General features: G+C 43.4%; 120 protein-coding genes and 3 long non-coding RNA genes across 233 annotated transcripts; 66 read left to right on the plus strand and 57 right to left on the minus strand.

Annotated features, from left to right (window-relative positions):
• Positions 1-724: 724 nt before the first annotated feature.
• LOC108059564 (uncharacterized) lies at positions 725-3,306 on the minus strand. Of its 3 annotated transcripts, none has more exons than XM_017144906.2 (5): positions 3,031-3,306; positions 2,103-2,290; positions 1,688-1,949; positions 1,421-1,627; positions 725-1,332 (listed from the first exon to the last, which is right to left on the minus strand). In XM_017144906.2, exons 2-5 carry the CDS (start codon positions 2,288-2,290, stop codon positions 1,033-1,035), a joined length of 957 nt encoding a protein of 318 aa, XP_017000395.1. In that variant the 5' UTR covers positions 3,031-3,306; the 3' UTR covers positions 725-1,032. The 3 variants fall into 3 exon arrangements, with proteins under 3 accessions (XP_017000395.1, XP_017000403.1, XP_017000412.1); XM_017144914.2 differs by having other exon boundaries at positions 2,103-2,304; XM_017144923.2 differs by lacking the exon at positions 2,103-2,290.
• Positions 3,307-3,871: 565 nt separating this feature from the next.
• LOC108059554 (trimeric intracellular cation channel type 1B.1) lies at positions 3,872-7,322 on the plus strand. 4 transcript variants are annotated; one of them, XM_070218191.1, is made up of 4 exons: positions 3,872-3,890; positions 5,600-5,918; positions 5,989-6,261; positions 6,326-7,322. In XM_070218191.1, exons 2-4 carry the CDS (start codon positions 5,641-5,643, stop codon positions 6,603-6,605), a joined length of 831 nt encoding a protein of 276 aa, XP_070074292.1. In that variant the 5' UTR covers positions 3,872-3,890; positions 5,600-5,640; the 3' UTR covers positions 6,606-7,322. The 4 variants fall into 4 exon arrangements, with proteins under 4 accessions (XP_070074292.1, XP_044249327.1, XP_044249321.1 ...); XM_044393392.2 differs by having other exon boundaries at positions 3,887-3,905; XM_044393386.2 differs by lacking the exon at positions 3,872-3,890 and adding an exon at positions 4,056-4,209.
• Positions 7,323-7,569: 247 nt separating this feature from the next.
• TH1 (negative elongation factor complex member TH1) lies at positions 7,570-10,199 on the minus strand. 5 transcript variants are annotated; one of them, XM_070218190.1, is made up of 6 exons: positions 10,041-10,199; positions 9,218-9,930; positions 8,713-9,159; positions 8,164-8,645; positions 8,067-8,098; positions 7,570-7,995 (listed from the first exon to the last, which is right to left on the minus strand). In XM_070218190.1, the coding sequence occupies exons 1-5, from the start codon at positions 10,101-10,103 to the stop codon at positions 8,067-8,069; spliced, it is 1,737 nt and encodes a 578-aa protein (XP_070074291.1). In that variant the 5' UTR covers positions 10,104-10,199; the 3' UTR covers positions 7,570-7,995. The 5 variants fall into 5 exon arrangements, with proteins under 5 accessions (XP_070074291.1, XP_044249320.1, XP_044249319.1 ...); XM_044393385.2 differs by having other exon boundaries at positions 8,053-8,098; XM_044393384.2 differs by having other exon boundaries at positions 7,570-8,098.
• A 234-nt stretch (positions 10,200-10,433) lies between these two features.
• mei-41 (meiotic 41) lies at positions 10,434-18,637 on the plus strand. Its single transcript, XM_017150917.3, has 5 exons — positions 10,434-10,765; positions 10,826-13,025; positions 13,093-13,386; positions 13,459-18,174; positions 18,294-18,637. The coding sequence occupies exons 1-5, from the start codon at positions 10,539-10,541 to the stop codon at positions 18,417-18,419; spliced, it is 7,563 nt and encodes a 2,520-aa protein (XP_017006406.3). The 5' UTR covers positions 10,434-10,538; the 3' UTR covers positions 18,420-18,637.
• On the minus strand, positions 18,629-22,998 carry LOC108063741 (phospholipid-transporting ATPase IF). The gene is made up of 7 exons (XM_017150918.3): positions 22,251-22,998; positions 22,043-22,168; positions 21,304-21,865; positions 20,825-21,239; positions 20,119-20,698; positions 19,215-20,007; positions 18,629-19,157 (listed from the first exon to the last, which is right to left on the minus strand). Exons 1-7 carry the CDS (start codon positions 22,450-22,452, stop codon positions 18,671-18,673), a joined length of 3,165 nt encoding a protein of 1,054 aa, XP_017006407.2. The 5' UTR covers positions 22,453-22,998; the 3' UTR covers positions 18,629-18,670.
• Positions 22,999-25,770: 2,772 nt separating this feature from the next.
• LOC108063756 (phospholipid-transporting ATPase IF) lies at positions 25,771-33,343 on the plus strand. Of its 2 annotated transcripts, none has more exons than XM_017150957.3 (10): positions 25,771-26,013; positions 28,374-28,581; positions 28,709-28,834; positions 28,915-29,461; positions 29,666-30,080; positions 30,154-30,935; positions 31,109-31,605; positions 31,757-32,570; positions 32,636-32,962; positions 33,025-33,343. In XM_017150957.3, the coding sequence occupies exons 1-10, from the start codon at positions 25,978-25,980 to the stop codon at positions 33,236-33,238; spliced, it is 3,966 nt and encodes a 1,321-aa protein (XP_017006446.2). In that variant the 5' UTR covers positions 25,771-25,977; the 3' UTR covers positions 33,239-33,343. The 2 variants fall into 2 exon arrangements, with proteins under 2 accessions (XP_017006446.2, XP_017006443.2); XM_017150954.3 differs by lacking the exon at positions 25,771-26,013 and adding an exon at positions 27,267-27,890.
• A 515-nt stretch (positions 33,344-33,858) lies between these two features.
• On the plus strand, positions 33,859-36,531 carry Traf-like (TNF-receptor-associated factor-like). 2 transcript variants are annotated; one of them, XM_070219169.1, is made up of 7 exons: positions 33,859-33,930; positions 34,219-34,371; positions 34,446-34,886; positions 35,223-35,371; positions 35,419-35,678; positions 35,876-35,991; positions 36,054-36,531. In XM_070219169.1, exons 1-7 carry the CDS (start codon positions 33,904-33,906, stop codon positions 36,360-36,362), a joined length of 1,455 nt encoding a protein of 484 aa, XP_070075270.1. In that variant the 5' UTR covers positions 33,859-33,903; the 3' UTR covers positions 36,363-36,531. The 2 variants fall into 2 exon arrangements, with proteins under 2 accessions (XP_070075270.1, XP_017006451.1); XM_017150962.3 differs by lacking the exon at positions 33,859-33,930 and having other exon boundaries at positions 34,231-34,313; positions 34,395-34,886.
• Positions 36,515-41,750, minus strand: AnxB11 (Annexin B11). Of its 2 annotated transcripts, XM_017150959.3 has the most exons (8): positions 41,642-41,750; positions 39,386-39,448; positions 38,596-39,105; positions 37,901-38,282; positions 37,605-37,834; positions 37,246-37,455; positions 37,116-37,184; positions 36,515-37,056 (listed from the first exon to the last, which is right to left on the minus strand). In XM_017150959.3, the coding sequence occupies exons 2-8, from the start codon at positions 39,395-39,397 to the stop codon at positions 36,991-36,993; spliced, it is 1,479 nt and encodes a 492-aa protein (XP_017006448.1). In that variant the 5' UTR covers positions 39,398-39,448; positions 41,642-41,750; the 3' UTR covers positions 36,515-36,990. The 2 variants fall into 2 exon arrangements, with proteins under 2 accessions (XP_017006448.1, XP_017006449.1); XM_017150960.3 differs by lacking the exon at positions 38,596-39,105.
• Positions 41,751-42,220: 470 nt separating this feature from the next.
• On the plus strand, positions 42,221-44,750 carry LOC108063738 (glutathione hydrolase 1 proenzyme). Its single transcript, XM_017150915.3, has 4 exons — positions 42,221-42,502; positions 42,558-43,543; positions 43,729-43,925; positions 43,982-44,750. Exons 1-4 carry the CDS (start codon positions 42,412-42,414, stop codon positions 44,487-44,489), a joined length of 1,782 nt encoding a protein of 593 aa, XP_017006404.2. The 5' UTR covers positions 42,221-42,411; the 3' UTR covers positions 44,490-44,750.
• Positions 44,751-44,816: 66 nt separating this feature from the next.
• Positions 44,817-47,464, minus strand: LOC108069743 (uncharacterized). Its single transcript, XM_017159981.3, has 6 exons — positions 47,285-47,464; positions 46,072-46,636; positions 45,881-46,007; positions 45,560-45,711; positions 45,130-45,452; positions 44,817-45,073 (listed from the first exon to the last, which is right to left on the minus strand). Exons 2-6 carry the CDS (start codon positions 46,519-46,521, stop codon positions 44,920-44,922), a joined length of 1,206 nt encoding a protein of 401 aa, XP_017015470.2. The 5' UTR covers positions 46,522-46,636; positions 47,285-47,464; the 3' UTR covers positions 44,817-44,919.
• Positions 47,465-50,496: 3,032 nt separating this feature from the next.
• Positions 50,497-62,292, plus strand: fw (CUB and Sushi multiple domains furrowed). Of its 4 annotated transcripts, none has more exons than XM_070218460.1 (15): positions 50,497-50,673; positions 51,754-52,278; positions 55,123-55,385; positions 56,040-56,514; positions 56,608-56,760; positions 57,433-57,582; positions 57,665-57,841; positions 58,999-59,294; positions 59,354-59,762; positions 59,950-60,129; positions 60,193-60,319; positions 60,389-60,501; positions 60,562-60,915; positions 61,027-61,554; positions 61,636-62,292. In XM_070218460.1, exons 2-15 carry the CDS (start codon positions 52,122-52,124, stop codon positions 61,767-61,769), a joined length of 3,516 nt encoding a protein of 1,171 aa, XP_070074561.1. In that variant the 5' UTR covers positions 50,497-50,673; positions 51,754-52,121; the 3' UTR covers positions 61,770-62,292. The 4 variants fall into 4 exon arrangements, with proteins under 4 accessions (XP_070074561.1, XP_070074563.1, XP_070074562.1 ...); XM_070218462.1 differs by lacking the exon at positions 50,497-50,673 and adding an exon at positions 50,726-50,833; XM_070218461.1 differs by lacking the exon at positions 50,497-50,673 and having other exon boundaries at positions 51,523-52,278.
• Positions 62,293-62,425: 133 nt separating this feature from the next.
• On the plus strand, positions 62,426-65,328 carry LOC108069742 (serine/threonine-protein phosphatase 4 regulatory subunit 2). Its single transcript, XM_017159980.3, has 6 exons — positions 62,426-62,620; positions 62,680-62,783; positions 62,857-62,928; positions 63,130-64,394; positions 64,475-64,661; positions 64,822-65,328. The coding sequence occupies exons 1-6, from the start codon at positions 62,530-62,532 to the stop codon at positions 65,185-65,187; spliced, it is 2,085 nt and encodes a 694-aa protein (XP_017015469.3). The 5' UTR covers positions 62,426-62,529; the 3' UTR covers positions 65,188-65,328.
• Positions 65,329-65,653: 325 nt separating this feature from the next.
• tsg (twisted gastrulation) lies at positions 65,654-66,545 on the plus strand. Its single transcript, XM_017159984.3, has one exon. The coding sequence runs from the start codon at positions 65,654-65,656 to the stop codon at positions 66,425-66,427; it is 774 nt and encodes a 257-aa protein (XP_017015473.2). The 3' UTR covers positions 66,428-66,545.
• Positions 66,546-66,713: 168 nt separating this feature from the next.
• Positions 66,714-69,504, plus strand: gd (gastrulation-defective). Of its 2 annotated transcripts, XM_044396182.1 has the most exons (6): positions 66,714-66,730; positions 66,811-67,122; positions 67,188-67,338; positions 67,403-67,571; positions 67,644-68,213; positions 68,991-69,504. In XM_044396182.1, the coding sequence occupies exons 2-6, from the start codon at positions 66,898-66,900 to the stop codon at positions 69,502-69,504; spliced, it is 1,629 nt and encodes a 542-aa protein (XP_044252117.1). In that variant the 5' UTR covers positions 66,714-66,730; positions 66,811-66,897. The 2 variants fall into 2 exon arrangements, with proteins under 2 accessions (XP_044252117.1, XP_017015463.1); XM_017159974.3 differs by lacking the exon at positions 66,714-66,730 and having other exon boundaries at positions 66,742-67,122.
• Positions 69,505-70,373: 869 nt separating this feature from the next.
• On the plus strand, positions 70,374-125,213 carry cac (calcium voltage-gated channel subunit cacophony). 11 transcript variants are annotated; one of them, XM_070218454.1, is made up of 34 exons: positions 70,374-70,591; positions 76,176-76,494; positions 76,579-76,718; positions 79,012-79,112; positions 79,577-79,732; positions 79,803-80,023; positions 80,332-80,435; positions 82,350-82,465; positions 83,234-83,293; positions 83,358-83,462; positions 84,635-84,832; positions 84,902-85,415; positions 86,168-86,503; positions 87,559-88,122; positions 92,007-92,150; positions 92,412-92,613; positions 94,016-94,180; positions 94,275-94,385; positions 94,493-94,576; positions 96,462-96,467; positions 102,053-102,235; positions 104,028-104,122; positions 106,006-106,287; positions 106,811-107,013; positions 107,324-107,532; positions 112,669-112,886; positions 113,751-113,787; positions 116,859-116,980; positions 117,049-117,212; positions 117,761-117,961; positions 119,943-120,094; positions 120,163-120,407; positions 120,471-120,666; positions 120,741-125,213. In XM_070218454.1, the coding sequence occupies exons 1-33, from the start codon at positions 70,374-70,376 to the stop codon at positions 120,619-120,621; spliced, it is 6,126 nt and encodes a 2,041-aa protein (XP_070074555.1). In that variant the 3' UTR covers positions 120,622-120,666; positions 120,741-125,213. The 11 variants fall into 11 exon arrangements, 10 of the variants coding, with proteins under 10 accessions (XP_070074555.1, XP_070074560.1, XP_017015446.1 ...); XM_070218459.1 differs by lacking the exon at positions 104,028-104,122 and adding an exon at positions 102,596-102,687 and having other exon boundaries at positions 120,471-125,213; XM_017159957.3 differs by having other exon boundaries at positions 120,471-125,213.
• Positions 125,214-147,826: 22,613 nt separating this feature from the next.
• Positions 147,827-169,353, minus strand: fend (forked end). Of its 4 annotated transcripts, XM_070219188.1 has the most exons (5): positions 169,120-169,353; positions 168,823-169,057; positions 151,284-151,331; positions 150,271-150,513; positions 147,827-149,810 (listed from the first exon to the last, which is right to left on the minus strand). In XM_070219188.1, the coding sequence occupies exons 4-5, from the start codon at positions 150,418-150,420 to the stop codon at positions 149,400-149,402; spliced, it is 561 nt and encodes a 186-aa protein (XP_070075289.1). In that variant the 5' UTR covers positions 150,421-150,513; positions 151,284-151,331; positions 168,823-169,057; positions 169,120-169,353; the 3' UTR covers positions 147,827-149,399. The 4 variants fall into 4 exon arrangements, with proteins under 4 accessions (XP_070075289.1, XP_070075288.1, XP_070075287.1 ...); XM_070219187.1 differs by lacking the exons at positions 168,823-169,057; positions 169,120-169,353 and adding an exon at positions 166,225-166,406; XM_070219186.1 differs by lacking the exons at positions 168,823-169,057; positions 169,120-169,353 and adding an exon at positions 165,798-165,929.
• Positions 169,354-169,399: 46 nt separating this feature from the next.
• Positions 169,400-174,921, plus strand: LOC108063885 (uncharacterized protein CG7065). The gene is made up of 3 exons (XM_017151158.3): positions 169,400-169,821; positions 169,887-172,059; positions 173,124-174,921. The coding sequence occupies exons 2-3, from the start codon at positions 169,947-169,949 to the stop codon at positions 174,683-174,685; spliced, it is 3,675 nt and encodes a 1,224-aa protein (XP_017006647.3). The 5' UTR covers positions 169,400-169,821; positions 169,887-169,946; the 3' UTR covers positions 174,686-174,921.
• A 694-nt stretch (positions 174,922-175,615) lies between these two features.
• On the minus strand, positions 175,616-176,367 carry fh (frataxin). Its single transcript, XM_017151159.3, has 2 exons — positions 175,994-176,367; positions 175,616-175,917 (listed from the first exon to the last, which is right to left on the minus strand). Exons 1-2 carry the CDS (start codon positions 176,309-176,311, stop codon positions 175,663-175,665), a joined length of 573 nt encoding a protein of 190 aa, XP_017006648.2. The 5' UTR covers positions 176,312-176,367; the 3' UTR covers positions 175,616-175,662.
• A 921-nt stretch (positions 176,368-177,288) lies between these two features.
• On the minus strand, positions 177,289-183,178 carry Ocrl (Oculocerebrorenal syndrome of Lowe). The gene is made up of 9 exons (XM_017151179.3): positions 182,371-183,178; positions 181,594-181,780; positions 180,978-181,239; positions 180,726-180,911; positions 180,329-180,661; positions 178,553-179,429; positions 178,298-178,484; positions 178,016-178,240; positions 177,289-177,954 (listed from the first exon to the last, which is right to left on the minus strand). The coding sequence occupies exons 1-9, from the start codon at positions 182,482-182,484 to the stop codon at positions 177,761-177,763; spliced, it is 2,565 nt and encodes an 854-aa protein (XP_017006668.1). The 5' UTR covers positions 182,485-183,178; the 3' UTR covers positions 177,289-177,760.
• A 90-nt stretch (positions 183,179-183,268) lies between these two features.
• eIF2Bepsilon (eukaryotic translation initiation factor 2B subunit epsilon) lies at positions 183,269-185,719 on the plus strand. The gene is made up of 5 exons (XM_017150999.3): positions 183,269-183,442; positions 183,513-183,637; positions 183,700-184,991; positions 185,056-185,342; positions 185,397-185,719. The coding sequence occupies exons 1-5, from the start codon at positions 183,350-183,352 to the stop codon at positions 185,613-185,615; spliced, it is 2,016 nt and encodes a 671-aa protein (XP_017006488.2). The 5' UTR covers positions 183,269-183,349; the 3' UTR covers positions 185,616-185,719.
• Positions 185,720-186,398: 679 nt separating this feature from the next.
• Positions 186,399-198,021, minus strand: mip130 (Myb-interacting protein 130). Its single transcript, XM_070219204.1, has 2 exons — positions 197,871-198,021; positions 186,399-189,449 (listed from the first exon to the last, which is right to left on the minus strand). Exon 2 carries the CDS (start codon positions 189,426-189,428, stop codon positions 186,660-186,662), a length of 2,769 nt encoding a protein of 922 aa, XP_070075305.1. The 5' UTR covers positions 189,429-189,449; positions 197,871-198,021; the 3' UTR covers positions 186,399-186,659.
• Positions 189,647-197,318, minus strand: Rbcn-3B (WD repeat-containing protein Rbcn-3B). The gene is made up of 2 exons (XM_017151106.3): positions 196,780-197,318; positions 189,647-195,772 (listed from the first exon to the last, which is right to left on the minus strand). Exon 2 carries the CDS (start codon positions 195,648-195,650, stop codon positions 191,064-191,066), a length of 4,587 nt encoding a protein of 1,528 aa, XP_017006595.3. The 5' UTR covers positions 195,651-195,772; positions 196,780-197,318; the 3' UTR covers positions 189,647-191,063.
• Positions 198,022-198,446: 425 nt separating the features above from the next.
• Edem1 (ER degradation-enhancing alpha-mannosidase-like protein 2) lies at positions 198,447-202,311 on the plus strand. The gene is made up of 3 exons (XM_017151194.3): positions 198,447-198,737; positions 198,790-199,918; positions 199,977-202,311. The coding sequence occupies exons 1-3, from the start codon at positions 198,619-198,621 to the stop codon at positions 201,627-201,629; spliced, it is 2,901 nt and encodes a 966-aa protein (XP_017006683.3). The 5' UTR covers positions 198,447-198,618; the 3' UTR covers positions 201,630-202,311.
• Positions 202,312-203,451: 1,140 nt separating this feature from the next.
• On the plus strand, positions 203,452-204,018 carry LOC108063805 (uncharacterized). Its single transcript, XM_017151016.3, has 2 exons — positions 203,452-203,643; positions 203,708-204,018. The coding sequence occupies exons 1-2, from the start codon at positions 203,478-203,480 to the stop codon at positions 204,016-204,018; spliced, it is 477 nt and encodes a 158-aa protein (XP_017006505.1). The 5' UTR covers positions 203,452-203,477.
• A 417-nt stretch (positions 204,019-204,435) lies between these two features.
• On the plus strand, positions 204,436-205,671 carry Ldaf1 (Lipid droplet assembly factor 1). The gene is made up of 4 exons (XM_017151006.3): positions 204,436-204,579; positions 204,732-204,921; positions 205,089-205,301; positions 205,363-205,671. Exons 1-4 carry the CDS (start codon positions 204,577-204,579, stop codon positions 205,596-205,598), a joined length of 642 nt encoding a protein of 213 aa, XP_017006495.3. The 5' UTR covers positions 204,436-204,576; the 3' UTR covers positions 205,599-205,671.
• A 489-nt stretch (positions 205,672-206,160) lies between these two features.
• Positions 206,161-216,522, plus strand: arm (armadillo). 4 transcript variants are annotated; one of them, XM_017151126.3, is made up of 7 exons: positions 206,161-206,302; positions 207,698-207,757; positions 210,102-211,741; positions 211,808-212,008; positions 212,073-212,345; positions 213,353-213,449; positions 215,722-216,522. In XM_017151126.3, the coding sequence occupies exons 2-7, from the start codon at positions 207,727-207,729 to the stop codon at positions 216,009-216,011; spliced, it is 2,532 nt and encodes an 843-aa protein (XP_017006615.1). In that variant the 5' UTR covers positions 206,161-206,302; positions 207,698-207,726; the 3' UTR covers positions 216,012-216,522. The 4 variants fall into 4 exon arrangements, with proteins under 4 accessions (XP_017006615.1, XP_017006618.1, XP_017006616.1 ...); XM_017151127.3 differs by lacking the exon at positions 206,161-206,302 and adding an exon at positions 206,582-206,733; XM_017151128.3 differs by lacking the exon at positions 206,161-206,302 and adding an exon at positions 207,208-207,356.
• Positions 216,523-216,561: 39 nt separating this feature from the next.
• mRpL16 (mitochondrial ribosomal protein L16) lies at positions 216,562-217,583 on the minus strand. The gene is made up of 3 exons (XM_017151130.3): positions 217,425-217,583; positions 217,291-217,356; positions 216,562-217,219 (listed from the first exon to the last, which is right to left on the minus strand). Exons 1-3 carry the CDS (start codon positions 217,471-217,473, stop codon positions 216,603-216,605), a joined length of 732 nt encoding a protein of 243 aa, XP_017006619.1. The 5' UTR covers positions 217,474-217,583; the 3' UTR covers positions 216,562-216,602.
• Positions 217,584-217,836: 253 nt separating this feature from the next.
• On the plus strand, positions 217,837-227,028 carry trr (trithorax-related). Its single transcript, XM_017151142.3, has 7 exons — positions 217,837-218,485; positions 218,558-223,530; positions 224,113-224,631; positions 224,693-225,288; positions 225,351-225,480; positions 225,868-226,050; positions 226,113-227,028. The coding sequence occupies exons 1-7, from the start codon at positions 218,026-218,028 to the stop codon at positions 226,203-226,205; spliced, it is 6,954 nt and encodes a 2,317-aa protein (XP_017006631.3). The 5' UTR covers positions 217,837-218,025; the 3' UTR covers positions 226,206-227,028.
• Positions 227,024-227,834, minus strand: Coa8 (Cytochrome c oxidase assembly factor 8). Its single transcript, XM_017151143.3, has 3 exons — positions 227,701-227,834; positions 227,381-227,644; positions 227,024-227,312 (listed from the first exon to the last, which is right to left on the minus strand). Exons 1-3 carry the CDS (start codon positions 227,749-227,751, stop codon positions 227,091-227,093), a joined length of 537 nt encoding a protein of 178 aa, XP_017006632.2. The 5' UTR covers positions 227,752-227,834; the 3' UTR covers positions 227,024-227,090.
• Positions 227,835-228,382: 548 nt separating this feature from the next.
• LOC108063932 (UPF0184 protein CG14818) lies at positions 228,383-228,951 on the plus strand. Its single transcript, XM_017151218.3, has 2 exons — positions 228,383-228,551; positions 228,623-228,951. Exons 1-2 carry the CDS (start codon positions 228,473-228,475, stop codon positions 228,832-228,834), a joined length of 291 nt encoding a protein of 96 aa, XP_017006707.2. The 5' UTR covers positions 228,383-228,472; the 3' UTR covers positions 228,835-228,951.
• On the minus strand, positions 228,875-230,588 carry LOC108063931 (WD repeat-containing protein 18). Its single transcript, XM_017151217.3, has one exon. It carries the CDS (start codon positions 230,486-230,488, stop codon positions 228,962-228,964), a length of 1,527 nt encoding a protein of 508 aa, XP_017006706.2. The 5' UTR covers positions 230,489-230,588; the 3' UTR covers positions 228,875-228,961.
• Positions 230,589-230,622: 34 nt separating this feature from the next.
• LOC108063870 (large ribosomal subunit protein mL63) lies at positions 230,623-231,146 on the plus strand. Its single transcript, XM_017151141.3, has 2 exons — positions 230,623-230,876; positions 230,937-231,146. Exons 1-2 carry the CDS (start codon positions 230,706-230,708, stop codon positions 231,084-231,086), a joined length of 321 nt encoding a protein of 106 aa, XP_017006630.3. The 5' UTR covers positions 230,623-230,705; the 3' UTR covers positions 231,087-231,146.
• A 188-nt stretch (positions 231,147-231,334) lies between these two features.
• Vps26 (vacuolar protein sorting 26) lies at positions 231,335-233,917 on the minus strand. The gene is made up of 2 exons (XM_017151138.3): positions 233,503-233,917; positions 231,335-233,402 (listed from the first exon to the last, which is right to left on the minus strand). Exons 1-2 carry the CDS (start codon positions 233,644-233,646, stop codon positions 232,098-232,100), a joined length of 1,449 nt encoding a protein of 482 aa, XP_017006627.3. The 5' UTR covers positions 233,647-233,917; the 3' UTR covers positions 231,335-232,097.
• A 104-nt stretch (positions 233,918-234,021) lies between these two features.
• On the plus strand, positions 234,022-235,248 carry Pgam5 (Phosphoglycerate mutase 5). 2 transcript variants are annotated; one of them, XM_017151139.3, is made up of 2 exons: positions 234,022-234,641; positions 234,701-235,248. In XM_017151139.3, exons 1-2 carry the CDS (start codon positions 234,084-234,086, stop codon positions 235,010-235,012), a joined length of 870 nt encoding a protein of 289 aa, XP_017006628.2. In that variant the 5' UTR covers positions 234,022-234,083; the 3' UTR covers positions 235,013-235,248. The 2 variants fall into 2 exon arrangements, with proteins under 2 accessions (XP_017006628.2, XP_017006629.2); XM_017151140.3 differs by having other exon boundaries at positions 234,704-235,248.
• On the minus strand, positions 235,145-238,881 carry LOC108063867 (protein MMS22-like). Its single transcript, XM_017151136.3, has 3 exons — positions 238,417-238,881; positions 237,765-238,354; positions 235,145-237,706 (listed from the first exon to the last, which is right to left on the minus strand). The coding sequence occupies exons 1-3, from the start codon at positions 238,740-238,742 to the stop codon at positions 235,317-235,319; spliced, it is 3,306 nt and encodes a 1,101-aa protein (XP_017006625.3). The 5' UTR covers positions 238,743-238,881; the 3' UTR covers positions 235,145-235,316.
• Positions 238,882-238,997: 116 nt separating this feature from the next.
• Pex5 (peroxin 5) lies at positions 238,998-240,870 on the plus strand. The gene has a single exon (XM_017151202.3). The coding sequence runs from the start codon at positions 238,998-239,000 to the stop codon at positions 240,684-240,686; it is 1,689 nt and encodes a 562-aa protein (XP_017006691.2). The 3' UTR covers positions 240,687-240,870.
• MED18 (mediator complex subunit 18) lies at positions 240,804-245,264 on the minus strand. The gene is made up of 3 exons (XM_017151203.3): positions 245,047-245,264; positions 244,693-244,979; positions 240,804-241,143 (listed from the first exon to the last, which is right to left on the minus strand). The coding sequence occupies exons 1-3, from the start codon at positions 245,175-245,177 to the stop codon at positions 240,902-240,904; spliced, it is 660 nt and encodes a 219-aa protein (XP_017006692.1). The 5' UTR covers positions 245,178-245,264; the 3' UTR covers positions 240,804-240,901.
• A 102-nt stretch (positions 245,265-245,366) lies between these two features.
• Positions 245,367-246,467, minus strand: LOC108063787 (uncharacterized). Its single transcript, XM_070219335.1, has 3 exons — positions 246,217-246,467; positions 245,887-246,159; positions 245,367-245,677 (listed from the first exon to the last, which is right to left on the minus strand). The coding sequence occupies exons 1-3, from the start codon at positions 246,394-246,396 to the stop codon at positions 245,489-245,491; spliced, it is 642 nt and encodes a 213-aa protein (XP_070075436.1). The 5' UTR covers positions 246,397-246,467; the 3' UTR covers positions 245,367-245,488.
• A 1,176-nt stretch (positions 246,468-247,643) lies between these two features.
• Gcna (Germ cell nuclear acidic peptidase) lies at positions 247,644-251,830 on the plus strand. Of its 2 annotated transcripts, XM_017151165.3 has the most exons (5): positions 247,644-247,812; positions 247,876-249,301; positions 249,359-249,700; positions 250,356-251,268; positions 251,328-251,830. In XM_017151165.3, exons 1-5 carry the CDS (start codon positions 247,765-247,767, stop codon positions 251,632-251,634), a joined length of 3,036 nt encoding a protein of 1,011 aa, XP_017006654.3. In that variant the 5' UTR covers positions 247,644-247,764; the 3' UTR covers positions 251,635-251,830. The 2 variants fall into 2 exon arrangements, with proteins under 2 accessions (XP_017006654.3, XP_017006652.3); XM_017151163.3 differs by having other exon boundaries at positions 247,644-249,301.
• Positions 251,831-252,146: 316 nt separating this feature from the next.
• On the plus strand, positions 252,147-254,733 carry deltaCOP (coatomer subunit delta). Its single transcript, XM_017151166.3, has 8 exons — positions 252,147-252,312; positions 252,465-252,504; positions 252,572-252,795; positions 252,861-253,282; positions 253,338-253,532; positions 253,594-253,907; positions 253,971-254,082; positions 254,143-254,733. Exons 1-8 carry the CDS (start codon positions 252,310-252,312, stop codon positions 254,435-254,437), a joined length of 1,605 nt encoding a protein of 534 aa, XP_017006655.1. The 5' UTR covers positions 252,147-252,309; the 3' UTR covers positions 254,438-254,733.
• Positions 254,734-255,016: 283 nt separating this feature from the next.
• Lamtor5 (Late endosomal/lysosomal adaptor, MAPK and MTOR activator 5) lies at positions 255,017-256,700 on the plus strand. Its single transcript, XM_017151003.3, has 4 exons — positions 255,017-255,171; positions 255,235-255,296; positions 255,361-255,478; positions 256,208-256,700. Exons 1-4 carry the CDS (start codon positions 255,137-255,139, stop codon positions 256,293-256,295), a joined length of 303 nt encoding a protein of 100 aa, XP_017006492.3. The 5' UTR covers positions 255,017-255,136; the 3' UTR covers positions 256,296-256,700.
• Positions 256,701-262,021: 5,321 nt separating this feature from the next.
• Positions 262,022-288,064, minus strand: prage. 7 transcript variants are annotated; one of them, XM_070218244.1, is made up of 4 exons: positions 274,393-274,648; positions 273,531-273,586; positions 273,053-273,436; positions 262,022-265,065 (listed from the first exon to the last, which is right to left on the minus strand). In XM_070218244.1, exons 1-4 carry the CDS (start codon positions 274,398-274,400, stop codon positions 263,234-263,236), a joined length of 2,280 nt encoding a protein of 759 aa, XP_070074345.1. In that variant the 5' UTR covers positions 274,401-274,648; the 3' UTR covers positions 262,022-263,233. The 7 variants fall into 7 exon arrangements, with proteins under 7 accessions (XP_070074345.1, XP_070074348.1, XP_070074347.1 ...); XM_070218247.1 differs by having other exon boundaries at positions 273,531-273,659; XM_070218246.1 differs by having other exon boundaries at positions 273,531-273,739.
• A 9,992-nt stretch (positions 288,065-298,056) lies between these two features.
• LOC108063786 (uncharacterized) lies at positions 298,057-299,294 on the plus strand. The gene is made up of 2 exons (XM_017150995.3): positions 298,057-298,247; positions 298,300-299,294. Exons 1-2 carry the CDS (start codon positions 298,206-298,208, stop codon positions 299,248-299,250), a joined length of 993 nt encoding a protein of 330 aa, XP_017006484.3. The 5' UTR covers positions 298,057-298,205; the 3' UTR covers positions 299,251-299,294.
• Positions 299,295-300,465: 1,171 nt separating this feature from the next.
• On the minus strand, positions 300,466-388,790 carry Adar (Adenosine deaminase acting on RNA). Of its 13 annotated transcripts, XR_011419839.1 has the most exons (14): positions 350,671-350,710; positions 347,978-348,065; positions 347,760-347,908; positions 347,012-347,309; positions 346,204-346,386; positions 345,855-346,135; positions 345,638-345,788; positions 344,450-344,615; positions 343,257-343,356; positions 342,709-343,188; positions 342,497-342,641; positions 336,318-336,563; positions 314,853-315,017; positions 300,466-300,663 (listed from the first exon to the last, which is right to left on the minus strand). XR_011419839.1 is itself a non-coding variant. In XM_017151079.3 (12 exons), the coding sequence occupies exons 2-12, from the start codon at positions 350,704-350,706 to the stop codon at positions 342,543-342,545; spliced, it is 2,031 nt and encodes a 676-aa protein (XP_017006568.1). In that variant the 5' UTR covers positions 350,707-350,710; positions 352,213-352,537; the 3' UTR covers positions 337,620-342,542. The 13 variants fall into 13 exon arrangements, 12 of the variants coding, with proteins under 12 accessions (XP_017006568.1, XP_017006564.1, XP_017006563.1 ...); XM_017151079.3 differs by lacking the exons at positions 300,466-300,663; positions 314,853-315,017; positions 336,318-336,563 and adding an exon at positions 352,213-352,537 and having other exon boundaries at positions 337,620-342,641; XM_017151075.3 differs by lacking the exons at positions 300,466-300,663; positions 314,853-315,017; positions 336,318-336,563 and adding an exon at positions 352,213-352,537 and having other exon boundaries at positions 337,620-342,641; positions 350,671-350,757.
• Scgdelta (sarcoglycan delta) lies at positions 372,003-384,219 on the plus strand. 2 transcript variants are annotated; one of them, XM_070219115.1, is made up of 6 exons: positions 372,003-372,070; positions 378,709-379,252; positions 379,304-379,424; positions 380,471-380,732; positions 382,241-382,364; positions 382,469-384,219. In XM_070219115.1, the coding sequence occupies exons 2-6, from the start codon at positions 378,776-378,778 to the stop codon at positions 382,655-382,657; spliced, it is 1,173 nt and encodes a 390-aa protein (XP_070075216.1). In that variant the 5' UTR covers positions 372,003-372,070; positions 378,709-378,775; the 3' UTR covers positions 382,658-384,219. The 2 variants fall into 2 exon arrangements, with proteins under 2 accessions (XP_070075216.1, XP_017006573.2); XM_017151084.3 differs by lacking the exon at positions 372,003-372,070 and adding an exon at positions 373,890-374,223.
• A 2,549-nt stretch (positions 388,791-391,339) lies between the features above and the next one.
• On the plus strand, positions 391,340-453,103 carry LOC108063841 (coiled-coil domain-containing protein CG32809). Of its 3 annotated transcripts, XR_006412620.2 has the most exons (18): positions 432,991-433,288; positions 434,300-434,435; positions 434,510-434,563; positions 434,625-434,773; positions 435,142-435,750; positions 441,290-441,380; positions 442,087-442,201; positions 442,256-442,354; positions 443,478-443,641; positions 443,763-443,828; positions 443,892-443,975; positions 444,516-444,578; positions 444,682-445,144; positions 445,206-445,388; positions 445,451-445,544; positions 449,186-449,374; positions 449,447-451,124; positions 451,196-453,103. XR_006412620.2 is itself a non-coding variant. In XM_070219072.1 (17 exons), exons 2-17 carry the CDS (start codon positions 434,330-434,332, stop codon positions 450,545-450,547), a joined length of 3,630 nt encoding a protein of 1,209 aa, XP_070075173.1. In that variant the 5' UTR covers positions 391,340-391,381; positions 434,300-434,329; the 3' UTR covers positions 450,548-453,103. The 3 variants fall into 3 exon arrangements, 2 of the variants coding, with proteins under 2 accessions (XP_070075173.1, XP_070075172.1); XM_070219072.1 differs by lacking the exon at positions 432,991-433,288 and adding an exon at positions 391,340-391,381 and having other exon boundaries at positions 449,447-453,103; XM_070219071.1 differs by having other exon boundaries at positions 449,447-453,103.
• LOC108063800 (anionic trypsin-2) lies at positions 415,930-424,989 on the plus strand. 3 transcript variants are annotated; one of them, XR_011419742.1, is made up of 4 exons: positions 415,930-416,309; positions 416,425-416,695; positions 416,753-418,141; positions 424,846-424,989. XR_011419742.1 is itself a non-coding variant. In XM_044396099.2 (3 exons), the coding sequence occupies exons 1-3, from the start codon at positions 415,981-415,983 to the stop codon at positions 417,128-417,130; spliced, it is 978 nt and encodes a 325-aa protein (XP_044252034.1). In that variant the 5' UTR covers positions 415,930-415,980; the 3' UTR covers positions 417,131-418,225. The 3 variants fall into 3 exon arrangements, 1 of the variants encoding a protein (XP_044252034.1); XR_011419741.1 differs by lacking the exon at positions 424,846-424,989 and adding an exon at positions 419,109-419,127; XM_044396099.2 differs by lacking the exon at positions 424,846-424,989 and having other exon boundaries at positions 416,753-418,225.
• a6 lies at positions 429,881-431,940 on the plus strand. The gene is made up of 2 exons (XM_017151230.3): positions 429,881-430,204; positions 430,268-431,940. Exon 2 carries the CDS (start codon positions 430,281-430,283, stop codon positions 431,421-431,423), a length of 1,143 nt encoding a protein of 380 aa, XP_017006719.2. The 5' UTR covers positions 429,881-430,204; positions 430,268-430,280; the 3' UTR covers positions 431,424-431,940.
• On the minus strand, positions 432,012-432,828 carry LOC108063941 (alpha-ketoglutarate-dependent dioxygenase alkB homolog 7, mitochondrial). Its single transcript, XM_017151231.3, has 3 exons — positions 432,547-432,828; positions 432,323-432,490; positions 432,012-432,269 (listed from the first exon to the last, which is right to left on the minus strand). Exons 1-3 carry the CDS (start codon positions 432,760-432,762, stop codon positions 432,015-432,017), a joined length of 639 nt encoding a protein of 212 aa, XP_017006720.2. The 5' UTR covers positions 432,763-432,828; the 3' UTR covers positions 432,012-432,014.
• Positions 436,102-440,000, minus strand: b6 (pentraxin-related protein b6). The gene is made up of 5 exons (XM_017151092.3): positions 439,278-440,000; positions 438,111-438,204; positions 437,918-438,038; positions 437,068-437,289; positions 436,102-437,005 (listed from the first exon to the last, which is right to left on the minus strand). Exons 1-5 carry the CDS (start codon positions 439,804-439,806, stop codon positions 436,310-436,312), a joined length of 1,662 nt encoding a protein of 553 aa, XP_017006581.2. The 5' UTR covers positions 439,807-440,000; the 3' UTR covers positions 436,102-436,309.
• LOC108063844 (uncharacterized) lies at positions 442,213-443,127 on the minus strand. Of its 2 annotated transcripts, XM_017151093.3 has the most exons (3): positions 443,057-443,087; positions 442,786-442,987; positions 442,213-442,735 (listed from the first exon to the last, which is right to left on the minus strand). In XM_017151093.3, the coding sequence occupies exons 1-3, from the start codon at positions 443,070-443,072 to the stop codon at positions 442,351-442,353; spliced, it is 603 nt and encodes a 200-aa protein (XP_017006582.2). In that variant the 5' UTR covers positions 443,073-443,087; the 3' UTR covers positions 442,213-442,350. The 2 variants fall into 2 exon arrangements, with proteins under 2 accessions (XP_017006582.2, XP_070075174.1); XM_070219073.1 differs by having other exon boundaries at positions 442,786-443,127.
• Positions 453,104-453,237: 134 nt separating the features above from the next.
• Positions 453,238-457,203, minus strand: hfw (leucine-rich repeat domain-containing protein hfw). Its single transcript, XM_017151091.3, has 4 exons — positions 456,831-457,203; positions 454,773-455,566; positions 454,091-454,601; positions 453,238-454,035 (listed from the first exon to the last, which is right to left on the minus strand). The coding sequence occupies exons 1-4, from the start codon at positions 456,846-456,848 to the stop codon at positions 453,643-453,645; spliced, it is 1,716 nt and encodes a 571-aa protein (XP_017006580.2). The 5' UTR covers positions 456,849-457,203; the 3' UTR covers positions 453,238-453,642.
• Positions 457,204-457,821: 618 nt separating this feature from the next.
• Positions 457,822-458,656, plus strand: LOC108063898 (protein Nazo). Its single transcript, XM_017151178.3, has 2 exons — positions 457,822-458,289; positions 458,357-458,656. The coding sequence occupies exons 1-2, from the start codon at positions 457,848-457,850 to the stop codon at positions 458,575-458,577; spliced, it is 663 nt and encodes a 220-aa protein (XP_017006667.2). The 5' UTR covers positions 457,822-457,847; the 3' UTR covers positions 458,578-458,656.
• On the minus strand, positions 458,601-462,309 carry dor (vacuolar protein sorting-associated protein 18 dor). Its single transcript, XM_017151177.3, has 5 exons — positions 461,972-462,309; positions 461,251-461,909; positions 459,437-460,868; positions 459,232-459,383; positions 458,601-459,167 (listed from the first exon to the last, which is right to left on the minus strand). Exons 1-5 carry the CDS (start codon positions 462,237-462,239, stop codon positions 458,685-458,687), a joined length of 2,994 nt encoding a protein of 997 aa, XP_017006666.2. The 5' UTR covers positions 462,240-462,309; the 3' UTR covers positions 458,601-458,684.
• A 2,029-nt stretch (positions 462,310-464,338) lies between these two features.
• On the minus strand, positions 464,339-510,251 carry br (broad-complex core protein). Of its 4 annotated transcripts, XR_011419789.1 has the most exons (9): positions 510,162-510,251; positions 494,901-495,494; positions 490,955-491,143; positions 490,427-490,895; positions 489,905-490,172; positions 489,534-489,679; positions 489,351-489,401; positions 471,515-473,031; positions 468,583-468,672 (listed from the first exon to the last, which is right to left on the minus strand). XR_011419789.1 is itself a non-coding variant. In XM_070219129.1 (8 exons), exons 2-8 carry the CDS (start codon positions 495,084-495,086, stop codon positions 467,897-467,899), a joined length of 2,085 nt encoding a protein of 694 aa, XP_070075230.1. In that variant the 5' UTR covers positions 495,087-495,494; positions 510,162-510,251; the 3' UTR covers positions 464,339-467,896. The 4 variants fall into 4 exon arrangements, 3 of the variants coding, with proteins under 3 accessions (XP_070075230.1, XP_017006558.2, XP_070075229.1); XM_070219129.1 differs by lacking the exon at positions 471,515-473,031 and having other exon boundaries at positions 464,339-468,672; XM_017151069.3 differs by lacking the exons at positions 468,583-468,672; positions 471,515-473,031 and adding an exon at positions 473,511-479,755.
• On the plus strand, positions 500,936-603,785 carry Mur2B (Mucin related 2B). 4 transcript variants are annotated; one of them, XM_070219125.1, is made up of 9 exons: positions 500,937-501,569; positions 514,901-514,943; positions 537,066-537,146; positions 564,707-565,592; positions 567,010-567,123; positions 567,201-570,198; positions 570,287-572,059; positions 596,923-596,994; positions 602,741-603,785. In XM_070219125.1, exons 4-8 carry the CDS (start codon positions 565,320-565,322, stop codon positions 596,946-596,948), a joined length of 5,184 nt encoding a protein of 1,727 aa, XP_070075226.1. In that variant the 5' UTR covers positions 500,937-501,569; positions 514,901-514,943; positions 537,066-537,146; positions 564,707-565,319; the 3' UTR covers positions 596,949-596,994; positions 602,741-603,785. The 4 variants fall into 4 exon arrangements, with proteins under 4 accessions (XP_070075225.1, XP_070075226.1, XP_070075227.1 ...); XM_070219127.1 differs by having other exon boundaries at positions 500,947-501,569; positions 571,934-572,059; XM_070219124.1 differs by lacking the exons at positions 596,923-596,994; positions 602,741-603,785 and adding an exon at positions 572,164-572,379 and having other exon boundaries at positions 500,936-501,569.
• LOC138913928 (uncharacterized) lies at positions 556,631-557,981 on the minus strand. Of its 2 annotated transcripts, none has more exons than XR_011419813.1 (4): positions 557,548-557,981; positions 557,364-557,473; positions 556,927-557,129; positions 556,631-556,866 (listed from the first exon to the last, which is right to left on the minus strand). It is a non-coding gene; the product is annotated as an uncharacterized lncRNA (long non-coding RNA). The 2 variants fall into 2 exon arrangements; XR_011419812.1 differs by having other exon boundaries at positions 556,927-557,033; positions 557,548-557,907.
• Positions 603,786-604,768: 983 nt separating the features above from the next.
• Positions 604,769-609,122, minus strand: inc (BTB/POZ domain-containing protein inc). Of its 2 annotated transcripts, XR_011419796.1 has the most exons (6): positions 608,545-609,122; positions 607,688-607,873; positions 607,564-607,629; positions 607,313-607,497; positions 606,719-607,036; positions 604,769-605,402 (listed from the first exon to the last, which is right to left on the minus strand). XR_011419796.1 is itself a non-coding variant. In XM_017151104.2 (5 exons), the coding sequence occupies exons 1-5, from the start codon at positions 608,728-608,730 to the stop codon at positions 607,024-607,026; spliced, it is 636 nt and encodes a 211-aa protein (XP_017006593.1). In that variant the 5' UTR covers positions 608,731-609,122; the 3' UTR covers positions 604,769-607,023. The 2 variants fall into 2 exon arrangements, 1 of the variants encoding a protein (XP_017006593.1); XM_017151104.2 differs by having other exon boundaries at positions 604,769-607,036.
• Positions 609,123-609,347: 225 nt separating this feature from the next.
• On the plus strand, positions 609,348-609,985 carry LOC108063850 (uncharacterized). Its single transcript, XM_017151105.3, has 3 exons — positions 609,348-609,481; positions 609,537-609,767; positions 609,833-609,985. The coding sequence occupies exons 1-3, from the start codon at positions 609,379-609,381 to the stop codon at positions 609,880-609,882; spliced, it is 384 nt and encodes a 127-aa protein (XP_017006594.2). The 5' UTR covers positions 609,348-609,378; the 3' UTR covers positions 609,883-609,985.
• A 4,474-nt stretch (positions 609,986-614,459) lies between these two features.
• Nmdar2 (NMDA receptor 2) lies at positions 614,460-638,928 on the plus strand. Of its 3 annotated transcripts, XR_011419795.1 has the most exons (12): positions 614,460-614,801; positions 620,166-620,807; positions 629,243-630,014; positions 630,147-630,297; positions 630,447-631,040; positions 631,138-631,427; positions 631,486-631,638; positions 631,695-631,846; positions 632,289-632,796; positions 633,022-633,126; positions 635,744-635,892; positions 635,949-638,928. XR_011419795.1 is itself a non-coding variant. In XM_017151102.3 (11 exons), exons 2-11 carry the CDS (start codon positions 620,366-620,368, stop codon positions 635,784-635,786), a joined length of 3,210 nt encoding a protein of 1,069 aa, XP_017006591.2. In that variant the 5' UTR covers positions 614,460-614,801; positions 620,166-620,365; the 3' UTR covers positions 635,787-638,928. The 3 variants fall into 3 exon arrangements, 2 of the variants coding, with proteins under 2 accessions (XP_017006591.2, XP_017006592.2); XM_017151102.3 differs by having other exon boundaries at positions 635,744-638,928; XM_017151103.3 differs by having other exon boundaries at positions 633,022-633,123; positions 635,744-638,928.
• An 883-nt stretch (positions 638,929-639,811) lies between these two features.
• Positions 639,812-641,227, plus strand: sta (stubarista 40S ribosomal protein SA). Its single transcript, XM_017151216.2, has 3 exons — positions 639,812-639,884; positions 640,110-640,352; positions 640,575-641,227. The coding sequence occupies exons 2-3, from the start codon at positions 640,134-640,136 to the stop codon at positions 641,166-641,168; spliced, it is 813 nt and encodes a 270-aa protein (XP_017006705.1). The 5' UTR covers positions 639,812-639,884; positions 640,110-640,133; the 3' UTR covers positions 641,169-641,227.
• Positions 641,228-642,013: 786 nt separating this feature from the next.
• rush (rush hour) lies at positions 642,014-644,624 on the minus strand. Its single transcript, XM_017151181.3, has 3 exons — positions 643,879-644,624; positions 642,847-643,808; positions 642,014-642,451 (listed from the first exon to the last, which is right to left on the minus strand). Exon 2 carries the CDS (start codon positions 643,802-643,804, stop codon positions 642,872-642,874), a length of 933 nt encoding a protein of 310 aa, XP_017006670.2. The 5' UTR covers positions 643,805-643,808; positions 643,879-644,624; the 3' UTR covers positions 642,014-642,451; positions 642,847-642,871.
• mei-38 (meiotic 38) lies at positions 642,014-646,037 on the minus strand. Its single transcript, XM_017151180.3, has 3 exons — positions 645,851-646,037; positions 644,885-645,765; positions 642,014-642,451 (listed from the first exon to the last, which is right to left on the minus strand). The coding sequence occupies exons 1-3, from the start codon at positions 645,945-645,947 to the stop codon at positions 642,359-642,361; spliced, it is 1,071 nt and encodes a 356-aa protein (XP_017006669.2). The 5' UTR covers positions 645,948-646,037; the 3' UTR covers positions 642,014-642,358.
• Positions 646,038-646,111: 74 nt separating this feature from the next.
• Rab27 (RAS oncogene family member Rab27) lies at positions 646,112-649,812 on the plus strand. 2 transcript variants are annotated; one of them, XM_070219145.1, is made up of 4 exons: positions 646,112-646,247; positions 646,342-646,850; positions 648,229-648,453; positions 649,203-649,812. In XM_070219145.1, exons 3-4 carry the CDS (start codon positions 648,295-648,297, stop codon positions 649,737-649,739), a joined length of 696 nt encoding a protein of 231 aa, XP_070075246.1. In that variant the 5' UTR covers positions 646,112-646,247; positions 646,342-646,850; positions 648,229-648,294; the 3' UTR covers positions 649,740-649,812. The 2 variants fall into 2 exon arrangements, with proteins under 2 accessions (XP_070075246.1, XP_017006500.2); XM_017151011.3 differs by having other exon boundaries at positions 646,176-646,850.
• Positions 649,813-650,170: 358 nt separating this feature from the next.
• LOC108063785 (trypsin eta) lies at positions 650,171-651,302 on the minus strand. Its single transcript, XM_017150994.3, has 2 exons — positions 651,010-651,302; positions 650,171-650,946 (listed from the first exon to the last, which is right to left on the minus strand). Exons 1-2 carry the CDS (start codon positions 651,243-651,245, stop codon positions 650,304-650,306), a joined length of 879 nt encoding a protein of 292 aa, XP_017006483.2. The 5' UTR covers positions 651,246-651,302; the 3' UTR covers positions 650,171-650,303.
• Positions 651,303-651,582: 280 nt separating this feature from the next.
• pck (Claudin superfamily protein pickel) lies at positions 651,583-652,870 on the minus strand. The gene is made up of 4 exons (XM_017151145.3): positions 652,683-652,870; positions 652,400-652,608; positions 652,135-652,330; positions 651,583-652,068 (listed from the first exon to the last, which is right to left on the minus strand). The coding sequence occupies exons 1-4, from the start codon at positions 652,759-652,761 to the stop codon at positions 651,782-651,784; spliced, it is 771 nt and encodes a 256-aa protein (XP_017006634.1). The 5' UTR covers positions 652,762-652,870; the 3' UTR covers positions 651,583-651,781.
• An 85-nt stretch (positions 652,871-652,955) lies between these two features.
• LOC108063876 (uncharacterized) lies at positions 652,956-653,666 on the minus strand. Of its 2 annotated transcripts, XM_017151147.3 has the most exons (3): positions 653,540-653,666; positions 653,222-653,487; positions 652,956-653,167 (listed from the first exon to the last, which is right to left on the minus strand). In XM_017151147.3, the coding sequence occupies exons 1-3, from the start codon at positions 653,658-653,660 to the stop codon at positions 653,009-653,011; spliced, it is 546 nt and encodes a 181-aa protein (XP_017006636.2). In that variant the 5' UTR covers positions 653,661-653,666; the 3' UTR covers positions 652,956-653,008. The 2 variants fall into 2 exon arrangements, with proteins under 2 accessions (XP_017006636.2, XP_017006635.2); XM_017151146.3 differs by having other exon boundaries at positions 652,956-653,487.
• A 168-nt stretch (positions 653,667-653,834) lies between these two features.
• On the plus strand, positions 653,835-654,752 carry LOC108063877 (trypsin-1). Its single transcript, XM_017151148.2, has 2 exons — positions 653,835-654,320; positions 654,384-654,752. Exons 1-2 carry the CDS (start codon positions 653,835-653,837, stop codon positions 654,750-654,752), a joined length of 855 nt encoding a protein of 284 aa, XP_017006637.2.
• A 24-nt stretch (positions 654,753-654,776) lies between these two features.
• LOC108063879 (mpv17-like protein) lies at positions 654,777-656,740 on the minus strand. Its single transcript, XM_017151149.3, has 5 exons — positions 656,581-656,740; positions 655,437-655,607; positions 655,230-655,363; positions 655,049-655,180; positions 654,777-654,979 (listed from the first exon to the last, which is right to left on the minus strand). The coding sequence occupies exons 2-5, from the start codon at positions 655,597-655,599 to the stop codon at positions 654,821-654,823; spliced, it is 588 nt and encodes a 195-aa protein (XP_017006638.2). The 5' UTR covers positions 655,600-655,607; positions 656,581-656,740; the 3' UTR covers positions 654,777-654,820.
• Positions 656,741-657,019: 279 nt separating this feature from the next.
• Tre1 (Trapped in endoderm 1) lies at positions 657,020-663,065 on the minus strand. The gene is made up of 7 exons (XM_017151144.3): positions 662,796-663,065; positions 658,722-658,879; positions 658,501-658,646; positions 658,338-658,438; positions 658,175-658,277; positions 657,418-657,923; positions 657,020-657,357 (listed from the first exon to the last, which is right to left on the minus strand). The coding sequence occupies exons 2-7, from the start codon at positions 658,876-658,878 to the stop codon at positions 657,171-657,173; spliced, it is 1,200 nt and encodes a 399-aa protein (XP_017006633.2). The 5' UTR covers position 658,879; positions 662,796-663,065; the 3' UTR covers positions 657,020-657,170.
• A 670-nt stretch (positions 663,066-663,735) lies between these two features.
• Gr5a (Gustatory receptor 5a) lies at positions 663,736-665,939 on the plus strand. The gene is made up of 7 exons (XM_070218504.1): positions 663,736-663,859; positions 663,918-664,178; positions 664,352-664,546; positions 664,612-664,880; positions 664,930-665,084; positions 665,149-665,401; positions 665,853-665,939. The coding sequence occupies exons 1-7, from the start codon at positions 663,736-663,738 to the stop codon at positions 665,862-665,864; spliced, it is 1,269 nt and encodes a 422-aa protein (XP_070074605.1). The 3' UTR covers positions 665,865-665,939.
• A 454-nt stretch (positions 665,940-666,393) lies between these two features.
• On the plus strand, positions 666,394-667,371 carry LOC108063808 (translation initiation factor IF-2). The gene is made up of 2 exons (XM_017151019.2): positions 666,394-667,232; positions 667,290-667,371. Exons 1-2 carry the CDS (start codon positions 666,394-666,396, stop codon positions 667,369-667,371), a joined length of 921 nt encoding a protein of 306 aa, XP_017006508.2.
• A 1,269-nt stretch (positions 667,372-668,640) lies between these two features.
• On the minus strand, positions 668,641-672,885 carry PGAP1 (GPI inositol-deacylase). 2 transcript variants are annotated; one of them, XM_070218150.1, is made up of 10 exons: positions 672,654-672,885; positions 671,866-672,597; positions 671,627-671,809; positions 671,321-671,565; positions 670,837-671,259; positions 670,650-670,775; positions 670,399-670,592; positions 669,733-670,342; positions 669,568-669,667; positions 668,641-669,513 (listed from the first exon to the last, which is right to left on the minus strand). In XM_070218150.1, exons 1-10 carry the CDS (start codon positions 672,792-672,794, stop codon positions 669,343-669,345), a joined length of 2,925 nt encoding a protein of 974 aa, XP_070074251.1. In that variant the 5' UTR covers positions 672,795-672,885; the 3' UTR covers positions 668,641-669,342. The 2 variants fall into 2 exon arrangements, with proteins under 2 accessions (XP_070074251.1, XP_017006682.2); XM_017151193.3 differs by having other exon boundaries at positions 668,641-669,517; positions 669,572-669,667; positions 672,654-672,884.
• A 479-nt stretch (positions 672,886-673,364) lies between these two features.
• On the plus strand, positions 673,365-675,971 carry cv (twisted gastrulation BMP signaling modulator crossveinless). Of its 2 annotated transcripts, XM_017151213.3 has the most exons (5): positions 673,365-673,549; positions 674,080-674,301; positions 675,107-675,319; positions 675,371-675,515; positions 675,579-675,971. In XM_017151213.3, the coding sequence occupies exons 2-5, from the start codon at positions 674,085-674,087 to the stop codon at positions 675,772-675,774; spliced, it is 771 nt and encodes a 256-aa protein (XP_017006702.1). In that variant the 5' UTR covers positions 673,365-673,549; positions 674,080-674,084; the 3' UTR covers positions 675,775-675,971. The 2 variants fall into 2 exon arrangements, with proteins under 2 accessions (XP_017006702.1, XP_017006701.1); XM_017151212.3 differs by lacking the exon at positions 673,365-673,549 and having other exon boundaries at positions 673,581-674,301.
• Positions 675,972-676,107: 136 nt separating this feature from the next.
• On the plus strand, positions 676,108-680,012 carry Spg7 (SPG7 matrix AAA peptidase subunit, paraplegin). The gene is made up of 7 exons (XM_017151192.3): positions 676,108-676,493; positions 676,556-676,966; positions 677,023-677,391; positions 677,449-677,985; positions 678,036-678,306; positions 678,364-678,899; positions 679,457-680,012. The coding sequence occupies exons 1-7, from the start codon at positions 676,353-676,355 to the stop codon at positions 679,616-679,618; spliced, it is 2,427 nt and encodes an 808-aa protein (XP_017006681.2). The 5' UTR covers positions 676,108-676,352; the 3' UTR covers positions 679,619-680,012.
• A 1,279-nt stretch (positions 680,013-681,291) lies between these two features.
• On the plus strand, positions 681,292-682,570 carry dyw (daywake). Its single transcript, XM_017151044.3, has 3 exons — positions 681,292-681,450; positions 681,739-682,231; positions 682,295-682,570. The coding sequence occupies exons 1-3, from the start codon at positions 681,360-681,362 to the stop codon at positions 682,494-682,496; spliced, it is 786 nt and encodes a 261-aa protein (XP_017006533.2). The 5' UTR covers positions 681,292-681,359; the 3' UTR covers positions 682,497-682,570.
• A 27-nt stretch (positions 682,571-682,597) lies between these two features.
• On the minus strand, positions 682,598-691,149 carry per (period circadian regulator). 2 transcript variants are annotated; one of them, XM_017151043.3, is made up of 9 exons: positions 690,878-691,147; positions 688,199-688,354; positions 686,597-687,663; positions 686,187-686,543; positions 684,190-685,904; positions 683,411-683,653; positions 683,165-683,305; positions 682,902-683,099; positions 682,598-682,836 (listed from the first exon to the last, which is right to left on the minus strand). In XM_017151043.3, the coding sequence occupies exons 2-8, from the start codon at positions 688,309-688,311 to the stop codon at positions 683,028-683,030; spliced, it is 3,708 nt and encodes a 1,235-aa protein (XP_017006532.2). In that variant the 5' UTR covers positions 688,312-688,354; positions 690,878-691,147; the 3' UTR covers positions 682,598-682,836; positions 682,902-683,027. The 2 variants fall into 2 exon arrangements, with proteins under 2 accessions (XP_017006532.2, XP_070074578.1); XM_070218477.1 differs by lacking the exons at positions 682,598-682,836; positions 682,902-683,099; positions 683,165-683,305; positions 683,411-683,653 and having other exon boundaries at positions 685,266-685,510; positions 685,587-685,904; positions 690,878-691,149.
• Positions 691,150-696,570: 5,421 nt separating this feature from the next.
• On the plus strand, positions 696,571-697,752 carry LOC108063913 (uncharacterized). The gene is made up of 2 exons (XM_017151198.3): positions 696,571-697,434; positions 697,616-697,752. Exon 1 carries the CDS (start codon positions 696,725-696,727, stop codon positions 697,418-697,420), a length of 696 nt encoding a protein of 231 aa, XP_017006687.2. The 5' UTR covers positions 696,571-696,724; the 3' UTR covers positions 697,421-697,434; positions 697,616-697,752.
• Positions 697,753-697,866: 114 nt separating this feature from the next.
• On the plus strand, positions 697,867-700,212 carry HLH3B (Helix loop helix protein 3B). Its single transcript, XM_017151196.3, has 2 exons — positions 697,867-698,191; positions 699,295-700,212. The coding sequence occupies exons 1-2, from the start codon at positions 697,867-697,869 to the stop codon at positions 700,083-700,085; spliced, it is 1,116 nt and encodes a 371-aa protein (XP_017006685.2). The 3' UTR covers positions 700,086-700,212.
• Positions 700,213-700,987: 775 nt separating this feature from the next.
• sgg (shaggy) lies at positions 700,988-750,984 on the minus strand. Of its 9 annotated transcripts, XM_017151040.3 has the most exons (11): positions 749,927-750,030; positions 742,869-743,051; positions 741,944-742,506; positions 711,900-712,090; positions 711,756-711,839; positions 710,263-710,373; positions 709,741-709,978; positions 709,173-709,366; positions 707,887-708,076; positions 707,366-707,821; positions 700,988-703,541 (listed from the first exon to the last, which is right to left on the minus strand). In XM_017151040.3, exons 3-11 carry the CDS (start codon positions 742,026-742,028, stop codon positions 703,315-703,317), a joined length of 1,776 nt encoding a protein of 591 aa, XP_017006529.1. In that variant the 5' UTR covers positions 742,029-742,506; positions 742,869-743,051; positions 749,927-750,030; the 3' UTR covers positions 700,988-703,314. The 9 variants fall into 9 exon arrangements, with proteins under 9 accessions (XP_017006529.1, XP_017006527.1, XP_017006528.1 ...); XM_017151038.3 differs by lacking the exons at positions 742,869-743,051; positions 749,927-750,030 and adding an exon at positions 750,896-750,984; XM_017151039.3 differs by lacking the exons at positions 742,869-743,051; positions 749,927-750,030 and adding an exon at positions 750,740-750,936.
• Positions 750,985-751,367: 383 nt separating this feature from the next.
• Pi4KIIIalpha (phosphatidylinositol 4-kinase III alpha) lies at positions 751,368-762,213 on the minus strand. 2 transcript variants are annotated; one of them, XM_070219289.1, is made up of 11 exons: positions 762,169-762,213; positions 761,748-762,088; positions 760,509-760,722; positions 759,363-760,445; positions 758,717-758,776; positions 757,887-758,388; positions 756,257-757,243; positions 753,043-755,725; positions 752,795-752,983; positions 752,486-752,732; positions 751,368-752,087 (listed from the first exon to the last, which is right to left on the minus strand). In XM_070219289.1, the coding sequence occupies exons 2-11, from the start codon at positions 761,841-761,843 to the stop codon at positions 751,702-751,704; spliced, it is 6,447 nt and encodes a 2,148-aa protein (XP_070075390.1). In that variant the 5' UTR covers positions 761,844-762,088; positions 762,169-762,213; the 3' UTR covers positions 751,368-751,701. The 2 variants fall into 2 exon arrangements, with proteins under 2 accessions (XP_070075390.1, XP_017006612.2); XM_017151123.3 differs by lacking the exon at positions 758,717-758,776 and having other exon boundaries at positions 761,748-762,207.
• Positions 762,214-763,085: 872 nt separating this feature from the next.
• Positions 763,086-765,939, plus strand: brv3 (brivido-3). The gene is made up of 2 exons (XM_017151155.3): positions 763,086-764,088; positions 764,611-765,939. Exons 1-2 carry the CDS (start codon positions 763,165-763,167, stop codon positions 765,937-765,939), a joined length of 2,253 nt encoding a protein of 750 aa, XP_017006644.2. The 5' UTR covers positions 763,086-763,164.
• Positions 765,940-766,165: 226 nt separating this feature from the next.
• On the minus strand, positions 766,166-768,613 carry Seipin (lipid droplet biogenesis associated protein seipin). 2 transcript variants are annotated; one of them, XM_017151156.3, is made up of 3 exons: positions 767,968-768,613; positions 766,996-767,483; positions 766,166-766,933 (listed from the first exon to the last, which is right to left on the minus strand). In XM_017151156.3, the coding sequence occupies exons 1-3, from the start codon at positions 768,249-768,251 to the stop codon at positions 766,581-766,583; spliced, it is 1,125 nt and encodes a 374-aa protein (XP_017006645.1). In that variant the 5' UTR covers positions 768,252-768,613; the 3' UTR covers positions 766,166-766,580. The 2 variants fall into 2 exon arrangements, with proteins under 2 accessions (XP_017006645.1, XP_070074579.1); XM_070218478.1 differs by lacking the exon at positions 767,968-768,613 and adding an exon at positions 767,878-767,907.
• A 72-nt stretch (positions 768,614-768,685) lies between these two features.
• On the plus strand, positions 768,686-770,862 carry Tsp3A (Tetraspanin 3A). Its single transcript, XM_017151157.3, has 3 exons — positions 768,686-769,319; positions 769,389-769,559; positions 769,887-770,862. Exons 1-3 carry the CDS (start codon positions 768,902-768,904, stop codon positions 770,210-770,212), a joined length of 915 nt encoding a protein of 304 aa, XP_017006646.1. The 5' UTR covers positions 768,686-768,901; the 3' UTR covers positions 770,213-770,862.
• A 246-nt stretch (positions 770,863-771,108) lies between these two features.
• Positions 771,109-775,339, plus strand: Mybbp1A (MYB binding protein 1a). The gene is made up of 4 exons (XM_017151160.3): positions 771,109-771,546; positions 771,602-771,973; positions 772,046-773,326; positions 773,790-775,339. Exons 1-4 carry the CDS (start codon positions 771,214-771,216, stop codon positions 775,239-775,241), a joined length of 3,438 nt encoding a protein of 1,145 aa, XP_017006649.2. The 5' UTR covers positions 771,109-771,213; the 3' UTR covers positions 775,242-775,339.
• On the minus strand, positions 775,337-777,638 carry Dredd (Caspase-8 Dredd). Of its 2 annotated transcripts, none has more exons than XM_017151161.3 (5): positions 777,442-777,638; positions 776,588-777,352; positions 776,170-776,532; positions 775,565-775,719; positions 775,337-775,508 (listed from the first exon to the last, which is right to left on the minus strand). In XM_017151161.3, exons 1-5 carry the CDS (start codon positions 777,529-777,531, stop codon positions 775,376-775,378), a joined length of 1,506 nt encoding a protein of 501 aa, XP_017006650.2. In that variant the 5' UTR covers positions 777,532-777,638; the 3' UTR covers positions 775,337-775,375. The 2 variants fall into 2 exon arrangements, with proteins under 2 accessions (XP_017006650.2, XP_017006651.2); XM_017151162.3 differs by having other exon boundaries at positions 776,588-777,369; positions 777,442-777,588.
• A 1,139-nt stretch (positions 777,639-778,777) lies between these two features.
• On the plus strand, positions 778,778-788,717 carry su(sable) (suppressor of sable). Of its 4 annotated transcripts, none has more exons than XM_017151117.3 (6): positions 778,778-779,153; positions 781,608-781,970; positions 782,053-782,279; positions 783,382-784,730; positions 784,798-784,922; positions 786,250-788,717. In XM_017151117.3, the coding sequence occupies exons 2-6, from the start codon at positions 781,691-781,693 to the stop codon at positions 788,229-788,231; spliced, it is 3,963 nt and encodes a 1,320-aa protein (XP_017006606.2). In that variant the 5' UTR covers positions 778,778-779,153; positions 781,608-781,690; the 3' UTR covers positions 788,232-788,717. The 4 variants fall into 4 exon arrangements, with proteins under 4 accessions (XP_017006606.2, XP_044250184.1, XP_070075381.1 ...); XM_044394249.2 differs by having other exon boundaries at positions 781,611-781,970; XM_070219280.1 differs by lacking the exons at positions 778,778-779,153; positions 781,608-781,970; positions 782,053-782,279 and adding an exon at positions 782,988-783,100.
• Positions 788,718-789,006: 289 nt separating this feature from the next.
• LOC108063858 (HEAT repeat-containing protein 6) lies at positions 789,007-792,389 on the plus strand. Its single transcript, XM_017151118.3, has one exon. The coding sequence runs from the start codon at positions 789,235-789,237 to the stop codon at positions 792,343-792,345; it is 3,111 nt and encodes a 1,036-aa protein (XP_017006607.2). The 5' UTR covers positions 789,007-789,234; the 3' UTR covers positions 792,346-792,389.
• Positions 792,390-793,034: 645 nt separating this feature from the next.
• On the minus strand, positions 793,035-797,679 carry Rbf (Retinoblastoma-family protein). Its single transcript, XM_017151182.3, has 9 exons — positions 797,432-797,679; positions 796,752-797,114; positions 796,554-796,693; positions 796,304-796,492; positions 795,893-796,247; positions 795,509-795,840; positions 794,713-795,448; positions 793,803-794,183; positions 793,035-793,744 (listed from the first exon to the last, which is right to left on the minus strand). Exons 2-9 carry the CDS (start codon positions 796,938-796,940, stop codon positions 793,502-793,504), a joined length of 2,565 nt encoding a protein of 854 aa, XP_017006671.1. The 5' UTR covers positions 796,941-797,114; positions 797,432-797,679; the 3' UTR covers positions 793,035-793,501.
• Positions 797,680-797,795: 116 nt separating this feature from the next.
• On the minus strand, positions 797,796-798,966 carry LOC138913798 (probable inactive protein kinase DDB_G0270444). Its single transcript, XM_070218583.1, has one exon. It carries the CDS (start codon positions 798,885-798,887, stop codon positions 797,856-797,858), a length of 1,032 nt encoding a protein of 343 aa, XP_070074684.1. The 5' UTR covers positions 798,888-798,966; the 3' UTR covers positions 797,796-797,855.
• Positions 798,967-799,989: 1,023 nt separating this feature from the next.
• LOC108063807 (uncharacterized) lies at positions 799,990-802,583 on the minus strand. 2 transcript variants are annotated; one of them, XM_017151018.3, is made up of 3 exons: positions 801,689-802,583; positions 800,285-801,199; positions 799,990-800,230 (listed from the first exon to the last, which is right to left on the minus strand). In XM_017151018.3, the coding sequence occupies exons 2-3, from the start codon at positions 801,133-801,135 to the stop codon at positions 800,149-800,151; spliced, it is 933 nt and encodes a 310-aa protein (XP_017006507.2). In that variant the 5' UTR covers positions 801,136-801,199; positions 801,689-802,583; the 3' UTR covers positions 799,990-800,148. The 2 variants fall into 2 exon arrangements, with proteins under 2 accessions (XP_017006507.2, XP_070074763.1); XM_070218662.1 differs by having other exon boundaries at positions 799,991-800,230; positions 800,285-801,303.
• Positions 802,584-802,636: 53 nt separating this feature from the next.
• Sec22 (vesicle-trafficking protein SEC22) lies at positions 802,637-804,800 on the plus strand. Its single transcript, XM_017151060.3, has 4 exons — positions 802,637-803,101; positions 803,170-803,279; positions 803,618-803,919; positions 803,984-804,800. The coding sequence occupies exons 1-4, from the start codon at positions 803,027-803,029 to the stop codon at positions 804,130-804,132; spliced, it is 636 nt and encodes a 211-aa protein (XP_017006549.1). The 5' UTR covers positions 802,637-803,026; the 3' UTR covers positions 804,133-804,800.
• Positions 804,801-804,836: 36 nt separating this feature from the next.
• Positions 804,837-908,546, minus strand: LOC108063827 (uncharacterized protein CG43867). 13 transcript variants are annotated; one of them, XM_070218661.1, is made up of 14 exons: positions 908,371-908,546; positions 907,475-907,718; positions 890,639-891,513; positions 890,114-890,206; positions 830,829-830,891; positions 812,442-813,897; positions 811,595-812,019; positions 811,115-811,537; positions 810,681-810,963; positions 810,501-810,613; positions 810,230-810,439; positions 808,901-808,996; positions 808,310-808,651; positions 804,837-807,745 (listed from the first exon to the last, which is right to left on the minus strand). In XM_070218661.1, exons 3-14 carry the CDS (start codon positions 891,500-891,502, stop codon positions 806,447-806,449), a joined length of 5,667 nt encoding a protein of 1,888 aa, XP_070074762.1. In that variant the 5' UTR covers positions 891,503-891,513; positions 907,475-907,718; positions 908,371-908,546; the 3' UTR covers positions 804,837-806,446. The 13 variants fall into 13 exon arrangements, with proteins under 13 accessions (XP_070074762.1, XP_017006534.2, XP_017006542.2 ...); XM_017151045.3 differs by lacking the exon at positions 908,371-908,546 and having other exon boundaries at positions 907,475-908,127; XM_017151053.3 differs by lacking the exon at positions 908,371-908,546 and having other exon boundaries at positions 810,260-810,439; positions 811,595-811,728; positions 907,475-908,001.
• On the plus strand, positions 833,321-833,843 carry LOC108063834 (uncharacterized). The gene has a single exon (XM_017151065.3). It carries the CDS (start codon positions 833,334-833,336, stop codon positions 833,676-833,678), a length of 345 nt encoding a protein of 114 aa, XP_017006554.2. The 5' UTR covers positions 833,321-833,333; the 3' UTR covers positions 833,679-833,843.
• Positions 835,022-835,879, minus strand: LOC108063835 (uncharacterized). The gene has a single exon (XM_017151066.3). It carries the CDS (start codon positions 835,860-835,862, stop codon positions 835,611-835,613), a length of 252 nt encoding a protein of 83 aa, XP_017006555.2. The 5' UTR covers positions 835,863-835,879; the 3' UTR covers positions 835,022-835,610.
• LOC108063832 (uncharacterized) lies at positions 854,314-855,840 on the plus strand. 3 transcript variants are annotated; one of them, XM_070219202.1, is made up of 3 exons: positions 854,314-854,332; positions 855,314-855,508; positions 855,574-855,840. In XM_070219202.1, the coding sequence occupies exons 2-3, from the start codon at positions 855,323-855,325 to the stop codon at positions 855,694-855,696; spliced, it is 309 nt and encodes a 102-aa protein (XP_070075303.1). In that variant the 5' UTR covers positions 854,314-854,332; positions 855,314-855,322; the 3' UTR covers positions 855,697-855,840. The 3 variants fall into 3 exon arrangements, with proteins under 3 accessions (XP_070075303.1, XP_017006552.2, XP_070075304.1); XM_017151063.3 differs by lacking the exon at positions 854,314-854,332 and adding an exon at positions 854,878-854,966 and having other exon boundaries at positions 855,314-855,840; XM_070219203.1 differs by lacking the exon at positions 854,314-854,332 and adding an exon at positions 854,889-854,966 and having other exon boundaries at positions 855,252-855,840.
• On the plus strand, positions 870,213-871,153 carry LOC108063779 (trypsin II-P29). The gene has a single exon (XM_017150987.3). It carries the CDS (start codon positions 870,230-870,232, stop codon positions 871,019-871,021), a length of 792 nt encoding a protein of 263 aa, XP_017006476.2. The 5' UTR covers positions 870,213-870,229; the 3' UTR covers positions 871,022-871,153.
• Positions 891,868-892,659, plus strand: LOC108063831 (AF4/FMR2 family member lilli). Its single transcript, XM_017151061.3, has 2 exons — positions 891,868-892,015; positions 892,113-892,659. The coding sequence occupies exon 2, from the start codon at positions 892,116-892,118 to the stop codon at positions 892,563-892,565; it is 450 nt and encodes a 149-aa protein (XP_017006550.2). The 5' UTR covers positions 891,868-892,015; positions 892,113-892,115; the 3' UTR covers positions 892,566-892,659.
• A 16,296-nt stretch (positions 908,547-924,842) lies between the features above and the next one.
• Positions 924,843-926,457, minus strand: LOC138913813 (uncharacterized). Its single transcript, XR_011419657.1, has 3 exons — positions 926,421-926,457; positions 925,992-926,359; positions 924,843-925,294 (listed from the first exon to the last, which is right to left on the minus strand). It is a non-coding gene; the product is annotated as an uncharacterized lncRNA (long non-coding RNA).
• Positions 926,458-928,667: 2,210 nt separating this feature from the next.
• Positions 928,668-934,699, minus strand: Lztr1 (Leucine zipper like transcription regulator 1). The gene is made up of 6 exons (XM_017151059.3): positions 933,800-934,699; positions 931,534-932,958; positions 930,823-930,998; positions 930,587-930,765; positions 929,597-930,524; positions 928,668-929,538 (listed from the first exon to the last, which is right to left on the minus strand). The coding sequence occupies exons 1-5, from the start codon at positions 934,564-934,566 to the stop codon at positions 930,120-930,122; spliced, it is 2,952 nt and encodes a 983-aa protein (XP_017006548.2). The 5' UTR covers positions 934,567-934,699; the 3' UTR covers positions 928,668-929,538; positions 929,597-930,119.
• A 440-nt stretch (positions 934,700-935,139) lies between these two features.
• On the plus strand, positions 935,140-935,855 carry MED22 (Mediator complex subunit 22). Its single transcript, XM_017151223.3, has 3 exons — positions 935,140-935,350; positions 935,413-935,514; positions 935,574-935,855. The coding sequence occupies exons 1-3, from the start codon at positions 935,239-935,241 to the stop codon at positions 935,789-935,791; spliced, it is 432 nt and encodes a 143-aa protein (XP_017006712.1). The 5' UTR covers positions 935,140-935,238; the 3' UTR covers positions 935,792-935,855.
• On the minus strand, positions 935,783-937,075 carry LOC108063935 (nucleosome assembly protein 1-like 4). Its single transcript, XM_017151222.3, has one exon. The coding sequence runs from the start codon at positions 936,941-936,943 to the stop codon at positions 935,864-935,866; it is 1,080 nt and encodes a 359-aa protein (XP_017006711.2). The 5' UTR covers positions 936,944-937,075; the 3' UTR covers positions 935,783-935,863.
• Positions 937,076-938,262: 1,187 nt separating this feature from the next.
• LOC108063792 (uncharacterized) lies at positions 938,263-939,995 on the minus strand. Its single transcript, XM_044395246.2, has 2 exons — positions 939,143-939,995; positions 938,263-938,913 (listed from the first exon to the last, which is right to left on the minus strand). Exons 1-2 carry the CDS (start codon positions 939,923-939,925, stop codon positions 938,359-938,361), a joined length of 1,338 nt encoding a protein of 445 aa, XP_044251181.1. The 5' UTR covers positions 939,926-939,995; the 3' UTR covers positions 938,263-938,358.
• An 812-nt stretch (positions 939,996-940,807) lies between these two features.
• LOC108063865 (phosphatidylinositol 3-kinase 1) lies at positions 940,808-948,241 on the plus strand. The gene is made up of 3 exons (XM_017151132.3): positions 940,808-942,132; positions 942,759-942,899; positions 946,970-948,241. The coding sequence occupies exons 1-3, from the start codon at positions 941,224-941,226 to the stop codon at positions 947,039-947,041; spliced, it is 1,122 nt and encodes a 373-aa protein (XP_017006621.2). The 5' UTR covers positions 940,808-941,223; the 3' UTR covers positions 947,042-948,241.
• On the plus strand, positions 943,409-946,573 carry TRAM (translocating chain-associated membrane protein 1). Of its 2 annotated transcripts, none has more exons than XM_017151135.3 (2): positions 943,409-943,607; positions 944,868-946,573. In XM_017151135.3, exon 2 carries the CDS (start codon positions 944,897-944,899, stop codon positions 946,007-946,009), a length of 1,113 nt encoding a protein of 370 aa, XP_017006624.2. In that variant the 5' UTR covers positions 943,409-943,607; positions 944,868-944,896; the 3' UTR covers positions 946,010-946,573. The 2 variants fall into 2 exon arrangements, with proteins under 2 accessions (XP_017006624.2, XP_017006623.2); XM_017151134.3 differs by having other exon boundaries at positions 943,411-943,607; positions 944,880-946,573.
• A 265-nt stretch (positions 948,242-948,506) lies between the features above and the next one.
• LOC108063864 (GPN-loop GTPase 1) lies at positions 948,507-950,433 on the minus strand. The gene is made up of 2 exons (XM_017151131.3): positions 949,731-950,433; positions 948,507-949,199 (listed from the first exon to the last, which is right to left on the minus strand). The coding sequence occupies exons 1-2, from the start codon at positions 950,310-950,312 to the stop codon at positions 948,642-948,644; spliced, it is 1,140 nt and encodes a 379-aa protein (XP_017006620.2). The 5' UTR covers positions 950,313-950,433; the 3' UTR covers positions 948,507-948,641.
• Positions 950,434-950,665: 232 nt separating this feature from the next.
• On the plus strand, positions 950,666-952,094 carry mus81 (mus81 structure-specific endonuclease subunit). Its single transcript, XM_017151176.3, has one exon. It carries the CDS (start codon positions 950,772-950,774, stop codon positions 952,062-952,064), a length of 1,293 nt encoding a protein of 430 aa, XP_017006665.2. The 5' UTR covers positions 950,666-950,771; the 3' UTR covers positions 952,065-952,094.
• Positions 952,095-952,234: 140 nt separating this feature from the next.
• Positions 952,235-956,262, minus strand: LOC108063895 (RUN domain-containing protein 1). Its single transcript, XM_017151175.3, has 3 exons — positions 954,829-956,262; positions 953,238-954,050; positions 952,235-952,424 (listed from the first exon to the last, which is right to left on the minus strand). Exons 1-3 carry the CDS (start codon positions 956,022-956,024, stop codon positions 952,235-952,237), a joined length of 2,199 nt encoding a protein of 732 aa, XP_017006664.2. The 5' UTR covers positions 956,025-956,262.
• Positions 956,263-958,147: 1,885 nt separating this feature from the next.
• On the minus strand, positions 958,148-959,036 carry LOC108063905 (3-oxoacyl-[acyl-carrier-protein] reductase FabG). The gene has a single exon (XM_017151184.3). The coding sequence runs from the start codon at positions 959,008-959,010 to the stop codon at positions 958,252-958,254; it is 759 nt and encodes a 252-aa protein (XP_017006673.1). The 5' UTR covers positions 959,011-959,036; the 3' UTR covers positions 958,148-958,251.
• A 1,862-nt stretch (positions 959,037-960,898) lies between these two features.
• LOC108063903 (synaptic vesicle glycoprotein 2B) lies at positions 960,899-964,948 on the minus strand. The gene is made up of 7 exons (XM_017151183.3): positions 964,479-964,948; positions 964,058-964,236; positions 963,054-963,235; positions 962,752-962,993; positions 962,150-962,442; positions 961,684-961,971; positions 960,899-961,612 (listed from the first exon to the last, which is right to left on the minus strand). The coding sequence occupies exons 1-7, from the start codon at positions 964,922-964,924 to the stop codon at positions 961,557-961,559; spliced, it is 1,686 nt and encodes a 561-aa protein (XP_017006672.2). The 5' UTR covers positions 964,925-964,948; the 3' UTR covers positions 960,899-961,556.
• Positions 964,949-977,062: 12,114 nt separating this feature from the next.
• On the plus strand, positions 977,063-977,704 carry LOC138913786 (uncharacterized). Its single transcript, XM_070218506.1, has one exon. The coding sequence runs from the start codon at positions 977,063-977,065 to the stop codon at positions 977,702-977,704; it is 642 nt and encodes a 213-aa protein (XP_070074607.1).
• Positions 977,705-1,017,238: 39,534 nt separating this feature from the next.
• LOC138913762 (uncharacterized) lies at positions 1,017,239-1,034,820 on the minus strand. 4 transcript variants are annotated; one of them, XR_011419599.1, is made up of 4 exons: positions 1,034,685-1,034,820; positions 1,034,384-1,034,619; positions 1,017,930-1,018,034; positions 1,017,239-1,017,772 (listed from the first exon to the last, which is right to left on the minus strand). It is a non-coding gene; the product is annotated as an uncharacterized lncRNA (long non-coding RNA). The 4 variants fall into 4 exon arrangements; XR_011419597.1 differs by having other exon boundaries at positions 1,017,241-1,017,772; positions 1,017,845-1,018,034; positions 1,034,384-1,034,622; positions 1,034,685-1,034,801; XR_011419598.1 differs by having other exon boundaries at positions 1,017,242-1,017,772; positions 1,017,845-1,018,034; positions 1,034,384-1,034,593; positions 1,034,685-1,034,816.
• LOC108063782 (RNA-binding motif, single-stranded-interacting protein 1) lies at positions 1,018,627-1,019,219 on the plus strand. Its single transcript, XM_017150990.3, has one exon. The coding sequence runs from the start codon at positions 1,018,724-1,018,726 to the stop codon at positions 1,019,066-1,019,068; it is 345 nt and encodes a 114-aa protein (XP_017006479.2). The 5' UTR covers positions 1,018,627-1,018,723; the 3' UTR covers positions 1,019,069-1,019,219.
• A 9,003-nt stretch (positions 1,034,821-1,043,823) lies between the features above and the next one.
• Positions 1,043,824-1,044,468, plus strand: LOC108063806 (uncharacterized). The gene has a single exon (XM_017151017.3). The coding sequence runs from the start codon at positions 1,043,936-1,043,938 to the stop codon at positions 1,044,332-1,044,334; it is 399 nt and encodes a 132-aa protein (XP_017006506.3). The 5' UTR covers positions 1,043,824-1,043,935; the 3' UTR covers positions 1,044,335-1,044,468.
• A 1,655-nt stretch (positions 1,044,469-1,046,123) lies between these two features.
• LOC108063925 (titin) lies at positions 1,046,124-1,066,504 on the minus strand. Of its 2 annotated transcripts, XM_017151209.3 has the most exons (5): positions 1,066,353-1,066,498; positions 1,050,728-1,050,931; positions 1,047,824-1,048,646; positions 1,047,322-1,047,531; positions 1,046,124-1,047,264 (listed from the first exon to the last, which is right to left on the minus strand). In XM_017151209.3, exons 2-5 carry the CDS (start codon positions 1,050,728-1,050,730, stop codon positions 1,047,092-1,047,094), a joined length of 1,209 nt encoding a protein of 402 aa, XP_017006698.1. In that variant the 5' UTR covers positions 1,050,731-1,050,931; positions 1,066,353-1,066,498; the 3' UTR covers positions 1,046,124-1,047,091. The 2 variants fall into 2 exon arrangements, with proteins under 2 accessions (XP_017006698.1, XP_070075050.1); XM_070218949.1 differs by lacking the exons at positions 1,046,124-1,047,264; positions 1,047,322-1,047,531; positions 1,047,824-1,048,646; positions 1,050,728-1,050,931 and adding exons at positions 1,056,096-1,056,436; positions 1,056,706-1,058,097 and having other exon boundaries at positions 1,066,353-1,066,504.
• Positions 1,066,505-1,067,350: 846 nt separating this feature from the next.
• LOC108063915 (mitochondrial tRNA-specific 2-thiouridylase 1) lies at positions 1,067,351-1,068,678 on the plus strand. The gene has a single exon (XM_017151201.3). The coding sequence runs from the start codon at positions 1,067,411-1,067,413 to the stop codon at positions 1,068,566-1,068,568; it is 1,158 nt and encodes a 385-aa protein (XP_017006690.2). The 5' UTR covers positions 1,067,351-1,067,410; the 3' UTR covers positions 1,068,569-1,068,678.
• A 39-nt stretch (positions 1,068,679-1,068,717) lies between these two features.
• On the minus strand, positions 1,068,718-1,071,374 carry Cdc45 (cell division cycle protein 45). Its single transcript, XM_017151200.3, has 2 exons — positions 1,070,248-1,071,374; positions 1,068,718-1,069,786 (listed from the first exon to the last, which is right to left on the minus strand). Exons 1-2 carry the CDS (start codon positions 1,071,168-1,071,170, stop codon positions 1,068,970-1,068,972), a joined length of 1,740 nt encoding a protein of 579 aa, XP_017006689.2. The 5' UTR covers positions 1,071,171-1,071,374; the 3' UTR covers positions 1,068,718-1,068,969.
• A 732-nt stretch (positions 1,071,375-1,072,106) lies between these two features.
• On the plus strand, positions 1,072,107-1,072,814 carry Rpp21 (ribonuclease P protein subunit Rpp21). The gene is made up of 2 exons (XM_017151221.3): positions 1,072,107-1,072,373; positions 1,072,436-1,072,814. The coding sequence occupies exons 1-2, from the start codon at positions 1,072,198-1,072,200 to the stop codon at positions 1,072,812-1,072,814; spliced, it is 555 nt and encodes a 184-aa protein (XP_017006710.2). The 5' UTR covers positions 1,072,107-1,072,197.
• Positions 1,072,815-1,072,890: 76 nt separating this feature from the next.
• On the plus strand, positions 1,072,891-1,074,584 carry LOC108063933 (gamma-butyrobetaine dioxygenase). The gene is made up of 2 exons (XM_017151219.3): positions 1,072,891-1,073,465; positions 1,073,895-1,074,584. The coding sequence occupies exons 1-2, from the start codon at positions 1,072,891-1,072,893 to the stop codon at positions 1,074,526-1,074,528; spliced, it is 1,209 nt and encodes a 402-aa protein (XP_017006708.2). The 3' UTR covers positions 1,074,529-1,074,584.
• Positions 1,074,585-1,075,106: 522 nt separating this feature from the next.
• On the plus strand, positions 1,075,107-1,081,018 carry su(w[a]) (suppressor of white-apricot). Of its 4 annotated transcripts, XM_017151109.3 has the most exons (8): positions 1,075,112-1,075,716; positions 1,076,572-1,076,744; positions 1,077,752-1,077,945; positions 1,078,354-1,079,079; positions 1,079,135-1,079,462; positions 1,079,533-1,079,784; positions 1,079,851-1,079,979; positions 1,080,047-1,081,018. In XM_017151109.3, exons 1-8 carry the CDS (start codon positions 1,075,394-1,075,396, stop codon positions 1,080,925-1,080,927), a joined length of 3,006 nt encoding a protein of 1,001 aa, XP_017006598.2. In that variant the 5' UTR covers positions 1,075,112-1,075,393; the 3' UTR covers positions 1,080,928-1,081,018. The 4 variants fall into 4 exon arrangements, 3 of the variants coding, with proteins under 3 accessions (XP_017006601.2, XP_017006598.2, XP_070074362.1); XM_070218261.1 differs by lacking the exon at positions 1,076,572-1,076,744 and having other exon boundaries at positions 1,075,117-1,075,249; XR_011419595.1 differs by lacking the exons at positions 1,078,354-1,079,079; positions 1,079,135-1,079,462; positions 1,079,533-1,079,784; positions 1,079,851-1,079,979; positions 1,080,047-1,081,018 and adding an exon at positions 1,077,277-1,077,443 and having other exon boundaries at positions 1,075,107-1,075,716; positions 1,077,752-1,077,889.
• Positions 1,081,019-1,081,397: 379 nt separating this feature from the next.
• LOC108063855 (chymotrypsin-elastase inhibitor ixodidin) lies at positions 1,081,398-1,081,898 on the plus strand. The gene is made up of 2 exons (XM_017151116.3): positions 1,081,398-1,081,563; positions 1,081,620-1,081,898. Exons 1-2 carry the CDS (start codon positions 1,081,482-1,081,484, stop codon positions 1,081,820-1,081,822), a joined length of 285 nt encoding a protein of 94 aa, XP_017006605.1. The 5' UTR covers positions 1,081,398-1,081,481; the 3' UTR covers positions 1,081,823-1,081,898.
• A 6,929-nt stretch (positions 1,081,899-1,088,827) lies between these two features.
• Positions 1,088,828-1,089,937, plus strand: LOC108063853 (27 kDa glycoprotein). The gene has a single exon (XM_017151114.3). It carries the CDS (start codon positions 1,088,862-1,088,864, stop codon positions 1,089,822-1,089,824), a length of 963 nt encoding a protein of 320 aa, XP_017006603.1. The 5' UTR covers positions 1,088,828-1,088,861; the 3' UTR covers positions 1,089,825-1,089,937.
• A 5,317-nt stretch (positions 1,089,938-1,095,254) lies between these two features.
• Positions 1,095,255-1,098,572, minus strand: LOC138913918 (uncharacterized). Its single transcript, XM_070219157.1, has 2 exons — positions 1,098,416-1,098,572; positions 1,095,255-1,096,303 (listed from the first exon to the last, which is right to left on the minus strand). Exon 2 carries the CDS (start codon positions 1,096,279-1,096,281, stop codon positions 1,095,421-1,095,423), a length of 861 nt encoding a protein of 286 aa, XP_070075258.1. The 5' UTR covers positions 1,096,282-1,096,303; positions 1,098,416-1,098,572; the 3' UTR covers positions 1,095,255-1,095,420.
• Positions 1,098,573-1,101,163: the final 2,591 nt, after the last annotated feature.

The following is a 1,101,163-nucleotide window of genomic DNA, read 5'->3' on the forward strand; positions in this document are numbered from 1 at the left end:
CCACGTCATCAATAATGTCAATCTAAAAATATTCTCTCGGTGGGAACTTATAATTCCCAACTAGTTCTAGCTTAAAATTCATGACCTAGGTGCTATGGTAGCCGATAAATCAGTTGACCGGAAGTTGGTGTGGGTGTTGGTGGTTGTGAAGTGATTTTAGGAGATTCATAAATTGGATGGACTGGACTCCAAGATGCAGAGTATCGACCTCCTTACCAGGTATGCTCCTTAATTAGGTAAAAAGTTCCAAAAACGTTTAGTTTTGCCTAAAATTCCATATATTTCACCCTTAAATATCAGTATTTTGGCCGAAACATTGGAAATAATGATCCAAAAACGGAGTGTCATACCTTGCTGAGCTCGTAATTGAATTGCCAAACGATTGGCATTCAAACCTAAAACTTTTCAATTATGTCAATTTTTTGCAAAAAATTATGATGTAACCCTTATCAAAAATTCGAAAATTGGTGAAAAATTTATTTTTCCCAAAAATGATGGGGATCGATAGCTTTGGTTTGTAACCTGTTCAAAACAGTCGGCCGTTTAACTGTCGCCCTTGATTTGTCAAAATTACGACTGAAAAACCGCAAAAAAACTTTTGGTTTTGACTTAAATACGAATCCATGTTTTCTACCCTAAAATATCATTTTTTGAAACAAAGGAAATAATAGCCCAAATATGAAATGTCATACCTTGATTAAGGTCTGAAATGCATTTTAAAGAATTTTCGTTGGTAGAAAATATTTTATTTACAAAAATAGAAAATTTATATATATAGTTAATATACATATGTTTCGATCACTTATTTAAATTCAAACCAAATCAAATAATTGTAGTTGGATTTGGATTTCGATATTTATTCGAATGTTCATAATGTTAGTTCCGTGTAAATCATTATAAATTCGATAATACTTCGGTTTTTTTCTGTCTTATTTCGCTGCGTATGCTAAAGTATACAAAATCGAATATATATTTTTACATAGGTGGTTGAGAGGTATTTTACATGGACGCGGACTCGTTCGTACGATCCATTTACGATATAGTACAATCGCAACACATGAGTGAGTAGTACAAACATTTGACAACCTTTTCGTCATTGTCGCCATCATCCTTGCCATTTAATTTAGCCTTGTCATTATCGTAGCCAAAGATTTTTCCGTCCAGTTGATCGGCTTCCAGGCCCTCGACCTTCTTTGACTTCTTTCTCTTATTCTTATGCATTAGTTCATTGCAGTTTCGTTGTTGCACCATCTCGTCAATCCAATCAAAATCAGCGGCGTTTCCCTGAAACCTTGGGAAGCTGGAAATGCTTTCGATAGAGTTGATATCCTCCTATTTCGCGTAGATAAACAAAGTTTCATAGTTTTTAAAGTTCAAATTATTAAATTAAATTATTCAGCCTTTAACCACTAATTTTTACCTGGTTATTGTTGTGATTCTTATATCTACTCTTTTGAGGCGTGGTCTGCTGAGAATGGGAAGCGCGTGGCGATCCGGGCTTGTGTGTGGAAGAAGATGTGGTAGCTATCGAAGCTGTGGTTCCCGCCGAGCTATTTAGCACCACCTCGGTATCCTGTGCCGTCGAGGCGGGCACCTTCGGTAGGTCATCAGGACTCATAAAGTTGTGCTGAAACATGGTGGTAATGATTAGATGTGGGATAGAAGCACAGGGTGGTCAGCAACCTACCAAGTCCTGTATTACAACGGTGGTGATGACGTTAGGAGATGTCATGACTCGGGTGGATGCTGATGCTGTCTCGGAGATGGGACTATTCAGGATCGGTGAGTTGGTGCTCACAGGTGTGGCTGGCAATGTGGCTGTCTCCGAAACGATGGCCAAGTCATCAGAGGACGCTCTTTCGCTGTTCGAGGCTCCTTGAACCATCGAACAGGTGGCCACAATGCTCAGGGACGATGATGGAGAATTTCCGGGTAAATCGGGAGAGGGACTGAAATATAATTTATGATTATTTTGGTTAATCTTATACAACATATTGAATGTTTCTTAAGAATCCAAGTAATTGCGGTTAAGTAAGCGGTTATGTTAATACACCTTATAGAACTATTTTGAGTGTCTTAATAACAATCGCCACCTTACTTACAAGTCAATCAGCTCGGACTGTGCTTTGCTGCCTCCCAAGGACCATACTTCGCTCTTTTTCTGTGGACCCGAGTACGAGATCTGCTTGTTGGTAGTACTAAAACGGCCCTTGGAATGCGACTTCCGACCTGGTATCCACAAAATGCGCATACCAGAAGATTTGCTTTTCTTCGTCGAATTGGAAGCCATCTGAAAATCGTATACTAAATTCAGAAATTAAATGGCCAAAATACACCTGTTTATTGTTTATATGTAAGTGTTGTCTTGACACAAATATTTTCAAATGACACTGACAAGTATAGTATGGGAAAGTGTTGGCCAACTAAGTTTCAAAATTAGGAGAACTATCTAACTGTCTATCCACCATTCAAAGTCTTAATGTATAAGCAAGAACTTAATAATAGTAAACCTTTCTTAAATACCTGAAAGTATACTTTATCGGATCTAATACAAATCTATCATAGTAACCGTACAATGCAATATGATAATACTAATTCGCAGCTACTGGGAAGAAATAACTGTTGACAGGGGGATTATTGACAAATTGGCACTCATGAACGAAGAAGACGTTGAACGGCACAACCAGGTCTCCACATTCGCTTGAAAAGGTATTTTCACAATTGGAATTTGTTGGTAGAATTACGTTATCAATATGCGCATCGCGTTGACTTGAATAAAATATAAAAAAGTGGTTTAAATACATACATATGTACGTAAGGAGTACATATATAAATCGAGTCTCAAAACACCACGCATATTTACCCTGCTACACATGTATGTACATATTATGGTCACATCTTACATACATATATACACATATTTTTTGGATGACAAGCAAGTAGTAGTGGTAGGTGTTAGTGGTTTAAGACAAATGTTAGACTAGATATTTTTAAAAATCACAACAAAACCGGACCTGGAATAGCACTCACCTTTTCTCCTCAGATCTTGACCTCAATATCACAAGGTTTTGTGCAAATACAGCATTTGTGTAAGCCAAGTACATACATACAAGGTATGTGGAGTGGGTTTCAGTACAATTGAGCTGTTTTTGTTTTCCTTTTTTTCCGCGGGAACTTTGCACAGTGAGTGAAGGGGGTGTATCGTAGCGAGTGGTAACGGTTACATTACTTCGGGTTACATTATTTTATTTATTACGAACGAGCGCACGCTGTATATATCGAATAAACAAAAACCAATCAAAGCCAGTGTTGGGAAATCGAGTGGGGATAGCTTTCTCTTTTCTATCGGTCCCAGCACAGTTGCTCCGTGGCTTAATGCATTGTTTACACTAAGCACGTCAGATATGGTCATCCTAATGGACGCGTTTGCTATCGATATCGAAATGAACGCAATAAATCGGAAATATTTTATAATCTGTGTTTGTTTTTCTGTTTTTTTTTCATGAGTTTTATATTCTCCATTTGTTTTTATTCATTTGGAGTCGTTTATTATATATTGTAGGCATTTGTAGGCTAATCGTGTTCAAAAAATTTATTTTATTTGTTTAACTTTGCCAAAGTTATTTTACATGTTAGTAACAAATATATACCACCCATAAATATTTGTTAATACTATTACATCTCTAAAGATTAAGTTTGTAATTGATAAACAGCTGACCGAAACTCAACAATTCAGCAATTCAACAGTTTAGGGAATCCCCTAACTAATTTTAAGCAGTGTGAATGCTACATTTTCGTAAATAACTTTGTGGAGCTTTGATACATATGTTTTTTTCTTTTGTTTACGTCTTGCCGCATTTAAATTATTTATGTAAGACGCGTAAACAGTAGTATGTATCCTAATAGTAAGTCAAAATTATCGACATAAACCACTGGAGTTTCAGTTACTAAGTGTTTACTTAAAGTCTGTTTTTAAATCGAAAAACAGTGTGCAACATACGGCGGGTAATCTGTGTCCGTTGAGTTTTGAAAGACTAGGGATTCGATAATCGCGAGAGTTTGGTGCTCTGAAAAGTCGGACATTCTAAATATATATCAGGTTCTCGTTCACGAGAGCAGAGCTATAATACATATATAATATCTGGCCCAGTCTCCCAGTGTTCGTGCTGCACTCTGCTATCCGCTATCCGTTTTGCTCGCGTGTTAGACGTAGGTAATTTGCTGCTTATTTCGCTATTTATTTTATTTATAATTATTTCACCGCGTGTGTGCCTGGATGCGAGAATTACCAGATAACTCCCCTATTTAACGTATCGACATCTGCACATACAGGATATTTCATCCTGAACATATATCTACATACCGACAAGTCTCTTCCAATTTGCGCCGCTCAAAAATAGCTAGGAGGCACTCAGTGAATATAGTATATGTACATAATAAACACAGCTGTGGCTAAAATATTAGCACTAAAAATTCGACCCATCCAGGAAAAGATTGATGGAAACATTTATATTTGTAGACTTTAAAACTCCGGTCATTACCCTCCTCCAAACAGATTGTGAAATATTTACATATGTATGTACATTAGGCTAGTGACTAGACTATTTTAAGGTTTATTTTGATTAGATTAGATTTGTCATTACTTTGGGCTATAACTGTTCTATTTCATAAAAATGCTGATTAATAATTAAAATCTTTTCATGGTCTATAAAGGTTTATTTTAGATAATTGAAACCTCATTAGCAGTATCTAAATGCATTTAAATACATACTTTATGTATAGATTTACATACCACATGGAAAGTTATAAAAATCTTGAGGTTTAAATTTTAAATATATTAGGATAGGGCTGAAACATTGTTAAAAGATATTTCGTAGCACCTTGCAATATTAAAGGGGCCAATATGGAGAATGTTTCTTTTAAAGATTTAAATTTCAAAAAGGGCCATAAAATTTGAGGAACCCACAACTTCAGAGCCCAAGTGCTAGAATTTTGACCACCATTGTCGATATAAACAATCGTACACACATATGTATTTACATATATGTCAGGCCCGACCCGGCGCGCTTCTTTTAACAGCCCTCATGGTGAAATTTATTTTTGGAAGTGCGGCAAAAACAGCGCAATTTTTATTCGAATTTTTTCTATGTTTCGTCTACATAAACACACAATCTGACAACTTCTACATCTATGTATGTACATCACATCCTCTGCAAGCGTGCACTGTCTGCAGTTCAAAAACCGCTTCAATTGCTTTCGAAAATCCATCCGCCACTACGTCAATATTATTGGGAATGTAAGAGAACACGAGTTGAGTGCTTTGGGAACCTGTTACATCCGCCAATCCATATGTACATATCTTGTTGGTATTATTCCAAGAATTACAAAACACGAGTTTTTACCTTTTTAGTTATGTAACATTTCAAGATTTTAGAATATTTTAAAAGATCAAATTTCGAATTGAATTTAAGTAGTTAATGAACTTAAAAACAGTAAAGTTCTCAACTATTTCCAGAATTTATGTCGAAATAAAATAATGGAATTTAAAGAAAATAATAGAAATTTGAAAAACTTATATTTTTATCGATACATCTCGCAGATTATCATCCGTGAAGGCAGGACACAAGATCGGCTGTGATCATGGACCCGGAAGCATTTTTGGATGTGGCCAACCAGGTCATCAAGCTGAAAATGTTTCCGTTCTTCGACATCGCTCACAGTCTACTTGCCGCGCTGGCCGTGCGTGAGGACTTGGGTGCCAACGCCCAGGCGTTTTCTCGGAAGCATCCGCTCGCCTGCTGGCTCTCCACCATGCTGGTGATCTTCGCAGGCGGTATGGTGGCCAACGGACTGCTGGGCGAGCCGATACTGGCTCCGCTGAAGAACACAGGCCAGCTCCTCGTGGGCACAGCGGTGTGGTAAGTGTGCATACATAATAGATCATCCAAAATCCTAATCCACCTAACAAATCTCAATCCGTTCGCACAGGTACGTGGTCTTCTACACGCCGTTTGACATCGGCTACAAGGTGGCCAAGTTCCTGCCCGTCAAGATCGTGGCCAGTGCCATGAAGGAGATCTATCGGGCAAAAAAGGTCTACGACGGTGTGGGACATGCGGCAAAACTGTATCCGAACGCCTGGATAATCATGATCATCATTGGCACCCTGAAGGGCAACGGAGCGGGATTCACCAAGTTGATCGAACGCCTCATCCGGGGGGCATGGACTCCAACAGCCATGGAATTCATGCAGCCAAGCTTGTGAGTATATATATCTGTTCCTTCGCCATGATTATGCTTACTGATCCATTCTGTACCGTTTTAGCTACACCAAGGCTTCTCTGCTGGCCTCGATCATCTTTGTGCTGGACAAGAAGACCGACTGGATCTCAGCACCACATGCACTGGTTTACTTTGGCATCGTCATATTCCTGGTCTACTTTAAGCTGTCCTCCATCCTGCTGGGCATCCACGATCCCTTCCTGCCGCTGGAGAACCTTTGCTGCGCCATCTTTTTCGGCGGAATTTGGGACAGCCTGGCCAAGATCCTGGGCCGCGGGCAGGCCAAGGACGGCGACAGCAAAGATGTTAAAAAGAGCAACTAAACTATTTGTAGTCAGCCACCCCATCCCCCTTTAAGAAGTACTTAACGCTGCCAACCAAAGCTAACGCCTAAACGCACACATTATACATACATACATATATAGCATAACGAACGATCGTCCCATGTTATTCGGATACAGATACAGATTCGGATTCGGATACGATTCAGAAGCGCAAGCCAAAGACATTTTAAACGGCGTGAAAATTACTCTTGAGGAGCAGCACTCGGTTGGGTGTGCCAGCTGTTCCTTGACTCCGAATTTCACGTTGAGTGTTAGCCCTTGAAAATTTGTGTATTGTTTTACAATTGGTAGGATTTATATAAAGCGAAATCAGCAGCAGCAGAAACCACAGACTTATTTGGATGCCATATTTAATTGAATTTGAACTTGGCCAATACAGCTTATCTTTAACTAATACGACAGCCAAATGGAAAACGATTTTAGACCAACAACTTGAAAGAGCACATCGAGTCTTGTGTCTTTTGCTGCAAAAGCGACGTGCTCAACGAACTAAATGTGTAAATATTGAAGTCGTTTCAGTGCTTCCTCTTTTTTTTTAAATACATTATAAGAATTTTTGCCGAAGACCCATTTGAAAACTGAATGATAGACCATTGCTTGAAGATTGTGAACACGTATTCAAGCTGAATTTAAGGCTATTGTAAGAGGTGTGAATGTTTATTGTTTGCAATAAAATTAAACTACGATTTTGGTTGACGTGCTTTTGCCTACAAATGGGGATCAATGGATATAATCAAGAGTCTTAGCAAATGTATTGTTAGATTCTAGTTTTTAAAGAAAAACCTAAATGCGTCAATTAAAATTATTTGCCTTTGTTAAGCAAGAACTGCTAATTACATTAGATTCACAAAAAAATAAGGGACACAAATTTGGGTTGTAAATATTGAAACCCGAATGCCTACGTGGCATAATCAATTTATTTTGTATATTGTCAACGTTCAAATTCAGTTATTTTGTAGTAATAACGTATCAGTAGCTTTATTTGGGTTTTATGAACTACGGATTTATACAGTAAAATTTTCCTAAGAGCTATACAATTTTTTTTAAGATTCGACGATATATAATTGATTTTTTAAAGCAAAATTCGGTAATTGCTTCAAAATTTAAACTTATATACGATAATAAAAAAGTTTGCAAATATTAAAGTTTTTCGGGGCCGTCGGCTTTTCAGCTTAATGTTATAAAAAAATATGACAAGCAAATTAAAAAAATTAACAGTTAAAGTTGAGTTCATGATAAAATTTTGAATAGTTATACCTAGATATACGAAATATTAAATTTACTTTTTTCTTAACGGGAGGCTTCCGTATGTTTTTGTTGTTAAAAATGTGTTAGAAAAAAAAATTGTTGCACAAAAGACGTTTGTAAACTAGAAAAAATACTTGAAAATTTGACATTTTGAATGGGAATCGCCTCTAAAACATACCTTATTGCCACCTTCTATACAGTCGTGTAGTGCGCCTTACAGTGAACTAAAAGAGATGACAAACAAAGGTCAGATGCAAGTGAAGAGAGCCGGGGACCATCAGTTGCTCACCAATAAACTCGTTCACGGGATCGTTGTCGCCCTCACCGCGCATTGTGCCGGTGATCTCCTCGTTCTCGACCATCGGCAGGAATAGTTGCACAAACTCCGGGGAGTACGGATGTGTGATGGTCTCCAGCACCTCGGTGACGAAGTACCGGATTAGGGAAATGTCTGTGTCCTCGATGGCGCAGCACTGCTTAATGTACCGTAGAACGGGTACAACGCAGCCGCGTGTTAGCAGGTTAACCATCCGGTCCAGGATCATCTTCTTCATCTCCAATTGCACGAGAATCTCTAGCTCATCCTGCTTGGACTCGAACAGGCGGATGAGCAGAAACAGGATCTGCTGCTGCAGCGTGGGATGCACGGCGGCCACTTCGTCGAGAACCGCCAGGTGCGTGGGACAGCTGTCTGTGGAGAGCTTAAAGTAGGACGGTTCCATTACCACGTTCTCGATCCACCGTATCACACCGACCCCCACCACGGGATATCTAGACAAAAAGCAGGTTCAGTCCAGTGTCAGTAGGGAAAACAGATTGTTTTGAGGCATCCACTTACTTGATGCAATTGTACAGCGTCTGCAATTCAGCGATCAACTCAGTGGAGCCCTGGTCCACATTGCAGATGGTATGCGCCTTCTCTATAGCCTGAATGGTGCTCTTCAGCTCCTCCTTGTTCAGCATGCGCTCGGTCATCGGCCGCTTCTTGGCCGGCTGGTCAATGACCGCCGACGCGTAGGCCAGCAGGAACATGTACTTCGGCTTGTGCTCGGGGTTGATCTTAACGCCGGAACGGAAGAGGGCGTCCACGAGGAGCTCCAGGAACTGGGGGTTCCGGATCAAGTCGATGGGCGGCGGATCGGAGCCCGAATAGTTGCGGAACAGGACGGTGATGTCGGCGGGATTGAGTGTGTTGCGGGTGAGCATGGAGGTTAGCGCTTGGCATGCCTGCGGATAGACCGCCGAGCCATTTAGGGCCATCGTAATAGGCGTCACATTTTGATTGCTGTGGGAAACAACAAGATAGTTAAGTTTTTTGCAGAAGTACTTTTAAAAATAATTACTTCTGCAGGGCGTATTTGATGATTTCCTGGGAGAGGCGCTTCATATTGAACCCGCCCTTCTGCTCCTGGCTAAGCACCTGGATGAGCACTTGGGAGTAGACGTAGGTGTGCTGGCCGTGGCAGACCATGCGGGCGCACTCCTGGATGGCGCCGTGCACGTCGTCTGGATTGTTCAGAAACTTGACTATCGAGGTCTTGAGCACCCGCGAGAAGACCTCTATCTGCTGCGCGGCCGTCGAAATGGAGGTGATCTCGCTCTGGAAGCCTGCGTCCGAGATCAGCTTGATCGTGAAGTTGAGCATCAGGCAGTCGGGATACTCCTCGGCCAGTCGGTAGATCAGCGAACGCCACGTGTAGTGATCGATCATCTCGGTTAGCCAATCGGGCGTCTCGCCCTCCTCCGTGAAGATGGTGTCGGCCTTTTTGGGATCGAAGGACTTGAGGATCATCTCCTTGAGGTGGTTCTCCACCATCGCCTGCACCTCGGTCACCTTGACGCCGGCGAGGATTAGCCACTCGGCCAGCAGGTTGGCCATTTGGGCCACCGCCTTGTAGTTCTCCGACAACATCGAAATGACCTCCTCGGGGGAGCCGCCCGACTGGAAGTAGCGCTTCAGCTGCGTGAATATTCCCGGCTCCATGATGTAGTCGGGTGTGAGGAACTTTTCCAGGCACTCCTGGATCGTCTTCTGCGGATTGTCCTCGAGCATTTCCTTTGGGTTGAATATAATAATAGTTTAGTTTGCGGTTTATCTACCATGGACTCATCGTATCTACGAGTGGCGTCACCAGGGATTGCCCGCCACGCCGGAATCCCAATTACCTCCGGATTTGACTGTCCCTTGGCGCGGCCCTGCCAGCCGGACTCGTCGTATTCCACTTCCATTTTCGCTCTCCAACTTATTTACAGTAACATATAACTAATATTATTTTCTTATTTTGATTTGATTTTATAAATTTTTTAGTATGGCAGTTAACAGCTATCAGCAAAATACCTCTTAGAAAACGATAAGTTTATAAGTCGTTCACACTCAGTTTGGTTTGATGCATGCAAAACGCAATTATTATTTCTCCCTTTATTGTACCTATACAATTTTTTGTTTAATTTATTTTGATTTAATAATAACTACAATTTTAAATTACTTAGGAGCTCAAAACCAGCTTTTGATGTAATGCAAACTGACCATCAAACAGGAGTAGGTGGAAACAACCTATTAATTTAAAGATGCAAATACTAAATATCGCCCGCCATGGATGCCGGTAGTGGTAAACAAATGTGCGGTAAATTGTAAATAACTAAATTACAAACAAAACCGGCAACATGTCGAACCAACGGAAGGACATGTGGAGGCTGCTGTACAACCATGTGAACCGAAACGCGTCCTGCCTGTCCCGCGTGTACACTGTGATCGAGGACATCCTGTGCCAGGAGCCGAGCCTGATAAGCTGCTCGCTGGTGCGGGAGCTGCACAACAAATTCCAGGACACCTTCCTCCTGTGGCTGCTCAACAAGCTGGCCAAGTGCCTGAGCGAGGCTCCAGACGGCAGGTGAGAGATTGGCCTGGGACTAACCTTCTATGTATGCACACCATTGTTGTTCTGCCGCAGTCACTGCATCAATCTGCAGAGGAAGATCCTCAGCTCCTGCTGTTCCAATCATCCCAAGCTGTACGAGCGCCTGGTCCTGGCCTATGTGGAGGCCCTCGAGGAGACGCACCTGCAGCTGAGCTCCCTGGACTTCAGTCAAGAATGTCCCGCCATAACCATAACTTTGAGCATATTCCAATGCGATGTGGCCTGCCTGCAGGAGTTCGACCCGCAGTGCGCCTTCGAGGACATCAGGCTTCCCGTGGAGCAGGCTGACATGTATGCCAAGAGTCTGCTGGAGGTCCTGCAGCACGCCCACCACATTGGCTATGCCACGCACGGCGACATTTTCCCGGCCAGTCTGCACCAGGCCCTGCTGATCCTCAAGGAGTGCGAAATGGACACGAAGCTGGCCAGCCTGAACTACTGCCACTGCGTCCTGGGCCTGCAGTCGTCCACTAGCTGGTCGACCAACCCGGATGTGGGCCACTACGCCCTACTGACGCTGGAGGCGACGACAATCATGTGGTCCAACGTTCCGAAGTGGCTGGAACTGGGCTGTATGACACGTCAGGAGCTCAGACAGCTGAACACGACCACCAAGCAGCTGCTGCTCGTCCTGCAGAAGCGCGCTCGCCCAGTTCTCCAGCTGGGCTACCTGCTGCTCAACGAGATCCTCAGCTTGCCCGCCGACATCGAACTGGACGATGGGCTGCTGGAGACCCTAACCGCCTTTATTCGAGGCCAGCTGGAGCATTCGGGGACATCGCTGGAGCAGCTGGTGCACTTCCAGCAGCTTTTGTTGGCCCATTGGCACTCCCACCCCGCGCATTTACTGCCCATGCTGGCTGCGATGGCCGTGAAACAGGCTGAGATGCGCACATCGGTGGTGCAAGTCCTGACCGAAAGCCTCGTATGCATCTTGAAGAGAAAGCAAGTCCAGGCCATGGAATGGCTCGAGCTGGTAGCCATTTTGCGCACCTTTAGGCAGCTGGAACACCTAGTCCTGGCACAGAGCCAGCTTAAGACGGCCGAAAACGAAGGCCACATCGACTCCGCGGTGTTGGCCAAGTTGCCGTTGCAGTGCGAAATAGTCAAGGTAATGGACGCCAACTGGAATAACATTTCAATGCAGATGGTCGAGCTGGAATCGAAGTGTCCCTCGGACAACGAGGACATATATTTGGAAATATGCTCGCTTCTCATGCAGGTCTCCTTCATTCGGCATTTCTTGAAGACGCAGACGCAACACCAGCTGTTGGCAATTCTCCAGCGGCACATGGAGCTGTCCCACCTGTGCGCTATTCGCTTGGAAACGCCTTCGAGTGCGCACACCCAGATGCAGGGATTCTATGCCCAGCACTACCTGGGTCTCATTCAATCGGAGGAGGAGGTGTTCCTCAACAATCTTCCGCAATTGTACATTGCGGGCTACATCAAGCCGGAGCAACTGCTCAAATCCCTGCCCTCCATTGCCAATCGTAGGGGACGCGCCCATGTCCTCCGCCTGCTGCTGTGCTCCCAGCCAGGCACTTTGAGTGTCTTCAAGGACCAGGAGCGCATTGAGTTGTACTGCCCGAAGTGCAGGCGATTGCCGGAAAAACTTCCAGGCATTTACCTCGGGAAGTGCAAACAGCAAATGGCGAGTCTGGACTTTTCAAGCGCCTCCCTCGCGTTGATAGCCAAAGACTTGCTGTACGATCCCGACTTCTCTTACATATCCCACCACCTGGACCTGCTGAGCCTGGATCCCAACGTGATCCATCGTCTGCTTGGGAAATCGGAGGGACTGCAAAGGGTTAGTGTGAAGGTTCTCGGCCAGCTGGTGTCCGCAATGCGGGCCGTGTCGCCGGACTTCATGGAGAAGTTCGGCCACCTTGTTCTGGGTGCCATTAAGGACATGCTGGGCAAGCCGCTGGCCGAGCAGAACGTCTTGCAGCAGCGGCATGTGCTCGACATACTGATTGCCATCGCGCACACGGAGGACGATGAGATCTGGCTCTTCCACTGGTTCAAGATGACATTCTTCTTCTTGGTGCACACTCGGTCGCTGGTGGCCCAAGAGGCTGTGCTGGCGGCCACTGAGATGTGTGCCGGCCACGGCCTGCAGACGATTAACTTGTGGAACTGGTACAAGCGGGATGCTCTCGATCTGGCCGTTCGGCTGGCCCTAACCGGCTATCTTTCACACGGCGTTCGCTTCACCCGATCACTCCGAGCGGTGAGTTGTCCATTGGCCCCAATAGATATTGATCTTACCAGCAATTTAAAGTCTTTCCCGTTCTCAGCTCACCAAAATGCTGGGATTCACGTGCGTCCAGGAGTTCACCTGCAAGTACCAACGCCTTGTGACCGCCATGGTCCTGCCGCACTGCATCCGGGAACCGCGTTGTAAGGGAGTTTTGGTACTGATAGCCAAGCAGATGCGGAAACCCATTGCCACCTGGTTCTCCACCTCGTTCCTGCGCATCTACACGCACGTCTATCTGACCCAGGAGCCGGAGCTGGCCAACAAGTGCATCGAGCTGGTGGTCAGCTGCACCCAGTCGAGCCTGCAACAGCTGATGAATGCAGATGTGAAGGTTGGCCCAAGCATATTATTATTTCCTTTGTTGCTGTATCATTTTGTTCATTTTGTTTTGTACCCCTGCTAGCAAACGGTGGCCGAATTGCTAATTTACTTTAACCGAAACCCCACTTTCGTGATGCGGTCCTTCCAAAGCCTCTTACAGTTGACCATCGGTTCCGAGGAGGAGCTGTCCAGCCAAACGGCCAATGCGGAGTTTGCCAATTTCATCGCCGAACGTTTTCTCGGCGTGATCACGTACTTCGAGAGCTGCCTGAGCGAATTGGCCTTCGAGAAGCCGCTGAAGGAGGAGACACTGTATAGCTTGGGCCAGATAATGCGCTTCGTGGGCTCCCAGCACGTCACCCAGTTCAGGTTCAAGATTATCGCCATGCTGAGCTTCGTTCATACCCTGCAGGAGCCTCGTCTCCAGCGCATTTGCCTGAAGATCTGGCATATATTCCTGCACGTCGTAAATGTGCAGGAGTTGGGACCATCGCTGGGAAGGATTGTGGCCACGTTGCAGCCGCTGCTGGCGGACAGCGAGAGCCGGAAGCAGGTGAACGATCTGTACGAGTTCATAATCCTGCGCAATGCATCCATGCTAGGCAACTTTGTTACGGACCTGTACTTCCTGGATCGCATGGAGCACGTCGCACCCTCGATACAGAAGTGCATCAGGCGGCACACGGCCCATCTGGACTTGAAGGGCTCGGCAGAGGAGGAGGGTCAGTCAAGTGCTGCGCCTCAACTGGCGGAACAGTTGCGTTTCCTGCAAAAGCACATCACCGACGAGTGCCTGCAGGTGCGCGTCTATGCCCTCCAGCAACTTGGCGAGCTTTTCGGACGGCGACGTGACCAGCTAACCAGTACGATCCTCAGTGAAGTGCCCCTGGAACCGCTGCTGGAGCAGATTGTGAACGTCCTGATGGCTGGCTGCCAGCACGACGATGGCCAGCTGCAAATGGCCTCGGCCAAGTGCCTCGGGGAACTGGGAGCCATCGACGCCAGCTATCTGCCTTCGAACTACAACTTCGCCAGTCCGCAGCCGGTGCCGCTCAACATATTGTCCGACGACTTTGCCGTCCTGGCCCTGACCGCGCTGTGCCGCGGCTATCAGTTCCAGCAGAACACCAAGCACGTGGACAGCTTCTCGCTGGCCATCCAGGAGACGCTGGCGACCTGCGGCATCTCGCCCAAGGAACAGAAGAAGGTGCAGCTCTGGCAATCGCTGCCAGCACGCATGCGGCAGGTGATGGAGCCGATGCTCCACTCCTGCTACACCTGTTGCCATCGCACGAACACCTGCCTGCAGCAGCCGCTCTTTGGCAGCCACTACTCGCACAACTTCTACGAGGAATGGGCCTTTCTCTGGGCCAGTCGACTGATCGACTACATCCCGCCCTCGGACACGCGCCACCTGCTCAGCTCCTACAAGCCGTGCATCAAGCGAGATGGCAACATGCTGAGCACCTTCTATCCGTACATCCTGCTGCACGCCCTGCTCGAGTGCACGGCGGAGCAGGCGGGGCACATCCAGGAGGAGTTCATGGCCGTCCTGCGAGCCAACGAGGAGAGCTCGAGCTCTGTGCGCGGACGTCAGGAGCTGGGGGCCATCAAGGAGAGTGCATTCAAGCAATTTGAGTCCCGCAAGTATGCCGCGGGCATCAAGCCATCGCAAAACAGTTCGATTTTGGAGCGGAAGGAGGACTCTAGTCGGGTTCCCCGCTTGGCCGGCAAGTTGTGCGCCGAACTGTTGGACTTTCTGCAGCGCTGGCTCAGGGAGTGGCAGCGAATTCATGGCCGCAGCACCGGGGGAAAGCCCCCGGAGACGGTGGATCCCAACTACCGGAAGATCCACGAGTTCCTCAAGCGGATACCCAAGCTGTTGGTGTCGCGTGCCAGCTACAATTGTGGCGAATTCGCTCGGGCCCTTAGCTATCTGGAGAGCTATCTGGACGAGAAGGGTGGCGAGGACAAATCGAGGAGATTGTTGGAACAATTCACCTTCCTCGTGGAGGTGTACGGTTCGCTCAGGGACTCGGATTCGGTGGAGGGAGCGGTGCAGGTCCGCAGCTACGACATGAGCGTCACGCAGGACATCCTCGTCAACCGACTGGTGGAGCGGCAGCAGGACATGATCACCTCTTACGAGCAGCTGCTCTCCAGCACGGACCAAATGCAGCCGGATCACGTGCGCGCCATGATCGATGCCTATCTGAGGGACACCCCGAAGACGGCTCAGTTGATTGCCGACGGCCTCTGGCAGCGATTGAGTGACCAGTACTCGGAGCAGTGCTTCGCCGAGTGCAAGTCTGAGCTGCTCTGGCGCCTGGGCAGCTACGATGCGCTGGAGGAGCTGCAGTCCAGCTGGCCAGCGCAGTGTTCCCAGGGCTGTCTGAAGCTGCGCAGGCCCCTGACGACACGGACCGAATTCGACACATTGCTGGACGGGATGCGGGGATCGGTGCTGGAGGAGCTGCGCAGCTGCTCGGCCGTGCAGCAGCACTCGTACGCCAATGCCTACGATGCGGTGTTGAAGCTGCACTTGGTGCACGAACTGCAGTGCAGCCAGCTGCTTGTGGAGAATCTCGAACAGGATCGCGACCGGGACAGTCAGGAAAGGCTCATGGAGAAGTACTTCAAGGACTGGCAATATCGCCTGCAGGTGATACAGCCGCAAGTTCGCGTCCAAGAGTCCATATACAGCTTCCGTCGTAATATACTGGCGGAGCTTCAACGCCGCCTGGCCGATCGTCCCCACCTGCTGCCCCACTTGCAGACAGAGCTGGCGAGGATCTGGCTAAACAGTGCCCAAATCAATCGCAATGCCGGTCAGCTGCAGCGCGCTCAACTGTATATTCTGAAGGCGTCGGAATACAAGCCCACCGGCCTCTTCATCGAGCGCGCCAAGCTGCTGTGGCAAAAGGGCGACCAGGTGATGGCCATGAACTACCTGGAGGAGCAGCTGTCCATCATGCGTTCCGAGTGCCAGGGCAACTTTAAGCAGCTGCCGCCGGAGCAGCGGCATCTCTTCTTCCGCGGCAAGTACTTGCAGGCCGTGTACAGTGCCGAGTCGATGCACCTGTGCGCCGATGCTGTTTTGAAATACTTCGAGGAGGCAATTGCCGTGCATCGCCAATCGGAGAGCTGCTTCGTGCAAATGGCCCAGTTTCTGGAGAAGATGCGCGAGGCCCGGCTGGGTGGTAAATCAGATCCCACAAGTGAACTGGACGACATGCTGATCAACGTGATGGTCAACTATGCGAAGTCATTGCGTTATGGCAGCGAGCATGTCTACCAGTCGATGCCCCGGCTGATTAGCCTGTGGCTGGACACCACCGAGAACTGCACCAACAGCGAGCAGGTGAAGAAGATGAACGACCTGCTGACGAACTGCTGCACTGCCCTGCCGACGGCCATCTTCTACACGGTGTACTCCCAGATGCTGAGTCGCCTCTGCCACCCGCTGCCGGAGGTCTTCTCCGTTCTGCGCAATGTGATAATTCGCCTGGTCGAGGAGTATCCGCAGCAGTCGCTCTGGATGCTGTTGCCGCACTTCAAGTCGGCCAAGGCCAACAGGATCAAGCGCTGCAAACTGGTGCTCACCGACAGTCGTTTGCAGAAGGCCGCCTTCCAGAAGCTGCTCAACGACTTCAACTCGCTGACGGAGCGTCTCATTGAGCTGACCAACAAGGAGGTAACGCTGGATCGGTCGTACAAGCTGAGCGACCTGGACACGCGCCTCACCAAGCTGTGCAATCAGCCGGACTTTTCGAGTATACTCCTGCCCTTCGAGAAGTACATGCGGCCAACGCTGCCGATGAATTCGGACACCAGCATCTCATCTACGCTGTCGCAGCTGCCGACAGGAAGTCCGGCGAAGGCCAACTGGTTTCCCTACAAGCAGATCTACATCAGCGGCTTCCAGGAGTCGGTGCTGATCCTGCGCTCGGCGGCGAAGCCCAAGAAGCTGACCATTCGGTGCAGCGATGGCAAAGACTACGACATTTTGGTGAAGCCCAAGGATGATCTGCGTCGCGATGCCCGCCTGATGGAGTTCAATGGCCTGGTCAAGCGGTATCTGCACCAGGACGCTCCGGCCAGGCAGCGGCGTCTCCACATCCGCACGTATGCCGTGCTGCCGTTCAACGAGGAGTGCGGCCTGGTCGAGTGGCTGCCCAATCTGGCGTCGTACCGGAGCATCTGCATGAGCCTGTACACCCAGCGGGGACAGGTGGTGTCCACCCGACAACTGCATCAGATGGCCGTGCCACTGCATGAGTCCATAGAGCGCAAGCGGGAGGTCTTCACCAAGCAGCTAATACCTGCCCACCCGCCGGTCTTCCAGGAGTGGCTGCGCCAGCGATTCGTCACCCTGCACAGTTGGCTGGAGGCGAGGAACACCTACATTCGCACAGTGGCCGTCATGTCGATGGTGGGCTACATCGTGGGGCTGGGCGATCGCCACGGCGAGAATATCCTGTTCGTCGAGGGCAACGGCGACGCCGTCCACGTCGACTTCAATTGCCTGTTCAATCAGGGCGAGCTGCTGGCCTATCCCGAGGTGGTGCCTTTCCGGCTCACCCACAACATGATCGTGGCAATGGGACCGCTGGGCGTGGAGGGCAGCTACCGCAAGTGCTGCGAGATCACGCTGCGCCTGCTTAAGCAGGAGACCAAGACCCTCATGTCCATGCTGAGGCCCTTCGTCTACGACGTGGGAGCGCAGACTCGCAATGCAGCCGCCACGGCGAAAATAACAAAGGATGTCCAGCGTATTGCCGATCGCCTGCAGGGACATGTAAGTATTTTGATAATCAATTTTTATATTTTTCTATTAATAGGAAAATAATTTCTGTTCCACTTCTAAATTAGTTGTATTGCATTAAATTAAAACAACGCTTTAAATTTAATTTACAGGTTAAACGCCAGCAGGCCAACAGCATTCCTCTTTCGACCGAAGGACAGGTAAACTTTCTCATAAACGAGGCAACCAAGGTGGACAATTTGGCATGTATGTACATTGGCTGGGGAGCATTTCTTTAAACGATTGCCAACAAATACTGGTACTCTACAGATTGTCTCCTCTAATATGTGTAAATAAATGTGGTTCCTTGTTAAGTCGAGATAGTTTAGATGTAACTATATACATTTTTAATTCGAATTCTTGTCCTCTGTTGTAAAGCTCCTATTCAATGTAAAACAATAACCTACCTAATTTGAGTAATAACAACATTCAGAATTGAAGAGTGTCAAACATTTAATGACCATAGCAAATTGTAAATACTTCTAACAGCTTATACGACTGCCTTGCTTTCCGGTGGTACTTTTCTGAACATGTCATTAACGACCTTGAAGATAAAGTCGGGCAGCAGACAGGCCGCCGAGCAGACTATCGTGAACAGCCAAAGTGGCAGCGAGGCCAGGAACTGGTTGTACACATCGTAGAGCTCCCCAGAGGCGACCAGGTTGTACAAGTACGTGGTCAGCATAAAGGCGGCAATTTGCCCGAAGATCATGGCAAGGTTCAGATAGGTCATATATCGGGCCACCAAAAGCAGCTTCAGGTTGCCCACAATCACGATAATTGTTATCAGCATGGTTCCGAAGGTCTGGAAGCTGGCCGTTTGCCCGCCGTTGAAGACGACGTTCTCGTCGTTCAGCACGGCATAGGTGAAATAGAAGATTATGAAGCACTGGACGAAGCCGTTGAGGATCCACAAGCTGAACACTCCCATGGACGCCTGTCGATTGTGGGCGAGTGGCTTGTATAGTTCCGGATGTCTGAGAAGAAATGAATGTGAAGAGAATATATTTGGATATATGGATGTTATCCTGTACCTGAGCAGCGTCTCCTCGCTGTAGTCCTTGTCGGAAATGGCCAGGTACGTGAAGCTAAACGAGATGTAGACGAAGTCAAAGAGCCAAAGGTACAGGGAGTTGTAGACATTGGTGGCGGAGTACAGGTCGTACACCTGGAAGATGGCCATGCACCCGGTGATGATGATGTTCTTGTAGCAGTAGAAGAGCACCAGAAAGGCCAGGCGCTGTGAGTTGTAGTGTCCGTGGACGAGGAGCAGGCGGCGCAGCATCTCGAAGCGGGCAATCGCAAAGTCCGCACACCGCGCGGCCTGTTTTCCCTCGCGACCCGTGATCCCAATGCCGATGTGCGCCTCCTGGATCATAGACACGTCGTTGGCTCCGTCGCCAATGGCGGCCGTTATGTGCTTCTTACGCCGCTTGATCAGTGTGACGATCTCGGACTTTTGCAGTGGACTCAACCGGCAGCAGAGTACCGCTCGGCACCGCAGGGCGAGATCGGCAAACTGGCGGGGCGTGTGCTTCAGCAGTGCAGTGATGGTCGTCCCATCGACGACCAGGACCTCCGGATTATCGGACCCTATCTCCTCTAGTCGCGCCAGCAGCTCCGCCGGCTCAGTGAGGTTGACGATAAAGTGCTGCTTCGATCCGGGTGGAATATGCCGGCAGGCCAGTCCGATGTTGTAGGCCGTTTCCACTTTGTCGCCGGTGAGCACCCAGATCTTTAGACCAGCCGCTTGCAGAGCCTCCAGGGTCTCGCCCACGTTCTCTTGCAGTGCGTCCTCCAAGGCAGTGGCGCCGAGCAGGTCAAGGTCTGCGAGGAAAGGCGGGATTGTAAATGGTTTCACGATATCCGGCTCGAAGGATCATATGTTCCAGCTGCCTATAAGTTTATTCGAGTCCCTTTTCAGGCAAAAGTGCTTACCAATCTCGACCGTTTCGTAGCATTCCGCTATCAGCTGGTTGCGATTGCTCAGTTGGGTGTTTGCCTTCCGGTAGAGCACCTCGAAATTGGCCAACTCTTCCTCGGTCAGCGGGCGTCGGGCCACGGCCATGGTGCGCAGACCCTTCTGGGCGTACTTTGTGATCAGCCCGTCAGTCTGCTCCACCCGAGGACTGGCCTTGCACCGGGGCAGGATGGCGCTCTCCGCTCCCTTGGAGTACAGCCAGATGGAGCCGCCGCTCTGATCTCGCAATATGACGCTCATCCGCTGTCGCTCCGAACTGAACTCCAGGACATGGAGGCGCTGGAACTGCAGCCTCTCGGCGCTTGGATAACGACAGATACGCAGGACATCGTTGTCCTGACCCTCGTACACCAGACCCAAGCTGGCACAGCCCTCGAGCAGGGCCTTCTCGTCGGGACTGGTCGCCTGATAGCGATCAACGATCTTTCGGCTCATTAAGTGACTTCTCTCCGACTCCTGTGGCTTGTCGCACACTTCCTGGAGCACTTCTACGGTGTGGCATACTGATAGTGCCTCAAAAAACACATTGGCCTCGGCCTGCAATTAAGTGAAAGGGAGTATTTTTAGTTGCAGTCCAGAAAAACATATCTTTAAAACCAGTGGTGTAGCCAGGATTTTGTTTAAGAACTTATATTGTTTATAAGTAGTAGTAAGAGTACCCACATCAAGCTTATCCAGTTCAAACTGTTCACCGGTGTCCTCGCAAAGAAGATGGGTATTTTGCAGCTGGAAATTTGTACCCGACACATAGCAATTGACGAACTTCATAAGGTTCTTGGTGAGCGTGCCGGTTTTGTCCGAGAAGAGGATGTTCACCTGACCCAGTTCCTCGTTGAGATTGGAGGCGTTGACGCGGCACGGCTGATCGGTTTCCTCGTCATATAAACCGAGATCGTTGTGCATAAAATGCATTGAGAAAATTCGAAACAACTCGATGTTCATATAAGCGGAAAGGGGCACCATGTAATTGAAGAGCAGCAGGAACGAGAGGAAGTCCTCGAAGATTTGCCACGCCGAATTGAAGTTGGTAGGTGGGCCCAGGAAGGGCATCGTTGGGACAATCTTCTTTTCCTTGTGTCTGCAGGAAAGAAGTGGATGTTCCCTTACAACAAGCTTATAAACGTATCAATAGATCGACTCACCGTTCGATGAGGTACAGGACCACCACCACCACGATCATGCCCACGATGAGGGCCACCATGAACCTGTTGATATATTTCTCGCTGGAAGCTGACTTATTTCCCGTATAGCGACTATTCAGCTGCAATTTGGTGTGCATTCCGGTGTAGATGGCGCATCCGACTACCCGATCGGTGCCTTTGATACGAACCCCGCGAAGCAGAAGATTCTCAATTGTCAGGGGCAGGGCACCATCTCCTCCTTCTCCTCCTTGTCCTCCCGTTTCCAGACGTCCGTTAAAGCTGTAGAGATCAAAGGTAGAGGTCTCGCAAACAATGCAATCCTTGACCTTAACCACGCTATCCTCGGGCGACAGCACGTAATTTGACGGCACTAGGATGGTCTTCAGGTTGGTCTCCCCATCAAGATTGGCCGTGTTCACGAAACATCTTCGATCCGCACTGGACGATTGCAGCAGGACGAGATCACAGGGCACATCCCCCTCGTTTCTTACCACCACCAGGTCGCCTGGCACAATGAACTCTGAGTTGATGACCTCCTCCTTTCCGTTCCGAATGACAGTGACTGTAAATGGGAGTTTGAATTTATTACTTAAACGATACTAAAAGCAGTGGCGTAGGCCAAGTGAAATCCTATGGAAAATAAAGTTTTCAAAAATGTGTTCGGAAAGCCCTCTCAAAGTTTCTGATAGTTCAAGTAAGGTTTTCCAGTCTCTCGTTCTTTTTTAAATATATAACTTACCTCTGGCTGTGTTTACGAGTTTATCACTTTTCGACCTCGATAAGTCTTCCAAGCCCTCTTTAAGCGCCGTGATGATCATGACAAAGAGCAGCGGAAGCAGGGAAACCAGTGGCGATATAGTTTCATCTAATTGTTTTTTATGATGACGGAAAAGTTAGTGTATTCATTCTGGAAATGTGATAAGTGGGAGAGGGACAATCATACTTACTCACGAAGAAGGATATAATTGTGATGATCAAAAAGTAAAAGTACACAGCTCGTCGGAATTGTTCATAGAAGTTGAGGGGCAGAAAGGTCAGCCAAGTGTACTTGGTGGTGGTCACCCGGTTGAGAGGTTTCTTTGGGCGACTCGCAATGCCACCGATCTGAATCCGCTGGGGATCCCCAGACTTTGCCTTGCTCGCACCCATTAGCACTGCTATTCGCTATCGTTTCGAATTTGGATCATTCAGATATTCATTATAGGCGAGAAGCGAAAAACTATCGGAGGTGCGCACGCGTGTTGCCTTGCGGAGCAAAAGTTAGACTGAATTTTCAGCTAAATCAGCCACATAAATTGGCGTATGATAAAGATAATGTTCCATTGCCATTGACCACTTATATAAAGCCTAATTCAGGTTTCCAAGTGGCCCTGTCAAAGAGCTATCCCATCGAATGGACACAGAGAATTTCTATTTCCGGCGTTTTGTCGATGACATGATTAGTCCAACACTCGTTTCTCAGATTAGATGCACTCCTTATGTCAGATTAATAATACATTTAAATGGTAATCGCCCTCACTATGTTCAACTGCCAACAAATAATTTAAAGATTAGTTCGGACCAATGGAACAAACCTTTTTTTATATTAGCGCACCCCCTATTTAAAATTCCAATATCTAATCCATCTGATATCGGTTTACATACTAGCCTAATCACCAGTCTAATCAGCACAACACTTCGATTATAGCCACGGCACTTAAAGCTGTTTTTAAAAATAATTGAAGGGGTTTGAGCTCTGGACTCCCTGCTTCTGTGCGCAGAGAAAAAGGCGAGATCCGACTACGAAATACCTACTATTGACATATTTCCTAAAAAAACGTTGCCTAAAAGGCGGGAGCGACTTTGAATTAAAAGTATCAAAAATCTGTAATTTTGCAAAGGGTATTTCAGTTAATATGTAGGTATACATATTATACATTCCATATATTTTTAATCAGCCTTACCATGCGATACGGTTCTAAGCGATTAACGTGCTAACTTTAAAAGCTAACAGAATAAAGCTTTTGCAAATTCAAAGTCAAAACAAGTGAATTTTTGGAGTATAATTATAACCGTTATAACTTATTTGTATATGTTTGGTATATCCTGAAAATTAATGTATAAATGTAATGTAATAAATGTAATGCATAAATTCATTTATTTATTTGTTTATCCATTTTAAGCTACTTTTTATTTACATGCAAGAAAAAGAATTAGGTACTGAAAAATATTACTCATCCGCCATGTTGGCTATTGTTAAGTTATTATTTGTTGCTAATGCTTAACTCTTCTTCATGTAAGCTCCTTGGTAAATGCCTCAATGATAAAATTGTCACAATTTCATGATATTTAAATATTTGTTTTTTTTGCGAAAATCTATCTTACGGGATCCCAGCATTGACCCCCAGCGGTCATGTGTATAAGGGCGAAAGTCGTATTTCCAGCCATCGATCAATAACGTTCCTATTTGCGTATAGTTACCTTTGACTCATTTCAGGCCAGTGATAAGGTTTGGTCTCCATCGACTCATCGGCCATGGGACACACAGGAACACCGGATGGGTTTTCACAGACGATGCAGACATGTTTTAAGGGATAAGTGAGTCAAGGTGGCAGTTGCACGATTTTCAGATACGTTTGTCCGTAAGCCCGACGGATGTGCGCGGTTTGTGCGGAGTCCGTTCAATGCTGAACGATAAGATATTGTTATCGACATTATCTCTTCGACTAATGGCAAAACCGCGGGCTTATTCGCTCACGAGAGACCTGAACAACGTCCCCCTCCCCCACCCACCAGAAAACGGAAAAAAGAGAGTATTTGTGAGGATCGTATATGGTTTTTATTATATCAACTATTAGAGAGTGCAATGCACTTGGTATGCACGTATTTAGGGATATCTAAACGTTGGTAAGACCCTGGTCTGGGTGTGTTATGGGTATGGCTATGGCTACGTATTTGTATATATATATATATATGTTTTATACATGAACATGCATGGAAAGGTCCGACAGGCTAGCCTATATGTACGGCGGCTTTGTTAGTGGTATCGGTATCAACAATTCTTCGACAGTTTGCCGATAGATCAGTTTGCGCGTGGAAGGTCTCTCTTTCCTTTCCTTATTCGGTGTGCAATAATATATAGACATATACCTGTATAAATATATTTGTCTTATATATATTTGATTTCGCCAATAAAGCTTGCTGTTTGTTTACCTGTTTGTTTGGCCAGAGGACATCGGGTGATTGTCCAATCAAAGCGCGGAAAAACAACTCAGTACTTCAACAATTCAAACATAATTTAGTCGCTAGAAACATGGTATGTCACAATAAAAATAATACATTCTTGCGGCTAAGTTATAAATGCATTCATTTGAACGATATGAATTTGTGAAAAAATAAAGCTAATGTTATAAGTTAAAGTGATTTAAGGATGGTGTGTGTTTAAGATAATAGCAAAATTAAAAAAAGTATTATAACAAATATTTGAAAAAGTTAAAATTATAAGTTAAAGTGATTTTGGGGATTTTGAGTGTTAGAAATCTAATACTTTTTAAATATTGATATCAATTGCTGAATTCTTTCTTATCTTACCTTATAAGCTCTTTTGCTGGTGAAATACAAAGTTGTAAAACGGACTTTACATAGTGCTTTTGGCCTCAGGTATTTTCAGTGCTTTGTGATAAATAAGTACTCCCCAATGTAGCTCGTCAAAATCCGGATTTCTTATCGGAATTTATGGACTGTAAAATGACGAGGAGATGTTGAAGTCATGGTGACGAAAAGATAGACACTCGTATATCGATTCGATGATATATGTCTGCAGAATGGGCTACAGGCTACAGTGAACCCAACCCTTTAAGAAACATGCCCATGGACGTACGTTTTTTTTCCAATTGTCGCTCAAATGTTCGCTGTCACCGTCGATTAGTCAGCTGAGTTGGCCGGCACTTAGATATTCCCATAATCTTATCAGTTTTTTTTGGCAGTTTACATACTATATAAGCAGATAGATATGGGTAGGTCTCGCGCCCCAAGAGCCCAAGAGAGCCGCGTAGTTAAGCTCCCAAAAGTGAAGAGAGGACCGATCTCTCAGTTGACTGGGGAGGATATCGGATTATGGACCCGGTTCTCTTGCACGGATATCAGTTTGGAAAGTACGCTTTGGATGACAGTAGGTCTATCTAAGATCGGGCGCGTTGTTCGTTGTAAACTGAATACTAAAACAAAACAATATTCATGTAATGCCCTGAGCCCCTCGACTGATAATGTAAAATGATCAAATTCGAGTGACGATTCTTCGAGTGCAATATTAATTGAAATGTCCACTCAGTGGAGTTATTTCCTTGCCAACCATCCAATGGATAGACCAAGTGTTGGTCTATCCATATAAAACAAGAGTGTGCGAGCTTCGACTATTGAAAACTGATCGGCGGTACCTTACTCATCGGAATCTAACGAAGAGATTACCTGGCTAGTCGGCTATTGGTTTCAAAAAACGTTATTCCCGATAAGCAATACGACGAATTCGTGGTAACGAAGTATTTTAGAGAGATACAGAAATCGGTCAGTTTTAGTCAGTTATGCTATTGTTTCGCGTCGGTACCACATTGTCCTCAAACTCGAACGAAGGTATATGAACTTGGAAAGGCTCTAAAAAGCCCCCATCGCAGTGGATAAAATCAAGGGATCATCATCATGGGCAAGTTCTTCGAAAGACTTCTTCAGAAGAGGGTGAGTTCCGATATTGGCATTCGGTTGTGTAACATCAATAAGAAACCATTGTTCAAGTATACAATATGTGTGTTATAAGGCCATTTCAAAAAGCATGCCAGTATAAATGTAATTATGAGAGTGTGTGCCTGTTTATATCCGTCAACTAATTTCATATATATATAAGATAAGTAACGCCGTTTGTCGATATGTGAGAGAAAAAGAGATAGCTTCGGTTAGATAAAGTTGGAGTCCAACTTTATAATCTTAGAATTCCATCACGCCATTCTCTGCTCGGAATCCTAAATTACAAATTGGACCACGCCAAGTTTTGTTTTTATTTATTTTTTGTCCAGTTTTAATCCTATTAAACTAATGTTTAATATTTCGGTTATACCAGGGTCATTTTATGACTCATTTTCGAACTCGCAAAATGGTAGGTTTTCAAAAGAATTTGTACGTATTTATATATTTCTTAAATTTGTATTGTTTTATGATCCTTCTCATGGTAAACACACCTTTTTTTGGGGTATTAGTTATCAATTTGCAACTTTTTGATATAATTAAATTAATGCTTCTCATAAGTTTGTACTGCCGAGGCTCTCTTATCTCCTATTACAATAAGTTGAATAATTGCGAAGTCGTATTGTAATAACTCAATTACCTGCTGGCCAAAAACACACAATTAAATTTGCCTTGTGCATGAAAAAGTCAGTGCTACATAGATCTTAAACAATTGGTTTTTATGAGATTTGATTTGAGTGGGACGTCATCGAATTGACAATACGGCAAATTAACTATGCACTTTGAACCTATTAGTTCCCGAATGTCTTCGTGTGTGGATATATATGTACATGGTACATTCAAACATATTGCAAACTTAAACTGGCAACGTCAATAAGTTTCGAGCTTTTATTGGATGCCCGAAGCTGAAGCTAAAGCTGTGGCGCTACGATCCGACCGATTTTGAAGCTGTGAATGGGTATGGGAATGGGAATGGGTATGGGATCGTAATAGGTGTGGGTATGGAAATGCAGATCGAATTCTCAGTGTGAGAACGGCTTTTCACAAGCGCACATCACGCGGCTATCTCGCGAACTATTAGTTGTTAGTCTAATAAATCATCTTGAAAGGATATACTGAATGATCGGACTTCGCTTATAGAATAGTGACAAGTGTGTGTGCGGCTCGAAAGATAAGATCTATGTAAATCCGAAAGCAAATATGTACAAACCCATAAAAAAATCAATGTGTATAGATACGTGCCTCAATGGTCGTGGACGTGCATCATAGAACTGTTCAATTGAAGTGTTAAAATTGCCCACTTAACATCGTTTTAAGGTTATATATTAAGTGTGCTGAGAAAAAGTCGATAAATATACAAATGTCTGTATGTGCATTGGGGCGGACCTTAGTTTTGGTGATTTAAGGCTATGATATAGGCCGTAAAACCAAATATGCTTCGTGCAAATGTATCCGCACTATGCAATAAAATATTATAGAGATCCGGATCTTTTGTGCGTAAAAAGCTTATGTGCGACCGAGTGTCGATGGATAAACAATAATTAACAATAGTCAAATAGTAGGTGTATTAAAATATGATTGCAATCCAAAACGCGAAATCGAGAGAATCGTCGTAAAGTTTCCATTGGCTTGTTATTGTCCGGAAAAATCAGTTCCGTGAAAGGGCTTTAAAGAGATGATCGGACGCGACAGTGGTCACACCGCTACCAAATGCGTCAATCTTAGAATGATGAACAATGAATTTCTTTCGCCATGACCATCTGAGCGGCTTTCGACCCATCGATCAGATCCGATCCTATCCCGCAGCCACAACAGCGTGGGCAGATCAGGAATCGTTCCATCTCAAGGACGCATTCCTATGGAACTGGCATAAGGTTTGTGATATAATTATTGGGAATATTTGACAACTAAACAGGCATTGTTGTTTAGCATTGTTATTAATATATATTTATGTACAATTTATTAGCATTATAAGGAAAGCATTAGGTACTTACCTGTTGAATGGTTTAATAATGGTTTCGAAATTAAAAGCATAAATATATAAGACTAGTTATATTTCTCTGGTCTATGTGTCGTATGAGTGATATATACTGAAGCTGATTTTAAATCCTTAAACGAATAAGAAAGGGATTCCCCCTTTCTGTGGTGCTTTTAATTAGTCTATTGTTATTTTAAAAGTAAAAGCTCTATTGAAAGGTAAAAAATATTTTTAGCAATTTATGTTTACTGTATTTCTTTCACTCACCTCTGGCCAATTTTGGCCGCTGATTCATTGCGAATACATTGAAGAAATATTCTGATAATACAAATTCTTATCTGCATGTCTACCATTTTTTGTTCGATTCCATGTTTTCCAGGGCTCCCGAGTTAGTACAATAAATGATTGGCTTCAAATACAAATTGGTGGGCCCGAGGATGTGAAGAAAAAAAGGCCAAAGGGCCAAAACCGCATAAAATCGACGAAATACACATTGATCACATTCCTGCCACAAAATCTATTGGAACAATTTCGCCGCATTGCGAATTTTTACTTCCTGGTGATGACAATAATATCCCTTTTAATTGGTAAATATGTATGGAAAAACCACAAAATAGATTTATAAATACAATTTTTAGTGGTTTCGTATGGTTTCATGTCTCATACGAAAGTTAAATATCCTAAGATTAAACGTCTCAATTTTTTTATGTTTAGATAGTCCGGTATCTCCGATGACCTCGCTTTTACCCCTGGTTTTTGTAATTGCCGTGACCGCAGCTAAACAGGGCTATGAAGATATCCTTCGATATAGGACAGACAACGTGGTAAATTCTTCGCCAGGTGAGTAAACATATCAATGCTTAGAATTTAAGGTTTTTTTAAATTTTAATTTTTAAAACCCCCTTATGCTCGATCTACAGTCACGGTTATCAGGGATGGAAAGGAGGCTATTATTAAGTCGGAGGACGTCATTTCCGGGGATCTAATCGTAGTCGAGCGAGACTGCGATGTGCCGTGCGATCTGGTCCTGCTGAGATCCACAGATCCGCATGGTAAGTGCTTCATTACCACGGCCAATCTGGACGGTGAGTCCAACCTGAAGACCCTGATGGTGCCGCGGGACCTGCCCACCGTGGACCTGCAGGAGATGCACAAGCTGGGCGTGATCGAGTGCGAGAGTCCCACCACGGATCTGTACAGTTTCAACGGCAAGATCGAGCTGAAGGGCGGCGAGGGACGAGTCCTGCCCCTGTCCGCCGAGAATGTCCTGCTGCGCGGATCGCGGGTGAAAAACACCGAGTGCGTCATCGGGTGCGCCGTCTATACGGGCATGATCTCCAAGCTGCAGCTGAACAGCCGGCTCACCCGGAACAAGAACGCCTCCAGCGAGACGTACATCAATCGCTTCCTGATCGTCATACTCATCGCCCTCATCGCGATAGTCACCTTGCTGTACTTCTTGAAGAGGTGAGTTTTTCTGGGGTGTATTTGGGATCTTGTTAATAGGTGGGGAGAAATACAATTATATAAGAATCAGTTGCGATGCTTAAAAAAACTTCTATCTAAAAAATATTTATACAAAACATTACCATCTTTTTAAGGATATTGGATTATTGACGAATAGATTTTGTAAAGCTTCAATTAAACCACCTTTGTTCCTTCTTTTACCAGGTACAACGAGCTGTTTGTGATACCCAAGCTTACCTATCTGGGGGATGCGACGGACAGTTACAGCGTGAAGCAGTTCCTGCAGGACTACCTGTCGTTCCTGATCCTGTTCAACTACCTGATCCCCATCTCCTTGTACGTGACCATCGAGCTGCAGCGCGGGATCAGCAGCTGGTTCATGGAGTGGGACATCGAGCTGTACGAGAAGGAGACCGACCAGCCGTGCGTGGTGAACACATCGAACCTGAACGAGGAACTGGGCCAGATCAATATACTCTTCTCCGATAAGACGGGCACGCTGACCAAGAACGAGATGAACTTCCAGCAGTGCTCGATAGACGGCAGTAAGTTCCTGTTCAAGAAGACGCGGCTGGAGGATGAGGAGACCAAGGCGCTCTTGGATATCAACAAGTTCAATGTAGGTTATATCTATTCTATTGTGTTTTATATTTTCTATGCAACGGCTGTTAATTATATTCCATATTCTACAGGCTAGCCAGCGCGTCTTCTTCCAGGCCCTGTCCATTTGCCACACGGTTCAGGTGGCCTCCGGCTCTCTGGAGGAGGCGGATGCGGGGGCCACCAAGAGGGAGCCCCCGGTGGCTGTGGCCATTAAGTCGGGTCCGCCGGAGATGTACTCCATTTCGGACATCACCGAGGAGAGTCACAATGCTAGTCAGCAGAGCGAGCTTAACGTTAGCCACACCATCGACAACTCGCTGTCGGGTCATCCGAATGGCTCCAATTCGACGGCCACTTCATCGGATGTCAATCCCCTGCTCGTCTCCGACGACAGTTACGGTGCCGTGGAGCGTCGCAAGCGTCCGGTGGTGGTGAAGAGGAGTCCCAACTTTGCCCGCTCCAATCGGATGCAAAATGCTCCAGCCCAGCCCGCTTCTGCCATCGACCTGAGTGTCAACCAGACTGACGTCCTTAATGGGAATGCGACCCTGAACGGAGTGGAGACCGCTCCCAATTATCGGCCCATTTCCCTGCAATTCAGACGGTCTACCTCAGAGAAGGATCTGCAGCAGTCCTGGGAGCCGCAGAACGGCCAGGCTCCCGGCCACCGGAGGGCCCACTCCTATGGAGCGCCCAATGCCTACCTCACGAACCCCATTGCAGCCAGCTCTCCGCCCGCCAATGTCCTCTTTCGATCCACCAGCACCACTTCCCGGGAATCCTATGCCGCACCCACCTTCACCCGACAGCCCACAATTCTCATGCGTGCCGAGTCGCAGCGCAGGAAGAACGAAATTCGCGATTTCATATTGTAAGTCAAGTAGATTAATAACTTAAATTTAGTGGTATCCGAAAAATCTCAGTTTTTGTAAAGTCTAGTTCGATTAGCATTAGCTAAATAAGATCTAGGGAAATTCGCATTGTAGATGTAGATTTTTTTATATCTTTAATACTTTATATATATTATTTCACATTACTTCACAGCACCTTGGACTACCAGGCCTCCAGTCCGGACGAGAAGGCTTTGGTGGAGGCCTGTGCCAATTTGGGAATGGTCTACACCGGAGACGATGACGAAACACTGCGGGTGAGGATTGTGCCGCCCCACATGGACTACAAGCGACCATTTGCCAAGCCCAAGGAGGAGACCTTCCAGCGACTCCACGTCCTCGAGTTCACATCGGACCGCAAGCGAATGAGTGTCATTGTCCGGGATACGGAAGGCAGGAAGTGGATCTATACCAAGGGCGCCGAGAGCTACGTTTTTCCGCTCTGCGCCAACAGTTCGGCGGATCTCGTCTCAAAGACGGACGCCCACATCAGCGACTTTGCCCGTCTCGGCCTGCGTACCTTGGCCATTGCCCGGCGTTTGATTGCGGAGGAGGAGTATCAGGACTTCCTCGTGGAACTGGCCCAGGCCAATAGCTCGTTGGAGAGTCGAAAACAGCTCAGCGAGGAGTGCTACGCGAAGATCGAAAGCAGTGAGTACTATAGAAATATAAATTTAATTTAATCCAAATATGATAACTTTATGCCAAAGCTCTCATTGAAATTGTCCCACATTGTTGACTAGTCCTTGTTCTCCCCCTTCATGTTTTGTAATAAATATCACATAATATGTTCTCTCCAAAGATCTTGACCTGCTGGGAGCGACAGCTGTAGAGGATGCCCTGCAAGACGATGTGGCGGATACGCTGGTGTCCCTGCAGGCGGCAGGGATTAAGATCTGGGTGCTGACGGGCGATAAAGTGGAGACCGCACTGAACATTGCCCTGTCCTGCGGACACATTCCGCCCGATGCCAAGAAGTACTTCATCATCGACTGCAAGAACCGCGAGGAGATGCTCCTCCACCTGAACGCCTTGGATCGAGAGATCATATTCGGAATCGGCCAGGAGTGCGCCCTGCTGATCGACGGCAAGAGCTTGGGCGTGGCCTTGGCGGAGGCCAGCTCGGAGTTCCGTGACGTGGCTGTCAAGTGCACAGCCGTCCTGTGCTGTCGCCTCAGTCCGCTGCAGAAGAGCGAGGTGGTGTCGCTGATCAAGTCCTCCAACGAGAACTACAACACGGCGTCCATTGGCGATGGGGCCAATGATGTTTCGATGATCCAGGAGGCCCATGTGGGCATCGGAATCATGGGACGCGAGGGCAGGCAGGCGGCACGTTGTGCGGACTTTGCCTTTGCCAAGTTCTGCATGCTGAAGCGACTGCTCCTCGTCCATGGCCACTACCACAGTGTCCGACTGTCATTGCTGGTTTTGTACTTCTTCTACAAGAACATCGTCTTCATGGGCCTCATGTTCCTGTTCCAGTTCCACACCCTGTTCTCCTCGTCCTCCGTCTACGACTCCCTGTTCCTCACGTTGTATAATGTGATATACACCTCGCTGCCCATTCTCTTCATAGCCATCTCCGAAAAGCCATACACCGAGGAAAAGCTAATGAGGTATGGCGTTTGGAGTGCAATGAAACTTACTTCAGACAGTACTAATAATCCTTCTCAATCAACAGAACGCCGCAGCTTTACAAGAAGAATACGGACAATAAGCAGCTACACTGGCCGTACTTCCTTATGTGGGTGCTCTTTGCCGTATACCACTCCGTCATCATTTTCTACTTCGCCTTCTGCCTCTTCTCCTATAACAACGTGATCCTAAACTACGGCCAGACGGTGGCCTTTTCCTGCTTCGGAACCCTGCTCATGTGGACGGTGGTCGTGGTGGTGAACCTCAAGCTTTGGCTCGAGTCGATGTACCTGTCTTTCTGGTACATATTCACCATCATCATTTCCATTTTGGGTTTTGTAATCACAACGGTTATCTACAACGTTATCAATCTGTGAGTTTGCCTAAATTAGTTCGTGGGTTGAATTCTGAATAGTAACCATATGTCTTGTGCAGGGACTACGACACCGACATCTATTGGGCCTACAACAATCTGTTGGCCTCCCTGCCAGTCTGGCTGTGGATCCTATTGACCTGTGTGGCCTGCCTGGTCCCCGACTATACCATCCGAATGCTCCGACGGGCCCTAAACATCAAGAGCTTCAGTATTTTCCCCGGAAAACAACGGAAACTCAAAATGCGTGAAAAGTTCGAGTCGACATACTTGTAAAACGACTCTAGCCCATAGTTTTTATACCCCTAATTTATTTATTTCCTTTATGTATACTTTTTTTTTTTGTTAGATAAAAGAAAAAAATGTTTGTTGAAAAATTAAGATTGATTTATTTTGTATTTTCCTGAAAGAAACCTTGAAAACCTATGGTACAACTTGGAATCAACTTGGTGTAGAAATTGTCTTTAACTTAGAGCTGGAGTTTTAAATATCGTAGCTTTTGAAGATTGCTTTTTTCAGGTAGTTCCATCGCATTAAGGTTTACTGCGATAAATAAATATAATTCCTAACATTTTATAAACCTATAAAGTCATCCGATTGGAAAAGTACCAGAAAAGTACAAAATATATATGCGATTTCCTGGGCTGTGTAGGGCACTTGTTAGGTCGACCAGACCCACTGCCACGCCCCTTTAGCCCAATTATATTGTTATCGTGTTGATGGCGTCGTTGTTGCTCCCATTTGCATTGCTGAGGCAATACCAAAAAGTTTTGATTGTGGGGCCGTTCTCATTGATAATGATATCTCGCATTCCGCAAATACATATATATGTTTGAACACTGGGAGATATGAGTATTTCGCAGGCACCTACATATAGGCATGAAGTCGCAATCGCTGGGAGATCGTGAACGATTTTAGTGGACATTTGGTGGCTGTGTTTTATGGTCGACGACGAAAGAGTTAGCCAAGTTAGTGGTCAATACGATTCGTTTGTGCTCGTTCTTTTTGTCGAAATATACCCGTACCAAATGGCTTCGCTATCAGTTCGAGGTTGTCATATAGATTTCATGGACGCCCTAATGCCAACACATGTGCAAAGCTATATCTAAACCACGTCTGTGTGCCGCGTATGACTATGCCGAAGGAAATTCTTAATCATTTTCGGCTGAGTTTAGTGTGCATAGGGCGGTACTCGCAGCGCAATTTGTTTTTTATATACTTCTAAAATCCAAACAAAAATCATGTCATTGACCAAGGCGACGTCGAGGAAGGATCTGTCGAGGGACTCGAACCAGAGCCATATCCCCCCAATACCAGCCAACCAGACGGCCAAGTCGACGACCATAGTCAAGTATGAGAAGTCCTCGTGCCTCTTCTGCAACGAATGGTTCGATGCCCAGACATTCACGGTTATAATCGCCCAATATTTCAGTCCCCCTTTGATTACTATTACATTACTACTCCCCTTTGGATGCGACTGCAGGAACACCTGATCCACTGCGGCCAGGTGCTGGAGGAGTGTCCCAACGGCTGTCAGGCCTTCATCCCGCGCATCCGGATGAGATCGCACCAGAAGGAGTGCCCCCGAACGAGTCAGCAGAACCAGAGCCAGAACCACGTGAACAATCGGATGAGCGTCAGCATGGACCGTTTGGATCGACAGTCCGACCAGCGCCTCCTAGTCATCGAGCAGGATGTGGGCACCATTCGATCCGTTCTCAACGAGGAGATCCGCCAGCGCCTGCACCTGATCACCGATGTGGGAAATATCCGGAAGCAGAACCAAGTCGTCGAGGACTGGACGCGCGACACCGAGAAGGCGATGGACGAGCTGCGCCACCAGATGGACGAGGAAACCAGGCGCAGGGTCTTTGCCATCGAACAGAACCAGCTGGATGTCCAGTACTGCTGTGATATCACCCAGGTGAGTAAAGGGGGCTTACAATACATTAGACAGTAGTCATTATTGATTAGTAACTTTTCTAATGATCGTTTATTTCGGAAAATAAGAAAATAAAATAAAATAAAAACAATTCTTTCTATTTGTTATAATAATAATATAATACATAAAACAAATAAAGGTTTAACCTTCTTCTGCGGAACTACAAACTTAGGGAAATCTCAATACTTAAGCCTTGTAAGAAAGAACCAGAGTGAAAACACAATAAAAAAAATAACGAAGTATGAGCAAAGGGTGTCTTATATTTTACAGCTATGTCTGTTATTGTAATAATGATATACCAATTTTAATCTACCGTAGTCGTTGAAGGAGCAAGTCGAGTTGAGGTTGGACGAGGCACAAAAGTTGGTTAATCAACTCTCAGCGGACGTGACCGTTCACCAGAATCAGCTGAATGATAATATCCTCAAGCTGGAAGAGCTGATCTTCGAAAACGAGAGGCTGAACAGGTGAGTGGTGTTTAAAATCGTGACAGCATTCTTAAACAAAAACCCAGGGAAAAGTTCTTTCAGATCGAGGAATTTCTGCAGCAGATTAATGAGGACATCAAAAACAAATTGGGCAACAGTGATTATGTCACCTCGAAGCAGGCAACACTGGACTACGAGGTTAAGAATGTTAAGAACATTGTGTGCGAAACCGAAGAGCGTTGCGACAAATTGGATCGAGCCCTTCACCAGACCATGCAGAATTTATCGGATTTGGAGACCCAAATGGCCATGCAGCAGCGCATCGCTAGTGTGCAGAATATAAGAGGTGAGATTCAAAGGTTCAATGCAGAGCTCAAGTCAGTAAAGCTACAACGTCCGGATTTATACATAATACTCGTACTATAGTGAAGTGTTTGTTAGCAACTGATTTCTACTCAATTGACCCAAATCAGATTTAAACTAATATTTGAATTTTAAATTTATATATTTAGCCATATTTAATTCTAATTTATAAACTTTCAGGCCACTTGATTTGGCGCATCAAGGACTACTCCAAGAAGTTGGACGAGTCGAAGCAGTACGACACCATTCTCCACAGCTCCATGTTCTCCAATAAAGCATTTAGCTATGCTCTTCGGGTGAGTTGAGATGTTATCCCGTTTAGATATTAAATGTATATCTACATTTGAACCATCTCCAGCTGGATATATACTTGAACGGCAAGGGCACGTGGAAGGGACGGAACATGATCGCCTGCTTGAACGTCCTTTCCGGGGAGTACGATCCCCTTTTGGCCTGGCCCTGCCGCCTCCAGGCCGAGATCATCATCCGGGATCAGTGCTCCAATCCGGCGGAGGCCGAGGACTATGTGAAAACCATATTTGTGCGCAAGAAGAGCGACGACTTCATCCAGAGCAACCAGTACTTTCATATACCCCACAAGGTCATCACCAGTCGCAACTATCTTCGCAACGATTCCATGTTCATTGAGGTGCGAGTCCTCAAGTGATATGCCCACTATATTGACAAGGAAAAATTCCATTGATTTAATGCATACATATATATAATAATTTATTCCATTGAGAGCGAGCTAGAAGCCTAAAAAACCCGCTTACAAACACGAGTAGTGTATAGTAGTGTGTAAGTGAATACAAATCGATGCTTGGTTTTAATATGCATATATTTTAGTGTATGTTTTTTGCAATTTTAAATGCTTTTGAAGTAGGCAATAAAGGTACATTGAGGCACTGTCGAGACGAAGTCGGTAGGTAGAAAGATTCATTGCAACATTTATGTGGTCACTTGAAATATTAGCAAAGTAACAAGTGATTCACTCGAGGAACTTCAACATATATGTCTTTTTGTCTTTCCGAGCGCATTTAAATACAAAGGTATTTTAATATTAAAAAACAAATACAACTCTTGCTAACCCATAGGTTAGGTGTTTATAGAGGTATCAAATTGTTCAGGTAATAATTGTGAGCACTTAAAGTCCACAAAGTGGGTCATAATTGTTTGGCTCCCTTGGCGTGTATGTTGTATGTATGTAAATGATCGAATACATGAAAAAGGTAAGACATATCCGAATAATTGATTTCAAGTTCGATTTGGTTTGAATAATAAATATATGGAGATTCTTAAGATGACCGCTGTTCACCCACCAGGGCGTAGAGAGCATGCTTGTAGTGGCCCGAAGTGTCGCCCTGAAATATATATTTCATGTGGTTATTTTCAATGGGATAATTTTAATGTGTATATTTACCTTGATCCAGCTCTTTAGCGGCTTGCCGTACAGCCGTTCAAAAGCCACCTTTATGTCCGTCATATCAATCTGAAAATCAGTATACCATCTTAGCCGAGTCCAAGCAGCACAGTGCTATAGATCTAATTACCTCGCTGCGTGTGATGATGACACGGATCAACTGGGTGTCATTGGTTCCGATTCCGGCCATCGACTTGTGCAAACGCGAGGCAAAGTATTCGGCCTTGTTGGTGACACACCTGTAGATGGCAATCAGGCCCTCCATCACGTCGCCGGAGAACTCCTTCTTGATGGCCTTCTCCAGCGAGTGGCCAGTCATGCCCTCGTACTCCTGGAATATCTGCAGGAAAAGAGGAATGTCGGTAAGTCAAATGGATTATGTTTATGGGCTATTATATATTATAGATATTATAGTACATTTATATGAAGTTCAATAGCAATCATTCTCTCGGATGATATTAATTTATTAAAATCCCTTCGATCACATACCATTTTCAACTGCTGGTAGTTCCTCTGGCAGAGGATCATGTTGAACATGCTTTCGTCTGTGCCGACACGCAGTTCTCCGGCCTTGAGCAGCTCCCTGGCATCGTTCTTGGCCGCATTGGGATCAACCCGGCCGCTCTCATCCCGCGCCGCAGTGCACAAGGAGGTGAGCAGCCGCTTGAAGTTGCCCGAGGTCTCCGACTTAAGTTCGGACTCCAAGTGAGCACCGTACACTAGATAGATTTTGATGAATCATATTAAATTCGTAATATAAATGTGTATTGGCACAGTGAGCATACGTCGTAAGTACTGGTTTTTGATTGTATAGATCTCCATGTTGGACAGCGTGCAGAGGATTTCGATGAGGACCTCCTCGTCGGTGCCAAGGCCAGCCATGGCGTCGTTCAGCTCCGCGCAATAGTAGTCCACGATGGGACGCAGCAGGCCGACGAGGAGCTTCTCAAAGTTGCCGCTCGTCTCCGACTTGATGTCCTCGATAAGGTCCTTGCCGAAATGGGTCTTGTACTGGCGCTGGATCTCCTGGCGCTGCTCGTTCGTCCGCCGGCAGATGATGTTGATCAGGGCGTTCTCATCCGTTCCGAAGCCCTTCATCGCCTTGCGCAGGTCGTGGGCATCCTTCACGGGATCGAATCCCTGGGCGGCCACCACAGTGGGAGTTCCCTGAAAGAGTCGCGATTGATAGACCCAGATTATTTGGTGTTTTACGTGATTTTAATGTGATCATGATTATGATGATGAATGGCTAGGGCTGAGAGTGAATTTAGTTATAAAACGGCCCGGGGTAGAAAACTACTTGGGATGTGTGGCGTACGCAGGGGGTACTACAAATTCTCTATAAATTTAATTTATTAAATAGACTATTTGTCAGCCCTGAGAAAATAAAAGAGAAAGCATTTAGGGTAATGTAAAAATATAAAAATCCCTCTGGAAGCATATCTGCGTACGCCAGTGTCTCTAGCAATTGATGACCAACCTCTTTGTGAGCTGGGAGTGACCGATGCACCTGCCCCTGACCATTCCCATACCCCTGTCCATGCCCGTGCCCCTGTCCGTGCCCCTGTCCATGTCCTTGTCCGTAACCATAGCCTGCATCGTATCCGGCTGTCATGGCTGGTGTGTATCCACGATCCGGGGGATAGGGGCTATTCGAAATCGGAGGCTGCTGATGCTGCTGATGCAACGGTGGAGCGAATTGGCCCGGGTACGGATTTGAACTGGGATAAGGTGGGTAGGATGGGGCGGCGGCGCCCGGGTATGGTGCCGACATTGGTGGATAGGGAGCTGGGGCACCCTGTTGGCCAGGATATTGCTGCTGCTGGTGGTAGTGCATTTGGGGCGATGGTTGTGAGGGGGGGTGTGGCTGGGGCGGGTATGGCGAGTTCTGCTGCATCGGTGGCACCCAACCAGCTCCAAAAGGCGCCCGTGGTGGCTCGTGGTGATTAGTGGAGGTAGGGGGGTACGATGGCATTCCAGAACCAGAACCCTATAAAGGCCAAAAAATTGAGCTTAATATTCACAGAGCCCAAAAGCCATTCATTTCATATTTAGATATCTTCAATAAAATTAATTCAGATACAAATGTAAATGAAACTCACCGAGAAACAATATTCTAAAAAATTAACATTTTCTGATGATTTATATAATTTATCTTTTAAAAAAAATCATAAAAAAAAGATTTGATCGAACAAATTTTAAAAAATAAAACGTTTTTTAGGATCTAATGATTAATGCTTTTAGAACAAAAGTCTAAGGAAAAAACTTACGAAGGGATACATTATGGGGAAGATTCTATTCTGTGGGGGGTTTCCGGTGATTGAGATTCAGTACTGGAAAAAGCAAAACAGGAACAAGTGGGTTTCATTAAAATCAAAATATTTACACACATATGTACAAGGCTATAAAACTAATATTTAACCAGTTGTTATCAGCATACTTATTTGGCCACCATACATATTAACATATATTTGGATTTACCTACCAATTCTTCGCAACAATAAAGCAAAGATTGCTGCTAATAGAAATAAAGAATATAAAATGTGCTGGCGGGTTTTGAGCCAGAAATTTTATATCACACTACGCAATGAAATGTGCTAATAAATAAATAGGGATTGGCATTCGAGTGTAAGTTACAGAATTGAATCTACCTGAATTTATATTTCCTATTTATTTGTTACAGTTTGCCGGTACTGTTGGAGCTTTAAGAGAGATAAGTATACATATGACTTAGCAAATGACTCCGAGGGGAAAACCATTAAGTTATAATATCGACAATTTTATAAAGAAAACATATCAAGGTTTTTATTGCTCATATAAAAGATATATAAATATGACGCAGTGGAAAAGTTTAATTTTTAATTCATACCCATTTTCAAAATGGGTACTGTTTGGTAAAAAAAAAAACCCTGCCTTAAAAACACTAATTGGTTCTATAAAAATGTACGTATAAAAGTGTATAAGCTTTGATGAAATATACATATGTATGCTACACCTTATTTTACCTTATATTTTGTATATTTAAGGGACATTAGTCACGAAAACAAGAAACAGAATTAAAGCACGTGTACTTTGCTAAATGAAAATCAAGTAGACGTAGTAAATATATGTACTGAAATTATGTATCCCTTAGGCTAATATTTACGGGTCATGTCATGCGTGATACATGAATACGTTTGTTGCCTTTTTTTGCTTCAGACACATAGACGCCACCGACTTGATGGGAATGTTAACAACTGCCTGGTTTCTAAAGTGAAAGTTGGAAAATATGTTTGCACAATTGTTTATATGTTGTTCAAAAACGGCACGTGCATTTAATTCGTATACGTTTTTTTATAAACTCAGTAATATGATAGAAATTCAAGAAAGAAATGTTGTTGCATATATTTTCTTTATATAATTACTTATTTTCGATATTCCAAAATTTATATTTGCAAACAAAGTTTGTACTGTTTGCACAGCAAACATAATTTTGTTTACTTCAAGATGATTCATCTTGCACTCAAACCCACGTCAACAAAGTCTCTCAGACGCATATGCCTATGTATTTGAACTGAGTCATGCTCTTACAGAGGCTTACGTGAAATACTATTTTTGAATTGTAAAATCATTGTTACAAAATTTACACAAATAAATGTATTTAAATTTAAAAATAAACCAGTTTGATTAGGAATGGGTTCTTATCAGGTCCTTTTACAAAACACAACCACTTCTTGAGAAGTTTCTGTTTGCCTATATAAACTATAACTAAACATACAGTTTTTTGATAGATGCTGTATAGTTTTGTAAACAATGGATTTTACCGGTCAAACAATTTTTTTTTAATTTTACGTCAATGTATCGTTATTAAACAATCCAATGTCATTGAGCGAGATGAACGAACTATTGAAGTGACGTGGGATTGCGCAGAAAATGTTTACTGGAAAATATTTTCCTCTATCTCTATATATCCATGCCATATTTACAATTCATAAGAATACAAAAATATTGAATTCCGACGATGGGAAAAGGTGTTTGGTTTTCGCTAATACATATATCCGTATCCATGTTTATACATATAGATTCCTAAGTATGTTATGGGGTCTTATCGACGTCGGCAATATCATAATGTTTTTGAGGGTAATTATTCCTAGCAAGGTCGCAAATCAACAGATGGGTATCACTTATACTACAGATGCAGCACATGAACACGTGTCGTGCCGGTGTGTGCGAAGTGTGGATATGTGCATCCAATATCTTTGTATCTTTCCATCTTTCTATCTGAAGATACAAAACGAGTGTTTCTATTGCTGTTACCCCGCCGCCAGTCGAACGATATATGTATTATCGCTCAGTAGATACACACATATCTAGACACTCGCATATGTATGTCTCGGAGATTATTTGGGAACAGAGTCGTCTTAAAGTTATGGTTTTTATAAATTTATAATGCACTATTGGTACACTAGAACACTAATAACAACAAATATCTCAGTGGGGCAGCCAAAAAAAGATGCAAAAATCTTTAAACTAATTTTTTTAATTACTTTAAGTATCTGAAAACGCGACGACGGCAATTAGCGAATATATTTTGTAGTGCCGAGGGGATTTTATCAACTGACCTACGCGCCAGGGCGGGACAACTACCTGTTGTTGCTGTGATAAGTCGATACCCTCAGTTGTAGTCGATACCATGTCTTTCAAGCTGTCTATCGATAGGTATCTAGTAGTACTCATTCTTTCGTTTCTTTTATTTATCATTTTTTTATATTTAATTTATTTTATATTAATTTTTTAATTTAATAATATTTTATAGCTTTAAATAATAACTCATACTAAACACTTACATTTTCAGAAAAATAATTTTGAAAATTGAAACTTGTTGAAAATCTCTAGTTATTAATATATTTAACAAATATTAATTTTCTTCAATTTAAGATTTGGAAATCCCAGGAAATTGAAATTATAACTTTATTTTTATAGCTACTAATACTAGACAATAATTCAAACTAACACGATATATTTGGGAATTAAGTCTGATTTCATGTTGAAAATCCCTGATTGAAGATATGGGTATCTCATGGATTCCTTATCCAAGTGAAATTTAAATATAAAGTTCTTCCCGCGCTGAATTCCGCTTCTTTAAGAGCATAATAGGACGGTCTCAATATTTTCAAAATTTTTAAAAGCATCGATGTTTCCATCGATGTTTCTCCACCTCTACTGTGTTTTTCAAAATGAAAAGGATATTTCCATTCAGGCCTTCAATGGGTGGTTGACGATGGGGTTGAAATCGATAGAAACATAGCTGCCAGAGATGTTCGTTAGGATTAGTCTGAATAGTTGCATACCCGTGGTGATTATCCTCTTGGTGGCTGTCTATTGGTACCGACTTCCCGAAAGAAATGGTGAGTTTGGATTGGAGCTCCCCCTACCTATATAATATCTAAAATTCCTTTTCAGCAGTTCCAAAGAGGTCGGCTAGGAGGCCGCCAAATCCGGTGGATCCACTACCGCCCTCCAATTCGCCGCTCCATCAATTCTCCAGGGCGGCCATTTGCTCCGACAGCGATGTGTGCAGTGATTTGGCCCGGAAGGTCCTGGAAAAAGGAGGCAGTGTGGTGGACGCGGCCCTGGCGGCCCTTATTTGCAACGGACTCATCGGGATGCAGAGCATGGGAATCGGTGGCGGTATGGTGATGAACATCTATTCGGGAAAGGAGCGCAAGTCCTATAGTATTTTGGCCCGGGAAATTGCTCCACTGGCCCTGCGGGCGGAGAACTTCTCGTCCTTTCGCGATGAGCAGGATTTCAAGAGATCCGGCTGGTCCATCGCCGTGCCAGCGGAACTAGCCGGATATGCGGTGGCCCACCAGCGATTCGGGCGGCTGAGGTGGGAGGAGCTGGTGCTGCCCACCTTGGAGCTGTGCCGTCGTGGCTATCGGCTGTATAAGCACCAGTTCGACGCCCTCGTCCTCAACCAGGACATGATTCGGGCCGATCCCGGCCTGCGGCGGATGTTTATCGATCCGGTTTCCGGTCACTTCTGGCCCTTGGGCCATCTCATCCGACCCTCGGCTCAATTGTGCACCACCTACGATCGGTTGGCCAACGAGGGACCACTCAGCTTCTACAGAGGATCGATCGCCGATGATCTGCTAGCCGATTTGCGGGACATGGGCAGTGTCATAGCCAGGGAGGATCTGAACCGAGCCCATGCCAAGTTGAGCAGGGCGCTGGTGATGCCTCTGGATGAGCATGATCTCCATTTGACCCCGCCACCTGGTAGTGGTCACGTCCTGGGCTTCATCATGAACATTTTGAGGCAGTTCCGAGTGGATTTCTCAAGAGTCCGAACCATGGGCGCCCGGGAGATCCATCTGATGGTCGAAGCCATGAAGTTTGGCTTTGTCAAGCGTTGGCTACTGGACGAATCCGCCAACGAGGAGGTGAGTACTTCGACCCTTCTCTCTTTCTAATTCATGTCGCTTTCCGTATCTCTATCTCGCTTCTACACCCTTTACTAGAGTAGCGGGTATACACAAGAGTGTGGCGAATCTCAAACTTCAGGATTTATTGACATATGGCACTCCGAATAATTTAATTATAACGCTTACTTGGATTTCTCCAACAGCTTTTGGCGAATTTAACGAGCTACGAACTGGCGAAATCCATGGCAAAGAAAATGAATGACTCACGGACCTTCAACAGTTCTGAGTTTTATGGAGCTGGTTCATCTGGAATACAAATACGGGATGAGCACGGCACTGCCCACACTTCAGTTCTGCATGGAAACGATGCCGTTTCGGTGACCAGTTCTATTAATTTCTAGTAAGAATAAATCCTTTTAATGGTATATTTATAAACTTATTTACTGCTCCCCAAAGTTTCGGTAGTGGACGAACAGGAAGGCGCACAGGAGTCATCTTTAATAACGCCATGTCCGACTTCTCGATGGAGCAGATGAAAAACTACTTTGATTTGCCATTTCTTCCTGGCACGAATGGCATAGCTCCCGCCGCCCGTCCCATGTCTTCGATGAGTCCGGTGATTGTCACGGAACGCTCCACCGGAAAAGTACGCTTGGTTGTGGGTGCCGCTGGCGGCACCAAAATAATCTCCTCCCTTGCCCCGCTTCTCGTCCGGATCCTTTGGCAGAGGGCAAGAATCAAGAGCGCCATCGATGCCAGTCGCATCCATCACCAAATGTCGCCCAATGTCCTGCACTACGAGTACGGACTACTCGAAAGTCACCTGAAGAGCTTGGAGGACAGGGGCCATCGGTGCGAGCGATATGAAAACCGCGGATCAGTCATCTGCGGCATCGAACAACAGAATGAGACCATTTGGGTAAACTCGGATTTCCGGAAGCCAGGTGGAGTTAGCGGATTCTAAACACAAACATCTATACATACAAGGTGGTAGATAATGGTAGATAATTCTTCGTACTGATATGTACATCTAACGCAAATTACTCAAATCTGACCAAGAATGGTACCAAATATAGTATTATGTAAAGTATTACTCATTCTGTAAGAGATTCAAACGTTCACAGCTCAAGGATGTATGTAATATCTTTTTTTTTAGGAAATGTAGGTAATTTATAAAAATGTAATTCTCAAAGTGATAAGAAATTCTTTACAAATATAGTCTTTAACTACATAGAACTCTGTTTAAATTCTTTATATTTCATATTTTAGCAAGTATGCACATTGAGATGGTATTATTATTAATAAATAATTTATTTGTAATTTGTATCAGTTACTAAAATAATTTAAGTAAAATATTTGTATTATTTAAGTAATAGCCTAAGTGTGAACAACCCCTACACAGACGTGTAAAAATGATCTCTGTTGCGGTGGCAACAAATGAATAGCGTTATGTATAAGAATGTTGCAACAATGCCCAGAGTGTTGAGCGCCATCGAGAAGGCCAGGAGATATTTCCATTCGATCCGAAGTTCTCCACATCCATCGCTTCTGAAAGTGATATTATTGATAGTGGATATTTTGGGGAACTCAAGGGAGCAACTAACTGCGATGATTCCTGAACAGCAATAAGTGCGGACGGGTCCTCGAAGGAGGAGGTCACTGCTTCGCCGGCCGACAAGCAGGTGCAATTGTGGTAACTCAAAAGGGAGCTGGATGTGGGCCCGCAATCCCCAGCCGCGGATGAGGTGAGCTCCGCAAACTCGATCGCCGCACAGACGAGGGCCAAACAGCAGAAGATCAACGCCAGGCCGTTGGACACGTAGCACTCGGCCAGCAGGACCTTGTAGCAACTGTTTGGGGGTCTGTGATCCGAGATCTTGTGGTTCCTTCGCATCAGTATCAGACCCGCAACACTCGCCAACAGCAACTAAATGGATAAATATCGTTTATAAGATATACAATCTTGTAAATCATGCAGTTTACTAATTACAGTAAATTGATTTGCTGTATTTTTATGCATGTATATTAACTTACCGACAGACCACCCAGATATGGATTGATCAATATTGATGCATTCGGCGCTAGAATAAGAATCCAAGCCGCTAGTCCAACAATCAGCAGACCAACAGCTAATTGCATAATTAGGAGTTGCCGCGAAATATTCAGGTTCCTTGTCGCTTGGAGACCTGTCCAAAAAATGTTTATAATTAATAATATCAATTGCAGGATTATAGAGTTGGAAAAATATGTTGGGGTATAAATGTAAGTTTAGGAAATTCCCTCTGTGTTTTCTTGGCCAACCAAAGATGGCAGTGCGAACACCCACATACATTTTTTGGAGATTGCTGAACTTACTGTCATGATTTTTGTGATTAACAACGATCATCCGGCTGTGCCGCAGACTGTTTCGGGTTGGCGTATGTCGACCGGCGATCTTCATGCCTTTCATGTTCTGCGGAACTGTGGTGCTCATGTAGACGGCCTTTTTGGGTAGAGTAGACATTTTGGATACATATACACGTGCATAGATTATATTGATCACTCACCTGCGACGACTGCGGAGCTTCCAAATCGCTGAGGGGAATCTGTTCGTAGGTGGTGGCATAGCGGAGTGCCCTGTTCTGCAGATCGCCGGAAGGAGAAGTGGGATGGGATGCCGATGGAAGGGATGGAGATTCTGGAGCAGCCACTGCAGGGATCTCATCCCGTTGCGGAACATTCTGGTACTTTGGTTCCGGCTTGACATTCACCACCTGAGCGGCACTCTTGCCGGCCTCGGGTGACTCATAGTTGTTTATCCCGAAGAATTTCGACTTGGCATCGTTCAAGGCCGCCTTGACAGCAGCTATACTGTGGCTAGTGCCGCTGGCATTGAGTTCCATATCCACTTCCACTTCCGGTTCCGGTTCAAGCATTCCGGACTCCAGCTCCCTCGACTGGGAGGAGGCGCCCAAGTTGTCGTAGGTGCTCACGGGACGGACTGGTTGCACTGGCATGACTAGCCGATCGCCTGGCTGGATCTAAATGGACATTCCGGGACTAGGATGATACGAGTACCAGGCGAAAGCACCGCGCCAGGAGCTACGGGCATATTCCCATTGGCTGCATTCGCTGCAATAAAACAAAGTTCAGTAATTTAAAAAATAAATAAAATGCATATAGCGGGAAGATCATTTGCAGAGTATTATCAGACTGAAATGTTAGACCTGGGTATATAACTTATTTTTCTATACTTAATCACTATTGTACTGTCTCGAATTTATTACTTTAAATATCTTTATATCTTTATCTATAGTCCAAGGCAAACGGCTTTTAAGGACAGTGGCGGAAATCGATATTGCACATTAGTATTTTTTCCGGTTTGTTTGGACTTTTTTCCGGTTTTTTAAATAGGTCGTTGGCATCCATTGATGCTCCAAGTTGGCAAGAGAGAGAGAAAATAGTTAATCGGAAATTCCAGAGAACGGCCAACTAACTCCGCCTTTAACTTTGGGTGCGATGTTGTTGATGTGATGTTGCGTTGTTGTGTTGTTGCTGGGTGTCAGTCAGGTCGGTGGAATTTTTCAATTTGTGGGTTCTGTTACGGGCCGCTGAACAGGCTTCCGTTGCTGTAAATAGTGATATTTCGCTTTGTCGTTGTACAATATAAAAATCTCTGATTGCCAAACTCTTCTTTTGATCTATTTAGAGAGACGGCCTCGTGGGCAAAACAAAAAACACATTTTTTATTTTACAACTTTATAAAGAGCAAAGTCGTACCAAATACAACAACAATTTAAAACGAAAGTCGAAATCGCTTCGGAGGCGGGGATAGCAGAGTTGAAAAGAACCGAGAGCAGCAATACCGAAATCAAAACAAAATCGAACCGAAACGAAACTAAAAAAAAATAATAAAAACAAACGATTTGGATTGGGCGGCACTGCAACTGTACGCACCAAGAGGCGAAAACAAACTAAAAATAATTCTCACCACCTCGATCGAACGCTTTAAAGCGAGCCATTTCCATTATTTCCATACTCTCAGTACGAAAAAACAGACAGCAGAAAACTCAGGAACCGCTCTCGTATACTATACCTTGTACCTGAATACAGGTAGCGCTCTCTCGCTTCTCTCCAGCAATAAAACCCAAGCTGAGATCGTGAGAGCACTGGAAAAAAGTATAGTCTTTGTGGGCAGTGAGCTGGGGTTTCAGCGTATAAAAAATTACAGATGCTATTTAAAAAAAATATGGTAAGAGTAAAGTTGTTGCAACCTTTTGTAACATATTATAAGCATTCTTAAAAAATGTGATTTAATTTTTTGATTGTAGAAGCAAACAAACAAACATATAATAAAGTGAATTTAAGTACATTTTTTTCAGTTTACAAATATGTTTATAGGAAAAGCTCCCAAAACTATGATCTTTTCAAAAGTATAGTTTATTACAATTAGATATTATGTTGAAAAAAAACCCTAACTTCTGAGTAACTTGTTTCCAGCTATTAAAAAATCTGCAAATAATTTAAATTGCTTTTAAATATTTTGTAATTTTATATTAAAAATACTAATTTAAAGGGATTTGCATTAATTCAACTGATATTCGCAAGCTTTGTGTGCCCCTGATCTAAGATTGTTCAGTAATAAAAAGCTCTTGCTCAAGTTAGCAAGACGACTAGACGCTTGTTTTAAAATGTGCCTTTGTGTTTACTGGCCACTCTTTCCTAGCCCTCGATTTCAAGACCCCGTCGAATTGCTTTTCAGTTGTCTTTGCATTTAGCAGTTAATTCAGTTATATCATAAGTAAAAATGTTAAATAATTTTTGCCAACTGAAGCATTACGATGTTGGCTCAAAAGACCATAAACTGACGTCAGCTGGGAAAAAGGCGACCGTTTTCAACGATGAAGATGACGACAAAAGCCCGGTCAACGGACGAATGAATTTTGCAAAATATTGCGGAATAATAAATTGTCAATCATGCGCAATGATGAGTGTACTGAGAAGGAACTGTAAATATTTCGATAAAAGCATTAATTTTGAAGCAAAAAGAAGACATAAAAATCCCGTTTCTCAAGTTAAGCAGTAAATAACTTTAACTTGGCTTCCCTTTGCTATACTTCTGAGTTAATACTATAAGTTGCCAAAAATCTTACTGGTCATTGCGATACCTGAACCTGGGAATTAGGACAAGTATAGAAACATAATCAGAAAGTCCGCCCATCACACTTTGTTTGTACTATTTGCCACAGTTGACGGTTTAGAACGCATGGCCATGCCAATTATCGGAATTAAACAGAACACGGCTTTGTGATCCATTGTGATCCAGTTTTAAGACTTACTTCTTTATTAAGTGTGTACTCGGGTTCGGTTACACTGTGGGGCATGGATTTAAATCGAGAGCGCCAAAGTCTGTATACTCTTGCAATAACATATAAACATTATACATTAATCCCATCTAATGAAATATATAGTATGCCTTTTATATATATTTATATTCCTAATCACAACATTTTAACGAAAAGAAGAGCTTTGAGTTCTATGATTGATACACTTGGGGGATGCTAAGATCAAGTTTTTCCTGACTTTCTGATCACGCGTTTTTTGCCCCCGCTAATTGCTAAATTTACACACATATTTTATTGTTCAGGTATTTTGGCGGTATGAATTTATACGAATGTTATACAGAGTAAACGAAAAAACTAAATAGGATTGTTTTTGACTTCAACAAATATATTTTAAAGTTTAAATATAAAGTTGTTATAAATTAGTAATTGAAGTGTTCTCAAAGAAAGGTGTAATAAGACCTCGAGTTTTCCTTCATAGACGAGGTAACCTATCGCAGAGGGCAGTATATGTTGTATTGTACATGGAACGCTTGAATCGACTCTCGAGCGAATTGTGTAAAGCTCTGCGATTGCGCATATTGTATTTCGCGTCGGCAACAACGCCACCATGACAGACATCCAACCGACCAGCGAAAACAAACCGAACTACCGTCCGCCATTCGTCGAGCGGTAAATAAGGCTACTACACTGAAAAAAACTCCCCGTAAGATATGACCATTAACATTGGACCCCAATCAATCATATTTTTTGTTACTCATGTATTAAACTACAATTTGTTCTTACCAGGCATATTTTGTATTAATTTTGTATTTATTTTAGGTTCAGAAAAAAATGTTATCGATTTAAGAATGCCTTTTAATTATAACGAAAAAATGTGTCAAAAATTATTTATAATATTTTTTTTTTTGCTTGAAACAATTAAATAACTTTCGGTTCAGAACCGGTTTAAGAGCTAATAAGTGTAAAGGTCGCTTTCGGATCTGAGTGATAAGAAAAGTGTGGGAGAACTAACTGCATATTTTTTCCTGAAAGAACTGAGTAGAAGCTCTTACAGTGTGAGCTGTTTTGATTCCTTTCTAACAATATTGGGAAAATCTAAAAAAAAAGTGGAAATGGCTGTTTGTCAAGTGTAAAAGGCGATCGGTCAGCTAAGCAGGCAACCGACCAATCAACCTTATGTTGGTTACGGTAAACAATGGGCCCAACGACCAAACTTTTTGAGCCACTCTTAATAATTAGCTTTATTATTAGGATATTAAGTAGATCAGACTAACACTAATTTAGAGTTTTAAAAATATCACTAACAAATGTTAATATTCAACGAGAGTTCATTATAAGATAAATATAGTTCTATCAAAATAATATTATCTTTAGGTAGGAAAATAAATTCTGTACAAATCTAGAAAAATATAAAAAAATTATATAGCTTTACTGCGAATATTCTAAAAAGTTTTTTGGATGTTTGACAAAACAAAGAGTGAAAAACAGTATGATTTCGCTCCATAGTGCTAGGGTTCCGATAGTCAGTCGGCTCATGCGCTCGCCGCTGCACATGCGCAGTACCAGCTCGGCGCAGTTCGGATCGAGTCGGCTCGGGATCGGCTCGGCATGGTAGTACGGCATACAGTATACATTATACTGTTCGTTGCGAACTTCTGTGGGACATTAAAACCAGTTATAAGTCAACTTTCATTCCAAGCAGACGTGCTGGGAGTTTCGGATCGGAAAGCGGCGGGTTTTTGTTTCGCCGTTGCAGTAGCAGCAGCGTTTACTCGTGCAAATGCAGCCAGGTCGCCTAAACGAGAAATAAGTTCACGTTCATAGGTAGCCATTAATATTTCCCATTTTCCCTGCGGACCCAGCCTAACCGAACTGAACTGAATCCGAGCCGCGCTCTTTTATTTTTTTCCTGTGTGGCTTGCTGTTTCATACATTTTTGTTTTAGTGGTTTTTATTTTATATGTGCGAACTGGTCAGAGATTGAGTGAGTTTGCTTGTCTTACAGCTCCCACCCAGAGCAGACAAAAAATAGCTAAATCCGGTCATATTGAATCATGCTCATATATGAATGTTTAGCCGTTCACGATTCGTACGTACGTACATAATATATATGCAAACAGAATCGGGAACGTTCGGATCGTACAAGTCTTTTGATTGAGTGTTAGTGTGAGCCCCAATATTTCTAGTTCGTGTACTTTCACACAAGGTTCAAATTAGCACCACTGATATCGAATTAGAGTGCCCAAGCCAGGCGGCCGATTCACTGGCTCCGAAACCGAAACCGAAACTTTCCTAACTCTCCACCAGAGGCTATCAGCACAGCAGCAGTAGCCGATAATTAGTGAAAGATATATATGCTCTCACGAAAGTTGCCTTTGATGCGTTTTTCAAGATTCAAGTTCCCAACAACCCCGGGGCGGAGTGAAACCGTTCTGCTAGCAGCACTCTTTCCCCAAGAGTAGTATCTAAACGCGGGTCTTGTATAAATTATCAACTCTGAATGATAAAAAGCTTTGGTGGCAGTGTTTAGCAACCTTGAAAGCAACACCAAATCGATACTCGCCCTCAGGCGATTTCATTTCATTTTCAATCTATACACCACCATATTTTCTGTCTGCACTCCGCTCATTCTTTCGAATATTCATGCCTTCGTAGCTTTCAGCCCCCAAAAAGGGAAGCCATTTAAAGTTTACTTTTACTTTTTCAATCGAAGCAATCGAATGGAACTGAATCGAATCGAGTGGTCGGTAGATAGATATATATGTATAAAGACTATATATATGGTTTGGGAACTTAGGAAAGCGGTTGGAATCGGTTGGGTTGGACAGGTGAGGGCGGAGTCAAAGTCAACGGCCGCCAAGCTGTGATTTTCACGATTATTCATGATTACAATGTATTATCCAGTATGCAGTGTGTGCAGTAATATATACGAACATATAAAACATCATAATTAGCCTGTGGAAATTCAGTGCGAATGCAAAGTGAAACCTTAGTGATCGCAGCACGATCGCTCACGCTATTCATATATTATGTGTGTATGTTTTTTGAAATAAAAATATAAATAATTGACAAGTGTATGCATAAATTAATCGATGGTGATGCCACAACAAAAACAACATCGTATATAAGGCCCCAGCTAATCGGCAGCCAACGGCATTATAATCGCACACAAACACAACAGCACCAACAACTTCAACTTCAGCATCTCGGCAACTTTTGCAGCATCGGAAATACACGGCAGCAGGAAAATTAACAGCTGCCAACAGCAAACAATGTTTTGCTGCAACTTATTGTTCACAATATCCACATCCACATCTGAATCTCAGTCCCGATCCCATCGTAACCGCACTGTGGTCATGACTTCTCCAAATGCAATGCCCCTCATTATGCTGCTGCTGCTGGCACTGTGCACAGCTGGAAATTGCCAAAGTAAGTTCATCCACATCTACAAGCACAAACACATCCAGTCGAAAGAAACATCCATCCAGTAGTATTGACCCCAATATTTATATCTTTACGACGCGTTCAAGCATTCTATTTTCCAATTATCACCTCTAAACGGGGTCACCACGGTGGGAATTTCTCGAGTCGTTTGTCCAAGTCATTCTCTGGGCCTGGGAATGTTCTAGCTGCGTCGAAAGCAAGTGCAGATCCATATTATTTTTAAATCGTAAATCGTTTTGTATCCTAGTTCTTTAATATTGGGAACTAGAAATATGTGGCCTGTTTTTGTTTTCGAAGGGAATAAATGAGGCTAACTCTTTTGGGTCACATTGGAGGAGGGGCGAAAAGAAATGGACGGCCAGCTGTAGTGAAGCAGTGAAAGTTTCAGAGTCTCTGAGTCTCAGAGTTTCCGAGTTCAGTGGCTGAACGACTTGGAGTCTTGGCTTTGGACATGCCGTCGTCTTGAGGAAGCCACTTTGCTTGTGACATTCTTATTTCAAAAGTTTCACAAGTTCATTTCGTTGTTGGGCCGTGTCTTGCAATACGTGATTGCGTTTGTACATTTCACCGTTTGTAGATTTATCATGTGGCTTTAAGTTACAGTTACAGGTTAGGTATTGCGCCCTCCTACGTGTGGTAAATTACAATTCCTTAGCGATTTGTGATTTGTGTTTTGTGTTTGATGATCATCGCCACCCGATGTTGTCACATCAAACAGGCAATCGAAGAGGCCACCTTTCTAGTGTCGGCACAAAAACCCAATAACGACAAAAAGTGTTAGACGTTTAAAAGCCATTTTTAGCTATTTATGTGTGTTTTTTTTCGCAAACTACTTGTCCGGTCAGAAAGCAATATATAAAATTATTTTTTTTCTGTTATATTCACTGGGGTACAGTTTTAAACCATTTGTTTTGAAACAATATTTCTTTGAGGTCTTTGAACGGGAATCCCCTTAAGAAGATATATAAAACTCAGGTGTTGGACCATCGCACAGTGGGAACTCGTTTGTTAATTACTTACTTCTAAAATTAGAAAGAAATTAAGAATGGAAAAAGTACAAAGTACACTTTATGTTTAATGTTGTTTCAAAAATATACCACTTAAAAAAAAACTAAATAAACTTTAAAGCTTACATTTTACGTAATATTTTAAGAAACGTTTGACCAATTTAACGGTACATTAAAGCCATAACTTCTCTGTTAGGGAATTAAATGAATAATATATGTTAATTGTTTTCCAGAACTTTGCCCATTGTTATCCCACTGTAAATGTCTTGCATTCTCCTAGGGTTCACCCATAAAATTGTAGTTCGATTCTGTTGCCTTAACCACGCCCTGCCAGTAGTTTAGCTCCTCGCAGGGAGGAGGATGGCTGGCAGTGTGTAGGAAGATCATTGACACCAGTTAAACCGGATGAATGCGATCCGAAACTCATAACAATAACGGCTTTTTGGCTGTTGGGAAAAAATAATATCATCGAGGCAGCTAGCGCAGCTGTTTCTTTTTTGCAAAAATCCAAGACTGACTTCCATCAACAAACAGCTGCAGCCCCAAAAAATATTGACAGCTTAGTTTTATATGCAAAATTATCTCGAAAAGCGTTAGCTTCTCCAAAGATCGAACGATGTTGAATTTTTTTTGTCAGGCTACGAGACTACTTCGGTTGAAATATTTACGTATCTTGCTAAATTACACTGTATTTTTTGGCAAATATATTGCATTTCTGTCTGAGAGTAAAAGATATATAATTCCCACATACAAGCATAACTAGGCCACACACTCCACATTTCGTAACCACTTTTCGCCTCGAAAAACGGGGTTCTCCTTGGAGACATGACAGCATTTTTGTTTCTTGCCCTTTAACTTGGCCAAAAACATGTTTGCAAAGCCGTTTTGCGCTCTTTTCCAGCTGTCCACTAATTGCCTCTTTATTCTTAATGCAATTTTTGAGGCTATGTAGACTTTTTTTGTTTGCAAATAAGCCCTATGCTTACCATTTTAGGGGACAAAAGAATTGTGTGAACTACGAATTTGAAAGCTCTTGCATATTCATTATGGGAATAAGGAAAATACTTTTCACAAGTTCTTAGCTCAAAGTGTTCGTTTAAAAATTAACAATTTTCTTGAATGGGTCAGGGGATCCGTTGAAGAACAAAGGTGAGAAAGAGAGATAAAAAAATACCCACGCTGAAAAAACAACAACAAAGAAACGAGATATTTTGCGTCCTACTATATAAGGAATCGGTTAGCAAGCTCTGAATTTGAAAACTTTAACTGGTTTTATTTTTGACTCTCTGCGCCGCAAATATATATTTTCGTTTATAAGAGAGTGTAAGAAATATCGATAAATATATAACACAATCTTATAACTAATTTTAAGTCAACTTTTAGAAATATTTACTTTATTCTTTATGTTTTGGTTATTTCATCCTAGTGCAAAAAGATACAAAATAACTTATAATAAGATCACCACGCACACATGATATTTTATAAATAAATATTAGTTAAGGATCTGTCTTAATTTTATGATAACAATTTTAGAAAATAACAAACCAATATGGTTTAACGTGTTTTGTAAGAAACTTTTCTTATTACTTATCCAAAGGGATAATATAATATTTTATATATTCATAAAAACGATTTAAAGATTTGCTGGGTATATTTTAGTATTCCAGTTTCTTTGTATAAAACTTGATTTCGTCAAACGCCAGACGCTAAGTGTATTGCGAAGCGTAAATCTTCGAGCTTAAGACTTAAACCTTTCGCGTTATAAATGTTTCATACATACATGTATCACTATATTATATATTTTTACGTTTGTTGTTTTCAGTTTGCGGTCCCCCAGCGGTGCCGCTGAATGCCAAGGTGCGAACCGTCACCGTCGACTCCCAAATCGCGGAGGCGCACTACGAGTGCGATGCTGGCTACGAGCTGTTTGGCTCCGCGTCGGTCAAGTGTGACGTCCGGACGGGCTGGGAGCGGGATCTGCCCTTCTGCGGGGTGAACGTTGCCTACCGGAAGCCGGTTAACCAGAGCTCCTACACCCGGAGCGGTCCTGCGAGCTATGCGAACGACGGCAAGCCGGGTAACAAGGTGGGTCTCAAACCCTTGTTATTTTTATACCACCTAATACAAATATCAAATCGACAACGTTTTTTCCCCTAGTGTACACAGGTTTTAAACATTGTTTAAATATTTTTTTAATATTATTATATTGTTATTTTTGGGTTTTTTTGTTTATTTCATTTGTGTTCAAATATGTTAAAGGTCAAGGTGCGAAATTTTTTTTCATCAACTTAAATTATATATTCAGCTTGACAGATGTGCCTTGTACGTTTTTTATGTCCCATTTAAGAAAGATAACTAGTGTTCAGATAGACCAGGGCTAAGATTAGTCTTGTTGTTAATTTAGAAAACTCTTTTAATAAATTTCTTTCAAACAAAAAAAAACTAAAATAAATGGCTAGCAATAAAAATAATGAACAAAATATTACTCATCCGCCCTGTTGCCTGAATTTAAGAGAGATAATTAATTAAAAGTCTGAGATTAGTTTTCACATTTTACATAAGAGATAAATTTCTTTCTAATAAAAAATATTCAAAATAAATAGCTAACAATTTCGAAAAGTATAGAGATAATAAACAAAATATTACTCATCCGCCCTGTTGATTGAATGGGTGAAAAAAGCTAGCTTTCAAGTAAAATTGGATAATTTACCTATAATTCGTTATTAATTTATGCCGTAGAATCCCGATGGTCAGGAGTGCTCCGAGACGCAAAAGGAGCCGTCCCCTTGGTGGCGCGTTGACCTCCTGACCCCGCAGGCGGTGCGCGTGGTGCGGATCACCACAAGGGGCTGTTGCGGCCACCAGCCGCTGCAGGATCTGGAAATCCGGGTGGGCAATAGCAGTGCGGATCTGCAGCGGAATCCGCTGTGCGCCTGGTATCCCGGCACCCTCGACGAGGGCGTCGTGAAGACCTTCACCTGTGCCCGCCCCCTGGTCGGCCAATATGTGGCCATCCAACTGGTGGGCGTCGAGGGCAGCTTGAGTCTCTGCGAGGTGGAGACCTTCACCAACGACGAGTTCTCCATGGATCGCTGCCTGAGTCCCAAAATCGGAGTGGACACCGTGGTGACGACATTCTCGAAAACCTGCTATGACTTTCATATCACAAAAGGAGAAAGCTTCGAAAAGGCGCAGGCCATTTGCAAGCAGACAGGTGAGTTAGTTGCTCGGCTAGTCCGGGTATCGGGGATCGGGGATGGGCGATCGTAGATCCGTCTCTATAATATAAATACCATCTTAATTACAGGTGGCGACTTGGTACACGACTTTCGGGGCGCCACCAGCCAATACATCTTGTCCGAGCTGGAGCGCCGGAAGACCGAACTGAAGCCGCAGCTCGTCTGGATTGGCGCCCAAAAGGAGCCGGGCATCACCTCTCGCACCTGGAAGTGGGTTAACGGTAAGACGGAAATTCCAATCAAGAAATTTATTTATTATTTAATTATATTCATTACACAGTGCAACATGAAAAATGTAACCGCAATTCTGATTTCATAGGCGGAAAGAATTCATCGAAATAAGCTAAAACCCATTTGGGTTTCTCTGGCTTAGCTCGCGTTTACCTTTTATAGCGAGTTAAAGTTTTACATACAAAATTTATTTGTAACGGCCATATCTTGTGAACCGATTAAAATTTCACTATCACGTCTTCAGTGATTATGTAGCTATGAACCCAAGGAACTAAATTGACAAATGACTCTTGCGCACTTAGCACCTAGTGCACCTAGCGCGTTAAAAAACAAATTTGCATAATTTTTCGATTTTTAACGCGCTAGGTGTACGTCTTCGCAAGAGTCATTTGTCAATTTAGTTCCTTGGGTTCAGAGCTACATAATCACTGAAGACTTGATAGTGAAATTTTAATCGGTTCAAAAGATATGGCCGTTACAAATAAATTTTGTATGTAAAACTTTAACTCGCTATAAAAGGTAAACGCGAGCTAAGCCAGAGAAACCCAAATGGGTTTTAGCTTATTTCGATGAGTTCTTTCCGCCCATGAAATCAGAATTGCGGTTACATTTTATAACCCTAAAAATGTTGCACAGTGTTATTGATCGATGATCAATTTCAGGGGATGTGGTTCAAAAGCCGACCTGGGGTAAGGATCAACCAAATAACTACAATGGCGAGCAGAACTGTGTCGTCTTGGATGGAGGTCGAAATTGGCTGTGGAATGACGTTGGCTGCAACCTGGACTACTTGCACTTCATCTGTCAGCACTGTAGGTCTTCCGATCGACGGATAGTCAGTCAGTGTCATCTCATCACCTTACCATCTCCATCTCCCTTGTTTTCTTCCGGCAGCTCCATTGTCTTGCGGCTCGCCGGATGCCCAGCAAAATACCACTGTCATGGGCAAAAAGTTCACTCTGGGCGAGAAGATCCAATACACGTGTCCCAAGGGCCATTCGCTGATCGGTCAGACGGAACGGGAGTGCCGACTCGATGGCACTTGGAGCGGCTCTTCGCCGACCTGCAAATGTAAGCGATTTAATGCAATACCATCTCCCAATCGTTTTTGTTTAAAACATAAAGCCTAAATTATAGGCACAAGCTATAAGCTAGGTTATAAGCTAGGTTAAATGATGTAACTCTAATCCAAATTTTTCACCCTAAAATGTCAGTATTTTGACCGAAACATTGGAAATAATGATCCAAAAACAGAGTGTTATACCTTCCTGTGCTCGTAATTGAATTGCCAAACGATTGGCATTCAAACCTGAAACTTTTAAATTTTGTCAATTTTTTGCAAAAAATTATGATGTAACCCCTTATCAAAAATGCGAAAATTGGTGAAAAATGTATTTTTCCCAAAAGTGATGGGAATTGATAGCTTACATTGTAAGCTGTTTAAAACAGTCGGCCGTTTAACTGTAGGCCTTGATTTATCCAAATTACGACTAAAAAACCGCAAAAAAATCGGTTATTTTGTCTCAAATCGTAGTCCACATTTTTCACCCTCAAATATCAGTATTTTGGCTGAAACATTGGAAATAATGATCCAAAAACAGAGTGTTATACCTTCCTGTGCTCGTATTTGAATTGTTAAACGATTGGCATTCAAACCTGAAACTTTTAAATTTTGTCATTTTTTTGCAAAAAATTATGATGTAACCCCTTATCAAAAATGCGAAAATTGGTGAAAAATTTATTTTTCCCAAAAGTGATGGGAATTGATAGCTTACATTGTAAGCTGTTTAAAACAGTCGGCCGTTTAACACCCGGCCTTTATTTGCCCAAATTACGACAGTTATTTGCAAAATTAATTAAATTTACAATGGGCCACGTCATCGATATCGTCAATATAAAAATATTCTCTCGGTGGGAACTTATAATTCCCAACTAGTTCTAGCTTAAAATTCATGACCTAGCAGCTATGGTCGCCGATAAATCAGTTGACCGGAAGTTGGTGTGGGTGTTGGTGGTTGTGAAGTGATTTTAGGAGATTCATAAATTGGCAAGTGCTTCGAGATACTTTCCAGATAAGTCCCTTAATAAGGTATTTATTTATTGAATAAAATATGTTCTTGTAAAAAATGATCTCAGTATTTTGTATTGCTTAGGATATTTTAAACGCCTCATTTAATGGCAATATTCTTACTGCTGATTTTCATCAACTTCATTTATCTTTTCCGCAGATGTGGACTGCGGCAGTCTACCAGAGCTAAAGTTTGGGTCCATCCACATGTCCGAGGAGCGGTCGAGCTTCGGCGTGGTGGCCACATACAGTTGCCACGAGAACTACACGCTCATCGGGAACGAGAACCGGACATGTGCCGTCGAGGGATGGAGTGGGAAGCAGCCGGAGTGCCTAGTGGACTGGTGTCCGGATCCCCAGCCGATTACCGGAGGGAATGTGCGGTTCAGTGACAAAAGGGCCGGATCCACGGCCACATATGTTTGCGAAACGGGATATGTGCTGGTTGGCGAGGCGGTAAGTGGCTTCTAGGATTCTGGAATGCAATCTCTAATGATAAAACCGAACCTTTTCAGATCATCTCGTGCGGACTGGGCGGTGAGTGGTCGAGCAAGACGCCGTCGTGCAGATTCGTCGATTGTGGAGCTCCGGCTCGACCAAATCGAGGCATCGCTATCCTGCTGAACGGAACGACCACCGTGAATTCGGTGGTCAAGTACGAGTGCGACGAGGATCACTGGCTGGACGGGCAGACGGAGCTCTATTGCACCCGGGATGGCAAGTGGTCGGGCGAGGCGCCGGTCTGCGAACTGGTCACCTGCGAAACGCCACCAGTCCCATCCGGTTCCTTCGTGATCGGCTACGACTACAATGTCCACTCGAAGATCCAGTACAACTGCGATCCCGGACACATAATGCACGGAACTCCGGTCCTCGAGTGCCTGGACAGTGGGGAATGGAGTGCCGATGCACCCTATTGCGAATGTGAGTTCTTAAGTTTAACCATTATATTCTGTTTAAAAGAGGGAATATAAGTAGCATACCATAACTTACTTTAAAATCACTTGAGAGTCTCATGAATGTGAAGAGTACGGCGATAGTGTATGGTTTTCCACCAACAATCCCCGCTTGAGACGTGTAAATTGATAACTTTCTTATTTTTCACCAACAGACATCGATTGTGGCCAGATCCTGCCCATTCCCTATGGCAGCCACAAGTACGTCACGAATAGCACCTATGTGGGATCGGAGGTGGTTTTCAGCTGTTCCCAGTCCCACAAACTGAGTGGTGTCCTTAAGCGTCAGTGCCTGGAATCGGCGGTTTGGAGCGATACGTCGCCCAAGTGCGAAGGTATCACCTCGTATATTTCCACTGTTAACAGTATGTCATCTAACCCAATGTAATCTTCCACAGAGATTCGCTGTCCCGAACCGAAGCTGGCTGCCCACAGTCTGCTCTCCGTCACTGGGAACGATCGCATGTACGGACGCACCCTTATCCGCACCTCCGAATCCTCACAGAACGCTGCTCAGACCTACAAGTAAATGGAGTCCCCTTCTCGCTTTATATGTATGTGATATTTATTTTTTCGTGGTGCTACCCTTTTTAGAATTGGCGCTCTGGCAAAGTACCGATGCGAACGGGGTTACAAGATGGTGGGAGAGGCTCTGGCCACCTGCACTGATAGTGGGCAGTGGAGCGGTTCCATACCGGAATGCGTCTGTGAGTAAATGAGTATCATTTCTTAAACAAATTTATTATCGCTTTGTTTATCCTCTTCAGATGTGGAGTGCGGGGCCCCGGAGAGCATCGGCAACGGCAAGGCGGTCCTGGCCACGAACGCCACCTACTATGGAGCCGCCGTTCTCTACGAGTGCAATGTGAACTTCAAGCTGAATGGGGTATCCCGCCGCCTGTGCACGGAGCACGGCAACTGGAGCCACGAGGCCCCCGAGTGCGTGGAGGTGGTCTGCGATGCGCCCAACATCAGTGAGAACCTAATCGTCGAGGCCGGTCCCCGGGCCGTGGGCTCTGTGGCCACCTTCAAGTGCTCCAAGGGCAGGATCATGATGGGCAATGACACACGCGTCTGCCAGAAGAACGGCAAATGGGCCGGTAAAAGCCCCACCTGCAGGCGTAAGTCCTAAAGTCCTAAGATATCAGAGCTTAGACTCATTTTCTAGTACTTGAAGATCATTTTTAATTTATTTTACATCCCTAACTAATTCCACTGCTTGTTTCCCTCAGCTGTCGACTGCGGACGCCCCCTGGCCATTGAGAACGGACGAGTGATCGTGGTCAACGACTCGACCTTGTACGGCGGGTCCGCCGAGTACCACTGCATCCCCAACTACAACCGGATCGGGCAGTATCTGCGCAAGTGCACCGAGGACGGGGCCTGGAGCGGAAAGCAGCCCCGCTGCGAACTGTCCACCGCCGAGGGCCACGAGACCTCCGAGCTGGGGACGGGCGTGGGCATCGGAGCCACTGTGATCGTCGCCCTGCTGGTCATCTTCGGCCTGATCTTCCTGTATCGCAACAAGGCGAGGCCCGTGAAGAACACGGAGAACGTCCAGGCGGCGGAGACGAAGGACGAGCGAAACGCCGCCGTGATGTCGTATTCCACGCTGGAGGCGAACAACCGTATGCACATGGACAACAATCCATCGGCGACGTTCAACACGTTTCAGGGCGGAGCCGGCGGACGAAACGCTTCCGGCGGCAATCCTCCAGATGCAACCAGCAACGGGGAAAGACTGAACAACAATCGGTCGGGTAAGTGAAAGATCTATTTTCTTTACAACTGTCTCCTAATTTAATATCTTTAACTTACTTTACTTTAACTATACTGTGCAGAAAACATTTACGATCAAATACCAAACGAGCAGTTCTACGATGCTCCCTACGAGATGCGAACCAATGACGAGGTCTACGAACCGGAACCGGTGGCCAGTAATGTCATCACCATCAACGGCATTTCCGTCAGATAGATAGATACGGATATTGGGATATTTTTCTTACCAAAATCCAAAGGAGGCACCGGATAGCAGCATTAATTACCGAACGTTTAACGTTCAGTTTTGTGTTAATAACTGTACATATTAATTGTTTAAGGGAGGTTTTGAGTTACTCGTAGTTCGCCTAAATCTAAACTTTGGTCACCCCAAGCACTTGTACTGTAGTTGCCCCGTCGTATAAATTAGGTCTATCCATATATACCGCATAATCTAACTTTATACTTACATATACCATATCTAAATGGATGTGCCTACTCTGCAGCCCATGTACTGAAATCGATTTGTCGAGTAGGAATTTGAATTGGAATTTTTGGACCAAGAGCTCTATATTCTGTATTCTCTATATTCATACTCGTATTTGTTTGTGTTGTTTAAATTATTTTAACTATGTAGTGAGGAATGAACAATTTTTGTTATGCAATGTGTAAGAACTCGCCAATGTGTGTTTGTAAAAAGCGTTAATTTTACGAACAATTAAACGATTGTGGTTAACTAATTTATTACGATTGATGGAAATCTATACCTGTATTCAATGCAAAAAAAAGGAGGAAAAACTAGTAACTGGGTAAGTGGATGTAGTGAAAAGGGGAGAGGGTGGGGTATTGTTTAATCAATAGTTCATAGAACACTTAGTTTCTGTTTGGCATCCAAAAAAAACTAATATCAGACTTACAAAATTTAGAAGAAAAAATCCCAAAAATTGTTTAGAAATTGGCTTCAAAATTTTGGTTAGATGGCGAAGAAGGCGGCTCAACAACAGCTGCAGGCGGACATCCAGACGGATGAGGACTTGGAGCGCTTCATGGAACGGCCGGGACTTTTGGGTTCGTCGCGATATTGCTGGAGTCATTATAATCAGTTATATACGCCCTGTACTTACCAGTTCTGGATGTTTACTCCGAGTGGTGCGGTCCTTGTCTAGGAATGGTGGGCAGCCTGCGCAAAGTCAAACTCGAGATCGGTGGCGACAACTTGCATCTGGCAATTGTGGGTTAATTCGTCTCTATCCATTTGATATAATCCTTCCTAAGCTACTGACTTCCCAACTGCCTTCACATAGTGCAAATCGGACACCATCACATCCCTCAAACGATTCAACAAAAGGAGCGAGCCCATCTGGCTCTTTGTGACCGTAAGTCAAAGTACATAAGCCTCATTAATAAACAATGCCTAGAACTAACATTGTTACTAATATTTTCTACCTTGATTTAACAATTTCCATTCATTAAAATAAGCTTTAAGCTAACAGTATATAAGTATATAATTTAACTACTTACCATTCTATTGTTTAATATTATATCTAAATATAATAATAAATATTTTGTACCTTCAGGGCGGCAAGGCTGTGAACCTTATGTTTGGCTCGGATGTGCCCAAGTTGGTGGGCCTGCTGACCAGGGAGCTGGAGAAGGTTCTCCAGCGGCAGGCGCGCCAAGTCACCTACCGAATGGACGAGCTGCAGCCGATCGAGGTGGAGCAGCAGCGCATCAAAATGGAGGCCATTGAGCGGGCCGAGCGGATTGAGCGCGAGATTAAGCACAAGAAGCAGGTGGACTACCTCACCCAGGTGACCGACTCCATAATGGAGAACATGCCGGATATCGGAGTGACTGTCTTTGGGCCCCAAGTCAATCGCGACATGTTCAAGAAGCTCACGGAGCCCGCGGAACCGCTGAAGATGCAGTGCAAGGATCGCCGGGTCATCCAGGTGAGCAGCGACCAGTTCGAGGTGGTGAACTTCAGCTGCAAGAACCCCATGCCGCCGGATGTGATCGAGCAGCTGGACGGGAAGGAGCTGCTGATGTGCTTCTGGAAGATCGACGAGAGCATCGGAACTGTGCCCAATGTGCTGATGGCCTATGCCAACGAGCTGACCAAGGAACGGGTGGCGCCCCCCAACGAGGACATACCCGAGGAGCATGTCATTCCGCCGATAATCGCCACCATGAAGATGAAGATCGAGGTCGAGCTGAAGGAGGGCGAGGTGTGGGTGGAGGAGGTCAGCTCCGAGGAGGAGGCGAGACTGCTCAATCAGGCGAAGGGCAAGGGCAAGTCCAAGTCGGTTGTCCACGAGGATGCTGGCCACGTGGCCGAGGAGGAGGCACCCGACCTGGATGCCGAGGAGGAGGTCAGCGAGGAGGAGTCCCCCGGCGGCGGCGCTGAGCCCGGTGGCGATGTGATGGGCGGGTTCCCGTCCATGCCGGGCTTCGATATGGAACTCGATGCCGGCGATGAGGTGGCCGAGGACGAGGAGGAGGTCCAGGAGGTCAAGGAGGAGGAACCGCCCAAGCCGCTGACCCGCACCAAGACGGTGAAAATGCCACCCATTTGGGTGGCGAACAACCGGCGCACCCACGCCGCCCTCATTTACGTCTTCTTCCGCGGCCAAACCTCCGGCTTCCTGCCGCCGGATCCCAAGCCGGAGCCACCCCACGTCATCATGGCCTTCGACGCCTCCAAGCGCAAGGAGATCATGCACGTGGTTGATCGCCACAAGGACGATGTGCCGCTCTATGGCTACTTCTCCAGCGCCGAACCGGATGAGGCCGAGTTGATTGCAAATTCGACGGACAAATACGAGGGCAGCCCCAAATCGGCGTGCGTATTCTAGCCGGAATTAGCCCCCGACTGTACTAACCCGTTGCGCACTAATCGATCTATATTATTTTTTCCTTTAGGAGCGACAAAATCGTGCTCAAGGTCAACAAAGTACAGTCCAACATGATGCTATCGCTGGTTTCCTACGGACCCAGCTATGTGAGTCCCAATGTGACAGTCGGCAAGGACGAGGCCCTCAAGTTCTTCCCGGAGGACTATAAGCCCCAAGAGGAGGTCGTCGTGGAGCCCGAAAAGAAGAAGAAACGCGTAAGTGTAAAGCTGCCGAATACGAGGTGCCTCTTCTTCGCCTTAGACAATTGCTAAAGAACTCGCGTTTTGATTTTTTTTATAATTTCGAATTCGTTTTTTGGTTATGATGTTCCTTATGTTCTTCGAAAGCTACTCAATAATTTAATTTCTTTTGCAGAGCAAGAAGAGCCAAGATATCAGGGAGTCCGTGGAAACGGAGCCTGCGACGGCAGCAGCTCCTCCTGCCGAGGCTCCCCCTGCAGCCGAAGGAGGCGAAGCTGCCACCGCAGAGGGAGAAGCTCCATTGGCGGCGGTGGAGGGAGAAGCTGGTCCACCAGCCGGCGATGGCGAGGCGGTGGCCGCCGTGGAACCCACCTTTGAAGGCGGAGCCGCTGAGGCCCCAGCTCCGGAGGCTCCTGCGCCGGAAGCCGCACCCGAGGCGCCCAAGGAGGAGGCTCCGCCCGCCGAGGTAACAGAACCAGAGGCTCCCGAAGTTCCTGCGCCTGCCGCCGCTGATCCGGCGCCCGAACCACCTGCCGAGTAGAGCTAACCATACGTTTAATGCGTTTTTCAGTTACTAAATTTTCAGCCTTAATACTTAATTGTCAAAATTGTGAAATGCAATTTGTTGGATATCATTTAATATGGAAATATTTGTGGTTCAAAATTACATTACCCAATAATACCTGTTTGCGGTTAGAATTTAGGTTTGGAATCTTTCTTTCTCTATTTAATGGCGGTTAATATAAATCCATAACACAGGTCAAAGATTAAGATTTTCGAACCCGAATGTGCCCCAAAAGTTATACCATATATGTTTTGCCTTCCTTATTTGCTTTATATTTTCCGTTTTATAGAGGTTGCGTTGGTCCTAACTGATTTTAAATTACCTCTGGCTACCTGATTTATTCTAAAGGACTTCGGGGATTAGCGGATTGTGGTATCTACCTGACCATCTGTGGGTTAGTCTTGGATGATATATATGTGCGATATAAAGGAGTGCCGCAATAATGCGTAATGTGTCATTAGGCCGCGAGTTCTTGACCAGAATGCAGCTGCTCCTGTCCAACTCCCTTTGCCTGCTGCTGCTGATCCTGAGCCTGAACCTGGCTCCTCGGCCATCGCTGGCCAACGATGATGGGTGCAACGAGGTGGTCTGCGGATCGGTGGTCTCCAAGTGCCTGATCACCCAAAGCTGCCAGTGCAAGTTGAACGACAGCCATTGCTTCAAGGACTGCCTGAATTGCTTGGGCGAGCTGTTTGTCGAGTGTTGTGGCTGCTTGGACATGTGTCCCAAGCACAAGGATGTCCTGCCCTCGCTGACGCCGCGCTCGGAGATTGGGGATATTGAGGGACTGCCGGAGTTATTTGACACCTTGACAGCCGAGGATGACGAGGGATGGTCGACTATACGGTTTCCCATGCGAGCTGGCTTCAAGCAGCGGGTTCAGGGAGGAGGCTCCAGCTCCTCTGACACCGGAAACGGAAGCGGAAATGGTGGCTCCGTCCAGTGCACCGTGATATATGTGAACTCGTGCATCCGGTCGAACAAGTGCCGGCAGCAGTGCGAGAGCATGGGCGCGAGCAGCTATCGGTGGTTCCACGACGGATGCTGCGAGTGCGTGGGCGGCGACTGCCTGAACTATGGGATCAATGAGAGTCGCTGCCGCGGCTGTCCGGATGATCAGGACCAGGAGGCCGAGCAGGATCTGGAGCGCTTCTTTGGCAGCGAGGAGCTCGACGAGGACGGTTGGAGCTACGGCGAGGATGATGAGTTCTCCTAACCCCTCTTAACAAATTAAATGTTCACCCATTTGCTAAATACACTTGTAAAATAACCAATGGCTTGGTAGTTTTTAGTTTATTTGATAATAAAATAAATAAAGTTGAGAAGTATTTTTAATGTTTAAATTTATCTTACGCTTTTTATGTTCTTGGTTAGTTAATTTAATAATTAATTAGTTAATTTTAAAATTTCAAATCTCACCAGTGTTGCCAGATCGAAAAGCATTGATCGCGATTGTTGGTATGTTAATCGATGTTAATCGATACCAGGTGGACAAACTTCCATCGCAATCGATATTGCGGTAGTGTTTATTATTGTTTCAAATTCGACAAAATTACCATAATTATTACTTATTCGATTTGTTTGTTTCGTTTTGCATAGCTGAATTGCAGTAGTGACACCTTCAGATCGAGATCCAGCTCCTGATCAGACCAGAAACACCCCGTCGCATCCCGTCCCGACATTGAGATGCGGCTGCCCCTGACGGCGCTCTGCATCTGCATTCTGATCCTCTGCATCGAGCTCGTGTCCAAGGCGGTCGCCCAGGGGATGCCCGTCAGTCCGTGTCCCAAGATATTCCAGTACCGCTTCGACGGCAGCGAGTGGTTCGGCCTGATGGCCGTGCGCAGTCCGGATGGCCACCAGCCGCTCCACATCCGGGTGACGCTCTCCATGCGGGGCAAGCCCACAACGGTGGGTGAGCTGGGACTCGGATGATCCAACCCTTAACCCACTATCCTTCTTGATCCCTTCTGCAGAACTACCTTGGTGAAATCGAGCTACTGACCCGCGGAAAGTTCGCCCACAACGCGCCGGTGCTCTACAAGATCCGTTTCCCCAAGCACCACTTCCCACCCAAACTGCTCCTCCTGTCGGCCAACAACCATGTGATCTGCTTTGGATCCGGCGGTAAGATACATACACATATGCACCTGGAGCTAACCTACTTAACCCACTACTTAATCCCGCTCAGAGCACAGCATCTTCATGACCCAAATCCAGTTGGAGCACATCAGGAAATTGGCCTTTATTCCGGATAAGATCAGCTCCCTACTGTTGGATCCTCACGAGCAGGGGGAGGGGGAGGAGGCAGACACGAAGGCGGAAGAGGAGGCGAAGAAGACGCACATCCAGTTCAAGAAGTATGCATCCGGATCTTGGTCGGTTCAGTGAATGCTACCGATCCATTCGTTACTCAATGCCCGATCTTGTAGAAAACCCTTTGTTCAGGCGCTTAAGGATATTTGCGGACGCATCGACAGGGATCTCGACTTTCGGCTGTCCCAAAAAAGGGATCAGGAAGGGGAACAGGAACAGGAATCGGAACCTATCCTTGGCTCAGAAGCCATAACATCGCCGGTGTTTGTTGAAGACAACGACGGAGAGGATGCTCATGGCTTGGAGCACTTTGTAGACGAAACGGAAGAGGAAGAAAACGAATCGCTGGATGATAGTGCGAGCCTGCCGTCGATCACCAGGGGATCCTGGCCCTGGCTGGCGGCCATCTATGTGAACAACCTGACCTCCTTGGACTTCCAGTGCGGCGGAACCCTCGTCTCGGGGCGCGTGGTCATCAGCTCGGCGCACTGCTTCAAGTTGTTCAACAAGCGCTTCACATCCAACGAGGTCCTCGTCTTCTTGGGCCGGCATAATCTCAAGAACTGGAACGAGGAGGGCTCATTGGCGGCCCCCGTGGACGGCATTTACATCCATCCCGACTTCAACAGTCAGCTGAGCAGCTACGATGCGGATATCGCCGTGATCATGCTCAAGGACGAAGTTCGGTGAGTCTGGATTCGAGTAAATCATTTATGAACAAGAGAGAACGCTATAGTCGGGTTGGTGTCCCGACTATCTAATACCCGTCACTCCGCTAAAGGGAGTGCGAACGCTGTGTCGGGTTGGTGTCCCGACTAATAATCGTAACTCAGCTAAAGGGAGTGCGAGGGAGATAGATATATGTTGACAATTTATAAATCGTATAACTTTTTAATGAATGGTCCGATTTGAAAAATGTCTTCTACATTTCGATAGGTATAAATATGCACAACAAAATTGCATTTATACTTCTCGGAAATCTTTAAAGATGTGGGCGCAGGACCCATTTTAAAATGGTTAGTGGGCGATTGTGGGCGTTAGAGGGGGCGTGGCGCTCGGCTAAAATAAACTTGCGCTGCGTAGGAAGCCAAAGAATATGTGTGGGAAATCTCAACCTTCTAGCTTTTGTAGTTTCTGAGATCTCAGCGTTCATACAGACGGACAGACGGACAGACAGACAGACAGACAGACAGACAGACAGACAGACAGACAGACAGACAGACAGACGGACAGACGGACATGGCTAGATCGACTCGGCTAGTGACCCTGATCAAGAATATATATACTTTATGGGGTCGGAAACGCTTCCTTCTAGCTGTTACATACTTTTGCACGAATCTAGTATACCCTTTTACTCTACGAGTAACGGGTATAAAAATAAGTAAAGCTGTGGTAGCAATGCTAGTATATTACGGGTCTCATCATTAAATTCGATAACTGACTGTGGATTTCTTTCTGCGCAGATTCAACACCTTCATTCGCCCCGCTTGCCTGTGGTCCGGTTCCAGCAAGGCGGAGTACATTGTAGGCGAGCAGGGCATCGTCATTGGCTGGAGCTTTGACAGAGCGAACAGGACGCAGGATCAGAAGCTGTCGCCGGTGGCTCTGGGGGGTAAGAAATCCAGCGATTCGCACAGTGCCCCCAAGGTGGTGAAGGCTCCGGTTGTCGGGAATGCCGAGTGCTTTCGGGCTAATGCCCACTTTCGCAGCCTCTCCTCCAACCGAACTTTTTGCGCCGGCATCCACACGGAGGAGCGGGATCGCCATCAGCAGATCAGTGCCAGCATTTACACAGGCATTTCGGGAGCCGGGCTTTTTATCCGGCGTAACAATCGCTGGATGCTGCGCGGCACAGTGTCAGCTGCCCTGCCCGCCGTTGAATCGCCAGAACCGGGTTACGTTTGCTGTAGAAGCCAGTACATTATATATGCTGACGTGGCCAAGTTCCTCGATTGGATCACGGCCTTCGTAATTTAAGTCACACCCGAAATGTGTATGGGATAACTATGGGGTTTCTAAATAAGCGCTGTGATAGCCACATGGGCATCTTTCAAGTACTCGAAATTCTGAGCCAATTTAATTTATTAGTTCCGCTAGTGGATATTTTGATACCGGCATATTAATTTCATTTCTATTTAATACAGTAAGGCAATTCGTAAAATAAATGATGGCTCGGTAAAGCCAAAAAGGAATTTCCATAAGGTATCTGTCTAGAGAAAGGGTTACACTTCTAAAAACTGTTTAGAGAAATCGAAGAATCGCCCCTAGCGCCAATTTAAAAGTACGAAAATTCAATTCAATTCAATAACCGATTTAAATCCCCCGTATATGCACATTTACAAAATCCACACAGGTATGTCTTATGTAAATGAATTATGAAATATGTTTACTTACTATAAATTTGCTATCAGTGCGAGGGCTCTCGTGAACAAAGGAAGCTGCCACTACATGGAGTGAGTGGGTGGTCACCTGGACACCTGGCCCACTAATTACCATCGGTAGCCTGCACTGCGCATATGCTGACTGCTATCAAGCACGTCATCAGCCGCAATCGTCGTCATCGCCATCTGGGCGGTTATCTATCTTGCTGGGTTTGCTGGGGCATCGACGACAGCCGCTTCCATCCACTATCAGTTTCGTTCGGACCGTGGCAGCTGGTGCATCTCACCCAGGGGCTCTGGGCCCGCGGCTTTCGTTTCCCGATATTCGACATTCGCAATCGCTGAAGATCTGCCCATTGAATTGTGCCCATGTCCGGTCGGAAGTGAATACAGACACAGAAATGGCCATATCTGGAGAACATTTCGCGCATTGCAAAGTCCGTTTCACCGAATCCCAGAACCAGAATGCTGGGCGGAGTGGGAGCTCGTCGCAGAAGGGGCTCATCACCTATGGCGCGATTGACCATTAGCAACATCAACAGCCTGGATGACAACATTGCCATCATCGGCGATGGCGTCATCCGGCGGAGCACGCACTACGGCTCGCAAGGGTCCAACAAAAGGCGCCGGGCGCCGGAAAGTTTTGCTCTTGTCCAGACCCGACCCAACCTGGGCGACATAATGTGAGTACGCAAACCAAAACATTTCAAGTTATTATTTTCTTCAAAACAACTGATTGATCTTCTTAAAGATAATTTAATACGGGTAGAAACAAAAATATCTGAGAAATTTGCCTTGTTCGGCATTTGAATTATATTTAAAACAAGAGAGAACGCTATAGTCGGGTGCCCCGACTATCAGATACCCGTTACTCAGCTAAAGGGACTTTGATCCGCCGTAACTTTTTAACGAATGGTCCGATTTAAAAAATTTCTTCTACATTTCGATAGGTATTCATAAACACAATAAAACTGCATTTTTACTTTTCCGAAATATTGAGATTTTTAAAATCCTATATAAGCGTTTGTGGGCGTTAGAGGGGGCGTGGCACCCTTTTAAAACAAACTTGCGCTGCGTAGGAACTCCTAGAATCTGCATGCAAAATGTCAATCCTCTAGCTTTTATAGTTTCCGAGATCTCAGCGTTCATACAGACAGACAGACGGACAGACGGACAGACGGACAGACAGACGGACAGACGGACAGACGGACATAGCTAGATCGACTCGGCTAGTGATCCTGATCAAGAATATATATAGTTTATAGGGTCGGAAATGCTTCCTTCTACCTGTTACATACTTTTGCACGAATCTAATATACCCTTTTACTCTACGAGTAACGGGTATAAAAATTATCCGATCCGGCTCTTTTAGCCTCATATATCATCTGCAGTAGAGAGAAGACGATGAGAAAACTTTGCGTAGAAACGACATGGCTAAACTCTCATTTTCGGAAACGGTTGACAAAAGCTAAATGTTACAAAAAGGATAATTATTTATGTTAATTTTTTGAGTGGATTTGTAAGGGGTAACTACAGTCTTACGCCCGTTTTCTCGTCCGTTTGTTAAATTTAAAGTAAGGTTAAAACAATGATTTCCCATACGATTTCAAGGTTTCAACCCTACTTCAAATTTAAGAAAAGGACGAGAAAAAACGGCCCTTAGAGTTCTTGTAGAAAATAGTGAAAGGTAGTTATGGAAAGATATATAAAGTGGGAAGTTAGAATCTTACTTAATATTGGAACAATATTGTGTGTATATGCCTAGCTATGTTATGCATGGTTTGTAGAATTAGCTAGTTAATAAATTTAGAATTATCCATCTTTGACCTCCAGAAAACCGGTTAAACAGCGACTCTCAAAATACCGATATCAAGGATATGCGTTGGTTAACTTCAAAGTAGAAACGAGGCTTAAAGCTTAATTATTGGATGTAGGGGTAGCAGAGCGGGTTTACTTATTAAAATAAACTAGAATTGTTTTAGAAAGGAAGAGTAGGTTGAAAAGTACCGAAATCGAAGGAGTGCGATAGCTTAAAGCTCAATCACTGGAAGTAACGGTAGCTCAGCGGGCTTCCTTAGGAGACGCGCATGCGCCTTTGCACTGGCTTTTGCTGGCCAGTGTGTCCACCCCGCAAAGTAGAGCTTAAACTGCAGCTTTCGGGCGGACGCAGAGCGCAGGGCTGGTGATTTTTTGTTTCTTCTTTTTTTATCCCTTATTGTGCGTGTGTGTGGGCCCTGGCGATGTGGTAGTATGTGATACAAAGTCGCCGAGTTGAAGTCTTGCGTTTTGTTGAGTTTTTCGTCCAACTGGTGAGACAAAGTCGGTGGTGACAGCTCCCGTGTCCAAGCGGTTTTTGTTTTTTATTTTTTCCCGACTTGCTTAATATTTAGCAATTATATGGCTCCCAGGAATCGGTTGAAAATACATGCCCCCATCGGCTGGTGTTAACAAATCAAGTGCAATCGCTCGCATTACGGCGTTATAAGTGCTGTGAAAATTCGAAAGTTGTGTGCGCTGGCATTCGAATTCGGGTCGAGTGGTGAAAATAAAACTACAAACATCCAAACCAAAAAAACACGGAAAAAAGACAAATAGTCTGAAAACGTGAAAACGTCGAAATGGCGACAGTGGCGACGAGGACAGCAAAAGAACACAAAAGAAAAGAAAAGAAACCAAGTAAAAAGCATTATTCGGGCGTACTGAAGCCAATAAACGACCTCTGGCACCCAGATCTAATTTTATTTTTGGGATATATATATCCAAAGTTCCAACTTTGGGCCCAATTCTGAATGCTACATACCTATCCTTAAAATCCAGTTGTACAAGTTTAAGTTAACAAGCTCCACAAACGCACCACACTCAAACACATATGCGCTGGTATATAAATATATACATATATATATATATAGTCGTTGGGATTGGGTCAGCGGGTCGGTAGCACAACGGGCGGAATGTTGCGTCGGTGGTGCTATATATTGCGGTGGATGGAAGTGGATGTGGCAAGTGGGAACGGAGCAAGAAAAAAAAAAGTAAGAGGAAACGGATATATGTAGGAGTTTAGGGATTTCTTTAACAGAGCAGATATTGGTATATCGTAGATTTATATTTAGTGACGTGCTCACGCACTTTTGCGTTGAATGAAACACCAAATATTACTGCAGCCCCCATATTATCATTTATAAATATTTCTATTACCAGCCCTTCAAATATTTACGAACACACGCATTTTCCATACAGAGACCAAAGCCCCGGATACGAATTAGAATGATATATTCTTTCTCCACGGAAGAGAAAAATTTGTTTGCCCCTGTTCTTTGAACAATGGTCATTTGTAGAATAGAATGTGGGCATATGAGCAAACATTGTGTGTGTCCGTCTGTAACTTAAGAATTAGAGACCTCACAGTTCGGTTAGTAACTCCTATGGCCTATCCAAAAATGCGACATTTGCCGAAAAAAGGAAAGAAAGTTGGGGCAGCTTTAATAATAAATAGTTGTGTTAATGTGAGGGGAGCGGCGATGACTGTTTATTTTTGGCAATTACAGGTTCGTTGGTCCCACTGTCGCCCGATATATATATATATATATAGTTTCTGCCCGTTTCTCATTCTCGTTCAAAAACATCGTCAACATAAAAAGAAGGCAGACAATTGTGCCTGATGACGTCACTAAAAAAATTGAGATATGGTCATTCGTTACAAGGAAATATGTAGATTTGTAAAACTAGGAACAGGAAATGCGTTTGACCTTCAAAAACGCCATGTTTTGATTAATGTGAAAGTTAATGTAATGTAAATGTAACCAAAACTATTAAAATGTATACCTAATGACAAAAAATGTGTTAATTTGCCCTATAGTATAGTAGACACAGTTGACAACTTGAATTTTTAACACTTGTAAACTTGCACTTCCGTTTGTGTCTCTAAGGAGACCAGATCTCACAATTTTCTTCTTCTTCCTCCTTTTAAACTTAAATTTGAATTTTAGAGTGACCAGATTTGTTTCTAATTCAATTTGTGGAGAATGTATAATTTTTATATTAAATTAAATTTAAAAATGTTATCGTTATCGATGTGACCCAGTGATTGCTGAATTCAGAAAGAGAGAGAGAGAATGCTCCTGCTCCTGCCGGTACATGTGTGTGCGTGTGAGTGAGTGGAATGGAGAGTTGAAATTGCAAATGCCAATTCGTGTTATCAGATAAAGTCAGACAACTAATCAGAACACAACTGTAAACATAAAAATCCTTCAATTTTCCCTTCACGCCCTATATACACCCTGCTTTTATTCAAGAATATGAGGAAAGGTAAACAAGTTTTCGAATGGGGAAACTTGATTCCTTCCAGTTATGTCGGAATTGAGAATCTCACCGTTTCACAACTCACCACGGCCTGCATGCCTGTGTGTGTGTGTGTATTGAGCTTTTTCGGTGACTTATACATATACTCAGCCTCTGTCTTTTTCATCCCCTAATTTTTTCATTCATGGCGTGTTCCAGTAATGGAATTTTATACCAATAACCGAAATAACTACATCTATCTGTAACTGTAACTGTCGCCGTAACCATAACCATCGTCATACATCGAGTACAAATGTTGTGGACCTTTGTCACATTTCTATGGACCATACCTTATAGGGAATAAAAATAACACCAGCCTTGCATTTCGTATGCACCATATCCTCCCCATCCTCATCCCCATCACATGTATGTATAAGTTTGTGCGCGAGTGTATGAGCATGTTTTCAATAGGTCATGAACTGAATTGACCCGAGCGCATCATAATTATCGGTTGGCAAAATATGTAGCACAACACAGGCAATTGAAACTACGGCCGGAAACATATTACGGAATCTGACCAATTTAATATGCCCAAGTGTTATAGTACAAGTGTGTGCCAAAAAACCAACAAAATCTGTAGCCGGAAACCGTTTAAAATACATATGTCGTGAATTAAAAATGAACATTTATAATCAATATCAATGCAAGTGACGGATAACCAAATCAAGTGTATGGTGTCGGAGAGTAAATAAATTAGCGCCCAATTTATAAAGCCATCTAATCAAATTTGTTTTTCTATTCAGTTTAAGTGCTATAATAACACGGTAATGCTAAAGAGCTAACAAAGAAAATATAAAACGAATAAAATTCAGTTCAAAGAGCGATAAATAAGTCAAAAGGATACATACATACATAAACCAAAACATCAGTAAAAACAAAAAAAGCAAGAAAGTAACGATCGAGGGATACGAGGTTGAGGAAGCGAGATAAGGAATAATCGGATCCGGAATTCTCCATCATCCAGCGTCCGGCCTTCAACATCCAATCCTCCATCCTCCAGTAATCACTAGCAACAGATTATCGGACCCGCGAGCTAAATGTCCAGTTGCCGCTATCGTTCCATACGGACGGCGTGTCACTCCCGACAAATGCGTATTGTGGTTGACCTTGTTTAATATAATTATGGCCGAGCGGTCGTTACAAAAGTATCAGAAATTGGATACAGTGACGGTACGTGCCCCCATCCTATTATAAATATTATCAATTTTGATGGTAGCAGTCGGTAGATACCCCTATTTGCAGGTTTTTACTCCCATCTTGGCGCCTATTTTTAAAAGGCAATCGAAGTATAATGTTTTAATGTTATATTCAACAATAATCTTGGGGAAATACATTTTTAAGATTTATGAATCGGTAATTTTATTTAATAAAAACAGTTCCTCATTGCAAAAAGTGTTGCCTGCACGCAGGCGAAATATAAGCCTAATTTCAAAAGCCAATCTGCAGAAAATAAAATTTTTTTTAGTTCAATGTACTCAAATGAATTTCATTGATGGTATAGTCCTCTCAAACAACTTAATTTTTTTTGCCGCTTTAAAAGTGTTCGCTCACAAATCGCTATGAATGAATTAAAAATTCTCAAAAATAAATAACAAACAATTTAATGATCATAATGCAACTTTGAAATCGGAATCCGATTAGAAAAGCCAAATAGCATAAAGTACAGTCAAAAATGCAGTCATCTTCAAATTTTTATTCTGATAATTTTCCACAATTTTTTGATAAGCCTTTTAAGTATAATCGGAACTATTTCATATCTTAAAATAATAATAATATATTCTAGGTCAATTTAGATAGCTCTTTACTGACCCATTACCCATAAATGGATCTAATATTTTCTTATTTAAGTGTAAAAGTCGATTTACTTTACAATGCGGCTTAGGGAAAACGTACGTCAATATTTTTACCCTTTTCCCTTCTTTAATACAGGTTGGAAGCGGCTCAGGAAGTAGTGCAAGCAGAGCATCAACAGGACTCCTTAGGCGGGGGGCACTTGGGTCGAAAGGGAGCCCATCGCTTAGCTGATAGAATGGGTGGCCCGAAAAAAGAGGAAAACCCACCAGGTGGTGGTCCGACGTCATTGTTTATTCTAACCGAGGATAACCCAATTAGAAAGTACACACGATTCATCATAGAATGGCCGCCCTTTGAATACGCTGTGTTATTGACAATCATAGCCAACTGTGTTGTGTTGGCACTAGAGGAGCACTTACCAGGGGGCGACAAGACAGTATTGGCTCAAAAATTGGTAAGAAAAGTTCCCAATCCGATCTGATTAGAAGATAAAGTTGTATAACTAATCCCCGGACTGATTTCCATTTGGCAAAACTAGGAAAAAACGGAGGCCTATTTTTTATGCATTTTCTGTGTAGAAGCGTCGCTCAAGATCCTCGCCTTAGGGCTTGTTCTGCATAAACACTCCTATCTCAGGAATATTTGGAACATCATGGATTTTTTCGTTGTAGTTACGGGGTAAATAATGAACTTAACTTTTTCCCCATACATGCACATTTTATTTAAAAAAATATATCACTTAAGTTAACCACGCCGTGCAAGCTTTATTTTTTGTTTAATCCAACCAAATTTCAAGAGTACCTATGTCTTTTGGTCATAATGAATTTCCCAAAAAAAAGTTATTGAAACACCAACTAACAATTTATTCTACGTTGAATCATTATGATTAAGGATATAAAAACCAAATTAGATTAACAACTTTTTAAATAGTTATAAGATACAGAACAGAAGTCCATAATCATTTTATAAAGATATGTATGTAGTAATAAAATTTCTTATTTGAGGTAAAGACTGTTTGTCGGATAAAACCATTCCCATATTAAAATCTATTAATGTATAATTAAGTAAGCGTTTTTAATAACAACTTCTCCCGTATGTTCATATGCAAATTCGAAATGACCAAAAACAGAGCCATGACGATATTTGCTGAGGCCAATATAGACGTTGACCTGCGTATGTTGCGATCTTTTCGTGTTTTACGCCCACTGAAGCTCGTATCCCGAATTCCAAGTAAGACATCCGCCATCAAGCAAATCATTAGTTGCTATGAAAAGATCCTAGGCCAGTTAATATAACGATTTCTTCAGTAAAAATATTTTTACATATATATTAATTTTAAAAATTACACTCCAAAGCACATACTTATATGTATGTATAGGCTAGTTGATTTATGTTATCTTAGGAGTAGCAACAAACGGAATTTTCAGAAATAATGTTCACGAAATAGATATTCCAAAATCGTCAAAAACTGCGCCTAGAATTATTAGTTATATATGAAGTAGTAATTATAAGATATTTCTGTGTCACCTAGATTAATTTGTCAAATTAGAAAAATAATTAATTTCTTCCTTTCAAAAAAGATAAAACAGGAGCTCGGTTGTACGGTACATTAGGAATTTCTAATCATAAACTAAGTATGATTAGCAATACTTAACTATAGAAAGCATCAGTAGGATGCAACATGTTACTAATTGGAAACTAGAAAAGTTTTATTGTAGTTTTATTTAAAATAAATATATAAAAATTGTAATCACATAAATTGAATTCTTCGATGTACAGTGGTAGCCACGACTTTAGCATCAAACCCATTGACATAATGAAATCTTTTTTTATAAGAAGCTATTAATAAAATAGTAAAAAATCGCTACCACTCGGTAGATGTTTTTATTTATGTCAAACAAATATTTTAGTGTGTCAAAATGTACTTATTTTTTAACTAAAATAAATCTATAGCTTAAGGTATATCGTGGAACGCTTTGTGGAAATATACCTTTAAATTACTGTATACTTTTTATCTTTTATAGTATTGTTAACTAGTAAAATAACCGTTATTTTTAATTTTATAAAACATAATACAATACAAATAAAATAGTTAAATAAATATAAGTAAGAACAGGCTAGACATAAATCAGCGTAATTCGTATGCAGTGATGGCAATATAACTAAAGAACTAAGTCTTAAGAGTAATTGACCGATTAATTCAAATCCATTCGAACTAGATTGCATCTTGCAAGTCACCAAATAACCCCTTTAAAAGGTGGTAGGAAAATATTATTGATTTTCGATAATAGCTGGCACAAAGATTATAGTTTTACCAGTTCATTTTAGCCTTTAACCTTATCTTTGTTTAGCCACATACAATGTCACATAGTACATTTAATAAAATTCTTTTTTATTTTGTTCAAACGAATTTTTGAGGTTTATATATCTTTTCAAAAAATATCACCAAAAGATATCGGTTGAAAGGATACATTTCTTACTTATTTTACAATAAGCAGTGTATATGTTATAAGCATAGCTTGATTTTATGTATTTATAGACTAAAATAGTTATCTCTTAATCATATTCTATTTCATAGCTGACAATTACCATAGTTTGTATTTGCTCTCAAAAAAAATTGAATATATCCCAGATGATCTTGATGAAAGTGCTAGGGAATAGAGAGCAAATATAAACTATTCTGCGTTTTCGCTTGGGTTACCCATTGTGTGTGCGAAAAATATGAACTAACCGCCCGCGTTAAACGTTACTCTCGATTAATTTAATTGAATATTTACATTATTGAAGTTCTTAGTTGCCTTTTGCTTTCGATTTAAGTTTTAATTTAAGGTGCACAATACAAGACAAATGTACAATTTTGGTTTTCACTCTTAATTTATGATTATCTGACTATGATAATTTGATCCTGTATCCATTGAGTATCGCTAATCAATATATAACTTCATTTTGATCGCTTAACGTTTGCAAACAGATTCATGACACAGTACCCACAAATAGGGCCCGAGGTAGACCTAAGAACACTTAGAGCCATTCGTGTGCTACGGCCCTTAAAATTAGTGTCTGGAATTCCTAGTGAGTAGTTCCTCTGTTTTATTCTACTTTTCCAACTTCTTCTTGTCGTTACCGTTCTCGTCGTTGTCTTTTCTTATTTTGTGTTCAAAATTCTACCTAAGTTATGATCGCTCCAAACTTTTAAGTGTGTGTAAATGTTATCATAATGAGTGAGTGTGTTTTGGAATTCTTAATTTTTCATTTATTCTCTGTATGTGTGTTTTATTTTTAGTATGTGTGTGTGATATAAGAGCCTCCATTTTTGCCACCACTTAGTTTCGATTTTATTTTGAACGTACTCTTTTCTATTAGAATTGTTGTTTGTACCTGGAACATGGTTGTCGTAGAGTTTGTGAAACTTTCTTTCTGTGACAACCATGTCCTAAATGTGAACACACCCGATGCATTCTGATCTTTCTAATCCAACGTCCCGTTTCTTTAACCAACCAATTAACTCTGGATCGGATGAACGCCAACGTCAACAGGTTTACAAGTAGTTTTAAAATCTATAATCAAGGCGATGGCACCTTTACTGCAAATCGGTCTCTTGGTGTTGTTTGCAATCGTAATTTTTGCAATCATTGGACTCGAGTTTTATTCGGGCGCACTGCATAAGACTTGTTATAGCTTAGAAGATCCAAGTAATGTTCCCAAATACCATACCCCTTGCCCATGACATGATAATGGCTAATGATTTTCGTTTTGGAGCAGACAAACTAGTAAAGGAGGGCGAATCAGAGACGCCTTGCAACACGGACAACAGCACGGAAAAGGCAACCGGCTCCTTTGTATGCAACAATACCACGAGCATGTGTCTAGAAAAATGGGATGGACCAAATTCAGGCATCACGAGTTTCGATAATATCGGATTTGCCATGTTGACCGTATTCCAATGTATCACGATGGAGGGCTGGACGTCAATACTGTATTGGGTAAGTCCAACTACAATTATAGTTCTTGCTCTTGATCAATAAATATTAGACTTTGAATTATATACCAAAACGTATTCTAAGGATTTTATTCATAGCGATCTTTGATTTAAGACAAATGTTTCTTAAAGAATGAAAATTGGATTAAACTTAAAAAATATTGACTTTTTTAGTTAATAATTTGAATAATTTGATCTTAACTAAGCTAACTTGAATTCAACTGTGAAAAATACTTATTTGGATATAATCTGATGTCTAGTGATGACATTTTCATATTGTATTATCCCCCACTTACTAATTCTTCTCCACAGACCAACGACGCATTAGGTTCAGCATTTAATTGGATATATTTCGTGCCTCTTATAGTTATAGGCTCATTTTTTATGCTCAACTTAGTTCTTGGTGTCCTTAGTGGGTAAGTTGATCACGAATCGCTTAATTTATCGATAAAGACATTTATACACCAGTTCACATTTCTTTTACTTATCATTTTTGTTTCTTCCGTTCAGAAAAAAAAGGTTTTGAAAATACTGCATACATATGTTTAAATAATTTTGATATGAAGATGGTTTACCACATAATTGTAAAGATAAAAAAAAGTGCCCAGTTGCCAGATTATACATATGTATATATCGGTTTTACGTAGAGCTTCTTGCATGCGCGTACAGGGAGCCAATTAAGGTAAATTTGACTGTAAATTAATCGAAATTTATTGATTTGAGGCCAGAGGAGTAAAAATATATGTATGTACGTGTTTGAAATACTTTAATTTTGAGTTGCATTCCTTTTCCGTTCGGTTTCTCTATTTTGGAATTTCGTTCAATGCATTTAACTATCGTATTCCCGAATTCAGAGAGTTTTCGAACGAACGAAATCGTGTCGAACGTCGCATGGAGTTTCAGAAATGCCGCTTTCGGGCCATGTTTCAGACAGCAATGGTCTCGTACCTTGACTGGATCACACAAGCAGGTTTATACAACTAGATCTATATCTAAGTGCAACCAAGTAAACTGCCATAATCAACCCGAACGTCATACAAAACACAACCTGCAATAATTATAACAACTTACTATCGGCCAAAAAACAAAGACAATAAGTCAACTCGTACTTATGTATGTTTATGTTATCGAATCCGAGCGAGTTCATTGAATTAAACACCCATCAAATTAAACAACCAAAAGCAAACTCTGCATAAGACCTATACTTCCCAATTTATAAAGAACTTGTTTGATTTACTGCTAGTTATGTATTCTTAAATAGATCGCAAGCAATCCCCCGGCTACAAAAAGAGTTCTGGTACCCAAAACATACTTACTATCAAATAATACAACAACTTCCAATGAACCGAATAATTAATACTAACTGCGAAATGCTGTACACCCCACTATAGTTCAACCAATACCAATCGAAAAAATAATCGAATCCATATACTCTCCAGTGCGTATTGCGTGTTAAATATATTCTCTGCATTTTGCCACACTTACTACTTACCATAGAGACAAAGTTGAATTCCCTCCAGCCTAAATAAACCAAACTAACCAAAAATAGCTATTTCTACTAAAGTTAGCCATTTTAACCTCCAACTATATATACATATATGTGCCATTCCCCGCCAGAAGTGTCGTGAAATGTTGTTGAGTCTCGATCTAGATCTCGATCTAGGCCATATACACTCCCCATACACTTTGAACACTGTCGCCAGTGCACCCACCTATCAATATCAGTGTTCTGTCCCCAGGTTTATAATCGCCATCAATATATCAACGATCCAGACTCAGTGACTCCCGGCGAAACACAGGGCCAAATCAGAGTTATTGGGATCCCGATGACGCTATATGGCATCATCAACCCATGCGTACCAAATAAATCATATTAAATATGCTTGTATGCACACATATAATCTTACACAATCCCTTCTTATACTATATTATATATATATTTCCTTGACTTTTGACCCCATTCAAAGAGGGTCTCGTCGGGGGGCGCTCTCCGACGCCAAAAAACAAATATATAAATATATATATACCTACATATATTAAATTGCATTTCTGTTACTTAATTTCCAGCAAATAATTTTGATTTTCTGTTTATGCCCGTTTGTTGTGTGAGTTTTAAGAAAGCACTAATATATCTTCTTCTTTTTAAAATCTTTGATTTTTGTTTTATGGTTAATTCGATTCTTCTCAGTTGATTTTACACTCGTACAAAATAAAGACGAAAGTATGGTGTGAACTTTGAACAACAAAATACCAAAGCATACTTGATCGTTTTAGCAATCAATCAATCCTGTTTTTTGGTTTATCACGTTCTATTTAATTATTTTTTGTAGTGAATTCGCAAAAGAACGAGAAAAAGTAGAAAATAGACAAGAGTTTCTTAAACTTAGAAGGCAGCAGCAACTAGAAAGAGAGTTAAACGGCTATGTTGAATGGATTTGTAAAGCTGGTATAGTATTTCCCCTATTTCTTGTTTGTAAATCTATATAATATGATTAAAATCATAAATAATTCTCATACACAAATATTTAAACATAAAAATTTTTACATTATTCACCCCATATTCATCCACACATATACATATGTACAAATATATATTTAAACTAGGTCTTTTGATGGCTCCCCTAACTTTTAAAACTAAAATTGAATTTAAGTGTCAAGGATTTATCAGCAATTTCCTTTAAAATAATTGATCGACAGTCATTATCAAAATTTTCTTTATAACAGCTCCTGTTATGGTCAAATGCCAGATTTTATGTATTTCATAAACCTTCCTGTTGGATTGTTTTATTTTACTTACTAATGCAGGTCTTGAAAGTTTTACTTTAATATCATTGACTGGATATTGCTTATCCCAATTGAAAACTTTTACATAAAATAGCAAAATAAAAGAAATGAAAGTATACCTACATGTTGTAATAAGATGTTTCTAAATAGCCAGCACTTTTGGCACATTTTAGCTTCCCTTTCCTCATAGAACCAACATAAACCTATACATTGCCAAATTTAAAATAAATAAATTCCTAAATATACTCTGAAATAAAGTAGTTATCGTGGAAATATGGACACAGATCCTTCATACCTCCCTACTATAAAAACACAAGCCTACATAAACTTAACTGTACATAATACATATATCCTTTCTGCTTATGTGTTGATCAAATCGATTTACTTGTTGTGACCAACTACCAATCACCGGATTTTAATGTTATTCCAGAGGAGGTAATACTAGCCGAGGAGAGAACAACGGAGGAAGAAAAAATGCACATAATGGAGGGTAAATTAGAACAAATTTGAATTACGAATTTAATGCATTCAAATTATCCTTATCATCCTTATAGCTCGTAGACGAAACGCTGCCAAGCGGAAAAAGCTGAAAAGCTTGGGAAAGTCCAAGTCGACAGACACAGAGGAGGAGGAAGCCGAGGAAGATTATGGCGACGATGGTAAGAAAGATATTTAAAATATAGTACTGTCCTAAGAACTGGGGTTTGTAACTAACAAGACAAAACGCGAAAGACGTTTGATCCCAAGTTTCCAAGGAATAATTATAAATTAAAAGGATGCCAAAAGGGGGGTTAACCCATGTTTGACAGAATATTGTTAAATTTGGGTTTTAGTGCTACGAAATGCCACAATTTCAATTATCCTTTTTAGTTTTAACGGGAAAGTTTTATTGCATTTAAAGCAATTACGATATACAATTAATTTAATTTTTCATTTCTATGTTTGAACTTACTACAACAAAAACGAAATTGTAAATCTTACATTGACTATGTTCCAAATGTGTAAGTAAATTATTATTTATTTTTCACGAAGTGAAAAATCTGCACCGACGTCAGATAGTAAACAGCCCCATTTGATTCGTTACCCAAATAACTAGAAAATATCATCGTACAGCAACTATTTAAATCTTTGTTAAACTTTCACTTGTGTAAATATGAGAAAGTAGTTGGTATTAGATGTCCTTTTTTTTTGACTGTAGACTTGGATGTATCTGGCATATAAGTTCTCTATAAATTTTAGTAATCTGAAAACTAAAAATGGATTCATAGATTTGTTGTCTTTATTTGTATAATCAATGCTCTCTTATAAAGTTCAAAGATTTAAACCAAGTAATAAAAATGCTGATACACATATATTTAGTCAGGATAAGGAGACGAATAATGGTCTTTCGAACTTTGAAAAAAAACCGTTAGATAGAACATTTTAGGAAATTCGTATTGGCTTGAGTCAGCTGAGCATAAAGTAACGTCTTTGTAGAGATAGTGCCCACCCAAGAAATATGTAAAACTCGCACTTGTGTAACGTCGTCTACATAACAAATAGTTTACCATACTCTTTATCGCTAAAATCATATATATGAGTACATTAATGTTTACCAACAGTGCAATTCAAAGCCAAAGAAGTCAAGAGGTATATATTTCATTATGAAAGCGACATGTATTGATTGTTACCAAGAATCGTTTCGAATTGTTTTGAAATGCACTGCACTCGTATTCGAGCAGTGTACACAACATTTGCCTGGTTGTATCCATAGGTGGAGATATTTGTAACCGCACAGCTGCTCAATCAGAGGACCCTAATCTTATGGATTGTTGCTCTGTGTTCTCTTTAGGTTATCTGAAAACTCGGTCAAAACCTCAAGGAAGTTGCACTGGTTTTTGGCGGGCGGAGAAAAGATTTCGTTTCTGGATCCGGCACACGGTAAAGACGCAGTGGTTCTACTGGTTCGTGATAGTCCTCGTCTTTCTGAATACGGTCTGCGTGGCCGTCGAGCATTATGGCCAGCCCTCGTTTCTCACCGAGTTTCTCTGTAAGTATAAGTAAATGAGGTTATCCTACTAGAGTCCGATATAATCCCTATGAATATAATCCCTTACAGACTATGCCGAATTCATCTTCCTGGGACTCTTCATGTCGGAAATGTTCATCAAGATGTATGCGTTGGGACCGCGCATCTACTTTGAGTCGTCGTTCAACCGTTTTGATTGTGTTGTCATTAGTGGTTCGATATTCGAAGTGATCTGGTCCGAGGTCAAAGGCGGTTCGTTCGGTCTGTCTGTGCTGCGTGCCCTGCGATTGCTGCGCATCTTCAAAGTAACCAAGTACTGGTCGTCGCTGCGCAATCTAGTCATCTCTCTGTTGAACTCGATGAGATCGATCATCTCATTGTTGTTCCTGCTCTTCTTGTTCATCCTCATATTCGCCTTACTTGGCATGCAGTTGTTTGGCGGACAGTTCAATCTGCCAGGAGGCACGCCCGAAACCAATTTTAACACTTTCCCGATAGCACTGTTGACCGTATTCCAAATCCTCACAGGCGAGGATTGGAACGAAGTCATGTACCAGGGCATCATATCTCAGGGTGGTGCTCAGAAAGGAATGATTTACTCTATGTAAGTGTATGTCTGTATTACGTATCATTCTATCATGCGCATTGTAAAGTATGCCAGTCCTCCTAAGTCAAAACGTACAAGTAAACGTAGTAAGCGCACAATGGAAAAAACCTATTGATCTTGGCCCACTACTCGTTAGGATTTGTTATTACATTTGCCGTCCTCTTATACCCGCCCCTTAATAAGTAAACAGAAAGTAAAAGGAAAAACTCTCACCAAGCGAATTCGCAATTCATTGAACGTCGAACCATTAATGTGTGCAATCGACCCTTGACTTCGGAGCTTGAAGAATTTTATCCACCAAAATTCTGCAAGCCCAAGTCACAAGAAACAGCAAAACAAGCAACCCACTAACTATCATTCATCGTGAATACCCACTAATCCGTAAGTGTAGAAAGCTCTTGGTCTTTGAAAATTAATCTGTACACTCAATTAAACGCTATACCTTTGTCTATTCTCAATCTCATCTCTCTATTTACAGCGATTCAACAGAAATAGCGTTTCTCAAGCGCAAACTCAAACTCAAACTCTAACTCAAACTAAGCGTAGTAGCTTCAGTTCTCGAAACAAACAGTCCAATAATTCCCGATTACGTTTTTTACAAATCCCCAGCACACGTTGACGTATATTTTGAGTTTCATACCCTAACATCGAGGAGGTTCCTCTCCTGAGCTAATGCCCCAAAAATAAATAATGCAATGAGTGTTTAAACTCTGATTGTTCTTTGTGTGTTCTTGATGCTCTTTCGACAGATACTTTATCGTTTTGGTACTCTTCGGAAATTACACGCTATTGAATGTGTTCTTGGCTATCGCCGTTGATAATTTGGCGAATGCCCAAGAACTTACAGCAGCCGAAGAGGAACAAGTCGAAGAGGATAAAGAGAAACAACTGCAGGAGCTCGAGAAGGAGATGGAGGCCCTCCAGGCGGACGGGGTTCATGTGGAGAATGGCGACGGTACTGTGGCCCCCAGCAAGTCCAAGGGCAAGAAGAAGGAGGAGGAGAAGAAGGAGGAGGAGGAAGTGACGGAGGGTCCCAAACCGATGTTGCCCTACTCATCGATGTTTATACTTTCACCAACCAATCCGTAAATATTCCTTCACTAAATCAGCCATCCATTTCTCATGGTCATGGGTCATTTTCGTAGTGCAATCAGTTAGGGCCTCATCCTAGTATTAAGTTAACCGAGTTTCTTACAGCAGCAGCAGTGCCCCAAAACGCTGGCAAGGGAGCAAATGGATTACTTGTATTCCATTTAAGTATGGTGCCTCCCCCATTTTGTAGTTATGATTCAGTCCAAGGGTTTAATCAGTTATTACGGGTCTTGTAGAAATATTCGTTACCCTATTTGTACAGTATTCTGTCCTAGTTATACTTACTATCATTCATAGACAATGACATTTTAAAATATTTGATGAACTACAATAACTGTAGTACAACTTAATCAATTACTGATGCAATACTCTTTTCTTTTTACCTTTTTTCCTGTTTTGGATTACAATCTTATGTTGCACACAACCAAACAAATTAACGAACCACTTGATCTATTGAACGAAATAACTTGTGCTTGTAAATATATTCAACCACAAAATCCGACTACAATTATTACAATCATCAACCATCAACCACCACCACAAAATCATCATTAAAAACTGCAATAATTATGTTAAAATATCATTGACACTTTTAACAAAAAATAAAAACAACTGATTAACAACAATAATTTCTTAAAAACAACGAACTATATCTCAAAATTCAAACAAACCAAAACAATATATCAAAACTTGAAATATTTAATCTGAATTGGAACGACGACAAAAATGAAAACTATCAACCAATTCAATAAAATGAACGGGTGCCCAAAAAAATCGAATCAAAATATTGAAACTCAACAAAATCTTTAAAATTGTACCTACACAAAACTGAATTTCAAATCAAATACGATAAAAACCATAAAATAAAAACTAAAATGCCACCGAATTTGACGCAACCCCGAATGCAAAAATATTATCATGATCCTAATTGATTACATGTCTAAACCAAAATATATGAATCGAAACTTATCAATTTAAAACCTATATTCGCTGTCCGATAAATTCGAAAACCGAAAAACGAAAAAACGAAAACGCACGACTTATACAGCATACGACGCGGAGCCCATTGGGTTGTTAATTTACCATATTTTGATTTCTTCATTATGGTTGTCATCTCAATGTCATCAATAGCATTAGCAGCCGAAGATCCCGTTCGTGAGAACTCAAGGCGAAACAAGATATTGAATTATTTCGATTATGCATTTACCGGCGTATTCACGATAGAAATGTTGCTGAAAATTGTAGACTTGGGTGTAATCCTGCACCCTGGCAGCTATTTAAGAGAATTCTGGAATATTATGGATGCTGTGGTCGTTATATGCGCTGCTGTTAGTTTCGGTTTCGATATGAGCGGTAGCAGCGCTGGACAAAATTTATCGACTATTAAATCGCTTCGGGTATTGCGTGTCCTACGCCCATTGAAGACCATTAAGCGTGTACCAAAATTGAAAGCCGTGTTCGATTGCGTCGTAAACTCATTGAAAAATGTTGTTAACATTCTAATCGTGTACATATTGTTTCAATTTATATTTTCTGTTATTGGAGTACAATTGTTCAATGGAAAATTTTTTTATTGTACGGACGAAAGTAAACATACTTCCGCAGAGTGCCAGTAAGTAACATTTATATATTTAATTCAAGTTTACAAATTGTTCATTCGCTTTCTTAAGTTCTTCGTAATTTTAATCTTGATCTTAGTTAGACCTGATTTTCTAATGTTGTGTCTTGTTTTTTTTTTGTTGATTGGATCATTTTGCAAATAAGACTCTGGCTAAGAAGCCATATAATTATTGTCCCTTCGTAGAGTGACCTCTTTTAGGTTTTTTTTATTTATGTACCATCTCGATCATTTAATCCTCTTTAATCGTATAGTCGCGTTACTTCGTAGCGCTCTAGCATTCCCACTCTCTCCCACCAACACGCTCTCTATGACTATCTTTCTATCTGTCTCTCTTGCTAACTTTGTGTGTTTCCTTGCCTAAGGTCAAATAATATAAATAGTTGACTGACAAATCCTCAAAACAACGTATGTACATTGCGTAGCTTTTAGATTTGGAAAGAAACAAAAACATTTCACCCACTCGTACGTACAATTCCCGAAATGTTTCTGGACTCTTTACACGTACATGTATAGCTATGTTCAAGATAATAGCACCACCTCCTTCCATCACCTTTAAAACGCCGTTGTCTCTCTTATTTCTAACTGATCAGAGGGTGCGTTAGTTTGCACGCCTGTATAAGATACTGTAGAAAATAAAAGAGCTTAAATCTATTAAATAAAATTGGTAGTGCTAAAGTGAGTGATTAAACAATGTTTATAAGGGAAAAGTTTTAAAAATACATTTACAAATTCACTTGATCCTTCCAATGTGAAAGCTAATATGTGTTTCCGACCCATATCGTTTGATATTTCTTTAATTTCCTATTTAATATAGTCTTCTCCTACAAATTATGGCACAACTTTTCCAAATGTAAATTAAAAAGTGAGACAACTGACTGTTTAAGAAGATGTGAGGATGCAATAGTGCTATTTTAATAGGGGTTTTTCGCCTACACAACACTTCTATACCTTCCAATACATCGATGTCTAGCTGTTATGTTTTGATTTTGTGTGTCTATCTGCATACAAATTTGCATTCCTTTTAAGGTACAAACACTCTGAGAAAGTGTGGCAAGCCAATTGCCTGTGGCCTCTGATTGGGTTTTGTTACTGGAATCAGTAATACTGAATGTTTAATAGAGAAAGCAGGACATGGCTTTTGTTAGACTATCCCCCTGCTAGTGTACATATCTATTAACATTTATATATGTGCCTACGTGTTTGTAACAATGTTGAAGTGGTCCTAATAGAGAGCAATTAGGATATAAGTTTTCAGACCCATTCCCTGTTTTGTATGTGTGTTGTACGATTGTTTCGTTAACCTAAACATTATTATTATCCTTCTGTTTGTTATATTACCATATTTGTTTTCATGAAACCAAAAAAGGTGCACTGATTTAACAGAATGTAAGAGTAGCATTTTATAGTTTCTCGCCATGTTTTTCTTGCCTGACTTGTCTAATTAACAGTCACGCGACTAAACGGGCCAAAAACAACACAACTAAAAAGGAAAAAAACGAAATCTAACCATAAACAAAAATTGAAAAAGAAAAAAAAAAAACAACCGAATCAAAAAGTGACTGATAAAAAGCATATGAAATATAGAGAAAATGCGTTCGAATTAACATCTGTGATATAGAAATGCAAACCTACAGTTTCTAGTTACCACCTAAAAAACCTTACCAGTTACGCCTAATTTTCTATAATTGTTTTATCTATATATATCTATTTAATCAGTTAAGCCGTATCAGTGTATGTTTGTATATGTTGTCTTCACAAGCAAAAGCTCGGGAAACACCAATGGAAATAGAAAGATTCTTCGCGTTTAGCCTGTGTACTTAAGCCACAATAATATCTGTATTTAAATGTTTCATTTATTTGTAATTGGGTATTCTCTAAATACCAAAGAGTCCATATTACTACCAGAAGATTTCTTAATAAGCACGCGCATAGCAGTCCACGGACCGTTTTAGAATAGAAAACTAGATATAAAGATTTGAAGAGGTTTCATTCAACAACTCAGCTCTGATATTACATAGTTCAAGGCCCGATTCCTTAGGGAAGAGCGACAGTATGGTTCAAATTTCATTTCTGGTCCAAGGTCCTGGCTTTCCTTTTTCTAAGTTTTTCTCCATACCAAGTAGTAAGTGTATCCTTAAATCTAGCCATCATCCATGCATACACGTCATTATTTGTATGTCCCAGTATAAATCTAACTAACAAAAAACAGAAACAGTCTTCGGTTTGTACGATTAGTGCTATCGTAGGAATCGTAACCATTTTTTAGTAGACTATATCCACCTAGATGACGAGCGCTCTTTCCCAAGTTATGTGTGTATAAAGAGTATCATTGTGTATTATATTATTAACACCGCGTATCTTACACTCGACGCTGTTGAGAAGTGAAAACAAAGCCCGATACTTGCGTTGTAACCGAGGGACGTTCAACGACATATTAAAAGCCATAGAGTATCGGTTTGTTTTAGCTGTTTGGCCTTCGTATGCAATAACTGTGGTCAACCTAATTGACAACCAAATCAAATCCAATTTAAATTTATTAAAAAAACCAAATACATATGTACACGTACATCCCAACGCCCACTAGCATTTACACTCACGCCTTTTCGCCGCCAGTGATGGAACATTTTTTGTATGTAACTAGGTCTTATTAAAGGTACACAAAGTACGCTTTAAAATAAAATTTGTTGTATTCCCTAAACATCCTCCCACAATTTCCAATCGGTTCGAGTTTAACACGAGGAGCTAGAGCGTCATTAAAAAAGCAGCAACAGATAGTTTTGCAAGCAGCTTGAATTCGGAATATATTTTCTTTGGTATTTGTGTATTTGCCTAATTTCCTCCAATCCAAGATAAGAACCCATTAATTTGAGCGCAGCTGCTTTGTTACACATCACCGAACCGACAACGGGCCGAACCACAAAACCCCAAAAAGAGGGAGCTCAACTTTTGATCCACAGCTCCAAACCGAACCATAGTCTTTTCCATTCATCCATCTTGCTGGTAATGGGCTTAGAATTTCTTTTTTTGTATGTAGTGATTTTCGAACATTTCTTTATTTGTACGCCTTCTTATTCAGACCGTAACGAGTATTGATTTGGTTTGAGATGATCTCGACCATAGAGTGTATCTTATTCCAAGTCAAATTGCCTACTCGTACAAGGTCAATGCAGTATTTAGATATGACAGCAGCTTCTTCCACAACTGACTTACCATCCACCAACTGAACAACAAGAATGTGACTACAATTCATTATTGCAAAATCAATTCTACCAGGGGTGTCTGAAAAATTTCTTCAAGCGCTAGTCCAATTGGTTTTCTCACGACCATAAAGAATAGTTATTCAAGTAACGGTAGCATAAGAATGCGGGCCCTATCCATCAGCAGAGAAGCATTCTCAAAGTAATTGAACTCTTAAGAAACTGAAAAATTCCGAAGTTCAGACAGAATTTATCGAATCAACAGCGATTTTTACGGCACCCCAGTATGTGTTCCTATAGAAATCTAAATTTCCTTTTTATTTAATAGACTTCGATCTCTACACATATTTCTCATCAAAACCATTTCACTATTCCATTAAACTTTCAAAAGTTAAAAAAAAAATAGAAAACAAAAAATAACGGTCAAATGTATTTCGATCCCCAATTGATGTTCGGTTCAGTTTTAGATGCTTGCCAAACTTTAGTTTCGATTCATTGCTTTTTTCGTTTGACTTAGTGTTTTTTGCGCAAACTTTATTTTGGTATTTTCTCTAATGAGTCTCAATCAAATTAATAATAAATCCACAAATGACTAACATCAACACCATCCAATAAACATGAAAACCCTAAATAAACCAAATCCGAAAACGAAAAAACAAATAAAAAACGCAACCAAAGGGGCTCGTACTTTAAGTACGAGGAGGACGAGCTGCTGCCAAAACAGGAACTGAGGGTCTGGAAGCCTCGAGCCTTCCACTACGATAATGTTGCCGCCGCGATGCTCACACTATTCGCCGTTCAGACCGGCGAGGGATGGCCACAGTAAGCCACTTTGTTGTTATAACTAATAAATATATCTGTATACCTTCCTCTATGTTTCCAAATCTGTAAACGTAAATGTATCTGTATCTATGATCTATGATCTGTCTCTGTTGGTTGAACATCGACCTGGAAGACATACCTAACTGATATCTTTTGCCTCTCTTTCTCCACAAAAACTGCACCTTGAATGTCCATCAAAATCCACACACCCGTGTTAAAACGAAACCACATTCATCGATTCAACTGCGAATATACGAATAGGGTCTTGCAACACTCAATGGCTGCCACTTATGAAGATAGGGGTCCAATCCAAAATTTCCGGATCGAAATGTCCATATTTTATATTGTGTATTTTATTGTGTTTCCGTTCTTCTTCGTCAACATATTCGTGGCCTTGATTATTATTACGTTTCAAGAGCAAGGCGAAGCTGAGTTACAAGATGGCGAAATTGACAAAAATCAGGTGAGCCAGACCCATCCGACCTGTAAACGTATGTGAGTCCAAATCTCTACCTTTCTCTGTCTCTCTCTCTCTGCTTATAAATATGTGTGTGTGTGTATGTTGTGTAATGTACCATTAGTCGTATACGTAAAACCAAAAAAAAACCAAAAAGTTAAAGTTAAATATTAATAAATTGATTAATTATTAATATGCACGTACATTTCACTAACTCGTAAAAACCCGCTACCGACATAACTAGTAGTACTGCTAATACTAATACTACAACTACAACTATTTACTACAGAAAAACGTTCCAAATATAAATCAAAAGTAAATCAACGAACGCCAACACAACAAGTACACACTGTACACTAAGCCAAATACTCGTACATAAAATGTGTCTAAACCCAAGAACGTAAATCCTAGTATAGTTCCATATGTACTTGTATGTGCGAATTGTTTGCCTTGCTTTCTCGCCTTTCGTTGTGGATGACCCCCAAACACCCCCACAAAAACACTCTCCAGTTAAATATATATATATATATATAGATTCTATATATATTTGCGTATAGATCCGCTCTTAGATCTCGTGTATTTTGGTGGGCCTCGAAACGATTTCAGACCCTAATCCCCACATTTGGTTAGAAGCCCCCTCGATTAGAGTAGCCATTTTGATATAAATAGTGAACATTTACCGGAAAATAGAGATGTATCATTTCACTAACGATAGTCCTTAAATATTCCCTACTAGTTTTGGAATATTTAATGACCTGTATCGTAAAGTCAGTTGCCAAAAGCTGTTTAAACGCGTTGTCCATCATATCCAAAGACGATTGTAAGTATGCATTCTTCAACATCCGCCAGTAGAGGAATTTCGTAAGAAGTGTGTATTATTAATTAAGAATCAAGATTAAACCTGTTTTTTTTCTTCCAAGTACAAACCAAACACAGACATATCCCTTAGTAAAGCATAAATTTAAAATTGGGCATGTGTTTAATGAATGTATTCGCCATTAATTAAGGGGGTAGATTTGTTTAATTTGCTTTAAAAAAATGTTGCAACACCTACCCTAATCCTGACTTTTGTTTGGTTTTTTAAGATTGGAATCGAAAAGTAGCTAAAATCTATGTTAATGTGTGTACTTAGAATTATGATCTCATTTGGTATTATCAGGGGTAACACAGAAATCGCGCAGAGCTTAATTGGAATGAGTTTCTCATAAGCATCCATTTAAATCTGGACCATTTCATCGCTGCGCGGTTTCAGTGCACCCCCGTATAAATTGATTCATTTATAAAATAGGCGTTAACACATTTTAGTTAATCTTTGGAAAACATGTATTGCGAAATGAAATTAGCCACGAGCGCCAATTTAAAAGGACACCCGAATTCATCACCATAATTACGTTTCTCTTCACTCTAGAAATCCTGCATCGATTTTACTATAGGAGCACGCCCCCTCGAACGCTACATGCCCAAAAATCGGAACACCTTCAAGTACAAAGTGTGGCGAATTGTGGTGTCAACGCCTTTCGAGTACTTCATCATGATGTTGATCGTATTCAATACCCTTTTGCTGATGATGAAGGTAAGTTCCTGGGCGGAAAATATGTGACATAAACTACTGCTACTACTACTATAAACTATATAAACTCATAAAAACTTTTTTTTAATCTCAACAGTATCATAATCAAGGAGACATGTACGAAAAGTCACTGAAGTACATCAACATGGGATTCACCGGAATGTTTAGTGTCGAAACTGTGCTGAAAATCATTGGATTTGGTGTCAAGGTAAGCCCTTCAGTTCATGGTTACTGATAGAGTTAGGATTTTAGTTCATCCAATCATATTATCATTTGTTATTTCGAATAACGTGATTCTATTCGATCGCGTTGTAGAATTTCTTCAAGGACCCGTGGAACATTTTCGATTTAATCACCGTTCTGGGCAGCATTGTGGATGCACTTTGGATGGAATTCGGGGTAATTATCAGTTACTTGTCACAACACGACTCAGAGCATACATATTATTGTTGTGTTCGATTTCTGTGCCGTTATGCAAGACAAGAAACAATGTAATTCTTAACTTAATACCAAGTGTATCTAGCTTCATTATTTTGCCGAGATACAAATAAACACCTAAACTTCGACACACCCACACATTTACAAGAACACAAATAAGAAAGACGAAATACTACCTATTAAGTATCTATAAAACTGTCTATACAGAATGATGCGTATGTTCATATGTATCTCGGGTATACCTTTAAGTCTACATATATTATTTCATAACCATCGTTAGGTACATAAACTCGGAAGTTGTTTCGTTAAAATTTTTTTTCAATTCAACAATCAGTGAATCGGGGGTAAAACCATGAATAATTTTGCATCTAGTTAATATTTTTGTATAAGTCTAGATGCAAGAGTTAATAGCTGTTGGACTTAGGCTTAAAAACACTTTTCCAACGATATAAAATATTTCTGAGGGATATAGCTGAGATGCCGAAAGGCGTCCGATTTAGACTACATATTTATATAATACACTTTCTTGCGGTTCTCAACCGTTTAGCCCTAAGTTATTTATTTTTATCCAGCGCAACAGTCAGGATTTGGCACTATGCACAGATGGCAAGGACAGTACAGTTACACCCACTGTTTTAAAATGTTTTTCTTATCCTTTACATTCAAACACCTATACCAACATTTTGTGTTCATTCTTTAAAACACACAAACAAAATATAACCATATCAAACCACAAAAGAAAGAAAACATCACAAATTACAGAAATTAATAATCATATTTCTTTTTTGATTTCCTTTTCCATATTTATTTATGTACGAAAACCAAAAACCAAATGTGGTTTCAAAATCGGGAAAACCCAATCCGAATCAATCCAAAAAAATGTTTCGATGAATGCAAATAAAAAAATAAATTACATAAAATATATAATAATCACTCACGCAATGATATATATATCTACACAAAAATGACAAAAAAACCACGCACACGTCCAAACAAATGTGTAATTTCATATAAATAACTCACGCAAATCTCCACATCTATACACTGGTGTAAAATTACCCTACATATAATGTTATTTATATATGCGAACGCAACGTTTTTTATGTCCCTTGCAATTGGCCACATCGGGAATGAATTGAAAACGAATTCAACCAACGTTTAAACAATGTTAACTTCAACACAAACAACAACAAAAAATACAACCAACAACAACTATACCATCTATGTAATTACAAATATCAAATGCAATGAATGTGCAACAAACTCTATATGTCTCTCTCGATCACCAAAAAAAACCACCACCACTGTTCCACTTGATCCACCGGTCCACTGATCCACTACCACAATCACCAATGCCACCAAATCACCACCGAATTTGTATATGAAAAAAAAAAATATATATATATAAACTCACTGAATCAATGAAATTCAAATGATTATATGCAAAATGTCAACTTGATACGAATACCAACCAAAAAAAAAAAATCAAATGATCAAATACAATCCAAATCTAAAATGGAATCCCAACCGAATCGAATCAATCAACAAATCGAATCAATCGACCAAATTAATCAAACAATCGATCAACAATTTCGATTAAAAATTATCAATCATTTCGACAAATTCCATGCATGTGTATGTGTATGTCCTGCTACTATGTATGTAAATCAACCATGCGTGCACGCACATATACACATGCATACTCGCATCCATGCACGTGCACACACACATATGTGGCTGGTGTACCTGTATGCCCGTGTATGTGTGGACGTGGCCCTCTTTCATCAACAAAAACTACATCCGAACATCGACTACAACATGTACAACTAAACGACACAACCTGCAGCACGATGTAAGTACGAAACACAATCTACACTGATTTTGCATTTATCCAAAAAGTTTTCAATGTGTAATACCAATAATACCAATCAATGAACCTAGATTCCTAAAACTTAATGCTTAAAAATGCTAAGTAATGACCTACTACTTAAAAAAGCTTATTAATTACGATATTTTTTCAACCTTTGACTTTAACTCTATTGTTTTCTTTTCGCCTACAGACCTAGTTTCATTTTATTATTATCAACTACTCACTACGAATTAGCTCTAAATTGAAAATACTTATTTATCTTAGTTAACCCATCTGACTTAAATTTCCTTATTTCGTTTCCGTTTCCGATTTGGCAATCAGCTTTCTGTTGCATAGCACACAACATTGCGATTTGTACTTGCTACTGTGTCTCTCTGTCTGTCTCTATATCTATCTGTATTTATGGTTACCTTTTACTGCCTATCTCTGTCTCTTGTAAAAAGTTGTATAGCTTGTATAAGCCTAAAGTGGAGCTAATGGTGTAATGTTCAGCAAGGGGTGGTCGCAGAATGCCAGTGTAGATCAGTAATCTATAGAATATTATAAGCTAAAATTTACCTTTTACAATATAGGTTTCCAAAAAGTACCCACTAAATTAGCTTTAGGCTTTGAATAAATGTCCCACCTAATATAGTCAATAGTTGCACTGAAAGTGGCTACACTTGTTATATTTGGAAGATGATGTAGAAATATACATAATGTTTTTGATCGAAATAAGGAAAATTCTGCATAGTTGTTTCTTATTTAAGTAAATGGTCAATATAATTCATTATCCGTGATCTTGAAGAGTTAAAATGGACAACAAATTTAACTTGAACTTTATGATGATCAAATTTTAGACCATTTTATCACTGCTAAAAGCTGACTAAAGTATACATTTTTTAAGGAGCAGACCCATTAATGTTTAATCCACATTTCTTATAAAAAGATTGAAAAAAGATAGTGTTACGTTAAACGTGACTTTAGGATTGAATTTGAAACCAAACATCTTGGTAAAGTTAACTAAAGGGACGTGATAATATCATAATTTAAAGTGCCTATATAAAAGAGAAGCACAGAATAATGAGCGTTTATAAGTTAGAAACTCCCAACTTCTATTCTAGTTAAGATATTTGGCTAAACTGATGCCTGTAAAGTGCATTGCATAAAGTGCAACTACTGTTCGAGTTTTGCACCACTTGTTTCCGTTTGGTTTACATTGCACATGGACTCCTTTGGTTTAAAAGATATTGCAAATTCACGACAAATGTCACAGAACACTCACAAAAACTCGTTGCGAATTCTTATTCTCAATCATACTGTCATGCACACACAAAACCACAAAAGCGCAAAACCCCACTTGAGAATATCCAATATTGAATAATGCTTCGTAATTCGTAAAAACTACATATATTCGATGTATAAAGCGATATAACCAAAGCAAGATCAAAGTCAGCATCATTGTCATCATTATCACATTGAACTTGTGCATCGGATGAGGTATTTTATGAGCTGCCCAACAGTCGATCAGTAACTGTAAGTAGTCGTATGCGAAGTCTTCAAACAAATTTAAATTAACACCAACCAAAGAGGTATTTGAAAAAGGCTCAGACTGGATAAACTTGTAATATCTTAAGCCAATCGTATAAACTTGACTCTTCAAAAGCATGAATTCAATACTGTTTGGTATTTTTTTATTGTCTTTTTTTATTAATAATTGAGAACCCCCTGCCAAGTTTTCCGCCTGCTCCTGCTAGTTTTCTCTCTGGGTAATGTTTTTTCGCAGATGCAGCGCCATAGTTTCTCTATATCATGAGTCACAGGATGGCTTTCAAGACTTGCTTCTTCCCGCCAAAACAAAAAAAGAACAAAAACAATCCCCTTTAAATTGCCACCTTCAGTTTTGCTATGCTCACATCTTTCAATCCCATGACTGCAACTTTAGTAGGGGCTTGGATTAGATTTCGTTTCATCTCCTGCATGTTTCACTCACACTTGCACCTTCAGATGCATTCTGAAATCCATACATACTCAATCACAAATCACACTTACGATTCTGATCGTTAAATTCATACGGAGTTCTTTTTCAAGAAGTTTGGCTTCCGCTTTTTAAACACGCAACCCCCGAATTCTTTAAAACGCTTAAGAAGTTTCAAATGCCGAAGTGTGGTTCTATAGTTGCTTGCCTTGGTTGTTCCACAGCTACAAGTCCCGAGAGTCCATAGCTCCATAAGTCTATATGGTCTAGCATAATCCAGGGTAAGAGAGGTAAAACGAAAAAATTCATTTGCGAGGTAACTTTCGGTTTTCATATTTCATTTCGCCTTTCAGTCCCGTTTTCTATTTTCTGTTTACTGTTTACAATACATTTTTTATAAAATGTGCGTGCTCGAATATAACAGCCCTCGTAGAAGTCAATAAAAATAAAACAATAATGCATAGCATAGCCAAACCGATCTGCTCGAATAGAAATATCGAATTAGATCCTTGCTGAGCTGTAATCTTCCCAACCAATTCAATTAGAAAACAATACCGACACACTAGAACAATGACATATTTACACACAATAACATTGAAAACTCTGCTTACTGATATTGATCTTGATCTATCTTTGTATACCTGCTAGAAACTGCAGAAAACTTGTCCTACTAATTTTCAACTCTACTTTATTTGTTTCTATATTTTTCAAAAAAAAACACATACTGTGTAAAAACCATTACGAAAATCAACAATAATCTCTCGAACGCCGCCCAACGAATTGCGTTTGACCTGTGATCGATCGTCAAACGTCTGAGTATATCTTGAAACTGCACTGAAAAAAACAAAAACTAATCCAATTGAATACAAAAACCAATCATAAACATTTCCTTGTTGTGTTATTCGTCCTGTAAATTGCAACAATCTGAACTAAATATTTGATTGCAATCGAATACAAACTGCTGAATAATAAATTCAACAACACCAACCACAACTACTACAACTAACAACAACAACAACAATTGATTGAGTCGTCAAAAAAAAAAAACAATATATAAATCAAAAAAATGAACCGTTTCTAATGCGGTTTATGAGTTCTGTGCCTATTGATTTGTCTCAAAACAAATCCAAAAATTTCAATTGAAAATGGTTTCTGACTAACAGGATGTAAGTAAACAAATCTATCCTATCAAGCTTTCTACTTTCAAAACGAACAAAACTCCAACATCAACGATGACAACAACAGCTACCACAACAACAACAACAATAATAAACATTACAACAACACAACATTCTACAAAATTCTTTTGACTTATTAGCCAGTTTAGCTAAACCTTAACTACAACCAGAATGTTTTTCCATTTCAAATAAAAATCCTTATATACGAGTAGATCACATCGAAGAATCCATTATCTGTAGATTCCAGTTCGAATTTCTTTTATTTGTTCGCCCACTCTCTACGTAATTACTCATAGCTAGTCAACCAGCGAATATAGACAGGGTTATTATGATCATAAAATATATATACTTGTGTGTACTATCCCGCATCCCTAATTTTCGATTTTTTGGGTTAGAATAGTCCAATTAAGTTACTTTTAAGTGCGTCGTCCCAAGTTTCCCAAAATTCACAATTACTTCTTTCGCAAGGAACAACAGCGAGGAGTTATTCTACAAAGTACTTTCCCCTCTCTATTTTCCCGCATCAGCATACCCCGCAGAGCCATTAAAATACTAAATAGCTAAGTGCAGAATCCCAGGTAGATATAGACTTTCTGCTTAGCTCACGCCACATATCCCGTGTACATAGATGCATATATATCTTGATATAAAAAAAACTGGTGAAATCTCTTATTTCTTGTTTACATACTCCAAGGCAACGACAGTTTTGTGTCACATCTTGCTACTCAAACATCAAATCCCTCATCCGCTCTAGACTCCGTAGTCGAATACTGTTTTGTCACTATATACACATGCTCTCTAACTTTAAGTATATGCAAACTCATTAACTAAGTACCTACAATAAATTCACATCCGAACGGGATAAACAAGACGAAAATCCCGAAATTGGGATTAGATAAAAATGATATACAATTTTTCTCCGAGAACATGGAAGCGCGTTTCCGGACTACCCTCTTATCAATACCGTTCGGTGCTGAATTACCTCTTGTTTGTTTCAGTGTACATACGCAATCTTAATAACCACCAATATATAGTATATATAATTCCATGTTCTACAGTGTCGAATCGTGATTTATGAAAGCAGATCCACGATGAGGCGGTATGCGTCCATAAATCAGCGGTTGATGTGTTCAGTTAATCCTTAATTAACCGACACTTAATGCCCAATATATCACGGATGATCGGATGCATACGGGGCGAAATGGTCCCCGCAGACTGGTGGATTCCCGTGGAACCCTGGAATGCATCCGACCATGCGCTGATTTCAACAGCTGATGCGTAAAATATTTTGGCCAAAGCCCCGTCGAATCCGACTGTATATTTATTTAGAAAAAAACAAGATCTACCCAACGTGTACAAGCAACTAGTACTGCAACGTTTACCTTCTCCAAAGTGGAGAATTCCATTGTACATACCTACTTAACTGTTGTACTGTCTAATTGGTTTTGCGCCACCTAGGCCCAGTTCAAATTAAATATACATACGTATGTAGAACACGCCTCGCATGTTCCACTTTTACTTGGGACGATTAGATTAGACGAAAAAAAAAGTTTTTAAAAACCCGCGCACAAACATCGCTTTACAAAATTTCTTCCTTAGACGAACAAACAAATATGTGTATTTTTTCTACTCCGTACAGTTTGTTAATTAGTATTTGGCAAATGCCCACGCACAAATCACTATATTTTTGGGTGATAACCTAACCACGACACACTAAAAACAGATACACAAAAACACTAATACGCACAAAACCATTTAAATAGTTTTATCTTTTTTCGTTGGTTACCAAAAAATGATCAGAAAAATTATGTTCATTACAATTACTGTAAAAATGGTTGAAACGATACGTTTTTGTTTAGCATTTGGCTTCTCTTATGTACTATACTATAAACCGTACTATGGGCAAATTTAAATTGGATCTTTGTTGCTTTTGTTTTTTTCCTATTTTTTCTTGTGATAGAGCAAATCGACTAACATAGCTTAAAAGATTTATATCGATTGTTATTTACAACTAAACTAACCAATGAAACTACCGCCACTTGTATGTATGTAATTCTCTAACTACTACCTACTTACTACCTTCAACTGCGCCTAGCCACATACTACTGCACTACTACTACTTCACCTAATACTACCTACTCTTACTAACTACTTACTGCCTACACCACTAACTACTAACGGAACGAGCTACTAATCGATACTAATTCAAATAGTTTAGATTGAAATGCATCGAATCACGTAGATCGATGGCGACGATCATAGTTCCCTGAGATCCCCGAGCTCCCAGAGTTCCTTGAATCCGTATGTTAAGACGGAAACGTTAACCAGTCTAATGCCAATTTCCTTATACATTCTGTTTTCTCTCTCTCCTCTTTTTTGTTTCTTCGACTCCATTCTCTCTTCCTTTGGTTTTGGCCAATAATATTTTACAGTCGAACTCAATCAACGTCGGCTTCCTGCGTTTATTTCGTGCGGCGCGTCTTATCAAATTACTTCGTCAAGGATACACAATACGAATTCTTCTATGGACATTTGTACAATCATTTAAAGCACTTCCCTATGTCTGTTTGCTTATAGCAATGCTATTTTTTATATACGCCATAATCGGCATGCAGGTAAGTCAAATTCGGAATCCTGAAAAATGGAAAAAAAAACACTTGTAGAATCAAGAGTGGTTTAAATACGCTAGGGTAAACAGTTTGTAAAAGACATTGGTAAGGAGGGGGTTGCGCATTGTCCATAGACTCCAAGCTGCAAAGGGGCAAATTCTGGTGGTTTAAAAAAATCAAAATATCATTTAGAATAAGTAAATAGCGTTCTTGTTTGGTTTCGCATTATATATCGTAACTTTGGAAATAGCCTTAGCCTAGCTTAGTTTATCACAGAAAAGGATATTGGTTTTCCTAACAATCATGAATGCTGGACCAATTTAATGCCTATTCAATTCAATTATAATGTTTACATCAAACAAAAAGGTTTTCGGCAACATAAAGTATGATCCGGACACGCAACTCAACCGCCACAATAACTTCCAGTCGTTCTCCGGTGGAATTATGCTGCTCTTTCGGTAAACGAGAAAAGTAACCTAGTTAGCAATAGTAATTCCATAGCGATTACCCAAAAAGCTGGCACAACAGTCACCTATACTCAACATTAAACGTAGTCATTTGTCGAGTCATACTTATAATTCGAACTTATCCCACGATCGTGGATTCGTACGGTGTAATTAAATACTAGAGGGAATCCGCTGTGGTCAACTTCCTTAACTCTATAAAAACGCATTTATTGTAATCATCAATCCATAGTCTGTTTAAATTGAAAAATGTAAAGCTAATGCAAATTCGCTATCAATCAAGGAAACAGTGTTATGCCATTCAAAGTTGTTTGATCTGTATTGTTTGAAGTTGAGACTTGTGACTTTAGCATACTCGTATGCTAATGGTAGCTTTGATTTTTCAATCGTTTCTATCACCAGTCGAATGTGAATGTAGCTTACCCATAGCACATTTTGATTTAATGTTGTACATAATTGCGTTAGTTAAACAAGTTATTTTCCCTTAAATGTTTGTGTTTTTGATATGAAACCAAAAGTTGAAAAATTTTACTGACTTCAGGCTTTGCTGCTTCCCGAATCTAGGCAATAGAACATCAAAAAAATAATCTCGTAGGAAATTTTGTATGAAATTCTTATTTCTAGGTACGATTTTTTTATTTGTATCAAAATTGTATTTACAAGTGTGCAGATAAAAAGAAAGAGTATTTTTATTTAGGCAAGCCAAATTTCGTAAATACAAAAGAAATTGGACAGAAATTTCTAACAACTTAATACAAGAAATTGTTTTTTATTTGAATGCAGTCATTATTGTTTGCTTTTTCATTATCTATCTTTATTTTCCTATATAGTATAATGAGAAGAGTATATAGCACAAAATAAAACTTAATTTATATAACCAATAAATTCGTCTAGTTAGCCTGCTAATTACCAAAGTCCTATTATTGTGATTAGTTGATTCATGAGCTATTGAGAAAATGAAATAAGTGTTTATTGTTTCAATGTTGACTGTCATAGAATTTTAGATGTGCAATTCCCAAACTATCAATTCACACACCTACACAACAACATGGACTTTGCGGATAGGGGGAAGTCGGCACACATTCTATATATTCCCGATTTGATATCGTCCCTACCAACTCACACATGGATTTGCCATTTAATCGCCAGGAATCGCGGGTTTTTCGTTAATATTCAGTAGTGACAGCATTGTGAAGAATAATTAAATATTAAAAATGAGGTGGAGGTGATTCTGTGTAATGTGAAATAACGAATATACCTTGACCATTTCAGTTTCCAAATAAAAATGATAAAATAATCAATGCATTCTTTACCGATATTTGAATCGTGAATAGGTGTTCGGGAATATCAAACTAGGTACGGTGGAAAATTCCATTACTAGACACAACAACTTCCAATCATTTATTCAAGGCGTCATGTTGCTCTTCAGGTACGTAACTCCTAGATCTCTCCAGTACCATGTACTGTTATTATCCAATAAAAAGTTTCGACTCTCAGTAATTAAGTTCATAGTTATACATATAATACAAGTTAGCATAATTTAACTATACCACTATCCATATGTTCTCAATGATAGAATTTGTTCCAGTCGCGATTTTATATTTTATAAATAACAAAATAGTACATTAATAGCCTAGCGATAGGGTCTTCTAAAAGGTGGGTAGCACCTTGAAAGTGAAAAGCCCTAGCCACACAACTTTATATGTCAGATAGATGATTAGACTTTAGTAGCATTAATGGGACTTTCAAACTGTAGCTCATTCTTGGTTTCTTTTCCAAATAACTACCCATTAATATCGAAGCCATATAGAAGATCTAGAAATTAGACTGACTCCCCTAGCATATATATATATATAATCTATATTGGTTTTTAGTAAGATGTAATACAACTTTTTTTCGAGGTTCTCCAAGCTGATCACGGATCAATCGGATTTGTGACAACCATTTAAGCGGTGGTAAATCCATAACTACAACTTAAAACAATCAATATAAAACAACCCAGATCTCAGACCAATTTCATTACATACATTCGTTTTGCGTAACAACAATTACAGTTTTTGATACCTGTGTAAGTAGATTGAGTTCTAGAATTGCGACACTGATTCAACAAAGCTGGAATATACGTATATATATGTAATATCTATGTATTTTAAAACCTGTAGAGCTAAATATATTTAAAAAAAACTAAATTTGAGCGCAGCTTGATTTTTCGAAGTTTGCACTTTTCGTTGTTGCAGTTAATCAGTTGAGATTTAAATGAAAGTTTAATAGTTTTTCAGTATTGCTGGTAATTTACGTTATAGCTATATATACATACATACAAATATAGTTGTTATATACTCGTACGTCGCAAAACGAATTGCCCTCCCCTACTTATATATTTATCTATTTTTACATATATATACTGATAGTAAAGTTAATAGAACTCTCGATTGACGTATGTCTGTATGAAAATCATATCATAATTTATCATTTAACTAGCTACACACGAACTTGAGTATAGAACTCCTGTACACTATAAATTTAAGTATAAAAAGTCTGTAAAAAACCGATGCTGCCAATTGGTCTAAATATCCGTTTGTCCTTCCGCCAACTTACGCCAACTGGCAACCCTAAGTATTTTAAAATCGTAGCTTAGTCAGTATGTAAATCTATCTATATAGTGTATACAGAAAAGAATAACTTCAGTCAGAATTTTCGAAATCATTTCATTCCCAAATTGTTTTTGTTTCTAGAATGTTAATATTATTCAGTGGCTTTAATTTATAGCTTATAACTAAAGTATTATTAATACAATTTAGTTTAAAAATAATTTAATGGTAATCTTATGCGATCAATATATTTCGGGGACTGAAAATAGTAATTATGCTAATTAATTTTCTTAAATATACTTATGGAGATTCCCGATATATTTTGATATGTCCAAGTTTAGAATTTATAAACCATTTAGATATTGTGGACTTTTAATTTGGAAATAAAACGTAGACTTGATAGACGCTGGCCTTGCTTTAGAAACTGAACAATACTGACGACTGATAATCATACTTTGACCGTCATAGATAGAGTAAGCCTTACAACATACCTATAACATCATTCAGTCCTCGATTTACATATAACCCTGTACCCTGTATGTATATACAATTGACTGTAAATACATAGAACTTGGTTAGTAGTTGGGAAACGCCACACTCATAACGTGCATTTTCGTACCAAATAATCATCGTATAGAGTTACCTTATATACCATTTATGAACTAATCATAATTTGTGATTAATTATCTGTGTTATATACCACATAAATGCGAAACTGCAGGTGTGCAACGGGCGAGGCCTGGCCAAACATAATGCTGGCCTGCCTGAAGGGCAAGGCCTGCGACGAGGACGCCGAGAAGGCACCTGGAGAGTACTGCGGATCCACACTGGCCTACGCCTACTTCGTATCGTTTATATTCTTCTGCTCCTTCCTCATGCTGAATCTGTTCGTCGCCGTCATCATGGATAATTTTGATTATCTCACGAGGGACTCCAGCATATTGGGTGCTCATCACTTAGACGAATTTGTGCGCATATGGGCGGAATATGATCCAAATGCGACGTAATTATCTGTTTAATATATGTACATTGTACACCCCACATTACACACATTTCCTACTTCAATTTTAGTTTATATTTTTTATTTCTATAATTTCACTTTCATTTTCCGTCATTTAATCGAGGAAGTGCCAATGAGCTGGCTTTATATTAAACGATTATTATTTGGTCGTATTTGATTCATACTCGTTAGTAGGCTTTGTGCACAAGTTGAGCTTAAGTCCTTTCACTGAAAAAAGGATTGGGATTGGGGGAAATTCAATGACGAGCAGTTAATTTTTCTTTGGTTTTGCCATGCATGAGAAGCCTGACCAGTGATTAAACCACCAGGGGTTTTCCGATGTGTGCAATCTAATCTAATAGAATTTCGACTCATGCATGTTCTCGGCTCTGCCGATTAGACCAACACTGATTATAGCTGGCACTCACATTTTCTGAGGAGTAATGTGAGTGCCGGGCAACACTCGACTTTATTGATTTGATCCTTGTTTCGGACCTAACTTTTATTGTGTTCCCCGGATACATAGTGGAAAAATACACTACACGGAAATGTACGACATGCTGAAGAATATGGATCCACCGTTGGGATTTGGAAACAAGTGTCCCAATCGACTTGCCTACAAGAAACTCATACGAATGAATATGCCCCTGGACGACGAACTGAGAGTGCAGTTCACAACAACATTATTCGCTTTGATTCGGGAGAATCTCAGCATTAAAATGCGAGCGCGTACGTATTTGTGTTTAACAATAATGTATATCCTCTTGTGTTTATGTGTTGTGTGCAGATCATTAAGATATTGCTGTTTCAAAAGTTTGGATCTTTAGTGAACTCGGTAAAACCGATTTATTTGTATTTATATTTATCTCATTTGTATAAAAAATAACTCTCTTTTAAATATTGCATTTTTTGTGTTTTTTTACTAACTGTGCTGATGTTCAATTAAGAACTAGTCCGACTCGTTGTCGTCTTACTTGTGAGAAATTATACAAAATGCTAACCGGTCTGAGTAATATGCATATTTCGATCTAACCACCAGCTGAGGAGATGGACCAGGCGGACATGGAGCTACGGGAGACGATTACAAACATCTGGCCATTGCAGGCGAAGAAGATGCTCAATCTGTTGGTGCCGCCGAGCGATCAGCTCAACAAGGGCAAGCTCTCAGTGGGTAAAATCTATGCAGGTTTCCTCATCCTGGAGTCCTGGCGCAGCACGCGGTTCGGCCAACTCGATTCGGGAATGCCGGTAAGTCACTTAAAACCTCCGCCCAGCCCCTAACACAAACTACCGCACTACTCCAGTTGCATAGAGTCGAGGATATATATGAGTACGGGTCCTCCTGGACCGACTTTCCCAGTCAAGTTTCCCAGTTAGTTTCGATGATTCTATGTTTCTGTGAAAGATTGGACCCCTTCCAAGGTTCGACCCCTCGGAAATCTTTTGGCCTCAATCAATTCTCAGACATAGGCAGATATAATTTTGTTAATTTAACAATAAGTCTAAGCTTAAATTTAGACAACTGATTATACAAGTCCCTGTCCATCAACTACCTACCAGTCTCTTAAAAATGCAATGCACTTGAAAGAAACTGCTCTAAATTTTAGAAAATACCCAATTTATAGGCAAATATATTTCAGTAACAGGCTTTTTGGTTAAAAAAATGTATTCGGCTTAAAAAGTTTTTAATCGATCAAAGCTACACAATTTTACATAATTGATTTGATAAAATTATCCAAAAGTTTTGGGTGAAATAAGGGTGGGTGAAATAAGGTGAAATAAATAACAGGTTTTAAATTTGAATTATAATAAAGAATCGAATATAAAACTGCTATTTATACCGTCAATAAACATTGTTAAATGCAGAAAAATATTTTCATTATTATTAGGCTCCGCAATATTGCGGAGGGCGGTTTTGATTTTTCGGCTTCTCTACCACTAGCAATATACATACAACTAAGCAACACCAAATACAACAAATTCTATAAAATCTGTATAACATGGAATAAATATGTGATATTATGATTTTTCTTCTCATACGATTGAAAATGAACTCTCTCATTGAATAACAACCAATAAAAAAACAAAAAATGTAATCAAATTAAACGAGAAAAAATATGCAGAACTGGAAGGAGGTATATAATTAATTTTATATGCAACCTCATGTTTATCACATTTGTACATACAATATACCCTATATATTGCGCACATACATGCCCGTTTGTATGCGGTAAAAAGAAAACCCAAACCTTAGTAATAAACACTCGCATTTATATAACCACATATATTACGCATACGTAACGTATGTATACAATAATATTACGCATACGTAACGTATGTATTTAATAAGCTGCCCATAATTGGCAAAAAAATAACAGGGGTCCCATATCAGATCAGATCGAAAAAATAGAAAAAAAAACCTCTAACACTTCAAAATGAAATTACTTATGGGCAGTGTGCGGGAGATCAGGGGCGGATCCATGTGAGGAATGTTGGTTGATATTATTACTGCGAAAATCCTTGTATCTGCCCTTGTGTTGTGGGATGCATTATTTTCTCGAGCAGCCAAGTCGATAGAAATATATCTAAATCGGGAGCAGAAAATCTTGCAACCCAGTAGGGATTACTGTATGACTCGTGTAATGAGCAATGGATTTACCGTTCAGTAGAAGTCGAGTTACCTTAAGTAATTACTTACATATACCTATATATCGGTAGAGTTGACCAGTTCGTATTTTGATTCTCCAGTTTGCGATTGTATTTTCGTTCTAAGTAGATACGACCAAATCAGATAAACACAAGTTATATAAATTGATTTTTAGATACTTATAGAGGTTTGCCATTTGATTTTACACAACGATAACACCAAACCAAAAAAATGTCGACTCATTCGAACTTAAGAGTCAGATTGCGGGAAAATTGGGACAAATCCAGGGATATCCACACACATCCACATGCTCTTCACATCTGCTCACTTTTAGGTTCGCACTTCTGATGTGCAGTTAAACTTGAGATTTTTTAACTGGACCTTTTAAGAGCGGACCTACGTGGGTTAAATACACACACGTACTGAAGTAATTAATTAAAATGTTTTATCTGTTATCCTGTTTTTGTGCACAACACACAAACGATCAATTGACAACTCAAAATTGAAAATTAAAAATCTATGATTAACATGTTGTTTAATGAACATGATAAATGATCAATGATAGCGGAAGAAGCCGGAAGACGATGATGCGCATAAATATAGCCCGACGGCAGTCGAGGAGCCGGTATATAATATACTTCCATATGTATACCTATCTATCTTTCGCTTGGTTTTTCTTTCGCCTTTTTGAAAAAAGCTCCTCCTCTTCCACATGTTTTGCGTCTACTACTTTTGTACAACTTTTCACCATTCTCGGCTAGAGGCATGTTTATATACTCGTACTCGCCTAAGAGTATTAATATATCTAGGAAACCAACATAAAAGCCTGCCCACCCATAAAAAAATAAATTAGAAAAAAAGTGCAACCAAAATCCAGTACGAAAACACACCCAAAAACCTATTATTATCCAGCTGTAGATGAACACCCAACTGCAATGCTACGGTCATGTTTCGCTTAACACACCCACTAGCCAACCACACTTTTGTTTCCATAGAAGAGTGTGCACGCCCCGCAAATTTCGGGTAATTCCCTCTGGTTTGGGTTGCTCTACAGGATCCAATTTTTTTCAAATGTGTGTATTGAAGTGTACCAGGTGCCATAAAATTAGGTTATTTGAATATCAAAAAATACAGAAGCATTCGGCAGTTAAATGTCTTGACTATAAGTATATCTGCAATAAGTACTTAAATGTAAATTTTGATGCCTAAGCATTCAGGTATCCTTCCATCATGAGCATTTCTACATGTAAACTAGCACGCAAAACTACTTCTTTAGTGTAAGTCAAATGTATTCAACGTCAAGATCGTCAGAAAACAATTTATAAAGTTTTCTGATTTTGAAAAATAAAAGAATGTATTTCTGGTTCTTCTGTGGATACAAACTTATTAAGGCATATTGGAAATTTACTCTTAGAAAAAAATGTTTCTTGATTTTAGTCCATTGACTTAAAATTACAGAACAATGGACTAAAAACTGTCAAGCATGGCTATACGAGGAATTAAAAATGTGCCTCCAATATATGTATATTTAAGGACCTAAATCGACTAAAAGTAGGTACAAGGTTATATAGCAGTCCATACGGATTATAAATGGGTTTAATTGTATAAATATATATCAGAGAAAAACTTTTAAGTCCATGTATAGCTTTGTTTAACCAATGTTAGTCCATTGATCAATTTTCAATTTTTTTCTGTTTGTACTCTTTGATACCTTTTTGAGCTGGCGCTTAACAGTAAAACTCAAACGGCAACGTGCTACACATTTATCTCAAATTAGTTATTAAATAATTCCTTGAAACAAATTTATCGTTATATTTCACATGAAGTTTATAAAAAGGTGACTTGCCATGAATATAACAAGTCAAACAGATTTTAAATTTTAACGGAAATATTATTGTTTAGGGCCCGAGGAGTTTAATAATAATTTTTAAATTGTGGGACTACCAAGTCCTTGTGTGTTGATGCATTGAAAGTGATTGTCATTTAGTTTACTACACATTTTAGTGGCTCCTTTTTTAAATATCGCACTGTTTATTAAGTATGGATCGGTCTGTTGCACTAAACCACAGGACTGCATTTTTATATACCGAGTTAAATATACATATAATTAACGATTAGTAAAATAACTATAGAATGATCTTAAAATGTAAATATTGAAATTTGGATAGACTGAACAAATCATAAATGTTTTAAATTTACGAAATCATATGATCAGGAAAACTTTAATAATATCAGGCAAATGTCCTATATTTAACATTTTCGTTTACAAGTCGACTTGGTAGTGAATTTCCCATAATCTTTACTGCTGAATAGGCATGCTTAAGATAACCAAGCGATCGGATCAACGTGAAGACAGTTTTTAAACAATTCAAAAAGATAGCATGAAAGATAATAATGAAATCGGTAAAAATTTGTTATGCTTATATGCCAATATGACACTGCGCTAAGGCTTAAACAAGAGATAGGGATAAAGTTTCTTAGAAACAGGATTTGTTTATTGTTTTTCATCTCTGAATTTAGGAATAAAATGTTTTCAATCCTTTCTTTAAATAAATAAAATTTAATTTTAGTTAACATAAAATGGAATACTGGAAAAAGCAACATATTTTTTAAATGAATAAATGATAATTTATAAGCCATAGCTGGACACTATTTTATATTACAAACTTACAGTTTTAGGAAAGGGGACCTATGTAAGAATTTTTGATAAATTACACTACAATGTCCCCTTTTTTTAATCCAATGTCATATGGGTATTTAAGATTATAACTAATTTAGTAGTGACATTTAAATGCCATACATGTATAAGTTTCCTTTTTATTTTTGACACCATGTTTTAAGTTCCTATTAATCTCAATAGAAAAACTTAAATAAATTTCGTACTCACTTGTTTTGTTGACCATTTCTCCAAATTGGCACATAATAAAAATAAAAATATTAAAAACAATTGTAACAATTTTGTCTTATAGCGGTAACTCTTAGATTTTCTTTAAATCATAGTGAGTTGTAAAAATGTTTGCGCATGCTTTTACCGTATTAAGCAAGCCTCTCTTTTAAGCTATTTTTGAAATCTTAAGCGAAAGCATCTCTTATACATTGCCTCCTTTATACCCACATAATACCGACACAATCCGAATAGAGCTTGACACATCTCGAAATGCTATATACTACTACCATACCTAAATGTAAAGATATTAAGCAGGGGCTTTTGCCCCATTATTAATAATCGTACATATGTATAAACCAATATATACTATGCATATGTACATATATGCGATAATAACAATACTTTTGATTATTATTTTTGTTCTGTAATCTACTCATACTTTTTAATTATTCTATAATAATTCTTACATTCCATTTTCAATGCTTAATACAAAAAACAAAAAAAATATCAAAACAAAAACCAATCCCAATGCGTTGCAATGTTACTACATCAATATTCACCACTCACCCAACTTTAACCACAACTGTGTCTACAATAAACAACAACTTAATTGAATTGCAACACTATCTGAAATCTGTATTTCTACAATTAAAAAACTACAACCTAACTAAAAACCAAAACACGAAAAAAATATTCATGCAAACGAACTACAACGAACAAAACGAAACCAAAACTAAAACTAAAACGAAACGGAATGGCAATTGAAAAACTAAAAATAAAATCAAAACCACTGCACTTTCCTGTCTACTGTTTACTACTATCGACTACCAACCAAAAACAAAATCCGTAGAAACAATCATTCTTTAACTGCCTACTCGATATGGCCGCCCTTGACAAAGGAGGATCGCGACAGGGCTCCATAAGTTTCGAGCCGAATGGGGAAGGAGCCGCCAACTCACAAACACATTTGTTAGCCAGCACGCACCACCACCACGCAAACGGTGATGCCGAACACAACAGTTTGGCCACTCTAGCACGGCGGAGTACGATCAGAAAGCGATCAGTTAGGTAATTTAAAACAGCTTCAATCTTAACTTTAGTCCGTAAAGTGCAAGAATCATCTCCATTGCCACATTACCATCATAAGCACATTAAGGTCATCGATCCACCTCCATTTCGTTCATTCGTTCATCATAAGTGGGCATCAGATTAAATGCATAGCAGTATTCTTAACATTAAAATTAAATGTAATTTTGAACTTTATTAAGCATAATTTATACTGAATCAAAGATCGCGAGAAATCGAATGTTTAGAATACGCTTTTGCATATAAGACTATGTCAGTGCATAAGACCAGAGGAGAAGATACACATGAAAATAATTCTTTAAAATAGTATTTAGCTTAATGACCTTATGATGACTCGTTCCAGCAATATATATTTCGCTTTGCACAAAAAAGTATGCTATAATATCTTCAGCAGTATCTACCTATTTCCAAAAGCAATGTGAACAAGTCAGCCAGCGAGGCTTTGTTTTAATTTAAATTTCCAAGCTTTATGCATTTCATATCGTCTCAAGATCAATGACAAAAAATTTAAGTTATCGAAACCGCGTTAGCTGTTTGTCTATAGATCCAAAAAAAATAATAATAATAATAATATTTTTTTTTACGATTTTTAAGCCAAGACTTGAAGAAAATCGATTAATTGTATTATATTTAGTCTGTATTCACTCTGATCGTGAAGAACCACAACATACATTTACATACATGCATAAAGAAAGTATTCGTTTCACAACATTATCAAAATACAATTACTACTAACAAAACCTACAAAACACAATTAGCAACTAACTACAAGATCTTTTGTGCATTTGTGCAATTTCAACATTGACATAAGTAAATTGTTTTTCTTCTAATTTTTAAATATTTCAGAAACAAAAAGGTGAATAAGTTTGATAAACTCCAAGCGGTAAACCAAAATGAAATTATCAACAAATTTTACTAATCAAAAATAATAATTAATTGTGTATTATATAAATATATATGTGAATACTCTTTGTGCCCATACTCCGTTTCCGATATAAATGTTGTTCACAAACCGATTAAGTCAAGTAATCTACTAGTACCTTTAAATACATACTCACTCATAAGTATATGTATAGCTGTACGCGCCAATGTGCGACGTATCTATGACTATGTAAAGAATGAATACAATATAATATGCCAGATTACCGGGTGCTGAGCTCCAAGCATAAATATATAAATACATACATCATATATACATGCGCACATGTGTGTACTGCGTATTCAACCTACTATAAATCTTTAATTTGCGTTTACTCAATAGTGCAATAAATACTCGTACCTAAATGTTGCATAGCAATTTTAAAAAAACATTAGAAACGCAAAACTTGGCTTAGTACTCGTACTCGTACTCAATGTTGTAATTTGATCGTTTCTATAACCACTAAATGTACTCCTATGTACGTAGGCGTTCGATTCCTGGACAAGTTGAGAGTGGCAACGAACAGTGGACGGAAATGCTCTGGCAAAGCTTCAGCTCCACTCAACCCGAACAACTCTCAGTCCGATCCGATCCCCCCATCCGATCCCATTTTTCAATCCTGCCAGTGCATGGAGGACCAGAATCTAATAAATTCGATTGTGAAGACTGCATTTTAATTTCGATTCGCTTTATTGATAAGTAAAATAACGTCATACTTTCCAAATTGTAAACTTGTCCTCTGTGCAATTAACTTTTTTAAGTCGTTAAGTTGACAGAACAGGCCTCTTTGATTCAAGCAGGTTGACTTGTAGTTTTTAAAAGCGGACTTGCAATTATTTCTCCCTCAATGATTGTGCGCTTCCATACACCAATTAGTTTGCCAGGCCCTTTTGAGATAAAAAGCGTAAGCATTGGCATAAGCAAGAACGTCGTTTGATTTCACGTACATCATGCCAGCATTGTTAGATTTTTCACCAATCCCAGTACAATTGCGACCTAGCATACCGAGACACCTTCATGTTACACAAAAAACCAGGGAATTCTTACTTACAGATCAAGTCGTCTCTTACGACGCCTCTGTCACATTAATCGCTTATTCAATTCGCATCAGACATGCCAGCTATGTGAAACCAGTTGGCGGTTCTAACTCTGTTCCCACTCACAGCCTCTTGGGCAAGGTCCGATAACCCCGAGTTCAATCAGACAGAAAAAACAAGACTGTTCTGGTTTTCACTTCTTTTTTTTGCCATCTTCCATGCTACGGAAACTTAAGTTAAAGCCCGAAAGTGAAAGCCGGAAAAGATTTGATAGACTTTTCTACGTACACATAAAGCCATTCGCAGAGAGGTAGGAGGTAGTAAGCAAACACGAGCTCTAGGCTTATGACAAATTTATGTTTTCGGATTTATCGCCCCGAATATTGTAAATTTATACTTGAAATTTCTTCCATGCAATAGTTACGTGGAGATAGTTAATTTGTTTCTCTCAAGGCCATTTCCAATGACTTGTAACATTACTAGAAAGGTGCTTTTTCTCTTAGAGATAAAGCTACCCACTTAACACACGATTTGTAATTTGGACACCTTTTGTACTCCCGACACTGCTAATCACTAATATAATGGTATAGAGTTAAAGTGGACCGAAAAGCTATCTGTTGCCCAAGTCTGATTCTTGATTTTTAGCGAGTTATCCCTCTAGTTTCACATATAAAGGCGGCTTTATGTGTAGGTAGTAATTGTTTTCGAATTCGATTTGAATGTAATAAGTATTAAGTTTTGGTATTTGAATGTTATTCGTTAGTCCAATCACGAATGCGAAACGGTTTGTGTACGGTAAGTAAGTTCGTTGGTCTCGTTAAGCAAGAGCAATTGGAAAAGGACTCAGGACCTGACCACAAACCATTACAACCCACCATTACACTATACATTTATCCAATTAAATTGCTCAAGTAGTGCATGCTTAGCTTTTATTGTTCCGCCTTGTTGTTTTTGAAAACGTATCACTGCTTTGCCAAATAAGTAGACGCTATTAGATCACACGCATGTTAAAATCCTTCTTAAATTGTAGATATCGTGTAGAGAGAAATCTAGCTAAATCTTCTCTTTCTAGATGCAAAGATCGATTAATACTTAATTGTTATTCTTTCGTATTTTGTGTTCAACTTTTTTTTACTACATCATCATAAATATAGGACAATAACCCAAAAAAAATAACGTAGATTAAAACAAATAAGAATCAATTGGCGTAATAAGTAACGCAATATGGCAATCATATCATTCCCAAAATGACCTCAAGTATGAGAAGACATCCAGTTAATTATAAAAGTACCCGAAACAAATTATTGACAGAAAGTGAACAAGTATATATATGTATATGTATACTCCCGAGTAGTGTATGGAATCCTTAAATGTTACATGCCCTAAAATAGGTTAATCAAAACTACAATCCAATATAATCCCGCATTAAAGAACCCCTCTATACATCTAGTACAATTAAAACGCATTTGAATATGTATTTTGTTGCAGTGGAGTAATGATTGCTTTTGTTTACTTTTATATACCGTATACGTATACCCCTTAAATATATCCCGCAAAGTAAGCATACATGTCTCTATGTATATTTATTTTGTAGCATTTTACCAAGTACAAACATATATACATACCTATTGCCTACGCTCCATTATGGGGCATTGGACATCTATAGTTCTTAATTTATAAATACACAGATATATTTAAATAAACGAATACGTGCAATGAATGAATCCACAAGAAATCGGTCTAGAGGAATCAGAAATCCCAAATCCAAAATCGAAATTCTGTACACTGACAAAACATACGTATGTAGTAATTTATTCAATTAGAGTCGATTCGGACATCTGGAAGTGCTTCGCGAATTCCAATCCACCTTAACCTGAATCTCAACCCAACCCGGAACTAAATCTTAGTTCTCACTCTTTTTGGACTGATTTCGAGTGGTGGCATTCATGGTGATCTGTCAAGCTTATTAAATCGTCTCATTACCATCTTCCGAACTAGATGCTGGAGCTACAGGACGCTTCGAGACATCCCTCGCAGGAATCACTTACCGGTGCCGATGCTGGCCATTTACATCCTGGACATTCGTATATGAATGGTCACCGGCGATCGCCTAGCTTGAGGTAAGAAATGTTTAAAAAGTAAATAAACAAAATTGGAAACAATAAACATTCGCATTACTTTCCCGCAGGCACAACGGCTCTCCACTGGCCAGATCTCCAAGTCCTCGACGGCGTGGCCATCAATACATACATCATGATATCGGGTTCTCCGATACCGTATCTAATGTTGTAGAGATGGTCAAAGAGACTCGTCATCCTAGGCATGGCAACAGTCATCCGCGGTATCCAAGAGGTATTTATTGGCTCGACACACTACTAAACTACATAAACTGACTGACTTTTGTGTGTGTGTGTGCTAGTTGTAAGCCCCATTGATTTGGTTAGGGAACCTTCAACATAATAATCCCATATTTGCTTTGTCTGTACCCATCCGATGTTACCCTCAATCACCCATGTACTGTGTATTCGTATTGAATGGGCTTGCAATCTAAGCGCACATAACCAGGAACTTGGGAATACCAAGGATTTTTGATCTATTTTGTAGAATCGTAGTTACATACATATATATATGTCTACAATTCCATAGCTATTAACGAAATCTTTTAATACAATATAATATATTCCAATAATAATATTTTTATTTCGGTTAAGTCGTCGGTCTTTTTTTGTTTATTATCTCTTCAAATTCAAAAACAAACTAAACAAGATCCAAAACAAAACAAAAATAAAAAAAATGATAATGATAATCAAATATGTTGCTAAAATCAAATACGTAAAATGTTGTGCCCCGACATCCTTAATTATTACTTTTTTATTATTGTTGTTATATGTACAATATAGGTTCATGGTCAGCATCGACAAGTCCGGCCCGTTCGCCTTCGCCTTCTCGATATGGTGGTCATTTGTCTCGCAGTAAACGCACTCAACTGCCTTATCCCACATATGGGACAACCAGTCTATGTCAAAGATCACGATCGCCGAGTCCCGCTAGACTTCAGGAGATGCGTGAACGAGACAGACTTGGTTATGGGATTGATATGGGTACATCCTTAGCACTTGTTATCTAAAGTCCAACAAGATCAATCAACTTAAACAAACTCAAACAACTACTCAACTTGTTTTCTATATATGCTAGTATTTTCTTCTACACAAATTTCAACTTCAACCATTTCAACTTTAACAAACATCAAAGATCAGACATGCTTACTCGTAACTCGTAACTCGTAACTAACTTGTATTCGTACATAGTCGCCAACCATGCTTAACATGTACAAGTATTGTCATGCCAAGGCGTTCAATCAGAAAAACAGTCAATCATAAGCTTGAACTAATTGAATAGTTCTATACTTATCATTCATCCCATACAATCACAGCTCACGGCTCTCAAATCATTCAGATCTCCGATCTACCACACCGAAGAATTCAATTCATAAATATGTGCTCAACTATTCGTACTTGTACTTGTACTCTTGTTACACTAGCAGCGTTTATTGTTTTCATTTCTCTAGATGCCATCCTCGTACCATCCAATCCACCTATATTATAATCACATCTCGTATGTATGGTACTGACATGTACAGACATTCACCCTCATCCTTAAACTACCTTAACTACACTGAGTCTCTGGCAAATGAACTGTATTTTCTAAAAATTTATGATGGTAAGAAGACATGCATATGAGAGAAGGTTTGAAGACTACTTTCGACGGACTCGAATTTAGGTTAGGAGAAAAGCTAGTGTTTGTACTGGTCATTTTCAAGCAATTCAAACAATTAAAGTTAGAAGAAACGCAATGCAGGGGTGAGATAAGTGAACATCATTTCCTAGTCCATCCACCCCTCCCCAAGAAGGTGAAGTTCGTAAGCCACAGTCGTAGAAGTTTTTTTATTTCAAATCGACCTCTGTCAGCCTGACCACTGACCAAGAATCTCTATTTTAAGCTTGCTTCTTGTTCCAAGTAACACCCATTAAGTCCAGCCACTATGCCAAAGATAAACAGGCAATATCATGATTCAAGTACTATATTGTTTTGTATACGAGTTTTTTTGGTGGACGGGGAATTCGACTGAGCTAATTGTTTACCAGAGGAATACGTTGGGATGCAGCTTTTGGGTGTTTCAGTATCTAGACGTGTGTGCATATTTATCTATCTTATCTATCTGTGAATGTGCGTCAATAGTATTCTGCACCGATTCCTAATCAATAACCATCCCTTTCGTTTCTGCATAACTACGGTATCTGTAGTTCAAATCGAACAGTCATGCATGTTGCCATGAACAATTTAACTGCCGACCGGCCATTCCCCAAATCATCCAACTACTTGTGTACTATATATTTCTCTCAATACATTATATAGCACTCTTGTTACTGTTCTGTACTTTAACTATTTACCCTTGCAGAGGGTGTTATCATTTTGTTACTTTTCCAAGTTGTTTGTTCTGTACGGTGCTCAAGTAATTGCACACGCTTATCAACGTAGATACAGTGAATGCATTTTTTGCATAGCAACAATTGTTTTTAACATCATAGAAGTTTAGTACAATGGGTTCTGACTGGGACATGTTCACTTTTTCTACGATACAATTATTATTTGATTTAATATAACAAAATGTTTCACGAAGAATGTGCAGTTATTTTTAATTTGGTTTTTGAAGAGAATATATAAACACTACATGCTTTCTATATACATTTTTAATTCTCTGTTTCTAGAAGTTAAGCACTTTCAAATTGCGAAACTCGCACAATGTAATTTTACAGAAAATATGAATACAAAATAATTAAATCTCTGTCCGATTGTCTTAAAACACTAGTGGGTTAAACTAAACGAACATGTCCCATTCTGTTCTACATATGTTTCATATATTTGTATGTATGTTTTAAGCATTGTCTATGTTAATGTCAGTGAAGAACTATATGCAGGTACACTTTGTTTAGTATCATAACAGCAGAGTATTTTTGCAACGATTTATGCCCTCAAACACCCGTTTAGCGCGCAGGGAAATAATTCTCTCGATTCCCGCAGGTGTAACGCATGTACAACACAGTTACCCAACATTGGCATCCCGAAGAGCCGGAATCGGTAGACGCCTGCCTCCGACCCCAAGCAAGCCGTCAACACTGCAGCTCAAGCCAACAAATATCAATTTTCCCAAGCTGAATGCGAGTCCCACACATGTGAGATACAACAGGAAAATTTAAATATATAAGTAATTATTGAAATAACACATTACTTTCCCCGCTAGACACACCACTCAACGCCCCACAGTGTTCACTCGCTACCACACCACCGCGACCTGCTGCGAGATCCAAGGGACATGTACTACAGCAGTAGGGAACGCGAGCGGGATCGCGAACGCCTTAGGGATCGGGATCGTGAAAGGGATCGCGATCGGCTGCACGAGTACGACCTGCGCTACGAGTACAGGGATCGGGAGCGAGAGTTGTACGAGCGCGAAAGGGATCGCGAGCGGGAGGTCGAAAGAGAAAGGTATTTAAGGAATGTTTAATATTTTAAAGTATTTATAATCAAATCCATAATCCCTATCCACAGACTTGAATATATAGCACCGCTGTCATTCGAACAAGCGCTGGCTATGGGCCGAACAGGTCGTGTACTGCCATCACCAGTTCTAAATGGTTTTAAGCCAAAGAGCGGTCTGAACCCTCGACACTCCGATTCGGATGAGGAGGATTGGTGCTAGCAAAGGCTTTGATTGCGATCGCGTAATCGAAAGGATCAGATCTGGGTATAGCATCAGGCCATATGCTCCTCTTTGTCAGCACCAAACTTAGATCACAATTTTGATACGATACGACACAGATACCAGCCCGAACATCAGCAAACCCTTCCACAGACACACCTTTGCCCACAACCACACATACACCCACACCCACATCGAAGGTATGAAGCGAATGTATCGACACCGAAGCTAGGAACAAGTATATCTGATATCAAATTGGCTGGAGTAAGCTTACAGGAATTAAATCCGAATCGACAAGCGCAATCGCAACGGAAGCAGGAGCAACAATTGGAGGAGCATCAGCATCAGGATGGACGACTCGAGTGGCTCAGATGGTGCCGGTTGGGGCCATATCCCGAAACCCAATCCCCAGTGATGGCATCATTGCCCGAAACCAGAGCAACATCGCCCCAATCCGATATTGAATACATGAGAAATAAAAATATAAAGAAAAAAGAAACCGGAACAATTGCAATAACACCAAGGACAACTAAAACTGAAGCAATGATATTAAGCGTACCAATTACAATAACGTCCCCATTAGCTATTAAAAAGATATATTCAGATAACGACATTAATTATAATACCGAAAGGGGTAACGATAATGATATTGGCAGAGTGAAGGAAGCGGAAGCATCAGGTCATTATTATCACCAGCCAGAACTAGCCACACCAGATTTACAACAGGAGCCACCACTGCAGCCAGATAACCAGCACTATCCGCAGTATTCGTATCATACGCTTTAAGGAGAATAAAATCAAGAACCAGAATCCAGTATTCAGTATCCAGTCTCCAGTGTCCAGATTCCAGAGTCCTTAATCGAGCATTCAGAATCCACAATCAAGAATCCGTTATCCAGATCCACTAAAAGTGCAACTTTAATTGAAACTGAAACTGACTAGAGGTGTAAAGAAAGTGAACGAGATTCTATTGCAGTATCAAGTATTGGGAGTAGGGAACCAGAGATATGTAAACAGATTAGAGCTACCATTTGCCTAGAAATAGGGGTAGAACACCTAATGTTAGATATGAATATGATCAAGTGTATTGTACTTTTTTTTTAATGTAAGATCGAGTCTAGCCGAAGAGCACATCAAAATGAAATCAATGATAACAGAACTCTTTCAAGCAGAACACATAGATCTAGGTCTAAGTACATAGGAAATATAAATTGTAGGAACTCGCATACATTGTAAGTTATATAGGACATAGCTCGAGAATCAGTAATCTGCAAGCGTTTTGGTCTTGTTTGTACTTAAAGTTAGTAATTGAATTATGTGTATTGCAAATGCGACTTTTATTTATTCTATGTACATACCAGATAATTGTAGATATCAAATTTTTGTATGTAAAATATTTACCCACGACTAATATTATAAAAACCTTCGACAAAAGAAACTCGGTAGCGAATATTAGCCGTAATAGCAACAAATGAGCGCATTTTAGTCCCCTACGATTTTGTATTCTGTTATGTGAAGTGTACTCAAGCAGATATTTTTTTTCGATTAAAAGAACTTCAGAGAACAGTGAAATTTTAATACGAAACCCAACTGCAACCAAATAACTCAATTATGACCAACAGTTTGTATCTGTAACATTAGCATTATCCAGTGCCGTGTGTGTACAGACTTTACAGACATTTTTTTCGAAAGAAACGTTGTATTCATAGTCTGTTTCTTCTGTTAATGTATTTCCGAAAGTCTTTCGTACGCTGAACTAAGCTCCTCTCAAACTTTCCGATCAAATGGATTTATAATTAGAAAACGAGAGCATTGGTTTTACAATCGAGCATCCTCAACATAAAACATGTGTAGATATAATACATACACCTCCGGCTCCTCATACTCGAACAGAATGTGTATAGTGTTGAAAAATGCTGAGCTCATGGCACATCAAACATAATATATTCAAATATACAAGTATTTGCATGCACACAGCCCCTTCAACTCACTGATAAAAATGCAGACATCTGTGTATAGATAGACGATCGTACATGTTGGACGACGGGATATCGAAGAGCGCACAATAATTGTAATTTAAAGAAATGAATCCATAACTTAAGTAAATAATTATAGCAGCTGAGCAGTAATGCGAATTTACACAGCAAATGAACTTAACATTACGATGACTAGAGTCGTATTATGCATACGAAGGTAAGAAAAACCATTTAGCAAGCGAAAAAATCAAGAACAACAAACTATAAACTAACCTAACTGGGTTGACTTATGCTATACATAACTGAGCAATACTGAATAGGGAAAACGACTAACCTAAAAGCGATAAACTAATACATACACTCAAAAAAAGGACGAAATCGCCATTGAATTTAGAACTTCGCCATACAAATATGTAAATTGGTACTACTTTGCCATAATTTAACAGAATTTTATATTTTTCAAACATACTGTTAATTGAATGCAAAAATGTTTTTCTAAAATATATAAATTTACTTAAAAAACCTAAAATACATTTTTTAACCTCAGGTACTTTGTTTTTTATTTAAACAGAAAAGTTGTTCCATTTTACGAGTGATGTTAGGTTTTTTTTTCGATTTCATCACGTTTTTAAAAATCTTCTAGCTTTTAATAAGAAGACTTGTAAATATATTTATTTCATTTTTCCTAATACAGGCATTTATAGTATAGGAAATAAACAATTATTTTTATAATTTAAGAAAACTTTTTTCGAAATACTCGTTTTTTATGAAAAACTTATTGTAAATTTAAAAATTCTTTTTAAATTTAAAACTTGTAATTTGATGGCGATTTTCAAAATGCTTGATAAAACATTTCGAGTGTGGGAAAGGAAACCGAGAAGCGTATTCTTAATTACGAATGCAGAGATTCATACATTCAAGATATATATACACACCTACATAGTTTATAACTAGTCTCAAATAAATACCGAATTCCATCGATAAGGGAAAACAAAGATCGCTGATATAAAAATTCACTCTCCAATTAATTGTAAACACAGCGCATTACCGAGTGCAGAGTGCTGTAGCACATTGTAATTCCGAAGTTCACTTTTGACTACTTCCAGTAAAAATTTGTCCACGTGGCGAATGTTTCAAGTCCTCAGTCTTAGGCTAAGATCCGATTTTGACTTTCGTTTGCACTGCTTGCTTAAACATTAGCATTCCAATTCAAATTCGAATTATTACTAGCGATATCCTCACACAAGTAGAGTTGTTGGAAGGGCAGCTTAGGGCTCATTAGCTCAATTACTACTACTGAATCATTGCCCCGATGCCAAAACTAAAAGTTATAAATAAATAAAAATAAAAACAAAACAAAACAAAAGAAACAAAACCAAAAACAAAACCAAAAAATAGAAATGAGTACAAAATATGAAGATAGTTTACTAATATCGTTTCGATATTAGATGTTTATCCAATCCATTATGCCTCTAGAGGAACTATTTAGTTATCTAATTATTGGCTACTTGACCATTTCAATTTGATTCGCTTTTACTGCACACAAACTTCGCTTTGTCCTTCGAATAGGCTCTCAAAACTCTCCCTCTGCCCACTTTAATCCTACTTGTACATTTTTACATACCTATATGGTTAGTTGTGGGAATGGTTAGTTAAGGTGGCAATTGCAGGGATAACCATCAACATCACTTTTCGGGGAAGAACAATTCGGGAACCACGTCCCGCCATTTACCAAACTAAATGTCAACGAGAAAAAAAAAAAACATGATTATATGTCAGTGCTGCGATCGATTGTTCTTCCAGATCCTTGCATTCTCTCTCACATATAGTTGTCATAGAAAGCATTATTTAATACTCCAGATCCAGGTCCAGATTCAGATCTGCATATATGCTTGAAGGCTCGGTACAAGTTCATCATATTCTAAAACTGGTATAAATGCAACCATGATTAAGTGCGTAGTAGGCCGCTGCCGAGCCAATCCTCAATTCCAACTGAGGTGACCCCGAAAGGTCCGCTCCTTGTGTTCCTCGTTTCATGTCGTAGGTGGCTTACTCTTTTTAAACACTACATTTAATACCTAACTTTACGATTCGATTGTATATTTTGTTATTTGTTTACTGTCTGGTGTGAACGGTTACATGAAAAAAAAACAAAACAAAAATGCGTATTTGTAAGTAGATCTGACTTTTTTTTACAAAGCAACCAAAATGTAGGATTTGAGAGGAGATAATATGCGAATAGAAAAGGAAATTAATAATAAAAATTAGTTTAAAATTAGAAAAATGTAACTGTTACGGCTAAAATGTAATGATAATACGTATACATAAATATATAAAAGAAAAAATAATATATAAATATCTTAATTTAATGAGTAAAACAGTTAAAATAATAACTAAGATACGCTAGAGATAATTAAACTATATTTAATAATTATGTAATTATAAAGATGACTCGTAATTTATATACAAGATATACATACATAAACATATAATATAATAACATAAATACCTGCCTTCAACAAATTTGTTAATAAAACTATTAATACTTTCTTATTTTACATAAAGTAAAGGAATACCATAATAAAAAACAAGAAGAAAATAAATGTCAGAAAAATAACACAAAAAAATATGTCGTGCTTTATTTCAGAACTGCCACTGGGGATTGCTTGTTAGCTGTTCAAAACAGTCGGTTTAGCTGTCGGCCTTGATTTGTCGAAAATACGACTGAAAATAAGTTCATTTTTTGTCTAAAATTGGAATTCTTATTTTCCGTCCTAAAACATCCGTTGTTTTGCCGACACAAAGGAAATGTTTGCCCAAATATGGAATGTTATACATTTTTAAACTCATAGTTAAATTACGAATCGATTTGCGTTCAAATCTGGAAATTTTTAATTTTTGCCATTTTTCGCAAAAAATGATGATGGAAAATTGGGTCCAAAATTAATTTTCTCAAATCAGTCGGAAAGTGCGCTGATATTAATATTTAGGTTGTAAGCTGCACAAAACAGTGCGCCTTTTTGATTTGTGACCATTTTTGTCCAAGTTACAGCAAAAAATCCATTTAAGAAAAAAACTAATTTTTACCAAAAATCGAGATCCTAATTTTTCACCCCGAAAACAATCAGAATTTTGTCTACAACAAAGAAAATAATGGTCCAAATATGGAATGTCATACATCGTTGAACTCGTAATAAAATTCCCAATTGGTTGGCATTTCAACCTGGAAATTTTTAATTTTTGCCATTTTTCGCAAAAAATGATGATGGTACCCCTTATCAAAAATGCGAGAATTGGGTCCAAAATTAATTTTCTCAAATCAGTCGGAAAGTGCGCTGATATTAATATTTAGGTTGTAAGCTGCACAAAACAGTGCGCCTTTTTGATTTGGGACCATTTTTGTCCAAGTTAAAGCAAAAAATCCATTTAAAAAAAAAACAAATTTTTACCAAAAATCGAGATCCTAATTTTTTACCCCGAAAACAAACAGAATTTTAGCCAGAACAAAAAAAATAATGGTCCAAATATGGAATGTCATACATCGTTGAACTCGTGATAAAATTCCCAATTGGTTGGCATTTCAACCTGGAAATTTTTAATTTTTGCCATTTTTCGCAAAAAATGATGATGGTACCCCTTATCAAAAATGCGAAAATTGGGTCCAAAATTAATTTTCTCAAATCAGTCGGAAAGTGCACTGATATTAATATTTAGGTTGTAAGCTGCACAAAACAGTGCGCCTTTTTGATTTGGGACCATTTTTGTCCAAGTTAAAGCAAAAAATCCATTTAAAAATAAACAAATTTTTACCAAAAATCGAGATCCTAATTTTTTACCCCGAAAACAAACAGAATTTTGGCCAGAACAAAAAAAATAATGGTCCAAATATGGAATGTCATACATCGTTGAACTCGTAATAAAATTCCCAATCGATTGCCATTTCAACCTAGAAATTTTTAATTTTTGCCATGTTTCTGCTAGAAATTATGATGGTATTTGCGGCATTTGCATCATGCGTGGGTTTGCACGCTTGCGGTGTTTGCATCAAGCGGCATTTGCATCATGCGTGGGTTTGCGTGGATGCGGCATTTGCATCAGGCGGCATTTGCATCATGCATGGGTTTGCACGCTTGCGGTATTTGCATCATGCAGCATTTGCATCATGCGCATTTTCATCATGCGTGGGTTTGCGTGGATGCGGTATTTGCATCATGCGGCATTTGCATCATGCGTGGGTTTCCACGCTTGCGGTATTTGCATCATGCAGCATTTGCATCATGCGCATTTGCGCATTTGCATCATGCGTGGGTTTGCGTGGATGCGGTATTTGCATCATGCGGCATTTGCATTATTGTAAATTGTAAATGGAGTTGTAGAATTGAAAGTGGAGTTGTAAATGTTGATGGAGAATTGGAAACGGAGTTGTAGATTTACAATTCAACAACTCAATTTACAATTCTACAACTCCATTTAAGTTGTAGAATTCCATTTCCATTTACAACTCCACTTCCAATTCTACAACTCCACTTCCAATTCTATAAGTGGAGTTGTAAATTTTGTTGTAGAATTGGAAAAGGAGTTATAGATTTACAATTCTATAACTCAATTTACAATTCTACAACTCCATTTACAACTCCATATCCAATTCTACAGGTGGAGTTGTAAATGTAGCTGTAGAATTGGAAGTGTAGTTGTAAATTCTACAGCTACATTTACAACTCCACTTGTAGAATTGAAAGTTTAGTTGTAAATGGGGTTGTAGAATTGGAAGTGGAGTTGTGAAATTGGAAGTGGAGTTGTAGAATTGGATATGGAGTTGTAGAATTGGAAAAGGAGTTGTAGATTTACAATTCTACAACTCAATTTACAATTCTACAAGTCCATTTACAACTCTATTTTCAATTCTACAACTCCATTTACAATACTACACTTCCATTCACAACTCCATTTCCAATTCTACAACTCAATTTACAATTCTACAAGTTCATTTAAAACTCCATTTCCAATTCTACAACTCTATTTTCAATTCTACAACTCCATTTACATTCCCACTTTCAATTCTACAACTCCATTAACAACTCCACTTGTAGAATTGGAAGAGGAGTTGTAAATGGAACTGTAGAATTGAAAGTGGAGTTGTAGAATTGGAAGTGGGGTTGTAAACTGAGTTGTAGAATTGGAAGTGTAGTATTGGAAATGGAGTTATAAATGGATGTGAATTGAAAGTGGAGTTGTAGAATTGGAAATAGAGTTCTAAAAGGAGTTCCAATTCTACAACTCCACTTTCAATTCTATAAGTGGAGTTGTAAATGCTGTTGTAGAACTGGAAAAGGAGTTGTAGATTTACAATTCTACAAATCAATTTACAATTCTACAACTCAATTTACAATTCTACAACTCCATATCCAATTCTCCAAGTGAAGTTGTAAATGTAGCTGTAGAATTGGAAATGGAGTTGTAGATTTCCAATTCTACAACTCCATTTCCAATTATACAACTTCACTCTCAAATCTACACTTCCATTTACAACTCCATTTCCAATTCTACAACTCCATTTCCAATTCTACAACTCTATTTCCAATTCTACAACTCCATTTACATTCCCACTTTCAATTCTACAACTCCATTAAGAACTCCACTTGTAGAATTGAAAGTTGAGTTGTAGAATTGGAAGTGGAGTTGTAGAATTGGAAATCTACAACTCCATTTCCAATTCTACAGCTACATTTACAACTTCACTTGGAGAATTGGATATGGAGTTGTAGAATTGTAAATTGAGTTGTAGAATTGTAAATGGAAGTATAGAATTGAGAGTGGAATTGTAGAATTGGAAATGGAGTTCTAGAATTGGAAATCTACAACTCCTTTTAGAACTCTATTTCCAATTCTACAACTCCACTTTCAATTCACATCCATTTATAACTCCATTTCCAATACTACACTTCCAATTCTACAACTCCTTTTCCAATTCTACAACTTCATTTACAGCTCCACTTGTAGAATTCCAATTCTACAACTCCATTACCAATTCTACAAGTGGAGCTGTAAATGTAGCTGTAGAATTGGAAGTGTAGTTGTAAATGGAAATGTAGAATTGAAAGTGGAGTTGTAGAACTGGAAATGGAGTTGTAAATGGACTTGTAGAATTGTAAATTGAGTTGTAGAATTGTAAATCTACAACTCCTTTTCCAATTCTACAACTCCACTTTCAATTCTACCGTTCTATTTACAACTCCACTTCCAATTCTACAAGTGGAGTTGTTAATGGAGTTGTAGAATTGAAAAGTGGGAATGTAAATGGAGTTGTAGAATTGAAAATAGAGTTGTAGAATTGGAAATGGAGTTTTAAATGAACTTGTAGAATTGTAAATTGAATTTTTTACCCCGAAAACAAACAGAATTTTGGCCAGAACAAAAAAATAATGGTCCAAATATGGAATGTCATACATCGTTGAACTCGTGATAAAATTCCCAATTGGTTGGCATTTCAACCTGGAAATTTTTAATTTTTGCCATTTTTCGCAAAAAATGATGATGGTACCCCTTATCAAAAATGCGAAAATTGGGTCCAAAATTAATTTTCTCAAATCAGTCGGAAAGTGCGCTGATATTAATATTTAGGTTGTAAGCTGCACAAAACAGTGCGCCTTTTTGATTTGGGACCATTTTTGTCCAAGTTAAAGCAAAAAATCCATTTAAAAAAAAAAACAAATTTTTACCAAAAATCGAGATCCTAATTTTTTACCCCGAAAACAAACAGAATTTTGGCCAGAACAAAAAAAATAATGGTCCAAATATGGAATGTCATACATCGTTGAACTCGTGATAAAATTCCCAATTGGTTGGCATTTCAACCTGGAAATTTTTAATTTTTGCCATTTTTCGCAAAAAATGATGATGGTATTTGCGGCATTTGCATCATGCGTGGGTTTGCACGCTTGCGGTGTTTGCATCAAGCGGCATTTGCATCATGCGTGGGTTTGCGTGGATGCGGCATTTGCATCATGCATGGGTTTGCACGCTTGCGGTATTTGCATCATGCAGCATTTGCATCATGCGCATTTTCATCATGCGTGGGTTTGCGTGGATGCGGTATTTGCATCATGCGGCATTTGCATCATGCGTGGGTTTGCACGCTTGCGGTATTTGCATCATGCAGCATTTGCATCATGCGCATTTTCATCATGCGTGGGTTTGCGTGGATGCGGTATTTGCATCATGCGGCATTTGCATCATGCGTGGGTTTGCACGCTTGCGGTATTTGCATCATGCAGCATTTGCATCATGCGCATTTTCATAATGCGTGGGTTTGCGTGGATGCGGTATTTGCATCATGCGGCATTTGCATCATGCGTGGGTTTCCACGCTTGCGGTATTTGCATCATGCAGCATTTGCATCATGCGCATTTGCGCATTTGCATCATGCGTGGGTTTGCGTGGATGCGGTATTTGCATCATGCGGCATTTGCATTATTGTAAATTGTAAATGGAGTTGTAGAATTGAAAGTGGAGTTGTAAATGTTGATGGAGAATTGGAAACGGAGTTGTAGATTTACAATTCAACAACTCAATTTACAATTCTACAACTCCATTTAAGTTGTAGAATTCCATTTCCATTTACAACTCCACTTCCAATTCTACAACTCCACTTCCAATTCTATAAGTGGAGTTGTAAATTTTGTTGTAGAATTGGAAAAGGAGTTATAGATTTACAATTCTACAACTCAATTTACAATTCTACAACTCCATTTACAACTCCATATCCAATTCTACAGGTGGAGTTGTAAATGTAGCTGTAGAATTGGAAGTGTAGTTGTAAATTCTACAGCTACATTTACAACTCCACTTGTAGAATTGAAAGTTTAGTTGTAAATGGGGTTGTAGAATTGGAAGTGGAGTTGTGAAATTGGAAGTGGAGTTGTAGAATTGGATATGGAGTTGTAGAATTGGAAAAGGAGTTGTAGATTTACAATTCTACAACTCAATTTACAATTCTACAAGTCCATTTACAACTCCATTTCAATTCTACAACTCCATTTACAATGCTACACTTCCATTCACAACTCCATTTCCAATTCTACAACTCCATTTACAATTCTACAAAAACTCCATTTCTAATTCTACAACTCTATTTCCAATTCTACAACTCAATTTACAATTCTACAAGTTCATTTAAAACTCCATTTCCAATTCTACAACTCTATTTTCAATTCTACAACTCCATTTACATTCCCACTTTCAATTCTACAACTCTATTAACAACTCCACTTGTAGAATTGGAAGTGGAGTTGTAAATAGAACGGTAGAATTGAAAGTGGAGTTGTAGAATTGGAAAAGGAGTTGTAGATTTACAATTCTACAACTCAATTTACAATTCTACAAGTCCATTTACAACTCCATTTCCAGTTCTACAACTCCACTTTCAATGCTACATTTCCATTTACAACTACACTTCCAATTCTACAGCTACATTTACAGCTCCACTTGTAGAATTGGTAATGGAGTTGTAGAATTGGAATTCTACAAGTGGAGCTGTAAATGGAGTTGTAGAATTGGAAAAGGAGTTGTAGAATTGGAAGTGTAGTATTGGAAATGGAGTTATAAATGGATGTGAATTGAAAGTGGAGTTGTAGAATTGGAAATAGAGTTCTAAAAGGAGTTGTAGATTTCCAATTCTACAACTCCATTTCCAATTCTACAATTCCACTCTCAATTCTATACTTCCATTTACAATTCTACAACTCAATTTACAATTCTACAACTCCATATCCAATTCTCCAAGTGAAGTTGTAAATGTAGCTGTAGAATTGGAAATGGAGTTGTAGATTTCCAATTCTACAACTCCACTTTTAATTCTACAACTCAACTTTCAATTCTACAAGTGGAGTTCTTAATGGAGTTGTAGAATTGAAAGTGGGAATGTAAATGGAGTTGTAGAATTGGAAATAGAGTTGTAGAATTGGAAATGGAGTTGTAGAATTGGAAATGGAGTTGTAAATGGAAGTGTAGATTTGAGAGTGAAGTTGTATAATTGGAAATGGAGTTGTAGAATTGGAAATCTACAACTCCATTTCCAATTCTACAGCTACATTTACAACTTCACTTGGAGAATTGGATATGGAGTTGTAGAATTGTAAATTGAGTTGTAGAATTGTAAATGGAAGTATAGAATTGAGAGTGGAATTGTAGAATTGGAAATGGAGTTGTAGAATTGGAAATCTACAACTCCTTTTAGAACTCTATTTCCAATTCTACAACTCCACTTTCAATTCACATCCATTTATAACTCCATTTCCAATACTACACTTCCAATTCTACAACTCCTTTTCCAATTCTACAACTCCATTTACAGCTCCACTTGTAGAATTCCAATTCTACAACTCCATTACCAATTCTACAAGTGGAGCTGTAAATGTAGCTGTAGAATTGGAAGTGTAGTTGTAAATGGAAATGTAGAATTGAAAGTGGAGTTGTAGAACTGGAAATGGAGTTGTAAATGGACTTGTAGAATTGTAAATTGAGTTGTAGAATTGTAAATCTACAACTCCTTTTCCAATTCTACAACTCCACTTTCAATTCTACCGTTCTATTTACAACTCCACTTCCAATTCTACAAGTGGAGTTGTTAATGGAGTTGTAGAATTGAAAGTGGGAATGTAAATGGAGTTGTAGAATTGAAAATAGAGTTGTAGAATTGGAAATGGAGTTTTAAATGAACTTGTAGAATTGTAAATTGAATTTTTTACCCCGAAAACAAACAGAATTTTGGCCAGAACAAAAAAAATAATGGTCCAAATATGGAATGTCATACATCGTTGAACTCGTGATAAAATTCCCAATTGGTTGGCATTTCAACCTGGAAATTTTTAATTTTTGCCATTTTTCGCAAAAAATGATGATGGTACCCCTTATCAAAAATGCGAAAATTGGGTCCAAAATTAATTTTCTCAAATCAGTCGGAAAGTGCGCTGATATTAATATTTAGGTTGTAAGCTGCACAAAACAGTGCGCCTTTTTGATTTGGGACCATTTTTGTCCAAGTTAAAGCAAAAAATCCATTTAAAAAAAAAACAAATTTTTACCAAAAATCGAGATCCTAATTTTTTACCCCGAAAACAAACAGAATTTTGGCCAGAACAAAAAAAATAATGGTCCAAATATGGAATGTCATACATCGTTGAACTCGTGATAAAATTCCCAATTGGTTGGCATTTCAACCTGGAAATTTTTAATTTTTGCCATTTTTCGCAAAAAATGATGATGGTATTTGCGGCATTTGCATCATGCGTGGGTTTGCACGCTTGCGGTGTTTGCATCAAGCGGCATTTGCATCATGCGTGGGTTTGCGTGGATGCGGCATTTGCATCATGCATGGGTTTGCACGCTTGCGGTATTTGCATCATGCAGCATTTGCATCATGCGCATTTTCATCATGCGTGGGTTTGCGTGGATGCGGTATTTGCATCATGCGGCATTTGCATCATGCGTGGGTTTGCACGCTTGCGGTATTTGCATCATGCAGCATTTGCATCATGCGCATTTTCATCATGCGTGGGTTTGCGTGGATGCGGTATTTGCATCATGCGGCATTTGCATCATGCGTGGGTTTCCACGCTTGCGGTATTTGCATCATGCAGCATTTGCATCATGCGCATTTGCGCATTTGCATCATGCGTGGGTTTGCGTGGATGCGGTATTTGCATCATGCGGCATTTGCATTATTGTAAATTGTAAATGGAGTTGTAGAATTGAAAGTGGAGTTGTAAATGTTGATGGAGAATTGGAAACGGAGTTGTAGATTTACAATTCAACAACTCAATTTACAATTCTACAACTCCATTTACATTCCCACTTTCAATTCTACAACTCCACTTGTAGAATTGGAAGTGGAGTTGTAAATGGAACTTTAGAATTGAAAGTGGAGTTGTAGAATTGGAAGTGGGGTTGTAAACTGAGTTGTAGAATTGGAAGTGTAGTATTGGAAATGGAGTTATAAATGGATGTGAATTGAAAGTGGAGTTGTAGAATTGGAAATAGAGTTCTAAAAGGAGTTCCAATTCTACAACTCCACTTTCAATTCTATAAGTGGAGTTGTAAATGCTGTTGTAGAACTGGAAAAGGAGTTGTAGATTTACAATTCTACAAATCAATTTACAATTCTACAACTCATTTTACAATTCTACAACTCCATATCCAATTCTCCAAGTGAAGTTGTAAATGTAGCTGTAGAATTGGAAATGGAGTTGTAGATTTCCAATTCTACAACTCCATTTCCAATTATACAACTTCACTCTCAAATCTACACTTCCATTTACAACTCCATTTCCAATTCTACAACTCCATTTCCAATTCTACAACTCTATTTCCAATTCTACAACTCCATTTACATTCCCACTTTCAATTCTACAACTCCATTAAGAACTCCACTTGTAGAATTGAAAGTTGAGTTGTAGAATTAAAAGTGGAGTTGTAGAATTGGAAATCTACAACTCCATTTCCAATTCTACAGCTACATTTACAACTTCACTTGGAGAATTGGATATGGAGTTGTAGAATTGTAAATTGAGTTGTAGAATTGTAAATGGAAGTATAGAATTGAGAGTGGAATTGTAGAATTGGAAATGGAGTTGTAGAATTGGAAATCTACAACTCCTTTTAGAACTCTATTTCCAATTCTACAACTCCACTTTCAATTCACATCCATTTATAACTCCATTTCCAATACTACACTTCCAATTCTACAACTCCTTTTCCAATTCTACAACTCCATTTACAGCTCCACTTGTAGAATTCCAATTCTACAACTCCATTACCAATTCTACAAGTGGAGCTGTAAATGTAGCTGTAGAATTGGAAGTGTAGTTGTAAATGGAAATGTAGAATTGAAAGTGGAGTTGTAGAACTGGAAATGGAGTTGTAAATGGACTTGTAGAATTGTAAATTGAGTTGTAGAATTGTAAATCTACAACTCCTTTTCCAATTCTACAACTCCACTTTCAATTCTACCGTTCTATTTACAACTCCACTTCCAATTCTACAAGTGGAGTTGTTAATGGAGTTGTAGAATTGAAAGTGGGAATGTAAATGGAGTTGTAGAATTGAAAATAGAGTTGTAGAATTGGAAATGGAGTTTTAAATGAACTTGTAGAATTGTAAATTGAATTTTTTACCCCGAAAACAAACAGAATTTTGGCCAGAACAAAAAAAATAATGGTCCAAATATGGAATGTCATACATCGTTGAACTCGTGATAAAATTCCCAATTGGTTGGCATTTCAACCTGGAAATTTTTAATTTTTGCCATTTTTCGCAAAAAATGATGATGGTACCCCTTATCAAAAATGCGAAAATTGGGTCCAAAATTAATTTTCTCAAATCAGTCGGAAAGTGCGCTGATATTAATATTTAGGTTGTAAGCTGCACAAAACAGTGCGCCTTTTTGATTTGGGACCATTTTTGTCCAAGTTAAAGCAAAAAATCCATTTAAAAAAAAAACAAATTTTTACCAAAAATCGAGATCCTAATTTTTTACCCCGAAAACAAACAGAATTTTGGCCAGAACAAAAAAAATAATGGTCCAAATATGGAATGTCATACATCGTTGAACTCGTGATAAAATTCCCAATTGGTTGGCATTTCAACCTGGAAATTTTTAATTTTTGCCATTTTTCGCAAAAAATGATGATGGTATTTGCGGCATTTGCATCATGCGTGGGTTTGCACGCTTGCGGTGTTTGCATCAAGCGGCATTTGCATCATGCGTGGGTTTGCGTGGATGCGGCATTTGCATCATGCATGGGTTTGCACGCTTGCGGTATTTGCATCATGCAGCATTTGCATCATGCGCATTTTCATCATGCGTGGGTTTGCGTGGATGCGGTATTTGCATCATGCGGCATTTGCATCATGCGTGGGTTTGCACGCTTGCGGTATTTGCATCATGCAGCATTTGCATCATGCGCATTTTCATCATGCGTGGGTTTGCGTGGATGCGGTATTTGCATCATGCGGCATTTGCATCATGCGTGGGTTTCCACGCTTGCGGTATTTGCATCATGCAGCATTTGCATCATGCGCATTTGCGCATTTGCATCATGCGTGGGTTTGCGTGGATGCGGTATTTGCATCATGCGGCATTTGCATTATTGTAAATTGTAAATGGAGTTGTAGAATTGAAAGTGGAGTTGTAAATGTTGATGGAGAATTGGAAACGGAGTTGTAGATTTACAATTCAACAACTCAATTTACAATTCTACAACTCCATTTACATTCCCACTTTCAATTCTACAACTCCACTTGTAGAATTGGAAGTGGAGTTGTAAATGGAACTTTAGAATTGAAAGTGGAGTTGTAGAATTGGAAGTGGGGTTGTAAACTGAGTTGTAGAATTGGAAGTGTAGTATTGGAAATGGAGTTATAAATGGATGTGAATTGAAAGTGGAGTTGTAGAATTGGAAATAGAGTTCTAAAAGGAGTTCCAATTCTACAACTCCACTTTCAATTCTATAAGTGGAGTTGTAAATGCTGTTGTAGAACTGGAAAAGGAGTTGTAGATTTACAATTCTACAAATCAATTTACAATTCTACAACTCATTTTACAATTCTACAACTCCATATCCAATTCTCCAAGTGAAGTTGTAAATGTAGCTGTAGAATTGGAAATGGAGTTGTAGATTTCCAATTCTACAACTCCATTTCCAATTATACAACTTCACTCTCAAATCTACACTTCCATTTACAACTCCATTTCCAATTCTACAACTCCATTTCCAATTCTACAACTCTATTTCCAATTCTACAACTCCATTTACATTCCCACTTTCAATTCTACAACTCCATTAAGAACTCCACTTGTAGAATTGAAAGTTGAGTTGTAGAATTGGAAGTGGAGTTGTAGAATTGGAAATCTACAACTCCATTTCCAATTCTACAGCTACATTTACAACTTCACTTGGAGAATTGGATATGGAGTTGTAGAATTGTAAATTGAGTTGTAGAATTGTAAATGGAAGTATAGAATTGAGAGTGGAATTGTAGAATTGGAAATGGAGTTGTAGAATTGGAAATCTACAACTCCTTTTAGAACTCTATTTCCAATTCTACAACTCCATTTACAGCTCCACTTGTAGAACTCCAATTCTACAACTCCATTACCAATTCTACAAGTGGAGCTGTAAATGTAGCTGTAGAATTGGAAGTGTAGTTGTAAATGGAAATGTAGAATTGAAAGTGGAGTTGTAGAACTGGAAATGGAGTTGTAAATGGACTTGTAGAATTGTAAATTGAGTTGTAGAATTGTAAATCTACAACTCCTTTTCCAATTCTACAACTCCACTTTCAATTCTACCGTTCTATTTACAACTCCACTTCCAATTCTACAAGTGGAGTTGTTAATGGAGTTGTAGAATTGAAAATGGGAATGTAAATGGAGTTGTAGAATTGAAAATAGAGTTGTAGAATTGGAAATGGAGTTTTAAATGAACTTGTAGAATTGTAAATTGAGTTGTAGAATTGGAAATAGAGTTGTAGAATTAGAAATGGAGTTTTTGTAGAATTGTAAATGGAGTTGTAGAATTGGAAATGGAGTTGTGAATGGAAGTGTAGCATTGTAAATGGAGTTGTAGAATTGAAATGGAGTTGTAAATGGACTTGTAGAATTGTAAATTGAGTTGTAGAATTGTAAATCTACAACTCCTTTTCCAATTCTACAACTCCATATCCAATTCTACAACTCCACTTCCAATTTCACAACTCCACTTCCAATTTCACAACTCCACTTCCAATTCTACAACCCCATTTACAACTCCACTTTCAATTCTACAAGTGGAGTTGTAAATGTAGCTGTAGAATTTACAACTACACTTCCAATTCTACAGCTACATTTACAACTCCACCTGTAGAATTGGATATGGAGTTGTAAATGGAGTTGTAGAATTGTAAATTGAGTTGTAGAATTGTAAATCTATAACTCCTTTTCCAATTCTACAACAACATTTACAACTCCACTTATAGAATTGGAAGTGGAGTTGTAGAATTGGAAGTGGAGTTGTAGAATTGGAAGTGGAGTTGTAAATGGAAATGGAATTCTACAACTCCATTTACAACCCCACTTTTAATTGTACAATTCCATTTACAGCTCCACTTGTAGAATTGGAAGTGAAGTTGCAGAATTGTAAATCTACAAATCCTTTTATAACTCTATTTCCAATTCTACAACTCCACAACCAATTCTACAAATCCACTACCAATTCTACAAGTGGAGTTGTAAATGGAGTTGTAGAATTAAAAGTGGGGTTGTAAATGGAGTTGTAGAATTGTAAATTGAGTTGTTGAATTGTAAATCTACAACTCCGTTTCCAATTCTACATCTACATTTACAACTCCACTTTCAATTCTACAACTTCATTTATAATTTACAATAATGCAAATGCCGCATGATGCAAATACCGCATCCACGCAAACCCACGCATGATGCAAATGCGCAAATGCGCATGATGCAAATGCTGCATGATGCAAATACCGCAAGCGTGGAAACCCACGCATGATGCAAATGCCGCATGATGCAAATACCGCATCCACGCAAACCCACGCATGATGCAAATACCGCATCCACGCAAACCCACGCATGATGCAAATGCGCATGATGCAAATGCTGCATGATGCAAATACCGCAAGCGTGCAAACCCACGCATGATGCAAATGCCGCATGATGCAAATACCGCATCCACGCAAACCCACGCATGATGCAAATGCGCATGATGCAAATGCTGCATGATGCAAATACCGCAAGCGTGAAAACCCACGCATGATGCAAATGCCGCATGATGCAAATACCGCATCCACGCAAACCCACGCATGATGCTAATGCGCATGATGCAAATGCTGCATGATGCAAATACCGCATCCACGCAAACCCACGCATGATGAAAATGCGCATGATGCAAATGCTGCATGATGCAAATACCGCAAGCGTGCAAACCCACGCATGATGCAAATGCCGCATGATGCAAATACCGCATCCACGCAAACCCACGCATGATGAAAATGCGCATGATGCAAATGCTGCATGATGCAAATACCGCAAGCGTGCAAACCCACGCATGATGCAAATGCCGCATGATGCAAATACCGCATCCACGCAAACCCACGCATGATGAAAATGCGCATGATGCAAATGCTGCATGATGCAAATACCGCAAGCGTGCAAACCCACGCATGATGCAAATGCCGCATGATGCAAATACCGCATCCACGCAAACCCACGCATGATGAAAATGCGCATGATGCAAATGCTGCATGATGCAAATGCCGCAAGCGTGCAAACCCACGCATGATGCAAATGCCGCCTGATGCAAATGCCGCATCCACGCAAACCCACGCATGATGCAAATGCCGCTTGATGCAAACACCGCAAGCGTGCAAACCCACGCATGATGCAAATGCCGCAAATACCATCATAATTTCTAGCAGAAATATGGCAAAAATTAAAAATTTCTAGGTTGAAATGGCAATCGATTGGGAATTTTATTACGAGTTCAACGATGTATGACATTCCATATTTGGACCATTATTTTCTTTGTTGTAGACAAAATTCTGATTGTTTTCGGGGTGAAAAATCAGGATCTCGATTTTTGGTAAAAATTTGATTTTTTTAAATGGATTTTTTGCTCTAACTTGGACAAAAATGGTTCCAAATCAAAAAGGCGCACTGTTTTGTGCAGCTTACAACCTAAATATTAATATCAGCACACTTTCCGACTGATTTGAGAAAATTAATTTTGGACCCAATTTTCGCATTTTTGATAAGGGGTACCATCATCATTTTTTGCGAAAAATGGCAAAAATTAAAAATTTCCAGGTTGAAATGCCAACCAATTGGGAATTTTATTACGAGTTCAACGATGTATGACATTCCATATTTGGACCATTATTTTCTTTGTTGTAGACAAAATTCTGATTGTTTTCGGGGTGAAAAATCAGGATCTCGATTTTTGGTAAAAATTTGATTTTTTTAAATTGGATTTTTTGCTCTAACTTGGACAAAAATGGTTCCAAATCAAAAAGGCGCACTGTTTTGTGCAGCTTACAACCTAAATATTAATATCAGCACACTTTCCGACTGATTTGAGAAAATTAATTTTGGACCCAATTTTCGCATTTTTGATAAGGGGTACCATCATCATTTTTTGCGAAAAATGGCAAAAATTAAAAATTTCCAGGTTGAAATGCCAACCAATTGGGAATTTTATTACGAGTTCAACGATGTATGACATTCCATATTTGGACCATTATTTTCTTTGTTGTAGACAAAATTCTGATTGTTTTCGGGGTGAAAAATTCAGGATCTCGATTTTTGGTAAAAATTTGATTTTTTTAAATTGGATTTTTTGCTCTAACTTGGACAAAAATGGTTCCAAATCAAAAAGGCGCACTGTTTTGTGCAGCTTACAACCTAAATATTAATATCAGCACACTTTCCGACTGATTTGAGAAAATTAATTTTGGACCCAATTTTGGCATTTTTGATAAGGGGTACCATCATCATTTTTTGCGAAAAATGGCAAAAATTAAAAATTTCCAGGTTGAAATGCCAACCAATTGGGAATTTTATTACGAGTTCAACGATGTATGACATTCCATATTTGGACCATTATTTTCTTTGTTGTAGACAAAATTCTGATTGTTTTCGGGGTGAAAAATTAGGATCTCGATTTTTGGTAAAAATTTGTTTTTTCTTAAATGGATTTTTTGCTGTAACTTGGACAAAAATGGTCACAAATCAAAAAGGCGCACTGTTTTGTGCAGCTTACAACCTAAATATTAATATCAGCACACTTTCCGACTGATTTGAGAAAATTAATTTTGGACCCAATTTTCGCATTTTTGATAAGGGGTACCATCATCATTTTTTGCGAAAAATGGCAAAAATTAAAAATTTCCAGGTTGAAATGCCAACCAATTGGGAATTTTATTACGAGTTCAACGATGTATGACATTCCATATTTGGACCATTATTTTCTTTGTTGTAGACAAAATTCTGATTGTTTTCGGGGTGAAAAATTAGGATCTCGATTTTTGGTAAAAATTTGTTTTTTCTTAAATGGATTTTTTGCTGTAACTTGGACAAAAATGGTCACAAATCAAAAAGGCGCACTGTTTTGTGCAGCTTACAACCTAAATATTAATATCAGCACACTTTCCGACTGATTTGAGAAAATTAATTTTGGACCCAATTTTCGCATTTTTGATAAGGGGTACCATCATCATTTTTTGCGAAAAATGGCAAAAATTAAAAATTTCCAGGTTGAAATGCCAACCAATTGGGAATTTTATTACGAGTTCAACGATGTATGACATTCCATATTTGGACCATTATTTTTTTTGTTGTAGACAAAATTCTGATTGTTTTCGGGGTGAAAAATCAGGATCTCGATTTTTGGTAAAAATTTGATTTTTTTAAATTGGATTTTTTGCTCTAACTTGGACAAAAATGGTTCCAAATCAAAAAGGCGCACTGTTTTGTGCAGCTTACAACCTAAATATTAATATCAGCGCACTTTTCGACTGATTTGAAAAAATTAATTTTGGACCCAATTTTGGCATTTTTGATAAGGGGTACCATCATCATTTTTTGCGAAAAATGGCAAAAATTAAAAATTTCCAGGTTGAAATGCCAACCAATTGGGAATTTTATTACGAGTTTAACGATGTATGACATTCCATATTTGGACCATTATTTTTTTTGTTGTAGACAAAATTCTGATTGTTTTCGGGGTGAAAAATCAGGATCTCGATTTTTGGTAAAAATTTGATTTTTTTAAATTGGATTTTTTGCTCTAACTTGGACAAAAATGGTTCCAAATCAAAAAGGCGCACTGTTTTGTGCAGCTTACAACCTAAATATTAATATCAGCGCACTTTTCGACTGATTTGAAAAAATTAATTTTGGACCCAATTTTGGCATTTTTGATAAGGGGTACCATCATCATTTTTTGCGAAAAATGGCAAAAATTAAAAATTTTCAGGTTGAAATGCCAACCAATTAGGAATTTTATTACGAGTTCAACGATGTATGACATTCCATATTTGGACCATTATTTTTTTTGTTGTAGACAAAATTCTGATTGTTTTCGGGGTGAAAAATCAGGATCTCGATTTTTGGTAAAAATTTGATTTTTTTAAATTGGATTTTTTGCTCTAACTTGGACAAAAATGGTTCCAAATCAAAAAGGCGCACTGTTTTGTGCAGCTTACAACCTAAATATTAATATCAGCGCACTTTTCGACTGATTTGAAAAATTAATTTTGGACCCAATTTTGGCATTTTTGATAAGGGGTACCATCATCATTTTTTGCGAAAAATGGCAAAAATTAAAAATTTTCAGGTTGAAATGCCAACCAATTAGGAATTTTATTACGAGTTCAACGATGTATGACATTCCATATTTGGACCATTATTTTTTTTGTTCTGGCCAAAATTCTGTTTGTTTTCGGGGTGAAAAATTAGGATCTCGATTTTTGGTAAAAATTTGATTTTTTTAAATTGGATTTTTTGCTTTAACTTGGACAAAAATGGTCCCAAATTAAAGAGGCGAACAATCCAAAATAGTTTTAATGTTTTTAATGTTTTGCTCTCATTTTTTTGTACCAATTATTCCAACGAAATTCATAATTTGACAAACCTAGAAATATGGAACGAATTTTTTTAACAAATTCGAACTGTTACACGTTTCGTTTTAGTAATTTTTAAGCAAGTACCATGGCAAGGGGTGAGAACAGGATTTAATTTTTTGCACCACCCTAATGTACAATTTATTTATAATTTTATATATTTATATTTAATATGTAGGGACACATGTATGCATTTTATTTAAATGTGCGTTTATGTGTTTGTACATATATGTTAGTAGCCACAAACATACATGTTTATGTACATAAACATACATGCACACGCAACTTACGTACACACAGATGTATGTACAATTGTACATAAAAAACAATACTTTCGCGATGTTAGTTTTTCATTTAGTCTTCTTTCTAAGTGTATGCGTAGTTTAGCTTTTTTAGTTATATGCCGCCTCTGATTATTTTTTTTTTTGGCATCACCAAGGCAGCTGACGCCCGCTGTTGTTATTGTGCTCTTTTAGGTGCTTCTCTGGTCCTGTTCTCTTCGCTCCAACTGGCGCACTCTCGTCTCTGTGACGTATTGTAACCTTTGGTAAGGTTAAATGTGAACCCGCGAATTGTGCCACGCCAAAAGAGGCGTGTTGAGTGGAAAGGCGGAAGAGAGGGGAGCAGCAAGGGGGCTAGGCGCCGACGCACTGGCTTTGGCTGGCAGCAGGAAAATGGGATATAAGGATACCAGGAACCGTTATCCCTCGAAGCCAACTCGAACGTGTTGCGTGCAACCTGCTCGTTTCGCTGTCCCTTCCCCTTCCCCGCCATCCACAACCCCCATATCCCCAACCCCCATCCTGCTCTTCCACGTGGGTGTGCGTGGCTATAAACAGCACGAGCATCTGTATGTGCGTGTTTGTGGGCATATCGCCGTATCAAAATCAAACTGATTCAGCATCTCCATCAGTATTAGTATCAGCAGCAACCGTTCAGCCTTAGCCTCTGCCGCAGTCGACGTCGCTGCCGCTGCCAAATACAGTGGAGCCTTACTAACTCCAACTTAATTATAAATGGTCATTTTGCTAAAAAAAAATTTGAGTAATAATAAGTAATATTTCGAATATTTAGAGTTTTTTAAAGAACTTGACTTTTAACTTTTTTATTACTAAAATCCAATTTCTAAAGTTCCATTGTTAGTTCGGATTAGGAAAGTTGAACTGTAGCCCCACTGGCCTCTTAAAAAAAAAGGGGGGAGATTGTGGGGCTAGTGAAGCTCTAGAGCCGTCTGTCGCTGCAATGATTGAGATTAGTTTCCATTTCTTAATTGAAAAGTTGCTCTAATCTTTTGATATTTGTGGAAATTTGCCACAGAAATTTATCAATTCCGTCACAGCCTTGGCCGCCTTGGCGCCCACTTCTCCGCCCGTCGACCCGTTCACCCATCCACCCATTTTCTCGTACTCCCCCCGGGAACTACAAACTGAACTGAACAGAAGAACGCTTCGGGCTGCTGCTGCACTGGAAAAACAATTGGGGCCAAAGGGCGATGAATCTGATGCCAATTAAGGAAAAGGTAAATTACCAGCGGGATGGCGAAGTTTTAAATATCCTCTCATGACAAGTTCGCCATATTATATAATGGAGGACATTTCTCGCACACTTAAATTCACTGTCAAAGTTTGTTGGAAACTGAAATATTGACTAATTACGTTTTTAATTGTTGTAATTACCTAGAAATTTGTAGATTTCATTACATTGAAAGGCTGGGATGAATATCACAAACATTTAAATTTCTTTTATTAGGCTTCACCTGAGTAGCATTATAATTTATTTATTGAATCTAAAGTTATTTTCAACTCAATGGATTAAGGGATATTTTATCCTCCGTGTGTTTAAAGTGTTCAAAGAACACACGGTTTCGGAACACACACTTTTCAAAGTCTGTCTCTTTCAGTAAAAATCACATTATTTTTAAAATGGGAGGTCGTCTTTCCTCGCAGTGTTTGGAAGCTTGCTCCCGTTGTTGTAGTTGTTTTATTCCCTTGGCCAATTTCCTCGCCACCAAACCTCCCCTTTCCCCCGTCCTATTGCCCGCTGGCATTTTTAGGAGGAAAGGAAAAAAGTAATTTTGTGCAACGATGCGACGACCCTTGGCCAAAAAAAAGACACAAAACAGGAAAAGAAAAACAACAGCGGGAACAACAACAAAATTGTAATGAGAAACCTTTTATGGCACAAACACATGCTCGCTTTTCCACCCAACCCCACCCAAAAGCCAAGTTATCTCTTGTGTTCTCTTTTCGTTTGCCTTTTAGTCGTAGTCTAATTTTATTTGGTTTGCTTTGCGCTTCATCTGCTTCTCCATCTCCTTTATCTTCGTCCACTTCTTTCTTTTGTCTACTTAGAATTAATAATTTTTGTTGTTTTTACTTCTTTTTTTCATCTCCCTCGTGTTGTAATACAATATGTTTGTAGGTACTTTATATGTACAGATGGGGTCGAAATCATAGTTGTGGGTCCATAAAAAACATTTTTTTGATATATGGGTCAAATATTTTTTAAAAATATAACAATAAATAAATTATTATTGTAAACTGTTAAAAAGTTAAGATTTTTAAGTTACGAGAACAAATTTGGGATTAAAAATTAAAAAGTGAAGACTTCAACTAACCTCGAGAATATGTTATAATGAGTCCTAAAAAGATAAAATTTTCATAATCTATTATTACTATTATTTTGACAACAACTCTAGTTGCTTTTGTTTTCTTTGCGAGTTTAGGTTGTCGTTCTTTTTGTTTGTTTGATAACACAGTGCAACACGGAAAATGTAAGCGCTGTTTGTATTTAAACCACATACGGCGTTCTTCTGGTTTAACTCGCGTTTGGATACTATAGCGATGCAAAATTTCAAAACCATAAAAATGTTGCAGTGTAATTTATATTACAAAATAAAAATCAAAAAGCCAAACGGAGTGGGGCCAGGTTACGGGTTAGGGATAGGGATGAGTGTGGGCGTTGGGGCACGGCTAAGGGTTAATGGGAGGGAGAGAGAGAGGTGGAATTTGGCAAATGATTTGGATTTGGCAGGTGGGCCCCAATTTTCTCTTTTTTCCTCCCTCCCTCGTGAAATTCATTTCTTTTGTGTTTGCTTGGGTGTGGGGTATGTGTGGGGCGGGGGCGTGTGGGCGTGGGCGTGTCCATTGGGAGCATCGGAGCATCTTTATCGAAATAACATTGTAATTGCTTTTTGATAAATGAAGCACGCGCTGCACAACTGACAGCCGAACAACAAAAGCAAAAACTAAAACAAACAGAACAGCAAGCAGAACAAGACATATGTAAGATCTAGCACCTAAAGTACCCTCTCTTTTTTTCAGGGACCGTAAATAATCATTATTTGAGATTTTTATTTTAAAAGGTCTACTGAGGTTTTTACAAGTTTTAATCAACAATTTAACTGGTTTTTATGCACTTTATAGACATAAACAAATAACAGTTAATTGGCTTTCCAGATTTGTTGAAATGCATATGCTTTGTGGACAAGAGTAAAAAGAACGTTATTTTTGACGTTTAAAACAAAATATCACAGTAGTCTTTTTAAAATAAAAATCTCAAATAATGATTATTTACGGTCCCTGCTTTTTTTCTACCAAGCAATTTGAAATCCAACTAGATTCCAGAGTCAGGTGGACTTCTAATTGGAAACAAGTGGCTTTCAAGTGGAGTTGCAGCTGGAATTGCATTACACTTAAATCAAATTCGACGTACAATTACAATAATACAAAAAACCAAAAACTGGGTATCATAAATATTATGACGAAAACTCTTAATTACTAATTGTTAACATTACAAGTTTTCTTTTATCAAGAAACAAAAATAGATTCAAAACTTAAGGCAAACGTTAAAAGCTTTCAATAAGAATAATTTTGAAAATAAAACAATGCATTAAACATTTTTTGTTGTATAGCAAATATGAGAAAAAATGTATCCCAATCTTTATTTCATAATTTTCTGTATTTTCCTGTTACTTAATTTTAAATTAAGCCTCTTTAAAAGAAAAAGAAAAGAATAACAAAGGTATTACACTTTTATATTTGTTAATATATTTGGTAATTTTATAAATATGCTTAGCTTATCAGGAAAAAGTTTATTTGGTTAAATTTGTTTTTTCTAAGTTCAAAATGTTTTTCTTTTATCAATTAACATTTGTATTGGATATAAATACATACACCTAATTTGATATTTTTTTTACATTTATTGAAAACATATACAAAATAGGAAAAGATTGAAATGTACATTTAAAGGAATCAAAGTTCAACACGTTTTTCAGTCCACACTTAGTTGTATTCTTGTTTTCTTTTTTGTCTAAGAATATTCTATATATATGTATTTATTTGGAAGATTTTAGTTGAGTAGTTGGAAATAAAGGTATGGAGTTTAAAGTACAGTAAGCCCCGAACAACCACTTTTTTTGCCACCTAACATTTTTTTAAAACTCATAATTATTAAGTAAATAAAAATCATGGACTTCGACTGGATTTGAACACCTACGTTGTAGGATGAAGGCCATATGAGAGTGTTCACACTGTAGAACATGCACAAACACTGGCCTTCCAAAGGGTATTGTCAGTGGACATGCCCTGGTCCCTAATGGGTATTGGGGTTATAAAAGCAAAATCGCTTGGACGTCTCACTCAAGTGTCGCCCAGACCTAATACCCCCTCCCCCTCCCCGCCCTCTTCCATGAAAAAGGGGAGGGGCACCACGCACCCTGGGAAGACAATTTAAAATGTTGAAAAATGCTCAGCTAATTGGCAGTTGACAGCGTCGAGAGACTGGGATTGGCTTGGCCCACAAAAAAACAACACAGACATCGGCGAGCAGGGGTTAAGGGGGGCGGAGGGGGGTTGAGGAGCTGTAGGGGCATATAAATTTAATTTGGTTTATAAAAAGTGCTTGAGAATGTAGAGAGGGGGGAATGCTGAAGTGGCCGAGCGAACAACAGCTGAACAAAAACGGGGTTGATGGCGCAGCAGAGGGTTAAGGGGATTGGGATCTAATGACAGCCAAGTGGCCACCAAAGCCAACCCCCTTTGCTAATCCAAAAAAAAAATAAGCCAACGAAAAACAAAAAAAAAATTTAAAAAACATCAACAAATTAAAAAAATGCCGAGAAAAGAACAAAAAAGTTTTGAAGCCGAAAAAGTGTGTTTTTGCCGTCAAAGAAATGAAGAAAGAAAAGTTTAATCGGAAATTCTTCAGAGAATACTTTTTCGGCAGCGGCAAAGGAATTTTTCCATTCCATCTAGCCAAAAGAAGTTTCTCATAATCGACACGACCCCTTTTTACACAATCAACCTATCATCCCCCTTGTCTTGAATGCATTTGCATATCCCAACTCTAATTTATATGATAAGTGGGAGAGCTGCGACAAGGGAAAAATCGGGAAAAACTGAAAAACAGACAAGAAGAAGACAGAGGAGAGGAGATGGGAGCACAAAATCGATGCCTTAGTTTTTTGATTATACCGATGGGGTAGCGTACCGTATGTACATATATATATGTATATTCCCATGCCAACCCGTAACAAATAAAAGTAGCCAAAAATGAGCTGCAATAACAAATCAAATTATATTTACATAATAAACGAATAAAGGATAAATGTTGAAAGGGTACCGCACTTCCGCTTCCATCCTTCTCTCCGAATTTATTCATACACAGTATATATATCTAAAATGTGATTGGCATATTTAGTCTTAACGAGTCTTTGCCACAGAAAAAAAGAGGTAACACAATTGGATCTAAAAACTAAAATTAAACTAGGACTGTATTATATATGGCAATCGGTTCAGACTCTACAAAGTTCTCACTCCAGAGATTCCATTTTGGGAAAGATTGGTTGGGTTTCATTAAAATGGATTGGGAAGTACATCGAAAGACACTAATTCATACTACAACCATTGGAGCAGACATTGAAAGCATACTTTTTTACATATTAGAAACACTAAAATTAGGAACACTCCATTAATCATATAAAGTAGTTCTTTATTTTCTAAAAAAAAATTACATTCTTTGAATTTAAGAAACCATATTTTTTCCCCTGGAAATCCCTTCATTTTTCTGGGGCCTCCTTAAAATCATAGGTTAACAAAACAATCGATCTTTAAATATAAATAAATTAGGGCTAAAATATTTACAGGCATTTTGCGTAGCGAAGTTTTCTCAGCTTAGATCTTTAATTAACCGTATTTACCATGGTTTAGTTTAATTAGTTACTTTGTTTTTACATTCTCAAGTACAGTAAGTCAGTTATAATAGTTTACTTTGTTGTTAATTCAATTGAGTTTGTCTAGGTATAAACATTTAAAAATTTTGAAAAATATTTACTTTTGATTTAAGTGGTTTTTATTCCTTTTTTTCGTTTTATTTGGTTTTCCATTTATGAACTATATTTCATTTAAGTTTAAAGACGACAAAAAATGGAAAAGAGATGCATGATATTTTGTATTTGTATTAATTGGTTTTCATTTGGTTTTATCTCAAGTTATTTCGATTTTTTGTTTGTTTGTATGTTTGCAAGCGAGCGACGACGATTGACAAAAAATTTGTAGCAATTTGTTGCATTTAGTTTGGTGTATGTAGTTGGTTGGCCGCTGGCCCCTAGTCTATTATATAATATAATATAATATAATATAATATAATGTAATAATATAATATATAATATATATATATATATATTTATATCCGTAACCGTAAACGTATCTGCATCTTGATCTGCACTTGTATCTTTAGCTGCGTCTGTATAACTATGATATATATTATGTATATAGTAAATGCGTTAAGTGTATAATATAGTTGGTATATGTATATAGAGCTATGTACGTTAATCATGCGTGTATATATGACTGCGCTGGTTTGGCATTGGGATCTACGAATGGCAGACGATAAAACTTAAACTTAGTTGAGCGAACGTTGCTTGACTTTCTTTCCAATTCGATTAATCTATCATTATATCGAACCGCAGAATCTGGGGTTACTATCTCGGGAATGGGCGGGGGGTCTAACTAACGCGTTAATGAGGTTATGTACACAGTTGTCTTCGCGTCCCTTTGGGGGCCCTTTTTTGGGGTGCAGAATATCACATAGTCAGACATCTATATATATACGACTACAAGTTTCGCCTCCTTAGACATGCAACGTGGAGGCGTCCAGTGAGTTCCTGGAGCATGAGTTCCGACCTATCAACGTGGCCGTGTCCGCACTGTCCGCATCCAGGGGGAAGCGCTTCCGCTGCGGGCGCAGGAAGAGAAACATGACCAGCAGGGCCAGGAAGAAGGCCAGCGCCCCGAAGGCTGGATACACCACTCCGCCCAGTTCGCTGGGAGTGGGCAGGGCACTGATTATATACACTCGATCTGTGGGTCGGATGTGAACGCGTTGCGAGTGCATCAAGGGATCTGGATGGTCCTCGGATGGCGATGTCTGCTCCTGGCTCCTCAGAGTGCTCGGAGCTCTAGTCGTGGTCGTGGTGGTTGTGCCCACCAACTGAGTGGTGTCCACGTTCAGTTTAATCGAACGTCTCATCAGGCCCGTGAGCTGTAGGATGAAAATGGGAGCAATAATATAGAGTGTCAATAGGTGATGAACATCATTTTCATTGGAAAAGATAGGTGAAATATACTGTGGGTTTAATTTTGGAGATCCTCAAATGAATCTTTTATTTTCCATGGGCGTTTTTTGCTATCAGCTATAAAAAAGTGTTGGCTTGTGTGTCCCAGTCATTTTTTTCCAATACGATAATTTAGCTATTAAGTCTGAGATATCTTTCCCGACAATACTAGCCCTTCTTTCGGAACTCCTAGATATTCTCCTCTTATACTTTTATTCTGGTAACCCTAAGAAGACTTACAAATAAAGACTCACCTGTGATGTGCATTTATTTCAACAATAAAACTCGTAATATCGTATTATCTAGACCATCTCACTTTGTATCTCCCTAATAATAATGAATACCTCCTTTACTAAACCCCTATATACCAAGAAAATGCAGACTCACCTTGTGCTTGCACTTGACCTGGATGTTGTAGACGGTGTCTGGCCACAGGGATAGTTCCGCCCGGGCGGTGTCCGTTAGCAGATTGCCGATCAGGCCGCCGCCGGAGACCTCCCAGGTGATGAGGCATTGGCGCGAGGCGTTGGCTATCATCTCGTCCCAGCCGATGTCTGTTAGGACGAGCGATTCCTGGCGCTGGGCCTTCAGGATCCTCAGTTCAAAAGGTGCCACCAGCTTTTGGCAGCACTGTAATGGTGTGACGGGGGAATTCCAGTATTCAGATATTCAGAACGATGCGAAGAAGCAGCAAGGACAGCGCCCCAGGCGAAGCACGAAGCGTTAAGGTAGGGAAAGGAAAGGCAAGACAGGAAAAGTTAGCTATTTGTCAATTATTTCTTGTAATTATGTGGCGCGCCCGCAGGTAGGCAATGAAATTTGTTCATCCTTCGGTTGCCACTTTTCGCCCCCAGCGACATCGTTTAACCCATTAGGGTTCTGGTTGTTTCATTTGGAATAATTCATGTCCTTTCACGGGCAAGTGCCTAAAAATGTTTACGGTTCGCAATTTGGTGCCGACGGAAAGGAAACTCTTTTCCGGCCGGTATGCGATAATAAATGAAGATTTAATTTCGAGCGTTTAAAAAGGCACTTCTCGAGAGGCAATTTAAAATTGTCAGTTTTATTATTAGAAATAAAATTAATGCCAAAAAAGGTTTTGAGTTCGCAATTAAAATAACTTAGATTTAAAAGAAAACAAATGAAACTTGAAGTAAAGAAATGTCTTGTAATTTTGTATTCTCATAAACTGCCGAAGGCATCTTTTTCTCAAGTCTTTTAGGTATTTCCTCCAAATTACTAAACATTCTGATGATAATTGCTCATATAATACAGTAGTTATAGTATACGGCCAGCGCAGCGAGAGTTTATACCTTTTCGAGCAGTTTTAAGTCAACATTAATGGGTTAATGACATCGTTAGGCTTTCGCACAAAGACAAACATGAATGGAAATACTTACGTTTGTGCAATCAACGGAATCCTTACAATAATGCCAGTCCTTGGAAAGCTGCAAAGAGCGAGAGGATAAAGTTAGTTAGTGGGCGTGGCCTAATCGAATTTTAAGTAAGCTAGGAAAAAGTAATCAGGACCAAGACCCCGGGCTGCCAGGACAAACAACAAGGAGTCATCAGCAGTCTCCTTTTCTCCCATCCTCCAACTCATGGTCTCAACAATAGACGCAAATTTGTAACTTGTAATAAAAGGCAAAGCAGAGAGAAAAAAGAAAAGTCTATGTAGATGTACAGCAGCGGTCAGAAGAATATAATATTAGGTAAATCAAATCTAGGTAACCATTAGCATTACAAATATCGTATTTAACATAATTATAAAATCTCGAAATTTAATGTATTTTTTATTATTACCATTGATTTATAGTTCTTCTATATAATAATTTATAACTATGGAAATTATGGTATTTTGTTAATATCCTAACCAAATAACATATAATATTAAGAATATACTAATCCCAATATTTAAATCTACGGACTATTGGTTAATTGCTTGTTGTTTAGAGCGAGTCTCCTAATCCTAATGCTAATTCTTTGACCATTTCTGTACACAAGTAAATGACCACAACCGTTTGTGTTCATCTATGGCGAATTGAAAATTTCACGCTCCTGGCAATGAGGATAATGAGGAGGATTGCCGTGACAGGATAAGAAGGATGAGGACGAGGATGATAGAAGGGGGATGAGCATGGGCATGGCAGAAGGATCGGGATCAAACCGGACTGCCTGCTTAGCCTTTGTCAACTGTCGCCTTAGTCTCAAAACAGCTGAACTGAACGGTGCAAAATAGAACAGCGGGCAGTACGAAGGAGTACCAGGCCCAGTAACCCCGCACCCATCTTTATTTCGGTTCCTGGCCGCAGTCCTTTTATGAATGAGCAGGCAGAGAAACAGACAGAAAGACAGACAGATGAATGAGGGAATGGGATTCGGAATGGGAATGAGTCGACAGCGATTAGAGATGGGTGCGTGACAAATTGTTATGACTCGGAATTTACAATATTAAAAAAATCAAACGAGGCGGGGCCCAAACTCAAATCTCAATTCTTTAACCATTCATTTTCGTTTTTCGGGGAGGGTTGAGTTAACCCTAATGCTGGTGCAAGCCAGATTTATGGTTATTGCTTTAGTCGGAATTTTATTTATGAAATCTTTATCTACAGTCTCACTTGATTGGTCATACTAAGTTAACTTCGGATTGAATTGATTGAATTGTATACTTGATTTTTAAACGAAATTATGCATGGATGGGAGCTTCAATTTGATAGTATACATAAGTATTTAAGACATCCCAACTACAACTAAAACTAAAATCAATAATAATAATAGCTGCCAACACTTACACCCTAATGTTTGTTTAACATGAACATGTGTAAATATCATGAAATTAAACCATATAAAAATAACTAGCAGTGAGCTATAATCATATAATTGGAGAACTTTTGGTCAACAAGTTTCAAGAGTTATATAACCAGTCACTTTAGCCTTAAGCTACTCGGGTTTCAATATACTGTTAAGATATTCTTTTCTCTTAAGATCATATTAAATAGAAATCTTACGTTTACTCAACTATTGTTTAAGCTAAGATATGAATATGAAATATGAAGTTTCAACTATTTTCAGTTTTAAGACCGTCTATCTGTCTACAGGGATCTTAACTTCTTTCTGAGCAGCTAAATTGTTTTTTTTTTTGTTGAGAACCTAAACTATTTCGATATTATCTTCTGGCTCAATCGTTAATGGGTAGCCTTAAGCCACTCGGATGCTATCCAGACGTACTTAGCTCTTAAATGCATCCGTACTTTCTGCAAATGTAGCTGCTACTTGCATCTGGATCGATCATCCATCACGCTGGCGAGGGAAAAGGAGAAGGAAAATCCCGCTGGACAATGGCTGCCATCACCTTTTGGGCCAACTTTGACGGCGGCACTTTGTCATCATTACACAATAAGGCAGGAAAATCAGTAAAATCAGTAAAATCGGGGAAACGGAAGGGGAAAGGGAAAGGGAAAATGAGCAGGAGCAGACGCAGAAGGAGAAAACCAAGCAGTTGTGGCAGATAAAAACGACGAATGCCAAAAGGAAAATCGCAAAGACAACATATTTTCCGCTCAATTGAATTTTTGGCCTCTAAAGATGTAGACGACCATGTAGTTGATGAGGGGAGGATTGGGTCGAAAAATCAGTATGAGTATGGGTATATGGATGAGGCCTGAACCTGAAACAACATGGGCGATAAGTAACAACAATAAGGCGTTCAGAGTGAATGAATAAAGGAATGAATGAATGAATGACCGACTGACTGAATGAAAACGCTGAACTGGCAAATCTTTCCCCTGATTTTTCCCTTCCATTTCTCTCGCTTCCGAGCAAGACTACACAATATTATACTACCTGGCCGAAAATGTGTCTGGGCCATATAAATTAAACGCAGGCAGCGACAACTTTTACATGCAATTGCCCTGGTATTTCACACCCCTGAACAAATGCACTTGAAGAAAAGTGTCAAAACTCCCACCTAAAATGGGAAAATCGCCTTTGATGTACGATTAAAACGCTCACACAACGCAGGTAGATTCGAATAACAAAATTCGGCAAATCCACGGGAGGTTGTTTTCCATGTTTCCAAAACTGTCTTTTATTGTTTTGCAACAATGCAAAATATGTACTAATATAGTAAAAGTAAGCGGTTTGAAAATACTAATTTTGTCTGTAAGTAAAACCTAATTCAACTGGGTACTCAAATTTTATCAGAGATGGGTAACTTTAAAGAGTTATTCACATAGGTTTTGTCTCTTATTTTTTGCAAGTGTGGGAACCCAGGCACATGACTCCGTAGGCCACATAAATTACCAAAGTTGGGTCAGTCAGTCAGTTTTTTGAGCGGCTTTTATGAGACACGTACGCATACGTAGATATATTCGATGATTCCACCACCAGCAGCGGCCGTACTACGTGCCTCGCATATACATCAAGATCGAATCTTCCGACGCCCGGAACCACCCGGAAAAATCTTCCCAACCCACTGGAGCACCCAAATATCGAACCACCCACACCCATCTACCCACCCAATGTCCAACATTCAACATCCAACATCCGAAGGAGGAAAAGTCTTTCATGGTGTTAATTTGGCGCTGATTGAGCAACGCATTCGCATTCCCCGTTCTTGGTTCTCAGTTCCAAATTCTCCGTTTTTTGGGGGTTGTACGAAAGGATGGATGGATGGGTGGATTAGTTCCAGTTAGTCCTACGAACCGAGCATGAAATTAGCTCTGCCTGCAACCCCTAAGAACTTTTGACTTTCGGTGAGGCGTCCTGCATTACCACCACTCAAAATCGACCCATCCAGCATCCACATCCTCACCCACCCGTGCAGAACTCTTGGGCGAACTTCAAAGGGCATAGAATATCCGATGGAGATGATGACGGTGATCAGGAATGCAGACAGCACACTGGCGAAAGCTTAAGTATTTCGTGCCTAAAATCTGCCATTTCGGACTAAATAATCAACAAAGATTGGCAGAACTAAAGCCGAAAAGCCTATCCCATTTAAAGCAACAGAATTAACCAGAACAGAACAGTTGAGTGGAAGAAATTTATGGCGAACATCTGCCATTTCAATCCGAATAATCAGTAAAGTGCACAAGACATTTTTAGGAGCGGATTAAATATCATTAATTGAAGAAAAGTTGCCATATATAAAAACATTTAAATATATTTGTGCAAATCATATGTGTATACCTATTGGTAACTACGCATGCTAAGTAGTTGTGCAATCTTATAAGATTATAAGTGCCACCGAACTATATTTGAACAAATTGCCGCCTTACTGTCGAGCTAAATCAATAAACTTTGGGTCTATATTTGGATGAGACTTGGCGTTTCCCTAGAACGATTTCGAGTGGCGTAGACTATCCGAGTGTCTTGGCCTCGGCCTCTCGAGTTTCATCCCATGTTTCTTTGTAAGTGTCGCCACAGCACTCATGAGCACTCCTCAAGTCAATTGGGTTGTCTGTTCTGTTCAGTTAAGTTCTGTGTTCCTGAGTCTCTCAGTTCCTAAGTTCCCCAGTTCCTCAGTTCCCCACCACCACTCGAAACAAAAACCCAGTCCAATCCAATCCCGTACACCTTGTCGCCACAGAGAGCTCGGCTTACTTGGAAATCGGAGATGATATTTATACTCTCGTATTTTTCCCACTTGATTTATTGTGTACTTTTGGATTACCAGTTTAAGGAGAGGTTCGTTTGAATCGAATTGATATGAAAATTTGATTTGATTTCATTTGATTGAAATTTATGAACAACCCATAGTTGTCAACCAAGCAACTCCACCCTCTGTTTCTGATATCGCTGACAGATCATCGCAGTTCCAGGAAGTCACGCATTTAAAAATCAACTGGTAAACCGTGGTGAAGTCTTTGAAAAACTACTCGCCGTCTTGATTTCAACTCATTGGGGACGTATTCAAAATTATTTCGTTGAGTAACGGATCGGATCGGTTACATGGAATGGAGGGGAAACCAAATCCCCGGGGGTTTCAAAGTTTGTTTTTAGGGGAAAAACACAAGAAAGTGTCAATTCAGCGTTTCCAAAGGGGGGTGAGTTTAGATTCTGTTTTCAGTTCAGTTCGATTGTAGTGGCATTTTCAACTAGGATTTGTTTGGTTGCAAAGTTTGTTATTCATATTGATTAGTTGGGTATTAGTTTTATGCATTTATTTGCTGCTTGGCTGTCGGTTCTTATACTTAGGAAAGTACGAGTATCAACTCGGAATTTGCGGTGAGTTTAATTAAATGGGAATTTCTCTTTCGTATTAGGGGTTAGTTCCGTAGTTTATTGCTAGATTATTCGATTTTATCCAATTTTTAGATTTGGAAAATAGATAGTATCTATTCCTAAGTGAATATATGAAATGAATATGAATACTTTCAAAATTCGTGATATGTTACTTGGATAAACCTTACTCTTCTAATATTGTTTTCAATTGCCTCTGATTTTTCGCGGTCATTTTTCAAAGATATTTTTTAGCTCCTTCCCCAGATCCCATTGTTCTCCCCACCTGCTCTATTTTAAAATATGTATCTTGGGCCTTTCAACTGAAGTTTTTCGACAACGTCGTCCATCCATCTCTGACAGCTTTGTACAAATTCCATCCAAGAGCTTTATTCCTGCATTTTTTTGTCTATATCCGACTCAAATTGAATCCCCGATCTCTATTCGCGACGCTCGACCACCCAGTTGACATCTTTCTAGCGACCGACGGACTACCTGAGCGGTAACAACAATAATAATAACCGGCAACAGAAGCAGCAGCGGCAATAGCTGCGATGTCAACCCGTAGATAAAAGATAAAAGACCCAGCGAGCGGGCATAAAAAATGACGTCGCCTTTAGGAACTCGAGCTGGGGAACCGGGAACCATTGTCATTGTCATCGATGTCGTCGAAGTCTCCTGTCTCTGTCGCTGTCTCTGTCCCTGTCTCCTAACCTTGAAGGTCGGTGTCTCTGTCTCACAGGGCACAACTGTCCCTACACACAGAAAAAGAATGGGGTGGGTCCGAGACCAATTCGGCATGACCTCAATTATGGTAATCTTAATCGCATTAAGTAATACCATGCGGAAGAGACCGATGCACTCAATAGAGAAAAGCGATGTTTTCTGCACCTCTATCACTCAACGTGACTGTGTAGAATCGCCGTTATGTGAAATTGTTTTTTAATCAAATACTTGAATCGTTAGAAATTCTTTATTTTTAAAATAATATCGATAATCCTTCTTTTTACACAAATAATTTCACTTACTCCAAACCCTTAGCACTTTCATATTCTTTTCAACTCTAGGCACACTTTTTTAAGAAATGCGGTTTCGAAAGTATGAATAAATTAAAAAAACAAATGATGCAGAACCCTTGTAACTTGAATACAATTGTAAAGAAATCAGGAATACCAAAAATATGCAAATGATATATGGTTAATTATTATGAGAATTTTAAAATGCATGTATACATGGAAAAGTTAACCAAGTCTTCAAAAATATTATCGAACAGCTGTCCGTACTCCGAATTACCATTTTAAAATTGTGAATCCCTAATCTTGAATGCTTTCTAAACCGTATACACATGATTTTCAACATTTTAAAGGGTTTCCTAACTGCATGCGGTTGTCCTGCATTTTTTTTCCCTGTGTACCCACCGGGTTCCCTATCGGTGATATTGCCGCTCAACTGGGCATACAACTGTCCATCAAACGACTGGGATCGAAACGGATCCGATCCGGGGCCTTATCTTGGGTTGAGTCTGGTTCTTAGGTTTATGAGTCTGGGGTCTCTTACTTTTACTCTTATTCCCTTACGAATTCTTACCTGCTGATAGCAGCTTTGACGGCATCTGTTCAGCTGTTTGCTGCTGGCAAGGGGAGCGGCCGTGAGGGCGGGGGCGGGGGAGGTTGGATCCGCTCCAGGACTCGATACCGATGCCGATAGCGATTTGGATCGCGGGGGCCCCGCCTCCTGGGCGAAGGAGAAGGCGGCAAGGGCGCAGGCCATCAAAACAAGTGAGTGGAACATGTTGTCTTCTTTAACGTCCTCTTTTTGCCTTTTGCCTGGCTGTTCTTGTGCTCTCTGCCTCTGCTCCTTTCTCCTCCTTTCTTGTTGTTGTCCTGCCACTCCCTCCTTTTCTCCTTTTTCAATGGGCGTGGGCGTTGACTCGTGTGTGTTTTGTTGTGTGTTTTTGCGCGTGTGTTTGTTAGTGTGGGAGTGTGGGCGTGGAGAGCGGTGTGCTCAGCAGATTGATTAATTGATTGATTTTGTTTGTTTATTTTCGTATCAAGTGTGGTTGTTGTTGTTGGGGCTGGCACATAATAATCGCAGCGTCGACTGCATTTAGTCAAGCGGAGCAGTAAATCCTGTCTTTTGCTTCTCCCCCTCCTCCTTCTCTTTCGCCCACTCCTCCTCCTTGTGCTCCCCTTTAACTGTTACAGTTAACTGTAGCTCCACATGCTGCGCGACAACAACAAAGCGACTCTTTTATTTATTTTTGTTTTTGTTTCTCTTTTTCGGTGTCCTCTTTACTTGCTTTTATTTGTTTGACTTTGTTATTTGAGTACCAAGCACCAAGTACCGTAAGTACATACACTGGCAGTATAACAGTAGGACACGTGAAAAAAAATATGTAATTGTAACGTTTGTTAAATATACACCCGAAAAAGACGACGGCAATAACAAAAACGCACACCACACACACGGAAGACGAAGAACAAAAATATAATGTATACGCGATGTGTGCGAAATTTTTATTTCGAATTCAATTCCGGGGAACAACCAAATCCGTCGAGGGTTAAAAACGGAATGGAATGGACGCAACGAAAACAGACAGCACAAAAACCGAAATCGGCTGCAGCAGCAGCGACTCCAGCTATAGCTAGATTTGGCTTCAAACGAGTGATGAGCAAGAGTCCTGAAAGCTGAAAACATTTACAAAATACTATATGCTCGGTTTTACTTTTCTTCATACCCTTTAATTCTACTATTTTGCACATGAAAAATTTAAAAAAATTATTATTTTCGGCCGGGTAAAATTTTTTTTTTTTGGTTTATAGTTTTTGTAGATTTTTAATAGTTTAATGCAGAAACTTCCACAAATTACCAAAAAGGATTCAACAGAAATGTGGTTCTAAATATCTCCGCTCGAACAGAGCTACGACTCTGGAAGCTTAGCATTCTGATACATTGTATACAATAACCTATGGGTTATACTTTTGAAATATTATTTCAAGTAATTTATATACATAGCTAGTTTTTTTGTTAGTCCTTGAGCATCTCTAAGAGCATAAACTCGAGCAGCGAACACGTTGGCATCGAACGCAGTTGTGAGGAGTTGGCAAGTTGCAAGCAGCGCACTATGGGAAATTCAACCCCGTTTTCTGGCCAAACCCCATTTTTTAAAAGTCGTTCAAATAAAAATATGCTTTCTGGAATACTTTAACACCCTAATAAAACGGTACATATTCATACAGATTATGCGTTGGGATAAATAAGAACGATTGCTAAAATTTTAATTTGATATCTTTAAAATTAGGGAGTTATTTATTTGGCCAGAAAAAGTCGTCAGATTGCCCATAGTCCAGCGGAGTCTGTGAGTCTGGGCCCAGTGCTTTGTACTACTGGGTGGCAGAGGGGGACGGTGACTTTGGGGTTGGGGGCTAAGGTTGCACTGGGTTGCCTTGGGCTCGGCCTCTTGGGTTGGGTTGGATTGGATTGGGTTGCGCTGGGTTAGCTCCCGGGGTTAGCTCTTTGATGATTCTGGGGTGGCAAAGCAGAAAGCCAAAACCAAAAGGTTCTGCCTCTCACTCTCTCTTTCTGGCCAACCCCCTCCAATCCAATGCCCCCGCCACTGCGGACATGCAGATGAATCAAAGCGGCCGCTGATTATAGCAACAATATGGAACTGCCGCTACCCCTAACTCCCTATTACCCACCTCATAGGGGCATTGTTTATTTATACCCAGTATATGTATGCTGTATGCCCAGTAAATGTGAGGAGGTTTTTATAACCTCCATTGGCCAAAGTATAGTAAATTCTTTCAAAGCGTGTACTACATTTATTATTTAAGCCACGCTGCCTCTGCCTCTGCCTCTGCCTCTTCTGTTCTTTTCTGCCCTGCCCCATTGTTTTAGTCTGTTTTCCTATGTCTGTTTTACCGTATTAGCCGCCCCATGCATAAAGTAAAGCACCCGTTTCCATTTTACCCCTACCCCCACATCATCCTCTATCCACATCCTCGCCCCTACTTCAAGTTTATTTGCATATTTTGACTTTTATGCGGCAAAAATATTACAGACTGCGCTGCCAGCAAACAATATCAGAGCCCCCTTTCCCCCTTTTGGGCCCACCCCTCCATCATCCCCAATAACACCAAAAACGTTAATAAAGCTAGAGAAGAGCCCGCGCTGAAAAAAAGTTAAATACAGTCATACTTCTGGTATTGAACATTTAAAACAAAAGAACAACACAAACTTTCCAAAAAATTTATTTCAATTTTATAGGCTAGAACTATTAACTACTAGTACAGTTTCATTTGTAACAAAATACTGCCTGAAGAAAGATATGGTATTCCTACCATTTTTGTATTTTTACATGATGTACTAAATACTTATTTAACATTTTAAGGTCTTGACTATGTTTTGTTGCAGGTTCTAAGGTAATCATAAAAAAATTGTTATTTCATTCGGGTTATAGAAGTTGGACTGTTTGAAGAGAAGGTGGAAGTGGAAGCCAGGCGAAAAAACATTTTTTCCCCGACTTATTTTTTTAGGGGGGTTTCGGGAAAAGTTTTGGGACTCGGCTTATGACTCCATTGCAACATGTTGCATGTTGGAAATTGCCAAAAAAACAAAATATGAAAAGAAATGCCCGCAAAGAAAATAGCAACAAACCATAGCGACAGGAGGAACAAAAAGTAAAAAATAGACAAGGTGGCTTCGAAATTTATGCGCCCATGGCGAGCCATTTGCAGTGCTCAACTTTTTGGTACAAACTCCCGTTTACTTTGGTCCCGAACCCACCCAACCCCACACCACCCCTTTTCGACATTCCCACACCCCCTTTTCCATTTCATTCCGCCGCTCTTTGAATTTCCATTTTCATTTTGCGGTTTTTGTTGTTGCGTGTGGCGGCCATCCAATAAATAAAAGGGCCGCAAAGCGAACGTGGAAAAAGAGTTAGCCTTGTCGCAACATTACGGCTAACTGTCGAAACGATCGTCACAGAATGAGGCAGAAACCCCCTCCTTGAGAGAGCTACTAAACATAAACAAGTACGCTGACTGGACGAAATTAATATTAAATGAAGATCAATTTAATTAAATTCGTAGCGAGTTTTCCTGTAACTCTACCCATGCTTTTGTCTCTCAAACAGTTCAAACTAGATGGTCTTTTAATGGGTAAATGAATGAATAAAACATGTAATATATTAGTGAGTTAGAACCAGTGAAAATTACTATTAACCTAAAGATCAGATATAATATTTATATATAGGTATATATTTATTTATTTACAAGGCTACCAAGGTTTATTTTTATATTTCAATATTGAATAATTGCAATTTCAATTCAAAAACTTTTTTAAATACTCAATTACGATGTTTCTCCCAGTGTAAAAGCAATGTTTCAAACAATCCCGCATTGCACTTGCTTTAGTTTTACTTCCAGTCCGAGTTTTGATTTACGCACTGCGTAACGCATTTTTGAAATCACGACCAATGTCTGGGGAATGGGTAAAACTTTTCCAAAGCATCTTTGACCAGTTCCCCTTGCCGCCCCGTCCATGGAAATCCCCCTTTTCTCAGCCCGATAAATCCAAAGTCCGGCAGCAGCTGGGCGCTTCCGGCGCAGCATTAATGAGGGGGTGGAGGCGGGAAGAGGGGCGACGGGAGTCATGTAAGTAGACATGAAAACGAAGCACAATGAGCACATCCGGCCTTGTTATGGGGAGGGGGTAGAAAATAGCGATAGGGGTAAGCGTACACTTCGGAAAACTAGTTATTTGTTTTTCCAATGACCAGCACAGTGCTACATTGGCTGCAAAGCTTCTTGCTTCCAAGGGAAAGTCTGCAAAAATATCATTATAGTTTTCCAAAAAGCCCAAAATTCGACGGATTTTATCCTATTGGTTTGGATTTTCCTTGAGGAATAAGCTATGAATTCAGAATGAAAATAATTTAGCTTTATTATTTATTGAAACATTTTATATTTAAATGTACTGCAATATCTTCCCGAATTCAAGAAATAGTTTCCTAAAATAAATGCACTTCATTCATTTTTGAATTTTGAAAAGCACATATTGCCTGCAATTTGTTACAGCCAGCTGAGGATTTTATACCAGTGCAGCTGTAGCTGTGGGTTAGGTGGGCCAGACAAACGGGCTGCAAAAAACCCCCACCCATCTAAAGCCATTAAGAAATTTGAAATTCTTGAAAAATTAGCAGTGCAACAAGAACAAGAAATAAAGAAGAAACCGAACCGATGCGAAGCGGAGCGGAGAAGAAAGCGAAACCAGGCGAACTCTTCCCCGAGATTAATTAATGGAATTTTTGAACTTTTAGTGCAAAATGCCTGCGAGACAACTGCTTGAACAGCATTTTCATTGATGCTGTATGCTCCTGGCTGGATGCGCCACAAATAAATTTGTCGTCGACTCTCGACTCTCTGGCAGATTGTTGCAACTGCCCCTTAGAACTCGAAGCCCCAGCCCCCCAAAAAATACCAGGCGTTGTGAATGAAAATAGAGCAATTTGCATTATTCGCATTCGAGCAGATTTCGCTTTAATGAATTGCACACAACTTGCCAAGAAATAAAGATGAGCACAAAGTACGGTATGGTAAATGAGATACGTCTGCATCTGTCTGACTTGGCACTTTGTCCACAGGGGATGGTGGATGGGGATGGGGATGGGTATGGATTGGGATTGGGATGCATACGTAGTAGCCTCGTTCTCTATCCCCTCCCCCTGAGATCCCAGTTCCCCGATGTCTGATATTGGAATTGGGACTGGGGTGTCTGTATCTCTATCTCAGTGTCCCCGCAATCGGAATTCGCTCATCTCCATCAAAGTTAATGCAAAATATCATTTGCATTCGGTCCATGCAGATTGTCAAATGAAAAACCAGCCAACAGCTGTGTGTCTGATTCGCCATATTTCGTTGTCAAAAAGAACAAGGAAAAAATGAAGCACAATGGTCGATATTTTCAATGCCCTAGGAAATGGGTTTTAATCTTAGGTTATTAAAAATAAAATAAAAAAATTACCTAAAGTTCTTGTTGTTGTTCATGAAATATTTATGTTGACTCTCCAAAATATATATTTTCAATGCCCTAGGAAATGGGTTTTAATCTTAGGTTATTAAAAATAAAATAAAAAAATTACCTAAAGTTCTTGTTGTTGTTCATGAAATATTTATGTTGACTCTCCAAAAGTAAGCACATACTTCATATAGGAAAATCAAACTTCATACACTAGAAAATTTATTCTTCAACGGCACCCCTCTGTATGTGGTTATTCGATCTGGTGAATAAAATCAAAATCGCTTCCCCGGTTGTCTGAATTATTCTGTATGACCACTTCAAGGGTAACTCCAGGAATAAAAGCGAACAAACGAGCCATAACTCATGTCGGCATGTTCATTAAATGTGCTACGTTTGTCCAGTTAATGGCAGTGCCTACTGCCTACTTGCCACACCCACTGTAACTGCCACTGCCTTTTCGCCCACTGTCAAATGCACCGGAGCGGCCTTCAAAAGGGGGTGTTGTATTCGTATTCGTATTCGTACTCGTACTCGTATTTTGTTGTCTATGTGCGCATATGGTCAGCTCATTGTGCAGTCAGTTGTATTGCCATTATCATCTGCGACAGCCATCAGTGCTCATCGTGCGGCGATTAATGCGCCCTTCATCCAGTCGCAGATACGTGTTACATCTATCACATATCATCTACAGTCCGCCTTGCCTAACTCGAACCACACTCTCCTAAGCACTCTGTTAGAGAAATTACTAGGCTTTTTGAATTTCACTGTACTTAACACCTTAATGAAAATAACGAGCTATGGAAGTTTGACTTATTGAGGAAATAATCGCGCTAGCGAGGTACAACTGTACAGCCCCGGGGTGGGTGTGGGATGTGGACTCGGTTCGTGGAAATCGCTGAAAACGTGGAAAACCGCGTCCCGTTCGCTGACATTTGTCCTCGGCGGCCGACAAACTGCACATGTGGCCGGGCCCTCGGGACCCAATGATATTAATGCTGCTGCTGGAAAATACCTACAGCGAACAAAAAAAATGAAAAAGCTGGGATTGATTTAAGCCAGCTGCGGAGACTGCATCAAAAACATATTCAAACATCCATTCCATACAATCCATAATACAACACTCCATTCTTGTGCAGAGGCGAGAACAATTTGCACTCGGTCGGATTATGTTTCGGGTGAAAGATAATGACTCTACTATACATACATATGTAAATATTTATGGGTTCACTGGGAGAAACAACTGCATGCGCCTGTCCACGGGGGACATGAGGGGTTAGACCCCCTTCCACTCGGGTAACAAATTTAAGAAAATTGGGTATTCAAAAAGTATGCAACGAAAAATTTGTTTGATGTACCCCACAATGAAATCCTGAATCCATCACTGATTTGCAGATTCATATATTTTCGGGTTACGAGATATATTTAAATTTAAAAATCCCAGTCGGTTAACATTTATTTTCCACCATAAAATATCATTTTTATGCAACGAAAAATTTGTTTGGTGTACCCCACAATGAAATCCTGAATCCATCACTGATTTGCAGATTCATATATTTTCGGGTTACGAGATATATTTAAATTTAAAAATCCCAGTCGGTTAACATTTATTTTCCACCATAAAATATCATTTTTTTTGACGAAACAACAGAAATAATTGCCCAAATATGGAATGCCATACCTTCTTGAACTCGTAGCTTAAATCTGAATCGATTTGCGTTCAAATCTGGACATTTTAATTTTTAAACTTTTTTTGCAAAAAATCATGATGGTAGCCCTTAACAAAAATGCGAAAATTGGTGAAAAAATAAATTTTCCCAAAAGTTATGGGGATCGTTATTTCAGGTTTTTAGCTGTCCAAAACAATTGGTCGCTTAGCTGTCGGCCTTGATTTGTCTAAATTAAGACTGAAAAACTGATTAAAAAACCTTTATTTTGGTCTAAAATTTCAATCCATATTTTCCTACCTAAAATGTCAGTTTTTTTGCCGAAACAAGGAAAATAATAGCCCAAATATGGAATGTTATACCTTTTTGAACGTTAAATACCTTTTTGCGTTAAAGTCGGCACATTTTATTTTTTGCCAAAAATTATGATCTAACCCCTTATCAAAACTGCGAAAATCGGTGAAAAATTTAATTTTCCCAAAAGTTATGGGGATCGTTAGTTTAGGTTTTTAGCTGTCCAAGACAGTCGGTCGCTAAGCTGTCGGCCTTAAACTTAACAAAACTTAAACTTAACTTAAAAAAAAACCGTTATTTTGGTCTAAAATTTCAATCCATATATTCCACCCTAAAATATCAGTATTTAGGCCGAAACATTGAAAATAATGATCCAAAAACATTGCTGAGCTCGTAATTGAATTCCCAATCGATTGGCATTCAAACCTAGAAATTTTAAATTTTGTCAACTTTTTTGCAAAAAATCAAAATGCGAAAATTGGTGAAAAATTAAATTTTCCCAAAAGTGATGGGAATCGTTAGTTTAGGTTGTATGCTGTTCAAAACAGTCGCTTAGCTGTCGGACTTGATTTGTCAAAATGACTGAAAAACCGAAAAAAAAAGTTTATAATTGCCCAAAAAAATAAGTCATTATTAATGACGTGGCCCATTGTAAATTTCATTAATATTACATTAAAAACATTTAATTAAGTAAATAAAGGGACATACCTGGTGATGATCTCGATGCACTGCATCTTGGAGTCCAGTTCCAGCCAGATGACATCCCAATATATGAATCTCCTGAAGTCACTTCACAACCATCAACATCCACTTCCGGTCAACTGATTTATCGGCTACCATAGCCCCTAGGTCATGCATTTTAAGCTAGAACAAGTTGGGAATTATATGTTCCCACCGAAAGAATCTTTTAAGCTTAACATTATCAATGACGTGGCCCATTGTAATTTTTATCATTTTATAACTGACAGTCATAATTTGGATAAATCAAGGCCTACAGTTAAACGGCCGACTGTTTTGAACAGCTAACCACCTAAGCTAACAATCCCCATCACTTTTGGGAAAAATTAATTTTTTGACCAATTTTTGCCTTTCTTATAAGTCATTTTGTAAATAAATACCTAATTAAGGGACATACCTGGACAGGATTACGATGCACTGCATCTTGGAGTCCAGTTCCATCCAGATGACATCCCAATATGCGAGTCTCCTGAAGTCACTTCACAACCACTAACACCCACACCCACTTCCGGTCAACTGATTTATCGGCTACCATAGCCCCTAGGTCATGCATTTTAAGCTAGAACAAGTTGGGAATTATATGTTCCCACCGAAAGAATCTTTTTAGATTAACATTATCGATGACGTGGCCCATTGTAATTTTTATCATTTTACAACTGACAGTCATAATTTGGACAAATCAAGCCTGACAGTTAAACGAATGACTGTTTTGAACAGCTAACAACCTAAGCTAACAATCCCCATCACTTTTGGGAAAAATTAATTTTTTGACCAATTTTTGCCTTTCTTATAAGTCATTTTGTAAATAAATACCTAATTAAGGGACATACCTGGACAGGATTACGATGCACTGCATCTTGAAGTCCAGTTCCATCCAGATGACATCCCAATATGCGAGTCTCCTGAAGTCACTTCACAACCACTAACACCCACACCCACTTCCGGTCAACTGATTTATCGGCTACCATAGCCCCTAGGTCATGCATTTTAAGCTAGAACAAGTTGGGAATTATATGTTCCCACCGAAAGAATCTTTTAAGCTTAACATTATCAATGACGTGGCCCATTGTAATTTTTATCATTTTATAACTGACAGTCATAATTTGGACAAATCAAGCCTGACAGTTAAACGAATGACTGTTTTGAACAGCTAACAACCTAAGCTAACAATCCCCATCACTTTTGGGAAAAATTAATTTTTTGACCAATTTTTGCATTTTTTATAAGTCATTTTGTAAATAAATACCTAATTAAGGGACATACCTGGACAGGATTACGATGCACTGCATCTTGGAGTCCAGTTCCATCCAGATGACATCCCAATATGCGAGTCTCCTGAAGTCACTTCACAACCACTAACACCCACACCCACTTCCGGTCAACTGATTTATCGGCTACCATAGCCCCTAGGTCATGCATTTTAAGCTAGAACAAGTTGGGAATTATATGTTCCCACCGAAAGAATCTTTTTAGATTAACATTATCGATGACGTGGCCCATTGTAATTTTTATCATTTTACAACTGCCAGTCATAATTTGGATAAATCAAGGCCTACAGTTAAACGGCCGACTGTTTTGAACAGCTAACCACCTAAGCTAACAATCCCCATCACTTTTGGGAAAAATTAATTTTTTGACCAATTTTTGCCTTTCTTATAAGTCATTTTGTAAATAAATACCTAATTAAGGGACATACCTGGACAGGATTACGATGCACTGCATCTTGGAGTCCAGTTCCATCCAGATGACATCCCAATATGCGAGTCTCCTGAAGTCACTTCACAACCACTAACACCCACACCCACTTCCGGTCAACTGATTTATCGGCTACCATAGCCCCTAGGTCATGCATTTTAAGCTAGAACAAGTTGGGAATTATATGTTCCCACCGAAAGAATCTTTTTAGATTAACATTATCGATGACGTGGCCCATTGTAATTTTTATCATTTTACAACTGACAGTCATAATTTGGACAAATCAAGCCTGACAGTTAAACGAATGACTGTTTTGAACAGCTAACAACCTAAGCTAACAATCCCCATCACTTTTGGGAAAAATTAATTTTTTGACCAATTTTTGCCTTTCTTATAAGTCATTTTGTAAATAAATACCTAATTAAGGGACATACCTGGACAGGATTACGATGCACTGCATCTTGAAGTCCAGTTCCATCCAGATGACATCCCAATATGCGAGTCTCCTGAAGTCACTTCACAACCACTAACACCCACACCCACTTCCGGTCAACTGATTTATCGGCTACCATAGCCCCTAGGTCATGCATTTTAAGCTAGAACAAGTTGGGAATTATATGTTCCCACCGAAAGAATCTTTTAAGCTTAACATTATCAATGACGTGGCCCATTGTAATTTTTATCATTTTATAACTGACAGTCATAATTTGGACAAATCAAGCCTGACAGTTAAACGAATGACTGTTTTGAACAGCTAACAACCTAAGCTAACAATCCCCATCACTTTTGGGAAAAATTAATTTTTTGACCAATTTTTGCATTTTTTATAAGTCATTTTGTAAATAAATACCTAATTAAGGGACATACCTGGACAGGATTACGATGCACTGCATCTTGGAGTCCAGTTCCATCCAGATGACATCCCAATATGCGAGTCTCCTGAAGTCACTTCACAACCACTAACACCCACACCCACTTCCGGTCAACTGATTTATCGGCTACCATAGCCCCTAGGTCATGCATTTTAAGCTAGAACAAGTTGGGAATTATATGTTCCCACCGAAAGAATCTTTTTAGATTAACATTATCGATGACGTGGCCCATTGTAATTTTTATCATTTTACAACTGCCAGTCATAATTTGGACAAATCAAGCCTGACAGTTAAACGAATGACTGTTTTGAACAGCTAACAACCTAAGCTAACGATTCCCATCACTTTTGGGAAAAATTAATTTTTTGACCAATTTTTGCATTTTTTATAAGTCATGTTGTAAATAAATACCTAATTAAGGGACATACCTGGACAGGATCACGATGCACTGCATCTTGGAGTCCAGTTCCATCCAGATGACATCCCAATATGTGAGTCTCCTGAAGTCAATTCACAACTACCAACACCCACACCAACTTCCGGTCAACTGATTTATCGGCGACCATAACACCTGGGTCGTAAATTTTTAGCTAGAACTAGTTGAGAATTATAAGTACCCACTGAGGCGATCATCTATTTAATTAACATTATCGATGACGTGGCCTATTGTAAATTTAATTCATTTTACTTGTACATCAAAAAAATTTAATTCAATAAATAAATACCTAATTAAGGGTCATATCTGGAGAGCATCTCGACTAAAAAACTGAAGAAAAAGTTTATTTTTTCGCCGAAAATTTCAGTTTTTTAACCGAAACAAGGAAAATAATTGCCCGAATACGGAATGTCATACCTCGTTGAACTCGTAGCTTAAATCTGAGTCGATTTACGTTAAAAAAAATTAAATTTTCCTAAAAGTGATGGGAATCGTTAGTTTAGGTTGTAAGCTGTTCAAAACAGTCGGTCGCTTAGCTTGATTTGTCAAAATTACGACTGAAAAACCGAAAAAAAAAGTTCCCAAATATATTGCCGCCCTAAAATATCAGTATTTTTTTGTGTATCCGCTACGTCAGGAGGGTGTCTCTACTAGTGCGTGGTTTTACTGCCCCAGCCGCAAATGGTCACACTGGAAAGCAAACAAAAAAAAAGGAGAGGAATTTTCGCAGCAATTAAAGCAAAAAGCGATAAAGGGCGCTTTAAAACGGATAGTTACATGCCTTAGGTTGCGACTATCGACTACACAAAGTAAGTAATGGTAACTCCGCTGGCGAAAGCCACCCTCGTTTGAAAAACTTGCGACAAGCGTGAAGTTGAACACGGTAGTGCAAAAGTGTGAAGAAGAAGAAAGTCCGGGGCTTCGTTGGGAAAAGCGAACCAAAGCCAAACAAAAAAATATAGAATCTCGGGATCCGGAAGCGGACACGAAGGTAAGTGCTGACCCTGGGCAATTTCCGTTCACTGGCGTTCTTTTTCGTGTGGTTCCCATTCGCAGGCGGGGACTTGGACACAGGGTCCGATTCCGTTTCCAGTTTAAGTCGCCGATTAAGTCGCCATGAGTTTTCTGCCGGGGGAGCCGGTTCCTCCCGGCTTCGAGGAGGACGACGTGGCCCCAACGGCGGTCATAGTGAAGCAGATCGAGAGCTACAGCGGCGGCCCGCTCCTCGGCACCGAGTACGCCATCGAGCTGCACGAGCCGGCCCAGCTGCGTCCGGACTACTTCTGCGTGCTGTGCCAGACCTGCACCGACGGCCGCAGCGTCTTCGTCCACTGGACGTCGCAGGCGCACCGCACCAAATACCTGAAGACCCACTTCCAGAAGGCCCACGAGGTGCTGCAGAGGCTGAAGCGCACGCCCAACAGCTCCGGGGACCTGGTGATAGCCACCGGCAACCTGGTCCAGGCCATCGAGAACCACTTCGGCCGGTCCCGCCAGCTGGTCACCTCGTCCGCCGAGGACTTCCGCCGCTTCCGGGCCAAGATCTTCAGCCAGGTGCGGGACTCCCCCCACTTCGACGAGTGCACCGGCCACGACTTCGTCGAGGAGGCCCAACGCCTCCTGCGCGAGCTGAAGCCGGATGAGTCCATCAAGATCAGCCTGAAGATGAACGAGGGCGGAGCCGCCGGCGGCGACAGCAACAACAGCAAGCGCGACGAGGGCAACAACATAATCTCCCTGGACGCCATCTCCAGTGATGACGACAACTTTGGCGGTCCCTCGGGGCCCACGGTGCCGAAGGTGACGCTGCGCAAGAAGAACCTGGCCGAAGATGCCAGTGGCCGCGGAGTGAACCGCTCGCCACCGCCTCCCGGCGGAGTGGCCAAGCCCCAGCAGCTGCCCACGCCCAAGGAGCTGTCCATCCAGGCCTCCCTGATCGCCCAGGAGCGCTACAAGTGGGAGAAGTTCCGCTGCATGCTGGAGCTCCAGCTGAAGCAGCTGCGCGACGAGACGGAGACGTACGAGTCGAACCCCGAGAAGCACCCGGATTATCCGGACGAGTGGAAGCAGTTCTGGAACCGCCGCTACAAGCAGCTGCAAGAGGAGAAGAAGTGCGATCCCAACCAGTACGACTACAAGCCCGAGTGGATCAGCTACTGGAAGGACCGGCGCATCGAGCTGTTCAACATAGCGGTGAACAAGATCAAGAAGGATCTCAAGGAGAAGTTCAAGCTGGGCGACGAGGACGAGGAGAAGACCAAGGAGCTGATGGAGCGCTACAAGATCCGCGTGGCCAGTCCGCGGGAGGCGCCGGCCAGCGCCAACGTGGTCAATCGTCGCAAGCAGAACTTCCGCAGCAATCGGCCGGCGGGCGGAGGATCGGGGGCAGGGTCAGGGGCACCCGAGGCTGTCATTGACATCAGCGACGACGAGGGCTCCAGTCCGCCTTCCCGAGGTCGTGGCCCCTACAACCGGCGCTCCCCCTCCCACTCCCTCTCCCCCAAGAGGCCAGGAGCAGGAGGCCGTCGTCCCATGCGGCGTTCCCGCAGCCGCTCGCCGCGCCGCAATTACCGGAGAGGTTCCTCCCGCTCCCGCTCGCGTTCCCGCAGCCTGCGGCGCAGATCCCGCTCGCCGCCCTACTACCGGCAGCGCGATCGTCGCGGTCCGGCCTCCCGGGAGCGGGCCCTGTCGCCCGGGCCCAGGGACTACGTGGATCGCGGCCGCAGCCTGGAGCGGGAGCGCTCCGCCGACTACTATCCGCCCCGCAGCGAGGCCTATGGCCGCGGGCCCCCGCGCAACTACGACCACGTCGAGACATTCCGCGTCCTGGACTCGCGCGTCTACCCCGAGTACAACATGCCCAAGGTGCGCTCCATCTCGCCGGCCGTCTCGTCCGTCAAGGACAAGGAGTCCTCGGAGATCGTCGAGGAGGGCCCGCTGACCGTGGTCAGTGTGCTGCGCATGCTCTCCGCCGTCGAGGAGCACCTGGGCAGCCTGGGGCCCAAGGCCCTTAACCTGCTCAGCAAGGCGCTGGCCATGGAGATGGCCAAGCCGAACGCGGCCGACGACCTGCTGCTGAACGACGACAACTGCGTGTTCCTGGAGACCACCAAGGAGAAGCTGAAGGGCATCCTCATCGCCGAGGTCCTCGACGACCCGCAGAAGGTGCGCGTGGTGAAGAAGCTGATCACCAACATAGCGGCCATCATCTTCCAGGTGACCGCCAGAGGTAAGTGCGCCCTTCCACTCGAATCCCTACTTCTATCTCTCTCTTTTTCGCGGTTAGAGGTCAGAGTTAAGAGTTCAGTTGGGTAAGTATGAGTGTAGAAAGTTCGCAGGCTGCCCGATATCTTACTCGTTACTCGCGCAATTATCTGTTTCCGTTGTCCAAACCCTCTTACTAGTGAAGTTCCAAAGTTTAACTCCGATTTGGAGGCAATGTGAGTTCTGTGCCATCGGTCGAATAGCCTGTTGTTCAGTGTTTGTGATAAAGATATATATTATTTTAGAATTTCCCCTCTTTCGTCTACTAACCTCTGCGGTTTAACACTAGATACAATTAAGTTTTCTCAATAGCGTTAATAGCCTTTACGAAATAAATGATCTTGGCTGCTCACTACACTAAATCCTAAACGATACAGCTGCTCAGCGAGAATTCTTGATAAATAAAGCATTACTTTGGGCTATGGGACAGGTATTTCAATCGTTAATTGATTAAAAAAAGTGAAAATATCATGTCTTCCAACGTTGCTTGTTTCTGGATTGATTTCCGTGCTCGTCTCCTTTTTTTTGTTCACTCACTAATCGGGTTCTGTTCCCCCAACTCTTACTTTAATTCGGTCTTTAGAAGGTTACCTCCAACAGACCTGTTAAAAATAAAAGAAATAAATACGCGTTTTGATTGGGTCTTATTTATATGCAACTCTATGCCTGGGGCTTCTGTATATTGAATTGTTTTAGAGTCAAGTTTCGAATTGTACTATGAAAAACTTTGGCAAATCGCTGTGGTTTCCACCAAGAAAACACTTGTAAATAGTCGGTATACTCGTCTCCCGGTCAGCTTTCCCTTACTTTTGGTGGGTGTGCAAACAAAGTGTGCCGACGATCCGTGAGCAGTCCAGTCGCCAGTCCAGACCAGTCGATCCACACCATCCATAAGTATAAATGTAATTTGTGTAGTTCCGTGCGGTACGAACGCCGAAGCTCCATTGCAGCTCCATCTGAACGCAAGCACGCCTGCCAGTCCTAACTGATTGTTTTCTCTTGTGTTGATCATCCCACTGGGTGATCTAGGTGTCCCCGATGTCGCCGAGGCCAAGGTGAAGGCCAACGCCAATCCGGCGCCCATCCAGCTGCCCTTCGAGCGCAACGTGGTGGCCCCCAAGCTGGCCAACGCCCTGGTGCTCAAGGGCTACTACGACGTGACCACCGGCGACATGAACAGCCTGCTGCACCTGCTGACGCTGCTGGTGACGGTGGACAAGCAGCGCCGCCAGGCGGACAAGGACAACGGCCTGACCTTCGAGGAGGTGCAGGCGAAGCTCGGCCTGCAGAAGGAGGCGCCGCCCGACAACATGGGCATCGACCTGGACGAGCTGATGAAGGAGGTGGAGAACCAGCTGAACAAGGAGTCCCTGGACGTGGCCACCGCTGCCGGCGGCCCGGAGGCGGCCAGTGGAAAGGTCCAGCAGGACGCCGCTGCTGTCGGCGGCAGCAATGGCATGGAGTCGCTCACCGACTCGGACCTGCAGACCCTGCTGCAGAACTTCAAGTTCCTGTCCAACGAGGAGCAGGTGCACCTCATCGGCCACCTGCGCAACCTGGAGGTGCAGGAGCCGTCGCGCGTGGAGCACCTGCGCAAGTACGTGAACCTGGCGGAGCTGAGTGGCGACGGCGAGTCCTGCAGTGACTTCCTGTCGCGCGTGGTGAACATCGGCGGTGTGTCAGCCAAGACGATGGAGAAATCCAAGTCGGTGGCAGGCGCCTCCTCCGGGGGGGCAGCCAGCGGTTCCGCCTCCGCGATGGTAGCTCTCGCCTCGCTGACCACGCGCCGTCCCAGCACGGATCGCGAGCGGGATCGGGACCGCGATCGCGAGATGACCAGCCTGCCCGTCAGCAAGCAGCGACGCGGCCGCAACACTCCCAGTTTCATGATCGACGACGATGATGACGACGAGGACGACTACAACTTTGACGATCTGGTGATGAAGGCCTGCGACTGGCGTGGTGGTGGTGGAGGTGGCGGCTCCAAGAAGGCGGGAGCGCCCATTGTACCCGTGGAATCCTCTCCGAATGCCCTCACTTTCAAGCCAGCGGCTGCCTCGAAAATCTCACTGAAGGACACCGAAAGCATTATAGCCAACCTGATGGGCACGCTCAGCAAGGGCGGGAATTCGGGGGGATCGAGTGGCTCCTCGGAAGGCAACCGCATGCAGCAGCAGCACGGAGCACCCAATGCGCCCAGCATGAGCCAGAAGCCGGGACAGAATCCGAATCCTGGCCAGAATCACGGCTATCCGCCGCAGCAGCAGGGCCGCAACTTTGGCCAGGAGCCGCAGCCCCTGATGAGCAGCATGAGCGGCGGACCCGATCCCAGCCAGTACCCGAATCAGCAGCCCTACGGCGGCTATCATCCGTACGCGGGCGGCAATGGAGTGCAGCAGAACTATGCGGGCATGGGACACGGACCAGGACCTGCTCCTGGCCACGCCGGCGGCTACGGGGGTCCCATTAATCCCTGGGCCAACAACGGGCCGCCGCAGCCGCCCTACAATCAGATGCCCCAGAACTTCTTGGGCGCCCAGCAGCAGCAGCCGCCGCCGCATTACAACAACATGTTCGGGGGGCGTCACTAGAGCCACTAAGTCCTAGATACTAGACCTAATATTAAATCATGAGGATTTAAACATAGACTAAAGACCATGAACATCCATTGAAGTGCCCGTGAATGCGCGTAGTGATTTATTAACATAAAACCTTTTTTTTTTGTCACCTTTTTTCCCCCGTCTACAGCTGAATTATACAAATCGGAAGGTATTCAACGCATTAATTATATCTGAACAGCAAAAGAATAAAGAAACGCAAATGTTAACTTTTTAACGACTTTTGTTTAGGCCCCCTATTCTATAGCTGAATTTAAAATTCGTTTTATTCATTGGGAGCTTTTAGTTGTACATTTAACATAAGGGAAACCTCGAATTTTATATTAAAGTTTTTATAAATGATCGCGTAAATTTCTTAAAGGATGCTTTCTCAGTACATGGTTTAAAAAAAGTGACCGAAAAGACACAAAGTTTTGTAGTTCAAAAAAATAATAACTGCGGAATATCAGCCCGATGTTTTGAAGTCCCTAGGAGCACACGTTTAAAAACAAAGGTAATTCTTGATTTAATGGATTATACACTTAAAAAATAAAAAACTCACTTGAAACTAACTCTGCTAAAGGAACTTGTATTAACCAAGTCATTTTTAAAACGATGTAAAGACCGAAAATAAATGGAAATAATCTACTCACTTTAGTTTGAATTTGCACAACACTTTAACTTCAAACTGCAAATTATTCTTATAGACAACGTACATCGCAGACTTAAAACCCCATAAGATCTGATAACCACACCTCATAATAAATTTGATAAAATCGAATGCAAAGCCTTCAGACTTTTTGTAGTGGGAATTAAGCTTATTTTGGGATTGAATAAAAAAAAATAAAACGTCTGGGAATGCAGTACATAAAGATCTTGAACCAGGCTGTTTAGCCAGACCTCAGAATAAATATACACATCACATCAGATCAAGGGTTTCAACAGACTTTATGGTGGGAGCAACTCCCGGTTCAACTACAGTAGGGCAAGTGCAAAAAGTCCACGGACTGGGCCTTCAGTATGCCGGGTATCTCCTCCTGCAGCAGTTCGTGCAGCGACTGACCACTGTGCTTGTAGATCCACCTGCCCGCCGCCACGGTGCCCACGAAGTCGAATCGCTTGGGACCGCTGGTGGGCGAACTGAGCCAGATCTGCTTGTTGGGCGTCTGCCGGTTGATCACATAGGTGCCGTGTTTGCCGCCCAGGTTCACGGTGAGCACGCCATCCTGCGGAAAAGAACACTCCGGGCGATTAGAGAGGGAAATGATGTAACACAGCGGGCTCTGCGAATCTTGCACCTACCCCGTAGGCCACGTCGGTGCCCTGGAGCTCCGAGGCGTTCTCCGTCAGCTCCTCGAAGTAGTCGCACAGAGCATCCAGGGTGTCGGAGCACACTCGTTCGTAGGTGGCAGCGTCCAGCGTGGATTCCGTCTCAATTTGGCTGCTGAAAAACCGCCGGCTTGCGCTGCATTCCGCGATTTGGATCGATCTACTGCCTGACGCCGGTGTCCTGGTCGAGATCACATGGCCGGCGAGCTCCTGGGGCATTGGCCAGCTTCCAATTGTGGCCAAACGTGCCTTCTGGCGGCTCACACGGGCGAGCAAACGACCGGCAAACATTATTCGATTTGTTTACTTTTTACAAATCACAGCTGCGGGGCTGCCAACCGATTGCGAAATGAACTAGCGAGCACATCAACCAATCATCGACTTTTGTTCCATCCCTAGTAACAATGTGTAATCGATAGTTGATTTAGAGAATACACCTACCACGTATCGACACGTGACATGTAGGTGGCGCTAGTAACGCAAAGACAAATAAAAAAACTTAAAAAAGAAAAAAAAAATAAATTGTCCACAAATCAAAGGATACAAATCAATGACGTCACAAGGATTCTCCATATCCTGCAGCCTAGCCTTTAAAACTATAAGTACCAGAAAATTGGCCGATCTGGCGGACTCTTTATAAAAATTTAATTTGTTGATTTTGTTTGTCAGGAAAAAAAAGGATAAAAACAGAATTTTTTAAATTTTTTGTCGGGAATTTTCATTTTTCCTGGATTTTTTCAATAAAATTTGCACTTTTTGAAAATTTTTGGCACTTCTCGGACCAAATTGGTCACAACTCGACCCCAAATTTACCGTAATCTTCGACTTGTGCGTTTCAAGAAAAATTTTCTGATTTTTGACACCAGGCGCACAGAATGAGCAGGAGGACGCTGCTGGTTTTTGTGACTTTGCTCACATAACGGTTCTTTTTCAAGATGGCGGCCTGGAAGCCATCCATTGACCAATCAGAGCCAAGCTTACTAGAAGACAACCGTTAGTTTAAAGGAAAGCCCAAATTAGGGATGGGCGACCACGCTGTACTTGTGTTCGTGTCACGAAATCGGCACGATATTCACGAGTTTGTATGGAGCGTGCCGCAAAAAGGCCATCCCTAAGGGGGAGTGGAATAAACTGATCAGCTGATCGTTGGACACCTGCTAATCGCTTCTGTTCGCCTGGTATTTGAAATCCAGGAATCCAACCATTTCACCGGGAACTAATCAGCTGATTTTCTTACACCTGCTAAGATCAAGAAGTCCGAGTCACCATTTTGATACTGTATGTAACGGTGTTATTTATTTTCAGTTGCAACTGAAACCGGGATGTACGGGGTCACGAGATTCCCTGCGGAATTCCTCATTAATCTAAACTAACAAGCATTGTGCTCAACTAAACATTGATTTAACGGGTGTGCAGCACATTTCGTTTAACCTATTTACATGATACATTTAAATTTTACGTTGGCCTCCTGCTCCACGGGCCTCTGCACACGCACCCGTTCCTCCATGGATCCCAAGTTTCATGCTTCGAGACTTGATGTGATGTTTGCATTGCAACCAGGTGATATACATAACCGGGATGTGGGGCGGGGCAACCAAGTTGGAATGAACGGAAGGCGGGCACAAACAATTAACAGGTAAAACAGAGAAACTATAAATGCTAATTGCCAACAAAGTACCAACAAGTAAAATAAATAGCCTAACACTAACTATCAACAGACTCGTACAACTATCGCCCGGACTAAGCCTGCAGTCCGGCCCTCGCCCCGGATCCGGATCCTGTTCCCGTTCCCGTTCCGGCGCCCTCGTTGCCGTTGCCCACTGTCTCGGCGTCCGAGTCGATGAAGAGCCGCATGAACTGGATGCAGCGGCTGTGGTAGTCCATCCAGGCGGCGCGCTCGGTGCTGCGCAGCAGGATGCGTCCGAAGGTGGAGGCTGTCGGGGATAGGAAGGGGTTATATGGATGATACACAGCTTGGATGGGATCTCTACCCACCGACTTGGTGCAGGTCGTAGTACTGACTCTCGATGCCCGCGCGCAGGAACATGCACAGGTGCATGAAGACATTGCGCTTGGGCGGACTCAGCAGCGAGATGTAGTCCATGGCCTGCGACTTGTTGCTGCACTCCAGCAGGTTCTCGACCACCGGCTCCAGGAGCGCCTGCTCCGGCAGATCCAGCAGGAGCAGCAGCGCCTGCGCAGCGGTCTCCGCATTGGCAGCTGCCAGTAATAAATAATGATTAGAAATATTTAGAGCTTGCAAGGTGGCCAACTTACGGAACGGCTCGTCCGACCAGGTGTCCAGCCAGTCGCGCACCGCGTTGAACTGGGCGCCGAGGGAGAGGCGCGCGTCGTAGGACGGAAAGGCGCCCACCTGCTTGGAGCCCTGCCTGTACAGGTAGTCGATCAGCAGGAAGAACTCGCGCGGCATGGTCACGCGGTACTCCGGCGACTCGTCGTTCATCTGCAGGCAAGGTGAGTTTAAATGTATTCCACTAATCTTTTTAAAAGATAATCTAAAACCCTACTCACCAGCTGCTTGATCTGCTCCTGGGAGAACTCGCTCAGGGGGCGGTCGGTGCGGCACATCGTCTCCATGGAGAGGCCGAAGCAGCTGGGCTGGTAGTCGCCGGTGACCGTGATGAAGATGTCCCGCCCGTTCTCCACGTGCAGGATGAGTATATCAAAGTTGTCGCTGGCGCGGATCTTGCGCAGCAGGCCCGCGATGGTGCGCACATTGGCGTGCATCTTCAGACGGATGCTGCGGGCGGAGTCGATGAGCAGCGAGTCCTGGCGCGGGTCGACATGCAACCAGGGCTCGCAGATGGCGTGGATGTCCTTCTCCTTGAAGCTGAAGTCCACGGGCAGCGGGCAGTTGTTGTAGACGTTGAAGTCCCGCGTGGTCGCCTCGTTGAAGCGCACCGTTCCGAAGTCAATCACCGTCTTCTCCACATTGATCTGCGGCTGGTTGTCGTTCTCCCGCTTGTCCACCGCCTTCAGCACCTCCTCCTGCACCCGCTTGTACTTGACCTCGTCGCGCGTCTTGATCTTCACGCGGAACACCGCGTACACCGGCTTGTGGTCGCTCTGGCGAATCTCCATGATGCTGTTGTAGGCCAGCTGCTCGATGCGCGTCCCCTTCCAGAGCACCCGGTCGCAGTAGGCCGGCGCCCGCTGCTTCTCGCTGCTGTCGTAGTTGTCCGTGCCCGGGTCGTACTTGTACGTCGGCCGGAACTTGATGTCGCCCTCGGTGTAGCCCTCGAAGCACTTGCCGCGCCGCATCTCCTGGCGCAGCTGGTCGTATTGCAGGAGCAGCTCGTAGGTCTGGGCGTCGCTCAGCGGTCCTGGTCGCTGCTGGCCGGGCGGCTCCTGGATGCGATAGTTTAGGTCGCCCACCCAGAAGATGTGACTGCAAAAAGAAGACCATGGCGAAGTTAGTTCAGTTGTGTAAACGCTTTAAAGTCCCCCTAAATGTTAGTACTTTTCTATACTGATGACTTTGAACTATTGTTAAATACTTCAGAAATGAAAACATTTCTTAAAACTTCTCTAATATTTACAAGGATTAAGTGCCACTTTGTCCAATAAATATATTTTATTTAGGGTAAAATAGAAATTTTAGACCAAAATTAATTTTTTCTTCGGTTTTTTAGTCGTAATTTGGACAAATCAAGGCCGACAGTTAAGCGACCGACTGTTTTGGACAGCTAACAACCTAAACTAACGATCCCCATCACTTCCGAGAAAATTTAATTTTTCACCAATTTTCGCATTTTTGATAAGGGGTCCCATTATGATTTTTTGCGAAAAATGGCCAAAATTAAACATTTCCAGGTTGAAATGCCAATCGATTCGGAATTTTATTACGAGTTCAACGATGTATGACATTCCATATTTGGCGCATTATTTTCTTTGTTCTGGCCAAAATTCTGTTTGTTTTCGGGGTGAAAAATCAGGATCTCGATTTTTGGTAAAAATTTGATTTTTTTAAATGGATTTTTTGCTGTAACTTGGACAAAAATGGTCCCAAATCAAAAAGGCGCACTGTTTTGTGCAGCTGACAACCTAAATATTAATATCAGCGCACTTTCCGACTGATTTGAGAAAATTAATTTTTGACCCAATTTTCGCAATTTTGTCATTTTTTGAAAAAAACGGCCAAAAATTAAAATGTCCAGATTTGAACGCAAATCGATTCAGTATTAAGCTACGAGTTCAACAAGGTATGGCATTCCATATTTGGACTAATATTTCCTTTGTTTCGGCAAAAAAACTGATATTTATCAACCTGTTTTCCCCCTCACTCACTCGTGATCGCTGATGGTGCGTCCGTCGTCAAAGCGTATGCCCTCCACGATGGCATTGTAGTCCTGATTCCGCTCCTCCACGTAGCCCATGTGGGCGGCCAGGTGGGAGTTGACGAAGCAGATGTTCCCCTCGTTCAGCTGCAGGCTGATGGCCACGCCGCCCTTGTTGCCCAGCGTGTTGAAGATGCCGCGGGCCACCGACTTGGGGCGGCAGCGGATGATGTGCTGCCGCAGCTCCTTGCGCACGATGACCGTCAGCATGGTGGCCACCAGGCGGTGCGACATCAGGATCTCGTACTCCACGTCCGGGTGGACGCTGTCCATCATCATATCGCTGCCAGGGCGAGCACAATTGTGAAATGGCATTAAAATATAAAATAACCCATAGGAACACTCACATCCAGTGCTTCTCGAGGGCCTGCACCTGGGTGGAGTTGAGCATGGCCTTGGTGGGAGTGTCCAGCTCCTGCAGCCCGATGGCATAGATGTCCGGCGGCTGCTCACTGCACGCCAGCCAGGCTCTCAGTGGGTTCTGGCTGTCGCTGCAGGTCTTGTTGTTCACATTCCACGTGGCGCAGTAGATGCTGCAGGGCAAGATCACAAACCAGTGAGTATAAAAATATCAGGGGGGTTAACAGGGTTCCACTCACATGATATCCTTGTAGACAATGTACTCGCTCTCCCGCTTCTTCAGCTCCTGCTTCACCTCTCCGATTTGCCGGTAGTCGTTGAGCCACCTGAAGTTGAGCACCGTCTCGGGGTCGTGCTGGGTCATGGTGCTCTTGAAGGAGATCACCTTGGCCACGAACTCCTCGTAGTGGTCGCCCTCTGTGGCGTAGTAGTAGTACTTGATGGGCCCATCCTCGGCTGTGGACAGGTCAAACTGCTGCGTGGTGATGGAGCTCTTGCTATCTGGAAAGGGAACCAATGGAGCAGATAAACAATTAACTATCAGTTTGCAATTTCTAAACACGAACTACTGACACTTTCTTTACGTATTTGTAAATGTAAGTACACATCTATTCTGTTATTTGCCTATAATTAAGAACGAACTTTATTGATTAGGTGTCTACTTTACAAACAGCTTCTGTTCAGTGCAATGTTGTGAGTTAAATATTTGTCATCCATTTAAAATGGCAAATAACAGGCGTTTAAGGCAATTAGTTTAGCCAGCAAAGATACAACTAATCAATGATTACTGAAATTGGATTTTTTCTGTTTTGGAGTTTTATAATCTTAGATTCTAGATCCACGACAACTCCTTACCCTGCCTCAACTGGAAGTTGTGGTCGATGGCGAACACCTTGTTGATGATCAGCTCGTTCACGGAGGTCAGCGGAGTGCGCAGGTAGGAGAAGGCGACGATGGCGAAGGTTCCGCCCGACTGTGAGGAAACCAGCGCCAAAAGCCGGTTGGTGTACTCCGGCCCCTTGATCTGATAAGCCTCGAATAGCTGTGAAAAGAAAGGATTGTTCCAATTAGTTGATAATATACATGCTTATAGAGAAAGCAGTAGGCTTGGCTTCTTATCAGAGTGTACAAGAAATGCTTTGGCATTGTGTTTGGGGAGTTAGTCATAGTAATGATGACGAAAAAACGTGGACAATTCAAAATAAAAATTAATATTGTTTTAAAACACTTAAGTTTATTTTCAGATCTCAACTACGAAGTTTCAATTTGAAAACTATTTGGATCTCTATGGAAAAAACTCCAAATACGGGTATATGAGTAGTCAAAATACCATATAAAAAACAACGTGGCGTGTTTTCAATTATTTGATTCATATTAAAGAAATATTAGGTCATACAACTCCCATTGTAAAATAAAAAATTAATTTATATCGATTAAGACGGACGACGATGAAATTAATCATATTTTTAGTGGTAAGATTCGTTAGCACATATTTATGGTGTAGGTTCTTAGGGTCCCATATTAGGAGTCCTTTAATATTCATATTTTAAGCTTTGTTTTTGGATGACAATTGTTATATAGTGCCCATAAGCCATTTCTTCTACTACTCCTGACTAACTACTGATTGCTTACGTATTCTATGGTCTCGTCCTCCTTGAACCGCTCCTTGACGATGTCCTTGAGCGTCCTGGTGGCCGCAGGAGCGGTTCCATTGGGCACACTGTCCCCTGAGCTCGCCGTGTCCATTTTCCTGATGTGGTTATGGTTATGCTTCCTCCTCCGCCTGCTGGCTCCCTTAATCTCGGAATGAAGATTGCAGTAATACTTGGGTGGTTCTTCTTCTGCGTCGAGTCGATAAATGTATGTAGATAGGGATATGGACAGTTGTTTGCTGTGCTGTGCTGTTGCTGCTGCGTTGTTGCTTTTTCTATTTATAGTTGGCGCGAACGCCCAGCAAAGTGGTATTCGTATTCGTATGGGCTATATGGTGTGTGATGTATTACGGGGTCGGATTGGAAGTGTTCTTTGCTGGGCTTCTGGTTTCTGGTGGCCAGGTGACGGGGTGACCCTGCTCTTGGGCTGCGTAACCGTGGAATAACCGGAATGTATGCAGTCGCAGCCCCGTGTTTGTTTTCAGTTTTCCGTCTTCTCGCTTGATTTACTGTTGTTGTCGTGCTCCCTCAAGGTGGGTGTATCGCACGCACACACACACGCGCGCACAGGGGCACTTATTCATCAGTGGAAATGCGAATGCGATGACAATGGTAATAATTGCTGGGCGAATCTCCACCGGCTGACCGGGTGCGGGGTGGCCAGGAAACACACTCAACACGGGGCACAAACACCCGCAAGACCCTAATTACTGGCGTAATTTTATTATTTGTTTCGATTTATTTTCCGGGCAATGGGCTCGGTGACCAGTTTGCAAATGCCCGGAAATACCACGAATCAGTGTGCGGTGCGGAACTTGGCTAGGGGTGACCATCCCAGACCCACTCGTAAATGATTGCGAACTTGGCTAACCGATAGCACTGTTGTTATCGCAATCGCAATCGCGTGGGGAAACGCTCCAAGTCCCCAAAAACCGAAATCCAAGAGGAAAGCCGAGGAAATGGCCCAGTTCGAGAAGGAAATCGTGCAGGCGGTGCTGATAGCCGACAACAATGTGTGGAACTTCAAGCCGCTCTCCGACGAGGGCTCCACGGTGGGTGATCCTCCCAGGAACCGCAATCCCTCCACCCCACTAAACCACTAAACCACCCGTTTCTCGACAGGCTCTGCTGCCGCTGGTGAACGTGAGGATGCTGGACTACGCACTCATCGCCCTCAACCGCAGCGGCGTGGAGGAGGTGTTCGTGTACGCCAGCCTCTACCTGCAGGACATCCGGGATCACATCAAGTGGGTGGCTTGGCCAGGATGATGCAATTGCAGGTCTAACCCACGATTTTCGTTTCCCGCAGGGCTGGCATTGCCACGTACGCCTCCTGGTCCTTCAAGATGACCGTCCACGTGATCGGCGGCGAGGGCTGCCGCTGCTTCGGCGACGCCATGCGCGACCTGGACGCCAAGGCGCTGATCCGCGGCCACTTCATCCTGCTGGGCGCCGACACGGTGACCAACGCCGACCTGCGCCCGGTGCTGGAGCAGCACAAGCGGCAGGCCAAGTTCGACAAGGGCACGGCCGCCACGCTGGTGTTCAAGGAGTGCGCCAGCCACGGGCGCACCGGCAACGAGCTGCTGATCGCCGTGGACCGCCGCAACGACCGGCTGCACTACCACCAGCGGCTGCGGACGCACCAGAAGGAGCCGCGCTACCAGATCCCGCTCGACGTCTTCCTGGGCAACGCGTGCGTGGCGCTGCACCACAAGCTGCTCGATCCGCAGATCGCCATCGGCTCGCCGTCCATGCTCTCCCTGTTCAGCGACAACTTCGACTTCCAGACGCGCGACGACTTCGTGCGCGGCCTGCTGATCAACGAGGAGCTGCTGGACAGCCGCATCTACGTGGCCCTGCTGCCGGCGGCCCAGTACGCGCACAAGGTGAACAGCTGGCCGGCCTACCAGCTGGTCAGCCGGGACATCATTAACCGCTGGGCCTACCCGCTCGTGCCGGACATGGGCGTCTACAAGCTGCAGCAGCAGTACGTCTTCCACCGGGACAACATCTACAAGAGCCCCGGGGCGCAGGTCTCGAAGGTGGCGCTGCACCAGAACGTGGTCATCCAGGCCGGGAGTCGCGTGGACACGGGCTCGCTGATCGGCGACAGCGTGATCGGCGCCAACTGCCGGATTGGCCGGAACTGCCGGCTGACCAACGTCTTCCTCATGGCCGACGTCGTCGTGGGGGACAACTGCCGGCTGGAGCACTGCGTGGTGGGTGCGGGCGCCACCGTCAACGAGAACTGCGACGTGAGCGCCGGCTGCGTGCTGGGGGCCGGGAGCGAGCTGCCGGCCGGCACCACGCTGGCCAGGACCCTCGTCACCAGCACGCCCAGCACGCAGCGCGGCGAGGAGGAGGCGGTGGCCGTCGAGTTGGAGTCCCTCGGTCCGCGCGCCTTCATCGTGAGCGATCTCACCACCGGCGACCCCGAGGACTCCGAGGGCGAGGACTTGCTGCCGCAGCAGCCGCTGAGCATACCCAAGATGGGCGACCTCCCGGCGCCGCTGGACGAGATCAGCGACTGCAGCGATCTCAGCGAGGACGACGAGGATGCCTCGCGGGCGGTGACCCCGCTGCCCGACGACACAAACAGTGAGTGTTGAGGAGAGGCAGGAAAATGCTCTTTACTTACCTTTTCCTCTTGCTTTTCCATTAGTTTTCCTGGGCGAGGTGATCGACTCCCTGACGCGAGGCTTCCGCGAAAAGTCCAATCCCGACTTCCTCATCCTGGAGATCAACTCGTCGCGCTACGCCTACAACATGTCCCTCAAGGAGGTCAACTTCAATGTGGTGAAGGCCGTGTTCGGCATGCAGAGCATCGTGGAGCCGGCGAACAACAACGTGCTGGTGGCCATAAATGCCGCCTTCAAGCAGCTGGGACCCGTGGTCTCCAACTACATTAAGAGCGAGGAGGCCATGCTGGATTGCCTCAAGGCGCTGGAGGTCAGTAGTGGCTTTACTTGCTTCCTGACTTGATTACTTGACTATTAATTGCAGGATGTGTACGAGGAGAATCCGCTGGTGCGGGAGAAGATCTCGCAGATCGTCCACTACCTGTACGACAAGGACTTTGTGTCCGAGGACGCCATCCAGGGCTGGTTCGAGCAGCTGGACGAGGAGGAGCACGGACATCTGCGCCAGAGCCTGGCGAAGCTCGTGGCCTGGCTGGATCAGTCCAGCGAGGAGGACGACGACGATGAGGAGGAAGAGGACTAAGTCTTGGCCGCTATTTTGTACTGTTTTTCTAAGCCTTTCCTCTGTAATCTTTATTGAACCATGCTATGGTTTATCCAAATAAAAGTAAGGAAAATCAAAGAAAAGTATTTTTGGCACTTCTTTTAGAATAGAAATAGATTACCAATAGAAAACCCTTCCCATAAATAACTTGCACCATTTTTCACACTTCCTTTTATTGAAGGAATTTTCCTTGCACTATTTTTCACACTTCCTTTTATTACCACGCCATGGTTCATCCAAATAAAAGAAGGGAAAATCAAAGAAAAGTATTTGTAATAGAGCCTGCATGTATGGATTCAATGAATTATTTAGAATTTTTTGTTTTATACGAATGAATTAATTAGAATTTTGAGTTTAATAGAATTGAATGAATTTGAATTTTTCAGTTTAATAGAATTGAATGAATGACAAACGACAATTTCTTTTGAAGAAGAAAATACCACAATTTTGCGATTAAATCTGCATGAATTTTATTTTCCAAGCAGTTGATTAGTTAACAATTTTCCTCTTTTTGTTCTCAAAAGAAAGCACAAAATAAATCTGGCAAATTCAAAAAATTCATTCATTCAATTCGAAATGAATTAGAAAAACATTCAATTTATTTCACATAGAATTAAATTAATCAGAAACTTCATGGCATACTATGATAAAACAAAAATTGAATGATTCGAGCAGGGCTCTAATTTGCAAATACAATTTGACACTGCTTTAAGAATAGAAATAGATTACCAATAGAAAACCCTTCCCACAAATAACTCGCACTCTTTTTCACACTTCCTTTTATTGAAGGCTCTCTTACAAAGTCGGTGCTATACATAAAAAAAAACGTTAAGGGATCCCAGCGATTTCCGTGGGCCATGTTGATACATTTCTTATTGCGACGCGTTCTCCGGAACTCTCCACTCACACTCGTGTTCAAACGCCCGGGAAAATAAACTAAATAAAAAAAGTCGGTATTCGGCAAGCGAATATGCGGAGGAGCTGGGGTCTGGTGCTCGGTGCTCGATCCTGGGTCCTCGGCGGCTACTTCACGTACAGGAACTCCTCCTCCTCGTCCCCCTCCATCTTCAGCTGCTCCAGGCCAACCATGTCGTCCTCCTCCTCCGTCTCGGCTGTGGATTGGAACTCCTCATCCGACTCCTTCATCGACTCGATGGTGATTTGCGTGTCCTCGGTGGCGGCCGGCTTGGGCGACTGCTCCTCCTCGGGGTCCAGGTGCTGCTCCTCGGTGTCGTGCTCGTGCTCGTCGGAGTCCAGCTTCTCCTCCTCCTCCACCTCCTCCTCCTCGGTGTCCATGAGCTGCTCCTTCTGGTCCTTGTCCGCCTGCTCCTTCTTCTCGGCCTGCTTGGGGCGGCCCTTCGCTTTCGTCTTGGCGGTGTCGCCAGAGGGCTCCGCCTGCTTGTGCTCCTGCCCCTGATCGGCATCCCCCTCGTTGTCCTCCGACTTGAGCGACTTCAGGTCATCGCCCTCCGCCATGCGACTCGCGCTGCGCTCCTCCAAGCTCCTGCTAATGTCCATGGCTATGTACTCCAGCCGCACCTGGACGCTCTTCTGGAAGACCTCGCTGTTGTCGCCGCAGAAGAGGTTGCTGCGCACCTCCTCCAGGCAGCCCTCGAGCACCTTGTTCACCTCGCCGACGTCGCAGTCGCCGCCGAGATTCTGGGTGACGATCAGCAGCGTGGTGAGGTTCTTGAGCAGCCGGATCATGCGGGGATTCTTCACCATGCCCTTGTTGATGTCGTCCACCGTCTGCGAGGCCTTGGCGCGGCACTCCTCGCGCAGGTAGGTGGGCGAGATCATGGCCTGGACGTTGGGGTTGCGCGTCAGGCTGCTGGACATCTCCTGCACCTTGGTCAGCTCGAACATGAGCTCGCCGTTGAGCCGCTCGATGGACACGATGTTGAAGGCGTACTGCCGCTGGAAGTTGTCGGCGATCTGGCGGCGGTGGCGGTCCCCGTTCTCGTCCTGGCTGACCATCTCGCCCATGGCCAGCTCGGCGGTGGCGTTCATCTTGTTCAGCCGCTGGATGCGGTCCGCCTTGACGGCGATGTGCTTCTCCAGGTGCACCAGGTGCTCCAGCAGGGAGCTGGAGTAGGCGTGGTGCCGCGCCAGCTGCTGGCGGATGGGGCTCTCGCCGACGCAGTCCTGGCCCAGCAGGGGGTCGCTCTTGTTCAGCTTCATGCTGAGCGCGTTCCGGGCGGCCGCGTTGTTGCTGGCCAGGTGCTTCTGCGGCTGCTTGGCTCCGGCTGCTCCTCCTCCGCCGCCTCCTCCCGCCTTGTCCTTCTTCTGCAGATAGTTGTTGCTCAGGTTGGCGGTGAAGCCCAGGTTGGTGGTGAAGCCCAGGTTGTTCGTCTGGTAGATGCTCATCAGGTTCGGCCGGAAGTCCTTGGTGAAGCTGTGCAGCGGCAGCATCTCGTGGAAGTTCTCGGAGACGATCTCGTAGTCGGGGATGGCGTGGGTGCCCAGGCCGGGTCGCTCGAAGGTCACGCGGTACATGGCGTTCAGGGAGTCGTAGGCGGCCACCGTGCCGGCGAAGATGCCGTCCTGGGGCGTCCTCAGCCTGGCGGTCACCTTGGTGCCCAGCGGCAGGGGCATCGGTATCTTCTCCGGCATGTCCGCCAGCAGCACCGAGTCCTTGAACTCGCCGGGCTTGCGCGACTGCAGCGTGCGCATCAGCTGGCGCTTCCTGTCCAGCTCCTTGCGCTCCTCGCTGAAGAAGTTCGCCGAGCAGCGGCGCGGCCTGCCCATCCGCCGCCGGATGTTCACCCACTCGTGGCGGTTGAGGCTCCGGGTGCCCAGCCGCGGCGCCAGCTCGTTCACGTGGTTCATGAACTCGTCGCGGCAGTCGAAGAGCGGCCGGTCGATGTACGAGTAGAACCACTCGGCGATGGCCCACTTGTGGGCCTTCGGCAGCTTGAGCAGGTTGCGCAGCCGCAGGCCGATGGACTGGCCCAGCCGCTTGTTGGCCAGCGCCGTGGCCTCCGCCTGGCTGGCCTCCTCCTCGGCAGCCGCCGCCGCCGCCGCCGCTGCAGCCGCTCCCTTGCCGCCGATCAAGTGGGCTCCTCTGCCGGATCTGGGGCCCATCTTGCTGGCCGACTGAGCCTTCGACGGCGTCTTCTTGTGCTTGCCACCAGCGGGAGCAGCAGGAGCAGCAGCCGACTGACTGCTGGCCGAGCTGGAGCCCTGCTCACTGGATCGCATGTAGCGGGAGACGACGCCCTTGCGCTTCTTCAGCACCTTGGAGGGCGTGAGCGGGGTCTTCTGGGCGGAGCCTCCGCCGGCGGAGAGCGGCGGGCGGCCGGGCAGCTTCTTGGGGGCCAGGCTCATGCGCAGCGGCTTGTCGTCGTTGATGATGTTCTCGTCGTAGAAGAGGCGGTTCCGCTTGCGGATGCGGGCGGGCATTCCGCGGGCGTTCAGGGTCAGGATGGGGGCCTTCTGGACCTTGGGCTTCGGGGGCGGGGCACTGCCCACGCGCTGCAGGCCCAGCGTGGCCAGGCTGAAGGCCGGCGGCTCCACCTGCTCCTCCGGCTCGCTGGTCTCGTTGCTGTCCGGCTCCTCGTCCTCGTCCTCCTCGTCGACGTGCTCCTCCTCCTCCTCCTCCTCCCCGCCGTCGTCGTCGTCGAGATCAAGATCATCGCGGTTGTTCTCGTCGTCCTGGTCCATCGGCTGAACGTTGTTGCTGCTGGAACCATCCTCCTCCTCGCTGAGAGCGGCGGACTGCCTCCGGGCTGCGGCGGATGCGGAAGCTGCTGCCTTCCTGCCCCGGCCTTTGTGGGCTTCTGCGACGGGCATTCTCACTGGGCGAGCAAAAAGCTGAAATTCGAGGAGCATAGAGTTTGTCAGTTGAGAGGGCAGTAGATTAGATTATAAATAGTGTCTAAGGTAGTTACAGCAGGCAGACTGTACTTAACTGTACTAACGAAAACAGCACGGCCACACTGCCTTCAGTGTGCTTCAATCCCGGCGTTGGCCACACTTTTTTTTACCGCCACCAGTGGAAAATGCCAGGATTTGCTCATGTTTGGTTGACTTTATTTGTTGTATACTCCGTACATAATTGTTGTAGTTGCTTCGTTTCGTTTGTGTAATACTTTGATTGAAGGATTTCGTATATAAGTATGCATGTATCTTCACATATATATCCATGTAAATATATATATAATTCGTAATTGAAATTAAGCACAAATTCAATTAACTCTCTCACATAGTACACGTGTGTTTGCCTGTGTTGTATTGAATACGTAAACGAACACATATTGCAAATTCAGTTGGGTATATATATGTATATATATATAGAGTTAGGATAAATAGTTTTAACCGCATTTCTGGGTTTGACAGTTGACTTCTCAGGCCCCCGAGTACCGTTATTCGCTCGATGCATCGATGCACACTAACGCCGCAAATAAATTATGTGTGTGTATTGTGTGGCTCGCACTTTATAAACAGATTTCGATTTTCCTATAACATTTTCACAGAACAACAAAGACTTTTTACACACGCTTTAGCGGAAATATTACATCGAAAGAAGAAACTATATGGGAATTACAGTAATTATAGTATTCAAAAAAAAAAAACTCTTCGCTCTCTAGTTAATGTTCGTTTTCCTTCTTGGTGATTTGTTTTTTGTTTCGTTTCGTTTCGTAACTTTGCTCAATACATTTGTTTAGGTTTATTTTAGATATATATATATAACAATACATTAGGCATAACAAATATCAATAATAATAATAGTAGCATACAATAGTAATAATAATAGTTGTGTAATAATAATAACAGCTTTTCATTCTTTGTTTTTTATCGTTTTTTCATTTCCTTTGTTGTTTCTCGTGTGGTTGTGGTTGTTGTTTGCCTGCATCTGGTTAATTGTTGTTTACTTTGTTAATATTTGGATTTAGTTTTTGTTTTTTCCGCATGGGAAGCGAACAACAAGAACAGAAACACGTGTTTAAAGAGTAGATGGGTAGTAAAAGTTTAGCACTAAAAAGTAAAATGGACGTAGCAGGGGGAATATAGGGGGCATATTAAAATCGTGTAATACATTAAAATACATACAGATACAGATACGGATACGGATACAGATAAGTTACAGATATATAGGGTAAGTATATAAATAAATAACAAAATGTGTGTTGTGAATTGTTGTTTGCATTCATTTTGCTTAGTTTTCGTTTGCCTAAGTTTTTGACTTAATGTTGCTTAGCTTTTCTTTGTTTCCTCTGCCTTAATTATTTTTAACGAAACGCCAGACGTTTCTGTTTTTCTTGTATTTTTGTTTATTTTTGAATAATTATTGTTATGTCGTTTCTGCTCCTCCTGCGAATCATCCTGCTCCTCCTGCTGCTTTTGAAGCCCGCGCTGATTGCCTAATAACATGCTATACACCCCGAAGGACTCTCCTTATTATCCTGCTCCTCCTCTGCTTCCTCCCTAGACATTGAATCGCGTCTCCGACCCGTCGGCCAGCATTAAAGTCACCGTGCGGTTGTTGATCCACACCAGCTTGGCCAGCCGCATCGGGTTGAGCCGCGACACGTCCGGAATGGGCGCCGTGGAGTAGCCCTTCGTGCAGCGCGTCTGCGACTGGCCCAGGCCGAACATGCCCGTGGAGGTCTGCCAGAAGGAGAGGCGGTTCTCGGCGCAGGAGTACGAGACCAGGTACTTGCCGTCGGGCGAGAAGGCCAGCGAGGTGATGGGGTGCGTGTGGGCCGGGATCATCTGGCACTTGTTCTGGCGCAGCTCGTAGATGGCCAGGTTGCCGCTGTTGGCGCCCACGGCGATGCGGCGCGTCTGGGCGCAGTGCGAGATCTGGTTGAAGCGGCAGATGGCCGGGCAGAGGTCGGCCAGGCCGCGGCTCTTCAGCTCGTTGCTGTCCACGCAGTGCAGGGCGATGTCCATCACCTCGACCAGCAGGCCGGCGATCTCGGACTGCATCTTGTCGATCAGCATCTCCACGCACTGCAGGATCTCGCCCTTGGCCTTGTGCAGCACGGACTGGGTGAGCGGCGCGTTGATGGACTGCGCGTTCTGCTGCATCGTGTTGTACCTGGCCACCTCGCGGGCCATGGTGGTGATGAAGGCCGCCGGCCGGGCGGTGGCTATCAGCCGCAGCGCGTGCCTGGCCGTCCGGCAGGCGTCGGCCTGCGGGGTCAGCGGCAGCTTGTAGTTCAGGTTCGGCACCGCCTTGCCCTCGCACGAGATCTCCAGCAGGCCGAGCAGCACCTTGGACACGTCCAGGTAGGGCTCCCACACGGTGAAGCCCCTGCCCAGCAGGTCGATGGCCGCCCGGCGCAGCGGCGTGTACTGCGGCAGCTTCGGGGACGGCGGCGCGTACAGCAGGTGGGCCAGGGCCATGGAGGTGAGCCGGGCCAGGTTGTTGGCTATGCCGAAGCCCTCCACCACACTCGACTTCCTCCGCTCGCCGCCGGCGGCAGCGCCACTGGTGAGACTCGCTCCCGTGGCCATGCTGATGCTGCCCCGGTGGTTCGGCGACTCCTGCGAGATGTCCTGACCGAACTCGGCTCCTATGACCCCTAGAAGTATGACTGCCGTGGTCTGCTTGCGCTTCAGCTCCGACAGGCTGGATGGCTTGCGTATGATCTCCTCCTCCTCCTCCTCGTAGTCCTCGTCCTGGTGCGGATCGCCGCCCGCCACGTTGCCGGCACCTCCAGTTCCGCCGCCTCCTCCTCCGGAACCTCCTCCCACGCCTCCTCCTCCTCCGCCGCCATTGCCGCCCGCTCCTCCGCCCGCTCCGCCACCCGCCGGCTGGCTGATCAGCGCCAGCTGCTGCTGGGCCCCCCCTATGGGCTCCGTGTGCGTGTAGAGCGGCAGGTACTGCGCCCAGCTCTCGACCAGCTGCTTGCGGCCCTTCTTGCCCATGCGGGTGAGCTCGCCGAGCAGGATCTGCTGGGCCGCCTCCCGGATCTCGATGCAGTGGTGCTGCCAGCGCTTGACCATCATCTCCACCTGCGGCCGCTTGAACTTCCTGGGCTCGAGGGCCTCGATCTTATCCGGCAGCAGGAAGCAGTGGTGGGTGGCCAGCAGGCTCCAGGCGTGCTTGATCTGCGAGACGTGGTGGGCCAGCAGCTCCTCGCGCTCCTCCTCGTTGCTCAGCGTGGAGTCCGTGCGCTGGGCCAGGCGCTGCAGCTTCTTGTGCTTCTCGCTGTCCGGCAGGAAGGAGGCCGCGCTCATCGAGAGCAGCGTGTTGGACATGGCCACCAGGGCCAGGATGTGGTTGGTGGTCAGCGTGGTGCTCAGCTCCCAGTGCAGGCGCGAGGTGAAGACGGCGGTCAGGTGCTCCAGGCGCTGCAGCTCCTCCGGCAGCGGGCGCTTCTTGGAGCTGGAGGGCAGCTGGAGGCCCGGCGGAATGGCGTAGTTGTTCTGCCACGTGGGCAGCAGCAGGGACATGTAGCCGGCCTTGGAGAGCACGCCGTAGGAGATGGGCACTATGGGGCGCAGCAGGCCCAGCCGCGTCTCGCACATCTTGTCCAGGTGCGGGTCCAGGCCCCAGGAGTGCAGCAGCGAGAGCAGCAGCTGGGCCACCTCCATCACGTGCGTGACCTCCATCTTGGAGGCGATCTTGCTCCGGAGGTCCTGCTGCTCCTCGTGCGGCTCCACCGCCTTCTGCAGGCTCTCCACCTTGGCCTGCACCTTCTTCTCCACGATCTCGGTCTTCTCCTTGAACTTTTGCACCAGGCCGTGCTTGTCCTTGTCCTTCAGGATCTTCTCCACGTCCACCGCCTTGTTCTTGACCTTGCTGAAGAAGTCGCCGATCTTCTTGCTCGCGTCCAGGTGCATCGACTTGCCGTCCTTGGGGTTCTGCAGGTGCACCCCGAGCGACTCCAGCGTGGCCGGCGTCATCTGGGCGTACTCCTCGCTGTGCAGCTCGAAGATCAGGCCCTCGATGTCGAAGAAGAGGATGTGGCTCTCGGCGTCCTTGGGGTTGGTGCGCAGTCCCTGGATGACCAGCGGGTTGCTGCGGTGCTTCATCAGGAAGTCGAAGTTTCCCTGGTTGTGTCCCTGCAGCTGCTGCAGCTGGTTGATCCCGCGCTGCGTCGCGTGACGGATGGCGTTCATGTTGCGCGACTTGAGGCCGCGGAAGAAGTGCACTGCCGGATTGGCCATGCCCATCTCGCTGGCCGAAGTCCCATTGGATACAGTACCACTTCCCGACCCTCCGTCCTCCGCCTGCTCGTCGCAGGCCGACAGCACCTCCTCGGCCAGCATTCCGTGGAGCACGCGGTCCAGGTGGCCCGTCTCCATCTGCCACACGTACACACTGCCGTCCGAGCAGCCCACGATGAGGAAGTCGTCCAACGGGCGCCACTTGATGGTGACCACGGGGAAGAGGTGCCTGCTGGCCAGGGTGACGCACTTGCGCTCCTGCAGCGAGACCAGCGTCACCGAGTGGTCCGAGGCCACCGAACAGATGCACTTGAGAATGCGCGGGCTGCAGCTCTCCGGCGGCACCAGCAGCTGCGTGATCTCGCCGGCGTGGACGCAGAAGCGGTGCAGCAGGCTGCCGCTGTACAGGTCCCACAGGCAGACGGCGAAGTCGATGCCGCCCGAGAGCAGGTGCGACTTCTCGTAGCGCGAGTGTATCATCGAGGGACAGAGCAGGCAATTAACCCTTCCACGATGGCCGTACAGGATCTGGTGCGAGGGCCAGTCGCTGAAGTTCTGCTTGATGCCCACCAGCAGCTGCATCATCACCGTCTGGGTGGCCGGCACGATCACGATGCTGCCGTCCTCGCGCCCGATCACCAGGCGGCTCTGCTGCGGCAGGTAGATGCTCGAGGTGAGCTTCACCGGCGACTCCGTGATGCGCGACAGCTGGTCCAGGATGCCTACGGGCGGCGGGTCCATGATGGACCAGGCCTCCACCAGCGAGGTGCACACGTGCGGCTTGAGCACGCGCGGCGGCATCTGCTTGGCCTGCAGGATGCTGATGTTGTCCAGCGGCACCTCCGGCACGTTCCACACCGAGATGTAGCCCTCGGAGTCGCCGCGCAGCAGGTTGTGCTGCCCGCCGGCGCCCTGGAGCAGCTTCATGGCCGGCGGGCAGGAGAGCACCTTGTCGCCCGCGTGCTGCAGCACGTAGTACAGGTAGGGCGCGTCCCGGACCACGCTCTTCGAGTGGAACTCCTTGTTGTCCGGAATGCAGTTGGCGGGCAGCTTGTACAGGTAGCCCTTGCCCTCGTCCGTCCAGAGCATCACGCGGTCCGAGGTGAGGAAGTCCCCGCCCTGCCAGCGCTCCCGCGCCGGGGCGATCACGGAGCAGAGGACGGTGAAGTCGCCGGCGTCGTAGATCTGCCAGTACTTGGTGCAGACCAGCAGCACGGTGCGCTGGTTCTGGGCGCAGCAGTTCATCGTGATGGCGTTCAGGCAGCGGATCTCCTTGGACTCGTTTTCGTAGATGGGCTCCGCGTGCTTGTTCTCGTTGCCCGTGAGCGTCCAGACCTTCACCGTGCCCGTGGTGGTGATGGCCAGCACCACGTCGTCCTTGCGGCGCATGGGCCGCAGCACGTGGAGGGCGGATATCCAGTCCGGCTTGACCTTGGAGCTGAGCACGTAGATCACCTCCAGGCTGAAGGGGTCCATGACCATGATCTCGGCGTAGTAGCCGATGCAGAAGAGGCGCACGTCCTCGCTGTTGGCCGTGTGGTAGCTCTGGATCTGGGTGTGCACCTGGGGCAGCTTGACCGCCTCCATGCACTTGCCGTCCGTGAGGTCCCAGGTGCACATCTCGCCGTTCTCCGACGAGCTGACCAGGAAGTTGTTCTCCGGCAGCAGCGAGGCGCGCACCAGGCACAGCACCGGCGCCGAGTGGCCCACCAGCAGGCAGCGCGGCGACATCTTCAGGGTGCTGGGCTCCACCTGCCACAGGCAGATCTGGCCGTCGTAGCAGCCGGTCACCAGGGTGAACTGGTCGTCCGAGAGGAACACGCTCGAGATGCAGTGCGTGGGCGCCGTGGGTCCCCACAGCACCACCGGCACCACCAGATTGGTACTCACCATGCTGCTGCTGGTGGTGTGTGCTTTACCCAATCTCTGCGGTGGATCTGCAACTGGATCTGGATCTGGATCCTTCTCCTCCTCCGCCGCCTTCCTTCTCGCTGCTGATTCGCCTACTGCGGTCTCTGCAAGAACGGTTATTGAGTAAACATTTGCTCACGTCCACCGTCGGTGGGCCCCTGTGTGCGTGAGAACTCGAGATTGGGATCGGGATCAAGTGCGTGTGCGGTGTGAGGTACAGTGAAAGCTGCTAATCGGTGACTCACCCAAGGTTTTTCGATTGTTTTTATTTCGGTTAATTGGGATTCTAAGCAGGTAGTGCTGCTTTAAACTATTTAAAACTCATTGTGTAAGGTATTCTTATTGGAATGGGCTCTTTTTTTTAGCTCTAAATAGTAGTATTACCTAACTTGCAATGAAAAAGACTCGTTTTTAAAGTTTTCCGCAAACTCAAGAGATCAAATTCTATGAAAAGGTAAACAAAATAAATTAATAAACAAAGGTTTACAATAAATAGATATTTATAGGAACAAATTCTTTGGTTTTTGTATTAACTAGGGAATTATAAAAGGAACTTTTTGTTATACAGTTTTCCCAGCTACAATATCTAGATATCTATCTCTACACCTATTAAGGTATCAATCTTTCAAGAATCCAACTTTATCGTGTTGGTGATTTCTAGTCGGGTTTTCCCGTCCTAACTAACGAACATGTCAGTCGGAGTGGCCTGTAAAGCTCTCCAGATAAGGCCGTCAAACAGGTGACAACCGTCCCGCTTATCTGCGCGTCCACCTTGGGCAGCCCTCACTGTACCCAGTACACCGTACACCGTACACTGCGCACACCGTACTCCACTTGGAAATCGGAATGTCCAAAGATAAACAAGCGTTATACAATATGTGTGCGGTTTGTGCGGCACTGGCAAAATCGGAGATGCGTTCCAGGCACGGATATGTATATATAGGGAGTGGGAAATGGGGGGAGGTAGGGGGTGTCTCGCCAATTGAAAGATCAATTAATTGGGCGACAATTTGGCATGGCAATTTGAGCTGATTTTGCCTTTGCTATCACACACACACACGCACACAGGGGCAAACCATAATAATTGTAGATAACTTGGCGTTTAGCTAACATTTTTCAGCAGTTTTCCGTATTGGGGTGGCCGATTCGCGCGTGATTCCTATTCCAATTCCGATTCCGATTCCTATTCCTCCAAGGTACAGATTCCGATTGCCTCCGGATATGGAGAACTTAATGGTCCAACGGCGATGGTGATAGTGGTTATTGATCCTGGTCGACGGACATCGTCGTCGCGGTGACTTCAGCTCGATTTCGATTCTAATTTATGGACACGGGACGGGCGAAACGCACACCACCCCCCGAGCACACCAACACACGAGCACTTTTCTTTGCTATTTTGTTATTGCTTTTGCTGGCCACCTTTGGGTTTTGGTGCTGGGCATTTTTCACTGCACACTTTCCACTGGACAATTGCACACTGGTCGGCACTCCACGGGAAACAAAATTAAACACTTTACTGGCTGCACTCTGCAGGTATTTCCCTTGTATTTGCTTTTTTCCTGCTCTTTTTTTCTTTTTTTTGTACACGACGTTGGAAAAAAGCAACGAAAGTATTTATCGACCGTGGGGTTCTCGATAGGTTTTGCGTGTGCGCACCAAGGGTTGCCACCGTCGCCGCAGCAGCGGGCGCTCTGCTATCGATGCCATCCGTGCGAGCGGCGACAGCCCTGTCTTAAAAATTTAATATTTTCCCCTAATATTTTTTAATTTTGCAAATATATCGAGGGGGGAGCGAAATGAAGACGCGAAACGATACATCCCTAGCCTACGGGTTATGGGGAAGGTTTCGACGGGGTTTCTGGCTGGCCAGGGCCAATCCCACATGGCTTTGACCCACAATGTTGTTACTTTTCGCCCAACGGACAATTAAGCATACGCAATTGCATTCGGAGGAATGCGTTTTAAGGGGGGAACACAGGGTATCCGGGCCATGATGCACTGCCTCCGGAGGGGGCGCGGCAGTGTATCCCCCACTGGGGCCTATTTTCCCAGCGATCGCGATGCAGAATCGAAACCCATCGCTGCCCGTGGACAGGAAGGTGATTCGTTGTACCGCAGGCCCAACAAAGGCTGGCCATCTCTGGATGAGCTCAGCCGGAGGGTCTCCGGGCGTAAAAACTAATACGAAAGGCAGTTACTCACCACTTATTGCAGTTGCTTCTGTTGTGGGCAGCCGTTTCGCTGGTTATTTTGAATTTTAAACACTTTTTACCCGTACGAACACACACTTTTGAATGGGCAAAAAAAAACACAGGTCGGTGCTGCCAACTCGCCGCGAATAGAAGAAGAAAAGGCGCGCGTGCCGCGCAAAGCAACCACGAACAATCGGTACAGTTTTAGGCACGAATTTGAGTGTTTAGCAATGGAAAGCCGCGCTTTTCATTTATAAAATAAATTTTAATTATAAACACAATTTTTTGGGACTGTTTCTAGCTGCTGTGGTCTCTTGCAGTCGCTAAATAAAATCAGTGTGCGATTTGGCCACCCTGCCGATAGTTATCGGCCAGCAACAGCTGATTGCACCCTACAGCGGGGCATAGCCGATTGTTAAGGTTTTTGTTTTGGTACAGCCTAGGAAGCAGTATTTATTTATTAACAAAATTATAACTTATTTCTGTCAAATAAGTAAGGTGTTTTTAAATTCAGATTGTATATAAAATTAAAAACAATATGTAGATGGGTAATAATTTTAAAATACTTTCATATATTTCTAAATAATTAGTAAAAATCCGAGGATAGGGTATTGAGCGGTCGAGGCAACTTCGCGTTGTTGTGATTTTGCGACAACGTAGCCGCATTCGACATCCACATATCCACATCCACGCTGGCGATGGGGCACTGACCATGCCCATAATTGAATTAGCGGCCCTGATTGATTGACTCTCCCACGATGCAGCAGCAGATGACCGGAACGGTGATCCTGAGCTGCGCGGTGCTCCTCCTGCTGGCCACCGCCGGCGGAGCCAACGGCCAGAAGCAGTACTCCAAGGCGCGGAAGCTGGAGCTGCGGTAGGTCGATCCATCCATGGGCAAACTAAAGCTAATCTCGAACCCTTTCCAGGGAGGACGTGCGCCGCATGTTCCAGCACGCCTACGAGGGCTACCTGCGCCACGCCTCCAACTACGACGAGCTGCGCCCGCTGACCTGCGACGGCCACGACACCTGGGGCAGCTACTCCCTGACGCTGATCGACGCCCTCGACACGCTGGCCGCCATGGGCAACTTCACGGAGTTCCGCCGCGTGGCCCGGCTGCTCGAGGAGAAGATGAACTTCGACCGGGACATCAACGTGTCCGTGTTCGAGACGAACATCCGCATCGTGGGCGGTCTGCTGTCCGCCCACCTGCTCTCCAAGCGGGCCGGCCTGGCGGTGGAGCAGGGCTGGCCCTGCCGGGGTCCGCTGCTGCGGCTGGCGGAGGACGTGGCCCGCCGCCTGCTGCCCGCCTTCGACACGAGCACGGGCATGCCCTACGGCACGGTGAACCTCCGCTACGGCGTGCCCAAGGGCGAGACCTCGGTGACCTGCACGGCCGGCGTGGGCACCTTCCTCGTCGAGTTCGGCACGCTGAGCCGCCTGACCGGGAACAGCATCTACGAGGAGGTGGCCCTGCAGGCGGTCCACGCCCTGTGGGCCCACCGCTCGCCCATCGGGCTCTTCGGCAACCACATCGACGTGCAGAGCGGCCGCTGGACGGCGCTGGACTCGGGCATCGGGGCGGGCGTGGACTCCCTGTTCGAGTACCTGGTCAAGGCGGCCGTGCTCCTCAACCGGCCGGAGCTGCTGGACTTGTTCCACGAGGCCCGCGCGGCCATCGACAAGTACATGCGCAAAGAGGACTGGTACGTGTGGGTGGGCATGAACAAGGGCCACGTCACCCTGCCCGTCTTCCAGTCCCTGGAGGCCTTCTGGCCCGGCATCCTCAGCATAATCGGGGACACGGAGCCGGCGGTGCGCACCATCTCGCGATACATCGGGGTGTGGAAGAAGTACGGCTTCCTGCCGGAGTTCTACAACATTGCTGCGGGCGAGGCGTCGCCCAATCGCGAGGTGTATCCCCTGCGCCCGGAGCTCATCGAGTCGGCCATGTACCTCTACCGGGCCACGGGCAACGAGTACTTGCTGGAGCTGGGCGAGCACATGCTGGAGACGCTGGAGTTCAGCGCCAAGACCAAGTGCGGCTATGCAACGGTGCGGGGTTTTCTTCCAAGGCTTTTCAAAGTTACTTAGAGTTGACTTGCTCTTTCAGATCCGCAACGTTGTCACCCACGAGAAGGAGAACCGCATGGAGTCGTTCTTCCTGGCGGAGACCAGCAAGTACCTGTACCTCCTGTTCGACGAGGACAACTTCCTGCACAACGACGGCTCCGGCGGGGAGCTGCAGTCCACCGAGGACGACGTGTGCGTCGTGCAGGCGGGCGCCTATGTCTTCAACACGGAGGCCCATCCCATGGACATGTCGGCCCTCCACTGCTGCCACGCCCACCACGAGGACATATACGCCTCGCTGGACCTGCAGCGCTTCACTCCGCGGGCGATCTTCGAGCGGAGCAGGGAGCGGCAGGTGGCGGCGCAGGAGCAGTGGGTGCCGCAGTGCCAGCCGGAGAGCCACGAGCACTTCTACAAGGAGCAGGAGAGTGTCCAGGGGCAGGAGGCTGGCCGGGAGCAGGGCGCCAGCACCACCATGGCCGTGGACATCGAGGTGTTCGATGAGTTCCAGCAGCCCGCCGGCGACCTGCTGGTGAGCAACTTCGAGCGGATTCGCGAGGAGCGGGAGCTCAACGAGAGCCTGCAGAGGAGCGAGGTGCCGCGCAACCAGTTGACCGTCAGCGACCTGGACGAGTTCTTCGCCCAGCGACGGGAGAACTTCGGCAGCGCCGCCGAGGCCCTCAACTACGTGCTCGCCTTCATGGGCAACTACACCATGGACGTGGCCTTCATCCGGGGCCTGCAGCTGTACAATGCCAACATCAGCGGAGTGCTGGGCACAGGCGCCCAGAAGGAGTACGAGTCGCGCATGCGATCCCTCTGGCAGCTGTACGAACTGGAGCAGCAGTACGCGGCCAACATCCGGCTGATCCAGGGCCTGGGCCTGCTGGCCATCCAGGCGGACAGCGAGCGGATGCGCGGCTACTTGGCCGAGGTGCTGGACAGCCTGGACAGGCCGGATCTGCAATCTCCGGCCAATGCCTCCTCCTCGTCCCAGTTGGGTGGCATAAGGGAAGTTATCCTGAGGGCGCGCCATGCCTATGCCATGGCCATGGTGAACACCACGGCCATGCAGGAGTTCGCCATCCGCATCTACCTCAGCGGCACCTCGGAGGCCGGGGTGCGCATTCACCCGCTGCTGGAGCCCGAGGAACTGATTCGCGAGGAGCGGCTGAGGCCACTGAAGGCGGCCGAGGAGCGGAGCCTCTTCAGCTACGCCCGCCGCATAGTGGACTTTCGCAAGCGCATGGCGGAGACGGTGGACCGCCTGCAGACGCTCATGCAGGACGTACCCGCAGCGAAGAGTAAAGAGGCCGCTGAGTCGGATTCTCAGGTTGCAGGGGCGGATGCGGATGCGTCCACGGTCTACGCTCAAACCGAGGCCAAAGAGGCGGCGAAGGCACAGCAGCAGCAGCAGCAGGATCAGAAGTTGCAGAAGGAGAAGCTGGCGGAGGAGGGCTCCGGCTCCGGGCAAGAGGAGTCCGGCTCCGTGTGGTCGCAGTTCGTGCAGACCATTCTGCGCAAGACGACCGTGCAGCGGGTCAAGTTCGACGAGGCCGTTCTGCTGGAGAAGACGCGCAAGGCGCTGGAGAAGCACGCCCACAAGGAGCTGCCCCACCACCTGTTCGCCTGCCACCGGCCGGAGTACATCGAGGGCTTCGCCTACCGGGACTTCTATCCGGAGGCGCTCTAGTTCCCCAACTAAACTCGACTGATCTGTAGATATATATGTATAGTTAGTGAAGGGGTATTCGCTCTGTGAGGGTTAATATAGTTAATTCTCAAGGAGCACTCATTGGTTTTGGAGCATGCAAATATACCTCAACCTCGCTAGAGAACTGTCATCTCATAGGGTTCCCTAGAATGTTACCGATCATTATAGTTTTAGTACTGGACATAGTATTTAGTTTTTCGACATGCTTTTATTGTTGTTACGCAAATATACTCAGTTCAATGTGAAATCCAACTGAGAACTGGTGCCACGATTCTTTATATTTAAAAAACAAGTTAAAAAAGATAAGCAAAGAAAATGTAGCGGGAAATAATGGTTTTAAAGGTGTAATTGATTAGATTTTAAATCGTAAAGTCAAGTTGGATTTACAACCTTAATCCTTAAACCCTATTTTAAAGACCAAGTGCGAATACCCCTTCAGCGTGCCGAACGTCAAGTGGCTCCACTTGCTCCGGCAATTAATTTATTAATATATACTTAGATCCCCAATTTTTTTTCGTGGTTCACCCAAGACATTACCAAGGCTTATACATATTTATATCTATAATAATCCCATTTGGGATCCGTGTGTCTGCGTGTGCGTGTAAACTATTTGCAATGACTGTTGTTGGCTGTATTGTAATTAAATTGATTTATTTCCGTATTTATGCATTCAATTATATTCGATTAGGCTGAAATTGACGACATCGAGTTGCACAACCCGAAAGGTATATAAGTATAAACTTGAGGCAGCAAAGTGCCGGATGTGGTTGCCACCTCATCCTCCGCCTCCTGGGAATCCAGCGGATTGCGGCTGCGATTGGTTGGACACGCAATGCCAATCGCCCGAATGGGTTTATTTTCGGAAATTGCTGTTTACTTCGAGGATTGGGTTTTTGGGCTTGTACCAAATTACGCCAACGACATGAAATGGAGCCAATATTTGGGTGGTTGGGTGCAGTGATGCGAAAGGTGAGCCTTTTGGAATTTGCAATACAAATAAATAGTCATATATTTTTAAAGGTATGCGATTTAATGTTTGTATTTGCTCAATCGATATGAAACTTGGTATAAAAGTATTGTCTCCAGAAGAAAACAATTTATATCATTTAAATTTCCAGCAGCAAGCCTATATGTAAAAATAAACAGTCATATATTTTTAAAGGTATGCGATTTAATGTTTATATTTGCCCAATCGATATGAAACTTGGTATGTGGGTAGTCTAAAGGAAATAAAAGTATTGTCTCCAGAAGAAAACAATTTATATCATTTAAATTTCTAGCAGCAAGCCTATATACCTACATATCTTATAAGCAAGGTACCCAAGTCACTACTCATCACTGGCTGGAATCCTTTTACTTTCTCCTGACCCAATCGCACACATTGTGGATACCCCACAGCAACTGCTGGGGAAATTCGCCCGACAGGCGCCTCTGACGTTGGCGAAACTGTGATTGTGGGTCACACCACCACCGACACCCCATGGATACCCCCGCGGAGATCTCCTGCTCCTTGGGCCTTGGCTTCGTGGGCCTCGTGGGGTGCGTCGTGGGGATGCGTGTGCAGTATTGGTAACATTGCCTGCCATCCGGCAACAATGGGAAAACTTTAATGAGTACAAGTTGCTGCCAGAACGGAAAGACAGGAAGGACAGGCGGACGGACAGGTGTCCTTGCTGCAGCCAAGTGCGCAGCCAAGTCAAACGAACCGAGCACGCCACGGGTAGCGGACGGGCTCCTTGGATTTCCCTGCAGAGAGACAGCTCCTTCGGGGAGCTGGAACCAAGGAAAAGCAAAGGGAACTGAAATTGATAGTTCGAGTTGAAAACCATGAAGCCGCCACTTGAAACCGCCGACGAGGGCGAGGAGGATGGCGAGGGACACGATCACCACGAGGGGGATCCCCGACCGCTGCCCTACGACTTCGAAAAGGAGCTGATCGAGAAGTCCAATCGACACATCCGACTCTACGAGACCTTCGTTCCAGTAAGCAGGGGTAAAATAAAATATAAAAAAGGAAGAATTTTAGAAGATATCAATCATACCATCTTGTTTTGCAGTCTATCCACTCACCCGCAAGTTCTACGCGCAGTTCGAGCAACATCAGCCGCCGGATCCGCTGGGGTACCTGCGGCACACTTGGCCGGAGAAACAGGTGGAGCGCCAGAGGCAGCTGGCGAAGGCGGTTCCGCTCCTGGAGTCGCAGGTTTACGGCTGGCTGCCGCTCCAAAGTGGCGAGCGGGCCGCCCATCTGAACTTCCTGCACGCCCCGAAACTGCGGTGCGGCATGACTGTTCACGGGGAGCGGTTGATCGCGGACAGGATTACGACGCGACCTCCTTTCAACGGACTAAGATTCCTGCTCCACTAGTTATTAGAATTTTTAAATAAGCGTTAAAACCCAGAAAAGATTATTGGATTAAAAATGTGCATAGTACAAGCAATTTAAGTTATATCTTTTAACTTACGAATAAATAATTATGTTATTTCATAGAGTACTTAAACTCTTCGGTTATATCCACAGTTTAAATTACGATTCAAGGGTTAAATAAGCGTTAAAACCAAAAAGAGATTATTGGATTAAAAATGTGCATAGTACAACCAATTTAAGTAGTATACTAAATTTATTATATTTTTTTACTTAAGGATACATAATTATTATCTTATTTCATAGAGTACTTGTACTCTTCGGTTATATCCACAGTTTAAATTTCGTTTCGAGGGTTAATTTGAATTACCCCACCGAGGTGGCAACGCTGTAACGATAACTTTTGTCCCAGGGCTGAGTTGCCGATATTTATTTGTTTATTTATTTTGTTTTTCCTTACTGTTGCTTTTTAATCAAGCAAATTAACCCGGATAACAAACTGGACTTTTCACCTGTGATGAGCACGGAAACCGCCTGAGACTCCCGCAGCAGCCGCACAACATGGTGGGTGTGGGTGATCCGGGAGAGTCCATAGATTGAATGGCGAGTCAAAGGTCGCATTATAATAAGCAGCCGGCTACTAATCACTTTCGATTTCCACCATGAATATAATCCCTCTAATAAATACTATTGATCTGATTCGATTGCTGTTGCAGGCTCACTCAAACAAGGCGCGCAAAGCGGCCAGAGAAGCGAATGCCCAGAATGCCCAGAAGTCGGCGGAAACGAGAACGCAGAACCCGAAACAGGAGCCCCAAAAGGTGGAAACCCCTGGCGAAAGCAGTGCAGGATCCCCCACAGCCGACCAATTCCTGGAGAGTCTGCTCCAAACCCTCTACAAGTCATGTACGTCGGCTAAGTAAAGCGTAATTAGAGTTACTGAGTTGTTTAATTGCTAATTGTCATTCCAAAACCCGATCTGCAAGTCATTAACCTGAGTTGTCATGAAAGTAATTTGTCATAAGTTCTAAAAGCTAATCACTTACCTCTTACAATCTCCACCGATCTTGCAGGGCTTCATGTGCGTCGCCTGGCCGAGTTTGTGATGTCCGAACTGGGCGGGAATGACTTCCTGGAGGCCATCGCCGCCTGGTGCGCCCGGAACCCGCACATCGCCATCTGCCTGCTGGCCGGCGGCCTGGTCTTCCTGCTCCCCTTCCTCATAATCTTCGGCTTCGGCATCGCCACCATGGTGATGACCTTCACTGGTCTGCTGGTGCTAGAAGGTGGGTTCCCCGTCGTTTTTGCCTGGAATTGCACTTCACTTGAATGGACCTCTCTTTGTAGGCACTCTCCTGACCATCGTGTCCATGGTGTTCTTCGCCTGCCTGGGCGGGTTCGCCATCATTGTTCCACTCTTCGGTGTGGCCGCCGTGGCCGCCTATTTCGGCTTCGCCCAAGTCTACGGGCTCTGCGACGGAATGGAGCGCCACAAGAGCGCTTTGGTTAAGTTCGTCAGGGATCAGCGCAGCCCGCCGCCTGCTCCTGCGTCCATTTCCGAGGAACCCACTTCGACTACATAAGCCCATTCCCCTTGCCCAACAAACATAGTTATTAAACAAATAAAGACCAGTGCTTGGATGTTTCCTAAATGTATCTGTAAATCTTTTTTAATTTGAAAATCGCGCCAACATATGTATTTTTTAAGCAGGTTGGCAGCCAGCTAAACGAAACTGCTTAGCCAGGAATTCAACCACTCGATAATGTTTCGATTTCTACTCCTGTTATTGCGCACTGTTAACTTCCTATGCAATTTGCACTCAAGTCTGTTAACTCGTCACTCAATGTTAAGCCTGGAACGCAACCATCTGCTTAGCCAGGAACGCAACCAATTCTTGAGTGCTGGAAAACCCCATGATGCCCACTCGATAAGTGCGATAATCGATAATGTTTCGATTTCCACTCCAGTTCTTGCGCACTGTTAACTTTTCACTCCAGTTCCTGCGCACTGTTAACTTCGCATGCAATTTCCACTCAAGTCTGTTAACACGTCACTCAATGTTAAGTCTAGAACGGAACCATCTTTGTTGTATCTGCTTAGCCAAGGACACAACCAATTCTTGAGTGTTGAAAAGCCCCTCGCTAAGGGCGATATATGTATACGATATTCCCTATCGCTATAGCCCTATACACAGTTTTCGCAGTCGGTTGTTGTCGAATTTTAAGATTCAAGTGCGTTTAAACAACAGAAACCTGCCTTTGAGCAGACAAAATTACTTCTGACGCGGTAAGTAACACGAAGTAATAGAAGTTTCCACAGTTTGGGCTCGGAATTCGCTAGTTTTAACAAAAACCTGAGTTGACAAACTCCCACACGCACACACACAGGGACGGGCAGGTGCTTGTGTGGGTAAATGTTTGTACAAGATAAACGATTACAAAGCTGGGACTGAAAAAGCGCTATTCCCCACTATACTTAAGAAAATATAAAAAGATATATTAAATGTGAATGAAGTGGAACTGTTTTCCTAGTAGCAAGAATTCCCCGAATTAAGGGGCTCAAAAAATTCCACGACCTATCGACTATCGCCCATCGCTAGTTGGTCTCTGCTTTGTCGTATACAGTTTTTTTCGAGCGAGTTCACCGTTAATTTGTGTCCCAGTGCGTTTTAAACAAATAAATCCTGCTCTAAGGCAGACCTAGATTACTTGGACGCGGTGAGTAATGGCCGCTTGGAAAGCCGAGTTTTTGTGTGAAAAGTCCGAGGAAAGCGAGGACAAACAAGTAGGCGCGGGGGCGGCGGCAAGGGGAGCGGCAGTGGCTGTGTGTGTGTGAGCGTTGGAGCTGGATACACACAAACGGCATTTTTATGTATTCTCCCCCGAAAACCGTGCGCTCGCTGGAATGTAAACAATGCCGCAGACAGGAAATCGTGTTTGCCCGAATTAAAGGCTCATTATCGCTGGGCATTATATCTAATCTATGTGCAACTCCGTAATTGGAACTGGAATCGGAATCCTGGCCGTGTGTATGCACAATCTGGCGGATGTGTGGCAACTCTGCGCAGCACTGCATTTGTGTGCTGCACTGCGGCCCTTTACTTTCTCTCCCTCTCCCTCTCCCTCTTGCTCGCACTCTCTCTCACTCCCTCGCACGCGCCGTGTTGCAAGTGCTTCGCTCTCCGCTTTCCGATTCTGTTCCGTTTTAACGAGCGTGCTGGTCGGTCGCATTTTCCGCTGCGCCTTTTCCAGAAGCTGCGAGTGAAGCACAATTATTTTGGTTTTTCTTTGAGTGCATCAGATTTGAAAAAGTGCCAAACATAGTAATTAAATAACTCAAGGTTCGTGGTTTAAGTCTTCGGCAGGTAGACACACACGCACACACTTCTACCTGCGTACCTGCGAGTGTGTTTGTGGGCTTGTTTGGTATACGCAGCATAGTTGGTACTGTGCTGCGGCATCTCGGAGCGGAAATGAATTAAAGAAAAAGAAAACAAATAAAATAAGTAACTAGCGGGTGATTACTGTGTCTGTGAGGTGTCTGCAGAAAAAACACGGAGTTTTGCGGACTACTTAAGTGTCTTGTTCTCACACGAAACACATACAACACACACACACACAGCCCAACTCCATGTTAACTGTTAAGCAAATTACTCATTTATTCCCCGTCTCTTTCTTCCAGGTGTGGTGTAAAGCGCCTTAATCACCAAGATGAGTTACATGCCAGCCCAGAATCGTACCAGTAAGTATTCCCCCTGGCCCCCTGATACTGAACTCCACTTCCAAGAAAGTGTGCAGAAATGGGATCCATTTTGAAGAAGATACGTCAGGAACTTTCTATTCGTGGTTCAATCCACTGTACTCAGTCAAAAACAGTGTCAGATTTCAAGAAATACGTGTAAAATTAGAGATAATGTTACGTTTTTAATAGTACTATTAAGTCCCAGAGAAGGGATTATCTCCTGTAACGTAATACAATAACCACCCCTTTCCATGGTAATTGCAAGATGCAAACCTTGTTTCTGACAAATTTGCCAAATGTGACATAAAGTATTTGCTTTTGTCATTTGTTCTTGATGCTCCCTTTGTTTGTACTGTGAAATATATAGGGTAACTAGTCGATCCATCCACCCCAGATGGAATAATTTATGTCCGCTCTATGAGCTGCCCACATTTACATACTTGTTAATGCTTGAGCATACACCATTTGGATGTGGATGATCTTTTTTCTGTGTGTGACAGGCAGCAACCACCAGACGTATCCAGTGTCCTTACCCTAACCACCAGAAATCACTCTATTCCTGCTCCTTTGGATTTTGCAATTTACAATTTTTATGACGACGCAGCTAAATGGAGAAGGAAGGAAGATGCTTCCCTCCCTCTCGCTGCCGCGCTCCTTTTTGCCACTTCATTTGCAGTGTGCAGGGGCGTACGAATCGAGGGCGGAACATTTTAAAAAGCATATATAATATACGTTGTATATGTGTGTAATTGCATATTCACTACATAAAAGTCGGATTTAAACATGCTAGTATCACAACATCTATTCTATACTATAACCCCCTTCATACGCCACTGCTTTATTTTTTGTTATCCCTTGAAACTTTATTCCCACCCACTTCCACTCACTCACGCACACACACACTCAAGTCCTCGTGTACTTGCACGTGTCCCGCCCTCTCCTTCCCTCCCCCTTTTCCGCAACGGGACCTTGTCCTCCCTCTCTGTCTTCCAATCTCATTTTCGACTTGGCTGCACATTTTCTTTAGCATTTTCCTCCTTTTTTGCGGTGCTGCTGTGCAGAATTTAATTAGTAAGCGGCAACTTCCACTTAAAGGCTCCCTCCTTCTCCCCCTTTCCATTCCAGTCGTACTCCTTTCGAGTGCGTGGCCCACTCGAGGGATAAAGCGAAAGAAAAAGAAAGAGCGCTTAATCGATTTGGGAAATGAAACGAAATGGGATTACAGTCCTGCTTGCCTAAAGCGAAATAAATGTTTGCTATTAAATAATACAAATAATAATATTCTGAGTGAAATGCTTTAAATGCTTTTTTAAATAGAGTTCTTCATTTATAAACTAGTATAATCAATCAGTAATGTTATTCAGTGTATCCTACCAAAGTCATAGAAATATGTTAATAATTTCCATTTACCATTCTATTTACACAAATCGACCTGATGTTCCATATTAGGCGAATTCACTGTACTTGCAAAACGGGGGAGTTTAAAATTGCGAATGCAAATGCACACAAAAGGGGCGTGGCCACTGTGTCCGCGCATAAGTAAAACAACAAAGGCAAAAAGCTGGGCCTGAAACGGCATAATTAAGACAGAAGTGGCAAACAAAACGCCCCACGCCAATCCTTTGGCAGGATCCTCTCATGTGTGAGTCCCATGACCCCATCCTCCCTTCATCCGCTCTAAACTTTGTGGGAATATCCTGCAGCGTTCAATTTGTCACGCTTCAAAGTTTTCCCTTTGCAATTTTTTTCCTTTTTTGCTGTGGTGCTGTGATGCTGTTCACTTTGCTGTCAGTCGCTGTCGTTTTCCATTTGGCCATCCTTCAAGGAAAAGTATGCAAATGGTTGGGAGAGGGTTAAAGCTAAACCCAAACCCGAATCCAAATCCGGTGCCAGAGATATAGATGTTGTGCTGCACTCAGTCTGATGGCCATGATTTCCGTTGTCCTGCGCCATTCTTCTGCTTCAAAAGGTTTTCTACAAGAAAACATACACGTCTGTACAGTAAGAAAACCTTATTCGAAGCTGGGAATACCCTGCACTTTAGTTATCGGTATATTCCGATATAATCGGAAATGAAACTGCAATATTATTAAACTTACATTAAAATATAGGTAAAATATTAAAATAAAATGAAAGCATATGTAAAATACTTAACCTTCAACTGGAGTTTTAGGTTTCATTTCAACTAGGGTTCAGATAATTTGAGGAGGGAAAATTCACTTCGTTTCCCAGTGATTTCCCAGTGCATTAAGGCGTCTCGACTGATTGAAGTGCCTGTATAAGCGCTTTCCACCGCACTTAGACACTTTTAACAACACTCTTTACCCTTCCTTTTCTTTTGCAGTGTCGCATAATAATCAATACAATCCGCCGGATCTCCCGCCGATGGTGTCCGCCAAGGAGCAGACCCTCATGTGGCAGCAGAACTCGTATCTGGGCGACTCCGGCATCCACTCGGGGGCCGTGACCCAGGTGCCGTCGCTGTCCGGCAAGGAGGACGAGGAGATGGAGGGGGATCCCCTGATGTTCGACCTGGACACCGGGTTCCCGCAGAACTTTACGCAGGACCAGGTGGACGACATGAACCAGCAGCTGAGCCAGACGCGCTCCCAACGCGTCCGGGCTGCCATGTTCCCGGAGACGCTGGAGGAGGGCATCGAGATTCCCTCCACCCAGTTCGATCCCCAGCAGCCGACGGCGGTGCAGCGTCTCTCGGAGCCGTCGCAGATGCTGAAGCACGCGGTGGTGAATCTGATCAACTACCAGGACGACGCCGAGCTGGCCACCAGGGCCATTCCGGAGCTGATCAAGCTGCTGAACGACGAGGACCAGGTGGTCGTCTCCCAGGCGGCCATGATGGTCCACCAGCTGTCCAAGAAGGAGGCCTCGCGCCACGCCATCATGAACAGCCCCCAGATGGTGGCCGCCCTGGTGCGCGCCATCTCCAACAGCAACGATCTGGAGAGCACCAAGGCCGCGGTGGGCACGCTGCACAACTTGTCGCACCATCGCCAGGGCCTCCTGGCCATCTTCAAGAGCGGCGGAATCCCGGCACTCGTCAAGCTGCTCTCCTCGCCGGTGGAGAGTGTGCTCTTCTACGCAATAACCACGCTGCACAACCTGCTGCTCCACCAGGACGGCTCCAAGATGGCCGTACGCCTGGCCGGCGGCCTCCAGAAGATGGTCACGCTGCTGCAGAGGAACAACGTCAAGTTCCTGGCCATCGTCACCGATTGCCTGCAGATTCTGGCCTACGGCAACCAGGAGAGCAAGCTCATAATCCTCGCCTCCGGCGGGCCGAACGAGCTGGTGCGCATCATGCGCTCCTACGACTACGAGAAGCTGCTGTGGACCACCTCGCGGGTGCTCAAGGTGCTGTCCGTCTGCTCCAGCAACAAGCCGGCCATCGTGGACGCCGGCGGCATGCAGGCGCTGGCCATGCACCTGGGCAACATGTCGCCGCGCCTCGTGCAGAACTGTCTGTGGACACTGCGCAACCTGTCCGACGCGGCCACCAAGGTGGAGGGTCTCGAGGCCCTGCTCCAGTCGCTCGTCCAGGTCCTGGGCTCCACCGATGTCAACGTGGTCACCTGTGCCGCCGGCATCCTCTCGAATCTGACGTGCAACAATCAGCGCAACAAGGCCACCGTCTGCCAGGTGGGCGGCGTGGACGCCCTCGTCCGCACCATCATCAATGCCGGGGATCGCGAGGAGATCACCGAGCCGGCCGTTTGCGCCCTGCGCCACCTGACCTCGCGTCACGTGGACTCGGAGCTGGCCCAGAATGCCGTGCGTCTCAACTACGGGCTGTCGGTGATTGTGAAGCTGCTGCATCCACCGTCCCGCTGGCCGTTGATCAAGGCCGTCATTGGGCTCATACGCAACTTGGCCCTCTGTCCGGCCAACCACGCCCCGTTGCGGGAGCACGGGGCCATCCATCACCTGGTGCGGCTGCTAATGCGCGCCTTCCAGGACACAGAGAGGGTGAGTAGCTGGAGGATCTAACTGTCTTGATGATTTGTGCTGATTTCCACTGTGTTCTACTTGCAGCAACGCTCCTCGATTGCCACCACGGGCTCCCAGCAGCCGTCTGCCTACGCCGACGGCGTGCGCATGGAGGAGATTGTCGAGGGCACGGTGGGGGCCCTGCATATCCTGGCCCGTGAGTCCCACAACCGGGCGCTCATTCGCCAGCAGTCGGTGATACCGATCTTTGTGCGTTTGCTGTTCAACGAAATCGAGAATATTCAGGTGGGTTCGAAGATCATTTCAGGGGATTTCTAGTGTGCTAAATGCTTTCTGCTTCCGATTTCAGCGCGTGGCTGCTGGGGTTCTTTGTGAGCTGGCCGCCGACAAGGAGGGCGCCGAGATTATCGAGCAGGAGGGCGCCACCGGGCCGCTGACCGACCTGCTGCACTCGCGCAACGAGGGCGTGGCCACGTACGCTGCCGCCGTGCTCTTCCGCATGAGCGAGGACAAGCCGCAGGACTACAAGAAGCGCCTGTCCATCGAGCTGACCAACTCGCTGCTGCGCGAGGACAACAACATTTGGGCCAACGCCGACCTGGGCATGGGTCCCGATCTGCAGGTGCGTGCCAGTAGAGGGCTAATTTAAGTGCGAGGTCTCCGGTTTTCCGGTCTTCCGGCTTTTTGAACCCCTCCTCTTCTGTTCTAGTTATTCTGATTTGAAAAGCAGCGCGAAAAGCGAACTCTGTACATAAAATTGTAAATTTGTAGACAACTTACTCTAGTCGAGCATTATATAATGGTATCCATATTAACTATCGACCTATATACCGCTTGCTTACGATTTCGATAACCTTTTTGTTGACTTTCAATATGATTTTGATTTTTACGTTACTTGCTTTTCTTGTAAACCACGAATCGATAGAGCGTAAATGTTAGTCGATAAGTACATAGGTAGTACATAGTAGATGAACGTCGATTACGAGTTAAGAATACGGATTCCGATTAGTTATCATCGTATTTTATCCCCTCTTCCCTAACCACACCCCCTACCTCCACCCCTATCCACGTATCCCCCCGGAAACAACCCCCACCAGAAAACATACTTACATGAATTTAAATTTGTATATTCGCTGCGACATCTCAATCTTTGTTTATGTTTAATTATGATTTTGTAATTAATTCACGTTTTTATTTACTTTTTGTTCTTTTCTTTTTTTCCTTTATGTTTACTTTGTGTGTGTAAAACCAAAACAAAACCAAAAAATCACTATTAACACAACTGCAACGGTAAATGAACCGAAACAACCAACGACGGATAATCACTGCACCAAAATCTCACCAACAACAACAATCAAACAACGCGACTCTCCTTCTGTCTCACTCTCGCCGCCCCAACCAACCCCACAATCTTTCTCCCTCCCTTTCGCTCACGTTCGCGCGTGTCTTCTTCTTTCCTAACAACTTTTCACTTCTGATCCATCCCAACAACAAATAAATGAAAACGAAACTGTAAAAAAACAAAAACCAAACATCCAATACGCAATCTCACACGAACGATCACGCACATATTACACACGCACACCGACCGATAAACCGATAAACAAACACGAAATCGATCGATCACAGGATATGCTTGGACCAGAAGAAGCATATGAAGGCCTGTACGGACAAGGTCCGCCCAGCGTGCACAGTTCGCACGGAGGTCGCGCATTCCATCAGCAAGGTATGTATGTCATATGCATAAGAAGAAGAGAACCCCGCCCTCGAACCCCCGCCCCAAGAAGAAGAATCCCCGCATAACCACCCTGCTAAAAAGAAAAAGAAACTAACGGGAACGCTTACAGGTTCTGACAATTCGATAACTCCCTTTGGGCCCCGACCCTTTGCCTTTGCCCCCCATACATTTAATCGTTATCATGTCTGTTCATCATTCAAATAAGCACTAATTAACCGAAGCTACAACTTTTTAAGCTCACCTAAGTTTCTTCAGTGTGGGCCAAACCAAACCCAAACAAAACCCCCTGTTCACCGTGCTCCCACGCTCGATCTCTTTAATCTCTGTCCCCCTGCTCGTTCACCCCCTAATTTCGTTACCCCTTAATTTCCATGGCTGCATGCAGGGAAATAAATAAATGTCTTTAATTTTGCGTGCGTGTTGTTCGGTTATTTAACCATAGCCTCGCCCTTTCCACTTGCAACACCTTGATTTGTGGTATTCGTTTTTTGAAGCAATCAACATCCTATCGGGTGAAGCTTGATACATACTACTGATGTCATGTTAATGCTGCTCATGGGTCTCCGAAGTCCAAAGTTTCCACCTTTTTGTAATAATTAGTATTTCGTGACTACGCCAGACCTTAAGGACTACATTCATTATAGATAAAAATGATTTCAACGAGGATGGAAGCTGCATGTCCCTCGTTGGGCGCCAATCTTTTTGCATTTATTGGATCCCCTGACCTCTTATGTAGAAGATCTTACCACACCATATACACACCAAAACACAACCACAAATAACAACAAAGTGCAACCCTCTGAAGAAGATTACCAGAAGATTTTACTTAAATCTCTTACTATATCGTCGATTGGATTTAGATTCTACAGATGACAGATAAAGCAATATTTACGTTACAATGATGATTTAACATATTTATCCTTTTTATACCCTTGCAGAGGGTATTATGATTTCAGTCAGAAGTTTGCAACGCAGTGAAGGAGACGTCTCCGACCCCATAAAGTATATATATTCTTGATCAGCATCACAAGACGAGTCGATCTAGCCATGTCCGTCTGTCCGTCTGTCCGTCTGTCTGTCTGTCCGTCTGTCCGTCTGTCCGTCTGTCCGTCTGTCTGTTTCTACGCAAACTAGTCTCTCAGTTTTTGAGCTATCGGGACGAAACTTTCGCAAAAGTCTTCTTTCTATTGCAGGTAGTATATATGTCGGAGCCGACCGGATCGGACAACTATATCTTATAGCTCCCATAGGAAGGATCGGAAGAAAAAAACTTTAAAAAATTCTAGCTTCGGTGTTTTTTGAAATATTACCTTCTACTTTTGGGGATGTTATTTTTTAAATATTTCTGAATTTCGAATTAATTATTTAAAAAATCGGACTACTATATCATATAGCTACCATAGGAACGATCGGAAAATTAATGGAAAAGTAATAGGAAATAAATTCTAGCTTCTTTGGTTTTTATTGTATTATCTTCTACTCTAGGATATAACTCTTTTTAAATATTTCCGAATTTCAATTTTAATTTGATCAAAATCGGACGACTATATCATATAGCTGCCATAGGAACGATCGGAAAATTAATGAGAAATAATGAAATAATGAGAAATATTAGAAATTGAACATTTTTGCGATTTGTTAATTAATAGGAATGATCTGCAAGGGTATATAAGCTTCGGCTGGCCGAAGCTAGCTTCCTTTCTTGTTTATACATCTCTTGCGTTTGATTTCACTAGAAAGCATTTACAGTTCAAGTTTTCCGTCAACGGAGAAAGAGGAGTAATAAACTTTAGTTCATTTTGCATGTCACGTAGCCTGCGAGATAATCGCATAGAACTAGTCACCTATATCCATATCGTGTAAATATAAATATATCTTTAGTTCCTAAGCCGCGTGCATGCAGATTGGGAGGACGAACTCCAATCGAACTCAAGTGACCTCTGTCGTGCCGTACTTTAGTTTTAGACTTCTTAAGCGGCATTCGACGACTGATTTGTGTTGTTTGATATACTTACTTTAAGGTTAATGTGCAAAGGGCGGACATGTACGAGTGGAGTCTTCATTTCGCTTGAACAGGGTCTAAAGAATTCAAGTAAAACAATAGACTACAGTGATATAGTTGCCCGATTTCAGCGAAAGACGATGCATCCACTTGTACAGGACTCCGTGGGGGCTCAACAACTGCTGGCTGACCTGAAGAACACCGTTCACTGATCACAACTTTCCCCTTGTTTCGTTTACCCCTCTCGTTTGTCCGCAGGATATGATACTCTACCAATAGATTCGATGCAGGGTCTGGAGATCAGCAGCCCGGTGGGCGGCGGCGGCGCTGGCGGTGCTGCCGGCAATGGTGGAGCGGTGGGCGGAGCTGGCGGCGGCGGCGGCAACATCGGCCCCATCCCGCCCAGCGGCGCACCCACATCACCCTACTCCATGGACATGGATGTCGGCGAGATTGATGCCGGTGCATTGAACTTTGATTTGGACGCCATGCCGACGCCACCCAATGACAACAACAATCTGGCTGCCTGGTACGACACCGACTGCTAGACGACGATGACGAGGAGCGAGCGAAAGAGCCGAGCTAAGGGTAAGGGTCGAGGAGCATCAATCCATTCGACCCCAAAAACGAGATAACACAAAACACACGAGTCCCCCGTCCCAGCAATATAGCCCTTTTCCACTAGGACGTGGAGATGCAGATGGAGATGGAGCAATCACTGATGACCGATCACCGATATACCGATATTGACTAGATCAACGGAGAGTGTTGATTTTACTTGACAAAGACGAGGAAGGAAGATAGGATGCTGCGGCAGGAAGAGCGAGACGAAGGCAATCCGAAGGTCCGTGTCCGTGGAAGAAGGCTATTGTTCACACACCCCTCGACAAACATACACACCCACACGGGCATACTGGCATACATGAATAATATTATATATTAATTATAATGCGAACGCAGCGGCATAAAACATATTATATGATGCATTACATATTATCCACGTAAACGAAATGGAAAATTAAACAAATGTTTGCAATAGAACTCGTACATTTCCCTTCACATGGCGTCTTTTGTTATTTGGAAGGGAAACTCACTTCGTAACAGGTTAACAAGGATTCTTTATTGGCGAGATAAAGCACCTACAGGTGCTTGCCGAACCACTTGTGGTCCACGGGCGAGAGCCACCGGTGGCAGCCGCTCAGGTTGTTCTGGATGACGTACTTCATGGTGAAGGGGTTCTCGTTCTGGCGGGCGTGCTCCTCCTCGGCCGCCCGCTGCTCGTCGAGCATCTCCTGCGAGACGACGGCCGCCTGGAAGGGCAGCTGGTTGGCCACCTGCTGCAGGAACTGCCTCACCTCGACGAACTCGCACCGGCCGGCGATCTCGACGATGACGCGGCCGGCCTTGATGGGGGTCACGTAGTGGTCGATGGCCCCCTTGCCGCCGCCCATGCGCTGGCCCTGGCCCTTCTTGGTGATCGGCTGCCAGGGCGCGGGGACGCGCCACGTCGCGAACATGGTGGCCACGTTCATCTTGCGGCCGATGGTCAGGCGCATCATCTCGTAGTGGCCCCAGCGCAGGCGGCCGCCGCCGGTGGCCACGATGGCGTACTGCTTGTGCAGCAGCGTGTTGTGCACCGTCTCGGGGCCGCGCATGTAGCGCAGGCGCTTCTGCATCTTGGGCGGCCGGATGTTCGGCGGCAGCTGCGGCTGGCGCTCCATGATCCGCAGCTTGGGCCGCTCCGGCTGCTCCACATCTGCGGGAGAGCCCGCGGACGGGCAGGTGAGTATCTGCTGGCTGCGCTTGTGCTCGAGTGAAGCTACTTACTCTGGTATTTGATGGGCGGGGCGAAGTACTTGAGGCCGGCTGTGTTGACAGTTGCTATGTTGCCCCCTGAAAGTGGAGGAGAAGTTATCCTTGTTATCCTCGGTGCCACTGGGGCGAACACCCATGAAGCTCACCTGCCAGGGTTTGCTTGAAGAGCTGCGCGACTGTTTTCAGGCTCAGCATGGCGGGTTTGTGTCTTAAATTACTATTAATTCCCTATTTTAATAATTCTTTTTCCTAAAAATGTGTTATGAAAACATCGATAGCGATTTTTTATCGATGCGGCGCTGCCAGACTGCTACTGTTGCGTGAAAAAATACCATTTCTCCACTGGCTAAACTGGCAACAGCTGTCTGGAGTAAAATGTCGGACAAAGTGTAGACCATTTTTCAAGATATATTTTAGCCGTATAAATGGTAAAAAGCACTGATTTGGAGTTTTTTCGTTTTAATCGCTATCGATATTCCTATCGCGCTAGTGTGCACAGTGTATAACAGGGCCAGTGCTGCCGGACTTCCCAAAACACCGATAGTATCGGCGAAACATCGGCTCTTTTGCCAGCTCTACTGCATACACGAAAATAAAAATTTTTTTGACAAAATCGTGCATGTTTTCGCTGGCTAAAAAAAAGAAGCAGGCCGCGCGAGCCCTAGCTAGCTAGACCGCCGCCCCTCCCGTCCTACGAAGCGCAGCGCATCGCATCCCGCGTCCAGCGTTTCCACTTGTGTGTTTGTTATGAATATACCGAAGGTGACAACATCGCTTGGTGCCGCCGAAAAGGCGAAACCCGAACGTGTAGCATCCGTGGCGGCCGTCGGTGCCGTCGGAGGCGCCGCCTTCACAGCGGTCGGCCTGCAGAAGCGCAGCAGCGGCGCCGACGACCCCTCCGCTGCGGCGGAGGATGCCACGCGCAAGAAGGCCAAGACGGAGCTGCTCCTCGGGGCGCCAGTGGCCGTGCCAGCGCCCGCGCCCAGTTTGCCCGCCAAGGCGTCTGCTCCGCAGCAGCTGCTCTACCAGCGGGCTCCCGGCCAGCAGGTCAAGGTGCAGGCCAAGGAGGAGGCCCAGTCGGAGCCCGACGGCGCCTCCTGGGAAGCCCGCGAGCAGCAGCAACAGCAGCAGCAGCAGATCATAGTGTGCAACTTTGGCCCCGGCAGCGAGATGGGCGCCATCAAGGCGGAGGATGCCGACAAGCAGAGTGAGTACCCGTGCAGCCTCCCTTCCCCGAAGAGCAGTCCAGCTAACCCGCTTCCTCCCTGGAAAAACGCAGCCTTCGCCAGCTTTACCAAAAAGGAGGGCGCCTCCTCGTCGGCCTCGTCCTCCTCCTCCACCGCCTCCGTCATCTCCATCGAGCCCGGCGGCCCTGGGCAGGAGCACGCCGACAATCCCGGCAAGGCGGAGGACCTCGACTACGTGCTGGTGCCCTCCTCCGAGGGAGCGGGCAGCCAAACGGGCACCACCTCCACCATCATCCTGAACGCCAACAACGGAGGAGGAGCAGGAGCAGTCAGTGCCGGCGGCGGCACCACCACCACCATCCTCACCCAGAAGCCCGGCCACACCAACTACTTGAACTTCAACACCACGGCCACCGGCAGCCAGACCGGCCAGCCGACCACCACGCTGCTGAACCGGGTGAACCTGCACGCCAAGATGAAGACCACCCAGCTGGTGGTGAACGCCAAGAAGCTGTCGGAGGTCACGCAGACCACGGCCAAGGTGTCGATCGGCAACAAGACGATCTCGGTGCCGCTGCTCAAGCCCCTGATGAGCGCCGGCGGAGCGGCCACGGCCGGCGGGGCGACGATCGTGGAGAGCAAGCAGCTGCTGCAGCCGGGCGGCCAGGTGACGGCCATCACCGGCGGCGGCCAGCAGGTGCAGGTCCACCCGCACGTCCACCCGCACGGCCATCCGCACGGCCACCACAACATCACCAAGCTGATCAAGCGCGTGCCCAAGAACCCCGGCACCATCGTCTCCTTCTCGGGGCTGCAGATCAAGCCGGCGACCACGAAGATCGTGGCCACCAAGGTGGTCAGCAAGAAGATGTCCCTGCAGCTGCAGCAGCACCACCAGCAGCAGCTGCAGGCGACCAGCGGCGGCGGCTTGGCCCCGCCCACGGGCAGCATAGTGACCATCACGACCACCAATCCCAGCCAGACCTACGCGATGGTCCAGGAGGCGGTCCCGCACTCGGAGGAGGATGCGACGGCGCCGCGCAAGATCACCGCCTACTCGGAGAACCTGCAGAAGATGCTCAGCAAGGGCAAGGAGACCGAGGAGTTCGCCGGCCTCAACAGCGTGGTGATCAAGCCGCTGGACAAGAGCGCGCTCAACTGCCCGCCCAGCTTCAACATCTTCAAGCAGCAGCAGTCTGTCCAGTCTGTCCAGTCTGCCCAAACGACTACGCCCGATCTGGCCACCACCTCCTCCTCCTCCGCCGCCTCCTCCACCGTCTCCGTGTCCGCGGGCACCATCTGCATCAACAGTCCCATGATGGGCTCGCGGCCCATCATCTCCATCCAGAACAAGAACATCTCCCTGGTGCTCTCCAAGACGACGATGGCCCAGCAGAAGCCCAAGATGATCACCAGCCAGTCGGCGCTGCAGATGCACCATGCCCTGGTCCAGGAATCCAGTGCGGACAAGACGGTGTCGGTGGCCTCCGCGGGAGCCTCTTCGGTGCAGCTCAAGCTGACGAGCGCCAGCGTGACGCCCGCGAAGCTCGAGGTGGTCAAGCTGGAGGAGATTGCCGGCGAAACGAAGGCGGTGGCCAAGGAGGCACCCGGTGGTAATCCGGCGGGCGAACAGGAGCGCGGCGAGGAGATCGGCACACCGGAGAAGCGTTTGAACGCCAGCACCACCATGACGCTGGCCACCACTCCCACCTCCACCGCCTCGAATCCCAGCACACCGAATCCCCCGGCCAGTGCCACGCCCACTGCCACTGCCACGCCCACTGCCACTCCCACAGCGATCAACAATCAGCGCTCGGGGGCGGAGGATTCGAACAACGCGCTGCTCAAGCAGCTGCTCCAGAACACCGGCAGCAGCCACAACCTCAGCATCCCCTCCGCCGCCACGACGGCGCCCCTCTCCGCCCGCAAGGTGATCAACGTGCGGGCGCCCAGCATGGGCATGGTCAGCAGCCTGGAGGCGCAGCTGGCGCGTCCGGTGATTCCGCCGGTGCCGGCGGGCAGCAGCAGCAGCAGCGGCAAGTCCGTGGCCACCTCCACCACGACCACAACGGTGGCCAGCGGAGGAAGTGGCCAGTCGGTGGCCACCGCCTCGGTTACTCCGGTTACTCCGCTCACGGCTGTGGCAATCGCCACGCCTGGAGAACCAAAGCTGGAGCAGAAGAGCGAAGCGCCAGTGGTGGTTCAGAACCAGAATCAGAATCAGAATCCACCACCACCACCTCCTCCTCCGCAGCAACAGATGCAGCCCCTCCAAGTCAAGCAGACCGTGCAGATTGTGTCCAAGGAAACGTCGTTCATCTCGGGCCCCGTGGCATCGAGTAAACCGCCGACGGAGGCCACCGCCAAGCCGCCAGTTGCGGAGCTGCTGCCTCCGCCGCTGCCTCCGCCGCCCTACGAACTGGCCACCGCCCCCGTCTCGAACGTGACCATCTCCATAGCCACCAAGCAGGCGGCGCCCAAGGAGCTGCAGACGAAGCCCAAGGCGGTGGCCATGTCGCTGCCCATGGAGCAGGGCGAGGAGTCGCTGCCGGAGCAGGCGGAGATGCCTCCCCATCCGGAGCAGGGAGTAACAGCAACCTGGAGCAACAGCAACCACATCGAGGGAGGAGCAGCCACAGCCACGAAGATTCCCTTCAAGCCTTCGGGCGAGGCCCAGAAGCGCAAGCTGCCCATGCATCCGCAGCTGGACGAGAAGCAGCTGGAGATGGCCTCGCTGCCGGTCACCCCAACGGGACAAGCTGCTCCGGAGAAGGTGCAGCTCATCTCGGCGATGGGCAGCTATGTGAAGAAGTCCGAGGCACAGACCCCACAACCCATTCAAGCCCAAAGCCAGGGGCAGGTGCAGATGCAGGCGCAGATGCAGGCGGCCATGCAGGGGCAGATCCCGGGACAGATTCCTGGACAGATCCCTGGACAGATCGCGAACCAGATGCCGGCACAAATGCATCTGCAGGTGCAGCATCTTCACCAGCAGCAGGCTCCCTCGGTTCCCTCGGTGGCAATGCCTGGACATCATCCCCTTCCCCACCAGCAAACCCATCAACAGACCCATCAGCAAACCCATCAGCTAACCCATCCCCAAACCCATCCTCCCACCATGGAGCCCAAGGCGGGTGACCAAAGAAAGCGCCGCAAACGCGAGGTTCAGAAGCCGCGGCGCACGAATCTGAATGCCGGAGCGGGAGGAGCTGGAGGAGCGGGAGCAGCGGGAGCTCTCAAGGATCTGACGGGCGCACTGCCGGCAGGAGCAATGGTCCAGTTGGCGGGAATGCCGCCGGGAGCGCAGTACATCCAGGGCGCAGCTCCAGTGATCAGCGGCGGACACGGAGGACAAGGAGGCGTTGCGCTGGGAGGCAGCTCCTCGCCCATGCTCAAGAAGCGCGTGCGCAAGTTCTCCAAGGTGGAGGAGGATCACGATGCATTTACCGAAAAGCTGCTTACGCACATCCGCCAGATGCAGCCGCTCCAGGTGCTGGAACCGCATCTCAACCGCAACTTTCACTTTCTCATCGGGAGCAACGAGGCCTCCGCCTCCGCTTCCGCCGGTGGTTCGCCCTCATCTTCTGGAGGAGGAGGAGCAGCATCAGCTGGTGGCAAACTGAAGGGAGGAGCGAGGCTGCCGCTGAGCAGGCACCTGGAGGGTCTGGAGGACTGCGACGGCGCCATCCTCGGGCGCTTTGGACGCGTGCGTCTGCCGGGGATTCCCTCGCTGTACGACAGCGAGCGCTTCGGCGGCAGCGGAGGTCTGGTGGGCGGATCATCGCGCCCACCCTCGCCCTCCGTCGATGCCGAGAAGCTGCTGCCGCTGTCCAGCATCCAGAACGACTTCTACGACCAGGAGTTCTCCACGCACATGGAGCGCAATTCGCGGGAGCGCCTGCAGCGGCACATCGGCGCCGTCAAGGATTGCAACCTGGAGACCGTCGATCTGGTCGAGAGCGAGGGCGTGGCCGCGTGGGCGGCCTTCCCGCGGCTCACCCGCTACCCGGGATTGATCCTGCTCAACGGGAACAGCCGCTGCCACGGACGCATGTCGCCGGTGGCGCTGCCGGAGGACCCGCTGACCATGCGGGTGCCCGTGTCGCCGCTGCTGCGATCCTGCGGCGAGGAGCTGCGCAAGGCCCAGCAGCTGGAGTCCCTGGGCTCCTTGGCCAGCAACAACAACAACAACAACTACCAGCAGAAGAACCAGAACGTGATACTCGCACTGCCCGCCTCCTCCTCGGAGAACATAGCCGGCGTGCTGCGGGATCTGGCCAACCTGCTGCACCTGGCGCCCGCGCTCACGTGCAAGATCCTCGAGGAGAAGGCGGGCGACAAGCCGGAGGAGCAGTTCCCGGACCGTGACCAGGAGAAGCGCCGCCCGCCGATCGCCGTGAGCCACGGCCACCTGCGCAAGATCCTCGACGGGCGCCGGAAGCTGTGCCGCAGCTGCGGGAAGGTGGTCCCCGCCACCGGGCTGCGTGTTCCGCGGCACAGTGTGCCCGCGCTGGAGGAGCAGCTGCCCCGGCTGGCCCAGCTGATGGACCTGCTGCCCCGCAAGGCGGCTGCCCCGCCGTTCGTCTACTTCTGCGACCGCGCCTGCTTTGCGGGATTCAAGTGGAGCGGCGGCAAGGAGGAGGCGGCCAGTCTGCTGCTCCAGCCGGCGGGAGGTTCCACTGCAGCGCCTTCTGTGTCCACCGGTGACTCCCCCACCGCCAGCGGCTCCATCTCCTCAGCACTCGCGGAAACGGTGGTCAAACAGGAGCCGGAGGACGAGGCGGACCAGGCGCAGCCCACCGCCAATCTCCCCGTGCAGCGCAAGTGCATCGTCAAGTGCTTCAGTGCCGACTGCTTTGCCACGGACTCGCCCGTCAAGCTGGAGTTTGCAGACGGAGCAGGAGGAGGAGGAGCGGGAACAGCGGGAACCAACAACACTGTCTGGGAAACGGAGGCCAGTGGACTGCAGCTGGAGGACACCAGGCAGTGCGTGTTCTGCAATCAGCGGGGCGACGGCCAGGCGGACGGACCCTCGCGACTGCTCAACTTTGATGTGGATAAATGGGTGAGTTATCCAGGCTTTAAAGGGTTATATACAGTTGTACCGCGGAAAAAAAAGGAAATTTTATCGGTTTTTTTTTGACACCATAAAAAGTATTTATTAAAAATGTTTTGCCGGCGTTGTTTAGTAAATGTTTCTGGGCACTTATTACAATTTTTTCATACAAAAAATATTAAATATTGATTTAAAAAAAATTTCGACGGTTTTAACAAAAAATTTACTTTTTCAAGGTACGATTTTCGATTTTTATGCTCTAAAAAGGGAAGTTTTCAAAAAAAATAAAAATCCTTCGTCCAAGGACTAGCTATTATTATAATAAATAATAGTTTTTTTAGTAATCGTGTCCACCGCAAAGGTAATTTCGAAAAAACAAGATTCTGAGACCGGCCGATGTGCACGATAGCGCGCTATAATTACCTACAACTTCGGTTCTAATGCTCCGATCGTTATGAATTTTTGTAGGAGCATTCTCAACAGTATATACTTAAAGACTATGCAATAAAAAATTCGATTTTTTCGTCTACTACAACTGTATATAACCCCTTACTGGTATATATCCCGGCTAATTAACCATTTCCCCTCCAGGTGCACCTCAACTGCGCCCTGTGGTCCAACGGCGTCTACGAGACCGTCTCCGGGGCCCTGATGAACTTCCAGACTGCCCTGCAGGCGGGTCTCAACCAGGCGTGCAGCGCCTGCCACCAACTGGGCGCCACCATCAAGTGCTTCAAGTCGCGCTGCAACAGCCTGTACCACCTGCCGTGCGCCATTCGCGAGGAGTGCGTCTTCTACAAGAACAAGTCGGTGCACTGCAGCGCCCACGGGCATGCTCCACCAGGCGGAGGAGCAGCAGGAGCAGGAGGAGCAGGTGCGCCAGGCTCTGCTGCTCTGGCGGAGAACGAACTGAGCTCGCTGGTCGTCCACCGCCGCGTGTTCGTGGATCGCGACGAGAACCGCCAGGTGGCCACTGTGATGCACTACTCGGAGCTGAGCAACCTGCTGCGCGTGGGCAACATGACGTTCCTGAACGTGGGCCAGCTGCTGCCGCACCAGCTGGAGGCCTTCCACACGCCGCACTACATCTACCCCATCGGCTACAAGGTGGTGAGTATTCCGAAGAGCCTGCTGAGCTTCCAGACACTAAGATCTTCGTTTCCCCCCGCAGAGTCGCTACTACTGGTGCGTGCTGCGTCCGAATCGCAGGTGCCGCTACATCTGCAGCATCGCCGAGGCCGGCTGCAGGCCCGAGTTCCGCATCCTGGTGCAGGACGCCGGCGACAGGGAGCCGGAGCGCGAGTTCCGCGACAGCTCGCCCTCGGCGGTGTGGCAGCAGATCCTGCAGCCGATCACGCGGCTGCGCAGGGCGCACAAGTGGCTGCAGCTCTTCCCGCAGCACATCAGCGGCGAGGACCTCTTCGGGCTCACGGAGCCGGCCATCGTGCGCATCCTGGAGAGCCTGCCGGGCATCGAGACGCTCACCGACTACCGCTTCAAGTACGGCCGCAACCCGCTGCTCGAGTTCCCGCTGGCCATCAACCCGTCGGGGGCCGCGCGCACCGAGCCCAAGCAGCGCCAGCTGCTCGTCTGGCGCAAGCCGCACACCCAGCGCACCGCCGGCAGCTGCAGCACCCAGCGGATGGCCAACTCGGCGGCCATCGCCGGCGAGGTGGCCTGTCCCTACAGCAAGCAGTTCGTCCACTCGAAGAGCTCCCAGTACAAGAAGATGAAGCAGGAGTGGCGCAACAACGTGTACCTGGCGAGGTCAGTGGGATCTAATTGTGTGCCTAAACCTTGTTTCTAAAGCCTATCTATCTATCCACCAGGTCCAAGATCCAGGGACTGGGCCTGTATGCCGCCCGGGACATTGAGAAGCACACCATGATCATCGAGTACATTGGCGAGGTCATCCGCACCGAGGTCTCCGAGATACGGGAGAAGCAGTACGAGTCCAAGGTGGGTTTCTAGTAGAGTTGGCTAAAAACTGCTCATTTGGGTGAACATGTTCACTTGGTCTTGTTCTTGTTCCAATGAACTCATTTGCTCACTTGTTCGCTGGCTCACTTGTTCTGTCCTTAACTTTTTCACTGGCCCTCAGAAAACAGTTCATTGTCTGTAAAATCGTATGAAAAATGCATCCTAAAAGTAAAAAAAATATACTTTTTGAGCCAAAAACAGCAGGAGAGCAAGCAAAAATGAACAAGTGAACAATAAAGAACAAATTCACTCAGTTTAGTGAGCAACTCTTTTTTGTTCGCTCACTTATGAGCAACCCAACACTAGTTTGTAGATCTCTTTTCCAACTTTTACTTGTACCTGACTAACACCTGTCACCTTCCACAGAACCGCGGCATCTACATGTTCCGGCTGGACGAGGACCGCGTGGTGGACGCCACTCTGAGCGGTGGCCTGGCGCGCTACATCAACCACTCGTGCAATCCCAATTGTGTGACCGAGATCGTGGAGGTCGATCGCGACGTGCGGATCATCATATTCGCCAAGCGGAAGATCTACCGCGGCGAGGAGGTGGGTGTTTGGTTGGCGAAGTACAAGAATGCCATGCTAATCTCTTTTGTTTTGCCCCTCAGCTGTCCTACGACTACAAGTTCGACATCGAGGACGAGTCGCACAAGATACCGTGCGCCTGCGGGGCGCCCAACTGCCGCAAGTGGATGAACTAGAGTCGGGATCCGCCTCCTCCGCCTACGAAGGACCAAAGGAAGCGCAAGAGGCGGCGACGCGCGCGCCGCTCCCAGTGAACAGGAATAGGAATTGTTGTATCTGATCAAATAGATAGATTCGCTAGGCAGATAAGCAGATAGCAGATAGCAGATAACAGATAAGCAGATAGGCAGTATAGACCGTGTACATATATACAATTATATTATGCTATATGCGAGCATAGAACCTTGTAAGTTATGTATATGTGCCCACTGTAGCTAATTCGTATCCCATATACATATATCGCCGTAAGTGGAAAGTGGAGCAAGTGGAGAGTGTTTCATAGTTTCAATTGAATGATTGCTATCGTTTCTATATAGAGAGAATATAAATATAAATGTTAATGCTAGGACATGACCACGCCCCCTGTAATGTATGTACATCTGACCCCTGACCTTTGACCCCTGAGCTTCTTATTTTTATATTTTTTTTTAGCACCATCTCCACATCCACAGCCGATGGAAAACCCAAAAACTTGACTTTATGCGTGTGTGCCTTCCCCTCTGTTTACCATTTACCATTTACCATTTACCATTACACTACTATTATCATAGTTATAGTGGCTATCTTTCAATATTCGCATACTTTGCATGCAAACATGCCCCACGTGCAACATGTGCAACCTTCTTTGAATATATACACTTGATAAGGATACAAACACCTACTCTTATTTTATTTTTTTTAAATAGTTTTGCAATACCTTTAAGTACATTAACCAACTCCGAGCAACGTGTATTTTTCATCCCCTTACTAGTTAAGTAAATTTTATGCCACCACATTTTACACACACGATCTTTTATTTCGAGTCATGGCAAAGTAAAGGGATTTGACTAGGAATTTTGCATCTACGTGGACCTCCGCCGCTTGGCCAGCGCGAGGAGCCGCTGCAGCTGGACTCCGGCGGCCAGGGTGAGGATGTCGAGGTTCTTGAGGTACCACGAGATATTGTACATCATGTGGATGCGCCAGTTCTTGTCGAGGAACGCCTTGTAGAAGTGGCTCATCTGGTCCGCGGAGACCTCGCTGCTCCCGCTCTCCCTGTGCAGCCGCATGAAGTCCTCCTTCTCCTGCCGAGCGCGCGAAACCGAAAGAGATGGCATTAGGGGTGGGAGAGAGAGACGGCGCATGCACTCACCTCGTAGAAGCGCCTGTTGTGCCGCGTCCAGAAGTCCGTGTTCCAGGCCTCCACCTCGATCCGCTTGAGCCGCAGGCTCCTCGCCAGCCGCGTCTCCTCGTCGTCGTAGTGCCGCACATATGGCCGCAGGTTGGACTCCGCGTCCGGCGGCCCAATGTAGTCGCACTTCACCGACTTGGGATCGGGCCTGTGGGCCAGTCCCACCCTGGGAGCGGGCTTCTTCTGTGGTGGCTCCGCCTGGACGGCGGCATAGAACCGCGGGAGCTGTGCGAATTCAGAATTGAGAGATCAAGTATCCGCCGGGTTGGCCATTGACTCACGCCGAGCTGGGAGAGCAGTATCCGGGGCTGGTGCCTAAGGCATTTGTTCATCTTTCGGTTTATTATTATTATCGATAATACTATGTTATGTCAGTTCGCTAGTGTGACCGGCTGGAACACTGTAACACAGACTAAATATAAATATTATGGGCATTCGTGGATTTTCATTAAAAAATAATTTCCAGGTTTTTGTTTTTTCTGAAATTTAAGAATCACTTTTGTATTTTTCAATTTTTTTCTCGGTCATTTGCCATTTTTTCTGAATTTTTTCTATTAATTTATCATTTTTTTGCGATTTTTTTTGGATTTTTTCTATCAATCTAGCAATTATTTGGCAAATCTCGGACCAAATTTGGTTGGAAATTTACCGTAATCCCCAACTTAAGCATTTCATGGCTAATTTTCTGATTTTTGATACCAGGCGCACAGGAATAGTAGAAGGTCGCTGCTGATAATTCCCACATAACGGTGCTTTTTCAAGATGGCGACCCTTCCAGCAGCATACACGGGAAAGAACCGTTACTAAGCCGAGCTTATTAGGGATGGGCAATCCTCGATAGGCAAAAGCCCTACCAGCAGCATACATGGGAAAGAACCGTTACTAAGCCGAGCTTATTAGAGATGGGCAATCTTCGATAGGCAAAAGCCCTTGTATTTCAGGAATACCCCTATTGCGCAACTATCGACCATCCCTAGCGCTTTTACAGCCATCCCGTGACAATAAATCCAATTGAAAAAACAAACGGGAAAATCGGGGAAAAGTGCTGGGAAAATGTCACCCAAAAACAACCACGACCCCTCTTCGTCCGGGGACTCAGGCAGCGCCAATGTCCAGGAGGCGGACCTCCGAGGTGAGTCTCGCCCTCCCACCGATTCTGGTGGGGATTGCCAGCGGATAACTAATTGACAATGACCCCCGCAGAGATGGAGGACGTGAACAACAGCCTGGACGCCCTCAGCTGCGCCCTGGACGCCGTGGAGCAGCGCACGGACGACATCATGTCGCAGCTGCGGGAGCTGCTCAACTCGAACCGGGAGATCCGCCGCCTGCTCGCCGAGGAGAAGGACCAGGCTCCGGAGTCGGCCGACGACAACATGGACGGCCAGTCGGCCGACGGGAATGCCTCCAAGTAGAGGCACCTACGACCAGTTGTTGTTTCAATCACCCCTATCGTTTTTAATCTGTGTTTTGTTTTTTCTATTATCATGTATTATTGATTCTAAACCTAAGTAAACGTAATTGAAGGCAAATCCACACGGTTCACTGGTTCTGGCGCGGCTTCTTGCGCTTCGGCTTCTCCTTCTCCGCCAGGATCTCGCCCAGGGCGCTGGGATCGCTGGAGATGTACTTGAACATGATCTCGAACATGCGCTTGGACTCCTCCTTCAGGCGGGCGTTCTCCGCCAGCAGCTTCTCCACCTCCACGCCGTTTGTACTGGAGGCGCTTGGCTCATCCTCATCTGCATCCTCTTCCCCTGATGCGGATTCCACTTCCTCCATTTCCTCGGCTTCGGATTGCGCTTCCTCCGCTGCGGATTCCACTTCCTCGGCTTCCTCAGCCTCATCCTCCTCGTCCTCCTCCTTCTCCCGCGTGCTCAGGGACACCAGCAGCTGGCGCAATATCTCCGCATCCGTTCCCGGATAACTGATGGTGCAGTCTATCTCTGGTGTCTTCAGTCCCGTCTCCCCATCCCCATCCATCAGCAGCTCGATGCCGTCGTTCTCGTCCGGCGGACTGATCATCCGCTTCAGGCTGTCGGCGAAGAGCTGCGGCTGCTTGTGCTCGGGCAGGAAGACGGCGGGACTGAGCAGGCGGACGCGCAGGTTGCTCACCGAGCCGTTCTGCGGCAGGCTCTTGACCAGCTGCCGGCTGCCGACGTCCCAGACGCACACCTGGTTGTCCTCGCCGCCGGAGACGAGCGCCGTGGCGCTCATGTTCAGGGCCAGGCAGGTGATGGCCCGCCCGGCGGTGTGGCCCACGAAGGCCTGGACGTCCTCCTCCTCCAGGTGGTACTCCTTCATGCGCGGCGCCTTCTCCATGTGGAAGACGAACACCTGGCCGTCGCCGGAGCCCACGAACACCTGCGTCTCCATCTTGTCCACGATCACGCTGTGCAGGGCCACCGGGAAGACGACGCTGAGCAGCAGGACGCCGCCGCACAGGTCGTAGACCTTGCAGCAGCGGTCCAGCGAGACGGTGTACAGGTAGGAGCGGATGCCGCCGATGCCCGAGTAGAGGTCGGTCACGGCCAGGCCGTGGTCGTTGAAGCTGTAGAGCGGGTCGGTGCTGTCCTTGCCGCCGCCGGTGTCCAGCGGGGCGGCCGCGAAGGTCAGGTCCCAGACGAGCACGGAGCCGTCCTTGCCGCCGCTGACGAAGTGCTCGCCGTTGTCCGTGAAGCGCAGGCAGGTCACCGGCTGGTAGTGCTTGGCCAGGGTGTTCAGCATGCGGCCGGAGTTGAGGTGCCACAGGTAGATGTTCTCCTGGATGCCGGCCGCCAGGAAGTTGCCGTCGGGCGTCAGGGCCAGCGCGTTCACCCTGCCGGGCACCACGAAGCGCAGGCCCGCCAGCTGCTCCTGCTTGTTGATGGGCCACACGTGCAGCAGGGGCTTCGACGCGTTGGCCGCGAACACGTAGTTCAGCCGGATCATCTCCAGGCCGTGGTGCTGGGCGCATCCGCCGCCCTTGTAGCGCCACAGGTCGGTGCCCGTGCGCAGGTCCTGCACGCTGCACGTCGTGTTGTCCTCGCTGGTCGTGCTGATGAACAGCGCTTCCACGGCGTCTGCCATTATCCGCTGTATCCGCTTATTGTTATTAACTTTATTATTTACAAATTCAACCGCACCGAAAACATGCGGTCAACTCGTTATCGATAGCACAAGGCGTGATTTTGGTCGGTCTATCGAGTGCCACACTGTCGATAGGTTCCCGATATCGAATAGCGATAGGCCCCGATAGGCGTTACATATTTTATTTACACTATTTGTAAATTAAATTTACCGAAAAATGCACCTGACGCTGATCAACCTGTTCAAGAAGACCGTGCCGGGCCACATATTCCGCGGCAAGCGGCGCCTGGTGAAGCCGGTCAGCCAGCGGGCGATGGACACCCTGACCCGGGAGTACGAGCGCCAGGAGCAGGTGATGCTGCTCCTCCGGCACCCCTACTTGACCCTGGTGAGTTGTTGGGCTTATATCCGCGGATTAACTGAACTAACCACTGCCTCCGCCCCTTAGGAACAGTCATCCGGACACGCCAAGGAGCTGCAGAAGCGCGAGAAGCTGGTGGCCAAGTGGACGGACGAGCAGACGCTGCGCAAGATGAAGCCGCACGTGACCATCGAGGAACGGCTGAGCCAGCTGAAGATCAAGGAGGCCTGGGACTAGCCGGCTTCGTCTGTTGAAGCCTTGTTACTTGTACAATAAATATAGATTTTATGGAAATTATGTAACGCCCGCTGCTCAGTCACTTGTTGAATATCTAATCCTTGATATGTTCATCTCCATATGTTTATCAGTTTATAGCTCTTGTTGTTTAGATTTGTTTTTAAATAATAGTGTAGGATATCCTACTACTATTTCCTGTATTCAATTGAGCTGAATTATCCCAGTTTGTTTCGTGTTTGGCGCTCGCATCGCTTTTATTCGTTTAATTGCGTTTCTAAGTGTATGTATATATATTAATATTTCGTGTATATTATGTATATGAACTGTTATGTACATATGCAAGGCATGTAACATGTTTCGTCGCTTCCACTTCCACTTCCACTTCCGATCCTCTAGAGACCAGGTCAGAGATCCTTCCCAGCTTCACCGACTCGCTAGTTCGCTATAGACTAAAACTTTATTACTTAATGGGTGTTTTGTCTTGTTGCTTCATCTGTTATCTGTATTGGAGTTGGTTTAGTTTAATGCACACTTTGATTTCGATTTCAGGGACTCTATTCTCACTTTTAGAAAGCAATTTCAACATTTTTCAAATTGAAAAATCATATTTTCCAAACGCCCCAGGGATACAGGGAATGGTCATCGGAATACTAGGGGGTTTAACTAGTTTTTTGGGGGATGAGGGTTAGGATTGGGATTGGGATTTGCGTCACCATCTCCTTGCCCAGAGATTGGCTATAGCTACGAGGTCGCCTCTCCTCATTTGTCCTAAGTTTCGTTTTGTTTTCTCGTTACTATCATATGCGTTTTGCTTGCTTTTGGTAAATGACGCGCATAACCTCAATAAAACATTTGTAACAATTTTAAATTAACGTTAAAAAAATAGATATATGCATATTTGTTGCTGCTGCTGCTGCTCCGCTCCTCCGCCCTCCTGCTGCTGTATACGATTATATGCGTAATAGTTCCGCTTGCTGCTGCTGCTGATCCTGATCCTGCCCAGCCGCCCACTCAATCGGCGGCCAGCGGCGACACGCTGCTCTTTTTCGCCTCCCCAGCCTCCTCCTCCGGCTGGAGCACCTGCTGCTCCGACGAGTCGCCGTCGGAACGGGACAGCGGCGACGCGGGCAGCAGCGGCGGCGGCGAGCTGGAGAGCATGGCGACGGGCGAGGCACTTGTGGTGGCCGCCGCGGCTCCATCGCCCATGCCCCGCTCGGGAGCCCGCTCGGGAGCCGGCTCTGGAGCGGATGAGGCCGATGTGGGTGCAGGAACTGCCGCTGAAGCGGGAACCGTCGCGGGCGTGGGCGTCAGCGGTGGCGAGTCCAGCTGCTGCTGGCTGAACTCCTGGTTGGGGCTCTCCCGGGTGAACAGGCCCATCTTGGACTCGGAGCCGGCGGTGCCCGGAGCTCCGCCCACGTCGCCGCTGTCCGTGCTGGAGCTGATCAGCGAGTGGGCCACCGTGGGCGCCGCCGGGCCGCTGACCAGGTGCGGCGGCGCGTGCAGCGGGACGTGCTGGTGCTGTTGGTGCTGGTGTTGCTGCTGCTGCTGCTGGGCGCCGTGGTAGCGCGGAATGTCCGCCTTGCGCCACAGCGTGATCTCCTGCTGCTTGAAGTAGCGCCGGTCCTCGGTGTCCATCAGCACCAGGTTGAGGAAGTACTTGACCGAGAACTTCTTGTTGATGTCCCGCATGGTGGGCGTGAGGTTGTAGCCGGCCAGGAAGACCCGGATGGGTATGCTCTCGCCCTTGACGGGCGCCCCGTCCATGATCTCGTACTTGGCGATCGTCTCGTTCTCGTTGAACATCGTGGGCCCCGTGCCCGTGCTCTCGCGCTTGATGATCGCGATCTCCATGTGCTTGATCTTGATGCGCACCAGCAGGAAGTAGATCTTGCCGATGATCGTGTCCCGCAGGTGGTACTTGCTCTTGTTGTACTCGAACTCGATGTGCAGGCAGTCCTCGATGCCCACCTCCATCTTGATGGGGTTGTTCATCTCCGGGTAGCTGCACAGCGTGTGCACGGCGATGTCCACCTCCTTGGTGATGTCGCTGATGCGCCGCACGATGGTGGCGCGCAGGAAGTAGCGCAGCCGCACGTTCGAGCCGGCGTACACCTCGAACTGCTTCTCCACGTTGGGGAAGTCGAAGGGGTAGCTGTTGTTCTGGATGAGGTCGCCGGGCCGGGCCAGCGCCTTGGCCAGGCACTTGAACTCGTGGTGGTTGCCCCGGTCGTAGAAGAGCTCGATCTGGCCGATGAACTCGATCTTGATGCCCTGGTGCTCCAGCTTGCTGCCCGGCTTCTTGAGGGTCACGTTCACCTGGGTGGGAAATCGAATTAAATCGAAATTGATCAAAATAAATCAAAATAAGGGGGTGGATATATATATCGGTCTATCTGTTTATCGGGGCTACTCCCACCTTGCCGGACACCGTCTCGCCGTCGTAGAAGAGCAGCATCTTCTCCACCTTGCCGTCCTCCCCCTTGACCTCCGCCGTCTTGTGCTCAGCCCCATCGAAGACTATCTCAATGTCCGCTGACTGGCCGAAACCCAGGAAATTCATAATTGATAAACGTCGTCGAATCGAAACGAATCGGCTTCTTCCTCTCCTCTGCTGCTTCTGCTTCTTCTTCCTGCACCGCTGGAACTGGAATGTTTGGCTTTTCCCGCAGTGGTGGCTCCTGGTGGGCGGTCCTGGTGGTCACCTTAGATCCTTTTCCGTAACCCTCGGCTTTGCTGGGCGTTTTTCTGCGGCCTTTTTGGGTCCTTCGTTGCGCTGCTGGCGTGTGTGTCGCGAGTGTGTGTGTGTGAAATGAAAAAATTGCAATTTTCGGGCGTTGCTTATCGATTGCCCCAGCACCAGCGATAAATAAAAATACCAAAGGCCGCCGCAAGGTAATCGATAGTAGCATTTAAATACTAGGGTTAGAGGCAGTATTTAAATACCGCACTTCCCACTCAGCGGGACAACAAATAATTTTAGAGGAATTAAGATACAAGATGCGCAAGTTGACCAGCTTCGTGTGCGGCACAGGCGCCGGCCTGGCGGCCTACTACCTGCAGCGGCTGCGCGACCCCCAGGCGGCGGTGCAGAACTCGTGGACGCACAGCGACAAGCCGGTGGACCCGTGGGCCCTCTGGGACTCCAACTGGGACTGCCGGGAGCCGCGGGCGCTGGTCCGCCCGCTGCGCAACGGCCAGCCGGAGGAGGAGAACCGCTTCAACGCGGAGCTGGAGAAGGCCAAGGCCAAGAAGCCGCGCCACATCATCCTGGTGCGGCACGGCGAGTACCTGGACGCGGGCGACTCGGACGACACGCACCACCTCACCGAGCGCGGCCGCAAGCAGGCGGAGTTCACCGGCAAGCGGCTCAGCGAGCTGGGCATCAAGTGGGACAAGGTGGTGGCCTCCACCATGGTGCGGGCCCAGGAGACCTCGGACATCATCCTGCAGCAGATCGACTTCGACAAGGAGAAGGTGGTCAACTGCGCCTTCCTGCGCGAGGGGGCGCCCATTCCGCCCCAGCCGCCGGTGGGCCACTGGAAGCCGGAGGCATCTGTAAGTCGGCAACCGTCGTTGCAAATCCCATCCGATTACCAGCTCCCCTTTCTCTGCAGCAGTTCCTCCGCGACGGATCGCGCATCGAGGCCGCCTTCCGGCGCTACTTCCACCGCGCCTACCCCGACCAGGAGAAGGAGAGCCACACGCTGATCGTGGGCCACGGCAACGTGATCCGCTACTTCGTCTGCCGCGCCCTCCAGTTCCCCGCCGAGGGCTGGCTGCGCATCAGCATCAACCACGCCTCCATCACCTGGCTGACCATCAGTCCGTCGGGCAACGTGTCCATCAAGTACCTGGGCGACTCGGGCTTCATGCCCGCCGCCCTGCTCACGAACCGCATCCCGCGGGAGGCCAAGAATGTGGTGTAGAGTCTCCTGAAACTGCCCTCCAAACTGCCAGGATGAGAGGCATCCTAGTGTATTTATTGCCAGGCCTTAAAGTAAATCCGTAAGCTCAGATGGTGTATTTGTATAGATGATCATGTAAAGTATTGCCGCATGTTAGAGTCAATCTCCAGGGGAGGAGGATCGCCTTCCGACTGAAGTAATAACATTTTTTATAGAATGCCAAACATTAAAGAAGGGTTTCTTGATTTACACAAGGATTTACAACTCAATTACTCAATATGAATAGAAAGATATCTCGATCAAAACAATGTAAGCATATTTTTTATTAACTATCTAGACCTAAGACCTTCTGGAGTCGCTGCAGGCACTTGCGTATGCCCACATCCTCGCCTGCGCCGCGCTTCAGCTCCACCTGCTGCGCCTGCTGCCTCACGAAGGGCAGGAGTGGAGAAACAAGATCCGGCGCCAGCTCCGCCAGTTTGATGAGCATCTGGAAGTAGAAGTAGGTGCAGTGGGCCAGGTGCTTCTCGGCCAGCGCTCGCAGGTGCTGGGAGCACAGGTCCCGCACGGCCTGCGAGTGCCTGTACGCCTCGTGGGCGACGAGCACTCCATAGAGCCCAAACACCTGGCCGCGACTCAAGTCCAGTTCGTCCACGAACATCACATGTTCCAGCAGCGGAATGTGCACGCCGCGCAGGAGGGTCAGCAGCTGCTGCTGCTGCTCCCTGGCCGTGCCCTCGATGAGCTGCTGCACGATGGTGATGACCAGGCCCGCCTGCTGGCCCGCCTTGCGTCGCTGCACGACCAGATGCTGAGTGACCAGCAGCCGGAGCACGCACTGCGCCAGCTCGCCGTCCCCGTCCGCCTGGAGGAGCGTGGCAAACGGACGGGCCACCAGCTTGGCGCTGGGCGAGAAGCCAAAGTGCGGCGTCCAGTGCTGGACCAGCTGCTCCAGGGTCCTGGCCACGTAGGTGTCCGTGCGGTAGGGCAGCCGGCCGATGCCCTGCAGCAGCACGGGGAATATCTTGTGCACCATCTGCGGCAGGCGGCCCTCGGGCGGAACGCCCGCCTGCAGCTGGGTGGTGAGCAGGAACCGCACCATGGCCAGGTGGAAGAAGCAGGTGGGCTTGGAGCGCACGTACGCCAGCGTGGGGCAGTTGTAGATGACGATGGCCAGGAAGCTGTAGAAGCGGGCGCCCAGCTCCGAGCGCAGCCGCTCCGGCGGCAGCCACAGCTCGAAGTGACTCACGTAGGCGTGCAGCTTGTGGCTCAGCTGCATCCGCACGTGGGCCGCAGCCTCCTCCTGCTGGGCCCGCCTTCCCAGGGCGCCGAAGAAGCCGCAGAGCGGCTCGCGACCGCCTTCCAAGGAGGCGGGATCGATGGCCAGCTGCCGGAACTCCTCCAGCCGGGTGACATGGCGGGTTAGGGCCACCACAGACTCGTGCTGCGCGTTGAGGAGAACCAGGGACTTGACCCACACCTGCAGGATCGTGGAGTTCGCAGGCCGGCCGTCGTCTTCCAGCACCTGGAGCATCAGCTGGGCCGAAGCGGCCATGTTGAGGGGCTCTGGTCCCTGCAGGAAGCCCAGCAGCAGCTTGTCGCCCTCCTTGTCCAGCGCCACAAAGCTGGCGGCCAGCTTGGGGAGCCATGCGCTGTGGCCACTGACGTACTGCGTCCTCAGCAGGGGCAGAATGTGCTGCTGGAGCGCCTCCCTGATGCCACTGGCATTGCCTGCGGCTGCTCTCGGCTCGCCGAGGCGCAGGATTAGATGGTGAATGGCCTGCCACACGCGGTCCTGCGAGGCCTGGCCACTCTTCTCCACGAAGTGCGCCAGCCAGGGGCCCAGGAGCTGCTGCTCGCCGCGCTTGAAGTCATCCGCCAGCTCGAAGACGGCCTGCAGGCTGCTCACGTAGATGGCGCCCACCTCCGCATCGTTCCGAATGGCGGCCAACTGGCCGAGCAGCTTGCCCACATAGTCCTCCATGGACAGGCGATGCTGGGCGTGCAGGAGGAGCAGGGCCATGTGGCCCTTGGCCACCAGAATCCTCCGCGCAGGAGGCAGCTTATCCAGGGCCAGGCAGAGCAGCATCTCACGCAGCTTGGGCGCCAGCTCGCCGAGATCCTCGTGGGAGAGCAGGAGGCACAGGAAGAGCTCGATCACATGGTGGATGCCCGGCTCGTTGAGCGCCAAGAGCTTGGCGGCACTGAACTTGCTGAAGATGCGGCCGAGCAGCTTCTGGCGCTGGTTGCTGCGGCCCTGCGAGGGCAGGAGCTTCAGGGTCCTGCCCAGCAGCCAGGCGTACATGGTGAAGCTGCTGAGATTCAGGTCCTCCAGCTGGCACTTGGCCAGCAGCCTGCCGTAGCGCTCGACGTAGGCAGCCCCCGTGGGGCAGGTGAGCGGCAGCTGGTCCAGCTCGGCGCCCGCGCTGAAGTTGCAGTTGAGGGAGCGGTGCAGGTACTCCCACAGCTGGCACAGCACGTCCGTGTCCGGCTGACCCAGCTGCAGCTGCAGCGGAGCGAGCAGCGTGAGGTACACGCGTCGCTGCTGCTCGTCCGGCTGGCTGGCCAGGAACTGCTTGAGCAGAGCGGCGGACTGGAAGCTGCCCGGTGGTGGGGAGAGCGCCTCATCCGGCTGGTTCTCCTCCAGGCGGGCCACTCCGAGCCTCAGCCAGGCGTAGAACTCGTGGTGCGCCAAGGAAACCGCACTGCTTTCACCTGCAGAAGAGAGATCACAACTTAAGAACTAGAACCCCACTAGAAGATCCAAGCTCACCCTGAAAGTAGCTGGTCCTGTGCCTCTGCATGGCCTTGTGGAAGAGCGTCCAGAAGTCCAGGTCCCTGTCGCCCATCCATTTGGGGACTAAGAGCTTCAGCAGCAGCCACAGCTCCTTGGTGCAGCGACACATGAACGGCGAGGCGTGGATGAGCTCCGGCCGATGTCTGCCCCGGTAGTGGAGGCCGGCACACACGACCAGGTCGTCCAGCGTGCGCTCCAGCTGCCCCAGGAAGCCCTGATCCTCGCCAGAGCCGTACAGCAGGTGCAGGTCCAGGAAGCGCCACTCCAGGACGCCGTGGTACAGGTGGTAGGCCGGCGCCTGGCACTCGTTTCCCTTGCTGTGCTCCGCGAAGTACAGCACCTTCCAGGCCTCCGCGTCCAGCTGGTTGTTGAGCAGCTGGCGCAGATCCTCCAGGAACTGCGGGGCCCCCGCCAGCAGGTCGTTCTCCCGCAGGCGGAGGAGCAGGTGGTAGAAGTGGCTGACCTGCTGGCGCACCCGAAACCATCCGGAGTTCAGGGCGGCGGATGGGGCGGCCTGCAACTGCTGCTGACCGGCCACGGCCGCAAAGAGCTTCTGCACGTTCTTGCTGGGAATGGAGCGTGGGTTAGGCCTGGGCTAGGTTAGATGGGCAGGGAGCTCGGTACCCACCAGGCCTCCGCATGGAGGTAGCTTCGCACCGCGGCCACCAGCAACTGTCCCTGGGCAAAGTCGAAGCAGAGGTTCTCCAGCCGACAGCGGGGCGGATCCAGCTGGGCGAAGCCACTCCGCAGGAAGCCCTCGCCCGGAAACTGACTCTTCAGTGGGTTCCGGCCGGTGCAGCTGAATTCCGGCAGGAAGTCCACTTCCTCCTCCTCATCCGCGTCGTCCGTCTGCATTTGCCCATCGTGGCCCGCCTGCTGCAGCTGCTCGGTGGCCTGGGTGAAGGCGGTCAGGATCTCCTCGTCGTCGTCCGACTGGAACAGGTCGTAGTCCATGGGATTGCGATTTCTCGGGAGGATCGGATTTTGCGCGGCTATTGAAATGCCAATCGATATCGGAAGCGAGGCGCCTGCCAACACTGGCACTATCGGCAAACTATCGCACCGTCAAGACTATCCGATTGTCCACCACTAACCCCGGACGGTGGACATTTGGACCTTTGTTGTGGACCTCTGAGCTCCTCCTCTTATCGCCGGTTGCACCTGTACGCCCGTTACGCCAGTTACGTAGCCTCCCCCACTCCGAGCACCATGTCGTTCCGCCCGCTGGTCGAGGGCGACTGCGGCGGCGTGAATCCGCTGATGCAGCTGGGCGGCCAGTTCACCCGCGATGTGGCCCACAAGGACGAGGGCTACGTGCAGCGGCAGTTCGAGCGGGGCGCCCGTCCCGAGGACCAGCTGATCAACGAGTTCCTGGGCCAGGTGGCCGCCCCGCCGCAGTCCTTCCAGATGGACACCCTGCTGCAGGAGATGCGGGACATCAACATCCACGGCAATCCGCAGCAGCAGCAGATGCAGCAGCTGCAGGCGGAGCAGTGGGGCCAGGACTTTGCCCGCGGCCTGGCCCCCGCCCTGCCCAACAAGATGATCCACATGCAGGCGCAGCAGCAGGACCTGCAGCACGCCCAGGAGTTCTTCGACGAGCCGCTCATCAGCAGCCAGAACTTCCGGCCGCTGCACCGGCAGCCGCTGATGGCCATTACGGCCGGACAGCAGCTGCAGCAGCAGCAGGACCCCTTCTTCGACTCGGCCATGGAGACCATCGTGACGGACAACCTGCCCCAGGCGCCGCAGGGCGAGTCGCTGGACGACTGGATCAGCGACTACCAGCGCAGCGCCGCGCAGAAGGAGCAGACCGCCTCCAACTTCAATGAGAAGTTCTGGCAGCGCCTGCAGGACGAGTGGCAGAAGCTGGCCGACGAGAACGAGCACCCCTGGCTGTCCGAGTACAACGACAACATGGACGCCTACAAGGAGTACGAGTTCGCCGAGGAGAACCCCATGGCCGAGCTGGAGAACGCGTTCGAGAAGGGCAAGGAGTACCTGGCGAAGGGCGACATTCCCAGCGCGGTGCTCTGCTTCGAGGTGGCGGCCAAGAAGCAGCCGGAGCGCGCCGAGGTCTGGCAGCTGCTGGGCACCTCGCAGGCGGAGAACGAGATGGACCCGCAGGCCATTGCGGCGCTGAGGCGCGCCTACGACCTGCAGCCGGACAACCAGCAGGTCCTGATGGCCCTGGCCGTCTGCTACACCAACGAGGGCCTGCAGAACAACGCCGTGCGCATGCTGTGCAGCTGGCTGGCCGTGCACCCCAAGTACCAGCACCTGGCGGCCGCCCATCCGGAGCTGCAGGACGAGGGCACTGCGCTGGCCTCCTCGCTGATTGGTCCCAGCAGGCTGCGCGACCTGCAGCAGATCTACCTGGAGGCGGTGCGTCAGAACCCGGCGCAGGTGGACGCCGACGTCCAGGAGGCCCTCGGCGTGCTCTACAATCTGTCCGGGGAGTTCGACAAGGCGGTGGACTGCTACCAGTCCGCCCTGCAGGTGGATCCGCAGAATGCCAAGACGTGGAACCGCCTGGGCGCCAGCCTGGCCAACGGCTCGCGGTCCGTGGAGGCGGTGGAGGCCTACCAGCAGGCGCTGCAGCTCCAGCCGGGCTTCATCCGGGTGCGCTACAACGTGGGCGTCTGCTGCATGAACCTAAAGGCCTACAAGGAGGCGGTGGAACACCTGCTGACGGCGCTCACCATGCAGGCCCACACCAACGCCGCCCGGGAGCTGCCCAATGCGGCGATGGCGGCCACCAGCAGCGGGCAGAACCAGATGTCCGAGTCCATTTGGAGCACAGTCAAGATGGTCATCTCGCTGATGGGTCGCAGCGATCTCCAGGGCCACGTGAGTGACCGCAATCTGGCGGCCCTGAACGAGGCCTTCAAGGATTAACCACCAATCAGCAGCCCTATTGTCATGTATATTTTTCTATCGTTATATCTGTAAGCAATTAAATACTTCTGTGGTATCTAAGGATGAATTTGTATTGTAAAGAAACCATTCCGGCTAGATTCGTTGTTGTCCGTATATTTTTCTATGTCCTTATCCTTAAGCGATTAAATAACTGTTGAGGAAATACGAAGAGTACCTTTATTACATATCCGTAGCTATGGCATGCCGCCCAGCCGCTTGTAGTCGATCTTCTCGAGCTGAACGAGGGGCTTCAGCTGCTCGGCGAACACCCGCATCTCCTCGCCGACGTTCTCCTGTCCCGTGGGCGCCACCACGGAGAGTTCCACTATGTAGCTCTGCGAGATTGGCTCGTTGGCCATGTCCTGCTGCTTGCCGGGCACGATTTTGATGAGCTTGGACACGGTGATCTTCATGCGACCCTTGCGAAACATGTAGCCTAAAATCGATTGGGAATTCAATTACGAGCTCAACAAAGTATGACACTCTGTTTTTAGACCATTATTTCCCATGCTTCGTCCAAAAACACTGATATTTTAGGCTGGAAAATATGGATTAAACGCCCGACTGTTTTGAACAGCTAACAACCTAAGCTAACAATCCCCATCATTTTTAAAAAATTAATTTTTTGACCAATTTTTACATTTTTTATAAGTCATTTTGTAAATAAATACCTAATTAAGGGACATACCTGGACAGGATTACGATGCACTGCATCTTGGAGTCCAGTTCCATCCAGATGACATCCCAATATGCGAGTCTCCTGAAGTCACTTCACAACCACTAACACCCACACCCACTTCCGGTCAACTGATTTATCGGCTACCATAGCCCCTAGGTCATGCATTTTAAGCTAGAACAAGTTGGGAATTATATTGTCCCACCAAAAGAATCTTTTTAGATTAACATTATCGATGACGTGGCCCATTGTAATTTTCATCATTTTACAACTGACAGTCATAATTTGGACAAATCAAGCCTGACAGTTAAACGAATGACTGTTTTGAACAGCTAACAACCTAAGCTAACGATCCCCATCACTTTTGGGAAAAATTAATTTTTTGACCAATTTTTGCATTTCTTATAAGTCATTTTGTAAATAAATACCTAATTAAGGGACATACCTGGACAGGATTACGATGCACTGCATCTTTGAGTCCAGTTCCATCCAGATGACATCCCAATATGCGAGTCTCCTGAAGTCACTTCACAACCACTAACACCCACACCCACTTCCGGTCAACTGATTTATCGGCTACCATAGCCCCTAGGTCATGCATTTTAAGCTAGAACAAGTTGGGAATTATATTGTCCCCCCGAAAGAATCTTTTTAGATTAACATTATCGATGACGTGGCCCATTGTAATTTTCATCATTTTACAACTGACAGTCATAATTTGGACAAATCAAGCCTGACAGTTAAACGAATGACTGTTTTGAACAGCTAACAACCTAAGCTAACGATCCCCATCACTTTTGGGAAAAATTAATTTTTTGACCAATTTTTGCATTTCTTATAAGTCATTTTGTAAATAAATACCTAATTAAGGGACATACCTGGACAGGATTACGATGCACTGCATCTTGGAGTCCAGTTCCATCCAGATGACATCCCAATATGCGAGTCTCCTGAAGTCACTTCACAACCACTAACACCCACACCCACTTCCGGTCAACTGATTTATCGGCTACCATAGCCCCTAGGTCATGCATTTTAAGCTAGAACAAGTTGGGAATTATATTGTCCCCCCGAAAGAATCTTTTTAGATTAACATTATCGATGACGTGGCCCATTGTAATTTTCATAATTTTACAACTGACAGTCATAATTTGGACAAATCAAGCCTGACAGTTAAACGAATGACTGTTTTGAACAGCTAACAACCTAAGCTAACGATCCCCATCACTTTTGGGAAAAATTAATTTTTTGACCAATTTTTGCATTTCTTATAAGTCATTTTGTAAATAAATACCTAATTAAGGGACATACCTGGACAGGATTACGATGCACTGCATCTTGGAGTCCAGTTCCATCCAGATGACATCCCAATATGCGAGTCTCCTGAAGTCACTTCACAACCACTAACACCCACACCCACTTCCGGTCAACTGATTTATCGGCTACCATAGCCCCTAGGTCATGCATTTTAAGCTAGAACAAGTTGGGAATTATATTGTCCCCCCGAAAGAATCTTTTTAGATTAACATTATCGATGACGTGGCCCATTGTAATTTTCATCATTTTACAACTGACAGTCATAATTTGGACAAATCAAGCCTGACAGTTAAACGAATGACTGTTTTGAACAGCTAACAACCTAAGCTAACGATCCCCATCACTTTTGGGAAAAATTAATTTTTTGACCAATTTTTGCATTTTTGATAAACATGATTTTTTGCAAAAAAATGGACAAAATTTTAAATTTCTAGGTTTGAATGTCAGTCGATTGGGAATTAAATCTCGAGCTCAACAAGGTATCACACTATGGTTTTAGACCATTATTTCCCACGTTTCGACCAAAATACTGATATATAAGGCTGAAAAAAAAAGAATTACATTCGATGACGTGGCCCATTGCAATTTTCATTAATTTTACAACAGAGAGTCATAATTTGGACAAATCAAGCCCGACAGTTAAACGAATGACTGTTTTGAACAGCTAACAACCTAAGCTAACAATCCCCATCACTTTTGGGAAAAATTAATTTTTTGATAAATTTTTTCACTTTTGATAGGGGGTAGCTTATGATTTTTTGCAAAAAAATTTAAAAAATTTAAGAGTTTGAGGTTATAATGCCAATCGATAGGGAATTAAATTTCGAGCTCAACAAGGTATTACACTCTGGTTTTAGACCATTATTTCCCACGTTTCGGCCAAAATACTGATATATAAGGCTGCAAAACATGGATTACATTCGATGACGTGGCCCATTGTAATTTTCATTAATTTTACAACAGAGAGTCATAATTTGGACAAATCAAGCCCGACAGTTAAACGAATGACTGTTTTGAACAGCTAACAACCTAAGCTAACAATCCCCATCACTTTTTGAAAAATTTATTTTTTGATAAATTTTTTCACTTTTGATAGGGGGTAGCTTATGATTTTTTGCAAAAAAATTGAAAAAATTTAAGAGTTTGAGGTTATAATGCCAATCGATAGGGAATTAAATTTCGAGCTCAACAAGGTATTACACTCTGGTTTTAGACCATTATTTCCCACGTTTCGGCCAAAATACTGATATATAAGGCTGCAAAACATGGATTACATTCGATGACGTGGCCCATTGTAATTTTCATTAATTTTACAACAGAGAGTCATAATTTGGACAAATCAAGCCCGACAGTTAAACGAATGACTGTTTTGAACAGCTAACAACCTAAGCTAACAGTCCCCATCACTTTTTAAAAAATTTATTTTTTGATAAATTTTTTTCACTTTTGATAGGGGGTTGCTTATGATTTTTTTGCAAAAAAATTGAAAAATTTAAGAGTTTGAGGTTATAATGCCAATCGATAGGGAATTAAATTTCGAGCTCAACAAGGTATCACACTCTGGTTTTAGACCATTATTTCCCACGTTTCGGCCAAAATACTGATATTTTAGGCTGGAAAATATGGATTACATTCGATGACGTGGCCCATTGGAATTTTATTTAATTTTACAACTGAGAGTCATAATTTGGAGAAATCAAGCCCGACAGTTAAACGAATGACTGTTTTGAACAGCTAACAACCTAAGCTAACAATCCCCATCACTTTTTGAAAAATTTATTTTTTGATAAATTTTTTCACTTTTGATAGGGGGTGGCTTATGATTTTTTGCAAAAAAATTAAAAAAATTTAAGAGTTTAAGGTTATAATGCCAATCGATAGGGAATTAAATTACGAGCTCAACAAGGTATCACATTCTGTTTTTAAACCATTATTTCCCATGTTTCGCCCAAAATACTGATATTTTAGGGTGCGAAATAAGACGATGCTCACCCTTGGCTATGTACTCGAACTCCAGGCGGAAGCCCATCTCCGTGAGGAACTCCAGGATGCCGTTGGTGCAGGCGCAGTCCATGCAGCTGCGCACCAGCGTGGGCCGGCGCTGGTCCACCTCGGGATTGCCGAGGTAGCGCATCTGGAAGGGCGCATCGCGACCGAGGGCCCGGCGCACGCGGAGCAGCAGCGGCTGATTGGCATTCGGCTGCCGCAGGCTCATGCACACCTCCAGGTCGTGGAAGGGCTCCGGCGAGGTGTCCACGTTGTCGCAGAGTCCCTTGAGTCTGTGAGGGCATTTGAAGGGAATAATTAAAGGGGTTAATAGGCTTCTGTAATCTGTAGTCTCCGCACCTGTGCATCAAGTGCTCCACGGCGGAGTCAAGGATGGATCCCTGCAGCAGGTACTCCAGGTTGGGCAGGAAGCGGTTGTTCATCGCATGGGAGAGCGACTCGCGGGCCGAGGACACACTTGCCATGGACATTGTATTAACAATTCTATGGTTTTTAACTAGTTTTAGAGGCCCGGCTTTGTTTTGTTTATTTTTTTTCTAACACTGACCAACACTGTCACAAGTGCTGTCCTTTTAGACATTTTCCCTTAGCTATAGCTATTTTTGATAGTTAAATAAGAAATCAAAGTAACGGCAAACATATTTCGCTGGCGACAATTTTTTAATAATGATCGTGATGAAATAATAGCAATTGAGTATCGATCATGATGATCAAATAGTATAACGCTTGATAGTAGTTGAGTGTTTTTTAAGATGATCAAAGTATAGTTGCTTAACGTCTATTAGATGCGATCGCCAGTGCGCATGTAGGGACGGATGTGCCAGTGGTTGGGATCCTTGTACTTAGCCAATCGGGACAAATCAAAGCCAGCCGGCACTATAATAGGCTTTTTAACTCCCTCCAGCTGAGGCGGTACCTTCGGAGCTGGAAGCTCTGGCACACTCGGAAAAGGAGAAACATACTCATCGGTCTGAAAAATAAAATAAAATAAAACAATTGAAGGTAGGGATTAATATTAGAAAATAAGTTAATAAACACAAATGCAGGTTAATTAAATAATAATCGTGTTTCTAATATAACTCTAATTTGGAAGAGGTGAGTTTCTTGAGGGCAGCCCATAAAGGAGGAGGAGTTAACTACAGGCTTTAAAAAAAAGATAGGATTTTCTTTCAAATTTACCTTAGCAGGCTTTAAGTCCCAGGATTGGGTAAAGACGTCCTTTAGCATCGATGCTGGCTGACTTTTGGGAGGGAACTGGTCCAGAAGGGACTTCTTAGAGGGCTTGAAACGAACCGTCTTCTGGGTGGTCTTGCCGGTGGAGACGCCTTCGCAGGCGGATGAATCGCTGGAATGGATCTCCGAACCAGGCGACTTCTTCTTTAAGATGACGCCCAAAAAGGCGGGCTTAGAAGTCTCCCCTGCGGCCTGGTCCAGCTGGCCGGATTCATCGATCTGTGGGGATGGGTCATCTTAAGACTATGTGCTATACAGAAACCCTAATCCACTTGCCGTGTTCTCCACACTTTCTATCGAAGTCTCATGCTCCGGTTCCGACTCAAAGATCGTGGCGATGTCGCAGTCGCTCTCCGAGAGCGAGAGATTGTCCAAAGAACTCTCACTCTGGGAAAAGGAGTAGAAGGAGTCATTGTCCTCCGAGTCCGAGTCACTTTCAATAGTAGGGAAGTTCATTTCGCTTTTGTAATTTGCTTGCGATTGCCTTTACTCGAATGGCGCAATTAAAGCACAGAAATAGCGTTGCCACGCTATTCAATTGTCCCTAAAAATAAAGCATCTACACCACCTGATTTTTATTCTTCGTTCACATTGTCCAACAAAAAACTTCTAATAACCTCTTCCCATTGAGTCCAACCGTTTGAAACGGTTGGGATTTTTGACAAATGTGAAATTCGTGTTCCCATCCACATCCAATAACAGCTGACTTACAGAGCAGTTTCTCAACTCAACATTAACGAAGGGGGATTTCAACTCGGCAAAACTGTCGTAAAATTGCGTTCTCCTAATCTTATTGTAGGATAATTCAATAAATAGCATAATATAATAGTTTAAAAGATATCTGAGCTTTTATAACATATTCTATAACGAGTATGCATACATATTGCTGACTGGGGGTATCTACGAATTGCAGAACATATTCTGAGACTTCGCTGCAAACATTGATGTTTTCGTATACAGAACAGCTTAAATTTTGGCCCACTTATAGCAACCTGTTTGCGAATGCTTTTCCGCCCATGTAACAAACTACAAATAACTAAAAAAAAACCCAAAAAACAATGAGCATAAGCATTATTTAATTTTTTCCCGCCATCGATTTCATTTGTTCTCGCAGTCATCGTTCCAATTTTCACAGTCAAGAGGAAGAATTCAGAGTTGCACCGAGAAAACATTGCTTAACTGTTGCATAAAAGAGCCCGTCAAAGTCCGTCAAAATTGGAAGGCGGACTAACTGGGAAATATTCGGAACGGCAAAACCATCCGTTCAACGGATGGTGGATGGATCTCTGTGGGAAGACCCTATAAAAAGTGAAGGGCCATTTTGACCGCAGCTGTATATTTTTACATTTCATGGCTATGTTTTATTTTATTTATTTTTCTCCCTTAAAAAAATCCTATACCTTTTCTGAGTATGGGGTTTGAAAGATAAAGAGTGTCACTTTTAAAATACTTAAACAGCAAAACAAACCATGAATCTTTTCGCCTATGATACCCCAATTTCAGCATTTCTCGAACTTTGAGGTTCTTCTGCTAAGAATCCTTGCGTCGGGAAACTTTTTGGAAAACGCAGTGTTACTTCCATCTAGGTACATTTATGATGTAAAATAGTGTTATTAATGAATCAATTTAATGTTAAAAGTTCAAAGCCAAGTAGCTTGTTTCTAGCTATAGCTAGATCATGCCTAGCATCCAAAATGTCTATCGATAACGATGACAGCAAAACGACGCGCACAAAATATAAATTTTACGAATTTGTTGAAAGCATATTCTCAAAGCCGAGTTTAAGGCCAACTTTACCGTTATTCCCCCAACGACGCCCCCAAAATGGCGGATCACAAGTACAGGCTCTTCAATGCAGTCGATCCGAGCAAAGTAAAGGTTCCGTTCAATCAGAAATTCGCCAATTTGACGCTATCCTCCCACAAAAAACGACAGCAGGTGGACCAGCCAGGAGTGAAGGTCAATCCTCGGGAGAAAGTCGAAGCTGAAGCAGCTGCCATGCGCGTAAATGTGGGTGCTCCGGCCGCCGGCGGAGGCAATCTGGATGACACGGCCCAGAATCTCGATGGTTCCGATTACATGGACGCCCTGCAGCTGAGCTGCAGCCAGGATGCGGGCGAAATGGCCGATGTGGGCGATGTGGAGCACCTGTCCGCCGGCATCAGCAGTTTGACAGTGCGGGAGCCACCGCAGCCAAGCAAGCAGGAGATCTCCATCTGCATCTCCTCCACCACGGAGGAGAACGCTTCCGACAACGACGACGACGCCTCCTGCATCACCATATCCGACTCCAGTGAGGACGAGGATGAGCCCCTGCCCCCCGACAGCATGGCAGTGAGTGATAGAACCGCCGACCAGGAGGCCATCCCACCGCCCATGCTCTCCACCGACAAGGTGCAGCGCATCGAGGCCTTCCTGCGGGATGTGTCCATGGAGCGGCGCGAGATGGAGCGGACTGGCCCCCTGACACCATCGCCCCTCTCGTCCACCAAGCGGCAATCCCGATCCCGGCTAGCCGAGGCCGACACGGAGTCCATGTCGCCCACCGACGAGGACTGGCAGCCACCGGTGGACAGCAGCAGGCGACTGGCGGACAACGAGACGCAGGTGGACACCATCTGCTCGGCGGACGCGACTCGGCTGGACAGCAGCAAGCGCCTGGCGGACGACGAAACGGAGGCCAATACCCTGGGATCAGAGGATCTGGATCTGGAGCATCTGGAGCCCAGGGACAGCAGCAAGCGACTGGCGGACAATGACACCGAACTCAACACCCTGTGCTCCGACAACTCGACGCTCCACGAGGAGCAGCCCGTGCCGGAGGAGTCCATAGAAATACCAGAGACCAGCAGTGAGGGCGAGCCCTCGCCGCAGAAACCCAGTTCCGGCTCCTCGGCGTCGGACGAGGACGACCGTGAAACCGTTCATGTGAGCAGCATTAATATTTCGGCCAAGATCAACATCAAGATCAGCATTCCCACCATGGAGTCGAGTTCGGCGGAGGACGAGTATCCTTCTCCCAGGGCCACCAAGTCGCTGCCCAGCTCGGAGGAGGTGCAGTGTGAGAAGCAGCAGCCGCAGCAGCAGGAAAAATCCATGCTGTCCACGGGTGACGCCTCCGAGGATGAGCAGTTCCTCACCCAGGCCGAAAAGCTGCTGAACCAGCTGTATGGCAAGTCCTGGCAGACACCCGACGTGATCCGCACCCTCAAGCGCTCCAGTGGCAGCGGCGGGAAAACAGCTCCCTTGCGGCCCAGGAATATCCCAGCAACTGCGGCCACCACCGCCAAAAAGAAGAAGCCACGAGCTCCGCCGCCCGTCGTCAGGACAGACGAAAGTGTCCTGGGCGATTTCAGCCTGTGTAAGCCATTAGTTTTAGTTCTCCAAAAGCCTTTATCATCATCACTCTCATCTGCAGTCACCCGCGCCCTGCGCACCAATCAGACGCCTCTGAACTCCACGCGCCTGCCTCCCCTGCGAGCTGTCCAAACGGAGAGGCGTCCGCGGAGCCAGCGGCCCGTGACACGACCGCGCACCAACCACGTGGACGAGGACCGGTGGCGGAAGCTCATTGACTCGGACAGCGGCACAGACGCCTCCGACGACGAGGATGCGGACGCCACGTTCAGCGACAGCGGCTCCGAGAGCGACAGCGACTCGGGGAGAAAGCAGGGCCAGCAGAAGGGCGGCGACATTACCTACCTGGACTTGACCAAGGACGAGGTAGAGGTCATCAGCAATCCCGACGAGGATTCACAGTGTAAGAGCATATAAATTCTCACGCCTGCAGGTATTGCCCTTTCCTAAGGGGAAATTTTCTAAAAGGGAATTGAGAAACAACCGTTAATTACACTGCTTATGCACTGATCATTATCAATTCTTCTGTGGCCATTCTATTATGAGCTCTCTTTCTTTGCGGGAACTATAGGGAATTTCGTATTATTATTACCTAAAAAACACTTCAAAAGTTCCACGTTAATTATTTTTCCTCCTTTCTTTTCAATCCTAATTGCATTAGAAAATCCTAACCACATTGTATGTATTATGAGCTCTCTTTCATTGCGGGAATTATAATGAATTTCCAATTAATTTTAACTAAAAAACACACACTTTAAAAGTTCCACGCTTATTATTTTTCCTCCTTCCCAAGTTTTAATCCCAATTGCATTAGAAAATCCTAACCACATTGTATGTATTATTTTATTTATATTATTTTAAGGAATTAGCAATTATTATTACTTATTTATTTAACAAATTAAGCTAAGCATACAATGTTAAACTTAAGGCTATACTTAAAAAACACACTTAAATAGACTCTCGTTAATTATTTTCCCTCCTTCCTTCTCAATCCTAGTCAGATTTTAAAATCCTAACCAATTCAGAGCCACACTCAAGACTCCTTTTACTTTTGCCAGCTCCCAAGACGCATCGTCGCCTGGATGACATTCTGCGCTCGTGCCGCGCCAGCGTTAAAGCCAAACTCCCCGCCACGCCTGCGCCCCAGGCCACCACGCGCCGGCAGCTCTTCACACCGAACGTCGGCTTCGAGGACGAGACCGAGGCCAGGGCGATTGTGGACAAGGCACTGGACCTGGACATGCTGGACGAGCTGGAGAGCGACTACCTGCCGGGCACGCCCGTCCACAAGCGAGTGCAGGAGGTCAGGCGGAAGCTGGGCATCGGGCTGCCAGGGCAGACGACGCCCCAGCAAAGCCCCATCCTCAAGCTGCTCACCCCAAAGACGGCGCCGCCCAAGGCGCTTGGTCCGCCCAAAACTACCGCCCCACCGAAATCCACTGCCCGGAAGGCCAAGAAGCCGAAGGAACTTCCTCCCATCGCCAGCGGCGGCAAGTGCGGCTTCCTCAAGTCCCTGGAGGGGCAGGTGAGCCGCGATCGGGCGGACAACGAGGCCTTCTTCTACCGGGAGAACTTCGCCAAGAACAAGGATCAGCTGGCCCAGCATCTGTACAGGATGTTCAACGCCCAGGTGTTCAACAACGAGCTGGATGTGCCCATTACCTGGTCCAAACTGCTGCGCAACACAGCCGGGCGCTGCATGAACAAGCGCAGACTCAACCAGCGCAGCAGCGTGGTGGAGCTGAGCGTCAAGGTCCTGACCACGGCGGACCGCCTGCGCTGCACCCTGATCCACGAACTGTGCCACGCCGCCGCCTGGGTCTTCAACGGCGAGGGCGGCCACGGACGCGTGTGGAAGATGTGGGCCCAGCGGGCCAACGACAAGTTCCCCGACCTGCCGCAGATAAAGGTCTGCCACAACTACAGCATCGAGTTCAAGTACACCTACAAGTGCCTGAGCTGCGACAAATCGTGAGTTTCCGTAGGATGATGAGGGAAATTATATATTACTTTTGCTTTTGCTCACACAGTTCGCACGCTCACTCCCGATCGCGCAAGGCGGAGGACCTGCGCTGCAGGATCTGCCGCGGACCCATCACCCTGTTCCTCAACAAGAAGGACAAGCAGGGAAACACCGTGTCCACGCCGGCGGGCGAGGCCAAGGGATTCGCCAAGTTCGTCAAGGACAACTTCCAGAAGCACAAGCGGGAGAACATGACCGCCGCCCAGGTGATGCGTGTCCTCAGCGTGGAGTACGCCAAGCAGAAGGGTCAGCCGGCGGGGGAGGCGGCGGCGTCGATCGCCAGCCGAGTGGAGACGCTGACACTGGACGACTAGCCTCAATCACTGGGAAATCTGATTATATATTTGATCATTTAATCAGTTGTCAAAGTTTCCGTCTATAGACGATATGTGGACATTCATGTATATTTTGTTTTATATTATTTTGTTAGTTTTTATTTTTTACTTGACCAAAAAACAAAGTTTCCACAAAAGTTTAAAATATGTAAATAAAATGTAACGGACATTTGAATTCCAGTGTTGTGTAGCGAGTTTTTGCATTGCCGAAAAGGAGGAGTGTACACGTACCCTGTAAGTTATTGCTATTAAATTATAAAAAAAAGGCTTAAAATTTTTAATCGATTTATACATACATATTGGAGCAAATTTTAAACGTATGCAAATATGTATTATTATATATCCGAAACGTGAAACAGGGTATCCGGCAGTCGTCACTCACATTTCCTTCGTAAGAGTAGTCTAAAAAATATCGATGGCGGTGGCCGGGGCCCAACCATCGATATCACCGATAGCAACATCGATTATTTCAACACACACGCACAGCGTAAACATTTTGTCGCAGAACCGAACACGTCAGCTACGCGGATTGATTGAAAACCAGCTTTCCGAGCGCCCCGCAACTCCGATCCGTAGCAGCAGACCATCCTGCGCCGTCCGCATCCGATCCGCCAAGTATTTACCCAGGGCCCAAACGTCGAGAGCAGCTGCAAAATGGTAAGAGTTGGGCCCCCGACCTGCACACGCACACAGATACACGTCGGCGATTTGTGGGGCTTGTCGGATGAGGGTATTCCTATTCCGATTCCGGGATATTATTAAGAGGGTATTCGAGAATTAACCCCTGTTTGTGTATGCTCGACTTGCAGGTACTCATTGCTGCGGCTGTTTGCACGAAGAATGGCAAAGGTGAGTGTGTTCCCTTGAGATCCTTCTAAATAACGAGTAACATGTAACATATAACGCATACGCACAGTGATTCTGTCACGTCAGTTCGTCGAGATGACGAAGGCACGCATCGAGGGACTGCTGGCCGCCTTCCCCAAGCTCATGACCGCTGGGAAGCAGCACACCTACGTGGAGACGGACTCGGTGCGCTACGTCTACCAGCCGATGGAGAAGCTCTACATGCTGCTCATCACCACAAAGGCCAGCAACATCCTGGAGGATCTGGAGACGCTGCGTCTCTTCTCGAAAGTGGTGGGTTCCCTGCGTCCTCTTGGCCACAGAACCCCTTGCTAATCCGTTCCCCCCACGCTAAACAGATCCCCGAGTACAGCCACTCGCTGGACGAGAAGGAGATCGTGGAGAACGCCTTCAACCTGATCTTCGCCTTCGACGAGATCGTGGCCCTCGGCTACAGGGAGAGCGTCAACCTGGCCCAGATCAAGACCTTCGTGGAGATGGACTCGCACGAGGAGAAGGTCTACCAGGCGGTGCGGCAGACGCAGGAGCGCGAGGCGCGCCAGAAGATGCGCGAGAAGGCCAAGGAGCTGCAGCGGCAGCGCATGGAGGCCAGCAAGCGGGGCGGCCCCTCGCTGGGCGGCATGGGCGGCCGCAGCGGCGGCTTCAGCGCCGACAGCTTCGGCAGCAGTGGCGTGAGCAGCGGCGGCTCCGGCGGCGGCGGCTCCAGCGCCTCCATCGGCATAACCTCCATCGACGTGGACACCAAATCCAAGGCGGCTGCGTAAGTCTGCAAGTCTTCCGGTTAATTGTGGCCATTTTATCATTTTCATCGGCAGCAAACCAACTTCGCGCAATGCCCTCAAGCTGGGCGGCAAGTCCAAGGACGTGGACAGCTTTGTGGACCAGCTGAAGAGCGAGGGGGAGAAGATTGCCAACCTGGCACCGGCGGCGCCCGCCGGAAGCTCCAGTGCTGCGGCCAGCGCCAGTGCAGCAGCCAAGGCGGCCATCTCGGCGGACATTCACAAGGAGAGGTGGGTTTCCCCATGATTTGTCAGTCTTGTACAGAAAGCACTAATGAACTTCCACTTGCAGCGTGCATCTGAAGATCGAGGACAAGCTGGTGGTGCGCCTGGGACGCGATGGCGGCGTGCAGCAGTTCGAGAACTCGGGCCTGCTGACGCTGCGCATCGCGGACGAGGCCTACGGCCGCATCTTGCTCAAGCTGTCCCCCAACCACACACAGGGCCTGCAGCTGCAGACGCACCCCAACGTGGACAAGGAGCTCTTCAAGTCGCGCACCACCATCGGGCTGAAGAACCTGGGCAAGCCGTTCCCCCTCAACACCGACGTGGGTGTGCTCAAGTGGCGCTTCGTCTCGCAGGACGAGTCGGCCATTCCGCTAACCAGTAAGTCGTCCCCCTCAACTTCACTCTCACCTTCACTTATGTGTGCTTCTCGCTCTTTTCCAGTCAACTGCTGGCCATCGGATAATGGAGAGGGCGGCTGCGACGTGAACATCGAGTACGAACTGGAGGCGCAGCAGCTGGAGCTGCAGGACGTGGCCATTGTCATTCCCTTGCCGTGAGTAGGCCGTGGGTGTAGATCCTGGAAAGGATAACTTATCTATTCTATCTATCACAGAATGAATGTCCAGCCATCGGTGGCCGAGTACGACGGAACCTACAACTACGATGCACGCAAGCATGTGCTCCAGTGGCACATCCCCATCATCGATGCCGCCAACAAGTCCGGGTCCATGGAGTTCAGCTGCAGTGCCTCCATTCCGGGCGACTTCTTCCCCCTGCAGGTGTCCTTCGTCTCGAAGACGCCGTACGCGGGCGTCGTGGCCCAGGATGTGGTGCAGGTGGACAGCGAGGCGGCGGTCAAGTATTCGAGCGAATCCATTCTGTTCGTCGAGAAGTACGAGATCGTGTAGGCCGCGGCCGCGCCCCCTGGCCACGCCCACCTAAGTAGTACATAAACATATACCTAGAAATCCATTATTTTCCGGGGCTTCGATTCGATACGATTGATTCAACTGCTGCAGCATGTTAAAGATTATTTTTATATATGTTTCGAACTTTGGATATTTATGGCGCGCCAACAGCTTCTCAGAGCAAGTAATTTCAAGCAAATTGCAGAAAATCATCAAAACCAATTAATTAAACTAATTTTGTGCACTCCAAGCGCTGCGTATAACGGTATATAATAAATGAAAGGCAATTAGTTGTAGTTGGCGATTGTAAAGTGTTTTGTTTCTGCGCTCCGTGCGCTTCCCTTAATTTGGAGTATTTTTATGGAAAATGCTATAAGTAAACTATATACAATACAATACACAATGTTATTGCTGATAAAAGGACTTAATCTAGGTGGTACTAGCAATAAATAAAAAATAATTGTTTAATTTGTGTGATGTCTTTCCCTGTGATGCCCACTGTATTTGGTATTTTTAGTGCCGGAAAAATACCGCTTCCTGCTATCGAACATCGATGACTCCAATGCTATCGATGTTTTGAAATCATCGCAGTTTGTCCACCTCTATTGTCATTGTTTTGGTTCTTTTCTTCCTCTTGCTTTGTTTTTTTCACTGCACTTGCTGTTCTACGTTGTGAAATAAAAGATAAAAGCCTCGCCCATGGAGCAGCAACTGGAGAAGGTCTTGGCGGAGATGTAGGTATCCGATCCGGCGGAGCCCGAGGCCCTCTGCTAACCGCGAATACCTTCTCTTTGCAGCGCCGCGCGACAGGACACGGTGGGCGCTCTGCTGGCGAATCGTCAGGGATTGTGCCTGGGCAGTGAGTATATCGGGGCTTTGGCTCGATTAATCAGTTATTATAGTACCTTGTTGTAATCTTGCAGCCAAGGGCGACATTGACCCCAACGTCTCCGGCATCGGAATGGCCATTTCCGAGCAGGTGGCCAAACTGGAGCGGAACACCACGGTTCCTCCCACCATCTGCCTGTACAGCGGCAACAAGTAAGTGGGCATGCTTATCGATATCGGGAGTACCTAGTTAAAGGGGTCGGGAACTATTAGATCTATTTATTTTTTAACTTTTTTTTATTTATAATCTGCCATCCTTATCGATGGGGAGTATCTAGGTAAAGGGGTCAAGAACTTTAAAATCTATTAATTTTATAATTTTTTTTCTACTTTTTTTTTAACTACATATGTAAGGTCTTTGTCCGTGCTATTTGTTGGGACTTCTTTCCTTGGGGAGATATTTTAATCGATTGGGATTATTTCAGTGGACCTCGAACTATTTTTGGGAAGTACTTCTGTAGGCAGACTTGAATCAGTTTGGAAATTGTATTTGGCAAAATAGGTTCCCAGCAGTGTTAGCTTTATCCATATTGTCCACATTTTTTTATTTTTTTTTATTGGGAAGTATTGATTATGGGCAGACTACCTGGAGTTACCTACTTCGTCGGTTGTGTCTGTCTATTCAAAATTCAATATTGCTTATTTCATATAACAATTATGAAATCTAATAAAAGGGTGTCACAATCACTCTTGTATTTTTTATATTATTTTATAAAGTACTTTTTTTTAGTTTATTTTTAAGTATGATTTTATTGTACAGTTCCGATTCCATTCCTCAAGTCTATACTCTCGTAAAAGTAATTTTTGTTGGCTTAGCCAAGTGAACCGAACACACACACTTTGCAACAGTGCAATAGTCAACCCCCGTTTCTCCCACTGCAGACGCTGTGTGATCCAGAAGGATGGCGAGATCACGGGCGTGATCTTCAAGCAGCAGACGGCTGCATCGGCGACCGCCGCCGGCAACTAACAGGAGCTGGGGCCTCAGGCGCAACTCTCAGGCCAAACACGGAAGTCAGGATACGGATGCAAAGTCAGATGCAGACACTACAGATACAAATATATAGATCATACATATATCTTCCAAGACGCGCTTTGCTCGAGTCAGCGCCTGTTACATTTGTCTCTCGTTCTAACCGATGAAACCACAACCATTGTTTTGTACGACTCGCATAGCATTAAGCATTAAGCATTACCGATTACGCATAACGCACTACGCATTACGCATTAAGCACTGCTGTTAATCGCCTTGTCTAAACCTAAAACCAGCCTAGCGCTATCACCATGTACATAAAGACTTTGTACGATTAAGCTCCCAAAAGTGATCGAAGCATATACCTATGTACACCAATTACAATTACAGCGATGAAGCAAACCGGCGAACAAGCTTTTGAACTTGGCAATTTTCTCAATTTTCACAATTTTCTCGATTTTCAGCCGTAATTACTCAATCATAACGGCGTGGTGTTGTGTGGTTCGTGCTGCAGTTTCTGCACATTTTCCGGGTTGCATTTTGGGTTGGTTCGTTGGGTTGGGTGCACCGCATCGAGGAAGTGCCGCCGCCCACGTCATGTAAGAAGAAGTACACGATACACATAGGAGGATTGTGCACAGATGTGGACATGGCATGCTGCATGCAACGAGGCAGCAACATCGCAGCGGTATCAGTAGTGCCAGCAGACAAATTGCCGCGCATTCCGCGGCCCACGAGCCATGGTTTTTGCAATACAGTCGAACCTCTGTAGCTGAAATCATGATAAGTTGGATGGGATGTGTGTTAAATTTGTTATTTGGTATATGCCTGTTGGGTTAGCTTAATTATATCTCATATATTGGGTGGTATAAAATTCTGTTTTCTAGAAACTGTCATATTTTTTATACGATCTTGAATTTTTTGTGGTTTCTTGTTCTCTAAATAAGAGAAAACGATTTAAGCATATTTATTTATATATTATATTTGATGATTTATATTTATCAATATTTAAATACTAACGAGAATTTTGTGGTTATTTCCGAAGGAAAAAGCTAGTAAAAACCATCTTTAGTCAGGGCTGACTGTATTTCGAAAGTAGTATGACAAGACACAAATTTTTAATACACGAACGGCGCCTAAATGTATTTGAAATTTTTGCCGGCACCTGATGCTAGTCCCGGTCGCAGGTTCCTGGTTCCTAGTGGTACCGCCAGGAGCTCGCTTGGCTGGTTTCGTGCCTTAGATGGGAAGGTGATGCAATCCCATCCCATTATTGGCAGTGTGTAAAACTCGACAAAGTTATTAAAAAACATGCACATCTGCCAGGTAATCTCACTCACCCACTCTGTTTGTGCCTCGTGCTCACCTGTTGCAGAGCCCCCGAACCGAAGCCGAAACAGCCTTGAACTTTCACCACCGGCCATTGGCGACCCACGTGTGGCGTCTAGGCCTCCGTCGCAGTCTTCTTTTTTCCCTCGCTTCTGTAGGTGTCGAAAAGCTGCGGCTGTGCAAGGTAAATAAGGTAAATACCGCCAGAGACAACAAAGTTGATAAAACATGACAAAAACAAAAATGAACACCGAAATTGGCAGCCAAGGTGCGTTTGCTTAGCCACCGCAGTAAAGCCTTCAACTTGAATTAAGCGTTCAGTTCGGGGGATATTTATCCACCATGTGGCGATCGAGGGTCTATCTGGGGATACACACAATGTACTCTTCACTTTTCAGAACCTTTTCTGTAAAATATATAATATTACTCATACGCAGCGTTGATATGCATTACAAAATGTTCCGATGACTGCAAAAATATTTAAAGCTTTTCGAAACCAGGGACCTGTTGTAACTTTATTTTTCAAATCACTTTTTAATGCGTGTTCTTCCATAACTAACCCACATTATTCATCACATTGTGGGCTTCACTCTCGCTTTTAAAGAACCGAAATGGGGACGGGAAAAACTGGTTACTTTCCGTCGGGGAAAGTGCAGATGGTCGCAGGCCAGATGATTCACGATGCAGTTGAGAAGAAATTCCAAATTCCGCAGCAACCCGCTGCATTTTTCACATAGCAGTCCAATCCGATCGGACCTGATCGAAAACCACTAAGCGAACAGCTGGCAGGCGTAAAGAATTACGATATGTGCCCGACATGAAAATTCCCCCCTTCGAGGCCCATGAAAAACCTGAGTTACGACCGGCCATTCAACATAAATTGGGTGTAGGAAAAATGCGATAAATAAACAAAGTACCCCAGAGAAACCAAAAAATTCGATATTAATAGAGCTATGTTACAGGAATATTTAGCTATCATAAATGATTTTACGGAATTCTTTAGTTAAGTATTTCTTTTATCTTTGCTGTTACTTAAAAAAGTAGAATGGCTGGCTCTTAAACGATTTATTATGTGCATCCAAGCTTGATACATTAAATTGTATTCCACAAAACAGACAATCGAAACGTTTAATTGTGAATAGATCAATTCCATGCTTGATTGCAAATCGATTAACCCAGCAATTGGTTGCACTTCGGGGGGCGGAAAACGCCTGCACAGGGAAAAGCTTAAGGGTTCTTTGGCATCACTTCAAAACTCAAGCTTTCAGTTTCTCCAATTGCACTAAAGGAAGTATACAACTAGAATACCTACACACAAAAAAAAAACTTGGTAAAATCAACTGTAATAATTGTCGAACAGGCCCCAACCAGCAAAATTGTCAATTCTACTAAGTAAATTGTCATTTCACAACAACAAAATACACACAATTAGCAAAGACACAAACCCAAACCAAAAACAAAATACACGTAACTATTTTAATAGTTAAGTAACTATCTTTGTTGGTCAATTTTACCAAGCAAATTTTTTTGTGTGTAGTAATACAATTTTAATAATTCTAATTTGACTATAAATCTTTGATATGACAATGGGCAGCTTCCCATTTTCTCCCTGTGTAGCCAGAAGCCAACGGAAACGGCAACCCGTTAGCAGTTTCCATACGATACATGTCCATATGGAGGCGCCTATCATCTCACCACTCATATTGCTCCGTTTTGGGTAATTATGTCATGGGGAGTGCGGCTAATCGCCGGCGCGAAATTCCCTCAGCCGATCCGATGCCAACTATCACGTCATCGGTCTTCGCTATATTCATTCCACATAGATATGAGCCGTATGCCACGAAATGACGACATTTGGACTTCGAATATGCTGATTTTGTTTACATTTCCACCACGCAGATAAATAATTCGAATTTCGAACACTTGAAACTGATATCCGAATGTTGGGCTTAGTGTACTTTGATTGTTAACACTGAGGTGTTTCAAAACAAATCATATATATTACAAAATATTAATAATACATTCATCGCTAGAATCGACAGTGAAAATAGTGGGAATGGGCATAAATTAATCGCTGTTTATATATGGATCGTAAATCGTAAGGAAGTGGTAGGCGGGTCAGCAGGTGACGCCGAATCGCATAAAAATAAATAAATATATCTTGGTGACGCCGACTTCTTTCAAGAAATGCTGACGCCTGTGAATCACCATCACCATTATCGGTTTGGGGGAACTCGATTTCGGGGTTTCGCCTTATTTGGTTAATTTCGAAACTGATTTGGATTATTACATGAGCTGCATGAATCATGGGTGCTTTACGCGGCCATCTGCTGTTTTCACTTTCGACAGATGTCAACAAAACCAAAATACTATCATTGGGTTTTATGAAACCTTCTTATAAAGGGTGTAAGTTAATAAGTTAAATTGCATGGGTTCTGTAGAATTTAAGTGCATTTTTACTGCAATTCGCTATCGGTAATTGTTTTATCTCCCGTAACGACTGTAAAATGGTCATTTAATTGTTTCACTTTGAGGGAAAATTTGCATGCGACTCTATGGGAGTCGACTGTTTGTCTGGCCAAAAGCCTCAAATGAGAAAAAATGTAGGAAAAAACACACACAATAGCACGATGTTATCTTTGCCTTTCCCATATTGACTCTACTCTCCCGATTCGGATTCAGATTCAGATTCTCGGGCGGGGATTGCATAATCTCGCGTCTGGCGGGTGTTTTGCCATAGATTTGGGTTCCGTGCACGCGGCATTACCTATAGATCGCACATAGTATCGCCGACACATCCCAACTTTGCCTATATACCCCAGACAATTAAAACAATTGATGCGATTTCTCGCACAAATGTGCCAAACACGAACGTTCAATTTATATTTAGTCGATCGCCTTCATCCGTCAAATGATCATCAATAGCCCCCCTTTTTGGCCCCCCTTTTTCAGTCACGAACCAAATGGCAAGAAATTAAATCGATTAAAAATCGATCAGTAGTTTTTTTCTGGGCTTCGCCGAGTATTTTTTGTTCGCTGTGTGACAAGACGAATGCTGGGGCGTGGTACTGATCTACTTTTTAGGAACTTGGATCCTAAAGGTAGTAAAAACATTTTCTTTTTAAGACTCATATAATAATATAATATATGTGCGCCCTGCACCTTTTTATTCCAAGAGTTACACACATCAAAACAGGTATAATTTTCGTTCAGTGCCTGACTATTTCGTCATCAGCCGAGCCATCAGATCAGCATCATCATTAACATGCCGCCACCTCTTGAATCACTTTCTACTTTCACTGCTGCACACGCACACCGTCGCACGAAAAACCCAGACCAAGGCAGGATTTTCATTTCGCACTTGGTCGCTAACATGGCAAAAATTGACGTCAGCGGTGGTAGCCCTTTGGTCCAGACCAGACCACCAGATACCCTCTGATCTGTAGCTTTTCCGATGTAAGGTATGCGGGGGGCACCTTAAGTGGATTCTGCGACGCAGATGCCTGAAATACTCAGGTATTAGGCACTCGCTGATTGCTAATTACTTAGTTGGGCAAACACAATTTGTATTTTCGAAAGAACCCTCAGCTGATCACACAGAGATCGGTGCTTCCGCAAGTTGGCATTACAGCTGTTGACCGCAGGTGCAGATATGGTACAGTGCAGATCAGCTAAGAGTTCCTAGGGTTCTTGAAAATAATGTATATAGATCATAGGTATATTATTGCAATTTTTGGGGAAATATTTTACTTTCGAGTTTATCTTGCTAATATATAAGATATACCTGATATAACCTGATCCCATCATCGTTTTTTGGCAACACCTTCAAAGTTCTATGGGGGAACGAAATACGATATACATCTCTCTTATCTACTGACCTCGCAGCGCAGGGCCAGCATCGCCAGTCGGCTGAGAAACACATGCGGTTTGATCTTGATCGCCGCACTAAGGTAACGCGGTCTGTAAGTATTACTATTCAGTATTCAGTATTCAGTGTTCAGTAGTGAGGCAGTAAAAACCCACATGTTTGGCCAAGGCAAATAAATTCATCTAAATTAAGAGACATGCGCAGGTATTCTTGTTAACATTGTTAACAGCATATAAAGGTTGTGTTTACCGAAAAAAACTTCCACTTGCCAAGATCGGTGAGATTTCGCTGGGGGATGACGTCTATATCTTTCGCGCGGGTCAATGTGCCTTCGACACGCCATATATTTCGGTCTTTTTCGCTTGATAGCGACCGAAATATCATCCTTGGTAAAGTTTGGTAAGAACTGGGATCCCATCTCAATTTCTCATTAAATTTTAGTTCCCATTCGGTATTCCTCTTTTGAATATGGAATTGATTAGATCCTAAACCCTTGTACCAATTCCCATGCCAATAATAAGAATCATTTGCTTGAGGTGATATTTAGTTTTAAACAAATCTTTGTTTCTTTTATTCTCTTTAAATTTTGTCGTTGTGCATTTGCATTACTCTTCTCTTCTTTCTCTTTCCGTTCAATATAAAAACAGCCGCTTTTTGCAGTGTACTTGTGCTGAAACTTATGCTGCTAGGAACATCGATTTTCGAATAAAGTATTCCTCGTCTCGTCTTATGAAATCGGAGTCAAGGAATAGTGGTTTTAATAGTCGATAGTTTCTCGAGAGAAAACAAATATATAGCTTAGCCTAAGAATGGAGTTCAATGTGAAAAATTAAACACTTGAAGAAGTTTTCAATGAACTTGTCGCGCGAATTCGTTAAATAAATAATCAAAAAGTTTTGGAAAAAAACACAGGATTAACCTAACTTACGTTTATGCATAGTGTATAAAGTAGTTAAAGTTAAACTTTACTTTTTTCTTCTTCCGTTTGCGTATGAGATGATTTGTATATTCGTAAAATAATAAAAGAAATGGTTTGGTTTGGGGAAAAAATAAAACGAAACGAAACCTAATGGTAGATTATGATAAATGGAGTGATTTAGTTGAAAGTTTTGGTCGAAATTAAAAAGTATTTGGATTGCCTTTCTTCTGTGCTCTTAAAAAAATAATGTATGCGTATGTATATATTTTTGTATTTTTCTTCTCTTTTTTTGTTTGCTTTTACTTTTCATTTTCCTTTTGTCGTGTAAATATGTGAGAAAGTGAAAAAAACATCACAGCTAAAACTTCAGTACATTTTCTCGTGGTTCGAAATTAATCAAGAAAAAAAAAACAATATGTGTATATACATATGTAGATTAAAGTTCTATTTTATCTCTATAAATATACGCTTACAAAATGTACCTTATGTATCGCATATAAATATTATTATCCTCTCTATTTTTTTTTTGCCATTTTTGTAATTTTTCCAATTTGCGATTTACTCGATTTGCTCGATTTACTCGATTTTCTCGATATAGGTGTATATGATATACGCTGAGCCGACACCTGGCAATGGGTCTTTATAGATCTACACAGTATAGTATAGATCGGTGGCATAGAAACCGACTGCCAGGTGGGCGCCCCAGCTGAGATTTTGGGATTGTGTTTTGTTTCTTGAATACGGTACAAACTAGGCGATCTCCTAACGACTAAAAGTACTTGCTGGCCCCTCGATAGATCCCCCGATAGATCCCCCTCCTCAATCGTCCCAGCTCCATGTGGGATCCTGTTCCCGGCCGATCCGCCAGAGCATCAGCTCCATGCAGGCCCTCGCGTCCTCGAAGCTGCTGTGTCCCGTGGTCCCGTCGCCGCTCTGGATCTCCCGCTTCAGGTGGACCTTGGTCAGGTGGCGCAGGGCCCGGCGGTAGGGGAAGCCGCTGCAGTGCGGGAAGCTGATAGAGGTGTCGATCAGGGTGTTGTGCACCAGCCGCAGGGCCCGCAGGTCGTTGTCCAGCCCGTGGCCGACGAGGATCGTGTCGGCGGCGATCAGCTGGAGCAGATCCCGCTGCACCTCGGCCAGGCTCTTGGCGCCGGAGCGCAGGTCCCGCTCCGAGATGCCCGAGTACCGGGTGTTGTAGTCCACGATGTCGCACTCGGGCCGCACGAAGTGCTCGTACACCAGCTGCCCGTTGAGGGCCACCAGCGAGACCTTGGTCACGTCCAGACCGCGGCCCGTGTAGCTCATCTCGCAGTCGAGGGCGTAGACGGCGGGGGATTGCTCTTCCGACTGATCCCTGTGCTGGGTGCGCACAAAATCATAGTACGGCCCATTGACGCCCACCACCGAGCCGGTCCACACGTGCCGGTCGCCCTGGCAGCATCCCGGCGAGCTCTCCTCGCCCTCGTTGCAGCACGTCCAGCGGCCGTGGCAGACGCCGTCGTAGTAGCGCTGGTACTTGCCCGAGTGGTAGTGGCACTCCTCGCGGCTCAGGTACTCGCCGGTCAGCTCGTCCACCAGGAAGTGCCGCTTGCAGCGGGCGCACGGCTTGGCCAGGCTCCGCTCCACCTGGACGTACTGGCAGTACTTGAGCTCGAGACCCAGTTCGCCATCGCCATCGGCGGAGGACGAGGACGAGGAGGAGTTGGAGGACTCGCACTCGCTGCCGCTCCACTCGCCGGAGGACTCCGAGTCCAGGGAGCGGGGCGAGCTGTTGCCCGAGTCACTGGAGGTGGCCACCTCCTCCGCCTGCTGGCTGCTCAGCCCGTCGTGGCAGTTGATCACCGTTTCCGCCAGGGCGGCGGCGAAGCTCATGTGCGGCAGGCACTTGAAGATCTCGATGGCGCCCTCGTGGACGACGGACTCCACGGGGAAGCCGTAGACGCGCAGCAGGTGGTGGTCGATGACGTGGCGCCGCAGCTGCTGCACCAGGCTCCGGTCGTCCAGGTCCAGCTGCTCGTACTGCCGGAGCGGGGGCACCAGGAAGTTGGCGTTCTGGCGGCCGCGTTCCCGCTCCCGCCGCCACTCCAAAGCGGCTCCCGGCATCAGGGAGCGCTCGATCCGCTTCCGGCTGCCGTTGGCCTGCGGGGAGCTGCCGGGCGAACTGGTGGGCGAGCTGAGGGCCGAAGAGGAGCTGCTGTCGCAGGTGGCCATCTTGCGGGGATGGCTGCCGGCGTGCTTGGCGCCGTTGCTGCCGGCATTTCCGGCGATGCTGCTGCACTTTCCCTGCACTTTCTTGTTGCTGCGCTTCTGCTGTTGCTGTTGCTGCTGCTGCTGGTTGGGATTGGCATTGCCATTGGGATTGGGCTGCTGCTGGCGCCACTTGCCGTTGGCCTGCTTGGCCTTGGAGGCAGTGGCTCCCGCTGGCTTCTGGTCGGGATTCTGGCGGATCTGCTGGCCACACGACTTCGCCTGGCGCTTCGAGCGGCTCTTGTTGCCGCCGGCCACATGGTTGTTGCAACTGCTTCCGCCTCCTCCGCTCGAACTGCCCTTGGGCTTGTTCAGGTGCTCCCTGCTGGAGTCGATGTCCTCGCTGGTCGCCTCGCTGCTGGTGCTATTCCGATGCCCCGGATTGTGCTGGCCCAGGAATTTGTCTGTGAACGAAAGTGGGGAAAGGAATAGATATTAATTAGATGCTTTATATTTTATTTTGATATAATATTTGAATGTTAAAAAAAATACAAAAAAAACTCTAAATTGTTTTGGGAGACAATTTTTTATTGTATCCCAAAACCATTTACAGTTTTTTTTTGTATTTCCTATAGAATTTTTTTTTAATACTTCATATTTTAGCCTAACTCAATTCAATAACCAATTAGATATTCATTAAATGCATAATATTTGTTGTTATAATATTTGATTATATTGAATTAAAAAGAGCCATATCTATTTTAATATATATTTCCCAAAACAATTAAATTTTTTTTATCTGTTAATAATATTTTTTTAATATTTTATATTTCCCGTAACTCAATTCATTAACCACATCCCGTGAATTTCTGGCAATCAAATACAATATTCTTTCAGAAATTCAAATTTCTGATAACAGCGCACACACGCTCGTAGGTTCGCACACAAGCGTAAATCCCAAATACTCACACAAACACTTAATACACGCTTATCAACAAACGCCACGTGCTTTTGAGTATTTCCTCTCTTTTTCGCTGTTTCTATCTCTGCCTCTCTCTGTTTTATAAGCTAGTACACTCGGAGAAATTTGCACCCTTTTGAAACTCTATTAATGGTTTTTTTATACTTTATTGAAAACCGAAAAGTAAAATTAATAAAGGTTTTTATGTATTTTTTGCATGGGATATTTTAGAAAAAGCTACTAGGGACAATCTTTTTCTTTCGTTAAAATAATAGTAAATTTTTTTTTCTCTCTGTAACCGTATGTATTTAATTTTTGATAGTGTGATTTGATTTAGGGAAGGTTACGCATGACTGGAAATTGACGCATGTGTGCGGGGTTCCTACCTCGAGTTTTTGCTAATTCAGCTTATTTGGTTGCCACCCAACAACGGGCGTGCCCAAAAGGGGGTGGCAGTGGAGGGGGAGTGGGGAGTGGGAGGGGGCCAGGGGCTCTCGTGTTGACGCATTACAATTATACACATTTTATTATGACTTTTATATGCCGACTGTTATTATTACTTCTACCTATTAAGCGCTTTATGTTCTGAGTTCTCTGCTTCCGCATTTAGCTCATCATTTTCCCCATTCTCATTCTCATTCCCATTTCAATTCTTGTTCTCAACTTATCATTAAAGTTCCCAAGGGGGCTTCGTTGTGGGGGGTGTTTCATAATGGGGAAGGGGGGTTCGGGACTTGAGCTGGCTTGACCTGTTGTCGAAGATCAGTTGGAACTTTTTGGGGTTTACATTTTGCTGAGGATTTATCACGCTGTATAAACAAAGAGTCCAGTTGATTGAATGGAACTACTTAAGCTGAATTTATGAATATTAATACGACACCTAAAGTTGCGCTATTAGACGCAATATATCAACCAATCATAGTTTAAATAATTTATTTTTAGCCTTGCCCCCCGAAACACTTGTACAATATATTGTGGATACAATCTATCTATCGAGGACATTCGAATTGACGCACTTTGAGCCAACTAAACTCGACCATGTTATGTCTTCCTAGTCCGTCACTCGGATCTCGAGATCGCGGGTCTTATGACGCCTCTATTTTCTTATCTGCTTCCTACCTGCTGATTTGTGAAATGCCAACCGCTTCCTTGTAGTGAAAAGCACTTCCTTAACACTCATGTGCGTAGTACGTACTCCCCATGTAGTATCGCTACATAGCCCGTTTCGGGGCCCCAGAAAGTGTCGGCTGGTCGGGCTGAAATTGAATTTCAAAGCGCGCATAGATAAATCATATGGCGAGGTGGGTTTGTTGACTTCGCAGAGCCGAAGGACGCCGTACCACTAAGCACCCAGACGTGAGCTGGAAGCCCAAAGACCCAATGGGATCATCATAAGTCGGGGGAGGAAGAAATGATATCGGCCGGATCGAATTATTGTTTACATATGTACCCATACCACATACCCCCAGCACATGTGCGAAAAACATATATGTGGGTATAACTATCACGTATGGCTCAGTATTTACGTACATGGGGTATGTCGAGTGCGTGGTCAACGATTAGATAAGGCGTGGCCAGTTTTGGGCGTGTTGCGGGTCGCCTTTTGGCCATCTGTCCAACTCTCGGCAGCCCACCGAAATGTTGTTTTTAAACGTTTTTACGACGGGCCCTATAATATGGCTTTATCGCCGACCGACGCACGCGCCAAACTCTCCGAACAGCCTTGAAAAATCATGTATGGGAATATATATACACTTATGTACATCCGACTAAAAGGTAAACATAGCGAAAGGTGGGGCATGATCGAAGGTTCAGGTACTCTTCATCACCTTGCGAGAACTTTACGGGGAAGCTGCTTTACATGCGCTTTTGGTCACACTATAATGACAAATTGGTCACTCAAATGTTAAACCTTAAACTTATGTGAATAAATTTCCAAGATTAATATTTTCATTGCCATCATAAGTTAATGTCATACTGTCACTTCCAAGGGCATTTCATCTCGCTCCTCATTTGCAGACCTTAACCTTAGAAGGAGTACGACTGAACGCAGTAAATAAAAGCACTCGAGAGCCCGCGATTAGATAGTTTAGTTAAATAAGTGAGACTAACGTGTCAGCGGCTGACAAATGATAATCCATCGGTACACTGTGCGCAGTATATAAGGCATAATACATGGTATCAGCTCTCGTGATATAAAATACGACTGGCACAGAAATTGATTTAAATACAAAATTTAACTACCATATTACGGGCATGGAAACACGCAAAGGGAAAATGTATATTGAATAATTGGGAACACTTAAACGATTACCCAACTATTGTTTCTGGACCAATTATATCAGTTTTACAGTGGAAATTGAGCTAAAACGTTTGGCGTACTGAAAATCTGAAAACTGAAATCTGAAATACTGCCTTTTGCGCCATGCGCCATAGATTTAAGTTGCTCTGTCTAGACTGAAGGCTACCCACATTGCTGGTTACTGGGCAGTGATAAGAAGTGCGTGTCCAGGGGCCCACCATTATATTCCCGTTCCTATGTACATATTCCCCACTGCCCAATTTCCAGTTACCTACGGCAACAGCGTCCAAAAGTTCCCTCGAGTGCCGCGATTGTCTCCGCACCTGTGATTGTGATTGTGACTCCGATTTTGATTGTGATTGTGATTGTTTGAGTGGCGAATGCCGAAAGTCGCCACTCCAATCAGCCCTCTGGTGCGGCAATCCCGAAAAATAGAATCAAATCGACTCAATTCGACTCGGTTCGGAATTATAAATTCAACAGCTGTTCGAGATAGGTGGGAGATAGTCTTTCCTATGACGATGAGTCCCCATCCCCAATCCCTGAAGGTCATAAATATTACTCCGTCACTAATATATTTATTCATCTCGGGAAAGCACTAAAAGGTAGAACTTTGATATGACAGTCAACTGTCGAGATAAGTCCATAAATATGCATTAGTTTTATCAAACCATCCGCACTAGTGACGCAATAGATGTTATAATTCTCAACCATCACGTCATTGGGCGACCCATTTTTTTTTTTTTTTTTTTTTTAAGATCTATAAAGCATCCCAACCCAGGTACTCGAGAGTATAATTTTCCACGACTTAAAAACGACCTTCGGTTTTATGCGGCGCTTCCTGTGCCAAGAGACAACGAACAAAATTACTCGTCTCGCAATTGGTTTGTGCATTTTTAATGAGCCCAAAAACTTGGCTTTGAGCGAAGCGAAAAAGTGTATAACTATAATACTCGTAAACATCATCGCGATAGTTAATTGTGACCGAAACCGAAACAGAAACAGAAACCGAACACAACACGCTCACGTATGTCACAACATCCCGTCGTCGTCCGTCCAAAGTTTTGGCACAGTCCAATAGTCGCCTTTAATGTAAACTAATATGAGTTGTATTAATCAAATACGAGTATGAGTATGAGTATAGATATAATATATACGGCTATAGCATTAGCGTATGCAAAATGTGGCCATTGAGGTCAGCAGAAGGGGCACAAAGATTTAATAATTTCCAAGCCAAAAACAAAAAAAGATAGCCGTAAAAATCCAAATGACCGACTGTATTTAGGGGCAAACTATTTAGATATATAACCAAGGCATGCAATCGTCACATTGTTGTAATCAAATCATTAGATAATACCTGGCAACTGATCTGTTGGTCTGACTTTATAGTCTCTAAAGGGGGCCCGTAAATTCGCTTTATCAGGCATTTCTTTATTCTGGAACCCATTTCAAAATAGCCCGATTAATAATCTTTATATCTTTATGTGCCTATTAGGTGTATTCTAAAAAACAATGTACAACAATATTTACCCTGCGATAAATGTTCTAAGAATAACGTTATGGGATCTCCTTTGTGTTCGGTTAAAGTTTAAGGTCTTGGTGAGTGGGATCCATTAGGATACGTTCTCATGTTTTATGAGAGCTAAATACCTCTATTAAATATTCTAGAAAATGTTCCTAGAACATTTTGCTTTTCTTGGTAAACACCTATGCTCTTTTATGAGCACTATACAGAGGTAATCCTTCCACTAAAAAAGGCCTAGAAAATATTTACCCATGGATGAAAGATAACCACATATGACGATTAAGGGATAATATTTATCTTTTTTACTTTTTATCTTTGTTACGTGAAACTGACTTTCCCAATTGATTTGTCTGACATAAGAGGTGAAAATCCCTTTGCTTCCTAAACTTTCTCCCCACAATTAACCCCCAATCACCCACGCACACTGAGCGGCGATCTCGGTGATCTCTGGTCCCCAAGTTTGGATCGTATCGCATCGCATCGCGTTGTATTGGAGACGGGGACTCAGTCTCAGTCGCAGTCTCAGAAATTCAGACATTGGGTAAACGCCCGGTGCTTAAACGGCGAACACGTTAACCTTGACTATTGCCGGCGGCGGCGAATCACAGACATCGCAGACAGTGCGGTGGGGCATCGGGGGGTTAAGTGGAGAAGCTATTCCAAAGATTCCAAAGATCGGCAAAGAAATGCGAGTGATGGTGAGGTTGCTTGAGCTCGGCGATCACGATGATGTGATGATTGAGCTGAACGGAATTGCGAGCACTTTTTACGATTGTTATACAAGTAGTGCGGTCTTTAATGGGTTAATAATGCAAAGTACAGTGCGGAACATGATATGATATGATATGGAGTTTTAGTTAAAAGAGGGGATAGCTCAAATTACACTCGTAGATCGCACTGTACTCGTCCATTTCAGCCGGTTACATCGAGGTGACTGTGTTTTATTGTGGCACGTTGCACCGTTAGTTGGCACCACTTAAAATGGCAAGCGAAAATGAGTTCAAGTTGTCTTTGGACTCGCATTGCAACTGGCCTACAGAGAGAAACAATCGACAGAGAAAGGCTGCGAGTCGGGGGAAGATATATGTGCACCCATATATAGCCTCAAATCCGATCCGTGTGCGATTCAGTGGGGCGTGAAAAACGCATTCGCCAAATGCCGGGCCGCAAAAACCACACTGCCGGTTGTCTTTGGGCCAAGACAATTATCTAATGAGTGTGTGCCGTATAAAATGGCCTAATGGCAGACTTTGGGCATACTATTTCGATTGAGACAATGCTGGGAAGTTGGTCAATTCAAGATCATATTTTAGAAATATTTAAATATGTTAGTGATTTATTCATGGAACTTCCTAGGTATTCTCTTATTAAATATGCAATAACTATTCCTTTCGGTGGTATGAGTTTTTCCCTAATTTCCCAAACGGAAGAGATCGAAATATCAAGTTCTGCTCTCGTTTCGTATTATTTTTGGCACTTAACGTCGCGGTGCAAATTTCGCTTGTGCAATCACGGAGATCTCAGAGATCTCGGTTCTCGACCACCTTTTTCCAGCCAAGTGCTAATGAATGACAAAACGAAAACGATCGGTTATGTAACGATTGCCATTGCCAGCAAAAGCACACGTATCCATATAGTATAGTATGTATAGTACACACGTTCAGTTCGGGTCCTCATCGATTATCAGTTCATCGTTTGACCAAAATCGATCGACGACTGATACTACGACCAATATAATACACCTGATACGGCAGAAAAGAAACCAACAACAAATAACAAATTCTTTAAGAGGCGCCAGCTGATTGAGAACTCAAAAATCTGAACCCTAATCAGCTGCTTCTCTATTGCGTCTTAGCTTAATAGCCTCTATGGCAAATACACGTTTGTATTCCAGTCCCGAAGATAACAACAAAAATTCAAACCCGATTCTGGAAAGTTTTCTTGATTAATGCCGAAAATGAGTTATGGAAAATTCGAACACACAAAAATTACACTAGAAGTCTCGATAACGAATCAAAGATCTTGAGACTACGTTTTCTAGTAAGTTTTGGAAATCCGAACCAATCAAAAGTAATCATTTTTTCTACTTACTTAACGAACAAATGAAGGTCAATAGATTTATGTGCAATTACAATCGGTAATCTTCGATCCCAATCATAATTGCCGATCGATGATCAGTTGGCAAGCCGAAGCTCTTTTGTAAGTCCACACATAATTCCCCCGTGCGCATATATTATAAGATTGGCCGTAAGAATTTGAATTTTTATTATAGTTTGTTGATATTTTTACGACCCAAACGCCCTGCCTTTTCTCGGGGAGATGGAGGTGCCTTTGTTTGTTTATTTAATTTCCTTTTGTTTTCGTCGATCCGCCCAATTTTTAATTGATTTTTAATGCGAATCGAAAGCGAAAGCCATGAAAGGCGGGGAATCTCGGAATCTCTCTCTCTGTCTATGCTATATATATCCATACGTACATTCCTCTTGAATAGTTCCGATACAAGGTTCCTATATTAAGCTTAAGCGAAGATTTCCTGCAATTTTCTTATTTGTGAGCAGAGCTGGTTTCCAGTGGACAGTGACAGCCATAAAAATATGTATTACACCTCAAGTGCTGGGATATCTCAAAGTTAATTGAAATGCTAGTAACCGAGGCTTTACCCCCCATCGAATGCCTACTTATAGATAGACCCACTTTGATAAGAACTTTCCACTGACACCATAAATAGATATCGCTTCAGTTCGAGTGGACTTTTCACTTGGGTGTGGTAAGGGGGAAGGTCTTTATATAAGTTTCCCTCGAAACGCAATACGGAAAATTTAGGGTGGTAAGGCACTTAAGTTTGATATATGCCCCCACCGCCCCCTGCCAATATTTATTTCGATGAGCTGTCGGTAAGATAATTGCGCACTCATTACTCAAGATTTGTAAACAGAAATGGAATATATGTTTTGAAAACATTTTTGATATAATAAGCATTCTTGGAAACACAATGAATAACAAATAAAAACGGCTACCCTGCAGAGATTCTCAATAATTTGTTGTTTTGCCACTCCACATTCAATGATGTTTCCGTAATAAATGTCAGATACCACCGCCCGTCCACCCACTGACCCAGAAATATAGATCGAATCCGTATCTCAGCACTGTTTCCGTTTGGCCATGACGCTTTCAAAATACCCGTTTCGTTCCCGTTCCACATACCCGATCCGATCCGATACGATCCGAATTCCCGTTCCCGTTTTCATTGCCGTTAGCGGCGATGACGTTAAATTCGTGGCCGGGTGTGATTCACTATAGATGCCGCCCGATTTGCTTGGAATTTTATTAAAAACAAAGCGAAATCGTGAATCAGCGTCTCCGGAGTCCGCCGCCTTTATTCCGATACCCATGAGCCAAGATATGTATATATATATATTTATGTGGGCGCAAGACTGACTAAAACCCCGTAGAACCGTCGAAATTCGTAACAAAAGCTCAGTGCCAAGAAATGGTGGTGGTTAAAGTGACTCAGGCGATTTGTTTAATCGCTGAACTTGCTGATTACTAAGTATGTTGCACATGTGAAAATTGCAAATTACTAAGCTCTTTGTTTGTAAATAAACGACTAGTAAATGCTATTGAAATTCTTCTTAAATCCTACTTTGACTACTAAGAACTCACCTTCGATGCATGAAGAATTGGCCAGCCGATGTCCGTAGCCTCTCTCCAACCAGGTGGTCTTCGAGGGGGAGGACGAGGACTCACTTCCGGCGAGGCCAGCGATTCCGATGCCATTCCGCTTCTGAATATTCCCAAACTGCTGTTGCTGCTTGTTGCCGTTGCTGTTGTAGCGACTCTTGCGAGTCTTGTTGCTGCCGTGCTGCAATGTTGCTGCCGTGGCTGTTGCATGTTGCTGGTAGGCCATCATGCCGTTAGTTGCTGCTAGGTTGTTGCCGGCGTACTTCGGAGGGCAGCGTTTGTTGCTGTTGCTGCTGCCGCTGGTGTTGCTGGTCGTGTTGATGTTGCTGCTGCTGCTGTTCTGGTTGCAACGCTGCATTTTGTCATCTGGAAAGGGGAGGCAACACATTAGTATTCACTTTCTTAAAGAGTAATCAAACGAATTTCTTATCACATAGTACTATTCCCATCCGAAACTTACAAATCTTAAGTAGATGTACTTGCAAGAAATCTTCGAGAAAGAAATGCATCGCACCGCTGCAGACATAAACGCGTTCGAATTAATTGCAGGTTTCGGAAAACAAAAACTTTGCTTTGTTTTGGTAATTTTCTGTTGTTGATGGTTTGTTGTTTATTGTATTTTATACGGGAACCCTTAGCAAACCGCCTGCACTTGCAGTTGAAAGCCAACTAAATGGCGCGATTAGCGAACGCTCGCGATATAAACACAAAAAGCTGGGCGCCAAGAAAAATACAGCGAAAAAACCCCAGAGACAGAGTCGTACAATTCGCTTTTCGATGACGACACAGTGAATCACCCGCTGATAAAGCGGGAATACAGCGAATTCATCGCTTCTGTGCTCTGTGCCCCTCGCTCTGTCCCTTTCTATATCTCTGTTGCCGACTCTTTCGCTGGGCGACTCTTTCGCTGGGGGAAAATAAAACCTAGGCCAAGTCACACTGTGTTTGTGGGGCTTTTCGCTTTTCGACCAGGTTCTGACCACGTGCCCCTGGTCGCTCAAGCTTCCTACTTAGATAAGGTGTGTGGGTATGGGAGTGGGTATGCTAAATGCATGGGTATCTGGATCGGAGAGGGTATTACCGCATTACCATATGGAAAGTGGAAAATGCGAGGAATACCTTTCAGAAACACGATCGTTTTGAATTAAGATCAGCGTAACTCGTTCGTTTAGATAGATAATATTGTTAAACTTGGTACCCAGTCGTTTTTTGTCGTTCTTAGTTATACCATTATGGAATCAATCGGAATTATCTATTTGCAAGGGTAAATACTTAGTCTTCGACTGGCCGAAGTTTATCCCCAATTCGGCTGATATTGACACCTTTTCATTAATGTTTGCAATTTTTGCGCTTCTCCCCGCTTTTCCAAGGATTAGAAAAGATTAAGCTCGATTCGATTCGATTTAGTGGAGATAGTGTAATGGTGGTAGTGTTCACTAAAGACGAAAAGAAGCGAAACCAACGGCGAAAATTTTGATACTTTTGTGCAAATGTTTTGTTTGTTTTGAAAGTGTCTTGAACTGTTCCGATAACATGTTGATAATAATATTCCACAGCAACTACGTCAACTGCCAAGGTGTCCAAATGGCCGAAAAACAGAAATCTACAGGGCCATGTGATCCCATGTTTTGCTGTTCTTTTTTTCCCCCAAACTCCTAGAAACCTCTTTTCCTGATAATTCGACGGTGCTCGGAATCAGTGGACTTATAGGGCATGCGAACACACACATGTACGCCTAGCTAATATAAAGAAGTCGGTGTGCAAATTTTGGACCGCCCAAATCCAGTTTGAATATTTTCTTATATAGAACTATAGGCAGCCGGCAAGAATCGCTTCTGTGTGAGTGAAACAACTCGTTTGAATCAAAGTTGGTTGTATGCATTTCAGTTTGAGTGGCACTTTAAAATGTATACGTTTTCGAGTAGATAGTTTCAATATAAATTGCTTTTATCCTTGCAATCTCAACTTATAACAAAAGTTTACTGCCTGCAATTTATTGCTTCCTGAAAAGGTTGCTCAAAATGATCGCTTTTCGGAGTATTTCCCTTCTTTGCTTTGCATTGCCCAAAAAAAACAAATTATTTGTGTTATTTTCGTAAAGATTTTCATGTTTGCGTGTGAGTTTTAACACTCAATAAGAACTTTTGCCGGTATTTTTAGCCAACGAGCACATAAACGAAAAGTTCATCATCTGGTTCGCTTTCACTGCGCGATCATAAATGAATCTTGGAATTTCTACAATTTCTGGCTGATGGCGAGCTGATGAGCCCCAGAAACTACAGTAAGTTTATAGAGGAATAGAGGGGAGTAAAACAAAAAGTCTGTCAGAAAGCACAAGACGAGTCAAAGACAGTCGAAATGACGACTGCGAAACAGGTACCAGTTCGTGCCTAGCGCCGCTCCATATGCGTACTGCCTGCCCCGCCCCCTTTTGAGCCCCGCCTGCCCCCCAAAACACCACCCACCACACCGAAAAAAAGGCTTAGTGAAAACCTGAATTTGTGGTATTTAAATTACTCATACATATCAATTTATATTCGGAGATCACAAGATATTTACATATCCATTACTTTTACTAAGGTGTATTAATTTTCAGGACAAGATGAAATGTTTTTGTCTCGATCCTCAAGACTTTTTCCCCAGTGCGTCTTCAGGCAGAGAGTGGGAGAACTCTTTAAAATTATGGGGTAATTTGTTGCTATTTCTTGGTAATATTAATTTGGCGAATGCAAAATCGTGAAATTCGCTGGCGGTCACGCCCCCTCGCTCGCCGTCAATTAGGGCGTGTGATTTATGGAGGCGCCGCACTGAATCGCGATGAATCGGCATACGAATCGGATTCGGAATCAAAATCGGAATCGGAATGATAATATTGCGTGGAACCAGTTTGGAAAAAGGCTTATAAAAATGCGACAGCGACAAGTTCGTTAAGATCGTTGTGGGCACGTGTGTGCAATCACCCCAGGCTCCACTGTACCCCCTCCTCCTCCCGCATTTCCCCCCTCTTTTCTCAGCCTTTGCCAAAACGGAAATGCATTCTATTTCTGTGGCCACCGAACTCATCAACTACATCATCACTATCAATATGATAATCATCAAATAGCTAAATACGATTCATTCATATTCATTCAAGTTAGCAACCACACACACAGCCCAGATAATTTAGCGCGCCAAAGTTGAATGAATTCCAACGAAGAAATGTATATAGATAAGTGTGTGGATGTGAGTACATAAAAGAGTGGAGATCCCAGCGAAAGGGAAAAGGCAAGGAAACGAGGTAATGCCTCGTAGTGAGTATATATAGTGTGGAATGGTATAGGGGAGCCAACTGAAGCGGATCATTAAGGGAAGACCGTGACAGAAGAAGAGCGAACAATGGGGGAAACTTCAGACGAAACTTTGCGCAGATCAGAGCAAACTTGGAATACTCTTTGGTTCACCTAAGGGGAGATCTTTGAATCTTTACAATAATATTAAACGAATTATTATTATTTTAAATTTAATAGATGATCATAAATAACAGAATCTTTTTTTTTTTTACCAAAAGAGAAGTTTCTTGTAAAGTGTCACATGTCCTGTCGCCCATTAAAGGGTATTTAGGAAAAAAGGGGACCCAGGCGAGGAATGCCAATATGTTTGTGCGCATGGCAACAGCTGAAATACCTAAACTTAAACCGATGATGACGACGCATTCGGCGCATGCGTGTGGATTTTCAGACAGAGACAACCACAGATACACGATACACACATGTCTGACACGCGGGGCGAGTTTTGCATGAAAGTTTTCCAAAATCCAGAGAAAAAACTCCGAAAAATCGAGTGGAAATTTTCCCAAGACCCCAAAAGTGCGGCGCACAAATCCACGAAACGAGTTTCCCTAATGGGTTTAATGGCTCCGCCGGGGTTACGAGCGGGGTGGTGGTGCTAACGAACTTTTCTCCGCAGCCCCCTGGTTTTCGGTTTTGGGTTTTCGGTTTTTAGTTTTAAGTTGAGTTTAGAGTTTCGGCTTTTGACTTTCGGAAAGAAACACGCGCTGTGCCCCCTGTAATAACCAATGTTTCGTTTCGGCGGACCGGAAATGTTAATGCCGCCTTAATGTATTGTATAATTGCGGTCAGGCCATAAAAATGAGTAGAAATCCATAGAAAATTAAGTGATTCGCATTCAATTACGTGCCCGAGCACGAACATCTAGAACTTTTTGCCATTTCGTATTGTGGCCACATAAACGTAAATTAGATTGATGTAAGGCAGTGCCAAAAAGAGCAGAAAACAGGAAGACTTATCAACCTGGGACGTGCCGTTGGGTTCGCTTTTTGCCTTTTTGCTTTTCGGGGATTGGTCTAATCAAAGTGCTTTAAATTTATGGAAGAAGGAAGAAGATCGCGGCGATGGAGCGTGATGTGCTGTCGTTTTAATGGGATTCGTTATGCCTGATTGCCGATAACCCAGCCCCTTTTTTGTTCTACACATTGTTATTGGGTATATTATCAACGTGATGAAAACAAAGATCTATGTTTTGCATTTCACTTGATTTGTTGAAATATTGGTATTACGCTTCGATGAAATATTTCACATAATTTGTATAGCCCCTCTGGGTATTTTAGGTGTTTTATGCGGCATACAATAAAATCTGATTGGAAATGGGGTGTGGGGATCACTTGAATATCGATAAACAAATCACTTCCGATGACGACATCGAGCACATGGCGTATGCGCAATGTGTGGTATCAAGTTTGACAAATTTAAGGGGTTTTTTCGCTTTTTTTATACTATATGTGCTTACTGATATCAGGGGACTAAGCAATTTCCTATATGTTCTCTGAAACGGAAGAAAGTTTGGGGGAAAAAAAAGATTTCCGCTTAATTGGGAGTTATATCTAAATTCAAATTGGACCTTATCGGAATGGCACAGGATGTTTATACGTTCAAGAATAATGAAATATTTTTAGAAATATATTTAGGACAACTAGATAAGTTGTTCTTTCGGTTACATTTTAAAACCTTGATTCACCTTGTTTATGAAAACTCAATTTCCCTGTTCCCCGAAAACATTCGTGAAAAACACGATGACTTTTCTGTTGAACTACAATCTGAAGTGGAATCGATAAGCTTATCAGCAAATAAGTCACCTTATAAAAATCAAGAATAATTCCTAAACAATCTATAAATACATTTAATATAAATGTGCTCCTTTTTCATAAACAATTTTCCCCGCATCATTCGGCAATTGTTATTAATTGAAAACATCATGGAACTTTCTGTTTACTCAAATACCCGAACGAAACCAAACAAATCAACTAATTTCGCTGAACCAAATTTTCATCTTTCTTGATTTATTTTCCCTAGACTTATATATTTATTTATTTGCTGGCTTTCGGTTTTTGGGGGTCTCGAAATTAAAATTGGAGGGATGAGTTCATTTAAGATGAGAGTCCGCGTGCTCGCTGTCACAATTTTGAGATTCTGACACTTTTCTGACAACTCGAAATGAACAAGAGCAGCAACAACTACAATCCAAGTATCGTAATAATATTGTGAACCAAAAAATCCTGACACTTGTCAAAACAAATCATCTTCATTAAGCGCTGTCTTTATTTAAATTTTATTTGTAGCTCTGCGAGGAAGAAGAAGAACATGAATACGGATTTCCATCCACACTTAAATTGAGTGTGATGAATGCAATTTAATCAAAGCATTTTCCATGTATCTGTGGGGTGAAATTATTTTTAGATTTTGCATTTCAGCATGTGGTATTTGCAGAGACTTTGAGTTTACTGCATTATTAAATTCATTTTAGAGGCGTCTTTAAGGAGTTTGAAATTCTTTTTCCTTCCATAACTCTTGTTTAAGAGTTAGCCCTTTCAAATTTAGCCAACAATATTTTGTTACCCTATTTTCTTTTATCTGTATTCTTGTGTGCGCTATGCTTGGCTTAATTTTGTAATTGTTTTTTTTTTTCAAAGAACACTTGGAATTTCCAACAGATTTTGCCGTTAATTTCCCCAGTTTCCGCCCCCAAAGCTTCTTTTTCGCTATAGTAACGAGCCAGAGAACAAGTGGCTCAACAGATTTCTATCTATTGAGGATGACCCATATTTTTCTATTTCTCTAGTTTATCACAATTTGCAATTGCTTTCGACGTCCACGGTTTTCTCTTCCTCTTATTCGCAGTTTCACGGCCCACACAAACTTGGCAGAAAGAGATGGTTGTATTTACACGGAGAGAAAGCACTCGTATCTTTTTATAATAAGGAAATTAAGATTATATATTTAATTATATCTTTTAACAATGATTCCTTTGAAAGGGAAGATAGGGAAGCATAAACCAGCGTCAATGGTAACAATGATTTCTAGTATCCCATATAAGAATTACACCAACTATACCCACAATTATTAATTGATTCCAAATCAAATTATTCATTATTTTCAGTGCAGAGCATTTTGTTTTGATCGCTCGTTGAGAAATTACTTTTGACAAAATGTTTTCGCATTTTGTTTTGGTATGTTTTGCATTTTTCTTTTTGGGGGCGAAAACGCGACAGATTCTCGCCTTCATCTTCATTCATACAAAGAAAGCGCTGCGAGAAAAATATAAAATAAAAATATACGAAATATTTATGGTAATTATTATTATTAGGTATACTATACAGAATCGGCTGACGTATGATATATATTATTGTTATCGCTGTCATTGCTCTTCGGGGGATAGGGATATCATTATTTAAAGCACGCACACAAAATGCAGAGCGACCACAACGCAAACCTCGATGATTTATTTCACCCGAAAGCAAAAAGCCAGCCAAGTAATCAAAGTAATACAAATGGGCGCACAGCGCACAATTTATAAAAATAAACAAACCGAAGCAAACCAAACGAGACAAAATAAAGCGAAAACACAAACAGTAAACACCATCCACCATCCTCCTCCCAAAAAAGAGGCAAAATAAAATAAATAAAAAAAAAAAACCAAAACCAAAACCTATACCGAAATACTAACAGAATCTTGAGTGAACAAGGGCACGACAGCTAGAGAAATGATGGCAAATTTTGATTTTGATGCACGTCGCCAGCTGTGCTGCCTGCACAACAAAACTGGTGGAAAATAGACCAAAACATTGACAAACTGTTAAGTAAGCAGTGTTGCAAACATTATTAGAATTAGAAACTCGAGTTGTTCAACTCAAAAGGGGCCAAAATAGTGCATTTCACTACAATTACGATATGAAAATGGAAAATACACCCTTTTTTCTGACTGCAGAACTTAAAATATGCAAGCTGACCAGCTGCCATGGTTACTGTATTAAAATTCCCCTCGACAGGTGCTCAATGCCAAGTATCCAGGTGCCCAAGACTTCGGTTCCAGAAGAAGCGTGCTAGCACCTGCTTATTGGCCAAATACTCAGTAAGGGTGAATATTTCTTGGGTACACATACAATATTGCTTATTAATACCAAATGTAGAAGAAAATTTTAAAATCGAACCATCCATTAAAAAGTTATGAACAAAAAATTAAATGGCAGCTAGATGGAGTCAGTAACTTAACTCTTAAAGTTCTTTGTTAATTTTTAAGACCAATTGGAAATAAAGTTGATCTCAGAAATGTAACGAGAATTCTTTCAGTGACCCGAATGGCCGAAATTGGCCAAAAGACATTTTGGCCAAGAAATAAACGAAACGAAATGGAGAAACGAAGAAAACCACCGAAATGATCGCCTGGCTGGCCCCAAACCTCCACTTCCATTTGCATGCACGTACTTATTTATTTAATTTTAAATAGAAAGTAACCTCAATTGCACTTGTAAAAAACATAAGTAAATAGCGCCGTCGAATACATAACAAAAGAGAAGTCGGGTAGATACACACACACACATAAGTATAAGGCCGAACCACCGATTTTTGTAGACACTGCGGCAGTGAAAGGCCCTTCGGCCTACAAATCGAATGATCAAAGAGATGGAGGAAAATGTGAAAAAGGTGGAAAAGCGGTGGGATAGTAGGTAATAATGGAAGTAACGGGTGTATAACTTACAAAGCAGAAAATTGCTGATAATTTTGAGAAGATTGTTAATGACACAAATGCTTGTTTATAAATAACATTTATTCTGATATGACACACAAACCTCTAATGAAACATGAGTTTATCAATTCCGAGAGGGAATATCATGAGTAATTAACCCAAAACAAGAGTTATCAGAATTAATCACCAGACTTACACAAATCGGGATTAAGAAATGAAGTCGTATGACTAATAGTTTGTTTATAAGGCAATTGAAAGACCCCAAAATGAAACTGAAACCCTCTGTATGGTAACGTTTCTCCAAGTACTTTATTAATTTAGAATTTTTCGCCGTTTTTGCATTTTTTAAAATTTGTTTATTTCGGTTTTGTCACGCTTGTCATACGAGGCGTTGAATGTGCAAATGCAAATCAACAGAAATGATAGGAACATAGAATGCAGCAGAGTTGGCAAACCAAAAATGCGAAAGTGGAAAATTTGTGTACAAATTCGCTGTGAAAACTTGTTTGGAATGCGATCAGAAATCAGAATCAGAAATCGGAGGGAGATGATACGAGTATTCCGAGCATATAGATGGGGCGGTGATGGGTCTAACAATAAGTTTATAGAGAGGAAATCACAGCATCACACTACCCACTCGTTGTTCTAAATAAAGATCAACAATTGAATAGATTTTATCTATAAATTGTTCTAGATACACCAACGGGCATGTGTATGGGTGGGGCTGTATTGTATATCCACATTTAAATCTGCTTTAACAACTCAATCGGATAGTCAAGGAACCTGTGTGTAAGAGATTCTATTTTTTTTCAGGTGACTACTTGATATATCTCCAGCCCTAATCACTCGTTATCACCCGCCATTTAAATGTGTATGTGCTTTCTATTTAAGACATTTTAAAAGGCTAAACATTTCCTGCATAAATCACCCCCTTAAAAGTAAAACTATAAAGACCCATTTCTTTCGGCGATTTCTTTAAAATACGATTTCTTAATAAAATGCTGAAATCGCTGTTCGCCTCTCACCGCTCAACGAATAAATTCATTCATATACATAAATAAAAATATGTGTTTATATGTAAATCAGGTGCGTAGTCGCAGGGGGGTTAGATATCAGCATGGTGTTCTTTATCGCAAACTGTTTCATTTTGTTTATGTTTAAATATAAAATATATGGAATTTGGGCAATAAAACTGACACAATGTTGATTAACTCGTGATTTAATTTGGTATGATTTTTGTTCTACTTTGTATACCCAAAAATTACCCATGTTTATGGGGTTTCTACACTTTTTGGACTAGTAATATGTTGCAGGTGAGAGTAAAAGTGCTGTTGCCTCTGTCAATTAGCTTCGTTTCTCGACTTCGTCTCGTTTCGTTTCGTTCACTCTTTTCTACTGTGAAAACTATGAAAAATCACACACCATAAATGGCTGCACTGGCAGAAAAGCGGGAAGATATATTGACAAATTGTTGATTATTTAAGGGACTACGATTTAGTAAAACTATTTAATTTGTGGATTTTAAACCCGAAATCATTGGAATTTTTTTTTTTAATTTTAAATAATATTAAATCACTGTATGAGATATTTTTTGTTTAGTGTTCCCAACTATATGCCTTTCCATTTTGCTGCCTCTGTTGCGTTGTTCAAAGTGTTAACAACTCCGAATACATCGGGCAATTTAGCTTATTACTTCGTGGGGATTGGAGATTGGGGATGGGGATGGGAATGGCGATGGTGAGGATGGTGCAGGGGCAGGGGCAGGTTTTATACAGTGATAGTGCCCATACCATACTGCCGGGCCCCTTGACAAATGTCTGTGTCTAAATCCCATTTGGCTTGCATCACCTGACAGCGACGGCAAATAGAAGAGGCTCGAGCCGAGTGGCTGGTGTTTTCTTTGGCGAATCGGTCACAGTTAATTAGGAAATCTGGCTTGCATAACGACCAAAACAAACCATCGAGCCAACGATTTTTCAATCTGAATAAACGAAATTTTTTTTTAACCAAAACACTTTTCCCAAGGTCGTCGAAAAGACACTAGTACTTTTTTAAAACTATTACTTTTCACAAAAAAGCAACAATTCTTAAAATAAGAACAATTAAAGAAAAACCTTTAAAACTCATAATAAGAGTTATCGGAAAATCACTTATCTCTCACCATCTATTAATATAAAAATGTTGTGGTAAAAAAATCTGCGCTCTTAATTAAAGCACCTGAAAATAAATATATCTGGAAAATCGACGACAGTTTGTACGATCATTAATCAAATTAATTATGATGAATGGGAATTTCATAATTTTAGCTGATATCTGCTGGGTCAGCGATTTCAAAATTCGGTTCCAAAACATTTTGACTCATATTTTCGATTGTCGCACGTATCAAAAAGAAAAGAAACCGGCAAGAAAAAAAAAACAGCTAAGCACAACAAGGCAAAGTGAAAACGAAGCTGTTAAATAAGAAGTTCGAACCGATAAAAAAAAAAAAAACAAAAAACAAAAAACCAGCGAGGCGAAAACTTTCGCTTTGGCTTTAACATTTGGCTTTGGACTTGGCCATCATCAGAAAGCAAAAACATAAACTGGAAATGGAAATGGAAGACGACCTTTCTTATGTCACGTCTCCGCTGGTCTTCAAAATGAAGCAAAAACAAATGCGAATTTCTTTGACTTTTCACTTTTGACCAGAGACCATATGCAAATTTATATGGAATATGGACCACCGTATTATGTCACGACCCTTGAACTCAAAGATCTCAATCATTCCACACGTAGACGGCATGCCGTGTTCGTGATCTCGAATCGAAACGCAAATTAGCACAAGAGTTGAAATAAATAAGGTAAATAAAACCATAATCATAATCAAAATCATATGATGATCCTATGCCCAAGGAACCGAAATTCTGACCGGCAAATTGTGTAATAAAAGTTTGTGTTAAAAATAACAGCAAGACACCAGCTCACCAGCTGACACCATTTAATAGATTAATAAACATAAATTGTTGTATAACAAATTCGAGCAGATTAAAATCTGTCACGCGTAGGGGGAACATTTGTACACATGCTAAATTAGCTTGCAATAAATCGTGTTAAGTTTATTTCATACATCTATAAATCTCAAAAGAGTTGTGAGTTCCCAACTAGAATAATATAATAAATTCTATATTTCCGAAAAGTATTCAATTTATTATGGTGATTTTCTAACTAAAACTTAGGTGTTCAGTTCCACCTAAATGATAATTCTATGCGAAAAATCCCAACAGACTCTAAATTGCTCTTAACTGATTTAGGAAACATTTAACAACTATAACTAGCCTTATCGGGGGCTTAAATCGTCAAATGATTGATTTGAACTTGCGGCTGGCTCTCTCAGTCACCGCATCTGGCAATAAAAATAATATAAACAATAATAAATGACGCCTCGGCGGGATTTCATAATCTCCGAGAGTCGAGCGTCTCGTCGACCAGAAAAATCTGCAACAAATTCACAAGCGCCGCAAAATATATAAAACACACAAAGTTGCCATAGCCATATTAACTGCAAATTGTTATTAGGCATGGTGCTGCATAATGCATGCCGAATGGAAATTGGAATGGAATGCCATGGACGGGGCAACAACAACAGCAGGGCAAAAAAGAAAACAAAAAGAAAATGTAAGGAAAAAAACATTAAACAACAAATTAACAACTAATACGAGGCCCGCTGATAAGAACAAATTGCGCGTGAAATTTGCTCCAGATGTTCTAGAAATCCAAGCCGCCTATTAAGTAAAAAATCACAGCAATTATCTTCAGGCATTCTAAGACAGCGCAACTTCTTCGTGCAAAAAGATAAAAAACATGAACTTGAACTCGGTTACCCGCAAAAGTGCTTCCTAGTAAAATGACCCAGCAAAAATTGAAACTAAAGATAGGGGTGTTTTTATAAAGCTCCTTAAAACAATAAACATGATTTGTTTACTTTGTTAAATACGGAAAAATACCATTTGAAAAAATATATTTATATTAATTAGATCAAGAATTTATCCCAATTTAATATTTCCGAAAGTAATTGTTTCCCCAGTCAACTTGAGGAATAGAAAATGCCCACCCATTCGAAAGTCTTGCGACATTTTCCCGCCACTGATTAATTTGGCCAATTGCAGTTCGTATCTCTGCTAATTTATTGAAATTCATTTACTGCCTACACGTAAAAATAAATGAACTCAATTTGCACAAAGAGGCGGCAAAATAACAAGAGCAAGGCGAAATAAACACACATGAGAAAACCCGAAAACCCGAAAATAGCTGGGAAAAAGTAAGAAAAATAAAGGCAGAGTAAGAGGAAAATGTTAACTACACTCTATATATACTAGACTATACTATATACTATATTGCGGATTGCAGATGGCCGAGGGCGGACCTTTCTCAACCGAAAAGAAAGTAAGCAACTTAAAGACGCTTTTTATGCCCGGCTCCATGCAAATTAGTTTTGTGGAATGAAAGTTGCTCGCGGGCTTTGGGATCGGTTCGGATCGGATCGTATCGGGAGATTATTATGTAAACATCGGGTTTTTATTTACTCTTTTCTGTTTTTTTTGCACAAAATAAACCAAAAGCCAACAAAATCAAATCAAGAGTGACACGAAAAACTTGATTGTGATTGCTTCCTACTTGAGGAACGGCGATATCTTTCGAGCTCCCAAGTTCCCATCGAACCTTGTACGCCGTAATTTCTATCCAGAAACTCTCTGATTAATTGCAATTGAAGTTCGTATTCGTACTCGTTCGTTATCGCCCTGAAAGCACTCGTTGAATTTCGAATTTCGAGGGGTAGGTCAGGAAGTACTACTTGTAGTAGTAGCGACGTTTCCCGTGGGTTCCCGGCTCGGTTCCCATACGATCCCATAGTTGGGCTATAAATAAACCCACTCCGAGAACTGTAAGCGTTGGAAAGGCTGGTTGGTTGGATTGTTGAATTGTCGGATTGTATTGCTATGTACATACGTCAGTTGTGGAGTGTAGAGTGTGGGAAAGACCGGCAGCTGTTCCTTCTTCAAACACTTTAATGCAAATATGATTAAACATTTTTGTGGAAATGCCAAAATGCTGCTCCATTTCTCAGCCCAAAAGTGGATTAGGTTGAGGTCTAAAAATCCAAATTCGCGTGACGAGCAGTGTACTTTACTTGTACCCAACGTCTACTTTAATTGATCCATCAAGTGGGAAAATCTTTGCGGTTACTTGGCCACAATTGATGGGACTCTCGGAACGCTTCCTTGATTTTATCGCCTTTTCTAAACTGTCAGGGACTCTTTCCACACTGCCTATAGTCCATACACATCTTGATAAATCGCTTAAATTCCATTTATTGCCGGCATGCAATTTGATTAATGACAAGGGGTCGTAAACCGTAAAGATAGCGTAATTGATTTGGTCTCACTTATGGCTAACAATGCCTTTAGCCGATCAATCAGTCGCCTAATTAAAAAGCCGCAAGTGTATTTTTCCGTATGCGTCTGGTACTAAGTTGGAAATGTCTTTATTAAACTATGCTAAAAAAATCATAAAAAACCTAAGCTTTTTGAAGCTGCAACATTTTGTGCATTTATAAAAGTGTCAAAAAATATTCGTATCCAAATTGGAAAAATATGGTGCATAATTCCACTGAAGTTATTTTCCAGAAACATAAAGTCTTCACGGCTCAAGTTTTAAAACATGGACCATGAGCTATTTTTATAGCAAAAATTATCTTAAAAACCAGTTTGCCAATTTCATAATAAATTTGAATAAAGAAAACAAAGAAAGAAAAAATCAAAATTTTAAAATGTGTGCTACTTGTGATGTGATAAATATTACCATACACTATACACACTTTATTAATTACATGTTAGAGAGATAGTTTTCAGTGTGGATCAATTCAATTCAACTTCAAATTTAAAGTAGAAGCTTGATTGGAAAAGTAGTTAGCAGAATGTTAAATAAAATTCAGTAAATAAAATGTTTTGAATGTACAAGGTATCGCACACATTCCGTAATTTGAGCTCTTTGCGAGGAGTAATTTTCGTGTAACATCTTGACGGTTGTCGGTTTTTTGTGGCTTAGTCAGAGCACCGCTTTTAATAATGACTCAGGTGAAAACTCACACCTGTTCGGTATTCGGACTTACTTTTGCACTTCGCCAGTCCACTGGCCACCTGGAGGAATCCGTAGACGGCGATTACGACGCATGGCAGTGCCACCACGCCGAAGGACACGTAATCCATGTGCTCGAAGTAGTTCGTAATTTGCTCCATTTTGTGGTTTCAACTTTTGAAATTTTAATTTTTCAATTATTTATAAAACACTCTCGAAATGCACTCGAACAAAAAGCAAACAAAATAACGCAGTTCGGCTGGATAAATTTCAAAAACTTTCTTTTTGCGCAGGCGCAACTTTGGATCTAGATTTTTTTTCAATTTCGTTTCGAGTTTAGTTGTTCATATAGATTTTTATCTTTTTTTCAGTTCCAGTTTTTGTTTATGATTTTTAGGTATTTATATTCTTTGCACAAGTCGTTGCGGCGGCTCCTTTTGGGGCACTAACTGAATGTCCTGGGCTGTCTGCTCCTTTGCCTTTGTTGTTGTTGTTTTTGGGTTTTTTCGCTCTTGTTGTTCTTGTTGTTGCTGCTGCCTTTGTGTTAGTAATTGTTGTTGCACAAATAACGCCATTGTTTTGCACTGCAAATCTGGCGTAATTGATTTGCATCGGTGGCCAGAAACGCAAGAATGCCTCCGGGACTCTCGAACGGAAAATGGGAAATGGAAAATGCCCAGTAAGACGGAAAGGTGAAAATCCAAAAATCCAAAAAGTCAAATCGGCAAGTTGCCGAAAAAAAAACACTCGCGGAAAACGCGCGTCGTGGGAAAAATATATTTTGTTGATTTATTTTTCAGCTTTCTTTTTATTTCTCGTCGGCGGAGCGCGCAGTAAATTCGCTGCGTGTGCGGCGACGGCGAATCGTCGAATGAAAATGAATGAAACGAAAATCAAGCGAACGACGTCGAAGTCGCAGCGAAAAAAGAGCAGAGCAGAAAGAGAGAGACAGAGAGCGAGAGCGAAGCTCGTGCACTGGGAGAAAGTGTTTACAAAAACGCAGAAAGATTAATATAAAAAAAATTTCATTAAAAAAACCCAACGTTTTTGCTCTTCAAGTTAACGAAAGGATTATTTATTTTATTTAATTCAAATAAAAATACCTAAATTGAAACTTAAAGATTTGTTAGCCATTTTGTATTAATTAATATATTCTATTTTATTTGTAAACCTGTTATGCCATCCATAAAGTTATTGACTTAAAAAAATTTGCTTTCAAATATTACTCATCCGCCATGTTGTTAATTTTCTTTTATTGTTCTTGCTCCCCTTAAATTTAGGACAAAAGTATAACTCATTTTGCCCAGTGTAGAGAGTGGAGCATTCTCTCTTTTCTGCTCTCAAAATTAAAGCACGCGGTCGCGATCGCACAGTGGGGTGAAAACTTGCGCCAACAAACATAATGTCTCATGAAAAGTATTTCTAAAAATGTATATATTTATAAAAAATTCCCAATACCTCTGACATAAGTAGCTGTTCAATAATATCAGTCAAAACCCAATTTCGACAAATTTAATAAACGTGACATTTTATATTTTAAGAATTTTAGCCACTGTACTTTTGGAAAAGCACGTGAGGCATTTCTATTCGGCTGCGGAGAGTAATAAATCTCCTGCAGCATACATACAATAGTTAGTCAAATATTTGAGTTCCCAATTCAAAGCATTATTGTAATCGAAATTTAGTAAGTCTGATGGAATTCCTTTAAAACATGCAGTTCCTTGCGAAAAAGATGATGAAACCAGTGCAACTCGAGGCTAAGCCATACTTTGGTGTTTCGGCGATCAAATACTTAGGGTATACAATTACTTTCGATGGGTGCTAAATAAAATGCCAGGGGGTTGTGGGCAGCTCGAATGCCCTGAAAAGAACACGTACGTATAAATATTGCTCTGACTGCACGTACTTGTGTTTATTGTCTGCACCTTACCCACGCAACGATGTCCCATTGCCCACTAGTTCACCCCAAAACTTTTACCCCTAACCAAATTCGAACTTTGGACAAACTACGTCAGCGAATTGATATTGACGTTATTAGAAAAATAGAGAAATGTTCGAGCCCCCCTCGAATATTGTCTGATCCTATCGAATAGGCCTAGCCCACCCAACCCACCTCTCGGACTAATAACTCTTAACTCTTGGGCCACGTCAGCTGGAAAAGTTTGACATTGTCATCGCTGGGAATCGCTTGAATTATTGATGGACAGTGTACGTGGTGATTGACAGGGGTTATACAAGATTGTAACTCATTAAATCTAATGGGAATTAAGTTGGTATCGTCCGCAGCACAAGGAAAGTTCAAGGCAATATTTGGGAAAATCCGTATATATAAAAACTTACTGCACTATTTGCATAATATTTCACCAGTTAAATGGGGGAACTTCCCAGGGATTTGCATAAAACTAAATCAACCGCAAAAACAACTTATTTTTCATATATGCAGGAGTATGTATATACAAAATGCACTTCAGTAATTGCCTCGCCTTCTGAGATAAAGCCTATCAAATATTGTGAAAACCATACTCTTTGTTTGAAATGCACAACACATGTCCTTGGGCAATTGTAATGTGTAACCCCGATGGGCGTGTTTCATCATATCAGGAAGAGCCGAGAAGAAAGGAACCCAATTGTCTTGGGCAAGACTGTCTGGCCTTTGCCTCCCCCAACTTTCTATCTGTGGTCCGTATCCGTAGGTTCAACGAATTACTTGTTGTCCGAACTCCGGAGTTCCAATGTTAATGACTCGGGGTGACGCCTTAGCCCGGGCACAACCCCCTATATAGTGTACTATATGCACAAGCTATATAGACGCCATATAGCATACAACATTGAACTTGGGGCTGTTGTCTGCCTCGATTCCATTTGCCAACCCATCTGGCCGGGTGAGTTTTGGCCTTTCTGCTTTCTGTTTCGTGTGTTTCGGGTGTTGTGTTTTGGCCATTGAACCTGATTCCCCGCTCACTAGAGACTGAGACACCTCCCCGATGATGTTTTTTTATTCGGGGTCCCCCACACACCCAACCACCCACCTATCGACGGTTTAATGTGCTGTCGACCTTTCGCAGTGCACAGTGAAAAATAATGCATTTTTAACCCGACATAAACCTGTGAATTCCAGGGGTAGAAACTTTTATTCGTTTCGTAAATCCACTTTCATCATTTCGCTCATGCGTCATTTTCTACAAGTGAAGCCTTGGAAAGTGTGATCAGCAAAGTTCTTGAAAAAACACATAAACATTTTGAAAAGATTTCCAAAGAAACTAACCATTTCTAATTGATAATATTTAATCTCGAAGTAAAACCAAAGACTTCTTTGTAATATTAAATTTCTGATTAAGCGACAAATACATTTTTTCAACTGTAAAGACCAATTTAATTTATGCGCCAGTCCCAAATTTATACGAAATTGCATTTCGGGCTAATTGTTTTCGAAACGCAACAAGTTCTATATAAATATTGTTATGAATATAAATAAATACGCTTCTAAATTCCTGACTCTTGACAAATGCGCAATTTCGAAATGAATCTCAAAGCGGTTTTGGCCTTTTTTCCACTCTTCTTGAGTTATGTTATTGCATGTTCGTTTCGAGTCGCTAACCTTGTGTTGGCCATATTTTTCGGGATGTCGGCACTTACTCGGAGCTATACAGACATTCGTAGTAACATCTTGTTGTGCAGACTGTCGTTATAAGAAGGTTTTACTCACCTGCAAATAAAAAAATGCATTGCAAATAAGCAAACGTTTCAAAAGTGTGGAAATAACTTAAAGATTTAAAACGCCGTTAAACTTTTTGTCAAAAATATTTAAGTTGCAGGGCACATTTCAAATTTTTTTCAATTTTTAGGGGCACTGTTATTATATTTAAAAAATGTTTGACCAATAAAGTATTCAAAAGGTTTTCAAAAATAAAAAAAAAGCTAAATGAAATGCCTGTGAATAGTTTAAAATCAATTGTGAGACAATTATTTAACTAAGTCATGCGATATCAGGCGAAAGTTCAATTACGTTTTCCATTTTCCCCGCCGGCAAAAGGAAACTTTGAACTTTCAAAAAAGCGAAAAAATGAGAATAAAGCTCTTATCGGTGTAACGAACCGATATTGTTGCTTTAGCTATTGTTGTTTATATATATGTGTATATGTTGTTGTTTATATTGTTGTGTACTTTTGCAAAGCGTGTGCGCTTTAATCGGTCACCGAAAAAAGAGAGAGTGTGTATAGTATATGGCGAAAGTGAGAGCAACTTCTGTTGCAAAAAAATTCAAGGACGTCGGGAGGGGCGGGGAAATGGGAAAAGGGGAAAGGGGCGGGGCGGGACGGGTGCTTGAACTTTTCGCTAGCTGCAGATAAAAACAAAAACAACCATTGTCGCGCGTGTCTCTGTAGAATCAGGTGTTGGTGGGTGATTGAACCGCAGCTTTCTTCACACGGAACACACGCCCACCACCCACCACCCTCCACCCCTGCGACCTTGAGCGGAAATTGTTGGGGTAGGCGGTGAGTCACTGGACAAATGCCATCAAGCGTAGTCATCAAGTCGATAATTATTCTCGATTAAAAGCGAATTTATTTTTAAAGATACGTAGATGTACAAATCTTCTCGATTATTAATAACTATTATTATTAATTTCATTTTAAGTTACAAGTATTAGCGTTTTCTTCTGTATTTCTCAAATTAATTTATTAGGCGCCATCTTAATTTCCCCGTTGCAAGTGAATCGTCCCCCAATAATTAATAAATTGCGAGTTATCATCAATATGCCATATAAGCCTGGCGATCGCGGCTCATGGTCTTGGGGCCATAAAAATAATTATTAAGAACAACGGGGAATTGTTTTCATTTCGCGCGACCACTTCCTGTCTGTCCGTCCCTCTCTCTCCTTCGCGTGCTCTCTGTCTTTCTGCGCCAGCGTCTTTGTTCATCTGCCACAGGAAGTAATCCCCATACACACTATATGTAAACACATATACCCCTTACTTTCGCGGAGAGTTCGTTTGTAAACACGTTTGTGCGATTCGGCTGGGAAAAAGGGAGGCGGGGTATTGGATCCCCCGCCCCATCCTAAAAGCCACCTGTCTGTCGGATCCCAAAAACCCAAAAAGAGATCCGAAAATAACAGCCGCAAACCACATTGAGATAAAGTGCAACCTGCAGCGGCTTATTAATGCGGAAATCGAACAACACTGACAGTTTTCGTACGGAAGTTGGCTTTATTGAATTTATATTTAATTGACTTTTCGATTGTTAATCTTCTGGCGGTTGGATAAACGATATTGGATGTTTATGCGGGCTAAATAAAGCCTGCAGGGGATTTTAGTTTGTTTATCTAGTGCCATACCAGGCGTATACGTATTATGGAATTGTTGTAGGATCTAAGGCTCAGGAATATATATATATTTTTAAAACAAATAAAAAATATATATTAAACGGTTTTTGGTATAATTTATGTACTAACTATATACTATACTACTACTATAGTTATGTAAGTAAGTTCAAGAATAGTCGTCATACTAGGCGTATACGTATTTTGTACTGACAAGGGTCAAAGGCTTAAGAGTACAGGTTTTTAAAAATATATATATATATATATATATTTAAAGGATTTTGAAATAGCTAATCCTCTTATAAGTAACGTGATGTCCTGGCAAATTAGTTTTCTTGGAAATCGTCATACCGGGCGTATACTTATTGACGTTTTCAGTCTATGATCATTGGTTGTTTGCTTACTCTCCAACTTTGTTGTCAAGAGAACTGCATTTTCTAGGTAGCTTAGTTTAAATCGAATTAATCACTGCACTTTTTCGATCACTTAATTAGCATTTAAGTGCATCGAAGTACTCCCCATGTGGACACATGCAAATGTTTGATTATTCGCACGAGTGTTTGTGCATTAAATGCGATTTGCGACTTGCGATTTACATTTCCGAGTTCTGAAGGCCAAGCGAGCGAAGAGAAGAGAAAAGCTTTCGCAGATATCAAACGAGCTTTCGCAAATTGAATTCTACTGCGTCTTTAGGTGCATTGAACCTATTGTTTATTTAATTTCGGGAGCTTTCGATATGGGGCGCTAAGTAGAAACTGCTGATGTTTTTGGCAAATGCCAATGCCATTGCCAAAAAAAATCGGTAAAAAAAACCCTAAAAAGCAGAACAAAACTCGCCATTTCTCCTGCCTCTTTAGCCACCATTTCGGGGCATTAAATTCAACCTCGAAAACAAACTTTTCTTTCGGCGGCGCAAGTTCATTGCCGTTCTTTGACCTCGAGCGAGTGCGAGTGCGAGTGCGAATGCGAGTGCGTTGCCTCTCCCTCGCTCTCGCTCCTTTGTGATTGTTTGTTGTCGATTCCATTGTTGTTGTTGTGTTGCCGGCGCATTTACTGCATGCGATCAAGAAACAACAATGACGATAATGATGCTTTATTTTCCTACGCCGGCAGATTGATTCGGATTCGAGTGGGCGCATCCTTGACCGGTCAGCCGGAGCACTTTGCATTTTGCCCTTCGGAAAGCACAGTGGCACCAGTTTTCGAGGATACAATAAGTAAATAGTTGAGGAAAACAATTTTACCTTTGAGCCCTACGAACTGGCATACCTCAACTCTTGGCGATAAACCCCAACTAATTTGCATGCCCTCGATAAGAACGCATTCCATTCAAATGGGTTTCGTGAATGGGTAAACAAAGCGTTGCAAGTCATCCTAAATGTCATCAGTTCATGAGTAGGCGCAATACATTTTTGAATACATTTTGGAATGCCTTTTTAATGACCCGCGAACTTAGTTAACACAATTTGTTGTCCTAGGAAACTAAATTATTCGCTTTAGAAAAGGGTGTGAAATATTTAACATTTCTATTTTTTCCGTTCTCCGTTTCGCCCCACTGTGCGTATGGCTGGCAATCAGCTGATTGCCGCCAGTGTGCACAGCTGTTTTCGAGTTTCGAGCGTACACCCGAAACGTGTGGCGTGCGATTAAACCGCATCATAACAAAAAGCGAACGCTAAATAAACAGGCAAAAGAGCGCAAAGCAAAGAAGGAAAGAATCACAAACTCACATGTTGCTGCTGCTGCTGTTGCTGCTGCTGCACTGCACATATCGTTGTTAGTGGTGAACATGGTCGTTGGATTTGCAGGGGCTGCCGATCTATACTTCATCCAAAAGGGTCGCGAATTGGAATTGTAATACATTTTGCCCTGCTGCTTGTAAAATTGTCGATTGTTGCTGTTGCTGTTGCTCCTGTGCTGCTTACGTTGCTGCTGCTGTTGCTCTTCTTCGGTCTTTCGCTTGATTGCCCCGCCAGAGGGCGCCAGCATGCTTTCCTTGGCAGCGATTTCCGCCAGCAGCATGTTGCTGCTGCCTCAGTGTTGCACTTGCGATTGCTGCCGATATTGCTCCAATAAACGATGATGTTGCTCCTGTCTTTCTGAGTTTCCTTTTCACTGCAACTGTTGCACTTGAAATTGCTGCATTTACTACTTCGACTGCTGCAAAATCACTTGATGTTGCTCCTCTAACTGCAATATCTGATGTTTTTCAGGCCTCTATCGCTTGCAACTTCTAGTTCTATTTGCATCACTATTTCTTTCGGTTGCATCAGCAATACTCGCGCAGTGCGAAGTTATTTTAACCCACAAAAAATCGTCTGTTACACTCACAGAAAAAACAAGCACCGTGAAGCACGCGGAAAACTCAAAGAGTCGTTTGTATATTTCCCGTTTGACGTCACTGCAACAATAACAAGAAAGCAACCGATCTACGCAGCACTCGAAAGTAAATCCCAGGGCCAAGAGAATTGCACCAGAAAATGCGTTGCCAAATTGGGAGCTCGCTCGATTACCCAGTCATTTGCACACCGAATCTACTTCTTTGTACTATATTTGTTCATTAAATCACTGTTATTATTAACAAGAACCTAACGGTGGAACTAGCGCACCGCCCAACTGGTTGGACCACCAACAACAACAAAGTGCCCGCGTATGATTGAAGCTCAAAAGCGGACTGCCAGCAATTGTTGCTGCCGCTTTTCTGCTCTGCCAGCGTCGCAGCCGCCAGAAGGCAGCAAGCAGCCAGCAGCAAACAGTGCTCTCTCTCGATTTCGAGCGGAATGAACCCGCAGCCGTCGCTTTATGCAAGTGCCTATAGCCAACGCCATAGCCATACAGTCTATATAGTCTTTGTGCATAATTCCAAGAATATATCGGGCGCCCGAAGAGTTCAGATGCGCAGGAGAGAACGGTGAGCATAAAAGTGGGCCGGATTCGAGCAGCCCGACTATCGCATACCTGTCAATCTTGCCAGTATTGCATGGTGAAAACGATATGCATATAACAACATATGCCAATAAAAATGTAGGTATGTATATTACTACCTTTTTTCTTTAGGACTCACAAAACTATATTCCTTATATATTTACACTTTTAATTGTAATTCTACATTCATTTAAGAAAGAATTCATTTTGAACATAGGATCAAGGGATCTGTAGGGAAAACCTATATTCGAATTTCGGAAATAATTCGAAACTGGGTACTAATTTTTAATTGGCACAATTTGCTCAAAAATTTATAAATAAATAAGAGGATTCATAGAACAGATACGCCCTGGCGCTCTGCAAGATACCAGGTATTATCATATCAGTGCCTGCGCTGCCGCTGCCGCCGACGACGTCGCATTTGCAGAACAAAGAAAAGCTGACGCATGCCTTGTATCTGGTATCTGGTATCTGGCATAAGGTTCGCATATTGCGCCTAACCCAATTCGAGTGTCATCATTTGGTCATGGAGCCCAGTGTTAATGATGATTTCTCTTTCGGCGACTATCAGCGCGACATTGAGCGCCAAAGCACTCACTCAGCCGTCCCCATCGAACAGCTGTTTGCTGCACAGTGGGTAGCACTTAATTCAACTTATTTTATAATTTACTAGTATAAATATTTCCTTGCTAAAACTGTTTCACTAACTTACCCAATTTGGATCCCGGAAATTATCACAATTAACCTTTATATTGTTTTTAGATCCACTTCACTCTTGTTCGAGATGTACAATTTTGTAAATATATTTTCAAAGGTTAGAATCACTAGAACTTATAATTGTTGAATAACTCTCACTTCACAATGCCCGAAGAACCTCTCTTCCTCAGTTCAAAAAGTCAACTAATCTTCGTCGCCCGCATATTCACGCATTTATAAGTACCCAGGTCGCGAAGGACCTTCTCCGCCAGGAACAGATTAAAAACACATTGTGACCGATAAGGGACAGTAGTTATCAGGTAGTTAGGAACGACCCGTCGTCGACCTGCCTTAGGGACCAGCCATCGAAGCAGGCGGCTTTCCACGACAAGCTGACGCGTGTCTGGAGGATTTCTCCGCGGGTTTTACCTGCCCTCATATTTGGTTTTATTGGCTTGCTATTTACTCCTGGCCCACTGTGCAGGTCAGCTGGAAAGGGGAAAACAAGGCAACAGTTGGCGAATCTGGCTCTATTATCGTTTGAGGAAAATGGTGGAGGCATAAACCTTTAGTTAGGTTTAGGTAGAAGGGGAATGTTATTTTATATCTTGTATATAGATATTTTTAATTTTATAAAATAGCGCCATTCTATAGACTTGTTGGCGTAAAACTTGGCTAGAAAGCTTTGGGATTCTATAAGAAGTTCATATGAATTAACTTACTATTTTGATAGGCGCCTAGCCTAAACTCATTTCTCATGCCAGACACTTGAGTCACACTCGAATCGAAATTAGAACACACGCAAAAAATGTAAATACAATAATAATAAGAAAGCCCAAATGGAGTCAGAGTGATGCAAACACATTATCTGAGCCCGAAACGGTGTCACTGTGTCATGTTTGAGTTTTTTAAGATGGCAACAAAGAGTTCGGGAAACACAAACGTATAAAGTAAGGTAAATGTTTTTGTATCGCTTTTTTTTTGCACCATTCAGGGCCATAAATCCTTCACACACCCTCACTCACCAACATTTGGGCTGGAGTTTTGCTGTCTGGGATTGGTAATCGGTAATCCCGCGGCGCGTAACCCAGATTTAGATTCAGATCCAGAACTGGGAATTTAAAATATGTTACTTTTCGCGATCCGCTCGGAAAGCCGTTCGGTTATCAACTAAGTGGCTACGTGAGCTTTAGCCCGAGGAGAGGAACAAAATTGAACAGTGGAAATCGGTAGCCCCAAACAATAAACAATGGCGAAACACAATGCCGAACGGAGAACGGATCAACAGCAGCTGCGGTCAAAATTACAGAGGTAGATATTATTTTTTAATTAAATATTAATTTTATTCCTCTTTTCTAAAAAACTAATTAGTATAATACTAAATAGATATTAAACAGGGGTTACTTAAAATTCTGTTGGAAATTGGTTCAAAAGTATACAAAATCTGCACTTTTTCGAAGAATGCTTTCAATACGTTTATGATCATATTTTGTTTGAAATTATTAATTTGCAATACATTATATATTAATAAGGCCCAATACCTAGCACTCGTTTGGGGATTGTTTAAAACCCAACGTCAACTTTTGAATTTCCGTTAAAACAGTATTGAAAAGTATTCATACCGATCTGGCATCCCTACAATTTGCATGGGGCTAGGATTGCAACCATGGGTGTAGAATCTCGCAGACTTATTCAGCGGGCAAACAAAGCGGAATGCTGGTGGAAGAAAGTAATTCATCCTCCGGATAATATTGAAATGAGCTGCGTTGGGATAGGTCAATGGCCTCGCTTATCAGTAGGATTGCAACCGTTTCGATAGTACTTTTTCGAGTAGTGTTGGTCATTAGGGGGGCAATCCTGTGGAGAAGGCAATCCTGTTCAAAAAGGTTTGACAGAAGTGTCAAAGTGAAAATTTCACATTTTTTCCCTTACCAAAAGGACAAGTCATTCTAATTGTGAACGTCTGCCGGTGAAAGCCTTTAGCTGCTGAAAATCACAGAATTTTCCTTTTTAAAACTAAACTAAAACTAATTAAGACCGTTTAAGAGTTAAGTAACGATGAATTCTTTCAAGGAAACCAAGATACACACCAGCGTTTGGGTGAGTCCAGGGTGCAATAAAGGTTGCCCTTTGCTAAACTATTCCTTTGAAGGTGAACAAGAGTTACTCGTCGGTGCTGAAGAACCACTCGCTTCCGGTCCCGGGGCAACGTGGTCCGGCTCGCCGTTTTCCAAAGTCCCGTGCTGCGCCGGCTCCGTCGGCTCCGGCGGCTGTGTCGGCCCCGTCGGCTCCGTCAAAGCCCATGCCCTCCAAGTACGGCAATGGGCAGCATGGTAACTACAGGCGTAACTACAGCACTCCGCGCTTCGCCATGGCGGAGCCGCACCGTCGGTTCGCCAGCACTCCGTCCTCCCCGGACAACGAGCCGTTCTTCGCCAGCAATCTGAGGTACTACCCCCACCTGCCCCAGCCCCTGTGGGTGGGCCACTACCAGACCTATTCCGAGATCAAGGAGTTCATGTCGAAGGGTAAACACTCGAAGTTTGGTCAGCATGGTCAGCAGGCTCAGCAGGGTCCGCAGGGTCAGCAGGGTGGTCGTTTCATCAGCCGTGGCAGTTTCTATGGGCCACAGAAAGCGGGTCCAAGTCGCCGCCAGTTGACGGCCCGTGAAGAGCCCACTGAGCCTCCCATTCGCCGCTTCCAGAAGAAGAAGACCCCCGAGGTCAACTATGAGCCGGCGAGCCAGGCCCCCAATCGCCGCTACTCGGTGACCCGCAAGAACGGCGGCCACAACGGGATGGCCCTGGCCAATCTCATCCTCAGCGCGAGCAGCCACCTGCTGCGCCAGCCTTATCCGGAGATCCAGCGCCAGATCCACAAGCCGCTGAAGAAGCCGGTGCAGGATCCCCTGCTGGCCCAGTTCAAGGCCCGCCAGGAGGAGCTGCAGCGCGGGGCCGGCGGCGACCTCTCGAACAAGCCACGTCGTCTGCAGCCCGGTTGGTGTTCCAGCTACGTGGACAGCAAGGCCAGCAAGGATGCTCCGCTCTCCTGGAGGTCCAATACCCAGCAGCCGGTCAAGAAGTCCGCTCCCAAGTACGCTTAAAGGAGAAGCCCAGCTGCCCAATAATAATACTTTCAACTGGCCGAGGGCCAACGAAAAATAGTGGCGGGGTCTTTGGTTATTTATTGGGGCTAATATAACAATTTCTTAGGTTCCGATAATAGCTTTACAGATCTCGAAGGTAAGGATTAATTTGGTATATATTTTCATATAGAAATTGGTGTCAAGTTGGATCCGGAATCGGGCAGCCAGATCCGATTCTTGACTCACCTGGGCGACTTATGCAAGCGGTTTTGTGTTAATCTCACATTTGGCACATGACCACGTAGAGGCGCTTCTTTTTGGGTCCAACCAATATCGGGCAATATGGCCATAAAGCACGAACCTGGGATTGTGACGCAACTTGAATCGCTTTGTGCGCTTCAAATCAAAAGCATGTCTTTGCTATAATGATAATTCGCATTTGTACTTATTGGAAATAACAAGGAGCTTAAAATATTAATAGATTGTATAAGATTTCGTGAATAAAACAGTTTAATTTCCAATTAGTTTCAGCTGAATGCTCCCTTTTGTAGCATTCTTTTGGGTGTTCGAAAATGTGTGGCATACTTTTGGGCGGCGGATGGTTGGCAACGCGGGCTAAAAGAGTAAAGCTTTCGGTGGTTTGTGTATCGGCTTAGGAGGAGGAAGCTTTTATCTGGTTTGTGTATTGGGTAATGAGCGGGAGCTCTTACAGTTTGAGAGCAACTGGTAAACGCTAAGTTGCTGCTAAAAACTTTGGTCAAGATAGCGCCACAAACTACCTCAATTTTAAACTTTGACGAAAAACCAGGGTCAAGATAGCGTCACTTCAAGGTTCACATTTACCTTTCAAAATGCCTCAAAAATTGCGGTGGTTTGTGGCGCTATCTTGACCATGATTTTTCGGCAAAGTTTAAAATTGAGGTAGTTTGTGACGCTATCTTGACCAAAGTTTTTAGCAGCAACTTGGCGCTTTCCAATTGCTCTCAAACTGTAACTGATCCATCTGTGCGCCCAATTGCTCTCAAACTGTAACTGCTCCCCTGCACGTCCAATTGCTCTCAAACTGCGAACGATCCTCTGCGTCCCCAATTGCTCTCAAACTGCGAGCGCTTGATGCACTAAACCAATTGCTCTCAAACTGCATATGGCTCCACTTCTTAGCCAATACACAAACCATAAAAAGCCCAAAAGTATGCTGCAAATGTGTACGCTTTTAGTCGGGCTTAAAACCAACTGGGGGCATTTATATTAGGTTCGATTGAATACATATTATAAAATGTAATATAAATATACCAATAACACTACTTTAAAGTATTAATGATGCAGTACAATGTTGTATTATTTCATTGAAATAAGTTGGACTTCTTTGGAGTGTTTTCTTCTTAGTTAAAATCAAGCAAGTCATCTGCGGAAGGTCTTCCATCATTGAATCTGTAAAAAATAGATTGTTTATATGAATACCTTTTGTAAATGAAATTGGAAATAAATAAAACAAATATATATAAAAGTCTTAAGTTAACAAAGCAAAAGTACCTAGTAAAGTTCCACACCCGGACAAAGTCATTGTTTAAGCTTTGGATTAGATTTAGTTGGTACTGTAGATTAAACATATATATACTGTTGGTAACGGTGTATCAAGGTCTGGTTGCCAATATACATATTGCGTAATCACCCTTAAAATTAAATAATGAAATTAAATAAAATTCCCAATCGATTGACATTAAAACATAAAAATTTTAATTTGTGGCCATTTTTCATAAAAACTCGTAATGTACCCCCTTATAAAAAAATTCAAAATTGGCGAAAATTTTATTTTTTCAAGATCACCCGGAAAGTATTATTTATTTATTTTTTATTTTGTTATCTGTTCAAAACATTATGTATTTTTGGTGTATGACCATTTTTGGCCAAGTTACAGCAAAAAAACAGACAGAAAAAATTAAAATTTTTACCAAAAACCCAGATCTCAATTTTTCACAAAAAAAATTCGTTTTTTGACCGTAACAATGGAAATATTGATCCAGATATAGATTGTCATACCTTTCTGAACTCGTTATTAAATTTCAAATCGGTTGGCATTTAAACCTGAACATTTTATTTTTTTCCCATTTTTCGTAAAAAATTATGATGTACCCCCTTATCAAAAAATGAAAAATTGGTCGACAATTTCATTTTTTGCTAAAACAGTCAAAAGTCAAAGAGATTTATTTATTGGGTTGTTAGTTGGTTAAAGCAGTACGTATCTTCAATTTGGGAACAATTTTAGACAAATTACAGCAAAGAATAATCCTTTTTTTGCAAAAAACCCAAAGCCTGATTTTCCTCTAAAACAAATCAGTATTTTGGCTTTTCTCCTCGGGCGTATTCTTTTTTAGCCCAGTAATTGAGTTTAAGAAAGCATCGCCCATTCGGCCATCATCTGGGCAGTTACTTGGACGTGATTGCATTGTCCGCGGTGATTGACAGCCGTTTGACGGCAGGCAGCCGGACTTGTTTGGCGAGTGACATTTGTTTAACGGAATTAAGGGGTGTGTGCGGACAGCTTATCTGCATGTTGGATTGGCTCTGGAGGGGCTCCGAATCTCTTTCTGAATCGCTGCCACCCCACATCTGTTGGATGCATATGGATATTCATAGATTCATTGAAATGGATTTAATGGAACGGAAATTTGAGGCACTGTCCTATGTCCAGTGTCCACTGTCCGAAATGCGAAATGCGAAGGCGCTTTGTGGTTAACCTTCGTCCAGGGGTTCTCTTGATTGGCACAGGAAGCGTATAGGTCTCGCCCAGCATATGTAGTGCTCTTGTGCTCCCGTTTTCCGATTCAAAAGCGATTTCAGTGGCTCAAACTTTGGCACTAGCCAGTAGCTACTGACTACACTGACGTCTACGAGTTTGTCTAGCATCACTCTGGTTACATCCAATCAAGCTTGATATGTGGCCCAGGCCACAGATGCGAGATGCGAGATGTGAGCTGTGCTCTTCATCCGTGTGCATGTTTGGACAGCAGTGAGTCGGAAACCGAAGAGTTTTCCCGGCAATTGAACACAGTTTTATCCTCATCACAGACGTCATCGGTTCAACAGCATCGGCTTTGGGCTATTGACTTTGGGAGGCCACCATTTTTTACATCCTTGGATCTTTGGATACAGCAGGGGATACAGGAGATGCTGTGCCTACATGACAGCCATCCGCGGCGTTAATTAATTTTGATTTCATCCTTTTTTAGTTGTGATATAGGGCAAGATGTTTCCTGAGATCCATCCAGCATCCGAAACTGTTTGATTCAAAGAGAAGTCTCATCTATGATTGACTGACGAGGGTTGATTAGCGCCATCCGGAAGTGTCCTTCGCCTGCGTCCCTTTCCTGGCTCACATATTTGTTTAGTGGCTGCTCTCGAGGGTCGCCCAGTTGTTTGGCAACTGTCGCTCTTGCTGTCATCAAACAGTTTGCGTTTTGGCTTAGTTAAGTTGCTAATAAAAGAATGATTTGGCTGGGACTCACTTATTTGCCTTTCCTTTTCAGGGCTCTTTTCAGGGCTCATCCCCCGTTCTTCTCAGGCCCCAAATCCAGCCACACCGCAGGATCTAAGGACTGGCCTCCTTACTCCTCACTCCTCGCCGATCAAATGAACAAATGAGTTGTGCTTAATCAGGTATCGAAAATTAATTTGTTCATGCTTCTGTGGCTGTTGTTACCGTGTTTTATGCATGAGGACTTGCTCACCCAGCGGACAGGACATCCGGCCAGGCCATCCAGGCCATCCATATTGAGCCATTCGAGTGTCAAATGAGCCACACAGCTATGAATCCACATACCTGAGGAGCAATCTCGCACGAACCCAGTGGCTTGAGTTGCTCCTGCTCCACTCCTGTTTGTCAAAATCCTTTGAGACGTGTCAATTATGAAAAACGGCTGCAGCCACGCCCCTTCCCTTTGCCAATTGCCCTTTGCATTAGCACACGTCACCGAGCTACGAACTGCGAACTACGAATGAAGCCATGGCTGCCAATGTGCAACCGAATACCTTCCTGCGGACATGCAGGATGCACTGCACTCGCCAGAAACCAGGAGAAACCGACCAGAATTTAAGCAAATTCTTGCGTGCCCTTTGGCCAAAGGTGGGCACCCATCCGATGATTTAGGGTCCATAACAAACAATGCCTGGATATTTGGCGAACTCTCTCCTCTCCTCTGATCCTTTTCGCGCTGCCCTGACCTTTGTGGGCCAAAAAAACCAGCGACAAGCCAGCCAAAAAATGGGCAAACAGCCAATGTGACTGCGAAATGCTAGAATATGACAATATGGCCCTTGATTTACAATGCCATAAATCCGCTCTTTCGCCTTCGCTCACTTTTCACTAGGGAAATGCCCTGATTATAGACCTAGTCTTCAGCTAGCCTTTTGTTGAGGCAAAATACTCAGGCGAAAAGTCTATTTGAGAAATAGTTTTTTTGAATTTTAGATGTATTTCCTGAATTGGCTACAAATAATACTGTTTTTTGAATATTTCTCATTTTTGGGGTCTTCAAAGGGGACAAATGAAAGTAGTTTATCCGTTAAAATCTGTAAAAAACTTTTGTAAAAAAAGTTGAATATGTTTTGTTCCAAATAACATATTACTTTGTTTTTAAAACACTAATTTTGGTTTAAAAAAATATACTAACTTGAGTATGCAAAACTAATTTCAATTTAAAAATTTATGTTTAATCAAAAAATTGTAAAAACATACAATGGTTTCTTTTCGGATGAGTTGACGATTATTATTGCCAGAGACAATAGAATACTCTCGATTTTTCACCCTCGATTCGGGCTCAAGCCTTTACCCCACTAAACGGTGCAAAAGTTACTCGGCGAGTTCGGTTCGATCGAGGTTCTAGGTTCCTGGAGCATCCGAACAATGCAAAGAAAACAGAATTGAAATGAAATGAATCAAATTGAAAAGCCAGCGACAGTTCTTGTGCAAACAGACACGGAGCCACCGAACAGATATGGGCAAAAACGTATGGAGAGAACAGGTAAGGTATAAGGTATATGGTATGGAGTCTGGGAGCCTGTGCATATATCCCGGCACATATATCCCGTGGAAGCTCGCATACGAGTATATGAATAAATGCGGCTCAAACGCTGGATGACTGACTTGTAGCCTGCCCAATTGAAAAACGCTCTTGGCAAGAACGGAATGGGGCTTTAGGTTGAATGTTGAATGTGTCCCATCAGCAGCGATTTGAGCGCTGAACAATGGTGTCAATGGTGGCCACCTGTCCATCCCCACCTTCGTCCCTTTCCACCGTCCACTATCCAACTGGCATTCGACAGGAAATACTCTTCCAACGATTCACTGCACTCGAGGATATCTGGCTATTCCGCCGCCTGAAGTGGTATTATGTGCCATATACATGAGTAAACATCCGAGGGACAGCGAACAGGGTTGCCATCTTCATCCAGGATGAGGGATATTGGATAATAGGGTATGCAGGCATCGATGTGACGATGCGCACGAGTCCTGCTCTTCTCTGGTGTTCTTTTTTGTTCCTTTCTGGCCGTTCTTGAAGCGAATTGTACATGTGTGTCGGTGTCTGCATTTTTCAATTTATATAAACAAAACATTTTAATTTCAGAAATTTAATTAAACAACACACCAGATGCGATGATAGCATACGTGTCGTTCGCTGTTCGTTATTCGTTGCCCATTGTCATTGTCCGCAGTAGCTGGTGCTTTTGCCTTTGCCTTTGCTTTTGCCGGGCCGTTCCTGGTGTCAATGCCATTCAATCACGAGCGGTGCCCAATCGGAATCGGGCCCAGCCGCAAACGATAATGGTGCCAATAATAAATTAGCTGGGTCGGCTAACGGAACCCTCGAGCTATATTTGATGACCACTATAGTGTGGCTCTATCTGCAACATACTTTTGGTACGAGTTTGTTACTCATTAAACCTATTTAATACTTGCTGACATTTTTACCAACTATTTGGATTTATTTAGGAAAGTCGTGTCAACGTAACAGAAGAAAGAATTGAAGAAAAATTCAATAGAATTTCGGGACCTATGGTTCCCATTAGTAGATAACGCAGACTATCTAGCCGAGTTATTTTTAGATTTCTATGTCAAACCGTTTGGTCTGCAGGAGCTACTTCCTGCTTTTTAATCTCTTATTGTATTGAGTTAGATTAAATCAGAATTGGATAATCGGATGCCATCACTTTTTTTAAATATTATAATATTTTTAAAAGGCCTATTATTATACGTAACCACCTTAATTAGGAGCAAATTAACATACTAAGCGAACGAACGAACTAAGCAAACGAACAAAATGAGCGAGCAAGTGAACAACTAAGCAACTAAACAACTGAAGGAAAGCCAACAATATTTGTAAACACGTTCGGTTCACCCAGTGGGGTGAACAACTCCTTTCGGTTCACTCACTCATGAGCAATCGCAAACGCAATCCAACACTAATAAGCACATGTGAGGCACATGAGAAGGCCACGTGGGCTGGCATGTGTCGCCAGTATGTGTGGCCACAAGCGGTATTCAATGTATTCAATGTACTCATTAGACAACAAAATCGGTTAATGAAAACCGCTTTGGCGAGGTGACACGGGATCAGCGGGGTGTGTTTATGGGCCCTTCTTCCAAGCGGGTTGCAGCCCGATCTCTGTATGCCTTACATCCGGTTGTCACTATTTTGCATAACGATTGCTTTTGGGGAAGGTCGAAACCCCTTTTCCCATCGCACGGAACTAATTAATCGGAAAATAGCTGACCGTCGCGGATAACTGGAAACCCTTTTGGGATAAGCACACAAAAATTTAAGTGCATATGAGTGCATGAATACGGAGAACAGAGAACAGAGAACCTTTCGTTTAATTAATTACCAAATGGAAATATAAAGATCAAAGCGATTAAGACCTCCACACGCTTATGAATGGTTACTATTTATGTCGTCTTCCACTTAAGTGGGCACACGGACACAGCAGGATGGTCCCGATGTCCTGCAGTCCTCCTATCCTCCAATCCTGTTGTCCTCCTGTCCCGTTGTCCTGTTTGGTTTGCCGATGGGTTTGTTTGTCGGTCCGAAAGGTGTCGGTGTCGCTCAGATTCACAGGAGTGAAACAAATCCCTTTACTCATAATTCATTAATTTCTGTATTTAGATTTGAGCGCCACGTTTTTTGCCAGAGCTTACTGAACGAACCTAACCCTTTGCCTTCGCCACCACCATTCTGGTGTTCTAGCATTCTACCTTTCTGCCACTCCATCCCCACCTTGGTCCACCGTGGACTCAGCAGGATACGGCTTCGAGCAAGGATGCGAGTAAGCAGCGAGGTGGGCACGTGAGCTCCTGAGATATGTACTGTATGTGGGAATGGGAACGAGCCAAGCCATACATGTATTCTAATATACTTTTGGACTGTCTTGGCTATTGAAATATTCGAAAGCATAGTTGGTTAAATATTATGCAACAAAAGTAAACCAAAAAGGTAGAACTATTTTTATGTTATCTTTTCAATCCAAATTGCATTTCCGGCTAAAAGTTGTTAATTAGATTTGTCTGTAATCTGCAATAAAATATTATATTCCCAGGTAGTACACTTTGTATACTGCACATAGATAAATTTATCTTTTTTTCACGCATCAACCCAAGAAATTCGCTGTCAAAGTGACACTTTGGCCATGATTTGTTCGCGGTTGTGTGACGCTGAGTGACGATGTAACATGGCACATGCAGCATAGGCTGTACTCCGCTGGCATGTCCATTCCAAATCAAATTATGCCTGTAAATTCATTTTTCCGCATCATCACAATGGGAAAAAACGTGTAATTTCAGAGGAAAAAAGAGAGAAGCGTATGCTAACGCAATGATGTGCCAAAGGCAAAGGAGTGGGAGTGACTGACTGGCTACATCGGTGGCAGCACGGCAGCATTTGATGACTTTATTGCATGTAGCTGGAAAGGAGGGGCGTTACAGGCGGTGCAGGACCCACTGGACAAAGCGAAAGAGGCTGGAACTTCAACAGGGACAACAAGGTTTGCTTTTAACGTTAATTTATGCAACTTTTGTCAAACGCATCCAGTTTGTCTGCCGGTGTGTCTGCCTCTGTGCTGTGTCTGCTCACTTGTTGGAGCGTTACGGTTACAACAGCCGCCAGGCGATAGCTTTGGCGCTCCGACAGGCTCCAAAGTGCGGCCAGGATGGGGCTGTGGTTTCAGCCCAGTTCGGAAAACAAGGAGATGCACTGACAGAAACGATTGATAAGAATGTCTCAGAATATTTACTTCCAAAGTTATAGTTATGTATATAAATGTGTCTCGCGCTCACATCTTTAAAGTATTAGGAAAGGTATAAATGTAATTTTGTTGTGTTTAAAAATACCTATCAAAATACAGAAGAAATTTTTTAAATCGGACCATTAGTTAAAAAGTTATGAGGAAAATTTTAAACAGCCGCTAGGTGGAGTCATCAAAAAGTCAACAGCCGCTAGATGGCGCCAGTAGCTTTGATGACTGAATATCTCCTGAGTAACGGGTATCTGATAGTCGAAGTTCTAGACTATACCTTTCCCTCTTGTTTTAGTTGCCAATTTCAACATCTAGTTGGCCATATTTAGGTATATAAGGTAAGAACTATACGAATACACTTTCCCGACTTTCTGTGCAGGAACTGGAAACTGGGAGCTGGAAACCCAAACCCAAACCCAAGCCCAAGCCGTTGAAGCAACTGATTGGCTCAGGCGGGATGGGATGCCCCATTGTTGCCGGGGATTGTGCGTAGGTGTTGGTTTCATTTTGTTTGCATGTAACCGGATGCACTTCCGCTCGGTGACAACAACAGTAACAGTAACATCAGCATCAGCATCAACATCAACAAGAACAATAAGAACCGTAATGCCAGCAATTCAATAAAGTTTCACTTTGCGCCGAGTCCATCCCTATATACAGACATACAGACATGGGAAACCACACTATTATCCTTTCCTCTAGACAGAACCGATTTTATTTATTGGATCCGTGCGATCTTATACTATTTGTTAGTGCTCTTGTACACAGCCAAAATTGTCCCATGATAACCAAAGCTAGTATCAAATCTAATATGCATACCCAAGAAGTGCTGAAAGTATGCGGAATAGTTATTCCGCTTTGATACTAGATGGAACAGCTCTTTACGGAAAGGTATCAAACTATGATTACTATACCATGTATAAACCCTTTTTATAACGTTTTTTTAACCAAGAGCAAATCAAAGCCGACAGTTAAGCAGCCGAATGCTTTGAACAGATAATCACCTAAACTAAAAGTCCCCACAACTTTTTGACAACTTTTTTTTTGATAAATTTTTCTTGTTTTTGATATTGGCTTTTCGGTTGTAAATAAATTCCTAATTAAGGGACATACCTGGACAGGATCACGATGCACTTTGCATCTTTGAGTCCAGTTCCATCCAAATGACATCCCAATATATGGGTCTCCTAAAATCACTTCACAACCCAACACCCACACCAACTTCCGGTCAACTGATTTATCGGCTACCGTAGCACCTAGGTCATGAATTATATGTACCCACCGAGAGAATCTTTTTGGATTAACATTATCGATGACGTGGCCCATTGTAATTTGGACAAATTAAATCCAACATTTTAACGACCGACTGTTTTGAACAGATAACAACAGAAAACTGATATTTTAGGGTGGAAAATAAAGATTCGAATTTTAGCCAAAATATACACTTTTTCATCAGTTTTTCAGTCGTAATTTGGACAAATGAAGGCCGAAAGCTAAGCGACTGACTGTTTTGAACAACTAACAACCTAAACTAACGATCCCCATCACTTTTGTGAAAATTACATTTTTTACCAATTTTTGCATTTTTGATATCATCAATACCATCATGAATTTTTGGTAAAAATGGCCAAAAATTAAAATGTCCAGATTTGAACGCAAATCGATTCAGAATTAAGCTACGAGTTCAACAAGGTATGACTTTCCATATTTGGGCAATTATTTCTCGTGTTTTGGCAATAAAAATGGATTATCTTTGTCGGAAAATCAGGACTAAAACCTTTCAATAAGAATAAGTTAAAACTTTCCCAATTTAATGCATTTTAGAATGCTTTTAGGCTTCGGGAAAGTAGAAGAGCTAGAAGTCGGGACCGACAAAACACAAAAAGGAGGTTATTAAAGAAGGTTTAGCCTAATGAGGACTTTGGTCAACGACCAACTTGGCATTAATATCTGCAAATATGTGCAAACAGGGGATGGCGTTCATTTGCACGGCCGCACATCATAAAGCTGCGGTAATAGTATTCTCATCGACCGCGCCAAGTGCCGTCATGAGTGAAATAGACGAAGTGCTGGTCCTGCTGCAGCATCGTGCAGCACGTCCTGGTCTCCCCAGCTCCTCACATCGGCGGAGGATCCTGATAGGTTTCGACGAGGTAGGGGGCCCTCGGCACTCGGCAGTCGGCAATCGGCACTCCTCGTGGAAACGCCTGCTCCAAGCTTCCGGAGGGGAAACGGGACAGATGCAGGAAGCGTGGGGGAGCCTAGTCGGAGGTGGCCTCGGAGGACGCTCTCCGCGCATGACCGTAACCGTTTCCCGTGCAGATGCCCCGTAGGCTCCTGGCTCCTGGTTCCTTGCGACTGCCGACTCCGAGTACCTGTTGCTAGAGAGCGAGGAGCAACAGTTGAGAGCTTAGGCAGGCCAGTGTGCCTGTGTGCGTAAGCGGGTTCTGCTAGTGTGCGTGGCTCTGCCGGTGTGTGGGTGAGCTGGCGCAATGGTGGTGGTGAGCCAGCCGGATAGCAACAGGGGCTGCAGCAACAGGCTGCAACGGGCAACAGGCAGCAGGCAGCAGGGAACTCCACCCGACTGCCAACGGGCCTGGACGCAATAATCAGTTTGTCACAGTGCTATGCTCCGCTGGTTAAAGCTGTGTAAACTCAGCCAGACTCCGACTCTCCGGCAGATGGGGAACCGACCGACCGACCGACCGACCGACCGCCCGGAGGCGACAGTCTTACGAGGAGGAGCTGAACCACAAATCTAGGCCCTCGACCCTGTAAGGTAAATACGGCACGGGAACGGTAGGCGGATTATCCTCTTGCACGGCGGAGTCACAGGTGCAGCTTAGCCATCCTGGAAAGGCATCCACCATATCCTCCACGAAATTGCATGTGTGCACTGGAAGATGCATCCGTTCGTTCATTTGCATTAGGAAGCGCATTTCCCTGCTACTGGCGAGGACTCCTATTGCCTGTTGCGGAAGCGGGCGAGTATAGCCATGGGTGTACATCTGTATGCAGCAACGGGCAACAGGACGACGAAGTCAGGGTCGCTGTGTGGGTGCGGCCTGCAGTGGCAGAGAATGGGAATGGAATCCTGCGCATGTATGGGTATCCATCCTGCCTGTTGCATACGGCTCCTGCATTTGATAACGCGCAGCAACAGGCTGACGACACTGACCACACCACCTGCATTGTGTGTGGTGCAAATGCGCCACCGCAGACTGCAAACTGCAGAATGACGACGGCAGAATGGCCCGTGGTGGTGTGCGATGGGTGATGGGCGATGGGCCATGGGTGTTGGTGTTCCAGTGTTCCAGAGCCTCACTTCGAGCTCACTTCTTTTTCCACCTGAACGAAGGGAACGCTTAAAGCCCTGCCAGCACTGATTTATGCCTAGCAGCCATATACCCATTGCTGTTCCTATACCTTTGTTAATTGCTCAACTGCTGGGATAATATACATTTCTCAGCCCTACGCGTCTACGGATTTTCCGTTTATATCCTTCTCTCTGGCTCTTCTTCTCCTTGGGTGTGTCGTTTCGTGTTTACTGTTGCTGTCTTCGTTTTTTTCCGCAACTTTTCATTCAAGCTTTTGTTTTTATTCACACACTTGGCTGCAAAAACACAAACACCACCCCCATCGCACACACTAATGCATCTCGGCATCACGGCATCTCGGAGCTCCCTCGGTGGCGCAGGGGGCGGATTCTGCTGCCTGTTGCGCGATTTGCAGGCCCATCGAATGGCCAGGACCAGACCAGACCAGACCAGGACAGGCGCTCGTCCACGCCAATATATATAGCATCCGAAATTGGCAACGAGAATCGCAATCGCGCGAATCGGGCGACGAGGACGAGTCTGCGTGTCTACGTGTCTACGTTGCAACGTGCAAAGTTTCTGATTCAGATTCAGTCGTGCAACTGCCGCGTCCCAAGGCAGTTTAGTGTGCTTCCTTGGAGCTCCATGCACATACCGTACCACACATAGCGAACAACAAGTTATAGGCCCTCCATGTGGGGTTACACAACTGCCCTAGCCTAACCTTGGCTGGGTTTCACGCAACTCATATCCTGATTTTGCAATATTGGAAATTGTTTTGAAATTTTGTTGTTGTGTTTTTTTGTGTGCAGTGATCGATTTTCATCGGCAGTACGAAGAAGGCAGCAAGTAACCATCCTTCAAGCAGGTAAATAAACAATCACAAGTGTCAAAAATTGCACATTGTAAGTACATAAGCTCAAATACACGTCTATACATATCCACGGCAGTATGTACATAGTGTGCACATACGTGCTGCATTTAATTTGCATGTAATCTAATTAGGCCCTGCTGGGCCAACACGCACTAACGGTAGTAGGAGCTGGAAAAGCTTCAAGTGTCGTCCCATAAGAAAGCCCATATGGCATGTAGAACGTACAGGCATATGGTACTTATATGGCTAACGTACATACGTGCCGGATTCCTTGGGACTAGCCTACAGGGGTTAGAAGTCTATCATCCCGAAAGGGAACGCTCTTAGTGTGACAAAAACATATTGGACAACTAGGTTGTAAAGTTACTTAAAGATCGATCGCTTCTAGATCATACAAAAGATTATAAAATTATTTAAATATAATATATATCTTTAAATTTAAGAAAGAAATCCATTTGCATAGTCCAAAATTGGAGGAACGAAATTGTTGTACACAACATATCAAGCAAGGATTTCTGAAATATGCGTAGTGAATTTAGTTATGTAAATCAGGCGTAAGAAAATAAAACTTAGTACGCAGGTGTGCTGGCTACATCTTGTCTCAAAAGTATCTAAATAAATCTAAATAACTGTTCAAACAAAACCAATACTTTTCTTGAGTTCCGGAATAGAGACAAAGCTGAGTTCGTAAGCAAAAAGCTGAACCGCTAGTTCGTGGACTAATATGGACCAAAATGTTGTAAAATGATAGTTAAGTAAATAAACGCACCCGACAATCATTTACAACGTGAATGCAGACAACGCCAGTAAAAAACGGAGAAGGAAAATGGAAGAGCGGCTAAGTGAATCAGTGAGCGCAGGAAACGTCTGCGATTAAAGCGACGAAATAGGGGAAAAAACCGCTTCCAGCTACCCACATTCGAATACCCTTTTGATGAGGACTATACTATATTTGAACTAGAGGGCGGTGGAATGAGTAGAACGAGTGCGCGCACACTCGCGTAATCATGATTAATTGCAGTGTAAATGACTTGGCTTTAAGCAGCCACAGCACATTCTATTCACTACACTCCTCGCGGGATGCCCCCATCGAAGGCGTCGCCCGGCGGAGATACTAAAGAACCCAGCAGCAGCAACAGGCAACAGGCAACTGGCCAACGGACCACGGAGTCACATCTATTAACCGTGGGCAGAGACAGAGGACAGAGGTAGTATGCTGAAGCACAAATTAAAAGCCAATTCCAGGGAACGGACAAACGGGCAAAACGGACAAAACTCCGGCAAAACTACATAAAGTCGGAACAAAGACAAGTGTCGGATTCCGAACAGCCACGAAGCCGGAATGGACCAAAACCAGGATAAGGACTGGGGAGAGAGGACCTGTTGTGCCGACTGTCCATCGTGATAAATAATTTACTCGGGACCCGCTTGCCACGCAGATATGTACGTTGAGTTGGCGTTAACAATTTACGGCTGCAAATTGTTTTGCCCCGACTTTGGGACTTTGCGACTTCGCGACTTCCCTGCAAAGAGCAGTCCAATCACAGTTGAACCAGCCAACCAAGCTGAAATAGTTGGTAGCCGTTAATTGTGATAGCCTTGGCCTAATGAAGACGTACGAGCTCATGAGCTTTTATCAGATATTAGTTATTAATGGAGGTAATTAAAATCGGAGAAAAATCAAGCTAATTAGGAGTATATTTTTATGCCATGGAAAAAGTATTACATCTTAACCGCTTGGCAATATTTTGAAACGAGGAATTCGAGGGTTGGCTTTGTCCAACTTAGCAAATGCTGACAACAGGAAATGTTATCTTCATTACTACAGCCCGTTTCGTTCTGGCATTCCCTGCCTGCTTCTTCTCCTGCACCTTGACTTCACTTTTGAGATCCTACGCCAAAAGTCCGCCAGAAAACTTTAGCACTTCACCTGATGACGCACCCGCGTGCCGGCGAGCCGAACGTAAATACCGGATTGGGAGAGGGGCAGGGCAGGTTGGATTGCTCCTCCGTCCAGGCAGATTGCCCATCCGGACGATGGACGACGGACAAACGGACAATGGACGGACAAGCCTTCACTTTTGCTGCCCTTTTTAGCGCCACGCTTATCCATCCGCCCTGTGTGCGCACGTCGCAAATCTAGACATCCATCTTTATCCTTACTTCCTTCGTTGCCGACTAAGTAAAGTAAAATTTTTAGCTAATTTACTTCGCTGTCCGCCCCACCGCCCGCCGCTCATTACCCTGTTTCAACTTGAACGCCTTTTCGCTTCGGCACTTTCGCTAAAGTTTTTCACGAAACCTCCGCGAAAAAAGCCAACGAGACCAACCACTCCAGCCATCATCGGCTGGAAAAAGAAAAGAAGATTAATTAAGAAAAATATGAGAACTGTTTTGAGGGAAGCGGTGAAGAGCTGGAATAAACTCAACTATGCCGTTCTGTAGGCGAATCCAATCTGCGACAGCCCTTTCAATGGCGGAAGTCTAACAAATTCAATATGTGTGATTCGCAGATGAAAGAGCAGCTGGACTGTAGAGGGCTGTAATCAGACCCCAACTACTGCACTCCTTCTCCTCGGAAAAGTCATGAAGGTTCATGAAAGAAAAAAGCCGAGCCGAGTCGAGTCGAGAAAAAAGCAAGAAAAAGTCAAACACAATTTGGCCACAAATTGTCTTCAATCCGTAAGGCCGGCCTCCTAAAAGTATGCAAATAAAATAAAGGCAAGGTCCTCACTCGTCATTCGCAATTCGCACTTCCTACTTCGTTTGGCTTTGGCTTTTCCTAGGGCGCGCATTAAATCCCATCCTGCTCGTCCTTGCTCATTTATTTCAATTGTTATTTTTATCTGCAGCCCCGCTAGTTATGCCACGCCATTTGTATATACTACGCTGTATACCGCACACAGTATACTGTATACTGTACACTGTACACTGTACACTGTACACTGTACACTGTATATACAGACACACAGGGACACTGAGAAATAAAAGCTTTCAATAAGTTTATGGACCGTGGTCTGGTCGGAGCTAAGCCAAAACACAATCTTTGTTGCTCGACAGTCGGGAGTCGAGAAACGGCTGTCGACATTCGACCGACTCCTCCTCTGACTGCCTTGTTATTGAGTCGGAATAATCGTACTTACTCGGATCCTTTTTCTTTTCGTCACCAATTTAAGTTATCTCCTCATGTTTCGTGCCATATTTGGTAGTCCGTCTTGTTTTGCATCATTCGGTTTATGAACCATTTCTGGATGATTTCTCTGGGTTATAAAGGGGAATTCCCTTCATAAGTTCGGTATTACCGAGTTCTGGAAATAGAGAAATATTTAGACAACTGTTTAGCATATGGATAATATATGGACACTTTCTATTGTTTCATTACTGTAAGCATTTTCAGGGTTATAATCATTGAAAATTGGGAATTATAAGTCCCCGACGAGAGAATCTTTTTAAATTATCATAATCGATGACGTGGCCCATTACATCTTACATTTACTTTAGAAATATTTATTTCAATAAATATATACCTAATTAATGGTTATACCTGGACAGGATCACTGTGCACTGCATCTTGGAGTCCAGTTCCATCCAGATGACATCCCAATAGATGGGTCTCCTTAAGGCTCTTCACAACCACCAAACCCACACAAACTTCACCAACACCCACGTCAACTGATTTATCGGCTACTATAGCACCTAGGTCATGAATATTAAACTAGAACTAGTTGGGAATTATAAGCTCACACCGATAGAATCTTTTTAGATTAAGATTATCGATGACGTGGCCCATTCTTAATTTAATTAGTATTAAATTTGCATTCATTGTACACCATTTTAACATTATCAAACATTCAGCAGTCAACATGCAGCATGCAACATGCCAACTTCAACAATTTGCAACTAAAATGCAACATACATCTTACAATATTGAATGGAAAACCCATCAATTGCCACTTGCCTTTGCTCAAGCAAATGATACAATTAAATTCCAGCGACACATCACACTGTGATATATAGATACATAACATATATGTGCATATGTGGACAAAGTCTGGTCGCAGTTGGGGTATCCATCCCATCCACAGTGTCCACAGATTGGCTGCACAAGTGAGACAGCGACAGCACTTAATCGGTGTTGGTCTGTCCTGTAAAAAATGAAAACGTTTCGTTTTGCACGTTCGGACTTAAATGTCAGCACGTGACTTAATTCAGTGGTCCGACTGGCCGTTTAAGGCCTTTATTTCTTCATTTTACTGGAATATCCAGTGTGCACAGTATCCAGTACAAAAGCAACTACTTGGCTGTCCTTTTGTTTTCCACTTCCAGTGAAGAGAGCAGAGTTAAGCTCATAACTTGTAATAATAATTTAAAAACCTCTGGGGTAGGATAACATTATCTCAGCTCAATCCCAGCATTAAATGGAAAGATATTAAATCCGTGCACTTGTACCCATTCGTGTCCTTACTTCAACTGCAATCCAGGCGAGTAAATTAGACAATAGACTTGACACTCAAGGGCAAACGATCAATGAGCAGCTCGTTTGGTGGGAAGGGAAGAGGAGTTTTCCAATGAAAAGCCATCACTTTTCCGCTGGCCACACGACCGCCAAGTGGCACAAGCTCTAATGTTACACATAATTTGTTGGGCCAATTCATGCCAACGACAACATGTTGTTGCTTTGTGACTCTGTCATCTGACGATGGGCTGCCCCATCCACCTCTCCATCCTCTATCCTCTAGCCTCCATCAGCCATCCTCCTTCCTGCTCCATCCGCATCCTGCCCAGCTTTTCTGGTGATAGTATTTTGTATTTTGTGTGTCGGGAAAGCCACACAATTTGGGTTTAATTTTTGTTGCCCTTTGGTGTTGGTGTTGGCGTTGGTGTTGCTTTTGCCTCTGCCGTTGCTGTTCTGTTGGCTTTATGCCCTGCTACTGCTGCTGGGTTCTTGTTTTGTTTCTGTTTTTCGCATTGGCATTGGCATTGGCTGCCTGCCGTCGAAGTCAAACAAAGAGCAGAGCGGCAAAAACACAATTCTGTGCAAATGTTTCACAATCAATTTTAAATCGCACATTCCATGAATGCGACGTCAGCCGCTTATCGTACGTACGCCTGACCCCATGGAACTGGTAACTGGGAGCTGGGCACTGGATGATGGGCCACCCTGTGGCAGGCCTTCTGTTCCAGCTCCTGCTACTGCTACTGCTCCTGTTGCTCCATCCGTAGCCATTGCCAATCCGTGCCAAAATCGATTGGCAACCATTCTAAAAGCATTTTGTGCAGCAATCACAATTTCCTTTTAGCGCCGCGACACACAGATACATACAAAAGCAAACTGCAGCCACCCATGGTCTACTGCTGCTCCTACTGCCACACCCATTACGCCCACCAGGGGGTACGAGATGGAGGACGGAGGATGGGCGATGGGCGGACGGACAAGCGACGACGGTCCAGCCATTTGCACAATATGGCTACGATCATTCGCACCATGTGACGCTGTGCTTATGGCTCGCTTCTAGCCTGCAAAAGCAGTACCTGACCTGGACTTGGTTGTGGTCTTGGTCCTGGTCGTGGTCCTCCTCCTGGTCGTGACCCCATGCTGCTAGCAGGACTGCTCCTTCCACTCCTTCCACTCCTCCTCCTCGCCTGCCTTCGATGCAATTATACAGCGGGCGCGGGCGGCAAGGCGAGCTGCACGGCAAGCTGTGCCCGGAATCCACTTCATCCATGATTTAGCATTCTTTTTGGTTATAGCTGATTTTTTCCGACTAGCCGACTACTGGTCCTCTGGCTTCAAGGATAAATACGTATTATATGTACCTATATTTATATGTAAGCGCGTGCATATCTATATATGTATGTACCTACACAGAGAAAAAAAGGTGTCACGATTATTATTATTTGTGCCTTTGAATAGATTGAATACCATGAGAAAAGGTAGATGCGAATTTTTGAAACCTAACAATGAGACCAAGACGTATTAACACAGAAAGGAAAATGTGAGCACATTGTTCTTGATATGAGAGCATTTGTTCTTGAAATCAAGCACGTTGAAAACATTTTCAACTTCAAAAATGTCTTTATATTTTTAAGAACATTTATAATAACTTCCTGAGAAGTTACAAATTATGTGGTGTTTCTATCAGTGCACTGTTCATACACACAAACATGTACTGCTTTAGACTGTCCTTTTAACTTTGCGCTTGTTAGCTGTTGCTGTTGCGTCGCCCCAAGATGAGATGAGATGGGATGGGATAGGAGGATTTTGCTGTGGCTACAGACCGGCATCCCAGCATCCCAGCATCCCGGCATCCTGGCATCCTAACATCCAGGGGAAAAAACTCAAGAAAATGTATACGAAATTCGTTTTCATTGCGTTTTCCACTGGGCCTGCCCCTTGGCCCTTCCTGGCAGCCTGGAAGTTCGCCGTCTTCGTCTTCGCTTGGTCTTCATCTCCATCTCCATCACAGACGACAACCAACACCGTAGCCGTAACCTTCGCAGTCGCAGTGGCAGTCGCATCGCACTCCGGATGAATAGCCCCGCAGAAGCCCGCAAGTCATGGATGTTGCAATTTAAATGGATTTATTCATTTGGCATTTGGGTTCGGTACCCAAACGCAACCCAACTCGGGGTTGTCTCGGGACGAGACAGAGATTGGTGCTTGTTCTTGTTCTCATTCGTATTCGTATTCCTTTCGTGTTCTTATTCCCGCGCTAGGCGTTTCTAAGCTTCGAAATCATTGAAATATACAAAATAAATTATCGATATTTTCGATATTTTGACAATATTGATTCGATAATATCTATGTTTTTTAAGGAAACCCCAATTTAATATCGAGAAATAGCAAACTGTCGATATGTTTTCAAGCTCTATTCTAAATCATATTTTCATTTATTCATATTATTCATATTTCGATTATAGAATTTGAAACAGTGCTAGTTTCCACATTTCCATTTGCAAGAGCCAAGTGAATGCAATTAGCACCAATCAAAGTCTATTTACAACTTGTTTGTGAGCTGGATTTGATGACAGGTGTCCCACTCGTTGGCTTTTGCCAACGAAACTGCAGGTTACGTCCGCTTAATAGTGGTGGATTCAAAATGTACTGTAACGGTACGAGGTCAAATGCGATACATCAAGGTCGCCACAGGTTTATATACGTTTGTACTTATGCCCCATTGTGGGCCAAATTGAATCGGTGATAAGTTTACACAGTCAATAATTATCCTTGGATTGGATTGGATAAACTAAGCAGTGAAATTAGTTGATTGTGGATAAAAAGAGTTAAAGAGAAACAGACTCCATTGTTGGCAAAGCAATAAATAATAATAGGGTGAACTATGAAAATGGGTAAGTAAAGTCTACATAAACAGGTAAATATTCATACGTCTACAAATCTGCGATTTGTTTGCTGTTGAAACGCAACAAAGGGGATTTGTTTGCCCTTGGATATGGGCAAACATGAATGTTGTTCTCGCATCTCTCCCGATTTCCCATTCGCCATTCGCAAAGGTGCCATGGCGAATTAGGCTTACAGTTGTCAAAGAGGAAATAATTTAAATTTAAATGTTGTAGGTCGCTGCTCACAGAGGAAGTGAGAGGAAGCCAGCCCATATAACATATTGGTGCTTTGCAAATTCCGGCGAACCTGCGCTTGTTGAATGTTTGCCGTCGCGATACACGAATACCCTTGGCTTCGGGTTTGTTTCTGCCAGCGGCTCGTCAGTGTCTGGATGGGATATAGGACCAGGATATAGGGCCACCAGAAAGAGATATCGGGGAGCCGGCGAGGTGAGGGTGCAAGACAAACATGCCCAACAGGCACCATTAGGCAGTCAGTCGGGGTCGCAGATGGGTGGCTTGTGGCACAGATAAAGAAAAAACTAGGCTCGTTTTGATACTCTCCGTATCACTTTGATATGTTCGAAAAGGTAAAACACTTCGAAATTGTGGTGTTGGAAATAAAGCAGTTTGAAGATGACTTTCTCGTTTAAAGATTGGCTCTATATACGATCTTTTTTGTTGAAGAGAAGTTTTTAAACCGAAAGGTTCCATTTCCAATATCTAGTTCATCTTCACATCCTGACACCTTTTTTTTCCGTGTGGATGGGTGACTTGCTGGGGGTTGACGGATACCACGGATACGCCGGATTCGGAATACGGTGGTTGATGGTTAGCTCACTGGCACTTTGGCATAATAGCGCTTATCTGCATAAATCAATATCTTGGCTTTTAACAATCTTAATAATGCGAAGGCCTTTCGACATTCGGCGGTCTCAGCCTCCGTTTTAGTCTCCATCTCCATCTCAGTCCCGCGGTCCTAACAGGCCGACAACCTGATTGTCTTCAGTTTCACACCCCTGATATTTATTTGATTCCTGCCGTACTCACGCGTTCGCAGTGTTCACCTGTCATAAACTTTGGGCCAGTGACAGCAGTTCATTTACATTACACTGGTTCGAGTTGGAGAGTCTCCTGCACTGCATATAGCTTATACATATATCCGCCGCCCCGGGCTACTTGTTCTACTCCTGAAAAGTCTGGCAAGTGTAATGCGGAGCTCTTTAAGTTTGGCAAACCAAACAATGGCCCCCAGCACTCGCACTTCGCTTTCCTTCGCCTCCTCCCTCTATCGGAATCCGCTTTTCTTTTTAGAACAATATTATATTCAAATGCTGGGACATTATGCGATTCGAGGGTATTGAATTCGACTTAGTTTGCTCATAACATAGAGGGAAGGAGGGGGGTTTTGACCACAGTTTTTACAAGACTTTAAAAGTTTTCCATTTTATATTTCCATGCCAAGAGAATTGCATTTGGCGTGCTTAAACTACATTAAATAATTAACGAAAAGTAAAAGGATTTGTTTGTTTTACATTTCAAGTTCAATAGGGTTAGAAACTGCTGATACGCACATACATTTAATCGATTGAATTACAAATTTCAGAGAGTTTTCTGAAGGCCATTCTAGAACTTGATTCCTTGGCACAAATTAGCGGTTAGACTTGGCTTTTGACCATTTCAAACGCCTTTTTCCGGGCGTAGCAATGCAGATGTGCTTGTCCAAGGGATCCTGAATTCATTTCATCTGCACTTTGGCCAGTTAATGCGATGGAAAACCGCTTAACATTAGGGGAGCCTAAGACGGCTAAGAAGTGACAAAGTACCCTTTGCCAAAACAAAGCAACCTTTTGATTTTGCCAAAGCCACAGCTGCATAGCGAAACGGGCAGATAAGGTGGACCAAGTTTCTTCGGCACTTTGGTGTGGTTTGCTCATTTCAATTTGCGTACTCAATATGGTAAACTTTATTTTCAAATGTTTTGGGCACAAACAACGTAACAAGTGTCCTTTAAGTTCGGGTATTTTCTGAAAATGGCATCTTTATTTGAGGGAAATTACAACGCCGAGCACTAAAAGTAGCCAGCCATTAATATAACTTTCACTAGAGGGGCCATGGTGATGGCGATGGAAAAACAGCAGAGCAGCAAAGATGGCAGATTTCACAATTTGAATTAACTCAACTTCAACCCCGCCCAAGCCCGCAGATGATATCAAAATTGGCAACGACAGGTAGTTGACACCTCAACTATACACTGGTAAACAAAAACGTAGTTTATTCAGATATTTCATATTAATATTAATATTTTTTGTATTAATTTTTAATGTTTTATATTGAACGTATTCCGGGATTTTAAACTTGGATTTTACATGATATTATATTTTTAATGGGCTGCAGAACTATCGATAGTGACTAGTGACTGTTTTCGACTTGTGAATCAATTTATTATAATATTTTGTGTGTTTTATTCAAATATAAAATACAATACACAATATACAAATATTTAAATTTATAAGTGCATACTATTTACTGGCAAAAACTTTACTGCGTGCACAGTGGTTCGAAGCTTCCGTTGAGCGGAATACTGGAGATACAGAGTTCTGTATCTTGCGCCAAACATTTTCGGTATCTTTGCTTTCTTCGGTTTGCAATGTGCACATTTTCAATGGAGGTCAGGAGAGAACGAACCCCTGTTGACATTCCGTCATAGCATTAAAAGTAATTAACATTTTCCCCACTTCAACATCCGCTGTCCTTAGGTTCGGAATTCAGTTAAAGTTAGCGCGGGAGAAAGTCAAAGACTTTTGTGTTGGGCTCCGCCCAAAGGTGTCCGACATGAAATGCAATTAATTTCGTCCTTCCCCATCAGTTGAGCCACCTCAACTGAACTCTCCGAACACGAATGCCCAAATTTAAGGTCATTATCCGATTTCGAATATCGTAGTTTGCACATTTTAAAGTTCACATGCAGCAACCGCTTAACGCCTGTGGATCCGATTTCGCAATGCCGCCAAAGCCTATGAGCCTGTTATCCAATCCAGTCTAGGATTTGCTGCTCCTCCAGACTCCGGCCTCCCGCCTGCCGAATCCTTTTTTCCTCTCCTGACCCTTTTACCATATAAACGCGGGCGTGCTTCGTGCCTCACTTTTGAGCAAAAACTAATTAAAAGTTGTGAGACATTTTTTACTTGGTTTTGTTGCGTTTTGTTTTCGATAGCGGCACCTGGCTGGAGATTCTGGAGGGGGCACCCCCATAAAAAACAGACCAAAAGCGCACCCAGAATCCGAGCAGAAGGTGGATATCCCGAGCCCAGGCAGCCGAGCACCATTGCATTTTGTTTATTATTTACTGTTTACACCGCCGACACCCAGTGGTGGTGCACAGAACTGAAACAGAGGCTCCTTGGGGGTGTATTTAAAGCGATTCGATTCGAAAACCAGATACCCCGCAACCCAGAAAACTCAAAATATTTGTGTAATATTTGTAAGCATATTTGCTTGTTCCCATGATTCCATTTATCCCGCCTTTCAATTAAAACTTTACTAGCATTTACGTTGTGTAACTGGATGTAAAAGTAATACAATCGATTGAACTGCAAAAAGGAGCGGGGTATACTTGTATTATCAAGCCCGCCAATTTTCATCGGCTTATTGTGGAAAAGTTGGCCATTGTTGTTGCCATTTGAGTATCTTAAACTTGCACTTGAAATAAACGTTGCAGAATACAGAAAGACAACAATTGCAGTTGTGATTGGGCGTGCGATTTATTTTGAGAAGAAGAGAGAATACTCTTTCAAAATATAATATAAAAAAGTTTAATTAAAAAAAACAAAGAAATCTTAAATAGAATTTTTTTTTCGGTCCGGTTTGGATTTTTTAATATTAAGAGGATTTCTGAAGCGTCAGTAAAGCAAAAAAAAAAATATATATATCAAACCAAAAACATTTTTATAAGATGTCAAAAGAATTTATCATGCAGTTTACTGTATGAAAGAGTATTACAACCATCACTCGTGAAAAAAAACTTTAGCCATAAAAACGGGTAGTTGCATCCGAAACACAGGTGGCAAATGAAATTGAACATTCTTCCTTTATTTTCTTCGTCATTTCCAGCTATCCGGTTAAATAAATAAGCTGTCGCACATTTAATCGTCCTGCAGAATGTAAAAATCTAATCTCTGCATTGCAGATTGCTATCATTATTGTGCTACGGACAATCATTCATAGAAGTGAATAAGAATCGAACGAATGCCTGCATTTAGGGATTGTTTTCCGGGATCTAACCAAAAACTGTAGGAGCAAAAACCTTGTTGTATCCTTCAACAGGCCAAATGCGGGCAGTCCCCCAAACTTCGACATTAAAAAAAGAAAAAATGGTTGGAGCTCAGGCGTGCAGCATTATTGGAGACCCGAAAAGGATTTACGCATAGCTTTGGGGTAGATTTGCGTAATGAGTTTCCTGTGCAAATAAACACGCTAAACAGATAAAAGCATGCCGAACGGAGATCTTCCCAAAAATATACACAAAAAAGCGTATGGAGGCTAGACCCAAAGGAGATGGACCAACATTTTCAACTTTTGCTTTCAATCTGTGATGTATCGGAAAATCGAAAGTTGCAGACAAACACACATACGTATGTGTAAAGGTAAATACATAAAAAACCTAAAGGCAAGTCGTCGCTGAAAATACCCTTATCGCATATTAAATTGTTCCTAATCAACAAAATATATTACAGAAGTAACGAACAACATCGTTTAACCATGGCACAAAAATAGAATTTTAAATGGTTAACACATTACCAACAAAAAAAGAAGATCGGCGGTGGAATAATTTGTATATAATTTCCCCAACACATTACCATTACCACACAGATATGATTATGTGTGCTCTAAACTTGATATACTCCCGTGAACTCATTCATGGTCAAATAAATATAAATGCGATTTACTCCTTGCCAAGGAAGTAGATTCAATTTATATTCATCTCTATGCTTATTTTCCTGCATTATTTGTACATTCTCGTCTCAGACATACACATCCCGAAACCTCCTTTTGCTTTTTTTTTCGCCTCGCCTAGACAGTGATGATTTTTAACTTGTGATGGCTTTTCAGTTTCAATTTGTCGCAAGCAGTGTTGAAGGTACGCTGATAGAAAAACCAAGTAAATAATACGAAGTACTTTAAAAAATGTTCCCTATAATTTAAATTTAAATCTTAAATGTGGGAATATAAAATGTACCAATAATGGTTAATTTTAGGATTTCAAAATGTACATTCTATACGAAATTATTTTAGTTATGGACATAAAAATATGTCTTACATTTCTATATAGTTTTTAAATTTAAATATGGGAATATTAAATGCACCAATGAAAGGCTTTTGATTCAAATATTTTTATGTTATATGATTCATATACCACTTCTTTACGAGTGTATGCATTGAACACACAGACAATTCGGGTGTCGAATATGAAGGAGGTAGGAATATTGAGCAAGTATTCTGAAAACAAATAGGTAATTCTGAAAGCTGACACATGTTAACGGGCCAACAAAATAATTGCCAAATTGTACACTTATTTCGCTTTACCGATTGATGATGATGGGTTGTACTGCCCCGAATTGCCCTTTTCCCTTTTCTACCACTCTACCAAAAAAACATTTAAAATAACATTTTCGCGCGGCCAGACGGCGAGACATTGCCACGGAAGTCACTTAATTTCTGTTCATTTTCCGCGCTCACAATTCATATCCGCTTGGGTTTTAGGATTTCACAGTTGTCGTAGGACATCGTGTCTGGGTGCAGAGATTGTTTCAGGGGAAATGAGGCAAGCTATTCGAAATATCCGCAGAGCAACAATTTATTGGGACGGAAAATGGGTTGGATGGGATGGATGTGTTGTGGATGGGATGGACAAACACTTAAGGTCAGATGACCTGGACCGATTCCAATTATTTTGAGGGCAAGGCACGAGTGTGAAATTGGTTGTCTTGGTTGCAGCAAACTGCTAACTGCGGCCCCAACGATTTCATTTCATTTGCCTGATATTTACATTAATGTGCAGCCACATCTCACATCCCATGCTCGAGCATGCCAGACACTTAACTTAAGCTGTTGCCATTCTCAGGGACGTATGAATATATGAATGCACATACAATACGGCGGATGCAGAGACACTTCCCCATAGAGGCGAGATACGTTTCCCATTTCCCAGCAGATATTGTTGCTAAACAGCAGATGAAAAACAACCAGGATATATGGAATGTTGCCCACCTAATGAAAATACGAATTACGTCCACACATTGGCACGTTCCCACTCAAAGTGCTAACACTATTAGGCGAAACGGAAGACAAATACAGCACCTAACAATGCTTTTACAAGGATATATCCTTATATCTATACATATTTGGATATATTTATATACATTTGGGCAGTGGCAAGAGTGTAAAGGGCATTCCTTAGCTCTGGGAACATGAAAATACAATTTCTACCGAATTTTATTATTGTTTTCAAATTGGAATCCTGCGCATGAAAACAATTTGCTATGAAATATACCTTATTTCATATCAATAAAAAGCCGATATGATTAATGTCAAATTTATGATTCAAACATATCAACTTAATATTTTATCAAAGGTTTAAAAATGCTGTTTTAAAATACCGAACCAAGTATTTTTTTTACAAATACTGTAAAATAGGCTAAACATAATCTTTAATCATATCAAAATGATATGAATAACTCCACATATCAATTTTATCTTTTGTCGATTTATTTTCTGTGAAGTTCTGTAATTAGTTCTGGTTCTACCAAAAATATATGATGCAATACTTGGTTAAAGTCGAGTACTCATCCGTTTTATGATAATGTATTCTTTTCAAACTGAGATTCGATGTCTTATTCTCAATGCCTTCGGTTGTGAAAAGCCTGTCTATCTTAAAGACAGGCTTAAAGGGCTTCAATATGGAGCTAAGCCAAAGATATGAGTACCTATGTATATGCACCCCGGCCGTGCTAAGGCGGGCTCAAGTTAAAATGAAATCTGGCAGGCAATTAAGAGGGCGGAATTGTTAAATTATTGCAACTTTATGCCGTGGGACGTGGGAAGGCCACATAGTTCCCAGTTCCCCTCTGCACCTCACTGCATGTATATTACGTATACCCACCGTGCACCCAAACAGCACGTCTGCCGCTCAAGTTAATGAGATGTTAAAATGGAATCTCCTCAACGTTTTCATTGTGTACTTTTTAGCTTGGTGCTTGGCGCCTGGCGCTTGGCTCTCTTCTCTTGGTACTGGGTGCTTTTCCATCTGGCTGCTGTTTGCCAACAACGCAACGCCATAGCCAAAGCCAAAACCAAGCCAACTCCTTTAGCATGTTTGCCTTTACTTTTTGCCAAGTTGTAACGTCAACTGCTACTGCTACTGGATGTCCTTTGCAGTTGTTGTTTCTGTTGCCGTTGCCGTTTTAAATATTGTGGCTATGGCATGGCTGTTATTGCCGCTGCTGTCGGCACCTGCACCTGTATCGCTGTCTAGTAGTCGCCTAATGACGAGGCATTATTAATATGCGTGAAAGATAAGGCCACGTTGAAACCGGAGCGCAACCCTAATAAAATTTTGGTAAACAGCACTCGGCACAGCGTGCTCATAGGATTTATCTATCACACACAGTAAACAATGCTCAATTGCATTGGTAAGACTTCTTATGGCAACCAATTAATACCAGTTGTATGGAACCATATTTTTCACATCCTTAAAGATTTCGAAAAAGTGTAAACGCAATTTTCTTGTCCTAATTAATACCTATCGAAATGTAGAAGAAATTTTTCAAATAGGACCATTCATTAACAAGTTATGAGGAAGTAATAACAAACAGTCGCTTTACTGCATGCATGTCTCCATCTCTCTCGCACTTCGACTATAGCGTTTCCTCTTGTTTATGTTAATATTTGGTGTCATTTCGTGGTCATAGGATTTTTTACTGCCGCTGCTCTGACGACACACACACAGTATATATCAGTGGGACATTTTTATGTTAATGCTAGGTGCGAAATTGGTGACGATTCGAAGAAAGCTTTGTTGTTCGGTTGTTATTGCCATGCGATGTTTTTTATATGTGTGCACACGCAATCATGCATCCGTTCGACAAACGACAACTTTAATCCTTTGGAAAATTGTTGTGACACCGCATCGCAGTTTCGTTGTCCTGGTTGTCCTGGGTGTCCGGGTCCTCCTGGCCTGGCCGGTATGGCCAGCCTGCCCTGCTTGTGTCAACAATATCAAAGGCTCCTCATGCACTCCCTGCAGCTTTGACACAGACTGATTGCCTTCTGTGCCTCGGCTGGCGTTGCCTTCTGCTGCTCCTGCTGCTTCTCCACCCGGTTATCTTCTTTCTGCCCACCTGCGCACCTGTATAAATATGCGAAAAATCTCCGACACGGCAGGGCAATACTACCCATGGCCAATTGTTCTATTGTCATCATGGTGAGGCAACTTGTTGGCGTTAACACCTTTGTCGCAGCAACACGCAAAAGGCGTCAAGCACTGCCGACTGCCGCTGAACCAACATCCGTGGTTCTACGCTACATATCTGCATACTTATGGGATGGACATACACAAACATTTCCGCCTCTACAACAAGTAAGTACGTTAAATATACACACAAATTTCGATTATATTGAAATTAAAAATGTTATTCCATCGTAAGTATATCCAAAGTCATGTTTGGAACTCAAGATCCCATATCCCATTTACTTTTAATGGCAAAAACTGCACATAATCACGACGAGCGCAGAGCGCTTTGTTACTAAGCTTATATCTCTTGGCAAAATTCCAATTAACCTGACGAAAATAATTTCCCTGACTTAATGCTGCGCTGGTCTACCTGCGTAAGGTATAAATTAAGTGCGCCCACAGCAAAAGCAAAAGCCAAGGAGCACAGATAAAGAAAATTAAAAACCACGTCCAGTGTGCCAACAATATGTCTGGATAGGATAGTGGGATGGGATGGGATAGGACAGGGTCGCAACCTGCAGTGCGACCTGGCGCAGCCATTTGTTAGTCTGCTGCGACCACAAAATGTTTCTTTAACTCACCAAAGTCAAATCATAATTAATTCTGCGCTCCATATCCATAGTGCGCCATCGTTGCCATAAAAATGCACTCAATTCATTAGATTCCAACATTTAATTGGCACTTCTGCACTGACCTCTAGGGGATGTGTTTCTAAGTTCGCCAAAAAAGAAGACTTTTTATTCGGAAAATAATAAAGTCACTAGAGATCATTTTTAGAACAGGCAACATTAAAATGTAAGTGCACAGAAAAAAAATTGACAAAAGATGAGATTGATATGAGCAGGTCAATTTTACATTATCTAAAGATCCCGTTATTCATATTATTTTGATATGAATACAGATTATATTTATCGTGTTTAATGTATTTGTTCAAACAATACTATATTGGGTATTTTATATGATATGATAAAATATCACGTTGACATGTTAGTATCATAAAGACATAAATCGTATCTGCTTTTTATTGATATGAAATAAGGTAGAATTGAACCTATTTCATGTCGAATTTGTTTTCTTACTGCGTATGCTTAGTATTTTTCCCTTAAGAAATTTGGGCTCTTATTCGCATAATCTAATGACCCAAATCATATCAAACTTTTCATAATTGCTAACTAAAATCTTGTATTATAATATGTAGTATGAAATATATCCACTACCACTATTTGTAATTCGACGTATTTGAAAAAACTTGTAGGATCGCAGTCCGATTTTTCAACACTACTTTAAATGGTAAATGAAGCGTTTTTCAGGGAATGTATGCAAAGCTGTTTCCGTTTTATAGTTATAGCCGTGGCTTAATGTGCTTCTGCTTCTGTTTCTCTTGCTGTTGCTGTTGCTATTACTGTTTCGATTTCACTGACCGTGCCATCCGCGCTTTTAAATTTTGTTACCCGGATGGCCACAAACGCATATCGACGGCACAGACAGACATGCAGTGTCTACTACCACCGAACCAAATACAAAATACAAAATACAACAGAACCGAACAGAACAGAAAGCACTTATACTATGGACAATTTTTATTGTCATGTGCTGGGTCCATTGATTCCATTTCCATGGGTCGGTCGCATGCCCGTGTCGCCTCTCCGCCGGCTGCCATGATTATGTACTAATAAAAAGGTAAAAATGCCTCAATTTCGTTTTTTGTAGGCGAGTCAGCCAACCGATTGTGGATGATTGTGGATGCCGGGGGACCACTAGTACTGCTACTGAATACGTGGGCTTGGCCACCGATTTTTGGCTTCGTACTCCGCTGTACTTCGTACAGCTTAATGCACAAAAATAACGCGAATTCTTCAGATTTCTTTTTGGAAGTTTTGTCATAAACACTATCTAGGGTAAACCTAGTTTTTTTTAAAGCTAATTTAATGTTATTTTATTTCCTAGATTCGACCAGACAAAATATGTAACATGGAATGGACCGCTTCCTGACCATCTGACCAAAAACAAAGATCCACATCGATTGAGTCGCCAGGAGCAAGAGCTAGAAAAGATTTATGTCGTCTACGCCGTTCGTTCCCGTTCCCTTACCTCCAACGAGTTGTGTCTGGTGCATTGAAAATACGCAAAAAAGGAAGAAAATGATGAATTTCCATACTATACCCTGTACCCTATGCCTTATACCTGTACCTATACTGTACGCTATACGTGCCCGTTTCAAATGGCCACCCTCGCCGATCCCGATCCGTTCCGTTCTGACCATCCAGCCATCCGATGGCTCTGACAGCACTAGCAACACCAACAGCAACAGTTCAAAGGTGCGCTCTCCCGACGGCGAGCATCGAGCATCGTCATGCCCCAGCGCAGCCAAATCCCCGCCAGCACGACGAGCGGCTCGTGTCACTGATTTCGCCGACAACGACGACGACGAAGCCTTCCATCGAGGTGGCCTGGGTGTGGGTGGTAATGGGTGGCAGTGGGTGGTAATGGGAGGGCAATGGGGTGGACGAAGAGTGATGCTGCTGGGTCGCGGAGCAGCAGTGCAATGCCATTGTGTTGTGGATACGTTGCGTCGCTTTTCTGCCAGCACACCACTCACTCCCACTACCACTACCACCCCATCCACTCCAGCACCCAAACCCCCACCCCTACCTGCACACACACACACACACACACACCCCATACTCTATGCATGAGCCCTCACACACACGGTATACGTATACGTATACGTATAGCAGTGCTTCTGTGTATACAACAAGCCCTTGTTTCGCCCACTGGAAATTGGGGGTTGAAAAAGCATAGCATCGCATCGCATCGCATCGTATCGCACTGGCCTTTCTCTTGCCCTGCAAAAAGTTTTCATTTTGAACGAGAATCAGTTGTGGGTTCATTCGATTCGGGACGTTCGAGGCGGAAGTACTTATATGCCAACGCGCTTGGCCTACAAAAATATTTATTACGCTTGAAGTTCGCGTGAAACGTTGCGAGTTTTTTTTGTTCCTGTTACTTTACAAGAGATAAAATAACAAAATGTTGTGTTTATTTATTACTACATTTTTTTTGTTTTGTGAAAACGCCTTAAAGACTTAAGGTATACATTTTTTCCCATATACATTAATAGAGGAAAACTTCCGTGTGCATATGTAAGTTATTTGAACAAACACTATTAGGAACATTCAAACGGCCAGCTGTTCGGAAAGGAAAGGAGTCATTATTTTCCCGAGTGATTTCGAAATATTCACCGGTAAGGAAAACGTTCGTTAAAATATATTAACCGAAACCTGGGCTTGAAAAATAATCAATTGACATTGTGTAGAGTAAAAACTTAAGTACAAGCATAGCCAATAAATGGTAACAGGTGTCTGCAACAAAAGGTTTGCATTCAGTTGATTTTATACCCGTCCTAATCGCAAATGAGACTGGCCAAGGACTATGTAACAGGTGGGAGCAGCATATTTGATCCTATAAACTAGGAGTATATTTTCTAAACTGATATTTCGGTAGTTTTTTAGGAATTTGAATTGACAGGCCCTTTTACAAATCGTAAAACTCTAGGGTTCTAAAGGTTTTTAGCTCAATAATATAAAATAAAATAGCAAATTCCAAAAATATAATTTTTTATTTTATTTTTACTTAGACAATAAATTGAACAATCTAGAGGAAAATTCTGAAAAATTATTGTAGGCAAAGCAAGTAAACTATGATATTTCATTTTATTACTGCCAAATAAAGTTTTTAACAACACCAAATCTATAATCATTATAATATAATTATTTCAAGTAGCTGTTAGCCCTTTCTGTTTCAAGTCTAGCCCTTAATGCCAAACTTGTTGTCATATATATATAGAATAGTATATATATAGTATTCATGTGTATATTCAAGCAGTCAGGCGGTGCTTTTTGGAACGAACACAATAAGCAGGCACTCAAATGTTACCACTCTTGGACTTTATGGGCTCGTTCTTGCGATTGGAGCACAATTACAGCGGCAGTCAGTAAACCAACCAACCAAGCAGGCAGTCAGACAAACAGACAATCGGCCATCCGGCCATCGAACTATATCTTTGTCCACGGTCATGGTCTATTGCCTGCGCAGTGCTCTTGGACCACATTTAAATGGCAACCATGGGCAATCGCTTGGGCGACTACAAATAGTTATTGTGTGCGCGGGGCAGGCATGTAAGCGATTCCGGGGTTGGGTTCAACTTAAATGCGACTTCTTTTCCATCCACTCTCGATTCTATCTCTATCTCTTGCAACTTAGGAGCTGAAGCTCTGACCTAGTAGATGGAGAATAACTGTTTTATATAGTTCAGCTAATAATAGCACGGCAATAGGAACTCCATTCTCATTGTTCTTTTAGTCGCAGCACAACAAATATTATTCCACAGTGGCTAGTTAAAAAAATATATTCACAGCAGTAGTTACAAAAGAAATATCACACAGAAATAAAATTGACAAAAGATCAGATTGATATGTGCTGGTCAATTTTATATTTTTTCAAGATGAAGTTATTCATATCATTTTCATAGGAATAAAGATTATGTTTATCGTATTTTACATTATTTGTTCAAAATATGATATGATATGATAACATATCAAGTTGGTATTTTTCAATCATAAATTTGACATTAATCATACCGGCTTTTTATTGAAATGATCTTATTTCATATCGAATCTTTTTTCTGTGCATATACTAATTCCACTACCTATAATAACATTTCATCAAATTTGTGTAATGTATATGTCCTTTTTTAAAAAATGGTCAGATTTAGAAACATTTTGAGACTTAGGATACATAGGTTTATTTTCAATACACTACTGAGGTCGAGACCCAGCAAAGATTTATAGCAAAACAAAAATGTAAAATGCCTTTACTAGAAAGTAGTGAAATTCGCCCAGGGTTTTTATAAAGCCGAATGCTTGGTAAGCAAAAGTGGCGAGAGCGGGGAGACTCTACAAACAAACAAAGCTCATTTTAGGACATTTTCGACTGTCAACGCGCCAGTTAACTTGGATGTCGAAACAAAAGCCAGTGATAAATTCTCAAACAGATGACGTCGGCGGTAGACGGTAGATGTCGGTCGGTAGCACCGGAAATGTGCGTGTTACAATACCACACTCGACGCAAACACACATATAAAGTGACTGTTCCTGTGACTGTGACAGTACACGACGTTACGTTTGTCGACTTCCGCTTCATTGGCTGGTGTGCGTAAGTGTTTGCCACAACAAAGAGGTTTCACAACATCCGCCTTCACATCCGTTACCACTACCTCTGCCATTGCTACACGGTGAATATAGCAAAAAAAAAAAACAAAAAATATAAAATAAAATTAAGTAGAATAAACTTTTTGTAGTTATGTTCTTGTTGCCGCATGTTGGATGCAAAAGTTTGAGTACCTGTGTGTCGAATGATGCATTGTACTTATTTCTTTCTTCCTGCCACCCAAACTATAACTTTTATGCTCCAGAATTACGTGTGTCATATAAAGTGTGACAGCACTCGGGGTCTATATAAACATCTATATAATCTTTATGCAATAATATAATATTACTAATGAGAAAACAATAGAGAATGTTTAAATTTCAGTCGGAATAGAATAGATAAATATCTATATAATCTTTATGCAATAGTATTATTTATTCCCTTGCTGAGAATGTTCAAAATTAAGTCAGAATACAGTAGACCCCATAAAGTATTCATTTCTGATATAAAAACGGTATCGTTTATTAACCAAGTCTAAAAAAAACGCTGGTAGACTCTGCAAAGGTGCGTTTGTCTCGATTTTAATATAATTAGGGCACTGAAAACTCTATTATGCTATTATTGTATCGGAAACAACAAAATACTTGTGTGGCTTGTAGCTGACTTTGTGTCCAATAATTCGATTTGCTCACTTTTTACCGAGAGGAGAGAGACCACCGATCAATGGGGACCAGGAACCAGGGCCACCCTTTAATGGCACTTTGCGTGCATTAGATCCAAAGTGGCTGGCTGCAAACTTTATTATTGCAGCTGAGTACCAATATACCAATATACCCGTGCAGGCATTCACTCACTCAAATTGAATATGCATTCGTACACATACACTCGTGGTGCATTCATTTGCTCAAACAATTTGCACAACTAATCTATACTACTCACATTCTAAATAAGAATGACTATTAAAATGGCACAAGGCGAAGAGAGAAACTATAAGTATTTAATGAATCTGTTGAGTTTTACAACAAGTGGTATTGAGTTACATGCAGTAACTCATACATTTATGTAAAATAAGGACATCAAGTCTATTTTCTCAACATGTAAAGTACTCAAGTTGAGTCCCCTAGAAAGTGTATGCTTGTATTCCCCCTGCAGGAATGCTCACAACTGGAATAAAGATGTCATCACTTTGCAAAATTGGTTATTACCACGCTCTGACACGGATATAACGCCAGACATAGATATAGATACATATATACCAGCAGATCCCAGCACACACATGCATTTTTCATATCGCCGATAGGCAAAATCCAAGAAAACAAGCCACTTTTCAACAAGCTGCCGGGTAAATGTGTTTATGTGCCTTTTGCTCTACAGAACTGTCATCATCAAGAAAACGACAAGGCAAATACCCCGAAACCAAGTGTCCTCTCCTCCCAAGTTCGCTTTTTTTTGGGGTTGCAAGTTCTCGAGTTAGAGCTTAATGCTAAGCAGTAAAGTTTTAGTGAGGTCTGATTAATTGTTCAGCTTATTTGTGAAAATTAAAAATTTAAGAAAATACTACAGATCTAACTTGTCTATACCCTGTAAAATCACTATATACTATATATGTAAAATCATTTTGGTATGTAATCCATTTAAATTACATTTTTATAAGAGTCCGCGGAGGCATGCGATCACCAGTAGCAAATGAGCCAAATTAATCCAATAACATATGCTTGCGTTTTGAGGTACTGGCGATTTAGGGTTCTCGATCCGAAGATCTTGGGGCTTCGTGGGTTCTTGAACCAGATGATCTTCGCAATCCATTACAATGCGGTTCCCAAAGTCGGCTGTGCATCCAATGCAAACCAAAGAACTGATAGACTCCGAATTCGCATTGGATATAGCATCATAGTATATAGCGTAATCGGATTGATTTAGATGCGGTGCGAAAACCGGCTGCCATTCCTCCGTCAAGTTGCCCTCCGAACGGACTCTCCACAACAGAGGTTCCGAGGTGGCCAACCGCTTCAGGTGGTCCAAGTCATCGAAGGACAAGGTTCGGTTCGGTAGATCTTGTCTATATTGATGGCAACCTATTGATGAACTTCTGGGTGCTTGCACATGGAAAATTTCACAGTTATCCCGAGTATTTGGCCCCGAGACTATTATGCGCTTAAATTTATCCATTGACGTAGCGGTAAGAATAGTTCGCATTAGCTCGTTCATCGAAGGGTTGGTTAAATAAACGCTATCGAATTTATTACAGTTCTCATCTCTTCCCGATGGTAATTGAATTTTATCACTGGCAAAATATTTATGGCTACTTTCATCATCAATTTCATCATCGGAAATACGGAGCGTTGGCTCCCCATCATCATCTTTCCGCTTTAGTAATCTTTTTTTGGCTCCCTTTATGAATGCCCGACAGCCTCTAACAATATTGATATGTTATTTTGAGACGTGTTAATACGAAGTTTATTTTGGACTTACAGCTGCATCCACATTATACAAGATTACTTTACTTCGAGCTTGCAGAAAACGCTCCAAAGAGTTTAATTTGGGGATTGTGTATTAGTGAGTGAGGAAGTGTTGAAGTTTTGTGGAAATTTTTAGATTTGTAGACTTGTTATTCTGGGTAACTATGTAGGAGAATCAATAAAATCCACTGCTGATTAAAAAAAACTTTCAAACAACCTAATGGAATTCATTTTTAAATATAACTTAACGACCATAACTTAAGTTACATTCAATTATATTTAAAAATAACTTTACAGGGGCAAAATATCTCCTACTCCTACGAAATTATTCCTATAACGTGAAAGTACCTTTAGTTATTTTTAAAATTTGTATAAGGTTTTTAGTGTCATTGCCATGGTTTCAGTGTAATTTGCGTAGCTTTCTGTTTCTTTTTGGCCCAGAGGATGGCGGGATGAACTGTCTGCATTCTATAAGCAACACAACACACAAGCATGGCTGTCGGCTTAAGTGCCTCCCTTCGTACTGTGCACATTTCCGTTGAAAGTAAATTAAATTTTATTTGCTTTTAAGTGAATTATTTACTTTCTTGTTTGTCGGTGTTTTTCACCGGGCAACAGCATCTCAGCTTTTTTTCATATTTCACACTTTCATTTTAATTTGCGAGCCATTGGAATAAATATTATAATGTTTCTACCAAATCCATTATTACACGATTATCCTTCTAAACATCCATTGAGATACAAAACCAAAGTTAATAATACAGTTTTTTATATTTTTCAGATGGGATTCCACGGATTCGGTTTGTTATCAAGTGTATTTCTCAGAAGTGATTTTAAAATAATACCTAAGAACAAAAATCCTCACTGAAGTCGGGTTTCGTTAACAGCGGGCTGTTACGTACTTTTCAACAAGTTCGTTGTCGACGAAACCTGCATGCTGTGTGGAAAATCAACGCTACGATAATCACATAATCTCTCGATATTTTCTTAAATATTTTAAAAACCTAAAAATTAAAAAAAAAATACAAGAATATAATAAAAACCTTAATGTTAGCTTAAAATACTATTAAAAATAAAAAAAGACTTACCAGACTTTAAGTGATGTGTAGTAGATCATGACGTTTATCCGGAAGACGACCGCCCGCTCTAACAAGTTGATGTGACGCCCTTTGCCCTTTAACCAATCGCAATAGTGGTCCCGCCGTGTTATTTCATGTAATCCAAGTACTGAATCGTGTAATGGAACCAGTTTTGCTGGCCAGAACGGAAATGGCGGTCAAATGAATCCCATTGCTATTATAACAAGTGCTTTCACTTGCCTACATACACATTTCCTATAAGAATATAAAATGTAATATTAAATAAGGTTGTAAAAATAAAAAATCTATCAATCAAAGCAACAAAAACATTTTTAAGAGTCAAATTCCGAGATCATTTAATTAATAAAATGACGTAAAATTTCAATATCTGTTCCAATTACTAGTCTCAAAATCCACTTCAGTTTTGTGTCCTTGACCTGAAAGTTTGTTAAAACGAGCCGTATTATCTCGGGTATCACTTAAATCTCTTTCAGCCTAAGACGATTGGAGTTTGAATGGATGAACATTGTACATACATATAAATAGTAATCGAATTTTGTTGAACGAGATTTCTGTGGTACTCCCGTATAACACATTTCGTCTTAGGATTTTTCATTTATCCATATTCCATAGGAAATTTCAAATTTCACCAAGTGCAATCAAATAATCAACCTCTCCGGTTTTCAGAAGTATGCTACAAAAAATTTGTACTAGAAGCTCCCCCTTAACAAAATCCTGGCTACGTAACTGTTGAATTTTTACAGATTTTATTCGGTTTATAGCCATTTTCAATTGCCTAGGAGAATTTTTACGCAAACACATTTGAAAATGGCTATTCAAGGGAAATAAGACTTTTAAGCATCAATTTGTAAGTATAAGTAGAAGAATAGTATAAGTGGAACAAATGGAATAATAGGCCACAAAATATATGCATACCTTAAAAAGCATTACATTTTTACCTTTTTCACCCTATTTCTCGAATTTGAGCTATAGGATTGGACGTCCGAACGGCAAGCGCTTTAATCCTGATCTAAATATGCATACCAAAATAAGATTTTAAAAGATTTATGTCAATAGGACTTACACCGCGCAAAATATCTTCACAAACAGGTGGATTTTGCAAGTTCCATCCGATAGTTCCTATGGGAGCTATAGGAACGCGGTTTTACCCTGGCCACCATTTTTCAAAATAATAAAAATTAGTGCCCAGTTTTGTACTCTATATATTACTGGTAATTTATTTAATTTTCATTTACATTAGTTGGAGACCGAACGATTTATGTAAGTATTCATAGGCTTATAAGGTTTAAATTTCGGCTTTAATGACGTGGGGATCATTTTATTGGCTGACAGTCGATTATAAAATAAAAAGGCCATCGTAAGATCTATTTTAAAATTTTTAAAGTATTGATACATTTGTTTTAATGTAGCCGCCAACACTGTTGTTGTTGCTTGCTATTATTCTATTTTAATCGTCTGGCTATTTGCACTAAATTTTGATGAAGAACAAAATTTTACGTATAAGTGTGTATTTTGTATATATTAAGCTATGCATATACTGATTTCATGGTACATTCGGGTTTGTTTTAAAACTAAATGTTTAAAGTAATGTCATATTTTTTGATGTCTGCATTCGATTGTGACCTTCTTGAACCCACTTGTCCTCCAAAATTACACATTTTGAAGAACCAAGAAAGCAATCAATGCCTAAAAAAGTATTTAATTTGTCGCAACATAAACTGCATTTAAATATGATTTCTCATTTTCCGACTAGATTGTTACTACTTTGGTATCTTAATGTTTTGTTTATCTAAACGTACTTATTGAAATTTAGATAAGCGAAGTTTTAGTGTACGTAGTGTAAACCTAATTTCTTTTAATTAAAGTTTGTTCTGTTTATTTAGATATTAAGTGTTTATTATTCTGCTTTATTCGTTTGGATATTTGCACTAACTTTTGATCAAGAACAAAGATTTACGTATAAGTGTGTATTTTTATATATTATGTTATGCATATACTGTTTTCAAAACTAAAGAAGCGATTCGATTTTTGGATGTCTGCATTTGCTTAAGACTTTTATAAACCCACTTATCCTTAAAAATTAAAAAATTTCGGTGGAATCAAAAAAATGTGTGGATGCTTAAATGAAAATGTGGATTCTTTTTCGAAAAACAGATAATCGATTTAACAGTATTTTTAATTTTCCGATTATATTGTTTGATACTTTGGTACTTCAATGAATCGTCATGTAAATTGTCTTGGTAAACTTGATGAAATGTGGATAAGTGAAGTTCAAGTGTTCGAATTGGAACGTGTAAACCTAGTTTTTAAATTCAAGTTTGTTCTGTATATTTAGATATTAAGTGTTTTGTCTTTTATATCATTTGTAGTCAGAATAAGAAGTTAATGAGTAAGTATATATTCTGTAATCTCAGAGATGATATTTAAAGATGCCGTGAAGTTTAAAAATATAAATGAAAGCAGATTTGTCATATTTTTATGTGCATCCCTTTCTCTGAACGGCACTAGGTTTTGCCGGTTGTGTCTTAGATAATTCATTTGGTTATAGTCTTTCAACATTTTAAAACTACAAATCAATAGTAAGTGTTCACCTTCGATGTTGCCCATGTTTAGATTCTAAAGAATATAAGTTAACCCAAGTTTGACATTAGTTGTCTTAAATATTCGTACAATTTCAAATAATGTAATTGTCCTATGCGACTAATCCAAACATCTTTGTTGGATTGCTGACAACGTACATATGTATGTAGTACTGGTTGATTAGTTTATCTTCCTGCTATACGGTTTTAATAACATTTCTTTGCCTCGTTTTGGTCTACATCATAGTGGTACGGGTCTCAACGCATCTTCTTATCACTGTTTTAACGGGTTACAATATAGCCCGATGTGTTCTATAAGCATCTACTTATGTATGTTTGCAGGACTACACTTTTGTCCGGAAGAGAGAGAAATACTTTCCAAAAGCTTTGCAATTTGAGCAACCTTTTGCTTTGTATACTTCTTATCTATATTATTGTAAGTCAAGCTTGCAAGTACAATTAATATCCATTTAAAACTGTGGTATTTCTATTTCTTTTTCGCAAACAGTTCTCAATTATAATTTAAAATAATATGTATACGAATTATTAGGCAAATCAACTTAATATGTGAAGAATCAAAGCCATTCCATAACAAGAGTAGAATACTCGTTTAATGACTAGCATACTATTGTAAATATTTACTTTTCCCCAAACTAATTTAAATTAAAAAAATGTCTCATAGTTTTATCAGCTTTCTTAGATAATTGTTTTAATAAATATTAAACTTTTCTTAGCTGGGTCTTGAATAAACCGACGCATCTAACCTACATATTATTGATTTTAATTTAATATATGTTCCAGTATATTTTTGTTCTCCAGTTTTCTGTACTTTTGTTATGTTGCAGCAATAAAAGTTAGTTGACTAAAGATCATCTATTTATGCTTGCATCATAGGGCCTATTGTTTTGCATTGCAATTTAAAATGATATTTAAGGAATCCCAATGTTATACCCACCTTTTCATACGTATTAATATATATATTGTAAAATTTCTTATTTGAAAATCTAATGTAGACAAGCATTGAGCCATGTCATTTAAAAATTTTTTGTTTTCCTATATAGTCATTGATTATTATCTGCTGCTGCTTATCATAGAATATTTAAGAATGGATAAAATGCAGCTATGCTGGAAGTACTAGTAAAATTTAGTATCACAGTATTTTATATAAGATCAACTTTTGTTTATCCATCATATGCGGTATTTTTTGCAAATATTACTTAAGTCAATTATATCGTCATATTAGAATGGTATATATTATTATATAATCAAGTAATGGAGAAAATCTCACAAGCTGTGTATTCTCTTTTACGAATACTCATACTCTGCCAATTTATTTTTAGCATGCGGCGAAAAAAACTAAAAGAAAAAATATATAATTTCATTTTTTGATATCGGCATAACTTCAAAAATACAAAACATATTGAAAATCGCAAGCAATGTTTTCTTAGCTTATAATTTCACATGTAAAAAGCCCCGTTCATTATAATATTGTAACAGAAGTTGGTATCCCGTAAGGTATATTACATTTCCAGAGCTTATTTCGTACAGACATTTAAAAATTGACATTTATCAGGCCTTGAAAATAATAATAAGAAATTACTAATTTTAGATTTACTATTAAACAAAGATCAAATTTTCATAAAATAATTATTTTTTGGAAAATAAGGAATTACCCAATACAGGTATTTAAGGAATAATATTTCAGAAATTAAAGTGAAATTAATTTATATTCATTGTTGTTAAAACATTTTATTTTTGCATTTTGGTACATAAATGTATTAAATTTCTAAAATTTATTTGTCAACATTTTAGCGTTTTACAAGTTAATAATAAAGTTACAAACTTAGTAAAAAAAACAAAACAATTAAAATAATTTCGGCTATTCTACAAGTCGTTGCACGAGATAAGCTGAAGTGTTCTAGTACGAAAATAAACAAACGGGTTTTCTTGAGAAATTATATCATAACAAAACGGTATTTTAACTTTTTTGAAGTCGTATGTATTTTTGTTGTTGTCAAGTCGATTCGGAAAAATTACAACTGAGTGCACGAAATAAGCTGTTCTGCTCTAACGTCTTGCAGTCCTTTTCTTTTTCGTGTTTTATGCAACTTCGACGTAATACTTATTTTACATGACTCAATTTTTAAAGATAATGAGAATACCACATCTGACTAGTTTATTAATCGTACCATTTCCATGTACAATTGAAAAGAAAGGGCCAAATCGCCTTATATTGAATACGAATACTTCAGGTCACGTTGGAAGAGCAATCATTAAAAAGTAAATACTTTTGTATTTCAGCATGATTCTTGACCATTTACAATTGCCATTTTTAATTGATCGAACAACCAGAAATAAGCCAATTGGAAGAAATCAGGAAGAAGTAAGTTTTTAATAGAAAATATTATGATGTACAAGTGTACAACTAATACAATATGTCGTCTACATTATACAAAATGGCGTTACAAGCTTCATTATTAGACTTAGGTATTTAAAATGTCTTTATCATGCTATAAAATTTTTAACTAATCTATTTATATCCTTTTCATTTGCATGTGATTTCAACTAATTTTTAAAAAAATCTACATAATTAAATTGATAAAATGTTTTTATATTTAAAGTTTTTCAACCGAGAACACAGTTTTATTTATTGAAAATCGATGAAAGCTTAGGTGTATATATGATCTGAAGAAAAATATGTGGAAATAATGTAGATTCACCTAAAGTTTACGTTATGCTTATAGTAAGCGTGACTTTATTATAATTATTATGTCGTTGCAAATAACATTACTTAACAAAATACATTGCTTAATCGATAACAGAACAAAGTCTAGAGATTTCTGTTTTGGTTATTGTTATTTATAGATTTTACTTGTTGGTTTTATAGTTTTTTACCCTTGCAGAGGGACATCAAAACGGAAAATTAATAGAGAAAAATTATAAATTCGTTGTTTTTAAACATTATTTCTTCTTTTTAGGGAATATTAAAAATATTTTAGAATAACGAGTTAAATTAAAAGAAAAAATGGATGACTATTATATGAACGATCGGAAAATAAAGGAAAAACAATATAATACAGAAACTCTGGAGTGCTATTTCATACAGCTGCCATAGGAACGATCTGCAAGGGCTTCCCTTCTTGTTTTACCTGTCTTGCAACATTATTTATTACCACATTTTTGTAAAATATGGGCACTTAAACAACCCAACTCACTTGAAAATTATAACAGTGTGGTTGGGGCGAAATCGTTTTATTTCGATTTAAAAAATGAAACGTGTGGCAAACTTAGATGCGAAAGAGATTGCCTTAACCAATTTGAAAATGAATTGATTCAAAAAAAAACGCCATAATACTCCTTTACTCAGTTCCAGCATAAAAACTACATTCTATTCTATAAATATTCTAGAGCCTTTTTTCATATTTCGAGCATAAGCATCTTTGTGCTTGCTGTTGCAATGGGTACGCAATGTTGGCAGGTTCTCAATCGTATGAATTTCATATCGATGTCTTTGCACCCAACTTAATTTGCATTCTACATAAGAGTTTGTCATAAAATCTATGTCATCTAATTCTATTAATTGCTTGCCGTTACTGTTGTCTTTTTTTAAATTATATAATAGTGCTGAGTGCAGTCATTCGGCAAGACCGAACTCGTCTTGTTCAATGGGTTTCTTCAGCCAGCTGCCAAGGTCTTCACGTTTGAATGCCGAAAACAATTCTAGCTTTGCGATCTATGTATAATAAGACATCGTAAGTAGTTTTTTTTATAATACATGAAGGAACAATTAATTGACCTACCTGATAGTCCTTTACGTTAGCTTTGGTTTGCCCGTAGTCTGTGGTTACTTTGCGGACTAAAATACCTGGTAAGTTTGTCATTAAAAATCCATATTTAACAAAAAACGCCTGTTTCGTGATGCGAGACACTTGACCGCCGATTGTTCGACCAGTAAGCGAGTTCACCACTTCCAACTCGGTATCTCCAATGGTCCAATTGATACCAAAGTTTGGAGCCTTGGCCTGATTCCGCGGCTCGGCCGAAGTGACCAATGCGAGCCGGGGCTTATTCAAATGATACGGCGGCGGCAGACCTTGAATGGACTTTTCGATCCGGCCGCACACTGCACGGTACATGTGCTCTGGGTGCAGCAAACTGCCCAGCACAATCGAATGCAGGTACACTGGTTCAATTATGGAAGACAACAAGGAGCCTTGTATACCCACGATGTTCCATCGTGCAATTTTGTCCGAGCACGACATTGTCAGCAAGCGTTGGCCCTGCACAAATATGATAAATAAATGCAAATGTCATTACATGCCTTAATAGTGATTTATTATTAGTTTACCTGCAGCACGCCATCCCACGTCTGTATTCCATCACTGCTTTTGACTGGAATCGTCCCCTCACCGGACTCGATTTTTGTACGCAACTGGCCGCGAGCTTTTCTGTTGATTGATGATTATTTCATGTATGATTCGTTGTCGGCATTATAAAAATGAATATGAAAAATAGAATTATTAGCTTGCTTTAAAATTATATTAAAACATGCCAAGTCATACTGGGAACAAAACATTGTATGAATTACTTCAGTTTGGTGGCATTGTCTGAATGGTAAATCTTCACATCTTTTATAGTTCCTAATACATTTGTTTTTATTAGGTTCTTTGGGAGGCTAAATTATCTTCGGCTAGCCGAAGGTTATACAAGTGATATAATATATGTTGTATAATACAAATATATGTTGAATATGGCAGATACTACTATAGTTTATATTCTGATTTTGATCGGTTTGATCTTTGAAGTAATTTAGGTACCTGCTCCTTAGTCAAAGTCATGTCCTTGACTTATAGAACGACCAAGATGTCTATATAGACTAAGCTAATGGTGATCAATAGTATATTTTTAAGGGAAGAGACACCTTCACCGCGTTACACATATTCTACACATTTATTACAAACAGACAGACGGACAACGTAGACAAATGCCAAAGTAAACAAACCTCCGAGACAAATACAAATTTAACAATACTCATTACAAAAAAAAAAACTTAAAAATACCTGAATTGGTTGTATACATTCATGCTTATGTTCAGATTGATAATTCCACATATTCTATACATACAGTTTCGTGCGTTGTATTCCACAAATTATTTTGAAAATGTGCGACAAATGATGTGTAAAAATATTTTTAAATACATTTACCATTTTATTTATCTAGTCTTTTTTGTACATTTCAATTCATAGTTCATTAGAAGCAAATGTAGCATATTTTCAAAAAAGAACTTGTGGCACTTGGTTTTCCACGCACGCAAATGTATATATAGGGATGTACGTTTTTATTTAGGCATATACATATTTCTCTTTTTTTCTTAATGCATTTCCCGCACACAAACGCTGATTTTTATAAGTAACGTACAACTATTAATAATTATGATTCTACTTGAATAATACATTTTGAAGTGTAAATGTAAATAGGTATAAAAAGTATCATTTTAATTTTAATAATATCAAGTAGTTATAGAATGTCTTTTGTACCAACCTATTTGGATGTTTATCAACACCAGTGTCGTTTTCGTGAGGACTAAATATCCGTGCATCCCCACAAGGTGCTGTATTTATATACAAATGGAAATGTACCCCGGATTTTAGTTTATAAGGGTATTGCCCATCAGTATTCCTCACGAAAATCGACTGATATGCTGTGGCTAAATTTAGGAGAAAATTGAATAAGAGTAATCAAATATAAATTAAAGTAAAACGAAGTAGATTTATGTTTAAATTTCTTTCTTTTCACCAATACGCACAGGTATGCATGAAAAGAAGTCCAATAAAACAATGCGCAACAGGTTTTAGTATGCAATTAAAGTTGGGGAAGCATTAAGCCAATTTCAAAGTACTATGCAACTGATACCTATTGTACTGTATTTCTAACAGGTGTGTTTTTCACTTAAGACTAAAATACACGTGACCCGGCAATGCAAAACCAAAGGTTTTACCTAAAAATTACATCATTAAAAACACCCTGATGTCGCCAACATATTCACACATCGACTATTGAAATCTGGGTCGTTGTTATTTCTGAACAAAAGAAAATTGCATTTGTAAAAATTTGTTTTTTTCTTAATTTGCTTGTGAGGCGTCAGGTGATGCTGTCTATTAACCCAAATCATACCACAGCCATTGAATTTTGGACAACAGAACATAATCTAAGTAACTTCACAAGCTACCTGTGCTACTAAACAATCGTAATGTTACTTGGTTTTTAGTTGACTTAGTTAAACTTAAATTTACTCAAATGTTAGTAGCCGAATTAGTAACAAGATAAATAAATACCATTATTAATAAAGAGTGAATGTTCGTGCTTGAATTTGTTAAGTAAAGTTTACAACTTGTTTATTTTTAACAGATGATCATCCTTAAAATTTGCCTAAACGCTTCAAAGCGATCTGACTAGGAAAACATAATTTAGCTTTTGAGGGTATTTTGCGTGTGCCTAAAAACTGAATAAAAAAAAAGACAGGAAAAAATCATTGTGCTTGTGTATGACCAATAAGCACAAAAAGTAACTTTAGCTCATACGTATGTATAACTAACCGTTTTACCTGCCAAACCGTACAATTAAATATTAACATTCAACAGCTAATTTATGCATAATACTTAAGCTTAACTTCTATTGTATTATTAGTGAACGTAAGTAGAACTTAGCATAAGCATCAATTAACTATACCCTGATTGCACTGAAGATCCAGCTGTGCATACAAGAACTTGAGGAGACAACGCCTAGACACTATTTCGGCATGGGAATCGTTCAGGACAGCTCCGTTCACACTCATATGCTCGCCGCTGACACACTTGGTGCCCGTCGAGACTGAAATAACCTGGTCAAGTGTACATGGTTGGTATTATAAGTGCTTACACATTGGCTATCGCGACTATCGACTTACTTTGGCTTCACAAAAATTCATGTTTTCAGTCATAACAATGCCCGCCAATACCTTTCGACGCGAGTAGGCCTCCTGGCCCTTGATTACTTCCATGAACTTCTCCAAAACCAGGCGTCCAATCGTATCGGCATGTATCTGCGGCAACTCCATGGATGACGACTTGTCGTCGATTGGAAGGGGTACGTTCTTTTGTGGCACCACCATTGGACTGTAGGAAATGTTGCACAACGAGGCAAGTGCCGCTTTGGCCGCAGCATTTTTCGCCAGCTTTTTGGAAGGACCTTGAGAAGAAACGCATTTATTTTATGAGATTTATAAGATCTTTACGCGATAAGTCCACACTACAAACCTGTTCCATCGAACTTCTTTTCGTTAATCGTGACGGTCATCTTGAAGCGACAATTGTTTTGAGCTCCGTCAATATTAATGCATTCAAAATTAACATCGTTGAACAATTCGTAGAGCAGCATTACGGGACCCTTGTCCGGAACCTTCTTTTGACCGTCAACAGTGATGGCACTCTTGCTGACATCTAGCAATACAGAAAGAGGTTAGTAGAGATAGTTGATTGCTCTTTGTTATGGAATTATGTCTTAGATGTCTAAACTTATTTCACACGCAATAGTGTTCTCCAACCGTATAAGCAGAATGCAGGGGAAACGAAAACAAGGAATACAACTGACTTATGAAATTATAGGGTTCACATACAAATATATAATTAAACGTAGGTTAATTGGTTGCTGTATTACGAACATATACATATGTAATAAAACTGTTTCCAGGACATGGGACATTATTACTGAACGAAAATATTTTAATGAAAAAGCTTGTACATTAAAGGAAAATTAAAATAAACGAGCGATTATAGACTGAAGCTTTTAAATAGATGTTTCAATTTGTTCATTTGTACTGACTAAAGAAAAACTTTAGTCTAAATTCGCTATTATACATTTTAATAAAATAATACAAACATTGTGAACCTTATGACACATTTAACATACATATATTTCAATTATTCATGATACATACTTATATACCTCAAGTTAAAGTGCATAGGGTCACTCATATAAACTCATAAGATTTCCAAATAAATTATGTTAATAAATAAATTAAAATATTCAACAAAAAAGGAAAGGAAAAAAAACACTAATACTTGCTCTGACTCATGCAAAACATTTGAAGACGCAACGTGGGTTGTTCAAGCGAGGTAAGGTTGGATTTCTTTTCAGTCAACATCAACGGCTCAATGATCTCGACCAATTGTTTGTTGGACAAATTTTCAATACCATTTTCTAGATGTTCATCGCTGGTAAAGTCCAAGTTGCCCGATGGCTTCAATGGCGACAAGACGGCTCCGTCCTTGAATTGTATAAAGCTTCGCAGTGCTGTGGCAGCTGCCTCGATGCGTGCAACTTTTTTACTGCGACCCTGGCCCAAGTATTTCTGTCCATCGACCTGTGAATAAAATGTAGATTAATTTTAATCAAGTGGGATAATAGTTTTTTATTTATTTATTATCTCGGAACTGAAGCAATTAGTTGTCATGCAGTTTGTTAGAGCAATTTACCCTAGTTTCCACCACTCATTCCATTCATGTTGATCTAATCTATTCATATGGAATTTATGGGCCCGTGTGGAATACTAATTTTAGTTTGTTCGAACGACAATTGCGTATAAATGAAATGCAGTTCCTATTGGTTACTAGTGTTTTCAAGTGACCGATGGAGCTACTATCTACATACATGTATTTATTATTTTTCTAAATTTGCATCCCACAAGCCTAATATGGAATAAATCAAAGTTCAAGTACCAGCAGAACATGGCGTGCAACACGCCACCTTTTAAGGGCATGTGTTCCTTTGAATTATTGATAGCCCAGATTGATCAAGTCAATATGTGTCTTACCTCAACGGATATCGTAAATAAAGGTGCGTGCACCGGACCAGTCTGTGACTCCAATTTGTAAATCAGTCCATGTCTTAACTCATTCAGCATTGCCACCGTATTCTTTGGCTGCGGAATGCGCTCCTTGCAGGTTTTCTTTTTTGGTGATACTGTGGGAATAATTTGCGATTTGGGGTTAGTGCTGAATGGGTTTGATTTGGCTGGGTAGCATTACTTACCAGCATATTTTGGCATCTCATAGCGCCGTTTTTGAGGCGACTTCCGGTTATATCCGTTCATGTTGATATCAGATGGTGCACTCACCGGCTATAAATATGAATACATTAATAGTAAGTTTACTGGTATTTACGCATTTATTTCTCACACTGTACAAGTACAACGAAAAGCATTCAAACTTCCTTTCCAGGACCCTTTTTGTGTGTATGCAAGTAGTAAGTTGGGTTCTTGAGCATATTTAACGGAATAAAATTCTACAAATGGATTCTTCTTTTCGGAATATATCACCCAAATCACAGATTACATACACACAATGTTTTGTTTAGGTTAATATTACGCACAACAACATCAATACCATATAGACAGTTATAACAAGACGTTTTTAATACACAATAGCACAACAATATGTTTAGTAAAAAGGGTTTCTCTCGTATTTCGGTCGATTAACATGTATTTAGGCATATGAAATTATATCCTTGACCTGTCAGCCTTTCATCGATGAACTACTTACATTGCAAGGCAATGAGGGAAGCATAATTCGCCGCTTAACAAACAGCCGCGACCTTTTGCCCGCATAACTTGAGGCGGCATAAAAGTGCTGCCGTTGATAACAAATGGAAGACCTCGCTATACGCATGGCATGGTGACAGGATCTATAGCTATAGCACGACTTGTAGCCTGGTTTATAGGACACTGGATACATTGCGGGTCCGATTCCTCACTATTCCCACTAGATAAAGTCAAGTAAAGTCAGCCAACGAGCAACGATGCGACATTCAAGACCGTCTACAACCCAGCGACTGATAAATGTCGAGTTTCCCGGCTAAGCACTGGCATTTATCTGACAACGACAAAAGCCAACTGCAGCTAATTTTATAGAAGGAACTGCAATTATGAAAAAAAAATTTTAAAAATGCACATACATGTGTAAAAACACATGTTTGTACGTGTGTAGATAATTTGCGCGACTAGCTACGTATTTCGAGGAGCTCGATATTTATATACCCTTTTAAAGGGAAGACACCACACATGTGGCTGTCTATTAGGGATTCGTAGTCCGTTTCGTTCGGTAGAGCACCGTAGCTTGAAGACTTTGAAAAGAGTTAGGTAATGGAAATCCTCTGGAATTCAGGGGGTTTTATTTTTAAGCATGAGTTTGCCATTTAAAGCTTAAAATTAATATTCTAAAAAATATTTAAGGGGCTTGTTGTTTACAGAGGATGGCTAGCAACCTTGCCTTAATGACATTTATCACAAAAGGCACGGTGCATGGCGAAAATTGAGATGCTTTGGTGCTGATAAAACTTTTGCAGACAGCCAGAAGGCCCAGAAGGCAGATTCTCGTCGAATTAATGAAGTCAAAATGTCAGAAAGGCATTACCAACCCAGCAGCAGCGTCATGAACGAAATTACATTAAAATTTGGATGCCGGTGGAGCGGTTATTGCTGCAGCAGCTGCAGCACAAACTCAGAGATGCATGAGTTGCATTGGCGTATCAAAATCTGCAGTAATCAACAGCAACATTTCTAAAATAAATATGTTGCGAAAATGAAAATGTGTGTGCGTGTACAAATACTAATACTCCGGGATATACGATATATCAGCTTGAAGAAATTATATTTTTGGTCTAAGTTTTGGAGGAACCGACGCCTACAGTCTTGCAGATTATTCATGTGCGCGTTGGTGGAAAAAAGGACGGCTCATAAAATTTCAAAAACGAAAAGCAAAGTGCTTAAATTAAAGGATGATCTGAATAAAATATGGTCTGTCTATAAGTTGCCAAAGAAAAAAAAGGGTTTAAAATTTGAAAAAAGAAAAGAAGCACCTACTAGAGAACAAAACGCATGCAATATCGTTCAAAAGAACGTTGAAAAAGTGTGTAGAACATCAGACTATGTAAAAGCTAAAAAGTGGGAATCAAGATACTCGAAACGCCAGAATGTGTAAGGTGAAAGGCTCGAAATCAAACAATTGAAACAATCAAAAACTTGTTAGGCTCGAGGTGATATCCTCTTATATTTTCGTTGTTCTGACCAATTCGAATTCATTGCTGCACATTTATATAACGTCGCACCTGTGTGTTAAGTGTCATTTGTCGGACAACTGATGGCGAAAATTGTAATTGTCTCGTATATTAAGACCAGCTAGCCCTTAGTGCTTAAAAATATCAAGCATTTGGTTTTCTTGATAATTGTGATTAGTTAAATCAAAGGAAAGCATACCATAGACCAATTAACTATGGGGTATGGCTATTTAAAGCTTGAAATTGGAGCAACAACTTTTGAAGTTACCTTAAATACAATATATAAAATACTTGCTATTTGAAAATATTATAAAACTTGAAAAAGTAATTACATTCATCGACCTGAAGTTAATATACATTATCATAATATCATGCTATACGTAAGAATACTAAAATGCCTGCACAAGAATATCTTGCAATCATTAAACGAATCATTTAAATATCAGGAATTTCATCGATTTCATTGTAGGTAATTTTTTAGGTGGTTTCTTTCTCAGCAAGGGTATCAAATTTTGCCCCCTTAAAATCAAAAAATCATATGCAATATTTACTAAACATAACATGCATGCAAGTGCTCAAAGATTCATACAAGTTACATGTGTACATATGAATTTCACATAAACAAGACATAAAGAAATCTATTGTTTTTATGACGATTTTCGTCTACTTACGTGCTGGGGAGAATTGTTATTTGCGCTGTTTAACATGACTCTGGAATCGAATTTCACGCACTTTATATCTTGGTGAAATCTGTTGTGCTAATTTATATGGTGATTTGTAGGAGTATGATGATGATAATACCAATATATTCAGAAAAGTAACACCAAACCGATATCAAACTGAAGCGGAAGCTCTGTTTTTATTTTAACAAATTAAAAATTTCAATGCTAATGGACTAGTTATTAAGTATTAATTATTAATAAAAACCAAAGCTACAAATCTAACTTTCATTTGAGCGTAAATTTAAATCGTACTTCTCATTTGTGGATATTTCGAAATTTAGTTTCATAAGGTTTAAAGTTTAAACATACATAAGTTTCTAACAATGGCTTTACGGTATGCAAAAATCAAATCAGATCATATGTTTTTGGGACTGCAAAAAGAACTAAAGATATACAATCTCGACTTTTCAAATTAGAAAAACTGCTTATATCCGCAGGCATTTGGCATGCGTACATTCACATGCATGCAACATTGAACATACATACTTGTATGTTTTAGTTACACGATTCAATCGATTTTCGTACACTCACTCGTACACTCGTGAATGTGAATGGTATTTGGTATTGGATTGGATTGGCGAACTGCCTGGCTGGCCAAAAGTGCATTGTGTACTATAGATACTGTGTACTATATGCACTATACTTTGTGGCACATTAGGTAATTAAACATATTTAGATGTTTTTCCTCTAGTTTTCCTCTAGTTCTGAATGGAACGTTTCGGTTTCTGAGGATTTCTCGATTCAATAAGCCACTTTTGCAATTCGATACATGAATGGAAGTGAACTTATTGGCTTATGGAGCTTATAGAGGCCCAAGAAAGTGAAATGGGGAATGGAAGGGGTGGGGTTTTGGGTGTTTTGGGGGGTCTTGTGGGTCGTAAACGAACGCAATTCACTGCAATGCAGAAGAAACCTTTCCTCTTCTTCTTCTTCTTCTTCTTTCCTCCATCCCCATCCCTTCCTTTCCTTTTCTTCCTCTTTCCTTTCCGCTTTGATGTTGGTCGGAATCGGAATAACGGAATTTAGCCACTGGGTTACGTCGCATGTGTTTTTGCATTGTGTGTTTTGCCTGTTTTTTTTTTGTTTTTGCCATGTAGCTACGTAATACCCAGGAATTGTCCACTTTTCACTTTTTTTCGTTACAGCGATGTACCATCTAATATAGAACATCACAACTATCTGATACCTGACGGATACCCTGTATCTTTTGCCTTAGATTTGCATAAAATGCCCGATATACAACCACACATACATACCCTACACGGCTGCACATGTACAGATGTATGTATGTTGCGTTCTGTGTTTTTTTGGCTCTACTGCATACCTTTTTCGCTTGCGAACGAGCTCTAATTATTGATTTTTACTTCGCTGTATCGGCAGAGTTTCATTTGTTTAACGCTAGTTAGTGTTCTTCCTCTTGCTCTTATTTTTACTGTTCCTTTGTAGGAGAGGGGGGTAGGATATACATATATTTATATTGGTGGCTCTTACTGCAATTATTCAATTTAGCGGCACTCGATAGGAAGAAAAAAAAGAGAGCACACACACACAGCGACAGGCGCACGCACACGGACGAGCCCTTGTCACACACACACTGACATGGCCGGACAAACAAATCAATTTTAAGCGTTTCCTCTATCCTCGGTGCTCTCTATCCGCTCCTCTGGCCGCGAATTCGATTGGGTGTTTGGTGTTCGGGGGGGAGACTGCAGTCCCGGATTCACTCGATTCGAATGCAAAGATTTAAGTCCATTACATTAGAAAAAAAAACAATGACACTTCGTCGGTTAGAGTTCTGTAGAGGTGGGGAAGCGCCGATCAAACCATCGATGCATCGATGTTGGGCCCTTCGGAAAACATCGATAGTGGCGCCTATCGGTGCTGGCACATCTTGAAATGTTAAATGCTAACAGAAATGTTAAGATTGTATTGAGATTATACAGTGACAGAGCAGCGGCTGTTATGCTAACAAAAGCTGCGGAGGGTGTCCTCGGTAACTTAGCGTGTACACACACCTATCGTCTGAGGTTTTGGCTACCTTATTGCAATACAATATTAAAAAGTGCGTATTTAGCTATTAAAAAAATAAAAATAAAACATAGCTATCCTCTACGGTAACAGAGATCGGTGTATGAGAGAAATATACCCAATATCATGTACATACATATCGATAGTTATCCAAATATCCAAACTGTTTGGATAATGTAACACCCAGAATGTAATAGCCAATATACCCACCTAAAAGCTTTAGCCTGGTTCAGAACTTGGGTTCACTACACTTTTGGCGCTCTTTTTAAACTAGATTTATATTTTATCAAAAGGCTATTTTGAAAACGTAGTGCTAGTTTTCAAGTTTTAGGAAAGATATCTTAAGCCTTAATAATTACAGCACATTTTTACAAAGTCAAGTTTTAAAGCGATTTGTTTTAATGACATTTATATAAATATAAAATGATTTACATTTTAACAAAATCTCTCAAGAACCTAGAAACTTAAAAATGTAGGTACAAATATTAACCTAGTATTACATATATTTAAGTAATTTTGTTTTAGTAACATTTATATAAATATAAAATGATTTAAATTTTAGCAAAATCTCTCAAGAAACTAGAAACTTAAAACAATGTAGGTACAAATATTTACGTAGTATTACATATATATTATTATATTACATTGTATTATTTGACACGAGCGGAATCAATTTACAAATATTAACAAATTGGTTTTATATCACGTTAAAGGATTAAACATGTTTAAAAAATTATCTGCCAATTTTTAGATTAGGGTGGCAGTAAGGTAACATAGGCATTTCTTAGGCATTAGTGAGTTTTTTTCAAAGGACTGAATAGAAAGTTTACTTAAAATTAAATGTGTTGTTCGTAACGACTTATATGACTAGACTCTTAAACTCTTTTCAACAGCCATAATTGACATCCTTCGCATTCACAAATTAATAAGTTCTTTTGAAGGCAGAACTATGAAATTTGAAAAAGTCCTAAAACTGTCAAATGATGTCCGTGCCTTTCATGGAGGGACCAAAACTCGTGTGCCAATTTGTAGATAAAGGGCCAACTGAAATGCTCAATATAAAAATGTACATAGTAGCATTCATGACATTTTCACTGGGTTTGTCGTGTGAAAAAAATGTGCAAAATAGAAAAGCAAACAAAATCGAGTAGAAAAAAGTGCCATCGCCTCAAAAGAAACTAGAGACTTGGGACGTTTCGAGGAGTTTTCTTGAAGTTCAGTTGTTTCTGTTTCTGCTCGGTTTTGCTTTGCGTGTTTGTGGTTGTCAGTTGTGTGTTGCTTTTGTGGCCGAAGAGTATGGCAAACATTGGCAGCATTGATAGCAATTGCTGCCCGACACCGAGAAATATATATTGAATAACAAGCGTTACTTTACACGTCTTGCATCTGCATTTGCCTCTCGAATTGACTCTCTGCTTTTAAGGGGCTAAAAACCCTGTCAAAATGGTTTTTTATTTAGCATTCTGCTCAGAATGTTGTCGCATCTCGGAGGGATTCGATAAGTTTGAATATAAAGGTGGCAGCGGGAGCTCCTCCATGCTCCTCCAGTCTCCTCCAGGCACAGGCACAAAGCGGTAGGGACAACTTTGCAAAAATTGTGCGCATATTAAAATTCTTGGTGAAAGCTTTTGACATAAATTAAAACTTTTTTCAATGTACGTAGGGGGGTCGGTCCTGCCCCACCCGGTGCTATATCTGCCGTACTCTTATCAAAAGCCATCGAAAACTGCTCCGGAGGTAGATGGTGGATGGCTGAGGCTAGAGTGTTAGCCCCTGAGTGTGTGGATTTCTTTGTTTTTCGGCAACTGTTTGTGCAGGCAGCTCCCAGGAACACATTCCACAACTAGAGCCTAAAATCGAGGCGTAGGCGTGTTACTTGATGGCACATTTTTCGTCATCGCATAGAACAGGAAGTATGTACTTATTGCTCTCCTTTCTACGCGACACTGACGACGCAGCGCAGGCTGATTGAAAACTTTTTTAATTAATTCCCATGCCGAAAAAGTAGCGGAGACGACGGGACAGCCCAATATTCACGAGCCAAGACATCAATTGAGCAAAACTTCCACGCAGTCTATAGTCTATATTCTATAGATGGGAGCTTTACTGATACTGATACCAGTCAGAGCGCATTAAAAATGAATTTCCCTTCATTGACGGCTGGCGGTTGGGCGGATATCGGGCGGATAGCAGTGTTGGCTCAAAGACAACATTTTTGGCGCAAAAATTATTTATGGGCTTACTGTGCGTAACGTGTCTTGGCGCCGAGTCTGAGTCTGTGTTGGGTGAATAGTTGTACACAAAAAAAAACACATCGAATATCTAAGTTCCGAAGCGAAACTTAAGTTTTCGAAATCACTTGTAAAGGTGTCTAAAAGTATGCAACAATTTTGAGCGCAAAGATGCAATGAATTAGAACTCGAAAATTATCGATACTTTCGATATTTTAACAATGTCGATAATATCGATGTTTTGAAGTAAATATCGAGAAATAGCAAACTGTCGATATTTTTTTGGTCAGCTTAGTTATGGAATTTAAACCCATAGGGATTTTATAATAGTTCATTGAAATTTTCTATGAACTACCATTAAATTTTCTGTCATCTTGGTATCATACTAAACACCCATTTCTCTCAGTGCCGCCGGACTGAGCTGAGGTGTCGCTGTCAGTGCTAATGTCGCATTGGCTACGTGATTGTCGGCGCTGGCGACTGATTTTTACGCCTGCGACAGAACTTTTTCAATAATGTATAAATCAAACTGTCATAAAGTCACAGTCGCAGATTGCGAAATCGCCGCGCTGCAAGTTGAGTTGAGTTTCTGGCGTTCCCACGCTAAGTATTTATTTGCTCTTATTTTGCGAGGCAAGCGTCAGAGGAAATCAAATCCCCTTTGGTGACATTTTCTTAGACAATTTAAGTTGCCATTGTGTTTGTGCTGCCCTGATGTGCATTTAATATGTGTCTCTGTACGTAGGACGATCCGAGCGAGCCAAACTGAACCGCCGACAACCCCCCAGATGTTACCTGTCTGCCTGCAAGGTTCCCTGTTCCTTTTCCTTTAAGCGTTTTTCACATTCATGGAAATATGTCACAAAATTTATTGCAAAATAATTTTGCCCTTGCTCTAGTGTGTGCCGCCTTCCATACTTTGCTCCTTTATCCGGGATAAGGGATCCGGGGTCTACGGCTGCTAATGCCCAAGACCACGACTAGCCGCTCATGACCTTCTCGACTTGCTTACTTGTCTTACAATCTTTCAACCGGTCGCCGGCATCCGTAAATCTATCCAACGAACCAACCAACCAACCAACCGCTTCTTGCTAAAATATTAAAAATTCCTTTGCATCCTCAGAAAAATGTACCGCATCGTGTTTATACTTCCCTGCCCTCTTAGGCGTTCGAATTGAAACTTTTTTAGCAGGGAAAAAAATGCGTACTTGCGAAAGTAAGGCAAAAATCGTTTAGGGTCTTTCCGTATTGTCGAGGACAACGATAACGTTTACTTTGATTCCGGCCAAGAGTATGTCATTTCATTATTTCCCCTCGTTTATTTCATTTTAAAGCTGTGAAACTGTAAATTTGCAAGAGTAATTCTAAATTTCCTATATGTATCAAATTTTGTTTAGAAATATTATTATCCTTCAGCAGATATTAGATATAAAATCGAAAATGTATCCATATTATCGATATACTTACTGATATTTCAATCATTTCTACGAAAGCTATTTACACATGCGAACTTTTTAGTGGGCCCATATTTAGTCCAGATGAATAGAAGACAAATAATTACCGATTCTAAATCTTATCGATATTATCGATAATATTACTTATTGCTCGATTTACATGTACATTTTGCATATTTAATCCAAATGAATAGAAATTAAACCACTTCCTGCAAACAACATACTTATTACATATTACATTTGCGATAAATGCAATGCCAACAAATTTAAGTTGCGGTGCAATTAAATACGGCGAAAGGAAAGTAAGCAAATGTTTGTGTTTGTGCGTGTTTCAACTCGTTTGAATGCGGAATATTTTTTTGCAAATATATTCGAAAAAATGTGTAAATTTAAATGCAATAACAACAGCAGCAGAACACAGAACACAGCGAAGCCCCTCAAAAGCGTGCCAATGTACGCAAACAGCCGATTGCATGTGTGTTTTAAAACTGCCAGCGATGCGAGGCGATGGTGGGTTAAAGAGGGCGATGGGCGGTGGGCGTGGTTGGTGGGTTAAGTGGAACGGTGGGTCAAAAGGCTTCTGCTGTTCGGCTGGCCAAGACTGACTCTGATTGATCTGCGTGTGCGTGTTTAAACAAAAATTCGCAATGTAAATCGGCAAATATGCACGCACCAAGCGGTAATCGGTAGCAGGGCCCATTTACAAAGTGTTTTTCAATCTGATCTGAAAGGCGGGAGAATCGAAGGAGGTGGAGGAGCCACGACCACATCGATGCGATGATGCTATGCCTCCTGGCCTTCCGCCATCCCATTGGTGTCTGCTTTGGTCCACTTGCCATCGCAGCACCTGTTTGTTAATGTTTTAATTGAATTCGCATTCGAATTCGCAATCGAGCAGTGCAATATGTTTAATCGAGCTGTTAATTACCCGACCTTGTCAGCTGAATCAGGAACGCTGAATCATATAGAGGTGGCTTCTCATTCCTCACTTCTCACCGCAACTCAAGTGTCGATGGCTTCTTCGCCTCGGGCGAACGGAAATTCCTGCCCAGCCACGCCCGAATCGACGCCTTCGAAGCGTTTTTCAATGATTTATTAACTAAATTAGCTGCAATATTATTTATACCAGCCCAGTAGCCCCAGCAGAATGGCGGAAAAACAGCAAAATAAAAGGCAGAAGAGGCTAAGGCAAAAGCCCAGACAGACTTGACTTGGCTGGCCAATGTAAAACAGTAGCAACAAACGGCCGACCACTATCCACTTTCCCAAAGACGCCAACAAAATGGCAAGGAAAATTGAACTTGGTAGGAGCAGAAGAAGTAGTACACTGATCAAAAAGGAAATATCACAAACAATTTTATAAATTATATTTCGAAAGTATCGTTTTTTTCTGACTTATTCTTACAATACTATTAATATTTATAGAATTTACTCTTTCCGAATTTTTTCGAAAAGCGATTAATCGAAAAATGCAAAAACTGTGTTTCAAGAGTATCGTTTTGGAAACAAAAGCGTTTTCCGACTAACTCCGAATATTTACGAAAATCGAAAATGGCTTCCTTTTTTTATCTAATTCACAATATTTTTATATTTAAAACAAAATTTGTGTTTTTATTTTTTTCCTTTATCCCAAAGCTACAAGAGATTTCCCACTTTTAATGCACTAGTCATAATGTTTACAAGTAAATTTAAAATTTGACCCGCACATACTAAATTAATCCTGATATTTATATTTTCTGAGATAGTTTACATTACTAAATTGTAAATAGGTGCAGATTTAATCCTAAAATGTCTGTTTTTCTCTCTGTGCAACAGCAGAATTGCTTGGAACATCGGCAACAGCGGCACCGCACCAGCAACAATGGACAAGTTGGTAACTTTAAGAAATTTACACCATCAGCAGATAAGAGTGCATGGCCACTAGGCAAGTGGCGCCGCCAGATCACGGAGCACAAGAACAAGAACAGAACGGAGCAGCCTGGCGGATGTGCCAGTGGAAGTGGATGCACCGGGGAGGGAGTTTCTTCTTCCACGGAGGCAAGAAGTTCAAACTGCTAAGGAAAATTTGCAGCGCCGACACTTTTTGCCCCGATTTTGTGCTGCCCTTGTTGTTGGCCCAGTGTGTTTGCAGCAAACAATCTGTTTCCCGGCATCAACTTTGCCAGAAAAATTGAAACAAGCTGAACAGCGGCAGTCAACTAGAACAGGGGAAAATCAGGCTGGTTGCAGGATGGCAGGATGGCAGGATTGCAGGATTGCAGGGGGCTCCATTGTACGGGAGGAGAAACTACCAACTTGTGGCATGGGCATGTATCATATTTAGACACGGCAAAAGACAGAAATATAAACTTATAAAGACCAGGCTTGGTTTGGGTTGGTCCGGGGCACCCGAAAATATATAGTTTAGTTGCCGAGGCAAGCAGAAAAACCATATTTGGCAACTGAGCAGCAGTTGAAAGGACTTTACAGCGAGCAGAACTGATGAATTATGGCCAAAGTTATTGGTCTGCCTTCCTCCCTTTCTGCGTCTGGTAGGCAATGTTTTTCTGCACTGCGTGGCAACTACTGATAATAAGATATACTTATACTTATACTTGCCATCGGAGGGAACAGCCCAAACCGCGTCAAACACTTCTACTTCTGCTTCTGCCTCCCCGGAAGTCGACTAAATAAAAAGTTGTACTTTCTGGCCGGCAGCGTGTGCTGGCAGCCGAAAGGCCAGAGGCCAAAAAATAAAGGGCAACTTAAACAAGTTTAATTGTACGAAACGGAAATGAAACTTTGCCTTTTGGCTCGGCTGACTTCTCTCCTTATTCGCCTCCGCTGCACTTGGGTTTTTAATGATAGGAAATAGGAGGAAAGGGACCAGAAGAACGGAACCAAATTAAAATTTGCATTTTCGAATTTAAGGTAAAGATTCAGAGTACTATTAAACAAAGCACCTCGACTATCAGCTACCCCTTTATCAGCTAAAGGGAGTGCGAGGGAGATGAAGATATGAGCACCAAAGCGACTGCTTGCACTGCTTGCGTAATCTAGGGGAAAATCCATTATTTGATCATAGCTTTTTAATGTATACAAAATTTTCATTAAAAATTAATAGTAGAAAATATTAGATTATATCGACTATCAAATACCCCTTAAATAGCTAAAGGGAGTACGAGGGAGATGGATATATGATAGCACCAAAGCGACTGCTTGCACTGCTTGCGTAATCTAGTGGTCAATCTCTAATCGATCATAACTTTTTAAAGAATGGCCCGATTTGGATTTGGAAAACTCGACGAGAATAGGTTCATAAATATTTATAAATCCTATATTTAGTATTTTAAAATAAATAAAACCGCCAGGAATGAGGAATATATTTAAATTGAATATGAAATATTTAGACTTACCACGTTCGATTCTCTCACTGCAGTTCCAGATTACTGGCTGCCCAAACGATTAGTCAAAGAGATAAAAAGTGAGCCCCTAATAGGATTTCATTTCGCCGATCCTGGCTGCCTGGAAAGGTCTACACTCCTGTCCTACTCCTGTTCGAAGCACATATGCTGCAGTATGTAACTGAATTGGAATCACGGTAACAGCAACGGCCTGCCGATGATTGCCGTCAATTGAATGCCAATTGTTTTTCTTTCTCTGGTTTTTCTTTTGATACATTTTTCGGACCACGTTTTGTTTAGCACTGTGGCCTTTGCTGTGCGAGGCGAAATCAAACGCTTTTTGGCCAGATCAAGTGGCCGCCGTCTGCTGGCATTGGGGCATCGGCATTTTCATTTAACGGACGTCCTGGGACAACATGTCTGCAGCTGGGAAACCGCCGAACCGAATGGTCGAATGGTGAATGGTGAATAGGGCAATAAAAGCAACCGGTTCAGAAAGTAGAAAGTCGTGTTTTAGGGCGGAGTCGCGACTTTTCGACCTCCGCCCTCCCAATCCTCCGAAAGTGGAAGCAAATTTTGCAATCTTTATTGTCTATGATTGCCAATCATGATTGGCATTCGGTTTTTTTTCCCCGGCTCCCTGGCCTGGCACTTTGTATCTGTTTTCGGTTGAGTTCGCTTGATGACTACACAGGAAATAACTTGATTGATATCATTTATACGGGATTAATGTAGAATTGATATTGGAAAATGGTATTTGTGAATTTCTTTACCCGCAAATTATATAGAATAGATAAAACAATTGTGAAAATCAGGGTCGAACTTGATACTTTCCAAAATATATTTCTTATTCAAACAGAAATTGATTTGGAATTTTTAAGAATTTTTTTTATCAGTGGATCGGTATGTTGAGAAGCAGTTCGTCAACATGCGAAACCCATCCATCCGCCATGAAGTGATTATCTGCGAGCAGTGGCGAAACGCAAATGGCAAATGGCACGTGGCCAAGTTCCAAGTGCCTACAGTGACCAAAATAAGACTTTGGCAGGCGTCCGAATGACGAACAATAATAACAGAGCCAGATCGAATGGATATATATGTAGGTAGATATATGTAGTAGGTGTACAGGCTGGTGGGAATGGATACCAGATACTGAATACTTGCAGTGCCAAGAAACTGTAAGAACCGCGTTTGCCTAATTTACATAAAATTGCACAAATCCACAATATATAAGTACTTTGACCCAGCTCCATCTCCATCCCTTTCACTCCAGCTATCTCTCGCTCACACAAACACACACACATACCATACGCAATGGCCCAAATAAAGTCATGTCGCCATCTTAGGGTAATTTATAGAAGCGGGAAGTGGGTGGGCCGATAGCTGGGGTGGCTTCAAGTGGGTTGAAGAGGGGCCGGAGGGACGCCACTTTCGAAATGCAAGTGGGGAAAAGCGCAACGGCAGCTTAGAGAAGGGAAATTGTACTAGGAAATTTGCCGGAAATTAAAACTTGTGCAAAATAAATCGCCAAACCTCGAAATAGTATCCAAACACACACACATTGAGGCATTCCGAAGCAGTGGCGTAGGTAGGGGTTAAAGAAACGCCCCAAGGAAGATAAATTTATGTAGGACCTATAAGGGAAACACAAAACTCTAAAATAAAACTAATTAAATTTTAATGTTATATAAAAGTATGGAACAATTTTTTTTTTATTATTTGGAAGTAGGGCTTGAAGAAATATTGATATTTAATTTGTGATATGATCGATATTATCAAAATATCGAAAATATCGATAAGTTTTAAACTCTAATTAGAAGGCCCGAATCATTTTAATAGAAGACACTTTAAATAATTTTTTTTACTGCTCTTTTTTCTTATATTTTTAGAATAAGCTTACACCCCCTATTAATTTATTTCGCAAGCCCCTGCCTGGGAGTAACACCCACCGGGGCAGACATTGGCTGGCCGGCGACAGAACCGACAGACAGACAGACAGAGGAGCAGAGTAGCAGGGACACTGAAAGATCGATGTACTCGCACAAACTTGGCTCAAGGGGCAATTGGCATACCCGTACTCAGGCTCTCACTTGCCGGAATAGCAGACGCATGCTTACACATAATACCCCGAAATCTGACCTCTTTCAGACCCTTGCGAGCGTCCTTAAAAAATCGCTCAAGGAGCAGGAAGTGGCTGCTCCCAGCTACCATTCGTCCTGCCCACATCGAACCACCACCCATCACCAATCACAGTGCTTCATTCCGCTGGATTTGCCGCTAATGGAGTGACAGTTGGCAAAGAATTATTAGATTTGCACATGCATACTGCATACTGCATTCGAATTTCGAAACGTAAAGCCGGCAAACAAGAGGGTGGCAAATGCGAAACGTGATTGCATAAACCCTGCAAGAACCAACATCGAATCGAAAACAAAAAGAAACGTATAGTATCTGGCGAAAAGAAGGGTAAAATCTAATTTCCTTAATAGTCTCGGCAATTACACAGATGATATGTGACCAGGCTAAGCTATCTAGATGGATATGTTTAAAATCATGAAGTTTAATTTCCTTAATTCGGCCAAAACCAAAACGAGACAGTGATTGACTGAATCTATCCGCCTTATGGGGATTGGGATTGAAATTGAAATTGGCATTGGGATCATTTCACAAGCATCCTGGCGGGGCGTCATTGCCTGACATCAGGTCATAATGCATGTGACCATGCGGCCATGTGACTCCCCCACCGGCATTTAATCAACTTTAATTAAAATTGCACACAAAACCCGAAAACGACTTGATAAAACGCCATTAACTCGGCGCGAAGCGTTGCGGAGTGGAGCTCAACTGACAGCGGTTTTATCGGTGGCTTCTGTGCAAAGCTTTTAATTGATAAGTGTGTGGTTGACTGGGTGAGTCACGGATGTTACAGTGGTCCTGCGAACTGCGAACTGCGAACGGCGAACGGTGACTCCCTCTCTTCAAAATAGAGCATATTCCCTTAAATGTCTAATTTAGTTGGCCTGGATTCATTTTCCTGGACTCCCTGGGTTCCTTGGTCACTTAGATTGGGAGTGGGTCACTCTTTCTGCCACACAGAAAAAAAACTAGAAAAAATATCAGATTGATATGTGCTTATATCATATCATTTTGATATGAATAAAGATCATGTTTATCTTATTTGAAACTATTTGTTCAAAATATACTATTTTGTATTTAAAAACAGTATTTTTATCATTTTTATGAAATAACTGATGATAAAATATCAAGATGATATGTTTGAATCATAAATTTGACATTAATAAGGTAGAATTGACCTTATTTCATATCGAATTTTGTTTCTGTGTGGTCCCTTGAATTGGAAGTGGGAGAGGGTCACTCTTTATGCCACATTATTTTGGGGGCTTATACCGCGACGACGGAACGAAACGAAACGGAAAGCCCTACGAAATGACGCTCATTTCAAAATTGTTATTGAATCTTTGGCCAAGTAAATAATCCTTGTTGAAATAAAAGAGAAATCTCCAGCCTTATCCAGATCCAGGCACCCACATCCCACTACCCACTACCCACTAAATGCTGCCAAATTATACGCAATCATTTTGAGCTTAACTAAAGTGCGGCAAGTCTGCGGCCAAGAATGGAACTGGCGAATGAATCCCTGGTGAAAGTAGGTTGGGTTTGGTTTTGGCTTGGGGGAGAGCCAGTGGAATGGGGCTGAATGAGTGGATGAGTGGGGTTGCGTGCGGTTCAGACAACAGCGAATTGGTTACTCGGAATGCTTTGGATCTGGCCTCCAGCTTTCAGCTTCTGCTTTCAAGCTTCCAAGCTAGGAAAAATACGACGACAATGTGTCATCGTAAATTGTTTTGTCCGCCTGGGAATGGGGCGTTTCAAATTTATACCTTCATATTAAACTGGCTATTGTATATTGAGCAGCTAGAAATATTTCCCGGACCAGGGAAGGAATCTGAATCTGAAGCTGCTTTTGAACCTTAGGATCTAAATTAAATCGAAAATATTTGTACTTGTAATATTCAGGAACATTTAGAGGTGCTTTTTATAAAATAAACATTTGCCTTACTTCGCTTGGAGAAGCTTTTCGCGTTAAGTGGCCATCTTAGCCATTTAGTTGGCCCAGAAATGGCAGGCAGAATAACGCGTAGCTTGTCCAGAAGTCCTAGATCTCCTCCAGATCTCCCACTCCTCCTCCTTCCTCTCGATTCTCTCAGCGGAAAAAAATGGCTTAATAGCTGGGAAAATTCGCAAGAAATTCTCGTGGTTTCTGGTTCGTCGCGCATTGTAAAGTGTATATATACATTTTGTGAGTATTTTCGAGGATTAAATGAGACACTTTGCGTTCGGGAAGGGAAATGGGAAGGGAAAGGGAAGGGGACATGGACGCAAAAAAGAAAATGCCGCTCAATTTGCTGCACAAATAGAACGCAAATCAAATAAGAGCCTGTCAACAAAAAGCGGAGACTCCGGCGGAAAGGGTAGGGAGTGATGTAGGGCGGCAATAAGTGCCCCACTGAGACAGGGGGTTGGGGATTCAGATGGGGGGACGGCTGCAGTGCTACAATTTATGACAACTTAATTGATTTACTTTACGTACGTGACCAGAAAAATGAATATTGCATTACGATGGGATTTTCGTTAGAGTTTTTTCCTTTTCCGCTCTTCCGCCGCCGGAAGTTCTATTTCAACGCTCCTCCGCTGTTTGCCACACAAACACCAACGGGCAACAGTGGAGCCGGAGAACCGGAGAACAGTAGAACCGTAGAACCAACCAAGCACATCCACAAGTACCCAAAGCGAAGTCTGGTGCCGCAGTCCTCCTTAAATCGCGCAATTAGCAATGTCGCCACACGGCTTTTCGTCCCTGGAAGGGAAAAGTCGGGGCGTTTCGAGCGGAGGGAACAAATTTAATTTCTATATTCCACAGATTCTGTTGTTGTGTTGTTCACTTCAGTCGACTAGTGGCCACAAATTCAGTTTTTGCGGTGATTGGGCACATTTGGGGAATATAATCATATTAACGGCATACATATCTCTAGATTTATTTATGCTTGCATACTTTTAGGCACCTTTCAATTTATTTATGCTTGCATACTTTTGGACACCTTAATGGGTAATTTCCGAATTTCAGTATTTTTTTTTAGATTCTAATGCGAATCTATTTTGTCTGCAGGATTTTTTAAATTCCTATTATATTGTATCATATTAGCACTAATTGGTAAGTTATTTGGTTCGACAGTTTTACAGTTATAGATTTCAAAACCGTTGTAACTTTAACAGCAGAACGTTGGTTTGTTGATTTGTCCCATAAAAATACTCAGTGGTGGTGACGTTTATCTTTCAACTTCATCATCGTCTTGGGGTTACAGCTCTGCTGGTTCGGTAGAGGGATGCACAAACTTTGCCCGTATTCCATTCGAGCATCTTAAGCAGTCCAGTTTTTCCCGTCTTAGTTGCTTTGACCTTTTTTTGCCCCCGCTTTCGCTTCCTTTTATATTTTTTCCTTATTTCCTCTTCCTGCGTGTGGCAAGTTTGCATGAAAATGCGTAACGGATAGCGGAAACTGGCCAAGATGTTCATTACTTGCCGCCGAGTAGTAGAGGCACCACTGTACGAGCGATGCGGTAAAAGTTTGATTCAGTGCCTTCATCAATTCACTTTGACTTTGACTTGGCCTAGACGAAAAACACACTCCCGCACACACACATGCTTTGGAGCACTTTTTGCGTCTACTTTGGCTTAATCGCACATAAGCGGTGAGTTTTTTGTGTACTTAAGAAACCACTTAAGAAGTCGTTAAATAATCAATGAATAAAGATTCTTGCCGCCTTCCTTGTCTTTTCGCGATGTTTCCCCGACGCCGACGCATAAATTGTCATAAATAAATGAGCACGTCGTGGCAGCAAAGGCTTGCACTCGTCCTTGTCCTTTGTGCGTCCTCCAGGATCTGTTTCTGGTTTGGGTGCCACGATGACTGCTACAATGTCGGAGACGGAAATGCGCAATCGGTTTTGAACCAATGTGAGACACAGTTGTTGGACAATACAGCGCAGGAAAGTTTTGCAGGTTTCCCCCTGCGCAGGAGAATGTCTGAGAAAAACTTTCAAGTTAAAGTTGCCAAAGGTAATTGAGCGGAAACCTGGGCCAAATTAACAGCCTATGGAGTTTCACACACCTATACGTTTGTAGGTTCACAAAGGCAAGTTGATATAATATCATTATGTGACTGATATGAAATTCTATTTAATTTAGAAATAACTTAAATTCAATTGAATACTGGGATCTAACAGATATCTTTGATAATTTCTATTGCTTATGGCAAACTTTTGCCTTTCAAGCCGTGAAAAAGTGCAGGAAAAAGGCTAATCCGAAGCACTGATGTATTTTATTTGTTGTTTGGTCTTAATGCTGGCAAATTTCCTCCGTTCGTTGGCTATTTTCCCTGCTGTATGCAGTGTGCCACTTGTTGTTTTCCCTATCCCATATTTAAATCTTATAAAGGGAACGGCTCTTCCTTTTTCTATCGAATTCGCTTTGGTGTCTCTCTGTTTTCCCGAGTTTTATTGCATTTGATTGCTGTATTTTTTTCTTGATTTCCCTTGATTTTCATCATTTCCTCGGTTCTTCTTCGTTATTGACTTTGATTTTACTTTCGGCATTGGCTTTTGTGGCTCCTGCACCGCGATTTAACGGCTTTTAGCCAACACAGTCTAGCAGTCTAACAGTCGGATGTCAGATAGATGAGCAGCTTGGGAGGATGGGGAGATGGGAGTCCTGGAACCGGGAGTCGACATTCGACAGCTGTCATGACACCCCACGTACCACGAACACCGTACACTACGTACATATAGACGTGCTGTCTGCGGAGCAAGTGCCTTAATTTGTGGATTTTGTACAAATGGTTCGGAAGAATTGCTTTAAGTAATTGTTTTCGCCTCCACTCTCTGTGGAAATATTGTGCCATTTTTGGCGTTGGTCCTGCCACGTTGCTTCCTTCTACTTCCTTTTCAGATATTTGTTGTTGCCGTTGGCCTTGCTGCTTCTGTTTATGGCATCATTGCGTGCTTTGGACGAGGAGGAGGACGAGGACTTTGGTCTCCGGGTCCTGCAGTTCGTGTGATTCAATCGAATCCATTTAAATATGTGCCAGTTCTTCAGGTTGCTTCTTGACTTTAGAACTTCGGAAGGTGTGTGTGTGAGTGTGTGCAGGTTTAAAGCCCACTTGACATCTTGTCGCCAATAAAAAAAGGACCCCTTCCGAAGGGCTCAATGGGGTTATGGGCTTTAATAAGACCTGGCTGGGCCACCTCCACTTTGCAATTTTCATTTTACATATTGCCCTCGGAGTTGTATATTTTTTTCAGCCTTTGTGTGTTTGCCTAACTACCTCGCTGGCTAGCGGGGGTTGCCCTTAGAATCCAGTAGTCAGTAGTCGGTAGTCGCCACCCCGGATAGAAATGCCTGGATGTCGGACTGTCTATCCGTGTGCCATTTTCCACTCTCTGTTTGCGCACACTGCCTTCTCGTTCTGCCGCCTCCGCCTCTCTCTGTTTTGCACCTTTTGTACGTTTTTAATTTTCCTGTTTTATTTCCGGTTTTACGATTCCCATCTCAAATCTAGATTGCAATAGCTGGCGTTTGTCCAACTGCCACTGCGTCCTGCCCACAATTCACTGCATCAGAGTTACCCGCCCACCCGTCAGGGTGTTTAGCACAAAAGCCTCTTTAGCACTCAGAGATCGTTGGATTTGTGGGGGTGTGGAATTCACGCGATCAAATTGGCGGCTTGGAATCAATAATCCCTTCCAGAGGTGTCTGAAAGTATGCAAAATATGTTAGATCTGAATGATATTTTTTCAAGGTGCCCAAAAGTATGCCACAATATGTCTTACTTTTTTAACTGCATCCTTTAAGACACCTTTATTCGGGTATTCAAAACTCCCGAGATTTCTGTAACAAAATATTAATCAACCTGCTTTAATTCAGCTTTAATTTTAGGTCACCAAAGGACAGGACATCCCCATTGGGGCCCATACATGATTTGGCAGGTATTCCATTGACGTCGAGAGATAAAGATTACGATACAGATAGAGCCGAACGTGAGGCGGCCAACCGGCCACCTTGTGGGCGGGGAAGTAACCGCTTATATGCTTGTATACAATGTACGCTTGCTTGGCCCGACTGCCTTTGGGAAATATTTGCATAAAAAGGTCACTGGCACCTGGCTTGTGTGTGTTCCTGCCCCATTGAGGAAGCCAGCGTTATCTGCGATGGGGCGACATAGATGGTGGTGGGGCTACAACCGCAGATTTGGTCAGTGAGCAGCCGCTCTTAAGTAATATTTTGCAGTACAAAACGGAAGGAAGCGGGACGAATCAGACAGCGATTGTCCAGTTTCCCGAAAGGCACTCACTCCGGCCGATGAACAACAAAAGGCAATTTGCAAAACAGTAACTGTGGAAATCAGCCTGACGGATGATGGACAGCGAGTAGCTGGAGTAGCTAGGATACGAGGCGATGGGGATAAACGCATCGCGGAGCGTGAAACAAAGCATTTCCCTGCACTTTCCACTTTCTCCTTTCTCGGCTCCTCGGTTGCCAGCGGCTGCCTGCCAAAACAAATAAGTTGCGCCAGAAGTTGGTTCTGGGTTCTCGGTTCTTAGTCAGATTTCCGGATAAAAAGATTGACAGCGTTGATGGCCGAAATAATTAATTGAATGAAACTGCTACAACAAACGCCTTTAATTAGTGTCGGGTTTCCTCTCGGGTTTTTGATTTCTCCCATCCCAAATTCTTTCCTGTTATCAGGGCGTTTTTTCCGGGAGATCCCGATTTAAAATGTTTCTCCGGTTCAGTTGGGTGACTATTCATCGATGCAGCGCTGCATGAACCAATTTCCTCCGGCCTCGTCGGCTTTTATGAATCTGGAAATCCGGGAAGCAGGGATTCTGGAAGGAGTGGTGAGTAGTTGGTTACCGTTCTCGACGCCCTGTCGCGCATTTCCATGGAAATTATTCAAGTAGAAGGATATATGATAATTTCCGTCGGAAGTGTAATCAAAAATCGCTTAGACAAGAGCTCCTTCCTCTGCGCATCGCGCAGGCACACAAACAGGCATCATATGCATACGTATAGTGGGAAAGAAGTACTGACGAATGCGTATGTAGAATGGGAATTCTGCTGATGTATATAGTCTGATTTGACTGGATTATGGGAAGTGCGCCACTGAAATCAAGCCTTGTGATTGAAATCATTTACAGAGGTGTCCAAAAGTATGCAATGAAAATTTAGAAAATTTCAGAACACACGAATCTTATCACAGTGACACTCAGCCATGACAAATGGAGCATGATGATATGCCTAGTATCAGTTCACCTTTTCGTCAGCTTCTCGGGGGCATCCAGCACACATCCACATCCACATCCTGGCCAGCGAAGGGCGGCCAATGTGGCAATCGAGTGTGTTTTCAATTGACTTGTATGCGACAATGCCATTTGGCCATATCGTCGAATATTCGCATTTGCATTGTGTTCTGTTTTGAGCCCTCAGCCTGAACCCTCTCGCTTTTTCTTTTATTCTGCTGGCCGGCAGGCAGTTTGTTTTTACGAATAATCCGCTTTTGCCGGCCCTTCTGATCCTAGTCAGCTTTTGTCCGCTTTCACACCAACTCTTTGTTTTCCGGTTGGTCTTTTTCGTTTCATTTTCGCTTTCACTTGGTCCAAACGGGCGAAAAACCAAAAGATTTTAATGCCATAAATTCATATTCCCATCATTCAATTGACAAATGGCCATATGTGGCCAGTGACATGGTTTCTTCTCCAGCTCCATCGGCTCCTCCTCGAATTGGTGGCCTCACATCGCCTCCATCACCTCCAATCCAATCCCTGGCTATCAGGCTTTTTGGTTTTTGTTTCTCTGCTCGATGCCCGATGCTCGATGCCCCATGCCCCCATTGTCATCGATGCTGTTATTGTTGATGCCACTGCTGCTGCGGCAGAGTTTTAACAGGATTTGCCATGCATTTTAACTGAATAATTGATAAAATTTTGACACAAAAGTTTATTTAAGTGCAGAGAGATGGCGTAAACAAACCAAAATAAGCCCTGCCGACTATGGGATACCCATTGCGATACCCAGTGATCGACTAGATTAGCCAACTGATGCAGTTTTTCTGGGAACAAAGGATTGGTGGGCTGGTCGAGAGGCCTTTGAATATACCCATCAGAATGCAAAAGCGGTGGACATGCGAAAAGATTAACTGCAACGGCCAAATGGGATTGGCCTATGAATTGTTATTAATTAATAAGAGCATAATGCAAACTCGAAATGTTTTGTCCGAATCTCGGTTTGTCGTCCGTCACTTAGCCATTCAGTCGTTCAGTCAGTCAACCAATCAGTCAGTCATTCAGTCATCAGCAAAGCCAATTGTCAGCTCGTCCTTTGCGTCCTTCGCGTCCTTTGCCCATCATCGTCTGTCGCTGACGCTGTGCTGCCGTGATGTATGTTGCACTGCCGGCAAAAATGAAATATACAAAGTGGAATTGAAGTGGAATTATTCATGGGCTCTCTCGCTTTGGCCAGAATCTGTAGAAAAAGAATGGCAAGGATGCGATTTTCCTACTTCGCGATTGTAAGCTGTTTGATTTCTGTTTTTCTGCTCTTTTCCGTGCTTTGTTTTTGTGCCCCTTGGCATGTAGCGGCTGTGCGGCAGGAAGAGCAACAGGAACCGGAAGGAGGGACCAACACCAGTGTGCCACGTGTGATGTGATGGCGATGATGGGATGATCCACATCCAGCCGCCTTTGTCAAAGCGACAACAATAACTTTGCATTCGCACGAGCACTCGCATTGAAACAACATTGATGGACCAGGACTATTGACTAGGTGTATAGATAACAGTCAGTGCATCTACCTTTGCATATTTATAGACCCAGGAAAATTCCAAACGAAACACCAAACAAATCGATGATAAATTGTTTTCAATTTAACAATTGTCTTCTCACTTCTTCAAGAATAAACGTTCTGTAAATCAAGACAATAGTATTCTCGACCTTTTTTTTTCGAGTTTAAACCTTCTTGAATTAAAACAAAATAAACGGAATATTCAAGCAGCAACAAAAATAAATCTGTTTCACTTTTTCAAGAAGAAACGTTCTTGAAATCACGACAATAGCATACTTGAAACCCCTTTTGAATTCAAGACAAAAGTACGCATGTGTTGTATAAACCCGGGAAAATTCAAATATAAAAAAAAAAAATTCAAGAAGAAACGTTCTTGAAATCAACACAATAGTATTTTCAAATCGATATTGTCAAAATATCGAAAATATCGATCGTTTTCAAGCTCTATTCTGAAGGTGCTAAAAAAGACAGACACCTAGATGTCAATGTCATAGCTTAGCCAAAGTTTGTCCGCTCGAAATTCGTAAAATCGAATTAGGGCTTTTGCGTGTTCAGCGGCCATGACAATAAAACTGCAAACATTGCCCCATCAATTTTGAGTTTTAATCTGCGATGACACTCGCACGACACTTCCAACGAGGCAGTGGACCGAGAAGGGGGGGCTCTAAAAAGCCGCGTTTAGTGGCTGTTAAAGCCAAATAGTTTGGCCAATTAATTTTCCCACCCACTGAAAGGGAACAATGAAATGAAACCATTCAATGAATTCAAGTTGTCATATTTATGGCCATGATTTGAAAGGGCGATCACTCTGTTTTTCGGCCAGGAGGGGGGGAATAGGAATGGTAGTGAGAGCGGGAGTCTTGGAGCCGTTTATCGACAGGACGCATGCATCGGGATGCGAATGTTTGCCCAACCGACCGACAGACACACATAGCTATACGTACGCATCCTGGACGCATTGTCATGCGTGTGGCTGCGCACTTATGTCATATGCATGTTTGACTACTTAAAATTCAATTGGCTCTAAAATAAATGATTGCCAAATATGTGCGCTTGGCTGTGTGGCAATGTGGCCGTGTGGCAATGTGGCAAGTGGCCGCAGTGCAGTGCTCCATGTTACCCACGTTGTTGGCACCCATTGTAACTAAGTGTCAATTGTCATGTGTCAAATTGTGGCATACAAATTAGGGTAATCAGAGTACAACAGCATGTTTGATTGCTTGCTTTATTTATGATTGTTTGCACAACTTGGAGTCGAGGAGAGTCGATGCGAGCCGAGCCGAGCCGCAAAATCGTGTATCCGGCCATAGTCCACAGTTGGTAGTCCACAGTCCAGGTAAACACACATCCCACCCCCTTTGCCACCCACCCACGGCCGACTATTTGCTCGGCATTTGTATAAATAGCCATTGACATGGAGGCTCGAGCCCCGCGATAGCTCTCCTAACTGTCCAATCAACTGGCCAGATTGCTCATTATATCTCTTGGAATTTAATACGTGAGCCGGAGAGCAAAGGACTCTAATTACTTTCGGGGATAGCCTGCATTTAAATGAAAACTTGGAGGCACTTTCGGGGCTCATTATTTTTCCAGCACGAGCATGCTGCTGACAAATTCAAGAGGCAAATCCAGTTGAAAACAAGTTAAGATATTATAAATGCATAAAGGGAAGGGATGGGAAAGCTAGGACAACAACTGTTCAGAAGCCCCCACCCTTTTTCCGCAATCCGGAGCACAATTAACATGTGTGCGAGTGGGTGGGGGGATGGTTGGATGGGGTTACGTCCTGAATACATATACTACACATATGTGCCGACTTAAATTTTAACCAGCACCTCCTCCTCGAGGAACTACAAAGGTCTTTTGGGCACACACGCCCACTTTCCGAGCCGAAAGCAGCTGCAAAAAGTGGCCGCAGCTTTTAACAACACACACAACTTGGCTGGGTTTTTGTTTTCTTTCTGTTCAGGCTCTTGCTCACTTTTCTAATGGCTTTCTATATGCGAGTGCAAGTAAGCCGCAAATGAGGACCGTGGCTTGATCGCCCAGTGCCGGATCTGCCGGGAACAATTGCTGGCTAAGCACCCGAACCCCTACGCATCCGAATCTGTGAATCTGACCCGGGTCGACCCCACGAGGAGCGGCAGCAGCTGTTGACAAGGACAATTAGAAGGACCCAGTGTATATCCTTTGGATGTCTAAAACAAAGGAGGGCCAGCAGTTACCGCCCCTGCGAGCGTCGTGCTTCCAATAAGGGCGCACAAATTATGAACTTTGGCCAAAGATGAACACTCTTTTAATTTATAAATACGCATGGGCATGTGGAAAACAAAGGGGCGAAAAGGATGAACGGGTTCCTGATTGCAGATGGGACGGGCCATCACGACTTCGAGCGGAGACAACTACATTTCGAACCCTCGGAACAAAGTATATACAATTTATAACGCAGAATAATATATTTTTAAATTCTATGCCATTTGCATTACAAAATTCCAAATCAAACTTAACAGAATCCATAAGTGTTTGAATCTAGAATATATTTAAATTTTAATGGGATTACCAATGGAAATTTTACATTAAACGAAAGATACATAATTTCTGCAAAAATGTATTTTCTATTTAGCTCTAGAGCATTATACTTCCCTACAAAATATTTCAGAATTTATAGAATTCGAGAATTGCGAGTGCATGAAACAGGCGGCTTATTACAAGAGACGCACACAAAGCAGCACTGAATAATTTACAAATCGTGCCAAAAGTTTAATCAAGTTGTGCTCCTGTGGAGCCAGATTAAAGCAGGCCCATCGAACCATTGGAATGGCTCCACTGCAGATCTTCTGGCGACTGAAGTCTGAAGTCCAGCAGCAGCAGCAACACGTGGCTCCCGCTGACCACGTGTTGCTCGCTCCGGCCCAAGAAGGTAAACAATCCATTCGGTGGCCACTCGAGTCGGGCCGAGCGAGAACGATTGAGGTCAGGATGGCGGGGGAGCCAGGGGAACTGGCTGCGGCCGTCCTCAGCCAACCGATGTTTGAGTGAAATCCGCTCGTTGGCGGCGCTCGGCAAAAGCTTTCCGAATCGGAGCAGCGACTGGCTGCGAACGAAATACGAAATGTGAAATGCCTGATATTCTACTCCTCCGGCAAAGTGATTCAGCCGCTGTGTTCTGTGCTGCCATTCCGTCAGTTGTTGTGCTGCCGTGAAGGAGGACGGTACCCGTGCGCGGACTCGGTGCTTGGAATACAAATCACATACTGTTTCCAAAACATTTCAGTTTCCAAATTCAGGCGGTTCGAAAAATTGCTTTCGAGTGCTTATTTTTTGTCTGTGCTTCTTGCTTTTGCCCATGGCTGGCGTTGGAAATTGTGAAGGTCAGCGCGTCGTGTCGTCGCGATCGGACTCTCATCTTTGAGTGTGTGTCGTAATCCGGGCGAGAGATCAATAGCTGTGAAAATAGGTTAAATATCAAGACTTTCGAAATATCCAAAAGTACGTATATGATCTGGATGAACCTCCAGTTAACTCCGGTTATGAAAATAGTCTCAATTTTTAGTGTGTGTCGTAATCCGGCCAAGAGATCAATAGCTGTGAACATGGGTTAAATATCTCTGTTTATCAAGACTTTCCAAATTTCCAATAGGAATAACCTCCAGTTAACCTCCGTTTATGAAAATAGTCTTATTTTTTAGTGTGTGTCGTAATCCGGCCAAGAGATCAATAGCTGTGAAAATAGGTTAAATATCTCTGTTTATTAAGACTCTTCAAATTTTCAACAGTACGTATATGATCTTGATTAACCTCCAGTTAACCTCCGGTTATGAAAATAGTCTCAAAAGTTCCTGTCTATCAGGAGGATCCTCTAAACCTCTAAGTTCTCGTTAGAAATCTGTTTATTTAAACAATTAAGTAAGCCTGTTTTCTCGTCCATAAGGTAAAACCTTAACATGTATGAAAAGTTGAAGTTAAAACAGGAAGATCAATTAGCTAAACTAACTTGATCTCTTCACTTCGGGAGACTGGGACTTGGCTAGTCTTATCAAAGAGTATACACAGTTTAGCGCAGTTAGTTTTGGTTAATTTTCTATCCGAGTCTTGCCAAAAACACAGCTGGAGCCGTGCCAAGTACAGACCCTTCGAAACGCTTCAGATCCCATTAGGTTCTTCCCACATGGGTGCGGAAAAGTTAAGGTTTACGGCGGCCTGGCCCTTACGCCACTTACGCATGATTGGAATAAAAATGTCCTGCAGGCGGCAACAAGGACATAACAATATACATGCGAGTACAAGTGTAGCCGCTGCTCCTGCTGCTGCTGCCAAAACGTACGAGCGCCATTAAGTGTGGCAACTACATACTACATACTACACACTACATACGACCACCTTTCGCACAAGACACAACATGAAATGGCTGCAAAATATGAAACTGCTGTGCCGGAGTTGGAGTCGGAATACGGAGTATTATGTCCGAAACCACGACGCCGACTGGGACTACGACTCAGTGCGGATGGGTGATGGGTATTAGGGACCGGGTTTCGGTTTGGGTTTGGGTTTCGGTCCCAGGAACGTGCCGTGGCACAGGCTGCTCAACCCCACTAGTTGATAGTTGCTAGTTGGTGGCGCAACCCTTTTCCTTATCCTTCCACTCCAACCACATATATGCATATGGGTCTCCGTCTCCGGTCATGTCTGCCTCCGTCCGTCCTTTCTGTCCGTCCTCGTTGATAACTTAATAGCAGGACAATGCAATATTTTCCATTTACGAGTTCATTTCTATAAACGGACGTTGGTTCGGTCGGGGCCACCTGCGTTTCGCTTTAAATTAACTACTTTTGAACAACTGGTCGCTCGCATTTGGGTGGCGGATGGCGGCTGGCGATATCAGCCAAGATCTGTTACCCAAGAGCACATATTCCTCAACATCCTGCGTAATTTCCCATGAATATCACAATGTAAGCGGATGCATGGATGTGACACAAGTCGCAATAAAAACGTGTGGCAGCAAAAGCAAAGGAAGATGCAGTAACAAAATTAAGAGAGAGAGCAACTGTTTGGGCAACTTTACTATAACGTGCCGCACGTGATGCTTGTGCCCCGGCGGAGTTCATATTGCACTTGGGCCAAATCCCAGTCCCAATCCCAATCCCAATCCTCACCCGAAACACTCCCGATCCCCGATTCCAGTTGCGTGCGTGCCATGTATAACCCCGTCCGGTGGAGTCCGCAGTCCGTCTGCAGATACTAAATCACCTTCAGCTCCCTTGAACAATTCTCGGAGCACGATCCTTGGCCTTCATCCGGCTTGGAATCTGGTCTGGATTTTTTACTGGCTGCACTCGGAGAAAAAATATGAGCAGAAATAGTTACAGCATTTTGTGATAAAAGAAGAAATATTTGTAAGTTAGGAAAAGTTCCCAAAAACTATATAAAGCACTTTGAATATGGGAAAACCCGCTTTTCATAAAAAATAAAGGGGAAAAGATTATTCCCTTGAAAAAATATCGACAGTTTGCTATTTCTCGATATTAAAATTGTGTTTTCAATTTAAAGACATCATTAATATCTATTCAATATTGTCAAAATATAGATAATATCGATAACTTTCGAGCTCTAATGTACTTCCCTTCAAAATATCGATATTATCGTATTAAAACTTTGAAAATATCGAAAGTATCGATAATTTTCAGGATCTACTAAAAGTAATCAGTGATTTCCTGTGTGAATTCATATAATTCTGTTTTTTTCTGGATGTACATCTGCCGCTTTGGGCCTCCTTTAGGTCGGCCCTGGACCGAAAGCATCCCAAAATAAATAATAAAATGGGACTGTGCAAGTTTTCCCTGTTAATTGCTTGGCAGCTGGGACTTTGCTATTTACTCCAATGATGATGCAGAATTAAAAGCATTTTATTCCTCTATTTTTCAGTACATTTAGTGGACAAAACAAAACCCCAAGCGATTTAAATTAATTCCCTTCTACCTATGCCCTTTTTGCGTTACACCAAACTTTCTATTTGCCACACCTCAGATACTATTTTGATTTTTATATTGATAAGTAGCATTGTGCAGATCACAAATCCCCAACTTAAAAGGCCTTCCCTATTTCACATTTCACAGTTTGCTGTTCTTTGCTCTTCGTCACTTCGAATGCACTAAAGTGGCCCGTAAACAATTGAAGTAATTGCCGACGCAGACCATATAAACATAATGATAAACATAAACAAAATTTTGGTCCATGGTCAGGGCCCAAAAGGAGGGAAGAGAGTGTTTAGTCGGGAGGTTAGTGCCTGTACTATAGACAATACTACGTATGCGAGCAAGAAAACCACGAGATGAGGGTGACCAGAAGAGAATAGATCGTAAAAAATATTTACGGGCAATTACTCAGTATGGTACATCATGTGCCAATGGAAACTATTCAACAACCGTATTTGAATTGAATTTCGAAAGGCCTTCGCCAAAAAGAGTGGGACTGAACCATCACTTACGAAGTGAATGAAAATAAAAATGAGTGGCCGAAACCGAAATTATCTATACATTTATTTATACATTTTTATTGAGCGCGCACAAAATGTATTTCATAACTCATGCGGATTCGTAAGCTCTTAAGATAATCATATAATTATAGACACCGTAAACCGAAAATCGAGAGATTCAACACCTTTGCAGCCTTTAAAGCGAAAGCCAAAGGCAACGCACGAAACAGCCGCATTCAACTAATTACCTTTGACATCAGAATTTACTTGCTATTCTAGAATTACTTATTTATTTATTTATGAGCCTCACGAGCAAAAAGTCTATAATTTATTCATTTATGACTTTTTATTTTATTTATTATGATTTCTTTTGACAGAATGGTTTAATAAATACGCCCGCCCTGTCGTCATTTCCACAGCTCATGCATGTAAATGTTTCGCCCCATCCACGTCCACTTGGCATATACACACATATATATATATCTGTATATATATTCACATTCGGATCCACATCCACCTGCAGTTGCAGTTGCAGTTGCAGTTGCTGCAGGCATGCATAATTGAAGAGCTGCACGTGTGAAGTCGTCAACAGCTGACGCCACTAAAGTCATCAACTGGTGCATTTGTAGTTGCGATTCCACCTCCACTTCCAGTTGCAGTTGCAATTGGATCAGGAGCAGGAGCAGCAGCAGGAGCAATCCCATCCAGCTTCCAGTGAAGGCTAACTGCCACAGCCTGCTGCATATTTTAATGCCATCCGGGTGGCAGTCCATTTCGGCAAACGAGGGGTCTATAAAGGAGCCTTGCAGACCAGATTTATGGTTACAAAGGCTTCCAGGCGTCCAGACAGGGACATCTGCGCTTTATTATATAGACATAGTAATCGCAAGCTCATTGGGTTTCCGTGATAGATAACGATAGATTTACCAGTAGTGGGCAAGGATGTATTTTCAATACACTAGTTTTCATTGCATACTTTTAGACACCTTCAAAAGTAAACATGAAATCACTGCCCTTCATTACAAATTAACTGTAATCTCAAATTGATTTTATTGCAGATCAATTTGAGAGAAGGTGCTTTAGAATCCTTGAAAAGGGCCAAGTATTCAACAAAAGTATGAATAACCTTAAGACGCCATCAAAGGGAAATATTATTAAAAATTTATTGATACCCGGAATATAAATTTTGTTATAATTTTAAGGCAGATCAACGTGAAAAAAGGGAAAGTGCTTTAGAGTCCTATAAAAAGCCCCTGAAAGGTGTCCAATAAAATGAAGAACTCTTTTCCTGCATACTTTTAGACACCTTCAAAAGTAAATATAAATATCACAGCCTTTCATTACAAGTTTACTGAAACAATGAATATCAAATTGATCTGCATTAAGATCAATTTGAGAGAAAAAGCTTTGGAATCCTCGAAAGAACCCATAAATGCCCAAGTACGAATTCTTTTTCCTTTTAGACACCTCTAAATCATCAAAATCGAATCCTAATTTTGCAGATTATTGAAACAGCCGGCAATCATGAGCCTCTCATGCCTCCACTAGCTGCCGTGCAGCAGCTCAGCAATGTTGGCTGCTGGCAGCAGTGAGATCAGTGACTTTGGGCCGAACTCGCAGCGATTATCGGTTGGCACCACGCCCAAGCGACCGCACAAGGCCGTTGGTGGTGGTGGTGGAGGTGGCCATCGTCCTGGCCCAATGACAACTGGCGGCACCAGCGGATCAGCGGGAAGCGGTAACGGAGCAGCCAGAGGAGGCGGAGGAGCACCCATGACTGCCACCACTGTGACAGCGACGACGGGCAAGGCCACGGTCAGCGGTCATGGCGGCCATGGGCACGCGAGGGGGGTGGTTCGCAGTGCCCCCAACCCACCGGGCGGACGCTCCAATGTGGACGGATTCGTGGGGGGCATCGAGACGTATCTGGGCCTCATTGGGTGGCGAAAGAAGTGCCTGTACACCCTGCTCCTGCTGCTGATGCTGCTCATCATCACAAATCTGGTGCTCACCCTCTGGATACTGAAAGTGATGGAGTTCTCGACGGTAATTACGTGGGATCCCCTGCTATCCAACCAACTAACCGAACGTTTTTAGGAGGGCATGGGTCAGCTGAAAATCGTACCCGGTGGCATACAGCTGTCGGGACAGGCGATAATTATGGACATGCTGCGCGCATCGACAATCCGTTCGCGGCACGGCCAGCCCATCTCCATAGGTGAGTGTGAATTGCGTTTCCGTGGAGCGCCTCTGGCCTTATCGAGCGATTAGGTGCGAACACGTGTACGGTATCGGTATATCAGTATATCAGTCTATCAGTACAGGCAGCCCCCGTTCGGAGGTCCAGGCCTATTAATATTCATTTCATAAATTTGTACATTAGGCTGTTGGTTAGATCGTGGTCACGTCATGATGAGCTATCGCTTAGGTTTTAGGTTTTAGGATTCAGGGATGGGGATTCGGTTGAACTTCCTATGCAAATGTCAAAGTCATGGACGCCTCCTGCCTCCGATGACTGGCCATTCAGCCAGCGCATGTTTAATGAACTGCGCTGCTGGCCGCTATTATGCAGCCTCCGAGGAGCATTGGCAGGCCCATTTGTTTTCCGTCTGCCCGAGGGCAAGTGCACGGAGCTTAAACATTCATGTGGACAAGGAGGAGAAGCGAGACCTCGACGACGACGACAAATGTGTGCCGGGTGCCAGTCAAGACATAAATCAACGGATATCAAGCAGGCGGGAAATCAGAGACGCTAAGCGTCGCCAAATGAGATCGGGGGCTTGAGCACCTTGTGTGCGGCAGCCAAGATGTACAATTACAGATAGACCATATGAAAGCAGGAGCAGAGAAGACTGATGCGATTTCCCAGGGACCTTCGTCCATGTGTCGACAGGAGGAGCGCATTTCCCGCAGCGATAAGCAACAACCGCAGATACGTGCTCGGAAGTGGGAGGATGGGGAGCACCAGGTGGCTGTCAGCGATGGCTGATAGTGGATAGTTGATAGCCAAGAGCGATGGCCATGGTCGACCGCGACGGACCTTCGCTGAGACAATAGAATGGGGGATGGCGGAGCCCGAGATTCGATTTCCGTTTCCGGCTTCTGGTTACGTGCCATCTTAAGCAGGTAACACACAAGTGGGATGCTCTTTAACTGTTTAGCGGAGTGTGTTTACTTATTTATATTGCAATTACTACGAGAATTAGCCGCATTTATCTAAGGCATCGCTGTTTCCATTTCCATTTGCATTTCTTCGCACTCCAGAGTCATCACGTAACTTTTCAATCAATACACGTGACCCGAATGGCATGATTGAGAATCACTTATTCCTGGGACACGACAAGTTCGAGTGCCTGTCGGCGGGCTTTCGCATAAACGACACCAACGGACGCAGCCTGTTCTCGGTGAATCGGAATGAAGTCACAATCGGAGCCCACGCCCTGCGGATCGAGGGCGAGGGCGGCGCTGTCTTCCGGGAGTCCGTGCAGACGCCCCATGTGCGCGCCGAGCCAGGAAGGGAACTGAGGTGAGTAGACCAGACCCCACACACAAAAAAAACTTGGTAAAATCAACTGTAATAATTGTCAAACAGGCCTTAACCATAAAAATTGTCAATTCTACTAAGTAAATTGTTACTCTTAGGTTATTCGTAAACGTAAGGGTTACTATAAAAAATAGTTATGCAACTGTAAAACAGGGTAGAATGTGCCCAAACCATAAATTATAGTTAACTTACTATTTTTATGGTAAATATACAATTATTTATAGATATTTCACAGTAATTTATAAGTAATATTAAAAGGTAGTTGTCCAATTACCTTTTCCAAAAGTGATTTTATCCTACACCTTATAAAGGTGCGGATTGCACTTGACTTTCATCTAATGTGGAAGTATATTAAAGACTTAAGACAGAAAATAAGTCTTAATGACTCTGAATCATGAATCATGAAGGGCTAAACTAGAATTATAAAAAAGGCATCGCAGAAGATTTGTAAAATTACTGTTGCACACTTTTATACTGAAGAAGTTACGTTACGCATTGCAAAAACGGACGACTATTTTTATTGTTAAAGTACTATTTTTTATAGTTACTGAACTATCTTCATTGGTCAATTTTACCAAGCAAATTTTTTTGTGTGCAGAGACCCTGAAGATCCAAGTAGCGTAGTGCATGTGCATCGGCCGGGGCCAATTAAAGTAAATGAAATCGAAAGCCTCGTCCGTCGTCCGGTGTTGAAATTCAATGAGCGCAATAAATTTGCAGCACAGCATCCACAGTCTGTGGCATATTAGTCGTTCTGCTGTTGCGTTGGCTGAGAAATCTGAGAAATAAAAAATTAAAAGCAAACACTCGGCTGCCTCTGTCAACGTCACCTTTGCGGTGGTGGCAAAAACAACCTGCCAGAGTGGGTGCATCTAGGTGTCGGTGTTCAGTGTTCAGTGTTCAGTATTCAGTATTCAGTTTGCAGCTCACTGAGCTCACGCGGGGCGCAAAAATATTTATACACATTTGTCAGGAATGTACACAAACGGTGGCAGTGAATTAAAAAGCGCTAAAGGGGACAGACTCTTTTTTCTCCTCGTTTTTCCCCGTTTTTACCTTTTGGCTAACGCCGGAATCGGAATCGGACTGGGATTGCTGTGGGTGGTTGAAAGGCAGTCGCTGCATTATCCATAGGCCCATCCATCCATCCATCTGTCCATCCAGCCTGTATACACATGAACCATTAACAGGATCGGCGGCTTGTAATAACATTTTCATTGACAAATTTGGCGATAGCTGCCTGCCTGCCTGTTGGTTCATGAAAATTACAAATTGTCTGGCGCCAGACACAGATACACACGCAAATATTTCAGCAGTTGACGAGCCGGTCGATGATGTCAATGCAAAGTCATATCAGAATCAGCAGGCCAGCGATTCAAAGTGAAATTGCAATTGCAATGTTTTTAAGGCACCGCAATTGCGCGACTTTCCGTTTCATTAGGCGCTACTCCGTTCCCATTGACTAACCAAGGCGCCTGATTTAATTACAGACTCGAATCGCCCACCCGGCAATTGGAGATGACGGCGGCCAAGGACATCAATTTGCAATCGCGGGCAGGCGGCATAGAAGTCGTGGCCCTGGAAGATGTCAAGTTCCGAGCCCTCGATGGGAGCGTAAGTATGATTGAAGATTGAAGGCTTGTTAGCTTGGAGATTGGAGATTGGATTGGAGCAGCCAGCAAATCTCTCTGTGCCCTCTTTTATCTTCTCTTCTGCAGCTGCGACTGGAGTCCTCGAAGATACTCATGCCCAATTTACGGACGGCCCAGCCGCCCATCCTGGGCACGGCCCAAAGCAGGGATCACATGCACCGCGTCTTCCAGCTCTGCGCCTGCTCCAACGGCAAGCTCTTCCTGGCGGCACCGCACTCCATATGCGCGGGCGACGACTCCACCGTCTGCAGATGATTGCACGACAGCGCGCGATGGCAGTCCACATCCACATCCACGTCCAGATCCGCATCGAATTCCGACTAAGAGGAGCGAGTCACGACTATAGCCGATATCTGTAGGCACAGGCATCACCCAAAACGCACACGTACATGTTGAATTACTCATATGCTAACTGTAACATAGAACGGTATGCCATATACACCTAATTAGTGGAACATATGATTACGGATACCCGATAAATGATTAATGATTAATGATTACCCATCATGCCATCATACCCACTCTCGAGGGAATTAGGGAACTGTACCCAGACTCGAAGGACAAAATCAAGAGCTTCTTAGACACTTGGATGTTGTGTACTCACTAGTATAACAAAAGGCTAATCGGAGGCATAGGCATTTCCCCCATAGACATACATACTAAACATCACCGAAGAAGTTATATAGGAAAATATGAAATCATAGTCAGAAACAGTCGAAACCCATAATCTGTATTATCGTTAATTGCAGCCTAACATTATTTTAACTATTATAAATTGGGAGTCTACCAGTGGACCTGTGTGTTTTGTCTTTTGTTACCCCAAAAACAAGATCATATTGTAATTCGCCTTAAAAGTATTTCTAATAGTTTTTAATTTTAAATATTAATTTTTTTACACGCATTATTGATAAACGAATTAATAAAATATTAAAATTTACGAGGATTTTTTCAGAATTCTATTGTTTTCACTATAGACTTCTGCTGGCTATCGATAATTATCGATTATAGTCGAAAATATCAGTGTCTTTTGATTTATTTATCAAATATCAGACCCCTTTCCCCAAAGCAGTCCAGAGATATTGTACATAAGACTGTCTATTTCATAGAACTCGACTACTGCATCGTAGCATCAAACTGCAAAACCAATACAAAGTAACTAGGACGTACTCGTAAATGTATTCATGTAGATAATCCCGAAGCGACTAACGAAGTTTAGAAAATGTTTGTACGATAACTACGATCGGAATCAGAATCAGAATCAGATTATCCAAAATCCGAAGCAGCATGCTGGCATTTAAAACACAATACGAAGACAATGAAATATCATCCAATGAATCGCAAGAGCTATTTATACCTATACCTACATGTGTAATATCGCAGATACAAACAAAATATTAAAACCAATACGAATATGAGTATAGATATGAATATGAATATGAGTAAATGAGTTTGAACATGGCTATGGATATGAATATGAATATGGATATGGATATAAATATAAATAAATATAAATATGAATAGAGTTGAATATGAAATTGCCGTTGAATTTGTCAAGTGTGAGAACACTGATATATAGATATATATAAATACAAATAAATGTATATGTATCTGTATGTATGTACACCTAATGCAAAATGCTTTTAAAGGGAAATTAAGTTTAATTTGTTGTTGATTTTTTTTAGCACGATTAGGAAACATAATGTTTATATAGGAAATACGGAGAGTACGGAGGAGAAGAATACGAAATCTTTATATATCACATATATTGTAATACAGCAAGAATACTTAAAAACGAAATACATGCGTAAACCAAGTAACCAAGTCTATTGGGAAGTGAATTTGCGAACGGGCCACTAAGAACATATCGTGCAAGGCGGGAAGACTAAAACAACAACTCCTGACCCTGCAATTGGTTGGACATACGGATTTTTAATTCGACGGCTGGGATTGTGCGCACTTTTTCCAGCAGCAAAGCGCTCAAAGCGGAGAACTCAAGCCGAGTGCTCGTTGGTTAACGCCTTCTAGCACCACTTAGATTGAACCATAGAGCGGAGTTCAGAGGAGCAGCTGCGGCGTTCAAGTGTTTTGTGGGTGCGTCTAAGCGAAAGACTCCGCCGCCGCTGTCAGAGTGACGAAGCCAGGATGGCAGGACTCCCAGCACAAGTGATGTGGTCTCGTGGTCTTGGCTTCGTCGTGGATGTGGGAGTTTCCGAACCTTCGACCACGAACCTACGACGCCGCACGACGAATCCTCGGGCGCCTAAATTGAGTTATTCTCTCTGAGCCAAGGACTTTGAGCCGAAAACGAAAGCCATCGGGAGCTTTGCGCGCGCTGGCTTCATTCAATTTGAAAGCTTCTGTTCTGCAACTCCACTTGTCCTCAATGCAAGTCCATCGAGGTCAGTTGAAAAATAGAAAGGCGAAAAAAAGAGGGTCTTTTAGCAAGGGGATTCGAATGAGGGTTCAAGTTCAGTCACACCACACACCACATACTCCACACATCCATTCTATTCATTCCATCCTGATCTAGACAAAGGCTCAGCGGAGCTACAGGAAGGCATACTTGACGTTATATTTAGTATTCTATTAATATTCTAATAGGCGCTTTTGTACTTTACCCTTTATTTTCCCACCTTTTCCCTCATTGGCAAAGAGCTGTCGCTCTTTTTGTCAACCATCCGCATCCGCCCCGTGGCACGCTCCCCATGTAATCACATAAAATTTTCTAATTACCACACACACAAGCCTCTCGAAACTGTCGGCTAGGAGAAGCAACTTTCGCGCGACTCTTCCCTGGGCACATGCATAGTTTAAATTTCAATGCATAACTCAACTCGACCTGTCTTAAGCCGCCCTAAAATTTAAATGGAAACACCTTGCGGCGCCATATGTGAGCGGCCATAAATTCACCCGTTCCTGCCGCCCGAAGGAAGGGCCTTTCCAGGAGGCAGAAGGACGAACGCAACAGTTAGTTAGTTAACGATATCTAAAATGGGTGTAAACCTGCGCCAAGCTGACAAATTAAGTATGCATGAAAGTGTAGCATGTAGGTAGGTAGGTGGTTACATACGTAGTTACATACATACGTATGCACGGATACTTAAGTGCCGAGGGGGGTTTTTCTTTTACGTTGCAGTTAATAGGATTTGGCTGGAGAGCGGAATCAAATTAATTGTTTCATTTGTTTATAAAACGCTCGAGTCATTGTTGTTGCAACACTGTTGACAGCCAAGTGTGCGTGTGTGCACGTTTTCATGGGTTACTTCAGGAGGTGTAAGGTGTGTGTGGGGCTGGATCTTTAGGTGCATGCCTTAACTGACGTTTAAGTGGGCAATTAGGCGAGCTGTGTAATGTTTTCATCGTTAAGGACGTACGTGGCACAGTCGGCAGAGCAGTCAGCAGTTTGGCTTTTGGCCACCTTTTGAGCCCCGGTCTTTAGACTTCAATGTCATCATTCAATCAGTTGGCCGGCAACTGCTGACCCGCCCAGATAGTGATTTGTGCGGTCGGGCAAGCTGGTCAATCAATCGGACGTCAGATTGATCTGGGGTTAACCACGTCGATGGACTCCAGATTCCGAATTCCCAACTGGCACACTTGAAGACTTGAAAAATTCATATTTGAGGAACCTAGAGGAACCTGGAACCTGGCTGCAAGCTCATCCATTTATTAACTTATTAAATTACACACATCCTTGCACAGGAGATTGCCACGTCACAGGGCGATGATGATACGGATGGTTAATTTATTTGCCTGCAAACAGACTTGTACTTGGTTGCAACCTGCAACCTGCAACCTACAGGAACCCACTCACTTTATGGCCCTTTTCACAGTGCGTGGAGCTCGGGAGCACTGAGGAATAGTTGCTTCGACATCGGCATTTCTGTGTGTCCTATCTCTCGGTCGCATCTCAGTGCCAGGAACGGAGAATGGAGAACTGGCGTCCTGATCCACAAGTCCAGGCCAGCAACTAAACGAATTTATGCCGTAATGAATGTCAGTTGCCACACATATCTCCGTGTCTATCTGCGCTTTATGCACAGTTCAGCACTTCTTTCATTCCGGCTCGTATCCGGCGGGACCTTGATGTGGTTTGTGTTATCCTTATTGCGTTGCGGGCATGTCTCGGTCTTGGTTGGGGGAAATTTAATAGTTATTCAAAGCATTCAGCCCACAGAGCCTCGTTTGTACGTGCATATTGCGCATATTCGCGGCCAGCTTATCGGCGAAAGTTTGGCTAAAATGATTAGTTGCAACTCCGTCCGGTTGAAACAAAGTAGCCGACGAAGCAACTGGAGTCAAGCTGGGCGCCAAGTGTTAAGCTGCTCCAAAAACCAAACCCAAACTAGGTGAATTACGAGCTGTTCACTTTATGCCAAACAGTTTCCCCCTGTGTTAACTCATTTACAATCCAAAAAGTCATGCACTTCCCGCCTGAAAGTGGCATTCGCTTTAATAAAGGATATATTTTCTTGTTATTTATTCAAAAATATCATTTAAACCATTGAAACATGTAAAATCGATATTAAAAATGGTATAAAGTACCATAAGAGTGAAATGCAAATTTTATATGTTTAAAATTCCATTTCAAACTTGATATTTTAAAACATTTAATATGATCTATGTTATCTATATAAGCTTTCAATATAATTTTTACCATTAAACCGTGTAAAGTTGATATTAAAAATGGTATAAAGTACTATAAGAGCGAAATAAAAATATTATAAGTTCAAAATTGCATTTCAGACTTGATATTTTCGAACATTTAGTAGGATCTATGTGATCTATATGATTTTTAAACATCCCAGACCCTATAGAGAGGGTATCCTGGGTTCGCCTGGCAATGCTGATTCACCTTCTGTCTCTTTTCTCCGCCTCGCGCCTTTTTTACGAGCTGTTACCGGTCTTGCCCGCTATGCGCGGGTGCGTGTTAACAGGCAATTAAATCCGAATTACAATTTGCTCCTTTTTGCAGCCCCCACGAAGTACGCCCATGTGTGTGTAGGGTTGTAATCGTAAGTTCCTTTCAGGAGTTAAGCGGCAGGTGTGCCCAGCGCCACGCCGCTTGGTTTGCTGCGATCCGGAGGACACCAGCTACCATCCCCAATCCGAATCCCAATTCAGCAGTACGGAATGCCGATAAGGCTGGGCAAAGTTCAAGAAGCCAGTTGGCCCGCTTGGATTGGGTGCACTGCTCATGGGTCCCTGGGCTCCTGGGTTTCTGGGGCCAGGCCAACTGCTCATGGCTACACGTGCCAATTAAAGATAAATTTTAATTGCCGCCACTGAACGGAGAATGGAGATTTATGACTTGGGCATTAACCAAGCAAATCGGACCCGTTTATCGGCTGGCTTTGGCTTTAATTGAATTAAAAGCTCACTACAATTTCCACCTAATCGAATTGCCAAATGGCCGAGATCCCGAATCAGAATCACAATCAGCATTTGCGCTAGAATGTCAGCATGTCAGAGGCGCTAGACCGCAAAAAGTTAGCCCAATTGAATTTGGCCAACTTGAACCGTTCGCAACTTAACCGAATGGAATCAAATGTGACTGCTGGAACCGAACTGAACTCAAAAAGCAAACAGAGGTACACAAAATGTACGCCAAAAACTTGGTCTGTCAAATAGATTTTATATTCGTCTCCAGTGCACGCGAAAAAACTTTCAGAGATTTCTTTTATGTCTTGAAAAATTGATTGGGATTTGGTGATTTTTTGAAAAAATAAAAAAGGCCAAAAAATTAAGTTTCCAAGTTTTTAATGCCAATCGATTGGGGATTTAATTACTAGCTTAAAAAGGTAAGTTATTTCCAATGTTTTGGCCAAAATACGGATTTTTAAGGGTGGAAAGCATGGATTAGAGTATTAGACCAAAATTAACCCTTTTTTCGGGTTTTCAGCCATAGTTCGCTTATATCAAGGCCAAAAGTTAAGCGACCGACTGTTTTGAACTAAAAACCTTTACTATCGATTCCCATCACTTTTGGGGGAAAAAATCGAAAAAATTGGTAGCTCTATCAGGGTTTACATACATGTGTGCAAACTTAGGATATGTATTGATTCAATATTACAGAGTTAAAAATTAAAAAATGAATTAAATTATCAAGAATGTACGTATGTACATATATTATAATTTAGGTACTGTCAAAATGTACACATGTTTGTATGTATTTGATAGAACAGCCCTAATTCGCCGCACGTGGCATGCATGTAATGCAGGCTGAAAAAACTGGGAGCAATTCTGATGTACATATGAATGTACATATATATTGGAAGTTATAGGACTCGCGTATGGGTTCGCTGTGATACCAACGATCTATTGGTTTTATTTAAGTACATACATATGTATATATATAAAATCGTTTACCTTTTAACACGTTTTGTAATCTTGCACGGATCAGTACCAGGGCTTCAGGAACGAAGACGGCGTAGTTTGGAGCTTTGATGTCGCTGACTTCCGATCTTCGGGCGTATCAACGGGCCATTCAATCCTGGGTAGACGTTGACCTCTCTCCTTTATTCAATATATATAGTTCAGCTTAAATCGGGCTTTATCTCTTGGCTTTTTCACTCTGTAAATGTCGATCGGCAAAAGGACGCCATGAATTATCGATTGTTGGTGGCGTTGCCACTCCTGTCGCTTTCTAGCTTTCAATGCTGGTCCGCTGTTGCGCGCAATAGCCTCTTCCCACTGCGTCCATTTATGTGAAGCAGTTGCGATTTTTGACAAATGTGAAACTTGGATTCCTACACAACGCATGCAACATCCGATAACAACTGACATGAACAGCAGCTTTCGATTTCCCAAATTAGCTATAGGTTTCGTTCTGATAAAATAGAGATGAAAAATCGCAACAGTTTTTGTGGTGCGAAAATTTTCATATATTTTTGGATTCTTTTGAATATAAAAGTCCGACATAGGAGGACTTATTACTTTACCTGCCTGATCACAACCAAAGAGATTGGAAAAATCGAAAAAGAATGTCGAAATACTACGTAACCTCTTTAATAAGGGACGGTTGGTTTGGAAACCAACAAATCAAAACCGTAGGTGTCATAGAATCTGTAGAGTTTTCTAGGAGTTACGGAGTAAATTTGCTCTGATTTAGGAAGGCCTTTCAAGGCCTGTATAATGTGTGTTTGTGTAAAATCAAGATTCTCTTTTTTTACCTTAAAAACAAACTGTATTTTTATCAGAACAATGGAATTAATGGTCTTAAAACGGAATGTAATACCTCGTTAAACTCGTAATAAAAATCCCTATCGATTGGCGTTTTAACCTGGAAATATTTTATTTTTCCCATTTTTCGCAAAAAATCATGATGGTACCCCTTATCAAAAATGCGAAAATTGAGTCGAAAATTAATTTTTTCAAATCAGTCGGAAAGTAAACTGATATTAATAATTAGGTTGTTAGCTGCTCAAAACAGTGCGCCTTTTTGTTGTGGGACCATATTTGTCCAAGTTACAGCAAAAAATCCAATATAAAAAATCGAATTTTTGCCAAAAATCAAGATCCTGATTTTCCGCCCCAAAAAATAACAGTATTTTGGCGACAACAATGAAAATAATGGTCCGAATATGAAATGTCATACATCGCTGAACTCGTAATAAAATTCCCTATCGATTGGCATTTCAACCTGGAAATTTTTAATTTTTGCCATTTTTTGCCAAAAATGATGATGGTACCCCTTATCAAAAATTCGAAAATTGGGCCGAAAATTAATTTTCTCAAATCAGTCAAAAAGTGCACTGATATTAATTATAAGGTTACTAGCTGCTCAAAACAGTTCGCCTTGTTGATTTGGGACAATTTTTGTCGAAGTTACAGTTAAAAAAGTCAAATTCTTACCAAAAATCAAGATTCGGTTTTCCACCCCAAAAACAAGCAGTATTTTGGCCAAAACAATGGAAATAATGGTCCTAAAACGGAATGTCATACCTCGTTGAACTCGTAATAAATTTCCCAATCGATTGGCGTTTCAACCTGGAAATTTTTAATTTTTGCCATATTTTACAAAAAATCATGATCAAAATGTGACACCGAGATTTGCTTTTGGGGGCTGTGACACACCCGAATATGTTTGCTGTTTAACAAACCCGCAAGTAGATTAATATTATTATTTGTTTAATATATTGGAAATTATTTTGCACTTAAGTTGAAGATCTAAATTGTATACCAAATAACTGCTGTGAGAACAATCTACAGGTGTATAAGCTAGCTTCCTTTCATGTATTGTATAAATAAGATCAGACATGATAATTTCACAACAGTTTCACCGAATGAAAGCCCCTAATGCTTGATGCGTTTGCCAAAAATCGCATCAACTATCGGGCGCAACAGCGAACCAAGTTTGAAAGCTAGAAAGCGACAGGAGTGGCAACGCCACCAACAATCGATAATTTGTGGCGTCCTTTTGCCGATCGACATTTACAGAGTGAAAAAGCCAAGAGATAAAGCCCGATTTAAACATAACTATATAAATTGAATAAAGAAGAGAAGGCAACGCCTAGCCAGGATTGAGAGGCCCCTTGATACGCCCGAAGATGGGAAGTCAGCGACATCGAAACTCCAAACTACGCCGTTTTCGTTGGTTCGGCGACGCCGCAAGATCGTAACTTGTGTAAAAAGGTAAGCGAACTTTAAAATGTACTTGCAAATGAGCATACATACATCCTAATTTAGCTTTAACTATATATACATATGTACAAACGTCGATCGGCCAGAAGAGCCCCCATTTAAGACGCTTCCAATGCGAAATACAATTACAACCCTGCAAATGTGCGAGACCACTACACGTGTACATACATATGTACATAAGTCGGCCATCTTGGAAATGCGATCGGTTCAGATTTATTTGACTCCAGGAAGTTTGCTTCCTCAACTCATCATTACGAATAAGAATATTTTGGAAACGTCACAAGAGACGATCTTGATCAAAGAAGAAACGACCCCAACAATCATACGCCAAAAACGGTGAGTGGAATTCTAGATATTTTTATAAACATAATGTGATGTATCATATTTGTCAATACTTCCGACCACATTATATACGAATGTACCTCTATTATCTTTTTATGTCAACAATTACAATATTCTCCAACATTTTCTAACTCGTCCTTTTTTTAAAAAAAAGTTGAACTTTCACCTAGCTTTCCGAATGGGAAACTTTAAGAACATTTTATTACTATCATGAAAATATTTTATTTTTCTTTGATCTCAGAATTTTGAATGTTGACGGCGTTGTCGTTTAATTGATTTTTCTCAACATGGAATGTTAAACATTTAAGAATATGTTCTTAAAAACAAGATTCGCACACTTATTATGTACGTACTAACAATTTACATATTTCCCCTAAAATGGTTTTTTTTTTGTATTTAAGAACAAGAAAATCTATATATTGTAAGTATAAAATCGAGCACAGTGTAGATGGGGGGCAGCATAAATACGTGCTTAAATCGCCCGGTCGGCGCGACAAAAAGTGGGTTTACCATATCACCACCATATCATTACTATGGGCGCAAATGAAGCCATTTCTCCATTCAGCTCGAACTTCTCGCAGCGGGCAGGGGGATGGGGCTGCAAATGGGGTGGTCTTTCAGCGGGGTGTTGTGTGCAGACCCAACTTAATCCTTTTGTGAACAAACATACGCTCTTTAGCCCGATGACCGAGCCTGGTCCTGAATCTGAATCTGCACCAGAACTGGTCCCTCCTGGTCCTTCTCCTGGTCCTGCTTCTGTTTGTGACTCGGTGGGCGGACAGGGAAAACGGGGCGGAGCGGGGGAGAGGTCACAAAAAGTGTGGCAAGCGGAAATCAAATGAAAAACTCGTGCGTCGCCCCAAAAATAGCACACAGAAATAGTATAAAACAAAATAAAATAAACTTTTGCGAACGCATTTCTATTGTCAGCGGCGCAGAGTCTTTGCCGTAGTCGTCGGTGGGTGAAAAGTTTCCTGGTCCCAGGTCCTGCTCCTCTGCTCCTTCTCCTGATCCTGGGCCATTGTGGCGGTGTGTGCGGGTGTCCTGTGCCCTGTGCCCTGCCTTCCCGCCTTTTGTTTGTTGTTCTCAGCGCTCAGTACTCAGTTTTCTGCTTTCTGTTTTCTGCACAGTTCTCACAGTAAGAGCGTTTGTTTTCTTTCCCCCTTTATTACGTATTTTATTTTTTAGCTGTGGCTGTGGCACTAGCAGACGCAGAAACCGTTCACTTCATTTGCCTACACGGCCGTCGAGTCAAGAAGCACTTTACATGGTTGGGCTGTTGGCACAGGATTTGGAGGAGAAGGAGGAGCAGTGGGTGCTCCCCATCCAATGGCGGCAAAAGGACAAACTTTTGTCGCTTGGTAATGATGGCATTTTGGCATTCGTTGCTATTGTTGTTTTTAAAGTTTCGTCGTGGCACACAAGTTTAAACAAAGCAGCCGCCAGTCCCATAAACAGTCGACAGGCGCTGTGTTCATGGGGTCAAGTCAAGCAGCAGTTCGAGTTTGCTCGAAGCAGCTGCATCGAGTGTTCGCCCCGAAAAAGAATCGCATTTGGGTAATAGAATGAAGCCATGCCCTGCGGTTCCCCTTATCACTTAATTGAAAACATAAAACCGATGCTCATTAGTTAGTTCGCCTTGCTAATCAGCTTACGCGCTGCCTTATTTATTATATTTAGTATACCTCGCATGGCAAATGGCAAATGGCAAATAATTTGCCAGAAGTTTCTTGTGGGCTCCGATCTTATCGGCCGCTGGACGCAGGACACAAGCTGCACGCTCCACTGAACTTTGGCCCCCTGGAACTGGAAACTGGACAGGGCAACAACTGGACAACTGATAAGGCACACAAGCAATGCTTATGGGGTAAGCTAGATAACACATAATTGTGTCCAATGTTATGGCAAATTTCGCAGTTACAAACTGGCGTCGGGGGAATGATGAGATGACCAGCGGCAACTCCATGATTAACTCCTCCATCGGAGGAGGAGAAGGAGGAGGGAGATCATCCGCCATTCGGTCGATGACAACTTGACTCATTTATGAGACTGGAGGCGATGGAGTGGAATGATGGGAGCATAATGACGTGGCTGTCGGGTCGCCGTCAAGTCTTAAAACGCGTTTAATTTGTTTCCCAAGAATTCGCACAAAGCGTGCCAAGATGTTTCGTCCTCACAGCTTGAGTGAGGCTGAGGAAAACCCTTCCTGCTTGTCTTCATCCTTCTCCGTTGCCGTTTTTCCGTCTTTTTATGAACTCTTTTTGGCGTGGCTTGGGCGCGTTATCTCCGATTCCGAGTCAAGTTCGCTGGCACGCTTAATTACCGGCTACAACCTTCCTCCTCCTCCTCCTGGTTATCCCCACCTCCATCTTTATCCATCCCCTGGATAACCGACAGTCGAAAATATGCTGTGACGTCATTTAGCTTCAATTAAAATAGCTGAGGATTGCATGAGGATTTTTAATTAAAATTTACTTTGTAAATTATACGTTCAAGGATTTGGCCAGTGCGTGCTCCCACATTCTATTCTCTACTTCTCTACTTCTCTGCTCTTTACGGCTGACTGTTTATCGTTAACCATAAACATGTAGCTATTTTTGGCCAAGCGAAGAACAAATCGAATCTGATAATGCCCTGCAAAAGGGAATAATTGTTTTCTTTGCTTAATTTGTATGATTTAAACCACTAGTCTGGATTATAGAAAATTATATTAAAATTATCGATATTTTCGATATTTCGACAATATTGATGCGATAATATTGATGTTTTAAGGGGAAAACACGATTAAGTATTGACAAATAGCAAACTATCGATATTTTTAAAAGATTTGATTTCTTTTCTTGGGTTTTTAATTTTTTGTAACTCAATATCTTGTAAAATATTCGTAGGAACAGGGAATTTCGGGAACCTCTGGATAGATTTCTTCAAAGATAGTGCTTTGTACCTTAAAGTGGTCAAATTACATTCAGTTCACATACATAATTATGTATGGGGAAAAGCTTGGCATTAGATGCTCGGAATCATGACAATTAATGGAGTCCAAGGAACAAACTCATGCGCACACACATGCAGATGTTTCAAAGTTGTTTTGTGCCGAGAATAAATTGCTTTTTGCCATCGATGGCAAACCATTATGTGCAATGTTTTGCTTTTGTTCGCCTGTCGACGCCTATTTGCCGAACGAATTTACAGACGGAAAATATCTGTGTTTATTTGCATATGCTGAATATAAATAAATAATTGCCGCCCGCCGATACAATTTATGCATATTTCCATATAATACTTTTATTGCAAATTAAATCGTCGGCCAATTGCAGCAATTAATGGCTAACTAGGATGGCCAAGAGGATGAAGATGGAGGCCCAGCACGCACTGCCCCTTCCCTGGATTCGGATTGATGGTGGGTCGCCTTGACTTTCCCAGCCCAAAGCCAAAGCCAAAACCCAAAGCAACCCAAGTCCAGGACCAAACCAACAGCTTGTTGTATCAATTGACAGCAAATAAAATTGTCAGTTGGCTGGCAAACATGAGGGAAGGCGAATAAACAAGGGCCATGCGAGCAGAGCATTTAAGTGTCCAATTTTTAGGAACCACAAACGCAACACGAGAAAGACAAACAGCACGGAAACGGAAGCAGTAACACAAGTGCCAATCGAATCCAGAGACCTGGCAATCTAAGCCGCACAGCTCGCAAACACGCAAACAAAAATGGAAAGAACGAGCTTGACAGCACGCCGAAGGAATATAATAATGATGATGGGTGGAGTAGGTGGGGAGTACCAATCGAGAGGAGCGAGCAGAGCCAAAGGTCGACAGACAGACAGCCACTTACGTGGGTTAGATCAGCCCGAAGTAGAGGGTCCGGACTCCTCCTGCCTCGCTGTGCGTATAGTGAAACGTATGAGCACATTATCTACGTGTTTACATCCCAATTTGATTCCCCGATGATTGCCCCGTCCCGTCCCCTTTGTTTTGTCCTGAAAGATTTGTTGGCAATTTCTTCAGCGTTCACAGCTCAATACGTGCACAGAAAAAAACAAATGCCGTATTAAAAATAAATACCTAAATATCTGTAAAATATAATATAAACATTTCGATAGGATTTATACAATAATCCTAGTCGATTGCAGGATATATGAAACAAGGTAGAAAACATTATAAGCAAATATTCGTCGCGTTCTAAAATATTTGAAATATTCTTTTCAAAAGAAAAGTAATATTAAAATCAAAGTTTAACATTTTTAAATTTACTATAATCGTTGAATTTAATATTTTCATATTTAAAATTGATAAAAACTACAAGAAAAATATTTAAATTTAATATGAAATCTTTGGATATACTACTCTTTTTGTGTTTTGTGGCTTGGGTTGGGTTCGATCCGGGTCTGGCTGCTTTTCGATTTCCGTTCGACAACTCAGTACATCCTGCCCGCTTAGTCACTTGCAGCCGAGTTTCAGGCAACTTGGCGTTTCCTCTTTTTTTCTACCACGTTATAATACATATATGTAGCTATACAGGCTGTCTTATGACTTCCGAGGTAGCCCTAATAACTGCTGATTGTGTGATTTCCCCATTTGCCCCACCAGTTTCCCAGTTCAGTTGAGTTTACCCAAGTTCACCCGGTTTGCCACCCGACGTGTTGCGTGTCGTCCATCCGGCAACTTGGCCTCCAGCTCTCCACACTCCCCATTCCCCGTTCCAATCTCCCCTATTTTGGGTTGTTTGGCTGGCCTGGCTGTCAGCGTTTCTGTTGGCATTGACCCTCCGGAGACCTTTTCGTACACTCATAAATGTCTTTCAATCATAATGTTTCAATAAGTCAAAATCGATTACGAACTTCATATGAAATTTATTGCACTTTCGCAAATATGACATTGACTGGTTGTGTGTGTACATGTTTACGACTCCCTGTGTGCTGTGTGTGCTGTGTGTTTGGGCACATAAGAAGTGGGTGTGGATGGGGCGATTGTGGGTACGGATTCGGCATTGCCATTGCCACCAAGCCGGACTTCAATCTGACGCGCGTGTATACCGCATTCGTGGTTTGTTTATCGCAAGGTGGGCATGAAAGTGGGTGTTCCATAGTGGGAGGTGGCCGCATGCACACAGCACACAAAATTGAATTTGCCGAAGGGGCAAAGTGCTTAAATATTTAGTTAAATGATTGACAAGGATTGCTCGACTGTATGGCCGTGGTCGGTATGGTATGGTCTGGCCATATAGAGTACATATGGTATGTATACTGCATACACACGCACGCACAATCCATTGACATTGACTGTTCGATTATTTGAATATTGACAAATTATTGACTGCTGAGCAGTCGGGCGAGTGAAAGGATTATCACGTGATCCCCTTGGTTGATGGAGAGTCAAAGCCCCGCCGATTATCGCATTGCATTCCATTTGCCGCTGTATCTGCCGCTGTATATCTTGACCACATATCTTTTTATGACGCTGACGCGATGACCTGACCCATTGCGCTCGCTGGACCGGAAACTCATGAAAGTCCAGGAGGAGGGAAGGAGGCAAACGAAACGAAAATGCAAAGGGAGGAGGACAAATCATCAAAGCCCCCATACAAAGCTAAAAGGATAAATGTACTATACTAAACTATACTATAATACACCCAAAAAAACCATAGTATACTCGTTGCTTTCCAAATATTCTAGATGATATACTAGATAAATTTGTACTAATGTGTTGTATTTTGTACTTTCAATTGTACCCTGAAAGTTTAATTGTAAAACTTCTAATGTGGTTAATATAGTACTTATGTTAAGATATATATACTACTGTACCATACTAACACTCTTAATACGTACTGTTTTAAAGATATACTAGATATCCTGGATATTGACTTAATACCAAATAATTTAAAGTCTGTACTCTGTGGTATTATTTTAATTTTAAATATTATAAAGTTTATATTTTGTAGCTTCAATTGTATAGCAAATGTTTAATTGTAATACTTTTGAAATTGTTCATCAAATACTTCTGTTTTTAGGATACTAAGAAATATAGATATAACACTATAGTTAAGAACTAATGTACGAATAGTTTAGATTCTATTCTTTTTTTTCGGTGCGTACGCATATGGGACCATCAGAGAGCCCACCGGAGTTCGCTTGAGCAGTTCCTTTGCATTTCCCTCGGAATCGCCTTTGTGTGCTTTTTAATTTCGCATTTGGCTGGAGTGGAGGAGCACCTGGGCAGGTGGAACCGAGACTGCTGGCAGGTGGCTCTTAATCAAAATCATACGCGACGCTGCATCGCATTGCGCAAACTAAAGCAACTGGCGCACTGCCTTTCGCCTTCTGGCTGCTGGCTTCTGGCTGAGAAGAGACCTCTGTTCAGTGGCCAAAACCTGGCAGCCAAGGACGATAATGGGTAGGGATTGGGCTTGCGAGTGGCAGTGGGATCGGGAACGAGGCACTCATTATTTTGAAATTTTTAGCGCGCATTTCAGCGCCTTCCGCTTCCGTCGCCAGCTATGACACGATGGCAAGCTGGAAGGGATGGAGGATGGGGGCAGCCATAAGAGAATTAAAAGAATACGCTGGGCGAGCAAAGGATACTATGGGGCAGATGCTTCCACAGGAGTGCCACTGCCACCGAGCGGAGTGAGCGGAAAAAGCCCGCAAGCTGGTTTAAATAACAATTTCGCGATAGCGGCTGGCATGACGAAGTGGATGGTGGATGGAAATGGAGGTGGAGGCCAGAGGACGGAGGCAGCTGGAGCCGCAGGTGTGCATCACCTGCTGTTTGGCTTAATGAATGCGACATTATGCTGCTTCGGCTCGCTTTGGCGGCGGGGAGCTGGAGAGCAGAACGAAAGGCAAAGTCCTTGGCGCGGATTAGTCCCACCGCCCTCATCCTCGTCCTCATCCTCGCTCCACCTTTTCATCTTGCAAACCACCTTGATTAGTATAATGCGCAATAATCGCTGAGGCAGCTCAGCTCGGCTTTTCTCGGTTAGCGGCAGTGAAAGTGAAAGTGAAAGGATTTTATTATTATTATTGCCCCACCGTTGCGGTGGCGAAACTAGAGCTGCATAATTACATCCGGAGACGGAGGAGGAGGCGGAGGCGGAGGCGGAGGCACTGTCAGCAACTCGTCAGCCGGCTGGCCGTTAGGTATTAAGGAGCCACAACAACGTGCGTCTGCCAGGGAATTAAAATGATATCATTTTATTAGGATGAGCAGCAGCAGCAGACCGACCTCGTTGAGTTAAAAAGTCCAAAGAGGCGGCTTCTCCACCAGGTGTCCGATTTTTTCGGGAGTGCGGCCCCTGTTTTAATTAATAACTACATGTCATGGAACACATTTCGATGGTTTTGCAGCTCCCCGTTTCGTTTCTGTTGGAATTACAGCTGACAATTTACCTGCACCCGAGTGCGCCTAATGACGTATTTTGATTAGAACGAACGAATTTGCCTTTTTATTAGTCGTGAAATACACACATTTTCCGCTCAGTTCTTTTTAGAAAATAGGAATCTCGATTTTGCAGGGTATGTTTCAGTTTGTGGATACATTTTGTAAAGATGTTCTTAAATGTTTTTTTTATTTCTAGTTAGTTAAACCTAATCTGAGGGCTGTTTGATAGAGCCTAAAAGAACATCGACAGTTTGGTATTTTTCTTGAATATAGATGAAAGTAATTATCGTACATCACTTTCTGCACTCATTGTGATCTTGGTCAGGGTAGCGCAAGAACGACTACCCGAAATTCATGAAAAGGGGGACGACCACTTAGGATAGGATCCTCTGAACTATATGGCGAGTGCGTAGTGAAAATAATTGAAATGCCGAAAAATAGTCACCAGCCTGCCTGGGGACATATAATCAAAAGCAGCAGTGCGGGGTGGCAAGAAAGTGGCAGGGCCAACAATGATGGTAAAATGAGCAGGGCGTGCCTGGTGCATAAACAACAGGAAAAGGGAAGGGGACGTTGTTAGGGTCATGACGCTGGATGCCACGTCTGCGGCAAACAATGCTGCTGCTTAGCCTCAACAAACAAACGCAAACACCGGCCATGAAAGTGGGTGTACGTATGGATGGTGGATGTGGTGGGTGGGTGGCTGCATGGCGACTGGCTTCCGTTTCCTGTTTCGTTGTGCTTTCAACTCAACTCGAATCCTGTTTGCCGTTTAATTAGAGACACACACATAGACAGATGCACACAGACAGATGGACAGGTGGGACCACGAGCAGGACTGCTCGCCAGGACTCCTCCTCCTTGCGTTACGTCGCTACGATGTGTGGGTGAGTGGGCGAGTGGGTGAGTGGGCTGTGACTGCGGACGTATAACGATGTGGTAGGTAATCAGAAACTGCTTTTAATTATTCAAGGTTCCATTCTGATGAATGAAGACAACAACGATAACAGCGGCGACCAGCGACCAAACGGCGCAATAAAGGCCACAGTGAAACATCAACAGTAACAACAAATGGCAAAGAAACTGCCTGCTGTCCACGGTTTGCGCTTGGCATTAAGGCAGGACGAGGAGCAGGACGAGGAGCAGGAGCAGCAGCAACTACAACTCCAAAAACTCCAACTGACTGACGTTCAACGAAAGGGGATTAAAATTCACTGCAACAACAAAGTGCCCAGTGTGTGTGTGTGTGTGGATAGGTTCGCTGCTTTTTGATGTTGCTGCTGTGCTGTCCACCACTTGCTCCAGCTCCTGCTCCTGCTCCAGTACTCCTCCTACCCTCCGATGACGCCAGCTCGCCATTTAAATGTGTGCATAAAAAAGTCAAGCAATGATGGCAGCGGCGGCAAAGGACAACAACAGGAGCACTGACCACAACAAACGCAAATAAGTCACATGAAAAATGCCCACCGACAGAGAGACAAAAAGCGGGGTGGCGTTGGGCAGGGGCTGGCGGGTCGAGTCCGCAGAGTCCTGACTGACTGACGGGTGTCCGATGGCGGTTGGCCAACAATAAGACGCAACACAAATAAATTGAATGCACTAAAGCGGCGAAAGGGCAGCGAGTGGGTTTATCTTCTCACGCGTTTATCAGTTCACTTGCTCAACTGTTCATCTGTTCACTCGTTCATCTATTTAATTAGTTATAAGTTTATCTGTTCCAGCGTTAAGCTGTTTACCTGATTTCTGACTTCATGTGATTCTCAGTTCATCTATTCCTTAATTCATCTCTTCCACAATTCATTTGATACTCAGTTCATCTGTTTCTCAGTTAATCTGATTATCTGTTCCTCAGTTCATCTGTTTCTCAGTTCATCTGTTTCTAAGTTCCTCTGTTTCTAAATTCATCTGTTTCTAAGTTCATCTGTTCCCTTAGTTCATCTGTTTCTGAATTCATCTGTTTCTCAGTTCATTTGTTCCCCAATACACATACATCATACCCGTTTATCCTTTCACCAAACAAGCGGAAGTGTCATTCCCGGACGAACCCAACCATTCACTAATTATGAGTAAAAATAATTGATTTTCAATTCCGCGTGTGAAAACATAAAAGTCTCCCGTCGACTGCGGGCCAAACTGCCTGGCTAACTTACAATCCCTTCACTTCACCCCCATGGCGCTTCATATCCATGCCAATATGCCAGGAGCCCCGGAGGGTCAAAAAGTATTTTGTCACGCTCGTTAAAGCAGCGAAAGTTACGGCTTACCCGGGGGCCGCCATTTGGGTTTGGGTTTGGGTTTCGGTTTGGATTTGGATGTGGACGGGACAGGACTCAACTTAAAGTTGGGTTTAGTTAGGTTGGGTTCGCGCCTTTTAATGGGTGGCACATTGTGATCGTGATTGCGAGATTGCGGCGGTGTGAATGAGTATGAGAATGGGTGTGGGTGTGGGTATGGAAATGGAAATGGGACGCGGATGTGATTATGTGCGTGTCCGTGAACCGCGGCCTTGCCAGCTTTTGTTGTTAATTCTGTTTACTTTAAAATGCCCAACTGCTGCCCGCTGAACGACGACGCCTCGTCTGGACTGGCAAATATTTGCCGTATTAATGAATGCACGGGTTAATGTGTTTACATGCGGCTGCCCCTGGAGTGGTGATGGGATGAGGAGGAGCAGAATGAGGAGGAGGAGGAGGAGTTGCTGCGGAAGGAATGGATCTGGCGACGACAGCTATCAATTTTGCAGGCGACGCGGCATTGAAAGACGACGCGGATTGACCGCCGCCTCTGTCTGCTGACTGCTGTCTGCGGCTAGAAAATCAATAAGCTGCCCTTTGCTCGATGCGCATTTGAAGGAGGTTCACGTTCACGAAGCTTCCAGGATTGCATTGACAGACTGCCGGACCAAGTGAAAGATGTGGAGAAGCAGCGACTTTAACGACTGCCCGCAAATTACTTGGTCCGAGCTCATTGACCGTATTCGGTTTACTTTTACTCACTGCCGCAACAAATTATTGTACACATGAATTTCCACTTAAGGCCAATGAAAATGTTTTAACAATGGCGATGCCAAGTGCTCAACGACGGAGGCTGGTGGAAACAGAGAGTAAACTGTTTTAAAATGTAAATTTCGCTAGCAAGCCGGCATTAAGGCCAATAAACAGAGTAAATGTGCCATTTAATAAATGCGAAATACGAAATACGGAGAGCGAAAAAGAAATACGTAATGCAAAATACAAAATACAATATACAGTATACAGGATACAATGGACGTAGGAAAGGAAAGTAGGAAAGTAGCAGGAGTGGCCGGAGAAAAGGCAATAAGTTAAATTGAATTAAAAACAAATTAATTAAATCCCTCCTGAAAATGGGCAACTACCGACCACTGCCGGTGGTCCATTCGAGGCTCGCTTCCTTTTTCCAGAAAGCGGCTTACGTCGATAGGGTATACAAGTGGCGCCCAGAGAAAAGGAACACAGAACGATTTTATGCATTTACGCATAATTAGCTAACAAATTTTGAAGCCCAATTTTCGGCGGTTCGTTGGTACACCTGATACATCGGTCTGAAGAGCCATTTCCAAGCTCTTCTGGCATCAATCATACGCAACTGACGGATAATTACGGGTATTAAGTACGCCGAGAACAGCAAGACAACGAGACAATAGACCGGTGATCACGGGGAGAAAACTAATTCCACTAATAGGAATCATAAAAAGGATAACACGCAATAGATAATGGCGGCGGGAGAGGAGGTTCATTTGGAAATTATTGGAAATGCGGCTCACGTATGTATTCAATTACTTGCTCAACAGGCTTCATTCCGCCTTTCCCTCCCCCAATCCACAGAGATTTCACTTGGCTCGGCCACTGCCATCATCCGTCTGCCGTGGATTCGGATTGGGAGACTCGTCGACTGTGCGATTGTTCAAGAGAAAATCATATTTTCTGTTATTGTGGCAAAATGAGATTATTAAATGGGTTTTGGGTAAGACCCAATAAGGCGCCGAGCTGGCCCGAATCCGAATCAAAACAGCAGACAACGGAAGGTAAACAGTAAGCCGACACCGGCCATCAGATGGTGAGGAACCAGGAGAAGGAGGAGGAGCACGAGGAGCAGGAGGATCTGAAGCTACGACAACGACAACTGTCTGCTCGTGAAAGTGTAATGGGTTGTGGTGTGAGCGCGTACGTGACATGTATACAGTGCCCCGGAATATGGGTGTACACTCTACATGGGCCGCGTCCGGCATCTTTGGATGAATTTTCAAGGTTCATTTGTTGACTTCCACCGAAGCCATCGTCCAACAATGGCAACAGTTGCCGCTTGCCGTTTGCCGGAGTTCAAGTTGTGTCTAAGCCAGGCCAGCTGGCTGTCTGCAGCAATTTGTAACCATTTACTGATGGCCCAGCTCCTCTCCGTTTCCCGATTCCCCATCCGTATCTGTTGCTCCGCCGAACCAATATCGGGAAAACCCGGAGAAGGTAGAAGGCGTTCTCGGCACGTATTGTTTGTCCACTCAATCGGGCCATGATTATATATGTGTGTGGCGGCTCTCGTCCTTTTCCTTTCCCTTTCCCTTTGCCCCTGTGGAATTCAATAAATATTTAAGACACTTGCTTAAAATTCGGACAACTGACTGACCCACCGGCGGGGAAGGGAATGGGAGTGATGACCTGACCCCTGGCCTCGCCCAAAACTCAAATTAGCATCCGCTGCCTCGTTAATTGTGGACGGAAATTGGCGCCAAGAGCCGCCAGACCTTGGGAAATGTGCAAATTGCACTTCAATTGTCTGGCTGCAAACAAGCGGCGATGAAAAGCGAATCATCGGGAATGAGAATCTGGATGGAGGTTGATCTCTGGTTGGAGATGGACGTGAGGCGGCTAATTTGCGTGACCCGGAACATTGCGCTTACATCGCACCCTCATGCTCTCACGACTCCTCACGCGTTCACCTCTGACCCGCGGAAGGAGGAGCACTGATAAAAAAAAGTAGTAAATCCAAATCCATGGCGGTTTAAATTTATTTTAAGTATGAAATTACTTTTCTTAATGAGGTAAAATATTAAAAGTTCAACCTTTATTTAAATATATTAAAATTAAATCATGCACAGAAAAAAATTGACAAGATCAAATTGATATGTGCTGGTCAATTTTAAATTTTTTAAAGATCAAGCTATTATTATCATTTTGATATGATAAAATGTCATGTTGATATAGTTGAATCATATTTATACCCGTTACTCGTAGAGTAAAAGGGTATACTAGATTCGTGCAAAAGTATGTAACAGCTAGAAGGAAGCGTTTCCGACCCCATAAAGTATATATATTCTTGATCAGGGTCACTAGCCGAGTCGATCTAGCCATGTCCGTCTGTCCGTCTGTCTGTCCGTCTGTATGAACGCTGAGATCTCAGAAACTACAAAAGCTAGAAGGTTGAGATTTCCCACACATATTCTTTGGCTTCCTACGCAGCGCAAGTTTATTTTAGCCGAGCGCCACGCCCCCTATAACGCCCACAATCGCCCACTAACGATTTTAAAATGGGTCCTGCGCCCACATCTTTAAAGATTTCCGAGATGTATAAATGCAATTTTGTTGTGTATATTTATACCTATCGAAATGTAGAAGACATTTTTCAAATCGGACCATTCATTAAAAAGTTATACGCAATCAAAAATTATATATCTATCTCCCTCGCACTCCCTTTAGCTGAGTTACGATTATTAGTCGGGACACCAACCCGACACAGCGTTCGCACTCCCTTTAGCTGAGTGACGGGTATTAGATAGTCGGGACAACAACCCGACTATAGCGTTCTCTCTTGTTTTTATATGAAATAAGGTAGAATTGACCCTATTTCATATCGAATTTTACATTTTTGTGCTTTTTAATCTTTGCATTCGATATCCAGATATTTATTTTTGCTACTCAGTTTTTTTCCAGTGAGGTGATGGTGGATTTGGCCAGAGGAGCAACTGAAGCTAGAGGCAACACATAAAATCTCTCACAAAGCTCAAAGAGGCTGGCGGTGCATGCTTATGCAAATTATTCTGCAATGAGCCGCCAGCGAACATGCATTTGAACGTGCGGGAAGCTGCGAGCTGGGAAGTGCTAGGAAGTGCTTGGAAATGCTTGTCATCCCATCCCGCCACTGTTTGGCTCCACTGCATCCGGCATTTGGCATTCCGCGTTCGGCATTTGCCACCTTTGCAATGTTGCAGGCCAAGTTGGTGGCAGTGCAAATTAAAATTCAAGCAACGACAGCGCGTCGTATGGAAAACATTTGCATTTGCATGCTCCTCCATCTTATTCACCGTGTTCCTGTCTTCCGCTCGTCTTCCCATTCCATCTATAGAACTTGCTCATCTTTGACTGTTGACTTTTGCCTCTGCTTTTTCTACACCTGCGGTGTGTTCGAAGTGTCGATGGGCCATGTCTGTCTGTAGGTTTGGTTCGGTTTGGTCTGGGTTTCTTGGTGGGCTGAGCACCCACGACGACAAATACAAACGGCTGATTACAAACGAAAATTGAAAATCTTAAGCACTGGCATATTGAAAACGACAATCGGGTCAGGAGGGTATGGTTGGTATGGGTAGAGAACCCAAAACTCCACCTCACTCGCAATCAGGGAAGGCCAAACTTTATTTCCAGCAGCTGTTTAGACTATGAGCCACGTGTGCTTTCATTTAAGTCAACTGTCAATGTTTTGTTTTCCGTTGCTCTTCGTTTTCCCCCGCAATGATGCCCCGATTCGGCAACAGAAGCAGATACAGATACAAATACCGATTCAGATTCCTTTTCCTAGAAGCGCAGAGCACACAGATAAAGTCAAAATTGTGTCGAAAGTCGCAAGTCGAAACTGATTCTGGTGCCGTGCATATTAATGAGCGGGCGAGATCAAACAGCTTGGCCCGGCTTATGCTCGAGAGTTCCATCCGAAAGGCTGGCACGGCTGCATCGCATCGGCAGGACTCACAGGACTGCCAGGACTCTATCTTCATCGCAGAGCAGCCAGCAGTCAGCAGCCAGCGAAATGTAATAAAGTTGCGGTTAAATTAAATTGTGCAGATGTATCGATAAAGCTTTACGAGCTACACAGGATGGGGGCATGGGCTGCCCTCTGTGTGGATCCACGAAATAGATATTCGACTAGGCAATGTCTTGCAACTGTTTCGTTGTTTCCAACTGCAATTTGATATGTATTGATGGCTTCTTGCTCTGCTCCTCTACGGACTAATTGGGAATGCAATGGAAGGGAAGGAGCGGTGGGCGGTGGGCCAAAAATAACTGATTAAAATGTTGGCCACAAAACGTATTAACATGTCGGCTCCAGAAGAGCACTTTGATGGCGACGACAGCGGACAGGACAAGTTCAGGACTCAGAACTCAGGATGGGAACATGGAAAAGAAAACAGCCGTAGCCGCAGCGGACTCACAGAGACAGCAGCGAAGCAGGGAAACACTGAAACGCAGGAGCAAACAGACAAAACAAATAAGCCAAGCATAAAAGTTTATATTGCGGTCTATGATTCACTCCCAGCCGGTTCTGTTCGGTTCGTTTTGGTTTGGGTGGTGTGGATGCCTCCGGGTGGCAAGGGCTCGGTCCAGGCTCTGCGGTTGCTTTTTGCCTACACAGAAAACAAATAAATAGTATGCATTTTAACTCTCTAAGCGTTGTATTAAAAATATACTAGATTAAGTACCAAAAATACTAAGTAATACAAATTCTATACTCAGTAGTATTAACTTCATAAACTTAATATCTTGTAGTTTCAATTTAATACTTTTAAAAGTATTCACTCAATATTCATCTTATTGATGCGAATTTTAAACTCAATAGTGTAGAGCTCACGTAACAATAGTGTTGTTTCTATGACTATTCTTTTTTTTGGGTGTGGATAATTTAATATTTTCGATAATAACTTTTTAGATTTTCCTCTTCTTGTAAAGAACTCGCGGTATTATCTTATTAATTTTTCAATCCATCGATTTACATAATGATCTGTATAAAAAATGTCATCTTGTTCTGAAGAATTCGCGTTCTCTCGCTTGCAGGCTCTGAAGGATTTGCGAAGGATTTTTAACATATTATTATAATCATAAGATCAAAATATTATATAAATTCCACATTGATCGTTATTTTTTTGCATGTAGGTCGAGACCTAGGGCGAAAACCCATCCTTGCCCGGCGGCACAGCTGCAGCAGGGCCATTCAAAAATTTTGACATTTTGCGTTGGATGCGTCGTGGTCTGCCCAAGTGCTCCAGGAGCTCACCACACTCCGCCTGCCTGTTTACACTAAAGTACAAGGGCAAGAGCAAATGAGTCATAGGTTGGCTCCTTGGGTCCCCGGGTAGATTGTTCGAAACCCATTTACTTAATGGATATAATAAATTTTTCTACAAATTGAAACTCGTAATTTCCATTGTTCTCGCGCTGCTTTTGCTTTTGCTCCTTGGTTCTCTTTTATCTCCGCCCCGACAAGGACGAGGGCGACGTCTGAGTCTCTCAGTCTGAGTTGTTTGGGCCGGTGGTCCGTGCGGTCCTTGTGGCCTTGCCAAAATTTGAGATAACGTTTCCAGCCAGGTTCTCTTCACTTCTCTTCTTCTGGTGTTTTGCCTCCAGCTCAACCGTAAAACTACTTGTAATTACGTTAAGCATTGTGGCTTCAGTGGCCATGTGTGTGCGCTTTACTTTCCTTTCCTCTCAAACTCCCCATTGGGATTTGGATTTGGACCTCCTAACCCTTTGACACTGACACTAGGGCCGCTTTCGAGGATCTCCTCCAGCCATCGAGGATCAGCTTGGGTCTAATTTGTAGCGGGGATAAGCATCAGTTATGTTGGAATTAGTGCCGGTAAAATGTAATGTCCTTAATTCGCTTTAAACAAAGCACACATACAGTACCCAACGGGGTCCCAAGGATATATATACACTTTCAGCTCCTTGCGGGCCCCCGACTTAATGTCTGGCTTCATAAATTGTATGTCGGTGATGTTTAATTTGGCAACGGTAACTCATGTCTGCTCGGACTTAAGGCCCTTGTAGTCCTCCGTGCTTCCTCTTCCTCTTCCTCTAGCCAACTGCTTCATTTGGGTGTATAAATAAATTTGCCTTATCCCCACCAGACCCTTGCCATTCCATTCACTTATCCCTCATCCCCTTGCCCATACCCATTCCCAGTGAAATAACACCGAAATGAAAACGACAACGACACGTAGCGCTGCTAGACAAAAGATGGATTGTTATCGCTCAAGATTGGAGCGCAGTATCCCAAGGCCCAAATCCCCATCTCCATTTCGGGCCCACCTTTATTTCATTAGTGTCTAAGCGTCTGAGCCGAGGTAATGCTAATGCCAGAAACAAGCAGCCCGACACCTTGCCATTTGCTCTAAGTACGTGAAAATTTTTCATCAGCAAATTAAGAATACGTCGAGGGCCGCGAGTCCCTGGATAAAGCAAAGTGGAAGATAATTTCCATGTTTTTCCCGGAATAAAGAGGGGGAACGATGGGTAAACAAAATTCGTGCATATCGATATTAACATTTATGAGTTATTTAATAAGTAATTACGCGCACCCCTCTACTCCAAAGTTTGCCTGATTATTTGCCTAGGCATTCACATACTAAAAAATTCAATTAGTGCTGCAAAGCCAGATAGTGAAAGTTTAATACGCATTATACACACAGTATTTATGTGCATGTGCCTAGGTGGATGTGCGAATGTAAGGGGCGTCACACAAATGTTAAATCCAAACAATGAAATCAAATGATTTAATTATAACAGACAATAAAGCAACAGAATAATTGCGGCCGGCGGACTGCAGCTGCAAGGGTTCCTACTGCTCCTACTGCCGATCCTGCTACTCCTCCTGCTGCTCCTCCTCCTCCGATCCTGGCCAGGATGACCACAAAATACACGAGACACAGGACAGGATGGGCCGAGAGACTCGACAAACAGTCGGCGGACGTGGCAACAATGAATTGTAATTGTAATAACAATACAAACGCAACTGCAACGCGGCAACTGCAATAAGAATTGCAATTAAAATGCGTGCAAAGGCAACAGCAACATTTAGCCGGCCAATAAAAAATAATACAAATAATTTACGCCATCACCGCTACGACCAGCAGCAATATGTTGTAAACTGTTAAACAATTGATTAACAACAATTAGCCGCTTATTAAATTACAATAACAACGCCTCGACAACAACGGGCCGCAGAAATAACTTTGGCAATAAAGCCAATTCGCATGCGGCATGCGGCCGAGCCACCTAGTCCGCCCAATAAGCCACCCACCCAGTCCACCTTCGACCTTGCCACCACTGATGCGGCTAACAGCTGCCTATGGACAAGTCAATCGGTTAGAATTTAACGCGCATAAATTATTGCCACTCACACATGCCACAATGTGTGTGTGTGCGTGTGTGTGCGTGTGGTGTCCTGATATCCTGGCATCCTCGTATCCTGGTGCGCGAAGTGCTGGCAAGTGGTGTGATTTAACGATGTGAACGGTATTAGGGACTACGGACTACGGCCAATTACCCAGACATTACGTATACGTATAGTTGGACCCTGCTCGGGCGCCACTTGATGACCCTGCTCGGGCGCCACTTGTCGAGTGGCGTGGGCAAACTTGAAAAAGTGTAGCATACTTATGCGCTCACCTTGCCCCCTTCCGCCGACACGCATGCAAATTGTAAGGCAACACATGCTGACAGCAGTGGGCAATAACAACAAGGACAACGAGGTCCTTGCCAACGTAAACATAAAGAGAAACAGAAACAAAGGACTCAGGACAGAGCCAGGACGAAACTGTGCAAAAGTTGCAAATGGCTAACCGCAAAATGGGCGACAAATGTGAAAAGTTTTTGCTTTAATTTCCGACACATTTGGAGGCACTCCACTCGAAGTGGGCCGATCAATAGAGGAGCAGGATATGCTCCGGGCGACAAGAAAGACAAGGACCGGGACCAGGACCCATTGACACTCATTAATGATGACCTTCTGGAAAGTAATTAAAAGTGACCCTCAAGTATAATGCTCAGTAATTTTTCAACATGTAGGAGGACCACACACTGCAGTCTGCAAAAGTGGCCCCGAAAATCCGGAACGAAACGAAAGCCCCTCAGGGCTAAAACCATTTCCATAAGCAATTTATGCATGGCGATAGTTTTCGTTTTCGTTTTCGCACACGATGACCCAAACAAACACACACCCTCACCTCGCAAACAGACATACTACGGGCATCCAGGCATCCAGGCATTGAGGCATTCAGGCAAAGCTGCAAACATTTTGGTTAACGAGACTTTTAATCTGTCCAAAGGTATTTAAAGTTGGCTAAGCCCCAACACTGACTGACTTTTATGGTTACGGAGCAAGTGTCAAAATGTTTGTTGACGACAATGACCGCCCCAGCCGCAACCACGCCAAAAGGAGAACAACATGAGTGGTAATTTATTTTGCCTTTGCCGGCAGCAGCAGCGGGAGCAGGAAACGCAGGAGCAGCAGGAGCAACGCCCACCCGGAGGACACACAAAGGACAAGGACCGAGGACCGAAGACCACCTTCCTGGAAGCCAAACGACCATCCACACACAGACTCGCAGACAGAAAATGAATGCAGGAGATGGAGGGACCGGACCCCTTCTCGCCCAACATTAGGCGCTAATCTTGATATTGTATAAAGTGTTGGAGGAGTAACGGAGCAGCTGCAGTCATCTGGCGGTGACAAGGAGCGGCCGCCTAGGTTAGGCAATCCGCATATGATGAACCCACGCCCAGCCACGCCTATGAGGCCCCTCCTCCAGAAGGATGACAGGCTGACACGAGGAGGAGGAAGGACAGGCGAAGCGACGGAGATTTAATTGAGCGGGCGACCGACCATAAAGCCTGGCCCAACGAAGCTGCAAACATTTGACCCTGATTCCATGAGTCAGCACTAGCTGATGTGCTGATGCCCCGCCAAAAAGCAAATGAGCGCCTCCATTACAACCTCTTTCCATAGCCACTTGGCTATGGATGCGGTTTCTGTTCCTAATCCTTCATGTGTGTGTGGGCGAAGCGGAACCAGTTTCGAAACTTTAGTTAAGTAACTTCAGGATTAATTTAAAACGTGTAAAGACGAATCGCTCACGGACGTGTGCCAGTGTGAAGTGTGGAGTGTGGAGTACGGACGTATGAATGTGTGTCCTTGATGTATCACTTCCGCTGTCTGTTAACTTACGAGTGCGCCATAAATACGCTTGGCGGCCAAGAGCACACGCGCCAAGCGTTCCGTTTCGTTCCGTTGCGATGCTGTGCTATGCCAGCGACGGCATTCAAAGCATTTGATAGCAACACGTCTTTCTGGTATTTTCACACGCTTGAGCATCGCATTGGATTCAACGTCACGTTTTAGTGTCACCCCAGTTTTGAACCCACCATCCACCCATCCAGGCATCCAGCCATCGCCCACCGCCGAATGGCGACGCCTAATATGCTTATGCTGAATGCCGGCCAACTGTCTGGCAGCCAAAAGAGAGACAGGGCAGGACAGGAATGGAGGGAATGGAAATGGAATGAATGGAAATGGAATGGGGTGACGGTGGACTAACATGGTCGAGGGGGAATTGAACCCTTTTCGTTTTCCGGCTCCGAGTGGCAGTTGTTCCTGTGGCACGAGTATAAAGCGCACACCACACCAGTGACCACGTGCCGCCCATCCACCATCTAACGTCCTCATCCAACTTCCCACACAGACGGATATACGGACATACGGACATACGGACACACAGACACACGCACGGCGCACGTCAATGTTTATATTTCAACTACAATATTATTTTCACTTTTAGACAGACAAGCGGGTAACCAAAGCATACATTTAGTTTATTTTGGAAATTATAATAAGCCACTTTGTGGCGTCGACGCTTCTCACACCTTCCCCTTGCCCACGAGGCCACCAGGATTTGAGGGAGCAAGTCTGCAGGCCCCCAACCTGTTTGTCAAACGTATTCCAGATTCCAGATTGAACGTGCTATCTGCAGGCTTGTGAGTTCTTGTAGGCCGCCCATCGTTTGACCTATAAAGTAAATTTTTATTGGGAAATAATCCCTATACCTAAAGATCTATAAATGGAATGAACGATAATTAAGCAAAGGTTTTCGTGTAAACTTTTGGGAAGTTTCAAAAATTTGTACAATTTAGGAATGTTATCTTTAATGCTCAAATTTTCTCTTAAATATTCAGAATTGTAACAGTTCAAAAAATAATAAAAAAAAAATCTTTTGATCACTGATTATGTTGTTCTGCTGAACGCACCCTATTACTCCCTGACAAATACTTCTGGCGAAGTATACATCCGACTTATACTTCCGACGTATAACTTGTCAGAAATATACAGTTCATAGACTTGTATTGATAAAAGGCAAAATGGACGAAAAACAACTTTCGGAGAGGGATCTTGTCGCTGAAGTCGAGGCAGCGAAGCTTGAGCGGATCAAAGAAAGAATTAAACATCTGGTAAAGCTGCGCAGGAAAGTACATGAGATGCGGAGCATGTTCGTGGAGATGGACCAGGAGATCCCCATGCAGGACAGGAATCTGGATCTTTTAATCGACAGAGAAAAGCGGAAGTTGGAAGCGGAGGAGATGAAAGATCAAAACAAATGTTGCTTATGCGACATGAAGTATGAGACGGACGGCAGCCATCGCCGAGTTATTTTGAAATGCGGGCACATTTTCGGGCAAAAGTGTATTGGCAACTATTTGAAATTGGACCAAAGCTGCATCGTCTGCGATTCTCCGGCTCAGTTAGGCGATCCTTGTATTATGATATCTGAGGACATACTATATACAGTATAAATTCTGTATTAATGTTCACATAAAACTAAGATTACATTTTTTATAAATTGTAAATAGTTGACATTCTGATTCGAAAAGGCTTTTTGGGGATTGTTTATTTTGCGAAAGTTTAGATCAATTAAGCTCTTAATTTCCATTCAATTTCCCATATTTAATTTAATTTGATCGAAAATGGCGTAAGTTATTTATGATATTAACAAATATCTAGATATTGTAGTTATCTAATTATAAATTATTGTGGATCTATTGGCCAGGCCGGCCATTGGTTCGCAAGGCTTCCCAAATATAACCGCAAAAGCCGCGTATCTATGACTGCTCTTAATAAGATAAGCCGCGACTGCACTGCTCTCGACTAATGTAATTTGGTCGGACAGAGAAGAGACGACGCCAACTTGGAGTGCAGCCGACAGCATTTCCAAATTCAATCAGCCGTGGAAAAATTCCTGGCCATTCCGCTCTAGAGTGCCTGGCCAGCCAGGCGGCAGGAGGGTGTGGGTAAAAAAATGTAATTAAGCAAGGAGCTGGAGCTCTCTCGGTGGAGGCAGAGCTTCAAAGGAGCAGAGCACAGAGCACACACACAGGAAAGATGGCCATGCACCTCCAGCCGGAGAGGAATGGCAGAGATAATTAGGATTATGCTCATTACGGTGCTCTCGTCGAGCGGAAAAGTAATTTGCAGCAGGCGAGAGATGACCGAGATGCGCCTCCAGATACTTGAATCTGGAAATGGTCTTGTGATTAGTGATTAGTGAATAGTGACGACATTGTATCACCGATCGGCCGAAGTGGAGTTACGCCTGGAACTGAGGAAAAAATCCAGTCTACATTTAAGAACAAAATTCTTAATAAGAAATAAAAACTAACATGCCTAAAACAGAAACAAACTTTCTTAAAAACAAAAACATATTTCATTTCTTACATAAAAACGGTTTTAAATTTAGACACAAATTTTTTTGATTTACGAATCTTGTGTTTAAATTGAAGACCAATAATTTTCGACTGTTCTTTTTCTCTGTACGAACACCATTTCAAAATCCACCACTGACCTTCAGAGGCTGACCCGAATGCGAGTGCGAAATGAGAAATATTGAAATACGTATTGAATGAGGCCTCTACCTTTGCGTTAAGCGAAAACTTTTATCATAAATTTAAGGGGGTTCGCAGCACACAACAACACACAAGTTAAATAATGCGGCAGTGCAAGTGGGTTGCTCCGCCGGTGGTAATGTAAATATATGGCCCCCTGATCATCATCACTTTGCCCTTTGAAGACAATGAACCGGATTCTCCGGCACTCTGGCTTTAAACCATTCGCGTATTTCGACGCAATTTGCACAGAGTCGTCTTTAAGCCATCCGCAATTCGATTTCCCAGTTCAGCGCGAGAAAGATTGCCCGCGGGAGGGATATTTTCAATTTTTCACCGCTCCTCTCCAGATTCACCCCTGATTTCGCGGCAGCTTAAGCACTGTTTATGCCTGTTAAATGCGAATCAGACGAAGGTCAACCGGATATCAAGCCCACTTAGCTTCATCCGGCTGAGCCCCGAATCCTTGCGCAAGGCTCTCTCATTCTGAGGGCTTTCAGGTGACAGTCTGGACAGTATGGATTCTGGATTCCAGATTCCGGATTCCCAGACTCCCGGACTATGCTGGTTGTCGGCTGTTGACAGGCGGAATCAAATGTGTCATCAACTGCCTCCTCTCCTTGCTGCTTTGCCGGTTTGCTCTGGTTTGCCATATGAATAGTTAATGACTCGTATGCCAGACTCACACGAGGGTTGCCCCTGGCTTTGGCCTTGTCCTTGCCGGAACCACCGTCCACCGCACGGTGGGCCATGGACAATGGAGCATTAGCCATGCAGCAGACGGACGGACGGACAAACGAACGGACAAACGGACGGGCAAGTTGTGCGGTAAATTCTTACACTGCAGTTTATGCAAAATTGCCGATAGCAATTTGCAAATTTAATGGCGTAAACAAATTCAATCAATGTATGCAAACAAATAGAGGAGAGGGCGTTGGAGGGGATTACGATTACCATAGAGCCTGGCAGCTCCTGGCACTCCAGAACCGAATGCGTTTTAGTTAAAACTGCAAAAGGCAACAATAATCAAAGCTCGGCATCGTCTGTGGCGATAAGTAATACGAAGAGCACACTCCTGCATGTCTGCATGGCTTGCATGGCATGTCTGGCTGGTTGGATGGTCTGCTATCTGAGGGCAGTCAGGTGCCATAATTGTTTGGCCGGTGACAACTGCTCCCTGACCACTACCCACACAGTTGGCTTCCTGGGGAACCTGTGCAGCTGCTCCTCCTTGAAATCCGATTCACATTTGCCGCCGACTGCTCATCGAATAAATTTCGGTGTTTTGCCATTGGACTCTTTATATCTGGATCGTAATTGCCGGATGCCGCAGGCCGAGGCTTTTAATAGCTAAGTAAAAATATGCAGAGAGCTTGAATTTCCAACTGTCCAACGCTCTACTATCACCACGCATATGAAGATGGAAGTACGTATAGTGTGAAAGTGGGTCGCTGGGTAAAAAATGGATACCATTTTTTGTCCTGCCGCACAAATTTGTCTCTAGTAAGCGGGCGAAATGACAACTCAACTTAAAAACTTGGCCAAGGCAGCAGGAAGCCAGCTGCACATTGGTTCTAAAACTATTTAATGTGGAAATAATTGTAACAATACATATTAATATTTTTATATGTATAAAACCAACCAAAAATCCATATCATCTTAAGGTAAATGAATTAACAAAATTGTTATTTAGTATAAATTGTGATGTGGGACCACTGTGCGCCGCCGGCAAAAAGCTGGAGGAGCTGCTCAGGGCTCAGGGTCCTTGGAGCTCGAAGCTGCCTGCTGCGACCCTCTGGACTGGGGCGAAAAGAAGTGCCTTGTAAATTATTGCAAAAAGCAGGCTGCAAATTAATGATAACGACCCGGCCGACACCTTCACCCCGGTCGTCGAATGCCAGGGACCTTCGGAACTGGAACTTCGGAAGGCAACGAAAGGCAGCGACTTAAGTGACATGAAACAAGCAACTACTTAGTGGCGAGGGCTGGAAAAAACCTGACAACGCAGTATGTGTGGCTCCTCGACTTGACTGAGTGCAATTCGCAGTTTAGTTGGAGCCCCCAGGCTAAAGAAATGCTTCCTGTTGCTTCACACGCACACTTGCGGTGGCAAAAGTTATTTATGAACGCGACTTTTTCATCAGCTTATCAGATGGCTGCAAAACGCGCTATCTTCCAGTGGCACTGTCTGCCATTTTGCCCCTTTTTTTTAGGTTGGAACACTGGAGCATTGTTGTTAAGTGTCACATTTTTTGTGTAGGGCCTATTCCCTACCCATCTAAAATGTGTCGTCTATCCAAATTTGTTGTGTGCCTTCTGCTGCTGATCTCTGTTAACGCCGAGTTGGTCCCCGAATCGAACACAACAGCACAGCTGCATTCGCTGCCGCTGCAGGAAGGTGCCGCTAAGGATCCCGATTCCGATCCCAGCCCCTCGGACTTTCAGTTTCTGATCACGGGCGGCTATCGGCCGAAGAACAACAACCTGGTCAAGTACGTCGTCTCGCTGCGATTGGGCAAGTCCAAGAAGTTCTTCGGCGACAACCACTTTTGCGCGGGAGCGATCTTCAGTCCACGGGCCATTCTAACCGCAGCCCACTGCCTGTTTAGTGGGTGAGTACTTAATACAGAGTTGCTCGTCACACGCCCATCTTGCATTGGGCACACGACGATTCTTCTTTGTGTCGCTGAGCGCCGCTGATTAAATACATAATAAAATATTTTACAGCAAACGCAGGCTAATGCCCAAGAAGATATCGGTCATCGCCGGGACGCCCAAGAGGCTGGTGAAAACCGGCTCCACACAGACTGTCGTCGCCAAGAAGCTGGTGCCGCATCCCAAGTACAAGAAGGGCAAGTCGCAGAAGTACGACATCGGAATAGTGCTGACCAAGGAGGATATCACGCTGGGCGGCTCGGCGGACAGCATAGCTCTGTACCACAAGGCTCCGGTGGCCGGGGTGCAGTGCACCATCGTTGGCTGGGGCACAGTCATTCAGGTGCGGCACACCGTCTACTCAGTACCTTTCCCCACTTCATCTAAGCATATCCAACAGTACGGGCCACTGCCGGATGAGGTGATCAACGGCGATGTGAGGATCCTGCCGGACACCTTCTGCAGAAAGCTGATGGGCTGGAGCAGCGAGGGCATGCTGTGCGCCAACGATGCGACCAACACCGAGGTGGACAGCTGCCAGGGCGACTCGGGGGGGCCGCTCATCTGTGACAACAAGGTGACCGGCATCGTGTCCTTCGGCACGGGCTGCGGCGAACCCGACACGGCCGGCATCTACACCGATGTCTATCACTTTCGCGAATGGATCAACGAGAACTCCTGCCCACGGGCCATTTATCCCCGGCGCGCGCTGTTGATTCTGGTCAGCTGTGTCCTAGCCGAAAGACATCTCATTGAACATTCAACAGGCTGCTACTAAGTTATCCAGTTGTCCAGCTATCCAGCTATCCAGTCGGCCTGCAAACCTCCGAGCCTGCAGGCGACAAACCAAAATTGACTAAAACCAGCGGGCAAGGCCTGTCATCCGTGGATGTGGACGTGGATGTGAAGGCAGGTAGCGAGGCCGAATGGCGAATGGCGAAATGTGGTGCCAGCCGCGCCATTACCCGCGCTCACGTGCACACACACGGATGGATAGATGGTGGGTGGTGGATGGTGGGTTGGTGGGACAACGGTTTATGGTTACGCCGATGCAGATCCACATCCACTGTTTGTGACAGCAATTATCGCATCACGACCAGGGGAGTCGGAATCAGAATCAGAATCCTCTCCTCCAACCAACCAACCAACCACACACACACACACACACTCGGCATATCAAGCAGCGAAGACAATATGCAACAATTCGCGATGGTTAATTTTGGGCGCTCGTCGCCAACTGTTGATTAGACCAATTAGGGGCAACGCCAATTAGGTGGCCTGGTCCAGATTATAGGACCAAAACGGCAACAGTAAAATGGACTTTTGCGGATGCAAGGTGACCCTGGACTTGCTCCAGGCGAATCTCGGATAGAAATCAGTGCGGAAGCATGTTGATTTGATATCAGAGCAATGCAATTAGTAATCGCACACGCACACTCCAATCACTTGCGCATATAGCACGATTGAAAAGGCAAATGGAGGAGTGGAACTGGGGACCTCAGCAACACAAGTCACGAACGTGTTTTGTCCTTAGGAAGGGATGCTCCATGCTCCATGCTCCATAAGCTCCAGGATCCAAGCAAGGCCATTGTGGAACAGGGGACACACGACGACAGGCAAGCGGCAAAACAATGTTGAATTGATGTGGGACTCCGAGGGACCAGGGACCAACACAAACCAACCCGAACCGACCCCATCTCACCCAGAAGCAGGCACAGAGGCCCACCGAAGCCCAGAGACCCAGACGACACATATTTACAGACATTCAGGCATTCGCAATCGCAATCAGGTTTGTCATTTCACAGTCGTATTGTGTGCTGTTCAAGTGTTCATAATGAATTTAATCGCGTATGTTTATTGCTCACTTTGCCATGGCTGTTCTGTATCGTCCTCCAGCTCCTCCATGAGTTCAGGAGGCCCAAACCAACAAGTTGTTGTTTTCTTAGCCTCATAGCGGTGTCGACACTTTATCATTTTGTCACGCTTCTTGTTTACCAAGTTGGCTCTTCAGCGCCCTCGTTCTTCTACATATTGATTCAGCATTGTTGGTTCCCTTTTCCCCCATGTGTGTGTGTGGCATGTCCAAGTCCTGCTCCCGGAATGTCCTGTTTTTTCGCCCGCAGCTGTAAATTGTTTGCATATATTAGACACATGCCTGAAATTGCATTTCAAGGCAAGTTCATTTGAGAATAATTGCAGTTAAACTTGACATCGTAGTTGTCTGATTGTCCCATTCCTCCTTCCTCGCAGACAAATCCACAAGTTAATCCAGATTGCCTCGAGTCGGCAGAGTGAGAAGAACTTTAAAAGTGTATATGTACCTGTTTGTTGGGATTAACGAAATAGTGAAGTTCCGGTTAACCGATTTTGGGCATCAAAGACTACTTTCACATACAAACTGGGGAGTTTCAAGCTATTTTTCAGTTACCCCAAACAAAAACCAGTTATAGCAAAATTAGAACAAGAAAATGCAATTATTGAGAATTTTCTGGAGTTCCGGTTAGGCGATTAACTGCTCGCGACAATTAAATGCTCCCTTTAACAAACAAACTGGCGAGTTTTTCCAGTCCAAATCGTGGTAATGGGGAAATTAAAAAATATATGTTAATATTTGCCAATAATACTAGTTTACATAATTAAATAGAGAATTTTTGGAGTTCCGGTTAACCGATTTCTGATCATTAGCCCTCCCCTTACATACAAATTTCAAGCTATTTTCGACACACTATAAATTCACGGTGCAGTCGTTCGTGTAGCTTCTGTTCTCCAGGTGGCACGTTCTATGCTCCGCAGGGTAATCACGCACAGGAAAGCGGTAGTTGGCAGGAGATCCGCCCCTTCCGTTACTCCGATGTATTTTGTGAATCGTGGAACAGAACAGGCCGACATAGTAGTACCTACTAGTTCTGGTCGTTCAACTCCGGCAGTGGCAATCGAACCTTAAACCAGGAGGTGCCCGTACAAGCGGCTTATTCGCGGCACAGCAGGACTCGCGCGCCTGCTGACAAATCGACGGCTAAGCTGCAACGTCAACACGTCGACCACAGGCGCAGGCACAGAACCAGGACCACAGAACTGACCAGCGACCGGGAGCAGGAGCTGGAGCTGTAGTTCCTCGCCAGATCCTAACCGAACCGAAATCACTATCAATTTGCGTTTGTAAATACATTTTAATGGCATTTCAAAGTGAGGCCGAGTTGATCCCTGAACACCGCCTGGCTAACCCATCCTGGCCAACCGAACCCATTCCACTATAGTAATCAATTTGAACATTTAGGCGGAAAGCAGCCTCTGATGTGGGATGTGGGAGGTGGAAGGGGTATCCTGGTGGAATGGGGGCTCCGAATGACACCGGAAATTCAAACTACTTCCTGTTTGGCGGTGGCATTCGTTAGCCGTGTTTCATTTTCGCTGGGATTTGCTTTGGTCTGACGGATGATGGCTTGGCCTGCGATTTGATTTGTTTTCATTGTAACGAGCCTTTTATTAGCTCCACAGCCAGAGGAGCTTCCCATCTTGCCCATGCCCATTCCCAATCCAGTTCCTGCTCCCCATCCCGATCCCAGCCCATTTCATCCCATCATGGCTGTTATATTGGCTCTATTGTTGTTTTTGCTGCTGTGTCGTTGTGGCCCTGTTCGTTAAATGCAAACACCAAAAGGGTTTTCAAAAACAACAATCAACCAGCAGTCCCCAGCTCCCCGGATTCCCCCCAGATCCACACCGACCGCCGCCCATCAGTCCGACCATCCGCAGTCCAATCGCCCAGTCGAAAAGCCCCCACCGCGTGGGTCGGAGTGGCGGGCAGGATGGTGAAGGATGGGCAGGATGGGCGGGATGGAGAGGACAGGAACGCCAGCGGCAGGCAACCCGTTTTCGATTCTGTTTGCCCAACACTGGCGGCCCACAGTGACGGCCATTCAGCTAGGAATTGAATGCTGGAATATAAAACATGGGTATGTTTTATATATATATATATATAAGATTATTTTTTGATAGAGCTTGAAAGAATATCGTCAGTTTGCTATTTCTCGATATTGACAAAGGAGTTTTTCCTTAAAAACATCGGTTTTATCGTATCGCTATTGTATAAATATCGATATAAAGTTTTTTTTTAAACCATTTTCAATCTTAAAATACATATACTACCCAAATTATCATTCCATCAAGACATTTATGCTTTCTATCGCAGGGACAAATGGGTGCTAGTCAGATGCCCCGCGCAGTATGCTTTTTTAATTGTCTGACATTTCGCGTGTGCCTGTGTGTGTGCCCCTGTGTGTGTGTGCGTGGGAGCGGATGGGTGCTAGTGTCGGTGTGGCTGTGACTGTGGGTGTGTGCTCGTTATTGTCAGTCTGTAGCAAAGCGATTTGCATACAAATTTGGCACGAAGTGTAAATATTTAAGCAGATACAAAGTGTGAGTATTAAATTTTTGATACTAATTAATTATGCATGTGTAAATTTTGCAATGAAAATTATTATAACGCCATATTTCGGCTGTAACGAACGCACAGGAACGCACTTTCGGTCTAAAATCAAATCAAATGTTTGACAAACAAGAATCGGAATCAGAATCGGAACAAAAACCCGATTACACCCGCTGAATTTGAATTTAGCAACTGGATTTTTCGTGTTTATCAATGCAATCGCACCACACTCAACACTCAACCGGACTTTTTGATTTTATTAGTTATTGGTTATTGTTCGCATAGCTGGGCTAATTATGTAATTGGATTAAGCAAATCATTTAGATCCGGATGAAACCCACAGTCGAAAGAGGATTTCGGATTACGGACAACGGACAACGGACTGCGGTCTGCGGACTACGGACTGGGATTCAACTTGAAAATTCAACACTCACCACTCAAGCAAGAAGAGCTCAGGACACAACACTTCGAAAGCAATAATAACAAAACATTAAGTGCGAACAAATAGACAAACATGCTGGGAAATCGAACAAAGCCAAGGATACAATGTAACTAACGCGTCGAATAGCGGGATTCAAGTTGATTGGGATCGGGATTGGGATTGGGTTTAGTATCGAGAATGGGGAATGCCAAGGCTTAGGCAGAGCAGCAGACAAAGCAGCTCGCAAAAGGGATATCAAACAAGAAATTCTATTAAAACTTTTTCACTTTCGCCTTGCACCCCATATTCCGCAAGTGTTCAATTCAAAAGCCAAATATACCAATAAATAATTTACTACTCTCACAGTCGCCGCAGAGGAGCTCCTTTGTCCGCATACTTAAAGCACATTAGCCAAGTCCAGGAAACTTTCAAGAGCAGAAAGGCAGAGCGATGATAGCCTTAGCCGCAGATGATGATGGGATTGGTGAGAAGGGAATGGAAGAGGCATCCTACGGATCCGACCATTTCGTACCCATTACCCATTGATCGATCTCAAAAATAATACTTATCAAATTCAAGATGAAGTGTTCTCTATTTTCTCGTTTTCAAGATATTTTTATCTCAAAAAATCGAGAGTAGTTTTGTCTTAATTTCAAGAACATTTCCGTTCAGTCGTAGACAACCAGCTATACCCTCCTTCAACTGGCCAAGAATCTGTCTGCGAAAGTGTAATCTATGGCCCAGACCTCTGCAGACTATTTGTATTAATTTGTTGTTGGTGACTGTGTTGTCGGGGCATTGCAACACTATTGAAAACGGAGGGAGCAGCCTCGAAAAATGCGACCCCGACCGACGACGAGGCAGCGAGGCCGCGCAAACAGTTTAATAGAAAAGTTCCAAAAACCGAGGAAGGAGAGCCGAGGAGGGTAATCCTCGCCAGCCACCGATGCGGATGCGGATGCAGCACCTGATGGCTGCAGAATGCGTATGGAGAAACCCGTGGCCAGCTTAATTGTTTTCAATTAACAAGCAAATTGGATGGTTTTTTTTGTCTGCGTGGCTGAGGCAACCTCAGCCCTTTGATTAATTAAACAACATTATTTTAGCTTCGTTACAGAAAACCATGCAGCCAATAGCCCACCTCAGTAGAAAATAAAAATTTGTATCCCGAATAAAAGGATAAATAAGCGATAAGATTAAAGATGGCACTGTAAAATTGAATACAATCCTGTATTACACCACCAAGGCCTTGAGTCTTTTAAATTACTCACATTCTTTTACACTTCTACACTTAAATAACTCTGCATAAACGATGTGATGGAAAGTACAAACCCAAAAACTGAAGCGAGGCAAACATCACCGGCCCATTATGGCAATCACCATCGCCGAGAACTCTGAGCGGCTATTAAGCGAAGCATAACGGATAACGGATAACGGAGAACTTGCAAAGCGTTTCATCCAATTAGAAAGAGTAGTTTCATTGTTAATTGCTCCATCAGAGCGTCCGCTGAACTTGGCCGAGCAGCCAAGCAGCTTTTCAACTTTTTCCCGGCGAAGAGCGCATACCCAATGAGTTGTAATTAACTTTATCCGAAAATCTTTGCCGCCGAGAGTTTGGATGGAGGATGGAAGATGGCCAGTGGGGCAGTCAGCTGATGGTGTCCGATCTACACAGAGAGAATTAACCAAGTAATTTACATTTAAGTTAAGAATTTTTGTACTCAAAATATACTTTATACTATACTTTAGAGTTTGGAAATTATCGATATTTTCGATATTTTGACAATACTGATTCGATAATATCGATATTGAGAAATAGCGAGCTGTCAATAATATTTCAAGCTCTTTTAATAAAAATTGAAGTTTGCTCTTAAAAAAGAATTTTGTTCTTGAAAATGGGGAACAAACAAGGGGAAATGGGATAAATGTTTCCGAAATGTACATCCTCAAATTGAGAATACAAATACTCAATTTGAGATTAATTTTCCCCGTGTATGTTGGCGTTTTTATCAAATTAAGTAGCCAAAGGAGGTAGGCTCGTCGAGTTCTGGGTTAAATTCCTTTAAAAACTGGCCTTCTTGATGGACCTATGTGGATGCTCACCTTGTGGCAACGAAATCCTTTCTGATATCGTGGCATATCCAGTTAAGTGAGTGAAGGATGAAGGACGAAGGTTGAAGGGCTGTGGTCACTTGAGGCGTTCGAACCCAAACACCACCACCAAATCAACCACCCTTTGTCGTTGTTGGCTTTTGCTTGTTTTGCCCTCAGACATTTCCTCCTTGGCTCCCATTCCAAAGGCCATTGGCCATTGTTGTTGGCCGGATCTGTTTCCTGATTATTTTTGTAATTGTTGTTTAAGTTGTTGTGGCTACATCAACCGCAATTCCTTCTTTCTTAGCGGAGCCGTTTTGGGCGTGATTTAATTGAAATCAATTAGCGGTAATGAGTGGTCATTAAGTTGGCTTAGTGGCTTAGTCGTCCCCTCTCAAGTTCGTTCGTCAGTTCATTCATTGGGTTTTTTTACGCCCCCCTCCCTCCGCTTCTCGCCGGCCATGTTAATTTGAAACTTTTCTACTCCTCAGTTGGGATATTACCATACTGGCAACTCGCATGAGTTCGTTCCGAGGTCTGTTTAAATAGAATTTAATGCAAATTGAACGCAAACTTTCGCAAATACATTTCAATTAGAAAGAAGCAATCGCTAACAATAACAAATTAACTGGGCCGCCAGTGAACTGCAAACTCTGAACCTCCAATCCCATTCCGTATTCCATGGCCACACAAACGGCCGCAAGTCCAGTTCACATATTAAATGAAGGCATAACATTTGCCTTCCACAAACGCAACCAAAAGTATTCCCCACCCCCCTCCCCCGGCAGGCTGATAAGGACGATAAGGAGGAGGAGGAGGTTGGAGCCTTGCGAAAATGGCGGATGAACAGTTGGTTGGTCGCACTTAAAAGTGCACGGAAAAGGACGAAGGACGGGCGAAACTTTTTAACTAGGTTTTTAGCGTTGCCTATGTCGTATGGTACAGTGCGGCTTGGCATAGTGGTGCTGGTGCCTCAGTGCGGTTGGCTCAGTGTCGCTCCACTTGGCAAAACGTTACATCCTCTGCTTTGTCGACATTCATGCCAGCCCTTCTTTCCTATCCTTTCCTTTCCTCTTTTTTTCAAATTGTTTTGCTGTTTATTGCAAAATTACACAAAAACAATGCACGTTGATGAAGACGCAGAAACAGAAACAGAAGCTGAGCAAGAATGTAAAGTTGACTGAGAAGAGCGAAGCATAGGATACTCTAGAAGGACCTCTAGAATGATTCCAGCAGAATCAGCAATTAAATTAGAAAGTTACCAGCTTAAAGCCTAAGTTTATAAATTGTACTGAGAAATTGTTAAATGGTGATTTCAAAACACTTGGAAAAGTGTCTAAAAGTAGGCAACAATATATATGGAACTTTTTCACTGCATACTTTTAGACAGCTTTCTTACATTGACAGTTTGATAATTATCGAGTTATTCCTTAAAAACATCTATATTATCGTATCGATATTGTGAATGTATCGAAAATATCGATAATTATCAAGCTTTATAAGTCAAATTTCAAATAAGTAAATAATAAGTAATTTGTAATACCCCTAGAAAAGCGTATAAAGCAGAAGGCAAGCAGCAGACGAGACGGCCAAATGATGATGATGATGATGATGGTGATTGTGATTGTGATGACGTTGGTTGCGACTGCCAAAGCAAAGCAAAGCAAAAGCAAAAGCCCCAAAACAAAAGAGATATCTGTGTGGGCTGGTGGGACACAGTAGTCAGTGCAACTGCAGGCCGGCAGAAGAGCAGCGAAATCAGCCAACGCAGCAGCAGCAGCACAAAATAAAAACTTTCCGAAATGGGAAAACTTTTTTCTTCAACGAGGACACAGCCAGAGGAGCCAGGAGGACACAGGACGGATGGAGAGGGTCGCTGAACGACCAGTAACGAGCCAAGTTGAAATATCTTTATTGTGTATCAAACCATTTGTATTAATTAGAAGCGGTAGCGCCAGCAAAATAATTACAACAATGCAAAGGGAAGCGACGGCAAAGGAAGTCGCCGATTGCTCCGTCCGGCATTCTGGACTTCTTCACTGGGCATGCAAATACGTGGGCGCTCCAACCGCCTTTCTCATGGCGAACAAACTCAAGTTGCAACAGGAGTGGGTGGCCCAATATTGAATCCAAAGCAGCCACCGGAAACCTCGCCGGGTGATAATAAACTTATTTACTGCATAGTTTATGTACTGCAGATATCACTCATACGACAAGCACCCTGCTGTAAAATGCGATACGGCCAGGGCTACAAGTTGCGAAAGCGAAATAAAAGCGGAGGAGAGGCCCCGAACAAGTTAATGCACAAACATACCATCCCCATCCCCATATCCCCATGGATATATAGATATAAATATAAATACGGGTTCGGGTGTTTGGCTGTATTGGATAGAGAGCCATGATATACGCAGCGACACAACTACTGAAATATAAGTACGTACAAGCATAATGCGATCGTAAAAAGGCTTTTCATTGCGAGCATAAAGTATTAAGCTACTTTGCAGCATCTTTGCATGCATTACCAAGGATAATACACAGACAAACGTCGTCGCAGGCCTGCTCAAGTGCTGAAGCTGAAGCTGAAGCCGATTCCCCCCGACACTCCGGACACTCCGAGACTCCTCCCGCATACAGCATGGCAAACGGAATCACGTATCCCCTCGTCCAGATTAGCACAAGTTCGTATATGTATGGTATATGCAGTCTCGGGAGTCTTGGAGCTGCAGCTCTTCCCACGAAAAAGAATCCTTCCGATCCGAAAGGAGGACAACTCGCGAAATTGAATCTGCTGGGGAAAATGAAATTGCCATTAGCTCGGTGGGTAAGTGGATGTGAGGATGAGAGGATGACAGGATGGGAGGATGGAAGGACTAAGACCAAGACCATGGCCGAAAGAAACAACAAACCGAATTTATGAAATACTTGGAAAGTACTTGCCATACTTGCCATACGGACGGATGCATTTACAAGCGCTTCGGCAAGTGGCCAAAGGATATTTTATTGCCACGTCCTTGTGGTCAACTGTGGAGTCGCTCTAAGGATCCATGCATTCACTCGCCACATATGAATCCAGTATAAATACATTTTGGCCACCGCGACTTCAGTCCGGTTTCAGTTAACTTGACTCCTTCCTCACACCATTACCCATCACCCACTACCCATCACCCATCAGGACACAGACACACACATCCTGGCAGGACACCCACGCACACTCGGCCGGCGACATTTTCGTTTTGGCATTTCGCATGCAATTTGCGGTTCATTGATTCGGAAGTTTTCCCATTTAACTTAAGCCTCTTTAACAATCCTATTGACGCAAATTTCTACTTACCGTTTGCGTTTGCCCGGGCACTTGCCGCAGTGGAACCGAAACCAGAACCCAGAGCCCAGAACCCAGACTGATGATACCAATGCAGATGGAAACGGAAACGGAACAGATGCCTTTGCAAGTGCCCACTTTGATTGCCGTTCACCTCAGTGTCCACTTAGTCCAAGTGTTCCCACCAAGCATGAATGGGGGCTAGCTCGATAATTATAATAATGCGATGGATGTCATTCCCTTGATCTGGTCAACAAAGTAGAGTAGAGTAGCCAAAGGTAATGAGCATGGGATGCTTGTATGATTTGGGCATCCACATTTGCGAAGCGGATGCTCCATGGGGAGCACTCTGTGCGGAGGAGGATCATCAAAGTAACCGATGTAGCAGGCACATTAGCAACAGCATCTCACTATCAGCATCATCGATGAGGGAACCAAGAAGGAGCAGCAGGAGCAGCAAGGACAAGGAGCGACTAGCCGGATTGGATGCCAAAGGAGCAGTAAACCAAAGAGCCGCGTCCCAAGGACAGGTGCAATGTGCAATCTTTTGGTATTTTGTTGGCTTTGCACATTTGGCGTAATGCCAAAACACAATAAAAACAAGAGAGAACGCTATAGTCGGGTTGTTGTCCCGACTTTCTAATACCCGTCACTCAGCTAAAGGGAGTGCGAACGCTGTGTCGGGTTGGTGTCCCGACTAATAATCGTAACTCAGCTAAAGGGAGTGCGAGGGAGATAGATATATAATTTTTGATTGCTTATAACTTTTTAATGAATGGTCCGATTTGAAAAATGTCTTCTACATTTCGATAGGTATAAATATACACAACAAAATTGCATTTATACTTTTCGGAAATCTTTAAAGATGTGGGCGCAGGACCCATTTTAAAATCGTTAGTGGGCGATTGTGGGCGTTAGAGGGGGCGTGGCGCTCGGCTAAAATAAACTTGCGCTGCGTAGGAAGCCAAAGAATATGTGGGGGAAATCTCAACCTTCTAGCTTTTGTAGTTTCTGAGATCTCAGCGTTCATACAGACGGACAGACGGACAGACGGACAGACGGACAGACAGACAGACGGACAGACGGACATGGCTAGATCGACTCGGCTAGTGACCCTGATCAAGAATATATATACTTTATGGGGTCGGAAACGCTTCCTTCTAGCTGTTACATACTTTTGCACGAATTTAGTATACCCTTTTACTCTACGAGTAACGGGTATAAAAACGAACGAAGGCAAAACCGGAGGACAGCTCTAACGCAAAACAACTGCGGCAGACGGCGAAAACAAAAAGACAATGCCAACTTGACTCGACTCCTCGACTCTCGACTAAACTCAACTCAACTCAACACCTGAGGAAGGCAAACACTTGAGGAGGAAGACGAGGACGAGGCGCGACTAGCGGACGATGAGCACCGGGATGAGCTGAACAGCAAGGACGTGCATTCATTCAAATCGACTTGGGTGCCCTTCCCTCCCTTCTTTTCCTCCTCTTCAAAAGGAATTCATTTTAATGCACAGGGTCGGGTCGCAGGAAACATTTGCAGGCAGAGGAGTCTGGCCTGGAAGACCTGGAAGACGAGTCGGATGCGGATGCGGACCCAAAGCCAAACGGGGGGAGTCGATTACGGGGGTGCGTGTGGTCCCGGCTCCTCCACACTCCGCGGATTTAAACGGCCAAAGTGCAATCCAGAAACACAACACAAACAGTCAAAGGAAAGGGAAGGAGGTTCTCCAAGGAGCAAGGAGTTAGAACCTCCTCGGCTGGCAGCCAAACGCAAAGCGCCGGCTACAGTCGAGCCCAGCCAAGTCAAGTCAAGACCGAGAGTCTATAATTTTTGTTGTGGTTCCTGTCTATTGTCTATTGTCTCCCGGCACCCTGCTCCCTGCTCCCTTTCAAGTGGGTCTCCTTCGCCAAGGACAGCTCCTCCAGTTCCTTGCCTTCCCTTTGCTACTCCGCGTGCTGGGGGAAATGAGCCATTCGCGTGAATTACTGAAATCGGATCCTTACCGCCCTCCCGATTCCCGCCTCCCAAGGGACCCTATTTGACTCGTGGGTGTTGCATGCTCTTAAAGCTTAAAGCCTGAAATTATGTAATTCAAAACGATTACCATCGATCCCAATTGTGCCCCTTAAATATATCTATACCATTGCAAGGGTTATTAAAGTTGATCTTTATTATCATTAGCCTCGACGATCTGCAGTCTTGGTTGTAGTATCTTGCTAACTAGTACCTTCGTTTTAAAATAAAATGATACAACTTTCCAAAAGATGCATAAATCGAAACAAAACACCGATTTATACGAGTAATAACATTTTAATTTTAAGCCAATTTTTTTTTTTTTACCCACTGACCCACTTTTATGTTACCTATGTATTTCTAAGTGATGTGAACAAGAGGAATCCTTATTAAAGTTTCATACTTTTTATGCTAGCTATTTAGATCACAAAGGGCACTTCCAAAAAACATACATTAGAGTAAAGTGTCATATCACTAAAAGCTGATTGTCTAGTTCTCGATTAATTTAAAAAGAGTTATTTAATTTTTCGTTAAATGTATTTTATGTGCTGTTTTAAGTGCATAATTTTCCTATAAATTTTAGTTTCGTTTTGCCCATATTTTAGTTTTTAAATTCCCCTTTAAATTGCTCCAAAAGTTGTTCTTCACTTTTGAGCCCAATTTTTGAATATTTTATTGCTTTAAAACTTAATACATAAGATCGCTGCAATGACAAGGACATCCCAAATCGTTGTAATTGGGGTAGTCGTAAATCGCAGGAAATTTAAAGGCAGAGCCTTTGGATCTTTCGTCTGCTACATCCGTTTGCGGAGGCGACGATCTGCCAACTGAGTTGGCGACTTTCTTATCGTTTTTAGTCCTCGTGCGGATGCGGAGTGAAAGCTCCGGTTGAATGTGAGTGAAAGCTTCTCTGGCGAAAGCGCCTGCGCCAGTCGAGTGGTTCTCAAAATAGTGGGTGGTGCCAAAATCAGCTTGAGTGTTTATTTTCACCAAACACAGCGAGTCTTTTTGGTTTTGCTTAGGAGACTAAATTCTATTATTGACGCTTATTTTTGTAAGTCGCTAAAGGCTACAAAGCTGGATGGAATTTATTCATATTTCTTCGACCAATTGAAACCTATTCAAATTGCGCGCCCTTAAACTATCGATTGCCCACAATCAACGCAGTGTGACCGGTTGCTGCGCAGGGCTGCACACAAAACGAGCTATCGACACGAGCGCGTTATCGATGTGTGGCGTTTATCGATGCAGTTTTATAAACAGAAGTCTGAAATACAACAAAAGCAACTCGCAACCAGGAGCAGCTGTCGCGTGGAAAAGCAACCATCTCGGCCCAGCCAGCAGCTCATCATGTCCAGCGGCGGGAGGGGCAGCGCCTAATCCCGCGTCGCCGCCGCCCTCTGGAGGCGCCTCCTCATCCGCCACGCAATTATGCAAGTTGCAGCAGCGGATCCAACTGTACCGCCTGTGGAAGAAGTGGAAGAGGAAGAGCAAGAGGAGGAGGAGGAGTCCCAGTCCCATGACCTCTGAACAGGATCATCCACCAGATCAGTCCACTCAATCGCAGGTGAGCAAGTGGCCTCCATATCTAGTGATCCTTGATCCCTGATCCCCTGATTCCCTCCCACAGAACCGAACCAGAGATGAACCAGAGACATTCCGAACCATTCTACATATCGCCCCGGCTGTTCGACAACAGGCGGCTCAAGCGGCGCCGCTGCCGGTGGATGGAGCGCCTGCGGGAGCGCCAGCGGTTCTGCATGGCCCAGATGCGTAGCCAGGTGGCCGCCACCAAGACTGACCGCCGGCGTGGTAACCATGTGGTGGCCATGAGAACAGCCACCCTGCCGGCCGACGTGACCATCGACCTGCTGTCGGATGACGACGAACCTGCCACCCCCACCCCCCAGCATCGACGAATGCCCCGCCGGCAGGGCCTCGCGCATCCCGTGACGGAGAGCATCCTGATAACCAGCGATGACGAGCAGTTCCCCGCCAGGCGCTCCTCGCCGCCGCCCCTCGCACCGCTCACCTTGTCCCGTTCGTCGGAGGCCGTCGAGGAGGTGACCGTTTCGCTGGTGCCGCGCAGCTCCACCACTGCCAACTGCCAGAGGCAATGTCGAGCGCCCACCAATGGGAGGATTATGATGGGAGGAAAAGGAGGAGGAAGAGGGGCAGGAGGAGCAGGAGGAGCCGGCAGCAGCAGCAGCGATACGAGCTGCTTTCTGGAGGTGGACGTGGGCGGAGGCATCACGGCCACGCTGCCCGACGAGACCACCGTGCACACGGTCATCGCCAATCGCATCTACGAGCTCTCGCTGAGCAAGCTGCGCGAGGGCCTTGCCTTCAGCGGAGTGCCGGAATACACGACCGACCTGCTGCCGGAGCAACTGCAGAAGCTGTCGCCGGCGCTGCGGGCCAAGGTGGCCCCCCTGGTGGCTCCCTCGCCGCCCACGCCCATTTCCCTGAAGCTGTCCAGCGACCTCAGCATATCACTGATCTCAGACGACGACGACTGCGAGAGCAGCGGCCAGCAGCAGGCCAACGGAGCAGGAGGATTAGGAGGAGGAGGACTGGTTGGTCCTGTCGAGGCGCATGCGGCCGCCAAGCTGCTGAAGCAGCAGCAGCCGCAGCTCTCGGTGGTGCAGCATCTGCAGTACGTGGGCGGCGGACTCGCGGGCCCCGTGGCTCTGGCCCTCCCGGTGATGGCCACCAATGCCACGTCCTCGTCCGCCACCGTGGTGGCTCTGCCCCTGCAGCTGCCGCGGCGCCGGAAGCTGGGATGAGCTAGGATGAGCTAATCCGATCTGATCCGAGTACCCATCGCCATAATATCATTCCCAGACTTTTTCTAGCAGTGGCTAGTAGTGCAAATATGAAGGTAGTTTTAAGTGACATCACAGCTTCCCTCCCAGTTATCCTTGAATACCACCCTTCCCATACCACTTCCCATCTCACTCTGTTTCCCACACATCACAATAACCCCGTCTCTGTCATTCTCATATTCTAAGCTTTAAATGAAACGAGACGACAAACGTACAAAGGAAAGTAGTAGAGCATCGCATATCGCATCGGCGCATATAATCAAGAAGAGAAGACAAATTTTTAAAATTTACACATCGGAGGGAATAGAAAATTTGAAAGCATACCAATATTTATACCGTACAAGTAGTTAGACTAAGCTATGCATTATGTACATTTGAATAAGCGTGGATTGTGCTTCGGGTGAATCGTACACACAGTCTGTATTACATTTAACTGATCACCGAATCGGAATAAACTTGCATTGTATATACCTGTACAGCCACCCAGTGGTTTATTATTATAAGAGTTGTAATTATAATTATAAGAGTAGAAATAATGTAAGTGGAACCCCTCTAAGGATCGTTTCGACAAATGACAGAGACGCGGCGCCGCCTTTCCACCGAGCGGTTCCTGAACCGGGATTCTTCTCTGGCCAGGATCTCGTGGGTGAACTCGTACCTCGCCAGGGCCCTCATGATGTAGAGCGAGTGTCGCGGCAGGAGCAGGTCCGCGGATTGGCAGGGAGGATCCGGACCTTTGGCCACCCGCTGCAGTCGCATGACGCAGTCGCTGAGCAGGCTGATGCCCGCGATGGTGTGGCCGCAAAACTGTCAAGTGATGAGGGAAAGAAATCATTGTAATCTGTAATCTGCAAACCCACCCGAATGCTGTCCACGTGCGGCTTGATCACGCCCACCTCAGCCAGGTCCAGGATGTGGACGAAGGGCATGGCCCGACCGCCGAAGGCTTCCCTGGAGACGCGATCCAGAACAACCCGGTTTTGGGGCGACCACTTCCTGCGTTCCAACTCGCGGTAGCCATGAATCGCCTGGCAATGAGAAGTGATGATATCTGATAATATACCCCCCTGCCTAGGATACCCACTTCATCCCAGTGGCTCGACTCGTAGGGCAAGCGGCTGATGTGGGGCTCAATTTCCCGCAGCAGACCCGCCTCCTCCGCCGGCGTAACGAAGTTCTCGATGACCCGCATGTCGCATTCGAACTGTCGTCGCTCTGAACTCGTCCACTGGCCGGCAAACTCCACCAGGTGGAGGCTGCGGCCCAGAATCTTGGCCTCCAGACGGCGCAGGACAAGCATGTACGTCACGCAGGTTGCGTCACCTTTAAAGGACTTGTACGAACTTCCGCCAGGCTATCGATTGTGGTCATTCGATAGGCACTCGCTTGTGGGATTCCCCGAGCAGCAGAACCCAAGACAGCATTGGAATGCAGGGATGCCAGGCTGCCTGGCTGCCAAGTGACTCTGCTGGTCCGGGAACACTTTGATTCGATTCCACGCATGCGCCGGAAAACCCAACCACGCAGTCAGCTCCATTCGGCTAGGGCGGAAACGCTTTCCGGTGTAGATATACCAGAAATATTTCTGCTCTTCTGCCGTTATGCTGCGTCGGTGGCCGAGTCCTGCGACCTGAGTCCTGACTCCTGATAGCTCATAGCTGATAGCTGAGTGCAGTGTCGTCGAGTGCTGTTGTGTTGAATCGAATTCGAATCTACATATAGTTTAAGGACACACGGCCGCAGCTCCTTAGCTCGCGAGCCATGAGCTACGTGGGGGCCTAGGACCTGGACCCGTTAATTGTGGAACCCCTCGGAATCGGCCAAAGGCAAGTGCAGTCCCAGAAAATGCCAGAACCGGTGGAACCCCAGTGAACCACACACACACACGCACACAAGGTAGAGATGAATCCTCTGTAAAAAGTCCACGGAATGCAGTCAACTAACCGCTGACGTGTGTGTGGAAAAGTCAACAACCCCCCATTCCCCCAGTGCATATGATTTTTACATACATGTGCACTGGAAACACTGGATGTTCTTCTGGGTGACACAAATAAAGGTGTGTGTGCTCGTCAAAAAACGGGATAGAGCACCGCACCTAAAAATCTAATCAAAAATTCCTTTAGTGGATGTGTGTACACGGCAGACACAAAAAACCCGTGGAGTGCGTGCACTAGAAAGTATACCATATACCATACACCATGTTTCGTATGTACACATGTCTGTTCATGTCCCCGTTCCTGCCCCTTCCTTCCGTTTGGAGCTTCTGTTTGGGAACAACAGGCAAAGTGTGTACATGCAGCCGAGTAAAGTGAAGAGTGTGCCAAAAAAAAGTGACTTTACATTCATGCATAACTCAAAGAAGCGATAAAAAGCATCATTTACATAATGCAATTCCGGAAGTAGGAGATATTTCAGCATCATTAACTCCGGAAATGCGATTTTTAACTTATGATAGAGCGTCATCTCTGCTGTCCAGAGATCCAGATCCATATGCAGTTCCAGATTCGCATTCGCATTCAGATCCAGCTCCAGTCACGCCTTCTACTCGCTCGGTCCTGCTTCTTCCCGTGCTGCAGAGTTTGCGCACTGCTTTGCATGCCTTCTGCCTTTTGCATTGGCACTGCTAGGTTCCATTCCACATTCCACCACACCCACTCAAGGGTTAGGGTCCCAGGATGTGGGCGGTATCTACACCAAAGTTGAGTGCTGTAAGTGGTGTGTGTGTGGGCGGTTCAGCGTGTTGTTGCCGGTACCGAACGTAAACAAAGTCCAGCTATTGCCCACATTACCCATACGCCCTGTGTTACGTTGTGTTAAGTCCCCTTTTCACCGCGCAGCTGCCACTGAGCTACACAGAAAGAAGCAGGATGTTGATCCGCTGGAAGAGCAAAGACAAGAGCGCCTCCTCTAACCAGAGCGCCTGCGGCAGCAGCAGCTCCTCCTCGAAGAAGAAGCGCAAGGGAAGAGAGGGCGGTAAGTGTGCGCTTCTCCAGAAGTGAGAGAGAAGGAGATGTTGTGTGAGGTACCTAACAATTGCTCTCTTTCAGAAGAAGACTGGCAGAATGAAGCCAAGTCGGGACGTCTTCCGCCCAACGAACAGGGTAAGTTGACCACTGTCCAGGAAAGGGGTTTCATCCAGTGTACATGTGTGCTTTTCTCCAGGCGGCGGCGGCGACGAACGACGACGAGCCATGCGTCGCGATGATCCACGTCGACACACGCTCGGCGGCGACATGTTGGTATACGGCGGCTCCCAGCATCCTCACGCCCACCAGATGGCGCCACAGCAGCAGCGCGCCATGGATCTGGAGGTAAGAACACGAAATCAAGACAAAATTACTCTTTGTTTTTTGAGATAAAAAACATCTTGAAATGAAGACTAGAAAAAAGACAAGATCAAATGTTCTCAGTTATTCGAGAAGAAACCTTCTTGAAATCAAGACGAATTAACTCTTTGCTTTTCTTGAAATCAAGACGAAATTACTCTTAGCTTTTTGAGAGGAAAACATCTTGGAATTGAGATTGGAAAAAGGACAATATCAAATGTTCTCACTTATTTAAGAAGAAATCTTTTTGAAATCAAGAAGAAATTACTCTTTGCTTTTTGAGATAAAATGTTCTTGAAATTGAGATAGAATATAAATAGAATCACAATGTAATCCCACTTCCACTCCCACAGATGAGCACGCGCGCCCAGAAGAACAAGAAGAACCAGCCGATGCGGGGCTATGCGCCAGTGAATCAGGGACCGCTGTTCGACGACGATCCGGGCATCATGTCGGAGGTGGAAACGGCCAGCACCGGATTCCGGCGGGGCGGCAAGCAGCGCTCCTCGCTCCCCGTGGTACGCACGCCCTCCAAAACGCTGGAGCGGCCACTGGGCCTGGTCTTTCTGCAGTACCGCTCGGAGACGAAGCGCGCCCTGCTGCCCAACGAGATCACCTCCATCGACACGGTGCGCGCCCTGTTCGTGCGCTCGTTCCCGCGCCAGCTGACCATGTCGTATCTGGAGGGGCCGAACGTGAAGATCTACATCCACGATGCGAGCAAGGACATGTTCTACGAGCTGGAGGATGTGCGCTCGCACCTGCGCGAGATTCGCGATCGCTCGGTGCTCCGTCTCTTCGAGTCCACCGAGGTGGCCGCTCCGCCCCAGATCCTGCCCGGCGGCCCTGGCATCCCGCAGCCGCTGCCGCCGGCGCAGGCCAACTGGGACCAGGACCAGAGCTACTTCAGCGAGCCGGAGTTCGACTCGGACTACAAGCACCAGCACATCCACAAGTCAAAGGTGAGTCTTTTGATCAGTGTTGCCAGATGAAAATTTAGCCTTCCCCTAACAAATCTCAAACAGCCGATATTTCCCCCTAAGAAATTAGTTTTCGAAATTCGAAATATCTCAATATGACGTTGTAGAAATTTAAAGATTGGAAAAATCTGCGTACTCGAAAGGAAAGTCGTTTTTTTCCAAACATTTGGGTAATAAAATTTCCCGAAAAAAACCCCTAAACGTTCCCCTTAGCACGTCAAAAACCCGCTAAATCTAGGGGGAAAACCTCTAATCTGGGAACATTGCTTTTGATTTAAATAGTCCTTTATTCAATATCACCGCGTAATTGCTAGGGTGTGGGGATTGGGGATCGGGATGGGGATGGGTGTCCATGAGCGAGTCAAGGATTGTAACTGTAAAGCGTTGACTCCCACATGGACATGTGGACTTGGTCAGAAGATGCCCACTCCAATCGAATACTTAGTCGTATGTATATAGAAGAAACAAAAAAAAAACAAAGATGGATAGGATAGATGGGGAATGGATAGAGGAAGCTCAAGCTGGGGTCCTTGGATCTCAACTAGAAGTTGCCGCACTGGCCCACACTGAGTCCCTTGAGGGCGTTGTTCATGTGCTCGCGCACATCCTTCCACGCAAACACAATGGCCCCCTGGAAGGGCTCCGTGTGGCAGCTGCTGCAGATGGCCATCACCGCCTTGACCTCCTCCTCGGCGGGCTCCCGGTCGTGCGTGCTGATCTCCTCCTCCAGGCTCATCTTGAGCGTCAGGTCCTGCTTGAACTGCTGGCCCCCGAAGTCGGCGAGGCCATTGTAAATCAGGCTGGCGTCCTCGCTGTCCGTTCCCGATCCGTCGTCCACCACGGATCCATCGTCGAGGAGCACCAGGCCGCGCTTCTGCAGCTTCTTCGAGGAGGCGGCGGCTTCCCGCTTGAACTGGATGTGGGTCTCGGTCTCGTCGATGAACTGCACGTTGGCCGAGTTGCTCAGCATCTGGAAGCGTTGACCACCGCTCGGCGGCGGCGAGAGTCCCAGGAGCTGCTGGGCCACCAGCCGGGAGCCGGCGTTGATCTGTCCGTTGACGAAGTTCGTATTGATGGTGATGGCCTGCTGGGCAGGATCGGCGGCAGCTGCCGGAGCAGCTGGAGCGGCAGCTCCATTGGCCGGCGGCGGTGGCGGCGGGTTGGCCAGGTTGATGCGCACCCGCGTAGGGATCTGTCCGCTGGCCAGTAGCGTGTGCATGGGCTGGGGTCGATTGATCTGGCGAGCAGATATCATAAAGATCTTATGGGTCACAAAGAAATCCCCTGAAAAACACTCACCGAGGGCGGGGCACGCGTGGTGCTGGACACCTCCAGGCCCTCGTGGTCAAAGTGGTGGACATGGTGGTGCTTGTGGTCGCGGTGCGCCTTCCCCGCACTGAGCGCCACCCGGTAGACCTGGACAAGGGTCATCTCGAAGTGCAGGCCGTGGCTCACCTCGCCGGTCACCGAAGAGCCGCCGGAGCGCAACTTGCCGTTCGCTGGGATTTTATGACCCACCAACTGCGAAAAGAGATTAAGCACGGCGGATTACAGCATCTGACATTCGCAGGTTGAAAGCGAAAATGTACACTGATAAAAAAAGACGTGTTAAATCCAAAGATTTCATATGTCTGTCGGTCTGTCCGTCTGTATGAACGCTAAGATCTCGGAAACTACAAAAGCTAGAAGGTTGGGATTAATCACACATATTCTTGGGCTTCAGGCGCAGCGCAAGTTTGTTTCATCCAAGCGCCACGCCCAATCGTACGCCCACAGTAGCTGACTCCCACATCTTTACCGATTTTGTAAAAGTTTAAATGTCATTTTGTTGCGTTTATTAATACCCAACGAAATGTAGAAGAAAACTTTAAAATCGGACAATGCATTGAAAAGTTATGAACCAAAATTGAATGACCGCTAGATGGAGCCAGTAAAATAAATACATTTAAAGTAAATATAACTAAATATGAATGTAATATTTTCGACCTTGATTTAAAATGTTTTATGTTAAATCATTTTTTGTATATTGAATTCAATATGCAGATAATCATGACATTTTTATCAGTGTACGTATGGCATATATTTACACTTTCGCAATAGGCGTAATAGGTGTAATTGGAGCTCCATCCATATCCATAGCCATACTCACCGAGTTGTGGAAGCCACGCCCAATGCGTTCTGCCTTCAGCCAGGCCTGCCACTCGCCCGTCTTGCCATTCCACGAGCTGCACATGTGATGCCACTGGCGCATTTTCAGCGGGTAGTTCAATCTTGCCCAGAAACGATTGAAAGATTGAATGGATAAGCCAAGTTGATTGATGGACGATTGCGACTCGACTCACCTGTACATTTGCTGACCTTTTATGGCCATCGAAAGGAAACTGGAATTCTGCGCATTTGCGACCCAGATTTGCACCTCGCGTGGTTCCTTTCCCGCTGTGGATAAGCATAAGTGGATCAGACTCGGACTCGCTTTCAATATATCCATTGATGGTAATGTTTGCGACACTTGAACACCAACTGGAGAATACTATGCTATACTATATTACATCACCCGAAAAGAGGAGAGAGACACGGAAGATCAGGAAGCTCATCATCCCGGGGAGCTGGGAGGCTATAAAACCGGCATGCGGAAAATCCTGTTAGGCGGCCAGGCATACGAGCATGTGATATGCATACATTTAAATATGAATCACCACCGGCTGTTGGCGCAAAGCTTCGACTTCCTATAAATCCGGAAGCCCCACCGCTGATCGCAGATCGCAGATCGTTTATCGCTGCTCCCCGCTTGAATTGAATCACTCGAATTGAGGCTTTGGAATTATGTCAAATGCTAAGGCTGAAGACTGAGACTCAAGCTGAAGCCGAAGCTGAAGCTCAAGCGACACCAACAATGCCGACGAGAGACATCCAACTGGAAACAGGTAAATTATCGCTTATGTAATGCGACCGCAACAGCAACAACAACAACAACAACAACAACAACAACAACAACAAGAGACCAACGGTGGCAAAGACGGCGTCATGGGGCAGTTGTAAAAATTTCCAAAAATCCAAAAGACTTGGGAAAACAAAGCAGCGAATCTCTAAGGTGAAAAACGGTAACAAGACATTGTCAGTCTCTTCTCACTACCAAGACCTCATCATAATCTCGACCAGCATCATCATCATCATCTTAGTTGACCATCAACCTGTCGTTTAGTGCTGACTTGCATCAGGAAGTGGGCTTCCTTTCACTTTCGCAGTCGGAGTCGCATTCGCAGCCAGGTGCGATCACCGGAGCGTGGCCCACAAATTCACAAATGAAATTTAAAATTTCATTGCCCACAGCGAAGGTCTCTCACCCCTGCCCCAGTCCACTCCCATTTCCATTTCCATCAAAAGATCGACGTCCGTCAGCAGCCGAGCAGTCCGCTTATGTAAGCCATTGTCTCCAGTAGCCACAGTGGCCACAGCAAGTCACGGTGAGAGGCTGATCCCCAGCTTGGAGCTTAGAGATCATAACTCACCCTCATAGGTCAGGAGGACGTGATCGCCGCTGTGGTTGGTGAACCGCATCCAGAAGCAGAGCGTGAACTGATCCAGCTCCGGCATCGGATTGCCGTACTCCACCTCGCCGTCCTGGTTAAAGGCAAACTTCTTCACGCTGCACCGATCCGATCCGTACAGCGGAGTCCGCGCGAAGGTCAGCGGCTCCTTGGGCGCCGCCGCCGCCGCCTCATCCTCGATGCTGTACGACTCGTACTGATCCTCCACATGATCAGCAAAGCTGATGGGATGCTGGGAGGGATCCGCCCTGCCCAGGAGCCCCAGCTCATCCTCGGCTGTTTCCTTTTCGCTGCCAGAAGCGAACTGGGAGAAGCTGGTGGACATCTCGTGGCTGCTGCTCGCCGAGCCGGGATGCGATTGCTTGAGGCTGTAGGCGGCGGTGCTTCCGATGGGCGAGCCCCCCGCGATTGGCTTCCATGCGAAGGAGGCGACCGCGTTTAGGAGCACCGCGACACACACAAAAAATAAAACACGAAGGCCCTGCGACATTATGTACCGTTCTCTGTATCTGGGATTTAATCTCGATCTTCTACGCGTCTGCAACGTCCGATTGCCGCGATGTCTCGCACTTCACTAATCATCCACGCATGCGCCGCAGCCAGGTTGAGTTGGGCCGAAAACCCAGACGCCAATGCCGATGTCGATGCCGCTGCCTCCGTAACAAAAAGCAGCAGCTCCGAGCTCCAAGCTCTCGTCTCGCCTCGCTCAGTTGTAACAAATTGTAAAACGGTTGTATTGAAATCGAAACTGAATCCGAAACTGGTTGAGGTCTGTGGGCTGCCGTGGCTGGCACTCTGTGGTCGCTGGAATGAGCCAACCACTTGCACTTGCTGCACTCCAGCACTCTCCAGGGATTTATGGTGCACCCCGAACCAATTTGCAAACCTATCATCTAATGAGAACCCAGGAAAGTGCCTAGAAAACCAAACTTGACCCACTGATCCTCTGGCTCAGTGGCAGATGGAGACAGGAAAAGACTTTGAATTCGGCGAATTGTGCTTGGCTAATTTGGTAAGTGAGGGGATCGATCTGATTGATCGAGTGGCGGGTGGGCATATGTACAATGTACGACGTACATTTGCCAATTAACTGGTATTCATCTTGCCATGGCCGTCAGTCAGCGCTTGAAATTGGGATTTAAGCGCCACAGTCTTAACAAATAATGGTGGCCTAGACCATATATATAAAGTTAGAAATCTTATGAACAGAATTTTGGGGACCTGTTATGAAAAATATGTATCGAATGGGAAATCTATTCAGAAATACAAGCTTCTAATGTTCTGAAATAAATTAAGAATTGATTTAGTATATCCTAAGAATTATGTATACGATTTGAAATCTATTTCAAAATAAACTTAAGATCGATATAATTTAGAGCCAATCTTGAAAAATATGTGTAAGATTGGAAATGTTTTCCAGAAATCAAACTTTATAATGTTCTAACGGTTTTTAGGAAATTATAAATGAAATAATAACATATATTTTTAAATTTCAAGATCAATAAGATGGTTACTTATCAAATTTTAAGATCAGTTTGACATTATTATCAAATTTTAAGATCAGTTTGCTATTATTTGCATATACTGATATAATTTAGAGGCAATCCTGAACAACTTGTAAGAAATAAGATTAAAAATCTGCTCCAGAAATCAAACTTCTTATTGTTATTCTTTAGTTTTATTAATAGTTAAATTTAAAGATCAGTTTGATACTACTTGCATATAGCTAGTTTTTCTCTCAGTGTGCCTGCGAGTACGTGTCTGTGCACAATGTTTGGGATAGGCAACGAACAGTCATTAAAGAGAGGAGAAACCATATTGGACATTTCATTTCACTACTTGAACGAAGGCCAATTGGCAGTGTTGATCGAAATAGCCTCAGCCCCTGCCTGTCCCTGTTTTATACTCTTGCCCTCTGGCGATTCAATGAACTAATCCGAAACACCGTTTATCCACATCCATCTATCTTTCAGATTGGCAAACAGCCGGCGCCCTACTACGTGGGCTCGTCGCAGACGTTGCCCCGCGGCATGTACTCATCAGAACGCAACAAGGTGTCGATGGGTGCGTTATTGACTTATTGATTCGTATTCCGTATTCCGTATGCTTTTGATTCCTTCCGTTCCGAGTGATCCTGATCCCCCCAGCCCCGTTTGCCTCCTCCTTCCGTGTTTATAAAATCCTCCTTCCGGAACTCTTCAGTATTCAGTATTCAGTATTTTGCGGCTCAGTTCAGTTCTCAGTTCTCTAAATATGATTCATGTTCCATCCATTAACCATTAACAACACTCAAATCGAAACCAAAAAAGGAGCGCCTGTGAAACCACTCAGATCACTCAATCCAAGGGGTAGCATGGAACCCCTGTTCCCCTACACCCCGGATCAGTTATACAGCATTCCAGGTACACGAGAATTTGCTTTGCTCTCTAACCAATAACCAATTATAGCTAAATCTCGCTTCCACGTACTTGTAAACGGTATGTGAGACACATAACATCCGATCCGATCTATCATTGGCCTGAAAGCTTGCTTTGTGGAACCGCTAGAAATTCCAATTTAATACGACATTGGACAGTGCACATAAATCTAAATCCTAAATCTTACATCTTACGTTACACACACAACCAATCGGCATCCCATCCATTTCATTTATTCCTTTATTGCGTTTCGTTACTCCTAAATTGAACTACCAAATGATAGAGTATAGAGTACACACAGTTATGCACCCATCCAAGTGCAGTAGTTCTAACCGAGGAGGCTCTTCTTTCAGACGGCTACACCAGTTCGCCGGAGAGGAGCAGCCGTGGGAACTACGAGGAGCCGTACTACAGCCAATACGGGACGAGGGGCACTGTGGTGGCACCCATTATCGACGAGGAACAGAGGTGAGCTAGGGAGTAATTACTAGAACCATTTACTAATCAGTTATCAATCCACAGCGACGGAACGATGACCGAGGATCAGTACGCCCTGTACGGCATCAAGGTGGGACCCAATCGCCTGGCGCACCGCGGCAACCAGATCTACGATCCCACTAGGTGAGCATGCTCCTCCATCCGCCCTGCTCCCGCACGGCCTTCATGTAGGAGGCGTAGTCCTGCTGCAGCAGGATGAAGCGGAGATCGGGACTCCGCCTGCTGCGTCTGTACACCTTGATCCGCTTCACATTCCCATTGGATGCACTGGTGCTGGTCGTGGCCACCGGATGGAAGTAGGTGGTGCCCTTGCTCTTGATGGCCTGCACAATGAGGCAGAGCAGGTAGCCGCCGAAGGAGAGGAAGGCGAGGGCCGTGATGCTGATTTGGAAGAGGGTCTGCAGCTTGGAGGGCTTCTGCTCGGCCCAGGAGGTCGGCGGATGTGGCGGTGGATGCGAGTGCCAGGGACCAGTGGAGCCGCCGGTGGTGTCGTGGTGCTCGCCGCTGTGAATATATATTTATATCTCTCACTTGGATGCAGAAGGCTTACCCACCGATCGGCGGCCATCAAGGCCATTCGCTCCGGGAGCTGCGATTCCGATCCATTCGTCTCCGGCATCGGGAAGACTACATCCTCATCGGGAAGACTGTCCTCGTCCAGCGACTCCATTCGCATCACGGACCTCTTCAGCAGCAGCAGCTCGTCCATCTGAAAGTTGACCAGGCAGCTGGCGAAGCGCGCTGGCGTGCTGACCACTGATTCGGATTCAGAATCGAATTCGTCATGAGTCCAGGGCCATCGCCAGTCGGTTTCCCAATACATACCACTGCAGGTAGTCATGTTTTTGCAGCCAGCTCTCTTGGTGCACTGGTTCTTGCAGTCGCAGACTGCGAAAGCGGAGCGGCGTTGCGTGTTGGCACCTACCGAGCATGGCAGTGGGCATATTGGACCCCTTGGAGGCGATCTGGCTTGTGATTGGGCTATAGGGTACATCGGAGTCGCAACGGCGGCAGAGAACAACTGCATTCTTGACTGTTTCGACTTGCATTTTCCGATGGCGGTGCCAATTCCGGTGTCTCAGCTGCGATGACGGATGCCTAGGCTTGGCTGCGCAATTGGAGCAATAGCAATAGCAACAGCGATAGCAACAGCAACAGCGGATGTGTGGCCCAATAAGCAGCACGCAACACTTGGAGACAAGTTGTATAGGTCTTGTACTAATTCAGCTACTTCTTTTGCTTGCAGACCTGAGGACTTGCACCGGATTCGCGTGGAGCACATGGAGCGGCAGCTGGCCAACCTAACAGGCCTGGTGCAGAAGGCCCTGGTCAACCAGAATCCACAAATTGCCCCGCTGGCCGTGCCCACCCTGGACCCCAACTATCTGGTCGTGCCGTCGCAGATGCAAGGTGTGTACTTGTCGAATCCCTAGAATCTCGGCACCCGCTTGGCACTGCTTTGTAGAACTTAAGACCTCAGGATTTTCGCTTTTACTTATCCCATTTGTTCTTTCTTCCGCACGCTGCGCAGCCAACGGCTCCGGGGACGAGCTGTATATTCGGGAGAAAGCTCCCAAACTGGGCAAGAACTCGTGCCGTAAGTGTCGCCCGATCCACCCAGTCCTCTAGAGTCCTCACTTGTCTTGTCCTTGTCTTGCAGAAAAATCCGTGTCCTTTGAGAAGTCCGTGTCGTTTAGCGATGACATTCAGGGAATACCAAAGTCGCACAACCCCATACATGCCGGTAAATTCTCTACAGCCCCTAGCACTCGGAACAAAAATTGTTTAGTCATTAAAACTCCTTTATAATTATAATTTTGTATACCCTTGCAAAGGGTATTATGATTCCAGTCAGAAGTTTGCAAGCAGTGAGCGAGATGTTTCCGATCCCATAAAGTATATATATTTTTGATCACTAGACGAGTCGAACTAGACATAAAAAAAAAATATATCTTGGGTGTTTTTTAAAATATAACTTACTTTTGGAAATACCATTTTTTATCTAAAACTTAATTTTGAATTAAATTTTATCAAAATCGGACGACTATATCATATAGCTGCCATGGGAACAATCGAAAAATTAGTGAGAAATAATAGGAAATTTAACATTTTTGCGATTTGTAAATTAATAGAAAGGGTCTATAAGCTTCCTTTCTTGTTTTAAATACTTTTATAACTTATTTTGGCGATTTTTGTTCTGAGTGTGTGGGGAAATGGTGGGCGTGAAACGCTTTCTAGACACAATGCAAGCCATCCGTTTCCCTTTCTCACGTGGTTCTTACAGCTGACACGAAGCCACCCAAGCCGGCAATTAAGTCGTCCACCCTACCACGCACCTCGTCACAAGGTAAGACGACGACGTCACGCATGCATCAGCCACGTTTATCCATTCCATTTCGTTCTCCCCTTTCTGGCCAAACGTTCCTAACCATTTTGCTGTGCCTCCCCAGAGCGCGACCGCCTAAAGCCGCCGCCGCCGCCCAAGCCGATCGTCCTGGCCCAGACCGCCCATCCCAGCTACCGGGCGGACATCGCCCTGGCCCCCGAGGTGTACAACCATCTGCGCGGGCTGCAGAAGAAGGCCAAGGACCTGCGCATGGAGGTCCGCACCCTGAGGCGCCTCTCGCAGGCCCAGGCCGTCGCCGTGCGCGAGGACATCAAGGGCACCTTCATGCGCATTCGCGCCACTCTGCTGGCCAGCAGCGGCAGCTTCTGGGACCACCAGGGCGACCAGGATGCCACGCGCATTTCGCGCGAGGAGGAGCTGTACAAGCAGGAGGTCATCCGGCTGGAGAAGGACCTCAGCGACCTGGAGGGATCCGTGGAGAACTTGCGCGGCGAGGTGATAAACCGCCGCACTCGCGTCAACATGACCGCCGTGGAGGACATGGCTTTGGTGCTGAGTCGGGCCAGGTGGGTAGAGCTTACCTTTAAACACTTCACATATATTTAAAACCCATGATATATTCCTTAGCAAAACTGTCGCCGAACTGAAGCTCAAGTTCCCGGCCCTTTCGAATGGCTTGCGCTGCATTCTGTCCAACGAGATGGAGAAGGTGGTGCGCGAAGAAAAGTTCCTTAAAGAAGAGCCCGATCGCCTGGAGTCGGCGCTGCGTCGCTGCAAGAAACTGACCGGCACCTTGGTGACTCTCAAACGGTTTGTGCGCCCCTCCGTCAGCTGAAATCCAGAGGAACTAATTCCCCTTTGTTTTCCCACAGCTTGGCCAGCGTGCAGGAGCAGCGGCTGCCGCCTAATGAGCCGACTATTAGCGAGGAGCCACCGCGATCCGCGGACATCTCGGCGCAGGAGAAGGTGAGTGCGAAGCATCCTGGAGCCCGGGCGAGATTAGAGGCCATTGCCGTGGTGCTGCGACAGTTACACAGAGCTAGTTCAAATCCAAATCCAAATCCAAGCCCAAGAAAGCGTTATGGGGCCATTTCCATATACTTATATACATATTATACTGCTCCATAACGTGTCATGACTATATATACATATGTATAAAAGTACTGTTTCCACCATATTTCTATCGCAGAGATTAGTTGCTTTCGTCCTACCATATATCGAGTTTGCTATGCTTTTATTTCGAATCCACCTCACCAGATACGGTATGATCTGATCTTCTCTCCAGTCTCGTAGCGATCCTGCGACTATATCACATATATAATATATAAAGTATACATATATATTTAGGAGCCGCGAACCACGAACCGAATCCCCGCTTTTCCCAACTAAATTCTCCGTCCGTCCGTTTGTCTGTCTGTCCTGGCACTTTTCCGGGATGTATGTATGTACATATATGTAGACGCAAACATCCAACCGTGGACCTTTAGTTTTGGCGGTGATTTACCATTTGAATTGGGTACTGTGCAAAATTTGATTTGAAATACGAATTGTATCAACCGAAATAACCTTGATTACCTTACACTTATTCGTTTGTAGTCTTCGGTTTATATTTTGTGCGTTTATCTTATGAATAAGTTGCAATTGGCTGTTGTTACATAAATAGTGTTTTGGTTCATCGTTCATTTCACACAAAAATTATTCGAAACCCCATTCAACAAATCCAAATTCATTCAGCGTGAGTAACAGTATCGAAATTTTGAATTCGAATCGAATGGGATAACACCGCGGACCCCGTGACCCCTTGTGCCCTTGACCCTTGACCCTCGCCTTTCTGCTATTGCCTCCTGCCCCTCCAACCCCCAAGCTAATTGTTCTGAGCTTGCCTTGTTGGGTCTTAGATATTTGAACACAAGTACACACAACTAGCAACCGAATACCACAGCTACAATTACAGATACCCAAAATTATTATCAAGTTTATCAAGTATCCAAGTAACCAAGTATCCAGTTGCAATCATCATCACATACTTACTACTGAGAACCAAAAACCAACAAAAATATCGAAAATATTCAAAACAGAACACAACAGTTAATTTATAAAGCAAAGCTAACGTCTTATAAAATGAGGTTTACCTTCGTTTTCTCTTTTTGCCTTTTCTCAAACATTTTTGAATAACGTTTACAACAACAACTACAACCCACATAGTTTAACTGGCGATGGAGTTCAAACTTCAAAGAGGCAATTACTGAGTAATGACTGAAAATTCAAATATAAAAAAGAACATTTTAAACAAAACAAAAAAACAAACCAAACCGAAAAAATCCAAAAAACAAAACCAAAAATATAAATAAACAAACCAAAAAGAAAAGAAACCTTTTTGAAAAAGAAATCATAAAATTAATTCAATTTTCCTTTTGCTAAACATAATTTGCTCTGCATTAAACATACTAGTTTATATTTTGTATACTATTTACTACTGCTATAAACTTCTAACTAAACTAATACTCGTACTAAAATCGATAACCCATATCAAATCTCATCAAAAATCCAGAAGAACACTCCTAAGAACCGCAACCCCCGCAAATCCAGAAACCCATAGCTACATATCCCAGTTCGTATGTACATAAATGTATCAAAAAGAAACGAAAAAAAAGCCCATTTGAATGACTGTCTGCGTTTCCCAACCGAAATCCCATTTCCGATCCGATCTTATGATAGTCTTCTTTTCTAATAAAAGATGGAAATTAAGAGGTATTCTGGCTTTTTTTTTAACTTGCCTTTTCCGATTATAAAAACTAAAAAGTACCAGAGCAAAATGGATATAATTTTGTTATAATAACTATGTCCACACCTTTTTGGTGTTCGATGTTTTCAAAAGGGCTAAATGTATCCAAACACCCTCTTTTTTTGACTCAATCCCCCGTTGATTTTGCCTCACAACCACATCCATCCTATATCACCCATAATATCCGTACGAGGAGTTTTGTTTTCGGTGTTCGCTGCTTTGCAAGTCTCCTGTTGGTGCTCGTTCCTTGTTATACATACATGTTGTTTTTGTCTTTGTCTCTGTCTCCTTCCCCCCGAAATGTGTACACCTCCGGTTCCGGTCGAAGTTCCTTCCTCAGTCACGCTATCAATCATTGTTGTCCGAGACTGAAATCCAAGAAACCACCAAACCTTTCGGTTTGAGCTTCAAATTAATTAAACAAAACAGGAAAACACAGATCTACAGATACAGATAAAAAAAGATACCAAGTTAATGATCTATTAGGGCTTTTTTAAGGCCCATTCCCGAACTTCCACTGCCTTTTTCATTAAGTGTTTCCATTTATTCCAATCGTACGGACACTCCCCGCTGAAGGAAAAAAAGAAGAACGAACTACTCACCTAGCTAATCTGCCAAACTTTTAATTGATTTTTTGTAGTTGCGATCAACGCATATGTGATATGTGTGTGTATATATACAAATATACGAATTAGCGAATATGTATGTATGTATATGTGTGTGTACCCCCGTTCTATGTACACTTCCCCCAAGCCAAAACCAAAACCAAGTCCAAGTCCCCCAAAAGTCATACCGAAACATCCCCAACTACTCTTAGTACCTAAACAACAAATCATAACTAGACAATCGAACGGCCAATTTTGTATTGCAGTCAATCTCAATCAAGTATGCAAACAGTCATCACTCTCAGTCACTGTTGTTCTCACTCATCGATTGTTGTCTTTGAAGTTTCAACAATCTATCAATCTATCAACCCATCGACCTATCAGCCCCTCATCAATCACAAGCGTAACTCTAAGAGCGTGTTTTCCCTTCCCCCCGAGAAACAAAACAAGCATCATCATCAGAATCAGTATTAGTGTTAATTAAGCAATCCGCGTCTAAAGGCTATACTCTATCTAGATCCATCTAGATGAGATCTAGTACAGCTGGTAAAGGGAAGATCCATAGATAAACATATGCCACATAGACATAGACACTATCCCCCGACATTCTGCATCGTAATCGGTGAACACCTCTTTGGAATTGCTATTTATTTAAGCTTAGAGCTCATAGTAATCACAATAATCATCCATCACCGCATCCGCATCTCCCCTGTCTCATAACCCGCGGCATTTCAAAGTGATTCGCTACCAGGAAATATCATATATCATATATCTCCATCACTCCACCTTTGTAGAACGCTTACCTTTGCTTGTTGCCTGCTTGTGAATATGAATATATATGTCGATGTACTGGACCCCCAACCGATCATGTTCTATATATGTTCTAATTGTTTTCGCTTAACCAGTATGCAGTATACAGTAAAGTAAGGAGCTTCTTTCACAGCATGATCCGTTCCTATGCAACTGCACCTTTTTTCGATGGCGATACTTGTTTTTTTTTTGGTTTTTTATATATACTATATTGCTGGGTTAGTTGCGTATCGTAATTTGCGAGAATATATACTATATGTGTCCCATTTGAGTGCCTAATTGCCAAATGTATAAATGTGAGATGTTATATCCGACTACCCACTATATATATACTACTATATTGCCTTCGCCTCGCGGGAGCCGCATTAGTGCCTGTGTGTTTACCGCCAAATTGTGTGTTCTTGTAGCCAATCCCAACACCCAGGATGGGGTCGTTCGCTCTCAGCGGGGGACTCGCACCCGAAAACGCACTCGATGCTCTGCTAGATGAGCTCAAGACATTCTCCAAGCCCATTGCCCAACAACAGCAGCAGCAGCAGCAGCAACAGCAGCAGCAGCAGCAACAACAGCAGCTGCAACACCAGCAACTATACGAGGTACGTTCGAGCACAAGGCTTATCCCTCCACCCATCCACTCAAGGGGTCCAAGTCTCCTCCTCCTTCCGCAGATTCGCCCCGAAGACTCGGCATCCGATGAGAGCGCACAGGCCGCAGTACAAAGCACCGTCACCACGCAGATATCGCAGGCCCGTCTCTACACGGAGGCGAGCGTCAATGTGCAGCAGGCGACCACCGGCAGCATGGTCATCGCTGTGGCCTCGTCCTCGTCCTCGGCCCAATCTCATACTCAATCTCAATCTCAAGCCCAATCCCAGCGAGGAGTGCTAACCCACCAGCAGTCGCAGCCCTCGCAGGCCCAGCTGATGGTGCACACCAACATGGGCAGCCTGCGCCGCCTACACTCGTATCCCAGTGAGTCGGACGGCGAGCTGCCTCCGCCGCCGACGGGTCCGCGGGCCAGCGAAGCCAATAGCCTGGCCAACGGCAGCAGCAACAAGCCACCCGTGCCCGAGCGAAACGCCGAATTGATCACCAAGGTGGGCCACAAGCGCATCCCGCCACCTCCGCCGCCACGCACCAGCTCACGCAGTCCACTGGCCAGTCCAACCAGCCCGAATCCGAATCCGAATCCGGGACAAGTGGGTGAACGCGAACCCATCGCTCCCATCTCGGCTAGCGGCGGCGACACCTCCAGCGGGGACAACTCGAGCGGCAACGAGTCGGGCAACGATCACGCGCAGCGCCAGGTGGCCCTGGAGATGCGCCACCAGGAGCTGCTCAAGAAGCAGAAGATGCTGCAGGAGCAGTACCAGCGTCTGCAGCAGATGAGCAAGCTGCCCTCGGTGGATGTGGCCTGTCCCTCGGGATCCACCTCAGACCAGAGCAACTCGCTCCGGAAGCTGGGCAGCGAGACGAACATCCAGCAGAAGATCGCCGCCTTGAGCCTGGCCTGCGAGGCTAGTGGAGCCGCAGCTGCGGCCGCGGCGACGGCGGCGTCTGCTGCTGCGGCTACCAATGGTGTGGTGGCCAGTGATGCTACGAGCGGTGCGATCGGCGGTGCTGGTGGCGGAGGAGCTGCGGGAACGGCTGGTGCGGGCGCTGCTGCTGCGAACTCCAACTCCAACTCAAACGCAAACTCAAATTCAAATTCCCAACACCAGACAGCCACGACGACCACTAAACAGCTGTACGAGACCGAGATACTTTAACACAACTGGAAATTGGCGTGGAACGAAGCTAAAATTGACATTTAATCGGAGCGGTTCTAAAATCTGAACTGGGAAATGAAAATGAAATTGAGGCCTAGACCAGACTGAATCGGAAGTCTGGTCGAGGCTTTATTCTTTGGATTACGATTACGATTCCGACAGAAACAGAACCGAAGCGATGGTTACAAATGAATTTGAATAAGGGAACTTGTACTTGTATTTACTATCATCTAATTGTCGTACATAGATGTGTATTTGCACAACCTCCAGCAACTCCAGCATCCGATGTTGTACGTTAGGTGTTGTCTGTGAAAACGCAAAGCAAATATGATCGGAAACCAAACGAAAATTGAATCGAATTGAATTTGAAATGAATTGAATCACAAATCAAAAGCCGTATGTCTAATGCGTAATCACCAATTGTGCACCCCCCATAAACAAAACAAAAAAAGAAAGAAAACGGGCATAGGAAAATGTTGTATAGCAACCATTTACCACATACCACATAACACATACCATATACCGTATACATACACCCTATGCACCGGCGTAAAGAGCCCCAGATGAATGTATTTATGTATGTATTCGCTTACATTGATGTACTTGTTGCATGTTGTGTTTTTTGTTGTTGTTTCGATGAAATTATAGGTCATATAGGTCAAGAGCAGGACTGCAACACCCCAATCCCAGCCAGCACTAAGCCTAGATATATCAAGATGATATCCAGCAAAGCACCCCTTGACCCATTAAGAACCCAGGATCCAGGAACCGAACCACACACGTAGAACAACCAACCAACCCAACCAAGACACTTCTGCATAGCAAAGCATATAACGCTACACACCACACACAGTCGTACGTACACGAGCCGATCTACGATTAACTATTATGCACATGTACAGATCTACGTATGTACTTAAACGAATATGTCATAGATTTTTATTATTACCTTGGTATGGGACGTGAGACTGATAGTTCTATATATGTAGCTCATCATGATACAATATGAAATACGAAAGCAAAGGATATTGTACTTATTTTTGTTAACGAAGATGACTAGCTAATTTTATCCCCCACAAAAAGCCACAAGCACTCCCTCCTAATCCTAGAAAAAGAATTAAAGAAGAGGCCTCCTGAAGGGAATTTCGGAGAGAGCAGACTTCGGACTACCGAGGCTATTATTGTTTACACGATGCACCTATCAAATGGGTAAAACATACATATATGTATCACTTAGCTATATGCATTCAACGCTACACGCAACATCGAAAGGTGGTCCCAAAGACCCCGAAACCATATCCATGAGGATCCAGGATTTGCTCCCCACTCGTTCAGGCTTTTGGGTAGTCGAGATGATTAGATTAAGGTAGATTAGCAAATCTACCTTGGAAGTCTGTACATATAGTACGTGTTCCGATGTTTGGGGGAAATAGTGTGGATGTGGATGGACTAGAGGACAGGAAGACAGCCAGCACACACATAGATTTGTTATTTTTACTGCTCGGCCAGTATTACACTTCAGTATTATAGGCTAATTTACATTTAAATTTTAAATTCACCTGTAACACACACGAATTAAAGCGAAATTTGTTGCACCTCTGCCACGTTCTTATATCAATTAAACACATGTAACACACACACACTCGACACCCCCGCATTCCTTGAATTGTTCAATTTTCGAAGTCTATGTGAGATCTCCTAGGAGCTCAGAGGAGCGTTATAGCTTAAGATCTAACAACACCACACACGCAAAGCAAAAGAAGGTTACAATGAACATTTTAGAGATATGTATCTGCTACTTGCTATTCATATATGTATGTATAAATTCATAGTTATATTACATGTATATCCAATAGCTCAAATACGGGGTCGCCTTCTCCTCCTCCAGGCTTCTGCTAACAAGTGTACTCTTTATAGGGAGCCCCAGTTTAGGAGGTGCAATAGACTCTTGACTTCAAGACTAAAAACCCCTAGGTGCGCGCTCAAGACATTTACATTTACATATACACAAAGACGAAAGTATTTACCTAAGTTAGTAGATTTGTATTATTTATTTAGCGCCATTCGACGAATATGTATAACATATATGATATATATATATTTACATGCAAGATCACGCAACGAATACACACTTAAAAGAACATATAGACATGCATACGATGAATACGAAGATAATAAATAACGAACTATGCGAGAGGCAGTGTTTAAAGGTCCCCTAATAATACCAAACTCAAGATATTTAAGTATAGAGTTATACAAGGAAACGTGGCCAAATCAAGGGCATCGTTCGTACACCCAATTACATTCCTTAAAAGGCACCACAACACATCACACTAAAACTATAATTCAACCCAAAACACACTCACAGGCGCACTCGTCCCATTTAACCTACACCCTATCCTACACGGTATTTAGTATTTAGTATCGCCCGTAGGCGGAAACGATCTAAAACCCAAAGTCCCCGATCTCTGATTCAGATCTAAGCTGCATCGGAAGAAGCGTTTGAGGAAGTGCGTATTTTTTTCTTAATAATAATTATTCTATTTAAATCACAACAAGCCACAACAATAAATATCATTCGTAAAATGGACTCTGAACATGACTTTCTCTCTTGATTTACTCGTCGATCTCAGCGGCCTCTACTTACTTCTCTGATTTGCTGACTAACCTGAAGACCCTAAGCCACTCTCTTCTGATCCACGTTACTGCGTTTACGTATATTTCCAGATGCACCCACTACAAGTTTACGACAATAACATGCATACAGTTCTTAGGGCTATTAACTATTGACAACAAAAATCGTATATATATAAAAGGCACAAAGTTCTGTCATGTGATATTTTTCACAGTATCGATACGATAAAGGGAAAACTTCCTTTAAATATCGAGAAATAGCAAACTGTCATGTGATTATGTCACGGTAAAGAAATTTTCTGTCTGTCTCCTCTATAAAAACCCCTGCAAGTCCAAGCTAGTGCTTAAAAATGATCGATATTTTCGATATTTTTCACAGTATCGATACGATAAAGGGAAAACTCCCTTTAAATATAGAGAAATTTCAAACTGTCGATGTTTTTTCAAGCTCCAATCCGCGCTTACGACTCGCACAACCAGTCGCAGGGCAACTTGGGCATCTTGCTAGCCGGCCACGGCAGATAGCCGGCCGTCTTGAAGACCCAGTAGTCGTAGGAGACCTTGGCGATGAGCGCCAGCAGCAGGATGACCTCGGCGGCTATCAGGTAGTAGATGTAGTCGGTCCAGTCGGGCGGCGACTGGCACAGCTTGGCCTCCTGCAGCTCGTAGACATTCTGGGGCAGGTTGCGGCAGCGTATCTCCATGTAGTCGGGTATGTCGGAGCTGCGCTCCTTCAGCCAGTTCTGCAGCGTCTTGGCCGAGTTGCAGTCGCAGACGAGCTTGTTGCCGGCCAGGTAGATGCGACGACCCAGCCCCGAGTCCATCAGGGCGTTGTTTAGAAAGTATTCGGGTATCTGTGTGGGTTTAAGTCTTCATTATCCTATTCATAGAACCCCTAGAGTATCTCACCTTGCTAAGCGAATTGTTGCGCATGTAGATGCGCTGGAAGGTCTCGATGAACTTGGTGCCCTCGAACTCGTAGATGGAGGTGATCTGGTTGTTGTCGGCCACCAGTCGGTTGATGTTGTAGTAGGTCGGGTTCGTCTGGAAGTAGTCGCCCAGCCTGGTGATCTTGTTGTTCGAGATGTTCAGCATGAAGGTGTTGTCGGGCAGTCGCTGCGGCAGCTCCACCAGTCCCAGATTGGAGCAGTCGACGTGGCACTGGGGCTTCGACTGGTTGTCCTGGATGATCATGATCTTCTGCAGCGTGCAGTTGCAGCTGCCGTAGTTCGGGATCACCGGACAGTTGGTCATGCAGCGCTTCCTGTTCTCCAGCTGCTCGACGGACACCTTGTCCGTGGACTGGAACCAGGTGCTGGTGACGTTGTACTGGCAGTAGGAGTGCTTGGGGTTCACAAAGTTGATACTCTCGTTGTAGATGATCTCGTTGAGCGGGTTGCACAGCATGCGCGTGTTGCCACTGCAGAGGAGGAGTGATTAGTCTGGGTTCAACATTCATCTAGTTCAGTGGTGGCCAGCAGAAGCGTGACGTTTTTCTCCTTTACAGCGTACGTGAGCGCCAAAACGCTGGCAGCGCAGCGGCAGGGAAATTGCCTATCTGCTGGCCACCACTGATCTAGTTGCCTCTCACCTGATGTCCAGCGTTATGTTCTTGTTCTGATTGCGATGGGGCACCAGCGACAGGTTGTTGTTCGACATGCCGAAGAACTCCAGATGCGGCACATCCTTGACTGCGCGCGGCTGGATCTCCGAGATGTTGTTGTTCGATATGTTCAGGCACTTGAGGGCCGAGAGCCGGGGAAAGGCGTTCACCAGTCGCGTGATGTTGCCGTCCGTCACGGCCAGGGATTGCAGCGATCGGAAGATGGGATTGGACAGGTCCATGTCCTCCATGGTCATGTTGCGCACATGCAGGCTGGTCCACTTCGAGATGTTGCTGCAGCTGGAGATCATCGTCAGCTGCGATATGTTGCAGCAGTACCAGGAGTTGGCCTTCCTCGGGTGCTCCCTGCACTGGCATTGTGGCGTCGTCGTCGTCGCCGCCGCCTGTCCCTCGCCGGCATCGCCGCGTCCATCGAAGCTGTGGCCGCACAGCTGCTCCTCGGCGTAGAAGCAGTGCTTGAAGTACTCCGGAACCTCGGGAGCAGCCGGCGGCAGCGGCGCAGCCGAGGTGGTCGAAGTGGAGGAGGACGACGTGGACGAGGCCGTGGCCGTTGTGGTGGCTACTTCAGTCACAGCCACCGAATTGGAGGTACTTTGGGTGATGGTCTCAACCGGAGTTGATGGCGTGGTAGCTTCCACTTCATTTCCCGCGGAGATAGGAGCCGGTATGGCTGTTCCTGGCTCATCCTGCGAATCCTGCACTGTTTCTGGCCGCGCGCATGCGCCTGCCACGAGGAGGAGCAGCAGGAGGAGCCGTGAGCACTGGAACGACAATCAAATGGCACATTAGTGAATGGGATATGGGGGAAAAATACCGACGACGACGACGTACGTATGCAAATATTTGCCCAACCAGACGCGTTTGTTTGCGAATCGAATTAGCCCGCCGAGGGCTTGGCTCGTCCGGTCCTCCGGTGGGTGGGTAATTAGGGTAATGGAGGCGCACCCTGTACCCTGGAGAAGGGTCTGCGAGGGTCGGTCTCCAACTGTCTCCCAATTACCCAATGTTTACCCACTCGATTTAGCGTCTTGCGGCTTTACTGCTAATGACACCGCTACGCTAATTCGGCAATTAATTAACGGAATCGAATCGAATCCGTATGTGATAAAAGGCCAATAAAAAGATTAATTGTGTTCGGGGGCAGTTGTGGGTGGGTTAAATGGTCGGATGGTTGTAGATTGGCAATTTCGGTGGAATGAGGGAGCTATTTTCAGAAAACGGGCCTTGTGAAAACAACGCAACAGTCGTTATATAGTCTCAATAGTATTTTTTAACCAGTTAAGGTATAGGATTCAGTGCTAACCAGAGGAATATATGAATATCTCAAAGATATAGTAATTCACTTGGGTACATATAATGTATGGGCTCTATAATATAACGGTTTCTCGTATTGCCTATACTATATTTAAATAGTATATTCTATCTGACTATGTTATAAGAGGTTGAAATATTTAAAAACCTTATTTTACTTTACCAAAATAGATTATATATAGTTATAAGTTCCTCTTAAAAGAGTTCCAAATGTATAAACAAGATATCCCAATAAGTAATTTTAACTAGTTATGCTGTAAGATATAAGGAATATATTCTATATATATCCCAAATATATACTTTACCTACAAAGAGAAAAAAAATGAAAAATATGGAATTGATACTGTTTCATATTAATTTTTCCATAATGATATCAATATGGTACGAAATCATATGTTCGGAAATATCATTTTGATATGAACATAGAACGGAATACCCGATTGATGAATATTTTTCGTATTTTTTCCTCTGTGTAGGTATGCGATTAGGCTATACGAGATTATATCTACTATAAATCGTACCTGTTAAATAAGTTTCGTTCCAAGGGTAAAAAAAACTCCACCCACAGAATCGAGAAATCAGTAATTTACAGTGTTTCTGAGATACAATATCAGCACATAGCACCCCATAGACCATATAGCCCCTATATAACCCATGTATACCCCATACCCACACCCACACACTCGCGTGGAACTGGATGCGCATTGGACTTACGTGGGAGTAGGCCAACATATCGGCTCTAAAGTCGAATTCCCTCGGGTTTCCAGCCAGCTGAGTCTGGAGGCAGTTACTCCTGGACGGGGCGACGTGGGATCCTGCACCAAATGGACGTCGACATCCGAGGATCGCAGTTTAAATGATTTGCGCACATCCCAGTCCCGGCGCAAAGGAGCTCTTTTCCGGCGCTTCTCACGATCCTGGTAGCTCTGCCAAGTGATCTGCCGCCCAATCGCACATGAAAATATTCACTCCGACGTGTTTAGTGGGCCAAATACGAAAATATCTTATCTCAATTCAATATTCAATTCGCTCGAGTGCGAACAAAACAAAAGCAAAGACAACTGTTATGCGCGCTTAGCAGAGCACCCACTGTTACTGTTAACGGCTCTGTTCGCGGCGGGCTATCGATTCATCGATAGATCGCACAGTGCTTGGCGATAGCAAGCGATTGTTGCCAACCATTGGTTGTCCAATTTAACCCTTATGGCTCGCACGGTTTTTCCTGCGCTGGGATTAAATTGCTTTACTTTTGTATTTATTTTTAATAATATTATTATATTGCCCATGAGCTAAATTATTTTGTTTTAACTCCAACAGTAAGTTGTCAAATTTACCAACAAGTAACATTATTTAAGTTTCCCGAACTTTTAAATTGCTGGTAATTTCTTAATTTGTATTTTATGTACAACAAACGTTTTTATTTCTTTAATATATTAGCTCTGAAACATTAACGTTATATAAATATATAACATTTATGATTTTTCAGTTAAATTATTAAAGAAATACAAAGCATGTCAAATACAACTTTAATTTTTCTGTTTTTCTGTCTAAAAACAGTAATATCAAAGCTAAAATTCATATTTGCTATACTATTTAGCAAATTAACAGGCGATTTGCAAATAGTTTTTATTATTGCTGCTGTTTTCACTGAAATAAAGCTTTGACACAAGGGTTAACCCAGTGTATCGATAACTCGCCAGTGAAAAGGCTCATTTACAATCGATTGTTTTAATGCTCCAATCTGGGATCAAGTCTAGTCGTGTATTTTTAGCTCTATTTCGCCAAAGCGATCGTTGTTTATGTTGTAAAGTTTTAAATTGTCAAGTTAACGAATACGGGAAACCCAGAGGCAAGCCAGGATCGGAAGAAATCGACTCGGATCGGCGGAGGATCGATGACACATCCATCGGGGCAAAGATACAAAGTCTAAAAGCGAATTACGAAATTACGGGAGCACCACGTAGCCCCAAGATGCCCATAGATACGCGCGAGCTGATGGAGGCGATAGCCATTGTGGCGGACGAGCGCCAGGTGCGCGTCGCCGTGAAGCAGTCGGGGAAGGGGGCCGCCATCTGCGCCGCCTGCTCCTTTGCGGGCGGCATGCTCCTGGGTCCCGTGGGCCTGGCGGTGGGCGGGGCAGCGGGCGGTATTGCCGCCTACAAGATGACCAGCGGTAGGTATAGTTTCAATCCAATTAGAAGGTCCTTCTAACCGGATACTCTTCCTTTTACCCACAACAGGCACATTCCGCCCACTGGGCGAGGTCATCCTGAACGACCTGACCGACGGGCAGCGCGAGCAGCTGGTTCAGCACGTCTCCAAGGCGGTGGCCGAGATCCATCCCAGCGATGTGGTGATGCTGCTGCCCCTCATCGTCCAGAACGCCTCCATCCAGCAGGCGGTGCTCAATACGGTCATGTCCTTCGTGACCAACGAGCTGCGCATGCAGATTGTCGACTGACCGGGTAATTGGGACTCTAGAGCTGCTCTTGTGATCTGTGTAGGTTTATTAATAAATACTCTATATGTACATAAATATATATATAATGTGTGTGGATCCGAACGAAGCTACTCCCACTCGACATTCACCTGCTCCCAGTCGTCGACGAACGGCTGGTCGATGGTGTTGATGAGCAGGCCGCAGAACAGGCAGTCCGCAGCCAGGATGTCCTCGATCTGGGTCTTTAGAGACGCCCGCTTGTGCTGCAGCTCCTTGGCCTGCTGCCTGCTGAGGGCCATCGACTGGGCCTGCGCCTGCGGCTGAACCTCCGCCTCCAGCTGCTGACGCAGAGCGGCCAAGCGACGCGTCTGCTCCTTGGTGAGCATGGGCAGCACCTGCTTCTCCAGGCAGTCGCTGTGGAACTTGTGGCCGCAGATGAAGGCGAAGAAGGGCTTGACGAGCAGCATCATCTCGCAGACGCCGCACGTGTCCTGGGCATTCATGGTGATGCTGCGCTCACGCACCTGCTGCAGCTCGGCGACCACGCGATCGGATTGTTCCTGGGTCTCGGCCATCTCGCGCTGCAGCTCCTGGATGCGCTGATTGTAGTCCTGTCGAGCAGAGAAACTGATTGGTACTGGAAAATATATAGAGCATAGAGCCCTCTCTACTTACACTCAGGGCATCGCAGATGGCCTCCTTGAAGTTGTCGATCTTCTCGAAGTCGGAGAAGAAGGGCAGCAGGTCCTCGATGCGCAGCAGATCGCACTCCTTGAGCAGATTGAGCGCCCTCTTCACGTCGTTGGTGCCCTTGATGTCGTGATAGGCTGAAGGAAGAGCATTAAATGGATATGAACTGATGCTGGGAATAAAGATGTACCTATTCGAAGCCACAGCTTGCGGCGCAGCTTGCTGTCCGAGGGCCGCGAGGCCGTCTCCTTCGCCAGCTTCATGTCGAACGTGAGGGCCAGCTCCACGGCGGCGATCCACTTGCGCAGCAGGCACTCGAGGAAGACGCAGGCCTCCTTCACCTGCAGATCGCTGCACACCTTCAGCGCGTAGTGGATGTCGTAGTGCACGAGGCTCTCGTCGCGCCCCTGGATCTCGAGGTACTTCATCAGCAGCTTCGGCTCGTGCTCGGCGTACAGGTGCAGCAGGAAGTTGTGGATGGCGTCGTTCGTGGTGTTCAGCTTGTAGACGGCGAACTCGAGGTAGCGCTGCGTCTGCTCCCGCTGCTCGCGGTTCTCCATGGCAATAAGCGTGGGCACCAGCTTCTCCACCTCCAGCCGGGAGCTCTGGGCCATCAAAGCGTCCACGGTGGGCTTCGGCAGCTTGACCATCAGCTGCGGAGCGTACTTGTAGAAGAGCTCCGGGTTGCGCTGCGTGCTCAGCGTTTGCAGGGCCTCCGCGTAGCACTCGGCCTTCAGCTGCTGCGCCACCACCTCGTCGTAGTCGCCGATGGCGATGGCGAACCGGGCCATGTTGTGCGGATCCGCGTGCTCGGCGATCAGCTGCTGGACGGCCTCGCGATTCTGGCGCATGCAGGCGAGCACCGGGGCCTCCAGCATGAACTCGTCGTACTCCGCCTGCCACGCCCGCCGCCCCTCGTCGTCCTGGTCGGGCATGTTGATCTGGATGAGGTAGAGGTCGATCAGCCAGATGACCAGAGCCTTGATGCTGTTCGCCTCGTCCGAGTCCTCGACGTCCTCCTCTTCCATCTGCTTCCTGGTGGTCAGTCGGCCGAGGCGCTTCTTCACGTAGTCGATGATGGGCCGCTTGTCCGGCAGGACCATGAACTTGAGGCACACCTCCTCGAAGGACCTGTCCGTCTCGGCGTAGTAGTCGGCCGCCACCTGGTAGGACCCTTCCGCGAAGGCCGCGTCCGCCCGCTGACCCAGGACGAGCTGCAGGTGCTCGGGATCCTCGGCCGCGTGGGCGGTGGCCAGCTCGTACTGGCCCCTGTCCAGGTAGATGCGCCACACGTTGCGCTCCTCGCGCGTCACCCGCAGATTGAAGACGGTCCGCGTGGTGTACACGTAGATGGAGCCGGTCATCTCGTCGCGCTCAATGTTCAGCAGCCTGCCCAGCCGCGACTCGTCGAAGGTCTCCTGGTAGACCTGCTCCTGGTTGAGCAGGCAGATGGCCCGTATGTGATCGGCGTAGAGGAGCACGGCATGGTACTCGGTCAGCACGAAGGACTTGGGGATGTTCAGGCGCCGCTCCTCGTACGACAGATGCATGGCCTTCTCAAAGTCCAGGTTGATCAGTGTGCTGCCTATCAGCGTGGTGGCGCTGTTGGCCTCAATGGAGAGCTAAAAAACAGAGATTTCTTTGAGTGAGAAGGATGTCTTTACCAGGGTTCGGAAAAAAGCTTTTAGCTGTAAAAAACTTTTGTTATTCACATGTTAAATGTCAAAGTGTTCTTGACTTGTGTGGAAAAAATTGTATTATACATATGTTATTTACACGACATGTTATTAACACGACGTGCTTTTAACACAATGAGTTTTTGACATTTTTCTACTCGTAATGTCAGTAAAAAGTAATTTTCATTTGTGTTAAAATCACAGTGTGTAAAAAACACGTCGTGTTAAAAACACAGTGTAAAAAACACAAGTGAGCTATGTGTGTTAACAATTATTTTTCACATGCGTGTCAATTTCCGAACCCTGGTCTTCACCATACTATACCCACCTCGCCCACGCGGATGCCCTCGCCGCACAGCCAGGCCCACTGCTTCGGGTACTTGCTGTTCGGAGGGGCGAAGAAGCGCAGCTGCGAGTAGGTCAGGTCGGTCTTGCGCTCCTCGCAGTGCGGCTCCTGCACGCCGCTCACATAGCCGGCGAAGATGGACTGCAGCGAGCGCTCCTCGGGCTTCAGCGTCTCCTGGAATGTGTAGATGCACTCGGGACTGGTGACCACCACTATGTACCGGCTGCTATTGGGCACCCGCAGCAGTCTGAGGCCCGTGATGGGATACTTGGGACGACCCAGGCCCAGATCGTACAGCTGCTTGCGCTGCACGTGGCCATCGGCGGCGGGATTCAGCTCCGTTTCGAAGATGAGGCCGCGACTCGTGCCCAGGAGGATGGGGCCCGTCGAGGAGTCGCTGCCGTGGTACGGATTGAAGGCGACGGCCGTGATCTCGTGGTCCTTGAACTTCTCGATGCGGCGCACCTTGAGCTGCTGCGCCTGCGGCGACTCGAGGCAGTGGATGTACAGGAAGTCGGGCGAGACGCCCGCGGAGGCCGACTTGGGCACCAGCGCGATGATGAGGTGGTGGCCAGTGGGGTCCAGGAACAGGCGCGTTATCTTGTAGCCGGAGCCCGAGAGGTACTTCTCCAGGGCAGCCTCTGCGGGGAGTAAGAAGAGCGGTTAAGGGAGCAGCTGGCGGAGGAGGACCTGGTTCACTTACCACCCGGAGGAATCGCGCGGGGCAGGAAGAAGCGGAGCAGGGTGGTGCGATCCGCGGTGCCCATCAGACAGAGCAGCCAGTTGCGCGAGACGGCCAGGTGCATCAGGTCGCCGGTGCAGTGGCTGGGCACCCGGAGCACCATCTTGTGCCTGCTGAAGATCTCCTCCTCCTCGTCTGTCTCGAAGGGATTGCCCGAGGCGGTGGCCACGTACGAGTTGCCCTCGACGCGGGGCAGGAACTTGGGCTGGTTGGGCATTGCCTGGTCCATTTTGCAGCTGGACTTCAATGTTTATTGTCCCCCGATCCAAATACGCCCCAATGCAAAAGTGATGGCACTGTTCCTATCGATAGTCCAGGGTTGGGGAGTACCTGAATAAATTCCTAGGTACAATAATACTACAATACTAGGTACATTTATTATTTTATTACAAACTGTAAAAAGTAGTCAATTTAATGTTTTAAATATTAATTCATGATCTTTAATTCATATTTTATTACAAAATGTAAAACTAACATGATCAAAAATTAATCAATTTTATGTTTTAAGTATTCAAATGTCCATTTATTTGTGTTTTGATTATTTTACAATATGTGAAACTAATATGCTCAAAAATTAATCAATTTTATGTTTTAAATATTCTTATGTCCTTTCTTTTGTTTTTAAATTATAATTTATATATTTTATAATGTAAATATCAATTATACGGTTTATTTAGCCAGAAGCTAAAGTCCCTTCGTGATACAATAATTAATACATCCGTAAGTTAATTTCCTTACATTTAAAAAAAAACATTTTGCAATTGTACATTTTAACTTTTGCCTAGGTAATTGATGGTGTACCTAGAAATGTTTTTATTTCAAAAATGTTGTACCCTAGGTAGAACAATACTACTTCCTTGTACCTAGATAGGCGGAACTTTTCCAACCCTGTCAGTGACCAATCGAGGGCAAAACTATCGAATGGCAGTGGTATCGAAAGAATCGGCATCGTTTCGTTATCAATTTTTGAATGTAAGCGCGTTACTTTTTTGCATGCCTCAGGAAAATACCTAAATTCCCAAATATCCAACCCCAAAAAGCAATGAAATACTTATTTTTTGTTTTTTTTTTTTATTAATAATTAGTGTTTTCTTTGTATACATGTAATTATATTATTTATATATATTTATGTTGGATGCGTGCTTTCCTGCCGTCGTTAATCATGTGTGTCTCAGTACACTTGAGCAAGCAAAATGCCATCCGTCATGATAAACATCTCTTACACTTCTCCTGACTCTCGATCTCGATCTATATATCTTTGTATTTTTCGATCTTAACTGCTTTCCCCCTCCTGCGTTGCGTTAATTATGCTGTCAGGGGACTTTGTTTGATTTTTTTAATAGGGTTAGTAATAAAAAATGTACAATTAGTTTGTATACATGTATGTTTGTATGCATGAAATGAGTTTCTTGTTATTTGTGCCATTTATTTACTAACGTGTAATTCTTTGCTTGACTTTATGATAATTATTCTGCTTTCTGTTTTCTCCTTTCCTTTTCTTTTGTTTTGTTAATAAATTCGGACTTTAAAAGTGTTCGAAATTACATATATATTATTTCTAGTAAATCCTACAAAAAAAAAATAGTAATAATATTATTATTTTAAATGTTCTTTCAGGTTTCCTTCAAGTACAACTAATCCGCATATATTGTGCCTTGATTTGTATCGGTTGAAGGACGTGTAAGTGTATCTATATCTGCATCTGAATCTGAATCCGCATCAGAATCACCTTGGCATCCGAGAGTTTGCGCCGATTCTCAGGGAAATATGCATGTGAGTATGTATAGCCGAAAGTGTGGAAAAATGCAATCGCATATACATCGTATTTGACTATTAGATAAAATCCAAAAAGTTCGTGTTCCGAGTCTGATTCACAATTTTCTCTTTCTCTTCTTGTTTTCGATTTGGTTTCTTGTTTAAACATCGTTATCGCTTATTTGGCGCTATACAATTAATTTTTAAAATTTAAATTTTGTAGTTAATCACAGATTTTTGTTTTAAATACCGAAAAGTTAAATTAATAAACAGCGTAGTTCCGAAATGTATTTGGCTTTTGGGCATATTAACATATGCATATATGTATGCCTGTACACATATAGATTGATATATACATGCACATGTATTGTATATAATATAATAAATAATTTTGACTAATAATTTTCAATTATCTAATTGTTTTTCCGATTTAAGTTTTGTCTTCTAATTTGTAATTTGTAATAATTTTCCCTTTTCTTATCGTACTGAATGTTTTGTGATATGCGTTGCATTTTGTTCATCATTGTAGTAATTTTAGCCCTTTTCTTCGATTATTCAATTTCAATTTTTCAATTTTTAAATTCAAATTCAAATTTTGGCTCACACATACATGTACAAGGTACTTGCGCATGGGAGAGTGACAGATAACAACAGATAAATAGATATTTAGATAGAAGTTCTGGTGTCCTAACCCTTTTTTGGGTGGGGCAAGGGGAGAGTGCGTCAAATATGGGGTATACATATACGATTCTATTTCTAAGAATATCTTTATACGAACTTTAGAGCTATAAACTACATTAATATGATTCAAAATCTTCTTATTAATGGTACGAATATATGCGTCTTTTAATCAGTTTATTTTGGCCATGCTAGATCTAGGTCCTTTTGTTCTCCGAATCTTTTCATTTCTTTTTCGTTTCTGGCTGGGATTCTGTCTGTATAGTAGGGATGTACGATCTATGATGAGGGGTTTCGAAGGGTCGTACAAGTTCGGTGGTTTCCTGAGCATTGGTTAGCTTCCCTGAGTTTTCGAGGTCAAACGAAGGGCTTTAAAAAATATAACAACAAATAGAGTGTATGTATCTAAAAGAGGAAAATATGGTTTGCGGTTTGTTTTGCTTAAAATGATTGGTTTTATTGTGTTACATTTGCCAAAAAGTATAATTTTGAATAGGTTTAATAGTTTAATTGGATACATAAACAATAAGTGTATAAAGAAGGTGCACAAAAAATAATACAAAAATTCGCATTCACAGTTTCGTTGAGTTTCTAAACATAAATTTTGTTTGAGTGGTAACATAATTAAAAAGTATAAACAGCCAAAATGGAATTTCGTCAAAGGAAAATACAAAAATTTTCACTTTTCAAAGATTTTGTAAGATCACAGTTTGTTTTGCATTTGCATTATTTTTCGTTTCTTGTCTCTGCGTTTTCTTTTCGTATTCGTAATATTAAAAAAAAGAGTTATAAATGTCTTACAAATTTTAGGAAATTAAATACTACAATAAACTGTAAATTTCGTCCAACTATCAGAGAATAATAAAGTATAAAACACATTTAAAATTAAACACTAAAATTAAGAAAAAAAAAGATATCATAAATAGGTGTAAAAAGTAAATGTACGTGGAAGAATTACAACTACGCTATGATGAAAGGGAGAATCTTGGGACCCTCCAACGCTCCTATTTCATTCCATTTCGATTTCGATTCCACCTATCCCAACCTATCCCAATCTCTCCTGACCTTTGACCGCTCACAAGTAACTGTATCTGTAGGGTTGAGTTGAATAAATTAATTAAGACTATGTCAGATCTACAGAGCCGAGACTGCCCATGATATTACTGTCCGATATTACTGAGAAAGTGCCTGAGTAGTTAGTTTAACCTGGATGGATCTTCGCTTGAACGCTGATAAGGAGAGGGACCTCGAGAAACCGATACCTCAACCAATCCCCATTACACTCTATCCTATCTGGTTCCTAGTATTCCTATTCCTAGGGTTTCAGTTTCTGTTTCTGTTTATGTTTCGTCTGGGTAGCATGGCACAAAGAATACTAATTCCTATTCCTACTACTGCCCTATATCTATGCTTTGTTGACAAGAAATCGGAAAGGAAAACTCGCACTTGATGATGAAGTTAGATGATGATATGCCCCCTTAGAGGTGTGTTGATTGGAAGATTCTGTAGACTTTCCTGCAGTGTGTTATCATAATATATAGGGTGTAAATTGGTTAAGTTTAAGAAATTCCTGAGACATTGAATTGATACACATTCTTCGTACTTTTCCTTATTCTTTTTCACTTTTTCGCTTTCGTATTTGAAATCTTTTCTAACACAGATGTTCGTGGGTGTGTTTCTTGGTTTCTTGGGCAGTTTAATGTTTCCTCTAGTTATATCTGTATTCCCGATAGTCTGGTGGACCTTGAATAGATATTGCTTGGTAGCTCGACAATGTTCGGCAGTGCAAACTGTTGCTATTTCTGATTCTGATCTGCTGAATATTCGAAATTCCACATACTTTTCTTTTTCTGCTCCTTGCGACTCTTGTTATTAAATTTAATTTCAGAACATTTGTACTTCGCTGGTGAAAAATCACTGAGTTACTTTGCGGTTTTGTTTTTAATACGTTAATCCTCGATTTGCAAAAATGTTTACAGCTCTTCTTCTTCTGTACACCACACGTACTAGTAGACGGTACATCATCTATCATCGGTATATATATTGTATATATGTATGGTAAATGGTAAATGGTGTATAAAGTAAAGTATATACATATGTATACATAGACTTTAGTATATTTTTTCTGGTTTCTCTCGTCGCACATATGCACATTTATCATTTATACGCATGTGTATATATGTATATATAAAAAAAATGATTTGAATTTCTGTTACTTTATTCGTCGTACATGTGAATAAGTAGAAAAAAAGTGACTTTTCTACTACATACTTGATATTTTATCCCTGATAACGTTTTTCTTTTGTTTGTTGGTTGGTTTTGTTTGTTTGTTTGTTTGTTTGCTTGCTTGTTGCATGTGGTAAACTTCTTTGTGCTCTCTACCGACTTTATGTTTAACATTAGATTTGCGTTAATCTCTTACTCTAGTTCTTACATAAGTGCTACATTTACAGTAAGGTTCCTTCGAAAAAAAAAACATACACTCATCTTAATATTACATCTATTTTGCCGTAGGATCTTAATCTTGATCTTGATATTTTCTCACTGGAAACCGAATCTTTAGAGAACGCAGCAGTTGGCAAATAAAATAAGGGGTTTACAAACTTTATGGGGTAAAAACTAGCAAAAAAAATGTTACATTTTTATTGTATGGTGTGTGTGTGGGGGGCGGAGGCGGGGGGCGGGGCGCCCGAGGAGGTAACTCAGATTCTATTTTTAGATTTAAGATTCGGTTGCGATTTCGGATGCAGCTTCATCTAACATTCTAGTTTTAGTTTCAGTTTCAGCTGCAGATTCAGATTATATGATATGTACCGTTATTGCTCCATCCGCTGCCGCCCCCTTTGGGTCACGCCCCCTTCTTTTGTGTAAGTATGTGTGCGTGTGGGTGTGTTCTAGTCCTTCGTTCTCTTCCCATTTTGTTGTTGTTGTTGAAGTTAATAAGGTTAACATAACGCTAATTCTAATAAGTATTCTTAAAACGCAACTTCACGATGTTTTTGCTTTTGTTTGTTTTTTGTGTGTTCAGAGGTATTTATGATTTATCGAAATTATTTACACGATTCTTGAGGTATTGCACATGAAGCAGCGAAGGTGCTTCAACTACTAAGTAGGTGAGAGCAGCACAAAAAATAACTAAGGATATAGATAGACAAAAAAAAAGGTGTTTCTGGCATTTATCATAATATAATAATCAATAATCGTAATAATTACCTAACATAGGGATAAGAATAATAAAACAGTTGACGCCAAAATATGCCTAATATGCTTAGAGTACGCGCTTTAATTGATAATTAATTAGCTAAGACCTGGACCCCTCTTTTTTTATCGAGGGTTTCCCAAAAGATCGTCGTTTAAAAAACAATGGGCAAAGTATTTGTAGCTGGTCTTGGCTGCTGCTCACTGGTGGCGATTCGTTCTCGTTCTCTAAAAGATGGCGTTCCAACTTAGCTCCTATTGGATGCCCGGCGGCGGCTGTCCCAGCTCGCTGGTGAAATCGAACAGGCTGGTCCGCGGATGCGACAGTCCGTGGTGATGGGGATGCGCCGGATGATGGCCATGCCCATGGCCGTGACCCACCAGCCCGTGCTTGATGGCCGAGGTCTTCAGCAGGCGCTTCAGCATCCCACTGGAGCCCCGGTGCTGCAGACTCTTGTGCGTCGTCAGCGAGTTCTTGGTGCGGTACCGCCGGTGGCAGAACTCGCACACATACAGCGTGTCCGACTGCTCGTGCTTGTCCTGGAAGTGCCGCTTCAGCGAGTAGTAGCACGAGAAGGTCCGGCGACAGTAGGGGCACTCCTGCGGCTCGTTGATGCCCCCGCTGGTGGGCGGTGGCATCCGCAGCGGCAACTGTGGCGTTCCCCCCGCCTGTGGAGTGGCCGAGGCACCCTGCTGCTGCTGTCCGGGACTGGAGCCGTTGTTGTTGCTAGTCGGATTGGAGTTGCTGCCGCTGGAGTTGCCACCGCTGTTGTTGTTTCCCCCGGAGGCCGAGGAGGAGGAGCAGAGGTTGCTGCCCACACTGCTGCCGACGCTGCCGGGACGCGGCGGCGATGTGGATGCATGCCCCAAAACGTGGCCGTGGGCATGGTGGCTATGCAGATTGTAGACCGCCGCGGCCAGACTGCCGTTCAGCGAACTGGTGGGCGAGGTCAGCGCAGTGGGCGGCGAGGGCGGCGATGAGGTAGACGAGGTGGGCGAGGTAGCTGCGGATCGGCTGATGCTGTGCGGTCCTGAACACAGGAGATAGAAAAGAGAGGCGTTAGAGAGGGCTACATGATGCATGGGTGGGTGGATAGGTGGTGGGGTTTCTTGTCAATTCAAACTTGAGGCTTAAATACCGATAATATTTTGGTATATTGATATTTGATATTTATATATTGCTTTTGTGGTTGGTTCAGAAAGTATGAAAATAAAAGTGCACGTTAAGAGGTTAAAGATACATGGTAGATTCGATTCGATTCCGTGAGTTACGGAAGATCGGGATACGGGATAGGGATAGGGATGGGGTGGGGATTTCAGGAAAACAGGACAGGATAGAGGAAGATGTTTAAAATAAAATACGGTAGGTAGGTAGGTAGGTAGTAAATGCTTGAATGCTCTATTTTAGCACTAAGAACTGCCTGAATTGAATTGAATTTGAATTGAGGTTGCTAGCAGAGAGTAGAGGTAAAGCGTTATACAGTTTAATACTCGAATATATATATATGTGTGTGTGTGTAGTTATAAAGGTAAAGATTAAAGCTTTTCGCCACTACATTGGCTATTCCGAATTTCGAATTTCGTTTTCCGGTTCGTCGCCTATTTAGTTTGTACATTCTCTAGAGCGCGAATCGGAAACGTATCGGGTCGAAAACGGAAGCGGTTAATTTTGTCAATGGCTGTTGATACTTTTGGACCTGGACTTTGATAGTTTTTTTTTCTTTAGCATGTCTTCTGAGCTTATGTTATATGCATATGTGTGGAGTTATGGCAGAGAAGGAATTCTACTTGATTGTACTAACTGCTTTCCTACTGAAGATACCGCTTTTCAGCGCCCCCGTCGAGTCTTCCTGGTGGAAATGCTCATGCATGTGCCAAACAACCAGGTGAACTCGACGGCGGTCTGAGATTCTGGGATCTGTAGTTTATTTTCAAACTGTTCTGTACACTATACACTTTTGTAACTACTTTGTAGGCGTAAATAGGGAAATTAGGCTATAAAACAACCGAGTTTACATATATATACATAGGAGATACGAACGAGTTACACTACAAACCAAACAAAGTGCACATGCAATCAAAACACGTACGTGTGTGTATGAGTGTCAATGAGTGGGTGTGTGGGTGTGTATTGAGTGTGTGTGTGTGGGATGAAAATGTGGGGTAGCAAGCAGATGAAGTCGTCACATATGCAAGCAATCAGCGAGTGGCGAGATGAGGCAAAGCGAGTAGCGAGTGGCGAGTGGCATGCAGAGAGACAAGCGAGAGCAAAGAATCAAAAGTAAAGCAATAAACATTAGACTAAATTAGAAGCTAATCACATTTCGAATATCGATTTCAGATGTGTCTTGCGAGCTTTCACTCGTCGGTTTTTTATTCAATTTGGCTGGTTTCAGTTTCTGTTTCAGTTTCATTTTCGTTTGGTTAGGCTTGTTTAGTTTTTATTTTGCTTTTCTTTTGCGAGTAAATTAGGGAAATTGAACAAAACTAATGCGGTAAATAAATGATAAACTATGATTGCAGTTAGTAATTGGGCACCGCGACTTGATTTGATAGATCAAGCGTGGAGAAAGCGTGGCGAGTCTGGATTCGATTTACATATGTATGTACGTTTCTTAGTCGTGGCCCTCCGACGACGTAAACTTACCAAAACAAAAAGTTAATTATTTGAAGAGACTGATATCTAAGGATCTATTTTGTAGTTGAAGCGTTCGCTATCCATTTTAGTTCTCTATATTTTCGTATTTCTATTTATAGTTGAAATAGGTATTCTTTATACATATGTGGGTGGTACGCTTGCTTATTTTTACAGTTGCATCAGAGGGTAACAGTGGGTAATGAGACAGAGAAAGGAGAAGGAGAGAGGAAAGAGACAACAATACGAGTACTGGAAACGCAGATGCCAAGTCAACGCGGCGTAAGAGGAGCAGAGGTTCGAAGATCAGATGTACAGAGGAGCTGAGAAAGGGCTGTTAGTGGGGAGGAGTGGGATTCCCTCGCCCTCGCATCATCGGGCAAAGTTACTCGCGAATCGGGCTGAAAATGTCCAAATCAATCAATGAGGAGCGAGATCGCTCTGGTCACTACTAGTTAGTTAGTAAAGCTTCAGATAGAGAGAGATAGAGACAGAGAGCAGGAAGAAAGACTGGTGAACGCCCTGGTTTATGTTGAATATTAGTTGTTAGGCGCTTGAGCGAGTAGTAGAAGACAGAGCGAGTAGGAAACGAAGAGAGAGAGAGAGAGATAGAGGTGTAGAGAGCGAGCGAGCGAGATCGTCTACGGTAGCGAATGAGTGGGTCGTACTTACAAGTCGCAGATGTTTTTTGTACATGAGTTAGGTTAGGTTAGGCTACAGCTACGGCGAGTCTAGTGGAAAGTGAGAACGAGAGCGGGGAGGAGCGAGTTCGGAGCGCGAGTGAGCAGGCAATATACAATGGTTAAAATATACATAAGAGTAGAGCGGCGATTTTAGACGAGGAGAGTGCGTAGTTTTAGTGGCAAGCTGACCAACGCTGATATACCACAGTGGTTGGTCGTTGGTCTGGTTAATTGTTTGCATCTAGAAACAATTTGTACAGAGTAAGCGTATCGATAGCGCAAAGGTGGCGAGCCGCGCTCGTTGGATCGTTAGTGTGAATGGCAAGTAGATAAAAGATAGATACAGAGGAAGAAAGAGATGCTTGTACAGATAGAGAATCAGATTCAGATTCAGCCATATATAGTAGAGGTGGCTGGGGCTCAAGAGAGAGTGAGACAGTGGACAGTGGTAGAACGAGAGGCCATGAGAGGGAGATAGCATGTAATGTACTAACTACGTATCGGCGCATGGTCGGATACTTGGCTACCAATGTAGTTTAAGATGTTGGGGCTAACCTTTAGCAAGCGCGCGATCTTCTACTTTGACTGACTAACGAGTAGCGGGTGCGAGTAGCGAGACGCTGGTAGCGAGTAAAGTTAAAGTTGCGCCTCTGGTACACTGGTACATCATCATTACATCATGGTCAAGTGGAGCCAGCTCACATCCCTCCGATTTCAGGATTCAGGATTCTGGGTCTCTTTCATTCTCCGCTCGACAAAATGTGTTCTGGTAGTTGTTCTTGTTGTTGTTCTCGTTGAGCCAAGCCGAGCCGTTTTGTATTGTTGCAGCATTTATAGCACTAGGCACAAGTTGATCGGCGAACTGGGGGACTTATGCCTAAGTTGTGCTTTATTTTCCACTATTAATTATTCGTCTTCGAGTTATGTTATATATATATATAGCTATGAATGTATATATATATGTATTTTGCTTTTTATAAGTATATTTATGTTACGGAAGAAAGCTCGTTACAATCTGTTCAATCTGTTCAGCTTGTCTAGGTCGAGTGGGAAATTACGTAGATATTGAGAAAGGCAACTTGTGCGAGGTCCGTCCGTTTTCGAACTAACAGAAACACGAAAAAGAGCTATAATTGTAAAATTGACTACGAGTACGTTGTATGAGGTATAAGGTAAAAGAAGGCCACAGAGTGTAAATATAGTGTATATCCGTAATCTTTATATACTGGTCCATAGGCGTTTGAGGTTGTGAAAAAGTCAGCAAGTCTACTACGTTAGGTCGACATCGATGTACAGGTTGATCTGGCTAATCTAACTATGATCTAAAACTAGCTTACCTACGTCTAATGTCTTTTGTTAATAGTTAGGCATATAATATTAATATATATTGTTCGTAATCTTCTCCTACTCTCTTTGTTCGTCGTGTATAATAGATTGGTAGGTATATATATATCACTACATAATGGCATTGCTTTAAGTTTGAGCTAAGTTCTAGTCCGATGTCTAGTTGCTCGTGGTGGCAATCGAAGGGCCGTGACTGCTGCTGTGACTGTGACTTTGACTGTGACTGAGACCGTGACTGTTTCGCTGATAGAGGTAGTAGTCATACAGAGTCATTATCTGTCGTTGCTGTATTAGCAGTTGGTACTGATCGTTTAGCAGAGGTCGCTTCGGATAGATATCCGTGTGATCTGTCATTGGAGTTGAGGTAGTAGAAGTCAATGTCGGAGTTGGGTTTGTATTGGTATTCATCATGGTCATGGTTGTGCTGGCTTTCTTTTGCTTTTGCTGTTGCTGTAGACCCGGCAAGGGCGTTATGTCTCAGATCGACGAGTTGAACTGGTTATAGAGCTTAATGTCCTTCATCTCCATTTCGCCGGGACGGGACTTGTGGTAGGTATAAATGTGCGTCATTAGCGAGTTCCTCGAGCAGTAGACCCGCTCGCAGATGGCGCATCGGTACTCCTCTTGGCGTACGGCGTGCTTGTCGGCAATGTGGCGCTTGAGCGAGGCTTTCGAGCAGAGCAGCTTACCGCAGAGCTGGCATGAGAAGAGTTTCTTGGGCGAGTTTCCTGCAAATTGTTGGATTGTTGGATTTGGATTTGGTATTGGTATGATTTGGTAGTTGGTATTTGTTTGGTTCTAGTGGTTCCAGATAGAACCTCTTATCCTAACTAAGGTACTTATGCAGTACTTCCTCACACACAGGAGGATGGACCAGGGTTTCTGAAATGTTTCTGAATGAATGGGCCACCCAGCTGAGAGGTGTTCACGAGTGTGGCATGTTCTGGCATGTGGCAAGAGACATAAATAAATAACGTTACATATATAAATGACATACATAAATTAAAATTATAGGTATATATAGGTTACCACCTTGTGAGCTCTCCTTAACTCCGGAGATCGTGTGTGGGGAATTGGGGGGTTGAGATATTGGGGTTGAGTGGTTGGGAATGCACCACCAGTGATGAGTGGCCCGTGTTATCGACTAACAGTTAACAGTTACGGTTACAACTAGCGTTATCAGTTATCTTGTGGTAGTGGGTAGTGGGTAGTGGGTGGTGGGTAGTGGATTGTGGGTGGGAGCTGGATTAATATAGCGATCTGGGCACACTGAGAGCGACCATGACTGAGGTTAGACGACATTCTACGCGGATGAACTGAAGTGGAGTGAACTGAATGAGTGGTCCCAGCACCAGACACTCGCACAGATGGAAGTTGGGTTCATGGGGTTCACAGGGTTCAGGTCCAAAGGGTCGGGGTCAAAGTGGAACGTATAGCCAAGTTTCCAAGTTTCCAAGTTCCCCATTCCAAGACAGCACAACAGGACAACCAGGGGATGGGGGGTTTTAAAAAAGAATTCCTCGGCACATACAAATGGTTCACTTATATACATTCTATTTATTTAAATAATAACACGATATCATTTTGTTTTTTTAATTATGAAAATACTTCGTTTTTCCTTCTGTCTGTCTGAGTGTGTGTGTGTGCGTGTTTGCGTGTGTGAATGCGTGTCTGCGTGTGTGTGATTTCAATGAACTTGCTTTTCCGATCTTTACGTATAACGAAATTAACGGGTTTTCTTCATGTTCGGTTCGGATTTCGGTATTGGTTTTGCTTTAGCTATAGCTTTTCTTAGAGTTTGAGTTTGTCTGCTCGACACACTTACACAAATACATAAAATTATTAATTATCCAAAGTTTTGCTTCGTATTATTATTATATATGCTATGTGTGTGTGGTTGGTGGTTGGTTAGTTCTAGTGCTGGCACCTTGCTTATATACAAGTGAACGTACAGGAGACAAAAATGTACATTTCTTACTAGGCTAGAGTGGAAAACTTAATAGTTTCTTTTATTGTAGTTTTAGTTCGAGTTCGAGCTTTCTTTGAGGGGTGGGTAGTGGGGAGAAACAAACAATTCGAAAGCCAAAGGAAACTTCTGTCTGTTGCTTTTCTTTTCATACTAATCATGATTTTCTTATATTTTCTCTTTTGATTGGATTGGCTTGATCTTCGATCGGTTTTGGGGGCGTGGCTTTGGGTGTTACGGATATTGGTATGGGGCTATATTTCTACCGTTATAAGTATGCAAGCGTTTGTGTACGAGTGTTTGCAACTATATGAGATATTTTGTTTATTGTATTGGCTTGTTGTCTCTCTGATTCTGATTCTGATTCTGAGCGTAGAAAGGAGCTGAATGGAATGGTATATAGACCATCGAGATCCTTCCTCCTCTCAACACCAAGTCTGGGTTCTATTTCTATGCGTATTTCTTGCCTCCTCGGATTTTTGCTATTTTACTTATGTACGTATAGCCATGTAGTTACTGCACTGTTACTGTTACTGTAGTTTAGTTTATTTTAAATATCGCGTATTGTAGTTGTAATTGTAATTGTAATTGTAGTTGTTAATGTAATTGTAATTGTAAGCTTTATGTGGCTTGGAGCTAATGGTTCATTGGATAATACGGTTCAGTATGCATACATTCACTTAACTGGCAAAGGTATAGGAATTAATGGATTAAGGGCTTAAGGGGAGGGGTTAGTGGTTAGGATCTAGGGGGGAACATCTATACGAATAGGAAAAAAAAGTAGTCATAGTACGTACACACGTTTAAACAGGCGAACCTACTATTGATTATTCGGTATTTAATCGGTATTCTGAGTTCTGAGTTCTCGGTTTTGGGTTTTTGGTTTTCTGTTAGGATACCTCGCTTATCGAGGTCTTACTGCTGCTATTTCGAGTATCAATATGCTATTTAGTTAGTTAGTTGGTTAGGTCCTCAGTTTAGTTAGTTGAGTTTATCTGTACCTGGGCTCTGTACTCACATGATGCACCTTCTCAAACACTCTGGGGCTTGTGAACTGTTATCTGTTATCTGCGATGTCTGTTAGTTTGTTACTTTGTTATTTTTGTTAGTTTGTTTGTTAGCAAGAAGTACATGTTTTAAGTAATCGACATTTAAAGTGCGAAGCTGCGACATTCGACATTATTCGAACTGCGAACTGCTATGTGACTGTCATTCAGTACTCATACATAAGTCTGGATTTACATTTCCACATTTATTGAATATAATCATAATCATAATAAAAACGAGGTGACATTTGGGGGTGAGGTCGGAGATCGGAGAGCTGGGGACAGCACTCGGATGCTCTACATATATGGCATTGCAGCTGGCGATTTGGGATCGCTTGGGTTTGTGTGTTCCAGCGTAACAAACGGAGGGTTCTCCTTATAGATATCGATACAGATACAGACACGTACGGTTAACTTATTATAGTCGTATGTGCATAAGCTATGTAAATCGAATTTTGGTATCAAAACGTGGGTGGTGATTCAACTTAATCAACTTTTCAGACTTTTCGTTTGCCAAAAGAAGCAAGAAAAAAAATACATACTCGTAGGTTATGCGTGGGTGAGTTTACACTAAGAGTTAATTATAATAGGTTGTATAAAAAATAAAATTCGACTATACTCGCACACAACGTTTCCACTCTCTTCGCTCTCTTTTCCTCCTCCTCCCTCTCTTTCTCTCTCTCTGTTCTACATATATCCTATGTTGTATAGGTCCTATAGGTGTGACTTTTAACTAAGGCCATCCATCCTTCCTATCGCTATCCCCAACTTTGGGGACCCCAACCCAAAACCAAAGATGAAATTGCACACGCCTAAAAATAATGTCGTTCTCTGTTCGGTTCTGCGGTTCTGCGGTTCCTCTGCCTGACTAATCCTTCCACGGGTCGTCCCAGGTCTAGAACTAAGAGTCCTAGTCCTCGCCCCTTCCAAAGTTCTACTTCGAATGATCAGTCTTCAAATTAAGGTAAGGTTGGTGCTGGAAGCAAAGTAAATCTATACCATCAATAATCTGGTCGCTAATTTTGATTATACGTTTAGTGTCGCGTTAGTTTGCCAATTGGAAAGCATAGTTCTATAATAATAAGTGGCAACATATCATATCATATCAACTGGGGACCAACAATTTCATTGTTCAGTGTCGAATTTTTTCAGCTATCGGCTAACTTTTATCGATGATCGCTCATCGTTCTTCTGTTCATTCGGTTGAGTTTAAAACTAGTCAGTCCTGGTCCCCGTTTTCTTTTTCTTTTTTTCCCCAAGCTTCGAAACGCGCAAGAACTCTGTTCATTCTCATTATCATAATCATAAATCCCCCGTCAGTGCTATTTCCACCTATATACAATCTTAGATCTCCCTTCTTCTGCTCCCATCTCAAAATGGATTTATGCTTTTGCTGTGTATGCGTTATGCTGAGTCATAGTCTTAGTTATATTCGTATTCATATATTCATATTCGTATTCATAGTTATGCAAATACATGTACAAATGTATGCTCGCGTGTGTGGTTTTTCCTAAGAGCAACGCTTTTAATTGTAGATAAGTAAAAAAAATCGTATTACACACACATTCACTTAGGGATAGGTTTACATTCTTGTGGTTTTTACATTGACCTTGCTACTCATTTGATGAATATTTAGTGGCTGCTAAATGTACACATATGTTATATATATATATATCTCTGATATCTTACAATGATATTAAAAAACAAAAAAAAATGCATTAGCTGTATGTTTTTCGGTTCGTGGGAGTGTTATTTATATATGTGAGGGGGGTAAGAATAGTCTTGGATGCTGTACAGATGACGGGAAGTGTTCGATTCAGATCCATTGTGATCCCCGGCTGCATCCACATCCACATCTATATCGGCTGGGAATCAGATTCAGTTCTGATGGGCATGGCGATGGCATCTGGGTAATACTCAGGGGTACGTGTTCAATGGGGTATGTGGTGGGGTTGTGGGTGCTGTGGTTTTTGTATGTGGCATGGCTAACAGTCTTCTATCCTGGGCTCCAATCTTTCTCCTATTCTAGTTTTAAACGTGACAAACCCTATTCGCATCCCAATTTGGGATGGGCAAAAAAAATGCTTATATGTATGCTCCATATTCATTTCCACTTTCGTTTCCAGCGCGATCTGATTGAGAGTCTGAGTGTGTGTGCGTATGTGGGCTTGTATGTATGTATATCGCTATATAGCTTTATCGTAAAAGACCTTTGTTTTTGCTTGCTTTATAATCAAGTCGTAAATAATCACAGTTTTTCCATTTGCCTAAAAATGTTTTTTTGTTTGTCTTCCTTTCCTCTCCTTATCGCTTTCTTTATTCTTTATTCTCGATGTTTGCCATTCGTTTTTTTTTTTTGTTTTCTTTTTTGTTCTGGCCGAAAAAGTCTTTGAATTTTCCGTTCTGTGAGATCCGAAATTTAAATGTTTATGTGGTATATAGTAGTAGTAGTAGTCCTTCTCCTCCTTTCGGTCGTTCGGTTCGTTCTTCTGCTCCTCCTCCTTCGCTGGATCCTTCGCTGGATCCTTCGCTAGATCCTCCTTCCGTTGTCCTGCTTTTTCTAGTGCTTTGTGTGTGGGTCCGATCATCATCTTTCGTAGCATACTTTCCTGCGCCCCTCTTATTGGTCTAGTAAATTCATGCGTTCGTAGGGATGCTGGTGCGGATGGGCATGCGGATGGGCCAGCTGGTGGGGATTGTGGTGGGCCATCGGATGCTGGTGGGCCAGGTGGTGTGGCGGCAGGTGGTGCTGGAAGGGTCCACCCCCCCCGGCCGAGTGCTCCAGCTGGGTGAGATCGACGGTGGGCGTGCCACTTGGCCCTCCAGGCACTCCGGCTCCCAGTCCATAATCCTGTGCTGCTCCTCCTCCATTCAATCCCTCCTGTCCAGCTCCTGATCCACCCGATCCTCCGCCACCACCACCCGCCGCAGCTGCTGCCGCTGCAGCCGCCGCTGCCGCCGCGGAGTTGTTGAGCGCCACGTGGAACAGCTGCTGCAAGAGTTGCTGCTGATCTTATAAGAAGTCCATGCACGGCTTCACGATGCCCGGCGAGTTCTGTTGCTGCTGCTGCTGCGCCTGGTGGGCCGCCGCCAGCTGGAGCGTCGAGCTGGCCGTTCCGCCGGCCACGGCGGCTGCCCCCACGATGGGCGAGAGCAGGAGCTCGGCGGCTGCAGCTGCCGCCGCCGCTGCGGCAGCCACGGCATTGCCACCGGCCCCGCCCGCTCCGCCCACGCCCACATTCACGCTGTTGTTGGCCGCAGCGGCCGCGGCGCTCAGCGAACTCAGCGACTGGTGGAGCCGGCTGCCCGGACTGCCCGCCTGACCCACACCGGCGCCGTGATGGAAGTACGAGTGATGGTTCTTCTGCCGCCGATGGTAGATGCTCTTGTGGTTGTTCAGCGAGTTCAGCGTGCGGAAGACCTTGTGGCACAGGTTGCAGACGGCATTGTTCAGCGGCTGCAGGTGCTGCTGCTCCTTGTGGCGCTTCAGCGTGAGCTTGGTGCTCAGCAGCTTGCCGCAGACGTCGCACCGATGGCAGGCGTTCAGGGGCAGGGGCAGGAGCAGCCGGTTGGCCTGGGCCACATCCTGGGCGCGCACCGAGGAGAGGAGGCTGCTACCCGGACCGCCGCCTCCTCCGCCGCCGCCTCGTCCGCCGCCGCCACCTCCTCCACCGCCGCCGCCTCCTCCTGCTCCGCCTCCGCCGCCAGTCGAGGGCGACAGGGAGGCACGTCGGTGGTGCAGCAGATGGTGGTGCTCCAGGGGCGATCCCGCACGGGCCAGGGCATGGGCGGCATGGTGGGCGGCATGGGCGTGGGCGGCGTGGGCATGGTGGGCGGCCAGCTCGTGGTGGGTGGCGTGCAGCTGGTGGTGGCTCGGTAGCAGCGACAGCGGATGCTGGCCGAAGTGCGAGTGGTGCGAGGGCAGTGGTGGCGGTGGTGATCCGCCGCCTGCGCCTACGTTGGAGCGTTCGAGATCCCGCTCGCGATCCAGCGATCGCTCCCTCTCACGTTCTCTCTCGCGCTCTCGCTCCCTTTCCCTCTCCCGCTCCCTTTCCCGCTTGTGGTAGGCGATGGGCGAGGGCGAGGGCGTGGCACTGTGACCGCCCGCCTCCGCCAGTCCTTGGGAGGATCGCGATAGGCTCCTTTCGCTCCCTGCTGCAATGTGCAGATCGCTGGACTTGCTGCTTCCTCCGGATTTCAGCTGTTGTTCCTGCTTCAGTTGCTGTTGTTGTGGACTGTTGTTGGTATGTGGTGTGGAATGATGTTGTTGTTGTTGTTGGAGGAGTTGTTGGTGTGGTGATGACTGTTGTTGCTCTACTTTTTGTTGTTGTTGGCTGTTGTTGTTGTTGTTGTTGCTACTACTATTACTAGGGGTGCCACCACCACCACTACCACCGCCGGGCACAATGACGCCACCAATTAGGCTGCCGGTGCTGCCACCTAGACGGTCATTTTAGAAAAGGAAGAGAAGAAAAAAAGAGACAATAGTGACTTTTCTGTATATTTGACTTTGTTGTTATTTGGTTTGGTTGTTTGTTGGTGTTTTTTCTTGTGGTGTTTGGTGGTAGTTGTTGTAGTAGTGGTAGTGGTAGTTGTTCATGTCTTGTTTTCACTTTCGTGGTCTCTTCTTGTGTGTGGTGTTAGTTTAGATCTGTCAGTGTCTGTATATCTGTAATCTGTTTCTGTGGTCTGTTTTTGTATCTGTATTTTTGGTTTTAATTTTATAACACACTAACAAATCCAGGCTCAAAACAATGTAAATTTGCTAACTTTGCTTCAAAACTGTTTATTCAATATTTTGCTTTTTTCTGTGAATTTCTTATTTTTGTTGGTTTTTGCGAACTTTTTTTTTTTTGGAATTTGTGTTGGAAAAAACGCTGCTGTTCTCGGATTTTCGAGTCAGAGTTCAAATTCGGAGTGCGTTGCGCAATTTTCGCATTATCGAAGTTTCGATTATCGGCTTGGTTTCGATTTCGGTTTTGGGGGTTTTCATTCCCTTTTTGTTGATTTAATTTAGTTTTTTTTTTGGGGAAAACGCATGGAAATAAAATGGTAATAAAACGGTTTTTGTTGACTGTTGTTGCTGTAGCTGTTGTTGTTGTTGTTGTGGTGGTTGTTGTTGAACTCGAAATTGCACAGTTTTCATGCCGCGTGGTGGGGAACTCGGCTTAAATTCGAACTCGAGCTCGAATGCGAATGTAAACCCGTATTGGATTTGGCGATTCGTTTCGTTTCGAATTCGAATTCGAAAAGTTGCAACCCGATTGATCGGTGGCAAACGCAGTTGCAGTTGCAACCACAGGGTTGCATTTGCAGTTGCCAATGCCACGACCTTGGGGACGACCTTGTAAACTGTTGAATAATTTTGTGGTGTTGCCAATTTTGGGTGTGCTCTGATCGTTGATAATTTGTCACGAATTTCGTGGGATGCTTTTAAAACCAATTTGTCTTGTCTTGTTTTTCGATTCGATTCGCATTTCTCGATTTTCGATTCAATTTCAATTTCAATTTCGACTTCAATTTCCAATTTTGTTTTGCGTTCAATTTTTCGTTCGTTCGATTTCGATTTTGATTTTGATTTTGTGATTTCTCAATTGTTTTTGTTAAGTTTAGCAAAATTTTGAAACATGTTTGGCCTGATTGATTTGTTTTGTATATATAAAATGTTTAGTATTATTTTGATATTTTCTTTTTAGTTATTTCGGTATGTTTTTTTCTATTTTGTTTAATTGCAAGTTGTCAATTTTTTCTTGCGGTTGTCACTAGTGTCTCTTTTTTTCAAACTCAATAGCAGCACCGTTGCCTGTGTTGGGTTCGATTGGGTTTGGTTGGGGGGTTTTTGGGGTATTGGGGTTTTGGGGTTTGTGGTTAGGGGTTCGGTTAAAAAGAACCAAATGTGCGGTAGATTAAAAGTGCTTGGGAACGGTTTGGGTCACACACAGGGGGCTTATTCCAATGTTCGGCTGTGTGCGAGGGTTGGTTCGAGGGTTCGGGGGTCTAAGATTCAGATTCAGATACTTAGCATTGCATTGGGGTCTCCATTTTACGGGATTGGATATTGGATGTGGGATGTTAGTAGTAGCAGTATTGATGGTTTTTCTTTCTGAGACTGCTTCTGCGGGGTTCTTGGGTTCTTAAAGTAGGTGAAGTTCGCTCTCGACCCGAGGGGCAGTGTGTGCGAGAGTGTCGGCGTAGGTGTGGGTGTGATGGGGTCAGAGTTCGATTCGATTCGATTCGGTTCGGTTCGGTTCGGCACACATGACATGAGCACTACGATCTAGGGTTATGTATTCTTATATGAGTTTAGGACAATATGTGCATGATGTGAGACAGAGATAGGTGGAGAGTGAGACAGAGTTTCCTCCATTTGTTTTTTTTTCCTTCTTTTTTTGTTAGTTTCCCACGGGTTCCGTTTAATAACTCCTCGATTGACATGCATACAACAAGGAGGCTGTGGGAGGGGGAGAGAGGGGGCGTGTCCTCGGGATCGGGGGCGTGGTAAATGAAATATCGCTTTGATGTGTAGACGTTTATTGTAATTATCATGAATTGAATTAGAATAGAAAGTGGAGTTCTTCGCACAGAACCGCAATCGCTTCATATCATACATGGATCTCAACTGCATTGGCTTGTGGATGTGTGTGTGTGTGGCTTTGTGGGGGTGTGTGTGGTGTATATATATATATATTTGCTTGTATTCATATAGGTCTTATGTATCTTTACTTAGCAGCACTAAAAATTAACGAACACAGGTTTACTCATCAAAGTATCCGGTCAAACATTTCGGTATAATTATTCAATATTCGCATAACTAACATTAAATACATATATATTATATATATATAAAAAAATGCAAAAAAAAGAACGTACACTATGGGTAAACATTTTTCTTAATCTAGACATACATATGCATCGTGATTTGTGTGTGTGTGCGCATGGGTGTTTGGGTGTTTTGGGTGTGTTGGTGTGCTCTTAACCCTAACTATTCCGAATTTGATAACTATTTTAGAGTACAATATAGAAAAGATCTTTGCAATTGGTCGGTCGTTCGGTCGGTCGCTCCCTTTCGCTCATCACTTCTTCTTCCTCTTCTTTTTCATCTTCTCGTAAAACTTCTACATCTATAAATCGTAACTCTTCAACATTATATATCTATGTACTACGTAAAGGTAAAAAAAACTGCAGCTTGGTCTTTATTATTTGTAATGTGTAACGTTTAGAGAGAGATAATTCATACGTCTAACGCTTTGCATATCCCCCATTGAAATCGATATATACGAACTGTGCCTTATGATAAGTATACAGTGTATACAGAATATGCTCTCCATCGGATAAATTGTATTTAGTTAAAGCCATTTCGAAGAATTCACTACGGGCACCTCTGTTTTAGCTCCTACTTAACGGTATTAAGACTTGTATAGCTGACGACAAAGAGTGAACTTGGATGGGAAAGTGGATTGGGAATGGGAATGGTAATGGGTTAACTTTTGGAAACTTTACAGGGGGGGTTGAGGGTTTTCTTAGGGTTATTAACGGCTATCGATTTACTCTGTATAAACTGTGTATCCTGTGCTTAGCAACTACCGAAGGCAACTAATTGTAACTAGCCTAGACTGTTCTCCCTCTTGTTTTTATTTTTATGAGTGTGCTCATCCGCTGTTTTATCCTCGTCTTTAATATTTATGTGTACAAAAAGCACCGTCTTGTGTGTGTATCTGTGTTCCTATGCCTTACACCTACATATGCTGACATTCAGTTGATTCAAACTTAACAAAAACCTGCTCCCCCTCAACTGGAGAACCCTCTGTGTTGCGGATGTGGGTGCGGATGCGAGTGCGGATGTGGATGTGGATGTGGATGCAGGTGGTGGTGCGGCGGCTGCTGCTGCTGCTGCTGGCGATAGTCAAAGTACATGAAGCCCTATGAGGAGGAGTGATGATTGAGCTGCTGCTGCTGGTGCTGCTGATGGTAGAAGCTGTTGGCAGTGGCCTGGTTGTTGGCTCCTCCACCGCCGCCAGCTCCGCCTGGCTCCTGCTTCGGTTGCTTGAGGTTGCGATGGTAGATGCTCTTGTGGTTGCGCAGGCTGTTCAACGAGCTGTAGACGCGCTTGCAGATATTGCAGACGGGCTCCTTGGTGGGGCGCATGTGTACGTTTTGTATGTGCCGCTTGAGGCGGGTGAGTGAGCTTAAATTCTTGTTGCACGGATTGCATCGGAAGTCGTCGCCACCGCTGGCTGCGCCTGCACCACCGCCGCCGCCGTTGTTGTTGTTACCGCCACCGCCTCCTCCGCCGCCGCCGCCCGAGGTGTTCAAGGCCGAGTTGGAGTTGTTCAGCGAGCTGTTGGCACTGCCGCTCGTCGAGGCGGATGCGGATGCCGCCGCGGATGCCATGTTGGCCATTACGGCGGCGAACATCTGCTGCTGGGTGGTGGTGGGCGTGTTGGGCTGGTTGGGAGTGCTGCAGCTGAGTATCCCATTTGCTTGCTGGCCGCTCGAGTTGTTCGCCTGTTGTTGGTGTTGTTGGTGTTGGTGTTGGTGAGACATCTGTTGCGGCTGCAAGGCGGTAACCGAGAGGCCGCCGTTGCTGCCGCCGCCGCTGGTGGCGCTGCTCCCGTTGGCTGCAAATGTGGAGAGATTAAGGCCACAGATGCCGGAGGCACTTGTGATGGCTGTAGGTCGAGTTGTTGTAGTTGTTGTTGTTGGTGATGGAGTTGTTGTAGTTGTTTTTGAGTTGGAGTTGGTTTTTGTTGTTAGAGAGTAAACGTAGTTGTTGTTGTTGGTAATCAAGTTGTTGTTTATTGTTGTAGTAGTTGTAGCATTTGTCGTCAGTTTACCTGACGACAAGGTGGGGAAGAAAGTCAGAAAACGTCGCATTAGCCCAAGGACAACGAGTTTTTTTATTTTTTATTTTGCTTTTTTTTTGTCTCAATTTTGCGTGATTTCTCATTTGGATTTTGGAATTTTTGAATTTATTTTTTCAGTTTTTCTGCTTTTTTCGTGTGTATTTTGCCGGATGTTTGATCAGAAAACGAATTTCGTTAGCATTTTTTGCATCAAATATGTAAGTTTGCATCATTCTTGCTTTTAGCTTTTTTGCTTTAGCTAGTGGCTAATTTAACTTTGGATTTATTTTTCGATTGCGTGACATTAGAAAGAGAGAGTGAGAGATATACAGAAAGAGAGAGAGAGGGAGAGAAGAAGATGGTAGGGTGGGTTTTTGGGGTTCTTTGGGATATATTGGGGAGTTTTTTTTTGGAGGATGGCATGTGGAAAAGAAAACGGTTGGCTATTCGCATGGCAAATGTGAGAAATTTATTTCTTTTTTGATTGTTCGTCGACGTTTCAGTTTCAGTTCTTTGCTCACGAATTGACGTGACTGTGACTGCGACTCAAACTGTGACTGAGATTGAGTTCGAGTTCAGAATCGATTCTTTCTTTCCTGGACATCGATGTCGATCTGATCGCATGATGGACACTACCGATACTCAACGTGTGCAAAATTGTTTTGGGGTTCTTTTGTTTTGGTATTTGGTTTTGGTTTAGATTTAGTTTGAGGTTCTTGTTGGTTGGCTAGTTTTGGTTTTGGGTTGTTTGGTTTTGGTATTGGTATTGGTTTTGGTTTTGGGTTGTTTTGTTGTAGTTTGTTGGGTTTTTGTTTAACTCATTACCATATAGTGTGCGGTGTTGTGTGGTAATTTACAAATTAGGAGAAGGAAAATAGTAGGAAGAGCATTTGAGTTCAGACGTAAAAAGAGGGCAGGTGTATCGGTTTGAGTGTGTGTGTGTGTCTGGGTGCTGTGTGTTTTGTTTGTGTGTGTGTGTTTGGTAAAACACCATCACCATAAGTTCATATTATTCGGTTTCTGTTTCATTGTTCGTGTTTTCTTGTTGTTCTTGGACTTCCCGTACCTAGTGTGTCTCTGTGTGTGTGTGTGTGTATTTGTTGGGGGTTCTGGGTTGTGTGTGTGGGTGTGTCACTTAAAAAGCACTAGAATTAAACCCTTGCCAAATCACCTTTGTCTTCATCAACATCATCATCATCTCTCTCCCGGATCTTAATGGTAATTTCTAGTTTCGATTTAAATTTCGATAATTTTTCTAATCATTGTTATGAGAATTTCTTCAAATTTACATTGTGCTTAGATTACAATTTGTTCTCTTGGTCCTTTTTTACTTGTATTTTTAGGACTGTCGATGGGTTGGAGGAGGTTTTAGATTGAGATTTCATATTTATTTCTATTTTTCGGTAATATTATTTCAATAACTTCACATCTGTAAACTCCTCCATACCATCGACAGTTCTTAAATCGTTTGTGTGCTTAGGTGGTAACTTAAATAGATTGGTGGTGGATACATTTTTCGATTTTCAATTTTTCGCCTGGGTCACCAATTGCGGAACTTAAAATTAGTGAATTTTGAATAATTTATTCTTGGTATTGCGATTTCTGATTATTTCTCCATTCTTTTCTCGCAGTGTTTTGTGTGTGTGTTTGTGTGTTCTTTGGTTTTTAATAAATAGGAGCAACAAATATATATTTATATATAGAGCGTAATTTAAAGCGGTTTTGTCAATCAAATTTATATACTTGAAGCCTTGTTGTTTTTAGGGTTCTCTCAGTTTTGTGTTCTTTAGTGCTGGTGGGTGGTTGGTGTGGTTGGGTGGGGATTTAGGATTTGGGAGAAAGGAGAAAGGTGGGTGTGATTGTTTCATGTATCGAGTTGTCTGCTTTGGTCGCCTCGGCGGGCGGTGGTTGTATTTTTGATTTTGAATCCATTTTCGGGGGGAGGGGGGTTTAGTAAAGCGGATTTATATACGTATACAGGGGGTTAGATCGATCAATTCTTAACAATATTTATGTATATACTTTGGAATCATATATATATACGTGTGTGGGTAGGTGGTATATATATATATACGATATATCACGATTATTTGGGTGGGAATTTTAAATTTTGGTCGGTTAGTACAATTGGAAAGTAAATAAAGATTAGCGTTAGTCGATCAACTTTGGTGTTAGTTCCCTCTGGTGATCATTTTATTGTTAGCTGGTGTGTTGGAGCGCATAAAATAGTTCATGTATGTGTGTGTATGTGTGCGGTGTGTGGGTGGGCGGGGATGTATGCATGTGTGTGTGAGTGAGTGTGTGGAGGTGGAGATGCCTTTTGACTTTTGTGATTTCAGAAAGCCAAGGGTTCGCCTCTCTTCAATTTTCAATTTCACTTCAAGGGGAACCTGTGTATGTGTGAGTCCTACATGTCTGTGTGTGTGAGTGAGTGAGTGTGTGTGCGTGCTGTGAGTTAGCGTGGCCAAGTAATCAATTGAGGCAGCAGTGTGGCCGTATTTTCGTGCGGTGTCGAGTGCGAACACATTGCGTATGGGTTGGTCTGCCGAGAGTCGCGAATCGGATTGAAACGAAACGAAATGAAACGCGCGCCTGGTGTGTACTGTACCTACTTTGTATATGTGAACTAATGCCAATCTGTGCCGAGTTCTGGGGTCTTGAGCCTAGGCCTAGACTATCGAAGGTTTTTCGAGTACCAGCGGAATGTTGTGGGGTTTGTCGGTGTGATTGTGAGTGTTTGATTGTGGGCTCTTGTGGGTTGGGTATTCGGGGGTCGGTCAGTGTGTACTCAAAGCTGAAAGTGTGGCCGAATTTTTGGGGGGACAAGAGAGAGAGAGAGAGACAGGACCCAGGGGCAATATTGGGGGGTGTCGTGTTTGTTTTTTTTCCGGGGGGACTGGACTGGTGGGTGGTAAACTTGGTAAACTAAATGAAAACCGCTTTTCCCTCCATCACAGGCTGCGGGGGCTTCGACAGTTGTTAACAAAAGACACATTGAAAATTAATGTGAAAATTCGTTCGAATGCAATTGTTGTAAATAAAGCTTTTCTTTTGACTTTTGCTAATATGGGGGAACGGGTGGGTCGGTGGGGTGGTTAATTTGGTTTTGGTTTCGGGGTTGGGGGTTTACATAGTTTTAGACACAAGCACGACGACGTACAAATAAAGGAAAGAGTTTCAATATTCAATATATATATATATATTATGTAGGTATGTATATATTCGATCTTCAAATGCGTTGCGTTTTACATGGAAATTAAAATTTGACACCAATAAAATTTCGATTGCAAAATGTACTCGGTGTTCGCTTCTCTGCGGGGCATTTTCTCCCCGTGTCTCATGTCTAGTGTTCTTTTTTTAAGCCATATTCTTGGAACACAAAACGGAATGGAACGTAATGGAAAGAAACTAAGAAAAAACGCAACGAAATGGGATTCACTGGGAACTCTACGCTACTGAAATGAAGGCATCAAATCGAACTGAAAACTTAATTTTTCCTTACTGAGTTTTGTTTAAAATAACAAAAAAATAGGGGGATCTTTTGGGAAAAACAGAACATACTATACTTTCTAGCTTGGGATCGCTTATTTTTTTGGAGTTCTAAGCATGTATTGGTAAAAGGGCAGTGTATTGGCGTGTTTATATATGTGTGTGTGTATTGTTTGTGTGAGTGGGTGCGTGTTGCTGTTGTTGTAGTACATTTTGCTGGTATTTGTTGTTTTTTCTTCATTACGAATACACAAAAGATCTGCACACAAAATGGAACGAAACGAAACGGATAAGATGCAGAACAAAAACGGAAGCGGATTACGCAGTCGAAATAACGAAACGGTTAAGAAACGGTTAAAATTAAAACACAAAAGGTCATATATGTTTGTGGTGTGTGGCATTCGGTTTGGTTTGGTTTCTGGCCTTGGGATGATTGATCGGGGTGATCGGGGGAGTCCATAGCGAACTGAATGAAGCACTCTCTGGTTTTCTGGCTGAAAATTGTTGCGGCCTAACCGCTAAACACTCTGCTGCAAGGCAGCAAGTTAATTAATTTTGCCTAGTTCATCAAACAAAAAGTCGCGGTGGGGGCGAATTTGTAATAAGCGGATGTGTTTGCCAAAGTTTCGCGGCTACCGTTTATTTAGCAATTACCCTATATTCATTATGCATCATATTCTCTTGGCTTTTTTGGTACACGAATGGCATGGAAAGCATGGAAAACCGACTCTTAATGCGTGTGGTTTCTGGGGGGTGGTTGAATACTTTAAGGGTGCTGGGGGTTTTGGGTTCTTTCCCTGGGTTCTTCTGTTCTTCTTCTGGCATGTGCGTGTGTGAGGGTGTGAGTGTGACCGAAACAAATGAAAACATTTACCATCGAAACAATCAAACAAGAAAGAAATTTATACACTTTATACGGCTACGACGGGAACTCGACTTGGAATCGCAACGAACCGGAGTTTATCTTATTTTTCTTCTTTTTTTTTAGGGTTTTTAAGGAGGAGGGGGTTTAGGATCGGTTCAGTTTTTGGGGTCTGCCGTTGGTTCCAAGGATCAAGTTAGTTTTTTATTTATTCTTTTTTTCTTTTTTGACTCGGGTGCGGATTCGGATTCGAGTTGAGTCCAACGGGAAATAAATCGAAAGTTAAATCAAAAGTCCTGCTCCTGATCGACACGCATACATATGCGACATGTATGTATGTATGTGTGTGTCCTCAAGTCAGTCGAAACGCAAAAATCGAAAGAAACAAAGGAAAACAACGGAAACGAAAACGGAAACGAAAACAAAACGGTAATGATAATGACAACGAAAAGAAGGTTACGACAACAAAAATTAGGGATCGTTAAACTATGTAGTTTGAAAATTCAACCAAATATTACGGGCAGTAAAAATGATCTCTCAGCAGTTTTTTTTTTCAAAATAATTTCGACTTATATTCTGGCTTTGGTTTTTATGTTTAAGATTTTAGATTTTAGATTTAGTTCTTCTTGGTATTCTCTTTTACTTTTTGGTTTACGTTTGCTTTTAGCCTTTCATTTCTTTTGGTATTCTGGTATCTGACTTGGATAGACTCTTTTTTTGGTATATATTATTCTGGTACTTGCATTTGCATTTGCATTTGATGTAAAAAATGTAATAATGAGCTTTTGAGCGCAAATAGAGCGGAACAATAGAGTACGGATAGAGAAATGTTCGGACTCACCTTGAGGGGAAACGGCGAGGTCACCGGACTGCTGCAATTGTGTGTTGAGACCTGTGACATGGGATCGTATTCGAATCGTATTCAAAGAGGAAAAGCAAGGATGAGAAAGAGAGACAGAGAGCGAGAGGAAATGCGTTAGTTAGTTAGTTCTGTAGGATCGCTACGCACAATGCGTATACGCACCAAGCAACGCTGAGTGATCGAGATTGCTCATGGGGAAGTTGAAGGCGGCGGCATGAAACATCTTGTTCTCCGCCGGCGACATGATGAACTGCGGGGCGGCGTGATGAGAGGCGAGTCCGTCACCGATCTCCTCGTCGTTGCCAGAGCTGCAAAAAGGATTTGGGGTGTCAGTAGGTTGTAACTAAATCCAGGAATTTTAAATCCCTTTTTCAATGCGCCTAAAAGTATGCAATCACTTTTTTTCGCTGCCTGCCTAGACACCTTCATAAATGATTTAAAAACGATCGATATTATCGCATCGATATTGTGCAAATATCGAAAATATCGATCATTTTCAAGCTCTTATCCAAGGACTCTAAAGAATAACCCACCTCAAAGAACCCTTGCCGCCGTCGCCACTACTGGAACGATTGGCATCGTGCTCGCCGGTGGAGTCGTTGCTGTGCTCGTCATTGGCATTCGCATTGTTGTTGGAGCACACGAGCTCCATGGGCTCCGACTTGACGTCATCGGCGCCCGCCCGTGCGAGTGGCGATGGTGTGAGGCTGCCCAGCTTGTCGCTGATGGAGATTCCGTTGCCGTTGCTCGCTCCGTTGCCATTGCCATTGCCAGAGTTTCCGTTGCCAGTGGGTCCATTACCTGTGGGTCGAGAGTAATCGGATGGTTGTTAAACATAAAACATAAGATAAACTTGAAAGTAGAGAAGACAGTAGATTTTTCGGAGAAAAATATTCTTGATTTTGATTTTGGAGAAGAATTGACCTTGAAATTGAGAGTCTCTTTATCTCTATCTTAGGAATATGAAATGGAATCGATATTCCCTCCCTTCAGAGATGGAGAGTAGGGTTTTAAGACGTTAAATTTTTTTTTCGGGGGTGGTATCGAACACTTACGCTTCTCCTCCTTGAGCGGCGGCGTGTTGTTGTTGTTGTGGTGCTTGATCGTACTAAAGTCGGCCGGAGTCTGCTGGGGCGAAGTGCTGCGCGCATGGAGCGGCGGCAAGTCGGGGCTGTTGTTGTTGCTACCGCCACTGCCGACGGCGCCGGAGAGCGGCAGTCCTCCGTTGTTGTCCGATCCGCGCAGGCGCTTCAGGGCGTGCGAGGTCTCCTCGGCGACGGCGGCGGCACTGCTGCGATGCATCATGGCCATGCGCTTGAGCAGCTGGTTGTTGATGTGCGGCGGGAGGACCGACGGCACCACCGATTGCGGCGGCGGCGGCGAGCCGGCTCCCTGGCGGCTGAACAAGGTCGAGGCGGAGCCGCCGTCGTCGTGCAGCGAGCCATGATGCGGATGTGGATGGGAGTGCGAGTTGATGGGCGTGCGGCCACCGGAGTTGGCCAAGTTCTGTATCTGAGCCAGGTGCTGTTCGGGATAGATCATCTTGATATCTGGATATTGTACGGGATGGGTGGGTTACTTACGCTATGTGTGTCCTCCGCCTGCTGTTGCGTTAATCCCGAGACGCGCAGCACCTCGGCGGTCTTGAGGAAGGACTGCAGGGACTTTTGGTGCACGTTGACCTCGCCGTGGTAGATGAACTCCACCAGCGAGTGCAGGTCCATGAAGTTGACATCCTGCAGCAGTATGACCGGGTGTTTGCAGGGTGTGCTCTGTAATATGGAGATCGAAGGTGAGATTAGTGGGTGAGTCAGAGTTTGTTTGCCTGGGCAATTATCTGTGGCCCAGACAACCTTCAATTGTCGCTGGAAATGTCAACAGGCCAACGAGCGATTTGAAGTTTGCATTCGCATTCGCTTTTCGCCAGCTGCAGTTTATTTCCTCTGTGTGTGCCATGTGTGGCTTCCCATCCTCATCCCCCAGCCACCATCCATCCCCCATCCCACTTTTTTACACATTCAGGGCCAGTGCATTCCAGTTTTTGCTGCGTGTGTACAGTGAATTTCACTTATCAAGTGGAACTCCAACAAAGGGAGCTGCTCCTCTGCTGTTTCAGTTGCTGTTGCTGTTTCGTTTCAGTGTTTTTCTCTGTTTTTTTCCTCCTCTGCCTTTGCTGCCTGGCTAGAAATTGGGTCAAGTCTCGCCTCGTCTTTTGTTGCTCTGCCCTGAAAGAGACCCTGCAAACTTACTGCATTCCGTGTGTGCTTGTCTTATTTACTGGCTTGTGCAATTTATGTGCTCTCTCACACGCACACACATATTGGATATTTGCGATTGAGTTAGCGCTAAAAGATTGCCAGCATGTACATGTCTGTGGGGGATTGTGGAATTGAGGTCAATTTGAGGAAAGAAATGCGTCAGGAGATCGGGAGATCGAAAGATCTGTGCTCCATTGCAGCTGGCCTAGCAAATCATATCATTATTATAGTTTTTTTAGGGGAAAGTAGTCTAGATTTTGAACTTCAAGAAGATCCGATCTTGAAATAGAGAAAAATTAGTCTTGATTTTGTTTTTCAAGAGCAAAATATTCTCTTCATCTTGATCATATCATATCATCTCTTGCATCATTTGTACTATCGATCTCGAAATAAAGAAATATTAGTCTTTTTCAAGAGCAAACTATTCTCTTCATCTTGATCAAATCATATTTTGAAAGTAGGGAAAAATTTGCCTTGATTTCAAGAGCAAACTAGTCTCATATCATGCCGAATCATATCATCTCTTGCCAATGCTAATGAGGCCTGGCCGGAACACAAAAGCCAGAAATGCTTTTAGCATTAAGCGAAGCCATTAAGTCACCTCTAGCCTAGAATCCCCCGGGTCTCCAGTCTCCTGTCCTCGCCAGCTATAGCTATATCTTTTGTTGTTTGGCAGTTTTTACACCTAATTAAAATAATGCGCTGCAGTTAATTAAATATTTATGCATAGGCGCAAAGTCGCGCACAATTGCGACGCCAAGTGCTTGGGTCTTTTACTCCAGTATTTCTGTTTCTGTTGCTGATTCTGATTCTTTTTTCTGTTTCTGTTTCTGTTTCTGGGAGGGAGCCAAGTGTCTGGTTGTCCATTTTGTCCATTTTGTCCAGTTGACTACTGTCCGCTGTCTCTGTCTCCTTTTGTTCACCACCTACTGCCCACTTGTATGTATTTCAAATTGAATTTACAAAGTTTTGTGCCAGAGTACGATGGCAACGTTTTTTGTATTTTTGCATTGCACTGCCAGTCAGCCAGCCAGCAAAGTTTTGTATACTAATTTCTTGGGTACATAATTCTACAGCTACAACTACAATTCACAAACAAAATAAAAAAGAGCTCAAGAAAAATTGAGTCGGCCTGGTCTGGTCCCTCTTTTGTTGGCGTTGCTGTTTTTGTCCCGCTGCATTTAGTTGGCCTTTTTAACAAATTAAATGCCGACTTTTTCTGCTCGCGCAATTTCTTGTTCTTATTCTTGTTTTTCGGTGGAGTAGGGGGTATAAACTTTTGCCAGGGACTTCTTGACATGTTCTTGTTTCGGTTCCCGTTCCCATTCCCAAAAGCCGTTGCGTAATCAGTGCTGGGGATTGGCACTGGAACCCCCTCGACGATTCTCTCCTAATTGCAGTTCTTCTTCCCAAAAACCAAACAAAACCGAAAACTGAAAACACTCTTTTTGTTTGTCGGCCTCGCGCATAATTTGGAACAAAAACGGAAAATAATAACGGAAAGCACAGCAAGTTTTCTATCATGTTAACAAATCATGTCGAAAGAGACAGTAACAGAAAATGGAGGGCGGTGTTTTTGTATTTTTTGTTGTATTTTTGGGGCTGGGGGCTGGAACTTTGTAATTTATATAATTTCTGCTGCAGGACCTCCTCGACCTCCTGGCTGTCTTCAATGACAGCTCGAACAATGCAAATGGCAAACGTCGCCATCCACCGTACAATCCCCCGTCCCTCTCTAACTAGCTAACTGGCTAGCTAGCCCCATCCTTGTCGCTCAAAAACCGCAATTGCGTGCAAATATTTTCAATGCAGCAAAGGCAACGGCAAAGGCAAAGGCAGCGCAAAGTTTTTGGCGGGCAAAACGTAAACGTCGTCGGCAACAACAGCGATTCACATAATTTTAATGTCATAATAAAAATAATGAAGCAAACTGCGGGCTTTCTTTCCTCCTCCTTTTTTTCTTTTTTTTTTTTGGAGGGCGGGTCGGGCTGCATTAGTTGCAAGTTTACTTTGACTCCAAGTTGGGGATAGTTCAAGGATTAGGGAAAGAAAGGGGGTTGGAAGAGTGGTCCTGACATTTACACTCCTCCGTGGTCTAGTTGCGAACCACAGATCCTTGTGCGTTGCATGATCCAAGCACACAAATCAATCATACGTACTGTTGTCCCATGCCATCGACTCATTTGCACCGCAACCGGAGCTTATAGTGTGTGTTTACTGTACAGTCTACACACCACTTCCTTCCTTCCTTCCTTTCTTCCTTCCGACAATTGCCGTGCTTTTGTGCCCTTTTTTACTCTACTTCGTCTGTTATTTGCCGTCGTGTGCAACTAAATAAATTAAAATGCTAGCAAAACGCCATCGCCCTCCCCTTTCTCTCGACTAAACTTACTCCTTTCCATAATATTTTAGCTAAAAGCACACAACTATTTCTCCACTTGCTGGCTAAACAAACTTTGCCGTAACAATTTGCCCATTTCGGCGGAAACGGGAAGTGGTTTTGCGGTATTTAAGTAATTCCCTCGGCTCCTTTGAGGTGGAATGATCAGGATCGGAACTTTTATGGGTTTTACTCTTTACATAGAGTAGTACACACTTCCCCAAGTGTATCCCAAAGATACTGCACATATGTGTCTGTCTGTAAAGATAAAGCGCACATCTCACAACAGAGAGAAAGAGGGAGAAATTTGCGATGGGTGCTAAGTGGGTCACACATATAGACACGCACGCAGATTGCTGCCATATCATCGCTGAAACTGTAACTGTAAATGCGTTAATGCAATTGCGAAAGTATTTACACAATAAGAAGAGTCCAGAATTCAGTATATTTGTTCCAAATATATACATCCCAAATACAGAAAGAAGCGAAAGTTGTTTTTACACTTTCAAATGGAACAAGATTGTATTTTAGAGCTCTTAATATAAGGTATGATATTCCTATAATATTTGTACTTTTTAACCACCCCTGACTGTTCCTAGTTTTGATATGGGAACCTATATACCATATATAGGGTTACAATATTTCAGAAATATTCATTTCCTTTGAAATATCTAGAGTTACCATCGTATCTATATACCATGTAGGGTTACAATATTACAGGAAAAAATCTTTTCCCGATGAAAAACCGAATCCAATGATTTGGGACCATAGGTTATAGATTTCCCTTGGAATATCTAGGGTTACCATCGAATCTATATACCATATAGGGTTAAAATGTTACAGGAAACCTATTCCAACGACTATAGACTAAATTTGATTTCTATCACTCACCTTGAGCAGCTCGCGGAAGTAGGGACTGCAGGCGGAGAGGACGACGCGGTGGGCCTTGATGCTGCGCCCCTCGCAGGCGAGGGTTACGTCCACGAAGGCCTCGTCGTCCCGCAGATTCTCGAAGGCCGAGGTTATGCTGCTCTGGTAGTTGTTCCAGCGTAGGCAGAAGTGCTGTGTGTCGTCCATTTCGATGGGCTGTTTCTGATTGGTAGTGGGGGGGTACTGGTACTGGTACTGGTACTCTACGCTATCCTGTTGTTCGGGGTCACCAGGCGTGGGCGTTGGTGTTGGTATGGGCGTTGGTATGGGTGTTGGAGTTGTTGATATTGGTGTAATTGTGCTTGTGGGCTGCCGAGCGTTGTGGTCGTTGTTGTGGCTGGTGTTGTTGTTGTTGTGATCGTCGTCAACCGACACAACGCTGGCCTTCTTCGAGGTCACCTTCTTGCGTATTTTGACGGCTTTTTGGCGGCCTGGCCCACCGGTTTTGGAAGGAAGGATGGTATTCCTTACTTGACTCTCTTCTTCGGTTACTTTTCTTGATTATTTGCCGATTCCTTAGGTAGCTGAAGACTTGATTCACTAATGATTATTTAACTGAAAGGAGAAAAGCAAGCGGAAAGGCAGACAATTAGAAATTGAGTGGAAAATCAGGGAACCCCTTGATGTAGCCCCCCTTTTATATTAAGTTCACTGCAGTTCAGAGTTCGCCTTGGTTATATATTTTTTCCCCGATTTGTGCCGTGCTAGCTGAAAGTTGTGCATTTGTTTCTGCTTTGCAATGGTTTTTTGCTCGCTCTGGCTTTTTTTCCATTTCGCCCGTTGTTCTGCCGCTGTGTTTCTTTCGCATTGCAACTATGCGAAATGTTTCAAAATTGTTAACAAATGCAGTTTAAAATGTCAACCACGGCGACGACGCAGCAGCAGAAAGCAAAAAGCAAAAACCCATTTTCTATGTCACACAACGCGAATCAAAATTAAATAAACTATCAAGACGACAATTAGCACTCGCAGGGGCAGAAGAAGAAGAAGCAGTAGCAGCACAAGCAAAAAATTTATAACGAGTGCAGAACCGTTGAAAAAAAATCTGAACAAAAATCAACAGCAACAAAAAATGCCATAAAAAACGGAGTGAAAAAGCCAACGCATCGCAAATGGGAGGAGTGAAAACAACAAAAAACCAACAAAAATATATAAGCGAATTATAACAAATGCGAATATACCAAGAACACTTGTATGGGAACAGGGGTCGTTCTGTTCCCATCTGGACATCTTGCAGAAAGGCAAAAAAAACCGAAAAAAGCCAAAAAAAATTAATTTGAATACAGAAAACTTTCGGGGCTCCCTCTCTCTCTCTAGCTCTCACGATTTCCCGTCCCACTCTCGCCAAAATGGTTTGCGAAATTGCGAATATTCCGCGATAAGCGATTTCAGCAACAGAGCGACTGAGGCAGCGGCAGAGGCAGCGAGCTTTCGCTCGGCATTGAAAGTGAAAACTATTAGATAAGTCCGCCGGGTGTGCGCTGCACTTTTTTGCCATATATATATATACTATATGTATCCAAACCCACAAGCTGATACGTATGAGTGATGTGTCCGCACAGAAATAGCACCCCAAAGCTATGATATCGTCATCCCATATTCCCATTCCCATTACTTGCTTTTATTCCCATTCTGATTCCCATTCCCACTGATTCTCCAATTGCATGGGGAGGGCTCACCTTTCTCCAGCTGGCGCTCTGATTGGAATCCGATGCTACCCTGCATTTCAAACTCTTCTTCTTGGCTTAGCTGTTCTTATAGCTTGTAATCTCGAATCTTACGATCTTTTGGTTTGAAACTATTCTGCTGGCGTATACGCAATTTCTCGTATACGCAATATTTCGCACTCAACAAAATAGAAAAAATTCTACACAAGCACACACACACAGGCACACGCGAAGGATAGACCGTTAGAATCTGCGGGAAGAATCTGAGAAGCTTGGAAGCTGGAATTTCCAGGAGGAGGACCAAGAACCGAAAACCAAGAACCGAACCGAACTCAAAACGAAGCGAATTCTCGTGGGAGCGACCGACCGAACGAACCGAACCGAGTGACTAAACTAAACTATCTTGAACTAGCGATATCATCATGGCCCTTGGAGCCGAGCTCGGTCATCCCGAGCGGGAGGGGGTGGGGGGTTTATGGCGGATCCAGGATCATCCGCGGGCGGATGTGCGGATATCTTGCGGATAATGATAGTGGCTATAGTGGCTATTCGGCGCTAGATCGGATATATGGCGGATTTTCCGTGTATTTTGTGTTTGTTGCGTTTGATGATTGCAAGCGTAGAAACTCAACTGAATTCGCGCTAAAGAAGAAGAGAGTGCCGTGCCAGTCTCAGTCGCTGCCGCTGCCCTCTGCCGACGTCGACGTCGACGGCACACACAAAAAGCGCATTAGGCAGAGCCGAAAAAAAATTATTCGCCACACACCAACACAGGCGAAACTATTCCCCAAAATTTTTTGGCAATTCTACGTCTGTGTGTGCGTTCTTTACCGTCTGGATGTGGGCGAGAGCGAGAGGGCGCTACGGCGGCAGAGAGAGACGGGGATAGAGAGAGCGATCGCGCGCACGCTCTGTAGTCGAAAGGATTGGACAAGGATAGCAATAGCAACAGGATAGGGAGCGAAAGAGAAGGAGAAGCGTTTTAGAATGTAGAATTCCCAGACGCAGCACACACACACACACGCACACGTTGAAAGCGAAAAAAGCATTTTTTGCACAAAAAGTCCAGCGCCGAATTTTTTATATTCTCGATCTCAGTTCTTTGTGCTCTCCCTCTCTCTCTCTCTCTCGTTTTAATACTAGTGCCGAATTTTTGTGCATAGAGCTAAACAAATGCCGGCTGACTAATAACTAATAATTATGGGGAAAACTAAGAGAAAGCTTACCTACCCCCTTAAAAATTCAATGATCTATTGATCTATTTCACCAGATCTAAAAACGAACTAATAACTAAGTGAAATAAGAAACCCACAACACCCCACCAAAATCAATTCGATTGAAAGAAATAATAAAATAAAAACGGAAACCCCCGGTTCAATAGATCATTTCACCAGAACTTTCAACTACCAATAAAAAACACAGAGAATAGCATTAAATTTGCTAAATTTTCTCCCTCTTTCGCTTCTTATTTATTGCTGCATAATATAGTCTCTCGATCTTGAGTGTGTGTGCTTTTTACCCGTAGTGCTTACGAACTTTCAAGGCTAAATACTACATTTTTTGCTATATTATTATTAAATTTTTGTTTGGCGCATTTCGCTAGCCAGCTCTCTCTTTCTAACGCTCTCAAAATAGTTCTAGAAAAAGTTGCAGTCTTTTTTTCGACTCTCCCAAAAGTGAGCATACATATGTGTGCGTTGAGTTTAAATAAAAGCAATTATTTGGCTGACTGCGCTGTATAGGTAATAAAAAAAAGAAGAAAATAAAAAAGCCAAAAGAGCAGCAGCGAATCGCGATTAGATAGAGCAGCCCAGAATTATAGTAGTTTGTTCAGTTGGAAACTAAATTGTATAATGCGAGTGTTGCGAAAATAGAAGTGTGGATGTGGGTGAGTGTGTGCCCGGCGATCCGATTGGATCATATCATATCAGTGTGCCGTATCTGCTCCATACTTATAACCACCCCCGCTAACTTGTTTGCCGCCCCTCGCTCTTCTTGCTTTCTCTTTCTATTGTGTTTGCCCGCAAAAGTTTGCTTATTTCTTGTGGATTTTGCTTTGCCTTTTGTTCCTATCGTTGTCGCCAAGTGTGTTTGTGTGCGGTTTCTATTTTCAAGGTTAGCCGAGTTAGTTGTACACACACACACACACACATATTCCCTTTTCCTTCAAAGTGCGAGGGGAGAAGGAGAGCTTACAAAGCATTGAACAAGGTCAGTCCACAGCCACTTTTCCCTAGTTTCTACAGTGATAAAAAAAAAAGGGAATAGTAATAGTAAAATTCAAAAACATTTTAAATCATTAAAAATCAGAGTTAAAATTACTAGAAATAACTAAAACTGATAAATTATAATTTTTTAATATTTCTAGCAAAACATGACGAAATGAATTCACTGCGTTTTTGTTATCAGTGCACCTCCACCCCCTTTGCCTCTCCCACACATTTTCCACTTTCCACTTGTTGCCGGCTAGACGCTGTGGCGCCCACATCACATTTCCACATGGCAAATCGCACACATTGCAAATACCTCCCCCCTTTTTCCGCTTTTCCCACCGTTTTCCCCCATTTTCCAAGCTCTGAATGCCGGCCAAATGTAAAATCTAACGGCCAACACACACACACGCAGAGAGCGGAGAGTAGTGAAAGCGAAAGTTCTGTGTAAAAACTAACAGAGAGAGAGAGGAGAAGAGAGTGGGTGGCAAGGAGAGCATTACAACGAGTGCATTGCACGGGGTGCATCTGTGTGTGTGTGTGTGTGGTGGCTAGACAAATGCTAGACGCAAAAGGCAAAAGGCAACCGACCACCCAGCACCACCCACTGGCATAACGTGGCTTTTCCATTTGCATTTGCATTTCCCCACACACATTCGTACCTGTAGGGCACCTGATTAATGCGTGTTAATTAGCCCATTAGGCTAATTGTAAGCAATTAGAGGTAGAGAGAGGTGGAGCGGTGGCAAATAGAAGTATAACAAGTATCTGAGAGAGGGTGAGAGAGAGAGATAGCCATTCAAAACAAAACCAAAACCCAATTCTTCAACTCGTAAACTGAGTCCAAGTTCAAGGTCTCGCCGTCCGATTTAATCGCCTCTGCCTCCGCCGCTGCCTCAGTCGACGTCGCTGCCTAGCTAGTTGCGCATAATAGAGAGAAAGAAAGAAGGAGAGAGGGAGAGGGAGCGAGCGAGAGCGTTAGAAAGCTTGAAATTTTGCCTTGGTGTTGGCAAACACTCTCAAACAGATTATCCCTCTCTCTCTCTCCCTCCCCTTTCCCTTCCCTTCCAGTCTTCCAGGAGGAAGAGGATCGTCGCAGCAGACAGAAGAAGAAGAACCCCCCACCCCCTTCTCTTTCCTGTCTGGAAAGGCATGCCTATTCCATTCCTAAAAAAAAGAGCCTGACCACTTTTGTCTACGCTTCAGGTTCTTCTTCTTCCTACTCTTTGGGCTTTTGCTGCCTGCGCCGCCTTTTCTTTTCTTTTTTTTATGTTGTTTTGTTTTGGCTATGCCCCCTCCCCTTTCCCCCCCCCCCCCCCACCCCTCAACATTCCCGCTGACAAAGTTGATTTCTATTGTTAGTGCGCTGCGACTGCGCCGTCAGCTTTGTCGTCTCTCTCGCTCTCTCTCTCTGTCTGTTCCGCTGCCTCTCTTTCGCTTAGTTGTTTTGCATTTTTGCTAATTTGACCTTCACCTTAACCTAGTCATCGTGTGTCGGACATTCGGTCGTTTACCCCGCACAAATTCGCAAATTTGCCAGCCAAAGTCGAAAAAGCTTCAAATGAATAAATACGAAAAAACGTAAAAATAGCGAGAGTGGGAGAGGGAGAGCAATGGCATGTGAGTGGGGGAGCGATAGTAGTGCTAGACAGCCTCTTTCCGCTCCTACTCCTCCCCCTCTTCCACCCACACCTGCAAGTGAATTTCCAGTTTCGGTTTCTCCCTCTCTCCTACTCACTCACTCACTCACTCAACTATTTCTATTCTCCGCTAGTTTCTATTTGAGCGCTTTTGCTGGCGCTCTCTCTCTAGTGAAAAAGAAGATTCCCGACTTGGAGATACCCATTACAAACCCAAATAGTTGTCTGTTTATGCAGAAACAACTTATTACAGACTCAACAATTTACAAGATATTTAAGATATTTAAGTTGGATACTTTCAGATATACCCACACCTATACCGACTGTCCATTCAAGATACCCCTTTCCACCTCGTAGAGCAATGGGTACAACTAGGCCATGTAAGTTTCGAAATGCTGCTCTTGAGTCAAATCAAATGGAAAGACCGCGAGTGCGAATGTGAATACGAATAGTTTTGCGCTAGATCGCGTCGTTCATTTTCCAGCGGCGCTTAGTTTCGTTTAGTTCGCAGATCGCATTGGATCCCCACATACCATCCCTCCGCGGATTTGGAGTTGATACTATTTTTTTTTGGTGTCTCTTTGGAGAAATTCGAAAAGGAAGGGGAAGTGGAAGTGCAAGTTAAGTGATTGTGGTTTTTGTGCGCGCTGTGAGATATTCGCCCCTGTCATTGGGGTCTTTGAACTGAGACCCCCTTTCGTACACCCACCAAATACCGAGTACCGAGTACCGAATACCGCTTTCGTTTCGTTTCGCTTTGGGGCTCGTGCAACTCCAAATGTGTTATTATCGCGAGAAGCGCGTTTCGCTTTGCCCGATAACCGATAAGTGCAGTAAAAAACCTCCCCAAACCCCCAACCCTCAACCCCCCGCACCACGAAATGGCAATCAGTTATTGGCCCGCCGCCGCTCTAATGAACGTTGAACTGCAAATTGCAAAAGCGTACGAAAATAACAAACAAATGCGAAATTCTCGCTCTCTAGCGGGACATCCGCGTCGCTCGCACACTTCAGTACATACGAGTAATGAGTGAATGGGTGAGTGCATTCACCTCTAGAATATGGAATGTACATCTCTATATGGATCTGATAATCGCCTATCGGGAGATCACTGTAAGTACTCTGTGTGTGGGGACTAACGTAACTGCGCCATTTCTGCCGCGTTCCGAAATTGAAAATTTGCATTTAGCTCCCCTTTCTATAACCCCCCCCCCCTCTCCAAATTAAAAAAAAAAACATGGGAACGACTGGAAGTCGAGTTGGCAGAATTACTGCAACGTAACTGCTTTTGTTATATCGTCTTTATCGAATAGGAATAGTAGGGGGCTTCTAAGTTGCCAGCGCAGCAAATAAAATTCGCGAAAACTGAACGTTTTTTGTTTTTCCCGTTTTTCTTGCAAATCGCGCACTAATAATGTAAAAGGAAGCGGAGTGGGAAAAAAGTGAAAAAGTGAATAATGTGCAATACAAAAGCCTATCGAAAAGGAAAAAGCGAAAGCTGCACTCCCCTTTCTTCGCCCCCTCTCCCCTTCTCCTTCTCTTTCTGCACACAATTTAATTCGCATTACATGGGGATTTAGCTTGTTTGCTTTTTCCATTCCGTTTCCATTCCCATATACATATAAATACGTATATGTTGATATGGAGATGCGTTTACATAGGCCTTTGTGTGTCTGTATGTATCTGTGTGTGTGTGCGTGGCCAGCTCATTAATTTTATAGACCATTTTGCGCAATGTGGCACACACACATACACACTCGCGATCAATTGACACACATACATACGCATGTAGGCGCAGTGCAATGTATTAGCAATTCTCATCGCAAAAAAAGCTGCTCTCTGCTCTCAGTTGACGTCGCTGCCGACGTCGCTGTCGCTGCGTTCCGGAGGTTAAGAAACTTTTGGGGTTTAATAACATTGCACAAGGTTATTAGATAAAAAAATGTGCTCGCCACAACTGCGCGAGAGAGAGAGCTAGAGAAGAGAGCTCCCCTCTCGCGCTCTCTCCCTCTCTCTGTCCCTCTTCCTGTTGCCATTAAACCCCCAACTACCCCTTATTCCCCCTCCCCTTCCACTCGGCTGGGATCGGCTGAGATCGGATAGCCTCGTGTGCGAGCTTCGCTTCCAGCGGGAAAATGAGCGAGCGGGAGAGGGAGGGGGGTGGGAAGTGGGAAGGGGTTGCGACTGGGGGCATTATTTTTAGGCCCTGCATACGACGAACACACATGTGTGTGCTCCCCAAGTTTTGTGTATTTTTCGGGACTGGCAAATTTCTTGGCCGTTGATCTTTGGCGTTCTTTCTGCTTCTTGCTTTTTGTGGATACTGAATGTCAATGCATTGTATGTGTGTGTGTGTGGGGGTTGGGGGTAGGGGGTTTGAATGCGCATCTGGCTCACCAAGTGTACACATTTACTTTTTGTGCCCATTATTCGCAGCGCATTTCTACTCGGTTTTTTAATTTTTCTTTTTTTTTCCTTGCACTATGCGAACAGTCTGTAGTCTGAAAAGGGGCGATCCATGAGCAGGGGGGTATGGAGGGGGGCTTCTAAGGGGTTACAGTCACGGCCATTGTCACTGTTTATCACATTTACCGTTAAGCAGACCGTCTCCGGTTACCCGTGTCATAGCCACAGCTACAACGGTTTATATAAGACGACCCTCAATGTCTCGTCGGTGTCTCTCGACAAACTCCCCCTACCCCTACCCCCTCCATGAAAGCTGAGAACCTCTTCACTTGAAAAAAGTAAAAAAATAATAACGAAACACAAGTGAAAAACACAAAATTGTCAACGAAAGTGCAGGAAATAAACGAAAAAATTAACCAGCTATCGGATCGGTTGGCAGTGCATCGAAAAAGAAAAAGAAGAAGACCATTCCCTTACGTCCTAGTCCCCCACAACTATGAAAATGAACATGACACTCATGACCAACTGACTGACTGAACCAGCAAAACAGGAAAAAGCAGCAGAAGAAAGGGGAGTTCCAAGTGCAGAATGCAGAAGAACACCGAGTGAAGAATTGCACACTCGAAAAAGAAACTGAAGAAAATTATAAAGTATAAATATTTTACAAACCCTCAAGAAACTCTTTTTTTATGAAAACAACGAATAGAATGTAATACCTGTGCTTCCAGGACCAAATTAGAAGAATTGAATGAGAAGAATTCTTCTTCTAAAGACGATTCTCTGAGTGCAGGGTCTCCATATTGCTGTGTTGTCTGCTGTGTCTGTGCCTGGGCAGAAATAGAAACATCGCGAACGGAGCAGAGAAGAAAGGAGACGGGGATTGGAGAGTAAGAGAGACGGAAAGAGAAGGCTCCAGAGTGGAGAAGAGTTATCTCCTAGCCTTTGTGCGCCTGTGCCATTTGTTTGTCTATCCGGCTCTTGGCCTTGGAGTAACCGTTTCCGAGAACTTGGGAACACTCTATATGTCTATATGTATGCATGAGCATATCGTCTATATGTCTATAGCGATAACTATGCACTTTGTCTGTCTCTGTCTGTCTGTTTCTGCGGCCATCTCTGCTGCGTCTTCGCTTTCGCTTTAGTTTCTCCTGTGTTGCTGTGTTTGTTTTGCAACTCCTTACTCCTCACAATTTGCGGCGGCCTTGAATGGCATCATCATTACGTTGATCGTGGTGATCACTTCATTGTGATCATCATTATGATGATGATCGTGATCCCCATTTGTTATTGCGCCTGTCTGACGACGGATGCATTTGTGGTGCTGTGGTGCTGTGGCTGCATCCAAACAAGTGCTCTGTGCTAGAACATGAGTCACGGGACAAGTCACTGGGAACTGAAAACGGGGAACTGAAACTCCAGGGAGCTCTCTGCGTGCTTTGTCCACTTGTGTGTGCTGTGTGCGACTGGCTCTCAATTGGCTGGAGAAACTGCCTCCAGTTGATTCCAGTTGATTGGGCTCCAAGGCTAACGGAAGTGCTATGAAGTTCTCTAATTGATCCGTCCCCTTTGATTATAACATTTAGAGTTACTAAATGGAATGCACATATACGTGTGTGTATGTACCGTTGCCCCATTTCGGATGTCCTGCATTTTAACTGAAACTCAAACTGGAGTGTGAGTGCTTGCAATTCGCGGCATCAACAATTGCAGCAGCAACAACAAGTTATGCCCCGTCAACCTTGAATGTCGGCCAGTCGCACACACACACACACACACAGACACCCTAATACACCCTACCAATACCAGTGCCAACATCACAGACAGCGTCTAGTCGGGGCCACCACTTTGGCGAGGCGTCTCCTCCGCTTCTGTTTTCCTAGCATCCACCACATTCGCATCCCGAGCTCCACAGCACGTCCCACGTGTGTGCCCCAAACCCTCCTTACCCCCAAAACCCTCCCCCTGTCTGGCTACGTCTCTAGTTTCTGTCGTTTTATGCTTTTTTCGCTCTTCCTTTTTGCTAGGCACGCTTCGTTGGCTGCCTGCAATTTTCATTCAGTTTTTCTCTCGTCGCGCGACTTTCCCACAACCCCCACTGTTTCTCCTCTTCTCCTGCTCCCTCGCGTTGCAGGAATGCAGAAAAATGTGTTAGTGGAGTAGTTGCCATTACGTCACCTTGCCTGTGACTGTGGCTGTGACTGTGCCTGTGTTTGTGCCCGAGTGTATGAGTGTATGGGTACCGGTCTTTTGTGGCTTGCAGATGGGGAATGGTTGATAATAGGAATGGAGATGGGGATGGGGATGGGGATAGAGATGGTGCTGGAGTGTTGTTGTCGTTTGAGTGACTCGTCTGGGTCTCGGTCTCGGTCGCCCTAACAACTAACAGAACAAAAAGGTGGGGGGATGTTCTATAGGTGTTCAGGGGATAGAGGAGGAGGATTAGGGACCCCGGGCGAACCGCTTGAGTGCGTGCCTGTCTGGCCATTTGGCCCCTGTTGTTGTCCCATTTCTAGAAATACCCCACCGAAAGCGAAAGTTGCCGATGGGACCTCCCTCCTCACGTGACTTACCTGCCGTATATATAGAGCTAATCCTGAGAGTTCCTGAGATAAAGATAGAAGACTAGGCCTGAGTCCTGAGTGTGTGGGTTGCAAGAATAGGATATACGACTATATAACGAGTAACATCAACATCAACATCAAAAAAATATGAAACCAAACGAAAACAAAATGGGTGTGGAAGCAAGCTGTTCACAGATGCGAATGCGTATGCGGATATTATGTGAACTTGCGAATTCAGCGCGACTTGCACTTTGCGCGAGCGATTCACGGTTCTCAATTTGCAACTTGCAATTTACAATTTACAATTTGCGATGAGAGCGATGCCACACGACGTTTGCTCGGTGCGACGCTGAACAGCAAACTGCAGTTTCGCCATTTCGGGCTGGCTTTCGATCTTTCCCGAACCCTGCTAAACAGCTCAACTGGCCTTCGTGAGCAGCCGAGTGCAGATCCTCAGCTGCCGTTGCCTTTGCCTTTGCCTTGGCCGTGAGCTTCACGAAGCGTCTGACTCTGACTCCGATTCCGATACCGATTCCGATTCCCCACTCCCATTCCGACTAACTGCAGCCGAAGAAGAAGCGGAGAATGGCGGAGCAGCGGAGAAGTCGAACAATGCAGCGGAGGAGAGTGCAGGGGGGGTAAGTAAGGGGTAGGTAAGGGGTCGGTAAGGGGTAGGGAAGGGGTAGAAACTGAGGCTACTGTGCTGCCCTGCTTCCTGCAGTGCATCTGTATCTGTATCGGTATACCCTGTTGTGTCTTTGTATGCAGATGCACCGAAAAATTTTGGATGGCCAAGGGAGAAGAGAGGAGACCTGGGTCTCTCCATCAAAGTGCTAATGAGGGGAACCCAAGGAGAGGGCTTGTGGCAGCTGCATTGTGTGAGTCAAATGTCCTTCTTATGGTTGCGAATCAAATTTCAGTGTGTATCTGTGGATCTGGAAGGTTACTGCACATCCTCCCATACACTTTGAGATCTGAGGATAGGACTCCTTGGTAATCCTTACCTGGCGGCTATGATTGTAACCTCGGTCAGCAGGCGCATCCTCGCTCATGGCGGCGCTGCATTTGGACACTGATTATTCACTTGTGAAGTATGGGGCTTCCGCTTTCTCCGCTCCTGAATCAGATTCTTCTTGATTCTTTGATTCTTTGGATGCTAAACGCGCGCGAATCGCGCACTTGGTTCCCTTTTCGGGATGGTGTTTTTAGGTCTTTGAATCTTTGGGTCTTTGTGGGTTGGGTGCACTTGACAAAAAACACAAAAAAAATAGAAAGGACTGTCGTGCAGTAGGGTGGTGTCTATATAGCAGTAGGGTGTACAGTAGGGTGTGCACTAATGCTATTCAATTCGAGTTCAAATTTAGAAATGGAATTGGAAATTGTGCGTTTAGGCTGAACTAACTTTAGTAACTGAACCGATCGAATTAAAAAGCTCAACTGAGTTCCGAAAAAATGCAGTTAAATGTGTTGGGCTTGTGCCGCTGCCCTCTGCCAGTGTGTGCGTGTGTATTGGTGGCCATTTGATGGTGTGTGTGCCTGCCCAATTGAATCAGAGAATTCCCTGTGCGCGAGTGTGTGTGTGTTTGTGTGTTAGTATACACTTATGCCGCCTGTATGTTTCATTCGCTTTTTATATTTTGCTTTTCTTTTTCGTTTTTTTCATTTTTTCCTTTTTTTTGCTCGCTTTTTTGTTATATACTTCTCGTGTGTGCGATTGTGTGTGCTTCTTTCGCTTTTTTTGGAGTGCAGCGACGTCGGCGGCGGCGGCAGCAGTGCGATCTGCGACCCGCCAACCGATCGCTGCAGTTTACAGCGCAGTTTGCAGCGCAGTCGCCAAAAAACGAACAAAAATCGAAAAAAAAAAGAAAAACGACGGCAGCGAAGCCGAAAGCGACCGAAAATTGCGTTTTTTCGGGGGTTCTTCTGTGTGTGTATATTACTCGTATTTTTCGTATATTTCGTACTTTTCTGGTATTGCCCATTTAGAAGTTTTGTGTTTATTCATTGTCACACAGGGCCAGCCGAAAAAAAATTGAGGGGGAAATGAAATGCAAAGCGAATCAACGAGCGCCTCCGCCCACACACAAATATAAATTGGCAATGGGAATATGTTTCGACTGCAGATCGGCGGGCATTTGTAAGTAGAGAAGGGGGAACTTTCGCTGTGTGCCCTATGTAACTCCAAAGCAAAGATATACGCACACAAACTTGCGCGATCGGAGCGTTTATCAGCTCAGCGGAAAAAACGACGACGTCGTGCGTCTTCGGCTCACTCAACCCCCCCTCCAAAAAAAACCCACCCCTCCCCTTTTCAGAGCTTCCAATTGAAAGTATAGCCCACATCCCAATCCAAAGTCGGCCTGTTTTCGCATTTGTTTTCAGGCCCTTCTGAAATTGCAATTTCTGCTGATATTGCCAAAGACTTGTTTAATATTTTGGTTACCATTACCGCATTTTATTACATGGGCTCTGTCGGCTGTTTCCCCTGTTTGCCATAACCCAGATTCCCATTCCCATTCCCTTCCCGTTTCCCTGCCAACTCCCCCTCTTTCCCTTTCTCGGAAGACTGAAGACTGAAGATTTGCTGGCCCTGAGGAGTGAGACTGAGAAACTTGTTGCCACTTGCATCTTGTTTGCCCATTTTTTTTTGGGTTTTTTGTGTTTCTGTTCATTGTTTTTGCTGCGTTTTTATTTTACTGCTGCATCCTCTTGTTGTTGTGCTCTTTTTTTTTGCTCTTTTTTTTAGATTCATGCGTGGCGATTTTGGTTTTTTAATTCTGCTGGTCTCGCACTTATGCTAGCACTTTTTGAGAATTGTTTTAAATGTTGTTTTGTTAAGGTTTTCCCCTCGCCGCCTTCCTCGCTGCCCTGTCTGCAGTGACCTCTTGCTTGATTCATACACGTACTGTTGCACTCGGAAAAAAAATTGAATGGAAACTACTTTTTTAAGTAAAATTTTCTAAGATATAAGTACAAGATTTTGAAAATAAGTTGGAAACTATTAGTGAAAGAAAACGTACTGCCTAAATTGAGCGTCTTTAGTATGCATTCCAAACTGTTTTATTATAACAAAACATTTTGTTGTTAATATAATAGCTATGAGAGTCAAATCAAGAATTTTTGTACTTTGATGATGTATTTATTTGTTAAATCTTGACTTTATAATATCATAACTTGGTGATTCAATTCAGAAGTGCACTGTTTTTTTTTTTAAGTACATATATATGTGCAACGCATACGTATCTATAATGTCTTTATGGCTGCTTCTCGTTCGGTTTATGGCTGTTTCAAGATCACCGCAAATGAAATGTCACCGAGTCACAGATTAGCCAGAAAAAAGGAGAGTTGCGCGGGCAGGGACCACTGTACCTCTAAGCTCCGCTCCCTTGTTGGTTGTTTGGGATTGGGATTGGGTGCTTTGCAATTACAACCGGCATTAACCTCTAGGAGACCTCGACAACAACCTCACAACGTAGACGTCGACGTCGAAGGCAGCAGTCAGCAGACGGCAGGAAAAAAAAGCACTAAAAAACAGAAAACAGCGACTGCGAAGGCGAAATGATCGCATTGAACTTGTCGCCGTTTGTTCTAATTGGAACTGCAGTGGGTTAGTCACCCACTCGCTCTCTCTCCCACTCTCTCTCACCCTCTCTATAGAGAGGGAGATAATATAGTATCTCCAGGCTATACCATACGTATACGTAATATGCGAGGAGGTCAACGACGGAAACGCGTTAGAGAGATCGCCCCGAAAGAGCAGTGTTTACAAGAGGAAAGCTTTGATCGAGTTCAACGAACGCGATTCAGTCGATCCAGTGCCATTTCGGAATACGAAATACAAAAAACGAGTGAGGAATGTGCGATCGAAGGCGCGAGAGAAATGCAAACAATCTAAATAATGGATAAAGAAAAGATACCATAAGAAGGCATTCGAAAATAGGGAAATATCGAAACGCATTCAATGGAATTTGATAATTTTTTTTAATGGGTATTAAGTTTGATTTATTGGAAAGGAAAGTTTCGAAAATCATTAAAAATCAACTAACAAGAGATCAGTAAAAGATTGCCTTATGTGATTAACATAAAATGATTAACAAGAAATAACATAAAAATAAATTTTTTAAATATAGCCAATTCTTTATTTTTTTTAAATAGAAAAAATGTATAATACATAGTTTTGAAATACCAATACAATTTTTACCATTCCAATTGTATTCAGCACAGAACTGGGCGTACAAGTGGTCGGGGTCAAATTTAAAAACATTCCGAAAGATTTTTAGAAGATATCACGTTCCATTACTTTCCAAGTTTCTAAGATATTGAAAAACACAAATGTATTTTCATGTTCCTCTTATTTGAAAGCGCAGCGGACTCTGATTTGAAAGATCAGGGAAGGAAGAAGATTGGTTGAGAGGAAGTTAAAATATACGATAAAATAGGTAAAAATACACTGAGAACAAAGTACAGAGAGAACCAACTTTAGACTGTCGCATTAGGTCTGCCAAAAGAAATTGGAAAGGGAAGAAAACCAAGATCAAATATTCTCAGGTTGAGAATTGGTCTTTCTACTTATTTGAGATGAAACCTTTCTTGAAATTGCCTTTAAAATAACGGTGAAAGTAGTCTCGATGTTGTTGTTCTCGCAAACAGAGAACACTTCCCCCATGAATTTGAGATTGCATTGGTCTTGGCTCACTTTTGGGATCGAGATCTGAGATCTGGTTGTTTCACCACTTACATGTCTGTTTGCGAGGGATCCTCCGGCTGTTTCAGGTGCATCGCCTCCGGTTCCGGTTCCGTTTCCGGCGATCCGGCTTCAACTAGACCTCTGGAATTCTGGAATCCTGGAGCTCACTTTCACTTTCACTAGAACAGAGAGTTTGTCAGAGTTTCTGAGGTTGCAGTTGCTCGCTATTTGCTATTTGCTTTTCTATTCGGTTGGTTCAGATGTTATATACTTTGATTCTGTTCGATCTCGGCTGCGATATCACTTTTGGGCTTTGTGTGTGTGTTCCTTCACTTTGACTTGGAATTATTGCACAACTTGTCATATATATCTGCGTTTCACCAAACAAAAAAGGAAAACAATCAACAATGGGCGCGCTTAGAAACTGTGGAAAATCTGTGTGGAAAATCCCGGTTTAACTACTTGGCACTTGCAAAAAAAAAAGGGAAATTCGTTTTGAGTGTCTTGAGTTCTAACTTGGTTGGTTAGTTGATGTTCAGTTTTGAGTGTTGGGTTTTGAGTTTGCGTTTCCGTTGGTTGGCTGTTGGTGGTATTTTGGTTTTTTGGGTTTTTGAATTTCGCGTCGCAGCACGCGCACGTAACGAGCAACAAACAGCAACTAACGTTATTTTTAAAAACCCAACTCGATTGAAGTCCAAGTCGCCGAACGGCGGCAGCGACGTTGGCAGAGGCAGCGGCAGAGGCAGCAGCCAGGACCAAGCCGAAGTTGGCCGAAGGACAGCCGAAGGATGCGATGTTTCGATGAGGCGGCAGCGAAGCCGACGGAGCTTTGTTTTGGTGCCCACGTTTGATGAAGCTGAATATCTGAAGCTGCGCGACCGTGGAATAGAAAGTTTAGCACACAATTGAAGTCATTACAGAAGCGCACACACACACACAAACACAGAGAGAGAGAGCGCGAGATTAGCAAGGACTCCGCATCCGATTCCTATTCCAATTCGAGTACCAATTCCAATTAGATAGCCCCGAATGCTGTGCTACCTTTTTAGCAGACCGTCCGCTGCCAACTGCCAAACTGCACTGGACCCTTGGATTATTGTCCACAGTACGCTATCAAAAAAAAAACATCCTCCCCCCGCCCTCTGCCGCTGCGCTGCCATAAAAATCACCCGCCAAACAACGTACTAAACACTCATTACTCATTTCGCTGGCTGCTGGCCCAAAACCACCCAAAAACACCCAAACCGCCGCACCACCACGCCCCCTGGCGGCAGCAGCAACAACTATTTGCGAGAGACACACGCACACACACACACACATCGAAGTTTGCTCTTTTTTTCTGCGTGTGGCGTTAAAAAAAAGGATGCGACTGCGACGCGGGCAGCGACGGCGACTGCGACGCCGGCGTGGGCAGAGGCCGGGGAAAGGAAAAAGGAAAATCAGAAACAAAACAAAAATGCGAAAAACGAACGAGAAAAATGCTAAAAACCAAAAGCGGCAGAGCAGCTGAAACAAAAGTGAAAAAAAATCAGCAGGAGAAAAGGAAAAATGGGAAGAGGAAAATAAGAAGAAGCAGCGGCGGCGGCGGCGGCAGGAAAAAAGAGTGTGGCGTGTGTGTGTGGCGGTGGAAAAAATTCATCTGCAAGCAACCCCACTGCATGCTACCACCCCCACCCTCACACCCTCTCACACACACACACAAACAACCCCCGTGCGATGCCGGCAGCAGTGGGAAATTTAAAAAACGCGTTTACACGACGACACGAGAGCGGAGCGCGCGCTAAAAAAAAGCGCCAGCGAAACACAGGACGAGAACGAAGCGAAAAGCGACAAAATACAAAAAAAGTACGAGGAATTTGTAAAGCACGAAAATAAAAAGAGGACTCTCACACAAATACACACACACACACACACATGGAGGAGAACTACCGCCCACCGATGTCGAAAGGGGAAATCGACGCACAAAAATAACCAAGCGAATAAAAAAGGATGCCCTGCGTGCGTGTATTTGTGAGCTGTGCGTGTGTGAGGAGAGCCGTTTTTTAAATTTTAATTTGTTGTCTTGTTGCTCTGTCCCACTCAGCCGCTACGCGATCTCGCCATCTCGCTCTTGGCCCCCCCGAAAAAGTATGCAACGTTTTTTCGGGGCGAAGAAGAGCGAGAGAGATAGAGGGAGAGAGAGCGGAAGCGGGAGAGAGGTGGAGTATCTCTTTCGATTCTTCAGATCTCGAAGATCCTTGTTACCTTGTTGCTTTTTTCTTTGGGAATGCCGGCCGGAATCGGAATGCCGACAAGACAGGACACAAACATAAACGGCAACCAAAAACAAAAAGAGAGACGGCGAGAGAGCGAAGGACACGCGACTAGGCAGCCACGACGTCTTAACGGTTACTAACTGCCCAAGACGCTGCGGCGATTTCGGCTGGAACCGAACGAGCGCCGCTAACCGAATGGCGCCCAACTACTTGCCGTCCTACCATCTTCCATCTCCATCCAAGCAGCTTCCTTCTTTCATTCAGTCTCGAGTTTTGGCGTGATTCGGAGAAAAGTTAAGTCGCCGGTAGAACTGAGGAGCTGCCTTAGGAGGTCAAAGTTGAGCCAAAGCATGGTCACACTGGCCACCCATCATCCTGTTGCTTTGAGATGACCCCCCCACCGCACCCCCCGCTGAGGTAAACTCACTCACATACAAATGGGCATAATAAAATCAAGTGCTGATAGTGTGTAGTTGGACGCATTACCCGAAATCCGCCCCCTCTATAAAAACACACATGTACAAATACAAGGCACACAAAAACACCCACACACACACAGCGGGCAGTCGAAGAAGCAGAAGAAGAAGCAGCAGAGCAAATCTACTACACGCAATCTTCATTTTCAACGCCATCAAAGCCATTCCAATCATCATTATCGTCGCCATAATCATCAAGTAAAGTACCCACCAGTAGCGCCTCGACGCAGGACGCACCCCTCCTGCCAGGACATCCCCCCATCGAGGGGGTGAAAGTGCCCCCCTGCCCCTGCGCCTGCCCCCCAAGAAGTATGCTATGCTGGACGAGATTCTCTTTTTTCGTCAGTGCTCTTAGACGAAAAGCAAACGACGACGACGAGATGGCAATGGGATGCCAACAAGTGCGCCCGAAGTATTCTTTTTTTCCTCGCTCTCCATCTTTTGGCTCCTTTTTCGGCGAAACAGAGAGAAACTGAAGAGTAAGCAAGTGTGTGTGTGTGGTGTAAGGAGCAGGGAAAGAGGGAAAGGAAACGAGGGAAGCTGGATAAGGATGTGAATGTTGACGTCTTCGTTGTAGTTTCGCGTAGTTCTCACTGAATGGGAAATGGGTGGGTTAGGAAAGTAGGCGAGAATGGTGAAAGGGGAAGGGAAAAGCAGAAGAGAAAGGGGAAAAGAAAGCAACTAGGCAGCCGGCAAATGCGACAAATTATTTAAGCTGCATGTGGCGCGCGCGAATCCTTTCTCATGCACTCGAAATAAAAGTGGCCCCCAAAAAAAGGATATCAAATTATCACAGTTAAAATATAGGAATTTTTTTCTTAGGTCTTAATTAATTATAGCCCTATGACACTGGCTTAAAAGTCCTATCAAAATAAAATCATGACAACCCTAGAAAAAAAGGGCTTACAGCCCATAAACATTATATGAATTTAAATTCAGGATCGAAACTTGGTTTCTTTCGATTTTTTTCTTAATTTTGTATTATTTATAGCTCTATGACACTGGCTTGGATTGATAAAAAATTTAATAAATCGTGACAACCCTAGAAAAAGGGGTTAACAGCTCCTAAACATTTTATGAATTTAATTTCAGTTGTGCTTACGGTTGCCATGACTTATTTTTACTAATTAATATTTTAGCCAGTATAATAGGGCCATTTGAAAAGATTTTCTCGATTTCAGGCTCAGCCTCTTGTATTCTAGAAGCTAAAAGAAAGTACGTACCTTTTTCCAAACACGTTCCCTCAAGTGTAAGAATAAACTAAGACGGTTTTCTTTGTTTCGAGTGTGAGTTTTTTGTCGCTGTTTTCTTGTAGCTGCATTAAAATCTTAGAAGACGGATTTCTCGTTTATCGGCATGCAACCACACACTCACACAAACAGAGGGATACGAGGATAGACTTACGGCTGTCGTTGTTTGTTTGGTTGTTTGCTGCATATAGTATAATTTAGATTTTCGCTACGTTACGTACACAAGCGAAAAGTGGGTGGTAGGTGCCTTCGTTTCTTCTTCGTTTTTGGCCCCAAAAGTTTCAGCATATTTTGCTAGACTTGCTTTAAATAACGCACAGACACGCACACACACATATGCATATTATTTTTGAGTGGGGGAGGGGGTTCAGTTCGGGTCGGTTCGCAGTAATTAGCCAATAGGAATAGCTGGAGCTTGTGTGTGTCCCGGCAGGGGTGCGTGTGTGTGAGTGCGTGTGTGTGTGAGCCATCCCTCACATGCACGTTTGTCATTTGGGCTTTGCCTATCGCATTCGAGCTTACTACAAGACAATTGCCCACCCTTTGATTGTTTCATAGGGTTAATGGGCTATCGGGTTTGATCCATGCACCTGATTAAAGAATTTGTTGGTACTCACCTGCGATCGAGTCGGTTTTTCGACTTTGTTTGGATTTCTCTGAAAGAAACAAGTGGAAATGAGCTCGATTAATGGGTTGCCCAAGGTCAAGGGAAGATACTATTTAATATTGATAATGATCGTTCGATATACTAACTAAAAATACTAGATATACTAAAGATACTAAATATATCCTTTTTATTTCTCTTTTAGCACTTGGAAACAAACTTGGAACCAGTGGATTCTTCACATATTGGTAAGTTTGCACCCAATTATTAATTATGTGGTATACACCCCATCTATAGCACGTATGTATGCCTATGTATAATTGTCAAAGAGCCCAAAGAGTAAGCTTCAAGTGTCAGAAGCGAGCTAAAATTTGTTGCTCCACCTACTTTTTGGTGTCTTTGTTTTTTTTTTGGCGCTCTTCTCTCTCCTTTTTGTTTTTGGTTAATATATTACGCATATGCGGTAGGAGTGGGAAGGGGGGTGGTGGCAAACACTAGACACCCCCAACACAAACACACACACACACACAGAAAATATTAACCAAACAGAGCGAGTGGAGCGCGGCAGTTAAAAATATTTAAAAAATTTTCAAGTGGGTGATAGAGGAGTGCTGAGGGGGAGGGGGGTGGGTGCTCCCAAAAAGCATGCGTGTGACAGCGCAGGGGTGGGGGTAAAAGCCCGAAGGGGGGAGGGGGAGCGAGCACCACCACTTTTGGTTAATTGCCAAAAACAACTACAAAACGACAATGTCGAAAAAACGAGGAAAAAGGCGGAAAAAGAAAGGGAGGAGGGAAATCAGGAGGCGGTAGAGGAAAACCGAATGGGAAATACCCTCGAAGGGATCGGATCGTATCGTATAGGGGGTGCATACACATACGCCAGAAAGTATGCAAAGAAAGTTGAGCTAACCCCTGGCCCACCCCCTTCCCCTTTCCCTTCCCCACCACGCGAACTGGAAAAAGTTGCGTTCGCTTTTGGTGGGGCTTATGTAAACTCGCTACCTCTCGCTCGCACCCGCACTCGCACTCGCTCACATATGAATATGTAACCATATAGAACATTTTCCAACTGCCTACGCGCTTATGTGTGTGTGTGTGTGTGTGGTGAGCTGTGCCTGTGTGCGGTGCTCCCTTTTTATTATTTCGCGCGTCGCAGCCAGAAAAAGGTACATAAATTGCAAATGTATTTGTGGAAAAGTGCGTTGTGGTGCGTGCAGATGAAGAGTATCCTTCCCCCATCCTTCCATCCACCGAAGGAACCACCCACCCACCCAACGCCCACTTTTGGCGGCAGCGCTGCGAAGCTTATTTTTTAATTTGTGCGTTTCCCCGCGACATCCCCTCCCCCCACCATTCACTGCCAAATAATTTTACATTCTTGCTCGCTAGGTTTTCTCCGTTGGCAAGGAGAGTGTGTCCTTAGCAGCTAAAGAGTGCGCCCAATATCAGTGAAGATCGTACACCGAAAGAAAAGGAGAAGTTAGGGATAGGCTATATATATATTCATATTTTTGTCAAAAACCAAAGTCCCGAATTTCCAAAAAAAAAAAAAGTTTTTTGGCCGACGCAACGGAAATATTGATCCAAATATGGATTGTCATACCTTTCTGAACTCGTTATTAAATTTCAAATCGATTGGCATTTAAATCTGGACATTTTATTTTTTCCCCATTTTTCGTAAAAAAACATGATGTACCCCCTATAAAAAAATTGAAAATTGGCGAAAATTTTATTTTTCTAAAATAACCCGGAAAGTGTCATGGATTTATTTCTTATTTTGTTATCTGTTCAAAACAGTTTGAATTTTTGGTGTAAGACCCTTTTTAGCCAAGTTACAGCAAAAAAACAAGAAGAAAAAAATTGAAATTTTTACTAAAATTCCAGATTCCAATTTTTCACAAAAAAAAATTAGTTTTTTGACCGTAACAATGGAAGTATTGGTCCAAATATGGATTGTCATACCTTTCTGAACTCCTTATTAAATTTCCAGACGATTGGTATTAAAACCTGGACATTTTATTTTTTGGCCATTTTTCGTAAAAAATCATGAAAAAATTGAAAATTGGCGAAAATTTTATTTTTTCAAGATCACAAAGAAAGTGTCGTGAATTTATTTATTATTTTGTTATCTGTTCAAAACAGTATGTCTTTTTCGTGAAGGACGATTTTTGGCCAAGTTACAGCAAAAAACAGACAGAAAAAAATTCAAATTTTTACCAAAAACCCAGATCTTAATTTTTCACAAAAATATAGTTCGTTTTTTGGCCGTAACAATGGAAATATTAATCCAAATATGGACTGTCATACCATTCTGAACTCGTTATCAAATTCCCAATCGATTTGCATTTAAACCTGGATATTTTATTTTTTGGCCATTTTTCGTAAAAAATCATGATTGAGGAAAATTTTATTTTTTAAAAATCACACGGAAAATGACATGGACTAAATTATTATTTTGTTATCTGTTCAAAACAGTATGACTTTTTGGTGTAGGACCATTTTTGGCCAAGTTTTTTTTAAATAAGAGTTTGTATGGTAATTTTTTCCTTGCTGTAGAAAATGTAGAATGTAGGATGCGCAAAAGAAGTGCATTGGAAGTTCGACTCCTTTAGACTTAAGACTGGGTCTACTTCTTTTTCTATGGCCCTGCTTGCTTTGACTCGGCTGTTTGTTTTAACTTGTGCCGCTCCTTCTGAAACCCTTACCCCTACGCCCTACGCCACCCCTATCCCAACTACATCCCCTTCGAGCACTTTCTTTTTCGGCAAAACTTTTTTTTGCTTTTCTGCTGGCATGTGCGTGCCCCTTTCTCCTGGCTCCTTATCCTTACTTCATCCTACCATCCCACCTTCTGGGTTCTTTAGCATTCGCGCTAGTCTGTTAGTGACAGTCTGCATTTCTGAGCAGCGACAACGACGACGACGTCGAAGCCGGCAGCAGCCAATTTAATTTTTCATATGTACACAAAGCAAGCCAAAAAAACAAAACCCAAAAAAAAACCAAAAAAAAAAGAAATGGGGGAAAAGTTTTTCTAATTCGCATTTGTATTTAATTTGATGGAGCTCTCTGTCTTTCGCCTCTGCCTGCTCGCCACCCACTTTCACCCCCTCCCCTTTTACAACCCCCCCTAAAAAAAACCCTGCCCCCTTCCATTAGGTACGCTGTTCGCCCTTTTTTAATGGGGTGCTTTATGACAAACTTTAAGCGCGCGCGACTCTAAACATTAAAATTGTACATGGGCCATGTGAGTGTGTGTAATTGGGGGCTTAGGTAAGTGTGTGTGTGTGCGGTAAGGAAGCATAGAAGAGGGGCTTAGAAGGGGGTTTCGAAGGGGGGATGCGCGCGTACTTCTAACACCGCCCACTAATGCCAACTGTGCCTAACTGGTGGAGCGACTTGCTCTCTCCGTCTTTGTCTGTGTGTGTGTGGGTGTAGCTGTGTGTGTGTGTGCGCGTATGTAAAGTAACCCCCCACCCCCACTACACCCAGAATCCCCCCATTACCCCCCTTCTTACCATGCGTGCGCGTGTCTGCGGAGTAATTTTTTAACTAATTTTCTATACAAATTTTTAGCATGTCGTTCGGGGCCCACACACACACGCACTTTTTACATTCTTTTTGCATACATGAATATGTATATGTACGTGCCACGTCCTTCTAGCTTTCAAGTCTGTGTGTGTGTCGCCTGCTCATTCGTTCATTCGTTCATTTCGAGCTGTTGTGCGCAGTCTTAGTGCTAGCTTAGTAAATATAACCAAAAAAACCGAGTTTCCAAAAGGGGGGGATATACGATATACGTCTGATGCTCCCAAACTGATTTTCTGGCACTACATTGAGTCCTATCTGATTTGGCCTGCCAGGGAAATTACCACTTATCAGAAAGTAACCGATCTCCAAATGAGGTGCAACTAAATGGTTAAGTTGCTTATCTTCCAGTCTAGATATTTATTGAAATAGGAGGATGTATGATATTCAAAAAGAAGGCAACACAACCAAATCCTGGATCCGTCACTGTTCTTTGTCTAGATATTAATTTCACCCCCCCATTTAGGTGAAAAATTAATAAAAATTTGGTATTCAAAAAGGATGCAACTCAAAACATTTCCTGAATTCGCCACTGTTTTTGGCTCAATAAACCCCGGCTTTGCTACTTTTCTGTTCTTCGTTAGGCAAAGGAACGATCACTGGCGATACTTGGGTGGAAAAAGTATTGCGAAATAGATAAAAGATCATTCGGCCTTTGGCGAGTCATGTTTTTTCTATGGGGGGGATGCACAAAGCTTTTTTCCTTCCACCGTTGTTATGATGATTTGACAGGATGGCAGTCACACTGAAACCGAAACGGAGTGGAAGGATGAATGGTTGGTGGGGGGTCAGTGTGAAAAGTGGAAGTCATGGGGCGCTGGCAGTGATTTGCATTGTTTGTTAGCAATGTCAGCTGCCAGCAGATAGAGCCGCCATATGTGGAGGTCCTTTTGGGAGGGAGGGGAGACTGGGATATTGAGAATTCGGAGGGCGGGACGCTGGCGACGCGTCGCTGTTAAATATTACATCAAAATAAAATTAACATTTCATTTGGCGGCCTTTTTTTCGAACGCTTCATCGATAAATTTCGCCATGGTCGCCAGGGGACGGGGAACTGCGATTTTCGCCATTCATTTTTTTTCTTTCATTCATTTCATTTCGATTCTCTTCTATTTTTAATAAAAAATCATTACATAGGCAAATATAAATATTGCCGGGCCCAAAACCAAAACGAACCCCCGTGTGTTGTGATTGTGTGTGTGCAGAAATGTTGCGGTAAAAAAAGTCGGGCATTATGTAGAAAAAGCCAGTGACGCCAAATATTTTTTGCCATTATTCATGGGGCTTTCATTTTTCACAAAAATGCATTTTAATTGTCACATAAAATAATTTCAGGGGCGTGGTGAGAGGGGGTATTTAGGTTGGAAGGGGCAGGACGGTATAGCTGTGGGGCTATTGTGGGGTAATATATGTATGATTCTAGTCGATAGCGCTCCGTGTTATTAGGTATCTGTAATCTGAATTAGGGTTAACTTCTACCCCTTTCATCCACCCTGCAAATAATGAACTCTGCATCCCATCTGCATCTGAACTTTCCCCACTGCAACTGATAACCGAGTGGAAATCAAGCGAACAAAGTGTTCACGGCAAAAAAGTTAATAATAAGTGGGGATGCAAAATTTTTATAAATACATTTTATTTAGTGCATCGCGACAGACAGATAAAAACGAGGGGGGCGTGGGAAGGGGGGGATATCCTGTGCCCCGCCACCTGGTAATTTCCCATTTTTTTTATGGAGCAAGAGCGCAAGGCATAATAATATATTTTAACTGATGTAGTAGAATGGGCCGAATATGAGAGAATACTCCCCTCGTAGAAAGGAGGAAAAAATTCAAGGTAATGGGGAGAGTCGCCCGCTATTTTGCACAACATATCGCGCTCGTAAAAAATAATACAACTACATCCACAAACAAGCGCGTTTACTACCCATTACAAAGCCCAGTTTTCAGTTCCTGAATCTACCAACCCCCCAGAAAAAAAGGAAAAACAAGGAGCGACTCACGACTCACGACGAACGCAATCCTTGAACACATACGCGCAATTCTAAAAAATTAATGTCGCCTTCGTAATTTGAACACACAGAAACTGCCGCATTCGGAGTCGCAGCCAAGTGTCGCGACTCGCAACTGTCTTGCTTGGGAACAAATGGGATCCACTTGGTAAAGAGGTCGAAGCAGGTAATACCCTGGAAAGCTAGTTGATCGTATTACCGTTCTAAGTATGCAAAGAGCAACTACTTTAAAAAAGGTGTCTAAAAGTATGCAATAAGAAAACCTTTAAATTTTGAAATTCAATATATTTCGAATATTTTGAAGTATATTTTATATTTTTGATATTATTATTTTTGAAGAGTAAATATGCGAATAGTTACCCAATCAGAATAGGTTTTTTAAACTATCTTTTAAAAGAGGATATTTACAACCATTTAAAAAAGGTGTCTAAAAGTATGCAATAAAATAACGTTTAAATTTTGAAATTTAATATATCTAAAATATTTTGCACTATATTTTATAAAGGTTTTTAAACCTAAAGCAATTTAAAAGCATTTTACTTTAATCCAAGATTTGATAAATATAGATTTCTTAAAATTAGAAATTAAATGATTATGGAAGTATCCAGGATTTTAATGAAGTATATCCCCCGTTGTAATCTAACTTCATGGAGTATCTCGGTTTTTAGGGGGGCTTAAGCAGCGACTGCTACAGAAGCAGACTCACTTAAAAATTCGAATGTTATAGAAAAGTGAGCAAAGCAGGATGGCAAAAAGAAAAAGTGCGGGAGGGGTGTAGAGAGGGGGTGGAAAAGGGGGGCATACACAAAGCAGAGCCGGAAAAAAACGAACTCAAATTACATAAAATGAAAAGTTCTCGTTACGCGGCGCATTTATTGTGCCCCCCTTTCACTCCCCCCTTCTAATGCTCATCTCTTTCTAACTCGGCAGCGCCGTCGGAGCTTTTCGGAGCTCACCCCCCACCCCCATTCCCTCCCCCTACCAGCTGATTACTACTTTTATTGCTAGCAAATATCTGAACTTTCTTCTGCTCGCCAAGGTGAGTCTGTGTGTGTGTGTGTGTCTGCTCTCTCTCTTTGTGTGTGTGTGAGCTTAGCTTTTTAGGCGAATGTAAAGGGGAAAGTCTGCGGGGTGCGGGGGAGAACTCTTGTAACTTGCGCGGAAACAAGGTTTTTATTTCACCATTTCTTTCTTTACTTTTCACTTCGTTTGAAATACACCCCCCTTTCGCCGCCCCTTTGCCGCCCCTTCGCCTTTCGCGGCAATTTCGCTTTAGATTTTACTGCGCGAAATTCTTTTTTCAAGGCAAACCACCCCCTGCATGTATGTGTAAGGACTGATGTCGTTGTAGTTGTGTATTATATTTTATTTTTTCAATTTTTGACGTCGACGTCGCAGCCGTTGCAGTCGCTAGTTAGCAGCCCCCCTCCCGCTTTTGCCCACCCACCGCCTTCATCTTCGTTTGCGGGCCCCGATTTTTCGTTTTTTAACTACGTGTTCGTAGTTAAACAATCTCGTCTTGTTCACCCTGCTGGTATGTGTACGTATCTGCATGTGTGTTGGTGTGTGTGAGTGCGACGTCGGCAGAGCCCCGGCTGAGGTAATGGTAAATGGGAGGGGGAGGGGGAATGGTAAGGGCTTACAAGTGCAGGCGGGATAAGCGGAATTAGTTATGGAGAAAAGGTTATTTTTTAGATGCTTTGTGTCTCGGGAAAAATAATTGTTTCATAAAAAAGAAAACTATTTTTCTTGTTGTTGCTGTAAAAAAAAACCATTCTTACAATACAAGATATATAATTTTATATTATTCTCAATTTTAGAGTGAAATTATTTTTAAATGTTATACTACAGGGGTTCCAAAGAAATATATTTTCTTGCTGTTGTTGTCAAAAAAAAACATTCTTATGTAATAAAAATAAAACAAAAAAAAATGTTAACATCAAACAAAATTTTTTTTTTTTATTGTTATTATAACGGGGTGTCAAAAAAATCTCTTAGCGCGGAATTAGTGTAAAATGTGTATTGATAGATATAGACTATAAAAAATAGTTCATAAAACTCATTAGGTATTGAACCTATTGGAATTCGAACCTGTAAAATTCTCTCGGTGCATTTTCCATATGATAAGTGGCGGGGTCGCATGCTTTTTCTTTGGCCCCCTTACTCCCACCCGCGTCCTTTGTCATGTGCGGTGCTTAGAGAGTTTTAGCCCAAGAGCTGAATAGATGAGACACACCTCCCCCCGCCCCCGCAGATTCAGGCTCAGATCCAGTTCCACATCTCAGACCCACAACTAAGTACCGGAGCTGCCTAAAAAAAAGCACGGTGAAATGAAAACGAAAGGAGAGTGACAGAGACGGGGTGACGGAGAGCGAGAGGTAGCGAGATTTTCAGTAACTTTGAAAATAAAAAGCACACGAGGGTTGCTTGATATATTTCTTTTGCATTGGCTGCGCCGCTGTTTCTGTATTAGTTGCCCTTCGCTGTTGTTGTAAGTGGATATTAGGGGGATATGTGAGTGTGTGCCTATGTGTGTGTGAGTGTGGAGGAGGGCATCCTTTTATATTTAAAAACATACTCATTTCAATATCTAAGTGCGGGTGGTCCAACCTCCTCCTCCAAGGCACTTATTATTACTTTTAATATCGTATTTTTTTGCAGCTTTTTCTCATGTGTGTGCTTTGCAGTGCGTGTGTGCGTGCCTTTCTGCTTTTTTCCTGCTCTTGCTGTCTGCTATTTTTTTGTTAGTGGTCGCATTTAAGTTGAGTTGTGTGGGTTGTCCCCTCAGATCCTCAAACCCTGTTCCCCATCTCTGTTTTTTCTCCGCTGGAATGAATGGGCATACGCAGACTAAAAACGAAAGTAAACTTGACAGAGAAGCAGGGAAGCTGCAGGAAAAAAGTTGGAAAAAATCTACGGGCGCTGGGAAACCCCCTGATTTAAAGTTTAGTTTCGCTGATAAGCATGTACCCCGAGCCCAAGCACATAGAAGGAAAGAAGGAGGGGCAGTTATCAACTACTGGCGACTGTTTTAGATTTATAAAGCTTCAATTATTTATTTATGTTGCTGCCTGCTCCGTGTGCGGGCCATAAATTAAATAAAGTAAAACGCAACAAAAGAATGGGCCAGAAAAAATGACGGGGAAACACCGAAACACCAATGCTCCATCTCGACTATCAGATACCCGTTACTCAGCTGAAGGAAGTGCGAGGGAGATTGAGATATATGCATGCAGCAAAACAACTGCTTGCACTGCTTGAATTCCATTCATTGAATTTCCCCATAACTTTCTAAGGAATGGCCCGATTTGAAAAATTTCTTCTACATTTCGATAGGTATTATTAAACACGACAAAATAGCATTTACTTTTTGTAGCTATATAAGAATACCTGCCAAGGACATGTACCAACCAAAAAAGAGAGTGTATCCTGCGATTTAGGGGGAGGTGGGTACTGTAGTACTGGTGGGCCGTTGGTAACAAGGAATGCCATAAAACATACAAATGGCCAAATAAAACATTTTAAATGTAGCAACAACAACGGAAAACGAAAATAAGAAAATAGTATTGTGCTTAGAAAAAAGCGAGCGGAAACAACAGGAGTTCAGAGGCGGGTGGCACATTAGATAGATTAGATTAGATTTTTTATGCCTTCAGGGGGGCAGGCAGCACGAACGAACTCAGGAAAACTCTGGGATGTGAACTATCAACCGTGAGCATCTGTGAAGCGTGCTTTATACGCTTCCCGAGATGCGAGATGAATCAGGTTCCTGGGTACTATAATACACACACCTTTCCCCTCTGGTTAGCACTCAGAACGGGAAATGTTTGCAACTTTAACCCGAACCCTCTGCAAAGGCGGAAATGGCGAAAGCCCTGCACAGACGACTATTCACAAAACTAACATTTTCTAAAAGTTTTACCCCCCTTCGGCCCACGCCACTGGCTTTTTTGTCCATTTTTGTCCATTTGCCGGGGAAAAGGCGTTGGAATTATCTGGCCAGGACCTCCTCGTCTAGCATTAGGGCTTCTTCGGCTCCTTTAGTTACCTGCTGCTTTCTTCTTCTTCGCAACCCCCCCAACCCTGCTTTTATTATTTTTCTTTTCAGTGTTTTCCTTCTTTTTATAGAGGATAGTGAGAGCGAGAGAGAAGGTAGATGGCCATCGTTGAGCGCACAAAAACTTAGAAATAATCACCGACATAAATCTTAAAATGGGCTGCCCTTCGCTTTTCCGCCCGCTGCCCTTATCCGCTGTTACTTTTGCCTAACTACTACTCTCTTAGGTTCTTAGGGGGGTAAGAAAAGGGGGGGTTGGGAAATAGGGGATGGGGGCTGGGTCATCTGGCGCTGAGCGTGGCAAATGAAAAATAACTTAGAGGCACGTTTTGCGGCATTTTCGTTCTATGCGACTTCTATGCCATTTCGGGTGTTTCGTTCCTTCATTCCTCCGCTGATTGCCTTCGCCATCTTAGAGGGGTTTTCCAGAGGTCCTTTATATTATTGCACATAGTTGAGAGACAAAATGCGGCAAATTCTAAAATCCTTTCGAGCAGAAAAGCAGCAACAAAGTGCGTGGGGCGGGGGGAGGCAAGGAAAACTTTGGTTTCCCGTTCGCTTCGATTTCGTTAGATTTTCCCAGGGCACGTGGCCTTCGACCAAAGCCAAAGTACAGTGGTCTAAGGTCGAGATCCCCGGTTAATTTGAGGATCATTGGAGTTGCGCTTGCAAAATTGCCCCACCAGCTGCTTCAACATTATTTAGCCGATTGTGCGGACTCGCGTTTTGTTTGTTAAAGTTTTGTATTTATTTTTTTTAGATTCGGGGCAGTAGAAGTCACACACATGTGCAAATATTGAAAGTGCGCCCGAGTCAATGTTCAATTGTTCGAGTTTCTGTTCGAAATTCTGTTTTTTAGGCAGTTTGCACAGACCACCAGACATTCTTCTATCAACAACTGCATCTTGCGTACGATGAACCCACAGCCTTGGGTTTTCAGTTAATAAACTCTTTTAATAAGACAGGTAACCACTGTGCAGGGAGCCAGCTGCAAAGGACGAAGGACGAAGGCCCCAGGAACTAGCAACTAACATCTAAGCACCGCAACAAGCAGCCAATCTCCCACCCACTTTCCACCCCTCGCGGGGATTTCCTCCTCTCTGTCTGTGTGTGTGTGTTTGTATGTATTTAGGGAGTACTATAATTCAGCGTTTGCTTTTAATGGCTCTGCTGGGCTGGGGCTGCCAAGTGGGTGGGTGGTGGAAAAATGAAAAGAATATTTTATAGTTGAAAATCCGATGGCGTCTTAGAAATCTAAACATTAAACTTGCCGAAACTTTTGGCCCACCAAACCAACCACCGAGCCACGGAGCCACCGAATCACCCGAATCACCCCCCTGCCGTGTGCCAGTCGCGACCAAAGCCGCGTCAAAGAAAAGTCCCTTCAGCGAAAGGACGAAGGACGAAGGACGAAGGGAAGTCAGCCACAAGTTGAGGTAGGAAAGTGGGCGGTGGATGGGTTTCGGTTTCGGCAGTTTGCTTTTTTAGCTGCGTGAAACTTACAGCAACAGCATCTGCGACTATTTTGCTGCCGACGCTGGCGGCGCTGCTCCCCCTCCCCCTCCTCCTTTCGCATTTTACATAAATCTTCTTTTCAAAAAAAAAAAAAACCAGAAAAAAGTACGCAAGAAAGAATGAGGGAGAGAGCAGAAAAAATAAATAAACACTAATGCTGGTGAGGCGGCAAAGGCAACGGCAAAGGCAAAAGGAAATAAAACGAACTAGAAAATTTAGTATCTACACACACAGATACAGATACACAAAAGTACGCACACACCGATGAGCGGCGAAAAAGAGAAAAATTTGTTATTACAGCGAGAAAACTTAATGGCTCCCGCTTCATCCGAAGGAAGGTGAAGGTGTAGTAGCGTTGGTAAGGGGTGTAGTAAGGGGTGAAAGACGCTCACGAACGACGAAGGCTACGAAGATGGAGCAGTGGAGCAGAGGAAGGAGGATTCTCGAGGATTCCCGTGGCAAGGGGTAGCTTCCCTCACCATCCCCCGCCCCCTCCCCCGCATTCAAATGAAATGGAACATATTTCTTTAATTTTGTTAGGAGTGGTTGGGGATGGGGTTCGATGTTGTCTGACCCAGATATATCCATAGAAACTAAAGAACTCCCAGGGCTAAAGTTCCATTGTACGACACTAAAATTAACCCCCAGAAGTTTCCTACGCCCTACTCCTGGAACCTACTTCTAGACTCCTACACCCTACTGTGACACTCTACTAAAATTAAAAGGCCCCTTCGACCCTAAAAATTCCCTACACCCTACTGGTAAACTTTATTCCAACACCCTAATCATAGACTCTACTCCTACACCCTACTTCTAGACACCCTACTGCGACACCCTACTGCTACACCCTACTGCCCTTTTGCTCGCTGTCTCGGAATGCCGCTCATTGATTTGGCCTTCGCGTTTCCCTAGCTTTTCATAGCCAAAACTGGAAGTGGGGGGTAAAGCCCTCTAAAATTGTAGTTACACCCCCAACCCTCCCAAAAACCAGCCCCCCACCCCCCAAGCCCATTCGCGAACTCATTCAAGGATAGCAGCTGCGCCGCAGCGCAGTTTTCTTCAAAAATTTTCTATATCGATACTTTTTATTTATTTCGCTTTTTGTTTCTGCTCTGCGCTCTTACCCCCCTCCCCCCTCCACCATACCGCTACCGCCCCCGCACCTCCCCCACTTCTTTGTGTTTGTAGTTGTGCTTCGTCGGCGGCGACGCTGCTTCAGTCGCTGCCTCAGTCGCCGCCGCTGCCTCGGCTGCGCTGCCGCCAACTTCGACTTCGTCTTCCGACCTTGTTATTGTTGTTGCTGCTTTTTTCAATTTTATTTCTCTATATTTTTTACGATGCTCGAAACTACCCTTAATGATGCTGGCTGGTGGATGCTGGCCCCCCTCCTCCCCCTCCGCCCGCTTACCTTTTGGAAATCCTCAGTAAGTTTTTTTCCTTTTTTTCCCGGTGGCATATGAAGCGAAAATTGGAGGACGAAATAAGTCTCGACAATCGATCACCTTTCGATCAAACTATGATATCTCTCATATCTGAGGTTCAATGCAAATTTCAATCTGAAGCTGACAGACTGTCGATATAAGGAAAAGTCGCCCCGAGGAAGGCGAATCCGAATCGCTTCTAATTTTACATTTTATTGTTCTGCCCCTGTAGTTTCCGTTGTTCTCTTGGCATTTTTCCTTTTCCTTTTTTTAGGGGTTCATAAAGGGTTGATTAGGAGGAAGTGGTAGAGGTACATACACACAGAGACGGAGAGACGACGGATTCAATTGTATTGGCAGTGAGCAGTGACTATCCCCTACCCCTTCTGCTGCTGCAAACCTCCCCCTGTTCTAACCATACCCATGCCCGGTCCAGCGTTAACTTTAATGACCTGAGCATGCTTTGATTTTTGTTATTTCGCTTTGTGGTCCAGAATCTTGAAGCCAGAACTCAGAATTCAGAACTCAGAGTTCGGAATTGAGTATCCCTTCCTTCCTTTTCCTCTGGTGCTTTTTATTGCGGCCAATACGAAATTATTAATGCGCGCATAAAGAATGAGAATGCCACTGATAGTAAAAGATTCGGCAGTTCTATTCGGTTTATGGCCCCCGGGATCATCTCGTGCTGAAACTAGCCATCCCCATTCCTCACCATCCTCCCCTTCGGAATCGGAATCCAATTTTGGCCTTTTGCATTATGCGCGCGTAAATGTTAATAGCCATCGGGACCTACTAAACTAAACAGTAAACAGTAAAGTATCCCTCATCCCTGATTACTCGAAAAAATTATAGATTTACAATATGTTGTTTATTATTATTAGGGCTTTCAGAGGGCTTTCACTTAAACAGATCATGGGCTTCGCAATGGTTTCCCTTGCTTTTGATTTGTTATCAGATAATGATATTAATTAAAAATAATATTTTAAATGTTTTTTAGATTATTTACCCTTCCTTACACACAAGGTATTTAAAGATTTCTCAATACCCTTATTACTATTTCATAATTGATCACCATATTGATATTGATCGTATTAATCATTTCTGAATTTCAGCAAAATTTATTAATTAAACAAATTTTTTTTTCATAATAATTTTGAACGTGCTTAGTGGGTAGATCAACTTTTTTGAAACCTAGCGATCGATGATCCCAGACTATGTAATCCCTTACCCTTGGTCACAAACACACTCACACAAACACACATAGAGAGTCTGCAGATGTTGACACAACCATTTAATTTATTTCGCTTTTTATTTTTTCCGCTCATCATCCCCGCGTCTAACTTACACAAAAATCCTTTTACCTTTGTCGCGGCATTTTGGAGCTGTCGCAATCCGCGACTTTACTTTGCCTCTCTTTCTCGCTGCCTCTTTCTCTTTCTCTCGGACTAACTAAGTAAACGCGGCCCACGCAAAATGCGTTAAAAAATTAACAAAAAACGGGGGGGGAAAAACAAAACAGAAACCCAAAAAAGAGAAAAATGCTGCGAAATAAGAGAAGCTCAATGGGAAAAAAGCGGAAAAAAGTGTAAAAATGTGGCTGAAATAGTAAAAGAGAAGCAACAAAATGGCAGAAAAAGTTTTTTCGGCTTAGTTGAGCGAGGGGGGGGGGGGTGGGTTGGTTGTAGGTTGTAGGTTGTAGATTGTAGATTGCAGGGGTGCAGGTTGCATGGGGGTTTTCCAAGGGGGTGGGGGCTCCCAGCCAACTGGGACTACTGTGGGCTGCCTCTAAAGTTGGCGGCAAAGTTAAAATAAACGGCAACTTGGCATTAGAGACACTTACACACACACATACACAGATGAATGTTAGGCAGCCGCCATATTAATGGCAATTGGGTGGCAATTCTCTCTCTCTCTCTTTCTCCTCATGGGTGTATGGGTGTATGTGTGTGTGGTACATGAATATAAAACTTTATTTTTATTTATTCCCTTTTCTCCTGCTCCTCAACAGGCTCCTTTCGCCTTCTTCTTCTTCGCCGCCTTCGCCTTCGCCGCGCCGCGCACATAAAGCAAAATTTATTAGAAAACATTTCATTCTGATTCGGATGCTCTCGCTCTCTCTCGCTAGGGGAGGTTCAACCCCCTCCCCGCCACCCACTTTGTGCCACCCACTAGCAGCTCCTCCGTAGCTACTTCATCTTCTACTTTGCTTTTTGCATGTTTATTCGCAATTGTTGTTGTAATTGTTTTCATTGTTACAATGCCTGCTCCTCTTGCTCCGATGAGTAGGAAAAAAAGGACTCGCAGGGAGGGGTTTAGGGGGGGTTTTGCGGGGGGAAAAGGCCAAAACAAAACAGAGAACCGAGAGAGAACGCTACAAAAATGTGTGGCAACATCTTTAACGTGGCTACAATGGCGTCGGCATAGAATTATTGCTCTGACTGCGGCTCCTGTTCCTCCTCCTTCTCCTCCCCCTTCCAACCTCCTTCCCACCTCCTTCCCCTACCCCTGCTTTCCTCCTTCTGCGGGGAGTCTGGTGTCTATGCTCCAGACTCCGGATTCCAGATTCAGTATCAGATTCAGCTGCTGCCGCTTTGTTGTAGGCGTAGCAAGGAGCTGGGCGATGGGCGATGGGAGCTCCAGGATCCAAGGATCCAGAAGGATGGGAATGTGGCAGGCAACTAAACCCCAGATGGCGCACTACACAAAGTTATGATATAATTTGGATTTCTTTTCGCTAAATTGCTTGTACCAACAATAAATATGTATTAATGTTCGCCGCTGCCTTTGCCTGTGCCTGTGCCTTTCCCTTTGTGCCGTGAGTCCTGCGAGTCCTTAGTCCTTAGTCCTGGCTTTGTGTGCGGCTCTATGTGGCTCTCTCTCTCCTTCTTCTATATTTATACGAGGAATGCTTTCAGTTAACATTTTTAATAATAGATTAGGGGAGCAGCGGAGTATTAGGGCTAGAGATTCGCTTCCTCTGTGTGTGTGTATGTGTGTGTTTGCCAGCCGCGAAATAAATAAATATAATATTTACATCCAGGAAGGAGGGGTGGGGAAAACACCACCCAACTAAACATCACCCACCCATCAAAGCAGCCGCCGAAAAATGTTGAAAAAAAAAGTAAAGAGAGAGAATTAAAAAAGGGCGACGCCAGCAGAGGCAGCGACTGCGACTGCGACTGAGGCAGCGGCTGATTTACATTTTTAATTGTACAGGAAAAAGGGATAAAAAAGAATTCCCTCTATATATATGTATGTATATAGAGTTGTTGTTGGATTGGCCATGGCCCAAACTAGCTTAGATGACGTCAAACCACCCCCACCCCTTCCACCCTTCCGCCCACTTGACCATTCCAAGAAGATGCAAGTAAAGTAAAGTAAAGTAGGCGACATTAGTCGCTCTTGTCGTTTGTCGTTGCTCTCGGCAACGCTCGAGATTAAAAATTAGGCAAAAGGGTAGTTTAGTCCCGCATACACATACACATCACACACACACACACACACACAGTGGCACATCCATTATGTACCGTGTAATGAAATGAACACACACAACAAACATACATATATACACCCCAAGGAGGGGGAGAAATGTATTATAAAATGTGAGTAGTGTATGCTAATGGCAAACGCTTCTCCCCTCCCCTCCCAAACCCCCTCCCCCTTCCACCCCTCTGTGCTAAGTACAACTTCCCAGAAGAGAAAGAGGGGGGGAGCAAGTAAAAATGGAAAATTTGTTTCTACTTTTTCTGTTTTCGCTGTCAGCGGCGGAGATGGAGAAATGCGTGAGGAAAGTACACACACACACACAGCGATGATTGTGTCTAATGTATGCAAGTGTGTGGATGTGTGGCTGTGTGGGTGGCACCCCCTTTCCAACCCCAACCCCCCATCCCCTCCCCCACTGGTTTTATGCCACACGTCGTTTGCAATTTTTCATTTTAATTTTCATTAGCGTTTTTCTCGTTTTTCCTGCGTGCGTTGTGTGTGTGTGTGTTCGATAGCTGTCTTTTCTCTTTTGTTGCTCTTGTTCAAGGAAAGGGGAAGGGAGGGGTGGTAGCCTCTCAAGGCCCCGAAAAAAAGAGGAAAACCCGAGTTGGTTTTCATCTTGCTCTGCTTCTCCTTTCGGCTTTCTAAAATTCCGCACATGTACTTTGAAATTATGTAATGAGCGTATAAAATGTAAAAATGTTTTGCTGCGCCGCTTAAGTAGTGAGCGGAGACTCTGAGGGGGCTGGAAGGGGGTTGGAAGGGGGTTTGGAAGGGGGTTGTGGGTGGGTCGGAAGGGCTGCTGCTGTGCCCCTGACAGGCGAAAGGGAGAGCAAATCAAAGCAGCGACAGAAACAGCAGCAGCGAAACTTTGCGCTCGCGTAATTTTTCAATTTGGCAGCGGAAATTGCCTAGGGAGGTGACGCACACACACACACTCTGGCATGTGTGTGTGTATGTCTTAACCCTCATGCTGCCGTTGACGCTGACGAAGCTTTTGCGGAGCTCATGTGGCAGCTACCCCCGCTACCCCCTTTCCCCGTCCCCCACCGCAGCTGATGCTTTTTCTAATAATTAATTTAAAACTTTTTCTTTTAAACTGAGCAAACCCCCAGAAACCAACCCCCCATCCCCCAACCCCCGTACGTATGTGGAAAACATTTGAGCGAAATATTTTCGGAGGCGCTACTAATTAACATGAGCGCAAAGGCAAAGGCAAAGGAAAGGGGTGGCAGCTCTCAAGGATCTCGCAGGAGGTTCAGGGTCACTTAAGGCTTTAAACAGGACGGTAGCCATTTTGTTGAGCAAAAGCACACACTACTAATTGGCCTTTCCGGCTTGCAACCAACCCTCCCTGACTCCCGACTCCCACCGACTTGACTACTTTCACCACTTATCCAAAGGGGCAGGGGGAGACCCTTGAACCCTGACCCCGGACTCTTGCCATAAGCCAGAAGTCAACACTCACATGGTTAACCCCAGTCCCGTTGAGTTGTTTTTGTCCCAAAAGTGAGCGATTCGAAAGCGACAAAATAATCGGCATTTTATAACCCATTATCCGCCATCGGGGGTTGTGTGTTGTGTGTGTTTGTGTGTGTTGTGGGCTGACCCCTGACCTCCCTCATATAACATATATATCCCAAATGCAAATCAAGCCATCCGCAATCCTCACGAGCAGTGGGCCATGTAAATGAGCCTAACCCTTCTGACCTTGCAACCCCTGCCCAAAACCGAAAACCGAAATCGGAATGAGAATGGGAAGTTTTCCCAACCCCCAAAAAAGCGTATGTGGAAATCTTGGCGAGACTTTCGGCTAGGAAACCCGTCTAACTTGACGCCCCAGTAAATGATATCGCTCATGACTGCTCGACTGGTTAACTGGATGTCTGGTTGTCTGCTTGTCCCGTCCTGTTTTGTCCTGTCCTGTCCCATCTTGTCCCATTCCCGCCCTTCCACTCGAACTGAAAGGGCAGGGGTCAAGGGTGATATGACACCACACATGCGGGTCGGGTCGTTGGGTTAGATTGGGACTCGGATTCAGATTCAGATTCCGATTCAAATTCAGTTTCACATTCAGATTCTCCATCAGATTCGGACTCGCTTTCCCCCCCATTTCATCTCTATTTCTATTTCCCCTGCCATTTCCACTTATTTTCACTTACTTTCTGTTTGGTTTGCTTGTCAACATTGTCTGCCGGCTTGTCCTTCAACTCTTAGCATGTGTGTGTGTGTTTTGTGTTGCGTAGAACGTACATAGTGCGACAACAACTTGTCTGTCTTTGTGGCCAAATGGGCGACGCTTTTCATTCGGGGTAGAAAATGATGAAAATTTCCATATTATCGAAGTTCGGAAGGCGGGTTGCTTTCAGACAGGCAATGTGTGATAATTTGTTGATTTGGGCCGAGCCAAGCTGAGCCGGGCAACTTGTTGCATACCCCCAGGCGCAACAATGGGAGGCGGTGGGCGGGGGGCGTGTCAGGGGGCGTTTTGCGGGTGTGGCTGAGAAATGAAGATGTGTCCGTATGTCCGTATGTCCGTTTGTCCGTATGTGTATTTTGATGCCGGACGTCAAGGACACGGCACAAGACGTTGTCTGGCATGACTGTCTGTCTGTCTGTCTGGTTGAGTGTGCTAATGTATTCATTGTCTGGCCGGGAAGCCCAGACCTCAGAGCCCGGACACGCCGTTTGCCGGATATACCGGAAGTAGTAGTCAGCAAGCCATAAAAACTTAAGGAACACACATGAGAAGGAGAGGGAGGGATACTCGTATGAGTGTGTTTTTTTCGGGCATCACATATGCTCTTGACTGGGTGACACACACAGACACACGGACGTTCATTTGTGCTAGCTAGGGTGTAAGTGTGTGTGGAGGGGGTTGAAGTTGCTTGCCTTTTCCTTTATCTTCTGCTTTTTTTGGCAGGACGAAGTGAAAGTGAGTCACATGCCAACGAGAGGAGGACGACGACTTTACTTGCTTGGTCAATTGCCATGTGTGTGTGGGTGTGAAACGACCTTGGCCTTACTTTCGCCTTTGTCGTTGTCGTTGTCGTTTTCGTCGCCTTGTGCGTGTGTTGGGCACTGCCTGCTTCCCCCTTTTGTCTGACGTCCTTCGTCCTTGGCTCTGCTCCTGTAATTTTATGCGGATTATCACTGCTCACACACAAACACACCCACACACACACAGAGAGGTGAGAGAGACGCGTGTGTTTGTCAGACAGACAGGTAGACAGACGGCGGAGGAGCCACCCCCCTCAGTCTGCCTCCCAAGATGGCAGCTGCTGCAAGGTCAAGTCAAGTCTCGAGCCAGCTCAACTCGGCTCGGTTGCCAGGCAAGGCCACAGGATAGATGGGAGGTAGTGGGCGGTGGGCGGTGGGCGGTGGCAGGAGGATGGAGGTGTGATGGAGAAGCCGGAAGTTAAAAGTCCATGGCAGCAACGAGCAGAGCCTGGGAAAAAACAACAGCCGCGAGAGCGAGGAAACGACAAACACTTGAGAGTCAGTCGGCACGGACAGTGTGGATTTTAATTTCAATGGTTGGTCTGGGTCTGGTTTTTGGCTCTGGGTCTGGGTCTGGGTCCTCCATCCCCATCTTGACTCCCCCAGTGTCCGTCCGCATTGTCTGTCGGTCTGTCGGTCTGTGTGTGTGGGGTGTCTGTCCTCCTCCTGCTTTTTGCCGACAAACTCCTTCGCGGTGGCCACGCAACGTCCTTGGGCGCCCACTTAAAGGAGCTGCAAAGATGGTGGCTGGTGCTTTCTCTGCTTTCACTAGGTCACGGCACCTGTTGCAAGTACTCACTGATTTCCAGCAAGAGATTCAACTGGACGGCAGTCGCCCTACAACCAGAAAGAAGATCTAATGTTCTCTCTCTATGTTTCAAGGCGAAAAAACTCTTGATTTTGAGATTGAATTAAAACCAAGATCAAATGTTCTCTTTAATTTGAGAAAAAAGTCTTGATTTCAAGATTTTGAGATTGAAATTAAATTAAGATCAATGTTCTCTTTTATTCAAGGCGAAAAAAGTCTTGATTTTGAGATTGAAATTAAACCAAGATCAAATGTTCTCTTTTTTTCAAGTCGAAAAAATCTTGATTTCGAGAACTTAAGACTGACTTTTAAGAACTCTTCTTTCCCCGAGTGTGCTAAGCTTACACTTTAATTATTTACTGCAGTCGCTATGCTGCCGACTCAATACGATTGTCAATAACAATTACCGCCAGTCGGTACAAATACCAAATACCGATACGAATATATTTTTATAACCGCTCATGTGTTTGATTTTTTATTGAAAAACTTTGCTGCTCTCGAAGCGTTGAACATGGAAATGCAATAAAGCGCCGCTCCCCGAGAACGGGATGCATTAATACCACCCACCCAGTAGCAAACCCCAAAACGAAAAAAATAAACCTGCTAAACTTTGCACGAAATTACAAGCTCAAATGCGCCGCAGGAAGATGCAACAACATTAAAATGCAAAATGAGAAATGGGAAATGAGAAATGGCAGCGGCTTTCAAACAATAGCAAAAAACTATCAAAACTGACTTTCTACAATTTACACACATGTCCAGACACACACACACCGCACACACACATATGCTGGCTTATAACAAAGCAATACAAAGATACAGATACAAGTGCAAACGAACAAAATGAGTGGAAAAAATGTATAATTATTTTAATACAAAAGAAAAAAATTCAAAAAAAAGAAAACAAAAAGCGAAATTGCATTAACAATGCAGCGACCCTGCCCCGCCCCCTTTTCGCCCACCGAAAGATACACATATATAGTGCACATATAAGAAAAAAATAGGATCACATTATGTGGGGAGTGTTTGTGTGTGTGTGTGTGGAGTGGTAAGAGGTTCACAGAGAAGGAAAAGCAAAAAAAGCGAAAAAATACCGCGCCAAATTATATTATAATTATATTTAAAATGCTGCCGACGGGCCCGCCTGCCTGCCTGCCACGCCCCCTTTTCCTGTGTGTCCATGGTAGAAGAAGAAGAAGCGGTAAGAGCAGCCGAGTGAAAAAAATTACTAATAATTTTGAGGAAAAACGAAAAGTACAGCTAAATTTCGCCATATACGGCGTACAGTTTACACTGATAGAAAAAACAGGTAGTAATTTTAAATATTTCACATTTACATATATTAAATAAGGAAATATTCAGAAATGTAGCTATTTAAAGGATTTGAAATGGGGATTTTAATATTAAATCATTTTTTTAACATTTTGATTTCTTATCTATTAGCACTGCCTTATTTTTTATCAGTGTACGGCATAGGCATAAAGAAAGAATATATCCGTTTTTCCTCCTTTATTGGCAGGCGTAATACCCTTCTCCGTATTTTTGGAACACAATGGGGCAATCATAATTTGTATATTTTTGGCTTAACGCTAATTGAAAAACTTATCAATTCCAAGCCGAAACGAATCGAATTGAGCCCGGGAATTCAAAAATGACGAAGAGCTGAGACATCCCGAAGGGAGAGGGCATAAATAGATGAAAACTAAATGAGTTTTCGCGCTACGGCCGGAGTCTTCTAACTTTTGTGAACGCAAAAAAGTGCATAATATGCATCAAAACAGGGGCAAAAACAACAATGACAAAGGGGGAGTGGCAATGGGGCATTTGCACGAGTAACAAGCGAATAAATTTCAAGCGCTTCGGGAACACGTATCACGTATACGCGATGTGTAACACGGCTGCCGCACTGCAGCCAAACAAACGTTTAAAAAAACAGGGAGGGGGGCTTAGGGTTTTAGGAAGGGGTTTTTTTTAGGGGGTCTCTGAGGTCCTGGCCACCAGCCAAAACTGATGCTAACTATAATTTGCACTGGTTGCTGTTGTTGTTGTTGTCGTTGCCACTGTTTTAATTTCATTTGCCTACCCTGCATTTCGAATCGAAGGGGAGTGCCGACTTTTCCGACTTTCCCAGCCCGTCGGCTTTTCCAAGGTATTCGCAAATCGCAACGAAACCATAAAACTACACAAATATTCGTGCCGCTTTGTTGGCTTGGCTTAATTTCGGGCATTTTGCTCGCTTTTTGCAAGTAATTTATGTATTTATTATTTTTTATACATATACAGTAAGTCGCAGGGCAGCTAGCTCCATGTATGCAATTCATTTCACTTGGCTTGCTTTTCGTTTTGTTCTGCTTTTTGGCTCCCTTTTTTCAGTTTTCAGTATTTAGACAAAAACCCAATTGCGGCCCTAACTGACTTTGGCATAGACAATATGGATGGCATGCCTGAATTTATTACAAATGCAATTTGTTCGATTTATCCTTGCAGGCAATTCGTTTTCCTAAGAGTGGAGGAATGTAGAAATGGAGGAGGCAGCTTCGCATATTGGGGTAATCCATCCCATCCCAGGTAAGCCCCCATTCCTCTCAACTTATTTAGATAAGATAGTACAACCTTGGTTTTCGGTTTATCTAACTGAATATATTTGTTGTGTGTGTGTGTTTCTGCATCTGGAGCCAAGGCCACGCGGGGTTATCCCTCTCGTTTTGACCCCAATACCACGTCATCCGTCTTATCGGCTGGCTCGTAATACAAATATTGGTAGTAGCTCAGCCAGCAGACGGCGGCTAATCAAGTAGTAAAGTCAGCATACTTATCAAAGTGGATCTGGATCTATAGGGAATACCATCTACCAAGTACTTTTCTTAGTTTCGTAGACAGTGAGTTATGCAATTGATATGAAGTAGGGTCATTTCTACCTTATTTCATATCAATATAAAGCGGATATGATTAATGTCAAATTTATGATTCAAAGACATCAATTTGATATTTTATCATTTCAGAAACATTATAAAAATACGGTTTTTAAATACCAAATGTAGTATTTTGGAACAAATGTTCATAACAAAATGATATAAAAGGATATGATATGAATTTTTTAAATTTTTAATCAATTTATTTTATTATCTTTCCTTAAGCCTATTACTGAATTTTATAAATATACATTGCTTCTCTAAATTAAAGTTTCTAAAGCCTTTGCTATATGTTTTTACTCCTTACTCTTTTTAAACCTATTTATTGACTATATAAGCTATGCGTGTAGTTCCGAGTCCCTGCTCTTAATCTGATTTCTTTTTATTTCGAATCCACCACTACAAAACGTAATTTGCATCTTCAGTCTCTGGCGTGACATTCCATGCGAATACATCATTTTCATTTAGCGGAAATCTCTGGGAACTCTGGGAAGGAAAAGTTGAGGGGGCAGGACCACCCATCACCCATCTGGCTGTTACCGCACATTGCCAATCTTTTTCTATACGTATATATAGTATATATGCTCGAGTAATACTTTTGCAAACTTGGCTCCTTTGCGTTCCATTCCTCCTTCCATTTTCCCCCTGCGTGGGCGGGCTGTAAAATTTGTGTCTAAACGCAAAACAAGGCGAAAAGAATAAAATAAATAAAATGGGAGCTGCTGTAGGTTGTTGGTAGTATGATGTTGTTCTTGTCGTTGTTGTAGCCGCGCAACCGTTCAATCAACACCCCATTTGACTAACAAGGGGGAGGGATGGAGCTCCATCTACTCACACACACACACACACACACAGAAGGAAACCCATCCCTTACAAACACTATTCTAACGTTTCGCGGAGCTATAAAAATATTTTTTAACATTTCTCGCGCCAACATTTTCTTTTTTCGGGTTTTCCTTTTCGTTCTTGCGCTCTTTCGTCTGGTCCCCCCTCAATCCCCCCTCCTCCCCGCCACTGCTTCAAAAGTTTGCGTCTGTTTGTCTTCAGAACGCGGAGATTGGGGTTTTTCCAAGGGGGTGGGAGGGGGGTTGCTTGAGGTCCTGAAAAGGGGCGCCGAAAGGGGGGCTTGTTGCGCTCTTTTCCTGCCTCCTCAACAACAACAACGTAATGAGAGGCGCCTCCCAAAAAATATACACAGAGGCAAAAAATAAAGAGCGACGGCAACCAAAAATAATAATAATAATGAAAAGTTTACTGCATAGAAAAGAGCAGGCACAAAGTAAAAAAAAATATAAGTAAAAAAGAAAAACAAAAAGGGGGCTATGTATTTGAAACTAAACTGCAAAATAGAAGAAGTTGGGGTGCTTGGCTTGACTGCACATTAACTTGATGCTCCTCCCGAATTCAGAACCACCCCCACCCGCCTCACACACACAGTCTACATAAAGAAAGTTGTAACTATGAAAATTTTATAAATTCCGCAGATTTTCCGGCGCTAAGAAAGCCGAGTTGAGTTGGTCGTTTGGGGGGAGTCCGCCTTTGATAATGTGAGCGTTGGCATTTCCCCACCATCCATATAGTTGGGAAACTTTAAGAGATGTGCAGTAAGGATGGAGATGGGCCACTCGAGAGGCGTTGCTTTGATGGGATTGCCCTTGTGGAACGGCAAAGGAGTCGTAATACTTAGTCGGTTCTAAACAGTTTTTTGGGCTAGCCATGAAATATGACTATTAAATCAGTCAAACAGGGAAAACCAGGGGAGTAAAGTGAAGGGGGTTGAAAGGAAGAGAGAGAGTAACTGCGGTAAGCAAGAAATTTAAATTCAATGAAAGTTAATAAGGATAAGGATGTCTGTCGTCTGGTCGTCCGCACTGGAATCTGGAATCTTCCGACCAGCCGATTGAATTATTTAATAAATTAATTGCGCAAATGAAGTACCGGCCACGCCTACTTCCCGCCCTTCCCAATTGGCGGCTGATAAAGCAATTAAGTGCAAGAGTCTGGGGTGCCTGGGGAGTCTGAGGAGCTGCATTGGCAGCCCCCTAATCCATAATCCTTAATCTGGAATCTGGCATTTGGAATCGGGAATCCACAACTTCAGATGTTGATGGGGTTGCAATCCATCATTTTGTTTTTCTTTGATTTAAGTCAATTTTTAATACAGTTGTATTAGAAATATTTAAAAAAAAAATACGCGAATTCTTTAGGATGTCAATAATGTTGTATTTAAAAATATGTTACAAAAAAAGTAAACGCGAATTCTTAAGGATTAATTCACAATAGTATATTTCTATTAAATAAAGTAACAAATTGGTAAATCGCTCTTCGTCCTGTTTTCCGTTTTCTGTTCCATTCAATTTCCATTCGCAGAAAACAACAAAAAAAAGAACGAAATATATAAGAAATCGATCGATAATTTTTAATGTAGTCGTATTTCTTTTTAAGCACTCGCTTGTACCTTTTTGGCTGCCTGTCGCTTCAAGTTTTGCCCAAACCTAAACCCTCGAAAAAGAGCCCCCCCCCCACGATTCGGTTCGGTTCAGTTCAGTTGAATTTAGCTCAGTTCGGTTCGGTTCGGTTTTCTTTTTCTGTGCGCTCCTTTTTTAATATTTACCCAATTCATCAAAAAATAAGTAATTATAAACTTTTCAGTTTTTCTTCTGCCGTCTTGCGTCTATGCTTGTCTGTGTGTGTGTGTATGTGTGAGCGTTTCCCTTTTACAAAACGCTTTCCTTTCCCTTCCCTTTTCCCTTCTCTTGTGGAAAGGCTGTGCACACAGCTTCGATGTCGATGTCTTCCCCTTGAAAGCCACCACCCCAAAACCATCGCCCAACCGCCCACCACCAGCAGAAACCCCCCAACCCCCTGGCACCCCCACGCAAAGTAGAAAAAAATTGGAAACAACCCCGAAAAAAGAAAGTTTTTGTTGTATAAGCGAAAAACTAAGCTTCTATTCAAATTCTACGCCATCGAGTGCTTCGTTTTTATTATTCATTCATTCCGTTCTGAACCCCAACCCCTCTAGCCCCCCTCCCCCTCTACGGCCCTGTTGTTGTTGTATTTTTGGCACAAGCAAAATGAAAGCACAAGGAAAAAATGGGAAAAAGTAAAAAGATGAAAAATGTAAAGAAAGAGGAAAGTTTCCGATTACAGTGGGGGAGGTTCGTAAGAAAAAAAAAGGGGGAGGGGGGAGGTAAAGGGGAGGTATTGTAGGCCCGGCACAAAGCCAAGCACTAGTCCCCCCTCTTCTCTCTCCCGCGACACACACACACTTACGCAAAAAGAGAAGCAAGGAGCAATACATGCGCGTCTTTTGAGCATAAGTAGAATATAAAAATTTTGCGATTATGAATTTGAATAAAAACGATACGAAGCCAACGGCAGCAAGTACGCAGATTCGAGATTCTGCCTCAGTCGCCGAGTTCTCGTTCTGCCGACGCCTCAGCTTGACAATGTAGTTCTTGTTGCTGCTGGGATGCTCCCCGGGTGGATTAGAAGCGCCCATGGGCGTAGCAAGGGGGTGTAAAAAAAAAAACAAGTATATTTGAAATATTTAAGAAATAATCTTCAATGACTTAACTTTAGTAACCATTCCTATTTTGTCTTTCTACAAAATTTTTTTTTTTCAAAAAAAAAAATTGTAGGTTGACATTTTATAAAATTTTTACCAAAAAAAACATTTATATTTTCAAGAAAGAATTTTCATTTGTTTACTAGAATGTTTATTAAGCTGATGTAGTTAGTAAATATCGGCTATTCATTTCTTTATATCGATCCCCTCATAAGTAGATTTTCTACGCCCATGAAAGCTTCTGGGGAAATAGTCTGTGCTGTAGTTGCTGGCGCTACTTTTCCCGATTTCGACTTTTTTTTTGGTACATTACATTTTTCATTTGGCCCCCCTGGAAGCCCCCCTTAAATCACAAAAGCATCGACGATCGCAGTCGACTTCGCTGCCTTGGCATAATAATAACACAATCAATAATAAGGGGCGAAGAAGCGAACTGAGCTGGTGGGCGGGAAAAAGGAAAAAGACAGGGGAAAATGTGAAATAGTAGTAAATAGAGGATTGCTGTATTAGAGGCTGGTGCCGCGATGTGTGCGCCACAAAGGAGGAAAAGCAGGGCGGTGGGTGGTGAAACAAGGACGAAGACGAAAGCGAAGACGAGGACGAAGACAGCGACAGGCGACAAGAAGATGGCGGAGTCGACGTTGGCAAATGTTTAAGCTAAGGATTAATATTTTTATTTTTTGTTCGCCTTTTTTAGAATTTTGTACTTACATGCGAGGCAGTTTCCCGCTTTCCCTTCTGCTGCCCGCCTGTGTGTGGGTGTCTTAAAAATGTGTGTGTGTAAGAAAATGAGAAGAAAAAAAATGAAAACGGGAGGAGACAGTGCAGATGTAGCAGAAATCTTTGTAAGCAGTTTTCACTTCTGGAAATTTCTTTTTCGCTTCTGGTTAGCCCCCACCCCCCGAAAAAAAGACGAAATGATGAATAGAGTTACTCAAATAAGAAGGCAAGAAGGATGTCTGCCTTGGTGTGCGTGTGTGTAGTTCAAACATGTTTAAAAATTTCTATAACGACGCTGGCTTTGATAAGTGCTGGAATGGAAGTGGTTTGGGGAGATAGGAATGGGGGTTGGGTCCTCGGCAATATCTTCTAGTTCCCTTTTTTAATATTGTTTGGATTTCGACGTTGTTCCTTTTTTTCGCGACGAGGCTTGCTTTTCATTAAAATTTTCCCTAGTCACTTGACAGTGTTCGGGGAATGATTGATAGCTCCTCTGCCGGAAAGGAGAGCTCCTACCGATTGTCATTCAGGAAGATATGGAGAAAGTAGTCATTTCTCCGTAGAAAGAGACAGAGAAAGAGAGAGCCCTGGGTGATAAGAAGACCACACGAGATACTAAATTTAGCTTTCGGTTTGTGTTTTTCTGCCGCGTGCAGCGATCACTGAACCGCGCTTATCAGCTCGGATTGACTGGGATTGGGATGTGGATGTGGAGTCGATTGGATTGGCACTTCTAATATTGCCGGCGAGTCATAGGCGGAGAGTCATTGGACTCTCCTCACTGGAGGAGTCAACGGCCGGCGCATCAACATCATCATCATCATCATTTCGATACGATTTTTGGGGGTCGTGAATCATTGCTTTTGGCCAAGTCAATGCTCCGACGCATCTAAGCACCCTGTACCGCCGGAAAGCTTCCCCCCTCCCTTAGCAGAAGAAAGTGGAGAATCGAGAACGTAGAATGGAGAGTGGAGAACGGAGAACGTTGCTGCCGCGGTCGCTGCTTAGTGAGATCACCATGCGAATTTATATGTGCATGTGCATACCCCCTACCCCTACACGCACCCATACACTCATACGCTCACTATCGCTCTCTGTTTAACTTGTTTGCTATCTTTCTACATCGCCTCTCCCGCTCTCCATCTCTCCCGATCCTCTGCCGCCGCTCTCCCGCTCTCCTGGTCTCACGATCCTCTGCCGCTCTGCCTTGGCCATGATCGTTCGCTCGAGTCGTTGGTCGAGGGTCAATGACTGCCAAAAAAACACACACAGAATTCGCAGTTGTTGTTCTTTTTTGTTGTTTTCGACTTTTGTAGCGCACAAACTGAATAGTCAGTTTGTTTCGGGGGAAAAAGCGAAAAAAAAGAAACACACACGATCCTGCGTGTGTTGGTGAGAAGAGAAGACATACAAGTGCCGCTCTGCTTCTTCCAACCCCTCTCAAACCAACCCCCTCCCCTCGCTTTCCCTGGCCTATGCAGTTGCGCATTTTTTCGTAGGCGTTTGTGACCATATATATATTTTTTTTGAAGTATATATACAAGACATACAAGGTACATATACTATATGTTTTATACTGCGCTTTATTCGAAACTGTTTCGCCAGTTTAGTTTGGCCTTCCCTTTGTTGTTGTGTCATTTAATACCCGAAATTCTAGTCTAACCGGATACAAGGTTCGTTGCATTATTTTGCATTTGCATCGCAGAATATATACCTGTCTGCTTTTTTAAAAAGTTATGACAGAGGATCGGTTTGGTTAGGATCGGGAATGGAAATGGAAATGGGATGGAGGAGATGGAACCCTTCTAATAATAACTTAAACCCAGCAAAGCTACTAAAGATTGGGCTACCATGTGGCGTATACTTGATAATTACTTTAATGACAGTCCTCCAATCTCGGCGCCATCTGTTGGCAGGAATCGAGAAATATCCAATCTTTCTGCACGTAACTTGTTCTAAAATTGGACTGGTAGGGGTACTAGTATCTCCCTATATACAGAGTACTTAAGCTTGCTTTCTTCGCTCCCTCTTTCTTCCCAACCCCCAAACCCCTTCCCTCTTCGCATGAGTAATTTGCTATTTGATATTTTTCGTTACATGTGTTCGTGAATCTTTTTCGGGTTTTTTGAATTTTTTACTCCGAACGTCGTCATCTTTGCATGTGTTCTTTTTCCTTCTCTGCTCATTTTGGCAAACTGCAATGCTTTTCTCTCTCGATCACTCACACACACACACAGGCTCAAGAATCTGGAGGCTTTTAGTGCAGCTTTTGTTGTTGTTTTGGTTTTTTCGGCTTTTGTTTGGATTATGTATGTACTCTGGTGTTCTGTTGTTTGGTTTTTTTTCGGTTGGGTCATTGAACCGGTTGCTCTTTGCCTAAAAACAAAAAATTGCAGGCCCAATTTGAGAGACGGCGTGAATTTTTCACTGGAATTTGAACGATCGCTGTGGAGATATCGCTTGGGATCGGATCATCGGGGCTCTGAAGGGGGAGGGTTTTCCGTGCACAAAAGTAGGAGTAGGAAGTGAAATTTCACACAACACCACACACCACAGTGTAAATTCGACTTTGAACCCTGTACTGTCTGTACATTGTTTGTTTTTCATGCTTGGGGTAAAGTAAACTCTATAAATTGTTGCACTCTTAGACTCATCATACCGATCGTTTCCAAAATAATAATCATGATTTCTTGCCTAGCTATATAAATAATATGTAATGTTGAACAAAAAAGAAACATTTACCGAAATGATCAAAAAGTAAGTTAACTACTTTATTAGGAAGTTAGAAATTTTACATAATAGGAATATCGGAACCATCAAGTTAGTTAATTAGTTAGTTAGCTACAACAAAAGTGGTTTACAATCAATATTGTATTATTTTTTATAATCAAAGAACTGTAAACGTTGTTCAAAAGATCAATATGACATGTATGATTAATGATCATCAATCTTTGATTAATTTACGATACCAACATGGTTAGTATAATATTCCTATAATATATTTCAAAAATCACCATCACTTGTTTGCTGTTTACTGTTTACATTTGTCACTTGTTTAATTCGAAAACTAAACCATAAATTATTACACTAAAATATTTGTTTTGATTGTAGGATGAATGGGGGTGAATGGTGATGGTAAAATATATATACTTTTTGTACGGCAGAGGCAAAGTGCACAGGGTTTCCGTCCTTGAGCCCACCTAGCTGCGTTTTATTTCCCTTGAATTTCATTAAACTCGCGCCTAATTAATAAGCAGCGATTTAGAGCGCATCGGGCAAATTGAAATTAAATGGCGAACATTAGTGGTTGGCTCGCCCTTTGGTTTTTGGTTGGGCGCCAATCGGCAACCTCAATTAGAAGTAGGGAGTGCGGTGTGGTCTACGGTCCCTATGGAGTAGGGATCCCTCTGATTGTTGGGCAATTGACTCCTGGACACTTTGCCGCCTCTTTTCAGTCGCAACCCCTCGTCGAGAACTTTGTTGACTTTGTCTTTGTTTGCATTTTTTGTAGCACCCCTCGACGAGGTGTGTGTGTGGGCATGTGTGTGCATGTCTGTGCGTGTGCGGTCCTGTCCATGTCTATGCCTCGTGGCAGGATGCATCGTGGGGTCTGTGGGGTCTATAAGGGGGATGTGGTTAAGCACGGGGAAAGCAGGATGGAAAAAAGGCAGCCTGTGCTAAGCGCCGTTTTAGTTGATGCCATTTTTCGCCATTACCTTACTTTTTTTTCGATGCCAACATCCTTTGCATCCTTTGCATCCCAGGGAACAGAAGCAAAAACGGAAGCATCCACTCTCTCTCTCCCTGTTTTTTGCATGGCCCAACGTTGGCCAAGTGTTAAAAATGATAAAGTGAATGTTTTGCTTCCCCTGGTTATTGTTGTTATAACTTTGTAATTTCTGACGCCAAACAGGAGTTTAGCAGGCGGTGGTGGGGGTAGGAAAATGAGAGGCAAAAAAGAGGGAACCTACCTGCTGGGCTTTTCCTGGTGGCTCCTAGATTGCTAGAGATGATGATGGTTTGTAACTAGCACTCACGCACTGGGAATCTCAGTTTGTTTGTATTTCAATATCGATTTGGATCTTCAGATCTCTTGGTTCAGATTGTTTATTATAATATTGGATTTTTTATTATGATCACTTGCAAAAAAACAGTTTCTCAGCACTTGAACAAAAAAGGCGGGGCGGGGGCACGTTGCTCGCTCCACTTTGGGTTGCGGTTATGGTTTTGGTTTTGGTTTTCGATTTGACGGATTGTTTCTGGCATTGCACTGGAGTGTCCTGGTCTATGTGTCCTATGTTCTCACTTCAACTGAACTTGAACTCATAACTCGAAACTCAAAACTGTACTGGTTGTATTAACTGGTTGGTTGGTTGGTTGCTTGGTTGGTTGACTTGGTTTGGTTGGGCTGGTGCTCTGATTCTGATTCTGATTCAGATTCCTTAGAACGACGCACGTCCAATCCGATAGCTAACTGATGTTCATCTAAATGGATCCCAACTATACGAAAAATAATGTTGCCCAGAAAATGTGTTTTTGAGATCAGCGTCGCAGTCGCAGTTGCAGTCGTCGTCGGCTGAGACAGAGGCTTCGGCTTCAGCTTCAGAATTTTGGCGTTGATGTCTCCTCTATGTTTTCGCTCATCCACACATAAATATATATATCTATATATATATACATATATTCCTATGTATGTGTGACGGCCTGCAGTTGTCAATGCTCCAACGGCAACGGCAAAGTCGGTTCTGAGCCGCTGCACCGCTGGCCTGCACATAATATGCAGGCAGCTCGTAATGAGCCAACATCATATCATCATCATCATCATTTCTCCAGGCCACACACACACACACACACACGTAAAGGCACACACGCACTACCGACTACCCCTACTTCTCGGGCTCAAATGGACCTGGTCAAGCTCCTGCTCCTGCTACCTCCATCTCTTTCGCTCGCCCTACTGCTGTCTCTTTCGGATGAGCCGGGACTGGTCGCCGAAAAATAAAAATCTGCCCAAAACAAACTGCAAAAATGCAAAAATCGCTCACAAAAAAACACACACACACTTGCATCGAGAAAAAAGTTAAAAAATAAAACCAAAAAACAGGGCAGTGCATGTGTATGTAGGGAAGGGGGTGAAAGGGGGTGAAGGGAGGGCAAAGGGAAAGGGCGCGGAAAGAGCTACAAAGCGTAATCCAAATACACGGCAGCACTCACACTCACGCACACATGCAATTGGAAAAAAGAAGCTAAAAAATTAAAAAATGCAATCGAAACCCTATAAAAATATGTGTGCACTTTGCCTCTGACCTACCCCCCCACCCCCTTCCACCCCCTCCCCCCACACACACACAGAGATGCGTGGCAAATGAGCGACGCTTTCGTCCTTTTTCGGCCTATGAGCCTACGTCGACGTCGACGCCGGCGTCGCGCTGCGTAGCTTCACAAAAAAAAAAATTTAAAAAAAAACAAAAAAAGGAAAAGAAATCGGCGAATGCACAGCCTTTTTATATTATATTCGCTTATATAGAAATAATGCACAAACACCAGTTGCAGTTGCAGTTGCACGAACACCCATACAGATGCACAATATGCGTGCAGGGAATGCAGCAGCAGCATCGAGTGTCCACATATAGATATTTATATAAAATATATAGGCAAAAAAGGAAAAACTAACAAAAATGCAATTTGAAATGAGAAAAAACGTTCGGCGCTTTTATTGTAGATTTTTATTTTTATTTTCTTTTGGCTAACATCCAGCCCGAACCCCGAACCCTTTTCCTGCCCCATGGGATACATCCGCACAGTGGGGCAAATCTAAGTGAAGGTCTACAAAATGGATAAAAAAAAATGTATTTAGAGTTTACTTTCAATTGATGAGGATAGGCCATGATCTCTCAGGAGATTTTAATATTTTAGTTAAATAATTATCAAAATGAGAAAATAAATTCTTTTTTATTATATAAGATTTTAGTAAGTTATGGCAAAAAAAAGTTGTAAAAATTCAGATTTTGGCATCGGATTATTGGATTATTAGTTGATTTGGCAAGTGAAAGTATTCAGCTTTCACACCCTCAACTTCAAATAGTTTTAGCAGAGTTATAGTAATCAGTATTTCAGCTGCTTTTGTCCCACTGTTCAACTCATTATATTTATTTAGTTAAGGACACCACATACACACACCCGCAAAGCAATCACACACACGGGTGGAGCTATGCCTAGACTCCAAAAAAGCAAAAAAGAAGCCAAACCAAATAAAAATGTACATAGCATTACGTATACGCACTGGATGCCCAGCCTCGACGGACAGTTGGTAAAGCCACTCCATGTATCAGCCCAGAAGCCACCCCTCCCCCCTCTCTCCGCGCCCCTGCAACTTGCAGCTGCAGCATTGCACATAGGCAAACCTTTCAAATCCCCCCAAAATAAGCGACGCATGTGTAGGCCTATCAAAAAGTCGCAGTCACGCAAAACGAAGCACATAATGGAAAAGTGCCGAAAAGTGTAAAAAAAAAAGAAGGAAAAAATCAAAAGGGGGAGGGGGAGGGGCAGGACTGGTGGCAGGATGCAAAAACCAAAGCATTGCAGCACTGCAGCCAACTCGCTCTTTCACACACGCACTTTCAGTCGCACGCATGCTGGACACTGACCAAAAAATACAAAAAATAAAACACGAAAAAGTGCAACCAAAAAAAAAAGGAGAAAAAAAAACCAACAAAGCAGAGCAGAGCAAAAAAAAGGACTAAGAGCGTCGAAAATAAATGCACGCGCACAAAAAGTAGGCAACACAAAACAAAACCAAAGCCGAGCTTCCACATCTAGTAGGCCTACTCATTCAGCCGGCCGGCTGGGAAAACTCTGCCTCCCGATTTCCCGATGCACTGACATTGAATGCACCCCCCGCTTTTCCCGCTTTTCACCCACCGACCACTGGGCAGCGGCAGCGACGGCGACTGCGACGTCGACTGCGCTCGTGGCGCCAATAAAATTAAAAAACAAGAGAGAACGCTATAGTCGGGTTGTTGTCCCGACTATCTAATACCCGTCACTCAGCTAAAGGGAGTGCGAACGCTGTGTCGGGTTGGTGTCCCGACTAATAATCGTAACTCAGCTAAAGGGAGTGCGAGGGAGATAGATATATAATTTTTGATTGCCTATAACTTTTTAATGAATGGTCCGATTTGAAAAATGTCTTCTACATTTCGATAGGTATAAATATACACAACAAAATTGCATTTATACTTCTCGGAAATCTTTGAAGATGTGGGCGCAGGACCCATTTTAAAATCGTTAGTGGGCGATTGTGGGCGTTAGAGGGGGCGTGGCGCTCGACTAACATAAACTTGCGCTGCGTAGGAAGCCAAAGAATATGTGTGGGAAATCTCAACCTTCTAGCTTTTGTAGTTTCTGAGATCTCAGCGTTCATACAGACGGACAGACGGACAGACAGACAGACGGACAGACGGACAGACGGACAGACGGACAGACGGACATGGCTAGATCGACTCGGCTAGTGACCCTGATCAAGAATATATATACTTTATGGGGTCGGAAACGCTTCCTTCTAGCTGTTACATACTTTTGCACGAATCTAGTATACCCTTTTACTCTACGAGTAACGGGTATAATAAGTCAACGGAAATCGAACGAACGATGAAACGATGAGCACACGAGCGCTGCATTCCCCTATTTTTTATGTTTTTCCCAGTGCGTGGTTGCACATGCAACAAAACAACCCCCGAAAGCCGAAAAAAAGGATGCACGCACACGCATGCAGCGACAGGCAGCGACATGCAGCGACATGCACGATGGCCAGTCCGGCGAGCCGATTCCAGTTATGGGCGTTTTTTGTGCGGGGATGGCATTAAAAATAAAGGACGAGCAAAAAAATGCTAAAAAACGTGGCAGAAAAAACAAAAAAACTAAAAAATAAAAGGCCAAATATTATAAAAATGCAACTGCGCTGCTGCCGCTGCCGCTGCAACTGCAACTGCAGCGCAGTTAATGCTGGCAGTAGGCGGGTGTGGTGCGGCAAGGTCGTGGCGTGTGGCAGCGAAAATGAAAAGCAGAAAAAAAACAGAAAAAAGCTGAAAAAAAGAGGACAAAACAACCAAAATAAATAAATGTGCATACACGAGGCAACAAAGTGGAAATTATATAAAAATGCGCTAAAATTCGCCGACACACACACACACAGCCGCACATTTAGGCGTTTGCCACTACATATGTGTGGGTATGGCGTATGTGTGTGCATTTTTTGCTGCCTGCTTTCGGGCGCCGCTTTTAGCGCGTGAGTGTGAGCAGGCCAACTGGGATGCTGCGTGAGTGGCTGTGTGAGTGTGGGTGGGGGGGTTTTTCGCTCGTAATATGTTTGTTTAATAGGCCTAGCCAGCTCAGCTGAAAGCTCGGCAAGTGTTTGCGGGGTGCGGGGGATAGGCAAATATAGCATCTCTTGTGTTTCCCCAACCAACAATAGTTGCTTTTGCCGCCTAGTTTAGCTATCCCTCAGATAGAAGGCAAAGCTAGCCACCTGTTGCACAGATCCATCAAGTAGCTGCCCACTGAAAGCAATAGCCACCAGCTAAACAACTAAATAACTAAATTTACTAAAAATCAATGTCTAAATGATAAGGCTAAATTATAAAAAGCAGTCTAACTTAAAAAACAAAAGGCTTACACTGGAAAATATTGTAGTTTTTAAATTTATGAAATTTATTTCATTTGTGAAATCTTATATTTATTTAAATATTTCATTCATATTTAAGTTTAAAGTTTTTTTTAGTTTTAAGTTGCCTTAAAACAAAAACAAAATATTTAACAATTAAAAGATTACATATATGGTTAAACTTATAGGTTTTAGAATTGATTTTATTGATTTTCATTTGATTGTGGACTTTTGTGCCGAACCCAACTTGAGTTGAGTAGATATTGTTTTTACAGTTTCTGCGTTTCTTCGATGGAAAGCTTCTTTCTCCTCTTCTGAGCTTCTGAAGGAAACTGCAGATCAGACATTTTTGCACCCATCTCCACTTCAGCCGAAAATTTCGTGCCGTTGATGTCCAAATTGCCGTTAGCGGCTGGAAAATTGCGTGAAAAACATTTTTTTACCCCCAACCGACGACGGAATCATCAAAATAAGGATGAAAAAATGAAATGAAATAAGAGGAAAAGGCTGGAAAAAAATACATATGGGAGGGGGATGGGATGGGTCGGTTGTCTATGTACGGCGGGGCCCAAAAATAACGGTAATGCAACAGCGCCCAAATATCACATTAACATCAACGACATATTTCACTCTCCCAGTGCCTGAGTGTGTGTGAGTGTTTGGCGATACATAATGTACGTAAAAAAAGGATTCGCAAGGAAACAAAACGAAAAAGTCGAAAAATAAATATACATCACAAAAAAATGAAAAGGTTTAATAATAATAAAAAAAAAATTCCCAAAACTCAGTACATGGCCCTATACACACACGCGCACATGTAAGCGATGCACACGCACGAAAATAAAATGCAAATGCAGCTGACAAGGGGGGGAATGGGCGGTATGGGCGGAAAGGGGAGTGGCAGTGGGCACCGGATATACTGTCCGCCATAAGGCCAATGCATTTTCGTTAATCACACACGCACACTCTCACACACACGCACTTACACACGTGCACAATTATTTGGTTCATTTTTCCTCTTTTTCCTCTTCGTTTCGTTTTGTTTTGCTCGTTTTCTCCACTGACATCATTTTTTTTCGCCTTGTTTTGTGTTGTTTTCACTTTTTGTTTTGCTTCTTTTCTGCGCTCTGCATTGCCAGTGGGTGGGAGTGGGTGGTAGTGGGCGTTTGAGTGGGTGGGCGGGCGTTTGGCCTGACTGCTGGACAAATTACACATACGCCGCGTGGTACATGCATCAATACATGTGCGCGTATTATGAAAATGACATGCATGTGAGTGTGTGGGTTGGGGGGTTGATTGGGGGGTAAGTGCGTATTTTGGCTAACTGCCACTCCCCCTTCCACCCAACCGCCCCCTTTTCCTGCTGCTCTGCTGCCTACGTGTGTGCGCATTTGATTTTGGGAATTAACGGGAAAGGGCCCTCTGGATTCTGGATTCGATCCACACACAAAGGATTCAGCATTCAGGATTCCATCGAAAAACTCGACGACTGCAGTAGGCTGGGTATTTATCTATACTTTTGGATTATATTAACGTTAACGCGACTGGCCAACAACAACAAGTACAGCAATTTGGCCGGCGCTCCGCCACCTATTTGCCTTATTTTTTATTTTTTTCCCCCATTTGAGTACGAGTGTGAGTATGAGTGTACTCGTGGCTTTTTTATAAACAATAAATTGTTATGCCTACGCGCAGTTATTTATTTTGATTTTTGTGCAACTTTTTGTGCATTTTCCAATCCAATATATATTTATGTGCTTAAATTGTCTGAATGCAAACTCACAAACACACGTACTATTCGCAAGTACATACGTGTGTGTGTGGTGCAAAAAGGCAGCCATTTTTAAAATGTTAAAAATATAATGTAACGCTAGACCCGTGCGTTAGTGGGTGTGGGATGTATGATGTGGGTGTTTTGGGTGGTGGGTGTGGCAGTGGGAGTGGGAGTGGGCGGTGGGGGGTTGGTAGGCGATGGACAAAGCTCCTCACATGCCATGTCAGCCACGCCCCACGCCCACGCCCAGTCCAATCTGCTCTCTTTTTTGTGGTTGCGTCGATTTTTCTTTATGTTTTTTTTTTCGTATTTTTTTCCTGTCTTTTTTTTTAACATGTTTACCCAGCTCTTAATGAAAAATGCTGGGGCCACAAAAAATTAGCATAAACGATTTTAATTGATTCCGTTAGGCAGGTGAAATGCAATTGCCACTGGAACTGAACATGAAAATGCAGCTCGTCTAAGGGGAGCGAAAAGGCGAAAAAGCATTCCTGCAGCGATCAAAGTTGCATCTTTCAGGTTGAAAAAGAGAAATCGTCGACAAATCCCAATCTCACGCTGATGCCCCCACCCTTTAATCAGCGCACAAAGCACAAAAACTTTCTACGGACTCCCATCTCAAAAAAGAAGAAAAAACCCCAAAAACACAAAACCTGAAGAATGCACGAAACGAAACGAAACGCTGCAGCAGGCTCCCCATCGATCTTACATGATTTAAGGGCAGGCATCTTGGAACTCCCGTCCATCCCCCACTGCCATCTTCCATCTACCATCTACCATACTTATATCCATCTTATGCCATTGCCATAGAAAGCTGTGCGCAAATTGCTCAACAATGCAGCCCGAAAAACCGAAAAGAAGCCAAAAGAAGAGAAACGATTCGAATCGAAACGAAGCGAATCGCAACGAAACCCGTTTGTGTGTGGTGTGCCAAAAATTGCAAACTCACAAATCTTCTTTCCCGAACGAGTTTCAGTTTGAGTTTGTGCACTTCTCTCCCCCTCTCTCTCTCTCTTCCCTTGTTTTTATTTATATATTTTGTGCTGTTTTATTTTGCGTAATTTTTGTGTAATTTTTAGTGCCACTCACGATCGCGAAGCACACAAACTGCATCGTACTCCAATACACCAATTCTCCATTCTCCGCAGGGGTCTCTTATTTTCTTTTGGTGGCGCACATGTGTTTGTAGTTTGCAGTATGCAGTTTGAAATACTCCATTACTTTAATAGTCCAATACTACAATACACCAACACCCCATTCTCCGCAGGGGTCTCTTCTTTTCTTCTGGTGGCGCATATGTTATTGTAGTTTGTAGTTTGCAATACTCTACTACTCCAATATTCCAATACTCCAACACACCAATACTCCAATTCACCAACACTCCATTCTCCGCAGGGGTCTCTTATTTTCTTCTGGTGGCGCACATGTGTTTGCAGTTTGCAATACTTCAGTACTCCATTACTCCAATACTGCAATAGTCCAATACTCCAATACTCCAATACACCAATACAGCAACACTGCATTCTCCGCAGGGGTCTCTTCTTTTCTGTTGCTTGCAGTTTTCAGCCCCTTTGCGGCCAAGGAAACATTTTGGCAAATGACTTTACTCTATCTGCCTTCCACATAACCCCCCCCCCCCTGTTTTTTTCCAGCAAGACATTTATAATTTCCAAAAACAAACTCGGGCGACGAACGCGCTGCCGAGGTTAACGGCTTCAATGCAACTTTTTTGAGGTTTCTCAACGCACACAAGCGCATCGAACACACCACACACAATATATATAGTGCATATATAACAACGATCGCAGCTCAGCGACCTAGCGAGGGCAACACACAAAATTTAGGAAGTAGCTCGGCGAGAGAGAGAAGTCGAGGCCTCTGCCTTTGTCCGCTTATGAAAGTGCATGTGTATTGGTGCATGCACATTTCAAACTACAAGTCCCCAAGGGAAAAAAGAAAGAGCGAGAGGAAGCGATCGTTCGTTGCTCGTCGATCGTCGTTCTGCGGCTGAGTAAATTTGCCAAAAATGTATTGCCAAAAAGTGCTCCTCTCTCTCTTTCTCTCTCACTCACTCACTACTGACTCACTGGGGAGAAAGAGAGGAGAGGAGTGGAGGGGAGAGACCCTAGCTTGGCAGCTTTGAAAGACTGTACAAGTGAAGAAGGAGCCCAGTTGGGACACGGAAACTCAAACCGACTCTGATTCGGATTGGGATTGTTAGTTTAGCTTATTTATGTCGTACGCATACACACAAACTTATTTAGTCATTCGCACACACTAGTGCAGGGATTCTCCACCGAAAATAAAGCCTCTCGGGATCAATGTACTCGACTCATCCGCGCTTTTCTCTTTTGCAACTTCGTTCTTCTTCTATGAGGGTTGTGTCATTAGTTCGTTCTACCTCTTAGGCTATTCTTTCTTTCTACAATCTATATCTTCTCTCTACCTCTTTCGAACTCGATTACCCAACTTTTAAATATCTGATATCAAAAAGATCTAGTAGTATATCTTCTCTCTAGCTCTTTCAAACTCGATTACACTAATTGTAAATATCTCTTCAATATAAAAATCTTCGTTCTACCTCTTAAGCTATTCATTCTGGTTACAATCGATGACTCACGAAATGCAGTCTCTAAAGTTTTCATATCTTCTCTCTACCTCTTTCGAACACTTTCGATATCAATACGATCTAGTAATAGTACATCCTAGCAATCTGCTTCAAAGCGAAACAGCCTAAAGCCCTAAAACTTATCCCCCATTTATTATCAATCACGCTTCTGGTTAACCGCCAATTTAGAGGCACTCAGGCACTTAAACCACCAGCCACAGGGCTCCATCTCCATCTCCAATGAACGAGGACAGTGACAACGACTAAACCAGGACTAGGACCCAGGGATTATGGTATTAAATGATTCGTCACACCCCCACACCCTCAAACGATGAGAAGCCCCATAAAATAAACAAGCAACAAATGGCGACGAAACTGGTGAAACAATTCACAAAACTACCAGCTAACGAGGGCGCACCAATCCAAACCACCAACCCATTATCCCGCCAGCCAACCGACAAGTTCAAAGTTCAAAAAGGCTTAAATGCCGCAAAAATCAACACTCTCACACATCGCACACCGCACATGTGTGTGTGCGTCTAATAGAGCAGCAAGAAGGGTTAGGGTTATAGCTTAGAAGTGCCGCCAAGAGGCAAAACCACTTAAGTACGCCTATAAAATGGCTGTGAAATTTTCACACTAAAAACTTCTGCCTCGAACCCGCAAAGACCCAAACTCAAACCCAAACCCAAAAAACCGAAAACCCAAACCAGGACAAGTTAGAGTTAACATAATAAGAGCATAACTGTTTCGTGTTAATGATGATGAAGTTGTTGATATGTTGATATGTCGAGTGTGCGTGTGTGCAAATGAGCTACACTCATAGAAATTTTCCGGTAAAATCGCCCTAAAAACAAGGAAAATCGCCCTAAAACGGGGGTCAATGGCGACTAGGCAACAAAATTAGGGCAAATTGCCCTAAAAATACGGGTGAATTTGTCACACATTTAGGGCGATTTTTCGTAGATCTAGGGCGATTTTTCTATTTTCAAAGCTAATTGCCCTAAAAATAGGAAATGAGACCCTTAAACTAAAGGCAGTTTCCTTTAAATCCAGGGCGATTTTTCTGGACTTATAGGCGAATTGCCCTGGAAATCGGAAAAAATACCTTTAAACTAAAGGCAGATTTTCATAAATCTAGGGTGTTTTTCTGGATTTTAGGGCAAATTGCCCTAGAAATATGAAAAAATATCCTGAAACTAAAGGCAGATTTTCATAAATTTAGGGCGTTTTTCTGGATTTATAGGCGAATTGCCCTAAAAAAAAGCAAAGTGCTCCCCAAAATTTCCCGGTTTTTTTTTATAAATAAAAATACGATTTCATTATATTTTTTTTGTTTTTTTTTATATTTTTGTTTGTTGTTATTTACACAATTTCTAACTATATACATTTACATACTTTTCTACTTATTCTTATTGCTAAAAGAATTACATCGATCGTAAAAATAATGTTTTGGCTTAATGTATTTTTTGGTCTTTAGGTTGTGTGCTTCCGCCGGAGGGAATTTTAGGTCTTTTAAGGTTTATTACAATAAGTACTGATAGAAATAATATTTTTTTTTGGAATGAACAGATTGTTTCTTTAAAATAGTTACAGTTTTAAGGTTTTATAATCCTCCAAGAGTTCGGATAAAGCTTTACCATTCTTATCAGACTCTAAATGAATTTCATAAAACATTTTTTGGATAAATGTCGTGGTTTAAAACAAAAAATATTTTGAAGCACACATCAATACTTTTCAATAAGGTTCGCATTCTATAAAAAAACCTCTGATAGGTAAACTGGAAATTCACCAAGGTCAAAAAGGGCTTGTTCCCACGTTGCAGCTGAATGGTTGCAGTTTCGGCTTTCCGGATTAGCAATTTTCCGTCAATGCCTTTAGATGTGTTTGCAGTTCCCCAACAGTAGCCTTCCAAACCAAGAAACGGCTTCGCGGGTCCGCAATGGTGTGCTTCGCGTTCTTGCTCCCGCCGTCCTTCTTTGTCATTGCTGTCGCACCAACACTGAATGGATCGCAAGCCAAATTAAAGTTGATTGTATCTCTATTAAATAAAAACAGTCTATTTATTGAATGAGAAAAGAAAAAGAGAAAAAGCACATACCTTCAGCGTGGCTTTCCAAAGATTTGAGCAGTTTTATTCCCTTACTTTCGCTTTTAAAAAGTGCGAAAAGTGGTTTGCGGAAGCTGGATCTCAAAGACGTTCTCAATCTAAAACAAGAAAAAAAATTGTTAGAAATTAATATAAAAATGCACTACTAACAGTCAGAATTTTCATTTAGCCTGCGATTGCGTTTGCTGCTACTTCTGGAAAAAAAGAAGCAACAAAAGCAAATTTCGGTTACTGACGAAATGACGCAATAGAAATATGGGGGTTATTTTGGCATATGCACTTGTGAACGCGGTTTGTCCGGTGCATAAATACAGATTTCTTGTAAATATATACATATGTATGTGTGTATTCTGTTGCATCATCTTTTTAACTCAAGCATTATTTACATATACACATACATATATGTATACTCTTATTAATGATCTTACTTTGTTTTGCCACACTTCCAAAACTTCCGCTTCTGGACCGTCTAGTTGAACAGGAATTTCTCCTCGTAGCTGCTTCCAGTCAATTTTTTTAAAGTTTCAGCTGCATTTTCCTTTGTTACAGATATGTAAATTCAATTAGTTATTAATATCCAAATTGCACAATTATATGTATGTATGTACTCACCAGAAAACAGAGAAAGAATCGCCTCCCAAGTCCTTTAATAGCGTTTACATTTTTCACTTTTTCACAAACAAAAGGTTTCACAAACACGTCTTTCGCCGCCAAGCGCCCGAAAAATTATGACAAAGTCTAGACAATGCAACTCTTTCTACCCCCACCCTTGCCACTGCAACGGACGAAAAGTAGCAAAGAAGAAGAAAAAGGGTGGACTTCTCTAAAGTCAAATGCGCTCAGCATCAAAATTCATAGAAAAAGGTCCGCCCTAATATACACACACATTCACTTGTTTTGACCTGCCAACCACACACACATACACACATATTACATATGTATCCATTAATTGCGTCTTAGAATTTCGTTTGACTCTTCCTTGTTTTTAGGGCAATTTCAGAACATATTTTTGGCTATTTTGTTCTGCGTTTTAGGGCGATTTCGCCCTAAAAAGAAGGAATTACTTTTGGAGTCGACTCATAAAAATTCGCCCTAAAAAACAGGGCAAATTTGGCGTTTTGGAAAAACTAACCCTAAAAAATATTTTCCATGGCGATTTTTCGTATTTTTAGGGCTAGCCACCCGTATAATAAGAAAATTTTTCGTAGTTTTAGGGCGACCTCGGTTTTAGGGCGACTTTTCTAGTATTTAGGTAAAAATTTCTATGAGTGTAGAGTTTTAGGGCACAAATTCATCATAAAATCACTTAAAACGGTATTAACAACCCTTGGGATGGGATGGTATGGGGATGGGGCTGTAGCTATCCCACACATGAGCTGGATCGGATCGGGTAATTGCGTGTCAGAACTTTTCAACCTCTGACCTCTCTGCCTCTCTCTGTCATCGTATCCCAAACCCGTCTAATCCTTTGATGGGCCTAATCGCTGCCCACTCCAAAACCCTTTCCTTGTCCCCGTCCTCATCCTCATCCCTTGGAAAAAACACACGCACGCATATCATGCTAATTTGCGGACAGCCGCCTTCGTTTGACTTGGCTTCCGGTTCTTGTTCGGTAAACGGTAAACGGCAACCGGACACCACATAAAACTTGGACAGGGGAAGGGAACCACCCCTGACCTTATGCTCACTCATGTGGCAGTGGGACAGGGGGCGCTAAAGTGGCATAAAAGTGTTCAAATCATTTTAGGGTTAATTTCCGCCTCCTTGGGATGGAACTAAAAGTGGAAGGGGAACTGAAAGTGGAGGTGTGCGATTGTGGGTGGGCGGAAGACCTGGAGGAGTCCTGGCTAATTAATTCACACGATACCTTGGGCAAAGTTGCCCGAGAGTGAAATCGTTTGACGCAGCACGCACCGCCCAAGTCTCAAGGTGTTTCTATACCGTCCCATACCAACCCATCCCCTTCTTTATCATCCTCATCCCTTCGGCAGTCATCCCCTGGCACCACAAGCTAAACACATTTGTGGGTCAGTCAATCGAGGACGTGCTGTGCCTGGACGAATCGAGTCGAGTCGAGTGTGGAGTGTGGAGAAATCCGAGAGTTTCACTCTTGAATTTCTAATAAATTCATAGGGCAGGGACAAGGAAAGCTGCTTAAGTGTGCCACACACATTTCCCCTTTTTCACTCGGTTTTCCGAGTTCTGACTTCTGGCCTTCGAATGATTATGTGTGTAATTTGCAATTATGACTTCCTTTGACGTGGTTTCGTTTCGTTTGTCTGCCGCAGGAAGGGGGAAGGCTTAGACTTATTTAATAAACCTGTTCGCTCTGGTGTTGTGTTATTGCTTAATTTAAATGCTCTCGCATGTTTCCCCAGGACATTCGGGACATTCAGGACACCCACAGAACACACACACACGACCGCAAAGTGATTCACACGCTCTGGGGCGGGTCAAGAAGGCTTGGCCTGTTTTTGGGTCTGAATTTGGGTCCTTGGTCCTTGGCTTCTTGGCCAGTGGAAGTGCGGAAGTGGACGAGGGGAGCGCCCCATCTTGACTTTGACTTCACCCCCATTTTGGTGATTTGCCGAGGGTTAGAGGGTTCGAGGGTTGAGCCAAGGACCACGACTTACTGTTGTCTCTGCCTCCAGATTCCAGATTCAAGATGCGAGATGCGAGCCTCGAGTAATCCCTGATTTCTGGTTATCCCCTGACCTGCGAGCATGTGTGTGCGCTTGTGTGTTCGTGGGTGTCGCATTCGCATAATTTGTAGGTCATGCATATTTGGCATGTTTGACATGTTTTCTTGGTGTTTTACATGATAAACACTCAAGGGTGCTGGGCGACCAAGAACCAAGGGTCTTAGTGTCCTTAGTGTGTGTGCGTGTCCTTGACTGTTCAGAGAGATTTTCAGAGTAAAGAGCAATTTCTCAGTCAATTTCGCCGCCTCTTGGGCCGGGGAACTTAATTTGATTTTCGAGTAGAAAACTTTGTCTGCTTTGTCTGCGTTTCCCCCGAAAGTGGTCACCCGGGAATTCGTGATCTCGGTATTTCGGCAACTGGGACTTCAACTTCAATCAAATGCTAGCCGCACACACTCCTCCGGTCTGAGATCCCAGATCGCTGCAGAAACAACCGGTTTGCCAAATCAAGGAGAGCGAATGTTCCGCGGAACGAGTTTTGTTAGTTCCGCGTCGCGCTGCGTTTGCCATTGAGTGCAGAGCGTAACATTTGTGTCCCAAGATCAGAGATCCGAGATGCGAGATCCAAGATCCCATCTCCCAGATCCAAGGCTCTGGCCACGTTGCAGTCACATGAGCAGCTGGCGAGGGGCAGCGGGAAGAAGACTCGAATCCCCAGCCTTAAGTGCACTTTGCAGGGCCCAACTTCCAGCTCTCGGTCCTCGCTGCTTTCTATGTAGGTCGCTGCAATTCAATACTGGCCCTATACTCCACTGAATGCTATGGCCCCGATTTCTGCGGCTTCGGTTTCGCTTTTGGGCCCAGTTTCTGGCTCGCTGGCTCGCTTGACGTGTCTCTGCTAATGCGTTGCCTTTGCCTTTGCCTTTTCAAATCCTGCATTTCTTGATGGTTTGTGTTTGGGTTCGGGGATGGGGAATGCAGTTGCCCGTTGCCAGAAGGAAGAACTGGTTTACAGTGGGCCCCATTCCCTATCCCCTGTCAGCAGGATCCAGCCAGCAGACTTGGACTTCGATTCCGATTCCGACTCCGCCCTGAGTGGCGATTAAGACATCAACCGCAGGTTGTGGCTGGGCTGCCGCCTCGATAGGGGCCATAAATCAGGACACGCTTAATCGGTCAACTCAGCTATTGGAGCGACACTATCACTACTGACTGAACTGATATCAACGGGTAAAATGGAGCCCCGAGTCATTCAGATAGAAAAATTTAAAAAAAAAGAAACAAGATCAAATGCACACTAATTAGAGAAGAAAGCGTCTTGAAATTAAGAGAAAAGTTCTCTTGTAATAGAGATAAAAGTAGTCTGCCTTTATGTTTGAGATAAAAGTAGTCTTGATTTTGAGAATTTTAAATTATTTCCATTTTGGCTCTTTTTTTCAGTGCACAGTGTCCACTAATTTGAGAGAAAAGCGTCTTGAAATGAAGAGGAAAGTACCCTTGAAATAAAAGTGGTCTGTTTGAGGGAGAGAGATAAAGAATGTTTGCGATAAAAGGAGTCTTGATTTTGAGGGCTTCAAATTATATCCATTTAGGCCCCCTTTTTTCCCAGTGCACAGCCATACACATGCTCAACAGGCGATTTCGATGGGTGCGGTGAAACGCTGACAGCGACAGGGACATTCACATCCCCAGCCAGGACACGCGCCCACGCACACACACATGTCTGGTTGCCAGGATTACTAAAACAGATGTGGGGGACTTGACTGCTGCCATGGCAGCGCTTAGCCTTAGCCCGGCTCTGAAGGTCACACGGCATAGCCCCATGAAGTCGCCTTAAAGCACAAGGACATAACACCCCACACCCCCCTCTCACACACACTCACAGGCAAACCCACAGCCTGCTGCAACCTGTTGAAAACAGAGTTTGCCGGGCAAGAAAGCAAAAAAAGAGAAAGCTAAACGCGAGAAAATCCTTCTGGCAGAGATACAGCAAAGCAGAGAATACGAGAGAGAATGTGTGTGTGTGCAGCCAGCCACCCACCCACCACCTCCCACCGTCCTGTCTAATCCTCCCCATGTGGGGCACCACCCTCTTGCTGGACACAGGCCTACAGGTGGTTTGCTGCCACAGCCACAGCTACACTGGGGGAAATGTGTCTACGCAACTTTAATTTCTAGATAAATTGGTTCTTGGAAATGTTTGATCTAAGTAAATTGATTATTACTATTTTTACGACGAGAAATGTGTCAGTTAAACTGGTTTTAGTCAGTATAAATATTTCTATAGCAGCTAAGAATTTAATATGAAATTTTTGAGTGGTCCGAATGAGTACATTTTAGATAGTGTTCTTATTTCGTCAGAAAAGTTGATAGCAGATCTTTTTTAGGTTTTTAGGAAATATTTTTGTTTGATATCTAAACTTATGGGGGTCGTTGAGAAGTCTGACTGAAATAATAACAAATGGTAGATATATGATAGGTATAAAAATGGTAGAAATAAGAATATTTCCTGTTCTGTTCTCACTGATTTCCTAAGGCTACCAAATTGTAAGGAAACATTTTACTTTGGTTAGTGCAAAATAAAGTTATACCGCTAATTATAGTGCTCAAATATACCATAATCACTCTTAAGACCTAAGAATTCGCGAACCTTGATGGTTTTGACACCTTTCGTACTTCTCTTTCCTATTTTTTCGACTGTACAGCTAGAAGTACAGCTGTTTGTGTAATTAGAACGGACTGCTCCGCTTGTGTTACCATTCCGAGAATGACGTCTGCCATCAGTCAGGTCCAGGGCTCAAGGTCGCCTGTTGGGAGAAGCAACCCCCTCCCTCTCTACTCTCCACCTGTTACCTTTGCCCGGGGGGGAGGGGGGTGGCCAAGCAGCCTTGAAACCGTTGCCTTTGATTTTTTTTCGGCTCGCCTTTTGCCGTGGAAATTTATCAGTTGGCGCACTTTCGCATGCTTTTTTCTAGCGCTTGCTTGGCAGCACTTCTTCCATCACACATACACCCCCCATTTTACCACCCCCTCGTTTTCTCAACGGGTGCAGAAAAGAAAAACCTGGCGTCGCTGCCGGCGTCGAAGGAAAAACGACGACGGCCGAACGAGAGTGAAAGTCTTGGCCACATGGGGACATGGAAACGTGGAAAAGTGGAAAAGTGGGGAGAGCCTTACGCACTCATCCATACACCCAATACACCCACACACCCACGCGATGGCGCCGGCGTCGCAGTCGACGTCGACGGCGGCAGCGAAAGCGGCGCCAATACCAATACACCAGCAGCAATACCAATACCAATGCAGCAGCCAGGCTCTTTTCGTCTCGTTTTCTTCAACATTTTTTATACACACTTTTCCTTTAGTTTTTTTTTTTTGTTTTCTCTCCCATTTTTGCCCCTGATTTCGAGCCTCTGCCGGCGCTCTGCCGCCGCCGCTGCTACTGTTTATTTTGGTCCCCTCGCCGGATTTTCCCCCCCTTTTTTTTGGGAATGGGAATCATTTTTCGTCTTTTTGGCTGCTACTTTACTTGCTCCCTCCCGCCGGCAGGAAACTTTTCTTAACTATTTCTCTTCAGTTGCTTGCGGACTTTTCCTTCGTTTTCCGTTGGGGGGAGAGGGTTTCTCTTTGGCACGGCGCTCTTTTTGAATAGTTTGTCATTTAAGAGACTGCGAGAGGAGGCCAGGATGCCCGGGATGCCCCCACTGGCCTCCCAGGATCTCTGCTCAAGTTTCTTTCCCAGCTAAAAGCTTTTATTTTGGGTGTGAGACTCCGCTTTGGAGATCGGTAGTGGAGTCTTCAACCGCATTGAAGAAACTTGGAAAGCTTGAGCTAAATTTCGATCGTTAGTCGAGTTTCAAACCCACAGTGGAGAGTTCTCTTTATGTGCTCTCTACTTTTTTGCCGGTTGTGGAAGAAACGATCAATGAATATTCTTACGCTCTTCTGCGTCTCGAGAAGATTGCATTATTTCGCACATTCCAAGCTTAGCAGTGCAATATATGTTGAAGGTTATTTCTACTAGCTGCTCTTTAGATATTATTTAGATATATACTACGTCATTGGAAGATTCCCCTGTATGCAATCTTCCGCACATGTCTTCAGCACATTCCACCCCAGACTTTTGACCGACCGCTCTGCTAGATATTCCATTCTATATTGCAGTCTATCTGTAGATCTCTATGCACTTCCATCGCTTTCTATTCAGACGGCAATACGAGACGTGATCAAATCCCAAGAATTCCGGTCGGACATCACATGATTAGTGTCGAGCTTGTCCAACACCGATGACATGGAGATGGCTCCAGTCTTTTTTATGGCAATCTTAAGGGGCCTGCGCCCGTTTATCCCCGATTATCACGTACTCCAAATAGTCTGAGTAGTCCAGATAGGGAGTTGGCTTGCGGAGCGCAGGTGATTGGGTCCCAAGACGCGTTTTTTATCTTTGCGTTCTGAACCGGAAATGCAGCTCATCCGTATCAGAGTATTTTTTCTTACAAAGAAGACCACAAACTTGCTAAAAAATCATGTTCGAAGGCGAAGTAAAAATATATAAAATATGCATTTTTATTTTTAATCTTTGCCATGCAATGACGCATTTTTGTTTTCTTGCTCTCTTTATGTTATTTATTTTGCGGCACGCAACTGATTCTGAAGTGCGTATATAAGCATAAATTTATGGTAACTGTAAGCTGATTCTTACAATGCCTACGACTTGAAAAACATCACATGTGATTATGAAATATGAACGTAATTAATTCTAAATTAAATGTTTTAATAGCGCTGGAATATTTTCCTCCATATTACGACTGTTCCTGTTTCCTAATTGCGGAAAACGTGCCCGATATTGGGTCTTAGGCTTTTTTTTAATTCTTTGGCACGGTAGGCGATTCGTGTCTTTCCGTTTGGAGCGGCGAACGTGTTTAATGACGCACCAGCAAGCCACGAATTTTGAATTTTTGGATGCGTAACTCCCACCGAGCGACGTACGTGTAAGAATCGCAAAAAACAAGCAATAATTTTGGGTTACATGACCTTGGGCTCTAGAACTTGGGGTGGGGGTGTTGGGTTGGTTCAATCGATGGAAACTGCGTACGATGTGCTAACATGGTGCATTTTTATCATTGCAGGAATTGATCCATTGATCACGTCTACAGATCGGAGTGGCTGCAGCTGGTGGATCTGTTGGAGATTACTCATGCAGAGAATGGAGAATGGGAAAGCGGGAAAGCAGCATCTCCGGTGCGGAAGTGGCGCACGTCGCTCTCCGGCGGCCCCCTGAGCTGATTTAGTCATGCATCTGGCGGTCATGCTCCCCGGCGAAGACTCTCTTCCGGTCTTCGAGCACGTGGGGAGAGCACCGAGCTCTCTATTAGCCAAGAGATTTGTTTTGGTCTCGTTCGTCTTGTTTTGGGGCTGCAGCAAACATCACTCCGTACTTAAATCACGCGGCGGTCAATCGGCATTCGAGTTATGCAACATTCTCGGAAGCGAGCACACCCAGCGACCTTTTAAGCGCGTCTGCCCCGCTCCAAGTCACCACAGCCCATCCAGAGCTGACCGCGGTAGCAGCCAAGGTTCCACGACAAAAGAATACTGAGGAGTGCTAAGGAATACTAAGGAATACCAAGGATTACTAAGGAGTACTAAGGAATACCAGACTAAGGAATCAGATGAGCCCAGGATCACGACCACGACAAATTGATTCCTGTTTAGTTCCGAGTCATCTGAAGTAGATCCTCCATGATGATGACTCCGTTGGGCCTGCTCTCTCTCCTCCTCGCCCTGTTCTCCATGGCGACTGCCCGCTCGGTGCGCCAAGTGCCAGGTGCATATCCCCATCCGGCCGTGCTGCCCACCGGATACTATGGACAACCCCCGTACGCCTACCCCGCCTACGGCTATGGCTACCAGGCGCCACCGCCGCCACCACCCGTTTACAGCCCCTACTACGACAACGTTTTCGGAGTCTACAAGAGCTACCCCGGCGGTGGATATCCCGTGCGGTTCGATTATGTGAGTAGATAGTGAAGTAGTGCATAGGAATTAGGGCCATCCAAGTTTATTTCTGATTATTCTGATAATGCAAATTAAGTACCAAAATTCTGGAAGCAAAATATTTGATAAATTCCAGAAAGATAACACTGTGCAGCATTTTTAGTGCTTTTTAAATTTACCTCGATGGATGCTATATTTTTGGATTCGTTACGAATTCCCAAGATAAACTGCGTTTTCAAAAAAGTTCCCCGACGCAAGGATTCTTAACAAAAGGACCTCAAAGTTCGAAAAATGCAGAAATTGGCCAACTTTCCAAAGCTCTTAGAGGCAAACGGATTCATGGTTTGATTCGATGCTAAAGTTTTTTAAAAGATACACTCTTTATCTTTTAAGCCCCATACTTAGAATAATTTTAGGATTTTTATTAAGGCAGAAATAGATTCCAGAAAACATAGTCAAAAAACTTAAAAACATACAGCTGCGGTCAAAATAGTAGTAGTGTTGCCACCCTGTGTTTTTAAAAGTTTGCTGTTGTAATTCATCTTCTTCTGGTAATATTGTATTGATTATAATTGTACTATTAGACTAATTGGATAAGAAAAGTGACAACAAAAAACTTTTAAAAACACATGACGGCAACACTACTACTATTTTGACCGCAGCTGTATGCTTTTATGTTTTTTGACTATGTTTTCTAAAACTTGTTTCTCCCTTAATAAAAATCCTAAAATTATTCTAAGTATGGGGTTTGAAAGATAAAGAGTGTATCTTTTAAAAAACTTTAGCATCTAACCAAACCATGAATCCGTTTGCCTCTGAGAGCTTTGGAAAGTTGGCCAATTTCTGAATTTTACGAACTTTGAGGTCCTTTTGCTAAGAATCCTTGCGTCGGGGAACTTTTTGGAAAACGCAGTTTAACTTTGGAATTCGTAACAAATCCAAAAATATAGTATCCATCGAGGTAAATTTTTGATGCTGCATAGTGTAATTAATAGAATATTTATCATTCATTGACATTTTTGTACACTTTATTTTTGATATTTAAAAATAATATTCAATTACACATATATCTTTGATTACCTACTGAAAACGCAGAATAATTAATATAATATTTATCATTCAGTTTCATTCTTGAAATTTTGTTACACTTTGTTTGTGGTATAAAAAAAAATATATTTAATTATACTTAATTCCTTGATTACCAAAAAATTCTTAAATTAAATGTAAGATCTATTTTACACGTTTGAAAATGGGTTCAAGTTTGATTTAAATGTCGTTTTAACTTTACATTAGAAAAATCTAATTAGCTCAACAAATAAAAACAGAAAATACAAAACAATTTATAATATGCCATTTAAAAACATAACCTTACAGATACTTAAATCTGTGTTAAATTTAAAATTTACGAAATTAATTAAAATTTTTGCGATTGCAGAACAATCGTTGCTCTCGGAACTACATTGGCATCAAGCCGCATCCGGATCAGCACCAGTACTACTATGTTTGCAAGCCCAACTGTGTTATCTTCAGCAAATGCCGCGATCTTGAGGTGAGTGTTAGGTAAAGAAATTACCCCCCGCCAGACAACTCACCCGCCTTTTCCTTTTCCCCTCTTTCCCTCCACAGAGCTTCAATTCGAGCAGCGGGCGGTGCGTGCAGCACATTCCGCAGCACCGAGCAGTGGACCACAGGCCGCCGCAGTGCCAGAAGGAGGGTCGCTTTCCCCATCCCCACGACTGCAAGGTGTACTACAGGTGCGACAAGAATCGCACGCAGCCGTGGCTCTTCGCCTGCCCGGCGGGCACCATTTTCTCGCCGGTGGAGCGCAAGTGCCTGCCCGGCGACCAGTGCCCCTCGACGGAGATCTCGGACAGCGGCAGCTACATCCCGCAGAACTGCGAGCTAAAGTTCCCCGAGTGCTCCGAGGAGGGCACCTTCCGCTCGCCGACGGACTGCGCCCTCTACTACACCTGCCGATTGCAGGCGAGCGGCACCTACCTGCAGACGCGCTTCAAGTGCCCCGGCAGCAACAGTTTCGATCTCGAGCGGAAGCTGTGTCGTCCTCGCAACGAGGTCGACTGCTTTGACTATGTCCCAGAGCCCCAAGTGCCAGTGCCCTATGCTCCGCAGCCCTACTATCCGCCCTACCAGGCGCCACCGCCGCTCTACGAGGAGGATGACTACGATACGGGAGCGAAGGAGCAGGAGCACCAGTCTGCCATCAAGTCCGAAAGGTTAACAGGTGGCTTTGAAAGACCCTCGCTGAATGTGGTAATACTGCCCACCACCAAGTCGGCGCCAACGACCACAAGCACTTCGGAGCGCACCACCGCCTACCACAAATACGACTCGTATCCCTCATATGAGCACCACTCTTCACACCACAGCGCCAAAGAAGTCCCTGCGGAGAGCTTGACCGTTGAGAAAGAGGACGTTTCGCGCAGATTTAAGCTGTCAGAGAACGTTGTCATCCTGCCCACAACACCTGCGCCTACAACTGCAAAGGAAACCACCAAATATCAGTACAAACGGTACACCTATGCAAGTGCCAAGGAAGATGAAAAGACTGAGGCTCCGGAAAACAAGAGAGCTTTCAATGGCTTGCATCTATCGGAAAATATTGTGATTCTGCCCACAACGACCAGCACAACTTCGACCACCACGACAACGGTCAAACCAACTGTTCCGACATGCCCCACTTTGCCAACGGCAAGCTCAACTGCCAAACCAAGCACAACTACTACTACGACTCCGAAAACAACTCAGAAGACCTCAACAACTACCGAAAGAACTACTACAACGACTCCGAAAACGACTGTTGTGACATCAACGACTCAGAAACGAAGCACGACAACTCATAAGACCTCTCCAGTTACTACAACCACAAAGAAAGCAACAACAATTACTCCTAAAACTACAATAAGTACCGAAAAACCTACTAAGACGACTCCGAAAACAACTTCAGTGAAGACAACTACTCAAAAACCGACCACCACCACTCCAAAATCTACAACAGTGTCAACCACTACTGAAAAACCAGTAACGACTACTCAGAAAACGTCGACCGTTACAACTACCACTAAGAAAACAACCGAAAGTACTCCTAAGCCTACAACAAGTTCCGAAAAACCAAGCACAACCACTCAGAAAATTTCTACAGTTAGTACGACTACTCAAAAACCAACAGTTACTACTCCAAAAACTACAACTAAAGTTACAACCACTAGCCAAAAACCAACATCGACTTCTCAGAAAACCTCAAAGGCTACAACAACTACCAAGAAGACAACAGAAAGTTCTCCTAAACCTACCTCAACAACTCCAAAAGTAACTACTCAAAAGCCGAGTACGACTACTGTGACAACTACCACCGAAAAAATCACAACGAGTACTCCTAAACCAACAACAAGTACCGAAAAACCAACCACGACTACACAGAAAACTACGTCCACTCAAAAACCGACCACAACTACTCCGAAACCCAGAACTACTACTCCTAAACCAACCACTACCACTCCTAAACCAACCACATCTACTCCAAAACCCACTACTACTCCTAAGCCTACAACAACGACCCAGAAGACAACAGCGACGGTTCCAAGCACCACTAAGATAACGACCACTACCCAAAAACCAACTGTTACTACTACCACTGTAAAGACAACGGAAAGTACACCGAAACCTACAACAAGTACCGAAAGACCAACCACGACGACTGCAAAAATTTCTACCACTGAAAAACCAACGAGTACAACTCCTAAAACCACAAAAACGACCCAAGGGACAACAATATCGGTTTCGAGCACAACTAAAGTGACAACCACTTCCCAAAAACCAACAACGACTACACAGAAAACCTCAACAGTTACTACGACTACGAATACTCCTAAGCCAACAATAAGTACCGAAAAACCAACCACGACTACTCAGAAAACTACGTCCACTCAAAAACCGACCACTACTTCCGCTGAGCCTACAACAACGACGAGCACAACTAAAGTGACAACGACTACTGACAAACCAACAACGACTTCTCCTATAACCTCTACAGTTACTACGTCCACTCAAAAACCTACTACTAAACCGGCAACAACTACAGAGAAAACCACAACGACGACTCCAAAACCAACTACCGTGACAACCACTAGTGAAAAACCAACCACAACTACTCCTAAACCAACCACAACTACTCCTAAGCCAACAACTACCACTCCTAAGCCTACAACAACGAACCAGCCGACAACCACTACCCAAAAACAAACAACGACCACTCCGAAAACGTCAACCGTTACAACTACCACCGTAAAAACCACAGAAAGTACTCTTAAACCGACGAGTACCGAAAAACCAACCACAACTTCTACGACTCAAAAACCATCAACGCCGACGACTCCTAAAACGACTACTGTGACAACCACTACTCCGAAAACCTCTACGGTAACCACGACATCCCTAAAACCAAGCTCGAGCACCCAAAAACCGCCTACTACAACTCGGGAGCCGACATCAGTTACGGCCACATCCACGGTAACAACGACTACCATTCCCGCGCAGAACTCCACCACCACAACTGAACTGACCACCGCCACGCGCCCTCACTGTCCCGATTCGGACTCCACCTCAGGTAAGTCCTTGAGCCCAAAGCACATACCCAAACCATTTCGAACACTCCTCCACACAGAGAACACCTAATCACGACACTTGCCTTACAGATAACAACACAAATCCCGCATGCACACAAGAACTCCGACAAGTGAAACAACTTCAACTACACTCACCGCAAAAACAACAAGCCAACACAACAGCCAAAACAACAGAAAGTAGGAATACTTTGGGTGGGGATTTGGGGGATGAGCCCGACTACATGGACGATGCCCCAGCATCCTCAGCGGAGGGAGAGTCTGGGCAAGCGACAACGGCGAGGGCTTCGACCATGTCCACGCTGGCGGCGGCGCATCTGCTGCGGAAGCTATTCCACATAATCTCCACGACGCCGCCGAGCAGGGAGCATCCCGCCTCGACTAGCCAACGTCCGCCTTCAAGTCGGCCTTCGTCGCCGGGCGTAACCCTTGCCCAGATGGCCAGGCACAACCTGGCCACCTCCAAGCCCTTCATCGCCCACTCGCTGCGGCTCTCCATCCAGCAGCTGGCCTCCAACCAGAAGCGTTCTATTCAGCTAACCGTGAAGCCCACCAAGAAGGAGGCGGAGGACTCCGAGTACTACGACAGCGAGACTTCGGAGCAGTATGCGGACGAGGATAACGAAGTGCTGACCAAAGTCCAGCCGAAGGCCATGTCCAGCACAACTGTGGCCGCTGTGGTCCCGGCCCCATCTTCGACTACTGAGCGGGAGACTAGTTCCCTGCCAAATCAGTCCAGTTCAGTTCCCTCCTCCACAAGTACAGCAAAGCCAATTGAGCCGTCGACGACGACTGGCGACTTGGAGTACGGGGACAGCTCTGGTGACTCTGACTATCCCAATGATGGGAGCGACGGAAACGAGATTCCAAGTGGGGTGGTCACGAGCCTGGAAGCAAGGAAGAACTTTTTGTTGAGCCTGCTCAAGGACCGGCTGACTCGAATGGAACAGAAGAAGCCAGAGGCCACAGCTGTCCCTCAGACATCTAGTACAAGTACTACTACAAGTACTACTACAAGCAGTACTACTACAACAACTACTACTGCCAGAACTAGTACCAGTTCTAGTTCAACCGCAAGGCCTGAAACGACTAAACCCCCAACTCGAGCGAGGAATTCGTCTCACCTGAGCTCGGAGTACTATGATGATGACGAAGACTACATGGAAGACGAGCCTGCTGAGAAGAAAGATCGGAGCAAAGGCTTAGTAGCCACAGCCAAGCGTCACGTGGTTCTCACTAGCTCACCAGCTAAAATTGCATCGAAAGCCGCATCCGACGGGCTTCTGTTCAAGGGACTGGCAGTCGGGGCACCAGGAAACACAGTTCTTACCATGCCACACACATTAATGCAAACAACAATACCAAATAGAACATCTAGAATAGAAACATCTACTCCGAAACAAACAGAAACATCCACAGAAACATCCACGGAACCCCTAAGAGGGCCCGAAACATTCACGACGCTGAAACCATTAGAAGTAGTCACACCGACCACTTCGGAAACACTTCCCACTGCCTCGGCAATGGTTTCATCTGCAAAAGTCCCATCTGCGGCAGTGCCAGACCGACGGGAAGTTCTGTCGGTGAACAGAAGACCTTGGTTGCTGGCGGCCCGCAACCAAACCGTCCACCTAACACCCATCGCCATCTCATCCAAGCCAAGCAACCCAGTGAGCCAAGCTAACCAAGTCAACCCAACATCCTCATCCAACCCACTAGTGTCCGGCCCCGAGGACTACTCCACCGAGAAGGTGCCGCAGCTCATCGTGAAGGTGTACGAGCCCATCGACCTGAAGATTGTCTTCTGCCCGAAGTCCTGCGACCAGGACCACGACCACAAATACGGTAAGTCTTGATTACGCTACTCTATTGATTGAGTTCCCCTCGACAATACAACCTACACTACCTGACCAATTCCTCTGACCCATGACTACCTATGACTACCACAGACCCAGCTGATAATTATAAGAAGTCCAACTGCTCTGGAGGCTGCGACGAGGAGGAGGAGCGGATCAACAAGCATGTCGACATCCAGTGGAAGCCACTGGAGCTGGACGACATCGCTAGCTTCCGCAATACAGCATAGAAATACGACGGACACTTGAATTCCGACCAACGATTCTTTTAACCTACCTTTAGTGCTAGTGCCTAACTTGAATAAATACCATATCTTTAAAGCGACGTCTGTGAAAAGGGGCAACATGTTCGAGGGGTTGGGGGGTCGATGGTTGAAAAGAAACAGAACAGAAAGAAGCAGGCAGAGTGCACACAAAAAGTTGCATGCCAAAAGGAAGGAAAAGTGCGCCGCCATGCCGAACGTCCTTCAGTGGGTGGTTGGGGTTGCACGGTGGGTTGCATGGTGGGTGGTGTGGCTGTGGTCTGTGGTTATGCTGCCTGCATGTGTCCAGAAGTAGCTGCCACCTGTTGGCTTGCCTGCTGGGTGGCCAACAAAAGAAAGAAGTCCCTAACACAATCGGAGGGGAGGACAACAAGACCAAGCCAAGTGCAACGTGCTACGTGCCACCCACATGGGGCACACATGCGAGTGGGGACATGGCAATGGCCACCAGGCGCCCAGTGTCGACAGCAAGTGTCCGCGAATTGGGTTTTGGGTTTGTGTGTGTCTGTGTGTTTGTGCGGCAAGCAAAAGAAGTGCTGCAAGTGGAGTCACTGCTTTTTTTGCCCAGCTGCAGCTTGCTTCTTTCAGTTTGTTTTGATCGCTTCGTGTGGCACAGTTCGTGAGTGGCAAATAGAGCAGAGTGTCCTGCCAACCCAAAGCCACCCCTATTCCATTCCCATCTAAGCACCAGTGGCATCATCAACGTTGCTCTGGCTTTTCGGCCGATTTACAGTTATGCGTGCCACAAATCGGCATCAAACGCGCTTAGCAGACATCATCTTGCCACTGCACAAATCTCCAGTTGGCCATGAATTATTCAGCAGTTCAACAGTTGGCCTGGATCTGGATCCCTTCCCCCAACTATGGCATACAATTTGCAATTTTCATGTAGCCCGTAGTCTTGGATTTTCTTCTTTTCCTCCTTCCACTGCCACGCACACATGCTCCTTGTGCAAATCCTTTTTATGCCCGCATTATATAGTTCGCACGCATTGCTACTGTTTTCTGAGTTCTCAGTTCCCAGTTCTCAGCTCCCCGAGTTCCCAGTTCCCAACCGAGGACGTCACATTTGGCACACGATGCGCGCGTCATTCAATTCCATTTCCATTTCCATTTACCCGACCCTTCGACCCCTCGACCCTTCAACCCCTCGACCCTTCGAGCTTTTCCACATTTCCATTTGCAGCGCGACGCCATTCCGAGGGCCATATAACCAAGTTCAATTACCTGTTACAGCCGTTAGATGAATTTCTATGGCCAGTACATGTCCCGACTAGTTGAGTACAGCTCGCAACTCGTATTTCTGGTGTCTTAGGGGGGGTCTTTTGGAAGGGGGTTGATGTCTTGTGCGAGTGTGTGGCTTTTTTGAATATTTGAAATGTTTTTGTTCGCGCCATGCCAACAACTTCGACAACATCGACGATGCCTGAAAGTTGGGGAGTGTATGTGGAGCTGTGGGAGATGTGGAGGTGGAAGAATAACGACACACTTTGGCACGCATTTGTGATAAACATAAATGAGCTTAGAAATGAACCCCGCAGGATAAGGCGCACACGCCCACGCACTCAGTTTTCCATACGAGGGTCGAGTTTCAAGAGCTTCGAGCTTCGAGTAGAGTATAGGAATCGGGAGCCGAGTATTGACTACACACAGTAGACATCAAGTATCAGGCCAAACAGAGCATTATACAAATGATACGACATTAGATAAGCCTAAGTGCAAATTGGCTTACAAACCGGGATTTGTGTTTGTGTTTCGCTCGACTCTTTGTTCTGCACGGCTTAGCCTGGTCGCGGATGTGGATGCGGATATGGATGCGGATGTTCATCACCTATGCATGAGAAGGCCATCAGGAGGATCCGCCGTGTCAGATTGATAGTGCTTCTGCTCCATCTCCACTACCTCTACCTCTACTTTTACCGAGTGGACATCTCCTGGATCTCCAGCTTGAGCTTCCCATCTTACGACTGCCATTGCTTTTTAGCACGGCTGTGTCAGCGGGTTCCACTAATGTGTATCGAATGGTTATGGATAGGGAAGGGGCACGGCACTTTGTACAAGTGCTGATATCTGGGTCGCCTCCGTTATGCTTTCTTTTTGGCAGCTACCGGCTGCCACCCGAGCATCCAGAGTCGTTTCGCTCGGCACAAAAAACGCCAAAGAATCGCCGTGTGCCTCGTGTGTGTGTGGAAAAAGGAGCAACATCCAGGCGAGTCGGCGGAAAACAAAGCCAAACTGGAGGAGGGTCGTGGGGCTTTGGACATGTGGCAGTGGCACACACTCCGTGTGAGGAGCAAAAACGACTGCCAAAAAATTCGTCCTTGATTCGTTGCAGTTTCTTTTTGGCGTGATCGGTCTGGTCTGGTCTGGTCTGGCTGGTTTTCGAGTTTCCATCGTCGAGTGTCGAGTGTCGTGCGAGCTGTGAGTTTTCTAAAACGAAAGCAAAAAGATGTGCATGTTGATGTGGCTGGGGATGTGGATGCGGCTATGGATGTGGATGCGGATGCGGAAGTGGGAGTAAGAGTTGCAAGTGGAAGTGGGCCGTGGCCCCGGCAAGGACATGCGGCTGAGGATTGAGGACTGAGAACTGGGGCTTCGAGTTCGTCGTCATGAATGAAACCCTCTGATTGCCTCCGTGTGTGCGGGGTGTATGGTGTGAATGGTGTATAATGGTTGGATGGGTGAATGCGTGTTTGTTGCTTGTCTTTCGCCATCTCCGTTGCATTCTTTTTGGCTACTCTGATTGCTTTTGGCTTTTGCCACCCAGTGGCAGTCACTTTTTGCTCCCTTTTCGTCCTTTTGCTCCTTTTGGTCCTTTTGCTCCTCTGAATCTGGTTGCGTTCCTTGGTTTTCCTCCTTTTTGGCTGGCTGCCTCACTGGGGCAGCTCGTTTAGCCGATTGTTTCATTTGATTTCGCCTCGCTGGCTCGGCTCAGTTCAGGTTTCCTCTGCTCCACTTGGCCATGCACCATGTACCATGTACCATTTAGCCATTTAGTATCAAGAACGGGAATGGGTCGCACTTTGTGTCCAGATTTCGTGGCCGAGTGCTTTGGCTGCCGTGCCTCGGCGACCGCTTTGTGTGTGCCCCATTCAGTGGCGCGCACAAACGATTTGCAACAATTTGCAACTCATCGTTGAGTGCATTTGCATTTGCATTTGCATCCAGTTTCGGGGCCGCTTTTCCTTTTCCAAGTGCCTACCAAGTGGCCAGCTACCAAGGGCTCTTCAAGCGTGTCGCCTCTATGGATTGTATGGATTCTTGACCCCCCGGCGTTTTTTTTTTTGGTTTTCCCATGGATTCTCATAGACTGCAGTCCCTGCAAACAGTCGGCATTTGCCGCATTTCGTTCATATGCAATCGCATTAAGGTTGTCCTTATTATTTATTGACTTAATTGATTTTAAATATGCATAAAGCCGCGCTCCGTCCAATATTTGTCTTTGGCTGCAAAGCGCAAAGGTGGCAGTGGCTTTCAATTAGCGGGCCCAAACACACGGCATCAGCATTGCCTACCAAACGAATCAATGTGGTATGTGGTGATATGGTGTGTGGCATGGGGCTCTCCTTTCGGATATCGACTGGGAGATGGGAAACGGTAGATGGGAGATGGACCCCTTTCTGTAACATGACTGGTTTTTAATTTGCTGTTTGCATTATCCGATTTCAATTTTTATTTCGCTTTTTCCCCGGCCCACGCACTGCAAATATTTTCGTTTCTTTGATGCAATTTCGCTAGTTTTGCGATGACGACAGGGGTGGCGATTGTGGATATACTGACTGGGCTATATTACCGACCACTTTGTTGATTAAACATTAATTTTACCTCGAAAATGCAGAGTCGCCGCAGGATGTTGATATATATATAATGTGTAGAGTTCAATCCCCCCTCTCCGTTCTAAGGTGACGCGAATTCTTGAGTGCCTAAAAGGACCTTTTACACTATTTCTGAGCTGCATCGTCTATTTTTTACGCTAATTGTTTCGTCCGGAGCTGCGCATCCCTGATCCTGCTCCTTTTGCTGCTTTTAATGCAAACTTTTTATTTTATTGAAGCATTAAAACGCATTTTTTACAACCGAATCGCAATATTGACGATGGGCGGAGGCGGAGAACTCGAGTCTAGCCAAGGTCCAAAAAGCCAAGTTGTCAGTTTTTAGTAGAAGGGAAAGGAAAAGGGGACAGAGACAGGGACAGCGGCCGAAAGAGCGCTTAATGGTCCATTAAAGACAAAGATTTTTGAAAAATTACTACATTCACTTTACGGGGCAACTAGAAATGGCCAAGGCGAATGCCGCAGGCAAACAACAAAGTTGTAAAAATTGTTTCGTTTTTAAGCCAGCGAGAATGTGGGCGTAGATGGTGGTGGAGGCGGGGGGCGTGGCTCTTGGGCTGTTGCGGCGGTAAACTACCGTAAGTTTAACAGCAGCGCATAAACTGCAGTAGCAGCAGCAAAAGCAACCCTGCGTTTTCTTCTTCTTCTTTGCCATTAGCAATAAAAAAAGGGGGAAAGGAACAAGGATTCTACGAAATGGAGGGGGTTACATTTTTCTACCTCCGTCGAAGATTGAGTTATGTGCGTTTCGACTTTGTTTCTTTCAGGGGGTTTTTAGGGGGTTAAGGGGGTTTGGGTTGTTCGTAGCGCGCGCTGTTTCGGCAATATAACGGTAATAACCGAATCGTTACAATCCGCTCGTTTTTAGTTGCCATTAGAATGCACACACACACACAGGCACAGGTCATGAATTTGCCATTTTACAGCCGTCGTATTTTTTCCTCCCACTCATCCATCCATTCCGATTCATCATCCCTCTGCCTAAGCTCTCTTCTTCTTCTTATCCTTATCCTTGGAGCTGATTTTCGGGGGCCGTAGAGGGGGGTGGCTACCCTAGAAATAATAACGCTTAAACTTTTTAGTGTTGTCATTAAATTCCTCGTGTAAGTTCGCCAAAGGGGGTTGATGGTCCGCCGCCACTGTCTTCGGTTTGTTTTTGTGTGTATTTTGTTACTGTTTTTATTTAACATTTTAATGTCGCTCCAGCCTCCGTCTTGGGAGGGGGAGGGGGATTCAGACCACCCCCGAACACTAACGCCAACCCCTCGGCCTCAGCACATCTGCAGGTCTATAAATTTCGATATTTACTTTTTATATTGCAAAAATTTTTCTGCTGACGGAATTACGGAAATTAAAAACGAAATGAGCCTGAACCAGCCCGCAGGGTCGGAGGGGGGAGGGGGTGAGGATTTGGGAGGTAAATGTCAGCGCTCATGCGCGCCCGTTGAAGTATCCCTACCCCCCTTTCACCCAATGCCACTTTAGTCATAAAAGAAACATTATTCCGTGCACTTTTTAATATCCCGCACGGTTTTAACTCCCTGCTCCTTCAAGAGCTCCTTGTCTTCCTTTTCTCTTTATACTTAATCGTAAAGTTTAGAAACTTTGTAATGGCTGAAGAAGGCTTTTCGAATATATCACATGCTGGGTAAAAGAGAGACCTTTGGTTATCGAACCCCAGATGAGAGGCCTCCACAAACCGTTTAATAACTAATCAACGGGCAGCCATCTAATTTTCTAAATTTATGCTTTTCCCGCATAGTTGTAAACTGGGAAAATGGCATGAAGGAAATATAACAATCCAAATCCACCCCGCTGAATGCTGAGTGCTGAATGCTGCACTTTTCCAGCCGACACTGCTTTGATTTGATTTTTACGCCGCGTCATAAATTGTTTAGATGAGTTTTTTAATCGAAATTGTTCGAAATGACTTAGGTGCGCATAAAATGTCTCTCTCGAGAGCGGTTTTCTGTGGCGTGGAATGGGGGGTGGGGGGTTGATGTTTCGGAAAGCGCTTTGCGAATAAATTGCCGGCTGATTTCCTTGGGCCTGTGTCGCTCTGCTCTTTTTATAGGGCTTATAAAAAGAATATTTTTAATAGCGCATAAAAACTGTTTGTTAGTTCGAGGAGTGCCCGCCAGGGGGGGTGTTGAATTGGCGGCTGGAAGGAGGGTTGCTTAGCCTTAGCGATGGACGCCTAGTCACTCGTCAGGTGGTTTCCACATCCGAATCCAAATCCGAATCCGGCCAATAGGATCCACTCGGGATCGGAGTGCGGATGTGGTCCGCCCTTCACTTTTTACTGGCCAACGGTGGCAGCAGGACTCGTAAACGTTGCCGAAAACTTTGAACTTGATGGTTTTCCCGCCTCCATTTCTTTTGCTTTTACGGCAACGCCGTGTGCTGCCCCGAAACTGAAACTGAACCCAAACCCCCGTATCTTTTCTCATGTGGTCATGAGGAGGAGAGCCGCGCTTGCAACCGAACTGAACCACATAAAAAGATACATTTGGCAGGCACCCAAACGACGCATAAAACGCGTTACTTTCATCCATGAGCGACGTTGATGGGCTCATAAATGCCGCGAATGTGCATGAAACGCGTATTTTTCTACTTTTTGATGATTTTGAAATTTTGTATGCGTTGAGTGCCGTTAAGTGTGTGCCACTGTGGGTTACTGTGGGCGAAAGTGGGTGGAAGGGGTTTCTCTGTGACCGTTAACCGTAACGTAACCCCAAAAAAGAAACGGAGCCCAGCAGAGAAACTTGAGGGGTTGCCCAGAATTGTTTTTCGGCCCACCGAGGAGGTGGATTCAGATTCCGATTCGGGGAAGGAGGCTGCAGGCCGGAGAGAGTCGGCAGTTGCTCCTGCCGTAAAAGTAATATGAAATGTCTCATTTTTAGAGCTTCGAAATAAAAAAAGTTATCGGCGCATTTCGTCAGCAAACCTACAAAGGCCTCGCCTCGCAGTCATAAAAGGGCTGCGGTTTAGTTTTCTTCTCCAGCCTCCAGTCTTCCAGTCCTCCGTGAGTCCTGCTCCTCCGCTTTATAATGCCCCATTCATTTTTCCGCCTAATCCGGCAAATTAACAACCGCCAGTAGGGAAAATCACACTGCTACAAAAATATATATAAGAAATTATACTCGTTTTGATCAAATTTCGTAAAAATTTAGTGCAATCACTGATAACTGTCAAAATAGGTGTCTAAAAGTATGCAACAATATATTTTAAATTCAAAAGTGATCTGAATTACTGGCTCCACCTAGCGGTCATTTCATTTTTTGCTCATAACTTTTTAATGGATCGTACGATTTTAAAAATTTCTTCTACATTTCGATAGGTATAAATACTAATAATAATAATAGTTATAATAATATACTATTACAAAGTCTGTACAGATGTCAATTAGATCCTGTTGGTTTTTCTGTCTGTTCAAGGAAGAGCCAAGCGACGGAATGCAGGCGAAGATTGGGATTGGGATGGGAGTTGGGGTCTAGTGGTTCCATTAGCCGAACCAGCGACCCTTGGAGGAAACTTTCTAGCCGACGCATTCAGTTTGTAATTATCGATGGACCAGGGCATTTCCCTTTCCATTCCCATTCCCCTTTGCCATTCGCCATTTCTGACTGACTGACGATATTATTGTTGTGTGCTGAGGTCGCTTAATCGAATATTTTTGTTGCCCATAAATGGCAATGGATGAAAGGGATCCTGGGTCCTGGATATCTGGTTGGATTGGAGTAGGAGGAGCTGTCATAGTTGCACATTTTAAATTAGCGTATCCGCCATACGCCCATCCAGCCATCCAACCATCCAACATAGCCAACATCTATCGCCATCTTTGTTCATTTTCGGTTGCCTTTTTTTTCGCTTTGGGCTTTTTTTTATGCTGCACTGGGCTTCATTAGATTGATTTTTATTTTATTGCCCATCGCATTTTAGGGCGGAGTTTTTGCACATTTTTTTGCGTGCGTCGGAGTGAGCTGAACGCACTCGCTCTGTCCCGCTCCCACCGCCGAACCACCCACTCACCCACTCACTCACACAAGAGCAACAAATTTAAATATATTTCGCCGTTTTGTTCTGTACCTTTTTTGTCATTTTTTTTACCCACTAAATTGCCAAACTGCATTCGCCACCCTCCACCCACTTGCACGCCCACCTCCCACCGCCCACCAGTGGGCAGTCTGTATGTAAAGTGCAGTTGCATCAGCAACAATGCATACTGCATCCTCCTTTTTTTTCGCTGTCATCGTTTGGGTTTTCCTTTTTTCTTCTTTTTTTTTTTGCCAAGCGCTCTCTGCTTAATTTTATTTATTTATGGTTTTTATACATTTTTTTTATTTCAATTTGCGTTGGCCCGCCACCTCTTTGCCACCCCTTCGCTTTGGGTGCCACTGCAACTGCAACTGCATCCTGCGTCCATTTTCCATCTCACCTTACCGCCGCTTCGCCCTCTCGCTCGCACCTCGCGATGCACTCGATCTGTGGCAGTAAACTGCATTGCCCGTTATTCCAGGGGCGCCTCCAAGGGGAAACTGAAATTTTGTTAAATTCGAATTCCCCTTCCTAAGATGCAAAATGATGACTGAGTGGTTGGATTTTCGAATTCTGCCTGGAAAACATTTTTCTTTCCTATTTGTGTGTTTGCATACTGTCGGCGACTTGGACTTCTTTAAGTCTTTTCTACAACATTAAAAAGGGTCGTATGTCAAGCCTAAATTCTGAGTTTTAACCCACAAAAATCAGTATATTGGCCGAAACAAAGGAAATAATGGTCCAAATATGAAATGTAATACCTTTTTGAACTCGTAGTTTAATTCTGAATCGATTTGCGTTCAAATCTGGACATTTTAATTTTTGGTCGATTTTCGCAAAAAATCATGATGGTACCCCTTATCAAAAATGCAAAAATTTGTGAAAAATTAAATTTTCTTAAAAGTGATGGAAATCGTTAGTTTAGGTTGTTAGCTATTAAAAAAAAGTCGGTAGCTCATCTTTCGGCCTTGATTTGTGGAAATTACGACTGAAAAACCGCAAAAAAAACGTTTATTTTGGTTAAAAATATTAAGCGGTTATTTTTTACAGCTAAACATATTTTTTGCAAGATTTCGTTATGCTAACCCATTAAATATAGCAATATATTTTCTTATTTGTTAAAAGTCCAACTGAAATAGGCCCATGTTCGTTGCCTACATTTTGGGGTACTTTGAAATGCGCTCCTGTAAAATGCACTTGCTGGCGAAAAAAAACTAAAACAAGCATCCGCTGCTGCCTCGGCCTCTGCTGCTGCTGCAACTGCTGCATCTGCTGGTGTTGCTGCAACTGCAACTGCAACGGGCGCTGCTGCAACTGCACCACATGTCGCTTTCTCGCTCGCTCCGACTGAGGCCGGCCTGCTCTCGCCCAGGGTTTAGGATGTGTGCTGCGTTGTTTTGAGCCTGGTTTTTTTGCTCCTCTGCCTTTTTTGCACTTTTTGGACAATTTTTATATATTTCTAGGATGTTTTTTTGAGCGCTTCCTTTTTATTTTTATTTCAGGGCCAAGCGAGCCGAGCGGTGAGCCGAGTGCCGAGTGATGATTCGGCTCATCACGAGCCCCTCCCATCGGAAAGTGCAGTTGCAGTGGCCGTCAGTGGGTGGTGGGCGGTGGGCGGCAGTCAGTGGGCGGTGGGCAGCTGCAGTGGCCAGTGCATCCTGCTGCCTGCTGTCATTTCACTCGCACCCAGGCCTTTTGCAATTGGGAATGTGTGTTGTTTGATTTTTCCCTGCTCCTCTCGTTGCCTTTTTTTGTGTTCTTCTTTTTTTTCGGTGCATGTGTACTTGTGTGTTTTTTTTAGTCTTTTGTGCTTTTTGGGCGGCTTTTTGTTTGGTTTTCGCGCTTTTTTCGCCTTCCTGTTGCACGCAACTTGCAGCGCTGCGTTTTTATTGGCTGCCGTTGGAAATGTTGGAAATGCTGCGGCATAAGTAGGTGCATGGTGCATGCTGCATGTACACGGTTTTTTTGTGTTTTATTTTAATCGCTTTTTTTCGGTTGCCTTTATTTTTTCATTTTTTTTTCATGCGTATGTATTTTAGCTATCGACGTTGGCTTTTTTGGTCGCCTTTTCTGTGTTTTTTTTTTGGTTGGCTGGTTATTCGTTTTTTCCCTGCTGCGGAAGTAGCGAAGCTTAATGCAAATAAAATGTTTGCGTTGACTTGCATTATGCCCCTTTCCCACCCGCTGGGCAGTGATAACGCATCCTTTGGATCCTTTTGCATCCTGGCATCCAAAATCCCATTCCCAGTTTAACAAACCAACTGCCCACTCTTTTTCTGGTCCGCCCAAAACCGGTTTTTATTTTTCAGTCATTAAAAATTGCCCCTGCCACAGCCACTTCTGATGCCACTGCCCCATGTTGCATGGCCTCTGGACTCGGTTATGGTATGGTATATGGCATGGCATCCTGCTCCTGGTGGATTCGGTGCTCCTCTGTTGTTGTGGGTCGAATGTGGGTCGCCAGCCGGCAGGCGCTTTTTGTTGCAGCTCGTCGCATAATCGCCGGCTTCACACGCAGCCTGCACTCGATTCGAATCGAGTCGCCCCTTTTTGTCCCACCCATGGCAACGTTTTTTCGGCACTTGCATGCAGCTTTGCCACCCACTTCCCACTTCAGTTGTCGTGTTTCATTTCACATTGCATCGCCAGTCTTTCTTTTTGGGCACTTTTTTTCGCTTTTTCGGTGGACGAGGGCCGCCCTCGTCTGTCTGACTCTTTCCAGAATTCTCCGTTGTTGTTTGGCATTTTTCACATAAATTTCGCTTCTTTACAAAATTACCGATATTTTGATAGGCAACGCAACGCCATTTCCATTTCCCCCCCATTTTCCACTGAACTTAAGCTGTCGATTAACATTTTGTAGGCATTTCACCATTTCACATTCACACAAATCCAAACTGATTTGCCCTTTTTGCAATTAAACTCGTTTTGACTGCGTTTTGCGCTTTGCTTTTCAAACATTTGCATTTTGCCACTTGACGCTTTTGTGTGTAATTGATTTCCAACGCTTATTGTCAAGTGGCAAGCACAACATTCAACGTTCAGCATTCCGGGGCAACAAGACCAACAAAGCGGCCTCTAACCCTTTGCCCTTTGACCCCTTGGGGCCTCAGGTGCTTTGGCAAACTATTGTTGTTTTGTTCTGCCGCTGTGTTGTTTTGTTTTGTTCCGTGTTGTTTTGTGTTGTTTTGCGTTGTTTGGTTGTTTGCCTGTTGTGGCCGCCTTTGTTTTTTGCTCCTAACAGCGGACTCAGTACCTGTGCCTCGAGTTTTCCCCAATATTACCCGTTCGATTGCCTTCCCCACCTGCAAACCAGCCATCCTGCAATCACACACAAATTAATTCCGAGCATTTAGTTGCATTGTGGCAGCCAAGTGGCTGGTAGGCAAGGGGCTGGGGGAGGCGATGTCCTTGACCACATCCAATCGAAAGGGGGCCGAGGCAAGGACTCGTCAAAACACAAAATGCGAAATCCAGGCAACCCCTGACCTTAGCTGCAACCAAGTACTCGAGCCGTTGGCAGTGGAAAAGGCTGCAATCGATTGCCATAATCGATCTTCATAATTATGAGATTAAGTATACATCGAATTATAAGCACAAACGTTCGCTTCCTAGCGATCTTTGACTTAAGATAGATTGTTGTCAAAACTTACAAATGCTAATATTACTGTCTTTTTTATAATCCGCTGTCTTTTGATAAGAAATGATAAATGTTTTGGTAAACTGCTGTATCTTCTGATTCTGACATTTTTCTCTAAGCATATAAATAACTTAAATAGTTTGCATAATAGTAGCTTAAGATAACGAAAATGTAAATTCCTCCTGAAATCCCCTTTGAAAGTTGTATACCTCCAACATAATTCGTTGTGATTATCAATTAATCTTCGTTAAAATATTTAATTTCAAAAACAATTTTTATGTACTTTTCTAGTTGACATCCGATTGGTATACAAATTCTACATTAATTGTGAAAGATAAAGCCATGAGAAAATATTTAAGAACATTTTATTCCCCCGAATTTTTAAGTAAATCCCTTCTTTTCGATCCTCCAACCTAGTTCAACCCCTAATGGTATAGCTTCTGGGCTAAGGTCCGTTCCCCAGGTCACCAGGGAATGATTTTGGGGCACTACGGAACATCTATCTCCCTTCCACAAGAAGCAGTCCTTCGTGGCAGGCCTTGAATGCGGAGGACGGAAAGGGCTTTAGTCAAAATATATAAATATTTCGCAGCATTTCGTTGCCAATATTCCAGAAACAGAAACACAGGCAAGAACAACAATGAATGCTGGGGACAGAAGAAAATATTAAAAATCTTCGCACGCATTTTGGTCGCGCATTAAAATCAAAGTAAAATGGCATCAATATAAATACTCGTAAATTTGCAATTTCGAGTCGAGCCCCAGAAAAGCATGCCCAATCCCCAACTTCTCTGCTCTGTCAACATGCGTCGCATGTGGATGTGGATGTGGATGTGCGTATGGTGGATGTGGATGCGTATGGTGGATGTGGAAGTGGATGGTGGATGTGAAAAGTGGCAGGGGAGCTCCACTGCGCCACATTGGATCGTAAAAGGCCTGTCTCCTTGCCTCTGGCTTCTGGCCATGGCTCATTCGCGTGTTTAGCCTGCGAAGCGCATATGTTTAGAGAAATTAGTTTTTCATAACGCACAAGTTGTTATTGCCACCCACGCACACACACTTACTCGCATTCTCCCACTTGGGCTGGCTTTTAACGGGATTTTTTATTGCAAATTCTATTCAAATATCCATTCAGTTTTATGGGCCACGGCAGCCCTGCTCCCAGTTCTCAGTTCTCAGTTCCCTTTGAAGACCCCCGAAATTCGCATATGAGCTAAATTCCGCCATTCCACCCCACCAAAACCACCCACCACCCAGCGACCCACCGACCCAAGGGGACCGCTCCGCTACCTTGTTGTTACCGTTTTTATTTTTATTTCATTTTTTTTAAACAAACACAATTTTTAATATGCCTGCAATTTTTATGAGTGTTTAGAGGAATTTTATTGCACAAGATTTCCCATGCCTAGAAGACAGAGGGGGAGGAAGGGGGGTTGGTCCCACGTCGCGTATGCGCGATAAGCGCCCACATCGCCCCCCACTCGAATCGCATTTGTGTGCCCGAAATGTCCTCGAGTACCATAAAAATAAAGAATGAAAATAATATTAAATATTATAATGTTATAGGGGAGAAGGAGAAGTTCTGGCTTGTTCTAGCGATTCAAAGTGGCAACTAGCCGGGTTTTCTTTCTTCGAAGGACCCGCTTAGGTGGCAACGCGACCAAGACAAATTATCCCCGCCATTAATACTGTGAGACTGAGACTGTGGCACGTTGGAAATGCTTCATTTTCCTGCGACAATGTTCCCTATTTATTCTCGCTCCCAGTTCGAGCTGCCTTCTCCGTCAGCTCCTCGAATTCCACTTGGCAAATTTCAAAGCTCACGTCCACTCGTACACATGTGTTTTTAGGCTCCTATGCCAATGACTGCCAGGATCCCCATGACACTGGCCAAGGTCATAATAAGTATGATATCTGATTGACAGATTGATTGACTTCAAGGCAGGGTAGTTCCAAAATCTTTAGTTTCCCACGAGGATACTAAGTTTAGTTGTGTGGATGCAACGATATTATCTTTCAAATAAGGATATGGGATTTCGTGAAAAATTTTAAGTTTTCGTAAAGTTATTTTGATGTAACTTTGCCAAAAATGGTCCCAAATCAAAAAGGCGCACTGTTTTAAGCAGCTAACAACCTAAATATTAATATCAGTGCACTTTCCGACTGATTTGAAAAAATTAATTTTCGACCCAATTTTTGCATTTTTGATAAGGGGTTACATCATGATTTTTTGCAAAAAATGGCAAAAATTAAAAATTTCCAGGTTGAAACGCCAATCGATTGGGAATTTTATTACGAGTTCAACGAGGTATGACATTCCGTTTTAGGACCATTATTTCCATTGTTCTGGCCAAAATAGTGTTTGTTTTTGGGGTGAAAAATCAGAATCTTAATTTTTGGTAAAAATTAGTTTATTTTATTATAGATTTTTTGCTGCAACTTGGACAAAAATGGTCATAAATCAAGGCGCACTGTTTTGAGCAGCTAACAACCTTTCACCTTTACGACTTCAGCAATATTCAATATTTGGAAACAAAATTTCTATTGCTTTAGTCCAAATACTGATATTTTTTGGCGAAAAATAAGGATCTGGGTTTTCGTTAGCAATATAAATCTTCTAAATGTCATAAAATGTATTATAAAGACGGCTTACGCCATATAAATTTGTACTTTCACTGTATTGCATGGAAGGGCAACATTTAAGAATTTGGATATCATTCAATAGTATATCCATCGAAATCTGTTGTAAATTCCCAAGGAAGCGCGACAAATTCACAAAGAACCATGTGCGGCGGGTCCATTCCGTCCCGAAGGGGTCCAACTCATTTGCTCTTATCGCCAGACACAAATCTTGGGCTGTAAAACAAAGGGATGCGATGGCCCTGCTCCTGCTCCTGCTCCCTTGCCAAATTCCTTTCCTTTCTGGTTAGTCTAAAGCATGGCTCCCAGTTGGCCAGCGTCCAAGATCCGGATCTGTTGGCCACCGACCACTCGACCCCATTTATGGATCATCATAAAATGGCCCTGGCAATGGGCAGTGGGCCTTATGGAAAATAGGCAACAATATATTTATTTATTATTTTCGTGCAATTTCATTTTGAGAAGAGCGCGAAATATTATTACCAAAAGTCGTCAGTCGTCGTCACTGATGCAATCGTCGATAGAGCCCAGATAGAGAGACCTGCTACGGGGTTCACGTATGGATGGGTAATGACTTTTTTATGGCCATGTCAGAGGAGCAGGAAATACAAACACAGGGAAATATTTTATGACATGTTATTAAAATTCGCCATCGACAGTGGGAGTACGGGGGGTCGCCTTCAGGTGGGTCTCATATGCCAGGGAACGGGGAATATGTGCTCGATCCGGGCTTATTAGAAAAAAATTACTTGCCCGCTAGCAGCAATGTATTTATATTGAGCGGGTGGAGCTCCTCTGTACTCTGTATCCTGTATCAGCTATCTAGCCCAGGCTGCATTTTTATGTATTGCCACCGAAATGATGTTCTATAACATTTTTATTATGAATAACGGTTATAAAATTGCGCGAGGCGAAAACAAAAGAGCTCAAGAAGACTAGAGTTCAGTGGGAAAGCCGAACCCCGAGCACCGAACCCAAACCCCGAACCCAAACACAAACCCAAAAGTCAAGGACTCGGAGTTACGGTCTCTATATTGCCAGGACAAGCCACATAAAAAAGCCAACACACGAAATGCAAATTGTAAATTACAAATTTGCAATAAAAATTTTTAATAGAATGAAACATTTTGCCTTTATGAGTTTGTCTTTCGGCTGAATTTATCTGCTTTTATGATAACGTTATGTGTGCCATGGCCCCTCGAAACCATCGTCTCCTCTCTTTCTCTTTCTACGTCGTCATCATTTTCTCGTATTGTTCTTGTTTGTCGTAACAGTTTTGCATTAACATTAACGTAATTCTCTTTGGCATTATCATAAATACATTTTACGCATATTGCCAAGAAGGCAGCCGCTGAGTGGGTGGTTCTTTGGGAGTGGGAGAGTGTGGGGGGCAAGGCCGTAAGAAGCTTCGTGCGTGCGTATTATCCGTAGCATCTGTCGGGGGGTTTATCTGCGGGTTTATCACCCAGCATGCATAGAATGCTTATGAATTAGCACAGAGTCCAGTTGGAAGATACTGCACCGGGAAAAAAAACTAAAACTAAAAGTGTTCTTGGTTTCAAGAAGTATAATTCTTTCGCTCTTGTTTTCAAGGCTAAATCGCTCTCTGTTTTTTTTCTGCTTACTTAAACTTACTAAAAGCCTTCTGGCACGTAAGAAAATAGTGTAATTTTATGTTTTCTCAGTGTACTTCTGTGGTGGGGGGGCGTCAAGGTTAGCCTGTTAGTCGGTTAGTCGCAAGACCTTTGGTCCGTAGTCAACCATCAGCCAACCACATGGCGTTGCACTAGCTGTTGGGTCGGTGTTAGTTGCCACACGAAGTGAGAACCACCTCCCCCCCACAAAGGACCCTTAGTCCTCCGACTAGGCCATCTGGTCGTGACCAATCAAAGCTGGCAGCGGGACTTAGAAGCCTTTCAAATCGTTGCATCCGCATTCGGCAGGCTCTTTCGGGCTATGCGAGCGCACTCGGTTGCTCCTCGGCCTCCTCGGCTGTTGCTTTTTAGCCCCATCTAATCAGGGGAGGGGGTGGTTGGTTGGTTTTAGGGGGGGCTGGTTTATGTGTGGTGGTCCCAACTTGTCCTTCGGTTAGCAAATCGTCCACGCTGTCGCTCGCTCACTCGCTCACTCGCACACCTAGCCCCGTCTCCCTCTCGCCTCTACACACACACACTCTATTCTATATTCACATAGTTCCCTGCTCGTTTTTAGCCATGTGTGTGCGTGGTCGTGCTCTACCGTCGGCATTTTCCACATTTTCCTGGCTCAAATGCGAGCCGAGGCGCCTCTCGGCTACCATTCGGCTACCCAACCTCCCTCGCAGATGTTTTGCGCTTGTTTCTGCGTCGGCTCGTGGACGCAGCACCGACCACAGGGGCGTGCGAGGGGGGGATGGAGGGGGGTTTTGGCTGTCCTAGATTTGTTTAAATTATTTTGCGATAGTGTGATTGGCCTGTGCGCCCCAAACCTGCCTGCTTTGGCCGCCAGCCAATGGGAGCCTTGCACATGCTTAGTCGCACTAGAGAGCTCGGTATCTGTCCCCCTTTCGGTGGCGCCCCCTGGCCGCCGGAACCTGACCTAAATGCGTGTCGTTTGTTGCCGAATAGTAGTGCATGTCAGAAAGTGAAGCCCCCGCAACCTGGATTCTATGTCCCCCGAACTATTGTATCTGTGGTTGGCTGCGAGTGCTTAGTTCGCCTGATAGGGCAGAATTTGCATACATATGTGTGGGCGAGCTTAGAAATCACTGGCCGAAGGGAGACGGTCCAATGGGGAGTAGTTGGAATAGCCGGTTCGGGTCTTGATGGGGTTTATTCAAGGGTCTGAGAACCCATCAAGGGTTTAGGGACACATTTCGGGGACGCTTTCGAGCGCCAGGCATTTAAATTAATTTCAAAATAATCATGAGCAGGAAGCGGGGCACTCGAGGAGTCGCAGCTTAATTCCCGGGACAAGACAAAGGATGTGGGAAGGAGGCTTGGAGGTCCTGGGTCCTGGGTCCTGGCGCTTGGGAACTCGGCATGTGCGTGTGTGCCAAGGATTTTCAGGGTTAAATTAGCTGACTGCGAGCGTGTGGTTAATTTTTCCCCTGAGCTGAGTGTGGAGTGGGTGCATGGAGTGTAAGGAGTGTATGGATGATGGGTTCCTTTGTCAGAGCAACGTGGCTGATGATGGGCACGAACGATCTTGCCTGACATCTGAGACGTACCCCCTGCTTGTGCCCCTTCCCCTGCCCCTTTTCGTGGCACATGTAATGAAATATGCTTAAGAAGTGCTCCGCAGCTCCGCGGCTCCAAGTTCCTTTCATTCTATCTGTTTAACTTTTTTGCCAGGAGTGTGGAGTGTTGCCTACGCAGCTGACGAAGCAGCCGCAAGCCCCAAGGAAGGGCCACCATGCACTGGGAGAAAAGTTGATAGGAAAAAGTACTCGTTTCGACGAAATTCCCTATCATTATACCCGTTACTCGTAGAGTAAAAGGGTATACTAGATTCGTGCAAAAGTATGTAACAGCTAGAAGGAAGCGTTTCCGACCCCATAAAGTATATATATTCTTGATCAGGGTCACTAGCCGAGTCGATCTAGCCATGTCCGTCTGTCCGTCTGTCCGTCTGTCCGTCTGTCCGTCTGTCCGTCTGTCTGTCCGTCTGTCTGTCTGTATGAACGCTGAGATCTCAGAAACTACAAAAGCTAGAAGGTTGAGATTTCCCACACATATTCTTTGGCTTCCTACGCAGCGCAAGTTTATTTTAGCCAAGCGCCACGCCCCCTCTAACGCCCACAATCGCCCACTAACGATTTTAAAATGGGTCCTGCGCCCACATCTTTAAAGATTTCTGAAAAGTATAAATGCAATTTTGTTGTGTATATTTATACCTATCGAAATGTAGAAGACATTTTTCAAATCGGACCATTCATTAAAAAGTTATACGCTTTATAAATTGTCAACATATATCTATCTCCCTCGCACTCCCTTTAGCTGAGTTACGATTATTAGTCGGGACACCAACCCGACACAGCGTTCGCACTCCCTTTAGCTGAGTGACGGGTATTAGATAGTCGGGACAACAACCCGACTATAGCGTTCTCTCTTGTTTTTATCTTGATAACAATAGTTTTTCCGATTCAGGAGTATTTTCAAAGAGAAAGAAATCGAAAACAAGAAGGAACGCGTACTTCTTGAAGATGGAGTTTAGCTACTGGCTCCATCTAGCGGCCATTTCATTTTTTGCTCATAACTTTTTAGTGGATTGTCCGATTTTAAAATTTTCTTCTACATTTTCAATATCTAGTCAAAATTTTTCAGTGGTCAAATTGATACCTGTGAATATCAAATTGATTCTGATTTTTTTCCGTGTGGAATTGGTGAGGAAGGGGACAGGTCCTGAGACAGGGGCCCAACAAGCATATGAAAAGTTTGTTAAGAATTCTTTTTGTGTGTGCGCTAACCCACAGAAAGGACCTCACCCCCCATACACCCGTTCGCCCACACACAATCTTACTAATGTCGCAGCTACATTTGCGGTTTTAATTCTTTCCCATTCACAACCACCCATCCACCCCCTCGTCATATATATGTACAAATGCACATACTACACACACATAGTTGCCGGGTCCCGAAATTATAAGACACAAAATGTTGGCTCATTAAAGTCAGCGCCAGCAATCGCCGGAGATGAAGAATGATGGATGCTTCCTGATGGATGCTCATCTGGCTGGAGAATTGGCTCGGGATTCTGGGGATGCATCTTCCTTAAAACGGTTTAGTTAGAGTGAATAAAAATCGAGTGGGCAACTAAACCTGGGAAGGGGAATACCCCTCTGTAGGACATGGGGAATATGTAATGTGGTATGGGTGGGGGAGTCCTTTCGATGGGTGTGGGTGTTGCCAGGACACTTTACAAATGCGTGGGTGTGCGTGTGGTTACGCGTGTGTTTCTACGTTGCCTTGAGGCAAATTAAAAAAAACCTGGGAAGGGGAATACCCCTCTGTAGGACATGGGGAATATGTAATGTGGTATGGGTGGGGGAGTCCTTTCGATGGGTGTGGGTGTTGCCAGGACACTTTACAAATGCGTGGGTGTGCGTGTGGTTACGCGTGTGTTTCTACGTTGCCTTGAGGCAAATTAAAAATTTCGTTTCTCGACTTTTTCTCTATGCTCACTTTTTACCCGCGTTCTTGGCAACTCTTCCAAGAGAACTCCACATCCTCATCCCCCATCTCCTGGCCCCATTTCTTTGCTTATTTTTTGGTTGTTCGGTTGGGCGCTGTGAAAAACTTTCTAATAATGTTGTACACAATTTAAATAGAATTTGCTGTGTGCTGTGCTCCTCCATCGCAGAGGAGGCATCGTGCAAAATACTTGCGCAAGAAGGCGCACAATCAACTTGGCCAAGAATATGGCTGCTGGGATGGCTGTGGAGAAGAAGGCTGGGATACTGGGATGTTGGGATATGAACACGCGGTTTCTCATTATGCTAACGAAGTAAAAACTTTACAAGCACATATGAGCGCTGAAAACTCTGGCTGGGAATGGGAATGGGTGTGAGTGTGGGTGTGGGTGTGTACACCCAGAAAAATGTAGTAGAGAATTCGTCTTCTCACTTTTTCCAGAAGAAAAGTTCTTGAAATCAAGACGAAAGGTTCCTAAGAGAAAATAGTCTTGATTTTGAGAGTTTGAAACTAAATCAATCGCGAATCACTCTTGAAATCGAGAGATTTATGAATTATGAACAAAGTTTTTTCCGAGTGCATGGCAGTGGGTATTTCGATGGCAGTGGGGTGGCAAAAAATTGAAAGAAGACGCAGCAGCCCGAAAACACAACAACACCAAGCGAAAGCGAGCATAACTATCCCAGGCAGCGCGGAAAGTGCAAGAAAATAAGACGGCAACAAAATAGGAGGCGCCACAAACTGCAAAGGCAGGGAAAATTAAAAGAATCGAAAAGAAAAGAAAGTAAGAGAAGAGAAAAGGCGGTGGTGAGGCGGTGGTGAGGCGGTGACTTAAACCCAAAACCCGAAATAAAATATGCATAATAATATTCACAATAATACATGCATATGCCGTCGACTTGCCAACTTTTCACCCATCTCACCGCAGCCACGCCCCTTTCCCGCTTAGCGCCTTCGCGCCAATGGGGGCGTGGCAGGGCGGCAGTGCGGCAGTGCGTGTGGCTGGCTCTGCCAAGTTGCTAACAAGCTTAGTTCCCCTTGCGCAACTTGCTCATTTCCCACTTTTCCATTTCCATTTTCCATCTCCTACACTCCACATCCCATCCGCAGGATCCTTTGAGCCACTCAGGCAGCAGGAGAAGCACCAAGGAAGTGTTCCGCAATTTTTAATTAATTTAGTTGCCCGAATCGTCGAGCCACGGAATCTACTTACATATGCATGCACAATACCCCAGCTTCTTTGGTTCTCCCTCAGAGATGTGGAAGCCATCTGCACATCAGTTGCGATCCCACGAGAACCAAACAATATAACTTCGATCATTTCTTTCTAAGTTCCCAGAAGGTAGATTTGCTTGAGATTAATATAGCTTAAGAACATATGACTTTGATATCTGTTAGTCAATTTCTTTTAACAGCACGATTATCAGTTGGTGCTTACGATCTGATTACGACTGACAAAGTTTATTTTGGTGAAAATTTGAATCCATGTTTTCCATCCTATCAGAAAATATCAGTTTTTTTTGCCGAAACAAAGGAAATATAAGCCCGAATGCGGAATGTCATACCTTGTTGAACTCGTAGCTTAATTCTGAACCGATTTGCGTTCAAATCTGGACATTCTAATTTTTTGACATTTTTTGCAAAAAATCATGATGGTACCCCTTATCAAAAATGCGAAAATTGGGTCGAAAATGTATTTTCTCAAATCATTCGGAAAGTGCACTGATATTAATAATTAGGTTGTAAGCTGCTCAAAACAGTGCGCCTTTTTGATTTACGACCATTTTTGTCCAAGTTACAGCAAAATATCTATAATAAAATAATCGATTTTTTACAAAAAATCAAGATTCTGATTTTTCACCCCAAAAACAAGCAGTATTTTGGCCAGAACAATAGAAATAATGGTCCAAATATGGAATGTCATACCTTCCTGAGCTCGTAATTAAATTCCCAATCGATTGGCATGTAAACCTGGAACTTTTAAATTTTGTCAATTTTTCGCAACAAATCATGATGTAACCCCTTATCAAAAATGCGAAAATTGGTGAAAAATTAAAATTTCCCAAAAGTGATGGGGATCGTTTGTTTAGATTTTTAGCTGTTCAAAACAGTCGGTCGCTTAGCTGTCGGCCTTGATTTGTCCAAATTACGACTGAAAAACTGAAGAAAAAGTTTCTTTTTATTCAATACTCCTAATCTCTATTAATTTACCCAACCTCCAAATTCCTTTGGCCTGTAGAAAAGCTAACTACAACCTGTACTTCTATTTCGAAATGACTTCCAACTGCGGTAGGCGTACTAGGTTCAAGAAAGCAAAGTGGTTTTGGGCCTGGAGTACAGTTGTGTCCCACTAGGCACTCGGCTTTCCGGCACTAAGAACGGGGCTTTGTGATTCCCGAGAACTGTCCCAGAAGTGTGTAATTACTCATAATGCCAAACACCCGGTTGGGCTAACAAAGGACTTTAATTTAATTGCGAGTAAACAAAGGCGCCAGCTCCAGAAGGGGAAACGGCAATTGCAGAGGCGGTGGGAGGGAGGGAGGCCTAGCGAAGCCCCAATTCAGGTGGCCCATCTAGGGAACAATGAGCACTTGGTGGACAGGAGGAGCAGGAGCGGAAGGATGAGAGCCTGATGACAGGATACATTACGGCCGCCGTTCGAAGACAAAGCAACTAGCTTCGGGAAGCGAAGGGGAATGGAGAGGCAGTCGTCGGTTCAGATGAGTTCGAAAATATCCTAGAATCCAGTATCCAGTATCATATAAACCCAGGTCCTTAATCTTGAAGTTGCGTCCTATCGATTGCGCCGAAAATATGTCAATCTCCAGAGGAACAAGAAACGAGGAACGAGGAACTGGTTACCGACTTTCCAGGGCTGCGAAGGAAGTTCCTTCGAACAAATGAACTCAGCTGCTGTCGGACGACGAAGGCCGTTGGCCTTGAAGTGCTGAAAAGCAACAAACAAAAAGTGCCTGTGCCTCTGCCTCCCAGAAGTGGTCACCTCCTCCTGTTCCTCACTGAGACAGCGGCCTCGTCTGACGCACTCCTCGCCTTCTTATTGCGTTTCCGTTTCTTTTCAACCCCCCTGAATCCCGAATGTCCTGCCCCCCATCAACTGTTGCATCGTCGCGTTTTTGCCACCTTTAAATTTTCGGCAACAATTCAATTTTCTGCGGCTTCCTGTGTCTGCCACGTAGTGTTGGTAGTGTGTCACCTGTCTACTCACCCATTACCCATCAGCCATCAGCCATTACCCCTTAACCATCACCCATTTCAGTGCACCATCGACACTCTTAGAACCCGAAATGACCCCAAAGTCAGCCGCAGAATGCGGTGGGTTTCCACTCCCTCCATTTCCCAATTTCCCACCTGGCTGACAGCAATTAGCATTAACACAAACGGCTTGACTGCAGTTGGCGAGAGCAAACAAAGCGCTGGGCAGGTCGAGGCGAATGACTTGTATATTGGGCCACTCCAAGGGCCAGGATCTCTGCTGCTCCTGCTCATCATCCTGCTCTGCCACGCCATGCGGCATGCGGCGCAATTTGCGGCCCAGTGACAACATCGCTCGGCCGAGTGGAGCACCGGTCAGGGATTGGGACAGGAACAGGGAGAGGACTCCGGACGAAACTGGACTGGACAGGTCAGAAGAGGAGGAGGGCTACCATCATCAGCAGAACCTCGGCGGCAGAGGGGTGCGCGTAAGTCAAACAACGCAGAGAAATGAATTATAAACAACATGCCAACAAAAAGCAGACCCCTTTGGCAAAGCCGGACGACTGCAGGGGTGTTCTGGGTCCCCTAGCCCTCTCCTAGGGGTGGGGCCACATGCAATTTTTATTTTATTTAAATGTAATTATCTGCTTGAACACAAAAAAATGCTCATCACGATGAGCAGCGAGCAGCCGAGCAGCGGCGGGCAACCAAAACAACAGCAAAAGCAACAGCAACACATCAAGTACAACATCCAACACACACGAGTATACAGACAAAAAAAATCCATTAAAATTGTGCAGGAAATATAATCAAAAAAACAAAAGAAGCGAACAAAAAATATATAGAGGGAAAATCGCCAGCACACACACGGAAAAAAAGGAGGAGTAACAAAAAGCATCACACATTCAGAGGTCCAGAAAGTAAGGAGGAGAAAAGAGGAGAAAGGGGGAAAAATGGGAAAAAGTGGGAAAAAGGATAAAAGGAAATGGTAACGCACCTACCACCAGAGCAAAAAGTAAGTCTGCAAGTGCAGCAGAAAAGCAGGAGGAAAGAAGGGTGTCGGGGGAAGGGGGTTGAGAAGGGGGTGGACACTGGACACCCCCCACTCAACCGCTCCCATTGAAGGCATCTCCGGGCCAGCAGGCGTGGCCTTTTTGTGCTCATTTGCCACGCACTTTGGGCAACTGCAACTGCAACTGCAACGGCGGATGCAACTGCAGCTATGCCTACATGCCTATCGACCAGCGACCAGGATCGGGATGCCCTGCCACCAATGACGTGTTGCCTTTTCGATTTATTTTTCGACAGCCCAGCTCCCAGCTCCCTACTCTCTTGTTTCCCCGCACGAACTGCCTATATACCGACCGACGCCGCACACACACAGTACACCATCAGCATACCTCGTATGTACTGCCCCGTGCTCTAGTGTGTGTGCGCCTCCCTTTTTTTTCTGCAGCGCAGTTTTCGTTTACTTTTTGGCGGCCGAAAAATGTTCAAAAATAAAACGAATCGCGCCCGCATTACGTGCGACACCCGCACACCCCACCCAGCTGCCCAACGCCCATCTGCCACCCCTTTCACCCACCCACTTCTCATCCCCTGCCCACTTCTCCCCTCGCTAGGAGGCTCAGGACCTGGACCACAACAACACCAGCGTCATCGGCTCGCAAATTTATCGAATTCTTTAATGGCAAGTGGGGATTGGAATTGGGATATTTGTCAAAAATCTGTGATTATGCGGATAAACAGCTATGCAGATCACAGATCTCATATCCAACATAGCAGACAAAAGAGCTTTATTTAGTATCTTTTTAAGATGTAGGATCTCAGCTCGAAACAAATTGTAGAATATACAGTTTATAATCCCATTCAGAACATAAAACTATTTCCAATCTTGACCGCTTATTATTTCTAAGCATGAACAGATCCCCCCCTTCCCACTCGTATGGCATTAACACAATATATACATTGTTTTATCTTTAAATTATTAATAATTTTGCAAAATATGCCAACATAAGTTTATTTATAATTTGACTAATTTATATTTTTAGGAAGGACAATGTCTGAGGAAGACTAATGAAAATGTAACTGGCATACTTAATCTGTTCTAAAAGAAATTAAAAGTAAGTACTCCATAATCCATATTTTCCTCCCTAAAATATCAGTTTTTTTGCCGAAACAAGGAAAATAATAGCCCAAATATGGAATGTCATACCTTTTTGAACTCGTAGTTTAATTCTGAATCGATTTGCGTTCAAATCTGGACATTTTAATTTTTGACCGATTTTCGCAAAAAATGATGATGGTACCCCTTATGAAAATGCGAAAATTGGTGAAAAATTAAATTTTCCCAAAAGTGATGGCAATTGTTAGTTTAGGTTGTTAGCTGTTCAAAACTGTCGGTCGCTTAACTTTCGGCATTAATTTGTGAAAATTACGACCAAAAACCAAAAAAAAAAACCTTTATTTCGTTCTAAAATTCTAATCTATATTTTCCACCCTAAAATTTCCGTTTTTTTTGCCAAAACATTGGAAATAATAGGCCAAATGGCCTATTCCTTGTTGAGTTTATTATTTAGATATTGTAAGTGGAGCTAGATTACTTAAGGAGTTGCAACTAAATCAGGATGTCCAACGGGTGGCCGGAAAATGTGTTTGTGCTAAGCCCGAGGCAGAATCCTTTTCGGGACTGAGCTGTTATATTTTACCAGATTTCCTAGCTGCAACTCGCAAGAAATGGAGAAATGCAGAAATGGTTGAGGGGAGAATGGAGAAAGGCTCTTTGACGTTGTTGTGCAATAATTAAAATCATGTTAGATGCTTTGTGGCTGTGGATGCAATTTCTGCAGCTGCAAGCTCGTGTGTTTTTCTGGCTGCTGACAGGCGCCGACAAGCTCAAAGCGATATAGTACAACCCAACCCATGAGCCCATAAACCCATACACCCACCCATCTGCATTCTTTATTCCAAATTCGGTTGAAGTCCGCTCCGTTCCGCTTTTGAGCTGCATATCCAGCTGCAGCTGGATATTAAAAACCAACTTTGATGCGTCTTTGATTTTAGTCGCTGTCGCCTTTTGCCTTTCATCTCTGTGTTTTATTTTGTTTGTGGGCCCCGAAGCTCCCCGAGTAATTAAAAACCGTTTGGCGGGGAGGACTGTGTCCCTGGAAGGGGGCATAGTTTCCACAGCCTATGTGGGTACAGTTGCCCCTCGTTTCTATGCTGGGCTATTGGAGGTATTTTATCGCGTAAATCCCACTGAAAACTGGACAAAGGCCATCCAACCCCCCATGAAATCATTTCCAGCGCTATAAAAACTTTTGCATTAAAATGGCAAACAACCGCCGCTAGTCACCTTATCTAAAACGAGTTGGGTTGCTTTGCTGGATTCGAAATCGCCAAATACAATGGGTGGTCAATGGTCAGCCCATGGGGGTGGGTCTATGCCAGTGGAAGGGGGGATGGAGGGCTTCCAGGTGGCAACCCCTTAATTCGTATCCCTTCTTTTTTTTGGGCACGTTTTTTATTTAATGTGCGCATTTCACACATGTCCACGATTGCGGTGGCGTCGACGCCAACTGAGGCTGAGGCACTGCAGCCGGCGCCAGCGGAGCTCTAGAGGATTGGGGTGGGGGTGGAGTGGAGTGGAGTGGACCAACTTTTTATCGATCTGCCGCATAGTAATGAGGGGGAGATGGGTCGCCAAATACGCCTAGAGTGCCTGATGCCGCGTCAAATGTTTGGAAGGGGTTTTGGAAGGGGTTCTGGGGGCAGCACTAGGCAAGCGTTGCAAAAAACACGGAAAAACCAAAACAAAGCAAAACAAAAAGGGAACCCAAAGCCCAAGTGATTAATTCAGCATGCGAATATTCATATGTGCTGTATCCCTGCTCCAAACTTCACGAGGCACGTCATGTAATGAGCAGAAATTTCCAGCCGAATTTGAAACCCAAAAAAAAACACCCAAAAAAGGAAGCGTAATAAACAAGGGTTGGGGTTGGGGTGATGATGGCGTGTCCAGCGGTCCAGGGTCAGTGAAAAATGAGCGGACGCGAAAGCGCCAAGGCCTTCAAAAACCTTCAAACCTTCCTCCTCCTCCTTTTCGACCGCAGCTACTTACTAATTAAGCGTGCTTAGTTGTCGTGGGTTACGCGGGTTTTTGGAGGCAGGATAAGGGAAGGGGAAAGGGTCATTGGGGGGGGAGGGGGTTCACTGGTCAGCCCGGCCAAACATGTCAGCGACAGACCTTCATCCTTTTGGGTGGTGTGCCCACGCATGTCTAAAATATCTAAATCGCCGTTCGCGTTTATCTCCGTGTGTGTGTGTAAAGAGGAGAGGGGGGTGTACATACTACTAGGTACGTCTGTACATACATAGATAGAGGGAGGGGTTAGCTAGGGGGCTGAGGGTGCGAACCCTTTTTGTTTTCACTCACTGAATGATGTTGGCGAAAAAAGTTTCTGATGAAAACTCCCCGAAAAAAAGGGACGAAAGGCTCACACAAAGAGCCCCCACTTACACAGACGCATCCCCGTCCAAAGGGTTGGCCAACGCGGGGGGAGGGGGTGCCCCTCATTACACAACGCAAATATTGTGTACTTACATATATGTATGGTATGTATGCGAATATGAATATGCAAATAGAGCGCTGTCTCTGCGGGTGTACGTTATGTCTAAGCAGCATACACGATGAAATTGGCAGGAGGGCGGGGGATGGGGGGTCACATTTAGAAACCCCTAACGACACTGCAGCCACTTGCATCCCTTAAAGGCCTTACATATCGCACACACACCTTGGCATCGGTACACGCGGGAAAAAAACGATACCTCGATCTCAAAAGGGAGCCAAAATCTACTACTACTTTCTTCTTGAAAAACTCGTATCTCTATTTCAAGAAGGTTTTCCTTGAAAAACAAGCTCTAGATTACTTTTATCTCTTTTCTATATTCGATTATATGCAAAATAGTATTCTTAACATTCAAATAAAAGCGAATTTACTTAAAATAAAAATATTTTGTAAAAAATTCAAATTAAATTAGGCTCAAATTTAATTTTGAATTTTTGTGACAAATTTTATCTTTAATTTTCAAGAACAATTTTGTCTTAAATGGAAGTTTTTCTATCCGATGTCTAATAATTACTACCAGTGAAAAGGTAAATTATAATAATAGTTATCGAATTATAATCTCCGCACTTTATTTGTCCGGGTGTATCGGCTGTATAACCCCCAGCTGGGAGCTCCGGCTTCCCCTTAAAGCCTCGGTTATCGCATCGCTATCGGTCTCGCCTATAGGCCTCCTGTCTCCGCAATTTGTGTAGTTCAAGTGCAGTTAAGCAAACGCATGCCCATCCCAAGCATCCCAGGGTTTCAGGGTTTCAGGATTCCAGGAGCGACACATGTACAAGTGGAGGAATAGCAGAAATAGCAGGAGTACAAGGAAGAAAAGGAGCGGAGGACAAAAGCCGGAGGACGAAACAAAAGACGTCCTCGCACTCCTGCTCCTCTACCTTCTCCAACTCCTCCCCTTGACTCACTTCATTTCACTTTTCATACTCGCACACCCGCAATCTGAGACAAGTTTGTTTGGCGAGGTGACCCACCCACCACCTGGCACCACCCACCCACCAGGGAGGCTGCTTCAATAGCGTCTCAAACTTTTCGTTTCGTTTCGCTTGGTTTTGTTGCATTGACAAATAATTCAGCCGTGCAGCTTGACCCCATCCCATTGAGTTGCCTGGAGTTCTCGTTCTCGACTGCATCTGGACTTGTTTGCGTATTTCGACATTCATTAGCCTGTCGTGCAGACATCCCACATTCCACTTCCCACTTTCATCATTTTCACCCCACTCTAAATGGTCTATGCAAATTACTTAGGGATATGAGTTTTCTTTTGTTTCTCTTCTTTTTATTTAAGTCCCTTCCTCTGCCGAGGGCTTCTGCTTAGTTTTAGTCCTGTTCCCATCTGAATGAGCAGCTCCTGAGTGGATCGGGTGTGAGTTGCATATCATATCATCATACCCATTAATGGCTATCAAATTCTGGTCTCTGAAATAAATATTATTAAATATCAATAATAGGAAACTTAAGAACTGCAAATATTTTTTATTTGTACAAAGGGAAGGACATCTGATGGTTGAAGATGTATTAATTTTGACTAAGGGGTAATACGTTGTTGGAATTCTGCATTTGCAAATCGTTTAGATGTGATTACAAAAGATTTAACTATTTAAAGTTTATTTTTAAGCGTATAGAATTTGTTTTCTTGGCACTACAATTTATTTTTGACTTATTTTCAAACAAACCTTTTTTAAATGTTTCCTCTTTTTGTTTCCAAAACTCATAATTTATAATTTTAATACAGTTTTTGTGATATTATGTGATGAAATGAACAAAATCGTCGTATTTTTTGCCAATTACCATCCCTGAAATCGTTGCTTACCAGAAATGTCAGACATGTGACGAGACTTCCTCCTAATCGGGCTGCCCAATTTGCCGGCTCCTTGGAGAGGCGTTAACCGCTTCGTTGTGCCTGTGCCCATAGGAAAGTGAAACTTGCAGTGGCGGCGGTGGAGGGGGAGGGGCTCAAGGGGTTCAAGGGGGATGTGAGCAAGTGTGCGTCATCAGTGCAAGGGGTTGTGCTTAGGCGTTGCAGCTTTTCCGGCTGCGAAATGGGGTTAAATTGCACAGAAATCACGCGTCACGTATGCCCCACTCCTCGTTCCCCCTCCCTCTCCCCCTTCCCCTTGTACCCCCCTCTCGATGCAACAGCATCACACACAAGCACACAGCCACACACCCACACACACGGAGAGCAGCCGCTTTGTTTGGGAGCACTTAACACGGCGTTGCCGGCGATGACGACATGCACTTGAGCCTCACAAAGGCCTAACCCATCCCCCCTGGACACCCAACCCCCCGGCTCCTCCCCCTCTCGGCACTTCCAACGATTGCACAGTTAGATGCACTAGACAGCCACGAGACACGAGACGGATTCTAACCCTTTGGCGCTGTTTCTGATTCTGATTCCACCCCCAAAAGTAGTGGAGGGGATGCATTAGAGTGCCTGCTGCGACGAGACTCTTGTCATGTTGATATAGAATCCTCGGCTGGCCGCGGCTTTAGTTGCACCACCAGAAGCCGTAGCCCCTTCATTCCACTCCCACTTTCACCCACTCACCACCCCCATTGGCAGGTGTAAAAAAAGAGGGAAGCTGAGGGTACAAGGGGTACGGGGTACGGGGTCCAAGGGAGGCTGCAACGAAAGTGAAACGGTGGTGGCTCCTGCCAGGAGTCCTGTCCTGTCTTTATGTGCTCCGGGGTGCAGCTCAAGCTGCACTATTCAAAAGTGAACTGGAGTGGAGTGGCGGCCGTCTGGGGGTGCCAGCCGAATGGCGAATGGGTTGAAGGACGTACGCGAGGCGACACGTCTGCCCCACAAGGGGTTGGCATTGGCACTGGGATGGCACTGGGATGGCCAAAAGGGGTGTAGGCACTGGGAAGATGCAAAGATGGCGATGCCATTGAGAGTGGCCAGGGGAAGTGGGAGGCTGGGAAATGGGGAACTGGGGAGGCAGCCTCAAGACGAGCTGTTCCGAGCAGAAACTCGAGGAATGAAAGAAAAGTGAAAGCCCAGCTCCCGATGCCCGTAAAAACCAATGAAATTTCGCTTAGGCTCGCTGCGCTTCTTTACGAGACCTCGGCGGGGTCAGAACTTGGGATCAACACTGCCAGAAAATATTTGACCTCGTCTTAAGCGTAGGCCAAAAGTTGGGTTTTATCCTATGAATAAGAATAAGTGAAGATTTAAACTTAATTTTAAAAGATTTTCTATATTAAATATTAATCCCAGCTTTTGGTTTCCTTTCAGATTGATTGTTTCCAGTGAGCGGAACTTGAAATAAAAGCCAGAAACGCACTAATGTCCTTCGACGACTGGACTGGCAAATAAAAAGTTTGCCGCTACAGTGCCTCCTCCTCTGCGAAGGTCTCATGTGCGCGGCGACAAAGTTTTTATTCCTTTGTTTAGAATAAGCTAAAATGCGCACGTGTTCCACTCGCCACTCCGCTTTAGTGCAGCAGGGGATGGACGCGGATGCGGATGGGAGGCCGTTAAATTTTAATGCGCCCGTATCGATATGCGTGCAATGGACCGCGCCAGCGGAATCTATAAAAGCCAAACTCGCGTGTCACCGTCACCATTACCATCACCATCCGGCGATTCCTATTCCCTCTAATGCCGTAGCTGCGCAGTCGTGATAAGGCAATTGGCATCTGGAGGTTAGTTGCCGGGATGACAAGGATGCCAAGTATGGCAGCTGCACTCGCCTTTCGCCACTCCACCTCCACCGCCAACGTCCATGAATATCCCATGAGCTCACGCACTCCAACATTTGCTCGTACTTTGCATAAATTCGCAATGTCGTGACTTCTAATCAATACCGCCAAATGTGGGCTCGAATTTCCCGAATACGGAGTGGATTTTGGAGGGAGGAGACACCCAAAGTATTTCTAATACAATTTTAATTTTTAAGAAAACGATGGAATACACGATAAATATTTTGTAATTATTGATTTCCTTGTTTAGTTTAAGGGCGACATGCAGGTGACGCTAATAACGTACAAATTTGATGTTGTTTAAATGTTGTAGCATACTTTGTTCAACGCCAGCGCACCATATAATCATATGCTAACCATACACAATGTATGTAAACCCCCAATACTTGAAGGGAATGTTAGCAAATACCCGAACACCACAACACACACACATCCATCGGTCGCAGGTCCTTGGATCAGGGTCTCCATGGGCCGCGACCACTAACAAATCAAATTAAGGTAATCCACATTATATATGCAAGCATATATACAAATACACTTGTAAAAGTTAAATAAAATAAAAAAACTGAATTTTTAAATATTTTTTCTGCCATTTTGCATTTTTTCTGGATTTTTTCTATTAATTTAGCATTTTTTGCGATTTTTTTTGGATTTTTTCTAGCAAAATACCTTTTTTTACAGTTTGAGATCCACTGTATGGATAGATGGTAGCAGTTTGAGAGCCACTTTTGGCGTAGATGATCACAGTTTGAGAGCCACTTTAGGTCTAGATAGTTACAGTTTGAGAGCCGCTTTCGGTCAAGACGGTTACAGTTTGAGAGCCACTTTCGACAAAGACGGTTACAGTTTGAGAGTCGCTTTCGGTCAAGGCGGTTACAGTTTGAGAGCAATTGCTTAACGCCAAGTGGCCTTGGTCAAGATAGCGTCACATACTACCTCAATTTTAAGTTTTGCTAAAATCCTTGGTCAAGATAGCGTCACAAACTACCTCAATTTTAAGTTTTGCTGAAAAGTCTTGGTCAAGATAGCGTCACAAACTACCTCAATTTTAAGTTTTGCTGAAAAGTCTTGGTCAAGATAGCGTCACAAACTACCTCAATTTTAAGTTTTGCTGAAAAGTCTTGGTCAAGATAGCGTCACAAACTACCTCAATTTTAAGTTTTGCTAAAAAGTCTTGGTCAAGGTAGCGTCACATACTACCTCAATTTTTGGTTTTGCTTAAAAACCTTGGTCAAGATAGCGTCACATACTACCTCAATTTTTCAGGGGAAAGCCGAGCTCACTAGAGATGGGAGATCGTTCGATAGGCGAGCTCACTAGAGATGGGAGATCGATCGATAGGCAAGCTCACTAGAGATGGGAGATCGATCGATAGGCAATCTTATTAGAGATGGGAGATCGATCGATAGGCAACAAACTAGAGATGGCAGATTGATCGATAGGGAAGGAACGCCCCTATATTCCCTTGTGGCGGCACATCTCTAGCTCGAGTGTAAAACTGCTGCTGGCGGCCTGCTGATTTTTGTGTTCGCCTGGTATCTGAAATCCGGAAAACCTGCAATTGGGTGGTAAAAACCAATCGATTCGGAATTTTATTGTTGGTAGGGTGATCATTTAGGTTGCAAATTTGACAAATTTAAAAAAAAACGGGATATTGGCTACGGATCCCGTGGTGGCTTATCTGAAAAAATCTGGGGTTACATGCTATAGATTATGATTACATAATTATATGTGTATATACAAAATATGAAAATACGAAATATACAATATCAGCTTATTTACAAGTTGCGCTTTTCAAGCGTCCTTGCTGGGCTTTTTTCTTGCTAGTGGCTGCAAAATTCCTGGGTTTAGATCCTTTGAAGCTTTTTCCCTGTGCTTTGGGCTGCGTCCTTGATGGGTGTCAGGAAAAGTTACCACAATGAGCTTCGATTGCCAGGCATCCTGGCATTGGCGGCTGCTCCGGAACAATGTGACTGCTGTAATATCCTCACCCAGTTACAGCACTCAAGCTCATCCACAGCTTTAAGCTCTCAGGACGAAACTCTTGGGGGATGTTTTTTAGAAAAGGGTTCCAAGTTTATTCGTATATATTCATATTATGTGAGGGACTGTCCAGGCAGCCTGGACAGGGGATGGAGCGGATCCGGTCCAGCACCAGCTGCATCTGCGATCTGGGCGGGACTGATCCTCCGCGTCTGCAGGTTACAGAAGGGTACAGGGTGTGTAGAGTGGGTGTGAGTACATCCTTATCGGGGTTACGGGTTACGGGTGACGGATTACGCTTACAGAAGGGGTTAGGTTATCGTATTAACTTTAGAGTTATCTGTTATCTGTACCTCTATCGGTATTTGTTGCCGTGTCTGTGTCTGCAATCTGCAATCTGCAATCTGTATCTCTATCAACTCGCAGTTGCCTTTTCTCTGTATTGCTAAGTGCCGGATTACTAGGGTCCGGCGTTCACGGGCGCTGCGGTTCTACTACTTGCTAGTGTAAAGGTTCTCCGTCGAAATAATCCTCGTAAGCATAAGTTATACTCTATATAATCTGCCCTGCACCTGCCGTGCACGTAAAATAAGTCAAAATGGATACAAAATGGGTACGAGTAGGTGGCGACGTTCTGAATCATTATCAATTTCCTCTGCTTCTGTTCTGCTCCTGCTTCCCTCCTTTTTCGTGTATAAATTAGTAACTATTTAAAATTATATACATCCATGTACTTATAATATTATAGATATCATCAATGCCTGTCTGTACAAAACGTCGCCGGATAGGTTTTTCATTTTCTTTTAACATTTCACACATCTCCTCACTATCAATTTTCGTTTTTCATGTATGTATTTCCATTGAGTGCAAGTTCACATAAATTCAGTCGTGATTCAATTGATTTCCTAAAGTTGATATCTTTGCTTGCTTGTTTCACTAAAAATAAAGCTCAGGGTAGTAAAACCGGGCCTACACACACGCTCTAATATCCTATCGCTCACAGTGCACAAATTCTGGGGGATTCGATTCGCAATCGGATTTCTGATTTCGGATGCACAGGACTCCTGCTTGGGTTTTGGTATCAGATCGATCGGACTCGTAAATGCAGCTTAGTCAGTTGCTTAACCAAGGGAATCGCGACTGCTCCAGCGAAGTGTCCGCTGCGTCGTCAGGGCTGTTATTGTAAGCACGATAAAAACTACTAAGACTAAGCCTACAAACTCCCGCTAAATGTGTATATACTAGCTTGCTGAGTGCTCTGCTGCGAGTGCCTCCGTGGGTGAACAGAAGCCGAAGCTCAAAGCTGAGGGCGCCACAAAGCAGGGGCTAGTGTTGCCTAGTCATATCTCCTATCTCGTATCTCGTTTAGTCGGGTCTATCTGGTTTACTACAAGTTGAACACATGCACGCCCGCACGCACTCCGAACGGCGCCGCTGCCACGGAGCTGCAGGAACGCAGCGGCAGCGACGGCGAGTGTGGGAGTGAGCCAAGCGCAAACGGCCACGAGGGCGAGAGTCGCAGTGGTACCTGTTAACTTTGTCTCGAATGCAAATGAAGCGTAGTCTGCCGTCTCTGCCTGGGCGATTCCGGCTGATCTTGATTCTTGATTTTGGTGGGTGATCGGTGATCGGTTGGTGTGATCTGATCCTGTGTGCTGTGTGGATAGGCGGAGGCTCTCCTGGGCTGCATCCAGTTGGTGTTCTTGGTGTTGGGTCGGCTGTATGTGTGGCTGTGGCTGAATGAATGAGTGGTTCTTGTTTGCTGATTGCTGACTGTCGATGACGGGGAGTTTGGTTTCGGTTTCTAGGATTGTATGTGAATATATAGCGCGTTTAAATTCCAAGACTGCAATTAAACAGAGAGAGAGAGACTTTAGGCCCGTGTACAAATGCAATCTACATTTAATATATATATTGTGCGTGGCTAACAAGGCGCTGCGGACTAAATGTCCGCCTTCCGCGCGTTCCGCTTTCACATAAAGCACACAAAGTACACGGGTTGACCTTCGATTAGCTATCAGATACTCGGCTCCGTTGTCTAATGGTCACAAGACAGTGCTCATAACAGATAACCAGTGGGCGAAAAAGAGTGAGAGGCACATGCTGCACATGATTGTCTTACATTCGCGATCCCTTCTGCTGCAGGACCTTGGCCCGGTCGTTGAGCTCCAGCTCCCGCCCGGCCGTCGTGCCGCACTCCTTGGAGACGACGCACAGGAACTCGTTGTTCTCGAAGGGCCCGTAGTTGGTGTACTGCATGCTGATCAGCTGCTCGAACCGCCAGCCATCCGACAGCGTTGAGATCATCTGTGGGGTGGAAAGAGTGGGAAGATCAGAGGTTTGCTGATGGAACTAGCGGATGTAGGCACTCACCTGGGTCAGTTCCTGCTCGCGGCACTGCAGCACGCGATAAACGCGCTTCTTGTCCGCATGTGGTCGCTGGAAAAGAACACAGATTAGTGGGGTTAAATACATGACTAGCAGACTAGCCACTCACCTGATCCCTGTGCAGAATGCACTCCTTCAGCAGGGCTATCAGCTGCGTCACGTTGTAGAACTCGGCCTCCTCCAGCACGCCCTCCTCGGAGACGCCGTCGAGCACCAGCTTGCCGTGGCGCAGATAGTTGAGCACGGGGGCAAAGTACTTGGGGTCCCTGTCGATCAGATAGGCGCCAGTCTCGTCCTGGAAGGGAGTGGGAATTTTGGATGCGGAGTTACTAGTCTGACTTTGATTTTGAGTCGCCCATTAGGCGCCCGTTTAGGCAGGGCAATGAATGGTGGCTGCCTGCCTTAATTGGCGGACGTGTGGGGGCGGCGAGCACGGAATTTAATCAATAGCAAAAGGCGCGGGCCGCGCAATAACACAACTGCCACTCGGGCGCACACGGGGTGCAAAACTTTTTATTGAAAACTATTCGGGCATCGACAGGGGTGGTAGTGAGGGTGGCATGTTGTTTATACAAAGCTCTGGAATTTCTCGCTGTGGATTTATGTTTGTTTGTTTGCTTGTCGATTGACCGAGCGAGCGACCGTGTTCATGTTATGATTATTGTCATGATTATTTGGCTGCCATGTAGCGAAGGGGGTGACCTTCCAACCACCCAACCACCCACTGACCAAGGCCTCTGCAGAATCAGTGAAAACTAGCACACTCGGCTGCAGCTGCAGCTGCATTTGCATTTGCAGTTAAAGTAGGGCAAGTAGGACATGTGGGACGCTCTCTCGCGCTCTCTGGGCTCGAATCAGTGGCCCAGATCCCCCAGTGACCTGCATGTGTGCACTTTTCGGACACTTTCGAATGGAATTACCAGGGGGGCTCCATTTACAAGGCCATAGATTAAGACCAACACTCACCCGATCCGATATCAAGTCGCAGTCCTCCTGAATCAGGCGGGAGAGGAAGGAATTTGGGTCACGGGAGAGCGTCGTCTTGGTGGTGAGGAAGTAGGTGCCGCCCACGTTCAGCTTGACCCACTGGTCGGTGCCCTGCTTCTTCAGCACATTGGGGCTCTTGCGCGAGTTGATGAACACGGTGCTCATGGTGGCGATGGAGGTTTAAATGGGGGTGCTCCTTATCTGGGGTGCTCCTCTGTTCCTTTTCCTGCTCCTGCGACCCCTGCAAACTGGCTAACTGGCGATTCCCTGGCTTCAGATGGCGACTTCAGTCTCAGCTCATGCTTTTCATGCTTTTCACGCCGTGTTTTCCTTCTCCTTCTCCCCTCGCCTTTTGCTTTTCTTCCTCTTTGTTGCGTTGCCTTTTCTGCGTCGCTGCTTCCCTGCTTCTCTGCGTCTCCGCTTCTTGGCTGCTCTGTTATCGGGATCACTAATTCCGCTTTTCCTGCGCGTCGCCTTGCCTTTTAGTTAACTTAATTTACTTAATTAATTCAGCTATCGATAGGTCGGGACTGAGAACGCCTGCTGCTATCGATAATCTGCAATAACAATACAATAATAATAAGGCCGCAGGCGGTAGGCTGGAAAAATGCCGTTTTCAGTGTGCGGAATATACCAGAAATACCAAATGGGTGTGTGTGCGCACTAACTTAGCCAAGACACTATTATTCACCTTAGCGGGTACCCACACCTACGCCCATGGTGAGTTTTAAATTTAAATGCAAACTTGAATTAGTTTGGGCGACTGCAAGATTATCCAAAGATCAGTTAGTGCGTGGCCTTTAGACGATCATCATGGCTTTTCTGCCGCTTCTGCTTCTGCTTGTGCTGGCCTGTGCCAGCGTCTCCGCCGCTCCGATGCTGTACAAACTGAACCCCGAAGAGAAATACGAGGCAGGTGGGTGCTCAACTGATACCTTTACTATATTTCTTACTATTTCTGTTGCTTTTAGACCTCGTGCCCGTCTCCTCCACCGTCATCCCGCTGACCGTGCTGGAGGTGAGCTACGGGGCAGGCGGCAAGCCCAGCGAGGAGTACAAGGCGGCCTACCTGCGCAAGTTGCGCAAACAGGTGCTTCAGCGGACGACTGGCAAGTCGGAGGAGGACGAGGCGCCCACTCTGCTGGGCCTGTCCGACTTCCCAGCGAAACCCGCTCCCGCCGACGCAGATGCTCTGATCACAGGTGGGTAGCCTCTGCATCTAGATCTAGACATTCTAGCCATTCTATATCCTACTTTCTGTTCCCAGTCAAGTCGCAGCAGCTGGAGAGGGCCAAGGTCAAGGCCGTCGCCGTCTGAGCCACGCAGGCTGCAAGTGGAAGTGAAACCATGGCTCCAACTGAAGTAACAAGCTGATGTCATGGCCCCAACAGAAACCATAAACAACAACTAACCGAATCGCAGCAAATCTTGTTTTGGCCACGGCCTAATTGGGCGTGTGTGGGATGTGGATTGTGGATGATTCGTTCGCAGCGGAAGAGCGAAAGGAAGGAAGCCCCTGCTTTCTTGTCAGCGAAATCGAATCAAATCCAGTGATTGGGTTGGGATAACGACGATGACGGGATAACCGCCGCAGTTGCTGGGGGACATTAGTGGCTCGCAGTAGTTCAGAGGCTGGAAAATCAGAAATCAGAGCAGCAGCAGCAAAAAGAGCTGCTCAAAGCAGGGGCAGCACAAAGAAAAGGGGCCAAAAAGGGGGGATTTCAGTGGGTGGTTGGGTGGCATGTGCGTGCTTTTGAGGCCAGTTAGTCAGTTTGCTGACTGCTGCTTCTGTTTTTGCTGCCTTTTCAGGACTCAAACTCGCACTGGGACTGGGACTGGGACTCGGACTCAGGTGAGACTTTGCTGCTCGGCTGACTGACAGGCACTGCTCTTTTCCTTGCTACTTGCTATCTACTTGCTATCTTTGAGCTCTGCCTTCATATTCCCCTGCCTTTGCCGTCAATGCGGCTGTCATGGTCGAGTCACAAGTTGCATGGCCACAGAGGAACGTGTCACTAGCAGTCCGTATCGTGCAACCACCTGAAAAGCCACCCTATTCCACCCTAGCCACCCTCGCAACGCCACGGCTGATTAAGCGGACTGAAATGCTGATGGCAGCCAACTATTTTCGCTATTTGTGCACTCGCCTCCGGCACGTACTTAATTTGAATACAAAGGCATTGGATTGAAGTCTGTCATGTTTGTGGGCCAAGTTTATGCGGCTTTAAGCGGCCTGAAGAGGTGTAAACTACACGTAAATGGGGTTGTCACTGTTCCACCTCCTCACAAACACAAAACACAGTTGTTGTTGCTGTTCGATCTGCACATTTCATGCTCCACTTGCTCAGTTCTCATCAACCGATGAACCGACGAACTGGCGAACCAATTAATAGCTGAGCCTATTCAATACCGAATGTTAATATCGCGTATACGCCCACGTAGTAGTTGTTGCAAGATGACGATGATGATGATGTGATGATGATGCTTCGATGATTGTTGTCAGCGACAGATGCCATCAAATCGAATGTCAAAGCGAATGACGTGTGAAGTAATCGTTTGCGCGGTGCCTCTTTTAATTTATGGCAAAGCGAATACCTGCGACAGGTGAAAAGAGGTGATGGGAGAACCAATCTGTGAATAAAAGAAGAACCTACAATAACAGAGATACGAGCTTTAAGAGCCAATTTAAAGTGCTCCTCTGATCGAGTGAGGAATGGGAATTTGGGCGGGAATTGGCGACACAATACCAATCCAATTGCCGGCCTGACTAGGGAAATGGAATGTCATTAAGTTCCGAATTTGTTTTGTTTTCGGTTGTGTATGTGGATTGGTGGATTGGTGGGTTTCGGGGTTTTGGAGGGAACTTTAGAGGGGGTTCTCCCGAGGGGTAGGCGTGATCTAATTGCGGATTTGGCTCGCGTGCTCGTCGGATGCAGTTGGTCATCCGCCATCTATTTTCCAATCCTGTTTCTATTCCTGTTTCTGTTTGCTCTGCACTCGATGGCTGGTGATTTTGTGGTGCCCCCTCCATGCAGCGTGGGAATTTATGCAAATAAGTGGGTGTAGTGTAGTGCTGTTTTCTGGGGCGTTGGGGGGTTCTACCTAATTGACGCACGTCCTCTGTGGGCCAAGGGCCGTGTCCCGTGTCTTGGGCGGCCTCCAATGATGTGGAAAACGACTTTAAACGTGGTCGTCTGGGTTCCGGTTTTCCAAATTTCCGAATTTCTGTTTGGGAGGGGTTAGAGGAAGGCGATAGAGTCCAAAGTCCAGAGGCCTTGGCTGAAATGTCTTTTTAAAAGCCCAGCCTTGCCAAACTTTGATGGGCCAACTCTCGCTCTGACACACTTTGGCTCTCTCTGTGTTTGCTTTGATTTGGAGTAGGGAAAGCGGGGAAGGAAAACCCTTCAGACTTCAGTCTTCAGATTTCAGATTTCCGACTTCACAGAGATGCCTCGCAGGCAACATCGGCCCAATGAAATCAGCGTGGGGCAAACAAAATTTCACTAAATACACACGCACACACACACTATGTTCGAAAAGGAAAAAGGGAATATAATGCAAACGAAATTATAAGAAGTCAAAGCCAAAGGCAAAGGCATTTGAGGGAGGATGGGAGGCTGTGGCTCAAGGACCTAGTTCCAAAAGACACCCTACTACACCCTACTCCACGTAATTAATCGAGTTTTCAATGCGAACGATTCGCAATCGCATCCATCAAAGGCCCGGGCGATCGAAGGAGGAAACAGGAGCAGAAACAGAAACAGGAGCCGAAACAGGAACACCCAATCATCTATCATAGACAGGACCTCCCAGCACCAGCACCACCCACCCATTCAAATCTAATCAAGGAATACACGTTGCTATCTTCTTCGGGCTCTGCGTTTTTACAGGCAATTTATTAATTTGGCAAGTTAGGCTGAGACCGCAGGGAGAGCGACAAAGGCTGTGGAAAAGCAGGGAAAGCGGGAAAAGCGGGGAAAGCCGCAAAGCGTTTACCCGCCGCTTTAGTCCTGGATGAAATCCAAGCCGAAAACCGAATAACCGAGACCAAACCCAGACGAAACCCAAAAGCCGAAGGAGAACTGCGGTCACAGTGGTGCAAAGTGATGATCACCGTAGGCACAAATTAAAGGAAATTAGTTTGCTAGCTTGTATAGCCGATAACCTTCTTAATTTCTTTAAGATGCAAGTTCTTTTGGGCGTTGATAGTCTACGTATTAAGCATACGACCTGTGGGCCAGCTAAATCATTTGATTAACAATTGTCAACATTTTGATTAACAGCTAGTCAATTATTAGCAACCAGGGTGGCTGAAATGAACTAGGACTACATGGGCTCCAGCTCCAAGCGCTGGTGCTCCATCGCTGCCGCCTGGCTGCGCAGGGAGCATGCCGCAAAGGATTGAATCGGAGACGTTGTGCGTAAAAAGCCAAAGCCAGAGAAAGCAAATTAGCAGGAGCTGAATCGCACAAAGTGCGCACAATCAAAACAAATCAACACGTGGTTTTTGGCCACCTCTCGGGCAGTCGAACAGTCGAGCAGTGGAGCAGTCGAATAGTCGAATAGTCGAGGTCGAGGCAAGGCCCAAAATGCCTGCAGCCCCAGCATCCTCATCCTCATCTTATTTTCCCAAAGAGCGGCGCAGTCGCAAAGTCCGAAGGCGGAACTCCGAGCGTTGCCAGATATCTCTGCCATATCATGCCTCTGCCGTGTAATTCCCAACTTGGTATTTAGGATGAACAAAAATTTAAAAAGCATCAACATAAATTTCCCGGAAAGTGATGCGTATTGTATATCATATTTTTGACCATAAAATATCGGTATTTTGGCCGAAACATTGGAAATAATAAGCCAAATAGGGAATGTCATACCTTTCTGGGCTCGTTATTAAATCCCCAATCGATTGCCATTGAAACCTGGAGACTTAATTTTTTGGCCATTTTTCGCAAAAATCATGATGATACCCCTTATCAAAAATGCGAAAATTGGGTCGAAAATTAATTTTTTCAATTCAGTCGGAAACTGCACTGATATTAGTTATAAGGTTGTTAGCTGCTCGAAACAGTGCGCCTTTTTGATTTGGGACCATTTTTGACCAAGTTACAGCAAAAAATCTATAATAAAATATCGATTTATTACCAAAAATCAAGATTCTGATTTTTCACCCCAAAAACAAACAGTATTTTGGCCAGAACAAAGAAAATAATGCTCCAAATATGGAAATCGATTGGCATTTGAACCTGGAAATTTTTTTCGCAAAAAATCATGATGGTACCCCTTATCAAAAATGCGAAAATTGGAAAAAAATTTAACTTTCCCAAAATCGCTAGTTTAGGTTGTTAGCTGTTCAAAACAGTCCGTCGCTTAACTTTCGGCCTTGATTTGTGGAAATTACGAATGAAAAACCCCACAAAAACTATTATTTTGGTCTAAAATTCTAATCCATATTTTCACGAGTTCCATCCTATTGCATCCCTGCTGACTGGGTGGCAACCCTGCCGATGGGTTTGGCACGCGTCAAGCATCCAGAAGAGAGAGGAAGAGAGTGATAGAGATTTGGTTGCGAGAGCAGGAATATTACGTATACGCTGCAGGAGGGCGTGTTACAGGCCGAACTGAAACGAAATCGAAATCAAGTCAATGGGTCTCTCTCTCTCTCTTTCTCTGTTTCGGTGACATTGACAGTGCTCGGTGGCTGCTCCGCTCCACTCCCCCTCCTCCCGCTCTGCATGTGTTGGAAAGCCGAGCGCACTTCGTCCTTTGTAGCTCGTGGAAGCTGCGGCAGACTCCGCTCTCCCGCTCTTCCTCTTGCTCTCCGGTCCTGGCTGCTGCGTGGATGTGGCCCGGGTTGGCAGTTTGGCTGTTTGGCTGTTTGGCAGTGCCATTCGGTGGCTCGTCGCAATCAGTCCGCAGAGCGCGCTCCGTTCCGTTCTGTCCTGTTCTGTTCTGTTCCGCTCGCTCCGTGTCGTTCGGTTCGCATCCGCATCCGCAGGAGCTGCCCAGCCGACGTCCAGAGTTTCGGTTTCGGTTTCAGTTTCAGCTTGCGTCTCCGTTTTCCACATTTAACTGAGAACTGAGCTGATCTGTGCTGAGCCTGGCTTGGCCACAAGCGGCTAAAACGAACTTGGGAACTGGGAACTTGAGACTGGACTAGACCTAGACTAGAACTTGACCCGGACTAGACCTAGACTGGACTAGACTAGACCCAAAAGTGAGCCTAGGATGCGAACGTAAACGTAAGCCATGCAGGAAATGCGACTCCACCCCTTTTGTCCACCCCCTTTGTCCACCCCGCCCATGTGCCAATCCGATTGTGTTTTGTTTTATAACAAAGGAAACAGCAACAGCAACAGCAAAAACAACAACAGTAGATATGGAAAAAGACAAAAAAAAAGAGGAAGGGGGTTGGGAGAGAAATAGAGAAATGGCGAAAAAAATATATCAGCAACAACAAAATAGATGAACTTTTTTCGTGGCTTTTTTTTAGCCTGTGTATGTGCCTGTTTCTGTGTATGTGTGTGTGTGTCTGTGTGAGGCTGCGTCGTCGTCATCGCTGCTGTCGTTGTAGTTGTATTTGTATTTGTGCGTGTCTTTGAATTTTTGGGTGTGGACTTGTTTCATGTTTCAGCTTCAGTCGCTGGCTTTCTCCCCCGTCACCCTCTCACCCCTTGCCACGAAAAACCCCACCCATGCTCAACCCACCCCCCCTCCGCTAGAAAAACTTTACGCCAAGTAGCAAAAACAACAACAGAAACAACCGCAGCAGCTACAACAACATCGTGTATAATAAAAATAATCACGGAAAAGTGCAATGGAGAAATGCAGTGGCACCCCCCAATCCCCCTTAACCCCCCTCAGCCGCAGCCTCTGCCTCAACGTCACTGTCACTCTTTATTTTGTTTTTGTTCAAGTGTTTGCAAGTGTGAGTGTGCCAATAACAACAACAACAATAGCCAAGTGCATCAAAAGTGCCGAAGGAAAACAGCGCGAAAGCAAAACAAAAGCCTCAACCCATCAGCCCATCAGCACACCCCCATCGCCCTGCCACGCCCCCCTGTGACACATTTTAATTAAGAGCCCGCAATGACAGACCCCCCTGCCACCCAACCACCCACTCGACACTCTACACCACTGCACCACCCACTCTGCACCACCCAACACCCAATCGCCCCAACAAGTTTGAGATTTTTATTATTATGAAATTTTCGCTAATTCGAGGCGGAAGGCCAAGCGAAGAAAAGCAGCCTTGGGCGGCTTTTGGCGCGCGGAGGAGGTGCCACGCCCCCTTTCTCCACATTCTAAATTCCACTTTTCACTCTCAACTTTCTCCCCGTTCGTCCTATTTTCGCCGTGTTCGAATGCTGCAGCTGCTGGAACGTAAACAAACCGAAAGCGAAAGAAAAGAGGTTGGGGGTAGGGGTTGGAAAAACATTTATCCACTGCATTTTTAACGAAATCGATGGGTTCCAATAGTTCTTAGTTTAATTTCTTATATTAGTTTAGGAACAACTCGTTGCGTTGATCTCTATCTTAAAGAATAAAGGATTGAAAATACAAACTTCCAGCTACCCTTATCTCTTGCATTCTCTTGTCATTTTCTTATATTCAGATCTAGATCTTGAGATGGAGATCCCATGCATCTCTTTCAAAGAAGATGATTAACAAATATTTACAAATATTTAATTTAGAAGTCTTTCTAACAAATCAGGAAAGTCAATCAGGAATGTGGACTATTAAAAACATTTAGTCCAAAGTTATCTGGGTTAATTGAATTGTTTTGTGGAAAATAAATCCTACAGATCCCAAAATAGAGTTAAATCTATCCGAAGAACTCCCCCAACAAGACTATTCCCGATTCCGGCTGTCTGAGAGATGAGTCCTCGGACTGCCGACTGCCGACTGAAGGTCAGCGGCCAAGGATGTTTGGGGGATGTGTGTTGCTAATGTGCAACTGCATCTCAGTCGGGAGCTGAAAACTTTTTGGTCTAAACACTGAACAACACAACACAAGCACGAGGCGGGGACAAAGTGCCACTGTGTTGCTTTCACCCTCTTCCTGTCCGTAGTTTTTGTTGTTGTTTCTATGAAACAACCCCCCTTCCCCCCCACGATGTCCTGTTGTTGTTGTTGCAGCGGGATTTGCATTCGGCCAACTTTGGGCAGCAAACTTTTGTTTGCTTGTTGTTTTGGCGGCAGAACAAGCCGAAACAAGGCTAAAGAGGGAGCTGATCTAATGAATTAGGTGCCAGCCAGAATCCGGGTGGAAAAATGAGGGGGGGTTGGAACACCAGGGACACCATCAGTGTCACAAAGATAACACGCAGTCATTTTTCACGCCTGGCGCACATTTTCTGGCCTTTTTTCCCGTTGAGGGGGCGACTGAGAAAAGAAAAATAAGGCAAATGTCGCAGGAACAAAGAAAAAGCGTTGACAGAAAACGTTTGGGCCAAACTAATAAGCAACCAGCCATGTTTTTCCCGAAAGGGAGGATAAGGAGGGGGTGACAGCGGTCGACGCACTGTCAAAAAAGACAGCTCCCCACCACCCACTGCCTCCTACCACCCACTCTACTCATCCAGTCATCCGTTTTGGCCTAAAGCTAACCCATTCGGAGCTGGCCAAACAAGGATCCGCTGGCTGGCAACGATAAAGCACGGCGAAAGTAAGGAAGGACCAGAAGCAGGAGAAGAAGGAGAAGGAGCAGAGAACACGGAATGGAAACACACAAATAAATAAATAGATTGCATTTGTGGGCGTGGTCAGCGGAACAGGGGAGAGAGAGGGACAGAGAGAGAGCAAGCCATGCTAAAAAGTAAATAACTGTCAAAGGGTTCAGCTGTGGGCTACGTGTGGGTACACTGCGCGAAAAGGGCTCGGTAATAGCAGAGGTAGCATAGGTTTAGTATAGTATACAACACAGAATAACACATTCCAAGGTTCTTGATTAACTTTCTCTATAAAATGCAGGCTATTCTTTTTCTAGGGTTTGGCAATATCAGAGCTAGCATAGGTATATCATAGTATAAAATAGAGAATATTATTTCTCAAGGTTCTTTATTAACTTTCTTATTGAAATATAGTGTTATCTTATTCTAGGGTTCGGTAATATCAGAGCTAGCATAGGTATATCATACTATACAACACAGAATGATAGGTTCTCAAGGTTCTTGATTAACTTTCTCAATAAAATATAGTATCCTCTCATCCAAAACCCCTATTTTCGCTCTGTGCACAAGTGCGGCTTCTTTTCCCAGTCTTATACACATACACATGTAGCTAAAGCTGTCCCCAAAGCAGCCGAGTATAGTAAATACAACTTGAGCCTAACCCAAAGATGTCCGGCAAAAGTCATAAACTCACACACACGCACACTCACGCACACTCGGGCGAAAGAGAGATGATGATAATGCCATTGTAACGGGACAAGCAACAACAGCAACAAAACGAGGAAGTGACGTTAACAAGAACAGCCAGAGCAACAAACATTTTCAATCAAAAGTTTAATACGCCGTGAATTCATTACACGTCCGATGAATGATGTAGCCCCCCTTCTCCCTCTTTCAAATAGGACACACCACCCCTGATAAGGCCGGAGGAAAGAGACAGAGAGAGGGGTCTATGAGCCACGTTACCCGGGATGTCTGTTATTTTGGTTTCTTTTCTCATAAGATACAATTTATTGCCGCCATCATGTACGAAAAGTACGAAACACATGTAGACACACACACACATAGACACATTTACGGCTATCCTAAGCACACACACACACACATACACAGAGAGAGAGATGAGCCTGGAGAAATGGAGAAGTGGAGAACTGCGGAGACAGTCGCAGAGGAGCCCATGACCTTCGGCGCCTTTGGCGGCCATTGCAGGCGTAGAAGGAGCAGAAGAAGGAGGACCTGAACCTTAGCCGAACGTCCTCCTCCTTCCCCTACCCCTGCTTATCCCCTTCCTTCCTTCCTTTCTTCATTCTTTTGTGCCTGCTTGGGCCCAACAAAGTAATCACTCTTTCCTGCGAACGAGCAGGCAGAAGGGCCAGAAAACGGCAGGAGCGCTTCCCCCGCTTATTGACAGCCAGGCAGCTAAGTGTCAAAACACAGTTTAAGCCAGACCAGAGGCTAAGCAAAAAAGCAAAAAAGAGAAGTTGGGAGGCAGACAGCCGACAACCGACAACCGACAAATTATAAGCCCAAACAGCTTCTGTTTGCCGCGCAGCCAAGAGATCCGAAAGGCGACGACCGCCACAACACGAAATGAAGTCGAGCAACTTGCTGACGCAGGAGCCAGGAACCCCTGCCCCTCCCCTTCTTTTCGCAGGGGGTGGAATTCGATGATGACACGAAGCCGCAGCAGGCGACGCCCAAAGCCAAAACTAGAGCTTTGGCGGTGCACACCGAGAAAAAAGAGAGGAAATGATGGTGCATTTAAGGGAAAAAGAACAAGAACAAGCTCCACCTAGCGGTCATTTTATTTTTTGCTCATAACTTTTTAATGGATTGTCCGATTTTAAAATTTTCTTCTACATTAATAAGCACAACAAAATGGTTAGAAATATATAATGTTCTGAAGCCACTTTCCTTAGTTAGAAGTAAGTTTACCTCCCTGACACAGACCGACTTTTTTCGGTGTACCAATAGCTACAAACAAAGGTCGAATTCGTGCCGGAAAGGCGGGATGAGATACAGGAAAACTACCAGCAGCCGCAATATGTGGGGATATTAATGATGATGACTATCATAATGGCAAGAAAGGGCGGGCAAGGGGAGGGGGTCAAACAAACCCTACTCTCGTACTCTGATGCCTGATTTCGGCTCTGTTTTTACTGCCGCCACTGGCAGCATTCAAAATTCAAAGTGAAAATTTCGCGAGCAATTGCCGCATTCCCTGCGGGAGGCGGAAGGAGGAAGGCAGGATCCAGAATACAGAATACAGAGTGTGTGTGGAGCTGCGATTATGCGGACCAATGTCGCATTTAATTTATGTAGAACGGCAGGCTGCGCGCAAATTGAATCCGAGTGAAAAACGAGGGGCGTTCGAAGGGTAAAGTACCCTGGGAAACAGAGAAACAGTGGAACAATACCTGCCATTAACGTAGCTCCTCGACATTCTCGCCCATTCAGCTCTCATTACAGCTGCAGGGAATATTTCCCGTCTTCCTTTGTACGAGGAAATTAATTCAAGGCACTTGATAATACATTTCTTGAGCAGGACCCTTGAAACACCCATCATTGCAGCTTCTTACTTACTTACTTAGTCGAGGGAGTGGAAAAGGCAGTGGAAGTGGAACCGGAAAAGTAGCACTAACACAGTGAGCACCTGCCACTGCCTCGTGCACAGTGGGGCAGAAGGGCTGCGAGCAGGAATCTCGTGATGCGCTCCACTGTTCTTGTTCCTCTTCCTGTTCCCGGCCATAACAAATTAGCAGCGGAAACGGAAATGGCGGAAAACGTCAACGACGAGTGTTGCCATTGCCATTGCTGCTGCAGATGTTGCTGTTTGGGAGTATATGTGCTGAAATGGAGGGGTTGGGGGTGGACGATTTTAGTGGGTACACAGTACATCTACATGGTTTCCCTGTTTGTCCCGTTTAAATTTAGCAATGCACAGCAGCCAATACAATCACAACAACTCCCCGGGGAAGCGAACAGAGGGCCAGGCAATCCATCCACACACCGATCAATATCCCCTCGAATATCGAATATATCAAATAGCAGCCCATCCCGGCCAGATGCACTAGAGACCAGCCGGAGCACGGAGCACCGAGCACCGGATCCCAGCGAACTCAAGTCCACAAGCCATGATGCCCAGTCGCGTCAAGCTGAAATCGGGGGGCAGGGATCGGGAGGAGGAGGAGTTACAGCCGAAGTCACAGTCCAACACTGCCAGTTACAGCCAGCACAATAGCAATAGCCATTCCCCGATCTCGATCTCGAACCCTCCGCCACTGCTGATCCTCCTCCTCCTGCTCGCTGTGCTCCTGCCCTCCTGCCACGCCCTCCGGCTGACCAACGGGGGCGGCAGCCTGAGCAAGGGCGCGGCGGCCAACAAGGAGCAGCTCAACATCGGCCTGATCGCCCCGCACACGAACTTCGGGAAGCGGGAGTACCTGCGGAGCATCAACAACGCGGTCACCGGACTCACGAAGACGCGCGGCGCCAAGTTGACCTTCCTCAAGGACTACTCCTTCGAGCAGAAGAACATCCACTTCGACATGATGTCGCTGACGCCCAGTCCCACAGGTGAGTGTCCTATGCTATATACTTCATTGCTTAACTTTTGCACGGGTATACTGTGTGTGTGCGGGGCAGAGAACGGGCAGAGCTGCTGACTTAAATGGATTTGTACACCTACTTACTTGCTAGTCGAGTGTGAAATTTGTTTATTGGCGGCACTGTGACCACGGGAGGTCACAGGTCACAGTTCACGACACCTGGCCGGCTCTTAATTGCGTGCGCATTTTTAATGGCCGTTCATTTGGAGCTACTTAAGCGCTTAACCCCCTTCGCCACCCACGACGACGGCGCAATAAAAGCGAGAATGAAAATTAAAATGAAAACGGGAATGGAAATGGGGAAGCGAAGAAAAAATGCGAGAACGCGGCGGACATAAATAAATGTCCATTCCTGGCCGGACTGTAATTAAACGCTGACAGAGTTGTCAACGCGATGTGGCAGGGTTGTCAGAGAGCGGCAAAAATAGAAATCAGGGGGAGGGCGGCAGAGTTGCCAAGTGCCTGTCGGCTTTGATTGAGTGACAAGCCGAATTCCCCATTATGTTCAGGGTTGCCAGGTTGCACAATGAGTTCTGCAATGGTTTTCGATGAAAATGTGACAGTCTAACCAAGTGCACAGATGCAAATGGGAAGCTTTTGGCATGGGGATCTGGAACAAACAAGCAGGTGGGAAGTGCTTGGGAGCCTCCAAAGCAGAGTTGTCACTCTGCCGGGCTGAGCGACAGCTCCGTGGTGCAAGTGACAGGATGGCAGGGTTGCCAGGTTACCCAATGTGATTGCAGCAATTTATGCCACCGCTCCTTCTTTCGCCCCGGTTCCTCTTTGATTGCACAAACCCGAAACCGAATTCCAGATTCCGTTTTGCAAGTGCAAAATTGCATTCGAGTGTCCATGTCTACAAATTGCATTCCCTGTGCCACATGCAACTGCCACGTTACTCGCATCGTGGCACAAAAATATGCAGAGTTATAAAAAGGGCGGTACTACTGCTGCGACTGGGAACTTAACGTCTCCGGGTGGAAAAGTGGGAGGTGGGAAGAAGACTGATTGCTCCCGGGTCAGCCATGTGCATGTGGATGTATATATGAGGCGGGTTCAGGGGCATATTGAAATTTTATGTTGCATTTCCACAATTCTGTTGGCCAAATTGATAAAGTAAACACACACGGAGAGCGGGAAATGGGGGGAAATGGGGAAAATGCGAGTGCAAACAAAACCCAAATGAATTTTCAATGATGTTTAAATGTTTATTATGGCCAGGACCTTGAGAACATGCCCGCATATCCATTTAGCTAGAGTCGAGTTGAGTATCTGTGTAGCTGAGTATCTGAGTATCTGTGTGTACGCAAATTACAACACATGGCAAACAAAGTCTGTCTGTCTGCGTCGGCTGATTGCCCCACCCCCTGTTTATACATATATGTTGGTCTATGGGGAATTTATAATGGATTTCTATAGCTTTCGCACCCACACACACTCGCTCAGTCGCATTGACAGGAGAACAGGGCTTGTTCAGTTGTTCAGACGATTGTTATTTCTCTCGACTGTCGAACAATAAACGCGTGGCTATGGATGTGGATGCTGCCTTGATTTCCCCCCCTTTTGCATCCGCCCTAGGTGGAAAACTTTGCCTTTCTTGACGCCTGATTGCACTCCCACTTTCACTTCCACTTCCATTTCCACTTCCACATTCCTGCCATTGATTGCTGGCCATAGTTTGGCCCGACTTGTGCCAGCAAATTCTATAATAATCGTATGGAAATTGAATTCCATTCAGCGGTCGTCCAGTTGAAGTTGACATCCAGTCATCCAGTCAACCAGTCATCTAGTCATCTGGTGATCCAACCCATTCACATTCCTCGTCGAGGACAAGAAGAACCTTCCTTCCATTTCAAGCAGTTGATGATTTTCTGTGCCAAAGTAATTTCATACAAAATTGTATTTACTTTAACCCCTAGACACAACAAACGATTACCAGGTCAGGTTCGGAGGCGTGGTGCTGAGTTGAGCTGTGTGTGCTTGCCCCTTTCTTGTGGCAGCCATAAACTTTGATGGCCTTATTATCGAGTTTGGCTCATTTGCGGCGATGGCGATGGAAAATGGTCCACAGCCAGGGAAAACGAGCCAAGGAGGCAGGACAATCACCCCAGTTGGAGGCTATATGGTCTAGTCCTTGGGGACAGGTAAAAACTATGTAATCCACACTTTGAAGGCAACATGACTGGGTAAAATCGAGTGGACAGCAACCTAATAATCGTTATCTCGGCTTTAGAGGGCCACATTATCACACTGACAGGTTAACCCCATTAACAAGTGCTATATGTATGTGCCATGTAATCTCGTTGCCAACGCTCCCCATTCCTTGACGCGTCCATTAGTATCTGCTCATCCGACTAATTTGCATTAATTGCATAACAATAGTAGCAGGGAAGCCAAATTGATGGGATAATTGAGCGTTTTGTGCAACCGAGCGAGTCGAAAACGGTGAGTTTCGCACATCCAAAGTGCAATGTCCAATGTTCGATTTCAATGTCGGCCATTCGGTCATTTGACCCATAACCCATAACTCCCGCCTATTGCTACATTGCTATATTGCTATGCCATACTACAACCCTCCTAATTGCAAATGGCAGTCGGTTGGTCGGGATGTTGGGTGCTGAGTGGAAAGGCACTTGAGCCGCACATCACCCACTATAACCCACTTTCACCCACTTTCAGCCGCTTTCATGGATGGATATCATCCATGCCGATGGCCACGTGGCTGTCAATGAGCGGATGATTGAATGAATGATCCCGCCAAGCTGAACTCGCCGCTTTGCCCACTTTGCTAAATGACATTTTAATTTGAAACGAACGGAAAGCGGCGAAACTTAGGAGCCCAGAAACTACGGAACCCACGTATCATATATCACTCCATTGTCAGTGGCCGACAACTCTGATCCCTGCCAGACGTAAGTCATTTTTCTTGTCATCCCTTTTGCTTTCCTCCCTGCTCTCCACTGCTTTATGGGGGGTCCTTTCAGCTGGGTCCTTTATTATTAGCCATTGAACTTGTGATTACTGGCCACCGACTGCAAGCGGCAACCGGCAACCGGCAATGAATGACCACCAGCGAATCAGCGATGTCAGCGCCGTTAACCTTGTTTACACCTTGTCTACATGGCAGCCCCCTTCGCATCCTTCACTCTCGCATTAATAAGCCGTTGTGGCCTGTTCCTGTCGTTAACTGCAAGCGCTTTCCACACCTGCCAGGTGGCAAAAGTGGCAACTGGACACCCCTAATGGCATTAGAGTGCAGCTCGGACAGCGAATCACGGGAGAGAGAAGGACCTACAGCCCCCTAGTTATTGACAACGTGCAAGTATTCGGCCCAAATTCATTCCCCCTTCCAAGAGTAGCAGACACAGGACATGCGTGTGTGCGAGCCAAGGGCAATCCTGCAGCATTGTGTCCTGCTACCGAAACAAGCCTCAAACAAATGGTCAGAAAGGCGGCTTTCAAGTGGGGGCAAATAAAAACGGCAAAGAAACGGACCCAAAGCCGGAGGCTAGGAAAAGGAGGAGGGACAGGATACGACAGGACAATGGAAATGTCCGAGGGGAGGAAGGGGAGGGCCAGATCCCCAGACATAGAGTCCTCGCCGCAGACACACTGGGGGAAAATGCCATCAATAAATGGTCCCTGTGCTCCCCAAGATAAATTGAACAGTTGCCTTCATTACCTTTTATAGTCAGCCATCTGGTGCAGTGCCATAAGTCACGGTTTATGACACTTATTACCAAATGGAGATATTCGGTAGCCAATCTGCATAAAATAAAGCGCTTGGGATGTGAAGGGAAATCAAACTAGAGAAAAAATTAATATATATATGATGGAGTCTGGAGAAACCAGTTTCGTTGGTCCTTCGAACCTTTAAAAATATGTAATCCCTAGAAAAAGTCACTTGTTTTTCGCAGTGCACTCGCACACAGATTTCTCATGCCTGCCCAAAAGAAGGAACCCAAATCATGTCGGAGTCCGAGAGACCGGGAGTCCCACTAATTGGCGCCGCCGAAAGAAGAAGCAGAGGGCCCGGCCTTGGAGTCACTGGCCAGGTCAAGAATGGCCCTCGGGCTTAGTCCTGCCACGCCCCACGACCTCTTCTCCCCCTGCTACTTGTGTACACAGGCTATCTGCTGGGAGACTTTTGAACTTGCTTCCCAGCCGCACTTTGAAGGAATGGAACCTCCTCCATTCGGTTTCGGGTTACAAACTATGAACTGCGCCCAGTCTGTTGACATCGCACACATGCCTGCGGCGACGGGCACGAATGGTTGGTCGGGGGGCCGTAAACAGTGGTCACTGCCGGGCAGACTAGACACAAAATGGACACTGAATTGCCTGATTCTGATTATACACGCTCAGCTGCTAATGATGGACCACTCAGGGCGGGGCAGGTTGAGGTCCTGCGAATTCAGAAGCAGCGAACTTGGAACTTGCAACTCAGAGCCGAGAACTCAGGCGAAACCACGCCTAATGGCCCAACTGGCCAAGTGGTTGCGGTTGTGGGTCAGGCAGCTCTGTGGTTTGGGTGCCAACACGCTCTTTTGGGGATAGGAGATGAAGATTGGAGATTGCAGATGGTAGGGGAGGTGGGATGCTCCCCAAGACTCTTAGGTTGCCGGGCTCCAGTCGCTGAAACCTTAGATGGCACAACAAAATGGGTTGAGCAGCGGAGACAACTACTTTGACGCATCACTTTGCACCAAAGTTTCACCTTCCCCAGCCAAGAACAAGTACAAGTACAAGTCCAAGCAGCCCTTTCTGAGCTCCTTGTCGTGCCAGCATCTGCGGAGTAATTTGACGTGGCTGTGAAGCTCGCGTCCTTCAGTGAAAATAAAGCTCCTGCTCAAGTGAATCAGATTTATTTCGATGCTAACACAAAACACGGAAATTCGACAACGTTGGATTATTGCACATCCAGTAGAAGATTTCCAATTTTACACAATTGTCTAGCTACATCTATAATTTATTTAAGGAATAGTAAAGTAAGGTACATACCTGGAGTGATTCTCGATGTCCTGTATTTTGGAGTCCAGTTCCAATATGACTTGTTCCAAGTAGCTTGTTGTATGTTTCTCGTTGATTGTTGAGCATTGGATCTGCAATTAATTGTCAGTCATTAAATGATTAATCTTTACTTTCTGGGTACTTAATATGAAATCTTGGGTTTTCCTTAGATGAAGATATGGATATATATTTTAAAGACATGGGAAAACATTAAGGAATTCAACGTAAGGCATGAGTCAGCTAAGCTGGCATAGTTGCTACTCGTAAGTGCATGCCACACATGTCTATATGTCTTTATGTCCTCAGGGCCCTTCCTATGCTACGGTGGCTGTAGGAAGTATAGTAAGTATGGTATGGGCACCTACACCTACTCCTCCCTCCTGTGTGCTGAATACTTCACGTGCAAAACTCATCTGACAAGAGCATGAAAAGCGAAAAATCATCTGGCAACACTTTGATATTCGATAAGATGTTTGGGCGCTTTCGTCGGCGCTTTCTCAGTGTCCTCGCTGTCCTTGCCGCTCCTATTCCCTCCATCTTTGTCGTCATGTGGGTTTCGAGGTAGAGTGGGTGGAAGTGGGAGTGGGAGTGGTGGGGCCCGTGACGTCAAGTTATAAAATATGAGGCAAGTTCCCGTCGCCCATCGCCCATCGCCCAAAAGCCTCGAGTTTAGTTTAGTTTGGTTCGTTTTGCTTTCCCTTAGTCCTTTGCTCCTGTCGCCGCTTCTTGTGTTGTTGTTATCCTGCCATGCATGGCATTTCCTTTTTATTGGCATGCCACGCCCATATCAGATGTAAGGGATACAAGGGGGGGATAAGTGCGTATGCGTCAGTCCGTAGGATGGTGATGAGGTCACAACTCTGTGCTGCAGAATTCGGAGTTGGGCTTAGTTGCCCTATATGCCACAGAAATTTCCACGAAATATTATTATAAATAATGAATTGGGGATTTTATTGCCCTTGAACCAGTTATTTACAAGCTGTTTCTGGCAACACCATTTATAAACCAATGTTTTATTGGAAAATATAAACTTCACAAGTCATTAGCGTCATAGGATGCATGTTAAACTGCCAATCCAAAATTGCAATTAGTTTTCAAGCCCGTCGATGCGATAGGAATAAGTGGGAATTGCTTAATAGGCCGGAATTATCACGGAAAATATTTAATTGTGTGCACAAGTTGCGGATTCGCTGGGCGCTAGCTTAGCTGGGAAACTTTTCCATCGATTGCGATGCGGGTTTCCGATTCAGATTCCCATATCTACTCCCACTCCCACTTCCACTCCCACTTTGCCCGTATTGGAGCTGCGAATCGAGTGTAATTCTGCATTATCGAGAATGCGACAGCTGCGACTCCTAATTGTGCTTTATGCCACTTCAGGCCGACTCCTGTAGGACGCGGATGCGGATGCGGATGCCAAGTTGTCCCTGTGCGCCCGAGATACACTTTCGAGGGCGGCTAGATTTATGTGCTGCCAGGGTGGAGGACGCGTGTCGGCGCTTTTTCCACTTGCCTGCGTCGAGCGTAATGTAAAAAGTTGCTCAGCAGCGGCCGGAGGATGCGGATGTGGGTGCGGATGTGAAGTGGTTGGGCGTCATACGCCCTGCACTCTATCACTTGCATTGTTGGCAACTTGTGATAACTTCCGATAAAAACGAAGGCAATTGAATGATGCTTAAATGAAATTAATGGATGTTATAATAAGTTGACGGTGGCAGTGGAATGGTGCAATTCACGCCCCATATTTCCACCTACCGCCCACCGCCTCCGCCCGCGGCTGCTGTCAAAGTAGACAAAGTCGAGCGAGGACGAATGCGAGGGGACTCTAAGACGGAGCCAAGTCACAGCTGACAGCTGTCAGCTGACTCGTGCCCTCCTGGCACAATGCTCCTCCCCCTGCGGAACTGCTCCTTTGGCAGTCAAATTGGGGCGGAGCTGTGTCAAAATTCAATTTGCACATTACAAAAAGCCAGCCCCCTCCTCCTTTCTCCTTTGTGGCAGCGCAATTTTCAACTTCCGCAGTCCTTCGGGGGCGCCACATTATAATTTCAGAGGGCCTTGACGTTACCTGCCATTTTACGCACTTCGGGCGTGGATTAATCCCAATGTGAGTGTGATTTCAGCCCATCAGACTGGCACACACTCGGCCACTCAGTCACAGGAGCCTGCAGAGGCCACAGGACCCAGAAGTCGACACTTGGTAATGCAATTACAGGGTGCCTAATGCACGCAATTAAATTGTTAATGGACGGGCCGGAGGAATCAAAAATGCTCCATTAAAACGAAATTAAATTTCCAGGGGGGCGGGCCTAATTCCGTTAAGTGAATTTCCATTCTCGGTTAAATGCGAACAAAGGTCTTCGGACCCCTCGCCTTCGCCTTGGCCCCTCGCATTCCAATCAAGCGTCGGACCATCGCCCATCGATCCATCATCCCGAGTGCGGTTGCCTAGGCTTGGTCCTTGGTCCTCCGACTATGCCCATGCCCATGCCCATCCAGCCTGCCATCCATCTGCGTATCTCCGCATCTATATATACATATCTGCGGCTTTGAATCCATCCGGGCGAGTCCCGACATGGAAATGGTAATTGAATGCAGGGACACTGCAAGACGTCTGCGGGCAGAAAGGAAAATTAGCAGACCTCTGACCTCCCCCGGCATTCCCTGTCCTCCCCTGGCATTCCCCAGCAGCTATGGAATGCAGAGAGCAGAAGTAAAGTGATGAAAAAGTTAATTAAACTTTTTGATGAGATTTCACATTTTGCCAAAGCATTGACAGAAGACTGACAGTCCTACAGGGGTGAAGATAGAACACAGAACACAGGGGTTATCGCACGTTCCCTAGGACTTGACAATGTCTTGTCATCGATTCTCCTCCAACCTCCTGGCTTCTGGCAAAACTTCCGAAATTGTCTTTGGTCACTGGCGAACAATGGCAACGGTTGCGAAATTCATGACACCCGCACCCGAAACCGCTTTTTCCGAGCCAACGGAGATTGCATATGAATTAATTAACATGTGGAGGGAGCTCCAGGCCCTTTAAGTAGGTCAATTAGCTAGGCTCGTGCGGCTGAAAAGAATCCGCGTCAATACCCAACCCCTAAAAGGCTCCCACTCACTCCACCGGGTAGCACCACCCAATCGTAAAACAAGTTCGGAAGGTGGCTAATCTGCAATTAATTGCCACACATCTGTACACAAGACACGCACGTGCTGAGATTGAGATTTTGATTGGGAGTGGTTTGGGATGGGGATGGGGATTGAGATTGAGATTGAGATTGGGACCAGAAGCTGTGAATGAGGTTGGGTACTCCCTTGTCAGTACTCCTGTTCACCTAGTTTAAATTTAGTTAATTTCTAGGACTCACCCCCTTGCTCTCCCTGTTCTCTTAGCCATCCTGAGCACCTTGTGCAAGGAATTCCTGCGCGTGAACGTCTCGGCCATCCTGTACATGATGAACAACGAACAGTTCGGCCACAGCACGGCCTCGGCGCAGTACTTCCTGCAGCTGGCCGGCTACCTGGGCATCCCGGTGATCTCGTGGAACGCCGACAACTCGGGCCTGGAGCGCCGGGCCTCCCAGTCGACGCTGCAGCTGCAGCTGGCGCCGAGCATCGAGCACCAGAGCGCCGCCATGCTGAGCATTTTGGAGCGCTACAAGTGGCACCAGTTCTCGGTGGTCACCTCGCAGATAGCCGGCCACGATGACTTCGTGCAGGCGGTGAGGGAGCGCGTGGCCGAGATGCAGGAGCACTTCAAGTTCACCATCCTCAACTCGATAGTGGTTACGCGCACCAGCGACCTGATGGAGCTGGTCAACAGCGAGGCACGCGTGATGCTGCTCTATGCCACGCAAACGGAGGCCATCACCATTCTGCGGGCCGCCGAGGAGATGAAGCTCACCGGGGAGAACTATGTGTGGGTGGTCAGCCAGTCGGTGATCGAGAAGAAGGACGCCCACTCGCAGTTCCCCGTCGGCATGCTGGGCGTCCACTTCGACACCTCCAGTGCGGCGCTGATGAACGAGATCTCCAATGCCATCAAGATCTACAGCTACGGCGTGGAGGCCTACCTCACGGACCCGGCCAATCGGGACCGCCGCCTCACCACCCAGTCGCTCTCCTGCGAGGACGAGGGTCGTGGTCGCTGGGACAACGGAGAAATGTAAGTGGTAGCACCTCCTTAGATCAGCGGATAGCCTGGTAGCATTAGTAGTTAGTAAATGAGGATCTCAGAACCAGTATTCTTTCAAAGGGTATCCTCTTAAGCTAACCGCGTCTCTTTGACTTCTTCAAGCTTCTTCAAGTACTTGCGCAACGTGTCCATCGAGGGGGACCTCAATAAGCCGAACATCGAGTTCACGGCTGACGGGGACCTGCGCTCGGCGGAGCTCAAGATCATGAATCTCCGGCCCAGCGCCAACAACAAGAACCTGGTGTGGGAGGAGGTAAGTGGAGGCTTTGCTCGCATGCTTTTCTCGATCCTTTCTCACTCTGCCTTATCCACAATCCACGAACCCATCCGATCCCGCACCAATCGATTTTGCACCGCTTTGTATTCACGATCCAATCCGATCCACCACTCCAATTGGGGCAGATTGGAGTGTGGAAGTCGTGGGAGACGCAGAAGCTGGACATCCGCGACATTGCGTGGCCCGGCAACTCGCACGCCCCGCCCCAGGGCGTGCCGGAGAAGTTCCATTTGAAGATCACATTCCTCGAAGAGGCACCCTATATCAATCTGTCGCCCGCGGACCCCGTGAGTGGCAAGTGCCTGATGGACCGCGGTGTGCTCTGCCGGGTGGCGGCCGACCACGAAATGGCCGCCGACATCGACGTGGGCCAGGCACACCGCAACGAGTCCTTCTACCAATGCTGCAGCGGCTTCTGCATCGATCTGCTCGAGAAGTTCGCCGAGGAGCTGGGCTTCACCTACGAGCTGGTGCGGGTCGAAGATGGTAAATGGGGTACCCTCGAGAATGGCAAGTGGAACGGCCTGATCGCCGACCTGGTCAACCGCAAGACGGACATGGTCCTCACCTCGCTGATGATCAACACGGAGCGGGAGGCGGTCGTCGACTTCTCCGAGCCCTTCATGGAGACGGGCATCGCCATCGTGGTGGCCAAGCGCACGGGCATCATCTCGCCCACGGCCTTCCTCGAGCCCTTCGACACGGCCTCCTGGATGCTGGTAAGTTGCTCTCTCCTGTTGCTCCCGTTGGTCGAAGTCTTCTTTCTCACTCCGGTAAGTGTTGCTCGTTCCTTTCTCCTGTGTGACCCTCGAATAGGTGGGCATCGTGGCCATCCAGGCGGCCACCTTCATGATCTTCCTCTTCGAGTGGCTCTCGCCCAGCGGCTACGACATGAAGCTCTACCTGCAGAACACCAACGTGACCCCGTACCGCTTCTCCCTCTTCCGCACCTACTGGCTGGTCTGGGCCGTCCTCTTCCAGGCCGCCGTCCACGTGGACTCGCCGCGCGGCTTCACCTCGCGCTTCATGACCAACGTGTGGGCCTTGTTCGCCGTGGTCTTCCTGGCCATCTACACTGCCAACCTGGCCGCCTTCATGATAACCAGGTGAGATTGATTGCGGGGATCCATTGCTTTATATCTCATCATTTGATTATCCCCCTAGGGAGGAGTTCCACGAGTTCAGCGGTCTCAACGACAGCCGTCTGGTGCATCCCTTCTCCCACAAGCCCTCCTTCAAGTTCGGCACCATCCCGTACAGCCACACGGACTCGACCATCCACAAGTACTTCAACGTCATGCACAACTACATGAGGCAGTAAGTGATGAAGTAATGGGGTCTCTCAGATCCTCCACTGATCGCTTATCCTGCAGGTACAACAAGACCAGCGTGGCCGACGGAGTGGCCGCCGTGCTCAACGGCAACCTGGACTCCTTCATCTACGACGGCACTGTGCTGGACTATCTGGTGGCCCAAGACGAGGACTGCCGGCTCATGACCGTGGGCAGCTGGTATGCGATGACGGGTAAGGGCTCCTCCTAATTTTTTTAATCTTTGCTGGGCATTAGCTTGTCATCCAGAGTTATTATCAAGTTAGTTCTTAGCCACACACAGCATCCATTAGCTTGTAAACTATGGCAACGACTTGGCTAAAAGTTAAAGCCTGTCAAATAATGGGTGGCAAAACTTTTCACTCTGGCCTCCTGCCGACACTCACTTGGCTCATGAACGATATTTGTAATATGCCGTTTAGACATGAACTTAAATTGGATTAGAGATAAAAGTTGTTATTTTCGGAGATTAAGGGGCACATAATGTTTATGGGTCCTATATAAAAAGGGAAATAATTATAGCTTCCAATTAAAGGCGGCATTTTGAGGTCTGTAATATTACGTTTCTGCGAATTCACAACTCAATTTGAGCCCGCTTTTTTGATATGTTTCGATGACTGTAATTTTTCCCTCCAGGCTACGGGCTGGCTTTCAGCCGCAACTCCAAGTACGTGCAGATGTTCAACAAGCGACTGCTCGAGTTCCGGGCCAACGGGGACCTGGAGCGGCTGCGGCGCTACTGGATGACGGGCACGTGCCGACCGGGGAAGCAGGAGCACAAGTCCTCCGATCCGCTGGCCCTCGAGCAGTTCCTGTCCGCCTTCCTGCTCCTGATGGCCGGCATCCTGCTGGCGGCCCTGCTGCTGCTGCTCGAGCACGTCTACTTCAAGTACATCCGCAAGCGGCTGGCCAAGAAGGACGGCGGCCACTGCTGTGCGCTCATCTCGCTCTCCATGGGCAAGTCGCTGACCTTCCGGGGCGCCGTCTTCGAGGCCACCGAGATCCTGAAGAAGCACCGCTGCAACGACCCCATCTGCGACACGCACCTCTGGAAGGTCAAGCACGAGCTGGACATGTCCCGCCTGCGGGTCCGCCAGCTGGAGAAGGTCATGGACAAGCACGGCATCAAGGCGCCGCAACTGAGGTGAGTTCAGCCTTGAAATCGAGATAACTCTCGAGAGCAATTTCGCCTTGATTTCTCTTTTATAAAATTGAGAACATTTGATCTTGGTGAGTTCAGTCTTGAAATCGAGATAACTTTCACCTCTCGAGAGCAATTTCGCCTTGATTTCTCTCGAATAAAATTGAGAACATTTTATCTTGGTTTTTTTCCGTTCTCATCGGGACTTAATCCACTTGTCCCTTGCAGGCTGGCCTCCTCCTCGGACCTGCTGAACCACCATCATCTGAAGGAGCGGCCGCCACTGCTGGGCAACCTGAGTCTCGCCGCCAGCGCACAAGATCTATACAGGTGGTAAGTTTTCTTTGTGCATGCCTTTTCCTGCACGACTCCCTGCACCCTTAGACGCTCCATCCCCCATCCTCCCGTGGCAGTAATTAAATTAAGCAATTGCTTGAGATAACATTCCAGCTCCGTGTTCAGTGTTCAGTGTTCTTTTTTTCCCGGGCCGAGACTCGTTACTGGCCACGCTAATGATGCCGGGCAGCTGCTACAACGCCCCATGTCGCCCCTTGGGGCATTTCTCTGCTTTCTGCCCTAATATAAATATATGGAAATGACTTTATTAAATTACTTTATCTCGGTTCCTGATTCAGCAGACAGACTCTCTGTGTGGGTTTGTGGTGTGTGGTCGATTTCCATTCCCCACTCTCTACAGCAGGGAGACAGTCCCTGGTTATAGTCTTTAGTTATAGCACAATTTCCGACAGTTCCTGTTGTCATTCACTCGGCCCTTGGACCTCGTTGCCATCCCTCCATCCCACCACACCATCATTCTACACAGGAGCTCTGCCTTTGTATGACGTGACTGTGGGGAGATTGTGTAGGTCCGTCCATTTGCATATCGTCCAGTCCACAACCTATTGTGGGGGGGTACTAGGTAATCGGATGTGGGAACGCTTTACGACCCTCCACAGTCCACAGTGGGCAACCCCTTGGCAGCAGGACCAGCAATTAACGGATCAGGGCGGCATCCACATTATCGTTTGCCTCTCCATCGGCATTGGGAGATTGCGAGCTGGCCAGCACCACCCCTGGTCAGCCAAGCAGTCAGTCAATCACTCACTCACTCTTTCATTCCGCCAACACAAACACAGTTTTGTGTGGGGCCAACACCTTTATCTGCGCTGCACCGCCACCTGGCCTCCCACCTCCTGCAGGGGTCGGTTTCTCCCCCGGTTGCACAGCTTAGGAGCGACTTTGTGGTGCTCCACTGGGGGGGTGCTCCATCCAAAGGGCCCAGCGGATTATAAATCTGTGCGGGACGATGGCAGTTCTGAGGTATAAAGGCTAAGCCGATTTAGTGCTGATCAGCCTGAATAGCCACTTTGGATGCCGCATTATCAAGTTAAATGTTTAGAGTTCGACCAAGAATGTAAAATATATATTTGGGGAACAAGTCCCAAAGCGCTCTTCCAATCCGTACGTGCTTGAGTTTTCCACGGTTGCCAGTTGACTTTCCTCCGTTTTCCTGCTCGATTTCATTGTTAGGGTGGCTGATTGTGGTTTATGGTGGTGCACACACCCTTTTAAGTAGGCTACGTATTTTTTTCATGTTGAAAATTTGAGTGCCGTAGGGTTTTCCCATATTTCCATCCACTGTATCGGCATGAGTGCTTAGGAGCACACAGAGACATTTGCAATAATTACTGAGAAGTAAACAGTCCGAGAGCTTTGCGGTTTTGGGGTGGAAAGAGGGTTCGGCCATGCCTACCGAACAGGTGGAGCGCTACTGCGGTTGTCCGTTCATGTGCGTGTCCGTTGTCCGTTGTCCGTGGTCCCTTGTCCTTTGCAATGCACGGTGTGTGCATTATGGCGTGCCAAGATTTATCCAACGCTGCGAACGGATAGTTATTTATGTCGGCTTTTGTTTCCCGACTTGGGTTTGCGTTTGGGTTTCAGGTACTCCCTGCATCCTCAATCCCACATTCTGCATGTGGCCATTGTGTGCATACACTTTGGGCTGCTCATCATTATGGATGGCAGCGAATCTGTTTCCTCAGGTTCCCGTGCTGACTTTTGGCTTTCATGTTAACCAGTTTACCTCCACCCCCTCCGCACAACGAAACTTTTCAGCGAATTGTGCAAATTAAGTTGGAGGAACCGAACGAGATCCGGATACGAATCCGCCCTGAAATTGTTAAGCAAAACACTCGTGTGGATGCACACGCTCTTTTGCAGTCCGCGGGGAAACCGTGGAAGGCATGGAAAACACTTCAAAGTCGAGCCCGAAAGTTTAGCATGAGGGGTGATAAATTGATGATGGATAACGGACAGCAATGATGCCCAGGGGAAGGCCAGGGAGTGCAACCCTTTATCGGAATGGAGCACCTGTCCGATCGTGTGACGGGCTCATCACGGGCACACACAGAACACAACCACCCCTTTTAAGCTTGATGATTCGCTTTTCGCATTTACTTTTTGGCACTAATTTATTTACATGCGAACCCTTGAGTGCTCCTCCCGTTGGACTCTGATTGATTGATGATGCCCAGGTCTTGGGTCCCTACTCCCTACTACCCATCCCCTATCCGCCTGCAATCCCATTCGTAGTTTCCGCTTTCCCCTCACCATTATGGCTAATGCTTTTGATTCTCGCCGGCAAACATCCTTGACACACATATCCGCATTTGTTGGCCATTGGAGCTGCCAGTTTTTCAGAGCCCATCCCACCTCCCACCCCCAAGAGAGCCTGATTACAATTTGTCACATTTTTCATTGGATGGCAGGCTAATTAGCATGTCCTGCACTTTATCCACTTTATCCGTTAAGCATGCTTGGTGTAAAGTAGCAGTAGCACATAGATGATATGTACATGTACACATCACTTTCCGAATCTTAACACTTGGGGCCACCCCCATTCTCGTTCTCGTTCTCTTTATCTCCTCTGTAAAACCCAAATGGATCGCAGGTCGTACAAGACGGAAATCGCCGAGATGGAGACGGTGCTCTGAAGCGTTTGGAGCTTTTCGAGCTGAAAGAGTATGATGATGATGATGGGGAGCTGCTACTCACGACGTTATTAGAGTTACTGGAGCCAAAAAGGCGATCCTACAGCGAGTACGTCTAATCAAAATCAACGTTTCAAATAAATGTAAACTGAAAGCTTTCGAAAGTTAGAGACAGGGAGATACGAGATAGCGAAGGAGAAAGAGAAATAGAACCCAAAGCGCCTCACGAAAACCGCACACAACTCGATGATCGATAATCGGTAGTCGATAATCGAGAATCAAGACGACGACAAACCTAAGAAACCCAGAACCCAGATATTTCCAGCCTAGGAAAAGAAATCCCAAAGATTGTATAAAGTTAAACTAAATGTAAAACAGTAAAACCAACAGTTAAACTAAATGGAACACGTGGAAGAGGAAGAAACAACCAAAAAGCAGCCGCCGCACGAGTATTTCATAAAATAAGTTTTAAACAAGATCAGAGGAAGAAGAAGAAGTAGAAGATTTAGAAGAGAGAGAAACTGGGGAGATCAACCGTTACATTTTTGGCGATTGAACTGTTAACCGTTAACAAGGAGAAGTTGAAGAAGGAGAAGAAGAAGATGGGGATTAGTACCCATCATGTTTGTATGTAATCCGTTTGATTGTTTGTGATTGTTGTTTCGTTTGTTGTCTTTTTTTGGATAGTAAATATATTTACGAAATCATATTAAAGTAAGCGTATGGCAAAGGGCAGTCACACACACATGCATACATACTACTAACTTGCATACATACACACAGACAAGCAGGCACTTGTTGCCACGCCCATTATTAAATATACACATTAACAGATTTATATGTATTTACCTTGCTATGATTACGATGATATAAATGTTATTGCATATACACGTACATATACATACATATACATTTAAAGAACGAAAAACAAGAAATATTTACATATGAATATACATGTATGTACGTAATTATATTTTTTCTGATTTTGATATAAGGAAATTGCTTATGTGCCGCTAACAAAAAGAAAACACAAAAAAAGAAGAGAAAAGAAGGAAACCCAAGAAGAATCAAAACGAAATTTTCATCTCGCTAGGAGATAATCACACACTAGGAGGCTTCACTTTAGTTGCTCCTTTCCGCTTTGCTGGGCATCTGCTTGCCAGCGTTCTTTTGTTTCACTCACATTCACTTTCATTTCGCTTGCTCGCCGAGAGAGAGAGAGAGCTAAGCCCACACCCCCCCTGCTAGTTCGACTCTCTTGCATGTGGCTCCAAACTAAAGTTAATGCAAACTCTCTCTCTCTCACAAGCCCCCTCCACAAACACACCCACACCCACAATCACAGACACACTCACCTAACTAGAAAGAGATAAAAAATATTTATAAATGTGCATTGTTGTTGTGGCGAGCAAAACGTGCTTAAATCAGATTTAAAGTAAATTTGAAATCGAATTAAATATGTACAAAGGTTAAACGATTAAACGCATGAACTAAAAAACGTGAAAACGACATACATAAATAATGAATGGAACTAAAACTAAACTAAACTTACTGAGGAAGAAGAAGAAGTATCGGAGGCGTTGTATTGTGTTGGTATTTGTTTATGTGTGTCTTCTAAATGTTTAGCGAGGATTACGGATTACGGTCTACGGATTACGGATTACCAATACTCAAAGCGCAAGCAAAACGTAAATGTAAACGAAACAAATTTAACTAACTAACTAATGCCACTTTAAACACAGACACACACACACTAGTACAGCAACCAAACACGCACGGCCCTTCAGCTGTGTGTGTGCTTCTTTGAGACTCTTTTTCGTTAACGTCATCTTTGTTCAATTAAACCGTTATACCGTTAAACCGTTATGTTCATCGCCCACGCCACCCACTCGCCGTTCAAAACGACGAGAGCGGTGCGAGCGAGACAGCAACTGCAACACAGCACTACAACTAGAACACTCGACTGACGGACTAACGAGTGACGAGTAACGACTAACCGAAACATCAGCGAGAGCTGACAACAACAAAAATAACAAAGACAAACAACAAGAACAATGTTAACAGCAAAAACAAGAAAACAAAACAAAGAAACTTATTGAGTTTTATTTGCAAAAGAGTGATTTTTTGTAGTGGAAATATTTTATACACAAGTTACGGATGATGATTCGAGCGGAGGTCATAGCGAAATGTTAATTATTACGTATATGTATATATTTTTTAAGACAAATTGTTCAAATTTATTATACGAGTACTACCAAACAAAGCGAGTCAAAACCGAAAGCTATGCCAAAAACTGGAAATCGATGTTGCAGACAACAATTTAGCATTAAAACGGTGGGGAGGGGGTAGAAGAGAAGGACTACGAAGGACTACGAAGGGAAGATGGCGAAGATGAGGAGCAGGGGAAGAGAAGTGAAAACAAAACCTTTACGGACAAATTAAAACAAGTAAAACAAGTTAACATTACATTATATAAGTAGTTAGTAATTTAAAACTAAAAACCCAAAGAAAATAAGCTAAACATCACGACAAATGATACAAAAAGCGAACAAAAAAAAGGTTTATGTATACAAAAAGATGTTTTTTTTAATATATTATTAATGTTATTAAGTTACGAGTGCGAATAACGAGCGTACACACACAGTCACACTGTCCAGACACCCACACCAACACGAATAACGAGTGCATTTTGTTAGGTGTTAAACATAAAACATACAAAACGAATGAGAAAAGAAACCAGAAAAAGAAAAGGAAAAGAAAAAAAGAAGAATCATAAACAAATCGAAATCGAATCAATTTTTAAACGCAAAGATATATGTATGTATCTCCTTGAACATAACGAATATCTGATTCTCAACCGAGTCAAGTCCACCGCCCACACCTGTCCACACCTGAGCGAAGGAGGGAGCGGGACGGAACGACGGCCGATCGATCGTATTTCAAGTTACTAAACTAACACGACACAATTTTTTAACCACGCCAGAGGATCCAGCGATCGAGCGACGAAGAAGCGTTTCACGTACATAAACTAAGCAAATGGAATATGCGTACATTGTTGTGGTAGTTACAGATACAGATGGCGAGGAGCATACACGTAAATTAAAATATAAACAAACCAACTTGCAATAAATGTGTATACAAAAGGTGTCGGGACTTTTATTTGGGGCGAATAAGTATTGTTAAATGAGCTACAAGGAATATCACTCATACGCACTGTTGCCTGTGCTCAGACAACTATTTTTTTCTAGGTGGCGTAGACTTAAAACCATTAATAAGTTTTAAGGCTCTCGTTATTTTAACTTTTGTTTAACCTAGACACGATTCGAAATAACTTATGTTTAACAAAACTCTAACTGGCATACGTGACGTATGAGTAATATACGAATAGTTTGAGCCTTTTGAAATCCAATTTTTGATTTTTAGAATACTACACCCAAAAAGAAAACCCAAAGTGTGAGTAAAAGATTATTTAAAAGCCGCCCTTAAATTTTACATTGTAAATTATTATGTATTACTGGAATAATACTCACTTAGGCATCAGCTGGGATCGGATGGACCAAACAAACGTAGCAAAATTATACATAATTTGGTAATTATTATTTGGATTGTTTGCGTTTTATCTCCATTAAAGGCATTCCAATTAGCACTGAAAATAAAAAAATATTTAATTAGATTAAATGTTTAAAAGTGATTACAAAACGCTAGAAATTAGTTTAAGTAAGCAGATCTGAGGTTAATCTTAAAATAAAAGAGTCAGTAAACCATATGTTGTACACATTATGTGTATGCAAATAGGCAAGTTATCTTATTGTTATCTTTAAATATTTCTTAGTAACTATTTTTAAAACAATTCAAACGAAGTGCGTGGTGAATTAAACCGAGTTTCAAACCTTTGGCTAAGTGATTTGCTAGTCGAGCTTAGCCGAGTCACCAACCGCATATTTGGCTGTTTGGTATTTTTGTGGTATATACTTTTGTAAGATGTGGCTGCGCACGCCAGAACGAAAAACGCCGTGACAGCGGAAAAGTATCGAAAAGCGACATCCGCGATGCCGACCGACTACTCTGCCATTTTGTCAAAACTCCCAGCGGCATCTAGACGTGAGTATTTCGAGTTCTCTGGTTTTTAACTGGAATCTAGCGAGATTGGCCCAGAAAAACAGAAGAAAACAAGCAATGGCACTTGCAGTGCCTTTAAAGGGTTTTCCCGCAACAGCGGGATTCCAGGCGATTCCAGTCGCACGTGGATCTGGTTTCCCTGGAACCGCTGCACTTTGAGGTTATGGACGACCACTAACACGCGTACTTTCGAATCACTTTCCCCAGGTCCGTAACTCTTTCCACGTTAACATGTCGGGAGGCTTAGATATTCTGTCCCTCAAGGAGGACGACATCACCAAGATGTTGGTGGCCACCACCCACCTGGGCTCCGAGAACGTCAACTTCCAGATGGAGCAGTACGTGTACAAGCGTCGCGCCGACGGAGTGAACATCCTCAATCTGGGCAAGACCTGGGAGAAGCTCCAGCTGGCGGCCCGCGCCATCGTGGCCATTGACACGCCCTCGGATGTGAGTATAAGATTACTGGTTATGGAATCTATGGGTTCCTTGGGTTACCCGCCAGGTGGCGTGGCTAACGTGATGAGTTTTTACTAATCTTTCGGGTATGAAATTCAATGATTTCAACTTCACCGCTGACCAGCCACGCCCCTTAGGCCCTCCGAACAAGGCTAATCCCCGCCAGAAAAGGTAGAACCATTTCTAATGAATCTCTATTCCCATCCCCGCCAGGTCTTCGTCATCTCGTCGCGTCCCATCGGCCAGCGCGCCGTGCTGAAGTTCGCCAAGTACACGGACACCACTCCCATCGCCGGCCGCTTCACGCCCGGTGCCTTCACCAACCAGATCCAGCCCGCCTTCCGCGAGCCCCGTCTGCTGGTGGTGACCGACCCCAACACCGATCACCAGCCCATCATGGAGGCCAGCTACGTGAACATCCCCGTGATCGCCTTCACCAACACCGATTCGCCGCTGCGCTACATCGACATTGCCATTCCGTGCAACAACAAGTCGGCGCACTCCATCGGCCTGATGTGGTGGCTCCTGGCCCGCGAGGTGCTCCGCCTGCGCGGCACCATCTCGCGCAGCGTCGAGTGGCCCGTGGTCGTCGACCTGTTCTTCTACCGCGACCCCGAGGAGGCCGAGAAGGAGGAGGCCGCCGCCAAGGAGCTGCTGCCGCCACCAAAGATCGAGGAGGCCGTCGACCATCCCGTCGAGGAGACCACCAACTGGGCCGATGAGGTGGCCGCCGAGACCGTTGGCGGAGTGGAGGACTGGAACGAGGACACCGTCAAGACCTCCTGGGGCAGCGATGGCCAGTTCTAAGGAGTCCGCATCTGAATTCGATCAGAAGGCGTAAATAAACAGCCCTTGTTTATATCTAAGCACCACGTGTTTTTTATTTTTGTGCTGAATGGCTAGAGATGCCTTCTATGTGTATTCTTTAATTGGGAAATCTATAAATATTATAGCCCTTCATTCATTATTTTGGTTTCGTAGTATGCCATAGACTTTTGGATTCATTCATTTATATTTATATTTAGAATAGATTGAATGACTCCAGTTTATTTTTAATGAATGAATTTAGGAGACCTACATAAATTTGTCAGAATATTTTTTTGGTTTCCATTGAGAACAAATAGTTGAAAAAACATGAAACAAAAAATGTTATCCCACATGGTGCATAAAATTCAGGCAGTTTGAGTCACTAAGTTATGATTTTGTACTTTGAAATGAATGCCACTGAGTCTCAAACTAATAATACAAATTCATTCATAAAACTTAATTCAAATTAATTCATTGGCACTAGAAAAAACTATTTATTGAATGCATTCATTTAGGGGTAAAATCAGTATAGATATATATATATATAGATACTTCTGTACTCCTGGATATCAAGCATTTCTTCACGTGATTTTGCGCGTGGCTTCTGCCCTATGATTAATAATTGAATCACAATAATGAGACGTGATTAAAGACATAAACTTAATCAACTAGGTTATTAGAGTTTCCCCCAGAGCAAAGTTATTGAGATTTCTTGAGAACTAAGTAGTTCGTTCCTCTTCTCATTTGAAGTAGGAGTGAACAGATAGCATGGAGTATAAAGTCGCCTCTCGAATTAGAGGGAGAAGGCGAGCCCTCCATTCTGAATCTCAAATAGATAGACAGTCTTTTGTTCAATTTACAGTATTAATTTATTGTTTTTTTCGGCTTTGTACATATAGAAAACAGTTAATGATCGCAATTGCAAATTGCTTATATTGTATACATATCCATATAGTTAAATCCTCCCGCCAAACGCCAAACATACGATTTTAGTGGTTTCTTCAGTGGTCCATCCGCCAGAAAAGGAAACGAAATAGGCGTAAAATGAATGTTAGAGACAAAAATAGTGTTAATGTGGTAAAACTATGTGTGTGGACACGTTAATGTTGCAGAGCGGCGACTTTACATCATTCGAAATTTGGACAGAATCAAATGTTTTTGGTAGTCGTCGCCTGGTTCTCCCTCGAGCACTATTTAAATGGATTGGGACGCGCCTTGAAAAGGGTCATCTTGCGTATCTCCTTGATCTCCTCCTGCTCGCATCGCTTCCGTTGTTCGTCTTGCTGCAAATTTGAAAGGGAGATGGGATTATTGTATTAAGAGGAGTGACATTGCATTCTAATTGGGCTGGGATGACTGGCCGCCTGACTCATCCGGCTCCTCCGCTGGCCATCTAACCCTATCGGTTCCGCTGAGTCACGGCGGCGGTTTCAGTTTTCAGTTTCAGCCCGATAAGCCGGCCTTGTGCGGCTACGGGGAACATCACAGCCTGTATATCTGTGTCTGCTTGTTTGCCAGCGCAAATGGAGCAGCAGCAGCAGCGGCAGCAGCCGCAGCTGATAAGATTATCGGAAAACGGAAAGCGAGCAAAGAGAAGGAAGGTCGCAGTCACGAGAACTTAACATACTACTAGCTGAAAACCCAGCCAAGATCAGGATACTAAGCAGGGGCTATCTACCATAATCACTTGCTGTGTGGTCCGCTCAACAGTTGCTGCCCATCGTCGCCACGGCAGCCGGCGTGCTCTGGACGCCCTGAACCCCCGGCGGAGCCTCTGAGGTGGCGGAGGAGGGCGACGCTATCGTCGAGGAGTCGTCGGCGGCGGAGAGCACGCTGTTGTCGCCGTAGAAGCGCGGCTCGTCGTGCGACTCGCCGCCCGGGGAGGCGGTCTCCTCGTCGGAGTCCTCGTCGTTGGAGCTGTCGCCGGCCGTGGTGTTGAGCTTGTTGCCTCCAGCGGCGGCGGCGGCGGAGGCGCCCGAGTCCTCGCTGCTCGGCACCTGCTTCAGCCGCTCGTAGCAGGCGTCGCAGACGCGCAGCGCCTTGGTGCTCTGCTGCGGCAGCAGGAACTTCTTCGAGGAGCAGCCGGCGCAGACGACGGCGCCGCAGTTGCGGCAGTGGTGCCGCCGCTGGATGAAGGTGAACTGCGTCCGCTTGCAGTGCATGCAGACGCTGGCCTCGGTGTCGGGCACCCAGACGGCGGCGTGGTTCTCCACCGGCTTCTTGCCGCTCTTGCGCAGCAGGTCCTCCACGCACTTGTTGATGTGCGCCATCCACTCCTGCTTCTCGGTGCTCGTGGCCGCGAAGACCACGAACGACTTGGTCGTGGTGCGGATGTACCAGCCGTTCCGGTACGCCTGATTGTCGGCTATCGACTCCAGCGAGACCTCCTCCAGCGGCATGATGTGCTGCTTGTTGTACTTCTTCTTCCCGATCACGATGTTGCCGTACACCAGGATGTCGTTGAAGAGGAAGAACTGCCGGGATTTGGGCCTTTTCCGGCACATCTTGGTCAGGACGCCCTCGCCGACGAGGACGCGGCCCTGCATGGCCAGCGGGACGCCGGAGCTGCCGAAGCAGCTCTCCACGGAGGCGATGCGCCGGGTGTTGGCCTCCGAGTTCACCAGGCGGTCCACCATTATTCTGCTTTGGGGGAAAGTATTCAAACTCTATTCAATCTGACTTCGAATCCGACTCCGAATCCGTTTCCCACCTGAACTCCGAATTTCGAATTTCGAAGAGCAGCCAACTGTGACGACAGACTCTCTGTGTGAGTGTGTGTGTGCTGTATCGGCCTGTAGGTGTGCGTGTGTGGTGTGACACTCGGTGCCACTGCTCCTGTGCAAGTGTGCGTGTGTGGGCTGCTCCTCCTGTTCTCCCTGCTCCTCCTGTCGGGGATCACCTTTCAGATCCTGGAATGCAATGGATCCGACTGCTCCCGCTTTATGCAATGCACGTCGCCCAACTGCTCAACTGGTTAACTGGCTTTTTCTACGCCGTCCGAGTCCGAAACGTCATGACTCACTCACACCACGGCAGCAACAAAAACAAACTGAACTCGGGCTCTCCTCTCCTCTCTCGCTCTCTCTTTCTGCTGCTCCCTGGGAATCGGTGGCTTCCTTGGGCACTGGGCACTGGGCAACTGGTGGCGCTTGGAGATCGAGATCTCTATTGCAATCTTTTGTTTTAGTTTCGTTCCTCGGCTGCAGGAAGCGGGGGCAACAACAACAACGGTTGGCCAGCAAATACGTTATTTTTCCCAGAGCGCAGTGTGACCGCACACGGATCGCGACTTAATACCGCGAACCGAACCGAACTAGTGTTGCAAAACACCGCACTGCGCGAGGGCGAGCCAGTTTCAAACGTAACGGCCTACAGTGGGCACTCGAAGGGGGAAACAAGGCACAATTTTCACTGTTTTCGTGTACTTTTAACTAACAAGTTGTAATATCTCAGATGAGTTCTAAATGAAAGCCTAGGAGACCGAAAATAATATTCCAAATTTGCTTGAATTTAGAAATATTTCTCTTGGTAATGTTCTTGCATTGGACCGCGCACTGTACGTATTCTCACAAACATTTATTACAGGAAAAAAATAAATATATATTTAAAATAAGCCTCTTTCGACAAGAGACAGAACAAGGGATTATCAAAAATCCTACGCTATTTAAAATCCTCACTGAGACTTAAGAGCTATTAGGACTATGAGAACTCTTTACCTCCTTCTTCTTCTGATCCTGGCCCACCTGCACGGCGGCGTCGAACTCTCGGCGGTCGCGCACGCGCTGCTCGCTGCGGAGATGGAAGGGCGCGAAGCGGGTGGCTCCTGCAGCTCCAGGACGCTGTCCCTGGCGCTCCTGCTGCTGGTGGTTCTGATCCTTATGCACCCGGCCGTGCCAGGGCTTCACTGCCTCGGGCGTCACGGGCACGGTGATCCTGTGCGTGACCACCAGCTCGTCCATGCGCCTGTGCATCGCCCTGAAGTTGGGCATGGGTCGGCTGTGGAACTGGCGCGCCTTCTTGTCCTCCTCGGAGCGCCTGCGCATCGCCTCCTGCCGCTTTCCCTCGTACAGGGCCTTGAATTGGTAGGCCTTGGGCGTGGCCAGGGCGGCAGAGGCGCCTGCTGCTCCTCCTCCTGCTGCTCCTGCATGCTCCCTGTGATGGTGGGCCATGGGAGTCCACTGCAGACGCAGCTTGGCGGCGACCCCAGGCGGATGGGCTGCCTGGTGGACCAGGTGCTGGTCGGCCTCCGTCAGGTGCTCCTCCTCCTCGTCAGCGTCCTCGTTCCAGATGAGGGGAACTATGTGTTCTTCAGCCTGATCAACTGGCATTTCGGGCTTCAGCTCCTGTGGCTCCGATTTGAGTTTAATTTCGTGATCCTCAGGGGGATCTTGCTGCTCCTGGACGAGATCCTGGGCATCTCTAGGAGGCTCCTCTGTTTCGATACTCTTCTGTGGAGTGGAAAGGATCTCGGGCTTCAGCTCCTGGGGCTCCGTTTTGAGTTCCTCCTTGGTGCTGATCTTCTGGGGCGTGGGACAGGCGAGGAGGTAGGTGGCATTGACATTGCTGAGGCGCCTGTTGTTCTCCTTGTTGGCCGCTGCTGCTGGGAAATGCGGAAAATCAGGGAAAGTCAGGGACGACCAAAAATGGCGCCATTTGCCGGCTTGGCTTGGCGGCCTACGCACCGAAAAAGTTCTGCGAGTGATCCAACTGGTAGTCGCCCACGTTGATGGCGTCCCAGTCGAAGTCCGGCTTGTCCAAAGTTTCCTTCAGGGAGTCCATGGCGAGTAAAACAACACAACACACAACAGAACAATTTAATTCAAAAGCAAATCGCGTCTGAGATGCGCAAATCGATTGCCGCGTTTTACAGCACTGACTTTGTAACTCTCACGATACTTATCGATTGTTATCGGGCCGCGGGCTATTTTAAATATATTCAGTAAATATTTAACTTATTAAAACATGGCAAGCCATATTTATCACTTAACTATGTTTAAAAATTGTTAAAATCTTCATTTCAAAATAAAGCAGTTATCGTTTTCACTGGCAAAATTTCTTACACTTTATATCAATTTCAAAGTATTTTCAAATTAATTTTGATGGAAATTAATAATACAAATTTGACACAAGCGTAAACTTACCTGATATTCACAAGTTTTAATTTCATTCCAAGTTGAAGGTCCAAAGCTCCTTTCAAAGCTTTCTCCCAAAGGAAAAGATGTTCGCTAAACGGGAAAACCCCTTCAAAGTCCTTTCAAAGTCCCCGTGCAAGTTTTGGCTGAAAGCTGCGCTTCAGTTGGCGGCCAAATGGCAGGATTACACAGGTTGCAGGATAGTCCGTGCTGGGCAGCGCATGGCAACAGGTCGGGCAGCGCATCGCCCGCATCCGGAGCCACATCCTCGGAATCTCAATCTGAATCGAGATTCAGTCGAGTCGAGTTTGTTTTCGTTTTGGCAGCAAATCATCGAAAGTCGGGGGAACGAACTCCCGGGCAGACGAATTGCGCGCGCTAAAAATAACGGTTGCCCGCCTAATCCTTCAATCCTCCAAGCCTCCAATCCTCCAGCATCCTTCATCCTTCATCCTTGGAGTGCCGAAACCCCGTTTTTTTTTGGCGGGCGTTGGGGCGGAAATGCGTGCCGCGCCTCTGCAATTAGCAATTAGCCGGATCCGGTGAGCAGGTGAGCCGAATCAGGTTGCCTATTTTTAAGTCCTGCAGGCTGCAGCACACACTGAAAAAAAAGAACGTGTGGATGTGAGTGTGGATGTGAATGTGGCTGTAGTTAATTACGGGCCAGCTTTAATTGGAAGCTGTCCTTGGCCTTGTCCTTGCTTTTGTTTTTGTTTCTGTTTCTGATTCTGACCAACAAGTGCAGGCAGCGCAGCCTTGAATTCAGACCTCGTGGTTTTGGTTTCGGTTGCTCTGCTTCTCCCCCTCCCCGAAGGGGGCGCCTATTTCCGTTTCCGTTTCCACCTGAGCCCAATAAGATCTTGCGAATCAATAAAGGTTTAAAATTAACCGTCAGCCTAGCGAGAGAGAGATGGCGATAGCTGTCCTGTGCGTGCATGCTAATTCGATTGGCTCTTTGCTCCTCTCTCTCCTGCTGCGTCCCTTCTTCCATAACTGTAACTTAACTTGTGCGTGCGAGCGGGAGAGCGGAAGTGGGGGGACAGATGGCCGGATATGGAAGCGGGAGGGGGAGACAGGGACAGGAGACAGCAGGCAGCAGGCGGAAGCGAGAGGAAATTAGATTACAAGACATCAGCAAAGGATTCCATTGAGAGCTGCACGGGTAGCCACTTACTTACTTACATACTTACATGCGTATGTACTTCGATCTCTGCTCTGTCGCTCTGTTGTTCTTGTTCCCTTCCAGTGGCGGAGGGGGAGTGCCCCCCGTTGTCTAGCAACCACTACAACCGCAGGCGGAGTCCATAATCCGATTAGTGCGAGGGGGAGGCCAGATTGCAGGGAAGCCGATGCTGCAAGCTGCCTCCCTTCCACTCCCACTCGCTAGCCACTCTCTTCAGCATTTGCCGTTAGTCTAATTAGCGAGGTGGGAGAGAGACGGAGAGGGGGAGTGCATTCCTGAGCGGCCCTTTGTTGTTGCCCTCTTCTTTTATCACGAGTGCCCTACATACCGTTTTAACCTTCGCTTCCAGCGGGAATGCTCGAAATCTCGATCGGTTTGTTTGATGTAAGGCAACCGCACAAAAAAAGGAAGGAAAAGGGAGTCCCACAAAACACAAAATTTCGCAAAGAACGAGACAGAAAATCAATAAATCGGGATTTAATGAGTTTCAAATATTTGCCACCGTACGGGGATGTGTGTGTGTGGGGTAGTATTATTGGGGATGGAAGTGGGTGGAGGGAACACCCTTATGAAGATGGCTCCCGACTTGAGTGCCCCTCCTCTCCTCTCCTCTCCTCCGTCCCTGTCACTCTAAGCCCGGGCTTACACAAAAGCAGAGAAAGAGGAAGGGGAAGAGGAGGAGGCCAGAAAACCTTCACCCAGGAAAGCTCCAGCGCAGACCGCTCATTTGACTACCCACTTCCAGGCGGACAAGATGCGTCCGCTGTCCTGAACTCAGAGCAACCAGAGAATCAGAGAACCAGAAGCCAGAATGACGGGCGCCAATATCGACTACGACTACCTGCTCAAGTTCCTGGTCCTCGGGGACTCCGGCGTGGGCAAAACCTGCCTGCTCTACCAGTACACGGACGGCCGGTTCCACACCCAGTTCATCTCCACCGTGGGCATCGACTTCCGCGAGAAGCGACTGGTGAGTGAAGTGGATCCGTTGATCCTAGGAACCTTATGTATTCCATATTATATTAGATACGAGATTTAGGATTTCAGTAATAATCCATTAAAAAATCTTTTTAAAGCGAGAAAAACTTGTTGAATATTAATTTTCTTCAATTTCCTTGGTAAAATGTGCTCTATCTTAAAGATTACCTTACGAAACTAGAATTTCTTTGAAAATACAGACTCTTTGTTGATTATTTAGTATAGGTGATGAAATAAAATATTATCATCCATTGCTTAGTTAAGATTCCCATTTATAAATATGCCCTCTAGGGTCTGCCCTTCAGAATCCATCACTCATACGCACTGTTGCCTTCGATTAAAAAGTTATTTTAATCCAAGTGGCGTAAGTTTTAATCATATTTTTGTTTTTTTGCTCCCTTTTTTTAAACCATTTAATCAAAGAAGGTTAGTAATGGGAGAACCATATTTTTAAACCAAATGATAATTGTCACACATGTCGTATGTGTAATTTTTAAGCAATTTTGAAGACCATTTTGCAATTACAATTTTTCAACTTGTAAGTACAAGATCTACCAGATTTATTTATTTTGGACCACCATTATCATTGTGAAATAATAAAATAGTGTTCCCCCTAGAAAATGAACTACTAGACTTAAGTATTATATATTTTGGACCATCCTTATCACTGTGAAAAGTTAAAATAGTGCTCCCCCTTAACCTGACATGATCTTTTCTATAGTATACACACCTACCTTGCAGTTGTACAACTCCCGCGGGCGGCGGCACCGCATCCACCTGCAGATCTGGGACACCGCCGGCCAGGAGCGCTTCCGGTCGCTGACGACGGCCTTCTACCGGGACGCCATGGGCTTCCTGCTGATCTTCGACCTGACCAGCGAGAAGAGCTTCCTGGAGACGGCCAACTGGCTGTCGCAGCTGCGGACGCACGCCTACTCGGAGGACCCCGACGTGGTGCTCTGCGGCAACAAGTGCGACCTGCTGCAGCTGCGCGTGGTGAGCCGCGACCAGGTGGCGGCGCTCTGCCGGCGCTACCGGCTGCCCTACATCGAGACGAGCGCCTGCACCGGGGCGAATGTGAAGGAGGCCGTCGAGCTGCTCGTGGGCCGCGTCATGGAGCGGATCGAGAACGCGGCCTGCAACCGGGAGTTCTCCCTGCTGCTCACCCAGTCGCGCTGCCTCCCGAACATCGCCTACGGGCAGCCGGATGACCTGCTGCGCCTCCACGAGCGGCGGGAGGAGGCCCCCCAGCGGCGGGGGAACTGCCGCAACTGCTAACTAACTAAGCTAGATGGGATCGGATATACCATCTCGCCCTGCTTTGTTCCTTCTGTCTCGTTTCTGTCTTGAATCTAAGTGTGTTTCGCTGTAAATAAATGTTGATTGTTGAGTGGAAGGGAAAGTTCTTATTACCACAGCTCATTTGTTGAGATAAGAGATCAAAGTCTTGTGAAACTCGCTCGGTTTTCGGGTGGGGGTAGTTAGCCCCCGAAACCCCACTGGCTGCGCCCCTGAAAACTCTGCAGATTTATAGATAACAGCTACATACGTTGGTATCTCTAAAGATATTACATATTTCAAATGAGTAATTCGGTAGATAGGTCTACAAAAATACATGATATGATATGATATAACACATAGATCGATTTTACATTTTGTAATATCAATTTCAACTTGATATGCGGCCAGGTAAAGTTAATATGGTCGAAACTTGTATTTCATGTAAAAACGATATGGGTTTGGCATAACCAGAAATCTACATGATCATATCGATTTTTAGTAAATTAAAATTTCTTAAAAATAATCATAATAGTTAATTTAGTTAGTGATTTAGTTATAGCTTCACCAGGCACTCCAGAAATGAGCTAGTTCTAAGAGAGCACCACTGATCAGGAGCCATCCCGGACTGATCCTGGCCAGCGCGGACCCGCTGCGCTCCTCGATCCACTGGCGATAGTACTCCACGTCCACATAGACGCCCGGCAGTCCCGGCTCCGCGCAGCCGTAGCCCCACGAGACCACGCCCACCAGCCGCCCCTCGTGGACCAGCGGACCGCCGGAGTCGCCCTGGCAGGAGTCGGTGCCGCCCTGCAGCCGCCCGGCGCACATCATCCCGGGCAGCAGGCCGCTCCTGTAGATCATGCGGCAGGTCTGGTGCCGTATGGTGCTCACATTGGCCGTCAGCAGGACGTTGGACAGGGAGCTCTGCTCCGTGCGTCCCCAGCCGGCCACCTGGCACAGCCTCCCGGGCGGAGTGACCTGCCCCGCCAGCTGAATGGGCGCCACAGTGAGGTGGCCGGGAGGTTGCCCTAAGCGCAGGATGAGGAGGCCCACGTCGTCGCGCATGCTGTCCGGACTGAAGGTGTGCATGTAGGCCATGGAGTCCACCGGCGAGACGATGGTGCCGTTGCGCCGCTCAAAGCGGTTCAGCGTGCCCAGGACCACGACGAACTCGCTGGCCCGGCGAAAGCGCTTTCTCTGATTGCTGTTTATTAAGGAGGAGGCTGGGTTGACTTGGAAGGCAGATAGATCACTTCGCTAGACTCACTTGTACAGGCAGTGGGCGGCGGTGAGGACCTTTCTGGGCGCAATCAAAGCCCCGCCGCAGATGTGGCCACTGCCGAAGTTGTTGTCGTGCCGCAGCAGGCGAATGGAGACCAGGTGGCGCGTCTCCTCCGTCCTGGCCAGGCTCCCATTGATGATCCTCGCCTGGTGATGGTCCTTCTCCTTGGCGGCCCCGCAGGTGAGGAGGCAGAGGAGCCAAAAGAGCAGCAGCCGAGTCATCGCAGATCGCAGGTGAGAAGAAACTGTCGTCGGAATCTAGAGACTGGAGCCCAACAATTGGCAATCAGCGGCCGCGCTATCAGTTCGATAAGGCAAACATATTATTCATCATGGGGAACAAGCTGCTGGGAGGGAAAATGATACATATCTCAACTTTCGGAAGTACAAGTAATACGTTTAATTTGATATGTCTTTACACCAGTTGGCTTATAAAAGCTTATAGCCATTAAATTGGCTGATCAACATAATAAACTCTTTAAGTCATTTTAAAAAAAAAAAAAAAAGGCTTATAAAAGGGCATCGTCTAGCTTTGAGCCTGGGCTAAAGTGATTGGAAATGTAAACAGAAAATAGTTCTGGTCTTAGTTTAAACTACATGTGCTAGTAAATACAATTAAAAAATGGAGACGGAGACGAGTTCGTGTATAAATACGTAGATATTCGATGGTTAAGGCCAGCTAAGGTCAATTTGGACGGCGTCGGTTGCGCAGATACGAGATTGCTTGTGGAAACTTAGGCCTAGGAAGTGGAATGCATTCATATGTAACCCTGCAGGCTGCGCGACTGGCTGTGGTGGTGGCGCGGCGGCTGGTAGCCCGGCTCCTGCATCTCCATCTGCATGACCAGGTTCTTCTGCTCGCCGCGGGCCTCGTAGGCCTGCCGGGCCTCGCGCTGCAGGATGAGGGCGGCCAGGCCGAGGAGCATGAAGGTGACCACGGCGAGGGCGTAGGACCAGCCGAGCACGTTGAACTTGGGGTACATCATCCAGTCGCGGCGGTAGGCGCAGCCCCCGAAGATGCAGACGGCCAGGAACATGAAGAGGGCTGGAGGAAATTTAAATATACAGGTTTTAGGATTACATTAAGGCTGGGATAATCAGCAATACGCACAGGAGACGCCGGTGCCCAAGAAGGAGAGCCGCACGAGCAGCCACTCGTACTGCAGCACGGGCTTCAGCGGCAGCCGGATGATGGTCAGCGAGAGCAGGGCCAGCACGAGGAAGACGATGATGAAGGACATGGTCACGAAGCCCTGCACGGCCATCAGCCAGCCGGGCAGCAGGTACTCCCGGATCACATAGTAGTCCTAAAATAGGGGGAAAAGGTAACTAAATAGAGGAATCTGATGAGAAAAAAGGGCGCGGCTTAAGCTCACGTGCGAGAAGATGTTGTGGCAGCCGTTGAACTGCTTGGGGAACTGGTACTTGGGGTACACAAAGTCCTTGAAGCAGTACTGCCAGAGGCCCATGTTCTTGAAGCTGGCCCGCGTCTCCTCGTAGGACTCGATCCAGTACGGCGAGCAGAAGGACATCATCAGCACGAAGAAGCTGGCGAAGGTGACGATGGCGCCGAAGACCACGCCATCTGGAAAGGGGTATTGGGATTAGGATTAGCTTTCGATTTCCAGGGCATCCCGCATGCTCGAGTGCGTCACTTACTGGTGGCCCTCGGATAGTCGCCCTTCTCGACGCCCGCGTCCGTGGTGTCCTGCGACTGCTGCTTGTTGAGTTCGCGCATCCTGTAGCTCAGCTCGTTCTGATTCTCTGGGGGATCGGAGGAGTATCTTTTCTGGGGATTGGCAGCGTAAACAAATGCACCCGCACACACCCAAAAAAAAGCAAAAACAACTAGGTGGGGCTCGATAGCAGCTATCTATCGATACTGAGCAATCGATAATTCCACACCTCTAGCCGGCGCAGCGTTGCCAGATGTTCTTTAAAGTTAACTTTTATTTAAACTAGTATAATTTTAAGTAATACGTTCACTAAATAGCCGTGTCCACCTCGTGGTGCTCCAGGTGCTTCATGTAGGCCAGGAAGCAGGTCCAGCACAGGCTGCAGGCGCTGATGAAGGGCACTCGGTTGCGCTCGGGTATCAAAGTGAAGTTGATGGTGGCCACCAGTGGCCAGACGGACAGAGCCACCTGTGGTTCCGTAAATAAGCTCAAAACTGTTGGAACTCTCACTCCAAAACTCACCTTGTAGGTCGGCAGGAACTTCTTGCCCACCTCGGCCACCGCCTCCTCCACCATCCTGCCCTCCAGCAGGCTCATGATGAAGTAGAAGCAGGTCATGGCGCCCGGCGTGTAGGACACCGTCTCCACCGCCGCCTTGATGACGCCCGTGCGCAGCGACGTCTGCGGCCACATGGCGCTGGAGATCTTCACCCAGCCGTAGAGCGTGGGCGCCACGAACAGGCCGCCGTACATGCTGAACCGGAGCACGCGCCACCAGTCGTAGGTGCCTGGGGGATCGGAGGATCAGCGGGAATCAGAAGGAGACTCTGGAACACTCACCCCACCGCCTGCCCTCCACCGTCTGCTGGATGAGGCTGCCCGTGGGCCAGATCAGGCTGTACGATATCATGCCGCGCATTATCGGGTAGCGGCCCACCAGCACCTTGAGGTTCTGCCACATCGCAATCTCGGCCCTGCGGAGTCGCAATCGCAAGCGGTTGGCATCTCATTAGCATGGCTAATGAAACTGCATGGCCAGCTCCGCAGCTCCACCTGAAAACCACGAATGCGGGTTCCCCAGAGGCCCATAAATTAACCTGCTCTAAACGCTACTCCGCACACAAAGCAGGCCGACATGGTTCAAGCAAGACTCGCGCTGCTGCTGCCGCTCCTCCTGCTGATCACAGGAGCCGCCTCCTCCTCCGCCGACGAGGCTGGCAAGATTGTGAACGGCACCACCGCTGCCCCAGGGGAGTTCCCCTTCATCCTCTCGCTGCGTCGCGCCAAAAGCGGCCACCACTCGTGCGGCGCCACGCTGCTCAATCCGCTGTGGGTCCTGACCGCCGCCCACTGCGTGCGGGGCCCGAGGCCCGAGCAGCTGGACCTGCAGTACGGCAGCCAGCTCCTGGCGCGCAATGCCAGCAATCTCGCGCGCGTGGCCACCATCTTCGTCCATCCGGGCTACGAGCCGCAGGACAAGTTCATCCACGACATCGCCCTGCTGCAGCTGGCGCAGCCAGTCGCACTGAGCAAGTTCGTCCAGCCGGTTCGCCTGCCGGAGCCGCGGCAGGAAACGCCCGGCAACGCCACCGCCATCCTCGCAGGCTGGGGATTGAATGCGGTAAGCAAGGACATGGCATAGCTAATCCCCTCGTGGATAGTAATCAATCCATTTCCATTTCAGACCGGCGGCGTGGTCCAGCAGCAGCTGCAGAAGGTCCAGCTGCAGGTGTTCGGCGACCAGGAGTGCAGCGATCGCCACCAGACGCAGCTGCACGCCAGCCAGATCTGTGCGGGATTGCCCGAGGGCGGAAAGGGCCAGTGCAGCGGCGACTCCGGCGGTCCGCTGATCCTCACCAACACCGACACCCAGGTGGGCATCGTTTCCTGGAGCATCAAGCCCTGCGCTCGCCCGCCCTTTCCCGGCGTCTTCACCGAGGTCTCCGCCTACGTGGACTGGATCGTGGAGACGGTGGGGAGCAGCAGCAGCAGCTCGTCTTCGCTCTGGGTGGGCCAGCTGATCGTGGGACGCTCCCCGCCTGCTCTCACCTAAGTCCCATTAAAATACCGCTTCGAATAAACTAACGATGCTATCTAATTCAACAATTGGCCTAACGATAACTAGGTACTGTTCTCCGCCTGCTCCTCGTGGCGCGTCTTCATGTAGGCCAGGAAGATGGTCCACATCAGGCTGCAAATGCTTACGAACACCACGCGGTTGTGCTCCGGCACCAGCGAGAAGTTGATGGTCTGCAGGAAGGGCCAGATGCAAACGCCGACCTGGTTGTGTTAGTGATGAGATGATGGCTGTGAGTGGGGAGCAGGAAGGAGCTGAATGAGAAGCCCTACCTTGTACGTGGGCAGCGCCTTCTCCTTCGTCTCGTCCACCGCCTGGCTGATAGTCTTCTGCTCCAGCAGGCTCATGCCCATGAAGAAGCTGACGCAGGCGAAGGGTCCGTAGGACAGCTGCTCCGTGATGGCCTGCAAGGGAGCGGTGAGCGGGGGAGCCTAAAGTCGGAGCAGGCCTTACCTTGACGATGCCCGTGCGCAGGTTGGTCTGCGGCCACATGGCGCTGGTGAGCCGCACCCAGCCGTACAGGGTGGGCGCCACGTACAGGGCTCCGAACAGGCTGAAGCGGAGCGCCCTGGCCCAGTCGTAGTCGCCTGTGAATGGATGTCATGGAGGCAGGAGGCTGGGATAGGTGATGCATATGATGAAAGTGGGATGGATACTCACTTAGCTTGCGTCCCTCCAGCGCCTGCTGGATCAGGCTGCCCGCGGGCCACATCACCGCGTACGTGAGCGCGCCCTTGGCCATGGGATGCAGCCTCACGCCGCCGGCGAGGTGGCGCCAGTGGCCCAGGGAGGACTGGAGCAGCTTCACAGCCTGTGGCACCATCACAAGTGCTGGGCAAAGTGGAGAAGGGATCGGATCTCAAACTATTGTATTGCCTAACCCTAACCAACAACAACAACAACAACTAGCTATTCGAAGGTCAGAAGAAGAGGAGGAGGAGGAGGAGCTGGCCATGGTCGGAATGGAGGCTACTTGCTGTGCTCCGTGGGTCTTTGGGGTCTCGATGTCTCGAACGCTGCACTGAAACTACTCGTGCGATGAGTGCACTTTCTAAATTCGAACATGGCAATCGGGATGCAGAATTATTAGAGAATTTCTTGCGCCGATCTGATCTTGACCCTCAGCCGAGCGAGCGAACGGGATGGAGCAACAACAGAGCACCTGTTGGTGCGAGGAGTGCAGTCTGGCCAGGAGCGGTTCTCTATGTTATGGGGTTCTAAGTTATATTAATGGGGGGGTTTATTAATAGTGATGAAATTCATGATGAATTATTCATCCGAAGCAGATTCTACTTTTTTCTGTCTTCTTCCCCCAAAGAAGCCGCTCTTGGGAAGCCCCCTCCTGCGCTGAATTCGCTCCTGGAGCGGTTCTGTATAGGAATTTGGGGGTTTATTATTTATAATGAAATTCATCTGAAGCAGACACTACTTTTCTGTCTTCTTCCCCCAAAGAAGCCGCTCCTGGGAAACCCCCTCCTGCGCTGAATCCGCTCCTGGCACTCCTCTCACGCACTGCGAAAGAGAGCGGAACGGCGAGAGAGAAGGAAGTACTTTCGCAAGGACTTTATGTAATAGAGAGGGAGAGCTGTTCCGCTCATTGAAATGAATGGAAAATAACGGCACGTTTGGCTCTCTGCTCTCCTCTCCTTCCCGCCAGTCACTACGCAAACAGATTACGTCGTTTGTAAACGAGAGCGTGACAGATCGTGCCGACCATAAACTATAATTTAATTTTAATTCACCGCCTTCGTTGATGTTGTTGTTATTGTTGTTGGTGTCCAGCGAGTAGTGAGTTAGTACTTACGTTTAATTGACAGATTCTTTTTGGATCTTAAGTTAGACTAACTTATTGGAATTCTAGTTTGTACTGTGGTTACGCACGGCGTCCGCATCTCGCGCCCTCCTCGGTTCGCCTGGCTTCCGTATCTCGTATCTGACTAATCAGACTAGCTAGACGGCTCCGAATGCCATAGCAATAGCAATGTTTTGCTAAAGTCAGCTGTTCGAGATTTGCGTGGGGAGCTTTCGCAGAGCTTTTTGGGGTCTTGGGGAAGGGGGCAAGAATTGTAGCTTTGGGGGTTTTGGACATACTACCCTTTACTCTTGGGATACAATGTTTTTTAATATTTCAGAAATTCGAATTCAATTTTTTCAAAAATCGGAAGGATACATAATTGAAGAATTAGTATGATTCCTTATTAATTCCTGATTAAACGTTAAAACTGAAAACTCCGCCTTCTCAATTGGTCTACATACATATATATTTAATTCGATTGTCTTTGATGTAAGCACTGCCGTACATCGTTAATAATTTTATAGACTAAAAAGTAATCAGTAGGTAATCAATATGAACTACTTACTAGCTCTAATACAAAGACTCGACAGCAATCTTGATTATACTGAATATGTTTGGCACATTTGGTTAATACTATTCTTCTGCACAGCGTGGAAGAGCGGCGTGCTGCGGATGACGCCCGACAGCTCCTTCGAGTTTTTGCTTTGGTGATAGTTTCTACTCGGCATCGGCGACAGCGGTTCGCCCCAGAACTTGAGCATCGCGAAGATCTTGTAGTAGGCCACCCTAAGGAACAGAAGATTCGGAATTAGTCTTGTTTACAAGGGTTCGAAGGACCAAACCCACCTGTAGTTGCGATTGCTGGCCGCATAGATGATCGGATTGATGACACTGGAGGCCCAGGCCATCACCGAGGCGATGATATGCACCCAGGGGTACTTGGTGTTGCTCTCGCTGCCCACCACATTGGCCAGCATCAGGGGCAGGAAGCAGACGAGGAAGCACAGGAAGATGGTGACCATCATGACGGTCAGTCGGTTGTCCTCGCGCGCCTTTCGCGTGCAGGTGGTGGTCATGTAGGTTCCGCCGGCGCCGCTGGAGGATCCCTTTCCCCCCGCACCACTCGCATTCGCACCGATCTGGAAGTTGTCGTGGTTGCGGATCTTCTTCTTCTGGTGCAGCACCGTGATGTAGATGCAGGTGTACGAGACAATGATGACCAGGCAGGGCAGCAGGAAGCCGATCACGAACAGGGTCTTCTTGATCGATCGTCCGTCCTTCTTGAGAATTGTGCAGGAGAAGGTGGCCTCGTCCAGGCCCATCTGGCCCCAGATGCCCAGAAGAGGCGGTAGCTGCAATGGTAAATATGTTACTTTATAAATATAACACATCTTTGGTCCCTAAAGATAAAATATCTTAAGATTCCTGAAGACCACAGAGTTTCTCGAAATTTTTGGTATCTAAAGTTAAAATATCTTAAGATTCCCGAAGATTCTCAAGATTGGTTTATCCGAAACAGGTCTTTATATATGTATATGATGATTTATGTGAATACCTTGCTCTGATATTCTCTCAAATATCCATATTTCTCTTTCTTACTCACCAGCAGAAGAAATGACACGACCCAAACGAACAACAGCTGCAGGGTTATGAACTTCGGCTTGTAAATCTGCGAGTAGCGGCTGTGGCAAGCGATGAGTATATATCTGGCAGAGGATTAGGAAGACGGTTTAGGAGGATTAGCTGGCGACAGGGAGAATTCTTACCTGTTCAGCGTGATGCCCACCATGCTGAGGAGTGAAACGGCCACGTTGCCATAGAAGATCACCGGGAAGATCGTGCACAGGGTGTCGCCAAAGGTCCAGCTCTGCAAGGGAATGTGTGTAAATGTTAAGATATATCAAATACCATTTGGCACAAATGACTCACCTCCTTGAAGTAGCGAACCGCCGTCAGGGGCAGACTGAAGGAGCAGAAGAGCAGGTCGGAGATGCTCAGCGAGATGACGAAGGCGGTGGTGGCGTGTTCCCGTATCGTTGGACTCTTGAGCAGCGCCAGCAGGGTAATCAGGTTGCCTGCGGGATTGGCCAGTCCAAAACAGGTTAGCAAGGGAGTAGCGGATTTCACGTAGCAGGATGCGAATTACTCACCAAGAACGCCGATTATCACAAAGACACAGGCACTAATTGCCGCGAATAATGTCGCCGAATGCGGGTATATCGGACCTCCGGGGGCTTCTGTGGTCGTCGTAATGTTCATGTCCATGTCCATTGCGAATCCCATTCCCATATTTATGTGCTTGTCCATTCTGCGGGGGAAACAAAGAAAACACATATTACATTGTGACCAAAGTTATCCGTATTTATAGTTAAATCTTTAGTCTAATACCTATTGATCAGTATATTTGCCTGTATTTATAGAGAAATTCACTACCCTGATGTGTACCAATTATTATGTTTATCAAAAAAGAAATAATCAAAATATTATATTAGAAATTAATGGTTTACTTTACTAGATGTAGTAAAGAATAATACTCTGTTTAAAATAACATTTGTTCTAAATTCCAGATAGTTCCTAGTAAACTTTTCTTGCTGTGCTCGAAAAGGAAATACTATCCGCCAAATCAAGTTGCTCTCGCCTGAAAATCTGTGAATGAATGGGCACGTAATACTACAAGCGGGAAAATCGAAAAAGTTAACTAATTGCCGCTTTGCGGATGCAATAGCCCAGTTTGCTCGGCTGGCGGGAGATCATTGCTGAGGAAAACCCGATCCGATCTGCGGGATTAGCGAGGAAGTCTGCGCTTGCGTACTCCCACCAACTTTTCTCGCATCCGAGACATTTGATTTATGCAAACTGATTTTGTTATAAGATTTTTGCCGGTTCGAGCCGGTTTGCACGCGATTTGAATTCATTTGGTAGATTTGTACAAATTTTTCATCAAAAGTTCGAGTTTTCCACCAATTTCCTCATCACTCGAGCAAGGCAAACGGCTTTGAATAAATGGTGTTATATGTATCAAATCGCTGCTGACTGCGTGATTGATGGCTGCAAGATTGTTTATTATCGAATCAGGACTCGAAAGGAGATCAATGTCAAACGCAGACAGGAACATGAAAGACGGATGTCATTTGTAATTAAAAGCCAGAGTCCCAGTTTGTTTAATTGCTGGTGTCGTCTTAAGTTCCTGCTTAACTATTTACAAAAGTTGCAAGTTTGCATACAGATGAGAACTGGCTTTTGTACTAATCAGTTAGTGACTCATTTTCATCAGACGGCTGACCAGTTTTCGCTGCTTTCTTTTTAATAATTATACGTTTTTCGCTTAAACTTCAATGATATTTTTTAGTCACGTACAACTAGCTTGAATAATTTGTGACTGCCGGAAAATGCAAAGTTGGTCGTAACCAATGCTGAGATATTCAGATCGGAGTTATATTCCTATGACTAGGCCAAGAAAAAACCCATATTGTTGGGAAAATAAGTAGTTTTTTTACTATAATGGAGATTCCAAATGCGCGATAAACGGACGCAATTCAAGCGATTATGGCTCCCTTTCGATAACCCAACCGATTGGCTGCCCTCGTTCCGATTCCATTTGAAATTTGGAAATAAATAATTGGTTCGATACGCTGTCAAAAAAAAGATCCCCTATCTTCTAGAGTTTTTGATCTGGGTTTCGAAACCATTCTGTTTGGAAATCTCGCTCTGAAGAGGCCCCCTTCCTAGGGAATGTGTAATGTTGTGTTATCTTTGCGAACAGGCGGCAAGAAGCCATCAGCTATCAGCGACTTTAATGCACTTTTTTACGACCAATTAAATTTTCATTTTCCTTTCTTTTCCCGGTTGATAAGAGGCGAAAGCGATAGAAAAAGTCTTGCGTCAGAAATGCAATTAAGTGGTTTCAGTTTCCCGTTACCAGTTACCCGTTTCCCAGTGAAAAGAACCCACCATCATCATCATCGTATTGAATCAATGACAGTTTCAATTAGGTTTGTCATGCTTTTTTCGTGGGTCCAACCCTAACTGTTTTGCATATGCACACAATTCCATTTATTTAATGCTTTTTATTTGGATCGGTTAAATTAAAAAGCGCCTTGTTACGCATTTAACGATGTTTCCGGTGCGTGATGGTACTACGGTTCTGGGAACGAGAACCTCAGGGCCCCAGAAGGGGTATACTATATGAAATGGAAGCGTGGGATGGGGGATGATAGGTGGGGGCGGGGGAGCGGTTCGCTTTCATGCATGATCAACATGTGTGTTTGTTTTTCAACTCTATGTTGTATGTTGTTTCAGTTCTTTGGGTCTCCTCAGTTTTTCGTTCTTACGTTTTCGAATAGGGGGAGCAACAGGCCGCGACTGGAAATCTGAATATGCATCCCATACCATCCCGTCCAAAATGAGCACCATCGTTTCATTTAATTCCATTCCCATATATGCGTGCCCACACAGCAGCGGTCGTTTAGCTAGTACTCATTTATCAACTTGTACAATAAATCATATTGACTACACTATAGTCATGGTATTGTAGATCAAAAGGTTATATTCATTTGACTAATCTCGTGGGTGCACTGAACCATATGAATAAGCACGCAACTGAATTTATTATATATTATATATATATACTATAATATAAGATAGTACAAATTATTTTATTTCCCGGCCTATTGAGTTACCCGCGAGTGTGCCCCTCAACAGTTGGCAATGATGATGGCACAGATATCAGAGATAACACCACCCCACTTTGGGATACGCAGATCCCGCATTTTTTCCCCCTCCTCCGGCGCGCTTCCCTCACAAGTTTACACATTATGTACACACAGCTAAGCACATAAGGGATATGTATATATTTACATCCAAGTCTTATCAGCCTTGGGTTCCCACCGCTCGAAATTCTTCGGACCCCTCTTTCACCACCAAAAGTCCAAGACAAGCAGTGGAACGAAGCTTAAAAAATAATCAATCAATAAATAAATATTTATTTTGCGGGCGGGAAGGCGAATGCAAATAATGTTCATCAAAGAAGGTTTATTATCATATGTGGAACTGATGAATAATTATAATCTCTGATATTTATATCCAATCTTAGATTTTATTTTTCACATGATATTAATCAATGTGAAGTAATCTTATCGGACATTATGTCATGTTAAATTGATAGTAATATCCTGCAGAAAAGATAAGTTGGTAAAGTTTAAAATGGGAACCCCAGTGACTTAAGAATTTATGGAAATTATATGGCTCAATCTTCTTTTTGGTCTCCTTTTCTTATCGAGTCAATGTACTAAGAAATATTTCCCGCCTCTGTTGCAGTTCGCTGACTAATTATTATTATAATGCCCAAATAAGTTTTCGATAGGAGGGGTGTACTATATGCGCCATGCATATGTAGATAGTGCACATATGTATCGGATTGTTTTGGAGCTGGGTTTTTCATCGTTTTTTTTTTCGTTGTTTTCAGAGACTTGAGCCGAATGAGTCGCTACCAACTGTTGCGGTGACGGACAGGGGACTTGGATGAATCATGCAGCTGATGTTTCGACGGGGGAAGTGGGAAGGGAAAGAGAAAACACATCGGAAGCGGCGGAATCAAAATATCTGTGTAAATAAGAACAAGAGACTTTGGGCAGTTTGACTCTCTATGTTGAAATACAGAGAAAATAAAATACTTTAAGCTTGTCTTCAAGTGATTTGTATAGTTTGATATTCCAATGCTTGGTAAACAAATGATTCAATGCGTCCGAAAAAGAATTTTCGACAAGGGGGGAATCCCCTATGACTTTTCCATTAAAAGGCAATCAGGATCAGGATCCTTTACTATACGATAATACGATCCGTTTTTCTCGGTGTATCAGTTGCATTTTGTCGTCTCCTCCTCATCCTCCTCCCCATTTCCCCTTCCCCTTCTCCATCCCCTCTTTGCTGATTTTTGTTAGAGGGTGGAATTCGAGATTTGGGATGTGAGCGAGGGAGACGGCAAATGCGTAAGTATGTAATATATTGTGGAAACAGCCGTTCCATTATCGTTCCATTACACTTACACACAACCAAACATCTGCAGAGTGGCTGTGTGTGTGCGTTTGGACCAAATGCAACAACAACAAAAACGCGCAACTCAAATTGTTAACAAAAAACAAAAGTAAGGCCGCTCTTGGCCGGATTCGGATTCGTTTTTCGGATTCTGGTATTCTGGTCTTGAACATTGAACAACAAAAACTCACCCGAACTTGTTTTCCGCTTATTATATATTCTTCGTTTCGCGTTTCTTAAATGCTTTCGAATTGCATTTTGTTGACACAAACCGCGGAGCACAGCAAAAAAAAGTGCACATATATTATATTCCGACTTTGACTTATCGAGAGAGATGGAGATCTCCGATCGCACAGCGAAAAGGTCGTATTTTCTTTGGCAATTAACAGCAATAGTAGTGACAACAACAGCGCAGCGCCGCAGCGAAACCGACTTAACCGATCGAGCAGGAATGAGAAACAATATATAAGAGCGGCTTCGTAAACAGAAACCCCGAACCCCGAGCGACCGATGACCGCGTCTATCGCCCTTCTGTTCTATCGATATCGATTCTACCGACGGCGCGGTGCGCAGGCGCCTATCGATGTTTGAAATTCTAAGCCCGTCTTCGGGAATTTGGAAAGTACTTTCGAAAGAAAAAAATAGATTTAAAAGAGATTTAGCATTTAGAGTAAAACCCTGACTTTTATTAATACAGAATATATATTCGTATACGTTTTGATATTTTTATCTTTCAAGCTATTAACTAATTTAGTTTTCATAAATGCACTTTAATCAATTTATTCATCACACTTAATCAATTTTCCCCGCGCTACAGTTGCACATATTTTTTGATTGGTCAATCATTTATCATTTTCCACCATTAGTGCCCCAGTGTGTGCTACCAATTTGCATGTTTAAGCGCCATTGACTTTTAGCCGGCTTTTCCTCAAGGTCGAGCCTATTAAATACTCGTTAAAAGGGGTGGCCAGGGTACTATCTGCATGGTAATAATCATATTTTCGTTGTGTTTTTATATATTCTAAATTTAGGTACTGCACATTCCTCATCACTGGTCATTAACCATATCAGGTGGACCTTTTCCTGCTGCATTTTTGCATTCACTCTTCAGTCGGGAATCGGACATCAAACATGGTGCGAGTACTAAAAAGCCGATTTCCGCACCGAAATCGGTCCAATCGAGCTGTTCACCATCTTAGAAGCCAAGGAAGGATTTGGCTGAAGCATCTGAAAAGAGGATTGGACCAGTGTCGAGGTGTGTATCTTGCTATTGGGTTAGATTCCTTACAAAATTCCCTTTTCGCCTTAAGCAGACACCCAGGTGCGGGGAACGCGGCAGAACTTCCTGCACAACGGCTCCTTCCATGAGGCAGTGGCTCCTGTTTTGGTCGTGGCCCAGTGCTTCTGCCTTATGCCCGTCAGTGGAATCAGCGCTTCCTCCTACCAGGGATTGAGCTTCAGCCGGCGAAGCTGGCGCTTTTGGTACAGTGTCGTGTACCTCTGCTCCACCTCGGTGGATCTGGGCTTCAGCATCAGCAAGGTGGCCCACAGTGTCCTGGATGTGCGCAGTGTGGGTGAGTCCAAAATGCCATTTAATATCTAACGAAAGGTAGAAGAAAATCTGGAATCGGACCATTCATTAAGAAGTTATAAGCAAAAGGAAATAATGGAAAGCAAGCAGTGCAAGCAGTTCGCACTTCCTTAAGCTTAGTAACGTTCTCTCTTGTTTTGTCATCCCATCCTGCAGAGCCCATAGTTTTCCACGTGAGCATTCTGATCGCCTCCTGGCAGTTCCTCCGGCTGGCCCGCCTCTGGCCGGGATTGATGCGCCACTGGGCGGCGGTGGAGCGGCGGCTGCCCGGCTACTCCTGCTGCCTGCAAAGGTCCCGTCCTGCCCGTCGCATCCAGTTGGTGGCCTTCCTGCTGCTCTCACTTTCGCTGAGTTGGGTTTTGTATGCCTTATCTTTTCCCCGCGGGAACTCCAAGTGTCTCTCCATGTCTCTGCAGTGGAGCACCTGCTGAGCATCATTTCGGTGGTCTACTACGACTTCTGTCCGCGGCGCAGGGACCCCGTGGAATCGTACCTGCACGGGACGAGTGCCCAGCTGTTCGCCGTGTTCCCCTACTCCAACTGGCTGGGCTGGCTGGGCAAGATCCAGAACCTGCTGCTCACCTTCGGCTGGAGCTACATGGACATATTCCTGATGGTGCTGGGCATGGGGCTCAGCGAGATGCTGGCCAGGCTCAACCGCAGCCTGGAGTTGCAGGTGCGACAGGTGGGTAATTGTCTTTAAAGTCTACCCATATATCATCCTGTACTTTTAGCCCATGCCGGAAGCCTACTGGACCTGGTCGCGCACTCTCTACCGATCGATAGTGGAGCTCATACGGGAGGTGGATGACGCCGTGTCCGGGATTATGCTGATATCCTTCGGCAGCAATCTGTACTTTATCTGCCTGCAGCTGCTGAAGAGCATCAAGTGAGTTAATGGACACTATACGGACACCATACGGACAAAGTTGAATAATAATCCTCGTATCCAGCACGATGCCCTCCTCGGCCCACGCCGTCTACTTCTACTTCTCGCTGATGTTCCTGCTCAGTCGATCCACGGCCGTGCTGCTTTTCGTCTCGTCGATCAACGATCAGGCCAGGATTCCACTGCGTCTGCTGAGCCTCGTGCCGATCGAGGGCTACCATCCGGAGGTCTTCCGCTTTGCCGCAGAACTGGCCTGCGACCAGGTGGCGCTCACGGGCCTCAAGTTCTTCAATGTCACCAGGAAGCTGTTTCTGGCGGTGAGATGGTAGTTCTATAATCTTAGTTCCAAACAATCTTTGTATCTTTTAGATGGCGGGAACTGTGGCCACCTACGAACTGGTTCTCATCCAATTTCACGAGGATAAAAAATCCTGGGACTGTTCGGCCTCTAGTTTTAATTAGAATAGTCAGGATATAATGTTATAGGAATATTTTATGTATTTATTTCTTTAATAGTTTAGCTTGACAGGCTAAAGAGCAACAAGTGAGTTAATATACGGACACTATACGGACAAAATTTAAGGTTAGACTTTTTATTATAATTAATGATACAAGTTTCATAAGAATGGTCAAAATACAATGCTATACGAATATTCCTATAAATTATATCCCTAATACGCAGTGTTGCCGGGTAGATTTTTAAATATCACTCATACGAAGCGTTGCCGCAGCTTGGATAAAATCCTTTGAATATTATATATTTTTTAGGCTTATCTCTAATACATTGCTGAGCAGCAGTTGGCACAGATAATGGCCATTAAACCATACACTGTGCTACACAGTCGAGGAGTCGAGGTGTCCATCATGGAGGAACCAGTTTCCATCTGCCCGCTTTTTGCACGCGCTTTCCACTTTTCACATCGTTTTTATTTTCGTTTTCATTTACTTTGGTAATCCAGTATCTAGTAAGTATGTGATGCAATTGCCATCCATAAATGGTGCACGCTTCCTAGGCACACCGAAATGCGTGAATAGCAATGCGATTCGATTCGAACTGAACCAGTTGGCCAAATGCCAATGCCGATTGCTCCTAGCCGCCGCAGCTCCTCATCTCTTCAGCTACAGCTCCTTAGCTCCATGATGCTTCCGGTCAGCTCTCGTCCAGCCGATCTAGTCCGGTTCCAGGCAATTGTTAACCCAATTCACGAGTTGAGATAGGAGTATATAAGGCCCCGCGATCGGTTCAACGCGCAGACACAAATCGCCCACAGTTCGCTCCAGTTAACCATTTAATCAGCACAGAGTAGTAATGGCCAGATGTCAGAGCAGCCTGATCGGGATCCTGGTGGTCCTGTTCCTCGACCAGTGGGCCAGCGGCCAGCAGTTCCTGCCCGGTCCCATCTCCGGTCCCATTCCGCGCCAGCAGAGATCGCTCTTCGGGCCGGGTCCTCCGCCCGGTTGGAGCAGCGGTGGCCTCAGCCACGGCGGCTGGAACGCTCCCAGCTTCGAGTTCAGCCACCTGCCGCCCTCCCACAGCCCGCATGTGACCAAGGACGAGCTGCTGGCCCTGCTGGCCGCCTGGAAGGATGTGGCCGTGAAGCCCACGACCCCGGCGCCGGAACCAGAGCCCGAGGAGCCCGAGCCCGAGCCGGAGACCACGCCAGCCCCGCCGCCGCCGCCGGAGGATGAGGACGAGCCGGAGCCCGAGGCACCGGCACCAGAGGCTCCAGCTGGTCCACCGCCCGGCGTTCCCGTCACCGTTTCCCTGCCCGCCCTGGTGCCCATCCAACTGGCGGCCATGTGGCAGCAGCCGGCGCCAGGAGCAGCGGCAGGCGGATTGGGCCCGTTGGGGCTGGGAGGATTGGGCCTGGGCGGAGGCATTGCGTTGAACAATCTCGGAGGAGGAGGAGCAGCGGCAGCGGGAGCAGGAGCAGCTGCAGCTGGAGGCGGAGGAGCAGCCGCCGGAGCCGCAGCAGCCGCAGCACGATCCGGATTGGCCCGTCCCAGGGCTCGAGCAAGGATCGGAGGACGTGCGTCCTCCAATGCGCAGCCCGCCATTCGCTTCCCGGTGGCCAATCCGCGCAGCTTCACCTCCAACAACTACGTGGCGCCCAGGCCGCGTTACTATCGGGATACGGACACCATGCGGTGGGTATTGGATCTATAATCCTTTAAAATCTATTATTATCCTTGATATCCCTGCAGCTTCAACGTCATGGCTCCTCCGCCCTATCAGGTGGCCAATGTCCAGGGCCCCGTTCAACTGGTGCCCGCCTACTGGCAATAGTTCGTCCAGTTCACCTCTTCGAGTCCAATAATCGTACTGCCAATCTCTCTATAAGCTAAACTGTACAAAGTTATATGTTATAGTAATACGCTCATGGCATATAAGATGCCTTGGCCTGTTAACCAGTCGCATTTGTTTTTTTTTTATTATGCCAATAAAATATTTTACCAAAAAATAAATAAGAATGTTTTTCACTGGGGGAAACGTTATCGGAAGTTCGTTTTCGAACGATCTGAATATAATGTATTGAACCCTAGTACCATTAATATGATAACTCCAAAGTCAACATTAATCATAAGTATCATAATCATAAGTATCATAAGTATATTCTATCATACCATAATCATATCATAATCACATCATAATCATATCATAGTCATATCATAATCATTTCATAATCATATCAATCTCGTCTACTCTGCGATATGGGAACTTTTAATATTTTAGAGTTACAAGTATAGCGACTGTATCAGATATAAGTTGCCGAAATAATCTAATCTTATCTATCCTATGCCTTTTCCAACATCTTTACGGATCATAAAATATGTTTTTAATATAATCGAAATCAAGTACCCATTTATTATAATAAACTTGTGGCTTTTTAATATCAATAAATAGTTAAAAAGCAAACACGGCAGATTAAAAAGACCATAAAAACGCATACATTTTATCGACTGGTGTTGCACAACCGCCAACACGTAATTAATTTAATTTGACTCCCCGAATCTACCAACTGTTTTGCCCCATTAAAATATGGACTAAGTAGCTGACTACTTAGGCCGATATTGAAATTGGCACTTTATAACTTTATGCCGATATGAATATAGTTTGGACAGAGACAGCGAAATGCAATTTGCTTATATCACTCCTCGAATTCCTCCTCGATTGGCAACTTTCGTCACGATTGGCAGGCTGACAGATGTCGGCTCCTTAAGCGATTCGCTTATATATATATGAATATATATGCTGGTGGCCACATCCTTATCGGGACATCGTGTTTGGCCACTGAACAGCCGAAACCTGCCTCCGAACGACTCCCGTGGGCACAGTAGACGCTGGAATGGCCTCACCTCACCCAGTTTGCGTGATGCCACGCCTCCTGTCTCCCGGGTGTTATGATCCACCGACTGATCCAGATTTCGACGTCGCACAAATGAGACATTAAGTAGATGGTGTTGATGAACCGAAACCCGTTCCAATCGGCCTCCTTGTGGGCGAAGATGAATCCATAATTGCGTACCCATCTAAACTGATCAGCAAAAACACTCGTTTTCGGAGTTTACAAATGTATAAAATTGTATTCGTTTAGGGGTAAAAACAAGGGACTTTCTAAATGAAAACATTTTACAATATTTATACATACATCGAATTGTTTCTGTTTGTGACACTTGGCAGCTACATTAGGTCTATTACTTAGTCGGAAGAATACAGATTGTTGGGGGATGATTAAAAAATAATATACAAACAATAAAAATAAAGAAAATAGTTAATTTCTATTGCTTTAGATTTTCTTTACAAAATCCTCACTCAATCTCATATGATCTTAAATTAAGATATGTATTCCACAACAAAGGATTAATAATACTATGAATTAAATAATTTCGGAAAGGATAAAAAGATAAAATACTAAAAGTAACGTCTTTGGCTAAAATCAAACTACAGTCTGGCTGGGGAGTGTGGCTGTTCCAAGGCATTTTCGCACATTTTCACACATTTTCCGCAAATGGAGATTAACGTGCGGCCGCCCGAGATGTCCGAGGTATCGCTAACCAGCGCCTAAAGCGCCGGCGACAGGCGTAAAAACAATTAATACGTGTAATGTGCGATCGAGGCAAATCGAGAGCAACGCCCATTGGGGCCCAGTTTGGACTTCCCGCTGGAGGAGAGATCCCAAACGGGGCTGGCTTACGCAACTGAACCAACTAACGCAGCAATAAATAACGAATTAACGCTTGGAGAACAAAATTCAAACTAGATTTGGGGACTAGACAGACGACGCCATAATATCCAAAGACTTTGGTGCACGGAGAGCAGGGCGAAGGCCCCGGCAATCACATAGGTCAGCCTGTAGATGGCCGCCTGGCAGTACAGTAGAACCACGCCGGCCAGAAGGTAAAACACGAGCGAAAGCATCCAGTAGCCCTGACTGCAAGTTTACATTTAAAACTGATCGAATGAACGATTATGTATAGGTACTTGCCATTTTTGGGGAGCCCTTAGCTGCAGGAGTAAACTAAGTGAAGCCATGACCACGATACTGGGATACAAGCTCGGATCCGGCAAGTCAATGCCATGCCTGAAGGAAGAAACAATCAGTTAGTATCTTAAAAGATGATCTTATAGCTGGGATCTTAAACCTACCGACGACTGCGCACCCAGGCCAAACTACTGGGAGCATTGAGCAGCAGCTGCACGAGCAACATCAGCAGCAGAGTGACGTGAAAGGAGAAGTTCTGCAGGCCCACGCAGGGCTCCGGTTCCTCCTCCTCCGGCTGCTGCTCCTGCTTCGTTTCCAGAGCCTCCTCTTCTGCGTTCGGCTCCTCCGCTGCCACTGCAGCTGGCTTGCCGCGCACCAAGTTAGCCGCCTTCTGCCAGAGAAAGTCCTCCAGATAGTCCTTGTAGGCATTCGACAGCATCAGGAAGTAGAAGACAAAGGCCAGCAGCAGACCCACTCCGCTGCAGGTTCCCATGGCCGTGGCGATGGTCAGGATGCCGAACGTAATCGGCAGGTGGGTCATGATCGAGAGCATCACGTTGGAGGTGGGCTGCGAGAGGCGTGTGATGCGCAGGGCCAGGCGGTAGAAGGCGTTGCCGTAGAGCGTCAGGGCGAGCCAGGTGCCCAGGGTGGCCAAAAGGGACAGGGCGATGGCCGCGCAGTGGATCACAATGGACACATTGATGCTGTAGTCCAGGGACTCTGGCTCGGGCAACAGGCGGCTGGTGATGATTAGCTTCTTAAGCAGGCGACAGGCTGAAATTGTTATGTTATATTAAATGTTTTTGGTTACTGCCATGGGTAAACCCCACCTGTGACCACATAGAGCGACGTGTACTGCAGGTAGCCCACATAGGGACGCAGGCTGCGGAAGGTTCCCACCTCGTGGAAGGTCTCCACCTGCTTCCGCAGCACAATCAGCAGGACGCAGACCAGATGGGCCGGCAGCCAGCCGTAAAACTCGAGAATCAATCGCGACAAGGCCGAGGAGTAGGAGTACTCATAGCTGGGGAACACGGATCAGAGTGAGATGGCGGTAGCCAGTGGAGTAGCTAGTGCTCACCTGATGCGATAGCGGCAAGTGGGATCCAGGTAAAGATCCAGTGTCACCGGATTCAGAGTGGTATTGTAATGCCGGGGCACTAAAGTCGGCACATTTACATACAACTGGGGTTTCTGATCAAACGATCTGTGAAATAACCAAATAAAAGGGTGAATAAAGCACAGCGGTAACTTTATAACCCACTCACTTGAGGGTCTGGAAGCGCTCAAAGCCCGCCGCCCAGGGCACACATATCCTGGCGGTCACCCGGTACTCCGCACTGATGCACTGCAGCGGCTCCACAATCACCCGAATGCTCTGGTACGGATCCACCATCTCGGCGACGCGCAGCCGCTGGTGCAGCGTGCCCTGCAGGGTCTCGTTTATCAGCGGCAGCTTGGCCATGGTGTACCAGCGCGGCATCTTGATGTCCGTCACGCGCTCCCGCGGATCGTAGATGTCCAGGTTGTAGCCGATTCGCTTGGCGCTCGGCGGCAGGCGCACCAGCACGTGGCTCCACTGCACGTAGGTCTTGCGCAGGTTGTGCAGATCCAGGATGGCGATGCTGCGGGGATCGCGATCTTCGTTGGGCAGCCGCTGGACGAGGTGCATCAGCGAGGTGGCCCTTTCGCTGGATGGAAAGAGAGGGATTTTTATATAAGATACTTTTATAAATTATAATATCTACCTACCAATAAAGCTGTCCCGTCTGGTTGTGCTCCTGGGCCGAGCAGCCAAACAACCAGTCCTCGTCATCCACATTCAACGCCTCAATGGCCATTTTCCTGTACCTCTCCTGGCGCTGCAAGCCGATCAAATCGAAGAAGATGCCCTTCAGTCCGTTGCTAAAGTACTTGTTTATCACGAGACGCCGCTCCTCGTGCCAATTTCCAGCCGCTCCGAATCGCACGGTGCTCTGTTGCCGTCTCCGCGGTTTCTGTGATATATACATGATATATAGATATATAAGAATATACAAAATAGTGCTAGGAACCCACGACAAAGGTGGCTAAAGCCGACTGCAGGTTGCGCTGTTTGTTGGTGCCAAAAGCGATCGACGAGCGGTCCTCGCGCACATACGCAATGCTGAAGAGAAACCTGTTGATGGCCTGCATGAACTGCAGGCACCACACGGCGGATAGATGGTCGCAGCTCAGGCTAACTCTGGGTATGGCCGAGGTCTGTGGAAAGAGGGGAAATGGAAAATAAGCCAGGCAACACTTATTCAATCACTTACCATGGCGTGCAGATCGTTGAACCGCGAGCTGGTGAGTCCTGGCCGCACCAGCAGATCCCTGTTGCCGCCGCCCGTCGAGATGAGCAGCACGTTGTCCAGCCGCGCCGAGCTGTCCTGGCTGGCCATGCGCTGCACACTCGGCGGCCGCTGGTGCAGGCTGTCGCACACATTGGTGGTCACCGTGGGCACCGTGGCCGTGCGCAGCTTGGCCAGCACGGCGTCCGTTTGGCCGTAGAACCCCTCCAGCTGGGCATCCAGATTGAGCACCGGCTGGTCGAGGGGCGTGGAGATGCTGACAATCGTGTTGATGTGCTGGCCAATTGAAGGATCCACCAGGACGGACTGCGCCAGCTTGCCGCCCATCGAGTGGCCAATCAGGACGATGGAGGGCTGCTCCGCGCGACCCTCGTAGATCGAGAGGATGGTGCGGATGCAGAGCTTCAGGTAGCTCCGCTGGCGGGGCAGATAGCCGCCGTACAGGGCGGACAGCTCCTCGTCGTAGTCAATGGTGTAGTAGTCCAGGTGGAGGCCCGCGTCGTCGGACATCGCCTTGCGCAGCGCCACGGAGGCCAGGGAGCGCACCTGCTTGTAGGAGCCGGCGTTGCCGGGCACGAAGATCACCGGAGCACCCGTCATCCGGCGCTTCAGCGGATCCAGCGGCTGTCGCAGGCCCTCGTAGTAGTAGTACAGACCGTAATTTGGATACTCATCGCCGCCCTTGACCCCGACTTTCTGTAAATCGAGTATTAATCAGATTTCTATTGGCTTATCTATTGCCTGGCACTTACCGCAAACATGGGCTCGCCGAACATGTAGGTCATCCGGCAGGCATTCGGCTCCACCTCCACGTGCAGATTAAAGAGGCCGTAGAGGAGGCAGCATATCGAGCCGATCACCAGCAGAACAGCACAGTTTCGGAACATAAACATCCTCGATTTTCAGTTTTTCATTTCTGTTTATGTCTTGATGGCCCAGCTGCGCTAGAGATGCGAGCGGTGCTATCGAGAGGCGATAGTTGTGGGGATGGGTTGGGATGCCGATAGTTATTAGCAGGAAAATTAGAAAAAATATATTTTGTATGTTTTATAAGAAAAACGTTGTGGTAAGCTCGGTTTAAAGATTATAAAAATATATATATTTCACACTTTTATCACATTTTGCTTATAATTAGTAGCTGTGAGTAGAGGGAGTTAATAGTTATTAGCACAAGGAAAATTTTATGAGTATAGATGATTTCTGTATATGTACTTTTCAATTATCTAACAATTGGTGCTACTCTGCTTATATTTTTCAAACAACGTTACTATTTCTAAATATATTAGGCATTTTAAAAAATTAAAAGAATGCGTTCTTGAGAATCGTATATTTTTACACCCTACAAATGAAACCTCTTCTTTATCGTTACTTTTAGCCGTGACTTCTCGTGATCCTTTCCCGGTCACCGCAGAGGCGCTCATCTCTAGCCACTTGATCGTCACACATAAGTATGTATCGAGCCGATCCGTGTTGTTGCTTTGGCTAGTTGATTATTCAGTCGGCGTACGCGTGCGCTCACCTCCGATCTGATCCGATCTCCGATCCTCCCGATTCAGATACATATATGTGTATATAGTACCGGAATTGTCAACCGAGAGGCAGCGGCGCCGGCGTCAGCATCATCGATACCGATTTCTAAGTCTGGCCTGTGAGTGTGTGCGTGTGAGCCCGATCTTCGGTGTGTGCGCTTAATTCGCGTACTCGGCTGTGTGTGTTTGTGTCTAGCCTGGCGCTATTGTTGTTGTTTCTCGTGGGAACGGAACGGGGAACGAAGAGACAGTTTATGCCCTAGCAATAACAAAAACAACAACTAGAGAGAGAGACATTGTCGCCGTGCAGTCGCCTTGCTGCCGCTGCCGCCGTCGACGTCGCTGCCGCGGCGAGCAGTTCGATCCGCTCGCTAGTTGTTGCTGTTTAGTGTTCGTTGTGGTGTCGCTTGTTGTTGTTTTGTTTTGATCCGTTCCGAATCTGAGTGTGAATCTGAATCTGAATCAGATTGCTTATTACCTATAATATATAGTGCAAAAAGTGTCTGTGTGCCTGTAATTGTGATTGTTGTTTGTTGTAATTGCACCCGCACACACACACACGGCCGCAGCCACGAGCACCACTCGTATACGTGCACACGGGAAGAGCGCATTCCAATCCAATCCGATCCCTGTGCACGCACACACACAGCCACCATGGAAATTTGGCGCTCGCTCACAGTGGGCACCATCGTGCTTCTGGGCCTCGCCTGCTTCTGCACAGTGGAGTCCTGCAACGAGGTCGTCTGCGCCTCGATCGTCTCCAAGTGCATGCTCACCCAGAGCTGCAAGTGCGAGCTGAAGAACTGTTCCTGCTGCAAGGAGTGCCTCAAGTGCCTGGGCAAGAACTACGAGGAGTGCTGCAGCTGTGTGGGTAAGGGATCGAAGATCGCCGATCAGTGGGTGGTGGGAGGTGTCCAGTGTCCAGTGGCCATATAAATATGTATGTATTTGATCACCAGCGATGATGTGATGGCCATCGCTTTGTTTTTGTTGCTGTCAACCTAGTATGTGTGTGTGTGTGTGTGTGTGGGGAGGGGGGCGGTGGAGCTTGCGATGTGCTAACTAGTTATCGATATCAGGCTTGAGCTGGCGATCGATTCAAGCCTAGGGTTGAGACCCTATGCCGCTGAAAAGGGGCTTTTAACTCCTATTTCCCCCAGTCTATTCATAGATTTGACCATTACTAGTCAAGCAGGCACTTAAAATAAATTATTTCACTTTCGGATAATAAAAATTCTAAAAATGTATCAAGCTTTTAAGCTTACATACCATTCGTATTAGTAACCTCAAATCAATCATCTAAATTTCAGTTATGAGCTAGGAAAAACTGTTTATTGATGGTGTAAATAAGTAAATAATCGGCTGTAATCATCCCGATCGGATTTTCTTGAAATGCATTTTACGTTTGGCCCACATGATGTTGTTTATAAACAAATCGAGCATGACGATGAAAACAAATGTGCACACGAGATGAGAATAGGAAGAGCATGTCTTTTTTCGCAGAATACAAATAAATCAATTTAATTATCAGATGCACAATAAAAGTGGTTTAAAAAAAATGAAAATAAGAAACTAGTCGTAAATATTAGGAATGTGCAGTTTCCTTTCGAAAATATTTTACCTTTTAGTATGGATTTTTCAATATTATAACCAAAATCAATCGCTAATTTTTCCAGAACTCTGCCCGAAACCCAACGACACGCGCAACTCGCTGTCCAAGAAGTCCCACGTAGAGGACTTTGATGGAGTGCCGGAGCTATTCAACGCCGTGGCCACTCCGGATGAGGGCGACAGCTTCGGCTACAATTGGAACGTGTTCACGTTTCAAGTGGACTTCGACAAGTACCTAAAGGGTCCCAAGTTGGAGAAGGACGGTCATTACTTCTTGAGTGAGTGCTAACTTAATGATGGCTTTCCTCTGCTACAATGCTATAATTTAGGAACCAATGATAAGAACCTGGACGAGGCGATTCAGGAGCGGGACAACATAGTGACTGTGAACTGCACGGTGATATATCTGGACCAGTGCGTGTCGTGGAACAAGTGCCGCACCAGCTGTCAGACAACAGGGGCCAGCAGTACAAGGTAGAAATAGGGATGGGGATCTTCTGTCTTATAGATTTTCTATCTTAAGATCTCTCCTTGTAGATGGTTCCACGACGGCTGCTGCGAGTGCGTGGGCTCCACGTGCATCAACTACGGCGTCAACGAGAGCCGCTGTCGAAAGTGCCCGGAGTCGAAGGGCGAGGTGGGCGACGAGCTGGACGACGCTATGGAGGAGGAGATGCAGGACTTCGGCGAGAGCATGGGCCCCTTCGACGGACCCGTGAACAACAACTACTGAGCAAATGCCATTCAACGAACAGAACAGAAATTTAGCTACTCAATTCAGTGACATTATTATTATGTAGTACGAAGTAATATTTGTATAGCACTATTATTATTATTTTATTTACAAAAATCGAATAGGCGCTTTGAATTGTTTTACTTATTGAACCGGCCAAGATATATATATTATACGTATATTTTTTTTAACTTTTATGTGAGTTGGTTTTTATTTGGATTTAGTTCAAGGGGGTTTAAATTAAATTACTTAAATTATTTTAAAGTGTATGCGATAGTTTATACGATATTTAAGCGGTTATTTTAGTGTGACCAGTTGGCAAGGCGTTTCCGGATTCTGGGCGCATGCAGCCTACTATTTGCGGCAAACCAAATTTCGTGTGTTTTTATTTAAGTTAAATCATCATTTTTCGGGGCTGGCCAAAAGCGAGGCGCAGAAATTGGTAGCGAAAGCCAAGCCGTCGGGCCGTAGTTCAGTATTACCAGGAGATATCGACTCCATACTCAATTGGCAGCTGTCAAGGAAGTAGAATTACGTAGGAGTTACGTAGTCGCCCGAAGTTCGGGATTCGAAAGGAAATGATGTTGAAGGGCCTGCGGCATGTGCGGAACATGCTGCAGCGCGGTGGCTCCCAGTTGGCCCAGATCCGCGGCGCCACGGGGCTCCAGGCCCCGCGAACTGGCCGGGAGCTCTCGCTCCTCCAGCTCAGCCGGCAGCAGGTGCGTTAAATGGGTCAGATCCTCCAGATTCTTTAACTAAAAACATACAATTCCTCTTCCAGGTGAGGCAGCTGCAGGCGGAGTACAAGGCGATTGTGGGCCTGATAGCCCGCTCGCTGCAACTGACGCCCCAGGAGGTCCGACTGATGCACCTGCGCAGCCTGAGCACCGCAGGAAAACCTCCTCCCGCGGAGGGCAAGGCGGAAAAGTCCCCAAAGGACGCAGCCAAGACTGACGAAGGTTCCCCCAAGGAGAAGCCACAGGAGAGCAGCAAAGACGAGGCCTCCAGTAGTCCCAATCCCAGTCCCAGCAGCTCTGCCGGCGAACCCGGCGAGGATCCCAACAAGAACAGCAACGAGAACGACGAGAAGATGCGCTCCGTGCTGACCAAGGCGGTCCTCTGGCTCTTCACCATCTACATGTTCGTGGCCTTCTTCTCCCTGCTGATTACCCCGCGTTCCGAGCGACCAGAGGTGACCCCATACCACTTAGAAGGCTGTCTATAAACTAATTCCCTTGCCTTTTTTAGGGCTCCACGCGCTACGTGTCCTGGAACGAGTTCGTGCACCACATGCTGGCCGTGGGCGAGGTCAAGGAGCTGATCATTCGGCCCGACATGGAGATGGTCACCATCATTCTGCACGAGGGCGCCGTCATCAAGGGCCGCAAGGTCTCGTCCAGCATCTTCCACATGGCGGTGGCCGATGCCACCCGGTTCGAGGAGAAGTTGCGCGAGGTGGAGAAGCGGCTGGGCATCAAGGACGGCGTGCCGGTGACCTACGACCGCCAGACGGACACCACCGGGCGCATCCTCATGCTGCTGCTCGTCTGCGCCCTGCTCGTCTCCATTGCCACGCGCATGAAGAGCATGAAGAGCCCGCTCAGCATGGATTCCTTTGTGCGTAGTTCGTGCTCCTTAGTCCCAAGAATATCTAATAATAATATCTACTTTCAGAACCAAATGGGCCGGGCCAAGTTCACGCTGGTCGATCCCTTCGACGGCGGCCGCGGCGTGCTCTTCCGCGACGTCGCCGGGCTCAGCGAGGCCAAGCAGGAGGTGAAGGAGTTCGTCGACTACCTCAAGTCGCCGGAGAAGTACCAGCGCCTGGGCGCCAAGGTGCCGCGCGGCGCCCTGCTCCTCGGACCGCCGGGCTGCGGCAAGACGCTGCTGGCCAAGGCGGTGGCCACCGAGGCCCAGGTGCCGTTCCTCAGCATGAACGGCTCCGAGTTCATCGAGATGATCGGCGGCCTGGGGGCGGCGCGAGTGCGCGATCTGTTCAAGGAGGGCAAGAAGCGGGCGCCGTGCATCATCTACATCGACGAGATAGACGCCATCGGGCGGCAGCGCTCGGGCACGGAGAGCATGGGCCAGGGCAGCTCGGGCGAGTCCGAGCAGACGCTCAACCAGCTGCTGGTCGAGATGGACGGCATGGCCACCAAGGAGGGCGTGCTCATGCTGGCCAGCACGAATCGGGCGGATATTCTAGATAAGGTGAGGGTCATAGCTTTATTGAACTTACCATATAATTGATCCTTTTCAAGGCCCTTTTGCGCCCCGGTCGCTTTGATCGCCACATCCTCATCGATCTGCCCACGCTGGCGGAACGCAAGGAGATATTCGAGAAGCACCTGTCCTCGGTGAAGCTGGAGTCGCCGCCCGCCACCTTCTCGCAGCGCCTGGCCCGCCTGACGCCGGGCTTCTCGGGCGCGGACATCGCCAACGTTTGCAACGAGGCTGCCCTGCATGCGGCGCGCAACACCCAAAAGGAGGTCAGCAGCAAGAACCTGGAGTACGCGGTGGAGCGGCTAGTGGGTAGGTGGATCCACAGATCAGAGATCAGAGCACATACTTAGCTTCTAACCTTTTCAGGCGGCACCGAGAAGCGCTCGCACGCCTTGTCGCTGGCCGAGCGCAAGGTGATCGCCTACCACGAATCCGGACATGCTTTGGTGGGCTGGATGCTGCCCAACTCGGACATCCTGCTCAAGGTGACCATTGTGCCGCGCACCAGCTTGGCCTTGGGCTTCGCCCAGTACACGCCGAGCGAACAGCACCTGTACAGCAAGGAGGAGCTGTTCGACAAGATGTGCATGGCGCTGGGCGGCCGGGCGGCCGAGAATCTGGTCTTCAATCGCATCACGACGGGCGCCCAGAACGACCTGGAGAAGGTGACCAAGATCGCGTACTCGCAGATCAAGAAGTTCGGCATGAACGCGACCCTGGGACCCATCTATGTCCGCGATGCCGACGAGACGGAGGGCGGCGGCGCGATGGGCAGCGGCGGCAAGAAGCCCTTCTCGCGGGCCATGGAGAGCCTGATCGACAACGAGGCGCGCCACGTGGTGGCCAGCGCCTACCAGACCACCGAGGGGATACTCGCCACGCACCGCGACAAGCTGGAGAAGGTTCGTATCTTTAAATCAATAGAGATAATATCCTAGAAGCATTGAACGATTTTTCCATACAATTCACATTTTATTAACTTTCTTTTAATTTATTAGAGAGAATTTTAAGTGTGTAAACAGGACTCCAAAATATATCCGAAATATGATAAACAGATTAAAACAATTTTATAAGTTGGAAACCTTTTAGAATCTACCTATAATTTCTCACTCAAGTGATTTAAAATGATTTTAATATCTACAATATTTTTATCAATTAAATATCAGTAAATATTTAAATATTTCCCATTTAGTAGTGAGAAACTACTATATTCCGTTTATTTATGCCTCAAACAATTCTATAAACTTAGTATTTTATTTATAATTTCCGATATTTTATTTTGTATACGAGTCTCTAGAGCTTCGATTTGATGAGATCTTGTGGTGTAAATTATAAAAAGCTGATTATGAACATGATTGATTATAGTAAATCAATGGCTAATGAAACGAGTTATTTTAGCTCGTTATATTTCGGTTATATCCTACTTGCATACTCACTTACCTCACCATCTCTCTTTCAGCTGGCTGAGGCGCTGCTCGAGAAGGAAACGCTGGACTACGACCAGGTGGTGGAGCTGATTGGTCCGCCGCCTTACGACCTGGGGAAGCGGCAAGTGGACGGCGTGGAGTTTGAGCAGTCACTGAAGAACCTGGGCAGCGACACGGACGCCACGAAAGCCTGAGGCTTGGAGTCGAACTCAGATTCAGATTCAGGTTAAGAGTCACAGTCACAGTCACAGTCATTCATCATACGCCACGTGGGCCCAGTCGCTCACCTTTCCGCCCGTTGTCCGCCCCTGGTTCATGTTCGTTGAATGTAAATAAAGTTGTTTACCTTTTTAAATGATTCCAAGCCGTATTCATTGTCTAATTGCCCGCTAATAAGCCGCGTCTCGTCGTCTCGGGCAAGGCGATTTCGATTTGCAACTACCTAACGGATAAAACAGTCCAACTTCAGTAATGAAATCAATCGAAAATCGAAAGTGAATATAGCTGTGACTTTGACTGGCAAATAAATTGTTATGTAATTTTTCTATTGTTGAGCTGAAAGCAATATATTAAAATCTGTTTAGAAAGGATATTGTTTGTAGGGTATTTTATTCGATTCTTGGGATTGTTGCCTTAAGTTTGCCTTAGCGAAGCTATATCGTAGAGTCCATTGAAGATCCATCATGGTTATTTCCTGGTAGCTCAATCATCCAGTCCACAATTGGATATAAGGAAATTTCCCAATGAAAACCAAATCTGTGATAATACATTGTAAGCCGAAGTTACCATAATACCCGCCATTGAGCAGGGTATCTGTATAATCAGCGTCATCGCACCGACATGACAGGAGATCAAAGTGTAATTCCACACTTGTCCACACTGACCTACAACCTGACACGCACTGCCAATTGGCTGAGCACACACAGTCACCCGGTGACCGGTCCGAGTCCGATTCCAATTCCGATTCCGATGGTCACCTGATGGCGGAATCCACCGATCCCCTCCAAGTCGGTCGGGATTATTATACCTCCTTATATGTAATATAAATATGTAATTCATTTAATTGTAACTTAAAGATAATATACTTTATAATATTAACCAATATCTGCTCCTTAAATAGAGTATAAAAATTTAAGAACATTTTTTGTATTTATATTTAATCTATCAACACCTTACCACCAGATATTCCAAGTCGAGACATTCGGAAACACCATTTTTACGCGACTATCTTCACAGTTACGCAAATATCAGGGTCTACCACATTTACGTAAATTTGCCTTTATGGGTGCATTTCTAAATTGAACTCAGATGATAGAAACTCTAGAGATGGCGAAGAGAAACCAGTTCTCCATTGCAACCCAGCTGAGAATCGCTTGGTTTTCACTCATATTCGAATTATGTATGAGCCGAATGCGGCTTTAACTTTTCTCACTTCATATCGGATATCGGCATGTCACTTGCTTTAGTTTCCAACCTTAATTATAATTTATTAATTATGTATTCAGGAAAATGTAAAGAACAGAAATCTTCATAAATTTTCTGCTAATAATACACAAATATAATTTATAATCTGACAATAATATAATTTGAATTTGGAATATCTATTGTTGGTTTTACCATTAATTTTGTACAATATTTGGATTGAATAATATAAATTAATAAACATTTGAAAGAATATAGTCTCTGATCAAGTTGGGGACTTTCCAATCTCAGTCAAGTTATTGCAGTCCGTATTTAAATAAGGTTTCATGCCGGTACAGTCGGCTTTAGGCGCAATTAATTCGATTTGTTCCCCGGATCGCTCTTGAACTTGCACTCGGCTTCGGGAGGATGCATAAATAGGCCCGGCTTTGGTTTGGAGGGAGTCAGTTGTCGCCCAGCTAAATCGGTATAAAGAAATCGGACTACGGATTACGGATTACGGATTACACAGAAATGCAGTTTACCGGTGTCTCGATGTTTTCGGCATGGATCGTTATCGGTGTGCTGTGTTCTATAGTTCCCTATAGTGCCTCCGATGTATTCCGTGAGTGTCTCTTTATGAGAAAAAGGATTAACTATATATATATAAAGATATATATCTTTTTTTTAATTTAAAGTTCCTATTAAAAAAAAACTTTATATTCAATGCTAACTATATTTAAGTAGGTATGTGATTGAATTTTAAAATATTTAAATACATCAACAAAATCAAAGTTAAAAATCTTAAGATTTAAATGGAACAGAAATAAGTTTCTTCCTATAATTTAATCTGCAGTTACAAAATTTTTTTTAATAAAACAAATTCTATTTTTTATCTACGGATTGAACACAGCACCGCCTCTGAAACGCTGCAAGGTAGCAGATGAGTCGTGCTTCGTGGCACAGGCGCAGGCCTTCTTCGGGGCCTTCCAGAGGGGAATTCCGGAGCGGCAGGTGAACGGCCTGGAGCCCATTGATCTCGGCTCGATGCGCGTCGAGAGCGGTGGCCACTCGGAGTCGCTGCAGTTCAAGCTGGTGATGAGCAATGCCAAGCTGTACAACCTGGCCAAGTCCGCAGTGGTCAAGAGCCTGAAGGGCTTCACCAAGGACCTCAGCAAGCCACTCAAGCTGACCATGGTCATGGATGCACCCGAACTGGAGGTGCGGGCCAAGTACGACGTGGACGGCAAGCTGCTCATCCTGCCCATAGTTAGCAAGGGCGATGTAACCATTCGGTTGGACCACGTGCAGACCAAGTCGAGGATTATGGCGGAGCCAGTCAAGCGGGACGATGGTCATACATATCTCAACATCACCGATTACAAGACGATCACCAAGATTAAGGGGTGAGTAAATATACGGAAATGTGGCATTCAAAAAGTATTCAACAAATGAATTCCCTTTCACAGTGGCCACTTTGACATGACGAACCTGTTCAACGACAACGTGGAGCTGCGGGAGAGCACCTTGAAGGTTCTGAATCAGGAGTGGAATACCCTGGCCGTCGATGTGCAGCCGAAGATTAACGAGGCCTGTTCCAAGGCCTTTAGATCCATACTGCAGAATCTGTGGAAAAATATACCTTACGACGAGTTCTTCGAGGCGGAATGAACGCACTTTATATATTCATTTACTTTTTGAAATATTGTTCTACCACAAAATAAAGTACTTATCTCTATACCCAATTAACAAAACCGCAATTCTGGGGAGTGTCGGGGTTTGGAGTTTTGCAATTTATTACGCAACGGAATAAATAAATATAAGACTGTTTAAACGAAATATAAATAAAATATTTTAAGCTGAGATGCAGTGTTTGAAGAATTTTAACACATTTGATGTTTCTGATTTGAGATCTACACATTATACTCTGTTTTCATTGATTTTACAGATCCTTGAAGGACCATCTCATTCGGTGTTTCGTTGCTTCAATCAGATTCGTAGACTCGGAGAACTGAAAGGGAAACCCGGGATTAGCTGGGATGCACTGGCACTAGGTGACTACTACGAGCGGCTCACTCTTCTCTAGGATCCCTGCTGGTCCTCGGTGCCTGCTGTTTGCTGCTTGCTGGTTGGTTCGTCCTAGGGATCGACTTGGTGCACCCGATTGTGTACGTCGGTCAGCAGCAACTGCGGGTTTGGCAACTACCCATCCCCGTGTTGCGTCTGGTCCTCCTCGGGGTGTTCCATGATCTTGTTCTCCGAAGTGCTGAGGCTCTGTGGGATAAGACCTTCGGTTAACTGGCTGTCAACTGGACTTGGCCTTGAACCCGGGCACATACCTTTATCTTACGATGCTTGGGGTCCTTTTCGGTGTCTGGCGGACTCTCCGAGCCGTCGGTGGTCTTGATGAAGGACGAGTAGAACGAGGAGAAGCTGGAGCCATCCATGTCGTCGCTGTTTCCATTGCTGTCCGTGTATTTCTGTGAACGATAATGGTGTACTTAGTACTACTTCATTTCCGTTGATTGATTATGATCATTAGGGCTGTACAAGTATTTCCCAGTTCGGTTTGCATCCGTAATTACCTTGTTGTTGGTGGGATTGCTGCTGCAGGGCGGGTCGGAGTTGTAGTCGCCCATCACGGACGCGATGGGCGAGGAGTCGGGCGCCACCACCTCCTTCTTGCAGGGATCAGCACCCGCCGCATTGGACCCCGCACCCTCCGCCTTGACGGAGGTGGTCTGCGAGGAGGGCCGTTGCACCTGGGCGGGAGTGGTGACCGAGTGGAATGCGCCGGGCACCTTCTTTGTCATGGACACTGGCGTGGCCTGTGGGGGAATCGGGAGTGGTTGAGTTAGCCAAATATCTAGGGGTCAATTTCTCATTGTCACGTTAAAATTATAGTTTCTTAACCGTTAGTTAACCGATAGTTAACCTCTAGTCAAATGTTTTTTGTCAGATAATTCATCGGGAATCGGGAGTGGTCAATTTCTCAATGTCACGTTAAGGTTATAGTAAGTTAACCGTTAATTAACCGACAGTTAACCGCTAGTCAAATGTTTTTTGTCAGATAATTTATCGGGAATCGGGAGTGCTTGAGTCAATGTCACGTTAAGGTTATACTTTTTTAACCGTTGGATAAGGTTGGCTTGATGTTAAATGGTTCGTTTTCTCAATATGATGTTAATTTTACGAACGAAAAATGTTTACAAAGTCTGTTGTCACACGATTCAGTATAAAATGTAACTAGAACATAATCTCTAGTCAAATGTTTTTAGTCAGATAATGAGACTCAAGCACAAAAGTTAACCGGACATTGAGAAATCGACTGTTAATCTGGAATTGGCCCATCCAGCTGACTCACCGTATACACCGTCTTGTTGTACGCCGACTGGGAGCCCAACGGCCGCTCCGGAATCTGCAGGGCGTTGGCCATCCCGGGGAAGGGCATCGGCTGGTACATCATGGCCGTGGCGGCCGCCGCCGCCGGATGCGTGTAGAAGAGGGAGGGATGCGGGTACATCACGCCGGCCATGTACTGGAGCGGCATGGCCTGGGCGGCCGCCGCTGCAGCCGCCGCCTGCTGCGAGGTGGTGGGCAGCTCCACGCCACTCTTGTGCGGATGCTTGTGGATCCGGGGCGAGCGCGTGGGACTGGTGGGCGTCAGGGAGGCGGCGGGGATGTAGTAGAAGGTGGGGAAGAGGCCGGCGGAGGAGAAGCTGCTCTGGGCCATGGCCGTGTGCGTGGAGTGGACGGGCGGGGTGATGCCCACCGAGAACGGCGGCCAGAGATTGATGTTCTGCGTGCAGGAGGGATAGGAGGAGGGTCCTGGCGTGGAGCTGCCCACCGAGGAGGAGGTGGCGCCCGCCGCTCCTCCGGCTCCGCCCCCTCCGCCGCCGCCCGGGGTTCCCGCTCCCGATGTCGTGGTTGTGGTCCTGCCCTCCGGTGGCACGCTTCCTCCTCCTCCTCCGCCTGCCACCCCTGCTCCTCCCGATCCCACCCCGCCGGAGCCCGCTGCTGCTCCCCCGCCTCCACCTCCGCCGGCTCCCGCTCCCTTGCTCCCGGCATCGCCGGTTCCCAGGGTCAGCTGCTGCTTGGGCTTGTTCGCCTCGCCCTCCCACGAGTGGGAGCCGCCCCGCTTGATCCCGTGTCCCGGGCCACTGTACTCGAGCATCTTGAGGGTGTCATTGGCGGACTTCTTGCTCTTCTCCCCGGTGCGTCCCCGCGATTCGCGGTGCTTCTTCAGCATGAACTTTTCCATTTCGTCATTGTGCTTGTTGAGCAGGGATTCGGTGAGGGTAATGGGCGGAGAGGCGGCGCCGCCTCCTCTGGAGGAGCTGGTGGTGCCAGTGGTGGTAACGGTGGTTCCAGAGTTGGTTCCATTCCCCGTTCCGGTTCCTGTTTTGGTACCGGTTCCTGTGCCTGTGCCTGTACCAGTTCCAGTACCAGTTCCCGTACCAGTTCCCGTTCCAGTTCCACCGGTTCCCGCAATGCTCGTATTGGTCACACTGCTCATGTGTATATTACTGGCGGTGGTGAAGTTCCCGGAGGAGCCGCTGCCCCCGCTGCCCTCGTGGACGGGACTCATCGGTCCACTGGCTCCGCCACTGACACAGGTGCTCCGCGGCTCCGGCGGCGGCTCCGTCTTGGGCGGATCGAGCTCCGCCGGCGCCGTGACCGGCTTGCTGTTGAAAAAACGCAGCAGGTTCTCGTTATAGTTTAGCTGGTTGTAGCTGGGCGGCGTCTCAGTGGAGCTCTTACTGTCATAGTAGTCGTGGTGCGGCGAGATCTCGCCGAGCATCACGCTGTCGCGCTCCGAGACGGTCAGCTCGTTCTCGTGCGGCAGCTCCAGCTTGAGGTCGGCGCGCGAGACCTCGTCCATGAGGGTCTCCATGAAGCTGGCCAGCGCCTGGCAGCGGCGGGAGACCTCCTGCTTGACCGTGTCCGACGGACGGGAGACGGTCTCCGCCAGCCGCTTCACGATGTCCTCCTTGATGCGCGTGTTCCGGTTCTGGGCCTCCTCCGATATCTTGAGCTTGCACGTGGGTGCCGCCTCGAAGACGTTGCACTGTTTGGGACCTGGTGAAGTAATAAAAAATATGGTAAATAACATGATAAATCACTAGTATTCAAAAGTAACGGTTGTTGGCTTTTTAAACTTTTATCTGTTGTAAATGTGACAATCTGGCAACCCTGTTAACAGTTATCGATATCGATCGCAGCGCAGCCAACTTCAAGTTGTCAAAGTTGCGGTAAATGCGAATAAGAAGCGAAAAGGAAACGGAACGGTCGAATTTCGGAAAAGTGTTAATAATATAAAAAATGCTAAGATTCCCCTTTATGTTGCATTAACAAACTCACCCTGAAACACCCTGTGATGGCCGACCACGAACTCCAGCTTGCGCGACCACGGATTTACGAAGCTGGTCCACTCGGTCTCCAGGAGGACGTAGCAGCCGTTCTGGATGAGGAAGCGGTAGGGCTTGCTGCAGAAGGAGGCGCCCGCCGTTTGGCCCTTCTTCATCACCGTCTCGTAGGTCTCCTTCATGACGCTGAGGTCCTCGTGGTGGTAGAAGTCCATGATGCTCCTGCCGATGAGGTCCTGCGGCAGGTAGCCCAGCGCACTCACCGCCGCGCTGTCCACGTGCGAGATGATCCCGGTGGCCGTGTGCCGGATGGCGAACTTGGGGCTCTTCTGCGAGAGGATCTCGTCGGGAACTAGAGGAGTAAGTTGTAAATGAAGCCTTTGGAGACCTAGTCACACCACTCACCCTTGTAGCTGCTCTTGATCGGAGTGGCGCAGATGACGAGCAGCATGTTGGTGCCGTTGGAGACCATGTAGTTGTCCGGCCGCGCCTCCTCGGGCGCCTCCCGGAAGGTCAGGCCCAGCCGGAAGGGCTCGTAGCTCACCGGCCGCCCGATCACCCCGAATCCGCCGGACTTGAGGCCCCGGTAGCGGCGCAGCATCACGCAGAAGGTGCTCTTGGCGTCCTTGGGCATGCTGCCCCGCGACTCGGCGATCGGTATGCCCGTCGTGATCTGGCTGGCGAAGGTGGCCCGGTCCTTGAGGTGCACAAAGTCGATGAAGGAGCGGCCCAGCCACATGTCGCGCGGAAAGCCCAGCACATCGGTGATGCTGGGCGTGGTGTAGAGCACGATGCCGTCGTGCATGGAGATCACGCAGCAGAAGCTGTCCTCCTTCACCCTGCCCGGGATCCCGCCCGACGCTCCCGCGGCGCTCACGCCCGCCATGGACTCCAGCTTGCCCGGCGTCGACTCGCCCCACGCTTTGTCGAACTTCCCCAGGCCGCTGTCCAGGCCGGAGGCGTGGCCCACGCCCCCGCAGCCGCCCACTCCGCCGCCCATCGAGGGCGGCACTATGGTCACGGACAGCGGCGAGGGGATGGGGAAGCTCTGCTCCGCCTCCGACTTGGCCGCGCCCAGATCGCCACGATCCGCCGACTCGGACTCGGATCCCGACTGGTCGTCCTCCTCCTCCTGCTGCTGGCGCAGCTGCTCCGCCGGCTCCGTGGCCTCGCCGCGATCCTCGCCGTGCTGCTGGTGGTCCTGCAGCGTCTGCTGGTCCCCGCATCCACTGCCGCTGGGCCGCGGCGGCTTCTCCTCCGCCCCACCTATGCCCCCCTCCAGGGAGGCGGCCGCCGAGATCAGGGATTGCACCTGCGTCTGCCCCGTCCCCTTGTTCTTCTTCTTCTTGCGCGACTTGTCCTTGTTCCGCTTGATGATCATGTCGCTGCTGCTGGCCTGCGTCGAGGGCTTGCCCCCATAGCCGCTGCTGCCGGACGAGTGGCTGCCGCTCAGCCGGGACTTGGAACTGCCACTGAAAGGTAGGTAGGTTATAAATGGGTTATAGGATAGTTATAGCTCAGGATAGTCAAATCGAACTATCAAAATATTCATCACCTCGCCCTTAAAGCTTATAACTTACATGCACTGACAGCAATATTACATTTTATAATGTAAGCCATTTTATAGATTTTAAAATTTGATTATAAAATGAAACTCATTTTTATAATAGCATATAATGTTTAATATTCTCTAAATATTTTTCTTAATGGCATAAAATGTTTAATATTTTCTACCTTGATTTAAGTATTCCGAAATGCTAAAAACGATAGTTTCTTCTCAATTTTTATACAAAACTTTAAGTCTATCTATGAAATTTAAAGGAAGCTTCAAACAATGATTTTCCATACGATTTCAAGGTTTTAATCCTACTTTAAATTTAACTAACGGACAAGAAAACGGCCTATAATAATTTAATTGAATATACTAGTTAAAGATTCTCAGTTATCGTGGCCTACTTTTCGGGGCTTGCAGGACTTAAATACTAGACAATTAGGCAGACGACTTACCTGCGCTGCGACTGACTGTTGCTGCAGCTGTTTGAATACGCCGAATCGGACACCTTGGTGTTGTGTGTGGACTCCGTGGACTCGCCGCCCTCCATGTTGTTTAGGTTCTCCATATTGCCAATTTGTGTGATATATAGTATTTACTTTGCGAGATTTCTGAAAAACCGAAGGGTAACCATTGATAAATGACTGATAACTTGGACTTGAAATCATTTAAACCTCAATAAGTAACAGCAATTCAAAAAACTATCATAATCATAAGATATTCCAAAACATTTCTATACTTATATTATATTTCCACTTTAGTCGGTAACCCATTAATTTTCCGCTAAAAGTCTTTGTGAAATTTGAGGAGCTTCTGTAAATTGCCCAACTGCATTGCAGAATCGACTTGTACTTTCATTCAAAACGGTGTCGTTGCATGAACGTGAATCGATTGTGATTGTGTTGTGAAATAGTTTCAGTTCCTCCGAATCGAATGATGAAATAAATCACGCATTTGTTGCGGCATTGCGTTGCGATTCACAAACATCGGAACTTCGTGGCAAAGGCGATGCAGCCTACCATTAATTGAAAATTCGACGCTGGTCCTCATCAAAATATTTGCGTATGTATCGTATGTACTAAATATCTATTTAAATGTATTCACGTTGCTTGATTTATTTCCTTTGACTCATTTTAGGATTTTATAGGGATACGGGATAAACACACTGACAATAATCATAAACTAAGTGAATTTTCACATTAATTAACACCTGATTGGTGGCATCGAAAGTGAAAACTCTGTAATAGATATTAAATTATAGTACAAGGATCTTGAATTCTACTCATTAAGTGTTTTAAGCAGTTACTAAATTGTTAAATATTTTTATATTTGTAATTCTTTATCCCGGAAATAGTAGTTATATTGTCTTAAGCTTTGTACACAAGTCGTCTGTACTGAGGCTGCACTGTGGTAATTAAGAGCGGGAGGGAGAAGGCAAAATGTTGCATTCACGTGCAGCTGCAGGCGTTGTGCGTCGTGCTTTTGTTGTTCCCGCCAACGGATGCCGTTATGCAGTCGCAATGCACTCAGCTGCACACCCACATTGAAGCTCAGATAAAAGATAAATCCCCTGGGAGCTTTTCTGCACAGTGTGCTTGAAAGTCCAGTGAAAAAGTGCCAAATAAGCAAAGAACTCATTATTCGCTAATCAAGAAACTCGTATTTCACACAATCATAAATGATTACGTAAGTTTATTAATACCCAAAAAAAATTAAAGTTATGGAGTTCATTTCAAACGATTACATAAGAGCAAAGTCAGCTAAAAGTACTAAAAAATGTGCATGACAAATAAAAAAACATTGTATGAGCATTAGAGTGGACCTTAACTAATGCATTTAAAAAACAACAAAATAATTAAAAATAATATAATGTTCCTTAGTAATCAAAGAAAAGGGAAGAAAGGCTTAAAGGAAATGTAGTAATAATGATAATAATAATACAATGCTCTACTCAACCAATTAAGTTCAAATGTTCCTTACTTTCTACAGTTAACAAGCCCAAACTTTGGGCAATAGCCCATTCGACGCGCCTCTAAATCGATTGTATAATTCGACAGTTAACCCAGTTTACAACGCACACGTCAGTGCGCTTTGTCGCAGAGTCGTCAAACGCTAGCAAATCAAAGAGGGCCAACTGGTCGAATCCTTGCGGGAGGCTTGGATTGCAGGATTACATTCGCATTTCGTGCGTCATTCGCGGCGATGTTAGATAATGCAATGAAGGTAGCGCGCGCCAGACGGTGGATAACAGCCCCATAACCGAGGGGTTCGGGATCTGAGCCACAGCCATGGGTTGTGGGAAAATACCATACAATGTATAAAAAAGGACGGACGAGCTATTAATGTATTTCTGTTTCGCTTGTATAACCCGTCTGAGACTTTCCGAATCTGTTCGACACAATTATATATTTTTGTGGTGATACGTGGCGTATGCAAATAATATTCCTTAAATGTTTATAGAATTATCTTATCGTTTAGCATTGTTCCGAATAGTTCCTTAAGACCAAATAATATTAAGACATAAAAAGCTGAAAAATGAATAGTAATAATCACCAACTATCCTATTTTAAGCGAGCTTAGGGTCTCTATAATACATCCTCTGTTAGCTATAAGATAGCATTAGATAATAATAACAGCAATAATTCCAAGTTTTTAAATCCCCTGAAATTTTAAGTTCACCCGTGCGTATGCGTAATATCCTGTGACCCGATTAAGTGGCATATTTACTTATAGACGTACAGTAAATGACTTTGTTTCAAGCCAATTAACGGCATATGTGTATAATATAGTACAATACAAAGTGTTTGGAAACAAAACGCCCATCGAAATGTTGTTTTTATATTTGATATTTATCGCAAAGTATCGTTCAGTAGGGTCAGGTATGTGTTCGGGGCTTTTGTTTACGCTGCAGTTGATTACAAACTCTACCTCTCTGTGCAACGTGCACTGTGCAGTCGGCACTTATTAATAAACACTCTATATGTACACCATATAGGCGTTATGAACCGAGTTCTTTATGTAAGTTGGGCTGAGTTGTTTTGTTTGTTTTTTTTTTGCAATATGATAATGGGTCTCTCTCCGGCCTGTTGCTATTTTCTGTTTTTTTTTTGCAACAACGTGACAAATGCACTTACACTCTCGCTCGCTCTCCCTGTTGCACTCGCGGGAGGATGAGATGGCTATAGATCAAGTTGTGGGCTTTATCCCTCACTTTGCGGCTGGTTCAATTCGCACTCAGCTTCGACACTCTCACTGTCACCAAATCCGAATAAATAAAAGGTATTTCTGCTGGCAAAAAAAAGGTATCTTGCGTGTTTCTAGAGGTCGTTGTTTCGATTCTTTCAAATAGTTCGGTTGCTCGGCGAGCGCGTTGTTCGACCTTCCAGCTTTAAATCCCCACGAATACTAGCTGTGGCCCCAAGCTCCAAGCTGCAGTCTACAGTCATATTCCATAGCCGTCGCATATTCGCATTCTGAGAATTTTCTCACACTCAATCACCGCTCTCCGCTGTCGCTGAGAATCGGAGAATCGTGGTCGTTCGGGAACTTGCGAATCGGCTGAAATACTCGCACTCTACTCTTCTAGCATTAACCCTTGGGCGAAGCTTTTGTAAACCCTTAAAAGCTAAAAAAGGTATCATATTTACAAAATGAAACTTACCATAAAATTTAAGAATAAAATTGTTTAAATAAATAAAAAAGGTAAATTTGTATGGGCATAATTAATTTGTAAGCTTCTCTTACTATTTAAAGCTTTATAATAAAACACACTTTAAAAAACAAGAAATTTGAAAAGTGATATATCTCTATTTCAGGTTTTTGGCTTATCATTTCGATTGTTTGTAACTGGAACTTCCGCTCTTCACTCGCCACATGCAAATCCAAAAGAAAAGCAGACCCCGCGCACCAACTTGAGGTTAAGGTAAGCTGTGGAATCCCCCCTCTTTTCGGGGGTGGTTTGTGGGTGGCTGCCGGGGGCTTTCAGGCGGCTGGCAGCACGTTTTCCAGGGGGTGTTTTTCGGGGGGGGGTGCCTGGGCGGCGGATTTGCGGGTCAAGTCACGCAATTCGCCACGTGAGCGTCGGCTTTTCACTGCCTACGGCTTTCTCGGGACGCTTTTTGCACTCGGGCCTGCCCCACGATGGCTCTGGCCATCAGCACTGACATTTCGCAACGGCACTGAAATTACTCACCCACAATCTATCATCTATCGCCAGCAGCCCCCTGCGCTCTCTGTACGGACAATACGGACTATACGGACAACTCAAATGAAATGAAAGTGGCGCCAAGCTTTTGGACCCCTCAAACCTCGCCATGCGCCCCGCGGAAGCTCTCTACCTGGGCAGGTGTGCTCTGTGGCACGTACTGATTGAAATGCCTTGCCTTGGCCCAGGTGGGCGGGCTATCGATTGCCAACGGATTTATTGGGATTCGAAGGCGACGAGCGCGGGTTGTAGCCAACAGGTGGCGTCACAGAGACCACCAGGGGTTGTTGAACTCTGCAAATGTAGATATGAGTAGGTTAAAATGGGGAAATGCCTCGATTTAGAGGAACGACTCTTTTTTAAGGAGGTTAAAAATAATAGTTTGGTTACCACAAATTACAAGTTTGTAATGCTAGAATTCACTGTTTCATGAAAACCATCACTATTTAAACGAAATTAAGGCAGCTATAGGATAAAGACGTCCGATCTGCGGGGGTTTCATACCACTAAAAGATGACCATTCGATTTCAAGTTGGTCGAGTAAATCGCCGGAACCAGACTCATGAAATCATCAAATATATTTATGCACATCGGCGACAACACATTTTCGTTTAAAAATCTGATGAAATGCAAAAGTAACGGCTTTTTAACAGCTATATTTTTCGTTTGGGGCTTTCAGGTATTTTTTTAAATTTGTAAGCGAGGGGTGGCAACGCTGCCAGCAACAATCTAATATCGATAGCATATCGCGTCCCTTTGCCAATCGACCTTCGCAGAATGGAAAAGCTAAAGGGAAAAGGAAAAAGTGAAGCCGTGCACAATTAAAATTTAATCAAATAATTTGGATAATGGATAATGGAGAACAAACAACGCATTCCCACAGATCAGCAGAAGGGGACATCAAATTTGCAAGCATGGAAATGTTTTCGTTGGAACGGAACTGCTTTTATTCATCCAAGATCACATGTACATAAGTATGGAAGTGCCTGTAGAAGGAAACGCAAAGTTTTGTACATATGTATGTGTGTACCTGTGTAAACGCAAATTAAAGGTGCTTCGATCTGTGCCAAATATTAAGTAAATGAAGATCTTAATTGTTTTACCGTACGCACAAGCGATCAACTTTTACATATGTATGTGGACGGACATATGTATGTATGTATTCGAGTGGAAGGAACCCCAAAACATATGTATGCATGTATGTAAACATGCTAGCAAAGTTAAAACGTAACACGAGTGCGAATATATACATACATACATAGTACATATACACTGGAAAGAGGCTTCCAGTATTTTTGGAATGGGTCGATCAACAAGGAAAAGCCCCTAAAATCTGGTCCAAACAATGGTAAGTTATTTTTAAATTCTTTTTAATTATATAGATAATTATTACATTATCAATGTTTACTACTTGCCAAATCTACAATATACATACATACAGGCAAGAAGACATTTACATACTAAATGTTCCTCATGAATTGGTAGAATTTACTATTCCATTTCCAAGGACGATCTTTCACCATTTCAAGTCCCAGCAAATCCGATTAAGCATTAATTCTAATGAAGCATTAGTTCTCTTTGATTATATAGATAATTATTAAATTCGTCGTTTACTATTTGCCAAACCTACACACATATGTATGTGCACATAGGCAAGATACCATATGAATTGGTAGAATTCACCATTCCATTTCCAAAAAACGACTTTTCACCATTTATAGACCCCTTTCAACTCGCTGCAAATCCGATCCAAGTGTCGAAAGGTGTTATTGTATTTTATCAGCCTTCCCATCGGTCTGCGGTGGCTTGGAATAATTGAATTTTATTAATTGGCGGCTTTGCCGTCGTCGAGTGGGTGTGAAAATCCATTTGACCGGCCCACTTCCACCCGAAATCCTTCTTTGTGGCCACGTGCTGGTGTTTGCCGAAGTTTGCCGGCCTTTTCTGGGTCCCGTACTTACTGTTTTTATCTATCCCGGCCACACACGTGCCGAAAAGTCACAGACGCCTGCCCTGAAATGATAAAAAGAGCACTCGCATCCGAATTAGCCACCAAACTGCTGCTAATTTGATTTTGATGCCGGCGACTGTTGACTTTCCTCACTTTTCTCCACTCACGGGTTATTTTGATACGATGTGATTTCATTTGATTGCCACTAATCGGATTTCGGGGGGTGGTTTGGTTTGGCCTTTGGCTTTTGGGTGAGTGTCGGTCGGACTGTGAGCGGGATTAGATCCGGGTTCCCAAGGCCCACCCTCTGATGGCCAAGTGATGATGGTTTAAGAACCTGCTCATGAATACGAACTGCGATTAGGAGACAGTGGACCACATCAGGTGGGCTGCACGAGACTGCATCCCTTTAAGGCACTGAATATATTAATAAGTTTTGTACTACTATTTATCTCGTTTTCTCGTTGGCATGTTAAATTTAAAGCAGGCTTTAAACTTTGATTTACCATACATTTTCAGGGTTCACAATAATGCTTAAACTTTACAAGTTTATGGAAATTCAGACTTTTAACCCTAATTTAAATTCAACATGCGGATGAGAAAACGTTCCTAAAAGTCGTATCAAGCATATTTCCATCCAGATGAATTTTCGTTAACTAGTTGACGGTCTTCCGCATCTTAAATTTTAAGTAGGCTTTAAACTCAGAATTTACTTAGCCGCCATTTCACACAAGATCCTTCTGCAGTTGGGACCCGAAGGTCAGGATAACCCTGCTCTTCCAGGACTCGGATCACACATGCACTATTGTCCATAATCTAATCAAGTTTCCGGCACGGGAATCGGTTTGCTCCATTAGCTTTGTTAATCCCTCCAGGAAAATGTCACTAGATGACGATGCAGGATGACCTTGGAGATCTCGAGGAGGAGCCTGAGAATCAAGCAGCTCAACTAGCTGGGTCCCAAGAACAAGTCGATGTTCCAGAACCAGGACAAAGTCCCATGGCCATGGGAGCTTCTAGGTGCATCCTCCAGGAGCGGCGTTACCTGGTCAATCTCTGGCCCTGCGACTTCTAAGCTGCCACCTCGAAATATAAAGCTAAGATGTAGGTTTTTGCCAAATTTCCCTATACCCAGAAAATGTCTGGCTAAATAAATGCCCGGGTCCTAACAACCCTTAGCGCTCTTCACTTGACTCCGCCTTCTAGCGCATGCGCAGTTCGCACTCTTAACCTATGTTACCCTTAATCCTTCTCATAATCATTGGCGTGGTAATTAATTAGACAATTCGATTTGAAGGCGTGGAACAAACCGGAATGGCCAGTTCTTGTAAGATGACAGAGGCGTTGAAATTTCAACGCCTTTGGCGAAAACTTTTACTGGACCCTAATCCCAGGAGAAGATTAACATCTTTAAAAGGGACAAAAGGTTGCAAGCACTTAGTGGTTATTGGCTTTTGGCAACACATTTTTGAGGATTTTGATAAGATCTAAGAAATGGACCCTTAAACAAAAACCAATTTTACGAAATAATTAAAAATTAAACACACCATTTTTACAACAAGAACATAAAAATTCCTATTTTTACCGGAAACAAAGATTTACCATCCAAAAATATCAGTATTTTGGCCGTAACATTAGAAATAATAGTCCAAATATGGAATGCCATACCTCTTTGAACTCGTAATAAAATTCAAAAACGATTTGCGTTCAAATCTTGACATTTTAATTTTTGGCAATTTTTTGCAAAAAATCATGATGTAACCATCATTAAAAAATGCAAAAATTGGTTAAAAAAATAAATTTTCCGGAAAGTGATGGGGATCGTTAGTTTAGGTTGTTAGCTGTTCAAAACAGTAAGTCATTTAGCTGTCGGCCTTGATTTGTCCAAATTACAGCGGAAAAACTGAAAAAAAACGTTTATTTTTGTCTAAAAAAAATAAATTATTATGATGACGTGGCCCATTGTAAATTTACTTAATTTAAAATTATAATAATAAAGAACATACCTGGAGATAATCTCGATGCACTGCATCTTGGAGTCCAGTTCCATCCAAATGACATCCCAATATTTGGGTCTCCTGAAGTCACTTCACAACCACCAACACCCACACCGACTTCCGGTCAACTGATTTATCGGCGACCATAACACCTAGGTCGTAAATTTCTAGCTAGAAGTAGTTGGGAATTATAAGTACCCACTGCGGGGATCAGTTTTCAATTGTCATTATTGATGACGTGTCCCATTGTAGATTTCATTATTTTTACATTTACATTAAAAATATTTCATTTAATAAATAAATACATAGTTGAGGGCCATATCTGGAGAGGATATCGATGCACTGCATCATGGAGTCCAGTTCCATCCAGATGACATCCCAATATTTGGGTCTCCGGAAGTCACTTTACAACCACCAACACCCACACCTACTTCCGGTCAACTGATTTATCGGCTACCATAGCACCTAGGTCGTATAGTTTTAGTCTAGAACTAGTTGGGAATTATATGTACCCACTGGGGGATAATTTATTTAATTAACATTATCGATGACGTGGCCCATTGTAAATATTTTTTTTCTTTTATGAAAGTTTAACTTTATTAACCATTTAAATTTAAGTTTCACTTTAAAATTAATGTTATTACTACTTTTGGGAGTAGGCTTCTGCGTTTCCTGTTACCATTTATTTTAAGGCCCCATATTTCACACATATATTCTGTTCAAATTCGTGTAATGCTCCAGTGATATTTTAGCGTAAATTAATTTTCGGTTGAACATAAATTAAAAATTCTTCTTGCTCTGATTAGTTTTTTCCAAGGGATACGTCGAAATGAGCTACACGAACCTCCTGCGGCAGCAAAACGTGGTGGACGACTGTCAGCGAGTGAGTTGCAACCGCGGACCGGCGTCCAATCTCGCCGGGCGCTGCGTGATCAGTCGCGACATCGTCGTCGGCTGCCGGATGGAGCAATGCGATCCCGACCTGCCCTACATGCTGGAGCCCACGTGGATGGTCTACCTGCGATCCGGTCGCGATGGCGGCGACCTGTCCCGCTTCGTGCAGCGGGTCACCTTCAAGATGTCGCCGCGACTGCCGCTGCGGCTGCACGTGGCGGACAGTGCTCCGTTCGAGATCAGCGAGGTGCTGGGCAGCGACTTTCCGGTGGAGGTGCAGGTGCAGTATGTGGACGCCCGCATGTCGGATACCTCGTACGTCTTCCGGCCGCGCGTGGTGCGCGAGGGTCACGGCGGGATCAGCGAGGAGATGCCCGACAAGATGATATTCGTGAATCCCACGCCCTCGATGCGAATGAGCCTGACGCCCGTTTATGTGCCGTCCGTGAGTGTTGGTGGTCCGCCCAAAACCAGGGGACCGGCCGAGCCCGAGTCGGAGAAACAGGGCGAGCGGAAGGAACGGGATCGCGAGCAGGTGGGCGATGTGGCACGGCAACCCCAAGCGCCGACCACGCTGCTCAAGAAGCGCCTGAGCGTGGGTGTGGGGCACTACTCCATTGGCCACCAGTAAAACTCAATTCACAGGTGAATAAGTTGGGATAATGTATCACTAATACGCTGCTTATTTGAATTAATTTAACTTGGGAATATAAAATAGATTAGAACTACTTCAAAAACTAGGAAAATTGTACCAATTAGGGATTTAAAATTTATTAATTATTATATCAGACACTTGTAATAATAAGCTCCGTATTTAATCCCACAGCTCCTACTTATCCCAGCGACACACACACCTCTCATCGCCAAGGTCGAATCCGCCCATTTTGTGTGTATTCCTCGTTCCGGGGTGGTTTGCTGCGTCCTTGGCCCCGCCTTCTTGCCAAAGAGGGTGTGTTCTCAGTCACAGACACACAGAACTCGACACTCAATCAGTTGCTCACTTGGCTGCTGCGCTTCGAACGCAACGGAACAGACGTATCCCTTCAGCCGGTTAAAGGATAAACGATAAACGGAGAGATGGCCTGGCTACCGAGCAGCTCCAATGGAGCGGACAACGCGGACGAAAGGAGCACGGCCTCGAGCGGCTCCTCCGGACACAGCCAGACCAACGAGTCCCCGCATTCCGGCCACCTAAATGGCAATGGCAACGGGGTCATCCGGGAACCCGGGAGACACCCGCCAGCTCTGCTCCGGCATGCCACGCCCCATCTGCAGCCCAAGACAGAGTCCGTTTCGGACGGAGACGGCGACGCGGAGCTCTCCGACTTCTCGCTCAACGACACCGAGGAGGACGAGGAGGATCTGCGCGACTACATCGTGCTGAATGGCAACCAGGCGGATGGTGAGGATTTTTATTTTAAGCATATTAAAAAGAAAAAGAACAGACAAATTAACAAGAAAGGAAGCTAGCGTGAGTTTGCATGCTTGCAACCAAAAATGCTTTCTTTTTCATTTGCAATTTGGACAAATCAAGGCCGATAGTTAAACGACCGACTGTTTTGAGCAGCTAACAACCTAAACTAACGATCCCCATTACTTTCGGGGAAATTTAATTTTTCACCAATTTTCGCATTTTTTATAAGGGGTTACATCATAATTTTTTGCAAAAAATGACCAAATTTAAAAAATTTTAGGTTTCAATGTTAATTGTAAGGGAATTAAATTACGAGTTCAACAAGGTATGACATTCCATATTTGGACCTCTATTTCTAATGTTTCGGCCAAAAAACAGATATTTTAGGGTGAAAAATATGGATTGGAATTTTCGACGAAAAAATACTTTTTTTGATGGTTTTTCGATCGTAGTTTCGACAAATTAAGACTCACAGCTAAAAGAATGACTGTTTTAAACAGCTAACAACCTAAACTAACGATTTCCATCATATTTAGGAGAATTTAATTTTTCACCAGTTTTCGCATTTTTGATAGGGGTACCATCATGATTTTTTGCGAAAATCGGCCAAAAATTAAAATGTCCAGATTTTAACGCAAATCGATTCAGAATTAAACTACGAGTTCAAAAAGGTATGACATTCCATATTTGGGCTATTTTTCTCCTTGTTTCGGCAAAAAAACTGATATTTTAGGGAGTAAAATATGGATTGAAATTTTAGATCAAAATATATGTACAATTGTATTAAATCGTAGATTTTCAAACGCAAAATTTCACTTCCGTCCCTTTTCTCGTCTGCTTGTTAAATTTAAAGTAAGCTTTAAACTCAAAGTTTTAACCCTTCTTTAAATTAAACAGATTGAAGAGACAAGGGGACTAAGTAGGCGAAGTAGGCTTCCATACCCATTCTGGTCCATTTATGCATCGCATTTTTAAGTTTTAATAGCTATCGATATGGAATTTCATTTAAAAATCATTCTTACATTGATTGTTTACGGTAATAATTACGTTTTTCGCTTTACTAACCCGTTGCTATTTTGTCCCTTCCCCAGGCAATCGTTCACTGTCCAGCTCCCCGCGAAGTCACTCCCGCAACGGGCTGCTCACAGCGCCGGCCAGCTCCGGAAGTTCCGTCGGCGGAGGCGGCGGTGGGGGTAACATCTCCGGAGGCAATGCATCCAGCGGCGGCGGAGGAGGAGGAGGAGCCACTGGCGGAGTGCGCAAGGTGTTCACCAACACAAGGGAGCGCTGGCGCCAGCAAAACGTATCCGGCGCCTTTGCGGAGCTACGTAAGCTGGTCCCGACGCATCCGCCGGACAAGAAGCTCTCGAAGAATGAGATCCTGCGCTCGGCCATCAAGTACATCAAGCTCCTGACGGGCATCCTCGAGTGGCAGCAGCGGCAAGTGCCTGCACTTTCATCTAGGGGTCAACTGGAGCCGAACAACAACGACAACCGGATGACCAATGGCCATGCGGCGGACGGAGAGTTGGAGAACGCGGATTTGCCAGCGGTGCGGCACATAAAATGTGAACGAACCGACGGGCAGCCGCAGCAGCGGAATGGGATTGGGAACGGAGGCAACGACCTGCTCATGATTGCCCCGGGAGCCATAATCAAGAGCGAGCTCCTGCTGGAGTCACCACTGCCACTCGGACAGCCGCTGCCGGGCACTCCACTGCCACTGTCCACTGCTCCGCTGGCGTTGGTGGAGTCACGGCTGTCCGGATCCGTGTCCGTTTCCGGCATAAAGCCGACTGGCGGCAGTCGGAGCAGCAAACGACGCCCCAAGCCAGAGGGCGGAGCCACCGATCTCAGTCTGGGCAAACGCCGCCGGACGTAGGACGCAGCTCGGCGAGACTGGGAATCTCTGGAGGAGTAGATGCCGACGGGTGCCACTGTCGGATAGTTTAGATCGCTCATAATGCATTTTTTTTTAAACTAATAAATTTAGTAGTTAATGGTGTTAATTGATTGTCTGGAATGGCCTGAGGTAAGGGATATTTACATTTTCCCCTGAATTGCAGGTTTTCCATACTTTTACAGTTTTAGAGCCACTGGCAAGGTTGACTTAAAAGGTACAGTTTTAGAGTCACTGATACGTCGGCATAAAAGCAGGACAGTTTTAGAGTAATTGGTAACGCCGGTGTAAACGGGTACAGTTTTAGAGTCACTGGTCAATGCCAAGCATCCATCACAGTTTGAGAACCACTGTTGGTCAAGATAGCGTCACAAACTACCTCAATTTTTAGTTTTGCTAAAAAGTCTTGGTCAAGATAGCGTCACATACTACCTCAATTTTAGATTTTGCCGAAAAGCATAGGTCAAGATAGCGTCACAAACTACCTCAATTGTTTGAGCAAGGTTTTCCAATAAAATTTAAAATTGAGGTAGTTTGTGACGCTATCTTGACCTATGCTTTTCGGCAAAATCTAAAATTGAGGTAGTATGTGACGCTATCTTGACCAAGACTTTTTAGCAAAACTAAAAATTGAGGTAGTCTGTGACGCTATCTTGACCAAAGTTTTCAGCTGCCACTTATTGGCGCCATCTACGTGTCATTTCTTGCGGGATCATCCGCCCAAAAGTATGCTACACTATTTTAGTAACATAAAATTAGTACGTTATTAGCGCCACCTACATGTCATTTCTTTCGGGATCAGCTGCCCAAAAGTATGCTACACATTTATTTACTTACTTCCAACCTAGAAATTAACCGATAAATAAATGACACACTAGTATGAATATATTTTTGTTTGTAATTTTTATTGTTTTTAAATTAATGTTTTCTTTACGCATTTGTCTCGTGTTTTATTTTCATTTTCACTTCCTCTTTCAATTTGGTTTTGCCATTTGTTATTTTTGCAATTAGTTTAGGTTTGTGTTTAAGTTAATTAAGTTTAAGTTTGGTTTGGATTTCTCATGTGGTTGTTGCCTCATAATTAAAGCGAAACGCTGAAGTTGTTCATCATATATAAGTATGTTTTTCTATGCATATATATGTGTGTATATATATTGTTTTGGGCTTTATTTTTCCATTCTTCTGTTCAAATTTTTAATTACAAATCAAACATCGCGTGTGTGTGGGGTGTCTTTTGGGGGTTTGGGTTTATATAACTTGTTTGCCGCCTTCTTAGATTATTTACCAAAATGTTTTGGGGAAATTAGTTGGGTAATCTTGGGTTTTAAAAATTTACTTGAAATTATAGAGCTATGTGCGTGTGAAAATGTCTGAATGTTAGTGTGTGTTCTTGTGTGTGGGTGTGTACATATATGTATATAGTTAAATTTATTTAGTTTTGATGCCACAAAACTCAACGTTCATTAATTGTATAAATGTATCATTTAGTTAGTAAAAAAAAATATGTTCTCATATAATATATAAGGAGTTCTATGGAAATACATACAAATAGACTTGCTTTCCTTTTTCTTTTTGGTTTTCTTTATGTTTTCCTTTGTTTACTTAGTTGGTTTTAGTTTTAATGGGCTTAAAGTGCTTGGACATAATCGCAGATCGCATAATCAAAACGAGATCTAAGCAGTTTAAGTGGGTGGTTTTTGGGTTTTCGGTTTTTGGGTTTTTGGGTTTCATAGGTATAGAGATAGAGATTCGAACCAATCGAACCGAGGCGAGGGAGAGGGCGAGGGGTAGTACTATAGTCGCGCAGGAGTTTCCGGTTGATCTAAGGCCTTACATTCTAAAACCATCATCGGTTTCGGTTTCGGTTTCATTGTATTTTACTTTTACTTTTACGTTTACGTTTACTTCAATTTGTATTAAATAAGTTTAAATTTTCAATTGCAGCTAAATGTTGTTTGTTCTTTGTCGATTACTTTTACATATATCAAGATCCTGGCTTTAGGCTTTACTATCTCATCATCATCGTCTCATTACTCATTACCTCTTGTATTATGTATTATTTGCATTGTTAATTTAAGTTAATGGGTGGCGTCGCGCGCTAAAAGCGTTTTACTCATTCATTACACATTCATTTACGTTTTGCTCAATTTGTTATAACCTTTGTATTCATGTATTTATGTATAGTGTTTAGTGTTAGTGTATATTGCATTTCGACGACCGCCTCCTTAGATAATCGTAGTTCCTAAACGTCGTCACTTGAGAACAGGCCACGGAAAATGTTGCACGGAAATACCTCGGCATTTTCCGGTTCATTGGGGTCGGGATTGGGGGATCGGGGGTTGCTACTAGGATTACGAATGTCTCTTTAATATCTCGTATATATATCTATGTTTATATAATATCTATATATCGTATTTATATAGATGCACTTGCGCGAGTTTAGTAAATGTTATATCATCTCCTTTTTGCTAGTTCTCACTTTGCCGCCTTTTATTTTTATTTTTGTTTTTGTTTCTCATTTTTACTTTTACTATGGATTGCTAACTGCTGTGATCGTTATATATTTGTATAATCGCATATATATAAACGTTAAATGGGGCAAAAATTTTGATTTATTTCACTAAGTATTTCCTCATTTCTCTTGTGGTTTGTTTTCCATTTCTCATCTTTGACTTAAGTTTTATTACGTTTCGCGAGCTATTTGTTAAATGTTATTTTCTATATTGGAGGGGGGTTTTTCTTTTTCTTTTACCGATTATTATTTTTCAACATCCTTACGGGCTTGTCCCGTGTCAATAATACAGATTATTATTTAAATTATTTATGCATAGTTTAAAGTGGATTCTTTTGTTTTTTCTTTCTTTCGAGTTTTATGCTAAATATTTGCTTGCGCCCAATGCATATAGCTAGATATACATACATACATGTGTGTGTGTGCTGGAGCTGGGGTGTGTGAGTGGGTGTGAGTGTATTGGGTGGGTGGTGTTTTGTGGAGTGAATCTGAATCAGAATTTGAATTCCTTTGTCTATCATTTTCTCTTAGCTTTTGCTGGGACTTCTCTTCTCATTCTATCTCTTCTGTTTCCATCGAGTGTAACTGTGTGTGTGTGTGTGGGTCTGGGCCAAAAATGGTAATGGTAACTTAATCCCTGGCCCAAGCGAAAATCCTGTGAATAACATTACATTAAAAGAGAGCACCTCCTGACTCGCGCTAACCCGACGCCGCTGCCTCGGTCTCAGCTGCTCCTCCTCCAGATCCTCCGGATCCTGCAGCTCCACTGTCGCCAGCGTCGTTGTCCCCGCCGTTTCCTCCATTTCCACCGTTTCCACCCGATCCCGATGCCGAGACAGCTGCCTCTCCGTTTCCATTTCCGTTTCCGCTGCCATTTCCACTGCCGCCACTTCCGCTGCTGTTGAGGGCGCTGTTCGACTGAGAACCTACAGAGAGCGACGTCCGAAAAGAGAGAGAGATACAAATGTGGATGGCATTTTGCATATTGAGTGGCTGTATTTCGGGAGGATGTGCTCTTGAGACGGAGTCTTGAAAGTAATCGATAGTTTCGATATTTTTATCGTTTCGATAATATCAAGCTCTACTCAAAGGGGACCAATGAAAATATTCAAGAGAACCCAACACAAAATGGGCAAAATTTCCAAAACTAGTATAAAAACTGAAATTTAACAAAAATAATAAAGCGAATAAATAAAGTTTTCCAATTTTAAATAAATCAAAGTCATGAGTTTAAATACTTAGCACTTTACCTATGTAATTAGAACTTCAAATCTTCTAGCCTTACTTATTACTTTAAAATCTTTAAAATGAGTAGCGAAAATATAGATTTTCTTATTCCCAATTTCAGCTGCAATATACACTGGGTATTCATATGTATATGCATTGTGCGATTTATTGGGTCATCTTAGCTGAAGCCCCCACTAATCCCATCAAGGACCTTTAAAAGGAAGATGAGAAAAAAACAAAAGGTTCACACTGAACAAAATGATACAGTAGATGTACAAGGAAAGGCGACAACAAAAGGCTTTACTTTCGTTTAAATATTGTATTTGTTTCTCTTTTTATTTGTTGGATTTTGTCGTATTCATTTATTATCATTATCATTACGGCTTCTTTGCTCATTTGCATTATCATCAACGAATCTATATATTATCATGATTATTACAGCATTACATATACAGTTGTCAGAGTATGCGTATGTACGTGTCTGTGTGTTTCTGGTGTGTAACTAGCAAATTTAAGAATAAGATAATGTGTTTAATTTTTTGATCTTTTTTATTTATTTTTTAGGATTTTTTTTTAGATGTTTTCTTGTTATTTATTTATTTGTGTGCCTAAATTACTAGGAAAAATGTATTTTATTCTGCGTGTGTGTGTGTGTGTATCCATTAATCATTTATAATTAGAATAATAATTAGTTTAAGGTCGATTATGGTAAACTATAGAAATAAATATAAGTGTTCTGCTTATTTTTCTCTCTATTCTCGCTTATGCAATTTTTGTTTAATTTTTAGGTTTTTACTGCTATGCCATTCGGACAAAAGAAAGTAATAGTATTTAATAGCAGCTCCGTTTGGAAAGAAGTGGGGAAAGTGAGGAAATTTTTGGGGCGGGGGCGAGGCAAGGTGACACTGACTATGTATGCAAATAATAATGCAGCTCTACGGCTACAGAGTTACGGAAGGAAACCCGGTAATTGGACCTTATCTACATATTGCAACTAAGCCGTCGGGGTTCTCAGATGCCAGCTTATCGGCTTATCAGCTATCAGCTTCCATTTTCATGCCTGTGTTCTGTATTCTGTATTCTGGGTTCTGCTTCCTGTCGTTATAGCCTACATCCGAAATCTCTCGGCCATAACTCATCCTAACTCTCTCTCTCTCGACTACTGGCTAAATAAGAGTACATACATTTAGATATATCTGTACATATATATTTTAGGGGCGCAAAAAAAAATATATATCGTACGATCGGGGGGTTCCTAACTTCCACTTTTCTTGTTGTCGGTTATCAATCGATTATTTGCTTTTATTTATTACAAAATAATAATAATAATTATTTAATAAAAATAAAAATAATTTATTTATTCAATATGTATGTATACATAATGCGTGTTGCAAAAAAAAAGTATTGTTTATATTCATAAGGATTATATATTATATATATGTATAGTTTAAACAGTTTTGTTTGTTGCTTGCGGTTGTTTTTTTGTTTTTGTTTTTGTTTTCGTTTTTTGTATTTTTGTTAATCATTTCCATTAAATTAAGGTATAACATAACATTAACATTATGCTCGCGGCTTTGTTTTGTTTTTCCTTCTCCTTTTCTCCTCCTCCTTATCTTCCTTATCATCTCCTCTTCCGTTTTTAAGGTCGTGTGAGTGTGTGGTGTATCTATGTTTTTGCATTAGCTAGTCTAATGTGCAAAAATCCATTTAAATGTCCGCTGTTTTGTTTAGATCTTAGCTTTTACTACACAAAACTCGCTTTCTCGCTTTATTGGATTATTATTTATAGATATATTGTTTCTTCTCCTCTTTTCCTGGCTCCTTTCCTTATCAGTTAAACATACTAAAACAAGGTGGTATAAAAAAATATGCAATGACTCTGTTCAATATACATATACATAGTTATTTCTTTAGGCTTTTTGTTTTTGTCAAAAGAGAATGGATATCATAATCATAATCATATTTAACGAAGAGAGTGAGAGAGGGGAGGGGAGGAAGCAGAGAATATTTATAATAATAGGTATTAATTAAAAGATATATATCGCCACTCATTAGTGACAAAATGACAATCGATCAGCGCTTTACTATTATAATTATTGTGTGTTTTTATTTACCATTATTATTATTTATTATTATGCTTATTAGTTTTTAGTTTTATTTTAGATTTAAAATAAATTTAATTTTTACCTAAGTAAAATGTTTCCTTTGTTATATATTTTTTGCTTTCTCTCAGCTTTTTCGCTGCTATTCTTCTTTCGTATGTGTATTTTTGTTGTTGCTATTTGCTTTTTGCTTTTTTTTCATCATCATCAATTGCATAAATTAAATTTAGTAATTATTGTGTATATAGGTTGTTGTTGGTTTAATTTTTTGTTGCTGCTGGTTTTGCATTCTCCGTTCTTATTTGTTTGTTTTTTATATTTATTATATATGCGTTTGCTGTTCTGTTCTTGTTGTTGTTGGTGTAGGTTTTATATATATTTATTACTATATATATATGCGTGGATATATATAAGTGTGTGTATGTATGTTACTATTGCCCCTATGAATCTGTAAATAAAAAATGAAAAGAAAAGAAACCAAAGCAAAATTAAAATAAAATTAAAAATTAAAACACGGTTCTCTTAGCTTACTAATGGTAATAAAATGAAACTAAATGTTGGCTTAATGAACGAACGAATGAAAACAAGAGATTCATTGAGTTTTTTTTTTTTATAATAAGGATAAAAAGCACAGATCAACCCATTTGATCCCGAAATAAATTAGGAGTGTGACCAACCCTGGGAAAGATTTCTTTAGACTGACCATGCTACTTGTTATTAGTTCTCTTTAACAAACATTTTTTAATTTAAATTTTAAACAAATGCAAAAAATAGCTCTTTAGTTACTTAACTTTTTATTATTATAACTTTCGAATTAACTGCTTGAGCTTTTAACTGTTATTACTTGAAAATGAGTCGAAATATAAGTAACCACAACAAGAATTTGTTTTTCCTTGATTGCTGATTTCTTGATTCCTATTTCTTTACTCTTGATTCTTGATTTTCCGCCTTGATTCTTGATTCCCACACTTTCTTTCACTCACTGACTCTTTCTTTCCGTGGGTTGGTTTGGTGGTTTGGAGGAGGTGCTTTTTGGATGGATCAGGAAATGGTAGTTCAGGGAGTTTCAGGCTCATATGTTGGCCGGATGGCGCAGGAACGCTTTCCCCGGCATCGGCACCTTTCGGTGCGGTCTCAGCATGAGATTCACACCAGCTGAGGGAGCGTAAGAGGTGAGGGAAGTAGTCTGGGAGGATTGTATTGCAGCCAAGAGATGGCCAATAGCAACATATCGAATCGTAATCAAGTTTACAATTTAATAGGGAAAAGAAACCCTGATCATCAGCAATGCTATTTTACATTACAATACGATACCGATACTATCTATGTGGCTGGGTGGTCTGGGGTGAAGTAATGACGTGGTGGCCGATGGGCAATGTATGATGTAAGGAGGTCAGGAGGCTGGCCCACCGCTTACTCACCTGTCACATTGGCGCCGCCGGCATTGGTCGCGGCCATAGCGCCAGCTGCTGTGGCAGCAGTGGCCGCCGCACCGACTCCGCCACCGCCGCCTCCGCCGGCTACCGCGGCATTGGCACCAGCTGCCACGGCGGCAGACGGCGCTCCGGATGCTCCGCCTCCGCTGCTGTTGTTGCCGGATCCTGATCCGCCGGCTGCTGCTGCTCCGCCTGATCCCGATCCCGATCCCGATCCGGATCCCGCAGCTGCTGCTGCTGCTGTGCCCTGCGCCTGCGGCTGCTGGGCGGCGGATCCTTCCGCCGAGGCGCCACTGCCTGTGGACGAGACGCTGGTGGAGCCGCTGGCCGCAGCAGAGGCTGCTCCGCCGGCTGAGGATCGGTTGGCGCCGCCTGGGCCGGAGGCATTCTGCAGATGCTTGGGCAACAATTGTGGCACTAGGCTGGGCTGTATCGAGAGTTCTGTTTGGGAGAGATGATACAGATTAGCCAGGCGGATCAGGAGGAGGATCACAGCTACCACTCACCATGCTCTGTGAAGTTGAATAGCGGCGGCATCTCGCGACCGTTGGGCAAGGTGTGGTTGCCCTCCATGCGCAGCTCGTCGAAGAACGGATGTGCACAGGCCTTGAGCGGTGTGATCCGGGCACTGGGCGTGTACTCGAGCAGCAGGGACACCAAGTTGATAGCTTCTGTAGGAGTGCGTATACGGAAAACCTGCGGAGGGAGGGAGGAGTAGTGGATTAGTGGGTGTGTTTTGATGTCTTCGCCAGGCATTTTCGAGCGGAGCTTCTTGCGGGACACAACAAACAGGGCGGGGCAACATATCGGGGCAGTAGAGCTTATAAAAATATCGACTTTTCTCTTTTTTTCAATATTTAATATCGACATTTCTCTATTTTTGATATTTAATATCAACATTAATCGATATTATCGATATTTTTAATATTTTCCAGCTCTACGGGGTAGCAACGCAGTAATAATCATCATTGAGTGGGACAGGACACAAGTGAAAGCACAGAGGAAGCTTTCATATTTACAGATCTCAACGTTCTGTTTCGGCCTTCACATAGTTCTTTATAATCTTTAATTTTCTCTACTTAAACCATGTGATAACCGCAACCAAACAGTGATTTTTTTGTACATTTTACGGCAGGAGGCAGGGCAGAGCAGGGCAAGAAACCAAAACAATCAATTAAATTCAAATTCAAGTCAAATCAAATCCAAATCCAATAAATCAATTAAATTAGTTAAACAAATGTATAACTCTTGTACAGTTGGGAAAGCTGGCGATGGCGAAAAGCTGAGCATGAACTTAAAAGCCATGAAAACTGCATCTCAAGCGGAATCTGATTCTGAGTAGATAAACTAACCCTAAAGTTTGGGATAATCCCTATAAAATAAATAGAACCCTGATCATAAAATCAGAATCATGAGTTGTTATAGCATATGTATCTGCATTTTGGCATTATGGCTCTCTGGTCAAGCAAATTTTGTAATGAAATTTCGTCTTTTTTGGTTTAAAATTTAAAATTTCGTTGATCTTTCGTTTCTTGGCTTACTCTCAATCGTTGTTTCTGGTTTAGGGCGTTTGGAAATTGGGTGCGTTCGAGTAGTGACTGCAACGAGTATTTATGTACACACAATTTTCGGTTAGAAACTTAGCAAAGAGTGGTTTTTAAGGAAAACATTGCATTTTCCTCGAGAGGAGTGAAGAGTGGTGTGCCACATGAGCGGAAAGCGCAGGGGAAGTCGAGAGTCTGAGGGGCGGAGAGTCGAAAATCCAATTCCTGGTCACTAGTTAGCCACTTACTTTCTGCCATGGATGACTCTTAATTTGTGGGAACTTGAATTCCGTGTAGTTTGGATTCATCTCGCGTATCTGTTCTCTTGTCGGTGTGCCCAGGACCTTGATGACCTCGACAAGCTGATCGACACCGGAGTCGCCAGGGAAGATGGGCTGGCCCAGCAGTAGCTCGGCCAAAACGCAACCGGCACTCCATACGTCTGTAAAAAGAAGGGGGGAGTATATCAAAATAGGTTTCACAATAGATATTAGGTATTGTTTTCGAATTTATTTAATTTTTTTTCGATTTTTATAGGAGATACAGAAAAAATGTTGAGAAAAGATCAGATTGATATGTGCTGGTCAACTTTCACATCATTTTGATATGAATAAATATTATGTTTTTCTTATCTAACATTATTTTTTTAAAAAAATAATACATTTGGTATTTTATATGATAAAATATCATTTTTGAATCATAAATTTCACATGAATCATATCGTATTGATATGAAATAATGTAGAATCTACCCTTTTTCTTATCAAGTTCTTTTTCTCTGTGTAGTTTAGATTAACTTAGCTCTAAGAATACCCACCGATCTTTGTTGTATAATTGATGGCGCCAAAGATGAGCTCGGGGGCGCGGTAATACCGGGAGCAGATATACGACACGTTCGGCTCGCCGTGCAGCAGCTGCTTGGCACTGCCAAAGTCACAGAGCTTCAGCACAGCCGTCTCAGGATCGAGCAGAAGGTTCTGCGGCTTGATATCACGATGGCAAATGCCCAGCGAGTGGATGTAGGCCAAACTTCTAAACAGTTGATACATGTAGAGCTGCAGGAGGATGTCGGATTAGTAAATAGAATGGTATAGTCGATCCTACACTCAAAAAAAAATTTTAGAAAATCGCCTATGGATTTGCTTTACTGGCGATTTTTTTCTATATTTCTGGAATATTTCTTGAATTTAATGAATTTTGATTAATTGGAAGAAAATTTTCTTTACCAGTAGAAAATTTTTTTATTTTAAAGAAAAAAATCGCCAGTGAAGCAAATCCATAGGCGATTTTCTAAAATTCAGGGCGATTCATTTTCTGAGTGTACAACTAGAGAACTCACCCGAATAAAGTTGATTGGTATCGTTTGCTTGGTTTTGGCATATTGGCGAGCCACTTTGTATACGGTTTCTGGTATATATTCGAGGACTAAATTCAAAAATACTTCATCACGCTGCGAAACCGAGGAGAAGAATTGATTAATTTCGGATTCCTTAGCTTAGTTTTGGGTCATATGATCCATGTATGGATATGTAGAAATAGGGGTTGTCGGGGTTTTAAGGTGAGCTGACCGATGAAGTTGCAAGCTGTCAACATGCGTTTTGTTTTTGTTTTTTGTTCGGGGTTTTGTTTTTGTATAGTCGGCGACATTTAACTCAAACTATCAAACTAGCATAGCAGCAGGATTCGGATTCGGATTCGATTCACAGGAGGTTATATTACCATGCGGTGTGATCTCTGTACGTTTCATTGTACTTTTCTCTAATACACATGATGTATAGCAAAGGGTTTCGGATTCTGATTCGGTTTGGATTCATATATATGAGAGATAGAGAAAGTTCAAGATCGAGTGAGAGAGAGCAAGTCGCTGATGGCCGTATGACACTTGCTTAAAGATTAACTACTGCATTTAGTTGGAAATTGGAAATACATCCATATGAATCTTATGGAAAACCGACTGCTGTTGGAAACAGCTTCTTGGATTAATCACTGCATTAAATATTCATTGTACTGCTGCTTAGGCGCTTACTTTAGTATTTTTACGATACAAAATTAAGTAGAGTGTTCACTTGAGATCTCAAATGGGAAAATAACTCAAGATATGTACTTGTACTTCGTCACTTTAGGCAAATAAATCCAGTCAGTTAGTCAATTGTCATACGGCCATTAATGATCTGAGCTGGAGAACTGAAAACTTTGAGATTTGGATTCGGGATACCTGGGGCTTGAGCACACTCGCGAATATGCCCAAATCGATGGGGAACTCGGCCAGCTAGTGACCGATTTCGATAACGTTTCGGTTTCGGATTCAGTTTCGATACCAGAGGTTCGGTTTCGGTTTCAGATTCAGTTTCAGTTTCAGTTTGAATATGCAAGTGAAAGAGATTCAATTCAATTCGATAGTTGCTTAACTCATAGACCTGACAACATAGCTGTCTTAAATATAAATACTTAGTACGGTTTAACCATCAAGAAATAAACGCAAAACTAAAGGAAACACATATACGAGTATATATACAGTCAGATATATAGAGATTCTTAAAAATATTTTCGTTTTCGTTTTCTTGAAAGCACAATGGATACTAGTTGTCTACCAACGAACATCTCGAGTAATACAGTTGATGGGATTTAGTTATAGAAGATATATCTATGGAACCACACATACCATTTATTGTATTCTTACGCACTTGGTGGTTGGTGTTTGGTGTCTGTTGTTGAAAGGACCCTCAATAAACTCTTGCCGTATCTTCCGTACTAAGTAATTACCGATATGCTGGCAACTTCAGCAGGCCATCTCCCCATAACAAAAAGAGTGCTATACTATGTGAAACTTACCTTTTCACCGCTCGAATAGAAAAAGTACAAAAGCTTTACAATATTACAATGCTCCAATTTGCGCATAATTTGCAATTCGCGATTCTGTAAGAGAGTATTACGATTAGTATTTCGTAGACTTCGAAGATCTCGTTAAGAACCCACCTTAAATCGTCTGTCTTGTAAAACTTTTTTGATTGCCACCAGCTCGCCGGTATCGCAGAGCTTTGCCTGGAACACGACGCCGAAGCTGCCATTGCCGATGACCTTTGTGTCTGTATAGGAGACCTCTTGTACGCGATCGGTGCCTTGGCCGGGTGTTGCAACAACTGTTGTGATTTTAGAACCATCGCGACCTGGTAATTGGATGGATAAATGGGTTAGTTTAAGGGGCGTATTATCCATAGAGACCTTCCCCTATTGCAATACTACGTAATATAGTACCCCAACTTATATCCTAGGCACACACACATATAATATAGTTAGATAGAGATCGTTTATACACCTGTGGTCTCCCAGGCGCCCTCCAGCTTCTCCTTGCTCCTATCGACCTCCTTTGGAATGGACAGTGCTACACTGTGCTCGGGCCACAGGTCGTTCAGCTTGCCGATCAGTTGTTTCATGCCTGCACACAAAAATCAGACGCGGATCGCACGAGAACAAGAAGATATAGTACATGGTAGAGATCGGATCAGAGGTTAGTGATCAGTGATCAGCTCGAAACAACAAAACAACGGAGGAGAGAGGAGATAATCACAGAAGGTATAGAAGGAACGGAACGGAACAAGCATAAGAGTTTGGGTTTTTAGGAGCATAGGAAACAGAGTTAAAAAATATTTTGAGAGAGAGTAGTATTGTGGCCGAGAAATCTCACATCAGTTCTTTAAAAGTTTGTATCATTTGTATTTGTAAAGATTCCAAAAATAAGATTCATTCAAATAATAAGAAGAAAAGGTATTTTCGAAATGGAAATGTAAGAAAAATCAAGAAGTACAATATTATTTAGTTCTAATATCTTTGTGATCTCAACTAAATAATTAGACATTTATCATTCAGATCATATCAAATATAAGAAAGGGAATAAACCTAAACATCATCACGATGATTTTCATTTTGATTTCACCCTGTTTTACATCCGAGCAAACAAACCGATCCCTTTGCATTTCGGTCGCTAATTAATCTTGGCATTGGCGCCAAAGATGCCGATGTCATCATGCGCATTTTGATGATTATAATGATGATAATAATGATGATGGGGCAGGCAGCTGCTACTGCCTCTTTGGTGGTCACATTGCCCTTCTTATACACTGTTTCTTTTGATTATTATACTGTACAATCCATATACTCCTTGTGAGGATATCCTATCCTATTAATCTCAGCACTCGAATTCAAGGGAACTGAGTTACGATAGTTATTATACCTTGTGTTTGGAACCTAGCAGACTTCTTACAATGTGCAATCTCTACACTCTATCTCTGGGATCTCTGGGATCTGGAATCTGGAATCTGGATCTTGGGGGTTTTAATCCCTATATCTCTGTACTTGGATCCTTGTACTGCTTGGCTCCTCCTCCTCCGCCGGCACTGGCGATGCTGGCCCCACTGCCGCTCCGGTTCGGCGGCTTGGCGGTCGTCTTCTTCAGAGCGGCGGCCACCACCAGGGACGAGGAGCAGGCGGACTGGGCCGCCTTGGCCGCCGCCGAGAGGGGCTTGTGCTTCTGGCCATTGGCCTTCGACTTGCGATCGCCTCGGGAGGATTCGTTGGAGGTCGAGTGATCGGTGCTGCCGCCGCTGCTGCTGGTCTCGCTGTCCGAGGAGTCCGACGCACTGCCTCCGCTGGAGGAGCTGCCCGATCCGGAGGATTCCTGTTCGGACTCCGAGGAGCTGTCGCTGCTGCTGTTCTCCTCGCTGGAGGAGCGACGCTTGTTCCTTCGCTTCGTTACCAAGGGAAGGGGCGGCGGTGGACAGCCGCCCAGGGAGCCCCGCTTGCTCTTATTGACGACGACCTTGGCGGGGGGCTTGCTGGCGTCTATGGAATTCTGCCTGCCGGCGGATCCGGCGCCATCCGATTCACTGGCCTCGTTCACGGATCCACTGCCGGGTGCTCGCTTCTTCTTGCGAACCACGCGAACCACTTTGCGGACACCACGCGGCACCGCCACGGGCACCACCTGTGACTTATCCACCTTGAGGGATCTTTGGGCCTCCTAACCACTGTTCCACCACCGATCCACTGAGCCACTGAGCCACCGTGCGCCCTGCCAGTGAGTGGTGCTCTGAATGCCTCCTTACGTGGCAAACAAAAAAACAAAATTGATATGGAAAGCAATTTATGAACAGTGGCAGCTTAAATACCCATAGTAATTTTTAATTTAACTATAATTAATTTTGAACATTTTTCTAATCGCATTTTTAATTAATTTCTTCTGCATTTGTATCATAAAGAAATACAAATATATATTGGCAAATATTTAAGTAAACATTATTTTTAGTACATTAAAAAATTGCTTTTAATGAAATCTATTATTTCGATTTCTTTAGTTTCGATCTCAAAAATAGGCATTAAAATCCACTTTCATTCCATACAAACTAAAATGCTTTTTCTCTCGGTGTACGGTGGCAGGCTTTGGCCTAGTTTTATTTTCGGTCACTTGACGTTTCTTTCGCTTTGTGTGCAGCAGATCAATCGATCGATCGATCTTCAAATAGCGAAAAATGCAAACACGCGGCACAAAATAAAATATCACAGCAAAAAATAAAGAACCGAAATAGTACGATCTTCGAATTTTCGTGTTTTTTTTTTGTTTTTTTTTTTTTGGTTTCTTTTTTGTGGGGTTTTTTAGGAGAAAGAGAGGTACTGATCCGATCGATACGTTCCGTTCCGTTCCGCTTTCGATCCAACGATCCGATCGCTCGAGCTACCGTAGCACAATTGGCGACCAATAGATGGAAAAGAGCAGAGGACAACGCGAACGAACGGCGGTTAAGAGACCCAAATACCGCTCACGAATGCCACACGAAGATTCGGTCGGTTCTTCCACCTTCCACGGTTCCACATTCGATTCGATCATCATCGGGCGACCCACAAATTCTTCGATCGTTTAAAACGCGCTTTAAAAAATAAATAACCAAAAATCTTCATCGCAATTATCACAAACAATTTGTTGCGCTTTGGGTACAATTTTAATTGCAGGAAAATTGCGATAAGGCCAAAAACAGGAGAGGAGACAGCAGCGGAGGGATCAAAAGACCCAGAAGACTGAAGACCCAGAAGACAGAAGAAAGACAGCGGCAGCCAAGCGTGGTCAAGCATGCGACAGCCACGCCCCCTTGAGGCCTCCGCCTCTTTTGGTCTTTTGGCGACAGACAACTGACAGTTCAATGCGGCCGCGAAGAAGAGAAAGGTGAAGAAGAATCGGTTGAAGAATCAGAATCAGAATCAGAGAGAAAGAATAGGGCGGAGAAGACCAATCTAAGGATATACGCAGCAAATCAAATTTATTTCATTTTAATGAATCAATTAGACGCAGAAATGCAACAGAAATTCAAAACACCAAATAAATTAATAAAGAAAACCACACGACATTGATAAGATGTTTGCAAGATCATTTGAGAAAAATACAATTTACAAGAAATATATCTGCAAGATTGATTTTGTATCTAAGCTCACCCTCTCCCTTTTCCATTTGGATTTATCGATCCCATCGGTTCATCAATTGTACACCGTTCTTAATTTAGTTTCCACATTTATCAATTGAATTTTTACAGGACTGCCGACTGCCGACTTGTGCGACTAAATCAATCAAATTACCAATATGTATAACCCACCCCTTAACCAAACATTGTAAACTACAGCCGGGGGAAGGGGAAAAGAAGGGGTTCGGAGGACAGGAGAATAGAAGGGGTTCCTCCCCTGGTGGAACAGTTGGAGCTGAGCTGTCTAAACGGCAAAGCAATTTGTTGTGCCGCCAACGTCGACGGAAACTAATCGATATACAAGCAGTTGGCACCACTCAGCCGCAAAAAAAGGGGGCGTGGGCGGTGGGTGGTGGGTGGTATGTGGGCAGGTGATGTGGCATGCAAAATTCTATGACGCAGTACAAAGTAAAGGGGGTGGGTGGTAAAATAAACCCACTCGGGGAGCCAAAGCCAAAGGAACCAGCAACCGCAGACGAATGGAGCAATAAAAGAAAATAGAAACCGTTGCAAAACAATCATCGGGATGGATCTACCACCCACAATCACCCACTTTTCATCCCCTATCCCTAGATATTTTTGTATAGAGTCATCGTCTCGTTTTACCATCGTGCCAAAGGCAAATTAACAAAACTCTTTTGGCTAAAATTAAACACGACCACGCCCACAACACCCCCTTTCCCTTTATAAAAGGTATAGCCTCACCAAAAACCGCAGATAATTTATATGCTCTACCATAATACCAAAGGCCCTCTGAAGTGAAATGGATTGCAAAGCGTCCCCAACTGATGGAACTTTTAAAGTAGTACAAAATCGAAATCTTTAGTATCAAAACTCTTTTGTAATACCTCCAAGCTAAACGTAACTCAAACTTTTCAAGGGTAAATGCTTAACCTTTATTTATTAGAGTGGTATTATATATAGTACACTTATATATCAGCCTTTGCTGACAATTAAAAAATATACACTATCAATGCCATTTTTGCTCTGTGCTAAACGTGTTTTTTTCTAGTTTGTATTTAATTGAAGTGATTTTATTTTAATTGGCTACGAAAGCTATCTGTCGATCACGGAGGATTTGGGGAAGAGCAAGAAGATGGGTAGAAGACGACACCACGCGGGCGGAGATCACGAGATGCCCCACAATCTGCAGCATTTGGCATTGTTATAGAGATCATTCACTATCACCTGCATGCATCATTATCATCGAGAACCCCAGAACCCCAGAACCCCCGTCTTTCTTTTTAAGCACATTGTTTTCAGGCACAACTTTTCGTTGCATACTTTTGGATGCCACCACAAAATCAGTCACTATTCTTTTCTCTCTCTGTACCACTCTTTCACTTACTTAATCGCTGAGAAGACCTCAAAGTGCCAAGAATAGAAAAGAGAAAAAAACAAACTTGCAAAGAAAATAAAATGCAAACAAATCAAAGAAGAAGAAGCCTTTTTTGCGTAAATAAATCAATACAAAGAGAGGTGCATGCATAATAAAGAGACATTCGGGACTCTTTAACTTTAGCGGATAATAATTCTCTTTTAGCAGCTGATCAAACAAGTTGTGAAGTGAATTCAAGTTGATAAAACATCAAATAAAATAAAGCAAAATAAAATAAATTGGCAATGGAAAACAACAGCTGAGCAAAGGCTACGCGAAACATTTCCATAGCTGTAAGTTACGAAAATAGTTACACTAATCACTTGCTAAATCGCTATAAACAATATATATATTGCTCTAAGTATAAATACATTTTGTTTAAAAATAGTCTTAATCTTGCATCTAATCAGATTATTAAAAACCTGTCTGTGTCTCTAGGAAAAATACCATCTACTAAGAGAGAGATGTTGAATAATTATAATGCAACAACAGGTTGTACGGATTCCTCTGATGATTCTCCTCAATAATCTATAACCAATATAAAAGGGTCCCCATAAAAAAGGGTGAGTAGCAAAAATCACCCAAAACAGATAAAATAATTCGAAAATAATTACATATTATAATGTAACAAATTTATTATTGGATAAATGATATGAAATAATGTAAAATAAGATAAACATAATCTTTATTCATATCAAAATGATACTAAAAATATAAAATTGACCAGCACATATTAATTTGATCTTTTGTCAAGTTTGTTCTGTTCATATTTTTGCCATTTAAAATTCCAAATCAATGTGCAAAAATATGTTATGTTCGAAAGCACAAACGTGAGGCAGGGCAGGGAAGAAAGGAAATGGGGTGAGAGGGCGGCGGGCAAATGCAAAACAACACAAAAACGGAAGAAAGAAGAAAAAACATCAACTGGACGACAGAGACACGCCTCCATTTGGTCACAAATTTAGTGAATATACGAATGACTATATATATTTAAACTTATACGTACCAAAAAACCAAAACCAAAACCGAAAGTACGTATATACAGTACAAAAAACACATTTCACAAGCTGCTAAATGCTAAATATATGCATGTTGTTGCTTGGGCTTTGATATTTTTGGAAAAGTTTTTTGCTCTGTCATCCGTTTTATGAGACGAGCGCGTGATTGTCGAGCGTTAACAAAAAATAACAACAACTAACAGCCGCGTTATCTCTGCTCCCGAATTCTCAATTCCTCCCAACCTCCCCTATATGAATATATATATATAAATATATACAGATGGCTATATAAAGTCAGAGCTGTAAGGAATATACCCGCGTGCTTCTTGATCTCTTTACTGCTGATCTCTGATCATGCAGGCAGCATTAGCTTTAGCTTAAGCGTTAATTTAAACCTTACACAGCGAGAAAATAAATCAAAGGTTTTTGGTAAAACATTTTTACAGATGACAACAATTACTTTCGTTATTTTAAGAGGCTTGAAAAGTTCTAGAAAACTTTAGAAATTATTTATTTTATTTTTACCGCACTAAATGGCTATAAAATTCCTCCCAGTGCACCCATATCATTAGCTAATAAGCTTTGTCGGCCCTCTTTCTTATCAGTCAGCATCTGCGAAAGCTGCAAATCACTTATACGACTTGCCGGATGGGAACTGAGGAATGAGAACTGAGACATCAACCTAAGCCGGGGATGAAGATAATGAAGATGGAGCTGAGATGACAAGCACGCTGTGACACAGTGCCTTCCATAAAGTGTATTCGTAATAAAGGGATTGTTACTTTTCGCACCGCAACGTTAACGCTTCGATAAGCTAAGCCCTCAGTCGCCAAGGGGCTAAGATTCCAAAATGATGCAACTGGCAACTAGTTAACTGGTTAACGATATTTACATTACATTCGTAATACCTAAATAAGACTATTTGCACTTTAGTTATCCAATTGTAATGGGATCTTAGAACAAAGGGATGGAAATAGTATTCAGTGATGTAATGGGTAAACCGACTTCAACAAAGCGAAAGTATCGAATGACACATGGTAGATCACGATTACGATCACAATATTTTGGGGCCACTTTCCTTTGGAGGAAATGGAATATATATTTAATCCAAAGTTTGCCCATCACAAAGTAAAAAACATCAGCTGGCGTAAATCAGTGCTGTTGCCCTGATTATGCCGTCTCTTTCTTCTGGCTCCTGGTCTCCGTCTCTTTCTCGACCCCCTCCCTAGATTTTTCTTATCAACGACAAATGCAACAACAGAGAAAAATATGGCCTGTTATAGAGGACGGACGAGAATATTCCGCTTTTCCTTATCGCCTGTCAACTGCTTTCCACAATAAAGCCAAGATCACATTTTATATGGCAATAAAAGGGAGAATAAGATCGCATACGAGTATATCCCTGAGCGTTTCCGCCTGATCACATAATATTTTCTCTGCTTATTTATCGCTGCAAAGAAAAAGCCTGACAAAGCTATCAGAAAAATGCATTCGTTCATTGACCCATCATCTTCTATATGAAAATGTAAGGGAAGTCAACTTCGAGAATTCCGAATTTTTCCGCCGGAGTAATCCCCGCACAGCGAAAACATCATTATCACTTTTCTATAAATCTCCCGAAAATTTTCCGTAACCATAATTATTATACTTATCTATGTGTGTATATGTGTGTGTACATAGAACAATCTCACCCGATACGATAAACCTCAGGAGTTTTGAGGAATTTGTGTTCCCATTCAGTCAACACTTACCTACAAATAGAAGAAAGAAAATGGGAAATATTAGAAATCACAGTTAACAAAAGTTGATAAGTTTTTATGGCTATTGAAAATGTTAAGATCTAGAAATTTCCAAATAATACGGTAGAATCTAAATTGAAATTATATTCGATTCTTAAATCTTCAAACCAGTGCTTTCAAATTTATATAAATCATATTTAATCTCTTATACTATAATTATAACAATATTTTGTGAATGGATGAAGTTGATTGTCAAAATATGCGACGCATAGTACAGAGTTGAATTGAATTTTTGTAATCGTAAGGTAGTTAGGGATTTCGAATCATATTTTACCTAGTATATTTTTGAACTTTTGCACCACTTTGGTCCAACTGACGCAGGACTGAGTTCTGGCCAATTTGGCAGTCTTAACGTTCTCGCCGCTCTCATCGCTATCCGCATCCTCGAGCTCGGGGGGTTCGGCTCCTTGCTCGATATCGATATCCTCGGTGTCCTGCGGCGCCTGAGGATGATGATCGTTCTTAGGGCGGGTGGTGGTGGTGGTTGCGTTGCTCTGGGGGATGATTCTATCGTAGTGGTTGTCGTGGCTGTGGCGGCGCATCTTGACCGCTCCACTGTCCACGAGGCTGTCCTCCTCCTCCACATCGATATTATTATGATTATGATGAGGATTGTTATGGGGATGGGGTTCCGAGTTATGTTTGCTCCTAGAGCTAGTATCACAGTGTGGTTTTTGTTTCCTATTTGTTGTATTATAATCATCTTTGGTCTCGTCAACGTCATCGTCTGGAACTCCTCCGCTGGCCGCCAGATTGGAGGCCACCGTGGTGTTGCGCTTCTTGCGCTGCTCCTCGCTCCTCCTTTCGCGCTTCATCATCTGCTTCTGCTGCTTGGCGAGCAGCTGCTTCTGCTTGCGGGCGAACTTCTCCCGCAGCTTGGGACTCCCGAACTCATCGAGATAGTACATCGTGTCCTGGAGGCCGTCCTTGCGGTTGATCAGCTTGGCATCGATGTGCGGATCCTCGCTGATCTTGAGCAGCGGGAAGTAGATGTGTCCGTCGGTGGCCAGGCTCTTGGCGTCGCGACGACGGGCCAAGGCAGCGGCCACCGTTAGTTCCGCCTGATCGGGCGGTAGTAGTCGGTTCTTGGATCTATCATCCACCTCCTTAGCCCCCTCACTATCCGCCACCTGTTGTTCGGTTGTCTTGCTCTTCAGGTTGATTATAATACCCGACTGACTGTCCGACTGGTTGTCGTTGTCGTCGTCCACATTGACACCATCGTCCTCCTCCTCTTCCTCGATTTCCTCCTCATCATCGCAGTCATCATCACAGATCTCGACCTCATCGATGCGATCCTCGACATCGAATCCCTGGGTTCCGGTGCTATTGGTGCTCTTGTACTTGATGCGGCTGCGCAGGCTGCCCACCACGGTGGATTGAGGATTGTCGACGCTACTGAGCTCCAGGGCGGAGGAGGCCCTGATCCTCTGCTGGGGATTCTGCGGATCCCGATGATCCTGGGTCTCTGAGCAATTGCTGCCCAGGCTCTCGCTGCTCTCGCCGCTCTCCTTGGAACTTATGGCATGATGGTTCGGCTTTCCCTTCAATCCCACTCCCTGATGACGATGATCTTTCGCCTTCGTGGGACCACCACCGTTCTCGATGCCGCTATCTTGACTGAGTAGCAGCTGCTGGCGCTGCTGCTGCTGCCGCCACTTGCCGCCAGGTGGCGCCTGTGGCAAGCTCAGGGAGCCACTGCTGCTGCGCGGTGGCGGCAACTGCAGTTGCTGCTGCGATGCACTGGAAACAATCACGCCACTGTCCGCCGAACCCGTCGATGTTTGCGATGAGAAGCGCTCGGTCAGCGGTATTTTAATCGGCTGGCTTATCACGACGCTGTTGTTGTTGTTGTTGTTATTATTGTTGCTAATGTTTAGTGCATTATTTAGATTATTGTTGCTGCTGGCGGGCAATAAATTGAGAGCTGGTGCAGCTCCTGCTGCCTGCGTTGTTGCCGTTGTTGTTGCCATCAGGTTTCTAATGGTCCGTTAAATACTCTAGGCGTTAGAGTATTTCTTGTAAGGTTTTTTAAAGTGTACTTTCTAGTTTGTAGTGTTTGAAATCACTCACTAAAGTTTTTTTTTATTTATTTGTTTTTTTTTCGTTGCTTGTGTTGGCGCTTCACAGTCACATTGCCTAATTTTTGTTATTCAAAAAACAAATTAGTGGTTGATTTTGATTTGGTTACACCAAGTTTTGCTGTTTTTGCTGCATTTTCAAAAACAAACTTTTCTATTTTTTCGGGTTTTCGGCTAAATTTAGCACAGCATTGCGGTTTGTTTTTTGGACACCGAATCAGAAAAAAATACAGCGAAAAACCAAACAAAAACTTTTTAAATTTAAACACACTCACACAAAATAAAAACAGAAAAAAAAATAACAGCAGTGAGAGAGATCTTTGTGATTTTCAATATTTAAGTGTCTATTTTGGTTATTTATTTCGCTTATTTCGGTTATTTCTGATATGGGCTCCCCGTTTTCTCGGCGTGCAACATGTGCGGCCGCCTTTGAGGTCGCGAATGAACTGAGAACTCGAGAAACTTGAACGAAACTGAGAAACAGAAGCACGCAGAGAGAGCCAAGCAGAAACAGAAACAGAGCGAAAACGGCAACTCAAATTCCAAATTATTATCGCTGACGCACGCACACACACGAATGAACTTGATGGGCAGCGGAACGAGTGGCAGCGGAACACTACGCAAGCACGCAGCGAAAGAAAGAGACGGGTAGAGAGAGGAATAGAAGAAAGAGAGGGTCAACGGATTCAGAGCGAGATGGAGAGCAAACTTTCATCAGTGAAATGCGCGACGTTTGGCAGTGAAACACCTGCAGAGGCGAACGAAGCGGAAACAGCGGAATGGAACACAGCTGCAATTCTGGAGAGGGAAAAGAGACGGCACTAGCCGAAAATGATAAGCTTCCGAAGACGAAGACGAAGACTCTTCTCTCCATAATGCCTCCTCAATCTTATCAACACTTTAAAATGGCTGTTTTTATCAGCCTTAAAAATACTACACTAAAAACCAAAAAAAGAACCATAATAAACCAACAACAGCGGCTTTTTTTATTTATTTATGCATGCATATGGGCGGCGGGCATTGTTTTTAGTTGCCGGGCCCATTAATTTACAACTGCACATATTTATCAAGAGTGCTAAAGTGAGGTGTTAAATCAAACAAGAGGGAGAATATAAATTAAGCAACAGCTAAGCCAGCAGCTGGAAAGATCGGCCGAAAATAAGGCACTGTAATCACAAAATCAACCGATGAAGTGGGTAATCAGTAGAATCAAGGTCCAAGGAAATAGTAGAAATAATAAATAGATAATCCTAATAAGATATTCTATGTATTAGGCTGGCATCTATGAACCTTGTGGGTACCCTAAGCTTAAGCTTAAGAAGAGACTTCTGTGAGACTATTAACGCAGCATTTAAGTTCCATTTAATAATTACCAATATGTATATCTAGTAAAATCCAACAAATTATCCTATATATACAAGTGACCATTGCAAAAATCAATAGCAAATTGATGAAAATTGGCAGGGTAGAGTAATCTGCGTGGCTAAATTGATGTTATTACTATTTACCAATTGGTATACCGTCGTCCCACCTAGACCTCAAGTAATGGAATCTAATGATTATAATGAAGCTACCAGGAGAAAGTGTTTCGAGGACAGAGGACAAAGCCGCATTACCGCAAATTAGAGGAGTGTCCGCTCAAGTCAAATTGAAATGAAATGGAACCGTTAACCAAGAAAAGTACTGCCCAAGGAACACGGTATATAGAAGGTAAACATTGGCAGACCTACAAAGCAACACTGGTCAGCAGACTGTGCGCAATAGACCAAAGACAAACCCAAACCCCATTAAAACAACACAGCACAATTATTGCATGAGTCTCCGCCTCCTTCCTCCACCGCCACCTCAAAATCCCCCCAGTACAGTACCAAACCCATTTGGTTTCAGGTTGAAAGCGGTTTCGCATACGATGACAAGTGTCGGGGAATTACGGAGGGTGCAGGGAACTGAACTACGGAGGGTGCTTAGGTCAGTTTGTTGGCTTAGTTGGTTAGGTCATGCCATGGCGTAAAAACAGAAGGAAAACGGGAAAATAATATTAAAGAAACAGAAAAACGAAACCCAGCTAGGGGATGAACTGAACTAACAAAGCAAACTAGACTGAACTACTGCCCAAGCTCTCGCTGAGCAACAGGGTGGTGCAGTTTCAACAGGGTGTTCAATGTAAAAGATCTACAGATCCTTCATCTACTCGAAATACCTTATTAGAAACACATAAACACATTATAAAAACTCTATTTTCGCTTGGGTGAAGAAGTGTACAAGGCACATTACAAATGATCGTCCTCTAAACATTTAGACAACTCACCATAAATACTTGGAACAAGGAAGGCGTTTCACAGTATTCGTTTAAACAAGTAAGTAAGCCTTTTGAATCATACTGTGTGGGTTGGGTCACCCGGGTTAGTTGGGTCCTTCCACCCCCCTCCAAAGTTTCTAAAGTTTCTTTGGTTAACCCATTCACGGCATTGACTTTCGCCCTAGCTGACATTTTACCTTGACTAAAGACCACAAGTCCCCAGTAAAAGCAACCCATTTTGTTAGCCCACTGCGTCATTTTCCTTTTTATTATCGACTTGACATTGAGCTAAGACTAGGCGCAGCAGAGCCCCAAATCCAATTCTTTAATAAATTATTACTTGCTTTCTACCTCATTGCTTATTCGACTTAATAGAAGGAAAATCCCAAAATGTATTAGGGGTAAAATACTTTCCTACAAAATTACTATTGTATCATAATCTTTGAAGTATAACTAAAAAGAACTGAAAGGTTTATATCCACTAGTTTTAAGGATAACATCTGAATAGATTGTATTGCTCTCCTAACATTCGAATTGCCATCAACTATTTAATAACATTTTCATTTGGCGCCAGGGGCCCACGTGCCGGTGGTTGTTGTTGGTTGGTTCCAGTTGCGAGTCAACTTCCATTTAAATAGCAAATGAGTTGGGGCTGGGCTTAAGTGGTGGGGTTTCCAGTGAAACAGTGAAAAGGAGAGGCGGGTCTGTGAGCCTAGCGGTGGTGTTCTTGTTTACTTGGTCTTGAACTTGCATGTCGATAATGCGCCCTGACATTTTCCGTGGTATTTCGCTGGTATTGGTATTGTTAACAGTGGTAATTGCGCCAAGACATGTTTTTTCAGGCTATTTTTACCGGCTGGGAATTATTGATTCCGATTCCTATTCCGAATGTGGGAAAATGTCAAAGCAAAACATGTTTTCCCTTTCCCACTCGTTCCGTTCCGTGCCCCTTTTTGGGGTCTAGGCTATCGAACTGAATTGAGACTATAAATAAATTTAGAGGCGGCGTTCGACATCGAAAGTGAAATGAAATAAGCAAAGAAACTGAAAAAAAAGACAGGGAGACCCAAAAATACATCGAATACATGTTCCAATTCCACTGTTCCATCACCGCCTGTTGCTTGCACTGCAGCGCCATCTGTCGGCCGCTTCGTCAATAATGCGAAAGTAAAAGTAAAATAACGAGCGCATAGAAGAGCATTAAATAGAACAAAAGAAAGGGGAGAAGAAAAGCACAAACAATGAAATATTTGCATTTCATTTGGGTACGAAGAAAAAAGAGGAAAATCATTTAATGGGGCGGTTGAAGAGGGAAAAGAGGAAGGAGCCGCAGGAAATTTGCGCATCTATTTGCCAAAGACTTGAGGATACCGAAAGTCAACAAAGAGCCAGCTAAAAGCGGGCGTTTGTGCCACGCAGGGGGTAGGAATGTGATAAAAAAAAAAAAAAAAAATGTTATCGCTATCACCGCACTTCCCTCGCCAGCTGCTAATGACCGCGTCGGCAATCAATAATTAGAGCTGACCAAGGCAATTAACCCATGACAGACTACATCACATTCACATCACACCAACGGCGTCGAGTCGATCCACATCCAAAAGGCATATGACTTCGATAACAACGCTTGCTGCACGGCGATTATAGCGATAGCAATAACGATAAACAAACTGGTTAATGGAGGAAATGGGGAGTTACGAATGGAACAAGGAAGAGATCTTAAGTTATATACAATATAATTTTTATTAGTTGGTTCTGCAAAGTCCACCGCTGTTGTTTTTCGTTGCAACTTTTGCTTGGGAAATCGATAAAAGAAAACAAGGACAAAAGGAATATTATAGTACACAAAGGCGGCACCACAGCACAAAGCCGTCGAAATGGTAAAAAGCCAGAGACAATGGGAGGCACAGGCTGTGGAAAAGCGGAGGAAAACCAAGACAAATATTACAAAGGGGAGGTAGGTGGTGATTGGGGGAAAAGGCGAGAAGGCGGGGAGGTGCCAAAGCCAACACGCGATTAGTGAATGCCCAACCCTGCTGCTAACAACCCCCACCACCCAATTACCACCCACCACCCACACCTCCTAGTCCAAACGGAAGCAAGAACAGCCAAAAACTGGTAAAAACCGAAACAACACACTCGCTTAACCGTTCAAACTGCGTTTTCAAAAATGCGATAAACTCATTGTAAATATCCTATAATATATATAATATATTTTCAGAAATCTAAATAAATATGTATAAATTAAAACAATCAATATTCGTTGATTAGCTATCATTCATGTATGCGTTTGCTCGTATCATTAGAGCGGCAATTATATGATAATTATTTAACCCACTTATATGACAGAACAACAACATCGTAATATGTAGGAAACAAAGGAACTTTGAGAATATACAATATACAGATGCAAGTTCGAGACTTAATCTTTTCAAATGAAATCTATAAACAATTGATTAAGTTAAAGTTAGCTGCTAAACCTATAAATCAATACTAGCAATACTGGATTGCGGCAATCGAAGGCCAAAACAAGAGCTATAAAATAATTAGCACTAGAGATTTTCCTTTTTGTCCCATTTACATAGATCCTATTTCAAGTAACTATTATTCAAAAGACCATAACTTGGATATTATGAATTGGAAATTCCACAAACTCTATAAACTTATCACCAATTAAGTTACAAGGCAATTCATTCAAAATCCCACTCACCAAAGATTCACTTTCAGCCTTTTCAGCCAATCACTCACTTCACTAACGAAAAACCAATGGATGAGTGGGCTGAATGTCAAAATTGTCGCTAAAACCCAACCACTAATTGTGGAGTGGCCTTGCTCCCAGTGGGAAGTGGGTGGTGGGCGGAAGTGGGAGGGACTCTCGACTACTGCCAAAAGCAAAACCTCAACCACACGTGCACAACGCAATTCATGCCCCAATCTTATCAGCAAATAAAAATAAAAAAGCAACAACAACGGGAGTTCAAGCAAATTGCCTAATTAATCAAAAATAATATAAAACGCTTAGCCAAAAGTGAACTTTGGTCATTTGTATGTGTGTGTTAAGTACTTTTCCCTGTTTATGGGGAACTGGTAACTGGGAACTGAAAACGGAGGACAAAGTGAAATGGAACTAGAGGTTATACTAAAGCACCTCGGATCATGTATCGCCTATCTATATGGCCCCGTCATATTTAAGTATATATATTTATATGTAGCAGAGATTAACTTACGTTGATAAGCTGCAATCCGCTCTAAAAACCTCACTCCATATACCATACACACTTATATTTCAAATTCCAAAAAACCAAACCCCCTCGAAAACAACCCCCTCTTCATGTTGCCAAGTCCTTTGTTTCCATTCTTAACTGCACTTGATTATCATAATTACACGACAAACAACAACAACAACAATGTTGTATTGCTCAATGTAAGCAAATAAACAAGGCGAAGAAGAAGAAGAAGCATTTTCTTTACAGTGATAAGAATTACAAAATATTTTTGTTTATTTTTTCTAGTCGGAATTTATGGGAAAGTCACGACTGGCATTGTAAAAATAAACAGAACACAATTTGCATATAAACAACAACAATAACAGAGTGATTCAGCTTATGTGAATGAAGACAGTTTTGTGATTGTTTTTAACCAAATATTGCAAAAAACTTCCAATTAATTAGTAATTACTAATTTTTCTTGTGATACAGAATTCTGTTATCATAATCCTTAACTTCCAAGGAAATACATATAAATCCTGATCGAAAAACCCCATTCTATTTTAAGCGGCCTCAATGGGTTAAAACCACCTGAATTCGCATTAGTCACTACATTTTTAAATCCATTCAAAAAAAAAAAAAAAAAAAGACAAATTAAAAGAGCGCTGACTAAACGCGGAGTTCCAAGTACTTGGGTTGTCCCCCAAAAACAAAAATCAAAATCGAGGTAAGAAAACTGAGAAGCAAAACAAAACGGAAAAAAAAAGAAATAAAGTAAGACAGGGAACTCCCTTCAACCCGGGTTTTTTTCAAAGCCCCCTATCATAAAAAACTATGCAAAAAGGAAACAAATTATAAAAAAAAAATGTATGTACAAAGTAAAACACAAAAGACCCAATGCTAAAGTTTAACGCAAACCATCAATGAATTGCATCAGCCAATTTAATAAGCGATCGTTAGAGAAAATAACTCACAAATTTAAGTTTTTGTTTCAAATTTTGATTTGCCCCGATTTTCCCACACAAAATACGGGGGAAAAAAATGATCAAAGAAAAGAGGTCGCACGTAAACTTTACCAAATTTGTGGTTTATTTATAGACAACAACCTTTCCTCCTTTTTGTTTTTATTTTCTGGCCCACCCCCTCCCCCTTTCTCTTTCCCTCCCCCTCTCACATTAAATAAGTGAGCCATGTGTCATCAGCACAAAAACAACAACACACAGAAATCACAAAATATAAAACAAAAATCGAAGCATTAATGAGGAGAGAAAAAAGCCGACAAATGCTCTCTCAGGCAAAGGCAGCTCTCCCTCTCACGCATAGCAGCCCCATCTCACTCCCACAGTCTCGCCCCCTCTCGCTCCCACTCGCACTCCCATTCAGATTCAGATTCAGCCCCACAATGACGCAATGCGTGGCAGCATTTACGTCAGGCGAATGCTGAAGTTTCTGCTTCTTTCTTGCTCTTTTTTTTCTTTCTCTCTGTGCCTCCTTTGTGTTGTTCTTGTTTCAGTTTCATTGTGCTTCCCCCGCTTTGTTGTTTAAAATCGAAAGCAGAGAGGAGACCATTACAAAGGTCAGTATACCCCATACCCCTCATAAGGTGGAGAGGTAGAGGAGTTCGTATAGAAACACCAACTTAAAGTTTCTAGAAGCTGAACTTAATCCAAATAAATGTACTTGTATGTTCTGGGTCTATAAAACCTAAAAGCCAGTTTAAAGAAACCAGGATTCTTTATATCTTCTGTAATTGTAATTCTAATTCTAATACAATAATTGTTATAAAGGATACAAAGATCTTTGTAAATGGTTCTGTTACTGTATTATAATCTATATATTTCAATCAATCTATATTTTAGACCCACTTTTCATTAAATCTTGTATTCAACATTAAGATTTTCAATTACTCAACAGTTGTTCTACTTATCGCCAACTTTAACCCCTCAACTTTAATCCAAGGCACTCCTCCCTTTGTTTACCCAATCTATGCTCTGCCGAGTCACGAACCACATAAACACTTTGGTATCTGGCCCAGACACTCGATGACACCAGACGGCAGACGACCAGACCAACAAGCACTATATGTTTGCGATAAGATTTCCCTTGCCTTTTCCTTCCCCCAGACAATCCGAATCCGCATACGCATTAAAAAGCAAGACCCACTTTTCGCCCAAGTGCTAGTGCACTGAACGATACGATCCTAATAATCCCAATCCCAATCACAGTCCCACGTTGGGTAAGATTCTCGATTCTCTATTCCCGTTAGGACCAGACGCCACCGGTAAGTAAATTCGGATGGAATTTACTGCGAGTTACAATATCACATATATCAAATAGACATTCGGGGGCGTTTGGGGAAGCACGTGATAAGCGGATTATTGATGGAACCCCGCTAAGTGGTAGTCCCAATATATCGTATCGTATATTTACCGTGGGCAAATGGCAAGGCGGAAAATGAAATTCGGCGCATAAATAAGAGGGTGCTAATTGCAGATCAAGCACTGGAAAAGTTGTGTGTCTTTCTTTTTCAATCAATAATTGGGAGTCGGACAAAAGAGTTCGTTCGGTTCACCTCGAAACCATTAAATTTCCATCCGATAATCCAACAATTCATCCAGTACTTCCCTTTGCGCCGTCTCTTTCCCTCTTTCTGGGGGGACTGCTAATTAAATTTGCACGCAAACAAGCTGAAAAGGGACGGCGCTACGAGTGCTAGAGATGTGCTAATTGTGCACGCTAATTGCGCCAAAAGATTCGCAACGAAACGCAGAAAATACAAACATGTCTGTTCATGTCTGTGTGAATCTGTATCTGAAGAAGAGGAACGTTTCGTGTTCCGTTTCACATTGTTGTGCAGCAGACTGGAAAGTTTCGGCGAGCGGCGAAAACTCTCGGTGTAATCGGTGGAAGAGGGGGAGGGAAGGTTGGGGGGGAGTTGCGACTTAGTTGGTCATGCGATAATTTCGTTAGATGCCACGCGCCGCTGATTAAACGTCTTTTGCTCCCCTTTTCCCATTCCCATTCTCTCTTTATTTTATCTCCGCACAAATTTGCATTAAAAATAGCCAAACGGTATGTGATAAATATTTGGTGTCTATTTTTGGACTCGAAACGATTCCGATTATTGACCAATTGATTGACGCCTGGCAAGTGCTAAGTGGAAGCAAAAAAGGAATGAAATGGAATGGAACACTGGTGGTCAAGGCTAAGTTACCGATAAATTGAAACAATGGAATGAAACACTCATATCAAAGTAGAACAATCCTTTCAAAATTCCTTTTTTTTTTAACAGTGGAATGGAACGCAGCCAAGGCCAGAGACGATCGTTCACCTGAAACAGCAGAATGAAACGAAAAACAAACGCAAAAGATCAATCAATCAAGGCAACTTTAACAGTTGGTAACTTTCTAAACGATATGTTGTTTGCTTTTTCCGCGCGGCCTTCTGCCAGCGGTCGATAATCGGCCTTGTCATTTGAGGGGGTGGATGAGGGAAGGGGCGGGAACAACGGGATAGGGGCAGGTGGGCGGCCACACAACTGGTTTCAATGTGCCTTACTGCGCTGGCCTCGCACACCAAAAAATCCAGCAACAAAAGAACCGCAAATGGCCAAAGCTAAAGCCGAATCGAAATCCAAGTCTCGTTTTTAGTTTCGCGTGCTTGTAAGCCGCAAAGGTTAAAAGAGCATTTGAGGCTATATATACTATATGTAAGTAGTACACCGATTAACTGAACATAAACCATAGAAATACGCGATACTCTCCATTCACCTGCACAAATAAATATAAAGGAGCAACAAAACACACAAAGGCCAATGCTTTTCCGCCATTTCCACATTCTCGCATAAATTAAATGCATTTTCTCGTGTTGCGCTATGAATTTCCGCAAAATCGATTGGCGATTCATCGGGGCAACAACCCCCTGGCACCAGCACCCCTTAATTGACAACATTTCCATGTAGAACTCAATTAACAGATTAGTTTCAACTTGTCAATTGCTGTCGATCAATACCATCGAAATCAAAACCAAAACCTGACGACAGTTGTTGATCAATCAACGAGTAAGTATCAGCAAATTCATTTCCGTCAAGTAGGTCCTAAAAGACTCTTTCTTTATATTCAAATAGAAATAGATCGAGTAAATCGTATTGTTCCTAAGTTGGGAACATGTGGAATGAAACTTTTATACCGAGATATCAAGGGACCTCATCAAAACCATTAAAAACCACCTTAAAAGCTCCACTGCGTTGCAGCTATTAATACAATTTTAGTGCCCACACATTCCCCAATAGATTTGTATGCCCCACACACCACACACAATCCTAACAATCCAATCAACGGACAACAGTCGTTTAATAGAATTGTATGCAATAAAAACTAAGTTGATTAATTGAGGCGAAAAGGCAATTCTGCGGCAGGAACAAACGGAATGGAACAGCGCGTGCTGCTAAAGCGTTGTCACACTTTTATAACCCAAGACGAAGACGACGTCGTGTGGCTTCTTGGCCAGCTTTTTGTATCCAACCCGAGTTGTTTACTCAAATATCGTTATTTTTATTCGACTTCGACTGCCGCCTTTTCATGTTCCTTTCCCTTGCGTTATAAAGCCGATTCGATTCAATTCGATTCGATTCCGTACCATCCCCTTTTGCTTTGTCATTATTATTGTACGTATTATTTTATTGCAAATTGAAGTTAAAATGTTAATTGAACGATAACAAGAATGCGACAACGTCAGCAGGTTCTTTGTGCCGCTGTATGTGCCTTTTTGAATCGAAATTAATCTCAAATTTATAAAATAGCATATTCCAAATAACCAAGTAAGTATTTTGACCGGAAGTGGATTATAAAACGCACTGTATTCGCATTTGTCATTTGGTATGTGGAGTTGCACTGGTTTGTGCCGTTGGCCGTATTCCGTATTATGTTTTTATTTTTGGTATTTACATTCGGAACGACATTTCTGGATTCCAGAAATGCCAATACCCCAAAAATGGGCGTGAGAAATCGCCAGGGGGCAATATAATTTCGATTTTGGTTGGTTTTTTTAACGCGTCATTATTAACGTCACAATGCCATAAATCCATTAAAAAAAAACATCAGAATCATGACTTGAAAATATTATTTATAAGGTGGATCATCGTGGAACGCGTGGCTCCAGAAAAACAAAAGTCAGCCGACTACGCAGCAAGTACGGAAAATCAAAGATAATGAGCGGCAACAACTGCATTTAACGAGATCGATTCGGTTTTAATGAGTCGAGAGGAGAGTACAGAAAAGGAGATCAGAAGTACAGGATTCTGGTGATTCTAGAGGGGTTCCTCTTTTAAATAAATATAACAAAAAATCTGTTAGGATACAGCTTCATCTTATTGCACATATCGTTGATATATGTACTTTATATAATCCAAATTATTTTGGTATACTTTAAGACCTGTTTATTTATGGTTTTCCGTTCGGGATACTACCATTATAATTGTTGCTTTTGGCGGCACGTCATGCAGTTTTGGCCCCCAAAAAAAGTCTGACGAAAGCAAAGCTCCCCATTCAGAAGCTTTTCGAGTGAAAAGCTCCGTGGTAATTCTCCTTCTTTGATTATTCATTCGCATTCGCCTGCCTTGAACCATTGACACATTTAAGGCGTGGGTGGGGAAAGAGCACAAAGAGAAAGAGCACAGAGAGAGCGGAGAAAGAGATGTGGAGAAAGGCGGGCTTAAGAGAGAGAAAAGTGATCGGATCGTCACACAAAAGATACAAATCTTCACAAATAAAGATACAAAAATGCAAAAGTATGAAAAATAACAGATGAGAGAAAAAGGCAATGGGCGAATTACCAGAAAAATCAACAAACAAAAAACGCCAAGCGAAACAAACGAAGAAAATTAGCAAATACTAAAACACGAGTGTGTGTGTGTGTGCAAATATTTCTTCGTCTGTGCTATTTTTATAAAAATAAAAAATGTTAAAGAAAAAGAGAAAAAAAACTAAAACGAAAGAGTGGGCAAAAACAACAACTACACATGAAGTAACTTCGACTCCGACTTTTTGCCTTTGGGGGGCAAAGAAGAAGAACGAGTGGAAGAAGGAGGAAGAGGAGGAGGTGAAGAAGGAGAGGCGGAGGAGCAGCCGGCACAGTTCATGCGAATTTTTTTTGGGAATTTTCCACTCGCAAAGCGACAGCAGCAACAACATGAATAATTCACTTTTGGCCCAACTCAACATCAACACCAGCGGTCACACTAATAGGCACTGCTGAGAGTGGAACATGTATACTAGAAAACTTGAGCCTTTGGTCACACTACGCTGACAACGTAAGAAGCGACCACACTTGATAGCTATAAAAGACTCACTTAACTCTATAATTTAATATTTAATGCGTACTCTTTATAATCAGGCATTTGTACTTTTAATTACAAAGCAAAATATTCTACTTTGGCCACATTATGCTGAGCAAACTTAGGAAATACCAATGAAAACCTTAATAATGTTGCATGATTTATATATTTGATTTTGATTTTGATTTATATAAGATACAGAGCAATGTTACCTATAAGATCGTTAGCTCTTTGAAGCTATTATTTTGATCGTGGTTGTTTTCTTTGCAACCAAACGCATATTTCAACATTGTCGCCAATAAGGAATTGCATGCACGTACTGCATCGAACTCTGAGACAGCGTAGCCCCCGTCCGCTCCTCAAGCTTTTACTACTCATTGAAGAACTTTTGCCCATAAAAGCAAATGTTGATTAGTGGAATGAGAGATGGAGTTCGCAGTTGCGGGGGGCATTGGGGAAGAGAGAGCCACCACACCAATTATTGCAGAGACGCAGCAGCCGCAGTAACTACACAAAAAACAATTCAGGTCTCTTCTTGTGGTGAATGATATGATATGGGGTAAATATGATATTACTATGAAATGCCTAATAATCATTAAGCAAATTGAAAAATAAGTGACATCGAATCTTTTAATTTATGAATCATGTTTACCATTTCAATTAAATGAAATCTTACGCAAATTATTTTGGTGGATGAATCATTAACAAAATATGTTTAGTCTTGATCGGAGAACTACGCATGACTGTTTATAAAGTTTTGAGAAATAAAAACGAGACCATAAACCAAAAACTTTTATTGTTTAACATACAAATCGTATATTATGAGATATCTAAGAGGACTCGACATTTTCTTTAAGTGAACTCTCAAACAGTAACAACAACGATACAGTAAAACAGGTTTGAAGACGACGCCGCTTCGATTTGCCACTTGTTGTGGGCCTTGCAAGGGAAAGAGAGGGGGCGAGGGAGACGGCTAGCTAGTGAGCGAGATGGAGAGATTGCAAAAACTTTTCCATTGATGAATTTTAAGATACTTCTTCTTCTTCTTCAATTTGTTAGTGGAGATGCACTAAAAACTTGACTATATGTACAATATGTGCGCAATGACAAGTGTTTTACAAAAGAGCACATAAAAAATAGGGTATTTTTGAAAGCTTTCTAGAACATTCTCCCACTAAAAATATCTCCCCAAAATAAAAATAACAATCGTAAGATATAGGCAAATGTGTGAGTGTGTTTGTTGGGTGAAGATGGACAGTATATTTCACAACGCCGTGAAATAAACTCCAATTTTTGGCCTTTTCAAGCTCTATTTTTTCGTAATTTTCTAATGGTGTCAGACAGCAAAAACAACAATGGGGCAACTAATTAGATTTCAATGCATATTGAATTCGATTTTTTTCTTTTTGGGACACATTACACTGCACACACTGTTGACACAAAAAATAAAGAAGTAATCAGGCGCGTCACGAATTTGTTTCACTTTTGTTTCGCCGTTGTTATTTACATTTATTTCGATTCGTTTCTTTTTAGTCGCTGATAAAAGTACAAATACAACAAGTGAATAGAGTCGCGGATGGCGGAATGGGTGAATGGAACGCGGCGGAACGAGAGGAGAGTACGACGCGCCTGCTCGATGGATTCAACGCGAGTGAGCGAGTCGAAGCATCGGCATCTACACCACATTCACATCCAACACTCACATCCACCGGCAGCGACGCCGGCAGCGCAGCGGCTGCTACGCCGACAGGCACAGCAGCGGCCACGACGAGAGGACAAATCGTTTATATAACAATTCGTATTTGAACAATATCCATCGTAGATAAACTTCATCTGGTATTTGGGTTACAATTTTTAACTTCATTATTTTATTTTGAACTAACTTTTTAAACTATATATATTTATAAATATTTTTGTTTATTTAAAACGAAATATTTAAGAATAATATATCAATTTTATTATAAGAGTTTATGAAACACTTCTAAGTTATTGACCGCAGCTGTATTGGAGCATTGAACGCTGCACAATGGGCCAGAAACTTTATTTTGAGGCCAGTTTTGAAAAAAAGTGTCTAACTCATAAATTTATTAACGTCGATCAATCAATTTAATGACTATAATACGTGAAGTACAAATAACATGAAAACATAACAGAATGGCAAATAACAACTTTTTATAACCAATAATGGTCAAAGTCAAGTTGATAAAAATCCAGTATTTTTTTTTCAGAGTGAATGAAGTTATTATTGACTCAAATTGACATGACCTGGCCCATTGTACGTTGTTAAGAACTGAAGAATTGATCATTGCGCGGAAAGAGAGCGGAAAAAGTCGCGGAGAGTGAACTGGAGTAAAGTGCTGTGGGGGAGGGAGAGAAATGGGGATGGAGAAAGAGAGGGGGAGGAAGAAAGAGCGCGCGCGCGAAAGAATTTCTATTCAACGGAAAGCTCATTTGCATGCGCTGCGTGGTGCGTGAGTGTGCCAGCTGCACGTGTGTGGGTACTCGCATTTATTAGTGTGCTGCACTTATGCAAAAATTAGGTAACCGATAAACAGATAAAGAGCGGAAAGAGAGTGCGCGTGTGCCAATGATTCAGCTAAACAAAAAAAAACAAAGAGAAGAAAAAAGAGAAAGACTGAATAACACATAAGTGGGAGGTGGGTGGTGAGACCATATGCAAGCAGCGTTAATGCCGAATGCCCCCAAAAATGCAGACAATTAGTATAAAGGTACCGTTTGATTAACGGGTGCCGCCCAAAAGTATGCAAGGCCCAAGGCTACAGCCTTCAATAGCAGCAGTAAAGAGGATTAGGGCTAAAAAAAACTTTTTTTTCTCCGCTATGTGTATAAATATTTAAGTTTTGATTCACATCTTAAAGCCTGTATATTGAATTTTGAAAGATTTTTTAAGCGTATTTTTCACATACTTTCCATAGATTTCAAAAGGTATCATTAACGTTACCGAAGCCCTTACTTATGCAGAATTATCGGAATTATCAGTTAACTCGTTTATCGATAGGAAACTCGTGTTTTCAAAATTGAAATATATGTTGTCTCGTTAGTCTCTTTCATGAAAAATAGCAGTCAAAACTTTTTCGCTAATTTTAGTATAACTCATACATTACACAGTGCAACATGAAAAATGTAACCGCAATTCTGATTTCATGGGCGGAAAGAACTCATCGAAATAAGCTAAAACCCATTTGGGTTTCTCTGGCTTAGCTCGCGTTTACCTTTTATAGCGAGTTAAAGTTTTACATACAAAATTTATTTTTAACCGCCATATCTTCTGAACCGATTAAAATTTTACTATCAAGTCTTCAGTGATTATGTAGCTATGAACCCAAGGAACTAAATTGACAAATGACTCTTGCGCACTTAGCACCTAGTGCACCTAGCGCGTTAAAAAACAAATTTGCCTAATTTTTCGATTTTTAACGCGCTAGGTGTACGTCTTCGCAAGAGTCATTTGTCAATTTAGTTCCTTGGGTTCATAGCTATATAATCACTGAAGACTTGATAGTAAAATTTTAATCGGTTCACAAGATATGGCCGTTACAAATAAATTTTGTATGTAAAACTTTAACTCGCTATAATAGGTAAACGCGAGCTAAGCCAGAGAAACCCAAATGGGTTTTAGCTTATTTCGATGAGTTCTTTCCGCCAATGAAATCAGAATTGCGGTTACATTTTATAACCCTAAAAATGTTGCACAGTGTTATTAACGTCGATCAACCAACGTCGAGTTTAAGGAAGAACAAATAACATGAATACATAACAGAATGGAGATTATCAACTTTTTATAACTACAGTAAAGCATTACTATTAATCCTTTTTTTCAATTTTTTGTCTAACATTAGCTAAAGCTAATGGTAAGTAACCAAACTTAACCAAACATATCATATGATCACTTTTAGCACTTGGAATTACCATACAGATTTAATAATAGACTGCAGACTGACTATTGCTTACCCGTTTATAGCTTAGTAAAATTATAGTCAACTTACCTGAAAATAAAAGAGAAAATTAAATTACAAATATTGCAGATATAAGAGAACTTGTTATGCTTTCTTTTCACTTAATAGAGTAGCGATTACTTTGGTGGGTGGGGGTTTTCAAAGGGGGACACTAACTATTCACTGACTGGACAAACTGGCGGTCCAGATGCTTATCCGTCGGCTGTTTCGCGGGGCCCTCGGGGGCGGGTCCCTTGAGTTTTACATCGCGGGTGGTGCTCTGTTTGGCTGCCTTCTTCTGGGTCGATATGTTTACTGTTTCCCGCGACTCGTCTTCAATTCAAAACTATCGAGAGGGTCTTTTATTCCGAAATTGCGAGCTGCCTCTTTTGATTATTTCATGAAAACCGCGCTTCGTTCTTTGCTAATAGGTTAAGAGGTGGTGTTGTTTATTGTTCAAGTTGAAGTTGGAATATTTAACGAAAGATTTGGAACAGAATTTTGACATTAAAAGCAGAGAGTGAAGTTGGCTTCTTCTTTTTGCTAACAAATCTGTATATCGGAGCTCTAGATTTTAAGTTTTTACCCAATTATAGATTTCACTATTATATTGATACAATTTCAACTTGTAAGTATTAGTTATTTTTAAATATATTTAATAGAAACCTCAATACCCCAACCGTTTATCGTTCGCACATGTTATACTACACTCTGTAGGCGGTGATAATAATATTCAAGAGGTCTGTGCCCTTGCTCGATCTTATTTCTGTCGCTCGAAAGGAATTTCATATCCTATTATACACGTACGTTTATTTAATTCGTTTTTCTTCAATTACAAACAACGTTGATAAATTATGGATTGTGGATTTGGACCAACGCCAAGTGCACGCAATATAAAAACCGAAAAACGCATTTGGGGGTCGCCGATCGAAAGACAAGCATAATCAAAAACAAAGAAAAAGAAATACGAAAATTATAAATTTTAAATTAAAGAAATAAAAATAGCAAAACGGCAGCGCGCAAAGTTTCAGTTCATACGGAATTGCATAAATATTTATGAGAACGAAACAGAAACAGAGAGACAAACGAATAGCAACTGCAAAAACATCGAAGATCGCTGCATTTGCGCTTGGTATGCAGGGTGTATCACCAACCCCCACCCACCCCGTCCCACTATGTGGGTCATTATCTTGTTTACGCCGGAGTGACGTCGGTGACGCAGCGCTGCCAGGGAGAGCGGCGACTACTCAGCAGCAAAGTAAACGCACCGCACCAATCCGAATAAAAATCAGAATCAAAAGATCGCCAAAGAAGAAAAGCGGGCGATTAATCAATTACTACGTTTATGCGGAGATATAAAAGGTAGTTAAAAAGAGTTTTTCTCTTTCAAATTATACATTTTAAATAAAATGGCTCGCTTATGTTAAAAAAAAAAAGTTAATGTTAATGTTAATTAAAAATTATCTGATTTTTTTTTTTAGTATAACTCATAAATGTATTAGCGCCGATCAACCAATTGAATGGTATAATAATACAACAGTAATCTCTGATGAAGGGGTAAAAAAGTTTATTGTTTCAAAACAACAATAAAAAATCAATAAAAATCCAAGAACATATAAAAAAAAAAAATGACAACGTGTTTTAGGCGCAATTTGCAATTTTTCGTGCCGCATAAACGTAAGTGGTTAGTAAAGACAGGTGCATGAGGAATGCCTGAAAAAGCTCCTGGCACGTGGGCAGCGAAAAGAAAGGGGCGGCGAGGTGCGTTGTTCAGGGTCCAATGAGGTGGCCACTGCAGCCAAATCGAATTATGAATCGAAATTAAACGAGTGGGTGGTGGGTGGTTGGTGCGAAGTGACGCGACACAACTGGAAAAATGCATCCCAAGTACTGGGAAAGCCAATTCGAAATGGAAACGGAATAGAGCGCAATCATTTCATTTCATTTGCAAATTGCAATGCCAAGCAATGATGAGATGATGGCTTCCACCTTGATCAATTCGTTAACGATGATTCACGATAGAGACCTCAACAGTAGCGACTTGATTTATCTATTAACAATAATACGCTAGATAATCAAAAAGTTTGGTAATTTTATAGGCGGTAAGTAGATGGAAATCACCTAGTAAGGTCTTAAGAAATGTCCAAATTAACTATCTTTTCCATATAAAATTGTTTAATGGACTTCTTGGGTTACAAATTAAATATTTCTCAATTTTTCTGTAGAAATATTTAATATCCATTACATTTTCGAAATGATAGACCACATACAACACATACTAACAAATTGATTGCCAATCGAATTAGGATTAGCCAAGTACCCAAGTTTCCTAGCAGGAAAACCCTACATCATTATTATTGTTATCATCATTATTATTAACTCGAAAATATATATCAAATCGATAAGCAGCTTAAATCTGTAAATGACCAAAAATTCGTAGGGATTGTTTTTTGTTTTCCCCGATTGCCTTAACTTCTCCTCATGTTTTGTTATCAATATCATCATTATTATTATCTTCATTATTATTATCTTCATTATTATTATCTTCATTATTATTATCATTATTATTAACTCAAAAACATATATAAAATTGATAAATAAGTTAACAGATCCAAAAATTTCTAGGGATTGTATTCCTCGATTGCCTGAACTTTTCCTTATGATTTTTGTTGTTGTTTATTTATGTTTTTATTGTTTTATCGGTGATTTTACCTTCGAGTAGGGAGCCGCGGTTGATCAACATGCTCGATGAGATTGGCGAACGGAAAAGCGCTGTTGAATTGAATTGGATTGAATTGAAGAGAAGCGAAGAACGGGAACGGGAAAAGCGGAAAAGCGCTGGACGCCGACGCCGCTGTCGCGTCGCTGCTGCAGTCGCAGTCGCCGTCGGCAGCGAAGAGAGTGGGTGGTGGGTGGGTGTTCGCTTTTGGGTTGAAGTTTTCAACTGTTGACCTTCTTTTTTTCTTTCAGCTTTTTCAGCTCTTTCTGCTTTTTCCTTTTCTTATATTTCTGTTTTTTTTTTTTTGTATTTCTTGGCGAAAACTTCCGCAGCGCTATCGGCGTCGCAGTCGCTGCGCTGTCGACTGCAGCGCAGCAGTAACTTATACACACACACAGGCACTGACACACATACACACACACAGGGCACAGAACAAAATTGAAGTGACGTTGGTTTGATTTTGATTTGGATTTTGTTTTCGCCTTCTTGGCTTAGTTCGCCCTTTTTTCTGAGGTGCTTTCGAATCGGTTTTGATTTGGGTCTATTTCTCCGTCAGTTTCTGCTCCTCCTTCGGTTTTATTCGCTTCAGTTTCAGCTTTATTTAGCGAGCTATAGGTATAGGTATAGGTATAGGTATAGGTATAGGTATAGGTATGCGGAGCGAAGAGCGCAGAGAACTCGAACTCGCAGCGAGTGAATCTCGATTAAAACTAAATTCTCAGCAGCAGCAGCAGCACAGCGGGGGGGCAGCGACGCGGGCAGCGCAGTGGCGGCGGCGGCAGTGCGGTTTTGGTCTTTTCTCCTCCAGCTTCTCCCCCTTTTTCCGTTTTTTCCTTTTTGTTTTCAACTTTAACTTTAATTTGTGGCGCGCGCTTTTCTCGATTTCAGCGTTCTTCTCGCCACGAATTTCGTGCTACTAAAAATTTGCCTTTTCTCAAAAAATATGTGAATACGGCAGAAAACAGCAGACACAGCCACGCATACCAGCGCACAAGCAGATGCGGCGAAAAGCAAAGGAGAGAGAGAGAGCGCCCCACCGAGAGAAAACTTGAACATTTTAATCGATTGACTGGCTAAGAAGAAGAGAGCCCAGAGAGAGCGAATGAGGTTGGAAAGCAGAGAGAGACAGTGAGAGAGGAAATCTGTTAGCCAGCCGCTGTTAAAAGAAAGCTTTTAACATTTTTAATACAGGTGGTAACGTAAAGGTAAAAGAAAAGGGGCGGGGCGCGGCGGGGGCGAAGTAAGCACTGATAATACAATGGCATTTTTCGCATATCGAGGGCTAAAAACAGCCGTTGGCCGAAAACAGCTGAGTAATATAATTCAATTACTCAAAAACAACGAAATATAACAAATAAAACAACTCAATTAAGGTTTAATTTGCCTGTACAGTGACTACTCCCTAGTTTATTTGCTGAAATAATCGTTTGTGGGGTTTTTCAGTTTCGAAAAATAAGTTTTCAATTGAGTTTCACTCAATAATTTGAGGGTTAGTACAAAAAAATAGGATAGAATCTCGAAATCTTTTTTTATTCGTAAGTCAAGAACGGTTTGACATACAAATCTTTCAAAAAAACCGAAATTAGGAAATAATTGGGAAAAGCTTTCTATTTATGAATTCTTTCATTCGAAATCTGTTAATAACTTTAGTACTAAACAACATATTTAAAACCTCTAATCTCCTGGCTTTCAAAGGGACTATAAAATCTAGGCTTAACTTTATTTTCAGTGTATAAGCTCTACTTACTGCATGTTTTGACGCCGCCCAGCACCAAACTCGGCGACTGTTTGTTGCCCTCGGCGAAGGAGGAAGTTCTTGGACGACCGCTCATCGTGACGCTGCTTCAGTTCCTCGACTTCTTGACTGCTTCTTCGGCTTCTTCGACTGTAAACCCTTTGTTTTTATTTGCCGCTTCTGCTGTTGTTTTGGTCCGTGATTGGTTCTGAATTAATTATGTCAATTAATTATTTGTTTGCTTCGATTATTGTTTCTTGACGGGGGAAATGGAAATGGAACTGTGGCTCCTGCTCGTTCGCGGTGCTCTTACAATGCAAGCTTATGTTTCCACTACGAAAAAAACCAGTGGGTTTGGGGAAAAAAACAACGAACAACGTTCTACAGCTTCTTCTTCGACTGCTGCTGTTTTTTACTGCACTGCAAGGCCATTGGCATGCAGCAGTGTTTTCCAAAGTGTTTTTCAAGCAATCAATCTCCTTGTTTCCTTCGTTCTTTAGTTTATATTTTCCTTTTCTCTTTCTGTTAAAACACAAACTCGTCAAGGGCTCTCAACAATTGCAACTTTTCAATGGCTGTAATTATTCAAATTAAGGTTTATTTAACAAAAAATTGCTTTAAAAAAACATCATTGCGATTAAAATAATTATAATTTTAAGTGTTTAAATTTTAATTTAGATTCTTAACAAAATTAAAAATATTTTACATAGGCTGTTAAGTTACAACATTGAAATGTAGTTACTAATATTTTAAGCGCAATGGAATTTTATTAGTTTTTAATAAGAATTTAAACCGATCCCCTATCTAATATTTAAATATCTATTGATCAACAATCGTGTCACGTGTTTTGCTTTCACATTTTTGGTTTTGTTGTTGTTGTTTTAAGGGAGTGTTTTGTTTTTTGTTTCGCCTGACTCATTCACACACATACACATACGTTTTCTTATTTTTGAAACTCGCGGTTTGTCGATTAATTTTGTTTTTTTTTTCTTAGTTGCACAACAGCTTTTGTTTTTATTTTTAGGTGTTTTTTTAACAACGTTCTTAGTCCAATTAAATATCCTCTCCTCGTTTGACCTATTGGCAGCTTTTCAAAAATGTGCAAAAAAGAGGAGGCGATCTAGAAAAAAGAAGAAAAAGGGAAATTGGCAGTTAGTTGTGTGTAAATTGCAAGTAAATTGAAGGGGAAAAGTGGGGGAAATGTGGTAAAAGGGTTGACTAATAGCCCCCCTCTCTTCCTCTTTTTCACTCTTGGTGTCAACAAAATAAATTGCCCCGTAATTTACAAACAGATGTTAATCAAAGTTGCTAGGGGGAGCTGCGAGTCAGCTGAGAGAATGAAAATCAGCAGGGAAATGAAAAATTAAAGCCAAGAAAACTTTGGTCAGTTCGGTGGGAAAATGGAAAAGGGGGTGGGGAACAAGGGTAGGTAATTGCAATTGCATTAGTCAGAGGGGCGAAGGTTAGGGCGTGGCCCTAAGGCTGATTGACCCATTTGAAATGACCCCCAAAACTGCACCATATCTTAGATCCCAGGTCTCAAAGGGCCCAACGCCCAAATGTATGCATTAATATGATGTACTTTTCACTTTTTTTGAATTCTATTTTTCTTGTTTTTTTTTTAATAAAAAAAAACATGCATTATTATATGATTATCATATTATATGATATGATATATGCCATGAATTTTAAATTTTCATTTCACTTTTCATAGATAAAACGCATTCTGCTATATTTTCTTTCATATCATACTGGTAATTGGGTGTTTATAAACAACCAAATATTGCATTTTCATAAATTTTTAACAAAAAACCTTCATTATTATTTGATAGTTTATATGTCCTGCGGCAAAAGACAGACATAGAGAGAAAGAGAGAGAGAGCCGTGCCAATTGCCTGCGACCGCCTGACAATGACACCATTTAATTTTAAATAGATCAACAACAAAGAGGGGCGGCAGCCATAAAGGGGCGGGGCCGGAAAACGGGGTGCCACCAATTTATGACTTTCCACCACGCAAGCGACCAGGCCAAACTGCATGCAATAAATTTAAGTCCAATAAAAGGACAAGTATAAGTATAGAAAAGCGAAATAAAAACGAAATGATGGCTTAGGAATGCCCTAACAAATTATTTATATTACTTGTTTTTATAAATATACTTCAAATATTATATAAATCAAATCAATTATCCATAAAGGTTTTTAGAGCTTGGCTTCCTAACTTGGGAAACCGATAGATAGGTAAATATACTACTACATAGAGTTATAGAGAAACTAACCGTTAAACTTGATATTTTCAACTATTGGAAATCTTCAAAAATCTATAAAGGTTTTTAGGGATTGGGTTCCTAACTGCGGAAACTGATAGAAACTGATACTTTATAGGGCCGCAAAGGTCATCATTAAAAATGCAAGTAGCCTCTTGTAAAGGGCATAAATAAACTAAAAGTGTAAGAAGGAAAGGAAAGGAATGGGGAAAGGAAGGTATATGTACCCAAATGCTTATAGGCATGGAAAAGGGTCAAAGGGCAGCCCCCAGAGTGACTTGCAAGAGAGAGGGAGAGGGAGAAAGAGAGAGGAAAAGAGAGGGAACTAGTGGCGACACACCGACGACGATGACACTGTGACGATGACAACGAGGACGCTTCATTTCGGTCGGTTTCATTTTCGTGGCTGTCGTCATGCGACTGCCGCCATTTGACCCACAAAACCAAACGCCGCAGCGACGAAAAGGTTCTCCAGTTTCCCACCCAACACCTCCCATCTCCCCCATACTTTCCCCCTGGGTTTTCCCCATTTGCGCAGCTGTGTGAATCGTATTCTCTTTACCATTCATTCAATTAGCTCATTCAAAATTTCGACCAAAAAGTAGGGAAAATGCGCAGAAACAGAAACGCAAAAATGAATAAACGAGGCGAGGGTCACCACTTACCACTTAAAGCCGTGCAAATTGCGTGTTTGAACAAAGTAAATTCGCGCAAAGTCAGCTCAATTCGGGTAATTAATGTTGGGCAAAGACAAAGGATATTTGGGTATTCGAAGAACTTTAGACAATTGCATTTTGACTACAGAAAAGACAATAGTTTTGTATAATTTATACAACTAATATTTTTTAAATACTCATTGAATATTTAAAATTGCTATTATAAGTAGTTTTATTTGAAAGTCTTTAATGGATATTACGAACGATTGTTGTAATATCGTAAATCCGATATGAAATTCATTCAAAATATTCTATACTTTTGTGTAATTTAGTACCGATAACTAAATAATAGTTTTGATTTTTATTATATATGATAGCTATTGCGATCGATTGTAATCCGATAACAATGATTGTAATATCCGATAAATTCGATAACCTTTTCTATCATTCAATGATGCTCGATGCCCGACCCGGCTTTATACATAATCGATCGAAAGGGTGAGAAGAGGGCTGCCTGGCAACTGGCAACCCAAAAAAGATGACTAAATACACAACAAAATCAAGGAAAAAATAAGGAAAATAGAAAAATCAATGCACACCCGAGGGGGGTGTGATGTTTAAGTGTGTGTTTGTTAGTGTTTCTGTGTGGCCGCACTCCAGAAAGTATGCTACGCCATTTCAGCAGCAAACATTCCCCCTTCCAACTGCCCACCGCCTCGAAAGGCGAATCCATCAAGGTTAAAAGCGCCAAGGCAAACATTTTGGCACCACAAAAAGGGGCAGAAAAGAGGGTGGAATAACACAGTGAGCCCCTTTTCTAAAGCCCACCCAGTCTTTAAAATATTTAAAATATTTATAAAATAATAGTATTATTTAAGATGACTTTTAACCATCGTTTCTTAATATTAATTATTATTATTATTTGCATTAAAAAATATTTTTCAATGTTTAATAAAAATAATAATACTTTTTCTTCGAGTGCTCTCGAAGCATTCGATTGTTTTTGGTCGAATTCAATTACCCAATGCTCCTTAACTATTGACAGTTTAATTCCCATGAGAATGAGAGTTCGCTTAATTGAATTTCAAATTGATCCATGTTCGAAGACCTATTTTCGCTTTTCGCAAAAGAAAAAGTTCTATGCCTTATATACCCCCTAATTTGTTGTATTCTGTCGACGACCCACTAAAAACTGTCGCCAATGAGGATTATTTTTGGCAAAGGGGGCGGGGTTCATTGGGTCCAAAACCGCCTTCGCACAAAAGTCACAAAAGCGAACGCGTCATAATTTTCCCGCTTTCCACTTCCACTTTCCTTTCATTTCCTTCATTTTCTTCATCGCCGTATTGCTGTTGCTGTTTGCCGGCTATTTTCGCGTGCTTTTCTCACGTATTTTTAGTTGATTTTATTTATTGATACACGCGCCCCACACAACCAAAGAGATTTTCGAATAAAACGTATAACTTTGCATTTGCATGTTGGCTCCTATTATAATTATTTTCTTTACTTTCATTTTTTCAGTTTATCGGATGTTATTAGTTGATTTAAGGTATAAACTCTACTTTGCCTATGAAATCTTTCCAGTACTTTAAAGCCGTCATATTTCCCTTTTATAATAACTGTGGGCTCAATTTGTTCTTAGTCATTTCTACATTTACCCATAATATATAACAAAGTATCAATGGGAGAACCCAGTAATCAATATCAAATAATGATATATACATACTTTTATAAAGAATTAAGCAACAAAGAACCCAATCATAATCTTATCGTCCATTTGCCGCTGCTGTGCATGTATGGAAGTTTTAAATCTTTTTCGTATTTCGCACTTCATTCTTTTGTTTCGAAATCGAAACAGTTTGAAAACAATAACAATAACAATAAGAATAACAAGAACCAAAAGCCATTTCCAGTTCGATTGTATCAGTAGATAGTGAAAAGTGTTAATAGATTACTTTGAAGGGGAATTTTTATTTGGCTTTGAGATCAGTAATCGACGATTGGCGATTGAGAGACCCGGGTTTCAAAAGCTCTTTGCTCTTTCCTTACTCTGTTCTGTAAATATTTAAAGTAATTGCCTTTGACACCCACATAAATTTAATGAAAAACTGAGAATCTGGAGAATCTTTAAATAAAAAAATCCCGATAATCGATAGGTTTTTTTAGATTTATGGAACTAATATTTACAAGTACTCTCTTGAAAATATCACTATTGAATATTTAATCTTTATCTATAGAACTTACTGTATTTAGCTCTGCATTTTTTTAAGTCGGTGATAAAAGTTTGACACACTCAAAAAAAAAAAACAAATAAACAAAAAGGTTTTTTAAGCACAGTTTTCCTTTTTTTCATCGAGTTTTCGGCTACCGGCTAAATTAAAAAATGCAAATCGCTGCACCCACGCACACACACACACGCTTCGGAGAGAAACGCAGCACGTGACACGCACAAACATACAATTACGTAATGCTAATCAGCTGATTTTCGCCAATATAAGTCGTTTTATGGAACTGATTTTAAATATTTAAAAATAAAGTGAGTAAGCCCGTTGGGAAGAACACAGAGCATAATTGTAGAAAACGTGGAAAAACGGCGGCGCGAAAAATTTGCATTGATTTTGAGCCCGCTGCTGGCAGAATTCGACTGACGAACCAAACGGGAAAAGCGGTGGAAAACTGAGAGAAACTATGGGAGCCAGAGAGAGCCAAGAGACGGGGGAAATCCCCAAAAGAGAGATAAAGAAACCGCGAGAGAGCGGGTCACAGGAGCGCAGAAAGGATGTTGCTGTCGCAGTCGGCAGCGCAGCAACTGCGGCGCAACGCAACTAGTGCTGCTGCTGTCACCGATTTACAACACTGGCAAACGCAGATGCCAACTGCAATCGATTACCGACTGCAAAATGATGTCAGCCATGCTATTATGCACTCATGTTCCCGCCAAAAAGGGATTGATGTCAAAGATCAAGGAAAACCAAGCATAAAATTCGAATTTAAGAGCCATTATTTTTTAATATATCGATTTTGTTTACCTCTTGTACAAAATATTCAATAACAATGTAAAATATTGCAAATTGCTCTTACTGGGTTAAGCTTACCAAGTTAAACATATCCTTCATGATAAATAAACCATGTTTTTAAACTGGCATTTTTTTTTTTTTTTAACGCAATCACAAGAAAATATACTCTAGCATAAATAACTTTTATTTTTTATAATTTATAGTTTGGGAATAATAATAATACAGTGCTTCAAAGCAGGCAATTCGAAAACGAGTGACGATGACGAATGGAATAATCGATAAGACGTTGGCGGCGTGCAAATTGTGTACAAAGTATCGGAATGTCACGCGCAGGCGAAGGACATAATCACGTACACACACGCCGGCGAAGCGGAGGCATGTATTGTAAAAGTGTTGCCAAGGAAAACAGCTGTGCTACTGAGGCCCAAATTTAAAACTCTTTCATTTACCGTTTTATTCTTGTAGCTTTCGCAGGTTTTCAGCTTTTTTTCCAACTTGAGTGGCGTTGCCAGGCGAGCACGTGCACAGGAAGTTGACAACTCTGGCACCAAATTGTTCGAGTGTGCGTGCCCCTGCAAAGTTCGTGGGCGTTGGTGTGCAATTGTATGTGTGGAGATGTCGTGCTGTCGCATGGCGTGCAATAGCTCTCTCTCACTCTCGTTGCCGCCTTCCCTAGGCCCACCCACCCTTGCAACCTGCAGGCTGACGATTATTGCGATGGCATTTCCTCTACAGGGAAGCCTCAAAATTAAAATCCTTGCAACACTTAACTGGCACACAAAAAATAAAAACATCCCACCAAATGATATCTGTCATTTTTCGAACTTCGAAGATCATGTCCATTCATGTCTGCATGTTGACGGCTTTAAAAAGTGTCATCACTACATACGAAACTATTTAGTGTTTTAGGAACTTCAATAAAGTAAAAATATAATATGCCTTTTAATAAGTGTTTTTAATTTAATTTATATGTATAACATACATTTGTTAACCCACATTTGTATATATTACATCAACTTAGAAAAAATAATAATAATACTACAGTGCAGCCTTACTTAAATAACCTCTGGCAAGAGTGATTCCTAATGATGATGTTAGCTGACATTTACTGTATTTGTTACTAAGTCCGCACGTCCACCCCCCTTAAGAAAAAAGGAAATACGACAAACATTAGACCAGAAAAACTTGAAGTCCTAACTCACGCATGTGTGTGTGTTTGTTTTAGTGTTTATTTGCTGTCGTCATTTTCAATGTCACTTTCAGAGCAAACGTTGCACTTTGCAGTCAAAATAATGATATACAACCCGATACGAACGGCAATAAGGCAACAACAATAACAACAATAAGACGCAACGCGACACACAAAGAGTTTTCGCACCAATTTCGCCTTATTTAATTTAAATTCCTTTGACCGGCAGACTGTTAATTTTATGGAAACGTCGCCATAAACACGGACACTCAGGCACAGTGGGTCAAAAACAAATACAGTGGAGGTACTGTAAGAGGGGACAGAGTTCCAAAAAAGATATTTCTTAAAAGGCATAATTAATGCTAAAAATATAAGGAATTTTCTTTTGGAACTTTAACTTTAGGTATTCATTACACATCATCTCGCTATCTTTTAAAAATGGAAAACTTTTTTTGAACAATCAATTATCGGGCTTATGAGTAATGTCAAACCACTAGAATAAAAAAAAATGGTTTCCCATTTACTAAGTGTTGAGATGTTATGAGAAAAGTAGGTTACTAGTGGAAGGATTCCCAATAAATATTAATTTTCTAATTAGAAAGTGTATTGGGAATGCCTCATGCTAAACTAAAAGTAGGTTTTTCATTTTTCTAGATTTAAAACCTCTTTTGGTTTGGAATAATGTTATATTGTTTATTTTTTTGTATTTTGGGTCTTTTTAGGAATGTGATGCAGTTTTTTAAGTCCACTATTATTACAATTGTTTTAAAAAATACTACGCATTTTTTTTTAACCCAACCAGACTTAATTAAGTCTATAACCTATTTAAAGAGTTGAAATGTCATTACATATTTTTGATCCACTCACTTGCCATTCAGCTCCACTGTGCGTTGGCTGCGCAGTCGACGTCGACGCAGAAGTAGAGGCGCAGTTTCGCTGCAGTTTCGTTCGTTTTCCGTTTTCGGTTTTCGATTTTCGCGTGTGTGTTTGTTTGCTTTTTGCAACAATTTCTTTATTTACTTTGTTGTTACTTTGGTTTCATTTGTTATTTTACTCCGCTGGCTTGCAACACTCGAAAAAAATTTATTAGATTATTGAAGCACGCACACCCACACATGAGAGAGAGACACGCGACACTCATACACTTGTTCACACAGCACACAGCACAGCGTTTTCTGGGCAGCGACGCGGCGTCGCAGCGGCAGCGGGTGTGCTTGTGTAACGCAATTTCCTCGCCTTCCAATGTGTGCGTGTGTGCAATGTACTAAAAAAAATAAATCGCAATTTTCCAGTATTAATTTCTCAAGAATTTTCACCATTTCCTTGGCAAATCAAGCGCACACACCACACAACAAAAAAAAAGGAACACGCATGGGGTGAAAAAAATAGGAACGCACGCTCACATACATACACACACACACATTGCACACACAGGCACACGTTGGTCGAGAGAGCGGTGCTCATTTATTTCGAAAAATTATTAATGTTAGATTCGCTTTTTGTGTTTTTTTTGCTTTTTGCCTTCATGTATACGCTTCTCTTGGTTTTTTCGCTTTTCGTGACATTTTCCTGCGTTTCATTTCATTTTTCGACTGCTTTCTTTTACTCAACACACACACAAACACGCTCTTTTTTTCGTCTTTTGCTACACCTTGCTTCCGTATATATGTATATATGTACCTTTCACACTCGCTTCGCACAAAAAAAGTGTGGGGCGAAAATGGGGCAGAACTGCCGTATGTTGGGGCACTTTTTGTTGCTTTTTGGCACTTTCTGGAGCTGCGTTAGTCGCCAAATTGTTTCTATTTTACTTCTTGAGTTTTCTTTTTTACTTACAACAAAAGATCTGTATATTTTTTTAGTCCGACTGTTAAGTATGACCAGCAGTGTGATAGCGGAATTATGGGTACATTTTGGCGTCCGGCTGTGAGAAAAATACTTTTAATACCAAAGATATACCAATAAATACTCCAAATGGTCACGCTAAGAACACCGGTATTTAAATACTAAACTGTTATCGAGTGCAATCGAGTGTCTGTTTAATCGACTGTTGAAACTCTAGAACTTGAAAAGTTAAAAACTTAAAAATATTAATTCTTACACTTACCTGAAAACAAACAAAAAATACCTCTATAACAAACAAGTTTTCTTTAAACTTATTTTTCTTTTATGTTTTGGTTACTATCACAAAAAAATATATCTTAAAATTTCAAAGAAGAAAGAAAATTAAGCCTTTAATATGGTTTTTTAGAAAGAATATTAATGGAACCACCAGCAAAGGACAACCGTTTCCCACTGAATAACACCGTTTTACCATTATATAACATATTGCCCTATAATTGATTTAATATTTATAAATATTGTATAACGAATATATGCGTCGTAAAATCTTGGAAAAAGTTCAACATCTTATAAGTACGCGAAACAGAAAGAAACACACTCTCGGAAATTACGGGATAAAGGTTAAGGAATACGAATACGGGTGCGGCGACAAAACATTAATAATACGGATAAGGGATTTCGGATTCCGGATTACGGATTGCGGATTTTTGTAGGTTGCGTAGTGTATTCTTAAGTGTCTTTTGGCCAACGAACAACGAACATGAGGCGCCTGTATTGGGGTTCCGGTTTCACTTGATTATTTAGTAGGGTATCTGGTTCTGGTAGTACTGGATCATGTCGTAGGTACGCGTGCGGAAGTTCTGGTACGAGTTTCGGATGACGGCCAGCATGTGGGCGGCCGCCTCCTTGTTGTTCTTGGTGGCCACGAAGCGCTGCTTCAGCAGGTTGATCGTCTGGCCGCGGAAGCACGGCAGCCCGGTGTCCAGCATCAGGGAGACCAGCGAGACAATCGCATCCTGGTAGGGCCGCACGGCGAGGAAGGCCTGCACGCACAGCTCGCAGAACCACTTGAAGGCCGGCGAGTCCATCTTGCCGCCCATGATCATGACCATCTCGTCGGTCAGCTTCATATCGGGCTCGAAGCCGATATTGCCGCCCGGCGAGGACTCGAACATGAAGCCAAAATCTGTAAAAGAACGTCGATTTCAATAGGCAGTTTAAAGCTTATAGTTTACATAAAATCAAAATATCAATTGGATATTTTTTGATTTTATATCTAGAAAATTGGATTGTATTTGATTTCTTATTATTATTATTGTAATATTATTTTGATATTTTATTTCATTTGATATCTAGAAAATAAGTTTGTTTTTACTTAAAATTTTTTAAAATAACTATATTATTTGGATATTTTATCTGATTTTATATGATTTCTATTTGTTATTATTATATATATTATATATACAAATTAATGTAATTTTTTTTAGATTTTTATGTCAATTCGTTCTGGGTGAATTTGGCTACTGATCGTTTTTCATTGGTCCTTTTATATTAGTTTAGATATTATACTTGTAATAAGCTCACCTATGTGTATTATGTGGCCATCCTTGTCGATCATGATGTTGCCATTGTGGCGATCCTTAATCTGGAGCAGATAGCCGATCAGCGAGTAGGCGGCCATCGACTTGACAAAGTTGGCCCGGGCCGCCTGGAACTCCTTGGAGCTCTCGTCGCCGTACTGGTGCTGGAAGTACTCCGAGAGTCCGCTGTCCGTCTGCCGGCCGAGCTGATCCCGCGACTTGGCATTCGGCACGCACTCGATGACGCCGCACTGGAAACAGTCGAATGAAACTTAATCCAAGTGGGAAAACGAGGAGACCAAGAAGAACTCACCCCTGGAGCGGTGGCCACCACGCGGTAGGGGAACAGGAAGAGGTCGAGTCCCACCTGCTGGAAGATGCTCTTGAAGATGGTGATCACCTGGAGGGCCAGCATGTCCTGGCGCACATCGTCGCCCACCTTGAAGATGGCCGCCTGCCAGGACTCGACGCCCAGCGTCATCTTGGCGTCCTCCTGGGAGTTCTGTTTGGGGAAATGCAGGGTTTTACTGATAAACTAGCTTCTAATTCTAGGATACCTACCGGATTATTTGACACCTCCATGGCGCGCGTCTCCAGCTCCGTGATGCCGCAGCGATACACCCGGAAGCGGGCCAAGTACGGCGCCTTGGCGGCACTCTGCATGGGCGTGCCGCTGCTGTAGTCGATGTCCAGGACCATGGCCTCCGGATTGGAGGGCAGGTAGCAGCCGCCCTGCACCTTGATCCGGCTGAGCGCCGCCAGGCAGGCGTTCTTGCGCTCGATGCCCTTGGCAAAGGAGCGAATTTCCCCGGAGACGGCGGTTATCTTGCCGAAAAAGTCGAACTCGCGCTCGTAGAACCGCTTGGCGGCGCCCGAGAACGAGGCGATAATACTGAGCGACAGCTGATCCAAGGCCTCGTAGAGATTGGGATCCCTGTGCTGCTGGTCCTCGTCCATGTACATGTTCGTCTGCATGTTCCAGATCAGCTGATGCGCCACGATCTGCGAGCGCCGCGAGATGTTCCTTATGAACTCCACCACATAGCCCATGGTGTCGTGCCGCAGGGCCTGCACAAGCTGCGGGATATACGGGAGCACCGATTCGGCGGGGTACGAGGAGAGCGTCTTCACCGCGTACTGGGCGGTCAGCGGGTGCGAGGGATACTGGCGCGAGAAGTAGGCCAGCGCCTGGATGGGCGTCACCGGCGACCAGGAGAGGATGTACACCAGATCGGGGCTCTCCTGCAGCAGGTTCTTGGTGGTGCACAGGTACTTCAGGGCCTCCGGTATATGACAAACGGCTATGGGATCGGAGCAGACCAGCCGCGACACCTCCTCGTCGATGATCTCCGCGTTCTTGATGCGCTGCGGCAGGAAGACGGCCAGCGAGGGATTGTAGCACCAGGCGAGGCGGGCGTAGTCCCGCCAGACGTTCGGCTTGTACGGCCGGTTGCGCCACTCGGTGATCTGCTCCTCGCCGGGAATTATCAGATCCGGCAGGCAATTCGGGTTGTACCAGGTCAGGAGGAACTCCAGCTCGACGGCCAGCAGCTCGAGGATCAAATTGCGCTTCTTCATGTAGTCCTTGTCGTACGAGTCCTTCTGGTACTGCAGCCGCTTGGAGCGATTCGAACGCTTGGACAGGGTGGAGGTCGAGTGGGGAATGGTGTTGTACCAGCCGCTGCTGCCCACCGCATTGCCGCTGGCGCTCATGGAGCGGGTGTAGTCGTTGACCAGGCCACTGCCGCTGATCAGGGAGGCCGTTTCCGGGTTGTGGCGCACGGCCAGCATCTGGGTGGAGCTGACAGAGGCGTTCGTGAGGTCGTAGTCGCCCACCTCGGAGGTGACCAGGTGCTTCTTCTCGCTGCGCATCGTCTGCCAGAACTTGAGCAGTATCTGTATGTCCTCCAGCAGCTGCTCCCTGCTCTGATTGGGGCAGGTAGGTGGGCCGCAGAAGTAGTCCAGGGCATTGGAGTAGATCCTCTCGCGCAGGATGTTCCTGGCCAGCGACTTGGGTATCGTATTGCCCTGCAGCAGCGAGAGGCCGCACTGCAGCAGCTTGAAGCGACAGCCCACCGTGGACACCTGGCGGTTCTGCCGGCTGCTCTTCAGAATGGGAAGACATCGGTGCAGCAGCAGGCAGAACATCTCCACCTTGTCCCGGTTGCAGTACTTGGCCGTGTCCACCATCTCGGAGAGCAGCTGCAGCCAGATGAGATGGGGGGTTATTAGGATGGGCTTGCTGACCAGCTTGCAGCCCTCGTAGGCGGCCAGCGGGTTGGTGACCTCCGTTTCCCATTGAAACAAGCCCATTCGCTTCTCGAACGTCGTCTGCCAGGCGCTGACCATCTCCTGGATGAAGCACAGCTCCAGATCCTGTCGAGCCGTGAGCACCCATTGCCAGCACTCGACGGCCGTCTCCATCGCCGACTCGGTGAACAGCTCCAGCTGCGAACTGGCCACGGCATGCAGGAGCTTCCTGTCAATCTCCGAGCAGATGATCAGGTAGGCGGTGGCTCGCCACAGAGCTCCGCGATGCCGGGCGTCGCTCTTCTCGCCGCAGGCCTCCCACACATCGCTGACCAGCCGATCCGCGAGCCCCGCCTTGTCCTTCTCGCTCAGCACGGACAGCAGGCCGCTGATCTCGCCGGCGTACTTGCTGCGCAGGCAGAGGACCGAGACGAATCTCGGCGTGTCCGAGTTGACGCAGCTGGGCCGTTTGGTTTGTAGGCTACTGCTGCTGCTGATCACCGAATCGAAGGCCAAAGCCAGTCCGCTGTGGTGAGCCAACACGGGCGTGGGTATCTGGTTGGGATACTCCTGCAAATGCGACCTCGTGGAGCGAGGAGCCCACTTCATGGCCTCGTTCACGATGCCCTGACAGCGATCGGCAAAGTCCTTTAAGCGCAACTCCCTCGCGGGCAGCGAGTCCATCAGCTGCAGCGTGTAGGGAGTGGACACCACCCGCAGCGTAGGCGTCTCCTCGTTGGGATCCAGGCTAAGGGAGTAGGCGAGCAGCTGGAGGATGTCCAGCATGCACCAGAGCACGCGGCGATTCCAGAGGAGGTGGGGAAAACGGTCGACCAGGAAGGAGAGATACTGATCGGCCACCACCTGGATGGGCTTGTGGATGTGGTTGAAGTAGACCAGCAGCAGGGTGGCCTGCGACTCCAGCACCTTCTCGCGGATCTCGTCGTGGGCGTACAGCACGTTGCGGAACTTCTCGAAGACCTGGTCGGCAACGCTATACAAAATAGAGTTGGAATTAGAAATCTCAGATATAAGATTATTTAAAGTACATACTACTTGACTAATAAAATTCTGGACCTGAACTTGACCTCATGGATTGACTATAGGACTCTAAGATATTTCCATAAAATTGTGATAGCCCAATAACCTTCATATTTATATAACTTATATAACTTATATCAGCTACTTCAACTAGAACTAATCAAGATATATATAATCGAATAGGCAGTTTTACGTAAATGCTATCCGTCTGTAAAACAGTCTACCACATAACTATACAAATTAAAGAACATTTCAAGTAAAATAAAAACAAAGACAAATCGTAAAATTAAACTAAAGTCAAAATAAAAATAATTATCATAAAATATTCATCAATCCCAACGTCATAATATATGAAAATAATAAAAGTTGCATAGTCTAGTTCAAAATTGTTAGTAATAAGTAGTAGTTTTAAGTCTTTTTTGTTCAAATAAGCTTGCTTTTCAAATGCAATGTGCTAGGATAGTAATAAATAAATATAACCCACCACTTGACGCACTGCCAAATGCCCGTTTTGTCCCTCTGCAGAGCCGTGTCGCAAAGGTAGCTCATGATGGGCTCCAGACTCGGCTCATCCGCGTTCTCCACGCGCAGCATCTCCAGCCAGTAGACGCTCAGCAGGTAGGTGCACTGGGCAAAGGACAGCTTGTTGATGGCCGTGGCCACGTTGTCCGAGGAGTGCTCGAGCAGCACGAGGATCTGGCTGCGCAGCTCGTTCACCGAGTCGCTCTTGATGGCCAGCGTGTAGTTGAGCTCCCGCATGTCCGACTTGTGGGCCGTCTGCGAGATGAGCAGCGGCGACTTGGCCGCGATCTGCTGGACACCCTGGTACCAGTCGGCCGGCCACAAACGGGCATTGGTGAAGCCCATCACGACGCAGTAGGCCCAGAAGTCCTTGAAGAGCTTGTGCAGCCGCTGGCGGGGATTCTTGATCGGCGGCAGGCGGCGCACCAGTACCGCAATCACCGGTATCAGCATGCCCAGATTGCCGGCCCGCGAGCTGGCCTTCTGGGCGCCCGGTGTATTGTCGTAGCTGCGCTCGCCGTCCAGCCCGATCTGCACAAACAGCTCGAGCAGCTTGCCCAGCAGCTCCAGCATCTCGGCGTCGCCCTGAATGTTGGCCGCTATGTTGCCCAAGGCATTGACCACCGCATCGGAGACGTGGTGGAACTGCTTGCGGTGCTCCGGATCCGAGGTGTAGGCCAGCGAGGCCGACTGCACGGTGACGCGCGAGAACATCTTCATGATCTCGTCGAAGACGTGCGTCTCGCACTGCGAGATTATCATGCAGCCCAGCTGGTCGACGATCAGGGCGTTCTGCTCCGAGGGCACCTTGCAGAAGCGCTGGATGAAGAACTGCAGGATGTTCTGCGTCGTCTTCGAGGTGTCCTTCAGCGCCACGGCCACGTGGCCCAGCATCACGATGATGTTCAGGCTGACCAGGTTCGACTTGTGGCACTCGCCCTGCGATTCACTGAAATTAATAGGGGGTTTAGGATTAGTTACAAAAGAAATACGAGAATTCTTCAGGGAGTAATCTAGTTTAGCTTAAATAAAATTCTCTAAAAAACTCGCGCATCACATTCCTATAAATTTACACATCGCAAAAATGTTACATTTCCTATTATTTCTCAAAAAATTTTCCGATCGTTTCCATGGCAGCTATATGATAATATATCATATCGATTTTGATAAAATTAAAATGAAAATTAGGAAACATATAAAGAGTCACATCCCAGAGTTAAAGAAATTACAAAAAAAACAACGAAGCAATAATTTATTTCCTATAATATTGCCATAAATTTTCCGATCTTTTCAGGAGGTTATATGTTGAAAAACACCCAAGATATCATTTTTTCCCGTCTATTCCTATGGGATCTATATGGTCCGATCTGGCTTGTTTCGACTTATATACTACCTGCAAAAGAGACAAGACTTTTGGGAAAGTTTCAGCCTGATAGCTTTAAAACTGAGAGAATAGTTTGCGTAGAAACATACGGACAGACAAACGGACATGGCTAGATCTACTCATCTAGTGATGCTTTATGGTCGGAAACATCTCCTTGACTGCTTTGCTAACTTCTGCAAGGGTATAATGGAGGATGAGAGGGACTTACCTCCCAGACTTCTCGGCGGTGAAGAGCCGATTGGACACGTTGGCCACCAGGGCGGGGACACAGAACTGGTCCAGAGTGTGGGCAGCTCGCAGGGCAATCGACAGATTCTCGATGGCCGCATCGCGCAGAGCCTCGAAGGCGGCATGACCACTTCTTCCGGTGCCCGAGCTCGGCTGCTTCTGGTTGTCCCCGTAGATCACGACCGCCGTCCTCGAGTCCGAGTGCTGGACAGCGATCTTGAACGGAGTCAGCTCCTTCTCCTTCTTCTGCTGGGCCAGCGACTGCATGGCGTGGTCGTGGAGCTTGTTGAGGATCGGACTGGGCGCCACCAGGAAGTCGCGCAGATACGAGATCGAGGTGCCGGCTATGTTGGGAAACTTGTGGGCCAGCTTGCCCAGACCCTCCAGGCAGACCATCAGCAGCGGCATGTGGTCCATCACGATCTTGTGGCTCAGCTCCAGGTTCAGCTTCTGCGACAGCCGGCCGCACAGCTTGTCCGCCTCTGTGGGTAGGATTTTTGAAGAATTATTATTACCTTATAATAGCAATCGTTTGGCAGTCTTCAAACAAGGGAACAAGGAACGAAAAGAGGATGAGGAGCATGGGGATGAGGATCTGTTGCAGCATGCAGCGAACTTTGGCCAGGCAATTAACAATAAACCACAAAACCGAAATATAAAGTAGGCATTTGGAGCGGGGAAACCACTTGGGATATGCCATAATAAATTCCAATTGAGGGGGAGTTTTCATTATGTGGTTTCCCCTGCACCCAAACGATCAGTTTTGTGGGTATAAAAATCGAAACTAGTGGGGATTACACTGCTCTTGACCTTTCTTCAATAAAAATTGCAAGCCATTCTGCAGGGATGGCACATTATAGTCGACGTCAACTGAACCATATTCCGGGTTCCGGCCACCAAAAAAACAAAATTACAAAAAAAACTATAAGAAACTAAAAGAAATTAAAGGAAATAACTAAAAATGGATTAGAGAAAGAGAGAGGGGCCGATCAAGCGATAAAATAATGATACAGAATTATACAGAAAAGAATATCTTATGGAACACATTATAATGTTTTACAGAAACTTATTAGATTTACCAATTTTAGCAATTAATTGATTTGATTTACCAAGTTCCTTGTAAATTAGAGCTTGAAAGTTATCGATATTTTCAATAGTTTGATAGTTCGATAATTTCGATGTTTTGAAGGAAAAACTCAAATTAAGTATCAAGAAATGGCAGATATTTCTTTAAGTTCCTTGTAAATAATCAACCAAAGGTAATGCCCCTTTATTTTCATCTCCCTCTAACTGGCAGCCCAGCTACTTCCCTCTCTCTCTCTTCCGATCGGTTTAATTTTAGAAATATTCATATTGCTTAGGTTGCCATTTTGCACTTGCATTAATGCCGTAGCGTTGAGCTGGAATTCGAGATCTTTCGCCCGCGAAAGAGGAAGGAGAAAGGACGTTCGCTTACCCGTCTCGTCGCGAATGGCCCAAACCAGCAGATCGACGCACGCCGCATTGGCCATCACATTGACCTTGTACTTGTTGACCACCGCGATGCCGTTCTCCTCGCGCCGCTCGCGCTCCTGATCCTGCTGCTTGTTCTGCAGCTCCGTCTGCCCGTTCAGGAACAGCCGCTTCACGAACTCCTGCACGTCCTTGGTGAAGGGCGTCGGCAGGTCCACCTGATGCTGCAGCAGCTCGCGCAGCAGGGTGACCAGCACCAGATTCAGCGTCTCCGAGAAGCTCTTGTAGCAGTAGCCCTTGATCTGGTGCAGCGAGAAGATGTCGCTGGCCTGCTCGTCCAGGTGCTCCAGCGTGTCCTTGGTGAGCAGCTTCTTGGACACCGCGAATATGGTCTGCAGGTGCTGGATGGGGAACGGCGGCACGCGGTACAGGGGACGCGGGCCGCCCTTCGTCGGCGACTCGCAGACGCGCATGTTGGGGAACTGGTTGAAGCTGGAGCCGTAGCGCGTGAAGAAGTGCGTCCGCGGGTCGTACGGCACGGAGAAGTAGCTGTGCAGCGAGGGCTTCTGGTGCTTGCTTCCCTGGTGGCACTTTCCCTGCCTCGCATCCTCGTGGTTCTGGTTGGCCTGCGCCTGCGCCTGAGCCAGGCTGCCCGACATGGAGCGCGGTATGATGGGTCGGAACTGGTGCGTGGCGCCCGCCAGTCGCTCGCTGCTGCTGAAGGAGCCGCCGCAGGTGCCGCTGGCACTGCTGCTCGAGCCGCCGGTGCCGTCGCGTCCGCCGCCCTTCTGGATGGGCAGCAGCTCGGGCGGAAAGATGCGGCAGAGCAGCGGAGGATCGTTGCTGGCATAGCGACCCATCGAGCGGGCCAGTCCAAAGAGCAGCGGCACCGTGGCCTTGCACAGGATAATCGGAGGCGGGGCCGAGCTGCTGTCCCTGCTCGACTTGACTATGTTGGCCAGGGCACTCAGCGTCTCCACCTGATTGAGGATGATCTCCTCGCGGGAATCCGGGCACTTGGCCGCTATGTCGGAGAGCAGGGTGTTCAGGCAGAAGCTGAACTTCTCAGCCGAGGGAATGCGAATACCTGGGCGGATAGAGAATTGGATTATCATTCCTTGAAACACATTAAGTAGAATCTAAGACCCACGTTCCACTTTGTTGCTGCGCGCATCATCGATCCAGACCGCCTTGGGCAGGCACTTGGCCAGGCGCAGCAGGTAGGGCACAATCTGGCCCTCGTGCTGGCAGCCTCCCTCCAAATAGTAGATCCCCAGGGCGATCACGGCATCCTGGGCCCGCGTGTCCAGGCAGAACACCCCGGCGGCATTCTCCTGCGGGCAATATCGGAACAGGGTCTGCACCTGTGGGTGATAGAGAAGCCATACATTAGGATTAGTCGGGTGTATCAAGTAGCTGGCGTTGTATTTCTAGCTTCAGCATTTTACCAGTGCTTTTTACTTCAAAATACATTTATCATGAGATCCTAACATTTATGATTTTAGCTATGAGTGAGTGGGAAATACAAGAGAAGCCAGAGTATCAAGTTTCCGGCATAGTATTCAGTATTAAATTAAATTATAACCTATTCTTTTAGCTTTATGGGGAGATTATGAGATCCTAACTTCTATGATTTTAACTATGAGTGAATGGGAAAGACCAGATAAGCCATAGTATCAAGTTTCCGGTATTCAATATTCATTAAGACTGCAAACAATTATTTAAACGTTTAAGGATAGTTTTATCATTTTACCTATATACTTTAGAGATTATGAGATCCTAACTTCTATGATTTTAGCTATGACCCACTTATATACTTAACTGTGACTTAATATCAACCATAGTATCAAGTTTCCGGCATAGTATTCAATATTCACTAAAACTACTAACTATTCTTTAAGCGTTATGCTTCAAAATATGATGGGTGACTTTGAGATCCTAACTTCTATGATATTCACTACCTCATTTTAAATACACAAATGCAATTTAAGGTAAACCTTCCTAAAATATATAAAAAAAACTGAAATTTTTGCCTGAACATTTTAGATAGTCAAACTTTAGAGCCTGCTGAACACTAAAAGCACTTCTGAATCATCACATACACCTCACATTTTGGCATTTTACGAGGCAATAGCCAGAGTTACGATAATGAAATGTTGACAGATTATAGAACACATAACTGTTTTTAGATCTGAGCCATTACTTTTTCGGTTTTTAAATCACAGTTCCCTTAATTAAGATGTTTTGGTAGGGTCACCTTCCCTCCCCACCACAACCACCGCCCCCTGAGCGCCCACGCATGTCTGTTTTATGGCCGCCGCTCAAGGTCAGTGCGAAAAGTCGATTCCCGGGGGGGCGGGCGGACCTCCTGGAGGCCTGGAAGATGTACCTTCTCCCAGGGAGTGGGCTGGATCCCCGCCAGCACGCGGGCCAAGCACAGGACCGTCCGCTGGTACGTGTATTTATCCGAGGCGGTCATCGTCATTGCTCCGTTCCCGCTCCCGCTCCCGCTCCTCGCTCGCTCGCTGCTCCTCCTCCTCCTCCTCCCACTGGCGGCCACCTGCTCCTCCTCCGTTCGTTCGTTTCGTTTCGGTTCGGTTCTCCTGGTTGACGCGAACAATCTCGCTAGGCGTTCGTCGTCATCTTTGGAATTCGCTCGCAAAAATTACTATTTTCTGGGGCAGCGTTTTTTGTTGTTTCGGCCACGAAGCTGGTCGACGGAGTGGCGGACTGCGATAATTATATGTAATAATATATTATATTATATTATATACAATATATATATTATTAAATAAATTATTATTATATACAAGACATCCAAATAGTGCTGCCAACTCGTTTTCCACCCAGGAAAATCCCCACGAAAAATCGAGGGCATAAGGTCCTAAAATTGGATGTGGTATATTTTTGGCAGTACATAAATACCGAAAATCCCCACGAAAAATTTAGTACACATTTAGTACATTTTTAGCACAGCAAAAAACCGTTTTATTAATTTAAAAATTACTCATTCTGCTTTTATTTAGTTACTATTACTACTAACAATAAAGGGGCCCCATAACACGAGTCTACCACACTTACAAATTGTATTAGTTGTATAGTTTTATCTACGTTATCATTTGTAAAACGCTTCCCGATCACTAAATTTCTAATATTATTATAATCATACATCGGATTATATCCTAAAACGTCTCTTTAAAATTCAAAATTATATGATTTATGGAGTACTATTTCCTTTGTTTCGGCAAAAAACTCATATTTTAGGGTGAAAAATATAGATTGGAATTTTCGACGAAAAAATACTTTTTTTATGGTTTTTCGATCGTAATTTCGACAAATTAAGACCCACAGCTAAAAGACCGACTGTTCCGAACATCTAACAACCTTAACTAACGATCCCCATCACTTTTGGGAAATTTTAATTTCTCACCAATTTTCGCATTTTTGATAAGGGGTACCATCATAATTTTTTGCGAAAATTGGTCAAAAATCAAAATGTCCAGATTTGAACGCAAATCGATTCAGAATTAAACTACGAGTTCAACAAGGTATGACATTCCATATTTGGGCTAATACTTCCTTTGTTTCGGCAAAAAAACTGATATTTTAGGGTGGAGAATAGGGATTCGAGTGCTAGACAAACAATACACTTTTTCATCTGTTTTTCAGTCGTAATTTGGACAAAAAAATATGTCTAAATATTATAATATCATCTCCCATCTAGTTAGCCTTCAGGTTTAACGACTAGTAGTGCCAAAAAAAAACAAGCTCCAAAAATATAGGAAAAACTTTTCAAACCTGCTAAAATGGGTGCGAAAAAGTGTCATTATGCCATGTTTGCGATAACGGTGGTCATAATAATAGCCTGCCTGATCCTGATCACGATATTCGCCGGCTGGGAGCACGAGGTGGTCAAGTTCAAGACCATGCTGGTCAGCATGGTGATAGTGCTGATGTTCCAGTACCTCCTGGGGGACCCGCTCAAGTTCGTGGTCCTGTCCATAGACAGGACCTTCTGGCCGCCGAAGGTCTACGTGCCGCCGATGAGCGACAAGGAGCACAAGCACGATCGCAGGGACTTCGTGAAGCAGCGCCTGGGCAGGCAGAAGTCCAACCTGATGCTGTCCTCGCAGTACAGGAACTGGAAGCTCAACGAGCAGTACAAGATGATTGCCCACGACCTGCTCACCTACGGCCAGTACTTCCTCTGCCTGACCGTCATGGTCCTGGTGACGCGCGACGAGACGCTCTACCACAACACCAGGATCATCAAGGACCTGTTCATGAACAACCACACGGACTACACGGGCCTCAGGGAGGTGTACTTCCTGAACCAGCTGTACGACTTCATTGAGTCCACGCTGGTGGTAGCCTTCAACTCGAACACGAGCACTGGAACCGGAGCCCCCGGCTGGGTTCACGCGGAGCAAACGGTCCTCCTGGGCGTGATTCGACTGCGCCAGCTGCGCCTGAGCACTCCGGAAATGGGTCTCAATAAGCCGCAGTTCTCCGAGCTGTACTACATGCCCGACTGGCAGCTGCCGTACCGCCGACTGCACTACGCCGAAAAGTATTGGCGCATCTACGAGCCCTGGATCCCGATAACGGTCAGCTTCGAGTTCCTCGACGCCCTGATCATGAACTTCGACCACGTGGGCTACCTCAATAGCTATCCGGAGCTGTTGGGCTACGTCAGTCTGCTGGCCCGCAGCACGGCGAACAGCATGAAGGTGAGTGTGAATGGTAGTCCTTTGGAATTTGAGTTGGGAATTCTGCAGTTAAGGGGTTACAAGAGAGGACAAAATGCAAATTATTAGTTACATGTGTCTAGATTACACTACCAAAACTTCAATTCGATCGGAGCCGTATTTTAGGAGATATAGTCTTTGAAACTCAAAAATATCGTACCTAACCAAAGAATTTCTGAATATTTTAGTTTTAAAAATTAAAAAACGAAAAATAAGATTCGAAAATGCATTCTTCTTTCGTAAAATTTAAATTCTTGAATTATTTGAGTTTGGAATTCTATAGTTAAGGGGTTACAAAAGAGGACAAAATGCAAATTATTAGTTAAATGTGTCTAGATTACACTACCAAAACTTCAAATCGATCGGACCAATATTTTAGAAGATATAGTCCTTGAAAGTTACAAATTGGAATTACTAATCATAACGAAAAAGTGCTTGTTTTCAAGCGAAAGACCCTATGTAACCACTTAAGGAACAACATTATTCAAATCACTGCCCCCATAGGTTTTAGACTACCTCAACGAGTACCATTGGCTCACGCTGAACACCTCGGCGGTGTTCATCGACTTCACGCTTTACAATGCGGACGTGAATCTGTTCAGCATCTGCACGCTGCGGGTGGAGAAGACCCCCTTCGGCGGCCTGGTGCCGGAGGTCCAGGTGGACAGCGCCAAGCTGCTGGACAACGTGGACCAGATGCCCTACTCGGGCCTGCTGGCCCTGCTCATCTACGTGGTGGTCTTCATCCAGTTCTCTCAGACGCTGGCCGTCCGCCTCTGGTACGAGCCGCGCCTGCTGAAGAGCATTTGGAACCGGCTGGATCTGTGCATCTTCCTGATCAACGTGATGGTCGTGGTGATGGTGGTGCTGCGCGAGGCGCTGGTGGCCAACATGATGAAGAAGGTCGAGGGGGCGAGCAAGATGGAGTTCATTGACTTCCGGCGCCCGGCGCGACTGCATCAGTTGACCACGATCACGATTGGATTCCTGATCTGCATAACCACGCTGCGTCTGTGGCGGGTCATGCAGTTCTCCAGCGTCTTCGAGCTCTTCACCCGAACGCTCTACTTGGCCTGGGCCGCGGTGGTCAGCACGGCCATTGCCATCATCATATTCCTCATGGGCTTCTGCTTCGCCGCCGTGACCATAAACGGCAACAACAGCGTTAACTTCAACAACTTCCTCAAAAGCATGGTGATGTGCATGTGCTTCACCTTCGGCTTCAGTGCCCAGGTGAAGCCCACGGATCTCTTCCACGGCGGTCGCTGGCTGGGCATGGTGCTGTACGGCGTCCTGGCCTTCGTCATCATCGTGCTGCTGATCAATGTCTTTGTCTCCCTGATCAACGACTACTTCACCGTGGCCAAGACGGTGAGGGACTCGCAGAAGGACCATCGCATCAACTTCTTTGACTTTCTGCGCGTCGAGTTCTCTGGCTTCTTCCGCTGCTTCCAGAATTTACCCTGCTGGCGGCGACACTATGTCCGCAATAATCGCACGGTGGCCCAGAATGTCAACCGGAAGCTGAACGAAATGGATGCGAGGCGGGAGATGAGGCAGCGCCAGCGACGTGGCTACCAGGTGATCCATCGGCAGTCGGATGCCGATGCCCAGTTGGCGTACAAGGATCGCGGCGAGAGAATAATCAACGTGGGCAACATCCTGAACACTCAGCTAACGCTGCTCAGCATGCTCCTTTTTGACGAAGATGAAGTGGAGGAGCAAGTGCAGCCGGAGCAGCAGGACGCTGAAGCGAATGCAGCTGGAGATGGAGGCGCAGATGGAGCCACAGAGCCGCAGAAAAAGAAGAACCAGGATGAGGCTGATGCTTAAAAGATGGAAAATGTTAACAGAGTTTTAATATTTGTGCTCGTATCGTTGGAAAAATAAAGCGTACCAGAAAAAGTAGTACTATGGAATAGTTATTCTTAAATTAAAAATATTAAAGGGTTCCTGTGGAAGGAAAAGGCCTAGGATGATCTAGAATATCACCTCAAAGTTAGCTGCTCAAGAAACTGCTTTAGGAAATGTCAGATTCTATCATATCTAAGAACCAGGATGAGGCTGATGCTTAAAAGATGGAAAATGTTAACAGAGTTTTAATATTTGTGCTCTTTAAATTAAAATCAAATAAAGCGTACTAGAAAAAGTAGTACTCCTATGGAATAGTTATTCTTAATTTAAATATATTAAATGGTTCCTGTGGAAGGAAAAGGCCTAGGATGACCTAGAATATCATCTCAAATTTAGCTGCTCAAGAAACTGCTTTATAAAGTGTTCGATTCTATCGACATATCATATCTAATCAAAATATCCACCACTTAATTGAACTAATGGGGCTGCCTGAATACTCCAGTCGGCAGTGCAGCTGTGCTCACTAACTTAGTCCTAAAATCTATTTAGTCTTTGGCTCAAGCGTAGCATGGGCGGTGGGTTGGGTTGGTCTTGGGTGGGTGGTCCGGTCTGTTCCTCTTTCAGTGATCCGCGGTGGTCTTCTTCCCGTGACGCTTTCGCAGCGCATCCTGGGAGTCCGTCTTGCCACTGGCCGACTTCTTGACCAGCACCAGATCATCCGCCTCCGCATCCACGTCGCTCAGTGTGTCTCCGCCCACGTCCGCAATGTCGGACTTGTCACCGTAGGCGAGCAAGTCATCGTCGTCATCCCGCAGGCTGCTCGCCTTGGAGGAGGCGCGGACTACGCCGGGCTCCAGCGACTTCGTGAGCCGGGCGTACTTGATTTGCACGCTGTGCAGCCACTTGGCGTCGGACCAGTGGTACCAGCTGAGCAGAAAGACGACCAGTATAAAGAATAGATTGGTGCTAATGGCTGGAAAGTAGAGACAAGGATTAGCGGTGGGATTCCCGGTGGATATACACATTCCAACATACCCACTATGGCCGACAGCACGGGCCAGTTGAACATGATGTACCGCAGACCGGTAAAATCGGCCACTATGTGGAGGGTCACCGTGTAGAACTGGATCTTCTGCGACTGGATCTCCACGTAGACATCCGTGATGGGATGCTGCCGCTCCTCCAGGTAGCGCGAGAATATCTCCACGGGCACCTGCTGGAACTCCTCCTTCCAGCCGAGCACGTACAGCGGACTCAGCGCCCACGTGGAGATCATGCGGATCAGGGGCGACCGGTAGCGCATCATGGCCGAGCGGCAGGAGTGGCCCCGGAGCATCGAGTCGTAGTCCCGCATCTCGGCGCACACCATGAACATGCCCAGCTCCAGGTTCTGCGGCGACTCCGGCATGTCGATGTTCACGATCACCTTGTAGGCCTGGCCCACCATCAGCAGCTGTTGCTTCTTCGTCAGCGAGACGTGGGCGTGCGGGAAGGTGCAGGGCGTGCTGGTCTCCAGGCAGGTTCTGGGGGAGATTAGACTATCAGTTTAGCTACATATGCACTTGGAAGTGGGTGCTAAGTCTAGAGTGGTTAGTCATGATGGCCAACGATAGCCAGATAAGAACAGTGCACAATTACTATGGACTGCAATACTCAGTCGTAATCGTAATAAAAACCCGAAAGATAGCTATATTTATGGACCTGGTAGTTTAGATAACCAGTTCTAATATTTCGGTTGTTTTTCGGGGCTAACAATTAAACTAGATCTAGTTTAATATTCATATGACTTCTTGCTTTTCAATAGGATTCTGATAATTTAATTAGCAGTATTATACAAACTACGAACCCAAAAGTTCTGCTAAATGATCCTTAAGATGGACTAAAAGGATCCCTAGGGTGGACCAGATTCGTACTCACTTGAACTGCATATAGATCGTATAATTACAAACTAAAAAATTCTGATAAATTATCCCTAAGATCCCTGGGGTGGACCAGATTCGTACTCACTTGAATTGCATGTGGACGGGTCGTGTGTGCGATATGGCCGGCATGTAGACGTAGTAGAAGGCGGCGTACATGAAGACCGCCAGCCAGATGATGAGGACGACGGCGAAGGCGATGAGTCCCAGCCGGAGGACCAGCTCCCGCACGGTGCCCACCTTCTCGTCGGCCTTGCTGCGGACACGATCGTACACGTTCCAGCCGAGATTGAGGGCCGGGCGGATGAGGAAGCGGCGGCCCAGGCCCAGAGGGTCCAGGCAGAAGACCACGAAGCGCAGCAGGAAGTTCATGGTGGAACTGGGAACTGGTGTACACCGAGTGTAGCAGCAATTAAGTGAGCTAAGTGTTTTGTATTCGTGCTATCAGCACCGGTCGCTTATCGATTCCCTCTTCCCCGCTCCCCGAGATTTGCATAGGCGCTCTATCGGCTGATTCATATATAGTGCTATAGCGGCGATCCGATCCATCCACGATCCAGAAATCCAGACGTTGTACCGGCTCAAAGGTCAGAGCCAAAACGATTTTCGGTTTACACTGGCCAACACAAGATGAGCTTATTTTTAAGACAGCTCCAAGATAGTTTATAAATTCGAGTAGTTGTATTGCAAAACTTGGAACCTGATATTACCTAGTTGACACTAATCTAACTAACTTGTTGCACAGTTTTTGCTGACTAGTGTTGGTTCCCCAAACCAGCTGTGCCGTTCCCGGCTATCGGTAATCGTTAATCGTCGCAACCATCGTCGATTGTTTTCATTGTTTGTAATTACACATTTCGTTTCGCTTTTCGTAAATTAATAACTAAATACAGAGATTAGTCGCGATTAACTAGACGGATGAATAATAAGTAACACTGCCAAAGCTGTGAAAAGAGACTGCGCTTTAATTGGAGTAATATAAAAGTGAAATCGGGTATATAAAGACGAGTACAGATAAACAGATGAGCAACTACCGTTATCAGGGGGGCGGCATCGGGGGCGGGGGCGTGGCCGGGGGACGCGGCTACAGCGGAATCGAGGTGCACGAGGTGATGCATCCGCACCACTTCACCTACGTGAGCCAGTGCGTCAAGTACATGATCTTCCTGCTGAACTTCATGTTCTGGCTGTTCGGCGGCCTGCTGCTGGGCATCGGGATCTACGCCTTCAAGGACAAGTGGGAGGAAGCGAACGGGTCGGTGCGGCTGGAGAACTTCTACGACGTCTTCCTCAACATCTCGCTGGTGATGATCCTGGCCGGCATGGTCATCTTCCTGGTCAGCTTCTTTGGCTGCCTGGGCGCCCTGCGCGAGAACACCTTCCTGCTGAAGGCCTACTCCGTCTGCCTGCTGCTCTTCTTCCTCCTGGAGATGGCCATCGGTGAGTCATCCGTGGGTTCTGTGGAGTGCTGATCTGACTAACTTTCTCCCCCTTTCGCCCATCATCCAGCCATCATTTGCTTCGTCTGTCCGCAGTACATGAACACCTTTCTGGAGAAACAGTTCACGGACAAGATCATCCACTCGTATCGCGACGATCCGGATTTGCAGAACTTCATCGACTTTGCCCAGCAGGAATTCAAGTGCTGTGGTCTCAGCAACGCGGGCTACCAGGATTGGAGTGAGTATATCTTAAGGGATCTCGAGGGACTAGTATAGATGATATGATATATGTATTATAAACCGAAAACCTTGCCTTGAAACTAATATGTTATCTTAAAAGCTAAATTTTGTCTTTGGTTCGCTGGAAACAACTACATATAAGGCCTATCTTAAAGCTGGGTTTCAAAATTTCATAAATTCCTCCATGTTTTATCACGAAACCACAGGAAATGTCAGAAATGTTTAAGCAAATGTTGATAATTGTTAAAAATACATACGTAGAGGGCACATAAATTGAAATCTTTCAACCATTTTTAACTTATAAACTTATGCACTCTTCTTACAGGCAAAAACGAGTACTTCAACTGCAGCTCGCCGTCGGTGGAAAAGTGCGGAGTGCCCTACAGCTGCTGCATCAATGCCACCGATATATCCTCCGGCCTGGTGAACATCATGTGCGGCTACGGCGTCCAGGAGACCCAGGTGCCGGAGGCCAGGAAACGGATCTGGACCAGCGGCTGCATCGAGGTCATGCGGATCTGGGCCGAGCACAATCTGTACGTGATCGCCGGCAATGCTCTGGGCATCGCACTCATCCAGCTGCTGGTCATCTATTTGGCCAAGACGCTGGAGGGCCAAATCGAGCTGCAGAAGTCGCGCTGGGCGGCGTGAGATCCGGGACTGCCCGAATTTTACGGGCCCTACGATCACACCTGAACTAAGCACACTCTCAGAATTCCTAGTTTTATACACGTACCACTTGTACCACTCAAAGGACTGTCAAAACTCATAATCCAGAGGGAGTAACAGTCCTTAAGTGATGGTTCTATATTCCAATTTTATTTTTATTTCTTTTGGTCTTTGCTTACTTAAAGAATTTCCACTGTGCAATATTCATTTTGAACTTTTCTCAAAAGCCAAAAGAACAATGAGGTATTACTCGATGAGATTTAAGGTATACCATTGATTTTGGAATTTTAACTTTTAGTCTCTAATATTTGTATTTTAATCGACTACACCTACAATTGCTGTATATACCCATACATATTTACACCTTTTGTGAACTCATCTCAAACACATAATGTACTCACGATGCTCATCCCAATCCGACCAAACAACGCCATATTACGTTTGGCCAGTGAATAACTTGCGAAATCTCGGTGCATTTATTTATACGCAATGCATTTCTAGTGAAAAACAATAACCAACAAGGAGCACAAATCTTGAATATCTAGACATCATAGCAATTTTTAAATGTATTATTAATCTAGAACCCTAAAACTGTAGACTTATGATAATAAAAGACAAAATATAAAGTGAGATTATTTTATTGTGAGTAATGGAAGGGCTTTTATAAAATGTAATTTAATTTTTATGGTATATTGTCCACCATATTTTTGACTAGTATAATTTTAATATACTAGTAATATTCTTGATATAACTTATAATTATATAACTTATAATTAATTATATATAGGTAATACAATTTTAATGTTCCACCCTACTATTCAAGGGAATACCCCATCTGTAAATATACCTCCCGATACCGATAGTCGCCGATAGGTTCACACAGCGATACCGATGGTTTTTCGAACTACACGTGCAAATCAAACAGCACGTTATAAAATAAATACAAGGAATTAACTTAATTTAAGCGTAGAAACTGCTCAGAAATGAAGGCCAAGGTGGACAAAAGCATAGCGAATGGTGGAGCAGCCAAGGCAAAGGCCAAGGGGGAGCGCAAACGGGCGAAATCCCTGAAATCCGAGGAGGAGGTGGACGCGGGCAGACCGGCCAAGTTGGCCAAGCTGCCCAAGAAGGAGAAGCCATCGGAGGAGCCCGCCGAGGAGAAGGAGAACACGCCGAGCAATGGCCACCAGCTGAAGGTGTCCCAGATCAACAAGGCCGTCTTCGGGGTCTTCAAGAAGATCCAGGCCAGTCCGCTGACCCAGAAGATGATCAACTCGCTGGTGGTGCTGCTGCGCGATGACACGGATGCGGAGCAGGTGGGTGATCTAGCTACTACAGGAGTTCCCCTAACACATATGTACCCTTTCACAGCGCACTGCCACCAGTTGCTATGTCCTGAAGCGCCTGATTCGTTCCACGGGAGCAGATGACCTCAAGGCGGTCAGCCTGGCCGCCAGCTATATCCACTGCATCCTCAGCGCCGTGCCCGCCATCGATGCCCTGGAGGTTCTGGACACTTTGAAGCGGGATCTGGCCGTGGGCAGTCAGCAGCGGGGCAAGGAGGACTCCCTGGCCGCCGTGGGCCAGTTGGTAACCGCCTTTTGCATCCTGCAGACGCCGCAGTTCGCCAAGGGAGAGGCCAAACTGGTGGCATCCGTCTACCAGATCCTGGCCAGCCAGCTGAAGGGCCGCGAGTACCTGGTGTCCATGTGTGCGGACATCCTGGCGGACTCTTTCAAGCAGGTGGGTTAATGGTTGAGCTGCTCCTCCTCCTCGGAAGGGTATAATTAATGATTCCTTGCCTTATATCCCTAGCTTCCTGCTGACATCTTCGAGGAGCACGTGTGGCCGCTGCTGCAGCCGCAGCTAAACAAGCCACTGGCTGGTTTAAAGGTCAACACCTACGACCTTCTGCTGGCCGTTCACCTCACCTATCCCTCTATTCTGTCACGCGAGCAGCTGATCGGCAGCTTGTGGCCCAAGAAGGCGGCGTTTGGGCAGCTCTTCGAGCTCTACTTCTCCGGCTCCACCATCCACAGCGATGGGGTGTACGCCAGACTGGCCATTTTCCTGGCGCAGGGCGGCAAGGACTTGCTGGCCGCCTGGCAGCAGTTCACCGATGCCAAGCAGCCGCTGAAAATGAATGCACAAAAGGCCTGCGTGATCCAGGTACTAGGTCACGTACTACTCAACGTTCAGCCGAAGGAGGAGCAGCACATCTTGCAGGTTTTCACGCCCACTTGTGTGCAGTTCCTGCTGCAGGAGCTGTCGGCGCTGAAGGGCGATAAGAGTGAGGCCAGGAAGCCCTCGCAACAGGAGCTGCGCGAGATCTGCCTTAAGTTCGAGGGAGCCCTGGTCCTGAGCTTCGAGAAGCAGTTGCAAAGCGAGGAGCTCAAGCTGCAGCTGCTGCTGAAGTTCCTGGAGCAGCGACTGCAGCTGGAGGCGGTGACCAGCCTGCCGCGTTTCGGCCAGCAGCTGATCAACCAACTGAGCGCCGAGAGCCTCCAGAAACTGTACGATTACTACAGCGATTTGCTGGGTTCTCTGGCGGATGAGGACCGCGTGAGCCGAGTGCACTGCCTCAACCAGATGCAGATAATCCTGCAGCACGCAAAGCTGGACCAGGAGGCCAAGTGGCGTCAGAAGCAGTTGCGCCACCTGCTGCTTGCCGGCCTCTTCCACTTGGATGCCGATCGGAAGCCCTGTGAGGCCGCCAAGGCCAGCGCCTTCAGTCGCCAGTGTGCGGAGCGCTGCGAGGAGATCTTCCTGGGCTCCCTGCTGCACAAGTGCTCCGGTCTGCCGGCTCTCTGCCAGCTGCTCCACAAGACCTTGAGTTACCTGACCAAGGAGCTTGGCAAGCCGGAGGCGGAGAGCAAGCTGCGTTCGCCCAGAGATGAGGGCCTGCAGAAGGCCTGGAAACAGGTGGAGAAGCTGCTGGCGAAGCCCGCCGAGGAGTCGGACATCGTGGGCCAAACCTTCGAGGCGCTCATCCTGTTTGTTTCCCTGGCTTTGTGCACGAGAATTCCCCTGTCTGTTAGCGTCTTGGAGGATCTGATTATTTGCAGGAAGAACGCGCTGGAGAAGAGCAAGAAGAAAGTAAGCATAAAGCCCTTGAGCATATATAGTATATAATAATATATATATATTTTAAGTATGTGGTAGAGCCTTGCAATGAATTATTTTGAATTTTTTGTTTTATATGAATGAATTAATTAGAATTTTGAGTTCAATGGAATGAATGAATTGCATGAATTCCGAAATAATTCAAACGACAATTTCTATTGAAGAAGAAAGGGCTATAATTTTGTGATTAAATATGCCTGAATTTTATTTACTAAGCAGTTAACATTAATTTGTTAAAAAATGTTCCACTTTCCACAAAAAATCTGGCAAATTCAATTCGAAATGAATTAGAAAAACATTCAATTTATTTCACATAGAATTGAATTAAACAAATCCGAAATTTCATGGCATGCTATGATAAAACAAAAATTGAATGATTCACGCAGGGCTTTAACTATAAACTTAGTTCCTTAGTAAATGTTCCCCTTTTTTTCAGGCCAACGAGGAGCTCAAGTGGCAGGATGTGCTCACAGATGCCCTGCTGCAGCTGCTCCTGCAAACGGGGCACTTCTGGCGCGAGTTCGTCAACCTGGTGGGCACTGCCCTGGTTCCCCACCTCGAGCAGGCCAACCTGGAGCAGATTCTCGAGGTGCTCAACATGAACAGGAATCCGCTGAGCAAGAAGGACGAGGGCGAAGAGGAGAGCGACGAGGAGAGCGAGGAGGAAGCCCCAGAAGATTCCAGCGAGGAGGAGGATGATGAAGAGGAGGAGGATGAGGAGGAAGATGAGGACGATGAGGAGTCCCACTTGGCCCAAATCCGCGAGAGCGTTCGTCAGGCTCTGGTCAACGATGGCGACGCCGACGAGGACGGCGCCAGCAGCGTGGACTGGAACGATGTGGACGAGGAGCAGGGCGCCCGCCTGAATGCTGCCTTGGAGCAATCCTTCCAGCTGTTCCGACCCAAGTCGCGCAAGGCGCAGGAGAAGGAGCGACCCACCAAGTCGGAGCGCATCGACAACACAAGTCTGCTGCACTTCCGCATTCGCGCACTGGACTTACTCGAGCTTTTCGTGGCCAAGAAACCCACTCAATCGGTGATTCTGGACGTGCTGCATTGCGTTTTCCAGGTGTACCGTCACTGCAGCGGCGACACCAAGCTGCAATCCCTGCGCGAGGCGAGTTTGAAGCTGCTCAAGAAGCTGCTGGCCAAGAACATTGAATTCGCGGAGCAGCAGGACACTTCACCCATTCTGGAGGCCATCGAGCAGCTGATGGCCAGCGGAGAGGAGCAGTCGGAGGAGGATCAGGAGGGAGGCAAGCAGCAGAGCAGCATTAACCGGCAGGCCAAGGGAGAGGTGGCCATTTGGCGGGACAAGTGCTTCGCCTACCTGGTCAGCCAGGGATCGGCAGCCGGGGAGCCCAAGCAGAGTGCCGTTTGGCCGCTGCTCGTCGAGTTCCTGCAGCTCTGGGTGACCCGTCGGCGCAGTCGCCTCTCGCTGGCCAGTTTCGAGGCCCTCTTCCAGTCGGGTCAATGGCAGGGAGTGGCTCCTCTCTCCGTTGTCCTGGCCTCCCACTTGGATGTGAAGAAGACGCGCAGCTTCCGGCGGGCGCAGATCCTCAAGCTCCTCGGCGAGCAGTTCCGACGACTCGAGGCGGCTCTCAAGGATAACAGTGCGTCTGGCAAGGAGTTCGAGAAGCATTTAACCAGATATGTGCAGCAACTGGAGACGGAGGAGGCCAGCAGTCCCAAGGAGCTGAAGCTGCTGCAGAAGATACTGGCCCAGGGTGGCCCCAAGCGGCAGAAGCTGCTGGAGAGGATTCAGGTGGTGGTTAGGAAGCCTCAGGAAGCCATGGAGGTGGAGGAAGATGAGGAGGAGAAGTCAGCAGAGGAGGAACAACAGAAAACTAAAAAGAAGGCCAACAAAAAGCCGAAGAAAAAGGTCTGAAAAGCCAGCTTAACATAAGAGTAACATTAGGTTTTTTGTTCTTAGGAAATATCTAAATGCTAAATTAGTATTGAATAATAAACTATGCAAGTAACTAACTTTAGACACTTTTATTTAACGAAATAATATTGCAATCACAGGCGAGGTGGAAAGTAGACGTGCTGGCGAAACGAGCTGTTGAACTTGGGCACCATGGACTCGTCGTTCTTGCCGCGCTTCTGGGAAACCTCGTTGGTGACGATGGTCAGGATGTCGGCAATGTGTTCGCTGCGCGTCAGAATAATAATAAGAAATTGAGTAAGGAGTAGGAGCTACGTATTCACCTGGCGGAGTGCTGATCGATGGCATCGCAGAGCCCCTGGATGAACCAGCTGCCCGAGTGCGTGTGCCGCAGGGCGGAGAATCCGTTCACCGTGGACATGGCGCGCACCATGTTGACATGCTGACTGGGCGACTGGGTGGTCACATCGATCTTGAACTGGAAACGAAGGCTATTGTAGGGCAAAGTATTGATTGTATGAATATCAGGGTTCGGAAAATAGCACACACTGTAAAAAACGTCAAAGTGTTATTAACATGTATCCCACATATGTTAGAAACATAAATTACACACACATGTCATTTGTGTTATTTACACGGCGTGTTTTTTACTCAGCGAGTTTTTAACACAATGAGTTTTTGACATTAAAGTGTCAGAATTGTATGTTTTCTATAGTATAAGAAATGTAATTTTCATTTGTGTTAAAAACACAGTGTGTAAAAAACACGTCGTGTTCATAACACATTGTGTAAAAAGCACAAGTGAGCTGTGTGTGTTAACAATTATTTTTCACATTCTAACACTTTTGTATTTGACACACATGTCAACAATTTTGCTTGTTTTTAACATGTGTGTTAATTTCCGAACTCTGATGAATATCAGGCCTACTGGCTTGTTTTCCTCGCCCTCCCGGAGCGCCTCCTCCTGGCAGGCCTGGATGATGAGCAGCTTGGGCTTGTTGTACAGCGTCTCGTAGCTGCAGAGCACGTTCTCGATGTCCGCTATCCGCAGGGCGATGCTGTTGGCCCCGTAGACGGCCTCCTCGAAGCCGTGGCTCAGGATGCACACGACCAGCGAGTCCTGCAGCAGGGATCTGTCGCAGGCACTGCGCACGAGCTGCACCATGTCCAAATGATCCACATTATCGCGCGCCTCCACCTGGTAGTTCATCGCGGAGAAGACCTCGGTCAGTCTTTGCTTATCCACATCCGTTCCTGCGCGGTTCTGCAACTTCTTAGACGGCAGGTATTGCTGTGAAGTATTACCTATTATAGGATTAACTTTGATGAGTACTTGGTTAACACACCTTGAGATCCTCGCTGACATTGCGGTGGAACCTTTGCTGGTTGATGATCAGCACGATGCCCGCCTTCTCGCGACTCAGCTCGAGGGCATTCCCTCGCCGGGAGGAGCTGGCTGAGCTAACTGAGCTGGCTGAGCTGTCCAGTTGCGTCTCCTGCTTGATGGCCACCAGTGGAGGAGCAGGAGGAGCCGCCTCCGGGGCATTGCTGTTGATGGTGTCTATAAGCAGCTTGGCCTGCTCCTGCAGATCATTGAACTTGAGGTGCTCAATCAGAAGCTGAACATCGCTGCCGGCGGCATTGATGTCGCCCAGCCGCAGGGATCCCCTGGTGAGCCAGTCCAGCAGGAAGATCTCCAGGTAAGTGGGATCGTAGAAGCGCAGGGGATCGCCCGCCTGCTGACGCGCCACCTTCTCGCCCACATCCAGGACCAAGCGACCGCTCTGCGCCAGCGTCAGCTGCTCGCAGATCCTGTAGAGACTCTTCAGCAGCGGATGCACATGCAGGGCCACCTCGGCGACGTGGGGCAGGTAGTGCAGCCGCAGCTCCTGCCAGCGGAAGCCCAGGCGGCGCAGCACCTGGCGGGCGCCCACAATGCACAGGGCCTCCACGAGGTGCCTCCGCCAGGCGTCTGGCCGGGATTTGGCGTACTGCTGGAGGAGATCGCTGGGCGGGAAGTCGGCTTCCGATCGCGTCATCACCAGCAGCTTCTGCAGGATGTAGGTGGCGTGCGAGTGGTCGTCCCCGTGGAGCAGGAAGCAGAGGCCCACCTGGAAGAGGGATTGCTCTTAGATGGGAGAATATGGAACCTGGTTACTCCCCGGAAATTAGTCACTTCCTCGCGGATCGCGAGGCTCACCTTCTGGGCAAAGTTCAGGTCGCGCTCCACGTAGACCAGGTCGTCCAGGTGGATGGCGTCCAGCTGGGTCAGCAGATTCGCTCCGGCCATGTTGTGCGGGAAAGTACCAGTTTGTAAGATCAAATTCGCATGAAAAAGCGAAAAAGTTCGGATTTGTGGTGCGGTCAGGGCTGCCAGTTCAGCTTTTTTCCCGCCAAGTGGTGGGCGACGTCGCTAACTTAGCGGGGTCACCCACCTGATCTTGTGATTTTGTAGGCCGATAACTGCCGATAAGTTGCCTTGCATTGCCTTTAATTAAATAAATTAATTAAATTAGCATATGAAATGCATGTGCTTTCTTTAGCACTGTCGTAAGTACTTGAAATTACGATGCATGTGCGCAATTCTGAAAAAAAACATCTTTAAGGAATTCTTTTCTCTCGACACTAGGCTCAAACCAAAGCTCTTGATTAGCACTATAATATGTGAAGATATAAGATAAGTATTGTCCTGAAAAATGATCCAAGGATACTCAAATTGCTTGGCATCAAGAATCTATCTAACAAAAAACATATAGCAGAGCAAAATCATCAAAATCAGAAATATGTGTTTACTAAGTTTCAGGCTTTTTGGCTTGGTTGATATCCTGAGTAATATGTTAATGCTTTTCAGTATACAAAATTATTAATTGTATTATTACGGCAAAAGAAATTTTAAATAAAAATAGGAAACAAAACATTGTAAAAAAAAAATCTAATAAATAAGCTAGACTCAAAGATATCAAACTGAAGCTGCTAAAGCTCATACCCACTGTTAGCAAGTAGTTTTAAAAAACAAATATTTGTTTATTTATTCTACCAATTTTTTAGCTATAGGGGATTATTTACAATGTTTTTATAGATAAATAATTGTATTACTATTTAAAAACAATAAACGTCGCTGCTCTTAACATTTCTGTTAGAAAGCTCTGCATTTTAAAGCGCCACTGCGGACGAAAAGGGAATCAAATATCGCGATATAATTATTTTTATTTTTCCCATCCCAAATGTTAAGATACAACGTTTTCTTACATTGGCAGAACTGTTGCGCCGCTGCCGCTGCTCTGCCAATGTAAACGGTGCATCCTAACATTTCTGTTAAAAGTCGCTGGGCCTAACAGTTTAAGGCGCCAATCTGGTGGAAAAGGGAAACCATCGCGATAAAAATATTTGTACTGAGCTTAAAGCTTTAGAGCGCCCTCTGGCGGAGAGGGAACCACATTTTTAAAAATAAATCACGGTATAGTATTTTTACCCTCACCCGAAAACACGAATATTTCGATAGGTTTGCGATTCCGGCCACTACCCCGAACGGTCCCACCACTCATTGTTGAATTTCGAACTAAAAAACACCTCCTGACTACTATGTTCTGGACGAAAAGTTATTAATTTAATGTTTTTGTATATTGTATTCTGTCCATGAGCGTAACAGAGACAGACTGAGAGAAAGGGAGAGACTGAGAGACAGGGCCGCCGCAGGCAGAGAGACAGAGAGGGCGAGAGCGAGCCGAGCGGGTGCGAGCGAGAGGTCGCCGCAGGCACGCACACACTTATGCCTGTACATATATATAGTATCAGCAGAAAATAAGTCGAAAAAGTCAAATTCGCACTCGGTTCTGCGAGAACTCAACGATTTTTTCATACCTACATATGTATGTACCCACGGCTGCGTCATCAAAAGCGAATACATCAGATGTATGTCAATGTATAGTATATATGTGGCCACGACTGTATGCCATATATGCCTGTATATATATCTTTATTCACCTACTGTACCACTTCCACATTATGTAAGCGGCGCCGCCAAAGTCGAACAAAAATCACAAACAGGAAATCTGAACTCTGAAATCCGAAAGCGAAAAGCCAAAAGCAAAAAGCCAAAAGCAAAACAACGAACCAAAAATTCTACCTATAAACCGAAAACCGAACAGCAATGTTATAAAGAAGCACCGAAAAGTTGTAAATGTTCCACCTAAAAACAGAAATCGCACGTAAAATCACGCTAAAAAAAGTAAGATCGAAAACAAATTGTTTGTTTGGCATAGTTCCGAAATATCTGTATGTACTCCACTGTATATGTACCCATGTCTGTGTATGTATGTCGCACTGGGGCCACGCCTCCCTCGCCTACGTGTGTGGGTGTGAGAAAGGGACGGCTGGCGCAAGCTGTTGGAAAGTACATACATTTGTTTTTGGAACGCCAGCAAAACAAAACAAAAATGCGTGCTTTTTCGTTCACTGTATGTCTGTATGTACACTAGTATATAACTGCAAACTGCGCAGCTGTGTTTGGCACACGCACACACACGCCTGCCGTTTACAGTAGCATCCAGAGAAATTCGCACAGCAAACAAAAAAGCAACCAACAACCAAACTTTCTTTTTACGCAAACTTGAGAAATTGCATTGATAATTAAAGACATTCTCTTTTCCCCACAACACACACGCACATGTACATACGCACTGGAAACCTTGTGTGTCTGTATGTATGCCCTGCTTAGGTCATGGGTGTGCGAGCGAGACAACAAGATAAACAACCGCGAGTAAGAATTAAACACGCGCTCGTTATGTGCGTGTGTGAGTATCATTTGACACATTTGATTTTGTTATTTTCATCAATCGACATGATTTGCATCAGTTACATGTCATCAATTTGTATGCAAACTACAAGTGCCAGGTGCATACATACACACAGACACACATATGTACATACGTGCAGATATGCGCGTGTGACTTATGTATAACGGTTCATATCTTTTTCACACAATAACAAATAACAAAAAAAAGTCTTGCTTCCAAAATCAATGGAAAGATTGGTTGCGGTTGCTTTCCACTTTCGCCTTTCGGTTTTCAGAAACTGTTTACGTTTTTTATTAATTCGGAGAATTTAGATTTAAGTGGTTTAGGCAATTCTCTAAGTGTAATATTATTGTTTTTAATGAGTTATACAGTGGTCAACAAAAATGTGACACAAAAGCATGCTGCACATTTACTAAGTAATTAATTAAATTCTTTTTATTTAAAAATAATTTTTTTATTTTTAAATTTATATATTTTTTAGAAAATCAATTGTTATTAACAGTTTTATTAAAACGTTAATTTTAATATTTTAATAGTTTAGAAAAACATTAGTTTATTAATCTGCGAAATGTCATTTTTAATTTGCAGGATGCTCAGATGCCGGTTTTTTCAGTTCGTTTTAAGATAATCCCAACACAGTCTAAATCTGAGGTCAAGAAGGACCTCCACGACATTTTAAAAGTTCCCAGTTGAACTCTATTGTTTTTATTTTAAACATTATGTCACTGAATCGGTATGGGATAAAAATATTTCCCAAATTCTATCTTGACGTCAGGTTTAATCTGCGATAACATAATCTAATTATTGATCTAATCACTCTTATTAGACGCAGAAAGACAGAATTAAAGTGCATCTTGCTTACTGTGCCAACATTTTTGTTTCCCACTGTATGAAAACTGACTAGATCTGAAAATTTGATTCAAAAAGCTTGATATTTTTATGATCATATTTTGGTCTTGCAATTACTGCTTAAAAATTATTTATAAATTAATTTCTAAATTAGCTTTAATACGTTTTTAATATTCCTATGTAGCGTAGCATTTCGAATTTTATACATTTTGTCCGGCTTTTCGGAAAAAATAACTTTAAAGTAAGATTAGTATCAGATATTCTAAAAAAGATACAAATTATCATTGAATTTGAAATTGGCAATTACATTTTCGACTGTCAAATTTTTCCCTGTGCAGATATAACCTAATTAAGTCAATTAATATCACATTACAGTTTGCCACTTTGTGTAATTGAGATAACGAACTATTAAATGGCTTATTTTATAACGTAGCCAAGAGGATGAGGTACACTTTTAATACTCCCATTATTTCAAAGCCAGAATATTTAGTTTTCAAGATTACACCCCCCTTTCCACCAATCAGGAACGTTTGCCTTTAGTGTTAACCAATTCCTTTCATTCAGTTTTAAGTTTCGATCGCATATGTGGTTAGGTTGGGAATTTACTCTTGAATATTTCGATATATTTACTCATAATGTAATGTAGGGCTAAATATAGAACACTTTCAATATCCATGACCCTTACCAACCAGAGGTTCTCCAAAATCTCTTTTATTTGCAGCAGTCTTGCATGAGGGGAATCGCTTTTCTCAGGTTTACTAAGAGTTCTACCGCCAGCGAGAGATATAGGCTATAAAGACCACAATGTCATCCACTTTGGCGGATGCGCCGGTGATTGACTTGGTGGAGGATCTAGAGGATGGCGAGATCGACGACGATGACGAGGAGGAGGAGCAGCCAGCGCCGCCAAAGATCCAGGCCCAGAAAAAGGTTTCCCCAGCGGATGAAGAGGTCCAATTTGTGGGCGTTGAGCTTAAGAACAAAATCGCCGACGAGGATGTCGTCTATATGGGACTATCGGCTGATTCCACAGGTCCACAAAATAGCAATAGCAGCAAGTCCAAGAAGCCCAGGCCATTGGAAGGTAAAAGCTCAGGGGGTTCTTTGATTTAGCTTGATTATATATTTTATTGATTGTATTTCCTTGTAATCTTGTAATTCATTAGATGATCATGCTAGCAGCATCGAGAATGCCATTGCTAATGCCTTAAAGAAGAAGGGCATTGAGCCGCCAATGCCCAGGATGCGTTCGTCCAACCAGGACATGGGCGATCTTTCCTTGGAGGGACTAGCCGGGGAGGGAAATCCCCTCCAGCAGCCAAGTCGCAGCAGCAGGCGAAGGAAGCGCAAAAAAGAGCGCGAGCGAGAGCAAAAGAAGGACAAGGACCACCAGGTGAGGCCCTTTTCCAATTTCTTCTACCAATATCCAACCTCTTATTCTTAATCATTAGAATTCCTTAAATATCTCTAACCATCTTTGATTTGTATTTCCGTAATTTTCGCCCTAAAATATCAGTTTTTTTTGCGAAAACAAAGGAAATAATTGCCCAAATATGGAATGTCATACCTTGTTGAACTCGTAGCTTAATTCTGAATCGTTTTGCGTTTAAGTCTCGACATTTTATTTTTTGCCATTTTTTGCAAAAAATCATGATGTAACCCCTTATCAAAAATGCGAAAATTGGTAAAAAATTAAATTCTCCCAAAAGTGATGGGAATCGTTAGTTTAGGTTCAAAACAGTCAGTCGCTTAGCCGTGGGCCTTGATTTGTCCAAATTACGACTGAAAAACTGAAGAAAAAGTTTATTTTTTGTCTATTTATTTTGAAGACCTTCGGTACATTTTAAAAAAACAAAACACTCTCAGGGGTGTCACAGAAATCTATGTCAACGAATTTGGATTGAATTCTACGTAATAATTACATCAATACAAATCCTATTTGTATTTTATATTTTTAAAGATTTTAAATTTAGATTTCCTATTCCATACACGAATTTGTTGCATACTCTACAAATACAAATTATTTTCTTACACGAGAACATGGTAATCTTGGCAAATGATGTAATAATGTGTTTAAGCAGCGTATCAAACATCCATGACGGATTGTTTTCCCATATAGATCACTCCCTTGTCTTTAGTTTCCGTCTTTAGTTTGGCATCAGCTAGCAACTTGATTGCTGCATGGTTCTGTTTAGCTGGCTGCAACCCAGCCAGGTGGGTATAAATATAAGGCAGGGTCCAAGGAACCCGTTTCCAGGACAAGGAATTGTAATTTTCTAGTAATTTTTATATTGGTATTTTCTGGTTTTTATATGGGATGGGTTTTATTACTTTTTAAAACCCCTGATTAATTATTACTATATTAGGATTATTAAGTAGGAACCCAAGTATTTTTATGCATGAGATATTCCTATCCCATGATATCCTAACTTAAATATCTCATTTATCTCCATTTCTCCATTTAATCCTTTGCTTTCCGTCTTGATCCTCTCCAGAAACGGTCGCGCCGTGAAGATGGCGACGTGTCCAGCGTGGCGGGCGGTGCTGGCAGTGATGACATGGACATGGAGTACGAGATGATGAACGTGCGCGGCGGCAGTCCGCCGCCCGGAGGAGTAGCACCTCCCTCCTCCGGCGGCGGTGGTGGTGGTCATTGGGACGACGGCTCTGGCGCGGGCGGAGGAGGCGGCGGCGGTGGAGGCTACGACTCGCAGCAGGACCCCTACAGCAGCTACGATTCCTACTCCGAGGAGGAGGCATCCGCGGCACCTGGGCTGATGAATCAGCGGCGGCGAATGCGACGGGAAAGGGAGAAGGAGCAGCAGCAGCGGGGTGGCAACAATCGCAAGCGGAGGGATCGCGATCGCCACGAGGGCGCCGGCGGAGGAGGAGCCAAGCGAAATCGCCGCGACTCGGGAGGCGAGGGAGGAGGTGCCGGCGGCGGTGGACAGATGGAGAAGATGGGCGGCGGCGGCGGCGGAGGCGGCGGTGGTCGCATTGAACCCCGCAAGCTGGAGCTGTGCAAGTTCTATCTGATGGACTGCTGTGCCAAGCGCGACAAGTGCTCCTACATGCACAAGGAGTTCCCCTGCAAGTACTACTACCTGGGCATGGACTGCTATGCCGGCGACGACTGCCTCTTCCATCACGGCGAACCGCTGACCGAGCAGCTGCGCAACATCCTGCTGAAGCACATGGAGACGGCGCCCAAGGAGATCTTGGGTGACTTTAAGCGAATATCGAGGGACATTGCCATGGGCCAGATGACGCGACGGCACGAGCAGTTGTGCGAGCAGTTCAAGCGGGAGAACACCTGGAGCATGATGGGCAATGCGGGGATGGGCAGGCGACAGGATCAGCAGCAGCAGCACATGCAGATGCAGCAGCAGCAGCAGCAACAGATGCAGCAGCAACAACAACAGATGCAGCAGCAGCAGGAGCAACAGCAGCAGCAACAACAGGCGGGTGCCGAGTGCATTCCCTCGCTCCTGGACATGGTCATCAATCCGCCGCATCCGGAGAAGAAGCGAAAGTCCCGCTGGGCTGACAAAACGGCCGCCAAGGCGGCAGCGGCAGCAGCAGTAGCTGCCCCAGAAACGGGCAACACATCGCCGGCGGCCAAGCCATTGCCACCTCACCTGGACCTGGCCAACCTCAGTCACGTCCTGAGTGCCGAGAACATGGCCAAGCTGAACAAGCTGGGCATCACCAACCTGGAGCAGATGCTGCAGGTGCCCTTTGGCCAGCTAACCGAGGCGGGGCTCACGCTAGTCGAGCTGGGCGAGATTCAGCGCAAGGCGGAGGACGCCAAGCCACAGACAACCCAAACCGAAACGCCAGTCAGGTAGGCTCATCACTTGGAAAGCCGCATTCTTATCAGCTACTTACGCTTATATTTACTCTTTCCGCAGCACTCCCGTTGCGAAGCCAGAAACGGAGGCCAGCAACAGCAACTCCAACAGCAATGGCTTCATCATGGTGGACTACACGCAGTATCTGAAGGATGCACATGTCAGCTTCTCGGGCAACGATCCGCGTGAGTTGAGGGATTACTTGATATTTAGCTTTAGAAAGATTTTATACCCTAGGAGGGGGTATAATGATTTTAGTCAGTCGATCTAGCCATGTCCATCTATCCATCCGTCTGTCCGTCCGTCTGTCCGTTTGTCCGTATACTTCCACGCAAACTAGTCTCTCAGTTTTTAAGCTATCGGGATGAAACTTTCCCAAAAGTCTTCTTTCTATGGCAGGTAGTATATAAGTCGGAACCGACCGGATCGGACAACTATATCTTATAGCTCCCATAGGAAAGATCGGAAAAAAAGGTTAACAAAATTCTAGCTTCTGTATTTTTTGAAATATTTACCTTCTACTCTTGGGAACATTATTTTTTAAATTTCTGTATTTCGAATTAAATTTTAGAAAAATCGGATCACTATAGCTGCCATAGGAACGGTCGAAAAATTAAGGGAAATTAATAGGAAAAAAACAAGAGAGAACGCTATAGTCGGGTTGGTGTCCCGACTATCTAATACCCGTCACTCAGCTAAAGGGAGTGCGAGGGAGATAGATATATAATTTTTGATTGCGTATAACTTTTTAATGAATGGTCCGATTTGAAAAATGTCTTCTACATTTCGATATACACAACAAAATTGCATTTATACTTCTCGGAAATCTTTAAAGATGTGGGCGCAGGACCCATTTCAAAATCGTTAGTGGGCGATTGTGGGCGTTAGAGGGGGCGTGGCGCTCGGCTAAAATAAACTTGCGCTGCGTAGGAAGCCAAAGAATATGTGTGGGAAATCTCAACCTTCTAGCTTTTGTAGTTTCTGAGATCTCAGCGTTCATACAGACGGACAGACGGACAGACAGACAGACAGACAGACAGACAGACAGACAGACAGACAGACAGACGGACATGGCTAGATCGACTCGGCTAGTGACCCTGATCAAGAATATATATACTTTATGGGGTCGGAAACGCTTCCTTCTAGCTGTTACATACTTTTGCACGAATCTAGTATACCCTTTTACTCTACGAGTAACGGGTATAATTATTATTACATTCTCTTCTTCTCACATTTCAAAATGTCGAATTAAATTTAACAAAATTCGGACGTCTATATTACATAGATTCCAGAAGAAGGATAAAAAAAATAATGCCAAAATAATACGAAAGCAGCTAAAATTTGGATTGTTTTAACGTATAAGCAAGTAAATCTAAATTTAATGATTTTATAAGTTAATAGGAATGATCTCAAGATTAGATTTGAAATTAAGATAGGAAGAGTAATCTAATTTTACACCACAGCTTGCTTTAAATCACCTTACTCATTGACTTCTTCTCCGTTTCATTCAAGTGGACGACGATCGCGATGACGACGAACAACTGGTCATAGACGATGGCAACGAGTCCACCGCCGAGGAGGAGCAGCCGGCAAGCAAACAGCAGGTGGCCAAGGCGCCGCCAGTCGCTCGTCAGGACTCTGCCTCCGCCGAGGAGGCGCCGCTGCCCTCCGTCTTCGATTTGCCCAGCTTCATGAGCAACATGCTCCAGCAGGCAGGTCAGGCATCCAGCCAGCAGCTTCTGCCGGCCAGTGCCACGTCGCCCACCCAGGAGACGGCAACTGGCCAGCTGGAGCCATCGGGGGGCCCCAAGTCGGGGGTGCCGCCGAGCAGCTCCACCAATGTGTTCAGCCGGATTCTGTTCGGCGACAAGCAGGCGGATCCCGAGGCCAGGGCGGCCTTCTACCGCGACATCATCCGCAATCCCTTCAAGGCGCACAGCGGCGACGGGGACGTGGACTCGGCCAATGAGAACTCCAACTCCAATTCGCGCTCGCTGACGCCGACGCCCACGCCGGAACCGGGATCGCAGTCGCCCAAGCAGGAGGAGATGCCCGAGTTGCCTGCCATTACGCCTGTGCTGCCGCCCACGACGCCCTCGCTCTACGTGCGTCCCTCCATGTACGACTTTGACCCATCCAAGGTGGAGGAGCTGCAGCGACCGGAGGCGGGCGAGGAGCTGCGCCAGCGGGACACGGACATGCGACTGCCGTTCGAGCCGATGAAACACTATATGCCCGCCACCGAAATCGATGCGGCCATCTTCTCGCACACGCCGCTTCGCTGGCAGCTGCAGGAGGTGTCCGTGGAGGAGGCCAGCTACGCGCAGATCCGGCTGAGTGCCCAGCACAAGGAGCAGCGCGACCTGAGGGATCCCCGCATGCGTCGCATCCTCGGGCTGCCCGAGATGCCGGATAATGGAGGAGTCCTGGGTTCAATGGGAGGCAGCTTATCGGGAGGAGGCGGAGGAAGCTCCTCCTCGATCAGCGACTCCTTTGGCCGTTCCGGGGCGACCATAGCCTCGCCGGAGTCGGATACGAACGCGATACGCGATGCCACGCCCAGTTCTCCGCCCCCGACGCTGGCCCATCTGCCCTCCATGAGCGTACCGCCGCCATCGATGAGCGTGCCGCCGCCCAGTCTGCCCGTGGAGAAGCCCCAAGTGCGGGCAGATCCGCGTCGCGATCCCAGGAGAGCCCACCTTCAGGCGCAGGCGCAGGCGCAGGCTCAGGCGAATCCCGCTCCTGCCACCACATCGAATGCCACCGGGGGCAGCAAGCAGATCTCCGAGATCCGCAGCCTCATGCAGAGCTCCAACTGGTACAAGAACCTGGGCAGCAACAACAAGATCATGGTCAACCAGCAGCTCGCCTTGGTCTTCACCGAGCTCAAGAAGTTCCACCAGCTGCCCGAGGATGCCCCGAAGATCTTCGACGTGGGCTTCATCGTGAACAGCCCCACGTTGCAGCAGATCTTTGCCAAGCTCTACATCTTTGTGGACGACAATGGTCAGGTGGTGCAGATGCCCGAGGAGAATAATTCAGTGGGTGGAGCAGCAGCAGGCGGCGGAGGAGGAGTGGTGCTGCCGAATCTATCGCAACCTCCACCAAATCTGGCTCAGATGTTAAGGGTACCACCGCCGAATATACGAATGCTACGCATGTCGGGAATGATGATGCAAATGGGGGCGCCTCTGTTCAATCAGCCACCTCCACGAGCTGGACTGCTGGGAATGCCACCCAATGGAGGAAACCAGGGTGGAGGACCAGGACCTGTGCCCAATGGCAATCCCTTTAATCCCTTTGCGGGCGGAGCGGGCAACAATGGAGGAGGCGGCGGAGGAGGAGGAAACAACATGGGCAACATGGGCATGCCCTTCAAGAATTTCAACAACGGAAATAACAACAACAATAACAACAATGGGGGCGGCAGAGGTGGACACTTTCCAGGTGGAGGAGGAGGAGGAAACAATCGCAATCAGCGGGGGAGGCGGTAATCAGCGAGTGTCGCCAGGATAAACCAACAACATAAAAGACTTGTTATGCCAAAATGATGTTGATGTTATGCCCCATGACCCATGCCCCATTTACCCCAAGTAACCCGGCCTTGTTTCTCCCCCCACTCCTATTTTTTTTTTATAGAGAATCCGGGCTTCGACTGCTTTGTACATTGTATTCTATTCTATTCCTTAATTCCCCATCATTGTCACTATTTTTTTGGCTAGGTGTAAGGACGAGCCCTTATAGCATGTAGCCCTACTACGTACTGATAAATGTAGTTAATAGTAAAACGAGAAAAACAGAGAAACTTAAGAAGGAAAAGCTGAGGAACAGGAACAGAAACAGAAAGTCAAGTAGAATTGGTATGTGACCTTTTTTACCGAGCTCTTTTGAATAACGTAGGATTAAACTGTTTATTTGTGCGTGTACTACATTGATAAACTAGACATACCAACTACAAATAAATAACATGTTTTAAGTAATGCCAGGCCTTGACGAAAGTGCAGGAGAAGTTTGGGAAACTAGATTATTAGTTATTTGTGTTTAAACTACTTGCAAAGAGTTTTTTGTGATGATTTGTTATTTAAATTATATATTTATTATGTATGTAGTTATTCATTGACTTAATGAATATTTTAATTACCTCATCGATAAGTAACTTTGAATTTAGATTGACGCGCGCTCGATTTGGTAATCATTGCACCTATCGATAGTTACGATACTAGGGCAAAACAAGCTAGCGCCCACTGGTCACACTCCAAGAACCTAAGCCATCGATAACAGATTTTCCAGCTATTCCAATAGTTTCTCTTCAGTTTTAAATTAACTTTGTTAACTTTGCTGAAGATAAAAGCAAAAAGCAACACCTCTTTATTCTGGAACGCAACCAATTGAAAGTTCTCTACATCTACATACCCAGGAGCGGAACCAATTGTTCGTCTATCGTTTATCGAATCACATCTGGCGATGAATTAACACAACAACAAGGAAATAGTGGAAATGGATCTGCGCCGGAAGCTTCTGGAGGCGGAATCTGGAGAGGACCGGGACGAGGCGCGCCTGCAGCTGATGCGGGAGCTGCACCCGCAGCTGGGCGTGCCGGTGGGCGTGGCGGGTGAGCGTCTGCAGCAGCTAATCGCGGAGGTGCGAGCGAGAGGGCAGCCGCACCTGTTGCGCCTGTGGCAGCTGTGGCTCCAGGAGCTCCTCCTGGCCCGCAGGATCATCCTAGTGCGCTCCCACCTGCTGGTGGCCGAGCTAATAGCCGAAGGACAGCCGGAACCCTCCGTCGAAGCCCTTAATCTCCTGCTAACACTGCTAAAGGCGACGCCCAAGGAGAAACTGTCTGTTTTCTGGCCGAGATTGAGCGCTTTAACCCAGGTGAAGGACATAGAAGCAGCCCTGCTGCTGCTGCAGTGCCAGGAGCACGTGCTGGCCGAGCTGGAGGAGTCGCCGGAGGAGGGCAGCCACACCCGCAACCTGGCCAACTCGCTCATCCAGCTGCATTTCGAGGGCTGCTTTCTGGAGGAGCAGCAGCAGCAGCTGCCCCGCCTGCTGGCGCACAGCCTGCAGCTGCTCCAGAAGCTGCTCACCCGCCAGCCGGACTACGCGGCGCAGCGTGTTCCCGAGCTGATGGGCCTGGTGCAGTGCTACCTGCAGTTTGGAGCCGAAGGAGAAGCGACGACGACGCTGGTCAAGCCCCGCAAGCTGCCGCCCGCCCAGCAGTCGGCTGCCTATGGCGGCCAGGAGCAGGATGCGTCGGACTCCCAGCAGTCGCGCTCCTGCGGCCGCAAGAACAAGGTGCGCAAGATGCGATCCCTGGCCAAGCAGCGCCAGCAGGCGGCGGTCAGTGAGCCCCCGGATCCGCTGCTCCTGCTGGGCCACCAGGACTACGGCTGCCTCACCGGCGACTCGGGCGAGAACTGCCCGCCCTCGGATTCGGATCAGCAGCAGGCGGAGGAGAGCAAGCATCTCCGCCAGCTGCAGGCCAAGGTGAGGATCTCGGCGCTGCACTTGCTCGGCTCGCTGACCAACCAGTTGCCCCGCCGCTCGCTCTACGGCTACTGGCACGTCCTCTTCCCCGACGGCGGCGACTCGGGCGGCGGTCGCCACCTGCTGCTCCTCGGCCAAAGGGACACCAATTCCCGCTGTCGCGCTTTGGCCCTGCAACTGGGCACCCAGCTGCTCTACGGCTCGAAGGCGTTCCTCAGCCAGGCCTGCTCCCGCGGCCCCAGCAACTTCACGCCCTTCGCCGTCAGCCTGGCCAGCTCGGTGCTGGCCGCCTATCGCACTCTGAGCTCCATCCTCGAGCGGGAGTTCGCGCCGCCCGTGCTGACGCAGTGCCTCAAGTGCCTGGCCGTTCTGGTCCAGGCCACGCCCTTCGATCAGCTGGAGATGGGCTTTGTCTACGAGTTTGTGGGCCATGTGAAGAAGCTGGTTAAAAGCGAAGATCCGCCGGTGGCCGTTTCTGCTTTGCTGGTCATGGAAATGCTGGTGGGCACGTCTAAGATGACGCCGGAAATTGCCAGCTCGGTGGGATTGGCGCCCAGCCAGAGGAATCTTGAGCAAATCACACAGGAGGAGGACTACCAGGAGCTGTGCGACTCAGAGGTGGAACTCGAAGAGGAGGAGGAGCAGTCAGCAGGGAGAAATTCAGTTAAACCGGCAGTTAAACCAGTGCCACCGTCAATTCCACGCAACTCCTGGCTGCTGAGGCAGGTTCTCCGTTACCTAGAGGGTCCCGGCACCCCGACCACCGTGCGCCTGGAGTGCTTTCAGGTGCTCCAGGCCATGGCCACGCACGTTGGCCTGCTGCGCGGCCACCAGGCTCGCCTGGCAAGGGTGATCTCCGGCGGACTAAGCGACCCTGCTGCGGATGTGAAGCTGTACGCCGCCCGCTGCCTGGATTCGGTGGGCTACCAGCTGGGAAGACTGCTGCCGGAGGCGTCGGAAAAGGAACTGCAGCTGTCCTTCTGGCTGAGACTGCTCCCCGCCACCTATGCCGCCTACGATGGCGCCGGCTTCCCGCTGAAGTGCGCCCTCTGCGATGCGCTGTCCAACATGGGAGCCTTCAGCTTCGAGCGGCTGTCGGATGGCGAGAGGACCGCCCTGCTGGCCTTCCTCAGCGGCTGCGCCAGCGACGACCACGAGGAGACGCTGGTCAGGGGAGCCGCTCTGCGGGCCATGGCCGTCTACGTGCTGCATCCCTCGCTGAAGACGGATCTGGGATTTGTGGAGAACGCGGCGGAGCTGACGCTGCGCATCATCGGCGACGCGCAGCTGGCGGTGAGGATCAAGGCCGCCTGGGCGCTGGGCAACATCAGTGACGCCTTGATTGCCGCCTGCCTACAAACGGAGAGAGTCTCCGGCGAACTGCTGCGACGCCTCATCCAGGCGGCCACCAAGAGCTGCGGCGAACACGACAAGGTGCGCGCCAATGCAGTGCGCGCCCTGGGGAATCTCCTGCAGATCCTCCAGCTGCAGAACAGCCGGGAGAATGGCGAGCAGATGCAGCTGGCCATGGCCAAGCTGCTGGACTGCGTGCGCTCCTCGGGCAACGCCAAGGTCAAGTGGAACGCCTGCCATGCCATCGGGAATCTGGTGCGGCACCGGGCCTTCTTTGCCAGCGGCCAACTGGCAGGGATCCTGTTCCCCGCCCTCAGCCAGCTGGTGGTGCACAATGCCAACTTCAAGGTGCGCACCAATGCCGCCGGCGTGCTGCTGCAGGTGGAGCAGCGCCAGGATCTGGGCGCCCACTTTCCGCTGGTCTGGCGTTCGCTGCTGGAGGCCCTGGAGCGCTCCAACGCGCTGGACAGCTTCGAGGAGTACAACCATCGGGATGCCCTGCAGCAGCAGCTCTGCCTGGCCATTGCCCACCTGCTCCAGCTGGCCAGGAGCTCCGATTTGCCCGCGATGCGGGAGTCGCTGGAGGAGGACCGCCTGGAGGAGGTGCGGGCCACGTGGCGGCGCGTCGCCTTCCGCATCGTTCCCGAGCAGTCGGCGCCGCTCTTCACCTGCAGTCCGCGGCTCGAGCAGCGTCTGCAGGCGGAGGTGAGCACCCAGCAGCGCTGCGCCCTGGCCTTCATTACGAGCACGCTGCGGCTGGAGCCGTAGGATGGAGGAGCCACCTAGCCTAATCCCACAAATAAAAGCATCATTAACCGTTGTCTTTGCATTGCTTTTGATATGATATTGAATTATTTTACTTTTGTCGACAGCGGAAACGGCTACAGTTTGAGAGCAATTGATAAATGCTAAGCACATTGTGTGGTTTGGGTCTTGGGCAAGGATGGTGTACCGGCTACAGTTTGAGAGCGATTGATTAATAATAAGCATCTTACATGGTTTGAGTCTAGGATAAAGAGTGGGGTGGCTACAGTTTGAGAGCACTTGGTAAAACAATACATGGTTCGTGTCTTGGGTGAGGGCGAACCGGTTACAGTTTGAGAGCAATTGGTAATTGTTCAGACAAACCTTGCATGGTTTGTGTCATGGCTAAGGGATGGGCCGGTTACAGTTTGAGAGCAATTGGTAGAGTTACTGCCAAAAACTTTGCTCAATATTGAAGTACTTTGTGACGCTATCTTGACCTACGTTTTTCGGCATATTTTAAAATTGAGGTCGGTTGCGACGCTATCTTGACCAAAGTTTTTGGCAAAACTCAAAATTGAGGTAGTTTGTGACGCTATCTTGACCAATTCCGCCAAAAAATTTTTTAAAAATCCAAAATTGATCAGAAAAATCCGAAAAAAATCGCAAAAAATCCAGAAAAATGCCAAATGCCCGAAAAAAATACAAGCAACTTCAATTTTTATAAAGTGTATTTGTATATATGTTTGTATATATAATGTGGATTGCCTTAATTTGATTTGTTAGTGGTCGCTGATCCATGAGATCCAAGGACCTGCGACCGATGGATGTGTGTGTGTTTGTGTTGTGGTGTTCAGGTATTTACTAAAATTCCCTTCAAGTTTCGGGTGTTTACATTGTGTATGGGGTTATCATATGAATTATATGGTTGGCTGGCGTTAAACAAACTATAAAAGAGATGCGTACGATTGGTTGTGGTTGGGTTTTAAATTAAAATGTCATACTAAAAGAGTTAATAATAAAAAAAAACAATCATAAAATAGTCGAACGTGCGCCGGAGTAGCCAGCGTGTAAAAAGAGTGGCCCTCGGCGCCGGTTTTTTTTTAGTTTTTCTGTGTTTTTGTGTTGTGTTTGTGTTGTAATAGCCTTAAGTCTAAGCTGCCCCCGAAAAGCCCCGTGTCTATGTCTCGTGTTCTCCTCCTGCTCCCCGGCCGCTCCCCTCGGCGGGCACGGCGGCCTGCAGCTCCCGTTCCCGATCCCTGTCCCGGTCGTCCAGGACGGCCTTGATCTGGCTGAGATGCGGCGGCAGGTCGCGCACCACCAGGCGCTGCTTCGCCTCCGCAATGCCGCCCAAGCCGGGCTCGTCCCCGAAGCTTAGCATGCGCTTGCCCCCGCGTACCTTTTCGTTCATCAGCTGGAGGTCCTGTGGATGCAAGTTTTATTAGTAAACAGCATAGACATATATAATATAATAGTATTACCTTGGCTGGACTGTGGTAGAACCTGTAGACCATCTGATTGGGCGACTGCTGGATCTCGTTCTTGGGCATCTGGGAGACGAAGAGCGAGTGGTTCTGGGTGACCTTCTTGGGCTGGGCGGCCCGCTCCTTGGGATGCGGGGAGAGCAGCAGGTCCGAGTTGCGGCCACTCACGTCCGGCGTTACGTTCAGGTAGTCGATGGCGAACTGGCGGATCATCGGCACATATATGTTGTTGTAGAACTGAATGATGTCCTTCACCTTTGGCTCGCCCTCGTCGTTGAACTCGATGAACACCTCGCGGTAGACGCTGTTCACCGCCTGCGGCTGGTTGCGATATGCCCGCATGATGTCACTGAACTTGGGGTCCTCCATTCGCTTTACCTATTGGAATTAGAATTAGATGGGTTATAAGTTAATTTGCATTTACACCAAGATTTCCATGCTTGCATTATGTAAGCCAGTGAAACAGACAGAGAAAGACATATGTATTTAAAGAGCCCTACGTGAATAATTCAATTTTGATTTGTTTAATTCAATTCTATGTGAAATAAATTGAATATTTTTCTAATTAATTTCGAATCGAATGCATGAATGAATAATTTTTATGAATTTGCCAGATTTTTTTTGCTTTCTTTTGAGAACAAAAAGTGGCAAATTTTTAACAAATCAATGCTTAGAAAATAAAATTCATGCAGATTTCATCACAAAATTATGGCCTTTTCTTCTTCAAAAGAAATTGTCGTTTGAATTATTTCGGAATTCATGCCATTCATTCATTTAATTCTATTAAACTCAAAATTTAAATTCTTTTAAACTCAAAATTCTAATTAATTCATTCATATAAAGCAAAAAATTACAAATAATTAATTGAATCCATTCATGCAGGGCTCTAATATACATAAATACTCACTCTAATGTAGATATATATTGCACACATGATATTTTGATCGAGGTGGCGGTCCTTCATCAAGTCCGTCTCGTGGGTGATCGAGTGCTCGAAGATGTGCCAGATGCACTCGGGCGTCTTCTCGCACAGCCCCAGCTCCGAGCAGAGCTTCTGGATGCGCAGCCAGCCCAGGAGGTAGACTTTGCGCAGGAAGATCTGCAGGGCGCCGGCGGAGCGGTCGCGATTCACCACCAGCGACGTGGGCAGCGGCGGCGGGGCGGAGGAGATCATGTCCCAGACGGTCGAGTCGCGCGCCCAGGCCAAACGCTCCAGGCACGTCTCCTCGATCGAGTTGAGGTGCTTGATCAGCGAGCGATTCAGACAGCCCTCGTGCGAGCCGTGCCGCACCACAATCTCGATGATCTTCTGGAACTCGAACGCACTAATACTGAAACAGTCGAGCACCCAGGGGAACTTGAGCTCCGTCTCGTAGGCCTCCAGCACGAGCTCCACGCAGCAGGCCATTAGCGTGATGTTGAAGATGTCCAGCGAGATCTTCTGCACCAGCAGACGCTTGAGATCGATGTCGGGCTTGTTGCGGATCTCCGCCTGCAGGATCTGGTCGAGCAGGTAGAAGTAGAAGGACTTGGCCAGCTGGAAGCGGCTCTTCGCCTCCGTCGAGGGATATTTGGCGAGGAATTTCTGCTTGATTTCCTCGATGATGTTGAGCAGCTTGGCGATCACCTCTTCGCCAGCTTGCCTGTGGGGAAACACAGATATTAGCATTTATTTTTGACAAGTTAGAGCATCCTCTACTCACTTGACAAAGTCCGTGGGCTCGGTGATGCGACTGAAGGCGCTCAGCTGCTTCACATTGTTGGTGGCGTTGCGGACGGGCTCGAATTTGTCGCCCGCCATCGACGGCTGGGCGGGCAGGTCCTGTTTGCGGGTGAGCGGCGTCACGGGCGGACGCAGCGACTGGTCGTTGAGCCCCGTGTGGTCGCCCGCATCGTAGGCACTTAAAATGCGCTCGTCGAACTCGCCCACACTGAGCACGTACTGTTCGTAGCTAATGTTCAGGGATTTCAGGTTGCGCTCAAAGTTCTCGTTGGACAGCAGGCCCAGCATGGTGTCCTTGCTGCCGTAGATGGTCTATAGATAAGAAACAGTAAGTAATTGCAAGTTATAAAGCCTTTTGCCATACCGAAGTCTGAAAGAAGCTCGACATGATCTGGCGGAAGGTGGTGGCCTTCATGGCCTTCGCCTCCTCGGTCATGTCGCAAAAGTAGGCCAGAATGCAGTGCTGCTTGTGACGCAGGTCCAGCTCCGTCCAGTTGCTCGGCAGGCCCTCGAACTTGCTATTGATGAGATCGGTGCGCTTCTCGGCCAGCACATTGTTGTATATCAGATCGATGCAGCAGATCATCAGGTTGAACGAGGTCACCAGATCCACGGTGTTGCTGGGCTTCTGATTCTTGGCGCAGAGGAAGAGCCGCCAGCAGATGTCGTCCAGCTTGATGTACGAGCACTTGCCATGGGCATGGTTGCCATGCAGGGAGCTGTTTTACAGAGATTTTCATTCAGATTTGGTTAGGAAAAAGTGTGAAATACCCACATGTACTTGGAGTGCTTCTTCTCGTTGGGCGGACAGGAGAAGATCTTGTCGAAAATGGTGCGGAAGCGCTTGTACAGGGTAAAGGTGATGCTAAACTTGCGGTCCAGCACCTCAATCTCGTTGACAAACTCCTGGGGAAGGTTGGCCATGTCGCACCACTGCTTGATCTTCGTCTTGAAGTCGTATATGCTGGGGAAATTACATATATATGGATTAGGAATAGGAATGGTAAGGCAACTGGCAGACCTACCTCATCTGGCAGCAGCGCAGCAGGTTGTTAAGGGACACACAGTTGCCCCTGACCACCGCATCCTGGCCAATCACCGTGGGCGTGCTGGATCTCCGGCAGGCGGCGTACAAGGCGCAGCACAGCCAGTGGATGGACTCGCCCTGTAAAGGAGTAAAGAAGCTTATTAGATGGGTTCTACTAATCCTGCTGCTTACCCACCTCCAAGGAGCAGCGCTGGGAGACCTCGTGGTACATCTGATAGCCCTGCAGCTCCGTCTGGCGGTCCATGTTGAGCTCACGGCACAGATTCGTGTACTTGGCCTTGGTCATCTCCTGGCCGTCGTCGCTCGTGGCCACCGATCCGCTGACCACCTCGGCGCCCAGCTCCTGCGGCTCGGGCTCACTCATCGCTGGGTAGCTGCTGTAGCTGCTTTCCCGGCTGAATTTTCCGCTCTTTATCTAGGTTTTCCCGGGGTTGGTTCACCTTCAGTGAAACGTCGTAGCTCTAGACTTATCGCTGACTGCTCCTAGTGGCTGCCGGTGTGCGCTGCTCGACCCGCTTCGCTCCTCACGCACATGTAACTGTTTGTTTTCATAAATATTACATTAAATTATATAAATAATATATATTTTCCCGCCGAAACGACTTGCGGGCACATCATATCGATATCGATAACTATCTCGCCAACTATCGATGTGTGTGCGCGCGCGTGTTTATGTGTGTGCCTTGAGTTTGCGTGTGTGTGTGTGTGTGAAACACCCACCTTGTAACTTTTGTGCCCCAAAAATTGGCACTAAAATTAAAAACAAAACAAGCAACGCTGCTAGTAGCTACGACCAGCGGCAGGCTTATCAGTCGAGTTGCACTAATATGGCTACTAAATTCACACTTTTCATACCATAGAAAAAGGCGGGAAAACGCGGCGAGGTTGCCAAGTCGGGGAGATTGAGCGAGAGGGTGCGGATTTCCGGCGACTCGACTCGGCGACTCCTTCACACTTTCACTTGCACTTGCTGCACTTTGCCTTCACACTGCCCAACACGAAGCTAAAGCCTTTTTCGTCCCAATTTTCGCGGATAATCCGCTTTTCTTCTTTTTTTTTTTGTACGTGTTCTTCTTCTTCTTCTTGTTTCCACCGATGATAAGCTATCGATAGACAGCGACGGTCTGGCAACGTTGCGAAAATCAGCAGATCGAACAGCTGTGCGTCTACCGGTAATCGATAGTCGGCAGATGGTGTGGTGAATTCAAATGGATTTGAAAATGGCAAAACACAATGGAATTTAATTACACTTTACAAACTTTAAATAGCACTCTTTAATTTACGATCGCGGTGAGGGGCTCCTCGACAGGCGGGCCAGCAGCTGGAAGCGTTTATGCCGCCGGGCAAAGGCGGCCGTTAAACCCGCCGCCGTGGACAGCTCGTTGATCTCCTGGGAATCGGTGGCCAAACTGGAGGTCACCGAGGTATCGGGGGTCACCGAATCGCCATCTCCACTCGCACTGGCATTCGCTTTTCTAACTGCCCTGCTCCAGGTGACGGTAACATCGCTCTCATCGCCCATTCCATCCTGCTCCTTGTGGCTTGTGCTCCTGGCCAGCAGCTCCTCTTCCTCCTTGCCGACGATCCGCTGCAGCCTTTGGGTCAGCTGGGCGGCAGACACTCCGTACTGGCTCAGCATGCGTCTGAGCTCCATGTCGAGGGCGGGAATCCCCTTCCTCTGGCTCAGATCTTCCTGGATATTCGAGCCGCTCACCGAGGTGGCCTTGCTGAGAGTCAGTTTTCCTGGCTCCTCCTCCGTCTGCTGTGCCTTGTTTCGCACCTGGATGGGATTGGGATCCCAGGCCTTCTCCTCCTTCAGCTTCTCCTTCAGCTTTTCCTTCAGCCTCTCCTTCAGCCTGCGAGGGGATCGAGGGGACCAGATAATCTCCAGGTGGTTCTGGCCCTGGTGTTTCTCCTCCTCCTCCTGCTGCTGCTTCAGCCGCTCCTGCCGGATGTCCATAAGCTTGGGCCGCCGGCTGAGCCTGGAGTTGGGCACCAGGAGCCGTGGCCACAGGCTGCGGTGGTAGATGTGGGCCCTGCTCATCGGCTGCCCCGTCTGCGGATTCACCTCCACGACGGTGGCGCGCACAAAGTTATCCGGACAGCGCAGGCGCGTCTCGCTGATCGAGGAGGCGCTGTTGCCGCCGGAGTTTCCCGCCTTCCGCCGGTGCCACAGCTGCATCGGGTTGTTCTCCTCCTGCCGCTGCTCCTGCTGCTGCTCGTTGGGCTCCACGTAGGCAATCAGCCGCTGGAAGTTCGGACGCGGCACCCCCACGCCGCAGAGTGCGTCAAAGGACTCGGAGTCGAACATCAATTTCAATTTATCTACGTTTCTTTTTAAGCTACAGATTTCTGTCCCTGTTAAACTGAAAACTATATAAAAACTGATAAGTTTAACTAAGGGGTTACATCATGATTTTAGAAAGGTACGACACTCCATATTTGGATCATTATTTCCATTGTTACGACCAAAATACTGATATTTTAGGATAAAAAATAAAGATTCGAATTTTTGGAAAAAATATTCCTTTTTTGTTTGGTTTTTTAGTCGTAGCTTGGACAATTCCAGGCCTACAGCTAAAAGACTTACTGTTTTGAACAGCTAACGACCTAAACTAACAATCCCAATCAATTTCTAAGAAATTTATTTTTTGATCAATTTTTGCATTTTTAATAATGGTTACATCATGATTTTTTGACAAAAAATTGACAAAAATTAAAATGTCCAGATTTGAACGCAAATCGATTCAGAATTTAACAAGTTATGACATTCCATATTTGGACCATTATTTCCATTGTTCTGGCCAAAATACTGTTTTTTTTGGGGTGGAAAATCAGAATCTTGATTTTTGGTAAAAATTTGATTTTTTTGTTATAGATATTTTGCTGTAACTTGGACAAAAATGGTCACAAATCAAAAAGGCGGACTGTTTTGAGCAGCTAACAACCTAATAATTAATATCAGCGCATTTTCCGACTGATTTGAGAAAATTAATTTCTGACCCAATTTTCGCATTTTTGATAAGGGGTACCATCACAGTTTTTTGCGAAAAATGGCAAAAAATTTACATTATCAGATTTGAATGACAATCGATTGGGAATTTAATTACGAGCTCAGCAAGGTATGACACTCCATATTTGGATAATTATTTCCATTGTTACGACAAAAAAACTGATATTTTAGGGTGAAAAATAGGAATTCGAATTTTCGACGAAAATAATGCTTTTTTGTATGGTTTTTCAGTCGTAGCTTGGACAATTCAAGGCCTACAGCTAAAAGACCTACTGTTTTGAACAGCTAACGACCTAAACTAACGAACTCAATAACTATCTGGGAAATTTATTTTTTTTTAATTAAAGCCTAAATTTAACAGTCGCACGAGAAACCGGCACTTGTTATAGTGTTAGCCTATGACTAATTTCATATTGTATTTGGGCGCACAAAAAAATTATATATTATAATAGAATAGAATAAAATATAGGAGGCAGTGGGGAGAGTCTAGCGCGGAAATGGAAGCCTCCTGCTTTTTGGTTGCTGGAATCTGGTGGGCTGTTGAGCTTCCGGATGAGGATCACTCCCGCCAGTCGCCGATGATTTGTGAGGAGGGCACCAGTTCAAAGCGGGCGTTGGCCAGATGCGGAGGCATGCCGAATCTAGAGGGGATTAAGGGTGATTCCAGTCGCCCAATCGTTCGCTATTTCGCTTACCTGGGTCGGAAGAAGGGAGCCGGGTGGCTGGGAGCCTTGGGAATAGACGGAGGGGCTACTGCTTTGGGCTTGACTTCCGGCCTAACCTGCTGCCTGACCGGAGCAGTGCCCACATCCACGCTGTCCAGGGTGTTCCTCACCACAGCCTGCTGTCTGGGCTGGAACTGGGTGGTCCTGGGACGAACTGGCCCTGGCATGGGCATAAATCGAAACAGACGGGGAGAGGCGTCGTCATCGGGCGCATCATCGGTGGCCATGTCATCTCCTCCAGCCTCTGCTCCTCCATCGGGAGCAGCTCCTCCTCCTAATCCTCCTCCTGCTCCTCCTGCAGGCGGAGTAAACACTGCAGCCAAACGAATAGGCACAAATGCAGGGAGTCGCACGGTGATGGGAGTTCCGGAGGGCGGAAGCTGGGGAATCGAAATGGGTATGGGAATGGGGCGTGGCGGAGGAGGAGGAGGTGGCGGCGGAGGAAGCGGCCTCCGTGTGGTGCTGGTCTCCTCCGCTGGCGGCGCTGTCGTGGTCGCAGCCGGCGATTCCTGCTCCTGCTCCACCTCCTTCCAGGCCTCCAGCAGGGTCAGCAGCTCATCCTTGCTCATGTGCCCGAGGCCAACGGGACTGTAGCCCCATCCTCCACCGAATCCGCCTAATCCTCCACCGCCCACTCCGAATCCGCCGCCCACACTGTTCCAGCCCAACGGAGGCAGGTGCTCCACATGCTCCACGAGCGGAGCCTCGGGGAACAGGGATCTCTGGGGACGCGCGAGGTGTCCGCTGGCTAGCCCATAACAGGATAACAGGATCTGCAGCAGGAAAAGACCCAGCTGCGTGGCACCAACTGACCCGACCATGACTGACTTTGACTCTGGATTGTGGAGCCTCTGGGCGGAGCAGTCTCTTATATATCTCCGCCTCCTGCCAGCGGAAAGAGGAAGAAGGCCAGGTCCAGCAAAACGGAAGCGCACGCATTTGGCGGCGGGTGAACCGATGCACGGAGAGAAATTGGGTAAACTTAAAGCCTAGATGGACTTATTAAATTAATTACAATGGAAACTATTTTTATAAACATTTTTAATGTTTTTAATATTAAGTGATTGTCTCAAGAACAAATTCTAAAGTTGGAAATGTTAAAAAAAAAATTAAGCACAAGCGCGAATTCTTTAGGGGATAAAAAATCCGATCCCCTAAATCCCCAAACTGAACTACAAATATGAACTACAATTTTAAGTCTAAATTAAGCTTACAAAAAAATTAAGTTTTACAAGTTAGAAAAGCTTAAAAGAAATTGAACACAGACGCGAATTCTTTAGGGGAGTATAACCAAACATTCTAAATCCCCCAACTGAACTACAAATTTGAGCACTCAATAGGAAATGTTTCCTGTGCCGAAAACTTATTACGCACCTCCAAGTACCACAGGTTTAGTTTAGTTTAATTGAAGTCCCTGCTTGAAGTCCGGTTTCGCGGGCGAACCACTTTTCCATTTCGGGCCAAAGCTGGGATGTGGATGTGGAAAACTATGGATGCGGCCGCAGCGGGCGAAACCTGTTGGGCCCACTTTGGTCACCGACTTTTGGGCGGTGGTCCGATGTCGAGGAAGCATCTGAGCAATGCGTTCGATTCGGTTTGGGCTTTGGGGCGCACTTCCTCCATCCGCGCCAGCGTATTTGGAGCGCGTTGCGTAACCGTCTGGAGCAGTCGTCGCTCGAAATTAGTGCGACATGCCAGGGATTCCGATTTATGTTGGTTAATAATTCAAATCACAAACGGGAATGACAACTTTTCCACGAGGTTCAAGGTTCGACATTAAAGTCTCCTCAATGGCAACGAAAATAATTATTGGAAATGCGCAATATTTTGGCGAAAGTGTCTAAAATAATAAATATCGGGGTCACCAAACCTAAGTCAGTTTAACAAACGTTTAGAATCTAAACTTGATTTGTTCATTTTAATACAGTAATATTTAATACAAAATAGTCCAGCATTTAAATTATAGATTTTAAGACGGATTTTTAAAGAATTAAGTTACTAAACAAATTAAAAATGTAATGCTGGGTTTTCATTTTTCAAAACTAAAACGTGTTTAGTAAATACAAGTAAACAAAATTGAAATGCAGATATTAATTGTTATTGTATTTTGGGGTTTTCTAATTAGAATTTAACATCCTGTATAATAATTAGGTAATTTAAATATTTATTAATTTTAAATTAAACCTTTGGTATATTTTCGGTATTTCAGGGTGACCGTTTTTGGTATTTTGACCGTCCCCCTGTTCTTTGGTATATTTTTGTCGCCCGATGACGTGGTTATTGGTATTTTGTTTGGTATATTCGGACAAGCCATCCACAGAAACCCCCAATCCCAATCCAATCCCAATCCGCCCGCCGCCCGCGACGTTGCAACACAGAGTTTTGTGGCACCACATCACGAATCACGAACACCAGGTGCCCCAATTGAGGCAGCAATCTCCTCCAGCCAACCGGGCGAAACGGAGGAGCACTAGCACTCCAGGAGCCAGCCGCCGATCAGCTGAGTTGTGAACTCGAAAATCGAAGGAAGACTGGGACGCCCTGACAGAAACTTCACTGGATTGGATAGGATTGGACTAGAAACTGGACGGGAGCCACATCGGTAGCAATAAGTAGCGAGCGAGCGACGGCGGAAAAGTGCAGCCGTGGCCAAAAGCGATTGGCAAACCGAGATAGAAGCCCACGGATCAGGATAAACCATAAACCGGAGCCATGGCGCTGCTGACCATGATAGCCAGAGTCATCGATGGCCTGCCGCTGGTGGGGACCATGCAGGATGACGAGCAGGTAGCCACCATCGCTTTCTAATCTAATCGTTCCGCTAGCGAAACTCAAGTACTCACTTTCACTTTCAGAGCGGCCGCAGCATACTGGACTACCAAAACCAGGCCAAGATGCTCTTCCGCAAGCTGGGCACCCACTCGCCGGCCAGGAGCAGCATCGAGACAGGACCCTACCTATTCCAGTGAGTGTTCTGTGTATCTGTATACCCAAAATCCATAATTATGGATGGGATTCATCATCAAACCTGCCAATTTCATAAGCTTCCTTCACGTAATTTACTCAAGAATTGGTGAAATGCTTACTAATTGCTTTCCCTGACCTTTCTGCAGTTATCTAAGTGAGTGTTCCTCTATAAAGAGGCATCATATCAGAGATCTGTATACCCAAAATCCATTATAGTGGATGGGATTCCTCAGGGCAACAAGAAACATCCCAATTTTCATAAGCATCCTCCACGTAATTGACTCAAGACCTGGTGAAATGCTTACTAATTGCTTCCCCTTTCACCTTTCCCCACAGCTATCTTATCGAGAACGACGTGTGCTACCTGGTGATGGTGGACAAGATGTACTCGAAGCGACTGGCCTTTAATTACCTAGAGGATTTGGCCCAGGAGTTCCATGCCAACTACGGCAGGCGGGTGAACTCGGTGACGCGGCCCTACGCCTTCATCGAGTTCGACGTTTACATACAGAAGGCGAAAAAGCAGTTGACCGACCGCAGACGCAACATCAGCAGCATCAACACACAGCTGCAGGATGTGCAGAGGATTATGGTCCAGAACATTGACGACGTGCTCCAACGTGGCACAGTGCTGGCGGGTAACTAATTTATATGAAATAGATAGCAAAATCCTATCACTCACAAACTCTCTTCCCCTTTCAGAACTCGACACCAAGACCCAGAACCTCTCGATGATGTCGCAAAAGTACAAGAAGGACGCCAAGCTGCTCAACCGCAAGTCCATGTACGTGAAGGCGGCCGCCGTGGGCATCATATTCCTAGTGTTCATCATGTACTTCTGGGTTCTGTAATAGTCGCTAGCACAGATCTGGAGCGGTGCGCTCTGTTCTTTGTTATATGTACGTCGAGCGTCAGAGACGCGCGGCGACCCAAAGACATTTAGATTATGCGTACACCTGTACTCCACCAGAAAAAGACACACACACATGATGCCCCCACATATGATTCATAATCAGGCAAACCCTTTGACACGCGCACCGCTTCCGAGGCTTCTTGTTTAACTTGTAATATTCACTTACCTTTGCGTTATTTACGGTCTTGGATTCCATTAACTATTAATTCCCATTTCAATTCGCTTTCTACGCTCTACGCTCTACGCTTCTCTTGTTTGCGCAGGTTTTCTGCATATTTGATTACGAATCGAGTCTAATTTAGCCAGCCGACCGACCGACCTTTGAGCCAAGTTGAATCTGTAAATTATAAACGCCGATGCCGATCCGTGTGTGTGTGTATAAATGTCTAGATTGTAGATGGAATCGCTGTGCCGATTCCAAATCCGGCGGGGTTTAATCAATAAATAGCTGCAAAAGCATAGCAAGGAAAACGATAAGAAAAGAAAAGAAAGGATAAGAAACGATACAAGTTTTAGGCAATTTATATGTATAAAATTAAGGCAAATAAATCAATTTACATTGTTTAATAAAAACTCCATATAAAGGTATTGTACCTACCCAAACGACCCGAAGAAATTCAAAATTCAATTCAAAACGCCGTCTCATTTTTGGTTTAGTTTTAATCGTTAATTTCCCTTTATATATATTTCGTTTCACTGGAGTGTGATGTGTGATACATTCGCCTATATAGTTTATATCCACTTGCAAGCCTTCGATTTTCTTCGATTCTTCCCAATGAGATGCTCTGTTCGATCTCTCGTTTTCTCGTTTAATTTCCATTTTCGTTTTCGTTGCGTCTCGGCGCATATAAATTTGTAATATCAAATCTTTACAATTAGGAAAAAAATGCGCTGTTACCGTATAAACTGTTTGTTATATCGTTAATTTGGTGTGTATAATTTTGTTAAATATCGAATCCGAATACATGTATACCTTCTGCCGTCTGCCTTCTATATATTCTATATGTATATATATGAATGCATATATGCTTCTGTGGGCGCGGGTGTAAAAAAGTGGGCAATAATTAATTGGGGCGTGTTTATCTACCGAATTTTGTTGACTACCTTCATTTGTGTGTTTAAGGTTTCTGCTGAAGCTCTGGTGAGTGAGTTTTTGTGTTGTACATCTAGACACTGAACGGGCTAAGAACGCGTTATCGTATTTGGGCCGTTTTCTCAATGTCAGGTTAAGTTCAGGTTAATTTCAGGTTAAATTAACATCACATTGAGAAAACGATTTAGTTCTTCCGAACCATTTAACCTCAAATTAGTTTTCTCTGACAGTTAACTAACCGGAACCATAACATGACATTGAGAAATCGACCCTCAGTTAACCGTACGAATCGGGGCTTCACTGTAAATATCTAGATGTAGATGGGGATGCTTGGTTGATGGTCGTCCTGCACTGGGCTTGAAAAATCCTTTACAAAATATTTGCTTGTTTTCTCAATTGGTTTCTGCTAATGCTAGTTTGCTTGTTTTTGGCTTGATTTCTTTTTTGTTTTTCGCTTTTACTCGTTCTTGGCTCCGACATCTACAAATTCAAAAGGCAGTTTCGCGCATGGAGGGACAATTACAAATTGAGATTCATTACAAAGCATCGAAGAGCGAGAACACTCAAATATATCGTTTCTATAGGTGTTTATAGGTTGTTTTGCATTGTGGCTGCTTGTTTGTTGGTTAAAAAAAATACAAAAAAATAATATTAATAATAGGTAATAATAAGACAAGAACAAGAACAATCTAAACATTGAGATTCATGTTCTGTTTACGTTTAAGTTTCTTCTTCTTCACATACCTCTTGCATTTTTTGGGGTACGTGGACTTAGGACTATTCAAAAAAATTAAATTTATAATATATATATAATATGCTTGCTGCTGCTGCTGTTTTTGTTTACAATTTAGATTTAGAGTACGAGTACCGTTGTTAGCTTAGGAAAGAGAACTTTAGTGAGTGGTGCGCAAGGAGAAGAAGGTCCAACCCAGGCCGATTACGCTACGTCGTCTCTCTACCGCTATCCATCTATCCATCTATCTTTATATCTTTCTATCTTTCTATCTTTAGGTGTATATTTGTTGCCACTAGGCTGGTGCATATGTATCTGTTTAGTCGTATATGTCTGTTAAGCTGTGATCCGATCCTCCGTCTATGTACAATGATCCTCCCATCTTCTCTACTATCTTCTCGATCTATTAGGAATCTTAGTTCCAATCTACTTGATCCTCTGATGATCCGGCGTGCTCTTTAGTATATCAGGCTGGTGGTGCTGCTGCTGCTGCTGGTGATGGTGGTGGTGCTGAGGATGATGATGACCCGAGCTCAGTGTGCCCGGCTGACTTCCTCCTCCGCCGCCGCCGGCGTGATGGGAGCTGCTCAGCGTGTGCGAGTGGTTCGAGTTGAGCGTGTGCGTCGCATGCGAATTGAGCGTGTTGTGGGCCGTGGTGGTGGCGTTCGTGGAGAACCCGGTGGTGGTGGCCACCGCCGAGCCGCCGGCCCCCAAAGTCGGACGCTGGGAGGCTCGCAGCGAGCGATGCGATCCGTTGCGGGTCAGCGAGTTCATCTGCGGCGTTCCTGGCACCGTGTGGCCCAGTGCATTCATGTAGTCCGCTATGAGCAGCGTGATCTCCAGAATCTTGGGCTTGCTCATGGCAAACAGGAGCTTTTGCTCACCGCTGCCGTCGTCGTGGGAAACCACCAGCATAAAGTCGTCCTGGCAGCCGCCAAAGGTCATCACCGAACTGTATGGATACCTGGCCACCGGCGCCATGGTGGACAGCTCGAGTACGTTGAGGGCATCCTCGGCCACCGCCAGCCAGGCAACCGGAGTGGCTGCTCCCGTGGTGCCCATGGATGATTCTGGGCTCTGTCTGGGCTTCGCCTGGAACAGGCAGGCTCCGAAATACGGCCACTTGCGGCAGCAGGTGAGGTAAATGCGCACACAGTCCAGCGTGGAGCGACCCTTGAGCAGCATCCACTTGGAGACCAGCAGCTCCTGCACATCCTTCAGCTGCTCGGCGCCCAAAGCGTCCCTATAGCGATACGGGTAGAACTTGTCCAGACCCTTCAGGCCCACGCCCACGTCGCGGGACTTCTCCAGCGAGTAGTCGCCCATGTCGATCTGGGACATCAGCGAGGCCAGCTCCAAAGCCAACTCCCGGGATAGCGGGAATCGGCCCTGGACAATCTGCGAGTTGGTCTGGTAGCACAGCAGCAGGCGCTCCTTGTCCGTCTCGCACTTAATGGTGTGCTTCCAGTAGAGACGGTTCTTGTAGCTCAGCTGGATCACCCGCGAATTCTCAAACTTCCCCGATCCCTTCTCCCTTAAAGCCGTCTCCCATTTGCTGATCACGTCGCACAGCTTGGCCAGCGGCTCCAGGTAGTGCTCCAGATCCTTCTCAATTGGATCGTCGCTGAATAGGCAGAACCCATTGCTGGCATCCCGCGTGCCCAGTTCGTGGGCCAAAGTGGCCTGGAACTCCTCGATGGTGGTGGAGCCATCAAAGGAAACCACCTGTGTGGGTTGGAGATAAAAAGGATGATCAAAATACATGTAACAAGAAAGAAAGCTTATATACCCTTGCAGATCATTCCTATTAATTTACAAATCGTAAAAATTTTAAATTTCCTATTATTTCTCATTAATTTACGAACGTTCCTATGGCAGCTATATGATATGGTGGTCCGATTTTGAAAAAATTTTATTCAAAATTTAGAATTGAATAAAAAATTGTATTTTCAAAAAACACCCAAGATATATTTTTTTTAAATTTTTTTTCCCGATTATTCCTATGGGTGCTATATGATATAGTTGTCTGATCCAGCTCGTTCCGACATATATACTACCTGCAAAAGAAAGAAGACTTTTGGGAAAGTTTTAGACCGAGTTTTTGCGTAGAAACGGACGGACAGACGGACGGACAGACAAACGGACAGACGGACATGGCTAGATCGACTCGTCTAGTGATGCTGATCAAGAATATATATACGTTATGGGGTCGGAAACATCTCCTTCACTGCGTTTCAAACTTCTGACCCTCTGCAAGAGTATAAAAATAGAATAGCAATTATATCTTACCTGGTAGGTGGTGTTCATCATGTGCACGGGAATCGCATGCGGCAGAGAGTGGTGGTAGGGATTCTTCAGGAGAATCGATAGAACCTCCATCCGCGACGGTTTCGTCTCGCGGCCCCCGTTCTTAAGCGTCCTCTCCAGCGCGCGCTCACAGTAGGCGGCGTACTTGCCCGTCTCTGTCTTTGTATCCGCATTCCGGGACAAGTGGAGCTTGAGGTACCACAGCAGGCGACTCGAGCGCGGAACAAAGAGGGATACGGCCAGGGCCAGGAGCTGCCAGCCCTGGACGAAGCTGTAGGCGGGCGGGTTGCTTTTGCAGTCGATTATGGGCGTGGCAGCAGGAGCCTATACAGATCGTAATTAGTCAGAGATCAGTTCGGATAGGATTCGATTTCGGTGGGGGGGATTAGAGTTAGTGTTAAGAGTTACGAGTTAGTAGAAGTGAGGTTAGGAAAGTTGTAACTACGTGACTACGAAAATCGAACGAAACTGTACTCGCACAACAAAGAATGTTACACGTTCAGTTCAGAGAGGTTGACATTGTGTGGCATTGTTACATAAGTAGTTAGAGAGACCATAAATTTCCCCGCATACCTGTATGGAGGTGGGCGAACTGCCGTTGGCTTGGGCGTGGCCCGCCTGTTGGGTATCACAGGTGAATAGGCTTTGGGTGGCGCACAACAGTAGTTGCTGTAAATTTCGGGGTCGTTCATGTCCGTTCATGTTCGTACAGTGTTGGAAAACATTTCGGTTTCGGTACGGTTACGTTACGTTACACGCGAAACGAAAGGCAACAAAAGATGGGGAAAAGAAGAAGCCAGAGAACACATATTCGGATCAATTTTTCACTCATCATTAATTAGCGGTGTGATTTTCATCTGTTTTGTTTTGTTTTGTGGTTTATGTTGTTTTCTGTTGGCAGTGTTGTGTAACGCTATACGATTCACTATGTTCGTATCGTTTAAAAAGCGAAATGCGAAGGATAACAAGATAACGATATAAAAGACAAAGAGCACATTCAAAGCGAATTATAAGGATATTGTTATTATGGAAGCAGGAAAACCATGGATACTCTAGAAACTCTAGAAACAAAATGCAAACAAATTAGAGCTCGGTTTGCCAACAATGGCAAATGTAATCGATATATTTGGATATGCGGCTGTTGCGTAGTTTAGTGTAATGTCTGATCAGTGGTTAGGTGATTTGGTTTGCTGGTTCTTCAGTGGTTCATGTAATCTTCTTTTGGTTTTTTGTAAAATTTACAGCAAATACTTTATACAATGAGCTGTTTTTGGTTGTCTTTCGCATTTGATGATAAGTATGTAGAGTTACACAGTAACGTACTGAAAGCTATATATTTTATATACATACAGAAACATTTCTGACAGTTATGGGGGAAATTTGTTGTCTGTTTGCTACTGAAAACAAAACTCAAAACGAAAAAAGTATTTGAAAATAACAAACAATTATGTAGATCAAGTTGATAATTAAGTAAGGTTCTCATGCATATTTACAATAGATGATACGGTTAGTCGATAGTGTTTGGTATATTTGTTTGATATTATATTGAGTAGGCTTAGTTATGATATTTCGTATAAAGCGTTCGTAAGCTTGTTCCTTGAAGCAAAGCTCTTTTAGGCTGGCAATGATCGCAAACAAAAGTATACCTATTTGGGGACTTGGGTGATGGGTGATGACTGTACCGTCGGCACAGTTTCCCACCATCTCTTCGAGACTCTCATTCTCTCTTGGGCTTTCTATTTGCAAGTGGTTAGTGGGGATTTTGAGGGGGAGTTTCTACACCATAAACACAAAACGAGGACATTCAACTAAACATTTCCAGGGGGATGCAGGTTTCAGGGAGGAAGGAGATTTGGTTTTCTTTTCGGGGGACATAAGAAGCTTTGCAACTGAAAAACTTACGCGCGTTTGCTTGCCCAGCTTCTTGTTTACCTGGACGCCGACACTGAGCTTCTGGCCCATGTGGCGGGAGGTCTGCTTGATCAGTATGCAGATCATCTCCGTCTGCAGCTCGGGCATATCCAGAGCATGTTGCAGGGCGTTCTGGGCGAGCACCACGTGGTAATCGATGCCCGGCTGGTTGACCGCCACCGACATGAACAGCTGAATGCTCTGTAAGGAATATATGCTATAGATCTCAAAGGTTTCCTTGCTAGCCACTCCATCCACTCACCTTGAAGAGCTTAATGGCCTCCGGCTGCATGGTTTCCGTGTGCATTGATGAGAGCGGCGCGGTGATGGTGTCTTTGGTGTGCAGCAGAATGGGATGGCGCCACAGGACGCAGTCTGCAAATTGGCAATTAAAACAAGAATTAAATCTATTATTGACTTCTAGGGTAAGGCAAGCACTCACTAGGATCGCCATCCGTTTCCATGAGCTTCTGTACGAGCTGTTCATACTGGGTGCCAGCACTTGGGCCGCCGCCCGAAACGACAGTTAGGTGATAGAGCCAATTATCCCGCTCTGGCTTCCCGGACAGGATCAGGTAGGTTGGTCCCTGGTGCGCCGGATAGATGGCCACCGTGAGTCGGGCCTGATCCTGGGCGGCATCCTCTCGCTCCTCGGAGTCCGAGTCAGAAACGTGTTCCACCTCCTCGACTCGGGCATCGCGCATATTAATCTGGCCCAGGGGATTCTAGGGATCACGGGATAAAATATATTAATTAGAACGATTCGTGATTTGATTTGTGATTTATTTCGTGATTCGATTGTGATTCGATTTATGATTCGATTCGTGATTCGATTCAAAATTCAATTCGTGATTCGATTCATGATTCCTTTCTTACCGTCTCAACAGGAGCCTTGAAGTAGAGGAACATCTTGCCCAACAGCACACACCAGCACTTCTTGGGATGGCCGTTCTTCACCTTGGTCACCCAACCCTGCACCGTCGGCTTCTGGTCATCGCGACTCAGCAGCAGCTTGGTGGCATTCCTTCGCTGCACATTCTGCAGCACCCGGATCCAATCGTCCATGGTGGCATGCGAGTCCGCCGTGAGGTAGTAGACCTTCTTGCCCGTGTCTATCTCGAAGGTGGAGGCTCCCTCCGCCCGATTGATGCGACAGGCCTCGTCCAGTTGGATCTGCCCCTGGGGCTTCCGCTGCACATCGTGCTGGCTCTTCCAGTAGTTGAGGGATCCGTTCTTTAGAACGAACCAACGCTTGCGCCAAGTCTTCAGCTTGCCACCCAGCTTGGCCAGGTGACCCATCTGAAAAAAAGGAGAAGCGTGAAATGAAGGGAAGACTCTTTAGGGATGACTTCTTACCTTCTCCAGCGACTCAATCTTTTTGCTGGGCGAATCCACGTAGGACTGTCGCATCAACAGCGACGGCATCGAGGCGTCCATGCACGTGGACTCCGACACGGCGTCGGGGGGCAGGGCGTAGTCGTCCGAGAGGCCTGATTCAAAGGAGAGATCTGAAATTACTGTGCCACGCATGTGCTGCTGGAGGGGTGAGGGGGCTTTGGAGGCGGTTGGAGTTTGGAGGGCGTGGCCATGGGGACGCGGCAGCGTTATCTGCCCACTCGAAGGCGCCAGCGTGTAGGCCCCCAACTGGTGGTTATGATTCTGGACTTGGTATTGGTGGGGCAGTGTGTGGTGTTGGTGGTGCGTATGCGTATGGAACGATTGCGGTTGGAGATGCTGTTGGTTGGTGTGGCTGGTGGATGTGGTGCGTGGTTGGAGGTGGACTGCGGCGGATGGGTCAGAGGTTAATGGCGGTTATTTGGTTATTCGGTCGGCGATGGTTGATTGATGGGCAAAAGTGGTTAGAATCGCAAGTTGTTAGTTTCTTTCATCATTTTGGTACTTTTTTTGGGACATCTAAGAGGAGAGGAAGGGTAAGGAGGGGAGCAGACGAACTCTAATGGGGATGAGGTATTGCGGGACTAGTTATTATTACTAAGATGGAAACTTTTTGGCGCCCAACGAGGGGCAGTGGGATTTAGTAACTGGGAGCTAGGAACTAGGATCTTAGAGGTATCGAGTTTTAACCATTTGTGTTAGTTGGTGTATAGAGTGTATAAAGTTAGTTCGACGGGGGCTACGCTACGCTAGTCGTTCATCACAGAGGTTTACTGAGGACAAGGGACAATTAAATAACTATACATACCACGCGCCTTCGCGTTCTTGGGACTCTCCGAACCACTTCGCTTGGCCGGACTTAGGCTAGAGGAGGTCTTCAGGCTCTTCGAGGGACTCGAAGCGCTGCCCGATGTCGAGGTCTCCGTGTTCTCGGTGCTCGACGAGTTGTGTGAATGATGGGTGAGCATCACCGCATGGTCCTCGCCATCACTGGAGTCATCGCTCGAATCGCCCGTAAATGGCATCGAGCGGATCTGCGAGGCTCGACCCTTGACCGTTGCGTAGACGGGCACGGATATATCACAGAAGCCGCCGCTGGCGGTTTGTTGTTGCCTCGACGGTGGCAGCGGCGTTCCCGGTGTACTGCCCAGGGTACCGTGCCCATCCCCAGTTCCCGCCGTTACCGTTCCCGTTCCAGATCCATGACTGTGACCATGTCGTCGGCCATTGGAGAGATTCGTTCCCGTGCCCGTTCCCTCTTGAATATCTGGCTCCTGAATGGCCGCACTCTCCGCCGTCCCTCCGCCAGCTCCCGCCAGTCCATCGTTGGCCACCTGGTAGATCTTGGCCTCCCAGCTGGGAAAGCGATGCAGCGGCGGCGTCGGAGGCCGTGGCACGCCCAGTTCACTGGTGGTTGTGGTGGTGGTGCTGGAATTCCCGCCACTGGCCATCAATGCCGGATTGTTCTTCATCCAGGCGGGTAGCTTTTCGCAGGATGGCGTGTAAATCTCCGCATAATCATGGGCCGTATCCGTATCGGAGCTATCTGGCCTGGCAGCTGATCCGGGAGCTTTGCTGGAGATGCTGGACAGCGGGGCAAGGGTTAGGCCATCGACAGCGGCCACCAGATTTCGTTCCAATTCCTGCGGCTCCATCGAGAGGTTTCGCCTGTGCTGGTGATGCGGATACGAGCTGGTCAGCGGTCGGCCAATAATGGGATCCTGCGGATCGAGACTCTCGCTTCGCCTGCGATGCTCGGGATTGGACCCCGAACCGGCAAAGTCCTGAACGTCTAGGCTGAGGCTATTGCGCACCGGACCCACGATACTGTGGCGCTGCGATTGATTGGCTATGTGATTCTTGAGCAGCTCCAACTGCTGGTTGCACTTGACGTTCTGTTCGCGCAGCAACTGGTTCTGCTCCTCGAGATCGCGTAGCTTGTTGTTCACCCACTCCTTGATCTTGGCCGCCTTGGCCTCGATTTGTCGTGCGTCGTGGAGTCGCAGCTGTCTCTGTTCCTCCACCTGGATCTCCAGCGAAGTGATGGTCTTCTCCGCCTCCTGGGTGGGCGGTGGTGCACCTGATACTGTTGATCCTGCTGCCGTGGCTCCTCCTCCGACCTGATGGCTCGGCGAACAATTGCTTCTGGCCTGCTGCTGCTGCTGCTGCTCCTGCGGATGACTGGCTGGCACTGGCTGGTGCGGATGCGGATGCTGGGGCGGTGGCTTGGGCCACTCACTCAGCCGCTGCTCCATGGCACGCACCTAGAAAACAGATTGGGGGAAAGGGAAAGGTTAGTCAAGTTGCAAACTTTTCACAGCGAAAACTTTTCCAAATTAAATTAAATTCACACTAAGCCACGACAAAGTTCAGGGCAGGGTCTAATGGTTACACATGACCCTCCCCAAAAGGGATTAGCTGGTAGGATTGCTGGTAGTCATGTAGATAGACAGAAGGAGGGGGAGTTCTGAAGGAGAAAGGGGTTTCCTAAGTTGCCCTAGGCACCAAGACACGAGATTCACAAAGAAGGCCACTTTAAGAGGTCCTTTAATAGCCGAAGTTACCAAGTTATATCACATACTTATACATTTAAGGATCATTTCTCGATTATAATCAATTTCACTTAGAAATATGAAAGATATGACATTCCAAGATAATTTATATCATTCCAAGAGTATTCAAATCATTTCAAGACGATTCAAATCATTCCAAGATGATTTAAATCATTCAAAGATTATTTTAATCATTTCCAGATGATTCAAATCATTTGGACCACGTCTTATAATTCGTAGTTCTTGTAAAATATGTTAAAAGTGTATTCCCGAAGAATTCGGGGTTCTATTTATATTTTATTAAGAGCTTTAGGTAGTCTAAGGCAAGAATAGTAGAACATTGAAAATAAATTAATTGTATTACACATCACAGAAGTCCTATACAATGTATAGTATACATTTAAAATCATTAGAGCCAGGGGTTTTCCAAAGCCAGAGACGTTTAGTGGTTTCAAGACCTGGCAGGAACTGGTGTAATTAAGAGGCGACCATTTAACACCCGACTGCAACTGCAATGCCAAGGAAAAACTGAAAAACTGCAAAATGGCAGCGGCAGTGGCCGAATGAGCTTGCCACATGCCATCGCCCCAGGAAATAAGTATTTTTATGGTTACACAACAATTTGCAAGTAATGCAACTGCCACGGAGAACAAGAGGAAACCGAGAGGACAAGGAGACAGGAAAGAAATAACTTCATTTGGCACGCCAGGAAACCGAACTGACAACTAAACAAAGCCGGAAGTTGAACAAGGGTGGGCCTGGAGGTTTAGTGGGGTTTGTGGGGTGGCAGGGTGGCATGGGGTCACGGGGTTAAGAAGTTGGGTGTCCTCAGTTGAGGAGCAATCGAAGCGGGCGGATTTCTATCAAGGAAATGGGATTTTTCCTGCCTTTCAAAGAGTAATGCCAAACTCCCTACTGCATTATTAGTTGTCAGCCGGGATGGAGAACCAAAAATGGGTCTATTGTTTAATGTTACAAGAGGTGTTGAAGTGTGGTTATAGCAGGGGGTGTGGTTTTCAGCCCAAGGTAGGTGAATGAATCGAGGTCCTGGCTGTTAAAAATAGATAAACCGGCGAAAATAAGCAGCCTCAAAAAGGGCCAAAGCCCTGTGGCTCCTCCAACCCCAATTTTCCTGGTGACGCATATAAAATGCCAAAGTTTATGCCTGTCATGCCATCAGCTGGAATCCAGAGGCACAGGGACCCCGCTTACTGGTAATGGGATATGCCATGTGCACCAGGGAGATACGGGCCAAAAGATACGCGCGGAGTACAATAGACAAGAGTTAGGGACATGCAAAGTTGCAGAAAAAGGAGTTTGCGAAAAAAGTGGAATAAAAAAATTCAGAGGGCGAACTATTTCCCCTAGGAGCCCCTTGGGTTCAAGATCACAGACACTTGCTAAAGCGCTGAAATCTGAGGAAAATCCGAGGGAAGTCCGAGGAAAATCACAAGGCAGCGAGAGCAACTTTCGAGTAACTTGAGCCATAAAATCAGGCTGCGCGCCTAAACCGCTAAAAAAAAAAACTTGAGGCAATGGCTTATTTAATGGCCCGAACAGCAAAGTTCAGACGAGCAAAACTTGTGCACTGGCTGCTTCTCTGCTTCTCCTCCGGTTTCTTTCTCGATTTCTCGCCATAACATGAATCAAATGAATTGCCTGCATTTAGGCGTGTGAAACTTTGAGCCCCTTTCGGAAAACAAACAAAGAACAAATCGGAATCGGTTAGGAGGAAAGAAGAGGAAAAGAGAAAGGGGGCCTGAGACAGTAAGTTGACTTTATCTAAATGCGTTTTCTAGATTCGCAGACACAGCTGCTTTGGAATCCCCATCCCATATCCATGGGTATCTCCTAAGTCCCGTCAGCCAGACAGCTAAATCCTGGCAATTTTCGTTATTGGATTTGCGATCTGTAATGGGTGGGGGAAATTGTGGAGCACCGTCATAGATGGGGAAATGATTTAGCACTTCATGTTAACCCTTTCATTGCCTATTATACCTAACAATAGTTTTGTTAAAATTTAATTCAGAATTTAAGTGCATTTAGAAAGGATTGAAAAGTATTTATCATAAAATCGTTTTATTGATACTTATCAAAATGTGGAAGAAAATTTTAAAATCGTATAATCCATTAAAAAGTTATGAGCAAAAAATGAAATGACCGCTAGATGGAGCCAGTAGCTTTTTCCTTATAAGAATTCTAACTTTGAAACTTTAAGAGGTATTTAAAATGGGTTTCTCTTCGCTGGTCTCCTTCACATTTTAAGCAACAAAAAGCGTAGAAAAAGCATTCGATTATATGGCAAAATGACATTTTTATTGCACAGCCCCTAACAAATAGTGCAATGTCGTCTGCCACTTAACATAAATCGCACATATTGCCGTAAGTCCGCTTCTAAAGAAATAATATAAAGGAAAAGTAGAGAAATCCCCGACAATAATTTGCCCCAACGCACAATCGGATTATGCCGACCAGAGAGAAAACTTCAAGATGGAGCGACAAAAAGGGGCGAATTGTGGGGGCTGCCAGAAAAATGCGCTCAATAAAATAAATTCCAAAAGCTGAAGACGATAAAAAGATGAATGAATAAGCGCGCGCATTTGAATAAAATTTGAATTCAATTTGGAGGGCTGAAGGGAAGTTATGGCCCTTTCCCTTTGCCACACAGATTGCAGCGCTATCTTATATATATACCATATATATATTATAGGTTATGTTCTCCACTTCTCTGGCCAAGCATGCATACTGTTTTTATGACTAAATGAGCAGACGCAATTAAGTGGGGTTGTTGGGTGGGGATCGAAGTGGTATTTTCAGGGGTTTTCCTCTGGTAGTCAGCAGATGACTAACCATTATGACCAGACCAAAAAGGGGAGGAAAGGGGATGGAGTTGCCACTTGGTGACTCACTTTATGCCATCTAAAAGGGTTTTGTTCTCCCAGTGGGTGGCCTCTGCAAACCCAATAGTGTAGCCCCCCGTGATAGATGATTAATCTGTTTATAATGAAGACATCTTGCGTTAATGAAGAAATAATGACTTTACTATGAATATATAGAAACTCCACTCTATATACACACCCACATCCATAATATTTTCTCATCTCTTCCCGGTGAACAAATTTGCTGTTTCCCGGGCAATTTGTTAATATACTTCACAATGTGCCGCAACTCAAACAGAGTCCACCCCCCTTTTGGCCACTTCCTCTACGGCCCTGCATCCCCCTCTTGTGTTTTTTCTTCTTTCTGCCACTCATATCAAGCGTCGCATATTGCACACAAAATACACACACACACGAGATGAAATTCAGAAAAATATAGGTATATTTTATTTGCGTTTCTTGTGTTTCTTTGACTTCTTGGAGGCAAACAGCCTCCACCCCCTGCTCTCTTTCCTTTTCCTCCTGTGACGTTTAATTTGGAGTCATGATTCCATTGTTATTTATAGTCAACAAAGCGGCAGCCGCTTGAGAGGCACGAGGGTATGGAAAACGGGAGGAATACGGCAGAACCACTCAAGAAAACACTCCATAAAACATTGTTGCTGCCCCTCGTTCCCCGGAAAACCGAAAAAAAGAAGGAAAATATCCATCTTCCATCGCCCTTCCTTGGCACGCGCCATCTCCCTCTACTTCTTACACCGAAAGAAATGGGAAAAATATTATTAAAATAATAATATATTAACATGCTTGATTTAATTTTAAAATATTTAAGTTAAAATATTTATACATAAAAATCAGAGTTCAAAATCTTTAAAATAACATAAGCTCAATAAAATTAATTCTTTAGATTTTCTACGATTTATTTTTATCAGTACACTCTTCGTCTTCAGTCGTCCTATAGTCTGGGGGACCTGGCACTTATCTGCTATCTGGTATTCCCCATTCCCAGAATCCCACTCCCCTGATATTATATGTATAAGGGATATCGTTAGCTGCAGTGCTCACGCATATCTTTATTTCCAGTCATCGTCTTTGGTCCATGGAATGCTCAGAATGCCCAGACAGAGCGAAATTTTGAGAAAGAGGAAGGGAAACCTCGAAAAGGACAAATTGATTTCAAGTTTTTTGAAGCTATGCGGAGAAAAAACGCGGCATCCAAGGTGAAGCGAAAAAAAGATCAAGGGGATATACACTTTTTGGATCTGTCTACACCTGCTAAGATGTTTTAATGTTATTACTTATTTGTATAAAGAATGTTGTTTAATCAACATTCCTTTGGTGAGGAGTATATTTCCCATTTCCCCTACTTCACATCAAATATTCTGTTTCAATAACCTACCCGACCTCCTTTGGTTTCTTTGATCCTTCAGCTAATCCCTGGAAATAGTTAATCTCTTCACTGGAGAACAATGCTCCTCGGGAATTCTCCATTGTCGTTGGGAAACTGCCGCTCGCTCACCCTTTTTTCTCCCCTAAGATTCCTCTGGCAAAAAAAAGGGGTGAGGGGAGTCTCTGCTGTGAATGATTTTTCCATTACAGTCAATGTCAATATTTGCTGCATGTTTTGGCAGCTTTGAAATTGAAAATGTGCATGTTTCACATTATCCCGTGAACGTGGTTACATGGCAACTTCATCGAGCTGGGCATCCTTTTGGTGGCGCTCCGTTTACGCTCCTCTCAAAAACCAACCGCCAGCTACGATGTTTCCCCCATCCAGCAGCACCTCCCTTAACTGCTCCGTCATGCAACAGAAATTAGAAAGCAACTAAGTACGTGATTCGACCTGGAGATACCCATTGATCTAGGATCTCTTTGAGAACCATTGTCTGGGGATCAAAGATATTGTATGCTTACTACTATAAAATGGTGTCCCTAAAAAAAGGTAAGTTGAACAGATATTCAAAACTGTTGGACATAGAAATCTAACGCAAAAAACTGAAATTCGGAAAGTATTCAAAGATGCGTACTAAGCGCATAAATTATGATTAAATTATAAGATATATATTTTCTAATATTTTACAATTATTTCTGGGCCAACATGAAATGCTAGTCCTGCATATACCCAATTATTCCTATGATTACCTGCAAGTAAACAGAAAATGCTTCGCGAATGATGATGTCTGTGGTGCTTTTTAATTAAAAGAGCCACTCTTACTTCCCTCGCCCCGAAAATTAAAGTGTTGCATACATCGGGGCGTCCTTTAAGCGAAAAAGTTGCTCTTAAGGACGAAATCGTACCCGCAGCTGAGGTAATTTATTCTAAGCGAGCATTATTTATGCATTATCTCAGTTATATATGAGGTCAATTTAGTCCTGATTGTTGGTGGGGGGATTGATGGGGTTTCCCTTAACTCACCTCTGAAACTGATTTATAATGCAGACACCGTTTGATGTATTCTCGCAGAATTTGCCTGCTAAGCCACTTTTTTCTCTTTCCTTTTTTTTTCCAAAGCGGCTTAACTTAATCAGTTTTGTGAGAAAGAAGCAAGCAAAGTTTGCCACGCCATCTGCCAGACAATAAACTAAAACAAAAGTTTCGCGTTTCTGATAAAAGTTTGAAGCCCCTCTTTCCCTCACTTTTCTTTCCTTTGCGGAGGGGAACTTGGTAATAGACCGGTGTTTATGGATAATGCATCAGTCGGTGGGCATTTAAGATTGAATATTTTTCCAGCTCTTTAAAACGATGGCGAAAAACCCGTTGCTAAAAGGTTATAATGTTTCGTTCTTTAATGGTACTTGGGCAGCACTTTTGAAGTTGCCCACCCAAAAACCCCCCACCAGATGTCGTCTGCCACTGGCACTTTAACTTGTCGCTAAGGCTACGGCTACCAACCTACCAACTGGCAAACTTCCCGCCCCCAAAGATCTTGAGATTTTCCAGCTTCACAGCTGCATTCTCTCTCTTCGTTTCTTCGGCTTCAGCTCGACTGGGCTGCCACATTGTCAAGGGCTGCACTCGAGAAATGCGAAAAGGCAAACAATGTCCAATGGAGGAGCCTTCGCTGAAGGTTCTACAGATGAGATGAGAAGCAGGAGTAGTGGCCATGTCTGGTGCTGAATGAAAATAATGGAAATGCGCCGCGATATTTTTTCAGAGCTGCTCAATAACTTTCCTCATTTTGCTTTGCCTTTGCCCAAGAACCCAACCCAACCCAACCCAGAAAATGGTATTAAATCCCAGTCAGAGTCTTCGAGGGGAACATCAACGCCAACTGTTTGTGACACAGAGCAAGAAATGGGTCTGGCATTAGTGGTATTTCATCTTTTTTTGGGGGTGTAAATTATGCTTTTTCCGCTTCACTGGCTACTGACTAAGCGCAGCTCCCACTTTTCACAGTTCACAGTTCCCATTCCGATCGAGACGAGTGGGTGGGTGGGTTTCCAGGGTTTCCATTTCCATTCCATCCATTCTGGGCCACTCGATTCATTAAACAACTGAACAACCGATTGCCAGAGGGACACAGGCACAAAAACGAAAAGAGAGTTGCTTTTAATTATGGAAACCCCACAAATCTCAAACTCCGAATGCGAATGCACTTTGTTGTCGCATTGATACCCTAGAAAATGCTAATGGTAATGATGGTACTTCTGATTATGATATAAACTTTATAAAGTTAAGATGTGAAGTCCTAATTCAATCTGATCTAGCACTTCTTGACTTATTAGAAATCCTTTGTCTTCCTGATCCTTTGAGGGTATTTAGAGTGTCGTTTCGCGTCGTTTGCACCCATTCCCTGTTAAATTTTTTAATTTAGAGAAAAGGTTTTGTTACTCCACTCTGTGTGAAGGAAAAAACTTTGCACGGCCAATGACAAAAAGTGCATTCAAGTGTAAGTGCCAGTGGAATGGGTGAGACAGTGTTTGTCTCTTTTTCTATCGCTATCTCTGTCGCTCCTGTCCTGTCCTGTCGTGTCCTATCCTGTCCTGTCCTGCATAATATCACATTGAAGGCTGCGGAAAACTTTGCTCTTCGATCAAAGCTCGTTAACGTGACCTTTTCTCTGCTCCATCGTCGAACCAATTAAGCGTGAAGCAGCTGAGAGCAGAGACAACAAAGTCTTCTTCTCGAGAGCCAGAGCAAAACTTGTAAGCAATTAAAAACATTTTCCACCTATCCCCTTTTCCCTATTTTTTTTGTTTTTGAAATTAAATTGTTCTTCTCGGGTCTCGGGACAACTTTTCTGCGCGTTCTCTCACTTTGCCTCCAACTCATAAATATTAGATTTTTATGAAGCATTCGCGACGACTGCTCACAGCTGGGGCCCCAACACGTAAAAAAGCAGTCAAAGACATTCGGCGGCGGCGGTGGAAAACTGCAGGGGGAAAAGAAAACTCAATGAAGGGGGAGACGGCGGAAACTCTATGGTGGCAGATATTTATCATCGAGAAGACGAGTGAGTGTATTGTTCACTAGCGTGTTCCCAGTTCATTATTCGCATTGGAGATTAGTGATTGATTGTGGGGTGGGAGGAGACCTGAGATCTTGGGGGATACTCTATACAAATAATAATAATAGTCTTTAAAAAGTATCGATAATTTCGATATATTGACAATACCGACTCGATAATATCGATGTTTGTTATTATTTATTATTTTTTCAAGTGCTTAAAGTGTGAATACAAAATGTTATAAGAGATCTATTATATTCTTGGAATAGAAAGAGTTTTGTATTGTTAGAATAATGAATTTATTTGGAATACCAGAAGAAGTTTAGATTTCATTGGGCAATATACTATCCTAATTCATATTCCAATAAATTTGCCTTTTTCGATTGTATTGTAACAATTTCAGGTAATTATTTATTAGATACATACATCGAGGACATTCTGTGCGCCGGCCCTTTTTCGCTGATTTCGCTATTTCAATTTTCGCCATTTTCACTGGGATTTTAGCAGTCCACTCGATTTTACCGATTCTTATAAGATCGGGCAAAGGTTCATTGCCATGACAGTGCCGCGCACAGGGGTTAAGTTTCGGTTTCGGTTTAGGTTTAGGGGTTCGGGGTTGATTTCGGCATAGGGCTAGAGCCCTCGAGAACAAAAAGGGGCAAAGTCGGTTGGATTTGCAGGAGGGGAAACCGGTTTCGGGGTTTCGGACGATCGCGAGCGATAACTAAAGCCCGGCGAAGGGTTGGTTTTCTTTTCAATTTCTGTTCCTGTTCTTGGTACTTTCGACTGGGTTTCTTTGGAACACACACTTCAGTCACTACAGAAATATTTGCAAAAACCTTTGAGTAAGTGGCACAGTAAAAAAACAATTTAAAGAATTCCAATCAAGTTAACCGGCGCAGTTTGTTAACTAATCGGTTGCCGAACGAACAGCGAAGTGAACGACTCGAGCTGCCAACAAGAACTGAAACCGAAACTGAACTCGAGTGAAGTGGAAAGACTGCGGGAAATGCTTGGGGGAAATTCTGCTGCTGCTGCTGCTGGCAGAGGGAAATTCGCCGAGGGAAGTTCCAGCGAAGCGTGCGTGTTTTATTTTTGGGGTGGCAGCGAACGAGGGCAGTTCCTTACACTCTTTGCATAGCCCACATATCTTAAATCCCATATTCCATATCCCTTATCCCTCGGATGCCAGGGGGTGCCCAATGGGTTTGCATTAAGTGTTTTGTGCCTTTTGCAGTAATTAAATCAAAAGCAAATGGATATCAATGAACACCAATAAATGGCAATTAATATAAATTATTGTTCAAAGAGTTTTGTCATGAAATTACCAGGATTTCCTTTATCTAGGATAGTAGCTCTAGAAAAGGGATTATTAAAAAACTCCTGGGGACTTGAAATCTCCTAAACAGGTGCCTAAATGTATGCAACAAAATATTTTCATCTCAAAAGTATCTGAATACTTTCAAAACCCCACTAAATTCTTTGCTGTAAATAATTTTTAAGCTATAAATATGTTTTATTTCCGAATTCGAAAGCTATTATTCCAATGCTTTCAAGAATTTATTAGATTTCTCTCTGATATTGAAAGCTATTTGTTTCATCTAAAAACTTCGAAGTAGAAAATATCCTTTTGTCAACCGATGTTCCCTACCCCCTTTAGGTGACTCACCATGTCAATGACTCCCCGAAAAAAAACAGAAATAACGAGAAAATAGCGATCCAGCTGGAGAGACGGATGTCAGTCGGGTGAAAGTGCGTGTCATGTGGCGTCCATCTCAAAGGGGAATCCTTGCATCTGGGGGCAGGTGCTCGTTACTTGTCAGATTATGTGTATATGTTTGAAGTTGAATAGCAGCAGCAGCAGCGGCGCCAGGCAATTTATCTCCGTTCCGCAACTTTTCCATTGCCCAAATATGTTTTGTTACTTTTCTTCTTTTTTTTCTTTGCACATAATAAATGTAACATGTTGCTTTGGCTCTTTGGCTGATTGTTTGCGGTTGGTGTTAACAATTTGCCTGATTAAAGGCCGGCTATAACGGCAATCACACACAAAAGGGGAGACCGATGAGTCAGTGGCACTGCCATCCATCAGCAGACAACCCAAACAACCAACAACTAGCTATATATGTAGAACCTCCAGACTGGATGGCGGCCAACCGAAGGAGATACTTTGCTTTCCACTTCCAGACTTTCGCTCTCCAAGTGGCGCAGTTGGGTTCCAAAATACCAGATGAGAGGTTTGGGTTCTTTTCTTCAAGATGTCTCCCCAAGTTGACGCATTGAATTTAGATAAGTCTAATCAGAAATTTGGTATTCAAAAAGTACGCAACCATAAAATTTTTTCTGAAAACACCCCCACAACCAAATTCTTGATTCGCCACTGATCAGAACATTTTCTAAATAGAAATCACTATAAAAATAAAGGCAGATTTCAACAAAACAATTGTCACTTTAAGGGTTAAATAAGGGGAGTTTCCATTATAAAGATTCTTTAAATATTTAGTGACCCCCCTTCCCCAAAAAATCTAACCCGATTCCCTGATTTCCGATTTCGTAACACCTCCTCCCGTGAGTTTGATGACCCAATGCAACCGTGTGACGAGCGATGGATACAAAAGCATCTTGCGGATATCTATCACATCATTCACAGCCCCGAGTCGTCGGCGGCGAAGTCGCGACTTCTCCGCGCTATTTTTATAAATATTTATGCGGCCCCTCGACTCATGTCTTTTGACTCGTGCGTGGCGTGGCGACTCCATCGGCGGCACAAGAAGAAGCAGAAGAAGTAGCTGCACAGTCCGCCAAATGATGTCGTCGACTTGCTGATGAGTTTAAAATAAAGAAAGCAGCCGCTGAAACCACTTAAACCAGGAGAGGAAAATTGTACCAGGGAAATCCCAGCCATAAAAGGAGTATGCGACCCGGCGATCTAGTAAAGTCGAGGAATTTATAACTAGAAATTTAGTTTTTCATTTAATTACTACAAACATTATGTATACTTAATTAATTGCATCTTTGAAAGTAAAAGTTATATTCCCTTATTTCAACTGCCATAATGTATGTGGCTACAATATACTCCATATATGCCATTACTGGGTACGGAGGAAAAAACGGATAGTATAAGAGGGAGAGCCGACTCGAGGCATTACATTTTTCAAATGCACATCAACAGGGCAACGTTGGCTGGGCATTGGATCAGGAAAGGCACCAGCTATATCTAGCACCATAGCTATATGAGTGTGGAGTATGGAGTGTGGGCGAAGTGCGGAGGCTTCGGCTTCGAGCGAAAGTGGCAATCGTCGGCTAGCCTGCACTCCGATGACGGATGCATGCATCATTAATTCAACTGAAACAATGTTCAACAACTAAATAGCAAGAGAAACCGGGCGCAGGGGGGGCAGAAGAGGTCCGCCAACGCTTTACATCTTCTATAATCGAAGTGCCCCATTCGAAATACAAAAGGGGGAGGTGCTGTGTTCTATTCGACTTGGTAAATACTCTAGATGGTTATTTGGACGAAAACCGATTTTGAAACAGATTAAATTTTTCACCAATTTTCGCATTTTTTATGTGTAATTATTTGCAAAAAAATACAAAGTCCAGATTTGAACGCAAATCGATTCAGAATTAAACTACGAGTTCAACAAGGAATGACATTCCATATTTGGGCTATTAAAAAATATGGAGTGGAATTTTCGACGAAAAAATACTTTTTTTATGGTTTTTCGGTCGTTTTGAATAGCTAACGACCTAAACTAACGATCCCCATCACTTTTGGAAAAATTAATTTTTTCACAAATTTTCGCATTTTTTATACCATCATGATTTTTTGCAAAAAATGGCAAAAAATTACAATGTCCAGATTTGAACGCAAATCGATTCAGGATTAAGCTACGATTTCAACAAGGTATGACATTCCATATTTGGGCTATTATTTCCTTTGTTTCGGCAAAAAAAACTGATATTTTAGGGTGGAAAATAAGGATTCAAATTCTAGACAAAAAATATATTCTTTTATAAATATGTCTTTGAATACCCATTAATCTTTTGACTAAGCAACTCTGAAGTAGCCAATCAAAAATGCAGGGTAATGCAGCTGTGGGTTAAGTTGAGGTTAGATGTCTGTCATTATTGGCGAATGTAATTAACAATGTGGCCCACTTGCAATCCGGCGGAGTAAGTGCACCCGTCTATCGCAGCATCTGGGGATCTGGCATGTAATCAATGTTTATCCAGAGATGAATGGCCAGATCCAGAATTCAGTACCCAAAACGAGAGCCACAACCCCATCTCCTGGCGTCTCGAGGCAATCAATCAACTACTCTCTTGCTGCATCATCCTCGTGGATGCGAATGTATCTCACGGATGGCAGGCACGTTAATTGAAACTGCAGCTTCTGCAGTCCACGAGTTGAAATGGAAATAGAAATGGGCATCATTCATCATGCAAACGAACAATCAAAGAGATGACGACGGACGGACGGGTTGGGTTATCCAGTGATAAGTGACTCTAAAGAAAGAAATTCAATCAACAGGCTGACCCACTTCGCGATTGGCACTTTTCAGCAGAACGAAAGGTTAAGAGTTCAAATGCGAAACGTTTTGATTAAACCAGTGAAGCAGTGTGGGTGGGAGAGGTATCCCATCTAATGGGATATATTTACCCGATTTTGAAAGGCCTCATGTGAGGTATATGCACATAAATTAGCATTTCCCCATCCCTGATTTCTAATTATAGCAAATTTGTTAGGTTGGACAGGTGGGCGGTGCAAGAGATTTAACGGAGGTGGATGCAAAGTATCTTTAATGTGTTTAAAATGTCATAATTTATCCGAGGGTTTCCCTCCCCTTATTCTGACACTAGAAAGACCTTCTTCTAAGGTAATGTTGTAATGAAAGATATTCAGATTTAAAGGGATTTAGGATTGGTTCGTACTTGTTGTATTCTCTTTTTTACATATATAGTAATTACATTGTAATCTTACCTTCTTCCTATAGTTATCCATTCATAAAAAAGGATTTGGTTCGTTGTTCGATGAGTTTCGTTTTCGTTTTGCTAGGGGACTATAGCTATTCTACCAGTTCCGTTGTTTCGTTGTTTCGGTCGTCCTCTCTCACTCGCACTTTAACCGCTATGTTGGCTTTACCCTAACCCTTACCCTCCTCCTCCTCCTCCTCGAGTAACTGATGCTGCTACCGTTAGTTTTTCGTATTTTTCTTGTTATTGCAGTCGTTGTTGTTGATATTTCCTTTGTTTCTGAGGAAAGCAGACGCAACAGCGACGACGACGCTTTCCTGCAGGACGCTTTCCCAGCATTTTGTGGGGTCACCTGCAAGTGAGTTTTCCTAAGGAATTTTCTTATATCCTTGATACCGCCTTCTGCTTTTTCTTCTTGCTCTTCGATTTCTCACTGGGTTAACTGTCTTGTAGCGGCATTTTAACTGTTGTTGTTGTAGCTCTCGATGTATTTAATGACTTTCCGATTTCCTGATTTCTTTCACTGTAACAATTCCTTACTTTCTTTTTCTTCTTTTCTTCGATGTTCTTGCTCTCGTTCTCCTCCCCTTTTCTTCTTGTTGTTGCTGTTTTGTAAATGGACGTTTTGTTGTTGTTGCTTGGCTTAATTTTGATATGTGTGTGTTGTTGTGTTTTAATCCTTGTTTGTTTTGTGGCCTTTCTTCGTTGTTCTTTCGTATTTATTTATTGTTAAACTGTGAGCTTGGTTAACTTAACTTCCTGCTCTTATTGTAATTGTATTTTGTCTGTCCTTTTGGGCTGCTGCTGCTTCTTCTTTCCCATTTCGCTTTTCCTTGCTTTCTCTTCTTCTTCTTCGCCAGTCAGCTGTCATCGAGAGAGAGAGAGGGAGAGAGTGCGGCGAAGAAAGTTATTTCGCCCTCTCTGTGCGCAAACTCTCTGATGTTCGTGTTGTACAATGCATTGCAAATAATGTCCTATAATCGACGACGTTTATCAATTTGTCCTGTCATCGCCATTAAAAAAATCACACACACACAGAATCGGAAATAACGAGATTTCTATGATTCTTATTTTGTATTGGCCTTTAATTCACTGCATTTTACACTCTCAGGTCACTTTTTACGGTTATGTACTCATGTGTGTGTGTGTGTGTGAGGCGCATTGGGCGCGCGTTTTGTACCGTTATTTCGTTGAACAAGCGATGACTTCACCGCTTTTTATCATGGGGATAACTTTACCTATTTATCAGCCCACCTTGGTTATTTCGTTGCAAATTGGGCACTATTTTTAGGAGGCCAGAAAATAAAACAAAAACCCACAAATTTCGACAGATCCGCGCAGCTACAAGTCTTCTTTTGCACAACTTTTACGCTCTGCCCCTTTGTTACGCTGTTTCTTTTTTTTTGTTCTCTGTGTTCCATTCAGGTTTTGCGTTTTTTTTAGTTCGCCCGTGTTGTTGTTTCTTTGGGGTTGTTTTCTCTTACCAAGTCTCGCTCTCTCTTTCGGTTTCTCTCTCTCAAGCTTTGCAACCCCCAGAATTTACAGTTCTAGCGCCAGTTATCCCAAATACAGTTTGAGAGCGGTTTTAGTTGTTTTTGTTGTTTGTTTTGCTTGGTTTTCCTTCCTTCGTTGCCGACTTTCCGGCGCTTTTCGGCACTTTCCAACACTGTGCCATGTGCCATGTGCTCCGCACAAAAAAACACCCAACTCCTTTGGAAATTCCTCCTAATTGGCCGCGTTGAGGCATTCCAAAGTGTTCTCATGTTTATACTTCCTCCTTTTAATGCATAATTAATGCGATAGGGGGCTAAATTAAGGGGTTGGCAAACCCTTTTTCCTGGGGCGACAGCTTGTCCTGACTTTGCAAGCGAGTGGGTGGCATTTTTACCTCTGACCTTGACTGGTGATGGGTTTGAATAACCATACGAGGATAGCTAACAGGAGGTGTACATACCCACTCTTAATAGAAATTTGTTTTCTATATATGACATATATTTATTCTTATTCTTAAAATAATAATACATAATCCTTTTCTTTGTATTATTATTATTTTGATATTTGCTTAATAATATCAGAGAACCAATTTAAATAACATAGTTTAATTGTGTTTTAAAGTGGGTTTAAACTTTAAAAGGTTCACAAATGGAGAATAATATCGTCTTCTAATTGTTCTCCGAGTGATAAGATAGTATTTTTGATTATGTTCTATCATTCTGAGGTTCCTTAGGTTTGATTGATAACCAATCCATTGATCATCTGGGGAAGTTATATTATGCCACCCCTATAAGGTTGCGTAATGTTCACAGTTTTTCACTTTCCACCCACTTTCTGGACACCCAACAAAGGCCGCTCGTAATAATATTTATTTCTTTATTCGCCAACAGTAAAAAAACCTTAACTGGCTACTAACTAATACTAAATTAAATACTAAGTGAGGCAAAATAATTATACAAGTTTTTCTTGATTAAATCTCTGGGGGAGCATGGATCCAACCGCATGTGAGATGGCAACTTATTATAAAAATGCAGGGCTCTACACAACGGCTCATTGTGGGCATAATTGGCTCTGTAAGCCGGTACAAAAAATGGTTCAAACGTTCTTAACGATCTACCAGGCACCGATAACCCTATGCTGCCCAGCAGTGCGGGGCAGTCGATTTCAGAGGTCATAATAGTTCTAATGAGCTAACACATTTTTAAGCCCTGCGACGACTAATTGAAGCATAAGTAATGAGCCCTTTAACGGTTTGTCCCCCAAAAAACCGAAGGGTTGCCGTGTCGGCCATTTAAAAGGGGGGTAAAAGGTGAAGCAAGGGTGGCTAATGCCGTTCTAGCCCGTCGTCGTCCTGTTAGCCAGTTAACATCCACGTGTTTGTACATGAATTTAATCTCGGCGCAAACAAAGTAACAAGAATTCAATTTGTCACAGTGGTTGGCCCCGCTTTGTTCGGTGTTTCTGCTCTTCCGGGGTTTGCATTACGGGTTTACTAGAGGTTTGGGGTCTGTTCTTTCCTCGGGGAAAGGCGCATAAAGCCAACCGAAGCCTGGCAACGGTAGCTCAGAGAGATAAACCCATGATCTGACTAGGAGGAGTGAGTGTGTATTATACACTGGGAGAATTTGTCGGAAAACTATAACTGATTTTATAAAATTATTATCTGATTGAAATCATTTAACTGAAGGTTATGTTCTGGTTAATATTGTATCATATTTTCAAGGCTTTGTCTGGATACCCCTCCTAAGATATCCCATTTTTCGGCCAGTGTCGTTGAGTTAAATTGCTTTTAAGATAACATTATTATCTGATTGAAATAATTTAACTTAACGTTATGTTGCGGTTAATATTGTATTATATTTTCGAGGCTTTGTCTGGATACCCCTCCTAAGATACCCCATTTTTTCTGCCAGTGCATTGGCTGAGCATCGAAACGCGTGGGAGGTGGTGTAAATATTTGCATTTCGCTTGTTTTTCGGGGGTGTTGCGTTAGCCAAAGCCAAAAGCCTCCGGGGACTTGTTAATGCAAACAATGCGCATTTGATATTGAAAGCATAAGTACAAGGAGATGGAGGCAGAATCAGGTAATCAGGAGGGGGGAGCAGCTACAGCTACAGCTACAGTCTGTGTCCTTCTGTCGTTCGTTCTTTCGGGGGTAGTTTTCTGCCCAAGGGGGCCGAAAGGGGCTACTACATAATATAAGGGAGTCTGAGTCTGGCAAAGCTCCGCTCCGTTTGCAACCGCACGAACTCCAACGCAGGCCTGCATTAATGTGTATTTCCGGGGGAGCAATGGGTGCTACGGGGAGTACGTACTGAGCGGAAGTCGATTTATGTTTTGTGTACCAAGCACACGCTGTACCACCCACATCCCGTCCCCCTTGCACACAAAAAAAAAATTTACAAGAATAAAAAAAAAATATTTTTACATAGATAAATTTCGACCCAAGAATAGCTAGTTCCACAATTTTAAAATATCTAAGGATAAGATTCTTGAAATAGTTAATTCGTATAAACACGAAATTCGAATATTTTCGCGCAGTGTCAGTCTGCCGCTCGAGTTGGTGACAACTTTTCGGTTTTTGGTCTAGTAAATGTTGTGTGCGCCACACAGCTGTTGGTCTCTCCATAAACCCCTCTGGCTACAGTTACATACTCCGCCCCTGTACAAAAAAGCATTGTCATGGAAATCTCTGGACAGACCGCCTTTAAACTGTCTTTCAATGATGCGGTCTGGATATCTAATGCCTGCTTACCCTTGTTTTAATTTTGCCACCCCTGCGATATGGATAAGCATGCTGATATGCTGAGGCTGGAGCTCCCAGTCATTTAATGGCTTGGCTTACCTTATCTTCGGCTTCCTCGGCGCGTTCTTCCGCTTCAATGACGCGTTGTTCCAGCTCCGTTAGCTGAAAGTAGAAAGAAAAATGCAGAAACTTGGTTAAAACTGAAACTCGGTTGGCGCTGAAAGTTACTTAAACGGCGGAAATCATGTGAAAACAAACGAGTGCCTAAGTTTGACAGATATACAGTTTATTACCTTTGGGGGGAAAGGGAAAACTATTTAGTTCCTATCTCAAGTGTTAATTACATCGCTTCTACATGACTACACATTGGCAAAAGAGTATTGAGGCGATGCCTTTCCATGCCTTGAAAGCCAGAACAATAAACCGATTTCTCAATATATTTAAAATTACATCGTTTGTTATACCCGTTACTCGTAGAGTAAAAGGGTATACTAGATTCGTGCAAAAGTATGTAACAGGTAGAAGGAAGCGTTTCCGACCCCATAAAGTATATATATTCTTGATCAGGATCACTAGCCGAGTCGATCTAGCCATGTCCGTCTGTCCGTCTGTCCGTCTGTCCGTCTGTCTGTCTGTCCGTCTGTCCGTATGAACGCTGAGATCTCGGAAACTATAGAAGCTAGAAGATTGGCATTTTGCATGCAGATTCTAGGAATTCCTACGCAGCGCAAGTTTGTTTCAAAATGGTGCCACGCCCCCTCTAACGCCCACCATCGCTTATATACGATTTTAAAAATTTTAATATTTTGGAAAAGTAAAAATGCAGTTTTATTGTGTTTATCAATACCTATCGAAATGTAGAAGAAATTTTTCAAATCGGACCATTCGTTAAAAAGTTATGCGTGATCAACGTTTTCTATCTCTATCTCCATCTCCCTCGCACTCCCTTTACCTGAGTAACGGGTATCTGATAGTCGGGGCACCCGACTATAACGTTCCCTCTTGTTTTTAGCATGACTTTTATGTAATACATAATTTAGACTTAATCAAAAACTCCATTTTATTTCCCGTGAAAATTCCCCTAAATTTGGGAAAACCCCCTATATTTAAATTTATTTTACATTTTACTTGCTTAGCTGATACCACCACCGGTTAGCTGGTACACCAACCTAAGACTTATTGGTCTTAGCGGGAACACATACCAAACCGAAAAGATTTTCCCAGTATTTTTTGGAGTGGTGAATAGCGAAAAAAGAAGGTTCTTATGTTTTTTGGGGTTTCCTTTTTTTGTGGAGGTTTTTCCACCCGGAAAAATACCCACCCCCTTCCTTCGATCCACCGAATTCATTCATCAATGAATCAATCATGGGAAATGACACACAATTTGCGGTTAATAAGGATAATGTCCTCTGGCTAATACAATTCATGACGCCGGGGATCTAAATATTCGTGCACCTGTACCATTATTATAATGTTCAAAAATGGGGGCACTCGTCGCTAATCCCGCGCTTTTGAACAGCTCAATGGCCTGCCATTAACAAAGGTTAAAAACCGGCCCGCCCGGCGAAGAAGTCTTCAAGGAATTCCCTTCCAATTAATCACCCAAGTGGCCCGAAGGACCAAAGGACCTGGAGAGGAAAAGAGCTGGTTAAACGCCGCTAAGGATTCCACTTGAACCGCGCTCTCGATCTCTCGTCTATTTTGAATGCCTTAAGTGCATTAATTTCCGCTTTTTATGCCATTCAAGTGGCCACTCAGCCACGGGCGGTGGGCGATGTGCTAAGGGGGTGTGGCACACGCCCATTGATTGATGGCTGTCAAATTGTTGTGCGAAATATGAAGGAGCCGCATCTCCTGCCTTTCTCCTGTTCCACCACATCGATGATGAATGGAGTAGCGGAAGTGGCAGGAAGTTTCCGAAGCGTCAGCTTGACTTGTCGCGAATTGAGAGAAACGATGGCATGATTTTATACCTCCATTCAAGTCGGACTTAAGCTTTGGTAAGCTGTTAAGGACTTTAATTCCCGGTTTTAAGGGGGAATTAAACAGATGTGAGTGGGTTTCGAGGGTTAATTAACTTATTTGCACATACAATTTTCACAATCTATTAGAGAATGTTACAAAATCACAGCATTCGCGAGGGATATCTCGAATGTAAAGCTGTTAACAATTCGATTTTAATATCGATATAATCGATGTTTTTGAATCAGGAAAAAAAATCGACCAGTCAGCCAATTTTCATCTCTAGAAGAAAGATTAAGGAATTATAAACCATAATTCTAAATCGAAATTTAAACTTTGTGTTTCCTTCTAATTTTTTGTTTTCGATTTAAAATCGATTTAATCGATATTTTTCAGAATTAAATCAAACAGAATCGTTTCACAAAAATTGAAAGTGTTTCCTATCTAATTGATTTGATTGTTGCTTTTCCCTACCTTTTTCCACATCAAAGAGTCCGAATAGTCATCTGTAGACTAAGAAAAGGCATATGTCTGCGTCATCCCTTTTTGGACAAAAAAAAACAGCTGTTCGATGAAGGGGTATCACTTCACTATAAAACAGGTGGAACCAGCGGACAGCTCGCACAGAAGCACAGAATAAACATGTGCACCAGTCTGAGCGACTTGTTTGCCTGCATGAGGGCCCAGGGAAATTCAGATTCGGATGCGGATGCCACCAGCACTACCCATCAGCGGAATACCGCCGACGATGTGGACAATGAGGCGACCGATCCCCAGATTCAAAAGGTCGACAAATCGATGGTGCAGCAGCCACTTCCCCTGGCAAATCCTGTCCCTTCTCCTTCGACTGGCTGCATTCGTCCCCCATCGCTGGCCTCACGGGTCTCCTACGAAGCCCTGGAGCGCTACGATCAGATTTTCGGAAGTAGTGCCCACCAAGAAGCCGGGGCATCTGGTTCGGGCAGAAATATTCCCGACCAATTCTAGGCAGGAATTGTAATTACATAAATGTGGGATATGCGAGTATTTGATCTTAAACATGATCGATATTTTCGATGTTTTGAAGTTTGTTATAAAAGTTATTCAGTATTTTAAACGAAAATATGTAAGAACATTTTTTAAATTGCTAGAAAATATAGTTTGGCAATTACTATTTCTCAAAAACATATACATTTATTAAACCAATTAAATAATGGCCTTTTTATTTGACTTTGCCGCGCTCAAAAGATATGTCTGGCCTTTACTGATTATGAAAACTTTAACATTTTGCTGTGGGGGTGAGATTGTACAAACCTACAAACATATATTGTGCGGCAAAAGTTGGTCAAACAAATGGATTATACGAAAAGCTGGGAAGGCAGAAAGTTGTGAGCGAGTTGCGTGCGTGAAAAGATTGCCTAGGTTTTCCGGATTTCCCCTGCCACATCTACGCATTCACCTGTTTAATCAGGGGCGTTGTTTTGGCCTGCCAATTGGCGAGTTAATTGGAAGGAAACGGAACAACCACATTTGCCATTAATTGCTGGGGGCGTGGCAAGTAGGGGGCTTACTGTTTCTCAGACACTTCAACTTCAGACTTTAACAAACAAGTTTTACAAATTTGCCACACACAACACAGTTGTAGTCGCAGAATCACACGGAAAATGTAATTTCGCCGCCACGAATGCAATTCCCGCTAACAAATGGCTCACAATGGGTGCAGCGAGCCCCCGAAGCCCCTCCTCCAACTGCTCCACCTCCTCTACCGCCGCTTGTGCCAACGAAGGAGGTGACTTTGGCCATTAGTCGGTTTAGGTGTCGTTTGCATCGCGCTCTGCTCTGCAAAGTTTCCAGCAAATGTCGCACTAAAAGTTGTCTTTCTCTCGATTGCAATATAGATGTATATATATATAAAGGAGAATAGGAGGATAGTCCGCAGATCTTGATGGGTAGCAAATGGCTGCGGTTAAGAACGTAAAAGGGTTCTGTTCCGTCTGTTCACCTTTTCACCGATTGGGAATTGCTGTGGCCTAAATGAGTTTTCATTGTTTTTTGTATCCCAGTTTATTGACACATTTTACACCTCGAGGAAAAGTTCAAACTCACAACAGCTTGAAAAAATATCGAAATTTCGATATTTTTCCAACATTTTATTTTAAACATAATTAAAATAATTTTTGTAGATTTAACCTTTTGTTTCTGAAAAACATTGATATTATCGATATGATACTGTAGAAATATCGTAAATATCGGTAATTTTTAAGCTCTATAGAGCTCATTCACCAAACTAAGAAACAAAAGTTTTACCCGTCGTATACGTAATATAATAAGACATGTTTATTATTTATTAGTTTGCTAGCATTTTCACTGTTTATTTAATTTCATAGCATTTCATAGCATTTCTTACACCACACGCTTAAGTAATTTAATATTATATATCACAAAAATGATAAATGCAAACTTTTATGGCTTAATGTATTTAGTTTTGACATGTGATATGCACAAACCAAGTAATCCAATAACAATTTAACCTATTGTAACACAGCCTTTATTCGACTTTGTAAATCCTTTCCATCGATGACTTGTGGATTTGTTATTACGCCCATTTTTATTGGCTTTCCACTCATATGTTTGTTGTTGTCTCCTCATTTGCTTTTTGTTTTGATTGCAAAAAGTTAATTAAAAATTTGTTGTAATTGAATTTTATTGCATTGTTTGTTTGCATTTTTGTTCAGCTTTTTTTTTTGTTTTGTTTCATTTTTTTCCAGCTGTGCTTTGCTTTGTTTGAGTTTTGTTGTTCAGGTTTTTATATTTGTTGTCTGGCCATTATGCCATTTGTTGTCATTTAGTTTTTGCCTTTGGCAGTAATTGGATTATGGCAAAAAAGGAGTTTTAATTAAACCAAACGAAGCGGAATGGTTTGGTTTGGTTCGGTTTGAATCAAATGATGAGTTCCGGCAGTCGGGGATCATCGAAGCCATCATCATCGAAGAAGCATTCCACCTGTTCGGTAGCCCAGGGATTGCGGATTATTTCAAAGGTCAGGGGCGGCGGTGGAGGGAGTTGCACCTTCACCTTCACAGTTTTCACAGACTTTTCTTCTTCGATCGGGGGAGTTGAGGGAAACTCCATCATGCAATCGCCACCGAAGCGTCGGCAAGCGAAGAAATCCCACAAAAATCCAAGAAACATATCCCCACCACTCGACTGATTCCGCAGCACTGGCAATATCAAGGGGTTTTTTTCAGATACTATCCACCCACCCAGTTGCTATCCACAAGTCCCCACAATCCACAGCTGCACAGCTGCGTCCACAGCAGAATTCGCAAATGGCGGATGGATTATCAATAGCCCCCCTTTCCCATTCCCCACCGCCTCTGGGTAATCCCATCATCATCATCATCGTAATCATCGGTGTAAAAAGCAAATGACAAAATTAATTAAAATTAAAATTAAATGTCGCTTGCGCTGGTTAAGGAATCATGCGATCATGCATTATGCATAATACATTATATCATATTCACTGCATCGGCATTACGTAATCCACTGTCCATATACACAGTGTGTGCATTTATGTACTTATGCATTTATGCTTTTGTTTCTGTATAGAATGCACATTATAATTACATTTATGCGCGGCCATCAAATTCAATGGGGCTAGAACATTTGCATAACGAATGCAGGGCCCCCTTTTTCCACGCCCCTGCCCCCGTCGCTCGTTAAAGAACAGTAAAGATGCAAGAACGTTTTAAATACTCTCGCTGGGGATTTCGAATAAGAGGTATTTAATATCGGATACGAACCAGAAAAATTATATTTGGTAGGTATATTTTATATTATGAATTCTTCACAACGGCAATACAAAAGTTGTTGGGCGCTAGTTTGATTTACTCTCTAGATCCCTAGACATCCAGATATTCTTTGGATTTTTTAATATACTCAGTAGAGTGTATAAATGTGGATCCAAAATAAAAGGTTTGACGTAAATGCATACACACATGGCAAATGGTGCGTGGCACGTTGGATCAATTAATTTTTTTTTTGCTTTGTCTCTCTCTAGCCGCATATCGCCGTCCTGCTCGCTTGCTGTCCCGGCTTAACGGTCAATTTAATTACGGCAAGAAGAAGAGATTAAATGCGAATAAGAGAGTGAGACAGAGTCAGGAGGGAGAGAAAGGGAAAAGAGTATGCACCCTATGCGATGACAAAAACAATTTGCAATCCCTTAATCACACTCACTCACTCACACACTTACGCGCTGTCTCTTTCCAATGTCACTCTCTCCATCTCTGTTTATCCTGCGCTCTGTGATTTTAATTATGCTTAACAAGCTGAAGAAGAAGCAGCAGCAGCAGCTGCAGTTGCAGCTGAGGAAGACTAATGAAGTCCATCGCCATGAAGTTCCACAAGTCTTTTGGGCGGAATTTCACTCAGCATTTTCCACTTTATGGTTTCCATTTGTTAATATTAAGTTGGTTGCTTAATTAAAAATAATACGATGTCAAAATATGACGAATTAAAGGTACTTGAATGCCTAGGTACACTGCAAACCTGAGTTCATTCTTTTTTCCCTCATTCCTTAGGCTTTAAGGATCCACTTCTGACTTTTGTAGGAACACGGGGCATTGTTTATCTGCTCTTTTTGCTGTTACCCTTGTTAGTTTTTGTCTTCGTTTTAACTATCTTTATTGGCATTGTCTTTGGTTTTTAAACGTCAGGTCCCCTTTTGTTTCTTGATTCTCAGTCTAAAAACAAGAGAGATACCCGTTACTCAGCTAAAGGAAGTGCGAGGGAGATGTAGAGATGGAGTCCTCAATCTTACTGGCTCCACCTAGCAGCCATTTCATTTTTACCTCATAACTTTTTAATGAATTGTCCGATTTTAAAAATTTCTTTTCTATTTCGATAGCACAACAAAAAGGCATTTAAACTTTTTAAGGAGAAAAGAGATTTCTGAGATGCTTTTCAAAATAGTTAGACCTAGCACATTTTTGAATTATTGAACTCTATGGTATGTACAATGTACATATGACCTAAGTACCCAACAATGGCCCTGCTTAAATTTATTGTTTCAACTTGGCTCTTGCTCTCTGCTCTTTTGCATTGTGCATAATTAAGAGATAGTAACTGGTGCGTGCTAAGCGTGTATCTCCGTCCACTTTTCCACTTCCCGAGCTCTCTTCTGGGTGACTCGCTTAATGAATCTCCATATTAATTGCCAGGCATTAAGCTTTAAAAAGTGTGCGTTGACCCCCTTAGCGAGCGCAGATAAAGCTTTTTAAAACAAGTAACTTGTGCGAAAAAGTTTGGAGGGCGAGCAAAAAAAAATAGAGAAAGCGGGCCAAATTCTACAAATGCTACTGCCAAATTCATGTCAATTGCATGAAGGCCAGGCCCATACGCACCGTGGTCCCAGGGCTCTTCATTTCCTTTTGCGCTTTCTCTTTCTATTTTTATTCTTTTTTTTTTGGCTTTGGGTCAAGTGGAAAGAACAACAAGCACGACAAGAATAACCACAACATGAAAAAGTAGGTTAACATGGGTTAAGGTGTGTCATTAACTTGCCACAAACACACATGGGAGGCGAAGGCCTTGCGGCAGTGGCACTGCGCCCCTTTCCCTCTGCACATTTTCATTGCCTGTTTAATCTTTCCTTCACATGCATGCACTGAAAAAAAAAACTGTATTAATCCACGGAGGGACTTGGGGGATATATCCCTCTTCTCAAATGAAAATGAAACGAAATTTTGTATTCAAAAAGTATGCAACAATAAATTTGTTCATAAAAACCCCGTTCAAAAACAAATCTTGGGTACGCCACTGGTATAATCGGATAACAAACGAAATGTCAAGATAAATTTGGATTATTTGGTATTGATATTGATGCTTAATATTGAAAATAGGTAAGTTTAAGAAGTCATGTTTTTGTGGATTTACTTTCTACCACTTCTTTCAGATAGATACTATTGTAGGTATGTATATTTTGTGTGTGTAGAATGTACAACAACCCTAACAAACCGCCTTTGTAAACTTGCCTTTGCAAGATACAGCCTGCGGAGTCATTAAAGGGATATTTCACCACTGCCGGCGGCGGCTGCTCATTACGGATAATGTGCCAAGGGCGGATGTTGCACCTGCACCTGCAGCAGCATCCCCACCTGGCTGAACTAATTAGCAGCTGCCTAGCTAGGCAGCAAAGTCGAAGGCGGCTTAAAGCGGCTGCAATGCCACCGGCAGCAGTGTTCCTGTTCGGGCGCCATCTAAATTGACACAAATTGGCATGAGGCAAGTACATCAGGGCAATCAGATTAGACGATGTCGTCGTCGCATCATGTGCGATGTGCTTTTCCCAGTGCTTCCCTTGTTTCCTTTCCCTCCACTGACTTGGTTTTTCCGCTCCAGAATGAAAGCAGAACGGAAGCAGAAACAGAAGCAAAAGCAGCCACGCAACGTTTTTGCTGCTTTCAATCATGACGCACGGATTAGGACTCAGGTTAAAGATTAACAATGCCAAACAGGAGCGACAGACAGGACAGGACAGAAAGGACGGGATCCAAAAGGGATGCTCAGCTAGTTAGACAATAGACGTTTGCTCACGTCACGCCCACTATTAGTTAGAACGCTCTCCTGATGGATGGAATGGATTGGATGGGATACGACCATGAAGTGGAAGGAACCATAAGATGAGATAAGCCGATTGCGAACGGGAGTGCACCGAGGGCAACGCAGAAACAAGATCAAAGGGTAGAATAACTTAAAGGGGGCGAAGCGAGCTCTAAAGCTAAAACTTTAAGGTTTTTAAAATAAATATAATGCAGACACCCGAGATGCAAGTTAAGCAAGCAGTATGTCGACTGACTCAACTGCTTGCATTTACTCACTATTATTTACTCATAACTTTTTAATAAATGCTTCAATTTAAATTTTTTTCTACATTTTGATTGCTATTAATGAACACAACCAAATGGAATTAACACTTTTACAAAATCTGTAATGAGGCAAGATGTTTTTTAAGGCAAAGATAAATAAATGTCTGGCACATCTTTCCCCTTTTAAATAAAATCCCGGGACAATAAACACCTCCCAAGTGGAGTGCAAAAAGAGTGTAAAGATTTTGATGATGAACGCACTCGAAAGGCATTTGGCATAAAAAGAAGAAAAAACACGAAGAACGACTATGGCGAGATATCCCAAAGCTATTAGCAGTTGATAGCGTCTCAAGGAGTACAACGAACCAACCAACAGAAACCCAACTCAGTTTATCCCGAAAGCGGCTCAAGATAAGGACAACAAAGACAGCCGAGGAATAACAATTAGTGCATACTTTTAGGCGCAAGGAGAAAATAAAAGCCAAGAGCAAAAACACAAAGAAAAGAAGCGAAAAAGAGCAGAAAAAAGCAGGAGTCCGCGCAATAATCACAGCCAACTGCTGCATATTTATAGGCGCAATCAACTTAATTGCGCCAGATAACACAACAAAGGACTTGGACCACCTTCTCCATACTAATTAACTTAATTGTGGGCAGTTAGACGAGTCCTTGAGTCCTTGTGCAAGTAATTGCCACTCAAAAGTTCAATGCATTCAAGACGAATGCGAAGTATCCATCTACATTCCCCGGTTCTCCTCAAGGTTCTTGCAGTTTCTTCAAAATAATATTTGGCTTGCTCCTTGCAAACTCCTAGCTGCCCACTCGAAGGAATATTATGCAGAAAACAACTTGAGCTCAGTTCATGATGATTTTCACTTGAAAGTTGACCGCGAAATACACTGAGAAAAAGGTTACAAAAAGGAACCCGAAATGTCGAAAATGTCAAAACCCAGTGTGACCTTGCCATGCAGTGGAATTTGGAAGGATGGACTTTAAAATGTATTTTAAAGCTCTTAAAAGAAATTTGATTACTACTTTACTTTTACTTTTCATCCATATAAAGTTAGCAAAGCTATTACTTGACTGTTTTCTTTTAGTGTCTCAAATTAGCAAACCGTATTAATGAGAAAGAAGAAGGAGTCTGGTAAAGCTCTTAACAAATCTCTTAATGCAGGCCAAATCCAGTCGGAGTATTTCCATTTCAATTTCAATTTTCAGTTGGTTCCTTTTCGGTTGATGTACTATAGTATGTTCTCCTCCTGATCCACGACCCCAATCTCAATGCATTCTATTCTAGAAGTGCTCCTGCTGCCCACTTTTCATAGTCCGCTGCTCTGTGGTGAATTTCAATTATCCCCGTTGAAGCTTGCATTTTCAGTCCATTCCATTCCCTTTCTCATTTTCCGACTTTCCTTGTATTTCATTTTTAGTTTTATGCATGAGACGCCGCCTAGTTTTTCACTTGGAACCCCGAGAACCCCTGGCTGCTTTTCCCCACATTTCCCCATTCAATCCCCCCATTCTCAATATCATTTTTTCTTTCGCCTTCCAGCCCTCCACTTCATCTTCTTCTTTTGGCGCTAGCTGGCCATTTACGCCGTAAATTGTTTGCATACAATACGGCAACAGTGGGAGGGGGTTTAGTTTGAAGCAGGGGCCTAGTTCAAAACCCCAGCCATTTGTTTTGGGTCTTAACTTTTGGTGCGGCTTATTTGTGCGGCCAGATTAAGTTTCAAATTGATGTGCGTTTTGAGTTGGCCAGGAAACGGAAATAGAGATGGCTGGGCTGGGGTCATAGTTTCCCTTCGCCGATGAGATGGAACTCAGGGCCCGTAAGCCGCATTGATGGCCAAACTTTAATTTGATCATTCTTTTCTGTGTGTTGCCTTTTTGTCTATTTTCCAGAAAGAGCCGATAAGCTAGCTTTTATGGCTGCAAAATCTCGAGGCTTGCACACGGATATGGGGCAGCTAATCTGCGGAGATTGGTGGGGCGGCAAAAAAAAGGTCCTGAAGCGTCTTGTTTGTGAAAATATGAGATGTCCCCATTCCCGTTCCAAATTCCGTTATATGATAAGGTCACACTGGACGTAGTGTGACCTTGCCATGCAGCGGAATGAGGAATAAACATATATGAAAGAATGGACTTTTAAATGTACTATTTTTTTAAAAACCTGTGTGACCTTTTCCCTTAAAGCCCGAATGTCGAAATAACCAAGAGAGTAGAATGAAAAGTCGTGAACTTTACTATTTATATTGAATATTTAATCTATCTAACGACCTTGCCTGCTAAAATTGAAACATTGAAAAGGCCAGCTGAACTGTGACCTTTAATCTGTTGGCTGCGCTAAGTATTTGTCAGATGCTAAACCGAAAACAGAGACACACCTTTCCAGACACCAAAAAGTTCGTGCCTACCTTCTTTTTGTGGGTGAGTTTTTGCGGCGTGTAAAGCAAAAGAAAAACTTGTGCATAAAATTTCCATATCAGCAATTTTATTTGCAACAATTTGGCAACACTTTTGTATGGCGGCGAGCGGGTGGTGCAGCTTTGGCTGGCGGTGACGTATCAATTTCCGCTTGATTGCATTAAAAAAGAAATAGTTGAAGGCAGAGGAAGGTGGCAGAGGTGGAGGAAAAGCGCGGCAAAAGTTTTCCTTTTTCAATGCGCCAGAGCATGGGAAGCACCCTTCTGCCGTTTTTGTTGTTCGTGGCGTGGCGCAAATTAAGTTTTTGGGCTGCAAATACGATTTTTGCGGCAAACGAAAATCGAAAATAAAGTTAAAAATTGTACGTTTTACTTGGGTGTATCTGGCCTTCGTTCGTTCTCCTTGTCGGGGGGTCCAAAAAAAGTTTGCGGCTGCGGGAAACTTTGGCGAGTGTAAAAGTTTACAATTTCTGCACACAGTTCGCTCGCTTGCCTGCGTCCAAGTTTAAAGGTTAATGATACCACAAAATAAGTTAAGAACCCCCCTTCCCACGAGGAGCGGGGATTCCGGGTGTTACAACGAAATAATGCCCTTGATTGGATTTGTGCAGTGATGCGGCCACGTTTACTGTGTTTGCTACGTGCTGCAGTTGCAGGGACAAATTGCCGGTGTGACCAGGCTGGGGATGGGAAACAGTGAACAGTGTGACCCTGCACTGCAGCGGTAACGAAATACGGTTATTCACAATTACGGTAGTTGACTTCTATATTAATAAAGGGATTGCATCACAAATAGTATCAATAGTTTATTAATCGTAACCATATTTTAAGTGTTCTGACTCAAGTTAAAGCACTTGTCGTAGGGATCAAAGTCCAGACTCATTTGCGAGACAAATGGCGATGGATTTGTTGGAATTTCCCTGCCGACTTCCAGAGCAGTGGGGTCTATAAACTCCAGATTAGATAAAGCAGCCTTGGTCGGTGAGGAACAGCATCCGGCCTCACTAAAAAGACAGCAGGCTCGAAGTGCTGTCAGCATCATTCCCATCCTAGATTTCTGATTATTAGATCGGTCCCTTCCTCGGATGCCACCAGTTGTGACCAGTTTTAAAGAAACAATGCCCACAAATACTTGGCATTTGCCCACATTTTAACTGCATTTGTGGCAGTTGTTTTGGCCCATGTCAAGATAAGAGCTTCTTCGAAACAGTTTGAAGGAAAGGTTTACTATCTTCTGTATTTTCTTTGTAACTCTCAGGCTTAGGCTTGTATTTGTCTGGTTTCGAACCGAGAGTAAAGCTAATTGTTGGGTCTATTTATGAACTCATGTTATGCTCACAGTGAATTAAATTCCTTATAAATTCCAAAGTTTACTCAAGACTATTCCGGAGTTTTATGCTCCTTTGTTGTGTCTTGCCATGCAAGTATCCTTTAAAATGTGCGAGTAACAAATGGCAAGCCAACAGATGTCAGTGAGCATGTTCCCTAATACCTTTCCCGCCCCCTATTTGCCACGCCCATGCGTACACACAAGAGGGTGTGTTACTTCCCCTCCTCGGGCTTCTACGTCTCCTTCTTGTTTATTGTTAGCTTAGTGAACATTTAATTGTTGTTTACATTTGTATTTTGGTTTATTTTGCAGCACTTTGTAGTCTCTCCCCTCCACCACGTGTTCCTTAATAAGATTCTCATATAAACAGGGAAATAGAAATACGAAAAGAGGGGAGAACAGTGAGAGGTAAGCGCTGAATTTACATTTTAATTTCTTTTAATTAAAAAAACAGCCAAAAAAAAAATCAAAAATAAAATACATTAAAATGTTTCCTTTCTTCTTCCTTCCTGTCATTCTTATTATTTTTCTTCTGCTTCGCTTAATTTCGTTTTTTTGGCGGGGTGGGGGTTTGGGGAATTCCTATGGGAAGCGGTGACAGCTGTCAATATAGAATTTGAAAGGATTTTCCCTTGAAGCACTTGGATAAAACACACGAAAAAAAGGAGCGGCACATAAAAGGGAATTTGCCAGGTGAAAAGTACTCGAAGATTTCACGGAAAGAGTGAAGAGGTTTCTAAGTTGGTGATGAGTGTCGTAACTCTTGGTTACCAGCCAATAATGCTTGGAGTTGACTTAAAGCCGGGATTTATAGCTATATTTTTTAAAGTGACGACTCAGTGTGACCAGGTTACGAGGGTACTTTTAAGGTGACAATGTGACCATGCCATGCAGCGGAATTAGAACATTTTGAATTCCTTGAAACAAACTATTTTGGTTTGGTTTAATTTCTTAGCATAAATCTCCACATACAGAAAGTATTTTAAAATAGTACACATTCATTAGATAAAACCCGCTTGGGGAATAAACAACAAGGCATCACACATTCTCTAAACATCCAGGGGCACACATCACATAGGTGAAACTCTTCCTCAGATGTCCGTCGGATGCATTTGCCAAAAACACGAGAAAACAAACAAATTGCGGATGCAGTTGAGACCCCAAAACAAATCGCTTCTGAAAGCTGGACAGGCGGAAGAGGAAGTGCTCCATCACAGCTCCCTCTGCTCCGTTCAGCAGAGAGATCCTTCGTCCTGCCGCACAATTGTCGCACGTAATTTGCTTTTTGGTATCTCAATTTCTGCTCTCCAGGCACTCGAGTATTGGGATGCCAGGATGCTGGGATCCTGGGATGCTACGATGCTAAGGTGGCTGCAACGGAATCAATTTCTGACATATGGCCTGTCAATGAGCTTTGACGTGTGGCAGGCGAAAGATAAAGGATGTGGCTGTGCAACAGTGTGGCAGGACACTAAGCAAACACGACACCAATGGACCACAGACACTACTCCAAATCATGCCTTGAAAATGGAGGAGATCTGAGAAAAGAGAGAGATGGGTTCATTAAAAGGACACAGTTCTGGCCACTATAGGTATGTAAAGTTTTTAAATTTAAAATCTTTTGCTTTTCTCCCTCCACTTCTCTACTTTGTAACTTGCAGTGGGTGTTTGGCCCAGTGTATTTATCTTACACACACACACACTCATTTATATCTTTCGCTTTTGTGGGTAAACATTTTGCGCAAATTGAAGTATTTACCTTTTTGGTCAAGGCAATGCAATCTCCTCTGCTCCTCGCCCACTTCTCCATTTCAGCTTCATTTGCTTTATGTAAATTTTTACCCCCACCCCGGGAGAAGCTTTCAGTGTTATTTCCCAGTGCTTTTACGGACCTGCCCCTGCCACCTTTGGAGCTTGGATGGGTGGAGCGGTGGAGAGCTGCAGATGGAGCCACGTTCCTCACCTGTCAGCCAGTTGCCACCCGGGCGCAGCCATTTGTCTCGCCACCCCACCTTTTTGGCCCACTGTCCGCTGTTGGCTCAAACAAAACGTTGCGTAAGCGCTTGCCAAAGTTAAACCCGGGCAGCCCAGAAGCCCAGCATCTAGACCATCCAGGAACTAGGAAGTGCAGCCCGTAGGAGTGGAGTAGGAGCACTAACTGACTATCGCTTACTGGCGCCGCACATGTCTGCACGTTTATTTCCTCTACGCTTTTTTCGTTTGCTTCAACGCTTTTTTCATGCTTTTTCCTTGGCTGCAAATTGCATTGAGCTGGCGAGCGCCAGTTCCCCAGCCTCATCAGTGTGGCCCCCCGAACCCAAAACTTGAAAACTCATTCCAAAAAAGCACCAACCCTTGCCATCACCATCCATTTGTTTCTTGAATTCCGGCGTGTTACGTTTCATTTTCAATTTTCATGGCATTTGGGCTTTGTTTGTTGTGTGTTTTCACTTTTTTCCCCTTTTTTTTAATCAGGCAAGAGAATTTGATTTTAAGCTGGGATTGATTGTGATTGACTGACTGGCAGTGTGACCAGATAGAGGTTAAAAAGTAGCAGTGTGACCATGCCATGTAGCGGAATTGGAACGATTTAAAGGGCTTGCAATCACAATTCCAACTGCAATGCCAATCATCGATTTCCATTTAGCCGCTCAAACTCACTACCACAATTACCAAAAAGTCGAAAACAACTTTTTTATTAAGTCATTTCATCGTTAGCCGAAATGAAACAAAAATAACAAAAAAAAAAAACAGGCCACGGATGAGAGAGAGAGACAGCGCAAAAAGGCGGCTGGAAATATAATCATAATAAAAGTGAAATTAAATAAAATGAAAAGTCATGAAAAACATTTGCACTTGTTCAAAAAGTAAGCACAACAGAATCGTTTCGTTGAGTGGGCAGAGAGTTGTCAGAGTGGGCGGTGTGGTGTGGTGTGTCCATTAGCTGGCACAGGAGTGAGTGAGCAGGCGAGTTCTGTCATTAAATATTTACTTGGCGCTCTCATTTCTTTTACTTAGGCAAAGGCTCGCCGAGAGTTGCGCTTCCATCGCATTCCATTAGCCAACTTCCCCGTAGTTCCTTCCCCGTAGCTCCCCCGAAAAGTGTATGTATATCCGCTTCTGGGCACAAGCCAGATAAACATAACCGTTTCGTTTTATGAGCAACAATCATTGCTTTTGATTGCCATCCTGATGGCTTCAGCTTCAGCCTCAGCTTCCAGGAGCTCCGTAGCCTCCTTCTTATCCTTCGACGAAGGTGTAAAATGCCGCATTGCTTAAATTTTTTATGGCTCACGCCTGCTGCCTTGCAGCAGAAAGGGCAGAAAGGCGAGGAGAGTAGTGGGGACTGGGCTCCCGTTATTGTGTCGTTCTCATGATTGAAACTCATTTGGACGGTCCACAATCCACCCGCTCCCCAAAAAATTCTCCTGGCCAAATGCCAGGATCCCTAGCCTCGGCCACATGCCTGTTAAATTGATTGCAGGACAGGTGTTCGGTCTCGAGAAGAAGGAGGAGTACGAAGGACTTCGTTGCATGTCAGCCACAATTGTTGCTCTCGATTTTGGATTTTAACTGTGATGGGCTCATTAGTTTTGGTTGCGGTCTTGGGGCGGCCTGGGTTTGCCTGGGAAATTGGCAACAATTTTCTGCACTACGTAGCGTTAAGTTTGTGGCTGGAAAAGCATCTTAGATACCCAGGCAGATTATTTTGTGAGATTTGAGGTGAGTGCAACAGAAGTTTTGCATTATCCAATCTCTAATAGCTATTTGAGAGGCCTTCTTGTGAGTTGCATGGTCACACTGCCGAATTTCAACTACCAAATAATACAGTGTGACCATGCAGCTCATTAGGAAACTAATTTCCCGTTGTTATCAACTCAAAAGTATGTCCCCTTTCCGGCTTCCGTTTAATTTGATGCATAGCGATGTCAAAAAATGCTGATTAAAGACTTGACGCAAAATGAGACTGAAAAATTGACGAGATTGATGAAAGCCAACTATCAAGTGACAACTTTCTCGTAAGGACGAAGAGGGGAAAATGACTGCGGGCTGCGGGGAAGATGAGGGAAAGCGAAAAGACTGCGGCCGAAGGGAGTTGTATCAACTTTAATGAAATTTCCTGCATATTAAGCTGAAACTTCCGAGCGAATCGCGAAAAGAAGCGAGGAGAAAAGTCCTGGACTCCAGAAAAAAAAGGGCGGGATGGCAGGACTCTGCTGTGTTCGCTTCCTTTTTAATTTCCGTTTTTATGCGTTCGCTCCCGAAGGCAATGGCAAAGGAACTCAAAGGAGTTGGAGGCGCAGGACCACACACACCTGGCTAAAATAGAGACGCCGATGATGCTGATGCTGCAAATTAGTGCCTCGACCGCCAACCGCCCACCGCCTCACTTCTGCGGCTGCTGCTGCTGATGATAAGCATAAAATTATCGACACAAAGGCAAAATTTGTGTAATAAAAATTTTAATTAAGTGTATTTCTCGCTTTTTTCGCCCGCAGCGATGACAGGCGCTCCATCACACGACGGATCTCGAGCTCCAGCTCCATTTCTCCATTTCCATTTCCGGACATGGACACGGCTACAGCTACGGATCCCGGCTATCATTGTTTAAAATTTATGCAAATCGCTTTCTGCCCAACCATCATCTCCTGTCACTGCCGCCCACTGAATTAAAAGTGAAGTGTTTCCAACTGCAGAAACAAAGGCGAACACGCACCACTCCCAGAGGCTGATACACAGCGAGAAGTTTTTATATGCCTCTATATATTGATATATAGTAGTATTTTAGGAGACCTACGCCAGTGTGACCATGTTACTCAAATTTATTTCCGAATTTCGGTCACTTTTTTAGGTAAATAAAAATCACCCACAGTTTGACACTCATAATTTCAAATTCTATTCAAAATGTATCTGCTTTTTTTCTCTGTGTAAAGGACCGGCACATAAACCCGACGCAGAGACGACAAAGCGAAATCGACAAAGGCAGCCAAACGATTAACGCTTTTAATGAGTACTAAACTCGCCTACGCAATTATGAGATAGCAACACCCCCACCCCCTTCCTAAAAGGAGGCGTGGCAAGACGCCCCAATCGGACCAAGAGGCGTGGCTGGCATAGCGCGTGATTGCCGGCGGTGAATAAACCAACGATTTCCATAAACAGACAACAGATAAATCCAAAGCAAAGGCAAAGATAGAACGTGTGGGGGGTGTTTGGGTTTGGGCAAAATAATCAAGAGGGTGGTGTCCTATCGCAGGACTTTTATTTCCTTTTCTAGGCTGAAAGCGCATTTTGGGATTACGAAAATATTCAAGAGCCTCCAACCTTTTCAAGCTACTGGCTTATGAATTATTATGCCCATGATATTTTTAATTGCCGAAAATGCTTTCGGTTACGAGAGAATCACATTTGATATTATCAACTAACGATTTCTTGGTATTGGATTACGATTACAATTACTATACAATTCTATTTGGAGGATTAGCCTTAAGAGCCCCGTCCTGTTGAATAAAATGGCAAGTAAAGTAAAGTCTACCGAGTGGTCCGGTTAATTTATATCGGGGACATTGCTTGAGCTTTCTTCTCCGAGCAGCAGGTGGACTAAAAGGACTTGAGAGGAGGACAAATCGGGGGAAGCGGACAGGACGCGACGCGACATCTTCTGCCAGACGTCCAAAGTGGAAGCTGCAAAATTTATGCGTCGCCATTTCAAGTCAATAAGCGCATTTCTCTTGTCGTCCGTCAGGACAAATGTACTGAGTAAATTCTAGCGAAAATGTATTTAAGACCGAGCGGAGTGCCATTCATTAACTGAATTGAAAGAAAAATTCCAAGAAATCTGTAAGCATTTAAAACATTTAATTGTTTTTTTTTTATTGCTTTTAAGTTTCATGCAGATGTGTAAGTACTTTAGTTAGCATTTTTAAACCTTCTCACTGCTATACAAAGAATTTAATCCCTTTTTTGGACACTTGTCTTTTAGCCCGGAAAATCCCCGGTAAATCTGATTCTTCTCATTTTTCGCCCTTGCAGATTACATTTAATTTCCACTTCGATTTTCAAGGCTACGTGCCAAACGTGCGACAGGCTAAAGTCTGCTGAAGAAGTCCAGGGAAATCGGGAAAGGCAATCTATATACGGACAGACACAAACGGACGGAGAGCAGGGAACCGCAGTTTCCTCTCCTTCGTTGACTATTCAAAATTCAATCAAATGCATTTTTCTTCTCGAGAGCAGCAGCTTTCGAGGGGCTACAATGGCAGACCAGGCAAATTTTATTTTGTTTCCCCAACCAAAACCCCCCATTGTTGTGGCCATAAAAGAAAACAGTTATTAGGGCGACCTGTCCGGTAAAGGATCTGGCCAAAAAGAGGAGAGGGGCCGAAGCACCATTCTTAGGAAGATTATTATTATTATTGCTATTACTATTATTACTGCCAGTGTGCATCTACTTTTTGCTGGCACTGTATTACATTTATTGTTATTTTCCTGCACTTCCTTTGTTTAGTTTTTCTCAATTTTTTGGCAGCTGCAACTGTGGTGAAAAGTTTACGTAGTCAAATCTAAAGAGTTTTCTGTGTTGAGTTTATGTTTATAAATTAAATATTTTGGAAAGGTAAAGTTTAATTTATCTTCTAATTCTTTTATTAATGTTTTTTTAATATGTCTCTACACTTCTGGTAAGAAAAATTAGATTTTTAGGGTCTTTAGAAACATTTCCTTGACCCCAAATTTTCCTTCCTTCCTAGTTTTCTTGTCTACTTTTTGTTTTGTCATTCTTCCGCTTCGATTATTTTGCTTTGCTCCTTGGCGTCCTTGTTGTTTTGTAGCTAAATTAGCTAAATTGCTTATGGCAAACTCACGTAGCGGATGCTGTCACGCCCCCAACCACCCATAGCCGCCCCCAAAAAAAGGAGCAGAGAGGAGGGGGGTTTTTTGGAATGGAATGCGGAGTGGTGAACTCCATTTTAGCTTCTGCTTTGGTTGAGGTTGCGCAGCATTTCCCGGGGATTTTCAGCTGGTTTTTGTAATTGTTAATCACAGAAAGTTTAACATCATCTAGAACCCCCCTCCCTTTCCGACCACTCCAACCTTTGTTTTTGCATTTACAGTTTTCCAAAAATCGTTGTGCGATTTTTGTTTTCATGGTCGATTTGTTTTCGGGGTTGGGTAGAAAATATCTTGTATTGCTAGCTAGCAGCTACACCATCCCCAACTCATTTTTGTGTACGTGCAGGTGAACGCATAATTAGGAAAATTCCTTTGTTGTTTCCTTTGGTTTGAGGGAACCAAAAAGTGTGCAGCTTGGCACTGATACAAAATCCTACACTTTTAGACTAATATTTATACTTAAATTCGAACAAAAAAGTCTCAAGGAAATAGCTACAACTCTGAATTTAAATGCAACGGATAATATTTCCTTCTAGTTTCTTATAATTATAATTTATTTGTTAAACTTTCAGTAACTATAGATTATTTTTACAGTGCATGGACAAACCACTTTCGGTTGACTGAGTCAAAGTTTTTGCAGCGAAAAAATCTCATTTGTCTACATACCCATTGAATCAAAGCGAACATTTAATACCGGCGAAAGCGGAGAACGACTCCTTCTTCGGTTTCTACTCATTTCCCATCAATGGAATCCAATACCATTCGTCTTACATACCAAAAAAAAAAGGATCCAAAGGACTCACCTGAAAGAAGAGAAGAGAAAGAGAAAAGGAGGGAATAAATAAGAATAAAAATAAGAATAAGAGGCAGGAAAATCAATGTGTATCTTTGTGAGCTGGCGAAACGGTTAACAAGTCGTATGAGTAATTTTACGAGGGTAAAAGGAAACTTTTTATGCCGAACCCCAAAAGATATGCACCAAATACAAATACACACACAGCATTTTTATTTGCGCACGCATAAGATGCCATTTCTAATTTACGATCTTCGACGGGACTTTCCCAGGGCTTTTCCAGAGTTTTCCCGCTTTCCCCCCGTGTTTATGATGAATTTTCGTTATTTTCTTTTGCTTTATTGTTATGGCTCTTTGTTTGCTGTTCTGCTGATTGCAGCCCCCGCACTTCATCCATTTTCGATTCGATTTCCACTGCACACCTAAAATTATGCAATAAAAGCCAAGAGGAAAAGCGGGAAAACCGAAGGCGAAGGAAAGATTTCTCCTCTAATTAAATGAACATAAAAGCGCGCCAGATGTAGATGCGTTACTCCAAATGGCAGTAGGAGAAAAAAATTAATGACCTGGAAATTGGGCAAACACGCATCGAATGCTTTTCTTTTCTCCCCAAGAACTCACTCGTACTTTCTTTCTTGCTTCTTTCTGCTCATTAATTTTTGTGGAAAACTAGGGAGAGATAAAATGAGGCGGGGATATTTAATTCCTTTCGTCTATGCTTGATTGGATTACTTTTAATGCGTGAGCATTAAAAACACACGTTTCAAGTTCGTAAATATTTAATTGTAGTATTCTTTTATTTACGAATTCCCTTCTTTTTTTTTACAGATTTTTATGTCAATCCTTTCTGGGTGATTTTTTCCACTTTTCCTTTTCCTTGTCACGAATTTAGTAGATTACTGTATATAATATATATATATATATAATCTTAGAACTAAAGATATAATTTTTGAATTATTGAATCAAGTTATTATTACAAATAAATCAATTAATATACAATTTATTATTATTTTAAAAAGGCATCTTAGAAATGTAACTGGTTTGTAATTTTTCTACGCCTTTTGCTTAATTCTACCATTAAATTTTCACCCCCCTTTTTTTCCATCCCTTTGTGCAAACAATCCGAAAAATGTCTGTTTTCATTTTGTTTAATCAATTTAATGAACCCAAAACGCAAAATTTTTCATGCTTCAATATGCCGAAAATTTGTCAATTGCGTCAACCCTCGAATCTCTGCCGATTCTCAGGCCCCCCGAGTACCCCATCCTCCATATTTTTAAGGGTGTTGGGGGAAAGAGGGGGAACAAGAGCAGGGGCGGGGGCAAAAGGGGGCTGTACGCACGCTGCATACATAAATCAATTTCAATTAACGTTAATTAAATACGCATCAAGTGGGCATGACCACAAAAGCAAAATACTGGGGCATTGGCCAAAAAGGGGGGGGCGGCGAACGACCAAAAAAGGGGGTGGATTGTTGTTGCTGTCAGGATGCTCAGGAGAAAGAAAGAAAAGGGGGTGAGCGGGTGGGGTTGGCATGGCGAGCATAAAAAAGGAGATTGAAGCGGGGCGAATGAGAAACGCAGATTGGCATAGAAACCGAGAAAGCCCCGAAAAGTATGCACTGCAAATTGAAAATGGAACTGCGTGAGTGGGACCTTCATCTGCCCACCCAATCGCCCACCACCCACCACCCCCTCTTGTGCGCCCACTATTCCACGCGTCTGTTTTGCGGTTACGCGCTTGGCTTGTCACGAACCACGAGACCAGAGCAAACTATACACAGACCCAGCTAAAAATAAGCTAAATAAAAAGTGAGAGCTGCAAGAGATAACTGTTCGACTAACAGATACCCTATTTAGTACTAGTAGTACTGAAATTCATTCCGAATATGGAATAGAGCTTAAAAAAATATCGACAGTTTTTAGCATTTTTGGCAAATAACAAACATTTTTTTTTAATATTCCTACACTATCTGAAAAACAATACGCTGTTGCGATTATCTGGGTGTAGGGTACAAATCCTAGAACTCCCCAAATACGGACAAAAACATGCGCACACATAAACAAACACTCCAAATGGGAATAGCGAAAAATGCAGTTCTGAAACCGCAATGATGCGGCTGACCAGGGGGAAATGGGAGAATGAGAACGAAAACTCCAGTCCCCGGAATCCGAAACCCGGAACCCGAACCCACCAAATAGCCACCAGAACAGACACAACACATCTAACATTACACGAGTAACAAAGTCCGTTTTCCATAGCTGCCCACCCAACTTTTTATTTGGACGGACACTGCGTTTTCCAGCAACAACCCCCAATTTCGGCCAAGGGCCTGCAAATGACATTGATATTTTTCTAGTTTGCCATAGTCGCCAAAGCGGGGGAATGTGCAAAATCTCGGAAGAAAAAACATTTAGATTGCAAAAGCTATGGACTAAAAATTACCCAGGAATTTAGAATTTCACAATTTCAACTTGTATCGTTAATAAGAAATTTATATAAAAAAATTGTTATAAATTTTAATTTAAATTTAATATTGGTTAAAAATAATAAAATCAGTTTGAAAAACAAGTTATGCTGATTGATAGGTATTTTAAAGTTAAGTTCCGAAAATCAACACTGCTTGTTGCACTGCCTGCTTATCATTATAGCAAAAACAGCTTTGCATTGAAAACTTTTTTCTTGGATCCTGGTACTTTTAGCCCCCTCCTGGGTTATTATCGCTTTACAATTGCTCTGCCCGCGTAAATCATTCATAAAAGTATAAATGTAAAATTAAACCCCCGGCCACCCGCTGTTGCGTGGACGACGGGAAGAGATTTTTCTTTTCGGCTTTTGTATTCAGTTTCAACTTTCGTATAATTACAAAACTCATTAGTGCAGAAACTTTTCGGTCGTTGGAAAGTATGCAATGCTAATTGAAATTGAAGTTGTTAGAGGCGGAGACTGTGGAGACTGGTCCCAAACATCACCGAAAAGTCGGATAAGCAAACAGCCCCCAGCACACAAAAACTCACCCATCGATCTGAAGTTGGGAAGTTGGGCCTATAAAGGCCTTTTGTGAAGTTGCAGACCGTAGAACCATGATTTCTTTGGCCCAATGTCTGATGTTCGTATTTTGCCTGAAGCAGCGCGACGAGGATCGGCAAAGCTTTGTTCAACACTTGGCGGATCATGATCATTATCATCAGGATGAACAGGAGTCGCCGCCAGTCGTCGGGACTCAGGAGGAGACTCTTCCTCGCCGGAAGAGGAGCCAGAGTCCCAGAATTCATCGCAGGCAGGCCTCCCATTCCCCCGCTCATCTGGAGAAACTCCGAATCTGTGCGGACGTTCATCTTCAGCCGGATTTGGTGAGGGATACCATGCCACGGGATACCATTCCCTCGGATAAGAGAAACTCTGGCATTGCCATCGAGGATGTCATCGAGGTCCTCGCCACCACACCTACTCCTACTCCTGTTTCACAGCCATCGACATCATCATCATCATTACCATCATCAGCTTTGATGTGAGCGTCGCATGTCAAGCTCTTTAAATTCAATACGACACTGGTGTGAAATTTGCGCTCTGCTTCTGATTTGCATTCGCAAATTGGTAATACAATAGGCAGTCGGTCGTCGGGCTGCCGTTTCCCCCTTCCTTTCCACCTTTCGATAATCCCGATAATGTGCACCACGCATTGGTTGGAGTCTAGGGCATTTTTGAAATTAACATAAGTGACATCATTTTGCATAATCACACAAGAGGGGTCCCCGAAAAACAGTTGTTTGTTCGTTCGTCCGAAAGGGGAGGGGTTCGTCCAGTCTAGCTCCGTTTCGGCGAACACAACTGTACCCAAAAAACAAAACACTTGACACTCTCACTCGCCGTCACTCATCGCGAGCTATAAAAGCAAACGGCTCTGGGCTGTGTTGCCTCAGTTGAAGGCACCCAGCGAAGTGCCGCGGGTAAATCGAAATAAATAAAAATAAAAATTAACAACAGGTGAGAGCCAAACAATCGGGTGAAAATTAAGTTTTACTGAGTGATAGTGACTTATGCATTACCTTAAAACAACTCCAAAAGCACTGCTTGTTGCACTGCTTGCTTATAATTATTAGTTATCATGTAATACTAAGGGATTGGGACTTTAAAGTTAAGTAACTCCTTCATTACTTTAAAACAATTATAAAGGTTCTGCAAATCAGCAATGCTTGCTTATAATTATCAGTCTAATACTGATTACCAAAAAATCAATCAATTTAAGAGTTATTTTTTCTGAACTTTCAGACACTCTGCCGCACTTCTGCTAACATCTATGGTACTTTTCCGATCTTCTCTACTTCTTTTAGTTTCGAATCATGTGCCTTATCCTCTCCCTCGGCTGCTGCGGCTGCTCCTCCCCGAAGCCCTGCCACAAGAACAGCAAGAAGCAACAACAGAAGCAACAGCAGCAGGAGCAGCACTTGCAGCACCAGCCGAAGAACTACCACTCGGATATCCAGCTGAACGAGCTATCGCCGGAGCTGTCCTCGATCAACTGCCAGGTGACCACCAGTCAGCCTTCGCTGAGTCCCAGCCTCAGTCCCAGTTTGACGGCTCTGCCCCACAGGATCGCCACGTCGAGCACCCTGAGCTCATGGGCCGGCGAGGAGGAGCTCTGCGATATGGAGGACTACGACAGTCGCATGCCCACCCGTTGGACAGCCTGGTGGCTCAAAGGTGCCGCCGTTGAGGGTGATAGGAAGGCCTGCCACTCCACCTCGATCGTATCCTAACTTCGACCTCCTCGAACTTCGAGCCAAAAGAATTCCTGTTTAATTGAAATTACATTAATACATTTATGGAAGTTCTCGAAAAAACGATAAAGCTTTTAAAATGACAAGTTGTTCAAATACTTAATGGTCTGTATCCGGGTTGGTAAAACGATCGATAGCACTATCGATACTATCGATAGTTTTTAAAATTTTAGGTACCTTTCGTGGTTTATTTTCTTTAAACTTCAATAGTATCGATAGTGGCCAATATAGTTGGCTTTAATTATCGATGGGGTCCACTATCGATGTTTTTACAACCCTGGTCTGTATTGATGACGAGATGTCTTTATGATTTCCTGATTTTAATGGTTATTTTTTTTCCATTCCATAAAACTAATGCAGCTGCTAGGAATTCAGTTTGGCTACCTTTTTAATACCCACGAAAATGGAAACTATTTTTTCCTTTTCAATCTGCTGGAAGCACTTCCGGCTGCATGAAAATGCACACACTCACTCCAAACACACAGTCATGAAAAAGCGAGTAAAAATACTGGGAGACAATCCTTTGTGGGGCTCCTCTGCGAATTGCACGTGGCCCCCTTTGGAGTATGCATTTTTAAAATGAAATTACGCCACGTTTTGCGGGAGCAAAGAGGTAAAGGATTCTTGTGGCTAAGACTGTGTAATAAAAATTTGATTAGCTGCTTGTTTAACTTTAATTAAGTTGATTCCGCACACACACACACACGGAGCCACTGAGCGCAGGAAAGTTAATCAAATATTTAGCAGGAACTCTTTCTCTCTCCCGTTTTCGCAGTGCGAGTGCCGCAGGGTTTACATAGTTTAGTTTTGGTTAGGGCCGGGCATATATTAACATTTTGGCTGAGCAAACTGGCGAGGGCAAGTCTCTAGGCAAACAAACAAACAAATGCCGGAATATTCATGATGATCATTAACACACAGGACACACACACCACAAACAGCACAGTAGTTTACAGGATATGCAGCCTGTGACGCCTGCGAACAAATTTGCACAGCCTCCAAGGGTTTTTCGTCGACGTCTAAGGAGTCTAAGGACCAGAATCTATCTGCAGGCTCCATTATGTCCCTGCCAAAGTGCTCCGACCTTAAGGCCATTAAGGGCAACTTTGCCGAGATGTCATTAAAATAAAAATCGAGAGCGTGTTAAATGATTTACAAAAAAAAAAAAGGGAAAAAGGAAAAAACAATTTCGTGGCTCTTCCAGTTTATGTCGTTTCAGCTCCTTAGCTTTCCCACAAGCCATTTTTGTATTTTATGCTTTTTATGACTTTTCAATAAGTTTTCCCCCATAACCCCGAGAGAACTTTTCTCCTCCAGCCATTAAAGAAGCCAAGTTTAATATCGATATAAGTTTCTGTATTGAAAGGAGCGGAGCGTGTGGTTGAGCTGCTAGGAGTTACAGTTAATGCAAGTCGATTTCCACTTAAAGAGTTATCCCAAATCATGTTCTTCGTTTCATGTTTATAACATGATTCAAGGCTGAAGTTAAAGATGTTTCTTGATCTTTCGCATTACGATCGAAAAGGAAAGAGAACACAAAACACAAATTGAATCTTAATAAAAACTGTGACAAGAAGACCAATTCTTTCCACAATTTTAGGTATCATATAATCGAACTGCCTTCTTCCACAGTATACAAATACTGAGGAATACAAAAACTACTGCAAATGAAATCCGACCTCCGTTCAATTAAGCTCTTCTCGGAATTGATTGAGATGGGTCCGGTTCGGTCTTCGGTTCGAACTTAGTTTTCGAGTCGTTCGGGGGGCTTAGGGATTGGGCTCCTTTCCAGTTAATCGTTGGCCATTAGACGCCAATGACACTTTTATGCCACTTTAATAAACTTGAGAAGCTAACAAGTGTATGAGAAGGGAAGGGGGCGACGAGCGAGACACTTGTACGGGAAAAGTTTTCGCACGTTGCGACAAATGTCGTGAGCTGCAATCGTCCCCGGAGGTTTGTATTTGCCACAAGTTTGCTTTTGAGGGGCTGAACATGTATGTATGTATGTCTGTTTGGGAATACTGATATCAATAATCATTCTACCCGCACACCGAGAAGACTTGTAATAACATAAGCAAGTGAAATGCATAAATAAACATTTGTGGGGCAACGGCAGTTTTTCACCCTACCTACCCAGACCTCCTCTTCTTTCCTCTTTGTAAATTGATACAAATCGTTCAATAATCACGCAATTGCATTTTATTTCTTTGAAAGAATAAGAATAGAAGGGGCCAGGCGGCCAGCAGCAAGCCAACTTTCAGGCACGTGTGGGTGAATGTCCTTGCAACGTCCGCTGGGGTTTAAAAGTGCGGCGGCCCAGGGTTGCATTAGCAAGCGGTGGGATAGTTACATTTCTTATTAATGGCGCATGGTCACACTGAGCCAGGACTGCGAATATTAAAGGACACTAAAAGGCCATTGAAAGTAAGTGGAACTGAAATACATAAAGGTAAAATCAGACAACAGGAAAATGGGGGTGGAAACTGTCCACTTACTTCTGTAGCGCAAAGTCAAATTAAATTGAAATTGGGGAGTATAACATGACGACTTACTCTAAGAGTAATGGGTATAAAAACTTGTAGTCTCTAGTTCACTAATGTCACTTCGATAAAGTAATAAGAAATAAGAAATCCAAAAATCATGAGCAACAAATGAGTACCTATTTTAATTCCAATAACAAAGGATGTACCGCTCTTCTTCTGTCAACGCAGTGTTACTGTATCGAGAGCATTAATTTCAAGTGCGACCACGCCCACCGCAACCCACGCACCACCCCTCGAAACAGTACCCACCCATTTACCGAGTGTTATTTATCATGTGGCAAATGTTGTAATGCATTTTGTAATCGATACAAAGCAATCACAACGAATTGAAGCCAAAAGCCGGAAGGAGAAGGGCAGGGGGCTTGGGCGTGCAAGGCACGTGACCAATCAAATGGGCGTGGCAGAGTCTGACTGAAAAGGGGATGAAGGGGGGATATGTATTGTACTGTGTGTGTGCGTTGGTTTCACATTGCTAAATTAATGGAGCACCGAGAAAGCAAGGGGCGAATTTGAGCTGTAGTGACAGCGCCACGTATTCTTCACCATGCCCCCTTTGATGCAATCATAAAATAACTCAAACTTAATTTGCTTGGCTTACAGAACTAAAATGAACAATTGCTGAGAGAAACCTATTTATTGGCCCCGCAAATTGTTTATGATAGTATTTGTATCTGTGCTCAACCGAAACAAAAAGTTAAGAAAGTTACATTCTATTTTTTATGAACTCGAAGGAAATTAAATTATTTTCTACTTTTACTTTCACGTTTTTATGGCTCGGGTTTAAATACTTCAAGACCCGATTTTAATGTATTCTTTATGGCTCGGTTTAAGTGAGAGTGAATGATGGTGTTGCTGTGCATGTTTTTTGACTGATAAGAGTGACAGAAACCCACATTCACGAAACAAAACCATTTCCAATCCCCTTTGGCGAGGAATTTTCGCCAGCTTAGCATACATTTGGGGGGAGGAAATATCCGGGAAAAGGGAAAAATAGAAAAAGAGAACAACCCGCATACGGTTGAAAATGTTTTTAAATGTTTTCCGCTGAGCATTCGCTTTTTTGTGCCATTATTCCAGCGACTAATCGGAGAAATCGTAAATAAGTGAACAGCGAATAAGTGAAACCCCTTTTCGGAATTTGACCTGTTTCAGGTATAACGATATTTTTATGGCTCCCGGCTTTTTTGCCAAACTTTTACAACCCCCGCGTTTTCGATAGCACACTTTGGGGCGTCATTAATTTGTAAGCTTAGAAAGTTGCGCTCGGAAAATGGGAAGCGGATGAAAGGGATAAGACGCCAAATCGAATCAGAGAACTTTAATGACTTTATGCGCCAAACTCGTTACGTAACTTGACCCCACATTTCCGCCTCTCTTTTCGGCGGGTGAAAAGTTTCGCTGCAATTGCAGACGGTTGCAACACGTTACTGAACAGAATTCAATTAATTAACTGCCAATAGTTGATGCTGTTGTTTCTCTATCCACGTTTTCACCTCCCCAAAAACCTTTCTCGAAAGCGTTACTCCCAACTTTCCCGCATCTGCATCTCCACCATCAAGCTTCTGCCACCACCATCATCATTATTTTCGCTGCCGTGTCTAAATAATTGATGAAAAAGACAAATTGCTGTGTGCTTTCCCCCACCTTTCTTTCAATTTCTTCACCCAGCTGACCAAAGCTGAATTTTCTTTTTTTCCCTATGCTGCTGTGATTTTCTCGCCTTTTCCCTACTGGTTTTCGGAGTTTTTATTTTAGTGCATTGCGCTTCATTAATTGCACTTGCTAATTGATTTGACACAGACAAAGGAAATAGAGGAAACGAGGGAAGTGCAGCATAATGTGGACATGGAACTGATTATATTTGCCACTGACTCGATTAGAAGTGCAGAACTCGCTAATTGGGATCGATATATCCACCAGCAGAACGGTAATAGAAAAGTTGGTAATGAAGGAAGTAACAGTTGAAGTAGCAATGCAAAGTCCCACGTTGGGCGCCAAATGTTATAAAATATGCAATATGATTTAATCAAATCAATAGTTTCCCGTTAAAAATGTTTAGATTCGATTTAGATTCAAAATAATCCTTAAGAAGCAGTGTTGCTAAATACCCACTAGGGTCGCAAAACCAAGCCTTGAACAATTGGAGCAAAGTATTTACTGTCAAACCCAGTTCCAAATCTGCCCCAAAGCCAATGAATCCAACTTGGACGATTCGCATGCAAATCTGGAACAGCTTTGCCCTTTACCCAACCCCTCCTCTGTTTTCTCCACACAACACCCCTGCTGCTTAGGTCGACCTCCTCTGGGTCATGCATAAATCATGGGTGGAGGGGTTAAAACGTTGGCAGCGGGGGAGTCGCAAAGGGTTGAACAAGTGGCAAACTTTCGCTTTTGTTTAGGCTTCTCGTCTTTGACTTTCGGTTAAGATTTGGAATCGATAGCCTTGCCTGTTTAGGCCACGCCATCTTCTTCTCGATTTCTGGAGGTGCGCGAAGGACGACGAGTGAAACGTTTTGCACGCCACAAAAGTCTGCTTAGCTTATTTATTATTTACACGAGTGAAACGTGTATGAAACCGACAGAAAGGCTACAAAAACAAAAACCAAAAAAAAAGGCCAAGAGGAAAAATCTCCCAAGGAAGACCAAGAAAATCTCCAAGTATATGTGTGAGCGAGTGTGTGATGTTGGTGTTTTGTGGTTGATTTGATTGCTTTATGCACCCAGTGAGTGGCCGCATGAATTTCAAATGAGTCGTTTGGCTTCTTTGCCCCGTTTTTCCGTTTTTCCTCGCCTCTCGCATTTCTTATGTATTCTCTTGTTTCTTTATGGCCATTCAAAAAATATATTTGGCACTGCCAAGGTGCAAAGATAAACTCCAGTTGAAAAATATCTAAGGTTCGGAATTCCCTAAAAAGCCAACTTTGTAACCTATTGTGTGTGAAAATTCTATAAAAATTTCGAATGCTTTCCACCAATGAAGGAAGTAGCGAAAAGGTGGGAAGCTTTAAACATTTCGAGACACGACCACCGAGAAGTCATTATCCTGGACAAGATGGGGATGGAAAACGAGTGGCAGCAGCACCTTGCGGTATGTTGCTGCCACATAACGTGTTGCACACGTTCCACCAAAGAGCCAGAAGGTTAGAGTTGGATGTTAGGTGTTGGTTAGCTGGGTCAGTATTCTGGTGTATGTTGGATGTGGGTGTTCCCACAGTAATTTGAAATTCATGCGCTTCGTATGTGGAATAAATTCAAGATTTTGATTTGCTGCTACGTGTGGCAAGCTGCTCTTCCTTCTTCGTGCTCTCGCCGCCTTCTGTGCAATTGAAGGTGTGAAATCGCACATAAAGGATAATAAAAGTGAAAAGCGTGAGAGGCTGTCAGGCCCTATAAAAAGGGCAGGCAATGGAAAAGCAGCAGCATCAGCTGCAGGTTTCCGCTTTTGTTGCGCTTACAGTTTTTCGCACGAATAAAAATAAATATCTACATGTTTAAGGCTAAAGCCCCTCGTGGGGCGCCAAAAAGTATTAAACGCGAATATTGCCTTTTTACATAGTTTTTTATGCTGCCCTGTATATATTAAAAGGTGTTTGTGACACTGATGGCTCCAATTGAGAGTCAAGAACATACAATTAAATATAAAAATTTATCAATATGCAAGCAGATATATAATCAGTTTGGGTTATAGCAAAAACAGTCTCTTTACGTGTATTTAAAGAGCCCTAGGAATAAAAAAAAGAAGGTTACAAATTATACAGAGCACGAGATCTCTTGAGAGCACACTGATTGAGAAACTTAAAATACTTGTCCCGCAACTTGCACACATTTATTGGTTGTTCATCTATGAAATTAAAGTTTATCCCCACGCATACTGGAGCTCTCTGGTTACGCCCCAAAGCAAATCATCATTTAGTGGCTCCCCAGGGCAGGATCAAACGCACACATGGCCACAGAGGTATGTATGTACATTGAAAATATATGTATGTACACAAACCAATACCCACCCATACAGGAAAATATGCTGATTACGAGACGACGAAGACTGTTCCTTCGCTGGCGCCATCTGACGGGTGAATGTGTAAGTGTATGTGTCTGTGAGTGAGCAAATTTCAATGACTTTACTGTTATTTATGCCATTCGAAAAGTAATTTATAGCATTTAACGCCTAAAAGCACACTTGCGATTTCAGCAATTTGTGATGGGCACGAAGTTCAGTCGAAACAGATGAGATGCCGATGATTTCGAGGTGGCAACATAGACAACACAAGAGCACCACGAGCACATAAAAACGCGAACATGACTTTCCTCCCCGACGTCCCTAGTGTACTCTAGTTTTAAGTTTATTTTTGGGGGGATATCTGTTTCAAAAAAATATGTAAAATAAGTAATGGACGAAAATGCTCCCTATAGAATGCAAAAATTTGTTCCAATACATTTCAATTATAAAGCATTAATTGAGAGTTTTAAAGTGACATAGAAAGGTTCTTAAAAGTATTGTATTTATCTGTCAAGTCCGACATAAGTAATTTAAAAAATTTAGTTATCTCAAGTTTCTCCGATTATTAAATTCCTTTACCTTATGCAAATACAGCACACCCAGAGGGCCAAACGGCTGCGGGGTATCAAAGGGCGAGAGAAGAAAGAAAAAATACATGTCAATGACTTTACAGAAAGCGGAAACTCATAAAGATAAGTGTTGACATGGCTGCCAACATGGCCGTCCTCTCATTCACCTCCACTTCTCCTTCTCCCCACCCTTCACTTCCTGCCTTCGCTGCTTCTTCTTCTTCTCTAAGTGGCATCTGTCGTCTCGTATTTGTGTCACTCACTCACACTCGAGCATATGCATGCGTGTGAGTGTGCGTAAGTCGCACTTTCTTAAATTTTTCTTCTTTCATTTTTGCGCTTAAGGAAAAGGATAAGAAGCTCATGAAAGGCTAGGGATATTTTTGGCTATATGCCTATACCCGTTACTCAGCTAACGGTAGTGTGAGGAGATGGCGATATGCAGTCGGCTCCATCTAGCGGCTGCTTAATTTTTTGTCATAACTTCTTAACGGATTGTCCGTTTTCAAAAATTTCTTTTGCATTTTGATAGGTATTAATAAACACGACAAAATGGCATTTACACTTTTACAAAATCTGCAAAGATGTGGGCACCAGGTTTTTAATTCCCAAGGAATACAATGTTATTTCCCTGAAGTTTTTAGATCTCCTTTCCCCATATATCCAATATCCCATATCAGGTTCGAGCCGCCATGAATTATGAGCCCGAACATCTATCGTTATTATTATTATTATGACTACAGCCATGGCTGCCAATTAAATTTCCGCAGCGAGACTTGTGTATTGGTATGCATATGCCGTATGCCGTATAGATGGCCATTGTGAATGGGCAGCACTGGGGCATCGGGGTCACCACTTGTGGTTCGTTGGCCCGGCTAATTAATGTTATCGCATTTCATGCATCACTTGCTAATAGTTATCGATAAATATTTCACTGTCTGACACCGTGAAAGGCAAAAACTGCCGCATTTGGTTTAGATTTCCTTGTGGTGTCCCTTCTCAGTCCTTTTTATGCTGTTATGGTATTATTTAATTTACAGGCAGTCGTCGGTCTGCAAAAGGGGGAGGTAGGTGGTAACCGGAAACCGTTTACAGTTTGTTATGCGGTTCATTGGCTGAAGTTCCGTATTCCCGGAACGCTAAATTCACGTAATTTATGGCTAATGTCAAGGCAATTGCCGCTGATTGATTGATGCGAAAGGGGCGATGGAGGCAACATTGATTAACTTGGATTACAACTGGCGCCCAACTAACGCACAACTCCAACTTATTTTCTTTTTCTTGCTTCCTGATTAATCACAGGTCGTATTTCATACAACTAAAGCTTAAGTTCGGGAAATTGCAACTCATTAGTATTCTAAGTCAGCGGTAAAAAAAAACAGATAAAACTTAGATATTTCTCGATATTTAATTTGTGTTTTTCATTGAAAACATCGATATTATCGAATCAATATTGTCAAAATATCGATAACTTTCAAGCTCTAAGCTCGACATCTTTTTTTTAGTGCACGTCGTAGGGGCTTTCCTGTCCGGAACGGGTCTTAATTAAAAGCAGCAAATGAAATGCACATCACAGGCCTGGCCAACTTTCCGAATGCCCAAAAAGCATAAAAAAAGGAGAGTGTAAAAGAGAAGCGGAGGTCGAGAGGGAGTCGCAAAAGCGAAAAAAAGGGCGGAAATAATTACGCGGCTACGGAAAAAGCGGGCGAGATTTTTTAGCTCTTTGGACTTTTATGCGCGATCCTTTGGCGCATAACAAAGATTTATGCCCCGGCTGAAGGTAAAACATAAATTTGATGCGCCTAAAAGTGGCCAGCAGGCGAAGCAGAAGAAGCGAAAGCCAAACAACAAAGTGGGCGGTGGTATAAAGGCGAAAAGTTGATCCCCACCCCCCCTGGAATTTGGCTAAAACTTTTCACTTCTGTTGTTCTTGTTGCTGCGGTTGCATGATACGGGAATTTCTGTGGCTGCCACACACACACACACTCACACACACACACTCGTTGAACTTTCTCGCCCAGGAGCAGAAACAAAAAAAACAAGGAAACTTGAGTATTTAGCCGTAAGTGGTAATAATTACGACTCCGGATACGAGGAGCTACCGCCAGGGGGCGGCAGCAAAATGGCCGACTGGTTGGTTTACTGTTACGTTCAGCTGCACACAAGTTAATTAAGTTTAATTGGATTAAAATTATACAAAATTATACAGAAGCTCTCTTTTTGGCTGGCCACGGCCCGCGAAAATCTCCATAAAGCACACAGTAAAACGGGAAGAGATGATGGGATATTGATGATAGCACACAGCACATGAGGCAAACTTGTTTATGAAATTAAAGTTGCTGTTGTAAAATATGGAGGAAAGTGGTAATATAAAAATATTTAGGATCTATGAAAGTACAGTCACGCCTACGAATAATATTAAGAATTTTTTTGTTTTCACAACATACTTTTAGGCAGATGATGAAGTAGATTCAAACCTCTAGAGTTTTCTGTGTCACAAAAACCTTGTTGATCACTTATTTCTCTCAAGGTGTCACTCAAAAAAGTACAGTCCCTGTCAGAATGGCAAAGTACAGTTGCCTCCGGGACACTATAATTGACATTCCACCTCTCTCTCAGCCCGAAAGCCAACCGAAAAAGTTTCCTAATCAACGGTCGCTGCACTGCTTTATAATGCAAATGGAAAATTCTATTAGGGCGAAAAGAACGCTTCATTTAATTTACGAGCCAATTTGCCGCCTGTGGAGCAGGAGAGGCGGCGCTTTCGCCCCCTGGAATGTTGACAAATTCCACAATATGTTTTCTACAGAGTTGGTTTGGCCTCCTTTCCCCCCCAAAAAACACTCCCCAGTGCACTATTCGAATTTCGAAAAGCTTGCAGTCTGTCAGCGGCGCTGCAAAGTATGCTTTAATTTTATGACAAAAGCCTCTTCTCCACCATCCCCAATGCTCTTTATTGAAATATTATGCAACAAAGTTGATGAATTTTTAGCCCGACAAACTTCCGAGCTGCACGGGGACTGCGCATTAAGCGAGTCCCGAGTCTCGGCCAGGATAAGGGGATAAGGATAAGAGAGGCCAAGGAGTGTGAGCAATGACTCTTGGCCCTTTTAAGCATTGTATCAGGTGTTTACCAGGCTCACAAGCACAGAGACAGAAAGCCAAGACGCTGAAACGGCAACAAAGGCAAAAAATATTATAATAGCAATTGAGAATTGCTGATGAGCCCTGCCACGAGGCTCAGGACCCTGGCTTTTCGTCCTGACTTTTCGGCGAACTGACAGTTCACAACACTGTGCACTGGGAGAAACTGTGATATTTCATAGAAATACGCAAATAATATGCACTAACAATGGTAAATAAATAAATGCATAATTTAATCGAAATAATATTACCACCATTGTTCTTGATAATATTAAATATCCTAAATATTAAAGCTAAAAAATATAGATGTTTATCGGAAACATCAATGTTTTCTTATCGATTTACAATAAGCGTTTCAGATTTTACTTTTTCCCATGAGAAACATCAATATTATCAATACGGTACTGTGAAAATATCGAATAAATCCATATTTTTCAAGCCAAAAATACTTATAAATTATACTTTTTTAAAAGCAGCCGTTGTTTAGCTAATTTATTTCTACCAGTGCATAAACCCGAGCCGGAGCTCTCTGGTCTTTGCACAGACTTGATGCCGAGGGAGCATTTTAATTATTCAACATTGTTGACAAAGTTTCAACTGCGTGCGTGTGAGCAGGACGGCTGTTGAGCAATATGATTTGCTGCTTGAGCAGTCAAAAGTTGGCCTACAACAACGACAAAAGCGGCAACAAAAAAAAAAGAAATAAAACAAAAACTCGGTCTAGAAAGTGACAGAATGGCAAAAGAGGAGTGTATACCAGCAGTTAGTTGCTCATTTTGGTAAAATCACCCGGGGCAATGAATAGTGATCGAATGGCCATCAAAGGAACCTCAAAAACGAGGTTTAAACTGTTTTAAAAAGTTGGCAAAATAAGAAGGAAACTTCAATTTCCAGCTATCATATCAAGCTCTACTTGAAACATATCGATATTTTGACAGAATTGTATCGATAATATCCATGTTTTATTAAAACTTTGATATTTTTTATAAAGTGTCTTTTCGCCTTGCATCGCCCTTATTCATCCATCGGCCTTTGAGCTTTATTCAAGACCAATTATCATCTTGGCGAAGCTAAATGCTTTAATTAAGCTGGGCCCCCGTTATGGTTATCGTTTATCGTTTCAGTTAACGCCATGGACCAAATTGGTAGCGACTGCAATTTAATTTCTTTACAGCCGAAAAAGGAAAGGGGAAAAAGGTACATGGGCCCAAAAAGCCGGAAATGCAAGACTCAGAAGCTTCAGTTGGGCATTGGCGAAACATTTTTGGTCGACGCGCTTCAATAATTCTGTTTGCCCATTTGCCCCAAACAGCAAAGGGGGTAGCGAGAAAGAGACGGAAAGTGTGTGTGGGTGGCTGGTCGGAAAAAAGAGAGGGCTAGTGGCGGGAAAGAGGGAGACGGAACCGCACACAGAGTGCAGGAGACGCAAACATGTTTCGAGTGGCTTTTGCGGCATTGACGCGAAGACAAAAAAACGCCAAACTGCAGGCAGTGGCAACAAAAGCTGCTGCAGTGGCACAAAGCCCGAAAAAAACAGAATAAGTGGCTCAAACAATAGTTCAGGCCATGCGATACCCAGTTGATAGAGTTGCTGTGAAATTATAACACTTACACCCAGAAAAATTGAGATCGGAAAAAAGAGAATATCAAGTTTTCTCAATTTGAGAAAAAATGTTCTTGAAATCAAGATCCAGAAATAAAGAGAAAATCGGTCTTAATTTTAGTTCCAAATACAGTGCTGTCGGCTTACAAACCCAGACCATTCATGAGTCATGTGAAAAATTACAATGCAATTGTTTGCCATTCCCATACCAACCATACCACCACCTACACAGCCCAAAAGTCAAACCAAAGCCAAGCAAATGTGGCAACGAAACGAAACCTACACAAAACGAAATGGAATGGAACGCCGGCCGGAAGTGCGGGAAGAAGAGGAGCCAAAGAGCCGCAGAACACTCACAGACTGCCTGGCGTCGCCAGCGCCATCGTCATCGTCATTTTCATTTCCAAGTGGCGCGGCGGCCATTATCGATTAAAAAAGTTCAGTAGTGTGCTGTATATAACAGGAGGTCAGGTGGAGTTTACGCATACACAGAGAAAAATACACAGTATTAATTTAAAAACTTGTGTATTTTACACTCACAAAGAAGAATTCGCGTGTGCCCAATACAAGATAGGCGTGTGACCGCAGTTCTTCCTTAAAAACATTAATATTGTGAAAATATCGAACCTATCGACAATTTGCAGCTCCATTTTAAAACCCATAACTCAAAGCACATAAGTGATATTGCAAACTCTAGTGGATTTTTCTTTCCCTGTAAAAGGCATAGGTCAATGGTTCAAAAAGGGGGCGATGGTGCACTTTTTCTGATTAACTGTTGCATAATTTTCGGGGCTGCGGTTTTCCTTTGTGAAGGCCGGCCTGCTAATTGAATTTGCATGACAAATCAGGGCACTCACTCGAATGAATAACGAATTGTGAATGCGAATATGAATGGTGGTGGTGGAACGAAGTGAAGGAGGGGATGTATGGAGGCCTGAAAGTTACTTAAAAACGTGTGCACGGCACACGAGCCCCAAAAGGAGCACAAACAAATGGCGAGAGGAAAAGTAGAGGGGGCTTCACACACAATAGACTTGCATATTTAAGCACGACACTTATACATATGTATGTGATTCCGACTCTGACTCCTTCTTTTCGGCAGCATTTCGGTAGCGAGTCAAACAATGAGGCTTTTGTATGCCACAGCGCGTTTGCCTTTTTGTTTTTTTTGTATTCCTGCTGCCCTCACAGAGGAAGACACGCATATGCCACATACGTGGTCCATTGTTTGTATTGAACGCAAGGAGCCAGGGGATGCGGAGAAAGGTGGGGAAAGGAGAAAGCACAGAGAAAGGCAAGCGAACTCTCGACTGAGGCGTTTTCATTTGCGCTTCAAATCTAAGAATAATAGCCGCCTTGATTACATTCACGCCGCTTTATGACAAGCGAGAAAAAATGAGTGGGGCATGAGGAGGAAAGTACATGTCGGCGGCGAACAAAAACAATGAAGGTGGAGGAAGGGGAGGCACTGTGAAGCAAGTGATGGAAACCGATGACATCGATTAATAACCGAGTAAACAGATTGATTTATAAGTAGAAAATCAGTTTCTAAAACTAAAATTAAGCTTTTAAATTTATAATCGATATTTTGATTATTAATTAATATCGATTTTTTCGATAAGCTATCTAATAAAATGTATGCTGCTCTGTAACTCACAGAATTACACACTTGGAAGACCATAACATCATATCATTTCATTTCCATGAATTAAAAATTAAAAGTTCTAAAATCGATAAAAGATAACTCTTAACGATTGACAATTACATTATGGATAAATATCGATTTTTACAAGTATATCTTATTATACATCATAAATCTTATTGACAAATGATCAAAAGCGCTTACAAAGGATAACAATTTATAAATATATCGATGGCTACCTTTGCCCCACTGTGCTCCTTCAGTTGGCCTCAAATGAAAAGAAATGAAATTAAGTGGCATGTTGTTGCTTGTTCGCCTGAGCATGGAAGGATGTGGGAATGTGGCCACGCATGACCAACTTGCAATCACCCCACTGCCACCCACAAACAGACGTCCTCTGCCTGCCACTTGAGCTCTACACTGTAAGCCTGTTAAACATTTCGAGTGTTAATTGTGTGCGAACAACAATAACAGAGGGCATATATGTGGAATGCGGGTGTGGAAAATGAGATTGGAGGCTGGAGACGACTGACAGGCGGTCGTGATTGGAGCCAGCCATGCCAAAGGTTGTTTCTTGCAATATTAACTTGTGTTCTTCATACTCAAAAGGATACGTGGTTCAAGAGGATTGGGTATTGAGATTATTATATCAATGACCCTCGACACTACAGAATCTCTCGATTAAAACTTAATTTGAGTGCGAAGTTTTGGATCGAAAAGCTATATTTCTAGCCATGTACGTCCGATAAACGCTGATTTAAACGCTCTTAACTCGGAAACTACAAAAGCTAGAAAGAAATTGTAAAAACATTTTGGTTCTACTTTAAAATACCCATCAAACTCTGCTAAAGGCTGTTTTAATTGGACTCTCCAAGCCATAAACTTTTGCGAAACCGTAGCGAATGCTAATCTTCATGGTTTTTCGGTTTGGCTTTTGGCTTTTCGCACACATTACTTGTACGAATGAGATGGCAACCACAGTGGAGTCGTCGTCGTCGCCGCTGCATCTGATCCTCCTTGCGAACGCGTTGATCAGATGCGGAGCATATGCACTAGCTCAGGGAACGAGAGTGCAGCAGGAGAACTTTGGCTATGTGCTGCAGATCTACGATCCAAAGTTCCTGGCGGCCGGTTCCTTGTTCAGTGCCCGTTACATTTTGACGGTGGCTCACTGTTTTCGCAGTAACACCAAGCCGGAGGAGCTGACAGTGCGAGCGGGTTCCGAGTGGATATCGAGGGAGTTTAGGGGCAAGCCAGTGGCGGGATTGCAGCGCCATCCGAAATTCTCGCCCCTAACGCTGCGCAACGATATTGCCGTGCTGCGGGTCAAAGTGGCCATTGGATATTCGCGTCGCATCAACTATATAGCTCTCTGTTCGGCGCCCTTGAGACGCGATAAGGGCGCCAATCGTTTGACGATCGCCGGTTGGAATCTGGTGAATATCAGCCAGCCGCTAAAATCGCTTGAAGTCAGCGTGGAGATGGAGAAAAACTGCCGCCTTTGGTTTCCCCAGCTGCCGGGCGGCGTGTCCTGCGCCTCGTTTGCTGCGGGAAACGGCGATGGTTTATGCTATGGCGACTCCGGGGATCCCCTGATCACCGCCGGCGGTGGTGAAATCTGTGGCCTGGCAATTGCCTTTCGGAGATGTGGCGACAAGCGATATCCCGCCCTCTTCACCGATGTCCACTACCATCGGCAATTCATCGCCCAAGCCGTACTCACATTGGACAGGGAAATGTTGAAGAGGCCAAGGGGTTGAACTCTCTTTATACGTGATCCATTATGGTTTAAAAAACTCACCTGCAAGGAAACAGACAGAGGAAAATTCAATTACAATCGAGTGATGAACTGATATTAAGAGGCGCAGATGAAAGATTTAATTATAATAATTATAATAATAAAGTATTGTGAGAAAATATTTTTAAAATATAAGTTGTCTCAATTTCAGAAAAAAGGTTTCTAAGTTTCAAGAAGAATAATTCTTGGATTCAAGCATAAGCCTTCTCGTTTTTAAGAGTAAGCGCTCTCGTTTTCAAGAGTAAATCGTTCTCGATTTTTTCGTTCTCTAGTTTTCTCAGTGTAGAGTCCTGAATGGCACAATTATGTTTCACCTAACCAACTCATATTCTTTTTTCAAACTTAACGACAGTTTCCCTTTATGCATTCCCGCTTCTTGCCTTTTATAACTTCCATTTTCCATTCCCAAAGGCAAATCAATTTGCGCTTTACATAAAAATTCAACAAAAGAACCCAAGTTCGAGTTGGTTTGTTAAGGAATTGGAAAATGGAAGGGGAGTTGAGTTGAGTTGGTCGCTCGAAAATCACGACACATAACCCATTAACCCGCCGGTGCCCAACTGTGCATGTGAAATGAACGGAGACGGAGACGTCGTCGACGATGACGATTTCCATACAATTTTCCTTGCGTTTTTCCATTTTCCTCCTTTTTTTCGTTTTGTTTTGTTTTTTGTTGTATGCCTCCTGCCCTGCTAAAGGAACAACATTTAATGAATTCATATGTTTAATAAAATCTACACGTGAACATGAATATACAACGTGGCAGCGAGGAGCGCACAAAAGGACAACCTGAATCCGGCGAATCCTGTGAGTCCTGAGCACCACGGTGTACAAAAGTATGCAACACAAATGGGAAAGAGGAAAAAACGCGGGAGGCTGGCAGGCAGAATGGGGAGGGCTTCGCTTCACAGCGGATGGAATAGCAGTTTCTTTTTGAATAGTTTGACGATGACAACGACGATGACGATGACGGTGACGACATGTTGACGTCATGTCGCCTAGTCTACTCTACTCAATGGAGAATCAAAGGAACGGAGAGGACTTGGCTTCTTGGCCAAATTAAAATCATATTAAATTTGCATATTGCGCCAAGGTGTCGTCATAAAGTGACGTCGTGTGTGTGTGCGAAACATTGTTATCGGTTATCGGTTTAGCGACAGGTGTTGCATAATGGGCCACGCCTGGCGGAGCTTATGGAAATACCCATTTAAAATTCACAATCGCAACAGGGAAGCAGACGAGATCTTAAAAGTATGAGGAGGTCGCACTTTATTTAGTTTAAAATGATAAAGAGAATATAGTGAAATCGATAATTGTTATATTAACATAACGGGTCTATCGATACAGATTCACGATAATTACATAAATCGAGTTTAATAATCCTCTAATCAATATAACTTAACAATGGGACAGGCAGCTCATGATTTTCGTTTTAATTGCCCTAAATTCTATTGAAATCATTTCGAACACGCAGCAGGTCTTGTTGTGCCAATCGTCTTTCGATTGTTTATGCCAATCATCGATAGATTATTCATTGCCTCTCAGCACGTAGTGCTCGAGCCCAGGCCACAAAACTAACTGGACCAACAAATCAACTATAGTATTGTGCCCACCACCTCTCGCTACCGCAAGACAAATAAATCTCTCACACACACACTGAGACACAAAAGTTTTCAACGAAATTCTCGAGACCACAAAACTGTCGAAAAAATACAAACACTTCCAGTGACCCAATCTCTAAAAATAAACAGAGCGAGCAAGATGGAGGAAAAGTCATCCTGACGACTGATGTCGGAGGTGGGCGGTTGGAGGTGAGAAAAAACTGGCGTAGGAGGTCTGAAAGTCGGTCAAGTTGCGTTGTCAGAGAAGCGGAGAAAGAGGAGGAGAAAGTCGGTCGGTCATCCAATTGGCAATTGTGATAAATTGTACTTTTAAGCAATTTAAACCCGGGGAAAAACACAAACAGACAGAGAATCCAGGATCGCGTCAGTCCCTCGTCAAAATCTGTGGGAAAGGGGCTAAAAAGGTTTGTTTCCTGGCCAAGAATTCCATTCTATATATTCCCATTTTCCCGGGGAATGCCCCTCTGGTATGTAAAACTTCTTTACTAATAATGCCTCAATTGTTTGCCTCATTCCTGGGGTTTCCTGGGGAGGGGGCTAAAAAGGATTGTCCACTTTCCACCCAACATCCAAAAAAAAAAAAAAAAAAAAAAAAAAAAAACAAGAATAAGAAAACAACATACACACATGTAACACATTACCCTAGTTAGGGATATCTTCTTCCCCCATCCCACCCAGGGTTTATTTCCCTCTTGTTTTGTCTTTTTTCCCTCGTATTTTTCCTTCTTTTTTCGGTATCTTGAGTATTAATCCTAATTGAAGGGAAATCCCCTGATGGACACGCACTCTTTTTCGGGCGAGAGTGGCAACCCTTTTTTCTGTGTGTTTTGTTTTTTGAGTTAGTCTGTGTTCTTGGCTATTTTACGGCTCTTGCCCTTCTTTTTTTTTTTGTCTAGTTTGGCTTTCATTTTCGTTCGTACGGAGCTGAAAAGTGGACTAAGGGCTTAAGCATATGTATCTCCCAGGGGGGAAGAACAACCAACCAGCATGTGCGTATGAATAGATCCTAAATTTCCTCATACCCTGCTTCATTCCTTCAATCAAAAATCGTAGAAAACTCTGGCCCGTATCTTATGTAATTACAAAGGCGAATCTAACTGGCTAAAAGCGTAAGATGGTCAAAAGAGCGGAGCAGCGAAGAGGGCTAGGGCCAAATAAAAAATGCTCAAATAGACATTTAATGATTCCCCATTGTCATTACATAAAGGTGACTTATAAAAACATTATATCACACGCACACGACGACGAAGGTAAAGCGGGGGAAACTCTGAGGAGGAAATGGCCTGGCCAACGGGAAAAGCATGCGGGCCGAGCTTATTTGTTGCCACGCAGGCATTTCATGTTGGCTAACGACCACTTTGGGCATACTACGCTCCCATTTTCTCATTTTCCCGCTTTCACCGACTCTGCTTATCTGAAAAGAAGAGTAGGACATATTAAAAGCCAACACACAGAGGTAACTTTCGGTGTGTTTCGGGCATGTTTTATTCTTTTCGACTGTTCAACATTTTTGTAGAATATTTAGCTTGGCAGGTGAAAAAAGAATGTGCTTACAGACAAATAAAATATTTATAGAATTTATTTAAAGCAAGAAAGAAGAACGCTATGATTTTATGCAAGCAGTAAATCGACTGCTTGCACTGCTTGCATTCCATTTTTCTCATAACTCTTTAATGAATGGTCATATTTCAAAATTTTCTTCTATATTTCAATAGGTATCAAACCACGCAACAAAATGGCGTTTAAACTTTGTCTTTATAGATGTTAGTAACGGGCATATTAAAGATTTATTGTAAATCTATTTGTTAAATCAGGTGTCATATCATCATACAAAATACTCTTTTATTCTCATATAACTTTTAAGAAAACTTAAAGGCATCATTGATGATTTTTGAACCGAATAAACTCTGCTTTTCCTCTTGAAATCAAAAACCAAATCAATTTCTCGAGTGCTTCAAATTATTGGCACAGGATTCTTGTTTGACTCTCATCAGAGCAGAAGAAAAAGTACATTGTCCTGTCTCGATTGTCCTGTTTTCCCAGCCATAACTGTACTCTTGAAAATCTTTGGCCATCTCTCGTCTTGTTTCACTTGAAAGTTTGAACGAACTGAAGAAGTTTGCTCTGACGACGACCACAAGAGGAGTTTTGTGTGTGTTTGCTGTTCTGACTGCGACCAATTCGATTTAAGTTCCGTTCCTTTGCCTATTGAAAGTTTACTTTGAGTTTGTGTTTGTCGTTTGCATTGACTTCCTTTTGCTGTTGGTCCCCGTTCTTTGTGGCTTCCTTTAGACCCTAAATATTTGGAGTTTTCATGGGCTTTACACTTTTTTGAGGTTCTTCATTGAACCTTTGATTTTCGCATAGTCAATACAATGTTTTCAACTAAACTTTTACCATGTGTATGGTAAAGAAAATGATATTTGATCCTTGCTTGTCATTTAGAGCTTCAAAATTATCGATATTTTCGATATTTTGACAATATCGATTCGATAATATCAATGTTATGATATTTTTTCAAGCTGTATTGCCCAAATTTGCACACTTATTTTCTGAAATTCTTAATATTTCCGTCTGGATATTTCTTTCCTGCAATCCATCGGTGTAATACACTTTCAACGAGTCGCTCTTTTTGCGGCTGGTTGGGTAGGTAAACAATGAAATGTCCGCATATTTGGCACCATTACTCAAATTGCCATTATGCACGCGCTTCGCCTTCGCCTCGAATTGTGCCAACCAGTAATCGAGCTTCCCGCTCTCCAATTTTCCACCATTATGGCGGCCACAAATGCAATGCAGTGGAGTTTTCCCCCACCTCCCCTTCCAGTTCGTTTTTCAAACGGCAATGCGACAATCGCAGGTGAAAAGGGGAAAGGGGAGAGAGGGTGAGAGGAACAGAGGTAACCGCAACCGCATCGAGCGCTGCATTTTTCCGCTTTTCCCCCTTTGGCACGTGTGCCGACGAGAGTTCATTATCGCCTCTATATGGTATATATACTATATATATATATGGAAACTATATGGAACAGGGTTGCCCACTCACATTTGCATTGGCATTTTCTATTGCCATTTTCTTTCTCGGTTTTGGGGGCACATTACAATTTAAATTGTTCGCATGCGGCCGGCAAAACTTGTCGCATATTATTTATGGGGGAAGCCCCTCTATTTTCCCGCTTTTCCCTCTGTGTGTGTGTCTGTGTCGCTCTCGGCTTAAAAATGTTAAACAAGCAAAAAGCTTTGCATACATTTCGGGGCTCAGGATACGGGATACGGGATCCGAAATGGAGGACCGCACGCTGTGTTTGCGGACTAGGCTCAAGATTTATGGCTTTGCGACAGGCGGAGCAGACAGACAGGCGGACAAACGAAACGGACGGACGGACAAACGGACAACGGACAGGCGAAACAGACAAGGGCAAACAGAAAGCCAAAGGAAAGGAAGACAGACAGCCGGGAAAAAACAGGGTAAGAAAGCCAGAAAAGAGGGCGGGAAACCCTTGAAGAACTGGCCGGAACAATGAAACTTCAAGAAAACCACAAAGTTTAGCGACGGGGGAAACTTACGGGGGCCTAAAGAGGAGTCTCTGAAGAAGCGAGGCGTTGATTTTTCCGCTCGTGGGAAGGAAGTCCGAGCCTATTTGCCCCATGTCTAAGCTTTTGCATTTGCCGTTTGCATAAGGAAACTAAAATAACTATTAACTATTGAGAACAAAATAAGTCTGGTCACAAAACTTTTGTAATTACTTTAAGAAAGTCTACAAAATGGCTACATTTCTATTGAAGTCTTAAAAATCACTTAAAAATCTGCCTAAAGTTATGCAACAATATATTTTCAATCGAGAATCCTGCATCAAAACTCACCTTTCTCAACATATCGTCCAACGAGTCCACATCCAATCCGGCATAGTTGTTGTTGAACTGACTGGAACAGTTGGAGGAGTTGCTGGTGTACCGCTTTCGCCTGCCCAATGCGGGCGAGTTGACCAGCGAACTGGGTCCGCTGGAGCCACCACCGGCATAGCCGGCCATCAGGGGGTAGAGCGATGGGTGGTGGGGCAGCGGGTGGTGGTGCTGCTGCTGCTGATGGGCCAAAAGATGATGATGTGAGCCGCCGGGGGAACAACAGGCCGCCGCCGCCGGACTTCCTCCATTCGCCACCGCACTTCGCACCGCTGCCAAAGGCGATGGTGGTGCGGTGTGGTGGTGCAACTGCAGGTGGTGGTGCAGCGGTGAGCCATGGTGGTGCTGCATGTAGGCGGCCGGCGATGCTGGTGATGGTGAAGCCGAAGATCCACTAGCGTTGTTCTCCACCAGAGTGCAGCTCGTGGAACTGGAGGATTCGATTATGGTGGTTGTGGTGGTTGTGCTGACGGTGACCTCCATGGTGGTGCCACCACCATCAGATAGAGTCATCATAGAGGAGCAGCCACTGCCTTCGACTTCTTTTTGCAAAAGTGGAAGTTTAGAAGCGGATGATGATCCCGTGTTCCCATCCATTGGCTCCTCTTCAGCCAGATTTTCGGCCAGAGTTCGTTGTTCCTTCGCGGAGGAGTAAGAGTCCTTCGTCTTCTTCTTCACCGTCGACGGCTGGTGGTCACTCGTCCATTGCATAATTTGTGGCGCAAATAATGCACATTAAACACTCGAAAATCGCACTTTAACCTCTGCTAGTGGCAAAAGAATTGTTGCACTCTCGTCGGATTCGTCGTCGGCGTCTGGCATGCAAATTTATGTTGGCGCGGCAATTGTTTGTTTTTTAATTGCAGGCTGCATGCTTTTAGGCGCGTCGCCCACATGATTAATGGCCCCCAAGGGGTTAACCGGAGGTTAAGAGGGGGTTAAGGGGGGTTTAGGGGAATTCAAGGGGTTAAGAGCGGGTTAGGGTGGGGTTAGGGCGCGGGCAGACATTAACCGCAGAAACAGATTGTTGTCATTTGCCATTTGATGGGACTAAATCGAAATCCGAATCGAATGGAAATCGAATTCCACACAACGACGTCCAGGGCCATAAAAAAATATAAATAAATTAAATCTGATTCCTGACAGCAGACAACAGGGCGTATGAAAAAGGGGGCGGGGCAGGGCAGCTCCTTCATACGATTAAATCGATTTCGAAATTGGATCCCTAGTGAATTAAAAAAAAATACACATGATATTTAACAACAGCATTTAATTATAATAGGTACTTAGAAAAAATACAAAATAAAATAAGTGTATGAATCAGAATAAATCAAACTTATAAACCCCCAAGCGCCAAACAAGATTTAAAAATGTTTAAGCCGGCAAATAAATGATTGAGGATCCCAGAATATTCGCAAAACAAAATCGGTGGAAGGAAGTGCAGGACTTTACAGGACTTCACACACGCTTGACTTGAGCCAGACGTTGGACGCGTTGGCAATTTACAACAAGCAGCAATCAATTCCAGAGCATAAATAACTCAATTTCCAACGCCCCCAACTCCAAACCCCCACCAATGAGGCTAATGCTGTCCGGCCATCGATAAATTTTCCGTGAAAGGGGGAGAAATTGTGGAGAAGTGGAGAAGTGGAGAAGGGAGGCGGTGGTGGCGGTCAAAGGGGCCAACCAGATAAACCAGAGACAGATTGTGAAGTTCGAATTAAGAGGGGCGAGGCGGAGGGCGTAGGGCGGAGTTGAGAGAGTTGATCCGAAGCTTGGCTAATTAGTGGCTAAACCTTTTTCGATTATGCGCCAGACATTGTCATGATTTAAAGCCGAGTTCAGGAGGTATTAAAACAGTGAGAGAAATAACGTATAAATGGTGACATAAAAGAGCTTTTCTTTCAATTGAAAACATATTATCGAAACGACATTGTGAAAATATATAGAAAATATCGATAATGTTCAAGCTTTATAACTTGAGCTATTAAATATTTAGCATAGAAAATCATATCACACCTACTATTACTATTTAAGTAAGCTTTCAATAGTTTGAATTATTGGTATTCGATGAAAATATCTAAAATATCGATAATTTTCAAGCTTTATAACTTTAGCTATTAAAATTTTACCTACCATTCCTATTTTAACAATCCCTTAGTAGTTTAAACTGTTGCTATTCGATGGATAGCCTTGTTTTTCTTCGTGTATCTGGCAGCAGAGATCAGATTTCAAGTGAAGTTCGCCTGAGAAATGCGATGCAACAGCATCAGAAGCAACAGCAGTAAAAGAGTCGCCATATATGGGTGGTTTTGGTTTGAAGGGGGGTCCTTTAGCAGGGCGTCCTGCCCAGGACATGTCCTCTGAGCACCAGTGTGTGTGTGTGTGTGTGGGGGGCTCTTGTTGCCGGACTACTGGTGTCTGAAGTTTTGTATCGTCCATTTAACAATGTGTGCCACACACACTCACACACGATGATGATGATGATACATACACTGGTCGAAAAAGGGGGGTATAATACTAGGGAGCAGGAGGAGTAGGAGCAAGAGGAGCAGCTCCTCCGCTTTGCTTTCAGCCATGTGTGGCAGTTCTTGTAAGGACAAGCCGTTTTGGAATCTATATGGCCAGGCCATAATTCACTGGAGATAATATACATACGCCCTGTGTGCTGTGTGTGTGTGTGAGTGGAGAGTCCTGGCTTCAATACGTGTGTGTGTGTGGCAGACAGGAGAGGCATGCAATTGCCTCGACACACGCACACACGTAGGCATATATTAATGACACGAGCTTGAAATTTAAAGCCTGTGCAACAGAAAAACTCCATAATATCCAAGGGGCAAAAGTTCACTGGCAGGCAAATCATTTGATTGAATTTCGGGCTCCAGGTTCGAATTTCATATTCCGACATTCTGGCTAGTGGGAAAAGGCTATCCGATCTTGTTTTCTTACTTCATCAGGCTTGACAAGATATTGCCCATGCAAAAGAAAATATTCTACGATTAATTGTTTGCTTTTCATTATGGGGTCATATTATAAAAGGTTAAAAGGAAAGCTAAATTATAGATTTTAAAAATTAAACCTAAAAATACATGATATTATTTGGTCACCCAAGGCGTATACTTAATATTATTACATTTTGTAAAATAATAATAACACAAAACTGTTCTATTTATATTTAAATTAAAAAAATGCCCACAATTTATGCAATCGACTCTACAAAATAATTTTTGAAAACTTTTTGACGAAAGCGTGCGAAAAGAATTTGCATAAACCATTTTGAAAGCAGTCGATAAATTTGATTTGCTCAAATTACGAATTTGATTACCATTTCACTGGGATTCTATAAGCAAACGAATAACACTAAATGAAATTGAATGAAAAACTTTCGAGGGGCTAAACACTTGGGGCAAAAAGCGAAAACAAATCGTAGCATATTTTTTTTGGGGCGGCAAAACGCCAAGGATAAAAACGATTTTGGGTTTTAATTTCACACTTTTGGGCGGCAGAGGGGGAAAATCATGGGAAAATCTGTGGGCCACAGATAGGCCCACATCACACACAAACACAACACATTAAAAATGCTGAGTAAAGGCAAACAGAAAATGCGGCAAAAATTAAAGACAAACACACGAAATATTCATATTCTTCCCCCCAAAAATCCAACACTGTTTACTTTGGCCATTTCGATGTTATTCTGTTATTATTCGCTTGGATATTTTCAGCTTTCTTGGGGCCACCAGACGAAAACAATAGAGAATGCAACAATTTTCGCCAAGCGCAAAACTTCACTGACCAACTAATTTGCGTTGAAAAAAAATGTAAAAAAAATATATATCGTACGGCAGGCGATTTCACTTTTTCGCGGAAACGGAAACGGAAATGGAAATGGAAACGGGAAATAAGAGTGCCGAACGACTTTTCCTCGGCACTGCGGACCACGCAACGCGTTACGCAGTCAAAGACAAACTGATTGCCGTGTGCCATGGCATGGATATATGGATGTGATTTACCGACCTACACAGCTACACGGCCGCACTCACACACTCGCAGACTCGCACACTCCGAACACCGAACAGCTGTCAGGGATTGCGCATGTGTGTGTGAGCGCGTGGGGAGTTTTCCTTTGCAATCGGTGTGTGGTGACTTTTCCACCAATTTCCCCGAGTGAAAATAACGTTTTGGGACTTTCTTTTCGAACGACAAGCGAGTCCTTAGCAAATAATGGAATAAACTCAGTTCACACGGTAATTTAAAATCTTATATTTGGTGTGTCTAAAAGCATGCAATAAAAATTGGAACATTTACATTCAAAAAATATACAGTTTGGTAATTCTCAATATTTATTTTGTGTTTTCCTTTCAAAACATCGATGATATCGATTCGATATTGTCAAAATATCGAAATTATCAATAATTCTCAAGCCCTTATTATAGGTCACATTCATATTTACAGATCTTCAGTTATGTGCAATCTTTAGTGACTACAAATCTTCAGGGTTTAAAAAGGAAATACTTTTCTAGTTAAGTTATAATAAGTCTAGTTTATTACATACTCCAGATAAGGGCTGGCTAAAAATCTCTCCTTTTAAAATCCCTTATTAAAGTGTCAAAAAGTGTGCAAAAATATACTTTAAATCCGAAATCCTAAGGGATTAATTTTTACTATAGATTTTCTTTAAAATATTTGGACATATTTCATATCAATTTCAATAGTTCCAATAATATTTTCTTCCGGTGCTCCACAGAAACTAAACTGAATTTCACTTCGAGCGCCAAAACCTTCGAGTCTCGAATTTCCCAGTATTTTGCTCGGCGCGAGGACTTTCCCTCTTGCTGGCATGGTGAGTTGCCTGCTTCGGGCCTGCTGATTGCTCCTGCCTTCCCCCTCCCAGGACCTCCTTCTCCGCAGGACATCCCTCGCCATCCTGTAGCTTACTTCCCGCTCTGATTGTGTACATTAAAGCCAACACTGAAAGAGCCGCTTAAAGCGGCCAAGAAACCAAGTTGGCCACATGTTTTGCCCGCCTGCGAATTTTAATGACTACGGCCGAAGAGGAGGAACTTCAGCCCCCTTTTGGATTTTCCCCCCGCCCCTGTGCGTCTCCTCCTGCTATTCGCTTCACGGTTCGCGTTGCCAAACATGTTTGCATTTGAATTTTAAATTAAACGTCGTCGTCGTCAGCGAGCGATGATGATGACGACAACATGTCAACATCAAACCAAAGAAGGAGCTCCCTCTTCTGGTCCCTCCTCTCAATCCCCTTTCACTCGCCATGAGCGGAGGCATTAGTTGTCGCTATTGATTTTCGGCTGACCTTTTTTGCGTGCCGAAAGCAGAGTGCGAAATGCGACCGAGTGCCAATTAGGGGAAAAGGAAAGAGTCCTGTCAGGATCGAGGGATTTGGGATCGGTATCAGAGTCACTTTTTTTGGCAGCCAGCATTTTAATTGTGCGCCAGCCTTCAAGGCAGATTTTCTATGTCAGCTTTACACAGCGGGAAAGTGGGAAAAAAACGACTTTAATAAGTTTTCTGCGTAATTTTATATGGTGATGGGAAATGAGGTACTCATAAGGTATGCAACCCCTAAAATCAAACCCTGACTCCGCCACTGCTCGCATAAGTCAACTATTTTCTATGTCAACTTTACCCAGAGGGAAAGATTTTTTTTAATTAACTTTATAAGGTGAACGGAAATGTGGTACTCCAAAAGCATGCAACTCCCCGAAATCAAGTCCTGACTCCGCCTATTTGAGGAAAGCCTATTACCGCATTTGGAATTTAAACTGCCAAAATCAAATTTTATTTCAGCATTACACATTTTTCCTGTTGGGCTGTCAACTATTAAAATGTCCTGGCAGGTTGCAAAAAAATAAACGCAATCACCCGCAGAGAAACACAGAGAAGCAGAATCCAATTGAATGCAAAAATATTTTGCGTTTAGGTTCCATTTCCATTCCCTTACATTTACATTTGTGGCTTCAACTCAGCAGGAGGCCAACTTGTTGAGCAATTAAGCCAGAACGCTTAACATGTCGCTCCCGCCAACTCGATAGATTTACGTAAACGGAATGCTGCTCACAAGGACACAGAAACACAAGGACACAAGGCTGCGTGAGCCAGGATATGACATCCAAATGCTTGGAAAAGTTGGGAGTAAGTTACTTCAAGCTGCGAAAAGACGCCATGGTAAATAAATATTTATGTGTGTGCGAATGCTTTCTTGGCCTAAAAGGTATACTTTCACCAAATCACAGAAAATATAAGGGTATTCCTTTAATAATATTATTTTTATAATTTATTAACTTCCAATGAAATTACTGGCCAGCAAAGTTCATAAATAAAATACAAGTGCTCGATTTCTCAATGTCTAGTTAAGTTAACCTGAACTTACATTTTTAGAAAAAACTAATTCGTTATCTCGTTTTATTATTATGAACTGTCGTTCTCTTTTCGAAAAATAAATGTAACTCATCGACGACATTTAACAAGACTGTGAGAAAGCGACCCCAAATGCTGCAACTCAAAACGTAAAAAATAATACATCTCAAATCCCATTAAGGTACTACTAAAAAAAAAAAAACGTACATATCGCAGACTAATGCGATGAGTGATGCGAATGACCCATCAGGCCACTCAATTGGCTCCGGAACATCTCGCGACACCTTTTAAATTACCCTCTCAGTTGGCCGGCGATTGTTTGGCTTTCATCACATACTGAACATACCGAACATACCCCAAAGGCAATATATACGTATTCCGGAACAGCCACCCAAATCCTCACCCATTGTTAAGTGAATGTTTGTCGCCTGTTTTCCGGGGAAGGGAAAGGAAGGGAATGGGAAGGGTAAACTTCTGTTATTGTTGACCAAAGCCCAACAACTGTGAACAGCAAGAATAACTGAAGGGAGCAGAGCAACTAGAACCACCGGCTAATACCCTTTTTAATCCCGTGCACATAAATATATATTTTATTGCCCTCCCATTCCCCTTACTGAACTTTTGGCAAGGGCTCTGGCTCATTCTCTATCTGATTCCATTGGACATGACTCCTAATGGGTTAGGGATGTATATTAATATTCGATATATCGAAAGCTTTTTTTTATAAATTATAAATCTAAATTAAATATTATTACCAATGATTATTTTTACCTATTTTCATAATTAATGGTTTCGTTCGGTAATTCCCAGAACTAAAAACAGTTCGATAAAAAAATCGATAATATCGATATTTATATCAAAAATTCTTTTGACTATGATTTCTTTTTTTTCTTACTTCCTGAACATTTTTTACTTTTTGAAAGGTGAAACTCTCTCCCTTTCTCTCGACAGTCTCGCAATCCGCTTAAACTAATTTTTTGGCATTACTTTGAGTGTTTCATTCCATTTGCTGAGAAAGTGCTAGTGTGTGTTTGTAAGTCAGAGTTATACATTACACGATAAAAAGGCTTAAAATAAATACATGGCTAAAGCCGCTTAACGCACAACTTTGCTGTGGTTTTCAATGCTCCCAAAAAAAAGGATAAAAAAGCTAAATATAAAAGAAGAAAGTCAACGCAGACAAATAGAGTGCAGAGGCTAGGGAACATTAATTGCGGGCGTTGTCATAATCATTCTTATAAATAGAAACATAAATCCTTGAAGCAACCGCAATTTCTTCCTTTTTTTTTAAACAAAATTTCCCAACTAGAATTAGCTCTGCCCAATCTCTGCTGCCACACACACTGTATAAACAATATTAAGTATCTGTCTATATCGATACATTTTCAAGTTGTTCGCACATCATAAAGCGTACTATATTGATTTTGTATTATATTAATCTCTGCAGCATTTCTATGCCTATTACCATGGAATTTCTTCTGTCTTTTTTCCTTTTTTTTTGGCTTTATAAGGGGTAGGTCAATTTTGAACCAAAATGTCTTCATCTTCGCCTCGCCCTACGTCCTTGGACTTCCGCCTCCTTTTCTTTAGCATGATTTCTGCTCCTGCTTTTCCCCAGCCAACATTTTCTTTTCCATCTGCTCGCCAGCGCTCGTGTCCCACATTCAAATTCGGCCTTCTTTTCTTCATCTCGCTCTTGTTGTCAACAGTATAAGCCAACTTCGTCCCCCTTTTGCACACCACACTCACTTTCTGTTCAGCTCAACATAAAAAGCTGGTCAAATACATACATTTTTGTATACATATTTAAAAACCCTGCCCAAAGAATGAAGGCAAAATGCTGGCAAATATTTTTAAGCTAAAATATTTATTTGATTTTTTCCAGCTCGCCCTCAATCGCATCCTGCCTCTTCCTCATCCCCTTCCCTTCATTTCCCCACTCTTTTTGCATTGTTTCCGCTTTTTGTTTTATTTTGCTTGTTGATTTCGTTGTAGTTGTTGTTGTTGGGTGGCACATTTTTTGCCATTTACATTTTCTTTATGCAAATTACAGCAGACAAAAAAAGGTTGCTTATTAAAAAGTATTTTTAATGGCAATATTTCAAAATCAGATAAAAAAAAAAGAGTTAATGACATTATTTTATATATTTTATATATATTTACTTTACCCAAAAAATATGTTTTTATATACTTTATTTTTATTTATTTTAATTTTTGTGTTCACCTTTATATAACTTTTGTATTATTTGCAATATTTTTTTCCGTGTTCAGTGCAAAGGAATCCCCATTTTCAACTATTTCCTGTTCTTCTTCTTCAGCCCTGTTTCCGGTTTGCATTTCTGTGTTGCCTATTTTTGAGCGTTTCTGCTCCGAAACCCGAAAAATAAACTTGTCAGAACTGGAATTCATAGAGATTACAACAAATGGCATCGGCACAGGAAACATACATATATAAAAAGTTCTTTCGTGTAGTTTCCATCAGTCAGCAGGCGGCAGTCGCCATATTTTTCTGCATATTTAAACACAGGCAACGTTTTAAACGTGGCGAAAAGGACCCTCCCTAACTATATAGTCTGTAATCTTGGCGGCAATGAGAGCGTGTATGAGGCATTGTCACGCATAATTAAAATTAAATGCGCTTTTGGGAATAATTCAAATGAATAAACGAGCGTGGCCAACATGTGTGCTGCATACACAAAATGAGTTTGTCGCGACAGAAGGGAAAAAAAAGAAGAGAAAAGCGATTGCCTTAAACAGAGAAAACTTTTTAGAAAGCGTCCTTTTCGCTTTTCGTTGCCGTTTTCTTGTGCTGGTTTTTCCTGGCCGTCCATTGTGGCGAGTACGCCCCCTTCAAGTAGTGGGCGTGGCCAGGACAAAAGCGACTTTTCTGGAGAGAGAGGAACGCTTCATTTATTATGCGACTGATGGCCATTAATTTTGCAGGCCATTTTCCTCTGGCTGGTTTTCCCCCAAAAAATGGAAAAGAAAATCTATGCACATGCGTGTGGCCAAAACCCCAAATTTGAATCTCTGGCACATGGAAAACCGAGGCTGAAATTATTCACTAATTATTGACATGGACATGGACGAGCGAAAAGGGTTGCGAGGGATTCCTCTTCTAATTGCTCAAATAGTTGGTCCAAGTTCCGAGTTCCCCGAGCCTTTGGGCATTTCATTCCATCGCATCGATGCCCAATTTATGCCGAAGCACGAAGTTGTCAAAAATTTTAATTAAACACGACGGCAAAGGCATTCAGTATCCTTCTTCCTGGGGGGGATGGAAAACACCCCCTTTGCTTGTCACCGACTCAAAAAGTTCTGTAATTAAAAGAATTTACTAAATTCCACAAGGCAGCCACAAAAGCACTATCCAATAACGAGTACTATTTAAGTTTCTCCTTGAAAAATGGTCAGCAAGTGTAGATTTTAATTTAAATAATATAAAAACGAATAACTCAAGGACTCATCAAACATTTTAATAAATAAAATAAATGACTAAATCACACAATAAAAAGTTTTTAAAAGAATAAACATCAGAAGTTATTTATCGAATCGTTGATTCAAGTATTTGATCGATAAGCACTCTTATCGATTAATTATCAAAGTCATTGGCATTTACTTTTGCACCCACACACGCACGCATTCGGTAACATTTTCAATTTCCCGACAACAAAACAATTGAAAAGCCTATGAAATTGGCATGAAAAGAACGACAATCCTTTGTGACCACCCCCTCAATTTTCGTGGCTGAGTGCAAATTCATACACAGAGAAACCATTTTTATACTTAATAATTATAATATGCTATTATTAAAAATATTAAAGCTATTCGAATTATTTTGTGGTTTTTAATTCACATTTCAGTCATAGAAATGGAATTTAATATTTCTTTCTTAGTATCAAAAGCATTTTTTTCCGTGTAGACCCATATAAAGAATGATACAACTGCAAATGCAACTGAAACTGAGACTGGAATATCTGCCGGATGTTTCATTGTTCCCCGGAAGTTCCCGCACCTTCCTGACAGATGCCGTACATTTTCCAGAGTGTGAGTTCGTTCGCACAGGTACCTATGTTCCATATTAATCGACAATGGGAACAAACTTTTGTCAGCGTTTCTCATTTGCGAGAACTTAATGGAACCAGGTACCTTGGCTTTTCCTATGAGTTTGCCATTAGACAAATCTAAAGTTTATGATAAATAGTAAATTGCGACATTAAAAATATCTATATATTTCAAAAATATCGGAAAACTCTACCCAATCTCCGCCGCCACACGCACAGTATGCAATTATTATATGTTAATATTCTATTCCGATTATTTTACTAATCCACCAAAGAGTATTTCAAACTTCGATCTGCTCCTTTATGGCTGACTCCTTTTTGGGATTTGGCGTTTTGCAATCGAAATTGAAATGGATGACAAGGCGGCTGGTCATTTGCCTCTAAGCGCCGCTTTCAACGCGTTAACGCGCTTCGCAAACACGCAGAAAAGGGGGGCGTTGGAGGCGTGGGGGCGTGGCACATCGGGACAAACAGTGGCAGCTTATGGCAGATGGCGGCACTCTAATGTGGCCACTTTTGGCGTTGGCGTTGGTGCGTTGGTGCCTGGTGTTTGCCGTTTGACGGCCATCCAATGTGCAATCATGGCCAGCGGGTCACGCAGATTTATGGCCGTTTTGCCGAGCAGAAGAGTAAACCTCTGTGTTCCCGGGGATTCCCGGAAATTGCCAAACAAAATTGCATAACCAAGTGGCCAGCAAATGGCATCAAGGCGGAATTGGAAATATAGCCACTTGAAGCGACAATTTTAGTCAAAAGGGTTCGGTAACCTATCAAGTTGAAGTTATAAATTGATATGCGAATGTGCAAATTGATCTTAAAATGTGATGCAGAACGACGACTTCTTTTATTCACTGCATTCTTTTAGGCACCCCCCTAAATTTAACAGTTTAATATTTTTAATTTTGAGTAACCTTTAGCCAAAACTGAACTCTTTCTCTCTCCCCGATTTCACATCACTTTCCTTGGCCGAAAAAGTTGGCAAGCAGCGACTTCAATCTCTACTCCCCTGACGGAATTTATTTGCCAATATTTGTTAAGCTGAAATTTGGCAACAGTGCCAAGGGTTCGGGTTCCTCCTCCTCGTTGGCCTTTCACTTCGATCCATTTGTTTACTTCTGCCTTTTGCTTGTTGTTCTCTCGGATGGCTTTGGTAATAAACTTGAATTTTATTGTCCAACAAGAATGTTGCAATATGCTTGGCCATAATTTCAACGTCCTGCACATTGTTGCCAAAGTCGAAGGACCCCGTTGCCCGAAGTTGCCCCGTTTTTATCCTCCTGTCCAGCCGAAATTTTGTGGTTTGAGCTTAACGTCTCTTCTGATTGCACTTGTCCTTGTTTTTGGGCTCTTTGGCTTTTCCGGGTCCTCCCCTTCTTTCTTTGGTCCTTCAGAAGGTGACGACTCTCAACTTTTACATTTTACAGGCCAAGAAACTAAAACTACATTTTTGCTTCACTGAAAAATTTGCATTTTATGAGCTTGCAAAGCCCTTTTCTATAGATGTTTCTATATTATAAAAACTCCTTAGTTTTTTAGAAATATATCTCAATTCTTTTAGAACTTAATCTTCTTTAGTTGTGTAAATATTTATTTATTTTCAGTGTTTTTTTTTCCCTGGGGAAATAAAACGAAAGAGCATAATTTAAAAATATTTTTTCATATTTTAAGGAGCTCGTTTTTGGCATTTTTGATGCGCGGAAATCAAGGAAGGAGCCGAAAGGCAACTGAGTTGTGTCCAGACCATTTCAAGTTTAGTGCAGCTAATCTAAAATTTATGATGCACTTGAATTGCAGCTGGCAAAAAAGTTGAAAAGTCAACTAAAAGTGGGAGTTGGAAAAAGGCGAAAAAGGGAGCCCAAAACTCATACGACAAAGGGGCAACAAAATGCGAAATGGGAAATAGCAAATGCATAAAACAGAACTAAAATATTCATTGCATACTTTTAGCCATCGAGTTATGCATTTCTGTTTCTTTTTTTTTTGATTTTTTTGTATATTTTTCCTTTGCCATATTTGGTATATTTTTATTTTTGTTGACTTTTTACTGCTCTTTCGACTGCTCGGAAATTGGCAATTAAATATTGAAAGAGCCGGGCAGAATAATTTTAATAATAACATTCGAGTTTACTTTTTGGCTCCCTAATGGAGCAAAAATCGGCAAATGGCCTTTTGCTCGAATTGTTTGTGTTTTGATTTTATTGAGTTTATTGATCGGTGTTTAGGCATTTATGAAATATTTTTAATATCACAAATTCTAAAAGAATTATGTATTTGAGGTTCCAGGTTAAAAAAATATTGTTGCCTACTTTTAGAAGCCTTTATAAATGTATAGAACCCCTCAATAAATTTGATTGAACTTTAATTAAATGTTATAATCTTTTTTTAAATATTACTAAACTCACAATATATACTTAAACAAAAAAGTGACCTTGTTTCAACCCCTAACCCTGTGTAGTGCTATCCCAAGAATCGTAGCTCTTCATGCATTATTCATGGTCTAAAAATCATTGAAGTAAAATGAATTGATGTCAGGCGGCCCAGATGATGAAAGTAAAACCCACTGGGGAATTTCCATGGGGCTGTTAGGTTAGTTCTCATTTGACTAATACATAATTCATATAGTTTTTGCATTAGACGAGCGAGCGAGCGGCTCTCTTGGCCAAATGCCTAATGACTTAATTAGGCTAATAATGAGCAAGGACCGAGCGATGGTGATGGTGATGGCGATGGTTTTCCCTCTCATTTTCCGCATCCACATGTGCACTATCTCTAGGAAAATGGGTGGAAAATGTCCTGGCCACTCGATGGAGAGTGTGCGAGTGTGGATGATAATTGCGTGGGATGTCGTAAAAATGTTTTAACCGTGGCTCTCATAAATCATAATTAAGCACAAGATGTGGGGGTGTCAAGCGCCCGCCCTTCCCTTGCCCTCTGTAATTAATGTTTGTGTGTGTCGCTCTGTTGCTTTTTACTTATTAACTCATTTGGGCTAATCATCAGACATCCCCCAGCGACCCACTTTGGGGGCTGTCTGGCCCCCCGTTATCCCGTTCGTTCGCTCCCCCCTGTTTCAGTTATTCAGTTACTTACCTTTTCACGCAGCATATCGCGTATACGACCCGCCTGATTCTTCGACCGATGCAGCTCCAGTTGCAGCTCCAAACATCGTTCCTGCCAGTTAATCTGCAGGTAAGAAGGAAAACGAGGTCAGAAGGGGTTTAAAAATGGGTTTGGGGTTAAAGAAAATTACTACAAATAATTATCTTGGCTTTTTCTTAAGAGTTTTTGGCATCTATTTCGATTTTTTTTTTAATGATTTGATTAATTAAGTGGTTCCATTTTTTTAATTGTACAAAGAGGATTAAACAAATTAATTTACTCGTTACTCTTTACTCGTTACTATTTACTCGTTACTGTTTGCTCGTTACTATTTACTCGTAACTAATTACTTGTTAATATTTACTCGTTACTAATTGCTATTTTTATAGTAGTTTTACTAAATTACATTTTTATGTTATTACATATTAATCAGTATTGCTAAACTCTACCAATCAAATTAATTTTCTTGTAATTTATAACTTCCTTTTTCCCAAAGTCTGTGCTATTCCTACTTACCTCCGGCAGAGCCTGTCCGTAGTTGTTCACCTGGTGGACGTCCAAGTGCTCGGTGAGCGTCGAAAAGTGTGGCCATGGAGCATCTGGTGCATCGAGAGCAGCCAGCACGGGATTCACATGCGACTGAACAATCGTCGGGGCAGTCGAAGAAGAATCCCTGGGCTGTTGTTGATCCGACGCTGCCGCCGCCGTCTTCACCTGATTCGGCTTGGCCGGAATGGGCGGTGGGCGTGGCACACGTCGAGGCAGAAGCCTCGGGCTATTCGGTGTGGATGCAGTGACTCCAGTTCCTCCTCCGGTGGCTCCGAATCGACCCTGAGCCATTGGTATTTGCCCACTAAAGGAGGTTGCCCTCTTGGCCAAAAGTGGTGATCCCTGCAGCGATTGTGAGCCCGATAGACAGCCACGTTGGGTTACCCCGCCTCCCAATTGGGTGGGCAGTGAGGGCGGTTGGCTGTGCTGCTGCAGGTGGTGCACTTGGTGATGATGCTGCTGATGATGATACAAATGCGAAGGAAAGGTGTGCAGGTAGCCACTGGTGGCGACATCTTGCGGCCGCAGCAAATAGTTATTATGGGCGTTATGACTGTAGTATTGCAGTGTATTCAGTGGGCTGGCCACGCCCAAAGAAGGCGTGGCCCGCCCAGAAGTCGAGGCAGAGACACTGGCCGATGGCGATGGCGATGAGGAGGCGGATCTCCTACGCTGATCCGCAGGCGACTGCGGATGTGTATGCGGATGTGAATGCGGATGTGGAGGATGCAGTTGCTCCTGGGAACGCAGGTGCTGCTGCTGTTGCTGCTGAAGATTGGTTAGCGTATCGAAGATCTGCGATAGGCGACCCAAAGGCACTTCGTCGGACATTGACGCGGTAGCTAAAAAAAAAATATGCAAAATATTAATATCATTTATATTTATAATAATAATAATAAAATATAATTATATTTTTGTATATCAATATCATTTTCGACTTTTTGTATTATATTTCCAAGGTCGGACCAAAACTTTCCAAAGATCTCATAGAATTTTAAAGGGTCAGCTAGGAGAAATGGTACTCTAGCTTAGAGTGATTCTTTGCGATTCTTTTTTTTTCATGGTCCCAAAACGATTTCCTATTTTTATCATTATTATATTATATTACATAAAATAATTTTAAAACAAATTCATTTGACAGAATTAATAATAAAAAATACTCATAAATTATGGTTTTTGTCAAGTTCCCCGAAAAACCACATCGAATGTTCATTGAATTTTGGCTTGAATCAAGTGTGCCTAGCTTTGGAATGTCAAAGGTCGTAGCCTGGATTTGAGACCCAGACTTTCAGTCGTGCCAGAGACCTTGTTTGTCTCACACACACAAACCTTTGGAACTTTTACGTGGGTTTTCTAAAAATTTGTATTTTTCTTTTGTTTTTTTTGTTGAACATTTCTTTTTCGATTTCTAACCAAAATTTATTTACAAAATCCTCTCTAGACGATGGCGAATCCCAAGTCGAGTGGTGGTAATAAGGCCAAGGGCAAAGGTCACCACAACAGGCAGTCGCAGCAGCATTCACAGCAACAGCAGCAGCAACAACAGCAACAGCAGGTGGACCCCCCTTCTCAATTAACACCTGCTCCTGTGGCCGCCACTGGATTGGAACCGCCCACTGCCACGCCCCTCGCCTCTCCGCCCTCGGAGGACACTTTGGCCTTGGCAGCCGCCGTCGCCGCCTCGATCCCAGCCGCTCCCTTGGCCCGGCCCGCCAATCCCGATCGTCGCAACTCCACGCCAGCGGTGGTGACCCCAACAGGCAACAATCAATCGGAGACCAGTGCCCAAGCCGAAAATCTCAGCACCTCGCGAACGGCTTCGGCGGCCCCGGCTGCTCCGTCCTCCGAAAACAGACGCGGAATATTCCAGCGGCTCTTTGGTTGGAGTTCGTGATGAAGTTTCTCCAAAATCCTACTTGAAGCCTTCTAAATTTTAATGTTCAAAATTCTCATTTAACCGATAAAAATAAAAATCTATCTATCTTCGAGTCAGTTGTCAAAGCCAGTGGCTCCACCTAGCGGCCATTTCTTTTTTGCACATAACTTTTTAATGGATTGCTCGATTTTAAAATGTTTTTCTACATTTCGATAGGAATTTATAAACACAACAAAATGGCATTTCAACTTTTACAATGTGCGCGCCAGTCCTTTTTTTAAGCTATTACTAATTTCAGTTAAATTCCAGCTTCGATAAAATTGCATAAATAAATATTTTTAAATACAATTTTTGTGCTTCCCTTTAAAGCTACCATTTAAATTGAATACATATCTAAGATGTGCATCGTAAAACGTAGTAGCTCCTTTTATTCACTCAAACTAGATGCCCAAAAGTATTTCTGTCCGTTCCGAAACGATGCACAGACAATGCTGGGCAATCCATCCATCAATCCACCAATCTGGCAATCGGTTTGTGCATTACCAGATCCCCCAGTCAACATTTACACCTTTATCTACGTGCCCGGGCGAGGAAATCAATGCGAGCAGACGGAAAAAGACAGGGGAAAAGCGATGGAGCAGAACGAGAATGAGAGCGAGTGACGTTCCACCAAAGGGAAAAGTGGACAGTGGACAGCCAGCTTCAGCTAGAGAACTACTACTGCTACGAACTACCACTGGCCAACAGGTGCGCGAATCTGGGGCATCAATTGCCACTACGTGTGCGCAATGCCTAATCAACGGGCCAAAAGACCAGACGACCATCGAAAAGGGCAGTTGGTAGTTGGAAGTTAGCAAATTGAATATGCCACTAAATTATAGACAGCAGACTTGACATTCTGGAGTTCCATCATCTTTTGTGGTCCCTCTGCCTTTCTTGCATTCCTGGCTAGCTTCTTTGCTGTGAATTTTTGTGGCTAAAAGCCTTCAGCTTCAGCTGCAAACTCTCCAAAGTCCGACGTCCATTTCCATTGCATTTCCAACTCCTTCGCCATTTCTCCGGAGCTCTGTGGTGCTGCGGTCGAGGGGAAAGGAAATGGCAGCCCAAGGACCAGAAACCCAAACCAGACACATTTGTAAGAATTATATTCCAATTTTGTGCAGAGCATGAAGTGGATGTGGATGTGTGTAGTAGCCCCTGTGTGTGTGCGCTCACTTCATTTTGCAAATTTTGATTTAATTCAAGTTGATTGAAATTCAAATTCAGTTTTTGATTTGACAAAATGTTGCCGGCTCTTCACTTTAGGCCACTTCAAGGGCTACGGCTACGCTACTCCTGCTCCTTGCTTGCTTGCTGCTCTCGATTTTAAGTGCACTTTACAGCAAATTGTTTCTAATTTGCTCGGGCTTGTGTGAAAATTGGCAACAGTGTGCTCGAGGCTTTGCCGGAACGCTTTACGCTTCAAGGGAGCCGGAAATGTCCACAAACCACTTGATTAGCCAGTGAAATTCGACAACAGTGCAGCAGGGCAGACAATAGTGCACTATTTTTGAGTGCATCCAAGTGGATTTTGCAAAGCAGAAAGTAATCATCAAAAAAAGTATGGTCACACTGTAAAAATTAATTTTGTACGTAAATTTAGATAAGTTCGTTGATATTTTCCTTCAAAATAATACCAAAGGTAACCCATTATGAAGAAGAATAACAAAAGCTTTCACGAAAAACATTCTTGTGCAGTACTGTACTCTTGTACTTTGAATACTTTGGTCACACCGCACGTGCGTGACTGTACATGCCATAGTTATTATGGAACCTCCATAGTTTGGCGGGTTTAACGAACTCATTACCAGGCATAAGCCAGGAATTGGCAGGCCTGCAAGTCATAAGCGTAAGCGGCTTAGCAGAGATTGTTTTGCATATGCGAAAGGTAACTGCTAAGTTGGCATTAGTACATATCTTTGTTTACCACTCGGCTTAATATGAACTTGGCCAGGCCAGCAGCACATGAGCACATGAACAGGAAACGGAAACGGAAATGGAAAGGGATAGGGATGGGGATGCCAAGACTGAAACTCAGATACAGTTGAACAACTGTCCGGATACCGACACTCCGCCTCTTGGCTTCGGCTTCGGGTTAACTTAACTTGGCTAAGTGCAGTAGTGCAATGCACAGTTCCCCGGGCGAAAGGAGGGGATTTTGGGTTGGAAAATCCAACTGCATTGTCTTGTGTTTGCTCCTTGCTTAGCTCCCTAATGGAGGAATATGGAGGAAACCGAATATAAGAATGGCGACATGGAATGGAAAACTTACTCAAATAGTTGGCAAAACTTGTTCACGGCTCCAATGATGTGCAGAGCAGCAAAAGGGGGCAAAAGCAGAGGGGGCGAAGCAAAACAAATTTCTAAAAACCCCAGACGACAGTTAAGCTCCCTTTTTCTTGGGGTTTCCACACCACCACTTCTGCATTTCCGGTTCCTCTGTTTCAGTTTTCCAGTTTCAGTTTCAGTTGCCACTCGGAGCTTTGGGCAAATATTAGACAATGTATTTATGTATTATCAGCTCGGCAAAGGAAAATCTTGAAAGAATATGCTGGCAAAACGCAGTAGATATAATCAAGTAAACCATGTATGTTGGAAATTGTGTTAGATTCGTCATTCGTGTGTTGTTTTTAACACCCTTTAAAATTGTTCAATAACATTGTATCTTGTTAATACAGGCTTTAAATAATGGACTGCGCACAATTTTGCTTATAAAAGTATGTGAAAAGTATGGTAAACTAAATTTCATTGAACATTTTTGCACCAGACACCGCCCAATTCAGACTGCAGAATGTAAAGTTGTAAAATTAATACAACATAAAATTTCAAACGAACCGCCACACAAACACACGAAAATAATTTGCCAGCATGACAACACACCTAGTAGTTCAGTACACCGACGTCCACTTTTGTAGTGCCCTGGCGCCCACTGCCTTTGTTGTGGCACTTGAAAAATTTAATAAACGCTGCAGCATCGTTCGCATGCCAATAATTTTACAACGCTGCTAGACCCCCCTTGGCCCCCGCCACTGTGTAATGCGTCGTCAATTTGAAAAACATTGTCAATGCATGTGGGGCAAACAGGGGGAGGGAGCGAGTGTTGGTGTGAGATAACTACTAAGCGTCATATTAACAACATTGTAACATGCTGTGAAGGAGGATAGCCAGACAGAGTAGCAGTCCCAGCCCCACTTCAGCATTCTCCTCTTCTAATCTTGTCCCTTTTTTTTCATATGTCCTATCACTATTACTTTGGTATCCCGGCCTGAATGTTTAATGCTGTGCTATCACTTATGCTTTGGTCACACTGCAAACGATGAACTGTACTTTGGTCACACTGCACCTGCGTGACTGTACTATTGGCAAGTAAGAAAACCAGGGTATTACCCACTTCGACACCTCTCCCCCTCTCTATATACCACTCCCGCGTTTATTTTTTCATTTGCTTTCTTTTCGCTCTTTCATTCAACTATTTTTCACTCAATTCCAACGAAAAATTTATAATAAATGCTCGCGCACATGTGATGTCGCGCATTTTAATTGGTCTCTGCCACAGTAACTCCGAAAGGGAGTCATCGAGGGGGGCTATAGGGGCTATAGAACCCAGACAAACCGTGCAACTGTAAGCCCAGTCCACACACATGTGCTATATATATTACGGGCAAGTTTGGGTCGGGGCCCTTAACTCTTGGGTGCGTCTGTCGTCTTTTCTCCTCTTTTTGTTTTTCGTTGTCTGCGGTTTCTCCTTGTAAAACGGTTGTCATTCTGCAGTTGTTGTTTATGCTAGTTGGTAAGCACTTGTAAAGGGGTTCGAAGGGGGGTCAGGGGCGCCCCTCCATGACCTACGTGACAAGCAAAGAGACTTACAACAAAGCACCGACTGGCGACTAACGACTTGGGGTCTAGATCAACTAGATATATCTGCGCACATATATTACGCTTCCTTACCCAGTATGCGAGGGTGTATGCACGGTTGTGTTTGCAATAATAGCACTATCGAGTGGGTCAAACTTCGGTATGTTTAAATATTTTAGCAAAAATGTTACATCAATACTTATCTTAAGATTTTGGTACTTTTATGGTGTTTTCGTTAGTACTTAATAAGATTTTGGTATTTTTGATAGTGTTAACTAATAATAACATCAAAAATACCAAAATCTTATTTATCATAAAATAAAATTACTATAAAATATACCAAAATCTTTAGATAAGTGAGTCAAAATCTGCCAAGTGGGCCACCCCTGTTCCGAAGGTCCGATTTTCATCGAACTTTTTTACTTTTCCGGTTCACAACGAAAATATAAGAACTTCATTTGAACGGTTTTGCGAAATTTTGAGTTTTACCGGAGTTATAGGGGTCAAAACATGGCATTTTTGACACTTTTTCGAAAAAGTTGCACTCAGTCATTAATTCATAACTTCGGAACGGTTAGAGATATCTTTATGATGTTTTCACTAATCGCTCAAGAATTATTATGGCTTTCCATAAAAAAATGTAAAAAAAAATTAAAAATTTTTGTTCTTAAAAATAAATCAACATTTTTTTTTAGTTTTTATTTTTTTCAGTGTTCTTCACCAGCTATAGAGTTTAAAACCATTTGAAAATAAAGTTTGATTCATTACGAAAAAGATCCAAAAAAAAAAAAGAGTGGCCCGGCCAAAGGTTTTTCGCAATATCGATTTGAAGAAGGGCGCACAGCGGTTTCCCATACAAAAACGGCTTGCTCGTGAAAACTGGCTGGTCAACACATGCCGTAGCGAGCGTAGCGTCAGCTGTCAATGGGGGACTTTTTGCCGTTTTGTATGGGAAACCGCTGTGCGCCCTTCTTCAAATCGATATTGCGAAAAACCTTTGGCCGGGCCACTCTTTTTTTTTTTTTGGATCTTTTTCGTAATGAATCAAACTTTATTTTCAAATGGTTTTAAACTCTATAGCTGGTGAAGAACACTGAAAAAAATAAAAACTAAAAAAAAATGTTGATTTATTTTTAAGAACAAAAATTTTTAATTTTTTTTTACATTTTTTTATGGAAAGCCATAATAATTCTTGAGCGATTAGTGAAAACATCATAAAGATATCTCTAACCGTTCCGAAGTTATGAATTAATGACTGAGTGCAACTTTTTCGAAAAAGTGACAAAAATGCCATGTTTTGACCCCTATAACTCCGGTAAAACTCAAAATTTCGCAAAACCGTTCAAATGAAGTTCTTATATTTTCGTTGTGAACCGGAAAAGTAAAAAAGTTCGATGAAAATCGGACCTTCGGAACAGGGGTGGCCCACTTGGCAGATTTTGACTCAAGTGTCAATCCACAAAATCCACAAAATATTTTATAAAAAATAATTTTATTCCCAGTGCTATTACTTTGACCGTCATTATATGTTATATACATATGTATATAAACCATATCCCAACAAGTGGCATGAGTGCTTTAATAGCTGTTCGCATAATGCATGCCAATTGCCATTCGAATGTATTTCGTGGACCTCGAAACGGAAATGCAAAATTTGGCCAAAAACCAGATCTGTAAGAGAAATAAGCTTAAAAAGGAGATGATACAGAAACAAAGTTGTAAATAATAATACCTTGCGTTTAATGGTATTATTATTTTATTTACTACGACTGAACTTTAACTTTGAGCAAACCAATCTATAACTCTGTACCACTTTACCTATCAAACTCTCTAGAAACCGTTAACTGTTGGACAAACTCTTAACCAGATACCGACCATCAAGGCAGACAAAAACAGTCGCACCAACTATAAAAAAACGAATAAAAATAGAAGAAAAACAAACCGAAAACCGGTTCGCCACCCGCTTCGTAAACTTCCACCAAACAAAAAGAACAACAACATGTTGCTTCTAATGAGACCGCAACAACAACAGCAAGAACAACCAAAACAACAACAACTACAAGTTGCAAACAAAAAGTGTCAAAAAATAAGCAGCTAATTAAGAGGCATGACCGTTGGCCATTTTAGAGACCCCACAATCAGAATCAAAAGCAGAAGCAGAAAGCCCAGCAGAACAACTTCGACCTTCGCATGGACCAGTTTTTTTTTCCTCTGTTTTCTGTTTTTTCCAAATGGGTAAGAACAACCTGAAAATCTAGACACATTTTATGGAGCGGGTGTTGACTGCAATTGCATGGCCAAAAAAATAAATGAATAAGATCAGACTTTGGGCGAACGAATAAGGAAATACCCTGAAGTATACTTTCAAATCTAAGCAAATATAAGTGCCTCCTAAAAAAAAAGAGGGAAGTAGCCCAAGTCACCAAGAAAAGCTTCACATAAAAATCTAAAAAAAAACATAAGCATCAATTCGGAAATAATATGCTATGCATTAAATATTACAAGAAATAATCAAAAAATTACTGATTATTAGAAATATTTCCAACTAAATAAAACTTTGCTCGTCCTGAAATCATAATACCCATCGAAAGAGCGCAAATACGACGAAAATTCAGCGGGATTAAGATCTAAGTCCGACTCAGGTGCTCGTTAATTCCCTTCCACACCACACTGACCTACATTCACCTGAGTTCGGTTGAGTTTGGCTTTAGTTTTAGCTGTAGTTTCCGTTTACTTGGGTTGCTCAGGGTTCTCTGTTACGAGTGTTGCGAGTTACGAGTGTTTGACAATTGGCTTCAGCTGGTTTTGTGTGCATGTGGGGGGGTATTACAATATTTATGATTCGCATTCGCTTTAATTAAATTTGCAAGGTTTCGAGGATAGGAGAAGTGGAGGTAGCCCCACACTGTTGACTTTACGACTTGCATTTAATTAAAGCCAATTACTGTTGAAACCGACGACGAATTCGGGGAGTGGAGGTGTTCAGAAAAGGGAACGGCGGAATTTTGGATTAAAGTGCAGAATTAAGTGAAGTGTAAAATAAGAAGGTGGGGAATTATTTCAACCGAGGATAAATGCAAAATCTACTTTCAAATTAAAATTATTAGTAACCCATATATCATCATAAAATAATCTTTACAATGCTTTTTCCTATTTCTAACCAAAAATGTAATAAGGTTATCCAAGGTTTTAATCAATTGCCAAAAATCAAGTTAAATTGACCTGAAATCTTAAGTAATTATAAAATTTAGATTCTTAAAATGGAATTAGCTTGAAAGTATATTTGAAAAATTTAAATTCCAAACACTTGACTCAATGAAAACTCCAAAAGACGTTGCAATCTCCAATCACAACCAATTGGAATCGATTTAGCTAATCGTAAACCCCTTCTCCCCTTTTCCTCCACTCCCCCACATTCTCAATTTATTTACTTTGAGTGACAGCCCGAAGGAACTCGGGATTGGATTGGAATTGGAGGAGGGGGTATACAATGATGTGTCATAAAGTGAAGTTATCTTAATTAAAATGCAGCAACAACAGACATGAACAATAAGTGTTATTTATGCAAAATAACTATAAATAAACAACGAGATAGGGAAAATCAGACGGAGACTTTGTCTTCGAGTGTGTTTTTACCCGTTTTTTGTTCTCTTCTTTTCATGTAACATTAATAAACAAATCGAGGGGTATGCTTATGAATAAATAAAATTTACAAGGAAGGGGGTGGGAGAAAAATAAAAGAAATTCCATACAATAAATGGCAATAACGACAGCAATAAAAAAAACAACTGCGGATAACAAACAACAGCAAACAAACAGGAGAAACAGCAATAATAAGAAGCAATAACAGCAGTTGAAAAAGTCAACGTACTGCAGAAATGGAAAAAAAAAGAAAAAAATCAACAACAGCTGCTGCAAAGTCAAAACGTCAGCTTAAAATTCTCAATTTACAAGAAACATGTAAATGTAAGTCTCTCCTCTCAGTTAGTTACTCTCAGCAGTTACATTTTGGGAGAGAGACCGCTGTTAACGGTTAACAGAGCTCCGTATTTCACTCGTGTTAAGGGCTTTACAGTGGAACCTCGCTACAACCGATAAATGTTGGTTTTTTGAATCTTTTAATAATATACATTATCGTACATTAAATCCTAATTCAAGGACTTTATTTACAAATTATTATTATTATTTATTTAATATATATTTTTTAGTTATTCGTTATTGCTTCTTTAAGCCGACTTTCCAACTATTAGTCTTATATTTTTAAATTTTTCACCACAATAAAAATCGTAGTTCAAACTCCATATCAACTACTAGTTCATCAAACCGAAGTCGCACTGTATTTAGCCGACTTATGATGTCAAATGGAAAGCACAGTGGGGGAAAGATTGAGTGAGTGCTGCAAAAATGCTTTTGCCTGGCAACATAAAAAAATCTTTCAACAACTTGCGCCCGAAATCAATAGGAAGTGTTTACAAATGTATATCATTTTTTATAGGCGCTCTGCTTTTAGTTTAGTCCGCTTAGGTTTGTTTTGTATATAAAGAAATAGCGTGCAATTGTTTTTAGCATGAAATGGGGGAATATGTGGGTGGGGCTGCCATAAAAAACCCGAACGAGGGACTCAAGTGGAGTGCAATTGACGCCATCGATTAAACAAGAATGGGAATCACTTTGCGCTTGGTGCCTGGGCCTCAAAAAAAATATGAAAAATAGGAGGCAGGCACTGCACAGAAATAAAATTGACAAACGATCAGATTGATGCTGGTCAATTTTATATTTTTTAAAGATCAAGTTATTCATATCATTTTGATATTTTTGAATATCTTATTTTACATTATTTGTTCAAAATATACTTTTGGTATTTTATATGATATGATAAAAAATCATATTGATATGTTCGAATCTTAAATTTTACATAAGTCATATGGGCTTTTTATTGATATAAAATGCGGTAGAATTGACCCTATTTCATATCAAATTTCTTTCTGTGTGGAAAAGCTGTGGCATAGGGAACATTTTAGCGTGGCCCATCTTAATTGTCTGATTGCAAAAGGAAAACTCAAACAGTCAGTGAAGAAGATGGTTGAATGGTGACGATGGCAACGACCCTGACCTTGTTTGTTTTTCGTCGCAGTAGAAGCACGACTATCCATGACTTATTGATACTAGATAATAATTATAAATAAAGAAAATTCAATTCACACATATAAAGTTCTTCTTATTTATTTTTGAGAGACATCCGTTAGGTGCGAACGTATTATTTCAACCCACAAAAAAACTAAAGTAAAACCCATAAAAAGGAATTTTGAAACCAGGACAAATGAGGACTTATGTGACGACGAGCAACTTCGCTGGCGAATACAACTCAAACAGAGCTCACTTGCAGCTACCTTTTATAAAGCCACCCACTATCCACTGCGTTTTCCACCCACTTCAGCACATACTATCTATATGGCCAAGCACTGGAATAAATGTTCTTAGTATTTTTTTAAGTAAACTACAATTTATATAAAAGAATAACGAAATTAAGCGTTAAATAAAGATGTAAAATAAAACATTGACTTTGATTTTAATTAGGTTTATTTATCTTTTTTTTTTTAATTTCTTTAATATCAAGTGTTTCTTCCAGTGCTTTGTCAGGAGTTGGTGAGAAAATCCGACTGACAACCCACGAATGTGGAGCAATCATAATTCCTGGCTTTTATCATCACGGAAAACAAAAGGGAAATGCTCATTAAACGAGAAATGACAAGAGAAAAATGGCTGGGGGTGGTGTAGAAAGAGGAGGCAGAGGTTGGAAAAACAAGGCCGAAGTGCAGGAAATGTCAACGTTGACAAGAAAATGCACTCGCTACGCCAAAAGGATATACACTTGACACACACAAATACACAGCTACACACACATGCCAGCACATGAGCCATTAGCATATGGCCGGAAAATGGTGAGGAAATGGGGAAAAGGGATGGGAATGGGAATGGGGTGTTTGCATAGCCAGCTAGGTGGAAATGGAAAATGGAAATGGCAGGAACAAGCCAACAAGAGGGTGACTTTGTCTCTCTGCCAAAAGGCCAAATCGAGACCATCAATGAAAACAAACAAAAACAAAGTGCTCCACGAGAAAAATGACCCAGACAAATAAGAATTTTCCATAGGTGGCAATGAACTCGCAGAATATTGGGTAAAATATTGATGATAATCTAGACTAATCTATAAAGGTGTCCCAAAAAAAATGGGAAGAAGACAAAGTCACCATAAAAAATTATACATAAATTCTGAAATAACAAAAACATCAAAATCTACGTTTTTTCAACGTTTATTATTAACTATCCGTTTGATTCCTTTTGATATACTTTTTTTGCAACATTAGTAGGCTTGAATATCTTCTGGATAACCTCTTCCCCATGCCTTTTTATATTTTATATCAATGTCAGGGTCACCACATCCATTATCACATGTAAAATATATTGTATATTGTCCTTTCATCGATTCGTACTCATTACGTAAGTGGTTAGCTCATGACACGCGCCTCACAGTAAGTAATATGCCTCTTTTCCACCTCCCATATCCCCATTTTCCATTTCTATCAATGTCAGGGTCACCACCACAGAGATACATCCAACACACACACACACAAAAAACAGAGAGAAACACAAACTCATTCGCTGATGATGTAGCCAATTGGCAGAACGATTGCCTGCATTTTTCATTTGGCCAATAATCACAACATTTACCAACACCATAACTAACATGCAACCTCCGACGATGAGATGAGATGCTGTCTCTCGAGGAGCAGAGCACCTGCTCGATTTCTTTCCGCCGTAAATTCTCATTTACACACTACCGTCGTCTTCCGGAATCCGGAATCATCCGCCCCCGAGTCCCACCATCTATTCAAGCCCTACCCTCCGTGTTATATGGCCAGTCATTTAATCAATTATGCAAAAAACGATGTCGACGTCGACAGCGACGATGTATCGTAAAATGTTTGCCACGGTTACGGTTCTGCCTTTTCCCTGAATCCTTCGTATTCGTACTCGTACTCGTATTCCTATCCGTGTCTGTCTATATATCCCCGTGAACCTGCCGGCACGTTTACCTTTTCATGTATAAATAATTAATTAAATGTACAGCAGTTTTTGGAAAACTGGCTTCGCTTTGCCCGCGGCAAGAGAGCCTAGTAGAGGGGCTTTTCCGGGGGGCCAGTTGGAAAATAGAGGGCGTTTGGGCATGTGTGCGACCGGCAATCGCAGTTAGGCGCTCTAAGGACTCATTGAGGCATTTAGCAAACCACTTCGATTAAGGGCAATGCCAATGAATGACTGATTACGACGGGGCAGAAACGATTTTAAGACACTAGTTCGATGAGTAGTTAACATCCACTTACTAACAATTGGAAATAAGCCCGAGTTTCTAAAAATAAACAGAGACAAATATAGAAAAATAATTATTAGCCTTACTATGTTTACCTATTTTTACTCTTATCTTTGAAGATTTTAAACAATATTTTTTTTCCATAATATACTAGATTTTCTAGTATTTTTTTTAATAAGACTTTCAAATTTACTAATAGATAGCTTTAAGTCCGCGCTTATGGGTTTCAAGCCCACAGAAATCCAACTAGAATAAGACTGCAAAAACACAGCCCTGTTTTCTCGGTTCCCCAACGATATCTACGGATATATCCCCACTGCGAGCTCCCCGAAGCTCCCTGCAAATTGCTCCAAACTCGAGAGTTTCGTGCCGCGAAGCACTTGAGGCCAAGCTAGGATAGGATAGGATATACCTACCCTACCCTATATATGGAGGGACAGAGGGACTGGGGCTGACTGTTGTTGACCAAAATTGGCCAAGTGAGGCAACATCACGTAGCCGCCCCGTTTGCCAAGCGAGCTTGAGAGGTAGTCGCAATCGCATTTTGCCAGCACACGGAGAAAAATTAGGTTTATTTGATTAAGTACCTTAAATTTTGGATAAACAAACCAAAAAAATAAATATTTTGTTTTTTGACAAAATAAAAAATAATCTCTGGAGACCATCATTTTATGAGCATTATTTTATTGAATTAAAAAAAATAATTTTGATTTCTTGCTGTGCAAAAAAACAGCGACAGTCTCGTTTCGGTTTCGCTGGCTAGCTATTTTTGTGTGGGCGGACTGCAGGCGGGCGTGGCAAATCTGTGCACACAATGGGCGCAGGGGGGTGGTGTCCCCGGCATAGCCCCAAAATAATCTACGGCAATTGCATATGGCAGGCAATAAACTTGGTCAAGTCTAAAAACAACCACTGAACGACTGCCAACTGCGGTCGTAGGTGGTTTCGGGTCTGGGTTGTTTTTCTTTTTTCTTCTGTTTTCGGGTGGTGCAGCGGTCGTGTTTTGCAGTGCTGGGGAAAATGGGGAAAAAGTGCTCTTGACATGTTTTTATTAAAGTTTCCTACGTTTCCGGCCACGTCTGGAGAGGCAAAGAGAAGGAAGAGCAAGGAGCAAGGAAAATTGCAGCACAAAACAAAAATAAAATCGTCTCGAGCTATTCATAATTCGAAAGTTCCTGATACCCTTCTTGTAACCATATGTTAGAAACTTTTGAACAATCATTAGCTTGCTTGAAAGTTTAAAACATTTTGGAAAAGGTTTTTTTCTGTCCGCTCAAGAGAGCGTCCGTAAAAAAAAGAAAAAATCTAGTTAAATCCAAAGTTAATATATATAAATAAAATCTTTCTGATGACTATTCTTAACCAGATCAAGATCCTAAATAAAGAATATAAGTTCTTATATTTTAAGTAAAGAGTATTCACTTTTCTGTAAGCACTATTTTCCGCCTTTCTTCTTAGTTTTTGGTTTAGGTTGTTTTTAGGATTTTTTTCCGTTGGTATCCAAGTTATGTTTATGTTGCGTGCGTGCTTAGTTCATGGAATTGCAATTTGAGGTTTGCATTCAGCAGCAGTGGCTTCCAAAAAAAATTGCACTTTATTCGCACCGAGTTTTGGGAACAAGTGCATGCGGTTTTACTGTCGAATTTCCAAGCACCTTTGAGAGTGCAGGAAAATTTGACCCATATCGTGAGAAAACTGCCAAGATTTGCACACTTCCATTCACGAAAAACACAATGGAAAACAAAACCAATTATTCGCTGCAAATTTCCAATTTTGAATTTGGCCTTTTCCTGGCAACAGCTTCAAATTGGGACCGAGAAATAGGAAAATGCTGAAGAAAGTGTTGAAGTGTTTTTCCAGGGAGCCAGGAACAAAGCGAGCAACTTGAACAAGAACAGAAACAAAAATAAAACAAAACAAGACCGAAATGAAAACTTGGTGACAAAAACAGCAGCGAAAGGGGGTGGGGAAGTGGGCTAATGTAGGGACATTGTAGGTGAAGACGGCAGGAAAACCGACACAGTCACGTATCCACGTGTTGGCAGGACCCATGGAAAAGTGGGGGCGGAAAAGCGGGTGGGAAAGCCCACTGGAGGCGCCAACGGTAAATGCACTTTGAATGGCGAAGTTTACCTGTCACTGGAGACAAGGAAAATGCAAGAAAACGAGTCCGAATGCAATGGAGGATGTCCAATGAGAGGCAAGGACACTCGAGCAAAAATATTATACAAAACTATAAGATTGAAATTGAAGGTTTTGCAATAAAATTACAAAATTTACCGAAGAAATTAAGACAAAAATCACATATTATTGAATCATCTTGATAAAATATCGCAAAAATGCGAATCAAATTGGCTGAGAATATCAGAATTTCGGAATTCCAGGCACTCTGTATATCGGGATTCCTAAATCCTAACCTACCCCATTGAAAGCAGGAAAAACTACAAAGGGTTTTTGGGGACCCCGGGAATGTAGCACCAAATTAACATAAATTCCGTAAGGGAAAAAACAAAAGGTACAAAAAATTGCTACTTACACAACTCATGAGGTTATAAGAAGTGGAAAGTGGGAAATGGGAGCTTTGGGTGGGTAAATAGAAAATAGCAGGGGGCACAAACTAGAAGCCGAAGATTGTTGCAAAAAGTTCAACGACAGCAGACAGACGCAAAAGGAAAGCGACAAACAAATAAAACAAGAAGGACAACGAGTGGGTGGCGGTAGTGGGTGGCGGTAGTGGGTGGTGGTGGGGCCGGAAAAGGGGGCGTGGGCGGGAACGGTGCCAAGGGTGCGGATGGCTCCTTTTTGCAAAACAGTCCGTTGTTTCCTATGTCTACAGTGTCGCTTTCCCAACAATTCCCACAAGAAAAATCAATGGAATTGTTTGGTATATTGCGCCATGTTTGACTCGCCGCCCACCGCCCACAATGTCAACCGCCCTGCAAGACCACCCACCACCCACACACTTGCGGTCAAAGTAATAGCACTGACAATTGAAGATGTGAAGTGATAACTGTGTCATACAAATATTTAAGTTAACAAATCGATACCAAAGTATTTCAGAGTAAATAAATGCCATTAATTACGAATTAAACAGAAACTAAGAACATTTATATTAACCGTTCGAGGATAAGTAACAAACAAAAAATAGTATCTATAATTTCTGCCTTGACTGTATCTTGAGATCATTTTTTACAAGATCAAGAGATTGCCATTATAAAAATGTATTAAATGCTGTAAAATAAACTTTTAATTTGGTTAATGTTTCAAAGCATGGAATAAATTATTGAAATAATAAAAATCCAGAATGGAACCTTTCTTGAGTAACAATAATTGTAAAAACAATGAAAACTAAATGACTTTAACCAGCGCAGGAGATCCTATTAATTTAGCCTTTGCTGTGCCGCCTTTTCTTATTCTTGATTTGTATTCTCGCTAATGCATGTTCGTTTGATATTTTTTTGTTTTCCTCTGCTTTTTCGTTTGTTTATGTCTATGTTTTGGCAAATGAGGCGACGACAAATCAAGTGATTTTTTTGTTTTTACCTCTATTTGCTTGCTACCGTTGACATACTTATTGAAATCACTGTATGTTTGTGTGATCAAGGATCTGGTGGAAAAGCACAAGCAAACACAAAAAACGGTAAAGTAAAGTAAAGCTCACCTGTCTCGCTCTAACAGCTGCTAGTTGTTGTTGTTGCTGCCGCTGCTGCTGGTTTTCCCTCCTTCAACAGCTTCATCATCATCGTCTCGCTTTCCATCATCATCGCGAATGTGAATTTTCCGCATGGGAATTTTCCTCTGCCGCGGCCGCCGTCGACGTCGACTGCACACGTGACTGCGCAAACTCTTCTTCTTCCTCTTTGTGCCTCTCCTTCTTGGCTTTGTTGTCGTTGTTGTTGTTCTTGCTGTTTAAACGGTAAATGCTTTTTACTTTTTGTTTTTTTCTCTCCGCTCTCTGCTTGTTTTTATTTTTGTTTTATCGCCGCCGCATTGTAATTGTATTAATTTTGCATTTTCGGGCCGAGAAAAAAGGAAACGAACAGCTGTTTCCACGCTGCTTTATTGTTGTTTTGCCTTCTGGCTGCTTTCGCGCACTTGTTGTTGTTGGGATAGGCTTAGCTTTCTTTGGCTTTGGTTCCTCGCTTTTCGTTTTGGCCTGGCAAACACACGCACTGCCGCAGACACACGCTAAAAACAGTTAAAAAAAAACAGAACAACGCGACGCACAACAACAATTATTAGTTAGTAACAATCCAAAGACGAATTTCGCGAAAAACCAAGAGACACGAAAACACGAACTTAACTTGGCGATGGAAAAAATACACTGTTACTGAGTAATGTTGCGAACCTGCTCTCTTGCTAACAGCGCCCGAGTGCTGTTCCGGTAACATACGCCGAGAGCGCTGTTAGAAGCGGTTAACATGAGAGAGAGCAGCTGTTAACTCAACAGTTGTCCGCCGTGCTGTTAGCTTTGCAGACAAGTGCTGTTAATGTTCAGCTTGAATAATACTATTACAAATACTATGCCATATTTGGATTAATTATTTAGCTACTCACCCGCATTTATACCCTTTATTTGTAGGGATTCGAGTAGATTTATCGAAGTTCGTATGTTGGTAATGTTTCTCATTGATTGGTGTCGATCCTTGTACAGCTTTCCATATTTCCTGATTCGATTTATGATAAAGCTGTTCCAATTCGCTTTGATATCGAAGATTTCCATATTTCCTGATACGAATTTTTGAAGAGGGGTTCCAATTCGCATCAAGTACTTTGCATGTAATACTTAGTGGCAGAAGACAAAACCTGTAGCTCTCAGTGAACGATGGAATTTTAGAAAAATAATTATTAGATAATGGTTTAAATAATTACAAAAGTTATTCACATAAATTCAGTATTTTAATATTAAAATATCATTAAGTTGGGCAGCCACAACTTAAATTTGCTTCAAAAATTTTAAAAATGTAATATATAATATAAGTTCAAAATAATATAATATAATTTCATATATGTATGTATATATAAGTCAATCTTTGGATAATTTTTTTAGCACTCACCCGCATTTATACCTCTTTATTTGTAGGGATCCGGGTATATAGTTTATTATTGATTGAGATCGATCCTTGCAAAGCTTTCCATATTTCCTGATTCGGTTTATAATACAGGGGATCCAATTCGCTTCCATTATTTTGAGATGCTGGGATTGTTCATCGTTGATCGAAGATTTCCATATTTCCTGATACGATTTTTTGATACAGGGGTTCCAATTCGCATCAAGTATTTTGCATGTAATACTTAGTGGCAGAAGACAAAACCTGTAGCTCTCAGTGAACGATGGAATTTTAGAAAAATAAATATTAGATAATGGTTTAAAATAATTACAAAAGTTATACACATAAAATAAAATTAACAAACATACATATCAACAAATTGGGCAGTTACAACTTAAATTAGCTACAAAATATGATATATAATATAATTTCAAAGTAATATAATTTCAAATATTATATAGTTTTATATATGATATAATTTCATATATAATATAATTTCATATATAAGCCAATCTTTGGATAATTTATTTAGCACTCACCCGCATTTATACACTTTATTTGTAAGGATCGGAGTATATTTATCGATGTTCGTCTGTTGATATTGTTTCTCAGTGATTGAAATTGATCCTTGCGAAGCTACATATATATATATCCTGATTTGGTTTATGATACAGCGGTTCCTATTTTGCAATACTGGGATTGTTCATCGTTTATTGTTGACCAAGATCGAAGGGGATCCAATTCGCTTCAATTATTTGGCATGTAATAGAGATTGAAGACAAAACCTATAGCACTCAGTGAACGATGGAATTTAAGAAAAATAATTATTAGATAATGGATTTAAATAATTAAAAATATTCACATAAATTCTGTACACAAAAACCAAATACGAATTACCTTTAGAAGGACTATTTCAGTATCTAAATAATTAAAATTAAAAATATATATTAATTAAAAACAAAGGTTACTACTTAAAATACCAATTTAAATTTAAAAAATTTCATTTCATAATATAAATGTTTAATATAATTTAAATACTTTAATATATAATTTAATAGCTTCTCACCTGAACTTTTTACCCATTACTCATACGGATCCGAGTTTGGATTGCTCCTTGTTGATACAGATCGGTCCTTGCGAAGCTTTCCATGTTTCCCGATTCGGATTTATGATATAGCCGTTCCAATTCGCTGCAAGTATTTCGCCTGTATCCAATTCGCTGCAAGTATTTCGCATGTTTCCAATTCGCTTCAGTTACTTTGCATGTAAACCTGGAGCACCCCCTACATATGTACATATGTACGTCATTATATGTATACATATGTATGTATGTACTTTCACATTAAGCTTGATATATTTATGAACGTCATTATATACATATACATATGTATGTACTTCCACATTCACATAGCTGATCGTGATCCTTCCACTTGCGCACATCAAAGATGGCTAACAATACATACTTATGTATGTACCGCAGTCCCACAGACAGCGTAAATTTAAGCAAAACTTAATAAGATCACAAGATGTATATGTATGTACATAGTTATGCACCTACGCTTACCTTTACATATGTACATATGTATGTACGATCTTGCCGGTGTCTCAATCGGGGTCTTCGCGTTCCCAAGGCCAACAAACACTGATCACAATATGCAAATATAGAATTTCGATGCCGCCGATCCTCTGACCGATGCACTAATAGCTTGTAACTGCTCTCCATTATCCTATTTATTCCAATTCGCCAATTACGCCGGGCTTTTCACTCTTTTTCACTCCGCTTGTTGATTGGTTGCTTTGCCAAAAGACGCGATAAATTATCGATTGTTGCGGCGCTGCCAACTTGCGATTTCTAACTTGTAAAGGGATGTTTCCACTATGCCTATTTTTCGATATACTGTCCGATAGGCAACCGTTATGTGTTTCCACTGGCAAAAGCGAGCTTAATAAAACAAAAGATTTAAATATTTGATTATAATCAATAATTTTTGATAATTGTACAGCGTAACTTTTAGCTTCTTCCTATGAAAAGCGAGCATTCCCCTGGCAAACTCTGGTAGGCTTTTCCTGAAAGGCGGTCCCCAAAAGAGGCGTGCCAGCCCCAACTCACCTCACTTCTTTACTTCATATCCTTTCTCTCTCTCTTTCAGAGCAATTAACGGGATTCCAATGTGTCTGGCCGTCTGCAGAGTGCAGACTGTGACGGGAAATTTCAAAAATTTCAATTCACAAAAATTCACAGGAATGCGCTTGGCTCCTCACACATGTGTATTTGAGTTTGTGCCCTTCTAGCCGAGTGTTTTTCGTGTCCAGTCGGTTCAGGTCCAGGACCAGTCCATCCAAAAGTCAGACCAAAGCCATCCACTTGCCTTTCCCCATTTCCCCATTTTCCACCTGTCTTTCAGTCTGCGTGCCCGGCAGCAGGTGCAAATGCTGCTGCAATCAAAGAGCCATCGAGCCAAGGTAAACCGGACGGACCACTTTAAGGATTTCAACGAACGGAAATGGGTTCAGGTGGCGTGGAAATCGAAAAGCGAGCAAACCGTACAGTACGACACTAAAATAATTAAAAAATTGCCACTGGGTAACACTGGTTTCAAATTACCCAATACTAAAAGTCGCTTTTCAACACACTCAGTATTTATTTATAAAAAAAGTCATTAAAAATATACATTTAAATTAGTTTAGCTAACCATTAACCAAAAAAACAAAAAAACGCCGTGAATTTATTCAGAAAATTCCCAAAATTAAATGAGGGGTATTCCAGAGTTAGGAGCCACTGAGACCAATAAGTTGACTCCTGGCGATGGTAGACTCCACCCTCTTTTTGGGCATGCAGGAGGAGCAGGAGCAGAAAATGCAGTCGCAGTTGATGGCCATCAAGTGGACCATGGCAAAAGTGATTACACGTGCTCATAAACAACAAAGCAACCCCCTGGGCTGTTAAAGTCAGGCAAACGCAAACAGGAGACAAAACATGGCATCAGGACATCAGCATCACAGGATGCCCGCTTGAGATGGAGCTGAAGCCAGTTTTTGTCATCATCATCATCATGATCAGCTGTGATTGGGTGTGTGTTCGGCGTGCTCTGGTTAATTTATGGCCCGGTCTTCAGTTTTAATTTGGTCCAAAAGCTTGAGCTTTGCACTTGAATAAATAGTGTAAGTGATGGGTTTTATTTTTAAAGATTTTCTTCCTCTGATGCATCTTTAATCGAGTTCACAGTGTAATCGATATCAGATGTCTTATCGATGCATAAATCATAGAACTCAGTTCGTTACATCTGGCGCCCAACGTGGGACATTTTATATTAAAAAATTTTTTTTTTCAGTGTACAGGTTGACTGCTTAAGATAGTCACAAGTTCAACTATTATAGTGGGGCGAAAATGGAGGGGAAAATGCTGAGCTGAGGACACGACAGCGACAAAGTCAATAAATTCTGTGGCACTGGATTGGCCCCCAAGGGGCCTGAACGAGGTAGCTGGGTACGGGATGCTGGGATACTCGGATCCTGGCCAAAGAACTGGCTTGAGCTGAGCTGCACTTACTTAGCCAGGCTATCTGCAGCTGCACCTGGACGAGCTCCTTCTCGCAGCCCCGTCCCAGGTGTCTATTTTAGCTGCTTTTAACTTGCTTATGGTCTTGGCAATGTCTTGCCAGCTTTTAGGGATAATAACAGCCGAGAGCAGGACCTAAATAAGAAGATAAAATGGGGGAATATACACGGGGCCGGTTTCGCTGTGTGCTGTACACTGATTTCAGCAATTAGATCTTGGCATTAGCCACTTCCTGGCGGCCATTAAATCCACACGAGAGTTACGAGTTACGAGTTAGGAGCTTGTTGCCAACATTATGAGCCAACTCAGCTAAATCCACGGGGGCACTCCACATGCCAAGGACCAAGCACCAAGGACCGGGAATAAATGTGATCACGCAAAGCGTATAAACGGGAGCAGATGGGCCAGATGGGGCAACGGCAGCGCAACTATAAAGCATATAGGACGTGCAAAGTGATAATCATGCGAATACAACGGGGGCGACGCATCTTACAAGGCCAAAACGAGCCCATAAATACACTAAGGTGCAGGAAAACGTACTTATAAGAAAGAAAACTCGAAATCTCTAGGGTTGTTGACTATTCACTTATTAGTGTGACCAAAGTTTTGCAGAAAAATATTTCATAGTGATTCAAAATATTTCCTAGCCTACTTTTTGGTTTTTTTTTCAACCGATTTTAATATTCTAGGTGTATTTAAAATATTTTTTTAAAAAGGATGTTCTAAATATTGAAACTAGGAAACAAATTTTATTTTTTCAAGGCTTCCTTTCCGAAGATTTCCAGTAAAATGTTTTTTAAAATATTTTCTATCCTACTTTTAGACTTTTTTTAAGTGAACTTGAATCCTATTAGTTTTTAAAATATTTTGTAAAAAGAACATTAGGAATATTCAAGCAGGGCGCCGTTTTTCATCAGCTTGAGTTCATACCCGAAATGTTTGCCCTAACGCTGCTTATGACAGATTGTCCCCAACACATGGGGGATGTCCCCCTTCCAAAAGACCCACCCCCTGCTGCTCCACCCAACCCGCTTCACATCCGCATCCCGTATCCATAACGGTGTCTCCTGCCGTGTAACCAATGCGCCGTACGTGTGTGCCCAGCACTCATTACAAATGAAAGCCGAAAGCGAATGTGCCCAGGTGTTGAAAACAGAATTTCCAGGAGGATGAGGAATACCTGACTGCTGAAATTAATCAGAGTTTCAATCAAACGTAAAATAAACGCCGAGATTTGCCTCGACTTTCCGTTTCGCCTGACAACTGCACAAAATCGGTGGACAGGTAAATTCCTGCGAGCCTGCGAAAATGTGCTAACTATTTGGGGACTTTTGCAGGCTATATTGGGAATTCGGTGGAAATGGCAAATGGCTTTTGGGGTGCGTGGAATAATTGGTGATGGTAGAAAAATAGTTTGGTTGCAAGTAAATTATATGGAAAGCATTCGAATATTGGTTACCCATTTAATTTATTTTTGATTATTGTTAATATTTAATGATTAAATTTCTTAAGAGAAGGCCTATCGAGTCCAGCTATAATTAGTTTAAGTGCATGTAATATTTGGAGATGGGAGAAAAATAGTTTCGTGCTATACTTGCATTCGAATAATTGTTACCCATTTTATTTATTTTCGATGCTTTTTAATATCTAATGATTACATTTCTCAAGAAAAGGTCTTTCGAGTCGAACTTTGATTAGTTTAAGTGCTTAGTTTTCCTTAACATTTCACCCAAATCGCTCCCACTTTTTCCAGCACTTTTTACCCACTTTTTTTGCCCACCCGCGCTCCCTGGGAAATTCGCCCTGGGAAAATGTGATTTAATGGCGGCGCGTGCGTGGGTGCGTGTCATGTAGACATGGTAATTTTTCAGACAATTACACACAAACACACACACACATGATGCATAACCCACCTGCAGGTGAAATATTAGTCAAAAATCCGTAACGCCCCCCGAAAATGGGCGACCCTGACTTTCTTGGCCGTAGTGGAAATTTATTAGATCTCGGCAGCACTTAAGAAAAGCGCGGGGAAAACCCTTTGCACCCACTCCCACACACACATCCCATATCCTCGGAATTTTCACAGAGTTTTCCTTTGAACTACATTAAGAAAATCACTCGAAAACTGGGGACTGAAAATCAACTGCAGCTGCCGGTCGAAGTGAATTGAATTTATGAACCCCCCGGTTTTTCCCCATTTTCACTCCTTCACATGTGTTCGTATGTATGTGTAAGTGGGCGTCTGGAAGGGGGCGTGTCATTAGGTAGGAAAATGGAAAATGTTTTATTGCCTCGTGTTTCGGCCTGTGAATTATGTGCGGGGCTCTAACATGAGATTTACATTATGCTCGTGAGGAGTTTACTTGCTTTCAGTAAGAAAAACCCTAGCCCCCCCGCCCCAAAACAAAAAAATGTAAACCTTTTGAACCCAACTGTACATCAGTCACTGGAAACTAAGGCTGATGGATCGGTTTTCGGTGATGTGAAGCCTTGAAATTAAATTAAAAATCTAGAAATTGCCATCTTATTCGAAAAAAATATATTTAATAATGATAGTGAACCATTATAAATAAAGAAATGGTATTTTTAAATTTTTCAGAAGTTCAATAACTCAATTTGATAGAAATTTAGCGTTTCTAAACATTTTAAAATAACTCTGAAATCTTTGAAATTTTCCCACAGCTGGCCCTTTATTTTTTTTGTTGGAAAATGAAACTCTCCTCGATGTCCCAAGTGCCACCCCCTCCCCTCTCATTCCTCTCATTGTCTTGAAGGAACAACAAAAAAGAGCGATGTCCGTTTTTTATGTTGACTGACTTTAATGAAATTAGATTGATTTTTATGCTGACGTCCAGAGTAGCCTCCTTCCTCCTTCGTCCTTCTCATTTCCATTTTTTCCTGCCCTTTTATGGCTACTTATTCATCAAGTTGAGCGACTGACTATATAATTTAATTTTTGTGTGTAGTAAAAATAAATTTTTGATAGATGTGCCTTGGGGTTTGGTGTTTTACGACCCTTGGAGCACCTGCTTTACGATTCCTTGATTTTCGGCCCGATCGGAGACCGAAACTAAAGCCCAACTTAAAGTCAGCTGCAGTTAACACTCGAACGGAATTATTAAGTTTTATTAACCTCTTGAGCCGTTCGCCTTTCGACCATAAATCTCCCGTCCTGTTGGCCGAAAAGACAAGGACATTTTGCACACATGATTTTCCGCACAACACAGGAGGTTCTCCGTTCTCAGTTCTCGAAAAGGCCATGGAGTTTTGGCCAATTGGTAGACGACGGCAGACAAGGGTAAATTATGGTCGACATGGAGGACAATCGGAGGTGAAAGTGGCCGAGGAAAAGGGGTGAACAAGTCAGCATAATGGAAAGATTCAAGAAAGTTAAGATAAAACATTGAATTTCAATTTCCACCACAAATTTGGGAATAAAAATTTATGCTACAAAAAAATAAATATTTCGAAATATTTAAAATAAATGACAAAGAAACGGGCAGCAGCAAAAATCACTCAGAACGGACTGACATAAAATTATATAAAAAGAACTAACGAAGTAGAGCTTCAATATTATCGATAGTTTCGATATGTTCGCTATTTTTGATATTTCTCCTATTTTTTGAAAATATTGATTCGATAATATCAATGTTTTGAAGAAATTGGAAAATGTTTTACAATTTTTTTGCTTTAATATTTTATTTGCCACTTTTGTCACCCCAGTCATAGTAATTCTCCGTGCTTTTGGTATCTCCACCGGTGAGAAGCCCATAAATTTGCACATTACACGAAAAGTTAACACGAATTACCGTTGTAAGTGTGCAGGAATCGCAATTGCAACAAAATGCAGTAAGTTCCTGGGAAGAGAGAGAGAAAAAGAAAGTGAGTGACCATAAATTTGGCAATTTAACCAGCTTCCCAGGAGGAATCCCACTGAAGCTGCTGAACGTCAAGCAAAAAAAAATGAAAGAGACAAAAATCAGAAGTCCTCGAGTTGCATTGTCGCAGTTATCGATAAAGTTATCGCAGCGTGACTATACTTTATTTGACTTTCCTTTGTTGGGCTCTGTTTTAAACTTATTTTTAAAACTGCTCTTTTTAAATTGGGCAAACATTTTTTTAAGCTTGTTAGAAAAATCTTTTTTACTCTACATTTGTACATAGATTGCATTCTGCGGTCACTTTGTGGCACTCGAATGCACTTAGCTCGAATGGCGAATCGTTTTTGGGCGCTCTGTCTGCCATCCAATTGTGGCTGCCTAATGGTCATTTCGTGTGGTCAAGGGTCAAGGGGGCACATTATTTTTTAGCCAGTTGCGGTTTTTAGTCACCGAATAATGGGCTTAAACTGTGAACTAATATAGCTGATTTTGCATAGTTATCAATCCCCTGGAGAATACCAGTTTTGCGATTTATTTAACTAATATTTAATGCACTTGAATAATGAGTTTTTTTTTGCATTATTTATTGCCGCTACATTGGAGCACCTTAATTGATTTTCAGACATTTGACAGATGGCATCAGAAAGCGCAATAAATTTAACTGAATTATTCTTTTGACATTCACAATTCGGTTTCAAAACTTGAGAATGTCAATTAAAAGCAAAAACCTAGTCTAAACTTCACTTAAAGTCAAACAACTGGGATAATTTCCAATTAAACTCCGAGAAGAGATCAAGCGTTCTGTGTGGGGAGTCCTATCCCTTTGCCTTTGCCCTTTGCGAAGTTAAATCCCTGATAAATAGACGTTGCTCCCCATTAGAAACCCAGAACTAATCCTATTTCTCTGGCTCTCCACAAAGGGAATTGCGCTGCAGGCGAAGCGAAGGCTTAAGTCGGGCTCAAGGGGGTGGGAAAAGCAGCTGGGAAAGCCAGGGAAACTCAGGGAAAGTAGGGGGAAGGAGAAGCGTATGCATATGCATGGCATGTAATTTAATATTTTATGGCATACAATTAGGCGCAATGCAAATGCCCGGAGCCTGAGCTCTTGCTACGTGCCACATGAAACTGAGGCTGAGGAAATTCTGAGGCCGAGGCCGAGGAAATCCCTCCGTTTTCCATCTGCAGCTGCAGCTGTTATTAGTTATGTTATGTCGGTGGCAATTAGCCGAAATAATTTGTAATCTTATTAGCCAGCACACACAGAGAGAGAAGCGATCCCTGCCATAATTACATGCATTGCAAATTATAGTTTAATCCTCGAGACCTTTTCCTTTAAAATTCGCCCGAGGCTGAGGCACCCCAACTATTTATTTTGTGTGCACCTAACATCGTTATGGTTGCGAAATTAATTTGAAATCAATCAGCAAGCATAATGGGCTTAAGTAAATATTTATGCTACTTAACCGTGACATGAGACACATACATTTCCACACACATAACACAAAGAGCATGTACTTTTGGTCACTCAAACCGGATTGTAGGTATATTTATGTCCATTCAAGATGCATTTCGTTTTGTGTCAGTTGTGCAAGCAAATCTATGGCTTTAATTAAGCACACACACTAATTTAATGCACACATCAATCAACTTGTGATTGCGGCAATAAAATATTTAATATCCCTAGTTCGGTTTATTTTGGTCTAAAATACATAAAACTATTTATTTCTCTTTCAATTTGATTTATGAAAAATATTTTAAATATTTTTACCTATAAAAATAGCAAAACCTTTAAATTTCACTCACTTTGAAAACATTTTACAGATTCTTTATAAATTAACTTGCAACAAAATGAGTTACTAGCTCTAACCTACTCTATACTAAGAATACTTGGTAAAAATTTGGACATTGTAGCTTTACTATTTTGGGTTTTGGTGTTTACTCCTGGAATTTTGAACCTACTTTTATATATATTTAGATAGATTTTGACAATGATATCTAGTTAGTTAGGAAATAGTTCTAGCTCAGATTCATCACAAATGCCGGGGTATCCTGGCACATCCTTAACCGACCCACCGATTGGCACTCCATGTGACTGCCTATCTACCAGCTCCATCTTCATTTCGGGCACTTCATCAGCTAGGAGACAATGTCAGATGCAAGACAAAGCCACGCCCCCTTTTATGCTACGCCCATGCATGTAGCAGTTAATTTATGTTGAGCTCGCTGGAGAGGAGTGGAGAGCCCAAGGATTTCGAAGGATCTGAAGGAGGCTCACGTCAAACGGTAAATGTTTATGACGCACTTGAAATTGTCTATCAAGTTCAGCTGACGTCGTTGCCATAAAATGTCACTTGTGTTTGTGGGGGGAATAGGGGGATATAAGGATATAAGGCAGGTCCTGGCAGCTCCTGGCAGCTCCTTCCTCATCAGCCGCCGCCTAGAAACTTTCGCTCGGCTTTTGTTCTTATGATTGAATATTTAATTCAATATGTCGCGAGGCCATTTCGTTGCGAGTTCTTTACGATGCCGCCAGGACTCTTCGTCCTTGGTTCGCCTGGTGCGTTTCTAATTAGAACGCCGGGCCATAAACATTTTATGTTCTTTTGCCCCCAAAAAGCAAGCCAAGCCAATCCAATCGAAACTTTTGGCTTTGCTTATTTTTCGGTAGCAGGTGCTGTGAGTTCTTTACGAATTTACAAATATCTTTCACTTTTCATCGACATAATGGATGAGTCTGGAGACTTGAAAATATTATTTGCTAATAATTCCAGTGTATCTATCGAATAGAGTGTCTTGTGTATGGTCCTTCATGCCGGATTGTATAATATTTATTCTCTTATTCATTTCATAAATGTTTTATTAAAATACGCTTGGCATGTTTTATGACCCCCACTAAAAAAAACCAAAAGCCAAAAAGTGTACAAATTATAATGAAATGAAACAGCAGAGATCTGCCAATTGAGGTATTGGGCAACTGAAAATTCAGCAGCTGGCAAATTACGGCCATAAGACGACGGTCATCATGAAAACAAACGAAGGAGCAGGAATGCACACATATACAGAGAAAGAAAATTGTATTTACATTTTTTAAATTTTTAATAAATAAAAACACTATAGTAGATTACCTCGACTAACCGTTACTCAGCTAAAGAGAATTTGAAAGAAATGAAGTTATGAAAGCAGTAAGAAGAGTGCTTGAACTGCTTGCTTATGATGTGTCTGTAGATTTTGTTTTGGCATAAAAAAAAAATTGTTTATAATACAAATACAAAAACTTTTTAAACATTTTTTTTTAAATTATTTTTTTTCTTTTTTAATTTTTTTTCCTGTGCACACACATACAGACGGAAACCAAATTGTTTCATTCCTCCACAAGTGCCACGCCCACCTACTGCCCATTTCGACCGCCCAAAAAAAGCAACAACAGCAGTCGCTTGTCAATAATGTCAACAATGTTGTTTGTTGCTCCATAAATTACAAGCGACAACAACAATGGCCAATGGTTGATGGGCCAATGGGAAGGGGAGAGGGGAAAGGGGGTATCCAGGGGGATCGCAACCATTTTATTATTGCAGCTGGTGACCCCCAAACCTTCCATCCAAGTGAAGCAGAAAAATGAGCAAAACATACGAAAAGTGGACAGTTGACGGCGCATTTTATGACTGTCCCCTCTGCTGAGTTTTCCGCTTTTCCCCCTTTTTCTTTTTTTTTGTCCTTCTCCAGCCCCTTAACCTTTAACTGCCCCCTTAACCCCTTTCCTACCATTTGCTGCTTGTCTTTATGCCATGAAAATATTTGTTGATTTCATTCGCTTTGGCTGCGCATCATTTGTTGGCGGAAAAGCCAAGAAAATCGGAGAAAATTCATGGGGTATTTTCTTGGAAATGTGGAGGAGGTTATAACTGTAAATAGAGTGCATTTAATATTTGATCAACTCCATTAAATCCCTATACATTTTTAGTAAAATACATTTTAATATGTTCATAAAAAGTTACAAGCTTATATACAACTGCCGCTAGATGGCGCTATTAGGCAGTCGCCTTTCAGCTTGCATATCTCCATTTCTCTCGCACTCCCTTCAGCTGACTAAAGGGTATCTGATAGTCGAAGCACTCAACTAAAACGCTGTCTCTTGTTTTTGGATGTTTTCTTTGAGAAAAAAGTAAAACCCACCAATCAATCAGGTCGATCATTTCCATCCCCCTTCAAAAAAAACTCAAAGGACTCAAAGTTGATTTTTCCATCTTAGATTGTTGGCGCCTCAAAAGGGGAAAAAACAGAAAATTCATACACATTCCCCACAGACAGATGTGAAATGCAGGGGCAAATAATGCTTTACACTATTCAAAGCCAATCAAAATCATATTACGCATACGCCACCGTATCCAGAGGGAAAACAGTCATGGGAAAACGGGAAATGGGAGGGAAAGCGAAGGAAGGCAGACATCAAAATGCATCAAAATGTTGCGCTAAACTTTATTCACAAGCAGCCGCAGCCGCAGGCCAAATGAAATATAAAAATGCATTTCGAAATGCACACAAAAACCAGAAAATGGAAAATGAAGAAAATGTCTGAAGAGCTAGAAAGAAAAAAAGAAAGTTAAAGCAGGAAAGAAAAAAATCTATGTAGTATTTGCGTTGGCAACAGAATTTAGAAGCGCGGAAAGAAATATGATAATCAAAGCTTACAAAAACAGAAAAAACTGGCTGATGAAAAACAGGGAAAAGTATGAAGAAATCGTACAGGAAAAACTTGGAAATTCAATGGAACTTAAATGCTTTATTTTCAACTTACAGCAGTTAAAGAGGGGAAAAAAAGGAACACATTAAAAGTTATTATTCTAAGTTATTATTCTAAGTTATTATTATCGAAGCGATATTGTCATAATATCGAAAATATCGATCATTTTAATATTTTTTTTAAATAATAATATTTGTGATTTAATTTGGTTGCTTTGAAGAGAAAACACAAATTAACTATCGATAGCTCTACCTAGGATAAAGCATATTTTCCACTTTCGCAGGTTTTTTAAATGTTTTCCGGAATGCAATTTATGCCAGCACTTCCTATATGCCTCATCCGAAGGACTCGTCGTATATCCCAACTACATATATCCCCACCAACTACGACGACTTTCAACTCAGTTGCGAAATGTTTATCCTTTCAGTTTTGGCGTCGACATCGTAATGTTGGAAATGTTATTGTTAAATGTTAGTTTTGTTATGCAAACACACAGGAAAAAGGGGGTGGGGAAAGGGGGTGAGGGAAAGGGAGAGGGGACTGTGAAAATATGAATAGTCAAAGTCGAAGGCGGCCATATGTTCGCTCCAACTTTATCCCACAAAGCATTCGGAAAAAGGCAAAACGAAAAGTTGCAAAAGCGTGTGGAAATTGGCTGCTGAGTGGCATGTTTTTCTTTCTGTGTACACAGCAAGAAAAGTCAAGTTAACTTATTAAGAGAAATCGCCTTAATATGGGGTTTTTCTTTTCAAATATAAAAGGTTTCTAAAAGTATGCAACAATGTTTTTTAATGAATATTTTCATTGCATACTTTTGGGAATCTAAATAAATGATTTAAAACCCCACTTATTTTATTAATATCTATAATTCACCGAATTTTCTTTCTGTACCTCTGTGTTCGGCCTGCAAATCGTTTTTAAAAGATCCCAAATTTTCTCTCAGTGCCTGTGTGCGGGTGGCAGAAGCGCTAATGGGAATTTGTGTTGCTTCAGCAGAGCAAAAGGAGGCAAATATATAAAGGAAACTCCTGGCACGTCTTGCGCTTTAAGCTGCAATAACCAGCAAGAGACAGCAGCAACAACAATGCATTTCCAGCAGCATTTCCGTTTCCGTTGCGTAGACACCAAGATCAAAAAGAAAAAAACTAGAGAACTGCAGTAGTAACTGCAAATCGGCTACGTCGAAATTTTTATGCACACAAAAATCGCAAAAGTGGAGGGGAAACAGATACCCGAAAAAGGTGGGGAATTGCCTGCAACTTTGCCACATGTTAAGGATTCAAAAAAGTTTCCATCAGTCCCTTTGTCCTTAGAAATAAAACGGAAAACAAATGAAACATTTTGAAGTAACTTTAAGAGTAAAAAGGATTAAATGACCACAAAACAAATAGATACAATTTAACAAACGAATCGTTAGACACTCTGTGCACACGTCGATTTATCATACGTTTATTTTTCACCTTAAATACTTTTTCCTTAACTTAATTGCTTCACTTTCCTACAATTACCACGCACACATTTATCACTATTTGTACTATTATTTTAGGCAGGTTTATTGTGTTTATATTAGAACTGGAAAACAATTTTACAATGTCGTATCGTTAATAAAATATTTGAAAAACATCGATGTTTAAAATATATTGGAAATATCGAAATTTCGATTTTTTTACTTCTGGTATATATTGTTGGTATTGCTTTTAATATTTTGTATTTATTTATTTTTTCATATAAAGCCGTCTTAAGTTTTGAGCACTATTCCAGCTCAAGTATGCAATTCTATTTTTATTATTTTGGCTACAGCAGCTTTTATTCCAAGGAACCAAGAAAAGGCGTTGCAGGAAGAAAGTGGAGGACTTGTCCAGCCGAAGAACCATTAATAATCCCCTGCTAGAGCTCCTGACAAATGAGCCAGTCTAAAAAGAAAGAAAGGCAAACGACTTCATTTCACAGGGCATCACAGAGAAATAACTCATGAGTACTTGTTAAATTTATTTTTGAAAAAGAAAAGTAAACAAAAGTTTATATGGAAAAGGCGATCTGGCCAATTTAAAACACCTTCTAACAACCTAATCAAAATTTTAATTTTATTTTAAGGGAAGTGGAATAATTTATTATACTAGTGAACTACAACTTTTTCTCTGTGTGCTGAAACTATGAAACTTTGCGTAGTCCGAAAGCGTTAACAATGTAATCCATATTTTGCTGCTTGATTGCCAGCAAATTGAAAATGTCAAGTGCACACATACGCGCAGCACATTGGAGTGGAAAATCGGGGGAAACCCCCATGGGAAAATCCCTGGTATCTTTTTGCGGAGGTTTCACTGTTTGTTTTAAAGTATTATCATATTTGCAATTTCGATTCCTTATCTATGAAACAACAATAAATATGCATATTAAAGCTTTAAAATTATCGATATTTTCGATATTATGACAATATCGATGTTTTGAAGGTAAAACCCGCATTAAATAACGAGAAATAGCAAACTTTCGATATTTTTCAAGCTCTATTGTATATCTTAAAATATACAATCAAATCTCCAGTATTATTAAAGCTTTGATTAGAAAAAGGGCTAAATCACATAAAACAAATTTTGACAGATATATAAAACGACTTCACATAATGGCGAACTTCACGGCTGCTTTATCAAATATTTAACTCGCTTTTCATTGTCTGTCATTCTGCTGCTTGTTGCTGGTTTTTTTGTGGCCTGCCATCGGTTGTTGTTTATATGCATAAATTTTATTACACATATGCTTTTGTTTATGCGACTGAAAACAATGCCAACGTAAGTTAATGCAACATAAAATTTTCATTTTTTATTTATCACGAAATGTTTTCCGCTTCTGTTTTTGACTTTTTCCGACTTTCTCCCTTGAGGGAAAAAGACGAAATCAAAGGAGAATAAAATAAAGCATAAAACAAACGAACAGTGAGCAGCGCGACTGAGGATATAAAAGTCGACTGGTTGAAGGCCCTATATGAAGATTTAGAATTAGAAATACTTCGATATTTCATTTTTTTATGGAAAAATTTTGATTACATTTAGACGATATTGTGAAAATATCGATATTTTTCAAACTTTGGGACTCGAATGGCTTTTTCAAGTGAAAAAGCAAGCTAAAGAATTCGCGTTTCGAATCAAAATCAATATACAAGTAGACAATACCTAAAATAAATAACAATTTATTTAATTCTAAGTACAGGAACTTAGAAACTCCAAAGGCTTTAGCCCAATATTCCCCAATTGATACCCAGCAGGCGCAGAAACAAAAAATCCTCGCAATAAAACTGCCACACACATAGCACACATGGCATAAACCACAGGCGTGAGCCACGCCCCCAACTCACATATACACAGACATATGCGGGGACAAACATATATCAGAAATATGCTAAATCAGCATATTTGCGAGTTTATTTACAAGGACATTTATAAAAATTTACGGCCGTGCCGTAAATTGCAGCCGCCGGGCAGGTCTTGAGATTTATGCGTCGACGATTATATCAGAAGGGGTGCGGTGAGGTCGGGGGTTACAGGGGTTCCAGGGGTTACAGGCCTATGACACCCACCACCAGCTGGAGTTAAAGTTCACCAAACGGGTTCTCACATCATTTAAAAGCGCTTGCATAACAATAACACACACGGTGTCCTCGAAAGGATGGAGTAAATATGAGCGATGAACACCCAAAAAACCCGAAAACCCCTTTTATTTTGTACGTATTTAATGTGTCGGGAACTTAAAAATTAAAAAAGCTAAAGCTGAATGTCAAAATAGGTGTCTGAAAGTATGCAACAATATATTTTTAACCCACAAGTGTTATGAATACAGGAAATCGTCTTCCTTTATCCTTTATTCACTGCATACTTTAAGGCACCTATTTTTGACATTTAAGAGTCATTTCTCAAAATCGCATAGAAAAAACAAGACAAAAAAAGCACTCGACAAGCAAATATCATTGGCGTTAATCCTTTTCCACATCATCAAACGGTTTTATCAAATAAATCTAAAGTGATTTGTATTTGTCACACACAGTCTTCCAGTGCTGCCACTTCGAGTCCTTTTGCGCTGCCTTCCGTGGTGATGCCTTTCTGCATCTGCATCCTCGTCCTGCATCCCAGCTTCCCTCAAGTCCTTGCCCTTCCTTCATCACCGATGGGATCCCTACATGTCTGCTGCTCCACGCTTAGCTTGCTTCCGAGTTTTGGCTCTTCGTTTGGGTATTACAGATAGCAAGGCAGCTATGACACTACATGATTATAAGATTGCGATTCCACTGTTAAAACTAAAATTAAGCTTCACTTATTAAAGTAAATTACAAAAATCCCAATGTTAAATCTTTTAATAAATATTTTTAATCTCTATTCTTATTTAGTAATTCATGTTCTTATTATTCGTATAAATATTCAAAAGTCAGTGTGACCAACGCAAATTGTACTTTCTTGTAGAGTTAGGACATAAGCAACTTAAAAATTAGGAACAGTGCACTGAAGAATTCGCGTTCTGTATATGTATAATGTGTAGTATGTGTAAAATGGGTTATATCATTTTGTTACTTAAGCACCCGGTCTCTCATCCTGTTATTCCCAAGGGAATTCAGGGTATGAAGCATACTTTAAATTTAATTTAAATTTTAATCAATTAAATATATTAAATTGTGCTGACCTTGGGTCATTTTTAAACATCTGGTATGCTGACTCTTTTTTTATCACAGTGTTGTTTATGAAAATGAATCCTTGACATAGTGGGAGCAAATTAAATCTAAAACGGGGATGGATATTTCTGGAAATGGAATGAAAAACCTGAACTTTAACCTTATTGTATTTATTGCTGGAATTTCCTATTTTGATTACCTATTATTTACATATTTTAAAAGTTACTAACCAGCAGTTCAACTGGATATAATGAAGCCGGGTATTAACTCGCATACCCATTTATTTGCATACCTTGTCCCACTTCACCTTTGTCCGTCTGCACACCAATTAAACTTCAATTGCACAGGGGCGTGGGCAGAAAGGAAGGGGGTTGCTTCGGGGGAGCAGCTTTTTTAATTAAACTTTGCTGCTGATGCTGTTGCTGTTGCACTCCGGCACAATCCTCCGCCAATCCTCGAATCCCCTGCACTCCGAAATTGATGGCTTTAATTAGGCATCAGAGCCGCTGAAGTGACACTTTATGCGTATCCGGATCCAGGGGCGTAGTCAGCGGCAGAAAGAGGGGGCATGACCGGGATACAAATACTTATCGCTATAAATTAATCGAAGTTGGCTCGGCACAACGGCATCGGCATCAATAAGCGGCAATGCGGGAAAAACTTTGAAAAATGCCAAAAGTCAATTTTGGGGCTAACCCTGAAATCAGTCCAATTTACCCACCTCCCCCTTCCAACACCCCCCATTCAGTGTTAACCCTTTTCGAGGGGTGTAGTTTTCCCTTTTCGCCCGCTTTCTTTCTTTTTATTTCCATACCCTGTACTTGTTGGTGGGAAGGGGTCTGTTGGAACTTTAGGTATTCTTGTAAAGTTTTTATACCCGTTACTCGTAGAGTAAAAGGGTATACTAGATTCGTGCAAAAGTATGTAACAGCTAGAAGGAAGCGTTTCCGACCCCATAAAGTATATATATTCTTGATCAGGGTCACTAGCCGAGTCGATCTAGCCATGTCCGTCTGTCCGTCTGTCTGTCTGTCCGTCTGTCCGTCTGTCCGTCTGTCCGTCTGTATGAACGCTGAGATCTCAGAAACTACAAAAGCTAGAAGGTTGAGATTTCCCACACATATTCTTTGGCTTCCTACGCAGCGCAAGTTTATTTTAGCCGAGCGCCACGCCCCCTCTAACGCCCACAATCGCCCACTAACGATTTTAAAATGGGTCCTGCGCCCACATCTTTAAAGATTTCCGAGAAGTATAAATGCAATTTTGTTGTGTATATTTATACCTATCGAAATGTAGAAGACATTTTTCAAATCGTACCATTCATTAAAAAGTTATACGCAATCAAAAATTATATATCTATCTCCCTCGCACTCCCTTTAGCTGAGTTACGATTATTAGTCGGGACACCAACCCGACACAGCGTTCGCACTCCCTTTAGCTGAGTGACGGGTATTAGATAGTCGGGACAACAACCCGACTATAGCGTTCTCTCTTGTTTTTTTTTTCAAAATACTAGAATTTTAAGTGAGTTATCCATTCTACCCACCTACAATTTTCCCATATCTAAATACAAACAATAGGTACCACCAAGTCCATTCCTTATTTTTTTTCGGCTCCACTGCTTCAATTGCCATGAAATTTATATGCCGTCGCTCAGCGTGAACTTGATGCGCATAAATCCACATGAAACGGATATTAAAAAGCATGAAACGAGCCCATCTTAACCCTCCACATCCGTATTGACTATGTATTATATAGCTGATTGACTCGAAGGATCCGTGTTGTTGGCTTTGTTGGCTTAAATTATGAACTTATAAATTGACAGCGGGCCAAGGAATGCTGGACATCCCATGCCCCTTATTTCTAGACTCTGGCATTGTTTTGTTGTCAAACGAAGAAGAAGGGTCAAGGGATCTTAACTAGATTTTTGGCAAAGGGTTTAAGGGCCGCCGGACGCGAGTCCTTTTTCCTGGCTCAGATAATTGACATTTTGTTGTGAAAACGATAAACGATAGGAAGGGGGTTAGAACAAACAACATATAAATAACTAAAGAGGAAATACACGAGAAAGTTATCCGATTAGAACTCTTTATAGGCATTCAACAATCGAAATAATTGATAATTAAATTCCCAATACCCTTTAAATATTTTATACAACCAAAAATAATCAAAATACTCAAAGTAAACCCACCAATCGAAGCATAATTCATTCAACAATCGAAATAATCGATCGATAAACGATTAAAATATGCGAAAATAAATAGAAATACATGTTCCCAATACCCATTGAATATTTGATGTGACCAAAAATAATCAAAATCCTCAAAGTAATCCCACTAATCGATCCCCAACGGCAGTTTCTGATAGATATGCAAATGCCCGATAAACCAATCGATTATTCACAACAAATTCCCCCGCCGAGCTGCACTAATCTGCAGTAAAGTCCTGACCATTCCAGTGCGAAGGAGTCGTAGAGTCGGACTTCGGGCACTAATGGCCTCATAAATATGCAACACGAAACTGGATGAGCTGGGCTCCACCTGGAGGAGGAGCCAGGAACCAGGAGGCTCTGACTCTCCATGGCAATTCAATTCAATTCGGCTTACTGTCAGTTGTATCTGTAAGTGGCATTTCCATCTCGAAGAGAAGATCCTTCCAGCCTGCGCTGCCGTTGGCATATTTGATTTTGTAATTTGCATTTGATAAGCGACTGTGGGCAGGACGACTTACCCCCGGAGCGATGTCCTTGTCATTGTCCTGGCCTTGGCTACAGTTTCGGCTGGGTTCTGTGGGTTTTCTGGATTCCTCCCCCTTTTTGACGGCTCCAACTTGCCAGTGCAGCCTTTTGTTTTGTTTTAATTCCATTGAAATGAATTTATCTGTGCCAAACCAGCTGGGGAAAACTCAGTTTGTTTGTCTTAAATTCCATTATTTTGCGGCAAACCCACAAAGATTTCCCATTTCAGAGTTTGCTTGAATATAGGTACCATAATATATTGTTTATTCTGAATTCTCTTCAAACAGGCGCAACTAAAACGAAATTATAACGAAAATATTCGAAATGAAAACCAGGATTCTAAAAATATTGCTTAAGAATAGTCACAATTCAATCATAGAATAACGCATTTATCACAATTTCGGAAATTAATATTTGTATATATTCGAAATCGAAGAATCAAAAAAAGGGCTAATCGAATCAAAGAATCGTATCCAAATTTGGCAAAAACGTTAACTTTGAGTTCCTCTTCTCCGTTTCGTCGGGGTGATTTTTCACGTGGATGAGGTGGTGGTTCAAGGTCAAAGGTTGCTTAGCATACAACACATAGCGTACGGCTTTCATAAATACGTAGATAAATATGAGTACAAACGATTAGTATTAGATCCTTAACAATTAGTAAGTTGTACTTGGGTAGGAGTATAGTATAGTGTAGTATAGTATAGTAAGATGGGAAGACCCTCGGACTGCCGAGACTAGAACCCTTGCAAAGTGGGTTATTCTGAAAAGTTTACATATTGCAAAAGTAGTTTAAAAAAAAATCAAATATTTTTTTAATATTACATTTTTACCAGGGACCGTAAGTAATCTTTAATTCTTTTCCAATTTAACTGAGTAGAGTTTCCTTTTAATTTGGCTAATAGAATTTTAAAATAAAACTCAGTAATGATTAATTTCGGTCCCTAAACTTTCTCTTCTAATACTTTTTCTATTCAACTTTGCAAGGGCATTTAAATTCTAAAATTAAGAAACGTGTGCAACTTAAAAAAGACCTATTTTCCTTTTGCTCAAGACGTAAAATATGTATTGAGAATCATCGAGTTAAAGCAAAGGCGCAATTTTCCTGAAAAACGATTTTTCAATTATGTTTTTATGCATTTTCAAGTTCTAAACACACTCACCTTCGATTATCAAGGTTTTTTCGGCCAGCTTTGTTGGACGGGGCTGGAGAAGTAGAATTTCTCAGTGTAAAATTTTCTTAATAAATCTTCAAGAAAATTTCGAAACAGAGAAGTTCAACTATATATGTTTGACCACCTTTCGTACAAGAATAAATTGCGTTTTGGAGGTGCAATCTCGGTTAATACTGGTGTGCATATAGGGGGTATATATATACAGCTGGTTGTGTAGACGTGGCATTAGTTACCCCGTCTAGCTCCAACTTAAGAAGAATAGGAATACATCTGAATCCCGATCGCTCCCTCTCTCTCATCCCGATGCAGTAGTCTCTTGGCAAGGGAATCTGTGGAGGATCACTGGACCAAATGGTGGGGTTTCGATGATGGGGGATGATGGATCGATCGATCGATCGGTATGATAAATGTACGTTCGGCGCTGCCAACCGCTACTGCCGCATTACGTGCTACGTCCGATTTGCAACCAGGCGAGCAACAACTGCAATGCCGGCTGGAGCAGCACCAGTTTTCAGATATCTGTATTGATATTGATCCGCGTGAGAAACTCGCCGTGCGAATCGGCCACAGCGCGTATGATCTCCAGCAACAGTTCGCGCGACAAACCGGCTATTTTCGGCAGCCTGGCCACTTTGGCGAAATCCTTAACGATCAGCTTCAAGGCATACTCCTTGATGTCATAGATCTTGGTGATATCGGAGGCCTCCAGCGTTTGCAGCACGTTCTCGAACGTTATGTTGTGCTCCAGCGAGTATTTGCAGAAGGCGTGCAGCCGGTTGTTCGACAAACCGTAGAAACAGGGCGCCTGGAAGAGATACAGAGCATCCTGGGGCGGCATCTTCGTCTCGCCGTAGTAAATGTAGCGGAGAAGGGAGTGAAAGGCCTCCAGCGAGGGAGAAATTTCGCCAATTTGTATCTATAGCAAAGGGAAATTTAATTAAATTCAGTTTATATTATAGTAATCCAGGGATCCCTTACATTGACCGTGTTATCCGGCGGCATAAAAGATCGAAACATGCCCTGAAAATAAGTGCAACGCGATGACAACACCGACTTGTGGGCCGGTATCACGTGATCCTCCAGGACGAGGCTGATGTCGCAGAAATCGTTGCCAGTCGACTCGAGAAAGGCGCACAGATCGATCTCCAAGGTGGTGCCTGTTAAGAGAATTACCAATCAGCTAGGAATTTCGAGAATCAGCAAGGGGATCTCACCTATATTCGCCTCATAACTGGTGTCCATTACCAGCTTGCTGGGATGCAGACGCTTGCGTATGATCTCCACCAGCAGGGGCTTGTCCAAATCGCTAAACTCACTCGACATGACCACCTCGGTGAAGTTCTCGTCCTTGATGATGAACTGCATGCAGTGATCCTTGATGATCTTGATGCTTAGGGTAAAATATTCATTAGTTTAACTCAAAGATATAACAATGACGGGTAAAGGGAGTGCAAGGGTGATGGATATATACAATTTTGATTGCGCATAACTTCTTAATGAATGGTCCGAATTGAAAAATGTTTTCTACATTTCGATAGGTATAAATATACACAACAAAATTGCACTTAGTTTTCTCGGAAATCTTTAAATGTGTGGTCGCCAGACACATTTGGGCGATTGTGGGCGTTAGAGGGGGCGTGGCGCTCGGCTGAAATAAACTTGCGCTGCGTAGGAAGCCCAAGAATATGTGTGGGTAATCCCAACATTCTAGCTTTTGTAGTTTCCGAGATCTCAGCGTTCATACGGACGGACAGATGGACGGACAGATGGACGGACAGATAGACGGACAGACTTACGGACATACTTTATATGTACTTTATATACTTTATAGGGTCGGAAACGCTTTCTTCTCCCACATACTTTTGCACGAATACAATATACCCTTTTACTCTACGAGTAACGGGTATAAAGATATAGTCACCTACTTGCTCTTGTCCGCATTGTAGAGCGCCTCGAGAACGTTGAGCTTGTTTATCTTGTAGTCCAAATACTGGATACAGCCGTGGGCCAGCCGCGGCATGGTGAACAATCCGGCCAGTTGGTAGATGTCCGTGATCAGTATGATGATGTTCTTGCTATACGTCGTGTCCTTCAGATCGATGCGATCGGTGTAAATGTAGTTGAGTATGATGTCGAAGGCCTCGGGTGAGGCGTGGGCCAGTCGCACCTCCAGCATGGGTCCACGGTCCCCGCCCGCGCCCGTGCCGAGAGCCAGTGCGTCCGCCGGCAGGCCCACACCGTACACCTTCTCCATCTGCTGCTGTCGCGCCTCCCGGGCGGACAGTATCTTGTTTCTCAGATACTTTGAGCGCGCCGCCACAAAGGCAATGTGCGCCAGGATGCGTATCTCCTCCGATCCGACGATAAACTGAATGTCGCAGAACTGTTTGTCCACGAAGAACTTGCCAAAGTCATCGCGCAGCGTGCACTTTGGATACGAGGAGAACTGAAAGCGGTACGTATCGCCGCGCCGCACACTATTATCCACGGTTCCGCCGAAAATGTACATGGCATCGCAAATGACGGCCGAGGCATGGAAAACCCTGCCCGAGGGCACATCCGAGTTTTGCTCCGGCAGGATGACGGACCACACCTGCGAGTCCAGATCGTAGCAGTGCAGATCGTTCGGCAGCGTCGAATCCGCCGATCCACCAAAGACGTAGAGGAACCTATCGTGATGCACCATCGTGTGGCCATATCTACGCGACGGCGGGGCCGAGGTGGCGCCGCGCAGCACGGGCTCATTGGAGATTCGCCGCCAGGTGCGCGTCTTAAAGTGGAACTCGAACAGCGAGTTGGTTATCTGCAGGCCACTCTGACCGGAGAACACGTACATGGCGTCTCTTGCCACGGCGACGGGGAAATTGCAGCAGGTGGGCGGACGATCGCCCAGCTGCTCCACCTCCTCCCACTGGTGATTCTCCCCCGTGAGATTCAGCGTCCACATGTCGTTTAACCGCGCATTTCCATCGTAGCCCGCATAGATCCACATCTTGTTGTCGTAGACGGCTGCTCCGTGCGCGGATCGCGGCACCGGCTGGCGTCCCTGGAACTTCCACTCCACCCACATGGCGCTCTGAAACTTGTACTCGAACAGATCGTTCTTGTTGGTCAGATTCGAGTTGGAGTGTATGTCGCCCGTGTAGCCGCCAAAGATGAACATCGAGCTGCCGGCCACCACGGCCGAGTGATGGTAGCGCGGCGCCGGCGGCGTTCCCGTCGCACACGCCCTGCCCCACGACTTGTCCTTAACGCCGAAGCGAATCAGATCGTTCAGCATGTTCTTGCCGTTGTCGCCGCCGAACACGAACATCGCATCCTTGTAGGCCACCACTGTGTGCTTGCTCCGCCTGCGAAAAAGAGGAGGAAATTGAATCGAGATTGAATTTAATCCGTCTGTCCGTCAGTTTGTCCGTATGTTCGTTTCTACGCAGGCCAGTCTCTCAGTTTTGAAGCTATCGGGATGGAATTTTTTCTAATCGTCTTCTTTTTATTTCAGCTAGTATATAAGTCGGAACTAGCCGGATCGGACAACTATATCTTATAGCTGCCATAGGAGGGAAAATTCTAGCTTCGGTGTTTTTAGACATATTGCCTTCTACTCTTTGGAATGCCATTCTTTTAATGTTTCTAAATTTTGAATTAAATTTAAAAAAAAATCGGGGGACTATATCATATAGCTGTCATAGGAACGATCGGAAAATGCATGGAAAATTAATAGAACAAAAATTATAGCTTCTGTGTTTTTTGACATATTACCTTCTACTCTTGGGAATATAATTTTTTTAATAATTCCGAATTTCAAATTAAATTTTTTAAAAATTGGAGAAATTTACACAAATTAATGGGAAAAAAATTATAGCTTCGGAGTTTTTTGAGATATTACTTTCTACTCTTGGGAATATTATTTTTTTAATGTTTGTAAATTTCGAATTAAGTTTTAAAAAAATCAGACAACTATACCATATAACTGCCATAGGAATGATCGGAAAATTAATGGGAAAAAAATTATAGCTTCGTTGATTTTTACAGTATTCTCTTCTACTCTGGGACATAACTTCTCTTTAATATTTCAGAATTTCGAATTAAATATAATAAAAATCGGACGACTATATCATGTTTTATAGCGCTTATAAACTTTTCCATATAGCTTCCTTTCTTGTATAAATCATAAGTACATATTCCACTCACTTGGCTCCCACGAACTCGGCGCACTCGAGCATCCGGGTCCACTGATGGGTGGCCGTGTAGGAGGTGAAGTCCACGTTGAGGGCATTGCAGCTGTAGCTGCCCGGCGAGGCGGCCTTTCCGCTGCCGCTGCCGCTTCCGCTGCTCCCGCTGGCATTGCTGGCCGCATCGTAGGCCAGTCCGCAGCCCGATCCCGATCCTCCTGCTCCGGCGCTGCTGCAGCTGCTGCCCGGCGGATGTCCCCTGGTGCTCCGCATCGAACTGGACATGGACATGCGCAGATTGGCACGTATGTGCTGGGCGTCCAAACAGCCGGCGGTGGAGGCGCTCTTCCTGGCCTTGTTTCGCTTGCTCGACTTGGAGGAGCTGCGCGAGAAGAAGCCCTCGTGCTGGGGACTCGACTGCTGGCTGGGATTCAGCTGATTGGCCGCGGCCACGCAGGCGGGGCAATAGAGGATGCCGGCGGGAGTGCTACCACTGCTGCTCCCGGCTAATCCTCGATCTCTATCTCGATCCCGGTCAGCTCCTCCTCCTCCTCCGCCGGTCACAAATCCGCACACGGCACTCAAACCACTGGAAATCGAACTGGAGCCCAGCCCACAGCTGGCACGCCCACTTCCGCTGGTGCTCCTGCTTCCAGAGGCGCCTCCTCCTGCCCCTCCTCCTCCAGCTCCTCCACCTCCTGCCCCTCCTCCACCGCCTCCTCCTGACCCTCCGCCGCCTCTTTCCGTGGATGCCACGCCAACGCCTCCGCTAAACGACTTTAGCATTAATGCATCACACGCCGGAAGGATCCTCCGTCGTCCGTCGCTTGCGAATTATCCTTGGCCGCTCTTGTCCTTTCCGCAAATTACGTTCTTTTTGAGTAACTGCACTGCCCACAAAAACAAAAGGTATACAGAGCAGTATTTAAATACTAGCTGGGAATACTGCTGTGCAGTATTCTTCGTAGAGATGGGCGCGGGCCGATAGTTTCCGTTCGTGCGTGATCAAATTTCCAGATATCATAAATTTAAAGTTTAAAACTGGAAATCGTATGGGAAATCAGAGGTTAAAGGTTTCCTTAAATTTAACAATCCTAGTTATCGTAAAGAGGTGCAACTTCGCTGGCATTTAAACCCAAATTAAAGCTAATGTTTACGAGCTGAGGACTAAAATACTTCAAAAAAATATACATAAGTTACTGTTTTGTATAAAAATATGAAATAAAAATGCATTTCATATACTGACATTGTGTGGTATTTAAAATTAATGGAACTATGTAAAAGTATTGTAATATTTTTAATTAAAGAGTCACGCGGCCATCTCTAATTCGAGTCCACCAAAGCGGGCGCTTTGCAACACTGCACCTTTTCCAACACTGCACCAAACCAAACAAAAATAAAGCGGTGCTTTTTAGTTAAATTACTAAATTAAATTTAAGTTAAAAGTTCGCAATCACAATGGCCAGCGGATCCAGGACAACGATATTGCCGCAATCGAAGGAGGCCCTGTTGAAATCCTACAATGCGCGCCTGAAGGACGACGTACGCAGCATGCTGGAGAACTTTGAGGGTGAGTATTATACAGATATTAAATATATATCTTTATTATAGATACTATATATTATATTATAGAAATCCTGAAGCTGGCGCGTCGCGAGAGCCACAGTCAGATCTCCAAGACGACGCAATGCGAACAGGATGCGCTGGAAATGCAGGTGCGAGCGGCCAATATGGGTAGGGGTATTACTTATATCCTATATCATATCCCATATCATATAACATCATTTTTACAGTTCGCGCTGGCGAATCCCTGATGAAGCTGGTGGCCGACCTCAAGCAGTACCTCATCCTCAACGATTTCCACTCGGTAAACGAGGCCATCACGAACAATTCGCAGCTATTTCGCAATACCCAGAGCGAATGCGACAAGAAGCTGATGAAGCTGCGCGACGAGATGGCCATGGATCTGTACGATCTGGAGGAGGAGTATTACACGAGCATATTTAAGTAGCCCTAAGTTTGTATTTGAATGTCCCTGAAAGATACAGCAATGAACGTAACGTAATAACTAGTAATTTCATTGCTATTCCTGCCCATCATCCTCCTCCTCTTCGTTATCCAAGCTGTCCACCAGATCACCCGTGTAGAAGAGCACCGCCTTGGGCACGATCTGCGTGCGCAGGAGGAAGCCCACCTCGAAATCGCTGCCCAGTATGAGCTTGGTCTTCTCGTCGGCCAGCGACAAATCCAAAGCCTGCGGCGGAGCGAAGAACCGGAAGAAGGATTCGCGTGGCAGGACCTTGGTGCAGCTGCTCCGGCCATTTCGATTCCTTCGCCTGCTCTCCACCGTTTGCAGCGTCAAATTGGAGCCATCGCGCCAATGGATGTGACAGCCCTCGCAGCGAATGATTTCGGGTCCCTCGAAGAGGAAGGGATACTCCGGATCCGCGGAGTGCTGCAGAAAGTAGCGCTTCGTCAGGAGGAGCGAGGAGTCGTGCAGATAGCCATTGGGTCGAAACTGAAAGCTAACCGTGTAGCTATCCTGATCGTAGGTCAAACGCACGTCCATCAAACACTCGAGCAGAGGCTCATCGTGATCCTGGACGAGTTCGGAGAGCAGCGGGACATTCTGGAAGACGGTCAGCCAAAAGCGAGGAATTCCACACACGGGAAGATCGGGGGAAACCGGTAGCCACTTGAGCCTCAACTGGCGCAGCTCCTCGTTGTGCTCAAAGTCTAGGGACTGCAGGGGAAGCAGAGAACTATCAAGCAGCCCGGAGCTCTCCGTTTGCAGCGGTGGCTCCACCAGACCCTCCAAAATATCCCGACGCGCATCGAAGAGGGCGCAACTCTGGCCATAGAATCGCCGCTCCAGTTCGTAGACCTCGCGGAAGAACTGCTCCGAGATGCGCACCTGTTGCAGCTGGTTTTGTTTGAGCGCCCGCAGGCGATTCTGCACGGATTCCGGCATTTGGGCAATCATGTGGCGAAGAAAGGCCTTTCGGCTGCGCGGAGGCAAGTCAGCCGGACTTAAAGCCGGCTCCATGGACTCCATGGGCGATCCTTGGGTGTCCAGCGAGCGCATGGAGTCACTGATCATACTGTCTACTGGTGGAATCTTTCCCGAGGGAGCCTTCTCCGCACCATTTTCCATCTCGAACATCGTGCAATTCGTGAGGATAGCTTCAAAACTTTAAAATTTAGGAATCGGTATTTATAGATCTATGATTTGAGGTTTTTTTCAAGGTTTCCAAACTATTTAACTAGAGTTTGAAGTAGATCTTGGGAAAGTATCGACATTTCGATTATTTTTAAACATATATGTTTATCGTGAAAGTCGATTACTTCGATATTATCGATTCATTACTGTGAAAATATTTTTTTTTAGCAATATGATTCCGTTTTCCAATGATTTAAAATGAATCAAATATTCCTATCGCCAGATAATATTATTCAAAATAATTCCAATCGTTTTTGCTACATGACTTCGAAAGAATGCTCCTATCTTCATGACTCGAATGTTTTGCCAATAGATAATCTTATTTTTAATTCCAATAATTTTGTAATCTAGCTACGAGTCAAATTACCTTTAAGGGGAAACCACTTTAGAGATACGTGCATAAATAATGAAGTCGATTTCGGCAAAACAATGAATGATATGGCCGAATTCCGGGTAAATCGGATTGCCTTATCGGTGGTACAGATAGATATGCGATATAATCCGAAGCCTATAATCGGCTATCATAAATTGACATTGCGGCAGGTCGGAATTTCGCTATGATCACAATATTCTCAATTTCATATATATTAAATTATAGATATCTCGATTAGATATAGATAGGTGTCTTATCTGCGACACCTGGCCACTTGACACTTGGTCTTGGGTTTTTATGGCCTTACGAGGCGATAAGTTGGCCCTGTTGTCTTTCAGGTTTCAAATAAACCATATAAACCCAGCGTTACGCGATTATTTATTGAGAGAAAAACCGGACTACTTGACTTGACCAATCTTATCCGTTCCTCGACTTTCGCCGTCCGCCAGCCGCATGCTAATTTATAGTCAAAAAACTGTTTAAAGTGGAAGAATTCTCTCCACCGGGGGTCCAACTTGCCAACTGATTTGGGTAATCTTTTAATCTATTAGATTTCAGCTGCAACCGATGGCCTTCATTTGATACTATTCTTGTTTGCCGCATTCCGTGAATGATATGATTTAATACAATAAAGAAACCCACTTGATTCGCACCCAAATCGAAAGTATTTCCCACACAGAAAAAAAATTAATATCAAATTTATGATTCAAACATATCAATTTTATATTTTATCATTTCGTAAAAGTTATAAAAATACTGTTTTCAAATACCCAATGTAGTATTTTTTGAGCAAATATTGTAAGGTAAGATACAAATAATCTTTATTCATATCAAAATGATATGACTTAAACCATATTAAATTAACATATCAAATAAATGAACTTTGTTTTCCAGTAAATAATAAAATATATTTTTATATGTACTCCATAGGCATATGTATATATCAACTTAGAGACTAAAAACAAAAATATGGGAAATCTGATTTCTAGAAGATAAAATCTCCATCGCCTTCGTCGCCATCCTCCAGCAAAGTGAGGCTTCTTTCGAAGCGCTTGATGTTCTGGTACCAGCTGGGATCCCCCGAGGATATATCCACGGGTCTTCCTCCCTTGTGGCGATAGAGGAACTCGGCGTGTCCCTGGCCAGAGACTCCATTCACTGTACAGGCGACAAACTGATTGAAGACCTTGGACTCCCAGTCGCCGCCCACATAGCGCACCGCCGATTCCTCCACCTGGATCTGCACCAGGTACTCCTTCTCCGCGGTGTGGACTATAAAGTTCTGGTGCTGCGGTGGAATGCCCTTTTCCCCGTATGAATACAACTCAAAGTTGCTGCCTGTAAGGGGTTGATATCGCCCCTCGGGAGAGCAGACATAGCCCACTTTCAGGGAGGACAGGAAGAAGGAGGGCTGGCTGAGATTTCCGACCACCATGCTGCTGCCATCGTCCAGGAACAGGGCGAAATAAACATACCTATTGATGGAACTCAGGCAGCGTTCGGTGCCAAAGCTGTGATCCCGAAAGCCGAGCATTTTGAGCTCTACATCTTGATTGTTCTGCACAGAAAAAAAAACGATGTGAAATGGGATTATTTCTACCTTATTTCATGTCAATAAGATAAGATTCAAACATATCAACATGATATTTTATCATATCAAAAAAAATACCAAATTTAGTATTTTTTGAGCAAAAAGGTTAACATAATCTCTATTCATATAAAAATGATATGAATAACTTGATCTTAAAAAATATCAATTTGACCATTACCATTTTTTTTTCTGTGTGGAGCAGAATTCTTCCCGCCAGCTCTCCATTCTGCTCGTAATGGGTTCGCCTATCCACAATGTGATTGACACTCTGCAACAGGCTGTAGAATTTCTCATTCCAAGCCTCCCGTGCAATGGAATCGGCGATCAGCGAGGAACTGAGATCCCTGCTGTAATCGAAATGCTCCGAAGAGGAGCTCTCGAAACGGAGGTCCAGGTCCACGGGTATTTCTTCGGAACCCTTCTTCAAAACACCCTTGTACTTGATGCGCCACACTTTCATGGATTCCTCGGCATAAACATGGAAGCCGCCTCCGCGGAACTCGCTGCTCTCCTCGCCGCCATCCTCGCTGGTGAAATATATCATATCCGGGAGATTCGGGGAGCTAAAGAGCCCCTCCTTGGGCAGCCATAAATACAAGGCGGCCTTCAGGACTCCTCGCCGTCGCCGCTCCAAGGTGACCATCAGTTTCTGGCCCTCTCGATTGGCCGCCATGAAGCTCACCACATCGTAGCTCTTGGGATCGTTGCTCAGCTCCTGGGGACGATCGATCTTCGAGAGATGCTCCTCGGAACCGAGCAGCTCCTCGTTCCTCCGATAGATGCGATATCGCAGGCGTCGAAGGACCAAAAGAGCTATCCAGAACTTCACCCGGTAGAAAATCCCCTTTAGTGGGTATTTTCCAAAAATCAGAGGCGGCTTGAGGCCCAAAAGCTTGAGGATTACGATGACTACGGTCAACAGAATGCCGAAGATCAGGGCGAGAAGTACGAGGAACACCATTTTTAGGATAATTTTAAATTCCCCGTTAGATGGAACTTAACCGCTTGGCCTATTTTACGCGACTGGCGAGGAAAATGGATGGGTAACCGCTTATCGACCCGCCGATAAGCTACCGTTAAACCCCTTTTTTTCGGCCCCCGGGCTTATCGCGAATTGGAATTGTTGGAACTTTACTTTGGTATATATGACTACCTCGTAAATCTGAATCTGTCTGCCGGCGCAATTTCTGATTGATCCATTAGCAGGGTGCGCAATCCATTAGAAACCATCGATAGCAAATCTCTAGATAGCCCGTATTGCATGGTTATCTTCTGGTGCAAAGTCTGTCCAAGTAGGAGCAAAGATCTAAAATTGAGTGGAGAGAATTATAATAAGGGGTAAGTTCGAGTGATAAAGGGGTTTCATATTTCCACGGTACATTTGATACCTATTAATATTTATATTCACAAATGGTATTTCTACGATTGATATTTGAAAAAGAGAAGCGTTTTAAGATCAATTTGATGAGAAATATCATCAATATAATTATTAGATCTTAAAAATGTTTTTCAATTAGTGGATCAACATGTTTAATCTCTGGTTTTAATTTAATTTCTAGACTTAAATTGAATATTTATTTACATTATCTGAGTTAGGATCCCAGTTAATTTTTTTTATGATTATAAAAATGTTTAAAAATCATGAACTAATATAGAAACTTTGATTATTGTTTTATTATTTTTTAAAGACAAAAAGGATTCAAATCCCCGCTTCCCCTTCTCAACACTGGAAAAGGTCCTTTGTGGAAAGTTCAACAACACTCAGAAACTGCGCCTGCGCCAAAAAACAACAAACGCTTAATCAATAAAAACATAAAATTGAGTGCGCAAGGAGCATCGAGCAGCAGGAACAAAAACAAAATATATTCCCAAAGGACGAAGGACAGAATGCATAGTAATTCTAAGTAGGAAAAGCAAAGGACTTGCAGCAGATAATATTAAGCAAAAGGATACGGAGTTATCAACCTGAAAATATTGGGTATTTATCATTATAAAGAGGTAATGAAAGCGAAAAAGTGACAGAGAGAGAGAGAGAGAGGAAGAGAAGTGAAGGGAGTTGTATTTCCAGGAACGAAGAGGACTCCTCTTAATTTGATTAGGAACCCAATTAAGGATCAAAAAATATAGAGGATTTAAAAGAAGGAGCTGCAAAAGAGCGAAGAGCATCCGAATTGCAGGTGAATATCAGTTGAGAAGAGAAGGGGAGCTCCGGAAGAATCCAGAAGAATCCGCGAGCATCCGTAGAAGAACGAGGACAAAATGTACAAGACCATCAGGCACGGCGAGAATAGTCTGCAGTACACGATTCTGCCGCAGAACGATGACTTTGGCAAACTTTCGGGCTCCGGGCGTTCAGCTGCGGCCTCTTCCTCCGCCGGCTCTTCCGCGAATTCTTCAGGATCCGTGAAGATCAAGGGCCAGCGCCGCCGTCGCTCCTTCTTCGCCTATCTGGGCCTCATTTTCGTGTGCACCGTGATCATTGGTGCGGTGCTCATACCCTTTCTCGTCTCCGCCGAGTGTCTGCCAAATCCCACGGAATGGTTCTTGAAAACCAAGGCGGCCCTCATCCACAGTCCACAGCGATCGGGTGAAGCTGCTACCAATCGCAATCCCATCTCACCCACTGGCTCCCCGCTGTTGCAGCAGAATGTGGGCAGAAATGTGCAGATTGTGAACCGGAATGGCATCGAACAGTTTGTGATTCGTGTGAATAAAACCAATCCAATCACCAGTAGCACCACCAGTACCATGGAAACCAGCAGCACCAGCACCACCACAACTACGACGACAACCACACAGGCTCCCAGCACCACGACCACCACAACAAGAGCCACCACCACCACCACAACCACCAGGGAACCACCAGTGGTGACCACTCCGCGGTACTCGCCACCTGGCACCACAATCACCACCCGAATCATACAGGTTCCCCTGCTCAAGTCCGCCGCCAAGAAGCCCATTATGCCACCCGTTCTGGCCAAGGCCCAGGGGCCACAGATCCTCAGCGGAGCAGGGCAGAATTCCAGGATGCAGGTGCCATCAGAGGCGGAGGAGCAGTCGCCGGAACAATCGGGATTGGGGAGCCAGAACGACGAGAAGAGCAACAACAACGCCTGGATAAAGACGCACTGGGCCTACATCGATCCCTCCACCTACTTCCAATGGACCGTAAGTTATGCCTATACTATATAGTTTTGAGAATCTCAGGATCTACAAGAGATAGGTTTATGAAAACTGGTATGTGGGCTAATTTTTGAGATTATCCCATGATATATAATATTCTATAGGTTGAAAGTAGAATCTCAGTTTGTGGATTTAGGATTAAGAAAAATGGAAGGCCTATTTTATAAAGACAATATATCATCCTAAATTAGAATCTGTGCATCTTAAGTAATAACAATAATAGTATTTGACAATAAGATCATCCTAGACAGTGGGTTAAATATCTCAGGAGCCACAAAAGCTTGGCCTTTTTTTATGGCCCCCACTTATCATCCTAATTTTTGAGCTGTAAATTTGTCAGTTAGTATCCTATGGGCTATTATATTCAATAGAATGAAAGTAGAATCTGTGGACCTAAAATAATAACAGTTATAAAATATTATTATAAGATCATCCTAGACAGTGGGTTAAATATCTCAGGATCCACAAAACCTAGGCTCACTGAAATTGGTATGTGGCCTCCTTTTATGGCCCCCATATACCATCCCAAATTTTGAGCTGACCCCATTGCTGTGTTCCGAGTTTCTCAAGTTTCTTAATTAAGCACCCCCTTTTTTTCGTCCACTTTGCAGGGCTACAAGGACGAGGATAGCGTGCTGCTGCCCGCTCTTTTGGGCTTCGCCCTCATCGGAGTGATTTTGATCATAACGGTTTGCCTGGTGGCACGCAACAAGCGCACAATCGTGTCCTCCGTCCGCAAGCGGAATCGCAATGTGAGTACAAAATGCAATTAACTTGACCAGCGAGGCGGAAGAAGGTGGTTTGTGGTTTGTGGCTTGTGGGTCGCGTGTCCTTGAGCCCATTTTGCAAGCTTTTATTGCCAATTAAAAAAAGTAACCCACTTAATAAACCTTTTACTTTTAAACTTTATATTCTTTTCTTAAACCTTAACGTTCAAATTGCGCGCCTTTTGTGTAAAGCCAGCCCTGGTTTCGTTCAGTGAAAGTTAAACTAGTTAAAACAGTGAAAATCCCCGAGTGTTGTGTGTGAAAAAAGCAAAATCAAACAAAAAGTTAAACAAAAAATCAAAGTTGGCGCCAAAAAACAACGCAGCAGCCCCGGTTATCGGGAGGGTGACGCGGCTAAGCCCAGCGAGGACACCCACCCTCCCTTTTCCCAGTGAGACCGTTTTGGCGCACTTTCGGTATTTTCTATAAGCCAATCTGGTATTTTCGCTCCCACTGCCTCCACCTGTCGCCGATTCAATTCAGGTATCTCTCTCGCTTCGCCGATTCGGTTTCGGATTCAGATTCACAATCAGATTTCGATTTGGAGTCAGTTCCCGATTCCGATTCCCCCGATTCAGTTGCAGATCACGTCGCCGAGTTTGCCAGCTGGGAACGCACAGCACACGCACCGCCTACGTCAGCAAAATCACGTTGCAAATATCGGCCAAAAGAGCGTTTTTGGCCAAAAATCCTGTGAGTAAAATTGGCAACTGCAACAACAACAACTTTTGCCAGCGTGTCTCTTCGAGTCTCTCTATGTGTGCGTGTGTGTGTGTGTGAGAGTGGGAGCGCGCAGCCTGTGTGTGTGTGTGTGTGGTGCCAACAAGGCAATTTGTGTGTTTGTTGTTGGTGGAGCATCTTGGATACAGTAGATATTCCCCTTAAAGGAACAGGATATTAGAAAGGATATAGTATAGATCCCTTTTGGAAACACTTTTTATTCATAGTTCCTTCATTGAAAAGAGTTAAGATGGAGCTACATCATCAAAACTGCCGAGTTATCAGTAGTTATAGGATGGTATAATAATAAATAGTTATAGGAAAAGATACAAGATTAAATTAGAAACACAGTAGAGCATCTGAAAAAGGGAACCGGTAACCTATATTGAATAATAATATCCACCATACGTGTCAAACTTATAGAAACCAGTTGGTAGTACAGCACATCTTAACTTGGAAACTAATAGTTGGTGGATTTTCATTCGTTGGAAATAGGTCATACCTAAGGTAATATGCAATATTGGATAGTTGATCCCACCATACATCATCTAAACTGCAGGGTTATCTGTAGTTATAGGATGGTATAGTAATGACTAGTTATAGAAAACACACTACAGCATCTTCAAAGTGAACCGGGAACATATTGAATAATAATAGGCAATATTATATCGACTATCTCAACCATACGTGTCAGATTTATAGAAACCAGTTGGTAGTACAGCACATCTTAACTTGGGAAACAATAGTTGGTGGATTTTCATTCGTTAGAAATAGGTCATACTTAGAGTAATATGCAATATTGGATAGTGGATCCAGCCATACGTGTCAAGTTATTATAGAAGTTCTGCATCTAAAAAGGATATCTTTAAATAAGGGGAACCCATAGTGGGAACACCTTGATTCGTTAGAAATAGCCTATACTAAGAGTAATATGCAATATTGGATAGTCAATCCAACTATACGTGTCAAATTATAATAGAACTTTTGTATTAATAAAGGATCTCCTATAGTTAGAACCCCTTGATTCGTTAGAAATAGCCCATACTACGAGTAATATGCAATATTGGATAGTCGATTCCATAATAAAACTTCTCTTTCTAAAAAGGACCTCCTTAACTTGGGAACCCATAGGTAGAACCCCTTGATTCGTTAGAAATACCCCATACTAAGAGTAACATGCAAGATTATAGAACTTCGGGACACCAAACATCAAACGTTGATAACTGAAACTAGATTTCCTTTTAGAACCCCCTTTCGATAAAATGGCCATCAAACCGGGACTCGGTCGCAAGACGAGCAACAAGAACCCACCGATCCTGAGCCACGAGTTCGTGATCCAGAACCATGCGGACATCATCTCGTGCGTGGCCATGGTCTTCGTCGTTGGCCTGATGAACGAATCGACGGCTGCCTTTGCCAGCGCCTTCATATCCCTGCATCATAATGTCAGCGGCGAGGATCCCAGCCGGGAGCAGCCCTACGGCAAGGCCTACACCTACATCGCTGGCATCAAGGACTACTGTGCGATATTCTTCTACACGCTGACCTGCATCATCATGCACGCGATCATCCAGGAGTTTGTGCTGGACAAGATCAGCAAAAAGCTGCATCTATCCAAGTTCAAGCTGGCCCGGTTTAATGAATCCGGCCAGCTGGTGGCCTTCTATCTGCTGTCCTTCGTCTGGGGCGCCCATGTGCTGCTGAAGGAGGGCTACCTCGGCCAGGTGGCCCAGCTGTGGGAGGGCTTCCCCGAGCATCCGATGAGCTTCCTGCACAAGTTCTACTTCATCGTCCAGCTGGCCTACTACCTGCACATGCTGCCCGAGCTGTACTTCCAGAAGATCAAGACCAAGGAGGAGCAGCAGCCCAAGATTGTGCATTCGATCAGCGGTTTCACCTTGATTGTGCTCGCCTACACGCTGAGTTTCCAGCGCTTGGCTTTGGTCCTTCTAACGCTGCACTACTTCAGCGAGCTGCTGTCGCATGTCTTCCAGCTCATCGGCGTCTTTGATCGCGAGGAGCGTCTGGCCAAGCTGAGGGTGGTCAACAACGCAGTCTTCTTCCTTGCCCGCTTTGCCACGTCGGTGATTGGCGTGCTGACGCTGTATTATGGCATTGGAGGGCTGCGATCCCTGCTCGCTTTGGGCGGCCTGATTGCCCTGCAGGGCTACCTGGTCTTCTCCTTCATCACCGAGCAGCTGCGCGCCAAGCGGGAGGCCAAGAAGGAGGCCAAGCGGGAGGCCAAGCTGGCGCTGCAGACGAAGAAGCCCAAGGACAAGGCGGCCAGCAAGGAGAAGGTGAAGCGCAAGAAGGAGAGCGACCTGCCCGAGGCGGACCAAACCCAGTCCAGTCCCGTCAAGCAGAAGCTCAAGTGAGGGGCAGCAAATGCCGGGCAGAGCAACAAAATCTTCCGCACACTTCCAATCCAAAATGAGAGATGTTTGAGAGCAGCACCATGAACAGAAGGAATCCCTGTCTTCTTTGTAAATCTCCGTTTAGCTCAAGAACCACACTACTGCAAACATTTCAGCTGCATTTATACTTCCTCCTCCTCGACACACACACAACACACCACAAACAAACTATATTTCTCTAGCCTAAATGTTTTGTTTCATTTTAAGTTTACATCCTTTTTTAAACAAATTTTTTTTATTTTTATACATACCTTAAAAAATGAAAAAAAAGAGAAAACAAAAAATATAACAACAAAAAAAACAACAAACAAACAACAAGAAAAGCTTAATGTAACGTGTGTTTTTGAATTGTTCTTCCTTGAATGTAAGCAAATTGATTTAACAACAATTTCCGATCGTCCTACTTGCGTGTAAAACTATTTTTTTAGAGAAGATCAACAAGAAGTTGAAGATTGTAACGACGAGGCAAACAAAACATTTGCTAAATATATAAAAAATATATATTTTGTATAAGAAAAAAAAAGAGTTTTTGCCTGGGGGGTTTATTATTATTATCTAAAGCTATCTTATAGGTAAAACTATAAGGTAACAGAGGGTTTATTATAGAGCTATTATTATTATATTATGCAGTTTTTTTTGTCTAATTAAATATTTAGGAACTATTATTATTTATTTTATTATTATCTTTTTTTACAGTATTTTATTTGTTATAAAATAATTTTTTTAATCCCAAGAAAAAAGCTACTTACAATCTATTTTAATATCATCAGTTTTTCTGGGGGTTTTTATAAAAAATATTGGTAATCCTAATTACTAAAGAGTAAATACCCCTAATAATCACTTTTTAATATCATTTTGTAGGTGTTATATATTATATTATATTTATATTGTTAAATTATATATATCATCATATTTTTCCAGGACATTGAGGAGCAGGGCGCCGAGGACAACGCCACTCTGCTGACCACCACCAATATGTCGGACGACGATTAATTAAATTAAATTAATTAATTAATCCCCGATCAACCTTCGAGTCAAGCTTTTCGTTTATTGGCCTGCTTAAGCGATGGGATGTCGCCCACTTCCGTTTTTGAGACACACACGTATTTATATAGATCTAAGCTAAAATGCTCTATGGTACGTATTATCGGATCTCAGCCAAGCTCATAAGCTATAAAAAAAACCCCGAAACCCGAAAAACTTTCTCTGTTATGTTTCTTCTTCCCTTTCTATTGAAAAAAGCAAGCGGAAAATGAAACAAAAAAAAAGAAAAGACTGTTTCTGAAACAACAACACGAACACAAGCGAGCTAAACTTTATAGTTTTCAAAAAAAAAACACATATTTCCTGCTTTAAAAACTCGTTTTTCGAAACTCTCTTTCCGTAGCCCTTTCCAAAATTTTGAGTGTGTGTGTGTGCGTCTGTGTGTGTTTGAGAGTGTGCGTGTGAGAGCTTGATTCCTCGATCCATTAAAATACGTCTAAATATTTAAAATAAAATATTCATGAGCTCGATAATTTGAGCTGGGAAACAGAATTATAATTGGAACCAGAAAAATTCCATTAATCACAAAAAGAAATTAGTGTACTAACACACACACACGGGTACAGTGCGTTTCAAGGCGGGAAGGCAAATACAAGAAAATATGAAAACTTAATTAACATCTAGAAAATACTTTTAAACTAAAGCGAGCTTTTTTCGAACATCATTTTTTTAGCCCAAAGAGCAGTTTGCATTGCAGTTCGTAATCCACCTTTTAGCCAACCTGCTGCTCCCGAAACGCACTGTACCAGGGAATTTATTTCAAAACAAAATCGTAAGATATATACATTAAATATATATTAAAAAGCAAACCTAAATTTCGTGTGAACCACCCGAGGAAATCACACTCAAATCAAATGAAAACGTCCAGAATGAGAATATTTTTTTGCGCAAACAGTGCTTCTACTTATCGAGCGTGGACTGTATTTGATTGCCATCACAAGACAAAAATGTTGAGGGATGCATTTACACGCCTGTCCAAGGATTTGGACTTCCTGCACAGCTAGCAGCCATTAAAAAACACCCAACAAATAGATTGCAGATGCAGCCAAGGAGGGAATAGCGCTCGTAGCGGGCGACTACTGTATGTCTACATATACAAAACTGTGTATAACTGTGAAGCATTGACAAGTATTTGAGATGATCTGTATTTTTGTAAGCGTAATATTTAAAAAACGACACACAAATCCAGAGAAGCAACTATATAGCGTAAGATATCGGACACAATATTGATTTGCTCAACATATATACACACACATAATATATATATACAAGAATATATATGTAACGCAAAGTATAAGGCTTGCATTTACATTTACGAGCGGAATGTATCCTCCATATATATATGTATATGTTATCACTAATTTGCAAAGCTAAACTAAGTCCATATATACAAGAAAAATACGAACAACAGATATCCGAATGGGAAATGACAAACACACATACACTATATTGAATGTTTTTGCTTGTTAAAGTGCATAAATAAAGAAGAAAACTCAAAGGAATTGTGGGAAACTCGATCTCTATTCTAATTAACTAAATCACTAATTAACTAGGACTTTGACTGCTCCTCCAGCTTGTCCCGCTTGCTCTGCTGCGCCGTCAGATGATTCTGCACGAAGCTGCTGAAGTTCTGCTCCTCCATGGTGCCCTTGCCGTCCTCCTCCATCTCCTCCTGCTCCTCCTGCTCGTCGGTTTGCGGCACCAGACCAGGTGCCATGAGGAATACGCTGTTTCCTGCGTTTGCCGGTGGATCCTGAAGACCCTGCAATCCCAGGGGCACAGCAATGCCGGCATCTTCCACATTGTCGGCCGGTTTTGGTGCCGCCTGCTCCGCCAGCCGCTCCAAACGCATCTTCTCGTACACCGGCTTGTAATCCCGCTCGTATTCGCTGACGCACTCCTTAATCTTAGTCAGTAGCTGGGCAAAACCCACGCCTGTTTTGGCCGAAACGCCGCAGGTGCTTAGATTCTCGTAAAAGGTGTCTAAAGTAAGCGACATGGTGCGCGTGAGGTTGCTCACGAAGCTCTGCTCCTGCTCGAGGGCCTCCTGGAAGGCCTCGAAGTCCGTCATCCAGTCTAGGACGAAACTGCAGTCCTGCAGGTCGATCTGTAAAGCAAAAAGGTACTAATTATAATATCTAAAAATAACAAAAAAAAAACATGAAAAATTGTATTTTACAGTGTGAGCAAAATTGTTGACATGTGTGTCAAATACAAAAGTGCTAAAATGTGAAAAATAAACAGCTCACTTGTGTTTTTTACACAATGTGTTATTAGCACGACGTGTTTTTTACACACTGTGTTCTTAACACAAATGAAAATTACATATTACTGACATTAACGAGTCTTATATGTTAGTTTTAACCATTTCAAAGCATATATGAATTCTTATACTCTAGAAAGCCGTGCATTTTTTCAGTTTAACATAGAATTCTGACACTTTAATGTCAAAAACTCAATGTTAATAACATGTTAATGTTAATAACACGTCGTGTAAATAACACAAATGACCTGTGTGTGTTATTTACGTTTCTAACATATGTAAGATACAATTTTTTACACACAAGTCAATAACTTTTTTTGACATTTAGCATGTTAATAAGACAAGTTTTCTACAGTGATTATAACAATGACCCACCTTATTCAGGGCCACCAGGAAGGGCAGGCGCGTCTTGTAGAGGATGGAGCAGGCGTAGAGCATGTTGGACATGAAGGTGGTGGGACAGGCGCTGCGCACCACATCCATTACATAGACCACGATGGTGGGAAACATGGTGGCCAGGCCCTCGGTGATGATGTTGCCCGATGCCGACCAGGTGAACACCTCGATCTGGCCCGGTGTGTCGATCACACACCACTTGTGCCCGCGCTCGCCGGCGCGACGCACTAGCTCCGCAAACTGGGCCATTTTGGTGGTGAACATGTTGAGTGCGGTGACAATGCCGCCATTGGGGCCCAGTTGGTACTGCTTCATCACCTCCCGGTAGTTCACCGTGTCCCGGATGTCCACGTGCGTCGCATATGGCACCTCCTTGCAAGCGGGATCCAGATTAACCACGTACGGATTGAATTTCTCCTGGGCGTGCTGGATGAGGCTCCTGGTGAACGTGGTCTTGCCGCTGCCCGCCATTCCGAGCACTATGATGCACACGGGCGACTCACGGATGCCGGAGGTGAGCGAGAGGGCCTCCAGCTTGATGTCCTCCACGCTGGCGGTCATTTTTGGGATGTAATTTCGGTTTAAATTTCGTATTTAAGTGAAATTGAAATAATCCTATTGGAAATGCGGTAGAGGGCGCATTAGGGATGTGCCATTGCGGTCTGTTTTGCTTATCGTTATCGGTTGGAGGCAATATTTTAATTTTATTTTAGCTCTAAAATTGCTGAATTGTTCAAAATTTAACAGAACATTTTAGCAATTGAGGAAAATTACAAATGTGCAGTATTTACAAGCAAAAGCGCTATTAAATTAAATGTGATAATTTCCTAGGTCATATCGATAGAGGTCAATCGCGATAGTACCATCGATTATTTTGCAGCTCTGTGCTGTTTGCTAGAATGCCACCCCTATCGAGCAGCGTTGCCAGATCGCAAGGGCCGCGCGAACATTCATGTTGAAATTGTCTTCGTTAATTGGTGATTTTTTTCCATTTTCCTCTAATTAAACGATAGTTAAGCCATGGAAACTCGTCTGGAAGTGCGCCTGTGGGAGCCGAACCCTTTGTTCACCCGCTGGCTGGAGCGCTGGCTGCGGGAGGCGGAGCGCCGGCAGCAAAAGTCGCAGTTCAAGCTGCGTCAGGCGCTGGAATCCCTGCAAAGTTATCCGCTGCCTTTAAACAGCGGACGCGACTGCTCGATTCTGCGCGGATTTGGGGGCACCCTCTGCCAGATGATCGACGAGGAGCTGCGCCAGCACAGGGGCCTCCGATTGGCGTCCCTTCCGCAGGAGGACACCCTGCAGCAGCAGCAGTACGAGCAGCAGGTGAAGGAGGTGCTCCGCCAGGTGAAGGAGCGCCAGGAGAAGCAGCAGGAGCAACTGGAGCAGCACAGGAAACCCAGGAAGCCGACCAAGAAGGAGCTGGCTGAATTGGCCGCTTTAGAAGAGCGGGAACGCCAGGTGCTGATGAAACCGGGCGGATTCCAGCTGCTCCTCCTCGTGGACACCCAGGAGACGAGTGGCAAGAACAAGCGGGTGCTGGACCAGACCAGGAGCTACCTGGAATCTTTAGGAGCCCGCCACGAAGTGCGTCGCCTGACCATCGGCGATTTCCTCTGGGTGGCCCAGGATGCGGAGGGCAACGAACTGGTTCTACCCTACATAATCGAACGCAAACGCATGGATGACTTGGCGGCCAGCATACGGGATGGTCGCTTCCACGAGCAGAAGCACCGACTGCAGCAGAGCGGCCTGAGGAACATCATCTACCTGGTGGAGGATTACGGGGACAATGAGCAGCTGGGATTGCCTTTGGAGTCCCTCCAGCAGGCTTTGGTCAATGCTCGGGTGCAATCTAATGTACAGGTGGTGCGCACCGAGAATCACTTCAGATCCATGAGCTATTTGGCCGCCATGAGTCGCTCCCTAAGTCAGATATTCTCTGGGAAAACACTAAAAAGCGTGGATCGGGAAGAACTCAATAGAAAATCCTGCATTTTAATGGACTCCCAGCTGGGGCTGCTCAAGTTTCGCGCCCTCTACGAGGATTCCGCGAAGAATGCCCAGTTGACAGTACGCGAAGTGTTTGTGCAACAGCTGCTGCAGCTCCACTCACTCTCCCTCGAACGAGCCATGGCCATTGTGGAGCGATATCCCACGCCACGCTGCCTTTTAGAGGCATACGAGGAGTGCCTAGATGAAAAGCAGGCCCGGCTACTCCTCTCCAGCATCGCCTGCGGTCCCCTGGAACGTCCTCTCGGCGAGAAGATCAGCCAGTGCCTCCACGAGTTCTACACATCCACACATTTTCGCTAGAACTTTAGGATTAGCAATTGATTTAATGGGACATATCTAAAGTTATATACACGAGTTTATACATCATACATTTAAGTGAGAGAGAGAGAGAATACGATTTACTCCGCTGGATCTGTGATCTGTGTGATCTAGTCTAAGCCAAGGAATGTACATACAAGTCCGGAACGAACTTAGAGGTTGCGGAAGTGCCGGATGGCCAGGTCCACCGGCAGATCGAAGTCAAAGCGCGACAGCGCGTCGATGGAGCGCAGCGAGTCCCGGAATCCCGTGCGGGCCACATAGCTGCTGGCCGAGTAGTACGTGTCCACCAGCTCGTGGCTGCTCAGGATCAGGTTGAGCCACTCCACCAGCAAATGGGAGCTGTGAAGAGAAGAGAAAAGAGAAGATGAGTAAGATTATATGGGTCTACCTTTTCTTAGAAATATTTGTGTTGGCTTGATTGTTGGCCTCTTCAAAGCAAGATAAATATTTTAGTTCAAACTATACATATACATTTAATATAAATTAATAAATATCTATTCATTCCAGTAAACTTAAGGATGTTAATGCCAAAAATAGTATACTTTTAGACTGCAGATGCTTTAATTTTTGAAAAATATATAGATGTACCAGGATAAAGCCTCTAATTCCTGGCAATTTAAGAAGAATTATTTATTTGGGTATAACAAAAAATATGTTGATCCTTGCAATAAACTATACCTGTATAATTAATATAAATGAAATAATCACTTAACTTTCTCCGAATATTGTTAATTGCAGTTAAGTAAAAGATGTTTATGCCAAAAATAGTATACTTTTAGACTGCAGGTGCTTTAATTTTTCAAAAATATGTATCAGGGTGAAGTTTTTAAATCCTGGTAATTTATATATAATTTTTTTTGGTCAAAATGTTGCTTCTAGCAATAATATAAACCTATATAATTAATACAAAATGAATTAATCTACGAATATTGTTCATTGCAGTAATGTAAAGGCTGTTCATGCCAAAAATAGTCTACTTCTAGACTGCGTATGCCTTGCGTTTGTATATCCTATCAATATGTATCAGGGCAAAGCCCAAAACTATGCACTATATAGCTCAAAAAACCTATAGTATTGCATAGTTCGCTGTATTTGAATATGACTCCTTGCTAACTTTGTTTTTCGCTCCCCCCTAGCGTTCAACACACTCACTTGAGTCCGGCGCAGACGAAGGCCTTGAAGTGGGCGTTGTTGCTCCGCTTGTAGGGGCGATGCATGGCCAGGATCATGCCCACGGCGCTGAGCAGACTCTGCTTGGCGGTCACCGCCTGGGCGTCGACAATGTCCAGCTGGAAGCTCTGCGACAACTTGCGTGCCGGCGTGTTGTTGTACTCCTCGCCGTGCTTCAGGCGATAATAGGCCAGTACCAATTCCCAGGCATGCATGGCTCTGCCCAAACCAGCGAGGAATTGCGGCGAATCTGCCGCTGGAGGCGGCGGAACCATCGGAGATGCTGGATGCAGGCAGCGCATAAAGGGAACCATCAAACTGGAGGCCGCCGATTCCGCTGGTATGCGCAGACCATGCTGGATTAGCTGCTGCAGCGTGCGGGCAAAGTTCTTGCGCACCACTGTCGTCAGTTCGCGGTTAATTGTGGCTATGGAATCGCCACGCATGTGCGCCGATCGACGGCTCTTGCCGCCCTCCTTCTCCCACTCGAAGTTGGAGTAGCTAATGTCCTCGTCGGAGTCGGAGGATATGGCTCCGCCGGCCGCATAAGGAGCCAGTTCGTGGCCAGTTGGCACTGCTCGCCGGCAACGCGGTGGCAAGGTGGTCAGTGCTCCACTTTGCGAGGTGATAACCGGATGACCAGCCGAAGAGGACGAGGAGGTGGACTCCGCCTGCTGCTGCTGCTGCTGGCGCAAAGCCCGCTTGATATTGGCCAACTTCTCGCGGTCGCAGCTCAAAGTGGCGGCCAGGGCAGCCACCTCCTGGATGTCCACCTCCAACTGGGCGCGCAGGTCCCTGAAATGAATCAAGATAATGTCAGGTTGGTGGTTTTTACATTGAGAATGTCTAACCCCCAAATGTTGAATAAACCCTAGGGAAACTAACCAAAGTATATGTGTTTCTGAAACTCAAAAAGGTTTCGGAAATTCCGAAAGAATTCAGAAATAATTACTTTTCTCTGAATTTTTAACCTATAAACCTACAAAATGAATATTTAATGTGGACACCTGTTGCTGTAAGCAAAATTCTTTCGGAAAAAACGGACAAAATTTCTTTTAAGGACCTATTTCTCGACCGCAGGTTAAATTTAAATTAGGTATTAAACCTTGAAAATGTATGGGAGTAAAGAGTTTTAAAGCCTACTTTAAATTCAACATGCGGATGAGAAACGGGGATAAGTCTTTGTCGTTCGTAAGATTAACAACATATTGAGAAATCCTATTTGTTCTCCCGAAAAGTGGAAGTTCATGTTAATTTTCTCGGCAAAATTAACATTACTTGAGAAATCCAATTTGCCTATCTTTCAAAATATTGAAGTTCATGTTAGCTTTCTCTGTAAAATTAACATCACATTGAGAAATCGAATTCGTTTTTCCAAACAATTGCAGTTCAGGTTAACTTTCTCAGCCAGTTAACAAACGGGAACCTTAACTAGACATTGAGAAATCAGATCTAAACAGCTAGAAACGGTTCTTTTAAATGTTTTCTGATCTAAGGTAAGGAAATCTTGTACCAGGATAGTTTCTAGAAAGCAGGAAGTATTCTTGAAAAAGGTTTTTGTGGTTTATCTTACCCCCAGTGGTTGCCCTTGTGCGTCTTCTTCAGCGAATTCTGCTGGAATTCGTCGTGGCTCCTTGGCTTCGCCAGATGCGTGCTGGCGAACATTTGCATGAGGATCGATGCTTTGTCCAGCAGTCCATGGGCCTTGCTGTGCAGGCTCTCCCCGGTTCTTGGATGGGAATGTGAGCCCAATTCTGAGGACGGAGGAGTGGGAGGTGCAGTCACTCCTCCTTTGGCTGGAGCAATTGAACCTCCTCCTCCTCCTGCGGCGGCGGCCTGTGAACTCCGTGCCGTCTGCTTGGCCGCATAGCTATTGTAGGCTCCCGATAGAAGCTTCAATCGATCGCCCACGGATCCCCCAGATCCTCCCTCGGCTGCATCGCACTGCAGGAAGGCAATGAAGCGCTCCAGATCGGTGATCTGCGTCTTCAGCTGGGCGACCAGTTGCTCCTTCATCTTCAGCGGGCCCACGAACTCGCCAATCGCATTGTCCACCTGGTGGCGCAACTGCTCCGTGCTGAGGGCCGGCAGCTCGTGCTGCTCCACCTGGAGATTGAGCTTCGAGCGCAGCTCGTCCAGGATGAACTTTTGCTTCTCGAGCATCACGTGCTGCGGCAGAATGCCCGGTTCGCCGGCCTCGTAGGCTATTTGTTCCAGCTCGGTGAGCTGAGACTTTAGTTGTTCGATGATGAGCTGGTTATCCGGAGTATCCTCTTTGGGCTTTGGGGACTCTGACTCCTCCTCCGCGTCCTCCTCCTCCTTGGACTGCACTGCCTCCGGAATGCCCTGAAAGGCAAAGTCTTCGAGATCGCGCAGCAGTTGATCCCGCTCCTCGGCGGGCGCCTCCACAATTTGGCGTACCCTCAGCTGGACGTGGGCAAAGTGAGAGGTCAATGCCAGCAGGGAGCTGGTGAGCAGCTCCTGCTCCTCCTCGATGCTGCGCAAGCGAGCCAGTTCAAGGGAGCTCCCGTTGCTTTCGCGTCGCGTCTCCGATTTGTCCAGCAGTCCCGGTTCCAGTTCGCAATCGACGCCCGAACTGGCGCTATTCGCATCATCGTAGTTGGCTCCCAGCGGAGACCATCGCTCGCTGAGCAGCTCCTGCTCCTGCTGTTCCACCTCCTCATCCTCGACAGCAGCTGGCAGCTGGCCTTCGACTGGCGAGCAGGAGTCGTCCTTGGTCTCCAGGGCCTCCGCCATTTTCATTTCCATATGGAAACGCTGCTGCGGATTGGTGTCGCTTGTTTTCCTCGCTTTTCTCGCGAAAAATCAATCGGTGGCTTGTTCCGCTTTCTATGTGCCAGCTGGCCAGCTCCCTTGCTCTCTCCTCCTGCTCTGTTCCTTCGCTAGCTTTGGATTTTCGATGCTTCTGGGTGGGATTGAAACGATGAGCGCGCTGCCACGGTTTCTGACGCACTGACAATGGATTCTCTCGAATCTACGAGCGTGGGAGGCCTTTCTCATTGAGGGTTTCCGGCTGTTTTTGGGGGTGAAAGTATAGCTTTAAGCTATGCCTGGGGAGCTTCAGAAGGGGTTGCTAGCCGTACTGACGGAAAAAGAGCTTTATGAGTACCAACTTTCTTTAAGCTCGTAAGCTTTTTTAGTTACAGGATAGCGAAAAAGACAGAAAAAAGCTTTCTGTGTACCAACTTTCTTTAAGCTCAAAAGCTATTTTAGTCACAGGATAGTAAACATAGCTTTGAAAATTATTTTGAAAATATTTCAAGGCTTAAAACTTTGATTTCTTATCAAACATTGAAGTTGCTTTAAGTTGTTTTAAAAAGTTACATTATTTTTTAAGTTTATTTTATTTCCACAACATTTCTAAACCTATAAATTTAATTTAAATAAATTTAAGGAAATCTTGAAACCTTGATTTCTCAGACGATTTCAAGATTTAAACCTTACTTAACCCGAACTTTAACATACGTTATACGACCCTAAGTATATTTTGTTACACTAGTATTCGTATAACATAAAAATATTTCGTACTTTAAATACTAAGTGGGCTTGAATTTTGCAGATCAGTTACTTAACTACCAGTTAAGGTGTTTGTAAAATAGATCCGGCAATGATTGAAACCTAAGTAAAAATGTATAAATGTATAAAAATCCTGAAAGCTTATTAGCTTTCCTAAGCTTCAGAGCTTCTCACCAATCCTCCCCTTAAAGCTCGTTGTCCCAAAGTTGTCCCGTCCCAATATCCCATATTGTTTACTCGTTTCGAGGGGCTGGGACCCATGAATCAATGACAATTATGACCTACATTACCAGCGTACGAAGCGTTGACCGGGGAATCAGGGAATCGGGGAGACGGGCGAGACACGCGGCTGCCCCCTGCACACCTACCTGCAAATAAATGGTGAAATCCCCATACCCATACCCATACCCATAACATACCCATCCCCCGGTTATCTTCGAGTGCTTCTTGATAAGAAGCTGGCGGAGATTAAACCGCAGCAAACAGAGCTGCGGTCTGGTTCTGGTTCTGGGTTCTCCTGTCGCTGACAAGGCACCTTATCAACTTATCAACCGCCGGCTGATGATGGGCCCGATAAGTCTGTCAAGTGTCTGACACAGCAACCATGGCGGTCATTTTGGGGTCACCCCCGCAAACAAGCCGAATAGCAGGCACTTGAAGAAATATATCAATTAGTGAGATAACCAGAGAACCGGTGTTATTTTGTGCTATTTGATTTAGAGAGAAGACACGGGAATTTTTATTTTGGAGCTATCTAAGCTATGGTTGTCTAAGATTGGGGTCACCATTTAGGAAATATTCTTTACAAAAAAGATTAATTTGTATAATTCAGATACAGGCGAGGCCAAAGGTAAAAGATCTAAGATAATGTAGGTAATATTATACGATTTAATATGACCCTAAAATGTTTCTAGATGTTGGAGTCACCTTTTTAAAAAAAATGCGCTATAAAAATGTTAATTTGTATGTTAGGGTCACCTTTTGTTATAAAAATATTAATCTCTTTACTGAAACTTCTTTTCTTTTCTTAAACTTCTAATCTTTATAATTCAAACAAAGATAATATAGGTAATATTTTAAGATTGGGGTCACCTTTCGGTTTAAAATATTTATCTCTCCTCTGAAACTTTCAAGAATGATTCTAGATGGTTGGGGTCACCTCTTAGAAAATATTCGTTATAATAATATGAATATTTTCTCCTCTAAAACTTCTTGAAGTGGTATTTTTTTTTTGGGCTTATCTTTTAGAAAATATTTGGTATAATAATATTTATCTCCTCTCCTCTAAAACGTCTTGAAGTTGAATACTTTTCTAGTTATTTTTCTCCAGCCCCCTTCGAATTCCATAAAGCATGTTTTGTTCAGTGTGTGGTTACAACTTATTTATTATAACAAAAAAAAAAGAAGAAAATGAAGAGGAAATAATGGAGGAAACGTAATTACTGGAAGCACAGCACGCTTAACGAGGCGTCAGATTGTTCTTGCCGCCATCGATGGGCAGGAGGGCGCCGGTGGTGAAGCTGGCCTTGGAGCTGGCCAAAAAGGCCACGGCCTCGGCGACCTCGGTGACGAGGCCCACACGGCCCATGGGATGCGACTGGATGGCCCGCTGCAGGACGCCGTTGTACTCCTCGTCGACGATGCCGAGGGTGCGATGGATATTGGTGACGACAAATCCGGGATTCACCGAATTCACGCGGACACCCTGGGGCGCCATCTCGAGGGCCACGATCTTGGTGAACTGATCGAGGGCGGCCTTCGAGACGCCATAGCTGAGGGCACCGGCGAAGGGACGAATGCCGGCACAGCTGCTCACATTCACCACGGCTCCCTTGGTCTTCAAGAGATGCGGGAGGACAGCCTTGGTCAGGAGAATGACACCACGCAGATTGGTATTCAGCACGGAATCAAACTCGGCGATATCCAGATCGATGAGACCGCCCTTGCCGAGAATGCCGGCATTATTCACCAGCACATCGATGCGTCCGAACTTGGCCAGCGTTTGCTTGACAATATCATCCGCATCCTTGGTCACATCGGCCACCACGATTTCCGCCTGGGTGCCCGCCTTCAAATTCTTCTTGGTCTCCTCCAGATTGGCCACATTGCGGCCCACCAGCGCCAAGATGGCACCTTCGCGGGCCAAAACCTGGGCAATAGCGGCACCAATTCCGCTGCTAGCTCCCGTCACGATCGCCACCTTGTTGCTGAGACTCATCTTGAACTACGACTGGAGGCTCTGTTCGCCCGGGGGCGGAATTTATGGACGTGTGCTGTGCTCTCTCGCCACCGATAAGATAATGTCTGCACTTAGAAAAAACACACAAAGGTTATCTGTTATCTGCGATTAGCTTAAAAAAGAAAAGGAAAATTGTTGAGAGTAGTTTTGCGTAGTAATGTTTGTTTATTTTGTTAAAAATATCACAAGAGATTTATGACCTTGGATGTTTGAAAATTTCCAGGACGTCATAAAATTTGATTGTTGTTTTATAAACGATTTCCTTGTTTTATAATTTAATTTCCCTCTCCTTTTATTTTTGTTAAAATATAATAATAATAGGTTTATTATTATATTATGTAAATTAGATACAATCCAAAATTCGTACACGTTTTTCTCTTTTTTTATTTTTATTAAATATGTTACAAAATATTTATGAACTTAGATGTTTGAAAATTCCCAAAATGTCATAAAATTAGATTGTTGGTTTTTTATAGTTTAATAGGCTTAAAAAGTGGGTTAAAATAATTCTAATTTAGAAGAAACTGTCTTTTTATTTTTATAAAAAATATCAGAATTTATTAGTTTTGAAAATGGGTAAAATTCAGAACATTTTTCGTCTCATTTTATAATAATATCCCGATCTTATGTGATTTAATGATCCCAAACCATTATATGTGACCATTTTGAACCGTCTATTAGCTTCGACTATTACTGCAACTATTTTTCACAGTGTGAGCGTGACGCAAATCGTTCGTTGCTCTCCGGAAAAACAACCTGTAGAGGTTCACCTTGGGCCTCCGAGGGTCTTTATCGATGCTCTAGCATCGCATTAGCACACAGCCGCGATGGCGATGCCTCCGACTTGGGTTTTAAAAGTCAGAGCCGAAAGTTTTTAATTAAAACTTTCCGTGGGTCTTGTCGGATTTCAAGCATTTGTGAAATCATGGCATATCTCGCCTAGAAGACGGGCCTCCCAAAACTACCCCACCCTCAAACTCAAACTCTCGACTCGAGTTGAGTTGAGGCGCCTCCGTTGTCAGATAATTAGCATTTCCATTTGGCTTGAGTGCGCGCTCGTATATCAACGCCTCCTAGGCGAAGATAAGGCCTCCAGTTGGAGGACATCGGGAGCGATTATGGGGTACAGTGGAGGTTCGGTTTGCAGAGAGCCTTAAACCGCCATTTGTGCGCAAATAAATGGACTTTTGAGATGCGCCCCAGATATCAAATATCGCATATCCAGTGGGGAGCTGCTCCTCGCACTTAATTTATTTCGATTTAAGGACATGTTGACTTAGGACTGCGTTTCGGTCGACGGAGCTTCACTGTAATTACAAAGGGCAGCGCTTTTGGCACTAATCGTTTTCCTTGTTAAGCGATTCTCTTTCTGTCTCTCTGGCAATTACTCAAAATCTATGACTGATTGGATTAATTAATTAAAATGGCACAGCATATATATTATTTCCCAAAACCGATTTCCATTACTTGCATTAAAGTGATGGATTTGGGTTCAAATTGCAATTGAAATGCTTGAATTTAAGTTTAAGCTCAGGGAAAAGATTGCTTGTCAAATTGACTAAAGCAACCATGATTGATTTAACGATTTTAATTAATAACACATCCGGAATACAAAGGCCATTGAAGGACACTCGATAGCCACACTTTTCCGCACTCTCGAGTCCATCGCTCCATCCAATTCAATTTGTGCTGTCCTCAGAATGTCACAATGTTATGGCCCAATTCCTTCGATCCCCGGCTGCATTTCTTGCTTGACTTCTTGTGCAGTCACTTTCAACGCCAAGTCAGTGGCACGGACAACGGACAACGAACAACGGACAAACCACCCACTCCCAACCCAAAAGGGTGCATTGATAAGTGCCAGCGGTTTATGGAAATTGATGGAGAGGAATTCATGTAATTGACAAGCGAAACGAAATTGCATACAAATTGCTTAATCCTAGGAACTTGCAATCTAAAATAAATTAACTTTTAATTAAACCAAAGCAAAAGGACACAACAAACAAACAAAAAAAAAAAGGCAGAAAAAAAATAAGGAAAATAGCAGGAAAAATGGAAGCCATCTTCGACGGGCCGAAGCTAAAAATACTCTTGCAGAAGGCATTGATTGAATTTGAGCTTAAAAGGGGAAAACCAAAGGCTTTAGCTTAAAATGTTTAATAAAAAAGGTATCGACATTATCGATATTTTTCAAGCATCAATATTTATCGAAACATCAAAGTTTTCTGATAATAAAAATAATTAGATTAGATTTAACATTTTCCTTTAAAAAAATTGATCTTATCGAAACGATATGGTGAAACTATCGAAACTATCGATATTTTTCAAGCTCTATTATCTAATTTATAATCGGACTAAATCGAAGACTTTTCCTCAAATATTGCAACCTCTGCAAGAGTGTAAAAAGTGGCGACACAAACTAAGGAACTAATCTAAGAATTAAGTTAAATACACTATGTACAGCAGTGGAATGGAACACTGAGTTGTTGGAAACTTGTTACGGTCGGTCCAAAAGGAGCTGACATTCACTTCAGGGCAGCCTTGTTCTTCAGCGGCAGGAAGGCGGCCATCAGGCATCCAGCTGGGCGAGAAAAGAGATGGATTCGAAGGATTAGGAGGGCACTTTGCCAGCTTTTGACTTGCCAGACTTACCCAGCATGAACGAACTGATCATTAGGAACGGAGGCACACAGCCCAAACCCATCAGAGCGGGGAAGAAAATATTTCCTAGCAGCGAGCCCAAACGGCCGAACATCATTTCCAGCGAGACAATCATTGTCCTCAGCGAGGTGGGAAAGAGATTGACTGAGGCACTGATCACCGAAGTGGCCGATATGCTGCCCATGGTCACGAACAGTGAGGCAATGGCCACTGTAGAAATCGCCGTATTGGACCAGTACATCCCAATAGAACAGCAGCCAGCTACGAAGAGTCCCAGGGCTAAAAATGAAATTTAGTTTGATTAATTAATGTAGCTTAAATGATATGATAAGACTAACATAATCTTTACTCATATCAAAATGATATCAATAACTTGATCTTTAAAAAATACGAAATTACCATGCACATATTAATCTGATATTTTCTCAATTTTTTTCTGTGTGGTACTGGCACTTACTCATGATGCGCTTGACGCCTACGAGATTCACCAGGAATCCGGCCAGCATGTAGGCCACTAAGCCTGCAGCGGCCACAATCAGATTGTTGGTATACGAAGAGGCGGTTATATTCACAACGCACTCGGCGTCGAGATCTTTTCGAGTGGCTGCCTCCAGCTGGCTTTGGGTGCGATTAACACTGAACTCCAGGATGTTGCAAATGCTCGTCGATTCCGATTGTCCCGCCATCAGCTGTTCGTACTCGTTGATCGAGGCAAAGAGCTGCGGCAGCCACAATCGCATGGTGTTCTGTCTATAAGAAGGGGGATAAATTATAGATTTATATTGTATATATTTTACTATATTGTAGATATATTTTTGATACTAAAAATAATCGATATTATCGATATATAAGGCGTGGGACTAGAAAACAAATAATTAGGGTTGTCGCATATAAATTATATATTTATATATTTTTTTTATAATATTATTGATACCAAAAATAATCGATATTATCGATATAATATCAACAACCCTACACATAATGTCCATTGTTCAATTAGGCTTGGAATAATTTTACTCAATATCGTATCTTTTGTAAATAATATTTAAGATTACTTACCCCAAGAGCACGCAGAAGTTGAGAAGGTAGACCCAGAGAGAGAGACCCAAGTAGGGCTTTGTGAAAAGTGGACGCAGCTGAGTGAAGCCCGAACGCAGAGAGCTCTTCTTGGCGTCCTGTTTCTCCGGATCCTGAACCTCAGCTGGAGCCTCGATGGCCACTTTGATCTCAGGCGGTGGAACAGTTTCACCCTTCTTGTGCCTTTTCTCCGGAACGATTACTTCATTGGCCAGCAGTTTGATCTTAAGAAGATTTAGAGATTTATTAACTTATCAGGATTAATGAGACTTTTGTTCACTTACTGGAAACGAGTCCTTGGGTTTTCGCGAGTTCAGATGGTATATGAACTTAAAGGCAGCCATGGCTTCCTGATTGCGTCCCTTGGACATGAGAAACTTGGGGCTCTCCGGGAATAAAAAGAAGAGCATAAAGCTCGCGAGGCTGGGTAGCGCGGTGATGGCGACGAAAACTTGCCAGGATGTGACTGCAATGGAAGGGTTTTTGTAAAATTAGATCGATTTGTGGAATTATATTTAATTCGTTAGCTATAATGCATCAGTTTTCTTTCCCTGATTGAGTAATAGTTGTGATATCTTCCCATAAGGCTTAAGCACTCGTAGTCTAATTATTTATACACACTACTTTTTTACTCTACTCCATAAACTTGATCTTGGTATCATAAAAGGTTTGCTTGAAATCTGGTCAAACAACCTGCTGTTCGTCTGCTGTTATTATTTTGCTTCACTACTACTTGTATTTCACTTTATGGAATCATTAAAGCTATTATATGATTAAAGCTATGATAATAAAAAATTGTAATAGAAAAAAAAATAAATCAAATTTTTAATTAAATTCCCTGAATAAATGGAAAAATATTTGAACCAATGTCGAAAATATTAGATATTAAAAACATAATAATAATAATATTTTTATTAAAAAAAGTATATCATATTGGAATCAAAGTTTAAAATATTTAAGTTACCTATATAATTGTTAAAAACCGCAATGGATAAAATCATACCGAAAAACTATTTAACTTGAATATTAAACCCTTGTATTTACTACGTTATTTTTTTTATCAGTGCAGCTTTAACAACCTGTCGGTTGGCGCGTGTAGTTCATGTATCGTTTGACTGATTGCTCGTCCCCAAAGGGGGCTGAGCCTCCGGTATCATCAGCTGTTCGCTGGCAGCTCATCCGGCTATCCGTTTATCAGCTATCAGTTATCAGTTCGCTTATCGCCCATCGCTGACCTTATCACAATTAAACACGTAACTTAACACACACGCCCTCTGGCGGAACTTACGCGTCAAAGTCCAGATATGCAGGTCCCACGTTTGGGGCAATATCAGCATGGCCAATCCCGGCAGCGTAAGCGTGGCAAACGAGAACATGATGCCCACCATCATCATGATGCGCTGGCGATGCTTCCGTCCATGGAGTTCCGTCAGATAGGCCATGAGCACGGCGAAGGGGCCACTCATGCTGGATGATGAATCAAAAATTATTGGCTGGTTTACAGGACAGTTTTACTAATAAAATCGATCAACTTATTCCTAATACTCTGCCGTGCAGAAATGGAAATATATCGATATTTTCGATAAATATAGGAAAACATCGATATTTCTGATAAACATAGATTTTGGATAAATATCGAAAATACCGGTAATGCCAATATTTTTCAAGCTCTACTACCGAGGGTAACCCCTGGTTTCTCGATTACTCACCAGAAGCCACCCAGATACTTGAAGACCATCAATTGGATTCGATTCTGACTGAAGGCTCCGCCCAAAACGCACAACGTATCGGCCGCGTAGCCCACTATGAGGAGATTTCTCCTGCCCTTCGTGTCGGCCAGGTAGCCCCACATCACCGCTGAACTGATCATGCCCGCATAGGTGATGGCATTCAGGATGCCCTTGTCCAGCAGGCTCAGCTTGAGATCGCACTCGGCGCTGGGCAGGATGTAGGACATCGTGGAGGTCTCGTAGACGGTGCCCATTGCCGCCGGAACGGCGGCCACCAGCAGCAGGATGTTGAACATCCCGAAGCCAGCTGCATCGATGGCGGTCTCGAAATCCGCCGGAGCCACTGGAGCCACCTCATCGTTTGGCTGCTCTGCGATCTTGGGCAGCTTGGAATCAGCTTTGGATTCTCTGGATTCTTCACCCATCTTCGCTCAGTGCTTAATGCTTGGATCGCCTCTGCTAACTGAACCTGAGGCGTTGGGCGGATACGTTATATCTTGCCCAAGGCGCTGGGGCCTCAAATCATCTCTGTTTGACAATAGACGGAGAGAAAACAAGTGATGCTGATGCCAATTGTGATAATCTAGCGACTAGAGGTTACCCTCGGAAGTAGAGCTTGAAAAATATTCGCATTACCGGTATTTTCGAAAATATATGTTTATCGGAAATATCGATATTGTCCGATAATTATCGAATGTATCCATAGTTTTCAATTTCTAATCGGCAGAGTATCACGAATCAGTTTACCTATATTGTAAGCCAGTAGATTTTGTACAAATCCAGAATTAACCTTGGGAATTTCACGAGGAGAGTTCATTAAGGTCGCAAAACCCAACCCAGTGACCCCGCGAGTTCACCCTTTAATCCATCAACTCCTACCACTTTTCGGCGGTGGCATGAAAACAATTAAACGCCTCCCTGTTTGTTCAGCGGTTTATGGGCTCCTGCCCATCATCCGCATCATCAACAGTATCAACAGTATCTCTCTGTATCTCCCCTCGTCGTACTACATATATGTGTGATCACTCCGCCTGCGACTGTCCACGCGAATGGGAGGCTTTATTGCCACCGTGATTCGGTTTACTGATTTGTCGTTTCCCTTTTAATGTCCAACCCTTTGGGTATATCGCTTAGCTGGAAAGTTTGAATTGGCAAAAAAGGGGGAGTGTTTTTATTAGAAATATCTTGATAGAGATTCGGTTTCTAGGTAAAAGTGTCCACGATTGTGCATGTTTGCTTAATTTGTTCCAACACTTGATAATTATACTTATTTATTGTATCGCAAAAAACATTAATTCAATCTTAGTACGCAATTTTTAAATAATAATGTTGTAAAAATGTTACTTCTTTTATAATAATCATGGATTATATACGTTTATAATCTATAAAAAAGTACAGTACACTCCAAAAAGCACTTAATTCTGATAATAATGAAAGGGAGGAATGTTGTAAAACGTTTAGAGCAAAAACAACTTTATAGATCTTTAATAGAGGCAATTAGACTTTAAGATTATTTTTTCAATTGGTATTCGATAGTCGCAATTAGTGCGTTTTAACTTCGCACCTGTTTTGATTGCGGCTCCTATGACGACATGGCTCTGGTGCCTCTCTGATTTACGTGGCCTCCCCGTTTACCCGTTTCCATTACCATTACCATTACCATTTTCCAGTTGCCGGCTTGGCAACCGTTGCGTCGTCATCTCGGGCTAAACTAATTGCGATGATTACGGGTTATGAGTTGGTTTCCCTGCAAAACTTTTCGGGATTACGATTACTCATGTAGGAGCTTAGTGCTGTGGTCTGGTTTTCTGGTTCTGGTTCGGTCTAGCCTGGTTTTCGGCGTGTGCTGCGATTTGTTTTCACAGAATCACAGAATCCGAATCTGAACCTGGCCGGCACAGTGGGGTTTCATGGGGTTCTCGTGGGATTTCGTGGGGTCTCATGTGGCATAGATCAGGATTTGATAGTAATTAAGCGGGCTTCAAGCGGAAAAATTCGGGAAAAACGAGTAATTATGAGGAGCTTAGTAAGCAGCGGGAGCTTAAGGCGCAGCTTAAGGGATATATGGCATTGTTTTAGTGTTGACTAATGTTTAAGGGAATTTATTTTTGATGGAATAATCCCAAACAATTTACAAGAAATCCCGAACAAGTGTCATTTGGCCTTAAATAAAACTTGCTTTGTAAATTTACCTGGCGATAAACATTTCAAATATTGTATAAAAACTCTTTGCTTCCTTTTCGATTTAAAAGTTAAATACAAAGACATTCTTGTAGGGCTTTTGTGAAATCCAGATTATCTTGCACTTGCACAAAATGATTCATTCATGGTGCTCAGGGTACAATTTAATTAAGATAAACAAGAATTTGCAAGAGCCATGCAAGAGGAGTATTTACAACGACTAAAAGAGGGCGTTCATTCAAAAGAATCCTGGCTCTTTAAACTCCGAAACCCTTTCGCCTTTCCTCCCATTAACCGCATCGCCTGCTTCTGAGCACTTTCCCTTAGGAGAAAGGAACTCCACCAACACCACCCACTGTATTATTTTTCGCACAGAGGGCCATGACCATGCCCAGTGGCCATAAAAGACATGACGAAATCTAGCCAAGACTGAAATTTTTCCACGCTACAATTTGTTTAATTTCATCAGCTTCAGAAGAAGACTGAGGGGGTGTACGCAAATTTCTTTGCGCTATTATCTAAGTCAAACAGAAGCGGACGAGGCGAGCGCCAAAAGTTTTTCACCTCCGACAATCGGGGCACAAAGTGTCAAGGGGGTGAGAAGTGGGTGAAAGAGCGGGAAGTACACGGGAAAAACTTCGCTGCGATATCATTTTGATAATTGCAGGTCAATAAATGTGTATTCCATGTATAGATTCCAAAATAATAGCCCGAAGAGGCTGATATATGGAGAGGTGTCCAGGCTCGCTTCCCTTAATGCATTGTGAATTTTTTTATGGTGGTATAAAATAATCCATAAAAAAATAAGGATAATAAATACTTTAAAAATATTAGTAATACCAAAAATAAATAATAAATAGAGAAAGTATAAATGGACCCCAGGTTCGAGTCCCTTTTGAATTTTTTTCTCTTTACTTTTTAGCAATTGTGCTGCTATTGTATTGCACAGATTAATTACTAGAGCCAACAAAAGCCCCTTAAAATATCTCAAATCGATTTATGTAATACTGTATTCTTTTTTTCTCCAAGTGCAGTGGCTGTAGTTAACGGCTTTTCATTTTGGACAGCGTCACAACTTGGCAACAAATTGGACTTTTGTTTGTGTTTGTTAAAAGGCTTAATTTGTTGTGCTTTCGGTCTGGCTGGGGAAACATTATGAGAGAGTGCGGAAGGGCTGCTTTTGGTAGGTGGGTGGTTGGGAGTTGTGGGCGGTGGGCGAACGGCTAAAGTGCTTCAAATAACTTGACGCTGTGTCCAAGGTGTGTGGTGTGTGTGTGTGTTGAGGTGTGTCTGCCTAAATCAAGCTCAAACAATTTCAACTATTTGAATTGCCGAGCCATGGCAAGAGCATTAGAGTGCCGGCCCCCGATTACACTGAGCGACATTATCGCTACTAGTAATTAATCAATCGTTATTCCGTACTTATTATCCAATAAGTTAAATCTATTAAAATATGCACTTAAATTGTACTCTACTTAAATTATTATTTATTGCTTTGTAAACGAAATTTACGTTGAAGAGTTTTTCCTTTTCAATCCGCTTAGTGTGAAATGTTTATACTTTGTTATTTCTTTTCATTCTTTCTTTCGTGTAAACTACTTGTTTAAAAAGCTGTGAATTTGTTTGAGTAAGTATTGTATTATGGAAATTTAAGCCCTGTGTTGTGGTTATTTCGAAGACTTTGGAAAAAATAATAATATTAGATTGACTTTTTAATGAACTTCAATTAGAGCTGGAAAAGTATCAACTTTTTCAAATTTTCTTATCGATAATATCGATGTTGTTAAGGAAATAAAGTAAAATATCAAGACTTTGATAGTTTTTCTAAAACTCGTTGTTAATCGTTAGTCATTAGTATCTAACTACTATGCTATTCTTTTTCTCAGTGTGCGGGCACACACACACACACGTGCGTGGGTGCATGTGGCACTCAGCTCCTAACGACGTGCCCAAGTAAATGTCAAACTAATGCCCAAGCTCCGCACCGCAGGAGCCAGGATGCCAAGCCACGAACCCACCACCACCTGCACTTTCATCTCCACCATCAGCACCTTCCCCGAATCCCCCGGATTCTCCGTCCCCATTCCCTTGATTTTGGCCCGACCATTCCACCGCAAACTATCGACGGCCATTGCCAACTCAATAATGTAATGTCCCTCATTGGCGCTTAAAGTTTATGTATGCCCGACCATTTCCAGCATGTTCCTCTGTTTCTAGTGGGTAGTTGGGTTGCAAATTAGAGATGAGCTTGAGTCCGTGGTCATCGGCGAGTTTTAAACATTTTCTAAGACATATTTATAGGTGCTATAGGAAGATACCTTTTCGATTTTGTAGATTGAGTACTAAATAGTCGATTCCTAGAGATCTTTAATTAAAGGCAACATTTTTCTCAAAAAATTCTAAACTACATTAAAGCTTAAACAAATTTGCATACTTTTAAAATATTTCAATCTTTACTCAGTTTGCTTGAATTTCTATATATATATAGTTATATATAGTTATGAGTCTTACCATAATACTAGCAATCGTCAAAAATTTGTCTCAAAATTCAAAACTAGATTTGAGGTTATACAATTTTTTAAAATTACCATTTTTTACCATTAAGCAATGTAATATTTATATTGTAAATGGTATTTATTGGTTTGTATTCCATTATGCCACTTGAAATTCCACTTAAATCAGGGAACACCTCCTTTTATCGTGTCACGCCACCATCCATGAAAGGAAGGGCCGCCATAGAAGGTGCAAAGTTTTATGCAATTTATTGCATTTAACGCGTTCCTCCAACAGCCAGCGACAATCCCCGAGACCCGAGACCCCCGAGCAGCAAGGTGTGTGGTTGAGTGAGATTTTGTGTAGTTGGTAGAAGTGCGCCCGGGAAAACACAATGCCACCGGGGAAAACTAGAGGGCGGAAAAGTGTGATGTATGTATGTAGGTTGTACTGTAGGTTGGCTCGGCGTTCGAGGTTCGAGGCTTCCAATGAGTAAGCGAATTAATGCGTGCGACTATTAGCATAGCAGGTGCCATCGCGTGTTACATTAAACTTTGACTTGAGCCACTTTATCGCCACCTGTTGCCACTTACCACTTACCATTTACCACCTGGATGTCTTGGGGGTTGAAAGCCATCCTTCAACGCACCTTCAACGTCCGTCAATCAAACAGTCAATCAATCAAGCAATCAAGCAGGCCAGTTGACTGGCGCGTAATTGGATGGTTTAGAGAACTTGCTCACTTAATCACTTTAACGGCAGTTCGCCGTCGATTGTGTGATAACTTTATCGAAGTCCCAGTGATCAAACTTTATTCGCCTCCCCCCTCCAATCGATTTCATTACGCTCCTGTGAATAGTCCCCAGTGCTCAATGCATTTTTATTCCCTCTTTTATTCAACTGCACTGCAAGAAAATGCGGCAAAATAAAAGTTTGGTGACTCAGTCTCTAATTGTCTTGATGAAATCTTAAGAATTCGCGTATCATAATCTTTAGTATGTGAGTTAAACGGGTTAAAGGTTTTTTCTGAGGGAATTTTACCGTGTTTAAGATACAATTATTTAGTATATAATATTGTTAGGGATTACATAAAGTAATATCTGTTATTTACATAGGTAATGTAACACTTTTTTTTCGATCAGTGTGCCCACACAATCTTCTTTTTCTGTCAACACTTGGTTGCTGTTGTTCTTGTTGGTTTTTTGATGAGCTTAGTAGGATGTTCACATCCGCATTCGCATCCGCATCCGCAAAAGCTTGTTTCGAGCAGCAACTAACGGTAACGGCAACGGTAACGGCGAACGCTAACGGGGTAATCGCCGGTAATGTGCGCTCAAGGCTTAGCTCCTTCACTCTGCAGCTCCTGCAGCTCCATTTCCACCGCTTCCACCATTTCGACCATTTCCATTCCCATTTGCATTTTCAGTTTTCTTCTCGCCTTCCCACGCAATTTGCACGCACACTCGCAAGCACTGAGAAAAAAGTATTGAACATGAGACACACACACTACAAAAAAGTTTGTTGTCAGATTTCTAAGCGATTTTGTAATATCATCTTAAAGGTTCTAGAAATTGGGTCATTTATTTAATTGAGTCATTTATTTGTAATTTTGGCAAACTCTGCTTATAGTCATATATTGTTTTTAATATCATATTATCTTTTTGATAGTATAAAAGTAAAAAATATTATTTAAATCAGATATATGTATAAATATTTTGTTGATTTAATATCACATTTATCAAAAACTTCAATATTATTTTGATAACGATAATCCTATTATTTAAATAAATAATTATTGTTTTGATTTTATATTAAAAAATTTATGTTATTTCTTGTATACGGAACCTCCATTCGAAAATTACAGGGGTATTAAATTTTTTTTTAGTGCATAGAATAGAGCGCGAACGAGAGGGTCAACCGGAGGATCTAAGCCATGCCACATGCTAAATCCTTTGTGCCTTTAATTTGTTATTGTATTGGCGTGCCAAATGCCCCCGTCTCTTTCTCTTTTCCGCATCCCAACCTCTCACTCGCACTCACTGGCAACGGTGGCCACTCAAATTTCAGCGCTGTTGTTGTCGTGCGTCCAACCACATGAGGCATTCCACCAGCATTCCGCCCTTTCGCCCTTGCCCACACTCACCCCTTTTTGCCAGCTGAACAAGAAACTGTGCAATTTTTTAGGGCCACCGAAAAACAAAATGCTGGCCCCCAGACCAACAACAACAGCAACAATAACAACAACAGAAAGCAAGTACAATATCCAAAATAAAAATGAACATCAGCCAGAAAAACAACGCTCACATGTGTGGTAAAACAGGCGACAAAAGCGTCGAAAGCCTGAAATCCCCGAAGAAGGTGTCTAAAAAAGTATGCTACGGTTTATTTCTACAATCCATAAAGAGCAAAGAAAGCGTTCTATTCTAAAAATTCATTAAAAGTTGAATTTTTGGAATTCAAAGATTACCACCTCACAAAAATCCGAGAATAACTTAGTTTAACTTGGAGATAGCTAACATTGAATTGATTGTTTACCACCCCCTCCAAAATCGAAAAATAACTTAGTTTAATTCTGGGTCACCTTTCTGTAGGAGAAATAATCAAAAGATTAATTTAGGGGTCACCTTTTTAATAGCTAAACCCAATTTCGGTTCATAAGTAGTAATTTGATGAATTTAAATAGCTTACATTTTGGGCTTGTGAAAGTTTTGTGGGGCTTTGGTACCGCCTGTGCCTGCATGTTTATCAGCTCATCTCTAATGAAACGTTATGTTATGCCGCCGCCTCCGCTTTTCGCCCTTTCCCGCCGCTGGAGAAAACTTTTTCCACCGAAATGCGTTGTTGATGGCAGCAGCTGACGACGCTGCCGACTTTCCCGACTTTCCCGCAGCCGTTAACCAACCGCCCACGCACATTTGCAGCGCTGAGCTTCATTAGATGCGCAAATGAACAACGCGAGGGATTCGGGGATTCGGGGGGCAACGGTTCTCCGGTCACCGGAGGCACTGCAAAAAAATCCTAAGACTATTAACAATTTTTATTAAGTAGAATGGTGACCCAGACTTGAGTAAATTATTTTCAATTTTGTCTTGTGGCTGTCAAACAGGGTATCTATTTTGGAAATTCTTCTGCAGAAAGGTGGCCCAGACCTTAAATAAACTACACTTAAATCGTTGCTTTTAATACTAGGTTTAATATTTATTTATTTATATGTAAAATAGTTTAAAATTTGTGATGACTTGCAAAAAGGTGACCCAAATATTAATGTTTTTAAAACAATTTTGCAGAATGGTGACCCAGAATTTGAATAAACTTCACTAAAATCTTTGCTCCTAATACTAGTTCTAATATTAATGTAATTCAATTTAAACTATTTCCAATTTTGCAATGACTGGCAGAAAGGTGACCCAAAATCTTCATTTAAATTATATATTTTCAATACAATTTAGGATCACTATGACGAAGCGCACCAGGAGAGTGTGCGAAGGCGTCTACTATTATATAGCCGCAAAATTGAAAATCTGCTGTGATAGTCCGATCGTAATGAGTAATACACCAATCGAAAGGTATTGCAATAACTTAAAGGATTGCATACCAAGACTTTAAGAAAATCAATTGGCTTGGGAGAGAGAGCGGTGAAAGTGAAAAAATGAAAATTTCGAAATTTGGTGCTGTTGGGGCCGGTGGGGATAAATGCCCCCTCGCAATGTTTTAGTTGTATTCCTTTTGAAAATACCCGTCGAATGAGGGGTCATTTGTCAAAATCCGACGCTCTGTTCAAAAGTTATAGCCAAAATAAGATTTCCTTCTTCTTCCCAAAATGAAAATTTAATTCTGTTTGTCAGTTTGTCCACTTGTCCACTTGTCCGCTTGTCCACTTGTCCACTTGTCCACTTGTCCAAAATATGTTTTTTAAGTTCTGAAAATTTGATATGACGTTCATCACATCGATATAAAAAACTTTTGTTCTACCACTTTTGGAAAAACCCGCTAGTTTAGCGGGAAAACAGCTATAAATAGCTAAAATTCGGAAAGCCGTAACTTCTATACTACTAAAGCTACAGACTTGTGCTGCATCTTGTTTGAAAGGTATTTTTAAAAGCTATAAACGCCTTCTATATGCAATTTGTGTAAATGTAATAATTAAAAAGATATGAACAAAAGACAATTTTTTAAAACTTTTTTTTTAGCTTTTTTTTATTTTTCTCAAAAACGGCTCTAACGATTTTCTTGAAAACTTTAAACTGTATAGCCCTTGAGATTCCTTAAATTTTGGTATATAACACATTACTGTAAAAAGTCACGTTTAAAAGTTATTTTTATACGAAAATAGCCACTTTTGCCAGCTCGAACAACTAAAGCTTCCTGAGTATTGAATTTTGTGTGAGGGTATCCGAACTGTATTTTAGGGTCATGGAATCAGTAAATTTGCACTTAAGAGTTCCATATAGGAATCTTTTGTTCTACGACTTTTGGAAAAAGCCGCTACTTTAGCGGGAAAAAAGCTAAAAATGGCTAAATTTCGTTAGTTTGTAAGTTCTACACTACTAAAGGTACAGACATGTGCCATACCTCGTTTAAAAGGTATTTTGAAATACTTTTTAACTTAATTTGTTTAAATACAATGGCTTACAAATTATGATTGACCAATTTAAATTTAAATGTATATATTAGCTCCTATGAGAGCAAATGTAAACAAACAAAAACTTCTGATATCAAATAAAAACACCTCTTAACGAGGTAAAAAACTAGTGACGATCGCACCTTCAACATACAAAAGTTCTGATATCAACATTTGTGACGAAAAATTATTACACTCGTCATCAAATAGACTTTCTAATATTTTCTCATTCGGCACGCTGCAATAGTAAATGCCTGTAAAGGGAAAAAGGCTGGAATAGTTTGCTAGGGCGGGCCGAATGAGAAAAGATTAGAAAGTCTATTTAATGACGAGTGTAATAATTTTTCGTCACAAATGTTGATATCAGAACTTTTGTATGTTGAAGGTGCGATCGTCACTAGTTTTTTACCTCGTTAAGAGGTGTTTTTATTTGATAAATCACTAGTTCGATTTGGGTTTTACGCAGTGTACGTGTGAACTTTAGCAGCTGCCAGCTAACGGCTACCGACTGCGACTGCACTGCCCTGCAGATCCACCATCCAGCCCCAAAACCCCTTCCCCTTAACCCATGACGCCCCTGCTCTCCTGCTTAACCCTCCTGCGACCGTCTGACAGCGACAGCATTTGGTGTTTGGTGGTTTAGCGTTTTGTTTTTGTTGCATTTCCCGTTCCCCAAATCGAGGAGGGGTTGAATTTCGGCGGCTTGTGGGGGTGGAGATGACCATCCAGCGCTTAACCCACTGTTGCCACCCCTGGGGGTCTGAACTCAGATGTGAATCTGGTGTGGAGATGGGTTCGCTTGTGGGTCAGGTTGTTGCGTAGGCTTAAAAACAACTTTGGATCGCACGCTCCCCTCATCCCCCGCCCTGTACTACCCATTAACCTTTTGTTAACCCCCAACACCCCCACCCGACGTTTTGCGGTATTCGCAATCCGGCTTACTTAAACGATTTTTCGCTTCTTTGAATGTTTTAAACAAGTGCATCAAAGTTTTAGCCACGCCTGATTTGTTTTTGCATTTCTAAACCCCGGAAAACCCCTGAAAGCACCCCCAAAAGTGCCACCCTTAACCCTCTACTGCCCGCTGGCCGATTGCCTTGCTCTGGCAGTTAATTGCTGCAGTTTTAGTTTCGGTTTTTGGTGCTGCTGTCGCCGGCGGGTTTTGTGTAAATGTTCTTGCCACATTTTCCGCATTGTGCCGCACCGCACACACACACACACAGAATGAAAGAAGGTTATGTAACATTGAAATTAATTTCACTTAAAAGTATTATTTTTAAAGAGAAGAAAGAACAAATTATTGAAAATATTAATAAACGATTTAAACCAAATCCATTTAAAAATCAATAATCGGGGTTTTTTCTATTCACAAATGCATTTTCCAAATGCACTTGACACTTGTGTGGGTTAAAAGGGAAAAGCATGGAAAGCTTTCAATGCTTTTCCCCAAAATGGAAAACAAATAACACAAGCAAGCGTTAAACAATCAGCATACGTATATCAGATGCAAATATACAATCAACAGGATAATAAGGATACAAAAGGAATACAATGCGATATAGAAGGCCTGCACTGTGAGAAAATTATACAACTTGTATTGTCCTTAATTTTAATAGAAATAATATAATTAATAATTATTTAGTGCACTCAACATTTAAAATGATTTATTGAAGCTAACTGTCTTTTGAAAAATTTCGAAAGATAATTTATTTAATATTCTATATTTGCACCACATGTGCAACTTTTCACTCATGCATTCATTCAATAAAATCATGAATTATTTATGCATTTTGCTTACGAATTGGCTGCATATTTAAGCATTCGAATTCCGACTCACATTTCCAGTAATGAATATTCCCCAAATAAATAGTTTTCCCGGATGTAAGTTCAGGAATTTCTTTCAGTTCTTTCCCATATCGATTGACTATTGTTTTTGCCAAGGGAATAACCTTAGTGGGCATAAATTGCTTTAAAATGTTAGCCAAAAGCAGTGTTAGTTGCTTTAGTTTGGTTTACCCCGCAAATTAAATATGCAAAATGTTGTAAAAAATCGAATGTAAAGCACTTTAAGTGTCAAACATTTGCCTTGTTTGCCCCACATTTGATTGGCATTAAGTAAATTGCAAATATTTGAGCTCAAATGTGGGGGTAAACCAAGCCAACCACTCGAAATCCCATCCAGGGTATAACCAACTTCGTTTTTCGTTCATCTTGCGGATGTGGATGTGGCTTGGCTTTATTTATGACGATTCTGTTTGGGACATTTAGTAAATATTATTTAAAGCAAAAGCCCGACTAATTGTTGCCTTTTCTGGGTTTCCCAGCGGAACCACCGCAAAATCCGAATACGAATACAAATAGATAAGGATCTATGCATGTACGAACATGCACGGACATGTGTGTGCTTGTGTGATTTAGGAACTTCTGACCCAACCACTTTTCCTTCTATTCCAACAATAGGGAAAGAAATGAATTTTTCCCCAGCTTTTACACCCAGCTTTAAAGCCGACAACATTTTTCGGTTGCCATTCATTCGGGCTTGGGCCATAAAATATTTGATTTGTTATGGAAATTGCATTTGGCGTTTGTGTGTGCGTATATGTATACTATATACATATATTTTTTGCAATTTTTGCACAGACAAATTCTATCTCTATCTCTATCGGATATGGGGGCTATGGGCTATCTCTGTTTGATTGTTGCCTTTTATGGTTTTTTGCCATGAACAAATGCAATCAGCGCGGAGTGGGGGGCGTGGTCAATGATTTTTAATAAAATTACAGAGCATGGCTCCCATTTGGTTAAACATTCGTGCGTTTCGGGTGTGTCGGGAGTCAAATTTTGTTTTCATGATTTTTGCATTTCAATTGGAAATGTTAAATTTCAGCAGCTAGGATGCTCGAAAACTATTTTGTTTAAAACTGAGATATTTATCGGAAAATTTAAGTTTTCCTGAAGTCCAAACAGTAACAAGAGTAAGGATATAATAACAACTGAATTTCAAGAAGGGGTTTCTTTTATTTATTAAAAGGTAAAATGTACGATCATAATTTTTGAATTTTCCTCCATTTTCTTGATGTGCAAGAGTAACGGTAGTTAGGACCTGAAAACAATAGAAATTTTATAAGTGTGACCGTTCGTGGGGCAGATTTGAAAGCTCAAGTCGTTTGCCAGCCCTGGTTTTGTGGTATTATTTCGGCATTCTCACCGTGGTCAATCATCACATTTTCATCACATTTTTCGCGAGAATCACTTGAAATAATTCACCATGTCCAATTCCGGCGCTTTCTACTATGTTAGAAGGGATCCCAAGTTGTTAAGCACCTGCATCCTCCTGAGGAATCTGCCGAATTGCAAAGAAAAGCACCTGAAGCGCTTCTGCCGGACGGTGGGAAAGGTCTTGAGATTAGGGATTTGGCGCACCTACGCGGTCGCGCAGTACGAAACGGCGCGGAAGGCCCAGGTGGCTGCTCTGATCCTCAACGGATCCACCTTCAAGTCGCAAATACTGACCGTGACCTGCTCCACTACCAATTTTGATCCACCGATGGAGAAGCCCTATCAAAATTCCACCAAGGAGAAGCCCGATTTCCAGCTGAAGAAGTCGCCATCCTCTTCCCGTTCTAGTTCGCTTGCCAAGGGACATCCCGATCGAATGCAAAAGCTCCTGGAAATACTAACACGCAATCTTCCTTTGACCGAATCGCAGTATGAGGAGATCATCACGTACTTGGAGGCGGAGAAGAAGGAGCAATGGAAGTCGAAGGAACCGGCGATCATGTATCCCACTTTCGAGGCCGCCAAGCGGGATGTGGATCTAATGAAACTGGTGCAGGATCAGCGCGTTCAGGACGCCTTGGGGAGCATCTACAACTCGGATGTAAAGGATGAAATTGCCGAATACCTGTAGAGAGAGAGAGATTTGAAGTTATAAGTTTAAAGTTTACTCGCATTTTCACACTGGATCTTTAGTTACAAAAAGAGAAAGTTTAAAGTTACAACTATGTATGTATAATAAGTGAAGAAGGAGGCTCCTTAGGTTCTTAGAAATTTCCTGTAATTAGCATATGTAAGCATGTAAGGATATAGCCCAGTTTATTTTCATTTAAAACTACATTTATCATTTATTATATCTATTCGATACAATATTCTGTGTCAAATTTAAGTTTTCAGTTGCAAAAAGACAAAGTTTAAAGTTTCAACAATTTATTATTATAACTGGATTTAGTCATATCCCAGATCGTTAATCATTTTTTGTATAACAGGCTGTCTAACCGATAGAAAGAAGTGTTTTAAGTTTACAGTTTCGACTACGAGTATGTATGATTCGTTTATTTCGTTGTATTCACTGAATATTTAGTTTTATTATAACATCCTAAAAATTGAAGGATTTCTGACGCTGTTCATTTTCATTAATTACACAGAGAAATGTATACTAAACTATGTATGATTCGTTTATTTCGTTGTATTCACTGAATATTTTGTTCTATTATAACATCCTATAAATTGAAGGATTTTTGACGCCATTCATTTTCATTAATTACACAGAGAAATATAAACTAGAAATTTTCTTTATATATATCTTAGTTTCAATATTCGGAAACAACTAGGACAAATGGATAAGGATTATAACTCATGGCTGTCGTTTCCTGGTTATGTCCTTGTTTTTGCACTCATTAAACAGAATCCCTGAATCACATATCACTGGTATTTCCATCAAATTCAGTCACTCTCCGAGAGAATTTCGAGCCTCAGTTGTCCTGGCTGGCTTCCTTCCTCTCTGGTTTTCAGTTTTCGGTGTGTGCGAGTGTGTGTGTGCGGGCTTCCTGTGTGCAGCTGTGTCTGTGCGTGTGAGGTCCTTTCCGGTTTCAGAGTTAGTCGCATATGTGCGAGATGGTCAAGTTCAACATTCAATTAGAATACATTACAGGCTCAGTGACATGCAAACAACACAAACTGTCTGTCTGTCTGAAGCTCAAAAGGGGGAATGGGAAAAAGGGGGCGGGGTCAAGGATGGTGGCAAAACTTTGAGCACACTCACCCGTAAACACACATCCTGTCCGCATAGTTTTATATTCATATGCATATTTTCATCTGGCAGGCGGCTGCCCCCAAAAAGTGAGCAATTTTCTGGGTGAAAATGTGAAAAAGTGCAAAAAGAGAGGAGGCTGTTTAAGGAGCCACTTTAAGTGTTCTGGTCTGGTCTGGTGCCACGCCCCCTGCACCAGCCCTTTGGCAACCACCGCCCCCGTTTTTCTACTGTTGCTTTTGCCAACTCTCATCTTTTGCCGGTTGGAAATTTTTGCAGTTTCGGTTTCAATTTTGCCTGCGGTTTTACACACGACAAAAAAAGAAGCCTTAACTAAACATTACTTTCATCCTACAAACCCCAATGTTTTCTTGTAATTTTTTATTCATAAAACAAATCATGTCGAAATCATAGTTGTGTGATATTTTCATTTTAGAAGAATAAAAGATTTTACTTGGGTTCTTGTAATTATTTTTAAAGGTGTCCGAAAGTATGCAACAACATGTTTTATTCAGCTAAGAAATTATGTTTTATTTTTCAAAGACGTGAAAGAAATCACTTAAGTTTTTAAATCAGTTTTTTAAGCTGTCCAAAAGTATGCAATAATATTTTTAAAATGTATTTTCTTGGGAAGGACGACCTTTATTTTTTCACTGCACCTTTAGACGCCTTTAAAAGCGATTTTAAATCTATCTAAATTCTAATATCCTATGCAAATGTGCTTTTGACCTGCGAATATTAAGTTAATATCGAACCGTTTCGTTTTTTTTTTGTCGGTGTGAAGTAAAGGATATGCCCTACACTCAACACACCACACATTTCCTTTCCTTTCCTTGCCACTTCTTGGCCTGTTTGCTCTTGGCCTTAACATTTTTATGGGCCTGGTTCCTGGTTGTGTGTGGGTTTTATGACTTTGTTATGAAGTTTGTTAGGTGTAAATTTGATGGGCTCAGGCGGAGGCGGAGTAGAGATCCCACTTTGGGGGCTCGAAACTATATTTCTGCCGGTTCGGCACGCGCCACTAGCTTGGTTTTGCCTTCACTCCTCTTCTATATCTTTTTTTATATCCCGTACTGCTCGTCGTTTTCCACACTTAATTGCCAAGTCGTAGGCAACATAATTTATGGCCTGCCAGGCCGAGTTATGTGATGGAGGTCCGCCACTTGGACTTGGACTTGCTTGCTCTCTAGCAAACGGCAAACAGGAAACGGAAGCGGAACTGGAAAATGGGAAATGGAGCAAGCCAAGCCGACAGAGCCAGCAAATTGAATACAAATTCGCTTACAACTAATTAAGCAGAGGGCTTTTGCGGCCAAGGGGGCGAAAATTGTGAAAATGGTGAAAAAGCCCGAGCCCACACGTTTCAGTTCCTCTCGCTTCCCTCTTCTGTTGGCCAAAAAACTTTAATTTGGTTAAGCAAACAGTGAAAAGGGCCATCGCAGGAAGCTGAAAGTTGCTACAAAGTGTTGCATTCGCATTCGGTTTTGCAGCACAACAAAATTTTCCTCATTTTCCGCCCCCTTCTCGGGGGACATTTCACTTTTCCTGATTGGAATGAAGTACAAAGGAAATTCCATAATGTAGTGCCGGCTGTCCCACAAATGGGAGACGAGGTCATCTGCATCTGGATTCGCATCTGCAGCTGGATTCGCATCCTCATCTGCATCTGCATCTCGTATTTTCCATCCCTTTTCTCTCTCTGCCACTGACACTTCACACCTTCATTTCGAGAAGAGAAGAGCAAAATGAGAGAAGTTCTCAAAGCGAATTCCCCAACGGGGCTGCATTTTTCCTGTCCTGTCCTGCTTTGTCCCATCCTGTCCTGTCCTGTCCAGTCCTGCAAGCAAGAAAAAAAAACTAGAGAAAAGGACACCCGGGGTTTACTGCAATTTGTTGAATTAATAACAACTCCCAGTGCTTTGAAAATTGAATTTAGAGTGTGAAATATGAAATTTATTGCACGTCAATTAGTTTTTGCCCTGCTTTTTAAGCCAACTTTGCGCTGTCGAAAGTTTTTCCATTTATAATAACAAATAATTTAGGGTTCCCTTGAGTTTTCGGCTAACCTCATGATTTTGTTAAAGTCCTCAAGCTTAAGTTTCGAAATATTTATTTGTTATTCGCACACTTTCTATCTTTAAAGTTGTCTAAGGTTTACTACACTGAAAAAATAAATAACAAAAGATCAGGTCGATATGTCCAGGTTAATTTAATATTTTTTAAGATCAATTTATCCCTATCATTTGTATATAAATAAAGATTATATTCCTCTTATTTTACATTATTTATTTAAAAAAAATAATAAATTTGCTATTTAAAATAACTGATATGATAAAATATCTAATTGATATGCTTGAATCATAAATTTGACATTAATCATATCAATCAACTTTTTATTGACATGAAATATGGTCAAATGTACCCCTATCTCATATAAATTATTCATTTTTTGTGTAAGTCTATTTATTTCATAAATACTTTTTCACGACTCCTTGGGAATCCACATTTTTGCCACAATATAACGACTGTGATGATGCATCATGATACCTGATCCATTCGTCCTTGGACTCGGATGTTTGCTTTTTAAGCGCTGGCTAAACGTTTCGACTTCAGACCGTCAGATTCAGAATCGTGGCAATCTCCGGGTGACTTTATGGTCTTCAATAATAATGACAAATCGGTTTACCCACACGTGTGTGTGTGTTTTTCTGTGGGACAACTTTCACATCACGTCCAGTCACAAAATGAGTCCATAAAGTCCAAAGGCCGGGACCCTAAAAACGTGAATCTCGGTGAGAGCTATAAAAGCCGAAAAGATATAGTACGGTTATGCGGCTCTATAGATACGAGATACGAGACTTTAACACACACACACACAAGTTGCATTTCGAAAGGCTGGAAAAATTGGGGAGATTTTTAGGGATGGGGTTGGTTATGGGTGGAAAGTGATAACGTTTACGCCTGACTGGGCAGGCCAAACTTACCCACATATGTAAAGGGCTTACACTACCAGAAAATGCCCACTTAAAACATTCGAATGGTTTACAGGTTTAAAAGAGAGCACAGTGAATAATGTGGCTGAAAATATTTGACAGCTAAAATGTGAGCATTCATTTTCTTGCTTTTATTTTTGGCATTTATTTAGGCTTTTATTGGGTGTTTATTGACTGTTTCACACATAGTTTGGCTTAAAAAGTGAGTACTTACTCATGTTTGCAGGCAATTTATGTGGCCATTTACATTTGCATTTCCAAAAACAACTTGTTGTTTGTTTTGCTCATGGAATTTTTGGTTAAATTAAATCACACATACAATTGACTTTCATAACGCGCGAACTTTACTAACTCGAATTTTTTTATTGGCAGATGGTGGATGGTCCGATGGATTTCCATTTTCCCCCCTAGTGATCAGTCACCAGATGAACCCATGCAAACGCATACACTGAAATATGTGTATAAAAATAAGTAAATATGGATTTACACTTTTCCCAACCTTTTGATGATTTACTAATACTATAACGGTTACTGCAAATTCCTAAAACCTCCCTGCAGTATTCAAAAAGTAGGCAACATACAATTTTTTTTGAAAGTCCCCCCAAAAACCAAATTTAATAATTAGTTATATTTAAATATATATTTTCACATCATTTTAATCTTAAAATGATATTATAACGGTTACTGTAAATTGGAAAATGGAAATATTAATGTTAATATAATCATTAAACAATAATGATAATTATTTTATTAGCCACATAATACCCAGTTATATTTGGAGTAAGAAGGCTATATTTTATAGTATTTAAATTACTATTTTTTGTGTGCACCTCATGGGTACTACGTACCCTCCTCCATACCCCTCATCACCCCCCTCAGCACCCTTAGAATTCAGTCAGTGTGGCATTAGCATGTGTCTTGGCCTGACAATGTCAAAAACTGTTTATGCTCCAACGCCTTCGCACAGTTTCACACAGTTTGCCACACAATAGAGAGGAGGGCCTCTATCTCGCCACTCCCCACTCCTCGATTTCCATGTGTTTGGGCCTCCACACTCACATTCTCTGCTGTTTGTTTCTGGGTGTTAGCTTAAACACGATATTTATTGGCTCACCACACACGCACATCAAAAGTCTGGGCACTCCGGAGTCCGGACCCAAAACAACCCAACCGAACTGAACCGAGATCGTCGCCAGCCAACAAACGCAACTTTTCACAGCTGACATCTCAATGGAGCTTTCTTGCTATCGATACGCTTTCTATCCCATCGAGTGCTATAATAATTATAATTGATTAGCTGTAAATCCCTATAATATAAAAGAAAAACCATCTATGGTTATATATAATTATATACAGATTTATTACTTTGCTTTGAGATATGAGAGTCCCTTATTTCGAAACCAAACTGCTTTGCAAAAAGAATCACTTTTTCATTTTCATTCGGTACTAATTGATAATAAAATGTCCATGGCCGGGATTTAATATTTTAAATATTTTTATAGCCTACTTAAGGGTATTTGTGGGTCCCCTTTCCCCAAGCTCTCCCTTTCATCACTCTCTGTGTTTTTGTTTTCTTCACGCTTGACAACAGGGGATTACAGTCCTCCATGCGTTCTTTTTTCTTTTTCTTTTTTTTCCCCCGCCCTTCGGCGTTGCCCCCGGCAATATTGCACCCTGGGAATGCCAATCGAGAGCCACTGCCTCGATTCGGTGACACGGTCATGGATATATAACACAGAGAGAAAAAATGTTGTTATTTTATAGTTTATGGCATCCAAAATTGAATGTTTGGTCCCATTTTTGTAAATTTTTACGTGTTAGTTTACGTCAAACCAAACATGAAAAGTTATATACAATTAATCAAAGTTTTTCGGTCGAAAATCTTTGACAAGCTTTAACTTTTGATCAAGTGAATCGATTTTTATGCAACAAATGGCTTTTTTTTCTGAAAACATTCTAAATTTTCATATATATACGAATATCAATTTAGATATAACTTGTCTAGAAATTATATGAATTTTTCCTATATGGATATAATAAAATCCTGAATGTGATATGAAGATCCTAAAAAACCTAAATGAAAAGTAACTTTTTTCGTCAGGAACATTCAAAATTTTCATATATTTATGAATTTGGCTGAAAATTATTCGAATTTTTCCTATAAATGTAGATAGATTAAATTCCTGAACGTGATATGAAGATCCTAAAAACATAACTAAAAAGTATATAAATTATTCCCGTTTTATTTTCTCTGTTGTCGTACTCGCAATGCTCGTTCTCGTACATATTTGCAAATGGGGTTTTTCTGGGGCCAAAAAGCCCCCGCGTCGCCCGGCATAATTGTATCTGGCTGCTTTTTTTTTTTTTTTTTTTGCGGCCCCTTTGGATGATGGATGTTATGCAGATGGATGATGGTGTTGGACCAGGCCACTATCGCCCATCGCCCTCTTATAAATGGGGGGCTGGGGGCCATGGCCCATGGCTCTCGGACGGACAGCTGTCACAATGTGTAGGGCAGTTTGTCATCCGTTTTCGGGGGCTGGATATCGGGGGCATATGGATATGATATAGTGAAAAAACTGGCGGAAAACTGGCTGAAGCGCCTCTAAGCGTGTTATATCGATAAGTGAGGCGATTGTCTGGGATTTTATTTCAGTATCGTTTTCAATAAAATTCAACCCATGGATGGGTTTAAATTTAATTAAAAAACGTTAACAGTCAAGTGGATTTTTCAACGTCATTTTCAATTGCCTTAATGGTTATTATGTTATAAATGTTTTATTAAGTAAGAATCGTTTTAAGCCTATTAGGGCCAGGAAAATAACAGCATTAACACACAGCGTTATCAAAAAGTTAATTATTAACTAATGAAAATAAAATGAATTTAATTTTGGTTCGCGGTTTATCTAAGGGTCGTTTTAAATTGATTTTCCTCTTCTATTTTTTGTGTCCTTTAAAGAAATATATAAAGTGAAAATTATGCAGTAAAAATTGTTTGTAAAAGCTAGAAAAACATCGAATTTCACACCCACCTGGTGTGTCTGTGTTTTACCTAAGGTCATTTAATTGAATAATTTAGTATTTTGCATATAATTAAGGAAAATGCTCAAATTAAAGGGCTGTAAAAGTGTTTAAATCATTTTACATATTTAAATGATAACAATGGTTGAGCTACTTACTAAATTGATATCTTTTACTTACAAAGGTTTATTTGGTGGTTCACAATGGAAGGAAGTTATGTTTTACAATCCAACTGGCCGATGCAATTAATTCAATAATAACCCTGTGTTCATTGTTAATTGACACTTATTGAGAAATACTCTATTGTATTATCCTCTGGTCTTGATTACCCGACACTTGATGACGCTTATCGATAATTGCACAATTTTCCGGGGCTAAGCATAAATGTCAGTCGACAATCGCTGAGTTTTCATTCAATTATCGAGGCAATTGAGGGCATTGTGCCATTGTCATCGCTTCGAGTTGTTGGATTGCTTTGGGGCGAAGAAGAAGGACTAAGGCCTACTACTCTTCGGGGTCGCCATTCCAAACCCAAAACCCAAAGAGCCAAGTGTGGTGCCATTTTGAGCCGCTTTGTCGCCTGCTTTTCAAGGGAGTATTTATGCCTTGTGCATCTTTAGTCATGGCTGGGAGAATATGGCGATAAACATGTCTGTCCTGGCTTTTCCCTGCTCTGCGGGGAGCAGGAAGGTCCTTGGGAGCCGGGAGCCTTGGGAGACCAGGACCAGGAACCCCACAGAGGACAAAATGTTGATGCTGATAACACATAGTTACCAACATAATACATACTTGTCATACTTGCACTCGCATATCATTTGATTTACGCTTTCTGTCGCACTCCAAAGTGATATATATGCGTTGCCACGCCCTGACGACCCAGACACCCCGTCCACAGACCCACTAGCCCACTGCCCACCAACCAAACAATCCAACCACACAGCCCCACCCGTTTTTATCCACCTCCGCCTCCTCCCCAAATGGCAATGTATTCAAACATTTCAGTTTCGGACTTGATGGCAGCGTAGAATCAGCCATAATTGAAAGCACATCACCAGCGGTTTAGGGATGCGAGCGGAAAACGATCGTATAGTATAGCTATGGGTTGATTATAATATAATTTAGAACTATCGAATGAAATATTAAAAAAAATCCATCAAGAGATATAATATTTTGTGTTGTTTTATAAAAGATAGTATAGTTTATAAAACAAAAACTAGGAAGTGGGTTATTTTAAAATAGTAAAAAACTGTATTTATAAGGGATCTTATAAGATATTCTCGAGATATTTGGGGTGATAAAATTTATATATAATTGATTATATTTATATTATAAAGCTAAGAAAATCCATTAACTATAAAAATGCTATAAAAGTACTATAAAAGTGCTATAAAATGAATTAAAGTAAGCAATTTTAGTACTGTGGCATTGATTTCTAGATTGGACGTAATCTTGTCCACAAAAAGAACAAATTTCTTGTTGCATACATTTTAAATACCACACTTTCTTTAATTTTTCACCCAAATCCCTACTAAAAGTAGTAATAGTGTAGTCGTCCTCAGTTTCCCCGCATAAATGGATATGCTGCTTATAAGCAATCAATTTGTAGCCCCTCGTCTCGCTCTCACTCACGATGTCATCTTCAGGAAGGCAATAGAGATAGGGATAGAGATTCACCCTGATAGATGGGGTCATATGCATGCGAGGACAGCGAGGGACATGTGTAGCAAGCCATTTTCAGTTTAAGTGGCAATACGATTTGTATTCTTTATGAGTGAGTGTGGAAGTGTGTGTGCGTGTGTGTGGGTGTGCCGGGATAAGCCCGTGAGTGTGTGTTAGTTAGCGATCCCTTGGGTTGTATTGGATTTGCTTGTTGATTGCTTTGCAGTTTTCGCTTTTCCACTTTTACACCCAGAAACCCTCCACCCATTTGTATCCCCATTTTCGTTTTGTATGGAGCGCTGATTATCCTTGAACCCCCCACCCCCTTGAAAAAAAAGTCTAGGATATCTCCTTCTTTTTTTCCGAGGGGCAGCTGACGGCAGCTGGGAGTTTAGTTTCATTTTATTGCATATTTTTGGGAGCCGGCACATGAATGTTATGGCCTTGGCTGTAATTTGTGTGTCAGCAGCAGAAGCAACAGCAGCAGCAGCCGAGCAGCAAATTATGTAACTACACTTGAAATACAACTACACAATGGCCAGATATTACCATTACCCAAGGATGTGAGTTGTGAGTTTGGGTGGAGGCTGGAAATGGGGATGGGGATGGGATGTGTGTGCATTATATTACCGGGGCGGCGTGTGTGTGGGGATTCGCCTTTGTTGCCTAAACAAAACACAGTGGCTCTGAAAGAGCGATTCAACCTAAGCGTCTAGATAAATCCTCAGAGTCAACCTTCTGAAAAGATACCCTTAAAAAGGTAGAACATATGCTCAATGCAGTAAAACTCTTGTCCAAATCATTCTAAAATTTCAACCAAATATAAATTTTTAAGTAAAACCTGAAGAAAAAAATCCAGTCTACATTCAGAACAAAATTCTTAATTTAATTCATGTACTTAAAGCAAAAAAAAATGTTCTTAAACTGTAAATTAAAGAACAACAGCTCTTGAAACGAGAACAAATGTTCTTGAAAACGAGAAAAAAGTTCTTTAACTCTACATTTAAGAACAATCATTCCTTTACTCACTTATATTTACTCATTTATATTTAATAATGTTTTTCTTAATTTTAGACTGTTTTTTCTCTGTGTGCATACAAGCCTATAATTTACAAGCTAATATTTAAAACTTTTATATTTTTGCCATACAGAAATACTCCCAAAATAATATACCCAACCCGAATAAAGGCCATTATTCGCTCGCTGAGGGCATAAGAAGGCTAAAAGCAAAGCTAGGAACCCGCATATGTTTAAAAGCCCAAGGGATGCGCGAAGGGAAGGCAGGAAAAGCGTGGGAAATCGGGGAAAACGAGGAGAATCAGGGGGAAAGCGACAGCGACAACAGCTTGCATAAATTCGTATTGACAGAGTGCGGAATGGAATAACTGTTAACTTCCATTCGACATTCGTTGATTCACAGATTCATCGCCCGATGTCTTTGTCAAAAAGTGGGAAAACTGAAAGGCAGCTTCTTCAATTTTCCACCCCTTCGATGATTTGTCATGTGAAAACCAGAGGGAAGGGAAACTCATGGAGGGCTCAAGTTAAATGTATGGCGTTCGTAAGTAGCTCGCAAAAAGGTGATGGAGCATCCCACCGAAAGTTTTTCGAGTGGCCTCAAAAACGAACGAAAGGAGCAAAGTTTTTACCAGCGGCCTGGGGAAATTGAGATTTACACTGTTCTTGCGGTTTCGGTTTACTTTACTCTACTACGTCTGCTGACTTATTAATGAGGTCAACAATTGTTCAGTGAAATTGAATTCGTATTTGTGTTGCACATTTGCACCAACCGAAAACTAATTTTTTTTTATTTTCCCCTCGAAATTGTGAGCAAACAAAAGGTGTGTCGGCGGTGTTTCAAATGAATTAGCATAAGTGGAGAGTTTATATGGAAAGAGAAAATGAATCTTCTATGAAAAGAGAGCATACGTGACGTATACGTAATATTACCCATACGACGTGCTGGCTTCCTTTTTTTTAAATTTAGTTCTAGTGTAATTTTTACTATTTTGTTTCGGCGGTTTTTCAAATGAATTAGCATAAGTGGGGAACTTATATATGAAAATAGAATGAATCTTCTATGAAAAGAGAGCAAACATGACGTATACGTAATTTTACCATACGACGTGTTGGCTTTTATTTTCTCATATCCCCCACAAACATTGTGATTTCAATTTGCGATTTGAGGCTTTTTTTTGGCAGCCATTTAATGCCGTGAAATTAATGCAAAAATTATGAAGATTGCTTTCAATATTCGCTTAACGGGCTTAAGTACACAAAAATCGCACTGACTGCGTGAATAAAAATAAAAAAAGCAGAAAAAAAATGAATACAATAATAATGAATGCGGAATAATAACACCCGATCCCGATACAACAAAATGGCAACAAAATGCCATAATGAAATGCACGCGCTGCTCTGCCAACAGCAAATAATTTTCAATAGTTTCCACGCCATAAAATGCAAACAAAATGAAGCCTTCAACGACACACAAATCAGAATCAGAATATCAGAATAAGGGGCGAAAACAAAGAGGGCGAGCGGACCAGCGGACTGAAACAACATCAACAGCAATGGCGAAATAAGAGCACAGTGAAATCAATAATAACAATTTATAAATGTTTATTTAATAATTTATATTACCAGTCTCCATCACTTCTTTATTTTCTGCAACAGCCAGTTTAACGGGTATGTGGACACAGGGGGTCAGTTTGCAGCTTGCTGCTTTCAGTTTTCAGCGTTCAGTTTGCAGTTGGCAAAAGGATTAAGCGGCAAAATTATCTTTGGCTTCCATTAAGCTTTTTTATTTATACATACATACACACAGAAAAAATAACTGTCTAAAATTAAGTGTAAAGCGTCCTTAAATTAAGAACGTTTGTTCAGGAATATAGGAAAAGAAAGCTTGTTTGTTTTTATATTTAGATACAATTTTCCGATAACAAGAAAAATGTGTGTCGTATTATAAGAACGTTTTTATATTATAAAAATAATTTAAAAGTTTGTTTTTTTTTTTAAGTACAAAATGTAAAATTCTTCCCAAATGGAGACTGCACGTTTTTTCCTCAGTGTATGTTTACCGCGCAGGTGACGAAAAAAAATCCATTAAATAAAGCGGAACCGCAAGAATATCGCCAATTAGTTATGCAACCAAAAATTGAGCCCCACGACCAAATCAATACGGCTTAAAGCCAGTTTTCTGGCCATTTTAATTGAATGCAAGTGCTTCCGAGTTTTCGGGTTATTCCTAATCCCCCATAGACTTTGCTCTCCCCTTTTCGAGCAGCAGTAACAACTTCTCAAGCTGGCTTAAAAATAGTTGTTACAGCGTGCATAAATAAATCTTTCACAAATTTTTGCTGATTAAGTTTGCTGCTGAAACTCTGCCTGGAATTCCATATATTTTTTTCTGCTGCCCACACCTAAGCATTCTCAGGAACTCAAGAACTTTTCAGTCCAACCAAGACACAAAAAGGGAAATAAAATGAGAAATAGGAAATGGAATACCAAAGCAGCCGAGAGGGCATTTGTTAGCATATTAGAAAATTCTCCAAAGCTAATCTGAGCTTTATGCTTAATCAAATAACATTCATGTTCAAATTCTTGGGCACGAAAAAGGTGAGTTTAGATTAGATAGCTGACAAATTTATTTGTAAAGTTTAAAAACATTTTGAAGGCTACTTTTACGTTTTTGTCTCTAGCAATAATAATTACAACAAATAATTTAGGAGCTACAAATAAATATCATTATGTAAAGTTGTACTTTTTAATGACATTTATGATTTAATTATCAGTTTTTAATTATTATTTTATATAAATATAGCTACAACAAAATAATTTAGCACATACAAATAAATAGCATGTCATTTGTGACATGTAGGATTTTTTTTTCAATTTTAAATTTTGAATTTTTTTTCAATAATATATAACAATTTTCTAAAGTTTTAATAGCCTTTTACGATATTTATTTTGTGTTTTTTGCCTTCAAAACGTCTATTTTGTCAAATCGATATTGATATAATTTCCTAGCTCTTTTTCACAGGACATTCAATGTTCGGTCTGTCAATAAACTTTAAATTTCCTTTGGCGCATTTTGGTTTTGTTCACATTTTCCGCTGTCTCCCTTTCTGCTCTCCCTTTTCATCCATACATCCACATCCATCTGCATCACTCTTTCTGGCTTTATGTAAATGAAATTTTTGCGATTTGCCTCTGCCATGCAAAAACAATTACGCGCTTAAATGGCGTACAATTTCTAAATAAATATAAGGACTCGGGCGCTCAGCTTTTATCCTTCATGGAAACAGTAAGAGCGTGTGACTCCAAGCCCTTGGGATCGGGAAACGGGAATCGGGAATCCGGAAAAATCGAGTTAAAGTCGAGCTACAAAATCGATTGGCAACAAAAATGCAGAAAATCTGGCGATGGGCGGTGGGATGGAATAACCCCGTTTCAATGCTGTAAAACTAATTTTGTGCATCATAAAGTTTTATGACAAATATTACGCCACTTTTTCGGCAGTCTGCTGTGGGAATGTCAAGAGCACAGATCGTAACTGAAAATGGAAAAATTGCTGTTTAAGCGGATTCCTTACCATTTACCAACCCCTAGCCCCCGTTCCATATTTTAATAACCCGGCCAAAAAGGAGCGAAAGGCATCCAGCATCCAGCGTCTCCTGCTCGAATTAAACGAAATGGAACAAAAATAATATTCGCAGAATGAGAAAAATTAATTTTCCCTCGCACTCCGGAGGCGAGGAATGCGACAAAAAATAAAAAATAAAGAGAAATGAAAGGAATAACGAAAATGCGGCGGGCAGCCTGTCACCGGATGACGTCACTCCAGGTACAGTAGGGCCTGGTGTGTGCAACAGATGATACAGTGCAATGGGCCCCCAAGGCATTCTCAATTTTAATCGACGCCAAAAGTTATGGGGCTCTTTAATTGAATGTCGTTTTTATAGATTTCTCCTTCGATGGGGCTTCCAGGTATTTACATATATATTTAACAGGGTTATTAAAAGGGTAAATCTGATTTTATTTCACTACGGGATTTATTCGAAGCAAATGGTATACCTTACTGCATTTCTTAAATATAATATATTAGAAATTTTATAAGCAATAAACATTTTATTTAATTAATGTTTCTTTTATTTTACACCCTTTTTCCATCATTTAAATAAAAGACTATTAATAATATTACTTAATACGCATTCACTTTTTTTTAAATTAAATTTAATTACATAAAATAATAGACTTGATTTTATTTCAATAACTGATATATGTCTTAAATTTAAAAATCGCATATATATAAAGGTTTCCCCCAAAAAAGGGAAGTAGCCGAAATAACCCTGAACAAATTTACTTAAAAATCTAAAAAAAAAACGCATAAATTCGGAAATTATTTGATATATTATTCCAAATGAAATATGATTAATAATATTAATTAATTTTTTCCATTTTTTTGTATCAATCAAAGTCGAGTAGCAGTGAACAAACGCAACATCTCCTGATTGTGATGGCCAATCAATGAGTGGCTCTAAAACAGGATTGGTGATGAGGATATGAAGAGTGTCATCAGCAACAGCAACATCACAGGTGACAGCTGACTGCATAGAGGGGCCAATTTCCGGTTTGCACGCAAAGAAAAGGCGTCGAAACTTTCCGCTTCAATTGCTGAAGATTTCGCCTTTTGACTTGGGCACCGTAGAAGCGTAGTTATATCTGCACAACATAGATACGACATGCGTGGATACGAATCTGTCACGGCAACTGCCGCAACCAGAATGTCCTGTGTCCTGTGTCCCGTGTCCTTTTCAGCTCCACTCCGCTCCTCGGGCGTCCTGTATGAATAGCGAAAATAATTGCGAATACATGAGAGTGTCATATTTCACTTGAACAACATAATATTTTTATCTTGCCTCTCCCTCGCTCCTCGGTTCGCTTTTTTTATGTGCTTTTTGCATTTTTTTTTTATATACATTTTATTATCTGTTTGCCATGTACTGGTGGTGTGCTGGTGTGTCCTGGTGTGTCCGTGTGCGTAATGAGGAAAAAGTTTGCGAATTACGCCGGAAACGCCAGCCGCCTCGACATTGCCGCCATTTGGAACGGAAAGGCGAAACGGAATCTGATTCCGAATCGGATGAGGCGAGAGAAGGCGTGGCCCCTGTGGTCCAGCTCTCCAATGCACAGGGAAAAATTAGAATTCCTCGACTTTCTTGACAGATTTAAATTCGAATTTTTGTTTAATTTAAAGGTTCATATTTTTTTTTTTTTTTATATATTTATTTATGTTTCTTCTAATATGTGTTTTCCCTTTAAAAATCGATATTATCGAATCGATATTGTAAAATATCGAATATATCGATAATTTGTAAGCTCTAGTTGATCAATCGATTTCCAATTGATATTTAGCTTTCATATTATTAAATTTTAATTGTTTCTTATTAATTAAATTTCTTCGATTTTTTAAAAATCCGTTGAAAGAATAATACCTGCAGTAGCTTTTATATATATTTTGACAAACTCCCCAACTGCTAACTTGCAAACATAATTTGTACATTCTTTACATTTAATATCATGCATTTTTAATGCCATTTCGATATGGCAGCACACTTTCTGCTTTTTGGTCGCCTAGTGTGTTTTTGTTCTCTCGTTCTGACCTTGCAATTCATGTTCGCTAATTAATTTGTAATTATGTATGTTAATGTGTGTGTAAGTAGCACTATCGCCGTCTCTATCGCAGTGCTTTTTTCCCTCTCTTTTCTTTGGCCCGTGGCAGCGGCCGCAAACAATGTTCTTAATTTAATGAAAGATTTCGATTATAAATGTCATTACATTTGCAGTCAGGCCCATTAAGTGAAAGAGGGGCGTGGCAAAGGGGGGTTTTCGGGAGAGTTCCCCGACTCCATTCAGCCGGGAAAACGCCTTGATTTTTTCGTTTTTCCTTTAACCTTATCACAAAATTGGTTTATTATTGATTCAGAATTTTCCTTCATAGTTAATACATAGATTGCAATTTTTATGGATATTATTAACTGGTGAGGCATGAAATATCCACACTTTCTGTCGTACCCAATTAGAATCCTGGGAATCCAGTGGAAGAAAGTTTATTTACAAATGAGCAATCTCATGGCAAGTTGGCCACATAAAAGTGTAATTTATGAAGTAAACAGTTTGCTACTCCAGGGGCCCAAACAAAAACTCCCTCGAGAAACTTGTGAGAAATAGCCCAGTGGAACTGGTGGAGCTCTGGATTCCGGAACACACTCGTGGACAATCGAGTAAAAAGGATAATGGGTCGGGGGGCCGGGAGGTGTCCTTCGGAACATGTCCTCTGCATTATTAATGAGGCTCAGGACGAGGCGTGCGGCAAATTTAATTAAACTGCCACAGAAGATGGCCGCCGAATGATGATGTGCGATGCTCTCGGCTTAGACTCACTGCTTTCCTCTTCGCATACAGTTGCTGGCTCAGATTTTAACCAGAAATGGGAAAACGAAGGGACGAAGGAAATTCACTTTGCCGAAAGGAAAATAATGGAAATTGAGAAGGATGATGAAGGAAGTCCTAGAGTTCGATGATGGTAAACTGATCTTTGAGGAATTTATTCGAATTTATTCCTTAAAATAAATAAGGAAGGGAGTTTATTATTTTCCTTCGAGAAAAACTTGGCACTCCTCTAATGGGGTGTATGAAATTAATTTTCACAGCTTATTAATAAATCACACAGCTGTGTGTTGAATATGCATACGAGAACAAAGCTGTGTTATTAAAGAGCTTATCTTATTTGCCTTGCCGTTTGGCATAGAGTTGTCAACGATTCTACTTTTTGTGAAACGATTATTTTCTATTCAATTCTGAAAAATATCGATAAAATCGATTTAAAATCGAAAACAAATAAATTAAAAACAATAAAAACAAGACTTAAAAAATGGGGTGGAAACAAAAGAGTTAGATTTCGAAATCATTAGTTTAATTGATGCATTGATATCCTAAAAAAAGAATCGATCTAAAAAATCGATTAAATCGATTTTAAAATCGAATTGTTAACAGCTCTAGTTTAAAGTTTATGAACCCTGTGGTCTAAAATAAAAACCCTTTTCGATTTGCAAAACTCCTGTTTGAGCATTGTGCACCTTATATTATTTCTTCATAATTTTACGAGGCTTAATAATTGATGTGTGTTTGTGTTTCGGGGGAAATTGTAAAGGGGAAGTGCCTTATTGAAATGGGGAATGGCAATAAAAGTTTTACGATCTGAGTGTTCGGCCAACCTGGGCCTACAATGGGTTAAGGTTAAGGCAGTTAACCGAGTTTAATGACTGCGATTGCGATTCTGGGCCAAAGAGTTGAGTTGCGTTGAGATGAACTCGCTTCGGTTCGGTTCGTTTTCACTGGATGGCTTATGATAAAGTGCCATAAATTTCCTTGAAATTCAATTGGTCTTCTCCTGGTTTTTACTTACACTTTTTATGGCCATCCCATCAATGGGGAAAAAACTTTTGTAAGTGCCTTGTTTTTAAGTGATTTCTTTTCTGTTTCGCCCTATACACAGTAATCTGTCTTTAAAATGGCTCGATTATAGCTTCCGTTTTGCTGGTTTATTACAACGAAAAAAAAACAGAAAACAGAGAACGAGAGCAAGGAAATATATGTTTGATTATATTTTCGAGTGGCTGATTGTTATTTATGATCGTGGCGGGTGGTTGGGTTGGGGGTGGCCTTTGCCTCTGACCTTGTCTACTGTTTATTCGCCCTGAAGGGGAAACAGTTCATTAAATAAACATAACCTCTCATAATGATGGCAGCACGCTTACACGAGAATGCACACACACCCAAAGCACACACATGTGTGCGTGTGTGTGCCTACGCACCTTCCTTCCGCACCACGCCCATCGCCCACCGCCCCTCCAAACACCCTTTCCCGCTTTTCCAGCCACCGCGAGAAAATCCCATCCACTTGGCTTGAGTTTAAAATATTATCATTAATTGGAATTTGATTTTTAAAAAAATGGTGAACTGGAATTTTCTAAAGTTTCTGAGCTTTTAATGGCAAAGGTGACCCAAAATTGCACTTAGAAACCCGAAACTTAATTTATGCAAATTTGTTTTGTTTAGAAATATGCAATGAAATTTATCTAATCACAGCATTAGCATAACTTGCTTACTAATTTTGATGTCAAATGGTAAGCCTAAATTTCACTTAAAGAGCCCAAAACTTTGTTAATCAGATTCTAAAGGTGGATGCCCACAAATGTATTTGGTAAAAAAATCTATGAATATAGAAATCTAAAAATAACCGAAATTCGGAAGTAAAAATGTATATTTTTGACATTTTGTTTTTCAAAATATTTAAATTTATTTTTTCTCTCTGCACTACAAAAAATCCCTTTTTGAGGGATCGTAAAGCCAAAGGAAGACGTGGGCTTAGGGGGAGGGGGTGGTGGAGCTTAGGAGGATGGCCCATGGCATGTGGGGGGTGGCTTTTTGGGGGGCATCAGATGCCGTAGGGAGTGGGAACGGTGCTGTGCCAATTTATGAGTGAGCGGTGCCTAAAAGCATGCAACACTTCTTTACACTTGCTGCCATGCGTGTGTGTTGAAAGCCTTTGTGTGTGTGCGTGCGTATGTGTGTGTATGTGCGCAAGTGTGTATGAATCAATTTGGCGCTCTGCTTTTGTTTTCATTTCTTTTATAATTAATTGCATTGCTTACGCTTGCCTGGGCCTCAACTGCGGGTTGTCCTGCCCCCTAGCCCCTCCCCCTTTTCTTCTCTTCTTTCTGCCCTGTCCTTTCACCTTTCACCCGTATGTGCCCCGCCCCCTCCCCTTTCCTGCCCACCCATCGAAATCACCAGAGGCACTCAAACCCCCCGGGAGCTCCAGGGAAAAAGCTGGGGAGCCGTGTGCTGCCTGTGATTATTGGATCAAATTGTGCACAGACTTGTTTACATACATAAGCCCACTCACATCGTCATCAGTGGTGGGTCCTTGTGCCCAAATACGTATCTCAACTTTTTCTTTTGGGATATAACCATCATCTATCATTTACCCCGAATTGTACTTGGGTGCTTGGAATTTGAGAACGTACAGTATTTTTATTGTTTTTATGCTATGATATTATTATGATATTATTTAATAATTTTATTAAAATTTAATTTAGTTTAAATATTATTGATTGTTTTTATGCCATAATATTATTATATAAAAACTATTGGTATTAAAGGTTCCTTAAAAATACCTTTTTCTTTAACTCCGTACCTACTTAGTTTTGAAAATAGTACCTACAGGTACAAAGCAATATAGGTACAAACAAAAAGCGGGTATCTCTTACACACCAAACGCCAGGTTATTCCGATCAAAGTGACATTTAATTAAATCGCAAGAAGAGGAAAAAAACGAAAAGAAAACAGAAACAGAGAGACGAAAAGGCAGAACGCATTAAGAATAACTCTTGAAGGTGGCGCAAATCAGACTGATTATCCGGGAATCTGAATCTCAATCTGAATCCTAACAGGTCAGCATATTAGGTGATTAATTGCTAGAAGATGAAGACGATTCCCGAACCATTAAAGGAATTTCTGTGTAAATATATCGGCAAATCGAATAGATTACTGTAAAAGGGGAATGGGGAAATGTAAATAAATCAATTGAAACGATTTCAGTACATTACTCTCAAATGATGTAATAATAATAATATTGTCTTTAAATCAAAAGCCTGCAATACATTCATTAATAGTTTATGTACTGGCCTTTGTTTCGTGCGAATGCAATTAATCAAGGTGTAAATTGTTATTCTACCTGTGGGAATATATTGTGTCAGCTCGGAGCTCAGAGCTTCAGCTACAATCTGTAAATCCGTCTTGCTATCAATAATGAATAATTTTCATTAGTCCATTTCTCACTAGAAGCCATTTTCTCGTCCGTCGGCTCTCGTATTCTCGTATTTACCGTATTGTTTTCCTATTGTTTTGGCCAAAACAATGCCTGAATTTTCGGGGGCTAAGACTGTTAGACAAATTACCATTACCCCAGTGATTATGACGCTCTGCCCTCCCTGACCAGAGTAGCAAACATTCACAATTCAACATTCAACATTCCTGGCCGTTTCGCTTCCGTTGAGGTTATCAATTAGTCCATTCCTGTGGCTCAACCATCGTTTGTGCAACAGTTGGATTGTCTTCGTGTCTGTGGGTGTGCAAATGCAGTGAGAAAAATTATGTGGGATTTAGGAAGAAGGGAAAAGCTTTCGATAAATAAATTTCAAAGTCGAGCTCCTGGACTATCAGATACCCGTTTCTGAGCGAAAGGGCGTGCGAGGGAGATGCAAGTAGTAAATCGACTGCTTGCACTGCTTGTATTCACTCACCTGTATTTGCTCATAACTTTTTAATGAATGGTCCGATTTTATAATTTTCTTTTACATTTCGATAGGTTTTAATAAATACAAACAAATGCCATTAAAACTTTTATTAAATCTATACAGTTTTATACCCTTCTCACCTCAGCCATTAACCATTTCTCCTTCTGCATTTTACTCTGAAATCAAGAATTTATTCAAGCAGGAAAACAAACTCAAACTTGAGTGCAGAACAGAATATGTCGTTGATTCGTGTCGACACCATCGTTATTTATTCTAGGCACTCTCGTTGCCCGGGGCTATTTTTCTCTCAGTGTGTGTGTGTGCGCCTGTGTTTGCTTCTCCGTGTGGGTAAATAGTTTGGAGGCTTTTGCGTGCGGTTTATGCAACGGCTGGCAGCATTGATTAAATGTCGTTTAAATGTGCAAGCAAATCAGGAGGAGCAAACAGGGGGCAATGAGTGTGGCAAAAGGAGGGAAAATGGGGCTGGGAAAGTGCCCGCATGTGGCCAGGAGCCAAGGGTTCCCAGAACCAGTAACCCAGTACCCAGAAACGGAATCAGAACCAGAACCTCCTGCTCCATGGAATGTTATTGTATGTGCGTGGGCATGTGGGTTTGGCGTGCACTGAAAATAATAAAATATCAGCTTTAAATATCATTAAAAGTAATTTAGTCAAGGTAGAATATATTACTTTAAACATTTTATGTTATGAAGAACAATAATTTCATATTAAAGTCAAAGTTTTAAACTTTTTGGATTAGGTTTAATTGGAAATTTAAATGTTTCCATATTTATATCGCATTGGTTGACAAACATGGCCAATAATTTTTAATTTTCAATTTATTATATTTATATTTGTTAACATTTTTAGTATAAAATCATTGGGTTTAACAGGTTGTTTTTTATTTTTTTTATCAGTGAGGGGATAAAATGGCACTGGGCGAATGTAAACGCATTGAACTCGATGCGATTGATGGAACTACGCACACAAATACCAAATGCATTGTGTGGCCTGGCATACGAAGGGGGGATATATGTGATGTGGGGTATACTGTATTGAGGAGATGGATATATGGGGGCCGTGGGTTCAGTTCATATATGCCAGCGGTAGACAGATAGAAATCGACACGCAGCTGGTGGTAATGCTTAAAGCAACTGACTGAATGGCACACAACTAAGGAACTCAATGCCAATGCCACAATGGCATCGAACGGCATCGAAGCGAGCGAATCGAATGGACTCACGGCGGTAAGCGGATCGAATGTGGTATCAATAACTTTATTGAATCGTTTGATTTTAAATATTAAATCAAAACTCTCGACTGGTGCACCAGGTTGATTGATATAAAATTATATATATATTGGGGATGTCTAAAAGTATGCAACAATATATTTTTAACCCAAACCCATTTCTATTTATTTTCATGTATACTTCCAAGTTCCAAGGCTCCCGATTTTAAACAAACAATATATCAATAAATCATTTGACCCACAATTTATGTGCTATATCCCCATTGCAAATAAATTTAATCGTTGAAAAAAAACGAAGCTCATAAACATGTCAAAAGCAAATGGTGAAAAAAGAAAAAAAAACACACAATTATCCATGATTAGCGGGGAAATGGCGCTAATTAAAAATATATCAAATGAGGGCTTCGGGCTCTGAAAACGTCCAGTGCATAAAGACTTAACCCCTTATCGCCCCCGTTTAACCCGCCGCTTGCCACCTGTTAATTACCCGATACCCGAACACCTTGAGGCATTTATTTATTTTAATTTGCCACCCGTCTTTTATTTTTACCCCACGCTTGTTGTGGTTTTTGTTTTTTTTTCGGGTTGGGTGAGAGACATTTTACAGCAATTTGCTCCATGGTGGTCAGCAGTCAATAGGGTTGCCACCTGCCAGCACACACACACACACACACACGGGGGAGCACTCACACACACTCGCACATGTGAGTGGGCACCCTGAGAAGCGCAAATTTAATTAAAGTTGGGAAAACACTATTGACTCGAACGGTAAATTATGCAGCAGACTACACAGAACAAAGCAGCAGATGAACAACTGGAATGCCAGCGGGTGGAAAAGCGAGTGAAAAGTGGGGGAGGGGGGTGGGTTGGGTGAATCTAGTGGGTGGTGCAGACAAATCGACAAGAGAAATGGATAGACAATCGCATAGATGGAGATAGATTGCCAAGTGTGCTGCTGCTTTACCAGCCTCTCTCTTTCTCTATTTGTATCACACGGGAAGAATATGGGGAATTGGGATAAATCAATACTTTTCAATACAAATATGTTTTCTTATGAGTAACTAGTTATAACTATGCAAAGTATTATGTGGAAAAACCAATTTAAACCGAATTTGATCTTATCTAAGTTCATTTTGATCTTAACTAAGTTCGATTGAATTTGAATGTTAAAAATACCCATTTCTTAATATAACAAAGCGATATAGCGGTAGTTCACCACCTTTAATATACTTTATGTACGTTGTTTTTTAGAACTCTACTTCCCTTGCGCATTGGTATTAAATTCCAAGCACATCTCTGTATTGATTTTCGTGCGAGTCCCCAAAGTAATCCTATTTTTTCCGGTGCACTCACCTTTATTCGCTGAAATGCAAAAGGAAAGGAGAGCCGACGAACGACGGGTGAGGGGGGTTTTTGGGGATTTTTAGCAATGGAAACGGGGTAACCAAAGGGGCTTTAGATATGCTCACACGTACGCTGGCTCAACTCCACTCCAGATGTGCATTCAAAACAAGCCGGGGAAAAGGTGGTGGAAACCCAAGGAATGATAGTAGAAGGAGGAGGTGGGAGGAAACGAAATGAAGGACGATGAGTTTTCCTCGAAATCGAAATTGACGAAAAACGGCGTTCAAAATGCCAAATGAATCTCAGCTTGTGGCATGTGTGTGGGTGTGTTTGGGTTTTCGCCAAGCAACTGGCAATCTCAGAGGGGGTTTATTTGCGGGGCTGGCAAAGTGGAAAGTGCCAGGAAAACAGCAGGGAAAACCAAACATCAGAAAACGGCAAAAGAGGAGGGCCTCCAAGGAATGAAGATCATCGCTTTGATCGCGGAAAAAAAGCTTGTACGTAATTGAATTGGATTTTGATTGAACAAATTCAAATTCCGATAACTCCTTCTTGGGGGAATTTTTGTTTGTGATTGTAAACAGCCGCATTGTGAACGTTATATCGCAGTGTTATTATTAGACATCAGTATTTTTTAACAATAAAATTCCATCGAACCTTGTTCAGATCAAAATGAACTAAATTAGGATCAAAATGAACTTAGCTAAGAGCAGTTAGTTAAGATTAAAATTACTCAATTACTCAATTACAAATTAAAATAACTCAGTTAAGATCAAAATGAACTTAGTTAAGGTCAAAATGTATGCTTAAATCTAATTTTGAATTTTTGTGAGCAATTTAGTCTTTAATCAAAGACTTTAAGCGTTGGTAGTTTGCCTAACACAAATCCTTATTCTAAACAAAAAAGATTTCAAACTTTTTTACCATTTTAAGAAATGGAATATGCTTGACTGAGTATCGAATGTATCAGAAAGAGTATATTTTTTTAGCAAATCGAAGCTCTGCTAGCACAATTGCAAAGTTTTACAGCGGAATGAACAGCGGACCAACGGTGTGCATAGCGTAGCAGACACTTCAATTCCACTTGCCACACTCTCCCTGATACCCTGTTTTCCTCCTCGATTTTCCTCTCGACTTTCCCCCGATTTCCCGCCCCCTTTCAAATCGCGTGAAATTGCATCGAGAGTTGATTTCGCTGCGAGTGCTGCTACTACTACTGCTGCTGTTTCTTTTTGCCTTTATTGCATTCGCGTTCGGTTGGCCTGATAAAAATGAATGACTGCATCAATGACAGTCGCAGGATGCACCAGGGGGCAGCCAGGGGAGTTCGAGGATGCAAGGACGCAAGGAGGCAAGGATGCAGGATGCAGGACATGAAATCAATGCAGTAGTCGTGGTGGAAATCAAGGGGGGCAGGCGATCCGACATGCGACACTTGCTCATTTGCAGCGTTTAGGACTAAAGTGGCAGGAAGCGGAGCTCCTCCGAGTGTGCGAATGTGTGTGTCTGAACAGTATATACACACGCAGAGAAATAAATGTTGAATACGCAATTTATAGCTCCTAAGTGGGGCAATATTAACAAGATTTATCGCGTGTACTAGGCAGATCTCTAGGGGTTTGAAGGCACTTCAAAATATGTGATTTTCTAAAGATGTTAAATCTATCATTACTATAAAAGAAGGAAGATTATAAGCGACTAAACTGAAAATAGTAAAAAAAAACAACCGAAACCTGATTTGTTTCGTTCATAACTTCCTTAAAACAAATCCTAAAATTCTTTGACTTTGGGGTTCGTAAGTTAAGGAGTTGTACTCTTCAACAGTTTTGACAACCAAAAAAAATAAGAAATTTAATTTTTAACTTTAAAATATTTTCTTACCTACCAATATGAATTTAACAATATTCCTGACTTTTTCTCGCAGTGTGCATGGCGAAATGAAGTCAACAAGTTGAGCTCACGACCACTCTGACCGTGCTCACACACACTAAGAGAAAAACACATACGCATATCATATCTGTGTGTGTGTGTGCAAATCAGATGCTTACAAAATCACATTATGCTAATGTCGTGTAATTTTGTGTGCACAAGGAGCGGCATTAGGGATCCATGTGGGGGGGGGGGGTATTTTCAGGGGGTGGCTTTCAGAAAAGGGGGGCTTCCCATTTGAGGTCGTATGCCAAGTGGAGGGTGGCTATCGGGTAGGTGGGTAGTGCAGCAGCAGCAGCGGCAGCGGCGGTTCCGCAGAGAACCGTCTGTAATTACACGCATAAACCAGTCAAATGCTCGAGAGCTTAAAATTATTTGAAGAACTGCATCGGCAGGGGAAATCGACGATGTGAAATGTGGACGGGGCCAGGAGACGACCGGATGCTGGGGGAAAATACTCATCCGATTGAGAAGAAGAAGGGCATAAACAACGTCAGCATTTGCCAACAATCAATACGAACTAATGGCAGAGCAGGCAAAACATTACTCATCAATATCAGTAATCGACTGACGGAAAGCCAATTTGCAATCTATTGCTACATGATTGGAATTTTTAAGAACGCAATGCTCTCCTCGAAATGGGCAAGATGAATTACCTTATTTTCGGATAGACCAAAGCAAAGAAATGCAAAAAAGGGAGAAGGGAAATATAACTTAATATTGATGTGAATTTACAGAGTTTTTGTTTGACCGATGAATTCATTGCATACTTTTAGACAGCTTCATAGCAGATTTCAGGGGTTAATATACTACTCATTTAAATAAATATTGCTTTTAATCGTCACTATAAAATAAGTATCACCACAAATTCGGGATTGCAAAGATATTTAAGGGAGAGAAGAGAAAAACAGTGTTCTTCGACCTATGAATTCATTGCATACTTTTAGACAGCTTCATAGCAGATTTCAGGGATAAAAGCCCTATTAAATCTACTTCTTTAAATCGTTACATTGATCGCGATAATTTGTCAATTACACATTCCGCACACATTTAAGCTTTCAATCATTCAAACTTTCACCTATTTGTCCCAAAAGTAATCGAGTAATCCATCATCAACCTAACCAGCTGGCTGTAAAATCAGCAAAATGTCCGAAATTGTGATGAATCGAATGATAAGTTGCCGCATTTATCGCTTTTCGATGGCCATAATTCAAGGCATCAGCATCGGATAGGAAAATATGCGGTGACATGAAATAAATGTCAAAGTTGAAGGCTGGTCGACGACCCGCGCGTCATCAGGATTCCGTAATGCTTCCTTTAAGGACTCGCGGGGAATACCTACCTACCTACCCACCTAACAGCCATCATCAGATGTGTGTTCGCCTCTCGCTCCCTACGCACATTCATATGAAAATCTCATGGCATATAATCAGTGCCACATTCAGGGCAAATCTCCAGGTGCCACGCCCACCCCCACACCCCCTAAGGCGGCAAACGCATTACATATGCCAATTTATTCATTATATTCATATTGTGCTGTCTCTCTCGTGCTTTCCCCCGTTTTGTCTTTTTCTTGATCCCGCTTCCTTTGCGAACTTTCTTCATTTGTTTTAATGCTCTTTTATTTGGGGTATTCCGATCTGGAGGAAGATTTGAAATATTTTAAACCTTGATTCTAGTAAATATTTTTTTGAAATATATATTAAAATCCCACATGTCGTATACGTAATTTAAAGCCTCTTAGATCAAGTATACGACACGTATGCTAAAAGAACTCATTATTTTGACAAATATTACAAAAGTAAAATCAAAAAATATATTTTATAAACCCAAATATTAAAAGTGGTAAGGTCTTACAGTTTTTGAATCCCGTTTAATATTGCGTTTTAAAGGTATTGAAAAATATATTAAAGTCCCACGTGTCGTATACGTAATGTAAGGCCTCTTAAATCAAGTATACGACACGTATGATAGAAGAACTCATTATTTTGACAAATATTATATCAACAGTTAGGAAATTTAAATTCAAATCTAAAAAATTGTATTTAATATTTAATTGAAAATTATTATTTAATATTTTACTTAAAGGGTATCGAAAAACACACTTTTTGCTGGTTCTTTCGTCCTCCATTGTTTTTGTTTCCTTGTTGTTTATCTGTCTGCGTCGTTTTCTTGACTTGCGTGTCGTTGTGTGTGCTTCTTCCGTGTGTATGAGTGAGTGCTAGTGTCGCATTTTGTGTTTGTTTATTTGTTTATTTGCTTGTTTGCTGTGCGTGGCTTGTCTCGGCGGTTTTCGTCGTTTGGGAGAAGGAAGCGGAGGCTTGGGGCCTAAGCATAAGCAGCTGTCAATTTTGACGGGGCACTCACTCGTTTTCCCCATCATTTTCCCCCATTTTCCATTTCCCATTTTCCATCTGCTGGATCCTTTGCCGAAGCGCGGGCTATTTACGTCAGCGCTTTCAATTAAGAATGTTTTATGTGCAGCGAAGGAAATTAGCATTTATTGTTGTCGTCGAGCTCGACATCCTCCACTCACTCACGTTTTTCCCTTTTCGCTGGTCATACGTAAACTCGATTATTTCTGCACCTCCAGTTATGGGCTGCAGTTTCTTTTCGAATGGAATCGACGTGGGAATTGCCTTTAAAATAGCACTAAAATAAATATTATAACCAAAAAGGGGTTTCAAAGATATTAATTCACTTGGGTTTTGAAATCACTTTAAAAGGGGCCTAAAAGTATGCTACCGTATTTTTGTAGTTAAATTTTTTACAGGGTTTCAGAGATATTTAAGTTGATTTCAGCATTTAATTCACGAGGGTTTGAAATCACTTTTAAAGGGGCCTAAAAGTATGCTACCATATTTTTGGGAACCCGTTTTTTTAACTGATTACTTTTAGGCAGCTTATAAATGATTTCTGTGATTATTTATGATGTCAATTTCCTCGATTGGTCCCATTCCGCTCTTTCTCCGCTTTACAGGGTATGCAATGAAGTGAAACGGTAGGAAACGGCTGGCGGCAGGCGGAAATGGCATTTTGCGATGGAAACTGTTGCTCCATCGCAACTGCAGCTGCAGTCCTGCACTTTCATTACACATTACACCCCAGCCAAAACTCAAAACCAGCAAACCCAGCATTCCTCCCCCCTTCAAAAACAAAAGCCCCCGAGGGGAAGCAGGGGAAGAATAAAAGACGCAGCTAAAATCAACGCAAGGCGCACTTTGAATTACAAATGATTTCGGGTAATTCCGGACTAGCAATACCATATAAATGCCAAAGCCATAGACCATAGCCAGTAGCCGAACACGCCCCCCCACGAACCACGCCCACGTTTTAGTGGCAGTAGCAATTTGCTAATTTCGAATGCACTTCGAAATGTTTGCCCAATTTGGTTGGCCAACATTTTAAAACATGACTTGACAATCATGCCGCGGGCGATGAAGGCAAAAGGGGTTTCGGATTTTCAGGCGATTTACAGGGGGATAGGGGATTTAAGGGGCGGCAGTGGACTACTAGTAACTGGTAACTTGTTAGGGGGCGTGGCAGGGACTTGTGACGTGACTGTGACTGCGCAGAAAGTTTTATTCATCAAGCTGATAGCGTCGAGCGTTGTTTAACAACAGCCAGGGGAGTAGGGCTAAAAAAAGGGGGGTTTTCCATGGGAAGAGGAGGAAGGGATGAGGATGAGGAGAGGCTGGCATCTAAAAGGATGAAGCGACAACAATTCTTGGGCTAAAACTTATACACTGATCTAAAAGAGTTTCAATATGAGTTTGTGAAAAAAACGGTATTTTTATTGCATGCCTTTAGACACCTTTGTAAATAATTTCAATAATTTTAAAAATACTTTTTTTTAATTCTTGTTTTAAATTTTATTTTAAATATAGTTTTCCTTTAAATATTTATACTTTGCTGATGGATAATACTTATGTTTAAACCTTCAAGTGATTTTTTTTAGTGACCTTTATTCTATTGATATATTAACAATATATATTTATACATATATGCAAAGGATTTATTTTCGAAGTGAGCGGTGCAGTGTATAACTGCCGGTCAAGAGCGAACGAGAGACAGAGACAAGGCTATGGGAGTAGAAAGAGACAGAAGAGGACGATACTGGATGCCAGGAGGTTTGGGATAATTTACGCTTTAAAGTTTTGCATTTCTCTGATATTGTTGGAAATATAATTTTAATTAAATTCGAGAGTTTGCTCTCGTTCACCTTGACTGTCCATTGTGTGACCACCTGACCCCACCCCGTCCCCTAAATAGCCCCCGCCCTTCCCCTTGGTAGCCCCTTGAAAAAACCCCCTGATAACAGTTTTTCAAGTAATTTAAGGTGCTGTGCTGTGCAGCAGCGTGTTGCAAGTTGCACACTGCAGACTGCACACTGCAACTTATCCTCAACTTTAATTAAATGTATTGTTTTTTCTATCCACCGTATATAGTATATATATAGATATATGCTGGTATGTGCGTGCATTCTTTTCACACGCTTCATTTGCCTCTACGCCACGCCCCTTTGCCCTCCCCCTTTTGCCGCCTTCGGAGATCGCCGCAAAAGTTTGCTCAACTTTTGCGTTTTGTTCCACATGCTTGGCGCACACTTCTCCAAACCACATAGTTCGGTGAGCATGGGTAGCGGTAAGGGGTTTTTCAGGGGGTTTAAGAGGGTACTTTCAGCACTGCACGTACTGCTGCGGTCAAAATAATATATATATGTTACGCTCTACTTTAATTAATCAAGTATTACATTTACCTTTAGTTAAAGAGATTTTAATTTAGAAATAAAAGCAGGCAGTTAACAAAAAATTAGGTTAAATTAAATAAAATATATATATGACAGATGTAGATTCAAATCATAATGAACAGAAATAACTGGGGGCTTTAAATTTAAATTAAATCTTATAAATGTGCCGAAAAGAATGCAGCAAAATAATTTAATGTTTTACTTTCGACATTTTCATATTTTTCGATATTACATTTTTTTTTGAATACATCGCTATTATTTATATATTGTAAAAATATCGATTATATTTCAAGTTCTTATTAATAGGAGTATCAATTCAACTGTGATTTTTTGTTACACTTCATTTTAAATTTCTTTCACCATTCCTACTTACTTGACCCCTGCTGTATATCGAACATTTTTGTGCGTTTGAGAGTGTGTGCCATGCATCGCGATGAGTTTTATGGTAGTCAACATGCAATTGTGCGATGCTCTTCACTTTTGCTAACTAACACGGAACATGGCAAATCCATTGGGGGTGCCAGAAAAACTGGAGAACCGGAAAAGGAGGCGGCCGTGGTCCAAAAGGGGGCGTGACAGAAGGGGCAGAAATAGGCTGTGCTGCTGCTGTTTGGCAAAAGTTTGCCATCTGCGCCAAGTTCTAATGAGCAAATTCTTTCGGGCAACAAAAGTGAGTTGAGTTTGGGCTGGCGAATAGATGAGAATGAGAATGGCAAAGAGAAAGGCACAGAGAATGTCGGGGAGAAAGGAGAAAGGGCTGGAGAATTCCTTGGCAATCCAAAGCTATTGCCAACCAACTTTGCTCTTTCTTGCGCTCTTTTCTCTTTTATTCTGGGAATTTACAAAAAAAAACCTTTCTGAAATATTTTAAAAATATTAATGATGGGTACTTAAAGTTGGTTATCCCACTATTCAATAAGAGAACTAAAAAAAATTAAGTGAAGGTCTAAATAAAAATATTATCTATCTGTTAAAAAAAACATTTAACGAAAAACTGTATTTGAATTATAAGAAATTTCTTTGAAACACTTTCAAAAATCTCCAATAAAGGTAAGAAAATAAAATAGTGAAATTTAAAATACATTTTTTTGGCCAAAATAGTCGTAAGGTCAGAAATTGTAAAATTTTTGAAATCTCCAAAAGAGGTGTCTAAAAGTAAGCAGTGAAAAAAAGTTGTTCAAAATAGACAATTGAAACTTAACTTGATGTTTATTATGCTTTTTTTGATTTGTTGTGTTAAATTTATATTTAAATTTCATTTTAAACCCATACCAATGTGGTTTTAATATTCAATATTTGATGTTTGTTTGTTTTTTGCTTTTTTCTTTGCTTTACCCGGTTTTAATTGCATTTCTTCGGTTATCTTTGTGGGTTAATTTGGTCTGCATCTCTTTTATTGCAACTGCCACCTTAACTTTGTTATCTTCGGTTTCTTGTATCCTTGTGTCATTTCATTTCCGTAAGTTTTAATCTCCTCTTTGCTTTTTGTTTCTGGAGGCCACACCTTTCACCTTTCACGTTTCTTCAGCTTTCTTTTCCGGTTAATTTCCCATCATCTTATTGCCGTAGCTTTCTTTTACTTTCTTCCTGCCGGAGGGGAAAAGCATTTGCTCATTTTTTTTTGGTTTGGTTTGGCATCATCGTCTTTCCTCCTCCTGCCACATACATAAATTCCATCTGTAATCTGTCTTATCTATTCCATTTATCTCTATTTATTACCGAGTCTCTGCTCGCTTTCTACTTGACATTCTTTGGCTGCTTTCGCTGCAGCTTCTTACCCTTTCACCGCATTCTCTGCTTTACCCCTCGATGGCCTTTAATCTGGTTCTTCATCGCTGATAGTTGCGTTCATTCCATTTTAATTCGTTTCTCATATAAAATGTCTTACTTTAAATCCCACCCCCTGAAAATCTCCCAACTCCTCCGGACTCCTTTCACCGCTTTTTCCAGCAGATTTTCCAGCCTCGAGAAACCTCGCTTTTCATTGTATCTGGATGAACTTCTTTACGGTTGCTTCTTCAACTTTTCTGCTCTTATCGCCATCGCAAGCCATCTGCCTCCCCCTGAACCACCCACTTACCACCCCCTGAACCTCCACCCACTTTTGTACCAGCCCCTCTTCGGTTGGCCTTTCATTCGCTTTCATTTCAGCTTGTCTAGCAGCAATCCACTTGAAGGATGCCACAATCTTTCGTCTGCTCCTGCTGATTCTCCTCATCCTGATGCTGATGATGATGCGTCTTCATCCGCGTCCGCATCTTTGTCTTGTCCTTGGTCTTCTTCTTCTTCTCCTTGGTCCTGACCAGAAGCAACCTCAGCATTGTGCACTGGGAAAAACGTTTTTTAAAGAAAAGTCTGATGAGAAAAAAAACAATGATATCCTAATTATAAAGCATAAAAAAATATCGATCTTTCGATATTTTCTAAGAATGGATGTATATCGGAAACATCGATGTTTTTCTAAGGTTTTTATTATAAGGATAATCAAAATAATTCTTTAGATTTTACATTGAAAACATTATCGATTTTATCTTTATCTTAACTTTTCAAGGAACTTTTTCTTAAGTTTTCAAACACTTCTAAGTTTTGCAAGGTTAATTTGGTGTAGTATTTAAACATTTCGAATTAAGCACTTATTTTGCGGGGTGTGCGCTTAAGAATGGCTCGCATTGGCATCAAACCACAACAAATTGCAAAACACATTTCCATGCGACTTACTTACATTTCTTTGTGGCTCCTGCGAGCGAGCTGTCTGAAGTCTGTGCGTCTGTGCTTTGGTTGCCAGTGCTCCAGATCCTTGCGGATCCTGCCATACTGCCATCCAGCCATCCTGCCGCACTTGTCTGCCCCACTTAATGCCTATTTATTGCCCCTTTAATCTGCTGCCTGCGAGGAGAAGGAGGAGGGGTATCGAGGCATTCAAGTGAACGGACGATGCCTGGGAATCGCTTCGCTTCGCCTCGAATTGAATCTTCAGCATTTCGATATGTTCGACAATTTAACAATTATGGTAAGCACCACAGACAAGCTCACATGTGTGTGCACACAAGTGCAAACAATTATCTAATTGATTTTGGTATTACAAAATTTACCAGGAAATTCGATTCGAAATCATTTGAATTAACAGTTAAACGATTGCAACTTTCTGCCAACTAAACACATGCACATCCACGCAAATATCCATTTCGAATAGATGGCAAAAGTTTACAACGAAAAAACGATGCAATTATAGCTTCAGATAAGTTTCTAGTATATTTCTAGTATTAAAATGCATTTTTCATAAGAAACGATGTAATTGAAATATATACTTAACAAACTCCTGCGATTTTCCCAAATCGAATTCTGATTTCCGCAGTTGCAGTTGCAATTCCTCCTTCGATGATTCCGACAATTTCATTAAAATCTTGCACACAACTTAAGTTAGAGGGCGTGGTGGAGTGAGGAGTGAAAAAAAACCAATATCAAATATTTAAGCACTTCAAATTGCTCGTTTGCACTTGCCAAAATAACTACGCAAAATTCAAGACGACGATGGAGATGAAGATGGAGATGGAGACGATGAAGAAGTTCAAGTGGAAGACGCCGAAAAGGAGGTTGGCGTGGCAGGAAGAAGGATATTCGGCGTGTAAACTTCCAGTGGGCTGGCTGCTGGCTTACCGTGAATGCATATTCTTCTCGGGCCAAATTTGGCAATATATTCTCGGCTTTACAGCTGACTAATTTCAAAAGGTTAGCAGGTGAAAATGCATAAAGTTTATAAGCTTTAAAGAAGTTAAGTTATAAGTTTTGCATTTGACTTTCGGGGCCAGAGATCCTTAGGCAGAAATTTGCATTCGCTTGTAGTGGAGGGGTTTTTCCTTAAATTATTTACATCTCTTTTTTTTTGGAAAAGTCATAAAGTCTGCCTGCGGTCACACGCCCATTTTGCAATGGGCACACGTCGGTTCTTCTTTGTGTTGCTGTCAAGTCAACAAAAATGCCATTGCTCTTTTTTTCTCGTCGCTAATCTTTTATTGTCTTGTATTGTCTATTGGCGGAATTGAGCACCCCCGATATAGAATAAACTTTAAAAGTCAATGTATTTTTTTTTAAATAACAATACATATATTTTCCAGTTACATATCTCAGAAGTTGACGGCACTGCGGGTTTTAAGTGGCTGGTGGGGTTAAATAGGTGAAAAGTTGGCTCAAATTTGAGGCCCCCTGCACACGCATGTCACACGAAGGACGAAGGATGCTCTGCTACTGTTTCTGCTTCTGTTTCTGGCTGCTGCTCCTCCTTATCCTTATATATCCTTATCCTTCGGTGGTTGCCAAGCAGTTGACTCTGTTGCTGGCATTATCAAAAATTTAAAGTTTGCCATTATATTATATTTCCTTAAGTTGCAAATTAAAACCCCTCAAGTGCAGCTGGTCTCTGATGGCGTACAAATGCACTGTGAGAATTTTTTTACATTTCTAATTTTATACTTTTTTTGTGTTTTGAAGTGATAACATTTATTTTTTTATTTGCTTAAAATTTATTGACGAACGATTGTAGTTGAGTGAAATATGTTCCTTAAAGTTCGAGATAACCAAGTTCGCCAAGTTGGGATGTTCAGAACAATCCTCGTACACAGAAAAAAATTCTACCATATTTCACATCAATAAAAAGGCGATTTAAAGCATTAGATATTTTATCATATCAGTCATTTCATAGAAATTAGAAATATACCAAAAGTAATATAAAGAAAATACCAAATGTAGTATTTTTGTGAAAAAATAAGAACAAATTATATCAATAACTTGATTTAGCTTTATTTCGTTTTCTAATAGATCTAAGCAGTAGATAATAGAAAACGATAGAACTACAGGTATTTATTTTAAGAATATTATCTTGAATTGGGTTTTTTTTTGCCTGTGCACTGTAAGTGCGTATTATTTAAACATTTCCCGCTGTGTACTTTTAACAACACATATCTCTGCTCCAGCATGGTTTATTTAACAAGAACAAGAACAAGAACAGGACTCAGACTCAGTCGGCTTGAGTTGCAGTCTCCGTCTCCGTCTCAGTCTCAGATGGAGCTAAAGGATCCGAGAGTCCTGCTCGTTGAACTGACCCACTTTCTGGTCTTTGGCTAAGGCAGAGCGTCGCCAGCTAGAAAAGGACGAAGCGAAGCGAAGGAAGCCCCCAAAGAAATCAAATGGAAGAGTTGTGCTGCTACACAAAGCAAAAGGCATCAGGCATCAGGATGAGATGAGCCGACGACGACCAGATGAAATAAAGGCCAGCAGCAGCAGACGATGGCAAAAAAGCCGAACGAGGGACGAACGAAGGCACTCGGCTCTCGGCTGCACAAATGTGAGTGAGAGTGTGAGTGTCAGGATAATGTGAGTGTGCAGTGGCGAGGAGCAATGAGTGGAAGCTCCGCTGCAAGGACTCTGTGGTGAATTTCGCCCTTTCGAACTCTTGCAGAACAGAGTGGAAGGAGCTTCAAGTCAGGTTTAAAACTGATATCGCCAAGTGAACTTTCAAGGATCAAGGAAAACGTAACAAAGATGTCAGGGAATAAACTATAAATTTTATTAAGGATATTAAGGATTTTAAAATGTTATATTAAAAAAAAAATATATGTATTTGATGTATTACTATCTTGTTTAATATTATTTGTAGTCTTAAGGGCATACTTTAGAGAATTTTAATGTTACAAAGCTGACTTATAATATAAATTTTTTTATTTATATAAGGCAAAGTTTCTGGTTGTAATGCCACCATTTATGGTTGGTTTATAAGTTACTCGACTTTTCGTAAAGGAAAGACAACATTTATAAAAAAGTATAGGTACCTAGAAATAAAGAGCACTTTATAATCTTTTTACTTTTTCAATATTTTAAGCTTCGTCGGCTTGACTTCTCCACCCGGTTTTGGTTTCGGATTTGGATTCCAGCGGGGGATGATCCGAGTTGTCTTGCCTTGTCCCCTAACCCCTCTTAGCCCTTACTCTGCCCACTGGCACACGGACATTACAATTGTAGGCATCAGTGTATGCGCTTGTATCTCTTCCTCTGCCCTTAGTGTGTGTGTGCGTATAAATATGGCATTGTGTGCGTGCCAGCGAGTGTGTCTGTGTGCGGCGCGTGTTTGTGTTTCTAAGTTCGTTTGCTGCTGCTTCAGCTTCTGTTCCTCTTGCACTTAAAAAAAATTGCTTACTTAAGTGGTATTTTTAAACCACTTGTAAGTACATTAAACGAAGCTTTAATAAATGAAAATATTAAAGGACTTTTGAATTTAGAACATATTTTAAATATCACAGGTTCTAAAAAATACTTTAAGCAAAAATTTAAAAAAAAAATTTTTTTCCTATGTTTTTTTTTTATTTTATTTTTAGTTCGCATCTTTAAAGTATTTCCAAATTTCGGTTTTTGTTGTAGATTTGTTTGTCAAATCGTTTTGGCTGGCGGTTGAAATTCCTCTTTTCTTTTATAGTCACTTTTTCCCCATTTCCTAACCTTTGAAACCCTTTATTGTCTCCATGTGTCTTTTGACAATTTCTGCCCATTTTAAGCAACCTTTTCGCTGAGCGTACTCCTTGCTAACAACTCAGCGTTAAAGTTTTTGCGGTAATGGCGCTCTGGGACGCCGACGGGTGGACTGATGGACTGTCACGGGGAGGGTGGAAATGGGCGGTACGATGGGATTGTCCCTCGCATTCTAGTATCCCGGCATCCTGGCACTTCGGGCACTTGAAGGAGCAAGAACAGCAGCCCATTAGACGAGTGCGTATTACTTATGTAGCCTGTTAACTTGCCTCTCGATTGTTTGCCCTTTTCCCGCAGCAGCTACAAATATACGTATTCCGTATATATTTTTCTTCTCTTGCCTCCGCTCGTGGAATAATTTTAATTGAAATTACGAAAAAGCAAAATTACACGCCGCCCCCCTAAAAACCCAAAAACCAGCAGCCAAAAGGGCGGTTTATATATATCTATGTCTGGGATAGTAGTAGGGCCTAGTCCATAGACTCTCATCGCGCCTGAATTATCATTTTAAATCATTTTGTGTGCGACCACAAAAGTATGCAAATAAAATGCCGCAATACATTTGTCGGGCCATTTACAGGGTACCACAAAATGGGAGTGACCAGCATATAAGCCACCAATATCCGCTCATGGCGCCGCCGACTGCATATTTGTTTTCTGCGGCAAAAGGGCAAACACTTTGGGATTTCCATTTTTACAATCAAGTGCCGGGCTGCCGAAATTGTTCATTAGAAAATTTTGTAATCGTTCTTTTTGGAATTTTGTATGAATCTATAGTGAATAATATTATTAGGTACGGATAATTTGTTTTTTTATCCTTACTTAATTAAATTTGAAACTTTAAATTCTTTTTATTCTCTTACATATTTTTTAAATATATTTACCTAAACTATTTTGCTTTTTTTTATGGCCTAAGCAAGCCGTTTGTTTAACCATGAACTTCTTCTTCGCATCCTCCATTTGTTTTTTTTTTAGAATACCCGTAGTTCCGTTGGATGTCCGTTAGTACCACTGTCCGTTTTGTCCGTTTGTCCGTTTGTCTGCGCTCTTCCATCTTGTTCTTTGTTTTTATACGGCCGCTTTGTTTTTGTTTTGCTTTTATTATGAAAATTATTTCGTGCATTTCTGGCCTATAAAGCGAGCGAGCCGGGCCGTAAAAAAAGCGGCACTCGGAATGAAAATCGCATGGCAACTAGACCAGGGACCAGAGATCGTTTCACTGCGGAAAAAACGCAAAAAAAAACGAGGGAAAAAGGAACAACTCGAAGCTGAATAGAAAAAATGTATCACAAAATGGAAAGATAAAAATAAAATTAGTTTTAATAAAGTCAAAAAGCCACAGGAAGCGTGCTGCTGGGGAAGATGCCACAATGGAAGTTAAATTTGAAAAGCAAATGAAAGGCAAATGAAATTAAATGTGGGCGATGCGATGGTGAAAAACACACGCAGGAATTAAAAAGGAAAAACTAGGAAAAAATAGCGACGGGGGCACAGGACTGCGGGATATTATTATTAAACAATAGCCCGGCATTATGAATGCGAATTACGTTGTCCTGGCGATGCTAAAAATTATGTGTTTGAGGTTCAGGGCAAAAAACGGCGACAGAGAGCTCTTCATTTTTGATTCACTTTTGTGACTAAAAACTTAATAAATGTGATTTCCACAACTCCCACTGCCAGGAACGAAATGCAATCTCTTAAAAGCAATCAGAGTTGTAACAATAGCTTTTAAATACTAAGAATTGCACAATGTTCATTTAAACTTTAGCCCAAAGCCAATAGCAAAAATGTTATCGAATTTCGAAGCCCAATAAATTGTAAGTTCGGTTCCCAAGAAATGGCAGTCATTTCAAAATACAAAAAGTTTCGCCCAAAGAACAGAGCACCACTCATAAGCAGCTTAAAAAGGCAGAGCATTGGGCAGCAAATGGCAGTCTGTCCTGGCTAGAGAGGAATTTAATTTAAATAGCAGAAAGTATGCCACAAAAACTAAGCGAAAGGGATGGCTAGATTAAAACGAACAGAGCCGACAGAGAAAAAGAACCCCAAAAAGTGTCACGCTTTAAAGACTTTTGTCTCGAATATCCCCAAAGTGATTCTGGGGCCAATCGATAAAGCACAAGTCTCAAGGAGTCTCAAACGATGATTCCCTGATTAAACTTAAAGTGTTTACAGCGAGATTTGGGAATTTTTCCCGATTTTTCCAGGCCTTGAAACACAGAGAGAAAAACACAGGCTACCATTTAATATTAGAGCTCTTTCGATTTTTAAAGCGATTTAATTGATTATTTTGGATTACAAAATCGATTTCTTATTTAGAGAAGCGATGCATCGTTTTAAACTTAATTAAAATCTAAGTTTGTTTTTTCTTCTCCATTTTTTAAGTCGTATTCCTTTTGTTCTTAATTTTTTGTTTGTTTCCTCTTTTATATCGATTTAATCGATCTTTTTAAGAATTAAATCGATAAGAATCGTTTCGCTTACAGTTCATTTCAATATGTATGAAACTCTTTATCACACATCCCATCATCGATTGTCTTTCTGTCTGCCAAATGTGAATGACCGACTTGGAGCGCTTGTTTGAGAGGAACGGTTACGAGTATGAGTTAGTGGATGAGACTAACTAACCGAAGCCTCTGCGGACGGACTGTGGACCCTCTTGTTCACATATTTGTATATAACTAACTAGCTGGGCACACACCGCCGCACACATCAAGTCCATGGAGTGCTCCACAAATAAGGAGGGAGCCATCATTCCGTTAACCGTTGTTGTTTTCCTTTCCATTCGTTTCGTTTTGTTTCGTTACGCCTCTGAGCTCGTAGTTCTGAGTTCTGAGTCTCCCAGCATCCTTTGCGCCCTCCTGCACTCAAAAAATCCCAAATCTTTTATATAAAAAATGCAGTTTGAGATTTATGAGATTTAACAGAAGTTATTAGTGGAGTTAAGTTAGGTTTGAAAGTTCAATTTTTCACCATTTTCGAATGTACAAATTAAAACGACCAAGATTAAAAAGAAATAATGAATATAGACTATCTAATCTTATATCTAATACATCGGATATTATGTAGATATAATGTAGACATAATTCAGATATCGAATATCTTTCTCCAAGTGTAGGCCCATTTTTTCGACGTTCTTCGTGTTATTTCTGGTCTTGTTTACCCAAACTATTCTTGTTTTCCCAAAGCCATTTGTTTTGTGTGTGCGTATGCTTTGTTACACTTCATATTCGCTGGCATTTGTCTATGACGGCAGCGATGTCCAAATTGAATGACCGCCATTCGATTTGGCCTGTGACGGGATCGGGAAGGAGATGTCAGGCTGAAACAGAGTTACCCTAATAAGACACCACTGCCACAACAAGTTCTCAAAAGTCCAGAAAGAAGCTGGAAATGAATAGCACGACAAATCCGCAGCCGTGCCAAAAGCAGTCGACATCATCGTCTAGTCAAGTGTCAGAAGCCGATTACACACGGCGAAATCCCTAACTAGCTGCAGTTTAATGCAGTTAATTTGTATGAAAAGTCGAAACCTAGTACTTTATATTTTTATCAGTATTTTCTGGTATCCTGTAGCATAATCCAGTATTTTTACATTTTATAATGTTTTCCTCCTCTTACCTTTTCATAGAGTAACTTATAGGGTTGCCTAGATATTGCCCCTTGTGAAGATTGCTCCCTTAATGGCCGCCCTGAAATGGGTTTATAATATTTTAGGAAATAAAGTCCATTAAGTTGAATAGTTTCTGCTAATTTCAACATCACATTTTTGTTATAGTGCAGACAAACGAGCACTTGTCTAGCGAACACTATGAAAAATTACGGAGTCTCAGCTGTTTAATCAGCTTTCAGCCCTGGCCTTTTTCGCTCTGTGTACCGTTGAATGGGTGCTTGGCATTTATGGTGTGACTGCTCGGGCAAAAAACTTTGTGCAACAATGGACCGAGTCGAGTTGAGTCCGCAAACTGGGGGCGAGGAGAACGGCCAAGTCCTGGCCATTTTGACTGCAGCACAAGCTGCTCCTGCTCCTGCGATTGTTGGCGGATTTAACGCAGTTCGCTTTATGGCCCGCCAGTTGACTGCCGGAGTCAGGTTTCAGCCTTGTCCGCTGTCGTCCTCCTGCACGGAGAGAAAAATACCAGATGAAAAAGAAGAAATATATAAATGCATAGGGTGAAAACATATCTGTACCTTTGAATGCGACGATAGTGCCGTAAAGAATCAGATATTTGGAATGCTTGGAACAAAAATGCCCTTGGTTGCATCTAGTACTTACTAGTATAATCTAGTAGTTATATATTGTATAGTGTTTGCGTCGCCTTCTAGAATTAATCCATCAGCCTTTCAGATCCAAAATGTTCCGTTGCATTCTTTTAGACACCTTTATAATAGATAATTTTACTAGTATTTTCTAGTATCATGTATTTATTAGTATAATCTAGTATTTTTGTGAATTTAAATGTTTGGAATAAAACTATCGGCCTTTTCAAAACATTTCGTTGCATTCTTCTCGATACCTTTTTATTAGAGATTTCAGCGCAATTGTTTCTCCCAGTGTGATTATGGCTATTGCCGGTGGCCCAAGACGCCGAGGCGATGGCGAATCGGATTGGATCGGAACTGCTTAAGCTGAAACGGCTCTCAGTGGGCATTACGCTCCTCGTCGCCCAGTTCTCGCCGTCAGATGCAGTTAAGTATACAATTATTAATAGCTGCACTGCTACTGCTACTGCTTTTGCTCTCTGGCCCCATTTACTGCTCAAACATGAATCTAAAGCGATTCGAAGCTTTAACCACTTTTGCCTTTTCTCAGATAACATTTCTGGCAATATTCTCCAAAAACCTGAGATCTCAATTAAAAAGCCAATTTTTTATTGCACACTTTGTGAATACCCACCTATTTAATTTTTTTTTAAACTAGGTATTTCTTAATTTGAATAGAAGGATTGCCACCCGATTCCTGTTATTTTCCCAAGCACAACCTTTGGTCAGACTGGCGATTACAAAATCTTTTTCTTTTGATATTCAACGAGAGCCTACGATTCTACGATTATTTATTAAACGTCAATAATGTCTGAAACGGTTATGGCTGGCATTTTACTTGCAAATGGCCCGACTCGCCTGAAGAGCAGGATCCTTGTGCGAAACCTTCCGCCGAATTGCAGCCGCGTAGAGCTGGCTAAAGTGTGCGAATGTTTTGGCAAAATTCTTGGCTCGCGGATCGATGGAACCGAGGGCTTTGTTCAGTTTGCCAGCGAGAGTGAGGCCGAGAACGCCATCGAGGCACTGGACAAATCCTACTTCAAATCGCACCTCCTCGATGTCTCGAATGCAAGCTACCGATCCCAAAAGGAAAGAACCCAAGACCTACCCCTAGCGCTAAGTTTAAAGAGTGCGAATGCGAGGCATCTCTAGAGCGTATTTATGGAGAGAAGGACAAAGACCAGAACCAGTAGACCTCCAGTGCATTTGCGTTCCACTTTGAACATAAGCATTAATTAGCAGATAGTTTCGGCTAATTCCCATAATCGTAAAAATTCGAACAATAATAATAATTCTTAAAACTTTGCCCTCTCGAGTCGAGCCGAGTGTTTGTGTTTTAAACTTTGCCGCTGGTAAGATAGCCATCTCTTTTTTTCCCCTCAGATGAGAGGGCCAGATGCTATCTTTCCTGATCTATGGCGCTGGATGGCCAGGATTCCGGATTCGGGATTGGTTTGGCTTCGCTTTCGGCCCTCGGGCAGCTTGCCCGCTTTATTTGGCTTTCAACTTTTCGGGCCAACTCGCATTATACGCATAATAACGGTCAAATAATTATGGAGATTTTAACGTGCCCCACAGCACAATTGCATTGACAGGAAGTGGAAAATGGGGAAAAGCTGCTCTGCTCTTAGCAAAATGTTGATTATATAAATTTGGACGTAGTTTTAAGTGAAACAGTGAAACCGAAACCTAAACCGAAACCGAAACCCCTGCTCCTCGTCATAACTTAAGTCCGTTCCAAAGCAATTGCTACGTGCTCTGCGCAATGGAATTTTCTCCTTTCGCCCGTTTGCTTTTTTCCGCATTATTTTATTTTACGCTGTGGAGCAAACTTTAACTGCACCGGGCGAAAATAATTAATCTGTTTAGAGGCAAGAAAAATTGTAACAATAGCAGATTAATTTATAGTACGCTTTAACCTTTAAATTTCTATATGTTTTCAAGGTTTAAAGCCTATTTAAAATATAAAATGCAAACGAGGAAGCATTCCTAAAAGGTAAAAAAAATTTTTCTTTAAATCTTTCTCATTTTTACAAGTGCACATACAATATAGTACGTATGTGTGTACGTATGGCTTGGCTATTAAATTTCCAGTTCAATGATTAACGAAATTTATGTTTCGGCTTACGTATAACTAGGCGCTTCTGTGTGTGTGTGTGTGAGTGTCGTTGTGGTGGTGTGCGTGCGTGTGGGTGTGTGGTTGCGTGGATGTAAGTGAGTGCGTGACGCCTTGAAGGTGCCGCTAACGATGCCCCAAGCGGAATGCCGAGTTCATGGGCTACCAGCAAATGCGACTTGCCACTCCTCTAACTAAATTGCCCGAAGCCGATTTATCCCGAAAGCAATATCCTGCAGCAAATATGAGTTATAAATTGGATACATGGGAAAGGAGTTTAGTTTATTAGGATGTTGGAATTAAATTAAATTTTGCGATTCTCGATTAAAGCCGATACCATTTCCTTCATTCAATATGCGCATTGAATAGAAAACTGATTCGATACTCTGTACCTTAAATAGAGTTTTTTAAAGCCCCACGTTGGGCGCCAAATGTTTTATTATATATGTTTTAATACTCTGTAAGCCATCAGTATATATTTATTATTTAATCATCGTATCGGCACAGATAGTTCTCTTAGTTCTCGCCGCATAAACGATAAATGGGAGGTGCGTGCCTTGAAATGAGAGGAACGGAAAGGAAAGGAGGGCTCTGATGGGCAGACATCGGGACAGGACATGGAACGGGACTGGGACTGAGGACCTTCCTGGCTCGAAGGATGCGGCTAGAGATGCGTCGCGACGTGTCGGTGGCTCATTAAATATGGATGTCTTGTACGGAGCAGCTGCGTAGCGAGGTCCTGAGCCCAAGCCATTCAATTAAGGCGCATTTTGTTGCCTCTCTAATCTGTTTGAAATATTGACCATGCGCAAAATGGTGTCAGCCAGCCAGGCCCAAACTGAAACAGAAACTGAAGCTGAAACTGGAAAGGAAAGGAAAAGCTGCTCTCACAGGAGGAGTTGAGTTGAAGTGAAGTTTGGAGTGGATGCAGCAGCAGCGCCAAAGCAAATATGTTCAGGCATGCAAAATAATGAAGTTGAAGCGTAATTAATTTTCAGTTGGTGCTGTGCTAGTGCTTGGCTAGTGCCAAAATGGGTTCAAGATCCCCCCGAGGAACTAGTTCACACATTTAAGGCACACAAAATGCTGGGGGCACTTTTGTGCTTAAAGTGCTCGAACACACAGCATTTACCATGGCTAAATGAAATATTAATGGGCGGTCCATTCAGTTTTGAAATATTATTTATATTCAAAGCTGCCTGCCGCCTGCAAATAGCTATTTGGCATATCTTGGAGCTATTTGCACTTGTCTAATATTCAAAATTGAATCCATTTTAGTTTATAATCAACTCAGTTCTATTTGACGATGGTCTGCTTAATGAATTAAATTAAACGTTTCGGTTTCTTATTTGCTTGGCATGCATTTAAGCACAATTTATTTGCCATTCACAGCAATATATTGTTGTTTTTTGTTTTTTGTGAGCGATAATTATGCAAACTGAACATTAAATAAAGCTTAATATATCTTTCATAATTTTGATTTGCATTATTTATGAACTCTCATAAATGGATTTGCATGAACCAACCTGATGGGCGAAAGAAATAAAAAAAACCCTCAATAGTTGTTGCAAAATCATAAATAAGAAAAACAACAACAATATGTATTTGTTGCAACAGGAATTTATTGATTTATTTGTCATCATTTTTGCCGTATTATTTATAAACTCGCAGTTAAATTGTATGGAATTCGTTTTTAGTGAATTGTCAGCATGATGAAAACAGAAATGCATTTGAAGGAATTCCTTTTTGGGTAAATGCGCTAGTAAGGCATTTCTCAACACAATTTTTTGTGCAGCAGGTATTTTTGATCCTTTATCGAAGGACAACAAAGCATTGTAAAATATACGTTTATTGTAATGCCTTGGCCCCACGTTGGGCGCCAGATGTAATATAGCATTCATTTTAGGCGATAGAAGACTTCTTCAGCTCTAATTGAAAAACAAGCTTATTTTTGCCTTTGCAAAGTGCAAAGTTTCTCCGAGCAATCTGACTTTTGGTATGCGGATTAGCCCAATTTTCTCCGCTTTTCTCTGAGGGAAACTAGTCGTTTTCACCTGGATCGGTGGTGCGTGTGGGATGTCAAGCTGTTCAGTGGACAGAGGCTATAACCCGTTTAAATCTCAGTCCCCTTTCTGCCACGCCCCCCTTTCATCAGTGCTCCTCTTTTTTCGGTTTTGGGCCAGTTGACTTACTTTGTTCAATGCCAAACAAACAGCCAGGAGAGGAGGGACGAGGAGAGGGAAAAGCACAGAGAAAAGGAATTTTCTTGGCAGTAAGTTGAATGTTTTTGCTGCCGGACGGGGTCCAGTGCATTGTGTGTGCAACAAAAAAAAAAAAGAAAGGAAAAAAGCCTGGCGACTTCATATAGCAACTAAGAGAGAGTCTGGCCATATACTATGTCCAGTATATGTATTAGGCAAATTAGGGTGGACCAACAGATATAAAAGAGAAAAGAGAGAAGAATGGGTAATATATTAATAATAAGGAATTTACATATAGACAAACTCGAAATGTTTTCTCTTTTTTTAACCTACAAAAAAAACTTTTATTTATATCTTTTAAATCTTTTCCATTAATTTCTCCTATTGTCGTTACTTAAACAAGGACTTTTCAAAAAAAATATTCAAAATATTTAGGGCACACTTGTAAATGTTTTCTTTTTTTTAACCTCCAAAAAAACTTTTTTTTTATTTCAAAAACTTGAAATAAGTTAGGCAATTAATACCGCTTGTGTTAAAAATCGTAGCCACCCTTTGATATGTATATGAACGTATGTATATATATAAACTTTTACACAGATATATATATATATATGTGCTGGGTTGGGTGCACATAAAAAGCCGTTTTTCTATGTCAGCTGCATTTCGGTGTGTGTTACAGTTTGGCGATGCGATGCGATGAAGGGCAGAGGGCGGAGGGTGAGAGGCGGTGCAGGTCAGAGGTCGGGGTGGAGATTGAGGTGCTCCGTGACACCGACGACCCCCAGAAAATGCCGGGGAAATCCCCATCCCTCTCCTCCCACCGGCCAACCCACAAAACGGACGACAAACCGAATTCGTTGTCGTTGTCGCGATAGGAAAAGCTTTTTTCAATTGTTTCCGTTTCGAGGTCATGACAAATGCATTCTCTTTATTTCTTCTCTCCAGCTTGTTGTTTCTTTTTTTGTTATATCTCTTGCGCAGATTTTTGAGGCAAACAAGCGACAGGCGGCAATGAACTATAACCCCGACCCGAACGCCCCCCAATATGCCACGCCCACCCCGTGTATATGTATATGTACGCTATATGCTATATGTCACTTTTTGTCTTTAATGTCGAGACCTCAATAAAAATTGCTTACCTTTTTGAAGAGACAACGGAATAAAGAGGAAAACGGAGAAACAAAACCGAGGGAAAGCAGGTGAAAGCAAGGGGTCGTGGGTGGTGGGTAGAAAATGGGAGAATGGGATGAGATGAGATGACAACAATGCGTAATAAAACCAACAAGCGTGCAGCAAAAAGCAACAAACAATAACTCCCAACGGGCTCCATTAAAAAGTCGACAGCCGAATGCCCTCGAAAGACTAGGCTAAAAAAGGCAAGAAGTCGATGTATTAGATGATATACAACTCTGAACCATTAACAGAAAAAATCCAAAAATAATATTACTGACTTGATGGATTTTTAATGAATTATTAGCTTTGTAATTTAATTCTAAAGGTAAAATCTTTTTATAAAGTGAAAGGAAAATATGTTTTTTTTCCTTGGAAGAAAAACAGCAATGAAGACACAAAGTTTTCCCCCTTTTTCATTTTGCATGCGATAAGTATGCAACGAAAACTTAAACTCGGCCAAATGAAGCGACAAGGCAAGTGATTTGCATTTGCATTTGGACCCTCAGCCATCGATGATGGGCATCAAAGCACGTCCTTTCGGGTGTCTGGAAATCAAAGAGTTCCTCCCCTCCGCAATCGCCGCTGTCGATGAGTCGGAAAGTTTCCCCCAAATCATTCAGCTGCCCTCCTGCATTTTTGTTCAGCTTCACGGCAAGAAACTATTCTCAAGAAACTCTTAAATGATTATTTATAAAAGGAAGAAAACTTTAAATATGACGGCTTTGTTATTATGGAATTTATTTAATACCTTTTTGATTTCATTTTGATATGATACGATATGATATAATATGAATATTTAATTGATATGTTTGAATCATAAATTTGACAATAATCATATTGGGTTATTAACCATAGGTTTTTTTTTGAATTCATGAAACATATAATTTGATAAAATATATATATATATATATATATATATATATAGATATGTTTGAATCATAAATTTGACATTAATCATATCAGATTGATACGAAATAAGGTATTTTTTCTTCTGTGCTGTAATGTGCAACATTTTTGCCCGGTGTTTGTAGCTGAAATGCTCGACTAAATCGCAGTGACTGCTGCTCTGTTGTTGCTAAGCTGCTGACTGCTTTTCCCCCTCCCCCTCCCCTTGTAGCTTTCCCGCAGCTTTTCCTTCGCTGAATTTTCCCGCACTCGTGCAAATGTGCTTTGACTTTGGCTCTTTTTCTTCGAGTGGGGAAGCGCGCTGCTACTGCGGCTGGCAGTCGTAAAAAAATGTAGTTTATATTCAAAATAAATGAGGTTGACTTTATTTACGCGCTTATGCTTTTTATGCTCTTTCCAGCGACAGCAGCAACAACAACATGCCGGTGCAGAATGAAAATGAAATCATCGCAGCAGCGCAAATCAGTTAAATGCCTGTGGCCACAGCGGGGGTGGAAAATCGAGGGGGCGGCGATGGGGAAAATTTCTGGGAGGGGGTGGCGACTTTGGGTTTAACGGTAACCGTGTTGTAAGTAAGTGATTCGATGCGGCCGTTGTTGCAACAACTGCAAATCACCGCGCTGATAATTATTTTTGTGTGTGCGGGCCCAATTCCCAAAAAGACCCCCGCTACGCCCTCCCCCCCCCTCTCGCAGGCACGCCCATTTCCGCCCAATATTTGTATAGCCGCAAAGTTATGTCGCCATTGTTGTTGTTGCCTTGTTGCCGCTGACCGACAAAATTTTCACCCAGCATTTCCCACAGTTTTTCCTACATGTATACCAAAATATATACATTTACCATCTTTTTCCCCCCACTTTCGCGCCTCACTTATTTTCACAACCTTTAAAGGGTATTTTAATTGGGATATGAGGGCCATGCTAAATTTCGAAGAGAATTATAATGATTAGACATCGGATTATAAGCAAAAAATTTATTTTAAGACAATTCTTCTTGAAAATTCAAGATAAAATTTGTGTCAAAATTTATAATTTAAATTGAAGCGTAATTAAATTTGGATTTTTTACAAAATAATTTTTTTTGGGTAGTTTTTGTAGTAGTTTTTGGCATATAATCCGATATTATAATGATACATATTTTTGGGTATTGTGTTTTAAAGTTATACTGTATTTTCTAGAAGTAAGACCAAATTAAATTATACAAAAACTGTTTCATCCACAAAAGCTTTAATAGAAATGCTCAACAGCTAAGCACACAAAATGAAATTCAGCCTTTTTGTGCGAGAATTACAATTTAGGCTACTACTTTCACCACTCTTTGTATATAGAATGCCAAATAATTTGCAGGGGAAATTCGCGCAGCCAAAAGGGTACTTCAAAGTTTGCTCTCCAACACTGCGCACTTTCTTTTTTTTGTCTATTTTTCGAAAATTAATAGTGGGCAAAGTGTGTAACGTTTTGTCATTGTCCAGAGTCGTGGGTTGCTTTTTTTGGATAAAATTGAAAGGGTTTTCGGGATCCCTGCATTGTTCTGGCCGCTGGCTGCTGTTGTTTCTGTTGCCGTTTTCACATGGTTTTCCCTTCTTTTTTTTGGCGGGGGGTTTTCCGCTTTTATTTTTACTGCCTTGCGCCGGACGCATTTGTTTGTGATTAAACCGAGCTTCGGTTTTGTTTAGTTTTTGCGGTGGGCGTGGCATGCAGATAATGTTGTTTATCCAGCCGAGTCGGTTGCAGGCATCAAATGGATTGCCGCTGCCTTTTTTCCCCATGCTGCTGATGACACTGCTTTGCTGTGCTGCTCAGTGAACACTGTGCAAAAAACATACCATAAAAATTTATACTTTTTTTCCAGCAAAAAAAAGCCAAAATAAATGTACAAGTATATACTGCATTATTTCCGAATTTCTCTTTTTTTTAAGTCTTAATGTACAAGCGTTTGGCTTCCAGTTGATTTAATTAAACTTTTGATTAAAATGTTTAAAAACATTATTAAATAGTAGTTATTTTATTAGGGGAATGATTTATGTCTTTCATAAATATCTATCTATATCCTAATAAGTAAAGTATATATCTGAAAACTTGAATTGAAATTTAAAATTCATGGTTTTCTTTGTAAAATCACATACATTTTTTAAGTGACTCTACATCCGCTGGGTGACTTGAAGTCCGAGTGCTCCATCCAGTTTCCAGTTTCTGTTTCTGTCCAATGTCAGTGCATTTTCCTGCTTGCAGTCAGTCATTAGGCAATTAGCAGTGGAAAATGGGAAATGGAAAGGCCAAAAGGGAGGGAGACTGCGACTGCAATGGAAATGCTAATGGCTGCGTGGCCAGTTGGCTTGGAGGCTTGTAGGAGGCATTTGGGGAATGCGAATCAATCATGGATCCATCATCGTGCGTTGGCCACGAAGGATAACTCAACTGAACGGCTGTCCACCTGCGGGCCTTGGCCATATGCAATATAGAATATGCAGTTTGGAAATTTGGCCCACACCGCTGTGTCTTCTTCGTCATCAATCAATCAATCAGCCAGGAGCCACCTTGAGCCCATTAAGGGATATCCTTTCATCAAGAGATTAAGGTGGGCATAATCCAGTGTGGGAGATTTCTGAACAAATTTGTTGTTGCATACTTTTTGGATATCACATTTCTTTTAAGGTTTTCCTTACTTTACTTTTACTTTTTACTTTTTAAATATCACATTTCCTTGTACTTTTTACCACAATGGGGAGGGATATATCCTCTTTATAAATTTACAAGCTATATTTTTATATTCCCTTTTCCCGCTTAATATCAATCATATCATAAATCCAACGTCGCCATCAATTTAAAACGCCAATCGCTGGGCAATTGTATTCGCAATCAAATAAACAATTCAATTAGTGAATCAAACACTCGACAAATCAATCAAGGGCTCCACTCACTCAATCGCGTGGTCTGACCGAAAACCAAAGCCAATTAAAATTATTTGGCCATCAATCAAAATGTCACCAATCGCAGCTTCAGTTTAAGTTGCCCGTATCCCGTATCTCGTATCCTTATACCCTTGCACACTTCGACCCCTTCGATGTCATCGGCATCAATTAGTCAATGCCCAATGCCCCCTCTACCGAATATCCATCGTCCTCATCATCAACTGCAGGATGAAGAAAAGCGCTGGCTGCACTGAGCTAAAAAGCAGTTGTTATAACTAAATATATATTTAAAATACAGAAACCACTGGGGTTTTAAAAACTCTTTTAAATATAAAATAAATGTCTAAAAGTATGCAATGAATAATGGATAGTCGTCTTTCAAGATGAATTCAAGGCACTTTTGAGTTTAAAATATATTGTTGCATACTTTTATTAGCAATATGTTTTATTTTGATTAATATTTAAATCCACATGAGTTAAGTGATATTTAATACATTTTCTTTGTAAAGAAATATAGAAAATATAGATGCTTTAATTTTAATTAAAATTTAATTAGCTGCACTCCTTGCTAATTTATTTTTAAGTCCTCTATTTTTTTACTTAATCAATTGGTGTATAACCCATTTATGTTAATTAATTTTTCCATTTTCAAACTTTTTTTTTTTTGTTCAATGTTCTGCTGCTGCTGATTTGGCATCCCCCATCTATTTCAATCTTTGACCTCTGAATTTCGAACTGCGACCTCTGGCCCGAAATCCAGGCAATCGTCGCATCGTCATCGCAATCCCGAAAAACCCAATCTGCCCCATTAGCCGTATAGCCCATAAGCCATAACCAGCAATCCGTAGCCCAAAATCCCAGTAACCCGTAGCCCGTAGTCCATAGTTCGTAAGCCGTAACCCAGTTTCAATTGAACGCATTTTCACATGCCATTGCACGGAGCCTTTACTCTTTCCTCCCTTTTTTCGGAGGGCATTTAACATGCATGTGCGGTGGGTTGAAGGGGGGGTTAGGGGGTCAGGGGTCAAGCCCCCATTTTATGCCCGCCCATCTGACGACTTGGCTTATTATTTTTTGTGGCCAAGGCAATAACCGAACCAAATTGAAATCAAACACAGGCACGCACATCAGAAATCATCATCAGACACTCGCACACACTCAGAACCATACAGGAGCGGTCAATTCTATAGTTCAAGTGTTGCTTTATTTGTTTGAAGATAAATTTAAAAAATTTAAATTTAAAAAAAAGAAACACTGTTAACTGTAAGTTTCTCGATTTCAAGAAGAACTATTCTAGGTTTTAAGAAGAACGCTCTCGTTTCCAAGATTCAATCTTTCTTGATTTTAATTAAAATACTCTCTCATTTCAAGACCAAATTATTCTTCTTTTCAAGTGCTATTTCATCTTGACACTTCTTCTTAAAAAAGTGAGAAAAGAAATACTGAAATCAAGCAGATTTTCTCTTGATTTTTTCGTTCTTTAGCACATGTTTTGTCTTTTTTATGGGATTAGAATCTCAAGGCTCTTAATTCCAAATTCTAACTTTTCAATTTCATAATGTTCTTATTAATTCGAACCCAGGTGTATATATTTTTGGAAGCTGGGACGACGATTTGATGCCTGACTTTACGAGGCGACTTTAATTGCTTGGGCCTTGCAATCAAACGCGACCGAAAGCGCCATCAAATCGCGCGGAAAACGCGCGCGCGCTTCTAAAATCGCACCTTAATCGCTGAATGCCAGAAATGGGCGGGGGCTTCAAAGTGGGCGTGTTGAGGGGGCGGGGGGATTCGAGGGGTGGTATTTTGGGAGGGTACTCGCTGCATGAGTTTTAAGTGCGACGCCGATGCGTTAACAAATGTTCTACATTCTGCTGATCCGCGGTTTATGCACCAAATAGTTCCCGGACTTTTAAAGATTGCCATTTTAAGGGCCGAATAACTTTGTTATTCAATACAGGAAGGCTGCTCGACCGTTAGCTCTAATATAATAATGGTCCTACAAGCCGGATTAAAGTGAAAACAAGCAGTGCAAGCAAATCCTGTCCACATTATCCCCCGAAAAACAACGCATAAACGCATTAATCTGTCCCTGGCATTTCACCCCATCTCCATCTCGGTCGACGGTGGCCAGAACGAACGGGAGGGAAAGTGTGCTGTAAGCTGTAAGCTGCACTTTGTAAAAGTGTTTTGCCCATTTACAAGCCACTGAGCAGCGCAAGCAGTGCAAAAGGACGTTGGCAGAGGCGTCGGCACTTGCGCTGATTTTTATGCGATGTTGTTTGATGTCGCCGATGCCAAAACCGGGGGGAAAATCTCCTTTCTGTTACATTTTTGCTAGCTGCTTTGTCAATCAGCGTTGGCAAATGGGCGTGGCAGCAAAAAAAAAACAGAAAGGGGTGCGTCACTTTTACAAGTGTTGTTTGCCGTACGTCTACTGATTTTGTTGCTGTCGCCGCACTGCTTGCCTGAACTGCACTCCGAAAAAAAATAGATAAATCGTCAAAGAAAATAGTTTTGTCCTATAAGTTAACTTGAGAAACTTAAGTGTATGAGTATTTATCTTTCCTTGCTTTTGTTTTCCATGTATTCTTCATCAACCCCTTTCTCTACGACTTTTAAATATAAGAAATTTACACATACGAACGTTTTTTTCCGCTAAGACTCACTAAATAGTTACAATTATTCGCAGACACTTAAGCTACATTTTCATTTTGTTGCCAAACTCATAAAAATTACAGGGCTACTAAAAACTACAAAGTTACCACCGGAAAAATTACGTTTTTCGAGTGTGTTGTTGGTGCTGCCAACGTTGCAACATTGCCAGAACTGCACACGCAGCAACCCCTCCCCCTTTTACCATCCAAAACCCCTACCAAATTCACCCAACCCCAACCCCCAACCCCCGAACCACCCCCGCAAGATATATGTTGACAGCTTGTGAAAATATGAGCAGCATTTTGCTGCTGCCAGCCAAATGTGTTGAAAAATTGAAAAATATTTCGCCATCGATGCGCTAAAATATGGTTCCCCTCACTACCCCAACCCCCTTTCCACGCCCCTGAATCGAAAGCAAATCGCTGGCAAAATGCAAAGAGGTTTGTGGGCAAAAATGGGGGAAAGGCGGGTGGAGCAAGGTTTTCTATGCCGAAAAGTTTTTGGCTTCGTGCCAAAAGACGGAGGAGCCAAGGAAATGGGCAGCATGTCCTGCCCTGCATTTACACTGAAAAAAACGGGCTCTATAAAGAATAAACGATTTTCGATGTATTATTTACATTTCAAAAATAGTTTTATGTTCCTTCTTTGAAAAGACTCTAGATATTATATCATATTCTATCTCTCTCCGCTGAAAAATGAAAGTAAATTTGGTATTCAAGAGGTATGCAACAAAAATTTGTTCTAGAAACCTCCCCCCGCAACCAAATTCTGTATCCGCCACTGGCTTAAAACCAGTACCAAAGCACTCTGTGGATTTTTCCAGTGTACCCCCTGCCCGTTCGCCAGACTCCTCTTCCTGTTTATGTCTTCTTGCGGCGTTTACTTTTGTCGGAAGCTTTTGTTATTTTTACAGAGGCTCCGAAAAGGAGGAGAAGGGAGTTCAGGGGCAGCACAACGACCCAACGCGGCTTTTACTTTGATTAACTGACGAGCGGCAGGCAATTGGCACAATTGAAGAGGAAAATGGGGAGAGAGGAGGAAAAGATGGGCGTGGGAGGTCCAGTCATTGTTGTTGATTTAGGATAACGCCAGCCAGCGGCAAAAGGTTAACAAAAATTTATCTTTTCATGGCCAATGGGGTGGGCAAACGCAAACCAAAGCAAAGCATTACGAAAAAAAAACAGAAAATAAAGATGAGCAACTGAAAATTTGCCTCTTTTTGGCGGCCATTTTAAACGAGTGGAGAGTGGGGAGATCTGGTGATTGTTCTCAATTTCCCTTTTCATTGAGTCCAAGGAGTGGAAAATTTGAGCAGGCGATGCAAGGGGATCACTAAAATTTCAGCTTGAAATGTATCCAAGTGTTTCCGTTTCCACAGCAAAAAATCAGGTGTACTCTGTGATTAATAAATTTTCATTTTATTTGCATGTCTTTCAGTTAAAAGTTAGACGTTTCCGACCCTATAAAATATATGTATTATTAATTTGCCTCATTAGACGAGTAGATATAGCCATGTCCGTCCGTCCGACCATCTGTCCGTTTACTGTCCGTTCATCTATCTGTTCATCTGTCCGTCCGTCTGTCCGTCCGTCTATTCGTTTCTACGCAAACTAGTTTAAAATTAAATTACATATATATTCATAATATATCTAAATGAAGAATCCCCATAATATACATTAATTTAGCTTTTTAAAATATTTATAGCCATTCTGATTAACGATTATTATTCCCTCTGTGTTGTTACCAACGCACAAAAAACATTGGTGAAGGGGAAAAGGCGGCTCGCAAGCCAGCAACTTGTTAACTTTGCTTTTTATTTTGACAACTCTCCACCCCTCGAATTTATCTGCGAATCTCCGGTTAGCAGCTGTTGCGGCCCATAAGCAAATGTTTCGCACTCTTGCCCAAGGACGAGAGTATTCCTGCTCCTTCTGGTGGCCACATTTCCTTTATTTATGGTTCGGGCCAAAAAGGCGCCATTTTCATAAAAGTGGGTGGGGGTTATGGGTGTGTGGGTGTGGGTGTGGGTAGGTGGTGTGTGATTAAGGCCGGAATGCGCAAAAACCCAGGAAAAACCCCCTCTCCAGATCCCAACATCCTCCACTTTGCTCCCATTTCAATTGAATTGAATCGAATTTAATGCATTTAATACCAACACAAACGCACGCACACATATATGCATCGGTGTGCCCGCTTGTGTATGTGTGTTTTTCCTAATAGGGTAATATTATTTTTCGACTGCACAGTGGGTATAAACAATAAAATATAGATAAAACAGCAAAAAAAAAAGGGAAAAGTATATTTTTGTATCCAAAAATATTTAATATCTACTGATTTTTAATAATTTTGATACCCTATCCAAAAAAAAACTACAAATATCACAATAGGTGTCTAAAAGTATGCAACAATATATGTTTAACCCAAAACGGTTATCCAGCTATTTATATTATTTTTTAATACATTTACTTGATCACACGAAACGATGTTATTAACAAAAATAATATACGTTCAACACAAAAGCACTATCATTTATTCAAAAAGTTTTGTGTGTGCGATTTTTCATAATATACAAAATTATCCGCTTATTGGCGGGGATTCTGTATTGAAATTCGATAACACATTGTTGTCCTGCAGGACAACAATATTATTAAAAACATTGTGCAACAGTTTCTAGCTAAAATACGTAAAAGTTTCCATGGCAGTTCGGTGCACAATCGATTACTTTGTTCCATCATTATCCATTATCCATGGTGCACGGTGGAATAATAATAATAATACCCAACATCGATGATAGCACCGAGAACTGCGAAAACAACAACAACAACAAATAAACAAAGCATAGAGCAAATATCAATAATCTATTTTATATTAAAGTTTATTATTTTCCACGCACACAAAAAAAGTGCCAGCGAATTTGTTTACACTTTTTAGAGAGAGAGAGAGAGAGGAAAACAAAGCGAAATGGAAATTCATTTGAATTTGGCCACCAGGACACCAAAACACCAGGACAGCACCTGCTACACTCGTCAGCACCTCGTCCAAGGACACCCACATTCTGCCATTCCACCATGAGCTTCGTTTATAAATATTTAAGTGCTGCAAGCAAACTTTTGGTCCACAAGGAAGGAGGACGGGGGAAAACAGCTTAAGCTAAGTAACGCGCCCGTTTTGAGCTGGGCCAACAAGCCAACCCCGCCCCCCAAATACCGCCCTTCTTCCTGTCGATGCACAGAGAAAAATGGGGTGCTAGAAGCGCCATCTTGGCATAATACGCAAGGTTCATACTAAATTTCCAGTTATTATACATTTTCTAAGGGTTAAGCTAACCGGACATTGAGAAATCGGCCCGGATTTTTTTTTATTATATTTTTAAAAGACATGGCAACTCTTAGCATACAAAGTACATATAGTTCTAACTTATTTTCCAGTTAAAATATTTTTCTAAGGGTTGTTTTTTCATACTCTATTTTTAAAAGTCATGGCAACCTGTAGTAGACTCAATTACAAATACTCAAGATCACAGAACCTCAATGGAATTTGAATATTTTCAAAACCTTTTCCCCATTATTCGTTCATCTTTCCTCCCTGTCATTTTCCTTTGAGTGACATCCTTTTGTGCAGTTTTTTCCCCTGTGCAATCACTTTGGGCATGTGTTAATGAAAAGTTTCATGGGAGCTTCAGCTTCAGTCGGGTCTCAGTTTACAATTTGAGGCAACAAGAAGCATAAGCCATGTCTGGTTTCCACTGGAACTAGAACGGCAAAATGGGAACCGAGTCTGTCGGGGGAGAGGAGGTCAGAAATCTGGACTGGGGCTCATTATCAATGGCATTTAGGACTTTGCTGGCATGGCAACTCCTCTCGTCTCTTTATATACGGATCATCGTGTGTATGTCCCATTCCCATTCGCAGTTCCAGTTCCATTCCAAAGGCATTCAGTCTTCATATGGCCATCGGGCTCATCAGAAGATGACAAATTGAATTTGAGGACAAATGCTAAGGAGCATGCGACTTGCTCTTCAATTTGGTTTTCATTCGTTTCGTTTGGTCTTATAAACACGGTTCTCAAGAGGGTAAACACAGGGTATGTTATATTTAAAGCCATTTGAATATAGTCTATATAATATACAAAGAAGAATAGACGTGTGCCCAATGCAAAATATGCGTGTGACCGCAGGCATTCTATGTGCACCCCTGACCTAAAATATTTCATGTACACCTAAAGTTCTTAGACAGAGAAAAAGTCAAGGATTATTCCCAAGATTATTTATATAATCATTTAACTAGCAACTGGGATGCCAGTCTCCCAAAAAAACAAGAGCTCCTGCAGTCCAAACAATAAAGAGAAATCACAATAGCCACTTAACAGAATAAAATAAGCCTTTAAATGCCAAGCTCAAGATACCTGTTTTTTGTCGTCCCCACTTTATTCCCCCCATTGTCATTGTCGTGTTGACTTGTCCGAATCCGAATCCGAATCAAATGGAATTATTTACGACTTACGACTTAAGCAGCAGTAAATGCCAGGTATCTGTATCTAGATTCGTCTTTCGTCTCGTCTCGTCTCCAGAGTGCAGCTCTGGTCGGAACTTTAGAAAAAGCTGGAGCTGCTCGTTTTGTCACACTAATTGCAAGAGTTTCGGCCAAATATTTCTTTCTTCTGCTTTCCCCGCCTTTTCGGAGATGCCTTTTCGCATTTCTCTAGTCTGCTGGCTGCTGGGTGTCATGTGCACAAATTGCTGCTTATTAATGTCAGAAATTTCTAATTGCAATTTCTGCATACAAATTGCTTCAACTAACTTACCCGACAAACCAGAGCCACAGCAGCAGCGGCCATGAAATATTTGGACTAATTCCGACAATAAATTTTGATTATTTGTGTGCCGGTTAGCCAGGAGAAATCGGGGTAAATATCGGGTTAGGATATTTATCTGGCACAAGCAGACATGGCAGGCTGACTCGAAAACTGGCCCCCGGAAATTGGAATTAACACAATTTCTTTGCCACAATCATTTGAGATATTTGTGACCACAAGATATTTGTATGTAGGTAAGAGGATTTTAATGCAAATGAGTGGAAAATTAAATCACGTGAACCTGTTGACTAGAAGTGACATTTCCACAAATCATTTTCATAATATGCAAAGTATTTTTACTTATCATCCAACTTTATTCAATTTTTAGACCATCACTGCCAGAGATTATACCATAAACCATATAACTATATCTTTATAATGCATAGTCATAGATAATATTTTAGTAGCTAGTAAATATGGTAAATTATTTTATTTTATATTAACAAAAAGCCGATATGATTAATGTCAAATTAAGAACGTTTGCTTGATGAGTTCATGCTCTGTCAACTACTTATTTTATGTTTTTATTGCGAGCTGATCGAAGAATTTGGAGGATTGTGCTGGTTTGGCTTAAAGCTGACATAGCCTAGCCTTTGCCTCCCCCAAAAAATCGGAACAAACAAATTTCCTTTGCCATAATCAAGCTGAACGAAAAGGAAATTTGCATATTTGCACACAGACATGCAGACAACAGAACAGAACAAAAAAAAGGAAAAGGCAGGATGTGTATTCCAGTCAGGACATCCATCCATCCAATATTTGGCTCACTCACTTACCCGCTTTCTGTTTTCTTCCGATTTCTGATTTCTGATTTATTACAGTTCGCCCATTGAGAGACAATTAAATTGGCCGCTCTTCGCTTTAAGTAGACTTCAAGGATACAAGGATACCTGGCAGTCAGCAGTCGGCAGTCCGTTTAAAAATATGTTGGAAAAATATAAAACCCATAACAAGAGCAAAAACAAGAGACAGGTGAGCGCAAAACAAAAAACAAAAACTTTCCGTACACAAACACGTAACCAGAACCCAATTTTGTGGCCAATGAAAGGACTCTGCGAGGAGGTGGTCAGGGGTACAATACCGAGATACAATCCACACACATCCAGGATATGTGGTACAGTACACGGAAAAAAAATAAAAAAGGACAGCTCGTTATCAATTTGATACTCGCAGGTCAAAGAGATATTTATTTCAGTTGTTCGTATATTTTTGATGAGTGAATAAGAACAAAAAATTCAAAAATACTTTACATCTCTCGCACGTCGAAAACAAACCCAGATAATATTTTTATCTATTTATTTATAGTCGTTTTTTGGTGGGACTTCATAGCACTTTTGGGCTAAAAATATATTGTTGCATGCAGGCACCTTTTTTTTACAAAATTAATCTGATTAATATATTTTTTCCCGTTATTTTGACATTTTCGTCTTATCAAATCATTTTTTTGTTAAAGTCATAAAATCATAAGAAATTTTCTTTTTCTGTATTGCAAACAGAAATTGACAATTTTGCATAATAATGATAAATTTTACATGAGCATCGAGCTGAAATAGTTTTTCCAAACGATCTCTCTCTCGGCTCCTGCGGGCATAGGGAGTTTTTTTTGTGGGTTTTTTTTATACCTGCCCAAAGGACACGTGTGTGGTGGGTAATCTTATCAGAACGTCCCGCCCCGAAATCTCCTTAACTAGCAATTGGATATTATGTGAGATTTGCGACACCAAAATGGCAGAGAGATAAACTGCAAAATGAAATGCCAAACGACGAAAGGATGGACAACAAAAAAAAAAAGGAACACCCAGGACATTCGCCGCATTCGAATGCAAGGCACGCTCCACAGGATCCCCGAACGGACCAATTTTTCGCCACACACACACAGGGGCGGGGGTGGGTCAAAGGGGGGTCATAGGTGGACGGGTGGGGATGGCAAGGGTTAATGGTCCGGCTGCAGGGAAAAAGTTGATTTACTTTCATTTTGCCATCGACACACTCTCTCTTATTGCGATGGAGTGTTTATCGATGGTTTAATTATAAGTGCGGAGCGGGTTAAACCGACATAAATTAGCCCCACAAAAAGCTGGGGTAGAAGCGTCAGGGTAAGGTTAGGACGAAAAAAGAAAACCAATTAAGGATATCTAGCTGAAAAGTTGTTCAGAGCAAATAACTTATATGGCCCACTGATAAAAAAAAGTGGCCATTTCAAAGATTTCGTATTTCATTTAAATAGTTTAATACGAGAATAGTAAATTTTACAATTATAGCTAATGTTATTATGACTATTTTGGAATCTAGTATTTCTAGTATTTTCTACATTATTCTGAAATGTATTTCATAGCTTTGTATTTATTATGCAGATATTTATGTGTCCTATTCCATTTTTTGTAGTATCTAGTATTTTCTAAATGAAATTAATTTATTTAATTTCTTCGAATGCGTTATACAGATTTTTATTTGTACTACTCCATTTTTTTCTCAGTGCCTTGGAATCATCAAAATAACATTTACTGCTTAAGTGTTTGTTTTAACTGCCACTTGATTTTTATCCAGCTCATTGGTATTATTAGCTGTTTATCAATACTACCGCGTAATTAATTTGTTTTTTCGCAGCGATTCAATCACTTGTTTTTTACACACTGTTTACTTTTCAAGCTTTTTTGCGTTCCCTAATTGATGCCACTTCATTTTCGTTTGAAATTTTAAAATTAAAATATGCCATTGAGGACTTGAAATTATTATTATTTTTAATATCCATATCAGTTAAATCAATCAATCAGATAAAAAACAAAATCAGTAGTACGGGAATTCTTTAAACCACTGTGCCAAAATTCGGACACTCGACACTTGTGGCACGAGTGGGTGGCAGAGGGAGGAAAAGTGGGTAGTGGGCGGTGGGTGGTGATGGGCGGGCACGTACACATGAGCACGCAGCGACAGGTGGAAAAAAAGGGTAAGGGAAAAAATGTTTTTGGTTTCGTGCGCTCTGCAATTGCAGTTTACCTGCTGATACATATTTTGTGCATTGGCTTTAGCTGCCACCCCCCTCCCATTTTGCGCCCCTCCGCCCCTGGGCTCTTCTTTTTCTCCTGGTCTTCCATCCCTGTTGCTCTTTATTGCTGCTTACATATATTTAACAATTTCGTATGCTCGTGTCTGTTTGTGTATGTCCTGCATGCTGTTTGTTTTCCTCCGTTGTAGCCCCCCCTACAGGCCCCGCCCCTGTTTGCTGCTCCTTTTTTTCGGGGGCTTTCGGCCGTTCTGCCTTTTGGCTCTGCTTTCTGTTCTGTTTTCTCTGTTTGCTGTCAGTAGGTAAAAATTCCAATAAATAATTGAAATGGCTGTTTGTTATAGCCCCCTTTGAAGCCCCCCTCAAACGCACGTCCATGTCCATTCGCCTTTTGTCCGCTTGATGTTTTTATATATGTACATCTTTTGTGACGCATCTCGAAAGGTTCGGGCTTGGGTTGGAGGATACGCGGTTGGCATTTTTATTACCCTTGCTTGCCCCCTCAACGCAAAAAAGAAATCCCCACTCAAAAATGCATAGAAGAAATTATGCAAAAATTGCAATTGCCATTTTTTGTGTGTCGCTTTATTAACAAATCGTTAAATTTCCAATAAATCAGCCAACCTTTTGCTTTTCAACCGCAACAGCAATGTAATTACGCGAATTCTTCAGCTTTACACAATCTAATATGTACTCTCTGGCCAATCTACTCTGTTTAATAATCCCTATCGACAAGTGAAAAAAACTTTCAGATCGTAGCATTCATTAAAATGTTATAAGCAATTAAAATGAAAGGCCGCGTGCAAGCAGTCGCTTTATTAACAATTTGTTTAATTTCCCCGTAAAGCACCAGCTTAAGCGCCACCTTTGCTTTTGAACCACCGTCAACAATGTTATGACCAACCACTTGGCCAACAATACTTTTGTTGCACCCTCTTAGGGGCTACCACCTGAACTTTCCCCCCATTTTTGTATTTTTTTTCCCATTCGCAGACTGAGTTGGAGACACAATGGTTTATGGATTCGAGCGAGAGGGGGTTGTACTACGTGATTTATCTGCTGGTAAAGAAAGCAAACCGTACCCGAAAACGACAATATTTTTGATAGTCATGACCCCAAAAATGTTCGTTCAGCGGGTAAAAAATGAAGAGACATAAAATCGGGCTAGTTTACCCAGCCCCACCAACCCCACCCCCAAAAACTCAAGAAAGGAGTGCGTTTTTAGTGCATAAGTTTGCCGCAATGATAAGTCGAAATGAAGCGAAAGCAACTTCAAGAAAAAGGGGGGCTAAAAGGGGGCTTTGGTCCAACCAACCGGCGAACGGAAAGCCAACTCGCTGATTTATGAAAGCATAGCGAAAGTTTCGCCCCGAGTCTTGCAGTTTAGCGCCTGGCAAGTGATAAACTGCAATGACTTTAAAGTTGCGACGCCGCGGGCTGCGATTCGCTTATTAGATTGTATTTGATGACCGTTGGAACCACCCATCCATCCAACTATCCAACCACCCACTTCCTTCGAGTGCAGCGAAGAGGGGAGAGGAATTGAACCTAAAAGGTCACCAGGGAGAAGCTGTGTGAATCAGCAGTGAGGAAATCGTGAGAAATCATTTTACATCAGATCAATTGAATTGGCTGGGGTACGACACTTAAGACGACAGATATAAAATTCCATATTAACTCCATGCGAACTATATTCAAAAGTACGAAAGGGATTTGTTATACCAATTACTCGAGCTGATTGATATCATCGGAAAGTAGAAGAAAATTTAAAAATCGGACCATTTAATCAAAAGTTATGAGTAAATAATGGTTGCGCGCTTGCAAGCAGTGCAAGCAGTCGCAGTCAAACTTCCCTCTTGTTTCAATATTAGTATCAGATGCAAATGTTTTGATCTTTTGGTAGCAATAAAGTTAGCATTAAGCACATGCTTAAGTGATTGCGGGTGAATTACAAGCCCTCCGAAATATAATGGTGACCCGATGTGTAAATTATTTACAAACCATTAAAGGGGCGTCCAGCTCTCGGCACTGATTCCCCATCGACCTCAAAGTAAACAGCCAAAGTGCTTGGCACTTTGCAAGCTAGCTGCTAAGATCGTCTCAAACGGTGACCTCAAAACGGTGACCCCGAACCGGAGAGAGAACCAAGAGCCAGAACTTTGCCAACTAGGAAATCTCATTAATTTAGTCATCTTACTGCTTTTGTAGTGCAAATGAGGCGGCACGGCACAAAGTTCACGTTCCTGCGGTGCCAGCAAAAGCCTCGGGGACCTCTTCTCGGACCATCCTATCACTGAAGTACACGGCAAGAAATCTCTATCGCCAGCTGTTGTGGGATTCCTTCAAATTTTATTGATTTATTTAATAATAAATTCCCCATGGCCAAAAGCAAATGCTTTTGCCGAAAAATGTGGCTAATTTGATTTGGGCGCAGTAAATCAGTAAATCAAATACGCATGTAAATGTCAGCTATTTATTAGTGGCTCTGTTTATTTCGAGGGCACAAATTAGCTGCAATTATCGTGTGTATATGACCGTTCATTTTTGCAATTGCAAAAATAGTTTTGGCTATTAAACAGACAAATAAAAAAATAGTTATGGTAATTGTAAAGGTTTTGTAGCCTTTAATTAGAGAGATTAAACTTTGTAATTATTAGACATAAAGCGAACTTAGTAAAAATAAAATTGTTTCTCAAAATATTAAAGATTTATTTAAGTTTGAATATAATTTTGAAAATTTGAGAACAATTTTGTCTTGAATTAAAGAAAATCGAATATATAGAATACGTTTTTGTTTATTATTAGACGTCGTATTATATGCAATATTTTGTTTGCATATAATCCAATGCCTATGGTTTATAAAATATTTCTTATGTGATTTAAGGCATATATTTGAACTAGAACCTTAAAATTTCTGATAAAATTATTTACAATTTAAAAGTCCAATTATTTTCTCTCTCTGCAGTCCATTCCCGATGGAACTTTCAGCGTCATTCCGACGACGGATGGACTTTGGGATGAGTGTCTGAGTGGGCGTGGGACTGCGTCTAGGGCCAGGACTCCATGACTCCTGGCATCTGGGCATCTCCAGGCATCTCCTGGCTCCTCTGGGCTCCTCCAGGTTCAATGTCCGCCCACTTTTGTGCGGTGCGGGATACGTGACAGGTGGCACCTGGAGCAAAATCCTCGGCGGGCACACCACCGTTCCACTTGAGTGCACTCCTCCGTGCGGCCCGTTTATGGAGGCCGCTGTCAAATTAATTGGCTTTTCCGGCTTCTCTCTTTAGCTTCGACTTGGACTTGGACTTGTAGTCATAGTCTATCGTCTAGAGTCTGGCCTGTGGTCGCTACTCCGCTCGACTTTTGCGACTTTTCTGGCTGACAAACTCATTTCCTCGAAAGTTGCGGTCTTCGATTTGGCCGGATGCCGGCTAGTCGACCGAATTGGGGACCTTGTCGTTTCGCTTGTTTTTTTCTACCCAGCATTTTTGGCCGGTATAAAATTGGGCCAGGCTAGGCGGCCAGTCTTTTGATCGCAGGACCCTCGCATCGCAAGGACCATCCATCCATGTCCAAGTCTTGAGTGCTGCCAAGTCCTTGAGTTGTTTTTAGACTGCCTCCAGCCACGTTTTGATTGCCTTGCCCTGCTCTTCTCCTCTTTGAAAAACGGGGGAAAAACACAATGCTTACCGGCTTCGCCAACTGAGTTGAGTTATTTTCGATCTCATTTTGCTCATTGCGATTGAGTTCTTTACATTTTGAGTGATTCTTTTCTAGAAATTTCGCACTCACTTTGAGTTAAGTTGCGTCCCAAAATTTCCCCTCCTTTTTGGGACTTTGTTGATAAGGGGTGGAAATAAAGGGAAATTCTGGCAATGGTTTTATGATATTTGACCAATTTACATATTTTTAAAAATAATATTCTAGCCTAATAATAATTTGTAAAAATTTACCAGTGCAAGACCCTGTTATTATATCTTGTAAGATGTTATTAAGGTTTTGAAAAATACGTTACTGGTCTTTAAATGTAGGTATATTTCTTTTGTATATTACAAAAATATTCTGAGATGATTACAAAATCCATCTATCGGCAAAATAACTTTATCATAACGTGTACTAAAACATCGGGTTAAAGTCTTTACTTACTTTACTGTACTGGTATACTTTTGTATAAAAAGTTATATAAATGTTTCAATTTATAAAAAAGATGAATGTACTAAAAAGTCGGGTTCGAGTCCTTGCTGACAAAGGCAGTGATATGTATAAGAGTTTTGTAGTATAGTAACTTTTCTAGAAAAATTAAAGGGGAAAATATGCAAAAACATATAAATAAATTTCAGGCTACAGAAAGATTTAAAAAAGACACATTTAGTCTTATTATTTTTTTTCTTTTTATTTTTCTTTTCAATATAAAACACCTTTCAAATAATTACACTTTAATAATAAAGAAACTGAGATGAGCTTTTCTTAAAACTTAAACTTTTTTACACAAAATGGGTTGCAAAAAAGGGAAAACAGGTGCTTTAGAACTTTTTAAATTTTATTATTTTTTTTTTTACAAATTTTTAAAAATTGTATTACTGTCAATTGATTTGATTTAGGTTTCTAAATTATTCTTACCATATTTTATGTTTAAACAAATAAACTGATGACCCTTAAGCGAATGCATCCGTAGTGAAAGTTTACCAGCAATCCTTATTTTAGAGGCACCTCCGCCTCCTATTCTTCTTTTTCTTAAATGCGAAACAGGAAACGACCTTGAGTGCGTGGACCGAACTTCCGGTTTTGGGGGAGGTCTCGGTCTCGTCCCTGTCTGCAAAATCTTCACCAGAGATCCCAAGAGCGAGGATAATATTTTCCTGCTTCCTGGCCTTCTTCTTCGTCTTTTTTGTTTTTGTTGCATGTGCCGCGGAAACGGAAGCGGAAGTAATACGCCCACACACAGTGAAAGCCAGGTGGCATTGAATTTAAGCTAGTAAGCTGGCAAGCTGGAAAGCTGGCAATCTGGCAAGAGTTCATCAAGATCTCGTATCACATTAACTGGGTCATGGAATACCACATTTTTACGGTCGCATCCTCGCCGACCCCCCTTTACCCAAAAAAGCCGGGATATTAAGTGTGAAGGCGGTCTGCGGTATTAAAACTTTTTCAATTATAAGCGCTTTTACCCCAGATAAAGCAAAAGAAATTAAAGAGGTTCGCAACTTGTAGTACCTCTTAATCGCCAGTGACCATTCAGGCTACAACTTTTACCGCATCCACTTAACATCCCTTAGTTTCACAACCTTGAGGAACAAAGTCAATAATTTCTTAGTTTAAATCGTTGCTAATCGCACATTTTAACCTGGATTATATACCCCCGAAAACTCCGACGAGGGTACTAAAAATTACCTTAGAGACCGCATCAGATTTCAGAGATTTCACCGCTTTGTCGCACATGTCGGCTACGTTATTTAATTGAGTATTTCATTTGACATTCACTGTTGCATTTATGTTTATGACTGCCTTTCGAATTTATTTCACAACAAATTTAAATTTACATTTTCTTGTACTTTTCACCAAGAAAGTCGGATGAAACTAGAAACTAGCAATACCATCAGTTTCTAAAGAATGACCACCAGTTTTTCTGGGTTTAATCTGAAGCATAAGAATAAAGTTAAATTGTGAGGATAAATTCACAGGACATTTCTCCGCACTTCCGAGCTGCCATTCCGGGGTCGCATTACAACGTGGACACTGAGCACATAATGCAGGGTCACAAATCACGTGTCAGTGGTTGAGTGGTGCACAGAAAACAAATGTTTATTATATAGAGATTTTTAAAAAATAATATAAAAGCACAAAAAAATTATGTGGTGCACAGAAAAAAAAACATTTCCTATGTGCGCTACTATGATTAATATAATGACTTTAAAAACACCCAAATAAAATGTATTCGTCTTATAAAATATTATAAACTTAAAGCTAGATCTTGAAATATATTCGCATTCCGAAATTTATCTAAATATATTGAGAAAATATCGGAAATATCGATAATTTTCTAGCTCTAATTAAGGCACTAGAATCAAGCAGGCAGCTCCAACTCTTTCCGAGCATCGAAACAAAACGGTGAAACAGTGTTTCCCCCGTCCCCAAAAAACATCAGCCAGCATATATATTTGTGAAATACAAAACCCCGAAAAATAGAACAAATTGGATGATGGCCGGTCGGCAGGTGGAGGTGGCCAGTGATCAGTTATCCACCGGTGGCAGTTGTGGTGGGGACCCAGCTGGGACCAAGTTGGGATTCCTGACCCGTTTGGACCGACTGCTCCGCCGCTGGCTCCCAGGATACAGTTTCATTCGCGGCAAGCGCCGTTCGCCGTCGGAAACCTCGATGGCCGGCGGCGGAGGAGGCCAGCAGAAGGCACAGGGACTCAGAGGAGGCAGGAGGAGGCAGGTGGATGACAGGAAACAGGAGGTCTATCTGGACACTGGCATAGCCAAGTCTGAGTTCTGCGTCCAACTGGAGACCCTGTTGCGCCAGAAGCTGCTCCAAAAGCAGCAGGCATTGGCATTGGAGCAGCAGGAGCGACGGAATAACGAGCACCCATAGATGGCCATTCCTTTTTTCATTTCTATACATATGTATTCGTTATATATTTTTCATACCATCCATCAATCAATCAATCGAGGCGCCTCATTAAAATTAATTAGAAATAATGACCGGCAAAACCAAGAGTTGTCTGTTTTCCCCACAAAAGAGATTCCCCAGGGAAACCTTTTCCACTTTCCCTCAAAAGCAATTGTTGCCTAATGCTAATCAGTCAACAACAACAATTTAATCGCTTATAATTGCCAAGTGCAGAGAAGCGATGGTAAAGGTCAACTTTAAAATACCCTGAAAAAATAAATTTAAAAATTATTCCTACATAATACATTTATTTTTGGAAAAGACCACTGCTTCTTTAAAATACCCTGAAATTACATAGACTGTTTAACTTTTATTTATAGCTTAAATACATTTTGCATTTTTTGCTAGTTAATATATTTATTTTTGGAAAACTCTACAAATAAATATTTTATTTATTTACAGGACAAAAGGACAAAAAGCTGAGCTCCAGGTGAGTGAAGATCTTTATAAGCACTTGAAGAATCGATTTAGTATTTGTCAATTACGATATTCTCAATGGGTTCGACAACAATTATGTGCGTTATTCAGTTTGTTGAAAGGGGGGTCGTAATGCCAAAAGCCCTGCTAATGTCCATGGCATTAGCATAGGGTCTCTTCTATACTCTCCACAAAGCCCTCAACCGCTAAACTCCGAGCCCCACTCATCATTCTCAGCATTCGAAACAAAAACATAACGTTTACGCACTGCAAACCAAACAGTACGAAGTGTATCTAAACATGTGTGAGTGGCTGAGTGGGTAAGTGGGGAGGAAGGGCGGAAGGGGCGTGTCTGTCCTAAGGGATGGCATCATAATTTTGCTGGCCAAGCACTTGAGCACTTGACCATTAACGTAACTTTTGTCTACGTAGCTTTCTCAAATACACAGAGGGAAAAAAATGAAATATATTTAAAACATAATAATCTTATAATCCTAAAGAATTCGCGGTTCAAAATTTTTAGCTAAATTTAAAATAGATAGGTACATTAAAATACAACATAAATTTACAAAATACAAATTACTTGTCCCACATCTAACATTTCAACTTAATAATATCTGATAGTCCTGAAGAATTCGCGTTTTTAAAAATAAATAGAAATATATTAAAACACAACATAAATATGATAAATTGCCCCACATTTAAACAAACACAAATCCCAGATATTCTTTCTCGAAAAAAATAACAATTTGAGACATTTTTGTATGTGCACGAGCTCACATTGTTGACAACTAAGGGGTTTTGATGGGGGGATGATGGTCCGTCCGGTGGTCAAGTGGAGTATTCCGGGAACGAACCGCAGCTGGACCGCAATCTGTTCAGCTCAGTTCAGTTCAGTCATTCCCCCGGGTTTGGGTTCCCTTTCAATATTTGTGCTCTCGTCGTTGGCAATCGGGGATGTCAACAAAAGTGTTGTCCTACATAGAAGCGGAAAATGTTCGAAGGGGAAAAAATCGGGAAGGAAAGACGGAAAATCGGTTGCCAGGACCAACAGCGCAGCGCAGCTAATATGCTAATTTATTTCTCGGAATGGTAGAAAGTTGAGTTGAGTTGGGAGAACTGGGATAACGGCCGAACAAGGCGAAACCCTTGAAGTGGCCAAAATGAAAAGCTAAGTGGTCCACATGTTTCATAATATGTCATTCCTGGAAACCGAGACTTCATTTTTAATTTTTGTTTTAATTTTGAAGTGCACTTGGAATACCAACCCTCCCAATAATAACAATTCGTGGAATCTGTTTTGTAATATCATTTTATTTATACTTTCGTTTTATTTTGGTTTTTTTTTTGGATTTTCGATTCGAAATTTGGATTAAAATTGTAAATTGTAAATTACATTAAATTGTTCGTTCAATACTTAAAAAACTTTCGTATTAGCGAGCATTAGTTTTGTTATTTTTTCCTGCTCTACGGCAGCAGCAATAATTGAGCAAATATTTCCTAAATAAATAAATGTATTCCATATTATACGATGCAAGTCAAAAATCGTAAGAGAAAATGGGAAATAACACGGGAGAGGGAGAGCTAAGGGGTATGGGGTATATATATATATATTTATAAGGATGGGTTCAATAGGGCGGGCTTACAAAACACATTTACAGAGGCGTCTTCAATGATATGTCTTGAAATATATATGTATTTGTGCTGTTAAGTTGGATAATCCCATGGATAAGTTATCTTTATTGGTTACAAGCTAAAATTAGTTTTGATTTCCAATTGGACTTGAGTGGAAAGGTAGATTTTAGATCGCGATTTTAAAATTGGAGTTAGTTTTTCTCATATATCGATGTAAAGTAAATCGTTTATTGGTTAAGTTTGTTTGCAATTCGATTATTCAATAGGCTATATATATTTAATAATCATTTCAATTTGATTAGCTGTGCGTGCTCTCAATTTCTCAATTTAAATGTAATAAATTTGATGAGTTATCAGTTTAAACTGTTTGGCTAATGCTGGTCAATCGATTTCCTATCGATTAACTATATGGCTTAGTAGTCGAAAAAAGTCGATAAGAAATAAGCGATACCTTTCGAGTCTTTTGTCGTTCGATTATTGATGAACATCCTTAGCGGTTCACATTATTGCAGGTCGACCATTTGTGGCTCGAGTATCGAATTAATTTATTATTTTTATTAACTGTTACTTTAATCTGTCTGTAATCGTAATCGATTAATATGGACATGTAACGAAGTCGATTATCGCTTAGTCGTAGCTGAGAGAAATCGCCGATTTCGGTGTGGGTAGCGGCGATGTGGTATTCTCCTCCTCGTCGTCGTTTTCTTGCGAATCCTCCGGTTCCCCCAAAGCGTGAACAAACTCGTAGAAATCGATGCGCCCATCGCCATCCACATCGACCTCCTTGATCATGTCCTCAACTGGATTTGTTAAGATGGAATTAGGGCTATATGGGATTAGGGATAAAGGCAACTTACTATCCTCCTCGTCGAGATCTTCCCCCAAACACTGTAGTACCGCGCGCAAATCGGAGGCCGTAATATAGCCCCGATTGTGCTTATCGAAAACGCGAAAGGCGTCGCGCAATTCCCGCTCCTCCTGATCGGCGGAGGAGAGACCCGACTTGTCTTCATATGTCATGTTCGACAGGATGTCAACGAACTCCTCGAAACTAACATTGCCATCGCCTGAAAAGAAATACATATGGGATGGAATAACTTTACTACTATTACTACTACTTTACTACTTTAGAACACAGTTTCTATATTTTATATACCCGATTTGCTAAAAAAGTAAGTGCTGTTTGTTGCTTTAATTTATTTCTATCAAAATGTAGAAGAAAATGTTAAAATCGGACCATTTATTAAAAAGTTATAAGCAAATAATGGTGAGTGCATGCAAGCAGTGCAAGCAGTCGATTTACGGCTTGCACTCCCTTTAGCTATTTTGTTTGTATTTTATTATTTATATATTCCTTACCATCCACGTCGATCTCCTGCAACATCTCCTGCAGCTCCTCGACCCTGGCAAATTGGCCCAGCGATCGCATGACTGTGCCCAGCTCCTCCTTGGTGATGCAGCCATCGCCATCCTTGTCGAACAGCCGAAAGGCCTCGCGGAATTCCCGCATCTGTCCCTTGGAGATGCAGCGGCGCTTGTCCATGGACTCGCCCTCGATCAGGTTCGTCCCATTGCCTGGGTAACCCATTCCCGTTACCAATTCCAAATCCGACGAGGCATAGGATATTTGACGTTGGGTTTTCGTCTTGCGTCTGCTGCGGACACTCAAGGCGGTCTGGGGATGAGGAGAAGGACGCGGACGACGACGACGTCCTCCTCCGATTTTCGAGGACTGTTCGTAGTCGTCGTACGACTCTTCCTCCTCCTCGTAATCCTCTTCGCCCTCGTCCTCCTCCTCCTCCTCGTCGTCGTAGTCGTAGTCGTCGTCCAGTTCCTCCTGCTCCTCATGAAGGTTGCTCTGTGCGTAGCTGACCCGCGTGCTCCTCCGCTGACCCACTTTGATGCCCTCGCAGGAGCTGGAATCCGTGTCCGCATCCGGATCTGTTACAATGGCAGCGCTTCGTTGCTGTGGTTGCTTACTCCTTCGCGGCCTCTGACGGCGCTGCTCAGTCGAGGATGGCTGAAGGTGGCCATCGTCGGCTGGCTGCCCGACAACCTGATCCTCCGACTGATCCTGATCCTGAAGCTGAAGCTGGCTGTTCTGATCCTCCCCCTCGGCGCCATCCGCTGCTGACGTCTGCTCCTCGTCGGGTTCATCGCCACTCACCGCCGCGTTTCTCGTCTATAAGAAATAATAAATACATATCTTAAAGATTGAGACTTAAAAAGGAAAGATTTTGTTATAATCACTATGGACGGCAGTCCATGTAGTGACGAAGCGCACCAGGAGAGTGTGCGAAGGCGACTACTATATATACACGAAGAAATGAAAATCTACTGTGATGGTCCCATCATAATGAATGATACACCTATCGAAAGGTATTGCGAAAACTAACAGGATTGCACACCAAGACTTTAAGAAAATCAATTGGCTTGGGAGAGAGAGCGGTGAAAGTGAAAAAGTGAAAATTTCGAAATTTGGAGCTGTTGGGGCCGGTGGGGATAAATGCCCCCTCGCAATGTTTTAGTTTTGTTCCTATTGAAAATATCCGTCGAATGAGGGGTCATATGATAAAATCCGATGCTCCGTTCAAAAGTTATAGCCAAAATAAGATTTTCTTCTTCTTCCCAAAATGAAATAATTTGTCCCTTTGTTTGTGGGTATGCATCAAATCCTGGCTTTAGGATCCTGAACTAAATTTTACTCTGCTTAGCAGCAGGATATGAACAACGTTTGTTCTACAACTTTTGTAAAAACCCGCTAGTTTGGCGGGAAATCATTGAAAAAAGCTAGATTTTGACGGCTTATAGTTTCTAAACGACTAAAGCTACAGACTCGTGCTATACCTCGTTAAAAAGGTAATTTAAAATGCTAATCGCGTTGCCTTGGGTAAAATTGGCTTAATGCAATAGTTTAAAATTTATGGCTAAAAGTTGTTTTTTTAAATCACTTTTTAGCTATTTTCTCAAAAACGGCTCTAACGATTTTCTTTACAACTTTAAACTGTATAGCCCTTGAGATTCCCTAAATTTTGGTATATAACACATTACTGTAAAAAGTCACGTTTAAAAGTTATTTTTATACGAAAATAGCCACTTTTGCCAGCTCGAACAACTAACGCTCCCTGAGTATTGAATTTTGTGTGAGGGTATACGAACTGTATTTTGGGGTCATGGAATTAGTAAATTTGCACTTAAGAGTTCCATATAGGAATCTTTTGTTCTACGACTTTTGGAAAAAGCCGCTACTTTAGCGGGAAAAAAGCTAAAAATAGCAAAATTTCGTTAGTTTTTAAGTTCTACACTACTAAAGGTACAGAAATGTGCTATACCTCGTTTTAAAGGTATTTTGAAATACTTAAACGCCTTTTTAACTTAATTTGTTTAAATACAATGGCTTACAAATTATGATTGAACAATTTAAATTTAAATGTATATACAAGCTCCCATGAGAGCAAATGTAAACAAACAAAAACTTCTGATATCAAATAAAAACACCTCTTAACGAGGTAAAAAACTAGTGACGATCGCACCTTCAACATACAAAAGTTCTGATATCAACATTTGTGACGAAAAATTATTACACTCGTCATTGAATAGACTTTCTAATATTTTCTCATTCGGCACGCTGCAATAGAAAATGCCTGTAAAGGGAAAAAGGCTGGAATAGTTTGCTAGGGCGGGCCGAATGAGAAAATATTAGAAAGTCTATTCAATGACGAGTGTAATAATTTTTCGTCACAAATGTTGATATCAGAACTTTTGTATGTTGAAGGTGCGATCGTCACTAGTTTTTTACCTCGTTAAGAGGTGTTTTTATTTGATATAATATTATTTTGATATGATATCATTTTGATATGAATAAACATTATATTTATCTTATTTTACATTTATAAAGAAATACTCTTGCTTGGCCTTAAATGAAATACTAAATATAATTAAATTTATGTTTATTAGTAATTACAAAGAAAGGGTTGCTTTCCCATTCATTTTCAACGCCATAAAATTTGCATATTTTTTACTAGGGCGTCAGTTGCAAAAAAAGAACACAAAGTCACAACTAAATAAATAATCGATTAGCATATTAATTGCTTTTAATTTCTCATTTGTGCTTCCCCCCGCACACAATTATTCTAATAATAACAATTATTGAGTTAAAATTGTAAATAATATAGGCCATGAAGTTTATAGACTTTTTTTATATTTATGTAAATATTATTATTAGATGTATTTAATTGCGTTCAACATGTCGGTTGCACTCACCATTAGCTGGCGGAACTCGCGGGCAATTGTTGAACCAGTTAAAAATTTATTAACTGCCGTGAAAAGCCGTTTTCCTTCCAACGTGGCGGCCTTCCTCCCGCTTCAGGGGATCTGCGGCAAAGAATCCTCCTCCTCCGCCTCCTGTAAAGGAGCTTCAACCGCTTTCGGTTCGCAGGATATGCAAATTCCAAATCGAACGGCTGCCTGAAAAGTGGAGGAGAAACCAGGGGGGGCATATGTTAATTAAGCAATTAAGGATTGAAAGCCATTTGCATAGTGGACACGTCCACAAATGTCGGCACCAAAGAGCCAACGTGACCGCTGCCCCCTACACGGGAAAAAATATTATATAATAGAACTTTTCGATATGTAGACTCTACATTGTAATATCAAAATTACATTCTTTCCAGCAGAGAACAAAATTATCCACGTCGGTTATCTTTTTTCATAGATACAAATTCCCCTACACTGGGAAAAAATATAATATAATATACATTTTTGATATGTAGATTTTACATTATAATATCAAAACAAAATTCTTTCCAACAAAGGCACCACTTCATTTAAAGGGGATGAAAGTTACATATATAAATAATAAATTATCCGCGTCGGTAATCTTTTTTCAAACCAATACCTGCTAATATAAAATATCATATGATGGGCTGTTTTTTTTTAGCCGTGCATATCCATTCACATGGAAATCCCCATCCAGTTCAAAATCAAAATCAAAATCCCTGCAGCGCAGCTGACTGAATAGTATAATCAGTCTAATAATCCATTTGATTGGCATACATTCATGTCACTTGTCATTGGACGCCGAAGGAGTGAGAGCGCGAACAATAATGGCATCAATTGCCTGTCAGCGTTCCGGGGAAAAAACAGACGCAGTCAGGAAATAAATGCCCAAAAGCTCCTTTTGTGGCACCACAATGTTTCCAATAAAAATGTTTGAAAAAAAATCAAAATTTCTATATTTTTCAAACTCTAATGTGAAGTTCCGTAAAGTGTTAAAAGGCTTTAAAGTTGGAACCTACATTAAATATTAAATGAGGCTTCTATAGTTGTATTTTTTTGCCCTAGTTAAATTTAAAAAATTTGTCCGAATATTAATCGATTGATTAACTTTCGATTATTTCGATGGTATTTTCTGGAACTACAGATGCTTCTCTGTTTAAACGATTTACACATTGCCTCATTTAAATACAGTAATTTTTTGCGAATTTAAGCCCATTTAGTGGTGGCATTCAAATAAAATTTAAATAATTCCACCGGCTTCGCGTGAGTGAAGTGCAAAAGCGGCCAAGGCGCTTAATGCCGGGAATTGGGATGGCAAGATGGCAAAAAGGATGGCGCAATCCGATTATCGCTGTGGCCAGGACATCAGGAAAGGACATCACTGCACAGCGGACAGCCGGGGGAGTCGTCCTCTTTGGAGGCATTTATCGGCTCTTCTTTTTCGCATTCGCTTTAAAATTGCATTTCGATGGCCTGTGTGCATAGCATATTTTTTTCATCTCGCGGAAGCACAAGCACAGCTGGAAAGGAAGGATGTGGTGGCCGGTGGCCAGTGGCAAACGAAGCCACACACATACGGGTGAAAACCGCAATAAAAATGCCCCAAAAAGGAAGTGCCAAGGCGAGAACAAGGACACCCCAGGTGGCCAAGGACATTTGACAGCAAGCACAGCAAACACAGCTTACACACTGCCAGCATTTTCACATTTAAATTGAAATTCTCCTTCGTTCCTTGCTTAAATCCTAGTTCGAATTGCGCACGTACGCATATTTAATTAACATTTAACGTTAACGTTGTCCATTAAGACGAATGGAACAATGGCAATGGAAAACTGCAGTAGCAAAGCTGGGGAAAACTGTGCTAAGCCATTTGCATCCAAGACGAAGACGAAGAAGATCCCTTGAACATCATCATCCCATCAGTAGTCCATTCCATGTCAGCGGTTTATCGTCCTAGGTGTCGTTCCAATTTTCTTACTTCCCGAGACATCGAGGTGATGGGTGAAAAACGAACAAGGCATACTGAGAAAAAAACATATGCCTTTGAGGGAAAATTTTACAAACTCTGTGGTATATATTTAAAGTAAAAATATAAATGCCATATATGTTTATAAATACCTATTGAAATGTAAATTGAATTTTTCAAATCGGACCATTCGTTCAAAAGTTATACAGTTATTCTAAATAATGGAATGCAGGCAGTTCAAGCAGTTTCTTTGCTACTTGCATATCTTCATTAGCTTTTTAGCTAAACTTTTAGCCTATTCTTTTCAGTGTTCCATTTCATCGTTTTCTATTTTTCCAACATCGCTTCTCTGGCTTTTCCATTGCTCTGCAGTCGCGTGCAAAGTTTCTGACATGAAATAAATGAAGACACAACTTTCAACCCCCCGTGTCTCGCCCTCTAATTTAGCCGCTTTCCCCTATTTTACTTTTACCACTTCTAACATTTTCCCATCCATCCAGGCGACAAATGCGTTGCTCTGCATAACTTATTCAATGTTTGCCAGTTGCCAGTTGGTCCTCCTCAATGAGGAGGTTCGCAAGGAGCAGGCAAATTTTCCAGCTGGCTAATCAACGTTTGACAAAGTAAACAAAAATATAATGCTTAAAGTTTTTAATAGATTTCAGAATCAACGAAGAAAGGGGGGATAATTTGAGGGATTTAGAGATTGACCAGTGTGCCACAGGGCATTTGCTCTAAAGGAATTTTGATATCGAAACTTCTACACAGAAAAAATTATGATTTTGGTATGCATGAACATTATCTTATTCTACATTATTTATTAAAAAAAAATACTACATTTCGGTATTTTAAAATAGTATATTTATATTTTTTATGATAAAACTGATATGATAAAATATCTAATTGATGTTTGAATCATAAATTTTTTAAAATAAGGTAGAATTTACCCCTACGTCATATAGAACTTTTTTTCTGTGTGGCTAAAATTTCGAAAGACAAAGAAGAGGCCTTTTAAAGTGGAAATCGCTCTCATTTCGAGAAATCGCCTTCACCACCCTTCATTTGACCACTTTGTGGCAAACATTTAAGCACTTTGTCGAAAGCGAAAAACAGCAACCGCAAAATGTGTTCGGCGCGCATTTTATTGTTTAATTTAAATTGTTGGGCTGCGGGAAATGGTAAATGAGGAGGAAAATGGAGGTGGGCGGTGGGTGGTAATAACCGCGTGACCGCAGGCCCTGTAAACGGATAACACAGCGCCCCCATGCAATCAATTAAGGCGAAAAAAGGCATAAAAAAATGGTTGAGGGGGAATTTCATTTTTGCAGGCTCCGAAATTCTCGCCCTGCAGTTTTCCGTTTTCCGTCCTTTTGGCGAAATTGTCATACGCTGCGTATGCGTTATATTTGCATTCCAATGAATGGGAACTCGGCTGCTCCTGCATGTGTGTTTGAATGTGTGAAATGGTGGCCAACGAACACACACACACAATTCGTATATAAAAGTGGCAACAAAAAAGTTTACGCATAAATCAAGCAAAAGCAAAGAAAATAAAACAAAACAAAGCCAAACAAAACAAGAAAGACGAGTCCTTTTTGCTTCTTTCTCTCTGTTTTCGTTCATTTCGCCTGCACGTAAATATTTCGTTGGCAATAAAAAATTTAACAACGCAAACAGGCCAAAAAAGCGAAGAGCAGTCACAACACAAACAAAGCAATTTACGATATGTGGGAAGAAAAAGCGGAAGGAACCTTAGAGATGTGTATCCAATCAAACATCGAGTATTGATTAATTAAAAAAAAGATTGCGAATATTTTTGATTAATTAAAAACATTTAGAAAAGTTATTCAGTCAAATTTCGGACATATTCGAAAAATATTCCTAAAGAATTCGCGTAAAGTAACAATCCAAGGTGGAAATTTCGAGGAGACGATTCAAATATCGATTAAACCGAATAATATTGGTCAATTAAAAAAAATTACGACCAAATGAATAACTTAAAAACATTTGTCAAGATAGTTAGCTATCGAATTGACTTAGGTTTTAACAAATTCAAAAAGAATTCAAAATATTCCTAATGAATTCGCATAAAATGTGAATACTAGGCGGAAAATTCGATGAGAAGAATCCGCGTCTTCCTCATTTACCTCAAGATCTCAACATAGCGTGCCCCAAGCGTCGGTGGCTTACCTTTCTCCGCCTTCTTTGCCCCGCTCCTTACATAATTTATGTGCCACATGCCGCTTGCCACATGTGCAAAAAGACCAACTAAAGTGCCATGAATGAATATGCATGATAATCAAGTGGCGACGTTGTGGTCCACCCATTTGGGTTCTCTTTCTCTCACGCAGGACTAACACCCTAATGCCATTCCTTTCTAACACACAGGACCCATTAACTCGGGATGAGTGCACAAAGCGTAGCATACTTTTGAGGGCCACTCTTGGCTGTGTTGACAATTAAGAAATTCTTAAGCCCAAAAAACAGTTGAATATTTGGAAAATTGCAATAATATAAATTCCATAAATTAAAAGGCACTATCTTAAAGAGCATTTCAATAGGATCCTTTTAATTTGGATCTTTATAAATTGGATCTTTATAAATAGGTTCTTTATAAGTAGTATTTTTTAAAATATTTCAAAATATTTTCATTGCAATTTATAAATAGAATCTTTATAAATACAGTCTATTTATTGGATTTATATATGATTTTTGGCGTATGTAAAATAAACTAAAAATTACCTGTAAATTCGGTTATTGGGTAAACAAAATAGCCAAATTCCGAATCTAAACTCTCATTTCTGACGAAGACTTTCGGTTCTTTGTTTAGTTCGTTAGTACAGCAGAGCCCGCATTCACATATTTGTCTGTTCGTGACATTTGCATACGACTTATGAGCCTTTTGACCAGTTCAAAACCCACCGCCCCCCGCCCATTTTCCCCGTGGAATTGCAATAAATTTTACTTTTACTTGACTTGTGCAGTCGCCGCAATTGGCCGAAAAACTTGACCACCAGGGTCCCAAACTTTCTCTCTCACGAACTTTTCCCCCAAGGAAAATGTAAGGCAAAGGCAAAGAAAAAGCACTGAGGGGGAAATTCAATTGATTCAAACTAAGGACTTGCGGAATGCGCAAACAATTAGCCCCAAAGACGAAAGTTTCAGGCCAAAAAAAGTTTGACGCAGCTGCTCGACTGCTCGATATCAAAAACTTGGCCTTTGTGGTGGCTTCGAAAAATTGGGGGAAATGCCGTGGAAAGTTAAGCAACACAAGGAAATTGCATCGCATTCCCTGGACCCCCAGAATGAGAAATGACTTCGATCAGCGCGCCACATTCCCTCCTCCTCAATTCCACATAAATTACACTTTGGCAAGCTCACTTTTTAATTTAACTTGGATCAGAAAACTTTCTTGTCTTTAGCTTGCCTGCTATGTCAAAAATAATCTTTGTGAATTTAAATCTTTTCTTTTCCTTTAAGTCTTTTTTTTTCGTGTGATTTAAACACAATATTTATTTGAAGACATTAAAAGAAAATCATAAGATATAATTCACAACCGTTCCTTTTTTTTGGCACAACGTGGAGATCTTTCAAACATCTTAAAACTATGAACTTCTTTGGCTTTGGATGGCGATGTTTTGGTGTGTTTGGATGGAATTCAGGCATTGTTTTGGTAATGAGTTAACGACTTAAAGTCGATCTACAATGCGTAGCAAAGCTATGTAGTTCTTCAGAGTTAACATGAAAAAAAAGAAAATAAATTAAATTAGTTTACATTTTAGAAATAATAATAAATAACTGATACTCTTATACTTATTCAACAGAGTTCTTTTACAATTAAATTTGTACTACTAATGATCACATTTCTAATAAATAACAGAGTATCGAGTGTAAATGGTTAAATTGTTGAATTCATATTCATTAATTCAACAATTTTACCGTTTGGGTAATAGCCCAAATATAACAAATAGTTAAATATTTCGACTTGACCACTCACAGCCGACAAGGAGCAACGTGGACCAGGAACAAGGCGCAGTATCTCATCGCTCATTAGCGACCACTTAATCACATCGTTCTTGATGGGATTGCGGAGCTCCTCCTCGATTTCCTCGATGGTCATAATATTCTGCTCATTGAATATGGCCTGTGGGATCTTGGGTTTCAAGAGCGACTCGCTTTTGTTTTCCGCCTGCTGCTTGGGAAGGTCAATCTTAGTTGGCAACTTGATTGGAGGAGAACTTGGTTTCGGCTTGGGCGTGATGTTTATCGAACTGAGTTTAATCACATTTCCCGAAGCCAACATTTGGTTTATGTTCATCAGTGCTGAATGTGGTTTGGCCTGCTGTTGGATGGGCCGAAGAACGCTTCTCTGTGGTGATTTAAAAATAATATTTCTGGACTCTACGTAAGTCGAAAATCGTCTCTTCGGAATTCCCTTACTATTAGAAGGTATGAGAGCATTATTCCTGGGCTCTGCGATCGAAAGTCGTCTAATCGGAATCGCCTTAGTAGTAGAAGGTATAAGAGCATCCTTCCTCGGCTCTACGAAAGTCGAAAGTCGTCTTATGGGCATCCCCTTAATTTCCTTAGCTGGATGTTTTGGAATGGTCCCCAGAAGCGGAGGAGCCCTAAAATCAGACACATTCTCGGATACATCCTCATTATTCCTGGGCTCTGCGATCGAAACTTGTCTGATAGGAATCTTCTTCATATCAGAATTTATAAAAGTATCTTTCCTGGGATCTACGGAAGTCGAAAATCGTCTCTTCGAAATTCCCTTAATATCAGAAGGTATAAGGGCATCCTTCTTGGGCTCTACGAAAGTCGAAAATCGTCTGGTGGAAATTTTATCCTTAATTTCAGGTGGATTGGGATGTTTTGGAATGGTCCCCAAAAATGGGAGAGCCTTAGTATCGTCACATAATGACTGATCGACTTTTTTCAGACTGAAATTAGGAGCAGCACTCTGAGGTTCTTTAGTTCGAGTTTTTGGAAGATCATTGACAGTTTTTATCAATTTTGGAGGTTCTTGAATGGGCCTAGGAACTGGACCTTTAAAATCAAAAACTTCCTTGCTTTTCCTCAATTTTGGAAGTTGTTTTGGGGGTTCGCCCTGAATGGGCCTAGGAATTGGACCCTCAAAATCAATTTCGTCTTCTTCTGGAGCCGCCAATGTCTGATCGTTGATTTTAATCAGTGGTGGAGGCGGATCTTTGTTTGGACTTGGAGATTCAATTACGAAATTAACACGCTTGGCAGTTTTATTATCCGGCACAATACTGTAATTTCCATCTGAATCTTTAACGAACCTAAGAATACGGTTCTCGGGTATATTATAAGATCCGTCCGGCGACTGTTTAAGACCTTCTGAATCCATGTTGCTTAAAAACTAAAAAGAAAATAAAGTAAATGAAAAGAAATGAGAATGATGAAATGAATGAGTAAATGTTTGGGATGGTTAAAGCAATAAAAACAAAGCCCTGGGAAACACACACAATTTGGGATTCATTTATCACAAATTACTCGGGAATAAGCTAAATGGGGCCCAACAGATGACAAATTAATTGTGGAAGGTCCTGTGACAACCTTGAATACCCCAAAAACATATGAAAACACACACACAGGACAACTTAAAGCGTTTACAACAAACAAATGAAACTGAATGGGCGTGAAAGATGATAAAACAAGATTACCTTTTGAATACCCTACAAGTGTTAGTTGTTAAAGGAAAAGTATAAAACACATATTTCCACTTATAAACAAGGAAAACTATAAATCAGGTTTTAAGTTTACTTACATAAGTTTAAACCGATTTCTCAATGTCCGGTTAGGGCTGTAATTGTTTTTTCGTCAGGGAAAGTTAACATTAACTTAAAGCAAGCTAAATGAATACTAAAAGCTTACATTGCATTGAAAAATCAACTCTAAATGTTGAAATATTAAAATATTTACCAATACACTTTAACTGAAGGTTAGCGGGCCTTTAGTTTCTTGAACTGTCTCATGAAATTGGCATACCCTGAGCATTAAAGTCCTGCGTTTGAGGCGAGAAAAGCACAGAGGATTGCGAAATTTTCGGTATGCTCCCCATGCATATGCATATATGAGGGGCCCCGCCCTTTTTTTTATTTCCACCTCCCTTAACCCCCCGCGCGTCTCTCGCGTTTTGCAATTTAGATGTTTATCCCCCGTTGTTGCTCCTTGTTTTGTTGGTTTTACTGTAGCTGTTGCTTTTACGGTGCCTTCCCTTTGTATTTTCTCAGTTTTTTGTTTGTTCCTTGTTTTTGGGAGACAGGACAGGACAGACTTAAGCCTGTTATTCAGTGCTCTTTTTTGCGACGACGACTACGTCACCGGCCTCGACACTTAACCCTCACCATGCCTTTTAACCCCTTCTTTTGCAAGCTAAATTTACATTTCGTTCGCTTCATCTATTTTACGTATTCATCGCGCACATTTACATGCGTTTTATTATCTACTCCTCGGCTCTCGCAACTTGTTATTTGTTGCGTTTACATATTCAAAGGTTCACATTTTTTGGCAAGTGGATTTGCTTTGCTGGCTTTTCCCTTTCGTGGCTCTGGTTCTGGGTCCTTTGGCTTATTTTAATATCAACATATTTATGATGTGTTTGAGTTTGAGCACAAAGAAAGTCAGACAGACGGGCAGGCAGGGGGATGTGTGGTGTGGCACTTGAAGACCTTAATCGGTGTGACAGCTTCAGAGGGTTTCGTAAAAATGATTACAACAACCATAACTCAGATGTCTATTGGGGAGTGTTCTTTGAAAATGCCGGCCAGCTCTGGAACTGACATTTAACATTTATTTTAATTTATTTGAAGCATTGCATGATTATGATTTCAGATGTTTCTCTGGGATATTTTCGTTAAAAGACTCTCTTATCTCAGATATCTTAAATATCTTTCAATATATACATTATTTTCCCTAGTTTCATATCGATCATATGATAGGATATGAAATTTTGAATAAAAGCCATTTCTATTGCTAATACATTGTTTTCTCTAGTTTCATAACAATCATTTGTTTGAAAGCCAAGTTACTTGGGTCTATTTTCGGGCTTAGCCTAACTTTAAGCTCTAAACTTTAAACTATTCATTATTCAGGCCAACAGGTGAGCAGAGCAGCCGGCCAAAAATGTCAAGTGGCCATTCCTTATGCATGTAAATCTCCAAATCCCCAAGTGCAGTCACTTGGCACGGCCTTTTGTCATTCCCCTCATAAATTATAAACAAGGAATTTCCATTTCCACGCCAAGTGGCTTGGCTGACAACTTGTGACTTGTCTTGACTTCGGGTTGAGTGACTGGCTGACTGACTGATGAGCAGCTCGAACGGCGGAACTCCTGAACCTGGTACCGAATCTGATCCCGAGAGTAGGAAATTGGGCCATTAGGAGGCCATCGACAATCCACTTCCATATCATCAACTTCGACCTCAACGAGGGAGAGCCAATTAATTTGTGCTCGCCTCAAAAATTACCAAGGATGCAAAGATGATGGGCAAACATTGCGGCCGGAATTTGGGGACGGAGGATATTTTATGGAATGTGTGTCGGGTGTGTGGGTTTTTGGGTTTGGATATGTGGATATTCTGTATTTTGCTGATGCAACACGATAGGAGAACAGCAGTTTATGCCAGCCAATAAATAATCGAAGGGATGTTTGGCAAATTGCTGCAATTTCCTCAGCCCACCGATATATGATAAGGCACAGGCAATTGTGTGAATCCATATTAAAACAGATAACCGATAGCTAAACGATGGAAAACAAGAAGGAATTCCTCGACTATCAAAAACCCGTAAGTGTGAAAGAGATGGAGATATGCTAGCAGCAAAGCATGAAGTGGCGCCATCTATGCAACGCGGAATAGGCTTTATTTGCCCATAACTTGTTTATGAGTGGACCGATTTTAAAGTTTCTTTAACATTTCGGTAGATATTACTAAACCAAACCAAATTGAATTCACACCTTAAAAAAATCTGTAAAAACTAGGACTTATAGAGAAAGCGAAATACTTAAACTTTAAACTAAATCAACTACTGGGTCTTCTATGGAAGCCAATTAAGGAAAGATGGGTTCGGTTCGGTTTGGTTCTCTTTTGGCCATTTTAAGACCTCTGGCTGCTGGCTGCTGGCTAATGCCATGAGATAAAACCTCTCCCTTCTGCCTTTTGGGGGTAACCACTTGGATTACACTTTGCCGAAAAATATGTTTTTATGTGAGTGTTTTTGTCTTCTGTTTGCCGTTCGCTGTTTGCCGTTAGCTGCCCTTCTCTCTTTCTGCATTTCTTTGTCGCCGTCGGTTATTGTTGCCAGTTTCCCAAACAATGCAGCCCCCGAAAAGGACAACATGAAACATGGCGAGTCCTTGTGGGTGGTAGGTGGTGTATAGTGTGCGGTGGGTGGTGGTTGGTACACGAGTTAGGACAAGCAAGGCCACCATCAAGCGCCCCGTTATAGGATATACTTGTCATTGTGGTGCACTTTTTTTGAGCCCTCCACTCGGAAGCCGCTCACCTGAACACCGGGACAGGAAATGGGTAACAGCTTATTGCATAACCCACAAGCGGGCCAATGTCGCCTGGCCGGGATTAGAGACCCACCCACAAATATGGGTGTAGGTGTTCTGAAAAACACTAAAAAAAAATTATGTAAACTTTAATAAAAAAACATTCAATGAAAAAAAGAATTTCTGAATACTGATGGTGATCAAAAAAATACCATGATTTAGATTATTGGTTAGCTTTATTAGTTTCTTAGTTCAAAAACTTTGCAATAAGAAAAGCTAATGCAAAAGAAACTTTAAAAAATTAGATACCTATTACGAAAATCGACTGCTTGCTGCGCCGCTTGCATTTTATATTTAATTGCTCATAACTTTGTAATGAACGGTCCGATTTTAACTTGATTAATTCCTATTAATTCTTTATTCAATTACTAAAATTTATCATTAACATATAAAAATGTTTTGAAAAAATTCTAGAAATGTAAAGAAAAATCCACTGCTGTTGGGATATCAACTGAATTGATCAACATTTTCTATTCTATTCTATTCTATTCTATATGTAGATTTTTTCCCCAGTGACAGCAGCTCACGTCCTTCCATTCAATCTTTGCCATCCCATTCGTTGGTTTTGGCCGACTTCATTGCGGAATTCTTGGGCTAAGAGCTAAGAGATGCTTTCGACTCAATCAAGTTGATAACGACGGAAATGGAGAGGGGCGGAAGAGGCGGCAGAGGGGGCGTGGCATAAGGCATAGGGACCAAGGGCAAAAGTTCCCTCTACATTGCATTGGCAAAACTTTTTCGCACCAAAAGAGATTTTCGCAAACTGCAAATTCTTCCACTTTGCTGCCTTTGCGATTCATTCAAGTAAAATATGCCATATATTTCATGTGTATGTGTGTGTGTGTGTATAAACGCACACATGCAGAGATGCAAAGCACACACACACACGTAACTGGGCTGACAAGTTGTAACATGATCCAATTCATTAAATGAAAATTATATTTTATGATTTAAATTGCATTTTCCAAGGCAGCCGCCTGCAATGGTATGCGTGGAGCTTTGAGAGCATGCATATTTGTGTTAGTTTACACTGGCAAAAAATGTTGAACAAGAATGTTGTTACCATGATACCTAAACAAAAATTCCTTATTTAGGTATAATTATAAAAGACGGCCTGTTTAAAACACAATGTTTAAATTTAAAAAAAAAAACAAATTTTCTTCTACATTTCGATAGGTATTAACAACATTTTTATATACCTTTGACATTTTTTACCATCAATGTTTGGTTTTAAGTGTCAGATATCTGAAGATCCAGGATCTGAACCATGTGAAAAGCAAATTAAATCCCAAGTGTGGCTCTACTTGCGTCTCTTCATCGGAAAAGCTTGAGGGCAATGAATCATAAGGGGACTCTGTCTCCTGGGAGTTTCCCATTTTTGGTTTTTTTTTTTAACGGCAATGTGGAGGAAATTTGAGGACCCGCCGCCGTACTTTACAATCCCTTTTTTTCCGCCCATTTTCCCTTTTGCCCAAAAACATAATTTAGCGGAAGTTCTGCTTTTGTTTCGAGAGAGCGCGTAAAGTCAATGCGGAAGGAGCCGAAATAAGGAAGTAAAAAAAAGGAGCGAAAAAGGAAGGGGAAATGGAAAATGAGGAAAAACAATTTCAACTTGCTAAGCTTGTTTGTGTGTCTTGGGGGTTTGGTGGGAATTTAAATTGAGCGCATTCAGTTGGAGATGCAGCACAGCAGCCGCAGGAAAAACCAGAAAAAAAACCCACAGGGAAAACCAGGAAAACCCAGGAGGAAACAAGGAATTTTCTCTCTTCATATCCCCCGGTGATCGTTTTCATTTTTGGAGACAATCATTTTTCATCTTTCGCCCCCGCTTGATTAATGATTTCTTTGTTTATCTAGTTGTTAATCTATTTGTTTAGCTATTTGTGTAATTGCTTTCGACCAGCGAAACTATTTCCGGTTCCGGTGACAACTCCTTGCCATTTCTCTAATTGCTTCCGTTTTGGTTGCAATTGCATCCACATCCACATCCACACTTACAGTCCGCATCCACATCTATATCCACCCACCGCCCCACTTAATCGCTTAACTTTGGCGTCAACAAGGCTGCACTCCTCTCCACTCCACTCCAAATTATATAAGCCCTGGCAAATGTCTCAGTCCTCCATATTTTTGCCTTGTTTTCGTTTTCCCCCCACCATTTTCCTCCTCGCTTTTCCTCGCTTTTCTCGAGTGCCAGGCAGGCGACCCCAAAAAGTGTGCTACACATTTTGACAGACTGACAGCTGAGGCCAACGTGGGCGCAAAAGGGGCGTGGTTGGGCGATATGGAACCCAGAATCTACAATCTAGAATCCGGAGACATTTCCCAGCTGAGATGAACGCGTGCTTTTGAATACTTAAAAAAAAAGAAAGCACTAGGAACTAGATTAGTTTGTAATTCATTTAAGAAATTGGTAAAAGCCCCTTAGAAAACCGTTTATTTTATTATTAATTATTAGATGATTAATGACACAAGTTTATTTGTACAAAAGGTGCCGAATTTTCTTTAAATTTTGTATTATTATTTAAAGAATTTTGTAATAGCCCCTTAAAACGGTTAGAATAATATTAAGAAAATAATAGTTGAATAACATTTAATATGACCCAACTTTGTTTGATATGTATTATTTTTTACAAGAGGTCCCTTGAAATACTCTTCTAATAATATTTAAAAAATAATAGTTGACCGAATTCAAAAATGGCAAAAAATGGCATAATAATATTTTATATATCTTATTTTTAACAAGAGCTTTCAAATTTCCCTAGAATCTATTTTTAATTTTTTTTTTTAAATAAAATAATCTTGTTGTCGTGACTCACGTCTCCGCTGCCACCTTTATTTTTGGGTAAACTGGAGCAGTCTTGCCCTGCAATTAACGCAACAAGATTTGTTGACCCTGCTCCTCTGCGCTTGACCTCCTCCTTCACTTCATTTTCCTGACTTTCTTGACTCCTTGACCCGCCTCCGTGATTGTATTTGGCGTAATTATACCCGTTACTCGTAGAGTAAAAGGGTATACTAGATTCGTGCAAAAGTATGTAACAGGTAGAAGGAAGCGTTTCCGACCCTATAAACTATATATATTCTTGATCAGGATCACTAGCCGAGTCGATCTAGCCATGTCCGTCTGTCCGTCTGTCCGTCTGTCCGTCTGTCCGTCTGTCTGTCCGTCTGTCTGTCTGTATGAACGCTGAGATCTCGGAAATTATAAAAGCTAGAAGATTGACATTTTGCATGCAGATTCTAGGAGTTCCTACGCAGCGCAAGTTTGTTTCAAAAGGGTGCCACGCCCCCTCTAACGCCCACAATCGCTTATATACGATTTTTAAAATTTCAATATTTCGGAAAAGTAAAAATGCAGTTTTATGTTGTTTATCAATACCTATTGAAATGTAGAAGAAATTTTTTAAATCGGACCATTCGTTAAAAAGTTACGGCGGATCAAAGTTTTTATCTCCACCTCCTTCGCACTTCCTTTAGCTGAGTAACGGGTATCTGATAGTCGGGGCACCCGACTATAGCGTTCTCTCTTGTTTTTAATTAGCCTTCTCACCCTCCTTGGCTATATTATTCTATTCCCTCCTTCACTTTGAGCCGGGCTAATTGCCTTCCTTTTTTTTATTTTATTCTCAAGTCACATCGACATGTGGCCAACGGAGGAGAGCAGCGATTTTTAATTTAATAAAACTTGCCACACTCCCTAATTGACCAGAGCGCGAAAACGGCTATGCACAGGGAGAAAAAATATTGTACATTTTCTTGGTTTGTTATGATAATTTTTATTGAGATATAGTTTGCTATTCTCGATATTTAATATGTTTTTTCCCATAAAAAAGAAGAAATAGATTTGAAATTATATAATGTCACATGGTATTAAATATTATTTGATTTTAACAGGTTCTTGACATTTCTATATTTTTTTTAAAAGAATATTTTTGAACCCTATCCTTCGATCAACACATAAGTATCGACGTGTATTTTTTCCCAGTGTAGTGGGCTGGGGGCGTGGCAGTCAATAATTCATATGTGTCGCCCCGGAGCTACATATCCGATTTTCTCATTTATCCGGTCCTGTTTTTATCTGCACTCCGCGTGTCAATACATTTCCATATTTGCATTTCGGTTTTTCGCTTTTTCGGTCTCTTTTGGACTTTCGGTAATTCCCATTGAAATATTGCCCTGACATTTGGGCTTGATTAAATTTGAATATTTGAATATGCATGACCAAGCAATAAGGGGCGGAAAATGGTGGGCATTTAAAAATCGGGAGAAAAAACTAGCAGGAAATTGGTGATTTAAAACATGATAAAAAGTATCATGTTACTATTTTCTATTCAACACAAATAATGTCCTGAAATACCATTTGCTTTTAGAGAACCTAATCTACTTTAAGCTAATTAATCCACTTTCAAATTCAAATTTTGATGCTTCCAATTTAAAGCTAAACTTTTTAATCAACATTTATGAAATTGCGTTTTCTGGGTGGCCAAAAAATTCGGCTGGTAAAATTCTAACCTAAAACTGAAAAGCTAGGTCATTTTTTTTGTTCCTTTCCGTTTTTTTAGGTTAGGTTCGGCAAGAATGAAATTAGTCCGATTCTTCTTCTCTGAACTAAAAAGTGAGGTTATGTTTTCCAAATTAAGCTGGTAAATTTCAGCTGGGGTACAAAAGTTGCCCCTAAAAAATCAAGGTTATGTTCTTTTCCGGCCGATTCTTCCCCTGTACTTCAAGGTTTAACTTCCGGCGTACAATAATAGAATGGATAGTTTAATCGAAGACTTAATAAGTTTAAATATTTTTAACTACGCCGCAGTCGCGATTTCCGGAGCAAAACTCGATCAACTAGAATAATCAGATCGCCAAAGATCAATTTTCTCGGAAAGTGATATTCCGGAATTCCCAGAAATCGAAATCCCAGAGGCGAATGAGACTCGAAAGCATAGGCGGCTAAAGCAACGGATAAAGAGGAAAGTTGCGATTCCTCTCTCTCGCACACACACACACGCACACTCACTCGAAAAAAATGGCAGTTTGCAAAGTTTTTTGTTTTAGCTTACAATTGGCAATCCAGCGAGTTCACAGCACGAAATTCGGACAAAACCAGACGTGTCGGAGCGAAGACCACGGGGACGCGAACTTCCGCAACTTAACCAAACGCGCCGAAATCGGCCAAAAACTAACTGTAAATGGGGATGTGAAAGATGCATCAAAATATATATATACACATCGATAAATTCAAGTCGTGATTCTATCCGTGACAAAAACCACGGTTTGGAAATGGACTTTTTTTTCAAGAACCGAGTTGCCAACTAAATTTCTAGACCGCAAAATCGATAATTAAAATTTCGACGAGCTAGAGATGGCAAACCATCGATAAAATCGATGGCTAAAATTCAGTTTTTTGGCCGAAACATTTTAAATAATGAGCCAAATATGGAATGTCATACCTTTTTGAGCTCGTGATTTAATTCCCTAACAATTGGCATTTAAACCTAAACATTTTTTAATTTTGTAAATTTTGCAAAAAATTATGATGGTACCCCTTATCGAAAATGCGAAAATTGGGTCGAATATTAATTTTCTCAAATCAGTCAAAAAGTGCACTGATATTAATTATAGGGTTGTAAGCTGCACAAAACAGTGCGCCTTTTTGATTTGGGACCATTTTTGTCCAAACTACAGCAAAAAATCCATTTAAAAAAATCAAATTTTTACCAAAAATCGAGATCCTGATTTTTCACCCCGAAAAGAAACAGTATTTTTGTCAGAACAATGGAAATAATGGTCCAAATATGGAATGTCATACATCGTTGAACTCGTAATAAAATTCACAAATTGTCTTTAAATCTCGACATTTTAATTTTTTGACATTTTTTGCAAAAAATCATGATACCCCTTATCAAAAATGCGAAAATTGGGTCAAAAATTAGTTTTCTCAAATCAGCCGGAAATTGCGCTGATATTAATATTTAGGTTGTAAGCTGCACAAAACACGAATACAATATACCCTTTTACTCTACGAGTAAGGGGTATAATCAGCTGTTTCTCCCGGGAAAACCAGCTGATTGCCCCAACGTACAGTTGTTAAATTTAAAATCACAGTTCGGAGCTCCAAATGATTCGCAAGGTGGTGGTGGGCGTGTCGGGGGGCGTGGACAGCGCCGTCAGCGCCCACCTGTTGGCGGAGCGGGGCTACCAGGTGCTCGGCGTCTTCATGCGCAACTGGGACGAGATGGACGAAGTGGGTCGCTGCAGCGGGGAGGCGGATCTCCGGGACGCGGAGTGGGCGTGTCGCCGCCTCGGCGTGGAGCTGCGCCAGGTGAACTATGTGCGCGAGTACTGGACGTCGGTGTTCAGCCAGTTCCTGGATGACTACCAGCAGGGCTTGACCCCGAATCCGGACATCCTGTGCAATCGTCACATCAAATTCGACCTCTTCCACCGTCACGCCATCGGGAATTTAGGCTACGATGCGGTGGCCACCGGTCACTACGCCCGCAACAGCTGGGGCAACTTTCTGGAGCGGATTACCCCCGAAAGCGAAGCCCGTTTGCTCATACCCGCCGACACCTTCAAGGATCAGACCTTCTTTCTGGCCGGGATTCCCCAGCGGGCCCTCCAACGCACCATGTTCCCGCTGGGCGACCTGCACAAGAGCCAGGTGAAGCAATTGGCTGGGAAGATTGGCCTACAGCGGCTGGCCGAGAAGAAGGAGAGCACGGGCATTTGTTTCGTGGGCAAGCGCAATTTCAAGGATTTCATAAAGGAGTACATCTCGTCCAGGAGAGGACCCTTCCTGGACATCGACAGTGGTGATATAGTGGGCCACCACGAGGGCATTCATCAGTGGACGGTGGGCCAGCGCTGCCGCCTCAGTTCCTACCGGCAGCCCTACTTTGTGGCCCGCAAGGATGCCAAGATCAATGCCATCTATGTGGCCTCGGGTCACGATCATCCCGCCCTGCTTAGCAACCGCATAAACATCGATCCGCCCAACTGGCTGTGCGAGGAGTCCAGGAGGAGGCTGGTCGAGGAGAGAAGCCTGCGATGTCGCTTCCGTTTCCAGCACACCAAGCCATTGGTGGGTTGTCAATTGAAGATGGGAGCACCAGGTAGTGACTATCTAGTCCAGTTAGATGCTCCTTTGAGAGCCATTACTCCCGGACAATATGCTGTATTCTATGACGAGACGGCCTGCCTAGGTTCAGCCCGCATTCTCAGCGCAGATCCTCTAGAGAAACGGGAACGCGAGGTGCTCAAAACTGCCGTGTGACAAAGAAGAATCAATGCAAGATAAGCATGTGACCGCATTATAAAATAAGTAAATATTGTAAATTATTTAAGTAAACTTATTGTACATAACACACTTTCTGAATAAACCTAAGCTAAAATAGCTTCAAATCCAACAAAACACTCTTTCAATTCCATTGTAAACACTTTAAACATATACTTATATTTATTCTAGGTCAGATTTACAAATAGTTTTAGTCGAAAAAAATGGGCATTCCTTAAAGCTACATATAAAATATTCTTGTGGTCCTGGGCGCAATTTCGAATCAAAGTCAATAACACAATTATAGTCGCACATAAATAGGGTTTCGCTTAAGGTCTAGGCATTAAAAACTAGCTTATATGATTGAGCAGGGATGTGTGGATAGATAGCAGGTGAATGAATCATGTGAGCAGCACGGTGAGCGCGTCCAGGAAGCGGGTGAGGTCGCTCTGGCGCAGCTGCACCACCGCAGGCTCGAAGAAATCCTGCAGCAGGGCAACGCCCGACTTTTGAGCGGCCTGCTCGAAGGCCTTGCCAAAGAAATTCCTCGGCGAATCCTCCCGAACAGGAGCAATCCCCACCAGCAGGCACATGCCCTGCGCCGCGTCCAACGGGCAGCTGGCTATTAGGGGCAAATCCGGTGCCTGTCGCGCCCTACTCGTCGCCACATGGCCGCGCAGCAGGAAGCGGGCGAGCAGACCCAAGGCATAGGGATACGAGAAGAAGGCGTGCTCCTCCTGCAGAACGTAGTAGAAGAAGGAGCCTGCGGAGTGCACCTGGCGTGCCTCCAAACTGCTCTGCACCTGCCGAAAGACGGCGGCATGCAGGAGCTTGGCCTGATCAATTCCAGCGGTTAGGAGCTGCTTGTGCTGGCGACTCAGCGAGTCGGAGGCCTCCAGGAAGCAATCCTCCGGCGTCTTGTGCTTCTTCACCGACTCCATGATGGCCAGCAGAGCGTAGACATAGTCCGCTGCCGCATAGCGACTGCGGTAGCCGTAGCTCAGGGTGAAGGTGCCGTACACAATGTCCGGTATGTCGTACTTCTCGGCCAGCCGCTCGACCATCGAGTAGAACTCCTTGCGCAGCACCAGGTCCATGGCTCCGTAGGTTTGCCTAGCATGCACCAGCGGCAGTCCCATCTCGAGGAGCAGTTCGTGGAGTCTCTTCTCGCCTCGCAGCGTCCACAGTTTCAGCTGGCAGGAGGCGTAGCGGGAATATCTGAAGGGGAATTTATGTTTTAATATATAGATTAAAGTATATATGATGTGTAAATCTGGGTTCGGAAATTGACACGCATGTTAGAAACATAAAAAATTGTATTTTTTACACAATGTGTTATTAGCACGACGTGTTTTTTACACACTGTGTTTTTAACACAAATGAAAATTACATTTTACTGACATTAACGAGTCTTATATGTTAGTTTGAACCATTTCAAAGCAAATATATGAATTCTTATACTCTAGAAAACCGCGCATTTTTCATTTCAACATATAATTCAGACACTTTAATGTCAAAAACTCATTGTGTTAAACACACGCCGTGTAAAAAACGCGTCGTGTAAATAAGACAAATGACAAGTGTGTGTTATTTATGTTTCTAACATATGTAAGATACAATTTTTTACACAAGTTTTTTACAGTGTGTGTTGTTTTTTCCGAACCCTGTAGTATAAATACCTCATGGACTCCGTGACAGGCCAGTGGCGGTACAAAACCAGGTGCAAATCATTCTCGAAGGTGATTTTCGAGGCACTCATCGTATTCTGGTCATTCGTCTTGTTCGTTAGCCGCGACACATGCGACTGGATTTGCTCTAGTTCTAAAGTGTAAGCACCACTCTCGATCTTCCCGAGGAGTAGTTGCTCAGTGCAGCCCACGATGGCCCACCAGAGGAGGTCCATGTTGTCCTTGCTCAGCTTCCAGGCGAGCTCGAAGAGCATCAGGGCGGCCGACCTCCCATAGTAGCTGAACTGGGTGTACTCGAACATGATCCTGTCGCGCTCCGATTCCCATTGCCGGCGGGCGCGCTGCTTGAGGATGCGCTGCTCGTGCCGCTCCAGGCGGCTGAGTTTGTGAGAGCTGCTCCTGGGAGCCGCCTGATCCTCCTGATCCGATTCCCCGGCGCCGCTGTCGTTGTTCCGCTGATCCTCCTGGTCCGAGGTTTCATCCTCTTCATCTTCCTCCCCCTCGGAGTCGTAGAAAATGGTCTCGAAGGAGGGGATGTTCTCCTCCAGCGAGGCATCGCCCAGGATGCAAACCTGGCGATCGCTGTAGATGTTGCAAACGTCCAGCGGGCGGTGCGAGTCGCAGATGAAGAAGGTCACGTCCTCGGCGGGCTGCAGCAGCTCCACGATGTCCACGCAGCCGCCGCAGTTGACCAGCACCACGTACTTGACGTCGCCCTGGTGCTCCCCGTAGGCCCGCTTCAGCCCAGTGACGCCCATGATGGGCACCACCGTGTAGAGCATGTGGTCGTACTTGAACAGCGCCTGCAGGATGCGGCTGGCGCAGATGGCGTCGATGTCGTAGTTGACCACGATCAGGATGCGCTTGCCCACCAGCTGGCGGTAGAAGTCGTTGCGCAGATCTTGTACGAACATGGTGGATGTGGATTTGGATCAGGAATGAGCAGGAATCTTTCAATCTTTCGGTGTGTGTGGCTTCTAGATGACCGGGTTGCGCTGCATTTTGCGGCGATTTGTGCAATTTTACTGCTGCACCTTTCCCAACAATCCAATTGCAATTTGCAATTCGCAAATCCGAAATCCAATCGAATCAAAAACGCGGGAAAAACAGCTGGTTATCCGAATTAGAGGTGGGAGAAGTTTTATGATATTCGATAATTAGCAATGTTTTTAGAGGTGGGAGAAGTAGCAATGTTTATATTATTGATGTTTATATTAGGGGGATTCCCTAAACTGTTGAATTGCTGAATTGTTGAAAATTCAACAAAAAATTTCAGCAATTAAGGGAACGACCCAAAATGGTTCCTGTTGAATTTTCAAACAGCTGTTATTTGTTGAAAAATTTCACGGAACTTAAAGCATGTAAAATTTGATTAATTATTGCTAGTTACTGTCTAAAAGTCTTACCAAGGTAAAAAGAACCACAAATATGCTTTCTAAGTTGATTTTAAAATAAATAATGCGTACTGGTGATACTAAAATGTTACAGAGTTGCCACGACTTTTTAAAAAAGGTGACAACTCTGGCTTTTCAGCAATTCAACAAAATTTTCAGCAGCCCCGAGGCTGATGAATTGCTGAAATTTCTGAAAGTTGACTTTGTATGGAACAGCTGATTAACAGCTGACCAAAATTCAACAATTCAGCAATTCAACAGTTTAGGGAATCCCCCTATTATAAACTCCATTAAATGATCTTTATTTTTTATTTGTTTTAAATATTTAAATTTTATTTTTTAAATATTTTAAATTCGCGACATTCGATTTATTGTTTCTTACCCCCAAACCAAAAGTCAGTATATTTTGGCGCGCCAGAAACGGTCATACTGCTACTGCATGTGTTTGAAAAAAAACACACTTTTTCCTTTTCCCAACAATTTGCAATTTAAAACGTTTAATTTTATAAAACTTATCAAAGTTTGTGTGCAAAAGTGAACCTGTAACATGAGCAAGGACAACAACAACAAGAACAAGAAGCTGCTGGCCCAGCGACACATCTCCTCGCGGATGAACTTCCTCTTCCAGGCGTCGCATTTAATGGCCAACAAAGATCAGAGTAAACTAGCTGCTTACTACGGGAAACTCTGCCGAAATGTGGGCACCAAGGCGGTGATGCACATGTGAGTTTGGCCAGGGGCCTTTACTTGATCCCTTAGTTAATCCTTCAACTGATTTCCTGCAGGGCTCCTGCTCTAAAACGCTCTCTTTGCCGGCGCTGCTCGCTTCCGCTGCTTCCTGGCGTGAATACGGAGCTGCAGGTGGCCAGGGAATCCAGGGAACCCAAGGAACCTCCTCAGGAGATCCCACCCTCCAATGGGGAAGCCAAGAAGCCCAAGAAGAAGCGCCATCGCAGGCAGCGCAAGAAGGGAAGCTCCCAAGAGTGCAGAAATCCCTCATCGCCGCCAGAAAACCCAGCAGAAACAGAACGAATCTCTCTCTACTTGGAGTGCTCACTCTGCCAGAGCCGCCGAAGCTTTCCGGCCGGCGAGAACCAAAGAGATTGCTGGCTAGAGCAGCCACAATCCCTGGTGCAAGTGGTCTCTCTGCCCGGAGAAAGATAAGCCGGAGCTTTGCCTTATCAGCAGCGCAGTTCTTTGCCTCTACCATCGCCTGTTTTGTCCGTCAGTTGAGCCCGGAATGCTGAGCTGTAGAAAACAACTAATTTCACGGCTGCTCCGCCGACAAGCGAGCACTTTGGCTCGCGGAGGCTATGTGGAGGTACAGGAAGAGCAGGGTCAGCCTCTCAAATACCCACAAGTTTGGCTGAGGGACAACTGCCAGTGTGCCGAGTGCTTTCATGCCGCCACCAGGGCCAGAAAAAGTCACTGGGAGCGTGGACCAATTAATCAAAAGGTCTCCCAAGTGGCCTACAACCAGGAGAAGAAGCAGTTGGAGATTCTCTGGCAGGATAAGCACAAGAGCTCCTTCGATTTGGCCTGGCTAAGGGAGAGGGACTTTGGTGAGGCGGCCAGGGAGCGCTACTTGTCGGAGGTTTACAAGCCACGAGCAGAAATCTGGGGAAAATCAGAGTTCGAGGCTGTGCGGCGGGAGTTCCAGTACGAGGATGTCATCCAGAAGGATGCAGTGCTTAAGGATTGGCTGGAGGCACTGGCCATCCAGGGATTCGCCATTCTGAAAGGCGCTCCCAACGATGTGAATGTGGCCCGGCATTTGGCCAACAGGATTGGCTACATAAAGCGCACCACCTACGGGTAATTATTACAGTCAAACAGCACTCATTTCGGAGACTCCAATGGTATATAACTGATAGCCGAGAGCTCTTGGTCATTATCTATCTACCAATCTAACTTATCGGCTGATTATTACAGCCAGAATCAGCAGTTTTGGTTTACCTTTTGGTTTTTGGCCAGGTGTCCACCATTAGCTTGCTCTTTCTGTGCTCTTGATAAAGATTTCCAGATAGTAATTGCTTTGGTAGACAAGTTCAGAGTAGAGAGTATCGATATTTTCGATATTTTCACTATATGGCTTCGATAAATTCGATGATTTCAATGAAACAAATATTAAATATCGAAAAATATCAAAATTTCGATATTTTTTCAAGATCTAAGTCAACGGCTCTTCAACTTCCCCCCTTTTTTCGATTATAACTCAACCATCCCGCCTTCTGCTTCCCCTAGCGACGTTTTCGAGGTGAAATCCAAGCCAAATGCCGGGAACTACGCCTATTTGATGACTCCTCTGCCGCTGCACACGGACATGCCGTACTACGAGTACAAGGCGGGCATCAACATCCTGCACACCCTCGTCCAGTCGTCATCCAAAGGAGGAGCTAATACCCTCACCGATGGCTTTAATGTGGCTTCGCGGCTCCGGAAAGACTTTCCAGAGGACTTTGAGGTACTGCGAACGGTGCCGGTGAATTGGTTTGACATCGGACACGATGGCGATCAGGCCCAGCCCTTCCACAGCCTGTGGCGATCGCCGGTGATCTGTCTGGATGTGGACGGCGCGATCACGAGGATCAATCAGAACACCACCAAGCGAGACAGCCGCTTCTCTGTTTCCATGGACGAGGCCATCGCGTGGTATCGCGCCTACGATAGATTCCTGGAGTTGGCCCAATCGGAGGCCGTGGAGTTCAAGACCCAGGCGGGCGATGTCTTTGTGTTTAACAACCTGCGCATGCTGCACGGCCGAACGGCCTACGAGGATGCGCCGGGCAACAAGCGGCACTTGGTGGGCGCCTATGTCGACTGGGACATTATCTACTCCAAGCTGCGAACTCTCAAGTTCCCAAACGCCAAGGACTAAGTTTATAAGCCGCTGTAATATATAATAAAAATAATGTATAACCTTTGAACTGTAAAGTTGCAAGGTAAAGAAATGTCAACCTCTGTCGTGTGGTTATTTAATAAGACTCGGTTTTCTTTAGGGATTCCATATTTTAATCGTATTTATAAATACAAATTTTGTTCAATTGCCCTTAAAATATAAATATGAACAAATTTGATTCTTTTGTTCTAAATATAAATGCAAATGCGTCTTTTTCTTTTATTTAGTGTTTAATATTAACAATTTAACAATGTATGGATTAGTAAATAAATAATTAAGTTTAAAAATTCAAAAAGAAAACTTTAACCGCTATAGGGACTATCGATATATATATTCGATATATCCCAATATCAACGTGATTTGGTATTTAAAGGCTGTTTCGATAAAATCGTATGTGTTTGTGTAAAACTTACGTAAACTAACGAATAAAAAAACTAAATATTAAATATTTGAATTATTTAAATAGAAAAACGCACTTGAAACTTGATAATTATTAATAATTACATTATAAACAGGAATGGTATTTTCTGGTATTTATTCCCATGCCGGATGGTATTTTCTCTCTCGCATCGGTACGGTCACGCTGCACCTCTAGCATTTTTATTTCGCACGCAAAATAAAAATAATGGAAAGAAATTGACCAAATCCGGCCGTAAAATGCGATCCTCCAGATCCTAGATCCCCGAAATCTTGGTACAAAGTGAGTGGGCAGCGACACAGCGAGAGAGAGTGGGAGAAAGAGAGCTAGTGAGAGTGAGAGGGAGTGCAGTGTCCCGAGCACTCGATTTGGATTCCAGAAAGGATTTGGATTTGGATTTGGATTTGCATTACTTTCTGCTGCGAAATGATGCCCTACAATGTGCGAAATGCCGGCGGCGGAAGCGTTGGCGGAATCCTTCGGCGCACGGGCCACGCTTCCAGTTCCAGTTCCAATCTAATCCTGAGCAATGGCAACGGAGGCACGGGAATGGGAGGAACAGTGGGAACGGCAGGAGGTTCCTCCTCCTCCGCCTCTTTGAACCTGGAAAACCACCGACAAACGCCGCTGGAACTGCTCGTCTTTGGCTACGCCTGCAAGATTTTCCGGGACGACGAGAAGGCGCGGGAAATGGACCACGGCAAGCAGCTAATTCCCTGGATGGGCGATGTAAATCTCAAGATAGACAGGTTAATAATTGGAACTAACCCCGAGCAAATAATTATACGATTAATCAGTACGCACACACTGCTACACCACACAGACACACATACTCATGTCCCGTTAGGACCACATTCATCTAAACAGCAGCGGTCAAGTTACTAGCAGCGGCGTTTTAAAAATCCATAAATAGCCAAAACAATTTCGAAAAATTTAAAAATCATTAGTACTCAGCTTAAATTTTTAAAAACTACTTTTTAAAAAATTCCAAATTTTATAAGTGATTTTCATCTGCTTAATGATAGAACATATTTCAATGCTAGCTGTATTTTGACTTATAGACGACCGATCCGTTCACACACTACCCACATACACACTCATTCCACCCACAAACACCACCCCACACACACAAACACACCATTGTAATAACAGCTCTTTTCAGTGCTTCTCAAAATGTAATCTCTATCCATATACAATTTGAAAAACTGTAATTCTTTGACCATTTTAAATGTAAACCGATTAACTTTTTAGCCACCGGAGCGGTATGTATATGAACGATCTCTAGCCTTAAAAAAAACCTAATCTAATCTGAAACTGCATTATATATATATATATATATATGATATACCTTATATGACTCTATGAATATTGTGTAAAAATGCGCGAGAGTGTGCGAAGCAAATGGGGACTCTGTGTAGTAGGGAGGTTCCGAAAGGAACCGCCCCGCCCCTCCGTTTGTTTCGCCCGCCCCTTTTCGCGCCGCGCCCCTGCAATTGCCACGCCCACTGATAATGCTCATCTCTCTCCTCTCTGTTTATATTTCTCTGCTTGCTTTCTTTCGGCTCCATGAAAACTGTGATTACCCTACGATTACGAATACCCAGATACGATGTGCGTGGCGCCCTCTGCGAACTGGCGCCCCACGAGGCGCCACCTGGCGGCTATGGCAACCGTTTGGAGTACTTGACCGCCGAGGAGCAGCGCGCCGAGCAACTTTGCGAGGAGGAGCGCTACCTGTTCCTCTACAACAACGAGGAGGAGCTGCGACTGCGCCAAGGTGAGTGCCACGGCGATCTGGTAATACCTTCAGATCCAACGATCCGGAGGTTTGGGGGTGTCGATATAGGGATCGAGATCTAGGGATCCATATCTAGTGATATATATCTAGGGATCTATATCTGGCAATCTATATCTAGGGATCTATATCAAGAGATAAATCTCTAGGGATCTATACCTAGGGATATATATCTAGGCATCTATATCTAGAGATATATTTCCAGGGATCTATATCTAGAGATCTATATCAAGGGATATATATCTAGGGATCTATATTTAGAGATCTATATCTAGGGATCTATATCTGGGGATCCGTTACAACTTGGCTAAAAATGTATCATTAATTTTAGTAATTGTCCCTGGACAGATTGTAAATTAAAATAATAAACCATTCCGTTTGGTCTAAAATCTACACTCAAAAATCTCTTCTCAAAATCAAATCAAATAATATCATAAATATATAATAAATATCATAACGATCGATGTCGACACCCCTAATCCCAAACTCCTCAAATTGTGAATTGTATTACTAGTACTGCAATTATCAAGAATCGATCAAACCCAAATCGCAAACCGAAAATATTGAATATTGAATCGAATCAAGTCAGTACCAATCAAATCAAAACCAACCACCGATAAAGAAACCACCACCGACATCCCCCACGATATTTCCAGAGAGATTCGTCCTTTCTTGGAGCAGGTAAATACGAAATCCTCACCAGCTGACAGATTAAATCGTTTCTTTCAGGTTAAATTAGCCTGTAGTCCAGAGATCCCAAGGAACCCAGTGAATGCCCAGTGAAAAATAAACAAAATATCGTTATCCAGCTAGCCCCCTCCCTCTCTCTCTCTTTCTCTATGTCTCTCTCGTTCGCATCAACTCCTCGAATACGTTTCTCTCGCTCTGATTCGAATAAAATATGTTGATTTAACACCTCCGTGTACTAAAGTCGCACCATTCGATGTGTTCTCTGCTCTTATTTTGGCCCGATTATGCGTATCCTGCAGAGGAGGACCTCAAGCGGCTGCAGCAGGAGACCTCCGGCGGCAACTACAGCCAGGTGGGCTTCCAGTACGATGGCCAGTCCGCGGCCTCAGCCTCCACGGCGCCCTCGCAGCTCTCGCCGACCTCCGAGGAGAACGAGCTGCCCTTCGTCCTGCCCTACACGCTGATGATGGTGCCTCCGTTGGGCATGCAGCTGGTGAGTCCAAGATCTATGAAAAAATACCATGAGAAAATTAAAAGAATAAGTGTGGAATGCGACATACGAAAGTTTGCTATTTTTCGATATTTAATTTGTGTTTTCCTTCAAAACATAGTTATATCAAATCCAAATAGTCAAAATATCGAAATTTTCAAGCTTAGACCGATATTTCATTTGTGTTTTCCCTCAAAACATCGATAATATCGAATCAATATTGTCAAAATATCGAAAATATCGAAAATATCGATAATTTTCAAACTTTAGACCGCAGGCATGCTTTGTGTCTTTACAATATACATATCTGATATAGACTTACTCACTATTTACTGGTTAAATCTATATTAATCCCCCATATTATTATGATCTTAACATGTCATTTAATTCCCACAATTATTACAATTTCAGCCGGAAACGATGAAGCAGCACGCCATTATTGAGAAGACAGCTCGCTTCATCGCCACCCAGGGTGCCCAGATGGAGATCCTGATCAAGGCGAAGCAGGCGAACAACAACCAATTCGATTTCCTCACCCAGGGTGGCCACTTGCAGCCGTACTACCGTCACCTTTTGGCCGCCATCAAGGCAGCGAAATTCCCGCCCGCTCCGGAGGCCACGTTGGATCAGCAGCAGCAGCAGACTGGCCAGGACCAGGAATCGAATCCATCAACGAACGATGTACATGGCGAGGACGGAGCGGGCGGAGGAAGGAGGAACAGCAACCAAGTGGTCATCACGGTGCCCACTATTAAGTACAAACCCTCGGCGAACTGCGCCTACACCCAGCTAATTAGCAAGATCAAGGGCGTTCCCCTGCAGGCTGTTTTGCTGGAGGACGAGTCGAGTAATCCCGGGAATTCGCAGCACTCGGGCACGGATTCACCCACGCCCAGCTGCCGATCCGAAGGTCACAACAGCCAGGGCGGCGGGGAATTCACGCCCGTGCTGCTGCAGTACAACGGGAGTACCTTCACCCATGAGACGGAGACGCCGCAGGATGACAACGAGAACAACAGTCGCGAGCCGCCGCAGGTGGAGCTGCTTAAGAACACGAGTGCCCTGGCCCTGGCCCAAAACTATAGTTCCGAAAGCGATGATGAAGAGGAGGAGGAGCCGGAAAAGGAACCCGAAAAGGTAGGTTAACCGTCCAGCACCTCGTAAAATCCTAAACTTTATCTTATTCACACAGAAACCCGAGCCCGTCTTGACCTTTCCCGTTCCGGAGGAGAGTCTGCGGCACATAATCGACAAGACGGCCACGTATGTGATCAAGAACGGACGGCAATTCGAGGAGACGCTGCGCACGAAGAGCGTGGAGCGGTTTAGTTTCCTGCTGCCGGCGAATGAGTTCTATGCCTACTACTTGTACAAGGTGACCGGCGATGTGGATGCGGCATCCAAGGAGGAGAAGACTCGCAAAGCGGCCGCCGTGGCAGCTGCCCTGATGTCCAAGAAGGGACTCAGCTTTGGCGGAGCGGCAGCTGCTGCTCTAGGAACTGGCAACAATCTGGATAAGGGTGAGGGTCTCTAGGTGGAACTTAGAATAAGGAAAAAATATTAATTAATTTGTATTGCATTTCGTTTTAGCTCCTGTAAGTTTCTCCATTCGCGCTCGGGATGAGCATGGTCCATTGCAACCCACTCTTCCGCAGGAGACCAGCGACGAGGAGGCCAGTTCGATGGCCGGTGGCGGCGGGGAGCAAGTGCGTCCGGGCATGCCGGATAGTGTGCAGCGGGCCATCAAGCAGGTGGAGACGCAATTGTTGGCCAGGACCGCCGGTCAGAAGTCGTCAGCCGCCCCATCCTCGTGTTCCTCGCCGCAAAAAGAGCAGCGACAAGGTGAGATATTTACGAAATACTCTTTAATCAACTTTTATATAATCGAATTATGTTATAACCTATCAGCTGAGGAGCGCGTAAAGGACAAACTGGCGCAAATCGCCCGCGAGAAGCTGAACGGAATGATTTCCCGCGAGAAACAATTGCAATTGGAGCGAAAACGCAAGGCCATGGCCTTTCTCAATCAGATCAAAGGTACGTCTACCAAAGTATATCCTAATCTTCTTGCGAATAATAACATACCATCATTTTATTTAACAAGGTGAGGGTGCCACTGTGGGTTCAGCGGTGACCGGTACTGCTCCTAATCCTCCAGAGGCTGCGGCAGGTGCTTCGCAATCGGCAGGCGGTGAAAGTGACAATGAGTCCAACGACGAATCGGTTCGATCCATACCCATCACATTCTTTGGACCCGACGACGATGACGAGGTGGGAGATGATGATCAGAAGGAGCCTGAGGTGAGACTCGAAAGGAGAGCGAAGGAGGATGAGGAGGACGACGACGAAGAGGACGAGGATGACGATGGCGATCTGGAGAAGTACAATCTGCTAAACGATGATAGCACAAACACCTTCACCAGCAAACCCGCACCTTCGCTCGTGGCTCCTCCTCCTCCTGCCGCTGCTTCCGCCGTCCCCGCCCCTGCCGTTCTTCTCTCCGACGACGACGACGTCCAGCTGGTGGCCACGTCCTCCTCCTCGCGATCCTCCCGGTCGCGTCCCCGTAAAATGCCCCGCCGGAGCATGAGTCGCAGCCGGAATGGTCGCAGCAGAAGTCGCAGTGCCAGCAGTGCTTCCAGTCGAGAATCCTCCCACCGACGGCGCCAGAAAAGCAGCAAACCTTCCAAGGAGCCATCATCCTCGATCGCGGCCCGAAAATCCCAGTCGCAGTCAACGCAGCGAAGAAAAGGAAGCCCAAAGAAGAGGAGGCGCAGCAGGAGTAGAAGCCGATCAAGGAGCCACCGACGGAGTAGAAGCAGAAGCAGCATATCACGCACCAATAGGCGGAGCAGATCGCGTAGCTACTCCGGCGGAAGTCGGGAGGCGGAACAGCGACACCGGCAGCAGCAGCAGAGGCGCCGCACGCCCACCAAGAAGTCGCACAAGCGGCACAAGCGACGCAGGCGCAGCAGCTCCCCCTGATGATCCAGATCCAAATCCACCTCCACATTTCAAAGTTTTTTGTAGTTCACAAGTTGTATCAAATAAACCACCAACATATTTTTGTAAACAAGCGCGGTGTGGTTACCCTAAACCAGTTGGGAATACCCCTGCTTTTGCAAAGTCGTCGACTAGGGGATGACCATTATATGTAATATTTATAAGTTATGTAGTGAAATTTAATGTAATGTCGAGCTTGGCTCGAACTAAAATCTGATATCTTAGCGAAGTGAAGTAGAGATATTATAATTTATAATATTATTATATTATATATTATATTATTATGTACTTCAATCTCGGGGAATTTAAGTTAGACAAGCTCGACTGTTTATTATTTGTATACCTACTTATGTTTAAGTATGATTTCTTTTCTGTTGGTTAAGAGATTTAGTTGTGTAAGCCCTTGGATCTAGGTGTAGATCAGTTTCACAATACTCTATATACCCTGCCTACTCATCATCCCAAGTAGTGGGTATAAAAACCCGGTGGCAGTGAGCTCATCGGTTTAGTTTGCTGTGGATGCTCCACAAGTTCTCATGATGTTGTTCCACTCGAATTATTTACTGCTGATCAGCTGCTGCTGCCTGGTTCTTACGGTCACAGCGCAGATTCCCATCAGTAAGTGCAGGGAATCTCAACCATTTATTTTTGATTTTATTTTGATTAATTTTTAGCGCCCCGAGAATGTGCGGAAAACGAGACTTTCCTGGCCTGCGGTCCCAGTTGCCAAACGGAATGTGCCACGCTGGGAAAACCCTGCCTGATTAATCACATCCGATGTCCCGATGGATGCTATTGCAACAAGGGATTCGCCAGGAATTCAGGGGGCCGGTGCATTCCCATCGCCAAGTGCAACAAAGGCGGTTACGGAAAGTAGAAGCGGTTATCAAGAAATACATGGCTAATTAAAAACCACTGAAAACTTGAAGACAATAAAATTCAATGGGATGATAGCGCGGCATTGATAATGATAATTGGGCCACATCGTGACTTGAATTGATGAATCGGCATCTGGTTTTGGAGTTCAGATGAGAGTTGAAACTGGAATCTTCACAGGTGTTTTTACTCTTCATATTTCCCATTATCACTTAATCATTTTGTTGTATTATTTATTTTAATTTCATGAGCTTTTATGATCAAAGTTCAAAATGGAGTGGAGAATGTTGTTGATTTGAATCAAGAGAGCAAGCTTAAGCAAAATCAAATGAAAAGTCTGAGGGTAAGCAGAGCTCAATTGTTATCTCTTCGATTAAAGCTTATAACTTGCGATTTTCAGAGAATGTAGCGGTAATATTATATATAATATCGGGTTATAAGTCAAGAACAAAAGAAAAAACTATTAGGAGCACAAAGAAATGTGGTAAGTGGGCACTAATCAAAGTAAGTTGGTATATTGAAATGTGACATTTTTTTAAATTGTAGCCCCCAAAAGTGTGTTATTAAAACTGTGATATTACATGCGATGACTAATGCGATGATCTATGAAGTGATCACGAAAACTAAGAGTAGGAGAAGAGGAATATAATTTAAGCAAGATTTCCAAATTAAAATAACACATGGGTGAGTGATAATAATCTCCTATTATATCTTAAGTTATGTATACAAGAAACCACGTGCTGTCAGTGGAAAATGGTAGCTTAAAGCTGGAATTGAACTTGGTAAATCATAGCAGAAATAGGGCGTGGGGATATCAAGGAGCAGGATTTTCAAATCCCGTTACCTAAGCCGCGTAACGGAATCGAACGACCACCGATGACAACAAGCTGAATGCAAAATGTAAATGTAAATGTTTGCCGTCATCGAGTCGAAAATGTTGGCAGGCGCCCAAACCAAACGTTAATAAACTCCCTGTCGATGGGGTCGATTTACATAGGCAAACAGTCGAGTCCACCTACCACTCCCACACTATTCACCGTGCAATTTTGGCGACCGCGTGCGGTGAAAACTGAAAACATAACTCTCTTACGACTTTTAGTTGCCCTTAAAAAGGATACAAAATAACAAAATCATTTTGAGCCTCAGGTTTAACAGAATACTTGCATAGGTGTGTTTAAATTTAACTGGTCGTTTTTTTACCAATTTAATCTTTGAATTACTTCGAATTTCGTATTTTTATTTAGTTTAATATGTTTAACCGTTTTGGTTACCCAATTTATAGTTGTAGATAAGTTGGCTAGGTTGTTGTTATACTTTAAAAATCTTCTGATACCATTACGATTTAAAACCTATTCTCTGTGTCATAACATCCATACTTATGGGGGAGCTTATGTAGGCTGGATTTTTGGGGTCATAGTATCAGAGTATCAAAAGAGCTGAAAAAACGTTCGTTTGGTTTTTGGATTTGCAATGCAAACATGTGTGTGAGTTTCCCTGCCCCACAGCCCTTTTTTTGTTGTTGTTTGTTTGTCAAAGACGCTGAGAAATATTTCCTCAAATTCATTGAATTCCGCATGGAGAGGGGGGAAAAAGAAATGGAGCGGGAAGCAAAAGAAAAGCGCCCGCTGTGCGGACCTGCGGAAATTCAAACGGAATCAAAGTGAAAAGTTCGGCGAAAAATCATCGACACACGCGCGACGGGTGTATGAATGAATACGATGAATGTGCGATATGTGTACCCCTCGGATTCCTTCTTTTTTCTTTGCAACTCCTGTGGCAGGATATCAGCAGCAGCAAGGATAACACACAGCGACTGTCAGTCAATCTTCGAGTGTTTGAATGGATGCGAGGAAAATGGAGGAAAGGCTGGGGAATGTGAAGTGAAGTGTGCGTGCGAAAAAGAAAGAGTTTCTCTTTACCAATTCAGAGACCCAAGAACTCGACGCAAAGCAAACAAACAAACAAACACCAAAAAGGGAAAATAAACACACGGGCAAACAGAGCACGAATAATTTGACTTTATCTAAGCGCCAGCCAACCAATTCGCATTACCAACAAAAGGAGTAAAAGGAATACCCTTTCCCCCTTTTTTTCGCTCTTTTATCCGTTTTATCATTATTTATTGACTTATGCTTAAGGTTTAGAGATTTATTTCTGGCTGAAAAGGGGGCCTTCTTTCTCTATTCCCATAGCGTTTTGAAACGAATTCCTGCTAAAAATCTAGTATTACTATAAAAAAGTAGTGGTCCCTATAATCCTAACTATAAGACCTAAATTTATAGGAAAAAATTTGGTTTAAATCGTGTTTTAGAAAGAAAAAAAGCCTGGTGCTAACAAAATTATAGATTTTATAAAAATTTCAATGTCATTTTGTTGCCTAATACCTATCAAAATTTTGAAGAAAATGTTCAAACCGGACAATCCATTAAAAAGTTATGAGCAAAAAATTAAATGGCCGCTAGATGGCTTTTTGCTTTGTGCTTTAACTATGGAAATCTTTAAAACCCCAGGAATTCTATTAAACATGGCAATTTCACTTGCCTTTTCGATTTATATTTTAAATATATGGATTGGTTTGACGTGTGCCCACAATAGCACGCATAATCCTCCATCGTAGGACACTTCAACACCCTCCCCCCCATACCATTTTTTGAAACCCCCCCCTCTCTAAAGCTTAAATGCTATTATATTTTGTTGCCCTTTTCGGATGCTGCGGCTGACAAAAGTTTTGTTTGCGGTTGGTTTTATTTATTGCATTTCTTTCGCCACTGTTTTGTTGTTTCTGGTTTGTCGTTGTTCGTTTTTCGTTCCTATGGAGCACTTTTCGAAAAAGTGCTGAAAGGGGGGTTCTGGTCTGGACGGGGGGTCGAAAGTCCCCAAAGTTGTGACTCGTTGCCGATAAACCGAAAATTCGCTGCATTTCTCATTTGTATTTGCGGTTTGAACTCGATTTAATTTTGCTCCTGGCAGCCAAACAACGGGGGCTCGAAAACAAAGTGTTGGAGTGTTAAGAGTTGTCTGAAACTTGAAACTGATGGGTTTTCACACAGCCGTGATAAAAAAATAAACTTGACCGAGTTGTCAGCTTTTCAAGGGTTTTGAACTTTAAACTTTATGGTATTACTAGTATATTTTTATACTATTATACTGGACCTTGTTTATACAATGCAGGGACCGTAAATAATCATTATTTGAGATTTTTATTTTAAAAGGACTACTGTGATATTTTGTTTTAAACGTCAAAAATAACGTTCTTTTTACTCTTGTCCACAAAGTATATGCATTTCAACAAATCTGGAAAGCAAATTAACTGATATTTGTTCATGTCTATAAAGTGCATAAAAACCAGTTAAATTGTTGATTAAAACTTGTAAAAACCTCAATAGGCCTTTTAAAATAAAAATCTCAAATAATGATTATTTACGGTCCCTGATACAATGAGTTGTTTAACTTGTTACAAGTTTTTTGGCCTCTAAAGACCTGGTAAATAGTTTGGAATTCGATTGCCATCCGATATCAAAAGTGGACCATATCTTCCTGTAATTATTCCCTGCCGAAACCCTATTACTTATGGTTCGGATCCTAAAGTCCGGGTCAAAGGCCACGGGGTCGAAGCACACACATACACAGGCGCTTTCTCACCTGGCTCAGGACTTCTAATTGCCAGGACTGGGAGCTCATGGATTCGCCGGGTGGCCTCGCTTGATTATGAAATGAATTATTTGCATTACGGCGAGCACACACATGGCTGCACTTGTGCACTACTTAAAACAATATGTATATTTTGCATTCGAGCATTTGCAACCAGGAGGAGGTTAAGCAGCTTGAAAGGCTAGAAAGTTAATTTAAACATTATGTTCTCTACGGTTATGTTCCAATATTATGTTTTTCAAGGAAGGTTGAGTCCTTTTCGCTCTAATGCGTTCGAATGTCCCGACAATATGGAAATGTTTGTGCGCACAGCAATGCGATATCTTAATTAGCATCCTCAAGCTAATTATCATTGGCTTTATCAGACACGCACACACATGAGCGAGCAACCAAATGGCAAAGCGGAAACGGAAACGATGGCAAAGCAATTGGCAAATGGCCTCCGCTTGATCCTTTGCCCTTTGCCTCGTCCTTTGACCCCCCGGTTCGTTTATTGGCAGCTGCAATTAGGCGTTCGGTCGCCAAACATCCGCTGCAGCTAGCCACCCAGTTTTCCCATCTATATATATCACTATTTATTTGGACCAACGGAAAATGCCACAAGTGTCCTTGGAAACTGTTTTTGGTTTTAAAGTCATTTATTATGTAATAATAACTGATAATTATTACTGACTACAATGATTCAACTAAAAATGTTAGACCAAAATAAACGTTTTTTCGTGTTTTCAGTCGTAATTTGGACAATTCGAGGCTCACAGCTAAAAGACCGACTGTTCCGAACAGCTAACAACCTAAACTAACGATCCCCATCACTTTTGGGAAATTTTAATTTTTCACCAATTTTCGCATTTTTGATAAGGGGTTACATCATGATTTTTTGCAAAAAATGGCAAAAAATTAAAATGTCGAGATTTAAACGCAAATCGATTGTGAATTTTATTACGAGTTCAACGATGTATGACATTCCATATTTTGACCATTACTTTCTTTGTTCTGGCCAAAATTCTGTTTGTTTTCGGGGTAAAAAATCAGGATCTCGATTTTTGGTAAAAATTTGATTTTTTTTTAAATGGATTTTTTGCTGTAGCTTGGACATAAATGGTCCCAAATCAAAAAGGCGCACTATTGTGTGCAGCTTACAACCTAAATATTAATATCAGCGCACTTTCCGACTGATTTCCAAAAATTAATTTTTGACCCAATTTTCGCATTTTTGATAAGGGGTACCATCATAATTTTTTGCAAAAAATGGAAAAAAATTAAAATGACCAGATTTAAACGCAAATCGATTCGGAATTAATCTACGAGTTCAACAAGGTATGACATTCCATATATTAGCTATTATTTCCTTTGTTTCGGCAAAAAAACTGATATTTTATGATGGAAAATATGGATACAAATTTTAGGCAAAATTAAATGTTTTCTTTTGCAGTTTTTAAGTCGTAAAAGATCAAGTAAACTTCTCTAGGAGACCGAAATCTTTAATTAGTAGAACTCTTTGGAAATTAATGTAATTAATTATACCAATAGAGCAGGGAGAAATAGAAATATTTATTCACAGAGCGACCACTTTACCTTGGACAAATGCAGAAATGCCAGCTAATTGCAGCCAACTAATGCTGCCACGCCCCACCCCTAGCCACCGCCCTCTGCCACGCCCACAAGCGAAAGCAGAGGGTAACAATTAATTGTGCTCATTTTTTAGGAATCCCTGCCACGCGCTTCATTTCAATTTGCACTGAATTCTTGCTCGTTTTTTGCTGTTTCCCCCCTTTTCGCCCACTTTTTGCACTGTTAGCTGCAATTTTCGGTATTATTTTTAACCGAAAATTTGCTGTGTCAGGCACCCTATGCTCGCCGCCACGCCCTCCATTTGCCAGGGGGCCAACCGCCCCCTTTCCGATGTTGTTTATTGCACTTGCAACTTCCGCAACAAACGAAGATAAATTGTTACTTTCTTGCTCGCGCTGCTCGTGTTTTTAGAGCTGCTGTCGCTCTTTTTTGGCTGGCCGTGCTGCAAGTGTTGCTATTTTTCTACCCCACATAGTAGGAGGGGTGTTTTTGGGTTGGCAGGTTTTTCATTTAAGGGTATTTTATAAACAAGCAGATATTTTAATTAACATTATCGAGCGATTTTTGGGTCACTAAACACTTTGGTTAACCGTAAATAATGTATTTATAAAGAATTATTTGTTCTTTATTTATTATTTCAAATGAAACGGTTCAAAAGAAACCATTTATTGAAACGTTAAAAATGTATTATTCATATATTCATTTGATTCGGCTTATAAAACGTGAGATTAGGGCGATAATCTGTCGCCACTGGAAATTAGCGATAGTTCTTATCGCCTTGCTATCACACTGATTACACTATTTATTATCAATCTCACGCACTTTTGTGTTGAATAAAATAATGTAAAAGCAAATCACTCAATAATCCCCCGAAAGTCGAATCATAACTCCCTTGATGGCAGCCCAAACTAATTTCGAGTTGTCAATGCTCTCCCATGATTGCATTCCCATCATTTCCCTAAGCTTCAAGTAATTATCAATGACCCAATTTAGATTGCAAATTCAAGTGCCAGCAGCGATGTGGGATTAGCTCCAGTCCCCAGTATATATACATGTATAATATGTGCCTACATATAGAGAAGTCACTGCCTTTAATCGAGCGATAGTCACTATTTAAACCGATTTTGGGACAGACATGATTGACCGACGAAAGAGGAGCAAATATGGGAAGAGAGCACACTTAGCCGCAAGCACACTTGAAGAAAATACTTATCAGTGGGTTCCGGCAATAAAAAAATTATACGAAGTAATAAATCGCCTTCGACATATAATTAAACATAATTAAAATTAATTTTAAAACACTTTCGGGATTATTAAATGCCGAAAGGTTAGGATTTTTTAATACAGATTAAGGGGAGAGATACATATAGAAATACATTTTATAGATCGTTAGCATAACTCTTTGAGAATATGCCAAAAAAGTTTCACGAAAAAATTTGAAGTATTTTGGAAGTTATTAAAAAGATTAATAGATTTCTAGAATTTCTAGAAAAAAGAGAAATCTGTTTTTCCCTCAGTTTCCTCGAACCTTTTCTTTCTTAAAGTGCCTTTTACAAAGAGATGTGTGTACCTATAATACGGAATACTGTTTCTGTTGGCTGTGTTTACCCCGCCTGATTACCGAAACACGAAGTGGGCGGCCGTAATCTCAGACATTGACCCCTCCTGCGGTCGCCCCCGGTGAACTGGGGAATCGGAATCGGTAGATAATGGTGTGGCACTGGAACTGGAACCCACCACCACCATCGATAAGAATTTCCCGGCTTCTCGGCTTCGAGCTACCAGCTCTCTGCCTTCGCCAGTTAGTCAGTGTGAGAATGTCGAACTGGTCGCTTTGTTGTCCGCTTTTCCTCGTCGTGTTCCTTGCGGTCCACTTGGCCTGTGGATCCCTGGACTTGGATCCCTCGCTGCTCGAGAACGTGGATGTGGATCAGCTGAAGTCGAACTATCTGCCGCCTGGCCTGCAGAATGCCAATGTCTCGCTGGCCGATTTCCAGAAGCTGCTGCAAACGAAGTGCGAGAAGGCGGCCAATGACAAGTCGGTGAATGCCACTGCCCTGGGTAAATCCATCGAAGAGGCGGCTTTAAAGCTGATGGGATGCCTCACGGGGCTGGCCAACATGACGGAGATTCAGGCCGAGATCGCCGAGGCGAGTCCCAAGGGAGATTTGGATGTGGTCTTTGAGAAGTACTGCCTCCGGATGCCGCAGGCCAAGGCATGTTTGAAGGACTTCAACGACGCTTTGCTGCCCTGTTTGACCACCGATGAGAAGAGCCACAATGCGGTGTTGCAGCGCATCGGGGACAAGTTGCTGGAGTTCATTTGCTACAAGAACGGCGATCAGATTGCTCTGTTTATCGCCGAGCAGGGTCCCGAGTGCCTGGAGCAGAGTCGCGATGGCATTGCCACCTGCCTGAACAACACCTTTTCGAGCTATCTGCCCAAGGAGCTGGGAAATCCCGCCGATTGGTCGCTGCCCCAGCTGATCCTCGGCCCCAAGGAGTGCGTCGATCTGTATGCCTTCGAAACGTGCACCGTTGAGCTGCTGGAGAAATGCGAAACGATCACGCCGAGCAACATTGTGGAGAGTATGTTCCGCTATGTGCGAAAGGAGTCCTCCTGCCAGCCGCACATCGATCGGGCCAAGCAGCAGCACAAGCGAGCCCTGCCCCTTCCTTTGACTGGCGGATCTGGATCCGGATCAACCTCATCCCTGCATCATCTCACCTGGACAGCGGCTGGCCTGCTAATGGCCACTTTGCTTACCCGACTGGGTTAGCTCCTGCTCTCTCTCGCTCTCCTTTTTTTTGATATTTTATAATTATGTTTAATAAACTTTGCAAAGTCGGAAGCGGAGTCTCTGTAACCCGTAGCCCGTCGTAAGCCGCTTAACGGATTCCCTTTTCAACTCCGGGAAACTGGGGAAAGTGAGGAAAGCGGGGGACCAAAGTGTTAAGCTGCATAAACACAAGCCTGAAATATGAACGGCGACTGGGGTCATACCAGGTGCACTGCGACAAAATATATGGGTATTATTTAAGTTAAGGGAGGTCGCTAAGAAGGTTCACTATACTATAGAAAAGCGCCTTTTTTATTATATAGGAACCTTACTTATTTTTCATAATAATCCGAAAATCTGTAATCCCTTTCGATGATCTAGCTGTTTTTGGATCAGTGAAGCTGTTCAGCCCATTTAAGTTAAGGGAGGTCGCTAAATATACTAAAAATACTAATATACTAGTATTCTGTACTAATAAAAAAGCACCCTTTTTTTGTGGAAAATAAAGCCGCAACGAAGATGGTTTGCTAGAGAAATCTAAAAATAAAAACCGAAATTCAGAAACAAATCAAACATATAAACTACGCATAAAAGTTCCCAAAAATGCTGGATTTAAGTTTTAGCCGGCATGTTTTTCTCTCACTGCAGTGACACCATATTGCGCTTATCGGCCAGCAGCAGCTACAGCTACAGAAGCTAAAGCTATAGCAACCGAAACTGTGGAATATATAGAGCAACACACAATCCGAATACGAATACGAATCCCAAGCTAAAGCAGCCGCCCGGTTGAAGGGTCACTCGAACGCCGCGTCTCTTATCGCCGGAGACAAAGACAAAGGGATTGCAGGCTGGAGAGCTGGGAGCTGGGAGATTGAAGATTGGAGGAGTGAAGGGAGAAGGGGAAAGTGTGAAAGTGAGAAATGCGAATGGGAGAATTTTGGATGGAGAATGGAGAGTGAAGAGTACGACAGCTGCAGTGGCTGAACTCAGTTGAGAGCGTGGCAACGAGATAAGCAAATTGATTTGCCACCCAAAATGCCGTCTTATTTCTTGGGTTCCCCCTTTTGTTTTTGAGGACGGCCTGGTCATCCTCGTTCATCACGAACAACTGAAATGGAATACCAGTCTGCAGACCAGTCGAAACTTTCAAATACCCTTGATTTCGAAATATAATAATAGAACTCACAGTTTTAACAATAACCTATTCATAAAGTTAATAGAAAATTTTTTTATTTTGAGTAATTGTAATTTAATTTGTACCATAACATATCATTTGGTATCTGTAAATTGGCCATAGCCATCTCTTTTGGTTTGGAATTTAAAAAGTCCGGTCAACGGACAGCGAATGAAAAAATGAAACCGCAACTGTCATCATTTCACAGACGAGTGCAGCTCGGGGGTTGGGTTGGGGTTGAAAAGAATCGGTATAGAAAAGCTGAAAAACAAGGAGCTCATCCTTGCTTCTTTCTGCTTTTGGAGGCCATTTTGATGGTAGACGAAGCGTGAAATGAAATGGACGGGGCCTTACTTGGCTTGGCTCGGTTTTTTTCCTCTGCCTTTTTCGGAAATCCTTCAAAAGTACTGGAAATAATTTAAACCAAAAACTGGACGCATATTATATCTGCGGATATGTATAAATCAGGGGTGCTTTGTGCTTTTTGTTAAGTCACAAAACATACCCGCGGTCACACGCCTATCTTGCACTGGGCACACGTCGATTCTTTGATAGATATTTTTTTCTCGCACTGTAATAAGCCTTTTTTAAGAACACCTACTATTCCTAAATTTCCTTAAATTATAAGAATTTATATTTTAGCTTTCCCACCATATTAAATCCCGCCTGAGGCCAAATTAACACTTAAGCCATTCCCACGACACGAATGCCGTTAACTTTGGCTAGTTAGCCCGTCGAAAGTCTTTGGCCAACAAGTCATAAATGTTGCAAACTTAATTAGGACTGCAGTTCTGTTCTCTTTGCAAGTTGCACACGACCACGCCCTCATCGTTCCGCTCTTCGCCGCCCCTTTGCAGTCCATTATTGATGTGAAAAATGCGGAAAATGAATGCGTTTCCGGTACTTTTCGCAAGTTGGCAGCTAAATTGCAACGGTCATGAATCATTCGCGACTTTCCCCGCTGCCTTTCATACTCTTTTAGTCCACTTTTCCAGCGTTTCTCACATTCGGCGATTCGCTGGATTCGAAAGGAGCAGACAAACTTTGTACGTGCCACGCGAACTATTGCCAAAAAAGAAGGGGTTTGGGTTGGGGTTGGGTTGACCAGGGGTTAAGCAAGGGTTCTGCAAAGTTGGCTGGCAAATAATTGCACGTCATTGGCCAAATTATTGGCCCCCCTTTTCGGCCAACGCTTGGAATAAATTCAGAGGAGTGTCGAGTGGTTGACCAAGTGGGCAATCCCCATTCCCTTTGTTATTCCTTAAGCACACTTTCAATAAACTTTGGATTTATTTCGATTTTTTATACCCCTTACTCGTAGAGTAAAAGATTTTGTAAACGTTTAAATGGTATTTTGTTGTGTTTATTAATGCCTACCGAAATGTAGAAGAAAATTTTTAAATCGGACAATTCACTAAAAAGTTATGGGCGAAAAATGACATGGCCGCTAGATGAAGCCAGTAGTCGAATTACAGGACTATAGCGTTCTTTCTAGTTTTTATTTTTTTATTTTAACACTAAAATCACCAAAAATTAGGAACCGAATGGTATTTCTTACCAACTTATCTTCTGCAAGCTTCTTAGAATTTTTGCTTTATTTTTTTGATCACATTGAAAAAGAAAACTGCGAATGAGAAGTGGCTGCACTTTGTCAAATTTAATTAAATATTTCAATTTTGGTGCGGGGGAAAAGCTGCCGCAACTATCTCTAATTGTGCACGCGTTTTCCTTTGCGACAGACGCCCAACCCAAGCCAACCCTTTGCTTTCCTTCTCTCTCTGGGGAGTGGAAAAGCGGGAAAGCGGGGGGCGGCAGGTGGAGTTTTCACCTGAGGCGTCTGCGGCTGTTGGTGTCCCACGCTTCAACGCTCATTTGCAAATGTTTGGCTACATGGTGCGGTGTGAAAAGCGCGCCAAATCGAGAGGAGAGCGGAGTAAGTAGGGGTGGGGGGTGGAGAAAGTAGGGGGAGTTGAGAGTTGAAAGGGTTGCAGTGAAAGCGCAGACATGGGGCCCATGGGGAAATTGCAGCAAATGCAGCAGCCGACAGATTGAATGCATCTTTGTTTACGAGGGTTCAACAGGGGGTGCAAAAGGAGGATTAAGTGGGGGTTAAAAGGGGGCTGGCTATTCATATGTGCAGAGCCTCTTCTGTATTTGGGCTAATGGAAGATTCAACATGAGAGCTCTGATCGATAAATGAAACTTCATTCACACAAAATATGTAAGAGTAACCTACAATGACAGTGGTAATATTTTCCAGTATATCAAGTGGAATTTATAGCCCCAAAGTCCCCAAATCCACCGCCTAATACTTGGGCTAATTAATTATGAATTCAATTTGGCAAACGGTGGCCGATAAAGGAATCTATCGAAGGAAGCTGACAATTTCCCGCCTTTCTCCGCCTTTCTCTAGCCACATTCTCACGCACTTTCATCACTGATTTCCCTGCAAGTTTTCCTCCCGCCTCCTGGAACCCTTTAGCCACCCCCCTCCACACTTTCCACTCGAAGTTTGCAACACATACTCCAAGTGCGCTTTGTCTCCCAGCCCCTTGACTTTCACCTTTCTCCTCGGGTGTCCGTGTGTTTGCATTCGTGTTGGTTTTACGCATGAATGTCTGTGTGTGGCAATGCGTGTGTGTGTGGCCGGGGGGTTTGTGTGCGGAGAATGTGGAAAAAGCGGGGGAACCGCAGGAGAACTCCGGGGAATATTTGGCATCCACAAGTACGTATACTTTGGGGTCTAATTTGCGGTTGCTGGCGCAGCTCAATTTACAAGTGAGAAATTAAGATGTCGACGAAAACTTTGGTCCAAGACACCTTTTCTCACACGAGGCAAAGTGAAGTGAAGAAATGGAGGAAAGGAGAAAGAGAGAAGGCGTTGGAGATGTAGAGAAAATGGCCAATTCTCTACGCGCGCCACAAAGTCTAAAGTGTTAGTGGCATCGTAACCAATGCACTTTGCACCTGCCTTCTTCTTTTTTCCACCTTTCTCCCTCTCCATTTCCCCGAAAATATCCACCAAATGCGCTTTTAATTGCACAAGTTGCAGGCAACATGGGCAGAAATCTTCGCAAAGTAGTTCTCCCTTGAGCAGCTCACTCACTTTTCACAACCTTCAGTAGAAGTCGTTAATTTATTGGACTTTTTGTCGAGTAACAGGGATTAAGGAACAAATGATTAAAAATGTAAAAATGGCTTTTAAAAAACCATATGGATTTACATTTTTTTTTAAATGTCAAAAAAGTTGTCTAAAAGTGAACACTGGTCGACAGTTTGCTATTTCTCGATATTTAAAAGGAGTTTCCCTTGTAAACATCGATATTGTCTTATCGATTTTGTGAAAATATCGAAAATATCGATAATTTTGAAGCTCTAATAAATAATAGTCGCTTTTATGAATGAATTCATCGCTCTTTTGAGTTTAAAATATATTGTTGCCTACTTTTAGACGCCTATTTGTTGGGATTTCAAAAAATCCAGCGATGGTTAAGTTATTTTGGTGAATATTTATGGCGCTAATCCAATCTGAAATTAACCACTCTTATTGTGATGTCCTTTGGGAAACTCTACATATTTAGGCGAACAAGTTAGTGCGATATATTCGGGGGTAAGTGGTTGGTGGAATTCGCGAAACAACATGTCTCCTCGGCGCCTAACTAGCCTGATGTAAATTTGATTAAAACTGCACATTAAATCCGCTGACAGCTGTCGGAAGTCGTCGGGGGTTTTTCCGTGGGCTGTGTGGAAAAGGGGGGAAAAGTGGGGAAAATCGGGGGAAATAGCGGACAAAACCGCTGATGACATTAAAGTCACCCTTGTGCGGTTGTCTAAAAATTATGCAAAGACACTCGACGTCCAGAGGGGAAAAGCGGGGGTCTGCGGCTGCTGTTGCTGCCTCTGCTGCTGTCACACACGCTGCGTCAGCGATTTTCGCTTAAAATTGCGAAAACTGTAAACAGACTGGTATTTCCGTACCTCCTTTTTCCAGGGTATTTGTCGTGTGAATGGTGTGTGATGGACTGGTGGACTAATTTTATATCAATATATTGAATTTAATATCGCTAAAGTTTGAAATCCTTTTTGCATGTCTAAATAAGTGTCTAAAAGTATGCAAAAATATATGTTAAACTTAAAAGTGAGATGATTTCATTCAGGAAAACGACTATTAATTATTCACTGCCTACTTTTAGACACTTATTTTGAGATTTAGAAGATACAGTTTGCTGTTTCGCATATATTCTGCGGCTTATATATATTTTTTTACCAATAATTTATTTAAGCTTTGGGTATGTAAATAGTCTATACAATGTTCGCATCCTGTTTACATTCATTTTTTCTATCTGAGCGCTGTGCTTTTTTGACGCGACAAACTTTATTAATTGCGACAAAGTGTAAAACGATCCCGGGGGAGGCTTCTATCTACCTCTTCTTGGCCGCTGATACCCCGGGAAATCTTTTATTGCGTCGCTCTCGCAACTCGACGGCCTTTCGTTGGGTAAACTCCTTTAGGAGATTCTCGGCGGTGGAGTACAGGCCAACCATTTGGCGATAGAATCGCGTAGAGTCAGATTCATCCAGAGTCTCCAGATCCTCCAGATCCAAGCTGCTGTCGTCGCTTTCGTAGTAAAATTGGATTGCCTTTGCCGTTTGGCTGTGCGACTCCACAGGGGTTTCTTTATTCTTCAGAGTTTCTTCAGACGGGGAGGTATTTTCCTGGGTCAGAGAACTTGGCTTCAAGGTTAAAGACGATGAAGCGGATTGGTTATCTTTGGATTTTTCAGATTGAACACTTTCTTTACTCGTCGAGTGACCATTTCTGTTTGAAGATATTGGCTGTTTATCGTTCGATATTTCAGATTGTGAAGAGTTATCTTCCTTGGAGGATGAGCGACGCTTTTCGGATGCGGGAGATTCTGCAAGCTTGCTTTTTTCGAACTGAGAGAAGATTTGCTCGAAGAGAGACTTCTGGGAGCAGAATGAATGAGAATCGTTCTTTTCAATGTTGGAATTCTGGGATGATGAGCTTTTGGCTTTATAATAATTATAAGCTGGCTCTCCGGATGCCAGTGACTTAATTCGGATGAAATATATTTTATTTTCTCGGCCTTTGGAACTGGAACTGCCCTTGAGTTCCGATTTCTTTTTCGGTTTTATTTCTTCACTTTCCTCCGGGTTTTTTTGGAAGAGTGTTTTCAGTGAGCAGGAGTCTGCGGATGATCCCTTGAGCTTCCTTTTTGGTATTTTTTCGGGGTTTTTTTGTTCCAGATTAATGCGATCCATGGTGAATTTTCCCTGAAGGAGTCTAGGGATGATAGAGAAGTGTAGTAAGTGAAAACAATGGAATAAGTAAATAAATATTACGCATACGCAAGGTGTTCCAAAAGTATCAAAACTATTTTTTGTGTGAAATAAAGATATATATTTTAGTGCAATTACTAAGCAGCATTTAATAATTTTTACAACTAAACAACTGACTCGATTTACAAACAATACGAATATTAAATTTTTTAAAGAAATATGTGGATTACGTTGCGTATGAATAATGTTTAATACTCATCCGCCACGTAGGCCATATAATTCCTTAACAAAATTCAAGAATCCCAAGAATGGTATTCTAGTTTAGGGACCAAACACAAAAGTCAATCAGAACCAATTAGCACCAATGAATAAAGAGCAGAGATTCAGAAATTCAGAGATTTCAAGGGAAGGAGGCCTTAAAGAGGGCCCTCATCATCATTATTATCATCGGCATTCAAAGCTTCAATCGGCTTCAATTAAATCGAATTATGAGCCGATAAAATGCCAATTTTCCTAATTGCTCAATCAGTAAAGCACTATTTTTGCAGAAAATGGGTGTGGTGACAACAAAACAAAGTTGCATGATATGCATAAATTGACAGAATTGTTGCGACTTGTGTTCGTTTGAAACAGGAACTTTGGGCACTCCACCCCCCAACCCCCATCCAAAACTCTCGTATTTTATTTGCTCTCCATTTGCTAACCCCCCGAAAACTGCCAAAACTGAGGACGTGTCCCAAGAATTTGGCAAGAAAATAAACCAATTTGGCTGCAGGAGTCGGATTAGGACCAAGTTTCCAATAGTTGCAATTAAGTGCAACATTTTGGGGTTTTGTTTGCATGTTTTCCAGCCAAAAAGTTGGGGAGTTCAGGGAGTTTCAGGAGTTTCGGGGCGAAACTTTAGTTTTGGCTTAACTGGCAGGCTTAGTTTTTCAATTAGTTGGATGGCGGTGGTCTCATAAATTGTTGTCAAGTGTGGATGAACCCTAAAAAATGAGGAAAAGCGTGCCAGGAAAAAAAAGGATGGAAAATGGAGAGTAGAAAACTGGAATTTATTGAAAGGCTTTTCATTCATTCGCTTTTTCGGTCGCTCTGTCACTTGTGTGTCACTCGTCTCAATTGCCAATCAAACTGGGTTAACCCCCCTTTAACTCGCCTCTAACCCCCCTTTAACCCCCACCCATAGGCATCAAATTGACTCGGAGACTCTGGGAAAACTTGTCTTGCTTTAATTGCATTTCGCTGTAGCTGCGGTTGAATGAGGCTCTTGCTCTCGCTGTCGCCGCGTTTCCGGCTTTCTAATTTTCCAATTTTTCCGGAATAGCCATAGCCATTGTTCTAGTAGGTGTCAAGCGCACCTTTTACTTTTCCCCTTTTTCCCCATTTAATCTAAATGAAAACTTAAATAGGGAAAATGCATTTATGTGCCCCCAAAAGGGCCCTCTCCTTTTCACTTTTCCACTCTTTTTCGAGTGTCGAGAGTCTGCGTGCGGCATTTGCCAAATAGCTGCCAGTGCGAATAACTCACAAAACTATTCAGATCTGCATATATATATTCCTACATATATATATATTTGATATGTGCATGAATATATCTCAAGAGCAGCTGCACAGCGACACCTAAAAGTGGAAAGTGGAGAGAGCAGAGAAAGTGGAGAAAAATGTGGGGGTTTGGGCACTTGTCTCAAGTCGTGTCGGATTGAAACAGCCCCCCCTTCGCCACCCCTGACTGCCATTTAACAGTTGTAGAACTCGGGTTCCTCCTCGAGTCCTTGGAGCTCTCTTTACGCTTTGTGCCCCAACTTGAAGCCAGAGCTCTTAGTTAAATTATGCGTTAGTTAAGAGGGGATTGCAGGCGGGGGATGGGGATTCCCCCGACGTCGTCGGTAGAGGAAAAGTATTTAAATATATATTTTCCCAAAGAAGCTCTCAGCTCAGAGTCACCTCCGCATTCTTAAGACGTTGATTGCAGGTCAAAAGCAGGTGTTCTAAGCGTCCAAGCTACGAATTTAGTGGAATAATGGGGTAAAATACGGAATAGGACATGCATTTGGCTCCAATGCCTTTTTCATCAGCCACAAAGGTTAAAGTATTTATGCAAACAGATTCCACTTACCTCAACTTTTGACTTGGTTCTCTTTGAATTTTTAAATCACCAAAATGTTTAAAAAGTACAAAAATATATAAGTATTTTGCTCCAAGAAGAAGTGTTTACTATGAACGAGAAAACTGTTTTGATAATTACTTTATTCACATTGGAAAACCAAAATCATGTTAAAATCCTAGCCTGCTGGAAGTGTAATGATTAAATTTGTCAAGGAAAATATAAAAAAACTTTGCATAAATGTTTTTCAGTTTAAGATTTTAGAAACTAACTTAAATTATTTTTTTTTTGTGAAATGTCTTATAATTTTCATCATCAATAAGTCGAAAAGGCCAAACAACTTCCTTCTTCCTTGTCGGTATAAATCATTGTCCTGAAGGAGCTCCTTTCCCCTCCTTTTTCTACCCCGTTGAGAGTTTCCACGCGTGCGGCCTGCACTAAATGACTTCATCGCAAACAAATAAAATATCAATAACGTCAAAAGTGCAATAAATCATCGGTGCACAGCTCCTGGTTTTGGTTGAGGATGGCCTGGCCTGGCCCACTTCGCGAAAGGATCCGGTTGAGGGGACCACAACGGAACGGAACGGAACTCCCGGCCAGTCGGGCACATTTCATTTGACGCTGAAATGGAAAATGGAAAATGCAAATTGTTTGCGCGTCGCACAAAAGTATGCAAAAATAGCTTCGGTCAGAGGTGGTCACGCTTCAGGGGATGTGGAGGCTATAGAGGGGGCGTGGCAGGTGAGTGAAGGGGAGGCGGAGACGGAGTCCAAAGAGCTGACCAAAAATGGTAGGTCCCGTTTCGGATTCAATGGAGTGCCCAGTGGGAAAAAAGAATCGACTTGAATGAGAGAGGTGAATGTTAAACTTCTTTAAATGGTTTGCTTCATTTATTTTGAAACCCCTTTTCAGTGTGAATACATTTCACAGGCTTTAAGCCTTAAAATTTATAAATTAATCCACGGCAAAACGGCCCTAAAAGTTCAATTTAATATTCAAACTCTGACCATTCCATTTTTCCTTGGAACAAAGCTAATTGCATTGTTAATCCATCCACCGTGGCAGCAATTAAAATTCAAATTAAAATATGCGAAAATACTTGCTATTTTTTTTGCCACCAGTGTGTGCATGTCCGCAGGATAATCAGCTAACGGCGCTTTTGAAACAGTGTGCACACACCCTTGGGCATAGTAATTATTTGGCTGGCCCCCCCGGGGGCAAAAGCATTTTTATATGTCGAATTACCAATCGAATTTCCCACTGGGCAAGGAATTTTTACTCCGGGATTTACTATACTATATACTATGCTACTATCCTCGAAAACCTGACCTGGCATTCTCCATCTTTCTGAACTTTTTCCCTCGCAGCTCGCAGTTTTCATTTTTGATTGCGAACAACAAACATTTTTGCTGGCGTAAATTTGTCCATATAGTCGGCGGGGATATATATATGTATGAATGTGAATGCGAATACGAATACCTATCTACATACAGCATAAGTACTTATCCAGAAATATGTGTGTCTGCACAGAGAGAAATCTGATGTTTTCAGTGCTCTAAAAAATAGAACGAGGTTTTAATCAAAAAGTTGTAAATTGAACTCCATTTAAACCATTTTTTCTTATTACCATTTTTTCTGATATTGAGAACGTTCAACTCAAGAAGAAATGTTCTTAATTTAAAGAACAAGGTTCTCTCTTTGCGTAGAAATCCGTTTAATTTATTTTATTTTTTATTATTTTTTCTATTAATTTTTTTCCAGTAAATAACCATTCCCATATATTCCCTCTTTCTAAACTCTAAGATTTGTGCTTACAAAGTTTTTGAGATCGATTGTTTTTAAATAATTCTCTCTGTGTGTGTTTGAGTAAAAATGCTATGCATTTTTGGCTGTTGCTGCTGGCTTTCGGTGGCGTTGACAATTTGCATTTATAAATTTCGTTTTCAATTTGGACAGACCCCCAAAAAAACAAGGACAGAAATATAGAGTGTGTGTGAGTGCGGAAGAGAGAGAGAGAATAATGCGAATGTTTAGTCCAGTGATTGTTGATTTTAATTTATTATTGTTTATTGATAAAATGTTTGCTGCAAAATTTGCATAAATCGATAAATAATGGCCCCGGCAAAGGCGAAATTTTAGATATTTATTGCATTTCGCCCGCCCTTTTGACCCCTCTGCACCCCCCTATTTCCACCACCCATGTGTTTACTGCTATGCTTTTGCTTTTGCTTTCAATTTCCGCCGAGCATTTTACCCAATTAACTAGATTTTGTTGCCTTTGTTTGCCTGGCGATTGGCAATTGGCAGCATCATGGTCGGGATGTTGGCTAAAAGGGGGAAAAGGGGTGAAGAAGGGGGTAACGGGGTATCCATTTTCCATTTCCCAGCTGGCATTTAGCGGAAATCGTGTGGCTGCGATCGCACTAAAGTCTCTGCTTAAATTTAAAACCCTTTGCCGCCACTGACAGGCGAAACAAAAGCAAAGGAAGATGAAGGATGTGAAGGCGGCAAGGAGGGAGAACCATCCTGCATCCTGTGCAGCCTGTGTCCTTGTTTCTGGTCATCGATACCAGGCCATATCAATATTTCCATTCAATTGATGGCACATTGGAGGTCTTGGAGAAGCCAGGAATATCTCAGTTTGCATTCAATATTCAATATTATATTAATGTTGTTTGTATTGTTATTTTAAATAACTCTTTTTTATTTTTCCCTCCCATCTAAATGAGTCTAATCATTAGAATGCGTTTAATCATA

The sequence above is a fragment of the Drosophila takahashii genome, chromosome X, assembly GCF_030179915.1.
Source record: "Drosophila takahashii strain IR98-3 E-12201 chromosome X, DtakHiC1v2, whole genome shotgun sequence".
Taxonomy (NCBI): domain Eukaryota; kingdom Metazoa; phylum Arthropoda; class Insecta; order Diptera; family Drosophilidae; genus Drosophila; species Drosophila takahashii.

Coding starts and splice junctions, on each gene's coding strand:
- LOC108059564 (XM_017144906.2), bottom strand. CDS start 2,290: ATGGCTTCCAATTCGACGAAGAAAAGCAAATCTTCTGGTATGCGCATT. Junction 1,628..1,687: donor CCGTTGTAATACAGGACTTG/GTAGGTTGCTGA, acceptor ACCATGTTTCAG/CACAACTTTATGAGTCCTGA. Junction 1,333..1,420: donor AGAATCACAACAATAACCAG/GTAAAAATTAGT, acceptor TACGCGAAATAG/GAGGATATCAACTCTATCGA.
- LOC108059554 (XM_070218191.1), top strand. CDS start 5,641: ATGGACCCGGAAGCATTTTTGGATGTGGCCAACCAGGTCATCAAGCTG. Junction 5,919..5,988: donor CTCGTGGGCACAGCGGTGTG/GTAAGTGTGCAT, acceptor CCGTTCGCACAG/GTACGTGGTCTTCTACACGC. Junction 6,262..6,325: donor GAATTCATGCAGCCAAGCTT/GTGAGTATATAT, acceptor GTACCGTTTTAG/CTACACCAAGGCTTCTCTGC.
- TH1 (XM_044393381.2), bottom strand. CDS start 10,103: ATGGAAGTGGAATACGACGAGTCCGGCTGGCAGGGCCGCGCCAAGGGA. Junction 9,931..10,040: donor AGGGACAGTCAAATCCGGAG/GTAATTGGGATT, acceptor TTCAACCCAAAG/GAAATGCTCGAGGACAATCC. Junction 8,646..8,712: donor ACGCTGTACAATTGCATCAA/GTAAGTGGATGC, acceptor CTTTTTGTCTAG/ATATCCCGTGGTGGGGGTCG.
- mei-41 (XM_017150917.3), top strand. CDS start 10,539: ATGTCGAACCAACGGAAGGACATGTGGAGGCTGCTGTACAACCATGTG. Junction 10,766..10,825: donor AGCGAGGCTCCAGACGGCAG/GTGAGAGATTGG, acceptor GTTCTGCCGCAG/TCACTGCATCAATCTGCAGA. Junction 13,387..13,458: donor TGATGAATGCAGATGTGAAG/GTTGGCCCAAGC, acceptor TACCCCTGCTAG/CAAACGGTGGCCGAATTGCT.
- LOC108063741 (XM_017150918.3), bottom strand. CDS start 22,452: ATGGGTGCGAGCAAGGCAAAGTCTGGGGATCCCCAGCGGATTCAGATC. Junction 20,699..20,824: donor TTGAACTGGATAAGCTTGAT/GTGGGTACTCTT, acceptor ACTTAATTGCAG/GCCGAGGCCAATGTGTTTTT. Junction 19,158..19,214: donor AGCGAGGAGACGCTGCTCAG/GTACAGGATAAC, acceptor ATTTCTTCTCAG/ACATCCGGAACTATACAAGC.
- LOC108063756 (XM_017150954.3), top strand. CDS start 27,753: ATGAATTTCTTTCGCCATGACCATCTGAGCGGCTTTCGACCCATCGAT. Junction 30,936..31,108: donor GAAATTCGCGATTTCATATT/GTAAGTCAAGTA, acceptor ATTACTTCACAG/CACCTTGGACTACCAGGCCT. Junction 32,963..33,024: donor ATCTACAACGTTATCAATCT/GTGAGTTTGCCT, acceptor TGTCTTGTGCAG/GGACTACGACACCGACATCT.
- Traf-like (XM_070219169.1), top strand. CDS start 33,904: ATGGTCGACGACGAAAGAGTTAGCCAA. Junction 34,372..34,445: donor TCGATGCCCAGACATTCACG/GTTATAATCGCC, acceptor ATGCGACTGCAG/GAACACCTGATCCACTGCGG. Junction 35,992..36,053: donor CATTTAGCTATGCTCTTCGG/GTGAGTTGAGAT, acceptor AACCATCTCCAG/CTGGATATATACTTGAACGG.
- AnxB11 (XM_017150959.3), bottom strand. Junction 37,835..37,900: donor CAAAAACCAGTACTTACGAC/GTATGCTCACTG, acceptor AAATCTATCTAG/TGTACGGTGCTCACTTGGAG. Junction 37,057..37,115: donor CGCTAAAGAGCTGGATCAAG/GTAAATATACAC, acceptor TATATATTTCAG/GGCGACACTTCGGGCCACTA.
- LOC108063738 (XM_017150915.3), top strand. CDS start 42,412: ATGTTCGTTAGGATTAGTCTGAATAGTTGCATACCCGTGGTGATTATC. Junction 43,544..43,728: donor ACGAATCCGCCAACGAGGAG/GTGAGTACTTCG, acceptor TTTCTCCAACAG/CTTTTGGCGAATTTAACGAG. Junction 43,926..43,981: donor ACCAGTTCTATTAATTTCTA/GTAAGAATAAAT, acceptor TGCTCCCCAAAG/TTTCGGTAGTGGACGAACAG.
- LOC108069743 (XM_017159981.3), bottom strand. CDS start 46,521: ATGCCAGTGCAACCAGTCCGTCCCGTGAGCACCTACGACAACTTGGGC. Junction 45,712..45,880: donor TAATCACAAAAATCATGACA/GTAAGTTCAGCA, acceptor TTTTTTGGACAG/GTCTCCAAGCGACAAGGAAC. Junction 45,453..45,559: donor CATATCTGGGTGGTCTGTCG/GTAAGTTAATAT, acceptor TTATCCATTTAG/TTGCTGTTGGCGAGTGTTGC.
- fw (XM_070218460.1), top strand. CDS start 52,122: ATGTTTTGCTGCAACTTATTGTTCACAATATCCACATCCACATCTGAA. Junction 56,515..56,607: donor GGCCATTTGCAAGCAGACAG/GTGAGTTAGTTG, acceptor TCTTAATTACAG/GTGGCGACTTGGTACACGAC. Junction 56,761..57,432: donor CACCTGGAAGTGGGTTAACG/GTAAGACGGAAA, acceptor GATCAATTTCAG/GGGATGTGGTTCAAAAGCCG.
- LOC108069742 (XM_017159980.3), top strand. CDS start 62,530: ATGGCGAAGAAGGCGGCTCAACAACAGCTGCAGGCGGACATCCAGACG. Junction 64,395..64,474: donor GAGGGCAGCCCCAAATCGGC/GTGCGTATTCTA, acceptor TTTTTCCTTTAG/GAGCGACAAAATCGTGCTCA. Junction 64,662..64,821: donor CCGAAAAGAAGAAGAAACGC/GTAAGTGTAAAG, acceptor TTTCTTTTGCAG/AGCAAGAAGAGCCAAGATAT.
- tsg (XM_017159984.3), top strand. CDS start 65,654: ATGCGTAATGTGTCATTAGGCCGCGAGTTCTTGACCAGAATGCAGCTG.
- gd (XM_044396182.1), top strand. CDS start 66,898: ATGCGGCTGCCCCTGACGGCGCTCTGCATCTGCATTCTGATCCTCTGC. Junction 67,339..67,402: donor GATCTGCTTTGGATCCGGCG/GTAAGATACATA, acceptor AATCCCGCTCAG/AGCACAGCATCTTCATGACC. Junction 67,572..67,643: donor ACGCACATCCAGTTCAAGAA/GTATGCATCCGG, acceptor CCGATCTTGTAG/AAAACCCTTTGTTCAGGCGC.
- cac (XM_017159957.3), top strand. CDS start 70,374: ATGCTGGGCGGAGTGGGAGCTCGTCGCAGAAGGGGCTCATCACCTATG. Junction 83,463..84,634: donor GGAAGATTATGGCGACGATG/GTAAGAAAGATA, acceptor TGTTCTCTTTAG/GTTATCTGAAAACTCGGTCA. Junction 117,962..119,942: donor TGGTTATGGGATTGATATGG/GTACATCCTTAG, acceptor CGATTCCCGCAG/GTGTAACGCATGTACAACAC.
- fend (XM_017151173.3), bottom strand. CDS start 157,896: ATGTTCCACTCACTTGTTTTGATGGCCTGCGCCCTTGCCGCCTTCTCC. Junction 151,332..157,692: donor GTCAAAGCTGCTATCAGCAG/GTAAGAATTCGT, acceptor CGCTCTTTGCAG/CTTTCCAAGGACTGGCATTA. Junction 150,514..151,283: donor ATTCCGTTGATTGCACAAAC/GTAAGTATTTCC, acceptor ACACCATTACAG/TGCTGCCAAAAGCTGGTGGC.
- LOC108063885 (XM_017151158.3), top strand. CDS start 169,947: ATGAGTTTTCTGCCGGGGGAGCCGGTTCCTCCCGGCTTCGAGGAGGAC. Junction 172,060..173,123: donor CTTCCAGGTGACCGCCAGAG/GTAAGTGCGCCC, acceptor TGGGTGATCTAG/GTGTCCCCGATGTCGCCGAG.
- fh (XM_017151159.3), bottom strand. CDS start 176,311: ATGTTTGCCGGTCGTTTGCTCGCCCGTGTGAGCCGCCAGAAGGCACGT. Junction 175,918..175,993: donor GCACCGACGTGGCCTACGGG/GTAGGTGCAAGA, acceptor TCTTTTCCGCAG/GATGGCGTGCTCACCGTGAA.
- Ocrl (XM_017151179.3), bottom strand. CDS start 182,484: ATGGACACGGCGAGCTCAGGGGACAGTGTGCCCAATGGAACCGCTCCT. Junction 181,240..181,593: donor CAACTTCCAGTTGAGGCAGG/GTAAGGAGTTGT, acceptor TTCCCTTTCCAG/ATAGCAAGAGCTCCATCACC. Junction 178,485..178,552: donor AGGAGCAGATCAAGCAGCTG/GTGAGTAGGGTT, acceptor CCTTGCCTGCAG/ATGAACGACGAGTCGCCGGA.
- eIF2Bepsilon (XM_017150999.3), top strand. CDS start 183,350: ATGGCCCAGTTCGAGAAGGAAATCGTGCAGGCGGTGCTGATAGCCGAC. Junction 183,638..183,699: donor GACATCCGGGATCACATCAA/GTGGGTGGCTTG, acceptor CGTTTCCCGCAG/GGCTGGCATTGCCACGTACG. Junction 184,992..185,055: donor GCTGCCCGACGACACAAACA/GTGAGTGTTGAG, acceptor CTTTTCCATTAG/TTTTCCTGGGCGAGGTGATC.
- mip130 (XM_070219204.1), bottom strand. CDS start 189,428: ATGCCCGTCGCAGAAGCCCACAAAGGCCGGGGCAGGAAGGCAGCAGCT.
- Rbcn-3B (XM_017151106.3), bottom strand. CDS start 195,650: ATGGTGAGTACCAATCTGGTGGTGCCGGTGGTGCTGTGGGGACCCACG.
- Edem1 (XM_017151194.3), top strand. CDS start 198,619: ATGCAGCAGCAGATGACCGGAACGGTGATCCTGAGCTGCGCGGTGCTC. Junction 198,738..198,789: donor GCGCGGAAGCTGGAGCTGCG/GTAGGTCGATCC, acceptor AACCCTTTCCAG/GGAGGACGTGCGCCGCATGT. Junction 199,919..199,976: donor CCAAGTGCGGCTATGCAACG/GTGCGGGGTTTT, acceptor TTGCTCTTTCAG/ATCCGCAACGTTGTCACCCA.
- LOC108063805 (XM_017151016.3), top strand. CDS start 203,478: ATGAAGCCGCCACTTGAAACCGCCGACGAGGGCGAGGAGGATGGCGAG. Junction 203,644..203,707: donor CTTCGTTCCAGTAAGCAGGG/GTAAAATAAAAT, acceptor CTTGTTTTGCAG/TCTATCCACTCACCCGCAAG.
- Ldaf1 (XM_017151006.3), top strand. Junction 204,922..205,088: donor CCAAACCCTCTACAAGTCAT/GTACGTCGGCTA, acceptor CCGATCTTGCAG/GGCTTCATGTGCGTCGCCTG. Junction 205,302..205,362: donor TGGTCTGCTGGTGCTAGAAG/GTGGGTTCCCCG, acceptor CTCTCTTTGTAG/GCACTCTCCTGACCATCGTG.
- arm (XM_017151126.3), top strand. CDS start 207,727: ATGAGTTACATGCCAGCCCAGAATCGTACCA. Junction 212,009..212,072: donor ACGAAATCGAGAATATTCAG/GTGGGTTCGAAG, acceptor TTCCGATTTCAG/CGCGTGGCTGCTGGGGTTCT. Junction 213,450..215,721: donor TCGCGCATTCCATCAGCAAG/GTATGTATGTCA, acceptor GTTTGTCCGCAG/GATATGATACTCTACCAATA.
- mRpL16 (XM_017151130.3), bottom strand. CDS start 217,473: ATGCTGAGCCTGAAAACAGTCGCGCAGCTCTTCAAGCAAACCCTGGCA. Junction 217,357..217,424: donor CTTCAAGCAAACCCTGGCAG/GTGAGCTTCATG, acceptor CTCCACTTTCAG/GGGGCAACATAGCAACTGTC. Junction 217,220..217,290: donor CCCGCCCATCAAATACCAGA/GTAAGTAGCTTC, acceptor GCTCTCCCGCAG/ATGTGGAGCAGCCGGAGCGG.
- trr (XM_017151142.3), top strand. CDS start 218,026: ATGAATATACCGAAGGTGACAACATCGCTTGGTGCCGCCGAAAAGGCG. Junction 224,632..224,692: donor ACCCCATCGGCTACAAGGTG/GTGAGTATTCCG, acceptor TTCCCCCCGCAG/AGTCGCTACTACTGGTGCGT. Junction 225,481..225,867: donor AGAAGCAGTACGAGTCCAAG/GTGGGTTTCTAG, acceptor CACCTTCCACAG/AACCGCGGCATCTACATGTT.
- Coa8 (XM_017151143.3), bottom strand. CDS start 227,751: ATGAACAAATGCCTTAGGCACCAGCCCCGGATACTGCTCTCCCAGCTC. Junction 227,645..227,700: donor TACTGCTCTCCCAGCTCGGC/GTGAGTCAATGG, acceptor GAATTCGCACAG/CTCCCGCGGTTCTATGCCGC. Junction 227,313..227,380: donor ACAACAGGCGCTTCTACGAG/GTGAGTGCATGC, acceptor CGCGCTCGGCAG/GAGAAGGAGGACTTCATGCG.
- LOC108063932 (XM_017151218.3), top strand. CDS start 228,473: ATGTCACCCAAAAACAACCACGACCCCTCTTCGTCCGGGGACTCAGGC. Junction 228,552..228,622: donor CCAGGAGGCGGACCTCCGAG/GTGAGTCTCGCC, acceptor TGACCCCCGCAG/AGATGGAGGACGTGAACAAC.
- LOC108063931 (XM_017151217.3), bottom strand. CDS start 230,488: ATGGCAGACGCCGTGGAAGCGCTGTTCATCAGCACGACCAGCGAGGAC.
- LOC108063870 (XM_017151141.3), top strand. CDS start 230,706: ATGCACCTGACGCTGATCAACCTGTTCAAGAAGACCGTGCCGGGCCAC. Junction 230,877..230,936: donor GGCACCCCTACTTGACCCTG/GTGAGTTGTTGG, acceptor TCCGCCCCTTAG/GAACAGTCATCCGGACACGC.
- Vps26 (XM_017151138.3), bottom strand. CDS start 233,646: ATGAATTTCCTGGGTTTCGGCCAGTCAGCGGACATTGAGATAGTCTTC. Junction 233,403..233,502: donor GCGAGACGGTGTCCGGCAAG/GTGGGAGTAGCC, acceptor TTTCCCACCCAG/GTGAACGTGACCCTCAAGAA.
- Pgam5 (XM_017151139.3), top strand. CDS start 234,084: ATGCGCAAGTTGACCAGCTTCGTGTGCGGCACAGGCGCCGGCCTGGCG. Junction 234,642..234,700: donor ACTGGAAGCCGGAGGCATCT/GTAAGTCGGCAA, acceptor CTTTCTCTGCAG/CAGTTCCTCCGCGACGGATC.
- LOC108063867 (XM_017151136.3), bottom strand. CDS start 238,742: ATGGACTACGACCTGTTCCAGTCGGACGACGACGAGGAGATCCTGACC. Junction 238,355..238,416: donor TACCTCCATGCGGAGGCCTG/GTGGGTACCGAG, acceptor CTCCATTCCCAG/CAAGAACGTGCAGAAGCTCT. Junction 237,707..237,764: donor CAGGACCAGCTACTTTCAGG/GTGAGCTTGGAT, acceptor TCTCTTCTGCAG/GTGAAAGCAGTGCGGTTTCC.
- Pex5 (XM_017151202.3), top strand. CDS start 238,998: ATGTCGTTCCGCCCGCTGGTCGAGGGCGACTGCGGCGGCGTGAATCCG.
- MED18 (XM_017151203.3), bottom strand. CDS start 245,177: ATGTCCATGGCAAGTGTGTCCTCGGCCCGCGAGTCGCTCTCCCATGCG. Junction 244,980..245,046: donor GTGGAGCACTTGATGCACAG/GTGCGGAGACTA, acceptor ATGCCCTCACAG/ACTCAAGGGACTCTGCGACA. Junction 241,144..244,692: donor GTTCGAGTACATAGCCAAGG/GTGAGCATCGTC, acceptor AATCGATTTTAG/GCTACATGTTTCGCAAGGGT.
- LOC108063787 (XM_070219335.1), bottom strand. CDS start 246,396: ATGAACTTCCCTACTATTGAAAGTGACTCGGACTCGGAGGACAATGAC. Junction 246,160..246,216: donor TAGAAAGTGTGGAGAACACG/GCAAGTGGATTA, acceptor CCATCCCCACAG/ATCGATGAATCCGGCCAGCT. Junction 245,678..245,886: donor GGGACTTAAAGCCTGCTAAG/GTAAATTTGAAA, acceptor TTTATTTTTCAG/ACCGATGAGTATGTTTCTCC.
- Gcna (XM_017151163.3), top strand. CDS start 247,765: ATGGCGGATCACAAGTACAGGCTCTTCAATGCAGTCGATCCGAGCAAA. Junction 249,701..250,355: donor TCCCGACGAGGATTCACAGT/GTAAGAGCATAT, acceptor TACTTTTGCCAG/CTCCCAAGACGCATCGTCGC. Junction 251,269..251,327: donor TGCCTGAGCTGCGACAAATC/GTGAGTTTCCGT, acceptor TTGCTCACACAG/TTCGCACGCTCACTCCCGAT.
- deltaCOP (XM_017151166.3), top strand. Junction 252,505..252,571: donor TTGCACGAAGAATGGCAAAG/GTGAGTGTGTTC, acceptor GCATACGCACAG/TGATTCTGTCACGTCAGTTC. Junction 254,083..254,142: donor GCCATTGTCATTCCCTTGCC/GTGAGTAGGCCG, acceptor TATCTATCACAG/AATGAATGTCCAGCCATCGG.
- Lamtor5 (XM_017151003.3), top strand. CDS start 255,137: ATGGAGCAGCAACTGGAGAAGGTCTTGGCGGAGAT. Junction 255,172..255,234: donor GAGAAGGTCTTGGCGGAGAT/GTAGGTATCCGA, acceptor TTCTCTTTGCAG/CGCCGCGCGACAGGACACGG. Junction 255,297..255,360: donor TCAGGGATTGTGCCTGGGCA/GTGAGTATATCG, acceptor GTAATCTTGCAG/CCAAGGGCGACATTGACCCC.
- prage (XM_017151119.3), bottom strand. CDS start 287,364: ATGGAGCAAATTACGAACTACTTCGAGCACATGGATTACGTGTCCTTC. Junction 273,437..287,237: donor TGGACTGGCGAAGTGCAAAA/GTAAGTCCGAAT, acceptor TCCCCTTTCCAG/ATGACAAAATGCAGCGTTGC. Junction 265,066..273,052: donor CAATTCTTCATGCATCGAAG/GTGAGTTCTTAG, acceptor TTTCGTTCACAG/ACAAATTCCTGGGCCAGCAC.
- LOC108063786 (XM_017150995.3), top strand. CDS start 298,206: ATGAATTCTTTCAAGGAAACCAAGATACACACCAGCGTTTGG. Junction 298,248..298,299: donor AGATACACACCAGCGTTTGG/GTGAGTCCAGGG, acceptor ATTCCTTTGAAG/GTGAACAAGAGTTACTCGTC.
- Adar (XM_070219266.1), bottom strand. CDS start 348,678: ATGTATCCAGTGTCCTATAAACCAGGCTACAAGTCGTGCTATAGCTAT. Junction 347,310..347,759: donor TATTTACGATATCCGTTGAG/GTAAGACACATA, acceptor TTTTATTCACAG/GTCGATGGACAGAAATACTT. Junction 344,616..345,637: donor GGATCTTCAGTGCAATCAGG/GTATAGTTAATT, acceptor TCCTAAATTTAG/CCACAGCATATCAGTCGATT.
- Scgdelta (XM_070219115.1), top strand. CDS start 378,776: ATGTTGGCTGCTGGCAGCAGTGAGATCAGTGACTTTGGGCCGAACTCG. Junction 379,253..379,303: donor AAGTGATGGAGTTCTCGACG/GTAATTACGTGG, acceptor GAACGTTTTTAG/GAGGGCATGGGTCAGCTGAA. Junction 379,425..380,470: donor CGGCCAGCCCATCTCCATAG/GTGAGTGTGAAT, acceptor TTCGCACTCCAG/AGTCATCACGTAACTTTTCA.
- LOC108063800 (XM_044396099.2), top strand. CDS start 415,981: ATGTGTCGTCTATCCAAATTTGTTGTGTGCCTTCTGCTGCTGATCTCT. Junction 416,310..416,424: donor GCCCACTGCCTGTTTAGTGG/GTGAGTACTTAA, acceptor AATATTTTACAG/CAAACGCAGGCTAATGCCCA. Junction 416,696..416,752: donor GCTGGGGCACAGTCATTCAG/GTGCGGCACACC, acceptor CATATCCAACAG/TACGGGCCACTGCCGGATGA.
- a6 (XM_017151230.3), top strand. CDS start 430,281: ATGAACCAGAGACATTCCGAACCATTCTACATATCGCCCCGGCTGTTC.
- LOC108063941 (XM_017151231.3), bottom strand. CDS start 432,762: ATGCTTGTCCTGCGCCGTCTGGAGGCCAAGATTCTGGGCCGCAGCCTC. Junction 432,491..432,546: donor AGTCGAGCCACTGGGATGAA/GTGGGTATCCTA, acceptor TCTCATTGCCAG/GCGATTCATGGCTACCGCGA. Junction 432,270..432,322: donor CGCACGTGGACAGCATTCGG/GTGGGTTTGCAG, acceptor ATCACTTGACAG/TTTTGCGGCCACACCATCGC.
- LOC108063841 (XM_070219072.1), top strand. CDS start 434,330: ATGTTGATCCGCTGGAAGAGCAAAGACAAGAGCGCCTCCTCTAACCAG. Junction 434,436..434,509: donor GCGCAAGGGAAGAGAGGGCG/GTAAGTGTGCGC, acceptor GCTCTCTTTCAG/AAGAAGACTGGCAGAATGAA. Junction 442,202..442,255: donor ATTATCGACGAGGAACAGAG/GTGAGCTAGGGA, acceptor ATCAATCCACAG/CGACGGAACGATGACCGAGG.
- b6 (XM_017151092.3), bottom strand. CDS start 439,806: ATGTCGCAGGGCCTTCGTGTTTTATTTTTTGTGTGTGTCGCGGTGCTC. Junction 438,039..438,110: donor AAAGGTCAGCAAATGTACAG/GTGAGTCGAGTC, acceptor TTTCTGGGCAAG/ATTGAACTACCCGCTGAAAA. Junction 437,290..437,917: donor GGCGTGGCTTCCACAACTCG/GTGAGTATGGCT, acceptor CTCTTTTCGCAG/TTGGTGGGTCATAAAATCCC.
- LOC108063844 (XM_070219073.1), bottom strand. CDS start 443,072: ATGACTACCTGCAGTGGTATGTATTGGGAAACCGACTGGCGATGGCCC. Junction 442,736..442,785: donor GCCTTGATGGCCGCCGATCG/GTGGGTAAGCCT, acceptor ATATATTCACAG/CGGCGAGCACCACGACACCA.
- hfw (XM_017151091.3), bottom strand. Junction 454,602..454,772: donor AACATAACGCTGGACATCAG/GTGAGAGGCAAC, acceptor CCTCCTCTGCAG/TGGCAACACGCGCATGCTGT. Junction 454,036..454,090: donor GCAACAATTCGCTTAGCAAG/GTGAGATACTCT, acceptor AAACCCACACAG/ATACCCGAATACTTTCTAAA.
- LOC108063898 (XM_017151178.3), top strand. CDS start 457,848: ATGCTCCAATCTGGGATCAAGTCTAGTCGTGTATTTTTAGCTCTATTT. Junction 458,290..458,356: donor CGCCTACAAGATGACCAGCG/GTAGGTATAGTT, acceptor TACCCACAACAG/GCACATTCCGCCCACTGGGC.
- dor (XM_017151177.3), bottom strand. CDS start 462,239: ATGGACCAGGCAATGCCCAACCAGCCCAAGTTCCTGCCCCGCGTCGAG. Junction 460,869..461,250: donor AGGGCATCCGCGTGGGCGAG/GTGGGTATAGTA, acceptor TCTGTTTTTTAG/CTCTCCATTGAGGCCAACAG. Junction 459,168..459,231: donor CCATCTGCGATGCCCTGAGT/GTAAGTAGAGAG, acceptor TCTGCTCGACAG/GACTACAATCAGCGCATCCA.
- br (XM_017151069.3), bottom strand. CDS start 495,086: ATGGACGACACACAGCACTTCTGCCTACGCTGGAACAACTACCAGAGC. Junction 489,680..489,904: donor GGCGGCAAGGGTTCTTTGAG/GTGGGTTATTCT, acceptor TCCTTTTTGCAG/CTCTGGCAACGACGAGGAGA. Junction 489,402..489,533: donor CGATCACTCAGCGTTGCTTG/GTGCGTATACGC, acceptor CCCATGTCACAG/GTCTCAACACACAATTGCAG.
- Mur2B (XM_070219124.1), top strand. CDS start 565,320: ATGATGATGACTCCGTTGGGCCTGCTCTCTCTCCTCCTCGCCCTGTTC. Junction 570,199..570,286: donor CGATTCGGACTCCACCTCAG/GTAAGTCCTTGA, acceptor CTTGCCTTACAG/ATAACAACACAAATCCCGCA. Junction 572,060..572,163: donor GGACCACGACCACAAATACG/GTAAGTCTTGAT, acceptor TGACTACCACAG/ACCCAGCTGATAATTATAAG.
- inc (XM_017151104.2), bottom strand. CDS start 608,730: ATGAGCACCGTGTTCATCAACTCGCGCAAGAGCCCCAATGTGCTGAAG. Junction 607,874..608,544: donor GCGACTTGATATCGGATCGG/GTGAGTGTTGGT, acceptor ACTCCCTTCCAG/GACGAGACTGGCGCCTATCT. Junction 607,630..607,687: donor GCATTCTGCACAGGGATCAG/GTGAGTGGCTAG, acceptor GTTCTTTTCCAG/CGACCACATGCGGACAAGAA.
- LOC108063850 (XM_017151105.3), top strand. CDS start 609,379: ATGGCTTTTCTGCCGCTTCTGCTTCTGCTTGTGCTGGCCTGTGCCAGC. Junction 609,482..609,536: donor CGAAGAGAAATACGAGGCAG/GTGGGTGCTCAA, acceptor TGTTGCTTTTAG/ACCTCGTGCCCGTCTCCTCC. Junction 609,768..609,832: donor CGCAGATGCTCTGATCACAG/GTGGGTAGCCTC, acceptor TTCTGTTCCCAG/TCAAGTCGCAGCAGCTGGAG.
- Nmdar2 (XM_017151102.3), top strand. CDS start 620,366: ATGATGCCCAGTCGCGTCAAGCTGAAATCGGGGGGCAGGGATCGGGAG. Junction 631,428..631,485: donor GCCGCCTTCATGATAACCAG/GTGAGATTGATT, acceptor TTATCCCCCTAG/GGAGGAGTTCCACGAGTTCA. Junction 633,127..635,743: donor GCACAAGATCTATACAGGTG/GTAAGTTTTCTT, acceptor AATGGATCGCAG/GTCGTACAAGACGGAAATCG.
- sta (XM_017151216.2), top strand. CDS start 640,134: ATGTCGGGAGGCTTAGATATTCTGTCCCTCAAGGAGGACGACATCACC. Junction 640,353..640,574: donor CCATTGACACGCCCTCGGAT/GTGAGTATAAGA, acceptor CATCCCCGCCAG/GTCTTCGTCATCTCGTCGCG.
- rush (XM_017151181.3), bottom strand. CDS start 643,804: ATGGTGGACCGCCTGGTGAACTCGGAGGCCAACACCCGGCGCATCGCC.
- mei-38 (XM_017151180.3), bottom strand. CDS start 645,947: ATGGACTCCCTGAAGGAAACTTTGGACAAGCCGGACTTCGACTGGGAC. Junction 645,766..645,850: donor TCACTCGCAGAACTTTTTCG/GTGCGTAGGCCG, acceptor ATTTCCCAGCAG/CAGCGGCCAACAAGGAGAAC. Junction 642,452..644,884: donor AGGATCAGAAGAAGAAGGAG/GTAAAGAGTTCT, acceptor TCAAATTTGCAG/CAAGACGAACAACGGAAGCG.
- Rab27 (XM_070219145.1), top strand. CDS start 648,295: ATGACGGGCGCCAATATCGACTACGACTACCTGCTCAAGTTCCTGGTC. Junction 648,454..649,202: donor ACTTCCGCGAGAAGCGACTG/GTGAGTGAAGTG, acceptor CCTACCTTGCAG/TTGTACAACTCCCGCGGGCG.
- LOC108063785 (XM_017150994.3), bottom strand. CDS start 651,245: ATGACTCGGCTGCTGCTCTTTTGGCTCCTCTGCCTCCTCACCTGCGGG. Junction 650,947..651,009: donor GCCGCCCACTGCCTGTACAA/GTGAGTCTAGCG, acceptor CTTAATAAACAG/CAATCAGAGAAAGCGCTTTC.
- pck (XM_017151145.3), bottom strand. CDS start 652,761: ATGCGCGAACTCAACAAGCAGCAGTCGCAGGACACCACGGACGCGGGC. Junction 652,609..652,682: donor CGACTATCCGAGGGCCACCA/GTAAGTGACGCA, acceptor ACCCCTTTCCAG/ATGGCGTGGTCTTCGGCGCC. Junction 652,069..652,134: donor CTTGGGCACCGGCGTCTCCT/GTGCGTATTGCT, acceptor AATTTCCTCCAG/CCCTCTTCATGTTCCTGGCC.
- LOC108063876 (XM_017151146.3), bottom strand. CDS start 653,660: ATGTGGCAGAACCTCAAGGTGCTGGTGGGCCGCTACCCGATAATGCGC. Junction 653,488..653,539: donor GGTGGAGGGCAGGCGGTGGG/GTGAGTGTTCCA, acceptor CCGATCCCCCAG/GCACCTACGACTGGTGGCGC.
- LOC108063877 (XM_017151148.2), top strand. CDS start 653,835: ATGGTTCAAGCAAGACTCGCGCTGCTGCTGCCGCTCCTCCTGCTGATC. Junction 654,321..654,383: donor CAGGCTGGGGATTGAATGCG/GTAAGCAAGGAC, acceptor TTTCCATTTCAG/ACCGGCGGCGTGGTCCAGCA.
- LOC108063879 (XM_017151149.3), bottom strand. CDS start 655,599: ATGGTGCCACAGGCTGTGAAGCTGCTCCAGTCCTCCCTGGGCCACTGG. Junction 655,364..655,436: donor GCTGGAGGGACGCAAGCTAA/GTGAGTATCCAT, acceptor ATCCATTCACAG/GCGACTACGACTGGGCCAGG. Junction 654,980..655,048: donor AGGCGCTGCCCACGTACAAG/GTAGGGCTTCTC, acceptor TAACACAACCAG/GTCGGCGTTTGCATCTGGCC.
- Tre1 (XM_017151144.3), bottom strand. CDS start 658,878: ATGGACAAGCACATAAATATGGGAATGGGATTCGCAATGGACATGGAC. Junction 658,439..658,500: donor CGGTTCGCTACTTCAAGGAG/GTGAGTCATTTG, acceptor ATTCCCTTGCAG/AGCTGGACCTTTGGCGACAC. Junction 657,358..657,417: donor GCCAGCAATCGCAACTACAG/GTGGGTTTGGTC, acceptor TCTGTTCCTTAG/GGTGGCCTACTACAAGATCT.
- Gr5a (XM_070218504.1), top strand. CDS start 663,736: ATGGTGCGAGTACTAAAAAGCCGATTTCCGCACCGAAATCGGTCCAAT. Junction 664,179..664,351: donor CCTGGATGTGCGCAGTGTGG/GTGAGTCCAAAA, acceptor CCCATCCTGCAG/AGCCCATAGTTTTCCACGTG. Junction 665,085..665,148: donor CAGCTGCTGAAGAGCATCAA/GTGAGTTAATGG, acceptor CCTCGTATCCAG/CACGATGCCCTCCTCGGCCC.
- LOC108063808 (XM_017151019.2), top strand. CDS start 666,394: ATGGCCAGATGTCAGAGCAGCCTGATCGGGATCCTGGTGGTCCTGTTC. Junction 667,233..667,289: donor CGGGATACGGACACCATGCG/GTGGGTATTGGA, acceptor ATATCCCTGCAG/CTTCAACGTCATGGCTCCTC.
- PGAP1 (XM_070218150.1), bottom strand. CDS start 672,794: ATGTTTATGTTCCGAAACTGTGCTGTTCTGCTGGTGATCGGCTCGATA. Junction 672,598..672,653: donor TCGGCGAGCCCATGTTTGCG/GTAAGTGCCAGG, acceptor CTCGATTTACAG/AAAGTCGGGGTCAAGGGCGG. Junction 671,260..671,320: donor CAGACGGGACAGCTTTATTG/GTAGGTAGATAT, acceptor CTTTCCATCCAG/CGAAAGGGCCACCTCGCTGA.
- cv (XM_017151213.3), top strand. CDS start 674,085: ATGGAAATTTGGCGCTCGCTCACAGTGGGCACCATCGTGCTTCTGGGC. Junction 674,302..675,106: donor GGAGTGCTGCAGCTGTGTGG/GTAAGGGATCGA, acceptor TAATTTTTCCAG/AACTCTGCCCGAAACCCAAC. Junction 675,320..675,370: donor GGACGGTCATTACTTCTTGA/GTGAGTGCTAAC, acceptor GCTATAATTTAG/GAACCAATGATAAGAACCTG.
- Spg7 (XM_017151192.3), top strand. CDS start 676,353: ATGATGTTGAAGGGCCTGCGGCATGTGCGGAACATGCTGCAGCGCGGT. Junction 676,494..676,555: donor TCCAGCTCAGCCGGCAGCAG/GTGCGTTAAATG, acceptor TTCCTCTTCCAG/GTGAGGCAGCTGCAGGCGGA. Junction 677,392..677,448: donor CGCTCAGCATGGATTCCTTT/GTGCGTAGTTCG, acceptor ATCTACTTTCAG/AACCAAATGGGCCGGGCCAA.
- dyw (XM_017151044.3), top strand. CDS start 681,360: ATGCAGTTTACCGGTGTCTCGATGTTTTCGGCATGGATCGTTATCGGT. Junction 681,451..681,738: donor TAGTGCCTCCGATGTATTCC/GTGAGTGTCTCT, acceptor GATTGAACACAG/CACCGCCTCTGAAACGCTGC. Junction 682,232..682,294: donor ACGATCACCAAGATTAAGGG/GTGAGTAAATAT, acceptor TCCCTTTCACAG/TGGCCACTTTGACATGACGA.
- per (XM_017151043.3), bottom strand. CDS start 688,311: ATGGAGAACCTAAACAACATGGAGGGCGGCGAGTCCACGGAGTCCACA. Junction 685,905..686,186: donor CCATCACAGGGTGTTTCAGG/GTGAGTTTGTTA, acceptor TTACTTCACCAG/GTCCCAAACAGTGCAACGTC. Junction 683,100..683,164: donor CCAAGCATCGTAAGATAAAG/GTATGTGCCCGG, acceptor CTTATCCCACAG/AGCCTCAGCACTTCGGAGAA.
- LOC108063913 (XM_017151198.3), top strand. CDS start 696,725: ATGAGCTACACGAACCTCCTGCGGCAGCAAAACGTGGTGGACGACTGT.
- HLH3B (XM_017151196.3), top strand. CDS start 697,867: ATGGCCTGGCTACCGAGCAGCTCCAATGGAGCGGACAACGCGGACGAA. Junction 698,192..699,294: donor GAATGGCAACCAGGCGGATG/GTGAGGATTTTT, acceptor TCCCTTCCCCAG/GCAATCGTTCACTGTCCAGC.
- sgg (XM_017151034.3), bottom strand. CDS start 721,577: ATGGCAACAACAACGGCAACAACGCAGGCAGCAGGAGCTGCACCAGCT. Junction 711,840..711,899: donor TACAAGACAGACGATTTAAG/GTGGGTTCTTAA, acceptor ACTCTCTTACAG/AATCGCGAATTGCAAATTAT. Junction 707,822..707,886: donor ATTCAACTTCACAGAGCATG/GTGAGTGGTAGC, acceptor TCTCCCAAACAG/AACTCTCGATACAGCCCAGC.
- Pi4KIIIalpha (XM_070219289.1), bottom strand. CDS start 761,843: ATGACGATGACCGCCTCGGATAAATACACGTACCAGCGGACGGTCCTG. Junction 760,446..760,508: donor GCGCAGCAACAAAGTGGAAC/GTGGGTCTTAGA, acceptor CTATCCGCCCAG/GTATTCGCATTCCCTCGGCT. Junction 752,088..752,485: donor TGGCCACATAATACACATAG/GTGAGCTTATTA, acceptor GTTCTTTTACAG/ATTTTGGCTTCATGTTCGAG.
- brv3 (XM_017151155.3), top strand. CDS start 763,165: ATGGGTGCGAAAAAGTGTCATTATGCCATGTTTGCGATAACGGTGGTC. Junction 764,089..764,610: donor GCACGGCGAACAGCATGAAG/GTGAGTGTGAAT, acceptor CTGCCCCCATAG/GTTTTAGACTACCTCAACGA.
- Seipin (XM_017151156.3), bottom strand. CDS start 768,251: ATGAACTTCCTGCTGCGCTTCGTGGTCTTCTGCCTGGACCCTCTGGGC. Junction 767,484..767,967: donor CCCGTCCACATGCAATTCAA/GTGAGTACGAAT, acceptor AATCTCCCCCAG/AACCTGCCTGGAGACCAGCA. Junction 766,934..766,995: donor CGTGCTGTCGGCCATAGTGG/GTATGTTGGAAT, acceptor TCTACTTTCCAG/CCATTAGCACCAATCTATTC.
- Tsp3A (XM_017151157.3), top strand. CDS start 768,902: ATGAGCAACTACCGTTATCAGGGGGGCGGCATCGGGGGCGGGGGCGTG. Junction 769,320..769,388: donor CCTCCTGGAGATGGCCATCG/GTGAGTCATCCG, acceptor CCCATCATCCAG/CCATCATTTGCTTCGTCTGT. Junction 769,560..769,886: donor CGCGGGCTACCAGGATTGGA/GTGAGTATATCT, acceptor CTCTTCTTACAG/GCAAAAACGAGTACTTCAAC.
- Mybbp1A (XM_017151160.3), top strand. CDS start 771,214: ATGAAGGCCAAGGTGGACAAAAGCATAGCGAATGGTGGAGCAGCCAAG. Junction 771,547..771,601: donor ATGACACGGATGCGGAGCAG/GTGGGTGATCTA, acceptor ACCCTTTCACAG/CGCACTGCCACCAGTTGCTA. Junction 771,974..772,045: donor TGGCGGACTCTTTCAAGCAG/GTGGGTTAATGG, acceptor TTATATCCCTAG/CTTCCTGCTGACATCTTCGA.
- Dredd (XM_017151161.3), bottom strand. CDS start 777,531: ATGGCCGGAGCGAATCTGCTGACCCAGCTGGACGCCATCCACCTGGAC. Junction 777,353..777,441: donor ACCTGAACTTTGCCCAGAAG/GTGAGCCTCGCG, acceptor TCCCTCTTCCAG/GTGGGCCTCTGCTTCCTGCT. Junction 775,509..775,564: donor ATCGATCAGCACTCCGCCAG/GTGAATACGTAG, acceptor TCTGACGCGCAG/CGAACACATTGCCGACATCC.
- LOC108063858 (XM_017151118.3), top strand. CDS start 789,235: ATGGATCTGCGCCGGAAGCTTCTGGAGGCGGAATCTGGAGAGGACCGG.
- Rbf (XM_017151182.3), bottom strand. CDS start 796,940: ATGAGTGAGCCCGAGCCGCAGGAGCTGGGCGCCGAGGTGGTCAGCGGA. Junction 795,841..795,892: donor CGAGCTTCTTTCAGACTTCG/GTATGGCAAAAG, acceptor TCTTATCTATAG/ACCATCTACGGCAGCAAGGA. Junction 793,745..793,802: donor TCTACCACAGTCCAGCCAAG/GTAATACTATTA, acceptor TTGCATCCACAG/GACCTCCAGCTGATGAACGA.
- LOC138913798 (XM_070218583.1), bottom strand. CDS start 798,887: ATGTTCGACTCCGAGTCCTTTGACGCACTCTGCGGCGTGGGGGTGCCG.
- LOC108063807 (XM_017151018.3), bottom strand. CDS start 801,135: ATGGTCGGGTCAGTTGGTGCCACGCAGCTGGGTCTTTTCCTGCTGCAG. Junction 800,231..800,284: donor GCTCCCTTCTTCCGACCCAG/GTAAGCGAAATA, acceptor AATCCCCTCTAG/ATTCGGCATGCCTCCGCATC.
- Sec22 (XM_017151060.3), top strand. CDS start 803,027: ATGGCGCTGCTGACCATGATAGCCAGAGTCATCGATGGCCTGCCGCTG. Junction 803,102..803,169: donor CCATGCAGGATGACGAGCAG/GTAGCCACCATC, acceptor TTTCACTTTCAG/AGCGGCCGCAGCATACTGGA. Junction 803,920..803,983: donor ACGTGGCACAGTGCTGGCGG/GTAACTAATTTA, acceptor TTCCCCTTTCAG/AACTCGACACCAAGACCCAG.
- LOC108063834 (XM_017151065.3), top strand. CDS start 833,334: ATGTGCACCAGTCTGAGCGACTTGTTTGCCTGCATGAGGGCCCAGGGA.
- LOC108063835 (XM_017151066.3), bottom strand. CDS start 835,862: ATGTTTCTTGGATTTTTGTGGGATTTCTTCGCTTGCCGACGCTTCGGT.
- LOC108063832 (XM_017151063.3), top strand. CDS start 855,323: ATGTGCCTTATCCTCTCCCTCGGCTGCTGCGGCTGCTCCTCCCCGAAG.
- LOC108063779 (XM_017150987.3), top strand. CDS start 870,230: ATGGCAACCACAGTGGAGTCGTCGTCGTCGCCGCTGCATCTGATCCTC.
- LOC108063827 (XM_070218661.1), bottom strand. CDS start 891,502: ATGTCCGACGAAGTGCCTTTGGGTCGCCTATCGCAGATCTTCGATACG. Junction 813,898..830,828: donor CCGAGGAAGCCGAAGATAAG/GTAAGCCAAGCC, acceptor TCTGTTTTCTAG/GTGCGTGCCATGGAGCAGCG. Junction 808,997..810,229: donor AGCTGGGCAAGCAAACGCGC/GTAAGTTTTTCA, acceptor CGAAATTTACAG/CAACTACTGTTGTGCGCCAC.
- LOC108063831 (XM_017151061.3), top strand. CDS start 892,116: ATGGCGAATCCCAAGTCGAGTGGTGGTAATAAGGCCAAGGGCAAAGGT.
- Lztr1 (XM_017151059.3), bottom strand. CDS start 934,566: ATGCTAAAGTCGTTTAGCGGAGGCGTTGGCGTGGCATCCACGGAAAGA. Junction 932,959..933,799: donor GCCGAGTTCGTGGGAGCCAA/GTGAGTGGAATA, acceptor TCTTTTTCGCAG/GCGGAGCAAGCACACAGTGG. Junction 930,525..930,586: donor CGCCGGATAACACGGTCAAT/GTAAGGGATCCC, acceptor CCTTTGCTATAG/ATACAAATTGGCGAAATTTC.
- MED22 (XM_017151223.3), top strand. CDS start 935,239: ATGGCCAGCGGATCCAGGACAACGATATTGCCGCAATCGAAGGAGGCC. Junction 935,351..935,412: donor CATGCTGGAGAACTTTGAGG/GTGAGTATTATA, acceptor ATTATATTATAG/AAATCCTGAAGCTGGCGCGT. Junction 935,515..935,573: donor GGTGCGAGCGGCCAATATGG/GTAGGGGTATTA, acceptor TCATTTTTACAG/TTCGCGCTGGCGAATCCCTG.
- LOC108063935 (XM_017151222.3), bottom strand. CDS start 936,943: ATGTTCGAGATGGAAAATGGTGCGGAGAAGGCTCCCTCGGGAAAGATT.
- LOC108063792 (XM_044395246.2), bottom strand. CDS start 939,925: ATGGTGTTCCTCGTACTTCTCGCCCTGATCTTCGGCATTCTGTTGACC. Junction 938,914..939,142: donor TCCACACAGAAAAAAAAATG/GTAATGGTCAAA, acceptor CAAGATGTAGAG/CTCAAAATGCTCGGCTTTCG.
- LOC108063865 (XM_017151132.3), top strand. CDS start 941,224: ATGTACAAGACCATCAGGCACGGCGAGAATAGTCTGCAGTACACGATT. Junction 942,133..942,758: donor CCACCTACTTCCAATGGACC/GTAAGTTATGCC, acceptor TCCACTTTGCAG/GGCTACAAGGACGAGGATAG. Junction 942,900..946,969: donor TCCGCAAGCGGAATCGCAAT/GTGAGTACAAAA, acceptor ATATTTTTCCAG/GACATTGAGGAGCAGGGCGC.
- TRAM (XM_017151135.3), top strand. CDS start 944,897: ATGGCCATCAAACCGGGACTCGGTCGCAAGACGAGCAACAAGAACCCA.
- LOC108063864 (XM_017151131.3), bottom strand. CDS start 950,312: ATGACCGCCAGCGTGGAGGACATCAAGCTGGAGGCCCTCTCGCTCACC. Junction 949,200..949,730: donor TCCTGGTGGCCCTGAATAAG/GTGGGTCATTGT, acceptor TTTGCTTTACAG/ATCGACCTGCAGGACTGCAG.
- mus81 (XM_017151176.3), top strand. CDS start 950,772: ATGGAAACTCGTCTGGAAGTGCGCCTGTGGGAGCCGAACCCTTTGTTC.
- LOC108063895 (XM_017151175.3), bottom strand. CDS start 956,024: ATGGAAATGAAAATGGCGGAGGCCCTGGAGACCAAGGACGACTCCTGC. Junction 954,051..954,828: donor CACAAGGGCAACCACTGGGG/GTAAGATAAACC, acceptor GATTCATTTCAG/GGACCTGCGCGCCCAGTTGG. Junction 952,425..953,237: donor TTCGTCTGCGCCGGACTCAA/GTGAGTGTGTTG, acceptor TTCTCTTCACAG/CTCCCATTTGCTGGTGGAGT.
- LOC108063905 (XM_017151184.3), bottom strand. CDS start 959,010: ATGAGTCTCAGCAACAAGGTGGCGATCGTGACGGGAGCTAGCAGCGGA.
- LOC108063903 (XM_017151183.3), bottom strand. CDS start 964,924: ATGGGTGAAGAATCCAGAGAATCCAAAGCTGATTCCAAGCTGCCCAAG. Junction 963,236..964,057: donor GCATATCTGGACTTTGACGC/GTAAGTTCCGCC, acceptor CTTCCATTGCAG/TCACATCCTGGCAAGTTTTC. Junction 962,443..962,751: donor AACTTCTGCGTGCTCTTGGG/GTAAGTAATCTT, acceptor CCCTTCTTATAG/ACAGAACACCATGCGATTGT.
- LOC138913786 (XM_070218506.1), top strand. CDS start 977,063: ATGTCCAATTCCGGCGCTTTCTACTATGTTAGAAGGGATCCCAAGTTG.
- LOC108063782 (XM_017150990.3), top strand. CDS start 1,018,724: ATGTCTGAAACGGTTATGGCTGGCATTTTACTTGCAAATGGCCCGACT.
- LOC108063806 (XM_017151017.3), top strand. CDS start 1,043,936: ATGATGGCCGGTCGGCAGGTGGAGGTGGCCAGTGATCAGTTATCCACC.
- LOC108063925 (XM_070218949.1), bottom strand. CDS start 1,066,502: ATGCATCTTTCACATCCCCATTTACAGTTAGTTTTTGGCCGATTTCGG. Junction 1,058,098..1,066,352: donor AACTCGCTGGATTGCCAATT/GTAAGCTAAAAC, acceptor TTTTCTTTTTAG/TTTTTAAGCAACATGGATTC. Junction 1,056,437..1,056,705: donor CACGTTGCTCCTTGTCGGCT/GTGAGTGGTCAA, acceptor TTAACTCTGAAG/AACTACATAGCTTTGCTACG.
- LOC108063915 (XM_017151201.3), top strand. CDS start 1,067,411: ATGATTCGCAAGGTGGTGGTGGGCGTGTCGGGGGGCGTGGACAGCGCC.
- Cdc45 (XM_017151200.3), bottom strand. CDS start 1,071,170: ATGTTCGTACAAGATCTGCGCAACGACTTCTACCGCCAGCTGGTGGGC. Junction 1,069,787..1,070,247: donor CCTGTCACGGAGTCCATGAG/GTATTTATACTA, acceptor ATTCCCCTTCAG/ATATTCCCGCTACGCCTCCT.
- Rpp21 (XM_017151221.3), top strand. CDS start 1,072,198: ATGAGCAAGGACAACAACAACAAGAACAAGAAGCTGCTGGCCCAGCGA. Junction 1,072,374..1,072,435: donor ACCAAGGCGGTGATGCACAT/GTGAGTTTGGCC, acceptor GATTTCCTGCAG/GGCTCCTGCTCTAAAACGCT.
- LOC108063933 (XM_017151219.3), top strand. CDS start 1,072,891: ATGCTGAGCTGTAGAAAACAACTAATTTCACGGCTGCTCCGCCGACAA. Junction 1,073,466..1,073,894: donor ATAAAGCGCACCACCTACGG/GTAATTATTACA, acceptor TGCTTCCCCTAG/CGACGTTTTCGAGGTGAAAT.
- LOC108063855 (XM_017151116.3), top strand. CDS start 1,081,482: ATGATGTTGTTCCACTCGAATTATTTACTGCTGATCAGCTGCTGCTGC. Junction 1,081,564..1,081,619: donor CACAGCGCAGATTCCCATCA/GTAAGTGCAGGG, acceptor ATTAATTTTTAG/CGCCCCGAGAATGTGCGGAA.
- LOC108063853 (XM_017151114.3), top strand. CDS start 1,088,862: ATGTCGAACTGGTCGCTTTGTTGTCCGCTTTTCCTCGTCGTGTTCCTT.
- LOC138913918 (XM_070219157.1), bottom strand. CDS start 1,096,281: ATGGATCGCATTAATCTGGAACAAAAAAACCCCGAAAAAATACCAAAA.